Consider the following 966,459-nt stretch of genomic DNA (forward strand, 5'->3'; position numbering starts at 1 on the left):
AAATGACTTATTAGCTCTTGACCAGCCTCCTACCAGAAGCCAGACCTAGTGGCACATATTAGAGGGATGGTCAAGAAGAGAGAGAGCAATGCCTCTCTTGACCAAGACCAGACAGAAACCAGCATTCTTGCATCCCAAGAAACTGAGGAATACTTGTATCAGATACCATATCAAATCATGAGGATGAGGGACTCCTAGAGGACTTCTTTCAGCAGTCTCTCTCCTCTGATCCTTCTACTGCCTCTCACATCTATAGGATTGCTAATTATGCCTGAGACTCTCTCAATGCTGCTTGGGTGGCTTTAAGATCCTATGCTATAGCACTTGGAAGCCAGCCTCACAGCAGCCTCATCTCAGCCTACCACTCTGCAGAGACCAGTGCCAGAATAGAGCAGACACTCTCTGACAGGCTTAATGATGAGTGGCAACTTCAGGAGAGCTAAGATGAGATTATCTACTGTCTATTCCCCTCATGGAACCTTAACATCCTCTTCAATTATAATGAAGCCATTCAACAAAAAGAACAATAACAATATCAGATTTTAGCCAAGCACTGATGAGCTCTCAGCAGTCTGGAGTGGTAAATTATAGAAGAAGGACAATGAGCCTAGAGTGCTGCAGCTTATGATGCTTGAACCAGAGACAAGCAGTATCAAGTTGAGAGGGAGTGTCTTTAGGCTGGATCCTCAGATTGGTATGGGCTTCATTCACAGCTTTCACTCTCAACTTCTATATTCCAGGAGCCCAGTACTGAAGAAGACTCATGAGCAGATAGACTCTATGAGATCCTTACTGCTGATGAAGCAAGGAGGGCAGGGGACAATGGGATTCCATCTCTAGGATGAACAAATCTCTGTCCCACTAGCCCTGAAACCCTTAAATATTCTCCTCCCCAGTGAATCCTCAGTATCAACACTATATTCAAGGATGATGAGTCCATCCTTGGGCACTACAGACTATAAGTACCTCTCAATGCCTATGTTCCTGCTTGGGCTCTCCAAGGATACTTGGAAAGTTGAGTCATCTGACAATTCCTTGATGAAGAATACTACTAAAACTTCTGTCTTTATAGCAAGTGAGTGGTGGTTGCATGAGCAGCAGGAGGAAACTGATATGATGTCTCTATTGGGAGTTGTCTCACCACTGACTATATTGTTAGACCCAGCAATGAGGGCCTCTCTGCTGGATCTAGCACCTAGCTAGAGTAGCAGATTGATGAAAACCACTCAACTGCTAGGAGACATAGAGAGTATCTCCACCCTGCCCATTGCTTTCCTCTTAGAGGAAGGTGAGAGAGAGAGAGAGGACAGAATGGAAACTGAAAGCAGTGAGGCTCTCCACTTTAGAGGGAAAATGGCTTACTTATTAAATGAAGACACTGATGAAGAAGTATTGGAAGCAGAGATACAAAGTGCAAGAGAAAAATAGTATCAGGAGTGGTATACATGAGGAGTAGTATTCTTATAGCATGATGCCAACTGGTTGACATCATGCCTTAGAAAATTATACACCTATGCTGAACTATATGAATGCACAGAAATTCTACAACATGCTACTATGGCATATACTGCTAAGCAGTACAATAAACATCACTCTGAAGATCTGGTCAGTACAGTACCAAAATACCAACTGCCACCCAAGATCCAACTAATGTCTTGGACACCTTCTGTCATGCTGAAAAGAGCTGTATATATGACACCCTCTATCTGAAGTATATTCTCATACTCCACACTCTTAGAACAGTCAACAGCCACTCAGCTATCATGATCCTGAGCTTGAGCATCCTTCACTCCCAAAAGCTACCAAAATCCATGGACTGGCAGGGAGAGCTGAATCCTTGGGGCTCAACCTCCATCTGATGAAGCCACAGAAAGCAGAACTGAGAAAGAACTGATCTGAGATGATCTGAAGGCAGTCTGACTAGGATTCACCATCAAAGATGGCATTATCATCTGAAAAGAAGCTGCTCCACAAGGAAGCCCTGTTACAGATAACAACTCACTCCACTTATTCCTCAGACCACCAAATAAATGGCAATGTCTCTCTTCTCAGAGTGGTCCAATCTGATGGGCTCTCTTTCTGACAATGCTGCTGTGCTACAATGCAGGTTAGACTTGCTTCAGAAGCCTCATCTCTTCAAGAGGGTATCCAATGATATTGACCAATTCCTGGTTGACTGTGAATAGTACTTTGAGGTCTACATTGGGTACCTTGGCTCTGATATGAATAAGATCATATTTGCTGCCTCCTACTTTAAAGAAAAAGCAAAAATGTGGTGGATTCTTATCTTCCCAAATTTCTGGTCTTCTATCTGAGAGCATTACTAGTATCTCTCATGGCTGGTATTTAAACAAATGCTCCATGACAAATTTATTGATCTGGCAGTGCAGGAGGTGTACAAACAGAAGATCAAGGTCTACAAGATAGGTGATAAGATGGCTATAAACTACTTTGATAAGCTAGAATGGCTTGCAAAGCTCATAGATATTTGGGACAATACAGCAAACAATAGATGAATAGTTGAGGCTCTCAAAAGAGAAGTCCCCTCCTTATATATCATAATGATTTCTGCTATCAGCATCAAAGCCTTGATGCTGGTGGGATATAACAAATAGAAGGAATGAATTGTTGAGATGTATAAGGAGCAACAAAGGCAGAAAGCAGAGCAATCAACTCTGCAAGATTATCTCAAGAAATTGACTCTGCTAACCCTGAATAAGCAATCAGAGACAACTGCTGGAAAATCATCAGGAACCTTGATGGCCTCCACTTATCAGGTCCAGAAGACAGAAACAGGAACTATGTATACAGAGGCAGAGAAGCCCATGGACATAGATTGTATGAAGAAGGAAGAGAAATACTTTAATTGTGAGTAAAAGGGCCATATAACAAAGAACTGCCTAAAGAGAAAATGAATCTGAGAAGACATACAGGTGCAGATTTGCTGAACTCCAGAAGAAGGAGGAAGAACTTGGCATGAAAATGAAGATGGAGGAGATAAAAGATAGGGCTGGGCAGTGAGCAATTTCACTGAACCAGCCAAAGGACCTTATAGTGTGCAAACAATAGCTGCTAGTCAGACTAACACTATCTCTGTAGTTATGTCTATGCCTAAATTATCTATGCATTTGGATATACCCATTGCTGTTACACACACCAAGGAATTGCCTGAAAAAACTCAATCATCTACAGACTGAACAGAGGCAGTGAGTTTCACTGGTTGGCTAAAGCCATTTGATACTGAATAGACCTGGTGAGCCATTAAGGAAGCAAAGAATGAAGCAGCAGCAAAAGCTGTACTTAGAAACTAGATCCACAAGGCCTAAGCCAAAGAAGTGGTAGATGGAATGATAGAAGAAATGAGGAAGACCAAATGTTGTCGAGCTCTAGAATGGCTTGACAAGCTCTGAGGACCACAAAAGTTCATTTGTCAGTCTAAAGCTCCAGGATGAGATCTCCTCATCAAAGCCCAGCTAGAGATGCTCACATCTTGGAATACTTATATGGTAACTGCTCTGATTGACAATGGCTGCACAGGCAGTTCTATTAATTGTATTTTCATCATTAAGTACAAACTTCTAATTCAGGCCATTGTAGCACCAATCCTAATATACAATGCAGACAAGACAAAAAATCAAGCTGGTTCAATCACTGAATTTGTCGAGCTTAGACTTATAATTGAAAACCACTCCAAAAGGATCAACTTGGTAGTAACTGACTTAGGGACTAAAGAAGTTTTTCTTAGTCATAACTAGCTGACCCACTATAACTCACTTATCAATTGAAAGATCAGGAGGATCATGTTTGCAAGGTGCCAATGTCAGAAGATCCTATTTAAGTTGCTCAACAAGGATTCTCAAGATTGGTGAGACAAGAAGATAGAGAATGGCGAAACCATTTTTGCTATAGACCTACAAAATGCTATACATGTCTGAGCCATGCACTATGCTAACAACTTAGCAGCAAAAGCCAATGTAGGGAAGGAGAAAAAGACATTCAAAGAAATGGTACTAGAGTAGGTATAAGACTATCAGAACTTATTCAACAAGGAAAGTTTTGATAAGTTGCCAGCCTCAAAGCCATGAGATCATGCTATTGAGCTAATCTCCAATGCTAACATCAACTTAGGCTGTAAAATGTACCTCCTCAGTAATAATGAATAGCAGGAACTTGACAAGTTCTTAGATGAGAATCTCTCCAGCAGAGGGATTTGGCCATCAAAATCTCTGATGGCCTCACCATTCTTTTTTATCAAGAAAAAAGACAGCAAGCTCCAACCAGTGCAAGATTACCAAAAACTCAATGAAATAACAATTAAAAATCATTATCTCCTTCCACTGATCTTAGAACTCATAGACAAGCTCTGCAGCATCTACTACTATATCAAACTGGACATTTACTGGGGTTACAATAATGTATGCATCAAAAAAGAGAATGAATGAAAAGCCACCTTCCACACAAATTGAGAACTGTTCAAGCCCACAGTCATATTCTTTGGGTTAATCAATTCACTGGCTATCTTTCAGTGGATAATGAACAACATTTTCAAGGATCTCATCATCACTAGAAAGATCACAATTTACTTGGATGACATTCTCATCATGTCTAAGATCTAAGAAGAACATTAGAAGCTAGTTTGGCAGGTACTAGCTCTAATAAAGAAACATCAACTTTTCCTCAAAGCTGAAAAATGCGAGTTTGAAGTACTCAAGACCAAATACCTTAGGATCATCATCAGTGAAGGAAGCATCTGCATAGACTCTGTTAAAGTAGCAGAGATAACAAAATGGCTGGAACCCATCAAGAAGAAAAAACTACAATCATTCCTCAGGTTTACAAATTTCTACCAGCAATTTATCTAGAACTACAGTAAGATAGTCCACCCCATGATGCAACTAACTGAGAATGCTCTATAGACCTGATGCCTGGCTCAGCAATCAGTATTTGACAACCTTAAACACTGGTTGACAGAGAACATAGTCCTCACAATACCAACATAGAGAGGAAGGTTCTGAGTGGAGGCTGATTCCAGTGAAGGCACTATCAGGGCCATATTATCTCAGAAACAGAATAGAAAGTGGCAATCTGTAGTATTCCTGTCAAAGGTGCTTATGACTACTGAGTGCAAGTATGAAATATATGACAAAAAACTGCTCAACATCATGCTCACTCTAGAAGAATGATGATACTACCTGATTGATGCCATCGAAGTTTTTGAGATCTGGACTGATCATTAAAACTTATAATACTTCTGACAACCACAAAAGTTAAACTGATGACAGGTCTGATGGGTAACCAAGCTCAGTCAATATCAGTATACATTATACTATAAGGCTGATATAGCAAACAAGAAGACTGACCTTCTCAGTCAACAGATGGACCATAATCAAGAAGGAAACAACAATGAAGGGGTTACACTATTAAAGCTTGAGTACTTCTGGGCAATGGTCATGCTGACTGAGAAGGAGATTTATGAGTGCATCAAAAGTGCAACATAAGACAACCACAAGTGAGACCAATGAGTGGCTCCATCACTCAACTACAAGCAGGGCATAACAAAAGAAGAAGAGCTAATCTGTTACAATAGACAAATCTACATTCCACATGACTAGGCACTTTGTGGCAAGATTATTGCCATCTGCTACAATCATGCTACTGCTGGTCATTCCAGCATTGCTAAAACTAAAGAGTTAGTGCTCTGAGAGTATTAGTGGCCTAAAATAGGTTAGAACATCATCCAATACATTAAAGCTTGCAAGATTTGCCAGCATGGCAAATCCTCAATGCAGCCATGACCAGCACTGCTATATCTGAATAAAGTTTCATCAGCATTGTGGACTCACATTTCAGTAGACATGATAATCAGCTTATCTGAACACAATGGTTATGACACTATTCTAGTCATAGTCAATCACTTCTCTAAAGCAATCATCCTGATCACTTATTTAATAGAATTAATCTCTGAAGGATAGGCAAAGATCCTATGAGATGAGGTATATACTAAATATGGCATGCCTCAAGTGGTCATTTTAGACAGAGGACTACAATTCATCTCCAAGTTCCTTGATGATTTATATAAGCTCCTTAATATCAGATGAAATGCCTCAACCATCTATCGTTCTCAGATGGATAAGCAAATGGAGTATGCAAACCAAGAAGTAGAAAAGTATTTTTGACTTTTTATCAACTATCATCAGGATGACTGGATTGAATGGCTGGCACTCACTATATTCCAACACAACAATTGTGTTCACTTCACCACAGGAAAAACCCCTTTCTTTATCAACTTTGACCAACATTCCTACATCACTAAAACCAAACAATCACATATGATGACCTCTGCATCTACAAACTTTGCTATTATGATGGCAAAAATCCACAATAAAACCTGCTCAGCTCTTGAAAAGGCTGCAGCAACTATGAAGAAGCATTATGATAAGCATTGGTCTCTGGTGCACAAATACTCAATCAATGACAAGGTGTGGCTCGATATGACTAATCTATATCTATCATGTCTAAAATGCAAACTTGCTAATAAATGAATGGATCTATTTGCCATCCTAGCAAAAGTCAGCATTTCTGCCTATAAACTCAAGTTGCCACCAACCTGGAAGGTTTATGATGTCTTTAATGAGGCACTATTGACACTCTATATCGCATCAGCATTCTCCAATCAAGAGAATCCACTGCTGCCACCTTCCAACTTGATTGATGATGAGAAGCACTATGAAATTGACCAAGTATTAAATTATAAACTATGAAAGATTAAAGCATGTAGAGGGGGGAATGATGATGACCATCAACTATCTGGTCAGTTGGAAAGGCTATAGCCCCAAGTCAAACCAGTAGATCAACAAAAAGTATATAAACATAAATGATGCTATCTATGAATATAAATTATCTCTAAATTAAACCATCAGGACAATAGTCTTAATGAGAGAGTAATGTTATGATTTTTACACTTATTCTTCATCCTTTATGCATTTAACCCCTATTTATGCTTAGTCAGAGTGCCTAAATCAAGTGCTTGAGACTATGGAACAGGCTTAGTCAGCACAACAAGGTCTGATTGGTCATTGTCTCTTGACACAACAGCATTGTCTGACAACACACAACAAACCTTTTGTGTATAGTAGCAACACCCAAGGACAAAGGGCATAAAGGACTTGACAATATATAATAAGAAGATAGTATAATTAGCTATGATCTCAACAATATTTAAGTAGACTTGCTCTCACTGGCATACCCCAGCTTCAAGCTAAAGTTTATTCTTATACTATTCTATACTCAAGCTAATCCTAAGGCCTTATGACACACTGATCAGAATATGCATCAGTGAACTCAGTCAATCTCTCAAAGTGTGAGGAGACTTTTATTTATTATGTGTTCTGTTCATGTGATGCTTGGGTCTAACAGTGACAGGACTATAAGGTCCTGCCTAAGGGTCTGTTTTTATGTCACTGGGCTCCTGGAAGAGAGACCTGCTAAGCTCAGATCAGAGACTATACCAGCCTGAAGAGCTGCTCTCTAGTTGAGTTGCTTTGGCTTTCTGCTGCTGTCAGTGAAACTGTTGGTCTTCTTTGCCCTCCTCATACTCTTGCTGAGCCTCTGCCTGGACATGCTCTGCAAGGTCTTTTCAGGCTTGCTTGGGATCACTCTGGGCTTGCTCCTCTTATAGCTGCTCTTGTTATTGAAGTGCTGTATCATAGTTAAACAAGACTCAGAGGTCTCAGTCTGGGAAGATTCAGTGGATGATTCTATCCTAGGCCTTAAGTCCTCAACCTTCAGTAGTGTTTGGATAGAACATTACCCACTCCACCCTATGGTCATCATGGTTGGAATGGATGGAGAGAGTGGGACTCTCAGTCAGAGTTGCATAGAGAGAGTCATATTCTGACTGTGACAAAACATCTCAGGATCTTGGAGCCAATCTAAGGATATCAAGAGAGTCTCTGATGTGGTCAGTAATCTCAGAAGCTCTTGTAGTGGTAGAATGGTTGAGGGATGATGAGTCATCAAAGAAGTTTGAAGGGAAGTCTTTGTCCTCATAGTTAGAGACAAGAGATGAGATCTATGAATTCTGAAACTCTGCAAGGTGAGGGTCTCAGTTTCTGCTGTCAGATCATTGAGGGAGATATCTGTGTCTTTCTTCTTCTTGAACATCCCCCATATGTGAGCTGCTAGGCTCAGCTTCTGGTAGAAGGCATTCTGTGGGCTGGTGAGATGTTCTTCTAGATTTAGGGATGTCATAGAGCAGGAGGTCAGGAGTTATGTTTTAGAGAATTCAGCAGATATTCTGAAATTCCTGGTAGTGTCTAACTGTCCAGGCTGTGATTGATTGATGTCTATAGCACAGCTGTATGATCATCAACAATTCCAACAATGTTCCAATAATAGAGGTGAGGAGTTCAAAGAACTCATGATTGAAGTTCAGAGATTCAGAGTTGATAGATGGTATTTAGTTTCCTCCACACTATAGTGCATAAAGAAAGGAAAGATGAAGCTTTGAGCTAATTATTAGGCTCAAGCCACATGTGATCTGGAACATGTGATAAACTAGTATGACTTCACATTCAAGCCTTCCACTAGAGTCCACTTGATATGCTTCTGTGATTGAAGTGCTTCAAGGCACAATAAAATAGCTCAAGGGTAGAGTGAGTATGAATAAATTTTAGCTCAAAGCTGAGGTTATCTCAGCAAAAGCCATCCTACTTATATACATATTATGGTACTACTATAAATATTCCTACTTATTATGTCTAGGCTGGTTATTATACTCATTGTTCTTGAGTGTCACTACTATCTACAATAGTATTATTGTGTATCATTGAGCAATGCTGTTGCATTGAAAGACAATGACCAACTAGGCTTGTTGTGATGATTAAGCCAGTCTCACAGTCCTAAGTGCTGATCTAGATGCTCTGACTAAGCATAAATAGGGATTAACTCATAGGAAAAAGGTAAAATAGGAAAAAATCATAACACACTGGCCAACCTCTTGAACAGTCTCCTTTTAGAACTGATCCTGATAAGTCAGAGTCTAGCCACAGAGACAGTGATCAGTTCCTCCACAACAATCAGATCTGATGCTTTGACTACTTATGATCAGCCTATCAACTCTCCTGTTGAGGACAGCAAGAAAGAGATAGACAATGAGACTAGAGACAAGGAGGAGAATGAGGAGAGAGAGCAGGATATTTCTCTTGAGTGGAAAAAGTTTATAGGATATGCACTGGAGGAAACAGATGAAGAAGCACTGGAAGAAGAAATTCAACAAACATGAGAGAAGGAATTTTTGGAACTATACCAGGAGGAGACAGTATTTTTATAGAGAGACACCAGTTAGTTGGTATTAATCTTGGAACAGAAGTATATTGACACAGATGATATAGAGCAGTAGGATATTTTACAATAAATCACTACTGAATATGCTATTTCAACTTATAACAGAGGACATTCTGAAGACCAGCTTGGCAAATTCCTGCTATATAAATCAAAATACAATATTCAGCTAATATTGTAGACTCTCTCAGTAACACTGAAATATGCCATCTACATATTAGGCTTAAGCTGCATGTGATCAACTAGCACATGATAAACTAACATGGCTTTGCATTTGAGCCTTCTGTTAGAGTTCACTTATTGTACCAATGTTGACTCCCTATGCTTCAAGGCTTTATGTGACTAGCTCAAGAGTAGAATGAGATGGAATAAACTTTAGCTTGAAGCTGGGGATTACCAGCAAGAGCTAGCCTCTTTAAATACTGTACAAGGTCTGCTAATAATACTATGTACTTATTGTGGGTTTCTCTGTCTATAGTGCTCATTGTCCTTGAGCATTACTATTGTACATAAAAGATTGATTGTGTATTGTCAGACAACACTGTTGTATTGAAAGACAATGATGGACTTAGCTAGTTGTGATGACTAAGCTTTGTCCCACAGTCTTTAAGCATCTGCTCTAGCACTCTGACTAAGTGTAAATAGGGGTTAATTCCAGAAAAAGAAGGAAAATCATAACATTATCCCCTCCTTAAGACCATTGTCCCAATGGCTTAATTCAGGGATAGTTTATAGTCATATATAGTGTCATCAGTGTTCATCAGTTTTTCATTGACTTATTAGTTAGATTTTGGTCTATAGCTTTTCCAGCTGACTAGATAATCTATGGTAGTTGTTATTCCTCTCTCTTTCACTTTCACTTTTTATAATTTGTGATTTAAGATTTGATCGACTTTATAGTGTTCCTTATTGTCGATAAAGTCAGATGGAGAAGGTGGAGGACATTCCTAATTGGAAAATGCTGGGGCAATATAAGGTGTTAATAATATCTTATTGAAGACATCATGAATCTTCCAAGTTGGGGGTAAACAGAGCTTATAGACACTAGCTCCCACCTTAGAGAGTATTGGAAAGGGATCAGTCTGTTTATTGGCTAGTTTGCATTTTGGGCATGAGAGGTGAAGGTTGATGGTGTCAAGCCAGACCTTATTGTTCATGGTGTAAATGTGAGTAGTGTGACAATGTTTGTTATACTGCTTTGTCATGGCAGTTGTGGCCTTTTCAAAGGCCATCTTGGTTTCAGAGTGTATTTTTGCCATTGTAGTGGCAAAGTCTGTTGAAGCTGGAGTGGTAGTTCAGTGTTGTTCAGTATAAGTGATCAGAGGGTGACATCTGTGATTTACAAAGAATGGAGTCTTCCTGGTTGCAGAGTGGATGTAGTTGTTATGTTGGAAGGCAGCAAGTGCCAGCCATTCTGTCCAGTCATCCTGTCAGTAGTTAATGAATAGTCACAGGTATTTCTTCACTTCTTGGTTTATGTGTTCTGTTTGTCTATCAGTCTGAGGATGGTATGCTGTGAATGCATTGTGTTTTATGTATAGGAGTCAGTAGAGGTCATCTAGAAATTTAGAGACAAATTGGGGTCTCTAATCTGAGATAACCACTTACAGCATTTCATATTTTGCATAGACTTCATCGTGTAAGATCTTTGCTCATCCTTTGGAAGTTAGTTCAGTTGAACAGATGATTGGTATAATCACCTTAGAGAAGCAATTGACTATGATGATTATCATGTCATAGCCATTGCAGTCAGATAGTCTGGTGATCATATCAACTGAGATATGAGTCCATGGTGCCAATGGGATTTTGTTTGGGTGTAATGGCACAGCTCAGACCTGCATTGAGGATTTGCCATATTGGCAAACCTTGCATGCTTTAATATATGCAGTGATGTCATTGCTCATTTTAGGCCATCAGTATTCTTATAAAACCAACTCCTTCATTTTAGCAATGCCTGGGTGACCAGCAGTTGCATGATCATGGCATGTGGCAATGATCTTGCTGTGCAGTCCTTGATTTTGAGGAATATAGATTTATCCATCATAGCAGATTAATACTCCTTCCTTTGTCATCTCTTGTTCATGATTAAGGGATGGGGCCACTTGTTGGTTCCATTTGTGAGTGTCATAGGTCATGCTTTTAATGCATTCATGAATTTCTTCCTCTGTGGGCATTATCATGGCTCTGAAATATTCAGGTCATAATAGTGTTACTCTCTTGTTATCGCCTCCACTCTGATCATGATCCACCTGCCAGCTGAGAAGATCCACCTTTTTGTTTGTCATTTCTGCTTTATAGTGTAATATGTATTGATATTGACTGAGTTTGGTAACCCATCTGGCTTGGTGGTGGTTTAGCTTTTGTGTTGTCAGAAGTATTGCAGGTTTTGATGATCTGTCCAGATTTTGAATATTTCTGCAGCCCCAATCAGGTAGTGCCACCATTCCTCTAGAGCGAGCATAATAGCAAGCAATTCCTTGTCATAGATCTCATAATTGTGCTTGGTAATCATTAATGCTTTTGAAAAAAATACAACTGAGTGCCACTTCTCCTCCTGTTCTTGGGAGAGTACAGCACCAATAGTGCTCTCACTAGAGTCAGCTTTGACTTGAAATTTTCTCTCTTAAGTGGAAATAGTGAGTATGACATCCTCTGAAAGCCATTGTTTCAGATCATCAAAATTGGTTTGTTGGGAGGGGCCTCACATCCAAGGGGCATTGCTGGTCAGCTGCATTATAGGTCAGATGATTTTACTGTAATCTCAGATAAACCATCAGTAGAAGTTGGTAAACCTGAGGAACAATGGTAACTCTTTCCTTTTTGTTGGTTCTGGCCATTCGGCTATCTCTGCCACTTTGATGGGGTCCATCCGAATACTTTCTTCACTAATTATTACTCTGAGATACTCAGTCTTGAGTATCTCAAACTTGCACTTCTCTACTTTGAGGAACAATTTATTATGAAAGCTAGTATCTGTTGGATCAGTTTTCGGTGCTCCTCCTTGGTCCTTAATATGATTAGAATGTTGTTGAGGTAGATGGTGACCTTTCCAGTGGTGATGAGATCTTTGAATATATCATTCATCATCCATTGGAACATTGCTAGAGAGTTAGTAAGTTCAAAAAACATGATCATAGGTTTAAATAGTCTCTGATTGATCCTGAATGCTGCCTTTCATTCATCACCCTCCTTAATGCATACATTGTTGTACCTCCATTAGACATTGAGCTTGGTATAATATTTGGCACTCCAGAGTTTGTCTATTAATTCTGAGATCAATGAGAGAGGATATTAGTTTTTGATCATCATCTCATTAAGCTTTCGATAGTCTTAGACTGGTCAGAGCTTACCATCTTTCTTTTTAACAAAGAAGAATGGTGACACCATGAGAGATTTTGATAGCCAGATGTGCCCACTGGATAAGTTCTCATCCAAAAACTTATCGAGCTCTTGTTGCTCATTATTGCTAAATGAATACATCTTGCAGTCCAGGTTAGCATTTGCATTTGGGATGAGCTTGATTGCATGGTCCCAGGGTTTTGGCCCTAGTAGCTCATCAAAGCTTTTCTTTTTGAATAGGTCTTTGAAGTCATGTGCCTATTCTGATATCATTTCCTCAAAGGTTTTCTCCTCTTTGTATTTATTAGCCTTGACAGTCAGGTTATTGGCATAGTGTATAGCATGGATATGTAGTTCCCATTGAAGGTTAATGATGAGGATGGTTTCCTCATCCTCCATCTCCTTGTCCCATTGATCTTCTGGATTCTTGTCAGGTAGTTCAAATGAAATCTTCTAGCATCAGCACCTTGCAAACATGATCTGCCCAGTTTTCCAGTTGATTAATGGATTGTGACATATCAGCCAATCATGGCTAAGAAAAATTTCTTTTGTCCCAAAATCTATAACTACTAAGTCGATTCATTCAGAGTGATCACCAATCATAAGTCAGAGTTCTATAAACTCAGTTATTGAACCAGCTTGGTTTTTGATTCCATTGGCATTATACACTGGGATTGGGGCTGTTATGGCCCTAGTCAGAAGTTGGTGCTTGTTGACAAAAGCATGATTAATCAAACTCCCAGTATAACCACTATCAATTAAGATGGTTACTGCATAAGCAGATCAAGATGTAAGGGTCTCAATTTGTACCTTAGTGACTAGATCTCATCTGAGTATTTTGGACTGTTGAATAAATTTTTGTGGTCTCTAAAGTTTGTCAAGCCACTTCAGAGCTCAGCACTATTCTGCCTTCTTCATTCCTTCTATTATCTTGTCGATCACTTCTTTGACTCAGGTTTTATGGACCCAATTTTTAAGCATGGCTTTAGCCATTGCTTCATCCTTGGCATCCTTGATTGCTCTCCAAGTCTATTTTATATCAAATGGCTTGAGCCAAGCATTGGGGCTCTCTGCCCCTGTTCAGCCTGAGGGCACTTGAGCTTGTTTTTGTGATTCTGTGATGTGCAGTTTAAAAGTCTGAGGTATATTCAAATGTGCTGATACAGTAGGCATAGGGATAACTACAGAGATTTTATCAGTCTGACTAGTGGCTGGTGATTGCACACCATAAGAGTCTTTGGCCAGCCCAGTGGAATCACTCACTGGTCAGCCCCTTCTTTTACTTTCTCCACCTTGGTTTCTTTGCCAAGTTCCTTGTCTTCTTTCTGTAATTTGGCAATCTGTGCCCAAATATCTTCATGTGTTCTTTTCTTCTTTAAGCAGTCCTTTGTCATATGGCTCTTTTGTCCACAATTGAAGCATTTGCCCTCCTTCTTCATTCAGTCTATATCTATCAGCTTTCCTGCTCCTGTATATGTCATTCCTGTCTCAGTTTTTTGGCTTCCATAGACAGGGGCAGTCAAGGGTTCTGGTGATTTCCTGGCAGTTTGCTTTGACTTGTTCAGGGTTAGTAGAGTTGGCTTTTTGGTGTAGTCCTGCAGCATCAACAATTCCACTTTCTGCCTTTGTCATTCTTTGTACATCTCAATGATCTGCTCTTTTCATTCATCATATCCCACTGGCATTAATGCATTAATGCTGATGGCAGAAATCATTGTGATGTACAAAGAAGAGACATCTCATTTGAGGGCCTCAACCATCTATCCATTGTTTACTACATTATCCTGAATCCCAGCAAGCTTTGCAAGGCATTCTAGCTCATTAAAATAATCCATGGCTGCCTTATCTCCCATTTTGTATTCTTTGATCTTCTGCTTATGAACTTTCTGTACTATGGGATCAATAAATTTGTCATTCAGCAGTTGTTTAAATACTGGCTACAAGGGGTATCAGTAATGCTCCCAAGTCGACAATCAGAAGTTTGGGGAGATTAGGATCCATTAAGTCTTTGCCTTCTCTTCAAGATAAGAGGCAGCAAATATGATCTTATTCATATTAGAGTTGAGATATCTGATATAAACTTTGAAATATTATTCACAGTTGACCAGAAATTAGTCGATATCATCTGAGGCTCTCTTGAAGGGGCAAGGTTTTTGCAGTAGGTCAGATTGGCACTGTAGGATGGCGGTGTTCTCAGGTAGAGCATCCATCAGGTTGGGCCATTCTGAGAATGAGGGTCAACTCCATTCATGTGGGGGTCTAGAGAATGAGTGGAGAGAATAGTTGTCAGTGACTGGACTTCCCTTTGGAGCAGTGTCCCTTCAAACAATCACTCTGTTTTGTATGGTAAATCCAAGGCAGATGGTCTCAGAGTCATCTCATATTAGTTTCTTTTCAGCTCCACTAGTTTCTGTCTGATCAGGAGGTGGCTGTCCACCAAGAAGTCAGCTCCCTTTTCTGGTCCAAGGGTTTTGAAATTCTTCACACCATAATGCCAAGAGATTTGGCTGGTATTGGGTTCTGGTGAATTGAGTTGCCATGCTTTGGATTGATGGGTCCAATGTGTCAGCATGGCTTTGGATGAATGATGCCATATAGATGGCTCATTTCAGTGAAATGGATGGAGAACTCAGCATTGGTTTTGGCTGGTTCTTGGTTTGATATGGGGGTATCAGCTTGAGAGGATCCTCTGGGTGCCATTGGCCATATTCTTCTCAGACATACTTCATTGTGGCATACTGTAAAATGTCTGTTTTTTCAGTATCATTTGCATATTTATACTTTAGTTCTAAGGGTGTGGCCCTCTAGTGAGCATCCCTCCATAGAAAGAGTATTCCCTTCTTGTATAGTCCTTGGTATTCTTTTTCTCTTTCTTGTTCTACTTCTTCTCTTAATGCTTCTTTATCCATGTCCTCATTGGCATATTCCATGAACTGTTTGAGCCTGAAAGGGCCCTCACTATCTTCCTCATCACCCTTGTCCCTGCTGTCCTCTTCCTCAAGGAGGGAACTGATGGGTGGGTTATAGATGGATGGGATGGCCAGTCTGAGCATTGTCAGAGAGCTTGTTGTTGTTTCTAGTGCTGGGCCTGGCAGTGCTTGGGTCAGGTCCAGAGGCCACAGGCTGGATGGGAGTATTTTGGAGCTGATTGTATCATATCTCACTGCATGCTCTCTCCTCCTCCAGTTCTCAGCTATAGAGACTGAAGTTTCATTGGAACCTGAGATCAAGGAACTGGTGAGTGACTCTACTCCCCAAGAACCAGTGGAGAGCTTGGTCGAAGACATAGGCATTGTCAGGTACCTGAAGCCCATAGGCTCCAAGGACAGAGTCAGCATCAGAGGAGATGGTGTCAGTTCTGGCAGGATATTGGAGGGAGGGAGGGGGCAATTGCTTTTTCTAGCCTGGTCTTATCAGATGGCCTCATTTCTGTCAATGACACTTCCAGCCGATCCTGTCCAGAGATCTGCTTCTGAATCAGGCTTCCTGAAAGGGGAACCTGAAGTGTCAGTTTGAAGGCCATAATAGCTGAGGGAGGCTGATCCTAGTCTGGTGGCTTCCTCCTATCACTCTTGTTGTTGTCTCTGGCAGTCATACCTGGCTTCTTCATACTCTTGCTGGACTTCTGCTTGGGTGTATTCTGTAAGCTCTTTCTGAGCTCACTTAACCTCTACCTGTTGGGTCTGATTCTGCTGCTGCTGCTGTACTGTATTGTTGTAGTTAAAAGAGACTCTGATGTCTCAATCTGAGAATACCTATTGTATAATTCTGTCCTGAGCAATTCTTTCCCTTATGCTGGCCATCCCTGCCTCTGGCTGGCTTCTGTTGTGAAGGTGGTTATAGAGATCCTCTGTCACAGTGATGGTGAGCTCCATATTCATAAAATCCTGGTGAGTACTTCTTCCATGGGGATCATCGAGCCTCAGCCTATCGATGAATGGGCTTAACTCAGAGATAGTATAGAGGGAATAGTGGGGGGAGTTGGGGATTGTCTAGAGTCTCAAAGCCACCTGAGCAGTATCAAGAGAGTTCTGAGTACAGTTTCCAATCCCTGGAACATTCAGAAAGATGGAATGGCTGGAGGCAGAGGTGTCTGAAGAGATATCACCAGGAACCTCCTTGGGCTCCTGAGTGACATTTGTTGTTCAAGAGTTTTGGAATCCTGTGAAAGCAGAGTTGTGGTTTTGGCTGGATCATCGAGAGAGGTATTAAAGTCCTTCTTTTTGAAGGCTCCTTAAAGATGGGTTGCTAGACCTGGCTTTGGGTATGGGTCATCTTTGCAGCTGGAAGAACGTTCTGACAGAGGCAGGGATGTCATGGAAAGGTAAGTCTGGGGTTACGTTTCAGAGAATAGTATGAATCTGCTGAAATGCCTGATAGTGCCTAACTATCCAAGCAGTAACTGATTGTCATCTGTGGCAAAGAGTGATGATGGCTAGAAGCTCTAGTAGCATTCCGATGATGGAAGCTATCAATTTAAAGTTGTGATTGAGGTTGGCAGTGGTTGCTGATGGCATTCAATTTCTCAGCACAATTAGGCTTGAGAAAGAGAAGGCAAAGCTTTGAGCTAATTGTTAGACTCAAGCCACATGTGATCAACTAGTACATGATAAACTAATGTGGCTTCATGTTTAAGCCTTCCATTAGAGTTCACTTATTGTACTAATGTTGACTCCCTGTGCTTCAAGGCTTTGTGTGACTAGCTTGAGAGTAGAATGAGATAGAATAAACTTTAGCTTGAAGCTGGGGATTATCAGCAAGAGCCAGCCTCTTTAAATACTGTACAAGGTCTGCTAATAATATTATGTACTTATTGTGGATTTCTCTGTCTATAGTGCTCATTGTTCTTGAGCATTACTACTGTACATAAAAGATTGATTGTGTATTGTCAGGCAATGCTGTTGCATTGAAAGACAATGACAGACTTGGCTAGTTGTGATGATTAAGCTTTGTCCCACAGTCTTTAAGCACCTGCTCTAGCACCCTGACTAAGTGTAAATAGAGGTTAATTCCAGGAAAAGAAGAAAAATTATAATACTACATAGCACTATCTATTTAAACCACCAGCATCTGATATATGTATTTCACCCTATCAATCTGAACTATAGCTACTTGGTTCATACACAGTCAACTACAGCTGACCACTTAGAACATCAGCTTTTAAAACTCTTGAACCAGCCAAAGCAGCCAACTCTTTGAGGGACAACTACTGCCTGATAAAGCTGAAGAGAGCAGGAAAAATCTTGTAAAGGATGACTCTGAAGCCATCAGACTAGGATTCACTATATAATAAGATAAGATAATTATGCAGAAAAAAGCAGAACTAATAGAGAGTCCTATTACTGACAACAACTCCTTACATTCATTTTTCAGTCTATCAGTCAAATGGTGATGACCATCTTTTGACTAATGGCTGAATCTGATGAGAGCATTACCAGAAAATGCCACTGTACTCTAGTGCAGACCCAACTTACTTCAGAAGTTCCACCCTTTCAAGGATGCATCTGATGACATTGATCACTTCCTCATTGATTGTGAGCAGTACTTTGAAGTATACACTATGTTCCTTGAGACTGATATAAACAAGGTTGCATTTGCTGTATTTTATCTTGAAGACAAGGCAAAAACCTGGTGGATCCTTATTTTGCCTAATTTCTACTCTATGATCAGACAGTATTATTGACTACCATCCTAATCCATCTTCAAGTAGATGTTTAATGACAAGTTTATTGATCTCACAGTATAAGAAGTATATAGGAGCAAGATCAAGGAGTATAAGATAGGTGACAAGTTGGCCACTGAATACTTCAATAAGCTAGAACAGCTTGTGAAGCTTGCCAGAATATGGAATGTCATTGCTGATGATGAGTGTTATAATTTTTCTTACTTTTATTCCTTTTCTATGAATTAACCCCTATTTATGATTAGTCAGAGTGGCTAAACCAGTGCTTAAAATCATGAGAGAGGCTTAGTTGTCACAAGACAAGCCAATTCATCATTGTCCTCTAATGTAGCAACCAGCTCTTGATAATATACAATCAATCTTTTGTGAACAGTAATAACACTCAAGGACAATAGGCACATGGACTTAGAAATATACAATAGGAAGTCATATATTTATCTTCATCATATACAGTATATAAGGAGGCTTGCTCTTGCTGGTAATCTCCAGCTTCAAGCTAAAGTTTATCTTAACATCATTCTACTCTTGAGCCAATCATAAGGCCTTGTAGCACAATAATCAATATTTATATTAGTGGACTCTGATAAAACACTCAAACATGAAGTGACATCAGTTTATCACATATTTATGATCATATGCAGCCTGAGTCTAACAATTAGCTCAAAGCTTTGAATTCTCTTTCTTCATGCACAATTAGCACAGAAGAAACTGAATGTTCTCTATTAATCTATCATCTCTGAACTTTGATGCACCATTTGGGCAGTCAGGCACTACTAAGAGTTCCAACAGATCTGATGAATCCTCAGAAATGTCACCCCTGACCTCTCCCTCCACAGCATCTTAAACTCCCCCTAAACCTCCTACCAGCCTGTGATAGAAACTATACCTCAAGCTGAGCCTAGAGGAGCAGATTTGAGGGGCACTCCACAAGAGGAGGCAGAACACTGATACTTCCCATGATTTGCAATAAAAAAACAGCAAAAGCTGGAGCAATAGGCTCACAGGCTTCAGAAACCTATGGGTTCTACTGGAGTTCTCTCTGGTCCCAAACTAAGAGGACCAGGTGTTAGACTCAAGCCATACATGATCAGAAACATATAATAAACTAGTGTGCCTTCACATTCAAGACTTCCACTAGAGTTCACTTATTGTGCTTTATTGACCAATATGCTTCAAGGCCTTTAGAAGTAGCTCAAGAGTAGAATGAGAAAAAATAAACTTTAGCTTGAAGCTGAAGGTTACCAGCAAGAGTGAACCTCTTTATATACTGTACATGCTGTGGATAAATATACTACTGCCTATTGTATATTGCTGAGTTCTTTGTGCCCATTGTGCTTGAGCATCACTACTATACATAAAAGGTTTATTGTGCATTATTGGATGATGTTATTGCATCAAAAGATAATGACCAACTAGGCTTGTTGTGATGACTAAGCCTGTCTCATGGTCTCAAGCACTGGTTTAGGTGCTCTGATTAAGCATAAATAGGGGTTAATTCATAAAAGAAAAAGAGAAAAAGTAGAAAAATTGTAACATTACTCTCTCCTTAAGACCATCATCCTGATAGCTTAATTTAGGGATAACTCATAGTCTTGTATTGTCTCTGCAGCAGTCATTCACCTCTCATTGACTTATTGGTTTGATTCTGATCTGTACCCTTTCCAGCTAATAAGATAGTCAACCATTGTTATTATTCCATCTCCTTTTGCTCTGATTTTTTATAGTTTATAGTCTAATATTTGATCAATTTTATAATGTTCCTCATTGTTGATCAGGTCAGATAGTAGAGGCAGTGGTTGTTGTTGATTGGAAAATGCAGAGGTAATATAGGGTATGAGAAGTGCTTTATTAAAGATGTCATATACTTTCTAATGAGGTGGAAGATGAAGTTTATATGCTGAGGCACTGACTTTTGCTATGATTATGAATAGTCCAGTTTGTTTATCCACTAACTTCCTTTTGAGTCATGGCAGGTGGAGATTTGTGGTATCCAGCCAGACCTTATCATTAGTGTTATAGTTATGTGTGGGGCATTGATGGATGTCATAGTGTTTTTTTATGGTATTCACAGCATATTTCAGTGCTGCATGGGTCTTATTATGAATTTGTGTCATCAAAGTGGCAAAATCAGAGGAAGCTGGTGTGAAAGTGTGTGTATGGATCATTTGAGTGATGTTTGAGTGTTGACCATAATTGACAAAAAATGGTGATTTCTCTGTTGCTGAATGAATATGATTGTTATGTTGAAAGGTGGCTAGTGCTAGCCACTCTGTCTAATTGTCCTGTCAGTAATTAATAAAAAATCAAAGATACTTTTTGACTTTTTGATTTGCCCTCTCTGTCTGCCTATCTGTCTGTGGATGGTATGCTATAGAAGCATTTTGTTTGATGTTTAGCAGGCAATATAGATCATCTAAGAATTTAGAGACAAACTGTGATCCTCTGTCTGAAATGATGACTTGGGGCATTCCCTATTTTGCATACACCTTGTTGTGTAGTATCTTAGCCCAGCCTTCTAATGTCAACTCTGTAGAACATGTGATCAGTATGATTGCTTTTGAGAACTGATCAACTATGATGAGAATTGCATTATAGCTATTGCTTTCTGGTAGTCTAGTTATCATATCTACCAAGATGTGAATTCATGGTGTTTATAGTATCTTGTTGGAGTGAAGTGGAGTGGCCCAGACTTGAGTTGACACCTTTCTCCTCTGGCAAGTTTCACATGCCTTGATGTATCATTCTATGTTCACTCTCATTTTAGGCCACTAATATTCACATACAACCAGTTCCTTGGTTTTGGCAATTTCTGGATGGCCAGCAGTTGCATGATTGTGACACATAGCAATGATTTCCCCTTATAACCTCTGATTGATCTCATGGTATGTAGATCCACCCATCATATTGGATTATTCCTCCCTCTCTTGTCATTCCTCATTTGTGGTTTAGTGATGGAGCAACCTATTGGTCCCACTTGCTGGGGTCTCTGGTTGCACTCTTGATGCATTCATGAATTTCCTCCTCCATGAGCATAATCATTGCTCAGAAATGTTCTGGTCTGAGCAATATTACTCCTTCATTGTTGTGATTTCCTTGATCATGATCAGCCCTTTGGCTTAACAGGTCTGTCTTCTTCTTTGCTGTCTCTGCCTTGTAATGTAGGGTGTACAGATACTGGCTGAGTTCTGTGATCCAGCAAGCCTGTCATCAATTCAGCTTCTGCAGTTGTTGGAAGTACTGAAGGTTCTGGTGGTCCATCTATATTTTGAATATTTGAACTGCTCTGATTAGATAGTGCCACCATTCCTCAAGGGCTAGCATGATGGCAAGTAGCTCTTTGTCATAGATCTTGTAATTTCTCTCAGTAGTGGATAAGGCCTTGGAGAGGAATGCTATTGATCTCCACCTCCCATCCTGCTCTTGGGACAGGATGGTGCTAATAGCTCCTTTGCTTGAATCTGCCTCTACTTGGAATTTTCTGTCTTAGGTTAATATTGCCAACACTATGTCTTCTGCAAGTCATTGTTTGAAATTATTGAAGACATCTTGCTGGGCTGGCCCTCATATCCAGGGGGCATTCCCAGTTAATTGCATCATCAGTCAGATGATTTTACTATAATCTCAGATGAATTGTCAGTAGAAATTGATGAATCCTAGGAATGATTGCAGCTTCTTCTTCCTGGATGGCTCTGGCCACTCTGCTACCTCTGCCACTTTAACTGGGTCCATGTGGATACTCTCCTCACTAATAATGACTCCAAGATATTTGGTCTGTAGCATTTCAAATTTGCACTTCTCTGCTTTGAGGAAGAGCTTGTGCTTTCTCATCAAGGCAAGTACCTGTCAGACCAGTCTTCAGTGCTGCTCTTTTGTTTTAGACATAATCAAAATGTCATCCAGGTATATAGTGACTTTTCTGGTAGTGATGAGGTCCTTGAATATATTGTTCATCATCCATTAGAAAGTCACAGAGGAGTTTGTGAGTCCAAAGAACATGATTGTGGGTTCAAATAACCCTCAGTTAGTCTTGAAAGCCATTTTCCATTTGTCTCCTTCCTTGATTCATACATTATTATACCCCCATCAGACATCAAGTTTAGTGTAGTACTTGGCACCCTGGAGCTTATTCATCAGTTCTGAGATCAAGGGAAGCAGATAGTGGTTCTTGATTGTCATTTTGTTTAGCTTCCTGTAGTTTTGGACCAGCTGCAGTTTGCCATCCTTCTTTTTGACAAAGAAAAAGAAGAATGCCATTGGGGATTTTGATGGCCATATTCTTCCACTGGAGAGATTTTTATCCAGGAATCTGTTGAGTTCCTGTTGTTTGGTGTTGCCAAGCAGATAGGTCTTACAATCAAGATTAGCATTAGCATTTGGGACTAGCTCAATGATGTGATCTCACAGCTTTGGCTCAGGGAGCTTATTGAAGCTCTTTTTTTCAAACAAGTCCCAATAGTCTCTTGCCCATTCAGATATCATCTCTTCAAATGTCTTTTCTTTCTTCTCTTTATAGGCCTTTGCAGCTAAGTCATTAGCATGATACACTGTCCTAATCTGAATCTCTTGCTGTATGTCAATAATGAGAATGGTATCACTGTTCTCTATCTCTTTATCCCATCTGTCCTCAGAATTCTTATTGGGTAACTTGAATAGGAGTTTTTGACACTTGCATCAGGTGAATGTGACTTTTTTAGTTTTTTAGTTGACTAGCAGATTGTGTTGGATTAGCCAGTCATGCTCAAGGAATATTTCTTTGGTTTTAAGATCTATGATAGTGAGATCAATTCATTCAAAATAACCTCCAATCATGAGTTGTAGTTCTATGAATTTTATTATCAAGCCAGCTTGATTCTTGGTCCTGTCAGCATTGTAAACTGAGATAGGGGTAGCAGTAGCCCAAGTTAGTAATTGGTGTTTGTCAATAAAAGATTGATTGATCAAGCTACTAGTACAGCCACTGTCAACCAGTATGAGAACAGCATGGCTGGTTCAGTTTGTAAGGGTCTCAATCTAAGCCTTGACAGTCAAGTCTCATCCTGTGGTCTTGGTTTAGTAGATATATCTCTATGGCCCTCACAGCTCATCAAGTCATTCTAAGGCTCAGCATCTTTCAGCCTTCCACATTTCTCTAATCATCTTGTCTATGATCTCCTCAGCTCAGGTTTTATATATCCAGTTCTTGAGTATCACCTTTGCTGCCTCTTCTGTTGGTGCTTCTCAGATGGCTCACTAAGTTCACTCAATGTCAAATGACTTGAGCCAGTTGATGGAGGTCTCTCCCCTTGTTCAGCCCATAGGCATTTGAGTCTGTTTCTTGAGTAATTCTTTAGTGTGCAAGATAAAAGATGCAGATATATTTGAATGCACACATAATTTAGATATATTGGTAGCTACAGAAGTACTATCAGTCTATTCAGCAGCTGTTGTTTGCACACCATAAAGTTCTTTGGCCAACCCAGTAGAATCATTCACTGGTCAGCCCCATCTTTTACCTTTTCCACTTTTATTTCTGCTTTGATTCTTCTTCTTCTTTCTGGAGCTTGTTGATCTGTACTCTGATATCTTTGCAGGTTTGTTTCTTCTTTGGGTAATTTTTGATTATATGGCCCTTTTGCTTACAGTTGAAGCACTTTCCTTTCTTTTTCATGCAGTCTATGTCCATGGGCTTGTCTGCCCTGGTGTATATCATGCTGGTACTTGTCTTCTATATACCATAACTCAGCATATTAGCTATTGAGAGTCTGAACTTAGGCATACTATTGGACTTTGAGACTGTCAGATTCAACTGGTTGGGCTTCCAATTATCCTGCAGTATAGTTTGTTTTGTCTTTTGTTATTGTCATTCCTTGTACATTTCAACAATCTAGATTTTTCAGTTGTTGTAGCTGACTGGAATATTGAATCTGATTGCTGAGATCATCATGATGTATGAGGATGGAACTCCTCTCTTGAGGGCTTCTACCATCCTCTCATTATTGGCTATATCTTCTCAGATGCCAGTGAGCTTTGTGAGCCATTCTAGCTTGTCAAAGTAGTCTGTAGCTGCCTTATCATTTATCTTGTATTCTTTGATCTTTTGTTTGTATACTTTTTGTACAGCTGGATCAATGAATTTGTCATTAAGCATTTGCTTGAATACCAGCCATAAGAGGTATTGATAGTGTGCCCTTATGGTGGACTGGAAATTGAGCAAGATGAGGATCCATTAAGTTTTGGCCTTATACTCTAAATATGAGGCTGTGAATGTGATCTGGTTTATATTGATTCTAAGGTAAATGACATATGCCTCAAAATATTGTTTGCAGTCAATGAGGAATCAGTTGATATCATCAGATGCACTTTTGAATGGCTGGGGCTTCCTGACTAGATTGGATCAGCACTGTAGTACTACAGCATTCTCTGGTAGCAGCCCTATTGGATTAGACCACTGATTAAAGGACAGACATTGCCACTTGATAGACAACCCAAAAAATGAGTGGAGAGAGTTATTATCAGCTATCAGACTTTCTCAGAGAACAGCTTCTTTTCACATGATGACCCTATCACATACCATAAAGCCTAGCCTAATTGTTTCAGGGTTGTTCTGGATTGGTTTCTTTTCACTCCTAGTAGCTTTATCTGAGGGTGGCTGTGCACTGAGCAATCAGCTTCCTTTGCCAATCTAGAGATTTTAGAATTCAGTGAGCTGAGATGACAGCTGTGATTGGGAACAGAAAAATTAGATTGCAGCTGACCAGACTAAGAGAGCAGAGTATAAATATTGGCTTTAGATAGAGAGAGCCATGTATATAGCTTATTTTGTCATGACAGGCAGTGACTATGGCATAGGCTGGACTACTGGCCTCAGCTAATAGTCTGATAGTTTGCCAAGTTGGTCTTTGGGATGGTTTTGGTTGTAGATTTCAGCAGCATAATTAGTTGCTGCATGCCACAAGATTTCTGTTTGTTCAGTAGATTTGTTGATACATAACTGTCCTAGGCATAATGCTAACCAGTTTGTGTCACACCATAAAAATGTTACCCTCCACTAATACAATTCCTAATATTCTTCTATTCTGGCTTTCTGGATTTCTTCTTCAAATTCTTCTTTATCTGTATTCTCTGGGTAAAAGTATTGAATCTCTCTCCCACCATGAGATAGGTCACTACTTTCAGTTTTCTCATTGTCCTCAATCTGGCTGTCCTCTTTGCCCTCTTCCCTGAGGAGAAAAGCAACAGACTGATTGAAGATACTCTCCTCATCTGTAGGTAGTCATATTGTTGCTGACAATCTGCTGCTCTGGCTGTGTACTAGGCCCAGTGACAGGGCTCAAAGAGATAGAGATGAGAGCAGTGGTGTAGCTTATTTAGAGATGGTTTCTAATACTACTATTATATTGGTTCCTGTCTGTTGCTCATATGCTCTCCACTCTTTTGCTATAGAGGCAGAAGTTTCTATAGAACCACTCATCAAGGAACTGGTGAGCAACTCTGCTTCTGAGGAAACCTCAGAGAGTGCAGGCAGAGATGTGAGCATTGAGAGGTACTCAAAGTCTGTAGTGTTTGAGGATGAACTCATTGTCCCCAAAGATAGTGTCTGGGCTAGAGGAGGGATTCTCTTGTCTCTCTGGTTTCTTGCTTCATCAGCTGTAAGTACTTCTCAGGTGTTATGATTTTTCCTTTATTTCATCTCTCTCTGACCAATTAACCCCTATTTATGCTTAGTCAGAGCACTTAAACAAGTGCTTAAAACTGTGAGACAAAACTTAGTCATCACAACTAGGCCAAGTTGGTCATTGTCTTTCAATGCAGCAGCATTGCCTGATGATGCACAATCAGTCTTTTATATATAGTAACAATGCTCAAAGACAATAGGCACAAAGGATGCAGTAATGCACAATAGGTAGCAGTATTAATAGTCACACATGTATAGTATTTAAGGAGGCTCACTCTCACTGGAAAACCCCAGCTTTGAGCTAAAGTTTACTCTTACACTATTCTATACTCAAGCTGTTCTTCAGGCCTTATGATACACCAATCAGAATATTCATCAAGTGAACTCAGTCAATCACCCAAAGTGTGAGGTGACTTCTGTATATTATGTATTTCTGTTCACATGATGCTTGAGTCTAACAATTAGCTTAAAGCTTCCTCTTCCCTTTTCTCATGCACTACAGTGTGGAGGAAACTAAATGCCCTTTATCAACACATCAGACCTTAACTTTGACTGAGAGTTCTTTAAACTCCTTGCAGACATTATTGGAACATTGTTAGGATTATTGGTGATCATTCAGCTGTGTCAGAGATTCTATTCAATCACTGCCTAGGCAATCAGGCATTATAATGAGTTTCAACATATCTGACATATCTTATGCAATGTAACCCCTGACCTTCCTCTCTATAATATCTCTGAATCTCAATGAACATTCCACCAGCCTGTAACAAGCCTCTTATCTGAAGTCAGGCCTAGCAGCCTGCATCAAGGGGACATTTAAGAAGAAGAAAGATATTGATACTCCCCTCAATGAACTAGCAGAGACCATGACCTTCATGTTGCAGAATTTTGAAACCCATGGATTCCTGCCCCCATCTCTGACCATGAAGAAGATGTTTGAGAGGACATCCCTCAGCAGTCCTCCTCTGCCCCTTTCAGCACCTCTTGAACCTATGGGATTGCTGACCATACCAGAGATTCCCTTGATGTCACTCAGATGGCTCCAGGATCCTACTGCACAACATCTGGAAGCCAGCCTCATGGCACTTCTACCTCAATCTATCTCTCAGTCAGGACTAGTGGTGGGTTGGGGCAGGCTCTCTCAGACTGGCTCAATGATGAGCAGCAGTTCTAAGAAAACAGAAACAAAATTATTCACTGATTATTCCCTATCTGAGATCTTAATATCTCTTTCAACTATGAAGCTGTCCTTTAACAAGAAGAGCAAAGACAGTAAGATGCTGTACAGTCAGCCTACAGCAAACTTGAAGAATATATCATCAATAGGAGAAGAGAGACAAATAAAGCTGCTAAGTACAATCAGCAGCATTGGGAGCAGCAGTAAGACCTTGAAAGAAATCAGCTGGAAAGAGCTAATATTTTCAACTGGTATGAGCTCCAATTAGAAGTTGTGTCCATACTTACATCAGTACAAGCTGACTGATCCCTCTCAACTCCAGTATTCTGAGAATCTAGTACTACCAGCTCCAATCTTTGGGCCTTGGAGCACTGGAAAAATGCAGAAATCCTTATGGCCAACAAAGCTTGAACCAGGAATGATAGGATCACTCCTCTAGCTCAGGATAATGTTTCAGGATCCTCCCAACACCCTTCAACTCCCTAATATCCCCCTCCCCACAGAACCCTTAGTGCTGATACTATCTTCAATGATGATGAGTCTATTCTTAGACACTATAGACTATAAGCACCTGGTAATGCCCATATCTCTGCTCATGCTCTCTGAGGATTCCTCAGGAGTCAAGTGATCAGACAGCTCCTTGATGACAGATACTGAGAAAATATCCACTTCTATCATGAGTGAGTGGTGACAGTGTGAGCAGTGGGAGGAAACCAGTATGACTCTGATATCAGAAGCCAACCTGCCTCCACCTACCTCAACACCTTGAACTTTTCAAGCCCTGCTATTGGGCCCAGCATTCAGCCAGAGCAGCAGATTGACAAAGATGGTACAACTGCAAGGGGATGAGGAGAGTTTCTATGACTCACTTGTCACTTTCCCTCTCAAGGAAGAGGAGGAGAATGATAAGGAAACTGAGAGCAGCAGGCTGCCTTACACTGGTGGAGAGCTCACCTATAGACTAATAGAAGACATGGATGAAGAAGCACTGAAAGAAGAGATCCAGAGGGTCATGATAGAGGAATACCAAGAACTATATATGAGAGGGGTAAAGTTTCTCTGGAGTGATGCTAGCTGGTTGGCATCACAAATGGAAAAATTATATATCAATTCAGAACCTAATGAACAAGTAGAAATCCTGAAGCATACAGCTACAGACTATGCCATCCAACAGTATAACAAGAATCACCCTGAGAATCTGGTCAGCAGGCTGCCAAGATATCAGGTGCTACAACCAGTCCAACTAATGCTATGATCACCACCTGTCACTCTAAAATAAGCCATGTACATGGCTCTATCAGTCTGCAGCATCTTTTTATACTCCATCTCTTCCTCCTGCTCTATGGCAACCTGACTATCCTGATTCTGACCAAAGCTGGCAGAACCACTAAGAGCATATTGAAACTCCTAGACCAATAGAGGAAGCTGAATCTTAGGGGTTCAACCTCCACCTGATAAGGCCATGAGAAGCAGAACAGAAAAGAAACTGATAAAGGATAACTCAGAAGCAGTCCAGTTAGGATTCACTGTCAAGGATGGCATCATAGTCCAAAAAGAAGCTGCTCCATCATAGATAACAACTCCCTTCATTTATTCCCCAGACTGCCATGTGAATAGCACTGACCCCCCTTCTCAGAATAGCCTAACCCAATGAGTCCCCTATCTGATAACACCACTATGCTACAATGCAAACCCAATTTACTCTAGAAGCTTCAACCCTTTAAAGGGGTCTCTGATAATATCAATCAATTTCTGGTTGATTGCGAACAGTATTTTGAAGTTTACATTAGGTATCTCAGTATCGATATAAATAAGATCACTTTTGCCACCTCATACCTCAAGAAGAAAGCCAAAACATGATGGATTCTTATCTCCTCAAACTTCTAATCATTCACCAGAGAATATTACTGATATCCCTCATGGCTGATCTTTAAACAAATGTTGAATGACAAGTTTATCAATCTGACAGTATAGAAAGTACATAAACAGAAGATCAAGGAATACAAGATAGGAGACAAGATGGTGACAGACTACTTCAATGAGCTAGAATGGCTTGTGAAGCTCACTGGAATCTGAAATAATGTAGCAAACGATGGGCAGATAGTTGAGGCTCTCAAGAGAGGAGTCCTCTCCTCATATATAATGATGATCTCCATCATTGGAATCAAAGTCTTGATACTAGTGGGATATAATAAATGGAAGGAAAAGATTATTGAGATGTACAAGGAGCAACAAAGGCAGAAAGCAGAATTATCAACACTGTAAGATTTCCCCAAGAAGTCGACTCTGCCAACCTTGAATATCTCTGAATCATCAAGGACAACTGCCAGGAAATCATTGGGATCCTTGACAGCCCCAACCTATAACATGCAGAAGACAGAAATAGGAATGACTTATATGGAGACAGAAAAGCCAATAGACATTGACCAGATGAAGAAGGAAGACAAATGCTTCAACTGTGATCAGAAAGGCCACATGGTGAAGGACTGCCTGAAGAAGAAGAGAACTCAAAAAGATATACAAGTGCAGATTGCCAAACTTTAAAAGAAAGAAGAACTCAGCACAGAAACAAAGGTGGAGAAGGTAAAAGATGGAGCCAGTCAGTGAGCAATTTCACTGAACTGGCTGAAGAACTTTATGGTGTGCCCTTATTAGCTGCTAGTCAGACTAATAGTACTTCTGTAGCTATGAATATGTCTGTACTCTCTATGCATTTGAATATACCCACTATCAACATATACACCTAAGAATCACCTAAGAAAACTCAAGTGCCTATAGGCCAAATAAGAACAGAGAGTCCCAATAACTGACTCCAACCATTCAGTACTGAATGGACCTGGCAAGCCATTAAAGATGCTAAAACTGAAGAAGCAGCCAAAGCAGTACTTTGGAATTGGATTCATAAAATCTGAGTCAAAGAAGTTGTCAATAATGCTATTGAAGAGATCAGAAATACTGAATGATGCCATGCCTTAGAGTGACTTGATGAGCTTTGAGTACCAAGAAAGTTCATTCGATGATCCAAAACTCCAGAGTGAGATCTATTAGCCAAAGCCTAAATTGAGACTCTCACATCTCAAACCATGCACATCATGATAGCTCTGATTGATAGTGGCTGCACAAGCAGTTCTATTAATCATACTTTCATCAACAAGCACAATCTTTCCACAAGAGCCACTGCAGCCCCAATCCCAGTTTAAAATACTGATGAGACAAAGAATCAAGCCAGTTCTATTATAGAATTTGCTGAATTATGACTCACAATTGGAGACCATTCTGAAAGAATCAATCTTGCCATAACAGACCTCAGCATCAAAGAAGTGTTCCTGGGACATGACTGGCTGATCAGGCACAATCTGCTGATCAACTGGAAGACTGGAAGAATAACTTTTACTCACTGCAAATGCTGCAAACTCCCATTTGAACTACCAGACAACAACCCTGAGGATTGATAGAATGAGAAAATAGAGGATGAGAAAACTATCCTCACCATTGACCTTCAATGTAAAATACACATTCACACTATACATCATATCAATAATCTCACTACTAAAGCCAATAAACAGAAGACAGAAAGAATGTTCAAAGAAATAGTATCCAACTGGGCATAAGACTTCAGGGACCTATTCAAAAAAGAAAGTTTTGATGAACTCTCTGTGCCCAAACTCTGGAATCACACCATTGAATTAATCTCTAATGCCAACACCAATCTTGACTGTAAAACCTACCCACTTGGGAATAATGAACAACAAGAACTCAACAAGTTTCTCAATAAAAACCTGTCCAGTAGGAGGATTTAACCATCAAAGTCTCTCATGGCATTGCCATTCTTCTTCATTAAAAAGAAGGATGGCAAACTTCATCTAGTCTAAGACTATTGAAAACTTAATGAGATGATGATTAAAAATTGCTATTCTCTTTCTTTAATCTCAGAGTTGATGGACAAGCTGAGAGGTGACAGATACTATATAAAGCCTGACATCCAGTGGGGGTACAATAATATATGAATCAAAAAAGGTGACAAATGGAAGGTGGCTTTCTGGACTAACTGGGGACTCTTTGAACCAACTATGATGTTCTTCAAACTCACTAACTCCCCTGTGATATTCCAATAGATGATGAATGACATCTTCAAGAATCTCATCTCCACCAGAAAGGTCACCATCTATCTCAACAACATTCTAATCATATCAAAAATATAGGAGGAACACAAGAAGCTGATATGGCAGGTACTAGCCCTCATGAGGAAACATAAGCTATTCCTCAAAGTGAAAAAGTGTGAATTTGAGATGCTTAAAACTGAGTACCTCAGAGTAATTATCAGCGAAGGGAGCATATAAATGGATCCTGTTAAAGTCATGAGCATCACCAAATGGCCAGAGCCCACTAAGAAAGAGCTCTAATCCTTCTTGGGATTCATGAATTTCTATCAATAGTTCATCTGAGATTACAGCAAAATAGTCTGACTTATAATGCAATTTACCAGAAACACTCCTTGGATATGGGGCCCCTCACAATGAGCTGCTTTTAATGATCTCAAAAGGTGACTCACTGAGGATGTGATCCTCACCATCTCAACACAAGAAGAGAAGTTCTGAGTAGAAGCTGACTTCAGCAAAGAGGCTATTGGTGCCATCCTATTCCAACAGCAGGATGGGAAATGGTGGCCCATAGCTTTTCTCTCTAAGGATCTCTCAGTCATAAAATGAAATTATGAAATCTATGACAAGGAACTACTTGCCATAATGCTCACTTTGAAAGAGTGGAGGCATTATTTGATTGAAGCTGCAGAAGTGTTTGAAATCTGGACAGACTACCACAATCTCCAGTACTTCCATCAGCCTCAAAAGCTAAACCAGAGGCAGGCCAGATGGGTCACAGAGCTCAGTCAACACCAGTACACTCTACACCACAAGACAGGAACAGCCAACAAGAAGACCAACCTCCTTAGCTGTTGAGCCAATCATGACTAAAGAGGATGTGATAATGAGAGAGTAACATTGTTAAAGTCTGAACATTTTTAGGTGATGATGATGCCAACTGAAGAAGAGATCCATGAGCAGATCAAGAGTGTCACCAGGGACACAAGCAAGTGGGACCAGAGGATAGCTCCTTTATTGAATCACAAATGAGGGATGACAAAAGAAGAAGAAATGATCCACTATAATAGACAGATCTATATTCTGAGAGACCAAGTACTAAGGGGCAAGATCATCACAACTTGCCATGACTATGTGACTGCTGATCACCCAGGTGTTGCCAAGATAAAAGAACTTGTACTATGGGAATATTAGTGGCCCAAACTAGGCAATGATATCACTCAATATATCAAAGTCTGTGAAACCTGCCAGCATGGAAAAACATTCACACAACTCTGAGCAGCACCTTTGCATCTGAATGAGGTCCTGGCTGCCCCTTGGACCTATATCTCAGTAGACATGATCACTGGCCTACTGAAATGCAATGGCTATGATGCCATCATCATTATTATTGACTGATTCTCAAAAAGGATCATCCCTATTGCATATTCAACAGAACTTACATCAGAAGGATGGGCAAAGATTCTCTGTGATGAAGTCTATAGCAAATATAGCATGCCACAAGTGGTCATTTCAGATAGGGGCCCACAATTCATCTCCAAATTCCTTAATGACTTGTACTGTCTCTTAAATATTAAGCACAATACCTCCACCACCTACCATCCACAAACTGATGGTCAGATAAAATAGACAAATCAGAAAATCAAAAAATACCTCTGACTCTTTATTAACTACAGACAGGACAACTGAATAGAGTGGTTAGCCCTTGTGACCTTCCAACATAATAATCGAGTCCATTTAGCAACTGGTAAAATGCTATTCTTTGTCAATTACAGCCAACACCCCAATATTGCCTACACTGAATGAATACATACAACAATATCTGCATCCACAGACTTTGCCATCATGATGGCAAATATTCATAGCAAAACAAGGATCACTCTTGAAAAAGCAGCCTCTGCCATGAAAGTCTAATACAATTGTCATTGATACCCTGTCTATAACTACTCAGTCTATGATAAGGTCTGGCTGGACACTATCAACCTGCATCTACCAAGACCAAAGTGAAAACTTGCTGACAAACACACTAGCTCTTTCCCAGTTATAGCAAAGATTAGAGCCTCTGCATATCATCTTTGCCTCCCAATGCACTGGTGGATTTATGACATTTTCAACAAATTGTTATTGACTCTGTGTATTGCACCAGCCTTCCCAAATCAAGAGCAAATATTACCACCACCCCCAGATCTGATCAACAATGAGGAACATTATGAAATTGATCAAATATTACATCACAAACTGCAGAAGATCAAGACCCACAGTGGTGGAATAATGACAACTATAGATTATCTGGTTAGTTGGAAAGGCTATGGGCCTGAATCCAATCAATAGGTCAATGAAAAGTGTATGGATACAGCCAAGGCCATTTGAGACTATGAATTATTCCTGAATTAAACTATCAGGACAATAGTCTTAAGGAGGGAGTAATATTATAATTTTTTCTTTATTTCATCTCTCTCTGACCAATTAACCTCTATTTATGCTTAGTCAGAGCATTTAAACAAGCACTTAAGATCATGAGATAAGGCTTAGTCATCACAACTAGGCCAAGTTGGTCATTGTCTTTTGATGCAGCAGTGTTGTCTGACAATATACAATCAGTCTTTTATGTATAATAACAATGCCTAAGGACAATGAGCATAAAGAATGCAGCAATGCACAATAGATAGCAGTATTAATAGTCACACATGTACAGTATTTAAGGAGACTCACTCTTGCTGGAAAACCTCAGCTTTGAGCTAAAGTTTATTCTTACACTATTCTATACTCAAGCTGTTCTTCAGGCCTTGTGACACACTGATCAGAATATCTATTAAGTGAACTCAGTCAATCACCCAAAGTGCAAGGTGACTTTTGTTTATCATATGTTTCTGTTCATATGATGCTTAGGTCTAATATCAGGGCCCTGAGGTCTATGGATTAGTGTCTATAGTACTAGGCTCTCTGAAAATGGGAGTTGACTGAGAAAGCTCAGACCAGAGTCTATACCAACCCAAAGATATGCTTCTGAGGTGCTCAGCCTTGATCTTGCACTGTCAGGCTCATGCTTGCCAATTCCACTTGGCTTTTTCATAGGCTCATTGTTCCTCTGCATAGATATGGGCTGCAAGCTCACTACAAGCTTCTGAGGACTCCATATGCCCTCAGTTCTTTTGCTGCTCTTCTTGTTGTACTGCCTTGTTATAAATAAAGGGTCAGTTGAGATCTCAGCTTGAGAAGTACTGATAAATAAGCATATCTCAGATGGCTCAGTTCCTGTTGATTTTGATGAGCTGCTCAGATTCTGGTCTCTCTATTCTCTGGCTGGTCTCAGGGGATCTGTCTGGCAATAAGACAGAGCTTTGTGTGGAGATCCTATAGTTGTTGTCAGAAGAGGAATAGTTGGATCCTTGAGCCATCCTAACAGCATCAAGAGAATTTCAGGCACAGTCAGCAATCCTGTGGGTTTAAGAAGCAGTGGAAGAGTCAGAGAATAGTGACTGCTTGAAGAAGTCTGATGTCTGATAGGAGATCCTTGTCTTCATGATTAGAGACTAGGGGCAGTACCCATGGATTTCAGAATCCTGTGAGTGTTTCTATTTCTGCTTGTTAGTCTGAGTCAAGGGAGGTATCTGTATCCTTCCTTTTCTTGAATGTTCCCTTGATGTGGGCTGCTAGATCCAGCTTCTGGTATGGGGCTTGTCATAGGCTAATGGGACATTTGTTGGGATTCTGAAATGTCATGTAAAAGTAGGTCAGGAGTAACATTGCAGAGAATATGTCAGATGTGTTAGAATTCTTGATAGTGTCTGATGGCCCAGACAGTGATTGATTGACATCTCTGGCACAGCTGGATGATCACTAATAATTCTAAGAGTGTTCCAATGATGAAAGCAAGGAGTTTGAAGAACTCTCAGTCAAAGTTCAGATCTGTTGAGTTGATTGAGAGCATTCAGTTTTCTCCACACTATAGTGCATGAGAAAAGAGAAGTAGAAGCTTTAAGCTAATTGTTAGACTCAAGCCATACATAATCAGAGACATGTGATAAACTAGCATGCCTTTGCATTCAAGACTTCCACTAGAGTTCACTTATTGTGCTTTATTGACCAATATGCTTCAAGGCCTTTAGAAGTAGCTTGAGAGTAGAATAAGAAAGAATAAACTTTAGCTCAAAGCTGAGGGTTACCAGCAAGAGTGAACCTCCGTATATACTGTACATGCCATGGATAAATATACTACTGCCTATTGTACATTGCTGAGTCCTTTGTGCTCATTGTGCTTAGGCATCACTACTGTACACAAAAGGTTTATTGTGTATTGTTGGGCAATATTGTTACATTGAAAGACAATGACTGACTAGGCTTATTGTGATGACTAAGCCTATCCTATGGTCTCAAGTGCTAGTTTAAGCACTCTGACTAAGCATAAATAGGAGTTAATTCATAGAAAAAAAAGAGAAAAAGTAGAAAAATTGTAACACCAGAATCTCCCTGATAACTTCTTTGATGATGTGCCCTCTGACAATTCCTCTCTCTCAGCACACAGTATTAGAGACCATGCTAGAGACTCCCTTAATATCTCTAGAATAGCTCTAAGACTTGAACCCATTTTACCTGCAAACTCTGAATATGAGTCCCTCTACATGATCTCACAGTCCAGTCTGCATTTTCAGTCTGAAACTCTCTACTCCCTGAATATGAAATCTGGAATGGGACACATCAGTTAGGGCCCAACAGTGTTAGATCTAGGCAACATGTGACCACTAATACATAATAAACAACCACTGTATTGAGTTTGTACAGTTATGGTTGAGTTCACTAAGTGTAGCAGAGATGCATCTCAAGGTTAATGCAATAGTTGACTTGAGATTAAGTGGTATAAATAAAGGATAGTTCAAAACTAGGGATACATAGTGTTAACTATACTACTTATATATCATTCATTATTTGGATAAATATAATGCTACCTATTGTGAATGTCTGTCCTATGGTGCTCATTGTCTTAGAGTGTTATGGTTACCTATAAAAGTCAAATTGTATCATAGTCAGAGCATCACTATATGTCACAAAACAATGATCAATTGATCAATTGTGCTGACTAAGACTGTCCTATGGTCTTAAGTGCTGGTTCTAGACACTCTGACTAAGCATAAGATAGAGGTAAAGAGAATAAAAGAAAGAAAAATTATAACATTACCCCCTCCTTAAGACCATTATCCTGATAGCTTAATTAAGAGAAAGTTCATAATCCTGTATAGCCTCTGCTGTGTCCATCCATTTTTCATTTACCCACTGGTTAGATTTAAAACTGTAGCTCTTCCAACTGACTAGATAGTCGACTGTCATTGTTGTTCCACTGCCACATGCTTTGACTTTTCATAACTTGTGATTTAATACTTGATTAATTTTGTAATGTTCTTTGTTGTTGATCAGATTGGATGACAGTAAAGGTGGGTGTTTCTGATTTAAGAACATGAGAGCAACATAGAGTGTTAATAATGATTCATTAAAGACATTATAGATCTACTAATGATTAGACAAGCAAAAGCAATATGCTGAGATTCCTACTTTTTCTAGGATGAGAAAGAGACCCATGCACTTGTTGTCCAGCTTTCACTTCAGATGCAGAAGGTGGAGGTTGCTGGTATCAAGCCAGACTTTATCATTAGTAGTGTAGAAATAGGCCATGCACTGATGAGCATTATAATGCTTTTTTATTGTGGCAGCAGCTTTCTGCAGTGTAATATGGGTTTTATTATAGATTTTTGTCATTATTCTGACAAAATCTGAGAAGGCAGGTGTGGTTATATGGGCCTGTGTTGTTTCAGCCATGTGAGGGTGTCAACTGTGGTTCACAAAAAATAGTATCTTGCTGGTTGCTAAGTGAACTCAGTTGTTGTATTGAAAGGCTGCAAGCATCAGCCACTCTATCCAATCATCTTATTGATAGTTAATAAAAAGACAAAGGTACTTTTCCACTTCTTGATTGGCCCTCTCCATTTGCCTATCAGTCTGGGGGTGGTATGCTATTGATGTGTTCCAGTAGGTGTTTAGAAGTTAGTAGAGGTCATCTAAAAACTTGAAGATGAATTGTGGTCCCCAATCTGAGATGACCATCTGTAGTATGCTATACTTGGTATAAATCTCATCATATAAAATCTTGGCTCATTCTTCTGAGGTTAATTTAGAAGAGCAGATAATTGGAATGATCATCTTAGAGAATCAATCAACTATAATGATAATGACATCATAGCCATTATATTCAGAGAGTCCAGTGATCATGTCAACTGAGATATGGGTCCAAGGTGTTGATGGAACCTCATTGGGGTGTAGAGGAGTAGCCTTAGCTTGAGTTGTGGCTTTTTCTCATTGGTATGCCTTGCATCTCTTAATATAGCATTCAATATCTTATCCCAACTTAGGCTATCAGTACTCCTGTAATACTAATTCTTTGGTTTTTGCTATTCCTGGATATTCTCAGGTGGCATAGTCATGGCATATGGCAATGATTTTCTCACACAATATCTGATCTCATGGTATGTAGATCTGTCTGTCATAATAGATCATCCCTCCTTTTTTTGTCATTCTTTGTTTATGATTTGGAGACAGAGCTACATGTTGGTCTCATTTACTGATGTCTCTAGTCACACTCTTGATCTGCTTATGGATCTCTTCTTCTGTTGGCATAATTATTATGCAAAAATATTCCAATCACAGCAATGTCACTCTCTTATTGTCATGTCTGCCCTGATTATGATCAGCCCTCTAGCTGAGAAGGTCAGCCTTTTTATTTGCAGTTCCAGTCTTGTGGTGTAGCATATATGAGTATTGGCTGAGCTCTATCATCTAGTGCACTTATCACTGATTGAGTTTCTGAGACTGTTGAAAGTATCAAAGATTCTGGTGGTCAGTCCAGATCTCAAACAACTGGGCTGCTCCAATAAGATAATACTGTCATTCTTCAAGTGTGAGCATTATAGCAAGTAGTTTTTTGTCATATATTTCATAATTCTGCTCTGTCACTATTAGGGCCTTGGATAGAAAGGCTATGGGTCACCACCTCTCTTCCTGCTCCTGGGATAGTACAGCTCTGATCACATCCTTGCTTGAGTCTGCCTCTACTCAAAATTTGCTATCCTAGTCAGGAATAGCTAATACAACATCTTTCACTAGCTGCTGCTTCAAGTCATTGAATGCTGACTACTGAGATAGTTCTCATACCCATGGAGCATTGCTGGTTAGTTGTATCATGGGTCTGATGATCCTGCTGTAGTCCTTGATGAATCATCAGTAGAAGTTCATGAATCCAAGGAATGATTGGAGCTTCTTCTTTCTTGTTAGCTCTAGCCATTCTGTCACTCTGGCTATTTTGACTGGATCCATCCAGATGCTCCCTTCACTGATGATAACTCTAAGGTATTTGGTTTATAGCACCTCAAATTTGCACCTCTCCACTTTCAGGAATAATTTGTGCTTCCTCATCAGGGTGAATACCTGGCAAACCAGCTTTTGATGCTCCTCCTTTATCTTAGACATGATTAAAATGTCATTCAAGTAAATGGTTACTTTCCCAGTGGCAATGAGTTCCTTGAATATATTGTTCATCATCCACTGGAAAGTTATGAGAGAGTTGGTTAATATGAAGAATATAACCATTGATTTAAACAACCTCCAATTAGTCTGGAAAGCAGCCTTCCATTTGTCTCCTTCCTTGATTCAGATATTGTTGTACTTTCACTGGATGTCAAGCTTAGTGTAATATTTGGCACCCTGTAGCTTATCCATCAACTTCAAGATTAAGAGAAGTGGGTAGCGATTTTTAATTGTCATTTCATTGAGCTTCTGATAATCTTAGACCAATCAGAGTTTACCATTCTTCTTGTTAACAAAGAAGAAGGAGGAAGCCATTGGGGATTTTGAGGGTTAGATTCATCCAGAGAAGAGGTTCTCTTCTAGGAACCTATTGAGTTTCTGTTGCTTGTGATTTCTAAGTGGGTATATCTTGCAGTTGAGATTGGTATCCACATTTGAGATCAATTCAATGATGTGATCCTATAGTTTAGGCTCTGGGAGTTTATCAAAACTTTCTTTCTTGAAGAGATCCCTGAAATCTTGCACCCACTCTGATACCATTTCTTCAAATGACTTCTTCTCCTTCTGTTTGTGTACCCTTGCTGCTAATTCATTAGCATAGTGGGTGGCATGAATATGGATCTCTTTTTGTAGGTTGATGATGAGAATAGTTTCTCCATCTTCTATTTTCTCATCTCATCTGTCCTCAGAATCCTTGTCCAGTAACTTGAAAGGAATTTTTCAGCATTTGCATCAGGCAAATGTCACATTCCCAGTCTTTCAGTTGATCAGCAGGTTATGCTAAATCAATCAGTCATATCCTAGAAATATCTCTTTGGTCCTCAGGTTGGTCATGGCCAGGTTGATCCATTCAAAATAATCTCCAATCATAAGTCAGAGTTCAATGAACTTGATAACCAAGCCAGCTTGATTTTTTGTTCCATCCATGTTGTATACAGAGATGGAGGCTGCAGTAGATCTAGTGGGAAGCTGGTGCTTGTTGATAAAAGCATGATTTATTGAGCTGCTAGTGCAACCACTGTCAACTAGGATGGTTATGAGTGAGCTGTCCAGTTAGTGAGGGTCTCAATTTAGGCTTTGATGGTGAGGTCTCATCCTGTTGTCTTAGTCCTGCAGACAAACTGTCAGGGCCTGCTTAGTTCATTGAGCTATTCTAGCACCCAGCCTCTTTCTGCCTCTCACATTTCCTTGGTTATTTCATTGATAATCCTTTTAGCTTGGATCTTGTGCACTCAGTTTCTGAGTACTGCCTTTGCCACCTCCTCTGTTGGTGCCTCTTTGATAGCTCTCCACATTCATTTGGTCTTGAATGGCTGAAGCCATACTTTGGAGGTCTCTCCCTCTGTTTAGCCTATAGATATTTGAGTTTGTTTTTTTGGTGATTCTTTGGTGTGCAAAATAGAGTTTGTTTAGGGTATATTCAAATACACACATAATTTAGGCATATGTGTAACTACAGAAGTATCAGTCCATTGAGTAAATACTGTTTACACACTGTAAAGTCCTTTGGCTGATCCAATAGAATCACTCACTGATTGGCCCTGTCTTTTATCTTTTTTACTTTTGTTTCCATGCCTAGATCTTCTTCCTCTTTTTAGAGCTTGGTGATTTGAGCCCAAATGTCCTCCTGGGTGTGTTTCTTCTTGAGGCAGTCTTTTGACATGTGGCCCATCTGTCTACAGTTGAAACACTTTTCTTCCTTCTTGAGTCAGTCTATATCTATGGGTTTTTCTGTGCCAGTATAAGTAGTGCTGATACCTGTCTTCTGGGCCAAGTATGATAGGTTGACCATTGAGGATCCTGATTTATTTGAGCTAGTTACCTTGGATCTGGAACCTTGTGGCTGGTTAGGCTTCCAGAAATCCTGTAAGGTGGTCTGCTCCACTTTCTGCCTTTGTTGCTCCTTGTACATTTTGATGATCCATTCCTTCCATTCATCATATCCCTTCAGGATCAGTTGTTTGATCCTGATAGCAGTGATCATCATGATATAAGAGGATGAGACTCCTCTCTTGAGGACCTCAACTATTCTTCCATTGTCTGCCACATCATCTCATATGCCAGCAAGTTTAGCAAGCCACTCTAGCTTGTTAAAGTAATTGGATGCTGCCTTATCTCCTATTTTATACTCCTTGATCTTCTGCTTATATACTTCCTGCACTGCTGGATCAACAAATTTATCATGAAGCATCTGTTTGAAAACCAGCCAAGAGAGATAGTGATAGTGCCCCCTCATAGTTAATTGGAAGTTAGGTGAGATCAAGATCCACCAGATCTTTGCTTTGTCTTTGAGATAGGAGGCAGTGAAGACAATCTGATTCATGTCTGTCCTGAGATAGCTGATATATACTTCAAAGTATTGTTCACAGTTGATTAGGAATTAGTTGATATCATCTGACACTCCTTTGAAGAGGTGTGGCTTTCTGAGCAGATCTGGTTTGCACTGTAGGATGACTGCATTGTCTGATAACACTCCCATCAGATTGAGCCATTCTTCAAAAGGGGGGTGCCACCACTTGGCTGGTGGTCTAGAGAATGAATAAAGAGAGGATCAATCTGTGGATAAAAGAGTAAAATGGTAAAAAATTGTAACAGAGGGTGATAAGCAGTGGAGGCATTGATTCAGATTCCAAGAAGTTGATATAAGTCATTTAGAAATTTAGAGACAAATTATGGTCCACAGTCAGAGATAATGACTTGCAATATCCCATACCTAGAGTAGACTTCATTCTGAAGGATTTTGGCTCACTTTTCTGATGATAACTTGGTTGTACATATGATCAGAATGATTGCCTTGGAGAAGCAATCAACTATGACAATGATAGCATTATAGCCATTGCAATCAGACAATCCAGTAATCATATTAATGGAAATGTGAGTCTATGGTGTCATAGAGATCTCATTCAGATGCAGTGGGGCTGACTTTGCATGCATGGATGACTTGGTTCTTTGACAGGTTTTGCACCCCCTAATGTATTTGTCAATATCTTATCTCAGCTTCAGCTATCAGTACTCTCTTAGTACCAATTTCTTGGTCTTTAAGATTCCTGGATACTCTGCTATTGCATAGTCATGGGATATAGTGATGATTTCCCCTCATAGTGCTGATTGTCAGGATATATAGATATATCCATCATAGAAGAGTAAGTCATCTTATCTTATGATGCCTCTCTTATGATTCAGTGATATTGCTACTCTCTGATTCTATAGACCAGACTATCAGATTGCACTGCATATTTTTGCATAAGTCTCCTTCTCTGTTGGCATTATTATGGCATGAAAATATTCTGGCCTTAATAACACCACTTCTTTGTTGTCTCCCTTCTCCTGATCATAATCCACTTATCAGCTCAGGAGATTGGCCTTTTTGTTTGCTGTTCCTACTTTATAATATAGGATGTAGTCATATTCAGTGAGTTCAGTTACTCAATGGGCTTGTTGTTGATTCAGTTTCTAAGGAAGTCAGAAGTACCACAGGTTCTGATGGTCTATCTAGACCTTGAATGTTTGTGTCATGCCAATCAGATAATGTTGTGATTCCACTAATGCCAGCATAATTGCCAGCAACTTCTTGTTATAAATCTTGTAGTTCCTTTCTGTGGTAGATAAGGCTTTGAAAAGGAATGCTACTGGATGCTATCATCCTTCTTGCTCTTGAGAGAGAACCACTCTGATAGCTCCTTCACTTGTATCTGCCTCTACTTTAAACCTTCCATCTTAAGTAGGGATTGTCAGAATGACATCCTCAGCTAATCTCTTTTTCAGATCCCTAAAGGTAGCTTGTTGGGCAATCCTTCATGTCTAGGAGGCATTGCCAGTGAGCTGGACCATAGGTCAGATGATTTGGCTGTAGTTGTGAATAAACCTCCTATCATTGTCTTTTGACATGATGATGCTGTCCAATAATGCACAATCAGCCTTTTGTGTACAGTAGCAATGCCCAAGGACAATGGACATAAAAGACTCAACAACATACAATAAGAAGCACTATAGTTAGTTTCACCCTTATAGTATATAAGATAGCTCACTCTCACTGGTAAATCCCCAGCTTTGAGCTAAAGTTTATCTTCACACCATTTCATTCTTGAGCCAATCCTAAGACCTTGAAGTATATTGACTAGTATTCACAATAAGTGAACTCTGACATTCCACTCAAAGTGCAAAGTGATGTCAGTTTATCACATGTTTATAGTCACATGCAATTTAGGTCTAACAATTAGCTCAAAGCTTCTTCTTCCCTTTCCTCACACACTATAGTGTGGAGGAAACTGAATGCCTGCTGTCAACTCTAAATCTCCAAACTTTGATCAAGAGTTCCTTGAACTCTTTGCTTTCATCATTGGAACACTTTTGGACTTATTGGTGATCATACAGCTGTGCTGTGGATGTCAATCAGTTACCATCTAGGCAATCAGATATTATCAAGAGTTCTAACATATCTAACACATTCTATGCAATATAACCTCTAACCTTTCCCTACATGACATCTCTGAATCTCAATGAACATTCCACTAGCCTGCAGTAAGCTCTCTACCCAAAGCCAGGCTTAGGCACTCATATTAAGCAGACATTCAAGAAGAAAGACCCATGTATCCTCTTCAATCCCACATTAGCAGCAGAAACTGAGACAATTATCTTGCAGGATTTTGAAACTCATGAGTTCCATTCCTCATCTCTAACCACAAGGATGAAGACCTCTCTGGAGACTTCTTTGAACAGTCTCTGTCCTCCAACTCTCTTATCATCCTAAGAACCCATAGAATTGCTGACTGTGCTTGAGACTCCCTTGATGCTATTAGAGTGGCTCAGAGACTCCAGCATCACTCCTCAGACCCCTCATCTCCCTATGGTACTCCTGTTAGAAGCCCCACTATGACTTCTCCTCTCTCTTCTGGGATCAGTGCCAGGATGGGGAGGAGTTTCTCTCAGCATGCTGACAACAAGCAACAGAGATGAGAGGAGAGGAAGAACAACAGATGAGAGAAGCCTCAGAACATGAGCAAGCATGAGATGTACTCACCATCTACATCTTGGAGGAGTGACAGAGGGCCCTTGAGGCCACAGAGTATGACTAACAGCACTATGATCAGCAGCATACAACTGAAGCCACATGCTTCAACAGGAGATTGCCAGACTGATATAGGCTCTGATCAGAGCTCTTACTATCCACACCTGTATTTCAGGAGCCAAGCAGTAATGATGATCATAATCTATAAGCAGATGGACCTGCTGAGGTCCTTACCACTGAAGAAGCAAGGAGAGAGAGACAAATAACTTTTTCTTTATCAGCTTTAGCTATTCCATGACCCTAGCAACTTTAATCAGATTCATCTGTATGCTTCTCTTGCTGATTATCACACTCAAATATTTCATCTCCAGGACTTCAAATTTACACTTCTCAGCTTTAATAAACAGCTTGTGCTTTCTCATCAGCTCAAAGACTTGTTGGACCAGTTGATGATGTTTCTTCTTATCTTTGGACATAATTAATATGTCATTAAGATAGATGGTTATCTTCTCTGTAGCTATTAGATCCTTGAAAATATCATTTATCATTCACTGGAATGTCATGAGAAAATTGGTCAGTCTAAAGAACATAACTATTGATTTGAATAGTCTTTGATTGATCTAAAAGACCACCTTCTATTTATCTCCTTCTTTGATCTGCACATTGTTGTACCCCCATCTGACATCCAATTTGGTGTAGTATCAGGCTCCTTGAAGCTTGTCTATGAGTTCTGATATCAATGAAAAGGGGTTTTAATTTTTAATGATTATTTTATTTAGTCAGTGATAATCCTGTACTAGTCAAAGCTTCTTATCCTTCTTTTTCACAAAAAAGAAGAGAGAGGCCATCAGTGACTTGGATGGCTGAATCCTTCTGCTAATGAGATTCTCATCTAGAAACTCATCCAACTTCTGCTGTTTGTGATATCTGAGAGGATAGACCTTGCAGTCTAAATTAGCATTAGCATTAAGAATCAGTTTGATCATATAATCCCATAGTTTGAACTCTGATAGCTCATCAAAGCTTTCCTTAGTGAATAGGTTCTAGTAGTCTTATGCTCAATCAGGCACCATCTCTTCAAACATTTGTTCTTTCTTGTTTTTATTTGCTTTGGCTGCTAATTTGTTGGCATGGTGGATGGCTCAAAGTTGGAGTGCCAGATTTAAGTCTACCACAAGGATTGTCTCTCTGTCCTCTATTTCTTTATCTTATCTGTCCTCAGAGTCACTGTCTGGAAGTGCAAAAGGCATCTTCTGACAGCAGCATCAGGCAAAGGTGATATATTCAGTCTTCCAGTTGATAAGCAGATTATGACATATCAGCTAATTATGTTCTAAGAATAACTCCTTAGTCCTTAGCTCAGTGACAGCAAGATTGATCCTTTCAGAGTGATCTCTGATGGTTAGTTAGAGTTCTATAAATTCAGTGATTGAACCAGCTTGGTTCTTGGTGCTGTCAGCATTGTAAACTGAGATTGGAGCAGCTGTTGCTTTGGTAGAGAGTTAGTGCCTGTTGACAAAGGCCCAATTGATAGAACTCTCCATGCACCCACTGTTGATTAAAGCAGTGACTGCAAAGGTGGCATAACTTATAAGCATCTGTATTTGGGCCTTAGTGGTAAGATCCTGTTCATACAATTTCTGGCAGTGAATGAACTTTTTGGGTCCTCAAAGTTCATCTAACCACTCTAGTGCTGTTTCTCTTCCAGCTTTTTATATTCTTTCAACCAAGTTGCTATCTGCTTTAGTGACCTTTGATCAATGGATCTATCCATGCAGCATGATAATGACTTCTTCATTGGTCTTGGCATTCTTGATCCTTTGCCAAGTCCACTCTATGTCAAATAGTTTTAACTATTCATTAAGGGTCTCTTTCTTTGTTCAGCCCAAAGGTGCTTGAGTTTGGGTTTTAGGTGATTCTCTAGGTGGTCTTGTAGCAACTTAGAGTATATTTGAATGTGCATAAATAGTTGTATCTACAGATGGCATATGAGTCCAACCTGCAGCTACTGGTGACATACTGTTCAGTCTTTTGGCTGATCTAGTGGAATTGCTCACTTGTTGGCCCTGTCTTTTACCTTCTCAACTTGAGTGTCAGTCCTCAGATCTTTCAACCTTTCTGCCTCCTTCTGTAATTCCACAATCTGCACTCATATATCTTCTCAGATGTGCTTTTTCTTTGGGCAGTCTCTTGATGTCTGCAGTTGAAGCACTTTCCTTCTTTCTTAAGCCAATCAATATCTATTAGCTTCTCACTACCAGTATAGGTTGTTTCTGTCCCTGTCTTCTGAGTGGTATAGGAAGAGATCAAAGTTGTTGAAGTGTTGGGCTTCATTGAGAATCCTCTGCTAGTGTTCTTCCTATTCTCAGTCTGATGGGATTTCTTCTATTTGGTGGTAATTTCTGCACTTGCTGCCTTTTGTCATAGTCTCTCCTTATTCATCTCTGTGGTATGGGCTTTCTATATATCATAGCCCTTCAGGATGTTAGTGCCAATGTTAGAGATCATGCTGATATATAATAATGGTACCTCTATCTTGAGGTACTCTACTATTTATCTGTCATTGTTGACACTCTCTTGGACTCCTGCTAATATTTCTAATTGCTCCAATTCATCAAAGTATTTGCTGATGATTTTGTCACCCATGTGCAACTCCTTCATCTTGTTCTTATAAACTTTCTGAATAGCAGAGTTGATAAAATTATCTTGGATCATCTGCTTGAAAACAGCTCAGGATGGGTAGTGGTAATATTAGTGGGTAGTAGATTGGAGGGTCAGGGCAATCAGGATCTATCAGCACTTTGCCTTGCTTTCAAAGTAAAAAGTGGCAAAGGCAACTTTGTTCATGTCAGAACTAAGATAAGCAGTATAGACTTTGAAGTACTGTTTGCAGTTGATTAGAAAGCAATCAATGTCATCTGATGCACCTTTGAAGGGTTGGAGAGTGCAGAGTAGATTGGGTTTGCACTAGAGCATGGCCATGTTCTGGGGTAGTGTGACCATTAGATTAGGATATTCATCAAAAGACAGTCATTTCCATTCTGCTGGAGACTCTGGGAGAGAGTGTGATGACTCATTATTGGCCACAGGGCTTTCTTCCAGCTGTGCCTCCTTTCATATGATGCATCCATTTTGTATAGTGAATCTAAGCTGTGTAGCCTCAGGATTATCTCTCTCTGTTTCATCTGCTGATGCTTGTCTGGCACCAGCAAGTAACCATCTCTTCTGATTGATCTATGGATTTTGAAATCCAACTGTGTTAGGCCCAAGTGACACATGCTCTATAACACATAGTAAATAAGCACTGTATCATATTCATACAATCATGCTTAAGTCCACTTGATGTGTTTGTAGATATTATATCCTAAGGTCAATGCAAGTAGTTGACTCAAGATAAAGCAGTAGAATAAAAGATAGTTCAAGACTAGGGATACTTGTTGCAACTATGCTACTTATATACCATTTGTCTCTCTAATAAATATAGTACTGCTAATTGTAAGTGTCAGTGCTATAGTGCTTATTGTCTTAGAGTATTGTAGCTACCTACAATAGGCTGATTGTTTTGTGTCAGGGCATTGCTTCATGTTTCAGATCATGGAAGGCTATGCTGATTAAAATGTCCCCACAGTCCTAGTGTCATCCTATGGCTCTAGACACTGGTGCAAATACCCTGACTAAGCATAAATAGGAGTTAATACTGCAAGAAATGAAATGAAAAATAAGAAAATTGTAACAAACTGGCTGTAAGGATTCCTGTAGTCTAGACTATACAGGCTGTGGGGCAGCTTTTCAGCTGGCTATAGCTGAGTGAGAGAATTGGTTTGGGGTGTTCAGATTAATGGGGCCATATATATGGCTTGCTGCAGGAGAATTGGTAGAGTTGATGGTAATGGTTGGACTTTGTACTTGAAGGCCAGCAAGGTCTTGAGCAGATTCTCTGAGTGCATACTGTTATAAATGTAAATGGCATGGTCAGTTGTGGCATACTATAAAATATATCTTTGTTCTTCATTATCAGCAACTGAATACCTCCTACCCAGAGAAGTCATTAGCCAGCTGATTTCTTTCTATAGTGTTGCTATACTCTCCCAGTACAGTGCCTCAAATTTCTCTTCTCTAGTCTCTTAAATTGTCCTCTCTAGCTCTTCTTCATCAGTATCTTCATATGTTATCCAGAGATCAGTCATGCTAGAGATATCCTTCTTTTCATTCTTGCTATCCTTCTCATTCTCCTTGTTGTCTGTCTCACTGTCCTCCTCAGGGAAGACATCAGGCTGGTTGTAGCTAGACAGTTTGGAAGCTTGAATTGTTGCCAGAGAGCTCTCTGTTAGTTTGGCCTCTGATGCTAGTTTGAGTAAAAGACCACTGATCAAGTCAAGAGGGCTCAGCTCTTCTGGCTTCACTGTTTCTTTGCCACTCTCTTTCACCCTTCATTCTCTGGCTATATTGGTAGAAGTTGTGGTAGAAGTCATCATTGAGGAAGAGAGTAGCAACATGTTCTTGTAAGAATTATCTGAGAGCTTGATTGGAGACTCTGGCCTCAGAAGAGACTCAGATTCTATATCCTTTGAGAATAGAACTGGTGTTAGAGGGAAGTGAGCTGCTGCTCTCAGTACTTTCTTTGTAAGTAGAAGGTGGGGGCTCATAGTTGTCATTAAGGTTTCTTGCTTTATCTTCTCTTTTATAGTATAAATCTCCTTCTCTTCCCTCATATAGTTTGTAATAGTCTGAGGAGGCTGAGCTTCACTCAGCTGCTTATACTGCTCTGGCCTGTTATCACTGCTGATGCTTATAATAGGCTTTGTTGGCCTCCTGCTTTTGTCAGGCAAATTCTTTGTCAGCCTCCCACTTGAGATGCTCTCATTCCTCCTTCAAGAGATCATAGCCCTCTCTCTTCCACTGTTTGACCTCTATTCTGGCAGAGTAGTGGGTGCTGGTTTCTCTGAAGTGACTCAGTGTTAAAGAAAGGGAACTAGAGGTTAAGGGGATGAGGCTCTCACAGGGGGTGATGTATCTGGAGCCTCTTTCTGCAAGTCTTGCAACCTCATTAATGGAGTTCCAGGCATGGTCTCCAATGCCAGGCCCATGGGAGGCAGTGAAAGGGTTGGACAAAGGCAACTCCTCAAAGAAATTATTGAAGAGGTTTTTATCTTTGTGATCTGAGACTGGAGAGAGGTGCAGCAGGACCCACAGATTTTGGAATCCTGTGTTCTGATGCTTATTGTGTCTATCAGCTGCTTGAGGGGGTCCTATCCAGAGTTCTTTTTCTTCAGCACCTCTTTCATCTGCATGACTAGTCCTGACTTCAGGTACAGTTTTGAGCATGAGCTGAAAAAAGGCTCTGACAGAGGCAGAAATGTCATAGAGAGAGAGGTTGGAGGTGATATTTCATAGTATCTGTTGAATGTATACAAAAGATTGATAGTGCCTGACTACCCAAGCTGTAATTGATTGATATCTACAGCAAAGTGTAATAATGGTAAGCAAGCCTAAAAGCATTCCTATAATAGAAGCTAATAGCTTAAAGAATTTGTTGATAAGATTGGTAGTAGTGATGTTAATGGCAGGCATTCAGTTTCCTTTGCTCATGATGGGTATGAGGAAAGGAAAGTAGAAGTCTTGAACTAATTGTTAGGCCCAGACAACATGTGACCACTAACATATGATAAAAAACCACTGTATCAAGTTTGTACAGTCACAGTTGAGTCCACTAAGTGTAGCAGAGATATGTCTCAAGGTCAATGCAATAGTTGACTTAAGATTAAATGGTATAGATAAAAAATAGTTTGAGACTAGAAATACATGGTGTTAACTACACTACTTATATATCATTTATTGTCTGGATAAATATAATGCTATCTATTATGAATGTCTGTCCTATAGTGCTCATTATCTTAGAGTGCTATGATTATCTACAAAAGTCAAATTATGTCATGGTCAGAGCATTGCTATATATCACAAAACAATGGTTGATTGTGTTGACCAAGACTGTCCCATAGTCTTAAGCACTGGTTCTAGATGTTCTGACTAAGCATAAGATAGAGATAAAGAGAATAGAAGGAAGAAAAATTATAACAAATAGTCTAAGATATTATTGACTACTATTCTTGAGACTTTACTGAAGAAGAGCTCAGAGCAGTCAGCAAGGAGATTCTCAAAGACTTTGACTGGGCAGAAGAAGAACAAGCACAGAGAGAAACCCTTTAATATAATGAGTTATATGACATGCAGTATCATTGACAACAGTGAGAGCTTGAAGCTGCCAAGTGGAGCACTTTCAGCTCTCATGCCTCTGACCTATGAACAGAACATATCTGCTCCCTGTTCCAGGAGCCCAGCATCCTCAGAACAGAGACCAATCTCTAAGCAGGGCCATATAGCTCTGTCACTCCCAGTGAAGCTGCAAAGAGGGACAACACTCTCTCTCCCTGAAGAGATGACATTCCTTCTCCTAGAGCCATTAGTATTGCTACCACTGATACCATCCTCTTCTACTCTGACTCTATACTTGATGCTTATGGGCTTTGAGTTCTCCTCAATATCCACATCTCTGACAGAAGGCTCTAGTGATTCTTAGGAGGAAGAGTTACTCAACTCTTTTTTAACCCTTGGTTCTATGCCAACTTCTATGTCTATAGCTGAGACCTGGAGAAGGCACAAGCACATGGGGGCCATAGATATGATCTTGATCTCAGAGCCATCATCCTTCAGCCTCTTCCTCTAGCCAGCATTGTTGAGCCAAGTAACCAAGTCAATAACCAGTTTGCTAGCAACAATCAGACTCCTGGAGCTGTTAGCTTACAACCTGCTTGATGACTCCCTTGCAGAGGACAGCAGAGAAGAGGTGGATGAGGACAGCAATGAGAATGACATGGAGAATGACATCTCTTTTGATTGGAAACAACTTAGAGAATACACCAATGAATTGACTGATGAAGAAGCATTATTGAAAGAAGTACAGTGCACTAGGGAGGAACAATCAGTTATACCAGGATGGTATAGCCTTTTTATAGCAGGACACAGCCTGGATAGTCTTATTCCTTAAACAACAGTATATCTCAGCAGATAATTCAGAAAAGGAGGATATTTTATGATATGCTGATATTAAATATGCAGTTTCTAGTTGTAATCAAAGGCACCTCAAGGACTAACTTGGCAAGCTGCCTAAATACATGTCAAAATATGATATCAAACCAATGCCATAGATGCTCTCTGTTATCCTGAGGCATGTCACATACATGGCACTATCATTCTAAACTATCACAAGCCAATTTTTATACTCCACTCCATTAGTTTTATCATCAGCAACTCAGCTTTTCTTACTCTGACTATGACTGACTAATTGATCAGCCAGCTTCTACAACCCATGGACTAGTAAGAGAAGTCACCTTCTTAGCAGTCAACCTCCACTAGATGAGACTGAGGGGAGTGAGACTGAAAAGGATCCAATTAAAGATGATTCTAAGGCCATCTGGTTAGGATTTACTGTCAAGAATGGCATAATTATATAAAAGAATACCATCTCACAAGAAAGTCCTAGCACTGATAACAATTCCCTTCACTCTTTCTCTGGATCTCCAACTGAATGGCACCAACTACCATTCAATAAATATCCCAATTCTATGAGAGCACTACCTTAGAATGCTGTTATCCTACAGTGCAAACCCAACCTCCTCTGAACTTCCTGCCTCTTTAAGAGTGCATCTGATAATATTGACTGATTCCTGATTAATTGAAAATAATACTTTGAGGTATATATCATATATCTCAAAACTGACATGAACAAGGTGGCTTTTATGGCTTCCTATTTCAAAAGCAAAGCAAAATGTTGGTGAACACTTATCTCCCTCATGTTCTATTCCTCCATCCAACAGCATCACCAATTCTCAATCTGACCCATCTTTAAACAGATAGTACATGACAAATTCATTGACTCTACTGTCCAAGAAGTATATAAAAATAAGATGAAGAAGTTATGAATAGTCAGCAACAAAGTCATGAGTGAATATTTCAATGAGCTAGAATGACTAGGAATACTGGCTGGTATGCAGGAAAGTGTTGACAATGACAGGAGAATAGTTGAGTATCTCAAACTCAGAGTCTCTGCACCATACATAAAGATGATCTCTGACATCAGAACCAACATTCTAAAAGGATACAACACATGGAAAGATAGAATTACTAAAATGAACAAGAAATAACTTTGACAAAAGGTGGCAAACACTGGGCTACAACTTGACAAGAAGGCTGGCATGTCTTCTAATCAAAAGACCAGCACTCTCTCCAAATCCAGCACCCTGACACTCTCCTATACCATGCAGAAAACCAGAATCAGCACAACTTACACTGGAATCAGTAAACTGATGAATATCAATCGCATGAAGAAAGAGAGGAAGTGCTTCAATTGTGGATAGAAGGACCATATAGTGAAGGATTGCCTAAAAAAGAAGAGAATAAGAGAAGATATCTGAGTATAGATCACCAAGCTCCAGAAAGAGAACAAAGCACTCAGAGCTGAAACAAAGATTGAAGAGGTAAAAGATGGAGCTGACCAGTGAGCAATTCCACTGGATTGGCCAAAGGACTTAGCAGAACAGTCAATATAGCTACTGGATGGACTAATAGTTCTTCTGTAAGTACTTATATGTCTAAATTATGCATGCATTCAAATATATCTGCCTCAACTACATACCCTGCTAATGAATTGCCAAAAACCCAAACTCAACCACCTATGGGCTGAACAGAGAGAGAGACCCCCATCCAGTGGCTCAAGCTGTTTGATACTAAATGGATCTGGCAAGCCATCAAAAAAGCATCAACAGAGAAAGCAGCAAAGGCAGTACTCAAGAATTGGGTACACAAAACCCAAGCTAAAAAAGTCATTGATAAGATGATCAGAAAAATGAAGAAGGCAGAACAGTGCTGAGCTCTGGAGTGGCTCAATGAACTTTATGGGTCTTGATGATACATCCAATGAGCCAAAACACCAGGACAGGACTTAACCACTAAAGTCCAGAAGCATCAACTTCCTACCTAGATCATAGTAGCTTCAATCCTTGTGTATAATGCTGATGGCACCAAGAAATAAGCTGGTTTGATTATCAAATTTATCAAACTTAGACTAATAATCAGCAATAACTCTGAATAAATCAATTTAGCTGTTACTGACTTAGGAACCAAGGAAATATTTCTAGGATATGACTGGCTAATCTGCCATAATCTACTCATTAACTGGAAAACTGGCTGAATTATCTTTGCATGCTGCAAGTGCCAGAAAATACTATTTGAATTGCTAAATAAAGATCCAGAAGATTAGTGGAATGAGAAAATAGAAGATAGAGAGACTATTCTCACTATCAATATCCAATCAGCTCTACACCTGCACACTATGCACTATGCCAATGACCTAGCAGCAAAAGTGAATACACAGAAGGAAGAGAGGGCCTTCAAAGAGATGATGCTAAAGTGGGCATGAGATTACTAAGACTTATTTGAAAAAGAGAGCTTCAATGAGTTGCCAGAGCCAAAACCATGAGACTATGCTATCAAATTAGTCTCAAACACAAACACCAATCTTAACTACAAAACATACCTATTTGATCATTATAAGCAACAAGAACTTGATAAATTCCTGAAAGAAAATCTCTCCAGTGGATAGATCTAACTCTTGAAGTTGTCAATAGTATTACTGTTCTTCTTCATCAAGAAGAAAGATGGAAAACTCCAACTCATACAGAATTATCAAAAATTAAATAAAATAATGATCAAAAACTGCTACCCTCTTCCATTAATCTCTGAACTCATAAACAAGCTCAGAGATGCCAAATACTATATGAAGCTTGATGTCTAATAGAGTTCCAACAACATGCACATTAAGAAAGGCAACAAATGGAAGATCACCTTCTGAACAAACTAAGAACTTTTTGAACCAACTGTCATATTCTTTAGACTTATCAATTCTTCTGTCATCTTCTAATGGATGATGAACAATATATTCAAAGATCTCATCACCACTGAGAAGATCACCATATACCTGGATGACATCCTCATAATGTCTAAGGACCAGAGGGAGCACCAAAGACTGATATGACAGATTCTAAAATTGATGAGAAAGCATAAATTGTTTCTCAAGATGGAGAAATGTGAATTTGAGGTGTTGAAAATGGAGTATCTGACAGTTATCATCAGTGAGAAAAGTATCTGCATGGACCCAGTAAAGATTGCCAGAGTAATGGAATAGCCCAAGCTGACTAAAAAAAAGAAACTCTAATCATTTCTAAGATTCACCAATTTCTATTGGTGGTTTATCTGGGACTACAGCAAGATGGTCCAACCAATAATCCAGCTAACTGGGAACATACTATAGGTCTGGAGATAGTCACAGCAAGCAGCATTCAATAACCTGAAATGATGACTTGCCAAGGATGTCATACTAGCTATACTTACACAGAATAGAAAGTTCTGAGTAGAAGCTGACTCAAGTGAAGGAGCAATTGGCATGATACTCTTGCAGGAGCAAGATGAGAAATAGAGACTGGTAGCCTTCCTTTTGAAGGCTCTCACAGTGATAGAGAGAAACTATGAGATATATGACAAAGAGTTACTTGCTATCATGCTTGCTCTCAAAGAATGGTGATACTACTTAATTAGTGCTGCTCAATTCTTCAAGATCTGGACTGATCACCAGAACCTATGGTACTTTTAACAACTACAGAAACTGAATCATTGACAAGCTTGGTGGATGACTGAGCTCAGCTAGTACAAATATATGCTCCACTATAAAGCCAGCATTGCCAACAAAAAGGCTGACCTCCTTAGCTAATAGGCAGATCATGACCAAGGAGGAAATGATAATAAGAGAGTCACATTGCTGAAGCCAGAACACTTCTGAGCTGTGATCATGCTGATAGAGGAGGAAATTCATGAGCAAATCAAAAGTGTGACCAGAGACACAGGATGGGACCAATACATGGCTCCATCTTTGAACCATGAATGAGGAATGACAAAGGAAGAGAGGCTAATTCACTATGATAGGTATATTTATATTCCCCAGAATCAAAGTCTGCAAGGCAAGATCATCACCATGTATCATGATCATGCTATGGCAGGACACCCAGAGATTGCCAAGACTAAAGAATTAATCCTGCAGGAGTACTGATAGCTAAAAATAGGGCAAGACATTGAATGATATGTCAAGAGATGCAAAATGTGTCAATATGGAAAGTCAACTATATAGCTACAGGCAGCATCTCTCTACCTGAATGAAGTCCTTACATCACTATAAACTCACATAACAGTTGACATGATCACAGGTCTGTCAGAATGCAATAGTTATAATGCAATTCTCACCATTGTCGATTGCTTCTCTAAAGCAATCATTCCAATCACATGTGCAATAGAGCTGACATCAGAAGGATGGGCAAAAATATTGTGTGATGAAGTCTATGCCAAGTATGGAATGCTATAAGTGGTCATTTCCAATTATGGCTCTCAGTTTGTCTTGAAATTCCTTGATGACTTCTATTATCTGATTAATATCAAACATAATTCTTTAACCACTTATCATCCACAGACAGATGGCCAAACAGAGAGAGCCAACCAGGAAGTCAAAAAGTATCTCTGACTGTTTATTAATTACCAACAGAATGACTGGGTTGAATGACTCACTCTTGCCATATTCCAGCATAACAATCATATACACTCTGCAACTGTTAGGCTCAAGCTGCATATGATTAGAAACCCATGATAAACTAATGTGACTTTATGTTCAAACCTTCTGTTAGAGTTCACTGATACATTCTTTGATTAAAGTGCTTCAAGGCATTAGAGTATAGCTCAAGAGTAGAATAAGTATAGATAAACTTTAGCTTGAAGCTGAGGTTATACCAGTGAGAGCTGTCCTACTTATACATATTATCATGCTACTATAAATACTCTTACTTATTATGTCTGCACTGGTTATTACGCTTATTGTTCTTGAGCATCATTACTGTCTATAATAGTATTATTGTGTATTGTTGGGCAATGCTGTTGCATTAAGAGACAATAGCTGACTAGGCTTGTTGTGATGACTAAGCCAGTTCCACTAAGTGCTGGTCTAGATGCTCTGACTAAGCATAAATAGAGGTTAATGGTAAAAAAAGAAGAAAAAATTATAATATTACCCCCTCATTAAAACCATCATTTCAATAGCTTAATTTAGAGATAATTCATAGTCCTGAATGGCATCAGCTGCTGACATGCATTACCCACTGGTTAGATTCAGGGCTGTAACCCTTTTAGCTAATAAAGTAATCCACTATTGTCATCATCTCATCACTTTTTGCCTTGACCTTTTATAGTTTGTGATTTAATATTTGATCAACTTAATAGTGCTCTTCATCGTCAATCAGATCCAGAGGTGATAGTGGTGGTTGTTTCTGATTTGAGAATGCTAGTGCAATATAGAGCATCAATAAAACTTTGTTAAAGACATTGTGTATTTTCCAATATGCCAGCAGTCAGAGTTGATAGGCAGAAGCATTGATCTTAGCCAGTATTAGAAATGGCCTGGTGCATTTATTGAAAAGCTTTTGCTTTAGCTATGGGAGGTGCAGGTTTGTTGTATCTAATCAGACTTTATCTCTGATGGTATATGTATAAGCAGTGTGACAATAACTGTCATATTGCTTCTTCATTGTCAATGCTGCCTTTTTGAGAGTAGTGTGAGTTTTGTTATGTATTTTTGCCATAGTGAAAGCAAAGTCCAAAGAGGCTGGAGTGGTCATGCAGGAGTGCATTGTGTGGATGATGTTTGGATAGTGCTCATAGTTTACAAAGAATAGTGTTTTATCTGTTGCTGAGTGGACTCTGTTATTGTGTTAGAAAGCTGTAAGAGCTAGCCATTGAACCCAGTTGTCCTGCCAGTAGTTAATAAAGAGGCAGAGGTATTTTTCAACCTCCTGATTGGCCCTTTCTATTTAGCTATCAGTTTGAGGATGATATGCTATAGATGCATTTCATCAGATATTGAGATGTTTGTATAGGTCATCTAAAAACTTTGATATAAATTGTGGCCTGCAATCAAAGATGTCTGTTTGGAGCATCTCATACTTTGCATAGATCTCATCATGTAAGATCTTCATCCACTCTTCAGATGTTAACTCCATTGAACAGGCAATTGGCACAATTGCCTTTGAGAACCTGTCAACAATGATGATAATAGCATTATAGCCATTACAGTCTGGAAGTCCAGTGATCATATCCACAGAGATGTGAGTCCAGGGTGATTGTGGTATCTCATTGAGATGAAGTGGTGTGGCCTGTGCTTGAGTCATGGATTTCCCCTGTTGACAGGTTTCACATCCCTTCACATATTGTTTGATGTCTTGTCTCATCTTTGGTTACCAGTACTTGCACAGTACTAATTCCTTGGTCTTTGCAATCCCTGAGTGTCCCCTTGTAGCATGATCACAGTATGTGGCAATGATCTTATCATATAATCCTTAATCTCATAGGATATAAATTTGTCTATCATAATGGATCAGCTCTTTCTTCTTTATCATTCCTCATTTGTGGTTCAGAGATAAAGCCACTCACTGGTTCCATTTCCTGGTGTCCCTGGTCATGCTTTTGATCTGCTTATGGGTCTCTTTCTCCATCAGCATTATTATAGCCTGAAAGTGTTCAGGCCTTAATATTATGACTCCCTCATTGTTGTGGCCTCCTTGGTCATAGTTGGCTTGTCTACTGAGGAGATCAGTCTTCTTGTTTGTTGTTTCTGCTTTATAGCATAGGGTGTACAGGTACTAGCTTAGTTCTGTTATCTATCAGACTTGTTGTTGGTTCAACTTTTGGGATTGTCAGAAGTATTTGAGATTTTGATGATCTGTCCAGATCTCAAAGGTTTTAGTAGCATTGATAAGATAATGCCACCACTCCTCCAGAGTGAGCATTATAGCTAGCAATTCCTTATCATAAATCTTATAGTTCCATTCAGTTATAGTTAGGGCTTTAAAGAGAAAAGCCACTGGGCATTATTTTCCATCTTGTTTTTAGGACAAGATGATCCCAATGGCACCTTCACTTGAGTCAGCTTCTACTCAGAATTTGCCATCCTGGCTCAAGATGACTAACACTATGTTCTCTGCTAATCATCATTTTAAGTTGTCAAATGCTACTTGCTATGATGGGCCTCAGGCCCAGAGGGCATTTCTGATCAATTGCATTATTGGTCAGATCATTTTGCTATAGTCTCAGATGAATCATCAATAGAAGTTAGTGAACTCAAAAAAGGATTGAAGTTCCTTTTTCTTTGCTGGTTCAAGCCACTCTATTATCCTGGCTACCTTGATAAGATCCATATGGATGCTTTCTTCACTAATAATCACTCTAAGGTGCTCTGTTTTCAGTATCTCAAATTCACACTTTTCTGCTTTGAGAAACAGTTTATGTTTTCTCATCAGTGCTAGTACTTGTTGTACTAATATTCTGTGCTCCTCCTTTGTCTTTGACATGATGAGAATGTTGTTGAGATAAATTGTCATCTTCCCAGTGGTGATGAGATCTTTAAAGATGTTGTTCATCATCCACTAAAAGATAGCAGGTGAATTCATGAGCCCAAAGAACATGACCATCAGCTCAAGGAGTCCTCAGTTTGTTCTAAAGGCAGTCTTTCATTCATCCTCTTTCTTTAATCATACATTATTGTATCTCCAGCAGACATTGAGCTTAGTGTAGTACTAGGCTCCTCAATGTTTGTCTATTAGTTCAGAGATCAGGAGAAGCAGATAATGATTCTTGATTGTTATTTTGTTGAGCTTTCTGTAATCTTGAACTGGCTGGAGTTATCTATTTTTTTTCTTGACAAAGAAGAAGGGGGAGGCCATAGGTGACTTTGATGGTTGAATCCACCTACTTGAAAGGTTTTCATCCAGAAACTTATCAAGCTCCTGTTGTTCATGATTACTGAGCAGATATGTTTTGCAGTTAAGATTTACATTAGCATTTGGAATTAGCTTGATCATATGGTATCATAGTTTTGATTCTGGTAGTTCATTGAAACTTTTCTTCTTAAATAGATTCTGGTAATCTTGTGCCTATTCTAGCACCATCTCTTCAAATGTTCTTTCTTCTTTTCTTTTATTGGCTCTTGCTGCTAAGTCATTGGCATGGTGTATAGCTTGTAGGTGTAGAGCCTGTTGGATGTTGACAGTAAGGATAGTTTCTCTGTTCTCCATTTCTTTATCTCATCTATTATCAGAGTCCTCATCCAGTAACTCAAACAGGATTTTCTGATACTTGCAGCATGTAAAGGTAATCCTCTCAGTTTTTCAGTTGATCAGAGGATTGTGATGGATCAGCCAGTCATGACTGAGGAATGCTTCCTTTGTTCTGAGGTCTATAACAGCCAAGTTGATCCATTCAGAGTGATCTTTGATAGTGAGCTGCAATTTGATGAACTCAGTTATTGAGCCAGCTTGGTTCTTTGTTTCATTAGCATTATAGACAGATATGGAGGCTGTGGTAGCTCTTGTTGAGAGATTATGCTTATTGATAAAAGTGTGGTTGATTGAGCTGCCTATGCAGCCACTGTTGACTAGTACAGTTACTACATGCATGGATTGATTGGTAAGGGTTTTGATCTGGGCTTTCACTATTAGATCTCTTCCAGTGGTTTTAGTTTGTTGAATATATCTCCACAGCCCTCTTAACTTGTTGAGCTATTCTAGAGTATGGCATCATTCTGCCTTCTTTATCCCTTTGATCATTTCATTGATGACCTTCTTAGCTCAGATCTTGTATACTCAGTTTTTGAGTATCACTTTTGCTGCTTTCTCTGTTCTGGCTTCTTTGATGGCTCTCCAAATCCATTTGGTATCAAACAGCTTGAGCCATTTAGTGGAGGTTGCTCTCTCTGTTCAGCCCATGAGTGGTTGAGTTTTTTCTTTTGGTGATTCTTTGATGTGCAAAATAGAAATTGATTCAGGTATACTCAAATGCATGCATAATTTAGGTATAGTAGTAGCTACAGAAATACTATCAGTCTATCTAGCAGCTGAATATTGCACACCATGAAGTCCTTTGGCTAATCTAGTGGAATCACTCACTGGTCAGCCCTGTCTTTTACTTCCTCAATTTTTGTTTCTGCACTGAGTTTTTCTGCCTCCTCCTGCAATTCAGCAATTTATGCCCATATATCTTCACAGATTCATTTCTTCTTTGAGCAATCTTTTGACATGTGACCTTTCTGATCACAGTTGAAGCATTTATCCTCCTTCTTTAGCTAGTCTATATCCATAAGCTTTTCTGCCTCTGTATATGTGGTCTCTGTCCCTGTCTTCTGGGCACTGTATGAGATACTGCTGCTGGCTGTCAAGAATCCTGACTTGTTAAGCATGCTGCTGTTCTTTGAGCCTGAACCCAGATTTTAGTTCAGCTTCCAGTAGTCCTGTAGAGTGGACTGCTCTGCCTTCTGTCATTGTTGCTCCTTGTATATTTTGATGATTTGTTCCTTCCATTCATTGTAGCTCTTCAGAATGAATTTTCCAATAGCCAAGATCATAGTTATGTATGAGAGCAAAAATTCTCTCTTGAGGGTCTCAACTATTCTTCCATCATCTGCTATATCATTTTAGATTCTGACAAGCTTAGCAAGTTATTCCAGCTTATCAAAATAGTCTGTTGCTACCTTATCTTCTATTTTTCACTTCTTGATCTTTTGTTTATATACTTTCTATACTGCTGAATCAATGAACTTGTCATTAATCATCTGCTTGAATACTAGCTATGAGAGATATCAATAGTGTTATCTTATGGTTGATTGAAAGTTCAGAGAGATTAGAATCCACCACATCTTGGCTATTATAATTTCATTCCTTTTATTTTCCTCATTCTCATTTTAACTCTTATTTATGCTTAGTAAGATATCTAGGCCTGGCACTTGGGACTGTGGGACAAGGGTTAGTCAGCACAATAAGACTGACTATTTGTCTTGTGATGCATCAACGACTACTAGCAACACACAAAAACCCTTTTATATATAATAACGATGCCCAAGGACTTGAAGATGATGGACAGAGAATACTACAATAAACACCAAGTAATAATAGCCTTGTGTACAGTATTTAAGGAGCTCACTCTCACTGGCATAGAACCCAGCTTCAAGCTAAAGTTTATAACTACCATTCTACCTCGAGTCTACATCTGACCTTGAGTTGCATCAGGTATGAGAACACACTTAAGTGGACTCAGCTGATTCCTCAAAGTGTGAAGGGATGGCTGTTTATCATGTGTCTCTACTCACATGATGCTTGGGCCTAACAATTAGCTCAAAGCTGCTTCTTTTCTTTCTCAAGCCCAATTGTGCTGAAAAACCGAATGCCCCCTACAACTTCTACTGACCCAAACTTTGATCACAAGTTCTTCGAACTCTCTGCCTCCATCATCGGAGCATTAATAGAATCATTGGTGATCATCCAGCTGTGCTGAGGATGTCATTCTATCACCGCCTGGGCCCTCAGACATTATAACAAATTTTTACACATCTGAGAAATCCTATGAAATGCAACCTCTGACCTTCCTCTCCATAACATTCCTGAATCCTGAAGAACAATCTACCAGCCTCTAAAAGCTGAGCCTAGCGGCATGCATCCAAGGGATGGTCAAAAAGAAATAGGAGGGCAATGCTCTCTCTGACTCGGAAACACAGACCCTGGTATCTCAGGAAGAAACAGTATACTCGTACAAGGCCTCCCCCCCAACTATGAGGACGAAAACCTCTCAGAGGACTTCTTTCAGCAGTCCCCCTCCTCTGATTCCACCTTCTGTACCCATGGAATTGCTGACCATGCCAGAGACTCTCTCGATGCCTCTCGGTGCCTCTCGGATGGCTTGACAACTCAGCCCTGGAACTTCTTGAAGCCAGCCTCACAGCCCCCACCCCTCCATCAGGGCCAGCTCCAGGGTGGGGAGGGTTTTCTCAGAAGATGAGCAGCGACAATGGGTATGGGAAGAAACCATCCACTGGTACTTTCCAACTTGGAACTTCTCCATCCTGTTTAACTATGACAATGCCATATGACAGGAGGAGTGAAGGCAGTGGAATGAGCCATAGCCAGTATATCACAACTCAGAAGAACCAAATACAAGCAACAAGCACCAGAGGCAGGAGGCCATCTGGTATAATGAGCTCCACAGAGATGAGCAGCAAGAAGTCAAAAGGGCTAGACTGGAAAAGGCTGACATCAACAACTGGTATGGATTACGAGGCAAGTTTCAGAGTGTCCTCACCCCAGTACAAGCCAACCTTACAATCTCTGCCTTCTGAGAACCTAGCATCCCAAGCAGCGGATTCTTAGAGCACTGGGCTGATAGAACACGAACCTGCCGATACCCAAGGGCCCTGACTCTCCAGTACTCCCCTTCCTCCCAAACCCCTAGTGCTGATTCTGCCTTTGGAAGCGATGAGTCCATCCTTGGACACTATGGGCTACAAGTCCCCAGAAATGCTCACATCTCCACCCATGCCCTCCAAGGCTTTCTCGGAAGTAGGGTGGTTGGGCAGCTTATTGACAACAACTACTGAAACAACATCCACCTCTATTGCAAGTGAGTGGAGGCAGCAAGAGCAATGGGATCAAACTGATATGATTCAGCCATTGGAAGTCAGCCTGCTGCCACCTACAAAGTTACTGCAAGCACTGAGTCGAGCTCCCAGCCAGGAGAGTGAGTTGATGATACAGCAAGAGGTCATGGAGAACATCTACGACTGGCCTGTCAGTTTCCTCCTCAAGGAGAATGATGAGGATGAGGATGAAGAAGTTGAGGACAGTGAACCACCCAGAGGACCTCCATATAATTTATCAGAAGAAACAGATGAAGAGAAAGTAGCAAAGCTGGCAAAGGAGGAGAGAACACGAGAGTATCAAGAGTATTACCAGCAGGAGGTAAATTTTCTATGGCACAATGCTATCTGGGTAGCATTGCCAATTGGCCAAATATATATGCATTTGAACACTAACAAATGAGTAGAAATCTTGAAATGGGTGGCAACAGACTATGCCACCCAGCAGTACAGTCAACAACATCCTGAATATCCAATCAGCCATCCTCTAGCACTACACACCATACAGCCAATGCTGAGAACTCTCCCTGTAATGTCTAAATGAGCCATGTACCAAGCCCTGCCAGCTCGAAGTATCCTTACAAACTCCAACAACTCCATATAGACCACAGCAACCCAGCTCACCCAATCCTGAATCCAGCTGACCAGCAGACCTTTGAACCCCTAGACAGGCTGAGGAAGCCAACTCTTAGGAGGACAACCTTTTCCCGACCAGGCTGAGACCAGTGGGACAGGAAAGGAGCTGGTACATGATGACCCTGAAGTCATCTGACTTAGGTTTATGATCCAGAATGGGGTCATCATTTGGAAGAAAGAACCAAAAGAGAGCCCAGTAGCAGACAACCACTCCCTCCATTCCTTCTCTGGTCCACCTGCGGAATGGCAGCAGCTGCTGTTTGATGGGTGGCCCAACCTGATAGGACCGCTGCCAGATAATGCCAACGTCCTCCAATGTCACCCTGATCTGCTCTGGAAGCCCTATCCCTTTAAGAGAGCTTTCGACAATATCAACAGATTTCTTGTAGACTGTGAACAATACTTCAAGGTGTACATTGGATATCTGGGATCCAACATGAACAAGGTCACATTCGCCACCTCTTATCTTGAAGACAAGGCAAAAAATTAGTGGATCCTCATTGCTCTAAACTTCTGATCTAGCATATAAAATCATTATCAGTATCCTTCTTGGCCAGTATTCAAACAAATGCTCAATGACAAGTTCATTGACCTGGCGGTACAGGAGGTACATAAACAGAAGATCAAGGAGTACAAAATAGAAGAAAAGGTGGCTACAGATTACTTTAATGAGTTGGAACGGCTTGCCAAACTAGCAGGAATATGGGAGGATGTGGCCAATGATAGGCAAATAGTTGAAGCCCTCAAGAGAGGTGTCCTCTCTTTGTATTTCATGATGATCTCTGCAATGGGCATCAAAATGTTGATGCCTGTCAGGTATGATGAATGGAAGGAGTGGATCATCAAAAGTGTGCCCCTCGTAGCTGTTAGTCAGATTTATGATACTTCTGTAGTTACAAATATGTCACCCATACATAATGTTACGAATTTCTCCCTTTTATTCTCTTTTACCCCTATTTACACTTAGTCAGAAGGCATAAGACCATGGGAAGCTTAGTCAGCACAACTAACCTGCCCATCAAGTCACCACGATGGTCAAGCCCAACGACAACACAATCATCCTTTTATGTACGGTAGCGACGCTCAAGGACAATGGGCACCATGGACACAGACATACATAATAAGCAAGTAGTATAATTAGGAGACATCTGAATGGTATTTAAGAGCCAATGCTCCTGCTGGTAAACCCCAGCTTCGAGCTAAAGTTTATACATGCCATTCTATCTCGAGTCAATGTCTGACCTTGTGTCACATCAAACGGGTACATAATAAGTGGACTCAGGTGATTCCTCGAAGTGTGAAGGAACATCTGTTTATCACGTGTATCTGTCCACGTGACACTTGAGCCTAACAATTAGCTCGAAGCTTCTACCTTCCCTTTCTCAAGCCCAATTGTGCTGAGAAACCGAATGCCACCAGCAACAACCGCCGACCTAAACCACGACTTCTTCGAGCTTATCGCTTCCATCATTGGAACCTTACTCGGACTTCTCACCATCATCACTCTCTGCCGTGGACGACAATCAGTAACAGCTTGGATAGTCAGGCACTATCAAGCATTCCAGCAGATCCAACAAATCCTATGCAACGTAACCCCCGACCTCCCTTTCCATGACATCCCCCCCTCTGCCAGAACGTCCTTCTTCCCGCAAGGGGGACCCTTATCAGAAACCAGAGATAACAACCCGGATCCAGGGAGCCTTCATGAGGAAGAAGAACCCTGATACCCCCCTCGACAAAACAGCCGAAACAGCCACCCTGCTCTCACAGGGTTTCAGAACCCATGGACGACGAACGTCGCTCAGGAGCCCACAGAGATCTCTGACCACGTCGCTCCAACCGCCCCCTCCGAGCATCCCGCCTCCCCAATTCCCTCAGGGATTAGAAACCATGCTCGGGACTCCCTTGATGCCGCTTGGATGGCTGTGAGACCCTGCAAAGGCCCCGACTCCCCCCAGAACCTCCCCGAAACCCCCACCGAGCCCAACTCTGGCTCCAGCCAGTCTGTCAGCAGGTTGGAGATCGACGATCCACATGGAAGGACCATTCACCCCGACTATGCGAACGCAGAGATTGCTATCTCTGCAGCAAGAGACCCCTACCGACATCTCCATGTGAGAAGTGAGCCAGAGATCGGGACCGCCAGCGAAAGGGGAAGAGCTGCGCGAGATAGAATCATACATCGAATATTTCCAGACTGGGATCTTGCCGTTCCCTTCGATTATGACAAAGCAGTACGGCAGCAGCAGCAGAACTAGAACCGAGAAGAGGAGGTCAGGCGAACCCAGGAAGAGCTCGCCGATTATGTACGAGAAGAGGCCCGAGAGCAGTATGAGGCCGCAGAATATGACAGACAAGGGAGAGCACGAAGAAGAAGGGAGGAAGCTGAAAGGCTGGGGTCAGCCTCCCCCAGTGGATACGGGCTTCGTACCGACTCAGGGTCTCCTTTCAGGGAGCCCGACTCAGAAGACGACCCATAGATGGGATCTGCCAGCATTGTCAGCTGAGACAAGGCCATCAGATGAGGAAGGACAGAGGAACCTCGACCTCCCACCCCTGAATACCCTGCCCGCACCGACATCATCTCCTCGGACACCAACTCCATTCTCGGAGCCTACGGGCTCTGAGTACCCAACAATACCCATGTCTCTGACAGGGCTCTCTAGCGATTCCTGGGCAGTAGAGTCGCTCGACAATTCCTTAATCCCGAGTTCCAATGACACTTCAGCCTCTATAGCCGAGAACTGGAGGAGACAAGAGTGCGCGGAGAGACGCGCTATAGCCGACTTAGGAGCCCTCCCATCGCCCGAACCAGTGACTGAGAGGCCACCAGACCCAGCACCCAAGTCAATAGAGGGGTCCCCAACGACCCTTCATCCAGTCGTACCGTCCACCTACGACCAGCCCGTCCGTTCCCTTCTTGAGAAAGGGGACAGCGGGGATGAGGGCAACGAGGAGGACAAGGAAGACAGTGATGACCCATATCAACTACGAATGGAGCGGGCAGGGGAGGATACTGATGAAGAAGCCTTGAGGGAGGAGATAGAAAGAGCAAGGAATAGGGAGTACCAAGGACTGTATGAGCAGGGAAGGAACTTTTTATGGCAAGATGTGCGCTGGCAAGCAACATCGTTAGGATTGGAATACTGGTACGCAGGAGAAACTGAAAAGAAAAAGATTTTGCAGTATGCCACGACAGAATACGCATAGAAGGAGTACAGCCGACGGCATCCAGAAGACCCGCTCATGCCAATACCCCCATACCAATCCCTCAAACCAAGGACACCGACACCAATGCCATGTACCCCCCCCATACTGCTGAAACGAGCCGTCTACATTGCTCCCTTGATCCAGAGCCAGGCTGACATAAGTCCATCAATCCGAAGCATGGCTTCACGGCTTGTTCAGACCAGGCAATGACCGGCATGGCAGTCTGCCAAAATTCAAAATCCCTGGACCGGCAGGGGAAGCTGACTTCTTGGCGGACAGCCACCTCTGGACCAGGCAGAATCAAGCGGGAAGGATCCTGTCTGGGATGACCCTGAGGTGGTCCGTCTCAGGTTCACAGTACGGGACGGAGTCATCGTTCACGTAGTCGACCCAAAGGGTAGCCCGGTTGCCAATGACAATTCGCTGCATTCCTTCCCAGGACCACCCACGGAATGGAGCCAACCACCGTTCAACGGCTGGCCCAACCTGATAGGCCCACTTCTCCACAATGCTAATGTTCTACAATGTCACCCTGACCTCCTCCGAAAGCCTCGCCCCTTTAAAGGGGCCTCTGACGACATTGATCGATTCCTGGTAGACTGCGAACAGTATTTCGAAGTCTATATTGGATATATTGGGACCAACATGAACAAAGTTGCCTTCGCTACCTCATACCTGGAAGATAAGGCCAAAACGTGGTGGATCTTGATCTCCCTGAATTTCTGATCCACCACTAGGGATCACTACCGATATCCCTCATGACCGGTATTCAAGCGAATGCTAAACGACAAGTTCATCAACCCTGCAGTCCAAGAAGTGCACAAGCAAAAAATCAAGGAATATAAGATGGGGGATAAGATGGCGACGGACTACTTCGATGAATTAGAACAGCTCGCCAAGCTTGCAGGAATCAGAGATGATACCGTGAACGATGGAAGGATAGTGGAGGTGCTCAAGCAAGGGGTCCTCTCCTCTTACCTCACGATGATTTCAGCCATGGGCATCAAACTATTGATGCCAGTGGGATATGATGAATGGAAGGAGTGAATCATCGAGATGTACAAGGAGCGACAAAGGCAGAAAGCGGAGGCGACAACGCTGCAGGAATACTCCAAAAAGCCAGTCCCACCAACCCCAAACAAGTCAGGGCAAACTGCCGGGAAATCATTGGGATCTTCTCAAATGCCCAGCTATGGAAGCCAGAAGATGGGAACTGGGATGACATACACTGGAGCAGGGAAACCCATGGACGTAGACCACCTGAAGAAGGAAGGAAAATGCTTCACGTGCAGACAGAAGGGACATATGGCCAAGGACTGCCTGAAAAAGAAGAGAATCCGGGAAGACATACGAGCACAGATAGCCGAGCTGCAAAAAGAAGACGAAGAACTCGGGAAGGAAACGAAGATTGAGGAGATAAAAGACAGGGCCAATCAGTGAATGACTCCACTGCATTGGCCAAAGAATCCAATAGTGTGCCTGTCTCAACCGCTGGATGAACTTATAATACTTCTGTAGCAACATACGTGCATTCAAATATATCAGTTAACCACGCACACCCTAAACAGTCAAAAAGAAAAACTCAAGCACCTATGGGCCGAACAGGGGCAGAGAGCCCCAAACAGTGGCTCAAACCATTCGAGACTGAATGGACATGGAGAGCCATCAAAGAAGCAGTAAATGACAGTGCAGCGGAGGCTGTTCTGCGAGGGTGGATACATCGGGCTAGGACAGAAGAAGCCACTATAGATGCCATGAATGGATTATGAGAAGCTGAATGGAGCCGAGCCCTGGAATAGTTGGACGAACTAAAGGGTCCACCAAAATTCATCAGACGAACTAAAACCCCTGGGAGGGACCTGACGATCAAGGCTCAGATCGAAACCTTAACCAATCGAACAACCCATTCGGTCAGCGCCCTGATCGACAGTGGCTGCACCAGTAGCTCTATCAATCGAACTTTCATCTGCCAGCACAATCTCCCCACCAGGACCACTGCCACACCCATACCAGTATACAATGCCAATGGAACAAAAAATCAAGCCAGATCAATTACGGAGTTCATCGAGCTTAGATTGACCATCAGGGACCACTCCGAGAGGATTGATCTAGCCATGATGGATCTCGGAACCAAGGAGTTATTCTTGGGACATGACTGGCTAATTCAGCATAACCCGCTCATCAACTGGAAAACTGGGAGGCTCACATTTGTGTGGTGTCGGTGCTGAAAGATCCTGTATGAATTACCTGACGAGGATCCGGAGGACCAGTGGGATGAGGAGATGGAAGATGGCGAAACCATCCTAGCCATTGACCTACAGAAGGAGATTCATATCCGGGCAGTACATCATGCCAACAACCTAGCAGCCAAGGCTCACGAAGGGAAGGAGGAGAAGATCTTCGAAGAGATGGTACTGGAGTGGGCACATGACTATCGGGACCTCTTCAAGAAAGAGAGTTTCAATGAACTCCCACTTCCAAAACCCTGGGATCATGCAATCGAACTGATCCCCAATGCCAATGCAAACCTCGACTGTAAGACCTACCCCCTCGGTAGTCAGGAACAATTAGAGCTCGATAAGTTCTTAGATGAGAACTTATCCTCCGGGCGAATTTGACCGTCGAAGTCCCCTATGGCTTCCCTCTTCTTTTTCATAAAAAAGAAGGACAGCAAACTTCGACCTGTACAGGACTATCACAAATTAAACGAAATGACCATCAAGAACAGATACCCGTTGCCGTTGATCTTGGAACTAATGGACAAACTTTGAGGGGCCAAGTATTACACTAAACTTGACGTCCGCTGAGGGTACAATAACGTCCGGATCAAAGAAGAGGATGAGTGGAAGGCCATGTTCAGGACCAATCAAGGATTGTTCGAACCCACCGTAATATTCTTCGGTTTGACCAACTCCCCAGCTACCTTCCAGTGGATGATGAATGATATATTCAAAGATCTCATCGCCACCGGAAAGGTGACCATCTATCTCGATGATATCCTCATAATGTCCAAGACGAGGGAAGAACACTGCGATCTGGTCCGACGGGTACTCACCCTCATGAGAAAGCACAAACTATTTCTCAAAGCAGAGAAATGCGAGTTCGAGGTGCTAGAAACCAAGTACCTTGGAGTAATCATCAGTGAAGGGAGCATTCGCATGGATCCGATAAAGGTTGCGGGGGTAGTAGACTGGCCGACCCCCACCAAGAAAAAGGAATTACAATCCTTTCTCAGCTTTACCAACTTTTATAGGCGGTTCATATGAGACTACAGCAAGATTGTCTGCCCCATGACACAACTCACAGGAAACGCCCCATGGGGGTGGGGAACTCCTCAACAACTCGCCTTCGAAGACTTAAAACGGCGATTAGCAGAAGACATAGTCCTCGCCATACCATCTCAAGAAGGGAGGTTTCGAGTGGAGGCCGATTCCAGTGAAGGGGCCATAGGCGCCGTATTATCCCAGGAACAGGATGAGAAATGGCGCCCTGTCGCTTTCCTCTCAAAAGCATTAACCATGACCAAGAGGAACTATGAGATTTATGACAAGGAGTTACTTGCGATAATGCTTGCCCTCGAAGAGTGGCGACATTATCTAATTGGGGCAGCCGACGCTTTCGAGATCTGGATGGACCACCAAAATCTTAGGTATTTCTGTCAACCTCAGAAGCTGAACCGACGCCAAGCTCGATGGGTCACCGAGCTCGCTCAATATCAATATACACTCTATCATAAGGCCGGGGTCGCTAACAAAAAGGCCGACCTTCTCTCCCGCCGTGCAGATCATGATCAAGGAAGAAACGACAATGACGGAGTTACCATCCTATGCCCCGAACACTTCCGAGCACTAATAATGCTGACAGAGGAGGAAATACATGAATGCATCAAAAGCGCGACACGGGATGCACATCAGTGAGATCAAAGAGTTGCCGCCTCACTCAACCACAAATGGGGAATGACGAAGGAAGACGGAATGATCCATTACAACGGGAGAATTTATATTCTACGAGTCCAACGGCTGCACGGAGAAATCATTGCGACTTGCCACGACCATGCCATGGCAGGGCATCCCGGCATCGCCAAAACAAAAGAACTCATCCTACGAAATTATTGGTGGCCGAAACTCGGCAGTGACATTGCCTCATACGTCAAGGCCTGCGAGATGTGCTAAAGGGGAAAGGCGTCAACACAATCACAACCAGCGCCCTTACACCCAAATGAAGTACTGTCACAACCATGGACCCATATCTCTGTCGATATGATCACAGGGCTACCAGACTGCAACAGCTATGATGCGATCCTCGTCATAGTTGATCAGTTCTCCAAAACGATCATCCCAGTCGCATGTTCCACTGAACTAACCTCGGAGGGATGGGCAAAAATCTTGCGAGACAAGGTGTATACCAAGTATGGCATGCCACAAGTGGTCATTTCTGACCGAGGACCACAATTCGTTTCAAAATTCCTCGATGACCTATACAAGTTGCTGCAGATAAAACGAAATGCATCTACAGCCTATCATCCACAGACCAACAGTCAGACCGAACAGGCAAACCAAGAAGTTGAAAAATACCTATGCCTATTTATCAACTATCGACAAGATGATTGGGTTGAATGGTTAGCACTCGCAGCCTTCCAACACAATAACAGGGTGCACTCTGCCACAGGTTTGACACCTTTCTTTGTCAACCACAGTCATCACCCACACGTTGTGCAAACGAGCTGTCACAAAACAACAACCCCTGCATCCACAACCTTCACCGTGACATTGGAAAAGATTCACGCCGAAACAAAAGCTGCACTAGAAAAAACAGCAAATGCCATGAAACACCAGTATGACAAACACCGACGTGCAGCTCATGTATACCAGACCCACGACAAGGTCTGGCTCAATACAACCAATCTCCATCTTCCCTGGCCAAAACGAAAACTCGCCAACAAACGTACCGGCCCCTTTACTATCATGGCAAAAGTCAGAGAATCTGCCTATAAATTGAAACTACCGTCAGGATGGAAAATCCACGACGTATTCAATGAATTCCTCCTGACCCCGTATATAGCACCAGCCTTCCCAAATCAAGAACGACCACCACCTCCACCCCTCGACTTGATTGATGATGAGAAACACTACGAAATCGATCAAGTCTTAAATCACAAACTCCGAAAAGTCAAAGCCTGTGGAGGCGGTATGATGACCACGGTGGACTATCTCGTCAGTTGGAAAGGGTATGGTCCCGAATCAAATCAATGGATAAATGAAAAATACATGAGTGCTGATGATGCCATACACGACTATGAATTATCCCTTAATTAAGCCATCGGGATGATGGTCTTAAGCAGGGGGTAATGTTATGAATTTCTCCCTTTTATTCCCTTTTACCCCTATTTACGCTTAGTCAGAAGGCATAAGATTATGGGAAGCTTAGTCAGCACAACTAACCTGCCCATCAAGTCACCATGATGGTTGAGTCCAACGACAACACAATTATTCTTTTATATATGGTAGCGATGCTCAAGGACAATGGGCACCATGGACACAGATATACATAATAAGCAAGTAGTATAATTAGGAGACATCTGAATGGTATTTAAGAGCCAACGCTCCTGCTGGTAAACCCCAGCTTCAAGCTAAAGTTTATACACGCCATTCTATCTCGAGTCAACATCTGACCTTGTGTCACATCAAACAGGTACATAATAAGTGGACTCAGGTGATTCCTTGAAGTGCGAAGGAACATCTGTTTATCATGTATATCTGTCCATGTGATGCTTGAGCCTAACACATAAGCATTCGAATATACTCTGACCTATTACCATGCACACTAATGAATTGCAAAAGAAAACTCAAGTGCCCAAGAGCCAAACAGAGGCAGAGGGCCCTGTAGCATGGCTCAAGCTATTCAATACTGAATGGACCTGGAGGGCCATCAAAGAAGCAAAAACCGAAGCAGTGGCAGTTGCTGCACTAAAGAACTGGATCCATCGAACCAGAACAGAAGAGGCAACTGAAAAAGTAATCATGAGAATAAAGGTGGCAGAGAGACATCAGGCCCTCGAGTGGCTAGATGAGTTACAAGGGCTCTAAAAATTTATTCGACATTCAAAAACCGCAGGACACGATTTAATAACCAAGGTCCAGATTGAAGACTTGACCACTCGAGCCATACACTCCATTAATGCCCTAGTCGATAGTGGCTGTACTGGGAGCTCCATTAATCGAGCTTTCATCGATAAGCACAAACTCCCAACTTGGGCCACTGCCACTCCCATTCCAGTATATAATGCAGATGGGACAAAAAATCAGGCAGAGTTGATAACAGAATTTGTAGAAGTCTGGTTGACAATTGGAGATCACTCAGAACGAATCAACTTAGCTGTAATGGATCTTGGATCAAAAGAAATCTTCCTGGGCCATGACTGGCTCATATGGCACAATCCACTAATAAACTGGAAAACCAGACGTGTTATATTCATCCAGTGCTGATGTCAAAAAATACCATTCAAGTTGCTCAATAGAGATCCAGAAGACTGATAAGATGAGGAAATGGAAGATGGAGAGACAATCCTTGCCATCAACTTGCAAAAAGAGATACACATCTGGGCCATTCATCATACCAACAACTTAGCCATGAGGGCTAATGAAGGAAGAGAGGAAAGAACATTTGAAGAAATGGTGCCAGAGTGGGCATGAGACTATCGGGACCTGTTCAAAAAGGAAAGCTTTGATGAACTTCCAACCCTAAAACTCTGAGACTATACGATCAAGCTCGTCCCAAATGCCAGTGCCAATCTGAATTGCAAGATGTACCCTCTCAGTAATCAAGAACAACAGAAACTCGACAAGTTTCTCAATGAAAACTTGTCAAGTGGGTGGATTCGGCCATCCAAGTCACCTATGGCATCACCATTCTTCTTTGTAAAAAAGAAAGATGGCAAACTCTGATCAGTCCAAGACTATCGAAAACTTAATGAGATGATGATCAAAAATCGTTATCTCCTCTCACTCATCTTGGAGTTGATAGACAAACTCCGAGAAGCTAAATATTACACAAAACTCAACATCCAATAAGGGTATAACAATGTCTGAATCAAGGAAGGGGATGAATGGAAAGCCACCTTCCAAATGAACCAAGAGCTGTTTGAGCCCACTGTCATATTTTTTGGGCTTATCAACTCCTCCATGATATTCCAGTGGATGATGAACAACATCTTCAAGGATCTCATCACCACTGGAAAGGTCATGATCTATCTTGACGACATCCTAATTATGTTGCAAACCAAGAAGGAGCATAGGAAACTAGTACAACAAGTACTGGCTCTTCTGAGGAAGCATCGGCTATTCCTCAAAGCAGAAAAATGCAAGTTCAAAGTACTCAAAACAGAGTACCTCGGTGTCATCATCAGTGAAGGAAGGATCAGAATGGACCCAATCAAGGTGGCAGGGGTCACTGAGTGGCCAGAATCCACTAAGAAGAAGGAATTACAATCCTTCCTCAGATTTACCAACTTCTATCGACGATTCATCTGAGACTACAGCAAGATAGTATGCCCCATGACACAGCTCACAGGCAATGCCCCCTGGATCTGGGGAGCCTCTCAGCAAACAGCCTTCCAATACCTCAAAAATCGAATAGCTAAAGACATTGTACTTGCTATTCTGACCCAGGAAGGAAAGTTCCAAGTAGAAGCAGACTCTAGTGAAGGGGCAATGGGTGCAGTACTCTCGCAGGAGCAAGCAGGAAAATAGTGGCCAATAGCATTCCTTTCCAAAGCTCTCACTGTCACAGAAAGGAACTATGAGATTTATGACAAGGAATTGTTGGCAATCATGCTCACCCTAGAGGAATAGTGACACTATCTGATCGGAGCCACCAAGGTCTTTGAGATCTGGACCAATCATCAGAACCTCAGATACTTCTGCCAACCTCAAAAACTAAATCACCGATAGGCCCAATGGGTCACCGAACTTAGCCAGTACCAATATACCCTGCACCACAAGGCAGAAGCAGCCAACAAGAAGGCCGACCTCTTGAGTTATCATGCAGATCACAACCAAGGAGGATCGGACAACAAAAGAGTCATTCTCCTGTGACCAGAGCATTTTCAGACTATGATAATGCCTACAGAGGAAGAACTTCATGAATGCATCTGGAGTACTACCCAGGATAGCCATAAATGGGATCAGTGCATTGCACCATTGCTAAACTATGAATGAGGACTGACCCAGAAAGACGGCCTCATCTACTATGATGGCCGGATCTATATTCCTCGAGACAAAAGACTATAAGGAGACATCATTGCGACCTGCCATGATCATGCCATAGCAGGGCACCCTAGGATTGCCAAGAGAAAAGAACTAATTCTACGAGAATACTGGTGGCCCAAAATGAGAGATGACATCACCAGTTATGTTTGGGCATGTAAAACATATCAACAAGGCAAGGCATCAACAAAACCCTGGGCTGCTCCACTCCACCTGAATGAGGTACCATCATCCCCATGGACCCACATTTCAGTCGACATGATCATGAGACTACCTGATTATAATAGCTATAATGCAATCCTAGTCATTGTCAATCAGTTCTCAAAGGCAATTATCTCCATCACCTGCTCCATGGAATTGAACTCCAAAGGATGAGCAAAGATCTTATGGAATGAAGTCTACACCAAATACAGCATGCCACAAGTCATCATCTTGGACTGAGACCCACAGTTTATCTCTAAATTCATTGACAACCTATATCGACTCCTAACTATCAAACAAAATGCATCAACCACATATCATCCCCAAACTGATGGACAGACAGAGCAAGTCAACCAGAAAGTAGAGAAATACCTTTGTCTTTTTATCAACTATTGATAAGATGACTGGATCAAGTGATTAGCCCTTGCCATGTTCCAACACAATAACCAAATCCATTTGGCAACCAGAAAAACACCCTTCTTCATGAACTATGGCTGACATCCTCCTGTCACTCAGACAAGTCACTTATATACAACGACCCCTGCTTCAACAGATTTTATCAATTCCATGACAAAAATCCATGCTGAAACAAAAGTGGCACTCAAAAAAGCCACAGCTTCGATGAAGAAACAATATGATAAACACCAGCACTCTTCCCATATATACCATGTCCACAATAAAGTCTGATTGGACACCATCAACCTACATCTGCCCTGTCCCAAAAGAAAACTTGCTGACAAATAGACAGATCCATTCCCAATCATTACCAAGATAGGCCTCAGCACCTATAAATTATGTCTGCCACCATCATGGAAGATACACGATGTATTCAATGAAACACTACTCTCACTCTACATCACATCTGCATTTCCCAATCAGGAATGCCCTCCACCTCTGGCCACTGATTTGATCAATGATGAAGAACATTATAAAATCGACCAAATCCTAAACTATAAACTATGAAAGATCAGAGCCAAAAGGGGGGGCATAACAACAACAGTGGACTACCTGGTTAAGTGGAAGGGCTATGGTCCAGAATCTAACCAATAGGTAAATGAAAAGAACATGATGGCTGATGATGCAATTCATGATTATGAACTGTCCCTAAATTAAGCCATCAGGATGATGGTCTTAAGGAGGAGGTAATATTATGATTTCACCCCTTTTATTTTGCTTGTTCTCGTTTTAACCCTATTTATGCTTAGTAAGGCATCTAGGCCTGGCATTTGGGACTGTGGGACAAGGGTTAGTCAGCACAACAAGACTGACCATTTATCTTGCAATGCATCAATGACTACTAGCAACACACAAAAACCCTTTTATATATGATAACGATGCCCAAGGACTTGAAGACGACAGACAGAGAATACTACAATAGACACCAAGTAATAATAGCCTCATGTATAGTATTTAAGGAGCTCGCTCTCACTGGCATAGAACCCAGCTTCAAGCTAAAGTTTATAACTACCATTTTACCTCGAGTCTACATCTGACCTTGAGTCACATTGGGTATGAGAACACACTTAAGTGGACTCAGCTGATCCCTCAAAGTGTGAAGGGATGGCTGTTTATCATGTGTCTCTGCTCACATGATGCTTGGGCCTAACATTAGCCTTATTGTTATGATTTTTCTATTTTCTTTCCTGATTAATCTCTATTTATGCTTAGTCAGAGCACTAAACACAGGTGCTTAAGACTATGAGATAAAGCTTGGTCATCATAAATGGCCAAGTTAGTCATTGTCTTTTGATGCAACAGTATTATCTGATAATGCACAATCATCCTTTTATGTACAGTAACGATGCTCAAGGACAATGAGCACAAAGGATTTGACAATACACAATTAGTAACAGTATATTTAGCACAGGACTTGTACAGTATTTAAGAGGCTTGCTCTTGCTAGAAAAACCCAGCTTTGAGCTAAAGTTTATTCACACCATTCTACTCTCAAGCTGATTCTCTTTGGTCTTATGACACAACGACTCAGAAGCACATCAGTGGACTCAGACAACTGCCTGAAGTGTGAGGCAGCTTCTGTTTATCATGTGTTTCTGCTCACATGATGCTTGGGTCTAACAGTTAGCTTGAAGCTCTTTCTTCCCTTTTCTCACACCTATTAGTGTGAAGGAAACTGAATGCTCTCTATTAACTCCTCAGACCTGAACTTTGATCATGAGTTCTTTGAACTCCTTGCTTCTATTGTCAGAACATTGTTGGGATTGTTTATGATCATCCAGCTGTACCAGAGATGTCATTCAATTACTGCTTAGGCAATCAGACATTATAACAAGTTTCTACACATTCAACATATTTTATGAAACATGACTCCTGATCTTCCTCTTCATAACATTCTCAAATTCCGATGAGCATCCCACCAGCTCTCAATAGACCCCTTACCCAAAGCTAGGTCTAGCAGCCTGCATCAAAGGGACATTCAGGAAGAAAAAGGACACTGATACTCTCTCAAACAAACTAGCTGAGACTATGACTCTTGCATCATGGGATTCAGAAACCCATAGATTCCAGGACCACCACCTGACTATGAGGACAAGGACATCCTGAGAGACTTCTTTCAGCAGTCTCTCTTGTCTAACACTATCACTGCCCCTTGATGCCGCTTGGCTGGCTACAAGATCCCATCAAACATCACCTCAAAGCCAGTCTCATAGCCCCATCTCTATCTCCTCACACTCAGTTGGGATACACAGTGGGATAGGGAGGACATCCTCAGAGTGGCTCTATGATGAGTGCCAAGGCAGAGAAATACAGGATGAGATCATACACTAGTACTTCTCTACCTGGAACACCAACATCCCTTTTAACTACAATGAAGCCCTCAGACAGAAAGAACAAAGGCAACAAACTGCACCACAGCTAATTCACAGTGAGCTTGAGGAACACCTCCTTGTGAAAGAGAGATAGAGACAGAAAGCTGCCAGATACGATGAGCAGCATCAGGATGAGCAGTGAGAAGTTGAGAGGGCCCAACTGGAAAGAGCCAACATCTCAAACTGATATAGACTCTGACCTGAAGGTGCCACCATTCTTGCCCCAGTATGCACTGATCTATCTCTTTCCACCCCAGTCTTCAGAGAGCCAAGTACTGAGTCCAGCCAGTGGAGCAAGAACTGCTAGAGAAATGAGACTCTTGCAGCAGAAGGCAGAGCCTCTGAATCTCTCTTATGTCCTCCAACTCTCCAGTATCCCTCTCTCTGATGAACCTTCAGTAATGACACTATGTTCAGAGATGACAAGTCCATCCTCAGATACTATAGGCTATGAGTCCCTGAGACTGCTCACATCTCTGCCCACACACTCTGAGGATTTCTTGGGAGCCAAGTGGTTGGGCAGCTACTCAATGACAGATACAGGAGAAACATCCAGCTCTATCACAAGCAAGTGGAGGCATCAAGAGCAACAGGAGGAAACTGATATGATGAACATATCAGTAGTCAGCCAGCCTCTGCCTATTACAGCTTTTCCAACACCTCAGGCTCCACTACTGGCCTCAGCACTCAGCTGGAACAGCAGAATGACAGCCCAACCACTAGAGGACAGAGAGAGTTTCTATGCTCTGCCTGCCACCTTTCTCACAGAGAAGAATGTCAAGGATGAGGAAGACAAAGAAACTGAGAGTAGTGGTCTACCTCGCACTGGGGGGAATCTTTCTTATTTTTTGTAAGAAGACATAGATGAAGAAAAACTGGAAAGAGTGATACAAGAGGCAAGGACTCAAGAGTATCAAGAGTTATACTTGCAAGAGGTAAACTTTTTATGGCATGATGTCACCTGGGTAGCATTGCAATTAGGACAATTATATTTGCAGTCATCAACTAATAAAAAAACAGAAATCTTGAGGCATGCAGCAACTGACTATGCTGCTGAACAATATAACAAGAGACATCTGGAAGATCTAGTTCGTCAACCTCTAGTATATCAGATGCTGAAACCAGTACAGCCAATGCTGTGATCACCATCCATCACCCTGAAGTGAGCCATATATATGGCACTTTCTATCCAGAGTATATTTTCATACTCTGCCCTGTTATCTCAAACAATAGCAACTTGGCTCTTGCAAATCTGACCACAGTCTAAGGAGATGCTGACCTCTTACCAAAACTCTTAGACCAGCAAAGGGAGCCACATTCTAGAGGTTCAACCTCCTTCTGACTAAGCAAGCAGGAGTGGTGCTGGAAAAGAACTAATCAGAGATGACCTAGAAGCAGTACAACTCAGATTCACTATACAGGATGGAGTCATAGTCTGAAAGGAAGAACCACTATGGAGAAGCCCAGTAGTAGATGACAACTTGCTTCACTCCTTCTCTGGACCACCACAAGAATGGTAATGACCTCTATTTTCTGACTGGCCTAACCCAATGGGCACATTACTCTATGATGCTGCCATTCTTCAATACTGCCTCAATTTGCTACAGAAGCTCCACCTCTTTAAAGAGGCCTCTGATGATATTGACTAATTCCTGATCGATTGCAAACAGTATTTTGAGATATACATTGGGTATCTCAGAACTGACATGAACAAAGTTGTCTTCACTGCTTCTTACCTTGAAGAGAAGGCCAAGACCTGGTGGATTCTCATCTCCCTGAACTTCTGATCATCAACTCAGGAGCACTATCAATACCCTTCATGGCCCATTTTTAAACAAATGCTCCATGATAAATTCATTGATTCTGCTATACAAGAGGTACACAAACAGAAGATCAAGGAGTATAAGATGGCCAACAAGGCAGTGACAGACTACTTTGATGAGTTAGAATGGTTGGCCAAACTTACCAGTATTCAGGATGATATGGCAAATGATGAAAGGATGGTTGAGGCCCTCAAGAGAGGGGTCCCCTCCTCCTACATCATGATGATCTCAGCAATTGGCATCAAAGCTCTAATGCTGAATGGCTATGATGAATGGAAAGAGCAGATTATCAAGATGTACAAGGAGCAACAAAGGCAGAAAGCAGAATCCATGATACTGCAAGACTACATGAAGAAGTCAACACTGCCAACTCTGAACAAGTCATCAGGGACAACTGCCAGGAAATCATTAGGACCCTTGATGGCCCCTGTCTATACCATACAGAAAACCAGAACAGGCACCACATACACCAGGATAGGCAAACCAATGGATATAGACCAGATGAAGAAGGAAGAAAAGTGCTTCAACTGCAGTCAGAAGGGCCATATGACAAAGGACTGCCTGAAGAAGAAGAGGACACATAAAGACATCAGGGTGCAGATTGCTGACCTGCAGAAAAAAAAAGAAGAACTTGGCTTGGAAACTAAAGTAGAAGAGGTAAAAGACACAGCCAGTCAGTGAGTGATTCTACTGAACCAGCCAAAGAACCTCATGGTGTGCAAACCATAGCCATTGATCAGACTGATAGTACTTCTATAGTTACTCCTATGTCTACTCTCATCACACATTCAAATACACCTCAGATCTCTATCTTGCACACTAATAAATCACAGAAAGGAACTCAAAAGCCTATGGGCTGAACAGGGGTAGAGAGCTCCACTATCTGGCTCAAACCATTCAATACCAAATAGATCTGGAGGGCCATCAGGGATGCCAAAGACAAAGCATCAACAAGAGCTGTGCTTAAGAATTGAGTCCACAAAACACAAGTTGAAGAAGTTACAGATAAAGTAACTAGGGAAATAAAAGAAGCCAAATGATGCTGAGCCCTGGAATGGCTCGACAAACTCCATGGATCACAAAAGTTCATTCGCTGGTCCAAAACACCTAGATGGAGCCTACTCACCAAGGCTCAAATTGAAACTCTTACATCATGAATGACCTATGCTGTGACTGCTCTGATTGACAGCAGCTGTACAGGAAGTTCGATTAATCAAGCCTTTATCAACAAGCACAAACTTCCTACTTAAGCTACAGCAGCTCCAATCCTGGTTTATAATGCTGACAGGACCAAGAATCAGGCTGGTTTGATTACCAAATTTGTTGAGCTCAGACTCATGATTGGAGACTATTCCAAATGGATTGACCTAGCCATGACTGATCTCAGAACCAAGGAGATCTTCCTTGGTTATGACTGGCTGATATGTCATAATCTCTTGATCAACTGGAAAACCAGGAGGATTATGTTTGCCAGGTGTAAATGCTGAAAGATCCCCTTTGAGTTACCTGACAAAGATTCCAAAGATCACTGGAATGAGAAAATGGAGGATGGAGAAATGATCCTTGTGGTAGATCTACAGAAGAGAATCTGCATATGAGCAGTCCATTATGCCAACAATCTGGCAGCTCAGGCAAACAAATAAAAGCAGGAAAAAACATTTGAAGAGATGGTGCTAGAGTGGGCATAAGACTTTGAGGATCTATTTGAAAAGGAGAGCTTCAATAAGCTTTCTGAACTCAGACTATGGGATCATGCAATCGAACTGGTTCCAAATGCAAATGCCAACTTGGATTGCAAGACTTATCCTCTCAGCAATAATGAACAACAGGAACTCAATAAGTTTCTAGAAGAAAATTTATCCAGCAGGTGAATTCAGCCATCAAAGTCTCTGATAGCTTCTCCATTCTTCTTTGTCAAAAAGAAAGATGGTAAGCTCTGACCAGTCCAGGACTACTGAAAGCTTAATGAGATAATGATCAAAAATCACTACCTCTTTCTCTTGATCTCAGAACTCATAGACAAACTCTGAGGCACCAAATTGTTAAGCCCAAGTCTCATGTGACTATCAACACGTGATAAACAGTTCGGTACCTCGCACTTCGGGTATGTCCAACTGAGTTCACAAAAGTTAATAGTGGAAGTGAATCAAGACTCAAGTAGTAAGAGCTTGAGAGTAGTTTGGTGAAGATAAACTTTAGTTCGAGACTGAGGTATTACAACGAGAACTAAGCTACTTAAATACTGTCTTGTTATCTGACTATAAATAAATGTTCACAAAAGATATTGTCTGCTATAGAGCTGTTATCTCTGCTGTTGCCAGGCTTTCCACAAAAGCTGTTGTCTTGCTGTTGTGCTTGTTATCATTGCAGTGCAAGATGAGACAAAAGGAGCATTGTCTCTCCCTTCACAGCACACAGCAATGCACTAGGAGGATGACTGACTGGGTTGCTGACCAAGCCTTCCCATAGTCCTAAGCATCAGCCTAAGCACCCTGACTAAGCAGAGATAGGGGTCATTTCCAAGGAAAAAGAAAGAAAATAGGAAGAAATAGGAAAAATCATAACATTACCCCCTCCTTAAGACCATCATCCTGATGGTTTAGTTAAGATGAAGCCCCCCTCCTCAGGAGGAGGTGGGTGATCTGCTGGACCCATCGTCATTGGCAGGCTTCAAACAAGTCGAAGGGCTACTAGATTGCTCTTCGCTGTATGTCTCCACCATTTCTGGCTTGCCCATCGAATCACCATCTTCATCGTCCTCTTTTTCGTGTCCTCTGCAGTCGGCAGGTTGGTTGATGTATATCTGACTAGACATCATCTTCCTTTCTTTTGTCACCGCATCTGTTTCTGCAGATATAATATTGAACATGACCCTCTTCATGTCTATTTTATTGATTTGGTGTTTGTAGTCCTGAATGGTGTCCTCTGCATTCATATATTTCTCATTGACCCATTGGTTTGATTCTGGTCCATAGCCTTTCCAGCTGACTAGATAGTCAATGGTTGTTTTCATGCCTCTGCCTCGTGCTTTAACCTTTCGGGTTTTATGGTTTAGCACCTCGTCGATTTCATAGTGTTCTTCATCGTTGATGAGTTCTGGTCGAGGTGGAGGCAGGTGTTCTTGGTTTGGAAAGGCTGGTGCCACATATGGTGTCAACAATGTTTCATTAAAAACATCATGAATTCTCCAGGTAGTTGGAAGTTTCAGTTTATATGCGGATTTGCCAATTTTGGCGATGACTTTGAAGGGGCCTGTCTATTTGTCTGCCAGTTTTTGTTTTGGTCTTGGTAGGTGAAGATTCATAGTATCCAACCAGACTTTGTCATTGGTTGAATATGCATATGCTGCCCGCCAGTGCTTGTCATACTGCTTTTTCATAGTTAAAGCAGTCTTTTCAAGGGCGGTCTTCATTTCTTCATGGATTTTTGTTATTGTCACTGCAAACTCCATTGAAGCAGGTGTTGTTGTGTGGAGCCATCCCATTTGTGCAATTGGTGGGTTTCATCCATAATTCACAAAGAACAGTGCTTTACCTGTTGCACTGTGAATTCTATTGTTATGTTGGAATGCTGCTAATGCTAGCCATTCCATCCAGTTGTCTTGCCAGTAGCTGATGAAAAGGCATAAATACTTTTCAATTTCCTGGTTTGCCCATTCTATTTGGCCGTCTGTCTGTGAGTGATATGCCGTTGAGGCATTTCTTTTGATGTTGAGGAGGCAGTACAAATCGTCTAAGAATTTAGAGATGAATTGTGGTTCTCTATCAGAAATCACTATTTGAGGCATGCCATATTTTGCATAAACCTCGTCTTGTAATATTTTCGCCCATCCCTCGGATGTTAGTTCTGTGGAACAGGCGATCGGAATGATCGCTTTTGAGAAACGATCGATGATGATGATGATTGTGTCATAGCCATCACTTTCAGGAAGCTCCGTTATCATGTCTACCGAAATATGTGTCCATGGTGACGAAGAGACCTCATTTGGGTGGAGTGGTGCTGCTTTGGGTTGTGTTGAAGTCTTGCCTCATTGACAAGCCTCACAAGATTTGACATATCAGGTGATATCATAGTCCATTTTGGGCCACCAATATTCTCATAAAACCAGTTCTTTGGTTTTTGCGATCCTGGGATGTCCAGCCATTGCATGGTCATGGTATGTGGTGATGATATCATCACAGAGTTTTTGATCTCGGGGAATATAGATTCGTTTGTCATAACAGATCAATCCCCCTTCTTTTTTCAAGCCTTGCTCATGATTGAGTGATGCCACAATTCTTTAATCCCATTTGTGTGGGTCCCAAGTGGTGCTTTTGATGCGTTTGTGCATCTCCTCCTCTGTGGGCATGATCATTGCCCGGAAATGTTCTGGTCATAGTAGTACAACCTCTTTATTGTCGTCTCCTCCTTGATTGTGGTCCGCCCTGCAGCTGAGGAAATCGGCCTTTTTGTTTGCCGCTCCAGCTTTGTGGTGGAGTGTATACTCATATTCTGATAGTTCTGTCACCCACCTAGCTTGTCTGTGATTAAGCTTTTGTGGCTGTCAGAAATACCGAAGGTTTTGGTGATCTGTCTAGATCTTGAAGGTGTGATTGGCTCCAATGAGATAATACCGCCATTCGGCAAGGGCGAGCATTATGGCTAGGAGTTCTTTGTCATAGATTTTGTAGTTGTGCTCAGTTACTGTGAGTGCCTTTGACATAAAGGCGATGGGTCACTATTTGCCATCCTGTTCTTGTGAAAGTATGGCTCCAACTGCACCTTTGCTGGAGTTGGCTTCCACTCAGAACCTCCCATCCTGACTTGGTATGGCTAGGATGACGTCTTTGGCTAACCGGCATTTGAGGTCGTTAAATGCTTCCCGTTGGGAAATTCCCCAAGTCCATGGGGAATTTCTGGTTAATTGCATCATTGGTCAGACTATTTTGCTGTAATCCCGAATGAACCAGTGGTAGAAGTTGGTAAACCCTAAAAAGGATTGTAGTTCCTTTTTCTTGGTTGGTTCTGGCCATTCAGTTACTCCCACTATCTTGATGGGGTCCATCCGAATGCTTCCTTCACTGATGATGACTCCGAGGTATTCTGTTTCTAACACCTCAAATTCGCACTTTTCGGCTTTAAGGAAAAGTTGATGTCTCCTCATCAGGGATAGTACTTGTTGTACTATCCTCTGGTGTTCCTCCTTGGTTTTAGTCATAATGAGGATGTCGTCCAAATAGATTGTTACTTTCCCAGTGGCAATGAGATCTTTGAAGATGTCATTCATCATCCATTGGAAAGTGGCTGGTGAATTGGTGAGTCTAAAGAACATCACTGTTGGTTCGAATAGACCATGATTGGTCTGGAAGGCGGCCTTCCATTCATCGCCTTCTTTGATGCGTACGTTGTTATACCCCCATCGGACATCCAATTTGGTATAGTATTTGACACCTTGGAGTTTGTCTATTAACTCTGCGATTAAGAGAAGTGGATATCGGTTCTTTATCATCATCTCATTTAGCTTCCGATAATCCTGTACTGGTCAAAGTTTCCCATCCTTCTTTTTGATGAAGAAGAAGGGTGATGCCATTGGTGACTTTGATGGCTGGATCCTTCCACTGGATAAGTTTTCTTCTAAAAACTTATCCAGTTCTTGCTGTTCGTTATTGCTAAGTGGATAACACTTGCAATCTAGGTTGGCATTAGCATTAGGAGTTAATTCGATGGCGTGGTCCTAGGGTTTTGTGTCGGGTAGTTCGTCAAAGCTTTCTTTTTCAAATAAATCCTGAAAATCATGGGCCCATATGGGTACCATCTCCTCGAATGTCTTCTCCTCTTTTTCTGCATTGGCCCTTGCCACTAGGTCATTAGCATGGTGTGTTGCTTGAATGTTAATGGCCCTCTGAGGATCGATCGCAAGGATCGTTTCACCATCTTCCATTTCGTCATCCCATCTGTCCTCAGGGTCACTGTCTAGTAATTTGAATGGAATTCTCCAGCATCAACATCAGGCAAAGGTGATGTGTCTGGTTTTCCAATTGATTAACGGGTTATGTCTAATGAGCCAATCATGTCCAAGAAATATTTCCTTAGTCCCCAGGTCAGTTACTGCCAAGTCGATTTGTTCCGAATGATCACTGATGGTGAGCCTGAGCTCAACATATTCAGTAATCGACTTGGCTTGGTTCTTGGTTCCATCTGCATTATAGATGGGAATAGGGGCTGCTGTTGCCCTAGTAGGTAATTTGTGCTTGTTGATAAAAGCTCGGTTGATACTGCTTCCCATGCAGCCACTGTCGATTAAGGTGGTGACTGCGTGGGTTGATCAGGATGTCAATGTCTCGATCTGGGCCTTGGTTACTAAGTCGTGCTCTGGAACTTTAGTTCGTCGAATGAATTTTCATGGTCCATGTAATTCATCCAACCATTCCAGGGCTCGACATCGTTCTGCAGCTTTCATCCTGGCGACCATCTCATCAATTACTTCCTCAGCTCGGGTCTTGTGTACCCAATTTTTAAGTATGGCTTTTGCTGTTGCTTCATCCTTGGCATCTTTGATGGCTTGCCAAGTCCATTCGATGTTGAATGGCTTGAGCCAGATTGTGGGGTTTACTGCTCCAGTTCAGCCCAAAGGCGATTGGATCTGTTTCCTTTTTTTAGCTTGATGATCTTTTAATGATGACGTACCTTTATTAGGGCTCTCTGCTCTTCTTCAGCCCTTCATCAGTGCTTGAGTTATGGAAGTCGATTCCTTAGACGATTCTGGCTTTTGAGTAATGGGGTCGGATATATTCGAATGCATGCATAATTTAAGCATAGATGGTAATACTACAGGAGATAAAATGTCAGTCTGTCCAGCAGATTGTGACCCGTTACTTGTTTCTTTGGCTGAGGCAGTCGAATCACCTACTGCTCAGCCCTGCCTTTTACCTTCTCAGGTTTGTTGTCCTCCCCGAGATCCTCATCTTCTTTCATCAATTCGGCAATCTGTACTCAAATCTCTTCTCTAGTTCGCTTGTTCTTCTTCTGAGGACAGTTTCATGCCATGTGGCCCTTCTGGCCACAATTGAAACACTTCTCCCCCTTTTTGAGGCGATCCACATCCATTGGCTGACCTGTTCTGGTATATATTGTGCCCATACCAGTTTGCTTCGTTCCGTAAGAAGTTGAGGTCGAGCCCCCGGGCTTGGTGGATGTGGTTGCGCCAGAGGTAGAGGGCTTCGAGCCCTGTCCCTGTCCCTGTCCCTGTCTCTGGCTTCTGTGTCCATAGGCCAGGGTGGTCACCTCGGCCTTCTGTCATTGCTGCTCCTTGTACATGGTGATGATCTGGCTCTTCCACTCATCGTAGCCGACTGGAATGTCCCTGCTGATGTCAGAAATAGTTATGAGGTAATGGGACAGTAGTCCCATTTTCATGTATTCGACCATGCATCCAGTGTCGGCAATGTCTTCTCGAACTCCAGCAAGTGTGCCGAGTCATTCTAATTCGTCGAAGTAGTCTGTGGCTGGCTTTCCAGCCATCTTGAATTCCTTCATCTTTTGTTTATGGACTTCCTGAACTGTGGGATCTGTGAATTTGTCCCTGATCATTTGTTTAAAGACCAGCCATGCAGGATATCGGTGATGGTCCCTGGTAGTAGACCAGAAAGTGGGGGCGATTAGAACCCACCACACTTTGGCCTTGTCTGCCATGTGAGTAATGGCAAACATTACTTTGTACATGTCAGTGAGGAAATATGGTGCGAACACCTGGAAATATTGGTCGCAGTCGACCAGGAAACGATTGATATCATCGGATGCCCCTCAGAAGAGGCAGGGTTCTGCGCAAAGAATTAGTTTGACCTGAAGAATTTGAGCAGCAGCATCGAGGGTGGGCATCAGGTTTGGAAGTCCGCCATGGGGTGGCTGCACCCATCTCTTTGGAGGCTCTGGGAACGAATGAAAGGATCCATCATTGGCAATGGGACTTCCTAGTTTAGGGACTTCCTTTCGAACAATCTTCCCGTTTCTGATAGTCCAGCCCTGAGTGAGTGTCTCAGGGTCGTCTTCTGTCGGGGGAGGTGGTTCAGGTACTGGGTCTCCACTGCCTTCGGCTTCATCTGGAGGCAGCTGTCCAGCGAAGGGTCATGGGAAGGGTGGCAGTCTCCATGAGCCAGGGTGTTGTCAGGCTGCCTGTGGTCGGCTTCTGGCAAGCCGAGATGTCATGCTGCGTATGGCTGACGTGGCAAACAAATATCGAGAAGATGCCATTCGGATTGAGGGTGCTGTGTCTGCTGTTTTGGGTGGCATTATACTTAGCATCCACATTCTTGGTGCCATTCTTCTGCTATACTTTGGTTTGTATGGCAGTAACAGTCCCATCTGATAATGTGAATATCTTTGATTAAAGTTAAAAATGGCCTGCTCAGTGGCCGCATACTATAGAATCTCCTCTTTTTCAATAAAATCCGCAAAAGTATACCTTTGTCCTAAGGATGATCTTAACCAAAGATTGTCCTTCCATAACTTGGCTACCTGCTCTTGGTACAACCAAGTGAACTCCTCCTCCCTCATCTTGCGTGCTTCCCATCGTAATTCTTCATCTGTCATGGGTCTAAATTCTTCTGTCCAGCTAGAGAGCAGATTCCCACCCTCCCGATGGGGGTCCACCTTCTTAGCCTCATCATCTGCATCGATTCCCTCCTTGTCCTCGAGGAGGGAACTGCTAGGTGGGTCGTAAACTTCTGGCTTGATTGAACTGGGGCTGCATGCTGGGTCTGATGTCACTGGGTCCGAAGTGAGGAGCAGGCTGTCATTCAGGCTGCTCTGGTGGCTCCTCAATGCTTGTTGTTGCTCTCGGCGCCATTGCTCTGCGATACTGACGGAAGTTTCTATAAAACTTCGGGTTGAGGAAAAGGGCTGCAAAGGCCCCATCAAAGAACCTCTTGAGATTGCCGGTGGGGTCAATACCCTCGTCATCTCCCCCGATGGTGCCTCTCTCGGCTGGAATTCTGTTTCCCCAGATTGGGATGTCCTCCGTTTCTGCAATGGTGTCGGTTCCATAAGATAACAGGCAGTTGTCGTCGAGGTGGGGCTGAGTCTCTTCTTCATGGTAGTCAGCCTAGGGATGGGACTCACTGGCAGGAGTGGCAGGTTCCCTGAAAGGTGAGTCAGACATGGTGGTTCCAACGACGGTTGTGATCCTACTACCTCCCTCGCCCCTTCTGTGCTCTTCTGCCACTTGTGCCCGGAGGTACCTCCCGAAGAGGTCATTCTCTCTCGTAATTTTGTTGTCGATACGTGTCTGGTCCTGCCAGTACTGGGGAAGGTCTCAGGCACATTGTACTGGGTTCTCTCTCAAGAGACCCATGATGACGGGGCTGGTTGGTCGCGTTCTGCTTGATACCACTCGTATGCCTTCTGTTCTGCTAATATCACCGCCAACTGAGCAGCGCTCTATTCTGTCAGCTTTGGCAGCAGCAGCTTGCCACCAGTGGTGCTCATGGCTGTCATCATGCCAGTAATCGTCATTTCTGTTGTTAATGCTGCTGTGTCATGTAGAGGAGGTACATCAGGACCTGTGGCCCCTGGAACCACTGGTTCCTCGAGCCATCCATGGGGCATTCAGGGAGTCTCTGGCACAGCGCCCAATGCCAGTGCCAGAGGTGGAAGTTGCTGACCTGGTTGCTGCAATACTGTGCTAGGGGGACAGAATGGGGGTGTCAGGTCTGGGTCGTCGAAACCCTGCAGCCTAAGGGTTGTCAGGGTTTCAGACGACTGCTGTCGGGGGTCATGGAGGGTATGTGTGCTGCTGATACTGCTCCTCTTCTTCTTCTCTAGCATGCTCTTGAGCCAAGCTCCCAGGGACACTTTCTGGGTTGGTTCCTTCGGCAGGTTGGAAGGACTGTCGGGCAGAGGCAGGGATGTCATGGAGGGGGAGGTCTGGTGTGACATTGCGGAGGATGGTTTGAATGCATTGGAATTCATGATAGTGCCTGATTGTCCAAGCTACGATCGATTGGTGTCCACAGCACAGCTGTATGATCACCAGAAGACCGATCAAGATTTCTATAATAGATGCCAAGAGTTTGAAGAACTCGTGGGTAAAGTTCAGGTTGGAGGGATCAAGGGCAGAGGGCATTCAGTTTCTCAGCACAATTGGGCTTGAGAAAGGGAATGAGAAAGTCTCAAACTAATTGTTAAGCCCAAGTCTCATGTGACTATCAACACATGATAAACAGTTCAGTACCTCGCACTTCAGGTATGTCCGACTGAGTTCACAAAAGTTAATAGCAGAAGTGAATCAAGGCTCAAGTAGTAAGAGCTCGAGAGTAGTTTGATGAAGATAAACTTTAGTTCGAGACTAAGGTATTACAACGAGAACTAAGCTACTTAAGTACTGTCTTGTTATCTGACTATAAATAAATGTTCACAAAAGATATTGTCTGCTGTAGAGCTGTTATCTCTGCTGTTGCCAGGCTTTCCACAAAAGCTGTTGTCTTGCTGTTGTGCTTGTTATCATTGCAGTGCAAGGTGAGACAAAAGGAGCATTGTCTCTCCCTTCATAGCACACAGCAATGCACTAGGAGGATGACTGACTGGGTTGCTGACCAAGCCTTCCCATAGTCCTAAGCACCAGCCTAAGCACTCTGACTAAGCAGAGATAGGGTCATTTCCAAGAAAAAAGAAAGAAAATAGAAAGAAATAGGAAAAATCATAACACAAATACTACACTAAGCTTGACATCTGATAGGGCTATAATAACATCCAAATCAAAGGGGGAGATGAATGGAAGGCCTCATTCAGGATGAATCAGGGGCTGTTTGAGCCAACAGTTATGTTCTTTGGCTTAACCAATTTTCCAGCAACTTTCCAATAGATGATGAATGATATTTTTAAGGATCTCATTGCCACCAGGAAGGTTACCATTTACCTTGATGACATCTTAATCATGTCTAAAATGAAGGAGGAGCACAGGAAGCTAGTACGACAGGTCCTAGCCCTTATAAGGAAACACAAATTATTCCTTAAAGCAGAAAAGTGTGAGTTTGAAGTACTCAAAACCAAGTATCTTAGAGTCATTATAAGTGAGGAGAGCATTCATATAAATCCAATTAAGATGGCTGGAGTGACAGAATAGCTAGAGCCAGTCAAGAAGAAAGAATTACAGTCATTCTTTGGGTTTACAAACTTTTACCGATATTTTATCCAAGATTACAGCAAGATTGTTCAGCCAATGATGCAGTTAACTGGCAATACCCCATGGATCTGGAAACCCTCTCAACAAGCCACCTTTGATGACCTCAAATGATGGCTAGCCAAGGATGTCATGCTCACCATCTCAACCTAAGAAGAGAGATTCCAAGTTGAAGCCAACTCCAGCAAAGAAGCAATTGGAGCTATACTTTCTCAGGAGCAGGATGGAAGATGGTGCCCAGTCACATTTCTTTTCAAAGCACTTACCATTACCAAATGAAACTATGAGATCTATGACAAGAAGTTGCTTGCCATCATGCTCACCTTAGAAGAATGGTGACATTATTTGATCAGAGCCACAGAGGTTTTTGAGATCTAGACAGATTATCAAAATCTTCACTATTTTTGACAGCCCCAGAAACTTAACCATTATCAAGCCAGATGGGTTACTGAACTCAGCCAGTATCAATACATATTTCATCACAAGACAGAAACAGCAAACAAGAAGGCTGATTTTCTTAGTTGACAAGCAGATCATGACCAGGGAGGAACCAACAATGAGAGAGTCACATTATTATGGCCTGAACACTTCTAGGCTATGATAATGCTGACAGAGAAAGAAATCCACAAGGACACCAAGAGTGTGATCTGAGATAACCACAAATAGGATCAGCGAGTGACTCTATCTCTCAATCACAAGTGAGGAATAGTAAAGGAAGGAGGATTAATTCACTATGATAGGCAAATCTACATTCTCCAGAACCAGAGACTATGTGGTAAGATCATCACCACTTGTCATGACCACACTATAGCCAGTCATTCTGACATCACCAAAACTAAGGAATTGATATTGTGAGAATACTGATGGTCAAAAATAGACAATGACATCATTGTGTACATTAAGGCATGTGAAGTCTGTCAGTGGAAAAAATCATTAATGCAGGCATGAGCAGTGCCACTTCATCCAAATGAGGTCCCATCAATATTATGGACCCACATTTCCATCAACATCATCACTGGACTTTCAGACTGCAATAGCTATGATATAATCCTCATTATAGTTGATTGGTTCTCAAAAGCAATTATCCTGATTGCCTGTTCTATAGAATTGACTTCTGAGAGATGGGCAAAAATTCTATGCAATGAGGTTTATGCTAAGTATGACATGCCTCAAGTGGTGATCTCTGACAGGGGACCTCAGTTCATCTCAAAATTCCTGGATGATCTTTATTGCCTCTTAAATATCAAATGAAATACATCTACCACATACCATCCCTAGATCAATGGACAGACAGAATGAGTGAATCAAGAGGTGGAGAAGTATCTCTGTCTCTTCATTAACTATTGCCAAGATGACTGAGTAGAGTAGCTAGCTCTTGCCACCTTCTAGCATAACAACCAAGTTCACTTGGCCATAGGGAAGATGCCATTTTTTATCAACCATGGTAGACATCCAAATGTCATGCAGACCAAATGACACTATGCCACAATCTCTGCCTCCATGAACTTTGCCACAGTCATGTCCAAGATTCATGCAGAGACTAAAATGACACTTGAAAAGGCTGCCTCAGCAATGAAGGCCCAGTACAACAAGCATCATCAGCCTACTCATACCTACACTATTAGTGACAAAGTGTGGCTTGACACATCCAACCTCCATCTCCCATGCTCAAAACACAAACTGGCTGATAAATGCACTGGCCTCTTTCCAATTGTATCTAAGGTTGGAGCTAGTGCATACAAACTGAAACTACCTCCAACCTGGAAGATCCATAATGTCTTTAATGAGACATTATTAATCCTGTACATCATGCTAGCATTCTCCAACCAAGAATGACCTCCACCTCTGCTCTCCAACCTTGTCAATGATGAAGATATAAAGTCAACCAGGTCTTACATCATAAACTACATAAAATTTGTGCCAAAGGGGGAGGCTCAACAATAATGGTCAATTACCTTATCAGCTGAAAAGGGTATAGACCAGAGTCCAATCAATGGGTCAATGAAAAACAGATGAATGCCAATGATGCCATACATGAGTATGAACTATCCCTAAATTAAGCTATTGAGATAATAGTCTTAAAGAGGGGGTAATGTTATGATTTTTCCATTTCTTTTCCTGATTAACCCCTGTTTATACTTAGTCAGAGTGCTAAACACAGATGCTTAAGGCTATGAGACAAAGCTTGATCATCACAAATGGCCAAGTCAGTCATTGTCTTTCGATGCAATAGCATTACCTGACAATGCACAATTGTCCTTTTATGTATGATAATGATGCTCAAAGACAATGAGCACAAAGAACTCAACAACACACAATTAGTAACAGTGTATTTAGCACAGGATTTATACAGTATTTAAGAGGCTTGCTCTTGCTGGAAAAATCCAGCTTTGAGCTAAAGTTTATTCACACTATTCTACTCTTGAGCCAATTCTCCTTGGCCTTATGATACAACAACTCAAAAGCACATCAGTGGACTCAGATGACTGCCCAAAGTATGAGGCAGCTTCTGTTTATCACATGTTTCTGCTCATGTGATGCTTGAGTCTAACATTTGTCTTCCAGATAGAAAGAAGCAAAGGTGATATAGTTCATATCTGTGTCTAGGTATACTATGTATACTTTAAAATATTGTTTACAGTCAACAAGGAATTGGTTAATGTCATTGGAGGCCCCTTTGAAAGATTGGAGCTTCTGAAGTAAGTCAAATCAACACTGAAGGATGGTGGTGTTCTTGGATAGTGGCCCTATAGGATTAGGCCATTTGTTAAAGAGTGGGCAGTGCCAGTTGGTGGATGATCCAGAGAATGAGTGAAGGAATCCATCATCAGTGACAGAGCTCTTCTGAGGTGTGGCTTCTTTTCATATGATTACCCCATCTCATATGGTGAATTCTAGTTAGATTGCTTCTGGATCATTGTGAACTGGTTTCTTTCTGATTTCACTTCTGGTTGCTTTGTCTAGCAGTGGTTAGATGCTAAGAAATTGGCTTCTCTTACTGATCCAAGGGTTTCAAATGCTGATGGGTCAGGTCATCAGCTATGGTCTGAATCAAGACAGCTGAGTTGCTGAGGATCAGATTGATGGCATAGAGTATGAATATTGGCTTCATACTGATGGTGCCATGTATACTGCTCATTTTAGCATGATGAGTAGTGACTATAGCATTGGTTGAATATCAAACCTTGATTTATAGACTGGCAGCTCATGGAGCTGATCTTCTGGATGTCTGGTGTTGTAAGTCTGGATAGCATATTTAGTGGTGGAATATTATAGAATATTCCACTGCTTGTCTGTCTCTGCATTAATATATAGGAGTCTCATTTGCAATACTAACCACTTGGCATCATGCTATAGAAATGTTACTTCTGTTTCATATAAGTCTTAGTACTCTTTGGTCTGACTCCTTTGTATTTCTTTCAGCAAAGCCTCTTCATCAATGTCCTTCTTTGTATACTTTATGAAATCTTTGAGCTTATAAGAGGCCTCACTGCTCTCTATATCCTTGCTGTTCTCAATCTTGCTGTTCTTGTTGTCCTCTTTCTTGAGGAGAGAACTGATGGGCTGATTGAAGATACTCTTCCCAGAAGGTCTGATCATTGCTGAGGTGCTGGTGGAGCTGAGTGCTAGGCCCAGCCTCAAGGCTGAGAGAGACAGAGATAGAGGATAGATCTGCTTAAGGACCAGCTCCAATTTTGATATCATACTGAGTGCTGCTATATACTCATGCTGCTGCCAGGTCCTTGCTATAGACTTGAAGTTTTTATAGAACTCTAAGTTGAGGAACTGCCCAGCAACTTGATTTCTGAGGAATCACCAGAGCACAGTTAGAGATATGGGTATTGAGAGGTACCCATAGCCCATAGATGCTGAGAATAGACTCATCATCCAAATGAATGGTGTTAGGACTAGGAGTGTGTCAGAAAGGGAGATACTCAAGGGTTTTGGAGCTAATAGTATGCTGGAGAGAGTAGAGAACACTATTATTATCTCTTCTTTCAGCTTTGCTTCAGATGACTGGACTGTAAGATCCAGCTCAAGAATCAGTTTCAGTGGTACTAGGCTCTCTGAAGATGAGGGTAAAGAGCTCAGAGTGGAGATCATACTAGCCTGGAGAACCACTTTTTAGATAGGCTGCTTCTGCCTTATACTATTGTTATTATTATCATCAGTCCTCTTTGTCTTTCTCATACTTTTGCTGAGCCTCTATCCTGGCATGCTCTGCAAGGTCTTCTTGAGCTTGCTCAGAGTCATCTCAGACTCACTCTTCTCATAGTTGCTCCTGCTGTCAAAGGGCTTCATCATAGTTAAATGGGACTTGAAGATCCCAGTCTGAAAATATCCTGCAGATAATTTGGTCTCAGGCCTCTAGTTCTCTTTTCTTTGTAGTGTTTGGATAGAACATCACCCCTCCCATCCTATGGTTACCATTGTTGGAGTAGACTGAAGGGATGAGGCTTCTGGATGGAGTTGCATAGAGAGAGTCATGTTCTGAGTTTCTTGAGTGTGGTGAAAGATCTTGAGGTCCTGAAGCCACTCCAGTGGCATCAAAGGAGTCCTAAGCATGGTCAGCAATCTCAGAGACTCTTGTGATGGTAGAAAGGTCAGAGGATAGTGAGTTGTCAAAGAAGTTCAAGAGGAGATTCTTATCCTCATAGTTGGAGATGAGAGATGAGATCCACAGGTTTTGGAACTCTGTGACATGAGAATTCCTGTTTCTGTTGTCTGGTCTAGATCAAAAGGGGTATCAATATCTTTTCTCTTCCTGAATATCCTCTTAATGTGAGCTACTAGGCCTGGCTTTGGATAAGAGATGCTTGGCAGGCTGGTGGAATGTTCTTTGGGATTCAGAGATGTCATAGAGCAGGAGATCAGAGGTTACATTCCTTAGAATTTGGCAAATATTCTGAAATTCCTAGTAGTATCTAACTGCTCAGGCTGTAATTGATTGGTGTCTATGGCACAGCTGTATGATCACCAACAATTCCAAAAATGTTCTGATGATGGAGGCAAGGAGTTTAAAGAACTCATGATCAAAGTTTAGGTCTGATAGGTTGATAGATGGTATTTGGTTTCCTCCACACTATAGTGCATAAGGAAAGAGAAGACAAAGCTTCAAGCTAATTGTTAGGCTCAAGCTACATATGACTAGAAACCCATAATAAACTAATGTGACTTTGCATTTGAGCCTTCCATTAGAGTTCAGTGATGCATTCCTTGATTGAAGTGCTTCAAGACATTAGAGTATAGCTTGAGAGTAGAATGAGTATAAATAAACTTTAGCTTGAAACTGAGGTTATATCAGCAAGAGCTGTTCTACTTATACATATTGTTATGCTACTATAAATACTCTTACTTATTATGTCTACACTAGTTATTATGCTCATTGTCCTTGAGCATCATTACTGTCTACAATAGTGTCATTATGCATTGTCAGACAACACTGTTGCATTGAGAGACAATAGCTGATTAGGCTTGTTGTGATGATGAAGCCAGTCCTATGGTTCTAGATGCTGGTTTAAGTGCTCTGACTAAGCATAAATAGGGATTAACAGTAAAAAAGAAAGAAAAAATCATAATAGCAACAGGCAAAACACTATTTTTTATTAATTATGGCCAACATCCCAATGTCTCTATCACCAAATACATACACATGATGACTCCTGCCTCTTCTGACTTCATCTTGCTCATGACCAAGATTCACTCTGAAACACATACTGCTCTTGAAAAGATGGCTATTATTATGAAAAAACAATATAATAAGCATTATGCTGCCATATACTTATATCTGCTGGATGACAAGGTGTGGCTCAACATTACAAACCTTTATCTTCTCTGACCAAAGTAGAAGCTCACCAACAAATAGACCAGACCCTTCATAATACTCACCAAAATCAGAGCCTCTATCTACTGCCTTTATCTACCATCCACATGAAAAATACACAACATTTTCAATGAATTCTTGCTCACACCTTTTATTGCTCTGGCCTTTCTAAATTAGGAACAATCACCTCCTCCACCTTCCAACCTCATTGATAATAAGAAACACTATAAAATTGACTAAACATTAGACTATAAACTCTGAAAGGTCAAAGCTTATAGTGGAGGCTCTACAACTATAATTGACTATCTAGTCAGCTGAAAGAGTTATAGACCAGAATATAATCAGTAGGTTAATAAGAAACATATAAATGCTGCAGATACAATTCACTATTATGAATTATCTCTTAATTAAACCATTGAGACAATAGTCTTAATGTTATGATTTTTCCTATTTTCTCCTTTCTTTTCCTCAGAAATGATCTCTATCTTTGCTTAGTCAGAGTGCTTGGAATAGTGCTTAAGACCATGGAAATGCTTAGCTCAGCAACCCAGTTGGTCATTGTGCTATTGCACTGCTGTGTGCTGTGAAGAGAGAGACAATGCTTCTTTTGTCTCCAAATAGCAGTGCAGCCACAACAGCACAACAGCAGGACCACAACTTTTGTGGAAAGCCTGGCAACAGCAGGGATAACAGCTCTATGACAGACAATATCTTTTGTGAACATTTATTAATAGCCAGATAATAGAACAGTGTTTAAGTAGCATAGCTCTCACTGTAATACTCTAGCTTTGAGCTAAAGCTTATTCTCTACCATCCTATCTTGAGCAACTTGCAAATGCCTTGACCATACACCTCTATTAACATATCAGTGAACTCAGTCAGTTTAACCTGAAGTGTGAGATTCTGAACTGTTTATCATATGTTGATAGTCACATAGAGTTTGGGCTTAACACTTAATAAGAGAATAATGTTATGATTTTTCTTACTTTTATTCCTTTTCTATGAATTAACCCCTATTTGTGATTAGTCAGAGCAGCTAAACCAGTGCTTAGGACTATAAGAGAGGCTTAGTTGTCATAAGGCAAGCTAATTCATCATTGTCCTCTGATGTAGCAACTAGCTCTTGATAATATACAATCAACTTTTTATAAACAGTAATAATGCTTAAGGACAATAGACATATGGACTTAGAAACATACAATAAAAAGTCATATATTTATCTTCACCATGTATAGTATATAAGGAGGCTCACTCTTGCTGGTAATCCTCAGCTTTGAGCTAAAGTTTATCTTCACACTATTCCACTCTCAAGCCAATCATAAGGTCTTGTAGCACAACAATCAATATTCACATCAGTGGACTCTGACAGAATACTCAAATGCAAAGTGACATCAATTTATCATGTGTTTATAATCACATGCAGCCTGGGTCTAACAATAAGCAGATAGTCAAGACTCTCAAATGAGAGACACTACTATTTTACATCAAGATAGTTTCAGATATCAGAATAAATATACCAAAGGAGTATGAAACATAGAAGGAATAAATCATTAAGATGTATAAAAAGCAACAACAGCAAAAGGCAGAGCAATCCAACTTACAAGATAATCACAAACCATATCAATTGCAGAATTCAAAGCTTTGCAATCAGATCAGCTCCACTAAGACTATCACTTTATCAAACACCTCTATTTATGGAATGCAGAAGATGGAGACAGGCACTATATATGCTAAAGCTGGCAAGCCAATGGATATAAACTAGTTGAAGAAGAAAGAAAAATGCTTTAATTATAGACAGAAGAGCCACTTGTCATGAGACTGCCTAAAGAAGAAACAGACACATAAGAATATATGAATGCAAATTATCAAGCTGCAGAAAAAAGAAAAATGTTAGGCTCAAGCTGCATATGATCTAAACATGTGATAAACTGACATGGTTTTGCATTCAAATCTTTGCATCAGAGTTCACTTGTTGTATTTGATTGACCAAGTGCTTCAAGGCTTTATAGAATAGCTCAAGAGTAGAATGAGAATAGATAAACTTTAGCTTGAAGCTGGGGTTTAACCAGTGAGAGTGAGCTTTCTTATATACTGTATATCATCAAGCTAAATATAAGACTTTCTATTATATATTTTCAAGTCTTTTTACCTATTGTTCTTGAGCATTACTACTATCCACAAAAGATTGATTGTGTGTCATCAAGGGCTGGTTGCTACATCAGAGAACAATGATGGATTGGCCTGTTGTGCTTACTAAGCCTCTCTCATAGTCCTAAGTGCTGGTCTAGACACTCTGACTAAGTATAAATAGGGGTTAATATAAAGAAAAGATAGAAAAATTATAATAAAAAAGAACTCAGAAAAGACACAAAAGTTAAGAAAGTAAAAAATAGAGCTGACCAATGAGTGATTCCACTGGATTGGCCAAAAGACTTTATAGTGTGCAATCCATAGCCACTGGACAGACTAATAGTGTCTCTGTAGTTATGCCTATGCCTAAATTATATATGCATTTGAATATACTATTGTCTCCACTCTTACATGCACATTAAAAGAATCACCAATAAAAAGGACTCAAGTGCTCATAGGCTAAACAGAGGGAGAGGCCTTTACTGAATGGCTAAAACTATTTGACACCAAATATATATAGAGGGCCATCAGGAATGCAAAGACAGAAGAAGAAGCAAAAGCCATACTCAGAAACTGGATACATAAGACCAGGGCTGAAGAGATAATTGATGAGATAATTGAAGGAATGAGGAAGGCCAAGAGGTGCCAAGTCTTGGAATAGCTCAATGAGTTATAGAGGCTCAGAAGATTCATTTGCTGATAAAAAACCCCAGGATGAGATCTGACTGCTAAGGTCCAGATAGAGATGCTTATCTTGTGGGTCATCCATATGATTACAGCTCTTATCAATAATGGCTGCACTGGGAGTTTGATAAACTATGCTTTCATTAACAAGCATAAACTACTAACTCAGACCACTGCAGCTTTAATCCCAGTATATAATGCAGATATTAAGAACTAAGCCAGGTCAATCATTAAATTCATTGAGTTACAACTAACTATTGGTGATCACTCAGAGCAAATTGACTTAGCTATAACTGATCTTGAAACTAAGAAAGTCTTCTTTAGTCACAATTAGCTCACATGTCATAATATGCTGGTCAACTGAAAGACTGGTCAGATCACCTTTGCTCAATGCCAATGCCAGAAAATTCTCTTCAAACTATCTGATAAAGACTTAGAAGATAGATGAGATAAAGAAATAGAGAATGACAAAACTATCTTAGCTGTCAACATGGATGCAGCAATACACATTCAAGCAATACACTATGCCAATAACCTAACTGCTAAGGCAAACATAAAGAAAAAAAAGAAGATCTTCAAAGAGATAGTATCTGAATGGGCTTAAGATTATTGAGATCTATTCAACAAAGAGAGTTTTGATGAGTTATTAGAATCAAAGCTATGAGACCATATGATTAAGTTGACTCCAAACACTAATGCTAATCTGGACTGTAAGGTATATTCTCTCAGCCATCCAGAACAACAGAAACTCAACAAGTTTCTAGAGGATGTTATGATTTTTCTATTTTTTTCTTTGTTTAAACCCCTATTTATGCTTAGTCAGAGCATCTATACCAGTGCTTAAGATCATGGGATAGGCTTAGTCATTACAACAAGCCAAGTCTGTCATTGTCTTTCAACACAATAACATCACTTGACAATGCATAACAGTCTTTTGTGGACAGTAGCAATGCTTAAGGATAAAGAGCACAGCAACTTAAAAAGACACAATAAGTAGTAGTATTAATATCTCAACAGACAATTAGTATATAAGTAGAATAGCTCTTGCTGTATAATCTCAGCTTTGAGCTAAAGTTTATTTTATACTATTTCACTCTTAAGCCAATCTGCAAAGATCTTTAAGTATTTAGTCAACAAACACATATAGTGAACTCTGATATGATTGTACAAATACAATACAGTGTCAGTTTATCATGTGTTCTGATCATGTGCAACTAACAATTAGCTTGAAGCTTTTACTTCCCTTTCCTTACACACAATAGCACAAAGGAAACCAAATGCCACCAGCAGCCACTACAACTCTCAATCTCACAGATGATTTCTTTAAGCTTTTAGCTTTCATTATTGGAATGCTTCTAAGCTTGTTGGCAATTATACAGCTTTACCAAGGACAACAATCAATAACAGCTTGAATAGTCAGGCACTACCAAGCCTTCTAATAAGCACAACAAATTTTATGCAATGTCATGTCTGACCTTCTCTTCTATGATATTCTCTCCTCTGCTAAAGTCTCCTTCCAGCTTCTGATCAGACTCATACCTAAAGCCAGATCTAGCAGCTCACATTTGAGGAGCCTTCAGGAAGAAGAAGGTCACTAGTACCCTCCTCAATCCCAGTAAACAGACAGCAGAAATGATAACCATCACCTCACAGAATTCAGAAATCTGTGGGTCCCACCAGGCTTTCCTCCAGTTTCAGACCATAAGGATGAAGATCTCTCTAATGACTTCTTTAACAATAAGCCCTCTTCTGATTCTTTCACTGCTTCAGAGCACAGGATTGGAAACTGTGCTTGGAACTCTATTAATACTGCTTGGATGGCTCTAAGACTCTGACATACATCTCCAGACTCTGACTACAACTCTCTATATGCAACTCTGAAAACAAGTCCAATCCCTTCCTGGCATAGAGACTCTTACTTCAGAGATCTTGAACCTGAAAGAGTGGAAGAGTTTGAGGGGCTCATAGTCACTGACAAGCTCAAGAGATACATGAGAGACTTCATCTGGGCAGAGGCAGAGCAGGCCCAGCAAGAAAATGCACATAAAGAAGTATGCTATGATGCTCAATATTGATAACATCAGTGAGAACTTGAGGTAGCAACTTGGGGCTCAGGAACTCCAGGCTGGTACAGCCTCAGAACAGAATCTATGAGCTCTCTATTCAGAAAGCCCAGCACTCCAGCAGAAACCAACCTATAGACAGGGTCTACTGAAGCAGTTTCTCTCAGTGAAGCTGAAAGGAGGACAAATTATCCTCTTGCCCTTGGAACTATCAGTACTGAAGACACCAACACTATTCTCTTGCACACTGACTTGGTCCTTGATGTCTATAGGCTTAGAGTTCCTTTCAATGCTCATATCTCTGATGATTCCTGGAGAGAAAAGTTGCAGTACTCTTTTTTAACCTCTGATTTTACTAAAACTTCTGTCACTATCATAGAGAATTGGAGAAATGCTAAGAGAGCAGCAGCTGCCATGACAACCTCCATATCAGAGCCAGGTGAGCTTCCAGCCAGTCTCCTCCATCTAACACTGCTGGCCCCAGTACTTGAAACACTCACTAGCTTTCTAGCAATGATCAGACTCCTGGTATTATCTACCTATAACCTGCATGACAGCTTCCTCATCAAGAACAGTGAAAATGAGAAGGACAACAAGGACAATGAGAACAGCAAGGATAATAAGAACAGCAAGGGCAAGGATGTTCTGCTTAAATAGGGAGAATTCATAGAATATACAAAGGAAGAAACTGATAAAGAGGTCTTATTAAAAAAAGTACAGCAGATGCAGAAGAAGGAATACTTGGAGCTATACTAGAAAGATACTCTTTTCTTATGGCAGAGTGATATCTGATTAGCATCACTCCTTGGACAGAAGTATATTTCTACAGATGACATAAAAAGGCAGGATATTTTATAATATGCTGTCATAGAATATGCTATTACCACTTATAATAGGAGGCACCCTGAGGATCAGCTTGGCTGGCTCCTGAAGTACAAGTCTAAATATGACATCTAGCCAATGCTATAGACTCTTTCAGTAACACTGAAATGAGTCATTTACACAGCACTCTCAACTCAAACTAGAAGCCAATATTCATACTCCATGCTATTGATTCAATCTTTGGCTACTCAGCTCTCTCAATCCTGACTCCAGCCAACAACCAGGCCCATCAGATTCCAAAATCCTTAGATCAGCAGAGAAAGCCATCTCCTCAGAGGGCAATTCTCATCTGACAAAGCTGAAGGAAGTGAAAAGGACCTGGTAAGAGATAACTCTGAAGCCATCAAGCTCAGATTCACAATTTGCAATGAGGTGATTATATGAAAAGAAGTGTTTTCTACCAGGAGTCCTGTCATAGATGATAACTTGTTACACTCATTCTCCAGACCATCAACCAAATGGCAATGCTCACCTTTTGACCAATAGCCTAATCTGATAGAGGTTTTACTAGAGAATGCTGCTGTTCTTTGATGCAGACCTGATCTACTTCAAAAGCTCTGATCTTTCAAGGGGGCATCTGATGATATTGACTGATTCCTCATAGATTGCAAACAATACTTCAAAGTCTATATCACCTATCTTAGAACTGATATGAATCAGGTCACCTTCACTTCATCATACTTTGAGGACAAGGCTAAAATATGATAGATTCTCATTTTCCCAAACTTCTATTCCATGACTAAGTAGCATCATTGACTGTCATCCTGGCTGGTCTTCAAACAAATGCTCAATGACAAGTTCATTGATCTTGCTGTACAGAAAGTGCATAAATCAAAGATCAAGAAGTATAAGATGGGCAACAAACTGGCCACTGAATTCTTTGATGAGTTAGAGTGACTTGCAAAACTCACTGAGATTCAGGACAATATCACTGATAGTGGATGCATGGTTGAGGCACTTAAATGAGACACTCTGCCCTCTTATATCAAGATAATATCAGATATTAGAATGAACATCCTGAAGAGATATGATGCATGAAAGGAGCAAGTTATTGAAATATATAAAGAGAGGCAGTGACAAAAGGTAAAGCAGTCCAATCTGCAGGAATACTGTAAGCTGAGCCAACTGCAGAATTCAAAGCCCAGAAATCAAACTGATACTATCAAACTAAACACTTCATCAATAACCAGTACTCCCTCTTATGGAACTCAGAAGATGGAGACCAGAACAACATACATAGGGAGTGGAAAGCCAATGAATATAGACTAGCTAAAGAAAGAGAGGAAGTACTTTAACTGCAGACAAAAGAGGCATATGTCATGAGACTGCCTGAAAAAAAAATGAACCCATGAAGACATATGAGTGCAGATTGCTGAGCTCCAGAAAAAAGAAGAAGAACTTGGCAAAGACACAAAGATGAAAGAGGTAAAAGATAAAGCTAACTAGTGAGTAATTCTGCTAGATCAGCTAAGAAACAGACCAGTGTGTCAGAGTAGCCACTGGATAGACTAATAATGCCTCTGTAGATACCAATATATCTAACTTATGCATGTGTTTGAATATATTCCAATTATCACCTACTATACACACAAAGAATCACTAAAACAACAAGCTCAACTGCCTACAGGCTGAACAGAGGGAGAGGCTCCCACTAAATGGCTTAAACTATTTGACACTGAATGGACATGGTGAGCCATTAAAGATGCCTCAACTGAAGAAGCAGCAAAGACAATAATCAAGAACTGAGTATATAAAACCTGAGCTGAGAAAGTAATTAATAAAATAGTCAAAAAGATAAAGAGGGCAGAATGGTGCAGAGCACTAGAATAGCTTGATGAACTTTGGGGGCTGAAGAGATACATCAGAAGGATCAAGACTCTAGAGCAGAACCTGACCAGTAAGGCTCAAATTGAGACTCTTACAAACTAGTCCATACACATGGTAACTACTCTAATTGACAGTGGCTGTATTGGCAGCTCTATTAATCATGCTTTTATCAACAAGTACAACCTTTCTACTAGGGCAATGGCCACCTTCATACTAGTCTATAATGCAGATAGAACCAAAAACCAGGCTAGTTCAATAACAAAATTTGTTGAGCTATGCCTAACTATCAGTGATCACTTAGAATGAATCAATCTGGCAGTCACTGATCTGGGAACCAAAGAGGTGTTCTTGGGCTATGACTGGCTCATCTGGCATAATCTCTTAGTCAATTAGAAGACCATATAGATCATCTTCACACAGTGCAAGTGCTGAAAGATCCCTTTTGAATTACCTGACAAGGATCCTGAAGACAGATAGGATAAGGAGATGGAAGATGGTGAGATGATTCTCATCATAGATATGCAGCAAGCATTGCACATTCAGGCCATGCATCATGCCAACAACCTGGTGACTAAAGCCAATGCTGACAAGGAGGAGAAGATATTTGAAGAAATGATTCTGGAATGGGTCTGAGATTATTAGAATCTATTTGACAAGGAAAATTTTGATGAACTATCAAAACTAAAACCCTGAGATCATGCTATTAAACTCATCCCAAATGCAAGTGTAAACCTCAGCTGCAAGACCTATCTCCTTGGCAATCATGAGCAACAAAAACTTGACAAGTTCTTAGACAAAAATCTGTCTAGCAGGCAAATCCAACCCTTGAAATCTCTGATGGCCTCTCCATTCTTCTTTGTCAAAAAAAAGAATGATAAACTCTGACCAGTGCAAGATTATCAGAAACTAAATGAAATGACAATCAAGAATCATTACTCACTTCTCTTAATCTCTGAGCTGATAGACAAGCTATGAAGAGTGAAGTATTATATCAAACTGAATATCAGACAGAGGTATAATATATAGATCAAGCAAGATGATGAGTGGAAAGCAGCTTTCTGAATGAATCAGAGGTTGTTCAAACTCACAGTAATGTTCTTTGGATTAACAAATTTGCTGGCTACCTTTCAATAGATGATGAATGACATCTTCAAAGATCTCATTGCCACTAGAAAGGTTACCATATACCTTGACAACATCCTCATCATGTCTCATAATCAAAACGAACACTGACAGTTAGTTTGCTAAGTGTTCACACTAATGAGAAAGCACAAACTCTTCCTCAAGGCTGAAAAATATAAATTTGAGATCCTGAGGATAGAATACCTCAGAGTTATCATCAGCAAAGGAAGCATTTAGATAGACCCTATCAAGATGGCTGAGGTAACTGAATGGCCAGTACCAATGAAAAAAAAGGAACTTCAATCCTTTCTAGAGTTCATCAATTTCTATTGACAGTTTATTCATGATTATAGCAAGATCATCCACCTTATGACACAGCTAATCAGAAATGTGTCATGAAACTGGAGACCCTTTCAACAGCTTATATTCAACAATTTAAAGTGGCAACTTGCAGAAGACATTGTCCTTACTATTCCAACCCAAGGCAGGCAATTTTAAATTGAGGCTAACTCAAGCAAAAGAGTTATCAGGGCTATACTCTCTCAGGAGCAAGATGGAAAATGGCAGCTTGTAATCTTCCTATCCAAGGCTCTAACAGTGATGGAATGCAACTATGAAATCTATGACAAGAAACTCTTTGCCATAATACTGACCCTAGAAGAGTGGAGGCATTACCTGATTAAAGTGACCTAAGTCTTCAAAATCTGGACTGATCATCAGAACCTCCACTATTTCTGACAACCCCAGAAACTTAATCAGTGACAAGCAAGATAGATGATAGAACTTTTAGAGTATGACTATATGCTTTATCACAAGACTGAGACTGCAAACAAAAAGGCAGACTTGCTCAGTCACAGAGCTGACCATAACCAAGGGAAAATGACAATGATAGTGTGGTACTATTAAAGCCTGAGCACTTCTGGGTGATGATAATACCAACAGAGGAGGAGATCCATAAAAGAATCAAAAGCATTATGAGAGACAACAGTAAATAGAACCAACAGATGGTCTCATCATTCAATCACAAGCAGAAAATGATGAAAAAAGGAGGATTGATCTATTATGATGAGTGGATCTACATTTCTTAAAATCAACGGCTTCAGAGAGAGATCATTGTCACATGCTATGATCATACCACAGCAGAATATTCAGAAATCATGAAAACCAAGAAACTTATTCTTCATGAATACTGGTGGCCAAAAATAGGCCAAGACATTGAGTGCTATATAAAGAGATATGAGATATGCCAAAGAGAAAAGTCCATGACTCAACCATAAGCCATTCCCCTTCACTCAAATGAAGTACCACAATCACCATAGATGCATATCTCTATTGATATGATCACTAGTCTGCTGGAGTGCAATAGTTATAATGCAATCATAGTCATTGTCAACTGCTTCTCAAAAGTGATTGTTCTGATTGCATGCTCAATAGAATTAACTTCAGAAGAGTGGGCTAAAATTCTCTGAGATAAAATATACACCAATATGGAATGCCCTAAGTCATCATCCCTAACTGGGAGCTACAATTTATCTCAAAATTTCTTAATGACCTATACTAGCTATTGAATATTCAACAAAACACCTTTATAGCATATCACCTATAAACAGACAGACAAATAGAGTATATGAACTAAGAGATCAAGAAGTACCTCTATCTGTTCATCAATTATTGACAAGATGACTGAGTTGAATAGTTTGCTCTTGCTGTATTCTAATATAACAACTGCATCCACTCTGCAATAGGGTTTTCCCCATTCTTTATTGATTATAGCTGACACCCCAACATATCCCACACTGAATGTGCATGTATCACTACCCCCACATCCTTAGACTTCATATATACAATGTTTCAGATTCATGATGAAATGTATACCACTCTCAAAAAAGCAGTCTCTTCAATAAAACATTAATATAACAAACACTGAATTGCTGTCCACACCTATAACATCTCTGACAAGATCTGGTTGGATATGACCAACCTTTATCTTCCATGCCCTAAACAAAAGTTGGCTGACAAATGCACTGGACCTTTCTCAGTGATCACAAAAATTGGTACATCTGCATGTAAACTCTGGCTCTCTGCCAACTGGAAAATACATGATGTCTTTAATGAATTCCTTTTCATCTTCTTTATAATGCTCTCATTTCCCAATCAAGAATGCTCTCCTTCTCCACCACTCAATCTGATCAGTGATAAAAAGTATTACAAAATTGATCAAATACTTAATTACCATCTTTGCAAAGTTTGCACATGCAGAGAGGGTATGACAACAACAGTTGACTACTTAGTTAGTTGAAAGAGATATAGTCTAGAATCTAACCAGTGGATAAATGAAAAGTGTATGATTGCTGATGACACTATATGAGACTATGAATTATCCCTAAATTAAGCTATTGGAATGATGGTCTTAAGAAGGAGGTAATATTATGATTTTTCCATTTCTTTCTTTGTTTAAACCCCTATTTATGCTTAGTCAGAGCATCTATACCAGCACTTAGAATCATGGAATAGACTTAGTCATCACAATAAGCTAAGTCTATCATTATCTTTTGACACAACAATATTGCTTGATGATGCATAACAGTCTTTTATGGATAGTAGTGACACTCAAAGATAAAGAGCACAACAACTTGAAAAGACACAATAAGTAGTAGTATTAATATCTCAACAGATAATTAGTATATAAGTAGGATAGCTCTCACTGTATAACTCTAGCTTCAAGCTAAAGTTTATTCTATACCATTTCACTCTCAAGCTGATCTACAAAGATCTTGAAGCATTTGATCAACAGACACATATAATGAACTCTGATGTGACCATATAAATATGATACAGTATCAGTTTATCATGTGTTCTGATCATGTGTTATTTGGATCTAACAAAGAAAAATCTATCCAGTGGACACATTCACCTCTTCAAGTCTCTCATGGCATTCTCCTTCTTTTTTGTGAAAAAGAAGAATAGTAAACTCTGATCAGTTCAAGATTATCAAAGGCTTAATAAAATGACTATTAAGAACTGATACTCTCTTCCATTAATATCCAAATTAATGGACAAGCCATGTAGCACTCAGTATTATATAAAATTGGACATCAGATAGAGGTATGATAACATATGGATCAAAGAGAGCAACAAATGGAAGACCATCTTCTGCATCAATCAGAGATTATTCAAACTGACTGTCATATTCTTTGGCCTAACAAACTCTTCTGCAACCTTCCAATGGATGATAAACAACATCTTTAAAGATCTTATCACTATTGAGAAGGTCACCATATATTTCAATAACATTCTCATCATGTCACAAGACTGAGAAGAGCACCATTGGTTAGTCTATCAGATGCTCACACTAATGAGGAAATATAAGCTTTTTCTCAAAGCAGAGAAATGCAAGTTCAAAGTCTTAGAAATAGAGTATCTCAGAGTGATTATCAGCAAGGAGAGTATATAAATGGATTCCATCAAGATGGCCAGAGTGACTGAATAGCCAGAGCCAACAAAAAAGAAAAAATTGCAATGCTTCTTAGGATTCATAAACTTCTACTGACAGTTCATTTGAGACTATAGCAAGATCATCTGACTTATGATGCAGCTTACTAGCAACACCCTCTAGAACTGGAGACAGTCACAATAAGTTGCTTTTAATGATCTCAAACAATGACTCACTGAAGATGTTGTCCTTGCTATACTAATATAGAAAGGAAAGTTCAGAGTGGAGGCTGATTCTAGTGAGAGAGCAGTTAGTGCTATGCTCTCACAGGAATAAGACAGAAAGTGGCACCTAGTAGCCTTCCTTTCCAAGACACTCATGGCCACAGAACACAATTATGAAATCTATAACAAAAAACTCCTAGCAATTATGCTTGCTCTCACTGAGTGGTGACACTATCTGATCAAGGCAGTTCAGACTTTTGAAATATAGGTGGATCATCAGAATCTTTGCTACTTCTGACTTCTCCAGAAACTTAATCAATGGCAAGCATAATAGGTGATAGAACTCTCTGAGTATGACTACATACTCCACTATAAAGCTGGTGTGGTGAACAAGAAGGTGGACCTACTCAGCCAGAGAGCTGATTATGACCAAGGGAGAGATGACAATGAGAGTGTAATATTGCTAAAGTCAGCACACTTCCAGATAATAATAATGCCAATAAAGAAAGAGATCCATGAGTATTATGATTTTTCCTATCTTTTTTTGTAATAACCCCTATTTATGCTTAGTCAGAGCACCTAAACTAGCACTTAAAACTGTAGGACTAGCTTAGTCATCATAATAAGCCCAGTTGGTCATTATCTTTTAATGCAATAGTATTATCTGGCAATGTACAATAAGACTTTTATAGACAGTAATAATGCTTAAAAACAAAGATCACAAAGACTATAAAGGACACAATAAGTAGTAGTATTTATATTGCTACAAATGAACTGTATATAAGTAGAATAGCTCTTGCTAATGTTTATTCACACTACTTCATTCTCGAGCCACTTGTCTTCAGCCTTAAAAGTACACCAGTCAACAAAGCACAATAGTAAACTTAGTGTTAGACTCAAGCTGCACATGATCTTAAACACATGATAAACTAATGTCACTTTGCACTTTAAGTGAAATAACAGAGTTTACTATTGTGAATAAAGATCATAATGTGATAAGACCTTAGTGATTGGCTCAAGAGTAGAATAATATATAAATAAACTTTAGCTCAAAGCTGGATTATATCAGCAAGAGCTGTTCTACTTATATATATAATATGGTACTTCTATAAATATTTCTACTAGTTATATTGCTGCTCTATTATTGAGCTTATTATTCTTAAGCATTACTACTAGCTATAATAGTGTCATTATACATTGTCAGACAATGCTATTGTGTCAAGAGACAATGACTGACTGGGCTTATTGTGATGACTAAGCCAGTTCCACAATCTCAAGCACTGGTCTTAGCACTCTAACTAGGCATAAATAGGGGTTAACTCATTATAATAAGAAAGAAAGTGAAAAAATCATAACATTACTCCCTCTTTAAGACTATTATCCTGATAGCTTAATTTAGGGATAATTTGTAGTCTCAGATAGTATCTGCCATGTCTATATATTTCTTGTTTATCCACTAGCTTGATTCTAGCCTGTATCTCTTCCAACTGATGAGATAGTCAACAGTTGTTGTAGTCTCACTGTCTTTTGCCTTAATCTTTCATAATTTATGATTGAGGATTTGGTTGATTTCATAGTGTTCCTTATCATTGATCAGATCAGATGGTGGCAGAGAGGATTGTTGTTGGTTGGAGAATGCAGAGGCAATGTATGGCATTAATAATGATTTATTAAAAATGTCATGGATTTTTCAGTGAGTTGGAAGATGCAGTTTATAAGCAGAGCCACCAATCTTAGAGAGTATTAGAAAGGGCTCAGTTCACCTGTCAAACAGTTTTTTCTTTGAGCAAGAGAGGTGAAGGTTAGTTATGTCAAGCCAGATCTTATCATTGATTTTATATGTATGTGCAGATCATCAGTGGTTATTGTACTGTTTCTTTATTATTGACACCACTTTTTCAAGGGTGATATGCATTTTGTTGTGAATAGTTGCCATAGTTGCTGTGAAGTCAGTGGAGGCTGGAGTTGTAATATGGGCAGTCTTTGTCTGTGAGATGTTAGGGTGATGTCTATAGTTAATAAAAAATGATGATTTGCCAGTTGTGGAGTAGACATGATTATTATGTTGAAAGGCTGTGAGGGCTAGCCATTTGATCCAGTTATTCTGTCAATGATTGATGAACAATCATAGGTATTTTTCAACCTTCTGATTGACTTGTTCAGTCTGTCCATTGGTCTGTAGTTGATATACAGTTGATGTATTCTGTTGGATGCTGAGTAGTTTATACAAGTCATCTATGAATTTAGAAACAAATTGTAGGCCTCTGTTGGAGATCATCACCTGAGGCATCCTATATTTTGCATAGACTTTGTTCTGAAGGATCTTGGCCCATCCTTCAGATGTTAGCTTCATGGAGTATGCAATTGAAATGATTGCTTTTGAGAATCTGTTGATGATGACTATAATTGCATCATAACTATTACATTCTGAGAGTCTGGTTACTATATCAACAGAGATGTGGGTCCAAGGTGACTGAGGCACCTCATTTGGATGAAGTGATGCCACTTTTGCTTATGTGGAGAGCTTGTTCTATTGACAGGTCTCATACTCTTTTATGTAGTGTTTAATATATTGCCCTATCTTTGGCCACCAGTATTCTCATAATATCAACTCTTTTATTTTAGCAATCTCTGAGTGTCCCCTGGTGGCATGATCATAGCATATGATGATGATCTCACTTCATAGATCTTGGTCTCAGAGAATGTATATTCATCTATTATAGCAGATTAATCCTCCTTTCTTCATCATCCCTCTTTCATGATTTAGAGATGGGGCAATGCATTGATCTCATTTACTAGGGTCTCTGGTCACACTCTTGATCTGCTCATGAATCTCTTCTTCAGTCAGCATAATCATAGCCTAGAAGTGTTTGGGTTTCAATAGTGTCACTCCTTCATTGTCATGTTCTCTCTGATCATGATCTGCTCATCAACTGAGAAGGTCAGTCTTCTTGTTTGTGGTTTCCACCTTATAGTGTAGGGTGTAAAAATATTGGCTTAATTCTGTCACCCAATGAGCTTGCCACTGATTTAACTTTTGTGGCTGTTAGAAGTACCTGAGATTCTGGTGGTCTGTCCAGATTTCAAAGGTTTCAGTGACACCAATGAGATAGTGTCACCACTCTTTCAGGGTAAGCATGATTGCAAGCAACTCCTTGTCATAGATTTCATAGTTTTATTCAGTCACTGTTAGAGCTTTGGAGAGAAAGGCAACTGGTCTCCACCTTCTATCTTGCTCCTAAGAGAGAATGGCCCCTATGGCTTCTTCACTTGAGTCAGCTTCCACTTAGAATTTGCTGTCTTGGTCTGAAATGACTAATATTACATCCTCCACTAGCTGGTGTTTTAGATCTTTGAATGCTGCTTGTTGCAATAGTCCTCAAGTCCAGAGGGCATTACCAGTCAATTGGATCATGGATTGGATGATTTTGCTGTAGTCTCATATAAACTATCAATAGAAGTTCATGAATTCTAAGAAGGATTGAAGCTCCTTTTTCATCAGTTCTGGCCATTCAACCACTCCTGCCACTTTGATAGGGTCCATGCAGATACTTTCTTCACTGATGATGACCTCTAAGTACTCCATCTCTAACACTTCAAACTCACATTTTTTGGCTTTTAGGAAGAGCTTATGCTTCCTCATCAGTGCAAGCATCTGTCATATCAACCTTCTATGTTCTTCTTTTGTTTTAGATATGATGAGGATATTGTCAAGATAAATGATAACCTTTTCTGTGATGATGAGATCTTCGAAGATGTTGTTCATCATCTATTGGAAGGTAGCAGACAAATTTGTTAGCTCAAAGAACATAATCATTGGTTTGAACAACCCTCAGTTGGTTCTGAAGGTGGCCTTCTATTTAGCACCTTTCTTGATCCAAATATTGTTGTATCTTCATCAGACATCCAGTTTGGTGTAGTACTTCATCCCTCAGAGTTTGTCCATTAACTCTAAAATCAAAGAAAATAGATAACAATTCTTGATTGTCATCTCATTAAGTTTTCAATAATTTTGGACCAGTCAGAGCTTCCTGTTCTTTTTGACAAAGAAGAATAGTGAGGCCATCAGCAATTTGGATGGTCAGATTCTTCCACTGAATAGGTTTTCATCCAGAAACTTATCAAGTTTCTGCTGCTTGTTGTTTTTAAGAGAGTACATCTTGCAATCAAGGTTGGCATTAGCATTAGGGATCAGTTCAATAGCATGATCCCATAGTTTGGGGTCTGAAAGTTTATTGAAACTTTCTTTCTCAAACAGATCTCAATAGTCTCAGGCCCACTCAGATACCATTTCCTTGAATGTCTTTTCTGCCTTTCCTGCAGTGGCTTTTGCCACCAAGTCATTTGTATAGTGTATGGCTTATACAAGCAGGGTCTGTTGGATGTCAATGGTAAGGATAGTCTCTCCATCCTCTATCTCCTCATCCTATTGATCCTCTGGATCTTCATCCAGTGGCTCAAATGGAATTTTTTGGTATCTACAGCATATGAATGTTATCCTCTCAGTCTTTTAATTGATCAGAGGGTTGTGATAGATAAGCTAGTCATAGCTGAGAAATACCTCCTTAGTTCTGAAATCCATTATGGCTAGATCAATTTGTTTGAAATGATCTCTAATAGTGAGCTGTAGCTTGATGAATTTAGTGATTGAGCCAGTTTGATTCTTTGTTCCATCCATGTTATAGACCAGTATGAGGGCTGCAGTAGCTCTGGTGAGAAGTTGGTGCTTGTCAATGAAAGCATGGTTGATAGAGCTGCCAGTGCATCCACTATCAACTAGTATGGTTACTGCATGGGTGGTGCAGTTGGTAAGAGTCTTGATTTGGGCTTTAATCATCAAATCATGCCTCTGGGTCTTAGCTTATCAGATATACCTCTGTGGATCTCATAGTTCATTGAGCCACTCCAGAGCTTAGCATTGCTCTGTATTCTTTATTTCTTTGATCATCTTATCAGTGACTTTCTCTGCTCTGATCTTATGTACCCAATTTTTGAGTATAGCTTTAGTGGCTTCCTCTGTGGGTGTCTCTCTGATAGCCCTCCATATCCATTCAGTATCAAATGGTTTGAGCCATACCTTGGGGGTCTCTCTCTCTGTTCAGCCTATAGACATTTGAGTTTGTTTTTTTAGTGATTCTTTAGCAGTGTGTGTAGTAGTGAAAATGAATATATTCAAATACTTGCATAATTTAGGCATATATGTTCCTACAGGAGAGCTATTAGTCTATCCCATGGCTAGTTCCAGTACTCTGCTGTTCTTGGCCAATACAGTGGAATTGCTCACTGATCAGCCTCTTTTTTTACCTCTTCTATCTTTGTTTCTGATTCTAACTCCTCAACCTCCTTCTGTAGCTCAGTGATCTGAGCTCTGATGTCTTTTTTGGTCCTCTTCTTCTTTGGGCAATTCTTCACCATATGGCCTTTCTGTCCACAATTGAAACATTTTTCTTCTTTTTTCAGACAATTGATATTCATTGGCTTGCCAGCTCCAGTATAAGTAGTCCTGGTTCTGGTTTTTTGCATAGTATAGGAGAGTGTAGTAGAGGTGCTGCTTTTTGAAAAAGAGCTTGTTTTGCTGTTTGAGAGGGTGGATTTCTTCTCTGATGTGATTCTGGCATTGATAGTCTTCTGTCTGAGTTGTTCCTTGTTCATCTTGGTGATTCAGTCCTTTCAGGCTTCATATTCTTTGGAAATATTAGTCCCAATGTTTGAAATCATAGAGATGTATAATGCTGGCATGCTGAGCTTAAGGTATTTCACCATTCACTCTTCATTGTCAGTGCTTTCTCATACTCCTGCTAGCATTCCTAGTCATTCCAGTTCATCAAAGTATTCACTTGCAACTTTATCTTCTGACATCTGCAACTCCTTCATTTTATTTTTATGCACTTCTTGGATAGTCAAGTCAATAAATTTATCCTGTACTATTTGTTTGAATACTGGCCATGATGGAAACCAGTGATATTAGCAGATAGTAGAGTAGAACATTGGGGAGATTAGAGTTCACCATCACTTGGCTTTGCTCTTGAAGTATGAAGCTGCAAAGGCTATTTTGTTTATGTTAATCCTGAAGTATATAATGTACATCTCAAAGTACTGTTTGCAGTCAATTAGGAATTGGTCAATATTATTGGATACCCCTTTAAAGAGGCAGAGAGTGTGGACAAGATCTGGTTTGCATTATATCATAGCCACATTATGAGCCAGCATGCCCATAGAATTTGAATATTCATCAAAGAGTGGCTGGTGAAGCTCAGCAGAGGGTCTGAGGAAGGAATAGAGGGAGTTATCATCAGCAATAGGGCTCTCTCATAGAGCTGCTTCCTTTTGCATGATTACTCTGTCTCTAATTGTGAAGCCCAGTCTTACTGTCTCAGGATCATCTTTGATCAGCTTCTTCCCAATCTCACTTCCTGTTGCTTCATCAGGTGGTGGTTGCCCTCTGAGCAGTCAGCTCCTCAGGCCAACCCAGGAATTCCTGAAGCTGATGGGTAGAGTTGTTGACTGTAGTCTGAGATGAGAGAGTTGAGTGACTACAGATTGGACTGACAAAGTGGAGTACAAATATTAGCTCTAACTGCTGCAGATAGATGGAGCCATGTATATAGCTTGTTTTGGTGTGACAGATGGTGACCAAAGCATTGATCAGATGTTAAATTTCAATTGGTATACTGGTAGTCCTTAGAGGTAGTCTTTTGAGTGTCTGCTATTATAGATGTTGAGAGCATACTTTGTGGCAGCATACTGTAAAATGTTCCAACATTCATTGGATTCTGTGTGAATATATAACTGTTCTAATTGTGATGCTAACCAATTGGTATCATGCCATAAAAATGTTACTCTCATCTTGTATAAGTCCTGGTACTCTCCTACTCTTGCCTTCTGTATTTCTTCTTCCAGAGCTTCTTTATCTATATCTTCCAGGAGATAATCTATAAACCTTTATGGCTCTTTACTGCTTTTCATCTCCTTATTGTCCTCACTCTCATTGTTCTCATTATTCTCCTCGAGAAGAGAATCTATGAGCTAGTCAAAGATGCTTCCTTTGGAAGATCATACTGTTGATAGAGAGCTGCTGCTCTAGCTGAGTGCTTGGCCCAGCTTCAGTGCTTGAACTGATTGGGATGGGAATTGTGGAGAGGCCTGCTTGGAGACTGCCTCCAATCTCAGGGTTGTATCTGTTGCTGCCATGCACTCACATTGCCTTCAAGTTCTTGCTATAGCTTCAGAAGTTTCTGTAGAAATTCTCATTGAGAAACTGGTGAGCAACTCAGCTTCCAAGGAACTCTCAGAGGGTATAGTCAGAAATATAGATGTGAAGAGATACTCATAGTCTGTAGTAGTCAAGGATAGACTGGTCATCTGAGTGGGTGATATCAATACTAGAGGTATATCTGAAAGAGAGATACTGGAGGGTTTCAGGGCTGATGGTATGGTAAGAGGAATAGGGAATACTATCCCCATTCCCTCTTTGGTCAATCTCACTTGAGGTGACTGGACTGTAGAGTCCTGCCCATGGGTCACTTTCAATAGTGCTGGACTCTCTGAAAACTGTTGTAGAGAGCTTAGAACAGAAATCATACCAGCCTGGAAAGCTGCTTTCCAAGCAGGCAGCCTCATTCTCTTGCTGCTGCTGATGTTTCTGTCTGTCATATTCTTCCTCCTCAGCTTCTTGCTCTGCTTCAGCTTAAGCTGCTTCAGTAAGATTCTCTTAAGCTTGCTTGGGATCTGCCTAAGCTCATTCATCTCATAATCAATAATATTATCACTATGCATCATTAAAATTGAAAGGGACATTGAAGTCCCAGTCTGAGAATAGGTGGTGGATAAGTTTAGCTCTGTCATCTTCCACTCTGATATGTGCTGACTTGGATGTTGACTGACTCACCCTATGACTACTGTGATAGAAACAGCTAGAGCTTCTTGATGGGGTCATGTAGAAGGATCTATGGTTGGGATGTCTTATGTACAGCAAAATACTTCTGGATCTTAAAGCCACTCAAGTGGCATTAAGAGAGTTCTGAGCATGGTTAGCAATTCCAGGGGTTCTGCTGATAGTGGAAGGATTGGAGGACAGTGAGTCCTCAAAGAAGTCCATAGAAAGATCCTTATTCTCATGGTCTGAGACAGAGAGCAGGACCTATAGGTTCTAGAATCCTGTGAGATAAGGGTTCTAGTTTCTGCTGTCTGATTGAGAAGGGTATCAGTGTCTCTCTTCTTGAACATCCCCCATATGCATGCTGCTAGGTCTGGCTTCTGGTACAGGATGCTTTATAGGCTAATAGGATGTTTTCTAGGATTTAGGAATGTCATGAAGTGAGAGATCTAGGATTATGTTTCATAAGATTCTGCAGATGTTCTGAGATTCATGGTAGTGTCTAACTGCCCATGCTGTAATTAATTGGCATCTATGATACAGCTATATGATCACCAATAATCCCAACAATATTCTGATGATGGAGGTAAGGAGTTCAAAGAACTTGTGATCAAAGTTAGGGTCTGATGCATTGATAGATGATATTTGATTTCCTCCACACTATGGTGTATGAAAAAAGAAAAAAGAAAGCTTTGAGCTAATTGTTAGATCCAAGCTGCATGTAATCTTAAATATGTGATAAACTGATATCACTTTGCACTTTGAGTGAAATAACAGAGTTCACTATTGTGAATAAAGATCATAATGCAATAAGGCCTTAGTGATTGGCTTGAGAGTAGAATGGTATGTGAATAAACTTTAGCTTAAAGCTGGGTTATACCAGCAAGAGCTGTCCTACTTATATATACAGTGTGGTACTTCTATAAATATTCCTACTAGTTATGTTGCTGCTCTATTATTGAGCTTATTGTCCTTGAGCATTACTACTAGCTATAATAGTGTCATTATGCATTGTCAGACAATGCTGTTGTGTCGAGAGACAATGACTGACTGGGCTTGTTATGATGACTAAGCTAGTTCCATAATCTCAAGTGCTGGTCTTAGCACTCTGACTAAGCATAAATAGAGGTTAACTCATTATAATAAGAAAGAAAGTAGAAAAATCATAATACTTAGGCATGACTGTATAAACATAATACAGCACCTATTTATCATGTGTTTTGATCATATGTGATCTAGGTCTAACAATTAGCTTGAAGCTTTTGCTTCTTTTTCCTTATGTATAATAAGCACAAAGGAAACTGAATGCCACCTGCTCAGACAATAACTCCTGACCTTATAGACAACTTCTTTAAACTATTAGCAGCTATTATTAGAACACTTCTAGATCTATTGGTGATCATACAGCTTTGCTAAAGATGACAATCAGTAACAGCTTGAATAGTCAGACTCTATCAAGTCTTCTAGCAGATTTAATATATCCTTTGAAACATCACTCCTGATCTCTCCTTCCATAATATTTCCACCTCTGTTTGAGTCTCCTTTCAGCCTCTGAATAGATCTCTACCCAAAGCTGAGTCTAGCAGCTCACATCTGAAGAATGTTCAGAAGGAGAAAGAGTATTGATACCTCCCTCAACCCCTATGACCAGACAGCAAAAACAGTAACTCTCACCTCACAGAATTCAGAAACCCATGAATCCTGCTCTCCATCCCTAACTATGAAGACAAAGACCTCTCTGAGGACTTCTTTAATGACTCATCATCTCTTAACTCTTTCATTATTCTGAGAGAATCTAGCATTGAAGATCACACTCAGGACTCCCTTGATGCTCCTAGGAGTGGCTTCAAGACTTCAAAGTGTATTGATGAACTCAGAATATAATTTTCTCTATGCTATGCCAGCAGGAAGCTTCACCTCATCAGTCCATACTGACTATGGTAGTTATAGGGTCACTGACCTCTGGTGAAACAATGAAGAGCCATGCAAGCCATACAGAGATGTGATTACTGCCAGGTTCAATGAGAGCAGAAGGCTTTATACTCTTCTTATCCAGGAGGAGACCTCTGAATTAATCAAATCAACAGATAAAACAATAGTAATCCTGCCTCTAACATGATGAAGATGGCCAACCAAGCTTTTGCTTGATATGAAGAAGAGTAATATGACTGACAGTGATGATAGAAGCAGCATCTCTGCAAAGCTGCGATCTGGGGATCCACTTCTTTAATCTGATATAGTCTTGAAACACTGGATTTCCCATTCAGAGAACCCAGTACTCCTGCATGAAGTGAAACCAATTCTTGGGCAGAGTCAGCTGAAGCAGTCACTGCCAGTAAAGCCATCTGATGCACTATATATTCCTCTCATCCTCAAACTGATAGTATCACTGATACTGATACCATTCTCTCCTATGCTGAATCTATACTTGATGCCTACAGGCTTTGAGTCCTCAGAAATGCTCATGTCTCTGACCACAGCCTCAGGTGATTTCTGAGTAGAAGAGTTGCAGCACTCTTTCTCAATCCTCAATACTATTAAAAATTCTGCAACTATTGTAGAGAATTGAAGGAACACAGAGTGTGCAGTGGCCATTGTGGAGATATCAAAGTTGATGCTGGCCAACTTGTTGACCAGTCTCCTCCTTGATCCACCAGCAATAAGGCTGAACCTAATACTCAGATCAATGACTAGTTCACTGGCTACCATTAAAGCCTATTAGATTCAAGCCACATATGATCAGAAGCATATGATAAACTAGTATGGTTTCACATTTGAACTATTGCACTAGAGTTCACTTGTTGTGTTCTATTGACCAAGTACTTTAAAGCCTTTGCAAGTAAGCTTGAAAGTAGAATGAGATAGAATAAACTTTAGCTTGAAGCTGGAGTTATACCAGCAAGAGCTATTCTACTTATATACTACAGATTGTCTGTCTTTAAATAATGCTACTTATTGTGTCTGTTCCAGTCACTATGCTCTTTGTTCTTGGACATTGTTACTACCTACAAAAGGTTCATTGTGCATCATTGAGCATTGTTATTACATCAAAAGACAATAACAAACTAGGCTATTGTTGTGATGACTAAGCCTGTTTCATAGTCTTAAGCACTGGGTTAAACACCCTGACTAAGTATAAACAGAGATTAAAAGTGAATAAAAGGTGAAAAATCATAATATTACCTCCTCCTTAAAACCATCATCCTGATGGCTTAATTTAAAGATAATTTATAGTCTTGTATGGTATCATTAGCATTTATTTGTTTTTAGTTTACCCACTGGTTAGATTCTGGACTATAGCTCTTCTAGCTAATTAAGTAGTCTATGGTTGTTGTTGAATCTCCACCTTGTGCATATACTTTTTGTAGATGATGATTTAAGATCTGGTTGATTTTATAGTATTTTTTATTGTCAATGAGATCCAAGAGAAGAGGTGATGGCCTTTCTTGGTTAGAAAAGGCTGAGATGATGAAGAGTGTGAGAAGAGATTTGTTAAAGATATCATATACCTTTCAGTTTACTGAAAGGTGTAATTTATAGACTGAAGTGCCAACCTTTGCTATAATAGTGAAAGAGCCAGTCTATTTATTGGCTAGTTTCTGTTTCAGGTAAGAGAGATGGAGATTAGATGTGTCTAACCAAACATGGTCATTAATATCATAGGAGTGAGCAGAATGACAATGTTTGTTGTATTGTATTTTTATTGTGACTGCTGCTTTTTTTAAAGTGATATAGGTTTCATTGTGGATTTTTGTTATTTCTTAGGCAGTCATGGAAAGTGAGTGTGGTAGTTGTTGTTTGTTTGGTGTGAGAGATGTGAGGATGTCAGCCAAAGTTGACAAAGAAAGGTGTCTTTTCAGTTGCAGAGTGAATGCAGTTATTATGTTAGAAGGCTATGAGTATAAGCTATTCAGTCCAGTCATCTTGTTGGTAGTTAATAAAGAGTCAGAGATACTTTTTGATCTCTTGATTAACTTGTTCCATTTGCTCATCAGTTTGGAGATAATACACTATCAAAGCATTCCATCAGATATTGAGAAGATGATATAGATCATCAAGAAATTTAGAGACAAATTGTAGTTCTCAGTTTGAGATAACAACTTAAAATATTCTATATTTGGTATATACTTTATCATATAGAATCTTCACTCACTCTTCAGAAGTTAACTCTGTTGAATATGTGATCAGAATGATTGCCTTAGAGAATTGATTGATGATAACAATGATTGCATCATATCTATTGCATTCTGATAGTCTGGTTATCATGTCCACTGAAATATAGATTCAGAGTGAGTTGAGAACCTCATTTGGGTGAAGTAGTGCTGTCTGGAGTTGAGTGGATGATTTACTCTATTAGCATATCTTATACTCCTTCATATATTGCTTGATGTCACAATCTATTTTTGGCCACCAATATTCCTATAAAACCAATTCTTTGGTCTTGGCTATTTCAGAATGTCTTATAGTCACATGATCATGACAGATGACAATGATTTTGCTGTGAAGTTGCTGGTTCCTTGGAATATAGATTTGTCTATTGTATCAGATCATCCTTCTCTTCTTCACCATTCCTCATTCATGATTTAACAATAAGGCCACATGCTGGTCCTATTTTATGTTATCCCATATTACACTCTTGATCTGCTCATGGATTTCTTTCTCTGTTGGCATTATCATTGTCTGGAAATATTTGGGCTTTAATAATACTACTCTCTTATTATCACTTTCTCTTTGGTCATGATCAACTTGCTGGCTGAGGAGATCAGTCTTTTTATTAGCTGTTTCAGCCTTGTGATGTAGTGTATATTTGTATTGTGAAAGTTTTATAACCCATCAGACTTGTCAGTGATTGAGTTTTTGTGGTGACTGGAAATATTGGAGATTTTGATGATTAGTTCAGACTTCAAAGGTTTGGACTGCCCTGATCAAGTAATGATGTCATTCTTCAAGAGTGAGCATTATAGCAAGTAATTCTTTGTCATAGATCTCATAGTTCCATTCAGTGACAGTTAAGACTTTTGAGAGAAAGGTGACTGGATGCTATTTTCTGCCTTGCTCCTAAAATAGTACAGCTCTAATTGCTCTCTCACTCAAGTTGGCCTCCACTCAGAATCTTCCATCCTGTGTTGAGATTGTGAGAATTATGTCCTTGGCTAGTTGTTGCTTCAAGTCATTGAAAGCTACTTGCTGAGGGTACCCCCAGTTCCAGGGTGCATTTCCTGTTAATTGAGTCATTGGCTATATGACTTTGCTGTAGTCTCATATGAACTGCCAGTAGAAGTTGGTGAACCCTAGGAAGGACTGGAGTTCCTTTTTCTTAGTCAGTACTGGCCATTCAGTCACTCCAGCCACTTTAACAGGATCCATCCAGATGCTTCCTTTACTAATAATGACTCTGAGGTGTTCTGTCTCTAAGACTTTGGATTCACACTTCTCCACTTTAAGGAACAATTTATGTTTTCTCATCAGCTTGAGCACTCTTTAAACTAGTTGTCAATGTTCTTTGCAGTTCTTGGATATGATGAGGATATTGTCTAAGTAGATGGTAACCTTTCTTGTAGTGATGAGATCCTTAAAAATATCATTTATCATCCACTGAAAGGTTGCTGATGAGTTTATGAGTCTGAAGAATATTACTATAGGCTTAAAGAGTCTACAGTTTATCTGAAAAGCTGTCTTCCACTCATCTCTCTTCTTGATGCATATATTATTGTAGCTCCAATGTATATTCAATTTGGTATAGTATTGTGCTCTATGCAGTTTGTCCATTAACTCAGAGATTAGTGGAAGCAAATAACAATTCTTGATTGTCATTTTATTAAGCTTTCAGTAATCCTGTACTGGCTGAAGCTTGCTGTTCTTCTTCTTTATGAAGAAAAAGAGAGAGACCATCAGAGATTTTGATGATTGAATATGTCCACTGGAAAGCTTTTCATCTAGGAACTTATCAAGTTCCTGCTGTTCATTGTTGCTGAGGGAGTATGTTTTGCAGTCAAGGTTAGTGTTTGCATTTAGAATGAGTTCAATGGCATGGTCCTAAGGTTTTGGCTCAGATAATTTGTTGAAACTCTTCTTTTCAAATAGGTCTTGATAGGCCCATTCTGAGACTATTTCTTTGAATGTTTTTTTCTCCTTTTCAGCATTGGCCATAGCTGCTAGGTCACTGGCATGGTAAACAGCCTGAATATGAAGAGCTTGTTGCATGTCCACTGCCAGGATCATTTCTCTGTCCTCCATCTTCTCATTCCATCTGTCTCCTAGGTCCTCATTTAGTAATTCAAATAGGATCTCTTGGCACTTACATCATGCAAAGATGATCTAACCAGTTTTTCAATTGACCAGCAGATTGTGCTAGATTAACCAATCATGACTTAAGAATACCTCCTTGGTTTTTAGGTTTGTAACAGCTAGATCAATCTTCTCTGAGTGGTCACTGATAGTCAGGTAGAGTTTGACAAATTCTGTGATTGACACAGCCTGATTCTTTGTCTCATCTACATTATAAACCAGAATTGAGACAGCTATTGCTTTAGTGAGAAGATTATACTTGTCAATAAAAGCTTGATTAATTGAGCTGCCAGTGCATCCACTGTCAATTAAGGCAGTGATAGCATAGGTTAAACAATTGGTGAGAGTCTCAATTTGGATCTTAGTGGTCAGATCCTATCTCAGTGTTATGATTTTTCCTGTTTTCTTTTCTTTTTTCTTAGAAATGACCCCTATATTTGCTTAGTCAGAGTGCTTAATACAGTGCTTAGGACTGTGGGAATGCTTAGCTCAGCAACCCAGTCGATCACTCTTCTGTCATGCTGCTGTACACTGTGAAGGGAGAGACAATGTTCCTTTTGTCCTCTAACAGCAGTGCAGCAGTAACAGCACAACAGCAAGACAACAGCTTTTGTAGAGAGCCTGGCAACAGCAGGAGCAACAGCTCTACAACAGACAATATCTTTTGTGAACAGCTATTAATAAACAGATAACAGAACAGTATTTAAGTAGTTTAGTTCTTGCTGTAATACCCCAGTCTCGAACTAAAGTTTATTCTTTACCATTCTATCTTGAGCCACTCATAAAGTGCCTTGATCACACAAAGCTGATATTGCATCAGTGAATTCTAACAGTATAACCCAAAGTGCGAGGTTCTGTTAGTCTATCACATGTTATCAGTTATGTGGAGTTTGGGCCTAATAATTAGTTCAAGACTTCTCCTTCCCTTTCTCAAGCCCAATTGTGCTGAGGAACTGAATGCCCCTCACTCTTAACTCTTCTGACCCAAACTTTACCCATGAGTTCTTCGAACTCTTGGCTTCTATTATAGGAATCTTGATCAGTCTATTGGTGATCATACAGCTATGCTATAGATGCCAATTAATTGTAGCTTAGACAATCAGACACTATCATGAATTCCAATGTATTCGAACTATCCTCAGAAATGTCACACCAGACCTTCCCCTCCATGACATCCCTGCCTCTGCTCAACAGTCTTTCCAACCCACAGAAAGACCCAGCCCTGAAGACGAGCCTGAGAGCCTGTCTGAGGAATGTCCTAGGGAAGAAGAGGAGCAGCATCAGCAGCACACATACCCTCCATGACCCTCAACAGCAGTCATCTGAAACTCTGGAAACCCTTGGGCTGTGGAGTTTCAACAACCCAGACCTGACATCCCCATCCTGTCCCCTCAGCACAGCATCACAGCAACCAGGATAATAAGCTCTGTCCCTAGCACTGGCATTGGGCACCATGCTAGAGACTCCCTGGATGCCTCATGGATGGCTCGAGAGACCAGAAATTCCAGAGGTCATAGGTTCTGACACACTATATCAGTATGAAGCAGGAGCACTAATGACTGAGATGACCCCTATTGGAATAATGACAGTAATGAGCACCACTGGTGGCAAGCCGCTGCCACTGAGGCTGACAGGATGGAGCGTCGCTCAGTTGGCGGTAATACTAGCCGAGCAGAAAGCATATAAGCAGTTTCAAGTGAAATGCAACCAACCAGCCCCATCGTCTCAGGTCCCTCAAGAGAGAACCCAGTACAATGTGCCTGAGACCTTTCCGAGTACAGGCAGGACTAGACACATATCAACAACAAGATTATGAGAGAGAACACCCTCTTTGGGAGGTATCTCCAGGCATGAGCAGCAGAGGAGCATAGAAGAGGCAAGGGAGATAGTCAGACTACAATCTATGTCAGAACCACCACCTCTGACTCACCTTTCAGGGAACCTACCACTCCCACTGCTGAGTCTGATTCCTAGGCAGACTACAACAAAGAAGAGGCCCAGCCCTACCTCGATGACAACCACTCACTATCTTACAGGACTGATACCATTGCAGAGATGGAGGACATCCCAATCTGAGGAGATGGAATCCCAGCTGAGAGAGATACCATCAGGGGAGATGATGAGAATATCAACCTCACTGGTGACCTCAAGAAGTTTCTCGATAGGAACTTCACAGCTCTTTTTCTCAACCCAAAGTTTTACAGAAACTTCTGCTGGTATCGCAGAGCAATGGCATTGGGAGCAGCAACAAGCATTAAGGAGCCATCAGAGCAGCCTGAGCAACAGCCTGCTCCTTGCTCTGGATCCAGTGATGCTAGACCCAGTATGCAGCCCCAGCCTGACTGAGCCGGTAGTCTATGATTTGCCTGGCAGTTCCCTCCTTGAGGATGAGGGGGCAACCGATGTGGATGACAAGGCTGAGAAGGCAAACCCCAGCAGAGAGGGTGGGGCTCTGCTCTCTAGCTGGAAAAGAGAATTCAAGCCACTGACAGAAGAAGAATTGCGATAGGAGGCGTGCAAGGCACAGGAAGAGGATTTTCTTTGGTTGTACCAAGAGCAGGTAGCCGAATTATGGAAGGACGATCTCTGGTTAAGATCATCCTTAGGACAAAGGTATACTTTTGCTAATTTCATTGAAAAAGAGGAAATTTTACAGTATATGGCCACCAAGCAGGCCATTTTTAATTTCAATCAAAGATATTCACATTATCAGATGGGACCATTACCACCATACAAGCCGAAATATGGCAGAAGAATAGCATCCAGAATGTGGATGCTGAGTGTAATGCTGTCCAAAATAGCAGACATAGTATCATCAATTCGAATAGCATCCTCTTGATATTCATTCACCATGTCGGCTGTCTGCAGCATAGCATCCCAGCTTGCTAGGAGCTGACCACAGGCAGACTGACAACACCCTAACTTATGGAGACTGCCACTCTTTCTGCAACCATTTGCCAGACAGCCACCTCTGGATGAAGCCAAAGGCAATGGAGAAAATGCACCTGAAGCACCTCCCCCAACAGAGGATGACCCTGAAGCACTTGCTCAGAGCTGGACCATTAGAAATAGGAGAATTGTGTGAAAGGAAGCTCTAAAACTGGGAAGTCCCATCACAGATGATGGGTCTCTTTATTCGTTTCCAGAACCTCCAAGTGAATGGGTGCAACTGCCTCATGGTGGACTCCTGAACCTGATGCCCACCCTTGATGCTGGCACCCAGATTCTTCAAGTAAAACCAGTCCTCTGTGCTGAACTCCACCTCTTTTGAGGAGCATCTGATGACATTAATCACTTCTTGGTTGACTGCAACCAATACTTCCAGGTCTTTGCCCTATACTTCCTTGCTGACATGTATAAAGTAACTTTTGCCATCACCCACATGGCGGATAAAGCCAAAACATGGTGGGTGCTGATTGCCCCCATGTTCTGGTCCACTACCAGAGACCATCACTGATATTCTGCATGGCCAGTCTTCAAACAAATGATCAGGGACAAATTCACAGACTCTGCCATTCAGAAGGTCCACAAACAAAAAATAAAGGAGTTCAAGATGGCTAAAAAACCGGCCACAGAATATTTTGACAAATTGGAATGACTCAGCACACTTGCCAGGGTCTGAGAAGACACTGCCAGCACTGGATAAATGGTTGAGTATATGAAAATGGGATTACTATCCCATTATCTCATAACTATTTCAGATATCAGCTGAGATATTCCTATAGGCTATGATGAATGGAAGAGCTAAATCATCACCATGTACAAGGAATGGCAATGACAGAAGGCAGAAGCAACTATCTTGGCCTATAGCCATCAAAGTCAGAGACAGAGCCCGAAGCCTCCCACTTCTGGTGTGACCATATCCACCAAGTCCAGCGGCTCGACTCCAACTTCTTATGGCATAAAGCAAACCGGTACGGGCACAATGTATACTGGAATGAATCAGCCAATAGATGTGGACTGCCTCAAGAAGGAGGGAAAGTGTTTCAACTATGGTCAGAGAGGCCACATGGCATGAAACTGTCTACAGAAGAAGAACAAGCACACATGAGAAGATATTCAGGTGCAGATTTCCAAATTAATGAAGGAGGATGAAGACCTTGGGCAAGATGACAAGTCTGAGAAGGAAAAAGATCAGGCTGAGCAGTAAGCAATTCTGCTGACTCAGCTAAGGACTTAAGCAAAGTGTCACAATTATTTGCTGGACAAACTGACTCTATAGTTACCCTATCTATAACTAAATTATGCATGCATTTGAATATACCTGACATTATCACTCATGATATGGAATTGCCCAAAGGACTTATTTTAGAAACTCAATCGCTGAAGAAAGGCTGAAAAGGGGCAGAGAGCCCCAAAAATATATCATCCTTAAAAGTTCATTAAACCAAAACTTTAGAACAAACTCAACTGGCTGATGTCTGAACAGAGGTAGAGAACCCCACTAATTGGCTCCAGCCATTTGGCACCAAATAGACTTAGTGAGCTATTAAAGATGCAAAAAATAAAGCAGCAGCAAAGGCCATACTCAAGAACTGAGTCCATAAGACTCAAGTCGAGGAAGTGATCAATGATATGATCACAGGAATGTGAGAAGCAGAAAGGTGTCGAGCCTTGGAATGGCTTGATGAACTGCATGGACCATGAAGATTTCTCTGATGAACCAAGACATTGGAAAGAGATCTATTAACCAAAGCCTGAATTGAAACCCTCACTTTCTGAAGCACTCACAAGGTCACTGCATTAATTGATAGTGGATGCACTGGGAGCTCTATCAATCAGACTTTCATCAACAAGCATGATCTCCTAATATGAGCCACAGCAGCACTAATTCCTGTCTACAATGCAGATGGAACAAAGAATCAAGCCGATTCAATCACTGAATATGTTGAGCTCAGGCTCACCATTGGAGATCATTCCGAATGAATTGACCTGGCAGTAACTGACCTGGGGACCAAGAAAATATTCCTTAGACATGATTGGCTAATCCAACATAACCCACTCATTAATTAGAAGACTGGACGCCTCATTTTCACAAGATGCTGATGTCGAAAAACCCCTTTCAAACTATCAGATAATGACCCTGAAGACCAGTGGGATGAAGAGATGGAAGACGGTGAAACAATTCTTGCCATCAACCTACAAAAGGCCATTAACATTTGAGCCATTCACCATGCTAATGACCTAGTGGCAAAGGCTAATGCTGGAAAAGAAGAAAGGATGTTTGAGGAAATGATACTCCATTGGGTATGCGATTATTGGGATCTATTCGAAAAAGAAAGTTTTGATGAACTTTCCGATGTGAAACCATAGGACCATGCAATTGAACTAATCCTGAATGCAAACACCAATCTAGATTGCAAATGCTATCCACTGGGCAATAACGAACAACAAGAACTGGACAAGTTTTTAGAAGAAAACTTATCCAGTGGAAGGATCTGACCATCGAAATCACCAATGGCATCCCCCTTCTTTTTCATCAAAAAGAAGGATGGGAAACTCTGATCAGTGCAGGATTATTGGAAGCTCAATGAAATGATGATCAAGAACTGCTATCCACTTCTATTGATCACAGAACTAATAGACAAACTCTGAGGTGCAAAATACTATACCAAACTAGATGTTCAGTAGAGATACAACAACATGCATATCAAAAAAGATGATGAGTGAAAGGCTGCTTTTCAAACTAACCACAGTTTGTTTGAACCAATAGTTATGTTCTTTGGACTCACCAATTCACTGGCCACCTTCCAGTGGATGATGAATGATATCTTCAAAGATCTCATTGCTATGAGAAAGGTAACAATTTACCTGGATGACATTCTCATCATGTCTAAAACCAAGGAGGAGCACCGAAGAATAGTATGACAAGTGCTATTACTGATGAGGAAGCACCGACTCTTCTTCAAGGCCGAGAAGTGTGAATTCAAGGTATTGGAAACTGAATACCTCAGAGTCATCATCAGTGAAGAAAGCATCAGAATAGACCCTATCAAGGTGGCAGGAGTAACCAAACGGCCAGAACCAACCAAGAAGAAGGAACTACAATCATTTCTTAGATTCACCAACTTCTATCGATGATTTATCTAAGATTACAGCAAAATCATCTGACCAATGATACAATTAACTGAAAATTCCCCATGGACCTGAAAAATTCCCTAACAGGCAGTGTTTAATAACCTTAAATGCTGACCAGCTAAAGATGTCATCCTGACTATACCAAGTCAAGATGGAAGGTTCAGGATGGAAGCCGACTCCAATGAAGGCACAATCAGAGCCATACTCTCACAAGAATAAGGTGACAAATAGTGACCCATCACTTTTATGTCAAAAGTGCTCATAGTAACAGAACACAACTATGAAATTTATGACAAGGAACTCCTTGCCATAATACTTGCCCTTGCTGAATGGTGGCATTACCTCATTGGAGCTAATCAGACATTTGAAATCTGGACCGATTATCAAAACCTACGATACTTCTGACATCCCCAGAAGCTTAACTGTAGACAAGCCAGATGGGTTATGGAACTATCTGAATATGACTACATGCTGCATCACAAAGCTGAAGCAGCAAACAAGAAGGCCGATCTCCTCAGCCAAAGGGCAGATCACAACCAAGGAGAAGATGATAACAAGGAGGTCATACTATTATGACTAGAACATTTCCAGGCAATGATTATGCTAACAGAAGAAGAGATACATGAGCAGATCAAGAGCACCACTCAAGATGCTCACAAGTGGGATCAGAAGATAGCCCCATCACTGAATCATGAACAGGGACTGAGAAAAGAAGGAGAGATGATTCTCTATGACAAAAGGATCTATATCTCAAGAGATCAATGGCTTCGTGGTGATATCATCACTATCTGTCATGATCATGTGACCACTGGACATCCAGGGATTGCCAAAACAAAGGAACTAGTCTTAAGAGAGTATTGGTGGCCAAAAATGAACCATGACATCACCCAATATATCAAAGCTTCAATGCAACCCAGAACAGCTCCCCTTCACCCAAATGAGGTCCCTTCATTGCCATGGACCCACATCTCAGTGGATATAATAATGGGACTTCCTGAAAGTGATGGCTATGATACTATTATCATCATAGTAAATCACTTCTCAAAGGCGATTATTCCAATTGCATGCTCGATGGAATTAACATCTGAAGGATGGGCTAAAATCCTATGGGATGAAGTCTATACAAAGTATGGCATGCCTCAAGTAGTGATTTTGGATAGAGGACCACAGTTTATCTCGAAATTTCTAAACGATCTGTATTGACTGCTTAGTATCAAACAAAATGCCTTAATGGCATATCATCCACAGATGGACAGCCAAACAGAATGGGCCAACCAAGAAATTGAAAAGTACTTCAGACTTTTCATCAGCTATCAACAGGACAATTGGATAGAATGGCTAGCACTAGCAGCATTCCAACACAACAACAGAATTCACTCAGCAATAGGTAAAACCCCATTCTTTGTGAACTATGGGCAGAACCCACCAGTTGCTGAAACAGAATGGGCTCATATGATGACATCAGCATCAAAGGATTTTGCAACAACAATGGCAAAAGTCCATGAAGAAACCAAGACAGCTCTTGAAAGAGCTGCTTTAACAATAAAGAAGCAGTACAACAAACATTGCCAGCCAGCATATGAATATTCAACCAATGACAAGGTTTGATTGGATACAACAAATCTGCATCTACTGAGGCTGAAATGAAAGCTTGCAGACAAATAAACAGAATCATTTAAAGTCTTACACAAAATCAGAAACTCCACATACAGGTTGCAGATTCCTACAACCTGGAAAATTCATAATGTTTTTAATGAAACATTACTGACACCATACATGGCACCAGCCTTCCCAAACCAAGAACAACCATCTCCACCTCCACCAGAACTCATCAACAATGAAGAACACTATGAAATCAATGAAGTGCTAAACCATAAAACTCAAAAGGTTAAAGCACAAGGCAGAGGCATGAAAACAACTGTTGACTACTTAGTCAGTTGGAAAGGTTACAGATCAGAATCAAACCAATGAGTCAATGAAAAATATATGAATGCAGAGGAGGCCATATGAGACTATGAACACAGAATCAACAAATTGGAAGTGGAAGGGATCATGTTCAACATTATATCTGTGACACATACAAAGATGATAGGTCCAGCAGATCAGCCACCTGCAACCAATAACGAACAAGTTAGAGAGGATAGAGAGGCTGACCCTATGATGACAACAGGAAGAGAGAGTATATCTAGCCAGATATATATCAACCAACCTGCCAAAAATGGTGCAGAGATCAATGAACTCACACTGGGACTGGCAGACTTACCCTAACTTAACCATTGGGACAATGGTCTTAAGGAGGAGGTAATGTTATGATTTTTTCTGTTTTCTTTTCTTTTTTCTTAGAAATGACCTCTATATTTGCTTAGTCAGAGCACTTAGTACAGTGCTTAGGACTGTGGGAATGCTTAGCTCAGCAACCCAGTTGATCACTCTTGTTGCACTGCTGTGCACTGTGAAGGAAGAGACAATGTTCCTTTTATCCTCCAATAGCAGTGCAGCAGTAACAGCACAACAGCAAGACAACAGCTTTTGTAGAGAGCCTGGCAACAGCAGGAGCAACAGCTCTACAACAGACAATATCTTTTGTGAACAGCTATTAATAAACAGATAACAGAACAGTATTTAAGTAGTTTAGTTCTTGCTGTAATACCCCAGTCTCGAACTAAAGTTTATTCTTTACTATCCTATCTCGAGCCACTCATAAAGCACCTTGATCACACAAAGCTGATATTGCATCAGTGAATTCTAACAGTATAACCCAAAGTGTGAGGTTCTGTTAGTCTATCATATGTTATCAGTCACATGGAGTTTGGGCCTAACACTCAGAGTTTTTGTTCATTAAACATATCATTGGAGGTCTCAAAGTTTGTCAAGCCATTTGAAGACTTGGCATTATTCAGCCTTCCTGATTCTTTCAATTATCTTGTCTATCACCTCCTTGGCTCAGATTTTGTATATCCAGTTCTTGAGTATGATCTTTGCTGCTTCTTCTATAGTGGTGTTCTTGATGGCTCATCATATCCATTCAGTATCAAACAGTTTAAGCCATCTATTGGGGGTTTCTCTCTCTGTTCAGCCTATGAGTGTTTGAGTTTTGGGTTTTAGCAATTCATTAGCAGAGTGTGTGATAGTCAACATGAGTATATTCAGATGCATGCATAATTTAGACATGTTGGTATCTATAGAGGAACTATTAGTCTATCCTGTGGCTACAATTGTTGTTCTGCCAGGTTCTTTGGCTGATCCAGTGGAATCACTCACTGGTCAGCCCTATCTTTTACCTTCTTGACTCAGATGTCCTTGCTAAGCTCTTCTTCTTCTTTCTGTAATTCAGCAATCTGCACTCTGATGTCCTCATATGTTTGTTTTTTCTTCAGGCAATCTTTAGACATGTGGCCTTTCTGGCCACAATTAAAATATTTGTCCTTCTTCTTTAGCCAATCAATATCTATGGACTTTTCAGCTCTCATGTATATGGTGCACTTTTGGACAATAATAATGCTGACTGAGAAAGAGATTCATGAGCAAATTAAAAGTGTCACAAGAGACAGCAGTAAATGAGACTAACATGTGATTTTGTCTCTGAACCACAAATGAGGAATGATGAAGGAGGGCAGAATGATTCATTATGATGGACAGATCTACATCCCAAGAGATCAACAGCTTTGCAGTGAGATCATCACTACTTGCCATAATTATACAACTGTGAGACATCTGGAGACTGCTAAGATTAAGGAACTGGTCTTACAAAAGTATTTGTGGCTGAAACTTGATCAAGATATTGAATGGTATGTGAAGGAATGTGAAGTATACTAGAGGAAAAAATCTTCCATACAATCATGGGCCACACCATTACATCCAAATGAGATCCCACAATCATCATAGACTCACATATTGGTGGATATGATCACCAGATTGTCTGACTGTAATGGCTATAATGCTATCATCATAATCATTGATTGATTCTTAAAGGTAATCATTCTGATTGCCTGCTTGATAGAATTAACCTCTGAAGAGTGGGCTAAGATTCTCCATGATAAGGTATATGCCAAATACAGCATGCCTCAAGTTATTATCTCTGATCAAAGATCACAATTTATATCTAAGTTTTTAGATGACCTTTACCACCTCCTTCATATTTGATGAAATGCTTCAACAGCCTATCACCCACAAACAGATAGACAAATAGAGAGAGTCAACCAGAAGATTAAGAAGTATCTGAGATTATTTATCAATTACTGCCAGAATGACTGGGTTGAGTGGTTGGCACTTGCCATCTTCTAGCATAACAACAGAGTACACTCCACTATGAGGAAAACACTATTTTTCATCAACCATAGTCAACATTCCAATATCTCCCACACCAAATATATGCACACCTCAACATCTGCCTTCTCTGATTTTGCCACAGCTATGATCCAGATTTATAATAAAACCTGAGCCACTCTTAAAAAGGTGGCCACTACAATAAAGAGACAGTATGATAAACATTGCACTTCTGCTTGGACTTATAATATCAATGATAAAGTGTGGTTGGATACCACAAACCTCCACCTTCCCCATCTAAAGCAAAAGCTGGCTGATAAATACACTGGCCCCTTCACTATCATCACCAAAGTCAGTGCCTCCATCTTTAAATTATGTCTTCTAACCAACTGGAAGGTATACAATGTATTTAATGAGTCACTTCTCACCCTCTTTGTCATGCCAGCATTCCTCAATCAGGAATGACCACCTCCTCCTCCTTCCAACCTTATTGATGATGAGGAGTATTATGAAATTATGCAAATACTTAATCATAGGCTCTGCAAAGTATAAGCATGCAGTGATAAAACTATATCAACAGTCAATTACTTAGTTAGTTGAAAAGACTATAGTCTGGAATCTAACTAATAGGTCAATAAAAAATGGATGAATGTTGATGATGCTATACATAACTATGAACTATCCTTAAATTAAGCTATCAGGATGATGGTCTTAAAAAAGAGGTAATACAGTTGACTATCTCACAATGCATAATTCTGACTTTGCATATGGATTGGGCTGGAACACAGTTGAGGAGCAGGAAAATAGGCTAGAAATGCATATCACATAATGCATATAGTTTTAGTTAGGAATATGCATTGTCAGATCCAAAATTGTAGTAAGCCAATATGACATTGTGCATATATTAGAATAATAAAGAACATAATTTGTTTGTATAAACTATAACAAATATTAAAAAAATTATTGTAAAGCAGCACAGCCTATATCTCTATAAACATGCCTCCTGAACCAATATGAAAACCACATGCTAAATCTGAAAATCCATACAAGTGTACAAAACAAAAGAAGAAAGTTCCAATATACACATCATCAGCTCAGCCTCCAAAGCAGATCTCTTGCTCACACCTCACAACAGGAGACTGGCTCATAGTATTCAAATATGTTGATAACCATCCTTCCCATTGACATGCTGACATTGTGGCATATTTTGCAAACCAAAAGGAAAGTGCACTGCTCTTTATCCAACTAACTCTTTTATAGAAACTGGCATCTCATACAAAAATCAAATAGCATGCAAATAAGAACTCTAATGCATTATCATTCAAAAAGTCTTGCATTGTCACTTGACCTAATGTAGAGCATGCTGTTGCATTCTGGTATCAGAATATGCAGCTCCAAGATGAGACTGTGACTAGTGCAATGCTGATAGAGAAGCAAAATCTGATTGAAAATCTGATGAATATTCCAGAGAATCAGTGTTTGAAAAGAGAGGGATGGTTGAGGTCATTCTGTAAGGCATGAAAGATTTAGGAGATTCAGTAGCATAGAGAAGCAGACTCAGTGAATATGATGGCAGTAGAAAAAGAATATGTGTGCCTTCACAGTATTATGATGAAATATGTGATGTGGGACAGATAGAATATTGATAAATCTAGTCTTGTCATCTTTGCCATCTCAGATTGTACCCTGGCATCTGGTCCTATGAGTGGATGGAAACAGAATAAGTTCTACATCATTATGTGTTTTGCTGTGAATGCAAATAGGAGTGAGCAGATGCCAGTTGTTTTCATTGAAAAGTCAAAGCAACTATGGTGTTTCAAAAAAAAGAGTCCAACAGTGATGGGACTCTATTATTGGAATAACAAGAAGGCCTGGATGATGAGTGAAATATTTACAGAGTGAGTGAAGATGTTTGATTTAAAGATGAAGAGGGAGATGCAACAGGTTCTGCTGACCTTAGACAACTTTTGAGGGCATTCCATTGCTTATACACTCCATAACACAAAGCTGGAGTTCTTTAAGCTCAACATGACTCCATATGTCCAGCTGCTAGATGCTGGTATTATCCACTGCTTCAAGGCACACTATCAGAATGCCATATGTATCCATACACTTGATCTTGATGATCTTAGAGAGTCTGAGATCTTTAAGCTTGATCTTCTTGAAGCTATAACTATTGCTCATCATGCTTGGGCAAATTTCAGCAGTGAAATGATAGCAAACTGTTGGAAACACACTGGTATAATGCCTGACAATGCACCTGAATCACAGTTCACCACACCATCCAATGATTTCTAAGACACCTCACTCCTCAAGTCTGCATGAAACCTTATTCATGACTTTGCCTCAACAGACAAATATATGCTTCCAGGAATTGAACAGGCATTGCAGGATCTGCTTGGAAACCAATATGCTGATGCTAACTGGTGTCCTGCTTTTATGGCTGTTATGAATGCAGAGAACAATGTTGGTAAAGCACTGGAGGCAGTCAATCAGTTGGCTCCTTCATCACAGTCAAAAATGAACACATCTTTCACCCAAATTGCCTCCATTTAACAGCTCCAGACAGCAGAGATAATGTTGAAGGATTACCTTGTCAAATTAAAACAACAAAATCACATGTTTGGTCCCATTCCAACTATTGAAGAGATAGTTAGCCCTATTGCAGAAGAGTATACTAAAGATCTCAAGGTGATGCCAACAGATGAGGAGATTGTTGCTGCTGTCAAGCATAATATTGCAGTAGAAAATAGGGAAATAACTGACATTGATAATGATGAGGAGAAAGAGAAGGGTGAGGAAGAACAGACCTTAATAACTACAAGAGAAGGATTTGAGCTTATTTGAAAGCTGAAGGTATTTTGTGTTTCACAAGGTGACTAGGGTGGATTAGTACTATAGCTGAGGAAGTTGAGAGGAGTATTATTCAAGAAGATGCATGGAAAGCTGACTCAAAAGCCACTGACAGCATTTTGGGGCAATGATGATATTGTCACATATGTCACATGTCACATCACATGCTATTTTGGTTCTGCATAAATCTATAAATGCATATGGTTTTCTAAGAAAGTGACGCGCGTTTGTAGCACCTAATAGATTATGCTGTTAGCTATAACGTAGACCTCACACAGCGTAGCAATAAGCAGAAACGCGATGTTGTATTCACTGTACCTAATAGATTATGCTGTTAGCTATAATGTAGACTACAGAGTACCAATCAGTGACATAAACGAAGTAATATAAGTAGATACTCACCCTCACACAGCATAGCGATAAGCAGAAATGCGGTGAGGGTGCTCGACAGACCGTATTCAATATATATAGTCCATCCCGACATAAAGGGGTATCGAGCTTGGCCGGCGGGATATGACGGAGCTCCTGCTTGCTAATCCAACACTCCCCCTCAAGCAGAGCGAAGTTCAAGCTCAGTAGCAAAGTGCTTCACCTTGGCTGAAGGTAAAGGCTTGGTGAGAGCATCGGCAACCATGTCCTCAGTGGGACAGTAAACAAGATGAAGGGAGCCTTCACTGATGACCCAGCGAATGAAGTGGAAGCGAATGTCGATATGCTTGGTTCAGGCATGATACTGATGATCTTTTGAGAGCACAATAGCAGACTGATTGTCTGAGAATAAAGTTGTAGCCTCAGTAATCAGTGAGAAAACCTGAGAGAGCAGACTGTGAAGCCAGAGCGCCTCCTTCAATGCATGAGTTGCAGCCACGTATTCAGACTCGGTGGTTGAAAGCAAGACAATCTCCTGCTTTTTAGACGATCATGAAACAGCTTCACCATTCAGCATGAAAGCGTACCCAGTAATGGCATGCCTATCCTCTGCCATGCTCCTGTCAGCATCCACATAACCATGCAAAACCTTTCCGTTTCCCCCAAATGTCAGCCGGTAATCTCTCGTGCCCTTCAGGTAGCGAAAGATGTGCTTTACAGCCTTCCAATGAGCCTCTGCAGCAGCCATTGAATATTTCAAGACTGTTGTCATGGCAAATGCGATATCAGGGCATGTCCCAAGCATAATCCAGATCAAGGAGCCAACAGACTCCTTGTAAGGGACATCTCTCATGGCTGCAATTTCTCGGGTGGAGGCTGGTGCAGGAAAGGAAGACAAACAGAGATTAATATCCATTGGTGTAGAGACTGGTTTGAGGTCTTCAAAGCCATAGCGACGAACAATGGCATCGATGTACGAGCATTGGGAAAGAGAAACGGAGCGTGACTCACAGTCACGCATGATCTCGATGCCGAGAATCCAGTGCAGCTCCCCCAAATCCATGACTTCCACGTATTTTGCCATACCTTCCTTTATCTCTCACACTAGACGCAATGATGATGCTGCGATGGTGCAGTCGTCAACATGGACAGTAATGATAGTCAAGTTTCGGCCCTCCTGCTTGTAAAACACGGCTTGATCAACGTCACACTGCTTGAATCCCAGCTGCACCACCAAAATCTCAACGAGACGTTGATACCAGCGACGACCACTCTGCTTCAAACCATACAGAGTCTTTATGAGACGGCAGACTTGACCAGGATGGGAGCCAGGCTCAGGATAGCCAGGAGGTTGACACATGTAAATGATTTCTTCGTTGGTGAGCTTTCCATTCAAGTATGCGCCCTTGATATCGACTTGATGGAGCTCTAGGTCGAGTGCCGCAGCCATAGCAAGGATTGAACGGATAGATGCAAGCCTTGCAACAGGGGCATAAGTGTCGAAGTAGTCGACGCCAGGTACTTGTGAGAACCCTTGTGCTACCAAGTGAGCCTTGAACTTGACTATGCCTCCCTCAGCGTCCTTCTTGATTCGAAAGACCCACTTTGAGCCCACGACATTTGCTCCAACTGGTTTTTCGACAATTTTCCAAGTCCCTGCAGTCTTCAATATTGCAAGCTCTTCCTGTATTGCACCTTCCCACAAAGGCCAATCAGGCTGACGCTTTGCTTCAGCTAGACTGCATGGCTCTAAGGCTTCTGCATCGGCTGTTGAAATGGCCATGGCATACTCCTCAAGGAAGTCAGCATCCTCGAGTATCATCAACCAATCTGCCTCTCCTTCTCCCTCAAACTCGAGAGGTTCGTTGTTTTCATTGGCAACTGGTAACTGAACACCAACAGGTACCACAGGATCACTTGGGCATGCTGATACACTGCCTTTGCTGGAGATGAGGTCCAGCATCCACTGGCTAGGCTTTCGAGTGTGTCCGGAACGGGTTTCTTCAACTATGGGTTGGACTGTAGGCTGGGCTTCGGGGGTAGATGACCTGTGATAGCTTTGCAGTAGGTGGATTGGGCTGAGTTTTTGGCATTGACAGAATCTTGTGTAGTTCAATGTCTTCCTCCTCTTCAAGATCGTCAGTGGCAATACAAGTTGTGTCGAAATAGACATTTCACTCGATGGACACCGTCTTGCTCTCTGTCCAGTAGACACAGGATCCATTACTTGTTTCGTCGAATCCAATCCACTGACCTTCACATACGTGGCCATCCAGCTTCATAGCCTTAGTCTCAAGGCATACCCAGCATTTCTCTCCCCATTCCTGCAACCCTTTAGATCTGGCTTCTTCCCTGTGACAGCTTCATAAGGAGTCATTCCATCTAGAGCCTTTGTCGATATTCTGTTGAGGACCCAGATAGCATGGCGAACAGCCTCAGCCCATAGGAAGTGAGGTAAGCCGCTTGAATGCAGCATAGCCCTGACTTTTTCGATAACTGTGCAATTATACCTTTCAGCCACCCCATTATGCTGTGGCATATCATGCACAGTCATCTTCGTTGCCATGCCAGCATTTTTCAGATGCAAGACAAACACTTTGTTGAAGTATTCACCTCCACGGTCTGAATGGAGGATTTTTACAGGGCGATCATGCTGAGTGCAGATGCGAGCTTCATAGGCTTTGTATGCTGTGAAAGCTTCGCTCTTCTGGCATAAGAATTCAAGATAAGCCCAACGAGTGCTGTCATCAATGAAAGAGATGAAGTAACAGCATTTACGCAGGGATTTTACAGATGCAGGTCCCCATAAATCAGAGTGAATTTCACCTCCAATATCGGTTGCATGTTCTCCCCCTCGAGCCTTAGACACTGGCTTTCATGTAGCTTTAGCATAGACACATGACTCGCAGAACCGTGGTTCTCCAGATGACTTGTCGAGCTTTACTCCGGTCACAAAGCCTTTTTCAACCAGACGGCGAGCAACTTCAGGTGAAATGTGGCCCATGCAGCAGTGCAATTGGTCTAGAGTAAGCACCTCCTCAGCTGTCCCAGCCAAATCTCCCTCATGACGAACCCAATATAGGCCACCATCATCTTTTGGGACAACCCCAACAACCTTTCCATCTGATGCACGGATAGTGCATTTTCCGCCACCGAAAGTCAACTCAAAACCAAGATCGTCAAGTCAGCCAACTGAAATGAGTGTATAGCCAACTTCGGGAGAGTACATGACCTCGGTGAGTTGCAGATTGCTCGCATTTGCACCATTTGGCACATCAATGCTCATCACGCCCTTTTCAGCTGCAGAAAATTTTTGAGTGTTCGCAGCATGGAATGCCTTGGGCAGGACAGACTGGAACGAGTTGAAATCATCGTGGTAAGAGGAAATATGGCATGTACAGCCGGAGTCATAGAGTTCAGTATGAATTTGAACATCGGGTGAGTTTACAGTGTTGGTAACAGCTGCAACTGACTCTTCAGAAGCAGATACATCCTCCAAGGTCGGCATACCAGATGTGGCATCCGATTGCTTGTCAACAAAGGAGTTCACATCACTCTAGTCAACATCTGAGGACAATGCACTGCTCAGCTCATCCCATGACTCATCACCAACCTCCGAAAAAAGGTCAGTACCATCGTCTTCATCCCCCGAGTCTTCTGATAAGCCCTCAACTTCAGACTCGTCTGACTCAGAAACTGCAGCCAGCGATGGCATGTCGCTAGCATCATCAACTCTGAATGCACCGCTGGCTTCCCAGTCCGAATCCGATGATTTCTCAGCCACATTGGCTATTTCACCCTTCAATCCAGAGGCCTTGCTGTCATTGTCTGATGACTTTTTCTTGGGGCATTTGTTTTTGAAGTATCCTTCTTTCCCACATCCCCAGCACAATTTCTTGCCGGGTTTCTTGCCCTTCTTATTGCCACCTGAGCTTGATGAAACAGACATGGCTTCATCTTGTTCCGAGTCCTTTCCCTTTCCAGACTGCTGACTACGCTTGGCTCACTCGCACTCCAGTCGGTCGTATTCCTCGGAAATAGCATGGATCAGGTTCTTGGAATCGACTTCCTTGTTGGAACTAAAGAGCTTTGCCGCCGTAAGGAGAGTCGATGCATGCTTGGCAAGATAGGGAGGGATAGAGATGAGAATCATTGAGCGGTAATCCTTTTCTTCGATGATGACACCGATGGAAGCTAATGACTCCTGTTTCATTGACAGACTGTCAAGAAACTCGCGAACATTGCCTTTGGCCAGGCAATGCGACTCCATAAACTGCTGCTGAAGGTCGGTTTGTGCATAGCCGCTCTTATCGGTAAACTCTTTTTCAATCTTTGACCAGGCTACAGCAACTGTGGGAAGATGCTGAATCTTCATAGCGACTGAGTCAGGGATCTTCAAGAGCAGGAGGTTCTTGGCTACAGCCTCATCTTTCTCCCATTCATCTAGCTCAGCCATGAGAGCTGTTGTGGGTGCAGTGAGAGAGGGTTTGGGCTTGGATCCATCAAAGTGATCTCATTTCCCTTTGGCTTGAACACCAGTGGAAAAGCAGAGGTAGAAGATGGACCAGTTGTCACCAGACGTGTTCAGTGTGGGGATGTTCAATGGTAGGCCTGTAGTCAAGGCAGCAATAGCAGAAGTCATTTGAGTATGAAGGATGGGATAGAGTAATTCTCGGAGCCGTATAACCTCTAAGAAAGTGACGCGCGTTTGTAGCACCTAATAGATTATGCTGTTAGCTATAACGTAGACTACAGAGTACCAATCAGTGATATAAACGAAGTAATATAAGTAGATACTCACCCTCACACAGCATAGCGATAAGCAGAAACGTGATGAGGGTGCTCGACAGACCGTATTCAATATATATAGTCCATCCCGATATAAAGGGGTATTGAGCTTGGCCAGCGGGATACGATGGAGCTCCTGCTTGCTAATCCAACAGGTTTTGGTGTCTTCCAACCATATGCATTGTGAAATAGTTAACTGTATTATGATGTTTCTATCTTCTTCTTAGATTAACCCCTATTTATGCTTAGTCAGAGCATTTAGACCAGTGCTTAGGACTGTGAGAGAGGCTTAGTCAGCACAACAAGCCAATCTGTTATTGTCCTCCAATGTAATGATCAGCTCTTGATGATGCACAATCAATCTTTTGTGGATAATAGCAATACCCAAGAACAATGATCACAAGGACTTAGAAATGCATAATAGATAGCCCTATATTTAACTAGGCAGTGTATAGTATATAAGTAGGATAGCTCTCACTGGTATAACCCCAGCTTTGAGCTAAAGTTTATTCATCTCATTCTACTCTTGAGCTACTTCTAAGACCTTGAAGCATTTAGTCAACAGAACACAACAAGTGAACTCTAGTGCAAAGATTTGAATGTGAAACCACACTAGTTTATCACATGCAGCTTAAGTCTAACATCAAAAAGCTAGTCTTACAGGAGTATTAATAGTCTAAATTAAGCTAGGATAGAGAATACTATATTAAAAAATGCAAAATCTGCCAATGGAAAAAAGCATCAACTCAACCACATGCAGCACTATTACATCCAAACAAAATCCCACATATACTTTGAACACACATTTTGATTGACATGATAACTAGACTATCTGACTGCAATAGTTATGATGTGATCTTAGTCATCATTGATTGCTTCTCAAAGGTGATCATTTCAATCATGTGTTTAACAGAATTAGTATTAGAGAGTTGGGCCAAGATCTTATATAATAAAGTTTATACTAAATATGACATGCCACAAGTCATTATTTCTGACCAGAAACTGCAATTTATCTCTGTTAGACCCAAGTAGCATATGATTATAAACACATGATAAACTGATGTCACTTCACACTTTGAGTGAGAGCATCAGAGTCCACTGATGTGTGTATTGATCAACGTGTGTCAAAACCTTGAGATTGGCTCAAGAATGAAATGGTATAAAGATAAACTTTAGCTCAAAGCTGGGGATTTTCAGCAAGAGCAAGCTATCTTATATACTACAGATGCTACTGCTATAAATATGACTATTTATTATGTGTTCATATACTATTGTCCTTGTTGTCCTTGAGCATCTTAATGTCCTTCAATAGGGCAATTATGTGTTGTTGGGCAACTATGTTGTGTCAAAAGATAATGACTGACTGGGCTTGTTATGATGACAAAGCCAGTCTCATGGTCTTAAGCACCAGTGCATAGATGCTCTGACTAAGCTTAAATAGGGGTAAAAAGAAGCAAAAAGGTGAAGAAATCATAACAATCTCTAAGTTTCTTGACTATTTGTATTGTCTATTGAACATTTGTCATAATACTTCCATGGCATACTATCTACAGACCAACAGCCAAATAGAACAAGAAAATCAGAAAATCAAAAAGTATCTTTATCTTTTTATCAACTATTGACAAGATGATTAGGTCAAATAGCTCACTCTCACTGCCTTCTAGCATAATAACTGCATTTATTCTGCCATGAGAAAGACCCTCTTCTTCATCAACCATGGCCAACATCTTAATATTTCCCATACTGAACACATCTATACAACCACATCTGCATTCTCTGATTTCACATGCACAATATCCAAAATTCATAAAGAAACCCAAACTGCCCTTGAAAAAGCAGCATCCTCTATAAAGTGACAATATGATAAGTGTCATGCCTCTGCTCATATCTATAATATCTCTGACAAGATTTGATTAGACACCACCAATCTTCATCTCTCTCATCTCAAACAGAAACTTGCCAATAAGCAGATAGGCCTCTTTTCTATTATCACCAAAGTTGAAGCTTCACATATAAACTCCATCTCTCTACCATATGAAAAATTCATGACATCTTTAACAAAACCCTTCTTACACTCTTTATTGCTCTTACATGCTCTAATCAAGAACAACCCTCACTATTAGCACCAGAATTGATTGATGAGAAACACTATGAAATTGACCATATTCTTGATCATTATCTATAAAAAATTTATGCATGTGGTAAAGGACTAATGATGACTGTAGATTATCTAGTTAGTTGGAAGGGCTACAGCCCTGAATCTAATTAATAGGTCAATGAAAAACATATGAATGCTGATGACACTATCTGAGACTATGAATTATCTCTAAATTAAGCCATTAGGATGATGATCTTAAGGAGGAGGTAATGTTATGATTTTTCTACATTTTCTTCACTTTAACCTCTATTTATACTTAGTCAGAGTATCTACACTGGTGCTTAAGACCATAGGACCAGCTTAGTCATCACAACAAGCCAAGTCTGTCATTGTCTTCTGATGCAACAATACCTCTTGACAATGCTCAATAACTCTTTTGTAGATGGTAGTGATGCTTGAGGACAAAGAGCATAAAGACTTAAAAGGACACAATTAGTAGTAGTATATTTATCTCAAAGGATGAGTAGTATATAAGTAGAGTAGCTCTCACTGTGTATCTCTAGCTTCAAGCTAAAGTTTATATCTTCACCATTCTACTTTGAGCCTCTTGTAATGGCCTTGGAACATACAGACACATATAGTGAACTCAGGCATGACTGTACAAATATGATACAGCACTTGTTTATCATGTGTTTTGGTCACATGTCACTTGGACTTAACAAACTGCCAATCTCAGATATCAAGGCTCTGTCTCTTCTCTCTGTTGTCAGTAATTTCTGTTGCCTGGTGAGGTATCACCTCTTTTTGCATCTCACAAAGGCTCATTCAAATAGTCTCTGGCCTCACCACCTCTAACCAAATCTCATATAGTATTATCACACTGTTATTGTACAAGTCACTAGTGATTTTTTGTTGCCCTCTCACCTCTCCCCTGTATTATTATATAGCCATTCACACACAATCAGATTGAGGCAGTCTTTAAGGCTCTCATTGTAGCCAGTTATGTCCTATTCCTCAAGCAAGCAGCAGAGGTCTGTGGATTTAACACATAACTATTCATATTATTAATGTTTATGTACCTTTTGGGGATTTATTTAATAGTGATTTTTACATTGTTACGCATAGAGATTACTATGGGGTCATGTGACTCTCCGAGACTTCCGAGTTCCTGCTGCAGACCTGGTCTTCACCGCTATCCATGGGAAAATAATCAGGGGTCCTTATGCAGCTGGATAAATGACAAAGCACGAAATGTAGCGACCCACAGAGACTCCGGGCCATCGTTAGGACGAAGAATCTGATGTGCCAAATGCTAGGTATTTTCGGTGATGGATTCGACGTGCGCCACTGAAATTGTTGGCAGAAGTCAGTCATCGGATGACTGGTGGGTCAGCCGACAATGTCTGCCATCGTGAGTAAGCCAAACGCTATTCTGACGCTATATAAGTATCCACATCCACTGATCCAATGATGTTCCTTACCCTCCCTTCTGCTCTTATAAGGTCCATCACTGCTCGTCGAGCTACGCAAATATATCGACACTTTTCCACGCACTACAACATGGCCAGTCTGCCCTCTACCATCCACGCTGTCAGCATTCAGAAGGTGCGAGTCCATCTCATTTACCATAAAGCTAGTTTGACCATCGCCTATAGACTGGGGACTTTGATGTTATCGAAAAGGTGACGTTACCATTTCCCAAGGTCGATCCCGGTCACCTCGTCGTAAAGGTATGAAACTAGAGTACGGTGTTCGCGGTCATCGATGAACAATCTCAACCAAGGTGGACTATTTTGGCGTCAACTTCATTGATACGTACTTCCGGTGAGTGCCTCGCACCCCAGTATTGGTTCCCATCTAATCACAGCGTCGGTAGCAAGGGGCTGTATCCCCTCAAAGACTTCCCCGCCGTCTTGGGAATGGAAGCAGCGGGAACAGTTGTCGCGCTTCCGACTGATGAGAAAGTGCTCAACGATCCAGACTTCAAGAAAAGGAATTACGCGATTGGAAGCAAGGTCACAGCCGTGAGTACTTGTCTATGTTTATCTGTCCAAATTCATGAGCTCATTCCGCAAACAGAACACTATGGGCATCCATCAGACCTACATCTCCATTCCTTGGTTAAAGGCACACCCCGTCCCCGCATCCGTTGATACCAAGATCGCAGCAGCAGCCGGCCTTCAGGCTCTCACCGCACTGTCCTTCTTCACTGAAGCATACAATGTCAAGCAGGGGGATGTTATTCTGATCCACACTGTAGCGGGTGGACTCGGTCTAATCATGGCCCAGCTTGGAAAACACCGCGGCGCTACAGTCATCGGAACGACCTCAACCAAAGAGAAAGCCGAGATAGCGAAAGCGAATGGCGCCGACCATGTCATCCTGTACACTTCAGAAAACACTGTGGAAAGGGTCTTGGAACTGACTAACGGTGAGGGTGTGCATGCTGTCTTTGATGGTGTCGGAAAGGATACGTGTGTCTATTTTTGCGTCTCCATATCAGAGATCGTTACTGATCATGTCGTATCTGCTAGATTCGAGAATAACTTCAAGCTGTTGAGAAGAAAGGGCACCTTTGTCAGCGTTGGGAACGCGTCAGGGCCTATTGCTCCTTTCTCTCCTCTCAAGTTGGTCGAGAAGAACCTCAAATTCGTCCGGCCCTCGTACGCTGTCCCTTTCTGTGCTTACCTTTGGAAAATAGATACTAACTGAGATGGCAGGATGCCCAACTACTTGGTCACCCCGGAAGAGTCAAACTATTATGTTACTGAAGTGTTCGACCTCATCTCGAAGGGAGTTCTGAAGATCAACATCCATAAGGTATATCCCTTCACGACAGAGGCTGTCCAACAAGCGCAGAAAGATCTAACGGGAGGCAAGTCCACCGGGAAGCTGGTGATTGATGCACGAGAGTAAAATACACAATATGTAACACTAGTATTGCAATGTACAATTTCAATATTTGGTTTTGATGCGATTTCTTGTAATTTTCGCTACCTTCTGAGATGCGGTGATTTCCACGGTACCTTTAAGATGTGTATACGGATCCATCCGTCTCTAGCACTGTTTCTCCCACCAGTAGTTGAGAATTTTCGAAAGCCCATTTTCTCTGTTGATCACAACGCGCAGCTTTACGCGTTTAACGGGTTATTGTCAGTACGCGCTGCAATGACGCACTGCCGTCTTCGATGCTTACCTAATACCTTCTAGTACTGCGTCGACAAGCCACTACTGCCGTTTTCATCTCCACCACCTCCTCAAAGGACATCATCCTTTGGGGCGTCATTTCGCTCCCATCGCCATCTTCGATACTTTTATCTCTCTAGTGCATGCTCAGTGACGTTCACTGACATCTGTCGATATCAGTTTGAATAAGACTCTGGCATCACCAGTTCGTGTTGCAAACGATATCGATCTGTATGTTTTTTCTGATATTTTCTAGGCACAATAATGAATAATAAAGATGTACAGAAGCCTCGAAGACCACTTCCAATGCCAGGCTCACCTCCTGCCCAGCGACCCAATACTCCAGTTCCAACCAATCCGCCAATATCGCCTGCGAGGTTCTACAGTTCCAATCCACCACCACCGTTGCCCCATAGGCCTCGCGGTGTAGGGTCGAGTTGCACTTCATTTCAAACAATTGATGAGCCTCCGACCTATGGTTCATCCACTGGTCCTAATGCGCCGGAATATCGCGAGCCAGAGTCACGTCTAGTGACCGAAGACATCATGATTGACGACGGCCATCCCACCGTTACACAAAAGACCTCTCCAGGTTGGACTACGCCAGTATGGGATTCTACATTGACAGACCCGGACGAGTACAACAAGACGTGGGAACCCACCTGGTCTGGTAGTGACGCTGCCTGGCAAAGCAATTTTTTGGCTTCGAGTGATAGAACTAGTTCATCTGTTCCTATTGGGAACCGAGATGATGTGGAAGAGCTGTGTTGGTGGAACAGGGAAGCCAATAAACGACCTGGTCCAGGATTTCTTGCGCCTGTGCTGGAGGTGCACTTGCATAACCCTGAACATTCCTTGCTTTCCGTTTCTGCATCTGCACCAGATATCGCTCCTAGCATCCCCGCACCTGGCGCTGAACGGGATCCTGCCCAGGCATCCTCGTCGACTCAGCGGCCGGCCCCTCAAAGGTCCTCCCATTTGCCACCTACGGAAGAAGAAGTTCGAACGGCAGTCCCCCATCCCAACGCATACTTCTGTCCGAAGGACAATGGCTGGATTCTGCTTAGCTGGAAGTCGTCATCCGTACCTCCGCCTTTGTCGCGTAGTGGCCGAAAAGAGCACACGCTCCCTGACCAGAGCTTCAGGCAAAAATACATCTCCTGCCTCTCTCCGGACGATAACATCTTTGGTGCCGCAAATAAGACCCATCATTTCCATCGATATCAAAATGCGGTTGATTCTAGTCAGCTCACACCTGCTTACCGTGGCTTGGATGCCATAGACGGACTGAAGCAAAAACGGCGAACCGGGATGATCATACAAGGAGAGCTCCAATTGATAAAGATGCAAGAAGACGAGATGGACCAAGATACGGACGAGACAGGCACCCCCCTCGATCTCTATGTCTGTTGCCAATGTTCCTTCTATTGTGTCGCTTCCAAGATTATACCCGCGATAATCCCACGGTACTCGTGGAATCATTTAATTGAGAACAAAAGGTCAGATCCTCTTCCAGGGAAGACAAGGGAGCATAGTGTCGCCACTGCACTAGAGACAATGCTCATGTAAGCCCTCTCTTTGTCCATCTGGCAGCACTAAAATTTGCATTTAAGAGCTCTAGAGAACAAGCTATGGAGATTGGATAATCGTGATTTACGCGCCAGCGGCACAAGTTTCCGGGCGAAAGTTGGATGTAACGATAATGTGTTCGTCTTTTTACAGTGTTTGTGAAAGAGCACCGATTGACAGCATGTTTTTAGCAAGCAGATCTTTGAGGCTCTTGGGTTCGTTTGGGACGAATGTCCAAATGATGTGCTTCTCAAGTCGCCTTCCCTGGATTCTTCTGCCAAAGGACGATTAGCTCGCGCTAAGCTGCTGCGAGGTTGGGTTGAGATTGGGGCCTGGTTGGCCGATTACAGACGGATCAATTGTAGGTGTATTCACGTTTACAGCGTTCAAGCTTAACTCACTCTCTGTCACAGCAAATGCTTTCAAGGATTACGTTTCACTCAATACGCTATGGGTGAAGGTTAACAGTGCCAGAGAGATGTATCAAAATGCCATTGGTTCTCATCCTGATCAAAGTGAGCAAACTCATTTTCGCGTTTTGTTATATTCTCAATGTATACATCAGTTCCCCGTAATGAATTGTCCGACACCATCCAGATGACCCTGAAAAGCTTGCCTGGTACGTTCTGGACTGATTTGGGCTTGACATCCTCAACGGCTTCCACCGGTGAGTCTTGCGCCCGTCAGAGGTTTGGGCGGATTTGACACCATAGTCTCACAGGACTTCTTGAATTCGCGTACTTGTCGCAATGCCGTTGTGATCCAATCCACACACTTCAGTATTTCACGCACTTGTCTGACGCTGTCAGCGAAATGCAGAACTTCCAAACTTGCCCTCAACCGCTCGAGGAATTGTTTGCCGTGGAACGGTCTCGTGGAAGGTTCACACGAGGAGATGTAGACGAGAGCGTGATGATTCTGGGTTTCGGCTCCGAGAACCTTTTACGGGTGGAATACTCTGAAAATGACATTGACGACCAATTCATCGAGAATGCCTGGAAAGCGCGCATTAAGGAGTCGTTCCGGATGACATCCGGCGGTAGTGATTTTCAGAGAGAAGCTACTGAAGCTCTGAAGGTTCTTGCGGAAATGAGAGGGAGCTCGTATCTTCGAAAGTGTTGGGAGGCTTCGAAAGACAGCTTAATGACTCCTGACCGCGCTTACCAGACTCTGGAGATCCCTCAAGAAGTCGATGATTCCATGTTGATTACTGTCTTTTCTATGCGGGTGAGTGTTTAACTTCCTCGGTCGTATACTGGCTTTTGAACATTTTTACTAGCTCGAGGAGCAGCCCTCGCAACTTGAAAAAATGCGTGAAGCATTGTTGGTCATTGCGGAGTCTCGAGATAGTGAACGGTTGCGTAAGTTCATGGAATTGGGATCAGATCGTGAGTTGTATCTTTGGTTGTGAGCTTCATATAATAGTGTGATTTAGCCGGTGAGATTACTGCACCAACTCGCCCTGATTGGCCAAGGGGCCTCAACCAGCTAGGCAATACCTGCTATTTGAATTCGTTGTTGCAGGTACGTCATCTCTTCCATCAGGGTTGTTCGTGTTCACAAATTTGGCTTCTAGTATTTCTATACTATCAAGGATCTTAGAGATGCAGTCTCAACGGGGAAGAAAGAGCTGGACGATGATGAAAAATTCAGCGACGACGACTTGAAACGCCATAGGGTCGGCGGACGCTTGGTGACCCGTCGGGAAATCGTGAGGTCAAAAAAATGTAAGCCGTCTCCGACACGCATACCGCTGTCGCCTTGTTAATGAAATCTGCAGTTGTTAATCAACTAGCCGATCTATTCTGGAACTTAGAATATGCTGACAACCCAGCTGTGACTCCAACCATCGAGCTGGCCAAACTCGCACTGGTTACATCAAGAGATGAGGAGGAGGATGAAGTAGACAAAGGTGGGACGGATTCTTCCAATGACACCGATGCCACCTTGGTCGATGATGGTCCTGTTCGGTATTCCACTGAACCTCCATCATCGCCCAAGTCTCCCTCACCCTCTCCTGGCTCCATTTTAGGAAAGCGCGCCCGAGATATTCCTCGACGACCCAGCGAAATGGACGTTGATACCCCATCATATTCCCCGAGAGAGGGCCGTTCTTCAATGTCTTCGCCTAGATCATCCGATGATGACAGCCCTCCACCTTCGATACCTCTGAATTACCCCGAAGCTTCAACATCAGGTTCCAAAGACGAGGAGGATGTTGATATGCAAGCTGTCTCTAGTTCGAATAACCCGCCTCCGCTTCCTCCCCGGAAACCGGTCGGGTCACCCAGTTCTGAGATGATGTTCGGTAAATACATCTCCTTTGACATTGACATGTATTCACATTAACTGTGTAGGAAAACAACATGACGTTGCGGAATGTATGGATAACTGTATGTTCCAGATCGAAACCGCTTTGTTGAAATTCGATTCCATGACCGGGTCCCGGAGCGACGAAGACAAGACCAGTGTGGTTAAGCGGTAAGTAGTCAATTTCTTTCTATGCATTCGGGGTTGATCCCAACCTTCCAACAAGATTGTTCTATGGCAAGATTCGTCAGAATGTGGTGGCTGCTGATCAGACACACGAGAAAGAGGATTTGTTCTCGCATCTTCCTGTCAATGTCTCGGATGAGGGCTTTGACATTTATGACGGTCTTGGCCGATACTTTTATGATGTCGTTGATTACAAGAGTCAGAAAGTCCCGATGCAGCTGTCTCTCGTATCGCTGCCACCTCTACTTCATATTCAGCTCCAGGTAGGTTCAGGGTCACTATATTGTATTCATATTTGACTGTTCAATCAGAGGGTCCAATTCGACCGAGAATTGTGTCAGTCCTGGAAGTCTCAAGCTTACGTCAAGTTTGGAGAAACCTTATATATGGATCGATTCATGGACGATGTGGATCTGCAGAAAAAGGCTCAGTCACGGATAATAGAGGATGACCTCAACATCTGTCGAGAGCGCCTGCGGACGTTACTCCAAGGCAAAGTCAGTCAAATGATTAGACCTATGCTTGCCGTACTGACTTTGTTTGGTTCTAATCAGAATGGAACTTTTGCTACTGCGATGGACAACACCCGTGATTTCCTCTCTCAGCAGAGTAGTGTTTCTCTTCCAGATGTCGACGAGGAGATGATCACGATGCTCAACGAAGAAGAGGCCAGTCTGAAAGCTGAAATCGATGGTCTCCATGCGCGCATCCAGATCCTTAAAGCGGAGCTCGAGGCAATGTGGGAGAACGAAACCAAGGTGGCCTACGAGCTTACGTCGGTATTCATCCACCGAGGGTCAACGCCCACCTTTGGACATTATTTCTTCTATTCCCGACATCTTCCTGACAGCCCGGATGAGTGGTTCAGGTACAACGATTCGGACGTGTCGGTTATACCCAAGGAGGAAGTTTTGGCGGACACGACTGGCTCCACCGCTAATCCTTACCTGGTATGTTTATTTCTGGTCCAGTGAATGGATGTCCGTTTAATTAGCTTTTTGCGTTAGCTGGTTTATACCCGAAAGGGCAGCGAGGTGGTTGATACCGTCAAGCGATTTGACCTTTCGACCTTGGTTGAAGAGTAGTACTAACTCATTGGATATCTGATACGAATTTCACGGCATGCAATTGTATCATATGGCCATCACAACACTTTTTTTTGCTTCGGTCTTCAAGTTAGAATGCGTGGTCTGAATGACGTACTGTGGCAGTTTTGGGCAGTCCCTCCTCTTTCAGTTTTAAATCGCAAAAATATCAAGTTCCTTGTTGAAAAATCTCTCCTGCGAGAACGAGCAAGGTTCAGATGTAGTCAACCTGAGACAAAGAATGTTGTGGTACACTACCAGAATAGTGGGACCCCACATTCATGCTCCCCGAGGACTACGAGGATGGCCCAAAGCAACTAGACGAAGGTTTCGAATTTTATCGGAGAGTGACAGTTGACGGTTCGATCGTAAATGTCTTCCAAATCTTCACAGAGGGAGATGTCTGCAATGAGCTACCAGACTTACGGCTTGGTGCTCCATCAGGAGCAATTATCCATGCAGCTACAGGTGGATCCTGCATCGACAATGACACCCCCGATGCAAGAGCTGGCGCTGGTATTTTTGTGCCGGAGGAAAACAATATGGAGATCGCCATAAAAGTCCCCTCACCCATGCTTCAAACAATCCAGGCCGGCGAGGCAATGGCTACAAAGGAGCTGGCAGTCAGAGCCAATAAGAGAGCCATCCTACATATTGATATGAACTCAAAATACATACTTCACCGCCTATCGATATCTTTAAAAAAGATGAAAGATGCGGGATTCATCGGAGTACCCAACAAAAAAATCCTCCAAGCGACAGTAGCCAGTCTCCACAGCAGAAAACAGGTGATGACAATGAAGTGGGTTAAGGGCCACAAGGGACACCATGGAACCTCTAAAGGAAACATATTGGCCAAAAAGGGGCCGAAAAAGAACAGGGCGACACCATTGACTTGGAAATCGCCCCAACACTAAGAGTCACAGGGGCAGCCCTGAGCAAACTGACCCAAAGCTGGGCCTACAAGGCCTTCCGAGAATGAAGAAACCAAAGTCTCCTCAACGTGCAAAGACAGCGACAAACATGAAGCTAGCCAGTCAGGGAGCGAAAGATTATTTTGGGGCCAAACCAACAGAAGCGGCTCCATAGAAATCAATCCATCATAAAGACATTGACAAAAATATGAGGCATTCCCTCTGGATGGCAATGCACAATGTTTATCAGATAGGAGTGAAATGGTTGCACTTTGCTCCCCAATACCACAACCGAGCCTGCTGTGCTCACTGCAATAACAACCTGGAAAACATGGAACACATTATGACTCAATGCTCCTTCCCAGGACAGAAAGAGGTATGGGAGCTCACCAAGACCCTTCCAGAATGATGAGGTATTCCCTGGCACCTCCCAGAAATGTCAAATATTCTAGCATGTGCATCCCTGGTTTTTGAATCACCAAATGGATACAGAGATCACGGCAAAGAACGCTGCTTCCGAATCATTGTCTCCTCCTCCGTACAGACCATCTGGAATGCCCGATGTGAGAGTGTTATCCAACAAGAGAACTCTCCCTTCTCACCAGAAGAAAACCGATGGAGAAGGAAAGATAAACAGTAGACCCGACCCAGATTGTCTGATGACACGCGATCGCTTCGGAAAGAAGGCGATTAGGAAAGACCTAGTGCTAAAGACATGGGTAGGCTCAATCCTCAATGAGCATCAGTTTCTGCAAGGCTGGACAGAATCTGACGGGGTTTTAATGGGTATAGGGTAACGATGAAGGCCGGAAGCACATGGTAAGTATGGGGACGGCGCGAGAAGAAGTAGAAGATATTCCCGGGTGAATTACAAGTCCCCCACCAAAAAAAAAAAGAATGTTGTGGTAAAAGGGAACGTCAAAACTGCTCAGGGTCGATGTCCTAAATTTGTTACTCGCTCCCAAGTTTATCAAGCCTTCAAGGACCTTCCCTCTCTTATCTGCCCTGAAAGTGAAACCGCGGGTGCGGCTGTACCTCCCAAATATTCCTCAACGTTACGTCTCTGTCCATACCGACTGCAGGGCATGTTTGCTGGTATTGTCTGCGTCCTTTCATGAAGTGGTGCAATCCATCCGGTTGCAAGCATGCTTGGTATTGTCGGTATACTTATTCATTTCTTGTCTTTGCTTATAGCGCGTCAGAGTGACTGGAGAATAGGCTGTGCGAAGCTTTTCAAGAGTGACTACGACGCCTAGGAGGGTAGGAATCTAGGGTCCTGATCATATTTGCTCAAACGCGTTCTCGAATCCCACTGCCGATGGTGAATTCCTATTGGGTGAATATCGTGAGTGACTCCTTTGTTCTTGTCATTCAAGAGATAAAAATGCTCTATCAGCTTACGGATGATGCCATTTCACAAGGGCATGCGGTTGAGAGTGCTGCGAATAGTTCTCCTTAATCCACACCCCGAAACCCTGCACTTATACGGGCGTTCGTCCCCAGTCCAGAGGTCATGCAACGCGCGTGGTATTGTGAGGGGCATAGATCATAACATTTCTTCGTGCGATGCTCATATATATGTTTCCAGGCAGCAAAGAATGTCAAAAGGGCGATTGGAAGACGTGGCATAAAGATCTCTGCAAGGCTTTCAAAGAAGCGAACGAAACGGATAAAGCCATGCGCCTTGACTCGCTAGCTACGCGCAAGGAAGGTGTGTTAACTCGCGTAGGTATCCATTCTGGACTAGAGCCTGATCCTCCCTGATCCAAAATCCGAACAGGAAATATGCGCGAACCTGTTCTCGAATCCCACTGCCGACCGTGAATATGGAACGTTGCCTGTACAGTTGATCACGTCCGTCCTTCATCTTCCCAATTGATCTGACCCTGGATCCTCCCTGCGAGGAGATCAAATGCACTGTCTGCTTGTGCACGCCATTCCAGAGCCCGACTACGAGTTATAACAGCATGACTTTGTGTTCGAAATGCAAGCTCGCTTGGTGGTGCTCACCAGAGTGTGCCGGAAAGTTTTCCGATATCCATACCCCGGAACTTTGCGCTCATACGTATGACGTTGGTGCGTCGAGCACCTCACAATCGCCTACGGGCTCGCCCGTCGAGAAAGGCGGCAGTTCATGCAATGAAGCCAACAAACCAAACATGCCTATCTTCCCCTGGCGAACCTTCGTGGATGGGAAGACTGCGGCCGGTTGTTCCCAGGGTTTTATTATTCCATACGCATGAATGCGAAGGGAGTTTCAACGCGCATCCAGATGCGAGGAAAGACATGGCCAAGGAGGCTGCGAGCGTTACTCTCACCACCCTCACTGCCCTCGAGGACGCTAGGCCGGACTTGGGCCAGCTCAGGCAGCTGTGTGTTCATGTAGTCGGTGCTGACTCCAGGGAATTGTCCTGTACGGGAATGATGGAGGAGCTCTTGCCTGGAAGAGAGTTGATTGTCTGGTGCCGAAAAGAAATCAGTGAAAAGCGAAGGATCAGATAAAAAGGTAAGTTTACAGTTCTAGAGATGCTTGCCACCTTGAGTTTGAGATCATCGTTTCATGCGAAACCGTGCTTAGCGCAGAAAGAAGTGTCAACGCAGATCAGATACAGATCAGGACTTGATCCTACTAGATCCTGCATTTATTGACCAATGGCGAGCAGTGAGACTCTGGCACTGCGCAACGGTCAAATGCCCCAGTACATGCATTCACCGTGGCATCCGATTATGCTGGCAGATGAAATTGTTAAGCACCATCAAGAAAGATGCTACGAGCTGCCTGTACGAAGCTAGGACTAGAAGCAGATGTGAACACCCCATGATTCTAATGTCGTCGACAGAGAAACGAACTGATGAGCGTTGAATCGAGTTACTTTCTCAGCATCGTTATCCATGTCAATTAAAAAAAAATAAGCCTTCGGTGATGCCGAATCCCTTCATAAATCAAAACCTCGCCGCCGCCACCGATGGCCCTGCACTGCGTTCCTCATATACAAAGGCATATTGGGTACTTTTGAGTCGAAACTCCAAGTCTCGTCTAGCGAGAACCAGCAATTACGGATGCATAATACAAGGGTATTCTTCTCGATTGGGGTGATCCGTATCAAATTCCTTGATTCCCCTTTGAAGCAGCTGTCATGCAATATTTGACGGTTGTGCCTTGACCGTTGATATATCTCAGGACGGACTGTAGCGACGGTAACACCACTGAAATGCCCACGCAAAAAAAAAGCCAAGATTGGGTATCAAGTACCAGCATTAAGGAAAGGAAACGGACTGATTTACTCCAAAATACAGAGGGAATCATCTATAGATGGTTTCCCACGTTATTGAGGGGGAAAATACAAAGTCCGCTGGAAGACACCTTGGCATCCACCGCCATCATCCTGCCATTGTTCCATGCCTTCCCACTATTCTCGTCTCCCAAATGCCTCTGGAGACGCTGACCGCGAGCTCGAAGATGCTTTCGAATCCGAAAACGAAGACGACGGGCACACTCACTCGGAACAGACTCCCCTGACCACTATCAACGTCAACGTCAACGTCGTAATACCCGGCGCCTACAACTTTGAAAGGGATTACGACTACCCACCTCCAGGCTCGCCGCCTGGCCTGTCAGCTTTCGCGCTGCCCAACGATTTTGGCAACACGAACGGCCACATACCGGCCTCCCCCCCAGGAGAAACTCCTTCTGCCCCAAGACCTTCATTTTTTCGACGGTTGGCGGGTGCCGTGCTACCTACACACTATGTTCGTGTCCCTGCGCAACCAGCGCCTTCAGTAAGAGGCGGTGGCATGGAGAATGATGGTGTCTTTGCGAATGTGATGGCCAAGCCTGGTAGGCAACGGGTGGTTCGCGCACAGGATGGAAACGTGCATATGGTCCCTGAAGATATTCAGAAAGAGCCCCCACCAGTGTGTTTCATTCTTTCCTCGCTTACCCTTTCATTCACACCTTCGAAAGTCATACAATGAAGCCCAAGCTGATGCCGTCCCACCCTATTGGGAAACCACCGTTCACGCACCAGCGGGGCCCGAATCAGGTTCTGATATGATCATAGATGACCTCCCTTCGGGCTCCGTCTGGATATTCTTCGTCAACATATTCATTTCCTTCTTCTTCCAAATAATTGGGTTCATTCTTACGCATTTGTTGCACACCTCCCATGCTGCAAAGTTCGGGTCGCGCGTCGGTTTGGGCTTTACGCTCATTCAGTATGGCTTTTATTATCGCTCGATGGAGTCGGACGACGCGACGGGCGGTGATCAAACTGATGCGATAACGTGGCCTCCTGTTGAGACGCCCGATGTTACGGATGCATCAACGGCTGTAACGAATCCAGATGATGTCCAAGTCGTATCCAGTCTGTCGATGAAAGATTGGATTTCCTTTATACTCATGACTGCTGGTAAGTGGCCCCATCTCATCCTCGAAGCCGGGTACTTAGATTTGTATAAAACAGGCTGGTTCCTTGTATTGTCGTCTGCTGTCGGTTTCTGGCGCGTTAAGCGCTGGGAAACATCCATTCGTTCTACTACTACCCCTGAGCGCCCTCAAGTGACAACCCGTGAAGAAGTCGAGCGCGATATCGCTGTTCGTCGAAATTTGGAGACCGTGTTCGGAGTGTCGTTTGATGACGACGCCACACACCGTCCTAATCCTCGAATGGCCCATATGGATGAGAATGGTCATGTTATCGTGATTCCTGCGGCGGAGGCGCTGGAAGAAGCTAGGCTGGCAAGGGATCTGAGGGCTGCAGGTTTACTGTAGCGTTTTACTGGCATTTGACACCTTTTTATGGAGGTTATTTTCCATTTTTTATTTAGTTCCCTTCATCCGTCTCGTTCTTCTCTTCACCTTTTTTTATTTTGGTTTTAGGTTAGATCAGGTTTGTCGAGACGGTTGGATGACGAGGTAACATTAAATAACTGCTGCACAGACAGCATGTATTTTACTAATTAACTTGAACAACTACACTGGAATCCAAGCATACTCTTATCTCCTAGACCGCAGTATCTTCGTTCCTCTAGCTCTTCGGCGCTGAGCTCTTCATCGGGTCGTGAGTCGTCTTCTGCGCCCCAAAGGTCGAAAGGACTACATGTCATCTAGGATCAAAGTGAGTATAAAGTCTAATAGATTATGATGTCCGCCGCACCTGCAAAACCTTTGCCATCACTCCCTTTCCTGTATCAGGGTCCTTCTCCACCTTTGCAATAACCTCCTCCAGCACCCACTGCCTCAGAACGAACCTCGGATTCACCTTCCTCATCTCTTCCAACCTCTCAGCCCGACTGGACCACTCATCCTTCTCACTCTCAATCCGAGCCTCATACTTCCCCACCCAGTCCTCCCAGTCCTTCCTAAATCCATCATCCTTATTCGGGCCTAGCAGCTTCTCAACCACAGCGCCCCTACTCAGCGTCCTGAACGTCCCGTGGAAATCAAGAGCCTGGTCCTCCATAATCCTAAGCAGCGGTTGGATGATCGTACTCTCGTCAGACCCGTCCTGCCTTCGAAGCCCAAGCCGCCGACGCATGAGTCGTGCATATTCTTCAGGTATGACTGACTGCGTAATGCGCTCCAGGTCGTCTTTCACGGCATCAATGCCTTGGTCCTTCCATGCAGAAATTTGATCGTTTGACACTTTGGACCAGCCTGGAGATACTGCCTTGGGAGGAGTTGAGGACTGCTCGGCGCCGATGAGTGGTGCAAGTGTGTTTAAGAGAGCATGAAGAGCATAGATGCTACGGACGATGAGAGAAGTATAAATGAGACAAACAAGTATGCTTACATCATGTCGGGTTGTTTCTGTTAAACGCAAAATAAGTGAGTCGGTTCGATATTACTAAAGAAAACACCCTACTCGGTAAGAATAACGACCTTCGCTGTCGGTATGGTTGCAGATGTGGAATGAGTCAAAGATGTCCATGAAAGCGTAAGGACCTAACAATTGAGTTAGAGTGAAGACAGCTTCATTTCAGAAAAAGAAGGTCACCATAGTCTATAGTCAGGCCCATGATCGAAACACTAGAATAGAGTTAATCATCTTCAGCTTGAAAAGAACAGGAACATACTTGTCCGTATTGATAACCCCATGCATAAACCCATAGGCCTGCCACGCTGCCACCATCTTTGCATTTCGTTCAGCGACATCAAGAACCAACTTCTTCCCCCAGGCTTCGCCGTCATCTAACCCAAACTTCAAGACCTTCCTACTGACCCACTCCCCAAGAATTCTCAGCGCCTCATAGTTCGGTGATTGCTGCCCTCCACCAAAAAACATGATATTCTGTGGACCGTTCAATGCCTCGAACGATCCGATCCGAATGAATGAAGGAGCCATGCGCGTTAGGATGCATGCAGTTTCCTTACGTTCCCGATAGACGGGTACATCAGGAAGAGATATAAGTGAAAGCGAACGCGACGTAGGAATGGAGAGCGCTTGCAGTGCCTCGGAACAGAGGAACTCGCGAATGGACGAACGCACGACAGCGAGACCGTCTGCGCTACGGGAGTACGGAGTACGACCAGCACCCTTTAATTGGAGCTCGTACGTGAGTGATGGGTCATCAGGGTGCTGGGATACCACTGTCGAGTAAATATCAATACCTTACAAGGCAGGGAAAGGCCACAAAAGAACATACGGATAGTTACTGCGCGTCCGTCACCCAGCTGACCGGCCCAAGTGCCAAATTGATGTCCACTGTAGCGAAGTGACCAAGGGGCAAAATCATCCGACGTAAGAACCGCATGTCCGCTCAAAATATCCACAAGATCGTTCCTTGCAGATATATCTGATTCAGACGCAGTGGATGCTGATAAATTATTGTCCACCGCGCTGCTAGCTGTTAAAGCAGGTTTGCCTAGAAGAGCAAACGCGTCTCCGACATGTAGCTGAGGGATACAATCCCTTATGCCCGTCTCCGAGAGGCCGATAAGCATTCTGGTCTGATTCCTCTCCTGGGGGATATACTTCTTTAAAACGGTATTGCTCTGCGATCGAAACTCCTGAGTAGCTTCTCTACGGGAGAGCCATTGTTCAATAAAAGCAGCCTTGTCGGTGACGGTATCGGGTTCGTCTGGTATAATGTCATATGGAAATGACAGAGGGAATGGGGAGACGTAAGAAAAGTGGGCCTGATTGTCAACCAATCTAGCCCGGCGCTGAATACTGGGTGATCCCGCGAGGACTTTACGAAAAGCAGCTGGAGTAGATGACTTGGGGTCTGCCGTCAAGTTGTGATTCAGAAGATTCGCAGTTGGTGGTAGTGGGAATGACGAAAGTGAAATCTTTGAAGTCATCGTATGGAATAGCGACTTGAACTGCATACAGAACTGGAATGAACACAATTGCGTCACGGGGCTCGTGCGGTGGGTGACCATATATCTGACTTACCTATCAACAGGACCCTTTATTTTTCTTCTAGTGTCGGTTGTTAAGCATGAGATAATTTCAGCGCTGGTGAAGGTAGAGAAGGAAGAGGCGGTGTCATTGCAAAGTAGGTCACGGTGTCCTGACAAAACGCCAATCATGACATAATCGTTCTGCAAAAATTAAATCAAGGTACAAAGTGTTGTTATGACTTTACAGAAGTCCCTGGATAAAAAAATTGTTATTAGTCCACATCAGGAGGCATAGTACTCGCCTCAGTTTCATTGTCGTTGTGGGTCAATGCTAGGCGTCGGTCATTGTTGAACCCAGCTTTTTTTATAAAAATCGATCTTTGTAACTCAAGTGAGGAAATGATACGGAAAGCCATAAGAGAATAATATATTACACAAATTAAAAACAAAATACTTGCAGAATCACATTCTGACCCAGGATGGCCGCATATAGCGGTGGTCCGTGCACCATCCCGCCAGTATAAAAGGCAGGATCCGACATCTGAAAACTTCATACTTACCTTGATGGCACAAGCCTCTTCATGTACCTGGGTTTGTGGACTGTGGAGATCCTTCATAGCATGGCGACCCTGTCCTCAGAGGGTGTCTGCGGCTTGTATAGGCTCAGGCTTATGCACCGTCTAAATATTTTCCTGTTCCACTTTGGCCACTCTGGCTGGGTGGGCCTCCTTTTTCTTTGCTGTGAATGAATGAGAACTTCCATTTGGTGGTCTTTGTGTTGCAGCAAACTAAATAGATGGTAATCTTCTGTAGTTCAAAGTAATTGTATTATTTGCAATGTAATTTTTGTTTTTCTGATATAGTACTTTTTATTGTGATGCCAGTAAAATTTGATGGTGAACTCAGTGATGTACTGAGGGAGGTGATAGTTTGGCTGTAAGGCATATAAGAGGAATGTTCAATGTTTGCTATGTGATTGGGAGGACTATGATAGCCTTTGAAATTTGAGCCTGGCTGGAACAGGGATATTTGTGAGATGAATGAGAGTATGATGTCCCAGCTTGGTGAATGATGCATGGGACCAAAATGACACTACAAAACAGACTGTGTATTTGTCAGCACCTGCTAATGCTGATGCAACAAGTGGGGTGGAGTTGGTGGCCTACTAGAAACCATACCTAAATAGTCTGAGGTACAGAGGTTGTACCACCACCCAAGATTCTGTTCAAACACTTCTGGTACCCATTCAATGATTCAGAAAATCATCGATCCTTTTGATTGCTTGGTGTTGCATGTAGTGACAATATGGGCTTGGGATGACTGCATATGAGATCAGGAACTGCCTCTGTGAACTTTCCTGGACAAAATATTGAGATAAGATTCCCAAATGTTCATGTGATCTATGACAGGTAGCGATGAATCCACTTAGCCTAAGAAAATGTCGATTGCCCCGGAAACGGGTGAAGACAAGGAACAATGCTGACTAATGCAGCGGATTGCCATTGCCGAGATCGTCCGTCAACAGACACTTCATCTTGCTCTCTATAATTCCAGTCAGTCCCTTGAGTTTTTTTCTTTTCTCCCACTGACGGATGGCGACAGCGCTCGCTTGTAGCTGTAGGTTTTTAGTCCTTCACTTGGCGCGGCCGGTCGAGAAAACAAGGCAATACCATGGTTTCACCTACTGTGAATGTGCGCTGTCCATTCTCCTATTTTCCTTTCGTCCGTTGTTAAGTCTTGGTACAGGTTGCCCGATACACGGCTCTCTTTTCTGGTGTTGTCTACGGCTGGTACCACCGTCGATCCCTACAAGCAGCACACAATCTACACAAAACCCAGCATGCGGAGCACGAGCGAGAGCGGTTAATTGCAGAGGCAAAGGAGGCATGGAAGAAGAAACAAGAGGCAGCAAAGGCTTCTACTACAGATTCCAGTGAGTGTAACTGCTCCAACGATGCATTCTTAGTGCTGACGGTCGTCGACTTTGCAGTCATCACAGACCCAGAAGACCCACGGTTCGACCTGGAGAAGCTGATTGCAAAGTGGGAAAAGGCAGCATAACAGTGTTACTCTTGTTCGTCCATGGATTGTTTTATAGACATGTTAATCCGCCCACAAAAGACGCATAATCTTATCCCTGGTCCAGTATACCTTGTCGGACCTGAAAACATGGATCATGTTCGTAGATACAAGCATCCTGTTCGATTTATGTTTCGTATATAAAAATCAAGAAATTTTATGCCTCCGTAGCCGTCTCCTTTGTGACTTGTTTGTAGGCGTGGGAAAGATTTCAAACGCGTCGCGTCTTTTCTTCTTGCCACCAACCCCGACGACAGTGATTTCTTGCACTTTGCTTTTATACCACGACTTTCCGAGTTGAAAATGAGGCCACAGGTTGAGGAGATAGAAGACGATTTCGCGGCAGAGGAGGAGAACAAGCTGATCAATGAGGTGCATCCTTTGTTATAGTACAGTTCCATTCTTTCTGACACTGCAAGTCCATGAACAGGAATACAAAACATGGCAAGTTTGCCTCTACATTTCAGCCTACCTTTTAACTGACATATTCTCAGGAAAAAGAATGCGCCATATCTCTACGACCTCGTTATCACGCACGCGCTTGACTGGCCCAGCTTGACTTGTCAATGGTTCCCCGACAAAGAATCGTGCGTCGTTATCCAGTGCTTCGCTTCACTCGACTTCATGTAACCACACAGCCCACCCAACAAACCCTATTCCATCCACCGTCTCCTCTTTGGGACCCACACCTCCGGCCAAGCCCAAGACTACCTCCAAATCGCCACCGTCTCCATCCCCAAACGTGACAACTCCCCAAGCTCCGACAAATTGGACCGCAGTGACTACGATGACGAGCGTGGGGAGCTTGGAGGACACACTATCCCACCTGCGCCCCGCATCCAAGTTATCCAGAAGATCAACCATGCCGGAGAGGTCAACCGAGCGCGGTACATGCCTCAGAATCCTGATTTGATCGCGACAAAGGCCGTGACGGGTGAGGTGTTGGTGTTTGATCGTACGAAGCATTCGAGCGAACCTGAAAGAGGCGGAGTGTGTAAACCTGATATACGGCTGGTGGGGCAGTCAAAGGAGGGGTGAGTACAACAATTATACACCTTTGTGCCTTTATTGATATCTTTCCCAGTTTCGGTTTGGCCTGGAATCCCGTCAAGGCTGGGAACGTGCTTGGTGCCTCTGAAGATACGACCGTTTGCCACTGGTAAGGTCAATTGTCTGTCCTCAAGACAAAAATTAACACAACATAGGGACATAAATTCGTACCAAAAAGGACAGTCAACGATCCAGCCAACCGCAATCTACAAGGGCCATACTTCTGTCGTTGGGGTCGGTGTTCACTCCTTTGGCTCTCTTCTCTACTGACAACTGTACAGGACGTGGATTGGCATGCGACAAAAGAAACTGTATTTGCCAGCGTTGGTGACGATAAAATGCTCATGCTGTGAGTAGGACATGCCTTGAGTTCCTGGCATGCTGACGTTTGACATCATCCCAAGTTGGGATACAAGGACACCCGCAGAACCAATGACCAAAATACAAGCTCATGACCGTGAAATACTGGCGGTGTCATTCAGTCCGGCGAGCGAACACCTGCTCGTTACAGGGAGTGCCGATAAAGTTGGTTTGTCTCATTTTGATAGTTCCCTGATTTACTCATTTGGCGGTAGACTGTAGTACTTCATGACACGCGAAACCCGACGAAAAAACTGCATACATTTGAATCTCATACGGACGATGTCTTGCATCTCGCCTGGTCGCCACACAGCCCCACAATTTTTGCTTCTGCTTCCAGCGACCGCCGTATAAACATCTGGGACTTATCCCTGATAGGTTCCGAACAGACACCCGATGACCAAGAAGATGGACCGCCCGAATTGCTGTTTATTCATGGAGGTAAACTCCCCTTTATCTTGCTTGTTTATTTGCTCTCTTAATGGGTGTCCAGGACACACATCCCGACCATCCGACTTCTGTTGGGCTCCTGGTAAAATGGAAGACTGGACTGCTGCCAGCACTTCGGAGGACAACGTGGTCATGGTCTGGCAACCGACCATGCGGGTGTGGGCTGGCGACGAGGTCAAAATTGAGGAGAAGGAATTGGAAAGCGATGCTATGGAGGGTATTGAGGAAAGTGCTGCGAGTGGATCTAAGACGAAAGCTAGTGGAAGCATGAGCAGTAAGAGCATGAGTGTCAGTCCCACCAGCGACTGATATGTTTATCTTGTATTTTTTTGCGTTGATTATGGATAAATGCGTTCGAGTCAATATAAGACGGAAATGGTGATGATGTACAATGCACTCCACGCCAGAAACTAAGGTAAGGACGTGCTTTGATGTTACAGGAATAAAAGTCTCGCCAGCTCGAACAGCACTGTAGGGAGAGTTACGTTGGAAGACATAGCTGGAATGCAACGCACCTCCGCCTACAACAACAAATACAATGACAGCCAAAACCCAGATATTGACAGGGCTTCGTTTTGCGAGCTTTTCTTGCCGCGACAAATGTGTCGGCTTTTTGCCCGATCGCGCGTCTTTGGCGAACTTTTCGTTCCGCTGACGCATCTCAAAAGCGGTGGGCTGTAGCTGGAATAAGGAACCTGTGGGTGAGATACGGTAGCTGGGGAACGCACCATTTTGAAGTAGTTAATGAGTGGGCTGGGTTACACGTAGGTATGATTGTCGCGGTTGGTTATAAGTACTGAAATGTACGAACGTGGCACTTTGGATCGGATGATGTGGTTTGTTAGAGTTGCGTCTCGTCGACAAACTAATTAACAAATCTGTATGACGTAGTAGAGCCAATGCTAATCGTACATAATACGTATTGACTGAGTCCAACATTCTTTGTTAGTCAAGGTACATGAGTACCGTTCTGATCAGTACACCAGTTGTCTGACCACGGTTCAATCGCCGCACATTTTGGAGTCAATCCTTCAGGTTCGTTACCGGCGTCCCTTAGCAACAACGCTACGACACCGTGAGGGGGAACAGCACGTGCAGTAAAGTTGCGGATAGCGGTTCCGTTGTCAGTGTGGGTCCAAAGATCCTGGGCAGGTCAGCGTAAGAATGGCAACGCGGCACTGGTGAATCGTAACTTACTCGTACGGCGTACTGCCTCCCTGACCGTATCCACGGGGATTCAGTCAAGTTGAAGAACATGTCCGTTGGTTCGTCCAAAGTGTTGATCTGGTATCAATGTAAGGCAACAGAGAGCGTCACTGTATCCACCACTTACTAGCATAAAAATTGTCCCCTTTTGACTGTCCCCACTCCAGTACTGTGCCGGATGCGTTTTGTTGAAGGTCCAGTCAGGCTGTTTTTACAGTGTAACATAAGGTATGGAAAATATGACAAGGAGGAACTGCTCACATTGACGCCCCATCGGAAAGGCGTCACACCAGGACCAACGACTGGATCTTGATTGATTGCGATGACTTCGGTATTCTTGAAGATGCTCAGCGTTTCTTGGGAGACCGAAGCAAGCTGCGAGAAAAATTAGGCAAGGCCACAAACAGGGTACTAAACTAACATAGGTCCCCTAATCAAAGGAAGTAACTTAGTGAATTGACATCGGCCACGAAGCGACACTTACGATGAGTAGAGGAGACTTCATGAAACTCCAAACCGTAAAATGGGTCTTGGACTCTTCATATGTGAGGTCGCCATTTCCGACTTCAAGCTGTAGATCTTTGTCAATACGTACAACAATGGTGCGCCTTTCACAACTCACGATGTCCATATCGTTATGGCCATAAAATTCTGACGCCCATGCATAGAAGGAGTTTCTAGATAACGTTAGCCCGCAAAATATGATTGAATTATTGGACCTACTGGTTGATGATACTTGCAATGGAAGGCCAGTTGGCACCTATATCATCAGTTGTCTGTGAAGAACGTAAATTGAAAAAGTCTAGACCGAGGATACGAGCAAACACCAACCCTCCAGGTTGGGCCTAGCTTACGTGCCCACAACCAGGGTTCCAGCTACAGCGGTCGTCATTAAATGGATCTGACTTTATGAGAGGCAAAAGGACTTGCACGACCCCACTGGCACAAAGACAAGAGCATTGGCGGCTTTCCAGTCGACTTGGCTAGGTCATTGATTGCGTTGGCCATTACAGTAAACTCTGACAGAAAAAAAAATTTTAATATCCCGCCACAGAACAGCCGTGAAAGACATTCACTGCCAATCATGCCCTCTCGAATAATCTCGTCGTAAGGTACTGGAACAAGACATAGTCATTGAAATAGCGCAATAGATGATGAAATACTACCTACCTGCACAATTGTCATACCTAGAGATTATGATATCAATATTGGATACGGACTCCGGTGAAAAGAGACTTACTTCAATAAGTCAAATCCCCAATCTTCATGGAACAGCTTTGCATCTCTGTTGATATGGGATGAATGTTCATAAGTATGAATGGTTCGAAGCAGCGAACCTTGCTTCATTCTGGAATGATCCCGGATAGTATTGGCACGTATACCAACCGGAATCCCCGTACTATAAGAAAGTTAATATATTCCGAAATTAGACGAGGTGCCTCATACAATTCCAGTTTTCCTAAACGGTTGTTAGTAGGTAGAAAACGGGGCGAAAATGCTGCAAACACCGACATCCCAAGTCCGTGAATATGATCGGTTAGTGACCTCATTCCAGAAGGAAAGCGCTCTTTGTCTGGAAAGATGGATCACTTTTACTGATGGGGCGTAGTGGGCATAGTAGAATCACGAACTGGCAACTATGTCTCCATCTACATTTCGTTTCTTCTCCGAATAGCAGTCGTCAAGGTTTACGTACTCGTAACCTACGTCCTGCACCTAGGTAAGCGCAGAGTCACAGCGAAGTAATCGGACTTACCCTCAGGCCAAGAGATACCATGAGGTCTGCAGTTTCAAGGATGAGGGTCTCATTGATATTGCACCAATATGCATTCCAGGCTAGTTGGCGCGTCAATATTTTCTGAAAGTTCTGTTATTTGCTACGACACACTGTTATATCCCATGACTAGCAAGGCACGCTGCGTTTCAGCATGTGCAAATTGGTCAGGACAAAGCAAACGCACATGGTAGTTTGCCAACTCTCAGATCGTCTGCTTCCTGTACAGGCACTTTCAATGTAGCGTACAAAACAAGCGTAACGGCTATTGAAACAATGAGCGCGAGTATGCCCCAGATAGCGGTGGCCTTGTTCGACTTTTCCTTCCGGAAGCGATCGCTGCGACGATTTGTCAAGTCCGTAGTTGACTCTCCATTGAGAAATGCGGTGGTTTCGTGGTCGTCTGGGGGTTATTGAGTTTGGAAAGCCATTTGCTTCAGGTTGCAACTTACCCGCATCTCCAGCTGTAACAGCTGTTCTGTGAGCAAGGCAGTGATAGTAAGTAGCTTACTCACTTAGTGAAGGAGCTGAATATAAGTCAGTAAAGGAGCGTGATATCAGTAAGAGACACCTCACCCATACTACTAAGTCCCAACCAGGCGAGACGTACGTATTCTCTGCTTTCAGACAGACTGCCGGTCTCGTTTAAGTTAATGAAAGGTGGTTACCAAACAATTTTATGCCTGCAGAGCTCGATATTCCAGTTAATTTCTGAATGTAATGCGTGTAGACGGATCCAAATCGACGCTGATGGTTGAAATATCGAAGCGAAGTGTGCTTCCGTCTTAAGTCCGGATTCGCACATTACGTCATGAAACAATTTACAGGCGTGAGAAACATTGACTTTCTTCCCTATTTTTTACATCATTGTCCGACGTGCACCTCACCATGGACGAAGATGTAGATATGGATGCTCCACAGATATCGACACTCAGGGAAGAGGTTACACCCCCGCCTCCTCAGCGTACGGGGATTCGTGTCAAGCTTGTCGTAGGCAAGAAAAACGCAGGTCCGACTGTTACCGTGCCATCGAAACGATCGCACACCGAAGATGAAGACGACGAAGACGAGGACCAAGAAGACCAGCTTATTGACGACGACGACGATGTCAGCGCTAAACCATCCAAGGCGCCTGCGCGTCCCGTAGAAACGACGCCTAAACGCAAGGCTCCGGTGAAGAGAAAGTCGAAGAAGATAGAGAAAAAGGGGTCAGAAGAGAAGCAGGAAAAACCGGTACCACTGCCTCCACCGCCTTCGTTGCCAGGTATGTTTTTCCTGTGTATCGCTGCGAAAAGTCGGTTTAAAGTTGGTATATAGAGGAAGGGTTTGACCCAAATCATATATCCTTGACTGTCGCCCCTCCAGTAGAGCCAGCATCGGCACCTCCCAAGGGCATGAAGAAGAAACCTGCAGCGAAGAAGGCGCCTGCGAAACCCAAAGCTACCAAACCTCCAAAGTTCATATCCTATATTTCATTTCTAGCTTCTTCGCTAATGGTATTTTTAGGGTGAAGAATGTCCTGCCTCAACTTGCTGACGATGCTGGCGTGCTGAGCGAAGGTGCGTGACGAGACTACTTGTACCGACTGTTCACTGATTTGGTATAGGGGGATTTACTGGCACTGCTGCTTCATCACCCGTAACGACTCATTTCGCTAATAGCCCTGACCCAGAACTAGGAGATGCTCCTGGCGAAGAAATCAACATTGAGGCCCTTCTTCTCCCAGTATACCCGCTTCCGACAAAACCTTTTCCCGTCCAACCTCCTCCCAAAATCAGTTCCGGATTTGCTCCTGTCATGCCGCTAGACAGGAGCGGTAAAAAAGTGCGATTATGGCGCGTAGCCAACAGAGAGATTCGAGGTATTGCTGGAGGTCGTTGGTTTGCTCACGCATGGGTTGGCGAAAAGGATTCGGAATACGCTGGTTCTAAAGCCAGCGAGGGCTCGTTGACTATTCCAAAGTTACCGGCTGTGCTTTCGGCATCAGGAAAGGGTAAAGGAAAAGTGAATAAAGCACTTTCTCTGACGGGGACTTCGCGGTCAGGATCACTTGTTCCTGAGGGGCCAACTATTCCTGGCGTCCGTAATCTCACAAAAATGCGAAATAGCATGCAGTTCCCACCACCGCCATCGTCCGAAGCAGGAGATTCTGATATGATGGGGCCGGGGTGATGGCCCATTATCTTACAGTATTCCGTATATAGCTTTGTATAACCATTCTTTCATTCCGGGGACTGTCGTTACTTGTTATCTATGCACTATATAATTTATTACAGCCTTATACTATTATCTCTATGTTGACATGACGTCGCAGCGCAGTTAGAATTGAGGTCACAGTGTGACGGCAATCGTACCGACGTTTCGACTTTTACTGGCTTCTCCGTACAGTCCAACGCTCTCAGCAACGTCGAGCATCCCGTGCCCAACGACGACGGCGCAACGGTCCGTTCTCTCTCGCTGTCATGGCGTCGACCGATTCCGTAGAAGCAGGCACGGCACCGAAGAATGGTTCCACGTGGATCTCTGAGAGAACGAGTGAACGTGGTGCGTCAGGCTTTCGCCGACTTTGCTAATCCGGAGGTGCTAAATGACAACTTCAGCCGCTGCCCAACAAGCATATGAATCGGATCCCAAGTACAAGAAATACACCCAGCAGGTCGAGAAATGCCTCAATTCGTTTGATAATGTACACGAATGGGCAGATTGTATCGCGTTTTTGAAGCAACTGCTCAAGGTGCGCTCATGTGTCGCCTTTTGTTTGATGTATATTCACTACGAACAGACCTTCCAATCGTACATGCAGTTCAAGGAGATCCCACGCAAGTTGGTTGTCGCAAAACGGCTGTCGCAGTGCTTGAATCCCGCTCTACCTACGGGGGTGCACCAGCGGGCATTGGACGTTTATGCTCATATTCTCGCAGTATTGGGGGTGAGGGCAGCACTAACATCGTATAACATTCTGCTAATGGCACATCCAGTCGGAAGGTCTCAGGCGCGATCTAGCACTCTGGTCATTTGGTCTTTTCCCCTTCTTTGAATACGCCGCAACATCCGTCAAGGTATGTTCTACACTACTTCACAGCGCGTCCGTCAGTGACGATTGTCAAGCCTACTCTCCTGAATCTGTATGACACGCACTATCTGCCGCTGCAAAGTGGCTTGCGTCCTGTAATGAAGTCATTCATTATAGCGCTGTTGCCCGGATTGGAGGAGGAGACTGGGGAATTCTTTGAAAAGGTGCGTCTTTCTCCAATGGTATTTCGACAACGCCTCATTCATGTATAGGTATTGAGTCTACTGGATCGTCTGTCTGGGGCCGTGTCAATGTCGTTCTTCTTCCAAAACATCTGGCTGGTCATGCTGACAACGCCAGCTGCCCGTGGGACATCCCTCAATCTTCTTTCACGTCGACTCCCGCGGTTAAGTAGTGATGAAGGTGCGCTATGCCTTTCACAGTTCTCTAACCCGTTGCTTAGCCTGAGTCAGATATATCGTCTATCATTGGCCAAGACATCGGGTTGATGATTCGTGCCTTTGCTGCTGCCTTGGAGGACGAGAACCTTCTGGTAAGAAGAGGAGCTTTGGATCTTCTACTGCAGTCTATGCGCTTGGATAGCGCGCCTCTGCGGAAGGCTCAAGGAGACGATCGTACAATTCTGATGAGGGCAGCAGTTTCTGTCGTACTTCGACGCGATCTCTCGTTGAATCGGCGGCTCTACACTTGGTTACTTGGACCTGACGAGAAAACGGAGCATCAAACAGCTTACCTACGAGCCAATGCGCTGACTCTGCTTAGCTCAACCTTGAAAGTAAGCCCTGCCAGATGAGCTTCATGCTGACAACTAACAGTGTGACAGGAGGAAATGATCTCGCCTTCCGGTGAATATTCCGAATCAAGGCCATTCAAGATTTTTATCTCTCTTCTTGATAAGTGGGAGATAGGCGCACCACTAACGGATGTCCTTGTATTTGACTCTTTCAAAGCCCTTAAAGGTCTGGTCGTGACGGGCACGGATGGTAGCGAAGATGTTAGACACACTCTCTTCTATTGACTGCACGCTTATTATTGCATTTTTAGGTGACTATGACAGCTAGCACTCTGTACGAAGCTGTGGAACCAGGCATCATATGGAAACAACTACTCCAGGCAGTATTTGATGAAATCATCAAAGACGAAGAGAAATGCGAAGTAAGCTTTGTGTGGCAAATTTCTGAGGGGATGCTGACCATTTTTAGGCGATTTCCATGGTCCAGTTCATCCTCAAAACGTTCTCCCAGGACGAGGAGATTCAGACCATTCATCTACCCGTAATATTCGCAGCTATCGTCGATCTCCTGCATGCAAGCCAGTCACCTTCTTTCAATATCATCTATGCTGACTGCGATGTTTCTTCTAGTTTCGACTGAGTAAAACAAAGTCCCCACCTTTATCCACCACCACCAAGGAAATTCTGTTACTCTTGGAGATTATATTACACCAGATCCCTCGTGTCGCTCTTATGCAGCGGCCAGAAGCAAACGAAGGGGACAGCTCTGTGAGAGATTCACAACGACCATACATCTTTGCTTGCACAGTTTACGGAATTGAGCCCCTTGCGATCGAGCCTGCCTCAACTTCTGGGTCTTTTAGCATTCCTTTTGCATCATCTTTCGAGAGCCTGGTATCCCTGAGCTCTATCTTCTCTCATAACTTAGTTTCGGCTGCAGAGAAGGTTGTTGCATTCCGTGAAGCGCTCTGTCAAACTCTTCTTCTCCTTGATGCGCTGGTCGGCAGACTTGGCACATCTATGATGAAGATTACGTGGCATCCTTCGCACTGGTTGTCGGTGGTCCTCGATTGTATCGGTCACGGGGTGAGATATACTTGTGAGTACGGCACAAAAACACTGACCAGCGTGAATTTGTTAGTCTGCCAATTTTACAACCGTGGATCGCACTGTGAGCCTTGTCGTTGCGTTGCATCACGCATCAGGGATGGAACCCAAGGTGCACATCGATGAACGGCCTACGATGTATAAAATGGTGATCAAGCTTCTTCGTTATCTTCGCTCGGATTGCGCAGCCTATCACGTACGGGTGGTCAATCTTATCTGGGCATTGGAAGCTGCCACTAAGAGACCACACGTTGAATCGATCCTGGCTCAAACTATGAATTCGCCCGAGTCTCGGAATGTTCAAGAATCGTATGAAGCATTTGGTATCCTGTGGAGATTAACAGGTTCGACTCTATAGACTTGAGGTACGAAGGATGGCTGATTCTTCCTCCAGAGGACAATCTCCTTCCCGGTTTTCGGTTCAAGGTCCCTATGATGATCGTTCTGGACACACTGAAAAACGATGACCCTAGTCTTCGGCGGATTGGCGAAACGTGGATGCGTTGTAGTCTCAAGTCCTATTTGAGGTGAGCAGGAGCAGGCATTTAGGATTTCTGTGTTACTGACATCATTTTCAGAGTGTTGGACCCGATCATCTTCGAACTGCTGGATCCTTCAATCCGGAGAGTGCCCAACACGGTAAAAGTTCGAGGCAAAGAACTGCAAGGGTTCGCTTATGGGCGCCCATTCGATCAGCGTTATACCCAACACTTGCTCGAGATGTTGCTATCAGTAATCCGATTTGGGGGACAAGGATTTGCCAAGACGGCGCGAAGCACATCCATCAAGCGTTCTCAGCATTCAGGGCTTGTTCAAAGGGTGCAGTCTGGTAGGTGATTCTTGTGTCATTTTCATGCATCACTAGCTGACATCTTAATCAGGAGGTTTCCCTGAGCAAGACGTCACCTATATGGAAGTGCTGGTGGACCTATTGCTTCGGTATGGGAAACATCTTTGCGTGAGTGTTTGGATCTAACGGACCGTCAGTTTCCTGCAATCTGAGCCTAGTGTGCCCTGGGCTCCCACGATGCAGCCTCAGAATGCAGTGATACATTCGACCACGGTGGACCTTCTTCAGACGATTGTTGCTCGCGGCGAAATAGAGCTTGTCGTGGTTGAATCCATCGAAGCAATAGTCATCGGAAAGCTCTATTATTGCATTCACACGAACAGACTGGACCTGCAGAATAAGCTACTTCACCTGCTCCATTCGGTGATCTCTGCATCTACCACTGACGATCTTGTCAGACTATTCGGAAAGCATAGACAAGGTGAACGACCTCCGGAGACCCTAACTACGTTTGACGGCACTCAGGAAATACAACCAAGAGCATACACTGTCAATCCTTTACTCATTCAAACCCTGATGGATGGCATATCTATTCCAAACAATAGGCCTGTTTTGCAGCACTGGCTGGACTTTGTTCTCATGGCCGTCCCTCAGTTCCAGCCCGCTCTACATGCAGTTATTGCTCCGCTAAATGAATGCATATGTCGCCAGCTTCAAACGTCGCTTAACAACCTTTTAAAAGCATCAAGCCATGACGACACATTTAGCGATGATACAAACTCCACGGTCACTGACGCAGAGTTCATCATGCTGCTGAATGGTCTTGAACGTCTCGTACTACTTAGTCTTGCATATACATCAGAACTGCTAAGTCCGGAGGAGGATTCAAGTGGGACAGAGAAGTCTGCTGAATCCGGAGGCATTCTTGGTTACGTTTCGACTGTCTTTAGCTCTGAGCATACGCAACAAAATGTGGATGAGCAGTTGACAGTTCGTCTCCGGTTAAATTCCTCTGCAATAGTTGACCACTTTCATAGGTTCGATCGCAAGGGTACCGCTCGCTACAAGATGCTGTGCAAGTTCTGTATTCGATATGGAGTTTGCTATGTTGGACAGATCCCGAGACACGTGCTCCGAAAGATGAATCGACATCTCTCATCTACAATCGCGTACGACTTCGCAGTCGCAGGGTACTTGAGCACCTGTTTCGAGTGCAGTCTCCTGAGGTGTTCGAAGCCATTGTGGATTGCTGGAACAAGGATGTTGGGGTATGCCGCATCGCTACCATTTATTGCTGAAGTGTCTTAAAAGCCCACCTAGACCACGACTATGTCGAGCTCGGGATTTGAGCTGACGGACATATTAATAGCCAATGCGCAGAGCGCGGTCCAGATGATATGTGACAGTATCTCAGGTCGCATTTCAGGCCTGTTAGAGAAGACGAAGAAGCAGACAATGAATCCCGAACTGTTGGCTCCCTTTTTCATGCTCTTTGGAAAGATGTACTAATGCTCGTGCAGAACCGATGGCGTGCTGTTTAGGTTCCTTGAGCAATATCTTCAGCGTCTTGAGGGTCCTTTGGCTGTGCAAGTTTGGAGCCGTTTTCTTCAATTGACCAAGGAAGTCATCGGTGGTGGAAAGGACTATAGATCACAGAGCTTTCCGACCCTAAGGTGTGTCATCCTGATTGCGCACCTAGTCCGTGTAATAAAAGTCAATCCCCAGATGTTTGACCGTTTTAGCGGATAAGTTGACGCAGACGACGGCCATAGAAGATAGGCGGATACGCAAGGACCTCCAGGTAAGATTGTTCCCTTTAGAGAGAGAGACTGTATCGAAACTTACGATAGGAAACTTTCGGAAAACTTCTCGACTCGTGCGTAATGTATGTTGGCCGATCATTCGACCAAGGATCTTGGATTCGGCGGACTACCAAAGAGGCTTTGGCCACCAATGGCAGAGAATCTCCAGCTCCACGTAACGGTGAGACACACGAAATCACATTTGACCATCAATTTACCAAGTATCAACTGTAGATGCAAAGATTGATGAAAAGCTCAATTCAAGTAACACCTCGCTAACGCCAGAACCGCCTAAGCCTGCCTCTAACGAAGTCATGATTCAGGTAAGAAAAACCCGTAAATATGTGTCGAGTTTTGAAGTTGGCATAGATCAATGACTTCATCGCGAAAACAATACTTCCGAACTTGCGGCGTTTCCTTGTAGACAATGACAAAGTTGCAGGAGCATGCAGCAACATCGTGTATTACATTGTCAATCCGGCCATGAAAGGTAAAACTAAGTAAGTAAAAAGATTTCAGATAGGTCACTTTACTCACTATCCTTCAGACCAATGGACGTTGATGCTACCACCGTTTCCATTCTACAACAAATGTCTAGGCTCCCTGCAGCGCTGAAAGCGTGGCGGACACCAATTTCAGATCTCTTGAACGATAACCGGGTATTCAATAGCACTGCAGAGGCTGCCGAGCCATGGAGACCTATAATGAAGTCTCTCTTCGATGCAGACAAAACTGCGTTTCCCGAATTACTTGGTACATATTCAGATTCATGTTTGCCTTTAGTACACGCTGACGTCTCACAGGCAAGGTGGCCACCGCGCCATCCACAAATATCTTTACGAATAGGGAGTATGAAATGTTGTTGCGGTCGCTCAATCTTCGTAGACTGTCCTTCGTGTTGTTCACCGGGGACAAGAATCATTTCCTAACACAGCTACCGTCAATACAAGAGAAACTGGTGGATATTCTTCGTAATGTGTCAGCCCCAAATGTCCAGAGTGACGTTTACCTCTGCATACGCGTCCTATTGTGCCGTCTATCCCCCCACAACCTCACCAGCTTCTGGCCAGTGATTCTCACAGAATTGGTATAGTTGTTCCCATCCGAAAACAGTTTGCCGCTGACTTTCGCCCGTATAGTACCGCCTCTTCGAACAAGTCATGTCTACGTTACCATCGGATGGATCAGACGACTTACAGCTGATATTGTCTGCTTGCAAGTTTCTTGATCTTCTGTTGGTCCTACAAACCGAGGAATTTCAAATGTGGGTACCTATCTCGGTCCGAATCACGAAGTTCACCTGGTGCCTTGTTCTAGTCACCAATGGATCTTCATAACCGATACAGTGGATGCAATATATCGACCAAACGATTGGTATCCAGAAGCGATGTTTGACCAGTTGGCTGAGATTGCTGGTAATCTACCCAGTGTATGTTTTTCCTTTCCTTGACTCAGCAGTCTAAATTTTTGACGACACCGTAGAATCCTGCGTCGCAGAACGGGTCAACTGACCTAGGCATTGGCGCAGCGTCATCATTCAATTCTCAGAGGGTGATGCGGCGCCCTTTGCTGAACAGGATCCATCAGATAGACAGTATACGTGATTTGGTTCCCTTCTTTTCTAGCATAAGTATGTCATCTTACGAGAGTGTCTACGCGAGTGGTGGTATCGTAGATTGGGAGGCGATAGAGAAGGGGTTAATGGATGATATGTTTGACGGACGGTAATTATTTAATGGGCTACTACATGTATTGATACCTTCCACTTTGCTTGTGATACCTTAATGCTATGTCTGTCCTCAGATATTTTATTAACATGCGACAGCTGGATCCGAAAACAAGAATAATCTAACAGTGGTATATGGAAATGAAAGGTTACATCGGAGTAGCACTAGAAATCATTCCAATTGCGTTTGAACTTGTACTGCATCCGATTCTGGTTAATCTCAGCGTGTTTGTAAGACGAAGAGAGAGCTGCTTTACCTTATAGGGCATGTTTTTACTGTGGTAAAGATAAGTAAGCGTAGGGTGGCGGTAACAAGCTGACATACCGCATTTTATCACCAGCATTTGACGGAGGCAGGTAACCTTCCTCTCCGGAACCCCACGCCCCCTTCTTATCGCCTTCCGACTTGGCACCACGGAATCTGACACCAGGATCTTGCTTTTCGGGGGGTGTCACTCTGGTGATTTTTGGCTTGGGAGCTTCTCCTTGGGGAGTGGCATTTTCGTATTGCTCGTCATGAGGATGGGGCGCAACCAGTGGTTCTTGATCTGCTCCTTGCATTTGGACGTGCTCTTCGGGAGGGGGCTCATGGGATCGTAAAACCTCCTCAACTGTAATTCCTTGGTAGGCCGCCTCTTTCTCCGCTTCTTTAAGCTCGATGTCCTCATGGTGGGCAAAGTGTTCAATGTCTTCCGGGTGAATATATGCTTCGTCAACTTGAGTTTCGGGAGTATTATGAAATTCTTCTTCGTGGTGCAAGAAAAACTCTTTGGACGTATACTCTTAGGAACGGGATGATGATAAGAGCTGGGTAGGGACTGACCGCTCTCGACATCGTAATGGTGACCTTCTGCACCCAGGTCATCGAAGTTTGGCAAGCCACCAAGTCCAACATCTGCAAGCTCTTTTGCGGTAATCTTTCCATCCCCGTTCTTATCAAGCTTTTCGAGTACGACCTTTACTATGTGGTCCGCCTTTTCTTGATGCTCTATATCATCCTATGACGCAAATGTCAGTCAGGCTGCCTGCCTATTGTCGAGACTCGGAGAGCGAACGTACCTTGGACTTCTTTTGAGAATAGACGTGATGAACACCGTAGATAGCTTGAATCTCGTCTTTGTCCCAGTGCCCATCCCTGAGAGACTCGATTCAACACCGTATCACGAGACACAAGTGAATGTACATACCGGTCGAGATCGTGGATCTGGAAGAAACTGTTCGAGTCAAAAGATTCTCTGTAGAGGTACATTCAGACTTCAACTTGGCACATAATGAGTACGACTGACTCACATATGGTGCTCCTTTGCCATCTGTAAGAGAATCAGTGCAACTACCCACATTGATATTGGTATTGGCAAATGAGAACTTACGTGTCTTTGTGCATACTCCTGCACAGACTCACCATCAGCAGGACCATCATGGCTGTGTCCGTGTCCAAGGACGCTGAGGGAGGAGGATATTAGGGAAAGAAAGAGTGAAGCCCTCATCGCTACAGGTGAATGAACGTGAGTAGCATGTGCCATGTGCTGTTCAATGCGGTAATCTTAGTCAGTGTTCCCACGCCCACATATGGACACGATGTTGAGTGCAAGGTTGCGAGTGAACGTATGCGACGCCAACGACTTGACATTCCCAGATAAGTATAGATTTCTTGCTGCGCGGAAAATCTAACACGATGTGGCGCTGACATGGATCCGTAAGCATTTTTCTGTGATTTCGGGACTTAAAAAGCTTTCAACCAACAGATCCCTGCCTGTTTTACGATGTTGAATTTACGTGCATGGGGCCGTGTTCCGCGGTGCGGTACACGGCCCACGCACATTTCAATGTCACGATCATGCCGTTGGCAGTCGGTTGCGAATTTTGACTCGTCTGGCATCGCATCCCTGACTCGTTGGATGCCATCCTCCCTCCAGTTGCAAATCGCGTCTCATTACTGTAACATACTTCCTCGTAAGCCCTCTTTGAATCGAAGAATCCAACCATACCATCATTTTGGCAGGGAAGAAGCAAAAAAACTTGGGTGTAGATTACCGATCAGACTGCAACATGGCCGGGACCGGACCGGCCATGAGTCACTTCTTTGCTTCTCTGCGAAGCCCGCGAAAAAATATTATAAATATGGAGATTTATCATCCAATGATATTAGTTGTCAGTACACCCTCCCTTCATGTCCTCTCCATTTCTCCACCCCGGCTCCTCGCCAGTGGATGGAGCCACTTTGAACGAGGTGGAAACTCAGCCTTCCAGTCGCGACGAAACCGAAGCACATGTCGACGTCGACAGGGCCGAGCAGGAATTCAATGCCCTCTCACGGCAACTGACGATTCGCTCTGAAGGCGATGGCGAGAACAACAAATGGAAGACCGCATCAGCGAAGGACCTTGAAAAAGGTGTGAGCGCGATCACCGAAGAATCTAGGTTTGACCTACGTGAATACTTGACCTCTTCCAATGACGCCAACCAAAATGCCGGAATAAAACACAAAGTTTGTCTCCAGAATTTTTCTCCTTACTCTCCTGGATTAACTGGGTCGAACATAATAGCACGTCGGTGTTACATGGGAAGACCTTCAGGTTGACGTTATCGGCGGCATCGATAGCAAGGTTTGTCATGGATTCGATAAGTTTCTAGTATTTTCTAACTATGTTGACTCCGTAGATATACGTGGGGACTTTCGGAGGTTCGCTTACTTCCGTCGTGCTTTTCGTAAAACTAATGTTAGGAAAGGTGCAATCGTCTCTTTCTTTCTCACACCTTTTCTATGGATATGGTCTCTCTTTGCCCCGTTTTTCCCTTCAAAGAAATTACCAATCCGTCCCATTCTTCACAAGTGCGCATGCTCTCATCAGACCAATTTTCCAGCCTGACACCTTGCTCTTGTAGGTCCTCGGGTGTCATGAAACCCGGTGAAATGTGTCTGGTTCTCGGTTGTCCTGGTTCTGGTTGCACTACGTTCCTCAAAATTATCGCCAATCGTCGAGAAGAGTATGCAAATGTCTCAGGGGAAGTTCTTTACGCAGGCATGTCTTCCCAGGAAATGGGTAAATACTACAAAGGGGAAGTCGTATACAATGAAGAAGGTACGCCGCTAATATAAGTATTTAACACTGTTCTGACCTTTTGTCAAAGATGATCGTCACATCGCAACCTTAACTGTTGCTCAGACCCTTTCCTTTGCACTGTCTACGTGAATATGCTACTCTCGTTCAATTAAGCATTTACTGAAATGCCGTTCTAGCAAGACCCCTGGTCCCAATGGCCGTCTGCCTGGTGTGACACGTAAAGAGTTCGACCAAGAAGTCCAAGACACTCTCCTCCGAATGCTGAACATTTCTCACACCAAACAGACTTTGGTCGGAGATGAGTTCGTACGTGGTGTATCTGGAGGTGAACGTAAACGAGTCAGTATCGCGGAAATGATGGCAACTCGTGCCCGAGTCCAGTCCTGGGACAACTCCACTCGTGGCTTGGATGCTTCAACTGCTCTTGACTTCTCGAAAAGCTTACGGATCATGACCGATGTTTTGGGGCAAACCACGTTTGTCTCTCTCTATCAAGCTGGTGAAGGTTGGTAATCCTGGGAACAATTTCCATCCGCTTTCCTTCATTGATTATTCTATTTTAGGCATCTACAACCTCTTCGACAAGGTTTTGGTGCTAGATCAAGGACGACAGGTGTTCTTTGGTCCCCCAGCTGAAGCCCGCGCTTATTTCGAAGGCCTTGGGTACAAGCCTCTTCCCCGACAAAGCACTCCAGATTACCTCACGGGCTGTACGGATCCCAACGAGCGCCAGTTCGCGACTGGACGCTCAGCGCGTGACGTTCCGTCAACTCCAGAAGCTTTGGAGGCTGCTTTTCGCTCTTCCATTTACGGTCAAGCCCTCGATGAGTCCTTGTGGAAATACAAGTTGTACCAAGAAACGGAGAAAGCAGACCAGGAAGCTTTTCGTACTGCTGTGATGGCGGATAAAAAGAAGGGCGTGTCGAAGAAGAGCCCTTACACTCTCGGTATGCTTGGACAGGTTCGTGCGTTGGCAGTTAGGTCATTCCAGATGAGGATGCAAGACAAGTTTCAACTGATCACTAGCATGTCATTATCGACAGTGAGTTCTCAATGCATGTGTTCCCATCACTTCTTAACCTAAACTATGTCCTCAGATTTTGGCCCTTGTGATTGGTGGAGCCTACTGGAATCAACAACTGACTGCAGCTGGCGCGTTTACTCGCGGCGGTCTGATCTTCGCGGCTTTGCTGACGACATGCCTTGACGCTTTTGGTGAATTGCCCATGCAAATGCTAGGAAGACCCATCCTCCGGAAGCAGGTCCGTTAGCGTCACATTTTTCATTGATTTATTGTGCCAACTTCATTGTCAGACAAGCTACAGCATGTACCGACCTTCGGCGACCGCGTTGGCCAATACCATTGCCGACCTCCCTTTCTCCGCCGTTCGGGTGCTGATCTTCAACATAATCGTCTATTTCATGACAAATCTCGATCGTTCGGCGGGCGCATTCTTCACGTTCCACCTCTTCAACTATGTAGCCTACTTGAGTATGCAAGGGTTCTTTAGGACGTTCGGGCTGTTATGCCAAAATTTCGATGTTGCGTTCCGCCTGGGAACATTCTTCATCCCCAATTTGTGAGCCTTTGTTCATTCTTATCAAACCTCCAGATTTTCTCTGACCAGTGATTCAGCGTCGAATATTGTGGGTACATGCTTCCTGTAACAAGCATGAAACGATGGTTGTTCTGGATCGTAAGTGTTGCTCAAGCCTACTCTAAGGAAAGGATCATTAATTCCGTTTCACTAGTACTACATCAACCCGATTTCATATGGTTAGTACTGTGTGATAATGTCGTTGTCCCCATCTTCTAACACTCGCAAACAGCATGGCAAGGCTGTATCGAGAACGAATTCATGCGTCTCAACGTGAGGTCTCTTTTCACCTCCATTTTACGCATCTCATACGATCTTGGCAGCTTCTATGCAATGGAGATTATGTCGTTCCTAGAAATGGGCCCGGAATGACGAAGTATCCGTATGTACCAATATCTATTCATATTTCCGCCATTACTAACACACAGCCGCCATTAGCACTGAACTTGGTCCTAATCAGGTTTGCACCATCTTCGGAGGTGTTAGCGGGAGCGACTTCGTTCGCGGAAAGGATTATATCAGTGTTGGGTATGGTCTCGATTCCAAGGATATATGGAGGCGTTGTCTTCTTGTCCTCATAGGGTTTATGATCGCGTTTCAGATAACCCAAGTTATTGCGTTGGAGTACTTCCCCGTGGGTAAATTTCCGTTGACCGTGAAATGGAAGTGCTGATTAGTTATAGCAATACAATGTTAGCTTGTCGGTCAACATCTTTGCCAAAGAGGACGAAGAGACTAAGAGGCTTAATGCTGCTCTTCGTGAGAAGAAAGTCGCCCAGGGCAAGGCTAAGGAGATCGGCAGTAAGGAATCTGACCCAGAACAAAACAAGAAGCCGGAGACTACGTATGTGTTTAAATGCACAACGCATTTGGTAGCTCACATGCGAATAGAGCTGTCCGTTCTCACAAGAAGACATTCACTTGGGAGAAACTCAACTATGTGGTCCCTGTTCCCGGCGGCTCGCGCCGTCTATTGCACGATGTGTACGGCTATGTTAAGCCAGGGACTTTGACAGCACTTATGGGTGCGTCAGGCGCCGGAAAAACTACATGTTTGGATGTCCTTGCTCAAAGAAAGAATATTGGTGTCATCACTGGAGACGTTTTAGTCGATGGACGTCCTCTTACTTCTGATTTTGCCCGAGGTACCGCGTATGGTCAGTCGGTCTCCCTCTCATTTTATGCCTTATTTTGACATCGTTGCGCCCAGCCGAACAAATGGATGTCCACGAGGGTACCGCGACTGTCCGTGAGGCCATGCGCTTCTCCGCATACCTGCGTCAACCCGCTGAAGTACCCGAATCCGAAAAGGACGCATACGTCGAAGAGATCATCGAGCTTCTGGAGCTCCAAGATCTCTCCGAAGCTCTGGTGTTCAGTCTCGGCGTCGAAGCACGCAAGCGGCTCACCATCGGTGTAGAACTGGCTAGTAAACCCGAGCTCCTCCTTTTCCTGGATGAACCAACGTCTGGTTTGGATGCCCAAAGTGCTTGGAATCTGGTTCGGTTCCTCCGTAAACTCGCTGACCAGGGCCAGGCCATTCTTTGTACCATCCATCAGCCGTCCTCGCTTCTCTTTGAGAGCTTCGATCGTTTGTTGCTTCTCCAGAGCGGAGGCGAGACTGTTTACTTTGGCGATATCGGAGCGGATTCGCATATCATTCGAAGCTACTTTGCTCGTCACGGCGCCCTTTGCCCTGCCAATGTCAACCCGGCCGAGTTCATGCTGGACGCTATAGGTGCAGGCGTTAGCCCCAGGATTGGTGATCGTGATTGGAACGATGTATGGTTGGGTTCGCAGGAGTATCAAAATGTCCGCGCTGAGATCGATGCAATTAAAACCAAGGCCCTCGCTATCCCGGAGACCGACCAGAAGATGCTTAGCACTTGTGAGTTTGGCATCTCTTGATTTCAAACTAAGGCTCGCACTAAATTGTTTCCAGACGCGACATCTTTCTTTTACCAATTGCGCTTGGTCGTCAAGAGGAACAACATGGCACTTTGGAGATCCCCGGATTATATTTTTACCCGCCTTTTCGTGGTTACCTTCATTTCGCTTTTCGTTTCTTTGTCATTCTTGCAATTAGGCAACAGCGTTCGAGACCTGCAATTCCGTATTTTCTGCATGTGAGTCCTCTATTATTTCTCCATTCAGAGTCTCTCTCTGACTTTATGGTCAAAGTTTCTGGGTTCCTATCCTTCCTGCCATTGTCATGGCTCAGATAGAACCCCTATTCATCGCAAACCGAAGTAATATCATCCATTTCGTCATCTGCACCTCTGCTCACTTGTTTGTTAGGGATATTCATCAGGGAGTCCTCTAGCCGCATATACTCTCCCTATGTCTTTGCGATAGGTCAATTGATCGGCGAGCTTCCGTATAATATTTTGTGTGGTATCGTCTACTGGGTGCTCATGGTCTACCCCACGGGTTTCGGAAACGGCAGCGCCGGAATCAACGGGACTGGCTTCCAACTCTTGGTGATCCTGTTCTTCCTGGCCTTTGGTGTCTCGTTGGGGCAACTAGTTGCGGCGATTTCCCCCAGTGTACAGGTTGCGGTGCTGTTCAATCCTTTCATTACGTTGGTCCTGATGACGTTCTGTGGTGTCACTATCCCGTACCCCACGATGATCAACTTCTGGAGGAGCTGGATGTATTATATCAGCCCTTATACGTGGAGTATCTCTGCTATGGTTGCTACTGAGCTCCAGTAAGATTTGAATCGCCTGGATTGTTATATTACTAACTACTGTTGGTGTGTAGTGGTCTTGTTATCCGGTGCAAGAGTGATGAATTCTCGGTGTTCCAACCCCCTTCAGGCGAGACCTGTTTCTCTTGGGCCGATGACTTTGTACAAGCGTTTGGTGGGTACCTCGATAACCCCAACTCTACGGGTTCCTGTCGCTATTGCCAATACTCTATCGGTGACGATTACTATACACCTCTCAATATGAACTACTCGGACAGGTGGAGGAACGTTTTCATTCTGTTTGCCTTCTTCGGTGAGTCTGGTTCCACTGCTTCCGGCGTCTTTATACTGAAGAAAGGCCTTCTAGTGTTCAATGTTTTGGCTACAATAGGTGAGAATAATTTTGTGTCTGTATAGTAAAGGACAGGTTTTAATAGCATTTTCTAGTTGCATCACGTTTCTTACGATACGCAAAGCGCTAACGAGTGCATGCCTAGAGATACATAGAATTTATGAACGTACACCTACCTACCCTACAGCTTTATCAAATTTCCGGCAACATGTTTCTGTTCAGGAGCTACGCCGGGTTGACATCGGATAATGAATCTTCCTTCTGGCACCAGACTGATATGTGGTTCCCAAAACATTGTACAAGAACAAACTTCCGCAAGTGTGCAGATCTTTCAATTGTATCTAGGAAAGCCCGTCTGACTATCTAAAACTTGAAAACCTGGTCCTCAGTGTATCCTAACTCCTTGAGAGCGCCACTCAACTCTCCCTGCTTGAACCCATCCTTCTTCCCTGCCAATGCAGCAACCTGACCGGGAGGTCCGCATACGAACACCTTCACTTTCTCGTTCAAACTCGCGGGTGCAACATATTTCTTGAGCAAGTCCTTGCTGATGAATCCGGTCGGACCCGTCCACCCAGCAGGGGGCTTATCAAGAGCGTAAACGACCTGAAGATTGTTAGGGTAACTTTTCTGCAGGGTATCCAGCTCGGGCCGCAAGAGGATATCGGCTTCCGTGACATTTGAGTACACAAGGGTGAACTTGGTGCGATTCGCGGGATCAGGAAGGGCGTGGCTGATGACTTGGTACAGGGGTGTGCTGACAGAGGGGAGTTGTTGGTTAGTAAGTGGGATGTCATGGGAATTAGTAATGGAAAGGTCGTTTCTGCTTACATTCCACTGCCTCCGCCAATGAGGGTGACTTCGTCGAACTCGTTATCTTTTGTAGAGTTAGTGGAGTCCATAGGGGTGGAGGAAGGAGATTGGACGTACGCTTGTAAGGCCACTTGGGAATGGGGCCTTTGACGGCAAGGGTGTCACCCTCCTACATGGAATATAAAGCCAGTTAACGCTTGGATCGACGATACCACGTACCTTGAGAGAGTGAATATGTTTCGACGCGTTGCCATTCTCGTATTTCTTTACGAGGAGAGAGAGTACACCTTTTTCGTCAGGCTGGGAGATGGGAGTGTACGGGCGAATGATAGATTTGCCGTTGGCGTCTACGAGCGCGGTGGGATCAGAAGACTTGATGACGAGACATGAAGCGACAGGCAGAAGGGATGCTTCGTTGTTGGGGAGCTCAAAGACGAAGCTATCCTGCTAGGTAAGTAAAACTCCAACCGCAAGTGCGCAACACGCACGTAGATGTGTTGTGGTTGTAAGGAATGATTTTCTTGAGCTTGAAGTCTACAAAGTTGTTGGGATCTAGAGGACTCTTCTCCTGAGTCGACATCGTTGCTTGGGTTTGGTTCAGGTAGAAATATGCACCAAGTCCGACTACACCCGCACCGAGAAAGTAATAAGGCGAATTAGAGGATTTCTCGGCTGAGGCACCTGTAGAATACGCTCGACGCGTCTGAATATTGGTTGGTATTGGACTAAAGAGTACACAGAAAAGGGTCTTACGAGGAAACGAGCCGAGGCGGTAGCAGATCTGAGGAATGACATCGTATTTGACGTTTAAGTAGATTTTTCGAATTCTATCCCGTTGATTCCTAAGCAAAAAAGATGGCGTCATCCAAAGTAAAGTGTTGCAAGAAAAAGGTACATACGCTGAGTATAGAATCTTAGTGATATATTTCTTTCTAGATTTCTAGGCTGCTCGTTGCGGGCGATGGAAAGGAGCCGAGTTCAGCCGCGGACCAGAAACGGATGGTGCCGACGCAGGACTGCGCCATGCAAGTAGCTGGCTGCTTCGTGCACTCAGGACCGATTCTGGATTGCGCAGACCATCATGCAGTAAATGCTCAACGCGATAGAAGCACGCTTTTTCGTCTTCATTCGGGACCGATGGAGCATCTTATCATGGGAAGTCGCGGATATTTTAGAAACAATTGCGAATCACGTCGACCAAAAACTTATGCAAGACGGCAGCGGCATCCCAGAGCTCAACAAAAGTGGCTGCTACCGAAGTTGCGGTCCCGCATGCACAAAAAGTTTTTCGTATGTAAGATTCATTCAATTCAACACGAAATGTCAGCCGGTACTCTCAGGCTCGAATTGATGCATGAAGTCACCATCCGACTCGCGTTCGATTTTGTGGCGTCCCCTGCAATGTCAGTATCTAAGCGAGCATCATTTGCGTCATACAATAGCTTCTGTGACGATAAAAAAAAAGAGAAACGAAAGAAAACATCGAACTTCGCGTTGAAAGCGTCGGCCTAGGCCTGCAGGAATTCATTTTATCAAGTGTAGGCGGAAGCGAGGGCAACTGAGTGAGATTTTCGTCGATCGAATGCGGTAATCCCTTTTACGGTCACGGACCTACTGCACCTCTTTACAACAGGCGTCCATCATCCTTCCCTTTCTCCCCCCCCCCAGTCATGTCCTTTGTCAAGCTTTCAATCTTTGGGACTTCCTTCGAGGTCTGCGCTCATTGCTCGCGGCGTTGTAGACCTACTCTTGACCTCCATCGATATCGCAGGTTACCACTCGTTATGTTGATTTGCAGCCCGTTGGAATGGGTCAGTCTCCTTTATTTGTCCTATCGCCCTTTTCACCGTCTGACTTCTCTTCTTTCAGGCGCATTTGGTCTGGTCTGGTACGTTCATCCGTGTCCAAGGGGCTACTGGAGCTACCCTAAGGTGAAGAGACATCCTTAACATAAATTCCGTAGCTCGGCCAAGGACCAGCTAACAGGTTCTTCCGTGGCGATCAAAAAGATAATGAAGCCGTTCAGTACGCCTGTGTTGAGCAAGAGGACGTATCGAGAATTGAAACTGCTAAAGCATATCCAGCATGAGAACGTAAGTCAGCCGCTCCTTTCAGTATTCACGTCGTCCTGAATCCCAGGTGCTTCTGTCATACAGATCATCAGCCTGAGCGATGTGTTCATTTCTCCCCTTGAAGATCTGTGCGTTACGCTCGTGTCTTTCGAAGTCTTGTCCTAATTGATTGACCCTATCTCCTGTGCAGATATTTCGTAACAGAGCTCCTGGGTACCGATCTCCACCGACTACTCACCTCGCGGCCTTTGGAGAAACAGTTTATCCAGTATTTCTTATACCAGATTCTAGTGTGCACTTTTACAGTCGGAATGCATCTCTTTGCCTAACCCTATTCTCCATAGCGTGGCCTTAAATACGTCCATTCTGCCGGTGTCGTCCATCGAGACCTCGTGCGTACTTCCGACCGGCATGACCTGTGCTTTGTCTGATGACGTCGTGATGATAGAAACCAAGTAATATCCTCGTGAACGAAAACTGTGACCTTAAGGCATTTATTTAACGGCTTCTACCGCCACGCTATTCGCTGACGCGAAGGACCATATAGATCTGCGACTTTGGCCTCGCACGAATTCAAGATCCTCAAATGACAGGCTACGTGTCCACTCGATACTATCGAGCCCCTGAGATTATGTTGACTTGGCAAAAGTACGACGTTGCGGTCGACATATGGAGTACAGGGTGTATATTTGCAGAGATGCTGGAAGGGAAGCCGTTGTTCCCGGGGAAAGATCGTAAGCTGGTGTATATGAGTTCCATATGCATGCTAACAGATATTCTTAGACGTGAACCAGTTCTCGATTATTACAGAGCTTCTTGGGACTCCTCCAGATGATGTCATTGAAACTATCGCTAGTGAAAATGTGAGTGGCACCTAACTCTGTCGTAATGCTTACAGGCTGATGAACATCTTTACCCGTTCAGACACTGAGATTTGTGCAGAGCCTACCCAAGCGAGAACGAGTTCCTTTCAGCTCGAAGCTCAGAACTACAGATCCAGATGGTACGTTCGAACATATCGGTACGCGATGATCGTGTGTAACACGAATTCTCGTAGCTATCGACCTTCTCGAAAAAATGTTGGTCTTTGACCCGCGGAAACGAATAGACGCGACTGAATCGCTGGCTCACGAATACGTTGCGCCTTACCATGACACCAGTGACGAGCCCGTAGCATCAGAAAAGTTCGACTGGAGTTTCAATGACGCCGATTTACCAATTGATAACTGGAAAGTCATGATGTACTCTGAAATTTTGGGTAGGTTTTGCTGGATGTCCAACGAATTTCATGTGCTAATCGTCCTGTGATAGATTTCCATCAAGTCCCAGACCCCGGCCCTTCAGGTGTACCCGAGGGCGCATTAGCAGGACCAGACATTCCAATACCAACAGGAGAGACTGTCACCGCAGCAGATTAAATCCCTCCCTCCCCTCTTCCGCTGTGTGTTGTTCTTTTTCTTTCTAGAAGTCGTCTTTATATCCTTACTTTTCCCCATGCACGGACCGGGACTTACACGTAGTTCCATCATTGGTATACCTTATTGCCCTGGTGGGAAATTTACTCTAGTTTCACGAAGAAGCAAAGATATGTATCTCGTACTTGCCATGAGGAAGAATACAGTATTATACACGTACAATGTAGGATTTAATGCGAGCGTCTAAGTACATGTTGGAGGATTCGGAGGAACCGAGGGAACGTGAATCAAACATGCAATGTGTGAAATTATAGCGTTATTCTCCCAATGTGCGGAGGTTTGGTATTAATTCAGAATGCTAGTCAGAGGGCATTGAGACTGAACTCATGATTAAGAGATTGGCAACGTACCCAAGTTCCTGTCATCATCCAGGGATTGGAATTACAGTTCGCTGAGGGACTGAGATATTAAAGTCGCCCTTCAACGACACTGGATGTACGGAACAGCGAAATGACAAACCTGTATCAAACCGATTCTCTCTTTTCATCGTCGCCTACTACTTTTTGCTTCTGCACAGGCTCGTTCCTCTCGAGGATAGCAAGGAGAGAATCCAAATTCCCCAATAAATCGTCCAGCTTCCTCTCCATGCCCTTGGCTACCCCATCTGCACTTTCCAGACGCTGGATGAGCTCTGCAACACTAGCCTCATCCGACTCATCGAGGTTATCCTGGGACAGCAGGGAAGTCAACAGAGAGATATCGTCGTCGAGAGACTGCGTCATGGAAAGCGGAACGAAACACGCTTCGGCATATGCCATCATGGTTTCTCTCCAACCCATTCTCACCGCCCTACTCAAGTCCCTCCCGCTTCCCCCCGTCGAGCCGCATGTCGTTAAAGAGAATATCCTCAAGGTTGTCAAGAGCGGGAAGCAGATGAAGATATCAGTGGAGAATCAGAGGGTGCAGTGGGAGTATTTGTTGAAGAATGAGATATTCAAGCTTGCTGTGCGTTCACCTGTTCTTTCCTGGGGGTATCTTTGACGACTTGGTAGGAAACTGAGGGCGAGGCTTTGAAAGAGGATCCTGTGGGATATTATGCCCAGCTGCAGACCTGGCTTGACTTAGTCTTGACGTTTAGTGAACTTGGTTCGTCAGTTTTACAGGAACAAATGAAGGTTCTCTTATTTGTCTTTTACAGAAATATGTGACCCGACATTCACATTCATCGTCCTCCAAGACCTCCTCGAGACGCAGACCATCACTTCGTGCTCGCATATATTCTCTTGGATCGAATCTCGCGCGCCTAGGCTCACGGAAGGCATGGTGCCCCAGAAGGGCAAATCGCTCTTTCTGCTGAGGATGCTGAACGACTTGCTGCGGCGCCTGTCGAAGATGGGGTCGACGACGATGTTTTGCGGTCGGATACTGACCTTCTTGAGTGGCGCGTTTCCGTTGAGTGAGCGGAGTGGCGTTAATCTGAGGGGAGAGTATGGACCGACGTGGGAGGGCGTGAAGGATATGACAAAGGGTGAGGAGTATGGTGAGAAGAAGAAGGCCGATAAGGAGACGAAGAATGAGAAACAGGATGAGGACGACAAAATGCAGGCTGAGGATGACAAGCCTGCGTTGACGACGCAGCCTGGCAATGCTGACAGTAAGTATATTATCATCCCGTCTCATTTGAAGTCTAAGATAAACCTTATATATTCAGACTTCTATCAAACATTCTGGTCTTTGCAGCAGCCCTTCTCTAAACCACCGCTATTCTCCGACCCCTCAACTTTTCCGGTATTCAAGGAATCTGTGGACAAGGTCCTGCCTGTCCTCAAGGAAGCCACTGCGAAGGAACGCGTAATGATGGGCAGCAGAGCCGGCTCCGGCGGTTCAGGCTCGCTCAAACGAAAACGGGAACCACTAGACACTGGAGAAGAACCAGTTACAGACTACTTTTTCGCTAAGTTCTTGACGAGTCCTGATCTCCTAGATCTCGAAGTGAGTGTCGATCTCAATGACCGTCATATGTCATTGACAATCGTGTTTCTAGTTGAAAGATACACACTTTCGACGTCAGTTTCTTTTTCAGCTTCTTATACTCCTCAGTCATCTCCTTACATTCGTCAAATCTGCAAAAGAACGGTGGGCGACGGTTCGCAATCGATCCTTGCACATGGATTTCACACTCGAAGCTGCCGACATTCAGTGGGTCCAGGAAACCTTCAACAAGACGATGGAAGAACTTCGGCAAACCACTCCCAATGGTCGTGCATTCGCAGACACAGTCGGCGTCATACTTGAGCGCGAGAAGAATTGGATCAAATGGAAAAACGAACTTTGTGTACCGTTTGACAAGGCGCCCTGGTCTACGGAAGTCGATGGAGTGAAACTCGGGTTTGAAGAGGCCACAAAGTCGTTACGGGAAAAAATGAGAGAACCTCCGGAAGATTGGAAGTGGAAATATGGTAGCGAATACTTGACGGACGTCTGGGAGATGGGATACAGAGACCTCGATGACTTGGCGTTCCCTTTTAAGTTGAGCGCCCAATTCGTCATCTTTTATATGCTTATACCTTTTTAGACCGGGAGAGGTTAAAGATTTTGTCAAACGACTGAAAATGGAAGATACTCAGATTGAGCAGCGGAAGAAACAAATCGCCAGGCAGGCAGAACGGGTTGCTGCACTTGCTACAAGTCAGCCAATACTGGCCCCAGTACCACTCAAAATGTCCGAGACAGCACTTGTCTCTGGTATCGAATCGACCCCGCGTCCAGCACCAGTTGCTACTCCCACGAACCCTTCGCTCCATCCGTCTCTCCCCGCAAAGCCCGTAGCTACTCCAGCACCGAAGCCTGCTCAAGATCCGCAAACAGCACCACCAGTTCCAGAGCCTTCGCCCACACCACTTCCTGCTATACATGCTAGATCCAGTCCACCAACTGATCCCAAGATCATTAAATACGAAGAAGTGCGATATTTCTCCGTGTTGCTTGTCTCGACCTTACTGACCTATGCTAGAACAAGCAAAGGATCGCATGGCTCGCGCTCCGGGCGGCCCGTGAACAGCACTTGAATTTATTTGGAAGGATTGGAACCGGGGACATCGAGCTTTTGGTTGAGGAAATTGAATCTGCTAAACAAAAAGAGATAGTTCAGCCGCTCAGAGATGCCCCACCGGAAGAGACCGGGTCGGCAAGTCCACTGGTCGCTGTACCGACTGCAGCAGAAGACTCGAAACCGGTCGAGAAGGCTGACGGAGAGGGGGATGTCAAAATGGACGAACGGTAGCACACCGGTGGAAGCAAAAGTATTGTAGTAGGGAGGTATCTAGGCATCGTCGAGGAACCTGGAATCGGAATTTTTTTGGAGTTCCCAATGCATACGATTTACGGATCATGGTGGGGGTACCCTAAATATACACACGGCCCAGCGGTAACGGTAACTCGCGTGATAAACTCTATGGCACGATCGATAAAAGGACTCGATTTTTTTTTCCTTCTACTCCGTTTGACTTGATTTTCGCTTTTCTTCTATACGACTTTCTTACGACCATGTCCACGCCTCTCAAAGTAGGCCGCTGCTGTCGTCGTCGTGTTGTCTGTAATAACTCGTCTTTCAGAACGTGCTCGTTACGGGAGGAGCAGGTTACATTGGTGAGTCCTCCTTTTTCCTTATTTTTATTCTGACCACCTCTTCTTAGGATCACATGTCGTCTATTGCCTCCAAAAAACTCGACGATACAAAGTTATTTCTATAGATAATGGCCACAATTCACTGCCCGAGGCACTCGTTCGAGTTGGCCAGCTATCCAGAGAAGAGTTACCTCCAGACGCCTCCGAACGGGATATCCAATCCACCGAAATCGATATGCACAACGTCGATTTGACCAAGGAGGAGCAGGTTCGAGGCGTGTTTGAGAAGTATGGCAAGGGTGGAATCTGGGGACTGATACATATAGCGGTGAGTCCAAGGTAGCGTCGTTCATCGTTCTGCACAGGTTCTCACTTGTTCCTTGCAGGCATACAAAGCTGTTGGAGAATCTACCGAAATACCTCTCACTTATTACCAAAACAATGTTGCCGCGACCATCTCACTTCTCCAAATCATGTCAGAATTCGAGTGCTACCGGCTGGTCTATTCGTCATCTGCCACGGTATACGGCACGCCCCCCATCGTTCCCATTCCGGAGAGCACCCGGTTACAAGCAGACAGTCCTTACGGAAAGACAAAAGTAATGGCCGAGACAATCATTGACGATCTATGTCATGGTGCGTCGCGTTTCTCCCTCGTCGGCCACTCCATCTGACCACTAATAAACCTTAGCTGAACCTGAGAAATGGCAGGCCATTTCTCTTCGTTACTTCAAGTAAGCATCCCCAGTATATCAGCCTTGGGTCTTCTCATTGACGCTCTTTAGCCCCGCTGGCGCACACCCTTCAGGCCGCATCGGCGAAGATCCCAAAGGCCGACCCGGAAACCTTCTACCACTTCTTGCCCATATGGCCGTAGGTCGCGTCAAGGAAGCTGTGCTAAAGGTCTTTGGAAATGATTATCCCACTCAGTGTGTACTGTCTCCTTCTACATCTGCATCCCGCTAATGCATACTAAAGCGATGGAACATGCGTTCGGGATTATCTACACGTCCTAGATCTCGCTTCAGGTCACCTTTTGGCCCTCGACGCACTCGACGGCAATAGCCAGGTTTTCCACGACCGACCAAACGCCCGTTTTAAAGCGTACAATCTTGGCAAAGGCAGAGGGATGAGTGTGCTGGAGATTGTCGAGGCCATGAGACTAGCCACCGGGTTCGATTACAGAACCGAGATCATAGGAAGACGGTGAGTTTCGGGATGTCCGTTCCGCTTTCATATATCTTAACTTTCATTCTAAACAAGACGCGGTGACGTTCCGGACCTCACTGCGGATCCCACTCTTGCTGAAAAGGAGCTGGGATTCAAGGCTTCCCAGGACCTCGGGACGATGTGTCGGGACCTGTGGAATTGGCAGAGCAAGAACCCGCAAGGGTACGGAGAACAGTAGGACTTTCTAATTTAAACTTTTCTGGACGCGTTAAATGTAATTATCGGCCTACCTCGTTTTATATCCTACGTGCTACGACCTTGTGGGGCCTTCCTTTCATCTTATGTATTGTTGGATAGATCTTACCACTGCGTCGTTTGGGGTCAGGGTGTTATTCTTTTGATTTCAATTTCACTTCCCAAACACCCTGTATAACATAGTAACTATCTCCCTTCAACGTTTACTCCCCGTTTGCATTTTAATTTCCCTCTTAGTTGCTATGATTATTTGCTGTAACCGCGATAGATTTAAATAACGATGCATAGGAAAAATTTGAAGTTTTGAGAATCCTGTTTCAGCCAAGCTATGTTATATTTCAATCTTTGGTCTCATGCAGACTCGGACTAACAATCACTGCAGTAGTACAGTACAGACTTCCGTACCATTACCAGACGCGATTTCCCATTACACGTGACCCTGCCTTGTACTTTTGGCAACTCATGACGTTTGAACTGCGTTGATCACTGGTAAAAATCCAGAATGAACCTTCGAAAAGAACTTGAATTTGGTTACAGACGGTTAGAGTACACCTGCCAAAAGTTATGAAATAAGCACCTGAAAGCAATTCCGAACGCTCCAAGGAGCTCCGAAACGTTCCGCTGTTATTTAATTTCAGTGTTAGATATATCCATGCCGACGAAAAGGTTCTTCTTTCCCACATCTTGCTGTTTGACTGGCATCTGTGACAAGATCAGCGTCATCAAAGCTAATGCAACATTCCTAAGGATATAGAAGAATATCGGGACCATTAAATACATCAAAAGGTATTGAAAAATAATGGTCATCATTATTCGAAATGAACTCTCGTCGCTCCTGCATCATTTCCTCCTGAAGACTTACCATCTCATCTTCATCCACGAGCCAATCCACATGGTCCATTATCCTCGTTACGACTTCCTCTGGGAAACGCACGTCAAGAAAACTATCCAATGCTTCACGGATCCATGCTTTTTGTTGTGGCGGAACATTTGAGGTGGACGGGATCGGCGGGATGTCAGGATCGACTAGAAGGAATGAGATCATACGTCTGTGTCCTGGTTTCCTTGGATCGGCTAGTTGAATTGGTGTATGTCGGTACTGGTAGATGTTTGGGAAGACTATGGCTGTTCCTTGGTAGATAGGCACGTTGCCAATGTATTGGTGGCATGGAGCGGCATCTCGCATGCCCCAGGTTCGAAAGGTGGCGCCATTATCGCCAGCGTTGAAGCCTCTAGGGTACGTAACAGCCATGCGAAACTCGATAGAACTGTTTACTACGTTCTCCTGGATTGGGAACGTGACTTGAGTACGGAACCCTTTGACAAATGGGTATCGCATACCTCGGAGGTGTAGAAGAATCCACAGGCGACGATTCGCTCATTTTTCATTCCCTCAACTCTCCACGCTTCAATATGGCCCTGATGACTTTGCCCAGCGTTCTGGGTGTTTACTAACTTCAGTCCACGCCAAGCGAACAAGTAAAAAACGCACAAGCCGCATTTCCGAAGCGCCAATGACTACTTGCAGTCTTCTGCCTCCGAGCCTTACGACGTGTTTCCTCTCTTCCAGACCACCCTGATAACCATCTTTTGGAATATCAGGTAGATTGATGGGTCTGTGAGACATCCAGTGCCACATGTCGAGCTCGTATAGAGCCCAGCCCTCTTCATCATCCGAGAACTCCGGTGGCTCCGGCTCGCTCCATTGTGTGTACCACGACCGACCGGGTATGCGCTGAGGTAAAGGGTTATTTCGGTGGAGGTCGCTGAGAGTATGTTCAAATAATGGAATGAAGGCTGATAGGGTTTTGCTGAGGAGTAGGTAGAGAGATTTGTGCCGGGGATGAAGATCGTTGATGTAAGACGATAGTTCCAGGTGGTTAGAAGTAGTCAGCTGGACGTCTGTGGGTAATAATGCGAATTTGCGAGACACAGAGTATGTGGCATCGACAGGGGCCGAGATGGGGGTAGGATTACCTTGAAGGTCGGTGGATATCGATCTACCGTAAACAAGAGGACACGTGTAAGGATTGATCAGTTTTATAGTCCTCTTGCTGGAATCCCATCCCAGAGAACAAAGCTCATGGTCGAGAGAAGAGACGATCAAGGGCTCTAGAAGAGATTCTGATTCCCATATACGCTCAAAACAAGACACTTGGCTACAAGATTTTTAGAATAGGATCAGAAGAGTCGAAACACTGGAGTGATTACCAATTGTTCGCTTGATCGCGAAGTAAGGCGTACCCTTCCAGCTCTTCAAGAACATATTCGGCCTTGTGGGCAAATGAAACAAGCTGAAACCATTGAAGAAAATTTACACGCGCCTGTCTCTCAGATAATTTTATGTTGGTGTCCTCTCCGCATGGCAGAGGGATTTGCCATTCGCGATCACATGCTGTCAAGATCCAGTTGCGTTTAAATGTCTTTTCGTAGTATAATAACCACCAGTCCTTTTGACGACGAATAATAGCAGAAATGCGACTCATGGCCAGGTCTACAAGCTAGTAAGATTATCCAATGAGTTCATTCAAGTACTTTTTACGAAACCCACAGTTCGAGGGTTATCTGGATCAGTAAAAAGATAAGAAGATTATGAAGTTTGAGCAACCAAAGATCTCTCACCACCGACGCCACCCAGATATTGGGTACAATCGTTGAAAGGATGGCGATAGCCACGAGAATCCGACATACTCTGCATCATTCGTACTGGGGGTCGTCACCAAAGAGCTCCGGGTGATTGCCGCCGGCAATTACCGGAGACGGTTTAATCGTTCACATCAACAGCATCAACCTTACTGTGAACGTACGACTAGAATACCGCTATGGTACGTGCCGTATCTTCGACTTTATCATGGTCAACTGACTACGATATTGGTTAGGCTTGGCAGGTCAGAATGTCCAGCTCGCGGGGCAAGCCCTACTTCTACGATGCGGACACGCAACAATCATCGTGGGATCCGCCTGCTGGCCTTACACAGGAGCAAATACAGCAGCTCCCAGGCGCAAATTATCTCACAGCCCAAGATGACAAAGTCAGGGCTAGCCATTTGTTGGTGAAGCACAGCGGTAGCAGGCGCCCGTCTAGTTGGAAGGAAGCAAGTCACATTTTAAAGTTGTCCAGTCCGAATATTTATCTAAATTTTGACGACAGGCCAACATAACGCGCTCGAAAGAGGAGGCGATCAAAATCCTGAAGACGTACCAGGATCTTATTGGCAACTCCCCTGACAAGCTTGGACAACTGGCGACTAAATATTCCGACTGCTCCTCTCATGAAAGGGGCGGCGACCTTGGCTTCTTTGGACGCGGTCAGATGCAGAAGCCGCTCGAGGATACTGCCTTTGGCCTCAAGGTTGGAGAGATCAGCGATATCATCAGCACGGACAGCGGTGTCCATTTGGTACTGAGAACCGCGTAGGGAGATGCTGGAAGACGGAAATAAAGGAAGAACTAAAGATTGTATAATATTCTATGCCTTCAAATAGGTGATTACGTAACGCTCTATCTACCTCCTCAGCCCTGAAAGTGACCACCATTATGCTGGACCCATTCTTCGATAAGCTGCCTTTGGACAGGACCATGGGAACCGAGACACGCCTGACCTTCCTTGTGGGAGCTGCGCTACTTTTTATCGTCCTCTATCGTTCTATTCCCCTGTCGTTTCTGATATCAAAGGCCACAAGACCACGGTTGCCAACGTTAATGGTGCCGGTAAAAGGTCGAGAAATGACTATAGACCCATCTCGCCTGCACAAGCCAAACTTTGGATACGATGTGACCGTTTCAAAACTGTTAATCCACCCGGTCAAGGTGAATATCCTCGTTCCACATTGTTCCCTCTTTATGGAGGCATAGCGTGCTCACGGCCGCGACCAGAGCTGCCGAGGACTGTCCGTTACAAACGCTCGGTATACCCCTGAGGGTCTAGAGGTCAGCGTCTCCTTCGGCCGTGCTGCGCTGTTTGGATAGAAAAAAAAAAGACGAATTGCTTTTCAAAGAACGATCGGCAATGGTCCATCGTGGACGCGGTAACTAAATGCGTCATAACAGCGCGTGAAGTGTCAAAAGTAGGTTTAGTGCCCTTGCGGCGGATATCGAGATCTTACAAATCTCCAGATGGTGCTAATTACACCAGAGATTGAAACGGACAGTAATTCGCCATACGGTGGAGTATTGCGTGTTTCCTTTCCGGAGGACTCGAGGTGCGACTCGTTTGATGTCCCGTTACATCCATCCGAAGAGTTGTTAAAGACTTGGCAAATGTATGAATCGAACCTTCTCTTGTCATATAATAATCATATAGTGTAACGTTTCAAATCTTCACAGGTTTGATGTTGCGATGTGGAGCTCTAGCATCGATAGCTACGTCTGCGAGGCCGTTCCATTGCCCTATGTGCCCTCGAAATCGCCCTCAGCCATCCTTTCAGCATACTTCGACAAGCCTGTTTATCTGGTGTTCAAGGGAAGGAGACCACGGAACTGCGCCCCGACTGCGGCATTCCCAGAACTCAAAGCCACAGCAGTGTATCAGGATGGGTATCCTCTTCTTGTGCTGTCTGAAGAAAGCATGAATGTATTGGAAGATGAGCTACGCGGTCAGGTGGGTAAACAAGGGATTGATGAACGCTGGAGAACAGATAGATTGATGATAGAGAGGTCGGTGTCTTTAATACAATTCGCTGAACCCTCACCTCTGCAACATGTGGGCACTGGCTTGTATTGAATGCGCTCAGATTGCTGCGTGGTGTTTCGTTGATGGTGGTGGCTCGTTCCGTCAGCTGATAAAGTATGCTTTTCAGGTTTAGACCCAATATCGTTTTCAAAGGTGCGGGTCCGTTTGCGGAGGACATGTGGGAAGAGATTGCTATCGGGTCCGGGCCAGTTTCAGAGGCTCCCGGGATTCTCGTTGTATCGAAATGTGCTCGATGCCTGGTAGGTGCCGCCGCGCCTGGAAATATCGCTACGTCACCTGGGTTGGGTGCCTTGTTTTTTCAGATCGCTGATTATTCAACTTAGTTGCCCAATGTTTCTCCAGACACGGGTGTCAGGGATAAAGCTGTTCCGTATAAGGTTCTCATGAAGGTCAGAACCGGTATTGATCCTGCGAACAAGATGAAGCCTTGTGTTGGATGCAACTGCGTTCCTTTGGGAGAGGGTATGATAAGGTTGGGAGATAAAGTGGTTATCAGACGAATGGTGGGGAGCGATGGGAACGATACTGATACTAATAGCTCCTAGATAAGTCTAATCATACTTTACAGTCGTGCCTCAAGGCGTAATCGATTTGCACAAGATGTATAGGGTCTCAAGATTATACGGTTGCGAGATTTCACTCAGCACCGCGTTCTGGAGGGCTGCGGGAGATGTATCTGGGATAAAATGAAATGCCAACAGCCCGATTCGGAAATGGGGGACCGGAATTATCAGGAAGAGAGGTATCCGACGACGTCGAACCGCTCTTTCTTTCGGGCTTACCGACAATTGAGCCGCACCTGACATTGAGGTGCGAGCGATGAGAACCTGACTGGACCATGTGCCACGCGGAAGGGGATCGGGACGAGGTGCATCGGGATCAGCGCATCACGTGCTGATACTCCTATTTTGGAATGCTGTGCCTGACTTGTCCAAAGTCGTAATTCCAAGTGCCTCTGGATCATTTCTAACATCAACGTCCAGACGACGACCGTTCTACGACGAGCAGCCTCGCGCTCGCGCCTCCCCCGTCGGGTACATACCATTGCCACTTATTATGGCAAGAGCAAGAGCAAAATGGATATTTGGTACTCAGCAAACCCCATCTCAAAGAGACAGCTCGAAGCCTATACCTATCCCGACAACATGCTCTGCCGATGGCAAGAAATTTGGCCTAGAGAATGTGCGTGGCAGGCCCTTTGCTTTCTAATTCGCTCTCATTTTAGCTCTCTCATGACTGCAGTTTGGCAATACTTGGTGAGTAGTCCCTAATATTCTGCAGGACACCACTTACGACATCATTGCAGCTATGCCAACTCGGTAGTACAGGCCCTGTACTTTTGCGCTCCCTTCAGGGATCTTCTCCTGCAGTCAGAGGAACATTCCGTTGCCCAAGGATCTCAGGACGCCCTCCCCGGACCCGCGGCTCTTCTACCCCTACGTCGAAGGCCCTCCGTGTCTGGCTGCACAGATGCCGCAATCGCGACCGGAATTCACTCGCACGAGCCTGCTGCCATTCCTTCTTCTCCCCCTACCCTTTTCTCCGCACTCCGTTCGCTTTATTTTTACATCTCCACCAACCCCTCCGACAGCGGCACGGTCGCTCCACGCGCTTTCATCGACAAGGTCAAGCAAGGAAACGATATATTTCGTTCTACTATGCATCAGGATGCACACGAATTTCTTAATTATCTCCTTAATAAGATCGTAGAGGAAATAGAAGAGGAGAAGAAATCGCCGAACGACGCTATGGGTGAGGACTGTGAGTCGTTTCGCTGTCATTCTCCCGTGTCATCCATGCATATGGTCATTTTTACTTCGTCAGTGTCCAACTCGGTCGCCACCTTATCATCAAAATCACCACCTACAATTATAACCGCCACTACGAGCTCTAATTCTGGTACATCACCGCAAGACGCAACTTTAGTTCATAAGCTTTTCGAAGGCGTTCTCACCAGCGAAACCCGTTGCCTCACTTGCGAAACGGTCTGTTTCTTCCGTCTGCGTGATTCTCCCGCCCTGTTTACCCGGTATACTAGGTTTCGGCTCGCGATGAGTCCTTTCTGGATCTCTCGATTGACATTGAACAGAACTCTAGTGTCACTGCGTGCTTGCGCCAATTTAGCGCCAGTGAAATGCTCTGTCAGAAGAACAAGTTTTTCTGCGACTCTTGTTGTGACTTGCAGGAGGCGGAGAAACGGTAATGTGTATCAGGCACACTCGGCCGGCATTACTCATGCGTTACTGTAGTATGAAGATTAAGAAACTACCCAATGTCTTGGCTTTACACTTGAAGCGGTTCAAGTATCAAGAGGACCTGCAAAAGTACATCAAGCTCGCCTATCGGGTAGCTTTTCCTATCGAACTTCGACTGTTCAATACTGTTGACGACACGGAGGACGCGGACCGACTGTACAATCTGTTCGGAATCGTTGTACACATTGGAACGTGAGTACCGCCGCTTTATTATAGTCCTCGTGTTGATGAGCTCTTTTCGCAGCGGCCCACATCATGGTCACTACATCTCCATCATCAAGACGAGCGGGTCATGGCTCGTTTTTGATGACGATAATGTCTATCCATTACCCGAAGGCGATATCTCCAAGTACTTTGGTGATTCTCCCGCTGGCTCTGCCTACGTACTCTATTATCAAGCTGCCGACATCGATCTGCCGGCTCTTGGACTACGTAACCCCTCGTCGGCGCCGCTTGAGATGTCCGAACAGGCGCTCTCCCCAACTGGCTCCATTGAGGCGTCACCTGCCCTACCAATAAGCCCCCCTCTACCCCCCGGGCTTGCAGAAGAAGGTGACTCTTCAGACATAAGTGATCCGCCTCTTCCAGTTACGCCGTCGCAATCCTCATCGCCCTCACTCCATCCAACCGATAAGAAGTCGTCTCGGCAAACGCTCGACGTCAGGGTTTCGGCATTGGACGAAACATCATCCCCACCCAACCTGTCCAATGCGTCTTCCCCTGCGATTATCTCCACAACCTCCAGTAACACCCGGAGTAAGGGGGTCTTTACCAGACGCAGACCCTCAACGTCAGCGGGGGCCTTGCACGGACCGGAATTCCGCAATTCTTCCGAGCGGTTCGCTACGCCTGCGTCGTTATTTTCTACAGCAAGCTCAGATGAGCCGAATCACAAGGCGCCAACGCCACCACCTTTACCAACAACCAGTCCAGAGCCTGGTGCGAACATTCATGAAAATGATCATCATGACCATCCGCATCCCGAACGTAAACCAAGTACTTGGTTTAAACGGAAGTCATTCAGATTGACAGATAAGTCGCGGCCATCCAGCCAAACTGGACTGCCCCAAATTCCTCAATCGCCGACGGTTCCCTCAAACCCAAAGGAAGAAGGTTCTTCTCATTGGTTTCAGACGTCAGCTCCTCCGCCGCCTCGAGAGAGGAGGCGGCGTCCGTCGGAACCTGGGATGTTTGATGCGTCCGCATTCCATACTCCTAGTTCAGCCTCACGTCCGAAGACATCGGGTGGTGGTCTCGGTGTCAACGCTAACCATCACCATAGGCATACCCACGATTACGAGAGTTCCCCGCCTGTATCTCCGACGTCGTCTCTAGGTTCAACCTCACATCTTCTACCGACTTTCCCTGCGACTCCATCACCCCATATCTCATCCTCCCCTTCGCCTTCGACCCCTACGCGGAAGTCTCTAGAAAAACTTTCTTCGCCGACAAAGTCCCCTGAGCACAAGAAGTCGTTGTCAAGTTTAATACATCATAAGGACAAAGCACGAGATCACTCATCGCTACGCGCTACGCCTCCTCCGCGACCTTCTACCGCTATAGGCAACGGTCATGCGACTTCACCGCGGCCGCTACCCCCTGTTCCTCCTCTGCCATCTTCGTTTACTGCTCCAGATTCCCCTGTACGCGGCATGTACGCAAGCAATGGACATGCCTCAGTCGATCATGTTGTAATGGCAAATGACAAAGGCAAGATGAAGTCGGAACATCCTGATACCGACAAGTATCCTAATGGATGGGGTACGCTCCCCGGTGCGAACCACAGCTCTGCCAGCACATCCAGTATCAGTAACGCTAGCTCGCATTGGAAGCGGACAAGTAAGAAGCTGAGTTTTGCTATGCCTCTCCTTCATTTCGGCAGGAAGAAGGACAAGGACAAGGACAAGGACAAGGACAAGGACAAGGACAGGGATAAGGCTGCTTCGAGCTCGTTCCCTCGTTTTTCGATGCCCTCAAGGCACTGACCGTGTGTACAATACAAAGGCATGATGGACGGTTCTTTATTTTTCTTTGTAGCATTTCATCCGTGGGCAGGTTGGTGCCGGTATATGACCATCTATTCATTTGATGTCGACCATGTATTGCTTGCTTTGTTTCATTACTCCCTGCGAGGATGACTGATACACTAATCCAGTATTCCTACTACATACCACAAATGCAGTTGTATAATATCAATACCATTATTCCTTCAGCTCTTTAGGGCTAATTCAAGACTATTTTTGCGATTGTTACTGATTGAAAGCTTTATCTTGTCTTCCAATTATTCGCGACGCTGGAACGGTTCGGTGTTGCAGAGGCTCTTCCTAATCCCTCGATAAATCTGAAAAGTGTTCGATTCGTCGGAATCCTTCTGTGAAAACACCATTTCTGATTCAAACGCGTCAATAATCTTCTCTCAACTCTCCATGCACTGGCTCGAACTATTCCCACGCCGTCATCTGGACCGGTCCGAGAATTGCACGCGGATGAAATAATATCGTTCAACGCTTTGCACTATCATGGGAAAACGTAGACGCGTCGAATCTGACGATGACTACACCGAATTTTCGCAAGACGAGATCGATGGTAATTACGGCTCGCGCGTGAAAAACCGCAAGGCAACGGTATCCAAAAAAATGCAGCCGGTCGCAGTGTCACCATCTATTGCTGATTATTCAGACGAGCACTCCAGATCTCAGCATGTCATCAGCAACGCGGACGAGGTCTGTGATGCCCTCTTGCGATGGTATTCTGGTGTTCATATGACACGTGGTATGCCATGGCGAAAGGAGTACAATCCGAATTTGGGGCGAGAGGAACGCGCGCAGAGGGCCTACGAAGTGCATTTTTTTAAACGTGTTTTCGTCATATTTTAACACTTAACATGTAGGTCTTGGTGTCAGAATTCATGCTGCAGCAAACCCAAGTTGTCACCGTAATCCCATACTACGAGGCTTGGGTGTCCAGGTGAGTCTCGTCTTACAGTGGCTCAAACTGTGACTCATTTCTACAGGTTCCCGACTATACACGTCCTTGTATGCCTCCCTTTCTTTCGAATTTCGATTTATTTATGCGATTTATGCAGGCTGCTGCTACCGTTGACGAAGTCAATGCTGTGTGGAAGGGTCTCGGATATTATAGACGTGCTAGTCGCCTCCTCGCGGGGTCTCAGAAGACTGTCGCGAAGTTTAGTGGGCTATTACCAGACAACGCGCGCGACCTGGAAGCAAACATTCCAGGTGTTGGACGATATACAGCAGGCGCTGTCTGTTCTATCGCCTATGGAGAGCGCGTTCCTGTTGTGAGTCCGAGGATATCAATGCGTACCGACTGGCCTTGAACTGAAAAGCCGCTTACAGTTGGATGGCAATGTGCACCGCCTGCTTTGTAGGCTTCTTGCCCTCCATGCTCCTCATAAAGCAGTGACCACCCTTAATATTCTATGGGCAGCGGCGACTACCCTGGTTCAGTGTGAAAACCATGGTAATGTCTTCAGTGTTTAGCTATGAAATATTTGTTAAGACTGCGTAGGCAATGGCCAAGAATCTGATGATTCTATGGTACGCAATCGTTACCCAGGAGACATCAATCAAGCTTTAATCGAATTGGGAAGCACGGTTTGCAAAGTTAATGCTCCCAGCTGTGGGCAGTGCCCGCTAAAATCGCATTGTACAGCATACCAGAGTGAGGTTAAAGCATATTGACACTATATTTCGTATACTCGATTCTGACACCTTGCACAGTTAGTTCCACTCCAGCAGGATATGGAGGATATCTGTACTTTGTGTGAGCCCCGCTCCAAGCGTGGCGTCACTGCTTATCCTATGAAGGCCGAGCGAAAAAAGCCTCGAGTGGAACTTGACCTTGTGAACGTCATTGAATGGCGTTCCAAGTCCGATCCTGAGAATAGGCAGTTCCTTCTCGTTCGTCGGCCGAATGAAGGTTCGCATTCTTTGAATAGAGCCGTAGTCTCATACCTAACCAATCACCATAATAGGGTTACTTGCTGGATTGTATGAGTTTCCCACAGAAGCCAACATTTCTAGAACATTGTCAGATACTCACCTTGCAGAAATACCTCGGACTCAGCTCTCTGCCTTGTTACAGTCGCCCATCCGGGTTCCTGAGTCCCCTGACGAGGGGCAATCTGATGGATCATGCTCAATTGTCAAGACACAGCCAGCAGGCGATGTCTTCCATGTCTTCTCCCATATCAGAAAAACATACAGGGTGCAATGGGTTATCATCGAAGGGGGAAATGAACCGCCGGAGACTGCAGTGCCACAGAAGCCATGTCACGGTCGTCTAAAGGCGACAATGTGGAAGTCTTTGAAAGAAATATCGACCTCAAAGTAAGTATGGTCTTATCACACATCTGAAGTCTCTCTCACTCCCAGTCAGCATCGGAAAGTGCTCAAGTAAGATATGGGACCAGGTACAGACGTTGTGGGAGACTGCATCGTGACCCATCATATCAATTTTGGTTGTATCTAACTATTAGTATATACATTGGGCTGATCTGCTGCTAAGACTATCTACCGACATGCCTGTGGCCACTTGATCTAGAAATTCAACTGTTCCATTGGCCGGAAGGGCTCTCCCCATGTCCAAAACCACAATTTTACCATCCCCTGAACTGATGCATGCACGCCCTGTGCCCTCATCCCAAGTAATTGCATCCATGCCGGCGGTTCTGATCCGCTGCAGAATCTCGTTCGGTAAGGTAATGGTCTGGTAAACGGGAATTGGCCTCCAGGTTTCCATTGCATATCTGCGCAACAATGGCTCCCTCACTTCCCGAAAGCCCGAAATGTAGGCTGAGTGGGGCCTTTTCTTGTTCAGATAACGTCGCAGCTCCACTATACCCTGTGTTTGAGTAGCGTCATCATAAACAGTCTTGTAAACTAGAGCCCGATGTATGCCAGGCAGGACATCGTACTGCTCCTTGTCATTACGAGACTGCTGAGTGAATGAGTTTCCTTCTACGGTGTAGTAGACGTCGTCAGCTCGGTCGCTCATCGGCATCATCGTATAATGTACCAAGCCCGGTGGATTGCTGGTCTGCACAAAGATGGAGATGGGGGGAGGATCATAGTTCAAACTTTGTAAATAGTTCGTATGGCCGGCGATGTAATCCATGGACTGGTAGTTATCCGATATCTGGAAAGAAGGAATGAAACCGCGAATGTCCAGGAGCCGTGTCTCGTCGGGCTCTTGATTGTGTTTACCGAATTTGGGCATGCGATAAATCTGGGCGTAATGTTCGTTCTCGAGAGAGGTTTGTATCAACAAAAACTGGTTCTGTCTAGGTATGACGCGGAGCGCTCGAATGCGAAGGTGCTAGATTTAGATATAGATTAGTACTGAAGGCATCAGACAATGTGAGAAAACACTGACTCGCGAACTGTTAGGAGTCTTACAAACTGCTATGTGCGGCCGCGGTTCGCCTTCCGCTAACAGATTGGTAAAAGCGACTGTGTGCGGTCCGTGGACAAATGCAACGAGAGGTACCTCGTTGATCGCAAAGAACCCTACGTCAAAAATAGGTTCATCGCACGCGTACCAGTCGGTCCATGTTAATGTCAGTGGTAGTTGGTTCGTAGTATCTTTCAACTGCTCCAGTTTGATATACGACCATCGCCAAATATACTGGACAGATAAGTTTCCAGGTGTTCGAAAGTAATCGATTTCAGACAAATCGATGCTGATATCCAATATTATTAACCAAGGTCTTCCTCAAGCCATTACCAAGGCCCCTACCTGTTATTTGTATGCCCCAGACTGTAGGCTCGGTAAACATATCCAATGAATATGCATGGTTCTCCTTTCCAGGGCATGAATCTAGTTTGGAACTGGAATGCTCGATGGTGCAGGTTGGTGGAAGAGACGAGGCGGAAGACCATCTGGTCCGGGCGATCCCCGCAAAGTTCAAACACTGCAATAACATGTGTCACACCCTTCGCTGCGATGACAAGATATTTTCCTCCTGGGAGCAGCTTCATATCATAGACCAGTCCATCGAGGAAAATCGTGTTTGCATGGAATACTCTCGTAAATTCGGATCTCCAGTTATCATCGGCTGACGATATCTGAGCGAGCAAGCGCTCCGGCTCAAAGTCCCGAGGACCGAAACTGAACTGTTTGTCGTGAAAGTATGGAATGGGCCTTTGGAGGCAGTTCAAAAAGCGCTTCCAGATGGTGGATTCGTGTGTAAGGACAAAGAAAGCTTTGTCAAGCTACAACACAGTGAGTACACGGGTCGTGATGTGAATGATGGAATAAAAGCACCCTGCGTAAACGTATGATGTCTGCCACGGACAAGTATACAAAAATGTGGTCCACCAGAAGGTCGAAAGGGAGTCGACCTATAAAACATTGAGGGTTCCTTCGGAAACCGATGTTCAAACATTGCGATGAAGTCGACCAAACTCCGGGCACTTTTTCGGCCTTGGAAGGCTTTGAAGTGCTTGGGGTCGGAGCGAACTCGAGTGGGCGTAGCCTCAGAGATGGTCGTCTTCGGGGTCGCATAAGAGAAAAAGTGGAAGGAAATAGATGTTCAATAAGAGGGGAATACTGTAGGAATGTGTCGCCATCCTACTTGAGGGCCCGACGCCTAGCAACCTTGTCCAGTTCAACAAGGAATATTCGAGCTCAACGTTTACCTTTTTTGGGTTTTCCTTTGCTTGTTCGAAACCCCGATCAACATTCGATCGCACCTGGTACTTTTGGATTTGTACTCAGGCTGTTCCTTGTACTTGGTTGCGATTTGCACTCTTCTTACGGGCGTGGCGGAAGCTCCCAAGCAACCACGTAATTCCAGATATCAAGACACTCAGAGAAAAAATTCGGATGTTGAGGCCTTGAGCATGCCAAGGCACCACTGGAAAGCGAAACGGACTACAATCCGATATATAAGCCTATGCCACAGGTCCATTACCTGATCAAATCAAAGTCCTTTGAAAAAGAAAGAAGGTAATCGAATCTCATTATGCGGTAGACTGTCCGTGCAGTTCCACTCTTAACTTGATTCTGGGAAAGACCAGTGGGAACAAATGGTTGTGATGGTTTGAAGAGACCCAAATTAGCAAAAAGACGGGCAATAGTCGAATCACATAACCTACGGATACAGACGGGTCAACGACACGCATCCCAGAGACTCCTTTCACAAGTCAGTCTGGATCCACAACGCCGTAATCTGCGAATTTTGTCCCAACGGGACGAGCAGATGTGTCGGCGTTGTTTCTGACATTCTGCTCCAACGCATCGTCCATCATCTTAGCTAGTATACTATATGGCTCTAGAACATAATCATCCCACACCTACTAAAGTGAAACCGTTAAATTTACTCGAAATAACCTGGATCAATGAGGGGAAGTCCCAAAGGATCGGAAGAATTGAATTTGGCCAAACCACAGTTTATGTTCAGATATACGAACGAGATCGAGCGTATCTTGAGCATGCGAAGCTCGTGATACGACACACGTCGTTATGTTCATGAAGTATCCGGATTCTGGGGTAGTAGCAGCTGGCAAACCCATGCATTCTACGCCGCCTGACATAAGCCTTTGGTCTCAAAAGCAAGCCTGCTTGGATGCAGTTCAACATGAGGGGGTCTTCGATCCAGCTGCAGGATTAGCAGACCACTCAAAATTTGGCAAATCATCTGGAAGAACAGACCAAATGATATGGCTCTGCAGCATGACTACCAACGGTCCCATCTTCGTCTCATTCCAATAAGCGACCAATTTACTTTGGTATGTCAGGTTCCGGAGAATGTCGTCCCAGGTATTCGTGTCGTTGACAAACCGTGTATTCCAAAATTTGGGTTGATCTGATAATTTCGTCCTGTCGTCAGGAAGATCGATGACTCACAGCCTAGACGCCGGCTTCAGAAAGTTTCGCAGCGTCACCGATCCTAGAATTGAGCAGTATATGTGGCGTTCCTGTTAAGTACACCGGCTGAAAGGGTGATTTCCTTCACCGCTATAACAAGAGGTGTGTTGATCCTACATGGGGCTTTCATTAGCTGTGTGCTTGCGCGGGAGAAGAATACATACATATCTTTGGAGGATGCAAAAAATTTCATGACATCGAAGAGAAGCTCGGACTTCTTGCTCCTGAGAACTCTAGTCACTTGCGCAGATTTGTCCTATTGATAAGTTCCGGACCCAGATACAATACAGCAGAATTACTTCTCCTGCCGTTATCGATCGTGGCTTGTATGTATCCTGTGATGTAAGAAACAGTGTTGCAATGAAAATGCAGCCGTAATGGCGCGCCTAGGCTATGGGGTGCTCCGGAGTTAACGTCAGGGCAGAAGCGGAAATTCATCAGGGCGTTCGGATGTTGTCTTCAAGATCCGTTTGTCGGTAGGATGAGACTAAGATTAACGGTGTTTACGCCATCCGAACTATGTATAGTTGGGTATCGTGACTACCTGCAGGTGGAGTCCATCATCTGAAAACAGAACGTTGGCAAATGAGGATACAAACATCAATATGAACAGGTAGCCGACTTTGAAGACATACCGCTTGGGGTTCTCCTAAGACCACCTGAATCCCCGCAAATTTTGCGTAGCGATCGTAATTCTGCGGGCCGATGGGGGTTAGATGTATAAAATTTGGTATAACACAATAATAGGTGTGCTCTCTTCAAGTACATGGCCTCTCGGAAAACCAGTGTTATTGTCCACGCTAACGACGGTTGGGTGATTCGAATTGTAGGAGTCATTTCCTAATAATCCCACTAGCCACGGAATTTCAATCGATGATACACCGTGGCCACTGGGAAGTAAGTGTTGGGATAGCAATCCCGAGCGAGTACGAGAACGTACTCGAAGATACGATGCCAGTCAGCGGCAGCTGACTTGGATCGTGATCCGGACTTATTTAGTATCTCGTAGAAAGATCTCGAAGTAATACAAAATGTATTTAAGTAGGACGTCTCTCTCTCGAGAGGCTAATTCTAATCCTCTGTACATTACTCTGCTCTCTACTTACAACAGTAAGAAATGCAGACTGTCTGTTCACTGTTTCTTGATACTCACGATGAACCAGTCTCGAGAACAAAGACCGGAAAATCTTCTTCACTCAAACGGTTAGAGACGGTTAGCTACAACCGCGCCTGTCGCTCCGCCTTGCAGTGCATACAGTGTCCAAACGAGTGCTCGGCGGAATACCTTAGCGCTAACGACCAGAAAAGTCAAACACAGACCAGAGAGTTCAGCAGCATCTTGGTATATTACACCGTAGCAAAAAAAATGCACTCAGGAGAAGCCTGTACGACTGAGCTGAGGCGCACTTTTATCAACGTTCAAGAAGGATCTCGCAAACCGACTGATTCTTTTACATTAAAAAATATCACCTGAACAACGACGGAGTCAGAACATAACTCGGGCTTGGGAATCGAAACACTTACATCTATCACGGAAATAACACTCCGAGTATACTGCGGGTGTTGCAATGACCCTCTTTGTGATCTGAACGCGCAACCAACAAAACGAAATGAAATTTTTGTCACTTTGGAAGACGGAGGGTTACGTACCTCATTCTACAGCGCAAAATGAAACCTCTCAAGGTTGATATATTACGGTTAGAACTGGGCTCCACACACGTGGTTGACAATAGAAGTTCGAAGTCAGATCGTTCCACTGAAGGAAGAAGACGATCAAATCAGGTAGATGGCAGAGTCCCCGAGCCCTTGTTAAAGCGATACTATTTCCAACATAGTTCTTCGCGACCGTATACTGAAATCACTGTTACCTCTCCAGAAAGCTCAAAGAAAACTATGCTATCAATGTATGGAGTTCTGAAGAATATTGTACAAACCTTTGAGCAGTCAAGGGTTCCGTTGTGACAACAACATCCATCTAAGGATGCTCTTGTAGTAAAGAACCCTTATGAAGAATGCATCAAGAATGGGGAAAAGATTGGCCCACTTAAGTGTGCTGCAGAATCAATTGCCCTGAGATATTTCCTATAGTAGATCATCAGCAGAAAGTCAAATGCATCATTGACTCCACAAGTTATTTCAGAGTAAGATTAGTATAGATTTGCATAGCTGTGTGTTGAGCCCACAGCTATGGTGTGATATGGAGGTAAGAGTTTTGGAAGGTGTGACTGAGCTACTAGAAAAACTGACCTTTCTAATGCAGAAGAAGCACAACAATGTTTCCCTCTCTCTCTAATCAAAGCATAGCTTGACATTATAGATCATGAACAAATAAAGCAGAAGATTGATTGATATAAGAAGTGACTTGTGATAAATACCCAGAATCAGTCATGCAAAAGCTTTAAGCATCATTCTAATTTGTTGGTTTCTTTTTCTGTCTCCAGAAGTCACAATTAATGGATAGATCATAAAATTGTTAAGCTAGGACTCACAGCAAGAGGATGTATTTGATTTGACCTGTCTATTCTGACATGATTGCTAATAGATCTGCATACACAGAAAGCTGAACAATATTTTGAAACATTCAGACCAAAATCACTGACTCACTGAGTGTCTCCACTTCCATGGTCTACTCTGCTTCACCTATCTTTGATAACCTGAGTTTAGGCATCCCTTTCTCCTTGATATAGTTCAACAAGTGCCAAGGAACCTCCATGGTCTTGGAAACCTCACCTTGTCTCCCTCCACCATCCTCAGATATGAACCAAACAGTGATAACTGACATAGCTCCTTTGTAGGATTTGCAGAAGGCAGTATCACATTTCCAGGTTCTCTTCAGTGCATCTTCTCTGGAAGTTTTTTGATTTTCCTGTATGTGACAATTTGCTCAGAACTTTCATCCTTTGGTTCATCAGCCATGAGTTGCTGCAACTAAAAACTGAGATCTGCAGGTTGAAGAGTACAATGAATATGGATGAAGTGTGTTCTTGCATTCTCCAGTGCTGTTACAAGGTCAAGGTGGAGAATTGCAGTGAATATAAGGAATTCCATCAGGGAAGATACTGCAAGGGAGCATTCAGTCTCTTTGAGGGTTGTACAGTATCCAGGTCCACAGTCAGCTTTATGCTTGTGCCAATGAGACCTCTGACATTCAGGCAAGGAATAATGAGCCTGGTTAGGGTTCCACAACTTAATATACCATCATGTCTAGAAATATATTGAGACTTTACAATGCAAACACAGTAACATTATCCAGGCTCTTCTAATGTTTCTTCTTCATGGGGACTGAGTCATCCTTGATCTGGGAATCTTCAAATGAGCAGAAGGTATGAGTATTACCATCTTTACCGACCACTGGCTTGACTGTAATTTTGATATAGCCTTCCTCTGGCTTGTTATCATGTAAGACCATTGTGTTTCAATGTGTTCATAGTCATACTGAGATGGTGGTAGCTGGAAAAGCGACAGACCATTTTGACCAGTCAGCATCGACTGCAGGAAGTCATCCCCAGCTTCTTCTACTATTTATGTATATTTTGCCCTGCATATCGGCTAATGATGTCGGCCGCATAGTCTGTTGATAGCGTCTTATGTCACGACCTGTCATTTTCGTCGGGACCGGAGGGAGATTGGGAGCGCAGTCAGGGGACCTTCCGATGCCGAGGCGCGCCGATTCGGCATATCAAAGCGGAGCTCAATACAACAAAGAGACACATTCAACTCCGACAGTATGCCGCAAGCACGTGCCATTGTTTGTCTGGCTGTTGCGCGTCGGATTCGAAAGGCGCTCTCTGTTCGCACTTACTCCCATTATGTCCGGGCTCAAAAACTCGCCGTTCGGCAAGCGTTTACGAGCGCAACAACCCGACGGTGACGACGAGGCTCCTCGACGAAACCGTCCTCGGTTTAACCCGATTTTTGGCACATCCGATTTGTCTTCGACCCCTTCTTTGGATTCGAGGCCGACGACGAGCGAAAGCAGTGGCCCACCGGAGTCGCCCGTAGACTTTCCAAGGCATTCGAGGGATTATGGTGATAGATTTGTGCCAACGCGAGACGGTGGTGATATGCGGACGTCGTACCATTTGATGGACCATGGCCCGGTCACTCCTTCAAAGAAAAACAGGATAATACCTTCGGAATTGGATGCATTGAAAGGTGCGTTGGCGCCCTTCTCAATCTTTTTCGAGTATTTATCCCCTTTCTACCTTTCAGAACAAGCCAACCATCTTTTTACCGACATTCTCCATAACGAAGTATCACCGCCGTCACCCCAACGTCCTGTTTCTCCAACGCGTCAGCCAATAGCTTCTACGTCAACCCTTCCTGCAACGCCGTCTCGGAAGCGTTTATTCACATACCATTCTCCATCCGTTTCTAACCCATCCACCCCTACCCGTCATCTGGACTCACCAAATGATGAAGCCTATTCTATGAGCCCAGTGCGTGCTGAGAGTCGCCATCTTTTAGAAAGTCCGCGCAGAAAGCTCCGGAGTGTTTGCAAAACGCCTTACCGTGTTCTGGATGCTCCAGAACTGGCCGAGGACTTCTATCTCAACCTCGTCGACTGGTCGAGCACCAATGTCCTAGGTGTTGGCTTGGGCTCCTGTGTTTATCTATGGACCGCCCACAATGCCGTCGTATCGAAACTTTGTGACCTTACCAACACGACCGACGTCATTAGCTCAGTGTCTTGGGTACAAAAAGTAAGGTTATTAAGCCATGACAGTGAGCTTCCGTGTCTCATTGTCTTTTGACAGGGATCTACACTAGCCATCGGTACACTATCTGGCCGCCTGCATATCTACGATGCCGTAGCACTCAAGCTCTTACGCACGTACCAGGAGGCGCACACTCAACGGATAGGTGCCCTTGCTTGGAATGCTCATGTCCTCTCATCCGGTTCTCGGGATCGTTCGGTTCACCACCGAGATGTTCGTGATCCCACCTTGAATCCATTCAAGCGATGTACAGGTCACCGACAGGAAGTTTGCGGCTTGAAATGGAGTGCGAACGCTGGTCCCATGGAAGCCAGCCTTGCTAGTGGTGGTAATGACAACAAGGTGTGCATCTGGGATTTGAGAGGGTCCAGGCGAACTGCTGCTTCGAGAAATCCGACTAGCGCGGATGACTGGACGGTTGGAGATGCACCGCTATGGAAATTCCATGAACACACTGCTGCGGTCAAGGCTCTGGCATGGGATCCTCATATTCCTGGGGTTCTTGCTACAGGTGGCGGGACCCAGGACAAGCATATTCGATTCTGGAATACAATCAATGGTTCCATGTTGAATGAGCTTGACACCGGTAGTCAGGTAAACTTTTTTCTTGTTTTTCTTGTATTAATAATTTAACAATAATGCATTCTGTTCAGGTCTGCAACCTCATCTGGTCGTTGACGTCGCATGAACTTGTATCGACCCACGGCTTTTCATCGACTACCGCCCAGAATCAGATTTGCATATGGAAATACCCAGCCCTCAGCATGGTTGCGTCGTTGACAGGACATACCAATCGTGTCTTGTACCTGGCCATGAGTCCGGACGGTGAAACGATTGTCACAGGCGCTGGCGATGAGACGCTGAGGTTCTGGAATGCTTTCCCCAAGAAAGAATCCAGCAGGCCGGACGTCGACAGTGTCCTTGACTACGGCAAGCTCATTCGATGACCACGATTCGGTTTCAGCTTTCTTTATACTTGTCGCATTTCATTATATCCGCTTCTGCAAACATTGCTTCCATCTACGTATTGCACTGCATATTTCACTCTCGAACGCTCGCATCCATCATCGCATACTACTCCCAATCTGCACAACTACATATATGCCCGGTCCTAACAGAAACCCCGATGTATTACCGATCCCATAGTCCACTAAATAGGTCCTTTTAAACAGTATTCCTCTTCGGTATGCTCCTTTTTTCTCTTATGTTGTGTTTTTCTATCTGGCCTGTAGTTTTGCGTATTATAGTCATGTCTGGCTTTGATCTTTTCTTCATACAATAAGTTATGTTGATCCTGTACTAAATTTTTGTCCCTTCAAATATGGTGAGCCCGCTTCAATCAGTTAGATCCACACTTATCGGGTCCAATATTTCCGACATAGCATACTTACCTACGTTTACCATAAAATAACATCGACAAATTGAAACGCAGACATTGTTTGATAACTTCACGAAAGGATGAATTCGTATTGTACTTGTCCGTGTAATTACTTCGATCTACAGTGTACTACGGTTCCTTGGGACACAACAATAGTAAATCTTGAATAACACTGCATTAATTTAGTTTTGAGGCTCGACTTTTTTTGAGACAATGCTAGGACATCTTACCATCATTGTGTGTAGGTATTATGCAGGATGTGCAAAGGTGATAAGTAGAACAAATTAAATTTAAGCAGCAGGTCCCAAGTGGCCCATTACGGGTCCTTGGGACACTGTGACAACCTTTGACAGGAGTAGTAACTGGATTACTCCTTGGACTTACGTAGTGCGATGGTTCCTCTCGGTTTAAACCATTCATGTTTTTAGGGATGTACCTGGTTTCAAGAGCGAGTTTAACGGTCTCCTCCCGGGGCATTTCAGGGAGAGCACTAACGGTACTGTTGGATTGTGGCTCGACATTCACGCCTGTTGGGACAAGATAATGTCCCGGGAAGCGATACTATTCTTTTCTGATGCAAAGCGTGAGATCGAGCTCCTTGACAGGGCTGAAGTCGATTCTCAGCTGTTGAACTTTCTTATTCTCGGGGGCTCCCATGGACGGAAGGGGAACATAAACCGTTCCTCCAGTATTCTTGTTTGCTCAATATTGACAACCACAGGTAGAAGGGTACGAGTCGTAGACTAAGAAGAGTAAAAAGAGAGCTTTCTTCTTTGCTGGGCCTTGTGAATCCTAGACGCTTGCGATCCACCGCATACGTGGTGGCGAGGGCAGGCAAGGAGAGTGAGGCAAATGGAGTGAGGACACTGAAGTTGAGCAGGAGGTTGAGGATGCAGAAATCCCATGGCTCAGTGTAGGTTTGATCCACGATCTGAAAAGAGGTTATACCGAACAATGTTCCGGGGTACAACAGAGAATTTTCCATGGGCGAAACTATCGATAGCTACCACGGGAATCTAATATAGAGCTTAAAGGCGAGGCTAATCTTGCTGGAAAAGGCTTATGAATATAAGAGAGGCTAATGCACCGGCCCCGAATAGGCGTTTCCATCTTGTTGATATCCAAGATCCATAGGAGGCAGAAGGAACTGTATCAGCACCGAACACGAATAACTCTTCAAACACGAAGGGAATTGCGAGAGCAAGAGCAAACGGCCATCCGACAATGGCGCCAGTAGCAAACATGATTATCGATACTAGTCTTCCGATGTCCTTTTACAGATGAAGGAGCAATTGAGTAGGCAAAAGCCACACTCGACGTATACATGGCAAACGAGGAGGAGAGAAAAGCTGCTCGACATTTCAACAGGAACCGAAAAGAGGGTGAGAACTTTCCTACCTGTTGATGCATTCCACATCCCGGCGCTAAACGCTAGCATGAAGAATCGTCCGACTCTCTGATTGACATTTTCGTAGACTTAGCGGTGTAGGATGACTTCAGAGAAAGTGCACAGCAAGAAAAATCCGGACTGCGAAAAATGACGGCCGCTTGAGAAGAATAAAATAGTCTATGCCGTTTGCATGTCTGCTTCATCGATATCCTACAAGGTGTCAATGGATAGTGCAAGGAGAGGAAACAGATGGAACGAACAAATGTGGAGGCTGGTTTTGTCTGTCGCGTTTCCGTTTCGTTCTCTTCTTCGACCTTTCCTCCTCCACCCTTATGACTTGTTCCAGGTTGACATCTGCGTCTTTTACCTTCCTCTTGAGCTCCCTGTCTTGCCTCGGATTCTCTACATTGTCAAACTGCACCGTTAACGTCCCCTGAGCGACCTTCTTTTCCTTATTCTTCCTCTTATGTTTCTTCGTCAGCCAGTGTCTCACGTTCCATCTCTGCCCTCTTATTCTTCATATACTCAATTTCTGCGCGAGCTACTGCCTATTTTCTCCCATTCAAGAAACACGGACACAGACTCGGAGATGAAAGAATTCGAACCAGCTCTTCTTCCTTTCCTTCCGGCAATCTAACCATCCAATTTCCTCATTTTCTCTAGATCCTTAGCTTGTTCAGCCAAGACATGCACCGGGCGGTCTTCACCTAGGGGTACGAAAGCGAGTGTAACATCGTGTTTCAACGACAAGTATTCATGAAGAACAGCAATGTATCGAATAAGTTCGACATTTTGGATGGGTTCCTGCCTAGACATGAAATTGTTTGTTCGCTAATTTGGGAAGTATTTCGTGAAGCCTAGATAGTAACATATACATCTTTAGCATATGTAAGTGACTCCTTGAGGCATAGCTTACAATTTAATGCACACTTTCGATCTGTATTGATGAGAAAGGCATCTGAATTGTTCGTGTTTTCAAAGTCACTTTGCTGGATTTGCTCTAATACTACGCTAAGGTGAAAAGACTGACTTAGGGTGTTCAGTACCCCACCAAACGCCTGAACCGGCATCCGCGTCGGCGAAACCATTGTTTTTACAAAGAATATGGTGTTTAGGTCGGTAGAGCCCTCAGACACAGTGGGAACAGATCTTGACACGCGTTCAGTTTAAGACGTGTCAGGGTTAGTTTGATATCGTGTGACAGCAATTTTGCGAAGAATTTCCGTAGAGGCCGTCTTGATACAAGGAATGATAGACTATACATTGAAATACTGATACTCTTTAAACGATATTTATAATTTTGTACTTAGGATCCTCGAGTACTACGGCCTGCAGCTCGCGTCCAAGGGCTGTGGCTACAGGCCAAGGCACCGCGTTTCCTATTTGTCTATGGATCTGAGGAGAATCATGGTTAGTACGTACTGCTTGCACGATAACTTTGACCATACCGTAACGACATTGTTATACAATGATTCAAACACAAAGTCATCGCGGAATCCTTGCGATCTTGCCAGCTCCCTGACCGTTACCATTCGATGACACTGTACAACCACCATCAGCACAACGAAGTTCTATACCATGGAATATACGATACCCAAGGATTGAGTACCCGGCTCTGTTTTGCGGTGACGTAGACATTTGTAACAGTCGTTGGGAAAACATCCTTTGCATCCAGACGGCCGTACATGCCTGAAAGTGGAAGAAATGGGATTAACATTCCGTTGGACAAAACACAGAAACATACCGCTACGGAACCCTGTTCTCGCATTCGCAGACCGTGGGTTCACCGTTTGGTACTCATGGAGATCACCCGGTAACGCTGATGGCTCACTTCAGATTGCACGTAGAAACCATAGCAAGGTACATACAGCGATAGTCGGCACCAGCTTTCAAAGGAATGTTAACTATCCTGTAGAAAGTTCATTAGCCCAACGAGACAGGTGTAAGCAATTGGACATACCGTTCCACTATCTTCTCCTTCAAAGGCCTTGTGAAATGTTGGATGTTTTCTGTTGCATTCTTTCTAGCTTCTTTCTGGTACCGCGTCAACGGCGCGTGGTGATACGGAGTTCTGCCTTCGTAACCGCAATGAGCATCCGTAGACTTGCAGAAGAGGCTTTTGATCCCCCGGTCAACACGCTTTCCTGGAATTGGATGTTTGCTGTGTTCGATACATTAGCCTGCGGCACAGCATTTAGGAAAAACTCACTAGTCATATCTTGGTAGATCGCTAATGGCATCACCGATAGTTACGCATCGGTGCGGCGCAGTCCCATTAGTCGTTCGGATCGGAGTGATAGAACCGCCGACGGACAGTTTGATGGCAAGCTTCTCCGTGTTGGGGAAGTCATGCGTAGGCTGTGGAAGGGATGATAACTTCAGCTTCTGTTGCGCCGCACAGATGAAAAACCGTTTCCGCCGCTGCGGAGCACCATAATGAGCTGCATCCATTAGGCCAAACCGAACTTGGTATCTGCAAAAGCAAGTTTACTCATTAGAAATACCATTGAGGTGAAAGTTGAAAGCTCACTTCATGTCCAACAGAGCATGTAGGACAAATTTGAGCCCACCTTGTTCCATACCACCTTGAAGCTTATGTCGTCCAAACTGGGTCGCGTCCGGTCTGTAGTTTATAAATCCGGGGACATTTTCGAAGAAACCATAATCTGGCCGAAGAAAATCCATCATTGACAATGTCGTGAGGATGAGATTGCTCTTCTTATCGTGTTCATGCTTGTACATGTTCAAAGCAGAATGTGACTGACTGGGGAAGGAAGGAAGTTAATGATAAAAAGTCTTGAGCCGCTCAATGAAGTCTCACCAAGGAAATCCAGCGACAACGACCTTGATCTGGCCCGGGGAAGGAGGCAAAGGAACAGGCGTCTCATCGTAGATCTGGAGCGGAGGGTCCATCTGACCGGGTCGATGGTGATGCTTGACCATGTACTTGAGCATGGTGTTCGCACACTGGTTATATACAATTGTACGTGGAGAATTTCGCCTGGTGGGAGGTCAGTACAGTCAGGCAGATGAGAAACTGATACGTACTTGTAGGTCTTCGCAGCGGACGGTGCAATCTCTATGGAGTGTGTAATATCCATATTTCCGCATCCCTTGGCCATTCCCAACGCAAAGGCCCCAACACCACCAAAGATATCCAGAGTAGGCAGTTTCACCCGTTCTTGGATGTCCTTGATATTCTTAAACCGCTCAAGCTCTAGTGCTGTGCAGGATTTGCATATAGGTACGTGTACCGGGTTGATGACCGTCTTTGCATCCCAAGAAGCAACCTTTAGAGAGGGAAAGCTATACTTGACGTAGAAATGATCAGGAGACATAGCTAGCCAGGCCTCTTCATCTGTGATTGACGTATACGAAAAAACGAAGCAAACACGTAGGAGATCGGTTACATCGACAGATATCATTCTCTCCGAGTTCGTAAGAAAGACATGCCGCTAAATGAAACTAGGTAAGGCTCAATGCCGACGCAAGAAGAAATCGAACCTCATCTCTTATTTCCGAGCGGGGTAGGATACCGAGGTCACTAATACGACCTACGGGCCTTACACTGACAGTCGGCTGACTTGAAGCTGTAATACGATCGGAGGCTTTGATATCAATGATTTGACCTATGGCAGCAGGTCCACTAGGGGATGCGTAGAGTACGAAGTCGTCGATATGATAATGGTTTCCACTACATGCTATACCATCCGCTATCTTGACAGCAGATTTTTCTTGGTCACGCTGGTCTCGGCATAGGCAGCTTGGGCAATTGTTTGGCGGCTGTAGTGTCGAAGCCATTTCCGAGGCTTCAAGGTCGGGGTCTACAAAAGCCGCAGTTGCTTTGTCATACTTGAACCTGGAATAAGTACTGTAAGCGAATGATTGTCATTTAAGAAATTATAGATGCTACCGGCAATAAAAATCACTTAAGGGCACAGGTTCTTTCGGCCAACGATGCACTTTTACGGTTCCACATATTGAAAGAAGCGGGATACTTGTACAGAGATCAAGAATGAATAGTTCTTGAGGATGCGCAAGCTCTTCCAACACGGTGTTGGAGCCATGATCATACCAAAGTACATGGGCCATCTCTGATTCGAAGTCAATGAATAATACTCTTGCGAACCTATCAAAAATCATGAGCCACGGGATGCTCAGACTGAACCGCCAACTTACCAGAAGTAATGAGCAATGCCATTACCAAACTTCACGGCCTCGATTGTCTCTGGGAAACATTCGCGATTCTCATCGGGCAGGACTACAATGTCATCGTCGATCTACAGGTCCTATGAGACTAGCATGGCAGATATGAGTGAAAGCACCTACACAGATTGTCACCCCATCTATTGAAACGCTTTTCAGATACCTTGAGCTACTAGAAAGCCGTTGATCGCGACGCCAATCGGTCTTCTTGTGGTGGCGATTGGCGCGTCCAATGAGAACCTCCAAATAATTACGGTTTTCTTGCTGTTCCTGAAGTTTCTTCTCCTCGTCCACAGGAGGAGGAGGCGCTTTACAGACGTGTAGTTCTTCAGAAAACAGACCCTTCGCAAGATTGGCAATAGCGCCTGTAACATGAGTGGGTGTCTGATTCTCTGGCTTGAGCACGATGGTATCAAGATCTAAACCTGCACGTTCTGGGATCTCCGGGGGACGATGATCGAGACGATGCCGTTTTGCCTTGCGCTTCCTCTTTGCCGCAGACACATCCACCCTCGGTAAGATGGCTCTAACGAAAGGGAGATGCCGAAGTTGCTCGCCGCGCTCATGTTCATCTAGCGCTTCTTCGATTTGGGATAGCTGAGTGAGGAAGTTAAAAAAAAGCACGTAATTCAAGTGTGAAAACACACCGAGTCCGTTAAATCATCTCTTGTGAGCTTACTGCCAAAATTATCATTCTCGTCCTCCAAAAGTCTAATGAATTCCGAGCGAGAGGCCGGAGGTGGACGGGCTACAGCTGAAGAGACGACAAGCTGTGCTATTCGACGTGGGACTAGAAATCTCTCGAAAAAGGGCTGGTATCTAGGAGAAGGGCGTTCGAGGCGGTACCAGCTATACTCTGTTTCAAGGTATACAGGACTTGGAAGAAAGGTTAAGTCAGGAAAGGTGAAAACCTACGAGACGAGAAGTATCGTACCTATCCTTTTTAGTATAATCAAAACTGAAGGTCATGATAGAGCCAAGATGAAGATATGTATCGTCGTCGATTCCATCTTCCTGTCCCTCGTCTTCGTCATTGACAAAAGACGGTCTAACGAAACCCGATGCACGAAAGTGCCGGGTCACCCCATCGTTTTCTTCCATTAGAGACAACGGGACGAAGGCATTATTATTGTTATCGTCATAGAAGGCAAAGTTGGTGAGGTATCTGATAATTTTGAGCTCGTTGTCAATTTCGTCGGGGTCCTCTCCAGGAAGTACCAAACGTCTTGTCTCCTCGAAAGCTTGAATACCGATAGGCGGTTCGAAGTACACTGGAATTTCAACTGCATTTCTGAGTCAACAGATATAAAGTCCCGGGTACTGATGGCATTTACTGGGAGCAAGATTGCGCTTTCGCCTCTTTGCAGGCTAAGCGCAGGAGATGATTAAGAAATCGTATTTCATTATATTCAACATACCGGTGCCTCAGCGTTCCTGGGAGCTCTGGGAGCTCCCTGAACGTGTACCAGAGGTTGTCGTTCGTCGCCCTTCCTCTTGTGCGGATTAGCATTCGCCGGCTTCTTTAATGTCTGGAGGGTCGGTGCAAATTTGGTTGTGAGACGCGCCTCTTCTTCTCGTCGAAGGGCCGCAGCTTCTTCTGGAAAAGACACATCAAGGGCATTAGGCCTGTTGGCTCTCCACGACATGTTGAAGAATTCTGTCAACGCTGCACGATAAATCGATAAGGTAGGTCCTTGGTGGCTGTGTCCCGTTCACATCTTCCACCCACTATGGGTAAAGCAGGGAAATCATTGAAATCCGCTCTCCAGTCTCAACAGTCACGCCAAAAGCACAAGGAGCAGATAAACAAGGCTGCTCGGATATTGGAACAAAAAGCGAAGAGCACCAGACAGCCTCGACAACGAACAGCTTTGGTCCCTTCGACGTCCCGGCCCACAATACCATTCTCTGCTACAGATACGATTCTGCTCATTGGGGAAGGAAACTTTTCATTTGCGCGTGCTTTGATTCAGGATGCGCCTCTACCACTAACTCACATCCCACCCAGTAACATCACCGCAACCGCATATGACTCTGAGGAGGAGTGCTATTCAAAGTACTCGGATGCTCGAGCCATCGTCGCTCTTCTGCGAGAGTGCGGTGTCGAGGTTCATTTTGGTGTGGACGCGTCTCGGTTGGACAAAATACCACTGTTAAGAGGACGGCGATGGAACAGGATATGTTGGAACTTCCCTCACGCTGGTGAGTATAGTGGCTTCGAACCTATTACCTCAACACTTACCGTTGCTTGAGATGACAGGTAAAAGCATTACTGACCAGGATCGGAATATTCTGTCTAATCAGGTCCTTATTATAAACTTTTTGAGAGCGGCTGCTAGCTTGCTGAAAACCGGTCCGATACTATCTGTGACTGGTTCCAAGAAGAGAAAACGTGCAAATGACGAAAAAGAAGAAGAAGCGGAAGAGACGGACGAGGAAAAGTCTGCAAAGACTGGTGCTAGAGGAACAATTCTTATAACACTACGGAACGTTCCACCCTATACTCTATGGTAAGTTTACATCCTTATGCCTATTCTATGCTTATTTCAGTTGTCTAGGGACATCCCAAGGCTGGCGAAGCACCCGCCTCCGCCAACGTCAGGGAGTACACAACCAAATCCTGCCTACATAGTTCAAAGGTCATTTGTATTTCATCGTAACGTATGGAAAGGCTACGAACATCGAATGACCAAGGGCGAGCGAGCGTATGGCACGGGTAAAACGGGAGAGGGAGGTGAAGACCGTACTTGGGAGTTCTGTCTTAGGGATTGAATGAAGATAGTATTAGATGTAGTAGATATCATGGTGAACTATCCTCCGGAGACTCGACTTTTTCTAGTGCCTGCTTGTATCCCTCCAGTGTCCTTGCTAGTCTACCACCACTTGCTTCGCCCAACACTGCCGCAAGCTGAGTCGCCGGCGTACTCAGCAAGCCCACTATCTGCGACCTGAGTGTGTCTAATGTTGGTAACGTCGCGACATCCTTCACAGACGGCGGAAGGAGAATCTTCCCCTCAATGAGAGCCCCCAGGACTTTCATTTCCGGCACCAACACTGCCCGCTGTCGCTTCATCCTCCTCCCTGGTGTAGCCGGATCAGCATTCTTCGCCTCCAACTGCTTCGCAATCTCCTCCTCTGTCTTTTTGGGCCGCGACGGGACACTCCGGTCAAGAGCGCGTAGAATAGCGCTAAGATATGGCGGATGGAACATGGGAATCGAAAGAAGGGCATATCCCCCGGAAATACCCTCTATCATTTTCTCGGCTTCAGCGATGTTAATGCCGGGAAAGTCGCGTAGAGCAGCACCAAAAACGCCGCTGTGAATAACCGTCAATGTGGGACTGGGGATGGGTTCGGAGCCCTTCGGCGGCGGTACTCGACTGGATGCAACCAGGAGGTCGATGCGTAGCTTTTTCAACCGTTCCGCTGAAAAATCCTCGCGACTGAGGAAGATGAGAGGAGATTTATGGGTTGTTTTGAGGATTTGCATGTAATTGTTGTACTGGAAGCCCTTTCTGCCCGAAAAGACGCGAGGCGCTGTCTGGCCTGGCAGAGGCAGTCCTGGCTGCAGAGACATGGCATACCCTCGAGACAGACAAGGTATTCGACGCCGTACATGGCCCAGCGAAAACATTTTGATGGTGCCAAGGAGGAAATTGTATAATTGGAACGGTGTGACGTCTCTGTGACGATTATCACGCGTACCTCTTGGCTTTCACCTCGACTTTTCCAACCAGGAACATGTTTGTCTCTACGACTGCAGCCCGTCTCTCTTACTCACTGGCTGGTTCTATTGCAGGGACGATGACGATGAGTTTTTGTATGGGGGTTCCACTGCAGAAGGCATTCCTGGTAAGAGTCTGTTCCTTTCCAGCAAGCGTCAACACTTGTATTCCTCCCTTGTCTCTCTATACTCTCGTGTTAATAACATGGTCTTAACTTCATTGCGCGTGATTCGTTAGTGTCGCAGCCGTGAGTCTTGTTCAAAGCTGTCTTATTTGACCGTCGTTGAATCTTCTGTGGTAGGGCTCCGTTAGACACCGGTCGAGTGACCAACAGCGTCGTCTCCCATTTGGAAGCTGAAGCCGAAAATACAATCGATGTGCCATTACAGACGACGCCACCTACTGAGGAAGATAATGCAGAAATGTCACTGGCAGACGAGGCAACTGAGGAAGTAGAAGAGGAAGAGGAAAGTGACGACGATGATGTACGCCTATTCGCGTTTTTCCTGCCTTCCTTTACTCAGATTGTCGATTCAGGATATCGAGTTCATCATGGATCAACCCTCGCGGACACTCGATCTCAGGTAGGAATTCCTACTTTTTTGGTTTCTGAACATGGTTACACATCTTATTAGGCAAGGTCGATCGTCGTTGAATCGAAATGGAGGGAGTTCCTCACAGCCTCCAGCCCCAAAACGTTTGTAGTGTGCTACTCCCCAATGTCCTTTGTTTATATTATCACTAGCACCAACATCTGGCCCGTCATTAACGACCGAATATACTCCCATATCTCGAGGCGCTTCTAATGCTTCCATAGGCGGACCGCCTCCACCGCAAAGCCAACCAGCAGCACCCGTGCCTCAGCTGATTAGGCCCTCAGAGGTTTCTGTGGCGGCGCCGAAGACAGAGGACACGGCTACCCCGGACGATGGCATAGACACTTCGACGTTACCCCCAGCTACAGCCCCCCCTTCTCATCCCGTTATCGACCCATCAGCTGTTGGCACAATGGACGGGCGCTCTATTCTGGATGTAGACATCGCGGCTATGTCAGATAAGCCATGGCGTAAGCCTGGCTCCGACATCAGCGACTGGTTTAATTATGGTTTCGACGAAATCTCTTGGGAATCGTATTGTTATCGTAGAAGAGATCTTGGCGAGCTGGCCAATGTGCTCAAGACGAGCGTGCTGAACTTTTCTGGCATGCCCGAAGAGCAACTAACTGCGCTTCCACATGAGGTTAGGCAGATGGTCATGACTGGAACAAATGCGATGTTGTCCAATGGGGGTCCTAATCCTGGCATGATGGGTCCGGGAGTGATGATGGATATGTCTGGAATGATGAACCCTATGGCAATGAGCATGAATGGAGATATGAGCATGATGCCAGTAGATGGGAGAGCCATGGGTATGATGCCAGATGGTACACCAACGCAGGGCGTCCCTGTCGTTGGTACAAATGGTACTCCAGAACCAGGAGTCGCAATGATGCAAGAAGGATATGGCGGTCCGGGAATGATGATGACTAGCGAGTACGCTATGCAGGTCAGTTATTACTCACTTACCCTACGTGCAGTCGTACATTAAGATCTGCTTGTAGGATCAAGCTCAGATGGCGGCTCAGCAACAACAGATGTACCCTGTCATGGAACCGCCTGCAGCCAGTCAACCGCCTGGTGGACCAAAGGCTGGAACACCTAATCAGTATCGTAATCGTGGTTTGGCTACTGGTCCTCGTGGAAGAGGGTTTCCTGTCAGAGGAAGAGGACGCGGTGGGTATGAGGGAGTTGGTGCGTACAATAGCCTATCTTCGTGTCAGCATGTCCAATGAATCACTAGGTACAGTGCGTCCTGCGTCGCCTTTGCCCCCAGGTGTCCCTACCGGACCCAGAAATCAAAATAAGTACAAGGACCGCGATGGAAATGCTCCAGCTGTTGACGGATTGGATTATGGAGGTAATGGTGGCAGGGGGAGCGGGGAGCCTGAAGACAAAGGTTCGAGTCGGTATGTGCGCTATCTGTGACTGATATGACAAATTCTCATATCCTAAGTTGCAGAAAACGCAGGAGCTCTCCTGGATTGGATGACGGTCGAAGCACAAAACGACGCTGACCTAAATTTTTTTTCATTTCATGTCTACTTATGTATTTGTTATCATAAATGAATGCAGCTGCTTTCGATAATCTGTCAGCGGAAATTACGATCGCTTACCAAGATCTTGGGTTTATGTAAGACAAGGTAATACGTGCTGACCACCATCTCTTGCTTTGTTTTTTCCGCCACAGACGTATAAAATGCTGCCATTTCACCTTCCCATGCCTTTACTTCTCCCATACCCCTCCTTTTTGAAACAATGTCGAAGAAATTTGAAGACAAGTTCAACGTCGTCGTCGTCGGTGGTGGATACGGCGCAGCTGCGGCCCGTCACCTCTCTGCAAAACTAGACGCCTCGAAATACAACCTCATTCTCATCAACTCTCGTCCTTACCGTTTCCACCTACCTGCCTTCATTCGGCTGGTCGTCTCCGATGTCGACAACCTCGAAAAGACTGCCATGGCAGGTTACGAGAAGGTCTTCCACAACAACAACGGCACGCCTTATTAAATGCACTGTCAATACAACCTTTCCTGATCGTGTTTTCTAGGTACTTTTATCGAGGCTTCGGTAACTGGCATCCAGAAGTCGGAGACTGCTGGTGGTACCGTTATCCTTGACAATGGCGAGAAAGTGCCCTTCCGCGTTTTGATTCTAGCCACTGGGTCAACTTGGAGTGGTCCCCTAGATTTCCCGAATACCAAAGATGACATCTCCGCTTTCTTAACGAGTGAACGTTCCAGGTTCGAGGATGCAAATAGTATTGTTCTCGCTGGAGGTGGCTCTGTTGGTATCGGTGCGTATTCATAGTAACTGTGGCTTGAATAAGGTACTGATCTCCTTTGCAGAGTTCGCAGGGGAAATCAAAGACATCTGGCCCGTGAGTCTTCACCCATTGAGTGTCTTTCAGTTATTCTGACCCTGCCTTTAGAACAAGAAAGTCACCATAATACACGGCGGAAGCAAGTTGTTGAACGACACATACCCAGACCGATTCCGGACAAAGATGGAGAATGGAATGAAATCCCGTGGTGTGGAAATTGTGTATAATGATTATCTCGATGAAGTGCCTAGTCCAGGTGCTGACAGCGTCACCACTCGGAAGGGAAAGACCATCAAGGCTGATCTCTTTGTGCGTGCGCCTATTTCTGCTATTCAAACCGTCTTTCTGATTTCGTTTAGGTCCCAGCTTGGGGTCCTAAACCCAACACGGATTTTATCGCCTCGTCTCTTCCGGGCACCGTTACAGACAAAGGGTTCGTGAAGGTCAGGCCCACGCTGCAGCTCGTTTCTTACCCGGAGATTTTTGCTCTGGGTGATATTCTGGATTGGAAGGAGCAGAAACAAGCTGCCAAGGCGGATGCCCATGCAGCCTTGATCAGTGCTAATATCCTGCGCTACTTCGATGGCAAACCTTTGAAGGAGTACAAAGGAAGCTACGAACTGATTCTGATTACGAACGGAAAGGTGCGATGATCTGATCTGATCTGATCTTCTCTACGTCGGACACTCACCCTGGTTATAGAATGGTGGTGCCGCGTACTTTGGTGTACTCTGGGGCATTGTCTTAGGAGACTGGGCTGCGAAATTGATTAAGTCCAAAACGTTGCTCATACCTATGTTCCAGGCCGCTCAGGGATTCTTCTAGAGATGGAGATTATGATATTCTTCGTTACTTAAATTATTGGACTTAGATATCACGCACAGGAGTCATGGCATAATGGTATTTCTTTCTGTCATTCTCTCAGATTACATCGGAAGTCTGTTTGATAAGCCTTCGTATCCATCCCATTTGCCCAGGTCATCAACAATATCAACCATCCTGGTCTCGTAGAAAGTATGCGCAGTCGGCTTCAATTTCTCCAAGTTCATTCTCTTCCCTGCGTTATCTCTGTCCAACTGTGCACCCCAAACACTCCATTCATCCTTCTTTGCGTTGTATGAGGCGACTGTACAACCGCAGTTCGCGCAACGATGTCGCTTTTTCCATGGTTTATCCGCAACCTCGTATATGCGGACTTCGCCCCCTTCGAATCGAGTCCAGGCAAAAGCTGAATTGGCGAAATGGAGGGTGTGAATGAACGCTGCGGCTGTTGGACGTTAATTAGCAGCTCTTTATGGGTGAGATTTCAGAGCGTACCGTTGAGCCTCTGACAGAGTGTGCAGTGACAATAGGCGCTTAGAAGAGGTAGGCCTTTAACTGTGTAGCGTAGTTGCCCACAGTAGCATCCGCCGTTGGTTTCAATATCTTCACCCATGGGAGTTGAGTAGTAAGCCTAAGCCTGCGTGAGAAAGAAGTCCGCAATGTGCCAAATATAAGATTCACACATACACAGGTTCATATTTAAATACTTGACAATGACATAAAGAGAAAAAGGTGATATGAGAGTCAGTGTAAATCTCGGACTTCGTTAGGTCTCAATTTGATTGCATTGAATTACTGAGTAGTAAAGCAGTCACTTCGGAGAAAGAACAAGATTTCATTTATAACTCGACAGTTGTGCAAGCGAGAGCAAGAAAAGGAGATGATAGCACGGAAGGAGACCATAAGAGAAACAGACGTGAAAATATTCAAAGTTTCCATTCGTAGGCAAGTAAGGGGAAGCTCTCTAAGAGATTGCGACATTCGCCATGTTTTCCTCCAATGCATCCTGAATTCTCAGTCACGGTTGATAGAAACAGACGAAAATGAATTACTCACGAGGCGGGTGCGAGACCATCCCGGTGTAGCAATTATCACTTGTACCGTTACGCCTTGGCTCTCTAACGTCGCGAGTTTGCCTTCGATGCAGTCATTCATGGAACAACAAACGTGTGAAGGTGGAAAGGGGCCTCGGTTGTGAAGACCTGCGCTAAAGTCGATCCTAATTTCAACCTTGAATGATTGAAGAGCAGGCATCCGAGGTTTCAACAATGCATGAGCCACCCTAACCCACACCGCTTCATGCCTAGATTTATACTCCACATAACGCACATATGTATCCTGTTCTGTGCGCACAAAGAAGTGAATGTCTTTGAGAAAACAATCCTTATCGGTGTTTTTGAAGTTGGAACTCCACCAATCGATGGGTTGGGTACCCTCCAAAGTGGTATTCGGGAACTTTTACCGTAAGCTTCCTGAGGTGGGAAATTGGGGAGAGGGGAGACCAAGGGCACTGGGGCTACGTACGGTCGGTGAGAGTGTGTATTTCCAGAACATCATGACATACCACTGCCAGAGTGCCGAAATGTCAACTCTTTCAGTTTAGTTGCTCAGCTGAGCAAAGCCTCGAATTAGAAGAAATAGTCCCTGCCGCGGGGGGTGATCTCTAAAGATCTGAGTTCTTGGATGGATACGGGGCACTGCCGCGAATTAATAATTAATGCCACTCAGAATGTGATACAGGGAGCCATCATAATCAGTCACTACCAAGTGATAGACAAGCAGTCCTGGAGATGAATGCTGGTGAATACAGCAGGATGGTCTGGGATCAATGATAGGCTCGAATTTCTGTATCGTTAACCTTTCTAGATGCGTGGAGTTGGCAAGCAAAGGAGGCAACTCGGAAAAAGAGGTCAGTTTAGTGTCAAACAGACCGACTGATGTGTACGTCCAGGAGTAAAGTACCTGAACGAGGTGCTCCGGCAGTGAGCTCCAATCCACCCTCGAGATTACCAGTTGAATCGGATGAACAAGGAGTTGGATGGTGGCTACAAATGAGGAGTTATGTTTGTTGCCATGGAGAACAAGTCTTCTGAAGAACGCAAACTGTGGATAGTGTAGAAGAGATGAACCCTCGTCCGAGGTGTAAGGCAGCGCGATGAACACGCTTTTAAGGCAGGCTACCGTCTTTCAATAGGTCCACAACCGCATCTAAAATCTCTTGAGGGAGTATAAATTGATCCATCTGACCAGGAGAAATCAGAGGGAGGTTGGGACGGTAGGTAGCAACTGTACTGACCGTTCAAGTGCGATCGGTCATTGATGATTGGCCGCATATAGCGGTGGTCCGTGCACCATCCCGCCAGTATAAAAGGCAGGATCCGACATCCGAAAACTTCATACTTACCTTGATGGCACAAGCCCCTTCATGTACCTGGGTTTGTGGGCCGTGGAGATCCTTCATAGCACGGCGACCTTGTCCCCAGAGGGTGTCTGCGGCTTGTATAGGCTCAGGCTTATGCACCGTCTAAATATTTTCCTGTCCCACTTTGGCCACTCTGGCTGGGTGGGCCTCCTTTTTCTTTGCTGTCTATGAACAAGGACTTTCATTTGGCAGTCTTTGTGTTGCAGCAAACTAAATGGATGGTAATATTTTGGGTCCTTGTGATATTATGGCAAATGGAAATAGCTTTGACACATGGATGGAATTGTACCAAAATTGATATAGATCATCTTGGATGGCATCATTAGGCAACTGTTTGTGTCAACTTCTGCTGCTTGTTTGAGGAGTGGAATGTCTAATGAGGGCCCTTGAGATTGCCCTTAAATTGATTGCAATGTGTGAATGGCTATTATGGCTTTTGATACATGAGATGATGGATAAGGGAGGAGGATGAGAATGATGACGTGCACTTATGGACCCGGTACCTGTTCGATGAAGAAGGCTATGACCCCGCTCAGTCAGATGCAAGTGACCAAGAGTCTGCTCACGGAAGCTCAACGTATAGCGTACGTCGGACTCTGCTTGCTGACGGGCCGGGAAATGGCCCAGGAAATGAAGGTGGTACGGCGCAAGGAGCTCAAGGCGGCGGTCGCAAGCATGGAGCTCTCTGCGATGAAAATAATGGGTCGGTTATATTATCATATAGAACTTGAGACTCAAGGTAAACAGTATTTTCTTCCTATGACTCTGTCTTAGCTAAACGAGAATGTACAGAGCAAAAGATGATTGAGAGTCTCGGCGAACATGCGTGCTACCTATGGATCTCGTCCTGGCCCTCATGACAACGCATACCGTCGCTAATCCAGAGTACGATCCCGAAGACCACCCTGCTACCATGACGACCCTCCTCCCACACCGTCCGTTTCTAATAAGCCTACTTTTCAGACGACCGCCAAAGTCCTTGAAGATACCTCCACATCTGCGATACCCGGTGTATCCACCGCCCTCTCTTCGGCTGACGAAAGGGTCACTCTCGACGTTCGATGGGCGATCCTATGCGATCTGCTTCTGATCCTCATCGCCGATAGCGTTTGTGATGCTCGTTCACGCGTTCACCTCGAAAATATCGCACGTAAGTTTGGTCTCGGATTGCTGGATGTTGTCAAGTTCGAGAGACGTGTGACTGAGGCGTTGGAAATCCAAGAGGATGTGGAGAGAATGGAGAATGAGGATATAATCGACGGCCGCAGAAAGGCTAATGGAAAGAAGCGCTATATGATGCTGGGTCTTGCTACGCTGGGAGGTGGACTTGACATTGGTCTATCCGCAGGGCTTTTGGCTCCCGTTATAGGACCGCGTTTAGTACCATCGGGATAACAGGGACAACAGGTTTTCTTGCCGGGGTCAGAGGTGCTGCCGTTATCACGACTGATGATGTACTAATTGGCAGTGACATTGCATTGCTGTTCGAGGGATGATTAACCGAACACAACAAGTTTGAACGTTCAATCTACTTCCTTTGCACAATAACAAGCGGGTGAACTGCATCATCACAGTTCCGGGGTTGGTGAAGTCTTCTATGTTATCGATCGTGTTCTTATCGATATTAGATTTCTGAACGGCGCCCTAGATGACCCTCGGCTACCTTTCAGTGTGTCGGATCCCATTGTTGGCGAGGTCTTCAGTGTTCTTTGGGAACCTGAAATGATTCGAGAGACTGGAAGCGCTTTGAAGATCCTTACAGGCAAAGTTCTCCGTCAAATCGGAACAATGGTGTTACAAGCAACCGTCATGACCGCCTTAATGAGTGCCCTTCAATGGCCAATCGGTGTGTCTCTTCTTGGATTACTTCTTGTTCGATTTCTAATGGCACATTAGTTCTCACCAAACTCGGCTGTCTCATCGATAATCCCTGGAATAATGCCCTTTACAGAGCCAAGGCAGTCGGCAGTGTCCTAGCAGACGTTTTGATGCAGCGACATCTAGGTGTTTACTCCATGACTCTCATCGGTTACTCTCTTGACGCTCGCGTTATATTCTACGCCCATGTTGAACTGGCCAAACAGAAAGCGTTTGGCATCGTCCAGGACGTCTTCATTTTCGGAACATCATCCAAGACTTGGTGTGAGACGAGGTCGGTAGTATCAGGCCGATACGTCAACGCTTTCGCACGGAACGATTGGATGCTCAACTATCTCTTTCGAGCTACGAGCGGGGAGTCGGAACGGTTGCCGGGCTGAGACCTGTAGATGGTGTCCCGGGGTTGGAGAATGCGGATGTGACCGACAAAATTTCCGGGCATATGAGTTACAGAGCTTTGATGCCCTTGATTCTGGATCAGTCGGGTTTCTCGGTATCGGCAGATTATTTCGATGAGCCTGAGGTACGTGGTCCGTTATTTAGTTCCTGTCTTGTTGCTCAAATGTGCTCTGCTCCTGCCATAGGAACCCGAATTCACTGAAGATCGGGTAGTTGTACGGGAAGAGGCTACGTCGAAGAAGAAGGGATAGTTTTCGAGGAAGTCAAAACTTCAAAAGCCAAACACGTATCAAGACCGCCGGGTGGACCTTCGTCATATTCGAGGAAACCATCGGGACCAGCATCAATGCCTACAGGTTCCGTTGACAATGACCTCTCTCCGCGAATAGATTCTTCCACACCCGTAGCGTCGCCCCCTTCAATGCCTCAAAGAGACACAGCATCCCCCGGACCGGACATTCCTATTCATGCTGGATTCGATTTTGCCGCCATCAAAGAGATGATAAAAAGCTCGGAACATCCTGAACATCTGCACCGATTGCCGCACCACCCATTCCATCGCCAGCTAACCGCACCGAATCCATGCCTCAGGCGATCACAAGATGGCCTTCCCTTGCTCCAGGTCCAAGCACGTCGCGTAGCCCTTCACCACCGCAAAAGGACGAGATGAGCTCTGTATTCTCCCGATCCATGCCATTGAACCATGTGAATGACTCAGATATCGAAGATGAGCCTTCCAGATCGCCATATGCTTCACTGCCGTTCAATCCACCTTCATACTCGCAATCTCCACCTCCGTCGTCATTCAGTGTTAATGATAGCTGGTCAGACCCACCGTCACGAACTACAACATCTTCATTCAACAACTACAGCTATACCTTCCCTATCTATTCAACTTCGGCTGCGTCGCTTCAGTCAGAATCCATTTGCATTACCACTGGCTACGCCACCTGACGTGGGGGTGCTATCTTTTGGTGGTGTAGGCGGATCTATAGCGACGGCATCTCCTGCCGACGTCAGTGAACCATGCAGTATACCCACCCAGTAGGAAGGACAAAGAACGCGGGCGAGACCGACTATAGCTCAAATCCATGGTCTTAATTATTACACACCTTTGCATAATGTAATAGTATGGATACAAACATCATTCAACTAGACCTCATAATACATTGGCACATCTAATGTTCTTGGATGAACAGAGCACAAGATATTTCCTCTGGATGGCAATGCCAGAGATGTTAAGAGCAAGGTCAGAGGGTAGGACAGATGGGAAGGAGCAGATTCTGACTGCTGTCTTAGGGCTTGAGCTGCTTCCAGCTCTTCCTGTGATGGATTGGAGGGATTTGGGTCTTCAGAGGGGTTAAGAAGTTCTCTTAGCTCCTGGCTGTAGGCTAAGGAGAAGGAGTGAGTCACGCTTTGGAATAAAATAACATTCGTCTCACCTTCTCCGAATCCAACCAGTGTGGCAGCCACCCAGTGCGCGATGGACCCAGCAGCTGTCTGGCAGAAGCATGTCAGACCAGTATCCAGTCTGCACATCTGCTTCTGATTTGTTAGGTGTATTCCTGGTCAGCATATGCAGAAAAGTATGTCTTTCCATAGTGTAGCATTGGTGCCCTTGGCTGAGGTTACATAGTGGTATCGCTTTTGCCCTTGAGCTCGTCCTCCCGGACAACAGGCATATCCTGCCATTCCTCAGTCGCCGTCGAAAACGTTAACAGGTGCAGGGGCCATCGTCACTGGCATAATGAAAGAGCAGAATCAGACACATGCCAAATTTAGCGAGGCCGTCATTATCACCTGACTTTTTTCGTCCTCGACGATTTCTCAAGCAGTGAATAATCCTGATGTGGCCAGCTCTCAGCTCGGTTGACGACAGTTGATCAGCTAGTATCCGAATGTACTGACTGGCGATGAGGCTGGTTCTAGTCCAAGGGAGAATGGACTGAAAATAGTGCGAGATTCATGTGTCCGCGCACTCCATATGCACTGGGTGGCTGCCACACAGGTTGGATTCGGAGAAGGTGAGACGAATGTTATTTTATTCCAAAGCGTGATTCTAAAGATTGAGAAAGAGAGGATTATTTCTGTGAATTTCTAGCAGGAGAATGCCTAGTGATGAACTCTGTAATGGTCTTCTCTTCTCAAGTACCGTTCCCAACCTACAGTGCATTTTGCGGCATTTGACACGAGGTAATTCATGACCACAAAAATCCGAGTTTTGTGGATTCCACTTCCAATTTCGTTGTTCTCTTTGCATCCGGTACATCATGCATGTCGTTGAGCTGACGTGCTTAATTGCCACACGACTCGACTTGCCTGTCTCGACGTGTTAACATCGGTAGCTGTTGTTTTTTTCCACCGAAGCCCATGTGCTGCACTGCTCTAGCGCTGGTGCGGGTGAAGAGCGCGATACACTGAGTCACCTGCCATGCTGTCCAGTCGCATCCGTGACGGAAAACCCGTAAAGGACTGAAAGTACGTACAAGGCTTGCGGTCACCGTTGAAACAGTGCGACAATGTTGAGAAAGAGAAGGCAAGATTCCGGGAGTGGAGTATTAGCGTGAGATGATACAATTGCTACGGACATGAAACGTCTGACTTTTATATGCTGGAAGATAAAGTGGGTTTCAGTATGTGGCAGATAAAAAGGCCCGTCGTGACCCAGCAATCGGCGAATAAACCGGCACCCACAAGCGACCGACGCGGTGGATCAAACAAATCAATAAGATACCCCGCCATCGATACTAACAAAGCTTGTCTTCTTACCATCATCTTCGTTATCCTTCACTCTTCTCCTTTACCTTTCTTTGCATGGAGGCTCCCGCGGTGGTGCTGGCATCATCGTCCAAGCATCATTCAGCGACCCTCGCACCCTCACCTTTCTCTTCTGCCACCACCACCTCCAGGACCTCTTCATTCGTTGATTCCCGGTATTCTACTGCAAAGTCATCCCGCCAGTCCTCGGAGACAGCCATCGTCTCTATCTATTCCATGTACGGCGATGACCACGGTAGAAACAGCTGGGCCGCCTCTCACGCCCTTGCCACCGATATGGCCAAGACCATGATTCCTCAGGTCACGCTGGCCCTTCCTGAAGATACTTTGGATGATGATTTTGACACCGAACTCGCCTACTATAATACGGACAGACCGCCAGTAATCGATCTCACTGATGTCGCACCCCAAGCCAATGGTTCCCTCATCATGCATTCCTCTTATTCGCGCCCCGTATCCAGCTCTGCGACGCCTTCTTCCTTCATTTCAGAGTACAGCAGCGGACGTGGCTCATACGGGCAGTTTCGTGGTAGCGATGTTACTGACTTCTCCTTGCTTTCGACCACGTCCCAGTCGGACGAACTCTATCCTTCATCTCCCAACTCCAGGTGCCTGTCCGGCGTTTCGTGCAGTCCACCAAGTCGAAAATCTACGTCCTCCGTTCGCGAGACACTCTCTCCTAAACTTATTTTGGCTTCTTCACCATCTCAGTCGTCGGACAGAGCGACTCCAGTATCAGCGGATCGACTAACATCTAATATCATATCTCCATTACCCCTCAAGCATCCATTGGAAACGACTCTTCAAAGCAAAACGTCTCTTGTTCCGTCAGAAGGCGAAGACATGGATGCATTTCATGTACGTAACACCTACGCACAGTTGGACATGTTGGGAGTGAAAGGCGACGGCTATGACGAAGGAGTTGAGCGAACACGAGCTCGGATAGGTGCAAGCCGTGCAAGCCAGCTTTGTGCAGAGGCAGCCTTAGGCGACGGAACAGAAAAGTCGAAAGAGTTGGATGAACAAGAAATACAGACATTAGCAAACGTTGACCGGTCTGTATTTTCTCCTCTAACCACTGCTCTTCTCACCATGTTCTAGCTATGGGTTTTTTAATGTCCCATCCCACGATCGGTTAATATTACTGCCTACCGCACCTCTGCTTAAACGACTTAGCCGGACAACTGCGGGCCCACCCGCTACTTCCCCGTCTGCCTCGTCCCTAGACTCATTACCACCCACACCCATCCCTGTTAAAGAGGCTTCTCGTATCGCTAAGTGGACCCGAATGTTAGAACCCGAACAGCGCGACGAAGGCGCCAACGTCCAAATATGGCGGGTGAAGCCTTCCAAGGGCCTGAAATTATCAGAACGCACGTACAAAGGCATTCCAGACCGGTGGCGCTCTGCTGCATGGGATTTGCTCTTGAGGAGGTTTTCGAGGACTGGAAATGCGGAGACGACTAAGCTATGCAGAGACTATCGTGACGCTCTGGATAAGCCATCGAGTTACGACATCCAGATAGATTTGGATGTCCCACGGACGATTGGGGGCCACATAATGTTTCGAACAAGATACGGCGCAGGGTGAGTCTCTCGCTTACTCTCCTTCATTTTCTAATATCCAACTAGGCAACGATCATTGTTCCATGTTCTTCATTGCTTCTCATTACGTTGTTCACAATGTGGCTATGTCCAGGGCATGGGTCCCATTGCCGCTACGTTACTATGCTACTTCGATCCTGAACATGTCTACGCCTCGTTGGTCCGTTTACACGATTCATATGCGCTCCATAACATCTTCAGCCCTGGGTTCCCTGGACTATTGGAGGCAATATACGTTCAAGAGAGAATAACAGAAAACATGATGCCTGATGTTTATGCCGCTTTTAAAAAGCATATGGTCTCGACCACGTCCTACGCAACGAAATGGTATATCACGCTCTTCGCCAACTCGGTCCCTTTCCAGACCCAACTGAGACTATGGGATGCCTTCCTATTAGAAGGACAAGACCTTTTCATCGCTGTGGCCGTGTGTATCGTCTGGGTATATCGGGGTACGGGTTTTTCCGTGCTATATCTCAGTTCATCTTTAATGTTACCTTTGACAGATCATATCACGTCGTCCAATGCGAACTTCGAAACTGTGCTATCGCTTCTATCGTCCTTCTTTGTTCCCGAAGACGAAAATGCCGTTCTATTCTGGATAGAAAAGACCCTTGGGGACAAGAAGCTGCGGTCGAACATGGCCAAGTGGAGATTGGATTGGCGAAGGCTAGTTGCTGAGGGCAAGGATGTCAGTGCGCTGCTCTGAGCAGTCCGTTCCTTCTTATCCATTATTAAATATTCTTATCGTGCTTCTTCCGTATCTCGTCTGCACTCACAATGCCATCGTCTCTCCCTCTCTCATGCATTCACGTATATATATATATATACTCCGCAAACATATACGTATACCTTAATAACCCTACCACTCTCGTTTCGCTTTTTTCCAGGTCATTCGCTGGTTCTTTCTCCCGTCGCATGTTTTCTGATTTATTATCTGTTTGTTTGCTTTGCTGTTCTACTTAACCTTAGTGGCATGCATTTGTACAACTGCGCAATGAGATCATCGTCGCATTACTAGGACCTGGGTGGTCTCTATATACATCGCGCTGCTAAAAAGTATACATGTGTGGGAGAGCCAAGAAATGAACGCAAGATATATGTTTGCAGAGTCAAAATCAACGCGAAACATATCAGAGGAGATCGAGCTCAATGTCGTCGTCGTCTAACAGCCCATCAGCATAGAAAGCTGTTTCCTGAATTGAAGAATGTTGATGCTCAGCTCTTTTCCAAACCCTAGAAGAACTCACTTCTTTAGACAACTGCGGGGCAGGAGTGGCAGGTTGTTCTGGCCGATGCTTCATTTTCTTCAACTCGGCGTTCATTTTGTTGGTCAAGATTTTCTCCAGAGTCTCCCAGTCACGTTCCGGAAGCTCTGGAAGTGTAGCACCAATATTTGCCTGACGGTCCGCTGCTTCATTCCCTTCGATACCTACGTGTCCCTGAACGTATTCAAGGTTTATCTTTCGTCCAAGCCGATCCGAACGTTCAAGAAGTCTCGCAAGGTACTTGATGAGGGATGCGTTCTCCACCGGAGTACCTTTGGCAGTCTTAAAATCGTTGACCGCCCACTTTTGCAGCCATTGCGTCACACCTAAAGAAATCCGATAACTGCACAAACGTCAAACAGTTGAAAACGCATACAGTTTATTGAATATCTAGAATCAGTTTTGATGCGGAGAGGGTTCGTCTCAGTCTGTGATTGTTCAAGTACCCGCACAATAGCCTACGAAAAATCACTTTGAATGACAATCTCTGATAGATGAGATAATGATACTGACGATAAGCTCTGCGCGGTTGTTGGTTTGTTTGCCTGGACAGCGTTCTGCCAAGTTCCTACGTCAGATCCGCTGTCAATCACCATTGCAGCATGGCAGATATGTATCCTCACCTTGGATCGTTGTGACCCCACCATACCCCGACTCCTGCCACGGCTCTAGTCTTGCCGTTGCCTTTGCATGCACCATCCGAGAAGATGGTGATTTCACCCTGAATGCTGGCAACAGGAGATGTCTCAGATGTTGATGGTACTGAATTTGATCTGCTTGTGGCAGTTGAGATGGTTTGCGCTGATGAATGAGCGGTGTCTGCTGATCCTCCTGATGTGCCAGTGATGAACTCTTGCGCCAGCTGTGCCGTCGGAAATTTCTTGTATTTAGCTCCGGGAAAGGCTTTGATTTGTTCTTCGCAGTCGTCCCTGGAGTCATCTCAGTTCAATTTTGGACCGAGCTGGGTCACGGAACGTACCAGGTGGAGTAAACGCCAGGACTACGTCCAACTCTTACGGCGTAGAATGCTGGGCCTTTAGCCATTGATGCAGGGGTTATTGAAACGGAGAACGAAGGGCTGCTGCGTGAGAGAGGACGAGAACAAGTCGGAGGCGGCTGCAAGTCAGTGGAACAGTCAGACGCGTATACCGTGGCCGCGAATATTGAACCGCGCAGCACGTGATGTGAATCTTGAAAATAGAATCTCGCGCTTCCGTCAAACTGCTGATTGCCTGCCCGTCGATGAAACGCAAGGGGAACGCAAGTGACTCCGCTTTGTTCTACTTTTTCAGCTTTGGGGCCCCCCTCTGGCCATTGAGATTGGACATTGTCCTCTGTTCTGGTCGCATCTGTCACTCAAGGCAATAATATCGGCTGTAAGGCGCCTTTCTTTCCTGGTCGTCTGCAGAGCTTCCCCAGGAATATCCTGGCCCTTATTCTATCTCAAGCGGTGATCGAAGCAGATGTAGAAGGATTCGTACGCTTTCGAACGCAGCCCTGATTTCTCGGTCAACGCTTCTCATTTTGACGACAAGAACAGCCGTTTCCTTTGTTCCCAACTTGGAATACAACGACCTGGTTACGCAACACTCTGGCCAAGCATGGAGTTGCCCTGAGCTATATGACATTAACCTTGCTGCACTTGCCATTCGCAGACAAGGACACTTCCTAATATGGGCTTTACCTTGTCTTTCCTCTATAGGTCCAGAATTTCATGGAGTATCCTTTCCATGGCTATATAACAGAGCTCGAGCGCTTTGGTTTCTCCAACAACAGCAGTCAGTCGATTGGCAGGGATCTGACTCACCCTCATCACCACTTCTTCTGAACATTTCTCGCCAAGTTCTTTCGTTGACCATTAAAGTTCCCAAGCACGTCGTTATCTCATACCTGACGACCTTTCTATTCTTCCTATCCTTTACGGTCTCAATCTCCCACACGCATTGCACTATTCTTGCCTCTGCCCACGCCGCGCGCTTTACTCTGACACTTTAATAGCGACAGCACATTCAATGATGTCCTTCTCTTCATCTCCTTCGTCGTCTTCGTTCTTCCCTACCGGTTCAACGTCCCCAAACGCATTCTCATCCTTCTACCAGTCTCCGCGAGACGCACATGCCATGTATGCCTCCCTTTCTGGTAAAGGGCCCAAAGGCCAGACAAGAGGAGCGTCACAAAACCGGACTCATGGGGTCCAAAGTGGGTTGAAGAAGTTGGTGTGCTGCAGGAAGTGATTGGCGGAGAAATGAAGAAGCCGCGATGCCATTGGAACATATGGATTGTAGAAGCCCTTGGTTTGGGTGCATTGTGAAGTAGCGCTTGAGGCTTGCGAGGTTGCCGGCTGCAGGATAGGAAGACGCCATGATCATCACATATATGTAGCTGCTAGTATTTTCATTCGACCTTCATCGTAGCATATTTTTTGATTGTATTTTTAACTAACTAATGCTTGGGTTTGCAAATCGAAAAAGGATCCGGACCGGGACACCCGACGGGTCTTTGTTGTGGTCAACAAAGTATAAATGATCCTTTTTAGCGCTGGCCACAACGTCGTGCACGACATCTCTAATGATGCCTCAGCAATCTCGCTCAGCAATAATGTCCTCGAATTCACACATCGATACGGCATACTCTCTTTCTCTGCTTTCGGAGTATAACCACACTCTCGATTCTCTACCACTTGACCTCTCACGCAATTTTGCGGACCTTCGGGAACTCGATGCGGTTCTGTCCACTGCCATGGCGTCTATAACGGCGAAAATACACACTCTTACGCAGATGATAGAAGAGGGCAAAGGACCCAAAGAAGAGCGCCTTTGGCTGTTGTCCGAGATCGCAGAGGAGGCGAGAACCCTCAAACCGGGGGGTGAGGATAAGATTCGTGTCGCTTGCCTGGCTGCAGATAATCTCAAGTCTCATGTGAGCCATCTCCGTACTCTGGCAGAGCACATCCCCGGCTTCGATGCTTCCATTCTTAATCGACAAACCACGTACCCACATGTGGCGAGCAAGACCTTTATGCCGGTTACGATGATGGAGGGTGGAAGAAGACGGCGAGGCAATTACGGCTCTCTTTTGACGAGCGCAACGGACCCCAGTCCTGTCAAACGAAAACGAGCCCGGGGGGATGATGATGGGACTCCGAGAAAAGAGCGAGTGGTAGACGGACCAAGCAGGCCGCGCAATGGTGGGCGAGGACGCAGGTACGCCAAAAAATAATTGCACAAACATATGGTTTTCATTACTTTGTACAGAAATGAACGTGCCGGCTCTCCAGCTGACTCAGTCCTTTCTGTCACTTCACATATGCCGCCCCAACCGCCCCAGGCGTCTTCGCGTGGAGGTTCGACACATGGACGAACGAACGGTACAGGCCATACTCACGGTGGCAACAGGAGGTCGCGTACTGCGGCAAACAGTAACAGTCGCCGTACTGGCTCGCCTCAGAACGAGCATTACCCTAATGGCACCTATGATCACGGTTTACCCAACCACGGATCGCGTCGAGAAGCATTCAACGTCCCGCCCTCAGCATCACATCCATCCCTTCCCCTTCCGTATCATTCCAATGGCAATACCCATCCCTTCGAGCTTCATATCCCGAACGGTGCCCTCGGAGGTGTGGTCACGGGCCCAGGCGGCGAATGGCCTATGCCCAGACAGCTAGAGGGTCCCGGAGTGCCCATAGCAAGGAATCCCGCGGCTTACTCCGACGCCGGTATGCCGATGAATGTTGGCTCCGGTGCAGAGGACGAGGGTACTGTCGAACAGGACGGCGAAGCGGATGGAGACAATCGCAGGTATTGTTTCTGTGACGGGTACAGCTATGGCGACATGATAGCATGCGATGACTCGAATTGTGAAAGGGAATGGGTAAATGTTTGTTATCCCTAATGAAGCAAAGGCTAATACTTTTTTTTCTTTTGTTTTTCCAAGTTCCATTTGACCTGCATTGGTCTAGAAGTGCCTCCCGAAGGAAAATGGTATTGCGATAATTGCTCAAGTAAGAAGCCGGCAAAGCGTCCGGGCCGCGGAGGTAAGCGGCGTGGTGGACATCGTGCAGGCGCTGGTCGAGGGACTACATAAGGGCAATCATATAGGGCAATCAACTACAATATACGATTGAGTCGGACATATAATGACGTTGTTTGTTTGTCTTCACCCCTAAGTATAAACTGTCGGACAAAAAACCCGTTTTTCCAAATTCGAATTGATGGTCAATCAAGGCAATTATCTCAACGATTGCTGGATCATTCATACGCCTGCCAGCCTCCTGACTGTCCACTCTCAACTTGCATGCTGCTGAAGAAAATGACTTGATTTGCCATGCTGTTTCTTCGGTCCGACTCCGATTTCGACTTCGAATTTTCTCAGGAATCTGATCCTTGAAAATTTTCGTTCTGGACCAGCTGGGACTTGGTACTTGCTCTGCCAGCTCAAGTGATCTGGCCTTCCGTTCTGGTTTAGTTGCATACACAGCCATACGAGCCATGTGAAGCCCATAATTGCCCACCGTTTGCGAAGCCCCGATCTTCGATGCATTATTGTTTCCAAGGACGTTGTTGAACGGTTACTGCTTACATCAAGAACGTCTAGTTCAATTGAACCCGTCTCCTCTGTTCCGCTGATTTCGAAAATCGCGGCTTGAAGCACATTCAATTGCTGGACGTGTGCGGCGGCGCAGCGCACCATTATGACCGATTCTCTCTGACCCGGGGATGATGGAAGCACACCACCCGGAAACTACGTCCACATCAGTTATAGGTTCCATCACGATCTTTCTGACTTGACCAAAGGAACCCTGAGCTTCCTCAGACTGGTTTGCTTGGTTCTACAGCCCCTTGACCATACGACGCCGCCAACGCTTGACAAGTATTTAAAGCTCGAGTAATGCGACTGGTATCTCGACCTCAGCAGTTTCCAATTCTCTGCGATGCGTTGGATCCCACTCGTCCTCGCTCAGTTATCATGCCTACCAGGACTCATATCTGCTATGCTCAAGGATGGCCGTCCTCACGCGAATATAATGCCCATGCCCGTATTTCCTCCTGTTGAAGCCTTATACCTTGCTTCGCCCGCAGAGGCGAATGCTACTGTTGCCTATGACACCGTGTACTACTTCGACCAGTTGATTGACCATAATAACGCGTCTCTTGGGACGTTTCAGCAACGTTATTGGCACACCGCCGAGTATTATGAATCTGGTTCGTGTGGCGTGTTTTTCTCCGCGCCGATCTGCTGACCCGCACCCTTTAGGCGGCCCGATCATTCTCCTTACTCCCGGGGAAAACAACGCTGAGAGTGCGCTTTTTTAATTTCTAGGATGCTTCTGTAATTAACGGTTATCACATCTGTCAGCATACTACCCATTTCTTACCAATATCTCAATCTTTGGCCAGATCGCACAACAACAACATGGTGCGGTGGTCATCCTGGAACACCGCTTCTACGGTGCAAGCAACCCGTACCCAGACCTCTCATCGGAGAGCCTTAGAGTGCTTACAATTTCTCAAGCCATTAGCGATTTCGTCTATTTTGCTGAGAATGTTAATTTGCCAATGACAAACGGAGATCAACTAGGTCCTAACAAAGCACCTTGGATCTTGGCTGGAGGAAGCTACTCCGGTCGGTATCTTTTTCCGCTTCTGATTGAAGACGACAGATCTGATCCAGGACAGGTGCCTTGGTGAGCTGGACTATGGTAAAGTGAATAAACCGGCTTGGTTTCGTAGAAAATTTTTCGCTAATACTTCACCGATAGCAACCCTGGGATGTTTTATGCCGGCTATGCATCATCTGCAGTAGTAGAGGCAATAACGTAGGATCCATCTTTTTACGTCCCGCCGTTCCGCCTAATGCTCGTTGAATGGTCGGCTTTTACAGGGATTTTTGGCAATACTACGAGCCAATCCGACAGTACATGCCAGCCAATTGTTCCGCCGATGTGGCTGCCGTGATTGCCTATGTGGATGAAATTTTCACTGGCGATAATACTACGGCCATTGACTCCGTCAAGGAGACTTTTGGCATGAGCGATCTTACTCATCTTGATGATGCTGCGGGTGCCCGTACGTTTCTGTCCGGTATACGCGTGCTCACAGACTAATTCGGCGTTAGTACGAAATAATCTCTGGGATTGGCAGTCTCTTCAGCCTACTTCAGGGCCAGATGCGCAATTTTACATGTTCTGTGATGCCCTAGAAGTCAAAGATGGTATCAGCGCCCCTGCGGAAGGCTGGGGCCTTGAAAACGCCCTGGCCTCCTGGGGTGCTTATTTTAAGGGCGAGTACCTCGAGTATCGTAAGTGCTCAACTCTAGTCCGTGTTGTTTCATTTATTGATGTATTGGTATCCCTTCTTTTCAGTATGCGGCAACCTTAGCGTTGTGTGAGTGACTGATGGTATTGTACTTTCTGGCACTGACATCCTTGACAGAGTGTGTTTGGGCACCTACGATGGGACCTTGGATTACTACACCAATATCGAAGTGGGCAATTCTTACCGCTCTTGGATGTGGACCGTGTAGGTTTTCCTGGCGCCACTATGGCAATGATTGCATCTTTATCTAATGATTACGTAGATGCAATGAAGTCGGCTGGTACCAGGTAAGAGCGCTTTGTTCTACTTTTCCTCGACTGACACCCTGTTCAGGGCGGTCCCCCAGAAGGCTACCCCTCGATTGTCTCCAGACTTGTTAATACCGATACTTTGTATACCCAGGTCAGTTATTTGATCACTCTCTAATGTCTCTGGTTTTCATGTTCTGTGATCAATTACAGCGTCAATGTGTTCTCATGTTTCCCGACGCGTTTTCGGAACCACCTGAACCTTCTGTCGCTAATGTCAACTCACGATACACTGGTTGGGCCGTACAGGCTGATCGATTATTCTTTGCGAACGCGAACCGTAAGATGTTTTCCCTTAGCCATGACATTGTTTCTCATGCATTCCAGGTGACCCATGGAAGGATGCCACTATGTCCGCTGATGGTTTGGGCCTCATAGGAACGCTATTGCAGCCCATCTTCGTGGGTGATGGTTTTCATTGCTCGGACCTGAAGGTCGCGAACGCAGAGGCAGACTTCTCTGTTGCTGAAGTCCAGACTCAAGCTCTGCTATCTATGAGCTCCTGGCTCGGAGACTGGCAACAAACATAAATGTTAATGATATGTAGTTCAATAAATACGGATTGGTTATGAATAAAATGTCAATTTACTCTTTTTTTAAACTGCGCCCATCCGTGAAGCCTGAAGGACGTTCAAAATGCTAGGTGCTTCCGACAGTTGAATGAACATTGATGTAGATCGACCTGCGTTTCAGCCGCCACCAACCCCATTGCTGCTAGCCCCACTACATCAAACTGTTCAATTTTCCTGGACTATGGCAATGCCCATGGAGATAAATCGATCTGCCTTCATATGGAGATGACTCGCTACCGCCCTAGCACATGAACCTATAGCAATGCGAATGATGCAATCCGTTCAAAATCCTTCAGAGTAAGTGCTTCAGTCCTTATTACCGGGTTGAGGTCAGGTCCAACAATAGACATCTATAATTACCGCTCTTCTTGTTTTTGACGCCATTGACTCGGAGATCTTTGTTTCAGGAAAACGACCTAATGTGAAAAATGAACCGTCCTGGGAACGGTTCGGTGTGTTCAAGAGATACCTTCTTCTTCTCCTTCCTTCTCCTTCCCATGAGTGGCGATGTTAGTCATGAGAAATGATTTATTCGTGTTCGAAGGTCATGCCCCTGTGGTTCCTCTTTACAATACGGCAGACTGATTAGCAATGCTCTTGTTCTCCCAAAGGCTTTCTCAGATCTCACGTACGGTAAGCCCAGGAGAACCCAGGCCTGCGACGATCGCGCATTAGATAGAACCGGTGAAATTTTCAATACAATGAACTTTAAAAACTTACCATGAAGGAACAGTCGACCGCGTCGAGAGTCGTAGGCTGCCGTACTAATGAAAGAAGTCAGGCTTCCATCGTCTTCCAGGACCTAAATCAGAAATGAAGAATGAGCGCTGAACAGGATCGCACCCAATTTTTTTTCGCACCTTTTCTCCCTTGTATTTCTCACCGAAGAACGAAGACGGCCCAGTGTTTATAGAGAACTTGTAAACCGAGATAGGACACGGGGTCGTGAATAGATTCATCATCGCCTTGAATGCATCCTGCGCTCTCGGAATACCTGAACCCATACGCCTAAGACGGAGGCCAACCTTTCACATTCGAAAGAAAACTGACCAGCCGCCCACACCGTTCCAGTCTCATCCATAGATAAATTATCAATGATGGTTTCTAACTCATTTGGTTTGCAACTGTGGATCGAATTGACAAAACGAGAGCCTCACCAGAGGGAATCACATCTGTTAGAACAAGTGTATTGTCTTCCTGCCTCTCCAACACGCGTATTCCACTCGAGAGGGTGCTGGAGACATAAATAGTTCCATTGTCAGCCTGGACGACACCGTTGTTATTGAGCATTCCGGATATTGATGTCTTGCAACCTTCTTCGACGTGACAGTAGCCAACAGATGAAGACGGCCTCAAGAACTCGTGTAAATCCCGTGTCTAAACCTTTGTTGAATACAGAAAACGGCAAAGAAATATTCTAAACTCACAAGACCAGTCTTTGGCCCGCCTCGATCATTGGTGAAGAAAAAGCTCTTGCCATCCGCGGAACCAATAACATCGTTGGGGGAATAGATAACGGGATGTTCAACAGTTCGCAGGTGTGTCAAGGTTTTGCTTCCAACGGATGTTTTGAATATCTCAATCGATGAGTCGTAGCCCACTCGCGCAGGGTCTTGACCTCCCAGAGGCAGACGGTGATGCACGAGAAATACAAAGAGTTCTTGAGGAATAGCGGATGATGGTACGACGTCCATCCCGTGAAATACGACAGTGCGAGACATGTCAAAGTTTTCTAGTGATAGACGAGTAACATGTTCGTCAGGGCTATACGTCGCAAAGTAGCTGGTTTCAGAGTCTGGCACGGTAGCTTCTTTCGACGGATGCAATGCATGGAATCGCTGTTTTAGTGTCGAGCAGGCCATGTATACATGTCCAGTTGTATGGTGCAACACTATTTCTATAAAGGAGAACTCAGTTAATGACTACAGAGGAAACGAAACAATAATATTCACTTTCACATCCTTCTACCTCAGCAATGGTTTTGCATCGACCCTTATGCTCGTATGGTTCAACAGTTCGACCGACGCCAAATGTTGTCAGTGTGGGACTCAGATAGAATTGATAGAACACAGCGAAAATGAGAGAAAAAATCACAGTTGTCGTAGCCAGAAGACCTGCCATGTTTTAGTCGTGGCAGCAGAAAAGTAGGATTGATCATGACGCTCAGGGTCCATGATTAGGGGCCATGGCAGCCCTGCAAAGTTGAATATTAACTACCCCCTCCACTATGTACGCATGCATAAATTCAAAGTAAAAACACAAGGACGAAACCTAAAATCCGGCAGCTTCTAATCCCCTACGAATATCTGCATGTGCCAACTCTGAGTGCTGTACCTCTTGACTTTTTGTCCAAGCCAAACTCGAATCCTTCGTACCATTTGTCCGTAGATGCAAAGAAACAAAGCCACGGATAGATACACTCTCTCCGATATTATACGGTTTCGACTGATGTCGTAGCATCTGCGTAATTGTCTCATACCACCGTTGCCGCTTGATAAACACAATTTGGCCATCGTCGTCAATGTCCTCAAATTGATCCTTGATGTGGGCGATGTCAGTAAGGTACATCCCAACAAAAGGCACGCAAGGACCCTCGGCATTACTCTGAAGATTTCGAAACGCCGCGAAGCCTCCAGACGGTTCGCTGTATTTCAACAACGCGTCGAGATTCGCCTTTCGCCCCACATGGGCCCATGTGAGATGTAACCGTGTGATGACGACGCTGTTAAGCGCTGTGATAAGCGCGCTCATAGATGCAAAGTTGTTCATATTTCGGCATTTCTAGGGACTACGGTCAGAAAGTTTTTGCTACGAGTAGCAATGAAGTCATACCTCGGAGACTTTGATCCAGAAATCAATAGTATCCGCCCGTTTTCCTAGGGCATCGTTGTTCAGAACACTAAAGGTTACCCAGGTCGCCAGTTTGTCATGGGTGGCGCAGAAGTTGTTGAGATTGGGGGCTAACTGAGGCGATTTTGCATATAGCAAGCAATCTTGAGGAGTGACTTTGCTATAAAGAGTGTACTCAAATAGCGATAACTGTTCGGCCAAATCTGTGGGGTCAAGGCGGAGAAGGTCGCCTTTGTGATCGCGAGATTTTCTTCTCCGACGAGGAGATAATACGGGCGTTTCCACGCAGGGACTGGCAAATGTCTGGAGGATCTGAGCGCCGTGAAAGAGTCCGATTTTGATATACTCACCAGCCGCTCAATGGATTTAACAATCAATTTAGCCGTCACGGCAAGGGGAGGAATTACGTCGTTGAGGAAATTAGTGAGGCGCTGGGCTATGTGGGGCTCCTCCTCGAGTAGCCGATGATCTTCGAGCCACATAGTAAAGATAGTCAGCACTATACGTTGTGTAGGCAGAGAGCATTTCTCTTTCCATTCTTCGTATTCTGAATCCGTTATCCTGCTAGGGTACTCCATAGCATAAACACCCACAAGTGCGGCGAACAGCTGATCGGCAGTCATAAACGTCCGGAACGTCATCAGAAACGCATTTCGAAACGATGTTTCCCGTGCGGCCTCTGTAGAGACGGTGAGAATTAGAGTGCATATGCAAGATAGCAAAATCTTACTGATAACATCTTTCGAGGTTTCCGCCGTGAGCTTCTCCAGCAAAGCCTCTGTCGTCCCGGATCGGACCTGTCCGTCGCTGTCAAACCTTAGCTGATCTGAGTGCCGCGATTTCATATACCATGGGGAATTGGCCTGAGCTTGGACAATGCTGATGAACGAGACCGCTTCCTCGCTTCCCGTAAGCTGCTTAATCTTTTCCAAGCGTCGCCTGTCAGAGGCAGACGGAGATTCAGCGTCCGACTCGTGGTCCGAATAATATGGCCGTGGGGTATTTCGGAGAGGTGAGAGAGGCGCGTGGGTGCCAGCGAGCCTGCCCCTTGACGAGATGTCATACATGCAGAAGGGGTTCTTCAGCATGCACTTCATGGGCACGGCTATCGAAGGAGGATGAGGTACTGGTGTCTTTGGAGAGGGCGGGTGGTACGGTCTCTGGTGAGTCTCGGGCAAAGATCGCTGTGACCGAACAGACACATGTCTTTCTGTGTCTGTAAGCAAAGAGCGCTGAGGCTCGAGGTCGCAGGATAGCCGTGAAATAGGTGCAGAGTTGTAGAGCTGCTCAGCGTCATATTCAAAGACGCGAAGTTCTTCTCGGATATTGCGCAGTCTCTCCGTCATTTCCATCGAAAGCGGGCGCACAAAGGCTTGCGGTATCCAGCCGACGACAGAGGCTCCACGTCGCATCGCTGCCCACCATCCAGTTGCCTCCTGCGTGATGATGTCGAGCATTTCGTTCTTGCTGAAGGACAGGTGGCTGGGATCGTCCGACTGGAAATCATACATGCACAACACCGTGCATATTATGCCCTCCTCGGGCATGGAAGACAGCGGAGAGCTCTCCATGGTCCCTGAGCTGGTCGTTGCAGAATCTGACGATGACGTATTTGAATCCGATGATGAAGCACGAAAATGGTGGTAAGGCGATGGATCTATGGACAGATGAAGAGACTGGCGGACTTTGGTGGTGTGGGAGAGGGTCGTGCTCATCGTGGGAGCAAGGCGAGCAGAACGGCGAGGGCGTCGAGGTCAGAAGATGCAGAGGACCGAAAGCAGTACTAACAGGACGGTCACTTCATCCATGGACTGCCAGATCCATAAGCGGCAACAATCAACCATCACGATCAGATCACCTGCTTTCTACCTCCGCCTATACTTTTAATGACAGTGAATATATTGCGACACGGGGTCATTCTCTCAACACTACTGAATATACTTCTTGCAATTTCCTCACAGGAGCTTTCTCAACTCAATTATCTGATCCTTGCCGTCAGTTACACATACATGAGGCTGTCCAATTGATGGTCGAGTACAGCAGATATGAAGCATTTGTTTCCTCTTGTTGTTGATTACGGGGACCGTGGGCACGAAAGACCTGGCGCTTAAATCACTGTCAGATAGTGCCAAATTTTGTAGATCATCAAGCATCCTCCTGCTTTGGACTATCGATGGCCCAGATGGCTGATGTAGAGCATCACCAATGCCAGGTAATGTCGTGTTGTCAATGCTGTGGACTTTGCTCTGTGGCACCTAATTTCTTCGTGACGGAATGGTGGACTTTATTTTATGGGAGGATGAGGTTTCTTGTGCGAGTATTCTTATTATTGTTTTATCCTTCTTTGCGTAGTCTAAGAACCTCAAAGAACTTCCTTCTTTCCACAGGACTCGGAGGAGACTTTTCACCCCACGGCGTCACCGTCGCCACGTCGTCCTCACAGAAATCATCCTCCCTCTTCTCCTTATTTCGCTTATGTGATATATTCAAGTTTACTGTACTGTACTACTGGTAGTACACTAATCTTGAGCCTAGCACGCTCCACAATGTCCTGGAGAGCTTGTATTCTCAAGCTCTCATTTTGGCCAGAATGAGTAGAAGCGAACGCGTCATAGAAAATATTGGTGCAACTTTGTCACTGACAGACCCACCGTTGCAGGCACGTAGAGGCGGCTGTCTTCACCTGCTAGTGGAACTCAAAAACGGGAACATCGGTAAAAGTGTGCATACTTAGTACGTGATAGGTATCCTCTCCTACCCAAAAATCCTGTCCTTTCTCCATGCTCATTTGTGCAGCAACGGTCTAGTAGGCAATGACGGAAATGCGTTCCGATATCTACCCTTCACTTCATCATATGTGTGGATCTAGCACTGGCACAAACATTGACTCGGAAACAAACAGACAGCCGATCCGAATCCACGTGTCCTGTAACTTACTTTCCCGTCATCGGTCATGATTCCCTGGAATTCTACTAAAGCCAAGGTAAATCCAGCTCTGACCATTACTGATTCATCGTAGAGCTCACCTCTTGTAAGGTACAGCTCCGGTAATGATTGACTGTAATTCCTGTAGCCGGTGATCCTCAAATTCACACGCAGCATATCCGTACAACGACTCAGGACTTTACAACAAAAGAAGGAGGCCCAGGCCAAGGCTTCGCGTCGAGATATTGCCACCCTAATTGAGCGGGGAAAGCTTGAAACCGCCAGGGTTAAAGTTGAGACCAGTATGTTCGCATTTCCCTCCTCCTTGCCACCGTTGATCCGGATATTCGTAGTAATCAATGAGGACATTCATATCGAGCTTCTGGAACTCCTCGAACTCTACTGCGAGCTCCTCATAGCTCGTTTCGGAATTCTAGACATGAAGTAAGCAAGCAAATCTGTGGCGTTTCGGCGCGGTTGATTGACAGAAATCGTTCAAGTTCCCGAGAACCCGATCCGGCAATCAGTGAAGGAGTTTGTTCGTAAGTAAGGGTCACAACACACAACTCTTTCTCTTCTAATGCAGGTTGCCGATCCAGGATAATATTTTCTGCCTCCCGAACCGAAGTCAAAGGCATAAGCAAAAACCCCTTTCACCATGTCAACTGCTTTCTTAAATATTCTCTTCCAGAACTTCATGTGCTCCGCGATATTCTCATGCACAAGTACGGTCGAGATTTCTCTGTCGCCGTCATGGAGAACCGTGATGGATGCGTCAACGGTCGCGTAAGGTTTCTCGTTTACGTTCGAGGGTGCTCGATCTACAAATGTATTTATCTGCATAGGTCGTTCGAAAGCTGGACATTGCCACGCCTTCGCTGGACCTGGTCAATGCATATTTGGCAGAGATAGCGAAGGCTTATGGCGTTTCTTGGACGTCTCCGAATACAAGTTCGGACGATAACACAGGTGAAAGTCCCAATGGAGGTGTGAAGGTCGGTAATTTATGCTACTTTTGAATATCGTATGAGAGACTCCACTGCATTATGTTATAGCAAACGGCCGCTGATGAGGAAAATTCGCCACCTGCGTATAAACCGGAGTCAACGGCAGACCGTGGCCCCACACTCCCAGCAATTCCGCCGACCAACATTGATGGTCCAGACAACAAGAAATCAATGTCGGAAGATGCAACAATAACATCCGTTTCAAAAGCCCAACCGGCGACAACGGACACGCTAGAAGACGAGTTTGAGGCATTGAATAGACGGTTTGCGGCGCTCAAGAAGAAATAGTAGTGACAGGTAGGTTTTGTTGTGAACATGTATGTAACGTGCAAGTCAGAAAGCTGTATTTGAATAATATTTAGTGCCGCATGCTGCGAAGCTCCTGTGTGGCAATCATCACCCGAGTCACTGATTCTATTCTTCGGTTGCTTTCATCTAGCGTTTCTCCGGATTCACATCCTTCACGGATATAAGCATGACACCGACACTGGTATGTACGACGTCCTTAGCATGTTCCTACGGTGCCTCGCTCGGTGTTGAATGAGCGTTAACGTGGTAGGGTTACAGACTCTTCTCCGCCGTGATCATGGCCCGCTTCCATACTGCGCTGCGAAGGGACCTTCCGAGAATGAGGGCTGTCCACAACATTCAAGGTCCACCGACGCCAATACGGGGCTCATCAGGAAATCTACCCTTACTTCACCCCTGTTGTGATCTGCTTTCCCTTTATGTATGATGTTAAGAATAGACCCTGTCGGCTATTCAAACTACATGCGGCGGTACTGGAACACTCTCCGATGCTTGTTTGAGCATGGACGACACATTGTAGCTGGGACTGGAGTACTGGCGTCAAAGTTTTGAACACTATGAATCTCGAGAGGCGGGACTGGAGGGTGACTCCGAGGACATCACGGTCATGTTCAAGATTTACCTTTCCTCCCTTGATGAACGTCGTATTCAAAGGCTTAGTATTCATATATGGGAAAGCTCAGGGCAGAGTACATAGTTAAAGGAACTTTGATGTGGTATCAGTCCCATGCTGGCTTTGTTACTCCCTATGCATCATCATCGTGGCCGCATCAGGGAAATGTCATCGCGGCGTCTGAATTGTAGACGTAGAGGAAGCCGCTCGATGTCGGAAAAGTCGAAGAAGTAAGAATTTAAATTCGACGAAAGAACTATGAGGATTCCAAGCTCCCCGCGAGGCTGGAACACTGATAAGATATAAAGGCGGCTTCGGCTGGCCTATCGTGAATCCTAAAGGCGCAAAATAGCCGTACGTAGTAGAATCATGCCTGTGCACACGAGGAAGGAAGTCAAAAACGCTAAGTATAACGTAGTCGGCGGTCGTAGTGCACCGAGCTGAGGTGACGGGTTGTCATTAATATGATGTGAATAAAGCTTTTTGTAACCCAGCCAAGTCAACGAGACCCGCTGCCCTGCCTGCGTCCATGAATGAGTGACGCGTAGCATAGGGCGAGCGCGCTTTGGGAAATGGAAGCCGATGTGGACTCCGAGTCGGAGATGATGGCATCCTTCCATTTGGTAATCCACCATTTTCGAGAATTTCTTTCTCGTCCCAAGGAACCGTGTTGGAAATCTGAGGTCGGTAACTAACTGTCGACGTCATGATTGCCGCTCTACGGGGTTTCTTGTCGCCATCGAACGAGTTCACCGACGGTGAAAATGTGAACATGGGAAACAAAGCGCATGACGATGCCATGCCGTTCAGGCGGAGTTGGTCATGAGAAAGCTGAGTTGAATCTCCACACTGGATATGGACATGTGGGCATTTTTGTTTTTGCCTCCGATACCTTGGGTAGCTTCCATCTCTAAATTTTTGCGATGAAGCCTCCCCCCTCTTTACTTTCCAAATGGATAACACATCATCTCTCGTATCGGCGGTTTGTTTCCCTGCTCTGCCATATTCTCCTCTGATAAAAATAAATAAGTATTTTATCTAATTTATTGATTTAAAGCGGAAGGGGCTCGGAAGTAGTTGGAACGTCATCGGAATGGCTGGTTGATGTCCGCCGTGAGCCTGAAAGGCTACGATCTCACGATCGCACCGGGTCTATCAGCCTGAAGGTTATAAAGGGTTATTACATTTAGCTGATGACTTTATTTCATCGCGATTATTTTTCATCTCTTCTATCCCGTCGACTGTCCATCTGGTCATGGTCTCCCATACGTTCCCCAAGCCTCTCGACAGCGACAGCGATACTGATGATAGCGATGTCTGCTCCGTTTCCTCACTACCGCCTTTCAGTCCGGCTCCGAGTGTGGGGGCGAGTTCATATACTTCATATGATGCCTCAATGCGCTCGCTGTCGCCTACACCCTCCGTCTGGTCCATGACGAGCTCCCTACGCGCCGAAGCGTATAAGCAGGAATTTGGGCGCGGCCTCAACAACTATTCGGAAATATATCGGTTGCCCGCCGATGCTGAAGAGTTGGACCGTCTTGGTGCGTCGCAACACTCTACGTCTTCAATGTTCTTGACCAGTTCTTTAGACCTGCAGCACAACATGTTCATTGAGATTATGGGCAAATACATCCCACCACTTCCGGAGGTCATGGCGGATGATGTACCTGGTGAACAAAAGGCTGTCTTGGATCTGGGCTGTGGCAGCGGGCGTTGGTTAGTCTCTGTCGGGTTCTTGCTAGCCGGTTCTCTAACGCATTACTGTAGGATTATGGAGGCGGCCCTTGACTTTCCACATTGCAGCGCCGTTGCCGTTGATCTTGTTCCTATGCAATCTCCGTAAGTCTTATGCATTTAATATATCTGCCACCACGCAACCTCGCCTATAGGTACATGCCGTCCAATTGCAGGTTTGTTCCCATCCGATCCTAATAGCCAGCTCGCTGAAACATTGGCAGGAGTGAAGTTGATGATATCAATCTTGGATTGGAACATTTTTACGGCGACTTCAATGTTGTCCATTGTCGTCTCATCTCCTCTGGTGTAAGACATAATCCATTTTTCAGAGAGTTGCTTCTCAGTATTACCATAGATTCGAAATTACGCACACCTTATCGATCAAATAAGTCGCGTTCTACGACCGGGAGGTCTCATTGACCTAATGGAATTCGATTTCCGCTGCTACGATGAGAACTACCACCGAATAAACTTGGACACCTCCACCCTAGCCTCCCCTTGGTGGCCCCGATGGCTATCGTTCCTGGAAATGGCTGCGCGAAACCGAGGCGGCGATGTCGATGCTGCAACGCATCTTCATGATTGGGTTTCAAATCACCAATCTTTTGAAAAAGTGGTTTACAATCAGTACTGGATTCCGGTAACGCCATGGCGGACTGACAGTGCGTTTGACATGAGAATAGGAACAGCGATGAGGGATGATATATTCGTGCGTACCTTTGTTTTTTAATCGCTTCATACTCAATGCCCATTTCATTCTAGTCATTTTTGAAATCCGGACGACCGTTGCTACTAGGTAGCGGAGTTCCTGAGCAACTCGTAAACGAACTCGAAACGAATGCGTACAAGGAACTTATGGAAGGGAATATGCGCCATTATATTCGAGTGCAGTGTGTCTACGCTTGCAAACGACAACCCCGGAATCGCCGAATACAAACCCTTCGAACTGATATACCTTGACAACCTTGACACTCTTCCTCTGGCTCTATCTCGCATTGTTATCAGCATCACCATCATTCTGCATCCAGTTTTCTGTACTGATACCTAGCATATATACAATACTAACCTTCAGCGCGACTATCCTAATGGATTTAAGTTACTCGAAGCCGCAGAGACTCTCGGAGTTTAAGATGTATTTGAAATCTGGTTGACCCTTTGATAACACTATATTATTGTGGGTCCAAGCGCCCTTGGCATCCAAAGGAGAGATGAGTAGATTCTTGCGCTTGAGTGCTCGGAAAAAGAGCTAAGAAGCTTGGGGCCATCCTCGAGTTCATTCCGGTCCCGATTGACTAACTCCAAGGCACCTCCAAGGCACCCTCAGTATTTTTTGGAAAGTCCGATATCGGAACGTTCGAATCGGGACTGTTGCAGTATGTTTATTTCTAAAGACTTTCGTTTCCTAATTCCCTCGTCGTGCCATGGATCCAGATACCTATGTCGAAATTGTCGACCAGATCCTTCATCCGCAACGTAAAAATACTGCACGAATTTTGGAAGACCTTGGGCTCGCACAACCGCTCCGAGAACACATCCATAAAGACCTAGAGACGAAAATCCTTGCGCCCAAGGATCGACTACCGTCGCATTGGCTTCCGACTTACCAAGTGTAATTGAATGACTCTATACGGTCAACGAGGGTTTTTATGATTTTTCAGGCATTGGAAAGATCCGTTTTCAATACCATCGCTACTCAAGTCCTCTCCTTCCCCACCGCCGACGAGCCTGACGTTCGTGAGGACCGGGTTAGAAGGTCGCGTTACGGGTTATATTGAAGTCAGTCAGGTCTGCGAAATTGTTGGGGAGATAATAGATGATCATTTTGTTAGACCCCCAATCCCCGAGTGTCTACAGGAGTGACCTCCACGTCGTTGGAACGTGCACCCGGCCCCAGTACCAGCTTTGTCCGAGGAAAGTCTGGTCATGTTCCATTTTGGCCAGGGGGACTGGATATCCTGCTTGACCCTGACGCATCGCTTGACTTGGTCGCAGGCAAGAAGGGCCTGCGAACCGTGCCACCTGGATTTAGTAGAGGTTTGCGCCTTCGGAGCGAAGAATTAGACGACGATGCTCTCCTCGCCCTCGATGAAATTTCAACGACCAAATTGTTGACGGATGAAGATTCTACGGTACTACGCATCATCATTTCCTTGCCTTTATTGACATCGAATGCGCTTTAGCTTTCCGATGTGAATGACGAAGTTGGTCAGGATCACAACCTTTCACTGACACCTGGCAAAAATGAGGAAATTGACGAATTACTGCCTTCGACTGTGAGCTTAGACACTTCGGACATTTCTTGACCTTGACATGTAACTCAGAGATCACATTTGCGGCCAGCAAAGGCTCCTAAGCGGAGTCGCGCAGCTCATTTGCAGAAACGCGATTGGGCTCACGTTATCGATGTCAATACGCCCCTCAGGAACTTTCACGAGCTGGTACCAGATATGGCTCATAAGGTTTGTCTTCTGGTCTCAGTCATAGTGTGTCCAGCTCTGAGAAGCGCGCATAGTATCCGTTCGAATTAGATACGTTCCAAAAGCAAGCTGTTTACCATCTGGAAATGGGTGATTCAGTATTTGTGGCTGCCCACACATCCGCTGGGAAAACCGTAGTTGCGGAGTATGCAATAGCTTTGGCCGGAAAACATATGACACGGTAAGCCAATTTTAACAGCACCGGCTATTGCTTATTCTATGATAGAGCTATCTATACATCCCCTATCAAGGCACTCTCTAATCAGAAATTCCGCGATTTCAAGCAAACCTTTGCGTCAAACTCTGTAGGCATTTTAACTGGCGACGTTCAAATCAATCCCGAAGCCAGTTGTCTCATCATGACCACGGAAATCCTTCGGAGCATGCTCTATAAAGGTGCAGATCTTATTCGGGATGTAGAATTTGTTATATTCGATGAAGTCCACTATGTTAATGATGCGGAGGTGCGTATATTGTGTCTCTGATCAAGTGATCCATTAAGTTTTTAGAGAGGGGTTGTGTGGGAAGAAGTAATTATAATGCTTCCAGATCATGTTACCATAATCTTATTGTCAGCAACTGTCCCGAATACTAAAGAATTCGCGGACTGGGTTGGGTGAATGCACCTTTTACCTGGTGTCACATATCTTTACTCATTTGACTATCTATAGGCGCACGAAGAAGAAGGATATCTATGTCATTTCAACGCTTCAGCGGCCCGTGCCTCTGGAGCATTATCTTTGGGCGGGGCGCGATATGTTCAAGGTTGTTGATGCGCAAAGAAATTTCTTGGGCCAGGGGTCAGTCTTCGATGGAGTTTGTTGCTGTGTCCCACTGAGGCAGTTCTCACAGATATAAAGACGCTGGTGAGGCCGTAAGGCGGAAGCAAGACAAAGAACGAGAGGCGGCCGGTTTGCCACCGATCCAACGTGTTGGCGCTCGTGGCGGAGCTGCACAAAGAGGACAGCAGCGTGGTGGACGTGGCGCACCAACTCCACCGAGAGCTTCACGGGGCGGAGGCTCCTCCCACAGGACTATACACACCGCAGACAAGAATCTTTACGTGCACCTTCTGGGGCACCTCCGGAAGAAGTCCTTGCTCCCGGTGGTCGTATTTACTCTGTCGAAGAAACGTTGTGAAGAGAACGCTTCCACCCTTACCAATGCAGATTTATGTACCTCAGTGGAGAAGAGTGAGGTACATGTCGCAATCGAGAAGGCGTTATCCCGATTGAAAGGTGCGAATGAAGGCCCGGCTTGTCCCTGGAACTTCCTCTCATGCTCACATGTTAGGTTCTGATAAGAAACTCCCACAAATTCGTCGCATGCGTGACCTTCTCAGCCGTGGGATTGGGATTCATCATGGTGGTCTTCTACCAATCATCAAAGAGGTAAATTGACCATGCTGTGGTCCATTTTCCTATCTGACCCGTGATGGCAGCTCGTAGAAATACTGTTTGCGCGAGGGCTGGTCAAGATCTTGTTCGCCACAGAAACTTTTGCTATGGTGTGCAGAGTATTTTTTTTTCTTTATGCGACTTCAGTCAACTCCTAAATATACAGGGCGTTAACATGCCCGCAAGATGCGTCGTATTTTCTAGTATTCGCAAACATGATGGCCGGAGTTTCCGTGATATCTTGCCTGGTGAATATACGCAGATGGCCGGTCGCGCCGGTCGTCGTGGTCTTGATCCCACCGGAACAGTGATCGTCGTAGCCGGCGATTCACTACCTGAGGTGACTCTTTCTTGGACTCCTGCCCGAATATGTCAGAATCTGACCCTTTTGTAGCAAGGAGCGCTGCATATCATGATGTTAGGAAAACCTGGAAAACTCTCATCTCAATTTAGGCTCACTTACAACATGATTCTGAATCTACTTCGAGTGGAAGCCTTGAAGGTCGAAGAAATGATCAAGAGGAGCTTCTCAGAAAACGCATCCCAGAGACTGTTACCAGATCAACAGAGAAAAGTGACAGAGGTGTGGCGTACTGTCAGACGATTATTTTCAGGGTGGCTTGCTGATGTCTTCCATGTTCCAGAATGAAAACATACTCTCGGCCATGGACAAGCTCCAGTGTGATATATGCAACGTAGACATTGAGTTATTCTATGACGCATCGCGATCTATCGTGGAATTTAACGAAACCCTCCTGTCTATGGCAACAAATAGTTCGCACGGCCAAAAAGTAATGTCATCAGGACGGGTGGTGATTCTTCGGGACCATGTAAGCTCCCTACCCTTGAATTACTTGGGGTTGATGCTGATTCCTGTCCTAGCATTTCAAAACAAACAACGCCGCCATTGTGCTGAAGAAAACACCAATACAAGCATCCGATTCAGGAAATGCGGATAAGTCGAAAAAATATTTCGTCCTTGCCCTGGTGGATGAAGCGACCAAAGACAAGAAAAACGGTACTGATTTTCAAGGTTCACTTCCATCTTTGCTAATCGTTTTCAAGATCTTTCTCTTCGAGGTATTACCCCTCAATGGCCACCAGTACTTAGCGCATTAGCTGTGGATAACTGGACATATGAACTAACTTCGGTCCCGCTGACAAGTATCTGCTTCGTAACTATGCGAACGGTGAAAGTAAGTCATATCATGTCTTTGTTTTCTTTGAAGCTCCAATTTTAAGGTCGATGCAAACACCATTATCGATCGACATATAATCTCCGCCATGCGTGAAGGAGTGGCGGCCCTGGTCTCCATGGTCAGCGAATGGTCCCGTGCCGGGAACATTCCGGAGGTAGAATGGGGTAAAATGCGTTCTCTCGACTTCCAGGAAGTCTTGAGAAGGCGCAGTGCCTACCTCCAGAGGATCAAAAGTCGAACCTGTTTCCTTTGCGAAAAATTTGAGGATCATGTGGGTAAATTCATATCCTCTATGTATGTCAAGAGCCAACATCCTTATTGATTGTAGTATTCCAAAATACACACCGAGAAAGTGTTACGAGCAAATATCGAGGATCTAAAGCTTGCTATTTCGGATCAAAATTTGGAGCTTATTCCCGATTACGAGCAGAGGATAGAAGTCCTCAAAGATCTTAAATTTATCGATGCAAATTCAACCGTTTTGCTCAAAGGCCGTGTAGCCTGCGAGGTATTTAATTCTCGCCGTCGATTGTTGACACATTAAATAAACTGAGGATAGATAAACTCCGCCAACGAACTAGTACTGACAGAATTAATCCTCGAGAACACGTTGGCCGGCTATGAACCTGAGGAAGTGGTAGCATTACTATCATGCTTTGTCTTTCAAGAGAAGACGGACGTCCCACCTGTTATTCCAGCAAGACTCGAGGAGGGCAGGGATGTAATTTTGGCGATCAGCGAACGTATTGAACGGTTGCAAGATGAACATGAAGTCCCAGTCGAAGACTTTCGTAAGCTCAATTTTGGGCTAGTAGAGGTGGTTTACGAGTGGGCGAAAGGGATGGTGAGCTGTGATTGACATCTCGTATGCTAAAGAACTTACACTATCGCAGCCATTTGAACAAATCACGGCTCTGACGGATGTCGCTGAGGGAAGCATTGTTCGAGCCATCACACGTCTGGACGAGACATGTCGTGAAGTACGGGATGCAGCTAGAGTAATCGGAGACGCAGAACTGTTTAAGAAGATGGAGGAATCACAGATGAAGATAAAACGAGATAGTGGGTGTCCCTTGCAAGAGTTCTGTCCCGAGTACTCACTATCCTTCACAGTTGTGTTTGCCGCAAGTTTGTATTTCTAGCATTACTGTGTCAATCAAGCCGCCTATTTTTTCTATTTTCATTATAAAAGAAGACGTTGCCTCTGTCAACTCGCTGTCAGGTACTTGGACGCTAAACTTGAAATCACACTTCCTCAGATTCCAAAGTCGGCCCTTCTTCTTTCACATGATTTACGCGACGCGCATGTGACGTCACTTGTCCTTTTTTGACACCGGACCACGATGCAAGCGAAACCCGACATCCCACTAGGCACCTTACGAATCACCAACAACTCATCCCAGATGGGTGGTTTCTGCACTGTACAACCAACAGCCAGTAAAAAACGAAAACGAACATCACAGCAGAACGAACTTCCAGATGCCGAAGCAATACTACCAGATGGCGCAGATGACAGTACGAAGTCAAGAAGGGTCAATCCTCACCGTATATGCGCTCTTTCTTTAACTGTATGGCTTAATGCTAACACCATCATCATCTTATAGATCTGGCTGCTCGGCTTGGACCTGATCTCGTTCGCGAAATGGAAGTACACATCAAACCAGGCGCATATATGCCGTCTTTTCCAATCAGGAAGGACCTTCAAGAGCGTTACAACGTCGACCGTCGTCATTTGTATGATTACTTCCATTCAAGAGGTGCATTTTAGGTCTTTGGTAGTTGCGAAGCATCGACTTATTTATCTTTAGGTCTTCGGGTCGCCAAAGAGGAGAGATTCAACAATCTCACTAGAAGTAGGATGCAGAAGGCTCAACTCGCTGCCTCTGTGGCAGAGACAGACGTTTGTGGCCTTGCTCCCATTTTCTATTATTTGCTGATCTCTTGCAAGAACTCGGCTTCCACCCGACCAGCGAAGACAAACCGGAAGCGACGCGCCAAGGCGAAACGTACAATCTTAGCTCCTATTACTACGAACGCTACTGTATCGGCTCCGAACGTGAACGCAAATGCTGACTCTGGTGGCGCCCAAAAATGCTCTGATTCTCCAGGTCGTCCTTTGAAAGAGTCTGGCCTTCCTAATTCTCCAACGTCGACTCCTCGCATTAATGCATCTCCGCTGCGTTCCCTTGATATTGCCGATGTTTACACGCCTCGACCCGACACGCCTTATAACCCTAGCGATGAACCTGAACCTTCTTCCGTTCGATGCGAAAATTTTTCTTCTTCGGCGCTGTCCTATCCTAGCGAAACATTTGATTCTTCCTTGCCTCCTCGCGAAAGATCCTTCCCACCTGCTGCATTGTCATACCCTAAATTATCGGAGCCAAGCACCGCAGCACCTTCCCTCAACTCTTCCCTCGAAATATCTCCTGCATCTTGTGGTACATTAGACAATTCTGGTACCTTGATCCCTGCGCCAGACGAATGTTTTTCTCCTTTCGATCCCGTCATTGAGATGGATACAACTGACTACCTGGCACTATTTGATTATGACAACTTCTGTCCTCAGTCGGCCTGTGACGAGAGTAGCCAATTGATGCCACCTGAAGGCCAGATTCTGGAGCCAGAACAGAAAGCACATCTCTACGAACTGATTAATCGAGCTGCAAAGTTCTCTGATCAGGCGCAGCAGTCACTTGGCACGTATAAAGCATACATGGAACTACGGAGGCGCGTTTACTACGATGCATTGAGTCCAGGAGACGAATTGCATTGTAAAGAACAAAGTGAAGGGGCCGCAAGTAGCGTTGACTTGTTCAATTTTACAGAAGTTGACGTCGGGAATTGGATCCATGCGGTATTCATTGACGAGCCATTTCGTGTAAGTGCTAGCCCTCATCCCTCGACTGCCTATGGCCGTCCCTTGCCGGGCTTCGCTCCCCGTTTATCCATTCCAGACGTCATGGCCTCATCCGCTTGCATCCCTTTTAACACATTTACCAAGCAAGCTTTACCGGGGTACATCTCTTGGCCAGGATCTATTAGCGAGACCGAAAGACGGCATGAATCTGCACTGCACGGACGGTTTGTACGGCCAGATGTTTTCTCCGTCGGCTCTGGCTATCGAAGCAGACCGATGAGAGCGAGATCTATGTCTACTGGCGGTGGTATTTGAAGGAAGAAGATGGGATGTTCTGTATGCGCCGATATGGCTTCGTGGTAAAACTCCGTTCCTCATGATATCCGCATGCGATCGCCCGTTCTATACGTCTATGTACACGATGTCTCTCGCTCGGAACTTGTCAAAGACACATGGTTCTACCGGAATATTAGACACCTCGGTACGTCTAGGACAGGTAGAAGTATATTATGATACATACTATAACATCATTCATGTGACGGGAATCAATCAATACAGCAAAGGGTGATGATTATATGTTACATGAGATGGTCCGAACTGAAAACCAGCCGCGTTGTTGAAAGATGCTATGCGAAAAAAGTTGATGGAAAGAAGAAGGAAGAGATGAGAATGTAAGACTAATAACGCCCCATGCCGTCAATGTGAGTGATGGGCAGATGTGGATGACTCGATGGACCTTGGCAAAGATGAAGAGAATCATGGGGAGATGAGCCGACAGCCGCCTCTGCCTCTAGGGATGCCGCGAACTCCATCATACGAAAATTGGGTTTACGGATGGGACGGGGTTGATGAATGGGAATGGATGACGGAACGGTCAAGGATACAAAAGGTGGCGTTGAGGGTGGTTGCTGTTGTTGTGGGAATGGGGGTTGGTAGAGAGTCCGCCAGTCAGATGGCTCCGGTAGATTATAATCCATCGATGCCAACGGCGAAGGGGTAACATCCGAGGGAGAGATCTGAGTGTGGTCATCACGCCCAAAAATGATGGGCGGTGCACACCGAGTATCGATGACGAGGTCCTGGTAAACGGCCTGCTCCTCGGAAAGGACCGAATGGATGCCGTGCTCGTAATCATGAAGGTAGAGTGGCTCAAATGGAGCGAGCTTGTCTCTGAGGAAGGGTTCGCGTGAGTCGTGACCGAGGGATTCAAACGATGGGCAGGGCGAGTCCATCATTGGGGAGTAGGCCCAGTCTGTCTGTCTATCGCACGGCTGGGAGCTGTTGCATGACGCCGATGCCATCGAGGCGTAGTCTTCCTCCATCTCCTCGTCCATGCTCTCCAGCTCCGTGGGTCTGGACAAAGGCACCATGCTCGATATCACTGATGGATAGAAATCTGTTTGGTATGATGGTGGGTGAAGATTCATTGAAGATGAGCAACCGTGGTCCTGTCGGGGCGAGTTTATGTTGAAAGGGTCAGGAACGACATAAACTGCACTGCTGGCGGGGTGGTAGTCTCCTGGAGAATAGCTTAGGGGGTCAGACTGGGGTTTCCAATAGTCTGACATATGATGCGCTGGGGATAAGAGGTAAGATACTAGTGAGAGAGGAACAAAGGACACCAGACATACATACCTGAAGGAGACAGGGAAGACGCGTGGCGCGATGATTCAGAAGGACAAGGATAATAGTGGAGCATTTGTGGGTGAGTGAGAGCGGGAAAGGTTGTTGAAAAGAAACAACCGTGAAACCTTGACGGATAGGACTTTATAAGTGACGCGGCGTTTCAACGCCTCAATTATTCATTCGAAAACGTTCCGCGTCTTCTTGGGAGTGGCGCTGATCAGGGTTGAATGTTGAAGGCTGAACAATGGGAAATCAGGCAACCACGTTGTGCGCTGTACGCTGGGAGAAAGTTTAAATGGGAACCGCTGATGAATTCCGGGAACATTACCGATTCTCACAGCACAAGAGACGCCTGGCTGAAGAGAGCGTTTGAATGCCATGTCAAATTATTGAGTATTGAGTGACAACTGAGGGAACCATATCGGGGAAATCACTCGAGACCTTGCATGATGAAAGCGGGACACTAGTACCGAAAACCGATGAATGCTATTGCTGTTGCTATTGCTATTGCTATGCTATTAGATTAGGATCACAAATTAGGATCACAAACGAACAAATGCTCACGAAAGCGCGGATTCGCGGAAGAAACGATACCATCTTTTGACGTAATCCATAATTATAGTTGAAGAACCATTCCACCAGAATCCGATGCCGTTCACAAGTTGCTGTCCCAGCTCAAAACACTTGTCCATCACACGTCCTTGACGACGACCTCTACGACATCATGCGCGTGGACACACACCTTGTCCCAAACCAAATTCATCCACCTCTGCGATACCTGCTGTTCCTGTCTCCTGTCGCTGTCAAGCTGAGCCCTGAGATAAGTCAGCACGCACTGCGGAAATGCGGAAATCTGTGTTGATTAACCATCAACCCTCTAGACTGCGAACTGCGTCAGCCAGCAGGAACCACAGAATATATCGCATCTCATCTCGCTGATAGGTCCCTGCCTCCAACTTGGAAAAAGAAAAAAATTTAAAAACATTAATAAAAAAAAACACACAGATGGCGAAGATGATTCAATTCAGTCTAGTGTGCTTATGTCATAACACGTGGCATTATTGCGATCCGAGAAAGGAAAGACCCATCGTACCTCACAAATTACGGAAAACGGTGCTCACTGTTTTGAAAATACCACTGAGAGCTATACATTATGTAATTCGATAAAAAGCGATTATTTCAACAAGAAAAGGAATGAGTGTTGCAAGTGAACATTATTATCGCTGGTCAGCACCGTCAACTCCCAAATAATACTGCTAGAAATCCACAAAAAGACAGCCCCACGCCATTTCAGGTAAAGTGGGAAACATTCGGAATAAAACCTCCGCAGACGACATCTTATCTTACAAAAAAGAAAAAAAAAAAATAGCCCGAAAGGAATTTGGGAGAAAAAAGGTGAACGTTACACACTTGCTGCTCACTCAGCCACTACCAATCCTCCCATAGCCCTGTTGACATCGCGCATAACGTTGTCCACCCCGCCTTTCGTACTACCATTGGCCGCGCCACCTCCGTTCACAACCCTCGGGCCCAAAGCTGGATGTCTAACGCCCAGCGCAGCACCCAGCATCCTCTTTCCAGGGTTACCAATCCTCGGACCTCCCGCAACATTCATATCCGGACTCAAGCTCGTCGCAAGAATAGCTGGATCTGATGGAGGATTTCCCGTCTTCACAGCCTCACCCAAAGATGAACTAATCAGCGAGTTGAGGGTCGGATGACTCGGAAGGCTGGGCAACGTAGGTGACGGCTGATCACGTCCATTCTGTGTCTGAAACTCCGGAACACTGACGTTCTGCACGGTGCCCGGACGGTAACCGGTGTTGGCGGAGATGGTCCCTCGGTTAGGGAACACGGAGATGGAAGCTGAACGGTTATTGTGACGAGATGCGTTGTTGGGATTGTGCTGGCTCCGCGAATTGACGTTTTGGATAACCGTCTGCGCGTCTGCGCCATCGTATGGCCTTACACTGGCGCTGACCCCGTTTGCTGAAGTGAGGATGCGAGGTGGGAATGCAAGCGTCTGGAGATACGCCCGCTTAGCTAAAGAAAGAAAGATTAGCATACAGCCCAAGAAAAAGCCGTAAACTGCGCAAGAAAATATTGAACCGGTCACTCACCCGTTGGTGCATCCTGGAAGACAATCAATAGGCTGGTATCGTCAAGCCATTTGATCTTGAAGCCACCACTGACGCCCTCCCAATCCGAGAAGGCGCTCTGGATGTCCTTCGTCTTCAGCTCTTTGGGGAAGCCACTGAGATACAGAATACGCGTGACTGAGGCGGAGAGTCCTGCTAGTGCGGCAGCCATGGGGAAATGATAAGACTTGATAACTATAAAATGCGTCGAAAGCGGCGAAAAGCGAGGAATAAGAGGGTCCCCGACAGCGGCTCGTTCTAGTGAGCTTTCAAGTGAATAAGCGGTTCAATGAAGCGCTGAACGTTATGTAGGTTCCGATACAGCTTGCGCACAAGCGCGAGGCCGAAATAAATGGGCAGATAAGGGTAAGCTGATAGAAAAATGACCTAGTAAAAGCGAGTGGGAGGTTTTCAAAGTTGCGAATGTTTTACAAGGAGCCAACTTGTCTCATGCCCCCCTACACATCAGAAGTATGTAATACAAACTTTCCCACGAGCCTATTCCAGGGGTGCCTTCTTCCTTCACATCAGATACTACTACCCATATTTTATTCTGCCAATGTATGCACGACGGAGGGGACATAGAAAGGCTACGCAAGCGACAATATCTGCCGATATCCAAATCACAGCATAAATAACAATCTCTATATGCAACTACACGTGTCTACCATATATTAACTGCTTGATCCCACTACAAAACCAAAATGAAAAAAAAAAAGTATATCACACTACGAACGACGTTCATCTGCTCAGGTCGAGCGTCGAGCCACCTTGTGATGGCCAAAGGCGATCAGACATAACGGGTGGTACAGGCGATGGAGGTTGATTGGACCACAGACTTTGAGGCGGGGGCGGCGGTCCTGCGCCGACACCACCTATGGCACCTCGACCCAATCCCCCTCGCTGTCCAGTAGTGCCAAACATTCCTGGACGTCTTCCTTGAGTACCAGTTCGCATGCCAGGGAAATCCAAGGCTCTTTGGAGCCTTGTACCCACATCATTTGTTTGTCCCGGCTGTGGTGTGGTAGATGCCTGGTACGGCTGCGGCGGCTGGCTGGGACCATTAGTAGGCCACCAGACATCACCACTATCCTCTCTACCATGCCCACCAGTCCTCTGACGCTGCGAAAGCTCCGGGTGCCTCCTCCATTCCATTCTCTCGACCTCCGCCTCCATATTGATGCCAGTCTCTGCAATACTTGAGGCGTCAATACCTAGCATTTTCCTCAGTTCGCTATTCTCCCGCTCCAGTCGCGCGATCTCGCATTCGCGTTCCATAGCCCAGTCTTCCCTCCCAGAGGCGTTTGTATAACTCGCATGCTCATCCAACGCATCAAGAAGCGACTGAAGTTCGACGGGATCGATGAGCATGTTCGAGGAACCATCTTCATATTCAACCTCAGATTGGGATCGCAAATGGTGGGGTTCAGCATCAGGGTTTTCCCCGGCCATAGAACGGAGCAGGTTCCGGAGGTTGTGCGAGAGGCGCTCAAGTGATCGCGACATGTTCGTCGATGATGACAGGTCTGCAGATAGAGTTTGGTTTTCACGAGCCATAAGTAGGGCCTCATAGTGTCTTGTAAGAGTCAGCTCATGCTGTTGAGCTGCCAACTGAAAAATTGCCATTAAACAGATGAAACTGAGAGACAATGGAACAGGACTTGCAGCATGGTTCCTAAACTTGGTCATCACAGTGTCCATCGTTCCTTCGTACTCTTTGAGCAGCATACTTAGTTGCTTATTCTCGTGCAAATGCGTCTGGTTTTCGATGATAATTTGCGCGTTCATCCTCTCCAATTCGGACTCGAATACCTCTACGAGACGTCTGAACGACACCCTCGCAGAACCATGACATCCCTGACGCACCTTTTGTAATATCCGTATTAAAGCGTCTTAGAACGAAACCAGTGCTGTTGTGAGCGGCCTGGGTCTGCAAAAAGGGTTATGTGCATGACGACGAAAGAGTTACAGGTCAACGTACTTGAAGAGACCTAGCCTGGGACTGGAGGGTCGCCGTAAGCTTCTGGTTGTGCGCAAGCTGCTCGCTGAGTTCGTGGACGAGCTGCCATACGCGCATGAGCTCGCCATCCATCTTGTCGAGTCGGAGGGTGCGAAGGGTATTGTTGACCAAAGAGGAAGGCAAGGCCCCCGGCCACAAACTCGAGACAACATCACGTACTGGTGGCATCTCAGTTGCCCTTATTCTCGAGGGATTGAGACAGGTAGCACAGTTACCGTTCTTTCTAGGCGTAGGCGCTTATCCATTGTTGCGACCCACGGAACTATTTATCGAATTCTGCGATTTTGCGCGACTAATCATATACATTGGAACTTTCTTGAAGGAGCCCGGTAAGCAGATTTTTTTTTAAGGGATGCTGGCTCCCTTTGTTGCTATCTCTATTGGATTCGCTACCCACGTTCGTTTGCTCTAGATCTTTACTACACATGTCTCTTTTCACCACCCTGCCCTCTGAGCTTTATTCCGACATTCTCTCCCACGTTCCCAAGCCGTCCCTCCAGAAGACTGTCTTGTCACTGTCTCGCGCCATCCCTTATTCACCCGTGCCCCTTCACGATATTTTCAGATGCATCAGGCTCTCCCATCCTGATCAAGTTTTTCAGTTGTACCGTCGTCTGCGCACAACCACCGCCAATGATGCCAACTCCGCCTGCATAAATATTGATCCTGCCGCGTCATGGGTTCGTAGCTTCTTGCTGGAAACCTGGGCTGCCGATGCAAACGTTGTCATCAATCTTGTCGGCCTACTGACAGAGATCAGGAAACTGACTCTATGGGTCGGCCCTATGAATTTCACCCCGGAAAATCTGGAAGAGCTGATCACAAAGCTGAAAAGGGATATGAAGCAGCTCAGGGTGCTTGAGCTCCGATTCAGACCCTAGTAAGTCGCAGCACGACGCTGGCTTTTCCGGTCTCTAAATTTACATCCCAGTGTGCAAAAGGCTACGTACCTTCCGTTCTTAAAGGTGGGCCAGATATCACTGTCGGCGCTCGGCACTCAGCATTCAATAATCATTCCATTCAGGGCTCATATTTCGATAGCACGCTCTTGGCTCTTGCTTACTGGCCTCATACAATTCTCCGATCCCTTTCCATCGTGCAAGATCCTCTGGATCTGACTCAACTGCAGGTTGCGCCGGGAAAGTCATTTGCTCAACCAATCGTCTTCTTTCGTCTCGACCATACTTTCTCTTCGCTTCTTCTCTGCCCTCACATTGGCGCTTTGCGTTTCTGTCTTCCTTCACGGGCATTGATTCGCGCGTTCACAAACAGCTCACCACGCACCTATTCTCATATTCGCATCCTTGACTTGTCTACGACCAGCACCTATGACGCAGACATCGATACGATAATTACTAGATTTTCAAAGCTAGAACATCTTGTATTGGATGGATGCTCTTCACTTCACGATGCCCTAGGTGGCCCAACCTTAGAAGGCACTGGCTTGCGTGAAGAGTGGTACGCCCTTGGTAAACGATGCGCTCTTGGGGGCGCACGACGTGCCAAAGAGCGGGAGAAATTGGTTAAGCAATGGCTGGAAACCAGTCGGGAACATGAACATGAACAGGAAGCCGTAGCCGAGTCAAGCACAAAGAAACCAAGAAAAGGTAGAAAAGGGTTAGCCACGGCCACCATATCTCTGCGATCGGCATCACTACCTCCGTCTCAAGTCGCAGGACCTCCAAAATTATCACCGTCAATTAATCTCCCTCAAAGAGTTCGCATAGTTCCGCCTGGGCCGACACTTAAATCGCTCTCAATTGCTCTCCCCAATACACCGATAAACCTCCATGCTGATATTCTCTCCGCCTTTGAGCGTGGCTGGAAAGATGGTCTTGCTCAGCTTACAACTGCAAGGCGAACAATCCTACAAGCATGGGTGCGAAGGAACACAGGCACTAACAGCGATAAGATCACTACCAAAGTTGTCAAGTTCGATGACGACGAGGACGAATGGAATAGATTAAACGGGTTAGATGATGTAGAGGTGGATGATTTAGAGGACGAGGATCGATTTGTGGAGGAATGCGGGGTTCCGGGGTTGTGCTTGCTTGGTCCCGGCTCGGCAGATGATAGTCACCAGACGGAATGCGGACATCAAATGTCGATTTTGGCAGAACTTGCTCGTTTGTCTTAGATTCATTCAGACCCGCTATGAAGGTTAGTGCTCATGGCTTCCAATTGACTGGATGTAACTCACAGCAGCACTGCGTACGTTTCACAGCGCTTTAGCTTTCAACTATTTTCTTACAAGGATTTCAGCTTGGCCTCTAGCAATCCGTATTTTACCGTTTGACAGTATTACCGCGCGTCATAATTGAAGCCTGACCCGACGTTTATAGCCGGCCTCCGCTGGAAATTTCCAGAAGTGAGTCGCGCTAAGAATAATGCAATTTCACCAATATTTCTGACATGAGACTGCAAAACATTCGGTCTAACCGTTGTTGCGACTTGGTTGTTCCGGCTACGCACAACCGAAGCCGTTCCTTCCGTCGCGGCGGCGGTGGCGGAAGGAAGGCGCGGTATACAACAGAAATACCGAGCATTCAAATTTCAATATTGTCTTCTTCTCGGACCGACAGCCTGGAACTTCATTTTCGAGATGTGCTTCCAGGAGAGACAATTCAAGACAGGTAAGTTTTAAATGATCATCTGTTGATTTAAAAGATGATTGACAGTACTCTTACTTACGAAGGAAGAGTGTTTGCTGATTTTCCGAAGTGGAAGCGGTGGGCCCGCGGCTCGAGGCCTCAGGGTAACGTTGCAACGTTGTGCAACGCTGTCTCCCGTTTGCCCTGGGTTGCATTACAGATCACTACATATTTCCTCTGCGTGCGGCGTCTCTCGGTGCATGCAGGCCAGTAATATTCTTCTTGGATGTCATCAGATCCGGCATTCTCACTGCCGTTTTCAGCTTTTTATACGATAGGCGGCATCCTGTCCTTTGTCTTGGGTCCGACGCTAGGACACTTATGTACTTCAGCTTCACGGTCCGAAGCCACTCGAAGCCGCAGCCTGTTTCATCGGGGTCTCAGTTCGATGTCCAACGCAGACACAGTTGTTACGTTTGCGGAACATCTAGGAAGTACAGTTATGGTTAGTCTTACCTATTCTCAACTCAATATGTGAGGTTAACTACTTTACGGCCATACTCACTAAGTGCACTTCGCACGGGCGTTAATGGCTTCTAGTTCTTACCAGCTTCGGCCGCCCATATCGTCCTGCATTCGACGCTATTGGTGTAACATTATCAGCTTCCTGGCTTCACGGGCCATGAGCCACATAACCATGTAGCGAAATGTTCACACCGTAAACCGCTCTTCCGGGGGGATATGACTAGTCTCAGACTCGGATTTAATATCACCAAGCCAATAACCGCACTGTCTTCGCATCTTGGGAATCTTCTGCCGTCTTCTGGATGGGATTACACATGTCGTGCGAGGGATTGTACATTGGGCTATCTTAGGAACTCGTCTTTGTTGTGATAATGACGTCGACGATACTGGTCTTTCACGGCATGATTGTTGTAAATATAACCATCTAGATACCCCAGGTCTTCGTGCATGAGGGACAGCCTACGGAATTCATCTCCGAACACGTTCGTGATACCAAGAAAATACCAAGTTCCAGCCGTTAACAGATATAAGGGGTGATGACTACACTAAGTATTTTCTAACAACCCGGACATTCGTACAAGGTTTCTCTCGTTGTCAAGGCGGTGAACGTGGTGATGACGAGGAAGCCGCAAGGCACTGGCAGTCAAGGAGAGGATGCCCTTCTCTCTCGCGTCGTGTTTGAGAATGGCTCGTAAAATATCGCAACATGGTCTGCCTCGAGGCTTGCCAGTTCACCTGAAGACATCTCTTTTTGGATGCGGGTTTCGCTTAGGTTTAGATATCTGCCAGGGTAGCATGGGACTGCGATCATTATCGATTTTTTGACATAAGGATAGATGCTGACTGAGGCTGAGGACGAGCACACGGACAAAATGTTCATCTTTGTAGTGACGACAATATGACGATCCTAAAATACTTCTATTACCTGAGGTGAGCTCGGAGATCAGCATGTACTCAAGTAGATAGGCAAAGTAGGTGGCGTTACACTGCTGTTCCGCGTAGGAGATGCCGGAGTTTTTTGTGCGCCGTGCCATGCCGTGAAAGTACGCTGAATATCATGATGCTGTCCCGTCGCTGACTGACAATTGACTTGGTAGAGGAAGGCTGTAAGGGATGGACAGCCAGGGCTGTTTCACTGTGTGCCGCCGAGATGTGAGTCCAAATACAGGCGCAAGGCAACACGAGAAGGAGTGGTGGGAGGTAGGGTGGTGAGAGTAAACGACAGTTTCTCGGCGTAGCAGAAGGTCGAATTTAAGCTCTGGTGCTGAGAAATTGCGTTCTATTTCGAAGTACGGACTTGGCTTGCTTCAAGGGTCGGTCGAACGAGATGATAATCAGCCCATATAATATCCCTGATTCAGATGTGGCGAGCCTCGAGTAGCTGATAGCATTGATGCGGCCCGTAAGGGAGGCATACGCGTACAAAGAGATAAGGAAGTGGGTTCAAGCCGCCCGTCGGATAAAAGAGTGGCATTCATTAGCGAAGGGCCGACCGCAAGGAACACTGGCGGGGCCTTATGAGGGTCCAGAAGAATTTGTGGGCACACCTTGGGACTCGCAAGCTCTATCACAGTGACAGTACCAGAAAGGTAACTTGGCAGAGCGTAGAGAAAGAAGCAGACACCAATTGAAAACCTGAGAGGGACCACGGAACAGATAGCAGTACAGGAACCAAGTTTTCGGTGAGAGGCAGTGACGAGATTTACATAGCCCTGAACCCATATCAACATGAGCCAAAGCCCGTGGCGCTATGAAGAATAGACTGACAAGACGAGTCCCTGTATGGAACGAAACGGTCAGTAAACGATGCTACAATAATATAGACCAGAAGAGAAACAAGAGAGGAAAAGGAAGTAGAAAGAAGGCAGCTGTGGGTCCATGTATTCTGAGCGGGCGCGGTCTGATTGGCAGATAAGGAGACTTCCATTTGCGTCAGTAGACAAAGGCAACCCTGTGCAATCTCGCGTCAAATTGGTTGTCGTTGGAGACGACCAAGAGGGATGACCGACTCGGTAAGGGGGCGGACATGCCAGTATCGCCGTAAAGAAGAGAGATAAAGTCGAATAAAGTTTGCTTCCGAGTAGGACAACAAGATAGCGGAAACTGATCCTGGTGGAAGAATACAAATTAAGGATCCTTAAATAACCAGTTTTCATCAGCCGCCGAGCTGTCGGCCTCGAGGCTGATAATCAATGTGATTGAACGTGGCTTCCCTGTTGGTTCCCTGCCGGGTTCCCAAGGCTATATCTGTGCCTTTGTATGTTTCATTCATCTTTTTCCACCCATTCCCATTCCGCCGTCGATTCCGTGTCCCTCTTCCCATGATAGCGCGCGGTCGTTCTCGCGAAGTTTCGCGGGCAGCGCTGGCGAGGAGGTCCTCTGAAGAGAGGCTTTCTCGTGTTCATGAAGTAAATGCCCCACAGCATTCGGAGAGGATCCCGGGGCATGCGACCTCGAGAAAGTCACGACCCAAGTTGGATATCCCGCACCAACCCTTGGTTGCACCGGCAGCACTCGCACCGCAACCTTTAACCTCAATGTTCATCCGAAATTCCGAGGTTAAGCAGCCTCTCGCCCCGGCCGAGGTCGCTCCGACACCCATTGGTAAGCACAGCCACATGTTAGACAGCATATGCTCAATATCACAAGGGGCAGAACATATGCCCATCCCATCGTTTCCACCGTCACCATCCACATCACCATCGGAATCCATGTCTTCTCAGCCGTCGTCCAACGACCGCGACTTTTGTAACTATTTCTACTGCGACTCGCCTCCTTCACCTCCTCACACGATCGAGGACCAGTTACATGTCGCCTACGCACATGATGATATTCATCTCGCTAAGATTCTACTTCTCAAATTAAGAGGCATCGAAGTTACGTCGGACGATGACCCTCGCATAGCTGCGGTGCAGGATGAGGATTTTGACGAGTGCTTTCTTCCAAATGGTATGTTGCTGCTGACGGAGGAGGAGGAGCAGAGAGTAAAGAAGGCGCAGCGCTTAGAGGCTGAGAAGATACGGATAGAGTTAGAGAGAAGAGCGCTGAGGGAAAGGGAGCGCAAACATGAGATTTGGGAGAAACGGTGCGAGAAGATTTGGGAGAACGAGAAGCTGCGTTTGCGGGAGGAGAAGGCGCGGATTAAGCTAGCCAGGCGGAAACAGGAAGAACAGCGCAAAGCTCGCCAGCAGGAGCTCGAGTCGCATCGCCCTGTCACGCTCAGCAGATCGCGAAAACCAAAGTTGTCTTACAATTCTTTGTCGCAAAGTCGCGTATCATCGGCCTCGTCAGCGTCGAAAACATCGCCCTCTGGGTATGCCTATAGTTTTGTCGTTACTCCGGCCTTGCAGATACCTCCGTCGCGACACAGGAAGATGAAGGCCGCTTCATCTCGTCCATCCACGTCCAAGGCTCGCCGAGAATACCCCGCTTATACCTCAGACTACAGTACTGATACCGCGAGCGACGATACCGGATTTGACGCGTCAGGGCCTTCAGTGTCATTCAAAGAAGTGATCACGTCTATGAACGGGCCTCTCTTTCCTCTAAGCGCATCTGAGCGTGCTCATTCACTGTCCAGGTCATCCAAGTCCGTCTCTACTTTGAAGCATCATCGTAGATTAGACCCACTGGATGTGCTTTTGGATTCCGAAGCGACTAGTTGGGTACCTGAGGAGAGGCTACGGCGAAGGCTCGATAAAGCGCCCCCAAGAGATGACAACCAGCCTTCTGGGTGGAGCAGGAAGGACTCGTGTACCATCTGCCGAACGAATTCGTCGTCGAGCTCGATATCATCTCCCACGTCTGCTATCTCCGATAATAGCGACCTATCGAGCTTCTCATCGTTTACTTCGTCGATGACCGATATCACGACTCCCCCGGTATCACCCTCTTCCTCTTCCGATGTACCTCTGGCACACTCACTTGCCGATGCCATGCAGCCACTCTGCCTGCCACCAGAGTTTGGCCTCTCATCATGTCGATGTATTCGACCCGTTTCGCGTTTAATCGCGATAGATCCATTCGAGGATCCGCTCTTCGTACGCCCGCTCCCTGAAAAGTCTAAGGCCTTATCATCTCCCTTACCATCTCCGAAGTTAATGTCTCCTCAACCACTTTCGAAGACTCGCAAAGCATCGATATCATCCGTCTCATCTCTCATCATCACACAATCCAATTCAAAGCTGGGACAGCACGTGAGCAGATTTATTCAGCTTGCGAAGGGGTTTCAGAACGCGTATATGCACGCGATGGTTTACTCGGTTGTTCCCAATTGTGATGATTTGTACCGCGATGACTCGATCCAAACTTCTCCCAAGATGAAGAAGATGCGGTTAATGCCGGATGGTTATCGCACCAGTAAAGAGCAGGTCGCGGAGTTTATATGCAACCTTGATTCTTTGGAATCTTCGTCGACTCCTCCGACGTTTATCTCTCTCGGAAACGGGGTAGATGCGCTACAGCACACCGTCCTCAAACAGCCGTTCCGCTATCAGACCCGGTTGAAGCGCGGCTTGGAGCCTTATATATCACCCTTCCTGCGTGCACATCAGCAGGAACGTGTGGCTAAGTCCCGGATCCGGAGGAACGAGCCAATGCTGGACCTGCGAGATGACAGCGAGTTTCGTCGAGTGATATCACGAAGTAGATCACTCTCACCACATCCAGAACTGAGGAAAAGAATCATCGAGAATCCGCTGTTGGTGAGGATGCAGGCTTTACAGGGTGCTGTGTTGGAGCGTGGTGGAACATGGGACGCGCCGATGGTGAGGGCCGGCAGGTTAAGTTGTGGAAAGGAGAAGATCCTTGTTTACACGACGGCGTTCATAAGTGATAGTCCATTAGGCATTCATCGTTGACACCGGTAAGATGTTATGGAGGGGACTTTGGGTTAAATTTGGATTTTTTATCTCTGTACATTTATTGCTGTCGGGTTATCATGTTTTGCTATTTTGTTATCTACGTTCGTATAAATACTTTTAGTTCTGCAAAGTAATCAGACTTGCCTTTTGGAAAGATTGCAATTGTCTTTTATTTGCGAGTGTCAAGTAGCGGTGCAGCACGTAAACCGCCGTACAGGTTCTGTTAGCACCCAGATAAATAGAAGAAGTTACATCAGTACAGCAACAATGATCCCACGAAGAAAAGACCAATGGATACAGGATCTTATACTTTACGCGTATTGTGGTGGAGGCTCATACTGACTCCTCGCTCGCATCTCTTCCATCTCTCTCCGTAGGTTCTCAACCTCGTTGCGAAGCTGGCCCGTAGTATCCGAATCAGATCCCCCACTTCGACTCGCACTTGACGATCCAAAGGCTGTCGTAGACGCTGCCGCAGTTGGGTCAGACGTCGGACTTGAAAGAATAATAGGTTGTCCTCTCTTTCCCAATCGCTGCCCAGCTTCAGCATAAGATTCTACGGAAGCATACTGCTGTCCTGGACGCAATGGCTGTAAAGAGTGCTGTGTTCCATAAGAACCGTATGGATCGTATGGCTGGGGAATAACTGATTCTGATAGTATAGGATCGATGTTATTACTCTCGCGTTCTGGAGATTTCCGTTTACGAAAAATGCCCATACAAAAGGGAGTATCACTGGTAGAGGAAGACCAGCCAGATCGTTGGTTATACATGTCCTGCGTTCGCCGCTGCCGTCTTCGACACATGAAGAAGCCGAAGATGAGAAGGGTGAGAGCAGCAAGTCCGCCGACTACGCCACCCGCAATTGCACCAGCTTTGGATGAACCTGAGGAGGAGGTTTGATCATTATTACTGGATGAACCGTCTCCAACGGTCTTATTTTGAAGACTACAGACGAAGCCGTTCGCGTCACGAATTGAGTACGTACAACAACCGAACACACCTTAAAGCCATTAATGAAAACATGGCCCCTTGGCCAGGGCTGATCAATGGTCCGTTAGTGTCTGTACTTTGCAAAGACCGATTGTCGCGTACCTAGCCTGACCGCTAATCGTACTCCCATTATTAGGATTGTACGTCAAAGGAAAGACGCCAGCAGAGACATTGGAGCCCGCTTTCGTATGGACTAGTGATATAAGGGTATCCCGTACGGTGGTATCATTTGAAGCTCCAGCAGCAAACATGGTCCAGTCTAAGAAGCGCCATATCAGGTTCCAAAAGTGGAAGAAAAGAAGTCAAAACATACGAGATTTGGCTTCGTTGGCAACACTACTGTCATACTGTATCCCAAAAACACCGGCTTAAACCCGATTGAGACGCGACGAAACGAATTAAAACGCTGAACTTACATGTATCAGCCTCATGGGAGTAGAAGGTATCTTGGTTAGTGTAGATCTGCAAAGGAGATTAGCGATATATAATGACTTCTTGTTGGTACCCACACTGGAGTCGACAAGTGCCGTTCCTAACAACTTATCTGCAAAAAGATTATATACAAGGGACCATGATGACGAGTCGGCCGTCGGTCCGTAAGTAGAGAGGAGGTGGCCTGTTGAGCCGGCCGAGATCTGCCACTGCTCAACGTACGATTTGGCTGTGGACTGTTTTGAATCAGCACAGGACTAGCGAAATCGTAGTAACTTGAGTGGCGCACCGAGTATGTTTCAGCATCTTGGCTCTTTCCTAACGCTTGACTGATTTCTGACATAGCCTTGATGCCAATGATACCCTTAATGGCTAAGTTGGTCATGTTCGCATTGTCCAATCCATCTGCATCCGTGCTAGAAGAATGACGTGGATAAGAGTGAAGAGCGGTTGAAGGGAACTGCCAACACGCACTAGCCATTCGGGTCCAACGTAACAGAAACTAGGTAGTCTGCCCACCGCTTATACAAATTATACTTTGCATCACATTAGTCATAACAATCAGATGAAAGTGGTGCGTAGCGTACATATCGTGTTATTAGTGTACTATCACCAGAAAATCTGGCATGAGCCCAGCTCATGATGAGCATGTTTCCCGAATCTGCAGGGTCCATCAAGTGAATTCAACAAATTGGAGACGAGCGTGGCCCACCCTCTATTGCTCCGAATATTGATGGGCCATCGTTCCCCTCGGCACTTGGATACGACGAGCCTTGGAACGAGGATTAGAACACATGTCATGTTCCTATACAAAAGGACGAACCGAGATCTGGAGCTGCATAGGTCTTAGTATACTGTGAAGACTGTTGGTATTGCAGCAATGGTTCAAGAAGATATTCAGCCCATGTTGTATTGAAATAGAGATAGACGGGGAAGGCCGCATATAGTATTTCGACGGGATTAACGCGACTAAAAGGCATAAATATCTACTAACACGATAGGAAGGATTCCGAATTACTCACCGTGAGTTGCCCACATCCTTCATGAACGTCATCACATCCGATGTATTCCATTGTCCCTCGCTGTCTTTGGAAACCGTAATATCCACGGCCAATGCTTGACGAGCAGCGAGTGTAACAAGGTCCGCATAATTATCTGAGACCTGGCGGGCGTCGGACACGATCTTATCGTCGAGGTCGATGGCTCTTTGCCTAGCATTCGAGAAGTCACTGAGGAAAAAATCGATCTAGGCAGCAGTTGAGTGAGTAAAATCGATCTGAACGGGAAATCCAACATACTGCATCGCTGACTGTGTTGTATTCCGTCCAAAAGTACGAACTGCGATTGTTATTTGCACTCGTCGAATAAAGATTGATCACTGGATCACGGACAAGCCCTACTGCCCAGACAACTGACGAAGCTGTATTAGTAATGTTACTGAGATTGATGGCATGGCCAAACACGACGAAGTGGCTAACGAAAGATTTTAATGAAGCATAGACGTGCCCAAACACAGCAGCGTACTCTGAAATTGCACGGAACTTTGTATCCACACTGTCGAACAAAGCACCATTTTCTATAAAATCGCCCCGAACAACGGTGTCATTGCCGGTCTCATACGTTGCGTCATTGCTCTGCAAGAAGTGTCAGAAGTCTTTAGCTAGATTACTAAAAAAACAGACGAACTATAAGAAATGCGTAGTACACCGTCGCATCTTCAGCTAAACTATTTATCTCTTGCATAAATAAAGGCGTCTGTCGAGCAGCTTTATGGATAGTCGAAGAATCTGTTCTAGTAGTGCTCCACTCGGCCAAGGAATTGGAATCGCCAGAGATCCACTCTACATAGCGCAGGATAAGCTAAGGTAGCAATCATAAATATAGTAATACGCACCAGCGCTGATATCTGAATAGAGCTGTATTGAATGCTCTTGTCCGTCGTTCGACTCTACATCGATATAAACGTATGAAAAAGGCAGTGACTGAAGAACCAAATTTGACGGCTAAATCTATAAATTAGTAAAAAAAAAAAAAACAAAGGCGTCGTTCGGAAGGAGCTGACCTCTATTGGACTCAAAAATGTCACGTTCACATTCGTCGTGTTGGCATGTATGGAGAAAACGGTGCGAGTAGGAGTAACCTCGAAACTAGTCAAGTTTGTAGTGGTTCCAGATTGTCCCCACAACTGGAAGGTTGAGCCGTCGATACGAATCCATCCACTCCAGCCCAAAATCTAGAAACGATCAGGCAATTCGGAAGGATATAGCGGACGGCGAGCGTACCCTACTCTCAGTCCAAAACTGGGGCCACTGGTCATTAGTATTGTCACCGGCGAGGGTGTCGGCGTAGCACTGTAAGTACGGGGAGCGAACGGACAAAGGAAGGGCAGCCGGGTAAAAGGCAGAGCGAACAAGAGTCAGACAGGCGAAGCAAACAACGAAAAAAAGGGCGGATAGCAACATAACAAGTAGACCCTAGAAGATAAAGAGAGACTGGGTGCTGAGGTTGGCCCCAACGTGAGCGGGCCCTTCACCGCGCAAAACAGGGTTGTGGTCTGTCCTTACCCTGTAAAAATATCCAAAACGTTACAAAAGGACCCTGGGCACCAATGCCATACAAGGCCATCTGTAAGCGCATCAGGAGTATGCCAGTGCTGCGAAATGATGGCTGTGCTGTGGGTGATTCTCTCTATCTACGACATATTATGCCGTCACCTTGCGAACAGATAGTGAGATAAGTAAGAACGTCGTGTCAATAATACTGTATACATGAATGCAACCTTGTGAAGCTAGGATTCAAGTCACCGCATTTTCTACGCTTTGGGTCCGCGGCCACGTGCCCCATCAATCGTCTACTGATGCCAGTGGCACTGGCAGTGATCATTATCAATTTCCCTGTGCCTGCGCCGTCGAACCCGCTCATGTTTAGGCGTCTGTGTGTATCGATACCAGTAAAACGTTGCGTCCGAAGACTTAAAGAAACATTCGTGAGTTCAATTATAGGACTGCTATTTATCAATATAAGTAACAATAACAACATTAAGTCATACGTTGCACACGGCCTTGGCTGGCTGTTCCTTTTTTGATTGATCCTATATGTCGTAGCGCGATCAAGTGTTGTCATAGTAGCAGTAGGGCAGGCAGAGATCACACTTGCACCTGTTGACAACGCAAGGAGTATTGCGAGTAGTGATCAGTTATAGACTGAATGTTACATGTCAAACAAGAGAAACAAGTGTTACGACTTGATCGAGGAACCCTCATCCACGGTTCACGAGTCCCATGCCAGGCCGCTAAGTATCTTTAATCTCACCAAGGCTGCTGCTTAGACTCTACAAGCTACTTATTATTGGCTTTCCTATTGTAATGAGTCGATGTGCGATGACTGTGGAAGCTAACGGCACTTACTCTAAAGCACAAGATCCACGAGCAAAGTTAGAGACGGAAGCATACATGTCGTTGACTACTCTTTCCGTCTCTCCCAAATCTACGAGAAAAGATCAAGCACTGTATCATACAAACCCATAATCTAATAGGGTTTGCTTACCTGCAGCACTGTCTCCCCCAAAAAGATCATCTCTTTTCTGGTTTCCTCCACAATCAGATCCTGTATCTGATACCACCTCTCTCCAGCACGGACATGAACCTTCCATACTGTGTTGATTTTGTCTCGGGTCGTACCTGCGACGGATTCATGAGTCACATTGGCGACAAGGTCGTACAGCAGAGGCGACGGTGAAGGCGTGGAAAGGTACTCTCGCAAGTCCAATCCATTCAGCGGGAAATTAACGATGGTTGGGTTTTTCTCTTCCACAAAAGCGTTCTTTGTAAACCTTTTGAAGTGAAGAATGACATATGGTGGCAAGGATTGACACTGATATCTTCGCAAATTTCCCAAAGACTCTTGTGCTGTCTTTCCGTCATACTTTGCCAAGACCGACTGGAGTGAGACTTGTGGAATGATGTTTTTCTCTATGGCATCCTGGAATAGCGGAGGCGGAGGAAGGTCTATGGAAAGGAAAAGGAATGGTGAAATAGTGGATCTTATTTCCCGGTCGATGTCGAAGCGCGGCTTTGCGTCTCCGTCTCCAGAAACCACGACCTGCTGCGTATCGACGCGTAGCTGACCTTGGAACGTCGAGAATATGATACTGGAGTTCTTTTTCTTCGTACCCCCCGAATCTTTATGTAAACGATTCAACAGCCAGCCCAGAAAATCGACTGGGTCACCCTGCTGTTCCAGCCGGAACTTGCCACCGCTAGCACGATTCACCTCTTGTAGAAACTCATGAGGAGAGACCTGGGCTTTGAACAGACGAGGATTCCAAAGCTTTTTTGCTAGCGCCGAAAAGCGCCTGGTCAGCTCTGTTCCGCTGTTCGAGTTGGTAGGAGACAGAAGCAATGTGTCGCGGAGGAGTGGTATGTGGAGGAGCGCATGTATTATGACGTTCATGTGGTCATTATGCTTGATGTTATTAAGACCAACGTATCCGGGAATGTAGGCATTAGAGGCCAGGTCATAAGCTGGCTTGGGAGGCGGCTGTGAAGGAGTGGGTGGCAGATTGGATTTTGTAAACGTCGGATGAAGGACGTAGGCAATATCGTCCAAGGAGGGGTCGGAGACAGGATAACCATCTGGAAGCACATACACCTATACAACATCAACAGGGAAACGGAAGGAATACGACGAGTATCGCACTTTTGTCGTTTCTAGGTTGATGAATACATGGTGATCATCGTGAATGGAATGCGAATAAGCATAAGACTTCCTTCCACGCCCTTGGAAGTATTTTCCGCACACAAGACAGCCGTAGATATTGATATTGGAGGTAGATACTGAGCACACCTTTTCAAAGTCAAAATCCAAGACTGCGCGGTTGATCTACCAGGGGGTCAGACGGGGCCATCTCATACCGACAGAAACGTACCGTGTCCAGATACAAATCAGAGGCGCGGACTGGCTCGTCCATCACCGCATCCTCCTCCTCCTCCTCCTCTTCTTCTCGGTTGTTCTCCGCTATCTTGGCTCTCTTCGCCGGCCGTTCGTCTGAAGGTGTCTCGGCCATTGCAGTTGACAAAAGACACGAAGTGATGGATGATTTTGCGACTACTCAAAGGGCTGCATAAGACAAGAGCCAGCTTGACGAAACGTATACGAACCGGACAGGCAAAAGCCACTTGACGTGATGGTGTGTGGCTGTGCTCTTCCCGTCTGCCATCCCTCTCTCACTTTGGAACGCTCGAGGAAACAATCCACTGTACTTTTTCGTTCGACGGAACAAAAAATAGGATTCTTTACTCACAAAATACTCTGCGTTTTAACATGTCATCGCTCGATGATTATGATGAATTTGGCAACTACATTGGTGCCGACCTTGACTCCGACGACGAGGGCGATGTATCCCAAATCCCTTCGTATGCCCAGCCTTCTGGAAGTGCCGCGCCTTTAGAAGGATACGATGAGGATGTGCCGATGCCAGGACCAGACGACAATGCGCTTATGGAGATTAACCGTTTGTGTTTTCACCTTTCCAACATTCCCTTACTTCGTTGACCAGTCTTTTCTTGAACAGAACCTGTACATAATGCTGTCATTCTACACGAAGACAAACAGTACTATCCTTCTGCGTCAGACGTCTATGGTCCCGACGTTGAAACTATGGTCCAGGAAGAAGACGCCCAGCCGCTCACAGAGCCTATCATTGCCCCCGTAAAAGTGCGAAAATGGACAGTAGAGGAGAAAGATATGCCCGAAACAAGATTTGACAAAGGGTTGGTCCTCATTTACCAATGGTGATGTGGAAACTCTGATTTGGTCTGCAGGTTTTTGCTGAATATGACCGCTTACCCGGATATGATTCGTAACGTAGCGGTCGTTGGGCATCTGCACCATGGAAAGACGGCGCTGATGGATATGCTTGTGTTCGAGACGCACAAACTCATTTGGGACTCTGACCACCCGGTGCGTTTCTTGTTTCGATATCGAGAAGACTTCTCATCAGATCTCAGACGCGGTATACGGATACCCATGTCCTTTCTCGTGCCAGGGAAATCTCCATAAAATCATCTCCAATGTCTCTTGTTCTTTCTACGACAAGTGGGAAGTCCCATCTTATTCATATAATTGACACGCCAGGTCATGTCAACTTTGTCGATGAGGTTGCCTCAGCTATCCGTCTTGTTGACGGAATACTGCTGGTTGTTGATGTTGTTGAAGGCGTGAGCATCCCTTTGCAGTTTCTCATTTAATCCCGATGCTGACTTTCTAGGGCAGCTTATGGTGGGCGCTGAATCAATCATCCGACATGCTATTCAGGAAAATATTAAAATCACGCTCGTCGTGAACAAAGTCGACCGGCTGATTCTTGAATTGAGAATAAAGCCTCAAGATGCATACTACAAGATTAAGCATACAATAGAAGAGATAAATACGTTTATCAGGTGCCATCATTTGTACAATGCGTTTCTTTTCTGACCTTTGTCTTCCAGTAACATTGACCCAGATCCTGAACTCAGGCTTAGTCCAGAACACGGCAACGTTGCTTTTGCTAGCACTGACATGGGTTGGTGCTTCACCCTGCGTTCTTTCGCACAGATGTACGCAGACGCGTTTGGTCCGTTCTTCTTTTAACAAATCTTGGCTGCATTGTGATGGATCTTTTAAAAGGCAAACTTGACGTTACTGCATTTGCTGACAGATTGTGGGGCGACATCTACTTCGACTCAGAAACCCGAAAATTCACTCGCAAACCTAAAGATCCTGAACACAGCCGGAGCTTTGTACATTTCATTTTAGAACCTTTGTACAAGCTATACTCCCAGGTTCTCAGTGAGGACACTGAGACTTTGAAGGATACGCTTCAAGGCTTGGGAATTCAGCTGAAGCCTGTCATGTACAAGATGGATGTTCGACCATTATTGAAAGCTGTTCTTGATCAATTTTTTGGTCCAGCAACTGGTCTAGTTGATGTGATCGTGGATAATATTCCTTCTCCCGTCGAAGGCGCAGCGAACAAGGTATGCTATAAGCCCAGTCTATCGATAATGCACAACTGACGATAGAGCAGATTGAAGGCACGTACAGTGGCCCTCAAACTTCGAGTTTAGCTGGTTCAATGAAGGCTTGTGATGCTGATGGCTCTGTGATGGTTCAAGTCTCCAAATTATATCACACAACGGATGCCCAGTCTTTCCGCGCCTTTGGCCGAGTGATGAGCGGTACGCTACGAAAGGGCATGAGTATTAAGGTGTTAGGAGAAGGCTATTCTCCTGAGGATGAAGAAGATATGGTCACAGCCACCATCGATGATATTTGGATCAGTGAAGCCCGGTATGTCCCCTTCTAAATATCCAATCTGGTACTTATCTTCGATTCAGTTACTTCATTTCAGCTGAAGAAGTTCCCGCCGGGAATTTGGTTCTAATCGGTGGTGTGGATGCCTCAATATCAAAGACAGCAACATTGGCGGCTACTGATATTGAAGAAGGCCTACACATCTTCCGACCAATCAAGCATATGACACAATCCGTCTTGAAAATTGCCATCGAACCGATAGCGCCGTCGGAATTACCGAAGATGCTGTCAGGTCTACGCTCAATCAATAAATCATACCCGCTGGTGTCCACCAAGGTCGAAGAGAGCGGCGAGCATGTCGTCATTGGGACTGGAGAGCTGTACTTGGATTGCGTGATGCATGATCTAAGAAAACTGTTCTCAGAAATCGAGATCAAGGTGTCAGATCCAGTGACCAAGTTCTGTGAAACGGTTCTCGAAACAAGCGCTCTCAAGTGCTATGCTGATACCCCGAATAAGAAGTAAGTGTTATCTGTCTTATGCACGTTGTAACATAGTATTCAAGTGCTTGACTATTAGGAATAAGATCACTATGATTGCGGAACCTCTTGAACGGGGTATTGCGGAGGATATTGAACGAGGACGTGTTCACATGCGCATGACCGCGAAAGAACGAGGAACGTTCTTCCAGGAGCAGTACCAGTGGGATCTCTTGGCGTCACGGTCAATATGGGCCTTCGGTCCGGACGAAAACGGACCGAATATTCTGCTGGATGACACGTTACCATCCCAGGTGAGTACATCTTTTTTTTTTACCGGCTGTCTTGTTCACCGGGCAATTACAGGTCGATAAGAAACTCTTGAGTACAGTCAAGGAGCATATCAAGCAAGGATTCCAATGGGGCGCCCGAGAAGGCCCGCTTTGCGATGAACGTGAGTGCTCAAAGCAATTCCTCCATTTTCAGAACTCAGATATCATCCAGCCATGCGAAATGTAAAGTTCCGAGTGCTGGATGCTAGCCTAGCTCAAGAGCCAATTTACCGAGGAGGAGGGCAAATTGTACCCACGGCACGGAGGGTTTGCTATTCGTCGTTTCTGATGGTGATTTTTTCTTCTTTCAGACACAGATTTCGTGCTTATCATTCATAAGGCGACACCTCGTCTGATGGAACCTATATATTACGTGGAAGTTCAGACCCCTGCTGACTGTATCTCAGCCGTGTACACTGTTCTTGCACGGCGTCGTGGGCATGTAACACAAGACACACCAAAAGCTGGGTCACCGCTGTACACAGTGAAAGCCCTCATTCCGGTTATTGATGCCAATGGCTTCGAAACAGACCTGAGAACTGCTACCCAAGGGCAGGCATTCTGTCTACAAGTCTTTGACCATTGGTCAATAGTCCCAGGTGAGCTCGGTTAATTAGGTATCGATATGGTTCCAACAAGATATTCTGCAGGCGATCCCACGGACACAAGCATCAGACTCCGGCCACTCGAACCTGCATCAGGTCAAGCGCTGGCCCGCGATCTTGTGTTGAAAACGCGCCGGCGAAAAGGTCTTGGTGATCAGATTGCTGTCTCCAAGTACTTGGATGACGAGTTTGTGGTGAGTACAATTCGGTTCACGTCTTTGATCTGGCATGTTGAAATTTGCCTATTCGCGTCGCAGTTGGCTCTTTCGGCCTCAGGACATGCTGATCTTTTGGGTTGACGGTGTAAATGTTGTAGTAATGTAGAGCTGTCGTACAGTACTTGAGGAGCATGAGCCACGTTCCGAAAGAATGGAAATCCATTATTGTCGACGTGGAAATTGATCACGTGGAATGAGAGTACGTGGCCACAACCATAAAAGGTTCAATCCCCCCGGAATTGGTATTTAGGACCACGCAGGTACACTTGCAACTTTCCAGCTGATCCCTCCCTCCTTTCCTTTCTCCTTGTACACGGTTTACTTTCTCGACCTTCGTACCACCATGCGAAGCGTAGCATACTCTGTGCTTGCTCTTGCGGCAACCACTGCCTTGGCTCAAACAGACGACCCGAAACCATCTTTTACTGTAAGGTTTCTTCCTTCCTTACCTTTCATGCATGCTCAATCATTCTTCTATTATAGCCTACTGAAATCAAAGCGCCCTTCATAGAACAATTTACGGAAGATTGGTCTGGACGGTGGACGCCCTCAGAGGCGACGAAGAAGACGCCTGTCGGCGGAGAGACCTTTAGCTACGTCGGCCAATGGGAAGTTGAGGAACCTTCCATCTCGGTCATCGACGGAGACCTAGGTCTTGTTGCTAAGACCAAGGCTGCACACCATGCAATTTCAGCGGCTTTTGCTGACTCCGTTGACTTCAAGACTGAGCCTCTCGTTGTTCAGTATGAAGTCAAGTACCAGAAGGGCGGCAACTGTGGTGGTGGTTACCTCAAGCTCCTTGAAGACGGTTTCCAAACCAGCGGTAAGGAGTTCTCTGATACCACGCCCTGGGTTGTTATGTTCGGACCTGATCTTACGTGTCCTGGAACTAAGGTGAGAGGGATATGTCCTATGTCTGTCGTCAGTTGCTTAACCTTCGGCACAGGTTCATTTTATCTTCCGTCATACAAACCCTAAGACTGGCGAGACCGAAGAGAAACATCTCAAGCTGCCTCCCAAGCCCTCAATTGAAAAGAAGACCAACTTGTATACCCTCGTTATCAAGTAAGCTTCCCGTCGCTTTTTAGACTTCCCCCCATTTATGCTTCATTTTTAGCCCCAACAATACCTACGAAGTTTTCTTCAATGGAGAGAGTCAGAAAGCAGGTTCCCTACTTGAAGACTTCGACCCCCCGGTGAATCCGTCCAAGGAAATTGATGATCCTGAGGATACTAAGCCAGAGGACTGGGTTGACATCAAAAGGATTCCTGATCCTGATGCCACGAAGGTAAAGTTTTCTCCACTTTCTGGTTACCATGTCACTCATCACATCCTAGCCCGATGACTGGGATGAAGAGGCCCCCTATGAAATTCCTGACGAAGAGGCGAAAAAGCCCGAAGGCTGGCTCGATGATGAGCCCCTGACCATTCCTGACCCTGGTATGAATCGTTTTGTTTCGTTTGATTCGGTGGCCTAATACTATCGTCTATTTTAGACGCTGAGAAGCCCGAAGAATGGGACGATGAGGAAGATGGTGACTGGATCGCGCCAACCGTCGCCAACCCAGTTTGCGCTGAGGCTCCCGGTTGTGGCGAATGGAAACGGTAAGTCATCGATTTGTTCAATGGGGATGTAATAATAAGTGCTCGCAGTCCTACTAAGGCCAACCCTGCCTACAAGGGCAAGTGGTATGCACCAATGATCGACAACCCTGCATATATCGGCGAATGGGCACCTCGCAAGATCCCTAACCCCAACTTCTTTGAAGACTTGACTCCAGTTAACTCTCTTTCAAAGATTGTAAGCCATCCATGTTCGAATGTGGTGCTAGCTCATTCAACGATGTGTATCAGGGCGGTGTCGGAATTGAACTGTGGACCATGACCGAAGACATTCTATTCGATAATATCTACATCGGACACTCGCTTGAGGATGCAAAAGCTTTGGCTGCTGAGACCTTCGACATTAAGAAACCTCTTGAGGTTGCCACTGGCAAGCCCAAGGATGACGCCGATGAGGATGACCTCACGTTCCGCGAGGATCCCGTTGGCTACTTGCGTGAGAAGGTCTTCGACTTCATCGACCTTGCCAAATTGGATGTCGTTCTTGCCTTCAAGACACACCCTGAGACTGGCGCCGCTCTTGCTGCCGCTTTGCTCACATTCTTCGGCATGGTTGGCACTCTTTTGGGTCTCATTGGTGGTCAACAAAAGCCTGTTGTCAAGGTGTGTAGATAACATGATTTGTTTCTGTATCGTGCTGACATATGGCTCGTTAGTCCTCGAAAAAGACTGATGCTCCTACTCCCGACGACAAGAAGGCCGAAACGGCGCCTGTTGCTCCTGCTGGTGATGAAAAGAAGGAAGAAGGTGGTGCCAAGAAGCGCAAGTAAACAATTACATGGTCGCTTCGCTGACTACGTATGCTACATGATCCGCTTTGTTCATCTCACATTGTTTTCAATGTCTGCTATTGGTATTACAAGGTATCTCGATAACTACCGGGATATGGGAAGCTCGTCAGGTTGTAAAAAGTACTGAAAATATATTTTCATTCTTCTGTTACCTGTCAAACCAGGGTGTACCTACTTATATTGATTGGCCCTTTCCCCTTTCCCCGCAAAGTGAAGTCAAGGTCGGACACGCGGTGCAAGACTTCACGGCAATGTGTCGGAAGCTCGTGGCGAGCAGTGCGGTCGTATCCTGTATCCACTCTCCTCTTTCGAGACAGAAACGTTCTGCTTGTATGAATTGATGAGCATTCTAAGCTATGAAATGCCATTACACTTACCTTTCCTACAGTCCACGGGTAATCTGCGACGTGAACACCATCATATTTCATAAAGGTAAAATCCTCGCTTACTACTCTACAATACTACTACTAAAGTCAATTACGACGACAATATTGCATTACTGAGAGTAAACCAACCCCATGTAGCGTAATCCGCTATTTTCATCGTACAGTATGCAACAGTGATACAACTACAGTTTGTACGGTCACCAGGCTGACATGTACAGTCATTTACAATGCTTAAGAACGCTTGGCCGCTTGCTGCGTGGACCTGTCAGGGGTTGACAAAGATAGGGCATAAATAAGGGCACTCACAAGATAAGACATCAATTGTTGATAACTTGCATTAGCACTTGTTGCTGCAGATTGGGCTGAAGACATCATTGCTCCTGGCGGCGGCATACCATACGGAGGAGCACCGCCAGTAGAGGGTGGCGTTTGTGTTTGCTGCTGAGCCGACTGCAGAAGTGCCAGAACATTCGGGGGGAGATTGCTTAAAGGGTTAGTGGCAGGAGGCGGTATAGAACCAGTAGGCTGCGGGGGGGGTGGGAGATAGGAAGTAGCCGGAGGTGCAGCCGCGACGGCGGCCGGAGTAGGTGGGTAGAAACCAGGACCGGGACCAGAATGTTGCTGTTGCATTGGCGGTGGAGGCAATGTTGGCATATTGGTCGGAGGAGGCACAGTCCTGTTGGCCGCTGGGGGAGGAGTATTGCTCGCAGGTTGTTTGAGTGCAGCAAGCAGCTAAAAAAGATATATGTCAGGAAAAAAGACAGGAGACAAGGGAAGCTCTTACCTGTTGGACTTTTCTGGCCTGCTCAAGACGATCGTCCGAGACCTGCAATGATCAAAGGTAAGTTAAGGTAGTCAATTCTTCATGTCAAACGACTAACCGGTGGTGGAGGTGGTGGTGCATCATTATAGGATGATGAACCGTCAGTGTAGCTTTGAGGCGGACCATATCCTCCTCCTCCACGATTACCTTCATATCGATCATTGTATCTACCTCTACCGCCGCCATGTCCTCCATGGTGGTCATCATCGTATCGGGCACCTCCACCGCGACCACCCCTGTCACGATCTCTACCATAGTCGTTGCGGCGGTCGAAGTCATCATCGTGACCACCTCGACCGCGACCGCGACCGCGACCTCGTCCACGACCACGCGAACGGGATCCAGTTCCTTCATCCCACTGATCACGCCCGCCATCCCTAACAGGTTGTTATTACAAGCGTTGACACGCTAGGATCATAACATTTACCTGCCGCCGCCGCCGCCGTGAGGACCATCATTGCTAGCATCCCAAGCGAAGACAATATCCATCACTCCATCTTGCAGACCTTGATGGCGTAATCGATCATAGGCTTCGTCGCATGCCTAGCGCATTAGTGTATGAGTATATACAAGTCCGACTGAAGAAGCGAGCTTACTCGAGTGTCATAGAACTCGACATATCGAGAACTAGGCGTTAATTAGCGACCTTGCTGAGACGAACCGCGAAAACATAGATACTTACTCAATTCTTTCGCCTACATGTCTCACAGACTTCACATCACCGAACTGCTGAAACTTCCGCTGCACTTCGTTGTCATCAATTGGCTGACCTGATGGTGAACTTCTGAGAGTGACTTGTAAGCATCCTTGCATTTCCTGAGAGATATTCAGATATAGCGCGATGCAGAGTTCAGTAACATACATTGTTTTTGGCGTCCTTCGCGTTGTCGTCACGTGGAAGAGAATAGTGAACATCAATCTGTCATAGAATGCATGTGAATCAGACCGAGAGAAGATGTCATCAAAAGAGCTTACTGGTCGTCCGCTGATTTCAGACCCTTGCAGTCGCTCTCTGGCTCGCTCTGCAGCACGTAGATCATACTTCACACCTCAGGACTTAGTTGAGGCGTTCACAATTACGTCAAGGAACTTACGTATGACACAAATACCATCCCTCGGGTTGATATCAAGTCAAAAAAGGTCTTAATATCGCCATGCTCCTCAAATGAGCGCCGCACATCATTGCTGTTGGTTTCATACTGGGATGACATCAGCCATGCTCTGATAACACCCATCTCTTGCGAGAGTGGATGGTGCGCGGACTTGCCTTGATGTTACGGATAAACAAAGTCCGACAGGGACGTTCGCGCTGAATTCGCTCTTCAATGATAGAATCGTGAACTTTGTCATCTCTTTCCTTGCGAGGGGGAGGGGGGCGTCGCCCATGACCATAAGCATCGTCATCGAAAGCACCTGGAACGTCTGACAACGGAATGATAGATAAAGTGAGATTTACATCCAAATTCACGAAAGATAGACAAAGGCAGTATCCAGAAACTTTGGCACGCGAATGCACGCAGCAACAATCTGCGTTTGGCGCTTAGAACCTCAGCATTCCCATGGATAAATTAATGGGTGGATTCAGCGCCTCCCTGGTTTGCAAGCTGGACAGCACGTGCTCATCATCCTCGTCATGCTCAGCGTGGCACAAAACAGATTCGCCTTAGGAGATAACGAGCTCAAGCGATTCGCCAGATATCCGTGTGCCTTAACTTTACAAGTCCGACATGAAAAGGTGCCAGCTGCCACAACGATAACATTCAGTCTCAGATTTTCAAGCGCACCTTCGTATTTAGGGTAGCCCTGACTGTAACCTGCTGAAGGAGCAGCTGGGTATGGAGCTGACGGCCCAGCATCATAATTGCTCTGATAGTAGGGATCTTGCGGGGCATTTCTGCTATAGCCCATGTCGCCTTGCGGAGGTCCCTGATCATAGGCACCATAGTTTATGTTGTCGTAGTAACCATATCCCCCGCCACCTCCAGCGCCGCCTCCGCTGCCACCACGACCACGACCATATCCTCTCCCACGCGTAGGGGGACCACCTCTATAATCTGAGAAACGATGCGTGCGCTCAGGCCCTGGACCCGGTGGAGATCCTCCACGACGAGCCATAGGACTGTCTCCGTACGGGTGGTGACGATTCATGGCTTTTCAGAACGTTGCGATACAGAATTTGGCTCAGTGACGTGGATGATGCTGAGAGACGAGCGGTGTAACGATATAGTGATAATGGATCCCAATGAAGAAGGATATAATGGACAACGACAACGCAACTCAACTCAAAGGTAGGCGACGAGCAAGTCAGACGCTGGTGGATGATAGGTAAAAAGACAAGGCGTTTTCAATCTCCGGTTCTGTAAAAATTCACGCTCGGCCGTTGCCGCGTCACTGCGTCACTGCGGTCCCCTGAACGTGGCCTGAACACCATTTTGGTATCCGTACGTACGTCCCCAGCGCCTCGTACTGTCAAACCATCACTATGTCCAAGCAATTCCAGTTCAAGCTCGTTCTACTGGGTCGGCTATATCCTACTCGCTTTATTCATTACTGACATGCTTCGCGTTGCCAGGAGAGTCTGCTGTCGGCAAGTCGAGGTAAGCACACCTACCGCATACATGGCCTCATGTCAACCTTGTGATGGGTGTAGTCTTGTACTGCGTTTCGTGAAGGATCAGTTCGACGATTACCGGGAGAGTACGATTGGAGGTGTGCCCCCGCTATATCATATCCGCACCGTGACCTGATACTGTCTGCCCAATACAGCGGCGTTCTTGACGCAAACTGTGACTCTAGAGGACCAAATGACTGTCAAGTTTGAGATATGGCAAGTCTGTGAGGCGTTTTAATCGAGAGATACTAACGTCGTCATCGTTATCGTCTTGGCAGGGATACTGCTGGTCAAGAACGGTACAAGGTAAGCACAACAGCTATCAAGCAGCAGTCTGATAACTCATATCTATTGACATCCAGTCTCTCGTGCGTCTCACGGTTCTATACAGATATCTACCAGCTATTGACATCATACTAGGCGCCAATGTATTACCGTAACGCCAACTGTGCTGTCGTCGTTTATGACATAACGCAATCCGCTTCGCTCGAAAAGGCACGCACATGGATCCGGGAACTGCAGCGTCAGGCGGACCCTTCGATAGTTATCGCACTCTGTGGCAACAAAACGGATCTTTCGGCGCGCAGACAGGTCACGGAAGAGGAAGCGAAGAAGTATGCCGACGAGGAGGGTTTGATGTGGGGCGAGACAAGTGCTAAGACGGGTGAGGGTGTTTCGGATATATTCATGGCCATAGGTTTGTCGTCGTTTCTAATTTTTTTCTGCTGCTTAACATTTTCACAGCTAAGAAACTTCCGCTAACCGCACCTTCAAGAGCAGGAACCAGCCGTACTGCCCCTGGTGCACGAGCAGGAGTCGACCTGAATAAACAATCTGCTTCGGTGGGCCAGAATGACAACTGCAATTGTTAATTCCGTCCCTACGTTATCCTTACATTCCTCGCCTCGCATGTTATCTTTCGCTTGTAATTTACCTTTACCTTTTACTTTTCGGACTAAATATGGGATGCATCTTCACCCGATCTAATGTTCGAATAGACTCCTCGGCTGCAAGACGTATTATAAAGCAGACCTCAATATTCTTCACGACTCGGCCGGGGGGAAGAGTTTGATGCACGAAGTGGCCGCTTCTTTCAGTGAAAAGTGGGGGGAAGATCTATTATTTAATGGAAGACTGAGTGACTCGACAAAATGTTTACACTGCTTTTCATATCGACTAGTATGTGCTTACTACAGGCTCACTATCGTAGTTTTTGGCTGCCCCTCTCGCCCGTCGGAAACCCCGCTCCTTCTTTCGATCTTCCTTCAATCGCTCTTGCAATTTCTCATATCCAACCGGACCCTTCAAGTTCTCCCCCTTCTGCTCCTTGCTACGGCCTTTTCCTATGTCTGCACCTTCCACCACCGGACCCTCCTTTTTAGCCCGCTTGGGTTGGAACCGTTCCTGGCCCGGTTTCTTAGGCTCATGCGGAAAAACATCCCCCCAAGCTGACTTGCGCGCATCGTAATACTCCTGCTTCCCCTGCGACCTTGGGATGGTCATTCGCACGATTTTTCCTTCCTGAGTGCATCCATCGAGAATGATATGACCGCCCTTTTTCAACGGAGGAAAGACAAGTCGTGGCCAAGAGTAGGATTCGTGTCGAAGGGCAGCTACGAGATTCTCGTGTGGTTCCTTGTCAAGCAATGGCTCTTCTTGTGGCTCAAGCTCTCCAAAACCCTCAGTGAGAACAATTTCTCTGACCTCTTTGGCTTCTTCCTCAGCCTCCCGCCGTCCGATGCTGCCTATCCGGCCCAACCCCTCGCTCAACGGAACCCTCAGAGGCCTTGGTCCACGACGGATAACGACATAAGCATACCCTACATCCTCATGCCCGCGACCTGAATGTTTTGTTTTCCTCACGAATGACGGTCTCTGAAGTCGCTGTTCAAAGATACAGTGGAGTTTGGTGCCAAGTAGAGGACACTCTCCATCGTGGGCACAAGGCGCGACGACATGTGCACCTTCGCCTACCTTTCCAGCACCCTCGCCTCTAAGCACCTCGTGCTCCCAGTCGAATACAGAATCGCTTCCAACCCTGGACATGCGAAGCAAGGCTTCACGACCCTCTGCAATGGCAGTAAAGCCATCCTTCGTGCCATGGTCAATCAGTACAATTGTCTCCGCACCAGAATCCCACATCTCCTTAACAATCTTTTTCCGGAGAAGAGGAGTAGATTGTGCAGAGAGTGTAAAAGCACTGATGGCCAGTGTATTTGGGACTTTGTCGAGTGAAGGGTAAGGTAGACCTCGTCGAAATGAGATATCAGACATTGGTGGTACAGGTATCCCGTGCAAGATTCGCTTGCCCATTTCGACCAATCCGTCACGTTTGTCGATTCCGAGGTAAGAATCGAGTGTTGAGTCAGCTGCCTTCAGCTGTTCGACGGGCCTTTCAATATCTGGCTTCTGAAAAACATGAAGAGCCGCCCATAACACGCTTCCAGTGCCTGCCCCCCAATCAACGACTCGTTCAACAAGCCATTCTGGACCGATTCTATGCTTCACGTGAGATAAGACGGCTGTAATGGCACTGTAGTGGGCGGGAAGCGCAATACTCGCGAAGGCCGTTCCATCTCGCTCCGAGTGGCGCATACGGTGCTCCCATGATTTATATTTTTCGTCATATTCTGTGTCCCACTTATGGGTGTCGGTATGATGGAAGAGACGCTTTGCATCTTCATGTAATCGGTGCTTGTCGACATCTAGTAAATTTTAGTGTCTAAACTTGAAATTAAGATGGAACCGGTACCTTCAATCAAGGCCATTATGGCATTCTGCAGCTCCAAGGGAAGTATTACAGCACCAATTTGCTTGCTGCCAAATGTAGCAGCGGGTGACTTGCGAGTGGACTTTTCACTGGGCAATTCATCCTCTTCGTAATCCAGCAAAGGGTCAGCCTCTTGAACAACTTCTAGTTCCTTGAATACCGGCTGGTCCTGCGCTTTATGATGGAGTAAGGTGATGTCAACATCGTTGAGAAGGGCCTGAAGACTGGGATCAAGGTTGAGACGGGGATTAGGACCTCGACGAGAAACAGAAGTGCTAGAAAAGGCTCTCCGGAGGATATGACGGTACATGAAGACCTTAATGGGAAAATAGTGAAAGCCTTTTGTTGCTGAGCGTATGACGAATGTTCGGGTCGAAGGTAAGGATCGTTTTGAAGACGCGATAATTTTTGAACTCCGTCACGCACGACTACATACCGCCACCTTGTTAGCCACTAATATCGCGACAATCTTCAATAATGTCCTTGTCAGATGATACCTTGAGGAAGGCTTGTGCTTCTTTTAATCTACTATCAACAGCATTGGATTAATAGGCCCAATCCTTCAGATTTTGGTTCAGATCCAGCAGACAGCTGTTCAATCGCAAAGAGCATTGAGTCTATCCCAGCAACAAACTCAAGCAAAGGAACGAGACAGGCGGAAGATCCAATTGACGATAAAGGAGCTTGAGACCATCGAAGGCAATGTGAATTTGTACAAGGGCGTCGGGAAGATGTGCGTACATTTTCGACTCACCAGGGATGTACATTTCGACTCTCTTCGTCTCTAGGTTCATGATGGTCCCCCGCAAAGAAATGGAAAACGATCTGAAGGCACAAGAGAAAGAGCTGAATGACGATATTAACAGCCTCAACAAAAAGGTTTCTTCATCTAATTGCGCCCCATCCATTACTTATTGCTAACGCCATTGACAGTCAAAGTATCTCGAAAAACAATTCAATGATGCGCAGGCTCAGTTGCGCGACATCGTACGTTCACCAGCCTGCTAACTACCACTTGTCACTGACCATTAAACCAGTTCCATCATTCACCAAATCAATAGGAATACATTCCTGCCTTTCCACCTATTTTCTAGCAGTGTAATATTATAATACGACATTTCATTCCCCTTCACTGAAATTCCACTGAGAATGCCAGAGCACAGTGGTTTTATTGGTCGACGCTACAGATCCTATACATCATCTTCTAGGCCATCCTCGATCATCTTCGCATAATCTTCATAACTGGCGAAGGTGGGCAACGACTTGAACTTCTTCCTCTTTCCCTTGGACTCATCTGTTCGTTTGCGTTTCCCATTTCCGGAATCAATACCTTTCCACTCTTCCTTCTCTTCGGATCCATCGTATTCAATCAGTCCCTCTGGCATGTCGTCGTCCAATGAAATTAGATCATCGTTATCGGAGTCTTCAACTAACGAAAGATCGTCACCATCGTCAGGCTCTTCGTCATTGTGTTCATCAGCGTTAAAGTCTAACGGTAAGTCATCTTCGTCGATGTCACTATCTTCCATGAGATCGTCGTCGCCTTCCGCCTTTGGCATGCTAGCCTTCATGGCCTGAGACAACGAATTGAGGGTGCTGTAGTTGCTATAGAGAGCAAAATCTCACCTTCCAGATTTCTTCCTCATCCTCGCCGTCACTGTCCTCAGCAGTTTGGTCTCCGGCAGCCGCAGCCTCGTCGCCTGTAAGGTCCATGTCCTCACCGCTTACGCCACTTCCATCATCGCCATCCTCGTCCTCATCCTCACCGACGTCCTTTTCAACTTTCGATTGGTTCCTATCATTCTTTCGGGCGAAAAATTTGTGAAAGAAGACCTAAATTCAAGTTGTCGTCATGCATCCAAGGACAGGAAGTGATCACACGAACCTCGTCCACAGGCACGTCCTGTATCCTCATTTTCATAAATGCCACATCGTTCACCAGAATGTTCCCGCTTGCGTCACCTTTCATCAACTTGACGCCTGTTCCATCGAGCCCGCTTGCGGCAGGTTGCATTGCACTGGCTCCTTTCGTGGTCGTAGACTTTTTCGGATTCTTGTAAACAAACCGATCCAAGAAATGCGAGAGGGTGTTCAAGGACAGGTCGGCACTGGCGGTCAATGGCTGGGAAGAAAGGATTTGACGCGCATGCAGAGATATTGTTGGATGATAGTGGTGCAGCAAGGGAGTCTGGGAATGTTGAATTCAGCATTAGACACTCGAGGATCTTGTAACGCCAGCTTACTAGTTCCCAAAGCGGTGAAGAAGACGCGTGAGCATACTGCGGGTCCCTTTTACGAGGGTCATAGGGTTCAGCGTCTGTTTTGGGAGGACTGTAGATCATCTCCTTCAAGCCGGGGGTAGTGCTGAACAACTGAGCAATCGATAAGTTTCCGTGTCAGACTGTAAGGAAGGAAAAAGAAGTTTACCTCTCCCAATAAAAACAACCCTCCAGCGACGAACTCCGTTGCCCCATTACCACCTGAGACCAGGACTTGAACGAAACGCCGTACTAAAGCTTTGACGCGCTCTCCCTCGACCTTTCCCATGTCCGCCTTAATTGACTTGAATAAAAGATTCAAGTACATAGCTTGTTTTGACGATGATGCCAAGCGTGCATCGTGAAGAGAGTCATAAAGGGTGCGATAGAATCGATCAATGATTGACTTCGACAGTGTGGATGAAGAGGAGGAGGATGCCTTGACTGTAGATAAGGAGGCGGCAATCTGCTGAATCAGCACCAAGGCTTGCAACGAGGTATTGAACGTTGACGTATGTGTGATCAAGAACAACGTGTCGATGTGTTTTGAAAGTCTATTGCGACGATTAGCGTTATGATCATGTCGAATACCAACGAGGTTTCACCTAGCGTCGCCAACATCCATTTTCGCAAAAGGTAATGCACGATTTACTCCAGTCAGAATTGCAGAGATGAGCTTTGAGTTTGCATCTTCGACTTCCGTGAAGCCAGCAGCACCTCGTATCTCTAACGTCTTCCCTTTCCCTTTGAACTTTCCCCTAAGTTTACCCTTTCCGCGCTTGCCATCAATCAACCGTCCTGATTTGTCTTTTGCTGCCTCTTTCTCTTCAGGATCGTCATGTTCTGTCCCTACACCATGATCGCTTTCTCCAAGCAGCTCCTTGAAGATCTCGAAATATAGATCGATCAGTTTAAGCGCCACTTCCCGGTCATCAAGAGTAAGAAGGATTTGGTTGAAAGTGATTGTTGCATAATATCGGGCATGAGGGTTTCCTACTTTTTTCTCGGCGCTGATTGGTTTCGGTTTGTCCACCTCGTTGAATCGTATGCGGCGGTTTGCTACTTCAGCTGGTATGGCTATTGATGATGATGATGATGTAGAAGGTGGAGCAATGGGACGGAGAACAAAGGAAGTGATCTCGGTTACAATCACCGATTTCATTGACGGATGGGTCTGAAGGAGCTGGAGAATATGATGAGATGCTCGTGAGCAGATTGATTTCTCTGTATCGCCCTAGCGAATCCATGAGGGTGGGGACAAAAAGAGAAAAGGAAACCGCGCACGAGCTTGTTCACAAGCAACCGAAGTAGATTCTGCTCCTGTTCGGGCTTATCGCGTAACAAGGTACATATGAGATTCAGGGATTGCGTTCGGACATAAGGCAGGGAGTCCAATGATAACATCTAAATCGTAGTATATTAATCACCTCTTTCAGAGGTTTATGCTACGGACATACCTCTAGAATCTGGAGGACGGAGAAGAAATATTTCTTCAACCAGTCCTCAAAGTACCACAGTAACAAGTGTTGGTCTGTTACAGACGAATGTCGAACTGGTCGGTCCCGGAAATACCTGGATTATTGTAAGTTCCAGGTAGGCAACAGTCTCAAGGACAACGAACTTCAGCTTCCGGTTTGGCGCACCACCACCTACCCACCAGTCGACGATACATCGCAAAGCCTTCAGGCTCTCCCCTCTTCCGCCTTTACCTTTTCCGCGTTCCGCCATGCTTTTCAGTGTTTCCAAAGCCTTGATATTATGTATCGGCCCACTCTGAACAAGTAGTGTCAAGGCACTCAAGCGGTCAGATAGAGTTCCGGACTGTATGATCTTGGAGAGGAAACTCGCTTCCGAAGTTTGAGAAGATGAGGAGGATTTGAAAGTTTCGATATCACGAGAATGTAAAGATGCAGCGTAGGACGCTTGAGACCCGACATCTGCAGAAGTAGTCGAAGACGTCACTGGTATTTCCGGGACGCTCAAAGAATACCACTGAGGAGTAGGCTGGATAATAAATGCGCTTTTTGAATTGAAGGTGATCTTTTTCGGCAGTAGAAATGCTTCAGAGACTTCAACCTGAGGAGTCCCATGCTTCTCCACTGAAGGGGCTTTCTTCTCGGTATCAACCGTCTTATTTTTCTTCGACTTTTGAGTCCAATTTTGGTCCTCCTTTCGTCGTTCCATAGCTTTGACTTTTCTGCTAGTCTTTCCCCCAGTTTTCAAGTCCTGAAGGAAGGAAGAAACATCGTCGGCCAGCTTTGGCTGCAAATATCTGTTGGGTAAAAAAATAAGGGTACAAAGACTAGCTCTACTCACGTCTACTGGTGCTGACCCCGTCACGGATACATGTCCCACATTCGTCACCAAATCATAATCGTCCGCTGTTCCACCCAATACAGTGATTTGCTGCCGTAGGACAATATTTTTGTCCTTTTTAGAGTTGGAGTCTTTCTTCGTAGATGTCCTGTTATGACTCTTAGATGAGCCCTTGTCCTTTGGAACGCGTGCCATTTGGAAAGCAAAATTTGAGAAGTGAACAGGAAAAAGCTTGGCTGTGGCTGTGATGCTTGATTGCTCATGCTTGCTTGCACCATTGTAAGTTCAACCTAATCACTCTTCTGCAGCTTCTGGTCTATTTTTTGACAACGTACAAGACTGGCGTCCTATCTTGGAGCAAGAGATACCAATACGACTGAAATGTATTTCTGATTAATTTGTAAGCCTCAGATGGACACAGAACTTGATACCTGTCCTGCGAATGATACAAGAACCGGGCCTGTTCCTTAGCCTTTGGCGGCCCTCTGTAACCTGTGCTGTCATTGAGAAATTCATATTTCTCTGATGGCGAACTATTCTTGATGATAATAATGGTTCGCGACTGGTCCGATTCGCACCTTCTTGGACCAACGGTCGGCTTCTTTGCGAGTTCGGAACTTCACTGCGAGTCGGAATAGTTGAACCTATCTGGCTCGCTTGTTCTTTCTGTACCTTCGCTACCATCAGCATCTCGGATGGCCTCTAAAGGAGTTACAGACTGACGGCTCACCCGTATTTGTTCTTAACTCCCTGATTTCGAAAACCATAACTTTATCTTGTCTTTGTGTACGTGAGTTCTGCTCTCCCTGTCGAATTTTTAAGGATCCGAAACTTTCGCAGCCGCTTCTCGCTAACAGATGGAGCGCGTATTTGCTCTGCACATCTGGTTATCAGCATTCTGGATCGCCGTCTGGATCACCTGCCGTCTTTTCCAAGACGCAGATGTCAATATCTCCAGGTCCCTGTAGACTTGTCTCAATCGACCTCAGTGGAGAACAGCCTTTTCTTCTTACGCACATCTGCCCATTACAGAGAAAATCCGTCTTATCCGTATGTGGCGCCACGCAAATAATATCAACGCAGCCCTAAGTATTTGATTCACCTTCCGGGGTTAACGTTCAGTAATAACTGCCGCAGTGGCATTTCTCGATAGCTAGTCATGACCTGTTCCCCGATAGGCTCTTGTCTAAGCTAGGATTAGGGATAGAGAGGAGGACCTCTATCTAATGACGGCTCCTTACTGTACCCGAAATCGGATAAATCGATACTTGCCATCCGAGCCCAAACCCTCCCGCTTGTGCTATGGTTACTTCTTTCCTCGACATCGACAGCGTCTAACATGTTGGCGATTGTGCTTAGGGAGTCGCTCAAAGCTGCAGTGCGCCAAGCGTAGATGGCAACAATTGCTCGGAGGCTGTGTGGATAAAGCTCGAGGTTTGTAGGACCTGGTTGTTCGACAGTTTGGTCATTTTTTGATGAACAAGTATTAGGCTGGGCTCTGTCGAGAGCTCGAATCTGTTCATGAATATTCGCGGGGGAATGGGGTAATGGGATTAGGTGTGACATCTTTATCATGAACTCAACATTAGGATGAAGTAGCATTGGTAGATCTTGCAAAATCCCTCCCCGTCAATACACTGTGATGCTTCGAGTTTCAGTCATGAAGTCATTTGCGGGACATCCCCTCGCATTCTTACTTCGGTGCTTATTACCAGCATGTATCAACTGATTGGAACCTACGGTAGGATACAGGCTACCATCCGGTGAGTGTAGCAACGGATCTTATTGCCAGTGTTTGATTTCACCCGGAGAGCACCGTGTAGAGGAAAATTTTCCTGCCGGGTGTACCGTAGCAAGTAGTGAAAATGATACATCCGGGGCTTCTGTAGACAGCTGCTTGTGCGTTTGTGTCTCATTTCTATCTATGTATAATAATGATTCTATGTCCAAAGTCTGAGGGCAGAGGACTCAAAGCCGCGCAGATCCACGACCGTCAGGCTATCCGTACTTAGCTGTTTTAAACTGCTTTTTATCTAGAATTAACGTACTGATGGTTAAAACCAAGACAGTCAACCGCATCCTGATATCCCGCTCTTTGTTTCATCTCGCTACTATTGAGTGCTGTTGACGGACAAAAGAACTTTAATTTCCAGACTTGATTTCCCATTGGTGCCTGTTTTCAGGTGTGTGGTCGGTGCTGGTCGCAGAACAGCGGTCCCTTCATTCCTGTCTCAGGCTAAAGTGGCATTCATAATTAACATTCTCCGTGAGAAGTATTTATGTGTGTAGGCAAACCGAGACCATGTGTTGTACCCGTCCTGATCGCTGGGATGCTTACCGTGATGCGCATTAGCCTGGATCCAAACACTGAATATGTAGTACAGTTAACAATTATTCCGTTGGCTTGTTGTTCATTAGATATAAACTGCTAACGTTGCGTTTTGGCTAGCAAGAGAGCTATTCCCATCCTAGTCAACCCCATTAGAATAATTACCAATGCCATTGCAATAAAAGGTTCTGGCCTTCTTCAGATGTTACTCCTTCGGCGCCATTTCATTAATCTGATGGAATTGTTCCCACGAACATCAGATTCATTTGAGGATACAACCCCCCCCCCCCCTCTGATTCGTTATGAATTTAGTATCTTAGGGGCCTGTTAAACATATTGCTTCAATTGTTACTGATGCCACAGATTTGAGACGTTTTTACCTAGTGGGGCGAACGATATTCTCTGGTTCTGCATCATACAGATTTTAATGAAGGAACGTTCCTAGACGAGGAAATCATTTACAGGATCCAGGACCGCAGAGCAGAGGGGTTTGATCGATCCTTGGACAAAGTGAATGCACTGTAACTTAACTTCATGCAAGTACATGCTCGGAGTCATCCAAATCTTGTTGGAACATCTGAATGGGATAAGGATTGCCTATGGAGCCCGGCCGTCCGACAGGACAGTGCCTTGGATAATAGTCTCACAACTCGAGGTTTCTAAAACATGTGCACAGACCCTACACATTTTTTGGTGTGGATTTACTATCTCCCTGCTTCTCACTATTGCTGCTCGGGCCTACGGACTTATGATCTGATAGAACGTCTACTTGAGTGATCACAGGGTCAGAGCTCTTGGGTTTCGGGTGTGATTGGTTTGCTCTTAAGCGTCAACGTCAATAGATCAATGGCAATAGCTCGTAACTTTCCCGACTTACGCGTCTTTGACTAACGGTTCGAATATATACAACCCAGATACGACCCCTGGAAACATTGTCGTCAGCAGATGAAAGGTTTGCCCTTGTATGGAATCTACAATACCTACGGCTGCCGCACCGAGAGTTAAAACAAAGTTCAAAGATCGAGGCGGCATGTTGAGTATGAAAGCGGTTGATTACGTACAATAGTCACACGAAATTTAAATCGCCGTGTTATTATTGTAGAGATTCTAGAGAAGCGCATACATAGAATAAATATACAGTTAGAAAGTCGTTATTAGTGACGCGTGATAGTCATGCTACACCCAGGCCCTAGAAAATAGGATATAAATGTACATCGGCCAAAGCTAAGCAGAGAAGAGCGTAATCTCACCCGAAGAGCTTGCTTAGCTGCAATTTCCTTAGCAGCAGATTTGGAAGGGCCCACCCCCATCCCTTTAATTTCACCAGACACTAGTTGCCCCCTCGTGAGTGATGTGCGTGTTAAGGAGAGAGGTCCAACCTTTGCAAACAACGGTCCACTCAGCTCTGTCGGAGGGCCCGACGACCGACTCTTGATAACTCAAAACGCTCGTGTCGCCCCTAGCCTGGAAGTCTGAACAAGAACGATGAGCATCAAGGCGGACGTTTCTAGTCGAGATGTCTTGCAATTGTTAAGCTGGGTGACGAATTCTAAGGTACGGACCAGTAGGTCAATTGCTGAACAGAACAGCATAGTCTGACCACTCACTAGGCATCGTATCACTCTGATAGAAAAGGAAAAGGACGGCAGCCTTGCGTTTCAAGTACCTAGGTCTGACCCTTTATACGACAAGACGTAGCCTGTCTCCTAAAGTGGAGGCAAAGCGACCTCTAACCTAAACAGATATCATCAGCCGCCGAAGAACAAAATGAGTTTATCTCCTTCTCCCACGTCCCAGTAGTAAGGAACCGCCAATTTATCTCAAACGCGGATATGTATCAACTCCTCTACATTGGCGCCGGGGACTAAGGAATAGGTTACCAGAGACCCTTGACCGAGGAACGAGAAATCAAACTGACGTTCAGTCATGGTTCGCAGCAGGTCCATTGGAGCTGGTTGCTGACCTTTACTACGGATCATCGGTCCACAGACACGCCAGTCGAATTGGATTGACAGGTAGACCATACGTCAACAATACCGCTGATATTTCCGCAAATAAGGCGCGGGGGTACAGATACTGCGGGCCCGTGTTATACGAGGACAAATGAAGCGCTGCAGGTCGTAAAGGAAGAACACTTGCTCCTATTCTCTGGACCGGATTCACCAAGAGATCGGATTTTGTGGACACAGTTCAGTTCATTATTTTGATTTTGTTTATGGACTGCTATAGCATATTTCAAACCGCTGGCTTGATATTTTAGTGGTTCGAATTGGATGATCCTTGATACCAACAATACGGCATCAAATGCGAACTCGGAAGTACCTAGTCTTTAAGCAGCCAATCAACACCAGCACGAGAGCATAACAGGACGCACCGAACCAGTTCTCAAAATCGACCTGGATTGAACAAATGAACGATCCATCCTGGCTTTGATGTTACTAATGAATGGTCCCTTGCAAGCTGAGCGAAGCTTGGTTTTGGGATTTCAGCCAACTTCTCTACCATCATGACCAACGTCAAGGGGAATCAGCTAGCCTTACCTACAGGAACTTTTTTTAAAAAAACAGGACAGTTGTACCTCTTATCTGGCGCTTCATTGAGTCCGACAGAAAAAGTTCGGTAAGCAAGTGAGAATTGGGGATGTATGACCAGTTTGTTGAAAGTCAACCATCGCTATTGATGTCCTTTAATCAACGCCTCTAAGGTCTGACTGGCGGCAATGTCCCTGGCGACATGTTTCTGAGCCCCTGTACCGATCCCACGGGCCTGTCCATCTACTGTAGAGAAAGTAAAACGAACCCGAGCTGAGCGACGAAGAAGCCTAGACGTACTTTTACATATACACGTCCAAGTTGGTCCATAGAGAGCCCGATGTGGATTCGATCCAGCTCAGTGATGCTAACATCACTTCGCTTTGTAGATCTGTATGTACGGTGTTTGTTAACCAACCGGAACCACGGGAATGCGCATATAGTTGTTGAGCTCGACGCTACCTTAGGTAAAGAAATCAGACAGAGAGAGGCGCCAAGTCGAAGAAACTAGGACATACCGCGGTTACTCGGCATTTGTAACGATGTGTGCAACGGTGCATTATTGGGCAGCGAAGTCTTTTAGACGTAGTGACAGTGCCGTTGCAAGGCCGAGTGGAAGGAAACCGATTGGCGGGGATCTACTCGCTGTGATCATTCACCTGTGTCTTTGGACCAGAAACATGTTTTAAAGTCACCAAGCCAAAGAACGACGAAGATCCGAACTCTTCTAAAGTGAAAGAACACGCTGGACACATGGAAATATATCGATTTCACCAGCATTGAACACACGAGGGTCCGACAGCGGTCGAAGCCTATCGGGGCTGTTCAGTTGGACTACGCGGGAGCCGAGTCCTGCAACAAAATGAGAGAAGAGGAAAAAATTTGTTTACCTTTGGTCAGTCACACCATGAGGCAACATGGGGGACGAGCGAAGCACTTGAAGTATCACAGTCCAGAAAGAAGGAAGACGGTACAAAGTGAAGCCTGTCCCAACTTGAAATACGTGTCCAAAAGAAGTTTCACTTGGGGTCGGATAAATAATGTGAGCGTAGCATAAGCGAGGTAATTCAAGTAAACTGGTTACCTCGGGGTCAAATTTTCCAGGAGTAAACGTAGATAGACGAGGTCCTCGACCGTTGCATACATTTATCCTGTGAATATCACGACCCAAGTTTTTGTCGTCAACCCTCGTCGAGTGCCGGCCCTTCCTGACGGTTATTGATCTGCTAATAGCCGGAATAAAACAAAGAGAAATCTATCATCGACTATGTAGTCCACACCCGACGATATGGGACCTCTGGCTTGATCCCTGTTGGCTGCTTCTACGAGCCTCGAACACTAACCGGCATACTCCGAAAGGAACCAAAGTAGCTGTGGGCTTCGTATATTGCGAGCTTCCACCGTATTACAGATTGAAGGTCAAGAATCCAAAAGAATACGGGTTCTGACAAAGAAGTTCACTCAAGAGGTGCATCGCTACCTTGCGAGGGGCTACAGTAATCGAACGACGGATCGCATACAGGAAGGGAACCAAGTATTCATGATCCGTCGTGATACTGATGCGAAATCAATCAGTCCTCATGATGCATCATGCCCAACGCTGTGCATTTGACCAAGTTACAAGCAGCATCGAGACTGGGGTTAACTTTAGAACATCAGGAAGAGCTTGCAGAGCGAAACTTGCCGTTGGAAGCCCACCACGCCTCCAGTGCCGGATCGAATATTAGAAATCCCTCCCTGTTCGTCGGTCAGATTTTGGGATAAGCCCTAGGCCACATGTTATTCCCTGAGAGTCCAGATCACCACGACGGGAAACGGCATTCTTCTCCAGCTAACCGCTTGAATAAAAAGGTAGCTGTCAGACGGTTAAAAATTGATATCGAACAATTTAGGGGAATATGTGCGGCGCTGACCAGTAACGTATTAGAAGGAGAGGACAGGAACGAATGAATTGAAACTCCGCCTGACGGAGCCTGTATTTTCCTGGTGCTCACTCAGATCATTCCATCAACTGTGTCTCCCGTAAGGACGCTGCCCTCAACCCTTTCTTCAACTTTTATCTTTCTGGTCGCTGTCCTCGGCGACACAGTCGTTGCAGGTACTGCCCCTTGTCATCTATCGACGTCGATTCCCTTGACTGCCTACACCCCTCTTTCTCACCTATTCTCGGCCCCTCGCCTGTCTTTTCAGGCGATTTTTCTCGTATCAAGTGTGAGTGACGGTGTAGCGGTCTCTCTTATATTTCCTCTTAGTCTGCAGACATTGAAGACTCTGCTTTTTCATCCAGCGCCGACTTAACTCATTCGTGCCAAGTCTGACTTTGCTTCTGACGTTTCCAATTATCAAACCATGTCTCAAAATCAGGGTGACATTCAAGAGAGGATTGCTGCTGCTCGTAGGGAGGCGGAGAGCTTGAAGGAAAAGATTCGTGCAAAGAAAGAATCATCAGCAGATACCAGCTGTGAGTTGCTACCCCTTTTCCCTCGGCCGCTATCAGTGACCCTAATTCAATTTCAGTGCGTGCTATGGCCGCAGAAGTTGATGCACTTCCCCGAATTGTGATGCGTCCGCGTCGCGCACTGAGAGGTCACCTTGCTAAGATATATGCTATGCATTGGGCGACGGACCGGAGACATCTCGTTTCTGCCTCACAAGACGGAAAGCTGATTGTCTGGGATGCTTACACGACGAACAAAGTACATGCTATCCCTCTGCGGTCAAGCTGGGTGATGACCTGCGCATATGCCCCATCTGGAAACTACGTCGCTTGTGGCGGTCTTGACAACATTTGCTCCATTTATAACCTCAACAGCAAAGAAGGTGGTACCAGCGTCAAGGGCGCTCGCGAGCTTAGCGCTCACTCCGGATATCTCAGCTGCTGCAGATTTATCAATGACCGACAGATTGTTACCAGTTCGGGTGACATGACTTGCATGCTGTGGGACATTGAGGCGGGTGTCAGGGTGGTCGAGTTCAGTGATCACACAGGTGATGTCATGAGGTCTGTCTTGTCGTTTCTGCGAGCTTTGGGGATTGCTAACAGGTTGCTTTATTATAAGCTTGTCCCTGGGTCCGAATCAGAACGTATTCGTTTCCGGTGCTTGTGACGCCACAGCCAAACTATGGGATATTCGGAGTGGCCGTGCGACTCAGACATTCACTGGTCATGAATCAGACATCAATGCCGTTCAGTCTGTATCGTTTTAACTCTGGCACCATCATTCTTACCAATGCCTTTCTTCTAGATTTTTCCCCAACGGTGACGCGTTTGCCACCGGCTCCGATGACGCCTCTTGCCGCTTGTTTGACATTCGTGCTGACCGGGAACTCAACACTTTCACACACGATAACATTCTATGTGGTATCACCTCTGTTGCTTTTTCAATCTCAGGACGTATCCTATTTGGAGGTTACGACGATTGGACATGCAACGTCTGGGATACTCTGAAGGGAGAACGTGTTGGCGTGCTAACAGGGCACGAGAATCGGGTCAGCTGTTTAGGTGTCAGCACTGATGGCATGGCACTTTGCACTGGTAGCTGGGACAGTACGCTCAGGGTAAGTAGCTTGTCATATTAGTGTCTACTGTGGTTGACATTGGTTCCAGGTCTGGGCGTAATGTACTGTATATATTTCCTTCTCCCGGATACCCCATGCCGCTCGTGGGCCTTGTGTCTCTACGCGAAAGGTTTCATTGCGTCTCTGATGTGTTTTTCATGCACGGTATCTGATCCTTCATATGTTCATCCTATACCCTTAACCGCGCTCCATCGGAATGGACGCCTCGAGTCATTCGTTAGATGCTTTGCTGCCCTGCAATTTTCACAGCCACAGTCTGACCCTTCTCACTCGTGGTTTACATATATCTCCCTGCTATCCAGTTTGCCTCAGTTTCAAGTTTTTCTCTTTTCCTGCCTTTCCTACTTTTAGGTCTTATATATTGTCGAATTCATAAATTTCTCTTCTCGTACATGGAATTTGGAATAAATGCACATGCTTGTGTTCAAAACAGTGGAGGATCGGCACGTTTGACGATACAGCACGTTTAACGATAGAGTGCTTGCCTATCCAGAGATCAAGAGTCTGCCTAGCTTGACCACACAATTGCTTCCGTTCAAATGCCGGTTCATACCAATTTGGCTGACATCCACCCAGTCTTCAGCTCTCTCCCTGCTCCCCCACACTACTGACTCACCACTATCATTTTTTAAATCAACTGTCAACACCATGTCGGAAGACGACCGAGCTGCCAAGGCAGCAAGAGCCAAAGCCATGGTATGTATCCGGCACCTTGACTATATTGAGTAGGCGTCAACTACTCTCATAGCTCAAGAAACGACAGCAAAAGAAAGCCCACGGTCCATCCATTACCCCAGAGGTCGCCTCTCCTTCCAGCCCGCCATCTTCAAGGCCATTTTCTCCTGCTCTTCCAGAGCCTGCACCAGTTGAGGACGAGCAAAAGGTCGTGGCTGACCTGTAGGCGATTTCCAGCTTCATTTCAATGTATGATTGTCAATTTGGTTTTACCCATGCTAGCTTCGCGACAAGGGAATCAAATGACACGTCATGGATATCTTCGTTGCCTCGTGCTGCGCCTCCAACAGTTTCAAGCATACCATCCAATCTCATTTCCTCACCACCACTGAAGCCTAGTAGTCATTCACATGCTGCGACAATCTCGAACGTAGATGGCGGTGTTCTCAAGGCGCGCACAGATGCACTTGAATTGGAAAATACTTCATTAAGTAATAGGATACAAGAACTGCAGGTGTCCCAGGATAGTGCGTGGTAGTCTGTTATTAACGACGCGTTTCGACTCATGTCTCTCCAGGACTTCGGGAAACTGAGGTGTTATTGGGTGAAGAGCGGAAACGTTCGCAACAGTTGTCCGAAGACTTGCATCAACTGCAGGCCGAAAGAGAGACACTTTTACGAAATGAACAACAGACGATATCCTTACTGGTCTCCGAGAAGGCTTCTCTGGCTTCGGAGCTGGAACGCTTAGAGGGTCTCGAGTCTGGTATGGAATCCTTAATTGGATAGTGATTATTTACTGACGTCGCTTAGAGGCGCAGTCAACGAAAAGTCAGCTTGAGAAAGAACGAAATCAATCCTCCATCCTCCGAAGTCGTCTTGAGAGACTTGAATCGGATCTCCATGAATCCTCTCATCAAAACGAGCAGTTACGGGTCAAGGACAAGGAACTGACTGAGAAAAATCGGGAACAGGTATGTTGTTAATTATATTACAATGAATTTGTTGATTAAAGCCTGCTCGTCATACAGGAACGGGAGCTGCAACTATGCAATGCTGCTTCTAGTAATCTCCAAAAGGAAGTTGACGAGTACAAGCGCCGATTGCGTGAACTGGAAGAACAGATACAAAGCGATGATCGCGTCGAAAAGTTGGAGATCACCCTGAAGAATACTCAAGATCGCAATGATGAACTTGAATTCCAGCTTTCAAAGCTCAAACAGGTCCTTGATGCATTACTCTATTATATTTGGCCATGGGAACTAACGAAACTACGTTAGGCACACGCCACGCTAAAGGACGATCGCGACCGGACTGATGCCGAATTGAAACAGCATCGTGATAGCGCAGAGGCGTGGAAGTCAAAGCACTCCACATTGGAAGCCGAACACGAAACTATTCAAAACCTCCTGGCGTCTAACGAATCGGAAAAAACAGCCCTGAACGACCAGAATATCATGCTACGCTCTGAAATAGACTCTACCCAAAAGGACATTACCCTTCTACAGGAGAAACTGACTCAGGCGGCCGTGGAGCTCGCATCTAGCAACCGTCAATTACAGGCCGCCCAGATTGAGCTGAAAAATGCCAAACGTCGTGCAGAGGAGGCCGAACGAATACAGATCGACCTTCAGTCGGAAGGCACGAACCTTATGCAGTCGCTCGCTGAAATGCGGCCCAAGGTAGTCGAGCTTACAGGGGCGAAGCTGGAGTTGAGTGATAAAGTGGATAGTCTGGAGGGAGCTTTGCGAAGTCGTAATGCTACTATCGCACAACTCGAGGCCACTCTTGATGACCATCGGGACCATAGAGAGCAGGCCGAGCTGAAGTGGAGCGAAATTTTGGCTCGTCATGAAAAAGATCGCCTATTAGAGCAGGACGCGTCTACCAAGATACAAAAAGCCTTCACAGAGATGCAGGATGAGCTGGAGAGCTCGTTGGCCAGTATACGGGCCCTTGAAGCGGACCGTACCAGCTATCACCACGATACCGCGCGCCAGCTGCAGGAGATCGAACGTTTGAATCAATCGACTGTCGCGCAAGCGCAAGAACTCGTCGCTTTACGGCAAGAGATTGCGGAGGGTAACAATATCCGGGTTCGTAACCAATTCAGTTCTGCGGCAGCTTCATCTCAATTGCTTTACTATAGGAAGACGAAGAAGAGTTCATATCACAGGCCCAGAGTGAAATCGAGGGCCTTCGACAGGCAATCGAGACTAAAGACAAGGAGATTGAGAGTCTCCTCGCGGCCGCAAATCCCTCGTCAGGTTCCGAGGGCCCGCACTCGCTTGACGACGAGATATTGGGTGCAATTAAGCAGCAGCATTCCCTAGAACTCTCTGCTTCGCAATCGAAGATCCGGTCACTGGAGACTGCGCTTTTCGAAGCAGATGCTCGTTCTCACGCAATGCAGAAGCAGATTAGTGCTTTGGAAGATCAGCTGAGCCTTCGTCCGCGATCTTTCTCTCCGATTCCTTCGAGGCCGTCGAGTCGCGGGTCGGCTATCGACTTGCACCGAGCGTCTTTCAACTCGCATAGAAGTACGCTGCCGCCATCCCTCTCCCGGGCAGCGGTGAGCCGTACAGCGGTTTTGGACCAGGGCTTATCCCCCGAGACGAGACATAAACGCAAAGTCAGTTTGAGCATGCTCAAAGCACGAATCGAGAGTGAGAGCGCGGTCGGGCTCTTTCACCCCGCTTCTCGTAATCTGTCACCAGTCCCATCGGAATCCAGCCATGGACCAGACTCTCAACCCTCATCACCCCCACTCAATCATCCACATCATCATCCCACACCCAGACCTCAGTTCCTTGATGATTCGCATGTTTTCTGGTGTCACTCGTGCCACGGGGATTTGGTTATACTCTGAGTCTCGATTACGCAGGAAGCCACTTGTACGAATACGGAGTGATTTAGCGAGAGATACTACAGCCCTGGGCTCTATAATACAATTGAGAGAGATGACAGAGATGAAAGATAAAATGGAATGTCATGAGACACCGTCCGTATGGAGGATGCATAAGATCATAAGTAGTGTCAAAAGATACCATCACGTTTCGTCTTGATTTCCCGCAGTTTTTGTAGCAAGTCCTATGAGAAAAGGAAAGACAGTGTTTCATTTCAGCACGGTTCACAGCTAGACAAATAAAAGATTGCGTACCTCTGCTTCTTCAGGGTTGATTGTACCTCTCTTCCTTTCGTGCTCCAAACCATTCTCGATACTGTCCAACACATCTCTGATGAGATCACGGTAATCCACGCCGAAAAAGTTTGTGAGCTTCGCAGCTCTGCGGCGGCGGAGCTGGAAATCTGTTACTTCTGGTTTGGGCGAAGCGATGGCGGATATGCTATACTCTGATGCGAGTGAGGATATCGAAGTGCGAGCAGGGAGTGAGCGACGACGCTCTGATTTGATGGAGGCGATGGATGGGCGACGGTCCCTGGCGAGCATAAACTCTTTCAAGGGGGGAGAAGGCGACTCATTGCTGTTGAGGTACTCATGCAGTTCTGCAAGAGATTCTCTGTCATCCTAAACGTAGGGTGAGGGTCACATCACGAGAAAGGGGGTACAAGGACATACTCTATCAATAATATCGACCAAGGAGTTAAGTGAGTGTTGGTAATGGGTATATACAAGCGAACCGCTTCTCCCACGAGGCTTGATCTGACCTGAGGTGCCTTCATTGACATCGAACTGGTCGTTGCGTTTCGATAGAAGATGTTTCTGAGATTCGGGAGAACCGGGCCGATCATCCTTCCTAGATTTGTTCTTGTATGGAGACTGGTTCATGTTCTTGGGGGACGAAGGAGGAGACACCATGGGAGTAGAGCCTGGCACGGCAGAACGAGACTTCTGTGGAGCACTTAGGCCTGCGAGCGATGCAGAGGGAGAGGCGCCGTGTCGGGTGTGATACAGCGTTTGCGGCGGTGCAACACCGAACATCTGCAGTAGGTAAGAATTGTGAGCTCTAACAACATTGGGAAGGAGAGGCGGACCTTCTCCATTTTCTGTGCACGACGCACGTTAATCGCCTTCTCTTTGTCGTTGAGGTCCTCTTTGACCCTGTCATGATCGTCCGACCAGTGAGGGAAAGCGGCAACTGAGCTACTCCTACGCCTCCTCAACCAAGCCTTGGGAGTAGCATCGTCGTTGGAATCCATTTGGGTGAGAGGAGGTGGTGGTAACGAGAGGAAAGGGTCCTCTATACCAAGAACAAGGTTGGTGGGGATGCGAGAGCCTAAAAAGCGATGGAGCTTCGCCAGCTTCTCTCTCTTACGTCTTCTGAGCTCTTCAGTCTGCTCCTCCGGTGATAAGTGCTCAAATTGAAACAGGTAGCGAGTTGAGGGCGATGGAGACCGGTGCCTTCCGTCCTTCCTCGGAGGGCTATTTGAGATGATGGCCGAAACACCATCATCAGGCAACCCTTCCTCAGATAGGTCGATGAAAGATGTAGTGTCTTCTCCATTAGGGTCATCACCACCAGCATCCCCGTGGAGTACAGAGAGATCAGTTGATGGTTCTCCTTCCTGAGATCCAACCTCGATGATATATTCTGGCCTCGAATAGCAGCTGGACCTATCGTCGCTTCCGGTATCATGGAGGAAGGAAAACTCATCCGGCGTGAGAGGTGTGGAATGGCGCCGGCCAGAAGCTGTCAGGTATTGGGTGCCTTCGGGAGGGGGCCAGACAGGAAGGGGTCCAGGGCCGCGACGGACGTCGGAGGGCAAGGCAAGAGGATTTGAAACAGAGGCGGTACCACGAAGGTGGCGGCCTCTATGTGTGGCGTCCAAAGGCAAGTCTAAGAAACTGACCCATGAATCCTGCTGGGGCATCACGCCCGCTCCAGGCGTCTGCCCAAACACCTGTGCAAGTTTCCGTGACTTGCGAATAAGTTCAGCCCGCTCTTCTGCTTTGAGATAGTTGGTCGTTGGTGGCAGATCATTATCGCTTCCAGTACATGGAGAAGGGCGTCGTCGCAACGCCAGACTGGGCACAGAACGATTGCCAAAATGCGGCTTGGGCGTAGTGGGGATAGGGGGTTTGGGCGACCGCGCCCGTGATCCGTCCTCGCCGCCGTGCACTGTGAGAAAATCATGGGCATCAACAGTCGGCACCCTTTCAGTCGACGGTGAGGGTTCGTCGGCCATCGTCCTCGCTTTCGGTATTGGTAAGAAGTCGATAAAGGAGGTTCGATCACTTCCTATGCGGTCGTCAGCAGGCGAATAAATGTTGGAATGCGACATCATGGAGGAGCCGTTGTACACTGTGCTTGATATGCTAATTCGTGCGTCTTCGCAGGTGGATGTTGGTCGGATGGATGAGGATTCTGTCGCCGTCGAGTTCGACGACGATGACGACGACGTCGACCCCCTTCGGGCGTGGGAAAGAAAGGGTCGCGGTCTGACGACATCAGGGTCTAACTCTGGCAGCCGCGGGGCATCTTGCCGTCGAATATCCAACACTGGAAGCTCCAACGCCTTGGAATTGTGCCCCATATTTTCTGGATCTGCCTTCTCAGTTACCGTCTTATCTGCACGAATTTTTAGCACGCACCTGTAGTCTTCAGCTTCTGGTCTCTGCCTGTTACCAACTTCTTTCCTCTGCTTCCTCGCCCTCGCCAAGTAACCGTCGGCTCACCGAATGACCTGGATTGCGATGCAACCGCTCTCTGCGAACCTGCATACCGTTGGTCTTTAAGCCTTTCACCATCAACTTGAAACCGGAAAACAGAATCAAAAAATTTGCCTGGATTGAACACATCTGATGAAGTCTGCGATGATCTTGACTGATGCTGTGGCCGTTGCTGGGAATTTTCACTCCTCCCTACCGCCATCAATACCTTGCTATCACCTCCTGCTGATGCAGATTCATTACCCTTCCCTCTGCTCGGTCCCCCTCCGAGCCGGCTTGTGTGGAACCGCTTTCTCTCCATGTCGATCTTGAAAGTCTCAGAAAGAAGAGGTGAAAGTAGCTCGTGTTCTTCTCGTATCTCTGGCAACAAATCGACCCCTCGTGCCAGATTCAGAACCCGAGAAGTGTGTTTATCCAGGAGGCCGTGTGAAGTCGCCTTAGATGGTGAGGCGCCACCCGGTCGGAGGATCGTGATCACACTATCGTTCTGTCCTTGGTAGTTCATATCAGCTGTTGACTGGGGAGGACCCTTAGGTGTCACGGCCCTACTCGTCGAGGCCTGGCGCGTCTTACGGACTCGCGGCGGCGGTGACAACTGGTATATTCTTCCTTCCTCGTCGCGAGCTGTTGGAACGGTTAACTCCATAATAGGTCTGTGTCTTCGCCATATCGCTTCGGGCTTGGATAGTGGAGTTCGGATATCTAAAGCCCCTGACATATATGTCCTGAAGAGGAGGGATGGAAGTAGGTGGCGGAGATGTATAAAGCTATGGCGTACTTATTCTTTCCGTTCAAGCTGTAGAGGGCCTAGGTCATGCAACAGCTTTGTCCCATTCGGTATGCATCCAATCAAGGTTTTTTTTTCTCTCTTGGTGCTTTACAGCAAGCTATATGGTGTAGGACAATAATAAACTTCACAATTGAAAGATAAGCCAACGCGCGCCGGCAAACTCGTCAAGGTAACGACCTCGCTGCTAGGTCGAGGCTCTTGCATGACTTCACACTTGTTTCATCTCGACAATAGATCGATGACGACCGATCTACCTCTTTCTGGCTGTGCTTTCGGTCCAAAGTTCTCAGCACTGGACGACCTTACAGCCTGGTATTTCAGGGACTTGGATAGAATACGGAGTGATGGTGGACGACGGGACGGCGAGGGATGGCGGCATTCCACACTTGTCGGGAGCCTAAAAGACGAGTACGGGGATCCGCGCGCAATGATGGATGATCGGCACGCATCATATGTACATCAACCGTATCGGTACATTCGTCACTGACGGGCTGACGCCTTTGAATAGTGGGCCTAGTGAACCAGTAACATTTAGACCTGTCCTTCGTTAGAAATACAACCGATTGTTAGTGTACATATTATACACATAGAAATCTCCAAAGTAAAGATAAATATCACGAAAAGAAGTACTGCTACAAAATCAAAACAAATGCCATCGGATTCGATGCTTCTGGCCGGTATGCATCGTAGCGGCTCAGGAAGGAAATCTATTTTACGGCGAAACAGCCTAAGGAAGATCCAGTCTTTGAATTTGAATGAGAATATTTTGTCAATCCATTCCATTATTTCAAGGAAAAACCCCACAATGTGGAAACTGAGCTTGTTGGATTTTAAATATCATAACGACCGACCAAGTATGCGTATGCGTAATATACAAATGTGTGCCAAAATAATTAACAGTAGGAGTAAAATCCGATACGTTTATTATCAAAAATTCACGTCGTCATGAAGAAGCAACTTCAATCCGTGGTAATGGTAACGTTTCAGTAGCGTTTGGATCTGGGTTGGGCGGAGAGATGGGCGGAGTCTGGTCAGATATCGAAGGGCGTCCAGTCCGTTTCTCCTCCTTGTCTACTATAGACTTGAGGCTATCTGATGCGGACTGTGCTGAAGGATCAGAGGCCACTCTAGTATGCTGTACTGGCGGTCGCGTAACGGAGGGTCGGGGGGGTAGAGCAGGAGGAGGGGGTCGAGGGATAGACACATTATTTAGAGGAGGCTCAAGGGACTCGACGCTTTGATTTCCTTCCGGATGAGCTATCACAACCGTGTTGTCCGTGGAACCAGACAGAACTGGGCTCTTCCACAGCCGAAGAACCGGATTCTTCTTAGTCTCGGGCGGCGGTGATACTGGTGGGACCACATATCCCATGGACATCACATTTCCCTTGTGACTAGCATGTATCCCAGGGATAGACATCGTTTTTGCCTGGGGCTGGACGTGTATTGGATTTTCAGGAGCATCGTCGATCGGCAGAATGCTATCAGATATATCGGACTCATGATTTCTTCGAAGAGAAGATTGGGCGAGTGGAAGCATTGAAGATGAAACCGTCCGGGTACGAGACAGGGCATCTGGTATAGAAGACAGTTGCGTCGACCTGGAGTCTTCGCCGCCCCTCAGTCGCTCCGCTACAGCCGCCCGGACCTCCGCATAGCTCGTCCTAGCTTTATGTGAAAAGCTACTGGTACTTGCGACTCTTTCCTGAGAGTCAACAGGTCCGTGGTCCGGCATTTCGTCACTGCTCCCTGTAGTACCCATAGATTCTTTACGTAGACCGCCCCAATTGATGCTCCACTTCCTCATAGCTTCTTTTGCTGAATTGCTGAGGGCTTGTTTATCTCCTGCCTTGGACTTTAATGTAGACAGGAATGAAGAAGTACTGGGGGATGCGGGAGATGTTCGAGTGAGTTCGGGAGAAGGAGGGGGTTGGTCCCCCTGCGACCGTGAAGCCTGAGAAGATTGAAAGGACACGGGTGGTCTGTTTCCTTGATCATCCGAGATAGACGAAGTCCGCGAGGATGACCGACGACTCGGACCATCGTTTACTGACAGATGGCTCTGTGAGGTTTTCTGGCTGCTAGTACCATCATCGGAGCCATCTTCTGTGTGATCTGGTTCACCAGGTGGTGAATGAGACCTCGTTGAGGTTATGTTTCCAACATCTACCGAACGACCACGGGTCTCATCGCCATCCTTCGAAGTTGGGTTTTCGTACTCATTGGACGGCAGCTTCTCGTCGTTCCGGACAGTCGAAAACCACGTTCGCCGTCGATTTAATTGAGAAGATTCGTCAGTAAAACCTGGTTCCGTTGATGAGGTTGTTATATGCGAGGGCTCAGGCGACGATGTTGTCCGTTCCTGAAGGGACGTCGTCTTTTGAATCAATGGTGGCGGTTCGGTTTCTGTGGATGCCTCAACTACGTCGATTTCTGTGCCTGTATCTTTCGAGGATTGATCGGGGACACGCTGGGCGTCTGGCCAAATGCCGCCTCGATGTTGATGTGATAGGCTTTCAAAGAACGCGATGTCATCCATGTTGGGAAGCACGACACTTTCTTGGATCTGCGAAATCATCAATCACTGTCTACGGTTGATAGATTGATATGACACTCACGATCTCCTTGAGTCTTGACTCAATGGTGCTGAGAATCATGCTCCATGTAATCTGACGGTCACTGACAATGGGCTCGACCTCCAAAACCATCCGGGGCATCTGCGTGAAGGCGTACCATATACGATTGCTTGGTGGACGCTTCACTTTAACCAGCAGATTTCCCTCTATCTCCTTCAAGACGACCGCCAGTACGAGTTTGACATTATAGGACTTGAATGTGCCTAAGTTGATATTCGCGGTGGCTTCAACGGTGAGGCGTACTTCGCCCTTGTATAGTAGATGAATCTCCAAAGAAGCATCACCCTCTTTGGTGAGTTCTTTGAGCATAGGTTTACTGAATGTAGGCGCAGTGTTTCCCACAGACACCTGTGTGACCACAATATCGGCGAGAAATGTGGGCCTTTTGATCTTTGACAACTTCTTCATAAGCCGCCCGATGATGAAAGCCTCAAGAAGGTGCGTCTTGTAAAAGCTGTAGAATATGCGACCGATCAGAGCATTCAGCCAACGCATGGGAATCACATCGGGCTGTTCATCGAGAGTTGTAACGAGAAGGTTCATGTCAGATGGAAGGAATATGGCTTGAAGTGGAGAAAGATGATGTGTCTGTGCCGGATGGTCCGATGCGTGAACTAGCGACAGATACCAGTCTTCCATCTCGACGTTGGACCGGACGAAAATGAACCAAGGCGTATTTGAATCGACCGCTTCCTCCTTTGCAGTGACAGTCTTCAGCTTTTCTGGGTCTGTCATGGTCTCCGCCGCCTTTGTGCTCGTCTCTGTGTCTTTCGATTTCTTTCCTACATCGTTTCCATCCAACTTCATTGCTTTCGTCACGCTCGGCATGATACTATCTGCTTCAGAGTCCTTGGGCTGGAGGCAAATAGCATTCCGTTTCGCGAACAGCTCACCATCCAAAAGGCCTTCTGGATAGATAGTGACGTCGTGGGCACCCAGTTGAATCACCGCTTCACATTCTGTCATGCCCTCGTCCTCGTACAGATAAAGGATCTTCCCCTTCAAGACAACATACCACATGTCCTTAGGTCGGGAGCGCTTCGGGTCCTTGGATCTGGCATCCAAGAATGACCGGACAAGTGTCACGTATCCCCCGTCAAAGGCGGACTGTTCAAACGTCCTACGCATCGTCAACCAGCCCTTCCGAGTCTTGGGCAAGTCATTGATGTCGCCTATTGCTGTAGCTGTCATTTCGGGAGCCTCCTCCTCGTCCTGTAATCTCCCCTCCATGACGCTCTTGCGTTTCTGGGAAACATCTAAATCGCCTACAGGAACCGAGGTGTAGATGGTGAAAAGTACAAGAGATGCAAGGAGCAACGGAATGAATGTCAATCCTCCAAGAATGTAAGCATACAGGATACCCTTGAGGGACATTTCCTGAGTGACGTAGTGGGGATGAGAGGGTGACCGCAGCCAGAAGAACGCGCGTCGAAGGAGCCTGAAGAAATTCCTTTTACGAAACAGCAGCGGATAGGTGATGGTGATGGTAGAAGAAGCAAACGCAGCAAGTACGTGCTAAATTCACTGTGATGTAATTCACCCACGTGTCAGACGTGTCTCCTTAAGGAGCAGCTGATTGGTTGCCACACCTAGCCCAGAACTGGATACTTTGGCTCCGCACGGCGAGAACACAGCAAATTTTTGCGGTAGGACAACTACTTATTACATCTTCCTAGTAATACGCAGGAACCCTCGGATAACGTGTGACAGAACCTATCATGCTTTAGTGACCACATGAATGGTGCGAAACACACTGGGGATTACAGCACATCCGGCATCGCGACGCCCTCCGTTTAATGTTCGACGACGGACGCGAAAAGATCCCTCTCCTAGTCTGCTCGTCCAAGTCAGGAAGAATCGCTTGCCAATGCCCGTCTCGCCATATCCAATCTTTTATTGTCTTTACAGGAGGAGATCGCGCACGCATTGGAGGAAAGACACTGTTGACTGTGGTGTGCGTGGGAACCGTGAGGCGTTGGTTGTAGGCGCTGTCTTGTATCGGGACACGGCACAAAGTCTCGGGAGGTTGTGAAGGACATGTGGTTAGGACGATTTGGGGAACTTGAAAGTTATGTGGCGAAGGCTGATACATGTCAAAGCGGGAGCCAAGAGGAATATCTAGCGGGTTGACTCACCCAATGGGACCGTCGCCACTGGTTCCGAGACGTGGATGCATCATTAGAAAAGTCGCAGCAAATGTCTGGTGCTAGGTTCATGGGACACGGAGAATCCGAATCAGAAGCCTTGAAATGCTACCGTCAGTTTCAAAAGAAGCCATAAAATGCGAGTCACTCGCACTTGGAAATCAGCATCATCATCGTTATCCAGAGCCGTCTCGAAATCAAGGAAGAGCTTTTCCATTTGCTCAACGTCGTGGCCAAGCATGGTTCGAAGGCTACAGCACGCAGGATGTACAGACTCCCCATAAAGTGCTGCTACGCGTCCCCACACATCCGGAACATGCAAAGCCAGGTCCTGTAGTAGAACCTCGAGGTTTATGACCTGGAAAAACCGTTATCACTGCAGTCACCCCAAGGAGTGAATGCAATAACCCACCAGGCGCTGATCTTCATCGTCACGGTCCCCTGTCAGCCGGGAAGACAGTTCTAGCACTTGTTTTGCGCTGATGGAGAGATGAGCTAGCATTCTGTTCCCTTGAAATGAAAGGGGAATAGTCTGAGTGGGGGTTGGGAACAAAGACGTGCACTTGGGTGAAAGTACAGAAAACACGGGCACTCGTGATCATTTTCCGGCTATAGATCACAACCGGACCGAGCCGAAGGCTATTTCAAAATTCAGCTGTACCCCGCAATCATTTCATCAGCGGGGGACTTGGCGTTAGCTCGTCAACCACAACTTCAGACTGTTGACATCCATCACAAAGCTTTATGTTCCCTGCCAATGAAAATCCAAACATATGGTACAGCATTTGACGTACGCGTCCCTGATAATTGAGTATAGCAATCCTCTCATCTTTCCTCCTTGCCTTCTCCACTAGAAGGAAATTTCAGCTACTATGAGTGCTTCAGGAGGTACGAAGACATTCGTGAAGCTCTTCACATTATGTTTTCTGACTCTTGAGGCACAGATGATCATATGAAATCGCCTCGCTATGAAGATCCATCAGCAAAACTCTAGTATTCGTATCTAATAGAGGCGGAGAAGCACGATCGCGCATTAGCGCATAATTGGAAGGGAGACATGGATGCAATCCTGATCTTTGTGAGCCGATTCATCGGTTTACTGACTCACCATTAATCAAATCACAAGCTGGTCTTTTTTTCTGCTAGCATGACTACCTTCATCATAGAAAGCTACAGATCCTTGTTACCCAATACAGATGATAAGGCATATTCTTACTCATTCGCATTTCCGATCAGCAGGTCTCCGTGTCCAACCGGTCACACATTACCAGTGGACCAGACCTTCTCAATGCGAAATTCACGCCAGCGACATCTGCCCTGGTGTGTAATACTTTGTAGTTTCCTAGCCTTGGGTTCAGTCTCATCTGTGCCTTATCGGCGACGCTGGTCCAACAATGGACTAGAAATTACATCCAGGCGACGGAGAACCGTTCCACACCACAAAGACGCGCGAGAATATCCGCATTTCTGTATAAAGGACTAAGCAGATTCAGGATGGCCGCTCTAGTCGAAATAATACCATTATTACTCCACATTTCTCTCTTACTCTTCTTGGCCGGATCATTCGCGTATCTGTTATCCGTGAATTATGCTTTGGCATTGCTATTACCACCCTCTGTGGCGTGCTATATGCTCTATTACCTTCCTTCCAGTATTCCATTATGACTGTCCTTACCACACCCCCCCTTTTCCCTTCTATCCTGGTGAGTTCTTTGCAGTCTCCGACTGCTTCGACGCCGAGATTCCCTCGGTGTTTTACAGCCAATAGCTTGGGGAATGTCGGAAGCCCGAGAGACCGCTGCCGTAGAGATATCACAGGACCGCAATGACCGTGATTTCAACGCAATGTGTTGGGCTGTTGAACTATTACCCGTCGACAGCGAGCTGGAACCTTTCATCGAGGTTATACCCAACGTCGTTGCCTGTTCCGACCTGAGCGCCAAACTGCTGCTATACAGGTTGCTTAAACATGATGCGGTGACGATACGACTAGGATATCGCATTCAACGCCTCCTCGTGACCTGTACTCAAGGCGAGCTCACCCCCGCAACAATGCAGAAGCGGGCTATAACGTGCCTTAGTGCGATATGGTCCTTGACAACAATGTCACTCCCTGCATCAGACGTAACAACTTCTACTGTATATCGTTCACGCGAAACACTCCGGTTTGACGAGCAAACGTTGAAATATATTAGCCTTGTGCATGACGGCATACCAAACGTGTCAGATTATTCCGGTCAGTGTAAACAGTAGAATATACCCCAGAATGCTCATGATCACTCTCAGTGTCCGTCTCACCGTTGTGTCAAGGAGCTTACTCGATATGTACGTAGATCAGATTCTCAAGCTAGAGACGAAAATAGGCGGGTTCATCGTGACCAGAAAGTGGTGTCATCGTGAAGTTGGTCGTGACACAGACAAGGCCCACCATCATTCCGATCTTGTGCTCAAGAGATTGCATCAACAGCTTGGCGAACTAGAAGAACACCTTTCGTACTCCCACGGGAAATTTGCTCTGCCCTACGTGACAATGGAGACTGTTCGTCGACATTTGGAGGAGCTCGTTGACGCCGCCGCGTCCACAGCCGACGTTGGAATCGCAGAGTGTCTTGTAGAACTGGGTTCGAAGTCTATCCACAGATTTTGGCATGCTCTCAATCAAGCGGGATTCTCCTTGACGACTGAATTCGTCGCATACCTACTAAAGAATCCATCTCTTCCATACGGGGCTTCGAACACCCTCCAGCGGCTCTTTCTGTCAATCGATTCTGACATCCCGCTTTCGTTAGAGTCGCAGACTCTTTTTGTTGAACAGCTTGACGACACCCTTGAACCCCACCTGCAGCCGACAGGATCACGACTTCCCGAAAGTATAACAAACATTCTGCAAGGAATCGTCCCGGCCATCACGGACGCATCCTGTAAACTGAAGGCTATGAGGACTCTGCATCTCTATAGAAAACGTTTCCCATCGAACGATGCCGCGTTCAAGGCGTTGGCCCTTCTCCAAGAAGACCTTCCACATCCAGCGTATTCATCTTCCCCTCCCTTGGATTTATTTGATTCACATGTGTATGCAAACACCAAGTTGGACAAGACGGTTGCTCGGACAAGATCATCGGGTGAGCTCAGAGATACCGCAGATTTCGATACTGTTTTCCGAGGACCTTCAATAACACGGTAAGGTGCTATCACGAATTGACCATAACTTGGGCTGACACGAAATATCCAGCCTGCCGCTTCTCAAAATTAAAGCAATGACCCGTGCAATGAATATTCTAGTTCTGATTCATTTCTCGGCGTTGCTGCACTAGTGGTGTCAATACTATTGCCGTTCATTCCCGTGCACCATAAACCTTCTCTAACTACACGCGCCATGGTTTTACTAACCCTTTATACTTATTGTTCGAGGGATAATGATTGCTAGCCGTGCCCACGCTGTCATTTTGGATCCACAACGACACATCCCTATCTTTTCACACACCGTTCCTCCTAAAGCCTTCGGGGCTATGCATTTACCCACCCTTATCTGCCACAGTAGATTCGATATTACAGGTGTCTTGCAATCTGTTTGTTGAGACACACAACGCAGCGGCGATCTTCATCTAGCTCCACCTTCGCCGCTGGCTGCGGAACCTCTAATTCCCTAGCTACCTCTCTGTCACGGCCACGCTTGAGCCTTGTAACGCTTCCTCTTCCTATCCCATTGTGCTCTCGTAATGTTCAGACTTCCGCACGTGCTCCATCTCTGCTATGCTGCTTTCTGGTTATACTATGTATACTTACTGTACACATGTCGTCTGGGATTCTCACTGGGGTATGCCTCTTTCTGGACACTTGGTATTAGTACATCATCACCTTAACGTATTTATAAGCGTTCATGCATACAAATCATGACGTCCGTTCAGCAATGCGTTTTGTAAAAAAGTCTAATGCCAGCCTGGATTCGCTGTCTGGCAGATATCGAAGAAGATTGCTGGCCCTGTTAACGTAGTCATGGACGAGCTCCCATGTCCTCTCGATACCACAAGACCTGCGTACGAGGTCATATGCCTTGGGCTACGATCAGTCGGAGGTACGGAAGTTCAGACCGCATTATAGCTCACCACTGCGACGTCTTCTGGTTCACTGAATCCGCGTTCGATCAGGGGTCCTAAAGCAGGATGGTCCTCCCATGCAAACAAGATGGGGCTTGTTGCAATTCTGGGTTGCGTGCTGGCCGACGCATAAGATTCATGTTTCCTGGCGTCGTCGACCAACTATCCAACCCAAACATATTTAGTAACGAACGATTGGTAGACAGATATCTTTACCTGGAGTGCAACACCAACATTCCGTCCGAACGCGTATGCTACCTCTTTCCAAATCTGATTCCTGCATCCGCCCAGTATCACGGCAGACCGTGCACCCTTAGCCAATAAGCTCCCAGTCTTCAGATACGTCGTTTTGAAGTAGGTATGCCATGCATCTTGGGGTGTGAGAGGGGATGATGCGTACTCGGTCTTGAGTTCTATCACCCGGCCCTCCACGAGGTTCGAGATGACACTTGCGACGAGCTCAACAACCTCGCTGTCGCCTAGCCGGGAGAGAGCAGCACTGGCGCGTCCGAGTAAGAAGTCGCCGCCAAGAATAGAAAGTTTGTTGCCGAATAGCGAATAGGGTGGAGAGGGTGACGAGGTGGTCGTCAGAGATACTTCATCGTGCAGCATTGAAGCGACTTGAATCATCTCGACTATTTGTGCGACGCGTATTTGTGTTGGTAGGAGGTGCTGGCGAGTGGAAGGAGGGTCCGACGAAAAAGGTGAAGGGGCTTGAGGAGAATGTGGAAACGGTGCTGGCGTTTGTAGAGGAAATATAGAGTCGAATGATTCGGCATGGTCAGGCATGCTGGGATTCCAGTAATGCAGGACGTCTCCACGCGTTAACGGCAGCTCGAACTCCTCCGTCCTTCCCAACCCAGCCTCCCTTTTTGCATTGCATTCCATCGCCTCCCAGCCCGACCCCAGTCTATTTGTCGCGCGTGCAAAGAGCAGAATAATGAGTGAACGTACGAGTTTTGTCGGATCGAGAAAGTAGCATTGGGCCAGGTCTTTAAGACCTGGATGAGCCGAACCAAGGAGAGTCAAGAGGTTTCCACGTAGCTGGGAAAGCTCAGAAGCGAGGATAACATATGGATCCGGTGGCCTGGAGAGTATTATTGGTGGAGGATGTATCTGGGATCGTTCTACTGGGGTATGCTCGATTTTTTGGGCCAAGACGCTGCGTCTCGGGCAAAAAGTCGTAAAATTGGGGAATGAGTGCGAAATTTTTCTACGGACAGGCCATCGTCGCATGTTCTATTTGTATCTTTGGTCCGGGGCCAAAGATCGAGTCGAAAATAAAAATTCTTGGTGAGAGGGTAGAGGGAACGATGGTAGGGGCGCGAAGGTAGTGAGGTATGTTCGTCATCAATAAAACCGATCCAACCCGGTCTACATTTGCAGGGTTCTGCTGAAGGCAAAACAAGGTGAGATTACATGGTACAAGGTATATATAATATATCTACTTTCATGCATCTATACTAATATACATATCATATCTGTCGACCCAATTATTCGTGAACGTAAACGCTGTCCCAAAGTTCGTGAGATGTTTTCCCACCCAAATGCTGTACAGAATCACACACCATCGCTGTCTAACTTCGGACAGGCGCAGAGGAAGCTATTATTGCCGTAGCCTGCGGCGTCGGGGGCTTTCGTACGACAAGAAATTCACGATACTTGCTCAACGACCTTGCAAGATGACCGGCGATAAGCTTTCCCTGCGAAACGAATGATTACAACCATAGAGTAACCCCACATACTCTACTACGCACCTTGGCCTGCAATTCTGTCCATTCCATGGATTCATCAGAATTAAGAGCGATCAGCATCAATGGCAACGGATCCTCCGCCGTCGATCCAGGTTTCCTCTCTACGTCCTCCACAGGCACAACGACGATACGACCCAGCTTGGTTGGACCACTTCAGCGTGCTGGCAAACAGATCCCAGGGATATATACCTCGCTATCAACCATCCCGTATCCCTGCTCACGCGTTTCTTGCCATACTTCACCACTGAGACCAACGATTATTCGGACTTCGTCCTTGGGGCGTATGGGCTCTGAGACGAAGGTGACTAGTTGGCCGGCGGGTGTGAAGAGCACGGCTGTGTGTAGGGCGGGTAGAGAGAGAATCTGAGAGAGAAGGTTCGTTAGGTTGGAGAGAACGAGCATGGATGTGGAGAGGCTTATTTTTTTGGTCGGAGCTCAAGGGACGGGATTCGGATGGTTATTCCGACGCTGATCGGGCGGCTATTTCTTAATCAAACTGAGGGCGTTTAATTACTTTTTACCATCCACGATGCGCTTTACTTGGATTCAGTTCGGTTCAATGATACGGATCACACCTGTTCACTAACTCTACTGCATGGGGACACGGACCCGGAGTGGGGGATGCCCATGTATATTCGGAATGGTTTACTGGTACGACGTAAACCAATAGATTGGATTGCCTTCAGTGACACGTGATTCATCATGATGAACGTTCAAAATTGTCAGGTTATGCACCGCGTTAGTATCTATTCGACTTTCGACCGTAACTTGCAGCATAGCCTCCGTTATCTGCTGCCTCCCAACTGGAATCCAGCATCGATATCTGGGTCTATATCGTCCGAACACCTATACTCTAGAAATACACCAGTTGGAAGTTCAACGTATAAAGTAACTCGCGGCGCTTGCTTTTTTTACGTGCGACTTGCAACTTGATAGACAGGATGGCGTGATAAGCATATTATGTAATCACACGACTGACAATAAATCTGAACCCTTCTTGTTCCCTCCCTACCCCTTTCCTTCCCACCCTCCTCCGTAGATTCCTTCCCCTTTTCCTTATTCCTAGATTTTTCATCATGTCAGCTAATGGACACGCCGTTCGCTCTGCTCTGGCCCCTGGTCACTTTTTGTTCACCTCTGAGTCTGTTGGTGAAGGTCATCCTGGTGTGTTGCTAGAGAAAAAAAATCCACATCCATCATAACTTACCGCATCCACAGATAAAATCTGTGATCAGGTCTCTGATGCCATTGTGAGCACATCGCACTTTCCAGTTACATATTGCAGCAAGTGCTAAAATTTCCTCGATAGCTCGACGCTTGTCTCGCTGAAGACCCATGGTCCAAAGTCGGCTGTGAAACCGCCTCCAAGACGGGTATGATCATGGTCTTTGGCGAGATTACCACCAAGGCCCATCTGGACTACCAAAAAATCATCCGCAACACAATCAAGGAAATCGGATACGATTCGTCGGAGAAGGGCTTCGATTATAAGACTTGCAACATCCTCGTCGCTATCGAGCAGCAGTCCCCCGATATCGCCCAGGGGCTTGACCACGGTGACCTCGAGAGCCACGGTGCGGGTGATCAGGGTATCATGTTTGGCTATGCGACCGATGAGACGGAGGAACTTATGCCTCTCACTATCGTTCTCGCACACAAGCTGAACCAGGCCATGGCTGCTGCTCGCCGGTCAGGCCTGCTCCCTTGGCTCCGCCCCGATACCAAGACTCAGGTGACCATCGAGTACAAGAAGGATGGCGGCGCGACCATCCCTCTTCGTGTGGATACCATCGTCGTTTCTGCGCAGCACGCCGAGGAGATAGCACTTGCCGATCTCCAAAAGGATCTCCTCGAAAAGGTTATCAAGAAAGTTATTCCTGCGTTCCTTCTTGACGAACGGACTATCTACCACGTTCGTGTCTTCCCTGCATATTTGTAATTCTCGTGGTTTTTACTTATCAGGACTCGTGATGATTGTAGATTAACCCCACCGGCCGATTCGTCATTGGTGGGCCCCAGGGCGACGCTGGATTGACGGGTCGGAAGATTATCGTCGACAGCTACGGAGGTTGGGGAGCCCATGGAGGCGGGGCTTTCTCTGGAAAGGACTTTTCCAAGGTTGATCGTTCGGCCGCTTATACCGCTCGTTGGATTGGTGCGTGAAATCGTTATTTTTATCGCCGCCCTTTTGCTCATATACGATTATAGCCAAGTCGTTGGTTGCTGGCGGCATCGCCCGTCGTATCCTTGTCCAACTCTCCTACGCCATCGGTGTAGCTGAGCCTCTGTCGATCTACGTCGACACCTACGGCACAGGAAAGATCTCGGAAGAGGAGATTGTTGAACTCATCCGTAAGAACTGGGACCTCCGGCCTGGTATTATGGGTACGTAGCATATCGTCTGTCAATTGTCCCATGGCTCACAGTTTATCACAGTCCGTGAACTGAGCCTGCAGAAACCTCAGTACCGCAAGACGGCTTGCTATGGTCACTTTGGTATGGCATCAATTTTTATTCCAAGATTTGCATGCTCATGCATACTCGCAGGTAACCCCGACTTTAGCTGGGAAAAGCCCAAGAAGCTCATCCTCTGAGCTCCAAGCCGCTCCTATCCTGTCTTTCGTTTAATACCCATTACAATTACGTTATCACGCACGGGAAGTTCATCCTTCCGTTCATTGTTTATCATCATATCGCATTGTTATATCACTATCACTGCTCTGGACTGTAGAAATTTCTGTAGGGACGTAGTTGTGCTAACAAAAAAACGTAGATAATAGTTAGTAAAGCAGAAAATAAATCGCGCTCAACCGCGTTGTTTTTCTGTACTTCTGGGGAACCAAAGGCATAGACATCTAGAGGGGCCCGGGAACCACACATCCGAAAGCTAAAGCAGGTGAGGGCAGCAGCAAAGGATATCTTTAGTAACAAGAATGTGTCCCCACGCTGAGAACAAGGCAACAATGTAACGGACATCACACGTCTCCATGGGTTAAGTTCAACTTTCATTTATATGCTAAAAGTTGGATATCCTGATCCCAGGTCCCTGTGTCGCACTAAGCATCACTTTGGTGATTGGAGCCGCTGAAAGGACCCAAGTTCAAAGGCGGGCTACAAGAGAAGAAGAAGAAGGGGACGTACAATGACTGCCAACGCTCGCTTTTCCACCTTCCTTGACACTCAAGTTGCCCGTAGCGCGCTTGACCGAAATCATCACATGTTCGAAATTTTTAACGACGTCTTCTGCTGTCCAGTCGGTCTGTATGATGAATGGTGAGAGTCGGAACGCGCGAGGCTTGTAAACGAGCAGACCTTGGCTATGGGGAGCCTGATGACGCCCTGCTTGTCTGCCTTCCACTCTGTTGTGCCGACGAGTTTGTGTATGTACGCGGCAACGTCGTCGGTGACGGTTCCCCTCCTCTCACTAGGCATCAACCCCTTGGGACCGAGGACCCTGCCCAGCCGGGGGGTGATGGCTTTTATAAGCGAAGTGGTGCACAGAAAGGTTGTTGCACGAATCCTATTTGAGACGATCTGTGGGGGGCATATTAAGGTGGAGGTGAGAACGCAAGGGAGGGGGGGGGGGATACGCACACCCTCGATAAGCTCTATCCCCCCGACGATATGCGCCCCAGCGCGCCTAGCGTCGTCGGCCTGCCTCCCCTCTGCAAACACGCATACGATGTCCTCTGCTGCGTTCGTGGCCTCCTTTGGGAGCTTGTACCTACCCCTGGGGACAGCTACGCCTGTTCCTAGCTTTGTTTTGACCAAGAGGGATACTGTGGATGGGCGGGGAGAGGGTACGCTTATGGCCTACAGGAATTGGTTACCAAATAAAATAGTATAGTGTGTATACATACCTTCAACACTCCTACGGCATCCTGCAAAGTGAGGCGGGTGCTGATATCTTTGGCAGCGGCAGCGGCAGCTTTACGCTTGAGTTTGGCGGCCATGGCGCGTTTGGAGGGAGTGCGGATTTGGGAGACGAGACCTTTTCGGGCACGATAAGATACGGCGGCATTTGGGGTGGTATGGAAGGAACGTGAGAAGAGGGCGGAGGGGAGGGATTGGCGCAGGCATGGTAGCATGGCGAAAGGCAAAAACCAAAACAGGCGGTGCTTAGTCAGCAACGGTGCTTGGCTATTGACCATGGCATTAGCAGAGGCGTCTGAGGCGCGCAAGGAGCGTCTGTTGGCATTGAAGAGACGCAAGGATGGGTATGTACTTTACTGGGTACCATTTATCTATCTAATACTTTGCAGTGACATTATAAAGAACCGCAACTTTGACCCCGAATCTCGAACGCTGAAAAAGCGAACGCAATCGCAGGACGTGGATATGGAGGATACGGTGGAGAAGAACGTCGAGGGTGTCGCTGAGAAGATCATTGCCGAGGACGAGCAGAGAAGGGCCCAGGAACTCGTGAGTTTGTGTTCTGCGTGAAATGCACCTTTTATATTGATGGTAGGACGTGTTCAACATTGCGCCGAAAAGACCCAACTGGGATCTGAAGCGAGAGACAGACAAGAAGCTGGCAAAGTTGGAGAGAAAGACGCAGGAGGCGATACATACTTTGATACGGCGGCGGTTGGCAGCTGAAAAGGGAGGAGGTCAGGAGGATATTGTTGGTGCTATGAGGGCACAGGAAAAGGTGCAGCAGGCTGATGATTTGTCAGATGAGGAGGAGGAGGAGAAGTAGTCATTGTACTTTTGGAAATAAAACACCGGACCGGTACTCCGACCTTATCCACGATGGCACCAACACCGTCTCCCGCCTGGGTGTATCCCACCCTCTCCCTACGCATTCCCGACCTCGCACACCCCGGCGTCCATACATTCCTCCAGCTCCTCGACCCGCACACCGCCCTAACTCTCGCCGTCGAAGCCACCCTGACGCATCTCTACGACTCCTCTGCGAATGCGCCGGTTGTCGGGAGCGTCGTCTTGGTGCTACGGAGCATGGACGGCGTGGCGCACACGACGGGGAGCGAGACCCATAAAGAGATCCATCTGAGTGTGGATTACATCGTGAAAAAGGGAGGGCCAGCGGAGGCGGTGCGGCACGAGATTATGGGTGTGTTGACGCACGAGATGGTGCATTGTTTTCAGTACAACGCGCGGGGGACGTGTCCTGGCGGGTTGGTCGAGGGTATCGCAGGTGAGTTGCATCAGATGATTCATTAATTATACTAAACAATGTAGATTTCGTGCGTCTTCACGCTGACCTCGCCCCTCCACATTGGTCCCCCGATTCTGTCCCAGACAAATGGGACGCTGGGTATGAGCATACAGCATATTTCCTCGATTGGCTAGAGAATAGGTATGTTGTCGTCGTGCTTTGGGAATCGAGTGTGACTTTTATAAATAGATATGGACAAGGGACGGTGCAGGAACTCAATGGACTGATGAAGGACCGTGAGTGGGACGAACAGATATTCAAGGAGCTGACTGGACGGAAGCTGGGCAAGTTGTGGAAGATCTATGTTGGTAACCGGGACTCGGCCGTTTGAAATACCATTGCAATAAAACTAGCCGACCGCCAGCGTAGAGCGGCCACGGCCTGGCACCGGCGGAACCTCTTTCTGGGACGTGAACCATGTTATTCTCAAACCTAACGACGGAACCGCATGTACAAATACATTGCGCATGGTGCTGAGACGACCGCAATTACACCAACGCCTCCCCAACCGTAAAATGGACATGGTCACCCTCGCCCAGAGTCAGTCTTACAGGCAAACGAGGGTCGATCCTGACTGGAGCGCTGCTTCCGACGTAAAAGTCGCCTCTGCTAAAATTGCGAGTGATGGCTGCAGCCTCCTCTTCCGTAAGGTTGCGAGGGCGCTTTGATGGACGGAACGTGGAGGAAGATGCACCAGTGAAAGCGCCGTTGTAGTCGTAGTACTGGGTGTGGTTGAGGTTGGGCGTCGGAGCATAGATGGGCGGCGGAGCATTAAAGGCAGGCGTGGTCGCCGCTGGAATGGGGGGGAGGGGGTGAGCGGGGAGCAACGGGGACAAGACAGGGGTAAACATACGGGGAGGGTGGCTGTGGTCCTGTGCATCAGGATCAGGATATGCACACGATGCTCCAAGACCGCGCTTCAAACAAGACTGCCTCCAATCAGCACAACCGTATGCTGGATATTTCGCACGTACCTGGCAAGGCAATACTTCGCTGCATCTAGTCTTCCCAGTGTGGCACGCAACACATGCTCGTCGTACAGAAGGTGCCTTGGCTACGGAACAGTGTTAGTTGAGATGCTGCGTCGGCAACAGATAACACACACGTTTTCTAGGAGTGTCAGAGGGAGTGCCAGAAGATTGCTGGGACTGGACTTGCTGGATGTTCTGCTGCTGCTGGATATCCAGGGAAGCGTCGATTTCGTCGGTCGGGATGGCTGACATATCGGGTCGTGCGGACGGTCGACGGGGGGGTCGCGGACGGGCGGAGGGGAAAGAGATAAACCTCCCCATCAAACACGGACTCGGCTTATGTCAGCATATCACGGCACTATATAACCCGGAGCCGGTCCCTACTCTTACTCTCTCATCCACCTATTATCATGGACGACTTTGCCTTCACTTTCGACCATGCTCACCTCGTCCCGATACCTCCGCCTCTTCCCCCCTCTGCCGACCTATTCAGCCCCGCCGAGACCACTGACCTCCTCGGATTCCTCGACACCTTTACTGCCTGGGACGCTTCTGCCCAGCTTGACACCTCCTTTCTCGACAGCATGATGCCATTCGCTCCCCAACCACAACAACCTATCCCACAAATCCCCAAGCAACCACCACAAGCACCACCACAAGCACCACAACCACAATCACAATCACAACCACAACCACAACCACCACCACCATCACAACCACCACCAGCTCGCACCAAATCACTCCTTAGCACTCCACAGAAACGTCTAAACCATATCATGTCGGAGCAGAAGCGTCGCAATGCCATCCGTGACGGGTACGCCCAGCTCATCACCCTTCTAGCCGCAGGTGGCTCTGAGCCAACGATACCCATGCCGTCCCGTGGTAGACCCAAGGGGAGTGGTGCAAATGGAGGCGCAAAGGGCAAGGGCAAGAGTGGTGTCCTGCTCCGTGCTGTCGATTACGTGCGGTGGCTTGAACAAGGACGGGATGCTTTGAAGGATGAGGTTGCAAGAGTCGAGGCTGCTGCCGGTATCCAGAGATGATACCTAATCTGTATTTTACATGTGAATTCCCCACACATATACAAGGACCCACAACTAGCATGTGATTTTTAGTCAACCTACTGCTACATAGATACTCGCGGAACACGTAACTGTATAAACGGCCTCTTTTCTGAACTCGACACGAATGTACCCCTTTCATGCGCTGAAATGGGTCTCGGACATCCTTCAATGTGGTTTTCAACCGGATCACCAGCACTACACCCCTTTCGTAACTCTTATCCATCTCTCTATCTTTCTAAAACCCCAAGATACAACATCTGCGCTGGAGCAAACATCTCCGGATTGATCGCAAAAACTCAAAGTAACCCGCTTTTATTCAGCCTCGTTGGCGTCCTAGATTAACTTATGTTCATGGGACCGCTTCGTTCATGTGCTACGGAAAGCTTGAAGCACAGTTCCGATCAACCATATCGCTTCGCATGCTCAACTCGACAAGAACGTGCAGCTCTCCCAAGGTCGGCTATCCAGTCAGCAGAGCAGGATAAGACGTGGGATCTGATATGTCGAGCGACTATGGAAAGTACAAGGTTACCATAGCTTGCTAGCACCAACTAGATATCCCGCTTGCTCGCCTCTCCTCGCCAGCAATCCGAGTATAGTAGACACCAGGGTTTTGCATGTGGGCCACCTAACCAAGACGCGTCCAAGCAAAACGTTTCCCGGATGCAAGTCTCATGCATTAGGCGTTTGAGAAAAGAATAAAATCCCTTGCGTTCATGGGGTGAAAGTCGCGGAATTTTTGACCGTCACGATTTCCCTCCGAGTCTTCGGAGGTACAAATGACTCTAGCGAAGGATCAGCCCGAGCGAGTGGCCAGTTTTGTCCCCTAGATGTTGTAGGTTCAACAAACGTCCTAGCGTTATCTGCCAGCGCGAGAGAGCATTTCCCATCAAGACGCAACTGCTGCGCGACAGAGGTGCAAACCTTCTTGGGTCCAATTGTAAACCCATTTCTTGGGGGAAATAATGACGAGGAGAAAGTGGAGAGGTTACTCAGATACGAGTAACAGGACTAGTTCCAGCTGGACCCCTTTCGTTTTGGGGGAAGAGAGTTTGTTCTCGTCACAAAAACAAGGGTTACAGTTAGTGGGCTGCTTGAAAGGTAATGGAGAAGGACGATGAGGCCAAGTCAGAGCTCCGGCATCCGGCATACAATGTGGGGGGTTGCGAGCCGGAAATGAAATTATCCCGAAATTACCCCGCTTCTCTGTCATGGTTGACGGTCAGCGTTAATGTCCTCCCCGGACTGTCTATGAACCGGGAGACGTATATCGGATCCACCTTGGCCCTAGACTGATTACGCCTCCAACCGGTGGAGATACCATGTATTTCACCTCCAACCAGTCAGCTCGAATGCTCTGTTGTCGCACCTTACCCCGCTGCCTACCCGTAGCAGGTCGCGTCTCACGCGCCATGTCCTCCATCGCCTCGCTATCCCTCGACTCTCCCTCCCTCGACCAGGAATCTGCCCTCTTTGACCAGCGAGTCTCCGAAATGGAAGCCTTCTTCGCCCAGCCCCGGTTTGCCAATATCAAGAGGCCGTATACCGCTGCTTCGGTAGCGTCCAAGCAGGGGTCTTTGCCGGTAGTACCCATTCCATCGTCACTCTTGGCAGACAAGCTCTATGCCGTCCTGTCTCGGGCTGCGGATGCCAGGAAACCCGTACATACCATGGGCGCTATCGACCCTGTTCAGATGACCCAAATGGCTCGGTATCAGGAGATTGTCTATGTCTCTGGTTGGGCGGCGTCGAGTGTCTTGACGACGGGGAATAATGAAGTGGGGCCTGACCTTGGGTGCGTTTGTTCTCTGTTTACTGTGCTGCGATCCTCATCATACATAGCGACTATCCATATACCACGGTACCGAACCAGGTGCATCGTATTTTCCGTGCACAACAGTTACATGATAAAAAGCATTATGACGAGCGCATGTCCGCGACGCCCGAAGCGAGGGCAAAGATGGAATACATCGATTACCTCCGTCCCATAGTCGCTGATGCTGATACGGGGTCCGTCTCTTTCCTTCGAACCTGCAGTGTCCGTTTCCTAATCATTCCATCACTCAGACATGGCGGCTTATCGGCGGTCATGAAACTCACTAAGCTCTTTGCGGAATCGGGTGCAGCGGGTATTCACCTAGAGGACCAATTGCATGGCGGGAAAAAGTGTGGCCATCTCGGAGGAAAAGTCCTCGTACCGACATCGATTCATGTCTCGCGCCTCATTTCAGCCCGGTTTCAGTTGGATCTTATGAAATCCACCATGCTCCTCATCGCTCGTACGGATTCTGAATCAGGAAAACTCTTGTCCTCAGATATCGATGTCGCGGACCATGAGTATCTTTTGGGTACCACTACTGAGGACAGCAAGTCTTTGGCGCAGGTTCTCGCTCAGGCTGAGGCGTCTGGCGCATCTGGCCCTGAGATTGACAATCTTGAACAGCAGTGGACTCGGGACCATGTCATGTGTACTTTCAACCAAGGTGGATCTTGCAGGCTTGTAAGAGATAGCACGACTGACTGGTTTGTGTTCAGCCGTCGAGAAGGCCATCAACGAATCAGTCATCGAGGACAAGACATCCGCCTATCAGTCGTATCTAATCGCAGTGGAAGGAAAGTCGACCAATGAGGCACGCGATATTGCCAAAGATATTCTAGGCAAGGCCGTCTTCTGGGACTCTGAACGTGCGTCTACTTGATGATTCTGTGTTTCATCTCTGATCTTTTTTCCTACAGTGCCAAGAACAAGGGAAGGGTATTACCATTTCACGGGAGGTGTCGAGGTATGGTAGTAACATGATGCTAAGCACCTGTGCTAAAAACCGATTTATACGACAGGCAGCTATAAAGCGATCGATGACTTTTGCTTCGTATGCGGACCTGATCTGGCTGGAGACCAAGACACCCGATCTCGAACAGGCACGATACTTCGCTCGGAAAATCCGTGAAAAGTATCCTGGAAAGTGAGTCTGAGCTTTCGAACGTGAAATAACACGTATGCTGACTTGCTCCAGATGGTTCGTCTACAACTTGAGCCCGAGTTTCAACTGGTCGGCTCATGGTTTCTCAGGTTCGTAACGTTATCCTCCCTCCTGCTTATCATTTTTGAACGAATTGAACTTAGATGCTGATCTCAAAAACTTTGTTTGGGAACTCGCAAAGGAAGGGTGATGTTCATTTTTATTAGTTGTAGTAGCAACCGCTCATGTCCGCTTTTGTAGATTTGTGCTTCAGTTGATCTCTTTGGCTGGACTTCACAGTGGCGCTGTAATAACAGGTATAATGTTTCCATCGATTGCGCGGCTCGTTCTAAAATCCACTGCAGCTGAGCTCGCTGCCCGTTACAAGGAAGATGGCATGTTGGCATACGTGGAACTTATTCAGCGCAAAGAAAAGGAAATTGGCTGTGACGTCCTGACACACCAGAAGTGGTGAGAATGTTTTATACTACCTTATTTTAAATACTCACACTTTATCAGGAGCGGCGCCAATTACATAGACCGTATTCTCCAGACTGTCTCATCCGGATCTTCCAGTACCTCATCGACAGGAAAAGATTCAACCGAGCACTCTTTTTAATCGAGTAATGTCTTTCTCGTCCCCGAAACTGACATGTGTATGACTATGAGTGATTTGTTGTGTCTTGTATCAATATTGAGTAGAATTCAATGAATACATCGCGCTCCCGCTTGCGGACAGTTTTCGACTCACCGTCCGTCACATGATATTTTACCGGCCTGCCCTAAAGTTGATCGATAAGACAGGCTTGGTAGCCGAATTTGAAAAACATCATCCCTCTTAACAGCTCTCACAGTCGCATCACAGGCTTGTACAACTGTTGGCGACATTCTTCCCTCAGAGGTTGTTCTGTACTCATATTCTCATCTGACAATTGTAAAATTTAGACGCCATGGTGTATGTGGTCCATTTCGCTTGCTTTATTAGTGCTCATTAAATTTTCTTCATGGCAGTAACTTCACCGTAGGCTAGTGTTCTCGTCCCGTTCTCGTTTATTCCCCCCCATGACCTTCATTTTTTTCTCTCAGACCAAATCCGGACTCTCATGGACCGGCCAACAAATATCCGTAACATGAGTGTCATCGCTCATGGTGAGTCCTCTCAGTAGCGACTCCCTCAGAGCCAGGCTGACACTCCATGTCTCGGTAGTCGATCACGGAAAGTCCACTCTTACGGACTCTCTGGTATCAAAGGCGGGTATCATTGCGTCGGCCAAGGCTGGAGAAACGCGGTTTACGGATACGCGAGAGGACGAAAAAGAACGTGGTATCACTATCAAATCCACAGCCATCTCCATGTACTTTGAGGTGGACAAGGAGGAATTGCCTTCCATCAAGCAAAAGACTGAGGGTGCGTTGATTTGCCAGATAATCGTGGAGCATTGATTTCGAGCGTGTGCGCAGGCAACGAATTCTTGATCAACTTGATTGATTCTCCGGGACACGTCGATTTCTCATCCGAGGTCACAGCTGCCCTTCGTGTCACCGACGGTGCTCTCGTCGTCGTTGATTGCGTTGAAGGTGTCTGTGTCCAAACTGAGACAGTTCTCCGGCAGGCCCTGACGGAGCGAATCAAACCCGTCGTTGTTATCAACAAGGTTGATCGTGCCCTTCTCGAGCTGCAAGTCAACAAGGAATCCCTCTTCCAGTCTTTCTCGCGTACCGTTGAGAGTGTGAACGTTATCATTTCTACGTTCCACGACGAAGCGCTTGGTGACGTCCAGGTCTACCCCGACAAGGGTACCGTCGCTTTCGGCTCTGGACTCCATGGATGGTGTTTCACTCTCCGACAATTCGCTGCCCGGTATGCCAAGAAGTTCGGTGTGGACAAGGAAAAGATGATGGCCAAGCTGTGGGGTGATAACTTCTTCAACCCTGCTACACGCAAATGGTCCACCAAGTCCGTTGATGCCGACGGAAAACCCCTCGAGCGTGCTTTCAACATGTTTGTGCTCGACCCCATCTTCAAGATCTTCGATTCCGTGATGAACTTCAAGAAGGACGCTATTGGACCCATGTTGGAGAAGCTCGACATCAAGCTTGGTCAGGAAGAGCGTGATCTTGAGGGTAAAGCTCTCCTCAAGGTTGTCATGCGAAAATTCCTTCCTGCCGGTGACTCTCTCTTGGAGATGATAGTCATTAACCTTCCTTCGCCCGCAACTGCGCAGCGCTACCGTGTGGAGACCCTCTACGAAGGTCCTATGGATGACGAGTCCGCTATTGGTATCCGCGACTGTGACCCCAAGGGACCCCTCGTCCTCTACGTCTCCAAGATGGTACCCACCTCTGATAAAGGCCGATTCTACGCCTTTGGTCGTGTCTTCTCCGGAACTGTTCGTTCAGGACCCAAAATACGTATCCAGGGACCCAACTACCTCCCCGGAAAGAAGGATGACTTGTTCATAAAGTCTATCCAGCGAACAATTTTGATGATGGGTCGTTACATCGAGCCTATTGAGGATTGCCCGGCAGGAAACATTGTCGGTCTCGTTGGCATTGACCAGTTCTTGTTGAAGAGTGGTACTCTGACGACGTCAGAAACTGCCCACAACATGAAGATTATGAGGTTCTCCGTCTCTCCTGTCGTTCAGGTTGCCGTCGAGGTCAAGAACGCTGCGGACCTTCCCAAGCTCGTCGAAGGTCTCAAGCGTCTCTCCAAATCTGATCCATGTGTCCAGGCTTGGATTTCTGAGACTGGAGAGCACATCGTTGCGGGTGCTGGTGAACTGCACTTGGAAATCTGTCTCAAGGTATGTGTCCTTATCCTGAAGAATGATGCGGTTCCTCATTTGGTACATAGGATCTCCAAGAAGACCACGCTGGTGTTCCCCTAAAGATCTCCGACCCCGTCGTGCCTTACCGTGAAACCGTGAAGGCCGAGTCGTCCATTGTGGCCTTGTCCAAGTCGCAGAACAAACACAATCGTCTATATGTCAAGGCTATGCCCATCGATGAGGAGCTTACGAAAGCCATCGAGGAGGGTAAAGTCAGCGCTCGTGACGATTTCAAGGCGCGGGCTCGTATCCTCGCTGATGAGTATGGCTGGGATGTCACCGATGCCAGGAAGATTTGGTGTTTCGGTCCTGATACCACCGGACCCAACGTGATGGTCGATGTCACCAAGGGTGTGCAGTACCTCAATGAAATCAAGGATTCTTGTGTTGCCGCGTTCCAATGGGCGACCAAGGAGGGTGTCTGTGCTGAAGAGAACATGCGTGGTGTTCGTTTCAACATTCTCGATGTGACGGTGAGTTGATAGGCATTGCAACCGTTGGGAACGATGATACCCATAATCTTCTTTTTCAGCTGCATGCGGATGCTATTCATCGTGGTGGAGGGCAGATCATCCCTACGTGTCGTCGTGTCTGTTACGCTGCCTGCTTGCTCGCAACCCCTGGTCTCCAAGAGCCTATCTACCTTGGTATGCTGTCTTCATTTCGCACATATTGCACTTCTGACACTTGTGGTTTCAGTGGAGATCCAGTGTCCCGAGAACGCCATTGGTGGTGTCTACAGTTGCTTGAACAAGAGGCGTGGTCAGGTCTTCAGCGAAGAGCAGAGGCCAGGAACACCTATGTTCACCGTCAAGGCTTACCTGCCTGTCTCCGAGTCCTTCGGTTTCAACGGTGAGCTCCGCTCGCATACGGCTGGACAGGCCTTCCCCCAGAATGTATTTGATCATTGGGAACTCATGAACGGATGTGAGTGTTTTGGGTTGGTCATGCTTTGTGCAGTTGCTAAACATACATGCATTAGCTCCTCTCGACAAGGGCTCCAACATCGAGAAAATTGTTCACAACATCCGAACACGCAAGGGTCTCAAGGTTTGTTCTCTGAGCCTATGGCTTCTTTCATTTGTTAATTATTGTTTGCAGATGGAGATTCCTCCTCTTGACACGTACTACGACAAGCTGTAAACACCCTCTTGTACCTTTCGTCTTTTTCCCATTTGTACATGGCAGAGTATGGAGCTGCCAGTAGTTGAATTTCTTTGTACTGTGACATGAACCAAACAATTGCACTGACATTCGTTCTGTCAATGACTTGACGAGAGCAGGGCATTCATTGAGAGATTTCCACTTCTACTTTTACTTTATCCAAGTTTTTTTTTAGGTGTGTGAATGTCTTTATTTGACTAATAGTTGTAGAGTTTTAGAGTTTAGAGTTCAGATAATGATTGTAGTATGCACTGCCGACTGCACCGACTGTCGCACCTAGCGGTATGACTCTTAACAGTTGCAGGTGTCGGTACCGAAGATGTCAATAAGTTTAAACTGCTCCGTTTAGCCAACCACTCTCTGCTCAGTATGAATTCCCAAGTCCCAGATCTCTCAAAGATCCCTGACATACGAACATACCTGTCTGGAACTCCTTTCGATGCAGTATACATTGAAACACTGTCGGGTGGGCATGCCAACTTTACCTTTAGATTGTATTTAGCCCGTGCATATGAGGGACAGTCAACAGTAGTTTTCAAGCATGGAAAATCCTATGTCGGCTCGGGAGAGAGGAAGTTACCCATTGGTTTGGAGCGCCAGGTGAGTGTCAATTCCAATGTTAGAATTAAATCTCAACGCGTACGCAGATGTTCGAAGTGAAAGCGCTAGAATAGATTACCAGCTGGCTTCCCGAAGGCTCGCCTGTGACTGTCCCACACGTCCACCTCTTTGACGATAAGGCGAACGTGATCATTATGGAGGATTGTGGCCTGGGGTCCGTGACGCTAAAGAAACTGTTTACCGACAGGAAATGTCCTATCGCCACCATGGCGAAGGAGATCGGGGAGGCATTAGGACATTTCATCAAACTCGTTCATACGAACGGGAGCGCGGACAATCGGATCCTGGATCTGTTCAGAACAAATGTTCAGGCCAAACAGGTGTCGGCGTATGTCACGTACGGACGGCTGGTGTCGACGCTCAATGGGCAAGACCAGTTGCCTGCCTTGTCTGATCCTCCTCTTGATGTCGAGGCAGAGAATCTGGATGTCGTAAGGGATATAGCTTCAAGGATGGAGAGTGAAATAATGTCTGCTGAGAGTTCGGTGAGTCTAAACGCGCTTCACGAGGTCTTATACTTATTGTTGTTCAGTTCGTCATGGGGGACTTTTGGCCTGGAAACGTCCTCGTGAGCCTGGATGAGAACTCCAGAGTAAAAACCATTTCAGTCATCGACTGGGAGCTCGCAAAAACAGGGCTTCCTGGACATGACTTGGGCCAGTTCTGTGCAGAACTGTATTTATTGCGATCCTTCGACCCGATATCTGGAGAATTTGCGCTTGCTACCTCCGACATGACTAGCTCGTTTCTGAAAGCCTACTCTCGGTTTAAGGATATACCGTTGGCTCAATATGTCATTACACATATGGGGGCCCATCTTGTAGCTTGGACTCCCAGGATTCCCTGGGGTAGTAATCAAAGGACGAGACAGGTTGTGAAGGAAGGGGTGAAATATGTAGTTGAGCCCTGGGTCGAATCTGATGATAAAAAGCTGGGCGAATGGTTCTCACACACCTCAATTTCGGTTCTTGCAACCAATAGATGATGATAGTTTATTAGTAGTAGTAGACGAACGCAGTAAGTTGAGAAGGATATCCTCCGGGGATCGAAATTCATGATTCGGCATAGCGGGCCTTCGTACTCCGCCACCACCATGACGGAAGAAACGCCCACCGAAATCTTTCTCCCGCCGTCATTTCCATACCCAATCAAGATATCCTCCATTGACGCGCCGATGTCGAGCACCGTTCAGCGGGGAATCCGTCTGCTGAGCTATTCCTTCCAGTCCACCCCTCAAGGTGGGCGCCCAGAGACTCGTTTTGGCACCTGGGACTGTGCTATCGATGGGGACATTAAATCGTGGAATGTCAAGGCTGGAGATGTCATTACTGCAATGAGGGCCAAAGATAAGCCTGTTGTGGTCATACAGGAACCGTGCAAACACGGGATGCAGCTGGGTGGCCTTTGTGTTTTATGCGGGAAGGACATGACCAAGTAAGTCCCATGCTCCATCAATAGTAGGCACAGGCAAAGCTGAGATCCCATGCTAGTTCTGATTATATCGGATTCTCGGACACTTCGCGCGCTTCTATTCAAATGACACATTCTGCTAATGGCCCTACCGTTTCCCTTGAAGAGGCTCAGCGCATCGAACGTGAGACGGCAGAGCGCCTGATCAAATCGCGCAAGCTGTCTCTTATCGTGGATCTCGATCAAACAATCGTGCATGCAACAGTGGACCCCACCGTTGGGGAGTGGATAGCAGAAGGTGAGGCTTGGGAGGAGAAACATAAGCAGAAGAATGGAAATGACGTGCAGATGGGCGAGGAGAGCTCTGATACGGACGAAGAGGAGTGTAATCCCAACTGGGAGGCTCTCAAGGATGTCAAGAAGTTTAAACTGGGGCCGGAATCGTTTGGGATGCCCTATGAAGCCAAGGGCAAGGGCAAGTCCATTGAACAGGACGGATGCATGTACTACATCAAGCCTCGGTTCGTTTCTCTGTCGCATCTTTTCGTTAACTCACTTTCGCACCTAGACCTGGATGGCAAGCCTTCCTACTAGAGGTGGCGGCCAAATACGAGATGCACGTTTACACTATGGGCACGCGTGCTTACGCTGAACAAGTGTGTGCAGCTATTGACCCGGACGGGAAGCTCTTCGGTGGACGGCTGCTCAGTCGAGACGAAAGCGGGAGTGCGTCCCAAACCGATCTTTCTCGATTTTCTTATTTACAAGGAGGCAGGCTTAACACAGAAAAGCCTACAACGACTGTTCCCCTGCGATACGTCCATGGTAGTGATCATTGATGACCGAGGAGATGTATGGGAATGGAGTCCCAACCTTATCAAAGTCGTCCCATGTGTGTTCTTGTCCATTTTCCCCGCATATATCACTCTTCTGATGGTCTTCTCAAGACGACTTTTTCGTGGGTATTGGTGACATCAACTCCGCGTTCCTTCCCAAAGTAACCACCTCTAACCTCATGCCCTCGTCCACGCAAGCTTTGATAACACAGAACTCGATCGCACTCGAAGCCCAGGTAGAGGAGAGGCCACTGGCAAGGATGCAAGAGCAGCTTACGGATAGTGACGACTCAGCAAAAGACAAGGAGGTCAGTCCAAAACCTGATCACGAACACACCAGTCACCGCAAAAAAGCCTTGTTGAAAAGTCAAGACAACGAGTTGGAGCGTGTTGCAAAGGTGAGATTTCTGCACAAAAGAGATTCTTAAATGACATCTGAGGGCGCATAGCTCCTTGATGAAGTCCACCAACGGTTTTTCGATGCTTATGACGCTTCGTCATCAAATAAACGAAAACGTGGGGAGGATGAACGTGATGTAACGGTATGGAAAGTGAAGCGTATATCGACTTGCACTAATTCTTTTCCTTGCAGAAAATCATACCCAGCATACGGTGTAAAGTTCTCCAAGGGGTACATATCGTGTTTTCTAGTCTCTTCCCAATGGACACGAATCCCGAATCTTCTGAAGTGTGGAAAATGGCGCGCACATTTGGCGCAAAGTGCTCTGCTGAGCTTGTCGAAGGGGTCACCCATGTCGTCGCTGCCAAGGTCACCTTTCATACTCCCTCGTCATGCTCATAGTATTGAATAATCCCGTAGCCTGGCACGGACAAAGTAAACCATGGTTCAAAACGGCCGGGAGTCAGAGTCGTTTGGGCCCAATGGCTCACTGATTGTATAATGCTTTGGCAGCGCGTAGACGAGACTCCCTACCTGATGGATCCTGGGGTGGACAGGGAGAGCGTCCTTACGCATGGTGTTGTCGTGCGAGATAAAGACAAGCATCATCATGATGTGGGTGTTGAGCTGGAGATGGGTGAGATCAATTGGAATGATATCAATGACGAGGTTGACGCTGCAATGAATGAGAGTGATGATGATGAGGATGAAGATGTCCAGGGGGAGGGATATAGGGTATGGGATCCAGATGACGAGAGGTATGTGTGCCTTACTATCGTGCCGCTTTCGCAGAGGGATGACAAGGAGTCATAGTGCACCTAATACGCCAAGGAAGCGAACGAGGTCGAGAAGTGTGACACCGTCGAAATCGGTTGACGGTGGAAGTCCAGAGTCGAAAAAGCGGAAGCTCGAAAGTTCGACGCTGAAAGAGACTGTAAGCGCTACGGACTTGGCAGAGGAAGAAGAAGAAGACGAAGACGAGGATGGCGACGAGGAGGAAGAGATAGAAGTGGATGAAGATTTCCTCGCCAAAGAACTGGAAGAGGATTGGGGATAGCAAGACATTCTCTATTTTCTTATGGCTTTCATATTTGTCGGGCGCATCACTTATTTCCTTCTGTCTTTGCTCCTGTATCTATTAGCTTGGGTATGGTTTTCTTGGTGCCAAGAACTGGTCTGTATAATCTACGTTTTCTTTATGATCTCTTTATTACAAGTAATTCCGTTCAAGTACATGGCTGTATAGTATTTTCAGACTAAATCGAAAAACCGAACGCGAACATACCACAAGGCATAATGGTGACCAGTATATGACTCAAAAGACATGTTAGTTCATCCACAGTCAAGGACCTATTCTCAGAATGTTACCGGTCACCGGTCATCATCTATGTCGGAAGTCGGGCCTGATCAAGAAATCCGTGTTCAAGCTCCCTCCCGATTTCCGTATCGTGCTTGCCGCTGGATGTTCGAAACACATTGACTGCCCTAGAACACAGTCCAGCGATTGGCTGGATTCTAGCCGTCATCGAAAGTAGCTTCCAATAGGCGTACTCTGTGTGGGCTTGAGTTAAGGAAGTCGTTTCGTACGTGTTAAAGCATGTTGTTGTATTCTCATACTTACGCACAGCGGGAGGTCGAGCCAGGAGGTACGCACAAATGGTCTACATAAGACGTAGCCTTCGTGGTATGTCAGTTCCATTCATTGCGGGTGAACCATGGCGGTATAAACCAAGCCAAGAAGAATGGTGGATTTAGTATGAGTCAACAAGGAAGATAATTGTGGAGGCGCCGGACGAAGGAGAGTAGATGCCATCTGCTCTGGCGGGTCCCGGTCAAGAAATTACCAATCGCGTTCAAGGCTGTTCATGTACAAGGAATTTGGAGCACCAGATGAATTCTTCGACTCATGGTTCAGATGGTTCAGAATGTTCTTGAAAGACGTGATAGCATTGCATTTCAGCACCGAAAAGGATAATGCTACTCAAGAAGTAAGCCTGTATGAGACACCCGTGTCACGTACAAACTGATTGATGTTCCATAGAATGGTCAAATGAGCTGGTGGGGACCTCAGAACCATATCGTGCAATGGACAGAATCGCGAGGCCACTTTAGATGAGGACAACGAGGACGAAGCGATTCCCGAGGCAGGGTGGATATATTGTCGAAACTTGTCCGAGACATTCTCTCTTCCGGTTTAATGCTGAACGGTGGCCCCAGACTGGGAATTGTTGAGTAATTGTTGGAGCATCGTCTAGCGGATTATCTACCGATGACTTGCTGGATCGTTAGCGTCGAGACGGAGGCGAATTTGCTCATTGACCGACTAGTAGACATAGCTTCACTGTGCGTTTACCGGCTTCCTTGAATGCAACTTTACTTATGCCTGTCGAAGAGAGTCGAAGTTTCAGCATGTAGCTTTGCGGAGAGAGAAAAAAAATACCAGATCCGGTTCGGAGATTACGACACTTGGATTCGACTGATTCGAATTCTCTGCAGCCGGCGCAGTTTTCTCTCTGCTGCTCCCTGGCACGGCCTTCTCTTTTGACTTACTGCGGCGTTCCTCCTACGCTACCCATGTATACTGCCATAGAGTACGCTAGTGAGTGTTGAACACTGGCGGCTTTGGCAAGCGGCAGTTGCCTGAGCAATTCTTCAACAATCGTCCGCGGAAATTTCACGTCATGTCATCACCCGTTCTCGTAAGGCAAGGCAATAGGCGAACTGATTCATTTAAATACGGCTGGTAATCTGCGTTGCACTAATTGACCATGTCCCAGCCATTGGTGGTCACCTCGCGGTCGACCTTGATGCACGCCTCCCTTGCCTATCTCTCAGACGAGATACGGACCCTTGACTCAGTTATCACATCCCACTTGTCGCATTCCTCCCTTCTTGCGATGCCTATCGAAATTCTGCTTCTAATACGTTCTCATCTCCTTCTCGCGGTCACCACCGAATTAATAAACCGCTCAACTTGTGCACTGAAACGCTACGAATCCACGTTGCGTGCTCTTCTTTGTGCAGATTGCATTGCGTATAATCAAGACGTGTATGGGAAGGATATATGGGAGTGGGAGCAGTTCTCGGGAGCGTGTTCGTGCACTGTCACCACGAACAGTACACCAACTCCTCGTATTCGCCATCTTCCCACCGCTACCATCAACCCCAAACGTTTTGTTGATCGCGTCCATTGGCTCGAATACTATCTTTCTCGAAAATCGCTTCGTCTCCTCCGCGGCCGCTCAGTATCGCTGAATAAATCGCACGATGTGATCTGGGGGGCCGTATCCGTGGTGTTGGGGAATTTTGGATGCAAGGTTGTCATGGGAAGCCCATGTTATCGACGTTTCTTTCCGCTATTGCGCGACAAACACATTGTCGTCGTTCCGGAGATGGAATGCGAATCGTGGTCGTTGACCCAAGTTACTCTGAATCGGGTGGACAGAGACCTCGGCCTGTCCCTGCACCATCCCAACGCTCTTGAAGATCCCGTTGATGGTTTCGCCCCCCTTCCCAGTGTTTCACGACCATTTTACCACTTCCATCAGAAACAGTCCGTCATCCACCGATCTTCAGTCCTTCGTCCCACCATGGAAAACATCAGTGATGCACTCAACGCACTGTTTGCTATTCCCATTGCTTTCATGACATTTATTCTCGCAATTCTCTGCTTTTATTCACGACCAGGTGCATTCAGAATTATGTGATGGCTGGTACAATTCCCTAGTATGCTTGCTCTCAGGTTACATCCACGATTCTATTTTTTCTCGCTCTTCACGAATATTTTTGCATACATCCTTACTCCATCACCCTCAATACCAATATTTCACCGGATCATCTTCATCTTCTCCTTCATCCCGAATCTTGTATTATATTTGTATTCCTTCCGCCGTTCACCCATCGACTCCATTATTACTTACAACTAGAGCCTTCTCTGTCACGCCCGCTTCGGCCACTTCTTGGGATCGGAAACCCCGAGGATTGAAGCACCACTTCCAATAGCCTCGAAGGCTCAGCAAAGGTTTCAGATTTCCAGTGTCGATGTAATGCTATTGATCTTCAGAAGGATACTTGTTTAGTGGCTCAAGCCGCCAATACTTCTGTACTGAGGCATATTAGCCCACGCCAGGCTGGCAGAATCCTTGGAAGCCTGTCACCTGTGCAGGTTGTTCCGGCATTGTCGTCTTCATGCAATCAGGACACGTTGTAATCACACAGATTGGAACATGAATGTTTCTTCAGTTGGGGGGAAATTTTTTTCCAACTACGCATATAGATTTCAGGTAGGCTCGTTCTACGTTTGGAGGGCATGCCATTTCCCAGACCTGCCAGTGACTGCAAAGAATCATCTACGGGGGAAACAGAAGAACCAGAGAAAAATGGGTACCTAAGCATGCTAACTCGAGATTATCAAAAACCGGGATCAGAGTACAAAGCAATGATACATCAGTGATCACTGCCTTGAGGCTCCCAACGGATGCCGAATCATTTGACTTGCCAACTTCGTGGAAGGATGAGAAAGGGTACCATGAATATCCAAGGTCCCATGTCATTATAGCCAATACATAAGGCGCCAACAACAATAATTGAACTTCAAAAGCTGTTGGCGCAGAACGGGGTACAGTGCGGCCAGGCACGAATTCACTTCGCTATTTCGAACTAAATGAGGGTATCAAAAATTAGGATCACATTTTATCGTCCAGCGCCTAACCACCATCGAGACGATAGCACGAACGAGAAAGTATGGGGCTACATATCGGTGAGTATAACACTGTATAACACAAGTAACAGGATGAGGACAAATAATATCAATATCACACTGCAAGTGCACTGCAACGGAGTAGGGGTTGTTGGACAGATGACATATGAGAGATGCAAAACGTTAACGATAATTAGACAGAACAATACGATAACGGAGGCGGTGTCGCAAGCCACCAAATGAGGTCCCGACGAAAAGTCGCGTTTTTAATTGGATAAAAATGCAGAGTGAGTGTCTGAAGGGACACGCAAGGTCAGTCCCTAAAACTGACTGCAGCAAACGAGAGGCGGCCTACAATGTTAATGTACATATTGTTGCTGGAAGCTGAGTAGGAGGAAGGCATCCTCCGCTTTAATACCGCTAGTGAATTTCATGGTAGCACGTTCGAGTTCGACGCAATTGATCAGAGCATCAAGGGGCACAGCAAGAGGCTGTCGAGGGGGTGATGGCATGGTACGAGGAGGAGGTGATGGTGACGGCGAAGGAGTGACGGCTTCTTGAATCTCTTCGTCGCTGCCGATGTCGTCAGAGTGGGCGACAGTAGGATGAGGCCCCTCCTCATAGTCCATCGCGTCATCAGATGATGACGAAGGAGAACCGTAGCGGGACACTGAAGCGGAGTGCAGCTGCGAAGAGTAAGGGAACCCGTAGTCATCGTCGTCATCGCCGCTTCCGCTCTTTTTTGCACGTCTCCGGGATGTCTGACGGAGGTTTCGGAACCAGTTGGTTACTTTACCGAGGTCCCTGGGAAAACAATTTGTCAGTGCTTGGGGATCAGATGGGAGTGGCTCACATTCCGATTTCATGAGCAAGGACCGAGCGTTCTTCAATTGTTGGGGTGGGGTTCTTGTCAAACAAACCTTTGAGGGCCTCCAATTGGTGCGGTTCAGGACGTGCCCTCCGAAGACGGGAGCTCATGCTGTAAGGGGTCGCACTCCGCCTTGAAGAGGAGCGCCTAGGAGGAGAATCATCTTGTGTCGATGATTGTGCACTGGGGGAGCGTCGACCTCGAGAAAGGGCCAATGAAGGATGGTGGTTGGCTGGGGGAAGCGCCAATGAAGGATGCCTGTTGGCGGGAGGAAATGCAGAATAGGACCGGATCTCTGCAGAATACTCGGTATGTGAAACGGACATAGGCACCTCGAGGTCATCCTCTTTTCGCTTTTTTGCAAGACTGCGTTGGTTTTGGAACCAGTTGGTTACGCTCTGATAGCGCCTAAAATGGAAATCAGCTAAATCATCACGATCGTTCAAAAATGAAGCCACTCACATGCCAGTGCGCTCGGCCAGGACCTGTCTCTGTTCGGTGGTAGGATGGGGGTTGACACTGTACACTCTTTTAAGTTCATCAGCCTGGTCGGTGGTTGGGCGCAGTCGTAGACGCCTAGGCATACTATCGCTCTCTGAATTGAAGTGAGGAGGTTCTGCGATGTTGGGGGTCAGATGTGTGAAAAAGTCCGAAAGGAAAGCCGAATGCACCAAGGAGATAATCGTCGTCCTGGTAGTCACCCAATTCTGAGGGACGGGGAGTGGTCGATGCAGATGACGAATTGGAGGTGTGCTGGGGATTTATATGAGGGCTGTCGTAGGTAATGCTGCGCTGGGCAACGGTTCGTTTCTTTGTGCTGGCCCGTTTGTTCTGAAACCAAGAGTTGACGGTCTTTGTCTCCCTGAGAAGGAGTAAAAATGCTATGGGTGTCCATGGAAGAAAGAAAAGAAAAGAAAGACACACATTCCCAGCTGCTCTGCCAAAGAAGTGCGCACTTCGAGGGCAGGATGCTCGTCCCTTTCGTACAAGTCGTTCAGTGCAGCAAGCTGATGAGGCGAATGGCGGTTGCGAGGTTTCTTTGGGCGGTCAGTGGTAGAGGGAGGCATCGAAGAGGGGACAGGAGAAGGAAAGCAGACAAAGAGCAAGGTTTAAGAAAGAGCCGTTTTATGACAAACCATATTGAGTTATGATATCCACTACATCCAATAATCATTATTACACTCCCGTGCGAACTTTTTTTTTTTTTGGCCTCCTTCCATCCATCCGTCGCCGACTAGCACTTCCCTTCGTCTTGAGCGTCCTCAGAGGATATGGTGTACTAGTCGTATATTTCTTTATCTAGCGTTCGCTGGCAGCTGGATCAGACGATAATCCCACTTTGTTCGCTTGCCCTCAATTACACCCACGAGGCTTTGCCATATCGAGCGAACAGAAATATTGTCATTTCTGCTGACCGAAGCTAGTCTATCGTCTCCACTCATTTCAGACCGCTTTTGATGTACACCTCTGCGGCGCTCGTTCGGCCTTGCACTCACCATTTTTCCGGTCGACAACTGCGTTGGCATTTACGGCTAGTCGTATCCATCATGTTAACGCCGCTGGGCTCGATTCACATGTGAAACACGAGGTAGTGGTATCTATTTTACTTGCTGTTTTTCAACTTCTTCCGCCCAACGCTGACTTGTCGGACTGAACACTAGCACGAGACTGATGCGTATTAATATCAATGGCATCAGCCTGTTAATAATAATGTAGGGTAAAGAATAAATACGCAAATTCCAGAGGTATCTTTCCTTCCTCAGACATCTTCCGGGGTCATGTTCTTCAGCCACGCTCCTATAGCTCCCCTGAGAATAGATCAGAACATTGAGAAACATAGATGTCTCTGAAATACCCACAAGAATCCTTCATGACGTAGGAATAAGGCACGTTTCGTACCCTTGCTCCAGAACCGGATCGCATAAGACAAAGTCATTATTGTAGCAGCATGTCCTATACATTGAATCAGCTGAGATAACAAAAAGGTACCCCGCAATCGACCTACCTCGAATAAAACATCCACCAAAGTAGATCCTCTCCAGATTGTACTTTTCAGCATTCATGTATCTGCAAATCTTTTCAGCTATTATTATCTAAATGCACGAGGCGCGACTGCATACGCAATTTGTCCAATGTTGTTCGAGACACCATAAAGCAGGCTTTTGCTGATGTCTTCCGCTGTGAATTTACCCTTTTCGCCACCTTTCTTGAACACTTTGCCAAAGGAACTAGCAATCATTGTCGACTTCAAGCCGAGCTTGGAATAATCCTGTCCATAGATATCACCGACCAGCATATCGACCGAGGCATTATCGCCATTCTCCGAGAATCTAAGCATCTCTGAAATTGCATAAGTCAGACTGTCCCGGGTTTCTTGATGGAGAACATACCATCGAATGTCGTCGCTGGTGTCAACAGACTGAGTAGTCCCCACAGGGTTCCGCCGCCCAGACTGGTACCGCTGACACGTTCAAACTTGCCATCCTCGTCGACCTTGATGATAGAGACTCCGGAACCGATGTTCACCAGTAGACACGGCAGCTGAGGTGTTGGGTGCGACTCGAATGTTACAGCATACGTCGGAGGATTGGGACTGGGTCGCTCAAACACGCCGTTGGTGCCATTTTTGACTGGTGTGGAGTGGGACACGCTCTGAATGAGCTCATCGGAGAAATAGTACACCTCGTCTGGGATGAGGGTGATAAACTTCAATCCTTCAATAAGACACTCCATCTCGTCCTCCCGTCGCACCTCGACGCACAGTTGGTCCTTGAACAGATCGTAGAACTTGTGCGCTCCGCCTCCGGTGGCCATGATCTTCACGCCCGTGCGCATGTCCTCTATCGACACGTCGTTCACTTTTGCTGAGCGCTCTATTAGCTCCTGGATAAACGCCACGCATTCATGGATGTTGTCTGTCTCGAACCTCTCAAAATTGAGGGATCCACCTGGGAAGTGTTGGGAAGTTCGCCGGAGCATGGAGTCGCGGAGAAGCCCATTGCTGTCCAAGCTGGAAAGACCACTGAGACCGTGGTTTTGAGCATCGAGGACCAGCGGTGTTAGGGCGCCACTGAGCTTGACGTGTGAGGAGCCGGACGGGGAAGAAGAGGAGGGATTGGCTTCATTGGACGGGGAGATGGATCGTGGCGTGGATATATTACTGGACGAGCTGGAGCCGTGGGTGGCGGCTACAGAGGGCGACGAGGGGGGCTCTGAGGACCTTGTAAAGTACACAACTTTGGCGAGAGAACCGCCGATCTGTGAGAAAAGATGTTCAGTTCCGTTGGGGAAACCACGGAAACAGACGCACGTCTACTGCGATATGGGACACTGGCTCTATGTGATTTGGAAGGTATATTCCTCGACTGTCCCTCGTCTGTACATGAAATATAGCCGTGTGAGCTGGGCACTGGCGGAGCGCAAGCAATTTCTCACCTCAGGCGACTCTTCCGACAGTATGACTGCGCCTCTTGTATCCACATGGATGACCTTCGCTAATGGCAGAGACGGGCTATTCAACATATAGTTAGAAGGCATTGCGCGAGGTCCAACGGTTAATGGTAGTGATAGCCCTGGACCAGAACATAAGGTCGCTGGTCGTCAGAATTCATCTTTTTATCTTACGATTATGTATGAGACACATTTCTAATCAAGGTAACGTCTGTATACGGGCTTAGTCCGACACCGAGTACCGATTTTGCTGTGTACCCGGTGTTCAACAGATCCGAATCGTATGCCTCTAATCCCAATTTTATTCACAGCAAAAAGTGATGTTGAAGAGAAAGATGTTAAATGACGGAATGCTTCAGCCGCTCACTGCCGCCAGCACCAAGTTGCATGCTTCCTCTTTTTCGGTCCTTACGCCTAGTTCTAGAGTTACACCTTGGCCTTGGGAGAAAGTCATTCGACAGCGAACCAAAACTTTACCACCGCCGCCTGTTACCAGGCCAGACAATTGGAGCGTATGCACTGATGTTGACTGAGGGACCTCCGAGCCGCCCAACGGCTCCATGTTGAGGATCTCGATAATTGAATCGCAAGCGGCTAAAGATGTTACCGTTAGGACCGGTGTCAAAACCATACGTGCGGTCTCACCTTTGATGCTATCCATTGCAGACAAGGCAAATGTCTCGGTAACACTTGGTCCTGTACGAAGCCTATCCCACTCTGACCCAAATGTCGCGTAACTGGGAATAATGTAATCCCCTCCAGCACTAAGTTCCACTTCTTCCAGCTGATATTCATCCTCGTAACCTTCATCCTCGGGCTCCCCAGTCGAAGGATCCATTTCTTTGCTGATGAATTTAAGGTTGCATGTAAAGGATCCTATTGCGTAATCGTCGGGGGATGCACGAGTGAAAGAGACATAGACTATGCTTGGCGACGTTGATGCGCTCAAGCTGGGCACGGGAATTATGAAGTCTTCCGTTAGTCCGATATCATCGGACTGAGGCTGCATTATGACCGAAACTTGCTCCAAAACGGTATCGAGAAGAGTATTCGAAACGTTGAACTAGAAAGTTACGTTAGTCGGATGTGCGTACAGCGCGCTCATTACAACTTGCCTGGAATACCACATGTTCCTTGAAGATGTGCTTGACACAAGTGACCTGATATTCGGTTTCGCTTTCCGTAAGTTGCGTAGGTTTTGCAGTACTGTTGAATACAGGTCCATATGAAGTGAATTCGGGAACTTCTGATAGCTGTTCAAGATAAGCAGACTGCTGTTCTGCGGCAGTGGGAGGAGGTGGGGAGTCGGAAGGTCTGTGGGTAGTAGGAACACCGATAATGTCCAAAGTACTGGGCCCTATTCGGAAGGATTAGAAGGTTACTCTCACCATAATATGAGAACCATACGAGCAGATTCTTGGGCAGCTTGCGCACGGCTGATCCGAGGAACGGATGAAACATCGAGCGGCTGTGCCGTAGCTTCAGGATCCTTTATATATGTCACCAGCTTCGTTTCCAGGGCTGCCAAAGAAAAGACAGAATCTATTCAGGTAAAAATGAGTTATGGTACTGGTATCATGCCGAATAATGAGAACAACGAACCTTCCTGAACGTAAGACTGGGCCAAGGGCTTCTCCTTGCACACCCTCAGATAGAGCGCAGCACGATCACGGACTTCATCGTCAACATCATCCAAACAGCTTGAAAATGATGAGGTCATAACAACAATGGTAGGAAAAAAAGGACACGCTACCGGTTAAGAAGGACGCCGATGCTATTCTGAAAGCCAGCATCAGATGAATTGACACCGAATTTCGCCAAACTGGAAACAGCAGCGGCTCGGACGGTAGCATTCTCCAGGACAACACGGTTATAGATGAATCGGATAAACTTGGCCGGTTGAGGAGATTTTGGGCCCTCGAGACCCAGGAGATGAAGAATTCGGACAGAGAGTTTCGTGAATTCACAATCTTCGATGAATTCACAGAGATGTGATAGAGCTTGCTCTTTGCATTCGGAGACTCGATTGATCATGTCGAAGATAGCTTCAACAACAGCCCGCTTGAAGTCATAGCCGCCTTCGTCCCGTAAGACGCCGGAAAGGAAGGCGAGCATGGAAGCGTGTTTTGTCGGGAACTTGGCGCATAGAGAGCGGATGGCGTCGACGATGATTACTTTGAACTCGTCACTGATCTCTGACATGAAGCCAGTGATTTGTTTGATAAGGCGATCGACGGAGGCTTCGTTACCAGTCTGGAGAAGATTTCATTAGCTGTCCCTCAGGCATAATCACAGCTTGCCTTAAGTAAGGTCGTAATAGCATATGTTGCGACACTCCTATTGGAGTCTGTGATGAGGCCTTCGAGGTCAACATTGCAGACACCAACGCTTGCCGGATGCGTCAAGGCTAGTGTGGCGAGAGTTCGAGTAGCAGCGAACTTCAGTACGGCCTTGGGAGAAGACAAAAACAGCTGCAGAACTTTAAAAACACGTTACAGTAGGAGATATGTGATGTATCTAATGAATTCTTACCAGTTATAGATTTTGTAAGTTGCGCTGGAGTTACATTTCGCGTCTCACAAATCGCCCTCGCGGCTTCGAAGTTGACCATGTCGCTTTTATGACGCAACCAACCCTCCATCAAATCGAGCATCTGTTTCTGGACACTGAAGACGTATTCAGAGGGACTCAACACATGTAGTAAGAAAACTCACTTGGGATCTTCCTCCATGACTTTCGCAGCATAACGAATGAGCATACAAAGGGCCATGGGGTTCTTCAATGTTGTACCGGCGCCGGACTTCCCACCGCCAAGTTGTTGTATCATTTTCGTCACAGCCATCCGATCCTGCTGTCGCATGAGATACAACAGGCCCAACGCATGGTATTGTGCAATATAGCTGGTCGAAGGAATGGTTTGTTGCCCGCTGTTCTGTGAGGAATTTGCAAAACCAAGATAGCCACCAGAAGAGCCACCGAAGAAAGAGGAAGATGCCTTAGCATTGACAGCCTCTTGGGCTTCATTGACCCAGCGTTTGACCACGTCTTTCGCGAGAGGAAAGAGATGGTACGAGGACACAAGAGCAGCTGAGGATATTGAGGGGTTGCGGTCAACGATAGCAGCCTTGAAGAAACGCTCGACTCCTTGAGCCATTGAAGGCTATACGAAGAAGAAATGAGACCTTCATACACGCGAATCAAGGCACGACATACATCTATGATGCGGCACAGTGCACGAATAGCGTTTGGCCGGTATATAACCTCTGAGTTGGGTTGCATGTCCTTCATAATACTGCTGGTGACCATAATAACATCCTCTGCGGTTGTCGAGAGCTCCTTGATAGCAAGATAGACAGCTTGCCTTAGTGCACTCTGTCGCTACAGTTAGGGGATGTCCGAATTCTGCGTAATGAGTGTGCTTACATCTTTGTGCTGGAAGAGTTTTGTCGTCCCAAAGAACAGGGTTGTCGCCTCCTGCGTCCCAAACGTCTCGCCGACATATAGCAAGTAGACTATCCGTGTTAGCAGGGCTCGGCACTTCCTTGGGCTTATGGGAGATTCGTTGAATACGCGAGCCTCCTGGATGATAGTAGTTTTGTTGTTGTAGTATGAGCTGAGCCCGCTTTCATCCTCCTTTTTGGTCTGGAAGGTGAGGGCGAAGGAACCCATGTCAGTTGCAGTATGATGAACTTGGCGGTATCCAAAAAGTGGACGTGTCGGAGGGTTTTGTGTGTCTCTGTTTGTCTGCACCCTCCCCTTCCTCTACCTCCGTGAACGATCATAAATTACTAGATGGCCCCGAAACCTCGTGGAGCCCGTAAAGCGTCTACATCGTCCAGAGATGGTCCTTTTCTCACACATGTCGACAAGAATCTCAAGGCAATGCCGCCACCTCCAGATCCAGTCGTACCTAAGCGCATACTGGAGCAAGAGATGGAGGGTCTAAAGAGTTGCTTCAGGGTCAGGCCAATCTTACCTGATTGTCTTTATTCTCAGTTAAGTTTAATCAATAGAATACTATGGTAAAGATGGGACGACTGTATGCCTTTTATGCTGATACCCGCAGGCTGTAAGTCGTCGTGCTCCATTTTTTTAAACTGGATTGACATGTCTATTTAGTGGAATTCGGAAGTATGCGCCTTATCCGCCGCGTTCTCTATCCGCATCATTAGGTCGGGAAATCGAGAATTATGATCAGCTTTGCGATTCTATGGAATCTCACTTGGAAAGTCATATTGGTTTCTTTACTATTGGTGACCAACTGAGACTGCGCCATTAGGTTCGAGCAATTGCTGTCCTTGAAAGAGATCTCCGACGTGAGGAACAGCGTTTAAAGGAAGCCGAAGAGGCAGCCTTAGCCAGCCAAGCACATTTAGAGGAGCCGATATTATCCCCTTCATCTAACCGACTCCCAATGCTACCACCTGACTCAGATTCCACTTTGCCTTCTGCAATGCCATCGAGCTCACCACCAATATCGTCAGTGATGCAAGGACGCCGACCTTCAGCCATATCTATCTCATCCCTACAACGGCCTGCATTCCCACTTAAGCTCGACCTATCCTCTTCATCTCTTCGTATGTCCGCAGAAGAAGCTGCTTTCCTCTCCAATGGCCTTCATTCTCCTGTCACCCTCGCACCCAAATCCGCACGGCCACTTGACTATCCCGTCGAGCTGATGGCGGCGTTTACCTCTGAAATCCCAGCTGCACCTCCCAACCGGGAGTCAGCAAATAACACCATCGACTTGACCATAGAACCCACAGAGCGTGATGTAAACATAAATATGGACGGTGCCATTGGTAGCTCGGCAGATAAGCCAATTGAGCTCGACCTAGGCGATATGGACATGAGTGATCTATTCGGCGACAACAGTTCCAATGATGCGGTTGACAGCCTTTTCTCTCCCACTGTAGCGAACCCTGAGCTCGCAGCTGAGGGTGTCAAAGAGGAGCAGCATTTCTTGAACACGTTCGCTGCTGCCAACGGAAGTGCTACAGAAGAAGAATTCTTCTCTTCCCTTAGCTCAAAACCGGAGAATGAGCAATCCAGCAGCTTGGAGATACCATCGGGAGATAGTGCAGGTCAAACTGCACCGTCACCAGGTACATTTCTGGCAAGTCTTACAGGATCTCAGCTCGAGAGCGGTAATGAAATGGCAACGTCAAGCGGTAGCTCCATTTCTATGCCAGAAGGTCAGTTCAGTATGGAGAGCCTGGGTTACGGCTTTTTCGCTAACGATCAAGACTCGGGGGTTAACCTGGACGCTCTCTTGGCCATGGGAAACGAAGGAGTGCCTGTACCCGATACGAAGGCCGAGTCTTCATCGTAGATGTTGTTATATCAGCTTATGTTAATTGTATTGTGGTAGCTATACATATAGTTTTATGCCTCAACCACCAACTAACGATATTGTTTAGCCACTAGTCATCAGAACATCCTGCTTTTTGAATAAATTCATGACACTGATGATCACCCGATAGTGATACAAGGACATGAATGCATTCGTTACGTATATCTATGTATCAGCAGAAGGACAATCGTCCAATATATAATCGATACGATCTTTGCGCCAGGATGAATGGGAATAAAGGATGCCCGCCAACAACCGCGAAGATGCTGCCCGTTTCCTCTGTCGTTGCGACCAATGGATGATTCTTTGCCCATGGCGTCCACATAATGATCTCCCATCCACGCAGACGCGGCGCCCTCTCTCTCTCCGCTCGCCCTCTCAATGATCCTGCACAGAACCGGAGAGGTGGGGATAAGAGGACAACAAATGCCAGGGATGCCGAAACTAAAAACACAACAGCAACCAGAGAAGAAAAATGGAGCTAAAAGAATGTGTGTACGTATCATATGAATGAATACGGGAATGGTGATGATAGCACAAGATGGTTGTTTATACGAGACGTAAAATTCCAGTACAGGCGCAAAGTGGCAATGGGGGAGGCAATTGTATGTACAGAATAAAAGAGGGAAAAAGCAACCAACCAGGTCTTTCGCTATAGGAGCGATAGCCCGACCGGCCTGAAAAGAAAACAGCGTCCGTGTTGGAAGTAATGGGGAAGCACCTTGCACGCTTGGTTAAATGGTTGAGGTAGTATTGAATAATGGCCGCACGTCTTGATTGAAACCGTCACAGCTTGTGCGAAGCACGAACAACGAACGAAGACGATAGCGGCAGATGGATGAATGAATGGAAGCCACATGTTCGGTGACTTGCGTAACCGGACGTGCCCCGACCGATAATAATGTCCGCCTGCCTACGCTCCTCGAAGCAACCTCAATCACGAGCGTCGATGTTAACTCAATGACGACCCGAAACCTCAAACCAGACCATATGACACCTGAGCAAAACACCGATACACCTGCCCTCCGCCCCCAATCTGCTCAGCTCACCGGGATCCAGAGCACCGAAGGACAATGGTGCGCTCATTTACCAAAGTTCAGCGTCACGTCCACGGCGTTGTTGTCCAACGGCTCCAGGCGCGCCTGACTGCAGCGCCTGACGGGTGTGAGAGCGCAGCCTGGAATCAAGTCTGACTTTGAGTTGATCATCGCCACATGAAGTCGGCCACTTACATTCTGTCGTTCGCACGATGTTCATCATCTTCCTGAACAACCTTCCTTCGTCCAGCACCAGCCTTGGACGTCCCAGCCGAGTTGTCGTCCTGAGCTCCCCTCTGGACGCTCCAGTCAAAGACGTAATCATATTGATAACCTTCACGGACGAAAAGGTCACGGAATAGCTTGCGGAGGTAAGAGTAATCGGGTTTGTCATCGAAACGAAGTGCGCGGGTGTAGTTTAAAAAGATACCAAACTCGTTAGGGAATCCTCGGCACAATAAATCAGTAGGCGTGGTCATCTTCTTCTCCATGATGCGGTCATACTTCTGCTTCTTGGTGGCAGCCTTCAAACCTTGCCAAGGAAGAGCGCCACGAAGGAAGTACATGAGGACATAAGCCAGTGATTCCAGGTCGTCTCGACGAGACTGCTCTACTCCCAAGTGGGTGTTGATGGATGTGTAGCGGGCAGTGCCCGTCAAGTTCTTGTTCTCGCGGTAGGGAATGTGCAGATGGGTTTTGGGGTCTCTGAATTTCTTGGCTAGACCGAAATCGATGACGTTCACCTGATTTCCCCGTTTACCAATTCCCATGAGGAAATTGTCAGGCTTGATATCACGATGAATAAAGTTACGCGAGTGAATGTATTCAATGCGCGATATCTGTGACGAGATATTAGCGAAATAGCCATGGAGGAAGGACCAAGAACTCACCAGCTGATCAGCGAGCAGAAGAACGGTCTTCAGGCTGAACTTGCGGTTACAGAAGTTGAAAAGATCTTCCAAAGAAGGTCCTAGAAGATCGAGAACCATGGCATTATAATCGCACTCAGTGCCGAACCATCTGACGAATGGTATACCGACACCGCCCGCAAGGGTCTTGTATACCTTAGATTCATATTCGAGTTGCGGATGCTTGGCCTTGACTGATTCAAGCTTGATGGCGACCTCCTCTCCTGAAATGATGTTGATCCCAAGATAACAGTCTCCTAAAGAAAAGACATCAGAAAGATAGACAAAGGAGAGACACAGGGCGCAGCGCACCAAATGAGCCGGAACCGATCTTTTTGCCTAGCCTATACTTCCCGCCGACCCGAAGGTCGAGTCTATGAGATCCCGAATCAGCCATCATAAACTGGAGTCAAATGAATCACTAGGAGAAAAAGAAATGAGCCAAGGGTGTTGGAAGAGGAGAGAAAGGAGGGATGACGAATCACCACCAGCTGAAAAGGTGGCAGATGAAAGATGACGATTAACCATGCCACCTGGCCCTTTATACGATGCAGCCTGTATAGCACACTGGAGAAGTAGCTGTAATGCCTGCCTCATCTGGCGAGGAAGAGGTGAGGTAACCACGACGTTGACAGAGATGGTTCGACGACCTGTTGCCGGGCGAACAACGAAACGAGAACAGAACCGCAATGGGACTTACCAGATAGAAAGAGAAAATTAAAAAACCGGAATCACAGGGCGTAAAATGGCAGTGATGTAGGACGTTAGATGGGGAGACGTTGGACAAGAGGGTACAGCCTTCGCACATATTTCGGAGATTAAAATATTCAGACCCCGAAAGGGTTGGGAAGCCTTTATCCGAGTCGGTTTCTCATCATTCCATTCCGTGATAGTTCGGATGCACCTCTGTTGTCCTGCTCATCGAATTTTCTCATTTCCTCTGAGAAGCTTCAAATGGTCAAATGGTCAAAGGATACTTCTTTACTTTCCCCCACCAAAATGCGTACCGGTACTGGGTATTGGCCGTATCCGGCTCTTGTTCCTTTTCCTGACCCCGGCGATCCCATTTCTCACCATAAAAACATGGCCCAAATTCTGATGTGAGGTGTCATGGCATAACGTGCCCAGGTTCTACCCCTTCGGCCATGCTGGATCTCGCTATAGGTTCTGATAGCGGCACTACTAGTAACGGCATCTTCGCCAAGTCAAAACCCAACTCGATCAAGGCTGCTCTGTAGCGCCCCGGATGTACGCTATCAGCATGGCCCCAGTCTGATCCACCTAATATAACGTCTGTGTCCCGTTCTTAACGCCCGTTACAGCAAGGGGACCATGCCTACTGGATGTGATACACAGTTTTTCACTTACTCGACAAAGCGCATGCAGGACGCTGTGGCGTTCTATGTACTCTGTCGGATCAGGTGCCTAGGCGTCATCATAATCAATCTGGGGGTCTGACATGGAACGTGATAGTAAATGGATATGCTATCTCGTTCGCTGTGGCTAGGATGGGGACTTTGGGAACAGGTTTGCGTCACATCAGGGCCGGCACTCCTGGTAAGCAACTGTTTCGGGTCAATCAAAAACTGACGAAAATGGGTGGATAACAGCAAAATTTTGTCCTTGAGCACAGCAAGATCCGTCGGCTTTACCATTAAGTAATGCCGATGCATTTCGTTGTGGACGAAAGCCTAGTCAAATTTTTATCCATATTCCAATCATTTTCCGCTGCCTTTTGAGCAGTGCCAACTAGTCAGCTACTTATTAGCAGTACGATTTGATATATCAGGATGCGATAAGTGTTCCGATGGCCGAGGATAGGATCTTTTCGCCCCCAATACGTCTACTCCTACCGGCTCCAACCATCATAACACAACGGCCTTCTCCTTCTGAAGCCCCACGCTTCGCCCGGAACACTAAGAAGCCACGAGCATGATACGTGGACCAAGTTCTGTTAATAGTTATCAATGACTACCCGCCCATCTACCTGGAGCTGAAGCCTGGACGCTTCAACTAAGAGGGGCTCCATGTTCTGCGCAGTTCGCCAAAGCCGTTTTTCCAAATTCGATCTGAGGACGATCGCGACAATTCAAATGTTAGCCAATATCATTTCGAAATCTAACGTCCAGTAACACAGATACATAAGCCTCGTAGCTGAATCTTTCAACTTGAGTAGACACATTTTCAGAGAAATATAGTATAAACTCTTTGCGAGAAGCGACGCTGTAGATCTCTGCAATAATGTCCACTTCTACAATCCGATCGTGGAGCAGCTGCCACGTGGGATTGCGAAATATTTATTGCCTTGGTTGTATCCGGTCGCATCTTTCATTCCTTTCTCATCTCCAGCACGCCACCGCCTCCTCGTTTCACCCCCATCCCTCACTTTCCTTGCAGGCCAATATCTGGCTGTCCGTTCCCTTCTGCACTGTTGCGTCTCTTCTTTTAACGTCCAGCGCTTTCTTTGCCTTCAGCTTGGAAAATGGTTTACCGTCAAAATCACGATCCCTATTATTCGCACACAAACAATTATAACAGTTACAACCAATACAGCAACACTGGTGTTGTTGACTACCCGTCATCTCAAGGATACAATGAATATGATACTCAAGGCAACTGGGATAGCAAGTCTACCAAGTCCTTCCAGAGCAGCCATGCCGGTTCACAAGCTCACTTGAATCCTTATGAGATGAGCCAGGTCTCTTCTCCTCCAGTACCACCCATGCCTTATCAGCAGCAGCAAAACTATCCTCCAATACATCGTCCTGGGATGTACCACCAGACTAGCAGTGCTGGGTATTCAATTGCTAGGGAGAAGATACTGAAACGGCGTTCCGTTAGACAAGTTGAGCTCTTCCAGGGGAATCTTGTCCTCGACATGGACGTCCCGACTCGACTCGTTCCCCCAGGCAAGGAACATGAAGAGGAGATGACCAAAATGCGCTATACCGCCGCCACCTGCGATCCCGATGATTTCATGAAGTCCCGCTATTCTCTCCGACCGTACTTGTATGGCCGTCATACGGAGCTTTTTATTGTGATGACCATGTACAACGAGGACGAGATACTATTTGTGAAAACTATGAATGCGTAAGTCATTCGCGAGATTCGGAAATGCGAAACTCACGTTGCACCACAGCGTGCTCAAAAACATTGCCCATCTTTGCGGCCGCAGCAGGTCGAGCACATGGGGTCCTGAAGGCTGGAAAAAGGTCGTGGTTTGCGTAGTCTCAGACGGACGGAACAAGGTCAACAAACGAACATTGCAAGTACTCAGCTTGGTCAGTCAAATTCATATGATCTTTCATTCTTCACTGATCCGTGTTTCAAAATGCAAGATGGGGGTCTATCAAGAAGGTATTGCAAAAGATTCGGTCGCAGGAAAGGACGTCACAGCCCACATCTTCGAGTACACGACAAGTGCTATTGTTACATCTACTGGTGAGGTGTCGCAAGGCCCTTGCCCCGTCCAAATTTTGTTTTGCCTCAAGGAACAAAATAAGAAAAAACTCAACAGTCACCGATGGTTCTTTAATGCGTTCGGACCACTCATCAAGCCCAATGGTGCGTGCGCGAGTTTTTCCGGAGAATGTCTCACCTCATGTTTTCTTTCCAGTCTGTGTGCTTCTGGATGTCGGAACGAAGCCCACGGGGACTTCAATCTATGAGCTCTGGAAGTGTTTCGACAAACACGACTACGTAGGTGGAGCCTGCGGAGAGTACGTTTTTACGTTCTGATTTGTGTTAATGCCGTAGCTCATATTCGATTAGAATATGCGTAGATACTGGGAGAGCTTGCTCGCTCCTACTGACAAATCCCCTCGCAGCCTCTCAGAATTTTGAATACAAAATGTCCAACATTCTCGATAAGCCCCTTGAGGTATGCGTTCACCCTATTATCATCATATAAACGTCTGATACCATTTTCCAGAGCATTTTCGGCTACATTAGCGTCCTTCCTGGCGCCTTCAGTGCATACAAATACAAGGCCCTTCTTAACGGCCCCGATGGCAAGGGTCCTCTTGCTTCGTATTTCAAAGGCGAGTCCATGCACGGCGGAGGTAGTAATGCCGGTCTGTTTGAAAGGAATATGTACCTCGCCGAAGATCGTATCCTCTGTTTCGAGATCGTCACCAAGAAACATGAAGGCTGGATGCAAGTCACTTCTTGATCGTAATTGCGCATCCGACTTACCAAATGATTTCTTCAGGTTGAAGTATGTGAAGAGCGCAAAGGCAGCTACCGATGTTCCCACTACTGTCAGTCCGGAAGCAGAATTCAATTAAATGGGTCACTGATGGAATTTGTTCGTATCAGGTTCCGGAGTTCATCTCGCAGCGCCGTCGATGGTTGAACGGTTCATTGTTTGCTTCGATCCATGCAACAGTGTTCTTTTGGAGGATATTCACATCTGGTCAGAACTTCATCAGGAAGTTTATTCTATTTGTCAGTAGCTTCGTCTCCTCTGGGATTAATTTTGGCCAACCTGTTACAGCTGGAGTTTATCTATAATGCCGTTCAGCTGGTCTTTACTTGGACATCGTTGGCAAATTTCTACTTAGCATTCTTCTTCGTATGTTGTTTCTATTTTTGCTCGGACATCTGCGTTGATCGCATTTGTAGTTGGTCTCATCAGCAACATCAGACACTTCGACAGATGCGTTCAACTTCCTCGGTGGCAACGCTGGGAAAACTGTGTTTGAAGTTTTCTTGAAATTGTACATCGCTCTTCTATTCGTGATTCTGGTCTGCTCCCTGGGTAATCGGCCACAGGTGTGCATCTATCTCACTAAAGGCGCCGGCCCATCCTGAAAGCGCGTCTAGGGCTCCAAATGGACATATACTTTGGCTATCTTACTTTTCGGATTGTGTAATGTCATCACGGTGTGGTGCGCTGCTTGGACGGTGTATCTTGCCGTTCCGCACACCGTGGAAGGTTGGAAAGACTTCCCAGAGTATGTTATCGTGCAGGCGGCCTGTTTTTTATGGTGCTGAATGATGTGGTAGATTGGTAAAAACCACGCCTGCTCTCCAAGACATTGTTATCTCCCTAGCGGCAACTTACGGATTGTATTTCATCAGCTCGTTCATGCACTTTGAGCCATGGCACATGTTCACAAGTTTCATCCAATACATGTTTCTCCTTCCGTCTTGTATGTTATGTCGCCCCTAGTATATCCTTTTGCTGATGGAAGTTTCTTCCTATTAGATGTCAACATTCTCAGTAAGACTGCTTTACTTCCTTGTGTTTGTCGTGCTAACTTTTACTACCTAGTGATGTATGCCATGTGCAACCTTCACGATGTCACCTGGGGTACTAAAGGTGATGATGGTTCGCACAAGGACCTTGGCGGCGCCAAGAAAGTGAAAGGTGAAGGCGGGAAAGAGATGATGGAAGTGGAGATTCCGACGGCTCGGGAAGATGTCGATCAACTATGGATGGCGGCGAGGAATTCGTTGAAAGTCAAACCGCAAGACGAGAAAGAACATCGAGACGCTACAACAAAACAAGCTGATCACGACAGGAACAGCAGAACGAATGTTGTGCTTGCTTGGGTGGGCTCAAACATGTAAGCGATGCTTCTGCACAAAGGGTTAACCACTAATAAGGTCTAGGGTCATGATTGTTGTGTTCACTTCGACGGCGTTCACGAACTGGGTTGCGAAGCATGTTGAAACGGAGGACGATGCCGCCTTCAATCCGTATCTGACCTTCTTATTCATTGCGCTGTAAGTTTTCTTTAATTCCAATGGGAATCCGCTTATACATCTGCGTATTCTGTACAGCGCTGGTCTGTCTGCTGTACGTTTCACAGGGTCCCTCCTATACCTCATATTCCGCCTATTTGGACATTAGTCCTTTCGTTTTCATTTTGTCACGCAGACTGCCAGCAGCGGCCGGGCTTTTATGCATGTATTTTCGCGCTACATCTTGGAAAGGAATGTTTTTTTTGTGTATGTACAGCTACAAATATACCCTTTAGTTCCTAGCGCTTCGCCTGGATAATATCCATCTAGATATTAAGGTGGGGTGGGCTCTTTTTTTCCCGGATAATTTGTTTCCATAGTAATCAAGAGACGCAGTTCACACAATTTCTGCTAACCGCGCGTTCAGGGCAAAATCTGTCGACTGTCGGCGTAGGGACAAGGCACCTCTCTGCATAATAAACTATTTAGGTGAACAGACTACTGAAGCGAAAAATACATGAACGGTGCTACAGTATATTAATTTTGGGATGATGGTGTGATGTCATGAAGAGGACAAACAAAACGTTCTCACGGTCTCTTTCCTATGTCCAGGAAGTGGGCGGAGGCCAAAACTCCTTTGACCCCCGACCGGCTCGCAAAGATCGCCAATGCGCTCGGTGTCTCGACACCCGTTCCTTCGTCGTCGTCAAGGACGCCGCCCTCGACGAGCAAGTATCTTATTCATGTCGTTCCCCCTCTCAATCTACCCCATCTCAACAACAGCCTCAGCTCGCCGCCGCCACCTTCCGCCTCTGGGTACCATACCCATTTTCGACGGGGTACGTTGTTGCCAGTGCATCCAACATTACAACTGCAGCTCGCGGCCATTGCTCGCGAATATGCCTTGCCGTCAACGGCGGGTGTTATTTTGTATCTCTTCAATGACAACGAGGATGCTGGCCCCCGTATTTCCGACGATATCTGGAAGCACTTATGGTCGCGCATCTGGAAGGCAGAATTTGCTCCAGATACACCCCAAAAATTGCCTGTGCTCACTCTCGGGAGTCCCCGCACAGACCAGCTTGCTTCATCCACGACCTCTTCTTCCTCTCTGTCCATTCCAATCATAGCGAAGGTCGAGTTTGACATTGACCTCCGTTCTGCCCCATGGTTTAATCCATGGATAACAAGCAGGAACTTAAACTATAATAAACGGGTGGAGAATAAAAATTCACCTGTTCCATTATCTTTGCCACAGTTACCTCAGTCCGAGTCACAGCTCGAGGATGAGGAGGAAATCAATCTTCGACTGGCCCCTACCATGTATAGAAAAAACATTCCGTCGCCCCTAGTACTTGGACCTTCAAACACCAATGCGACTAACTCGTCTTCTAGTCTACCAAGCAGCGCTACCAGCTTACCTTATCTTCGACATCAAGACGAGTCCGACGAGGATACCGAAATAGATGATGATAGCGTGCCTACCAGTGGAAAACGTGGGGGAGGTATTTATGATGATCTCGAGCTCGACTTTGACGAGTCATTCGAGGAGGATACGAAGGAGAGTCAATACCTTTTGACGGCTAAATTGGACGAAATTGAGAAAGTACGTTAGCAGAATATTTTGTCCATTGCGCATTCTCTAATAATGTTCAGAATCTCGCTCAGTTCTCACCTCGGGTATTGCAACTTGAGCTCCAAGAAGACCAAGCAAAATCACCCTTACGAACGTGTGTAATGACCGAACCCTTCCTCTATTCCGCTCTAAGAATATGTTTCCACAGCGAAGTATCCATCGCAAGTCCGAAACAGCCATCCGGGACATGGCCATCTGTTCCCTTCCAATCCTTGCACTCGGTGATCATACAACCAATATTGTCTAATAATAATAATCCTTCGCCTCCCCAGCTTGCCCTAAATGGCGTCACCACCTCTGCTCCACAATCCTTTAATCCCACATCTTTATCTACCGCTTCTTCGGAAACAATTCGGAGAAAGCAAATGGAGGAGGAAGAGTCAGAACAACTCGTACCGGAACAATATCCCCGTTATACTCCCCAGATCAACGGAAGCTTCAAAGACGCCATAATACCACTGTCCCCCGATCCGTTCGGGCGATATCCATCCACACCTACACCCTCTGCAGATAGCAGAGGATCTACGTATTGGGACGATAGCAGCACAGCTGTAGATGAGTCCATCACTACGTCTAGTAGATTTTCGGCGGATTCAGCGAAAGACCATACTTTAACCAACAGAGCGACCATGATGAGCGTAAAGAGCATTAAAAAACTTTGGCGGCGAAGTAACAAGCAGAGCGTCAGCTCTATTAACATGCCTCAACCACCCCCAGCGCAACAAGGACATATCTCACCACAGATGCCCGGGCCGACGGTACTTTCTGCTCAGGTTACTGGAACTTCACCTTCTATCTCAAACGGAGCTTCAGCTCATCGACAAAGCAGTAGTAGCAGCAGTCGAAACAGTGTGGGTGTCGTTCGACCTCCTCCCATTCGCATGTCATCCTCCCAGACGTCATCATCTAGATCTTCTTCCTCCCGCCCAATACGTCCATCTCGTCCCCCATCACTCCACAATTTTGATATTCCTGGCATGTCGGCCCCTACTCCTGCCATGTTTCCACAGCACATTGTCAGCCTCGACAGACATCGGTTCGATCAGGAGAGTCCATACCCCAATCCGACAAGGAGGGCTCGAGCCCAATTGAGCGAGAATGGCAAAGTTTCACCGACACTTGCGTCAGGAAAATCGATACCGACCAGTCAGTCGGGGAAAAGCTCTCCTACACCTCTGCCCCAAACCGAAACACAGCGAAACAGCGTTCGAAGGAGTATATTGAAATGGAAGAACGCAACATCAGGTGGAGGGTCGAGCGCGAGGCGGCCGAGTGTCAGTATACTGAGCGTTAATGTAGAACCGCGGCCGGGTATTGAGAAGATGCCTCCAAGTCCTCGAATACCGGATGAATTCTTACAGCACCAGCAGCATTCGAGACTACCAAGCGTGGCGAAATCGATAACGAGCGTTGCTCCTAGTATGACGAAGAGTATCTCGAGCCAAAGTTCGAGGTACTCGGATGACGAGGGACGAGGAGCGAGTATAGACGACCAGTTCGAGATCGTCTCGCCGAAGATGACCCCTGGTAGTCTGACATACCCATATACCACATTGGATCAGCGAGACACATCGCAGTGATGATAACGAGCCGATTTTACATTATATTATGTTGATTTATATATCTGACGACGCTTTCTGCATTTAATTTGTAGCCTCTGATGTTGTGTGTTATAATAATGCGTGGATGAAATGTAGATATGATGTAATCTATCAATGTCATTGATTTGAGGTAGTAAAGAGAGCAATGCGCGCGCTTGAAAGCTGATGTCGGGCGCCCTTCATCCCGGCGCGGAGCCCCTGTGGCTGTGATGTCATATCGATTACTGCGATTGATTGCCAAGCTAAAGCCAAGCCTCAATCCAACCTCGGTCAACCTTGCGATTCGGTCAACGTTCACTACGTAAGAACTTGTCTTTCCTAACCTTCACCATCATGCCTCCTGCCAACACAATTAACATACTTTTAGCTGTTACCATTCTCCTCGTTGCTCTTCCTAGTGCCCATGCATTTGGTGCCGGAGACATCCCAGATTTCGCCTACTTCAATAACAAGGCGTTCCGGCACGGTGACATTGAAAACATCTTGGAGACAGGTTTGCGTCGATTAACTTCGAAATCCAATGGCCGATCTTCTGATCTGTCTGATCAGTCGTTAAATCTGCTGGCCGTGCCGCTGCTGGAGGCGGAATTCTTGGTTTTGCTAGGAAAGTTATGGACAATGCCTCCGGAGGCTCAAAATTCAACAAAGGAGATATCAAGAAGGTTTATTTTGTACGTATGATATCCTCAGTGTCTTTCAGGGTCTTTTCTTATATCCCGACAGGGTAATTGGCTCAGGGATTATTCTCAGGCGATGGATATCGCTGGCCTAAGCAAACTCAGTGCGGATACTCTTGTTCTTGTTGTCTCTGTTCTTGGTTTTATGGTAAGTGGTCCCTCGTCTTGTGTTGATCTAGGCTTATTTCGATATAAGGCATTTGGCTTTGCCACCAGGGAGTTCGAGGTCACGGCCGATCGTCTTGGCGTCTACCTCCCCGTTGTATGTTATTTATTCTCCTTTTCCGTTAGCGATAATTGATCGAATGGTAATGAAACAAGGAACATATAGATAATCCAAAGTGCCTCGCTTCCATGCCCTACTCATACATGGCTTACTTGTTTGCAGAGGTTATGCTGAGAAAGAAGGCGATGCTCGTCAGTTTCACCCCAAACTTCGTCCGCCTGTTGATCCCCGTGAACTCGAAATCGACGAGCGAACCGGTATGAAGAACTATATGGCGACCGAAGATCAGGGCTGGGATTCGTCAACAGCCCATATTCGTCGCACTTTCCAAGCGTGCATCGAATACGGTCGCAGGGCGTCCGGACAAGAAGGTGCAGATTTATATGAAGCCTTTCGTCTGCTTGGCACAGGTCTCCACACGATGGAGGATCTCCTCGCGCATAGCAACTGGTGCGAGATTGGCCTACGCAAGATGGGGTATGAAGATGTTTTTTGTCATGTCGGCGACAACGTCTACGTGCAGGCTCCCTCTGGTGACAGAGTGCCACCTCTTGTTACCGGTACGTTTGGTAGTGCCGACTTCATGCACTCGATGCTAGGGGAAGCCACCGATCATATTAGCCAAGCTAGTGTCACAGCCTTGAATGAACAGATGGCACAGACCTCGCAAAACAACGACACCGCTGAAAGGTTATCGACTCTCAAGAAGATCCTCAGCAAAGTCGGTGGAGGTAATGATAAGATCAGCCAGGGGGAGCAGCTCCAAGCGCAGTCTCAAGCGTACCACTTCAACCCCGATAACGTTGCACCGCCTGAGGTCCAGAAGCAGTTACTGGATTTGCTCAGATGGCGCGATGATGTTTACAGAGATATTATTGCTAAGGTCGAGATGGTCCCCGGCTTGAGTGACTTGATTGACGAATTAAGCAACGCGCTCACAGCGTGTGGGTTTTCCGCCTCTGTCGTCCTAGTTGAAGTTAACATCTATGCTCCAGATGTGTACACCGTCATTGCACCCTGGCTCACGCCTATCCTTACCCAAGCTACGTCAGCCCTCGGCGAAGGAAGCAAAGCTGTCATCGACTCCGACGACCAATATGAAGTCTTCAACAATGCGGATGCGTCTGACCCTTCGCACAGTCTATTATCCAAGGACCATTTCGGTCTAATTCTCAATGAGCCTGCAGGAAAGATTGCTCAGATTGTGGTCGTGAATAGTGTTCAGCTCATTGTTGAGGCTTGGTCAAATAATGATGATCCTAACGAGGTCATCAACAGGGTTCGCCAATCTCCTTTTTCTGGGCCGGAAATATTTTGTTTACTTATGTACAGATCCTTGAAGCCTTCCATCACCCCTATTATGCGAGTGGTAGTAGCCAGATTCAGCGCCAGATGTATGACGAACTTGAGAAATGGGTCGGTGGTATGGGCGAGGAAGCTCGAGACACTATGGGCAAGCTGACAAAGGTTGCCGTTCGCGAGGGAAAGAACAAGAGGGAGGGAGATGGAAGCGTCGAACCTGGTTATGGCGGCTGTGGACATGGAAGCAGCGCGAGCTACGGCCGTAAGACTCAAAGCAGCGGCTATCAGAGCCAGAGCTCGTACCAGACTTCCGGTGGATATGGGGGTGGCCAGTCGCACGGTAGCAGTCAGAAACCGTCGTATGAGGGCCGGAATAAATCAACCTACGGTGTTCAGGACGAATACTCTCGTCGGACCGAGTCCACATTCGGAGGGCGTGCCGAATCACAAGGAAGAAACGACGGATACTCTTACGGACAACGCCACGACTCTGCGCCCAACTACGGAAGGAACACCGAGTCTTCGTATGGTAGTATAAACCAGTCTTCATACGGTGAACGCAATGAACCCACCTACGGAAGAGACACCGAGTCCTCGTATGGTGGTACAAACGAATCTTCCTACGGAGGAAGAACCAAGTCCCACGGTAGACGTGACGAGTCTACTTACGGTCGACCAGACGAGCCTACCTACGACAGGCAGGAAGAACCATATGAAAGTAGGCAGCAAACAGCAAACAGCCATGATGATCCATCGTATGGTTCTGAGGTCTCCTATGGAGATAGAAGCGAGTCGTTTGGTGGCAGGAATGAGCCTTCCTACAGTAGGAATGAGTCCTCATATGGTGGTCGAAGCCAGTTCAGCGGAGACTATGGACGGACTGAGTCTTCCGAATATGGTCAACAAAGTGAAGGCTACGGTCGTGGTGGTTATGGAGGTGGTTATGGTTGCCGCCATGATGGTGGTCCTCCTCACGAATATGGAGGAAGGGGTGATGAATATGGTCGAGGCGGAGGCGGTTACGGTGGCAGCGAGGAGTTCGGCCGGCCTCCTCCTCCCCAAGGATTTCAGGGTATCCGAGGCGGAGGATATAACCCTAGCTATGGTGGACCAGACGATACATTTGGCGCTGAAAGAATGAACATTCGGGATGACGATGATGACCGAGGCCACGGACGTCGCCATGGCCACCGTGGACACCACGAAGAAAGGCGTAAATACGATGATTGAAAGAGAGAAAGATAGTGGAATTCGAAATAAGTATAAGGCAAGTCAATACAGAACTACATATGAAGTAGAAAATTCAACTTTTTGTTTTGTAGTAGAAATGTCGTAAAATATTCCTACAGGCTGTTAAAAGGAAGGTTCACTAACCGACGTTTTCGATTATTGGCAGTTGCAACTTGGGATACTTCTTTAGGAACAGAATGGCTGCTATTCAGTCAGAAGAATTCATTAGTATAGAGGTGTATGATCCGGCAAAGGTTGTGACAGGAGAAGGTCCGCCTATCTTTCGCTACCGCTGGTCTCTTCAAATAATCATGAAGGCTGAGAGTTGCCCGTGCTTACACTCAGGCTGACCAGACACGTAAGTTGACATTACCAACTGGTGAATGCTTGATGCCATAGAGTGCTGTTGCCGTGACAACTTTCCTGATATCCGTGCCGTTTCAGTCCAGTGCCTGCCAGAAGGGATTACGCCGTGTCTATACAAAAGTCGCAAACATTATCGACAGCTCCTTCACATTTTACCCCGCTTTGGCGAGAGAAAGAGTAACTGCAGGAGATGTACTTATATATGTTCTCCTTGCACACGTCTGATTTGTCCAAAGGTCAACATGTTCATGGATGTCCTGTAAATAAGCGTTGGAAGACTGACGTCGCATATATTGTTTGTTCTTGCTATGGGTATAAATACAACTATGTAGTATCCACCATGGTTGTCTACTTCTTAGCTTCCTATTCATACCATCTCAACCATGCCCAAGCGAGTTCCCACTCCGCCTCTTCTTGATGACGATGCCGACTACTACACCGTCTGTCAACCTTACCCGCTCAACTTTGACTGGGATATCCATGAGGATGTCTTGAAGCACGTCCGTTGGATCGCTGCCTGCGTCGGTACTAAGCCCTTCTATGCGTTCCATTACAAGCCCAAGGTATGTATTTGCTGCATTTTACAGCATCTCAGGACCTGAACGACATTATGAAGGCGCCCTCGATGGTTATTGTTGAGGTCGAAAAGAATAATACAAAGGGAAAGGCCAGTTTCCTTGGTGAGCACCGCTGGAAGGAGCTCTTGTTGGCACCGACTCCGGAAGAAAGAGATCGGGTCACTCGGGTTTTTCCTTGTTTCCACACAAATAATCGCTCAGTTGTTAAAGATGGTATGTGATTTCACCTAATTCCACACCGTTCTGACGACCGCAATAGGTTGGCACAGAGTCGCGGTCAACGATGATTGGTTCAAAGAATGGACTCCTGTGCAAGAGTGAGTGCAGACCTTCAATTCACCGCATGTCCTTTCACGCCTTGTGAAGTTTCATGCAGCCGTATCCTGCGACTCATTATTGTGACCCACCCATCGAGGACAGGACCAACAAGGCTTTGTGTCGTCCACTTCCCGCCTGTTACAAACCCCCACCTGCGCCTCCAGCTAAGCCAGGTATAATTTATTCTTCTTAATGGCTGATCGTCGCTGATTTTCCAACAGTAGTAGGCTCTACCTCTTGGGTGAATGCAAAGACCAACACGGGTAGTAGCACTAGCCCCGTTCTTCTAGGTGCATGGGGTCGTGGCAGAGGAATAAATCATTCGATTAGAAATGGCCCGAAAGCTCCACCTTCGCGTTGTAAGTGCCTTTATGCAACCATGGTTCTTTAACATTCGAGGCGTTACAGGGAATCAGCCCGTTGCTCAAAATAGCAACGTCGCCTCTTCTGCTGCTTGTATGCGCCAACTTCTTCTGATTTCTGGTGTCGTCTTTCTGATAGCTTACAGGGGGGAACAACTGTGGAGGAAACGTGCATTGTAGGTGACATTCCTGTGCTAGCCGAACTTATTTATTTAACCAACACCATCTTAGCACAAGAGGCATCGTCTGGTAAACCGTTGACCAATAGTATCTCTAAAGGCCCAGTTCCATCTCGTCCACCGGGTCTTCCGGCTCATTCCTCAAGCAACTTTCCTACTCCTCCTGGTGTTATGCGAGCGGGAAATTTCTGCTCTGGCTCTGTTAGTAATGCCACGCAACAGGGTTCTCTCGACAAACAAGTCGCGCGCATTTCCTTAACCGAAAATCATGAAGCGGATGCTTACACTCTGGGTGACGGACTAGACGATGATGATCTCGATGACACAACGTTCATTCCTCGATATGAGTATGTCAAAATTACCGAACCCGCTATCCCGTCTGGCGATGATGCTAGCGGAGAAAACTTGTGGCCAGCAGCGGAAAATACTTCTACTGTTAGTGTAGACGTATGCCCTATCCACGGTCGGCCGAACTGTAAACCAGGTATTTGCGCCGCAGCACACAGGAAGAAGGAACGGGCGCGCGCCTCTAGCAGGGGAGCTGGGAGAGGACGTGGCCGCGGAGGAAGAGGTAGCGGTGGTCGTGGCGGAAGCGCAAGCAGCAGTCAAAGCCCAAGTCCTATTCTGTCCTGGACCGCAGATGAAGAACCTGATCCCTGGAGCTGAAAAACCGCTTGAAGCTTTGAAAAATGTCAACAAGTCTCCCGTCTTCGCATCCGAATAGCAGTCTTCTGATGGCAGAATCCTTCCCCGCTAAGTTTCCCGGAGTCGTCAACCACCGCATCTGTTCTGTCTTGTTTTGTATCATGAACTATAGCTATAATCCAAGAATTGTATTCCCGTACCACATAATACCAATGTCAGTTTGATCGTGTCATCGTGAGCGTGAGCGAGGAATACCTATCGCTATTGATGATCAACAATATTTTCCCATGGTGGGCCTACTATCAACCGGCCATCAATCGAGCCTACTTGACAGCAACGACTATGGGCGATGCAGACTACTTCACTGTCAGTAAGCCGTATCCGCTCAACTTTGAGTGGGACCAAGAGGAAGATATCATCAAACATGTGCGCTGGATTGCGGCGTGCATAGACTCTCCAAGACAGTTTTATGCGTTTCATTACAAGCGTAGTGTATGTCATCGCTATAGCTTCAGGATTCCTGGCTAATCGCACTCCTAGGCCTCTTCAATGATTGTCTTGGAGATCGAGAAAAATTGCTCCTCGAAGAAAGAAACTCTCTTAGGCGAGCACCGCTGGAAAGAGTTTCTGATGGCGCCATCTGATCAAGAACGAGATTATATCTCGCAAATCTTCCCGTGCTTGCATTCCACTGATCTCGCATTGAGAAATGACGGTCGGTACTGACATTTATCTGCAATTTCGTCCTCAGTGACTGTCTGGGTAGGGTGGCACAGAGTCTCAGTAAGAGACAGCTGGTTTAAAGGATGGTCTCGTACTCAGAGCGAGGAGTAAGTCATTAGGCATCACTAAAGATTCTATGAGGTTTTGATAGGCATCGTCGAAGTATCATTCATCCATATCCCAGCACTCATTACTGTATTCCGCCCATTGAGGATCGGACGAATCGACCACTTTGTCGTCCCCTTCCCCACTATTGCAAGTTCAAGCAGAAGACCAAGTCAGGTCAGTTATAGACAGTATAACCGGATATGTATCCCTACTGATTTCTACCTACTCGTCTTAGATGCCAAGCTTAGTGCTGGGGCAAGTGGCCTCCGCACTCAAGACCACACAAATGCCAGTGAAGCACCTAAGCAAGATGAAGAGGTGTATGAAGCTGGGGAGAATATATGGGAGCAAAATATCAAGCCGAGTCAAACCTCACCCATTTGCCCTACCCATAACCGCGTTTGCAAGAAGGCCATCTGTGCTGCATATGACAAGCTGTTGAGGGACATCAAGAAAGAGGAGAAAAATGCAAAAAAGGGTGAGAAGAAGAAAGAACATGCTAAGCAGTACGAAAGGAAGAAAAATGCGAAGAGAGCCTGGGGCCGCAATGGTGGAAAAGGCGAGGAATCAAAGACTCGTGACAAGACCATTGATGGAAAGGATGAAACATCTGACACCTGGAATAGCTCTTGGGGAGACGAAGATGAACAAGGTGAGGCAGGCCAGTGGGGTAAAGGTGAAGGCTCGGCCAACGTAGAGACCCTCCGAGATGATGGTAACAAAACTCCCAGTCCGATTTCTCATGTGGCCGTTGAAGAGGAGGAATACGATCCATGGGTTTGAGGTATAAACCGATATTGTCGCCAAGCTTCGAATCACCGTTTCCCTCAGCTGTTGTAGAGATATTGATTTGTACTTGCTATGCAAAAATTGTTAAAGAATGATGCCTTGTCCTTTTACGAGACGTATCTTCTTGACCCCGTCTTGAACTCCCCAGGGGACCTCATCTTGCCAATGGGTGATGATGACAACAGCTTGATCCTTGGTGATGCCTCCTTCTCGAAGATATTTCTTCGCTGCACTGATCATGCCTTCATCCATTCCGCTCCAAACCTCGTCGAGAAGAACCAGCTGTGGTCGTCCAACCAGAGCGCGCATGAGCAACACCATCCTTTGCTCACCGACTGAAAGCTCAACGAAAGCTCTGTCGTTGAATTTGGCCGCGTCCTCACCGGTATTCTCGTCTGCCCAGGCTCCAGGTCCCAAAGCGGCGATGACTTCTTCGCATCTAGTTACTCTCCATTTCACGTCAGCTTCGGTAAGTTCTTGCATTACACCCGTTCCGACGTTATGTTTCCCGCGTGGTACGAATGTACCATCAAAACCCGTTCCAACGACATCCCAGACGGACATTCTGGACTTGCGAGGAAAGGCGTCAAACATTTCTGGAGAGAGTACGCCGATAAGGGATTGGAGATGCGGTGTTGGTATACGCGAGCGGGGCCGCCCAAAGAGGTGGAGATGAGAAGACCGCGACGCAAGTTGAGTGTAGGACTGGGGATGATCACCAGTAATGATCGAAAGAAGAGTAGTTTTACCCGAACCTATGGTGGTTGTCTGTGAGCCCGTGATGTAAGATGGAGAAAGATGACATGCCGTTTTCGCCTTGCAAATGCCATCGTTCACCTTGGCGAATTTTCCAATTGATGTCACGTAGAACGACACGATGGTCGTACTGAACCCGTACGTTTTTCAGGTCCACGACTACGGCACCGGTTTCATTGGCGACAATTTGAGTAGCCGTTGTCGCGGTTACATGATTTGACCGATAAGCTTTTTCAGTTAGAATGATATGCTTCGGCCCTGTAACAACTTTTCTCCCTCTCAACAGCGCGACATGCGTAATCCAATCAGGAACAGGATCGTGGATTCGTAGTCCCAAGATAACGCGAGGCGAACGAGACTGGTGAAGAGAATGTAAGAGATTCAAAAGATTGGGGCGATTTTGGACGTCCAATCCAGCTGTAGATGATTAAGACAGGGCCGGATTTCATAACAAGGAACATTCACACACTAAGAGGCTCGTCAAGAAGAAGGAGCTCGGGCTGAGTCCATATAGCTTTAAGGATACGTGCACGACGCGTCTGACCATTACTTAGCGCGATGAGAGGGAGATCAAGAAACTTCTTAAGACCCATCCGTTCCACAAGGTCGTCAAAGAGCTGTTGCCTTTCAGCTGAAAGTTTGACTTGAACTTGAGATTCGCGGGGAGCATCACGAAGTTCGGGAGGGACCACGTCAAAGTTCAGTGTTTCCGGGAACATGTGCTGACGGAGGGTTATGCGATCTTCTTCTTGGACCGCACCATAGCGGGCCGTGTAGTCGTAAAAGGCGCCTCCACTACTGCGGCGTCGGTTGCCGAACGAGACGACAGCTACGTGGACGTGTGGGTCTCGAGGGAAAAGGAAGGGAAAGAGACCTCCTGGAGATGGCGGGTGAGGCGATATCCTAAGGTTTCCTAGAAGCATCTAGAAGACATTCAAATGATAAAAAGAGCTGAGCTAGTGGAACAACATTCATACATGGAAGAAATCGTGTTTTTCGTGCGAACCGAAACCAACGACAGCCCAGCTTTCTCCCTCCTTCACGGTCCAATCCAGATCCCGAAAGACAGGCGTAGATGCCGCATTTGCGTCTCCAAAGCGGTATACATCGGCCTTAGGGATATTGATGACGGTCGCGGAGCTAAGGTAGCGTTGGAAACTATGTGCTGGCCTTAGTCCGAAGACTCTACCTCCAAGGAGAATGGCCATCTTGATGTTTTACGTGAACCTCAAGTCGAAGTTGTAATTCATACGTGAGTCAGTGGAAAGGGTCATGGAGTCAACGTGACTCGAGTCGGCCGCTCTACTTTCTCTTCTTGACCACGATGTCGGCTGACCCACCAACGCAACCTGACACGACTACCACCGACATCGACCCCATTTGGACCACAAGTCGTACTGCCAGACAAATATATGCTCTTGGTCAGGTTGAGAAGGTCAGCACTTGTCGTAACCGGACAATTTTGCATCTTATGAATATAATTTTTAGGATATCAGCCGTCTTCTCTCCCTTGCCGCGTCCTCAATTTCACTCCTCACCTTACCCCAAGCTGACGGTCCCAACGATGGTCTTCCTCAGGGAGAAGAGCGCTCGGAACAGTTTGTATTAGAGGCAAACGAATACTTTGAAATACTTGATGTGTGTCGATGTTTTCTCACTGGAACACAATCATCATAACACTCGTTTCTAGTCCATCCAAGTATCCATCCGTTCATCGCTAGCCCACATCCGCCACTCGCGGATAGCGCCTAGCGCGATCAACGCCCCACCACTGGGTTCCATTCCACCTAGTTTGGGGATTGTGCTTCCCGAAGGTGAAGGCGAAGGAGAAAGTAGAGGGTTGCAAGAGACGAGGATAGATAGGGACGCGTGGAACGGTATCCTGGATGCATTAACGCGCATGAAGAGCGCAATGGAGGAAAATTCCAGGCTTGAGATATAACATGTCCGGGACGGTGAGTTTGAAGGATCTAGTACCGTAAGTTTCCTGTTGCTATCCCGTGTACACAGACGTATTTTTGACCAGAAGCAACAGATTTCTACGAACCGCGGACTATTCAATTTCGTATACAAATCAGCCGGCGGATATGACGACTTACGAATGGGCAATCGCTTTCAATTGTCCTTATTATTCTTCGACTTGCTGCGTCCGAAATCGGGCCCGGCAAATCAAAGCTAAATTGTGGCGAGTCTGACGACCCTTGCAGGTATTTTTCGCCACCCCCACAAGCTACACAACCTATGTATGGATACGTAGGTACTAGTTCAGGGACTCTGATTATGGCATGTCACAGCTCGCCGGCGAAAGGTCGGGAGGCTGAGCTTTGTAGGTGCTAAGTTAAATCCTTTCGGAAAAGGTTGTCATAATTATCCCAGAATAAATATCACAGTATTTTATGGGCAACCGCGTCTTTATGTTGTATCTCAGTGAGCTTATATAAACATCGTTGATATGATACCTCCAAACAATCTGAGCTTTTATCGAGGCAAAAGGGCAACATATCCTTTCAGTGGCTTTGAAGTGAAGCTTTCGGACTCAAATACTGAGACTTGTATGTAGAGGGAGGGGCTCATGGCTGTTCGTACAAAGAACAAAGAGTTAAATTTAATGAAAGTTTGATACCGGTATGCCTGCAGCTAAGAATTATGAAAAGTACGCACGGACCGAGATGACCGAATGATCGCAGGTCTCCGAGGATACGGAAGATTAAAGAATGAACGTGTCAGTTGGTGGGATATTGCACTGTTCCTTTCGAAATCGAGTGATCGTAAATGACAGTATCTCTTGTCACTTGATACGTCGGCGAGGAACTTTTGAGCCAGGAGAAAGATTAGACGGAACTTTGTAACCTGATCCAGACTGTGTGGCGTTGGTAGTCGCTATCTTCGGCGAGCGCGCTAATACTTACTAGTTTGAATTTTCAAAATCATGGTTCGACCGCGGTCGAAGGCCTTCGTAACTTATACTGATCGGGTGGCGGCGGGTGAGAAAAAGAAATTACATCGCGACATTCAAACATCGAAACTTCAAAGATTATCCGTCTTCAACTCCTTTCCTTCTTTGAGTACATTTTCGGCATTGAGCAGTTCCGGCACCTGAGAAAGCTCAGGATGTTCCTTGGCAGCGATCTGTTGGACACGATGGAGACGTGATGACAGGGAAAGGGAAAGGGAAAGGGAAAGGGAAAGAAGACATACTACGAGATCTTCAACGTCGCCTGCGGCTTTCGCCAACCTCGTTGCAGAGTCATCGATCATCCTGTTGCATTCGTCGAGGACTTTTTTCTTTGTAGACGTCTCAGATGGATCGATACAGACGACGGGCATACTTACAGCGTTCTTGAGATCCCATTCATCCTCCGAAATGCCTTCAGCGATGAGCTTGCCCACTTTTCGTTGCTGATCCTCGGCCTCTTTACGATAGAGGATGTGTTCTTTTATTAGGCTTTTGAGATGTCAGGCAAGACGGCATAATGGAATGGGTGGAGTACCGCTTGGCAGCTCCTGCCTTAATCTTGAGTTGCCGTTGGATGGCCTGAATTTCCGACATAGAAAAACGCAAGGATACTCGCCCTGGAAAAAACAATGAAACCTATTATTATCGGGTTATTGTGCTGCCTTTGTACTGATTACCTTGGATTGGTACCGGATCCGTGTACAAAGCCGGTATACAAACAAGCTGACACCGTCTAGGGTCGCGAGAATATTTGATTAAACAAATTCGGAAGGCGATTCTAGTTGGTCAACCGCTCTCGTCCTTTTCCTACCAGGACGTTGTGGTTCATTGTACATCTCTGTCCCCTGGCCCATTGTTCTGTTTTCTTTTCTTTTCCCTTCACGACGACCCACGACCGCACGAATCTCAGCAACGCATCCAGAGTTTTTCAGTCATTGAACTTCTCTCTTCACGCCAAAATATCACAAAAGGGATGGAGCAGCAGCACGTCATGAACGATCCAGCATCGTATTCCGGCTTTTACCCACCAGAGCAGGACCCTGCGTATAACATTTCCTATGCGACGCCGCAGATGAGCCCTTATCAGGTTGTGCACAACGGCCCTCAAACGCGTGGGTACCATTACTTTTGTTCTGTTTGCCGCATGTTCATCTGATAACTATTGCTTCGTATGCTTTGTAGGCCAGCATGTTACCCAGCACGTAGCACAAGGAATGCCCATCACTGAGCTGCAGCAGTCGCCAATGCCCTCGTACCACAACATGCCGCTTATGTCCCATCAATATCAAGGTTACCCCTCTTCCGAGGCGCCGCATGTCATTCCTACCTCTCCCCCTCCGCCCTCGCCTGACCTCTACGACCCTTTGTCTCCTCCAGTCTCCGGATCAGACACTTCTGCTGACGGCATCTACCACCACCACACTAGCAGCAACAACTCGCCCTCTTCTTCTCGTGCCAACAGTCTAGTCCACCGGTCCAACATCCGTTACAATCCCACTCCATCCCCGACCAGCTCTTCCGGTCGCCGAAGTCGTGGCTCACGTTCCCAGGACTCTGACGACGAAGAAATGGGTGTCCTCTTTGCCGAGAACCTTGCTCACTCCAGGAAGGAGGCTACCAGGCGCCAGCGTATCGAGGCAGAGCAGCGGAGGCGCGATGAGCTTCGCGATGGCTATGCCAAACTCAAGGACGTGCTCCCTGTGTCCAACCAGAAGAGCAGTAAGGTTTCGCTCCTAGATCGAGGTGAGCTCCCTTTCTTTGCGCGTCTTCGTTTCATCGATTAACTTTCTCCGACAGCCACCCAATACATCACTTCTCTCGAAAAGACCAACCAGGATCTCCAAGCTCGAATCACTCAGTTGGAGCAAGAGATGCAAAGGCTGCGTTCTCTCAACGAGAAAATGTCGCTTGGTGACACCCCTTCTCCCGGTGTATTTGATGCTAGGCCATTGTCCCCCCCTCCCGACGTTCCCATCGCTGCGCACACCCTGAACAATGTTCGAGCGCAGGATCCTTCATCGGGAGAGTCAAGTCCGTCTGCATCAGACGACAATGGCTACTGACGCTGCATCAGATCTGACAATCCCTTCCTTCCCTATTGTTTTACACATCACCGCATCTTCTTTTCCTTCTCGTCTCATTTCCCTTACTCGCTCATTGCACGGGCATTCATCTTTTAAAATCATATTTTCTTCATCTCAGCCGCATTTACAGGTATCGTGTATTATTTCGAGAGAAAAAGACAAAAAGACTCAAAAAGGTTGCTCCTACTTGTCGATATTTGGGGAATGAGAATGGCCGCGCCGTGCGCACTCATCCATTTCTATTCCCACTTTCCTCGGCTCCTATCTCAACCTTCCGCCTCGTCCTTAAGAGATTCCCATCCCTTTCTGCTGCTTGATGTCACAGAATTTGTGGCCCTTTTCATGCGAACCGAGGTTGCAACGTGTTGATCCCAATTGCCATCTCGTTGATCGATGATCGAGCTATCTCTTCTGCCTTTGCACGTGCAGTCCCGTCTTTTCTCTCCTAGCGGCCAGTTGATCGTCTTCCCGGAGAATTCGACGGATGATACACCTGGATCAATGCTCGCCAGGACGTGTCCCATTATCGCTGCTCACATTCTTCTAATTACTGAATATCTTCCCAAAATGCCAACCCTTCACACCTACCGTTCCTTCCCGAACTATTCCCACACTATCCGACTCTTTTATCCTCTCCCTCATTCTCGCTGTATATATCCTTTTTCTATCCGCCCAACCGTCTAACGATGAACGCCCACCAAATATTTTTCCAAAGCGGAGGAATATTTATATGCTCGCAATGATTCTTGACGAATATACGAAATTGATATATTTTTATCCGAGGTTGTGATGGCGGTGACAGCAAAGAGGACCCTTTTGACATCCTTGTATTCGATGATTGCCCGCAAAGTTCTCGTCTGTACTAGAGTACATGTACGGGAGTCGTGGCATTGAATGTCGCGCCTGCGGTGCAGTGAATCATTGATTGACTCGCATGGAATTTAGGAAGATCGAGGTCACTTCTTTTTTTTTTTTCTTGGGACAGCAGCCGCTACTTGTTATTTTACACTCTCCTTCAATTTTTTAGGTAGAAGAGACGAATACCATTGTATATGAAACTAGTGGAATGCGTTGCTTGGATTATAAAGCCTTGTGATAAGCACCAATGCCAATTAAGAAAGAAGATACTGCGCATGGATGTACTAGGACGTACCATTTTCACGCAGGTACTAGACCGTGACAATGTGCAGGTGATTGTGGGAGCTGTTGGGAACTTAGAATTCCAACTCAGCGAATATCCTGTAGAACGCAATTCATACACCACGTTCATTCCGGATGGTTCAAGGAATATCCTGTGCGTGCATCAGATTAGACGTAGTGTTTTGGCCCAGAAACTCAGCGGTTTCTTCGAACTGAAGAGTAGGAGTTTCAGGGTGACATCCTTCTGCATCCTCTTCAACATACCTCCAGCGCGTGGTCGTATGAAACGAGGCTCCGCGGTGAGTCATAATCGACTTTGACGACACCGTATTCGACGGACGCACCCATTGACACCGTAGTCTGTGCCCAAAGAGTAGATATCACATTAACAAGCATGAATCTGTACGATATAGACTGACAGCCCAAGCCGCTTTAGTGAAGCTGAAGTTCCCTCGAATCAGGTTCACCGGGCGGAGAGACTAAAGTTACTAATGTTATCGCTCCATATCTCCATATCTCCATATCTCACCAGCCATCGTTTAATCTTCAAGTTCCAGATAATCAGGATTATGTCCTTTTTAGTGTGCTTGGTTTTATTTATCGGCACCTGGGCAAACTCTAATAATGGGTACACCTCCCAAACTGGGAGGCAACGCCTGACCTCGAGGCAGTCAGTAAAACGCTTTACAGTGACGGACGGAGGCCCCGGATCCGTACATAGCTTTTTGTCTCGGAGACGGAGTGATGTTGCCTCACGACGTGCTGCAACAATTTGTTTCGTTACGTGGAATTCGTTACCTTTGCTTTCTTCTCAAGTTGCTGCGCACGCGGGCTCCGACAGATTCATAGTGGTTCGTTGCGGTTGAATAAGACTGTTTCTAGGCTGCTATTCTGGTGATCCTCCGTCGCCTGATGTCCTGTTCTTCGGGAGGTGCGGGTAGAATTCATCTTGTTCGGCGAAATGCGAAGTCTTGTGGTTAGTGTCCTCTGTGTGGCGTTATACTACTGTCCCAATATTATCTGCCGCGGCCGTTACTCCCCCTTCACTGTTCTCCTGCCCGTGTTACGACACGCCCTCAGGCTGATTGACTTATCTCACTTTCCTGGGTCTGGCCGTTGTTCGATGATTTCCCCTTAGCTCAAAAGACGCGGCTGCTCTTGAGGCAAGTCAGAAAGCTCTCGCGACAAAGGCCAAGCGAATATTACTGTCTCAGCTACGTATCCCCAACTGACCATGCGTAGCGGTTATGATCCGTGCGTTTCACGGAGTACACCGACTCGGCATGATGATCCCCCACAGCTCGCGGAGAGTTGTGTGAACGTAGAGGTCCCTGTGTTTGCTTTTTTTGCGAAGCAGCGGGTGATTGCCAAAATCGTGCAAGCTGTCATTGTCAGACACATCTTCCGCTGTTACAGCTATTGACTTGAGTCCGTTAAATATGAAGTTATCCACCCGAAACGCTGGTTAGGGAACAAGTTAAACTGCCGGGGAGTATATTCTTATTCCACCGATAATCCTAGACTAGCTCGGAAGACTTAAAGAGACACTCGAAAGCAACAAACAGCCGAACTACCATTTACATATTCGCCATATCCAAGATCTTTTGACTCATATGCTTGGCACGATTTGAGGTCCGAGTTACTCTGGATGTTCAACAATAGCATTGCTGTTACTGAAAATCACTCTGGTAAGTATGTACGGCGAACTTGGAACACAATTCACCCTGACACCTCTCTCTGCTCCGCCGCTTAAAGGAGTTAACTGGACCTGGGTTAATACCGAGCTCCAACGGTCAGAAATCTGGAATATGATACCTGCAGTAGTATCAAAAGATGGCGAACAATAGTTCAGAATATGAGCGCGACTTTTCATCACCGGCTCTTAGGTTCCGCCCCGTCGCTTCAGCCGAACTAACACCCATGCATTGGTCCCGAAGGTCCTAGAATGGAGATCTTGAGCTAGAAGACTTGTAGAACCTTGAAATGTGTCCCGTCAAGGGAAGAAAAGTACATAATGGTAGACTTGCATACATTGACCAAGACAGGGCAGGAAGACAGCAGATGACATCAGGTATTAAGCAGCTACGAAATACGACCAATGTGACCTCATCGAACACGCCCTTCCATGAAATGTGTCGACAAGATCTCCATATATATTCCGTTCGGTCCCGCAAACCCCAGTGATTCCGAGCACTCAATTCGATAGAAACAACGATGCGGCATTTAAGCGAGATAAATCCCAAACCAAACTCTGGAAAGGATGTGAGAGAGCAACGAGGAGTTGATACCGACCAAGAGAGGAAGGTATCTGACGGGGGAAACAAGCACAAGGTCCAGCTGCAGAATTGGTATGCCGGGGACAATAGAACAGAGACTACGCAAGGGAATTGTGATCGGGCATCTTTGTTGCAAAGATTGGGTTTGAACAGAGGAGATGAGAAAAGGGCGAGGTAGAACCAAATGCCTGGAACGCGGATGAGAACAACTGTTTCGGTGCTGATTTGCACCCAAGTCGAATCAGCAAGCGTGTGTGTCGAAGTTCGCCTGTAATGCAGATCCTCGACCAATATGGTGGTGAGTCGCCGTTCGGTTGATGAGGTACTGAACCATATCGATTTGACGGCGGCACAAAACCATACTGCTATCACGGGAGAAATATGGAGGTGGTTCTGAATCTCCGGAAGGAAAGGGAACGTTATACTGGGTCGATGTATCATACGTGAATGGTGATAGCGTTTCCGTATTCGTTCTATTCTCGAGAAAAGCGCCCACAAGACTACAGTTCCTTTCTTCCCCCCCAAAAAAAAGAATAAGATGCTCGGAGAAAGTGGAGATAACGAATTGCCTGCAGCGAGCCCGAGGAAAAGCGAGTGATAAGATTTACGGTTACAGTCCGTCGTCATCGCTAAGCGAGCAAGCGGGTATCGACGACGAAAAACGGTCAAATGCCCGACCAACGTTTCGGGCTGAACGTGCCTGGTCGCCGAGAAGCCTCGGGCGGCTCACTTTCCCACACCTCTCCGGATTGACACTGACAGCTTGGTGGAAAGTGATCACACACTACCTTTGTCTCGGGCCTTCGTCCTTCCCCCTCTACTGACGAGCAACGACATCTCCTTGACGATTTCGCGAATCCACCGAAAACAGGAGATCTGGTTATTGACCCGATAGTGATATCGTTACCCCAATTCAAGATGTGGTGTGTACTGATAATTGATCGATTGTCATTCGAATATTGATTTGTATATCCCCCCAATTCAGGTGTGATAACTGTTTATTATTACTGCCATTGGTGAGAGCAAGCTATTGCGGCTGTTTATAATACGAGCGATTGATTGGGTTATGCTTCCTGTTTTTAGAGGGGTGGGGCCATTGCTTGGGCTGTCGTTATCGCGGTGCGTAACGGAATTTCTGTGGTGAATGGATGAATGGACTAATTTCGAGTCATTCTTTATCAAGGCGTATAGCATTGCCGGCGGTATCTTCCTCTTGATAGACGGTCAATATTTATATTTCACTTATCCTGAATGGTAGGACGTTTTGGGTTCAGGCAGAACTCGACCATTAACTGCAATGTTTGCCTTTGCATAGGTACATTTACGGTGGTATCGGCCTGGGTGTTGCTGCCGTCGCCATCATCAACATGTTCGCGCTCTCCAACGTACGCTGAATCTTGGAGTTGTCGTTCGCGGTCATTAATGTTATACGGTCTCTCTTTTAGCGATCATACATATGGACTAGGGTTTGCAAGTTCTTGTGGCCGTTCGTCATCGTCATAAGTGCCGTACGGGCTATGCTGATGATCGTTGAGCTTGAGCGAGGGTAAGTGTGAATCTGAATTCCTTTACATGGCGCTTCTGCGCCGCATGGAATTGTTTTTGTGGTGTGATGACTCCATCTGCTTGTTTGGACTCTTCCTGAGGCGCTAGTTGCTGACGTCTGCTCTTCCTGGTTCTATAGTAAGGACAAGATCCAATGGGAATGTGACAATGGCGGCCAACTGTGGTCTGCTTCTGCGGCTGCAGGATATTCGACATCTACTTCGTTCCCAAGTACATTCTGCACGTCGGGATTCTCGAGCTTGTATACCGCGTTCATCATCTCGCTTCTCATCGATCTCGGGTTCCAGGTATGTTTCTGGTGTGAATGGATACACTCTCGGATCTGACTATCGGACTAGATGTACATGTATTTTTTGAATTGGCGCTTTTCGAGGCGGTTGGAGCACTACTCAAATATGAAGGGTCCATTCCACGGGGGTAAGCTGTTTCGAATTCTGTGGCCATACATGGAAAATCGAAATTGATTCATTGTCGCAAGGTTATTACAACGCTTAGGCGATGTAGGTCCCAGACGTTCCTTCCATTTGGGCTGCGTGCCCGTGTTGGTCATCTCTCATCTCGCTCTCCATCTCGGACCTATATATTATTGACGTTTATTTTTTTTATACTGACGACTGACGAGCTTTACGATAACTGTAATGAATCACGACTGGGATGGCTTTACCATTCAGTCCACGACCTTGATGAGATGATGACTTTGTTGTAGTATCTTGTTTCACATGTAGTGTTAGCTATTGCACATGCCTCGATGTGAATACACCTTACATCTTGGGAATGAACCCGGGGCCTTTGAGAGAGCTGAAGCTGTTAGAGACGAATGAATGTTTGAGATGCATGCAGTGCGTGCTCCATTGATTATATGGGTAGTATGTTCCTTAATGTGGTACCAATGATAGGAGCAGTTGCGCCCAGATGATCTATTATGAGGCCGCGCTGGATGCGATGCCGCAGAGCTCAGATTACCGCTGATCGCGCGGTGCATAAGCCAAGCTACGGAGGATGAAACGATGAAAAGGATAAGAGAATTATAATTTGATTTGGATGTATATACAAGCCAAGGTACGGCTGGGGTCCCATTAGATTAAAACAACGTTGCACACTAGAATGGAATCAATGGATCCGGACATGAGGTCGCTCTAGGGCTTTGTGAGAACGGGCTTTCAGATCAAGAAGGCCAGATGCAGTAAGTTGTGGCGTTTGTGACAAAGGCTCTCGAATTCCCTGCCCCAAATACCAAGTATGACCTGACAGGACTAGACGGGAATCGAGTGTGATAACCCTGGAAGAAAGGCCCAGCTACGATGGGGGAGAGAGTAAAAACGTAGGGCCAGTCGGAGACCGGATCTTGATCTGATGTGACTCGACCAATATCGATGCCATACGGATCAACGGTGCGGGCAAGCTGCTGTTTCTCTGTGCTACGCGAAAGTAGCCGACGTCATCAACTACGGACCCATCGATTCACCCACTCTGAATACTATCATCCACATGCCGGGCCACACCGCCGAGCCTGATGTCGGCAGGAACGAGCCACTGGTTTGGTTCGCCGCCGGCTCGGTGGCAAAAAAAGGCAACTCAGCCCTGCCTGCCCATATAAGACGATAGTCCCGCGGCACCTTTCTTCATCTCTTCCCTCTTTCTCTCTCTCTGTAAACCGCGCCCCCCCCCCCCCCCCCCAACTTCCTTCTTCCCCGCCATTTTCTTAGCGGCCGTCACCAGCAGCACTTGATCCCTGTTGCTGCCGTGCTGTTGTGGGTATTCCTTCATTTCCCGCTGCGCCCAGCTCATCTTGCGCCACAGTCTTATCCTTATTGCCCTCCCCTTATTTGCATTCTAGACACCTTTTTGCTTTCGTCTTTCGTTCAATGTCTGTAGACTTCGAACCAATGCTTGCTCGCTCTTCCTCGTTCATGGAGCATTCCATGGAAAGCCCCTTCCTCATGGACAACATCGAGAGTGCGATGGACTACCTCCAGTATCCGCCTTCGCCTTCCCCCGCCTTCGGCTCTTCCTTGAATGGTAAGTCTTTTCCACAGCCCTTACGGCCTCAGACTTAAATTTTCCCGTTTCTTAGCATCCGCGTCTTCTGGTGGCGAATACGATGGCATCAGCCTTTCCCACCCGATTGGTGGCGACTACGCTTACACCGCTTCGCCCTTCTCTAACTCGTCGCCTCAGCCCTATATGGGAGAGGATCTTGGTATCTCACCCCGCGCTATGACCTACGCTGGCGATGAGGACCGAACTTTGTCTGGACGACGCAGCCGTGCATCCAATGACTCTCCTCCGCCTTCCATTCCCTATGCAGCAGCTGTCCCTCGTTCGCACCGTCATGATCCCATTGGTGTTGCTGCGCGGAGAAACTCAACTGCGAGGAAGGTCCAGAAGGCAAGGAAAAGGAAGGCCAGTGATGAATCAGACGATGACGACGACGAATATCAGGTCTCGCCTTCCGCAGGAGGCCCTATGGACAAGTAAGCCTTGCATTGAAATTCATCAATCAGCTACTAATTATGTGTGTATCTCAGTCGTCGAGAATCCGTTCGTCAACAGCGGATCGAGTCTGAACAGAAGCGTCGCGATGAGCTCCGTCGCAACTACGATCTCTTACGAGACGTCCTTCCGCCAACCCAGCAGCGAACAAGCAAGGTTCATCTGCTTTCGAGGGGTGAGTCGTTTAAATTGAGCACTGATATCTGATCTCACTTGTTTTCATCAGCGAGCGAGTACATTCGGGAGCTCGAGACGACCCAGTCGGAGTCTCGTTCGAGGCTGCAGGCTTTTGAGACTGAAGTCAAGCGCCTCCGTGAGATCAATGATGCCTTGATGATGGGTACCGCCCGTGCGCTGGGCAAGTCCACTCTTGGTATTTCTCCGCATATGACGATGTCAAATTTCTGAGGTGCACTTCTGGCCTCAGAAAAGCAAATCTCAAAATTGTGTCGGATGTCAAAGGGCGTAAACCCGGTGACACTGCTTTGATTATGAACGGACTATCTCTATCACACTCGTATTTTATGTGCATCATCTACCTCACCTTTCTCCTTCTCTAACGATGTCGAGCATTGATTTCCTCTTCACTAATGATCTGTTCCTCCAGATGTTTGTACAGCTGTGCCGTGACTTCGTCGACTTCGGAGTCGGAAATGTTGGATCGCGAGCCGTTTGCGGATGACGATGGACCTTTTGGGATAATGGCTGATGTTTGAGGACGACGACACCCACACAAGACACTAGACAGCTGCTTGAGGCATTGTCGCTGCTCTCTACGGATGAGCGGCGTGCGTGCTTCGCATGTCTCGTGCACTTTCTTGTACGACTTCTTTGAATCCTGTCGCATTCGTCCCAGCATTGCATCTTATCTCGAATTACCCTCCATTAGTACGCTCGTAGGCGGACCACTTAGATGTGGTTCCGTGTCTCGCGTGCCGCCGATACACTGGCATCATATTCCGCTTTCGCGTCTACCGCCAACCACTTTCCCCAATCATTCTGTCTTTCAGATCACTGTGACTCAACACCCGGGGCAAATGTTCGCAATCGCTCTCGTCCACAGATTTTCGCTATCGAGCAATATTTATCGGTTGATTTATGTTTGCCCCCTCTCCCTCCCCTCCCCTTCCCAACGTCAAGAATTGAAACCAAGGAACGCCTGATCAACGTCCCCGACCTTTTGATTCATCCCTCTTCTCGTTACGTTTCCCCACAGACATTCCTATGACATCTCATGACAATATGATCCCGCCAACATAGCTCGCTTGGACGAGCTCGCACAGCTACTGGATTGATGTGTTCCGCATCGCGTCGATCACTTCGGCATAGCTAGCTATACGGTGGATATCTGATCGGTGTCCTAGCACACTTGACTCGGAAGTGAGCCTGGCAAGAAGGCGGGTTGGTTTTGCAGAGTCGTCGTTTCAGTTTACATGAATCCAGAGCATATTCGGATTGCGCTTCCTTCGATAGACAGTGCTGTGTCTTCTCCCGCTTCATGAGCCGGTGATTGAGGATGCTTTTCCTGACCCTATCGTAAGTCGAAGAGAGCGACCACTAGCTCGAAGCTGCTGGCTGCATGTATGCGTCCGTGCATCATTTAGGTGCTCTATAGCTAGTCCTATTTGCCACCTTTTGGTGTGTTCTGCCTCGGACTACGAACGATATCTCTATCATGACTTCTAATCCCGCCCAATATGCTCTTACCCGAAATCCACCTCTATGTGTCACTGCCTTACACACGCACCCCCGTCTATATAGTAAATGTTGTGGAATCTTCTCTGTTCTGGTCTTCTCGAGCGCCTGCGCATCGCTGAAGATCCATTCCATTGTCCGTTTGCTATCCCCATTTGTCTATGTCCAGTTTTGTGTGTCTATTCCATTATACGTTGGTGTTCGACTCGTGTTTCCACCGATGAGTCAAATAGCTACATTGTGTAATTCGTGTACGTGTGTTTACTGTGTAGTTTACGATGTGTATATGATAAATGACAACGAAACGATTATGTTCTGACCACCCTTTGCCATGAGTGACACATGAGTTGTAGCCGGAGGAGTGTATGAATAGAATGTAGGAAGTGTCGGACGGATTTATGAACATAAGAAGTTATGTGTGATGATAAAATCTTCAAAGATGTCAACGGGGATTACAGATGAAACGTAAATCAGGTGGTTTCATAGTTTCCTCATGGTTTTTTCGCCGGCGGTAGTTACTCTCTCCACCTGTACCTTGAACTCGCTGCCAAACTCTTTCTTGGTGGCCTTCTTTTCCGCACGCCTCATGGCGCGGTTGACCTTCACTGCTGTCTTACGAGCCTTTTTTGACTCGGCCGATTCATTTCGCGGTCGTGTGACTGTTGCTTGACGAGGAACTGAGGAGGCGAATCAGTACGAATCAAAGCAGGGTGCAAACGGGTGTATTTCGTACTTCTTTTCAAGTCGGGCTCGGGAGGTTGAGCTCGAAGTTTGGCTTGCTTGGGTTCGACGACGGAAGGTAGTCCGGTTTTCGGATCGAGTGTTATCTTCGGAGTTCGCCTGGTATCGCAGGCTCGGATAAGACGCGGATGGTTTTCGAGGTTAGTATAAGTTGCTAGAGATGTTTATGAATTATGGTAATCAACAAAGTGGCATGTCACTCACTGAGTATGGTTTCGCAATCCCACCTGTCTTTCTTGTCCTCCTCAAGCTCTAAAAAGAGGTCCTCCTCGGGGGTATCATCATCGTCACTATAGGATTCTTTGACGCGCTGATCTTGTCCCATAGCTCTCCGCAAAGTCTCCAACTTTTCCACCCCACTATCGCCTTCAAGTTTGGGCTTCATCTTTCGGCCGAGGATTTCGTAGTCATTGAGAAACTCGTCCATCATGGATGAAAAGTCATCGCGAGCCGTGATGAGCTCCGGAGCCTCGTCGGATTCGGAATCATCGGGCATTGACGCGCGATCGTCTTCGTCTTCGTCTTCATTGTACTCCTTAAGCATTACCTGCAGTAAATGCACGTTTAATACAAGAAATGGCTATACGAGCATAAGGAGTGCTCCACCTGATCAAATCTCTCATCAAGAATTTGCAGCGCTTCATTTCGATACATGCTGGAGCTGCTCATGCTGTAACCAGAAGCATCGCTGCCGCCTCTCCACCTCTTCTTGCCTCCGATAACAGTTATTGTTGGAAGGCCCGCGACGGTGTCTCCACCATCAGATTCATCCTCCCCATCATCGCTATTACTGGCCGATAGATCCTGCTGTGATTTTTTAAATCGATCGAAGCGTGCCTCCCAACCCTCATCCTCGTTCCCAGATCCAAGGCTGGAAGAATCTCGCTCCTGTGAACCTTCAACTACGCCATCCTCAAAGAAGGGATAGTCCACTTCTTCATCACTAGGACGTTCACCATCCGTTATCAGCTCTCCAAAGAAGTCATCTTCGAGGTTATCGTCTACAAATGCGTCATCTTCCAGAGCCTCGAGGACTTGGCGTAAGTGGGGATCCATATCAGGTTGGAAGCCAGATATACTGTCGGGGATGGCTTGTTGAGATTCAAAATTTCTAGGTAGCTCGGACGTAGATGGTAAAACGCCTTCTGGTAAGTCCCTAAGAGAGAGACCAGCTCCATTGCCAGATTTCTTTTCTTTTCCGGACCTCTTGGAAGAAGAGGGTGCCTCAATGAGGATGCTGTCGACACCGTCCTCTTGTACGCCAACTTGTCGAAGATGTTGCATGTAGTCATATTCTGCGTCATCGTAGTAGATTCCATAGAGCGCGGCGTCCCCTGGTGTGGTATGCGATTCATGCAAAGTGTCGCCTATAGACAAAAGCGCCTCGAGCTCTGCTCTAGACTTTCCCTGGAGGGGATATCAACAGACGAAATGAAGAATAGCAGTAGGCATGCCTTTTTGTCGTTTTCACGTACAACGGGCTTCAAAACATGAATCGCAGCTTCTGAGTCATGGATAAGAGGGTCCCGTTGAGACCGGTGCACGAGTTGGAAATGTTTTGCGCCTGGCTGACGAAATATTGACTTGGGCGCCATGAACGAAGTATAGGAAAATTTGATTCCAAAAACTATCGACGAATTACCATGATATTACATAAGCAATCTCGGGTTGAAAGCAACCTTCAGTCTCACCGTACTTTACGTTCTTCTGGTGCTCTTCCACCATCGTTGATCGTAGCTCTATACACCCCGGAAGTGGTATTTGTTCAGACGAAGTTCCCTGGCATCGGTCCCGACGAAGCATGGATGGCCGTTCGCGCGAACAGTTCCGCAGAGGTTTCTCCATATACGTCTCTTTCGCCCTAATTCTCGCAGAGTGTACTGACATTTCGTTTGTGGTATCTACTAGTCACCAAAAGGTTGTTTTGGAGATTGATTTCTCGGGGAGTCTTTGGGTATGCACGTCTGCCGTTCGTGGCGAGTAAGGCGCTTAACCTGTCATTTACAGGGATACACAGAAATCACTATTGTTCCAACGAGTAGTGAACTGAAGACTATATATCTCAATTCTCGACAGTGTAGTGCGTGTTTGGTGGTCTGAGAGGGTAATGCTGCCTGCTTACGCATGTCGTCCCAGCTATTCATTCCGTGACTGTTGGATCCTACGACGCGGAATTCGCATGCTCCGACCTTTTCTCAAATATCAACCTTGGATCTTCTCCAAATGATGCTCAAGATTGCCATCGGCACCTAGAGCTGAAGAGGAAGCTCTATTCCGCATTTCAAGAAGGCGATGATGGGGAGTTGGCAATTGGCATCCCTAAGGACGTTTCGCTGAAGTATTCGGGGAGTCTCGCATCGATTGGCTTGCCTAGTGACGGTGAGTTGCCATAATCCTCGTTCTTGTGACTAATCTTTTAATCTGCCTCCACAGCTGCAACTCCCGACCCGCAGACGCCAGGCGTGTCTCAAGCGCAGAATGGTCACACCGCTCCAGAGTTTTCTCCTATCGTTGTCAAGATCTCGTACAGTCTTCGTAACCCAGTCGATGGCTTTGAGTTCGTCCTTCCCGACGATTCTCATCCATATGTAGGTCGAACCTCATTTAGCACGTATCATATGTCAAGTTAACTGTATCTCCCAGCGCGTACCTCACGCGTACACAACTCCATCATGTCCCGACGCTTCCAGATGCTGGGTTCCGTGTGTTGATAGTATGAATGAGAAATGTACATGGGAGTTTGAGTTTGTCGTTCCTCGCTATTTGGAGGAGTCCGACTTTCTTCAGGACGAGGAGGTAAATGAATTGTCACCGACGCTTGTGATTTGTAGTGGCGAGCTAGTGGAACAGGTACGCCTTCATGAATGCGAGATTTCTAGCATGTCTCTGACTTGAACACCCAAATAGGTAGCGCATCCATACAACTCGAACAAAACTATATTCATCTTCTCGCAAGCCGTTCTTACGTCAGTTCAGCACATTGCTTTTGCAGCAGGACCTTTCCACATCCTTACCATACCACCTGAGGGCATGTCTGATGACGCCACGACCACCTCACAGCAACCAGGGATGTACGCCTTCTGTCTTCCTGGGCAGGAATCGTACCTCTCGATTTCAACTTCTGCTCTCCGCTCCGCGATGACTTTCTATGCAACCGAGTTTGGCTCATACCCATTCGGTTCGTACAAAGTTGTATTTGTCGACGAACTTCCAGTCGAAAGATTTGATAGCTCTACGCTTTCTCTTGTGACCGTCGATCTGCTGCATGGGGATGACGCGATAGAGCAGGCCATTGAAATCAGGCAAATCCTCAGCCATGCTTTAGCTTGCCAGTGGGCTGGCATAAACATCCAACCGAAAACTTGGTCTGATATCTGGCTAGTAAATGGTTTAGCGCTTTACATCAATGGGCTATTCCTACGCAAGTTTTTTGGCAACAATGAGTATCGCTTCCGGCTCAAGAAAGATATGTATCGCGTTTTGGAGCGAGACAACGGTACAATGCCGCCAATCTGCCAGCCGCAGGTCCTTGATCCTCCCGATTCCACCGTCCTCCCTTTCATTAACCTAAAGGCACCTCTGATTCTCCATATATTGGATCGACGGCTTGGGAAGTCCGGGACTTCCCTGGGTCTGAGCCGTGTCCTTCCCAAGGTATTTCTATCAGCTATTAGTGGAGAAATGCCGAACAATATGCTGTCTACACATGCGTTTTTGAGGACTTGTAGAAAAGTCAGTGGGGTAGATTTGCGAGGCTTTGCCGAGCAATGGATTTATGGGAGCGGCTGTCCTGCGTTCGGGGTGTCTGCGTCTTTCAACCGAAAGAAGATGGCGGTTGAGATTACCATGCGACAAGAAAGCCCTGCGTATAAAGTTCATGAGAATAGCGAAGTGCATAAGCAAATGCTCAAACCTGTACCGTTCTTCGAGGTGAGCTATGTTTTGTATCCAAGAAGGGTTGTAACAATTTTGAAACTAGGGTACGATGACAATAAGGATTCATGAAGCCGACGGGACGCCTTACGAACATGTTCTTGACATCCGGTCTCCTTTCAAGCGGTACGAAGTACCTTTCAATACCAAATATAAACGTGTCCGCCGCAATACAAAACGGTATCTTGCCCGTCAGGCTGCTGCACAAGCTGCTGCTGAGGGTGATACGGAAGCGGCTGAGGCCATGGGTATGGTCGATATGGGCTTCGGTTTGGATATCTGGGAGAAAGAGAAAGAGCGGGAGAACTGGAAGGTGGCTGACTGGACGGAGGAAGATGAGGGATTGATGAGCGGAGCGACATATGAGTGGATTCGGATGGACGCCGATTTCGAATGGATTGCGAATTTGAATTTTGAACAACCTGATTTTATGTGGGTGTCTCAGCTGCAGAGGGATAGAGATGTTGTTGCCCAATTAGAGGTATATTCAGTCTGGACTACCAGACCTCTAATCATTCACGCATTCCATTTTAGGCCGTGCATGCTCTTGCAAAACAACCTACAGCGATAGTTTCTAGCACTCTTACCAAGACTGTGTTAGTATCCAACTATCATTATCGGATTCGGACAGAAGCCGCGAGTGCCCTGGTTAATGTGAGTGCTCTGTGGACACCTCCGAAACTTCTGACGTTAAGTAATGTAGTGCGCCATCCGTCGACTCGATTTCCTCGGTCTGTTCCACCTATTCAAACTCTTCCTACGATATTGCTACGAACCAGAAGATTCAAATCAAGACTTATTTAGTCATACTTATGTTCCAAAGCCGAACGATTTTTCAGACCTGTCAGAATACTTTGTCCGCAAGGTATGTCCGGGGTTTCGATCAGCATGACCTTTTCCAATTGACGCCTCTGGTAGACACTCGTAACAGCGATCTCAAGAATTCGGTTCGAAAATGGCAAATCACCGTCCGTAGTGCGACAATTCTTGATTGATCAACTCAAATACAATGACAACACTGTAAATCCGGTAAGTTTATTCAATGGTCTCGCTAGACAGTATTGATGTCATTATTAGTACTCTGATGGGTTTTATATTTGTACCATCATATCTGCAGCAGCCTGTGCCACGATATCAATGGCAGCTCCTGAGCGTGGCGAGCTTTTACCGACGGAAGTCCGATCAGAACATAATGCAGAAGACCAGCAGCTTCTCAAGGGAATTGTTGCTGAAGTTGATAGGTATCGCAGTATGGACAGGCTGATCCCCTCCGCCCACAACATCGTCACCATAGCGGCTTTGGAGGTGAGTTTGCATTCAGTCTCACCCTGTTATTCCGGACTGAACAATTGCCTAGTTTTATATGGTTCTCGGTGTTGCCAATCTCATCCCAAGTTATCAGGCAGTCTTCTTCCTTACTGCTAGGTACGGTCTTTTTTCCCCCAACGGGTGAAATGTTGCTCATTCCCTTTACAGAGATGGAAACTATACGCCTGTGCGGATTGCCGCCTTCGACGGACTCTTTCTCACTAAGTGGTATACTCCTGCCATCATGCGCTACGTCCTCGCCGTTATGGCTAACGATCCATCGCGAATTGTCCGGAGATATGTTGCCCGGAATGCGTGCTATAGCTTGGCTCTCCTCGTGCAAATGGGTGAGCTGAAGTCGGGTTCCAAGGACTCGGACGCGTTGCTCATCGAAGAAGATGGCAATAATCCTGAGAAAACTAAGGAGTCGAAGAAGAGTGAAATGGATGCTATGATCAAAGTCCTCAGAAAGGATCGGGAAGTAGGCAAGAATGAAGTCCTCAGGGAGTTCTTGATGGCTACTGCACTGTGAGTAGCTTACGTTCGCCTTACTTGCCTGCTTATCGCGCCGGCAGTGCTCCCGATGTTGATCATGAGGTTCGCTGGTGCATCCTCAAACTAGCTGACCTTCTCATTCGTCCAGTGGACGAAGTGCCCCCGAAGCTCTCGCTACATCTACCACCCAAGACCCCAATCACCGAAACCCCGCCACCGCTTCCTGTCACCAAAGTCTCCATTAAGCCTCAACGAAAAGCAAGCGTGGTGGCCAACTTAAAGAGCCCACTTTCTACCTTCCACGTGCCACCAAAGCTCAAGTTATCCAACGGTGGATCGACTCGAGATGTTACTCCTAAGCCTCTTCCTCTTCCCCCTCCTCCTCAAAGCACTACTCCGGTGTTGTCCTCCAAGAAATCCAGCCCCTCTGTCGTTTCACCTTCTCCCGCTAAAGGAAAGCCGAAAGGAAGACCGCCTAACAAGAACCCGAAGCGGACACAGGTCCCGAAAGCTCATTCAAGCGGCATGAGCTTGGCTGACCTCACAGCTACACGGAACGCTTTGAAGAAAATAAGGGACCATAAGCACGCCAGATGGTTTCTACAGCCTGTGGACCCCGTTCGAGACAAGGCGTTGAAGTATGTACACCTACTAGCTCATCTTGGTCAAACTTACTGACGTGTTTTAGTTACTTTGATATCATTAAGGAGCCTATGGATCTTGGTACTATGGGTGCACGATTGGAAGCAGGACTGTACAAGGATAGATTTGCCTTCAGGGATGATTTCCGCGTAATGATCGCTAACGCCAAGCATTACAACATGCCTGGTAGCCCTGTGCACGATGCAGCTATTGCACTTGAGGTAGCATTTGAGAAGCGTAAGCTGCCTGATTCTCCTTCTTGACCCAGGTTGTTCTAATATAAACGATAGTATGGTCTATCATGAGCAAAACACTTGAAGCAGCAGACAACAAAGCCCAAGCTGCTGCTGCTGCTGCCGCTGCCTCCGCCGCCGCTGTCGTGCCACCACTCCCCAAATCCAGACCTCCAGTTCCTACTCCTACATTTACACCGCCACCGCTGACACCAGGTGTCGGAGATCATGCTCCTCGTAGTGCTACTCCAGCTGCTGAAGGTGCTGCAAGACCAATGATTAAGCTACGAATGGGAGCGCAGCCCAAACCTGAGGAGCCTCCGAAGCGGCGTATTATGAAGGTCAAAGCACCACAGGCTGCCGAAATCGATGCCCCACCTCCGCCCTATATCGATGACGGGTCGGCTGATATTCTAGCGGAAGTACTAGCTATCGAGCGTGAGAAGGATGAGCAGAAACAGCGCTCGGCACAAGCAAAATCTGCTATAAACGGGGCTCCTGCCAAGCGCAAGGCGTTGAGCAACGAGGCTGACGACATCCTAGCTTTGGCGTCTCCGTCAAAGAAAGAAAAGTCTGCACCTATTGTTGCTACTCCGACGCCGTCTGGATCCTCTTTGACAAGAATTGTTGTTCCTGCTGTCTCTCAAAAGCCTGTTCCAACCAAATCCAAGAAAGACAAAACAGAGACTCCCGGTGCTCCTCGACCGTCAGTGAAAGGAAAAGAAAAGGAAGTCCTTCCGTTACCAGAAACTCCATCGTCGAAAGCCAAACGCTCAGTTGGGGACCAGGCAGCCACTCCTATGAACCAGAAGAAAGTTAAGGCATTATTGACGGCAATCAAACTCCTTCCGGAAGCCCGTATATTCAACAGACCCGTAGATCCCGTTCTGGATGGATGTCCAAGGTGAGTAAAGTGCTTGAATTTCTTATAATTGCCTGAATATACTTCCAGCTATTTCGATGAGATTTCTCAACCCATGGACTTTGGCACAATGTCGGAGAAACTCACACAGAATCAATATCAGACCATGGAGGAGTTCCGAGCCGATTTCGAACTGATTATTGCCAACTGTCGTCAGTTCAATCCTGCCAAAACCTATCCTCATGATTGCGCAGCCGTTCTGGAGAAATATTTCCGAAAAGAGTGGCCCAAACTCGTGGAGCGAAAGCTGACATTCGCTGAGAAACGAGGACTTCTTGGAGTGATGACAAGCATAGTGAAAGATAATGTGTGAGTGGAACCTTATCTTATGCCTTCGTCCTCTCATTCTTTTAGTTCCTGGATCTTTCGAGAACCCGTCGATCCTGAATTACTTGGTATTCCGACATACTTCCAAGTCATACCTCGCAAGGATGCTCGGGACTTAAGGACCATCAGAACCAAGCTTGAGAGTGATAAGTATGAAAGCGTTGAGGCTTTCCAGGCTGACATCTCCTTGATGATAAATAACGCCATTACCTTCAACGGCATGGATTCCGAAGTCGGTCCGTTGGCAATCGCTTGTCGCGATAAGATTCAAAGTTTGATAAACGCTTGGAGGTTGTCACAGGACAAGAAGAGAAAGGACGTTGAGAAGGGGAACTCCCAGCCAAGTAAGAAAACTAAGCTCAGTTAGATTGTATTATTACAGGATTATGTGTATCGTACTGTCTGGCATGCTAGAGCTGATTTAGATCAATTGCACCATTCACATACATTGAAACTATAGAAACGCAGATGAATGGCCTACATCTAAGTTGAGGTCAGAGGGTATCAATGATCAAAGGTATAGCGTTCAGAGGAAGGAAATACATTAGGTATCATTTTTACCAGTCAGGCCACAGCTCTACCAAGCTGTTATTGCAATCCTCCTCTGGAGTGTCATTTTGCTTCATCCAACGATCAGGAATCTGGGATAGATAGATCAATAAGTGGTTGAAATTATACGGCATTTAGACGTACCAGAGGAAAGTAACGATCCATCGCGCCGATGAATCGCTGTCGATACTGTTTAGGAGTAACGATGGTAGGTTCGCCCCGACCTGCTCCGCCAAGAAAGGCCGATTCCTTAACCCAACTTTCTAGCTTCTTGTCCCAAGTATAGGTTCGAATATAATCTAGCCAGGATACTTAAGAACAAGACGTAATACTGGGAAATTTCTTTTTCACTGACCGACTATGCCTACGACTAGTTCGTTGTTCTGACTGTCAACCTATATTAGCATAATTTAGTTCACGTTTCGCAGCAAGTAAAAGATGGGGCACTAACACCGCACACTAAAGAATAATCCATGACGTTGATGTCGGCTAAGAATTTGCTATCATTGTAGAGAGCGCCCCGCAGAATTCTCTTTGAATGCTCGCGCAGATAAAATGGGGTCAAATGAGCAGCTATTTCCCAAAGTCAGCAGATGAACAGGACTTGTTCATGCATATCATACTTTGAACTAAATTCTCATCAAGAAGGACTTCGTTTTCTCTACCGGTGGACTGGACGTGACGATTTCGAGTGGAGCCTTTCAGATCATATATCTATTTTTATTTATAAGATGAATAAGTTCGAGGATTAGGCATGCATACCTTTGAGAATCGACGGTCATAAAACAAATTTTCCATCACCAGGAGGTTCATTTGCGTTGACTTGATTTTCCCAGGACCTTTATCATTGGTCTTCCTGAAAGTAAGCTTATAACAGCCAAAGACTTTGGCGAGAAGGGTCGGACGCTAAACAGACTCTTAGCCTTGTCGTGGTATGCGGGAGGGTAGAAATTTATCTTACATCAGCGGATACAGCAGAAGACATGTAGTCGAAGTAAGCAGGTGCGAACGTTTCCATAGTTTGTAACTCAGGTCTAGACAGTTCTTTTGCAATAAACCGATCATCTTTAAATGATATCAACGTCTGAAAAATATACGCAAAGCAATCGTTCACCCACCTCGAGTTTTCAGGAATGCTGATCCCGATTTTCCGCCACTGGCATCCCACTTGACACATCGTGCTAATGACTCAACCATGCTCCTTTCACAGTCGTATGTACGACGCAGAGCGTCAAATTGTTCCGGATAAAGCATAGTGCAGCTGATGGTCAAGCCACCACTCTCGAAAGCTGTATATGAGAACGACTGAGCCAAGGCTAACAGAAACGAAGGTAAGAAACCTACAAATTGCCCAAGGTAGTTTAGATGAGGGTACTTTGAGGTCTTCGGTAGGATCGGCCAATTCGGAGGCGTCCACATTAACAACACCCCACGTTGAAGTCGACTCGGCAACGGAATGATCATCAGGCATAAAAGCTTCGCCGTCCGTCAAACGAGGCTCGCGAGCTGTACGCTTCTCAACACGCGATTTGGTAAGCATTTCACGATATTGAGGTGAGCTTTTTGAGTGTGTCAGTTGCAAAGCATTGCAGACAACCGCAACTTACTTCAAGGCTAACGCAATGATAGACGTCGGCTCATCAGTGCGGACAACCATGGAAGAATCCCGAAATATGTGCTCTGGATCACTCATAGGATCGTCCCCCTCAAAAGCACTACGAGATGCCGGCGGAGGCTGAAGCCAAAATCCTGACAATGCTTTGAGAATGGAATTGCGCTCTGTACCTGCTCCCATTTCAATGTCTGACTGTGGCGGAGTCAACGACATATTGTGGTCCATTTTCGCTGATGACAAGAACGGTGAAGGTGGAAGGGAAATAGGCCCTGGAGGAGCATGTTTCGTTTGGTCATCCAGACTTTTCCCGCTAGTATCTGATGAATCAGCGGGGAAAGCAGTGGAGGCTAGAGGCGCAGTCTGAAGGGCTACGATTTCCCTGGGTGATTCATCGCCGGGTGTTTCGGTTTGGTTTATGAGCTCCGCAACAGACGGTTCTTCATTGCCGTCCCCTTCGTCATCAGCTTCACTACTGGAATCTGAACTTTCAGACTCGTCATTAATAGCGTCTTTCACACTGTCCAGTACCTCGACACGGGCCCGTGCCGAACCAACAGGCCGAGCACGCCGTCCTCGAATAACATTGTAACGGCTTTTTGAGCGCTCAGCATCACGACCCAAACGCTCAAAATGCTTAGCAATGTTGGAAACCTTTCCTCCCGGAGTCCCCACCGGTCTACGAAACGTGGACTTGGTCCCAGTGCTTGGTGCCGATCGTACTGGAGTCTTATCTTTCGACCGGTTTAATAGTCTTGACCGCCCGCTTTTCAGTCCGAGAGATGCAGGTGATAGTACTTTGAGGTTAGAAGGTGACGAGGGACGGTGCAGCTTCAGTTCCTTGCCTCTACCGCTTACAGAACGTTTTTCCGGTGAAGGTCGTCGGGAAGAATCACGAGACTCCTGATAAACCGGTCCGGGTATGCGAGTGCCTTGAAACCCTTGACCAAGCGACCTTCTTGTGTGAGTAAGATAACGGGGCGCAATATTTGCTGCATAGCTCTGTTCAAAGTCAGACGTAGAGGGTTTCTTTGCAAGCGGGCGATGTCTACTTTTTGCACGAGTGACGCTACGAGGGACAACAGGGACAGTATACTCTTGATCACTTTCGGAAACAACGATGCGAGGTGCAAGTGCAGTTTTTGTCAAGTCCTGTATGCCCTGAGGTGGCAGGTAATCTTGATATTTCTTGACCAACTCTGCAACACTGGGATGGCGGGCTGGTCGCCGAGGTAGTCTTGACATGCGTTGTGCACGAGACTCTCCCTACAGTGATGTTAGCAGGTGTATAGTGTGTAGAGCTTGGCCCGTGACTAACCGCTTGAGGTATGGAAGATTCAGGAGAAATGGCATCATCTCTTGCTGCACCAATGGTAGAGTCAGAATCGGGATCGGACTTGTGCTTGTCTTCAGAAGCTCGAGGAACAGTACATGTAGTGTCCATCGGAAAAGTGTCCTGGTTATGCTGAGCGTCTGTGCATGGCTGATCTACTGTCTCGACCAGTTCCGCGGCAGTCTCGGGTTCGGAGGCCTCAGATGCGGAAGATGTGAGAGAATCACCAGTAACTCGCCGTATCTTAAGCGGTCCCTCCTCCGCCTCCGACACACTCGAAGAAGGAAGATGAGGCAGATCAAACGTTCCGGACAACTCGTACCGCCTTGGCCACATTGCACGAACAGACCCGAAAGCCGACGCTCTGCGGTTAGACCTATCCGTAGCAGGCGGGGGCCTTGGCTTGGGAAGACGATCAAAGTCTTGCTGCCAAGCGACAATCTTGTCCTGTCGGTACGAACGCACTTGGTTGAGTGCAAGAGTATCTGTAGGCGCTGACTCTCTATATACGTGGTTGATTAGCCTGCTAATATCCCCTCTTTCCGTCTCTGCCCTGGCGATCAACATGTTGATATCTGCCAAAAGTTTGGCGTCACCATCCTCGTCTCCGGTGGCAGCATCGATACTGATAAGTTTGAGATCATCTATCAAGCCTGTGTACCAAAACAAGTTACGATGGTGCAAACGATTGAAGTCGCTGTTCTTTATCTCAAGCTGTGTCTCCGGTCGGACACGAATGCGGAAGGGAGGGTATACGACTTCATGCAGGGTAACTGGATCGGCCTGGAAGCGTACAGTCATGCCCTTGCACGCAAAGTAGCGAACATGGTGCTGATATATGTTGTGCTGACACCCCGCACCTTGAACCAACTTCACATCCGTAGGATAGAAATGAAGTTCTAGAAACTTGGCAAAGGAGTATCTTTGCATTTCCTCCGAGACCGGTATGAAGGGAGTGGCAGCTCCACAGATTCGACATGCACTCCATGTTGTTATGAGCTCCGGGGCAGGCGAGAAATTCGACCGTCCGATGATTTGTCCATCCCATTGTTCAACAGCAACAAATACCTTGGTCTCGTTGTGAACAAAGACTTTACAGTGGCGGGCCAAAGGCTGGTCACATCCTTTGCCCGTGCATATCGCTTTGGGATCTAAGAACTGAACGAGCGTCTCCGTGACTGATTCCTCGACATACTGGCCCAGTGTGCAATCGTTCTCTCCGTAGAATGTGACATAACTGAATTTGGGAGCAAAGCAAGCACGATGAAAGCCGAAATCGGCAATGGGGACAATATACTCCAACAACCTGATGCACTGATACTTCTCGACGACAAAGTCATCGTAATTCTTCCGCAAGTACCACTCCCATATGCGCCGATGCTCTTCATGTTTGCACTTTACCAAACTATATTGGCTTTCCAAGGCAATGTCAGTTGGGGTCTTCAGCGCTTCCATTGGCTCTTCCACAAGATTGGCAGCGGCTGAGGCGAAGGTTGAAACATTAGGAAAGTAACCGTCCTGGTCTTTGGAAGGAGACATAGGTGTGAGCACGCTGGGAGTCATGGTCAGAGGAATTGTGGGAAGCGCTTCAATTTGTGCTTTAATATCGTCCTGTTCGGTCTCTTCATTATTACCGATAGGCGCGGTCAACGTGCTGCTTGACGTTAACGTCGACTCTTGCTCATGTTTAACTTCCCGTTTCTCCTCCAATCGGATCACCTCGTCTTCCCAAGCCCTTTTCACAGCAGATAATTCAACGTCTAATTCCTTCATTCGTCGTATGGGAAAAGGAGGGGGGAAACGAAGTGTGGCAGACACTGATATGAATGTCGTTGTGTAAGGCTCCAACGACTTGTCAATACGCCTTGATAGTTTGAGCTGTTCTGCGTCTTCATCAGGCAGATCGTCGTCTTCAAAAGGATGTTTGTCTTCAACCATTGTTTCTGTTCTGGGCAAGCTAAGCCCGACTGTCGGTGTTGCACCTCGCGGAGTGGACGTGGACGAACCAAAAGTTAGAAAAGAAGCGACTGAATAGTTTGAGGGTGCAAGGCGAGTGCTTGGGGATGATGGGACAGTCTCGGTGTTAAGTTGAGGAAGTGTAATGACAGAATCCTTCCACAGATGGGTCTCCAACTTTAAGTTCCGGACTATGAAAATGAGAAAGCGTGTGACTTTCTTGATTCGTCGGAGAGTGCTGATATCATCTCCACGCAAGATGATTGTGCAGCCCATGTCATGATTGCATCCTTCAAATCGCATGTAGGACTTGCGGCGCCCGGGTATTAGCGGATGATCGTATGTCTGTATACGATACCGCGAACAGTGACCCAAACGGGGTTCTAATGCCAACTTATCCATGGATGAAAAGACATCACCCTGAGTCATACGCGCCACCAACTGAATCGCCGACGGCTTCACAGCGCGAGCGACTGCGATGTTATGCCTCGCAAGTGCCTCCAAAGCAAGACGAGAAACGGACTTCTCCACCAGCACAACGTGAGGTCGAAGCGCCGCGATCCGTGTCGCTAGATTGCCCAGATACTCTTTTTCCTGACGCACAATTTGCCCGAAGTGCATGTACTGACCTTCGATCCGTGAAAATTCCAAAGGAAACGTTACGAGCATCACGCGAGGATTGCGTTGCGACCGCAACATATGTTTGTGTGCAACGTTTTTGGTTATGACAGCACCATCAACATATTCAGAGTCCTGTGGGGTGCCTCCAGGGATCTTTTTGATCTTGACGTACCGCCTCACGTCCATATCTTGACCCTGTCGGTGAGGAAGAGACGTAAATGTCAAATCACGTGCGATTCGGAGAGCTAGTTTGAGTAGCGTCTCCTCCCATTCTTTCATGTTGGGAACCTGCTCGCTGGAAAGCATTTGCCGGAGCATGATTCTTAGGTGGTGCATCGAGGTTAAGTTGAGCTCTTGTGCATATCTAAAGATTGTGTGAGATAAAAAGTGCTGATTATGATGATACATTTACGTACGCAGTGCTCTCCCTTCGAGCACGCCAGCCAGGCTCGCCAGTCCCGACGCTGTCCAATCTACTCTGGACTCGACTGCGAATGAAAGGTGTCGATGCGGTCAATGAGTTTAATCGCGACCTCATCCTGCTTACTGGCCACGGACTATCCTGACCACCATGTTCTGGAGACCCCATCGGAAACTGTATCGAGCTAGTCAAGGACTCTGCATCGGGCATCGTAGGAAACTCGATTGGCGTCTGAGACTGAAACGTGGGAAAACCAGTAGATTCAAAAACATCATGCTCCGACTCCTCATCAGACAATCCTCTGCGGAACGGCGCGGAGGTCTCCTCAGGAGATTCCCACATGCCATCGTCGCGCTCTCGAAGCTGCGGTGTAATCGGTCGAGAACCAAACGCACTCTCGTCAGAGCCCGAGATGCGTCTCTTTGTCTCCGCAATGGAATAAAGATTAAAGGGCTCATCGGTACGCCCAAATAATTGAGAAGCGGCAAAGGGTGACTGGGGATGGTGGGCAAGGGTTATAGTCTCACCGACTTGATGCGCCGGGAATGACATAACAGACGACACTACGGAACGTCTATCGTCGTCATCGACCTTCGCAAGCTTCTCTAAGCACAGATTGCATACGCGAACCATCCCATCGTGTCCAAATCGTGAGCCCTTGATAATATTGGAGGCGCAGCGGGAACAGAATATTTGTCCTACGACTTGTCAGATGACGAAAGGAGAAAGTCAAGGTAACGTACCGCATATACGACAATGGTGCTTTCTACGCCAGGCCGTAAATACGCTCTTGCAGTCGTAACACTCCTTACAGTTTTCGTCATCCATCCAATAATCCCGCGATAGACCTACAACGCGGTCAGCGTACTGGTCGTATTGTATTACACGGATTATCCGCATTCTGTTGCCTTCTTTGGCGTTGGAATATGGAGAAGGGCACATCGTAGAAAAAGGTCTCACCTTCGCCCCGTATCCGACGGATAACCTTTGACACTGAACCTGACCTATGCAAGCTAGCCGAGGTCTTGACACTTCGTGCATCATCCTGTATTGGAAAGCCCGGGATAGTAGTTCCAAATACCCCGCCATCGGTAGAGTCATAAACGGGAGAGTAGAACATTCCTCGTGAAGGTGGTCTGTCGTACTCTGCATTATGGACTAGGAGCTCAGACTGAGCTGGTGTGAGGGATACCAATGGTGGGGCAGGAATAGACTGATTCGGAGCCAGAGGGCTGAGCCGCTCATTCGTCGAACCTCGCGAGGAATAGCTAGATTGAGTGTTCAGGGTGTATGAGGGACGTCTGGGTTCCGTATTGATAATAGATCCATTTGCGTTGCCAGTAAGTGTCTGTGTTGCTGTAACGGCAGATAGAGGAGTAGAAAAGGAGTTCTTAACCTTTGAAAAGAGTGAAGTAACTAGAGTATAAGACGATTGATCATTCTCATCTTCTTCTGAAAAGGGATTGAACGTGGTAAGACTCGTGACGTCGGCGTCGACGAGCTTTGTGCGAGATGCTGGAAGAACGGGAGAGGCAACCTGCGACGATGCCATAGTGAAAAACGCGTTAATGGTCTGCTTTCATGGACGACAACCTCTAATATGCACAAATTCGTACCTACTTTTACACACAAATTTCTATCACGTGCACTCTACGACTCCAATCCTCACAACCTCATCTTGGCTTTTCATCAATTCACATCATGGATGACGATGATGCCGACTATATGCAAGGAAGTGACGACGAGGTACACGTCTATTCCCACGTCGCCCGGCCCACGCTCATCGCCTTTTGACAGGACTACGGCTTTGACTATTCCGATGGAGACGACGCAGACGAGTCAGGCAACGGAGATGTTGAAAACATGTACTACAAAGCCAAATGTACGTGCTGGAACAGCTTGTCTCCCAATGGTATCCTGACCGTGTATTACAGCGAAGAAGGAGGAAAATCCAGAGATGGCGCTGAAAGAATTTAAAGCCATTGTCGATCAGGAGTCGGAGAAAGGAGATTGGTGAGCGTGTACAATTGGTTGTCGTTCTTCTCTGACAATATTCAAGGGGCTTTAAAGCACTCAAGCAGTCGACAAAGCTTCTCTTTCTCACATTACGTCGCCCCAATGATGCGCTCCAGACGTACACGCAATTACTGACTTACACCAAGTCTGCTGTTACGCGCAACTACTCAGAGAGGACAATAAACGGTATACTGGACTATGTAGGTGGCGGTAAAGGTGGACCTGTTGAGGTGGATGTCTTGGAAAAGTTCTATCAGGCCACCAAGAAGGCACTGGTAGACGCTAAAAACGAGGTTAGTAAGGATCAGCATTTGTGTGATCTGCCGTCTAATTCAACGATACAGCGTCTGTCAGCTAAAACGAATCTGAAACTTGCAAAACTGTGGCTTGATAGGAAAGAGTACAATCGCTTGTCGAGGGTATGTGCTTCGTCGCTGTACTTGAACTTCTGCCTGATTGATGTTCAGCTCATTCGTGATCTACATATCGCAACAGGTAACGGAGATGGTGAGGATCAGTCTCAGCGGGGTACCCAATTGCTTGAAATCTATGCGCTCGAGATCCAAATGTACAATGAAACCCGCAACTTCAAGAAATTGAAGGTAGCTCCCTAATTGTATCCAAGATTTCTTTCTCAACACGAGCAGGAAATCTACAATGCCACCAACAACGTCCGTTCTGCCATTCCCCATCCCCGCATTATGGGTGTTATCAAGGAATGCGGCGGGAAGATGTGGATGGGAGAGCGTGAGTTTTCTTTCTGATTTAATATATTTTATCAACTTGACGCGCTTTTCAGGGCAATGGAATCGAGCCAGTGAAGATTTCTTCGAGTCATTCCGAAATTACGATGAAGCTGGATCTCCCCAAAGGATACAAGTTCTCAAGTATCTTGTGCTAGCCAACATGTTGACGGGCAGTGAAGTTAACCCATTCGACAGTCAGGAGACGAAGCCGTATGTTACGGACCTTCTCTGCGTGTGCCACTTGAATGATATTCGTATAGATATAAGAGCGATCCTCAGATCAAGGCAATGACTGATTTGGTAGACGCATACCAACGACGTGAAGTGCATTCTGCCGAGAAGATTCTCCGAGGTCAGCCATCTGGTTTTATCCTTAGTGGTTGCTGACACCGGGAGGCAGACAACCGTTCCACAATCATGGAAGACTCGTTCATTCGGTCGTACATTGGCGAGCTGCTGCGTAGTTTGCGTACCCAGTATTTGATTGATCTCATCAAGCCCTATACGCGCTTGGAGCTGTCATTCCTGGCCAAGGTAAATTGCTGCTATCTTCGATAGTGCCAGGTTGATGGACAAGTCTTTTAGCAACTGAATGTCGATACCCAGGAAGTTGAAGAATTGCTGATTGGCCTTATTCTTGAAGGGAAAGTGGAAGGTCGAATTGATCAAGTTGGAATGCGTCTGGAACTGGATCGCAAGTAAGGATAAATGACTGGTATTATTTATTGTAGACTGAATCTTACTGTTCGTTTAGGCAAAGTTTAGAAAAGAAGCGTTACACCGCCCTGAAACAATGGACAGAAACCATTGAGTCCGTGCACAACGCTGTCATTGGGAAGACGAGCACAGGCGGCAGAGGTGACGTGGGTAGCTTGGGACCAGATCCAATGACTATTCGAGATGAACGGTGGTGATTCTGTACTGAAGCGACTGTCCATTCTGTACTTTCTAGCAAATCCTTCATTCACAAAACATCTGCAATGTATAACATGTCATTAACATCCTTTGAGTATTAGCATCAGTCAGCACAAATCAAATGATAATGAAGTCAAAACACACCTAAAGTGGCCTGGGGAAGGGCTTCCAGTCGTGGTTCCAACCATTACGAGACGGTGTGTCCGTCGGTATTCGCATCTCGCGGGGAAATAGTCCATGTATCCTCGCATCCAAGGCCTTCAACTCTAAAGCCTTCATGCTAACCGCAACCTCGGCTTCTGCGCAACTCCTCTCCCTTGAATCCACAGTCTTGTTCGCCTCATAATAAAGATGTGGGTCAATTTCCGCCAACTCTTCCATCGCCTGCTTCATACACTCGAATTTCCTCGCTAGCTCTGCGTCCCTTTGTTTTCTGACATGCCTCTTATGCAGCAGCCACGCACGCTCGATGGTTTCGTGAGCTGGCACAGATGGTATCGCATGTTGTAGAGCTCTGCCAACGTCACGTCGCCATCCTCCAGTTGGTGTAGCGCGGTTTCGGAGGTTGGAAGGGTACATGGCTCGACGAATGGCCTCCTTTTTGGGGTCGCTGGTTTCTTCTGGTTTTCGAGCATAGCCACGAACGTGTACGTTGACGAAAGACAAGACGCTTGCTCTTCTGCTGGTCCCCAGCACCGATACCGACATGTTCACGCTATGAAGAACTCAAAAATTTTTCGAGTAATTCCCACACAGAGCTTATTCAGCTCGGCCCGGTCACCCGTACAAACGCATTTCCAACAAAAGTTTGCTTTGAAGTTGCTACTGCAAATACTGATGATACACTACTTTTTAAACTACACAATAGCTAAGGACACGTCAAGGTCTGAAGCAAGCATCAGATAAAAGATTAACAAGTTCTGATGGATCACTTTACCAGGGTTACACGGGCGGAGATATTCTTTCGTGAATAAAAGTGGATAACAACGGGATCACATCCACGCCTCGAGCGCCAACGACAGCATCAGTACTCTTGATTACATCTCCTGATTTTGTCAACAGTGACTGCAAGTCTGCCATCATTTCCCCAGTCATTCCGCGTCTCATGCGATCGGCTAACGTCAGAGAAGAACGAGGCGCCCTCCGCTCTTTTTCCTGCCTGGGGGCCTCGGGTTCGTCCATGTCCACATCATTAGGGCTAGCTTCGAAGTCTGGCTTCGAAAGCCACATAGCTAGCTGAGTGCCTGCGTAAATCAGAATCCCTTCAAGATTGCGACGCGCGGTGACAACACCCTGTCGTACATCTAGCGTGTTTCCATATTTGCTTGATAGAACAGCACCCATGGCAACAAGACTCTGGCCAGGTGGGAGCTCAATTAGCTCTTTGAGCAGGTCCAAGGTAGAGTTACCCAGCTCTAGCAGGGTTCCCAAAGATGCGGGCTCGCCTAACACTACTTTCGAGTGCTGTAAATAAATTCAGTTACCAGAAGAAAACCATATCAGAGTATACGTACAGGTACAACGAAGGCTTCTTGAACGGGCCAATCATCCTGCTCTCCCGACAGTACAGTGAACGCTTGACTGATGCTAATCAACGTGGTGACGATGTTGCTCGACAGTCGATAAAGTCGATGCACGAGATGCACGACAAGCGGTCGCCTCAGAGGATCAGAAGCGGGAGGATCCTTGTCGACCAGCGCTTGCTCCTCTTTCGTCACAGGTTCAAATAAACTAGCCAACTGATTGGGATGTGTGATGGCATAGTTGAGCTGTTGCATCAGATGTAATGCGTGGTGCGTGAATAGACTCAGAGCTTTTTCGACCATTGCGTTTTGATTGGGGATCGGAGGGCTGCTTTCTGCGATAGAATAAAAGAGATGGACGACCTGTTCAATTTCTTCGAGAAGAGGCAGAGAGATGACGTCTCCGATACTCCAAGTTAGCGCACGGGTGATCTGGTCGCTATATAGCTGCACCAGTCCGCATGCTTCCGCGTCAAAATAGTGACTGTTACTCCCTAAAGCACCTATTACGCCTGATACTACCGCCAGCATAGAACAATACACATAGTGAGCGGGACTGCGTTCCCCGGTCAGCTCTGCTATATCGACGTCAATTGACCCTGCGCTGATAGCTGGGCTGATCATGTTATTGCTGTAGGCCGCAAGAACACCGTCGCTGGCTAATTTCTCCGCAGCCGAAGGAATGCTTGCGAGTGACATGTAGAATAAGAGCAAGTGCGGAACGTAGAGTGGGGTGCGTCGTGTGATTAGAAGCGGCAGGTCTGAGAGACCAACAAGATCGATACGCGCGAAAAGCTGCAAACTGGCTGCAACAACATTTGCCTCCTGGCACTTAGCCAACCATATGGAGGGTGAAGGGTTGATGTCGGGCCTTGAACATTGTTCGAATACGGAGACCAAAAGCTCAAGGTCTCGATCCAGCTCCACGTCGGCTCTGCTTCTAGCAGCAGCCAGCACTATGCGCATCGCGTCGATGACAGTATTCATGGACGCCTCGATCATCTGGGAGATCGTCAATCGTTGATCAGCGTTCAGAAGCTTTGGCTGGCGAACAAGTATTCTAGAGTTTTTTGCACAGAAATATAATATCTGCAAGAGTGTGCGATGGAACGGAACCGTGAGCGATCCAAGGAAAGATGCCGACGGGAGCTGGTATTCATTCAGGATAATTCCCCGCACATTATCGACCAACTCAACGAACGATTTAACGTCAGCCGGCTTCTCTGGAGTGGAGAACCACGCCACTTCCAGAATGGCAAGGAGCAGCAATAAACGCTCTCCATGAATGGTAGCTACCATATCACCGGGACGTGCTTCCCGTGCAAGATCATAGGAGATAGACGAAGCAATTGAAACGAGAATCGGCCTGGCTGTCCCGTCACCACGAAGATAGGGACTAACTTGGCTCAGTAAGAACTGGGCGCTCTCCATGAGCCGCATTTGACTATACGACAAGGACTGATTCAGGTTGATTGAAAAAAGTTGTTGTTCGGCCTTTTCAACAGGGTCAATCATGGCGTCCGCGTTGTGATATCCTTTGAGACGATTGCGGAGTAAAGATGCCGACAATGAAAAATCATCGCCATATTCACGATCCTCTAAAGGATCCCGGGATTGAAGCTGGGCGATTGTAAGACCGGGGAAGTCGTTTTTCAACATTTCCTCAAAATCATCGAACAACGTCGGCCGATAGGAACTTGCCACAGCCTCCGACAGAAGGTCAGTAAGCTCGTCTTCTGACCTAAATCGATCTTCCATGCTCATGAAGCTTGCAGACTTCTTCGATGGTGTATCCTTGTTGTATGACTGGCCAATGTCGAGACCAAGAATATGAAGAGCGCGGGCCTTAGCAGAAATGCGATATGAGTGTGATGAGACGGTTTCATGCATCGTAGAGTGCCTAATGCCGTCGATGTATACATATTCCTCGGCATCGAATACTGGAAGTGGCCCAAGATCCGAGCACGCTACCGATGCAACTTGGGACCAAAACTCTGTATTGTCACGGAATTGTTGGTCCAGAATAAGCTTGTGCTCCAATCCATGTTGCCAGGTAGCGTCAACGAAACGAAGAATGGAAGAGAGGAGTTGAGGGTTGTGTTCCCATAGTTCTTGCCAGTTTTCAATCATGTCACGGGCAACATCAATTGCACTTGTAATAGTGGGAGCTCTAGCATCAGTCTCTTTTCCTTTCCCTTTGATGTCGCTTGGAGTACGGAACTGGCCCACAACGAACACCTTGGCTAAGGCTGGTTCCGTATTCATTGCCAGAGCGATGAAATTCCAGACCGCAAATCGCAAGGATAAATCCTCGTAAGGATGTTGTATGATGTGCACCAGGGATGCTGCGGTTGTCTCTGGATCTGCCAAATGCCCTACGATAGCTGGTACTGATGTCTGAGAAGATAGAGAGTCGCAGAGACACGTCATAATGCGAATGGCTTCTACGGGGACAAGATTTCCGATGTCGCGATCTTTAACGTATGACGCCAAAACGTCGATGGGTTCTACTCGTGATTGATAGGGATCGGAAGCAGCGCCATCAGTGACCCGAGAGCAAAGTACCTGTTCTAACAAACAGAGTTTCGACGAATCACTGAACATACGCTTCCGATTCAGAATCAGACGCGCCAGTTGAAGCTGGGATTCCAGGAGAAGGATAACTCTTTTGGCATCAGCCTTCCGACGAGACGCATATAGGCTTTGAAGCATATGTCTGCCAGCGGTAATAGACGAGACCAAAGGGATAATGGTAGAGTTCGTTGCTTTGTCTAGGAATAAATCCAAAACCACACGGCTTAGGTCAACAAACGGACCATCTTCTGGTATCTCTGGTGTGTGCTCCAGGACTTTGACGAAGAGAGACGCTACATGCCTACCGATGTCGAAGCGATCACCGACACGGGTATACCGCCATCCAAGATGTTCCACCCATATCTCGTTATGAACGAATTCAGTGGCTCGGAGAAGTACTTCAGCCTTCAGCTTGCGAACATGTGGATCATCTGGGATGACCAAGGTGGTGGCATCATGGAAAAGCTGCTGAACGAGCCGCAACAGAGCGAGGGTCACTGTGTAACGACCGGTGGTTCGTTCTGCAGCCAACGCCACGGACATTGACCCCAGTGACCGTCCTGCGCCGAAAAGGACCGACGTTGACCTCATATAAATCCAGACACGAGTAGAGTAGCAAGGAATAGCGAGAATGGCTGCAAGCACACTCATGGCCGATGTTATTAGTTGCGTTGGAAGGGCAGCTTTGGGACGTTGATTGATGCTCGTGAAGGTCTCCTCCAGGATTGTTACGGTAAGCTGTACCAGATCAGGAGGGGCCGAATCCGATATGGACTGCGGGACTGGGACATCAGCCTCTACCGATTGTAAGAGTTGCTCCGCCTGGGTAGGATTGTCTTGGATGAGACTTCGTATGAGGTCCAAAACATCCATAACTAGGGTTTCGTCGATCGCACCATCCATTTCCAGGCCAGAGTCCTCAATGGTCAGAGGAAATGGAGAATGACGATCCGATAGTGATGGACGTAGAACTTTTCTAGCACCAAGATAAGCATTTCGGCGTTTGACATAATCAGTCAATATATCGAGCATCAGTTTCCAACCTGAATGTTGATGACTCCAACAAACTGCAAGCAACTCGCCTCCATCACCACCACTAAGTACTCGGCCTATAGATCCGGGTGGTAGTATACTGCCACCAGGCAAGGCAATAGGTCTCGAATTGGTGTAAGAAAGGCCGAGTGACGATGAAGGCCCGTATCTCTCTGGAGCCCTTTCGTATATGGCATGGGAGCCAGTGCAGGCATGCAATGGAATGACCTGAGAGTACGTCGGCAAATTGTCGAGGAAGGAAAAGACGTGACGATCGCATATTTCTCTGTCTCCTGTGAGCCCAAAAACAGACTGCGTCTCATCGGCTGTATAGAGTGGATCAGTGTCAAAGAAGCCTGAAGCAGTCATCGCTCTGGCCAAGCGAATCAAAGGTTTGACTTGGATTGGGAATCGAGAGCGGGCCACGTCAAATATAGCACGACGCGCTGGTCCATACTCCCAGTCAAACTGCCAGTACTGGCTGCATATACCAGCGACCGATCTACTCTCGCTTCGGCCAAATAGTGCTATCCACACCTCAACGAAAGAGTCAAAGTCCGGAATATTTTCCACAGAGGTGAGGTCAAGCAAGGCAATGATAAGCCCTGACGATAAGTTCAGGCAATTTACATATGTCAGAGATAATCGCTTACCCTTGAAAACAGACCTGAATGCAATAGCATTGGTATCTGTGACTGACGAGTCTGTCTTCATGGCAACGGAGGTAACGAACAAGGGCATTGTAGTGAGCAAATTTAGCATAAGTCGAAATAGACCACTTTTAGGTGACAAGCACGCCTTCAACATCATAACGTGTGCTGGTTCACGGTCCTTGGAATACCGATTCGTTTGGGATACCAGGGAATCTAAAAACGGAAGATAAGAATCGGGGATCTCTTTGACTTGAGCTGCCACTGCTGCTATGCGAGAGACAACAGATGTCCATGCCAGATAGGTACATGCGAAAGGGGTGCCGTCATTGGACATGACGAGATCATGGATTCGCTTGAGTGATGCAGGGGAAGAAGTGTACAAGTCGGTTCGTGAAGGAGTATCGGATACTTCAATGACGCCAGCATCCGCTAATGTCTCCAATTCGAGGACTTCGACGGTTATGAGGACCCAAAGAGACGTGATGTCTTGTTGCAATTGGAAAGCGTCCTCATCCAGTAATAATGATGCATTCCACTGCATGGTACCAAGATTCGTTGTGTAAGCAGAGGCGATAATCCTCTCGACTGTTAAACCGTCACAGGCAACAGACCCCCACATAGTCCAAAACAACACCTCCAACATGACAAGCTGCTCCTTCATACTCTGCTTCGCCCATTTCGAAGCTGTTCTTGGGTCTGTTGTCACTCTTTCATCAAGCCTCTCCTTCGTTTTACGCATATACTCCATTAGAAGGGACTCGACAAATTTCGGGCCATCAGAAATAATTTTGCTCAGGAATGTGCCCGAAATCTCGAATGCGGGGTCGGTAGGATCTTCTTTGGCGCGAAAGAGAGGTATAAGAACGCGTAAGACAGCGATACGTTCCGAGAGATAGAATGGGGTGATGGCCTCAACGCATGCCTCCACCAAGAACTCGTCCGAGTCCGTGGCAGGTAGTCCTTGGTTGTACATGAAAGACCGCAAAAGAACAAATGCGCTGACCTCATCAATTCTGAACGCATCGCTGATTCCAAGAATGTAGTCCTTGTCAGAATCCTCCAAATGGAACACCACACCGTCGCTCAAAGTCACCGTCCCACTCTGAATCCGTTTGCGTGATGCTTCGGAGGGTTTTCCAAAAGGATCCTTGAGAGCCTTCAATTGGTCGACTCTAGGCACTAGATATCCTTTGACCTGCTCTGGAGACGTGCCTTCAAGACGCCCGGACAAGAAATCGTGCAGCTGAGAATACGACCTGAAATGGCAAACTATGTAAGATACCAAAGATGTAAATTATACGAGAACATACACATCAATAAGGTCAGAACGTTGTGGCATTTTGCCAGACATCGTGTAACTCTGGCCGTGTCGGTCCGTGAAATCGAATAGGTCGAAGGTGAGCCACCGGTTGGAGAAGGCCAACCTATTTGAAATTCGAATCATACCTCAAAATGGCTTTGTCTTAGGTTGTCTGACTGCCTCGAGCTTGAGGTTACATCTTCATTGGTAGAGAATGGCTATCTTGTATATTGACACTGATATAAATTCTTCATCAATTTCATCGACTATTCATCTACTACTTAATCTTATACAGCATTATTGACAATTTCTTTAGATCGACCTCTCAAGCTTTGCGTTAATGATATCGACAAATTCGGGCTTCAAAGAAGCACCCCCGACCAGGAACCCATCGACGTCGGGTTTCGTAGCTGCAGGAATCTTGTCAACAAAGATGAACATTTGTGCGTTGAGAACATACAGAGTTCCTTGCAATTTGCAGCTGTTACGCTTCCTCCATAGATGATCCTGGTAGTTTCGGCGACAGCGGGAGATACTGCCTTGGACAAGTAAGCACGGATGTCCGCATGAGCCTCCTGGGCCTGAGAAGATGTCGCGACTTTTCCGGTACCAATGGCCCAGACGGGCTCATAGGCAATGACGATTTTGCTAGCTAATATTCAAGGCATGCTCAAGGTGTGAGTGAGATAAGGGAAATTACCTCCAATCCGACTCCTTCAGAACTTCGACAACAGCCTTCAATTGTGTCTGGCATACCTTAGCGGTTTGATCCGCTTCGCGCTCCTGAAGAGTCTCTCCGATGCAGAGAATGACACTGAGAGACGAATCAAGTGCTGCACGCGTCTTGGTAGCTACTAGCTCTGATGTTTCGTGGAAGAGTGTGCGGCGTTCCGAGTGGCCTTGAAGAGTATTCAGCATCCTACTCAATGTACCGCCTCCGGTACAGCTCACCAAGAATGACATAGGGTATCTCAGAGTCTACCAGTTGCTTGGGGCTGTAGAATGTTAACGTCACAGAGGAGTCCAATCAGACCGAAGTGCAGATGCACACCTGATTTCACCAGTGAAGGCTCCGGAATCTTTGAAATAGCAGTTTTGTGCCGATACTTTGACATCCTTCCTGAGGATGTCCTTCAAAGGTAAAAGGTATATCGCTGGCGGCGCTACGACGACCTCTGTGCGCGTAATCAGTCAGCATCCCATGTCACAGGGGAAGATGGCAACGGTACCGGTGGCTGGATCAAGGTCTGCCTTGTTGAGGGTTTTGGCAAGAGCTGCCTTGGCCTGTCTGGAAACAGGATTCATCTTAAAGTTGCCACCGACGAAAAACTGACGAGCCATGATAGAGTGAAGTGTAAGAAGCAGGATCGGAATAAGTAGGCGGAGTGGACTTTCTACACAGTATCGATCGTTTCTAAATCGGGTAACTATCGTTAAGCAAGGAACCTCGTGGGGCCTCGTCTAGGTGTAACTAAATACAAATGTACAGGCACCAATAGTATCGCAGGCCCCTCCTGGACCGCTCTACTCTTCCCCAAACATGATCTTCAGATTTTCCACACTCTCTTTCTCTGCTCCTGTACCGCTTCCTCTGAACGCCTCCTTCACGATGGCAGTTTTTCGTTTCTGAATTTGTAGAATCTTGCCTTCGATAGTGTTAGATATGATAAAGTGCTTGACGTAGACAGTTTTCTGTTGTCCCAAACGATGGACTCGATCGATGGCTGGACCCAGAGCATGAAATGTAATAGAATGGGTTTCAGGGTTGATGCGTACCTTGGTTTTCGGTGGCTGCGTTCCACCAGCAGTCCATCTACGACCAAATAGTCATGTAAGCAATGATTTTGATCATAAAATAGGGTATGCACCATAAAAACATGGTTAGCGTTCGTTAGCTGGGACATAGAAATGAGTTTTGCATGCGATCACAATATGTTAGTTTGGAAGTTACATTCAAACCGACACCCCCTGCTTTAAGGCTCACAGTGAGCACCTTCGGCGTCCTTGACGTTGATTTGAAGTCATTTAGGGCTGCAGCTCTCTTCTTGACATCCATAGATCCATCGAAGCGGTAAAAGTCGAACCGTTCACGTTGAAGCGCCTTTCCGATTAGATCAAGAAACGAGGTGAATTGAGAGAAAACAACAGCACGAAAGCAAGGATCTTGGTCACGAAGTCGTACTGTACTGATCAATCAGTCTTCGTCACTGCAAATAAGGGAAACAGACGAACGCAGGTTCTGTAGCAGGGCATCAAGCTTAGTGGAAGACTGGAAGTTATTCTTTCGTAATATGACTTGGGTGCCCTGCTTCATCGCAGGTCCAGAGACTGCTGAGTTTTGTGGTTTTACTACTTCAATGAGTTCGTTTGCCTGTTATGGACAATGCAAGTAAGTTAACAGGAACAAAGGCATCCTCGTGGGTTACCTTGATTGGACGACGGGAACATGTCGGACAACCAGGTTCTTGTCCCTTCTCTTCACATGTTGCTATAAACATAGTTATACAGTCTTTGCAACTATCGCGAGATATCTTCAATGGCATGGATTTATATGACAGCATTGATCGCTTACCACTGATGCATGCATTCTGGAACAATCATAGGTTTATCCATGACATCCATACAGATAGGACATTCCGATGCGTCCTCGCCTAGATTGGCAAGAGCATTTTGAGCAAAAACCCTGCTTCCTGAAGCACTACCCCGATCATTCTCCTGGAATGCGTCGAGGATATCTTTAATGTCTATGAAGCCATCACCACATAGAGACAAGGCGCGGTCTTCTTCAGGTGAAAGGACAAGACTCGGGTGAAGTACAGCGCGACGCAACCTGACACCCGATCAGGTCGAATTCTATTAAACGAGCAAGTCAAATGCCAAACCTCATCAGCATTGCCAAGATGTGCGTATAATTTTTACCAATCAAGCCCCTCGCGCTAAGCTGATCGAAATTCTTCTTTACCGAGTTATAGATCGAGTCGTACAGCTTCCTTTCAGCCATAGAAAATTCCAGGTTCTCAAAAACCACCTAAGAGGGAGTTAATGGATCATGATATACGAGAAGGTATAGTTACTTACTTCCTTGGAAGGTAGATCCACGATTTTCTTACCATTTGCGTCACACATATTCTTCTCACGCCGTAATAATACTGACTCCAGGATCACCTGGACGACCTCGATGGCCTTGGGATCGCGAGCGAGGAAGGGAACCGTAATGAACCTGCAAAAGTTTAGACAGCGCTACCCACAATCAGAAAACCTACGATCGGAAGAAGGAGAAATCGGACCACGGCTTGAAGTCCAAGAATCGTCTAAAGAAAATAAGGTTAGCCGCCAGTGGACAGCGAGCAGAATCTCACAGAAGAGAAAACAGATCTTCTAATTTGTTCACTATTGGTGTCCCTGTCACAGGTTATCAGCAGGAGAAGAGTCGTACCGTATAGTAAGGATGTACCAGTAACAGCCCATCTTCGCCTTGCGCGTAAAGCGTACACGGCCTTTGCGGTTTTACTGGTCCGGGATTTACAGGCATGAGCCTCATCCAACACTACCCGTAGCCATTCGGCTGTAAATAGCGTTAGGACGGGCCAACGTTAAGGACGCTGTATCTCTTACTCTCAAAGATAGGAGACTTCCAATGACTGGACTTCTCAGATTTGGCATGCTCGGACACCAGTACGCCATAGGATGTCACGATAATCTTAATCGATGTATCGCCCTCATCATCTTCCATCGCTGCATCCAAATCGAGACGATTTTGGCCATGCCAAATCTGAACCTTGACTGTGCCCTGTTTACTTGACCTGTCTATCTCATTGGCCCATTGCGCAAGCAGAGATGTCGGGGCGACGATTAGTGTTGCATTAGGAGATTTAAAGGGTTTCCTACGAGCAGCGGGCTTAAACGCAGCGTCAAGCCTTAACTGCTTGCTTTTCGTAGAGGCTGTAGCAGCTTCAGGTACGTCCTCACCAGACGCTAAGTGGGTATGAATGAGAGAAGATAGCATAATCCTATTCGGAACAGTCAGACCAGACATTAAGATTAGAATCATGCGTACGTCTTGCCCATGCCCACTAATCAGATGTTAGACTAGTTGGCGTTTTACAAACAATTTCACTTACTCTCTGGTTGACAGAAAGAGTTGTTGAAGGTGTCATTAGAAATGGAAATGAGTTGCATTGGAACCGCGTACCGTCCCTACCGACCGAAAGTCAGGAACTGCCCATATTGATATACAATTATAGACGTACGCAAGAATTCCACCCTGGCAGTTTCTTTCTGCCTTGGGAAAGGTCAAACTCAGTTCACCCGAGTATGGATTGAAATAGAACGGCTTTTCATCTTCCGTCAAATCTATTATCTCAGAGTCATTTTTGATCGGAAATGCATACCTAGAGAGCATGAGAGTGGACTTGGAAGAAAATGACATGTAGCTTACTGGCACCAGAGTGGATGCATTGAGGTCGCTTCTCGAGCATCACTTTTACCCGACTCTAGAGATTGCATCCAACTACAAAGGTCAGGGATAGGAGTGTCGAGTGAGGGGCAACCTACAATAAAGCTTGTTTCTGATAACCTCGTAATGTTAGATTGAACGTGTCAGCAGGCTCCATTTCTCCCAATGTACAGTCGCTGTGCTGAGCTCTGAAATCGGTATGAGCCAGGCTGAATGAGAGTACAACAAGAGAACTCGCTTTTCGTAAATCATGTCGAGATCATTCTTAGAGAGATCTTCCTCCTCTTTAACCTCGATCTCTTCACCATCACCAACAATTTCCTTAGCCTTAACTTCTTGTTTGCCGATCTGCGTGAGTGTATTCTGGTGAAGCCGTTCGTCATTTTTCCCGCCTCCCTGTATCGCCCCAGCTCGAGGTTTTAGGCCAAGGACGTCAAACATTTTGAGGATAGCCATTTTTCTTTCGCGAAGCTCCAGTTCCCCTTGCGTTTCAGAACCTTCGCTGAAATTTAATTTTGAACGATGTTCACTTGTGGTGTGACCAACAGGAACAAATGCAGCTGGGAGCATATAGACATCGATGGTGATGATGAGACTTGCTCCTGTTGATAGTCTCTCAGGACAGTCGGTCATCTTTCCGCGAAGCTCAACGATGCCTGAAATCCATGAGATAATTTCGAATAATATACAAATTGAACATACTGAGGTCAAGAAGTTTCGAAACCCAGGAAGAAACGTCTTGAGGAAGGCGTCCAAATTCTATAAAGATCAGAATAGAGCAAGAGTTGACGAAAAGGGACACACCGAATCCACGACTATTAAGCAAACGAACAATGCTATCCGCTTTCTTTTTAGATGGTTGCACAGGTTGAGGTTTGAACATTGTCGCTATGGAGAGCTGTTTCTTCCCGTTCGTAGTCGGTTTCCCTGCGCCCTTCTTGCTGGAGCTCGGCTGCGACCCATCCTTTTGATCGCGTTCTATGCGCACAGGATCATTGTGCTTTACATATCCATTTCCGGAAACATTGCTCCAGGCGTTTGAAACCACGAACTCGCCGATGTAGGTGGCTGCGAATGTATTGACATCCAGCTCGACGATAGGTAGACCGGAAGAAAGAGAAAGTTTCCGCTTCTTTAGTGGTGGCTTCTTTGGAGACCTCTTTTCCTTGATCTTCTCAGTGATGGGTGGAGGAGAAACGGAGACCCGATCTGAGAAAGAACTGGCGCTCGACGCACGAGGAATATCTGCAACAGAGCCAACCTCAGTATCACTTTCATACAGTTCCTTTATCATAGGCCGTTTCCCCTTTGACGAGGAAGAGGGGGTAGTAGGATACAAAGGGTCGTCGTCTTCACTATCCCCCAAAAAGAGAGGCTCCAAACGCGACCTTGAGGTCGCCTCATGAGTCTCTTCGTCTAGATTCATAGATGTTTTGTTTGTGTCACAGTCATCACCAGAGCCTTCATTACCCAGAAAAAGCGGCTCTGAATATTGTCTTTGAGGCATGTATATCTCCCCGTCGACATTCATGGGAGCATTTCCGGCAGTGGACTCATCATCGGAGCCAACAAAAAAAAGGTCCTCTGTGTTTCTGTCAGTGCCATCTGATCCCATTTCAGTTGCTTGCGAATGTCAATGAGAGAACCAAGAAGAAAGAGAGCGGGGCGCGTCACGAGAACGCGTTCAGGAAGTTTCGCTGAATCAGACAAGCACTTGCAAACAACTTTTCCTTCTCCTTTACTGTTCAAAAATGCAGCGTGGTCTTCCCATGGTTCGTCTGCAAATCAGCACCTTGTTTTTAATCTAAATTTTTATTCAGCAACCGACTGTCGTTCTTCTTCGCGAGGGTACAGATACATCGCAAGGAAATCCTCAGCTGTTATCCAATATTTCTGCATGCCTGGCCGTCGCGGAAACACTGTCCAGTACTCTCGGTCCTCGGGGAATGGACAAACTCATTGTTTCAGAGCGTGGTGAGGCTCAGATAACGAACGACGGTGCTACCATCCTCAAACTCTTGGAAATTGTACACCCTGCCGCTCGAACTCTGGTCGACATCGCTCGCGCCCAGGACGCTGAAGTAGGGGATGGAACAACAAGTGTGGTGCTACTGGCAGCTCAATTGTTGAAGGAAGTCAGAGCTTATATCGAAGAAGGCGTCAGTCCGCATATAATCTTGAAAGGCTTCAGGAAAGCTTCCCAGATCGTAGGTTTTTAGTCCTATGGTTTGGAGCACTTAACGTACGCTTCACCCAGGCTATTGAACGGATCAAATCGATACAAGTCACAGTGGATAGAGCTGATCCAGAGTATGTCAATGCCTGACTATGGTCGTAACACTGACTAGAATGTTCTCTTGCAGGCGCTTCCGGTCTCTACTTCTAAAATGTGCATCAACTTCCATGTCTTCAAAACTAATTCATTCCGAAAAGCCCTTTTTCTCCAATATGGTTGTCGACGCCGTCCAGTGTCTCGATCAGGACGAGTTGGATGAGTCTCTTATTGGAGTAAAAAAGATCGCAGGTGGCGGCATGCAGGATTCTCTTCTCATCAAAGGTGTTTCATTCAAGAAAACATTCACGTATGCTGGCGCGGAGCAACAGCCCAAATCTTTTCGTAATCCTCTTATTTTATGTCTCAACGTCGAGTTGGAGCTCAAGGCCGAGAAGGACAACGCCGAAGTGCGAGTGGAAGCTGTTTCTGACTACCAGGCCATCGTAGACGCTGAGTGGGAGATTATTTACCGAAAGTTGGAGGCCATCGAGAAGACAGGCGCCAAGGTTGTTCTTAGCAAACTTCCCATCGGTGATCTGGCGACTCAGTATTTTGCGGATCGAGATATATTTTGCGCTGGACGTGTTGCGGCAGGCGATCTTCGCCGAGTAGTGCAGGCCGTGGGCGGTTCCATCCAGTCAACCTGCTCTGACATCACACGAGAGCACCTTGGTACATGCGGGCGATTTGAAGAGAGGCAGATAGGCGGTGAAAGGTATAACGTGTTTGAAGACTGCCCTAAGGCAAAAACTTGCACTCTTCTTCTTCGTGGTGGCGCCGAGCAGTTCATTGAGGAAGTAGAGAGAAGTCTGCATGACGCAATCATGGTAGTAAAACGTGCCGTTCGGAATGGGGATGTCGTAGCAGGAGGAGGAGCAATCGAGGTATCATACTGTTCACTTTACATGGAGCATTGCTGATGACAAATTGGCAGATGGACTTGTCGGCCCATATCCGAAAACACGCGCTCTCCATCCCCGGCAAACAGCAGCTGATAATGACCGCATTCGCCAAGGCGTTAGAGATTATTCCGCGGCAAATTTGCGACAACGCGGGTCTCGATTCCACCGACGTTTTAAACAAATTGCGGATGAAACATGCGAATGGTGACAAATGGGTCGGCGTTGACGTCGACGGAGTCACTGGCGTTCGGGACAACATGGATGCATTTGTCTGGGAACCCAGTCTGGTCAAGCTTAACGCGATCAGCAGCGCTACTGAGGCGGCCTGTTTAATACTAAGTGTCGATGAGACCGTAAGGAATCCACAAAGCGAACAGGTATGCATTATAGACTCTGCACTCATGAAATTGTTGACCATGGAATACTAGCAAAACACGGGCCCGAAAGCGCCGCCGGCTACCGCACAAAGAGCGCTGAGGGGCAGGGGGAGAGGTATGCTTCGTCGGTAACGTTTAGTTCCAGGTGACGCGGTCTGCTCATCTTTTTGCTGTAAATCCGTAAAATATATTCTATAGAACACTTTATCCTGACCTGGATGTATCCTGGATAAGTCGACTGGGCAGGCTTCATAAAAGCTTCCTCACGCCCAAGAGTGAATTCCGTAGGGGATGGCACTTCGGCCTAAAGTAGTAGCATTACATCCAAACGTGGAAATCCTTACCACTTGCTTCTGAAATCGTGCAGTCCTAGACATCAAGAACGCAATAACGGTCTGTAACAACAAGTCCATCTTGTATAGACACAATCCATTTTTTCACAGGGACATCATCAGTTCATCTTCCACCTTCTGTCAGCAAGTCATGTCTACGTGCCTGCCCAAAGACGCGCCTTCTTCTGATCGTGACAATTTGGCGGACGACAAAGATAATGACGCATCTCTATCAGAGGAATCTGCCGGTCAGGGGAAGATACCTCCTCTGGGTGCTCCCGTAGACGATACTCCGACTGGAATATGGAAATGCCTAGGGAGACGTCGGGTCGCTCATGACTGGGACGCGTTTGCCACGCAGCCTTCGGTATTTGATGACCCTGCCACCCTGGATGCCTATCGCCCTCCGCCCCGATACGAGAAATCCTCACCGTTTTGACCCAAATGCACAGTGGACTTGGCGGAAAGAAAAAGTTAGTTCTCTGCTTTTCATATAAAGCTTCTGTCGGCTCATTCAAACAACGCATTGTGCGGGAAATTGATCTTCGTATCATGATCCGGGCAGCGACTATGTTCTTTGCTTTGGAATTGGATCGATCGAATATTTCTTAGTCCAACACGGACAACTTTTTGGAAGATCTGAACTTGACAACGAATGACTGCAACTTGGAAGATACACTCTTTCGGCTCTCTTCCCTTATCGCCGGTACGTACCCTGAAGCATCTTCACGGATCAGGATTAAGGGCTTCCATAAAATTCCCATCCCAACTCGTATTCAAACGGGTGGGACCAAATGTTTGGGTTCCGTACCAGGTACGACATATTACTAGTGAAATATAACGCTTGCCCTCCATTTCTGTAGATGGTTCTGTGGAGCAATGTTGCATTCAGCCAATGTTGGTTATTAGGACGAGCGTCCTTCCTCGCCACACGGTCAGTCGCTTTTAGTCGACGTACCTCATTCCCTTACATACATTTACATTCTTTCTTGGGCTTCTGCAGGGCGTTTTCATTCCTGATATCGTCCTGTACCTCTCATACTTCTATACGAAAACCGAATGTAAGTCAAGCCGTTCTTTATTCGGGATGCTTCGAGACCTATGACCGTTACATTAGTACCAATCAAACTCGCATTCTTCTGGGTGTCCAACTACTTGTCGGTCATTATCAGTGCTTTCCTCGCTACCGGCATTCTTCAATTGCGTCAAACCGGAGGCAAAGCCGAGTGGCGTTATCTGTTCCTCATCGAGGGACTAACAACCTTGGGTTGCGGACTATTTTCGTTCTCATCGATGCCACCTGGCCCGACACAGACCAAGGCGTGGTTCCTCCGAAAAGGCTGGTTTACAGAACGGTACGTGCCATTGTCTGATCTGATCAAGTTCACCTTATACCTTCGCAGCGAGGAAGTCATTATGGTACAAACTCTTTGCCACCGCTTCTCAGTGAAATCTAATGAGACTAATACAGAGTCCTCCGGGACGACTCTTCTGAATCAGACGTGCATAACCGGGAAGGTCAGCGTCAAGAACATTTTCAAGGCCCTGCAAGATTGGAGAATGTGGCCTCTATATGCTCTGGGACTCACTCACATGAGTATGTTCTCTCCCAGGCCATTCCTGGTGCTTCTACCCCGGTACAGTGCTTGTTGACCCCCACCAGACATACCTTACTTTATCTTTTCGTAACCTTGGCTTTGACACCATGGAGTCCAACCTGCTCTCCATTCCATCAACCATTATTGGAGTCATCATGCTGCTATTCACCTCGTTCTTGAGCGAACCCATTAACAGTGGCGTTATCGCTACCGTCGTGTTGCATGTACACATTCAACAGCAATACGTCAGAATAGGTATACTTCATCATCATAACTTTTATTATAGGGTTTCCTGATGTCCATCTGATTCGTGAGTTGGGCCAACGATTATTCTATGATTAATTCTAACGTCTGGCGTAGAGGTGGCTTGGGCATCGAGGAACTCGTACTGTGTGAAAGCAAGGTTACCAATAATTTTTACTTTTCTTTCATGCATAAGGTGTCGTATTTTTAGGACTATATCTGCCAGTATCTACAGTATGTTCTTCCAGGCGGGTACCATTGTATACGTAAGTTATGAGCGTTGTTGAGTAAATCCCCTAATGCTTTCCAGGCCAACATTTACCAAAAAGACGACAAACCTCTCTGTAAGAGCGGTAGTTATTTCGCATATCTCACAACGTTTTATGCAATTTTCAGGTAAACGCGGCAATCGAGCCTTAATTGGAATACGTTGTATGAACATTGTCCTGTACATCCTGACATAGTTTTTCTATCGCTTTCTCAATGCGCGCCGAGACAAGACATGGAACTCATGGACTAAAGAGGTGAACTTGGCTTGCTTCACTTTGGAATGGATGAATCTTAACACATATACTAGGAGCAACAAATCTACGCCGACACAACAACAGACCAATCACACGCAAGACTAGACTTCAGATTCACTCACTGATTTATTTACATGAAGGAAGAACCAATTGAAGGTAGTAGTCAATGCACTCAAACTTATTAAGGAACTATGACACTTTAATTTATGCTTCTCCGGGCAGAGCGATTTGACTTTGCACTCACTAGCCTGTACATCACCAGCACGCAAATAATGCAGGCATCGTGCCGAGGTCATTTCAGGGTAATTATCGGCGACCACGATGCACTTCTCCTTGCAATGAGAATATCTCAGTCCTTTTGAACTCGGTGGTAGGAATAAATTGGTGGATCCAGAACAAACGACTACGACGGAAGGCCGCGCTTATCTCTCCGTTTTGCCAACCTCCACTCCGAAGCCTTATACCTCTTCAAGAGACTGCGCTGATCAATAAACTTGCTACCGACATCCACGAACTTCAAGTCCGGCCTCGACGATTTTGACACCACCTGGATTTTCTCCTTGGGTTTCTTCACATATCGAGGTATTCTGACTCGTGGCATTATCCTTGGATCATCAGTGTGAAGATAATCAGAGGCACTCCTGCTAGTAGCCAAAGCTTTTGAGTGCTTGAGAGACATGTGGACAACAGGTTCCTGTAATCGTGACGCATAAATGGTCATGAAACCGCATTTCTGAAAAGAGACATCCATACCGCGTCTTCCATTAGAGACTCCCAGTAGTGTCGTTCATATCGGTCTCGTGCGGCCTGACGTCCAGGCTCTTCCTCGATTTCATCAGCTTCGTTGGCGTCCTCTCTGCTTCTTATGCGTCTTCTGCTATCCCGGACGGATAACAACTTCTCCATGCCCATACGAAAACCAGTCTGAAGAGTTTTACCCTAGAATTAACGGTTAGCACCGCAAAAATGCAAAAGGATGCAATGCAAATCGGACAGGGTTGAAATTGGTATAACCATTGACTGCGCGATGTAAGGCACCACAACCGGTCTTACACTTCGCGGATGAATGGAAAATCTCATTATCGACGAGAGTAATACGAACTGAACTCACCTCCTAGAAACATAGCAAGGAGCTTGATGTCAGTACGAAAAGACGAGTAGAAGCGATGCCTTCACCTAAAGAAAATAGTAAGTAACAGGGGTCGTGGAAAGAAGAGATTTCAGGGAGAATGAAAAAAAATGTAACCATATAGGTGTCTTAAAGACTAATCGTTGAAACATCATGTATGTCTGCTGATGCAGAACAACCAAGTCGAAGATACATACCTTCACCCAGGCATGTTCCATTCCCTTTAACCTCAGGATAGCATCAACGCGACCTAGACTAAGATGATGGCGCTGTGCTAGCGCTCTCACATTGTTATTCTCGGGGTCTCTCATGTACTCCCCGTAGATCAATGATCTATGACTGTCCGAAAGAGGCGGAGGAGGTTTAAAGGAACGATTCATTGGGAATGGCTGGAATATACACGTTAGCAGCCACAAAAACATGAAGGACGAATGACCCGACGATTTCTCCACCAAGCCACTTGGGCCCAGTAGCTTCTTTAAATTCCCCTCCAATTTTCTCCATGAACGTTGCATACGACTTTGGGTGGCCGGACTGCCTTTCATCCTCCTCTGACTCCCCCTCGAATTCGTCCATCTCCTCGGTTACAGTTTCCGCAGCTTCCTCAGACTGCTCAGCTAGGGAATCCTCCGACTGAATGCCTTCTTCCTCGACTTCTAGCATTAGACGGTCCTCTTCAGACATCAAAGAGAGATCAGCATCTTGCGTAATGTCGGAGGGACCGCCTGCAACATCATCCGCAAAACGGGTGGCGGAGGACGACAAGTTAAAACTGGGCTGAACCCTGACTAGATGCTGTCGTAGGCATCGAAAGGTGAGATGTCGATAAAGGTTCAGCATGCTTGAAATTTTTTCTTCAATTTGAACAAAATTTATTTTATCACGTGGTATCTTTAGGGTAGGTCGGCGAAGGGTGGTGGTTGGCGGGCCGCCGGACCGCTGGCGACTTATTCCCACCATCCAGGCTTCATGAATTCAACGTTGGATATGAATGCTGATTCCCAACTTTTCACTCTTCTTCGTGAATATGCTGCGATTGTTCCAACATCTCAAATGCGTTATCCTCACTCCATACCGAAAGACACATTGCACGATTTTCTTCTCCGATCTATTATTCTGGGTCCGCATTTTCGGAAGTACTCCCCTTCTAAACAATACCAAAAGTCTTTCTGGAAATGGATCGTCCAGCACTTGGAGCTTGTATGTTCTTGACTACGATTCTGCTCGTCTTAGGCCAATGCATTGAGTTCTGAAGGACGTTGAGATCGATACGCAAATATTAAGCATCTTGACAGAAACATCCACGTCGTACGTGACTTTTCTCCATGCCTAACAGTAACATGTTCTGAGAGTGTATTTCTATCTTTCAGCACATTTCCACGCGGTATTTCTGTTCCGGCACCTCCTTCCCCGTCATACGTAACGCACTACTGGAGACTTGACACTCCATCCTCTAGTAACGAAACGCCAGTCACCCCTGAGTGCTTTAGGACTACTCTTTTTGAATCTGGAACCATGATAGAAAGCGGTACCACAGGATTTCGGACATGGCCCGCGAGCTTGCATCTCGCTAACTATATAATAATGCATCCAGGTTCGTGTCGTCTCTCCGTCCCTAACATCCAAATGCTTACCAACCCTAATAGAATGGGTTTACGGTAGGCGCATCTTGGAGCTGGGTTCGGGGATTGGGTTCCTAGGAATGATCGCTGGGAGCCTGCAGATGCTCACTGCCTCATCGACAGATATACCACCGGGAGACACGTCGAGACCGATGCTATATTTGACAGATGTAGACAGCGATGTCATTGCTAGATGTATCAGCAATATCAGATTACCATGCAGCAAGTGTGTCTTTCCTTTCGCCGGCTGCACCATTGACAAAGACGTCTTCAGATATGACCGCTAGTATGGACCACCGCGATAGCATCAGTGTGAGTATGTTGGATTGGTCAGACGCACTGCGTCCAGATAGTATTTCGGCCTTTAAAGCAAGACTCCAACAAGAAATTAATGCCGACTTGATAATCGGGGCAGATATTGTATGGCTCCATGCTACCGTTATTGTATTGCTCTGAAATGATAGTTAGGTCTTTGATCCCAGTCTTATCCCAGCCTTGATGGCGACACTCTCACTCGCATTAGATCCAGGATTTGCCAGACGTCAAAGGGTAGCTCTCATTGCGCTGACCATACGCAACAAAGAAACATACGCTACCTTTCGCGCAACGGCTCAAAGTAAGTACTGTGCAAAGAATACTTTTATCGACTAACGATACACAAAGAATATAACCTTGTCATCGTCGACCTTGAGTATACTTCAACGGACAGTCTCTTCTTCCACGGCGTGGATGAAAGAGCCGATCAAAAGCATGATGTGAAGATCATGAAAATCACCATACAATGATATTATTTCTACGCTCATGGTATTATACAGTGTGATATAGAAGTGCGGGGATGCATCCCATAAAGTGAAACGTTCAGCTATGAGTCTTCACTTGACCGCAAGAAGAGCACATCCAAAAATCGTGGGCTATCCCGCCCTGCCCGCATACAAGGCATGTCCATCCATTACCGGGTCGCGTAGTCAAGCATGCATCGCACTGGAGGACCATGGGCGCGTTCAATAGTGTACACACTGCGCACGACCATTGGTCAGACGATGCAGATGCCTGAGAATCAGCAGAGCGGTGCTTCGCGATGCTACTGCTCCCCCCAGTCCTTGCAAGATTTGCCGATGATGGTCTAGTCTGCGCCGGTACAGGCTTTTTGGACAGTCCTGGCTTCTGATCACGGGAGTCTTCCACAATGATGACCTCCGGATCCGAGTCCTCTTCATAATTGTCACCAGTTAGGTCAATAACAACACTCTCCTTGGCCGCTTTCTCAGCCTCTTGCTCAGCATGTGTGCCAAGCCCGCAAGCTTTCTCGTCGCGTGCTCTCAGCTCAGCAGCCTACGTTCAAGTTATTAGCCATAGTGCTACGACAAAATCCCAGCAGAAGCATACCCTGGCAGCCAATTCTCGTAACGACCTTCCATTTCTCGTACTGGAAGAACCCGTGCCCACTCGTCTCCCACCTCCGCCTAGGACCTGAGCTGCTCGTCTTCTCTTCTCTGCAGCCTCAAGTGCCTTCGCGCGACTCATATGCTGGGGCACACTGTGCGATGCATTGCCCCCCAACCGGTGACCCTTGGAAAAGAATCCCTCCCCAGCATAACCAGTTCGCACAAGTTGCTCGTACTCGTCCTGGAGGCCAGAAAGGAATTTGTAAAACTTGTCGTCATGCGGGCCGTGAACGTTGTGTGTCAACTGAGGGATGATTAGCCACGCTTCCAAATGCCTGAAGGGGACATACCTCATGTAGCATAGTCTGGACGACCTGATCTATATCTAAGAATGAGTCGGGAGAATAAGCAGGACGCAGTCTCAGTAAAATCTTTTGTCCCATATTGACATCTGAGAGCCATGAGTGTTCATGAAACAGTATGTGAGCACACTGGCTTACTCATTCCTGCTGATATCTTAGCATTCCTTCAAGCATTCGCGAAACTGGTAGGCGCACCGAGTAAATTTGACTGATCCGGAAAGAATTCTGCCAATGTAGGAAGAAGCCATTGATGCTGTCGCATGATAGGCTTGACCATCGATGCCACTTTCCGTAGCATCTGTAAGGCCTGGTCACCTTTCGGCCGCCCTGTGAGATGAGTAAACGACTTTATGAAAATATCGGTTGACATTGTAGTCGAGGTGGATGTAGGGCACCGCGGTTTAGGTGTGCTTCTGGGGTTGCGCAAGTTTCGAGAAGAGACGCGTGTCTGCGCTGATTAACGCGCTATCAGTCGGCTTGCCATGCCGATGGTTGGGTCACGGTCATCTGATGTGACCAGCCTTGCCAGCATCATACATAAAATGTCACTTCACGATGTTTACACATTGATGATTTACTGCAACATTAAGAGCTTATTACAAATACAACAAGTATGCCATGTATGCGATGCGATGCGAGAGGCGATATAATGATAGTATCCATGAAAACGTGAGGGAAGAGAGATATGTCGGGGGAGATGGGATAAACTTCGAAAAGAAGAGTGTTAGTCGCCTCATATGGCGTTGTAGGGAAGCATTGTACAGTAAACCAAAATGCAGAAAAGCGTTCTAAGTGCCATGACGATAACTAGGAGAAATGTGAGAGCAGATGAAAGCGACGTGATGATAAAGAAGGTGTGCCTTTACCCCAGACAAAAATCCAACCAAAGATGCAAATGTAAGGTGAAGAAAGGACATGATGGGAACGAAGAGGGGAGGTAATCCCTTCATTGAGCGTTATACTTGATACCCTCAAAGACGCGGATAGTGCGAACATGGGTCAGCTCGTTTTGACCATAAGGATACTGCGACGTCTTGTCATTAACGTCCTGATCGCCGGACGTCGTGGACTTAAGGGGAAGCTCAACACTGTCGGTAGACGGACACTGTGAGCTAGGGAGGCCGGTGGGCCAATTAAAGCGATGACGCCGAAAACTAGACACGAAATACATCAGTAAATGAAACGGCAACAGCTGACCAAAGGGGAATATACCATTCGTACGACCAAATGCAGTCCTCAAACTCAGATTTACTGATGACTCTCTCGCCCGCCTCATCAACAAAACCCCCAACCCAGTCCGCCAAAGCAGCCTTGCATCCAAGAAGGGTGTGCATATATATGCAGCAATGCATCTCCAAGTCGGAAGATGAGAAAGGAAGGAAAATGCGTGGCCAAAGGAGCAATCCGCCAGGTTGTCCGGTCTGGTCGAGGTTTGGAGTCGGCATGTCCAAAGTCAAGGTGGGTCGCCGCGCGGAGGCTTCTTTGGAAGCGGCGCTAACCTCGGCGATTGACAGGCCCAGTGTACTAGCGGCTTTAGCGCTGATGGTCTCCTGTGCACTGTCTGAGGCGGAAGACACACAGGTGTCGCTACTTGTTCGACTTTCCGATCCACTGTCATTGCCTGAGGTATTTCGTCGCGGCCGATTCTTTTTCTTCTCCTTGTCCTTCCACTCGATATTAAGTGTCAGTTTCTTGAATAATTCTCCAGTTATGATATTGGACTTCTTCTTCTCTGCAGAGAGCTCCGCTGGCGCCACCTTGAGATGCATACTTTTCATCTTGCCAGCGTGTCCCGGACCGAAAACGTTTTTCATCAGATGAAGGATGAATTCCGACGGACGCGGATGGATGCCATATTGTTCCGCCAGCATTATCTCGAACACCGTTTCCAGTTCACGGGATTCTGTGGCCAAGGTAGTCCAAGACCTAGATGGCTCCAGCGTCTCTTGCAGGATACAAGAGTCCTTCGATGGAAGAAAGTCACGAAGCGAGAGATCCAAAGAGCCGTGACGAGTGGAAGAGTTCTCCTTCAGAGATGATGAGGAGGACAGCGAGTCGTAGTCTCCGACAAGAGTCTCGGCGGGGTCGGATCCTAAATCTGAGCTCATGCTGATTGGACTATGTTCCTCCAAGCTGCTCTCTCCCGATTCTTCATCATCTTCATCGTCGAGGTCAATGAATGAGCTTTGCTGAGGTTTCCTTGACAAACGTTCAGAAATTGACGTAGGAAACGGGGGCGGGGATTCGCCGTAAGGAAAGAAGATCTGATCGTCTATAAGCTCGAGACGGCCGCCCACCGCTAGAACACGATAAGCTTCGGACAGAACGAATTGCCATTTCTCGTAGGGGATGCATAATGTGAGGTTGGCCATTCTAACCAAGTCGAAGGAGCCGGCAGGGAAAGGGAGAGGATACGCAATACTGAGAACCAGGTATATGCATCAAGTAGTAACAAAACGTAACATAAAGATTACGCACAAGTTCCCACGGACAAATCGTACATTCTCCGTCTGTTGGACGCCTGGCTCGAGGACGTCCACAATGTCAAATCCAACAAAACTGGTATTCTTCCATGCGGCCGCAGCGTCCAGAATCCAAAAGCCCGGCCCGCAACCCAAGTCAATTACAGAGCGGGGAGGTGTACTGCCGTAATCACGAAAACTCGGGGAATTCTTGGGCAGAAGACGATGTAATAACTCGTTGTTCCACCGATCACTGCGTGAGAGTCAGGAAAGACTGGGATGTTTACAATGCCAATAGAAACTCACATGTCAAGATAGATGGGATCGAACGCGCGCATATATGGTGCTTCTTTGGGGTAAGGATGAAGTTTGACGCCATAGTCGTTTCTGGACCAAGTGTTCTTCTTCCTGTATTTAGGCGGTTTGGCGGAATCCTCGCCGTCGTCGTCATCGTCGGACCCTACGGTCTCTGCTGGAAATGATCCGGTCCTAGGCGACTTTTCCTCGGTTGGGGAGGTCGATAATGAGGACGGAGGGCCGTTGGTTGCCAACTGGATTGTCGGGGTGTGGGGCGTCACCGTAATGTCGGAGGCGAGCGAGACGGCAATGGACCTCTTCCTCCTGAGTGTCTTGGGGATCTTAAAACGCGATGGAGACGTGAGGTCGGAATCCTTGCGAGGACGCGTGACTGGAGAGCTGGGACGTGGCTGGTCTAAATCCTTGTCTTTGTGTTTGAAAACCATGTTACCGAAAGACGAAAGACCACTGGTTGAAGGGACGAAGACACTCGAGCAGCGTCGTTTTAGAGGATAATGAGGCCCTTCTATGCCGGGGTGGTAGTATGTGGAAAAGGGACGATAGTGGGAAGTTAGTGGTGTGCGGGAAGTAGCTGCAGTGTGGGGACGAGCGACGATGAAAGCGGGCTCCGGAACAGATGTGGATGAGGGTGGTGGTGGTGGTGGTGGTGATGGCGAGAGGTAAGAAGTGGGCTGTGAGGCGGTGGTGGTCGATCCCATTATGACAGCAGCCTAAGTAGGGACGAGCAGGGTCGCAGTTGGAGTGCCACTGGGGGAGGAAATAATGGGTAATGTAAGGTGGCGCTGCGTTCATTGTCAGTACTCTGTTCAGGCATGTCGAAGCACGAAAGAACTCACCGGCTGCAGAAAACAATAGCCTTTGTCACCCAACTTGAATCGTTGATTCAACTCAAATATATATATCTCCAAACAGGCGTCCTGTGACTAATTCGCCGGCTTGGTTGCGATGGCTTGGCTTCTGCTGAGTACCTCGAAGAAAAAAAAAACTCAGAAGGCCGGGTGGCAGCCAGGAAGGCACATAGGAAGAGCGCCAGATGGTAGAGAAGAAGAAGGGGGTGTGGGAGGCGCCCGTTGGACAGTATACCCAATACGATGATGGCAGTGATTCCGAGTGATTCCCATTTGGTGGTATCAAATTCACCCTGACGAGCGTCCGGTCAAACAACGACTTCCAAGAACGGAACGGGGTCCTTATGTCATCTTTCTGCATCCGTGGCCACAAAATTCCGATCACTCAGCGCGGTTTTCCGGTCATCGGATCTGTTGCGGTCTTTGAGGACCAAGGTACTGTCCAGCGTCCGACTGAATTCTCGTACACAAAATACGCATCAAATGCGTCTCTATAGACAGTGTATACTACACTCTGGATTCTAACGTACTGTCCGGCTGCCTAATCATCATCTTTTCGGGGAGGCGGTCCGCATGGCTGCAACATTCGCTGAAATACATCGTTTCAGTCATATGCGATCTGAGCCATCAAATTTGACACTTGCCTCGGTCATTTCAAACTTGACGCGGCCCGTTGCTTCTCCATCCGCAATGGCAAGGTATGAGGTCAGAGTAGGGTGCCCTACTATGGACGAAAGTGTATCACGGTGCTGATGCGTCAGCCAGTCACTGCAGGGTAATTAGTCTACTCGGTACCTCTAGAGCGGCGACAAGTGCTCTTACTATTTCGTCAAGTCCGCATGCCCTTATAGTAAGTGGGTCAGTGGCTAGCCCAGACAGGTGAAACAGCAGTATAGTATCAGTATTACTGACCAGTTCCTGTGTATCGAGCATGCACTGCACAAATTTTAAATTTTAAAAGTGAGAATAGATTCACGAGTACGCGGACCACTCACAATGCTCTAGCTGTGTGTTGGCTGTATATCTCAATTCAGAAGACTAGGGATAGATGTTAGGCTGCGCAAATGCACCACCAAGATGAGATGACTGACCATGTTCAAGCTATTGTTTACATTTGTTTCTTTCAAAACAAAACCAGACTCATGTGCACGTGGATTTATCGTGAACGACCATGACCAGCGAAACTGCAAAGGCAAAATCCAAGTTGGTGACTCTTTCATCGTCACTTTCAGAACTGGAAGCGCAGCTTGAGCCGTTATTTACCCAGACTCTACCCGAAACTCTGCTGCCCTTGGAGCCTGTTGACCAAGCAAAACTGCAAACGCTTCTCACCTATGTCACTTATGACTTGGTGTTCAGTCCGTCTTCAGCTCTTCTACCTTTTTTCAGCTCATCATCTCAATCCCAGTTTACCTCAAGTCCAGAGGAATCGATCCGAAAACTCATCCCGTAGTATCAGAGCTAGTAAGTCTCTCACTAAATGCTCAATTCCAAACTATAACCTCACGCAGGACAGAATAAAAGGTTACTTTGACAAGATTGACAAAGCTGAAAAGCCAGAAACTAGTATGCACAATCCCTATTTCCTCGCCATCTCACTCACCAGACTCAGGACATATCCAAGTCGACAGAGCCGCCGCCGGACGATTCATCAAACATGCTATCACACAAGCCAAAGTGGGTCGGCCTCCTGGTGATACACCTGCAGAGCCGATGCCTGGTCTGTCGAACGTTCACGTTCCGGTCAAGGTTACTGACAAAATGCTCGAGCGGCGGAAATATGAAAAGGAGATGAAGGAGCGTGATGCCGCAGAAAGCAGTGAAGAAAGCGATTTGGAGATATTTGACGAGAAGATAGATGACGATGGTGACGAAAAGGTTGATGTCAAAGGAAAAGGAAAGGTTAAGGAACAGAGTGACGAACGAAGACTGTCCGCCGATATTTCCGCAATCTCTAGGACGAAACGAAGGAGGGCTACCGTTGATCCTTTCGCTGGTCAGTTTCCTCTTCCTATTTTGCTCTATGGAATTTAATGATGTCTCTGCTGCAGGATACGGAGACGACGCAATCACTTCGGCCAATCAACCTAATGAAACGTCAAGTAATGACTTTAATCAGACTAAACCGAAAAAGAAGAAGCAAAAGAGCAAAGACTCGACTTCTGCAGCGGATTTAAGCACCCCCCAAGCAAAAGCGGAGAAAAAGGCAAAGAAGGGAACTCGTACGTAGGACTCGTGTCTTTCTATACCTCCCTGGTGTCGTATTTTTTTTTAATAGAATCTTGAGCTGTCTAGAAATAAGCGATCATAACCACGACGATAATTATAATAGTCTCGTTAAAAAATGATGCAAAAAATACATACAAAATGAACACAAAGTGTATATTAGTACAACACAGAATATTTGTATAAAGTACATGGTGTGCAGTAGAAGTACATCAGGCAGAAAACACTGGAAAAGAGAAGCAAAAACCGTAAAACAAATAACCTTACATGATTCTACACGTATCGCGTCCCACATCAGTCGGGCTATTGGCACCAGACCTTCGGCCTCCAGGTGACCACCACCTGGTCGTATGCCCTATATTATCAGCATCGTCGGAACTACACCCGGACCCGTTCATAGCCCTCCTCGAACCAGACTTCCGGCGCTTCTCCCGACTCGTCCTAACCGAATCTACGGTCTGCCACGAATAGAAAGTCTTCACCACCACCCTCTTATCGTCGCACTCGTCCTGCCCTACTTTCAAATCTTCCAAATCGCCGTCCCGGCCATCGAGGTACTTCAATTTTCTCGAATCATAGGCGCGCCAGCCCAACCGGGGTCTTGTCATGGAAGCCATTTCCTTAACCGCGTGCTCGCCAATCGTACGACAGTCTACAGCAACGATTCTGCTGTCGGACACCTCTCGCCTACGGCTCAACCGAATGAACTCCTTGAACACTCTTGGTCCTATCCGAGTATTGTCAGCCTCCAGGACTTTCAAACGCGTACAAGCACGTATCAACGTCAGCAACGCGTCGTCCGTAATGCTGCTAGCGTAGGAAATTACGAGATGCTCCAAGGCGTGCCCTGCTTCTCGTTCATCCCGGACAGCTTCATCCTCCGCGTTAACAGATGGGGTGATGGCCGAAATGACTGCATCAGTGATTTGAGCAGTATCTTCGAGATCCAATCGCCGGATCATTGGGGTCGTATTCAGGAGCCTGATAAGCCCTTCATCTCCAAGGTCATCACCGATACCCGCGAGTTCGAGGAATTCCAAGCGAGGGACCGAATGAGCAAGGTTCGAACACGCGATGTCGGTTAAAAGGAAGCAGAACGAGAGGGAAATATGGCGGAGCTGTGTGATGCGACGTCTATACTTGTTATTGTCTCCAGCATCCCTCCCAACTTGACAAGCATTGAGAACTACCGTCTCAACTCCGAGAATCTCGTCCTCGCCACATGCGACAAATGCCTCCAAGGCTGAGTTGTGCAATTGACGGCAATAACTGAGATCCAATACCTCCAGATCAGGGCATGCTTTCCCTACGACGGCCATCATCTTATCATCGACGTATTTCAATCCCGAGAGACGAAGCACCCTTATTAATAGAGTCCGCTTTCGAGAGATCGCAGTTTGACATAAACAATAAATTCCATCGGCGTCCATACTAGGGCAACGGCTCATGTTCAAGACTGTGAGCTGTGGACAACTTGCTGCCAGCATTTCACAAGTCGTATTCGTCACTATGTGGAGACCTTTCACGTCCAACTTCTCCAGAGCTGGAGACACCTTAAGAAGGTAGTGCAAAGACTGTGTAGTCAACATGGTGCACCCTCGAAAGTTGAGGGCGGTCAATTGCGTGAAGGGTACCCCATTAGAACTTGTCAGTTGGACACAAAGATGATCCGCAACATCGGTAAGCGTCGTAGAAAGCAAGAAGACATGTCCAGCAAAGTTTAAGCTGGTGATGAACGGACCCGCCACTGATGTTAACCGAAGGATGAGTGTTTTGGGAACATTGTAGAAAGATCGGAGATCAAGTGTCCGCCATAATTGACCGTCAGACAGCAGCATCTGCCATGATTTCGACACCTGGACATCGATCAGCAATATATAATGGAGAAGAACATAGGACCTTACTCTGCTCAGTTTCACCAGCTCTCGCATGCCTCGGTTCCTGCCGACCCATTTGTTCTTCGACGAAGAAGCCTTCATGACGGACCATTGACCATCCATAAGGTCCTTCTCATACTCCTCTTCGTGTACATCGAGGAATGCAAGCAGTACCCGCAAGCGCAATTCTCTGGGCAATGCCTCAAAATAGCTGGGAATTATCAACGACAGTGGTGTGAAATGATCCGTAGACGAAGCGGTGGCCAGGTCTAATATAGAAAAGGATGATGGAGATGAATTCGAGCGCAATTTACCCTTCAACGTGGGTGGGGGAAGTGGCCATGAAAGACTCTGTGACCCGTCATTACTGGTGATTGTATATGCAGGTGGAACATCTTTGCATTGCTCGTCAAGTATGTGATGGTCAGACTGGAAAGGCACCTCCAAGGATCCATTATCTGTGGCAGGGACACCAGGTTTCCGCAGAAGTTTCCTCGCCAGATTTCCTGGAGTCCCACTGAACGCCTTGTTTCTGAGTTTGGACAACGACAAAGTGCTAACGGAGGAAGTAGAATGGATAGAGCTAATAGACAGTGCGCGCCGGCGGACATGAGTTGGATTATGTGATGGATTAGATTGAGTCGGATTTGGGAAATTAGTAGCGTCGAAGGAAAAGCTTGGGCTCGGCGAGTTCGGCGAATCAAAACGTGGGGACCCGTAAGAAGACGGTTCCACGGAGTCTGTGACAGACGAAGTAGGCCATGCAATGTGGCTGTAGCTGAATTCGGGACGGGAGAAGGCGAGGGGCGGCAGACACGGGGGTAAGTCTGCCGCCTTGCCCTTGCCCTTCCCGTATACCGTCCCTTCGGATGGCCCAGTTAAAGATTGCGGACGACTGCTCGCATTGCTTCGGGAACAACCTGATGAGGACGGGGTCCAGATACTATGGACGTCCCTCTGTGGGCTATTAATGAAGACCGATGACGAAGACGATGATCCGGGATGGCTCGACGACTGCAGGTCACTAAACACGTCCACCTCGTGGAGAAGGGAACCAGATGGAATGGGCATGGGCATTGAAACACCTTTACCTTTGCCACTGTCTGCCTCTGTCCATATACATTCTACGAACTCCTTGACCTCTGTAATCCCCGATGACGTCTGCCCAGATGCAGAATCTGGACTCGCACGACGCGATATACCTTGAGTCAGAGCCGCTACGTCCAATTCTTCAGGGAAGTCGAACTGGAATACGGCGTCGCTGTTATCGATAACTGTAGGGTTCATCACATCCGACTATCCAAGACAATGACGAAATTCTATATCACGTAGTAGATGAGCAAGAGGAAAGGCAAGAGAAAGGCAAAGTTGCAGTATAATAGGGAAGAGAAATAATGGCCAACCAATGTTGTTATCGTCGAGGAATGAGATGAAGAAGGAGATAACGCATAGCGCTAAATCACATATCTCTTTGGCTGCCTCCGGTAAAGTGACGGTCGCGATAGATCACGGGAAACAGGGGCTCGTCTTTCTCACGTTCCGGACCTTTGTTATTGCAAATACCCAAAGCTATCAACGCAGTTTACGAGTGGGAGGATCGTAGTAGGAAAATGGAAAGAAAATGTTTTCGCAAACTTGGTAATACTAGAATCAAATACTTACTTCCGCTATGGGCACGCGTTTTTCCCACCGCCAACTGCGTAATACACGCATATCAAACACACGATCCAGGGTGTGAGCAAAATACGGGGTCCGCCCTGGATGAGATTTAACTGTTCTCCGAACCTTGCCCGACGGATCTTGGGGTTTTTCCAGTACCCATGCAAGACGGCCAGAAAGGATCGCTCGGCAAACGGCGCGGAGTTCTTTGGCGAAGCTGCTGATGCTCCACGTACCGGGATCTGCCTTGGATGCTGGTCTTTGTGCACGGTGGGTCTGATAACAGTATAAAAATCTACACTGAATACTTGTCCAATGTGGATACAAGCCTAAGCCCAAGAATATCACCAAAGTAGATTCCAGTAATCAAAATTAGCCTGATATGAAGGATTAGGTGGATAGAGGAGTCACACAAATTTATCACAGCAGAAACGACAAGGACAGCATCACAGACAGAACCAAGGGGATGAGGTTGATGGAGTATCATGACGAGGTGCTCGGCTTGGGGTTTTCTGGGGCTGTTTTCCAGTTGGTGGTTGCCAGCTTGAACCTTGTGGTACATCTAAGCGTACTGGTGAATAAAACATGGCCTCTGGACATACCTCTCTTGGTGCGATATCTCTGGCTGAGTCTCTTTGAGACGTGCCATTTCGCTTTGCTGATAGGGTAAAGTTTAGTTATGCCTGGTCTAGACTAGAAGGACCCGCACCATAAACTTATTAAAGGCCGTTAGCTTCTTCTTCTTGGCGCCTCCAGAGCTCGAGGATTTGGCTGCACGAGGGACATCAGCGCCGCCAAAATCCGAACAGAACAACTACGCACTTTTTTTCGGAGGCTTCTCAGTATTGGCAGACATACCAGCCGTTCGAGGTGCCATAATAAAATTGCGGCGAAGAAAAAGGGCACAAGGAAAACTCGGCAGAGCCCTGCGATAACGAGGACAACCTAGAACTATCAGAGCGCATTATATATGCTACAACGACCAATGGCTCACCGAATCCAGAATCGACAGAGGATAGCTGTTTTAGAAATTGCCGGACGTGAGATTCTGCAAATGAAGAGGAAAAAAGGGAGCAAAGGGACGCATTCTTTTCTGGTCGCGGTATTTATAAAGAGCGTCCAACTGACAGCTTCGATTGTTGATTTTCAGAATAAATTGAAGAGCCCCCAGCCACCATAGGTGCATGTTTGTGTTCCATTGGATTCATTCTGAATCGTCTAACCGTTCCCAGCATGGAAAGGCATTACGGCACACACGCATGTGTCGCATACGAGTCCCAAGCACATTCAATCTTCGGCTTCGAGCGCCTTTTTTTCCTTGAAGACTGCGTTCTATTTCTGCGACAATTCGATTTACAGAGCAGGTGCACAGCAAAGATCGACTCCTCACAAAAGGATACACCTGTTCTTAAAAGGTCAGGTCTGCCCGTGGTCCGAGGGTGTCTGGAGTTCAAGTACCCAGGCATCAGTAGACCGATCAGCCAAACAGACGCGTCGCGTAAGGCATGGCGCGTTATTTCGTGATACAGACGGTAACGGGCGGTGCTATCTTTCATTCATTGAATGTGCCCAAGGTACAGACTCGACCATGTGCTCGGTGGAAGAAGAAGCAGTACGTTTCCTCGCCTAGTCTTACTTAATAATCTCATGCTTGGACCTTCGAGAACATAGTAGCACATGCCTAAATGCCAGCATCCTTAGATGATGATCCTCCCGTCTTCCGTATTCCAGCAATCCCGTCAATGATGCTAGATGCACTGACGATGCCTGTTGTAGCAATTAAAAACTTGCGCCCTGACACAGTCATGAGTATGGGCCTTTTGAATATGAATGGTCACGCAATACCTCGATTTTGCCGGCCAACCCAACGCAGCGCGGCGATCTCAGTATACGTGCAGCCACCAAGAAAAAATACGACGGTTGTTATAGTGTTTTCCATCGGCCGGCCTGGAACGACATTGAGATAAACAGACAACCGGAAACATGATGGATCTTACCTAATGGCGGCGAGGCGGAACTGCGACCAACACCCTGTTGAATGACATCTACCGTTTCGCCAGGTATAGTGGCTATAACATCTTCAAACCCTTTCCATCCATTTATTGCATGAGCTTGGACCTTGCCCTCCGGGATAGTACTGTTATCGCCTTGTCGCACAGCTTTATCTCTATCAGCCGGATTGCTCAGGACCCCACCCCTTTGGGCAACGCATTGCACAAGGCGGATGCTAATTGGGGCGTAACCAGAATAGACAAAGCTGATGTCATTCTCGACCTCATCCAAGGCCTCCGGGTTATCGTCAATCAACAGCCGAAGGGACTTTCTTAGTGACGTATACGGATACTTCGGCAGCGTCGTCGCAGACGCCGATGCTGGAAGAGGATTGGGTAGTAAAATTGCAAGCGGAGGTGATGCCAGTGATAAGAGCATTGGTAGATTGTGATAGCCATAGGTCTGAATCATACCATTAATATATAATAAAGACGTAATCGAAGGATCAGACCTGTAAAATTTCGCGCTTAATGTTGTCCAAAGTCTTTGCCTTGATACCTCCCCCAGTAATACTTGCGAGACAAAGTAGTCTGGTTACCAGCTCGATTTCGGCGCCTTGTGCTATGAGGTCCTCAATAGCGGATATTTGCTCAGAGACATTATAAGACGCCAAAAGGTCTTTAAGGCGAGCGTAAGCCATATGTATTGGCTATCATCAACGATGCTACCCACCTTGTTGGATTTCCAGAGACTTGTTGAAATGGTCGGTCCGGGTCATAGGGACTAGGAGCTCAGAAAGACCGGTATCTGCCCGACATTAGTTTTTCCAGAGATATAAAATCAAAGCTACCTACGTAGCCGTAATGCTTGATGCTCGCTCTGCAAGCCGCCCAGCTTGCCCACAACATCCCGAAGTTGGGGAATAGTCTTGGCTTGCCGGCTCGCCTGGGAAAAGGTTAGTGCAACATGTATACTCACGCGAGTAAGTGTACCTTATAATCATCTTCCAGCCGACGCGCCACTTTGTTCAGTCTGCGCCCCACGGCAGAGAAATTCAGATCTCTCAGTTCGCCAAAGAGAGTATCCGATGACGAAAGATGGTATTTCTTCTTATTTTCTTTCCTCAGAGTGCCAGAGGACGTGGAGGGGGTGGCTGCCGCAAGGCCAGTTGTCTCAGCGGTCGGCGGAGATACAAGCGAGGTTGGTAATTCGACGTGAGCTACATGACCTCGAGTTAATGCACGGTTCATTCCGGCTTTTCGGGAACTTACAGTTCTTGATACTAATAAGCTCATCGATAAGACCTTCATAAGTAAGTTGGGTAAGCAGGGGTGTTATCATGTCGACGCGGCGATCCAGGACAATTAAAGCATCGATTTTGTCCGAGGATTGGAAAAGGGTGTCAGGTGCTGAGGATGTCCTTGCTTGGGCGAGAGAACTGGTCAGAAGAGCCGTAAGTCTCTAAATCCGGAGTTTCAATCTCAATGGTAGGCGAAGATTATATTGACGTACCGCAGCTTTGTCGCCTTTTCCGATAACGCGAGGAAAGAGACCATATAATTTCTGAAGCGTGATCAAGGCCTGGGCAGAATCATATATTGCCGTCTCGTCGCCGTCCTGTCCATGAAAGTTGCAGATTGATAAGGGCAATCAATAAGAGATGGAGCGAGTGGACACACCACCCATATGTCCTTGAAGACAGACTCATATTCCAAGGAAACAACATCTTCTTCAATTGGAATAAATTGAAGATTATATGATGAGATGGAGACATCGCCTAGTACTCCTTCCTCCTCCAGGATCCGCGTTACCAGTGTAGAAGCACGTGGAACCAGGAGTAAGGTATATGTGTGTTTTGCCGCGTCTTTGGCGTGTCGTTTGATCTGTTCTTCCAAAAGATCAAGATCCCACATAGCTGGAAATATACAGAGCATACCGGCAATAAACTTGACGTGCTTTATGAGAGGGCGACAAAGATATATGATATTTGACGTGGTAGAAGTCAGGGGGCCAGCTTCCAGCCAAAACATCTTGTCAACGCCATGATGCTGCAGAAGACAGTTGGATTCCTAGATGAGAGGAAGGAATATGCTGCTCACTTTCAACAATGCTACTTCTGTCACGAGTCCCAGTGGACCTGCTAATGATGGATCCAGTACCAAGGTCTTCGCACCATTCACCTATGCTAATGGTCAATGTGTTGGCCCATGTGTGCAAGCGAAATTAGCAGACAGAGTTCAAAGAATCTACAAGAGCCTTTCGAGCTATTTCCTTGAGGAGATTTGTATCCAGAGGGGCGTCGGTGCCTTCAGACGATGCTGGGTCGCGAGAGGCCATTGAGACAGGCTCGTCGGGACCAAATCTATATTAGGACAGAATTTCCTCAAAAGTACATCGATGACGTAGCTTCCTCTTTTGGTCTCTCTCTTCGCCCAGACACCTCGGAACGTGCATGGGTCAAGTACTGCCCTCGATAACGATCTCTTTCGACGACAGAACATAGGATGGAATCAGTAGCTGAGCAGGCCGACCCCCATCCATTGGTGTCCTTGGTGTCAGCATGCTTCTGGGTAATACGTGAGTGTGCATCATAACACACATGCGACGGGGAACGTTCATGAATTCCAACAGTATGGCTTTTGTCTTGGGTGAAGGCTCTGGTAGCGTTCTCGACAATAACAGTGCCACGCCTTATATATGCCGTTCTATCCTATTCTATGACACTGACGGTCCGTCGCAACTGATTATGCGTGCCTATTCAGCAACTGACCGTCTTGTCTTGTAGCTCAACTTTTGGTCGTTTGCGATCATGTTCTCACTTTCTACTGTGGTGCTGAACTATTGGATCCGATTCCGATATCTCAATGATTATACTCAGCTCAAAGAACCTCCATTGGTAAAGCCAGACGCGACGGAGCTGCATCCTGATGTGAACACAGGTGTGTGACAAGCTGGTTCGGATATTTTGTTTTTACATCCTTAAGACCCGGCTCCTACATTCCATAACTATCTCGACGATTTCTTACAAGCTGTACGCGTCTTTGGTTTTGTGAGTGATTCGATTCATGAGCAAGTCATTCATCTTTTCATAACCAACTTTCTCACAGCTCGAAAAGCCCGTGCGTTTGTCTTTATACCTTGCGGCTCGGCGTATCTGTTGATACAATACTTCCAGGTTTTCCATGAGCTGGCTCGGCATCTTCAGACTCGACGTTTAATAGCGGGAGATAGTATGTCACTCGAACAAGACAAGAGCTTCTACTGTGTCGTGGATGGCATGGTTCAAGTTTTCGCACAGACAGATAGACCTGATCAAGGTCAACAAGGGTTATGGGACCATGAAGACATGAACGGATATCAGTTGCTCAATGAAGTGGGAAGCGGAGGCACCCTCTCTAGTTTATTTACTATCCTCAGCCTTTTTACGGAAGACGTCAAGATGAGCTGGCAGAATGATCATGATGAAGGTCCCAGCATCCCCAACGCCTTTTCCGTTCCCCGGAAGTCAAAGCGCGAAAACACAGATGTCTCTCGTTTCGATTTGGGACAGAACACACATATACGGCGTTCGTCAAGCTCTTCCACGGCATCGACCGTTCATCCTCTCGAAGATGTGCCATCAAACCATCCAGAATATACAAGGCCTATGTCGCCTATTCCTGACGATGATGAAACCACCGCATCGCTACCAAGGTCCAACAACTCCCACACCCAACATACTCGGATACATGAGGGGGTGGTTGCTCGTGCAAGTGAGGATAGCACTCTCGCTGTTATACCGGCTGAAGCGTTCCGTCGTTTAACCAAGAAGTATCCAAAGGCTACCGGTCATATCGTTCAAGGTGGCTCACGATTTTCGTATCTCCAGGATTATCTCACTGACACAGACAACTCAGTCATTTTAACACGATTCTCTCGGGTCACATTCAGCGCTGCCCACAAATACCTCGGCCTGACCAGCGAGGTTCTGCGTACTGAGAAAGCCATCAACGATATCGCCTGCCACCCGTTGCCTCCGTCGTTCTATGAAGGCGGCGGTTTACAATATCTTCGACAACGGTTTGATGGCACCAGCAATACTGACGGCGACACCGATTATCTCAATGCCTCAGAATCCACTAATAGTATATCTGGGAAGACTCTTTCGGAATCTCCAAGATCGTCAAAAGTACAATTGAACGATCCACCCCGTCCTACTCGGCTCGTATCTTCTACATCACAGACCTTCAAAGCGCATGGACGGAATAGCGTTCAAGCTGGGGATCTGCTCAGTTCTACAACTCACGCTGGTGACTTCTACAGACCGATTAGTGGTTCTATCAGCGTACCGAGAGGTGTCAAGCCTCTGGAAAGTCGTAGAATTGCTAATCTATCTGGTGACGAATTTGATTTGCGAGAGGAAGTAATGTCCTGCATAGCGAAGTCAATCGGTTTACTTCAGCCTCCTCTGAGTGGTACCGAATCCGTTGAGGCCTCTCCCGCAATCTCCCCATCTGACGGTCGGCGTTCCTCAGGGTTATTTACTCCATCTTTCAGTTCTCTATCGCTTCTAGACATAGGTGATGATGCATCTAGTGTCACGGGAGGGGCACCATCCAGCCAAACAATTGATGGCTACATGAGTGGTCTTGATAATGAAGTAGAGATGCTGTTTTTCGCTGCTGGCACGACTCTAGCTAAGGCAGGAGAAGTTAACACTGGTAACCATGTTTGTTCCCTGTCCCGGTATGGACATTTATGATGCTACAGGATTATTTTATGTTATTGAAGGATTTTTGGATATCCTTTTACCTACCGACGATCTCCAACCTTTTACCGAGCAAAGGCCGAATACTGAAGAAACTCGGACATCCGGCCCTAGGCCAAAACGGCCGGAACAGAAACTCTTATTTACGGTCAAACCAGGCGGTATCGCTGGCTATCTCGGTGAGTTTATATAACATGAACAACACATAGGTTTTCATTATTTTATAAGCTTCCCTCTGTAACACCGCCTCTTATGTTGACATCAAGGCGAAGACCGATACGTATGTAGGTTTTCTACCCTCGCACGCCCTCGAACGCCTGCTTGAAAAGCGCCCGATTGTTCTGCTCACTCTTGCCAAACGTTTGATTAGCCTTTTGTCACCTCTTGGTATGCCACAGAGCTTTTCATTCATATTTATACTGTACGATGGCTGACCATGTGTCGTAGTGCTTCATATTGACGCGTCTTTGGATTGGATGCAAGTGAATGCTGGCCAGGTACTTTGGCGACCTCAGGATATCAGCGACAGCTTCTACATTGTTATCAATGGTCGCTTGCGGGCTATTTCTGAATCCGAAGACGGGAGCGTATCAATCGTTGGAGAGTACGGTCAAGGGGATACGGTGGGAGAGGTTGATGTCATCACAAGCTCACTTCGCCGCAACACTTTACACGCTATACGAGACACTGAACTGATTCGAATGCCACAAACGCTGTTCAACGCGATATCTGCTCGGTACGAACCCAGACATATTTTCTAGGCTCCCTAGCTCATTTACGGGTTATCAGGAACCCCCAGATCACAGCTCAGTACGTCTATGAACCTGCAATTTTCTCCGTGTGCCTCAATTGTCTTTTCTATTTCCGTTTCCCACAGGATATTGCGAATGATTGCAACGCGAGTCAGGGTGGAATTAGACTCGAAATCTACCAAGTCAAGAAGTCTGCTATCAGAGCCGGGATACAACAATAATCTCAAAACTGTGGCAGTTCTTCCTGTGTCACGTAGTGTTCCCATTGATGCTTTTTCGAGAAAGCTCCAGACTGCATTGGAGGGTATAGGCGCCAGTACATCTTATCTCAATCAAGCTTCGATATCCAATCAACTGGGACGACATGCGTTTACTAGGATGGGCAAACTTAAGGCAGCTGGATGGCTAGCTGACCAAGAACAAAGATATAGAACAGTTCTCTACGTTGCTGATTCACCCGTAAATAGTCCCTGGACTCAAACCTGCATTAGACAGGTGAGCCTTTTAGGTTTTCTTCTTGGTTCCCCTGAACGCTTTTATTGCATGTAGGCTGACTGTATAATGGTCGTTGGTATGGGAGAAGATCCTTCCATAGGCGAATATGAACGGTTGTTGCTATCGATGAAAACGACCGCTCGCAAAGAGCTCGTTCTCTTGCATCCTGACCGATCTGTCATGCCGGGATCTACGAGAGAGTGGCTGAAGGTAAGTTCGATCCCCAAAGCACAATGACACCTGCCCACTAACTGCTGAAAAACAGAACCGGCCGTGGGTCCATCAGCATATACATGTGGAGCTTCCGGTACGTAATCGCACATGGAGGGAATAATGATAGCTGATGTCTCCTCAGGGCCTAGTGCTTCCGATTCCCAAAGTCACCTTCGTTTCAAAAGGACCGGATGCAGTAACTGCATTAAAGAATTTAAAGGATAAAGTTCAGAGTGAGATCCAAAAGTATCGCGGTGGACATGTTGATCCCCGGCCGCAGCGGTCCACCAGAGTAAATGACTTCTCTCGACTTGCCCGCAGAATATGTGGAAGGTCTATTGGATTAATATTGGGTGGTGGTGGGGCTCGTGGTATCGCACATCTGGTAGCTTAAATTTTTTCCTTGGACTTGCGATTTCTGACAGACACTCCAGGGGTTGATACGGGCACTTGAGGAGTACGGAATACCCATTGACCATGTCGGAGGTACGATAAACCTTGAAACCAGGGATTGAGGGTCTGACGCCGCATTCAGGGACCAGCATCGGCGCTCTCATTGGTGGTTTATACGCACGAGAGGGCGATATCTTATACAGTGCTGGGCGCGCCAAACAGTTCAGCAGTCGCATGGGAAACATCTGGAGGATGTTATCCGATGTGACCTACCCCATTGTGGCATATACAACAGTAAAACCCTCCGCTGTGTCATTTTATGTATATTGATGCCGTACTCACAGGGCCATGAATTCAATCGGTCTTTGTACAAGGTAGATTGGCATGTCGTCGCGTGGTACAAAGTCTTCTAAGTTTGTTCCTTCGCAGGCTTTCTACGACCTTCATATTGAGGACATGTGGCTACCATTTTTCTGCAACACAACGAATATAAATACGTCGGAAATGGAAATCCATGAGACAGGCTATGCATGGAGATTTATCCGTATGTTGTCTGCCAATTCTCTGCTCTCCGATGTTGATCTTCCTCAGGTGCTTCCATGACCTTGGTCGGCCTACTTCCCCCTCTTTGTGACAATGGGCACATGCATGTCGATGGCGGTTACAGTAAGCAATCCATTTCCTGCAAGAGATCTTGCTAAGAAATCTATAGTTGATAATTTACCGGTACGGGCGACATAACACTCGAATGTTAGTGCACTGGAGGCTGACTTTGGGATCAAGGTATCCGCCATGTTCTCGATGGGAACTAATGTGGTTTTTGCCTGCGATGTAGGATCTGTGAGTGGTCACTGAATTTCTGCAAAAACACTCATGATTTCAACAGCTTGATGATAATTCACCCCGAAACTTCGGCGACCACGTATCTGGATGGTGGCTACTACTTAACCGATGGAACCCGTTTTCCAATGCCAGAAATGTCCCTGCGATTACTGAAATCCAGAGCCGTCTTGCCTAGTGAGATTACTTGGTGCCTCTTTTTGATCTTCCCTGACGCCAATTGTGTTTGCTCAGTGTCTCGAGCGTGAAGACGTTGGAAGATGCCAAAGTTGCGCCTGGGTGCTTTTATATTGCCATGCCCGTACATGAGGTTTGTCCGCCCGTTGCATGACTGATCCGTCGTCGTTAACGATTAGTCTTATAGTATGGAACCTTGCAATTTGGAAAATTTGAAGAGATCCAGAAATTAGGTTATCACGCAGCTATGAAAGCCCTGCAGAAGCTGGATGAAGAAGGTCGATTGCTGTCTGCGCTGATTGATGGTAAGGATAGTGTATCCAATTCTAAGAGGAAGGGACAAAGTGCGCGCCGAAATTCGATATGATGATATTTTACATACTAGACATCATTTGTATAATCACCTGTGCTTCAGTTTACTTAGCCGTTTCAAGCCCATCATTTTTGAGTCATATAAAAGTAAAGTGACTCGAAGCGGAAGAAGTCTATAGAGACGTTTCATTACCAACGATCAGCACGGAGAACCGCCAGTTGTATCCCTTAGAGGTTAACTCTCATGGAAAACCCTTTCTTGACCTCAAAGCTCACTCGAACATAATACCGACGCCTCCGCGTCTGACGGACTCGTCTGCGCTGATGGAAGCATCAAATGATGAGCATGTTTGCCAGTGGCTCAAAGGTACTCCGTATCCCTATCTTCAAGGTGCGCAGTTTGCACGTCTTAGACTAACTGTTTCTCATCAAGAACACGCCGACGCCTGGCTTGCCCACATCAAATCATTATCCGATAAGATACTCGACGAATTACATTTTGCAAGAGACGAAAGATCACCCTGAATCGTTGATGATTGTCCTGTGAGATACATACGCGAGGTTAAGCACGATGGGACGGATGTATTCATCGGAGATGTGGGCATCTAATGATGGATGAATTTAAGATGTTGCTCGAAAATCAGCCAAGGAGAAAAGCACCGTTTACTGGAAGAGAACCTCTCGAGACCTGCTGGGGGACCCCAACATTGTTTGGACTATAGGAAGTACGTCCTTTTTGCTTCATTTCAATAGCTGTATACTAAATTAATTAATTACTATGTCTAGACTACCTTTCCTCCAGTCATCACGGAAAAGGTATAATGACAGATGTATACGCAACGCTCCTAGAGAACTGGGCAATACCAAGGATGAGAGTCCGTCGTATGATTGGCACCACTTTTGAAGGCAACCAAGGCAGCGTTAGAGTGTTTGAGAAGAACGGGTTCATTATGAGGAAGACAATTCCCGACTATCTGGAGGTGAAGGGTGTCTTCATGTATTAGATTGGGAGCTTCACAGTGATTAATAAATATACATGAGATTTTAACGCTACAGAGCAAAATATATTAGTTAGGTTGACACAAATACAATGAGTAGGGTGTAGATAAGTAAGTCAGAAATATAAGATCTCATGGTATAACAATTATACCTCGATGTCCTTCCAGTCAGAATCCAATAACTTAACACCTCTTCGCGCCAATCTTCGTCTCCATTCCCTCATTTCACCTTGCACCCCTGCCTCCTGCGCCCGAGCATTCATTCCTTTCCGAAGCCATCGAACATCCCTGATCCTCACAGCACATAGATTAGGTAGCTGCTGAAGAAGAGGAAAAAGTAGTTCCCATGAAGGACTACTTGGACGCGGTATAGATAAATACTGCAGCTGATGAGGCTCTGTGGTAAGAAGGGACGGCAGGGGATGTTCCAGTGATAGATGCCGTAGTTTCGGACATGTCAGCAACAATGTCCGGGGAGAAGGGCGTAGTCTTGTAGGCCACGACTTTGGTGTGAATAACAACAGCGAACGAAGATTGAGTCCATGGGTTGTAATGAACTGCGACGCCAGGGAAGCTGGGTACGGGATATCATCGTACGGTGTAATGGTTACCTTGGACAGAGCAGGGAGTGGCGAGAGAAGTAAGGTGTGCAGAAGAGAAGCTGAATGAATTGATAGCAATGTCAAAATGCGAAGGTTAGGTAATGATAAGGGCTTGAATGACTGCAAAACGGATAACTCCGTGGCCTCGAATGACCATTCTGATTCCGAAGGGTCAAGGCCTCCACCGACGACCTCGAGCTCCTGCAGTGTGGGGCAATTTCGAAGCAGCCAAGTAATGGGTTCCTCTTCGGTCAGAGATCCAGCCAGAGACGCGCCAGGAACATGACTTATTCCTTCCAGCGACTTGATGTTGATAGCGCCTTCCCTGTCTCCCAGAGCCATCAATGCACGGCGACTGAGCGTAAACGCAGGGTTGATAGAAAAGTGGGATAAAAACGGTGTCAAGGGGAATAACTGAGTGAGCAATGAGTCCAGAAGCAACGCCTGTGCATGCCCTGTAAACGTCAAGTTGGAAAGATCAAGTACCTGGACCCATCGTCCAGGTGCAGAGTAAGGAATCCTACGAATGTTGTCCCATTTCTGGTCTGCAGAATACAGTGTAGTGTAAAATTTTTCTAGCTTGGAGACAGTGGATATCTCGATGCGCTGATATGCGAGAGGAAGTGCAGACTCCTAAAAATAACACGGGTGAGAAATTACGCCAAGCTTCAGTGTGAGAAACTGACCATAAAGCCTCTACTCGTTTTGACGAGTGTCCAGAGTAGGGCTGCGCCGTCTTCCTGTTCCAATACACATCTGAAGACTTCGGCCCATATCTCTGCTGGGAGAACTTTTTTCGGCTTTGGGCTTGGAAGTAATGGGACAAGGGTAAAGGCGCCGGCAAGCCTGGCGAAGGGCCGGGGGATAAGTAAGATGGTGGACGTTGTACTCATGAGGGGTTCGAGTAATCCTGATCGTACTGGTGCTTTATACGCTCTGGGTCAGCCGAGCCAAAGCCGGTCCGGCCTTGCTGTGACCGAATTGTGTCCGAACTTCACATGGCTCCAATTCATCGCTACCGACGTACAGATTCAATACAATACATCTCTACTATGGTCCCAAGATATCCCCCATCTCTTCAACAAATTTCTCGTAGTCGTCCTTCGTCTTTGTCGCGGTGCTCTTTTCTTTGCTGGATGATGCCGCAGGCGGATTAGGATTAGGATTAGGATCCGTTGGAGCGGGCCCAAACTGACCCTTTAAAGCGCTGAGCAAGTCAGGCCGTGCTGAAATCTCCCCTTCAACAACGTCACCAACACCAGGCGCAGCGTTAATTCTCCTAGATGCCGACGCACCGGCAGCCTTTTTGCGTTTTAGTGATGTGGGTACAAACGATGTAGCTTCCTTCTTCAAATCACGCAATTGAGGCTCGGCCGACACTATCACAAATGAAGAGCCTTCCGGCCGAGGTTTTTGGGGCAGGGATGGATGCGGAGGCGCTAAAACCTGAGCGCGATGGTCTTGGAATGTCTGATGTGGAATAGATGACAGCGGATCCTGCAAGGCCGTAGTAGACTGCTGTCGACGAGGAAAGAAACCTGGGGGTGGCGGAGGCAGCGCAAAGTTACTCGGCGGTGGAGGTACGACTGGAGGAACCATATAACCTGGGAACCCTGTAGGAGGAAAAGGAGGGAAGGGCAAAGGAGGCCCAAAATTATTCAGTAACATTGGTGGCGGCGGCATTGGCGGGAGTGGCGGGTTGACGGGAACTTGATCAGATGTACCTTCTTCGACCAATTTTTGACCTGGCGGTGGTCCTTTTGGCATGGGTATATCATCATCACTATCAACTGCATCCTCTGGTTTGGGGGGTGGGCCCTCAGGCATAACAACTGACTGTTGTTTCCGAGGTCGGTAGACCAATCGACGGTGTTCGGGGTGCTCCTTGACGTATTCTTCTTTTTTCTGATTAATCTTCTCTAGTTCAGCTTTGGCTTCCGTTAGCCGAGTCTTTTCCGCCGAGGAAGGAGTCGGGAGAGCCTCCAAGTTAGTTATTTCATCCTCAAGATCTGGCTGAGGCGTCAACTGTGCTGTTAGACGGGAAACAAAGATGCTGACCAAATGTATCTTTCTTGACCAAAGCAAAATCGCGCTTCTTGGTTCGATCGGCCTTGTTCTACTGCATGCACACTGTTTAGTTGACTGAAGACTAGAGCAGGACTATTTGACCAGCCTTTCTGAGCTCTTTTTTGCGTTGAGCCTTGCCTATAAAATATGATACCAATAACATTACAAAATACTCAAAATTACGCTTACGGTAAGCGTCAGCGGGATTGACATTCTTGCTCTTTGCCATCGTGGTTGAAAGCGGGAATAAATTTGTTGTTGTTTGTCACGCGTCGGGACTGCCCATGTTTCAACTAAATATCTCACAGTGAGCAATAGCTTGCTGGATCTCAGAATACTACAGAAATTCGTACGGATCGCTCTAGAAAGAGATTTGTATTCGGAATCCACTGAGAAGAAACTGAGTAAAACTTACAGATGACGGAGCCGACGCGCACGTGGCTATTGGTCCATATAGAGTCATGACTGTCGATGGAACCTCTTGGTGGCCAACTCCCATTGCAGGGAGCCTGCAACCACCGACGCCCACCGACGACAACAGCGACGAACAGCGACACCGACACAGGTATTCCCCATGACCAGCCTCTCTGCAGCCCAGGCCACAACTCCCAAGCGAGCTCCTAAGATGGCTTCCCAGGTCAATCTGAATCACCTCCTCAACTTCACTCTCCCTCCGAGACAGTCCCAAACTCCATCGAGTGTACCCAGGAGAAGCAGAAGGACTGGCGGAACTCACCACGGCGTCTGGAACAAGGAACGTACGTGCACCAGCTCCATTTGCCCGCAGATGACTAGATCCTATCCTAGGATTCGTTAATGCTCAGTATCGTTTCGTGATGAATCCTATGGGAGATTATACGGTTCACTTTGCTGATCCAGACATGTCAGTTCAGTCCTTGCAGCTATCATGCAGTGCCCTAATGTCGCCTTAGTTTCTTCCAGTGGAATGATATCGTACAGGTTATCATTCCTCGATCATCTCCGCTTGCAGCTGCTACATCTGGCGGTGGAGACTCTGATCGAGGTGGCGAAGGGCATAGGACGTGTCCTATATGCCTATCTCCACCGACTGCTTCACGCATGACGAAATGCGGCCATGTACGCCACTTTTCCATTATTATGAGCGTTGCTGACAACAAGATAGGTCTTCTGTTATCCTTGCATTCTTCACTATCTTAGTACATCTGATAACAAGTGGGCGCGGTGCCCCATTTGCTTTGATTCCGTCAATGACAAGCAACTGAAGAGTGTCAAGTGGTTTGATGGGCCGACCTTCGAGCCTGCAGAAGATAACGGCGGAGCATCGTCGTCCGCCTCCTCCTCTTCCATCCTTGACAATTCATTTGAAGCACCGCTCGCTGGCTTGACGATGCGACTCCGGCTAATGCAGAGGCCTCAGATCACAACTCTGACGTTGCCCCGTTCATCTACCTGGCCGTCGGAACTTATTCCTCCACACCAAGCTCCCTTCCATTTCCTGCCAGATGTCTTCAATTACTCCAAGTTCATGCTTGCGACTCCAGACTATCTCGTCTCAGATCTGACCCGAGATTTAAATGAGCTGGCAATGGAGCGGCGGACACTAGCGGGGATGAACGATAACCTGGGTGTATCTTTCATTGACAGAGCCGAGCTAAAGGTGAAGAATCAGATCGCAAGAGTGATGGCTATGGACAACCCCGTCCTTCTGGAGCAGATAGATAAAGCGCGCGCTGGACTACGTGAGCTGGAAGAGCGACGTGACCTTCATTTGCGTCGCCAAGCTGAGCAGGCGAATACACCGCGTGACTCAGATATCCCACAAGAGCTGCTGGCACTGGGGCCGAACAGCTTCCCTTCTACACCAGTCCCGGACACCCCGAAGCCCAAGGCCGCCCCTAAGCAACGTCGCAATGTGAATCCACCACCACCTTCAACATCGACGTATTACTACTATCAGGCTGCTTCTGGATTCCCATTATTCCTTCATCCCCTAGATATTAGGATCCTACTCTCCCATTTCAAGAGCTACCCATTATTTCCCGACACTATCGATATTCGCATAGAAGCCTTATCTGAGGGTTCCGTCAACGATGATTTGCGAAAACGGTGCAAATATCTCGCCCACATGCCGGAAGGTGCCGACGTTGTCTTCATCGAAGCTGATCTAAAGAGTGTCGTCGGTTCAGAAGGGCTGAAGAACTTTGAGGGTGCGCTGAGAATGCGCACGTCTCGAAGGAAGGAGAAAGGTAAAAAAGATGATCGCGCACGGGCTCGGGCCGAAGAGAGGGAGCGGGAGAGGCGAATGCAACATTCATTTACCACTTGGACAAGTCCTTCAGCTATCTCGTCAACTACAATCTCCGTGGAACCGGCGCCGCCTGAGCATGACGAGATACCATCACCCCCACAAGAACCAGCATTTCCAGGAGCGTGGGGTTCTCGGAGTTTCGCGTCTGCTGTCCATTCGAGCCCTTCACGGGATCTCAGTGCGCAGGATCATATCCGGAGAGATGATGAGGATGAATGGGACTTGGACGTTGCTTGGCATGAGCTTGAACAGAGGAACAATGGAGGTGCAGGAGGCAGGAGGAAGAAGAATAACAAACTTGTCATACTTGGTGGCGGTGGCAGAAGACGGTAATTACAGTATACATTGCATATAAAGCCGAATCTTGTATCATTTGAGCGACAGTACAACAGATGTATTTTTTCTCACGAAGGATCCCACCATCATTGCTCTGAGCGCTACACGTCGCTGTCTCCATGAAGAAACGGATAGAGAAAATGGTATCTCAATAGATAGACAAAAAGTAGAGAGCACACAAAAGTCAGCGATACGAGATCGGCGGTACAGATTGTGGGAAGACGATACTTTACACATTGGAAGAAGAGGGGGAGAATAGAGAAGCACGCTGAATAGTAACGTTCTCCGAGAAATTACATAGGATCATGCATGTAGTATGGGCGTAACGTAACAGACAGATCATATAGAGCGTGACAAGGACATAGAATCGTTATATGACCTGCAGGTAGTTTGACGGAGCGACTGCGAAAGCGATATCAACAGTAAGAACGCAAGGTAGGAAACGGCGGCTTACTTCCTGTTGTGCCATCCGCTCTTCGTGCTTGCCACCACTTGCCCTGTTTATCAAGGACATCAAGGATTTCGCCTTTGTTGAAAGATAGTTCATTTGGATCGTCAGGAGATTGAGTATCTAGAATCAACGATATTCAGCATATTAAGACATGAGCGTGCTGTAAACTTACATGCGTAGAGTGCCTTGGCTTTTATGGCAGCTGTTTCTGAGGGCTCGGTGAGTGGAGGCCCGCTCAAACTGCTAGCGCCGACACCAGCCATGAGGGGCGAATTGGGACCATTGTTGTCTATGCCACCTATGGAACCTGGGGGAGCAGTGCTAGTAACGCCAGTTATGCTTCCTCCTCCAACGCTCTTTCCCTCTCCTTCCGTTGGCGCTGTGAAACTATGTTGACTCCTGACTTTACCGCTTCCAGCACCACTGCCGATCTTATAAACATCATAGGAGCCGATACCACCTCCAGAGCCATAGTTGGCCGCATAGCCATTGGTTGTAGATATGTTATGCACAGAATTCTGGGTGCGAGTGCGGCGCCGCCGGGATGGTGGGGTAAGGCCGCCTGTGCCTAGGGAGTTGAAGACATGCAAGGCAAGGGAATCTTCTTCAGAGGTGAAATAGAGGACCCAGAGGATGTTGACTATGGCGAGGATGAGCCAGCCAGCTGCCATGGCATTTAAGGAGCCAGCTGAAGAGAAGATCCCTTTTTGCACGCCCTCAACTGCGTACACTATGGCAATGGCACCGAAGACAGATATTGGGAAGCGATGCATGGAGATTGAATCGCTGGCTAGGGTGTAGAGGACCCCGACAATCAAAAAAAGCTGGAGGAATATTCCGAACCATTGAGTGTTGACCACATCATTGGAAACTATTGCCCACTGAGAGCTTTCCGAAGTACGACATGATTGAAAACTCACATTGCGCCGTTGCTATACATTGTCCGATAAATGCAACAAACCATGCAATCTGCAAATGGAAGAAATTCTCAGCGTGCATACATCAAGGAAAAAGAGGAAGACATACAATAGACAAGACAGACGTGAAGAGAAAAAGATAATGAGTGAGAATGGGCGTGAAATCTAGTCCTTCGTTTCCGCGTGGAGGCATGGCTGAAGCGAAGGAAGGGGAGATAGAACAAGGTGGAGTGTCCCGATGTTATGCTGTTCTCCATGGCACGTGACTAGTTTCAGCGTCACAGTCACCCATCCGTGAGATTTTCCAGTTTCAGTGTTCAGAACGCTCATGTCGCAGTACCCCTTCCTTTCGCCGCCATCGTGATGTTCAGTTTTGTCTTAAATTTTATCTGTCGTGAGAATATAACAACCGATGGGCAAGAAATGACAGCTGCTGCCGGTGCTGCGCCGTCACCCAAGGTGGATCTCACGGACTCTGGCGGTGAAACTTAAAACATCGCCCTCTGAGTATGACTCAACTGCGCATTGAATCCTGTGATAATCGATTCACAACAGCAGAAATTCAACATATTTTACAGGTATGCGGACTAGACTCGTTACCACATAGCAACGAGGCAATCGGCGATAGCAATGGCTTATATCCACCCGGGGCTGTGTATGCGACGTTTTGAAAGACGGCAATACGTGACTGGAAACAAAAATGATTTACAAGGTGAATACCAACATCACTATTACTCTTTCATGAATAATTTCCAATGCAGAGGCTACCAGTTGAAGTTGATTTGAACCGATACTAATACATAAGACTGCTGCCGGCCGATAAGCTACTGACTTGATAAACATTCGCGCTGATAAATTAAACACCACCCTCCTGCTTTGCCCTCGCAAAGATGTCCCGCCCATTTCCGTTTTATCTTGTCTCTGCCTTCTCGAATGATGCATTTGGCGGGAACCCCGCTGCCGTTGTCTTTCTCGACGAGCTTGATATCTCCGACGATGGTCTGATGAACATCGCAGACAATCTCAACCAGCCCGGCGCTGCCTTCCTCTTTTCAGCACCACCTTCTACAGATCCGAGAGTATTCAAATTCAGGATACGTTACATCGTAGGGCCCGGGGTAGAAGTTCCCTTTTGCGGTCATGCAACCATCGCCGCTGCTAAGGTTGTTTTCGATAAGCGCAACCTTGTTTCTACCAAGGTTGAAGTTCTCGAATTTGAAACGCCGGAAAGTGGTGTAATGAGGGCTTTTAAATCGGAAAATGGGTTCAACGAGATCCAGCTGCCACTGGCAGTGGTGGAAGAAGTTGGAGCCGACGAGAGAGAGCGACTGTCAAAGCTGATACACGATGCTTTTGGAAGGGATGTGGACATCAAGTTCATCGGCAAGGGAGGCGAGGGTTTCCGGAATACTTTGCTTGTCGAGGTGGATGCTAAGGAGGATCTCAAGGCATCCAGTATCAATGCGAATCCGTTGGTCCGTTATTCTTCCCCGGTTTGACATTCTTTGATTTGACATGACGCCACAGAAAGAGACCGGCTGCTCGAAGAATATACTCACTACCGAGTCTTTGACTGGAGAGGAAATCTTCGTTTCACGGATGTTCGCCCCCACAATGCTCACTTCTGGAGAAGATCACGTCTGCGGCTCTGCTCACTGCTTGCTGACACCGTATTGGTTCAACAAGAAGAACATTACGGAGGAACTGGGAACTGCTACGCAGGTTAGTAAAAGAGGAGGAAAGCTCAAAGTGGGGAAAGGTAAAGAAATTGTTTGCATTCAAGGACAGGCATGCATATTCTCGTCGGGCACATTGTATCTCTGAGCAATTCAAGTCAGTTGAATGTGCTCAGTTGAATGCGTTCCGTGGCCATAAGTGGCCCTGTTTCTCGCATAAATCCGGCTCTCGTGGTAATCAAGACCTCCCCTGCCTCGATACTCAAATATACTTGACGGGCGTCCTAGCTATCGATATGTTAAATTCTGTTTTCTCTCCTGCACAGAATCTCTGCCTTTTTTTATCTTCAATTAGCAACACTCTGTTCCTAACCATGACAAAGATTGTGGTCAAAGCCGGTCGGACATTCAGCCACTTTAACTGGTTTTTCGGCTATTCTCCATTGCTGTTCCTCTTGAATTTACGACATCTACATCAGTAATCGGTTCACAGATCTTTTCGACACTATCGTCGAACACCTCCATTATATACTATGCATCTTGCGGGTTTTTATGCACAATGGAATCTCTGACAGCGACAAAGAGCAAGGTGTTCAGTGGCATTCTGCTGGGTGGCCGGTCCCCCTGTATATAACCAGCCGCTAAAACATTCCCTTAAACTCGCTAGTACTCACAGGCACTCTTCCCCACACTCCTCATGGCCCCACTTTCCTTAGCACACACCATCGAAGTCATCTTCGACCGCACTCACGTCTCTAGAATGTGGTCCTGGAAATCCGTCAATGGAATCAGCGGTCACGTCGATCTCAACGCGTCTCCTCAAGTCTCGATTCACTGCGTCGAGGGTCTCCGACTGCGCCGCGTCTTTCGCGCTTTTATGGGTCTATATGGATGCAAACCCACCACCCCAGTCATCATCAAAGTGGCGTTCACTGAGGACAAGCGGTCTCTCCTCCAGCGGGAGGAGAACGTTTATAATCAGTACCTGAAAGATTTGCAAGGCAGTTTCATTCCCAAGTGTTACGGATTATTTGAAGGCTCCTTCGGTGGACAGAAGATCACTTGTCTCGTGTTAGAGTACTGTTCCCCTGAAAATATCAGACCTGTTGACTATAGGTTTGTTTCATGCCACTTCCTCAGAGTGGGGTCCTCACTGAAGCTTTCTTCCAGCCGGCAAGTTATGACTGCGATCAACAAAATTCACCAAGCTGGGATTGTCCACCAAGATATCGTTCATAAATCAAAACACATCCTGACGACATCTGACGGAGTCCGCATCATCGACTTTGCCACAGCGCAATCCCACAAGTGCCCGACGATGCCGCTAGCTTTTGTACGTGAAGTGAGGCATTGTGAAGAATTGGTGTCCCTGGAATATGAATGCGGGTTTTCGGATGACACAAATGTGGACGGGATACACCAAAGGGCGCCGGGCCCATCGCCTTTACCCGACGGGGGTTTACACTCACGCTTTGGTTTAAAGCCATCATACCAAAAACTATACCCTGAGTTGAGTCGGTCCCATAGGCACGCCCATTTCTAGTTCGCAAGCACATTTACTTACGAACTATATCGCATTACTTACTTAGTAAGACGTAGATCTCATAGAAATATTGTATTGATAGGCCACGATTGTTATATGTATGTATCGTCATTTAGGAAACCCGGACGTGCTTTGAAACCATCTCTACCGCTCTATTGACATCCACACCGAGATCGTGGTGCCAAATTGGGTCCCACAGATTGGACAACTTCGTCACCTCCTGCGTTTCCCTGCCCGGTTGGTATGATTCGTAGATTTGTCCCGCCTCAATGGTTCGCTCAAGCACCCAATTCGCACGCGGTGCTCTAACCTCTGTGTAAGCTTGAAGTGCATCCTGTACGACCCTTGTTACTGGCACCTTGATGAAAGACAATTCAAATGCCCACCTCAAGATTCGACTTCGTGACTTTATCGTTCTTGAGTAATTCACAAAGTACGAACACATCCTCAAAACCCTGGCCGGCGCCAGCGCCAAGATGGGGAGGCATACCATGTGCCTAGTATTAATCAAAAAAGAGATCAAGTAAAGATACTTTGGGGGCGCTCACAGCGTCGCCAACTAACACCACCCTACCGCGACAGTAACTTGCAAGGGGAGGGTTCAAAGCATGGATAGACCATTTACTAGATGCTTTCATATGGTCTACGATTATGCGGGCATCGCGACCCCATTCTTGGAATTGGTCCTGGAGCTCTCCATCCGAGGCTGCCGTTACCCATGGAGATGGGAGCGGAGGTTGGGGAGGGATATCTCTTTTGGACATGAATACTACCACGTTAATCTATGACACATTTAGTCTTCTGATCCGCATGAGTTTGGTCATTGCGTACTCTTTTATCACCATGAATGGGATAGATAACGAAATGCTGAGGATGCCATGAGTATGTAAGGTATCAAAAGAGAGATAATTCCAAACATACTTTGTTCAATCCAACAAGCGCAATAGGGCGTGTGGAAAGCTGCATCTGTAGTCCTGCCGCCTCTAAGTCTTCAAGTGGGATAAGGCCTCTGTATGCTACGGTATTGGTAAATGTCACATGCTTCTGCATGGCATCTACAACGACAAAATTTCTTGCTACACTTCGGATACCGTCAGCTCCGATGACCAGGTCTGCCTCGTGCGTCGTTCCGTCAGCAAAAGTGATTGCTATGGTAGTTTCCGTCGTGGTAAGTGATACACAACGCTTGTTGAAGTGAACAGTGCTAGGGTCCAAAAGACCAACCACAGCATCGAAGAATACAGGTCTGTGAGTCAGTTACAGAGAGCTGAGAATATCTAAAATATACTGGCCTGTATATACCAAGTCCCAAATCATCGGCGGTCCTGGGATACTGAACCGTATTAGCAAGGTAAGTTAACATGCACAGATATCTTACTCACATCGTAAATAACCTCGTGTTCACCCAATCCAGATAGAAATAGGAACTGCCTGAAAGTAGGGCTTGGAGTATCCGAACGAGATAAGACAGCTTCATATAAACCCAACCCTTTGAGGGCTCGTAACGCGTTAGGACCTGGGCAATATCAGTAGAACCGCGTTCTAGGGACAATCCAAGAAAGAATGTTTACCTAGGCCAACCCCCGCTCCCACTTCTTCAAATTTTGACTATCGCAAAATAATGTGAGCCAAATGTGGAATTTGAACGTTGAACCGTGCGTACACCTGCTTCGAATACATCAACGTGAATACCGGACTTGGACAGTCCAACTGTGCAGGCGAGCCCACACATTCCACCTCCTACGATAGCGACAGTAAAGTCCTTTGCCATGGTGGAAACAATGAGATAGAAAGCACATCTTCAACGATTTGTAAGAAGTGTATTTAAAGCCTCCATCATATGAAGGTCATGGGTGATGCTGCGGCCTGCGATAAGACGTGGGAGTGAGAAATTTTCAATGGTTCCGCTACCATAAAATCCGATTTGCCAACAAGAAGGATTATTATCCCGGTTTGAAGACGGAGTCGGCAGAAGCGCCGGAATGGCGGCCCGTCGGCAAATCCCGAGGAAACTTGCATTACCACCACCGTTTCCACTTTCCTCCCGCTGCTACTAGGCACGTCAATGAGTGCTCCCCTACTTTTCTCGACGGTTGAAGTGACCAGACAGGCCTTCTACCGGTCTTCACTCTCCTTTGCTATTGTCAATTTGAAGCCCGTAGTTCCAGGACGTGAGCTGGCACCATCTGTTGGCCGCACCAAATCTCACGGACGCCTTAGATGTGCTCGTTATACCCACTAGAGTCATCCATCGACTTACGGATCTCAACGGTACTTTGAGGATATTCAGATAACCTGGTCGTTGAAACACAGTTTCAGATGCGGAAATATCTTCACTTATGAGTTCAGTGCAGCGCGTTGGACGCGTGGTAGAACGCGCCTATGGTGCCGATGCACTGACCATAGCTTGCCAGGTATATATCTCCTCCGGCAGGCCCGTGTCTCGTTTAACATGTTTAATTCCCAGGACGGAAAGGCTGCCGGACAAAGTGTCCCTCATGTCCACTTTCACGTCATGCCTCGAAAGATTCATGGCGACCGATTCTCAAAAAACAACGATGAAATATATCCAGAGTTAGAGCATGCAGAAGGATCCCTGGCTTCTGATCTCAAGCAAGTTCAGCTTGAGTCCCAGACCATGCAGGTTGACGCAGATGAAAATCGGCCTGCTCGCACTATGGAGGATATGGAGAAAGAAGCAAGTTGGTTGAGGACCTTTTTTTCATAGCAGGGCCAGCAATATAAAGGTATATATACGAATCCACAAATCTATCTACGTATGTGGGTGAGTTCTGCGGAGGTTACGAAGATCCCATCAGGTCTAAATAATATCTATCAGTAGTCTATCCGTAAATAATAAAACCAGTGAGTCCCAATGTAGTATATGTATACATAGGTAATCGTGAGCCAGTACCAGTGCCTGTCAAAACATGGCAGAGGCGTCGTAAATACGAAATCGTAGAAAGGATTCATAGTCAAATCAAACGTCGACGTAGCAGCCACGATCTATCAAAGCATGATAGAGGTGATGGAAACGTGGCTGCTCCACGGTTTCGCCCCAATCACCAAACAAACGAACGGTATGCAACGCAGGGAGAGAATCACCGAGAAGCAAATCGAAGTGCTTTTCAAGATGCTCCCACATGTCAAAATGGTCCATGGCCATGTTGTGAGCGGCATGAAGGCTGACGGTATGAACATTTCTATGAACACCAGTAAAGTGAGGAGAGGCGGTGAAGAAGAGGTAGTAATTGATCTCTTCGAGACGAGGACAATGCTCGAGACAAAGGCTAATCTCGTCACCCAACATGAAACGGAGATGTCGGCCCAACTCTACAGATTCGATGGTTTCTCCGTGAGACTCCCAGAGACCCTCGAGATCGCCATTATTCAACACGCTGTCCACGACAACATGGGACAGTGCTGGGAGAGTTAAACGGTTGCAGATTTGATGGAGGAGGAAGCCGCCGACAGAGAAGAGGCGCAGTGTCTCCAAAGAGGGAAGACAGAGCGGTGTCGAGTCAAGCATGATGGAACTCATACCTGAAGCGCCGCCAATGAAGAGGTACGCAATGTTGGGCGAGCTTCGCAGAACGGCACCAAGTGAATTGATACCCCCAGAACGCTCCGCCTCGCTATTATGCCACCACTCCAGTCGCTTCAATGAAGGAAGCGAGACAGAGTCGGCATCGAATTCGAATGTGAGGGAACGCATGGCATACTGGACGGTCCTGGGCCTTATCAGGACCTCGAGACGACTGCAGAGCCTGAGGATCTCGACAGACGGTGATGGATCCCTGGTCCAATGGTCGGTGACGGTACTGTCATAGGGTAGTACTGCGCGGCGGACCTGCGCCACGTCAACATGCTGTATACGGCCGCTCCATCATGGAGTGACTCACCATTTTCCCATAGCCTGGTTCATCCTCGTGGGGACAAAGGACGCTCTTCAAGGCATTCTGTCCACGATTGATCAGAACGTCCTTGTACAAGAGCTCTGTTGTCATCGAGTGCCAATCCCTGCAGACCAAGGACAGCTTCGAGGTGAGTGCTTTGACTTTGAGGTCGACACCACGGTCATCACGGGCGGGCGATTCACGGAAGGGCTTGTAGTTGGATTCGTAGGGAGTGGCGCCCTCTGGCATGGTTGCCCAGGAAAATATTTCGAACCAGATTTCAGGTGGTAGAACAGACATTGAGTACGAGGATTGGAAGGATTCTAAGGACATTATCTATTGTCGTGGCTTTATATATGCTGTCGAGGAATTGAGTCGTGGTTGATGTCGTTTGGTCCAGCTCCAAAGAATTGCCGAGGCGAGGTCTAGGGTGGGTGTTATCTTCGCACCGAACTGTTCGAGGGTGAAGATTAAATGGGACGTCGGCAACAAGTCGGGTTCAAGTTCCTCCATCCGTTCATATCTACGTGCCGACACTGCTTCCCGTGCTTCCCGAGCTTCCTTCCGATCCGCCCCGGCGCAATTAATAAAAATTTTCTTTTTCTTTTTGCATAGTAACACACAGCTTTAGACTCATGTCTATCGTATCCTGATAGTACCATTCAAGATTGCACAGATCCGTAGCCTAACTCGCAATTTTCTATCGCGATACTTGCCGATCCGCTCCGAATGTAACATATTGTCGCCGCAATGCAAGCTTCATCGCAGATATCTGTTTTGACGGATGTTTTGCCTTGCAGCGTGTGGAAAGTCTGTTGTGGTGGCGTGTATTTAGATCTGTTCTAGCCAGAGTACGGCATGAAGAACCTACCGTGACAAGCGAGGAGTCGGTTTCCATCGCTATCAAAGGTGATTTCAGACTTCATTCGTGCGGCTATCAGAACCACAGACAAACCTTCCGTAACAAGATGCCACCACGTTGCGTTTAATGGGTCAGTCTCGCCCCAAGTGATGTTTCCACCGTACGCGGCTCGAGTGCTGTATTCATACCTATTGACGTGGAATTAGGCCGTCATGCTCCTTTAGTGCTCTACAATGAGGCGAATGGACCCACAAATAAGTTGGGCCCTCATCAGTCTGATTGTCAAGGGCAGAGAATTGGTTAACATCGCTCCACCACCTATAGCCATTCAAAAGTAAGACGAAACCCGAGTCCAAAACAAGAAATGGGATCTGACGTATGAGCATCGACAATGTCGAATGTCTGCCGTCTCTTGTCAATAACCCATCCCAGCATTTAACGGCAACCACTTACAGCAGAGTCCACCTCATACATGCGGAAGCCAGAGTTTAGATTCGTGATAGGGACAACCGATGGTCCTATCCATGCTATGGTGCCAGCTGTCTCTGCACTTGCATTGGTTGCATTGTTGGCATAGAAAATCTTGTTTTGGCAAGCATGGTCAAACTCTGTACGAGCCGGAGCAAGAATCACGAATCACGTACAGAAACCTGGTCTTCGTGGGTATGGCCAAAAAAGATATCTGTACGACGTCCGTCAGGGAGAGGTAATCCGCAGGAAAGTCTACGGACTGGCAATGACGTGCGGCGTAAACCGATCGACGCTAAGGATAAAGAAAATCAATATGACAAATAAATGGCTGGCGAAACAACCTATCACATTTGATAGAAAAGGTTAGTTGGATTTTCCAAGGGGTTCGACCCGTCCCAGCCACTCAGAACATGCCCGATAATCCACACTACGGAACAGAAGGGAAAGATAAGCCCGTTACCGATGATCGACCATCATGGATCAAAGCGCAGACATACCTCGATCACCAGCATCTTCGGCATCCTGTAACTCGTCAGTTAGGAATCTCAGCATTCCACTAACATCAGGATCGGTGAGGTTGATGTAATTGAAATAATTGGCTCTATCCCAAAAGGTCAAGGTCTCGACACAGACGAGAAGACAGAAGAATGACTGACTTGTACCCTGGAATAAGCTGCATTTTTAGAACGGTCTAGATATAGAACTTGGAGTCAAGGACTCACACAAATCAGTATTCAGGGAGATTATCCTTAACCCGTCCTGCCGATTGACCATGTACGCCGAATAATGTGCCCGTGCAATGTCGGCGGTTTCTGATGATATCCAACCTTCATATTCCCAGAGGCTCGCAACATGGTCATAATTCCTAAACGTAAACACTTTAGAGAGAACACAAAAAGCATTGAGCTGTGATGGATCACCAGCTGAATTGCTGAGCAAGACCTTGTCCAATGGCGTGAGGTGCATCTTGCGCTCTACCAAGTTTATGAGATTCAAAAAACTGAATGACCTTGGACACCTGAAGGACTGAAGTACTGACTGGTTGTAGCTATCGTGATTACCGAGTGCTGGGTAGACGGCTCCGTTGCCCAACATTCGCTTGAACAAGTCATACACAGTTGCCTATACAGCTTGATCGCAGTCATCCGTCACTTTAATGAATACGCTGCATACCTCGGTCCATTTTGTGTAGTCCCTGAACAAAGGTAAGCGGTTAATTGGAATTCAGTAGCGAAAAGTTGTCATTTACCGTGATAACTGGTTATCTTTATCATGCGAAACTAGGTCACCAGTGTACAGAGAAAAAGCGAAGCCGGTTCCCTCGGTTTCCGTGAGAACTGGAATGGCTTCAAGCGCAGCCATGACAAGTGCGAATGGGGAATCGCTAGTGGACGTAGTATGTCGTCGCGGCTCTCTTGAGAGAAACAAAGATCACCTTACCATTCGTATGAGCCATAACGAGGAGCTGGGAACAGCGGTGTTTTCGGACTAATGGTGTTTGAATTGTCTGCACGACAGCAGAGGCCCGAAGTACAATTAGCTTCAGATCCCGTTGCGTACCCTAGCACCGGCATGGAATGAGTAGAAACTGGAGATATATCTCAATACTGACGAGGGTCCAGATGCAAGTCAGAAATATGGAGAACTTTGAGACGTTCTCCACTGGGCTGTTTGGGGGTAGGCAGAGGATTTGGTTTCGGCTTCGCAAACCAATTCGTCAAGTTTAAGGCAGACGTTGGTGGAAGTTCACAAAGGCCGAGGAAGTTTGAGCAAATCATCTTTTTTTTTTTAGAAAGATGTTGAGTATATATATAGCACGCTTTCGAGCTCACGAACCTGTCCATCGTAGCCGCCAACATCTGCGTTAGCGATGACCTGGGTGATCACTGATCCAAGTCCCAAGATATTGTACGTAGCGGAACACGACGTGCTGAAATCGAAAGCCTCACAGAGCTCGACAGCCAATGGGGGCCCTTCCTCCGGTGCAGCCAAAGCAAGAAACTTGACTACTTCCAAACCAGCCTGACATCTTGCGCAGTCGTTGTCTCCGAAGATGGGGTTCGCAGCAATCGACTGGATTTGGGCAAAGGCTTGAGCGTGTAGCCTAGAGGGTGATGCGGTGGGAGGCAGTGGATGTGGGTCTACCGTGTTATTGAGCGGAATGGTTTCTGGACTTGTGAGATTAAGCGGGTAGACTTCATTCTGAGAATGACGTTCAATATAATGAACACACGCCATTCGTAAACTCACCGTAATGGCATCAGATATGATTGGCTGCACTTGAGCGGACGTCGCTGTCGGATTATTGTAATATTCCGAGTAGAGTGAGGTTGGAAACGCTCCTGGGGCCGTGAAGATTGCTGTCGTCTGCTCCAACGCGCCAGCGAAGAGCTTTGGAATGGTCACCAGAAGAGACAGTCTGAGAACAAGTGATTCCAAACGCATTGCAATCATTGAGGGAGGCACAGTGCTGCCAGCGCCTCCTGTGATGCCCAAGTTAAAATAGATATCCCACGATAGACGCATCTTCACGTGGCAAGGTGATAGGATGGGGTGGCATTACTGTTAGTGAACACGAACGTTCGTGAATTGGATTGTTCGATCCGCATCAAAGCCGCCGGTATCACGTTTGCAGTGAACGTGTTACCGGCGGAGGAATGGGTCAACTTGAATGAAAAGTTTTCTGAACAACAGCAGCAAATCTTGCAAGGCTGCATGACCGGTGGTATCTACGAAAGTGATAGGAGAGAAGAGAAGAGAACGGGCAATAGCAGTATGTTGAAGTCGACGCGCGTGTCTGACACCTTTCAGTCGGCGGCCGTGCGATGCCTACAGGCACATTTTACAATACACTTTTGACCGAAAAATCTTTGCATGCATTCTGATTTCCATCCAGATTCCAATTTATTTCTGCCATCCGGAACCGTGGAATTAGCGTTCCAGAGTTATAATCTGGTTCTGGCTTCACGTGCTGATAGGCTTTCTACGAAAACCGCTGCTCGGAAAGAGGCTAGCGGAAACGGAGTAATGTCGCAGTGGCCAACGCGCAACTCCATTTCGTTCAGTGACAGAGAATACCCCGACCTGCGAAAATGTGCCGCTAGCTGTTAACGGATCAAACAAACACGTATAACTAGTACTGTAGGATCGTTCGAGTCTGGAACAGTTGTTGCCATCACCTTTATGGCAGCTTAACGCACCCATGTCTCCCATAACAGAATAACAAGGTGCTTTCCAGTCCAGACTGTTTCTCTGTGTTACCACGAGTACGGTTATCGTACGATCAAGTTCCAAGCACCGTGGAAATCTTTGGTAGGTAGTCTAGAGTAATGAAATAACATGAGCAACTTGAACACGGTGACAAAGTACATCTAATGGAAAAGTGAGCTGGTGCTGGTGATAGTAAAGAAAATCGTGCATACTAGAATATGGCGAGTCATACAGGGTTGAAGATAACGCGTCATGCAGGACAAATAAGTACCAGGATGAATGTCAAAGCAATTTCGAATAGCGAAATAGACCGAATTCGAAGCAAAGGTCCCTGGATGCTGAATGACTCATGTTAAAATCCATGGGGCCCAGCACGCTGGAGGAGGCTAGACCTACGGACAGGACAATGGCAGTAGACGCCAGTTGAGATACCATCACGAAATATAAATTCAAGTTCACTTTTTCTACTTGTCCTTCGGAGTCATCGATGATGTAGATGACGGCGAAAATAAAGACGAGGGCTGAGAATGTTTTGAAGGCCTTTTACAAGCCTCCAGCTTCGATGATTGGGAATTAGTTTCCTTCGACATCTCAGCCCGCTGAGCTTCCTCCTCCATGATCCGTCTAGATTCCGTCCATAGGTGAAGGGTATAATCACGCAAAGAGCGAGAGTAGAGTATGAAAGGGTCCACGTCAACGCTATGACCTGAGGGCTTGGGGGAAAACATAGCGAAAAGGAAAACAAGCAGATGATTGGGGGGAAAGATGAACCTTTTGTAGTTGATTCGGATCACAATCCGTCAAGGGCTCCACGATGGAGCTACATTTCCCATATACTTTCGCAGCTCGGCCCTTAACCATCTTCCGTGAAAGAGGCGGAGCAAAGACTTGGTACCAGAACAAGACGGGCGGTCCCTAGTGTTACGACAAAATAGATGGCTTCTATCAAAACGTGGAGACCGTCACGGGCTGCTATCCAGTATATAGAGTCCATACGCGACCCGTGGACAAGCCTCACTAGGCGGTGTTGTCTCATTCGTCAGTGATATCAGTGTCATAGGCACGCCATCAGCGAAAAGGTTCTTTAAACAAAGGAGGCTAGTGCTGACGTTCATACGAATCCTTCTTGACGACCAGGAAAAGCTTGGTATAGCACAAAGGAGTAAGGCAAGAGAACCGCAGGCACGACACGCTCGTTCCGAAACACTCCTACAATGTCCATGTCATCTCGGACTATCTAAGGATAATAGCTTCCTCTTCGAACAGTACGGACTTTTTATACAGGCAAGAAAGTGGGAGATGTGCATGGATAAATATCTAAGTAACTATAGTAAGCGTTATATACCAGTCTTATGTCCTCCAGAATTTTAGTCCATGTTACCACTGTCCTCGTGACGGTGTCGGTCGTTGCACCATAACATCGTCTGTCACTCGTACATCAAGAGTAACCCGTAAGTCGTGGTATTTTTGCAAGTCTACGGCCTCCGAGCGCGCCACACCGGCCGAATCGTTCGGAAGCCAAATTATCGGAGGTGGGGCAATTAGTTCGGGAGCATATAATATTCCCGCCATATCTTCCTCGTGATCAGAAAATGATAAAGGAGGAAGGCGTGGAGGAGCTTCCGGGTGTGTTCTAGCAGCACGCTCCGTGGCCGTGAGGTCATTCAAGTTCTCTGTTTCTAATTGCCGGCAGTTAGCTTATCCGGAATATCCAAGATCAGAGCAAACGAAACACTTACGCAAGGGGACAGACCCTCTCGTAGTAGAAGACGACGGCGTGACAGCCAGAGTCAGGCTCATCATCTCCAAAACGGATGCCATCGAACTTCGCGTTCGACGTGCACCGCTGCTGCTCTTCTGGCTCAACTCTTCTTCGTCCACAACCAGGCGTCTTGTTTGGGAGGCCCGAGAAGTAAATGTATCTAATGAATCCTGGCTGACGATACTCAGAGATCTCCTTCCTGGTAGCCGCGTTCGCCAGCTTGTATAGGCCTCCACGAAAAGAATGACTACCACCCCAGTTCCGACCAAAACCCCCCCCTCGATCCAGATCTCATTAGCAAGGAAAATGAGACCTAGGAAGATAGGCTGAAACGCCAACAAAGTACCGAAGCGGCGAAGGAGCCATATTTGTATCAGGCCGCCAGTTTGGGAGAGCGTGCGACCATGAACATAACCAACAAGGAAGCGATGCGCTAAGAATTTGATCAGTGTCTGATCCTCAAAACTCATGTTGGAGTTCCCCACCAATCAACGTCAAGAACAACAGGAGCATAACAGCAGGTCCGATGAGCGGGAATATCAGGGAAAACGTTGAGGCAAATATGATACCTAGGACACATGCGCCTGTAGCGATGGTGGCATCATAGGGCTTCGGATACATAGCTTGCATGATGCGGATCAATGACTAACGTGTGGCCCAGAGTCGTGAATGACGACGCACCTCTAAAACGTTGTCGGGGTGTAATAGCACGCCTTTCACCGCGTATGATGCGCCATAAACGCAGCGGTTGCAGCAAGAGAAGACCTGGGAAGATGATAGCTATCTGCAAAATGATAGAAAGGGCGAATACAGTCATATACACGGAACCTTTTGCGACCATCGTCGCCTTGTCCAGGTCAACACTAAACGCGTGCAGGGCGAAGAGCAATGCGCCAATGGCGAGGATCCATACAACTGCTACAGAGACAAGAACATAGAAGGTGATCTTGAACGTCATCAGCTGTCCGCCGGACTGTGAAACCGCCCCTCGAATCTCGGAAACCCCTGCGAAAAGATAAGCAACGCATCATTAATAAGTAAATCGACGCACAGTGCACAAGCGCAAGGGTAAGGGATATGAAGATCGTAGCTCCAACAGCAGGGATCCATACAGTTATAATCCCAGAAGGAAGAGCGCCGGCAGTCGTGACCGACTGGAGGAAGGTGATATAGTGAGCAAAGTCCGGTGCATTAGAAAGAGCCAGTCCTGAGGCCGCAGTCACTATTACATGTAGTCAGAATCCATGTTCACGGATCAGAATAAGGATCATACATCCAGCCGCTAGCAGAATCACAGCAATGATTATCGTGGCACTCATTACCCAGGTATCCAGACTAGTCCTTTCATTTTGCAGAATATCCCATCGTATATCTTCCTTCGCCCTGCCTTCGATGATCTGAATTCCTGGTATATGCCGCAAGCCCCGTCCTACCATGAGCCATCCTTTGATTCGAGCACCTTCGGCAATATCCGCGTAACAACTGTATTGGGCAGTAGAAATCTCGGCGTTGATATCCTTTAGTTTGCTGCGCCATTCAGTGATATCGCTATAGATATCACCCAGATAGTCAAAATTGATCCCATCCTGGGGCCGTACGAAGGGCCCCGAAGGCTGGATTCGCAGATGAGGGGGGGGAACATCCTGCCTCTTGTCGTCGTCACTGTTCCTGAACGGAAAGGTTTCACGTTTTCCTGCAGAGATGGGCTGCTCTCGTTTGGGACGATGTCTGAACGACGATGGACCTGCAGCAGAGTCTCCATTGGGTTCGCTTGCAACATACTTTCCGGGCTGTTCTTGTAGGACATCTACCCATTCTTCCTCCACCGGAGGTAAAGGTTTATCAACACCATATGACCCTACAATATCCGATGAATCAAGCCAATTGGGTCCGTATTTTCGTGGATCAGGAGGTGGAGGAATAGGGGACGATATCGACAACTCATCACGGGATCGTATCATTCCCAATTCGTCAACAGACTTATTAGCGCGGAAGTAGCTGCCCAATCCAAAGAAACTCGATCCCTGAGACCGTCGATTATCTTCCTGGAAGCGATCACCAAGGATGGGGGAGGCAATGGAATCGGAGAATGTTGCATGATCTTCCTTGTTGTCAGAAAATCGACCTCCATTGATACCGTGGACACCGCGAAGTTTGTAGTAAGTAGACGGAGCTACAAAGGATTTAGACGCAAGTGAAGAGGCTGCAAAGGCGGGGTTTCGTCGGCGCTACGAAGTTAGAGAATGAATAGAGATATACTAGTAGCAGCTTATAGAACTAACCGAACCGAGCAACGGTCGTGGACGGCTGATATGAGGGCGAGTTGGATCCTCATTGGAAGGTGGAACCCAGTCAGCAAGTGAGGGGTCAGGGGTGGTGAGACGGAAGCACGTTATATATTGTGTTTCCGCAATTTCCAGGTTTCCTAGGATGTAGTCTCGCCTATCGATTAGCTTTGCAAGATCTCGTGTATCACTGAAGGAATGATAGAAATAGTGTCAAAGAGGTTATGTGCATGAAGCTAGTGCACTTACGAGATAGAGAATAAGGTCTCAATGTCAACTTCTGGACGTCCGTCATGACTTGCATTCAGAGGCTCATTCTCCCCGCTTCTCCCTCTTCTGCCTGAACGGCGAGTCCTAGTGGCGTTACGATCCCTTGAGGAGCTATTGTGGTCTAAGGACAGGCTCAGTCCCGCCTTTAATATGAAATCTTTTAGCCTTTGTTCTCCCCAGCCAACAAACCCAGGAGCGTATCTTGCACTCAACCAGCCAATGTCCTTTCCCTCACACATTGTATCTAGCCACCTCTCACGGTACGCCACAAGGTTGTTGAACTCATGTAGGATCTTCCAAAGCGCAGGAAGGAGAGCAAGCACCAACGTCAAGGCCGTTAATACAATGATTCTAACCCGGAAGTTTGGGCTATCCGTTGCGTCTGCACGCTTCAGCATGGTGGCAAGATTGGCCGTACTTATGTTTCCGCTTTCTAATAGGCGCAGCAGACGCGATAGACTGAGATCTTGCAGCATGTTATATCCGCCCCCGTAAGATGATGGAGAAGGCAGTTCGGAGTGGCAAGGGGTAGAAACGAGATACAAAGGCAATGCGCCCACAAGGCCGAGGAAAGTCCAACCCAAACAGATGAGAAAGCATGTCCACAGCGTGCGCTGGCTAAGCTGATCATCGGAAGGGAAGAGTTCAGCGTCTGCTCGTACAGATTTTCCTGCATCAGAAACATTGGAGGGGATTGAGGGGGCCAAGGGAACACGGGGGAACAAGAAGGCGAAGATCGAGTCACTCAGTGGTTTTGGACGAAGACTATGATCAACTTGAGTGAGAAAGCGGTCGAGTTAAGTTAAAAAACGTACTCCTGGTGCACGAACCACTCTCTGAGTCCGTACACTTGCCGAAAACGCGGCCGTAAGACTGCAAATATCAACTACATTTCAATCAGTACTACTAGTCAGAAAAGAATGGAATAGGTCGCACCCATATTATGAAACCTATTGCGCTTGGGATCACCAAAGACGCCAACAACCCGTCTGCCGCAGCATCCAACCCATTCCCTACGCATGTTGGATTTATCTGCAACGACGCGGCGAAGAGCACCGATGATGTTGCTTCATTAGAGAGAACGATGCCTGAGGGTGGAGAGCCCGTGAATGAGTTTGTAAAGGTTTCTGTCACAATGGAATCCGAGTAGGATGTGAATGTTGTTGCCGAATTCGTGATAGTCGTAACGGGAAAGGTGCTTGTGAATACCGTAGTACTAACGACACCGCTTCCCAAAGCATATGGCCCTGAGTGGTATAAGGATGGATCTGTGCCAGATATCTGGGTATCCGGAGGGGTTGTTGGTGAAACTGATTCCGAACCTGAAGTGGATCCTTCGCTCGTCGTCCACCAGTTTGCCTGTGTCGTGCCAAAAGTCATAATGAATGCCCTCCAAGGGCGGGTCGTATAATAGTCAAGAAAAGTCGAAGCACTGAAGTATCCTGGGCCAGGTCACCGTGAGCACATGCAAAGAAATGTTCAGCGAATTTGGCTTCGAGGTTGAACTTCGATCGATGTTTGTTAGCCACGCCGTTGCCAAGCAAATCAACGATCTCCGATCAAAAAAAAAAACTTATCGCATCGTAATGACGTGAGTCAAGTTCATCAAAACTTTAGTTATCTTTTCACCAGTATATACGTCGGCTTAGAGGCGTACGAGGCGAGCATTTGCTTCATTTGCATATGACATAATTCTAGGGTGCGGTCTAAATATATTCATTGACACGTCGTCAGGGACCTCTTGGTATATATTCAGGCTCAATGAGGCTATGCTTGTGAATGAGAAAAGAAATTAGTCTCCTAATTCATGATTGGTCGATATCTTCCAAGACGCCCGATGTCCCATGAACCACTTCGTGCACGTCCAATATTCCTAACTTATCTTGTACACAATGTAACACAAGAACCTCGAGTCTTGAGTGACTGAAGAAGCGTTGGAAAGGGAACATTAGAGATGTCGGACAGACCTAGAACTCACCCATTATCATTCGATAGCAGTCACAGCGCCGTCCTTCAAAACCCATCGTGCCTCCTTACTTATCCATGGAGCGGGTTCAGAATCCTGAATCGGCGAAGGAACCTGCTCTCGGGTGGAATTTCTCGTATTTTGTGTAGACACCTTTGGGTCAGGCCTTCCAGCACTGGGCTCGTATTTTCCTGCCATTTCTTTACTTGATACGCAACCCATGGCGGTGTCTGGAGCTTATTTGAATCTGATTCGAAGGCTAGGTCCTAAGAGAACACTTACACAGAAAACTGGTAGTCAAGAGGAGTAAGAAAAGAGTTGAGGGGATGTCATTGTATCCGATAGGCAACTGTCAGTCTGGGTTGCGGGGGTGATGTGATGGAAAGTGGGACAGGTGATGTTAGGACCCAGTGCCTTGTTGGCATTTCGGTGATAAGGTCAGTGAAGTCGAGATTAACTGAGTGGAAACCATGGTGGTGCTACTACATGCTTGGCCATATGCCGCCCAATTATGCTTCAAGCCTGAAACAACTGGAATCACGCTCATCTTAGACGAGTCCCAAACGAAGCCTTCTAGTCTCGGCTGCAGGGCCTTCCATAAATCGGTTATGGTCACAGAATATACTGTATGATGTGATAAAACTGCGAGTAACTCCAAGAGTTCGTTAGCATGAATAGCGACCTGCGCTTTAATGCTGATTGATCCCACTGAATGATGAATGCTAAGTATTGGAAATCCTCAGTGATGCGCAGGGTAGACTCCAGGCTGGTAAGGCCAGATGGTATGAACTTCTTATTCTACAGCTCCTACAGAGCTTGTATTTATACTCTCCAGGCTTATATCTAGAATTTACTACAACTTTTTCTTTCTCTCGAGCTTACTCATCAGCTCTCGGCATGATGCCGGATTGCTCTTTCTAGAACTTTCCAGCAAAATTCCAACACTAAGGACTGATAGGCAACTTTTAATTAATACATACGCTACGATTTTACCTATGGCTTATCTTATCGTCTGATGCATATCTGTGGCGGTGTCAATTTCGAATTGGGCGTACCTCCACGTGGGCGGCCTTGACCCCTCTGACAGACTTTCCGCCACCACGTGAAGATCCAATAACGTGACCTTGCTCTCTGCCAAACGCGTCGGCCTGTTGTCCTCGCCGCCTTTCCCGTGCCCTCTGCCGGTTTATGTTTAAGTCCTCATATTAAGTGGCTTAAGAACTTATTTTATCAAAATTCAATAAAGGATATTTTATCCTGAACTTAGTGAACTTCCCCAAATAATTTAGTGGCATGGAGAATGGTGCACGGAAAATCACTTAGATTCACTCAGTACCACTGGTCCGAATATTAATTTGAGTTCAAAAAATGCTGGTGCTGATATTTTACTTCCGGTTATTCGAATCTAGCTACAAGTAACGCTCTGGTAGCTATCCAAGATGGTGGTATGCGAGAACATGCAATGATTGTGCCAAACACGACTACAAAATTTCCTTTTCTGCTCTGTCACGTCACAGTAACGTAGGGTGGAAAGTACTCAACTCCTACTGGCTTAAACCTCCTCCTCCTTGACCCATCTTCGTCGAGCGATGGCCAGCGCGGCGTTGAAGCAGGTAAGTAATTCCTTCAAGATAGCTTCCACACTTTCGCTTTTATTCTTTGGTGCAGACAATCTCGCCGCCTACATTACAACAAGCACAGACAACAGCCTTGTTATCCCTTCTCAACCTCAACAATCCTCTCGACAACAATCCGTCGACTTCAATAACAAAAACTGGTACAAACCTCAAAGCTCCTGCTCCTGCAGGGCCTCCTATTTGGAAAATACTAGTATTGGACCAGCAGACAAAGGATGTACTAGCAACGGTCCTACGTGTTCAAGACCTACGCGACGTTGGGGTGACGCTTCATGTGTGAGTATTCCTTCTTATTACATTGCAGTCATCATGGCGAATCATTATCTTAGCCAGCTTCATTCGATGAGACCGCCACTACCAGACGTTCCAGCCGTCTATTTCGTATCACCTACCCTAGCTAACATTCGACGGATAGCGGAGGACCTCGAAAAGTCCTTGTACGAGTCTTTCAATCTTAACTTTGTTGACCCTCTTCCTCGTTCACTACTCGAGGAGTTGGCAGCATCAGTTGCACGAGATGGGACAGGAGACATGGTAGAACAGGTGAGTGCCAAGTTCAATGCACAAAGTTTTCTTATACTCCTTCCCAGGTCGTGGATCAATACCTTTCTTTCATCGCACCTTCTCCTTCGCTGTTCTCTCTCCTTCCATCCCCTGTACCACCAGCATCTCCAACATCAACCATACGACCGATACCACAACCCACGTACGCCATCCTCAACTCGCCATCTTCAACGGAACAACAAATAGAGGCAGAAATTGAACGAGTGGCTAGTGGGATATTTAGCGCCATCGCTACTATGGGTGAGCTCGTTTTCTCGATGTTTTGTTCTTCACTGATTCCAGATTTAAGGACACGTCCCTTTCATTCGGGCCCCCAGAGGGAATGCCGCGGAGATGGTAGCCAAGAAGCTCGAAACGAAAATACGTGATGCTCTTATAACCGCTTCCAGATCACATTTATCTACCGGCATGTTTTCGCAGGATGCTACTGGAATTTCAAACCTTCAGCGTCCACGTAAGTTCTCTGATATGCGGTTTTTTCCTGAATTCATTTCTATATATAGTTCTCCTTATCCTGGATCGCAACGTTGATATGGTGTCCATGGTCTCTCACGGTTGGACGTATCAAGCGCTAGTATCCGACTGCCTTGAAATCAAACTCAACCGTGTTGTTGTAACGCAACCTCAGAAACGTTCCTACGATCTCGATGCCAAGGATTTCTTCTGGGCCCGCAATGCAGCGAACCCGTTCCCTCAGGTCGCAGAAGAGATCGACATCGAACTGAACAAGTACAAGCAAGATGCGGCAGAAATAACTAGAAGTACCGGGGTTAGCGATGTTGGTGACATCACACAATTGTAAGGTTTGCCTCGCCCGGCATTTCTTCATCGCACTCTAGAACATTTTCTAGGGACTTATCAACAAATGCTGCCCATTTGAAAACCGCCATCACCCAACTCCCTGAATTGACCGCAAGGAAAGCCACCCTCGATACTCACATGAATATTGCCACGGCATTACTTGAAGAGATCAAAAAGCGCGGTATGGACGAACTATTCAGCACCGAGGAGGCCATCAACAAACATGTGTGTTCTGTGATATAACTTTGTTTCCTATCCTGAGTCATTCAACAGACAGTAGCTTCTATTCTTGAAACTCTCCGAGCAACAAGACCGGACGGCGCTTTCACTCCACAAGATAAACTTCGTCTCGTGATCGTATTCTATCTCTCCTCGCCGGATAATGCTATCACGAAAGACGATATCGCTGAGTTGGAGAAAGAACTCAAATTAGTTGGTGCTGATGTGTCTGCCTTCGACTACGTCCGACGAACGAGAGAAATTTCTAAGATGACGATGTCGAATCTGGGAAGCTCCACGCCAACTATGGGGTCTGTTGCGCAAGGTGGAGAGCTTTTCAGAGGTTTTAGTGCTTTGGGCAACAGGGTATTTATTATGTTCCTGTGGCCCCGTCAAAAAGTGAGATTAATCAACATATATTAGCTGACCGATAGTCTACGAGATAGAGGTCTCGAGAATATCATCTCTGGTGTCAAGAACTTCCTTCCGGGAAACAAGTTGCTCCCTGTAACACGTCTTACAGAAGCGTTGATGGATTCATCGGCGGCCTCGAACCAATCTTTGCAGGAAACGGACGATTTTATCTTCCTCGATCCGCGTGCAGCTAAACACGCAAATACTGGAATGACCGGAGGTGTAGGCGGTAGCAGTGTCAATCGGGGCAGGCGTATGGCCTTTGCTGAAAGTGTGGTGTTCATGGTCGGCGGTGCTGGCTACGTCGAGTATGGTAATCTTGAGGAATGGGCTGGGAGAACAGGGAAGAGGGTCACCTATGGCGGCACTGAAATTCTGGACCCTGGAGGATTTGTCGAAATTCTTGAGACCCTCGGGAAAGCAGGAAGCGTTTGATGATATCTTGTCCCAAGACTAGCATTTTACCTTTGAGATGGGCGGATCTCGGTTTCAATATTAATTCCCTTTCAGTTACATAAATGAGGTCATAGATACATTTGATAATATGATACAATGAGGATCCATGGAGTCCTTTGTTTACTTTTTTCTGTTATTTTGCATGGACAAAATCTGGACAAGTCGGATGCTATGATAGATGTCAGAAAGATAGTTATAACAGGTAAGCAAATGCACGCACAATATGTTGATCATGTCCAACTCAAGGCCGAGGGCTTCATTTATGGGATCAACCATCATTCTGCCTTGCTCAACCATGCGGGCGTGGAGGAGAATTTTCTGAGTACTAAGGACATTGTCAGAGCAATATTTAGAGTTGCTGGGTATTGCTTACTCGTAGAGCACGAAAGCACCGAACAGTGCCAATCCGCCATACAGAGAGATAGTTTCGGTGACAGCTAGACCACGCATACCAAGAGGCAGAGCCATCGGTGCTAAAGAGCTAAGTGCGACAACAGTAATACCGGCTAGGAGGGGACCGCCCAGGTTTAGATACTTGTCGTTTCTAAAACGAGAGTGAGAAGTGCAACAAGGAATGCGTCAGAGCTTACGTCGCAGTAGCCCCGACATAAGAGAGCGAACCAACAATTCCGCAAGTGTACAATGCCGCTCTCGACAGAATGGCGGGGGAAAAGAAGAACATTGGGCTAAGAGTGGCAGCTTGGCATACATTGAAAGCCTAGGATATAATGTGAATACAGATTTCCACTGATTAAGAAGAACACTTGCCCCCCAGAGGAGGTGCTTCTGAACAGTGTTTTCTGGCGATGTGTACATGGTGCCCATCATAGTCCCAATACCTCCGACTAAACTGACACCCAACACCAGCCCTGTTGTGCAGTCAGAAAACAGCTCAGCAAAAGAGAGCAAAAGACATACAGGGATTAGCAGTCATCACTCGGACAGCAAAGCCTGATTTGAACATAGCCCTAGCGGTGAGGGCAGTGAGGACGAGTCCTGCACCTGTGTATTTGAAGCTGTCGTGCAGCAAGGCCTGCTCTCCGGCTGACAACCCATCACGAGTCTCTCGATTCAAAACGCCTTCAATAACAACCACAGCTCCGGCGACTCCGGCCTAGGCAGGATCAACGAGGTGAGTTAAGATGTTTGAAGAGACAACCTACCGCCGTCAATGCGAATCTCCGCCACGAAAAGGCTTTTGAAGTCTGAATTGTCGGGGAGTCGGACATGTAGGAGCGCGAGGATGACAATAGGCTTCCTCGGGAAAACAGATTGGAGCGCTTCTGGAGCGTTTGAAGTACGCCATTAGTCCTGAAGCTGCTGAATTGACGAGCTGCAGGCCAAATTGGTTGGCGAGCTTGCCGTGCAAAATTTGCGAGGAAGAAAGGACGAGCGGACGAGGATAAACCGACACGCAACATGGTTATGGTGGCGGTAGAAGACTGAGACAGCAATGTCCTTGATGACAAGCTATATAGGAATTTTTGGAAGAGGAAAGTTCAAGAACGTTTGCCGGCGGACATGTGTCACAGGTGACGGACGTTTCCGGCTCATCTCGTAATTACAGCATCGTCATCCACAATACTACTCATTAATACAGATTGAGAGCATCGATCCTATTTACATCGAAGACAACCATCCTATGCGATTCAAGGGATACTGCCACATGATTGATTTTACCCTTCTCATACTCCTGCCAATCTATGTCAAATATTCCTGGTCTGTCAAAGCCTGAATACCAAGACCACTTCTTCTCTTGATCCTGTTCAATCAATAAGTTTTTCTAAAAAGCACAAGGACAGAAAAGAGTACGAACTCGAACATCATATATATTCATCCAGCCATCGCCACCTCCAGCGGCAAATAACGGTCCACCTGGAGCAGCAGTAATCACATACACGGGCCGGCGCCAGTCTGAGAACACTTTCAGGCAGTCGCCGGTATCTGGATCCCACAATCGCGTCGAGCAGTCGAATGAGCCACTAAAATAATCTAACCATGCAAGGTCACAAAGACGAGATTCAATAACTTACGTGGCCACGTACACCCGTGACATTTTCTCCTCAATCCAAGCCATGGTGGTCACAGCGTGCTTATGACCATTAAGTATAACAACCTGGTCGGAAGCTCCCAAGCCAGGAATACTGTCCGTCGATAGATTTGTGATGTTCCATAGTCGGCCCGTTTTATCATCTGAACAGGATGCTAGACCGGTCCCGGAAGCATTCACTACTATCTGGTTAATTTCATTGGTGTGCCCACTGTAGATGGGTCCATGAAGAAGAAATATGGAGGAAAAGATGAAAGGAACATACGTGAGAGACTTGATTGGCATGGGATCATCGACGCTTAATACGTGTATATTCTTATCAGCCCCGCAGCTTGCAAACATAACATCGTTTATCCATTCAACATCAAGGACACAGTCTGATACGACTATTAGCATGTAAAGTAAGCGGCTAATGAGTCTTACCTCTATGACATCGATACTCTCTTAGCAATGTCTTTGCCTTAACGTCCCATAGACATGATGATCCATCAAGGCTTGCAGATAATAAATACCGACCGGATGGGGAAAAGCGAACAGTAAATATAGGATCCTAGCAACGAGACCGGAAAGTAAATATGCTTAATAAATAAATCATATGCACGTACGGTATGTTTCTCCAGGGTAGCATAAATCTCTCCCGTGGCTGTTAATATTCGAAGCAGAGAGTCATAGCTACCAACAGCAAGGAATGTCCCATCCTTATTCCAGTGCATGGATGTGAGATCACCTTGTCCTCCCTTTGGAGTGAAAACAACGCTTCGCGGTATGTTTGGACGGGGGTCATCAATGGGCTCAGGAACATGCCACAGATTGACAGTAGCGTCTTTGGATCTATTTAGACGTTAGAGTAATATACTTAGACAGTCTGCAGAACACATACCCTGAGGCGAGCACATAGGGTTTCACCGGATTGAAAGCACATACGAAAACCTATACGACAGTGAATAAAAAGAGCCATCACATCATAGATAGCTCACCTCGGATTTATGACCCTCCATCGTACGAATCGCATTGGCAGGTGGTCCATCTTCATCATCAGGTTCGTAATATCGAGATTCTGTGTTTATGGCCTTTCCAGTGATGGGGGTAAGGATGGAATCCATTGGCGAGGGATCCACCTCTGGAGCTAAGGTCCGTTCAGAGCATTGTTGCCAAAGAACATTATCGAATACGCACATTGAGTAGGTCTGTCAATATCCATGTCTTCTGATCTTTTCAAGCCTTTCTCTGCGTTCTCTGAGGTGAATGTAGGTGTCGGAGTCGCCTTTGGCTTTCCAGTTGGTTGGACGTTTTCGACGGGCTTGGCAATAGTAGAGCTTTCCTTGACGACTGGAGTCAGAAGCGTTGGTACAAGTAGTGTCGTGACGACTTGTTGAGGTGGATCGGGAGAACAAACGTGGTTTTCGAGAAGCGAAAATCGAGCCCTGCAGTTCGCAGCAACCTCTCCACCTCTTATGTGGGCTTCGATGGCGGTATAAAATAGAGCCTTGGAGAGAAGTTCTGCAAGTTCTCCACGAGGAATGTGCTTCTTAAAGTTGGGTGAACGCTCGAGCTGTCCTTCTTGGCAGATATTGAAGGCGGAATGGATGAAACCTAACAGCGAGAGTTGAGCCACTCATAAGTATTCAAGAAGCCGATTACACACCACAATCCAGGAAATAAGAGTAAATCAAGCAGTTTATTTCGTCTGCCTGAATGGTAATGTTTGAAGGTAGCGGAGCCGTCATTACCTCCAGACGTTGGAGTTTCAACGAGACAAGATAGGAATGGGTGTGGCTGTACACTGACCTACAAACTGGCGTTCCCACGGCTATTCACTTCGTTTTCCTCCAGCCTTTCCGCTTTGAAAGATGCTATTTTGATGTATTGGGTATACATTGTGTAAAGAAGTAATGCAGTATTCCTATTTGCATCAGACTTTTACCGTCTACGGCTGATATACTACGCGTATTCTTTGAATGTCCACGGTGAACGTTAAACGTTGAGGCCTCTTGAACGTTAGTTGAGTTTGAGCTTCATTTCGGGAAGATCGGCCCGGAATGCCGGCTACTTACAAATGTTATCTCACCGCTTGGTACTCGCTCCTTCAACGTCGCAGCACCATGCAGCGAGAACTGCCAGATATCGATGAAGAGGTGTTCCCCGTCGGCTCTCCGCGGCCGAACTTGAACGTACTCGGCAGTACGTGAAAATACCTTTGAAGTGGATAGTGTACTCACTTCATCGTAGGGTTATTCCAACTACAGCATGGAACACTGAGATCTAATGCACAGCTGCTACAACTGCTCCAGCGTCAGCTGGATGAAGAAAATGATGACCTCGACGATGATAACGACGATGACGACTCGGACGAACCAACGGATCCCAATCAGGAGTCTTGGCGTGGACCTGCTACAGAGCCTCAAGAAGCCGGAGTAGAATTGCTCAATAGCGGAGAGTACGGTCGTATTACCCCCAAGATTCATGCCAGGAGAGGCGAGCGGAACCTTGTCAAGGCTATCCTGAATCGGTTCACCGCACCTCGGTCGACCTTATTCAAGGAAGACCTAGCGACTGTAAGGAGTACAGGATCCAAACCGTGAAGATAAGATCTTAATGTTTTCATCATCATAGAATCTTGTCCCCAATTCAAATGGCTCAGCGATGGCATCATATAACTCAAATATCTATACGGCACAATATTCCACAGGTATTATATTCCGCTCATGTTTAGCTCGCATCGGTCTCACGTTAGCCAGATTCGTCATTCTACTACACGTGCTCTCAAGACTTCCGGCTGTACATATACGACTCGTCAGCACCCACGTTCTCACCAGAAGACCGTCGGGCAGCACTCTCTGACAGCTCTGTCCAGACTACAATGAATATCAAGCGCAGAATTCGAGGGCATCCCGGTAGATGGACTATAACAGATGCGAATCTATCTCCTGACAATCAGAGGATGATTTATTCATCATTGGTGTGTAATGACGAACACAACATCTTGGACCCCGCTAACGGTTGCTACTAGACGTCTACGGTGTACATGACCAGCACTGTCGACGACAATCCCACGCAAGTTCCTATCCCTTTTGCGACTGCCCGAACCCGGCACCGTGATTCGTGGAATTACGTAGACGAGTTCAATATCTATGCTTGTAGGTTTTCCGCAGATGGAAATGAGGTCATTGCTGGTGGCGGCAGGTTGATCTCTGTATATGATTTGTTGGCCAATCGTCGAACTGTTCAAATAAAGGCCCACACCGACGACGTCAATAGCTGTTGCTGGGCTGATACAGCATCTGGAAATGTCCTTGTCAGTGCATCCGATGACTGTTCCCTAAAAGTCTGGGATCGGCGGTCTTTAGGAGCGACACCAAAACCTTCAGGTGTTCTCATGGGGCACACCGAAGGAATAACCTATGTGTCAGCAAAAGGAGATGGAAGATATGTTACATCCAACGGCAAAGATCAAGCACTACGGTTATGGGACTTGCGCAAAATGCGAAGTAGCTTAGATTATGACAATGCTGGGCATCGCACCTATGGTTTCGACTTTGACTACCGGTAAGTACACATTCCATTGATATCATCATACATTATTCATGTGGTACAGATATCCACCGTATCCCAAGCCGAAGCGTCAAGCGCATCCTATGGATTGTAGCGTTATGACTTACCGAGGGCACAGCGTACTAAGAACGCTTATCAGGTGTCATTTTAGTCCTGCGGAGACTACAGGTTCGCAATACATCTATTCCGGTTCAGCTGATGGAAAGATACATGTACGTTTCTGGACACTGTACTTAACACATATTGCTCAACAGTTGAGATCATTAGATATGGTCCCTTGATGGTACTGTTGTACAAATTCTTGACCGTAATGAGGCGTTGCCCATGGGTCACGATCCATCGGCACCCGAAAGGCTGAGTCCGCACTGCCACACCAATCGTCGTGTCTGTGTTCGCGATGTCAGCTGGCATTCGCAGGTGGGACTTCCGACATCTCATTTTACCGTTTGTTAAAGCACCTACTAGGAGCCTGTGATGATGAGCGCGGGATGGGATTCAGGACACGGTAGTATCTTAGCGAAGCATGAATGGAAGGGATTGTCCAAAATGAACGGGTCGTTGGAAGATTGGGTGACAAAAGAGGATTCCGAAAGGCGCGCAATGGAGAATGTCCGGCACTCTTCTAGGCTTGGGGCTCAGCGGCGAAGAGATTTCAATCTAATTCCGGGAGCCTACGTGGATGATGATGAAGACGAGTACTATTAGTATGCTCTTATCTCACCATTGTAATACTGGTAGTCGCCTTGTTGTAGAATATATGTAGGATGGATCAGGAAGCATACAGTCACTTTGAGGCGCATAGCCACAGTGAACCGCATCTTGAACAGCTTCTACTATGACTGCCGACTCGAAAACGAATGGCTTTCCCGATGGATACTTCATCATTCGTGCTGCTGCTACAAAGCGCCTGTTAGATGTGGCTTGCGATGCTATCGAAGATGGAACTGAGCTTCTGTTGTACCCAGAGAAGGAGAAGTCGCTAGTCGAAAGTAGGCGCTGAGGGCCTAAATGTGGCTCATGAATGCAGACCTTTCTAACAATATTTTTAGGTCGAAGGAATCCAGATGCTAATAACCAGGCTTGTATTAATTGTTAACATCGAAGGAGAGCTCTAATCTGTACCATGTTTCACCTGCTAGGTGTTTTACATAGATACATCCGGCGCGCTGTGTTCAAGGTCCTCTGGGCATGCTCTTGATATTGAAGGTAAAGGCACACTATGTTTCTAAGGCATCGCTCACACTTGCTATCTTATAGGTGACCGTCTGGTTTTGCGCCATCGACGCCCGATTTCTCTTCCCTTTCCTAATTCATATTCTCATCCTCTCCCAAAATTCTCATATGATCTTCAAACTAAAGAGATCTATGTGAACTTTTCTTGCGACCCAGCATTCCCTCCGCCTTCGTCTTTCCATTCAAATGCGTGGAAAGACAAAACGTACCTCCTGGCAGCTATCCCTTTGCACAAACCCCGAACGATCATCGATGATGCTTCTCAATTCATCCATTCTGCTCTGACCTCATCATTTTCGCTATTCCAGTCAACAAGCCCTACGCATTCTACTCCCGAAGATGTGTACAAGAGTGGAGTAGATTTAGGTGAAGATGAAGTTGTAGAAGAGGAGCGCGGGGAGGAGGGCGAGGTTGACGATTCTCCCGAGCCTAGCAGGAAAATCAGGATGCTCTCTGTCGCCGACGCGACAATGGATGACTCGAGTTTGGTAGAGAAAGCAAAGAACCGTCGGAGGTGGCAGATTGAGCCACTTAGGGTTGCCAATAAGCGCACCGGCGTGTGAGTTTACTATTCAACATTTCAGTGTCTGGTTTGTACGTCCTTGTAAGTAGGATATGAGCAGTATAATATTCCGCTTCATGATTCTCGGTCCGCATTTTACCGCAAGATCGGAAGGAAGACGGAACAATAATCAATAACTTCAAGATAACTAGATAGCCACGGCCAATAAGCCGTTCAAGTGGCCTCAGGACTACCATGATGACCTTGACAGCAACGCTTGTAATAGTTCTAGTTGCCTCAGTCTCTGCTCACCAAATACCACTTTCAGATTATGGCGCAAGCAGAGACTTATCTTGGATGGAGAAATATGGCAAGCCCATTGACCAACCATTTTCGGGACCTCTGTCGTTCTCGCGCTTGCCCTACACGCACTGTCTAGAAGATGAGGATGCGACTTTTGATATTGCAATTCTCGGGATGCCTTTTGACACGGGAGTATCCTACAGACCAGGGTGAATTTTGGGCTATGTCTTTGCACGAAGGGCTTTATATAGAACACTTGTAGACCACAGGGCGCGATTTGGACCTTACTCTATCAGATCTGGGAGTCGACGCCAGCGAGAGGCTCGTGGATACACCATGGCCTGGGGAAACAATCCTTATAATCACGGTATCAAGATTGTGGATTGTGGAGATGTACGTTGCCTCCATTCACGGGAATGTCGTTTGTTCCAAGTACACCTTTTACTTCAGGTTCCTGTTAGTCCATTCGACAACGCCCTAGCTGTAGATCAAATGGAGGTCGCATACTCGACCCTCCTGAAGCGACCGGCGCTCAGCTCGACTGAACTGCATCCTCGTCCCCCCCGCATAGTCAGGTTCGTGTGACGCTTCTTCTTCAGCAGATTTGAATTGAGCTATTGTTTCGCAAGCTTGGGAGGAGATCATACCATCGTACGACATCCGAATTTTCGAATTAGTAAACTCTGAATCCCCTCAGGTCCTCCCCATTCTTCGGGCTCTGCACAAAGTTCATGGACCAGTTTCTGTAATTCATTTCGATGCTCATTTGGTAAGTCCAGCGGGTGTCTATAATTTTTTTTTCGTGGTTAACAGTGCACTAGGACACCTGGCCGAGTTATGCTGGACAGACATCCGAACAATCGCGCGTAACTCATGGGACATTCTTCTATCTTGCCCAAGAGGAGGGATTGATGGGAAATAACAGCATCCATGCTGGTATTCGCTGCAAGTTGGGCGTGAGGAGGACCCATCAATATCTACCGGGTGCCTCAGCTGACGGATTGACTTCAACAGGGCGTGGAAGATTTAGAGAACGATGAGGAAATAGGGTTCCGGGTCATATCTACTGATGATATAGACGATATCGGTGTTTCTGAAATCATCAAGCGTATTCGAAGTCGGATCGGAGATAGTCCAGTATATCTAAGGTTAGTGATGTCCTCATTCCATTCTTCTGCTTGCTTATATCAATGAGTTTTTCAGCTTGGATATCGATGTGATAGGTATGCAACACTGTCTCAATCAAACTTGAATTAATCGATCACAATGTAGACCCTGGTCTCGCCCCCGCAAGTGTGTCTATACGCTGCATCGACCTCGTTGTTACCTTCCCACTAATATTCAACCTAGCTGGAACACCCGAGGCGGGAGGATGGACGACGCGTGAAGTAAAGCGCATTCTCCGAGGGCTTGCCGGCTTAAATTTTGTGTGAGTACGGCACGTATTTTGAATCAACTTGCCGACCATTCATTACAGCGGTGCTGACATTGTCGAAGTATCTCCTTCATATGATCACGGTTAGTCCTTAAAGCTGATATGAATCATTTATCATCGTGCTAATTGTCTGCATAGCCGATATCACTGGTATTGCTGCCGCGGATCTCGTCCACGACTTCCTATCGATGCTGATATCCACCAGCCCTCCCAAATCTGCCCACAGCAGCCGGCACAGAGACGAGCTGTGACAAATGAGTAGGTCCTGTACATTCATGTTACAGATCGTCACAGCGGGGGTATGTACGCATATTATGTAGATACAGCAAAGAATAGATGTGCAAAAAAGAAAAGCGAAGTGTCTGTCGTGAATAAAAATATCATGTTTTCAACGTCTAGTTCTTCCCGCTCCATCCTCCAGGGATCAGTGCCGATCCAGCCTCATAGCCAGGTGGAGGACTATCATCATATTGTTGTGACGACGTTGACATATGCGCCCGAGGTCCCATCGGACTTGTTTGCCTTTCTGCAGCTGCAGGTACGACGGTATTTATGTGGGAAGGCATTTGAGGGTTTGGCTCAGCATACGAGAGATATGAATGTTCTTGTGTGTGCTCAGGAAGAGGAGGCAGGCTGTTCTGCCCATATCCATCTCCTCCTAAGGTGTAGTTTCGCTCCTGCGCTGGAACGGCCACGGGGGCAGGATAATAGTGAGGTTGTGATGACATCGGTGGGGGGCTTGTTGTGTAGTTTCGGATACCATAAGGGTCGCTGTACTGTTGCTGAGCCTGGGGATGGACTTGAGATGATGCAGCGTCGTATGCATCATACTGCGAGTACGCAGATGGATACTGCTGGTGGGCAGCAGGTGAATGGTCTGACAATTTCGTCAAAGATACGTAACGTTGATCCAGCTAGAACTTACAAGTCGTTCCTCCCAATGTAACAGGCGAACCATAGCGATCAGGGTGTTGTTGGGGATGTGTGGAAAGATACTGGTTGTTAACGGGCGGGTTATGTGTAGGCGACGAAGGTTCAGGAGCCGCATAGGTATAGGTCGATGCAGCATACGTTGAAGGAGCATAACCCGTGTTACTGCTACCTTGGCGACGCGGCTGGGGTTGGGGTTGGGGCGGATACGACGTAGTTTGGGTTGGATTGTAGTATTCGTCTACAGCTCGAGAACCGGCAGGCGCCTGAACATAGCCACCTCCAACGTATCCACCCCCCTGGACCGGCCTGCCGCCGTATCCGCCTGGCTGGAGGGTGTTGGATGCAGACTGGTCGCGATATGGTTGTTCAACGATTACGTTGTCACCGTCAACGCGAGCAGTGAGAGGCTGCGCCTCAGGCAGAGGTGATAACCCGATTTCTTTCTGTTGCATAGCCTTCCTGTCAGCCTCTGCCTTGACAGCATCCAAACGCATCTGGTCGTCGTAGTCTCCGTTCTCGCGATCTTTGCGTCTACCCCATTCATCTCTAGGCTTACGCTTTGAGATACAACAGCGACCGATGGTGTAGAAGCATCCGCTAAAGAAGAGGAGTAGCCATGCGGCTAGTGTCAGCCAAATGGCGGTTCCAATTGAAGCTGTTCCCACAGAGTTTATACGTGCTTTGGCGACGAAAAAAAGGACAAGGTCGAAGATGAATGCAATAAGTGCGACGGTAGCGGCGAAGCCCGAGACACAGGTGCTGCAGCAAGTCATGGACATTTCCCGTACGTGTGCTAGGAGGCCAAAGAAAGCTGATATGGCGGCGAGACATAAGGCAACGATGTGAAGAACGAGGGCGTATGTTATCCATTTGACAGCGACATTGGGAATATCGATGGGCAGCTCATTTCCAACAAGACTGTTGATATCTTAACAGCAAATTATTGGTCCCACAAGCTTAGGGTGCAATGGAATGTCTCACCGAGTTCATACCCAACCGATGCCTTTGAGCAGGTGGTACCGTTGGACAGGTCCAAGCAGTATCCTAATGTACCAAAGGTGATGGTACCATTGTATCCATCCTCTGATATGCTTGCCTTGAGAAAGTATACAGACTTTAATAAGGGAACGCCGAATGAGACGACTGCGAGAAGGATTGTGGCAACGAGGGTGCAGATGAAACCTGGCGTCGCAGGGCGCAGGATAGCCATGTTTATCGACGACGAATGACAAAGGAGATATGCGATGGAATAGAAAAACGAAAGAGCAGTTGGATGGTAGTAGGCGTATTGACTATGAAGGGGCGATACTCCAGCACAGCCCTGCACGCCTGTATGCCAAGGATGGCTATTGCCGGACATGCCGAATCCAAACACTGCAAGAATGTCTCTTTCATCTTCAAAAGCGCAGACGACGCTGTGCGAGGGCGAGGGCGAGGGCGAAGGTGCAGCTACAAGTCAATCTGGCTGCTGCCTCTGGCGATTCCACGACCACAACTGCAGGGATGCAACCTCTTTATTTTTAAGTGACGCAGACCGACGAAATGTCCGTAGACGGAATTTTGAATTGCTCCGACTCGCACTGTCTAGATGTCTCTAGGATCTTTTCTTCGTCCTTTCTGGCTAGCTTCGGGCATCGTGCGCGGGGAGCTCTGACAAACGATGCATTACCACGAACCACGGTAATTTCTTTGTCCCATGTCTTTTGACCGTTGATATCGCCACGATTCTCTTTGCCTCAATCTCTTCCCTCGCAAGCAAAGGCACCTTCTGAGCTGATAATCTGTCACCGGACATATGGTGACGGTCTCTCAGTTTTGCGTATAGAGCCCGAACGCTGCATTTTCCGATCAGATTGCGAATCCGGGTAGCACACCAAAAATAACCAACAGCGGCCAACCAAGGCGTCGAGGAGTTGCGACTTGCGGATATCAATCTTGTTATCCGATCCCCTTTGCTTACCACCAGTATATAGGACACATCCGACAGCCGCCCTTGCTGTTGCCGAAGTCGATGTGAAGCGCTCCAACGTTAATGGAGTCAATAATACACAAGATCTCTATGCGTGTGGCTTGCTTCATTTTGGCTTTCTGGGGAGTTTATCTGGTGCGTCAACCATTTCGATTTCAACCAAGTTACCTCACTTACAATATCCTCTTCAGAGCACCGTGGCCGTGCTCTTAACAGTTTTAACCCCTTCTTTCTTGCGCCCACGCTCTCACCTTGTCTACTCGCTCGAGCGTCAACTACGCAGACGTCGTCTTCGCCATCGCCATCGCCATCACCCCTACCTCAAGAGACGGTCTCGTGATATCTCCTCGGATCATACTTTAATTGACGAGACGACGAGCAAAGGGCGCGATCAAGTCCCGAGTCTTGCCTTCATTCCTCACCACGTTCGAGTTGGGTCTATACAATCAGGATCATCGCTGCATACCACCTCCACTGACGACACATTCTTCACTTCCACCAATACTTCATCAGAACACCTCTCTCATTGCCGTACATTCTCCATGAAACGCTCCTGTTGCAGAAAGGATTCACGAAACTCTCCTCCACGCCCCAGTAGCCCCCTACCGCGGTCCCCTTATTCCAGATTCAAATCTTTTTTTAAACATGACAACACAAAGTCGTGCGTCCAAGGTATGAACACACATTCAATGACTAGCTCTGTACTAAGCAGTGCCACAGGGAACATCAAGCCACGTTCGGTCCTGTCCATCCAGATTTTCGATAGGTATCCTGACACGCCGAACGGCCTATCTCCAGACCCCCCTTTCTCCAGAGTACCCATGACCCGCAGCAACAGTTTTCCTTTGTCGGATCCAACTAATAAGATCAGGTCTAAATGGCGGTGGAAACTCCTTCCTCGAGCAACCGACACGAGACATTTTTACTAACGACTCTTCATGACTCATTAATATTTTTATTCCTTGTCATGTCTTGCATTTATTCATCATTATATACATTATACACCGGATTCAAAACTGATTGTACGTGTTGTGGGCGGATCAAATTGCAACTGAAACGACGTACTGAGTGACTTCCCTTGTTTACTACAAGTCGCAACGTGAAGCTGTACGCGCGGCCGGTCGTGATTGACAATCATGATTATTTCTTCCGCGGAACGGATTCCCCACAACGCTGGCTACTTGCTCAAAAATTTCTCTATCCGCTGAGATTTGACAGCCTGCATGCAAGGCTGAACTTGAAGCGGTTGCAAGGAATGGTCGACGTAATCTCGGTAACGTACACGAATTTTTGCGGGCGGCGAAACTGACACATCTACTCCAGGTCCGTCGTTTTAAGTACTGCGACATCACGTAAGGATCGGAAGCCCGGAATGGAGAAGCCCAATACATAAGACGATCGCGACAAACCTGGTCGTTTCCCACACACTTTTGTTGTTAACCACCACTGCCATGATCTATTCTCGCACCTAATATCACCACTTAATTATCATACAACACCTTCGTTCTTTCGCCAATTCTGTGTTTCAGGTCATCCCGAACCCCACTGGCAATGCCCATTTATCTTCCCCGCAGTGATATGGAGTCTATTTTTCGAAAGGTGTTCATGTTGAGCGTCAGTTTCCTGCTGGCCTCAGTTGGGTTTTCTCTGGTAAGTGATAAAGTGCTGATGACCAAGGCAGCTCCTGATGTCATTCTTACAGAGCGTGGTTTCATCCTTGTTGGGCATGTTCTTCCCTGATATACAGGAGCGGCCTCCACGTCGTAAGGACCCAATCCGCGTGTCCAGAAGGAAAAATCCTCATCGACATCAAAACCGTGACCGATCTTGGTCTCCGGATCAACATGGCCTCGTTACAGAGGAGGCCCGGCCCGTTTTCAACCTCCTCGTACAACCTATTGACAATGTCACTTATGACGACCTGATTGTCACAGAACCAACTGAGCGAGGACTTAGCGAAACTTTATTGAGTGATGCCTCCGGCCTGGGGTCATCGCCACCTTCACAGCCTTCCCGCGCATCTATGTCACCCTCCGAGTACTCAGAACGCTCAGAGTCGAGCGCTCAGACGTATGATTTCCCTATAGTATCGAGCGAGGAATCATCTCCTCATCATAATTCGCACATGCATGGTTTCCGTATCAGACGGACGTGGAAAAAATCGAAATCCTCCATTCCAATGCCTTCTTCGACGGAGCTGCCCATTCTTAATAATCCGTCAACAATTAAAAAGTCGAAAACGTTCAACAAAAGCCCTCGTACGGAGAAAAAAGGTAAGCGGCAATCCTATCCGGATGACTTACAAACCTGACATATGCTAGGCATCTGTAAGGCGAGGTCATTCTGTGTCATGGAGAGGGAAAAGACTCCGAAACCACCGACTCCCCGTCCTCGTACACAACCATATGAAGCACCGTATTTTACACCACTTCCAGGTTCCGGGCCTATTTTGTCTGTGCCTAAGACTAAGCCGGTTCGTAGCAGTACGCTACCACCTCCGTCAAATCGAGCCGTCACCACTTCCACACCATTTACATCAGCATGGACTACTTAACGTTTCAAGTAAGAACGTTCGCTATCATTTGCTATGGGCATTTCAGTTCAACATAATCGCTTAGCTTCGTTCATTATTTATTCCTAGCTCATTTTAATTTCGAAGGAAATTTAGGCTCATTTATGGCATCGAGACCATATGGTGCTACGCGTTCGTTGCATAAAAATGTACTTGTATTGGAGTAGTATTTGTATCATCATCTTTGTTTCTTGACAATGAGCGGCCAATAGTCGTTAACCCAAACGGGGATAGTTGCACAGCCACATCTTATCTTTCCTTGATAAGATCGACATGGAAGAGTTGATCATGGCTCATTTTCACTAGTTACACTCTAACGCCCACTACCCCGTTGGCCTCACGATGGATGTGCCCGTAGATCCTCTTTTAAAAGCGCCTTTCCCACAACGACCTGGCTCTCGAATTGACATGGACGTTGATACTAAGCCCATTGTTGGATCGTCATCGTCGTCTGTGGCTCCTAGACCAACCCCTCCTCTTCCTCATCCTGGGCACATCGACAGTCCTCCACCAAAGCCGAAAATTCCGACACAATCTATTGGTGAAGATGCCTCACCTCCCTCGCGTCTTTCTCCTGGTCCAAAAGTAAAGTCGGGGACACCGAAGCCACTGACGCCGACCCTACGTCCGGGTGAAGCTGCTGCAGGACCTTCTTCTGGGCCAAAATCACCTGAAGCTGGGAGGCCGTTGAACGTCACGGATGCGCTGAGCTACTTGGATGCAGTAAAGGTTCAGTTCCAGGACAAGCCAGAGGTTTACAATCGCTTTTTGGATATTATGAAGGATTTCAAAAGCCAAGTGTGCGTCGTGATATTATTTGATTCTGGCCTTCTCACTCATCACATCCTCGTAGTATTGATACTCCTGGTGTCATACAACGGGTGTCGCGTCTATTCCATGGGAACCCTTCGCTTATCGGAGGATTTAACACGTTTCTTCCAGCTGGTTATCACATAGACGTATCTGCAGACCCCCTTGATCCGAATACAATCACCGTCACTACTCCGCAGGGAACGACGACACAAAGCACCAACAATTTTGGAATCGCCAGAATACAGCCTCCCCGCGACATTCCAGGGTTTGGCCCTAACCTCGCTCATCCACTTCCATATCCTCCTGGCATTGCCCCGCCTCTCTTGCCTCCGCTCAGCTCTCGTTCGATGACCCCACAAGCCTACCATCTCTCCCATGTTACTCCACAATTCGATCCCAACTTTTCCCCAGGATTTCACCAAAGCACGCAGACAAATGCGGCCGCATCGCTTCTAGGGAACCTGAATAACAAGAATGCCGTGGAGAAACAACCACCAGGAGAGTTCAACCATGCGATACAATACTTGAACAAGATAAAAGCGAGATACTCGGATATCCCTAACACGTACAAACAATTTCTCGACATCCTTCAAACATACCAGAAAGAGCAAAAGCATACCCAAGAGGTGCGCGTGTGTTCCTCGTATCTTTCTCATCGAGGTCTTGAGCATGAGTTTTAGGTTTACTCCCAAGTCCGGGTCTTGTTCAAGGATGCTCCCGACTTGTTGGCGGAATTCAAAGACTTTCTTCCCGAGGTAGTTCCTCCTCAGAACGGAATGGTGATCGTTCCTCAGCCATCTGGGAGTCAAACGATGTCGGCCTCACAAGCGTGGAACCCCCCCGATTCTTCATCAAGTTCTCCCGATAAAGCTGTCAAGAAACCTGGGCAGCCTCTGAAAAGAAAGAAGCGCGCGGTAGAGAAAGATACGACCCCAGTCCCTCCAACGAAGGTAGTGCCTACCAGGGTCTGTTTATTCATCTTTCGTGGCCTGGGCAGATTGATCTTACCTGTTTCGTAGGCCAAGAAACCTAAACATCACCATAAAGACACTGGTTCTCCTTCATTCTCGCCATATATGGGCCCATCATCGCCCCAACCCACTCACACCCACGGTCATGTACACCCACCGAACCCTCAATTACCTCCGCCTCCTGTACCTCATTCGCACCCTATGCAACCTCCAATATCTACCCATTCCATTTCAATGTCATCCGCCCCGGCATCTGCAGATCGCCTTTGGTTCTTTGACCGTGCGAAGAAGGCCCTAGAAAGCCGAGAGATGTATGAGGAATTCTTGAAGCTCCTCAAAGTGTTTTCGAACGAGATTATCGATGTCAAAACATTGATTGACCGGAGCCGGGCCTTTTTGGGCGATGGAGAATTGATGACTGAGTTTAAGGAATTAGTGGGGTGGGATTCTCGACAAGAAAAGGTCGAAAATGGTCCCCCGGGGAGTATCCGAACAGGTCCTCCAGAGGCACTGTCGGCGCTACCTGTTGACGATGGAGAAGGTCCCAGTTATCGGAAACTCCCTGACAGCGTGAGTTTTGTGTGACTTCTGCGAGTCGTGTTATTGATCTCCATAACTCAACAGGAGGTGCGCTTGGCATGTTCCGGTCGTGACGAACTTTGCCGGTCTGTCCTCAATGACGAATGGGTTTCGCATCCTACGTGGGCTTCCGAGGAAGCCGGTTTCGTGACTCACAAAAAGAACTCCTTTGAGGAAGCCCTTCACAAGAGCGAGGAGGAGCGACATGAATATCATGTTCAACTACAGGCTCTCACGGCCACCATCGCGGTTTTGGAACCCCTTTGCGCACGAATCGAGGAGATGACAAGCGAGGAACGGTCATTGTTCAGACTTAAGCCGAATCTTGGTGGGTCGGGACGCTGTCTGTACGAACGTATCATCAAGAGGATCTACGGCCGTGACAACGGCATAGAGATTCTGAGAGCTCTGCAAGAGAACCCCGGTGTCGCCGTACCAGTTGTCCTTACCCGGCTGAAGCTAAAGGACGAGGAATGGAGACGGGCACAACGTGAATGGAGTCGAACCTGGCGCGAGGTTGATTCGAAGAACTTCTACAAGTCTTTGGATCATCAGGGGATCAGCTTCAAAGCGAACGACAAAAAGAATATCACCGCGAAGCACTTTGTGGCCGACATAGAGACAATTAAAGGTCAGCAGACTGCCGCTGAGCCGCAAGATCACATCCCTGCATTTGCTGCAGGCTCCGTTGGGCCGCAACTTGAATATTCTTTCGAGGATTCTGTCGTCTTACATGACTGTTTGAAAATGATCTTTTCGTTCTTAGATCGCTCACAGGGCCAGTACAGTCAGCCTGAGCGGAGGAGTGTGGAGAAATTCGTCCGGACTTTTGTGCCAGTCCTGTGTATGTATCCTCTGGCCGAGTTCAACGACGCGTGTGGACCTCCGGACGGCATTCTTGATGATGCCCATGAACGTGGCGATGTGAGCAGAGGTGGTAGGAGGTCAACAGGCAGTGTCTATTCTGTCTACTCGAATGGGATTGTTGCGGAAGACTTGCGGAAGAAACTTCTTCGGACGGTGCAGGAGAGGACATCTACTGGAAATCCCAGAGGATCAATGTCAGCAGTAGGATCTCGTGCTCCTTCACCTGCTTCGGGTCGTCATTCACCCTCTGCTCGGCAAGATGAAGAGATCACTCGAGCGCCGCCTGAAGATATTTGGATCAGGGAAACTGCTGCAACCGGTCCGGCCTCTGATCACATCGCTAACGGAGGTGAATCGGATCGGCCTTTTTTTGCAAACACAACGTTCTATACATTACTGCGTCTGTTACAGGTGAGGCCGCTCTATTTTTTGTAATCCATGTGATCGGAGGTTACTGAATGGTGCTTTCTTTATCCAGCTATTATACTCTCGTCTGCTGATGTGTAAGGAAGTTGGCCAACAGCTTGTAGCAAATAAGCATGCGCAGCTGAAGGCTAACCCTGTAGCTGTTCAGCTGGGCCTGGATGATCCGAATGGACCCGCCACATTGCTTACACAAACCCAGGACGTTCTGAACGTCCGGGAGGAAAACAATGTCGCGTATATGTATCTTTTAGATGCATGCGACAAAGTATTTTCGGGGGAGCTAGACCAAATCTCGTTCGAAGAGCACATGAGATGGTTTTTCGGAAAGAAGGTGGGTGAACGATCAGCTCCGCTCATTAAGACGCTCCAGTGAGACATTATATTTTTGTAGGCTTATCACTTGTTTACAATGGACAAATTAATTACCGCCTTGGTGAAACAGGTGCGTAGTGTATTTATGGAAATGATCAGTTGAAAAGCTGATCTATTATTGTATCCAGGTCCAGACGATTATCGGTGATTCCAAGTGCCAGGAGCTATGGTCGTTGTTGCGAAGTGCCCAGCATACGAACTCGATAACTAATCAGGATGTTGTTCGATATCGACGGGAGGCTGAGAGACACGTTGGTCAAGATGACCATCTCTATCGAATTCAATGGGTGAGTCTATATTTGGTATGCTCTATTCTTACACAGATTTCGATATGACGGTGACGGCAGATGCGAGGGACCAAAATGGTCCGTGTACAGCTCATGGCGCCCGAAGACTCAAGTGTCGAGGGAGGCAGGGATGCTGTGTCCCGCTGGCGCGAGTATGTTAACACATATACGATGCGCCATCCCACGGAATGGATACCCACGGAAAAAGAGACAAGCAGCAGGGTGTTTCTCGCAAGGTCAGAACAAAAACATTTCGCCTCGTGATTGATATTGATACACGAGCTAAACATAGGTCGATCCGGAATTCGGCGGATGGCACAGCCGTTTCAGGAGAAGGAATGATAAGTGTACGGATAAGTGTACCGACGTACAAAATCGTGTATGAAGGAGGGTCGGAAGAGGTGCTGTTTACCCGTTTGACGAGCAGTTCGTTGATAGAGCGGGCACACGCCAGGGAGGAGGAACGGAGGAAGTCCATGACTACATTGAATGCCGTATGGGAAAGCTATTTATAGATATTCAAATTTGCAGAAAACAAGTTTAATCGATGGGTATAATTTTAGGATAATAATCAGAAATGGCCCGATAAGGGGAAAAGGCCTAGTTTTCGACAAAAAAGGAGATGTAGGTTTTTGCGCTGTTGTCGTTTCGTCCTTTCATATACCTGCCTCCCCCCGTGCTGGATGAGCCAAGACCAAGGCCCCACAAACACCCATCGTGCTTGGCGCTTTAGATCTCTTTTCTCCTGTCTACTATAGTCTGTCTGGGCCTCGCGAGGCGACGACATTTATGATGTCAGGTCTTGCAGCCGGTGCTCATCCCGACTACCATCAACCATGCACACGTCGTCGTCGCGCACGACGTTCCCAACGACCCATCCACCATATTCCAGCTCCCTCATCTTCTCTTCTATCACTTTTAGCCACCCTTGTGGCATCGCTCCCGGCCGTCGACGCAAGCCCTATTCCCCTCTCTTTTCTCTGCCCAAGATATCGCCAGGATTTTGTGGCAGTTGACGAACCGTGTAGTCGCGACGTTTCCGACTCACCTACTATCCTACCAGTACCCTTACACAGGCAGCTTAGCAGTCGGACGGTTCCCATAAAGTATGAGCAGGGCTCAGACGGTCAGTGGAGACGGGTGGATACATATACGTTATATGGTTCAACGATGTGTACAGTGAGCGCTGCTGCTTCGTATATCACCACTATCTCTCCTGACACTCTCTAGTCGTGTTCCACTTCCAGTTATCAAGCTTCGTCGGGCACTTCCCAAGACAGTGCTACCACCTCAGCCTCAGCTTCCTCGTCTGACGGCGATATTCTCGACTCCCTTCCCAGCGGCTGGAGACCGCAGACTCATGAGCCGCGTACTACACTCATAGTCACCCTTTCCCTTGTGCTTGCTTTCATCATCTGCCTGCTCATCATCAGTTGCCTTTATTGGCGCAACAGGCGACGGCGCAAGCCCAAGGGAGACATAGAGATGCACACTTACAAAAGGCGGAAACAGTCAGTTCCCGACGACGAAGAGATGCTTTCTCAGGGTGGTATCAAGAAGAAGAAGAAGATATGGGCTAGGGCTACTGCCAGATGGAAAGCCAATGCCCGCCATTCTGCCAGGCAGCGACGGGGAAAGAGGGCTTTCAGTGTCAACCGATCATCCGTACAACTTGAAGCGGCCTCTCCAGAAAATGCACGCGACCCAAGGGACCTCTCGTCCGGAGCTGTGTCTCCGTGGTCTAGACATTCATCGCGTCGTTCTTCACTCACCTCAGTGGAGGGTACGCAGCCAGTCACAATAGCCACCCCCACTGAATTTGCCGACGTTTCTCATGCATTTCCTCCAGATCCAACGGTCTTAGAAATACCGCCGTCATCTCCTCCTGCATATCAACATCCCTCTCGCCTATCTGTGCCTCAGATTAATATTTGCACCTCAGGTCTAGCACTGCCTTCGGACGGTTCTGCATCCTCCATTTCCTCCCCTCTAACTCCATACTATTCTAGACAACCACTTCAGTCCTCGGGTGGTCATCGGTCTTCTAATAAGGACTCAGAAGAGCCAGGCTATTCGCCATCCGTCCATGCGGCACATGTGGCCACTGATGACAAGGCTCTTCTCCAAAGACTCACTCAATCTGCAAGTTCACCTCCCCAGGATGGTAACATTCTGGGGCATAATCAGGAGTCATCTGCACCTGCTTGGCAGGATGAGCAACTGGACGCCTTTATTGACGGGCACAGGACCCCTCGCTTTGCCGGTGATGGTCCCTTTCCAGTGTCGAGCAATTCACTCTTCCCTGCTCCACCAGACCCTTTATCATCCAAAGGGAAAGCGGTTGCTGCGGAGTACTACGATTACGATTACTCGTATTCGACTTTCGATGAAGATATGCAGTCTCTCGAACCAGAGCTCGGACCTTCTGCACCTCCTTTCGAGGCGGTAACTAGTGATTCTCCGGTAGAGTTACACGAACTAGTACCTTCTGCCCCACCGCCGGAGACTGATGTGGATGGTAACGATATAGCTGAGGCACTGCGCAAAGATGAAGCGCCTTTCTACGAACGTCAGGGCGTAGCCGGGGAGACTCAGCTGCCCCTGGAAAATGTTGGTGAAGACTCCTCCCAGGTTCCTCCGCACTATCACTCTTGATACAATTTTTTTCATCCAAACCAGGACGAGAGCAACTTATTTACCATTGATCACATCAGCTCATTTTCTGCGGGGTGGGAAAGTTAAATTGGCATAGTATCTTTAGCAGCATATGTAGTTTTAGCATGCAATACAGCACAGGTCCATAGCGAAGTAGTTCGAAAGAAATCAAGGTAATTGGATCCGATTTGCAGCCTGAGATACTTACGTATGAGCCCAGACCTATACTGTTGTCCTCACGTTTTCGTTGACAAGTTTTGAAAGACAGTTCCGAGACTGGGTGGGACCAAAGTGACTGAGATGGGAAAAATATAAAGTTCTGTTGTGTGGCGGGCGTCCGGCACCGTCTTTGCAACGGCTTGTGACCCGACCATCGTGGGTGCAACGCTTATGTATAGACTAAGATCTGGAGTCAGTAAAAGCAAGAAAACGTTCCTGAGATCTATTAAGAGCCTCACGAGGGTCTTAATTCCAGTTCCGCAGAGTCGCAGTTCCCCCGCTTATAGAACACTGATACACAAAAGTGTACTCTGCGGTCGTGTTCATTCTAAGATTGGATTCATTCATCAGATACGTCGGAAAATGAACAGCGGCAGGGCGGACCGTTAGTAGTGCACTAGAGTTTGGTTTCGGGAATGGTTGCCTTGCTACATTGCTAGGGGGATTACACGTCTCTGTTGAGTTTTTATCTTCCCATCATCGTTATCCCATCGGGGGCCCTCATTACAGTACCAACTATTACAGCTGGAACGTCAGTACCGACATACATCGTGGACAAAAGAGAAAGACAGATCATGTCGTACTTGTAAGAAATACAAATATTTTCGGAAACGCTGTCTAATAAAATCACCGCATCCAGCATTTGGCTGTATTTGGTTCACCAAGCCCGTCAGGTCCGCAGTGGCGGTGCACCTTGGCTGTGGGAAGATGCTGCCTGATCTTGTAGAGAAAATTTTGCGCTCACCTTCAGCACTCATCATGGGCAAATCACAGAAACAACGCGTAATGCGGCGGCACAACCCAATGCGAGTACCAGACTCCCATTTGCCTCATGGCCTTGCCCAAGCTTCGTCTACGTCCTCAAAGACAGAGGCCATTTTGCCAATCATTCAAAAGGTTATTACAAGCGCTTTTCTGCCGTTATTGCAGCTGATGGTCTTCGAGGCCAGATGGAGAGTGCCGATTCTTCAGAACGGAAATGGGCTTGTGTAGCGGTGTCCAATCTAATTCAGAATGACCCTTCGACGCGGCGACTGCTTCAAGGAAAAAATGTCGTTGGTGCATTGATAGCCCGATTGACTGACAGTGAGGAAGAAGTTGTCATTGAAGCCATGGGATCCCTTAGGTGCGTGCATCTGGGTATCCCATCTTTATTCTACGCGTTGACACAATGAGCAGAAACCTCTGCATCGATGGCGGTTACGATATATGTGCCGAAATGTATAACAAAAATATCCTGGTACCATTGAAGACTTTTATTCCCAAGGTTTATTCTATCGACTCGTATTGAATTCATCCATTGAACCTTCTTGACAGATATCCTCTACCCTCGAACAATTTCTGCAAACACCCAAATCCGCTCCGGAAAATGCACTAAAAGTCGTATACGAGTTTGCGGACAACGTTATCACAGCTCTGTGGTGCCTATCGTACGTGTTCCTTCCGCTAACCACCTCTTTTCGCTGACCTATGCGCCAGAGAAACGTCAAATAAAGCGCTGAATGCAATTAACGCCATACGTTTGGCACCATTTCTGATGTCTTTCCTTGCGTCTCGCGAACAGCTTCCCATTGCCCCCATCGTAGCTGCAGGTACGTTGGCATTATTCGGTCGGTTTTATGATAAGTTTTATACTTACGGTCTCCACCAGCCCAGTGCCTGTACGTTTTGACTGACGATAACGATCCGGCGATAAACGATGTCAGAGCTGATGCCGGATACATCTCTTGCCTTTTTGACATTGTTCGTTCTGTTCACCATGATATGAAAGTAAATGGCAAGGCGAAAGAGCGGGATCAACGTTCCATAACCATAAGTGTTTTAGCTGCAGGCGAGCTTCTTCCTCAAACGCGTATAAACTTAGAATTTCATACTCTTTCAGGTATTCTCCGGAACATTTCGCCACTTCCGCCACCTGTTGCAGCCTCTTTCGTTGATATTGACAAAGACATTGTTCTGCCCTTACTGCAACCTGTCATCACGTCGGTATCTCTACCCGACACTTCCAATAATGTGCAGGCACTTGTTTCTCAGCAGGTTCGTGCCTTTCTCGCCCAGCTGTATCGGCAATGGTGTCTAATTCAATGCAGGCTAGTATACCACAAACCGAAAAATCGTCGTTGAAAAGCACGCCAAAATTTGATCATAAATCTCCGATAGAGATTGAACTTGAGCGTCTAGAGTCTTGCCTTCGTACGGTCCAGCTTGCTCTTGAGATATTGACAGGAACCTGTGCAACACTGCCAGACCCAGGTCTGAATGTGGACGAAGCAGAGAGTGATGACAATGAAGAAAACGACGATAAAGAAGAGGCCGAAGGTATTGTTTCGGTGAAACCCCTGGATATTGCGCTGATTGAAGAAAACAGTGATGGAAGATATGGATATTGACATGTCTACCATCAACGATAAATCCGGTATGGAGCAGTCTGAAACCGTGCCGTTACTTCCACCGCTCGTTCCGGCTTTGTTGGCTCTCGCCCAACCAACTTCACTTTCATTCCCGCCTCTTGCGTCCATATCTGTACATCCCCCGACGACATCTGCACTCAGCGGTATACACGTCAGTGCACTAGAGTGTCTGAACAATATCTTTCTGTCGTTGGCTAGAGTTCGGAACACCTCCATCTCTTCTGACAAGGAAGCTGGCCAACGAGTATGGAAAGATGTGTGGTCAGCGCTCAGTGTTGTTGGCCCTGAATTCGGGATGGGTCAGGAGCGAAGACGAGAAATGTGGGAGATATCCGTCGGCGTTCTATGGGGGATTGGCAATGTTTGGAAAGGGTCCTTGGTTGGTACTCCTTGACGGTGGTAATAACCATACTGACATCGACTGAACAGGCTCCTGACGTGAATGAGGTTAATCTCCTCACCCAATTCTGCAATGCCAGCTCCGACTCGCAGACGCGCGTCAAGTGCATCGGAACACTGGAGTGTTTGGCCCAACACCCTGATTCTATTGATAGCAATCGAGTGCGACTTTAGAATGTCCTCTTTCTCCGTAGCATCCTCATCAGCTATTTTTTCAGATAATATCTGAATACTTGTTGTCATTCCTTCCGACAGGAACATCGTCAGAAGTCGGCATCGAACCCGTCCTTCAATCGGTATCTGCGATAATCGACATATACTCCGACGAAATGCTTCCGTACGATGTGAATTTCCGTCAAGGAAGATATTTGAACCGACTGGCGTCAAGTATAGACGGTATGAAGAAGTTGGTGAAGACAATTGACCGGCGGAAACCAGGTGGCCGGGTGTTGAGGTTGAGGGGGGAAGAGATCCGCGACAATCTCATTGCATTCGTGGAATATCGGAAAAATCTGAAGCTGTAGGCTTTTTTGTTAGCACCATCTTCATAATATTGGTCTTATGACTCTGCGATGATTTCCACCGACCGCAGTCCCAGCCCGCCGATATCTGTTAATGGTGAAGCTTTCCGTATTGATTCCTATCACCCAGGTAATTTAATTATACCTTGATCACTATTTTAGGATGCGTTCACGTAGCAATTGCGAGGCGGAAGCTATAGTCAAGCTCACATGTTCTCATTGAATCATTTTGATTATCTTACGACGTCCTTCGGAAATACTTATACCACGGCCGTACAGAAAATAGAACAAGGCATAAAAGTTCCTTTAAATAATGGTCCTAAATAAGACACCCGGACCATAGATCTAGTAAGTGGCATGACAAACATGACAGCTGTTTTCCAAGAAAACCCAGATTTCTAGCAATTGTTATAACATACATACATTCCAAAGATTCTTCAGCAGCGTCGATTCTATACGGATCCTCGAAAACATGTTACTCTTCTCTTACAACGGCCGTGTGCTGTGATGTCAATTGAGTCGCGATTGTGACGGTGAGGAGCGAAGCGGATCTAACCTTCGAGCTATCAAAAGCGTCGAGTCCGGCGGCGATCCTGGTACTTGCGACAATGGCACTCCAGTCAAGGGGATCGTAAACTTCCTTGCCTTCTGCTTTCATTATGTTATGAATAGCGCGAGCAGTAATCAGATGCTGATAGGCAATGTCAGCAAGAGGCATTGGGGTATCATGTTCGGCTGTGAGACGGCGGATGTGGCTGTCGATTGATACGTTGGAAATGACATTGCAGTAATGAAGTAAAGCGGCCCACCTGGCATCTTTGATACCACCGTCAATAGTGAATCCAGCCGATCCATCAAAATGGTCGTTCTTCATCTTCTCAGAATAAGCCATAACACTGCAGAATATTTAGAAAAGAGCATTATTAATAGCAAGAAGCAGAAAGCCAGACCCAGGAGCCGGGAATATGTCTAAGCATGTTAAGTCAGAATGCCTGATGCATTCATCTGCGGGTGCGACAGAGAGAGACTTACCTTTAACGATACTATCAACATTCTCGGCTCCAATGCCCGACTTCTCCGCGAGCGTGTAAGCCTCAGCAAGGATTTCTAGACTTCCGAGAATCATAGAGTTCGCAATTAACTTGCAGGTGGGTGCTGAGTAAAACGTGAGGACATTGCGCGAAAGTGTACAAAAAATACGGATACCCTTCTCGAGATTTTCTCCGAGGTCAATAACCCTCCGTCCGACTGCGGGTACAAGCAGATAAGCTACATCTTTCTTAGACCTATAATCCCCGCTCATAACTGAGGTAGAAATTAGAGTCTGGCAGAGAGACCAGGAATGAGCACACCAATGATAAGTTGTCTTGCATCGGCGGCCTTAGGAGCGCCGATGACGGGGCAAGTCACTAGATTGGAATGCGGAACTGCCGATACAAGATTATCAAGTTCCCCTGGAATATCGGTTAGAAAACATATTATTCATGGAACCATCGATTACCAGCGAGGGTGGGATAGGTCTGACATAGCACTGAGCAATAGTTGATTAATAACCAATGCTAAAGACAAACTGTGCTCGTTTCCACAAAGATTTTGTGTCTTACGGGTGGTGCATGCTGCATCGATCACTTCTATTAGAGTGCACAAGGACATAAAGCCAAAATCTCGTACCGAGAGGGCCTTTGTCAACTGCTCGTAAACCGATTTGACCACCCCGTCGTTCGCCAACGAAGTAATGATGATATCGCACTCCGTTGCGATCTGTTCCAGATTCTGAGCAACGCGAACGTTTTCGGATCCAGCCTCTTCAAGTAACTTTTGAATCTTTGGTTGCGAACGATTCCATATCAACAGAGGTGGAGCATTTGGGGACTGATGAGTAGCCAGATTTCTGGCCATATAGAATCCCATGGACCCGATACCGACGAATCCCACCTGTGGCGGAGATACTCCGGGCGAATGAGGTCGTGAGTAGGGTATTCCAGCGGAATGTTGAGGATGGAGTAGGTCGGACATGGCAAGACGGTTAGTGGAAAGGACGGAGCCTCTATTTTACACGATCGGCACATGTGGCCTAAAGCGGAAATAACCACGTGAGCAACACGAACACTGCTTTGTTACTACGAAGAGTTATAGTGCTACTTTACGAGCAACCAGGCTCATGCCCATCTCCTCCCTATTTCTCTAAGCGTACCTTTACATCGGCAGGAAGAATTCCTCAGCTACGGACGCATTTGCTCTTTTATGGCGACGACGGCAACGCTGGTCCCTGGCCAAAATATTGCAGTCAACAAGTTCAACGTCCAGGTAGAGCGGTATCTTTCACAAGGTGCGTTATATTACTTTCTTTTGAGAGGGCTATTCCTCAGGCCAGCGTCAGGCGGTTTTGCCCATGTGTATCTCGTACGGACAGCCACACCGGTGTACAACACGACACACCATGTTCTCAAACGCATTGCTGTTCCTAATGAAGGCATGTTGACTGAAGTAAAGCAGGAAGTGGACGTTATGGCAAGTGAAATCAGCCAGAGATTCTTCCGGTTCTTCATCCTTTGAGCAGAGACTACTGAAGGGCCATCCAAACATTGTTCATCTCATCGATGCTGCCTGGCATAGGCTGCCGAACGGGACATACGAAGTATTCATTCTGATGGAATTCTGTCCTGGTATGCGCCGGTCGTTATTGTATTGCGCATTTGTAGCTGATCTGTTGATGTAGGAGGTGGAATCATCGATATGATGAACCGACGACTGCGCGAGCGCTTGACTGAGGCTGAGATCTTGACTATATTTGTCGATGTCTGCGAAGGTGTTGCCCACATGCATAACTCACGGCCCCCACTTTTACATCGCGATCTCAAAGTTGAGAACATCCTTCAGGCGTCAGCGACCTCTTACAAACTATGTGACTTTGGTTCTGCGGCCACAGTCTCCAAAGTCCCGACTAATACTCAAGAATTGCGTGCTCTTGAAGCTGATCTAAACAGGCATACAACCTTACAGTATAGAGCCCCTGAAATGGTCGATTTGTACCTCCGTAGACCAGTCGACGAGAAGAGCGATGTCTGGGCGCTTGGCGTCCTGCTGTATAAGCTTTGCTATTATACAACACCATTCGAGGAACATGGTCCATTGGCTATTCTCAACGTGTCTTATAAAATACCCCCGTATCCCGTCTATTCCCTCCAGATGAATGCTTTGATTGGTGCGTGACTTAGAAACCATCGTTGATCTAGCTCATGATATCCATAGCATCTATGCTTCGAGAACACGGGACCCACCGACCTTCTGTCTTTGAACTTCTTACCAGTGTTCATAAATTGCGTGGAACTGTCTCTTCATATCGTTACAATCATAATCCCGCTCCCCAACCGCTGTCACCACGCATTCAGTCCTCGTGGAAGCCGGTCCCATCTCCGCACCCTTTAGACACCACAATTTCTTATCGTGCTGCACCACAACTTGCCCTTGGTGCAAAATCTTTTACGCCATCTCCATCTCCTTCGAGAAATGCTGGCCTCCAAGCGCGAGATAAAGTGTTGGAGGCCATAGCCCCTATGCGACGAGGGCGTCCTACGCGCGATCAGGATTCAGGATCGACGTCGTCCAAGGAGCAGTGGCTAAACGATGATTTTGGAGCTGAGGAAGAGAAGGCATGGAAGTCTGCCGTAAAGACTGCCAATCCCCCAAAGAACAACTCAAAAGACGATGCATGGGCAATCTCATTACAATCGAAAAGCCCAGCAACCCTATCCAAAGGATTCGGTGATGACTTCGCAACTAAACTCTGGGATGAGTTCGAATCAGGACCTTCCAAATTTCCGTCTCAGCTTTCATCTCCTCGCCCGCATGATACCGCACCTAAATTGCCAGCTCGGCAGCCTACGGCTGGCTCAACAACAGAGCATTCTAAGCTGACTTCAAGTGTTCGCAGCAAAGATGCATTTGAAGGTCTTGGGTTTGCCATCTCTGACAAGAAGCCGGCACCGACACTCGGGGAGGCTCGAAAGCTAAGGACTGGACTGGCTGTCATAAGCCCGGCGTCCCATAGTTTTGGATCTTCTGACTTTTACAATAGTGCCATTCGACCATCCATGTCTCCTCGCCCGTCATATCTTACTTTACCCGATCCCGCCCCTCTTAAACCGTCTGGTTCCGGCTCTTCATGGAGCTCTCAGCCGCCATCTTCTAGGCCAGATTCTCAGGTAGATTCAGCAGCCGAAGCCAGGTTCCCATCACTAGAGGAACTGGATGCCAAGTTTGGTGGCAGCGGCGCAGATTCCAGACCATTACCTGTTCCGCCTGGGCGGCAGTCCCCAATTCCATCACGAATGGGTGGCTTGCCATCACGCGACGGATCTGCCTTTGGTAGACGAGTGTCTTCTAGGCTACCTCAACTGGGAACGCAGTCATATGGTCAGAACAAAGTTCGGTCTGAGCAGGTTATGAGTGCTGCTGTGCAGGATGCTCCAAAGAGTATCGGTGACAGGGGTACCCAAGTCGAAAGGGAGACAGGCAATGTTAACGGCGAGGCATCATCAGCGAAGTCAACTGAGAGCTCCTTCAAGCGTCCTGTACTGATAAGGAAACACCACAGCTCAGTGACTAAGAAGCCTTCAGATGCCAATGACTTGCTAGAATCACCGAGTCGCGGGGTGAGAGTAGCTGCCGCCACATCAGTATCGCCGTCGGGAGTGAAAACGCCTCGTCTTCCTCCAAGACCGTATCCTAAGCCGACTCAAAGCAAGGACTGGCTGACAGGGGACGATGAACCAGAGTCAATACCATCTCACTTCACAACACCTACACCTGCGTCGTCTGACGGGTCCTATCCCGTTCTTCGTCGGTCACCGAGTAAACGGGCGTCTTTCATTGAGAAGAGTGGTTTCTCCATACCCGAGGCTGTCGTTGCGCAGACTGACACTGTCCTATATCCATCACCTCCAATAGAATCTCCAACCTCATCCACTGCCAGCGGTGCTCCATCTACCTTATCATTATCACGCGCCAATCGAGTATTCCCGCCTTTAGATACAACCACACCCGAACTTCCTCTTGACGGGGGATTGACTGACAACTGGAGTCCAGTCGCCCCCAAAATGCAGCAGAATAAGGAGGTGGAGTCATCTTCAAGTGCAGATGAGGGTCCTGAGGAAGCGAACCGTTATATTCCATCTTCAACTCCCAAAACGCCTGATCAGAGACAGGGACGGTCAAGGAAGGGAAGACAAAGTTCTGTTCATAATTTAGTCGATTTGTGGGGTGGTGGCACTGCCGTCAAAGATCGCGAGAAAGAGAAGGAGTCTACGCGGGTGACCATCACGCCCAAGACCCCTGTGTCATCTGCTGGTGACTTGAAGACACAACGCAGACTGACAACAGAACCATCGCGTCTCACGGAGACTAAGAGTGACAAACCGGCACCATCTGCTTCGCCTATACCGCTGCTTTCCTCTGTTGGGCACATTGCCCGGTCACCTTCGATGTCTAGGACTGCGTCTTCACAGCACACAAAACAAACATCTGCTATATCCGCGCCGCCACCTATATCTTCACGTAGTCGACCTCAATCCATGTTCGTCTTTCCATCGAAGGCTCCGGAAACGCCTTTACCCTCTTCTGTGTCTCTCTCTGGATTATCAATACCAGAAGAGCGAACATCACGGCCGATTCGTCGAACTTCTATTACCGACATGGTTCAGAAGTATGAGAATATCGATGCCAATGCGAGAGTATTCTTGACGAAGTCTTCCGGTCTGAAGACGCCTTCACATTCTCTGGATGATGGGAAGAACTCGACATCGATGGGAACGTCACGAAACGACCAAGTCGACGGGAAGATAGCATTACTCGTTTCAGATGAGGCAACACCTAGTCGAACTTCCTCCGTCGGACTTCTTTCTCATATGTCGACCATTAAATTTCCTTCACGGTCGTCACCCATGCCAGTGGCGGGTGAGAAAGAGGAAAGTGTGTCTGCTCCTCCTCTTCGATCGCGGCAGGTCTCTGTCAAACCTGCTACTCCAGCGGAGCCCTCAGGGAAGTCGACTGAGGATGATACGGCGTCGCGCAGCGGTGAAAGGCGGACGCCGTCCCCGGATAAGCCGTATCAGGGTGTAGGGAAACTAATTGATCAATGGCAGCGGAAGGCAGAGAGTAACGCTACGCGCACGCCTGTCAAGAGAGATGGGTTTGTAGCCAAACGAGCGGGTTTGGTTAGTGGCGGCATTGGTAGAAGTCACTGAGACATTGTTTTTGGATTCTACTGTACTGATAAGTGGAGATTACATTATTGCATTGAGCATGGAATACACGAACTGACACGACAAACGAGAACAGATACAGGAAGAAATGGTTAGGAAGTGCCAGATTCCGAGTCTGATAGTGAGCCAACATGAAAGGAAGACTGGCGTTGGGGCTCTCCTCGAACTCGAGGCTGTCCCATCAGTGCTCTAGCACCTTCCCTGCCTTTACCCATCTCCCAAGTGGTGGCCTCTTCGGTATACATGTTTCCCCTCATCCTTTCTGTGTTGCCGCCTATGCCCATTTCGAAAGCAGCGGCATCCGCTCGTGCGAGATTAGATTGGGTGGGATGGATGAAGATATGGTCGGGTTTAGATTTTGAACGAGGCCGTGAATGGGTGGGCGTGGAGGAAACGTGGGCGTCGTTGTACAGCAAAGGCTCTTCCACCAGCGAGTAGGAGCTGTGTGAAAACTTAGAACGGTAGATAAGGATAGAGTGGCAGCCTACTCTTTCTCCTGCGATAAATGCTTAGGGATATTTTGGTACTCGATGAAGAATTGCGCAATGGAAAGTGTGCCAACCTATATCGCGAGGAATGAGCAAACCGTCTCGGTGCCAAGGGTCCAGTTCACCAGCACCAGTATCAGTCTGGTTACACACGGGCGTCAGTTCAATGTTCAGCACAACAGGAAACCTATGCTCACCCAACATGGAACGACATGGCAATCAACATATATGCTCTACAGTATTTCAGACAACGGAGCCATTGGTCGTACAGAAACAGACTCACAGGCGAAGAAGTGTCGCAATTCCATACAACAGCGCCTTCCAAAACGCATGCCTCCAACGTATATTCCTAGTCCAGGCGGGACGCCATCCATTATTTGACACGAAGGTGACCAGCCAAAAAGTAGAAAAATGAGATGACAGAAAATGTCAAGGATTGGCGCACACACCTCTCTGCGAAGCACACAACGATAGTCAAAACCGAACCCATCAAAAATTTCACGAGCGAGTCGAGATATATCCCAGAGAACAGGACATGGGATCCTTTGAGCGACCAATGCAAGAAGTCCTGCCATTCAGAATCCATGTTGGAAGTAGGAAGAAACGGTGGAAATAAAAGGAAGGAAAGCTGCACGACGAAATCAAGATCGCCACAAATATAGCGTGCTAGTGAACGATGGTAGCAAGTAGTAGATAAGGTGCAAATTCAAAAGATGAGAAATTGAGGTAAGATGGTTGTTTGCTGCGCGCCGCAAGCTTTCAATTGGATACGAGTGGAACCGTCCCTCAAGGGAAATCAACGTGTCTCTATGACGATCCAGAGCAGGCACAGATCCGTGAAGAAGACGACACATCTACAAGTACAACTAAAGCGATACTATACAAGTAATTCATTCATGGCAGTGGCGGCACCGACTTGGCACGGCGCTCAGCAGCTTGGACTTTGATCTCCAACGCCCTTTCTGTCCTCCACTCGCAATCGGACATATATTCACATGAACTGGTTTCCATAAGTTCTAGGCAGTTGCGGATACAAAACAACTCACTTGCACCGCCAAGTCTGGGTTGCACTGACTCCTCTTGGTCTTCTACGGCCCATCCACCAGTCTAGTACACCGGTAAGATAATCGTCCAAGAAGTCGTCGTCGAGATTGAATTCTTTGGTACCAATGATCTTGTAGAGATCAACAGCCTTAAATGTTGATGCTGATGGTTCAAACACTGGAGGTATTGCATCTAATTTTGGGAAAATGCTCAAGGCATAATTTCCAGATATCGTCAGGAACGCACCGTTAGAAACACTCTTCCCGGATACGTCATTAAGGTGCCTCAACCATGATTCCTGGAGCGCCCACAACAGCTCAGCAGAACTCTCCTCCGTATCAAGATCAAAGATTTTGTTCGGTGGGCTAGACAAGAATTGGGAGATACTGGGATCCCGCGCAGGGCTCGGGGTCGTAATATCTTCTTTGAATTCCAACGGTTGCTGGCGACGATAGATTAGCTGAAGACACGGATCAATGCCGGGTATATCTAATTCCAAAGTGGCGTTCCTCCAGAAAACAGTGAGATCATCAAGGCAAGTAAATGCGGGGTAGGTCCCCAATGAGCTCCCTGCTTGAGAGAGGAATGTCTCAGAAAACGGCCGCGCCGGATCGACATTAGTCTCGTCCCAGAGTCTTGTGAAGTCAAAAGGGATTTCAGGGGATATCAGCGAGGATAATAGTCGATGGTATAACATGAGTTGTAAACGCGAAGGAAGTGCATCTTCGTCTGAGGGCAAAGATTCACGGCGTCGTGTCTTGGTCTCTATCAAATGTAGGGTGTGCTGATAGCAACGAGGAGCTGTTAAGTCTTCTGTTTGGCTCTCGTCGAATGCTAGATCGATGAATTTACAGTCAGATGAGGAGGCAAAATGTGTATTAACACTTTGCCCTTTGCTTAGCTTGAAGAGTTGACGGCGCTTCTTGCATTTACGCGGGGTCGACGCGGGACTTCGAAGACGCTTTGGACTGTCTGGAGACCCGGCAGTTTCTCTGATTAGTTCATCCTACAGTGGAATTATTGATGTATTAGGTGCCTGGAGATGGCTGACTTACAATTATCCCTGTAATAATATGTCCTTGAACAAAACCGAAGACAGGCATTTCACGCTTCATGTCTCACGTAAAAAAAATGGGCTCAGTCTAGGCAAAAAGTACGTACTGCATGTCCTTGGGCGAGAAGAGAGTGTATCGATAACAACATATCGACAATACTGCCAAGCACGTAAGTTGGTATTCCGTTTCAAAGAATGTCTAACGTACCGTACTCCCCAATGTTCTTCGTCAGTGGCGACTTGAACAACGGTTTTCTCCGGATTCAGCTCCCGCTCCAGTTTTTTGTGTACGAACTATGTAACAGTAAGCATGGAATACCAACAGAACTGATAACAGAAGCGCACCGTTCCCCTCTTCAGTACTTTGTTATTGACAGCCGCGACATCTTTCTTGACGGACATGTCTTTTCCATTCCGCGAGACAAATGACGCAGGTCTATGTTCCAGACTCTTCCAACGCTTTTGCAACAAGCCGTATTCAAATTGTACTTCACACCTTTGATTTCCATAAGTGCACTTCCCAGTACCATAACCAAAAACCTTACCAGGCTGGGCCAACTAGATCAGAGACTGATAACCTCTTGTAAAAGCGAAACCGTTCATACATGCTACGGGTATCCACTGGGGCTTCAGGAAGGGCATCTTCATCCTCGACCGCGATTTCAACCTTCGGCATCCCCTTTGACGTCGTTTCTCTCGATGATGCAAAGTTGCTGGCGGCGTCGATTACAGCATAATCCGCCTCGGTGAGAGTACCAAGACCGCCGTCTGAAAAGTCGCTGCTGTCCGAACGTAAAGGCATTTCCTCAAGGCAAAAAAACCGCCAAGAAAAACGCGTCGTAGAACCAACGGTATACAGACTGAGAAAGAGGCTAAGTTGACTGACGTACACACGCGACGATCACATGATAACGATCAAATTATCGAACCAGATATACGACGATCCACCCTGTTCAGTTGCTCTCAAACGTTTAGAAAAAAAGAAAAAAAAAAGGGAGGAACACTGGCGATTGCAGGATGTATTACCCTGCCTTGGCTCATGAGGCGGTGCAGAAATCTGGTCCCTGAGTTTCAATACAGATGGATACCTCCGGCTCTTCTAGCTCTTCTGGTATCCCCGTCACACAACTTTATGAATTATCCTCGCATTATCTACTGAAATACTGAACCATAACCGTCGTGTACTGAGTAGAATGTACCTAAACCGGTTCCGAGTCGATCGAATGTAGGTGGTGCAACTCAACAGGGGTGAGTCCATGCTTTCAGGATCCTGATAAACATCTGACCTCATTTCATGCATACAGCACCGCAGCTTTCGTATAAATAAGTACACTGGCAACAGCAAGGTGCCGCAATATCTGGCTTTCCGTCCCACCTTTCTGTGTTATCAAGTATGTCTGACAACGGTACACTCCCCGGCTACGGTACGAACTTCTGGAAGCCTTGTTGAGTGTGTTCTGAGCAGCTCTTAGTGGAGGGTAGTTACTGGTACTACGCGCCTAATAAAGGTGCCCCAATCACATTTGCGGTACTATTTGGTATCTCTGGAATAGTTCACGCCTATCAGTGCTTGTGAGTTATACATTTGTCTGATTTTCTGCTCTCATATTATCCATTTAGTAAATATCACTGCTGGAAAGTTGGCGGCCTGCTTCCTTGGGCGGCGACTCTTTTCGTAGGAGCTTTCGTGGTTCGAGAGATAGGAGCTTACCACTATAACAACCTTGGCGTTTTTATTGCCAGTACCGTAATTTTTCTGGTTGCTGCGTATGTTGATTTTAACCTCTCCACCACCTGGCCTTTTTCCTGATTCCCAATCTGTTTCAGCCCTGTGTACGAGGGAGCCAATTACTTTCTTTTGGGAAGGATCTTATATTACGTCCCGTACAACTCCCCACTTCATCCCGGGCGTGTCGTGTCTACTTTTGTTGGTATCGACCTCATCATTGGAACGCTCACCGGGATTGGTGCCCCCCGCGTTGCCAATTCTTCCCTATCTCAAAGCATCATTGATTCTGGAAAGAATTTACTCAAGGCTGCGCTGTTGCTCCAGATTGCGTCCATGTGTACTTTTGTCGCCATCACCGCACGGTATCACTACAGATGCTACAAAACAGGGACGCTTCCAAATAACCTGCGCACCGTCCTCATCGTTCTTTACACAAGCTGCACACTCATCACGGTCCGCACCATATACCGTACCGTAGAGTACTTCGAAGCCGCCAGCTTAAACATTTATTCTAACATCCTCCACATCAGTCCATTACTAAAGCACGAATTTTACTTCTGGGTGTTTGAAGCAATGTTCATGTTCTTGAACACCGTGCTTCTAAACACATTCCATCCTTCACGCTTCCTACCCGTAAACAACAAGATATATCTCGCCCAGGACGGAGTTACAGAGATTGAAGGGGCAGGATACGAGGATAAGAGACACTTTCTTTTGACTCTTTTTGATCCTTTCGACATCGTTGGCATCATCACCAAAAGGGATAAGACAGAGATGTTTTGGGAGAAGGATGGCAGCGGGGATAAGATCGATGCCTGAGCTAGGCTATTACTTCATCATACCAATAATTCTTCTACGCTGCTTATTGTTGAACGCGTTCATACGGAAAAATGACCATATCTTGCGCCGATTGAACAGTGGTTTTACAATCGCCAAACGACCACTGACTTCAAGCCTTGCAGTGAACAGTATCTGCTGAAAGCTAGGCCACCTGTGGTTCATATTGTCAGACCCGAAGAACTAGCGAGAAAAAAAGCGGTTATGCAGTATTTGGCTTAGCCGTTATGAACTTCGGCTGTTGCGGTCCAATACTTGTCTTTCCGTTCCTTATTTTCCTCCACCAATTTGGCCCGTCCTTCATGAATTCATGGCGTTCAATGTTATTGATTACGGCAAGTGATCCGAGATCGAGCCTTTGAGACGGAGACGTCTTGACAAGAGTCTTTCCTGCAGCTTTACGTCTCTCCACCCAAGACGGAAAACCCAGATCTTAAAACTGTCGTCACGCAATAGGGCAATGACTGAATAAGTAAAATTTTGTCCTTAACCCGCGCTATACTTACCCGTGAGGTAGTAGAAATTCATCGATTCATATCGAGCGCGATATGCTCCATCAGAAGCTCTCATTCACTCATGAATATGCATGCGTACCTACCACCTGGACTCTCTGTATTCCTGATGATTGTCAAATCTGGGTTGTTGGACAGTTCGTCTGATGACAATACGATGCTACAAGCAGTCTTTTGGCTCTCAGGACTCTTATTCTTGGACTAAGGGGCGTCTCTAGAACAAAGAGAGGCAGGCTCGCGAACGAGGTGAGTGATCTGGACTTGAAGCAAACCACCGCTAATATTCCGCTCCTCATTCAGGTTCTCAATGTAATGGTTTTAGATAGTATAATCTTCATAAGGACAACGTCGATATCCGCCTTAGACCGCAAAAATTCAATCGGTAGACTGCTAATCCCCTAGTGTATGGGCACAGCCCGGAGAGGCCTTTCAGTTCATATGTTGCAGCGACGCTTTCGGTATTCTGGTTCCCTGACCTACGCGTCGTGCTTCTTGTGTACATTCTGTCCATCCGCTTGGGTTGGCTGTTAGCACTGATAGGGTAAGAGCCATACGGTCGTACTGTATTGACATTCCAGCGTCCGGACCGTCGAGGCTCTCCAGCGGAGCTCCATCTCTAGGAGAATGCGGTCTATGCCGTCAAGACGGAAACTCGAGGGCAAAGGGATTAGCCATCGTCTTCGTTAACGGAAGTGTCGCCAGTCATGAAGAACAGGTGTACATTCAATGGAGTATAGTTGAGGCCAGGTGGTTATGAGAGAGAACGATGATGTGGTCATTTGTCTCTGCCGAAAGCTCTCTAACATCTAGGGAAGATGAAAATTGCCCTCTTTGCTCAATATCCGTAACAGAAACGACTCCTAGGCGCTGTGAACGTTCACGGCGGTGCCTGATCTGTACTTCGACTTCGCGACTGTGTGCTGGGCCGATCGCGATGTACCTTCTGACGCCCAGGGCAGAACTCTGAGCAAGATGCTTGCTGTCATTCTACCGCGGTTTTTGCCTAACACAACATGACAACGCGTTTCATGAACCCTCTACAGGAAATAGGACGTACACGAAGGAATGTCATTCTTCTTGGAAAGGCAAATCAACCGACACGCCAGTTGGGCAGAAGTGCCGCAGGTTTATATATGTATGCTCACGGGGTCGTGATGGATAATTTACGGCGGCATCTCAGGATATTTTCGGATTGTTGACGTTGAATGAATGATGAGGCGTATGCAGCGAAAATGCCAATGGCTGAGCCAAGGCTTGGGCTTCAAGTGGTAATACAGTTTTACAGTCATCTCTTTTTTGCCGTGGTTATGCCGACTTTGACACTATTAATATCGTCTCGTCATAGGCCTGCTGGCGCGGTGTGGTTGATTTGTTGGTCTTGGAAGAGTATAAAAGAAGCTCATTCTGCCACACCACTCCCCAACTCAAGTCCCTGAACAAATAATCTTTGAGTCACTAAAACATGCAGTTCACATATTTCATCTCCCTCGCTGTCCTCTCCTCCACTCTCTTGACTGGTCACTGTGCAGCGCTACCAACATCGAGGGCGAGCGCTACTTCTAATGTTTGTAATCTTGTGGCCTAGGGGTTGTTTTTGCTTATGTTTTCTCTGGCAGGCTTGCGTTCTATCCCCCAATATCGTCAGCAGTAAGCATCCTTCACATAACGACACAAGCGCACTGACTAGTGAGTTCCAGCTAACTACGTTGCCAACCCCGTATGATATTCTTGCTCACCTTTCTAAACACAACCGCTAACATAAGTATTCAGCCCGTGGTTCAGGACGTTACTGATGGACAAGTGTATGCCTCTTCCTTAGAAATAGATGTTCTCGCTGACCACGATCGGCAGTGGCGTCGCATTCACGCTCGATATCACCGTTATGGACGTGACTACTTGCGAGCCCTTCTCTAATGCGATGGTTGAACTCTGGTCTGGTGAATTGGCTCGCCCGAGCGCGCCTGATCCAGACTGACCGTCGACTTTTTGAAATTGCAGCTAACGCCACCGGATTCTACGGCGATTTCCTTCGCGGGGCTTACACTACGGCATGGAACGGCATTGCTGAATTCCAGGTGCGCCCCCCAAGGCCGCGATCACATTGGCACTCATGTATTCGTCGTGTAGACCATATTCCCTGGATATGCCTCAGATGGCGCCAATCACATGAATATTGCCGTCCACCAGACTTCGGACATCTCTTCGCCCATTATTCACACTGGAGAGCTGTTTTTTACTGACCCTTGGACTAACATCATTGCCATGTCGACCCCTTACAACGAGAACACCAACGCTCGCATCATGGATGCTCAGGACCCGGACTATGTCATGGCTAACAGCAATGGAAGCAATGCCATTATCAGGTGTGTGCCACCGACAGTGGTGTAGTTAGAGACGACTGATAGTCGTTATCCAGTGTGTTGTCCATCCAAGATGACTGGCCCACAGGTGAAATGGTATTTTGGCAGTCATTTGTCCGTCCGCTGATTATCGACCCACAGGCATTATTGGAACAATCAGTAGGCTTTCCGCTCCGCTACTCCTGATTTTTGCATTGCTGACTGACCCCAGCCGTTGGGGTGGATCCATCGAACGTTGCTGTCTAAGTGTTTAAATGAATTTGTAAAAGTAATTGAATTGAAATTAACGCGACGCGTACTCACATGGCAATGACGAATGGGATCGCCGAAAAGATGAGTCAGATTAGGTGACGTGAACAAAAAAAAGTGGTCTCATCTTGAATGCCCAATTGAGGAATGGCCGTGCGAAATACAAATTGAATAGAGCGCCGTTCTCGCCACTACTTTTCGAACGTCCATGAATCGTCATCCCACACCAAGTCGTGCCACTACCTGACCTTTTATACTCGCTTTTCCTTTTGTTTCCTTCCTTCAATCGCGACGACGTCCGACCTGTCTTTGACATCCCGAACTTCGGAGAGATAATGCTTGATTCTTTTCCTGTTTTCTTATCCTAGTCTATTGGTTCATTTATCTATTCGAACGAAACAACAACGACATGCCTGTTACGACCACTTCACCATCTTCTCCGTCTTTTTTCGTTACCTTCGTCGCCGGTGCACTCAGCTCCATTGGTCTCGGAGTGGTACGTTTCTAATTCCTTTGCCATAAGTCAATCAGCTTCTGACTCGGATATAGAGCGTAGTTGCTGTATGGTTTATATGGCTTATGCCCGATGCAAAGGCTGCCGTCCCCGAATTAACGAAAAAGACTTCGCGTAAAGCTCGCCGATGTTCAGCTCCCCCTGCTCTCTCTTCTTCTTCTTCACGTCGGCAAGCATCCATCCTTCGTTCCCGCAGCCGAGCAGCCCTCATCTTGGAGCCGTCTACTCCAGACAGTACTCCCACCCGACATGTGTCTTTCTTGGAATCTCAGATCAGGTCCGGAAACTCTAGACGGTTTTCGGCCCCCGCTGGGGAAGTAAAGCGCGAATCCGACGAGAATTTACCATCCCAATGTGACTCTAGTCCTCGGTCATCCTCATCGACACTCGTTTCCACCCAGATTCTCATTAAACCTATGTTGGCGCTCTCCCCTAGCGTTGCAGAAAACGGAGACGGTTCAGCAGAATCCGATTCCTCTCGCCGATCTTCCCTTCGCTTGCCAAAGATGAGGAATCCTTTCAGAAGCAAGAAACGAACTAGTGAAGAACGAACGTCACTTAGTAGGTCCACCCATCTGCCTTGCTCGATCATTCTGCTGATTTGCGACACTCTAGATTTGATTGAATGTCCTAAACCTACTCGGGTATCCAACCTGTCTACTTCATGGCAGCGTTGCCGACAACAATCTGTCTCAAACGTCGTTACTGCCTCTCCACCGACCGAATCGGCTGCACGCCCTCCATTTCGCCGCTTCTCAGGTACGCGTGTAGTATCGAAGCCGGCGGGCTCATCACCCACAGCAAATTCATATTTTTCTTTTAAACCATCCCGGAAATCATCAAATCCCACACCAGCACCACGCACTCAACCTTATCAGTATCCCTATTTCGCTACCCCTCCTACGGGCGCTAAGATATATATCAAAGCGCTACCGCAGTCTGAAGGCGGTAGCACCAGTAGTTCAAGCAGTGTTGACTCCGCCGCAATTGCGACGCCGGAGTCCACCCGGAGTATTGAACGCAAAGAGGTCAATGCGCAGGCACAAGCCTCCCTTGGCCACGAGAGACGCCCTACTCCTAAACGTAGAACGGCGAGCGAGAGCTGGACAAAGGACGCGCCCCCGTAGCAAAGGTTTTAAAATTACGAATGTATTATTTTATAATTTTGTGCGTTTCATCTCTTTCACTTTTTCTGTGTGGGCGATGAAACAAACATCAGATTCAGGGCATATCAAGGGTTGAACGCGGATAGAACAGTAACGATTTATAATGCAACAGTGTATTTCATAGTCACGCATGGCATCTTACATACCAAATAAATAGTTATACCAGTGAGATCTCCAATGATCCTCGATCTTTTAGTGATCTTCCGCAGCTAAGATCGTCTCGGATAAATCACGGTCAGCGTGGGTGCGGTTATTCTATTCCCGAGTCAGATGAATGCCGACACGGAGGCTCCTTTTTAAACCGGTTATCTGAGACCTACTCAACGAGAGTGAATATTTACTGAAGATGTCTGCTCACTGTCGGTTCCCCACCATGTCCGTAGGCAGCGATACCTTTGTTAGAATTGCCCATCCAGCTCTACAGCTTCAATCGCCCTCCACTGTATCCCTTCCTGGTACCGCAAAACCGTCTTCATCACCCAATACTTCGCATGTATGCTCCCGTCCGCGAACCACCTCTCCCTTTATCGAGTGGGATCTAGGGTCTTTGAATACCATTGGGTGGAGAAACCAAAGTAATGCGGCGGTCATGCTGATCGCTGCACATCTTCAGCCCCGCGCGCGCTGATGTATTTTTATCTTATTTTGGGTTTTATGAAGGTGAGTAACACTGACCATCTCGCTTCCATTTATTGACATATGCTTCTCAGAAAACACGCAACCCTCATTTTTGTTGCACAAGTCTCTATAACCTGTGTCTCAGCCTGCGCCTACACATGTACAATATATACTCCCAATTGGAGAAACATGTATAATATCACATCTAGACATCACCTTCTTCACTCACTCAGACCATCATGAGCTAGCAACGCAAGCATTGCCTCAATGACAGGATTATTAGGTCCTTGTCCTACAATCATACTTTCCTCGATGCTACACAGCAACTGGGCGTCAAGGAGACGGCTATGATTGTTGTCAGCGTCGTGATAACTTGAAATTAAAGTAACTTACCGTAAGTGATTAACAAGTATGCCTATTCGTGGCCATCCTTTGAGCTTCACTACGCCTTCATTTCCATCGATGCTTATTCCTCCTGCAATTTGGTTAACTGACACCGTTCCGCCGAACAGAAGCATTGCATATAATGGGACCTGAAATTTTGGTCAGTGTTCAGCAGTTTCCAAGAAGCCCTATAGTACCTCTGTCGCGTCCCTCAGAAAGACTTTGCTTGTCTTGACCTTAGTAAAGAATACTACATATTGCGACCTCCACGCCGAAAAATCGAAAAGAACACTGGCAGGGTGTAAAAACACCCTTTCGTTCCTGAGATCGTAGATTTTAAACTCCTTGGCCTTGTTTTCTCTCTGAACCGTTCCACCTTGGACCCTGTCATATTTCCTTGCCGACAGAGGCAAATCGACATGAGCGACTCTGGGCCACAGGCCGCCTAGGATGACCGCTTTGAGGAGGTTTGTATTTTCGCTGTTAATATTGATGGACGACGACGACGATTTGGAGTGTAGAGGGATGAAACCAATGGATATAAGGCAAGAAAGAAAATCGTTTCGGAGGTTAGAAATTTCGCGGATAGTGCTCGCTAATAAAAAATTCTGAAGGATGGATGTTAGACACGGTTGAATAGGAGAGCAACTCAACACATGGTTACACACTGCTTCGCAAAATCGACGAATTTCGCCTGACGATCTTCCTTCAGCTTGCAGCCGCATACACTCGTCATAGGCTCTGAGATCTGTCAGAAGATCACTATTTCCTTCACAAAAACGCGCCCGGGCCCTGACACCACAGTTAGCTACGCTAAGTTTTTATGCATTTACTTCTCCAAAACCTACCGCGAGGCTTCTTTGCGTTTTTCTAGCGGACTAACAAACAGTGGTTTTGATGATAGACATGCCACGATGGTGAGTACCGGCCCAAGGCACCGAAAGATCGTGCCGAGAACAAGCATCTAGATGACTACGTCAGGAAAAGAATTTCGCAAGAGAACAGACAAAAGAGTACTTTGGCTAATCGCAAATCTACTGGAAGTAGCGACTAAAACGTGTCAGCAAAGACCAAGACAGAGACAGATAAACGCACAAGATGCCGTCCTAGCGCTGTCAGTCTGCCTTGCCCGTCCATCGCCCCTAGGTTTTCCAATGTCGCCCAAGCTGTATCCATTGAACTGACGTCAGGAGGGGAGATGGCCTTTCTTAGGAAATGCTTCAGAAAAATGATATGAGTGTCCCATACTTAATGGACAGGGAAAAATACTTACTCTGACATCTTCGTCCTCCCTTGTTACTTTGACGGCAAGTAAAATATTTTCGAGTGGAACACGCAATATTTCTGGTACAACGAACTTGCCCATTTTCGATTCCTGTTTCCTGGTGTATAGTTTGTAGCATGTGCCTGGCTGGGTTCGACCTGCGCGACCCCGACGCTGTCTTGCCTCTGCCAAGGTAACCCATGTCTCCACCAAATGAGAAATACCTGAATCCCCGTCGTACTGAGTCTGCTTGACCTTGCCAGAGTCCACAACGCATATCACGTCATCGATAGTGATAGAGGTCTGCGGTAGGAAACGTTGTTCAGTAGGTCTAAACAGTACACTGCTCGGGGACGACTGACTTCCGCGACATTAGTAGCAGCTATGATTTTCCACTTGGTGGTCTTCATGAATACGCGCCGTTGTTCCTCGCTTGACAGATTTGCGTGGAGGGGCAAAATGTCCGCGGGAACACTCGACGGCAATACGCCTTTTACCATGTCCATACACTGTCGAATTTCTTGCACACCCGGAAGGAAAATGAGAATCCCCCCACGAGTCTTTGATATGGTGACAATGTGTTTGACTACTGCCGCAAGCATCTGTAGATTGCGAGTAAGCGAAGAATGCTTCTTCTCGACAATAGCTAACCTTATAATCGATGACGTTCGCCCGCGTGACATTTTGTAGGGCAGTAATGCACTCGTCACTCAATCCGATGGATACGTACCCAGCACGGAAAGCTTCCCGTTCTTCTCGACACTCCTTTTGCGCTGGCTTGACAGCTGACGGGCGATAGTCTATCAACGAAATAACGTCCTCCAAGTACCTGTGGATCATTGCATTAAGACGAAGAATTCTAGATATAGATAACCACCCACAGATCGGTTACTGGGTGTGTGAACCCGGGGATGGTTATTAGGGGGGCACCATCGAAGTAGCTGATAAACGTCTCATGATTGATAGTGGCAGACATGAGAACGACCTTGAGGGTCTTATTTTCCGTCAAAAGCTCCTTCAATTCGAGAAGCAAGAAGTCGCCGTCGACCGATCGTTCGTGTACCTGATTGTCATATTTCAGTACGAGAGAAAAAAAGGAAGTAATTCCATTGTACCTCGTCAACAATGATATGCGAAACGTCTTTCAGCTTGTCGCCGGAGCTGAGGCGTCGAAGAACCACACCCGTGGTGCAGAACAAGAGCTTGGTCTCTTGTGTTCTGGTGCTTTCGCCACGGATAGCATATCCTACTGAACCGTCGTCAAGGCGCTCATTAGATACACGAGATGCTACACCGATCGCAGATATACGTCTAGGTTGGGTAATGACAATAGACGCTGTCTTTCCCCGATTAGAGTCGATGAGAGAATCCAAAACGAACTGTGGCACTTTTCAAAAGTCAGCTTCTAGCTACTGACCATCCATTCTTAACTTACATTGCGTAGTCTTTCCACAGCCTTGTGTATAGCTAATCAGAGGAAGTTAAGAAAGCGACAGTTGTACCAACCTGTTTCTCCTACTACGAGGACGACACGATTATCTTCCAACTCTTTGAGGAAGTCATGCTTAGAAGCAAAAGCTGGCAACTTTTGTCTAATAGCCATGATATCCTCATATTGTGCTTTCTTTGTCTTCCGCAGGCCTTCATATTCCTCTTTGATTTTCTGAGCAGTCCTCCGGTCCTGAGAGTTATGATTGCCTCTTCTTCGACCAGTAACCTGTCCGATAGGAACATCCTCTAGCTCTAGATGCGATGCAACTTCTGAACGCCGCGAGAAGTGCTGGAAAACTGTAGATATACTGGGTGGTCCGTTGGTTTCTATCTTTGCCCATTCTTCATCCAGAATTGCTAATGCTGTTACGCAGAAGCCTCCGCCAGCATCTACCAGCTCGCCCGAACATAAGAGTAGGGATAACATATGAAGGCGAACATACGCGGGGACTTTGGAGGATGTCAGATACATCGGCATATAATCTACAAAAGAAATGGGTTGTCGTCGATTAGCCTAAACATAGCAAATACCTTGACGAGGAAACTCTTTAGCAGAGTATAGAATGTGCAACTGAATTGGTGCAGTAAAGAGAGGTAGGACGAGCTGGTGATCGTCAACATGGCCACCGAGATCCTCTACGTCTTGCAGGTCGATCTCGTAAGGTAATAATGCCTTGTTCTCATCGAATAGGCTCGTAATATCTTCACCAATAAGCCTCTGGCCCAAAGCAGCAACAAGAAGATCCCAAGAATTCATCAACCTCGAATCCGATAGACATTCCTGAACGACGTGAACAGGCCAACCAGCCTCTTTGGTCGCCTTATCTGCGACCCACCGCGTTTTCAGATCATCAGTTCCAACATGTACTGAAGTAATAAAAGAGTTGGAGGAATTGACTTCCGGTAGGAAACGTTCAGGAAGATCACACTCTGGTACATGGAGAACCAGATACTCGATGCATGCTTCTAGGAAACCTTGAGATGCAAGGAGAGTCGTTGAAATGGCAGACGGCTCTGAGACAAAATCAACCGCCTTCCCGGCTTGGATAGGCGTGAAACCCAAATGTTGTAACTTCTGACTTGTCGTCTTCATTTCTTCTTCCGGTATGTCCTTGGGAACTGCAGCGTGAGCACTTTTAGGGAGTGAGGCCCAACCCTGTCAGTTATTGAGCAAGCGTTCTCGTAAAAAAAAAAAAAACAAGGCGGCAGACCTGCTTGACAGCATCCTCAACCTGATCGCGTAGCTCATTAGACATCTTGACTTCAGGCCAGTTTTGGAAACCAGAAGACGCCTCAGATTTGTGCGAGTCTGATTTAGCTTCAGGTTCAGCGCGTTTTTCTGCTGCCTTTGCTTGTCGCCAATCTACCATTTTACGAGCGGTAAACGGATCAGCATCATACATCCATTTAAGATGTTCTGGTGCGTTTTTATGCTCTGCCGCAAGTTGAGTCCAATACGACCGTGGTCCTACGGGCAATACCCTGTTGAGCTGAATATCATTGCAAAACTGCCGAAACAGATTCATAAAGAGAAAATGCATCGATTAAGCCGTAGACGAACACGGTACAAGGCATATGTGGCACCCCAATGTCGAGCTTCCAGGGCGCTTGGCATCACGTACGGGGGATGTGGAGTTAGGCGAACAGACTCTTTCTCGGAGCTCTTCTTGTTTATTCGATTCAAGATGACAGTAAATGCCCAGTCGGCGCCTGTCTGACGCTGTTAAAAAAGGTACGTCAGCGATCCGAGAACTGCAGCGCCAGGGGGAACAAATCTTACCGTTTCGACAATAGGCTTCTCCCATCCATTCTTTTGGCACCTGCATTTTTTTTGTGTTTTGCATACCAATAATTTTCAGGCAAGTGATTGCAGAGGGAGTTTACCTTTCGTGTAGCAAACTCAAAGGATACTTCGACCCTGGAGGAAACAGAGACTTCTCTCGGTCTGTCGAGTCGCTTGGTTTATCTGAGGGTTTAGAAGAGTTTCCCGCATTTCCTGACTTTACGATCCCTTTACGGGGAGCCATAAGAATGTGAGAATGCAAGGAAAGATGGTGGTAGGCGAAATGCACAGCCACTACGACATTTAGAAGACAAAAAAAGGTGAGTCATCGACGATGCTAAAGTATATCCTCATGTTTTCTTCCGTTCAAAAGTAGATTTTCATCATTCAATAGTTAAAACACAAGTACATGATACAGTTGTCTAATGAGCAGTAAATTATACAGGCGAAAACTTGTGCGAAACCACAGGACAACTGAAACAAAGCGATTGAGGCAGGCTGCAGGACCGAGAAAGGCAGAGCCAGATTTTTAGAAAGGCTAAACGATGGGTTCCTAGTAGTAGAAGTAGTCCATCAGTATTTGAGTGTCTGCAGAGGTCGTGTCCATTAGAATTGGCATCGTTCTTGCTTTCTTTCTTGGAATATCTCGAGCCTGAAAGAAAATTAGCATCTACGATGGCACATAAGTTGTGATATGCATGCATTCAGGTCCACAATACCGGCTCCTTCCTTTCCTCTTAGTTGTTTTTACCTGGAAAGGACCTGGTGATGAGTATATGAATAAATCCACAAGCGACTGACGTACGGGGTCCTGCAACTTAGATAGCACCTTCTGCAGTACTGACCCAGGTCTATCCAGCTTTCGGTAACAGCGATAATAATTTCGCCAATTGGGCTTGCTTCTTCTCCAGATTCTTGGCGGTGACCTTCACCTTGAAGGCATCCTACTGTTAGAACCTGAGCGCATAAACAACAATTCGCGTACAGGGTGCAGATCTTTAGCCTCTGCATCAGCGATTTTCTTGTTTTCATCTAAGGACAATGGACAAGGGCGCGTCGGCAGGCATGGCGGTCACGGAACAAAAGAGAAAAGAAATGGGCCATTTTCGGCGCTTACATAACACATCGGCTCTTAACTTCCTACCATCTGCATGGCGAATTCCGACATCTACAACCTCGAATTACTCTCCCTTGTTGCTAAAATCACCCAGGAAATCACCAATCATACCGGCCTCAATGATAAAACCCTCGCCGAATTCGTCATCTCTCTCCACGAACAATCCAACAAAAGTCTACCTGCATTTAAACAAAAACTGAAGGAAGTCGAGGCAAAGTTTCCTGATTCATTTGTCGAAAATGTCGACCGCCTCATTCTCAGCATGCACCCGATGCATAAACAGAAATACAAACCATCGACGAATGGAGATGCGAAGGGTGCGGCGGCAGAGGGCGAACTAACAGAGCAGGAGAAGAAAAAGCGGCTCTTCCCCGGACTTGCTCTAAAGGACAGCGAGGTCAAGACTCCAGTCCCAGACGATATTTTCTTGCAGGAGATAGGTGACCTAGTATCTGGTCGGAAGGTGCGGGGTAGGCCTTGGGAGAACGACCGAGAACCGAAACGCCAACGGAGAGAAAGCCCACGGTCTCCTAGTCCTCCTCGAGGACGAGACTACAGCTCTCGCGACAGACGGGGCGGATATAGTAGCCATCCCCCACTAGACGACCGGCCTGTTCTCTTTAAGATTTACAACGGGCGAGTGACGGGGCTGAAGGAGTTCGGTGCTTTCGTCACATTGGAAGGTGTAGCTGGACGGGTAGAAGGTGTGTACGCTTCCACGATAATTAATATTTCTGACTAACGTCAATAAGGTATGGTTCATGTGTCTAATATCCAAACTGGCATGCGAGCAAATTCGGCTATGGATCTTCTCAGTCGCGGACAGAATGTCAAGGTCAAGATCATCAGTGTGGCCGGTAGCAGGGTTGGTCTTTCCATGAAGGATGTCGATCAAGCGTCCGGCCGCGACTTGACGCCTCACCTTCGCATAAATTCCGAGGCGGAAATGGAAGAGGAACGAGTCAAGTCAATACGGAATGCGTCTTCCGGAGCAAACGCACTACCATTGCGGTCCAAGAATGACCCTCCCGTTCGATCTGCGAAGCGATTGACCTCTCCGGAGCGCTGGGAAATCAAGCAGCTGATTTCGTCAGGAGCCATTGATGCATCGGAGTACCCTGAACTCGATGAAGAGATGAATAATCCTATGGTTCATGCCGAAATCGAAGAGGAACTTGATGTTGAGATCCGAGAGGACGAGCCGCCTTTCTTGGCTGGTCAGACCAAACGCACACTTGATCTGAGTCCAGTGAAGGTTGTCAAAGCTCCGGACGGTTCTCTGAATCGAGCTGCTTTGGCTGGTGCCTCCCTGGCGAAGGAGAGACGAGAACTCAGGCAGCAAGAGGCAAATGAACAGGTGGATTCTGAGGCAAGAGATTTCAGTCAGCCGTGGTTGGACCCAATGGCAAAGGAATCGGATCGGACATTTGCTCAGGATATGAGAGGCAATTTGAAAGGACAGAAGGCTGGAGAGGTACCCAAATGGAAGGAACAGACGTTCAACAAAGCCACGACGTTTGGAGAGATAACAACGCTCAGCATCCAGGACCAGCGGAAGAGTTTGCCCATCTACAAACTGCGCGATCCTCTGCTTCAGGCTATCGAACAGGTGTGTACACACTACCTTGTCGCTGTTAAGATCCATTAACTTACCTTTTTAGCATCAAGTTCTCATCGTCGTCGGTGACACTGGGTCCGGAAAGACGACGCAGATGGTCCAATACCTCGCTGAAGCAGGCTTTGCCGATCGTGGTAAGATAGGTTGTACACAACCTCGACGTGTTGCTGCAATGTCTGTTGCTAAGCGTGTCTCTGAGGAAGTCGGTTGTCGACTGGGACAAGAAGTTGGGTATACCATTCGTTTTGAAGATTGTACCAGCCCCGAGACGCGGATAAAGTACATGACGGATGGTATGCTTCAGCGAGAATGCTTGATTGATCCGCTGTGCAGTTCATATTCGGTCATCATGTTGGATGAAGCTCACGAGAGAACGATCGCCACCGACGTTCTTTTTGGTTTGATGAAAAGTACGTCTTGTTTCTTGTTCTTTTAGCAGGTATGTCTAAAAGTTCTCATTTCAGAGGCTGTCAAGCGTCGACCTGACCTTAAACTCATCGTAACGTCCGCCACACTTGATGCAGAGAAATTTTCAAAGTACTTCTTTGGTTGTCCTATCTTCACCATCCCTGGGCGAACTTTCCCCGTTGAAATCCTCTACACCAAGGAGCCGGAAAGCGACTATCTTGACGCATCCCTTATTACCGTCATGCAGATTCATCTTTCCGAACCACCTGGTGACATTCTTCTCTTTTTGACGGGGCAAGAAGAGATCGATACAGCTTGTGAAATTCTCTTCGAGCGTATGAAAGCTCTTGGTCCCAAAGTCCCCGAACTCATCATTCTTCCCATCTATTCCGCCCTTCCTTCCGAAGTACAGTCAAGGGTCTTCGAACCTACACCTGCTGGGGCTCGCAAAGTCGTCATTGCCACTAACGTAGCCGAGACAAGTTTGACCATTCCTGGTATCTACTACGTTATTGATCCAGGGTTTTCAAAGCAAAATGCGTACGATCCGCGATTGGGCATGGACTCTCTTGTTGTCATGCCTATATCACAAGCGCAGGCCCGGCAGCGCTCTGGTCGTGCTGGTCGCACAGGGCCTGGTAAATGTTATCGACTGTATACCGAGGCGGCGTACCGCAACGAGATGTTGCCCAATTCCATTCCAGATATTCAGCGAACCAACCTTGCTTCGACTATCTTGCAATTGAAGGCTATGGGTATCAACGACTTGTTGAGTTTCGACTTCATGGACCCACCACCGGCGCAGACCATGCTTACTGCACTTGAGTCACTATATGCATTATCGGCTTTGGATGACGAAGGGTTGTTGACGCGGCTGGGGAGGAAGATGGCGGACTTCCCTATGGAGCCGCCACTAGCAAAGATGTTGATTGCCTCAGTAGAGCTAGGATGTTCGGAGGAGATCTTGTCCATCGTGGCTATGCTGTCCGTCCAAACGGTGTTTTATCGTCCAAAGGAAAAGCAAGGTCAAGCCGACTCCAAGAAGGCCAAGTTCCATCAGCCAGAGGGAGACCATCTTACTCTTCTGACGGTGTACAACGGATGGAAGGCTGCGAACTTCTCAAACCCGTGGTGTTACGAGAACTTCATCCAAGCTAGAAGTATGCGGCGAGCACAGGATGTGCGGAAGCAGTTGCTTGGTATTATGGATCGGTGTGTTTACCTTGATTCGCGAAGTTTTTTTTCTCGATGTTAACAAAACTATCTACAGGTACAAGCACGATATCCTTTCATCGGGTCGAGACTATAATCGCGTTCGCACAGCAATTGCTTCGGGCTTCTTCCGAAATGCTGCCAAGAAAGACCCCCAAGAAGGGTACAAGACTCTTGTAGAGGGTACACCCGTCTACATTCACCCATCCTCTGCGCTCTTCAATCGAAACCCTGAATGGGTTGTGTTCCACGAATTAGTCCTTACCACGAGGGAGTACTGTCATAACGTGACAGCTGTAGAACCTAAGTGGCTCGTTGAAGTTGCGCCACAGTTCTTCAAGGTTGCGGACGCTAACAAAATCAGTAAGCGGAAGAAGCAAGAGAAAATTGAACCTCTTTACAACAAGTACGAGAAAGCGGACGAGTGGCGTCTTTCGAAAGTTAAAAGAAGTGCACGATCTGTATGTTCAAATTTCCTCTCTATCCGTCCTGTATTCTCACGATCACTTTTTAGAGTCAAACATTTGGATGATACGCTTTTTGTATTCCGTTGTATACTATGTAATAAATTATGATTAGAATTGAGGTGAGCATAACTAGAAGCATTCTAAACAGAGGGTCGGAAAATGAGGGAACTTAAGATACAATCGACGATATGGGATATGATACACTGCTATATTTCGAGAGGTCGGTGGGGTCCATGCCCATGGGCATTGAGTAAAATGATACAAGGCAAACTGGGGGTAATGATAAGAAGCCGTCATGACTCATGATCAATCCAATAGCACTTACCATAGTAAACTAACCAACAAATCTTAGCGCATCCGCACTAATATAGTACTTTCCAACTTCTCCTGCTTTCGTAGATGCAGCTGTAGCGTCTGGAACCAGCAGAAACGTCTGGGAAAAGACGCGACCATGACCATCTATCGTCTTTGAGCCAGTAGTGTGTGGGTTGCCAGCCGGACCACGTCCATGAGTGACATTTCCCGACACTGTAATGAGAAGCGATGGTGGTGATGTACCTGTAACAATTTTGATTGTTAGATGCCATACTTTTCCAAGACATCGAAGTGAAGCCTACCAGGTATGGGATGACAGTCAAATGATTGCATCTCATGCTTCGTTGGAGGCATTCTTGTAATGAGCTCCTTCAGACCGTCTATCCCTTGCTTCGTCGTTCCATTCCAGGACAAAGACGAGGAAGACCGGTAGAAACTGGGTAGATCCGCCACCCGAGTGGAGGAATCATAAGTGTTGTAATAGATGCGAGTGAAGCTATCTGCTGCACGTGTAGCGATAGAGATACTGAAGAGAAGTAGAATTGAGCCAAAAGAGAGCATGGGAATGATGAAGGACGCACTCGTCGCGGGTGAAGGGAGTTCGAGGGGTGGCGGTCATTGTCGCTGAGCAAAAGAGGCGACGTCACGCTGTGACCATGTGAAGAGACGCACAGCCTCAACACACAGCCACATCACTTGCCGCTCTGACGTCCGTCCATGGTGGAGACCCAGCTTCGAGTTCTGACGCTAAATTGCTGGTTCGCTTATTTTGCCTTTTTAATTTCTGCAAAATTTCTGACCTGGAGCACTCAGGGGACTGAAGTATGTCTCCAAAAATCGCTTTGAGCGTATCCGAGCTATCGCCAGTGAGCTCAGCAATGCCGACTACGATATTATAACACTGCAGGAGCTGTGGGTCTTCTCCGACTACGTGCATGTTAGAGAGTCCGTGTCGAAGCGTCTGCCGTACTCCAAATTCTTCTATAGGTACACTGCCAGTATATGTATATGGACGCGTGCTTACATCGTGTTCACTAGCGGAGCTCTCGGTTCTGGCCTGGCCATATTCACTCGGTTTCCTATTATCGCGACCTCGGTACATCCTTATTCCTTGAACGGAGCGCCCATAGACGTTGTTGCCGGCGACTGGTTCGTTGGCAAGGCCGCCACAAGTGTGGTCGTCTTACATCCAGTCTTGGGCCAGGTCCAGATATTTAACACGCATGTCAGTCATCTTTTCTTTCTTTGTGGAAAGTTCATCTGACACTGGTCTTGTCTAGCTTTTTGCCAAGGGAGGAGAAGAGGGACCCGAGCATAACAGAGCTCATAGACTCGTCAACGCGTGGGAGTTTGCAAAACTTGCGCGTCAGGCTGCGGAACTCGGACGCTACGTGGTTGCGGTATGGTTCCCCTGTGTAAATAATATGTACACTTATATCTTTTTGAAGGCTGGCGATTTCAACAGCATTCCGACGACATTACCCATGACAATCATTCGGGACCATGCCTCACTACTTGATTCATGGGCTGTGACACATTCCAGCCTTCCGTCTTCAAGTATTATACCTCCACCACATGAAGCTATCACCAGATTTGGTGTAACCGCAGACTCGCCCATGAATTCATACTCCGTTGGAAAACCCCTCGATCCGTACGCTCGCAAATTCTGGGGCAAGAGACTGGATTACATATTCTACCGTCAACCTTTGCGGCCCTCATCAATCCCTCAGCTGAAATGTACAGATTGCAAAGTTGTCCTCACTCACAAGGTTCCTGGAACCTCTCATTCCTTCTCGGATCATTTTGGCCTTGAAGCAACTTTAGAAATTCAACAGGTGGAGGCTGCGCCTCTGGATTCTGATTTGCATGGAGAAAATCTCGACGTTTCTTCTTCATCTATTCCATTTAGGCATTCAACAGAACTTTCCAACGCTGCAATAACGACTACCATTCAAGCCTTGGGCGCGTGTTATAACTTTTCACGTTATCGCGCACGCCGCGAGCTATATGTGTTTGGCTTATGTCTGATTATTCTCGTTGCCATTGTCATCGGCTCATCATGGCTACCGCATCCCTGGATCAATCCCATTTTTCTACTTTTTACCATTTTCATCGCCTGGTTGGCGACGACAATGCTCTACGAAGGATTCTTGTATGGTCAATGGGAATGCAACGCGCTCATGAACGTTGTAGAAGAGCTGGAGATATACAAAAAGGGCCTAGAGTTACGAGTTGGGGCATAGTCGTAGTACTTAGGACAGGATGTAGAGTGTATGATATAATCAGATGCATTGTTTGACTAGAAGGCAACTCGATAAACATGTTTTCTGCTGACTCATTATCGCGAAAACAAAGTGCGTTCGTTGGTGTATATCATCAGAATCTCGACCATCTACCTTTCTCAGCAACCCGATACAGGTGTGTAATAATTTGCGCCACCTGACATTTGGCCAATAGTAACACGCACGACTCTCATTCAATTGCAGCCCATTGCTCTCCATTAATATGAGCCCAGTGGTAGCTGCGGAGCAGCTTGTTGCCGGGAAGGAAGAACCGGAAGTCGACGAAAATGAGATTGAGGATGGAGAAGAGGATATTCATAACGGTGCCGCGAACGGTGCGTCGTGTCAACAATGAAGTGTCCGTCATCTCTTTCTTATCCTTGCTTTTGACTAGGAGATGCAAAGAAGAAGAAGAAAAAGAAGAAACCTAAAAAGAAAAAGGTAGAACAAAGCGATCCTCCTCGTATTGGACTCTCGAAGTTTTACCCGGACGGTATCTATCCCGAGGGTGAACTCCAGCCGTATAAAGATGAGTGCGTGCAGCGATATGCTTTCCGTGGAATCATCTGACTTTGGGCTAGCAACACCTGGAGAATTACGTCCGAGGAGAAACGATACGAGGAGAGAGTGATCAACGAAGATCCGGAGGCAACCTATCAAAATATTCGAAGAGCAGCGCAAGTCCATCGACTCGTCCGCAAGCATGCCCGGAAATATATTCGCCCTGGAATGTCCACGACGGAAATTGTTGAAAACATCGAAGATGGAACCCGGGCACTCGTGGAAGAGAACGGGCTTGAGTCTGGAGTTGGTTTCCCGACAGGCGTCAGTTTGAATAATTGCGCGGCTCACTACACTCCCAATGCTGGTGACACCAGAGGCAGGTTTGCTAGCTTCCTTCTTACGTTAGAAGGCTCATGTCTGGAAATGCAGTGCTTCAGCAAGGTGATGTCCTGAAAGTGGACTTTGGTGTACATGTGAAAGGGCGAATACTTGACTCCGCCTTCACGATGACCTTTGATCATACTTACGACAAGCTTATCGAAGCCGTCAAGGCTGCCACAGACACTGGTGTTAGGGTAAGTTTTGTGCACTATTTCGGTCATGCCATTAATATCCGATCATTCTCCAGGAAGCAGGCATCGACGTTCGCCTCGGCGAGCTTGCAGGAACCATTCAGGAAACCATGGAATCTTATGAGGTTGAAGTCGGAGGCAAGGTGTATCCTGGTGCGTTGGATCTCTGATTTCATGATTCCTTTCTAAAGACAACCGCAAGTTAAACCCATTGAGAACTTGAGCGGTCATTCCATCAACCCTTATCAGATCCATGGAGGAAAGTCAATCATGCTAGTTAAGAATGATGACCAGACCAAAATGGAAGAGGGCGAATATTTCGCAATTGAAACATTTGGTTCTACGGGCCGTGGTCGGATCGTTGAAAGCGTAAGTCTCGCATTTCTATCATCTCCATCTGTGGTGACAGGCCCCAAAGGGAGACTGTTCTCATTACGCGAGGGTATACGATGCACCGCATGTGCCCTTGAGGTTTGTTTCATGTTCCTCATCATGCGCAACGGCTTCATTTTAATTAGATTGACCTCTGCAAAGTCACTGTTGAAGACGATCAACGAGAGTTTCGGAACTTTACCTTTTTGTCGCCGCTACTTGGACCGCATTGGCGAGAGTAAATATTTGTTGGCGGTGCGTTCTTGTGGTGCCGATATTCATGGAGTCTTACTTTCTTTCGTAGCTGAACCACCTAGTGTCACAAGGTGTAGTGCAAGACTATCCTCCGTTGTGTGATCAGCTTGGATCGATGACGGCCCAATTTGTATGGCCCCAACTTCTGCAACCCCGTATTGTATTCATCTTGTTTCAGGAGCATACGATCTTACTACGGCCGACAGTGAAGGAAGTTGTGAGTCGGGGAGAAGATTACTGATGTACGGTAGTAAAAAATACCGTTTCCTGTGCGTCATGTATGCGAATCGGATCCATGGCTCGTCGATGACAACTTTCCTGCTGATCGGAGCTTTTTTTTCTGCTGAACACGCGCATTGACAGATGATCGCGGTTCTCATGGTCCGATTGGTGCAATACATACAAGCAGCGGCTCAGAACAGAAAGAAAAAGCAGTGGAAATCACATGAAAGTTTGCATAAGGAACATAACCAGATCCGGTACGGCTTTACCATTAGGGGCTGTTGCCCCTCAACATCTGCGTCTGCTCCGCTTCTAATAAAACACTTCGCTCGATCATCGTTGTCCTTTCCCTCTGTCGCCAGCGCCAGTCGAGCACTCTATCATCCCTTTCTTACGATTGTCTACTGCAGCACAACCTCTTTGCACCATGTCTTTCATCTCGAGCCCTCGTATCGGTGAAACATGCAATAGTTCCTGTGCTGCTCACTGTATCATTCATGAAGCTGCGCGAAAGCAGCTTCATGCCCTGATTGATCACTATGCGACACCAGGAGTGGCGCCGCCCTCCGCTCGCATGCTACCTCGACTGAAGATTCAGGACAAACCTTCGCTCAGACTATGGGATTGGTGGAAGTATGGGTGGTTTGTGGCAAGCAAAGGTGGTTTTCATTATATTCTGTTTCTTCACCGTCCTTACTCTCTTCAATAGCAACTCAGATGACTGGAGATGTACTAACTCATGCGCTCTGGGGACCCCGCAAGAAGTCGTGGGGTATTGAGATGACCTTGATATCAGGTCTAATGCGTGGCGCCGGGCGCCACACTGCGCTTATGGATCTTGTAGGCGCAGGTTCGCCGTGTTCACATTTTGAATACTGACATGATTTTCTTCAAGCCTTCCATTCGTCTTTTCATGGGTCTTGGAGGACTTGCCCCTCTGCCTTCCGATGCACTCGTTACTCCTGTTACCTTCCGCGTTCGAAAGCGGCGGTTGCGAGGCATTCTTGCGGATTTCGATAGCAAAGAAACCGGACGTCGGGAACTATCCGGTGAATGGGTAGTTGCGAAGAAGACTTGGCACAGATTACAATCGGAATGGAAAGCGTCCCAATCCGGTCGTAAAGGATCTGGTCAGTCTCCTAGGCCAGGAAAGAAGACTGAACGGGTTGTGTTATACATCCACGGGGGTATGTGTGGATTGTTTTTCTCATGTGGAATTTAGTTCTGACCCCTGAAAGGTGCCTACTATGTTGGCAGTCCGGCATCTCAAAGGCAGATCTCAGTACCCTTGGCTCAACATACTGATGCGCGCGTTTTTGGCAAGTCTACCCTATCACTGGTCGCCAGACCTAGTCTTTAATACAATTTCATTTTCGCAGCCCTTGATTATCGGCTTGCACCTGAAAGTCAATTTCCCGGCCCTCTTCATGACGCCGTGAGCGGGTATCTGAGGTTGGTCGAAGACTTGAATATCCCATCAGGCAACATCATCGTTAGCGGCGATAGTGCGGGGGGCGGCTTATCACTTGCATTGCTGTTGTACTTGAGGGATAATGACTACCCAATGCCGGGTGGTGCCATCCTAATGTCTCCGTGGGTTGGTAAGTACACTGACATTATATCTTGACTTCTCTGAACTGGATTATCTGCAGATCTGACCATGAGCTGTGAATCATGGGACTCGAATGCGGGGTTCGATGTTATCCCTGTTTTCTCTCCTGCGGATTATATGAATCCTGTGGCTCAATATTTAGGCCCATACGTGGAAAGATACTTGACGCATCCATACGCCAGTCCGTTGTTCGGCGACCTCAAAGGGCTTCCTCCTCTTCTCATCCAGTCTGGTGACTCCGAAGTGCTAAGAGATGAGATAACATTATTCGCTCACAAAGCCACCTTGGCTGGCGTCGAAGTACGTCATGAACTCTACGAGGATGCGGTCAGATTATGTATTATACATATGCGTCCAATCATTTACATCTCTTTCAGGTCCATGTTTTCCAACTCTTTCCCTTCCTCGAAACTTGCGCTCGTGCATTTATGTCGATGGACGTATTTGTACATCAAGTTCTTCCTAGCTTCGAGAGTCGATCTCCCCAAGTCATTGCTCCTAACGCAGAGGAAGTCATGGCAGTTGAGATCGACAACGACAACGCCGTTGTTCTCAACTGTGAAGGAATCGCCACTCCCATTGCAGCCGAGGGAGTCAAAGAAAACTTGGAGCATTGTTCGGATGACGACTGTGTCCCATCTACACCTTCATTGGCCTCTAATGGCGGAAATAAGCGAAGACCACTCCCTCTCTCACTTACCAAGCCACCTGGTCAGCGTCCGAAGTCATTCCATGGTACGGTCCCTGAAAAACACAATGGGAATACAGCTCAATATATAATACCTCATCCTGATTGGGAAAGTGTACCTGGTCAGGCTCCTTCTCCTTCGCTTCGCCGCTCTTTCAAGCGGACGACTAGCTACTCTGATATCTCTCGTCTGATTGAAAACTGGACCCATTCAGGTCCGGCCAACCAGACGCTGATGTACAGACACCCAGAGCCTTAATTTTTCCTCTGACACCTACTGGGTTTGGGATCTCTACCTGACAAGCAGAAAGATGGTACCTGACGGCTGCTTTATACTTAGTACTGACATAATGTATAATACTGATCTATGGTAAATCGTCTCAGTGCGATTCCTAATATGAAATACGACGTATCCAGCTAGTTTTTATAGATGTTGACTGGGTTCCTCTTTAGAATAACGCGGCATGAGTTCAACGACAGTCTATATCGTAGCTTGTTAGGTTCAAGTCGCATGCCATTCGTCGCGATCATGTGGCCACCTTGGTTGTCCGCATTGCTTAGGATTTCTAGTATAACCGTGAACAGCGTAGGATAAGCATCATGTTTGGTTACTTGAACGTCACGGAGAATAGGCGACGATAGACGGTAAAAATATGCATTCGCAGGTTACGTACTCAGTGACTGGGTTTTCTTTGGCATTTGTCTTCCTTGTAGGCGTCCCATGGATCCGTGAGCTTTTCGACTTCCGAGTCGGCGTGGAACACCACAGTCGAAATTAGGGCTTGTCCAAGCAAACTCCGATTCTACTCCGATGCCATGCAACAATGCGAAATCAGCAGGTTTAAATATTCCCTAATCTCAGATCTCAGGCTCCACCATAGCAACCCGTCAACATTCTTTGAAAGTGCATCAACGGCCTTAATGTCGTCGCCCGACCATCCAACGCATAAAATTAGTATCCCGGCTATAATACAACGGCAGATAAATTATATATGATCACTCGAACAATTTCTCGAATTTGCGAATGCACGATTGAGGACGGTAATCTGTGCCATTCAGCAGTGAGTAAGGAGCATGGATACAGCCTATAAGCTTTTACCTATGTTTTCGCCGGCATTACAATCGCAGTTCTTATTTTCTCTATCATCTCCTGCAGGACAGTGTTGGAAAGGTTCGTGGCGGTAGCCGATGTCACGGAAGAAATGCAGTTTTTCTTTGGGCGAGAAAAGTGCTGCTGCAATGGAGTGGACAGGGGCGTCGCCCCATCGCTGGGGTGATAAGATTAAGAGTGCTCCTTCATCGACAAGATGCAACATACCTCGTAATAAAACCCGCCTTTGGATTCTAGATAGTCGAAGAACTTTTGATATGCGTCACCCCTCCAGAAATCCATGTCCGCGATCTCGAAGTTACTCCAGACTTTAATTGGCTGAGACAATTTGTACGCCGAAACGAAATTTAACAACGTACAGTGACATAGGTTGTATGATTTCCCTTGATTATCGCTAAGGTAATCCATTGCATTGGATTCTGAGATGTACTGAGGGAATAGCTTCATGAATTCTAAGATTATGTGTATCAAAGTTCGCGTAGGGAGGACAAGTAACATGATAACCTACCTTTCACAGTGGACCATAGGGTAGGAATTGTCTTTTCCCATTCAAGGAACGATATTGTAAAACCTAGAGATGTCATAAGAGGTCAGACTTCGCGACAGCAGTCGAACTCTCACCATAGATCTTGTCATTGTTCCTCATGAATTCAAATGGATCGTATGTGACATCGCAGAGGATTTTGATATCAGGTCTATAGATAATTTGTTAGCCAGAAATACACATCTTAAATCCTTTACCCACTCCACTCTCCAATAGTACCGATACGGTTGAAGCAATGGATGGCGGAAGAAGAACTTGAATTCATCACTCCAGTCAGTCAACTGAGCAGTAAAGGGTCCGGTAAAGACTCACGCCAGAATTAAATCTGCACATATTTCGATATGGCACACTGTCTGCGAAGTGTAAGACATATAAACGACGTTCGCGAAAATACGGGACACACACCAGCATATATAATCTTCGCAGCAGCCATTTTTTTCCGGCCCGCAGCAGCCAGGGTCTCATCTATCCAATGTGGTTGGTACCAGTGCTCTTTGGGTATCAACCCAAACGAAACAGGCGCAGGAATCGCTGCTGATACCCGACTTGAGAAACAGTCAAATACGTCGAGATGACGAGCGACGAAAGAAAAACCTTTTGAATTCATCGGTAAACTCCTCCTCGTTCAAAAATACCCAAGGATACCCAAAACGGCGATTGAAGCGATTCTCCACGAAGCCAATGCTTGAAAGGGCGCCCTCGATATCTGAGTTCCGGCATAACATGACCATCGTAGCATTCTCTTTCCCTTCGCCGTTAGGTCGCGGCGGTGTTGGAATAGATGGGAGGTCGGCCAGTTCAGAGGGCACACCTACTTTGACGGTGGCAGTCGGATCCGGAATCTCGACGTCAATTATTTCATTGTCCATTGCAACCCGCCAGCTATGATATTCTCCAAGCAGGTAGGTCACGTAGATGACACCAACCTGAAGAAGATCAATGAATAGCTAGTAAGTATGAGAGTATCTCTTACCACGGCGGCACCAACGAATCCATAGCGCTTACGACCTGGAAGAACAGCAGGTATCCTCATACCACCCAAATCGCGTAGTCCCGGTTGGTCGTTTTTGGAGAAATGGACTGTGTGAATTTCTCGGCCACCATCACCTGCGCATGCATAATATATATAAAGGCTGCGCAGTCACAGATATATTTTTAGGGTCACCGACGACCGGAATTTCGAATGGCACAGACTGCTGCACAGTAGAATTCAACATCCGCAGAGGTTAACGTTAATTTAGGGCCTGGTAAGGAATAAATCTAACTAGCAGCCGTATAGTTATCCATCCATGACTTGACCGCGAAACTTCCGCGAGTCTGGGAAGTACCAAAGCGGGCTCGAGGGGCTGCGCGGTCCGACGATCCGCAGGCTACTTACCCCTCGCTCGTCCGCATCCATCGCCGCAATAACTCCACAACGTTTGTCTTCCACCTTTTTTTTTTTTTCATCCGTTGCTGCCACGAACTGTCTAAATGTCGACATCCCACCTTTACGGATCCTGCAGTTAACATGAAATACGAAGATCGTGGCTAGAAATCAGGGATATGCCGATGCCGTTTGCAATACTAAGATTCACCCAGGACAGTCCTAACTCCACTAGTCCAGATAGACCTGGTTGACCCCCACCGAGCAGGGCTCTTATACGGAGTCTCTGCTCGAGTCAGCCACAATGATGGATATCAAACCACGTACGTTGATCCTCAGAGCCCGTCATGCGCAACGTCGATAGCTTCTACTTTCCATGAAAAATTTGGCCCGGGAAAACTCTCACAGCGCCCGTTGTCTGTCGATTTGTGAGCGAGAACAGGTGATAATATCTGCAAGAACATTGCTACGGCCTCTAAGGGGATGATATGGGCCACTTTCACTGTCCAGCATCACAATGCAAAGTAATGGAGAGTTCCCAAGACTCTGTCCACCGTCTGTCACCTTCACAAAGCTTTTCATCTCTGCTCCGAGGGGCACTCGGGTTCTCAGTGACACTTTAGACTAAAAACTCAGAATGTTGCCGCTTCACAACATGGGATGGTTTCTCGTGATTTATCCAGAGGAACCGGGAATGGGTACGAGACAGTGATATCATTCTGTCTGGGATTCAGGTAGCCGCCGCACGCTCACGATGCTTACTTCTGGACGGTGAGATCGTAGCAACAAACCTGGATACCGCGTTAGCCTCGAATTTTCATTACCGAATTCCGGAGCATCCACCTCGAATTGGGGCTCTGTCTTCGACCCGAAAACGCGCAATCATGTCTGTCCACATTCAATATTTAACACCAGCCGCCATCGGCTACCATAGAATAATCGGACTCACAGGAAACCATGTCCATCCACGCTGTATGGTCTCGAAATCACCCGCTCAAGGCCTACAGACTCACATCCGTTCCCAGTTTCGTTATTCCTTGGTGATATGGAATATTTTTATTCATTCACCACTGCAAAGACATCGCTCTCTAAGTCCTGAGGCTCATTTAAATTCCCGAGTGGAAAACCTTTGCGTGAATGGACAGTTGGGGCCAGAAATGCACTTGAACAAATTCATAACGATAATGATAAATTCTTAAATTAAATTAGTATGGATCAGCTAGCCGACTGAATCTTCTTACAATCTCAATCATAACTTCGCTTTCACCATTTCTTCAAGGGGAGGAGTCTTGTAATCCTCGTCCGCTTCCTCTCCACGGTCCCAGTCGTAGCAAAACAAAATTGGACCAAAGGCTATCGGAACTCCGCCGAAGACCTCACGAATCGGTCGTCTCTGCCCTTTAGGTTGGCGGCTTCGGTCCAGGGTGGTAATGGGTACAGGCTGACAAGCCAAAGAGGAGATATGAGCTTGAGCTTGAAGATCTGCATCCAAGGACCCAACCGCAAATTGCTTGCCTGGTATCGGTGTCATGGTTTTTGGTTAGGAGGTGTAGTCGGGACAACCAGGATTATACCGGGATCGGAATCATCGAACGAAGGTCGCTACTAGAATGAGTGTACTTGAACTCGAGCTTGATGTCTGGGTGCTGCGACGAGTGGAGATTCGTGTTTTCGCGAGGCAACTGCCACTGAGTACTACTGATACCCAAGAACGAGATACGTATACACACGGTTATATTCTGGTAGATTGCGTATATGCTCGTCAATGAATGTCCATGTGCGTTTGGCCCACCACTTACCTTCGCAAAGATATGATACTTCGCGGTATCTCCGCATTTCACACGCCGTCAACGTTGGCTCCTGCCACCATCGTCTTCTTACCTCCTTCTGTCTATCGTTCCTCGCTGCTCACCGTTGGCTCGACGCGTACCCTTACGCGTATCTTGGGTCAATATTCATTTCTTGGCAAGTCTGATTCTATCGTGCCCAGCAATAAAGCTTGACTTGCAAATCGACCAGCAGCACTTTAGTGATACCAGTACCGCTGTTATACCAATCTTTATTTTCCAACTAAACCCTTAATATTTCCATCTATCATGAATTCCAACGCTTCGACGACGGCCCGCTCGCCCCAAAAATCCCCTAGTTTGGTTGCACACAGGACGGTCAAGCGATCTTCCATTCCTTCATTATCGTCTAATTCTGCCATTAAGGATAGACGAATATCAGCACCTCCTGGAGAGAGCGTTATTAGAGTATCGGCCTCACCACCATCCATGGCTGCGACGCCGACATCACCTACCCCCAACGGCGCGTGCGCTTCGACAAGCGGAGGCATTCCACGGCTTAGAGCTACTCCATCTGTCATTTCAACGAAACGTTCTCTGGTTAAGACCATCTACGCTCCTTCGAATACATCTCCCCAAGCGCGTGTTACAAACGAGAATTCAACTTCGACAACTACCCCACCACGTGCCCAGCTCAGCCCACTGGCCACACCACCTTCACGCATACGCAAAACACCCACGTTCTCCCCCGAACAGAGCCTTTCGCCTTCTAGCCATCTATCCTCACCTTCAAAGTCTCTTCTCGAAAGGCACTCCTCAACTCCCAAGACTACCTCACCGCGTTCCACGCTCGGACAGAGTCCCTTATCCAAAAATGGCACTCCCAACTCCATGTATCGTTCTTCTACATTAGTGCCCATGCCGATCCCAGAGCAGCCAAAGTTACTATCACAATCTGCCGCCCTCCTCTCTCTTACTGAAAAAAGCACCGGGTACGGAAGCCCCGAGAATCACTTCTTTTCCACCTCGGCTATGATCCCCTCTGTCTGGGCTACCGATGACGATAACACAACTCTGGACATGGTCACAGAAGACGGAGACGAATACGAGGGTGACGAAGAGCTTGCAGGTCTCTTGAGCCAGATTTCATCTCTTCATTCGCGCAAGATTACGTCATATAAGAGACTGCTGGAGCGTGCACAACTCTCGTCGGCAGCTCAATTGCATGCACTGCAAGCGGAGATACAGATTCTGAAAGAGCAGTTACAGAATGGAGGTGGGCATACTCACAATCCAGTGCCCATGATATCTGGCGAAGGCTTCTGTAGACAATGCCGTAAGAAGAAAGGATATTGGGACGGATACAGAGGGGAAGATGACGAGGACGACGAAGGAGTTGATGATGATCTTGCATTCGTTTTAAAAGGTAAAGGCAAGTATAATTTTGACGAGAAAGCTGTGCGGAGGATAGTCCGACATATGGGAAGGGCAGCCAGAGGCCGATTGTACGTGTTCTCGTGTTCTCGTCATTATGCATTAACCCTAAACGATCTGTTAGAATTGGAATCATATTAGGAGCGTGTCACCCTGGTGATATCCCGCTCCAAATTCTCCTCCTCCAACGTTACCTAAAATCAACATATGATGTCCTTGGGAATCTCTCCCCAGAATTGTCTCTACGGATTCTGAAGGAGTTTAGTGTATCGCAGTTGCTTGGACTGGCGGCAGTCTCCAAGAAGTGGTACGCGATGGTACATCACGCATCTGTTTGGAGATACCACTGTCTCAGAGTAACGGCAAATGATCCCGTCCCACTCAAATGGCCTGACGATGACACAGGATGGTTCCCACTCTACCGCTCTCTCCACCACCTCCACTCTAACCTTGCCAATGCGCTTCCTCAGTCTATCTTGTTTTTGAATGGGCATACTAACTTTGTGACGACCCTCATACTGAAGGGGAGACGGTTAGTCAGTGGGAGCTATGATGAGACGATTCGGTTCTGGGAGTTGCCAGAGAGAGGTGTGGGGGTGGGGATGAATGCGGCTGCCATCAGAGTATCTGGCGGAAGTCAAATGGATGTAGATGGTAAGTTTAATGAGTTGGATATGTGATCTTATGGACTAATGGTTGGCTTGAGGTCTGGCCCAATGTAAAAAGGTGCTGAGAGTTGGCAAAGTTGTTAGTTGTATTGATTGGTTAATTGAAGAAGGCAAGTTTTCATTTTTTTCTCAATTTCCAATCTCCTGACGTGTATCGCAGAGGTATTTGTGGTCGGATTCCACGCTGTTGGGTAAGTTCTAAGAGGATTGAGATCAATCCATTCTGACCGCATCCGCCGTCAGACGTGTCCATCTTTTCTCTTCCTTAACATACACTTCTCTTCAACAACTTGCTGGACATCTCAACGGTATCCGCGCTGTAGCTCTGAGTTCCAAGAATCTAGTCTCCGCAGGTAAAGTGACTATGAGTGACTGAAACGTTTTTTGTTGATATTTTCCAAAGGTGCCGATAAAGCACTTGTTTGTTGGGATTGGCGCGCCGGGACGAAAATTGTTCGTTTCGGGCAGCAGACTACAATCAATATCGGCGTCCAAATCATCGCCGGCTCGACAAATAACGAGGGTGAACGGGTTGTCAGCGTCACCATTGACGGAGTTGTACGGGTATTCAGTATTCGTGCGTTTTATCTGTGCTCTGTTTAGTTGATGACTAAAAAGCTTCTCAGAGCGAAGAGAAATGATGTCACAATTCAAGCTATCTGATCTTGGTGGCATTGATCCTGTGCTGAACGCAAAACTGCACAATATCGGCGCCGCCCCTAATAACATGTTACAGTACGTAATTCTATGTCGGATGCAAAGCTGCAGAGCCGATTTTACTGTCGTAGATGGTTTGCTGCCAAAGGCACGCAAATGACCGTGTGTCTCTACTCATGTCTGTTTGGAATGACTGCTCATGGAATCTTGTAGTGTGCTACCAAGTCGATTGTCATGCATCTTCAATGGCAAGAGGAATCTGAAGACCCTATTTCGAAAACTACATCTAGCAAATTAATGGGGCCGCCTTCTCCAAAGATCACTTCTCCGATATCATTGTCTGCAAGCCTGAGTAAAGTTCCGGCTACTCCTCGTACTCGTGCAGTTTCATCTATGGCCCGCTCTACGTCACTTGTCATATCCAATTCACAATCTTCCTCTCGGCGCCCGTCTCTAATAGCCAGCGTTTCGAGTGCCTCTGCTACTAAAAGCAAATTAAGTATGAGCTCTACCACGCGGGCTAGGACATCTAGCACGTCTATTAGCCCGACGTCGACAAGGACCGGGACACCCGCGGGGCTGTTCCCCATCAGATTTGGCAGAGCGGCGATTTTAACTGCGCCGCCGAAATTGGTTGCAATGGTGGAGACGCCTGATGTGGCCATGGGGGCAGTCGACCCAAGGAAAAAGAGAGTGGTAACTGCTACAAGATTCAGTTCTCGGGCGGGTGCCGACAGAAGAGTAAGCGCCTTGTTTCCATTTTGCTCTCTGTTGACCCGTGTTATGGCCAGATGTTCATGTCTATTCACGAAGACAAGGAGCAGCGCCATACCGGAAACGACTCTTTGGAAGTAGATGTGGACCTGGATCTGGTTCTAGGGATTACGTCGAGGAATTCTTCGCCTTCAGTGGATATAGATACCACCGTCACTCCCGTCACGGGCGCATGGGCTGCTTTGGCTAATGCTGACAGTGAGACTGGTTCTTCGGTGAAGGGTTTAATTGGATCCCTACCTCCTAAATTCCAAGGATTGGCAACGCCTGAGAAAAATCCAATGTCGATGCAGTTGAGCCATGAAGAGGTTGTGATAGGGTGTGCAGATGGAACTATTTAGTACGCTGCATTCTCTCTGGTATTTTGTGACACCACTGAGTTGAACTTTACAGCGTCATGAATTTCGTTGGTTACGAGTATCAGAAGCCTAGACAGCGGCCAGGGTCTGTCGAAGTGTCTTCCGACGATATTGATATCGATGACGAGACCATCAGCGAATCAGACTAAAGCTTTGGCACCTAAGAATGCTTTGTTTGATCCTTTCTGTGTCGCTCCAGCATGTTATGAACATTTCTATACACTACTTGTCTAATGAACATCTATGGTTTGTCGCTGCTATTCTCGGGCTCAAATGAGAGATCATTCAATGCGACAAGCAACATTCGCCAATGTCACGGTCAGCGACGCCGACGTCATAGAATTGTTTTTTGCACTTCGATTGTGGGCTCCGAATTGGAGGTTGAAAATCACTGTAACCCTGACCTTGTTTCAGATGACAGTAGGACTTTTTTTCTCCACCGAACCTAAAATTACCAAGTTATTATCTACCTCTCATCAATTTAGCTCGTTTTCTCTAGCCCTGTCTCTCTCTGTCATCGGACCGCTGAAGTAGACTTGAAACTCAGAAGGGCATTGCTGTGCATTTACCCGTCCTTTGTTCAAGGCGCTGGAGTGACACTGTCTTCGGGAAACGAAACCTCGCTGAGAAACGTCTTTGGGATGTCCTGGCCGACGAACTTTGTCTCCCCCAAATTCCCTTGCCTAACATTCAATAACGGATGCCTTGGATGTGCTCTGGTTGTGTCCAGTCTGGGTATCGCTACTTCCGATAGCATCGCAGTAGTACCAACGGAACCCAGTTATTGGTTCAGGCTGTTCGGTGCCATACTAGCATACTAGAACAATGACGATTCAGAATCAATCAGATCTCCTATGTATGTATTTATATATATATATATATTCAAGGCGCTATTGGTAGTCTATCCGCTTATCAAGCCTCCCAGCGCCGAAGCATCCTATTGGCCATTCTCCCCAATGACTTTTTACCGCTGCTCTTGAGCTCATCGGCGAGCTTCACCTCGCCAAGCATCCCGAGGGCGGTGAGTCTTCTAGACCCAGCCGCTTTGACTAAATACCGAGGTCTAGGGGGCTACTATGTCGAGACGGATCGGCAGGAAGGCAACGTACCGTCGCCCTTTGCTGGTAAACAATCCCGTTCGTGGCAGAGGTTTTCACCAACAATAGCTGTTCTTTCAGATAACGCACCTCGAGATCTACTATCTCCTCACAGCTAGGTGTCATACACCCTCACACTGCGTAAGCCCTCAGCTATGTTTGGCACTTGCTTTCATCTACGGCCCGTAATAGCCTCGCGCTTACGGTAATTGCTTCACGCCTACCGGCTACCTCTTTACAGACATTGCTTCGTACTCGCTGATCCCTTTAACTCGCGAACCTCTTTAACTCTCGAACCCCCGCCGGAATCCATTGTTTTTCCTAATGACATACATCTCTCCTACACCCTCAATCATCGCCTCTCGCCTCGCGCTCCCGTAGATCAGGACAAGCCTGCTGCCTAGTACATATCACGTTCAAGAAGTTAAAAGAACCGTCGCTGCAACATTCAATAACGGAAATTATATAGTAGCAATCGCCGTATATATTCTGTAATAAATTTCATACAAAGTCATAAAAGTTACACTAATACAAGAGTCCTCCAAAGGATCTCCGAACAGTCACATCACTTCACTTGATCTACTTTCAGTAAAGCTTCTTTTCTTCGGGCTTTAAGCTTTAAGCATCATCTTCTGATGAGGAGTTCTCATCGTACAACACCACATAGTCCAAAGCATTCGATCTCGGGGGTACGGCAGTACGTTGACTGTCCGCAGTTGACGCGTTCATCCGGCTTTCTTCCCATAGTTCCTCATCGGACGAATCCGAAGAAGGCACACTGACCAATGAGGCAGAGAAGGATTCCTCGGACCCAGCAACTGAGATAACATCTTGAGAGGATGGTGCGGTTACCGGAGAAGCAGGAGTTGAATTCGAAAGGCTCAGCCGCTCGAACTGTTGTTGAGTTACTTCCAGCGGCTGCAGGCTCTCGGGTGCCTTAGGCATAACAATCACGGACGAGTATGTCATCGAAGGGGGTACTTCAGAAACTGCGCTACTCGCCTGTTGACGATGAGGCTCCGCGACAACAAGACTGCAGAAACATTAATAATTGTAATGACCAGAGCACAAATTACCAACTCACTCAATCCAAATGCTATCCCCGAACAATTGACCAGTCGAACCATTCTTCAAGCGCCAGTAGCCAGTATATCTTCCAGGAGCGTCAGGAGCCTTTAAAAATTATACCAAGTCAGCCACCACTGAACTCATATCTTTTCAAACGTACCTTTAATTCCCCAGTCCAAACATCAACCTCTTCACCAGCACGTACAGATCCAACAGGCAGAACGTACGTTCCCGAGTCACGCATAAACGGCTCTCCCGCCACGAACATCAGTTCGGTGCTTTCCTCCCAATCATTCAAACCACTGTTCTTCATGCGCCAGCACTTCATGAACTCGGCACCTGGGGGGAAGACTTGACCATCCGGTGCGGTGACATCTCCAACAAAATCAGCTTTGGTCTCAATGATAGCCCGGAAGTCATCATGAGAAAACGTGGTAACAGCTTTCGCCTTGTAATCGGGGATTACAGTTTCAGATGCCAGAGATTCCTGTGATGAGATGAGCAAGTCCGGAATACTAAGGTGCCGAAGGGGCGGGAGAGAAGGAAGTGACGGCGAAACGTCCTGAGCAGTCTTCTCCACTTGAGGCACAGATGATTTAGCCTCTGCAACATCAACATTAGGGACATTCGAGTGCTGGTTGACAGGCGTCAGGAAAGTCTCCGGTGTTGGGCTATTTGGCAACGAAGGTTCCATCAGATGTGTCAACTCGGGGAACGACAATTGCGGGTACGGCCTGGAGGCCTTGTTCGACTTGGCGGAGGGCTCTCTGGCCGACGGAATCACAGAATGATTGTCATCGGGGATACAAGTCTGTTCACAAGGGGCATAGTCGTCATCATCAATGTAGAACCTCTGACGGAATTGCTCAAAGAGGGAGGAGGGTAGGTGCGAGGAGCTGTTAGGAACTACATCGGGATAGTGTACGGAACAAACTTCACCATCAGTTGCTGAGATGGTTGTGGAACCCGCCGTGGACTGGAAAGCAGAAGCTGAAGGAATGGGGGTGTGAGCCAAACTCGGAAGTGACACCACCATCGTATCTGGAAGGGGAAGTCTCTCGTTAAAAGCCGGGTGATAAGGCGGTGATGGTGACCTGGTCAGGTACGTGGGGTTGTAGGCCGGCGTCATGAAAGGAGACTGTTCTGCAGGCGGAGTGATACAGGGAGGAATGTACGCAGATGCTGAAGGAGAAAGAAAGGGAGAATTAGCTTCGGGCAAAGGAGTCGGTAAATCAGAGACAGGAACTGGGATAGATGTAGGAGGCATAAGAGGAGACATGGGGGTAAAGGCCGGAAGTGCACCAGGAATTGTCATGGGAGGGGAAGGAAGAGGAGACGGAGTCCTTAATGTAAACGGGAAGCCCTTAACGAGAGGCGCATTTGCCCAAGACGGATTGCGAAGGACACCACGATCATAAGAGCGGGAGCGAGAACGCGACCGAGTCATATAAGACAGAGGGGTGCTCAACCTGAGAGGAGAGCGACCTCGATCTGCGTCGACGTCAATCAACGTGGTTTGACCGACGCGGTATACTGTGGGAATGACGGTATCTGCCGACTTCATCTTCAGAAGAGGGTGGTTGGGAGGATGAACAGAGATTGGCATAGCTTCACAGCGTTCGCAAAGGTCAAAATCGAGACATTCGTGATGCATGCACTATGAGCTGGTGAGAACATGTGCACCTAGTATTGAACAATGAACCAACCTTGTATCGGACGCCGTAAATACTTTTGTTACAATCATTGCAAACCGCCATGTGCATGGCACCTACAGGCCCATTGGAACGCTGTGGCGTTGGTCAGACATTGAAGACGGGATGAGCAAGTGACACCAACACATACCAAGTAATCAGCGGGGTTGGAAATCTTGATGAATGTATGATGGGGGTGCTGTTCCTTGGTAATACTGCAAAGATTATATTAGCACCAAAAAGATGTATGAACAAAAGAACATACGCGTAACAGGAGCCGCATGTGTCGAAATCCGGACAATTAGCGCATTTCTATGATGGCATATTAAGCATGGGCCAGACCTTTGTTGAAGAAGGGGAACTCACATAACGGCCACCTCGAATGCGGGAGTCACAGAGATCACAAGTCGCACAGTGAATAGGGCTAACGGCTGGCGTGGGACCTTGGGGCACGGGCACCGGGGCAGGTGCCGGTGGAGCGGTGCTTCCGACGCGAGAAATGATGACGCGGCCTGGTTCAACGACTTCCCAGAACTCGTGGAAGGGATCATGTCGTTCGGCAGCACCTGTAGTGATGCATTTAGTGCAGAGGTCGTAATCTGAAAAACTGTTAGGCATGGAAATAAAAGTCTTGAGAATATGCATACCAGAGCAATCCAAGCACTTGTGTCTGATTCCTTCAATCTGCTCTGAGCAACAGTCACACCTGACACCGTAATGGATGGTCGGTGGCGCAGCGGGAGTCTCTACTGGCTTTGGAGCCTCTATGACACGAGGCCCAGGGGTAAGGTTGAGTTGGACAGTCGCAGGAGTGTCGGGAACCATGGGAGGGATAAACGGTGTCACGGGTGACATGTTATTGAAGGTATAGAAGGGCTGCATTGGCTGTGCGAAAGGATTAGGAATATGAGAGGGTGGTGGCGGTGGTGGCGGTGGCGGCGGGGGAAGGGGGGGGAATGACATCGGTGTGAAGGCTTGCAAAGGTGGAATAGGATCCAGCGGATCGAACGGCTGCCGGTCCTTGGGGCAGCCACCACATCTTTCTAGCTTGTATGTGTGACGACCCAAGGTTTCGACGCAAGGACTCTCGAACAGAGGGGGGTGCTGCCAGCATTCATTGCACTAGGTAGAAAAATAGGGTGAGCCGACATAACAGACGGGTATGAGATACGTACCACAATACGAGCACACTTTTGACAGGACTGCCATGGCCCTTGGAAGAGCTTGAAACACTTGGCACAGGTATGGTACATACAAGGCATAGGTGGCACGAAGGGCCTTCCAAAGACGCTCTGGGGGGGCTGAGAAGACATGTTCTGGTCGAGGAAGTTGTCGCCAAAGGCTCCTTTGAGGATGCGGTCAAGGTCCCTCTTAAATGTGTCCATGAGGGTGCGTATATCATCCTTTGCCTGGGCCACGGCGCAGCAGGAAGACTGCTTCTGTGACTGAGTTGGTCGCTGCGGCTGAGACCATGGCTGCGGGGAAGGAGATCGAGTCGGGAATGGCTGTGGCGGGAGGGCGAATTGATCGACGTCCATGGGGGGAAGTGTCTGGGGTCTGGGTGGCGACGAAAAGAGGATGGGTGGCGGGGGGATGCCGGCAAAGTTGGGTGGGGGCTGTGCTGGGGACAGTGACGAAGAGGGGGGGTCGAGGAAATGGCAGACTCTGACTGGCGGACGCCACTGAATCTGGGCCAAATCACTCGCAAATGTCGGCTTGTGAGGCGACTCGTCAAACACACTAAACTTGAGCATCGGACTCGGCCACCTTCCCAGTAGACTAGGATTTGACATTGCCACCCTGTACTCGTCAGCGTTGTGCACCTCCCGGGCGACTAGAATGCGAGAAGCTGAGGAATTGGGCGAGAAGAGAAGCTTGGAAAGAAAGTAACTATGACTGAGATGGGGAAAGACACGATATAGCTGTCGAGACAAGATAAGCGCCACTGACGAGCTTGCGTGGACGACGAGTGCTCACCTGGTTGTACAATTGAAGGAAAGAAGGGAACGCATAAGCATCAGTAAAAGTAAATTTGCGGGTCTCCCCACGGTAGGTTGCTTTGACAGTGAACATTGTTGGTTGGCTAGTAGTAGTGAATTGCAGGCAACCGAGACGACAGGGTCCCCGCAGCCGAATGACTAGTTATACTCATCGGCTACCCACGTGCCCTACCGTCCGGACTCTCCACCGCACTCCTTTTTGGGTCCGACGAGTCATTCACAATGACAGCGATGCCTTCATGTGAAATCCGGCTATTGTGCAAAGTGGCTTAAATAGACTTCTGGTAAGTACACGCAAAAAGGTAAACGAACGAGTATTACTTTACAACTTCATCCCCACTTCATTGCACCTTTCCGACCATGTCCGACCACTCCGAATCAAGTCAAAACGATAGATTGTAGTCGCAGGCTTGCCGTGAACCCCGTACTCCAATCCAAAGACTTGTCACAGTTTAGGGAAATTCGTCCCCTAATATCAGACTCAGATCGAGCTTATCATTACGTTCGACCCCTCCAGCGCCGGGAATATTAACTGCATCATTCTAATCATAAACGTAAGCTTTTCTTATAGACTCGAGGGATGGAAGGTAGCATACTCTACCCCTTCGCCTTCATCGATGCGTCTAGTCGCAGACAAGTCGTTGCATGACAATACTTTACTCTTCCTCTAATTTTCACTACAAGTAAACATTTCTGCAAAGCTAAGAATGAAAGCCACCAAAATCACAGGAAACACGTACTTCCTTGGTTCTTCCAACCGAGTAAACCAATACCGAGGCGACAAGCCTTCGGCTTGACCCACTGCATATTCCTTGCACAAAGCTTTTTTGACATCTGTAAAATGTTTTGAATATAAATTTATGATTGATTGCTATCTAGTGCTTAACGTAAGTTTATTCTTGGGCGAAGAGCCAGCGGCCCCCCTTCGAGGCAGCCAAGAGCGATACGGCAACAAGCCAAGCGGCGGCGGCAACGTCCGTTTATCATTAGTTTATCACATGAAGACGACAATAAAATAATACCTGAAGGATTACGGTGCCATTAGCTTGGGTAGAGCTCGATACACCGACTCTCCTAAGTATGAATTTCTACTTATTTTATGCGTAGATTTCAAATATGTTAATATGTTGAACATAGTATGATACTTTTTTTAACAAAGAACTCCCAGTATCAAGATACTCGGGACACCGTATGTCTTATGTGACTCAACACTGCAGGAAAAGCAGCAATTCGATTTCAAAGCGGAGCTGCTGCAGAACTTCGTGCTGAAAATGACGTCATCGAGCGTCCATTGCCTCTTTCGGCCTCCGAAGATAAGAAAGAGCCGCGCCCAGGCTCTGCTATTTAAGATTTGCGGATCATTACATAAGTAAGACATACGAGGCACCGAAATCTTTTTTGAGAACGCGTGAAAAGCGCTGAGGATACAGCTATACAGTTACAACTTACAAAGCGCCCAGCGAAGCAACGCGCAACTCGAATCGATGATGTCGTTACCCTGGGATTTCTTTTATCCCGACAAGTGTGGCGTCTGTCCGAGTCGACGGAGTAAGCACTGAGGGAACAAAACTGCCGTGAACCCGGGATCTCTGGTTGTACCCTTTGTAGAGGCAGAATATTGGTGCGGCGCTGGCGCAGTGTCATTAATGTTGAGGGGATCTGTATTAGCAACTGCAAAGACAAAAAAACCTGTCCGATCCACTCCTCTAGGATTCCTGTCCGAACCCCCCGAGGGACGGTTCCTTGGCGAGAAACCCCCCCCCGGAAATGGACATTCCAGCCAGAAAGAGGAAGAGGGATTTATGGTCAACATGAACCGGGGGGAAGGACTAATTAATGTCCAAGGCAGTTAAAAGGGTGACAAGTCACTGCGTACATTGTGTGTGTGTGTGACAACTTAGTTGACAATGACCACCGCAGAGTACGAGCTACTACTGACGACGCGATACGACCCGCTGCTGGAGCGGCTGGGATGGAACTACGACGAGCTGCGACCGTCGCCATTTCTGCTGCTGCGATATCACTACGATCGTATTGTCGATGCCGTAGAGCAGCACGGATGGACAGAGACAGTGGGTCTGTCATATAGTGCAGTGAAGATGGCAGCGCAGGAGGCGGTGAGCAACGCAGCGGACAAGTCGGCACGGGCATACAAGGTAAAATGATATTATCTATTTGTTTTTGTGGCAGAGACCGACTAGAACAGGTGCGCTTAACGCTCTCGCGGTCGGGCACGCTCACGGCCTCGGCGATGCCCACCCCGCCGCTCGCGTACGACCCGACATCACCTGCGTTCTTCAAACCCAACTCGGACAGCGGCACACTCTACGGCCAGGTGCTCGCAGTCACCCTCGACAGCGAGCCGACCCCCGCCTCGCTCTTCACCTCCACAAAGACAACCCGCCGCCAGGTCTACGACGACGCAAGATCGCGCGCCGCCCTCCCGCCCATCGGTGCCTCATCCACTGTCTCCTCGTCCCTCGCAGAGGTCATCCTCCACAACGAGCACGGCGCCATTACAGAGGCCTCCGTGTCCAACGTCGCTTTCTACCGCTCCCCCCACTGGATAACGCCCCGTCTTAGCACTGGCTGTCTCCCCGGCGTCCTCAGGCGGTGGATGCTCGAGCAGGGTCGTATAAGAGAGGCCCCGGACGACCTTGCGTTCACTCTTGACAACGTAAGGCCTGGCGACTGGGTCCTCATACTCAACAGCGTCTCAGGCTGTCGCGTTGGTAGGATACAGGAAGGTTGAATGACATCCTGCGTAACATTTTGGGCTCACTAGAGGCGGACTTTGAACAGAAATAATATCTACTGTGTATCAAATACTATACTTTTTAGTGGCACCGTTATACATACAACGATTCGTCGACATCCATGCTACCATCGTCTCCATCGAACATCCCATCGTCCATCTCGCCCAAGATGTAGTCCACCATGTAGCTCTCTTGAACCAGCTTCTCCATTCGCGAAAGGTGTCGCTTCGTATACGGTATCAGCCCATCTATGAGCTCCTTCAGCGCCGTGCTGCCCTTCCCATCCTCTTGCCCAAAATCCACCTGGAACGCCTTGCTCACGTCCTCTGTCGGCCTCAGTTTGACGATGGCAAACAGCACTCCTTGCGCTACGTCATTCATCTTTGCATTCGCATTCCAGTCCCGGACGTACCGCAAGAGCTTGGCGAGATCTGACCCATAGAGCGTACGGATCACCTGGTCCACCGAGGCATTCCCCGAAACCGACCCTGCTGTTTCATCCAGAGATGATCGCACGTCCCTGAACAAGGTCAGCAATCGACCCGGCTGCTCCATCGCCAGGGCGAGCTCAATAGCCCGGCGGTAGTCTTTCAGTGATATGTAGTTTGTAAAATCTTGTTCCCTATTTGACGTCAGCACACATCACAAAGTCAAAGGAAGATATTACTTTAGGACTAGATCAGCCCTCTTCAACTCCTTGGCTTCCTCTTCCTCCTCAGTACTGTCTTGCCAAAAGGTAATGACAGAATCTGCGGCTCCGGAAACGATAGTTTGGTCATCGGCCCTTACGGCTAAAGCCCAGACCTAGAAGAAGTCTTAGTCACAGGACCGTAAGGGCACCCAAACGAGGCACACATACCTTATCCTCATGATTATCCAAAGTCACCATACATTCCTCCTCCCTGACATTCCACACCTTCACCAATCCATCAGACCCTGCGCTGACCAACTGCGCCCCAAAGTTTAAGAAATCAACCCTCAGGACAGAATTCGTATGGCCTTCAAAAGTCTTGACACACGAAAAATCGTCCAAATTCCACAGCTTGACAGTTTTGTCTCCGCTTCCTGTGGCAAGCACCCTCTCAGCCCGACCAAACTTGACACTCCACACGCCCCGCTTGTGACCCTTGCATGTACCCAAGAGCTTCAGCCCCCCACTTGTACCACTGTACTCAATCGCATACACCTTCGCAGTACGATCCTGCGACCCTGACACAAGCATACGATCATTTGGAGCCACATCTAGAGAATTGATGTCCTTCTCATGCGCTTTCAGGGTCAACAGGCTCTTGCACCGAACGACATCCGATCCCTCTACGTACGTAGACGACACCAGAGAAAGATCCCACATTTTTATGGTCCGGTCTTGACTGCCTGTAAACATGAATCGTAGCTTAGGGGAGGAGTCCGTCTCGTCGGCTTTGCGAGACATGGCGAGGGCCCCGACGCTTTCGGCGTGACCTTCACATAGGCCGACACAACGGTACACCTCATCTGATGTGCTGGGCGCCCATATCCTCGCGGAACGATCCTTGCTTCCGCTGATCAAGACACGCCCATCGGCACTGTGGTCGACGGACAGAACGATCTCTTTGTGTCCTTCTAGCAGGCGAGCATCGAGGGACGAGGTTGAATATACCCGAATGAGGGAAGAGTTGGTCGCGATGGCCAGGTGGGAGTCTTTGCAGGATCCAAGGGGAGAAAGGAATGTAGCATCAACAATTTCATCATTGTACCCAATGAGCTGTCGGGTCAAGGAGTGCGAGGTGAGGGAGTGGAATAGGATATTTTGATCGGCGTGGACAGAAACAAGGGTCGATGTCGCTGCATTATATCTAATAATATCGTCAGTATCACCTAACTATCAGAGGAAGTGGCTTACTGGACGTCAACAATCTGGCGTTGCTCTTCTTGGTCAACCGAAATGTGAGAATGCTCCGTCCCTAGAGTAAACAACACATTGCCCTCCCTCGCATCCCAAATCTTTACGACACCATTCTCCCCTCCAGTATAGAAGCGTATATTCTTGGGACCTGACGAAGTGCCAGTCAAATCCTCATCATGCAACAACCCGACCGCCTCCACTCTTTCGAGAATCGGGATCGTCTTCAATAGCCGAGGAACAGTTTCCTTACCCTTCCCTTTTTGCTTGCCACTAGAGTGGACAAGACTCAACGACGAAAGGTCCCATAAAAGAACGACCGAGTCTCGTCCCCCACTAACCAGCCACTTCCCATCCAAAGACACGTCCAGACCCCGAGGTACGGAAACATGTCCTTCAAGCACGGCACCCGCTTTGCTAGTTGCTCGGGAAGTCTCTGAGAGCTCAAAAATCCGGATACGAGTGTCTACGGACGCAGTAATAAGCTGCATTTGGGTTCTTTGGCTTACAGACGGGTCCTGGGGGAAGTTGAACGTCAGGGCGCTCACCACGCCCCCATGGCCCTTGAATACATGTGTTACGTATCCACGAAGGATGTCCCATACTTTGACGACGCCATCCGCAGAGCCAGAGGCGAGGTAAGTGGATGTGGGGTCAGTTTTACAGACGTGGACCGGGGCGTCGTGGGCTTTGGCTATGACGCGGATTGGCTGAACGGGTTTTTCGAGGGTATCTAGCGACCGTGGAAGTTCGAAGATACGAAGGGAAAGCGAGGAAGTAAAAACGAGAAGGTGGGTCGAGGAGGGGGAAATACATATCGATGTTACCGATTGTGTATCCTACGCACATGTTAGCGTCAAGTGAAAAAATAGTACAAACATACTCACACCCGCAAAGGTGCATATTTGGGTGCCCGTCGACACCTCAGTCAACAACAATTCTTCTCCAGTACAAGTCACGAGTCTCTGTCCATCTGGAAGAACTGCAACGGGTCCTCCCGTGTACAGCGGGGGAACGGTACGCGCTTTTTTGAATCTGTATTCATTTCAGCGGATGTACCGCAATCCCTGAAAAGTACATACGCGGTCTTGAGCTTCGGTCGCCCCGCAATGGGAATGGCCATCGTCGAACAGAAAAAAAAAGAGTTGAATGGACTCGGACTTGCCCGATATCGTGACTCGTAAATTGGAAATAATTGTCACATCACTGGTTACCTTTTTCGATGACAATGTAACGAACAGCTATTCCTGGCTGGGTCGGCGCTCGTTCAAAATGATTTTGGCTGATGTTTGGCTGGTTCTCGTTCCCATGCCGTCTGTCCAAAAGAAGTTTCGAACACCAATATGACCTTCATTAATATCAATCTGCTGGCTAGCGTGAGTTTCTTGGTTCATCGAACGGGCCGCGGTTGTTTCCACAGTCAGAATGTATCATTGTTTCGTTCACAGCACCCACTGTTGGCATGTCGGGATACCGTAGGGCTGGACCATCATTTCTTTGTTCCACCCCAAATACCATATACATCACTGGTAGCACACCTTACTAGTCATTTATATCAAATAGAGAAAGGTGGTGATCTACAGATATAGCCATTGACCTTATCGGAATTTCTCTCGTGGGATTCCTTCCATGCCTAAGAGCCGCTGCCCGTTTCTTGACTCACCAAAAATGATATGTGATCAAGGCACTTGAGTGGATGTCTGCGTCGTACGTGTATTGACCGACATTGACCGAACATTGCGGGACTGGGGTAAAAAATACAAAACGCTACTCGTGTGGCACCTGTAGAAAGGGAAAAGGCCATAAGGTCCACTGGACTCGGAAATAAGCTGAAAACCTATATTGATAAAATTAATTGAATGATGCTTCTTGCCGACTGCTCCGTCTTCACCGTTACGAAGGCCGTGATGTACTCGACCAACGCATGCGAAGTGAGTCCAGTTGCGCCTCTGCTTGACGCCGTAATTCTGCCTCCTCGTCAGCATCCCTCTCCGCTTCCCTTCTCTTCCTTGACTCTTCTTCTAGTAAGGCCTCCACAGTGCGCAAAGCTGACTTGGACCGGGACGCCTCCGCCTGCGCTTGAGCCAGCTGGTCAGTGAGCCTTATGGACAGCGACACGGCCTCTGCTGACTGGCGTCTAAGCCCAGCGACCTCGATTTGCAGACGCTCGATGATGTTTTTAGCCTCGTCGTTTTGTTCAGGGAATGGATTTCGAGACAAGGAGGTAGAGGGTAGCGGATAATGCGTCGAGCTGGCGAGAGATGGTCGTCGCTCGTATGAATGCATAACATCATCATCGCTTTCGAAGTCATCTTCGTCCGAAACCTGACCGTCCTCTTCATAATCATCATCGTCATGCATAGATCGGTCCGCGTGAGTGGATTCGGAATACGGACCATCTTTACGCGGCCTTCCTCTCTTCTTGGCCTGATTCTCTGCTTCTTTGTCCTTGTTGGGCCTACCCCGCTTTCGCGGTCGCTTTGTACCCGGCGGAGCCAAAAGATTTACGGTCCAATATGACCCGAAACCAGGGTCAGTGACGGGGCGGGGTTGGCGTTCAAATAGACGGTTCAACGATAGATGATGTCGAACGGATTGCTAAAAACAAATATGAGATCGACCGTGGCACGGCAATGGGAAAATCACGTACTTTCCACGTCGGACCCGCTGTTTTATAATAGGCGTACTTGCCCTCCATCGCGGCATAGATTTCTCTTATGGTGAGACGCTGGCGCGGGCTGCCCAAAATGGCACAGCGCAGGATGACGGGGAGGGTATGCTGTGGGCGTCCATCTGTATCAGGCAAACAATCGAGAGTGTCGGGGCAATTGGGGTGCGGCTCGTGGTCTTGGTATTGCCATGGCGGCATCTCAGGTTCAGGATCTAGCTGATCCACGTCTCCAACATCGCCTAGAGCGTCGACTGTATGGGCACTGGCGACCGAGGCAGGCGAGGACGGGAGCTCCAGGGCGGACGGCGAGTGAGCCTCGTCGTGTATGTGAAGTCTAGAATGGTAAGCAAGGGTGGTACACGGCGAACACAATGACGAGCAGCCTACCTTGACGACGCCTGCCTTGAATCGTCGGGATTGAGTATGCTACGGAGACTCGCCATGGAAGTCGATGAGGGAGCTCCTTTGAGATAAGGGTAAGCTGGACCAAACTGGACCCATAAGCCCACCCACGGCTTATATAATGTGCCCCATAGATCTCGATCTCTCCGATCAGATTCGTCGTCGGCTGAGTCACACCGCCTATTCTCGTAGAAATACATTGTGACAAGAAAATACACAGGACAACACAACTCACAACAAGCAGCTACTGTATATTACAGCGCGTCTAGGGGTCTATAGCCCATACTGATTAAAATTATACGGATACGGGAGCCCTCCTGCCCCTACATTACTTTGCAGCCACTCGCCGCCCTGTCGCGAACCCCCTCCCCCAAAGTCTAACTCATTCAGCGGCGGAGCCACGGCATTCGCATCCACTGTGGGCCCTTGTGCTACTACAGGAGACATGGGCTGCGAGCCCTGACTCTGCCCGTTCCGGGGCCACCATTCATAGCCCGGATAAAACGATGTGGAGGGTTCGATTCCCGGTATATCCAGGCCAAGCATGTGTGCCATGATCCGCGTGCTCAGGTCTTGTACCCCTGTTTCTGTCTGTTCTTGCTGCGGGGGTCCATTGAGATCTCCAAACGCCTCTCGCTGCAAATAGTCAGACGACTTTTCCTGCGCGAACGCAATGTCTGCTTGTCGTTTATGTCGCCCAGGAGAGTTTGAATCCTCCGACGTCTGAGCATTGTCAAAGGTCAGTTGTACCCCATTTAGTAGATCCCATGCGCGTGAGGCACTGGGCCAAACTACCTATTATAAGAATGCTATAAGTACCGCATTGATTCGTATCACGGCTCTTGCCTAAACATACCTCCATGTCCTTCAGTGCCGCCATACATTGACGCAAGCCCAGAGATGCCTGGACATTCGACGGCCGTAAAGTTACTAGGAAAGGAAAGATCAGCCCTTTAATCACCCAGTGAAAATTGAATAATGAACGAACATGTCAAGACATGCATAATACTGTAGTTGTAATAAGCGTCGTTAAACAATCGCATTCGTGAAACGACATACCCAGCACTGAATATGTAAGATGTGAGGAACGGGGAACAGCGTTTGAGCGTAAACGTCTCGCGATATACCGTGACTGACGAGTGGGAAGTTTCAATATGCCAGAATTGCCGACTGCACGGCACACTTACCGATGGAACCAATATGGCTAGCGGCGCCTTGAGCTAGGTCAAATGCCTTCAACTCCAATGTGGAATGTCGGGAAGTGAATTCGCCGCTGAAAAACAAGGTAAGTAACACGGATCAAACTCTCATACAATAACGAAATAATCACCCTTTCCAATTAGGAATGCTAGCCAGGAAAAAACATTGAATAGATATCTCTCGACAAAAACAATACATATATGACTCACAACGCTCGGTTCAGTAACAAGACGGACCCCCAATACCTGATGTGCAAGAAGAGAATGTGCGGCGGCGGGACTTTACGCCGATTGGCAGTATCATATCGCAGGTGCTCAGGTAGGCTGATGTACCATTGATCCAGCTGGGACTCAAAGCTAGACAGCAAGGCACGACGAGAGACCCCTGGTGTGGCGCGTACAGGATAGATTTTGGATATTATGGCACCTAGGATAACGCCTAGAAGTCTCTGTTAGTAGCCGCGAATATCATTTTGCAGGAACAGTTACAGAGGGTGGCGGTGGCGCGGAAACAGTACATCACCGCATTGGGAGTGGGGGGATAGGCTGCACTTGTCGAATCTGATGGTAGCGGTCGCCAAGGTTGTTGCTCATCAGCCTGATCATGAAATGATGCGTCAATGTTCATTGTCTATTACCCCTGAAGCTCGCACTCACTTGGTTCACTTCCGGTAAGGGAGTATCAAAGTCATCATCTCTGATGATAATTGGACGCCCTGTGGAATTGGTGGCGGTAAGTTCCGGGAGACGTTCAAACAGACCTTTCCTCACCCATGTATATCGAACCATACCTGCATCGACATCATACGTCAAACTTTGTTTAAAGTATTGAGGGACCATGACCCACCTGTCCGCGAGTGTACATACCCACCAGATCTGTCGTCGAGTCTGGGTCTCTTCGGGTGAGAACATGTCTTCACCGTGAATTTTCCAATGATCGGAGTTACGATTTAGTCCCAAATCAATCGCCTGTCGGCACCGTAAGTGTCTATTCTTGTAACAATATATCATACCATGCGTATAGCCATGCCTGTATTGTCGATGTCAACCACTGTCTGTTGATAATCTGACAACACAAGACATACCAATATATATCCATCCTTGCTCCATACTCCCAATTCCAAACTCGCGATATCCCAACAGCAGCAGAGTTTGAACGGTAGTAGGTCGGGAACGGTGGAAGATTTTGGCTATTCACTAGTCTGAGTATCAAATCATCATTGCAGAGACCCAAACTCACTGAGTATGTTCCTTGCTGATTCCTGGTAATTTCGGCCGGCTTCCCACATCTTTCCGTTGGTAGGCAGGGGAAGGTCTTGATCAGAAAATCGAGCAGTGATAGCGAACATGGAGAGAAGAAGCATCGCGGACAGTTTCTGCGTGGCCTCTGGCTTTGGTGACGATCCAGTCTCTGACGGCCTCGGACTATCTTGCTGTAACGATTCGCTATTAGAAGAAGTCAGAAACCAGTCACTGTTTTCGTGCAATTGCGTCCATCTTGCATACCCTTGTCTCCTGTCCATGTATGAGCGCGGTTTCTCCAATCAGAAATTATGGCACCTACAAGGCACGGTACTCCCGCAAAAAGCGACCTTTATGTATAAGGGGAAACACGGGATGAATGTACACGAAGTACAGTTCGATGAGTCGATCCTGGATGTGCGAAGGCGGTAGCTGCACTTCGATGTCTTCTTCTTGAATGAGATGGAGTATATGATCCTTAGACGGTGGCCAGACCCTTGCCATAGGCAATTTCCTGCATCATATTTGCTTCAATTCAGGCTGATTACTTGCACTTGATGACTCTCACCATACGCCTCCATCGTTTCGATCATCGGTCCGCGAGTTCCTACTCAAAAGATGTAGACCGCTCGCCTTGCCATGATATCGAAGCTTGATGAAAAGCATGTATTAACGCTGCAAGGTAAACATGGACAAACCGGTACCTCTTGATTTTCGTCCAGAGATAATTGGCCCATATGTTCGGTGGCGTCTTTCAATGATTCACGATCTTCGCTTTCTATAATTGAGCGATCAGAACTTGCTCTGGGTTCAACGTAACTGGCATGCTTGCCGGATAACGGTTCCATAGTGTACATCCTACTCCAATCTGGATTTGCAACACGGGACTCAATGGAGGCAGCATTCAGCCGACGTCTCTGGGTGGCCGGCTCTGCACCATCAATGGAACTGGAAGAACTAGAAGGTGCTCCGTAAATAGACGGTGTGGATGACGACGAGGATGCCAACCCAGAAGTTAGCCGGGCGGCGAGGTTATCCTGCCACTCCTGGGTAGGGACTACAGAGAGTCCTCGATCTGCAGTTACTACGAATTGCAATTACCGTGGATCCGGAGCAGACTGCGAGGGCTTGCCTTGAGCTGATGAGACTTTCTCTCTCGATACCCTAGACTGTCTTCGTGACCGTGAAGGATCCCGCGCAGGAGATGTCTCGTTACTCCTCAGGACAGACGCAAAGAAGTCCTCTTTGGTAGCTCCTGAGCGCTGATTTCGACGACCGGAAGGACCCTGTAGACATTGACAGTGGGTTCGGCTGAAACGCAGTAAAGAAACCCGAAGGCTCACATAAGGACCTGAATCTACTCTTCCTAGAATTTCCCGAGCTAGGTCGTCCTGGCGCAGATCGGCGACGATGCTCTGCACACGAGGATCGTTGCATTGCATGAGCGCACCCAAGAGGGATTCGACCTGGTGCCACCGCTGCTCAATGGCATGAATGTACCCCTTCGGGGGTCCCCGCTTGTAGCTCGGGCCTAAGAAAAAAGGTCATAAAGCATTGCTGAGTGAATTCTGTAGGAGCGTACCAAGAAATGTGCAAGCTGCCCAAAAACCAAGATGAGCGTTCACACACAAACACAAAGGGTGATATTGACCTGTTCCTGCCTGCGCACAACTTTTACACTGAGTAGAATCGGCAGCACCTCTTTCACATTTGCTCTTTGTCTTTCTGCACTGGTCACAGGCTGCGAAAAAAAAAGAGGTCAGGGGACTCCTAACCGGAATCGCCGAGTCTCATACCTCTACTGCTCCTCTTTCTGGAGGCTGCCTGGGAGTCATGGTTGACTTCGTCGTCAGAAGGGTCAGAATCGTGCCAATCCATGTCAGGAAAGACGGGAACTTGGTAGTAGTGGTGGAAGAGAAAGCTAGAGTTGGTTATTAAAGGACATTAACATCGAATAGGATGTCGATCCCGGACGAAGTCATGTTTCTCTTCAAACTCACGTGCCGAACGTAACATGGAATTTGACGAGCCAATCAGCGTTGACTCCGGTCCGACATGAGCCGATCGGGCGACATGTCCGAGCTTTGTTGATGTGATGTATTTTCCGTCCTGACTTTGATGCGAGTGGACGCTTGCAATCACCGTCGGCTGCCGTGCTGCTCAACGGCAGAACATGGTTGCCACTCGGTCCCTTCTGACATCGCTTCGCTTCATTGTCAGTCCTAAAAAAAAGAGTTGTATATTCACATATCGCCGTTGAATCGCATGTTAATACAAGCTGGTCACTTTTATCTTACCCCATGTCATGCAAAGCGCACAGTCAGCCACCGCCAGAGATCTGTGTCTGTGACAGCCCATTCATTATGCGCTGGTTCCTGACTGTCTCGACCCTTACTTCAGTGGGCTGTACGGTAGAGGGGCGAGAATGAACGCATCCATAAATTTGGCCAATTGCGACGTCTGAAATAGCCGTTTGAGCGGAGCTAACCAAATCTATCAAAACGCACCTTGTCTACGGTTTCTGCCCACCCATCAACTTGCCATGCATTCTCTCTCGTCTCTTTACGAGTCGCCAGGTTTCTGCGCCGAGAGAGATGAGCGTCGGTCTCGAACCTATAAAAGGCACTTACGGATACTGCCACATATGGTGTACCTGGTTGAGTCGTCCAACCTGCGAGAACCACGCGCCGACTGGAGCGACGTGCTTGCGCCGTGCCTCGATGCCTCTTCGCCTAATACAGACGCGTCAATTTTTATTCCGAATAGAAACAGGTGGTCCATTGGAAACGAACCAGGTGTGTTCCCATTCCAACAAAGTGCCTGCTTTCAACTGATATGATCGCAGCTCGAAAATACCGCCTTGCGCGCGCGGTGGAGCAGTCGGGAAGAACGCAAACTCCTGGTTCAACTGAGAGAACCGTGAATTGATGAACGGCAACATCGCCTGATACGCTTTCAAGTGCTATAAACATCTCCATGATCTTTAAGACATCGCGTTGAGTCAGCAGCAAATATACCTCCGATGTCCGTGCCAGTGCGCTCGACTTGTCGTATCCACCATAGTTCTCATATTCAAGGATATGAAAGAACGTGTCTTGCTCCCCAACAAGGGTCTCCCAGCTACCTGTCAACTTCACTTTCATGTCAGGATCCTTAAGGAGGCCTGTGTAATATTTCTCGCTACTCAGAAGTCAAAAAAAACAGGATATCGGTGAGTAATAAGGGTTTGCTTACGCTGCGACTTTATACTCATCCGTCTTGTCGGACTTGACGCGGTGTACTGGTGGATTCCAGACACGTCACCATTTACGAAACGACAGGATGCTTACCTTCAAAGCCATGAACGTACTTGCCGCGACCAACAAGACGGGAATGCTGGAGGATGTCAACCTCACCGGCCTTCTTGGCCTCTGGAGAACCGTGTAACAAAGACTGGGTTGCCGTGAGATTGGAATCTGAAAACATTTGCCTCACTGTAGATAGCTACCTGAACTGAAATGGATCGACGTGTCGCAGCAAGAGAAGATGCCGCTCTGGTGGCTGAAGAGCGATACATTGTGGTAGAAAGTCAAGAGCCGTGCGTGAGTGAAACCCCGCTATAACTCCAATCAGTTCGTGACGTATTTCCGCAGGAATAGGGTTAGGGTTACGCGCGATCCTAATAGCACTTTTCACGCTCTGAGTAATTAGCGTGTTCTACTTGGGAATACCACGCATCCATATCTCGTATATACACCACTTTTCTGAATCAACCATATCCTCTGAAAGTACGACTCTGAAAGAACGCTCATTGATATCGTCTACATGTTTCTGGTCACCAATTTCCGGTGATGCCATAAGAATACTGCACTCAGTCATAGCTGGTGGTGCATATGATCCGCCCGCTATGTCGACGCAGGAGATATCATGAACAATAGACACCTGATCTTTTACAATTAATGACACCAGCCAGTACAGTGATGAAAATGCGTACCCATGACTTAGTGAAAGGGGAGAACATTTCAAATTGCGACTTATGAAGAATCGCCACCGTAGCATTATCCGTCAAAATTACCATGTGAATTTCTGCCCAGGAACTATCCAGGTTTCGCAGCATATCTAAAGATATTGCATCCCCCTTCTTTCCACCTAAGGACTAGCTCAATCCGCTGAACCTTGATGTTTGGAACGGTACTTCACCTGTTAAGCTGCGGAATGCAGTATCTGCTCGACCATCAACGGCATGGGATAGAGGATAAAACAAATGGTTGTGAGTATTTTCTTCCGAGAGAACACCGTTGTCTTCTCGAGTAAAGATGCCCAAAGCGGGTGCATCGACAGTCCCAGGAAGAAGTCTGATTGAAGTTTCTAGAACACAAGACAGTCCCCTGCAAGGCGTGCGAGAGACAGGTGTCCTTGGCAAATCCGGCGTACTGTATTGAATATACGGAATATCCCCAGCACCGGGTAGACAGGGAGTCTCCTCGCAGGCAATAACCGAGGAAAGAAGCTCCGTAGCCCTGTTCTGGGAGTCAAAAATATCAGATGAAAAACTGATATGAGGTACAGCAACCAAAGCTCACGATATGTTTTCGATTTCGTTCGTTCCCTTCGGTGCCTACTGTAAACGGCTTGCCGCCCTGGAGTTCAATGCCCTGATCAAACCAGACTTCCGGATATTCATTGCGTAAAATCGTAAAGTAATTGTCAGCCATCTTCATTTCATCTTCTGTAAACTGAAGAAGTCTCAAAAGAGATAGAAAATCTACGGCAAGGGATCGAGGAAGCATTGCTCCGTGGCCGAGCCAGGCGAAGGATGTATGGACGCTTGATCCGACGTCAAGTCTTCGCAGTTGACTTGATAGTAGTTCGTGTGGAGGCAGCAAATGTATGCCTGTCTTAGATGACGGAGACATACGTGCGCGCATCGCAAGGATGACTTCAGGTAATACTATGTAGTCATCATCCTAGAAAACATGCTTGAGTGACCGACAGCACCGGACGGTACGAAAAACACGCACCTGAACGAAACAAAAAGCCGTGGACGCTCGAGCACATGCCACGAATCTGGCTTGGAAGTACAGATTAGTAGGTGAGTTGTACACCTTTAGCCTACTCCCTATACATGGAGCGAAATCCTGTTACGAAGACGTGACTTTGAGAGAATATAAGATGAACATAAGAAAAGCAAACAGCTTCAAAGATTTGATTAGGACTGTTGTTCCACACAAAGACAGTATGGATGGTATTCTCAAGGGAAGGACCACAGAGTAGAGAAACTATTTTGATGACGTTGGGAAACCGAGACCAGTTCAGAATCACCGCGGTGGTATCAGGGTGTCCATTTGGATCAGAACCAGGAAACCCAGCCCGTCTGAAAGAGCTGTTTACTCCACTCTTGACATATGTCGCAGGAAACGACGGTGCGACGCCTAACCGGAAAGAACCCAGCAAAAGAGAGAGCAGAAGAAATACCAGTGGCCAGAAAAAATATCTCAACATGAGGGTCCAGGACACGCCCCTATGGAAGCTTTCGTGCTTACGTTCGCATCAACCTTTTTGATTCTTCATGCCACGACCAGCGAGCTGCCCGTGCCAGCTATCAATGTCGTCCCTGTAAAACAGAACAGTGCTCAATGATTACGACCATGCAGTCAAGAAGAATCCGTTGTTGGGCGGCTCATCGGCGCACCCTTACGACCTCACTGTGTCTGCACTCGGATCTCAAGTCTCAAGCACAGGTAAGGGGAGCTGGACGGTCGCTGTCATTACCGACAATTGTACAGGCCAGAATATCTCACATCGATGCCGTCTCTCCCTTCTCACCCGCATTAATCGACACTTTCCGCCGACGACACGACTATTTGCGTATCTCTCTCACAGAGAGGTGCAATTTGCGATGTACGTTATCTCAGCACTCATTCATGGAATCGTGTCTCAAGACGTAGGTACTCAGGTTTTTACTGCATGCCTGAAGAAGGAACTGAATTGTCCCCTGAAAGTCATCTTCTCACGAACGAAGAAGTTCTTCGTCTTGCGGCGTTATTTGTTAAAAGTGGTGTTACAAAGATACGATTGACCGGTGGAGAACCAACAGTCCGGAAAGGTCTGAACGAGATCATCGGTCTGTCTTTCTTCTCATCGCCGTCCTTCCCTCGTTATTTAATTTGCACTAGCCGGTCTGAATGGACTGCGTCCATATGGTTTACGATCCATAGCGATGACTACAAATGGACTTGTTCTTTCAAGAAGACTACCAGCCTTCATTGACCGAGGTTTGACTCATCTCAATATAAGGTTAGAGATGTCGTGTTTTGTTACGTGTATGAAATCTGACTACTTCAAAGCTTGGATACTTTGGATCCGTATAAGTTTGAGTTCATGACTCGGCGAAGAGGCCATGAATATGTTCTGAAAGCTTTGGATGTCGCCCTCGTGTCGCAGGCACTTGTTTCTGTAAAGCTGAACGTCGTCGTCGTTAAGGGCCTCAATGATTCGGAGGTACTTGACTTCATTGAAATGACAAAAGAGCGAGTGCTATCTGTCAGATTCATCGAATTCATGCCGTTCACAGGTCCGTGTAACTCCGTATTCGACTCGAAGTCACATTGATCTCTACATGTAGGCAATGCTTGGGATAAACGCAAGATGGTTCCATCAAATGTACTGCTCGATAAAATCATCCTGCGTCACCCTGATGTTCAAAGAATCTCCGATGAAGTGAACGATACTGCCCGTTCATGGAGAGTTCCAGGTTACAAGGGAAATTTTGGCTTTATCAGCAGCATGTCAGATCACTTTTGCTCCTCGTGCAATCGCCTGAGGATAACAGCAGACGGCCAGATCAAGGTCGGGTACCTCTTTAGCCTGTATCATTGCTCGGGAAATTTGACCTTTTTGGCAGGTATGTCTATTCGATGCGAAGGAAATATCTCTACGAGATGCAATGCGAAACGGCGCTACCGACGGTCAACTGCTTCAGGCTATCGGTAAAGCCGTATCTGGCAAACAGGAGAAGCATGCAAACATGGAAGATATCGATGTAATTACGAATCGCCCGATGATTCTGATAGGCGGTTGAGTGCCCATTTATTGATCCAGTAGACAAGTCTTTGATGAGTTTGACAATGTTTCTAATGTCATACCCACTATTAGGTCCGTCTGCCTTTTCATTTTCCTGTCTGTCCAGTTCAAAGATCAATCTCAAACCACATGGTCTTCGATGTCGGCACTACAGCTTAGCGGCATCAGCATCGGCACCTTGCCTCACTCACCTCAACGACAGTGGACGGGCTAACATGGTCGATGTGTCATTGAAGGAGGTTACACGGCGTATAGCCACAGCAAGCGGACGTATCTTCATCCCTCTCATTGCTTATGAACTCCTGGCTTCGACGTACCCAGATGGCGAAGAACCCTCGACGGCATTGGAGAAGGCCAAACAGAAAGTTCACCGAAAAGGCGATACGCTTACCATCGCACAGCTTGCAGCCATAATGGGGTCCAAGAAGACATCAGACCTCATCCCACTTTGTCATCCCCTTCAATTGTCGAACGTTTCGGTAACGTTGACACTCGAAGCCCCAGCTCACGACAGCCAACGTCACAGCGTTCTGTGCCGTGCGACGGTGTCTTGTGATGCCAAAACCGGCGTGGAAATGGAAGCTTTGACTGCCGTGTCGGTTGGTTTGCTGACCGTATGGGACATGCTGAAGGCTGTGGCAGGGAAGGAGATGGAGATCGGAGAGATTGTTGTAACGGAGAAATCGGGTGGTAAGAGCGGGGATTTCGTTCGAAACAGATGAGCCGATACCGTGATTGATCTTGCGCCGTCTAAATTACTCTCCTACGGGTATATATAGAATCAGAAACAATCATAAGCCTATCTAATTCTTTGGGTTTGTGTAGAGAGCTGCAGACTTGTAATAACTTTGTGGTGATCAATCAATAAAACACGAAGACGCGTCATTCTTATGATTCATGTAGCACACTGCATTCGTTACCGTTGCAGAGCTGGCTCAGGTGGAGTGGATAAATTCTTGAAGGCCCGCTGAAATTTCACTATCCACAAGGCGCGCTGCTTCGATGCCCTGCAAGATGTTATATTAGCTCACCTGGAACACAACGAGAGTTCGGACGATATACATCTTTTAATTTGACAACTGTAGGGATGGACTCGATTTTCCAAGGATCCCCCCGAAACCCGTTGGTTGGCGTTTTCCACCTGTCGGAGAAATGGATGTGAGCATGGATATTTCCATTACCTGGGAAAACGAGACCAACCTTGGCCTGTCTCCCACATAGACGATCAATGCGCTCGGAGATTTGTCTGATCCAAAGGTATCCTTGATGAGCCCATCAACTACTCGACAGTCCTGTGGTAGTTAAGGCGTTAGCGCTCAATCTCAAATGTGCCAAGACATCTTTACCGGGCACCAGAGCTGACCATCAACGATGGACGAGTAGAAGATCAAGTAATCGTGCTTGATTTCTACTGGCTGTGGTGTGGATGCTGTGAAGCTTTCGTCGGCGATATAAAGAGGCATTTCTGTTATCGACTTGGGGGAAGAGAAGTGCTGCGCGCGGATCGGCAGTCAACTGCGTTTAATCAGCAATCACAACGTCAACAGATGTCGCAAGCAAGGCGCGACTCAATGTGACTTAGCGGCACCAAGTGCTGCCAAGTGGTCTGTGGAAGAAAAGAGGAATGAACGTAACGCGCTTCTCAAAACATCCCATTTTCCCATAAGTATAGCGAAAAGTAAACATTGTGCTTAAGGCAAACTAAGTAATAAAAGTGAACAGGGGAATCGACCCTATGAAACCTCTTGCGAACCGAATTAAGCACCGAAATACTATTAAGGGCAGTCCGAAAATCGAAAAATCAGTGGTATAGATCAAGTCCATGGTGTATGAAGGCAGTCCATGTACGCCGAAGCAAATCAAAAATCTCTACAAGCGTAAATTTGAGACGTTATAGCGATGTAAATACAGTTGGATGAGAAATGCTTTAATATCCGCCATACGAACCACCGTATGAGCTACCGGATGCACCATACGTGACTTGTGCAGCAAGAGCACTTGAGCTTGAAGTGTTCCAGGACACCGACGAAGTAGCAGCAGAAGCATACGTGTTGTATGGATCACTGTTGCCGGTGGTAAGTGACCAAGATGACTTGCACTTGCCCAAACAATCAGAGAGACCAGTGTTGTACACTTGCTGCGTCGTAGTAGCCGTGGCAGTCTCTGTCTGAGTCGCTATCGCCGTCGCCGTGGAGGTTTGAAGGACAGTCATTTGGTCTGTGACGGTTGCGGTTTGGGTTTGCAGGACAGTTTTGGTCTGAACAGAAGATTTAGCATGTCGTCTTGAAAGAAGAAGATATCCTAAGCCTACGTTGTCAATGACCTGCGTACTGACCCAGACACTGGTGTACGTGGTGGGATAGACAACAGTCGACACTTCAGTTTGAGTGACAACATCTGTTTCTGTCTGCTTCAGCGTTGCAGTCGCGGTTTGCACAACTGTCATCTGATCGGTGAGAGTGGCAGTCTGGGTCTGTAATACGGTCTGAGTCTGTACAAGAAAATCAGCATTATTACGGTAATAGTCATTTAAGCATACGCACGTTGTCAATAACCTGTGTGCTAACCCATACACTGGTGTACGTGGTTGGATACACAACAGTCGAAACTTCGGTCATGGTGACAAAGTCTGTTTCCGTCTCCTTTTGAGTTTCAGTGGCAGTAGCAGTAGCAGTCTGGACTTCAGTCTGGGTGTAGACGTTAGTCTGAGTCTGAGTCTCTGTGGCTGTAAGAGTGTGGTCGATCACCGAGGTTTGGTCGATGGTTTCTGTTGACATCAAGACTTGCGTAGTCGGGACCATCTTCACAGAGGTCACGACAGCAGTTTGTGTCACCATTTGAACGTCAGTCTGCGTTTGTGTAACGTATTGAACGACCGTAGTAGGGACAACTTGCGTCTCAGTCTGCGAAGCATAAGAAAATCGATGACTCGAGAAGGACCACATGTACATACTGCAGTATAAGTCACCGTGTTGTACGCCGTCTCAGTCTCAGTCATAGTCTGAGTAATTGTTGAAACATATTGATTGCAGTCCGACTGGTAGCCATATCCTCCACCGTTACTAGCAGGATCGACATAAGAGGAGCACAAGAAGCCAAACGCTTAGCCAACGTACTTAATGATAATTGTAGTGGCGTAACACCCCTGCACGGCGGTGCTATCGTACTTTAATTTATAATTCAGACTTTTGATTTTGGAGCAATATTAATAAAAATACGCACCCACGACTCAGTCTGACAGGAACCATCACTATTCTTGTAATAACCATATCCACACTCCAGTGATTTGTATCCCCCGCTCATGTACGAGTCGTAGGGCATCACATCATAGAAACTGGAAGAGGAAGGAGCTGCAGTAGGGGCGGAGTACGCCGCGGCACCATTATCGACCGGAGTTGGGGTCGCAGGAACCATAGACACTGCACCGTTCGCCACCTGAGCGGCAGCAGTACTTGCCAGAGCTAGACCAAAGACAATTGACTTCATGATGAAAAGAGTGGACTACAAAGAACGCCGGTGTGTGTTCAAACGAAAACCGAATTGAAGAACGAAAGAAGCGGTCTACGCGCTGTAACTGTCTTGCAGTGAAAATGGGACAATGTGCGGGAAGCTTGAGGGCAAGCGCTCTGTGGGTCAGTCCGTTAAATTATGATGCACAAGTGTCGCGATAGATATGCAGACGCACCGCTAAAGAATAAAAGAAAGGGAGGGAGAAAACGAAAACGAAAAGAACGAAAGGTGAGGACAAAGGATGAGAAAGGGTGAGAGAACAGGACATCGAAGCCAGCGGTTTTTGAGGTACTCCCAGGCATGGGTCCCAAACGATCGGATGAGCCGGAATTGTCACTGGCCATCACACTGGCCATCTCGGTGTCTCCAGGGCCAATATATACGCCATTCTAATTAGATTATTCCCTTCGCTTGGGTCTCACTTCGCCATTGGTCAACCGCTGTAGCCAGCCGTAATCAGTATATTCAATATATTGACACCGGTCTATCTACCTTCTACCTTAAGCGCCGATGCGCGTCTACCGAAGTCCCCATTTACATCCAAGAGGATTTTCAGCGCGTTGCGCGCGCGTATCCTAGACAATTCGTCTCGACGGGACGTCAAAACGGTCTCAACCTTTGGTGGTGCTTCTGCCCACGGATACTGCAGAGTTATCAGCCAATCAGGTTTAGCGGGCCGCCAAGGGTTTTACTCACAGGCAACTAAATTAAAGTTCCATCAACACTTGTCAGAACACCCAGTTAGATGTGAGCCTTTGATTCACTTACCGATTTCTTGAGCTCCTCGTAGGCCAATAGCGTGAATCCAAACTGAGGACTACTCCGAAGGATACGAGCTGGGCCTCCTTTGAATAAGGCTTTGAAACCTTCCTCTCGATCTTGCACGTAACAATGTCAACGATCGGTCTTGTGTATCAGAAGAAAAGTACACACATATCTTCACGAACGCGTCTTGAAGCCCTTTATAGTGTGTTTGTCCTTTTCTGGCCTCTACTTGAAGACGAGTCTTCACAACGTCTAAATTTCAGTCAATCAGATGCGAGGGTGCATAGCCTCATGGAAGCTCCATACCTGCAGGTGTCGTGAAATATGCCGCTGGCATACCGCTGTTTCATCAACAAGAGTACGCATGTGCATCGATCAATTAAGTGTGTCAATCAGGTGGCAACAAAGATGCTTACGCAATACCAGCAGCACATAACGTCTCTAAAAACGATAGTTGCTTGCCATTATACCCTTCGTTGAACACGTCGGACTTCAAGTGACCGTAGGCTGGAAAGTAGATTGCAGAGAAAGGGATGTCGCGCATTAGGCATGCGCTAGCTCCTTTATACAAACCGAGGACACCAAGTTGCCGAATGATGTGGACAGCGCCCCTCGGGACCGCTCCCTCAAGCTTAGCGGTCTCACCTTGAACCTGTAGACGGATTTTTCTGTAGCAACCCACCTCAGTTGATCGAACGTTCTCAAAAGGGCTGATTTGTACGCACACAATCTCCAAAGGGTTGGTGAAAACCTGATAGTTGACCGATATCAATCAATCAATTCATTGGATCAAGGCATTGCACGCACCACTTGGCATCCTCCGGCAGTGCCACCAGCCACTAGCTCCCAGTACAATTTGATACGTCCCGTCTCAGGATCCATAGTCTTGGAACGAACAAGGTCATTGACAGTTAACTTGATGGCCTTCTCTGGCGCTACACCCTATAACAAAGATGAAAACTACGTCCCCAGCGAATAAAATGCCGCTCTACATACAATAAGCTGAGGTCCAAGACCACGATAGAATCCAAGAAACCCTTCGTTACGGAAGATCTTTTGCGCACAGTCAATGCTGTTTTTGTAAAGAAGCTGTCCAACAACGGTGCTCCGTTGATTTTGCATGCTAATGATACCATTTAGGTCCTGCATCATCGCCTGAAAGCCGCCTTTCGCTTACCGTGTCTAAAGAACAGATCGGCTGAGAAATATGGTCACCACAACTGGAATACACGTACCTTAACTAAAGAAAGCATCAGTGGCCTGAAGAACCCCCAAAGTTAAGCACTTACCCATATCGATAGGGTACACAATCGTAGCACCGAATGCACCAGCCATGCCTATGCTTTGTGAGTGAACGAAGTATCGCAAAAGGACGATTTCACGGACCGCCCAATACAAAATTGTAGGAGGAATGGAGCACCGAATTCAGGAAAGATTCTGTATGAGGAGCCTTAGTCTCCATCTCCTCGCGAGGGGCCTTCCACCTTGGGTCAAGCAATTGAGCGAAATCAATCAGTGCTAGACGCTGAGTACTGCTTCCACGACCTGCAAAGTGGAAGATGATGGAGGCCTCCATGGGAGTAAATAAGGAGTAACGAGAGCTTGACGCGGAGTAGTTAAGAAAATCTGATTGGTCAATCCTCCCATCTTTGCTCTTCGCAGTCGCCTCACGAATGATACTGTATGCAAAGTGAGAACGCTATGGATGACACTGGTGAAAATGTAGCGTACCGCTCCACCATATCCATTTCTGGTGCCAGTATTTTAATACATATTTCGATGCAGTATGGAACCACAAACCTCTAATAACATTATGGAAAGCGATTACTTCCGAATAAGATATGCGTTGTCCTGGAGTAAGTGTGCAAAGGGTCGGTAACCTGTCTATAACTGCATCCGACAATTTATGTCCAGCAATTTCCTGCAAAAGAGTTGTTCAGAAGGTTAGTTAAGGTTCCACGAATCGTAAAACATACTAGAATGATTTGCTTAAACTGTTCGGGCCTAATAAATCCGTCCTGGTCCGTGTCTAAATATCTAAAGGCTTGCCGAAGACGCTCGCCCTGCAAACCCTTCATAAGTTGCGTAAACTCGTTATCTTTAGGAAAGACATCATTAATGATGATACAATTCAAGGCGTAGCGGACACTTACATCCCAATACACGTGTTCCGTTCTTTTTCCCGAGATAGAGTTTAACCCAGTCACTGGTGATGGGTTAATGAATTGACAGAGTCAATACAGAAAAAAATAAGTTACCAATTGAAGTCAAAAGGAATCGAGCCTGGGGGGATGTTGGCACTGTAAACAGACTTGAACTCGTCGAAGTCGATGAAACCCGAGCCGTCACTAAATAAAATATGAGCAATATTTCGGAATCAAAATGCCGCAATACCGACACGTCAAAGTACTGGAATGCCATCCAGTAGTCAGCATCGGGGCGCTTCAAACCGGTTTGGAAGACCACAAAGTCCTCCCAGGAAACCAAGCCCCGTTTTGCGGTGTCGGCCACACGGAAAAGAATGGAAAACTGGGCTCGACCGATTTTTGACGAGTCATCTCTTGGGGCAATAGCGTTGACGAAGCTTTCAGGATCCAAGTACCTGGTAGATGCAACGTCACATACTAAATATTCCAGGTGAGCAGAAGGACTTACTTGTCACCGCTGACGTCCTTTGAGTTGGCATCGAATGTTCGTCGCCATCGCCTAAGCTCGGACTCTGGCACAGCTACGGCGGTTCGAACGGATTTGAGAGCGCTGGCAGCAAGAGAGGACGAGTTGGCGTCATCGCAATGAGCAATTGGGAAAATGGTGGGGAACACCATGCTGGTCGTTGTCCAAGGTAGTGGGGGAGGGGTATCGTGGAAGAGAGCGACGGTGGAGGTAGAGAGGAGAGAAATTTACGCTGCGATCGTGTTTTCTGTGGGCTCTGAGCCTGAAGATGCGGGGTTAATCTCCTAATTCAGACCATGTGACTCGTGTCAAAATTGCGAAACGGAACAATATCGGAACAAGGCGGCTGCCTCTTCCTCGAAATATTTTCAGCAATTTCCTTTCCTTACCATTCATTTTGCATGCAAGAAAATATGGGACCTTTCTCCCGCATTCCCGCTCAATTTTAGCCCTTTTCGCCAGTTAGAACTTAAAAAAACTCATCCATGACTCAACCAGAGCGTACCGATATCTTCCGGGTGCCTCCGTCCATCTCCCGTTATCCAAAGCGTTCAACGTATTCGTAATTCTTATCTACACGAGTAGCAACACGCTTCCTAGGACTCCGCCACCTCGCCCAGGGCTACTTCCCGAGGTAACCTGAAGCTTATGCAGTACATCTCCTTACCAGGTGCTACGGATCGTACATGCACGATGCAAACATCTTCTGATGCAGGATGGCCCAGGACTTGTTCAACTCGCTATAGAAACGGTCAGGCACGATAAAATGTCCACGGAAAAATGCCCACCTTGAGAATGTCGACTCGGGCTCTGTCTTCTTCGAGCTCCCGAGTAAAGCAATGGCAATGTATCATGGGCATTCTTGTGTAATGCTCAATGAGGACTGGTGTGGAAAGCACCCCTTGGAAGGCATCCAAAAAGCTAATCGCTGAATCCGGCAAATTCATCACTAAATGGGTGATTGTTTGGCGGAGTGGTAAGGTGACATGATCGCTTTCATCTTGGGGGATCAACGAGTTTTTGGCCGCTTGCTTCTGTAGCTTTCGTTCCAGTGTCTTGCTCTTTCGAGGACCAGTATATGGCTGAAAAGGATTTTCGATCGGCCACATGAAGACATCTCGAATGAAGCTCCGGCCATCCTCACAAGACACTCGTACAAGTTCTGCCACCTAAGATGTGTATAAGTCAACGTTAACTCATGTTACTTGATGCTCACGTTATTATTAACCACATTCTGAGAAAGATATTTCGCGCTGTTCGGATTGAGATCATTTGCAAAGATGCCACATCCAAGTTTGGCAGCTGGTATAGCAAAGGGACCGACACCCGCGAAGACGTCTGCCAATACGTCTGAGGGGTCCAACAGTTTTACAATTCGGTCGTGCTCCGGATGCAATCGCGAGTTCCAATATACTTGAGAGAAATCAAACGTAAAGCGACAACTCGACTCATGCTGGGGTATAGAATGAGCTGAGAACACAGAATGATAACATTCGGACCAACATGTGTGACAACATACTCGGGTTTCCCTGCTAGGAGTTCCATCTGAAAAAATCGAAATTGGCTGTCAATTTCATGAAGCTTATTGACAACGGTCTCGATTTGCTTGTTTTTCTACATGTGGTCCGCTTAGAGGGGGGAAAGGCTGAAAAAAGGCACAAAGCGTACATCAAGGAACACTTGACCAATTGCGTACTTGTATGGCAAGTATTCATCATTCAAATTGAAGTGCGCTGCGAGAAAGAATAAATGAAATCTTCCCTGAATATATTGCAACGCGGCGCACCGACATGTCCTGTTGCAGCAAAACCAACAGGCGATCCCTTCACCAGCTCCTCGGGGAGAACCGCTACGAGAATTTCACCTAAGTTGAGGAGTTGAAAGGGGTACGGCCGAAAGCAGCAAAGGGTGCACGTACTTGCGGTCCAATAGTCGTAATCAAGGTCCACTGTGTAATTAGCAAATCCAGTGCAATCGCGGTCGACAATTTCTTGCGCCTCAGGGGAAAGCTGGGCTAGCTTCTGGTTGTTGAATCAACCTATACTCAGCTCCAGGTAAAAGCATACCTCTTTCTGTGATTCTGAGTAACACTAATCGATCACCGTTGGGATTGGATGGGTCCTTAACCACGGGACTGATTTTCGGCGCTCCGACGAGGAACCTGAATAGGGAGTGTAAGCACCACATTCCGTCCGCTAGTGAAGAGCGCACCTCCTCAACGTAGTCGATTTTATGATGCTGTTCGTCTTATTTGGAGGCACGCGAAGGGCAAGAACTGAAATGCGTTTTCGGAATGCATCCTTGTCGAGTGGATGTAGAGGGCCGTGATACCTTGGCGGTGTGGTGTCAATTGCGGGAATGGAATGCATGGCACGGAAAGTGGAAAGTCGGATGAGCAACGAGGATCTCTTGAAGCAGCTCGTCGCTGCAAGCATCAAGGAACTTTTTTCATATCGACCCTGACTCGGACCGGAACCGCCAAGGCCCTCCAGATTAAATATGCATCAATATGTGTGTCATCATTGAGTCTACTTACCGCCATATGTCTGGGGTCAGAGGTATATTACTCAAAAATTGAACCTACTTACCGTCCTTTAGGTCCCTCTCCCTGATGAATCTGTACTGCAACATGTTGTGGATGTGCACTGCCATCCCACCGATGCACCTTCAATATCACCCGAATCCATGGATAAACTCCAGATCACTATCTGTGCGATGGGCTCGAGAACATCAGACCAAGTTCTTGTGAAAAAATTGGCCGCGTCGTATCCCAAGAAAGTTATTCCTTGCTTCGGTTAGTGCCCTTTATGATGTGTTCATACGCTATTTTGATTTGAATACCATATGATAGGATACCATCCATGGTTCTCTCACTGTATAACTCTACAGCCTGGTGCGACGAAGGACGAGCACTATAGACGCCTGTTCGCCGTCGAAAACTTCGATGAGTATCAGGCCATATACAACACTCTTCCCCAGCCGGTGTCTATCGCTGAAGTCATTTCGGAAGTGCAGGCCAATCTAGAGGCCTTTCCGAACGCGATGCTTGGAGAAGTTGGACTTGACCGAGCTTTCCGTATTCCTTATGATTACGCCGCGTTTCCTCGAGAGTTGACCTCCTTTACGGTTCCTATTGACCATCAACTTGCCATCCTTGAAGCTCAGGTCGACTTGGCCGTTAAATTACGGCGTAATATCAGTCTTCACAGCGTCAAGGCACAGATGAACACTACGGAATTTCTCAACAGAATGAGTCAAAGGCATGGTAGGAATTGGAGTAAGATTAGTATAGATTTGCATAGCTGTGGGTTGAGCCCACAGCTATGGCGCGATATGGAGGTAAGAGTTTTGGAAGGTGTGACCGAGCTACGAGAAAAACTAACCTTTCTAACGCAGAAGAAGCACAACAATGTTTTCCTCTCTCTGTCTACCATCATCAACGGTCGCTCATCGAATCACATTTCCCTAATCCAGGCCTGCTCACCGAATAGAATCCTCGTCGAGTCTGATTTCCATGATGTAGACATGTGTACCCAGCAGACTTGGGATATGCTTCTGACCGTGGCCCGTACAAATGGTTGGATAGTGGAAGAGGTCTGGACCAGTGAAGTAGACCCAGCCAAGTGGGGTGCAGTTCGAAGGCTGGAGGAGAACTGGCGGCAGTTTAGGGCTGGTGACCACCAAGCACCGGAGTTGTCAAAGAGAAAGAAGAAGAAAGTCGAAGAGTGGATAAGCGAATCAAATACCGATTCCTGAATAGAAACATAACACGCCCTGAGTGCAAGAATTGAAATATTGAAGTCCAACAAGCTTTACAAAATGTATCCAGAATTATGACGTGAGAAATGGGTCCCGCGACTACCAAAGATATGACAAGATAAGAATAATGCATATGCCGATAACAACACCTAGTATGATGGAATCTCGTCTTCGTCGTGACTTGATCATGGAAACAACGTTGTTTATGCCGGGCATCGTGTCTGAAGGAGCGATTCAACAACCAGCATATGGACAAGCCTGCAGCAGCTGACTCACTAATGGCATTAATCATTCGCGTGTTGATACCCGCCAGGGATGAACGCTGGCGCGTAAACTCTGAGCGTGTCTCGTATGCTTGCCTGCCAATATGCGTGAACACCAAGCATTCAGCCCACAAGAGGACTTACTCTATCATGTCGTCCGTCATGCGGTGTGAACTATCAATCCTTCCCCTTTCTGCTAGAAGAGAATCCGCCGCCGATGATTTATAGGCACTAACATGAGCGATGAGGGGTTCTTTCCCAGAGGTGCTGAGGAGAGTTCTCACTCGATATCGTTGCGAACGCCGCTCAGCAGGTTTGCTTGCTCCATGGCTTGCTTGACACTGGCCTTTTAAGGGTATTACTTATTAACTCATAGCGGGAAAAGCGACAGGTACTCACTTTTGTTCGCTTCACTGCTTGTACATTGTCTTGGTATAGTTCCCGATGTCTCTGGATCGCCCGTAGCATTGACTGGGACAGGATATCAGGCTCATTGGTTAGCGCCCCAAGTTTCTCGTTTGTTTCTTCAAGCTAGCAAGTTGTCAACGGGAAAGACAAATGTAGAACTTGGCGGATATGTGCCTTCTCTAGCAGATCGTCGACTTCCAGCTCCAGGTCTTTCCACCGCTCCGATGAACCATTTGCCTCGACGTCCTCATTAGGTCTTGAAAGTGCAGAAACAAGTTGAGAATACGAAGTGAGTTTGGAGTCGAAAAGGCTCTCCAGCGTGCGGCACTGTCTGTGCAGCTGTTCGTAGTTTGCCATGAGCTGAAAGCGTTGGTGAGTGCAGTGTTCCTAATCGGCAACTGCCGAGCTCCAGCTGCGGCCACTTAATCGCTTGCTTATACCGTATACGTGTACTGACGTGTAAGTATCGAAACAGTACAATAGGTTAGAGGAAGTGAATCCAATATTGGAGATGGAAAAAGGATTATTGAAAAGAATATCATATCGGATCTCATTCTAGGTATTACAATCACGGTATCTCGCTAAACCTTTGCCACATTGACAAGGCATAGGGTATCAAAATCGAAACCATTGTTTTGCGGTCTGCTCAGCAGCCAACCGTTTTGCCTGTCAGAGATCATTGGTCAAACATCTAGAGCGAGCGAAGAATTCCTTGTCACCTGCGTCGCCATGCTTCTACTGCTTTGTTCCAAGGAGTTGAAATGATCCTCCAAATCACCCAATATCTGTCTGTAATTTTTACTTAGTAACCTCTTAGTGGTAGTTAGAAACATATCACCCTCTGTCATTAAGTGCAGATGATAAGCGCTCGTATAAGCTACCCTGAGTTGCTGATGCAGAAGCAACTAATGCAGAGACGCCCTGTGATATTCCCCCATAGGAAACCCCTGTCGATGATTCGTTTTTGGCCTGCGGGATAGGCCTATTTGGACCACCCACTAGTAACCAACGTAGGTAAGAGTGGAGACCAGCCTTTCATTGATGCTCACATAGTTCATCAGCCTGGTCCCCAGTTATGGACTGAATACCAAAAGTCAACCAAGATCCTAGGAAAGACGTTGGTCCCATAGACACCGGCTGCGGCTGAGCAGGAACCGGGACTTTAGTGCTTGTTAGATCAATATCTGGCAAGGGAATGGAGCGCCGCATGTCGAACAAAGTGCCATATACAGCGCGTTGTTCTAAACCAGAGCGAGAATGACGCTTCCATCCAATGAAATCTCCGGTTTCATCAACCGTAATGGATCTGAAGCCATTGATCAGTCTCGAAGGCTTCCGGAAAAATGGATGACATACGAAAACATCAGAGGCAGCGGAAAGGCGTTGATGAATTCCAAGTGAGGAATGGAATACACCAGCGCTTCTTGCTTGTCTGTAAAAGCAACGAGGGCACAAGAGCCTGAAACCTTCGAGTCAGCAAGCATTAACCTAAAAATATATCAGGGATCATCACCAAGTTTTTCTATAACTTCGACTTCCCGCACAATACCGGACTTGCTGCTCCAATCCACTTTGCCTATACGGTCGCCGTCAATGTCTATATAACACTGTGCTCCTTTGATGCCCGTAGTGATGAAATACGCGTGCCCTTGTACTGAAGGTGCACTGAAAGCGTCGCTTAAACCTCGCCGAGTAGCATTACGGTGAACGCCTGTTTTAGCATCCACCATAAATGCGCCCTCCGGGAATGGATCGCTTGCACCGTCCACTTTGACAAAGTCTCCGCTGCATCTCCATGACGAAGTCACTCGGGATATCGTATACACTTCGCAAATTCCTGATTTCCTGACGCCAATGAGCCGAACACCATTATGATTATCTACACGTCAGTCGATCAGGGATGCGTTGCGAATGTCGATAGATGCGAAGCGAACCTGATTCCAGTACACTTATTGTCCAAGTCAAAGAAACAAAGGGTTCCGAAGTGTGGTCACTTAGATGTAGGCCGATAGAATGTTTATTCCTCGCTTTGCTTTTAGGGTCACGATAGAACAGAATTCTTGGTCCACGCAGATCAATAATATACAATGATCCATCCCCATACGCCACAGATAGAAAACCTATGTTATGTAATTTCGACAGCAACCCAAACCAGGGTACTTTGCTTACCGATATCTGATATTGCACAAGCAGTTGTTGGTCCCTTAGTTGGCGATAAAATGATATAGGGTGCATACTTGTAGCCGGTGGAGACGCCAAGATGTTCCAGGTACGTGAGTTCTCGATCTTCGCATTCCCGGTATGGCGGAAGGTTGTCTTGCTCATCCTTCAATCGAAACACCAGCACGTTGCCAGTGGACATAACAACTGCAGACTCCAGAGACTCCGATGAAAATAGAACTGATTGTATAGACAATGGTGCTGTCGTTGTCGTGGATATTTGCTTGAATACCCACGGATCCAGCACGAGAAAAGACAGATCCATTGTCAGATGAGGAAGCGGAGTTGGGAAGTCGTACTGGACAGGATGTGGCCTGGCAGCCACCAGCAATTGGACGCTGATGTCATAGAATCGTACAGTGAGATTTTGATGGCATGTAATCAATATACGATTTGGTTGGAACTATAACGAATGGTAAGTGACCCAGAGATCGAGAAAAACGAATAAATACTTTGGATGATTTCATGTCATTCGACTCATCATTCCATGAAAAACCACCGTTCAGTGGTAAAACCCCTTCGACTGATGGCCCGACAGCAGTGACAAGACTCTGGTATGCATCACGATCGACTACGTTGAGTCGGCCATGTAATATCCCGCTGCACAAAGACCAAGGAAGCCGCAGCCGAACAGGGTCGCTACTCGTCTGCAAGGACTTGAGTGTAGCGGATAACTCGTCCAGAGTATCTTCGTTTTTGTCCTCTGGAGCACTGGAACTGACCTCTTCTTGGTATGCAAAAGACGGAGGAGGAAAGTCGTACGCCTCTAATGCTCGTGTATCATCCGTCGATTCGGAAAGTATCAAAATAGATGTTGGATCAAAAACACCTGATAAATGGGGACTGTTCCGAGGAATGAGCAAGTAATCTTGCACAGTACCATCGCTCGAATAGAAGTAAGATCTTGTGGGAACAACAGTATCTCGCATGGAAGACCTGTAGAATGGATGCAGCGTTCCCTCGGTAACCGGCGTCGGTGGATCGGGGGGATTAAAAGCAGGAAGCCAAAATACACTAATTCCAGGGGGGTCTCCAATACACAGGCCTCCAAGCACTGTCAGTGCTGTGTATCCTCCTCTAGGGTCCGAAGAATCTGAAAATGAGCTCCACGAGAGCTTGAATATAGGTTCTCTCTGTGATGCTTGATTTTGGGGATTAGCCAGGTGCTCTTCAAGCCGATGGCCATCGACCACGTTGACATCTATTGAATCGAATGTTCGCACCATGAGAGGCTGATCCTCATCTTCCATAGCCCAATAGGCAATGACGCCATCTGTATAGCCAACCGCAAAGAAGTGTCCTGCCGGATGAACAGCTATACATGTGACTTCTGGTCTTCTGTGCGTTAGGATGTCCTAGCGGAAGTATGTATCATGGTAAATAAGTATGCAAATGGTGGGAAAGACCATGGCCATACTTGACCATATCCAGTTCCACCGGGAGCCCCGGGTGACAGAACAAGGTCGTAGACCCGAAGCGTGTTGCGCTGGGTCTGCAGCCAAAGATCAAAAATACGTTGAGTACTGAGACGGTCGACAAACGAGATCAGATAGAACTATCCCTCCTGGACTCCCAATTAGCAAAATCTGGAATATTTCGATGCAAGCGAAACAGACCTGCATACGCCACGAACAAAAGGTTTAGGTTCCGAGGATGTATAACGGCATCAATCGCCAAAGAGCTGTTAAGATCAATGAGAGCAGCTCAAATTATTGAGTAGAAAGACTTGTACGAGCCCGCATTTGTCACTCCAACCATCCCACTAGAAGCCAGCTTATTCTCATAGAGTTTCCACAAGTTCGGTATCATGTAAGACGTTTTCCGATGACAAGTTAGGTCGTAAGTTCGAATGTCTCCCGATTGCAGAACGAGGAAAGCCTAGTGCGATCGTCTGAGGGATTCGGAGATGGAGGAGAAGATTACGCACATGGGAGTGGGAAGGTGATAGTGTCATGGCGCTTAACCATGACAGTTAAATACGATCCCCGAGACTCATCATCGAAAAGCTCACTTCGTCTGATCAAACAATGCCGAACAGACGTATTTGGGGTATCCATAGTTTGAAAGATCCCAGATGTGTAGGTGATTCGTGGTATCTTGGTAGGAAATGTTATTCAATGATGGATGGAGATGGACAGTGTATACCCAGGCAAACGATTTGGAACGTAGAAACCGAAAATTGGACAAGTTTGACACCTTTTCTCTCCGGAATTGAGAGCTTTATATCGACACCGGGTTTCCCCCATATAAATAGGAGACCATCAGCGGTCCCTTGGTATTTATGATCGTTATCCAGCCATCCAATAACAGAAGGACTTCATACCAGCTGCTAGAAGACCTGACAACGGATCCACGGCGAGAGCAGAAATCTCAATGGCAAAATCGAAAGATCTCAATTCTGCCGGTTTCCAGTCTTCTCTTTCGCGCAGATCAGAGGAAAGGTCGGGAAAATCAGCGTTATACCGTTTGAAGTATTTGCTCATGACTGTTGGTGAGGATGCCCTAATTCGGCAGTGACGCAATTTGAACGTTACGACGGTGGCGGTGCTTGACAAAAGAAAACGGATACATATTATGTGAACAAGGTATACACGCAGAGAATAGATGACCAAATCAAATGTCTAACAATACACGTATGAGAAATAATCCATTAACAACGTTCCTGTGAAGCTAATGTTCTCTCAGCTGCCTTTGCAGAAGATGCACCTCTAATCCTCCCAAGCCAGCTTGATTTCAGAGGCTTATCCTCAGAATCTGGCCGCAAAACATCAATGTGTAGATTATTCGTCACATCGGACATGAAGGGAGGTCTTGTTATTGCCCTACGTTTCGGTGACCGCTTCGGTGACAGAGAAATAATTGGACGGTTGAGCTGGTGACGCACAGGCGTGAACCCTGAATTGAGGCTGTTCAATGCTTTGTGTAGGCGAGGCGTTCCTGTTATTATGTGATCCCCCGGCAGACTGTCCACCGTGAAGCCTTGAGGAGGAACAGCATCACAGTCAGCAAAATCATCGGGAGCGGCTCTCTTCTTGCCAATTGCCGAGCTTGTCACTGTGTCGGGGACATCAGCGCGTCTGTTAGGTGTTAGGGGCTGGGATCCCGTTCGCGACGCTGCACGTCTTTCGGGCGTTTTCAGACGAGGGAGGGAAGAAGGGCCCGACGGCACACGGCCCAAAGAACGTGACTGCGGCGTTGAGGAAATATTGTTGGTTGGAGAGGGAGTTCGTGTATCAGAGAGGGTGGTTGACCGAGTCCGAGACGTCAGCGACCGGGCAGCAGGCGGAGGAACGGCCTGTGAAGAGGAAGAGGGAGCAGAGAAAGTATGGCTGGTTGGAGTGGACACGGTATTGGAACGAGCGCGAGGTAAAGAAGATTGTGGAGGCGAGACTCTTGACGAACTAGCCAGAGCCGCAGATCCGACACTATGGGAAACTGATAGTGGTTTAGAAGAGGACTGAGGGAGGGGCGGCGATACGCGACAATGAGCTGGAGCCTGGGAGGCTACAGATTCCGTTGTGTCAACTTTTGCAACCGATGCTTTCGCTGCAGCCAATTTGGTCTGCAAGTTTTGCACCTTGCGACTCAAAGACTCAACCTTCGAAGTAAGCTTCTTGTTTTCTTTCAACATACTGCAAGGGCAAGTCAACTTGTGCACTATACTCGTAGGTAAGCCACTCACTCAAGCGTACGGTCGTCGTTCTCTTCGATTTCAGCACACTTAGCCCTGAGCAACTCTTCCATATCGCTGTTGCGTTCTTCAAGGCCAACCATAATCGTCTGAAAGTCGGGCTTTGCTTTGAGAGCCGCTAGTTCACGCTGCATTTCCGCAATCTCACGTTTGTGATGCGAATTTTGCATGCTAAGACTAACTTCCGCGGTACTTGCACTCTTCTCAGCGCGTGTGAGCAAAGCGCGACATCGTTCAGTATCCGCATCTTGTGTCTTGACGGTTTGTTCCCTAGTTGCAGCATGAGAATCAGAACTACCCCAAGAATGGATAAAAACACGTACAGGTCTTTGACTTGGCTTTCTAGATAATGAATGAGGGATAAGCTTCTTTGATTCTCAGCCTCTAAAGCGGTGTTATCCTGCTGGCAGTTCGTGTTTTCATTCTGGAGACTCTCGACCTGGCTTCGAACTTCCGAAAGCTGCTTCCGCACTGCGGCAACCTCTTTTTCGAGTTCCTCGATCAGCTCTTCTGCTTGACTATATCGCCCGTTGATGGACCTCAGCTCCTTGACATGGGCTTCTTGTTGAAAGGAATGATTTCTTGCGTCAATGATCAACTTGGAGCGCAGTTCTTCCGCTTCATGAATCGCTGAGTCATGTTTGCGCTTTTCCTCTTCCAGGTTTGAACGAAGTTCCGTCAACTGCTGGTCAAGTTGGCGGAGACGGGCCTCGCTATCCGTCTGATTCTGAGAAATCTCTGCTTGATAGCGAGCATCCAGTACGTCTCGAGTCACCTGAGTAGTGCGGAGCTCTTCCCGCATCGCCTCTAAATCCTCGTTGAACTTGGTCGTCTCGCCATCCCTATCCGCTCTCATCTTCTCCAGTTCATGAGATATCTCCCGAAACATTTGAAGCCCGCTCTCCACAGCGAGGAGCTGCTTCTCAACCTCAGATCTAGATTCGGCTAGCTCTTCCACGCATGCATCACGAGCAGCCTCAGCGGCTTTTTGGCTGGTCTTGGTCTTCTCAAGCTCACTAGTGAGCTGGACAAGACGCGATTCAAGACGTCCCATTTCCTCGGCATGTTTAACCTTGAGGTTCACGAGTTGCTCGTGTTCGATATTGTTGTCCACGAGTAGTTTGTTCTTCAACGCCAGCTGGCTTTGCAGCTCCCCCAACGCGGTTTGGTGGCTAGACGCCATTGCGGCCATGGTTTCTTCGACGGACTGTACCTGAGTCTGTAGTTCCGTCACTTGAGAAACAATGGCTTGGGCGTTGCATAGCTCATTAGCAAGGGCATCCTTCTCGGAAATATGCTTGGCAACCTCATCCTGTAGGTCACGTAGACGGTCTTCGATATCGGCTTTGGCTTCATCCAGAGAGAGGCTAGACGAAACGAGGCACCTCACTTCGACCTGGGCATTCGCCAGCGCAAGAGTCATCTGTTGTATGGCCTCCTGGGATGACGTGAGAGTTGCTTGCGCTTCTAATAAGGAAGCATTAGCCTGCTCAGCCTGTTGTACGGCATTGAGACGATCCGCTGCAAGACGCTCGACCTCCTTTTCAGCGAGTTGTGTCCGTTCAGTGGACACCTTCACGGCAGACCTCGCGTCCCCCGCCAACCCAAAGATCACCTTTACTAAGGTGTCCGCTGCAACGGCTTCTTCACGAAGCGATTCCACCTCCATCTCGATGGCCTCAAACTTCGCAACTGCGTCATCCCGAGCTTCCCTCGCAGCGGCGCAGTCTTCGACCATGGCATCCTTCTGACTCGCTAGCATTTCCAGCTCGGCCATCAGTTCACCAATTCGTTCTTCTTGTAGCCGCATGTTAGTTTCCAACCTTTTAATGTCATGTTGGTGGATGCCAATCTGTTCTGTGCGACGCAAGACGCGCCTCTCAAGTTCTTCAAGTTGACCGCTCAGTGCGCGAGTAGCCTCGTTCGATGACATATTGGAGAGCTGATGGAACTGGAGCGAGCTATAACGGCTCTCTGCCTCGTTCAGATCTGCTTGAGCAGTTGCGAGATCTTTTGTTAGGTTAGCCACTTGCACAGCAAGGGAGTCGCGTTCATATTCCACCGCTTCGAACGTAGCCGATACCTCGCTGAGATGAGAGTCGAGCCGGTCCAGAGAATCCTTTGTTTCTTCGTGCGCAGCCTTAACTTCCTCCAATTCCTTCATCCATGCTGTTTCGCTAGACTCGAATTGCCTCTCCAGCTCATCACGATGAAGTGTTATGTCATCCAGAGTCTGTGTTGCAATGGCGAGCTCGACCTCGACGTTTTTCAGCTCCTCCCGGACCGCCTGCAAATCCGCATCCTTGGAGGCTAAATTCACCGTCCACATATCATCCTGCTCCCCCAAGTATCCTACAACGATGCTGAGGGCGCCTACGCGTAAGTTCATTCGTGCAATTTGTTCATGGTGCTTGGATGCATCGACCACGGTCCGGGCTTCAGATTCCCTCTTGGCCTCAAGGGCCTCCGCAGTAAATCTGCTCTCTGTTTCCAAGAAACGAAGTTTTCGGCGGAGATCATCCCGCTCATTTCGCAAGCGATTGACAGCCGAAAGCAGGCGCTCGATATCTTCTGCTGTTTGGTATGTGGACACCGAAAACCGTTCGTCAGATTCTTCTGACGCTGCGATATGGGCTTGAAGATCAGACACTTCCCTATTTTTAAATCAGCGCTGCATGCGATGCCGATACTTCTCGATGAACGAACCTTTTCAGAGCATCAACATGTGCTTCCTTGACACGGACAGTCTGTTCAAGGAACGCCACCCTCTCTCGAGTTTCTTCCAGCTCATCCAGAGCTTCCTCTTTTTCCTGCACGAGTTGCACCTGTCGGCTTGTGCACTCAAAGGCCTTCTGTATTTCTCCCTGGAGTCGATGCTCAGCGGTCTTCAACTTTTCGGCCAGCACCTTTGCGTCTTCGGCATCCCCTAGCAAGAGTTCCAAAGCACCAATCTTGGGGCCGTCTTCGTCAATACGCCTCAGTAAGTCTTCTCTCTCGCTGCCGCCACTCGGGCCACCGCGCAAGAAGGCTAACTCCTCTCTCTCCTCTAACAAGACTTGCATTTTGTCTAGTTGTTTCTGCACAGCTCTCTCCATGGCAATCTTCTCGTTTTCGGCCTTCATCGCTTCATTTCCAACTTTCTGGCTCAACACCCGAACCTCACCTTCCTTAGCAGCGAGAGCCACCTTCACATCGGCGAGCTCTATTTCCAGCGTATATATCTTCAGGTTCGAAAGCGATGATGACCGACCACGATGAAGAGAACGCTGTCGAGCGGGTGATACTGGTGTCGAACTCAGCTCCCTTAAACTGGCTTCGAGCTCCTTGATGCGCGCTTCCAGAGTGTTTTTCTCCTTCTCTATCTTCGTAGTACGTATAACGTGTCCATCGAATTGACGTGAAATGTGTTCGAGGTTGGATAGCAATTCTTTGTTCTCGAGTTCCTTCGCCTTGATCTGTTCGTTTGCTGCAAGAAGCGAGCTAGCTACGTTTTGCGAGGCCAGTTTTTCGTTGCGTAAGTCGTCATTGCACCGCGAAAGGTCAGCTTCAAGTCGTAAAGCCCGGTCAGTTTCTGTGCTTAGCTGCTGAGGTGATTAGCCCGCTTCATGTCGGACACTGTAGCCACGCACTTTGAATAATGCACTATGCAGCGACGCCCTTATCTCATCTAACTCCTCGGTTTGTTTTAATAGCTGTGTCTGTTGAGCGGCAATGTGACTATCTAGAGAGCAAAATGTGTTACTGAGCTCCCCAACATCAAGGATGACATACCTTTGCTTGCCAGCTTATTGCAATAGGTCTGTATTTCCTCCGATACATCATCGGCACCAATGTTCCAGTGGGACATGCTTGGCGTGGTGGACGTTCGTCGACGTCACGGTAACGGTGGCAGACAAGTAAGTAAACAAAGTTTGGACACGAACGCGTCCCCACGTGATCGTATTGTAAGTGGTCTCGGCTCAGGGATTCGGGGACCTTCATACGTACCTACATGATGCGCATCTCTCATACCTGACATGGGCTGGATACAAACGAAGCATACGTCTGGCCCCAATAAAAAAGAAAGACAACTCGAACGCCATGAACTTGCCGTTTCTTCTATCTCATATCACATTGTCTTGACTTTCTTATGCTTCTTTATCGTTTTTTCGCATTAAGTACTTTATTACTTACGAATTACCGAGGTAGATCATTTTATGCTTATTTACCTGAGCTTAAAGTCATACATGTTCTTGGCAAGTGCCACTAAGGATTCGTGAATACTTAAGTTCTAACTATTACCACAAGTTTCATGTAAATCCCAACATGTATGTCACAACCTGAAGACTAAGTACATGACATGTACGCGGTGATGAGTCCTAATAATGAAGAGCAGTATACAATACATGCAATCTATCACGTACAATTTCTTTCCGATTCCACTAAGCAAAGCGGACTTTCTCCCCGGGACGACCTTCCGACAAGAGCACAACAGCCTGGTTGCAATTACGGGTGTGAGAAGAAGTTCCCAGGGGATGCAAAAGGACTCACATATTTTCCACTGATTTTCCAGCCTGGTTCGTCATTGTCTAGCTTCTCAGCGATATCGTCACCCTCAGCACCGAGACCCACCACAACATCTGATTTGATCGTTCGAAGGCTAGCCACGCGAGGCGCTCCAGCAGCGCTTGCCATAGAACCGATAGCGACGTCAAAGGGTGTACTAGCAGGCGCGGCGCAGTCGTACGTCAACTTCCTGTGGTTCAAATCGCCCTTGAAAACGACTAAATCCGATCGCGAAAGATGAAGGAAGAGATCGGGAGCTTCGGAGTGAAGATCCCAGAAAGTGTACCCAGTGCACCAGAAGGGATGTTGTTCGTAAACCCATTTCCCTTCTTTCTCGTATCGCTGCAAAAGTGATTGATCAAAGGCAGGAGGAAGTCAATAATAGGACATACCTTCCAGCGCTGACCAAGCCTTCGAAGAGACTCCAGCTCTACATCAGATGCTTTCGGGAACAATTGGCCATAAACCATAGAATTGAGCAGCCAGTCCCAGTCTTTCCGTGTTACATCTGATACGAACCAGGGGTATCGTTTTCCGTGGAAGTGTATTCGCTTGGCTAATCCACTTTGCAACAAAAAGTCGGCTGGAAAACTGTGAGTTTATGACGCCAGCCACGATAATAAGGTCCGACCGTAGACACAATCACAGTACAACTCGAAGCCGGCATTGTCAAGGACGAAGTCAAATCTACCTCCTGTATTGTCACGGGACTGCTTGACAACATCCCAGAGCTCGTTGAGGTGATTTCCGAGGATGTTCTTCTCGGTTGCCGCAAGATGGTCACCTCCTGTCGATTGTAACGCCTTAATCTGTTCTTCAGTCATATTGATGAGCAATGAAAGATCCGTAGAATTGCCCCATAAGCAGACTTGAGTCAGCTCGAGGAACATATGACGCTCCGCTTCGAGCTTTTCAGCGGCCGTAAGACTCTCTGAGAGAGTGAAAGGTTCGGCGAAGCGCATGGATAATTCGAAAACTGCTTCTGCGGAACGAGAAAAGGTATCACACTGTAATTCATTAGAAGTTGTTCAATACAGCCAGAAATAACATACCTTTTGTCTATAAAAGACATCATAATCGGACCAGAATTTACTGATGCTGAAACATTCGCGTAACCTCCGGTATTTATACGCTTCAGCGAACAGCCAAGGCGCATTCATGAAGTCTTTGCCTGCAACGATGTATGTGAACACATGAACTTAGGAGGGTGACAACGACAGACCCTGGAAGTACTTCGCAATCTCCTTGTTCCAAAGAGCCACATCGGCTTCGTTATCGTCTATAATAGGACGAAGCTTCTTGTTGCCACTGAGGTCAACCATGAGGGCTTCCATGCGTTCTATGCATTGAACGAGGTCGATGATCTTTTCTTCGGAGGACTGTTCGTTAAGAGTGCGAATAGTGTCATCGATTGCCTTTCCAAGGATAGTCGGCAAACGAGCCTGCATGGTAGCATGAGCAAAAGAGTATTCATGATATCCACGGTAGGCGGGCCAGGGAGGATTGTTCGGGTCGACCTAGGACACGATAAGAACCCAGACATTAGCCATACGATAGTAGGTGCTTACGCGGGTGGGGGTTCTTGGCCAGGGGGCCTTGATGTCTTTCTTACTAGGCAGATGACCCAGCGAGAGGGTTACCCGTGAAGGCGCTGCCGAGGACGAGGGGTTCGCGGTAGCCATGGTAAACGACAAGGACTATAAAAGCAGACCAGCTGTGAAAAGGAAGAGAAAGACGTTGAATGACGATACAGAGGATACAGCAAAGCCGTGCGTACTATATACAAAAACCGTCGATGCAGCCGGATGATGGTGATGTATTGCTGTGGAGACGACAAGCGGCGTCGTGCAGATGAGGGTAGCGAGGCGAGATGGGGGTAGTATGGAAGAGACAGGCAGGATGGCGTATTGTTTTGCTTTATAGTCGTCGTCTGCCTTCCGAGTTGGACGAAACTGTCAACTTTCCGAACGCGTTTGAATCTTTTCGCTCATCCCTGACGTCACTGATTCCCACGCGGCGCTCTTGAGCCTAATTTGGACCACTGTATCGGCTTGTCGGCTTCGGATCTCATCTCATCTCGTCATTACACGGCACCGTGCCTGAAGGCACGCCGGACTCAAGGATACAGGTAACTGCACTACGAAACCTGATCTTCATTACCCTCTGGTCAACCGCCAAAGACTGAGAAACCCAGGCTGCTGTAGAACTTGAAGACGGGAAACTCAAAATCGTTCTGGTAATAGTCGCTTCTTTTCCTTCTGGGGCTCACGGCCTATGTAGTATTAAGTTTAAGCATTAAGGAGAAGGTTATCGGATGCCCTTTCTCTTCCTACTTATCGTGGCTATAACGATGTCATCTTGGTTGATGTTTCCTCAACAATCCATCAAACGTTCCTCATTTTCTTCCGTTTCTAGCGTCGTAAAAATGTAATGGATAAATTTCAATTCTGAAGTGGAATTCATATAGTTCCTCCGTGTCCGTCCCTTCATCTTTATCAATGTTGTACTCGGACACCGTTTTAAATATGGCACACTTCATTCATTTTCTGCGTGGATCACTAGCATCTTCATTCCTTAGAGCCAAATGCTGCTGATTAAACGTCTGCAAGGTCTCAGAACAGCTCCTGTAACGAACTTTAACCTAGCTGCGGTGCGACGCGGCTTCCTTTCTGTACGTGTTTGACAGTACTATTTTGATCTTATCTCTCTTTCATTGTGGCTATCTCCACAATCCCCCTCCGCGAACTGCCTCGTAACATAAACAACCATACTTACTGGCATATATTTCGGCCATTTATATCATTTCAGGACTTCATGCACCTGTAACAATTTACGTTGAAAACCCATGGAATTGACTTAATCACGTCCTCCTCCCAAGTTCTAGTTGAACAGGTGATTGGGTTTGTGTTTGAAATTTGACTGGTCTTCACTGCAGAGGCTGGTGCGTTTTTGATAGCTTAAAATGGACCTTAAAAGGTTTTAATTTCCGCATCAGTTTTTACGTCCTTGTTTTAAGCGCTGTGAAACAAAAAGGTACATCAATTCCATTAGGGGAATTAGGGGAATTCAAACTTGCTGATTTCACGTTGATTTCATGTTGATTTCGCATTGATTTCACCTCTGATTTTACTTTGACAACCTCGGTTTTTGTCATCGGGGACTTAAATTTGACGAGGCCCGAGCAGATGCCAAATCAAAATTCCGCTCGTCGGTGCATTTGCCGAACTTAACAAAAATCACGAAATCCGATTTCACTTTACATCTTTTTTCTCCCGTTTTATTTTATCGACATCAAAATATCGAAATCATCACGAAATCAGCAGGTTTGAATTGTTGCATAGGGGAAAAGTTTTTCATACCGTTTTACTGACGGCCTTTTCAGGACCGAGAAAGGCTTTGCTAAACCAAAACCTTTTAAGGTTTTGTTTTTTACTACCTAACATGCACTGGCCTCTGCTGTGCTTTGGATTGAGTGATATGAAGGTCTCATTCAGTGTGCACCTAGCTTTCTGATCGGACAGAACTTTCGAGCTTTCCCATGGCGTAGGATATAAGTATCAAGAGGAAAATGTAGTGAGTACCGTTCGTACTTACATTTCGGTAACGATGGATATTTATCGGCAGTACTGTTTGTCACAGACTAGCCATACCAGGAACCATGGGAAGAAAACCATGCTGCGAGTGAGCACAAGTGTGGGGAACCTGCGAGGCATCGGCTACAGCCTGTATGCTCGCCATGCGACAGGTATATAGAAACTCTCTGCCCGGCAGGTCTTGACTTCTAACCCTATGGTTCTGCGCCTGCTTTAACGATATATGATTGCAACTTTATATCAACGTCGTGCTAAATTATCGTGTGGTTACCACTACTAATGCTCACCATTTTGAATAAGTTAACATCTGATGAAACGGATTTAGGGGCGGGTAGACCACGCAAAGCTTACGTGGTCTTCTGATGGATCTGATGGTCCTGAATTCTGGCTGTTACCATGCACCACCCAATTCGGAAGATTAGTCGAAAACCATTGGGCGTGTAAGTGCTTGTCGTTTCAAATTTCAGCATCCAGAGACTTGCACCCATCGTACGTGTGTATTTTGCTGTCTTGGATTCAGAGTCACGGTGAGCACCACTGGTAGTTGCCATCGTTGCGCCCCATTAAATGTCATCTATGATGCCGTAGATAGAAAGTGTAGGCAAGCTTTCAATGGCTGGCTCTAGCACAAGGGTGAAACTGCGTTCACATTCTCATTCGTGACACAGGTATATAATACACCGTTTAATGGATTCGAACTGGCTGATCTCTGTTTAATATAGCGGCCGATTAACAGATTCACTCATGCACCAACTTCTATCAGTCGTCAAACATTATTGATCTGTAGAATACGCCTCGCAGAAGTGTGTCTGCTTCTCGACCAAATTAAAGCTCATCTAAAAAATCGAATTAGCTATGCTCGCACGCGTGCATACACAGAATCGTAGGCCTGTCAATGCCTCCATTTTTACAAACATTTCATGGTCTTGTTCTATTCTTGCTATCGCTATCTATCTGCCTGGTTCTCGTATCACGGTACTGAAGAAGCTGATTCAATTCGTGAACTTCTACATGCAGTGACGCGCACCATTATGGCGTTGAAACAGCTAACAATAGATTACGTGCTAAAGCTGATGTGACTTCACATATCTAACACTCCTTTGGCTGCATGGAAAAGGTGCCGATCCATTGATATGGCACCTGCTCGTAAAAGAAACAGCACAGATGGTGCAACCGTACCTTAGTTCAAATCGTATGGTGCATCTCTTCTTCCGAGTATCGCTTATCTACACATCAAGTATAAAGTCTACGGTCTTATAGTTGGAACTGCACCCTTGCAGTGACTTATTCTCTTGGGTTCTCTCCTCGTTTGAAGATGCTTTCCGCCTTCTTCGTGCTCTCTTCGCTCATCGTTGCTGCATATTCAAGCCCCGTCGTCATTCCTCGAAGCCCAGTGTCCCTTCCCATTGCGAAGAAATTCAACTTCAATGGGACGCGTACCATCGTGGAACGAGATCGGGCTCGAGTGGCTGCACTTCGATCCCGTGCAGATGGTGCAAGGAATGTCACCAGACGTGCTGTCGTTAATGAGGACGTAGACAACGTTGCCGTTGTCTACTCCGCTTCGATTGGCGTTGGTAGCCCTGCAACAACTTGTACGCCTTTCCCCATTATCACTAACTCAATGGTGTGCTGACCGTACACAACTAGACGAGTTGATCATCGACACCGGCAGTTCAAATACCTGGGTTGGTGCAGGGACCAGGTACGTCCAGACGTCCACTAGCACAGAGACCTCCAATCGAGTTGTAAGTGGTCTCATTGTCATTTTCTTCAATTTCTGATGGTATCCACGCAGTCTGTTACCTATGGTTCTGGATCATTCTCTGGTGATTGATATTAGCTACACGCATGTTATCTCTGTTAACCATATGTTTTCTCCAGGGAGGGAATACATCGACCAAGTTACTATCACCTCAGACTTAGTCATTAAATCGCAGTCAATTGGCGTGGCTTCCACTTCCTCTGGGTATGAGTCTTTGATCTTGTCACCCACAAGGACCTACTGATCCTATTATAGCTTTTCTGGCTTTGACGGTATCCTTGGGTAAGTAGTGGACCGGACATTGCACCCCGATCCATTTGAATAATTCGAAATTGATAGAATCGGGCCCGTTGACCTCACCGAGGGTAAGTTATTCAAATTGTCCCTGTGCTCTTGTCTAAGTTTGCTTTAGGCACCTTGTCTCCGGCTACCACTACACTCATTCCCACCGTCACCGATAACCTCTATAGTCAGGGATCGATCACAAACGATGAAATTGGTGTGTATTTTGCGCCTACGACACAAGAAGAGGTCGTCAACGGGGAGCTTTCCTGGGGTTTGTATTCGAGGCTCTGCACATCGTTTCTGTGATATACTGATTTCGATTTTATTGTAGGTGGTTCGGATAGCTCCAAAATAAGTGGCACTATAGGCTATGCGTACGTTCTTTATCTCCGGTGGGATTTTTGACCTCATTGTGGATCATCAACAGCCCACTTACAACCACCTACCCGGCAAGTGTATACTGGGGTATTGATGAGTCCATCACCTATGGGACCTCGACGACCATCTTGTCTTCCACTGCTGGTATTGTCGATACTGGTAAGTGTTCTTCAAATTCGAGTTTCTGCATTCTGACTGAGTTGAACGTAGGGACGACCCTCGTCTACATTGCTTCTGATGCGTTTGCGAAGTACAAGACGGCCACCGGTGCCACCCTGGATAGCAGCACCGGTCTTCTTCGTATCACCTCATCTCAGTACTCCAGCCTTTCCAGTCTGTTCTTCAACATCAACGGCGTAAGTCTTAACCCATGTTTTTGTAAATTGCGGCCGAATTTGCTCTCAGGTATCATATGAGCTCACACCCAACGCTCAAATATGGCCTCGTTCGCTGAACACGGACATTGGAGGTAGTTCCAGCGCCATCTATCTGATCGTTAACGACCTTGGCACGAATTCCGGTGAAGGCCTTGATTTCATCAATGGCTACACTTTCTTGGAGCGCTACTACACGATTTTCGATACGGCAAACTCGAGGATCGGGTTTGCTGCGACGTCAAACACTGATGCTACTACGAATTAGTTGTAGGAGAGGGGGGACTCGGAGTTCCTCAACATATTTTCAGGCAGCTATGATCCAAACTCAATAAACATTTGATTATTGTCGTATTTTTTTCGTTATCACATTAGGTCATTCGAACCCGATTTTGTGTTGGTTGCGAGGCCTGAATACGATTTCGCGGTAGTATCTCGTGTGAAATATGAGTGAAATATTTCCCCGAGTTCAAGCTTGATTTCACACCGATTTTGTCTCGTCAGCCACTCACAAAGCATTCGTTACTTATGCCCCACAATAGAAGAACTGTACCGCCAATTGTACTCACATAGCATATATACCATTGCACTTACAATGTATATTCACCCACTTCACCTGGTCATTCCGATATTTCGAGCATCGTAATTCCAATGTATTCATAGTGAGGGAAGAGTCCATACAAATGCGCAGATATACAGAGCGACAATTCAAACATTACAAGAAGATAGAGTTATCCGCTGATGCGGGTTACCTTGAAATTTCAGTTAATCAAGATCATCCCATCCGCCGGGTACATGATTTCCACCTCGACTTGAGGTATTATTGCGTTGGTCTGGAGGCGCTAATGATGACGATGAATTGCCACCTGTGGATGAGCGGTCAAAACGCATAGACGACCCAAATAGTGACTGTAAAAATCCAGAGGGATCGCCGCCTGGTGACCGCGATCGCGACGAAGGAGACCTGCGGTCATTGCCGCTGGTGTTTTGACTCGGACCGGGTTGTGAATGGTGTTCGGGTTGTGGGATCAACTGATGCCTGTATGAAGTGAGCGCTTTGTATATCTCGGTTGCACGTGGCCACTTACCTGCATACGGGACAAGTTCCACTGGACTTTAGCCATGGCATTATACATGATTCATGGAAAGGGTGGGTGCAAGGTAGGGACACAACAACCTGCTCCTCAGGATCTTCTGTCTCAAGAGAAAACTGCTCTTTGCATACAGCACAGTCTTTCTGAAGAGTAGGGGCTTTCGCAATAGGTCAGCTCAGCTATGGCATTACAATTGAGGTGAACTTACACCCTATTTCCAAAACTTCTCTTGGGAGTTTCTCCATTATCGCCTCAGTGGCGGGCACAGGATGATGTGCGTTGCTTTCCATCAGCTGTGTGATAATTTGGTCCAATGCTGTACATAAAATCAGAAGGTACACATTCAACTTGTTGACAAGTTCACCTTCTTGATTGAAGACATAATCACCCATCCGACCGTTTTCTGCACCGAAACCGCGAGCAAAAATCTCATTCAGAGATCCCGTTGGCCCGCCAAGAAGAGTCATTAGATACTGAGCCATGAGCGAACCGTTGATGCCGGGATCAAGGCGATCTGCACCAGGACCTCTACGATTGAACCTACATTTGCTTGTGTCAGCTAATGTACGTTTTGCACAAGCTACTCACTCTGACATGGTAGGTGGTCTACCGCCTAGTGTATTACTTCCCCCAAACGTGTAAGTCCTTACGCCATTGTCATTTCTTATCGAGAAAGTTACACTTGGAGCCTGACAGATGTTTGAAATATGAAGATACGCAACCTTGTGACACGACTCACAGAACCGGTTTCAGGGTGTCCACCCAAGGAGCCCCGATGCTCCCTTTCAAAGTTTCTTGAGGGAGATATGCCGAATAGACTTTGAAGCGCAGCTGGATCAAGTTGAGGTTTCATGTTCAGAAGTGAAGATAAAAATGAACGGACGAATATAAACATCTGAGCCCAAATCTTCAGTATCCAAAGGATGTCCAAAGCCTCGTGGGTCATCCGATGGATTGTCCATCTACGAATACATCATGTGTGCTCAGGTGAATGGAAGATCAGGTTTGTTAAACCGATACCTTTTCGACGAAGGAACCATGACACGATGCACACGCCGGATCCGGAATCTTGTTTTCATCAAAGAAGTGTAATTGGAACAAGCATTCCATCTCTCACCATTAGGGGCCGGGTCTCTGCGCCGCACTAAACGTCGATTGTTCAGTCCATTGAGAACAACAGCTAAGATGATTCGACGTACTTCGTGGCAGTACCAAAGAGGCTCACGCTGCGACATTATGAGAAAAGTTATTGCGTCCTCGGTCGTAAACTATCAAGGATGAATGAAAAGCAACAATAATGACGATGGTAGGAGTTCAAGTCGGAATATTGGCGCCACAGCTTGATAAATATGTAATGTCACACATGTGTCACGCGTCTCAATCGGACATAATTGGGCTTTTGCTTTTCTTCTTCTTTCCACCGTCTTCCATTCAACGACGACGACAGATTCTCCGTAAGTAAAATTTTTTCTTTTTTCTTTTCCTTGCGATGATTCTAGTTCCCTATTATACGAATGCTTTTGTTGCATATGAGATCATACATTGGGTTGACTGATCTTTGCTCTTTTTCCTCGTTGCTACGCACCAAGGTAATGAAGCTGACCGTCTCTGTTGCAGGTCGATGTTTGTCTGGGAGACACTCTCGTTATCGGTCATCGTATACGCCATTGCTTATGATGTCGGGTCAAGAATACGCTTTCCCAAAAGCATTAGAAAAGTATACTTGTGCTTTGTGGCCCCGTTCAAAAATTTTTTGACCTTGGCGGATCTGGCGGATCCTGTCGGGGAGCCTTCAGTACCATCTATTACGATAACCCGTGCTCTATCTGTTCTCGCCTGTCTTCAAGCTTTTGGCTGGCTCGGTTGTCTTGTATATGCGCTAGTCCTCAACGACGCTTCGCTTTCCACAACGTTCCTGTTGAAAGCCTGTTCATGGGTAGGTCTTCTCTATCGTCACTAATTAGCATTTACCTTGCTTTTAGGGTTATATCCTGTGCAGAACTACAACATTGCCTCCTGTTACGCCGCCATATCTTTCAATTTCCTACGCCTTTCTCCAGGCCTTCACATCATTCGTAAGGCTTGGTGTGGAAATCACGAAGGCTTATGATGGTACAGTAATAGTGCTTGATTCCTTCTGCTTGATTACAGCAAGCCTTTTTGTGTATATCGCGGGTACTCTGCCTGTCCAGCTAGTGCGTCCGGCATTGAATATTGCCCAATACAAAGATGTACGCTTTTTACACTAGTGCCGAGACATTCTTTTTGAAAGTACGATGCCAGATGCCGTCCGTATCGTTCTCCATGCCCGAAGATGACGTGACACTATGGAGTTGGTTTACCTTTTCATTCATTGAACCAATCTTCAGCCTTGCCAATGCCCGAACTCTGAATGAAAGTGATGTATGGGGTTTGTCGCCTTATTTCCAGCACAAGAATCTCTTCAATAAATACCTTGAATACAACAAACGGTATAGTTACCGCCAATATCTTATACTATACCCTCATTGACATTGCGATATTGCAGATATCCCGGTCACTCCTTGATTCGATTTTTACTTGTCTCTAATTCTCTCGACCTGATCCTGGACGTTGTCCTTGAATTATGGAGTGCTGTTGTTGGTGAGTGAAGTTGCCGTACCCGATAGGCGGATCAAGCCTATGTTGGTTAGGCTTCCTTCCGGCATATGCTCTGCAGGAAATATTGTCAGCTTTAGCAAAAGACAATCCGGAGTCAAGGCAGGATGCGTATTACTGGGCTGCTGTCACTTTTCTAGCACATCTTTCTTTTGCCCAAGTGGACCTATTCCAAAGCTGGCATACCAGAAGGTGCTATGAGCGCACTCGCGGACAACTATTTTGCACTTTGCATTACAAATCGTTGAGAAGACGGAATGTTGAAGGACAAGTGAAGCGGGAAGGCTCAGAGAACGAAGGTGGTGTACATCTTGGTAAAATAGTCAATTTAATGCAGTAAGCTTCCACATTCGATGTGTACGATCCAAGACCTTACTTTGTTATCAGAGGCGACGCGTATGCAGTGTCTCAAAGATTCTGGGAGTTCTCCGCACTAATCACATCGCCGATTCGTTTGGTCATTGCCCTCGTATTTCTTTACAAGTATGCTCCTTTCTGCGGTAACTGATAGCAGACTCAAACCAAGAGATCAGTGTTATGGGATGGGCAGCGATTTCAGGCGTTCTAATCGTCCTTGTCGCATATGTGTTAAACTATCCGCTTGCTACTTATAACATATCGGTGACATCCTTAACGCATTCTTGTCTGACCCTCCTTCTCTGATCTGATCTTTTCTCCTTAGATCACCAGGGCATCTTGGAAAGCGAAAGACGCTAGGATGGGCATCGTAAATGAGCTTCTGCAAAATATAAGATTCTTGAAGTTCTACGGATGGGGTTCATAGTGTCTCATTCCTGGTGATTATTACTTATCTCTTGTTGCAGAGTACCATTGGTCATTTGAAACGGAAAAAGCGCGCGAAACAGAGCTAAGATGGCGTGTTAAGGAGAACATCGTGGCCACGTTGATCTCTTTCATCTGGTCTGTTGCCCTGCATTCTCACCTCGTCAGTTCTTACAATGTGCACGTCGAATAGGATATGGATTCCATCGGCAACTGCGCTGACAACTTTCCTTTGCTATACCTTGGTAGCAGGTCAACGTCTGACGGTTTCGAAGGCATTTACAGCCATTGCACTTTTTTCACAGCTTCAAAGACCTATGACAGCGCTACCAGGCCAGGTTTTTGCTATACTTCATGGTAAACAGGGTTTATTCCTCCCTATTCGCGTACTAATACGCGAGCAGCTTACGTATCTATGCAGCGCATTGAGAATTTCTTGCAAGAAGAGGAGGTGCCTGAATGGGCGTCCACACTTACCGCCTCTTCGCCATTTGAACATGAGGATCAAATTGGATTTTCGGAGGCCGCCTTTGAGTGGGGAACTTCTCTAAAGACCCCCTCATCTTTATCCCAGTTTCAACTGGGGCCCTTGAATATAGTCTTTCCGAATGCCAAACTGACGGTGATAAGCGGACCAACAGGAAGTGGTAAAAGCGCAACGTTATCTGCTCTGCTGGGAGGTCAGTTCTCGTGATAACAATCCGGCACTATGAAGTTGTTTATCTGCAGTCTGTTCCAGAGATCCATTGCTTGTCTGGCAGGGTGTTCCTGAATAAACAGTTCCATCAAGTCGCGTACTGCGCCCAGAATCCATGTAAGGTTTCATCTTCGGGATCCGAAAACAAGCGATCTTAAACAGGGTTTCTCAGGGCTGGAGCATGCTACTATTCGTGATAATATCATATTTGGCTCATCTTTCGGTTACGACGAAGGAAGATACAACACAGTTGTAGAAGCTTGTGCCTTGGTTAAAGACCTGGATATACTCGAGGCTGGTGACATGACTGGTACATCCCCACCGCTTTATCATGGTGCACTGCTGCTTCATCTCTTCACAGAAATCGGAGAGAAGGGAATAACACTCAGCGGGGGCCAAAGAGCTAGGATCGCTCTTGCTAGAGCCATGTATTCTGAAGCTAAGGTTTGAGTCGCCCTGATGTATGATCTATCAGTGCTATCACTGACGATATTTTACCATTTTAGTGCATTCTCCTTGATGATCCGTAGGTCTTCTCTCGTCTACATGATCTTGTGAAGCTTGATGTCCCCTTTCTAGGCTTGCGGCAGTGGATATGCACACTGCGCAGCATCTCGTACATAATTGCTTATCTGGAAACCTCGTGGAAGGTCGTACAATCATTCTAGTCACGCATCATATCAGTCTTTGCCTTCCGATCACCTCCCATATCATAGAGCTGTCCCACGGGAAGGTCTTTCAGCAAGGATCCGTGCAGGAGCTCGAAGAGCGAGGTGTTCTGCATAAAGTCATCGATATGGAGGACCAGCCATTTGTCTCCGATGACAATCTGGAGTCATCTGCAACAACAGTCGTGAACGAAGCGGACGAAGTAAATAAGGATCCTGGACCTCGTAAAACTCTGCTCAAGTCCGGAAACGGGAAACTCATCCAAGCGGAAGCTCGAGCCAAGGGACGTGTCTCCATGAAAACATATCTGACTTATATCCGAGCAGCAGGCATCATTTCTTGGATTCTAACGGTTTTTCTCATGCTCCTGATTCGTTTCATTAACATTGGCAATCAGGTCTTCCTCTCGGCGTGGGGTGAAGCGTATGAAGACCGTACCTCCTTGAGTGCATTCATAGCACGCGTAATGGCTTCCAGCGTGAAGTATCCCTGGAGCGGATTCCCCTCCCCAGATACCAGTGTAAAGCCTTGGCTCATGGTATACTTCTATATTTCGATGGCCGGAGCATTTTCGGTTATCTCCTATATCTCCCTAGGTTACTATGCAAGCCTGCAAGCCTCCCGTTCTATCTTCATATCGCTACTCCGCAGAATCACCCGTGCCCCTGCGCGCTTCTTCGATACCACACCCATCGGTCGGATACTGAATCGATTCACTGGTGATATCAACACTATCGACGGGGCTTTACAGAATTCCGCGAGGGAGTGCCTTTCAGGGATCCTTGACTTTGTAGCATCATTCTTGGTTGTTCTTGTGGTCGTCCCAGTGTTTGCGCCATTTGCATTGTTTATCGCTTGGCTGTACATTCGCTTAGCGCCGTCGTATATCAGGGCCTCGCGTGATCTCAGAAGATTGGAGTCAGTGTCGCTGTCGCCTGCCTTCGCAGGGTTCGATGAACTTTTGAGAGGAATAGTTCATGTTAGGGCGTTTGGGATGGAACAAAGGTATCAGAATGCCTTCTATGCAAAGGTTAGGCCATGATGTATAGAAGAGTGAAAAATTATGCTGACTGCCTCTGGTCGTAGGTTGACAGGTTTCAAACCTTTGACCATGTATATGTAGGTAACTTGGAGTAGTCCTGATATCTTTCTCATTCTTTCCGCCAGTGGCTAGTAAACGGATGGCTTAGATGGAGATATGACTGTATGTACCTACTATCGATGTCCCAATCAAAAGCTCATTCCTGCTTCAGGTCTAGGATCTGTTGTCGTTTTCGCCACAACCGTTTTTGCGCTACGGATGGGACTGCAAAGTGGAGCAGTTGCCATTGTTATTGTACAAGCTGGCATCTTTGCTGAAGCCAGCCGACAGCTCGTCAGGTAAAAAAAAAGAGTACATAATTATCGTGAGAACTGTAGTGCTGACCCTCTATAGAGTTGCAGCACAGTTGGAATTAGACTTTAACAGCGTGGAACGCGTCGTCGAGTACCTCGATCTTCCGCAAGAGGCACCTGCCATCATAGAAAACTCGAAACCCCCGGCATTCTGGCCGTCGAGCTCTGGAGAACTTGTTGTCGAAGATCTTGTCGTTCAGTACGCGCCGGAGCTACCTGCGGTTTTGAAGAGTCTTTCTTTCGTTATTAATCCGTCGGAGAAAATTGGTGTGGTAAGTTGTTGCTCTGATAAAGCGTCCGGAAACTAATATCGGTACCAGGTTGGGAGAACAGGTTCTGGTGAGCAATGCGTTTGCATGGACCAATCCAAGCTTTATGGTATATTTAGGGAAGTCTACGTTGGCCCTTTCGCTTTTGCGCATGGTCGAGCCGGTCAGTGGAAGAATATAGTACGTTACGTGCTTCAAGAGTGTTCTAGTATCTGACCCTTCTTAGCATAGATGGCATTGATATCTCAAAGATTGGTCTTGAGGACCTGAGGACTCGTATTGTAAGCTTATTTTATATGGAACCCACGTACTCATCGTCAATTATCTCCTCAGACCATCGTTAGCCAGGACGTCTCTCTTTTCTCAGGCACACTCCGCAGTAATTTGGACCCTCTAAACCAGAATACTTGGCAGGAATGCATGGAAGTCGTAGAACGGTGTCATATGATGGATGTTCTGCATCTCAACACAAGTGACTTGCTCGATTTACCCATCAGCCAGGGATCCTTAAGCGGGGGCGAAAGGCAGCTCGTAGCATTGGCTCGAGCAATGCTGAGGCGTACAAATATCATTATTATGGACGAGGCAACGTCTCAGATTGACTCGCATCTGGACGATCAGGTTGGTACATATTGCAAGGGCTGAGCGTTGGGACTGATAGAAACACTTACAGATCCAGCGAACGATTCGCGAAGAGCTTTCGAGCGCCATCGTTATAACTATTGCTCACCGGCTCAAAACAATCATAGATTATGATCGTATCCTTGTTCTAGACGAAGGTGAGATTGTTGAATTTGGGAAACCGAAGGAACTGTTGCAGCGGGTTGGCGGTGCGTTTAGAGAGATGTGCAAGAAAAGCCCAGACTGGCCCATGTTGGCAAAGCTGTCAGAATGATTCAGATCCCTATTTTGTGACCACCTTGGAGCAGCATGTACATGAATAGACAGTTGTCGGTCCATATAGGCACATTTCAACGAACACGTGATATTTTGAGCATAGTAAACGCGAAACCGGAAGGCTAGGAGACCCTTTACAGCCACGACAGCAAGCTCACCGTGGAGCATACCCTTCAAATTTGCGCCGCAATGCTCACTCGGATACTTCTAACGTATTTGTTCGTTATTCAATTCATCGCATTCCCGACCACGAGCTATACCACCTCTGCTTGAGATCTCAGCCTTCCTAATCTCATTCCAACTACAGAATTCATAACCTCTAAGACGCCCGCTGAGATGAATACCGTAACGCAAGCAAAGCAATATTACGACCGTTTCTTGAACGTTTACGACCGAGGGCCAGAAGCCATTGACAACAGCAGAGTCTGCACATACACGCGAAAACAGCGACAAAAGGTCTTCATTGTCGCCATCATCATCGTTATTCCTCCAAGAGCGAGGTCACCAGCACCAGCCTGCCGCATAGGCATATAGGCACTACCAAAGAATGTAAGGTGCCGTCGGGGGACTCGTCTAACGGCGGAAGATCATTGGAATTACTGTTCTCTGTATCACTGTCGCTGCAATAATCTACCTGCTCATGTTCTTCGACTCTTGGTGGGGATTTTTGCGGTTAGTTTGCACAAGGAGAGAGAGGTGCAGCGATGGGGAAGATCTGCAGCCAGACTGGGAAAAGCAGAGCTCTGTTTGGCAGGGATTTCCAGGAGAGACAGGGAAAGAAGGATCATCATTTGCTCTCCACGAACGCCTACGGTACCACCTGCAACCTACTCACAATCTGAAGATCCCCATCCCCTCGAACCGGTGTTGTGGAGGCCAAGTACACGGTCATTCCCTGGCTTGAAAGCATCTTCCTATCAAACATCCAACGTTCAATGATATATTTCGCGGCCATGTAACACGTAGCTCACTCAGTACAGCATTTACTATTGAGAGGCATGCTGGGGTGGAGGAATCCGTGCTTCCAGCCAGTCTGATACCAAAAGACCTACACCGGCAAAGGCGAAGAAGCCCAGCGACAGACGAAGACGCGTACCAGCTGGAAGGTCTGCAAGAAATGTCAGAAAATTCGACAGGGTAGGGAGTCGGGCGCACTAAGGTATGACTGCAGTAGCGACCGGCTTCCCTGCACCGCTGCCTTGCTCTGAGTCTTTCGCTTGGCCATGAGAGTAATATTTGTGCCAGTTTGCCGGAAGCCTTACCCTTCCTTCCTTTCGTCATGTTCACCGGTCTTGTAGGCTTCGCTCGCCAATGTCATGTTTCTTTTCTGACCGCCATGTAGATTGAACACCTCGGAACAGTTTCCGACATTGTACTCGATGCTGGTGGGTGCACACTCACGGTTTCTGACTCGGCACCAGTTCTGGTCGACTGTAACATTGGCGACTCCATTGCTGTCAACGGTGCCTGTTTAACGGTTACGGAATTTGACAAGACGGCATCTGGAGGATACTTCAGGGTCTGGCTGGCAAACGAGACGTTGGAGCGAACTGATCTAGGTGAATCTGGACTTGTTCTACTTGGTACTACCCCGCGGTTGTTGACTTGGGCGGGGCACAGGTGAACGCCTTGTCGGGGATCAGCTCAACCTAGAGCGTGCAATGGCGCCCCATGTGAGATTCGGTGGGCATTTTGTGCAGGTGCGTTACATATACGCGACTTGTTTGCAGTGGTATTTGACACTGCTCTAGGGCCACATCGACACGACAGCGACTATCACTGACCGCTCAGGTGATGGAGACTCTCTCCGTCTCTCTTTCGAGCTTCCTGAACCCTCCGATTCTCGACCATCCTTGCTTCCATACTTGATTCCGAAAGGCTACGTAACTATTGACGGAACTTCATTGACACTAACGGATGTGAATGACGCCCAGAGGTCATTCAGTGTCATGCTCATTCAACACACTCAGGAGAAGATCACCCTTAGCAAGAAGGGGGTTGGAGCCATGGTGAATATTGAGGTGGACATGGTTGGGAAATATGTCGAAAAGAGTGTTTCTGCTGCTCTTGCTGGTGAGGGAGGGCAACTGCGCCCTCTGATCGAGAAAGTCATAGCAGACGTGTTGGCAAAGAAGGGTATTAACTATTAGTATAGAAAATATGTATGCACCACTGTATAAATATTTATGCATGCAAAATAGTACAGCGAAGAGGAGCTGATATTGTTGACAGTGGAAATTACCGTTTCCGTAATTGTGATTCTGCATTTCACTATCATCGCGCTTTCCTTCCTTGACGCCGTCGTCGTCAATTTCATGGATGGTGACGCAAAAAGAAAGGCACGTCCGTCATTGCCAACGGCGTGCTTTAGGACTTATCCTGTTCCCAGATCACAGTAAAGCTGTACAATGGCGCCAACGAATCATCGACAAATTCGAGATTTGCTACCACGACACTGTCAGCTTCACCTCTCAGAAGCCAGTCGCTGGCGTCTGCAAGACCTCCGTTGCGCCCAAAGGCCAAGGTGACCAGCTCAGCGACTCCAAATTCGCTTGCGCGCAAGCCCAAGATCATCAGTACCGTCTCAAGTGGGCTCAGCACTCCATCCCGAGCGGGCTCTTCAGTAAGGTCGACCCCAACCAACAGCTCACTCGGCGGACAGCCGAAGGCGAGGCCAACAGCCGTCAGATCTAACTTTCGACCTCTGGAATCCAGCTCGACTCCAGCTACACCCAACGTACCCTACCAATCATCTGTCAAACCCTTCTCGGTGTCTACTAGAGGCAGTCCCCACAGACGTTCCGCGTCGGCAATCTCATTTACACAGAATGGATCGACTTTAAGTCTCCCATTGTCACAGGCTTCGTATGGCTCGCCTTCCTCAGATACGTTCACTGACACCGACGCGATACACGGCGATGGCGCGCCCAAGATAAAGTCAAAAATCACGAGGCTGGCGAAGCCTCACGAATTGCTCTCGCCATCACCCCAGCCCATATCGTGTCCTGCTAACGGCCGGAACCGTACCCCATCAATATCCTCAGGTGTCTCCTTGAATTCAACAAACACGTCTTCAACTACCCCGGACTATTCCTTATACCCGATAACAACTGCAGTCCCAGCTGCAAATTCATACCGTTACGGCTCTGTTCGCGCCTCAACAACCAACCGCCACCACCACCAACCATTCGCTCCTAGGGATGACTCGCAAATTAATTACAGCACGACGAGTTTTAATGCCAAGATTGATCCCACGACAATACCTCTGCCACCGCAATCCCCTCCCACGTCTTCTGTGTCCTTTTCTTCGCGATCCTCAGTCTCTCGGTCCTCCCGCGCTGATTCTGCCGATAGTCAGCACAACGCATCCATCAAGCAGAATGGAGTTAATCTCCTGGGCGGTATTGAAGACTTGATGCAGTTTGACGCCACTGAAAATGATGATTCGGACGGCGATAGCTACGAAGAGGAGACAGACCTAGAACATCAAGCGGAAGGGAAAGTCAGGGCAGAGGCTAAATCTAATAGGAAGGTACGCGTCTCACCTCGGTTCTTGGAGTTGTATATTTGTCCACTAACGTTTGTGGGGCAGATTGAGGATTTGGAAATCAGCAACCGGTCTTTGCTCGCAATCAATGTTTCGCTGGAAGCCATGAAGCATAGGCAGGCGAAGGAAATACGTGATCTAAAGAGGAAGCTTCGCGAGTCGAGGTTGATTCTTCCGCCGCAGGCTTTTAAGCAGGTGATGGACAAGGACGACACCGAAGAAGATGAAGATGAGGGGGAGGATGGGGAGGAAGCTCCAGGGACAGGAGACGAAACCTACTTGCACGTCAAATTGTTGCTGGATAATCTGTTACAGGCGGCCAAGCAAGCCCTGGAGACGAAACCTTCTGATTTTGAGACGAGGGGCGGCGCAAAGGTGCTAAGCGCAGAAGAAGTGGAGAATTGGCGAGACCACGAAGCTGAGCCCACAAGAGACAATTATTCCAAGACTAGTGCCAACACGTCTCTGTCACCAAGGCGGGACAATGAATCCAATGGCGACGAAACGTTTGATTCCGAGGATGAGGTTGAAGCTCTGACGATGCCGTCGGATTCTTCTCCTTCCTCTAGCCCTCCACCGCCTATTCTAGTTACTCGGTCGCCTTGAGAGTCACAGTGTGCCTCCTTCCCGGTTCCCCGGCATGTAGCCTCTTTCCTTACGATCTCCCTTACGATCACCAGTAGACGCCTTTCGTGTTATTTATTTGCATGTTATGACCCATCTACCGTGTACATTTTTCAGACAACGCTCAAGTGACATGTAGGATTATTCCACGACCCTTAAACAAGCGAAGGACCTTAATTTCCTACTTTGTGAGATACATGTGTCATGCAATGAATGCGTATACTAAGCCTACTCTAGTACAGTCTATTCCACTATAATACGATAGCGTGGGTATGTGTCGGGTAGTAGAGTTGAAAATGATGCCGTTGCGATACTCTCAGTCCTCCGCCATCCTCTGAGCTCGCTTAGCCAGCTATGAAAAACATATTAATACATCATACGAAATAATAGGAAGAGAACGTACAGCCGCCGCTAGATCCAGTTGGCCTGCTGGAGCCGCGACTAGACCACCCGAACGTACAGGAGGAGGGGCACCAACGTTAGGTCTGGAAGCTGTCGGGATTGGTGGTTTTCCGGGTATTCTCGGAGCAGGCTTTGTTGCTACGACGGGAGGTTTGGGTTTCGCAGCAACAGGCGGCGGAGCTCTGCCAGCTAAAACACTTGACGGCCGAGAGCTCCCAGGAGAGTCATCTGGTGTCGTGGCTGAAGTCGATACTTGTTTCTTCCACGGAGCGGCCGACCCATTCGCAGTAGCCATTCCGGGAAAGACAGAAACAGGTTTGGCTGTTACTGAATGTAACGGGGCCTTGACTGTTGAAACAGGTGCTTGCTTTGCAGCAGGAGCGGAGGGTGGGGCTCGAGCTCGTGGCGGCGGTGGTGGCGCAGGCGCAGCTTTGGGTGGTTCTAATTCAAGGTAATTGTATGGCGCCCAACCTTCAACACCATCTTTCTTCACTAGCCACCATCCGTTATCGTCCTTCTCGACTAGTTCGACGAGATCGTCTTTCTTCAGTGACATTTCACCCTCTTGTCCATCGAATGCAAATTTAGCACGGTACCTGGGCACAGCCGGGACAGCTGGTGGAGGCGGTGGCGGTGGTGGAGGAGGGGCAACATTACGAGGTGCGGGAGGTGGCACTGAGACATTCGACGGCACCACAGCGGCGGGCGCTGGCTTTGGCTTTGGTTTGGGCGTTGGTGTGGATGTATTAACGGAGGCAGCAGCAGTACCTGTCTTGCCGGGTAAAGCGCGAATAGTAGGTTTCGGTCTAGAACCGCTAGGTTTCTAGAGAGAAAAATTCAGTCGTCGGCGGAAGAAGATGTAAGTGGTACGTACGGATGGCCCTCCTGCCTTTAAAAGCTTACCCTGAGTGATGGGCCGAACGATTCCTGCCTTTCGCTTGGCTGGAGGTCGCGACAGACTGCCCGCAGGTGCGCCTGAGGGTACGCGTACAGTATGGCTTTTGTACACATCGTCTTTCTTGATGGTCTCGTCTCGAACCATAGTAATCTGTGCTCGTTTATCCTTTTTCTTAGCATAATCAATTCTAAAAAGGCATGAGGCACACACACACACACGACACGAGAAAGGACTCACGTTGATCCAATGTTTAAAGTAATACTGCCATGTGTCAATTGCATTAGATTAGTTGCGAGCTCCGTTTTGAAGTAACAACTAAAAACTGGGTCGCCCTCTTCTGAAGCATTCACGTTCAAGCCCTGTTGGCCAGTATGAGAACGTCCAGAATCCAGATATAAAGAGGAGTCTTTACCATCCAGTCATCTCTAAGATTGGACATTGCAATGCTCTTGATAGTTACCAGTGGAATCTTTCGCTCCAAGATTTGCTGCACAGTACCTTCTTTACTTTGAACGACAACAATGTAGACAGCTTTCTGAGTCTATATCCAATTGATCAGTGCACAGTATCCACTCGCGGAAACAACAAATTACCACGACGATGAAGCGAGGACTTAGTTTACTCGATCTGCCAAGCTTCGAGAGAAGTATATGTATTTTTCCGCTGAAGGTAACTTCTTCGTCTTGAAAGCATGTCAGTACGCCTCTGAAGGTCATTGTAGGGACGTGAGCTCACTGCCGATGTTACAAGAAGCTGCGATCTCTCCTCCAAGAGAACTTTTGCGATTGATGTCAAGGTAATCACCCATGAAACGCCGATAGGACAACAGACTAAACCGCCTTCGCTCCTTCCTTCCGCCAAGAATTTGATGGCCATAATCCCGAATTTGAGCATAAACAAGACCCTCCTTGTTGTTCTTCCAGAAACGTTGTATACGTCGTGCACATTCATGCTTATAGCGCATGTAGTTCCTGAAAGCACGCTGAATACGACCTGCCATGTTGTGCCAGTACTTATCACGCATTGTCTCGAGTGCGAAGAGCTAGTGGAGGATGTATTAGGTATATGTTTAAATTTTGAAAACAACCAAACGTACAGTTTCAGGATTTTTGATGAAAGCTTTCGTCACGCCCATTTGCCATTCATCCATTGCTATTCCGGTATCCTTCAAAATCTGCTCACAACCAGACTTCGAGTCGCCTTGCCATGTATACTCGCCAGCGTATGAAGTATTGGGGGAGAGCAGATAGAATCGTTCAACCATTTTTTCAAATGTGTTACGATACGCAAACCCGGCCCGACGTACACGAATATTTTCTTGCAAGCCAAGATACTTGATCTGGTGCAAGATAGCCTTGACGTCATATTCAGAAGAGCTACGATTCTGATTGGGCTTGATGGTTCGAATATAAGATGGTTTCGCTTTCATCAGATTGTCGACGAGTGCACCGGCGGAAGCCTAGTGCTATAGTTGAGTATGGTTTTGAGGAGCATAGAAAACCCATACTTTGATCCTGTCTCCAGCTGTTGGAGGCCGTTTCTTGCTGTTTGGGTCGGGGTGATCCGGGAACAGCGTCTGCAGGAACTGATTGGTGCTAGAAGCAACCATATCGAGCAAGTCCTTGACGAGAGAATCCTTGTTCTTGTCTGTCATACCAGACACATTGTACATGACATCGCCAGCGTAGTGGCGGACCAAAAATTGCGCTCCTCGTGCTTCAAAGTGAGGATTCGACGACAGAATGGAAGTTCGCTGTACGAAACTGTTGTCCGCAGCAGCAGGGTCCGCGTGGGCAGTAGCACAGGCATCGTTAAGAGCAGCAAAAATGCCGGGGGGACGACGTTCTTCAATGAGGTCGCACACAATTTTGTTGTTGAAATACTTGATAGGCGTCCATTTTATTTGCTCGCGAACATATTCCTCTTGCTCGGTCTTTAACGTTAATTCAATGAAGATCTGCTGTAGTTTCTCGTTGACGTAGTTGATGCAGAGCTGCTCGAAGGAATTGTCCTGTAGCCACAAAGAATCAGCTGACTAGGAAGAAACAAGTAGCGGATACAAACCTCAAAGATCTCGAACCCAAAGATGTCCTACAACGAGAATGTGTAAGAGCTTCAATCATGAAACCCAAGGACATACCAGAATGCCAATGACTTGTGATGTTGCTGAGCGTGGTTTCATCGAAACATTGACTCTGGACACGATCCACTCAAAGAGATTATTATAGATTGCTTTCGCGAGTGCGTCTCGACCTGAACTGGCCTGCGCAGGATTGAGTGGTACGTCGTACACTGAGCCTCTACGTCCCCCACGTTGCGTCTCGACTATCTTGCTCGTCAAGACTTTGACTACGTTTGTGGCATCGACGTCCATCAAATATGCAACGAAATCCGTGACACTTGTGTCGGAAATTTGAGAATTTCCGTCCTCCTTCTCTTCGAACTGAACGTTGCCAAGCCATAAGATGATGGCTAACATACGGAATATCTCGTTCTGCTCATTTGCATCCAAGCCAATGATGCCCATAGCTTTCTAGGATGATGTTAGATTACTCCGGCAGGCCTGAATGGAATTCCAAAACCTACAATAGTTTCACTGTAGTCGTGTGCATCATTAATGTCCTGGACCTCCAGACAATTACTGAGACTTGTATATGCATATGCTTCAGGTCCCTGAAGACCAAAAGTCTCTGAAGGCATGATCAACGCTTTGATTGTCGTAGACAAGAAGCCACTCACCGCGTTGCTCGCTCGTCGCGGCCTTCGTGAGTTGATAGAAAATGTGGAAATTCCTCTCGTTCTCTACCTGTCCCACAACGCGTCCTTTCTCCAACAAGTAGTTAGTGATCTGGGCACCAATGGGTTCTCCATGAGCATTGAACATGATTTCTAGGTATTTTCCCTGATAGACCATCAACACTAGCAGATTAATTGAGTTGACGACTCACATGGCGACTTGAATTGTTATTCCGTAACGTCTTCGCACAGCCAAAACTTTCTAGCAAGGGATTCGTGGCCAGCACCATGTCCTTGATCTCCTGAATACTGCTGTCCTGCCCTCCGGATACAGCAGCGATGTACTGCATAATACGTTTTGCTGCTTCTGTCTTGCCAGCACCAGATTCTCCTGAGATGATAACGCACTGGTTTTCGTGGTACGCATTCATATTGTAGTAGGCAGATTCAGCGATACCAAAGACATGGGGAGGAACCTCAAGTCTGTTCTTCCCCTTGTACTTTTGGAGGGTATCCTCAGAGTATATGCCAAGGTCTGACAGAATGTTGCTTTAGTAACGCAGCAACAGATGAGATGATGAAGAATTGTCCCAACCGCGGAAAGGATTGACAGAGATCAGCACTGCGCCAATATAGGTATAAATCTCAGCATTGGTCCATCGCTTTTGAAGATTATCGTTGATACTCTCGTTGCTGATGGTCGTGAGCAGGGTCATGTCGGAAACACCGACCTGCTTCTTCTTGAAGCCTTCTTTCCAGTCGGCCTTTGGAATTGTCAGTAGAGCACCTGCATACCACAACAATGGTAAGCACCTTGGCGACCTTCCCTGTGCCACCACCCTTCTTGGGGGCAGGAGTTACCTTCTTCCCCGCCTTCTTGGATGGCGCCTACGACGACGGTGAGAAAAGGCTGAGCGATGGATAGCGAGACGGCTGACCATATTAGTCGTGCCCTGGTAGTATGTAGCTCTGTAGAGCACGGATGTGCGTGAGAGACGGGAATAGGAACGGCGCAGTGAATGTCAATGTAAGAGTAGCACTCGGCCAAAAGCGGTAACTGGAATCGGCGCACAGCTTCAGTACTAATAAGTACTACTAAATAGTATGATTACCGCAATTATATTTTTTTCACGCGTACAACACACATTATACTGACTTATTGATCAAGTATTGCAAGGCCTCTGCAGCAGGCTGGATGACCTGTGGATTTGGATTTGTCTTCACAATACTCACCAACGCCTTCATCAAACCTGCAGCCCCCGCGTCCTGTAGAATCTCACTAAGAAGGGCGGAATCGCCTATATTCACAAGAATATTGCGAGCACAGACAACCCCACGATGAAGTAGTCCTGGATGACTCTCAGCATCCACAGCCTTCGGATCCGTAGAAGGATCGATGAGCTGCGCAAGGATCGGGACTGCGCGATGTCGTTCTCGCTGCAGGGCGAGAAATGCCTGACAAGCTCCTGACTCCGTTGTTACAGTGGCAAGAGCACCAGAAGCAGCTAGTCTCGTTGGAACATCCTCTACATCTGACAATGCGAGCAAGACTTGAATCTTTGTCTTCACGCCACCATCACTGCTTGTGGAGCCCCCATATCGCTCAAAGACTTTCTCGGACCCCGCTATAAGGTTGCAGATCAGTTCCATCGATGCCCTCCGGATCATAATATGGTCTTCCAGAAGCAGCAGCTCGATCCTGTTAAGCAATCCATCCATGTCGGCTATACGAGAAGCCACTTCTGCACTGTGGGAAGACAAGTTGGTAAGAGCCATGAGAATTTCGAACTTTTGCAATAGCAAAGTGGAGGAGTGCTGGAGTGCGAGTGAGAAGGGACGAATGATGTCATATATCGCACCATCGTTCGGCCCAAAAACCTGAAGTGGAGAAGCAGTGATGGCCAATTTGGAGAGTGCTTGTATGGATTCAAGGTAAGCTGAATCTAGGACTGCGGCTTGACTAGTAGATGCTGCAGAGGACACCGACGACTTTATGATCTTCGTCAGGACCTTAGCACCGCCGGCTCGAAGAACATTGCCCCGATTCTCTTTCTCAACCACGATGCTAAGCAATGCTTTTCCAATTCCTAAGCGTATTCCCTGACTATCCGATGCAGCCAAAGCCGCCGCCGGAAAAACTTCCAGAATGCCATTTGCCAATAATTTCCGTATTCTCTCTTTGACTTTATTGTCGTCATTCAGCGGAGAGTCCCCATTCGACTGAGAATTGGCTTTCCCCATGTGTCTCAATTTTTCCATCTGACTCTGCTCTTCGGTCAGATGCGGTCGATGTGCACATAGATTGGATATGACAAGAATGACGCCGTATATGAGGGAAGATTGTGTCTCTAGGCTGTAGACAGGTCTGCGTCGGGGTACGGACGCAAAGAGGGCCCTCAAGAAATCTGAATCTTGCGACAGCATTTCTTTGACAAAAGGATCCACGCTCAAATACGCCAAACCTTCGACCGCATCTGCGATGGAAGAGTGGTCGCCACCAGATACAACCATGGTTTTCATTGCAACTGCAAGTTCGTCATCCTTTTTGTGAATATAAGTACTGTTTCCCCCGGTCATGTCGGCATTGTCTGAAACGCTGCCTCTGGACAATTTGATGAGGGCTATCGTAGCTGCAGCACGGACAGGTGCGCTTCGTGGCGGACCCGACATGAATTCAAGCCATTTTGTCGTCTGAAGAGGAAGGATGGTTCGACAGGGTTTGTATCCGCAAGCTTGACTGAGAAGATGCGCGACGTGAAGAGACAGTTCGGTGGATGGATTGAGGTCGACGCTGTCCATGGCTAACTCGAGTACGCCATCCTGCTGGAATATGAAAGACGCGGATTGCCAATCCACCTGGAATAATGCTGTGAGAAATGAAACCCCAATGAGAAGGTCTTTTTCTGCGGTTTCTTCGAGATGAGGTAGTGTCAACGAGGAAAACACTTTTGCTAGTGATTCCGTCGCTGCCTCCATCTGCTGCCCTTTGTCTGTGTACCCTTTCCGAACTCTTTGGCAAAAGGCTGATAGAACTAAGAAAGCTTTGGATCTGTCGTCGGTAGACCGAGATGGAAGAAACGCGGATATGAGATACGTGAGCTCGTCGGGAAGCAATGGGTCTGTCGATGTCGAACTGGCCGTCTTCTTCAGCATGGTGTCCAGCGAGCCCACCGTATCATCATTCTGCGATGCCATGGGAATATCGGCCAAGAGAGTGCAAGAGCGATACAAGGAAACGAGGTGGATTGTGGCGAAGGCGTCAATTTGGCTTTATTCCTCTCCACATACTTCATGGCCGACGTCGGCGTCGTAATGAGTAATAATGAAGTCTCAAGCTCTTCAGTGACTCACCGGCTGCCGACCATCCAGTCAGGATACAATGTGCTTCTGAGACTGCCTAACGGTGATATTCGTGGTGTGAAGGTGGACAAAGACGCGTACGGTGACCTTTTTTTGCTACCGCCTCTTAAAACGACGTCTGACTCTTTACAGGACGATAACTGTCGGTCGCCTGGGATCGTTCTTCGCTAATGAGCTCATAGGAGTGCCATATGGATTCACCCATGAAATCGTGGATAAAAACCTCAAAATAATGCCTCCTCGCACTTTGCAGGAAGTCGGTAGGATGTCTTTCAAAAGACTTGGCCTTGGAAAATCTGACTAGGTTTAGAGGACACGGATGCCACCAATGAGCTAATCAACGATGGCGAATCTGTGCAGCCATTAACCATTGATGAAATCACCGCTTTGAAGCAGTCTGGCGTCCATTCATCTGTGAGCAACTACTTGACATTATGATCCCCAGAACTGATCAGGTCCCAGGATATCATTAACAAGCAAATTGAAGCGCATGCAAATTACTCACTTAAAACAGAGTATAGCAAAGAGAAGTACAAGAAACGCAAAGAGGCCAAGTCGGTGATTTTCGAATGCGTTCTTTCACACGTCTGATATCTTTCAGATACTCTAAAACGTTCACCACCATAGAACCTACACTATTTAATGTCTGTGATTACTGGTTTAACAAAGATCAGACCCGCATACGCGACATTCGCGCAGATACGCTATCGCAGATTCTTAACCTTGCCAACGTCAGGCCAGGAGGCCGGTATATCGCAGTCGATGATGCGTCCGGACTTGTCATATGTGGTATCTTGTCTCGCATGGGAGGTAAGATTCAATGTCTTCGTGTCCTTGCCTTTAACCGGGCTATATAGGCGAAGGACGTCTGATTACCATCTGCGATACGGATTCGCCTCCAGCATATCCAGTCATGGTTCAAATGAACTTTGACCCAAAATCCGTTAATGGTGTGCTTTCTTCTCTGAATTGGGCTACAGCGCAAGAGGACTACACTCCTGGTACGGGCCAAATGCACCAGTTGAGATGCCATTCATAATTTTCTTTTTTTTTAGTTCTCCCTCCATCAGATGTTCCTGCTGAGGACATGAAGTCGGAACGTCAGAAAGCTCGTCTAAAGAAACGGAAGCTTGTCACCGATGCCCTGGCCAGCACTCGCGAAGAATTATTTGCCGGGGAGTTTGATGGGTATGTCATGTGAATATTCCTCCAGACCGGTGCATTCTCCTACCCACCTTTCCCCTACAGACTGATCGTTGCAAGCGAGTATGATCCATGGCCCATTGTTCAGAAGTTGACACCCTATATCTCTGGGTCTGCATCAATTGTGGTACAAAGTCCTTACGGTCAAATTCTCGACGATCTGCAAAATAAAATGCGTGCGGTACCATCTTTTCTTTGTCCCACAGTGACAGAGGGATGGCTTCGGCGCTACCAGGTACACCAACTCCATCTGCTAAGGTGATCTGCACTGAAACCAATTGTCCAGGTACTACCGGGACGTACACATCCAACAATGATGACGTCTGGGACAGGCGGGTTTTTATTGCATGCCATTAAAGTGTAAGTGACACTTATCACTGAGGGTTGCTTTCTGACTTCATATTAAGATACGATGACCCTGAGGCTTCAGCCGTTGAAACGCACCGTTCCCATAGGAACAAGAAAGCTAAAATGGGACAGCCTCAAGTAGTCATCGAAAAAGAATCTACCCTACTGGACAGCGAAATGGCTGTTGAATGATTATTGCGAAGGCCGTACATTATCCTTGGGTATTGTTACCATTAGTCTCCATCCGGTTCATGATATATCGTTATAGGGCCGTTCCGAAGCGCTAGGTGGTTGTGGTATTATTTCGGGAAAGAGAGTAGCAATGATCTAAGCATCAAGTCAATATTGAAAGACCTCACATGAGAGACCTTACATGAGCAGTTGACTGACCTCGTCGACAACCGTGTAGGCTATATGCTGGTTTAATCTTCGATTTTGTAGGACTGCAAATATCCGGCGGGCACCGCGGCGAGCGTTCGACCGTCCCATGATGTTAGCAGCAAGATCTAAATCGAATTGTCAAAATCATGGCATTCGTATTGTCACCGGTGAACGCAGCCTACCAGGAAAAAGGGCAGACAGTTTGCGATTTGCCTCATCTCGAGTTCTCAGTTTTTCTTCTGATGTTCGCGGTATGCCCGGAGTTTTTAACTTGCCGCCAGGCCACAAGCCATCTCGAAAGGTATTGATGAAAGACATGAGACGAGCTTCCCCCAAAAGTGACTTAAACGTTTCCCGTATTTTTCTGAACATTACATTAGTGAGCTGGCTTCTGGTCAACAGGATGCTCACCTCTCAATGGTCCCCCCTAAGACCTGCTGGAGAATTATGACGATAGCTTGCCGACGAAGCCAGTTGTTCTGTTTGTTCAGCTCGAATATCGCAAGGATTAAATCACAGATAGGTGCTGTAAAGGTTGAAGTGCTGCTTTCGCCATCTAAAGGTTTGAGATCCGCCGACAGTCGTGAAAGCGTAGCTTCGGAAGAACTCTTTCCCGCGGCGTCCAACGCCTGAGCAACCAGCTCTTCGTCGTTAACTCCGGAACCAACAATACCAACAAATTCAGCCGCTTGACGGGTAAGACGCTGAATCATGACGTCAAGCATAGATGGTCCAAAAAACATATCGTCAATGCTCTCTGCGACGGAACGATAAACATTGCGAACGAGCGCAGTTCCAGAAAAGGCCTGAGGCTTCGAAGAGGGTTGAGTTTGGGATGCCACAAACGGTGAATCGCGAGATAAAAATGATTTCAGTTCATCGCTCTCACAAATGATAGATATAGCAACAACATTCTACAAAGGATGTGTAAATAATAACCTGATGATGCGACTTGCCTAGCTAACTTACCTGAAGGTACTTCTCCAAACTAGTTCGTCTAGCATCCATAAAGTGACCGCTCAAAGCAGGGACCAATTTTCCGGGGAAATCCAGATTCCTGATTAAGGCATACCTTTCTCGGAGCTTGTTGTGCATGTTCAAGAATTCGTTATAACGGCGCGCAACAACCCATCCGGAAGCGAAGGTCCCGTCAGGAGCAAGTTGTTGAACTTCTACAAGATAGCGCACTACCACCTTCCCGCCCTCCTCTCCAGTCGTAGAGCTCACGATCGAGACCTTCGTACGGTCAGAGAGAAGACGGTTTGCTGACTCCTGCTGCTCGTACTGAGACTTCTGGAACTGGAGCTCCCGAAGTTCCCGATTCATTGCAGACTTTGACTTCATAAGAAGTCTCAACTCTTGGGTGTCCCCGGTCAGCTCGGCCTTCTTGATAAGGTTGTCAAGCATAGTATCCTGCGCTTGAAGGCTGGTAATTTTGTCTCCCAGGCGAGAAATTTCGTAAGAAAGCTGAAGGTCCCCAGGGGCGGCAAGCTGAAACGATCGATGAACACCACGAGGGTCATCATGCTGGTCATCCTCGGCTTCATCTAGTTCGTCATAATCATCAAATACTGCCCTTCGCTTCTGCTTAGTTGACGAATGTATACTTCGATAACTTGATGCATCATCCTGATGTCCCACATTAGGAGATTTTTCTGAATCACCCTCAAGGGCGATGATGTCTGTGAGAGCGGCCTGAATGGCGTCCATCCTCTTTTCCTCCGCCTTTTGCTCCTGGTCGTCGGGACCATCAAACAGTGGTGCACGGTTATGTTCCGAGGAATCGATAATGGGAGACATTAAAACCTCAATGTTTGATGGTGGCGGGCGAAGAGGTGGTGGAGGACTAGGCCTACTGCGTGGAGAGCTCACCGAGCCTGAGTTTGCTGAACGTCGCATGAGATATCCAGGCGAGGACTCTGAACGCTGTAAGAAAGGGGGCACATGGCCTAAGCCAGTTCTGAATTGGGAGGGTAGCTGATTCGTCGAATTATTAACTGAAGTGTATTGATCTTGGGGAGATTCCTCGATCGGCACCTTTTTTATAGAAGGGTCGGCGTCCTCGATCACGCGGAACCATAACTCCGTTCGTTCGAAATCCTCGAAATCCTGCTCCATCTCCACTTCTACTTGTTTCTGAGCTGTCATTACACTGCGGCGCACTCTCTTTTGACTCGCAAGCGAAGGAGTAACTTCGTTTCGGGCGAAATCGCGAATTATGTCCGCATTCTTTTGAGAAATACAAGATAGGGCGGGGGGTGGCGTAGGACTGGAGAAATAGAGCTCGTAGATCATGGAAATATCTTCTTTCACAGTGACGCCAGTGGTGGGATCTTGTATTGCTTCATTGTCTTCATTTTCTGAGTCTGAATCAACGGATTCAAGAGGGTTCTTGAAACTCTCTACTGTCAACCAGAACTGAACCAAAAGAGATCGATGCCTTCGGTCCATAAATTCCATGAGATACGAAAGCGAACTTGGGTTTCGAAGAATATCTCGTAAAGTCAGTCCCGACTTGGAACCTGTCTCATGGTATGAAGACTTGTGCTAAAAAGCAGGTCAGCGAGCATCAGATGCATGGAATAGAACATACAGAATCTTCCTGTCCACCAAGGACTACGATACGTTCTTCGACTTTACGCTTGGCCGTATAAAGTCGGTCTAGGAAGGCAACAACGTCTTCTGTTTTCTCTCCATTGATCCAATCATCCTTTTCATGATTCGCTATCCAAAAATGAGCAAGATGTCTTGTAATTAGGAGTAAAGCTAACCAAGCAGCATCCTTGTCCGCCTGATCTCACCAACAACGTCATTTTTCAGCCTCCGTGCATCGAGCAAGGAAGAGAAACGACTGATACTGCGCAGGAATGATTCAAATTGATGTGGATCAGTACGAATGGTAATCAGCTCGTTGGGCGCAGAGCTTAAAGGAGCGGAAGAGTAGTGATGCTGCCGTCGCGGCGACTGTGCTTCCAAAACATTGCGCACTTTGGTGATCAGTTTTCTGGTCCACACGTGAGAGCCTGCGCCACGCAAAAGAAGTAAAGACCTACTGCTGATGAATTGCAGCACCCGCCTGTCTGAAGTATTGAGGCACCAGCTGCTATACAAGTCTTTCATGACTCACAATTTGGTCAATGGCCCGATTCCAAAAGTCGGGGTCCGACACCATCTCCATGACAGGATATAATACGGAACAAGCTGCGATCTCCCGAACAACGATTTTGAGCGCCTTGCTTCGAGCCTCAATTTCTGGAAGAATATGAGGAAGCACTCTATCGACTAAATGTCGAAGATGCATTTCTTCCGTCTGCTTAGTGAAGGTGGTTGATAGGTTGTCCACAGCATTGTGCAGTTTTCCTGAATCCATGCTAGCCGCGTATCTACTCGCAAGAAGAAGATCCAGTTGTTCCGACTGTGTCAAACGACGTTCTAGACCCGCACCGCGAAGAGCAATCTCGGACTGTCGAAATAATTCGATGTGGGTCGTGATTTCTGGGAGGACGCGCTTGACTACCAGAGCTGAAAAATCAATTCTCCTCGCTCTATCCAGCATCTTCTCCGCTGAATCATGTATCACCGTAGATACAGCCATAGGAAAAGCAGGCGAGGACGAAATCTCCTGGTACCATGCCATGACAAAGTCTTTGACAATCTTGATAATGATATCGTTCAGCGCTTCTGATACTAATGGAGACTCTGGGTACAGAGGTGGGAAAGATTGTGGTGTGTTCTGGGACCATTGCGAACGGGTTACGACTGCCTGCCATGCCGCCGGGGTTGAGAAAGCAAAAGGTCGCGCTGCATTGAAGAGTTTCGGATGGGCGATATGACTCTTCGTGTCAATATAATGCCCAAAATAGATGTGAAGCGCCAAGAAAGCGATGGCTAGGATGAAGAGGAAGAACGGGGACAATAGCAACAGAACGATAGGTGAGGACACTATGCGGAAGGCAATGGGTAGGACGACAGCAATAATTCCAAAAAAGACGACTGTCTGGACATTAGCGGAGCCAGTCATGTTCAGCAGAGCTCATTGTTCCCTACGGCGAGCAAGGCTTCGTTATCGTCGTTCGACTTGTCTAGCGTTTCGATTCCGAGCTCAAAGATTGACACAAAAGGCAAATATATCACGTGTTGGACTCACGCTTTTGTATGTAACCGGGAGCCGAATTCCGAAAATCCGAAATACGATGAAGGCCGCTGGATGTCGTCGCAGTTTTCTCCCTCCTCCATCATCATCGCGGACCGGACTGAGGCCAGCAGCCCTCTGTAGTGTCTCATGTCGTCGACAAATAATGGGCGTTTGTCTACGGCTGAAGGCTTTGTATGTGGAGGAATTGCTGCCTGCATCGCTGTATGTCTTATCTTCGACCATGGGATAACCTAACTCACGGAACGCGGCACGTCATAGGTGACAATTTCCAACCCTGCGGAAGTTGCCAAGACACGGCTTCAGCTTCAAGGCGAGTTGGCCAAGAGCGGGGAGAAAAAAGTCTACAACAGCGCCCTTGACGTGTTTTCGAAGACGTGGAAGAATGAGGGAGTCCGAGGCATGCAACGCGGGTTGGGTCCTGCAGTAAGTTTCCTCTATTTCGTTGTGATGGGCGCGCAATTAATTGTTGTACAGTACACCTACCAAGTAAGGGAATTCATTTTTTAAATCCACGCAGCTCTCTGAGTTGTTAGATACTGCTGAATGGAAGCCGTCTAGGTGAAAAGACAACTTGCTTGTATAATTGTAGATGAACTAAGCCGTTGGACAGGGTTTTACGAGCCGTTTCGACATGCCATCAACGACTTCATTGGTCGTGAGCCCACCGAGCAAATACCCTTTACATCTGTCATCGCAGGTGCAACAAGCGGCGCAGTTGGAGGTTAGTGTTCATAGACATATATGTGGCCTACTTCTGACCGTGTTTGTTTAGCGTCATTGGGCAACCCATTATTCTTGATCAAAGCTCGGATGCAGGTCCGTACAGGGCCAGCCGGGGTCTTCACTGCGTTGCTTACAGCTCCGTAGGCATATTCCCCGGCCCTTCCCGTTGGTGCGCAACACTACTACAAGAACTCTTTTGATGCCCTTTCAACAATATATCGACAAGAAAAGCTGCGAGGTCTGGTACGCGGTATAGACGCAGCAATTTTACGAACGTCCATGGGTTCTTCAGTCCGTTCATCCTTTTCTATGATGCCTGTTCCTAACGGAGTTGTAGGTGCAACTTCCTAGTTATAATTTTACCAAAAACCAACTGGTAAAGCACGGAATTCTTCCAGACAACAGTACCTGGACATTCCTTGCGAGCAGCACTGTTTCCGGGATGTGTGTTGTAGGCGATATTCCCATCTTATGGTTTTCATAACATTGACCTGGAATTGAAGTGTATGGCAATGCAGCCAGCTGACACAGTATGGCTTAGCGTCTCTTAACTGTTTGCTTTGCTCATATGTTTCGTCATTTACGTAGGCGCTAACCCGGATGTACAACCAGCCTACGAAACGTAATGAGGCCGGAAAAGTCGTAGGAATCCTATATCGCAATCCTATCGACTGTCTATGGAAGACTTTCAAGACTGAGGGTGTACGCGGATGGTACAAGGGAACAACGGCTCACTTTTTACGGATTGCGCCGCATACGTGAGTGACGTTTGGGAAAACAGAAGCAGACACTCATCGTTTTCAGTATCGTCACTCTGACGGCCAATGACCTGATCATAAATCTTTATAAGTCTATCAAGTACCATAATTCATAGATATTCAATCATTCCTAGTAGCTGCATTTCAGCATAATAGTGAGTCAGTTTGAGCGCAAATCTAGTACCACATTTGTTAGTAATCTTGCGCTCGTTCGCATAGGTCATCCAGCTTTTCGCTAATGGAACGTGTATATATCCCATAAAGCGTGTTAGTCAATTTACTTGACGCGTAGCACGCCAAATTCAGTTCTATCTCCATGTTTTTAGACGTTCAAAGATTGGGAAACTTCGTTTCCTTGGTTATCACTAAACGAATGTGGCTCGTTTATAGGGTATAAGGCTACAGCAATAATATTCTGGCGTCGCAAATGTTCGGAAAGAGAAAATTGTCGTAAAACGCAGGGCAAACGCCCAGAAAGAAACACGAAAGAAAGGAGGGTAGGTAACTCATGAGTAAACTATCTAAACTATCCACAGATAGAAGGGTATAAGAGGTCTGTAGGGTCTTGGGGGATCCAACCGTTTGCAAGACCGGCCTGGTAACTCCAATCATCCGCATTCTCGGCCTTCCTGTGTGATGAATTCAGCGCAGTTACTGCACAGAAGAAAACCAACCGACCATGTCCACTGAATCCATCCCTCTCCCTTCTCGTATGTAATGACCTGATCACGAGTGTTAGCACAACCTCAGCTTGAAAAGGTTGACGTATGTACTTGAGCTTCCCAGTACTGCCTCAAGAATGTCTTATAGGAAGAACTGAAGGAGGACGCAGAGCCTGATTTTCCGCTGCAGCTGCCCACAGGTGTTTCTCCAGAATAAGTTCCATCATAGCGCGCGCCGACGCCACGTCCTGTCAAGAAGCTCACTTTGACAGAAGAAACGGAGACAAGGAAAAACTTTCCATTCAGGTACGTCGCACAATCAGTGGGAGCTGGCGTCCATTCACCCACGATAATCCAGAGATCAAAGGATGACAGCGAACTGCCTTCTTGGCATGCAGCCGAAATATGCCCGTCGTAGCTCAATGCCACGTCCTAAGGATTGATCAGTACAGAGCTCTGCCGACCAATCAAAGGAACAAACCGCATCAGAGAACATCTGATAAATGTGTGTGTCCATAGCCACTCCATCGAAGCCAGAGGTCATGAAGCCGTTCCAATAGCTAAGGTCTTGGAAAGCATCATGGATCAGAACAACAGTGTTCGATTCTGTTGAAGAGCCATAAGGGTATCTGCGAAAGCCCGAATAAGTTTGGGACTCAGTGTATAGTCCAATACATCACACTTACCGAATGTTGCCGTAACTATCATACCAGTACTGATGAAGGAAGCGTGTAGATGAGGAGGAGGGCCATGAAGGGAAGCCAGGGGCACGTACCTGTCTTGTAACACTCAAGATTGTGTCACCATCATATCCGGCTGGTCTGGAATTTTCATCGAAATAGAACATTAACGGCATTGCATAAGACTCACTCGTTCAACGGTGCAATAATCGGTACTACGTTAGTTTGATCTGCAAACATTGAAGCCAGAGTCTTGATGATGGCATTTGTACGGTCGATGTTTGATTGGGTCGACTGCCATTCACTGACGGACAGCTCAGTTCGCTGAACGTACTCCATTTAAATGTAAAACTTACGGATACGACATCTTCTGCCCAGAGTTGTCGAAGCTGCGCAAACATTGTTTAAATTAGCGGATGTAGAGGGAACTCCATTAAAACACGCCAACCCGTTCTGGCTCCCAGGCGCTCCTAAAACATGACATGAGGTTGACGCGACGAATGAAGCCATTTCCGACACACCATGAAGATCAACAATGACCTTAAGGCCATAGGTTTGAGCCCAACTTATCGCCTTTTGCAGGTATGGAAGTTGTCCCTGTATGAACGGTTCGCCGCCGGAGACGTCGAATGCCCAGTAGCCGATAGGAATGCGAACGTGGTTCAAGCTAAATGTTGAGGATCAGTGACGACGGCAGGCGTACAAGGAACCGATCACGCACCCCGCAGCCGCAATTTGCTGAAAATCGGATTCAGTAATCCAAGTGTTCCAGTGATTGGTCAACACGGTGGTCGCGGTGGCCTTGTCCTGGTACTGCCCGAATGTGTATTCATCGATGATGGCAGAGTTACCTGCAATGAATCAAACAACGGAAGAAGAGTTGATGTGGTGTACTAATCACCTGTATTATCGAAAAGTGATGGGGTAATCCAAGGCTTAGAGATCGCCCGTTAACGGAACGCCATGAACGAGATGGTGCAAGATGTACGTACTTCAAGGACGAGCCATCCACCAAGGTTGACTCCACGTACTTTGTCTGAACCATAATTAAATCCAGGCGAAATGCCAGCGGATACAGATTCAAGGAAAGAAGCTCCGCAGACGGCGACAGTCACGGCGCGTAAAAGAGAGGGGGCCATGGTCGGTGGATTGAAAGGAAGGGGAGGAAGGCCTGAGAATACTTCGCCCAAGGCCTGGCAAGCCATCTTTTATATTCGGCGAACAAGCGCGAACTAAGCAAAAATATCGTGATCGATCGGGCTCGCTGCCAGCTGCCAACTTCGTTCGACCCACGTGTCCACTAGCCACCTGCGGCCAGGAAGAATTGCAGCAGCGACAACTGCGTGTCAATTATTGCCTTTCTCCATTGCAATGGGGGCTCTCCTGACCCTCTTCATGGCACAACAGAAGGCAGACAGAAGGTACAATCAGATCAATCCACACAAAAACCTCAAGGCTCGTCTGGGGTGTTTTCTTTTTTTGGCCATCGGCAGTTGTCACACTACCCAAATAATTTGGGCCAACGTTATACGTTCGAAACGTTTTTATGGGGTATATAGTGGATCCACTGCCGTTATAAAGCAGGGTCATGGAGTTGCCTCCCTCGTAAGGCCTTTGGCCCACATCAGCATCTCAACATAATTTAAAACCAACTCGCCACGGGCATCCATTTTGATTCGCTCTATATGTACTTGGTTGGTATCAAGTACCGCCTTTCGGGGCCACCGAATAGAATGCAAGCGTAATTGCGCAGCGGGAAGTGGAAGATATTATATTTACCAACGAGAACTCCTGGAAGTAATTAATATTGAAAAATAGGGCACTGCCGGTGGAAGAGCCTCGTGAATTGTGCGGACCCAATAGCAAAAGGAACAAGGAGAATGAGATGTTCTGGATAAAAGTAGGTCAGCGAACAGATGACGCATCAAAAAACAAACACGAATAAGTATTGTCTTTCATAAACCGAGGGACCATTTAGCGGCCAAAATAAAGCGCTACTAGCGTTGAATAAGTTGAACCTCATAAGAAACAGCCAGGGGAGCGAGGTTTTGAATTCAGGATCAACCTTCAAGCTGGAGCTTGAGGCATCGTGCTCCTGAAGGCGAATTCAACTATTTTCGAAATCAAGGACTGTGCTTCTTCTGATAATGCCAAAACTAGAACGACGTATCGCGCCTGGACCACATGCTTCCCGAAACTGAGCTATCCATAAATCCGGCTTGACGATTGACTTTTGCCAAAAAAGCCTACTCTAAAGTCGAAGTTGCGGCTTTGGGTGCGACGACCACATAAACTGTGACAAGCCCGATGACTGATTCTTTCTACGCTCACTGTATCAATCCACTAGAAGCCCGAAACCGCCGTGGCCACGAGACCTAAAGCTGGGCTTCCCGAGAATTACCTCCACATGCCCTAGTGCGCCCAGTAATGAAGTTGAAAGTACTAGGATAGGCCTTCCGAAAAAGTCGTGAGGATTCAGACAGAACGTCGGCGCACCTATGGCGATTTCCCTTTATCCAACCATATATATAACTTAAAGGAACGACTTCCTCTCGCTCCGGAGAGCTGGAGATTGATGGCGCTGACCTTGCTCAGCACGATCCAATGCACCATTCGTCAAGTGACTTGTAGCCTCCGAAGTAGCAGCGCAGAGTATCTGCAAAGGCTCACCGTTTCCGCTTGACCCATGGGATTCCTTTGGACGTCGCGTGAGGAATCTGAGATATTGCGGCACCGTTCAAACCCTTGTGACACCCACACCAAGTGGTCCCAACGACGAACTCGTCCCTTCATGAATCTGATCATCACATGCAGTTTCGAGACTCACCATATTGAGGAAGCACCCACATTTCACGCGGCAGGCTGAATGCTCTCCGTAATACGGGAGATCACCTGGCTTTTCTTCCGCCACCTAGAGATCTCCTAATTTCTCCAACATGGACACATATCGACATGCACCAGCAACAGTGCTGAAGAATGTTGTACAAGTGGATTTTTGATGGCCCAAAAGAACGTCCATGTTTTTCCTTGTGATTTGCAAAGCGGATATCCGATAAAGGAACGACGATGTCATCGTAATTTGAGGTTCGTAATGCTCTGGAATTTGTTAGCACATCGAGAATCGGAAATATGAATCTCCCGGGATCATCGATCATCTGGTATCTATGTCAGCCAGATATCTTGCTTCTCGGTGTTGCTGATCATCCATCTTAGTGAGTTTGTCAGATGCGTGAACGCTGGTTAGATCAGAACAAGAACACCAGGATACCACGAGACTTCCTGGACGAAAGGATCAGAAAGAACGAGGTGCGTGATTGAACTTTATAGTCCTTGCCGTTAAAGAAGCACAAAGACAGGAGGTCAGTGAATATTGTACTCCTGAGCGCAGGACGGGTGCTGTACGATCATCTGGTCAAACCCGTGAATTCTCCAAAGGACATCGCTGTAGCAGGGCATGAGTATGCTTAGTCCTGACAGAGAATAAGGACTGTACCCTGTGGTCACTCGTGGTTCGGACCGAACTTTGTATTCGAAGCGCTTCGTCGGCCGAGTAAGGCACCAGTATCGTACAAAGCAATTGACTCAAAAAGTCTCGTCCAAAGGTCTGATACACTCCTGCAGCAATGCTTTTATCACAAATCAAAGTCTTAAACCGGTTCTGTGGCTGGATTTCAGTCTGCCTGACCCACCGGCCCCCTAGAAGCTACCAGCTTGATGGTAGCTTGACCAAACTTTGAGAGAATGACAAGTTATTTATCCAGTCCAGTATTTCAATGATCCAAGAGAGCGAGGTCGCCGTCATGTAATGGCATAGAAACAAGGTTGAGTAATTTGAGGGTCGAGCGATCTACGGTACCCCAAGGGTGCAGCCGAAGTTAAGTAAAGTTTCCGAGTTTTGTGAGATTTCCAAAGCCTGCAATGCCTTGAATGGTTTACCATACAGGCTCGAGGCATCCTAACGGGATACAGTGAAGGACCGCAGATCGGCTACTTTGGACTCGGTTTGAGCGTTAGGGTCCAGGTAAGTACAAGGCAGCCAAGGTTGAAACGATGATTAACTCGGTTCACCTACGCGCGACTTGCATTGCCCCGTCCACTGATTTGTTTCTTTTTACCTAAAGGCTGTGTTCAAGCAGTGTATCATGGTGGGCGCTCGTTGGAACAGGTACAGCCACTGCGCACAGCCACTACCTGGAACAGGGCTACTTTTGTGAGCAACCACGCCATTTCCATCAGCTTTCCGCCTGTCCATTCCCTTCATCGATTCTTCTGTTAAATTATCTCTTTTCATTCGTCCACCATGTCTTTCGATAATATTCGCTCTCGTTATGAAGCCGCTGGCCAAGGTCACCTCCTCAATTTCTGGCCCAAGTTATCCAAGCAGGAGCAAGCGTCACTTCTCACTCAGCTCGAAAATCTCGACATCGAGCGCGTCAATAGAATCTACCAGAAAGCCGTCAGCAGCGAGGCAAATGCTGCCAACGCTACTGGCCAAGCCGATGCCATTGAACCACTGCCAAAGGGTGCATCAGACTCCGTTGGCGACGCAGCCAAGGACCTCGAGTGGGGGAGAATAGGTCTAGAGGCTGTTTCGCGTGGACAAGTAGGTGTCCTCCTCATGGCGGGTGGCCAGGGAACACGTTTGGGTAGCAGTGCACCGAAAGGATGCTACGATATCGGTCTTCCCTCACATAAGTCTCTTTTCCAATACCAAGCCGAACGTATTTCCAGGCTGCAGACCGTTGCGGAGACGGAATTCAAGAAGCCAGCTGGCAGCGTTGTAATTCCTTGGTATGTCATGACTAGCGGTCCTACACGTCGGGACACCGAAGCCTTCTTCACCCAACATTCACATTTTGGTCTCAAACCGGACAATGTCATCTTCTTCGAGCAGGGTATGTCTTCTGTAAAACCCTTTTTGTTCAAAAATAAACTCACCATATGCACAGGTACATTGCCGTGTCTCACCATGGAAGGCAAAGTCCTACTTGACAGTCCTTCTCACGTCGCTGTCGCTCCAGACGGTAACGGTGGTCTCTATGCAGCTACACGAGCCCCACTATCTTCGGCAGACAAATCACATACAGTCCTCTCAGATCTCTCCAAGCGCAAAGTACTCTACGTGCACGCGTACTGCGTCGACAACTGTCTCGTCAGGGTAGCCGATCCCGTCTTCCTCGGTTATAGTATCGCAAAGCAAGCTGATTGCGCCGCTAAAGTCGTTCCGAAAACCCAGCCCACCGAGTCTGTTGGTGTAGTGGCCTACCGCGGCAACAAGCCCGGTGTTGTCGAGTATTCTGAAATCTCGAAGGAGCAGGCGGAAAGAAGGGATGAGAACAGCGAGCTAGTTTTTCGAGCTGGGAACATCGCGAATCATTTCTACACCACCCAGTATCTAAATTCAGTGGAGACGTTTGAGGAGGAGCTGGCATTCCATATCGCACGCAAGAAGATTCCTCATGTCGACATGGAGACCGGCGAGCTCGTCAAGCCTACCAAGACAAATGGTATGAAACTGGAGATGTTTGTTTTCGACGTTTTCCCATACACGGAACGATTCACTGTGTTGGAGGTTGAGCGCAGAGAAGACTTTAGTCCGCTGAAGAACGCCCCAGGAACAGGTTCCGATGACCCCGAGACCAGTCGTCGTGACCTGCTTTCCCAGCATAGACGCTTCTTGGAGAAGGCAGGAGCTACAGTGCAGGATGGCGTGGAGATCGAGATTTCACCCTTGGTCAGTTACGCAGGGGAGGGTCTCGAGCCTGTTAAAGGAAAAACTTTCACGAGATCAGGCATTGTTGAAGGAGTTGAAGAGTTGGACGCGTTGGTGTAATATACCTCATTCTGTTATTTTGAACTTGGACAGGACCTTTGCATGGACTTTATACTTCGCATTTGCAGTCGTAATGTATCTTAGCAGTGTCAACTAGGCACATGTTCATCTGGCACCTTCTTCTGCGTCGTGGTGGGTACTGTTCGCGGTACTCTCTTCTCAAGCTCTTCCCGCAGGGAGGCGAATAGTCGCTGGGTTCGTTCAGCATTGGGCTTTTCGTTCCGGATCTGAATCAGTGTCACGACGCAGAGTGATATGTTTAGAAGACATGCTAACCTCTTTGCAGCACTGTATCAGCTTGTCAATGAGCATTGCCTGACCATTCTGTGCTTCCTCCAAATCCTTTCGGAGCTGATGCATCTGTGTACGGGTGAAGAAGAACTATAATCGAACCCAAGTGACAGTCAAAAGTCCACATAGATGAACTCATACCTCCTCGTCCAGTTTATCCCTGCGACCTTTTTCCCCTTCTGCCAGCTGCTTTTGTTCGGCGGCTCGTGCTCGTGAAAGAAGCACCTCCAGCTCTTTTGACCGTATGACACACTCGAAGTGTCGTTCCCGTAGCTCGTACTGTCGGAGTACCTCCTTTATTCGTTCTCGTACACTATTACATAGGAATAAATCATCTGTACAGCTGACGAAAAGAAGGAAACATACACTCCATCAAATATTTCTTCCAGCGTCCGTTTCGCTCTAAGAAGCGGATTAGAGTATGTTAGGTAGGGAGGTAGCTAGCTCACTCCTGCGGATCCTCTGTCCAGTTCTTCTTCAGTTTTTGCCGTTGTGGTTCCAGGAATTCGTCCTTGAAGGTGGCTCATTATATTTCGACGCGTGCCCAAATACAAGATACTCACCAAGTCCTCGGAAACGCCCTCGGTGAGGTCCATCAATTCCACAGCAAGAATTTCATCCCCATCCTCCATCCCTGCTTCCTCCGGTGTTTGGTCAGCCTCAGCAGTCCGTCCATTGTGCGTGAAAATGAACTGCATCGTCGAACCAGACGTCGATGAACCCGATGAGAATGTGCTAGCTGCATCCGTCTTCACAGATCCATTGATAGGCTCACCACCCTTCCCGTCCTTCTTCCCTCCATTTTTCTCCATACGGTCGGTCCACGCGTTGAATAGTTTCGTAAGTTTTGTTTTGCGAGATATTTTGAAGAACAGCTCGGCGCGGTACCGACATACCACTTTGACGACGATATCGGGCATTTCTCGATATTTGACGTCCTGTATTTTCGCTTTGTCGGCGCGTTTTGAAACGTCGTTCCGCATCTGGAGGAGCTAAGACAGACATTTAGCTTGAAAATAAAAGTGAAACACAATTCCACATACCTCATCCTGAGCGTCCTCCACAGACTGAGCCAGCCGCTTTCCATCTTCCTGCAGTCTGTTAGTATGGGCAGATGCCTCAGTACAGCACATCGCTTACCCGTAGTCGCTTATTATCCTAGATAATGAAATCAATACATGCAGGAAGATGGTAGAGGTATACGCCAGACCTTCTGCAGCTCTCTTGCTAAGTTTTCCATCTTAGTCTTGGTCTGGTTAGCCTTAGTTAGCTGGCTCTTCGCTATTCATGAAGGTGAAGCGGACATTGACATAAAGAGCCGAGAATGCACGAACCAGCATCCTTATCCTTAGTGAGCTTCTGTTTCTCCTTTGCATGATCGCGTTCCAGCCGTTTGAGTTCTGCAAACTGGAAACCACATAAGCGTGATGCAGCTACGAAGACATTTTCGCAGTACCAGCTCAATGTATTTCGCATGAATGACATTTTCCTCTAATCCCTTTACCGATTTCTGGGCCTCTTCGGCTTCGGAGAGAGGAAATTTTAACAGTACGCCATTGCGAGTGAGTTTCAACACGCACCAAATCTTCGTTCCTCTTCCTCTTCGAGCACTTCCTCCTCCTCCAAAGCAGCTATTCTGTTCTTCAGGCTCTCGTACATGGCAGCGGGATCCACGGGGGCGTCATTCTTCTTCTTCCCCTTGTTGTTTGACGGAGGTGGATGCTGGTGATGATGGTGATGGGTGCCGTTGACCGCCGGTGGATGGCTAGGAGGCGGTGGACCCGTACGGCCAGCATTGGATGGCGCTGGAGGTGCAGAGGCCGGCACTGGAGCTGGGGGGGCAGGACCGGCGGGCGGCGGTTTGGCCATTCTGGTCGACGCGTTTTGAGCGCTGGGTTGTGATGCACTGTTCATGATGATGCCTTGAAAAAATAATTTCAAGGATCTAAAGTGAACAGTGAAGGGTAGACAGAGAGGCAGAATGGGTCCAAAGTCTGTTCAAAAATCGCGTAGTCACTGGCAAGCGTTGGTCTGTTGTCGAGCCGGAATCGTGATTTATCCCTCTTTGTCCAAGGTCGTCGTTACAGCCCGTTTGTGAATTGTCCTTTCGACCACGGAAAACAAATATTCTTGGGTCGGTCGGCTGCGGAGAGTTTTACCGTCGTGATCCTTGACAAGAGTTTTCTCGTTTAGTCATGTACATAAACAAACTTTCGCCAAAATACCGATGTGTCCTATGCAGCAATGGCATGTTATTGCAGTACTATTACATGAAAAACAAATCTGGAGTACGATGGGTATACCGTGTTGTTTGACATCGACATAACTTGACCGAAAGCTATCATCATCTCAATGGTATGTTTCTCAGCCTCTTCATACCTGTGGCTCAATATCATTCATGCCAGTCATCATCTCCACCATGTCAGGCTCAAGGTCAAACAGAGTGCATTCCTCTGATCGTTGTACTCACCACGGAAACAGCATGCAAACTTCAAGCTTGCTTGAGTAAACATACCTACAAACCAGAAAACTGCCAATGTCATCTCCGTGAGCTTTACAAGTGTTGCCAGAAATTATATGAAGAAACAGAGGATAAGGGGGAGTCCACTGCATGTCCGATTCCTCGAGTCGTGAAGAAATGGATCAAGGATCATCCAGAGTAGGTTGGAATGCGTATTGAAAGCAGAAACCTGATACAATAGAGACACAATTGCAGCAGTATAGTCCCATAGCTCCCGCACTAAACAGTCGTGACTGTCCCCAGGCTCTTTAAATAAGCGATGCGAATAGGGTGGTTTTCAGTCTCCGGGCCACGGTTAAGAGCGGTCCATTTGGGAACATCCTGTCGGCCCCGTCAGAATCAGATGTTACAAGTAATCCCAAGCGGCATCTAGTACTTACTTTGAACAGTCGAACAGTTCTCACGTTGTCGCTGGTGTCTAGAGTGAAGCGGTGATATATCCCAGCAGGCAGAGCGATGAGGTCTCCTGCCGTCAGTGCCAAGCGAATCCAGGAATCCGTCGGTGCTTCTGCAAAATGCATAAAACACTTCAGAACAGAATCCAGAGTTTCGGAAACAGGCGCACCGCGTATGTCGAAGTAGCCGCTTCCGGCAAGAAGGTAGCGAAGTTCGTCGTCTTCATGCATATGTCTACGAAATATTATGAGATCTGTTACCACGCAGGGAAAGGATACCCACTCTTCGTAGAAGGCCTTAATCTTGGCATCGTATAGCTAGGACGAACTCGGTGAGATGACAGAATTACCCCGATAATGGGCAGAGCATACATCGCCCAAACCTTCTTTGGAGATGCTGATAATATCATGGTTCTTGTAATCCCCTTCCTCTGCAACAGTTGCGATCCTTTCTTCATAACCATCCACAGGGATGTTCATATACAGGAGATTCAAAGATTTCAGAGCGTCTAAAGACACTGGACGAGCGGAATCATGGGGAAGACGTTGGTCACCAGGGAGATTGTCAAAGTAATACGCGCGCATTGGGGTGGGGGGGGGGGCGAAAGCAACTGTAAGTTGGATGATAGTGTAAAGGCTATATACTACCCGTCGATCAGCAGATGACAGTCAGGCAGTGATAGCCATTGGCCCGGGCCGTCGAGAATGGGACGAACTCGTGATCGAACTTCGTCCAATAGCACAGCTTTGATCTGTAAATTCCAGATTGCCTGAGAGTCCGAGCACCATATTACGAGTCACCGTGTAAAGCCATACCTACCATATTCCAGAGCGTGGGTGCAGGGTCGGGACCTTTGGGATGATCTGTGGTGTTAGCTCAAGGCCATTGGGAGGTCCTGCCCGTGGCACGGAATTTGGACGGACACGAATGTAGAAAATCCTACGGTTGAAAATTCATGGCTAGCCTCACGAATAAAAATGCCACGTGACTGACGCGCTATTGTGGTTTGTTGTCTAACAAAAGGAGGTCACACTACACTATCGCACAGATTCACGCGTCTTTACGTGCCTTGCCAGTACAACAATTTCCCCTAGAGCAAGCCAGAATGCGCAGAAGTATGTGCTCATTGTGTTCTCTGTGAAATGTCCTGATGGGAAGTCCTAGGTCTCTCACCAAAGCCTTCTCCAAATCGCAAGCGACAGCGTTTATCGTCTCCTAATTTCGACGAGGAACTGAACCTCAGCCAAGATGAACTTGAGGCTCTTGACAGGCTGGAGACATGCTATTCTCAAAAGGCCCGAAATTCTGACGAGAACGAGACAAACAAGTCCGGGTCCATGCATGAGGTGAGTCTCCAATCATGCTCACTGCAACAACGTTTAACGGCCATGTACAGGGCGCGTCTCAAAATCCATTTGATTCAAACAAACCAGAGCCTTCTATCTCTGCAATCTTTCCAGCATCTGGATTTACATCTGCTGCAGCTATAGCTTCCACCTCTACGACGGACATGGATCTCTCCCCCACGTGTCAGCCCTCTTCGTCTAATTCTCCCATACAGGAACAAGATTTTTCTTCTTGGTTCGCTCCGGGACCTCCGATCAAGACAACTGCCTTTCAAACAGGAGGGCTTGTAGCTGCAACATCTTTGTTCAGTTCAGCAAAAGTACCCGGCTTTTCAACGGCGTCCAAAGGAATCATAGCACCTTCTTCAGCCGCACTTGAGAAGGCACGTCAGAAGATGAAAGAGTGGCAAAGAGAAGACACTGATGGGCTTTCCATCGAAGAATCCATACAACCGAGCGCAATGGAATTATTTCGCACTGCTTCATCTCTAACACCATTCACTCCACTTGCTCGTCCGGCATTGATAAACGTCCAAAATACGCCTGATACGCCTGGTACACCTAGTCCAGCTCCGTTCTCCCGACCACTTTCGAAAGGACCTACAAACGCAGCCGTAGCGAGCCTCAGAACGAAACAACAAGCATTCAAGTCGCCGCTTATGAAGCCATCCACTCTGAAGGAGTCCATCTCACCAATTGCAAACTCAAAAAATAACCCTCAAAGCAGTACACAAACTTCTCGTGCTCAGCATCCTCTCGCGTCGTCTCCACTTTCTACGAGCCTTAGTACGCCTAAACTCACACTACTGTCTACCAGATTTTCTACACCCAATTCTAAAGTAAGAATTACGCCTGCCAAATTTGTGACGCCTTTCAAACCTGGCATGAGACCTGGGGAACCCGGTCGCGAAAAATTATTGCAGCAGACGAAGGAGGCAGACAAAAAGCTTGTATTATCTCCATCACCAAACTTGAGACTCGATACCGTTCAGACAGAATCCCAGGCGTCTCTAGCTCAGAAGCCGAAAACACATCAGTTCTTCGATCTGAGTACGAATGCTATTTCTCAAATATGACTTAGCCTTATCTATTTCCATAGCAAAACCACCGAATCGAAAGACGCTCGCTTCTTCTGGTTTCGTGCCTCAGCGTTTTACTCCTGAAGAGCTCGTGTTTCCTGGAATGTACGTGGATATTTAGCTAACCTTCAGATGTTAACCTGTTCTATAGGTCATTATCTGAACTTGAACAGATTCATCCCCGCATAACGGCCTACTACTCCTTCTACAGGAAGGTGCCTTCAACACAATACGACGACCCGCCACCCTTCGAGACAGTTCATGCTGATGCTGTTATGGATCCAATGGCGACCTTCAAGTACCTCAAGGAAGCGGGATGCTCTCTGGTTTCAAAACCTTGGATTGATAACCACTGGGGCCTCATCCTCTGGAAGCTTGCTGGTATGACTTGCCTTGAACCAGAGAAGGAGTGGGATGAAAAGGAAAGACGATGGTGCTGGGAAGAAGTGTATCGGCAAATGTTGTATAGGTCAGCGTCCATCTACTGCAACGATTTTGGAATGGCGGATGCTTACCCGTTCTTTTTAGATACGAGCGCGAGATTAATCAAGGTATTCGACCATCATTGCGACTTATTGCAACTCAGGATGCGCCATCTACGTCTCCCATGGTTCTATGTGTCAGTGAGATCAAGTGGACAGAGAACATACTCTTGGAGAACGGCGAGATGTATCACGGCTGTCCAGAACTTGAGCTCACCGATGGGTGGTACAAGATTCGAGCGCAGGTCGATGCGCCGCTCACGAGAGCCATCCGGAAGGGAACTCTGGCAATCGGTAGGAAGATTGCAGTAGTGGGCGCCAAAGTAAGCTCCATTCCGCGTTCGGTGTCAATCTCTTTCTGACGTTCTGACATAGCTGGATTCAGAGCGGAAAGACCCTCAAGAAATACTTGAGGCTTACAACTCCATCAAGTTGATATTAGCGGGTAATTCGACGCATCTCGCTCCGTGGCACGCAAAACTTGGTTTCCAAAGAGAGTTGCCTGTTGCTACAATGCATAGTTTGACTCGTGATGGGGGCATAGTAGCTGCCATGGATTTGCTTATTGTCAAGGTGGTTATCGATACTTCTAGTGGCACCACTTTCCTGAAAATCGCCCCTAGGTTTATCCAATTGCATACTTTGAGTTTATCCACACCAATAAGGGACGAATAAATAACGGTCCACTAAACGAGAAGGAAGAATTGACGCTTCGCGACGAATGGCAGGTAGGTGCTACTGTGTTTTTGGTTTCTTTTTTCCCCCTCTAATGAACTAACTTCCGTGATGACAGCGAAGGAGAGAGTTCGAGGAATCGAAGCTCCGCGAAGAGTTCGACAAGAATACGCGGAGATATCGCGGTTACGCAGATAGGCTAGAGTGCAAAGCAGGCAATCACTTCCGACCCGGTGAAGACGGACCACCAGATTGCATCGACGACCTATACGACAAACTCGAGGAACCTGAGGAGGCTGGGAAGGTTATCTCGGCGATATCACTTACAGACGCGGGCTGGCTTGTCCAGCGCATCCAGAAACAGCTTGAAAAAGACCAGGAAAATCTTATGGACGACATCGAGAAAGAACTAGCGGTGAGTCATTTCGTCATCAGAGAACAATTTGCTAAAACCACGACGCCAGGACACTTGTCCTCCAAGGGATGTCCGTAGTTTCAGGGTCATTGTCGTGAAAGATGCACGAACGCAGCGGCGACCTGGAAACCGTGTGGCTCAGCTGACAGTGTGGGATGTCCTGAACGTATCCTTGGCGGAAGGCAGGCCCGCAGGCTCCTTCGAACCTGGCGAACACTGTCTTGTTACCCATTTGCAGCCTACCCAGGTTTCGGCTTGGATGGACTGTGCCCCGGGAGCCGAAATATACATGTGCACAACGCGCAATACTCGTTGGAGAAAGCTGCGAGGTTAAATTACACCTTTGATAAGCTGACGTTCTAACATTATTATTTGCTTCATGCTTCATTTTATTTTGCTGCGGGCGTGTGTACTAATACTGACGGAGGAATGACTGTTTAACTTTGCTTAACCGTGGCGACTGATGGGACCCTGAGAAGGATTTATATGTAGAATAAAGATACACTAATGTAGATGGTTATAGTTGTATCATACTGCCAATCCATACGTTCTAAAGGCTTTTTGGTAGTCGCCAACGTCATCTTGTCCCATGCAAACGATGGTTGGTTTTGCTCCAGAGTGAAGCCCGAATATCGTCGAAGCCACGCGACGAATTTCCTGCGGTGTTATGAGATCTATTTTCTTTACCATTTCCGATACCGGGATTTTTCGACCCTGAACCAGGACCTGAGGAAAAGATTTGACATGTCAGTCACAGAAAGACATAAATGAAGAGAGCATCATACCTGTCTGCCTAAGTCTTCTACCTGGATAGCCTGGCTCTCCAAAGACATCATCAAGCTGGACTTGAGTTGATTTTTCGCCCGGGACAACTCCTGCTCGGGGATCGGAGTGTAGAGGAGTAAACTCAATTGATGTATAAGGTGAGGGAGTATTTGAGTGGGAGTATTGCCTCCGCGCGCCTTGGAGTCAAAGGAAGCGAAGAGGCCGAACAATGAAGAGTCGCTGTAAATGTGATGGAAAGATGCACAATGGTCTACTTGAGGGAAGTGGTTCAGAATGCTAGTGTATAACCGCGAATACATGCCCTTTCCGGGACCGCCTGATGGAGAAAAGGTGGATCTTAGCAATTGTCAAGCATACCCAGTGTTAAGCCGTACCTGCAGAAAAGCTTCCGCCTCCACCGAGAAGTACTTGCATCGTGGCCACGGTATAGACATCGTCATGATGAATACCCACACCCTCATATGCGACATAAAGGTGGTCGAATTCGGATGCTTCATTGGGGATGAAATGGTGGCCGCCGGTGTAGTCCGAGCCCGGATTTAGTCGCCCAGGAGCATCGTTGTGGGTGGCAGGGAACAGGTAGGATGCAGCCCGCGTCAAAGTTTTTGTCACAGAAGGTGCAGAGGAAGATAACAAGTTTATCGGGGCCTGCTGCTGAGGGGTGTTTGGTCGGTATGTTAATGATGGGCCGGGGGCAGGCATGACTTTTAATGACGAGAAGTACTTGTCTGTGAGTTCAACGAGCTGCTCATGGGGCATGCCAGCGCCAGCGACAACCATACGCTCTGGCCGATACCAGCTGGCCATCGCCCGACGCAAGATCGGTCCGTCTATGGCATCTATACGATACTCAGGACACAGAAGCGACTTTCCGAGACCTTTGTGGTTGTATGCAACACCATGAATGATTTCGGGGAGTATCATTTCAGGTTTCGCTGAGAGTTCGCGGATTTCGTAACGAGCAGCATCTCTCTGTGCCTCTATTTCCTCAGGAAGGAATTCAGGATTCAGAATCGTGTCTGCAATGAGCTCCGTGGCCAGTGGTGTTCCCTGGTGGAAATGCGAAGACTGGTACATGATAGCCTCCCGGGATGACGAGCATAATATCTGGCCCCCGAGCGAATGCACAGCTGCCGACATCTCCTCGTCGGACCGCGACCACGAAGACTGCGACGGTCAGTGAGAAAAAAAAGCAAAAATGGAGCGAGACACACCTTGAAAGCCATCCTATCCAAGAAATGGGTGCTCCCCAGAATGTCGTCGGTCTCGTAGCGCGACCCAGCATCGACATAGAGGCCTACGGATGAAAAATAAGCAGGGGTGGTCTCGGTAGCTACACGAATTTTATTGGGCAAGGTGGTTATATGGACGGAAGGAGGAGCAGGGGCAGTGGTTGCGAGTGTCCGTATTTGGCTTCGATGAGCATTGCGAGCAAGGGAGTAGCAGGCTTTGCGCATGGATCACTGAAAGAGAGAAGATTGGATGACGTCAGCGATCGCCGACAAACTTTTTGTCGAGTTCCTCTTTAGGCTTATCGCCAATCCCAAATGTGACTTGTTGTTCTTCTACGCTGCGACATCACTGTATCCTGTATCCTGTATCCTGTATCCTTTCTTCTTGTCTTCTTTGAAGTATCTTTACATTCCATTTTTCCATCAAAAGCCAAAATAGCCCCACTTGATCTGTTTTCCAATTTGCCTAGCGATTACGGGCTAGCTCATTCGGCTTCCACATCATACTTTCTGTCGCTTGTCAATCAATCCATATGCTCGTCTCCTATAGTACCTTTGTCTCCGAACCAGTAACTTCCGGCTGCCGGTCTCCAAACACGAGCGCCCTTTGTCACAAGGCGAACGGAACGGGTCACAGTGGAGCATCTATCGCGACCCACTGCGGCACATATATACTGTAAAGGATCCTTCTGGATTCGTCTCTTTCGGCTGCAAAGGACACCCCCTTCATTCCTTTCTTATACCACCATCATGGCCTCCGTCAACAGCGTCGTAAACTTTGAGGGCTTCTATGGGCCTGCGACCGCTACCTTAGACTGGTGTGAGGTGCGGTCTCGGCTGTCCATCCCGCCACGGGTCGTACTGATCTCCCCCGCATGTAGGCCAATTACCAGTTCTCATTCTATGTAGCAGAACTGGTCAATACATTCTCTAACCTTTACTCTATCGGACTGGCTCTGTACGGTGTCCTCAATATCATACGCCAATCTCTTCCGCCTATGTATACCATTGGTTTTATTGTATGTCATTTCATTACGGATGTCAATTACCGTCTGATCCTTTGAGTAGGGTTTTGCTACCGTCGGCCTCGGTAGTTTCGCCTTCCATGCGACGTTATTGTTTCACTGGCAACTCGCCGACGAACTGCCAATGGTCTATGTCGCCTCGTTAGGCTGCTGGGTTTTATACGATCGCACGCCGGGCTTCACTTTCGCTGCCCCGCGCGCCCTGAATTCACTTCTTATAACCATCGTATTTGACGCGCTATTCACTTGGAGCTAGTACGTACATCAGTAAAATATTTTATACTTCGGCTGCTCCGGTTTCACCATCATTTTCCAGCATCATCAATCGGAATCCAGTCTACCATCAAGTGGTGTTCGGGACTATCGCATTAGCCATCGGCGCTCGAATCGCATACCTTCTGAATTGGTCTGAAGAAAGGTTCCGCATTCCAGATGACAAGAAGGCAGAAATTGGCGGCGTCTTTGGTACTGGAGCAGGACTATTCGTTTTTGGATTTTTTATCTGGAACCTTGACAACATATTCTGCGATCCTCTGACAGCCTGGAAAACGGCAGTTGGCTGGCCGTTGGCATTCCTGTTTGAGGGTGAGCAAGCTTCTCACCAGCTATTCGTGTTGTTAACATGGTTCGGTAGGACACGCGTGGTGGCACGTCTTCACTGTAAGATAATATCTCGTTCTCGCCCGGTTCGTGTCATTCATGTGGCGTACCAGGGAACAGGCACTTACTTTATGGTGGTAGGCGTTACATGTAAGCAGAGGTTCTATCTGAGCCGAATCCGCTGCTGACTCTTCTGTAGATATGTGAGCATTCCGTACAAATCTCTGTGCCTTGTCTCACCGTGGCATTGCAGTTCGCTTTGCATGAAGGACGATCACCGGAGTTATACGATACAACATCCTTACGGATTTCCCATGGTAAAATATGCCTATCACAAAGCACCGTAATCTTTGCGAGATCTCGGGTCCGAAGATGGTTTCTCATAATTGTTGTAGATGTCAGGGCCAAGGGGACAATTATTTATTGATATTACTTTTACTGATGAGCGGGGGTGTTTATAGGATCGGGGCACTATTACAAGTGTGGGTTAAAACACACGACGGATAATAGATTTACCTACTTACCTGGCTTATTCTGGGACCGATTCGCTGACTTTCCATCTGATAAAACCAGCGACATCCACTGATTGCAGTTTATTTTCTTCTCGCCAGTTTGCAAGGTAGTCTTTGACCAATGTACCTTGGCCCGCCATGAAACTCTGCTCGTACAAGCTCGTTTCATCGCTACCCATGATAGACACGGGATTGAATCCGACAACTTGCTGGGCAAGGGCATGCGACAACTGTCCCGCCGTATCAGACAAGGGCGAGTCCTCTACTCTAGGCTCGAGGAGCTTTCCAATGGATTGAGTGCGCATGTCCAACAAGGATAGTCCAATAATCTGGCCTTGAAAGGGGGAATTGGAGTTGTGGGTATACCAACCGAGTCGGACGGCGCGGTCCGACTGAGGAGCCCATGACATCGCCATGGCGCGTCGTATAGATATATTCTCGCCAATGGTCGCAATTATATTCTGAATAGCTGATTTAACTGTCAAGGGCCCATCCCCGTACTGAGCCTGTAAAAGCTCGGACACGTCAAGAGGTTCGAAGGATGGGTCTTCAGAATGGGACAAGGAAGGTATCTGGGCAACGACATACGAAAGAGCTGTTGCAAGCTGGGAGAACTGGTCAGTTCTGGCGACAAAGTCAGACTCGCAGTTGATTTCGACCAGCCCTACTCTAATACGTCCGTCGCGTTCTTTCTGGTGATGCTTGGGATCAAATTCGTGTCCGTATCCTCCATCTACCACGGTGAGGCTGACAACACCTTGATTCGCCGCTCTTCCCTCAACTTTGGCTGCTTTGGCTGCACCCGACGCCAGTAGCTCCGCTTCCAGCCATTTCCTCGCGCTCTCCAAGTTTCCATTAGATTCCTGCAGTGCCAGTCGCGCTTTTGTGAGGGGTGCATCGGTGAGTTTTCGCAGCTCAGCAATCAGCTGTATATTTGTTTTCTTTCCCAGCCCTGGAGTAGAGTAGAGGCGCCGGAAGCAAGGCGTGAAGGCAGATCGCGCTGCTCTGTGGTAGCAAAAAAAGGACATGGCGTGATGGTGTCACACATGTGACTTTGGTCTTTTCAAATTAAAACTTCCGAGTCTCTCCTCTTCCTTCGTCTCATGGACATCTTCAAAACGCCAGGTTTTACGTCTCAAGATCTTTTGCTCATCCAGAGCTTGCTCGGAGCTCCCTCTGGCTCTTCTAGCAATCCACCTCTGCCCGTTCAGTCGGCACCAATCAAAGACTCCGACGAGGACATCTCCAGTTCGAGCAGCGAACACGCGAGTGAAGATGAGATTGAGGATGTTCTTATTATCAAAGAAGAGGATGAAGAAATGAGTACGAAGAATAGCAGCGAAAATGACGCGTTGGTGAAACAAGACAAAGCTGCATCACCGTATGTCTCTTCATGTCGATTCGGCCTATTTTCATATAGATGCCAGTATAGATGCCAAAGACTCAGAATCTGATGACTCCAGCTCTTCTGAAGAGGGCGAAGAGCAGGTGCAGCTTTGGAATGAAAATGACGATGATGAAGAACCAGGGTTGTCCACCAAATCTCAATCCTACTTCACCAGTCAACACGAGGTCGTTGATACCGATATTTCGGTTCCCGAAATTGCAGAGGTTGGCGCTGAGGAAGCCATTGAAATACTTGGCGAGATAGTGAACATTATGGACCAAGCGGTTATCATCGAAGGCCTCCCTTCCAGCTATACCAATCATGTTCTCGACTCTGAAACCTTGCTGGTTTTTGATGATCGCAAGGTATTAGGCTATGTATGTGCTTCGTTTGCATGCTATCACAATCGTATTCTGATCCTTGACAGATTTACGAAACTTTTGGCCCCACAGCCCAGCCTCTGTATCAGGTTAAATTCAATTCTGCATTCCCTTTGGACACCGACAAGATCAAGTTGGCGCGTCAAGTGTTCCACGTCCCGGGGAGAAGTCGTTTTGTCGCCATAGATTCGATTCTTATAAAAGGAAGCGACGCCAGCAATGTATATGACGAAGAACCCACGGTCTATGAACTGGAATTTTCAGACGACGAAGCAGAGGTTGCACATAAACGAAAACTGAAATATGGGCAAGTGACTACTTTGTTGCTCATTTGATTTAGAGACCTTATCACCATGCTTTGCAGACGGCGAAGCCGGGTGGATTCCGTTGCCTCCACTTCATTCGCCAGCCCAATGCGTATGCGGGACCAAGATATGATGACTGACGCGTTTGGTAGCAATAGCGCCTATGATGACCACAGCCCATATGATCCAGACTATTCTGCCTCCACCGCGACACGGCCACCACCAATGCCATACGATGAAGATCCCTACGCTGATGTTTCCCTCGTGCCCTCCTCTCAGGGTGGCGGTTCCAATCTACTAAGTAATATCCTGTCAGGACCGGCCCCTAGTACCGGGAAGGGACTCAGACCACCCCATCGAGATCGTCGTGGCCGTGGACAAGCAAGAGGTCGGCGGCAACAGCATGAGGCTATCTCGCAAGTTCATGCCCATGATGCTACTAATTCTGCATTCCAATACAGTGCCGCTGAATACAACGCGTATCAGCAGGCCGCGATGGTTCAGCCCCATATCAACCCACGTTTTGCAGCTGCGTTCGGAATGGCTGGTATGGCATATCCACATTGGCAGAATCCGTATACAACTCCAGAACAATACTGGAGCCAAGGATGGGGGGCTGGAGGAGGATATGGGCCGGGGTCGTCGTAGCGAGGGATTAATTAATTGTATGCCTTGTATCACTCTTTGCAACAATTTGTTGATCCTAGCTGTATGACCCTGAGGACTTGTCGAATGCGCACGTATCTCTTCCATGTGGAGAAACTTGATCATGCATGTGGTGCCTGTTCATGTAGCTCACAGGTGAAGCAGGCTCCGAGCAAGACAAGAATGCAGAGAATGGTTTTCGATAAGTTCCCCGCGCGTGACGGAATTCATAATATAAAGGGCTGAGCGTTGGGCGCGTTGGTGTTTCTATATGTAGATTTTAAATGGTTATCATGCTGTGGTTGAGCTAGCGCCTTCACAGTGGGTGGTGCCGTCCTAGCCTGGGGAATCAGTGAGTGAAGAAGCCAGATCTCTGATTGATTGAGACATCCAGCGTCAAGTCGCGCGTTCTCTCATTTCCGCCGGCCGTGCAGTAGGTGTTCAAAGCTATCCAGACGATTTCTCAGAAATCTGGTCCTACACGGCGATGTCTTTCGACGATACTTCCACCTCGCCAAGGCAGACCGAAGTCAGCAAAGATGACGAGGACCAAACTCCTCTTGAGCACAGAATCCCATTTGCGTGGTGGACGACTGGTCTCTTTTTGAGCGCTGTGATGTCTTGCGCGATTCTAGTCAAACTTTTTCACATGAACGTGAGAGAGGCGATCTTGGCACTTATTCTCGGATTCCTCTTTTCATTCATTGGTGTCCAATCTTCTGGGGCCACTGATATCAACCCGGCATCAACTGTACGTAGGTTTGTATATGCCTAGGTCTGAACATTTCAGCTTCACCTTAACTTACTTTCCATTTGTCAGGCATCCCAACTCATCTTCGGTGGTGTCGGAAAGGGTTCTGGCTTGGAGCTGAAACCTGCAGAGATGCTCAACCTCGCGGCTGGCGTCGTCTCCGCAGGTTCTGCGGCTCAAGCCTCCGACATGACTGGTGATCTGAAGACCGGTTACCTTCTTGGTGCAAAGCCTCGAAACCATTTCATTGCTCAGTTGTGTGGATCCGTTGTAGCCGTATTTTTGACATCCGGTTTGTTCATCCTCTTTACCAAAGCTACACCTTGTATCCTTTATGGACCTGAAGAAAACGGCAGTAAGTAATTTGGTGTTCCATGTCTTCAACACTTATACAAGGTAACTGTACGTATGGCGCACCGTCTGTCTCTGCTTGGGCTATGGTTGTACTTGCGCATTCGAATTCTGCGGCTAGACTTGCGGTGGTCATGGGAATATTACGGTAATATTTCCCTCTCCGAGTTCTCGGGTTGTAACACTATCACTTCTGCACATAATACTAATATTGTATTCGTCTCATACATCGCTTGCCTCCGGGGTTAGCCTGCTCTTTTTGGGATGATCACGGTGTTTTGACCCATATCAATAACACTCAAATCATGTGGACCATCCTGCTTTACAGGTGCACATGAAGATAACGCACGTTGTTTGTCGTGAATGACCCTAGCGACCTTATGGGCGGACGCTTCCAACTGTCTTCTATATAGACCATGTGCGTGATGCATACATAAAACCTCGTTGAAAAGGACAGCTCGTCTCCAGTTGCTCATCGGTACAGAGCCAGCCATGCAACATTTCATTGCATTTTCTTCTGGCCTTTTCGCACTTTCGGCTGCCAAATCCTTGTTGAGTACTGGTTATAACACAACTCTCCTGGACAGAGCATCTTCTCTCGACTCTGGATGTGGAACTTCTGGCGCCGAGTCCTGCGTATCGTCTTCCTCAGGTCAAGACCTCTGTTGCTTTGAATACCCAGGGGTAAGAAACCCTCTTCTTTTCAAAAAGAACCACCTTCCTGAGGCTCTTGTAGGGTCTCTTGGTTCAACCTCAGGTATGACCTCTGATTCTTTCAGGACCCCACCTCCGGAGCACTCAATTCTTGTCATGGAGTTTTGGGACTATGATCCATCAACCGGCCCAAGTAATAGCTGGACCATTCACGGTCAGCATACGAGCCTCGATGTTTTCGTCTCGAATGTTTATTTTTTTCTGGGCTTCAGGACTTTGGCCGGATCAGTGTGTATCGAAGCACATGCAGCAAACGGCCGTATTAATAACATCCAATAGTTGCGACTCTACCTATGACGAAAACTGCGATCCATCACGAGCGTATACGGATATTGCTTCAGTATTTTCCTCTGACTTCGTCGCGTGGGCGAAAGCTAATGCCCGCGTTAGTTGTTGACCGACAATGATGCTGGCGATACGCTCTCGTACATGCAAACTGTACGTCATTTGTGAAGTCTGGGATGGTCATACTAAAATCTGAACACCATAGTATTGGGTTGATATTGATGGTGATAACGAAGAATTCTGGGAGGTAAGGATAACATTTTATGCCTCGTTCCGTTCCGTTCATTTACACAATCTCAAAGCATGAATGGAGCACGCACGGAACATGCTTTAGGTAAATGTTATGTCTCTGGGCATCTGGATATTTCTGATGGAGCAATCGTAGTACTCTAGAGCTCGACTGTTTCTCAGGCATCATCAGGGGACAAGAGGTACAACTGGGAAATTTAATGAATTTCATGATCTTTGATTTACTCATCCATTCCCTCAAGGCTGTTGCTTACTTTCAATCGGTCGTGGCATTGTTTAAAGTATGTCTTATCACAGAACCGTGCACCCTTACTGATTGTTATTGCGGACAGTCGCTCCCTACATACGAATGGCTCGCTAACAAAGGAATTACACCGTCAAGTAGTACCTCATATTCACTTTCCAAAGTGATAGCGGCTCTGGAAGAGGGGTCTGGCGTGAGCAGGAAAAATCCCTGAATGAAAGATCTTTGTTTACTACAGATGTTTTGGTAGGGCTACACACCCGCCTTGGACTGCGACGGGAGCAACTTGAACCAGATCTACTGGTACTTCCATTTGAAAGGTTCTGTTGTTGACGGTGCATTCGTTCCTATCTGTACGTGGAGCAACATGATCTCCTTGCCGTGCGCTGACGACGGGATTTAGCTGCGCCGGAAGCAGGGTCTTGTGGCTCTACGGTCAAGTACCCCCCCAAGTCAAGCTCGAGCACGCCAACGTCTACTGTACGTGACCATTAAGAACGGTGGATATCTACTGACCATGCGCTTAGACCACCTCAGTACGTAAAATACAGTAAAACTCACATATCATCTTGCTGTGGACGTTGAACCATGTACATAGTCCTCCCCTAGTGGCGTATGTTAGCCCATTGTGTTCCGGCTGCGCTTATTCAAAATTCTTTGATCAGACGTCGGGAAGAACGCTTCCCGCCAAGGTGACCGTCATGGCCTTGCAATCGGGATCAGAGGACGGTGGATTGCTCTCCTTAGGAACATGGTCCACTCAGACTTTGGCGACGTTCACAACGACTGGAGATGCTGATAGCTTCACTATGACTTCGTCGAAAGGCAACTGCGGCGTTTGCAGCGGCGCACTCACATGTGGCAGCGGGGTGTCTTTATCGACCTTCTCGACGGTAAGTGATCATGAATTGATGTTGTCGGCAATAGTAGATATATAACAAATTCAGATCCTCTCGAATGGCGATCTCCTCTTGTCATATAACGGTGAGACCGACTTCAGCAGTGACGGGTCTCCAGGTGGAACGACAGTGGTAAAGTGATGGATGACTCTGGTGCCCGAATATGAGCTGATACGCCTGCAGTATACAGTCTATGTTGGTTCGAGCCACGACGAAATTTACAGTCTGTCAATACATGAGAAGTGAATCATAGTTGCTGGATGTTGTGTAGGCCCCTGTAGCAGTTACTGTAGGAAGCTGTACATCAGTGGATCAATCGTAACGCTCACTCATCATGCCACCGCCCTCGGACCATCCGTCTCTACATCTCATTGTCCTCCCAAATGATTTTTTTGTCGTGCAGCTCAAACATAACGAAATAGATGCAGACGTTCTGACCAACTTGACCAGTCAGCCGGAGAGATTCTTCTCGTTGACTCGGACAGCTGAAGAAGTGTCCGTTGTTGGAGAAATAAATAAGGACCTCCCTCAGAAGTATCACGAAAATTCTGGATGGCGTTGTGTCCGAATTGCAGGTCCTATGGAATTCAGTGAGCCGACTCGTTGAGCCATGGGTGCCAGGCTCATCTTCGCCCTCCAAGATTTAACAGGTGTATTGGCCAGTTTTACGCTGCCTCTGCAGGAGGCCCAGGTCCCAGTGTTTGCCGTGTCCACTTGGTATGTCCATTTTCGCTATCGCCTGAAAATGATACCGACTGCGTTGACAACGAGGAATACCGACTACGTGCTTGTGCCCAAGGATAAGCTGGCGATTGCAGTGGGGGCATTGAAAGAAGATAGCTGGAAGTTCATTTCGTAGGAGGCAGTAATGATAGATTAGACAAAAGCTTGCCAGGGTTCATCATCGTAGATATTAGAAAATGATGCAGCTCCATTTTGGGTGGAAAGGCGCGACAGAATTCTGGCGCCTGCCCTCTGCCTCTACCACCACCGCTGCCTCTGCTGCCTCAATACCATACTCATCATTTATTCTTTGCTCTTATCGACGTAGAATACTACTTTGAAGCGCATCAGTGCTGCTTGAACCGCTGTCTTAGACAGCGTCCAGCGCCAATGAACTCGACCCCTTCAACGTCTGTAGCACCGTCGGGCAGGCAGACCCGTCAGAAACGCGTCAATCCCTCGCGTTCTGGAAAGGGTGGCCCTGGTATAGGGAACTGCGAAGCCGACACTCTTATATTGGACACCCAGAAACGACAGCGTACGTATTTTTCTTCAAGTTTACTGTAGATTTCAAGCCTTACTGGTGTATATGTCTAGTCGAGAATGAACCGTTGATTCCTGCCAATACTCTATTTTTCATGACGACTAATCTGGAGCTGCTTCCTGAGAGCTCTTCCTCATCTGACGGGCAGGTTATGTTCAACACCCATGCCAATGAACGCTATTTTGACCGTCCAGAGGTCATGCAAAGCTACAGATTGCAGCAATCCATCGAAACTCCTGATTTTACCGAATTGTCCCAGACCCATGTCGGGGGACGGTTTAGGCCTAGGGGCTCCGACGACGTTCGTGGATTTTATTTCTTACAATTGCCGTTCAATACTGATACTCTGAATAATTATATGCTTTTCCCCTTCTATGTGCCCATATCATATCACAGACCACACATGACACTTCAGATGCTTATTACGAAAAGCGGCATCGCAAGTACGAGACCATGGAAAAACGCCAACGTCTTCGAGAGAAGGAGCAGCTCAAGTACGAGCAGTACAAACTCAAAGAGAGGATTGAGCAACTTCGTGGGATGGATGCTATGGGTTTTCTCACTCTTCCAGCTGAGACATTCACTCCAAAGCCGCTGGAGGAAGAAAACGCTGAACTTCCCTCCATTTCCGCCAGTGGATTTCATATAAACAACCCTTCACTCTATAAAGAGGGTGAGAGGCGTCGGAAGGAGATGCTTGATACCGCCACAACATTAGAGGAGAGGTATCGCGTATTGTTACCCCCAGACAAGAAGAATCATCCCAAGAAGCATAACAAAGAGAGCCAGAAAAAAGTACCTCGCCAAGGCATCGAGATAAGAGTGTCGGAAGAGGTTCAGTCCGAGTGGGAGGAGAACGAGGTAGAAGAAGGGGAGAATCAGCGCGAGGCTGAAGAGGCCGATATGCCTTTGCAGGAAGAAGTCCTGCATAATGAGAAACCTGTGCCTCTCACAATCAAAGTACCTCCCAGGGTTTCTTCCACCGTGCCAACACCGGCGCCAACACCCCCGGCCATATCTGTGCCATTTACGAAGACGGCAATGGAAGCGAAGTCTGTGTTTCCAACAAACCCGCCGCCGCCAACTAATGCTGTCGTGCCGGTCAAGGCCGCTCCGCCACTGCCCAAGAAACGAAGAAAAGCGGATCCTACTCCATCAATTCTCATAGAAAGCCCTCCTCCTTTCCGTCCGACATGGTCTGGAACTCGCCTTTCACCCTTCCTCTCATGTCCGCCCTCTCCAGCAGTCATTCTATCTTCAGGACCTACCGCCGGGTCGAGTTCCCTTAGCCCTGTTTCCGTTATTGGGCCTGATGAGACCCCCGGTTCCCCAGTCAGCCCCCTCTTTGATGAGTTGACAAGCGCCACACCCACTCTGTCTAATCCCGAAATTGCGACTCTTGACATAAGTATCAAGTCTGTGTCGTCCTCTACCTCAGAGATAGATTATCTCGTTGAAAAACCCGCGGAAGAACCAGATTTTCATGTTACCACAGACACAGGAAGGTCTCCTCGTAAGCGGGGCCGATACTCCTACACCTACTCTGCCACGCAACTGGTCAAGGAGTCAGTCTCTGCGCCGCTTCCACGCTCTGCGGCGCGCGTAACCGAAGTGACTGCTTCTGCATCCCCTGCTGCTTCTCCCATATCCGCGCCGAAAGCCAAAGCGCCTGGTGTCTTGCTGTCTGCCGCTCTTAAGAGAAACCAAAACAACCCGCGCGGCTCCATCATCAGACATTACGTGGCCTGGGGGGTCAAGCTTGGGCCTGAGCGTAAAGGTGAGGAGAAAGAGTATGAGATACCAAGGGAGATACGCGAGGAGTCTCTGGTTGCGGCAGTCATGGCAAAGATTGAGGCGCAATGCCCCGATGTCGATGAAGGTCCACCTGAAACTGTTGAGGGTTCCAACCGGCGCAGAACTCGTGTGTAGCGCAGAGCTTGAGTTATTTGATTCCAGAGAAACCAGGGGACTTCTTGCTTCCATCGCTTGCTCCGCGACCGTCTTTTTCGTATCGACGACACCGGCCTTACTTATTATCGATAACTTGTAACTAAATTTATTTAAGTCGAGTAATTTATTCGTCATATTTCTACTGTCGAGGACCGTTTACTGGTCTATTATAGCGACTTCACGACTTCCAATAACTCCTTTTGACCATCCAAGCGAATTGTGTTTTGGCGCCCCGAGACCATCTGCGCATGCGTAACCGTAGGAAGCTGCGTGACTGGTGTAGCCCACACTTTGTCATCTGGCAATCTATATTTGTAGTTGCTCTTGAGACGGTGATGGGATCGTCCAAACAAGCTTCCTAGTTGAACCTGAGGACGAGCTACACTCTTCGTCTCATCCTCCATACCTGGTCCCTTTCTTTCTCCGATGAGCACCTCTGCTTGTGGTAGAGCGAAGTCGACTGCAGGACCGCGAAGTTGAGGGAGATACGAAAAGGATACGTTTGCTTCTCGGTCAGGAATAGCTTTCTCTTCAGATTCCAGCACTCTTTTGACGTGAGTATCTATCTCAGCATCCCCTGATAATACGATCTCAAGACCATTATTTTGCCTTCTCCCGGGGTCAGTGCGGGGTCGTCGAGGCTTGTTATTTCTCTGGGGCCGCGAATTCCTGGATGGCGCATTTCCCCTTTGTGCCCTTACTGGGCGAGCATTGGTCTTGGAGAGCTGTTTCTCATCTTTCTCCTGGCCACTTCCGTCTTTCTTCTGCTGACGCGGCTCCTTGTTACGACGATACTGTGATGTCTGCTGCTGCTCAAACAAGGCATCGAAGTTGACACCGGCGACATATTTTTTGTGTGTATTGACACGAGCAGTCTCTTGAGGAGTTGGTATGTGGACAGCTGTGGTGGACGTGCCAGCCAAAGTATCCAGATCCACACTCTTGTAGTGATCTTTGAACCGCTCCCCCGGCAGAGAAGTAGGGGCAGATGGAGTCTCGCTTGGAGAAGAGGATGCAGAAGAGGCCAAAGAGGCAGGGGGAGGAGTGACGGCGTCATTGGAAGGAACATCAACGGTTGCAGGAGGAGCAGCTGGCTTTTGTGCATGGATTTTCATAAGACGACCAGATAACGGTCCCGAGTACATCTGTATCTCTGTACTAGATGCTAAAAAAACAACGCATATATGTCAATGTATCGTACCAATATACCGCAGATATACGCACGAATTTTGATACCGTCAAGGTCTTCAACTATTCTCTTTTGCCTACCTCCGCCTATTCTGTCTAGAAGCCTAGTGCTCAAATCAGGGACAGCGTTAGGAGCAGCCTCGGTTGAGGTGAGGCGTATACATTGCGTCTTGAGGCAGCGCAGAGCAGGACCAGCACTGGGTCGCCATCCGAGCATGGTGTGACGGTGAAGGCGCAAAAAGGGAAGGATGGTATTTGGTTCTATTGCCTTCAGCCTTTTTGAGTTACTCTGCTTTGCATGCATCCTTTACTTGGTCGCCTGGTCGTCACTCTTACCCTTTGCCTTATCTGCTTCATTGCCTATTCTTCCCAGATATTTGTGCTTTGGCCATGGTACGGTCGTGCCCTTTCTGTCGACCTCATCTGTCTCTTGTTTCCGTTCAAGTGAGCCACTGATCGTCACCGTTCCCCCATTGTTAACTTTTCGCAGTCTTCTCGTTGGAATGCTTTTATGGAATTACTTTCTTTGCGTGTTCACTGACCCTGGCGGTGTACCGGAGGGCTGGGTTCGTATTTCAGCCTTCCCCTTGCTGTCTTCCTGACCGATGGATAGAAACCCGATACTCACGAGGACGGCTACGAAGTCAAGAAACTGACGGGGGGACCACGGTATTGCAGAATGTGCGAAAAGTACAAACCCCCTCGAACACATCATTGTCGCCAGTGCAATAGGTATGCCCTCTTTCCTGACCGATGTTGGGCAAATCTAATCTCTTCAAGGTGCATACTGCGCATGGGTACAGCCCCTTCTGCGTTTGAAGCACTCCAATCTCATGACTCCTCTAGATCATCATTGTCCTTGGGTCAATAATTGCGTCGGCCACTTCAACTACGGCTATTTCATACGCTTTTTATTCTACGTCGATGTTGCATGCTCCTACCACCTTGTGATGATGACACGGCGCGCTATGGAAAGACCAGACGTTGTATATTGGGTGAGCATTTACTCTTGTCCACCATTGCCCATCTCATCTCAATTTCTTTCTTCAGAACACAATAACGGTGACTGAGCTAGTGTTCATCATCTTAAATTTCGTCGCTTGCGTTCCCGTCTTGCTGGCAGTCGGTGCATTCAGGTTTATTCACTATATATTTGCTATCATTTTATGTTAATATCGGTCTCAGCCTCTTCCATTTTTCGAGCCTCATGTCGAATACAACCACAATCGAAGGTTGGGAGAAAGACAAAGTCGCGACGATGGTTCGGAGAGGTAAGATCCGCGAGGTATGCTTTTCTGGTTCTCATCCGTCTGATTACCAGCTGAACTTCCCGCGCAGATCAAGTTTCCTTACGTGTGTATTTTTTAGGGTCGGACCCTTGCGTGCTGACTCTCAGTTGTCCAGAATCTCGGCCGAAGACGCAACATAGAATCTGTTCTTGGTCCAAGTCCTCTACTTTGGTGCTATCCCGCGAGAGCGCTAGGCAACGGACTGAAATATGATATCAATGAGGGTGGTAAGTGGATTGAGCTGACGGAACCACGAGAGCAATACGAGAGAGGTGGATGGGAAGCATGAGTGCGGCGTATTCAGTGAGCAAATCATCATGCAGTGTTACGGTCCAGTAAGCACTCATATTTTCCTTCTCAAGCTCCTGTGTAGCCATCTCATCTCATCGCCTCGTTATTCCTCTGCCGCTGTATCTGTTAATATTTGAGGCTGATCTCTTTCTTCTACATTCACAGAAGGCTTAGAACTGGACACATGGCCTCCGCGTGATCCAGGAGCCACCCTATGCGAAGACCGACCTGAAGGCTTCCATCTTCCAGACACCCCTTGGACATATGGGAATGAGACGGTAAATCCCGACCTGAGGCCGTCCAACTCCCAGCCGCGAAAACCCGGTCGGAAACAGATAAAAGACGGGCATGTATCGACACTCCCGCCATACCATCCAGATTATCAAGAGGGGGCTAGCTCTGGATACGACTACGAGGATGATTCGTCCGATGAATCATCTCCTGACGAAGGCCGCACTCTAGTGAGACGGGGCTCAGAAGGATATGAGGTGCGACGTCAAGGAAGGGAGGCCATGCTGCAACGCTACCTTCAGGAAATTGGAGAAACGCCCGGGCGATACCATAGATATATTCCCCAATCTGATTCGGAGTCGGAGAGTGATGACGATATACCAATTGGACAATCCCTTCGGACAGATAACAGAGAACAGCAGTGATGTGTGTGATAGATTACTGTTAAAATAACTTGTGAACTCCTGTAGCTAATCAGTTGCTAATAGTAATAATCTGTTGTAGAACCGAAGGATGTGTTCAAGACCAAAAAATATGTACCCCTAAAATACAAGTGCGCACAGACAATTACTAGGAACTACTGGTAGGTACAATGCACATACACGATTAAGCTACCCTCTGAGTGTACACTTTCCATATCAGACCTCCCTTCTCGCCTAATTCCAGCGTACTGCTCCCGAGAGGCACATCTACAAGCCACTTGTTGCTGTGTTCCTCCAGCTCCTGAACGACCGACCCATTGATTTTCACTTGTATCTCTCCAAGCTTAGGCTTCTTTTTCGTCAGGCGCACGGGTTTGACTTTTACCCCGCCGCCCTTCGGGACTTTCGGCGGTCGACCTCGCCCCCGCTTGATTTTCTTCTTTCCATTCTTCATTGGAGCATCTACATCCATGGCATTGTCATCATCCACTTCCTCTTCCCCGCCACTGCTCTCTTCTTCGTCACCCATAAATATAACCTCCTCAACACGGAGACTCTTATCTTCTGGTCCTAACCGCACTGACCAGCTCCTTACGCCTTCTCGGTAATCCAGATTAAATTGCCTCCCGCGAGGTATTGTCTTTATTAGAATGAGACGCAATTGATGAGCGTAATTCACTGGAGCGGGCGAGTTGGACATTGAATGTACTTGGGCTGTTTGAGAAACGACGGCGACTTGAGGTGTCGGTGATAACGCCGGCGCTTGAGAAATGGCCGTATTGAGCTTTGTCGGATTAATTGGTTTGGAGTATTGCAAGAAGGTGATATTTGTGTTAGCTGGCGGCACAGTAGGTGTAGGCTGAGGTTGAGGAGTCAATGAGGACGAAGGTACATGTCCCGATGATGTAGGAGTCACTACTGGGGCTAGTGGTGGCGGAGCGGGTGTTGGCGCAGCAGCTCGTGCAGTGACTGCCGGAGCAACAGGTTTCGGGGGTGGCTGAGGAGGAGAGGGTTGCGGGGTGTTCTTCGCAGGTGGAGCACGTACAGCTATAGTAGAAGTGTGTGGTAGTGTAGGTTCTGGCACCGGTGCCCGCAGAGAAAGTTGCGATGTAGTAACCTTAGACCCTGAAGAATTCGACGCAGCTGCAGGTACCTTGATCTTGATCGTATTGGTCGTGGGCTTGGAGTACCTCTCGAGCGTAAAGGGAAAGGGCAAGTCTGACATCAGTCGACGGAATTCGTTCTTTGAACGTTGTTAATATCCAAAATAAGCTATTAAAGTGTGAACGTACTCGAAGAGTAAGAGCATCCTCCCATATGAGGGTATGTTCTTGATTGAAAGCCAAGGCATTTGAAAAGACCAGTTCCACATCGTTGGCAAAATCATCCGCGGCGGCATATTCCTTGCGTTTGATACGTTTCTGAGGGTTGACGATTCGATTAGAATAAGCAAAATTGAGATGTCATTGACGTACAAATATATTCTCTAGACACTGGGGGTGTTTGATTTCCTTATAATAGATTGGCCAGTCTTTCTTGGAAGGCAACTCCATGAATTCAGCCGATATGGTTCGACCACTGCAGAGATAGTTGGTATGAGGCGGGAGTATATGCAGAGAGCATTGGACATACGTATCGTCAGTCTTGCTGATAAGCTTCTCGAGCCTTGACTTTGCCATACGATTCAGACTAGGAGGTTTACTTTTCTTCTTGCCATCTTCGCCAACTTCCACCCTGGCCAGTTCCTTGTACGTCTTGCCAGCAAGTTTCTGTAGAGAATTTAGACGACGAGGAGATCAAAGAGCAATTGCAAGCTTACTTGCAAGTCCTTTGCATCCTGCCAGATTATGCTGTCAGGGTGATTATAGCTTTTTGCGTTCGTGAAACACAAGTCGAAATCGAGCTTCACGGCCTCAAGATTAGGATAGGCATGAGAATTGAGCTTTTTCTTGATATCGTCGAGAGCAATTGGCTGCTTGATCAGGTCGAAGTAGTCGGGGTACTGACGCTTGAGGGGTTTGGTAAGAAAGAGGGTAGATAGAGATCTGCCGCTGGGATTGTCGAAAGGCCGAGGAGTGATGGTTGTGAAGAAAAGAGGGCACCAAATTGGTCAGAACAGGAAATGAGCCGAGTGCGTCACTACTTACTCTTTGTTGACTGCGTCCTTCACCGTCTGCCATATCTTCATTCCTTGCTCTCTGACCTCATCTTCGCTGGCCACTTCACCCTCAGAAATGGGATTTACTGGATCCGACATGGTTACATCGACGTCTGAAGATGACGGCTGGTCTTTCCGTCGCTTGGCTCGTGATCCCTCATCCACTGTCGACCCCGGATGATTTCGTTTTCCCATGACACCGCTCGCTGCGAGTCGTTTCACAGTTCAGTCGTTCTGAAATCAAGATATGGTATGTCTTCGGAGACTGTAGGAGCAGAAAAATGGTCAAAATATTGGACTCCTTGGGCCAATGTAAGTTTGTGGCACGTGATCTCGTTGACGCGCCACACTCCAGAACGCGTCGATAAACAAGTACTAACAATCCACGATCAAATGAAATTATCAAAGTTCAGCTTGAAGACCAGCGCCACAAGCGAATGCACAATATTTTCTACGCTAGTTAGGTTAGCGCCCTTGTCCCTGCCCTTCGATATACTTGAAATTTCTAAATGGAATAGCATTTGCGGCGAAGGGAAAGGTTGGAAGTAAAGCAAGGAGGCCGCCGTGCTCTACAACCAAACAGCTCTGGATGCAACATCCCCTCTCAATGCCTTATCTCGGAACATACCTTAACGGAAGTTCGTTCTTGTCCTTGAGAATATAGCAAACGGAAGGCTTCGCCCGAATCGGCCTTACTGCCGTAATTTCCTGACCATGCATGCCCTACCACGTTTCGATGGCCATCGCTGCTTTTTATGAAGCTCAACTAACGCTTAGAGAAAGCGAACCTCCATAAATTATCGTCTGGTAAGCAAATCCACTATAAACTTTTTACGCTGTGGCACCATTGAAGTCATCAAGGCTTGAAAGACAGCTTCCCGCGATACTTATCCATGACTTCAGCTTCATATCAAGTCTAATGGCTCGAGTCTCACCAAAATATGTATCAACAGATCTGCAACTCGGTGGACCAGCGTCAAGGGGAACCACTTGTAAGGGATATTTACAACAGCGTTGTCGTATTCACTATCCTACAAGTTCTTGGTGTTCTCCACCTACAACATGCGAAGAGGTTCGGAATATTCAACGCCTCGGTGTCACAGCAATGACGTTGTTGAATCCAGGCAGCCCCCTTATGAGCGACCTGATACATGGACATCTGTATATTATACAAGATTTATGAGGTGAGTACAATATCTAGTTTCTGACAATTTAATTCGATTACTTATCTTTATGTATCTACTCAAAAAACTTTCGAAGTATATCAGATCTACGGCATCGAGAATCTAGCAATCCGGCTCTCCAACATCAGCCGCCTGGCTGACCTGGAATGATTGTTCAATCCTCCCTCAAAGGCCCAGGTCGCGTCTTTCCACTTGTCTGTGTCCGAAATACCATCTTGAGCTCGAAACGCGTACTTCCGTAATATTGCGGCGCCACCAGGCTAGAGGCGACGTTAGGTACCAAGCACGTAAGATATGAGCAAAGTCCTACATGTTCTCCCATATAACTCGTCACGTCGACGACAAAATCATCAATCAAGAGTACGCATCGCCCGAGAGCGCTTTGAATGTACAACTGAACTTCGTCGATAGTCCAATTGGGTCCATCCCATTGGTCATCCTCTGGTGGCGGAACTCCGTACGCGCATTTATGCCGCATATACTCGACTGACTCTGATATATCATCTCTACGCGCGCGCCGTAGACCTGTTACAAATCCAAGCTTGTGAAGGCTAACGATTATCCATTTAGACGGATCCCAGTCCGCCCGAGATGGCCCTGAGCGGAAGTCATGCGGGAACGTGTGCTAAAGTGAAACGTATCATTGTACGGTCATTCTCAACGATTAGTAGTGCATACATGCTGTGTTTGACACATAAGCGTCATGCTTTATGCAATGTCAGGGTGATTAGACTTACAAAATTGTGATTTCCTTCTCCGCCGGTCAGAAGCGCCAAAAGCTGAATTGTGTTAACGTACCAAGGGTGGAGTAGAGTAAATGATAGATGACTGACCAGATTTCCTCTAGAGGTGTCTTCATCTGAATAAGGCTGAAGACCATCCCAGTGTGCAAGCCTTTAGATCAAAAAGTGAGTTTTGGCGAAAGGCATTCAGGCACAAGGTACTCACGAGTTGACCAGAAAAGTGCAATGCCAAACTGATATGTCGTCCATCAGAAATCATCGGTGGAAGAAAGAGAACGTGCGTACTAGCAAGTCTAGACACCAATCCGGCCCAAATGAATGCTCCCTTTGGATCACCCCAAAGACTTCCCATCATTGGGGGAAATACGAAACCGAAGAATAAGGCAATTGATACTGATTAACATACTCTGTGAGTTTTCTGTGCGCCAGTAATATTTGTAAAACATTTGCCGTAATATTTATGTTGGAAGCGCACGACTAAGTTCGAGATGTTAGAGAAAAGGGTAGAAAAATGTGTTCCAAACTTACCAGGGTCACTGTCAAGGTCATCACGATCTATAAGCTCCATTCTTTGATACGTTGGTTTGAAGAATATCCATCCCATATGAGAGTAGAGCAGTCCTCGGGTTGCAGCGTACCTTCGCAATAGTAAGTAATGGTGTGTTTCATGGATCATTGAACGCGGCTCACGGGTCGTCCATGGGGTCATCCGTAAACCTCTGAGGATCATCTACGTCAACAAATGGAATATGGAAAGGATTACCCAACGTACATGATGTAACCGATGTCGAAGACACCTTTAAACCCGGCTGAGGATGAAATTACTTGTCATACTGTTAAGAACACTCTTACCACCACTAAATGCGCGTCAAAACAAGTGGATGAAAGCGTAGGGGGAGCTGTCAGACCTTGATAGAGCCTTGGAATCCTGCCGAACCTAACGCCGCCAAGACGATTCTCACAACCGTGTTAGCACGAAATGCGCGATGAGAATACAATCTATGATATCCAATGGTGATGCTGAATGGATTGCTTAGAAGAAACTGTCTTGGTTATGGGCTGAGAACGTACCCAAAGTCCGCAAGCTGCCACACCAAGAAAGCAAAGAAGAGACTGGCTCTGTGTACGACATAGACTGGGAAATAATATACTCCTATGAAGGCGGCGATATGGACAGACACGAAGAAGACGGCATTGCTCCACCAGATTTTGGGAACAGACGGGGCCTTGATCTTGTTTCGCATGATGGTAGTGGGTGAGATAGAGCAGGAAAGCCGTGAATCACATCTAGGCTTTTGAGCAGTTGGTAACGTAATATCTGAAGTCATCTCGATCGCGTCGACGTTAGACCTCGGCAATTTCGGCAATGAGCCATGCACGGAAAGCGGAAAAACAACTCCCGGCCAGCAAAACTTCCCATTTCGAGCAGTCGTCGGGTCTGAGCGCGATGGCACCTTGATAAAAGGTAAAATTCTCTGGCCTTTGAAGAAAATTTCTGTCTTTCATGTTGCTGCGCCGCAACTACAACAAAAGGGGGAAGTAGAAGTAAAAATAACTTTACTCCTTTTTGCCTCGAGGAGCGCTCAGGGCCAAGTCAGGCCGCCACCAGATTCATGAACTCTTGTGTCTAGAAAGGATCGGCCCAGTTCAATTCCTGTCCCATGACGACACATCATCCTACATTCTTTCCAAGCTTCTCGCATGCCATGTCCACAATGGCCCTAACTTCTCCTACCTTTAGACCGTCTGTCTGCCAAACAGACCATTCGCGCTCAGCACTGACCCCCATTCCCAAGGGTTCCCGCCGGTATTGCATCTCTCCATCCAGCCAAGAGCCACCAGACATATGTAGCTCTTCAAGTCCCAGCGGTAGCAATGATACGAGTATCGGGTCAATGGTGTCAGCATTCACGCCTGAACCAGGGAGGACAGTGAGAGGCCATGAATCGTCACCCGCAAGTCGTTTTGCGACACGGAATAGTGAAGCAAGGGTGTCGATAGAATCCAAAACAGTTCTTCCATGGCCACTGGGAGAAGTTGGTCATTGTCAAATTCAGCAGAGAGCACCTGCCATATATACCTTGTCAATATACGAGATATACCTCCAATGCTGACTATATCCTGGAGGGCTATTGAATTGAGGATCAGCGACAAGCGAAGATTTGGACTATAAGTACCCTCAATATGGTCCCTCGTCATGTCAAATGCACGATGAAAGCAGACTAGCTATCATTAGGACAAGACCACCGCCGCCGACGACGATAGATCAACAAACCTTCCAAGGGCAAAGCGGCGTCAACTATGCTAGATCAAGGATTATTAGAAGGGCTTTGAGATATTGGCGATGCTGACCCACCGTTTCGTGCGTTCAGTATCCACTCGACCTTCCCGAGTCAAAACTCCCATAACGATACCGCGGATGGGATATCGCTTGAAGATGCGTATATCCTCGAGCATGACGTCGAGCTCGTCATCGCTATATAGAAAGTCACCAGTCCTAGGACGAACCATGGCCTAAGGGATGGGCTATATCTACCAAGTCAAATAGAAATCCGACCCACCATGATCGGAGTCTCAGATGCAGCCTTCAAAACGGCCTTGAGCAGCCCCAGACTGGGAGTCGTGCCGCCTCCGAGCCCTAGGTTGGCGCATAGCTCCAGTCGGTCCGCCCCCGCCTGGACAGCACTTGTGAAAGGTATCAAGACAGGTCAAACGGTGTTTTTTTTTTTAAAAAAAATTTTCGACCGACATTTTGGCGGAGTGGACCGAGTCGACGCATACTTCGAGGGTGACAGACCTTGCTAAATCGTCCGAGTCCATAAGAAGCGAGAAGGGGCGTGGGCATAAACAATACGTCATTGGTGCCTGTGATCCTCCCAACGTTGACCTTAAATAAAATTCGCCTGATTCCATGAAGATGACGCTCGTCCAGAAGATTTCCTCCGTCTTTGCCTTTCGCACTCTTCCGACAACCGTGCTTGCGTCTCTCATCTATCTCGCCATCTTTATCTCCCTGCTTGTTACGGATGGCCTCCCAGCAGTGCCAAAGAATAGGAAGGGTCTGGATTTAGATCAGGCGTACTTGGACCTTCACAAGGTGATTGTCTCTGTATATGTTTGCCTCTCGGCAGAATTTTATATCGTCCAAAGATTGCACAACGACCACATCCGTACAACTCTCATGCAAACGACGCGGTCAGATCTTATATTTTGAAGCGTGTTCACGACATAGCTGCTGGACACAGGCATATTCATGTCGTCGATGATATGGTATCGAATGGTTCCTGGTCTTCTAAAGCATGCGGAGTGTATTTCGAAGGAACGAACATTTTGGTCAAGATTGATGGCACAGAGAAGGAGTACACTGAACACGGCGGAGTCTTATTCTCGGCGCACTACGACTCCGTCTCTACTGCACCCGGTGCTACAGACGACGGAATGGGCGTGGCGACGCTACTTCAGCTTATCGAATTCTTTGTCAAGAATAGGCCAAAACGGACGGCTGTCTTTAACATTAACAACGGGGAAGAGGACTCGTTGAACGGTGCCCATGCGTATGAGATGTTGTTCTCTTCTGTCCCGACACTCATCTGTTTGCCTATATGTAGATTCCTGGCCCACCCATGGTCTAACATCACAGATACATTTCTCAATTTGGAAGGCGCGGCATCAGGAGGGTATGATGATAATTCCTATTCTCTTCACAGATGCAGCGTGGCTTATTGTTACAGCAAGGCGCCCTATCCTTTTTCGTGCGACCTCGAGTGCGCCACTGCTCTCATTCCTTAATACGCATGTTCCCCATCCTCATGCCAGCGTCCTATCACAAGACGCCTTTGCACGAGGCGTCATTCGATCCGGCACAGATTACGAAGTATATTCCGCCGGCGCAGACATCGCTGGATTGGACCTGGCGTTCTACAAAGGAAGAAGTAAATATCACACCAAATTCGACGCCATTCCTTATACCGTAGGGCAGACACGCGCTCTGTGGGCGATGATGGAAGCTGCCAGAGGTTCCGGTGTCGCTCTGGTTAATGACGATGGACCAATGCATAGTAAGACTTCAAGTTCCGCTGTGTATTTTGATTGTGAGTTTTTCATGATCAGATCTTCAAGAGTACCAGAGGCTGATGTAAGTGACAGTGTTCGGGGCCGCTCTTATCCTATTTCCCTTAACTTCCTTGTTCACTTTCAATACGGTATTGCTGGTTGTCGGCCCCGTGGTTCTCATCCTATTCTTGGTGTGTGAGGCCGCTATCCGACATAATAGACGAAACGGCGAGAACGGTAGTGCCCCTGGTAGTCACGATAACTTCTGGGGTTACTTCTGGAACTCAGTAATCTCATTGCGGTGGTTAAGCGGATTTTGGAGATGGTCTAAATTCTGGTTTGCTATCCTTGTGACGGCAGGACTACAAGTTCTTTTGGCCCTCTCGTTTTTAAAACTCAATACCTTCGTACGTATTCGTATCTCCGTTTTCTTCTCGTGTATTTAGAACGCTTCTAGATCATCCACTCATCGCCGTACCTTGTATTCTTATCGTTCTTCACGTTGGCATATCTGTCCCTTGTTCTCATTCTGCAGCTTCCTATCCCTTTCCAGAAAGCGTCGGTACCAGAACTGCAGAAGCAGACCATTCTCTTACAGACGTACTTTTTGACATGGGTTCTTCTGCTTCTTGCTACCATCGCCATCAGTAAAGCTGGCGTCGGTGGTGTCTATTTTGTCACGGGATGGAACGTGCTAGTGTTCTTAGCATGCTGCATTGGATGCGTTGAGGGAATGGTTGGTGCCGAGGGTACAACACCCTTTCTTGTCCTTGTCAGGGAGTTCACTCCTCCGACTGAGGAAGAACAAGTTGCAGGGGAAGAACCGACGGAAAATACTCCGTTGATACCCAGGACGAGGCATGATGTCCATGTCCTAGGTCAAGAGGAAACTGGCGCTATTGGATGGTGGATACTGCAGATGTTCATCGTTGTTCCCGCGCCAGTGATTTTAGTATCTCATATTGCTCTGATTACGCTTTCGTCTATGTCGCAGACTTTATCGGACGGAAGCAGCGCAGTAATAGGTTTGTGCCTTTGTCAACGATTTATTCTTCAACTTATCTTTCCTTTAGTCTACGCGGCTGTAGCTTCTCTCGCTTGTTTGACGATTCTCCCGATTGCCCCGTTCAGCTTCAAATTACACCGCTTTGTGGCCTACATATTTGGCGTCATCTTCATTCTTGTAACGCTCTATTTCTGGTTCGCATTTCCCTTCTCTCAGGAAGAGCCACTGAAGGCCTATTTCCTACAAAACGTGTCCCTTTCTCCCGCTCAAACTGGAGCCGGCCAGGTCCTTCAAGCTGTCACGACACTCACTGGAGCATCTGATTACATCATGAAACTGATATCGTACCTGCCTTCGGCGTCTGGTCAAGACATCTCTTGTAACTCCTCGCAGGCAAGGTTGTCTCTACTATCGTGCAGCTGGAAGACCGATCTCATTCCTTTGCCTGGTGGTAACCATACGTCAGATATTTGGCTTCAGACGAACGTTACCCGTCTTGGGACTTCATCAGCTCGAATCTCTGTCCAAGGCCAAAATACACGTTCATGCCGAATATATTCCGACACCAACCCGATTATTCGATATAATATACATGAAGGGAGCGTCGGGATGCAGCCTCGGTACGAAATACCAGAGGGTGGAATCAAGGAGCTGCGGTTATGGAGCCGAACTTGGGATAGGAACTTTACTGTCGATGTTGAGTGGATTGACAACTCTCCGGATATGGGAGGAAGAGTCGCTTGTGAGTGGAACGAGTACGAGAGCGGCAGCATTGGTGTTGGTACAGGTGGCCAAATTCCAGCGCTAGAAGAGATGTTGATGTTTCTACCAAAGTGGGCCGTGGTGACGAAGATGACAGATGGATTGGTGGAAGTCTCTTCTGAGTTTTTGTTATAAGCGGGCGTATATCAACGGACATATAGCATAGCCCTGTAAGAGTAAAATATGTGCTCCAAGCATTGTGTGGTAATTGTGAGAGCAAGGATGTTAAAAGTGCTTATAGACGCAGGCGAGAAAAGTATCAAGGAAGGATGCGTAAATTCTGAATGGAACTAATCCCTTTAATGTCCATCGGATTCCGCATAGTCTAAGAAAGCCTTGACCAGCACAATCCACTCCGTAATTGACAACTTGAATGCCATTTGGAGATTCTGGCAGCAAATCGGGTCTTTGACGTGCTCGGAAAGGGTAAGAAGATCTTTCCTGGTACGTATCTCCAACTTATCAAACTTGGCTTTCAAGTCGTCCCTTCCTATGTGTCGCAGAAATAAGCTGACAGAGTCAGCTGTCGAAGCAGTATGGGTGGCTGCAAAGGGCTGGCTTTGGGGAATAGGCGCGTCATTGGAGAGATGCGAATGAGATAGACTAGTGCCAGGAATGTCGTCGCTCGCTGACAGCGGTACGATGGGTGTGCGTTTGGATTCCTGTTCACTGGAGTGGTCTGGTGCTGATAGCACGTTGGTTTTTCCCCCCAAAAGTTTGTGCTTGGATTGCCGCACAGGACGCGCATGGGAAGCTATAGTTGTTCATGAGTTGATATCCATTATACCACTAGTGGCGCTTCAGTCTTACCAGTACCAGTTGACTCGCGTAGAGTCCTCCTCATGAGATTCTTCCGTTCATGGACCTTGGGCGACAATGACACATTAGGATTGCGTCCATCCAAGTACCACGCATCTTCCTCAATATCATCATTGTGGAAATTATTTATGATACGGCTAAGCGTGATTTCGGTAATGTTGAACTCTTGCAAAACTGAGGATACGGCAGTTCCGAGTTGCAAGGCACGCCGGACCAGCGCTCGACGCGCGCGCGTCATCATAGGTCGCCTAAATAATTCAATGCACCCACAGACAGAAAGAAAAGAATGAACGCATACTTGCAAGTCGAACGAGCCATTGTTCGAGTTATGAGGAAACGAGTGTGAGAATATCAACAGTTCAAACAACATTTAAGAACCCTCTCGCAAGTCTTCTTTCCACGTAAGTAAATATATAAATTGATAGGTAATATTGGTAAAACACACATCGTCAACGCGCAAGGTGTTCGTAAATACTAACAATCTTTCTGACGTTGGGACAAATTGCAAGCCTGACCCTCTCGCTGTCCGGTACAATACCCTTTCCTCTGTTCTCAAGCCATTGTGAGAAATCGGTGAAGCCTCCGGCACAGACGCTGCCCTTCCTTGCCATCTTGGCAAGTTTGTCTTTCTGAAATGACCATTTCAGCTTGTGCATAATGGGGAGAAGGGTTCGAGACACGGTAAGCGAAGACGACTCCACATCTGGTAATACGTTGGACTGATACAACCCTTTTAACGGGGCATTGTCAGGTGCGGAAGATCGTCGCAGGAGATGTTTCGAAACGACACGTCCAACATGACGGCGAGAAAGACGTAAACTTGATTCATATTGAATGATCGACTAACATAAGGTCGTCAGATGAGCAACGGGTCAAATGTAAGCCATCTTACACCCAGGGTATACACATACGAGCCCATTCTCCACCGTCTTTCGATATGTAGACCTCGCATAACGCCTCGGTGAATCAGGTCCGGAAAGGAGGGCCGCAGCGCGATACCCTCAGGACTCTGCCCGAATAGAGCATGCTTCACCCGCGACGGAGCGACGACGCGGAGACGGTGAGTGTGCAAAACCGTGTCAGAAGTAAGCAAAGCAAATTGAGGTGAGACCTGGGCGACAGAAGCAAGGTCCGGAAGGTCGAGGTAAGAAACTAGAGGCACTTCATCTGAGCTGCGCATATCTAGTAATGAATGTCCAATTGACGTACGAATGTGCAGTAGTATTTCGGGAGGGATATCGTCAACGCACATTCCAAAAGGTACTTGGTGTGCAGATAATCGAGATGGTGGTCCAGGCTGAGTTCTGACGAGAGGCCAAAATGAGGCAATGTCATATCACGTGCTTCCAACCAATGAGGGCCAGCAACCCGTCGCGTTTAATAGTAAAGTCTAAATCGTAACTGGATTTCCCGTATTACATTTAATGCCGTCTTTGAGCAAACGTGCGTGCGGAAATATATTGTGTATTATGTGAACCTTTATTTCCTGTTCTTTCTTCGCTCCCGAACATCCTGCACCTTTCCTTCGACAAGGGCCGTGTGTTTTAGCAAGCAAAATTCACCCCAGCTATTAAGCTCTCTCCACTTCTCGCCCGGCATCCATAGCGCTCGGCTTAACAGTGGTGAGTGACGGGCATCAAGGAAAGGCCTGCAATAAGTTTTCTCCCAGATATCAGTAAGGGTACCGTATCTAGGTTCCAAGGGGGAGGACGAAGGATGAGAAGAAAAGTCAAGGTCCATCAAATAATCACAGCGCGACACAGGAACCTGATGACGAACCGTGAGTATGCATAATTGCGAGCAGTACCTGGATTGCTCCTTGGACTTACGTAGTGCGATGGTTCCTCTCGGTTTAAATCATTCATGTTTTTAGGGATGTACCTGGTTTCAGGCCTCGGCCACAATCCAATAGTACCGTTAGTACTCTCCCTGAAATGCCCTGGGAGGAGACCATCAAACTCGCTCTTGATGAATTCGACATTCACGCCCGTCGGGACAAGATAATGTCCCGGGAAGCGATACCATTCTTTTCCGATGCAAAGCATGAGATCGAGCTCCTTGACAGGGCTGAGGTCGATTCTCAGCTGTTGAACTTCATTATTCTCGGGGTCCCCTAAGGACGGAAGTGGCGTAGGGAGCAGTCCTGTGTCGTTGAGAAGTGTCGGTATTTCTTGGGACTCCAAGGCGTACATCAGTGTCATGGGCGCGTGATAGTAGTTCCAAAGGGCCAAGATACGGGAAGCAGAGAGCAGTATAGAGCAGACAACAACTGATGATGTGAACGACCGGAATATCGAGGAGTGAGCGGCCTATAGGGTTGTCAGACCTGGCACATTTCTAGGTGCCATTTACGTACTCGATACGGCGACTTCGTTAGTTTGATAAAAGCCGTTTCTAGCCAGCCCCTAATTAAATATACGGTAATTGCAGCATTAAAGCATAACATCGGATACGCTGGGAACATGAACCGTTCCTCCTTGTGTTCTTGTTTGCTCAATATTGACAACCATAGGTAGAAGGGTACGAGTCGTAGACTTAGAAGAGTAAAAGGAGAGCTTTCTTCTTTGTTGGACTTTGTGAATCCTAGACGCTTGCGATCCACCGCATATGTGATGGCGAGGGCAGGCAAGGAGAGTAAGGCAAATGGAGTGAGAACATTGAAGTTGAGCAGGAGGTTGAGGATGTAGAAATTCCATGGCTCGGTGCCATACAGGTTTGGTCCACGATCCGAAAAGATGTTATACCGAACAATGTTCCAGGGTACAACAGAGAATTTTCCGTAGGCGAAACTATCGATAGCTACCACGGGAATCTAATACAAAGCTTAAAGGCGAGGCTTATCTTGCTGGAAAAGGCTTACGAATATAAGAGAGGCCAATGCACCGGCCCCGAATAGGCGTTTCCATCTTGTTGATATCCAAGATCCATAGGAGGCAGAAGGAACTGTATCAGCACCGAACACGAATAACTCTTCAAACACGAAGGGAATTGCGAGAGCAAGAGCGAACGGCCATCCGACAATGGCGCCAGTAGCAAACATGATCGTCGATACTACAGTCTTCCGATGTCCTTTTACAGATGAAGGGGCAATTGAGTAGGCAAAAGCCACACTCGACGTATACATGGCAAACGAGGAGGGGAGAAAAGCTGCTCGACAGTTCAACAGGAACCGAAAAGAGGGTGGGAACTTTCCTACCTGTTGATGCATTCCACATCCCGGCGCTAAACGCTAGCATGAAGAAAAAGTATCGACCGACTCTCTGATTAACATTTTCGTAGACTTGGCGGTATAGGATGACTTCAGAGAAAGTGCATGTGACAGCAAGAAAAATCCGGACTGCGAAAAATGACGGCCGCTTGAGAAGAATAAAATAGTCTATGAGCAATCTAAGATTTGAAGTTGAAGGTAGAACTCACCTTGTCGTTCTCTGCGATGAACGAAGCAACACGGGTGGGAAGAAGGTGCAGCAAGATATAAGCCCAGCTACGGATCGCATATGTCGGCGAGATTTCCCAAGTCTGGAAGCCGTGTCCTTTGTCGAAATAGTGAAGAGGTTCCCAGAAATTAAATACTGATCAAAGTATAAGTGGATAATTGATGAGGTGGCATAATTGACGGAGTTTACCCTCATCACAATCACCAATATTCGAGTACATTGCACCCATGACCCGGATGAGGAGGATTATGCGAAATGCAAGGCTGAAGCTTGGACTCCATGGTGGACGGTTAGACCTCGAAACGTTGTCAAGACCAAACGTCAGCCAAATCACTACGACTCACCTTCTCAGCTGATCCTGGAGAATACCAGAATGTCTGTCCTGTTTCTTCGGTTTTGGTGCTGCATTATCTGTCTGTGGGCGTCGCAATCGAATAGTCTGAGTTGGCCCCGACATGACGCGAACGGAACAAGTAATTGCTAATTTGTCACAGGGATATTGCACGTGTATGGCAAAACCTTCCGCCAGGGTTATCTAGATCGGTCACAATGTTTTTTTCAATTCGTCTTCCAGTAACAACAGCGCGTCAAAAGTGGATACTGCAAGCCGGCGTAGGCCTCTTGAAATGGATGAAAAGCTTGGAAGACGACAACGAAGACGTAAGATCTGGGATTTCTGGTGCTACTGGACGACGGAAACGGTACTTCTGTGTCGGAAGTTTACGTGGTCTTTACTGGCCATTTGGATGGCAACGGCACCAAATAGGCTATGAAATAAACTTTTACGGTCGAGTGAGTACGTACATAGGCGTGGAAGGATTAAAGAGGCCGTCTTCCGATGGCTGGTGTCTATTTTTGTGATTTGGATGTATGCGCGGCTTCTTTCAGAGCTGAGCAAATGTCCAGATCGACCCGCCCTGGGATACTAGTCTTTCCCTCTTGTTCCCAAACCACCATCGTCTCCTCCACCAAAATGTCGGACACTCCAGAGACGGCACATTACTTCATATATGGTACTCAAATCTATTTCTGTGGTACGTCCAGCTCATTCTGCAGCTCCTTTCGCGACATGGACCTTGCTAACCATCGCGACAGCCATGTGTAAAATTTCCTGGGATCTGCTTTATTTACCGATTTTTGACGCGTCATTTTGCTCTTAGATGCAGTAGTTCTCTGGGATTGGATGATTAGTCTGCCCAGAGAATGGCGCTTCGTATGTGCTGATTAGTCTCCCTCATCTCCTCCTTCACCCGCTTTTCAAAGGTCTGGAAGACCCATTGGACGCCAGTCAAGGTCGCTTATCTATTCTGCCGGTACGAGATCCAAGTTAATGTCTCTGGGCTTTTTAATTCATCCTTTCGATAGATACTGGGTAATCATCGTGGTTCCCTACCTTCTTTTCTGTTTCGTCGTCGACCACTCTCTTGAGACTTGCCGGAAAATCTACAAGGTCCATGTCATCCACACGTCCGCATGGACATCCTAACCGCCTGTTTCAGGTCCCCGTGGCGTTGGCTATGTGGAATCAAGTCGGATCTGAATGTGCTCATCTTTTATATCTTTCTCTCGCTTTTTCTCTGACGCATATCACAGCGGTTCTCCTTATTCGCACCTACGCTTTCTTTAACAGAAACGTATACATTCTATGGATGTTTATATGTGCTATCGGGGGTGTCGTAGCATATCAGCTGTACGTTGACACTACCCAGATGCTCCGTACGTGGTTTTGTTCGTCGTCCGTGAGCCACGATATGCTCACCCACGCCTATAGTCTTGCCATTCACGACCCCTCCATATGCAAGTAGATCTTGACACATATATGCATGCTAATTGCTGAAACTTGCATGTACATAGGACCGTGGACCATGTTTCCCCATGTCCAAGCCCCATTCTGCCCATCTTCTTGGTACGCTTCACCGTTTCCGTTGCCGAATCATGTTCACAGCTTAAATTAGGTTTCTTTGTGAGCTCCATGATATGCTACCTAGTTCTCGCCCACTTAACTCTGTCATAGATTGCACCGCTTCTGTTTGACACGTTAGTGACATTCATGACGATCGTGAAGGCCTTCATGATCCGTAGATGCAATGGAGGATCCAGCAGCAGACTCATTCAGACCTTCATTCGTGAAGGTCAGTGCCTCACAGTCTAACCAACTTAAACTGACTCATGCCTCTTGTTAGGCGTCTTTTATTACATTCTGATATCCATTGCCAATTTGATTAATGGCATATTTTATCTTCAGTGAGCTTCTACATGTCTTAAGGAATCTCACGCTGATGTCCATTGAGGCCGCGACAGGTAATCTCTGCTATCAATATACCTCTCAGTGTCATGATGGGTCCTGTGTTAGCGTGCCGCCTGGTATGTTCATCATTGGTGTAGAGCCAGTTCGCCGATTCAATATTCTTACAAAATGCAGATTCTTGACCTGCGTGAGCGCGGCTCCGAGACGGTATCACATTCCGAAGGGACCGGAATGGCGGCTTTCACAACCAAGTCAATAACTCAAAACCAAACCTCTCCCTTCACGCCTCCACATCGTTCGAAAGGTGGGTACGGCTTTGGAGGAAGCCGCCACGCCCGTACGGTGGATTCAAATATCGTTCTCAGTACTCTTGGAAGTATCCCTCCAGATATGGACATGAGTCCCGAACAGGACATCGTCGAAATGGATGATATCCGTTCGGGCTTGGGCTTGGAGTTGGGTAGCCTAAGCACCGCTATCGGAGGTGATGAAGGCGAACCCATATCTGACGATGGTCGAATCTGGACAGATGACGACGTCGAAAGTGGGGATTTTAGCCTTGGTTCAAGAAATCCATATCGGGCGCTTGAGATAGGAATTAGACCGGCGCACGGAGTCCCGAGTCTCTCAGAAAGCGGCATTCAAGGAATTCAGGTCGACGTGGAGAAGGCCACCGCTTCTATGCAACCCGAATCATTCTTCTAATCTTCTATCTGTTACGTTTCTCGTCGCAATCCGAAAACATGCGACTCCTCTTGTTTTCATACCCGCGCTCACCAGCATCTTCCTTTATGTCCCTCTTTCTACGCATGACGCCGACCGAAGGAAACAGCCTATCGGTCCATCACCATATAAACGGGAGAGATTCTCTAAAACTCATCATTGTAGAAATAGGCATAATGCCTTTCTTGTCCCATTACGTCGTACACGTCCATCTCTCACATTTGTCTAAACAGCTTTCCACCTTGCACTGTATCAATGGTCTAGCTATCCTGTTCTTATGTTGTCGCAACCCCCAGTTTCTTCGCTTTCATCGTTCTCTTGTTCAAACGCATTTGTAATCATTATACTGTCGCATAGTTGTCATTTCGTTTTCTTGTTGCCCTGAGTTAACACCGAGGAGCCCTTTATCCCAGTTTTCAGACTACATACAGCTACTAGACATTCCCTTGTCGCATTAACTCATAGATAAAGTAGAAGTCCCTTTATAAATTTCAATACGTGTGCAACCTCCATGAAATGGACCTATGATAATGAGCAAGTGTCGATGTAGGTTCAAACAGGGACCGGTTACAGGTCTACAGCTGAAAATATGTGCCAGCACGTTGTTGACGTGTTGCCTCGCAAACCAACAGTCATCACAACAGTAAATAACTTTCGATCTTGGACTCGACCTCCCAGGTGAACTCCTTTTTTTCTAGAGTTCTGGTCTGCTTTACAAGTACGGAGTTCAGTGATATCGATTTCCATTTCTATATGAGCCCGTCTTCATCTGTTCTTCAGGAATTGTCTGATCTTACGCCGCCCTCGCCTATTCTAAGTCCAACTTCGGGCCAGCTACCTACGTCTTGGACCTCTGGCGATATTCCCATCATACTATTTCAAAATGGCTCAAGTTCAACAGTCGATTTCTCTCTACCAGATGTCCCCGATGAAGTACAACCTGCCATCTGTACGAGCCACAGCAGCGAGTGTGCGTACCATCGGGACTTCCGGTCCTAGATGTCGGGCTGGAAACTGCCCTTACAACTGGTTAAGAATACTGTTCCCAGTGGCAGTAACTCCTCTGTTCATAGCACTCTTGTGTCTCCAGCAAGAAGCGCGTTAAATGACAACGACACCTGCTCTGTCTCTGACAAATCCTTCATCAGTTTCCGTACCGCCCTAACTGCAGTTGACTCGGGTTTGTCTCTCTGCTCCGTCACCGATGCACAATATATCAAGGTGAACAACGGAGCAGGAAGCGTGGTGCTTAACAGCCATCCCTCCCACTTGACGTTTGGCCCTCGTTCTTCATTCTACGCACAATTTCCCGCCTCTACCTCAGTTGCACTTTCTACGTCATCTTGTTCTTCGTCTCTGTATAGCTATACAAGTCTTAAGCCATGGCAGAAAAATGATGCTCGTTCACTCAGAGCCTATCCTTCCAAAGAAAGCCTCACGTCCTACACGTCCCTATCCAGGACACCATCGAGTCTTCACAGCTCCTCTAGTCAACTCTCCCTAACCGGGCGTCCTCGAGTGCGGCTCTCTAGCAATCTACGAGGTTCTGCGAGGCCCCGAGCTTCCTGAGTCTCTGTTATGGCTCAAGGACATCAACATTGATCTGCTCATCGACCAGGAGGGCTTCCGTGCCGTACATCCATCGTTCAGATTTGTGGGGTACTCCCCTCATACTCGGTCCCTAGATCCACAAGGCGGCGTGATTGATGGAGACGTAGCTGAATTTATGCCCGCCAAGCGTCAAGTGCTCAATTTGCATTATGCCCTCTTCGATGGTCTACCCATTCTGCGACAAGTTACGGTGAACGGAGAGGAGGATTGTGACTGCATTTCAAGGCAGGTAACACTCAGCCTCAAATGCAATGACGTGTACACTGTACGCGGGAGCGAAACTGCCTCTTTATACACATATCATTATGGCAATGGTTCCCGAACTCACAAACTGCGTTGGAAATTTGACTCCTTGGTAGACTATAGAAGGCATAACGAAGGCTCGGGTAGAGTGCTTGACGGAGAAAAGACTTTGACGCCTCTCACTTTCTCATGCTCGCCTCTGCTCCTCGACCCTTCGCAGGGCAAGAAAATTCGACTAATGCATATCGTCAGGAAGAGCGTTGTCGCGAAGCTTGTGGCTGAGAAGGTGGAGCCAACGCCCAGTAGACGCGTTTCTGCACCCTCATCTCCAACAATATTGTCCAGCCCAAGCGCTGGTAGTCCAAAGGCTCATCCAGGAATCTCCTGTGTGGAACGTGCATAGACGGGCACGGTTACAGGCTCCCACCCCGGGCGTGGAATCTGAGGGGCTCGCTCCTGCGTATGCCACGCCCTTCACGACACGTTGCCTCAAACGTCGATGTCGATGGACAGATTCTGGGGAATGAAGAAAATCTCATGGGAAGGATACAGCGTCGTCATCGGGCCTCGTCTGCGGATGAAAGGAAGCGAAGACATGCAGATGGATACACCCAGTTCGGTGTGCCACTTGAAAGAGATAACTTCCCGACTAGCCTCGTCAACTACCAAAGGTATAACATGGTCACATCTAGACTTGGCATATCTTTATCTCTCCGCATTAGGCTCGAATAGAACAAATCTACATATACTATACAGCACACATACAACATAGAGAAGAAAAACGATGATAGTTCCTACGCGCCGAAACCATACAGGGTGCGCCCGGAGCGCTTGAGTGCATAAACGACGTCAAGAGCCGTAACGGTTTTACTGGAAGAAAAGTATTAGTCAGGCAGTCGAGAGCAGTGCCGATAGCAAAATCATGATTCATGAAGAACCATGCTCAACAGAAAAAATTGGCAGACACGAACCGTTTGGCATGCTCAGTATAGGTGACAGAGTCTCTGATAACATTCTCCAAAAAGATCTTGAGGACACCGCGGGTTTCTTCGTAGATGAGACCGGAGATACGCTTGACACCACCACGACGCGCGAGACGACGGATAGCCTGAAAAACAATGAGCAGTCGAAACACGTGTGTGCAAACCCCATCAAGATGAACTCACGGGTTTCGTGATACCTTGAATGTTGTCGCGAAGGATCTTCCTGTGACGTTTGGCACCACCCTTGCCGAGACCCTGAGGACACGATGAACGACAGTCAGCTCAAAGCCACCACCGCGAAGAGTAGGAAAGACAGGAGAATTGAGGGGAAACTCGCCTTGCCACCTTTTCCACGTCCAGACATATTGATGAAAAGTTGGTTGGGTAGATAGGTCTTGAGGAACGAACTTGCTGAGGTGGAGGTGGTGGTGGTAACTTGTTGAAAGCCAATAAACAAAGCACGCGTCTCAAATAGGACGATCACCCAGATCACGTGTTGATGACATATTCAGGGCTACGGCCACGCCACTCTTTTAACCTCATTCATCCCATCATGTCCATAACTGAGATAATTTCTATCTCTCAGCTCAATGGAATCCTTACAAAGGACAAAGGGAAAGTGTCGGTAAGGGATTCTTTGTTTCCATGAACAATGCAGAGACTAGTATATGCGTAGGTGATTGATTTTCATGCCCACTGGTAAGTTACTGGTAATTACGGTGCCACCAATGGATTCTTTGTTTAGTTCTTGTAGGTGTGGGCCGTGCCATGCTATTGCCCCTACGTTCGAAGATCTTTCAAGAAAATACAAGAACATTAATTTCCTCAAGTGCGACGTGGATGCTGCGAAGGACGTAGCATCTGCATACCGGGTGTCCGCCATGTGTGTCACTCTGCTCGTTTAGGCGTCGAGCGACTTGCTCAATGTATTGCTCATATCCAGACCGACATTCATCTTTCTCAGAGCTACGGAGAAAATCGACCAAGTTCGTGGTGCCGATCGAAAGTGAGGCATGGTCTTTTGTAATTTACTGCGTCGTATATTAATACCATCTATGTTCAGCGCGTTGGAGAATGCGGTTCGGAGGCATTCAACTGGTTCTTCGGGTTCTGCTTCAGGAGCCTTCTCTGGGACAGGTCATACCCTTGACGGAGGTCCGGTGAATTCCTCCTCCGAGAGCAACGATGGCGGTCCGCAGGTGGCAGGACCCGGACTTAATCGTCAAACCAAGGTGTTCCTTGCTTTGACAGCGGGATATGTTTTCTTCTGGTATCTCAGTTCTTAGTTTGATCGATGGTTGATATGTTCGTCGATACTCATACATTGCTCAAATATCGTCCAGTGCACACATTTCTGTTATAAACGTTGGATACCGTAGCTAGTTGATAGAGCAAGGGTTTAGTAGTCGAGGTACGAGAAGTAAGAGAACAAGAGTGTGAGTGTGACTCGTGAGAAGATGGTATCCGTGAGCGAGGTGTGGGTTCGAGCGAGCTCGAGGTAATCTTACAGGTATCTTGAAATAAGTTAGCAGACTAGCGCGAAGCTTAGTTTCCGTGACTTGAGGTCACGCAAAGTGCAGGGTTCAAGATAGGTAGTAAGAATTTGATACCTAGTACATGTTTCGTAGCTACGTTTATATACAAATGGGTGTTACTAGAAGGTTCAACAAGTTTCGTGAAGTCATGAGTCATAACAAGTTCATTAGGCTGAGTAAGAGAAGGCACAGAAAGGGATAGAAAGGAAAAGAAAAGGCTTCAAATGACTGGAGACTTCCAGACGATTCCGGGGATTCCATCGATGTGGAAATCCATAACAATTCCACGAGTTTCATCACATTTATCGATCGTTTAGCATACCATTGTGTAAACAACGACTAGGCATATGTATATATACGCGAGCCAGAAGACTCACTATGCCTAATGAACCCCCAAGGCACTCCATGCCTGTTTGGCAGCCTCCTCCCTCGCCAGTTTCTGGCTACGACCCCGCCCCGTTCCAGCGACAGTACCACTTACTGAAAAAATCATCATGATATGCTGCGTAGCCGATGGAAATCCAAATTTTCACTCACACAAGCACTGGACAGTCCATGTAGGCGCGTGGGCAGGCCCTTCACTTTGCGCATTATACGTCACGACATATCCCTTCTGAGCTGCCGTTTGATTCACAAGCTGCAGCGTAATAAAGGGATTGACGCCCTGCATGGGTGGTGGACTTGCTGGATTGAAAGAGAGCGGAGGGGGTAGCGCCGACTGGGGGGGTTGCGTTGGAGGACTCTGTGTTTGTTGTGGTGGACTATTGATAGTTGCAGGCTCGCTGGTGGGATCTATCAAGCGAGAGATCCAATCTTGTACTTCAGTCATTCCATTGCGAATGTACAGTGCTCCAATGAAGGTGTGGAAGAAAACACGGAGTTCCTGTCGAAAGATCAGAGGCCATCAACATGAGATCAAGGTATCTTTTTTACATTCGGGTCATCCAAAACAGTATGGGGAAACGCTCGAATTTTCTTCTTCAAATCGTACCTTTCGGTCCATCGTACGATGGTATCGTCTGAGAGCGTTTCGTCTTTTCTAATCTGATAAGTACCACTCATTTCAACATCTGGAACGGTCAAAGGATCAGTGCTTCGTACCGTAATTTCTTCTGCAGCAAGATGTGGCCTCAAGGAAAAGAAATGATGTATAACGGCCAGGTCGAGGATTCTCTTGCCTACCTCCGCCAGACGCTCGGTATTGCCGTATTCTTCGTCCATTACATCTGCACCTGCATTGGGTCTTGCGGTACGATGCGTGTAAACATCGAGCATGATGTTGTAGTCGCCATTGATCTTCGGGAGGGGAGGTAGTGGTTCCATCGTTCAAGAGGAGAAGAGATAAATAGATATGAGATGCTTTCGATGAGATTATATGCAACCCTTCCAGTGCTGAGGATCAGCGTCACGGACCCATCAACACGTGCAGACAAAAACAGGCGCCTCGGCGCCTCGGCAGGGAGACAAACTGATGGCGGGAGAAAGTCAACTTGCAGATTGATCGTTCAGTTAATGAAAAGCGTAATTGGACTAAGAAAGTGCAGTAGCGCAATAGACTTGTAACTGGTACAGACGGAAAACTTAAAATTCGATGGAGGCTGGGTCGGATAACGATCACGTGGAGCGTGACTTGTACCTCCAACTTGTATTTTTCTTGTCCCATCTTCTTTCGACAGTGTTGCGACCATTCCTCCCTCTTCTCTCTCAGTTTCTACAAACAATCGGATTCGGAACATATAGGCTTCCACGTTCTCGGAGGGAAATTCTGCCATGCCTGCGGTACCAACAAACTCTCCAGTCGACCCAAGAAGAAAAGAACCATTGATTCCAGAGGCATATTTAGATGTACCTACCCAGCGCCTATACTGCCTGAGTCTGGGAGCCTTTATCCAGGTATATTGAATGCTCCAGTATTGTGGCACGTTTTACCCATAATGCATCGTCCTACAGGCTGTGAAGCTATTCGATTTCTTCCGCTACATTGCGTCGTCTGACGAATCGCAAAGCTTATGTGTAAAATGGCTGGCCATCGATATCGCATCCTGCCTATTTCTCTCACAACTGCGCATTCCCCGCCTGAACTATGCCACTTCCGTGGTCGCGTTGCAAATAGTTGCTCTGTGTTTCTTTGACGGGCTGATGTTTGGTGGTGTCAGTTTAAATCTGGCGAGAGCTGGAGGTGAAAGCAGCATATCCCCGGAGGGATACTCGGGTACGTGCCAATGGTTCTTTTCTTTAGTTTCTCTTCTTGATGCCTAGCTTCAGGACGCGGGGATTTACCCTCTGCTCCTCAAGCTTGGAGTTATCTGGATTACCTATCGCCTTTCTTTTTCGGCGCTCTTTCATCCTCATACGGTGCCTCCGGTGACTCACATCTTCTCGGTCAACATACTGTTCGGATGTCACCTATTAGCACCGCAAATCTCAACCCCAATGGCTTGACTTTTTGTTTGTCTTCGCCTGGTGATGTCGCTCTCGTCCCTGTTCTTCTAAACAACACCAATCCTTCATCTCTACGGTATTCTTTGACACCTTTGGGACAGCCCCGAGAAAACGGCGCGGAATATTTTGATTTGTCGTCAAAGGAGTTAAAGGCAATCGAGCAAGCGCATTTAGATGCGCTACAAGTGGTGAAACCTTCAACTTTATCCATTAATGATGATGAATATGACGAATACGACGACGAAGAAGAAGAAGATAGTAACGACTACAATGACGAGCAGTCTTCCCTACAGAAGACCCAGTCCCTAGTGCATATACGACTCACGAAACCGGGTAACGTTCGTTTAGAACGTATTCTTGACGCCTCTGGTATCGAATCGCGACTAGTATATCCAGCAGAGGTTGTGGTAGTTCCGTGTCCGCGAGTAGCGTTTGTTGGAGACAGCAACCTCGACATCCGCTGCGCAGGAGGGGATCCCGACCACCAACTTATGATTGATATCAGTGGTGTCACTCCCTTGAGCCTCAGGTGGTTTAAGATGATAAATGGGAAACAGGAGAGCTTCCTTGTAGAAGGCATCGAAAGCAATCATGACGCGGAATTGAAAGGAACAGGCATGGAGGTGACTCGGAGACAGTTGATACCTTCACAGTTGCAGGTACCACTGTCAGTATCATCCGATACAGTCGGAACACATCTCTATGTACTGGAGGAGGTCATGGACGCGGTGGGCAACACTGTTCGTGTTGGCTCTGATTCGCCATCATCGACATCAGGGCAAGGCGAGTCATTCAGTACTACGACCACCCGTTCTTTCCAGGTGCTTCGTCGCCCAGCAGTGTCGTTCAAGCATTGCAGCCCTGGTAATCCAACGCCTCTCCTCATTGGTTCCGAAGCGTCATTAACCATATCGGCAAATGAGGCTGATTCATTTGACTTACCTTTGGAGGTTACGGTCGAATACCAACCCTCACATGGATCAGATAGTGGCAGTCTCGATGTGAAACGTTTCAAGTCATGGAGGAAGACACTGTCGACACAGGACAACCGAATGGATCTAAACATCCAGGCTGGCGCACCTGGTGAATACGCAATTGAGAAGGTTAAAGGAAAGGTAGTTTGTTCATTAGTTTATCGAATAATGCTCACTCTAGCTCTTGTAGTGGTGTAAAGGTGATGTCCTTGCTCCAGAGACGTGCCAAGTCGTCGAAAGGCCTTTCCCCTCCGCTGAAATAGACTGGAAAAAAATCCATGAGTGGTACGTCGGATTGTATATTCAAGAAACACCGTTAAATCTACGCATAGTTCTGGGGACACCGGCGTTTCTGCGGCGCTTGTATTGCACGGAACGCCGCCATTCCATGTCTACTATCGTATTCAGCAAGACAGTCAACCACCTCGCAACATAACAAAAACTTTTGCTACGTCTCGCGGAGAACTGACTATCCAGCCAGAACGCAGTGGACATTATGTCTTCTCTTTTACTCACATCAGCGATGCCTACTATAGGAAAGTAGAATTGGACGGCCCTAGCATCGATCAAATAATTCACCCTCCTGCATCGGCCGATTTTTCTGGCGGGGAAAGAAGTGCTCCAAGGAGCAAGAGGCAAATGAGTAGCTGCGAAGGCGGTTCAGTCGATGTCGATGTTGAACTTCGGGTAACTCATTTAGTAAGATATTAAGGCAAGATTCATCTTCCTTTCTAGGGCTCTGGACCTTGGAATCTCGAAGTTCAAGTTGTCGGGCCAAAAAGTTCGGATACACTGCTGATCAAAAATATCGAGACTTCAAAGAAAACGCTTCAGATACCAGTTCCAAAACAAGTGGACAGGACAGGTGGGACCTTTGAAATTGACCTCGGTGAGTATCTGGTGTCATATGTACAAGGGTGCAAATTGACATGTTTGTGTACAACAGTCAGTGTAGAAGACAAGTACAAATGCAAACGGCCCATATCTGTGCCTGGCATTTCCGTTAATGTCAGAAGGATCAAGGTGTGCTCAATTGTCTGTATCTAATGATCTGCTTGCTCATGTCTGCGTTCAAGTCTACTGTAAAGTTTTACGGTGAACGCGACAAACGGCACGTCACTGTACTGGAGAAGGAGAAAGCCCGTTTACCTCTGCGCCTCACTGGGGATGGAGTGAGTACACTGTATCATCAATACTTAATAGTGACCTGACATTCTTAAACCAGCCATGGAAGATGAAGTATCGTCGTTTGGAAGCCCCACAACAGGTCCTGACAGCAACTCTTACAATACCAAATGACTTCCTTCATGTCACAGACAAGGGAACGTATGAGATTCTAGAGGTGACTCGAATTCTCTGTCTGTTTGTACGCTGCCTGATATAGGGATAGATATCCGACTCTCAATGTCCGGGTTCCATCGTTGCGGATGGCTTGACGTATCGCGTAGATTGGATCCCTAAACCATCTGCAAAACTTTCTCAAACCACAGCGGCAACATACGAGCCCTACAACGGCTCTTACATTCTTCCGCCTATTTGTGAAGGTATGACTAATCATGTCGAACTTGATCTTAGCGGTAAGAACGCTGCCGTCGAATTCACATACATGACGATGCTAATTTGGAGAGCAGGACGTCCTCCTTTTGAGATCATGTATAACATTGCGCAAAATAGTGAGACTGGAGGAACAAAGCTCATTGATCAACCGACCTTCAATAGCATACAACCTCACACGCGCCTCCAGCTCCAGACATCAAATCCCGGACGTGTGTACTACGAAGTCAAGCAGATTGGTGACTCGTCATATCCTTTGGCGAAGCATCGGAATGCGGTCATTCCCCCGTCAGAACGGCTCTTGTTTGAACAACATGTATCCATGCGTCCCTCTGCCCAATTCAAGAACCGCCATCGGGTTCCATATTGCCTCAATGATCCTTTCACACCTCTGGACCATCTGTCTTCCGATGGAATGGTCCTCTTCCAGGGTACACCACCTTTCAAACTCCGGATGTCCATCAAAAATGTCGCTGCCAGCCATGTGGACGCGAAAACTATCGAAACGTACAGTTCTGCCTGGAAGATTGATTTGCCTTCATATCATTTCTTGAGCATCGGTGCACATCTTGTTACCATTGACTCCGTGTCCGACGCGTCGAGTTGCGACCATGCAGCATTGGACCCTCTTGCAAGTTCTATTTGGGTTGACGTCGCGGAAACAGCCGCCGTTGTTCCTTTCGACAAGCGTGAAGACTACTGTGTTGGTTATCTGGCACAATTCCAGCTAGAGGGCATCCCTCCGTGGACCATTGGGTAAGTCTTGTCCTCTGATCGAGACCCCCGTCGCTAAAATGGATCTTTCTTAGGTACCGCATCAATGGACGCGCTTACACGCAGGAAGCCACGACTTCACCTTTCTCACTAAGTCAACAGCAGGCCGGAGAGTTTACAATCACCTCCATATCGCATCAACAAAAGATGTGTAAAGCAGTTGTAACCGATCTACGCTTCACTATCCACCCACTACCTTCTGCTCAAGTTGGTCACGGAAAACGAATCTATCAAGATATCCATGAGGGTTGGTCATGCCTTCGTCAATAATATCGTGATGCTTACTAGATGCAGGTGATCAGGCAGAAATTGTCTTCACCCTTATCGGCGAGCCGCCGTTTACATTCACTTACCAACGGTCTGAGCCTGTCACGAAGAAGGGTGGTAAACCGGGAAAAGTTCTTGAGACCCACACAGTCTCTCGAGTATACTCAAAAGAATACTCAATTTTTTCGGCATTAGAAGGTAAATATCAATCTTGTTCCACCTTGTCTCATGCTCAGCTTGTTACGTAGGTACATGGACGGTATCTTCAATATCTGACCGCTACTGTCGTTACCCAGCATCTCAACCTGATGCAGGAACAGAGAAACAAAAACGCTGAATATAGTCTGGTTCGATTCTTGCGTAGTACTATCATATTTGTATAATACCCTCACTGTAGTATCTGTTTCACGCATCAGATAAGAGTCAACAGCTGGCACGTTTTATCATTCAATTTTGGTATAGACTTTCAGTTTTCTTCACCATACTCCAATATCCGCCGGTATTCCCCTGGGTGCTCTAAACCTGAGCAGAGGAAATGTAGAACCATTTGGAGACTGGAAAGCATGCGTTAAGGACGATATTTTTTTTTAGCAGACATTGCGAACACTTGCCAGACGGATCGATGGGAGCAGGAGCCTTCCTGGAGTCAGGGGGAATGCTGGTGTACGCGGGGTCATCTCGTCGGATGAATCCGGGGGAGTTCTGAATAGTGATGTTGCGGCTAACATGTGTCAGGAGATGAAAGACATAGGCAAGGGTAAATCCTACATGGAGAGATCATAAGTGGAGGTTTTGGCCGGGCTCTCCCCAGTAATGAGACGGCGCCAGGCTTCGTGGCACTCGTGGACAATTTCTGTAGCGTACTTCTTGTTCTTGGCTTCTCCGGAGAAGGCGAAGGTGTTTTCGGGTTTGCCATCAGGAATCTTGTAGATTCTATGCAAAACGATGTGAATATAACGAACATGATAGCGAAGAAGACGCGCCGTACCTGAACCACTCGTTGGTAGCTCTGATCAAGCCGGGCAGATGCCTTTCTACGTCCTCAATATCGTTCAACTTGGAAGCCAAGGGATCTTGGACGTCAACGACGATGACCTTCCAGTCGGTCTCCCCTTCATCCAAAAGAGCCATGATACCGAGAACCTTGACCTGCTTGACCTGGCCAACGTAGCCGACCTGCTCGCCAATCTCACAGACATCGAGAGGGTCATTGTCACCCTTGGCCTTGGTCTCTGCGTGGGTCTGCGAAGGATCTTCCCAGGTCTACGTGATCGAATTTGATGATCAGCGATGAAACGGTTGATGAGACGAGGACACTCACCTGGGGGAACGCACCGTAGTTCCAGATGTACCCGTGGTGGGGGAAACAGTTGCGCACGTAGCGCAGCTTACCCTTCTTGATGTCCTGCTTGATAGGATTGAAGGGCTCCTCCTTGGAGATCTCCATTTTGGCGTTGGTCCAGCGGGGAACCTCGACAATCATGTTGAAGATTCCCGAGTTCTGGTCCGCAAAGAGCGGGATATCATGGAAGGGTGAGACGACCGAACCATTCTGCTCGATGAATACGCGATGCTCTGGACCAGAACATTCAGGACTACCAGGAGGTCAGGAAATGGGTGCCTACCGAGCGTGTTCGGAGAACCGATGAGACGAGGAGTGTACTCTGCAATTGCAAGTGAATCTAAGGGAGAAAAGGCAGGAAAATGGGCAATGTACTCACGGGAAGTCATTCTTGGTGGAGGTTGGGAAGAAAGGAGTCTGAGTTGATGTGCAAGTCGTTCTGCCGTATTTGGCTTTGAGGCCATCCGTCGGAGATTCTAGGAGATTTTGGAATGTTCTTCAATGGCTGGTGCAATGTGCACATATTCCAAATACTACCCACCTCTCTATTAGTTATCGAAGAGAATGCCCGGAGTAACGAGCCATTAGGCCACATCTATCTTACCTCAGATAGCCGTTCAGACACGAGTAATGCCGCTGACTTCCACTTTTACTCCGCCCCATGCCCATGTCGGACGCACAAACAAATTTATCTAATCTACGCTAGACCACCTTGAACAAGAATATCCGTTTCCTTCTTCTCCTTTAGATGACAATTTGAGAAGCCATTATTGAAATCTAAACGGAGCAATAGCCTTTCAACGTGTCGTCGAACGTCCGCTGGTACACCTTCTGACCCCTTTGCCATCTTCGACACATTATAGCTGGTATAATTAGCAACACTCGCGTTCATGAGTATCGATTTTGATGTATCCATAGTCGTGAACGGCTGTTGCGACGTTGATAACGAGAGTTGATCATAGAACGAGCCCAATAAGCCATGAAACATCTGTGTTTCGTTTCAAGTCAGGCGTATGTACAAATCCCGTGGAACATGTACATTACCTCCTTGATCTCAAAAACAACTTGATGACGTTCCTTCACCATCGCACCAACCTCCTCCTCTCCTCCTTTCAAACTACCTTCGAATAAGAGCGCGGGAAGAATGTCGCCACCCCACCGCTCCACCTGGGCAACGAACCGTTCGCAGACTTCAAAAATGGGAAGAAGAATCGCAGTTAGTGAAGAGTTGGTAAGCAAGCACCCCGTCAATAACCGATCAAGATACATTGAATGGATAGCACGGAGACTCGTAAAGTCTAAAGTCTGGTTGACCGTACTAATCAAGCCGCCACTGCCTGACGGCGGTGGGCCTGACGCAGTCGCAAGAGAATGCATGGAGCTGGAGGAGTATGCCAATCCTCGATTACCCTCCTGTCCCAGCATTTTCTTCAAGCGGCCGTATTCCACGTCAATGACATCCATCATGAGATAACCCAGGAAAGTGTCCAAGAACCAGCCCATGTCACGAATAACTCCCCACCCACATCTTAGGAGCTCTGCCCTGGCCTTCAGGTCCTCGACGGTGCCGCCCTCTCCTAGACCTGTCCAACGTCGTCTCGCACGCTGGGAGTTTGATAAAGAGGTCCAGCACGTGTGTATTCGTGTATGAGTCTTTCTTAGAGAAGACAGATAGGCAAAAAGAGTCCCGTATGCAGCAAGATCGGATGCATGAAGAAATAAGTCTAGCGGCCAAGATACAATATAAGTCAGATCGAGAGGTGTGCCTAGCAGGCTGGAATTGAAGAGTGTAGGATCTATGGGGCCAGGGAAAACGTGTGTCGTTGATGACGAGGTCGGTTTTGGCAGAAGAGTAGTAGTAGTTCCTAGTGAAGGTAGTAGAGGTCGAAGAGGACCGGCAGGCATAGAGAATCTGAGGCGAGAAAGGGAGGGGTCATGTTGGGCGGTTGTTCCAAGTGATGCCCGTAACAAGGCAAGGTTCAGATCTTGTTCACGAATCATAGATACCGAGCCCGAATGCATGGTCAATCGAGAGATTTTCATACGTTCAACCTCTCGTATGAGGGATAAACTGAACTCTCCGTTGCGTAAGAGGAAGTAATTTGCTCTGTTGGCAAATTATATATTGAATGATATGGAATAGAAGAGAAGGAAAGGACACACAAAGAATCGACGGCATCATCAACGTCTTTACGGGTCAAAACATTCAGCCACAGCCACTCGCTAACATTTGTCCTAATTTGCGCTATAACAATGTCAAAGGCATGACGATCTTCCGGAAATACTTGTTCAAGAAGAGACGTATGCTCTTGTGCCAAGTGTCGAGGGAGCTGCTTCCGCCACTTGGCGGTTTTCACGGTTGCTATGGCGCGTCCGATATACGCAATGGATTCCCGTGACTGGGGCGAAACACATGCCGGCACGGATCCGTCTAGAAGGACATAAGAATCTGACGTGAGAGGATCCACAGCAGCGAGGGACCCATGAACAATGAATCCAGTCAGTTGTGTTCTCCAAACACTTTGCACTGCAAGAGACAGACGAGACAGAATACTGGCTATCCTACTGACTCCTGTCTTCGATCGCTTCAGGAGTAGGTCGATAAGCGGTCCTGGTTTCCAATGCGATATCGCCTCGATTTCATCCATCAATGAAAGCAAGGCAGCGAAAGGCGCGTCCCACTCGGAGAAAATAGCACGAACGGAGGATAATGGCACAAACGATCCACTAGCGACCAAATTTGCGTCGCGCTTGAGGACCTTTTCTTCTGTAGAGATGACAAGGTTCTCGTACTCGTCTTTAAGTACGCGGCTGAGTGTCGCGCAAAGGGCACATATGTAACGGGATGGCGATTGGGAGAGGGTAAGGCATGATTTCTTCAACTTCCGATACCGAAACGAGGTTTGGCCCAGAGATTCGAGGCACTGTTGCTCGCCTGGGTGAAGAAGAGGGAGAAAAGTTGGGTGTAGCTTGTGGTCTACAGGAAACAAGGAAGACTCGTGTCCTGCAAGGACGAGAAATACTTCTGCAATCATAGCTAAAAGATCTTCAGCGCACAGAAAACGGAAAGAGAAAGCTCACCTCCTCGTAGTTCTTGGCAAAACGCGCTCGTCACATTGTCACGATCCCGGATAATTCGGTCATCAATTCCGAAGCGCCGTGGCTGTGCCCCATCCCAGTCCTATGTCGTGAACGCCGCCACAACACATACAGGATGGACCATACAAAGCACCCTGCCGTCCTCGACGTCCCGGCCTTTGACCTCGATGATGCCTTCTCAGACGGTGACGACGTTGACGTTGCTTTTGAATTCTCCCCAGAAGCAATTAGAGAAGAAATGGTCCGAACCAGGTCTAATGGAGATTTCATCGAGGACGAGGACGGGGAACCACAAGGTGTATCCCATGGAATCTTCCACACGTCCGTATCTACTCTTGATATGGATGGCACCGGCGCCCCTCCATCTTCAGTCCTGTCCACATCGTCTCCTTCGATGTCTCCGGATAGTTCTCCTCAGTTTGTGTCGATATCGCTGTCACGCTCGACCTCTGGCGCCGAGGTTAACGATTACAGAGAGACATGTGAAGAGGCGCCTGAACAAGAAGAGGTGGTGGCCGAAGATGAGACGTCAACTTATCCAAATGTCCAGATAGATGTGTCCCAGCCCCCTTCTCACAGAGTGACGCTTTCTATCGACTCTACTCACTCTCGTGCTTCCACTGAAATTCAAACACTTCATTTCGATTCTCATTCTCCCCCCCCTTCTTCTGACCGGTCACCACCTTATTCCGCTGCGTCTGCGCAGTCGCTGCCTGTATCGGTGCTGGAGCGAGGCGGTGTACTTTCGACATCCACCTCATCATCGTCGGTTTCCACACCCGGTACCCCTGTTGCATCATACTCGTTGCCTAACACTCAGCCTCCCCATCTTGCACTGCCCCAGACATCAAATGGCCATAGACAGACTCGCTCCCCCGGACCTAGCGTATTGGAAAAGATCATGAGCAAGACAAGGCCGTCATTTTTGCCTCCAAAAAGCCGCCAGGAAGACAAGAAGCATATGTCAGATTGGCAGTCTATGATGAAGCAAAGTCGCGCCGCAGGTAAGAAAGAAATGTCAATGAATAACATTATTTTAATAATTTCTGCTAGCTGAAAAGCGTAGAAAGGCCCTTGAAGAACGTCGGAATGTTCGCGATAGGAAGATAGATGAATCTATACATCTATGGGAAAAAGATATCATACCAGATTGGCGAGTTGTCAACAAAAATCCTGCTCTTCGAAGGATGTGGTGGCGAGGTATACCTTCAAAACTGCGCGCGTCCATGTGGGAACACGCCGTTGGCAACCCCCTGGCATTAAGTAAAGGTGATCTAACTAAATCTCACAATTGATTTACGTCTCTCTGACGGATTGCATATGTAAAATAGACAACTACCGTGTATGCCTATCGCGCTCTAAAAGGGCTCTCACCAGTGGGACTTTTCCTCAAGCGACCCTCGAGCTCATAGAAAAAGATATTTCTACTACGCTTCCCGCGCTTCATATTTTCCATCATGAAAAGGGCCCCATGTATACCGATTTGAAGGACATGCTTTTTGCCTGGGTTGTCTCGCGAACAGATGAAGGATTGGGATATACCCTAGGTGCGGCGAGAATTGCTGCGATGCTTTTGATCAACGTACCTCTCCCGCAGGCCTTCGTGGTCATGCGTAATCTATTAGAGCGTCATTGTATGCGAAGCTTTTTCGGGGGAGACGGCGCTAGAGAAGATGTGAGTGGTTTCTACACCGTGAGTGAACCATTCGTGCTAACAATTGAACCAGATCGAGGCCTATTATAGGTATATAGTAACATCTGCTCCCCTGTTTTATGCCTTTGACATCACAACGCAGAATATTCGATACCTTACTTGCGGATGGAATGCCGAAAAGTATAATGCTTCATTCTCTAATTCACCCGATATTCTGGACTGATAAATTCATGGATTTCAAGTTTACTTTAACTTTAAACAACATCAAATATCCCCGGCATCGTATCTCCCCGACTGGCTCATACCGCTGTTTCTCGACCACCTACCGTTCGAATCTTGCGCTCGTGTATGGGACGTATTGATTCTCGAGGGAGACTCTTTTCTCTACCGGGCCGCCTTGGGCATTCTGGCTGTCCTTGAACCAAGGTTGTTCTTTCCTGATAAAAAGGAGCTTTTGGAACTTCTAAAGTATGGAACCTTTTTTTCAGGCTAAACGAACAAGTGATCAACTTGATTTTCTTTTTTCATGATAGGGGAGAAAACAGAGCTGCGATTGACGTAGCTACGCGGGAGGGTCAGAGACTTGATGGAGGAAAGTATGAAATATACGGGGTAAATGAAGAAACCCTTTGGGACCGGATTGACAGCATGGATGATTGGTGGAAGGAGAGTACGTGGACTCGGCTGATACAACGTGAACTACCAGATTTGTGATTGGTCCTTGTAATTGTACCTATTTTCGTTAATATTGTACTATACATAGACGTGGCGATCGAGCTATGTAAGGCCTGCTGAGGTTCGGAGTCGTTAAACATAAGCGAATGCTTTTATCCCACAATCTGGAAGCAGACCGGGCAATACGGGCATGCCAAAAAAGAAAACTCACTATCAAGTATCCGAAGAACCGGGTTATTGAACTTTTAGCCTCTTTCGCAGCGCGATGGAGTGTCCTGAACCTGAGGGCCTTACTTTTTTGTTTTATAAGTAAAAGTTTATATGCAATAGCTACTAAACGTCATTCTGAAACTCTTGAAATGGTTTTTTTTTTTTTCGATTCTGCGTGTTATTAACAGTCACAAGTACGCTAACTGCTAAGACGCGATGGGGGGACTGGTGTCCCTCCATTCATGTATCTGATTTCCTCTGATGTGTCAATGTGGAATGTGGAGCATAGTAATTCTGAAATGAGTAAGGATTCAAACGAACGTCATTATCTGGGATTAACTTCCCCAACAGATTTAAATAGCGTTGAGCATATCCTTATCTGCGAGGTCTATACTTCACGCTTAGAAGCAGCACGCCGGCCCTACAGGGATCTCGACGCAGGTGTATTTAACCCAGTATAGTTACAACATCAAGCTTCATTCCTGCATGCGTGACCGTGTCTAAGACCATGAAAGTAGTGGCACTCAAAAAAGTGGGCGACCAAAAGTTGATACCGTCGTGTCCTGTCTTTTGACTTGGAGTGTCGACTGCGATCATACCCTACAGGGTCGTCGTAAATATTCGTCTTTCGAGGCCACTGTGATAGCTGTCGATGCCAACAGGCTTTGCTATTGATTACTACGTGTTTCAAGCGGTCATCGATTCAACGCGGAAATGTCCGAGAAATAGTTGCAAACCGAACTTACGAGGAAGAGTACCTTTGATAAGCAAGACGTGATGCTTTCTTGTCATGATGAATGACCCACGATAAGAGCAACAGGGTCCCTAGCCTCCAAATGGGCGCTTCTGTTGCTGATAGCCAAGAATAGACTACTATACCTCGAGTTTCATCACAATTGAACACGCTGGGGGACGACGCCCTGTTTGGAAGTAGTGAATACGAAAGCTTTAATTGAATTGACCCGTAAGCCGTACTCTCCGGAGAAAAAGTCGTAAGCTGCCCCCTAGGATGCGGCGAATGTGTGGTGGAATTGTACAAATCGATTCGATCCCATCCAGTCTGATACAAGACCGTTATCAAAGCATGGGAAAACCACACGATGTGTATACATACACCTAGATCATGGCCTGTCTCTCGTAATCATCTTGGTTCATGCAGGGTGCAAGATCGACGAGAGACAAGGCGGCTTTGCAAAGTGAACGGTGGTGATAGGGAGTTGGACTGGATACAATATCCTTGACGTTTCCAGCCGTTAGCTGAGTGGCAATAACAGTGACATTGAAAAAGGACGACAAATTAATCAAAAAATTCGTGGTGGCGATAAACGGAGGGGATTTGGGATGTTCAAAAATTCTGATTACCATAAGCAAGCCGCTCTTCTACCTGTCGAAATGTCGTTGCAAGGCCATTCAATGTCCACCTTTTGACGCTGGGGAAGACAAACTGAAGGACTAGTATCGAAGCGAGCCCGACGTAGGCCCACGATGGTCGAAGCAGAGTAATAGGATCGTCAATCGGTTATGCAGGTGTATAACCTTGCGCCTCTTGAGGTCCTCAAACTCCCCCGACCCTTCAATAGCAGAGATAAGCCAGTAACCGCATAGATGCCGCCACCAAGTACAAAGGTTCATGCAGACCACAATACGTTCCCTGTATGATGTCCAAGATAACCAGGGTATCCCAGTTCTCTGGCTATTAGGGTCGTCGAAGGATGAGATGGAACTGATGGAACAGGTCACAGTAACAATTTTGATTTTCGGGACCGGGTAATCGGGCCGACATCACGGGGCTTGCCGAAGAGAACGCGACGTCGTTTCAACTTTGTGATCCTTTCAACCATCATGACACCATTTGACCTCAAGTGCTTCTCCAGATCGCCGGTGTAGAACGCCGAAGCAAATGATTCCTGTTCGTACATTATTCTATGGTTCAAAATATTTTACATTGATGCAGATATCAGCGAACGATGTACCACCAAACGTCCAGTCCATGCCAAATGAATGAAAATATTAAATAATGTTAGTCCGTTAGTCCCTAGTGGTCATCCGCGCCCGGATGCCCCCACTTTACAGTTCTCGTTACGCCATTCTGCCATGTCTCAACTCGCCGACGAGCGAGGAGTGACATTGTGGACATTTCCGTGCCAACGAACCCTACTCCGCCAGATTGTATAGCCGCATCAATGAGGACCGGGTACCTATTGTGGCAATGAGCATGTCAACGAGCGTGTTCATCAATGAAATGCACTTACCAGTCTCCAAGCAGCTCCTTGGTGCGAGAATGATCTGGAGCGAACCAACCCTGTTCTGCAACCTCCTGCCACCAACTCGCGTTTCTCTCATCACTTGTCATCACGACATATTTGACGTCAAGCCCTTTTGTTGCCAACAATTCGTCTTTGACTTCCCGTACCCGTCGAGCAATGACGGGAATAGGTGCAAAACAATCTGTTAGTGGCATGTCCCCGCAATAGCGATCAAAGTCGTAATGGCGGACGTGGACGCCGATGTACTGTTTAGGCGTTAGCTAGCCAGAAGAGTTCTAGCAGGGAGAGATCATACCGGAGGGGTAGGTTCGTCGTCTCCAAGACCGATGGCCCGATTTGTATACACATTCGCCAGGCGCTCTAGAGAAGGAACCCAATGCATATACTGCGCGACGAAGCGCCATGCAGGACTGAAATCGGCTTCGAACTCGTTTGGCTATGGCAATTCTCAGCTCGGCAGTATTTCTTTGACGGTATTTTTACTCACCTGTTGCGCGCAGACGTAATATAAATAGTCGTAACAAAGCATCTGCTCATCAGGTGGTAATGAGACGTTCGTGGCAGGCGAGGGTAGTGGCGTCACAAGGTTTGCATTTCTAGTTTCGGGGTAGGCGAATCTCGCTAATGTCCAAAAGGTCGTGGAATAGTCATGTTCAAAGTCTTGATACAGCTTGATCCAGGCAGGCATTTTGGTATATGAGATATCTGCATATTGTGGTCAGTATAAGCAGGCCAACAGCAAGGTCTCTGCCTACCTAGCCCAAGATGGTATAGAACGGGGCTTCCACGCGGGTGTGCTTCTTGATACTGAGAAGATTCCCAAACATTCCAGCAACCTAGGTTGTCGAGTTGGTTACTGGCCGGATCTTTGACGTCTCGCCACTCGATGATCGGCTTGTTTATAGCATTCCGAAGGCGCGGAACATCAAAGACATCACCGAACGCAATGGGGGGCACGGAACCACCAATGTGCGATGGCGTGAACATTGGAATGACGGGTACTCGGTCGGTGATTATTCCCAGATAGATTAAATTGACCTGAAAAAAAAAACAGACAAGGTGAGTCCATATTGATGGAAATTTGGGGGGGGAGAGATCGACGAACATAAGTCATCACGTCATTCGCTGTGTATGATGTTAGTCGTCAGTCGTCAGTCGTCCGTCTTGGCTTGTTAGCGAAATAACTCACTCCAACCGGCAGAGATCCAAGACGTGATGTACTGCACGTCGGGGCGAAGGTTATCTGGATAACATTAACGAAGCCGTGATGGTGGGGACGAGGCTGAACTTGCCTCTGAAGTGCTCAGTGGGTGCCCCTAGCACATAATTCGAAGGATCAAGGACATCAGAATTCCCTGTGCGCAAGTTGGTGGAATCGTCATGGCTGGGTTCTGCAGCTCGACTGGCAGTGGGGGATGACGTCCAGAAGGAAAAGGAAACAAGAGCGATGAAGGAAAGAAAAGTGAGGGAAATGGCGGCATTGATGTAGGCGCGGCGGCGGGACTTGGCGGCAACGCGGTACACGGTGTCGAGGGAGTCATCTGAGACGGGGGACTGTGAACGGGCGCGGGTATATTTGGCACTCATAGGAGGAGAGGGGGGGGGAAGGAGGACGACATCATCGGGGGGAGGATAATAAATGCAAGTGCGCCACGGGTCGAAATGCGAACCACTCTGTCACAATCCGTGAGCAGTTCGCTCGACTGGATTGTCGCCGAGGTACATCAGGGCGATCGAGATCCCAGATCCCATCTCACTGCCCCAGGCTCGGCACAGATGCCGCTGCTCTCTTCAAACATAAAAAGTCTGTTCGCCGCCTTCAAGTCGTTTCCCGCAGTGTCCTCCACTCCCCAGCCATGGTCTCCCTTCCCAATGCCAGCAGCCTCAAGGTTGCAGCCGTCGTCGGCTTTTACATGTCCGCAGCTCTAGTGGTAGGTCTTATTCCTCCTCCCCAATTTACAATTACTGAATCTGTATCCCGTTCTAGATGGTCTTTGTGTATGTCCTTGATGGCGTAATATTTTTCAATGTTACTGAATTCGATTTTTTAAAGCAACAAAGCCGTGCTGAATACCTCACCCGATCTGCCTTTGCTCTTTTTGTTTATCCAGCTACTCATCGCGGTCGCATTACTCCATATCTCTGCTCTTGCATCCACCAAGATTCAGCTACCAAAGATAGATCCAACCGTTGCCAAAAAGCTAATTCCAGTTGTCTCGATAAACATCATTGGTCTTGTCTTCAATACGTTGTGCTTGCGAGATGTAGAGGCATCGTTTTTCCAGGTAACACTCCCAAGTGTCATTTGTCATGTCAGAAGCTAACTGTCAGTGTAGATTGCACGGGGACTGCAACTTCCCTTGACTATTCTCGTTTCATCAGTAAACACTCGCTCAACTCCATCAAGGAAAGTGATGGGTGCTGCCGTGATCGTGACCTGTGGTTTCTTTCTGGGTGTTGCCCCCTCCAAGTCCGTTCCTGTAATGGCTGCTCCGTCCCTGATCTCCCTCTGTTACGGCTTCCTCTCCTCCCTGTTTATCGCATTCCACGCTGTTCTTATCAAGAGTTCCTTGCCTCATTGCAATAATTCCACGATCGAACTGGCCTGGTGGACAAATGCAGGGTCAGCAGTTATGCTCTTCCCGTTTGTCATCCTAAAAGGCGAGCCATGGCGCCTTGAAGAGCTGATCCAAAGCAGCGAATGGACCGGAAACGTGTTTATGTGGGGGTGTTTGGTAACCGGCCTATTCGGGTTCTTGCTGTGTGTCGCTGGTCTGCTCAGCATCAAAGTTACGAGCCCTATCACGCATATGTTCTCAAGTGTAAGTCCCGCCGGGGTATTCGGGTATTGCTATGCAAATAATGAGTCCTGATGCAACTGCAGGCCGCTCGCTCGGTGCTGCAAACACTCCTTGGAGTCTGGATCTTCAACGACCTTCTGACTGTGTACGCTATATTTTTTCTCTGATGGACCTTGATATCTTTAATAGTGATGCTCTCTCTAGTAACCGTGCCTCATCTATTCTCGTCATTCTCGGCGGAACGATGTATGTGATTGATTGATATCGTTCACGCCTTCTCCCATCCTCCGAGCTCAACTATTTTGAACAGGTTCTATACATGGGTGAAATCCAGTGAATCGGCACCGCGTCCGGCACCGCCGCCGTCCCAATCGCAGCGTCAAGATGTTGATCTTGAGACGCTGGAACGCGGGGATGGAACGCCGAAGGATGACGAAGAGAGCATTGTACTGTGGCAGGTACCTGAGAAGGAGGAAAAAACATCTTCATGACAACTTGAACGACAATGTAGATAGCAAGTAGCACAGGCAAGTATATCCCAACTTTTTGCTTGTGATCAGAGGCGAGGCGCTCCTTGGGGAAATCAGACAAGTGCAAATCCCAATTGGCAACTCCGAGTCTTGGATCCCATCACTGGGACCTTTAGTGAGTGACGCTAGTTCCGGGCATCGTATGTGGCGAATTTGTAAATGATTATGAACTAACTTGCGTTAACAAGCGCGCTCTTCTTCAACAGTTTCAGGCCGTCCAAAGTCCTCGAAGAAGGTGGTAGCTGCCGTTATGCGGGCAGTTGTAATTCATAGATATATCTGCAGGCTAGTAACTTATTGTTTTCTGTAGCAAGATCAGATGTCGATACTTCCGCTTCCTGATTAAGCTTTCTGATCGTGCAGCTATGCATCGTCGTAGCTGACTAAGAAACTCGATCTTTCAAAACCCAATCAATTTCAACCGGCCAGCCCAGCTGAAATCCTGCGAGCTCTTCGCAGCATCTTTGCTACAAATTAAACGGTATCGTATGACACTTTAATGAATTTTGGCAATGATTCGTAAGTATCTACTGTCAAGTTGATAACGCCGGTATTCATATTTTTGGCCCCAGACTAGAGTTGGAATATTACGGGAAAGATGCCTCATTCGTTGCGATACGAACGAACCAGTTCTTGATGCACGTGTGGAGGCCGTGACTGGGTCCTGACCGCCGGTTCCATACTATTATTTGATGCAACCCGCTCAATTGCCTACTGCATGATGGGTGGCCCCGTTCAATTGCCCGCAGAGATGCCATCTCTGCACCCGCAAACTTATTCATTTATATTAACACTTCGCGGGCTTGCTTCTCCGTTTGCTGCATGGCCACCTACACACAACATCTCCCTTCCCCAGCTCTCTCAGAGGTATCTGCCCATTCCGGCCAAGCGTTTCTGCCTGTCCAACCATCCCCGCCTGCATGTCACTATGAGCGCCGACTGGGAGACACAGAGGCGTCGTACTTTCTTCCCTCACGCGAGAGCGGTGTCAACGACATGTTCGTTCTGTAGTTGGGTCTCTTCAGGCCGTTTGCTGACCCTAGGGCCCCTTGAACTAGGTATCTGCACCTGGGCTTCAGTGCACCCACTCGATATGTTCGCTGTTCGAGAGTGAGACTGGTCTGGGCCATTCTTCGTGTGAGACATCCCCTTCTCGCCTCAAAGGTGCAGATGCACGACTATGAAGATATTCGATTTCTGTACGTTTCCCATTCTGTACCTTATGCCCAAAAAAAAAAAAAAAAAGATTTAGTCAACTTACATCCAGGTACACCTCCCCGGCGTCAGTCGAGGAAGCTGTCCATGATGCGGATCGCAACCTAGAATCTCGCAACTCAGTTAAAGATGGTGAGTTTCTTTGCTGTCTTCCCCATTCGATGATCGCCTCGAGGCTTACTATTGTTCGTTCCCCCTTAGAATTGATTGATTCCTATTTGAACGGCCCTCGCACTTTGTCCACGGATCGTCTGTCCTATCTGATTATATCTTCCGCTGATGAGGGATCCTCGCTTCCCAGTCCTCCGCCTACGCCCATTCCATCTACTACGGCGCCTCATGGTACAAAAGCAAGTCTGAATCATGACATTCTCATCTGCGCAACCCATTTCCTGGGTGACGGCATGGCCCTACATCAATTCGCCAACGACTTGTTCAGTCTCCTGGGAAGCTCAAAGGACGAGAAAGATCTCGAGGAGATCCTCAGAAACGAGTGGGAGACCAGGTGCAACAAAGTTGATGATGTCAGTGTACCTAGTTTGGCTCCACTTTTCTTTCTTCTGATTCCTTCTGATTGATATTTTAGGAATCCACTCTACCATCGTCCCTGGAGGATAGGCTTCCCACGGGCTCCACTGGACGGTTTTACCGTGCAGCCTGTCGGGTTGATTTCCAACGGTGCCAGGATAAATTAATCGTAAGCCTCTTCAGCTCAAAGCTCGGTCTGTTACCTCACGTCAATTAATTAAGGGCGGGCATACATTTCCTCGCAGGTCTGGCCAGCTTCGGCGGACCATTGTCCCAACCATCTCCATTGATGCAGAAAGAACGAAGAAAATGCTCAAGGCATGCAAAGCACACGGGGTTTCAATATCTAGTGCATACTTCGCTCTTTGTAATATTGCATGGGCGAGGACCACGGATTCCAAGTGGCAAGTTCCCTCGTAAGTGTATATTCAATATGAATCTTTGGGCCGAGGAAATTCCTCGGACTCTGATATCAGAGTTCCTCAGGATGATGTACTCTGCTCTCAACCTCCGCCCTAATCTCATTGCCAACAAGGCGCTGAACGATTCGTACTGGTATCTCGCTATCGGATACTTCAATGTCGTCCTACCTTCCTTCTTCCCAAAGACCGGCGACGTTTCTAGAACATTCTGGCATCGCGCTCGTTCAGCAAAGGAACAGAGCACCTTGGCTGCTAAAAGCCCCATGCTCATTTCTAGAAGCCGTGAGATGGCTCGTGAGCGAGGTGCTCGGGCACGAGTCTGGGGAAAGGAAGACGATGAGAAGACACGAGGCGTTTGGGTACCCCCACCCCCCAAACCAGCAGTCCAAGAACCTGCCCGCGCGCCATCTGCGGTACTTATTGGGTTGTCTTTACTTGGAAATCTTGATGGGATCTACAGGCATGCAAATTTCGGGGACGTGAAGATGCATACGTTGACGACGGGGTCTCGTCAACGCGCTGGGGGGATGCTCTTATTTGGGTATACATTTGTTGGAAAGCTCTGGGTCAGCTTGGGGTACGACGAGAATGGATTTGAGAAGGAGACCGTGGACAAGTTTTGGAACAATTTGCTACAGAGCACGGATGAATTCTTGGACGTGTGACGCTATTATTATTATTTGCATATTATTCATTATCGGACTAGTGCTAGTCAATTTGCATAGGTTTCTTACGCAGTTGCATTCAGCACGCACCTATTTATTTGTGAGATCGAAAGCTGTACTTTGAAACGTCGCGTGCATGCAGGTTATGCACTATTTCAATTTTAATTAAGGTCACCACCGCAGCAAGTATCCACAAACGGTGACATGTGGCCGAAATAGTTTGAACTTGAATTGGTTCATATTTTGAGCTTCACTTGTGCCCAAGTGCACCTTCCCACACTTCCGAGCCGTCACAGTTTGCTATGCGTGTCTCGGTCCGTTTCAAGCCATCTTGTAATCTCGTCCACCCGCCGCCGCCTGTCTGCGTGCGCACTCAAGGTGCAAAGCTTCAGAATCAGTGCTGTGTTGGTGGCTCCTGGGCTCCTACAGCAGATGTTTGACACTTTCAACCTTGTATAGTCAGTCACTCGCATTTTGAATACACCATATATTACATGATACAGTGTACCCTACGTCCTTGTTCTTACCTTGTATTTAGTTCAAGTTACCTAGCTACTTACTTAAGAGAAAATTACGCATATGCTACAACCAAAATACTCGTACAACCAAACTACATATACCTCCAAGATCACTCCCAAGCTCCCGGAACAGCCTTGGAGCCGGAGGCCTTGGGTGGAGTCTGATGTCCAGCGTCCAGCTCCTCGATAAATGTAGTGACTATATTATCCTCAACCTCCTTAGTCACCTCAACGTCGGGAGGAACATGGGAGCGAATTGTCAAAGTCATGTCAGGGTGACCTTTTTCCGTGAATCCCATGTCGCCAAGCTTCTTGACGATCCGTCCTACGGCCCTATCGGCGGGGCTGAGCGAAACAGTATGCCCGTGATACGTGTTAGCGCGACGCGGAACGCCTGTCATCTCGAGCTGGGGGTAACGACCACGCGCTTGGCTAACAAGTTGCGGAGTTGGAGGAATAGGTATACTAACGGGAGGCGACGCGGGAGGAATAATGGGTTCAGTTTCCTCCGTCTTTGGAACGATGCTGTCCTCCATAGACCTGAATGCGTGATGAGTCGAAGCATGAAGACGAGGAAAAGAAGATACATACATTTCAGCAGGAGGAGGTGATGGAGGAGGAGGGGCAAGACGGTGGCTCCACATTTTCGCTCTCTGTCGCTCAGCACGGTCCCGACGATACCTTTCTTTCTCGGCCTTGTACAAGAGCTTGGCAGCTTCAACTTGCGCCCTAAGCTCCTGAGGAGTTGACTTAGGGGAAGGGAAATCAGCAAAAGGGGGCGGGGGGGGTTCCCTCCTTGACCAATGAGGTGGAAACGCATGACGGTTGTCATGATCAGGCGGGGATGGGAATCCGTGATCAGGAGGTGGGGGTGGGGGAGGGAATCCGTGACCAGAAAGGGGCGGTCGTGCAGGAAACATATGTGGAGACAATCCAGGAGGACCATCACGATGCATACGAGGAGGGAATGAACCCGGGGGCGGCGGCGGTCCGGGGCGATGAGCACCAGGAGGCGGCGCCCATCCATGGGGTCCAAAAGGCGGGCTAATACCGCGGCGAGGCCCACCGCCATGATGACCTCCACGACCACGACCACCAGGAGAATTATAGAATGGAGGGAACCAAGGATGCCATGAAGCCCTTGGGGAAGGCGCAGACGCTCCTCCCGCGGGAGATCGTTCACCGGACCCTGCAGCTGAGGGATCCACCGAAACACCTGCAGCTTGAGCGACAATGCGAGCGAGGTGAGCTATAGCATAGGAGACCCTAGTGGCAGCTTCCTCTTCAGCCTTCTCAAGTTCTGTCCTGGCCACCTGCGAATATTCAGTGGCGGCCTGGTGCAGAGCTTCGCGATGTGCGGTCCAGTAACTGCCGTTGGCTGCATTCTTGATGAGGTTCCTGAAGCCCTCGGACAACTCTGGGTGAGCTGCAAAGGCACTGGAGAAGGCGTCAATGACAGATGCAACGTCGCGCGTGAGAGAAGGGGTAGGATGGGCATCCTCGAGAGGCGCAAGAGGTGGATCATCATATTCGGCTGCCAGTGTCTGGGTGGCGTCGGCGACTGACTCGTTATTGACTTTGGGAGCTTCGGACTCGACAGGCCCGCTCATGCCCTGCGAGACCCCCTCCTTCGGAGTGCTCTGGTTACCAATAACTGGAGCAACTGAGGAAGGCTTGTTGCTCTTGGGAGGAGAGGGGACGATGTTTGAGAAGTGAGGGGTGGAGTGGGCGCTTAAGGGAGGCAAGGAACTTCTGTCAGTGTTGAAAGGGCGGAATGGAGGCGGAATACTGTCGGTGGAGACAGATGAAGAGAAATCAAAAGCCTTTCCCTTGCCCTTATCGAGAGGGTGCGGGGCAATGCTATCGTCATCCGAAGAGGAGTCGAGACTTTCGGGAACTGACTCGACAAATCCATGTTCCTCCGTGTCGGGAGGCATAAACATATTTGTAAAGTTGGGGACACGGATACTTTGCCAGTCGTCGTCGACATGGAAGGGTAGATTTGGGTCACCCCCGAAGGTGTCACGATGGCTGGTAGGCCCAGCGCGAGGGGTCTCGGGCAAAGACTTGTCATCGAGGTCAGCCCTGGAGAGCCTCATATCCTGCACCGTGAACTTTACGACTTCCCCAGACTTGTGCGTAGCCTGAAAGAAATCCTGGAGCTCATCCTGGGTACTGAGGGTGACTTTGTCGTCGTCAGCGTCAATGTAGGTAACGGCAATCTTATCGAAGGGTATGTCATAGAGCGTGTTGATCTTGCTCGCAAGAGTCCTCCAAATCGGCTGGTTGGGGAAAGAAATGCGACGCGTCTGACCGCTACGCTCGTCTCGAAGTTTGAACTGAATAGCCATTGTGAGGAATGAGAAATGTAAAGAGTAGCCATTTACCGGTCCGCCTTTATATATGTCGGCAATTTCAAACTCCGCTTACCAATCAGGCTGCGCAGGCTCCATCGGTGCCGGAGAGCACAGCATTCCATGCTGCGCAGAACAGTCGAGAATCACAGTCAAACTTCATCTGATTCATTTTTCCTTTGCTAGTGTACAATACCAAGTTAACTTGTTTACGATTTATCATCTACGCGAAGATAGAGATACGAGGGTCGATGAGTATAGGATCGTTCAACTGGAAAGAAATGTGAACGAGTCAACAAAATAATCATATAAGAGACACACCCTCAGGTCAAGATTGAGATCGCTAATGCTCTTGAGTTGCTGATCAGACAAGTCGAATTCAATACTGCCCAGGTTCTCAACCAGGCGGTCGTGGCTGTTGCTCTTGGGAATGACGGCGATGCCGCGTTGCGTGGCCCATCGAAGCAGGACCTGCGCCGGAGCTGACATCAAGCAATGAGTCATTTCTGCACATAAGAGAATTGATGTGGACGCGACTGACTCTTCTTGGTTGCAGCCGCAATTGATTTGACTGCGTCGAGAGTCAAGAGACTAGCTGCAGACTTGTCCATGCCTAGTTCAACATATCCTTGAGGTCCAAATGAAGAATAAGCAGTAACCGCAATTCCCCATGCTTTGCAGAAATCAACAAGCGGCTGTTGGTTGAGGTAAGGATGCAATTCAATCTGAAGAACCTGAGGCTCGTATCGAGCGTATCTCAAGAGGTCTAGGATCAAAGACGACTGGAAATTGCTTTGGGAAATGTCTCAGCGCGGACCAACATGCTTTACGCTCGATATTCACCTAATTCCGATGTTCTTTGCGAGACCGGCATCAACTAGCTCCTCCATAGCGGTCCAAGTCTCCTGAACGGTCGTGTTCGCTATTCACTCCAATTGGCAAAAAGAAGACGGTATACGTATACGACAGGCCTACCGAGATGAACCTTGCCGTCATCGCCCCACCATTCAGGAGGGTAGCGGTGGTTGGGGTCGACATACTCGAGAGCAATCGGGAAGTGAACGAGGAAGAGATCAAAGTAATCGATCCCCCACAACTGAAGCTGCTTTTTGGCAAGGGCGTGCACCTAAGATCGCGAGATTTAGAAAGACCACTTAATATATGTAGATATCGATATACTCACATGTTCCTTGGCGTGGAAGGTGTTCCAGAGCTGACGACATCATAGGTTCATTTATAACGAGCATTTTCTGAAAAGTTACTGACCTTGGAAGTAATAACTAAGGCAAGTGTCAGCGACAGATGATGATGGATAGCAATAAAGACGTACAAAGATCCTCTCTCTTGACGAGCCCGTCTGCAATTGCCCTGCGAACACCCTCACCTGACTCTTTCTCATTGCCATAGTCTCCAGCACCATCAAACAGACGATATCCAGCCTTGATGGCGTTGTATACGGTCTGGAAAGCAAGGTTAAATATCCGTTGCGGGCCGTTAACATGCAATACTCACATCTGCACACGAGGACTTGGTCACCTGGTAAGTGAAGGGAAAGTTAGTCTGTCGTCTAGAAGGTTCAAGATATTATGTACCTTCCAGAGACCAAAGCTGGTACGGATTAGGAACGTTCATTAGACGGGTAAGAGAATAACAACTTACCCAAGCAGCGGCATCTAATAGCACAAGTAGATAGATGATATGATCAGCATCTTTAGGGTTAGAGCGAAAGAGCAGAAAGGACCTTTTGATTCGTCCTTTTTAATACAACGGTAGACATGATGGTGGTGAAAGAGAAGAGGCAAGATGTGAAATAGAATGCACCCGTTGTGGACTTTTATATAGAGAATACACAGCGCCACGGCCCGGAATTGAGCCTATAGCCATTTGCTTATCGATTGCATGATCTTCCACCGGGTGAGCCTCGGATCTGCACCCATCCACTTCCACTTCTTCTATATGTAGAATACTGTTCAGATCACCAGTAATATGAGCGCCACCATTGCAAGGATAAATTCCCTTGAATTCTCCTGTATCGTCTGCATGCGAATTTCCATTGCTGAGATCGGCAGCTGAGATTAGTTCAGGGCAAAATTCAAAATGGGTGATTAGACCCGTAAATGACGTCATAGTCACGTGCTCTGTCGAAATTTTTGCTCTCCGACGCGACGAGGGTCAAAGACGACGTCCAGGCTAGATTTCGTAAGGTCATCTCGTTCCCTGAATGTACTGGAATAAAAGAGTTTATTTAGACATGCCTATCCGCTCAGCGAAATGCGGTTTCATACCGTCGGACTTGGTCCAATAGGTTCACTCATCACTCATCATCTGAAAACCAGCATTGCTCCCACCGACACGGTCACCATCATCCGTAGGAACTCCAGACAAGCTCGCGAATTTGGCGAGCTGTTTGGAAATACTCTCCGCGTTGAACACCATGGCATACCTTCCATCTCGACGGGTTACTTTTGCCAGATTCCCAATCCATCACTTTCACATTCTCCGATTCCACAGCAAACATCAGAGGATATTATCGACTCACTGGTAGTCACCATGAAAACATACCACACCTTTCCTATGATGCGCATGCTTTCCTCGCGTTTAACCTCCGCTTCTACTGTCGTCCTTCTTCAAAATGGTATGGGCATGTACGAAGAGCTTGTGCAACGTCTATTCAGTGATCCTCGAGAGCGTCCCAACTTTATCCTTGCAACAATCACCCACAAAGCATATACTAACCACAATTTGGGTGACATCGTTCATACACACGTAGGTGAGCTCGCCTTCGGGATCGTTCCGAACGGCACCAACAGGGATTTTGATGCTGGTTTCCGTGATGAATCAGTTCCTCTATTCGACCGCAAAGGTCGGCTTTCAGATATCGTATCTTCCCCCTCCGATCCCTACTATGATCGCTATAAAACACTCCGGGACACCGTGGAGGCACTTCTGAAACTGAAGTCTCTCAACCCGTCATGGAAATCCCTCACAGAGATTCAGACAAACTTGCGATGCAATCTCGCTTTGCGCTCTATCGTTGATCCCCTCACCGCTCTACTCAACTGTCGCAACGGCCAACTTCTCCACTCCCCTTCGTTCCGCACCATCACACGTCGGGTTACCTATGAGGCTTCCCGAACATTCGCTGCAGAGATAGATGCCCATCTCGAAATGGCTAATTCCATGAACAGGGATGAGGAAGATCTAGCCTCGCGTACCATTCTCCCGCGAAAATTACTTCCGCTTTCGTTGGAGGAGGATGTCCTAAAGTATGTACTGGACACCAAAGGGCATATTTCACCTATGTTATCAGATATAAGAGCAGGAAAACCGACAGAGATCCTAAATTTGAATGGTCACCTACTTAAAATGGCCTCGCAGTACAAGACATACGTGCCTTGGACGGCGTTACTGCTAGAATTGGTCCAGACGCGCAGTGCTATACCGTTGGATCAGATGCTGTGAGATGGGACTTTGGATGGATGCCGACGTTCTCGTCTACTTCGCATTGGGGTTTGAGTAGCTTGTATTAACATCTATCATATTAATATTAGCTGACTTACCGATAATCTATCATGGCACGAACAAAGAAGGGTGGACGGTTCAGGTTACAATGAGTTGATGGCGATGGCAGTCAACGAAAGTTAGATATATTCGGCGTTTTACATGTCTATGACAGGCGAGTAGATTTAGGAAATATAACATGACGAGTCTAAAATAAAATCAGTCGTACTTGGGGAGGACAAAGGAGGGTGTGTGAGCACGTTGCGTTCTATGTACTGAGAGCAAATCTCCGCGTACCGACTTCGGATTTTATATTCGTATTCCCTCATATCTACGCTTTCCATTAATCGAATAAAAGGTAGGGGTTGCATTGAGGAAATGGAGGATCTGGGTGGAGCATGGCATTGGCGGCGAAGTCGCTGAATATGATATCTTCCGGCCACGGGTGTAAGCGCGATAGACCCTTTTTGAAATACTGTCCGACTCACCTCTACGTTGGCTTCATCCCCAAGACATGTGGGACAAGTAAGACAAAACGTATCGTGTCCTCCTTTGTCCATCACCCTTTCCGTCTTCTCCCCTTCTTTCGGCCCGCTGAAACACAATGAAAGATAGAAATGGTGAAGTAGAGAACTTGCTCGGTCTCTCAGGTGAGTTATGGGGTGGATATATGATGTACTATCCAGTGGGTCCGAGATGATCTTCGTGACAGTGGAAGCAATGTCATCACAAGGCACAACGTCTACTCAGAAAAGAAGAGAAGAAAGAGAAGGAAGGTTAACGTTTCGGCAAAAATTGGAAACGATATTATTGCGGGTTGGGAGAGCACTGGACGATGGAGTCAGGAGTGTTGAAGGCGCCGCCGATCGTCAGCCACCAAAGCAACTGTGTACTATCCAAAAACGTCAAAGACTGTTTCAGCACGACCACATCTTGCTTTTTGTGGTTCCCCTTGTAGATGATTTCTGGGAGAGCGATACGTCGGTATTGACAAAGGGTCGGCGACTGTATCCGGCTGCTTGTCTCTGGTGAATGGAACTCCTTTGTTCAAGAGTCTTAATCAAGGCTCACCAGCTGACATAAAGACCGCTTCTTCTTTGTCTTGATTCCAAGGTTCTAGCCTGGGTACAACTTGAAGAGACTTACTGCGATCTTGCACTACGAAAGGGGATTGCATTTACAGTCTTAAGGACGCGTTCTTCTGTTTGGGGACTATCGAGGCTACTTGTAATGACGCGACTTGCAACTAACAGGACCATATTGAGTATCTTGTCACCGGATGAAGGTGGCCTATCCCAATACGCATACGAAGGGCGGGCCTCAGTTGCATTTCCCCCGCAGAAATGTGATATTTGTGAAGGGTGGCGCACGTGAGATGTGATCCTCGTGCCTAGTACGTCTGATGGTTGGCCCTTTATCTTGGATGCGTGTGCGAGGCGAATGCCGGCTTGCACTGTTAGGATGCTCGGAGCATTAGATGCATTTGAAACGAATCGGATGGAGTATGCTGTGGCGATCGAGTCGGAACGGGATTGGAATTATGTTCCCCTGGAAGCGAAATAGTACGACTGGAAAGTACAGCAGGGAAACAGCGGCAAAAAAAATCCAGGGCTCGTGGCGTCTCAGAAGAAAGGCAACGGAAATCAGTGTCTGGCCAAGGCAAAGTAGGTGAGGCGGCGGACCTGAGAGAAGGCAAATTTGACTTCCTCTTTTGGCGACATAAAGCAAGGCTTGGGGATGTTCCTTTGTCTGGCTGAGCTTATTACCAAGGCCGCAACTAGGGGAATCACGAAAGAGCGTGCCGTTACAAGTCCAGTTCCGGGTGGACCATCGGTATCGACCAAAGACAGATTTTGGTGTAGCCTATATAAGAGGCGCTACGACCACCAGTACCTCGTCGAAATATTGCTCGCGGCGCTCCACACCTCATCTGGGACTACCGGACGCCAGGCTGTTATTTTTCCGACGGGAAGCACATCATTGTCCAAAAGAGAGGAACAGTGGGAACAGGAGCAGTCTACAAAGCCAAACAAGTCGCGTCCGGGTACCCAAATATTATCAATAAGTCACGGCTTCCAGTGCACGCTTTCCACCAGTTTCTTTCAATTTCAGATCCCTTGTTCTGTCGCCGCCCATATATTCTGCGGAATTACTGTTCGACCCCCTTCTTCCTTGCCACCTCGACAGTCATGTCTACCAAGGTCCGTCCTTTTCCTGTCTTTTCCTGCCGCCGCTCGAGCTCATTACTTTCCAGACAGGCATGCATCCCTTGACGTTGACTCCCGATGAACTCAGGAGCAAGACCTATCACGAGAAGATCTTTCTCAACAAGTGGCCTGCATATCCACTGGCACCCACGACGTACATCAATGTACGCAATTCAAACCGCTACCAACGGCACACCTTGCTGAATCTGTGGGAAGCATGGTCCCGGCAACCGACCGCCTCGTTGCCGAACCAAGATTTACGCCTGGCCCTAATCAAGACGAAAATGGGGCATGACCTGCAATATTTTATCTTCTTTCGCATGAGAGACCTTCCTACCGAAATCATCACCAATATCTTTCGTCTCGTCGCCTGGTCCACCAGTACCCCAGATAAGAGCGTCGTCACTCGCATGTGGCTCACTCATGTCTGTCGACAATGGCGCACCGTCGCCCTCGCAGACCATACCTTGTGGTCTGCGATCTGGTTTCGCGACAAATTTCCATTCACCCGCTCCCTTACCTTCATCGAACGTGCTGGTCATGCCCCCCTCGATATCCGCATCAATGATACGAGCGAGGCGGAAGCCCTCAGCGACACACAGATGAATTACCTCCTCGACCGTCTCTTCCCGAAAATCCGCACCATCCGAATATTCATCATGCTCTGCTATCAATGGGAGCCCATCCTCACGGTCCTCAAACGGATACATCAAGCACTCAGGATGGGCAGGCCGCTGATTCTCCAGCGCTTCGAGCTTCATCGTCTCGGAGACCCCTTCCTTTGGCCAGGGCCAAACTTCACTCCCGTTGGTCACTCAGTTACTATGTACCCTATGATTGGTGGCCCCATGCTCCCAAAGCTAACCTATGTGTCAGTGAATGGCATTCACTTTGATTGGCATTCCTCTTCCATCAGCAATCTTACTACCATTGATATTCGTCGGCTTCCCCTCCAACATGCACCGTCCGCTTCAGTCTTTCGGTCGATGTTGATTAACTGCCCCCTCCTTGAGAAGTTGGCGCTCGACGGTGCTGGACCTAACGGGCCCCCTACCGGCCTGAATGATTCAGCGCCTATCGAACTGAAGCATCTGAAGATCCTCGTGCTTGCCAATTTCACTCCGAGCTACGTGCAGGGTGTCGTTGTCCACTTCACTGCATCTGATGTCCGTGATTTGACGATCATGAACCTTTTCAGGCATGACTACACAGCGTTGTATGTCTTCCTGACGGGACGATTCCCTGAAGTTCGCATCTTCACAATGTATACACTTCAAGTAGAGAGGGGCTTGGGGCACACCGCGATGGTTAAATTCCTCGGTTCTATGGCAGCGGTTCGTTATATCCGCATCGCGGTGCTGGAACCGTACGGCCTGAGCACATTCATGTATGACCCGAAGACGATGATGCCTCATCGCGAGCTTCCACCTTTGACGCGGACCCTCTTCAGGCGCGCGGGTGCACCCAACATCACTGAGGCAGATCTTTCACTGGACGGCGAGGGCAAGAAGAGGAAGAAGCCGAAGCCAAAGACCTACATTTTTCCGTGCTTGGAAGTGGCGGAGGTGCAGTCGATTGACAAGGGTTGGCTGCTGGCCTGGCTTGCTGGTAGAACTGCCATTGGGATGCCGCTGAAGGTGCTGTATCTTCAAGGCGATCTAAGCAAGTATGAAGCTGCAGATTATGAACGTTTGAATAAGCTTGTGCCAAAACTTGCAATCATCGGACTTGGGCAGAAGACTCCGGAAGAAGAGACGTCGTTGTTGTAGTGGCACACGTTGGGGTGTCGCGATGCGGAAGGCAACCTTTTCCATCTAACCAAATGTATCTACTATATATCCTGAAAAGTTCAAATATCTATATCTCATAAGTACCATGTAGCATTGTTTTCTCCTTATTGACTCTCCCAAATTCAAAGTAGACTAGCGTCTGTATTGCACGTACTTAAAAAATAATACCATAACGATTGTGAACGTTCAGACCCACGAGTCGTCACTACTAGAGAACATGGCGATCGCGATGAACAAGAAATGCTCGAAACGGAGAACTATGCCTCGCATTGAAGTTCAACTTGGGAAGTAAACACGACCCCTGTGAGCGCTCAGAATGGCGAACTATGCCCAGTATTGAAGTCCAACTTGGGAAAATGGCAAGCTTTACCGATCATCCAATTTGAATGACTGAACCGTGTGGCACCTTGAGATACTATCAACATGTATAAAGATACCCTTCGCACATATGAGCGATATAGGCCAGTTTGAAGGAACAACTATTATTCACAGAAAACAGTATAGATAATGCAAGTGCTATAATTGATGTGTAGTATGCGCATGTGAAGAAAAACGCTTTAGTGTCAGTCGGACACCATTTTACGCTTTTTGCCATTCGTGGCTGGAAGAGGAGAACTGGATGTAGGGGCTTGTGGGATGATGTTAGGAGAGACCTTGACTGAAGGCTTTTTGGGGGTGGAGTGCCCGTTCGTCCTCGGTTTCGAGACGCCATTTGCGGTAGCTTTACGCGCAGGGGGGAGCTGTGGATGGGATTTCGCTGTACCAGTGGATGCATCAGACTTAAGGCCTCACCGGAAACCAGACTGTCACTCACGTTTCAGGGCATGGGCCTTGAAGAGGTCAACAAACATTCCCATTTCTTCCTCGTTCACGACCAGTTTCCGACGAACTACTGCAGGTGGTACATCCGCAGGCTCGTCAACATCCATACCCACGTCTGCGTCATCCTCTGAAATGCTCGCCATCTTCACTTGCCGAGGCTTGAGAAAGTCGTCCATAACATCGTCGAATAGACTCTCCAGCGGGGGCATATAATATGACGGACCATCAAACAGGCTTCGGACCTTCGAGGAAGCTGAAATAGCGGCAGATGAAGGTCGGTTTGTGAAAGTTTGAGGGGTAAAAGCAGATTTTCCAAAGATGTCTTGGAAAAGGGTGCGTGCCTGGGGAACTGACGACGTGGGGATACCGCGTGCTGCTGAGCCTTCCTCGGATATCGCCGATACGTTGTCACCAAAGACTACCACACTCCAGTCCTTCGTGATGCCCACGAAGTTCGTAGGAGTGTAGGAAGCAATCCCGCGAAGTGTAAACGGCAACTTAAGACTGCGGGAAGGTGCCGAGGATAACGGCGAGAAGATGCACGCATACGTGATTGTAACGGCCTCCAACAAGACAACGAAAGAATCCTGAAGTGGTAATACAGTCTTTATTGGGGAAGGACACCGGTAATGCCAGCGGACTATAATTGTAACTCTTTAGGACGGCATGCAGTCACTGAGAATTTGATACAACACACCAGACTGGAGTACGAGGTCCCAAAGTGCAAGGTCGTGACCGCCCACGACAGCCAGGTATCGTCCGGAAGTACCAACAAAGAAATTTGAGGAAACTTCAGGGCACTCAGGGGTTGTGAGAATGCGATGGGATGTACATGTAATGGGATCATAGAGAACAATGTATATGCCTAAGGAAACAGCCAAAAGTGACGCGTCGGGCGCCCAAGATACGCATGTTGGAGTCTGCGAGCGAAAACTAAACGTCGAACGCACCGCCCAAAAGTCTAAAATAAAAACATCAAAACAGAATTCAAACTGGAAAGTGTTAGAAATTACCGGAGGCAGATTCGTCCCTGGATGTCCTAATGCTCCAGGTTTTGATGTTATTATCCTCACCTGTTGTCACAAGTAACAATGACGCCGATTCCTGCGACGGACTGAACGCTATATCAGTGACCTTACTTAATCCGTGAGGACGATCTATGCGGGTGTTCAGTATCCAGAAGCCGGCTTTTCGATCCCACCACCAGAACTTGAGATAATTTTCTCCGTGTGAGTTGGCGTCACCCTCACGCCGGTCTATTGTGGCCATCCACTCGCCGGAAGAAGTGATCACCACAAGTTCTATCTTCGCTGGTTCCAAGGCTTTTTCATCCTTCCGAGCCACTCTGTTTGACGGAGATACCTCTAACTCAGATATGAATTTAGAAGATGTTGGGGAATATATCTGTAAGGATGATGGGTGGGATGATGGCAAAATAAGCGTCGATGTGGTGGCGTGCGAGACTATAGGTGACGCTGTTATTTTGGAGGTCGAGGCCCCGCTTTGGACGACGGAAGGGTCTGAAGATAGATTAGGCCTTTGGGTGGCTATCGGATTTTCAGCACTTACCTATCCGTATCCTCGAGTAACCCCTCGATATTTTGAGTGAAGCAGCACTAATGAAGAGATACGTGCCATCCGCAAGGCCTAGTAGATACTCCTCCTCGTGGCCTGCTTTTGAAATCGACACTGTACTGATGGGTGCGCCAACGCGAGGAACGAATTCTTTCTTCCCAGTTTCCAGTTGCCACATGACCAATACCGCCTCCTCTCCACCACTCAGTAAATATGCACCGTTGGACGTAAAAGCAAGAGATGCGACAGGATGAGCATGCCAGTGGAAACTGGAAGTCTGGGTCTTCTTCTCAACTCCTACTGCCTTCACATTCACTTGCTCGTTGAGGCAATACCACAAGCGAATGTTGCCCTTGCCGTCTCCAGTCGCAAAGTAGTCTTCGGAGGGATGGAAGGCGAGACAACACAATCGCTCGGGGGAAACATACTTGGTAAACTGGGGGTTGGGAGACGAGAGTGATGTTACATATGCTTTGTGCCCAGCGGTAGCCACAAGCCATTCGCCGCTTGCTGAAAAAGCTAGACCAGTAGGAAAAAGAGTTTTGCCAATAGGTGAAATCTCGGAAGACTTCTGAACAGATGACTGTTTCGAAGCTGGGGCAGTCTTGAGTGATACCCGTAAAACAACAGCATTGTCATCTGAAAAGTGGTGAGATACCGAACACGATGGAGAAATGGGTGGAGGTTTACCTTTACTTTTATGTTTACTTGGTCGGGCCACGGCGACAAATACGGCGTCCTTGTGCTTCTCATGCGCGCATAGATGATAGATAGGTTGGGATACGTCTATAGTCTTTAGTAGGTTTGCATCCAAAAAGTCCCAAATATGTATACGACCGTTCAGCGAGCCGGTGATTAGCTGGAAAGCATTATGTGGATTAAGGATAGCGCATGTAAGCAAATCCGACGAGACGTCCCCAGAAGTAGACCGAGGTGCTGATAGCGTCGACACGACCTGCACAGTCGCAACTGAATATATTTTGATATGCGGTCCAACCAACGAAAAAAAATAACTATGGATCGAGACCCCAGTCAGGAAATCGGTGCCCCGAGGACATTTGGTAGCATAAAACTCGTACCTTCCATCCTTAGTGAACACAGGTGGTACCTTACTAGTGTAAGGGTCCGCTAATGATATCCAGCCCCAGTCCAAGTCGACATCCGAGGTGTTCCAGGTGTTCAGGGTGTCAACAGACTTCGGAGCGACGCGTCTTTTCTGGCTGATTCCCGTGGCCTGCTTCTCTTTTCCTTTCCTCTTCGAGGGCAGTTGGCTCACATTCATAGGTGAAGGGCTTTGAGGCAGAGGTACATTCTGCGGCTCCTTGGAAGTCGAGGCGGGCATTGCACCTACGGCTTAGCCCTCCCAGCAGGAGGTAGAAAAAATCGACAGGGTGTAAACAAATCACAACACAGACGGAAGATTCGTCCCGACTGCCGGAGCCGACGCCTATTAGCAACCCATTAAATAATGCATTCTGACTACATCGGACTCTTGGCTTCTCTTGCTAATTATTCGTGAGCTAAATGAAGAATAGGACAAACTGGAATACAAGTGATTCTCGCGTTTGTTGTTTGCATTATTATACAGTCATAACTAATCCGGGTCTAGTAGGTCGAACACAATTTTGCTTGCGCTGAATATGAATTTTTGAATTTTGAATATGAATATTCTGTTGCTCGAAGAATCTCAGCCTTTGTATGCTGCCTCTTCCCCCGAATAATGCTTGACCCTGCTTTGTATCTTGACCACCCGAATAATACCTCATTCTGCAAACTGGGCTGAGCTAGAACCGGCAGAGTCTCTCGCCAGTTGACGAGATGTGGAGCCATTGACTGACAAGCTTTTGCCACCTCGTATCTCGGAACCTAGAACGGCTCAGAAAGCAAATGTGCCTCGAGTCCAACTTGAAGAACCAAGAAGTCGATTCCAGAGTCTTTCTATTTCTCTCGGATACTAAAACGACGGTGCCAGTTAGTGCTCCACTTGGGCTTTTGACTTGTTTCATCAGCGACATGTACAGAATAGGCTTCGTCGTTGAACATTTTTACTTCGCTGCCGGTGTTCAACGCATGGCTCCCGCTACTTGGAGTTCCTCAGATGATCGAGGTAAGGTTTGCGTTTGAAGATGTCAAACACATTATAATGAGCCAAGTCCAGAGACATCCTCTACTCCCTCGTATTATATTTAATTTCTAAGCCACTCTCGCCGAAGTGAGAGTGAAAGCATCATCATGAAGTACGCATGTTGTCTGCTCGATTTACGTCCTATTGTATTGATACCAACTCTGTCAATAAAACGAAGTACCACTGTACGAACTGGTAAAGGGTGCCACATCGGATTCTGATGGGTCCAGATTGTCAGAAAGATGGCAAGCACTTCTCACAGCCAACTAGCGACATATGACAAGTTTCAACATGGGCATCATCGCTCCAGATCATGTTGGAAGGTGGAAATAACCGCCCTTCTAGCACCACTAGTATTGGTGTTCGCGTACCCATGACGTGTTCGTTGTCACTCGGAGGGCTATCAACAACACTGGCGTAGTGGTTCTCTTCACCAAGGGCTGCGGTAGGATTTCAATCCAGGATTGGAGCGGAGTTGTCATAGCTGCTGAGATCCAGGCGGAAACCTTGGTCGAATGTTGTTGTCGACCGACTCCGGCCATCGTACTTGCGGCCAGGTACTCACATCCCAGACCACCCTCGGACTATGGCTTGGCCGTCACAGCCTTTATTTGTTCTCACACAATGCTCACACAGATGGGCGCCGTGTTTGAGTTTCAGGATCCTTCAACTTTCGTATCTGCTTAGCTCGTGTGTTCGCAGGGAAACTGGAGGTCGTGTCATAGTAATATTAATTTAATTAATAAGGTGCCAGTCCCGCTGAAAAATCTGTATCGTAATAATAATATAATCCCTTGACATCGAATTTTGACCTGATCAAAGTTCTGTTCATCATTTCAAGCTTGCCTTGCCCCGATCACTCAGGCTCCCGTTACGGAACATGAGTCCCAACTGATCTTCCTTCATTTCTTCCACCGTTGTCATTGCAGTAGTCGAAGGACCCGTCTGTAGGCTTCACTCACGAATGCAATCCCTAGCGTCGACGACGGCCACGCTAGCGCCTCCGGCTTCTTCACCTCGACCGCATTCTGCAGGTGGTAGAGTCTCCACGGGCGATGGAAAGCGACACCCCAGGCTAAAAGAAAGTTCTTTCACGATAAAGTTCGGTTCAAAATATCATTCGTTCGACAACGAGAAGGCACCGTATCCATTGTGTTACGACCGGCATGTATTGGAACTGTTCGTTCCGCTCTATTGGGTTGCCATTGTCTAACTGTAAATTTCCTCAGTGAATCTCTTGATAATCGTTTTGTGAAGCACCTGAGGGGTGGCTCGGTGTCCCTTGTCAACTTTAGCGATAAAGAGCCACTGCCAGAGCGATCACTGGACCTTGGCTGTGGGGTGCGGGGCAATTTCTTATGCCTCGGTCAAAATTTCTCTGACACGCTCTAGACGGGAACATGGGTCGTTGACGCGGCAAAGGAGTGGCCAAAATGTGAATTTGTGCGTGTCCAACGTTATAGTAAACGATGCTTGCCAAATGCCGCACAGGTTGGATTCGACCTCGTTAACATCCAAATATCCCTCAAGTTACTGGATCCATCATTAGCAGAACGAATAACCTGGGTTCACGGCAACTTGTGAGTCGTCATCTGCTGTTCCATTTGCTAAAATTTATTATTCATACACAGTCTGACGACTAAACTTCCTTTCGATGATGACGAATTTGACCATGTACATATACAATCTATTGCACGAGGCGTCCCCGAAAACAAGGTGTGTCGTATCTAACGCCTTCCTACATCCCCGACTGACAGCAATGACCCAGTGGAACGTATTATTTGATGTAAGCTTGCTTTAGACTCGTAGGGCTGACCGGCTTTCAATGCTCATCGTTCTTTCCGTTCTTCTCCAACAGGAAATTAACCGTATTTTACGACCTGGAGGCTGTGTTGAAATCCTGGAGGATGGTGAGTGGCATGCGCGTCAATCAATGTAGATCTCATCCTCCTGGTAGACCTTGTGTTCCCATACCTTCCACGATGGTTCACCGCTCCGCTCCGCGCTCGGCCAAGGCGATCAACTTCTGTTCATTTTCCTGATGGTTCCCAGCGAAGATACCCCTCACCCCCAGATACCCCCATTCAAGAAATGCCCTCTCATGATCACGCTCTCCTTGAATCTCTATATAAATCTGTATTTGAACATCGATTTATAAACATGAAGCCATCAGGTGAGAACGGCCTTCCGCGTTTCGACCCTGTACTTGTTATGTACTGAACCATTTCAGCTCTCCTTCCAAGCTACTTTGCAACTTATTTCAGACACGTTACGTTGGGGCCCGTTATCAGTTTCCCCATGCCACCTGTTCCGCCCCTCCAGCCTCTTCCTCCCCAAATAGTAGTGACATACACTATCAATGAACCAGGATCTGATACTTTGGATCCCAGGGTCTCAACCGTCTACCGGCTGTCTTCCGGGGGAACACCTGTATCGTCAGCTACGCCAACGCCAGGCGCGCGACCGGTTTCTATGAGCTTCTCTTCCACTATTTCGTCTGGTGCCGGCGTAACGTCATCCACTCCCGACTCCTCAACTACGGTTTCTACCCTATTTAGCTTGAATGGTCGTGAAAAGTCTGATTCAATTTCCTCCACGTCGTCTGAGCAACCCAAGGTAGAAGTGGATTTTCTGTCAAATACCTCGCGCCCAGTATCATCTATCACGACGCTGAATCCAGATCCTATTGGAATTCCCTCTCCGCCCCCATTCGTCCCTTACATGCTAGACACTTCATCAACAGAAACGACGGCCGTAGCTTCAATACCACCGTCCCTGTTTCCCGAAGAACGATTCTCATCTCTCAGTGAGCGGTCGCTTGCAATGCACTTGTACCGTTCCTATCAGTTAGTCTTGGCATGTCGTGAGGCCCTCTGGGAGGAGCTAAACGATCGACTAAGGAATAGAAAAGACGAACTGAAGCCTTTCGGCTGGGAGGATGACGAAGACTGGGAGGAACTGCAGACCAGGCGGAAGTTTGAAATCCTTGTCGAAAGATATGAAAGGTATAGTTCTTATATACTGATGTCACGGAGTTCGCTCAAGTTTCATGTAGTGATATGCAAGCACGAATATCGCTTTGGTGTTCGCTTAACAATATCGGATGGCCATTGCCACCACGGGAGCCCTTGTCCAAAGCCGAACTCATTGAAGAAGAGCGAATGCGCGAAGCTATGCTCGAAGCGCGAAAACATGCACCCGCTGAGGACCTACAAATACCCTGCCGAACTTGTAGGGTCCTCATTGGATATAAACTATGACAATATTTTGGTTCGGAGTTGTCTACTTACTTATTCACGCACGTTGTGGACACTATAGATTAGCGATGGTTGCCTTATTTTTGTATTTTATTCATCCTGTACCGGTAGTATGTACTGACTGGATACCCTCGAGGGAGTAGGTAGGTGTATTAAGTAAACCATCTCGTATTATGACGTCATACCCTTTGCCTCCTCGGACCGAACTACCTCCATGCCTCGACGCAAGCCAACCTCGACACGCCAAAAGAAACAAGAGCAGCAGTTGAAACGTGCAATAAAGCGCGGTGATGTAGACTCCAATAGTGTTCCGAAACAGAACCCGACGAAACGCAAAAAGTCGCATCTTGTTCGTTCACTGCCACCTTCCGAGACAACCAGAAAGCTACAGTCGACGTTTGTCAAGTTGCCTCCGGAATTCTTGGAACAAGCGAAATTTCTTGCCGCTACTCTCGTGCTTCCTCGGCCAATTCCAACTAGCTCGGCTATTCTCTCTTTACAAGAGTATCGCTTTCCAGCGCCGTTGGACACTCTGAGCTGTCCAAAAAGGCCGAAATGGCGTTACGATATGTCCAAGGAAGAGGTAGAACGCAACGAGGAGGGTCTGTTCAATAAATGGCTCACCCAAACTGATGCGATGGTGGAGAGATGGCAGAAGAACACCGAAAACTGGAGAGAGGAAGATGGCAACGAGGAGCCAAAGATTCAGGCTCCTCCTACCTCAATGCCCCGTTCAACGACCTATTTCGAACGAAATATAGAGGTCTGGCGTCAATTGTATGTACCAAGCCCTAAATTCACCGTATGGCTGATTTCACTGATTCTATCAGTTGGCGAGTAACAGAAATTTCGGACATCATCCTTGTTCTCCTAGACTCACGCTGTCCCCTTATTCACTATCCGCCCTCTCTGTCCGCCTATCTCTCAGATAGAAAACACATATTAGTCCTAACCAAGGTGGACATAACAGGTCCTGAGCGTGTACAGGCTTGGACACGGTATCTCCGTGATTGCTATCCTGGTGTTCCCATAGTGGAAGTCGAGGCATACGCAGCAAGGGATCCAAGCGCCGTTCATCAGGGACAAAAAAGATTCGATCCTCATCTTCCGGATGGTTTCAGACAGAGGCTCGTGCAAATTTTGCAAGAGGTTCATGCTGAGATGCTCGATCCTCCAGAAAGAGTGAAAGTAAATCCTCGATGGTTGAAGGATTGGAGGCCGTCGGTCAAACGAGAAATTGATTGGGCCGGGGTCAAGAATGAAAGGGGAGGGAAAACAGGAATGCTAACTGGTGGTCCAGCTATTCCACGAAGTGAGATTTCAGAAGAGCAAGATTCTCCGGAGCTAGAACCTCGATTCCTGACGATCGGCTTGATTGGTTAGAATTATTCCACGTACTTATGACTGCAGTGATGGTAATCTCTGAAATGCAGGTCAGCCTAACGTGGGCAAATCCTCCCTTCTGAATGCTTTATTTGGCACTCAGAAAGTCCATGCATCCAAAACACCAGGGAAGGTTAGCTTCATCGTACACTGCATATATTTTCGTCCACCCTCATCTTCTTATTAATAATAGACAAAACATTTTCAAACACTCTTCTGGACACCGGAGGTCCGTCTTGTAGATTGTCCCGGTCTTGTCGTGCCGAATTTTATCCCCATGGAACTGCAGGTAGTGTTGGTCCCTACGAAACTTTCTTGCCTGACGGATCTTGCAGGTACTTTCCGGCATTCTTCTCATCTCGCGTATCTCATCAATACCGTCTTGCATACATTTTGTTGGCGAACGCCTACCTATCGAGGAAATATATCATCTGGAACACCCAGTTTCCAAGTTGCCCGTAACCAAAGATAAACGGACATGGCGCAATGGTGAGAAGCGCGTGGTCGCAAGGTCGACTAAATGGACTGCAATGGATGTGATGAGTGCTTATGCCGACAAAAAAGGTTGGGTCACAGCAAAAGCAGGGAGGATGGATGTGAACCGCGCTGGCAACGCAAGTAAGTTGCAATTTTCTGAGAGAAGCATATACATCTTAATACATCCCAGTTCTTAGAGCATTGGCAGAAACCAGAATCCCTTGGGCATTCTGGCCTCCGGATACGAAAGAAGATGAGGTTCTTCGCGCTGGAAAGGAGGGAGAAGGCATCTGGATTCTTGGGAATGGCGACTCATATGATGATGAAGCATCGGCGGCCGATGAAGAGCCAGAAACTGAGACCCCCAGCGAAACCTCGGACTCTCATGATGACAGCTGGCCAGTACAGGTAGTTCTTGGAAGGTTTGCAGCACTGGACTTTGTTGACTCAGATGGCACGAATGAGAATTCGTAGAAAAAAATATGTCCCGGCCCGTACTCATGTCACTTTCGCCTTGCTTTTTTCCGAAGTTCAGGTTCGCAGTAGACGACCGTCGGGCTAAGAAGTTTGTCTCGCGACAATCCACTATATTTCTCCGTCTCCGTCTTGTGTGATTAGGACCAGGGCAACTGCGTAACATTCTCGTGCAGGTCATCAGACTCTGACTGCTTGTGGACATTGTCTCGATCCGGTTGCTTTCACCCAATTCTTTTCAGGATTCTCGGAAAACCAGTGTGACAATGCGGATTGTGAGGCGAATATAGAACGAATGGCTTAAAAGACCTTAAGAGTTTCGTCTCTGTACCCCATCTCAAGTTTTCCAACAATGTCTTGGCTTCCTATCGTCTCGCTGTTGTGTGCTACTGGCCGTGCTCTTGCACAAACAGTTTACCTAGCTGGGGATTCTACCATGGCCGAAAATGGCGCCGGCTCGGGAACGGGAACAGATGGTTAGTTATTATATTTCTCGTGGATTGCGTCTTCACAAGACTGATGAGCCCACAACCAGGTTGGGGACAATATCTTAGCCAATTTGTCGCAGTCTCTGTGGTCAACAAAGCAGTAGGTGGCCAAAGCGCCCGATCGTATAGTGAACAAGGCCTTTTCGATTCTCTTGTTGACGAAGTGGAGTCTGGAGACTATGTTATTATTGAGTTCGGCCATAACGATGCGTCAGCTGGATCCGTTGACAATGGAAAACAGGACGCTATCGGCGATGGCTACAACATCACAGCGACTGTCACGACGTCGAGGTAAATCCGAAATAGAAAACTTTACCGCATAATCCTAAATAAAAACACTTTCAGTGGCGCCCAGATTCTCATCCACAGTTTTGCGTACTACATCGAAAACGCTGTGGATGCGATCCAGGCCAAGGGGGGTATTCCTATCATCTCCTCTTTGACCCCCGACAATATATGGGACGGTGACTCTATTGTCGCCGGTGGACGGTTTGTTACCTACGCCCAAAGCATTGGCACACGGAAGGGCATTCCTTATGTTGATCATTATGACTATGTGGCCCAGGCGTACAACGCTCTTGGAGAAACTGAGGTCACGACGTACTACCCCAATGACCACTTGCACACAAGTCCCAAGGGCGCGTTAGTTGTGGCGGAAGCGTTTGTAAGAGGTCTGCTTTGCGGCGATAGTACATTGGCCGATAGTGTCAACTCCGCCGGAGAAGATGTCCCGAGTGAGTGCCATCGTTTTCTGTTCGCACCGTGTTAAGTATCTCGGGCAGATGGTTGTCTCTAAAAATACGTTTCTGTATGACTTTGGTGTTGAAATCCATTCTCGTTCGTCTGTTTCTCGCTCACAAGACCATTAAGGATTGCTTGAAAGCATGATCTCCCATGCATTCGTTAACGGACCGCAACTTGTCGCCAGCTGATCCGCTGAAGATCACAAGCCTCACCTTTGATCGGTTGTGCATGTGTTCTCGGAAAATTATTCTGTACGTTGAGAATCAGTGTTCGAACCCTTCCTCATCTATCTGCAGTTTATGTGTTGCTGTATGGAAAACCCCGCTTGCCGTGCCAAGACATATCAGAATCGCTTTATATGAGAGCCTGAAAGGGTTTCATGTAGGCAATCAATCATGTTTTTTCCTCCTTTGTTATTGTTACCTAGCTTTGCCACGTACGTGCTGGGAGTTACCGTCTACATGGCCGGCGATTCTACCATGGCCGAAGGTACACGTTTATAGGCCGTCTCCGCCATGTACTAATTCTTTTCAGGTGGTGGAGGCTCGGGAACTGACGGTGAGTTCTAAAAAATTGTTAATGATGCTGTTACCTGACCGCGATGGACCATGTAAAGGCTGGGGTCAGTATTTAGGCCAATATTTGTCTGTCGCGGTCGTGAACAAAGCTATTGCTGGTCGCAGTGCACGGAGCTATACCGACGAAGGGCGTTTTGATACATTCATCGACACTGTCTCTAGCGGTGACTACATCGTGATCGAGTTTGGACATAACGATGGATTATCCGGTGCTGTAGATAATGGACGTGAGGATGCTTATGGTTTGTTTCTCCTTGTACTCAATCACTTCATATTGTTACAACTTCGTTTTTCTTAGGGGACGGCTACAATACAACGGCAACAGTGACCACCTCAGAGTGAGTGTTATTAGTTTCTCATTCAATTAGAGAAGCACATCGAAGGGCTGCCTTCTAGTGGCGAAAGCTTGGTCATTCACACTTTCCCATACTATATCCAGAATGCTGTCTCCTCTCTCCAGGCCAGAGGCGCCATCCCCATAGTCTCGTCACAAACCCCTGACAACGATTGGGACAACGGAGTCATTACTGATCCTCCCCGCTTCGTTGCATATGCGGAGACGGCTGCCACCCGCACTGGAGCAACGTACATAAACCACTACACTTACGTGGCGCAGGCATATGAAGCCCTCGGAGAGACCGTTGTAGATGAATATTACCCTCTCGACCATACTCACACATCAGTAGAGGGTGCCAACGTGGTAGCTGAGGCGTTCGTGAGAGGGTTGCTTTGCGGCAATAGTGATTTGGCGCACTACGTCAATTCTGCCGGACAGGCTGTTCCCAGTACGTATATCCCAGAACAAGTCATCATTGCAACGCACTAACATGTGACCGTAGGTGATTGCTTATAGTTTCAATTTGGATAACTCATACTTTCATTCCTGGAGTTCGAATGGGAAGCCAAACCAAGATCAGCGTTCATTAATCAATTATAAGATGTGGAACAAGCGCTCGAACCAGGTGTTATGTGTACAACTAGGCCTGGAAATTATCACCTGACAGATCTGCTCTCATGCCGGCGATAGAAAGCATGAATCGCAGTGAGATTCTTGTCGAACAGCATGTGAACATGTCGCAGCATACTATCCAGGTGCTTCTGTCAGAGATTGCCTTGGCAGAGCGACGGTAGCTGTTCACCAATGGTATAAAACATTGCGAATCAGAGGTGGATGGTACGGTGCTTCGGTTTCTGTATCCGAGCCAGTCTGGACTCCAGCGTTAGTGTGTTCGTATTCACACAGTATTTTTCTTTTTATCATGTGGAACGTACTAGGTGTCCGTGTTCCGTCACGATGTAGGCGCGCAGCGGGATCTATTTAACGCATGCTGAAGTTGAAGCCCTTCTCAATCCTGTGGAGATTATTGCCTATTACTGGAGGATGGGCAGATAAGTAAGCCCCGATAAATGATGATTCTATATTACTCGTAATAGAACTAAATCGACGTGTACATCGTACGACGGCATACTTTCTGTCACAGTCAGAGGTTGTCACGCTGAAGGCCTCTGACGCTAGTTCAGTGGTCATTACCGGTGGTACTGAGACAGATGATGCAAGTGGAACATATTCCCATGCAAATGGCTACAAAGGTCACTCGCACCTAGTATTGTCCAGGATTCAACCAACGGGGCAGTAGATGTGCCATATGACGGTATCCCAACAATTATATCTCGTCTATAATTACTCAAATTGCGACCAGAGGAGATGGGTATCCTCCTCAATGGAAGGCCAACAGCGGAAATATCTATTGCGTAGGGTTGATTTTTGTTACCGAACATGTTTGTTTTACATAGGATGAAGAAACACACTGAGATAACGCCTATTGTTGAATGTTTCTACACCTCCATTATACAGTACCTGATGTGGTAGCCTCAGGTTTTCCAAAGTAGGCCTTTTATACAAAAGCAGGATTCCATATATCGCAGTCTCTACATGTTGAGCAAAATTAAATTTTTCCATGGACAGCAATACCATCGATGACGGTCGCAAGGAACTTCGTGTTCATGATTTCGGTCACTGGGACCGTCATGATGTTCTGTGACAGGACGACGAAGTCCGCCCTTTTCCCAGGTTCTAGTGAGCCAAGAACTGATTCGGTAAATGACGCATAAGCCGGGTCGATGGTCATGCCTCAAAATACGGTGCTTAGTATTCAGCAGCACGTAAAAATGCGGACTTACCACGCAATGCTTCAAGACGCGTTAATCGTTGTTCGGGAAACCTGTATGAGTCTGAATTATGAGGTACAAATGGAAACGACATTAGACTTACCATCCTCCTGGACCGTGGGGTGACCTCCCATCCAGTGACACTCTTGTGATTGCAGCGTAGAACCCGGCAAGGGGATTCATCGTCTCAACAGGAAAGTCGGATCCAAGTGTAATTCTAGCTCCGCTATTGAGCAAGCTGCGGAAGGCATACAGTCCTTTGATGCGCAGCGGACCCTACGAAATAAAGGCCGAAAACATTTCAGTGTGCTCAGAAGGTGTTACTGCAGCAAAGACAACTCACGATGCGTTCCTCCGCATACCACATATCATCAATGACGTGGGTGGGCTGTACACTGGCAATAACTGCAAAGCATAAGGCCAGAAATCGTCGTTACAGGGTAGATTAGCCTACCCCCAATTTTTCCCGCACGTTTGATATCAGCCTTCGTCATGATTTGAGCGTGCTCAAGACGTGGCCGCATTGTGACAACATCAACGTCCTCAAAGGCGGACTCTAAAGCACCCAGGACGATACCATTGGCGCGATCTCCGATCGCGTGAACATTCTGTGCAACAGATGATATTGCGTGCTTAACACGGGGAATCGATACTCACAACCTGCCAGCCATCGCGGAGGAAGAGCGGAATGACTCTGTTAATCGTTGCCTCAGACACGCGCATGAAGCCGTTTGTGTTCGGATTGTCAGTGTAGGGTTCATATAGCTGAAATGATTAGAGCAGACCATGAATGAATGAGAATGTATCTACCGCTGCTCCTCCCGTTCTCATGGAACCTTTCAATTCGTGTAAATGATATGGGTTTTGACAGAAACAGTACGACGCACACACCATCTCCTACGATCTTCACACTGCGAGCACTGAATCTGTGGTCATCGGATAGCATTTGTGGCTTGGTGATGTTACCCCAGTATTTTTCACCTTCGTCATAGTTCGTCATTCCGTACAAACGAATCTAGGTTGAATAAATTCAGCAAAAAAGAAATTTACAGGTCACGCTGTGCGTACTGGCAACTTCCCGGCCGCTGCTTTTCTAGAGTGAGGTAAATATTAAGTTCACCATCCATCACAGGTAGATACCTCTTGAAAAAGTCCAGTTGCGGGAAGTCCAGCTTGGCATCATGGATGGACGTGAGCCCGTTGGCAAAAGCATTTCGTACGGTAGTCGAAAATCGCTGCTCATAATCCTCTTCAGTTGGAACTGGAACTGGCAACAAGTCTTGAGCATTGTCGAGGAATACACCTATGAGGTGCGCTGTCAATGTGACATCCAGTAAAAACCATCTAAAGTTCTTGCCGATTGGTTGCCCTTTCTTGTCACGAACAATTACTCCCCCTTCTACGGTACGTAGGAGGGGACGGGTGTCTTGTAGGACACGACCAGAGACCCAGGTACCATGCCCGTCCTTGCTGCGCAACATCACAGAACGCCCACGAATGACTGCACTGGCATCGAGATCAGCCTGTGTTATTTGATGAACTGTTACAAACGGTACAAGCAAGGTTCACGTACTGCAGTTGGAAACCTTGACTCTGGCCAGGCAGTGTGATCCCATCCCCAGCCCTCAATGACCTTCGATACATTGCTGTAGATATCTGAGTTAGATATGATATAATTCTCGACAAAAGAGACCATCTCGGATATATTTCTTCCCATTTCGAGAGGTATCTGACGATATAAACCATAGTGCATAATGTGGGCATGAGAGTCTACACGCAAACTATATATGACGTGGTTTCAGAAGAAGAGTATGAGATGTTGCATACCACTAATTCCTGGCACAACAATAGCTCCATCAGGGATATATCTGACATGTAGAGGTGCCGTCGACTTCCTTCTCCGCTGTATAGAGTCTAATGCATTTCACCATTAGAATGACACAGACGCGCATGTGGCCCAACCCACCAAGATCTCCCATGTCGGATATGAAAGAATCAGTGACAAGTACACAAGATGTCCGTGAATTAATAGCATCGACGGTGTAGATGTTGCTTCCGTGGGAGCATATCGCGTATGTCGTCAAGTCAGCAGGATTGCTGAAATCGCCGAAGAAAAGTGTTGGAAATCCTCGGTGTTGCGCAGGGTAGACTCCAGGCTGGTAAGGCCAGATGGTATGAACTCCTTATTCTGCAGCTCCTACAGAGCTCGTATTTATACTCTCCAGGCTTGTATCTAGAATTTACTACAACTTTCTCTTTCTCTCGGGCTTACTCATCAACTCTCGGCATGATGCCGGATTGCCCTTTCTAGAACTTTCCAGCAAAATCCCAACAAAAAGTAGGGCAGAAAAGACCAGAGCAAGGAGAAGGAGTGAAACACGAGCAAGAGGCGTGATTAGCCGCCGTCTAGGAAGAGCAATTCGACTATGCACCAATTTCTTGCCGTGCGACGACATGTTCATGTTCGCAGAGATATGCGCCGGGGTCAGGGTAGATAAGATTTTCCACGTGACCGGTCTACATGCAACCCCGAAGCGTTTTCCGAATTCGACCCTGTTCATCACGTATTCGCAATGCTGGGATCCTGGTTCAGAAATCCATCGCAGGAAAGTAATTTGTTTGATGAACCTCCGCCGCCGATAGAAGTTCCCCCAGGCCCAGTACGTTCCTTGACCTCAAAATTACACACACCACATGATGCCATTCTCGCTGACATTCATGGGGAATATGTCGAGCAAGCTGAAGCAGCTGCAAAAAGCAATTATTTCAATGTACCATCGAGACACACAGAATCTCTTCGTGACCCATATGATGGATCTGTAGTTGGCCAGGTCGTACCTGCTGATCCACCGTTTCATCTTGACATGCGAATCCCATACTATGATCCCAAAACGGACGAACTGCTATGGTCGCATTTGTCCAAGGTGTTGGAACTACAAAGTGAGATAGCTGCGCTGCATCTCGGGATGGAGGTTATTGGGACGAAGCAGGGAAACCAAGGAAAGGGGAAAAGCAGAGCAAACAAAGATGCTACGTGGGAGGGAAAGGAAGACAAGGAGAAGAATGATGTTGATGATGCAGCAGAGGTTGGAGAGTACGAACGTGTTGATGTCAGCCCAGAGGCCGACGAGGAGAAGCAAAACAGAGAGCGAGCAGCAGAATTCGCCAAACTTTCTCATCAGTTCGAAGGCAGAAAAGAGGGAATCTTGGAAGTCATGAACAAAGTGAGGCATCTTTAGTTCTATCTGTTGCTGTTTTGACCGACGTGTTCAGCTTGATGATCTTTCCAAGGCTCTCACTGACTTTCATGCCCTTCAAGAGCCCAAAATCGACTTCCCTTTACCTCGCAACAGTGCGTCGTCGTCAGGTACCTCGTCCAGCTCCATGGACAAAGAGAGAATTACACCAACAACAAGCTTGTCGACAATCGTGCCCCCTTCTACTCCCACACGCGCGATTCCGCGCGATTCTAATCTCATTGTCAACCCTCTTGAACCAGGCTCGCAGTCGCACTTTATAGACAACCCAGATTCACTTTCCGAACATAATTTTGGATCATAATTAGAATTGGCCACCTTCCACAATTAAACATGCCCTATCATTTCCTACCATCTATGGCTGTGCACCTGTCGGCATCGAGGTTGGAAACTAAGAACATTTCGGGCAATTCTCTATCTCGTAGCCGCTATACGGATGAATCGGAGACCTGAGGATTAGGGATTGACGAGAACAAGAAGTATATTTCTCAGTGTCACTCTCACCTGAGAGTAATAGAGTGGAGACGCGAAATACAGTACAAAAGGGTTCAGTTTTATAGACGAGTTTTGGGTAATGTTACTACTACCCGTTATATCCTAACCGCATGGATTGTGCTCTTTCAGAAACAACTAAGTCAGCCTCTTACAATAGTCGGGATTTCCGGCAGGATTAAGTGCCCAATTAGGGAAATTGACGACACGGCCCCCGGCACCTCCAACCTACGGGAAATCAGAAAACCTTTGATAAGGTCAAGCATAGTTTTTGACTTACCGCGAAACTGTAGACGAATACCATGACTTCTGTTCCACCATCCAGAGCAGCTGACATCCTAAAGTTGAGTGTCAGCTTGTACAAGATCAAAGTTCTATAATAAATCAAAATCTTACAAGAAGTTGTATTTCCTGAACCATCTTGGGTGGTACCTTCTCATGTAGAATTGACTAAACATGCACAGCAAGAATGTGTTAAAGATGGCGGAGTTGATTCCTCCCGAAAGAGCGCCAATTTCGCTGCAGATCATCGGCGTAATAACACTATCGAAGTGAAACTTGGGATACTTCTTGTGTAGAAGCCAGAAAGGGATGGGAACGACAAGACCAATGAGTATTGACATCGGGATCATGCCATATCGTCCAGAAGGTTGGTACAGGTATTTTGCGAGGCCACCCCATGTAATTGCATCACTGAGATGGATAAAATGTGTTGAAGAATGTCATAAGAAGAAAAGTGCGGCAAAAAACCTGTTAAAAGATTGAATAGACGCTCCTGACCATACATTGGTACCCTGTACACTGAGGAGGATTTCACGATTAGCGTTAATGACAACTTTCATGATGATGTAGTTGAGAATGGCGCCGATGATCGCCCCACCGCATTGCCTAGAGCCCGTTGAATAGAAGATCAAAAATCGGAGCAAAAGCCTACATAGTAAACGTTACTCTGGGAGGGAGCTTCGTGTATTGTCCCATCTTCAGGTCCCTTGTCATTGAGCGACCCTGTTCGGTTGAATTGTAGGCGTACTGATAATAAGTGCATCAGTACTCCTAGTTAGGGACATTGCACAAAGATGTTCACCATCGTGAAGTACATGTTCGCCTAGTCATGGATGGCTCAATCAGCCAGGTGGAAAGAAACAATAGAACACCATACGTGAGGCTTTCCAGGCACTAATGCTGCACCAAGCATCTATCCAACATTTTAAGCACCCAGACAAGTCGAAAAAATGAACCACATACTCTAGCAATGTCTTCGGTCCCCGGAACGTAACTACGTGTCGATCAGAAATGGAAAGATACAGACCATGATTGAAGTACCCACCATAAAACGGCATATAACGTCGATATAATGGGCAAGAAAAATGCAGCAAAGCCTACGGAAATGAAGAAGGCCCACCTACAGGGTCCCCTAAGTAACTCTTGCGGGCACAAGGAGGTCGGGATCGCACCAAGGCAACAGCGCCTCGCCTGTGTAATTCGTAGCGAGTGCCATGGCTATAGACGACATAAACATTCCAGCATACCACCACATCGGAACCTCCTCATAAACTTTCATTTTTTCATAATGAGCTACAGCGACGATTTGATCCATGTCCCGGTAGTTATAAATCAAGGCTCACCATCATCAATTTTATTGGCCCGAGCGATCTTAATAGTATCCCACACTTGCTTACCATTCCAAAGAATCATATGTGTAACAGTGGCTCCAAACGACAAGCTTGCACCAATCTTGGATACGACTTGTGTACCGGCCATAAAGGGAAGGCCAACTGCCTCAAGCTTTGTGGCGTTGATCGAGTAGTCTGCGTCCAGGATAAGAGTTTGGTCATATTCTGTGCCGTTTTCAAAATAGAGCAACTGGAGAACTAATGAATTACTGAAAGGGTATACAAGCAGATGACGAAGCCGACCTGAGTGAGGAAGGGGAAACTCTTGGAATTCCACACGTTTTTTGCGTACACACCAACGAAGCTCAATCTAGCGAAGGTGAGTTTCCGATCTGGATATTCCAAATGCAATTCCACGTACATGCAAATCAGTACACCACCGAACAAAGACAGCTGGGTCGACAAAGGTTGAAACAGAGCGCCGTAGGCGGATCCGCCAGAACCGACGTAGTTCCAGTCAAAACAAAGCGAGAAAAGCCCGAGACCTTCATTACCAGCGGCGCCACCAAAGATACGAGTTACCCAGGCGCTATCCCGACGAGCAAGACACATGATAGAGACACCGGTAAGCAGAGGAGCAATGTATTCTGGGAACCATTCCCAGATAACTAGTACATATCATTAAATATTAGATCAAGGTTTCGATTGAAACATGATACTCACATGCGCCGATGAACAATATCCAGAAAAATTTAATCCTTTTTTTCTGCAGGAAGTTATTGGTGTGACTATGCAGGACTTCAAACATTTGGATTGTGGGGATCAAATTCGGGAAAACGATATAGGTGGGGTATACCAGAAACGAGCGCATCATCCCTACAATGATCGTCAGGCTGTATCGCATGATCGGGTCATACAATTACATACCAGCTAGTCCATAGCCCAATAACTGACTTCCAAGCAGCGTGAAGATAGCAATGGCAGGGTTTGGTTGGAATCCATAAAATAAATCATCAGCGGAGAAAATGCTGATAGCCAATGCACCATGCGTGGCGGCCGCCGACATGATGAGGATGCCGACGTGCTCCTTGATATTGAACGGGCCGGGGTTGATAAAGCGCCAAAAGGCGCTGTCCCAGGTTCGCAGAAGGGGGAGGCGATTATTAGGCCCCGGGAGAATTTCTTCTAGAAGCTTGCCTAGACCAAAAGCGGCTGTTTGGAGGAAGAGTTGGGAGACGTAGACAGTTTGGGGGCGGAATGACTGATCAAGTGGATGTCTTGTAATTAGAAGTCACGACGAATGACATGCTACGTACAAATATCTGACCTAACACGGCGCCAAAACACGACAAGCCGATAGAGCAGAACCATAGACGAAAGGTCCATACGGGAAGAGTTGGGTCATCGTCGAGCGAGATAAGACGAAGCGACCAGTCTTCGGCAGACACTGTAAGTGCAAGCCTCAGAACGCGAGAAACATAGTTTCAGAAGGCGAAAACACGGACCAATTGGTCGTTCTTTACCATCCTCGCCCATGTCAATCGCACGTCCATCCTCGAACACGCCTCCAATATCCATGACCTTGACAGAGGCTTTACCGTTCTTGTCCTTGAAGGAAGCTTTCTCGTCTTCGGAGGACGCGGAGCTGGGAGATACGTTGTTCATCGTAGGCAGCGTATTCAGAGCGTCGACTAAGGGGGACATGGCTAGAGAAAGAACGGGGAATCTGCAAAATTAAAAGGATTGATCATATAGATTTTTGTGAATAGATAAGAAGGAAGGAGATAAGTACGAGTTATCCAGAACTCGGAACGTGAGAGCCCGATATCAGGTTATGGGCAGGTGTACATATCAGAAAAAGCCTGTATAGACGTCTCAGTCCTAAAAGATGCGACCTAGAATAGATATTCAATTGCAAACGAGTCCCTGTGCAGTATGGCTCATACCACATGAGCATTAAGAAGATTTGCTGCCTTAGATAACGGTATCTATGTGCAAGTCTCATCGGCCCCTGTTTCCAGTTCAGCAAAAAGCAGCAATCCGAAAGCAAGGCCTTTCAATCGTCGCACAGAAGGTCATGCTGATAGTAAAGAAGATATGCCAGAGTCCACTGATTCCTAAGATGTGGAAGAAGAATTGAAAATGTCCGTGAGTCTGCTGTATAAATAAGCATCTCTGCTTACGCAAAGAATCCTGTTGCTGAAGTGGGGATCACTGTTTAAATGAAATTGAATCAATAAGAAGATGAGGGAATCATATCATACAGCTCGTAATGCAAACAGTTCGTGAGACAGCTTCTAACGCCAAGTTGGTCTCGCTCCTAGGCAGGGTGATCTTCGATAACGGCAGCATTTCATTCTGTGGGCAGAGGCAGGATTCTGTAACGAAACCTCGCGTAACATGCAAATACAACACCTAAACATTGGGTTAGGAAGTATTCAGGCAGATGGGGAGTATCGCTGTGTCATACCGCAACATTACTATCACAATTAGGCGTTGCCTGACAGTTTGAGAAAGGACGGGCTCATTGGCTTGAGTCGCCTCAAGTACTGCACTGGTAGAACAGCACTTTGACTGAAAATGGAAGTCTGACCAAGCTCTACCCCAATCTACCAACACTTATCTTCACTTCTCGTGCACATCGCAAGACATTTCGTCGGCGCCTTGGAAGTCTTTTCTTGTGTTTAGCTGCGCAATATACATGCTATTCTGACGCAGATTTACTGCCCTTCCGAAGCAAATCGTCGATATAAAACCTTGGTTACAATAGGGTCACCAATGACCGCACTAAAACATTTCAATCTACCGCCTGTACCTCCAGAACTCAAGTCCTTGACCCCATATCTTCAGCGCGCTGATGAACTGAAGACGAAGGAGCCTGTTATGGCCTACTGGTGTACGTGTTGCGATGTTTGTTCTTCTGTATATGCTCATCTATCTTAGGCACATATTATGCTGCGGAAATCGGCATGGGTCTCAATGCGAAAGCTGTCCCATGCCGCAACTTTCTCTCTGAACTCTTGGGCCTTTTGGAATCAATGAAACAAGACATAGGACCCAACGACGCAATCGATATGGAGGTTGCAAGCGCTGCATATGTCGAGAACTTTGCTTTGAGAGTTTTCAATCTAGCCGACAACGAAGATAGAAAGGGTCAAACAACCAGGTCTGTTTAGTGAGCTCCCATGCGCGTTTTACGGCGCCTCAATGTTTCCCAGATCGACAGCGAAGAAGTTCTTGGCTGCTGCCCATTTTCTTGAGGTGTTAAAGACATTTCCAAAGAGCGAGGTGTCAGATACGGTGGGTATCTTTGCAGGTACAATGGGAAGCATCGCATTAACGTTATTCACTAGAACGAGGAAAAGATCCGATACGCCAAATGGAAGGCTGCAGATATAGCTAAAGCTTATCGTGAAGGCCGTAAACCTACACCAGGGCCCGCAGGTGGCTTGTCCGACGAAGAACATGTAGCTCCATCCCTCGTAAACTATCCTACCACCATGTCCATACGGCCCACCACCTCTGCATCTCAAGCCGAGTCACCATCACAGAGCTATTCTCCGCCCCAGATCAAAAGGTCATCACCACCATCACACATCTCTCTCGAAGATATGCCACAGACTCCTCCTCGAAGGATCGCACCGCCGCACCTTGGTGTGGGTCGTCCAGGGCCTGAGTGGGAGGGGAAGGTCGTGACACCTGGGAGCTGGAGTACAGCGGCAACACCTGGTACGGAACCTGTTGATAGCGTATCGGAAGGATTGGACAACCGAGATTGGACCCTGGAATCGCCTACTTCTTGTAAAGGCAGATTTCACGAACCTACAGATGATCCACAAAGTGATGCGAGGGCTAAGAATATGCATTTTTCGTCCTCTGTGGTTGGCGGATCTTCCGCAGGTACTAGATCCCCAATAGTATCACCCAAAGTCAGCGAATCCAGCGAGCAAGTGTATTCTGAACCTCCCGTGCATGATTATCCGGGACAATACCTTGTTGAGCCGCCTGACTTGTATTCTTCTCTTACTCCATCCGCACCGCCAGCCCCTCCTTCCTCCGTCTTATCTTCATCACATACCCTTACTTCAACATGGCACCCTGGCTATTCCTCCATCCCCTCACCGCAACCTGCAACAATAGAGCTCACACCCGCGATGGTGACAAAGGCACAGAAACACTCCAGATTTGCCATCAGTGCTCTGGATTATGAAGATAGAGAGCAAGCTATAAAGGAGCTGAGAGCGGCTTTGGAAGCGCTGGGAGCTTGACAACTTCTGTTCGAACGTCCTTGGGATATTTTCTTTTCATACATGCACTTCCCGGATTCATTATTGCATCCTTTTACATTTCATCGCCACCAAACGTCACCCAGCAAGCTGGCCCGCAAACCGCGAGGACTGTTACAGAGGCCCGGCAGACTCCATGTGCATCTCTCGCACTTTCTGTTCGAGCTCCCGGATCTTGTCTTTCACAGGCGTAGCAGATCCGATAGCATAGCGGACTTGGTTGGAGAGGCAGCAGCGTGCATATCGGTCAGGGGTTAGGAGGAGGTCTTGTAGCTGTACTTGGTTTCAAAGTATCTTCTCGGGCGTAGCTTTATTGATGGGCGAAGTCGTTGACAAACCACTGTTGAACATCGAAGAGAGGAGTAATCGCCACTGACGCGAAGAACAAATAAGCCAAAATAAAAGCACAGCTTCTTCTGATCCCCATGTCGGAGAGGACGGCAAAAACGTATACTCATGTCTCTAATCGAGCGAAAGCTCAAAAGGAGAAGGAGAAGGAGAAGGAGAAGGAGCGGAAGGTTGTCCTCAAGAGTGTTCTAGATAACCCATTTCGCATTCGATGGTGCGTCGTCATCCTTTACTAAAGCAATATCGGCAAACACGACATTTAGGCCTTCAGTTCCAGTGAACTTGCAAAACTTGATATTGGCCCAAGTTTTATTACTTGTGGAAGGCGTGGCGGCATATCAATCGCGTGCAAAACAGGAGCGTACTCGTTGCAAGAATATTGACCGGAAGCCGAAGGCAGACAAAAGCGCGGTCGCTGCTACATCTTCTACAGAAATCAATCCCGATGCTGCATCTGCTCTTGCCAATGTTGATGTAGCCGTGAATTCCAAACGCAAGAGAGACGGAAATGATGATCTAGGATCTGGGAAGAAAAAAAAGCGGAAAACAGTAGCTTCTATTTCTGTCCCAACTATGTCGTCGACGCAGGTGGATTCTAGCGTCGTCAGCCCTCCAGCTTCAACTGCGACTTCCAAACGGAAGCGCGAGGTGCAGGACGAGCAAGGCGGTGAGAAGAAGCAGAAGACGACCCAGTTGGAAGAGGCATTGCCAATAGATGCTCCCTCTACGAATGGACACGGTACCAAACTTGTTACTAATGGCGAATCTGGTGTTCCTTCCGCAAGTGTTTCTGATCATGCCGATATCCCTCCTCCATCTTCCATTTTGAAACATCTCGTCATCGGAATCAACGCTGTTACAAAACGTCTTGAATGTCAAATTCAAGAAGCGCGCCGCACGATTGTTATTTCGAGTTCGGATTCAACAGAACAATCTTCCGTGCCACCTCGACTGCTCAAGTACATTTTTGCCTGTCGTACTGATGTTGATCCTCCTATCCTCATTGACCACATCCCGCATCTCGTCGCTTCCTTCAACTCTTGCAAACCATCCGAATGTATCAAACTTATACCGTTACCGAAAGGCGCTGAAGTTACGCTAGCAGAGTGCTTCAATATACGCAGGCTTGCCGTGTTTGCCTTTGACGTAGGTGTTTTACCAGAAGCATTCAATTTCCATATTCACTGCTGTTCAGAACGAAACCGTCGGTTTATCGGCGCTTTCTACCATATTAGAAGCTGTGCCTGTGATTGCAGCTCCCTGGTTGGTGCCACAATCAAATGTATCCGACAATCAAATGGTTCCAACCCACATTAAACAAGTCTGTACTTCTGCACCCAGGGATATGAAAGCAGCGAAAGAGAAGAGGGCTGCAGGCAGGGCTGCGGCGAAGCAGAAATGGAGAAAAGATGTGAGAGGAGACGGAAAATAACCTCGCAAGTTGTCTAGTGGACAAATGCTACTTTCAAGTATTCTGTTCAATGATTGTTGGGCGGGTATTCTTCTGTGAAATTTGACTGGGTGGCTAGCCCCATTACAATCACGAACCTAAACCCTCTAAGACAAGCTAGCAGGCGAACGGAGTAGCCGTTAGATATATACTATTGCTAATAGAGCTGCATACGACGTAGGGGCGAGCAGCCGGTGATCACACAAGTAGCCGCTCGTTCGACTTGTCCGTCGACAAGCGGTCGGAATTAGCTAGGCCTTTGTTCTGTGACCGGGCCTCTGTCTCGTCCCTACAATGTTTATCGCGATAATAGGCACAGCCTCGGCAGGAAAGTCTACTGTTGAGGAGTACCTTGTGGCAAAGGAAGGATTCACACCTATCCGGCTATCCAAAGGAACAAATGCAGATGTGTGTACTCGTTCTGATGCTCATCATACTCTCCCATATTCAAATGCTAGAATGAAACAGGAGCTTCCGGAATATGATCAAGTAGAGGCTCGCCCCTTCGAAGCGACAACTCCCGCAGATGCCTCTGTTTTATCGGACAAGCATCTTTCCTTCCTATCACTCGATCCTACACCTATTCACTCCCCGGGGTCTTTTCATTTTAAGAGCAGTCTGAATATGACATTGACCTTTGACACGCCATCGGCCATGCTTGACTATGTAACCCGAAATTGGCGGACGCGATTCGTTACAGTCGACCTCTGTACAAGAGAGCAGGTCGAACGATTCATCAAACGACCTTTCTTCATGTTGCTGTGCATCGATGCGCCAATATTTGACAGGTACCGACGATCAAACAGGTAAGACCTTCATTTTAGCGAGGAACTCTATTAGAGCCCATTTGCACCTCTTACCTAGCCACTCCCTGGAAGATTTTGTGCGCACAGACGATGAACACGTTTTTGGGCAAGGCAAACGGGATTCAAGAGAATCATTGAAGGGATTGAATGATCTGGTTCATATTAAGATCATCAATGATTTTCGGAGTGTTGCTGCCCTCCATTCACATTTAAATGATCTTAATATACTTCACCCGTGTCGTCTCAGGCCGGACTGGGACACGTATTTTATGGTACGGGCTTCGTGTCGCGATGATAACTAACTGACTTCAACCTATTCTAGACATTGGCATCTCTCGCTGCTGAGCGATCGAACTGTATGAAACGGAGGGTAGGCGCCATTTTGGTTAGAGATAACCGCATCTTGTCCACCGGGTGACTCATCACAAGTTTGTAATTGCTACGTCTTCCTGATTATTCCTCGTTAGATATAATGGTACTCCAAGACACCTGCTGAACTGCAATGAAGGTGGCTGCTCGCATTGCAACGGGACAACGATACTCAGCGACGATACGGATCATTGTATATGTCTTCATGCGGAGGAAAACGCGTTACTGGAAGCTGGAAGGGAGCGAGTTGGCGTCGGATCGGTTTTATATTGCAATACGTGAGAGTTCTTTTCCAAATGTTCTTCTCAACTGTGGTCTTACGGTACGCTTTAGGTGTCCTTGCTTGAAATGTACAATTAAAATCATACAGACCGGTGTAACAGCAGTTGTTTATAATTTGTCATATAAAGTGTCAGTCATCTTGCAGATCGTGTGATAAAATGAAAACTGAAATTTCCTTCCCAGAGATGCAGCGTCGGCACTGTTATTCAAGCAAGCAGGAGTGCAACTGCGGCGACATCACCTTCCAGGTCAAGATGGCCATCCTTTTGATATAAATGGCGTAGAACAAGTGTGAAATTGTATCTTATACCACGCTAAACTGGTTCCAGGCCTTCGAATACAAGGGCTACATTATTTTCAACATTCCACTGCGGCCTCCTCAAAAAATTCATTGTGGATGATGCCCCTGCACAGGTACATTGCAGCACAAGCCAAACAGCGTCCGCATTGTTGTGCCCGATGGCAATGTACAGCTCTCTTGCGCAACCCTGGAGTTCCTCGTGCGCCCGTGAATCCAAAAATCGGCGGAAGGCCAGAATGACCTCCCATACAGAAGTGTCCTTGGGATCCACCCCATGCATAGACGCGGTCATCGTCTTCAACAGGCACCGATAGATGCGATGAGAATGCGTATATGCCGATTCCGCACCCACAGCTCCGTGTCTTCTCCAAGACAACGCACTCGACGCATCCGCGACATCCAACTTCTCCAACATCTGCCGAAAACGTGGCCAAATATCATCCCAAATGCGCCTATACATAAAAGCGCCGACGTGGGTAGCCAAGGCTTCTACCAGTGAGGCTGCGGCACTGACGACGAAAGATTCCGGATCCTCGAGCCGGTTTAATATGAAAGGCCAGGCAGAGTGTATCGATGGTAATAGGGTAGATTCGGTTAAGACGGGTACCGATGATGCTAAGAGTGTTAGGATGCGGGCCCGTATAATGGGCGATTGGTGGGTCAAAAAGTACAGCGATCGAGAGACGATTTGCTTCGTCAATGCTTGTGTGGGTGTGAGGGGTAGTTCCTCTGTCGAATCTGCAGCTGCCACGGGTACGTCTTCAGTCCGTTCCTGATCTTCTGCGCCCTTTCTCCTCTTATCGCCCCATGCCTCTCGAGGTGCTGGGCTATAATCGACGTCTTCTTCCTTCACTAGTGGATCGTTTCGATATTCAAACCAGTCAAAAAAGTCGTTGAACGGTTGACAGTCATCGCGAAGGCCCGGTGGACGCTTGCCCTGTTTATCCTCCTCAGCGTCAACTTCTTCGATCTCTATAACCTTCATCACTTCTGACAAAACCTCAATCAGACCTTCCACAAGTACTTCATATCCATGATATTCGTCAAGGCGATCAAAACACTCTTCAACCACGTCTCCCGCCTTTCCGACAACATCATCACCCACCAGTTGTATCATAACAACGAGCACCTTTGTAGCCTCCACATCGAGCCAACGGCGTGTTAGCCGACGAGAGACCGAGTCCAAGATGTAGTCAAAATTTGAAAGTAGTAAGTTTGCAGGGGAGGCGTAGGAGGTGCTGGTTGTTATGAAGTTTAAAGTCGCCAGAGCGGTACTTGATAGATGAGAATTGGGCGATACCAAAGAATGGAGAACGGGATACAAAGTCTGTATGAACAGAGTAGCAAACCGAGCCTGGAGGATGCCCGAGGTAATAGATAAAAGCTGAAGGAGCATCGCCTTTTGAAGCATCGGCTGCGAAACAACCCTTGGCTTTGTAGCCGGGGAATACGACTGCAAAATATGCAGAGTCTCGTCCACCGGAATGACACCTTGACGGTGTTGAACTTCATCGCTGACATCCTCTTCGTCACACAAGCTAGGGTCTTCTTCAATGGCATCGACATCTGGCCGGTCCCATATCTGACTTGTGCTCCTCGCAAGCGCTCTAGCCAAGTTTTCCAGTCTCTGGCTCGTTGAATATTTCGGCGAGTCCAAAGAAGATGAAAACAGCGAAATTCTTGCCGCTCCTTCAAGCAGCCGACAGGCGCACCACAAGGCTGCGACGGACCTGCTATCTGTTCCGCTCTGTCCTATACTGACGAACCATTCAACGGTAAACAAACAGTCATCACCAGCTGCCTGTCCAAGAGCATGAAACATTTTCACTAAAGCATCATAGGTGCTTTTCAACGACACATTCCTGAAGATCACGTCTGGAAACGCTACCCATTGGCTTTGCTCCGAATCGTGCTCAAGCATCAATAGACCACTCGAAGGTTTCGTAATAGTGACTGGGGGGTCGACGAACTCTAGAACAGACAGAAAATTCCAGCCCCATTTTTCCACACTACCCGTAGGCCCCAGGAGTCGGCCCAGTTCGGTAGATATTGGACTCTGCGGCGGTGTTTGGCCTTCCTGGCCTGACGACAGACGGCAGACTGCCTGGATGAGGCCTGCAACATGCTCGACCTTCGCGTCTGCCATAAGCGTAAGCAGTCTGGGGAGAGCAGTTAGATTATCTCGCGTGAGTAACATTAAGGTCTGCATGAACGCATGGCGAGGCTTAGACCACGGAGAAAGAAGGCCCAACAAAGTAGTATGAGCTTCCTTTGAGACCGAGGGGAAGTCGGAAATGGAAAGAGAGAGCAAAAATGATAACAAGAGCGGTTGTGTCCGAGGTAGGGTTCTCGACGTGGCTAAAAGTATTGTAGATGATAGTCTAGACAAGGCAATGAGAGCAGACGGAGTCGGATGCTTAATAAGTGGGGTGAGTGTATTGAGGGCGATGTGTAACTGGGATGATGTTCCACGAAGCCACGAAGGAGTGCGTGGAGTTGCATATTTTATATTTGGCACCGGCGTCGGTTCGCTTTTTACCCCAGGATCACGAACCAGATTTATCACATCCTCTAAGTCCTCGACCGACGTGACTGCCCCTTCCTGTACACAGATATCATCTGCAATGGAGCGTACCACGATCTCCGAAAGGACCACAAGAGCTCTCGAAACGAGTTCTCCATTGGCCCAACTTTTATGCGTCGTGCCTAACGCCAATTTAGTGGCAGTACTAACAACTCCTGGGAGCACCGAGGGAAACAGACTGTCGGGAAAATATGCCGAGAGGAGAAGGTTTATCACGTCCAAACAAGTCTTTTGTAGGGAGAGCGTTCGTGAATCTGTGTTTATGAGAAGTGAGTTCAACGTTTGCCCTAGAATTGGGACGAAAATTTCCGTGCGAGCATGCTTTTTGAAAACAGTAAGTCGTGGATCAGCGAAATTGGAGTGGATCTGCTCGTCGTCTTCATCCCGAACTCTCAGAAGGGTGAAGAGACATCTCGCCGCGGCCTCCTTCGTCTCGTCGTCTCGTTCTTTTGCTTTCCCGTTCCCTTCCATTCCTCCTAATACTGCTCCCGACAACATGAAGATCTGCTGCCAAATGGATACCTCGCAGGACCACCACCAATCATCGCAGAGGATTTCTAACACCACGAATATCTTCTCCAGAATCTGGTCTGGAATAACGGTAGATGAATTACGTTGGAGGATTGTTGAGACGGGGAAGAATGCGTAGGAGATCAGTGATTCCGAAAGGACAAACTCAGAGGATTTGATGGTTCGCAATGCGCGGATCAGGTCATCCAAGAGTTTCGAAGCCGTTGGGATAGACGTAGGGGTCAATGCAGCTGACCCGAGCAATGGGACACACACTGCCTTCAGCTAAAAAGAAACTCAGGAAATGTTAGCCTGGCAAGAAAGGACAACATACAGACTGGAATATCCGTTTCGACTGAGCTTCAGGATCACCCATTATCCTCGACACTTGGTTCCCGTGACTAGTGCCTTTTATTCTTTGACGCTGCGAGGACAACAACGGACGACGGACGATGGACGAAATGGTGCGGTTGCTAGGCGGGCCGGTACGGCAGACCGATTCTCCGAATTGGGCAGATTTGCTTCTTACCTCCATGTCTGCCGCTCTGACTCGATAAAAATGTTAAAGAACCAAAACACAGTCGATATCATTCCATCCTGATACACACTCTCTTGCCGTATCACGTCCCTTCTCTGTTAGCTAGGATCCCCTTTGATACCCTGGACGTGCATCGCCAAAACTTTCTCCATCTCTTTCTATTTCACATACGCTACTCGACATACAGCTAAAAATTCATTTTAATCGCCTCTACCCGCCGTCTAAATGACTTTCGATCCTCCAAGGCTATTGCTCATAGACTCCTACGATTCATTTACTTTCAAGTACGCCCGTCATTTGCCTTATGTGATCGCCATTTCACATCTTTCCGCTCTCAAGTCTAGCATCTTTATTTCGACGATCTATTCCAGGATGTTGCATCCACATCCTGAAGAACGATAGACTTTCGATATCTGATTTGTTGCCCCATCTGAGGCACTTTTCAGCCATCGTCGTAGGGCCTGGGCCTGGTTCGCCGGACAATACTGAGGACATTGGGCTCGTCAGGGATCTGTGGAACGTTTCCGAGCAGTATATGCTGCCTATATTTGGCGTTTGCCTCGGCCTCCAAAGCCTCGCACTCGCTGATGGTGCAGAGCTGCATCGCCTGCCAATCGTAAAACATGGTCAGATATCGCATGTCGTGCACACTGGCCATAGTTTGTTCGAAGGTGTGGGCCGTGTGGAAGCTGTGAGATATCACTCTTTGCATGTCACTTTGCTACCAGGCGGCTCTATAGAGCCTCTGGCATGGGCGGACGATGAGCCGGAGAACGGAAGAATCGTCATGGCTATTGAGCACAGAACCTGGCCTTTTTGGGCAGTTCAATATCATCCGGAATCCGCTTGCACTGCCGGTGGTGGACCAGAGGTTGTCGCAAACTTTTGGCGTTTAGCGCAACAATGGACTCATAAACATGGAAGGAAAACGAGTCCTTGGTGTGAGAGCGCCCGTCGTGTCTTCGGACCCTCTTGGCCCCACGCTTCCCCCCTACACCAATCGCTTCGCTATTCTTTCCCGCCCGCTTTGTCTGTGAATACCATTGTTGTCGATGCACCCACGATATCCGTGACGAACATCTGTGACATCCTTGGAGCAAACGACGAACAGCAGCCTTTCGTTCTCTTGGACTCTGCAGCTCGTCCAGGTCGATTTTCAATCATAGCCTCCATGCTGCCCACGAGCCTTCAGATTACTTACAACGTTGATGATCCCTTCGTTGGTTTGGCGCGCGGAACTGCAGTTACATACGAGAAACTTGGAGATCATAACATATGGTCATGGCTTGCAAGTTTTATGTACACTCGAAAGGCAGGGGGTGGTAGACCTGAGATTCCTTTCTGGGGTGGACTGATAGGGCTTTTGAGCTATGAAGTTGGTGTTTGTTCCCTGGGAGTCGCTCCGCGATCTAGGAATGACCCCAACCGCAAACACCCTCATCCTGATGTCAACTTTGCTTTCATTGAAAGGAGCATCGTCGTGGACAACTTGACTGGAAAAATATATGTTCAGTCTATCATCCCCAACGACGACACTTGGCTGGTCGAAACATCAGTGTTAGTGCAAGAGCAACCGGATGCTGTCCACCAGGAATGCTTACCTTTACACGACCAGGAGACCGTTTCTCATGCCACGGTAATCCTCCCAGACAAGGATCGGTACATCTCCAATATCAAACAGGCTATGGATCATTTGTTCCGTGGCAACTCATACGAGCTCTGCCTCACTGCCCATACACGGATTCAAACGTCCTCGAAGTCTTCTTGGAACCGTTACAAAACACTTCGCCGAACCAACCCTGCTCCCCATTCTGCCTTCCTACGTTTATCTCCAACAACCTTCCTATCGTCTTCCCCCGAACGTTTCCTATCCTTTTCTCGTCCGCCAGATGCCATCTACCAATTGAGGCCGATTAAGGGTACGATACGGAAAGGCCCTGACGTCGATCGTGCGTATGCGGAAAGAGCCCTCGCTGGGAGCCCTAAGGAGGTCGCAGAAAACCTGATGATCGTGGACCTCATCAGGCATGATCTTCACAGCGTGGTTGGCGAGGGTGTCACTGTGCAGCAGTTTTGCGCCGTAGAGGAATACGAAACTGTCTGGCAGCTTGTCAGCGTGATTGAAGGCCAATCGTCTTCAGAAAAATCAAGCGGGTGGGATGTTTTAAGGAGCAGTTTACCACCTGGTAGGTCTTTTCGATATTTCCAGTGGTCTCACCTCTGATTTCTAGTTCAATTCGTCAGGTAGCATGACTGGGGCTCCGAAGAAGCGAAGTGTGGAGATCTTGCAAGATCTCGAGGAATCAGACCGAAGTCTGTATTCTGGGGTATTCGGATACTGGTGTGTAGGAGGTGGCGGTGACTGGGCGGTGACGATACGAAGCGCATTCCGACATGATGATCCTAACGTTCAACCCGCTGACGAGAAATGGGTAGTCGGAGCTGGCGGTGCTATAACCGCTCTTTCCGATCCTGAGTCAGAGTGGGATGAGATGGTTATCAAACTTCAGAGTGTTTTGAGAACCTTTGATTGAAGATGGTGTTCATCTTCTGATACTTAATACTGAATACTGACTTTATTATGAGCATCAGACTTACTTAATTACCGCTTATAGATGAGTGTTTGCATAGCACATTGTATCCATACTTTGAATTCAACTTCATGGATTGATCATCTAGGTTCTAGGCTCTGACGTTAAATAACAGGACTTGAGTTGAAATAGACATTGAAACCTTTGATCGGTTTACAACCATCAACGACACTATGCTCTCGAATCTCAACGCGACATCTGCACGATTGAAAGCCCGCTGGAAGCTACCGCCAGATACATCAGATATCTCGTCATTTGGCGGCTCGGTATCATTGTCCAGCCCTCGATGTTCGGCAGCTGCACGTGGCGAGAAAGCATTCATAGCCTGTGGTAGCAGTAAACAATCAAGGAAAACTAGTGTTCACCTTACAGACGCCTGGACGACTCACTGCGAAATGACCGAATCGATTGTATCATCCAACCCACCACCGTACGTAAACATTCCGTTCATTCAAGTTGGTCGCCATTTTCTCATTCCTACCCTAGTTATGACATGTCGGAGGACATCCCTGGAGTCGGGTTGGGGTCCTCGACGCCCAACCATGGTTCTGCTTCTTCGTCCCCAGGCCTCCTACCAAATCCTGCCCCAATTGTACCGAGTTGGTATTCACAAGCTTTTCACTGGGCCTCGATGTTCAGCTTCATTGACTGCGGTCCGGAATACCGCTATCATTCAAGGATTTGTCTTTTCACTGGGTCTTTTCTATTACTCAACATATAATGCAATGCACCATTCTAGGTGCTGCATATAGACACACTTCAGGTGCAGTTGAGCCGAAGTTTGGAAAATCATGTGCTAGAAGGCACTCTTAGGCTACCGGGCTCAACGAAGTAAGAGTACGTTAAATGAAATCGGACCTTACCTGTAGTAGCCCTCCTCTGCAACCACAAAATTCAATACACAATACAAGCGACCCTGATTTCTGTAAAAATATATCGTCACGCATTACACAGTAATAGATCAATATCGACAGGGTTCAATCCTATGATGCTACATGTCAGTAAACGTATACAAGGTTGCAAGATGATACCACACACCCAGAGCTTGATGTTGCCGTCCCAAGAACCCGTCAAAACCTTCGACTGTGTAACTTTTTGTGAGCGCGCGGCTATAACAGTTAGACAATGGAAACGTACGGTCTCATGAGGAAGCCATTCATGGGTAATGACCACTTTGTTGTGGGCTTTCAATCTTGACTTGATACGACCGGTCTTCCAATCCCAGAACACAACATTTCCTTCACCATCCCCACTGCTTATCCACTTTCCATCAGGAGAGAAACCCACTTGACACGCGTAACCTGCAACAGAATGTCCCGCGAAACGTTTTTTGCGGTTTTGCCGGAAGTTATCGGTGCTGTAGATGAGAATCTGGTTGTCGAGAGATTGTGCGGCGAAATATTTATCTGGACAAGTTTTAGCACAGGCTGAAAAAAAAAAAAGCACCATAACATACTTGAAGGATGAAGTGTAACGGCGGGCATGGAATGCATATGCGGTTCAGCAATGTACTTAATCACCACTGGTATATCAAAGTCCCAGGCCCTGATAGTCTTGTCGTCCGAGGTCGTCACGAACCTCCGGTTCTCATCAACAAAAGTGATTGTATTCACTGGGCCCAGATGTTGATCGTACTCCTGGGTAATCTCCCCGGAGTTGATATCATACTGGAAGACATCAGTAACGTTGAACCAACACAACACCAGCATACCTGGATGATTTTTTTGTCCGACATGCCTGCGAGGAATATGTTCTGCTTGTCTTCATCCGGGTGAAACTTGACGACATAGGGTATTTTGCCGTTGCTGAAGCGCTTTATGCACTGTCCGGTCTCCGTATCCCACAACTTCATCTGGCGGTCATAACTACAAGATAGAAAGCGTCGACCGTCATTTGAGAACGAAACGTCCTTGACGTGCTTTGTATGGCCATGAAATGTCCGTAAACAATTTTGTGTTGTGTAGAGATCCCAAAGCTTTAGGCCAGTTAATGACGATTACCTACACACAGATGGATTGCGCACTTTGATTTTTGTATCCATGGATCCGCTCAAGAACATATGGCCAGTTTGAGGGAAAAGACGGAGCACTGAAACGCCTTGATTGTGGCCGGTAAATGTGTGCACACATACCTTGGGAATGAAGCAATCCTGAGAGCCTGCCTCAGCTGTGAGTTGAGGCGCGTCTGCAAGAGGTGGCGACATGTATGTGCGGCCTTGGTAGTCCGTCATAGACTTGCCGTGGAAAACGGAATACTCTTGACCATGACCGCCCCGCTTGTTCTTGACCTTCTTAATTTTGGTCGGCTCTTCCTCCTCCTCCTTCTCCTCCTCCTCCCCCTCTTCCGGCTCTCCTTTACCATCCTCCGGAGCCTCAACACCAGCAAGGAATGTACTCTCCGGTTCCTCGCCTTCCCAATCGGCCCAAGGCCCAACGTATGCCCCATCACCCTCCACGATCTCCAAATCACCCTTCTGCTTTCGCTTCCGCTTCAATTCATTCCTTTGGCTCTTGGATGTCCGTAGGGAATCAATGGTTGCAAAACCATTAGCTTGAGCTTTGTCTATTGAACCTAGGAGCGCGGGAGCGTTGGGATCTATAGAAGGGTTGGCAGAATAGCCCAGAATTGAGTGTGTTAGATGCTGAGAGCGAAAAGCATGTTCCGTCATTGACTGTTCCTCAACATGTCCCGCGAGAGCATTTTGGTTGATGAATCGGTTCCTATCGCCAAACGGATTGTCCGGACCTTGAATCGGTAAAGTCATGTCGTTGAACGGAATATTTACATTCATTTGCGTGTCTGTTGGTCGCGTGATAAGTGACGTCTGGTGTAGTGGATCCTAGGGTGAAATATTGAGATGATTGAACGATTACTGCTGAGCAAAAACGTTACTTCTGACAAGACGTGAGGTGCGGCCTGGGTCACAAGTGACGTCCGAGGGGGCTCGCTTGTCCGCATTTTTTTCGCGGAAGGTATCGAAGAAAGACTAAAGACATCTTTTGAGATGTCGATGTCGTCGTCCTCTCCGGAGGAATAGCCTTGGACCAGAGACATGGTAGCAGGCAAGAGAAAGTGTGACCGTGATTGTAACGAGCGGTCCGTTCTTCTTCTTTCCCGTTGTCGCGCCACGCGCTCCTCTCCAACACTTCCTGATGCCGACCTACACTTGTACGATCCATACGACCTAGGAACGTAGCCATTCGGCAGACCGCCAGGGTGAGTGCCATCGCCTGACCATAGTTCGCTACGAACTTAATCGTTCCACGGGTTCTCTAGCTATGTGACTGCCGGAACACCAACGACAAATACTGTCTACTCATTCTCGCCCATTGGTGATAATGCGATGCTCTCAGTACCCTCACCTAACGCTCCAGACACAGGACCGAAATATCATATCTCAGTTCGATCGAATTGCTTCATTCTATCTGTATTATATATCACCAGTACGTTTGTGTGTGTTCTCCCGAATGTCTGGACGGTGTTTGAACTTCACGTAGCCATACGCTGAGGCGCGATGGTTGGCGATTTTGAGTATGTTTTAAATGTTGCACCTCGATTACTTCTGCTAGAATGATTGTTAAAATAACCATCTCCTTTTTATAATATTTTGTTGCAACATCGTAACAGCATATACATCGTGTATTTTAGCTGTTGAATCGTAATTTATAAGTGGCCTTCTGCAGTCGCACTGCCTTTGGGGGTAGAGGCAGTGAGCCCTGACCGTGACATTGACAGTGCCACAACGCTTGACCCTAACCAGGCGTACGTTTCAATGATTCTGCCATCCCCCATGTGCGCCCCATTTTCAAAGCTCTGATAAGCATGTTGTCTTACTGACACTCTCGTCGTATACCGTAGTAGTGAAACGTCCAAAGTAGGTTTCCAGATCGGCGTTCCTAAACCACTCCCGCGCCCGCCGATCCACCCCAACATTCAATATGGATCTACGTCTCCCGTCCCTCCAAAGTGGGTCATGCACAATTGTATTTATGAACTAATAATGACCTTTGCACCCCCAAATCGGTATTAGTAGATACTTCATTACGCCACGCCCTACAGACACCATCACGTACAACTTCGCACCCACACGGTCACCTTTGGATCCAAATTCTATGCTGCTGTACCCACCACCGGACATCAGCGTCGACCAAGGGGCACGGACACCCTACCATATATGCGTTAATATGAATTGTTTCACGCCTTCCTCTCACATCACCACCATCAGAAAATCATCTTCTGAAGGTGAGTTTGTCGGGGATTTTGAGTCGGTGATTTTCCTTGCTTGTGGAAGATTATCATCTCAAACACGACTTCTAGGATTGGTCCAAGTAATGCAAGGATATCGAACACCGTGTGTTTAAGAGGACATGAATGCTCGATAAATGAAGTACTATCGTCTTCATCCCGGCTGTTTCATAGCGTGAGCAAATAGAGTACTTGTTATAAACAAGTATTCATGGTGACTTTTCTCCCAGAATTGGACATGGAAAACTGTCGATGAACATGATGCACCCGTGACTCTTTACTGGGATGACAATAATGGCGGAAGTGCCATAACTGTAAGATGCCACCTCCCTTGCAAGAAACACATTGTTAAAGCCCGCGTACAGTGCTTTCGTTCTAAGGACAGGACATTGGCCAACCTCCTCGCAAAATTTACGCCACGCAATCAGATGCGAAAGCATGGGAGGCCGATTCAGTACCCAAAGCTTGAGGTGACTCCCGACGGGCATGATTGCTTCGAAGATATCCTCTTCTCCGCTTTGATTATCGAACGTATGCGAACTGACCCACCTGGTAAGAGTTAGTTACGTGATACACGCATTAGACTTTCTTTTTATTTTCACTCATATCGCTGCTTTTCTGGTATCTGTCTCACTATGCCATATTACATTGTATTCTAGTACATCTGATGAAAATTTCACTTCTTTACGCATCTCAGGCCATGAGGGCTATATCTTTTAGCTCACTAAGAATATTAGGTGATCAGTGCCACGGAAAGACATAATACACAGATGCTTACTTCTGGACCTGCTGGCCAACTTTCATGGGTTCGTAAACTGTGTCTTCTCCATTGTCCTTCCCCAGACTGATGTAAGCAGCCCGAATCGCTCTTGAGTGCTCTGCCAAAGTAGGAATGGGCTCCAGATCATAATCAGAAGAGAGATGCCAGAAGAAAGTAGATGAGATTCGAATCAAAGGTCGTGAGGGGTGTTCTCTTTTGCGCTGCTCGATGACCTCCAATACCCGTGTCAAGGTGATCGACAACATATAGTAGTTAAACAGAATGCATACCGCGATAGTTTTATCATTAACGACGACTTCATGGTAACCCGCCTTGATTAGACCACCACTGATGTGCTCTAATTGCTTCCCAGCCTGAACAAGTAAGTAGTTTCCTTCTGGAATTTGGACTGCGATACGTCTGCCGGTATTCCGAGCCCATATATGTAAGCCAGGATATCTCGAACGACCGTGGATTGTCAAAAAGTTGAGATCAGTATGAAAACCAGCGAGAATGGTATTTTGCTCTCCGTATTTGACAAGATCCGAAGCGGTGGGCGCTAGAATATGTGGTCTTCCGGAGAGATCGGAACTCAGAAGGCAGACGGACGAAAATGCTCTTACCCGTATCTCCCTGCTTCGCGGAACGTCTCTGCACGTAGACCAAGTCCGATGGATGCCATGTCAGCTAGGTTCTCCACTCTATGGAGAATGCTAGTAAGTGGCTGGAAAACACGAGGCGGAAGTGAGAGCCTTACGCGCGTTTCATAGACATCCCCCACTTTTCCATGGTTGGCAGCCAGCGTTCCTTGATATGTTCGGCCTGGGGGACAACATTAGGAGCATTGAGACAGGGAAACTGCGTCTGATACGGCGGCGGCGTAACTCCCATCTTCCAAAAGAAGCGACACTTTGGATCTGAATTATGAGCACTGATATCCACCGGTCTCTGTGAGCGCTCTAATCGTTCTATAACACGCAGGCAACTCGTATCCACTGCACATTTCGGTTTTTCCGTGAGCTCAAGGGTAACGCCGACTTGATAGCTGAGCTCGGGCCTCTCGTCCTTCTTGAGAATGTCTTCAGATTGTGCAAAATAATCCTCTAACAGGTCGAGAAAGGTGATGTTGTCCTCCTCCGATACACGCGAGTCGCGTAGAAGCAGAGCACCATGGACAATCAGAGCATTCGCTACCTGAATCAAAGAAATGAGAGAAGAACATCATGAAACCAATCCCTCTGGCTTACTTTCTTGCATTCTTCAACCACTACCTCCGTATCCCTAGATTGGGAGAGAAAGAGGTCTAGATCTATTATAGGCAGGTCCATCGAGGCGGGACAGCAAAGAAGGTATTTGTTTGGATCCAGGAGAGTGTTCCAGTGTGTTCCACGCGAAGCTAGTGGCTGTGTCAACTTGGATAACAAGGCCAATTCCAGGATCGACTCTCCGACCGACCACCACTACTCTGACTCACGCTACTACCTACATCCACGCCGCCCTACCACGATGATCAAGGTTTTATTTCGCTCTCTTCAGGATATGTGCCGCTGACTCATCTGTTAGATATGGAGTATGAAGAAGAACGAGGATGCAGCGGCCAAGAAAAAGCCTAAGGTCAGCGCTGCCCAAATACGAGTGCAGAAAGGTGCGTTCGTACACCTTGTGTATGGATTGGCTATTGATGACCATTTCTCCCTTTTAGACTTGACAGAGCTCGACCTTCCCGCTACCATGCAAACAAATTTCCCTGATCCCGCTGATCTCCTCAATTTCATACTCACCATTACCCCAGACGAAGGTATGTTCAACGTGTTCGCATAGCCGTGGTATTCTTGCATGAGGCGTTGATCATCGTGCATCCAGGCATGTACAAGGGTGGCGCTTTTGTATTCTCCTTCGCCATCAACTCTAATTATCCTCACGATCCACCAAAAGTGAAGTGTACTCAGACGGTAAGCTGTTCATTACCTTTCCTTCCAACTGAAACGTTGGTTGATCCATGCCATCGCAGATATACCACCCTAACGTTGATCTCGAGGGCAATGTCTGTCTCAACATTCTTCGAGAGGATTGGAAGCCGGTTCTTAACCTGAACTCGGTTATGGTTGGTCTGCAGTATCTTTTTTTGGAGCCGAACGCAGATGATCCTCTGAACAAGGGTATGCAAATACCCGCCTCTACTTATTCTTAATCTAATCCCTTTACTACTCTTCATCAGAGGCTGCGGTAGAGATGAGTAAAGCCCGAGACCAATTTTTGAGCAATGTCAAGTCATCGATGCGTGGTGCCAACATCAAGGGCGTACAATATGCCAACGTACTTGTGCGATAATTGCTAATTATCCCCATCATGTATCACTTCAGTTCCTTTCTCACCTGTCTGTCACTCGCGTGTTTCTGCACATCTTAGTACATACATCTACTCCAGTCATTCCGCATCATTTTTCTGTGTTACCTTTGCATTTCCTAGGTGTGATCATTAGACACAAGGGCGTAGATATCTTTTCCGACCTTTTGGAACTGATTCATTGTGGCTAGCCTAGTAATACAGTACATTTATTCATGAATCGACATTGGGCTCAGCACGCTCAGCTGCCGCGGTATGTTGTAAAGGAGTAAGGGCTAATGAGAAGAGGAATGTGATAATGTTCTGCAGGATTTTCGAGATTGAATGTTATCTAGAGGATGATATCTGATTAGACGGAACACTCAAAGGGCGAACGTCGCACCTCGACCCATGGGTAAAAGCATTTCTGTCCTTTGCTCTCGAAATAATCCTTGATCCTGAAAATTACCTTGTATGACCCGGCAATGAGTAGACGTCTCGTTTCTTCTGAGATCTCCAAGGGCGGAAGAAGGTCTGGACATCTCCCGTCCGAGTTGGTTACACTGGCAGATTCACAGCGTTAGAGGTGTCCGTCGCATTGGATGATTGCTCGACGAACCCTTTTGCCAAAGGAGTAAAGATGTCTGGATCGCCTTCTGATTCACCGGGTTCATAGCGCTGCAGCCTAACCTCCACATTCGGAACAGGCTTTCCTGAAGACGAATCGAGAACTGTTAAAAGAGGTGGATGAATTGATACCAGTGCTCCTAAGGACAGGGAAAAACGCAGACTATGGCAAGTGATAGGAGATCTTGACATCAATATCGAGGTTCAACAGTATAACAGAGGCGTTTCGTCCGTCAAAATGGAGCCCAAGAGAGCGATGGTTGATTAGATTAAAACTTGCCGGTGGAGCTGACGGAACTCCCGGTCCGGAGAAATGTGATGTCACTGTCTTGTGATCGGAAATTGAATTTTTTATTGAACCACCATGGCGGCGTCTTCAACGTCGTTACCTGTGCCTCCCCTCGGTAAATATCTCGCATCGACAGGTGAGATATATCCGTTATTTGATTACATATGCTGACACGAAGAGTAGACAAAAAAGTCCGCGACAAAGCGATCAAGACCCTATCCGTCTTCCTCTCTGATTCTGAAGATACTCTGCCGCCGCCAGAGTTGGCCAAATTGTGGAAAGGAATCTTTTATTGTGAGTCAAGGGTGGTGTGGCATGATAATTTGGCTTAAATCTTCCAGGCTTCTGGATGTCTGACAAGCCCTTGATTCAACAAGCTCTTGCGACTGAACTTGCAGAACTTGTGTTGACGATTACGTCAACATCATCTTCGCTTGCGTTTCTAAGTGGTTTTTGGGAGACGACAGTTCGAGAATGGAACCGTATTGATCGACTTAGGTCAGTGGATCAAGGAATGTTTGTTTTTATTGGACTGAGGAAATTCTAGGCTCGACAAGTATTATATGCTTGTGAGAAAGTTCGTAAATGCAGCCTTCAGACTGCTCATGCGGGCAGGATGGGACAAAGATGCGTGCAATCAATACAATACGATATTGACACGAGAAGGCGGTCCCCTATGGTATGTACACACTCCATTTAGAGATTGTCTAGTACTTATATTTTCTCTTCCTAAGCCCATCTGATATCAAAGTACCCATCAGCCTAACATACCACCTTTCTGACGTGTACATTGAAGAGCTCGATAAAGCGATCGCAAGCCTCGATTCATCGTCTTCTGTGCCACCAGCCCCACTTGATACTCTTCTTTCACCCTTCCTCACCGTCGCGGCCCAGACGCCGTCGGGGGCCACATATAAACGTATCAAATCGGCGCTTCTGGATCCACTATTATCAGCGCTTCTATCCACAACTAACTCGGATGAGCCGCACCAGTCTAAACGCATACGTCTGGAATCCAAGGGTCCCGAGCCCTATCCTCATCTCACAGCGAATGCTTGCATGATTCCGGAAGACCGTGGTCGGATGGATGGGTCGATGTTGCGGAAGAAACTGCTTAGGCGTATATTTGACGTGGCCAGTGATTCAGGTGCTCGAGGATCTAATCGACGAAAGATGTACGAGATATGGAAAGGCGAGGAAGGGGTTTCTGATGACGACAGTAGCTGAGTTGATTGCAAGTTAAATCTTCTAACGTATTCGGGACATGACTCAGCCTCCTCGTGTGATTGTTGATGGGGCCGATTCTGGTCCTTTGAATAAAATACCATTTCCGCTGTTGTCGTCGAAGTGATCATACGTTGCTGAAGTCTATCTTGCGGGAACTTGGAACTCATCGGAAGTCTATGTTTACTCTGATATTCAGTACATTGTTGCTGAAACGGTGTATTTGGCAGCTCCAAGAAGTACTTATTAGCTACTCAGGGTGCTTTTAAATGACATTGCAATGCACAGGGGACATGTTTCTGGACGAGTATTGACGTCGCGGGATGAGGAATGGTTAAATTACAGTCACATGTCCGGAAAATAGTTCCACTCAGTTGCACTTTTCCTTGGTCCGGAAAATCTTCCCTAAGTTATAACTTATCACGGAAGAGTTCAGGGCATCTTAATGCCGGCACGAGACCCATTCTTCACCCCAGCCATCTAGAGCCAACTCATGGTGGAACCAAATTCTTCCCTTCCTCTGGACGTTTTCATCCACATTTTATCCCACCTCCCCCCCTCTCCGAAGCGTGGATGCCATGATCCTATTTACGCGTTCGTTGGCTTCCTTGAAGCAAGCACTCTGCTGCGAGAAGCTGCTAAGGTTCCCTCACTCTGGGAACCTCACTATCGTGTTCGATATACCCACTGTGATGAGCAAGCTGAAGCTCGTCGCCTATCCACGCTCAATGGGGATTGGAGGCTGTTGTACGTGGCCAGGCGTCGGCTGGATAGCAAGGCGCTTCGATGCTTGGACGAAATAATTCGTCAGAGAAACGGACAACTCGAGCATGCCAAAAGTATTTTCGAACTATCTTTTGACATCTGGGATGTTATGCAGACAGAGGCGGAACAGCCAGTCCCCGAGCCGTTCCGGCGGACGAATGAATATCCCTCTGTGGATATAACCCATATAGCACCCAACGCGCTCACTCGGAGATACTGGGCTCGTTCTATAATGGAATCTATCTCAAGGTCTTATGCCATTGATCTATGGACCCGTTCTCAACGGGGTGATGAATCTGTGTCGTTTGTAGAGTCATTCTCCGCGTTATCCTGCTTTATGGGTAAGTCACCAAGACAGGTACGTATTTCGTCTTCCAGTTATGATCGTGCGGTTTAATTTTTATGGATACAGATGTCCGAAATCTTCCTTCCTTTGATGGATCGATGCCGCGCTTATCTCTCGGGACGCGGTTGTGTCCTTGATCCTGATGACGGTAGATACGATCTGGCCGAGTTGTGTATCAGCATCTGTAGCTTCATGAGAAGTGAAGGATTCGACGCCGTTGATCGTTAGTCGTCTCATTTTTTGCCGGTATTGTAACATACTCATGTGTTGTTCTACGGAAAAGCCGAGAATTTTCATTCGCTGCTGAACATTTTGCCTCATGCGTATCTAACATGTAACAAAAAGACAATACCCATATCTTTGGTCCACATTTTTGTTGCTATCTCTCGTGATTTGGGGGTGCACGCGTCTCCTGTCGACTTTCCAGCTCGCGTCCTGGTGCATGTCTCTACTCCGGATCCCCTAACCGATGATTTTTATGTCGATGTGTTTGGCTCGAGCACCAAACCCATCCTCACTCTTCGCGAGGATATCACCGCGCTCTTAATTCAACATGGAATTCCTCCACAGTCGATGGTACAATACATCTCTCCCTGTACGGGCTCTTCGATGTTGCTCCGCACGAGTCGCAATATTCTATCATCAGTCCACGGGGACCATCGGTCGTCTAGTGGACTGGCGCAAACTTCACTCTACATCGCCTTCTGTATTTATCTTCTCATGACGTCACGGGAACAATTTGCGGCAAGGGTGACTATGTATGTTGGTCTACTGGACTGCGTCACCGTAATACCAAAGACACTGGTGCCATTGTTTCTGGAGAAAAGTACGGCTCGAGAAACGCTGGAAGACAAATGCCGGACCACGATCCAACGCCACAGAACTATGACCACTGTTAAACTGCGCTCCTCTCCAGAAAACACCAGCGTGTTTTATTTCGTTGGGATGGTATTCCGCCACCGTGCACGAAAGTATATTTGTTGTATATATGGCTGGGATGTGAGTCCATCCGATTGATAATCCAACTGACGTTGCTCATTGTTTTCGAAGAACACCTGCAAACAGGATGAAAACTGGATTAAAGAGATGAATATTGACAGCCTTCCCCGAGGGAGGAACCAGCCGTTTTACATGTGCTTCTCACAGGATGGCTTAGAGAGATGTAAGGTACTAATGTGTCTGTGTTGTCCATTCAACTTACTAGGTGCATAGATGTCTCCGAAGACAACATTGAACCAACACTCACAACGACCGGAATGGTCATGGAAATCTTTGCCAGCGCTCAAAACTTTCCCGTTTATTTTTCTGACGTTGTTGCTACGTCAGGCGATCGGGTGAGGCTAGTTCCCAGCCCTGAGGTAGTGCAGTCATATCCAGAAGATGAAATTGCAGCGCGACACTGGTTGGAAGAGCGCTCATCAGGCTGAGCATTATTTTATAGATTGCACCCAGTTTTCTGTCATGATTTATCATCTGCTGTGAATTCCCGGTGGCGAGGGCCTTAGTCCAATGTCTTGGTCGATATCTCAAATTTCACGGAGAGAAATGATTATATAACATAGTAATAGATGGTATTTCAAATTCGAGGCCAAGGCGCGTGATGTCCGGGGATTGCTTCATCTTCTCTCGGTTTCTGATGTCGACATCATACGCAAGCAACCGATCTACACCAGTCCCTTCGTTTTATCGTCCATCATATGCAGCTGTTCAAAGCCCTATGCAACGAGCTCCCATTGTAACCGATGATTACGAACGTACGCGTCCTATTTCACTCAGGCTAGGCGTTCTGTTTATAGCTACTTTAGGATGGTATACAGAGCAAGTACCCAATAACCGAATGGCTCTCTCCCTTCAGTCCGGCATTGAAGGGGAAATAGGCTGGGCGCTGGATCGGCTTTGCCGTCTGTGTCATAATGAACAATTTCAGTTGAAAGTGATCCCTGGAATAATCGACGGACTGTTCATATGGCCAGAATGGTACGTTTCAGAGGGTCACAATCTTTTCAACAGCAACAACACTCTCTTCGCCGTTTCGCGCGACACGGAGGCAAAGCGCAGGCATGCCATCGAATCCTTGTTCGTCCTCCGAAATTGCGCTTTGCACGAGCAGGATTGTCAAGAACTCGTTCATCATTCCCATTCTCTACCGTTCATATATGGCGCGTTGAACAACCTGGATCCTCAGGCTGACGATAATACCGAGTTCCTCCTTCACGCTACCGATTTTCTTCATTCAATTTCAGCTCATTACACCGCCCCAGCATCGGTCGTTTCTATAACCAAGATGGTTCTGTCTCCGCTCGGAGTAATAGCATCGACCTCATCCAATCGACCGTCCATTATTATAGCTTTGACAGCGTTGAGCCAGCTTATAGAGAACCCGCACACCGCTACTCTTCTATCTCCTGACTCGCCCGCCTTGGTGGCTTCGCTTAGATTCTTGCCACTTTTCATGGACAAGCCACTGGTGGAGACCTGCCTGAACTATCTGTACGCTCATCTATCACACTATGCGATGGCGAAGGCATTTTTGCTCCACCCAGATATGCCCAGCATCCTTCGCATCCTCATCAACCTTCTCATCCAGGAACAGGTTGAGGAAACTGTTACTATGGATATCACAGGGGCAGTTCGAACCGTTCCTTCTCAAGCCTTCGTGACAACCCAGGATCACGATCTTTCTCAGGATGAACTTGAGCAATTACTCCCTCTCCCGGAGCCCGAGAGATGTTATGAATGGTTCGTGCACCGTCTCATCTGAAGCCATCCAGTCCTGATATCACTGCCAGGATGAAGACGATGTTCATCGGGAAACCGGATGGTGAACTGACACAAGTCGATTTTTGGAATCTGTACAAAGATGTTTTTGCCCCTCATCAAGACAAGTATCCACTTCTTGTGGCCTCCGATGTCATCAAGAACGTGAATCTTGTATTTCCAGAAGCGCAAGCTATGGTCCTACAGGATCCAGTCCAAAGATTCGTTGTACGAGGCGTCGACAGGCGTAAAGACACCTTACTTGCGGAAAAACTAAAATGCCAATGGAATCGAGGACAATGCGCAACGCCGCCTCTTGGCTCTTTAAACGACCTTTACGAACACCTTCTTGATCATTTAAAGAGTACAGAGAGTTCCAAGTGTCCGTGTTTGTGGTCTTCGTGTCACAATCCTCCGGTCCCGAAAGCCTCTCTTCGTTCGCATGTCCTAACTCATCTTTCGCAAAAATATACTTCGGAGCGACATCCATCCCAAAGTGATACTATAACCCTGTCTGTAGGGACTACGTCTTCCACTTACCCAACGGGCAACCCAATCATGCGAGCACCCCCTCCACCTCGTAGTACGACGATCAGCTATCGGAGACCACTTGTGGACCCTCCTTCCAGTTCTCTTACGGCATTATTGTGCATTCGCATCCTCTTCAGAACGTCATTTGCGTCGGCCGAGGAAGCCCCTCGTATAGATGAGGAGCACTTTGGTTTCCCGGGAATCGTTGAAGAAGTCGTCGAAGATATTGAAGACGTGGTTATCGCCAACAGAGCTTCAAAAGACCGCGAGAAAGAAGGGGAACGGCGGGGCAGGAGGGCTTTCATCAATGTTCGACAGCTCATGGAGTGTGTGCGGATAAGGGATGAGAACCTTATGGGATGGATCATAGAAATGGCAACCGTAGATACAGAACCTGGTGTACAATAAGTTTGATCAGCGGGCTCGGGGATTAGGCGGATATATGCGTGACTTGATCACCACCATTGCTCTCGTGGACCCGTACAGTGTACCAACTCTCATTATGAACTCCCGTCAACGAAATGGTTCCATCCCTCGCTCGAAATTTGTGTCTATATACTCTCAGCTTCTTCAAGGCATACCTATTGCAATCATCAGCCCCAATGAGGACCCTCGTCAATTCATATCAAGTCTCTTGATACTCGATGTCAACCGCTATTATCTCGAGGCGGAACTCCGAGCGATACCACGAGATGTGTGTTTTGGACCTCTGAAGGTTGTGCAGTCGGTCCATCATCTATGCTTTCTGACTTGGACTGATACCTATTTATCCAGTAGAGGTCTCTTAACGATCTGTTCTCATCCTATTTGTATCACGTTCAAAATAGTGCATCTTTGGACGACCTCAAGACTAGCCATGCTTTAGAAACGCTCTGTATCTTCACAAAATGCTTACTGGCCAAGGGGTTCAGTGGCTGGGAAGTCATGGAGGTGTTTGCGGGGGGAGTTGGGAACAGTGACGCCTTTTTCATGGTGTGCTGGACTTCTTTGTTCTGATTATTGGGCGCTAATGCTTGAATAGAATCTGGTAGCAATCGTCGATGATTCTTTGGCGAATACCAACTATTCTGGTGAGTCCACCTGTAGTATTGTGTTGAGCACTCAATTTCAATTCCTGAAAATCCAAGCCACGATTCGTCACCAGATTCTTCAGCTGGGTCTAACATTCATGTGCGGTATATCTCAGCTTAGCCCGGGCGCCTACTTTCTTCGTCGCAATCTGTTTCCGTCTATCGTTGCTGTTCGTAGCTCAACTAAGTGAACTAATGGTCTGTACTGACTCTGTGCAACCCCTGGCAGTTTATTAAAGGATCCGATACCGAACAATACACCTTCGAGGCAGTGCTATTCCTGGCTCTTTTGGCAGATTTTCACAAGTCGGATGCTGCGAGGCTTAATCCGTACCTGTCGCAAATCAAAGAGACAAAGGACATAGATTTGATGAAGAAAATTTGTCGGGCAGCCGACTTCACGCTTACTGCTTCAATAAAGTATGGGTCTCGCGGCTCAAATCATCGGATTCTGGAACTGAGAAATTTCTAGCCGATATCAAGAGATCTCTGATGACGATGTTTCTCCGGCTCTAACATCAACCTTCAGCACTCTCATAGCATCGTTACAACCCCATCGCGCCCTGGCCTCTACACCAGTTGATCCCCCTCGTGAATTATTCAAGAACCAGTATATGTTTTTCTCTCTATGTCATTGATCTGAAGATAATTATTTCAACAGGCCAATGGAAGCGACAATTATTCTATTACCGCTGTATGAATTTCTTCGAGGGAACGTACTGTTCTCGTCGGTGTTTTTAACCTCCAACGAGCCTGACCGCACAGTGTCCTCTCCGTCATCAACTCTGCTGGCTCTGTCGTCTTATCTATTGACTCATGCCACCTCGACCTCACAGCCGCGCTCTGTGGCTTATGCAAATTTGTGCATCAACTGTCTTCTTGCTCTCGTAGAAACCGACGCCGTCTTGGTGGCGTTCTCAAAGCCCAATGATCAACGAATACGCTTGTGTCGGCAGGTCAATCCACAATCTTTCTTTCGTATACTTTCCTTGTCATTGTGGGTTTTTATAGAGGCTACCCTTATTACCTGTACCTCGTCCAGGACGTCCGCCGTTGTGCGCTTTACTTGACTGCTGTGTTCTGTGGCTACGACACAATCTTCACATGCGATTAGAAGTGCACCTATATACGTACGATACTTCTAGAACCCGCACGCTTAACGCTCATTTTCGATGGTAACGTTCAGGCGTTGTATCTGGGTCTGCCATAGAGTGGTCTTCTACTTGCAGAAAGGTCGTGTACGTCTAGGCAAGCATTCTAGTATCTTTTCCCAGAGATTATCCTCACAGAGTGACAGAATACGCATGGAAGGAGTTTTGGTCTGTTATCCTGGGGCTCTTACATTTTCTGGCTACCAAACTGGACAATTTAGTCACCACAGGTGGCGTGGAACAGCTGATACGAGAGGTGCGACACAGACTTGAGCTCTATGGAATGTCTTCACACTCTTTGTAGACTATTTCTCTTCTCAGCCTTTGTCTTTCCAAGTGTGAGACATTTTTGCCTACGCCTGAAGCAGTGCATGATTTTGTCGTAAGTTTATGTTCATATCTAGTGGCCTTTGACGTCGCAAACTTATCTCAGATGATAGTACGAGCTCGTTCGCGCTGCCTCTGATCTACAAAGTCAAGCTGTATTACTGAAACGGCTTGCTGGTCCCGAATCCAAAGCCAGGCGATACTCTCTCGTCCAACAACCCACCGATTTGTTAATGAAAATCATCACTATCACACAATTTTATGCGCAAAAGGTCACTCAATCTCAGGCCCGGACGGCCAAAGACGCACTGCGTGCTGTTTCGCGAGAAATTGAGGCTAACGGCCTGTATGGACTAACAGACACTCGTGAACCCGAACCTCCGTCAGTGCATGATCCGTCTGATCTGTAACATATTCTCTTACACTTCATTCAATTCAGTCACCGATCAGAAGACGTTCTATCATTTTCGCGATACGCCTGCATGGATGGTGTGGCGCTGATGATGATGGCTGAGTGGGAGTTTCCGGCAAAATAGGCTAGGCGGCGGCGGAGTCCCGAGCAAGGGGTTGTCGCTTTGTAAGCGACTCGGAAACATCACAGCCACTATGACAGCTATATTTGTATAGAATACATCTTATTTGGGAAGCCTTGAGAAAAAATTTTTGTTGATGAAGAAGTAAGAGCTGGACCGGGTGCAACAAACTTGCTGGTCTGTTATGTCCGATACTTTGCAAGTGCTCAACGATGTTTGCCCTTTTGCCCTTTTGCCCTTGCCGCCAGTCCGCCCATTCGCGTTATTTCACCTGATGAATTTAAAAGTAAAAGCCCTTATCTCGAGCTGTCGATAAGCCTGTTGACTCGGTGAATGGCTCGGTGAATCTGCTTTAATTACATATCTCTCTGATTTTGGCTTCGCTGCTTTTTTTTTCCTCCTCCTTCGCGTCTTGGGCCCTATCCTCAAGGACCATGGCGTTTGCTCGCTGTGCCCTTGGGTTCCATCGGCCTGCCCTGGCAGTCCCCTGCTGTCGCTCAGTCCATGGCGTTCGCAATCTTGCGACTGCCAGACAATTCGATCTTCTTGCTCCATTAGACACCTTTCAGGAGAGACATATCGGTCCCAATGAGCATCAAGTCTCTCAAATGCTCTCTCGAGTCGGCTATGATTCTATGGACGCGTTCATAGCCGATACCGTCCCTCCTAAAATTCGCGTTTCGACTGCTGATATCAGTAACAGGACTATTCCATCCTTCAGTGAATCAGAATTGCATGCGCGCGCTAAGGCGTTGGCAGGACAGAACGTTGCGTTCAAGAGTTACATAGGGATGGGGTATCACTCTGCTGTTGTTCCTCCGGTCATTCTGCGTAACGTACGACGCTTCTAGTGACTTGACGTTACTTCGGAACTGACACACGGCGTACACAGGTAATGGAAAATCCTCAGTGGTACACCCCCTACACACCGTATCAACCTGAGATCGCTCAGGGACGTCTAGAATCTCTGGTCAATTACCAGACAATGATCATGTCTCTCACTTCAATGGATATCGCCAACGCCTCACTTCTTGATGAAGCAACAGCCGCAGCGGAAGGCATGGTTATGGCTTTTGTTTCCTCTGGACACAAGAAACGCACTTTCCTAGTCGACTCCGGCGTTTTACCTCAAACCATCTCGGTGCTGAGGACGCGTGCCAAAGGCTTCGGTATCAAGGTGCTTGTTGAGGATGCGACCGTAGCCATCAAGCATCAGAGCCTGCAATCAGATCTGTGTGGTGTCCTGGTTCAGTATCCCGACGTGGATGGGAACATCAAAGATTTCGGAGGACTTGCAGTAACTGCGCATTCGTCTGATGCTCTCGTCGCCTGTGCTACCGATCTGTTGGCATTAACCATGTTGAAGCCACCAGGCGAATGGGGAGCTGATATCGTCTTTGGAAACTCGGCACGATTCGGTGTTCCTTCAGGATATGGAGGTCCTCATGCCGCATTCTTTGCTGTAACGGACAAGCTCAAACGGAAGATGCCTGGTCGCTTGATTGGCCGTAGTCGAGATGCCGCAGGTAGACCTGCTTACAGGCTTGCATTGCAGAGTAAGTCACATTTCATGTTCGGTCTATTATATTTTGATTTTCATAGCCCGTGAACAACATATTCGACGCGAACGGGCGACAAGTAATGTCTGTACCAGCCAAGCCCTGCTGGCTAACATGGCAGCAATGTATGCTGTGTACCACGGTCCAGTCGGTTTACAACGTATCGCAAACAAGGTCCATGTTACCGCGCAAATTTTCAAGTCCTCGGTCGAAAGTCTCGGATACAAGCTGTCAAACTCTACCTTCTTTGACACGATCACTTTGGACGTATCAGTGGCCGGTGGCGCTCAAACGGTGCATGACATTGCGAAAAGCGCGAGGGTCAACCTTCGTAGCATCGATGATCACCATGTTGGTGTTACATTCGACGAAAGCGTTACGCAAGCGGATTTGGAGGCTCTTGTAGCAATATTTGCCTCCGCCGTCAAGTCATCAGGCCAGCTGATTCTACCGTCTGAGGGATCGCCTATTCCCTCGTATCTGCAGCGTACTTCTGATTATCTTCGCCATCCAGTTTTCAACAAACACCATTCCGAGACTGAGATGCTCCGTTACATGAATCATCTAGTCTCCAAGGACCTTGGTCTCGTTCATTCCATGATCCCCCTCGGGAGTTGTACAATGAAGCTTAATAGTACCAGCAGCATGATTCCTTTGACATGGCCAGAGTTCAGTGCCGTGCACCCCTTCGCCCCCCATGACCAGGTGGAGGGATATCTGAGTATCATCAAGGTGAGCAGTACCGTACCCTGTATGAACTTATAACAAACGGGCTCATTTTCAAATCAGGAACTCGAAGACGATCTGTGCAAGATAACAGGCTTCCATGCTGCCTCCTTGCAGCCAAACTCGGGTGCAGCTGGAGAGTATGCAGGACTCTGCGTGATTAGGACTTACCATGAGTCTCGAGGAGAAGGACATCGCGACATCTGTCTGATTCCTCTAAGTGCCCATGGAACGAATCCGGCAGTAAGTATTTGGTAAATGTTACTGGTTCGAATACGTTTCATACCAACATTGTAGTCGGCAGTCATGGCTGGGCTCAAGGTCGTTCCCGTTAAGGCCCTATCGGATGGTAGCTTGGACTTGGAAGACCTTACAGCCAAGGCCGAAAAGCACAAGGATAATCTTGCTGCATTTATGGTACGCCGTGATTGTCATTTCTAACGAAATTAACCTCTGACACAACTATCAAGATCACATATCCTTCAACGTTCGGGGTTTTCGAAGACGGCGTTCAAGATGTGTGTATCTCTAGCCCAGAAATAGCGCATCCCAACTGACAGCGATTCAGGCTTGCAAAATCATCCACGACAATGGTGGTCAAGTATATCTGGATGGTGCGTTTGTTTAAAAGAATATTGCTAAGAATGTCACATTTAGATGTGAATCCAGGTGCTAATCTTAACGCTCAAATTGGTCTGACCAACCCTGCTACCTGTGGGGGAGATGTATGTCACATGAATCTTCACAAGACATTTGCGATGTGAGTTTGTGCCTTGGCCAGTATTTGTATTAGCTCATTTCGTAGTCCCCATGGCGGAGGAGGTCCTGGAGTTGGGTACGGTATTCTCTTAGGGTCTAATCCCTTGTGGCTGACAATGCTTCCTTTAGACCCATCTGTGTCGCCGAACACCTCTCTCCTTTCCTTCCCTCTCACAGATCCCTACCCCAGACAGCCGATTCCAGAGCCATCGAAGCAGTCTCAGCGGCACCTTTTGGCAGTGCCTCCATTCACCTCATTTCCTGGGCTTACATCAAAATGCTCGGTGGTCGAGGGCTTGTCGATTCCTCTAAAGTGGCGCTACTGAATGCAAACTACATGGCCAGCCGCTTATCGGAGCACTACAATGTTCGGTACACGAACAAACATGGTCGCGTCGCTCACGAGCTCTTGATTGATCTCGCAGAGTTCGATAAGTCTGCGGGATTGAAAGTCACCGACTTCGCCAAACGGCTGCAAGATTATGGCTTCCATCCTCCCACTTGCTCTTGGCCCACGTCCACATGCATGTTGATTGAGCCCACCGAATCAGAGCCTTTGGAAGAGATAGATAGGTCTGTCCGGCAGTGAGGAGCTCTTCTAGTTGCACTCTGATATACTATTCCAGGTTCTGCGATGCTATGATACAGATACGTCGAGAAGCAGAAGATGTCGTAACGGGAAACCAACCCCGAGACAATAACGTTCTTAAGAACGCACCTCATCCTGTTTCTGTACTTGCTGAGGAAGAGTGGAGCAGGTCAGCTAGCTTCCTTTCTTCAAGAGTCATCACTGATCATGATACTCGTCAGACCTTACTCTCGCCGAACGGCAGTATACCCCCTTGCTTGGCTTTCAGAGAAGAAGTTCTGGCCGACAGCGTCGCGCATTGACGATGGTGAGTCAATTGTTACATATAACTACAATCATGGCCCACTTATCAACAACAGCCTACGGTGACCTCAACCTTATTGTGAGCGGCCTGATTCATCCAAATATGAACCGGATTTGCTAACCGGATTTTATAGTGCGACTGTCCATCTGTACAGGAAGTTGCTTCGTAATGATCGTTTGTCAAATGTTTTCTACTCGAGCTTTCTATTCTTCTAGATGGCTCACTTGAGCCTAGAGTGTTGGTCAACCGAACCTCTCATAGACATTTGTACAATATTAATGGTACCATCATACATTTTGCAGTATATCCATAATAATATGTCACATCGAACCTGCTTCTTTTAGGTCCACGGGAAGCTTCGCCCAAACTTGAGGCAAATGGCGTTCTATGCGTACCATTACCTCTTTTGCTAAACCACTCTTTTCTGTGTAAGTCAGCAATGTCCGAACTGTCATCTCATCAGGTTGCACACCCCTCCAAGTCATCTCTAAACACACAGTCTTCACCGCTTCATTGACTTGGGTGGTGCGACACAGACACTCGATCCATGAATCCCAATTCTCCTTGGTGAGAGTGTAGCCCCCTTCATTTAACCGTGCATAAACATGTCTCGCCGCAGACAAGTCGTGGGACAGACCGCACGAGCCCAATATAATATTGACGCTCTCATGATCATACTTTCCTGAGAGGAAGATCTGCTCCCAAACACGGTACACGTCGTGATGGCGCTGCACACGCCGGTATGTGTCCATGAGCAGGTTCCACAACGGAGCCTCCGGCGAAAATGATTCGAGAACGAGAAGGTCATGTATACGGCGGACAGTGTCACAATATTTGTCGACAAACTCAGAGGAAGGGCTTTGTTTCTCCATCCGGAGGGCGATCTCGTTGAAATGACCCAACAACATGGTATAAACAGATGGGTTTATGCATTGTCCAGAGCGTTTCATATCGCCAACAATTGCGAAAACCTTCTCGAGAGATGGGACATGCAATCCGCTTCGATAAGAGAGCGCGCAGAATGCATCCATAACTTTGACGAAACCGAGGCCCTGTACTGTGTGCTTCAGGTCTTCATAGATTTCGTATGCCTCTGCTTCATCGGAAGCACTCCGTATGCGAATTGAAATGACATCTTGGCCCATGCCATTGAGAGAAATGTCTCTGGCGCCCATGTCCGTCAAGAGGATATTAGTGATCTCGAGGGCTTTCGTTAAATTAGGATTTAGGGAAAGACCGCTCAACATGGATTGATAGATAGCGACATCAGGACCTATGTTTGGAGTAGTGAAATTGCCTGCCTCATTCGCAGCAGTAAGATCTTGGTATAGCGCAAAAGCTTGATCCAATGAATCTTCCGTACCGACTAAACAGAATGCCTTGATCAACGGGCCCAAAAGAGACAAGGTGGGCGTAATCCCAGCTTCTCTGCTGTCCCTATAAATGGCCAATGCGTGGGGGAGTCTGCCTCGCCGAGCGTTTTTTGACGTGAGCATAGACCAGTGGACGGCAGTCGCTTGGATCCCAGTCGCTTCCTGAGCCTTCATGAGATCCTCGGTAGTCGTGGACCCTCGCAACAGAGCTTTCAGAACATCCGGGGTTCCCACTGCTCCATCTTTCTCCAGGTCCCTGAACAACGCAAGAGCTCCGTTTACGCCTGTTCGGTATGACTCCCTTGACAGACTATCTAGCCATCTAGAATCCCTGATTTGGTCGGGGGTGATCAAAGTCATCGGGACAGACTCTCTATAGGTCTGCAAAATCTGGTCGGCAAGTTTCATCAGCCCTCGATCTGCGTATGCCTCGTACAGAAGGTCTGCAATCTGCTGATTCAGAGGCAGATAGTCTTCGCTCATCTCCTGAATCAACGTCTCGAAGATTGTAGGAGGGAGCACCAGATTCGGTTTCGACCAGAGGTACCGTATGAGAATTGTGTAGGTGTCGTGGGTTGGCTGACAGCCAGTGTCACGCATGGCTTTAACCACTGATTTCATGAATTTGAGAGAGACCTGGGGCGAAGTCGACGTTATACACGACTCTAGAAGTAGATGGTATTGGTCGACAGTGGGATGCAGCTGACCGGGCTTGGCCAACATGGTTTTCAGCCACAGAAGCGCGCTAAACATGTTTCCATTTTTTATGAGACCGCGTATAATGGTGACGTGGATTTCGGGGGACGGATTCAGGAGAAAAACGATGGGCAGGTCCTTCAGAATCTGTTCGATACACTTGAGGTCGGATCCCTGTCCCGACGTTGCAAGGGTTCCGACCATGTCATGAATATGTTCAACGTATGACGCAGGTGCTTTTGTGATGGTAGGTTTGGGATTATTGGACAAGGACCACCGCACCTGGGAAGCTACGCTGGGGTAGTAGGCAAGAATATCGTCGCGTTTGTTTCGCGACTCGTTCAATGACCTGGAAAACCCTTCAATCCTGTCCCTCGCAAAATCATCGTGCGCCTGTTTGTATGCAGAATCGGCTACGTCACTATGGACAAATCTCTTTTCAGTCCAGTGTGGTCTTGGAACGCGAACGCGAACAACGCCCCCAGCTCGAAGCAAAGAGGTGCGCAGGGACATTCATGCGGGATATCGACAGCCTAGAGAAAGGGGTCATTGTCACCGTACTGCTCAAGGAGCTCAACAAAGTGATATCGCACCGTGGACACAGGTCGACAATTCGAGTCCGCAGGTCGACACCAAAAGCGAATGCGTGAGAAAAGGCACCTCATTCCTCCACGACCACATCTTCCTGATCGCTCGTTTCACTGCTTCTTCTTACCACCACCATCGTCATGTCTGAAAAACTACGGGAATTCATCGAAATACCTCAGCAATTTGCTCGTGACGGGAACCAGGTCCGTTGCCTGCTACAGATACGATTTTCTTGTGTTCATCTTGAAATAGTTCCTTACACGTTGCACAAAACCTTCCTCGAAAGGTCAGTTTGCTACTCAACCTCCTCCCGCCCCCTTCTCAACTCTTTTTTTTCGTAGAATTCGTTCAGATTTGCCGTGCTGTTGCTGTAGGCTTTGCCGTCATGGGATTTATCGGCTACTTTGTCAAGCTCATTCATATCCCGATGTGCGTTACCTTTCTTAGGGGGCATGTTCTCCTTTCTTACAATATTTTTGTAGCAACAATATTCTTGTGTATGTTCGCAGTATTCTACTTTCTATATGTACTGACAGCATTCTGCAGTGGAGGTGCTTAATTCGGTTCTTCACCTGTATCAGACTTTGGAATGGACGAACTTGTGTGGTTGTAAAGCTCGATGCCATCCTGCTTTTGCCTCAAATATTATATGCCAGCGTAAAGTTATACGTTTCCTAGCGGTAATACAGATACAGAGGAATCACAAGTGGGACCCTGGATCTGTGTAAGGCGAAGATTACTAGTAGATCCATAGCTTAATAGGTTTTGGGAGGAAATGTTCGCAGGCGGTTGTGGTCTGCAGAAACGCCAAGCTCGTAACAAGTCCTATGAAGACCATTAGATCGGTATAGAAAGCTTATGTGGAAACATAGTCTAACAGCTTGCGATCCAAAGACCACCACGGCGGTAAGAGGAACTGAGAAGACATTAAAAAATGAAATGTGAATCATGCTACCCGCTTACCGGATGCCTGAACCATGTATGGCCAAGGAGTGTTGAAATTAGACAAGAAGAACACTGCTACGCTGTTGACGCAGTCGACAGTCAACCCGTGGGATTGATATTAAGTGACATCCACCGACCTGAATACAACAATAGAATATACATTGAATAGAAGCACTCGTAACAAGAGGGATGGTGATGCTCTCCGAGATGCTAACGGAAACACTCTTGATATATGTGCCCACATTCTGCAGTATCTCACGACGAGGATCACTTGAAATATGATGGATTAGTCAATGATTACTCTGTCTTCTTGCGCCTACCTTCAAGCACAACCAGCACTGCCATCACAATGACACAGAAGGTCGGAACGACGTAGCGATTACTGCTTAAGCAAATTGAGACCTTCATATTTCATGAATAAAAGCGTGAAACGTACAAGCCCACATTGTGGAGTGTACAATAAAGACCATTGGAGGCGTAGATGCGCTCAGGGTGAAGTTTTCCAAGCTTCCATGGGCCATATTTGTTGTCAATTTCTGCGGTTTATAGGAAAGACGACTTACAGTGCCAGCCACCAAAGCAAATATGAGAAAGACGAGATAAGGTAGCACCAGAAACTGATGCGGGTCAAGGCGTGCTCTGAGTAAAGAGAATATGCGCTCACAATCTTAACGCTATCGGGCCGTTTAGCTGTGTTACTCGGGGAGGGTTCTTGGAATGTTTGCCAGATCTGAGAAAATTATCAACAATTAGAACAAGATGACCGAAGCTAAGCACCTGAAAAACAACTAAAAGTCCTGCCACAGCCGACCTACCGATACCAGTTATTACGCGTTCGATGTGCATCAGAAAGAAGTGACTCACATAGACGGTGCTCCTTGTACCATAGCACTTTGGACCAGACACACCTTACTTGGGGAAGAGGTGGTTGCATCGACTTGCCAACTGCCAGTGTACAGTCTACGCAGCAATCACTGTAAGGCAACGCAGAGGGGAAGGGTCCAGAGGGCAGCTCACAGTATACAATACGATATAGAGTAGACGACAAAGGTAATCCAGAGATTGACCAGTGTAGGATGGCGGACGACGTTTTTGGAGAAGGCCCAAGTGAGAATGATAATGGGGACACCGACTTGACCTCCTGCAATGTGAAGGGCGATGAAAACCTGCCTCAAGCTTGCGTCACCAACGATGCTAATTTCTGCATCACCTGCATCCAATGAGATAGTCGAGACGGCAAGAAAAGAATGGACTCACTTTGGAACTCCACCGAGATGCTCATTTACTTCACTGGAGACTGGACGCTCTCCAGAGTGTGGGGTGCAGTCATCAATAGGCAAGGTGACAAGAAAAAAAAATACTAGCCATCTGTTAAAGAGATGCGATGCCTTGTATCATTTGTAGAATCTAGATAGTAAGGCCGGCCACGATAAATGAACAGGCGATGCTTGGACCTGATCAACACATACTGATGCCGAGCGCTTTAGGTACGTGCAGTGTCCAAGATCATGACATTAAATAAACCAAATGCATTGTTGTTGAACTCATGCTTTAAGCCTCTAGTTACGACACTAGGGCTACTACTCATCCTACTAAAAGCAGACCGAAGCGAGATGATGCTTTCGCCACATCTATCGCGGGCTGGAAAGCCTGATCTAAAAGCGGTGATCCAAACGGTAGAAGCGTTGCGAGCTTGTCGTTGCTGTGCGACAATGATGATGGAGTGTTCCTTAAAAGAATGCCAAAGAGCACTTGAGTCCGAGCAATATAATCAGAGACACTGCGCTCGATATCTTCTTGGCTTGGTAACTCGACAACCTACAAACGCATGGCAACTTGAGCCATGGTGACAAGAAAAAGTAAGAGTGTCATCACCGTCTCACGGATGTGCACAGCTTTCTCATCCAGGAGTTGGCGAACATCTGTCCAGTCGCTTCCCATCCTGACGTCGATCAGTTTCTGTAGAAATATAAGATCACACAACGTTTGGATACTGCCGGCGTCAAAACGATTCCGGAGGAACTGCGCAATGAATATTTGAAGGGTCCAGTCAACAAGATTACTTTGACGCCTTAGGTCGCGAGAGATTCCCAATTCCTGCATTGCGTGTGTCAATGAAAGTAACGCGCCCATTAGATCTGGGGACGGAACAGTTGACATAGGAGAGGCTAAATCCAACAACATGAGCTTCATATTTCGATAGTAAAGAAAAACGCCGCCATACACGGAAGTATGGGAGGGAGTGACCGATGCCAGTGAGTAGATATTATGTTCGAAATCGTATATGAACGCCAACGATCGACGATATCGTCGCGACACAACTTCACCTTGTTACGAAAATCTGAAAGATCGCATGACATCGAGACACACTGAAAGTGGGATAAAACCAACCTTTCTCCACACCGACACCGACAGATACGTCGGTGACAAAGCTCGAGTACGTGGCGAGCTCGTCTGCAAGCTGAGCGACAAATACAAGTCCTTTAATGTCTGACACCCCAAAGGAGATTGACTTTTTGAGTTACACCACGGAAAATCAAGGACAAAAACTAACGTGAACTGTCAGTAATGCTTTCCGAAGCATTGTTAAGAGCGTCAACTACTCCGAAACACAACGTCGCAGCTTGCGGTCGATACTCGTTCCGAAGGCGGGTAACCAAAGCACTACTCAGATGATCAGAATTGGAACGCACAAACCAGACAAAAGAACTGACTTTGAATTATCCCCAGTCAGCACTTGAGACAAGTCATGCTGGATAGATCGGGCACAGTTTTCAAGAATCCGGAGCACGTCATCCAACAGTGTTGTCCTGCCCAAAAGCTGCTTTCGCAATGTGCTCTTATACTTCTGGAATGAAGCATCCATAGGTCCAAAAGAAGCCGCGGGCAAAGGTGGCGTTCGAAATAAATTGTCTGCTGCGTGTTAAAAATCTGAGATCATTGAGTTGAGAAAATGGGTCCAAGCGTACCTATCCGCGCGTCCATATTTTCACCAAACGATAGTACTACTGCCGAAAGAGATGCACCGAAGGACGCTTGGGTGCTGATTAAGGAGGCTTTCCAGATTTCTGCAATTCGTCTCCGGCAGACATCATCAAAAATGAGATTTGTGTCTTCTATCTCCTGCTCTTTCATACTTGAGGACGAATATATCCATTTGCGAACTGTGGATCGCAAGCTCCAGACATCCTTGACAGAGGGGACATCCAGAAACCAGCGATCAAGAGCGCTCTGGAGATTTTGTGACGACTTCTTGAACCAGTCCTCAACTTTCTGAATAAGATGTGAAGGGGGAACGCGCGATGATGATGAATCGAGATCGACATAAGGCTTATAAGATTTCAAATTCTGGGGGAGGAACATGAAATGAGTGGATGATGGTAAGGTCATTAACAAAGCCTGTGTCGTCAATTGAAGTTCTGCAGGAAGTGCATTCTGGGCAGGAGGCAGGACAGAGTCGGATTGTATGTGTTCCAATACAGATGCAACCATGGACTTCTGGGAGTCCTTGTCTTCAAAGACGTCTCTGGCTGTTTTGATGGTCAAGGCAATGGTGTCTAGCGCGACCCGAGCGGCATCCTTAATTTGCTTGACAGTGTGCTTAGGGCTAACCATGTTCATTTCTGGAATGTGTCCGTTCGCTTGGGGCAAAGAGGGCGAGACCGACCTTTTTCTCTGGCCCCACGATATCGCCGTATGAAGTGATCTAGACCGTTGATCCAAAAAGACAGATAATGTCTCTGTAAGTGGACGCGAATCCAACAGATGCAAAGTAAGCAGGGTGGCACATGTATCCTACAAAATGCTCAGGTTCGGAAATGTAAAATATGGAGCGGAGGAGAATACGTACGGACGAGGATGTGTCATATTCTCGCAGGGACATCGTGGCTTTGTGCACAATCTGAGAACGGAACTGAGATACTGCATCCCATTGTCGTTGTATGAGAGGAAATTGGTCCTGATGATATGGAACTTGAGCGTAGAAAATGGGTCCAATATGCAGAACGTACCAGTGCATCCAGCCCTTGACTAGTCCAAGTCTCCTCCTCTTGTTGGTCGTGTTGTATCAATGCACGATGCACAACGCGCGAAAGAAGCAACAACCACGCAGCAGTGAAGTATTTCTTCCTTTCGATAAGTCTCCACAGATGTTCTGGTGCGTCTAACAGTAATTTTATGTGCGCAGAGAGTAACTGCAACGTGTACAAGTGAGCATCTAAATATTTCTGAGCTACATGTAGACCCAAGTTGCATGCGAAGTACCTTGCGTTCCATTCACGGATACTTTTCGTGGGAGTTTGGGCTCTTCTTGGGCCAGAATGGCACTCTTAGTCTCGTCTAAGGCCTCGATTACACGTTTGGACGAGCGGGCTATCGAAATGATGGAAGAAGAAGCTTGCAGAAGATCACGGTATCGTTCTCTGTGCTCTCAGTTATAGCTTTTAACATGCATTTGATACAAATGCACGTACCCAACCATCAACCGCAGTTCCTCCTGCTTAGCGTCAGCATCGGCTCTAGCAAGTTCATCTCAAATGAACACATGTTCGGGAAGCAAAATTGACATGTCGTAGATACCTCAGCTGTTGCTGGACGAATTTGACCTGGGAAATGGTGTATTTTGTGAACAGTTCATCAGGATCCAAGTCGTCTGCTGGAGATAGCTTGGATAGAGAGAGCTTCTTGGACGATCCAGAGGACCCGCCACGGCTCATAGCGGGAGGTATCACATTTGGAACATGCCCGTTGGCCACTGACATTGACGAACTGCTGGCAGAAAGGATAGAGGGCCTTCGAGACATGGTGGCCCACTGGCACGGAATGAAATGTAATTTACGTAAGCCGCACCTTTATCAGACTGGAGCATTGGAAGAATGATTTCTTCAGACGAGTTCGTGAACATAAAATAGGTAAGACGTAGACAAGTGCACTAGCGTAAATGTTTTCGAAGATGTACAGCGAGAAAGGGAAAATCCATGCAGAGCTCTACCGACCATCCATTTGGCTCGGATCACCTATATCGGATTCCCCGACATTCTTTTTGCCATTGAAATGGTCTTTTGAGGGAGGTGAGGGCATAGCAATACCGTCCCCTCGAGAAAGAGCAGCGGCCGGAGGGGGCCGAGGAGTTTGAAGTGCAACTCCATCTGCGGATGTGGAGCCGACTGGAGAAGAGGTATTTGCTAACCTTTGATCAAGAGCCTTCAGGGCCATGGCACTGTGAAATATTGCGTTTAGTCAAACGACTACAACTGGGAGAAAACCATATACCGTCTCCTCTCAGCTTCAGCTCTAGCACTCCCAGGTACTTGGCTATATAATCCGCTTTCCAGGTCTCCATGAGTTATGGGTATAAGATGGAAACGGTTGGCTGTGGAAAACACGAAGTTTCCGAGTAGAGTAAGTGGGTAACTGCAATAATGCAATAATGTGTTAGAAACAACCGGCGAAGATGGATGAGGAGAAATCTTACTGCAAGAATGGAGGAAACCAAGACACCAAGGAAAATGTTTCACTTCTATCACCGTATGTGTCGGCTCCACCAACAGTATCGCTAGTATTCTTCTTGTAAAAGCGGAGATACACCCAGCTGACATACCAACCAAACTGAATGATTATCCAGGGACATTGAAACCCGATGATAGTCATGACGGTGGACAGAGTCAGGTAGGCCATAGGAAGGTTCTGAAAACAAAGTTAATGATATTTTGGAGCAGACGAGCAATATCCCACCTTGACACGGGTTTTAAGCACACCCATAACCTGAACCTGATGCTCAGGTATCAACTGCGTGAATGCAACAAGGAGTGCAATTTGCAAGGACATCTGGCCATGATACTCCATTCCATATCTGCATGTATGTGAGCTCAACACCGAAGTGTATGTAGGTATACGCACAGAAAGAGGTCCGCATTCTTCGTGGCAACGAACTCCATCCAATTGAATGCAAAACCGATGATATTCGACACTCCAACAGAGACTACAATAAACTTGAGTGTCTCGATGCTTCCCCATAGCCGTTCAAGATATTTCAAGGATGCGGGCACGAAGATGATTGTGACCACAAACTAGGTTACACTCTTAGTGCTTCATCATGCCGAAAAGAAACTCCATACCTCATAGATGCTCGTCTCAACTAGAGCCGACGTTACGAATGTCCAGGGATAAAAGATACTTGATCCAGGAATAAGAGTCAAATACGGCGTTGAACCAACATCTTTCCATCGCAGCCAGGCGTAAAACAGGGAGAATATGACAGTCACCGCAGTAAACGACCGTGTCACGATAGGAATTGATGAAATGAAGAGGAGAGGCGACGAAAGAACCGCCATAGTTGGTCAGTGAATGAGGTATCGCCTAGGAATTTGTCGGATGGAGCGTCAGCAACTTATGAGGGGGACGAAACTTGGACCAGAGCAACGCAGTGCCGCGAAAACCACGTGGAATCCCTTTTTGGGAACAGAAAAGTGCTCCTCATGGGACTTATGCAACTTTGACAGGCCTCTTGATGTCGGATTATAGCGTTCGTCCGGGTGGCTCGCTCAAACTCAAGGGCAGCGTCACAGATGGTGGCGTCGTGAAAAAGTAAGTACCGTTTCCTTGTTAGCCAGCAGAAGCTAATAGTCTCTCATAGGAAGAAGAAAAAGTCCAAAACTGAGAAGACTGACTCGGACCGACTTGATGAACGGGAGTCCGTTAAAGAACGCTTTGTCCAGGAAGATGACAATCCTGGTTCTGCCACTGGCAGTGGTCGGAACTCTCCGGCAGTGGTTGGGAGCAGCTCTCGCAAAACAGAGGCAGAACGAAGATTTGAAATGGTGCAGAGGCGGCGGGTACGTGTGTCGTTTCTTCTGACCGAGAGCGTTATTGAGACTGCTGTTTCGTAGCTGGCCAAACGAGTTAGTAAGCTAGCAAATAAGACGCACAAGGATCGCGTCAATGAATTCAATTCCCACTTGGAATCCCTTAGTGAACACCATGACATTCCAAAAGTACGAAAACTGCCATCCCCTCAGAATTTCTTATCTGACCTCAATTGCAGGTTGGGCCAGGATAAGATATCTGTGCTCCTCCATTGGCTGCATATTCTCTACTTTGCGTTTCTGGAACTGTTACGTATGGTTGGAGGCGTTCTGTTGCATATATCGTGCAGCGGTGGATACTTTGTAATATATTTGGAACCTTTTGAGTCAATAACGCAGTAGGGATAATATCGGACTGTTGCGTGCGTGAGGGTGTGACAGTAACAGATCAAGTTAGTCTATTAACTCCTTTTACAACGACCACCACAACAGTCGCTCTGTTTTGTGGCAATGCCTCCCTCAAAACCAGACTTCAAGGACCACATCTGTCCGCCGTCGAATGCTATACATCCCTCTGACCGCTGGGAATCTCTTTTCGTTTACTCATTTATCTGCAAATTCACCAATCTGCAGGGAAAGGTCGACGGGCTCGAGACTCCAATGGAGTGAGTTATGATTTTTGCATCGTCGTGGCGCTGGTTTTACGATTTCATGACGGGTTTCATCGTACACAGCTTGGAAAATGCCCTCTTGACGCAGGAACCAAATCTAATATTGAGCCAAGTGCTTAGTCGGTTTATATTGAACCTCAGGCCACAAACGCGTAATGTGGGGTGAGAACATGTTTTGGCACGTTGTATCAGCATTGCATGTGTTCTAATGTTACGCGTAAAACGCCAGCATAGGTCAGATATCTTCTACCGTGGCCAATGTCCTCGCCGAGTTCTTCAAAACATCTGAGAGAACCGTGTTCTGGAATGAAGATCTCCAAAGGAACGTGGATCCTCTTACTGGCTTAGAAGGAGGGTTCTTTGCCGCCAGTTGGGATTTAAAGGTACGTGAATTGGCAGTACACAATCCTTCAAAAGCTGATCTTTTGGTGCTTGGATTCATATCAGCTCAATGTGTTGCGTCAGCTCGTTGAATTACAACTCGTCCACAGCGCCGATATCAAGGCCAAACTTGATCGCGCGTGGGGAGTCGCTCCACATAAACAAAAGAAGAAAGAAAGCGATTCATCCCGCCCAGGAGCGGAAGACCCTTTCAGTCAGAAGCGGCTTCAGCTCTTGCCCATTGGACAAGATGCGGATCGCAAACGTTACTGGATAGCAGATGGTCCGTGCACTCACTCTTCACGTTTAATCCATATATTTGCGTGTATTTGCCAGCCAGACATCCTTTTCTTTATGTGTCGTTTTATTTTTGTTCATGGTGTCCTGTGCCGTCTTGTATCGTGATCCATGATTGCTGACTGTATTCTTGTACATACCAGATTCTCCCCGGATCTACGTTTCGACCAATCCCTGGAAGATGTCCTCTACCTTTGAGACCTTAGCATCCACGCGCGAAGAGTACATGGCTGTTATCGAGAGTCTCAAAGCCTCCACACCTACTCCTAAAAAGTCTCCTCGCGTCGCTGTTAAACGAGGAGAGGCGCAACATTCAGCTCTGATCTCATCACTCGAGGAACGTGTTCCAGCTATAGACGCCGAAATAGCAGTGAGTTTCATTCAGAACTTTGTCTTCCACATATGGAGGCTTCTTACTATGGGAGGACCACATTCTTTGAATGGTCATCGTCGTTGAATCACCGAACCCTATGACTAATTTGCCTCTTTTGAAAGCGTGCACAAAGGGCTCGTCGCAAAATGGAACAAAGATTGGCTCTGTACGCTCAAGCAGACCTAAGAGAAACTCGAACCCGACGTCAAACCCGGAAGCCGGATTACGTGTATCACATACAGGATCTTGACAGTGATGTCAGTAGCACACTGGTTCCAGGTAGTCCCCCAGCTGACATTCTTCGTTTTCATCTTAGAATGATGCCGACGAGTACAGATACCAAGAAGACGATGGTTATGATGAGGATGAGGACTTTGCAAATGATCAGGACTCTGATGCCAAATCGTCGAGAAAACGTCACAGATTCACAAATGTTGAACCACGACGGTCCACTCGGACGTCCGCAAGGTCCAATGGCAAACGAGAAGCGTCTGCAGATGATCCCTGGGGGAGCTGGCGGGGGGAGCGACGTTCCACGCGTCTTGGAGCACCTGCAGATACCCAATTTGATGCCGGACCACCGACGAAACGGGCGCGGACAGCAGACAGTACTGTCAGCACGAATTCTGGAGATTTGCGTATCTCCCCGGTAGATCCGCCGCTGCAAACCAGCAAAAATGGGCTAGGAATTAAAGCTTCTGGTGCAGCGGCACTGAAACCCACAGAAGTGGCATTGGAACAGATTGCCGGAAAGAAGCGGTCAAAATACTGGGTGTACGCTGTAGAGCCTTCAATGCTTTCGGTTGAGCCGGAGGATCGGGCGCCGACGATGAATGAGATGGAAACGAACGGAAAAGAGAGGAATGGCAATGGTAATGGCGATGTCTCCATGTCACCCTCCGTTAACGAAATGGAAGATGATTCAGACTATCCCAAGAGCATGGAAGGCAGCCTGTCGCCTATAGAATCGTCATAGCAATATACGCCCGACTATTACAACCTACTGCATAAACATTATCTTAACGTACAAGTATTTGCATTGCCTCACATCAATTGTTCATATATACCCTCATTAAACGACTATTAACCGGCGTCTCTCAAACATGTCGATCTCTCCGTTCACGATTGTCAGAATTTCAGAATTTCGGACCGACTCAAGAAAATCTCGTTAGATCAGAATTCCCGTGGTCGATCAAAAGTTGTATCGATATTATTTAATTTCACCAGAGACTGAAAGGTTGTGAAACTAAAATATCTATATAGCTTATACACCCTGTTACCCTCAGTCTCTCGCTCATCAAATTATATCTTGCAGTGGCAAGACTCCCAACGAATAAGGAGACTGCAATTTTCAGATGATCATCATGCGGCAAAGTCCGTATTTAGATTGGTCGGTACACGTGGAAGGTGAGGCCAGAACTTTTTTACGAGTCCGTTTGTCAGTTCCGGACTCGCGCCTCTTGGCGCTGCCTTTCCGTTTTGTCTTCCACCTTCATGATCATCAGAGCCGCCCGCAATGCCTTCACGACTTCCACCCCCAGCCAGCCATTCCGCTTTCAAGGCTGTCTCGTTGCCAAACGAGAGTCTCTACGTCGCCGTACGACCCGGCGAAGCTCGTCGACCCATGCACCTCACCCTACGATCCCCGCATCAACGGACGACAAAGCGCTGCTGACCCTCTTCGACAACCCGCGAGATGGCTTCAAGCTGTCGCCATTTTCGAGGACAGGGCTCTTTGGACATCGGTCCTTGGCTCACCCGCAGGGACTGATATCGCTTGCCAATGCGACTTACATACGGGCCCAGGTGCTTACGAACCGTATTTTACGGGCGCGGGAGTCGAGAGACGAGATGTTCAAGGTGGTGAAGAACCTTGATCGGCTGAGTGATATGCTTTGCGGCGTCATAGATCTTGCAGAGCTTGTTAGGAACGCACACCCGGACAGGGCATGGGTGGATGCAGCAAATACGGCATATGAGACATTGTGCGAGTTCATGAATGTACTGAATACTCATGTTGGTCTCTACCAAGTACGTCCTTGAATCGTTTTGATGTCTATTTTTGCCAACTCGATCAATTAGGTACTCAAGTCTGTTCTCTCCGATCCTGACATCGTCAAGTCCCTCTCCCCAGAGGCACATAAAACTGCCCTCATATTCTGGCATGACTTTGAACAGTCTGCCATTAACCTCCCACCGGACCAGCGAGATAAATTCGTCTCATTGTCGACAGAAATTCTAGTCCTCGGCCGGCAGTTCTTGAAGGATGTGACGGCCCTTCGTCCCCCTGCGGCCATTAAACCCTCGGAACTGGCGGGTTTGAAAGATCAGGGAATGGGTGTCAGGCTACAGCTTCAAGCTCGATTTACTCAGCGTGATCTCATGGTATATCCTGGTTCATTGCAAGCACAGATGATCATGCGCTCCGCACCAGCAGAGGAACCCCGTCGACGCGTTTATATTGCAGCTAACTCGAGTACCCCCGAACAAATCTCTGTCTTAGAACGGTTGCTTCGTACACGAGCGGAGCTCGCACGTCTTGTGGGACGTGAAAGCTTTGCCCATCTTTCTCTCGACAACAAGATGGCAAAGTCGCCGGGTGAGTCTCACGTTGGCTTTTTACGGTCTTGCATACCCATCAACCCTCTTATTAGACCATGTCCATCATTTTCTTGATGCTCTCATGAATTATACGAGGCCATATGCCCGATTTGCGCTACGGGCCCTTAGTCTCCGAAAGCAGGAACACCTTAGTACATCTCCCTTTCCTATCATCCAAGCATGGGACCGCGACTTTTACTGCCCTCCTGAACCTCCAGCACCACCAATGACACTCCCTCCGCTCACCGTCGGCACAATATTTATGGGCCTCTCACGATTATTCCGTCATTTATATGGTATCACCCTTCGTCCAGCAGAAACCGCTGCGGGCGAAGTATGGCACTCGGACGTACACAAGCTAGAGGTTGTAGACGAGGAGAAGGGGATCATTGGATGGATTTATGCAGATCTGTTTGCGAGGCGCGGCAAGGCAAGTGGAGCGGCTCATTATACAGTGAGATGTTCTCGGCGTACCGATGACGACGACGAAGCAAACGATGAGATGCCAGAAGGGGCGGTATATGATTTGCGGGAATCAATAGAATTTGAAGCAATAAAGAGGCACCGATTGCCTGGCCAAGACGGGGTATATCAGCTCCCCTTGGTCGTGCTACTCTGCGAATTTACGAGACCGACGATCTCTCGGGGTCCCACAGAATTGGAATGGCAGGACGTCAAGACCCTCTTCCATGAGATGGGACATGCCATGCATTGTCAGTAGAACAATTTCTATCCTATTTTTCATTTGCTCAATACTTTCATCCCAGCTATGATTGGGCGCACCGAATACCAGAATGTGTCTGGAACGCGCTGTGCTACCGATTTCGTCGAGCTACCTTCCATTCTCATGGAACATTTCCTCTACTCAGGTGACGTCCTCTCCCTCTTCGATGTCTCTGCAACATCCAACATTCGCCAATCAATAAATCACCATGAAGATCCTTGTCACGCCATCGACACATACTCCCAAATACTCCTCGCAGCGCTTGATCAGACGTATCATTCCCCCGTCGCGCTCGACTCCTCCTTCGATTCCACTCAGGCTTACGCTAATTTGCACAATACACGAGGACTCATCCCTTACGTACCGGGAACGTCATTCCAGACACAGTTTGGACATCTCTTCAGCTATGGTGCAACGTACTACTCGTACTTGTTCGATCGCGCAATTGCCTCACGAGTTTGGCGAAACGTGTTCTCAGCGGATCCACTAAAGAGGGAGTTGGGAGAGAAGTTTAAAGGTGATGTGTTGCGTTACGGAGGGGGGAGGGACCCGTGGAAGATGGTTGCCAATATTCTTAGCAAACCAGAGTTGGAAAGTGGAGATGCCGAGGCGATGAGAGAGGTAGGACAGTGGAGAATTGAGGATGAGGTCGGCTCGTTTGATAGGCATTAAAATTTTCAGATGATCAGCGACTGATGTGTGCATTTGGATAATTAGACAAAGAACATATCGAGGTAACATATACACACACAGCGTACAAGGATGGCTTTCACGCGAAGAAGGATCTCATGTGCTTCACATATTCTCCGTCGCTGCTCGACTCATATCGTGCCTTGATGAAACCTCTTGTGTCGTTCCCGACAAAATAGCGCAGCCGATCTGTCTCGTCAGTCGCAGCAGCGTAAATCATGTCTGCGACATTGTCCGATGATATCATCGGTGCGGCAGACATCTTCTTATAGACGTTCGCGGTCTTCATTGCGTAGGCTGCGTATGATGGAGCCTGCGAAAGAGCCTGTCAGACGTGGAGAAGGGAGAAGTCGGTGTCGAGTGTACGTACCTTTGACAGGTCCATGGGTGTTAATGCTGCCGAGGTAGCGTTGAAGTTCGTCGACGTGACACCCCCGTGGGGTATGACACTCTTTACGAAGATATTCTGGGAAGCGAGCTCATATGAAAGTGCCTCGGTAAAGCCTTCCAATGCAAACTTGGAGGCACAATACATGGAGAGCATCGGAAGAGTGAACACACCAGCGCCAGAGCTGATGTTTATTATTCCTCCTCCCTCAATACGCAAGTGAGGTAGGAAGGTTCGTATTACATCCATTACACCTAGAATCAGCATAACCTTGAGTATATTAAATTTCAGGATCTCACAGGGAACACAAACCAAATACATTGACATCAAACTGCCTCCTCACCTGCTCAGGCGAAAGCATCTCAAATATCCCGCTTTGACCATATCCAGCGGAATTGACTAGTAGATCGACCTTTGAGAATTTCTCAATAGCTGCTTCGATGGCGGGGCTGATGGAGCTTGGATCTGCAACGTCCATTTGGACTAGTAGCACGCGAGAAGGATCAAGAGATTTGAGTGGATTCTCTTGGGAAGTGTCGCGGAGGGTGCCCACAACATTCCAGCCTTTTGCGTGAAATAGTTTGGCGGTGGCGAGGCCAATGCCAGAAGATGTGCCGGTGATGAAGATCGTCTTGACGTTGGACATGCTCTGAATCAAATATTATGGTCAAGAATACAAGTAACGGCTTCTCTTATATCACAACTTAGTGCCGTGTACACGCAAGCCTTGGTGCAAAGGTCTGGTGGGAGTTGATTCAGCGAGCGTGAGACTAGAACTATGGCCGTAATGAGGCCGCGTACGCTCACCGGCAATCAACTTGAAAGTTGAAAATATAGTAATCAGGATAGAATATCTTAGAGTTCGGGGACCCCGGGGGTTTCAAAGGTATGTCGAGGGCAATTTACGGAGCATGAAAAATGTAGGTTATCACAATTATGGAGTGATCGAAACTAGCAAACAGTGTTATTTACTCTCTGGGAGGAAGAGGAGGAGGATATTTATTCTAGTTGATATACCTGAGAAGGAAACTAACCAGAGTCCGTACTACACACCGTAGCACCTAACACACTCTGGAGCGTTATGTAGTCTTTTTTGTACCGGTTTATTCAAAAAAAAAAAGTCCCATATAATATACAGCGCGGGACAGCACATGCAGCGGATGAATTGAGAGCCTCTGAATCAATGATGATGATGGTCTGCTAATTAAATCGACTGGGATAAGATATCATCGCGGCATGCGATTGTCACGGAATTATTTGCGACGGTAGTACTCGCAGTTTCCGGTAGATCTTGCTATGGATTCCATCGAACAGTCTTCATATCCTATTCTGAAGCGTCAGTGCCGTTCTCACAAATAATCCCAAGATGGAATGCTGACAAGAGGCTCGGGACTGGACAGCTTTGGGAAACAGCATGTCAGAAATATATCGGGTCATAGCACAGAAAGCATACCTGCGGGTCCTGGCGAAAGTTCATATCTGAAAACTTATCGTTGCGACGCTGGATAGATAGCCCCATCTTGATGCGTTCTTCCTGCCACAGTCGCAACTTCTCGGAGTAAATCTGCACCTCTTCGAAAACTTTGCAAAAGTTCTTGAAGATTTCATACCTAATATCAAATTCAATTTGGTGAAGGAAGTAGAAGATAGATTGAACGCACTTGACATGCAACATCAGACTAGCAAGTAAAGGATAGGACTCATTGCCTGGTCATGAGTGAACCTGAGTAAGCGAATTTAGAAGGTGCCGGATAAACGCACTGCACTTCTTTATCAAAGCCTGGTAAGGATGACTAGTAAGCTAACAGATACAAGATGACAGGCTTATTTGTACTGACTTGAGTCAAGGACATTCCACCAGGAACTTCCCATGTCTGCTGATGATCCTTGCATGATGATATACACACCTGTTCAAGTAAGCCATCGGAACAGGACCCCGACTTAACCAACTTACAACGTTCGCTACCTTCCTCCGCTTCACAGGAAGAGGACAAAAGCCATTGCAGCACATCCGCACGGGAGAGCCGAGGTTGGACACTTGTACGGGGGATTCACATTGCTCGGTCGCTTCAAGGCATGAAGGTGCGTCCGCCTGTGTAGAGTCTATGGAAAGTGATTTTGCTAGCATTCTGGGGGAATCATTAAAGGACTCGTTGATCAGACGCTGAATAGACGTCTTGCGAGAGGTAATGCCCTTCTTGTTTGTCAACTGATATACGGTTCTGCACGACACAGTGTCTGAGAGGGGTTGAGATTTGGTATCCGGTGATGACTGAGAAAGCTTACTTACCCACGGTATGCCAGCGAAGTATGTCCCAGAGAGGCCGTGGATAAGAAGTTCTCTGGCGAAGATGGAGATACGGCCCTCTAAAGTCCCGGTTGCAGCGGAAATGCTCTAGATCTACTAGTATGTTACTCGAAGAAGTTGTCAAGGGAGTAATTAAAGCATACCCAATAGAGACGCAGAGTGACATGTATCCAGGACGGCCTTGGTGATGTATAAGGGACAAAGAAATTGAACCATAGGTGGAGACACACCGTCATATGACAGGTCGCTGGAAGACTATCGACGAGATGCCTCCTGAGTACCTAACAAGCTCATTTGGAATTTGAGAAAGGAACAGTTTCCGGAACACTTGCATCATCTTTGATAATCTTGCCGTCCATAGCTATCAAGCCTGAGCGTCATTAGAACGAAACGCGGTAGGGTCAAACAGAAAATCCTCAGACTTACATTCATCCATACCATCTTCCTCGGTCCCATCCAGGTTCTCTACCTGTGTTCCATGTCCTGAGTCTACATCCAGTCACTGTCTGGAATCTGGATAACATCCATGAGACAAAAATCTTACAATGGAAGAAGAAATATTCCCCATCCTTGGGATCAAGAACGAGTTGCTGAATATGTCGAAGCTGGAGAAGTTGTATGGTTGAAACTTGCTTCGAGGGAGGTATGTATAAACATGAGCCTACAATGTTATCGCGCGTTGGTAAAAGTTCAGTAGGTCCTTCATTGTCCATGAGAGTCACGATATTGTCGGCCTTGTACCCGTAGTTATCTAGGACACAGAATAAGCGACACTAGCCCAAGATAAGGCGATGGAGAAAGATACTGGTGAGCAGTTCTCTCATGTGCTCGACATCGACGTGTGATCCAACCAAGGGCGCTGCAGCTATGTCTCCTTGTTGCCTGCCCTTGTCATCGGATAATTTGTTGATTCCAATAAGAAGAGCTCTCTTTCGAGGAATTTCTTGGGTTATTTCATGAGTCAGAATCTGAGGTTGGGTTTCAATCATTGGGGAACAAAAATAAGGGCTATGTTCTATACCGCTCTTTTATCTAGAGATGGCTTGAGAAAACAGGGCGGATAGGGCGGTGCTCTATTCGAACGGGGTAAAAATGATGGCAATGTGCGTGTAGTGCCTACCAGTGATCAATTGCGGAGCGAGGAGTTCGGATCTGCGCCTGAAATTGTAGACTTTTGATGTATTATTGCAAAGTTCTTTGGCCTGATGCCAGACCTAGCATATGGAATTACTAAACTAGTCATGATGGTACATGCATGAGCAGGGCCTACTGACTGAGCTGGCAACTTTTGTGGGCGTCTGCTGTGTGAGTTTGGTAGGTCTAACCCAAAATACTGTTCCTTGCCCAATTCGAGCGCGAGACACTTGTTTTCATATTCCATTCTCCCCGTCAAACCTGTGCACCCGTTAATAAATATGTGAAGAGCATAAATACTACTCCGTTCAAGCTTGGTTCTTTGGGGCAATGTTGCGAGGCGCTGAAATGCCGCTTAGCGCTGAGGAGAGTTCTTGTGGACGTTGTGGACAGATTCACTGCCATATGATGACGTACGATGATCACGATCTCATTGTTCCGTCTTTACGGCCAGGACCCAGCGCAGCTCCAGTGAATAGTACGTCTACATGTATCAACTAATATCCTGAAGTTGACTTCCAATGGCCAGATGGCACGAACAAACGAAGAATGGGCAGTATTAGTATCCGCCAAAATATCAGAGGTTCAGAGAGCAGGGAAGCCCAACGTGAACTCGCTACATTTTACTTCCCCCAACTCCGATTTTGCTCGCACAATCGACCACACCCTTCTCAGGCCTGACGCGACTCCCGCCCAAATCGATAAATTGTGTGACGAAGCTGTCAAGTTCAAGTTCAAGGTGCCTATCCCCCTTTTCGCGATATCCGTCACCAATGTATATGTTTCTATCATAGTCCTGTTGCGTGAATGGTGCAAATATCCCTCAGGTTACTTCTCGTCTTATTGGAACATCTACGATACCTTGTGCTGTGATTGGGTTTCCCCTCGGTGCATCGAAAACGGAAGTTAAGGCATTGTGCGTTTTCCGCCATATCTTTGCATTCTGTCTGATATTTCCTCCAGTGAAGCTTCTCAGGCCATATCAGACGGTGCAAAAGAGATCGACATGGCCCTCAATGTCGGCGCCCTTAAAGCAGGAGACTATTCTCTCGTATTCGCTGACGTCCGTGCCGTCGTTCTGGCTTGTGGGACTACTCCGCTCAAAGTCATTCTCGAAACCGTTTTCCTGACCGACGAGGAGATCATCGCAGCTTCTTTCATGGTTGCTGATGCGGGAGCGGCATTCGTGAAGACTTGCACGGGCTTTCTGGGTGGCGGAGCAACTGCAAGGCACGTATCACTTATGCGCACGGCAGTAGCTTTCATGCCAGGCGTGCAAGTCAAGGCATCGGCTGGAATCCGAAATTTTGACAAGTGTTTGGAAATGCTTGAGGCTGGGGCCGATAGGATTGGGACGTGAGTCAATATTTTCCTAGACTACAGCTAGGTGTGCTAATGGTCATGCATAGCTCTTCTGGAGTCGCTATCATGGGGGAAGGTACGAGTGAAACGGGGACGTATTAAGATGAAGTGTAATTACACACTCGTTCTCTGGAGAACCAAGATTTGTTTTGTTGCAGAAATCAGTCGAGGCTCTTTGTTTGCTGAACATCGCGAGACTGACCATTCGATCTAATTGCCAATGCTATCGCTACCATTACTCGACCATTTCATCCCTTGCATCTACTCAGGAAAACTCAAGACAAAGCCGTCCTTCAGCGGATCTTGCTCCTCACACACGAAGGCACTGGCTCCAGTATAGTTCGCCTTGCCTTTAACCTTAACCACGATCCCCTCTTCCCGCAGTTCCATTGCAGACCCTTGAAAGCCCAGCGTATCCTTCTGCAAACTGACCACTGACTCATATCTCCACCACTCATCCGTCCCGATGCCTAACCACCCCTCCTCGACAGCCAAGGCTACCCTGGCCATTACGCCTGACCCTGTTGGGCTCCGATCGACTTGCCCACCTGCAAAAAAACACAGTCCCAACTCTCCTCTCGGCCCCCCCTGCGTCTTGTCAGTGACAATTACTCCGTACAAGAATTCGAGATCGCGTTCCGTCGGGTGCTTGATTATCTCCTCTTGTGTGGCCTTCAAGTTGACGAGTCTCTCGATTGCCGCCGCTGCCTCAGCGATATTATCCTTTACACCAAGCTGTTGCACAGAGACGAGCGCGTAGAATGCCCCTCCATACGCGACATCTACTGTCACTTGTTCTCTCGATATACACCCTCGCTCATTCAGAGGGATGTCTACCAATAACCCACGCTTACTCACAAAACTCGGTGCGCCTAGGAAGGTGACCTCATTGGAGTTGAAGGGGACACTGACACGTATCACCCCACAGGGCGCGTGGATCCTCAGTTCTGTTGTGCCATTCACTGTTCTAAGCGTGTCACGACGAGGAAACATTTCCAAGTCGCGCGTATCGACGAGGAAACGGCCCAGTGCGATCGTTGCATGGCCACACATTGTCGAATAGCCCTCTACTTGAGTGAGCAACGTCAACGAGAACGTAATTCACTGTACATGCACCATTATGACAAAAGAGGACCCCAATATCTGCCTCGCCGCTTCTCGTGAGCTCAGTTTCCTGCACGAGGATGGCACCATACATCCCTGCGTGCCCACGGGGTTCTAGCATCAGCCGTCGTCGGATGTTATCGTGGTGCTCCTTTGCGTAGCGCCGTTTTTCAAGGAGGGTAGTCCCAAGCAGAGGTGGGTAGCCGGAGATGACGATTCGCGTTGGCTAGTAACAGTAAGTCTGCACGTAGTAGCCTATAAATGCTCCAGAAACGTGCCTCCCCTGATGTATGCATCTCCACTGTCATGATAACATTTTGTCGCGAAAGTAGAGAGTTAAATGTATCCATGATGGCGATCAGACAAAGCTTGCGTAGGCTGGGGATTTCAGGACAATATGCTTGATATGGCAAATTGGTCCCAGTCTACCGACGTCGGCTCATTTCGTATTGCTCGTACTCATCCTGTGCGCACAGGACACAAGAAACCATATAGCTAGACTACCTCGAGCTCTCAACTGAGCTACGTCGTCCATTGGTTCTCTTCTCTTCTCGCAACTTTTCTCGCTACATTCCTATCTGCCTGTTCGCTCGGATGCAGCTCGTCGTATCTAACGTCGGACGTCAGAATGGCTTCTCAAGCAGTCCCCAAATGGGTTGACCAGAGAAAACTATCCAGATCCGACCCTTAAGCCATTGTGCATACACCAGTAGAGCTCTCATTCCCCTCCATCAATGGCGCCGTGCGTTAAGGTGGGTAGTGTACATGTCTGAAGAGAGCGTGCGAGTCAAAGATTCCTATACACCGATTAGGCGTAGAGGATCGTGGAGTTTAACGGGATCATCTACACACTTAGTAAGCGAATGTCTTAAGTTTGGAACAGTGACATACATTCTGAACCAAGGAATTCCTCGCTCCATCTTTGTACAGGACCTTCGTCCAATCAACAACCATGCACTTCACAACATCCACAATGGACGCGTCATTGCTCCCTGTGAGGATTGAGTACCTACCTGGGTCGTTCGTCCCGATCCATTGTGTGTACAGCGTCTCTCTGGCGTCCAACACAATCGAACCATTATCGTTCTCAGCTAAATACAGCGGCCGCTGGCTTTCGAACACGGAGGGGAAGGGCCAGTAAATTATCCTATTTGAACACGTAGCACTGAAACGCGCGAAAGGGAATAGAGTAAGGTTAGCGTACTGCGCGGTGCAAACAAGCCACGGGATCTGCCGTTGCTGACGGAAACAACATCGGTCTAGTTGTCCCCGAAGGTTGACGAGGTTCTTGATTTGGGCCAGGGCTAGGATGGGGAGAGTGAGGAGAAGAAACATCGGGAAGGGTTGATATGGATTGGGGGTTTATGAGGATGGAATGTCGTTGTTCTTGGTGGTGAGGAAAAGAAGCGCGAATGTCGGGCCAAATGACCTAGTCGTACGCTTTTTGAGTGCTAGAAACACATTGACGAGCGAAAAAATTGGTAGACAGAGCTAGATTGAATGGAAGAAGAAGATGCATGATATTTTCTGTGCTTGTTCGGCTGGGTCTCGACAGGCACTTAGAATACGTGATTTTTTTTCAGCTAAAGACATGAGAGGAAACAAGTGCTCTTACTGTTTCTTGTTCCATCTTTAAGATCAGCCTCTACGTTATTGCACGATAGCTAGATGATTAAGCTGGTCCATTGCCGCACATTTGACGAACCTCTAGCGGCCACTACTTCGTGAATAGATCAAATCCCTCAGCCTTTCCCAATCTGCTTGTCTCCTAAAACATTCAGGACCTCGGAACGATCGGCCAGCATGCGTGAGAATGGCCTTGGGTTCTGAAGAGGGTGGGTAACCAGAACTTGAACCGCTGGGAAGTTTGGTTCTAGCTACAGGCCGGGTTGGCAAATGCAAGGTAACCGGGCAACTCGGATTCGAGTTGGGCTGGGAATGGCTTCTACTTCGGTGTAGTATGTTCCTTAATTTTGTAGAGAATCCAACAGACCAGCGAAGCTGTCCCTCTCGAGAAAGGGGGCACCGAGGAAGTCGTCCAAGCAGTTCTAATGCGAAAACTGAGGTCTGCTTCCACACCCTTGAAAAAGTACCAGTGTTATCAATCATAGTAGACTTTTGAGTCGTAGTAGTAGTCACGAAACAGGCCCGGAACCAGTTCTCGCTCCCAACTGAACTATTCCGGACGCCTACCAACGCGGGGGGCCACCAAGATTGTCGATGCACCGGGATTTGCATCCAATCACACAAAGAGGTGCTAAAAAGGCTCAGTTGCCTCGGGTGCCGCTCTGAAATAGCCTGATTATCTAACAGCAGGTCTTGTCCTCGAACCGCGAGGATCCAAGTTTCTCTTCACCTCTACCTCTTTGTTGTCATCTTCCTTTCCTCCTTTTAAATTTCTTTATAGCTTCACGCATCCCGGGTTGCATCACTGTCTCAATGGCTAGAAAGAGCCAGTCTGTCTCGTTCCCACCTACGGCACTTGGAGGTATCGGATCAGGCCTACCACCACCAGCGATGCAGACCAGTGCTCCCTTTGTTACATCTGACGCGCCCAAGAATGAGGATCGCCGGTCGTTGCCTCAGGGACGGTCATTCCTGTGGGGCTTGTTTTCGTCGTCGTCGTCGCCCAAGGAACCCAAGAATGTGCGAACGAAGCTATCCAAGGCGCCACCGACGGCCTTCAGCACAACTATGAAGTCCCTGCCGGAACCCAGAATTGGAAGCATCTCGCCGGAACTGTACAACGACCCCGCTTTCTCGTCTGATCCGCGTTCCCATCTTCTCTCCAATTCCTATTATTTCCTTGGTCCTGTTCCACTGCCCGGACAATCCTCCTTGAAACACGAGCAACCCATTGATGACAGTTCTCGCCATTCAGAACAGTCAAAACAGTCATCGGTTTCTCCCACAGACATCAAAGTTTCCGGGGTTACTCCATCCTCATTTGTCAGTGCTGGTCCCTCTTCTTCCGCATCTACGCCGTCTTTATCTTTCGTACAAACTCCTTCCCCCGTAACATCTACTCCTTCATCGTCAACGTCCCACGCGACCGCCATGCCACCATTACAACCGTTGACTGCTGAACCTCGTTCACGTTCACCTCACCATCCAGCAACGTATAAACTACGCATTCATAATCCTGACATATCCAACGATGATCCTCCTTCATATGATGAAAGTACGAGCATTCCCATTCGTTCTGAAAAGCGTGGGGATCCTCGCATAGACAACTCGCCTCCTTCAGAAGCAGAACCATCTGCTGCAGCGCTCCGGGAATCGCCTACTCACTCTCAGCGAACATCACCGTACGAAACACGTTCACACTCGCCTGCACGTTCATTTTCTTCCCCTAATCATTCTGCCCTGGTGGCAGACTCTCAAGCATCCCAGCCACCACAGTTACCCCCTCAGAATATACCCCAACAGATGTATCAATATCAGCAGCAGCCGGCACAGCGCCCATCTACTTCTCGCCACACCACACCAGAGAAGTCACATCCCGAGGAAGAAGCGCCGCAGCCAACACGCAGAAACGCGCCACTCATTCTTCGATATGACCCTCCTCCAGAACCCCAGCCCACGGCTGAGGAACATCACCAGGCCCGTGCTCAGGCCAAGCGTGGCCGGGCGAATCAGCTGGATCCTATCGATGAACTGGATCAAACGAATCCACTTGGTATGAGATTGCACCATGGCGGGCCTTACGAGGCTATACAGAAGGTTGTCAATTCCAAAAACAAGGAGCAACAGGTGTGTTCTATTGTAGAGAACCTTTGGTTACGATTACTCAACTACCTTCCGCAGAATCGTCCTCAGAGAAACCATAGCAATGTTTGTCGCCATCAAATAGTCTTTGGAGAAATAAGTTCACTGATTCCAATTTGCAGTCTTCCGTTGAGAATCTGCAGACTAGTGCAGCACCCGCTCCATTTACACCTTTTGGTGCACCACTAAACCTAACTCCGGGACAGATCCTCCCACATAATTTCCAGCTTTATTCCCAAGCCCGTCCTCTCCAGAATCAGGTTTCGACGCGTCAACAGCAAGCTCCCAGTCAGGATTCATACCAAACCCGTCTATATCAGCCAGCAGATGTGCAACCGCATCCCCTGCGAAGTCGCTCGTCCTCTGGTCAAGTACACCGAGCAGCTGATCAAGATCAATATCAGCGTGGTACCGGTGTACCATTCAACCCATATGACCTGGGCCCTATACACCATTCTCAGTCCCATCAGGCTCCACGATCTCATCAACCAGTTCCGCCCGTCACTCATCCCGCCGTCCCGGCCGTTCGGCCAGCTCGGTCTAACCAAAGTGTGCGACAAAGTCCACGACCCGTTACTCCAGTTCATGAGGACGAGGATGCATACGGGGGTATAGTAGATGCATATGGAGGAATAGAAGAAGAAGAGGCACCAGCTCTGGCGCCCATGGCACATAGGTCGGAACGCAGAAGTGCTCCTGTGCCTGCACCTGCTGCGAATGTTACACCCGGTTTGAACCTACAGCGTTCGCAGACCTCGGTCACTCCACGATATCCTAATGTTCCCCTCGGTTCTGCCACGCTCCGGGCCGAACCCATTAACGTCCCTCAACCGACACCTTATCCTTCGTCTTACGATGGTCACGGAAGGTCCAATGTTTCCTACACTCAGCCTCCTCCTCACGGGACACCGTACGAAAGCAATTCTAGAATACTTGATCCTGTTGGATACGAAGCCAGTCGAATGCGACAGCCATTCATGGATCAGCACAACCAGCCACCACCACAACGTATGGCACAGGCAATGGCACCGCAACCAATGGCAACTCCACGCATGGTTTATCAACAACTGGCGCCTCAGCAAAGGCCACCTCCTCCCGTTAGGCAACTGGCACCAAGCATTCAGTCTTCGTCTTCGGCTTATCGGAATGGGCCTCCCCCAAAACATCTTCCCAGCAATCTAGTAATGCCTACTCCTCTGCAAAACGCGCCTCCGAAAGCATCTTCGGTGTCTCAACCACACCGCATAGATCCTCGACACCAAGCATCGTCTCAATTCTCTGTGCATCATCAACCTCCACGACCGAGCACTGCTCCTTCAAAGGGTTTCGGGGTGGTGATGCTACCTTCGGAGAATCAGAAGATAGTGAGGAAGGGAAGCAGTGTAGCAGCGCGTGTTCCTACAACGGGGGTGGCATTCGCGGCAAGTATTGTTGACCCGACGTTTACGCGGCAGGCGTCTGTGAAACCCAAGGCGCTGCCTGTGCAGAAACAGAAGGTTCCTAAGAGGGTGCTGAGCAAGAAAAGAGTCGATTTTTGATGACTAGTAATGATTTCTCTATCTCCGTGCAGACCGTATACCTGTGTTTTTGATGTAATCTTGCTTTCGTTGTACCGTCCACATATCGAATACTTCATCTATGTAGTCTAATATCTCTTTGTGGACCTGTATAGTGTATCTTATTAGCAAATAGAAACTCCGTCATTTTCATGCATGATTGAAGAATATTTATACAGGTGCGAACATGAAGATTACTAATAATCTATGGCTACATAATTAACTTGCGAATTAGTAGTGGTAGTATAATGTGTCACTCTCCCCTGCCCTCCCATCACCTTGCGACCGGACTCGGCTGTCCTATAGGTGTGATATCATCTCTGACGCTTCCTAGCCATAACAACGACTAGAGCGGGCTGGGAAAGATATGCCTGGCTACGCGTTCCCTATGTGACAGGAACGAAGCCAGGAGGCGGTGAAGGGGAAGGGGAATATGACGTATATGACGAGGCAGAAGAGTCAATTTGAGAACCCCAGCTTGTTATTCGACTCGAGGGGGAAGAGGAAGAAGAGGAGCCCCTGCTCGGCGTCCGTCGAGAAGAAGAGCGCGATGGTTGCTGAGGCTTCAGATACGGCTTCCAAATTGTTCTCGACTTTCTCCTCGTTGCCCAACTGTTCTTGCCCCACTCCACACTCAACAGACCCGTCCGCCCGTGCCAGCTCCAGCTCCAGCTCCAGCTCTTCCATGCGTCCTCACCGACGTATGCCGCTGAGTGCCCCCGCAGATCGGTGGTGTAGCGGGCCGTGGCTGCTTCGCCCTTGTGCTCTTGCGGTGGGGCGTGGACGTTCATCCGGGCGAACATATGAGTTAGGTCGTCCATCGTCGGGGGTGTGGGTTTCATCGTGGTGGGGATGGTAGGTGGAGCGCGGGGCCAGGGGACTTGAAAGTGGAAAGCATGGGCGGGGTAGGGGAGGGGACGGAGAAAGGATGGAGACACTTCCCTGCCTTTGCCTTTGTAGTCGTTGGGTGTGGGTACGGGTATCGACTCGGAGGAGAGCGCGCCTGAGAACGCCGGTCTCGTCAAGCTGATGTACTTTTTCTCTGGGTCGTCATCCGGGTGCTGCTCCGGCTCTGGCGTAGGCTGGGAGTATGAAGGAGAAGGCAACGACGTGAGGAGCCTCTCGACGCTTCCGCTCGGGCCACGTGTGCGTGAAGGCGGGAATCCGGCTTTCTTCTGGACGCGGCGGTGGTTTTGGAACTACCGGCAGATTAGTCAACCATCACTGATAAGTATGGGGTCGCTCACCCAAACTTCGATCTGGCGTTCGGACATGTGGGTGTATTCTGCGATGGCGAGGCGCTCGGCGGCGGTGGGGTATGGTGTATGGTGGGTATAGATCATTAGCAGGAGGGGCGTATGGTTCTGGGAGACGGGTTAATAGGCGGTATGGCAGGGAGGGAAGGATGGGACATACAGTGTTGAATTGAGGGCGGGTTTCCCTTTCCTGTCTTTGTGCGGCGTCCTTGAGACGCGACATCATCGTATTCTTTGCACGAATATATCGGCCCATCAAATCTGGCAACGTCTGTGTAGCGAACACATCCTGGAAAAGAGAACCAAGCTGCTGAAGGTGAAACAACCTGGGACCGGGGACAGACATAGTTTGGTGCAAAGTCTGCTCATAGACCAGAGAGTATTGTGCCTGGAGCTCTCCGACCGCTGTGGTAAGGGAATTGCGCAATGTGGCGGGTACACGGTCATTTGAAAGCTCCAGTTTGACATCGTCGGGGAGTTGTAGGGCCAGCGAAGGCGAGATGGAGGGTGAGATAATATCATGAGAAGCGAGAAATCGATCAGCACCAATGGACCTGATAATTTGGGCGACACGAACGATATTCTGGAGGACATCCTGTCTGGCGCTGGACCGTAGCTGCATTTTCAGAGACGTATATGTGAGATAGCAAAGTGACCTGAACAATGCTGTTGTGCCATTTTAGGATAACAATAGAGACCCAGGACAATGCGGAGCTTGAAATTGGAAAACTGGTAACCACGGTAATTTTTGTATCCCTCCTGACACAACTAGCACAATGTCTGCCTGCGCAGAGAGTGACCTACACAGCCGACTACTATCTGTCGTTGATGGTCTTTTTGACTCCCACAATACATCCCCAACTTCTTTGCAGACTTACAATCTTGAACTCGCCGATCTGGAAAAGGACCTGATTGATAGCCAAAGCTCGGGCACACTCCATTCTCAGACGGCGGAACTCGCATGCTCTGTTGCAAAGGCAATAGAATTGGTCTGCCAGACGTTTATGAATCTTCATGTTCAGTCGAACAATATACTACAGGACTCGGAGAAGGAATTGTGTGCCATTGAAGGTGCCGAAAAGGCAACGCCTCCCCCTCCCGCCCGGACGAGCAAAAAGCGGACACACTCGTCTACATCCCCGGAGCCGCCGGCAAAGCGAAAGCGAATGGTGTCTTCGGAATCGGTGTCTTCGGAATCAGGGACTTCTTCGTCGCCCGACTACAGTCCGCTATACACCTGGTTATCAAACAACCTGTACAACCCCTACCCCTCCGCTCCTGTGCGAGCAGACCTGTGCCGAGCTGCAGGGGGCGCGGACGTCGAGCGGTGGTTCACGACTGCGCGGCGGCGGATCGGATGGACAGAGCTGGTGAGACGGGTGGCTGGTGGTCGGTCAAAGGTGGTGAGTGCAGCTGAAAAGTACTGGAAGGGAGAGGGGAGGGAGTACCAGGTCGAGTTTGCATTGATTGAGCAGAATTTGAAGGATATTTATGGTGCCCGGTTTGGTGGGCCGGGGGAGGTGGTGAAGCTGTTTGGAGCTGTGCCTTGGTGCGGGGGTGTGTTATTTGACGAATTGCTATTAATAATGTTTGGACAGTTTGAAGCGGAAGAGGGACGAGTCCCAGGAAGAGGAGAGACCCCCAAAGACCTTTCAGGCAGACGTGCCACCAAACCTCGACAACTGGTTCGACGATATCTATTCCTTCCCCAACGGCAACGTCCAACTCGACGTGCAACTCCCTGCGCCCATCGACCCGCCGCCTGTTCTATCCGACTTGGACAGCTTTCAGGCCGTGTTTGACACCTCGATATCGGACATTTATTCTCAAGTTCATTTCGACATTTCTAACTTTGATTTTCCGTCAGACCCTTCCTGGAGCACAGATCCCATCTTTTCTTCATTTGACTTTGCCATCCCGGTCTCGTAACTATGAAATCCATGTCGTCCACCTATTGTCTTCACCTCTCGCAACCGAGCCAATGTTCCGAGCCACGATTCTGTCCGCTTGCTCGCTCGGATGTAGCTCGTCGTACCTGCATTTTGCTAGTCAAAAACGAGATCACCAATGAATCAAAATCCACCCACCACAGGAAACTGTCCCGGTCCGTTCCCTCCGCCGTCGTGCATACGCTGCTCCCGCCTCCCTCTGTATACACACACGACACCACTGCACCCGTGATATTCAACGGCGCCGTCCCATTCAGGTACTCTGCCGGGTTGTCGTATATATCCTGGAACAGGCCATGCGAGTCGAATATCCCGATATGAGCACCCGGAACCTCCGGCACCAATGCCTGCAGCATCGCCCGCGACAACGAATTGCCACTCAGCACCAGCTCCCGCATAAACACGCTCCATTCAGACGTGTTACGCGCCCCGTTAAAGTATCTGTTTGGGTACGAGTCGGGTGCATACAGGATCACCTTATTCAGCGGCACCATCTATTCTACCCGTCGTCAGCTCCGTCTCTCTCTCTCTCTCCCCTTGATAGACTCGCACCCACGTTTTGCACCAAAAAATTCCGAGCCCCGTCCTCGTACAGCACCCGCACCCAATTCACCATACACCCCACCACATCCACCAGCGACGCGTCGTTGCTCCCCGTCAGCAACGAATACACCCCCACGTCGTTCGTCCCGATCCACTGCGTGTACAGAGTCTCTGTTGGGTTTACCTTGATCGACCCGTTGTGCTTTTCCGCGAAATACAACGGGAGCTGGCTCTCGAATATCGAGGGAAAAGGACGAAACGTGATATTGTTCGAGCACGTAGCCCCCGACCGTGCAAACGGGTACAGCGTCAGGTCCGCGTACCCCGCCGCGTAGACGGGCCACGCCGTTCCCCCATCGCCCACGTTCACAATGTCCGTGTAGCTGTCCCCAAAGGTAACGAGGTTTTTCACTTGGAGTGCGACGGAGAGCAAGGGAAGGAAGAGAAAGATCAGGAAAGACATGGGGGAGGAATGAGGGGAGCCGTTTATGAAGGATGGAATTTCTCCGAGATGATACCCATGACCGTTCTTTGACAGTCTGTCAGAAAACTAATAGAGCTTCTAATTAATACAACACGATAGCAATGTGACAGCAATAATGATACAGAACCAATCAGTAATACGACTTTTTCTTCCCTCCAACCGCAATAACAGGTGCTGGGTAATCAGCATACACGAATCCCTGGATATCCAACAGCACCACCTCTTGCACCGGCTCATCAAACAATTCATCAAACGGCTCCGGCTCCAGCTCGACAGTCATGTTCTGCGGTGTCGCAGGCAGCGACTCTTCCGACCCCGAAGACCCACTTGACCACGACACCTGTCGGTGTAACGACGGCGACCGCGTGCGTGATGGATACGGTCGAGGTCTATTCGGTACCCGTCTCCTCCTCTTCTCCGGCGTGTTTAACAACGCAGGATGGTACCCCCGCTCCAGTCGCGTCGTGGTCGCGCACGTCGCAGCAGGCGGTACAGATGCCTCTGACACGCGCGCAATGTCGCTGTGGATCCGCAGGATCAAGGCGAACCGTTCCGTCAGCTCTGCAAAGTTGGGGCAGTGGGCGTGGTGTGGAAGCGGTTGCGTCGCGGGCCGACGCGTCCACGTCGGCGGGGGAAAGTAGACTGTCGGCACGATGCCGGTGCGAAAACGTGTGGGTCCAGCACTGGGTATCTTTTCTCTAGATGCGAGCGCGAGGACGTCGATGGGAGCGGGGTCACGGGGGTACCGCGGTGCAGATAATGTCCGGAAACCCTTCTCCTTCTCCTGGCGTATATACCTCAACCGCTCCCGCTCCTCCTGCCTCTCCTCCTTTGGCACCCCAAACACTCCCATTTCCTGCTCAATCTTGTCAATCTGCGATTGCGACGGCCCAGCATCAGTCGCTTTCCGCTTGACGCACGGTCGTCCCGCTTTCTTCTCCACCCGCCGGTGGTTCTGGAACTGCAACCCGTTAGCTCGTCCGCAAATCTCGCGAGCGGAATGTCTAGCTCACCCAGACTTCAATTTGCCGCGATGTCATCATCGATTTTGCAGCCATTACTTCTCGGTCCTGCGGCGATGGGTATGCATTGTAGTTGAAGTATGCTTTAAGGTATGGGATGTACGCCTGGGGGGGTGGGGGTTGTCAGGAGATGGGATGGAACAAGGATGAAAGGACGGACATTGTTGAATTTGGGTGTCGGACGGTTCTCGTCAAAAGCGGAGACGGTAGAAGCCAAAGCTTCTTTAAGGTGGTGTCGCATTAATCCGGGGAGCGCTTGGGTTGTGAAACGATGCTGTATCAAAGTCACAAAGCGTTGCATTGCGGCTTGCTGAGGAACCGGCGCCAGTGAAGAGCGTTGATACGCCTTGTCGAAGACACATTGATATTCAGCACGCAGGTCTGAGATGGCGGAATCCAATGCATTTCGAAGTGCAATGGGGGTGCAAGGATTGTCCAGTTCCGCCTTCACATGGTCTGGAATGGGCAGCTCCAAGTCTAGTTTTGGAAGGGTGACAGGAGGAGCGAGCTCTATTGGACCGATAGACTGTTTGAAAAGTTTAGTGACCTTAGAGGTCCTTTGAAGAAATGCTAGAAAACCGTGTTCGTCTGTAATACCGGCACCCATAGAGAAATTGAAAGATAAGATGCTATTTCGAGAGAACAATGGAGCACCATGCGGGCCGAAGAGAGTTTAACCGGAGATTCAAATATCAATACGACCAGCGACACATATCATTTGCTCCTCACATACTGTGCCGCGATGGCCAACATCATAGCCGACATTCACCGTCGGTTGGATTCCACCATTGGGGACTTTTTCGCAGCACACTCTGGCACTCCCAATGAAGATGCACTTTCCCTCTTCACTTCTCAGTGGCAAGGTCTTTACAATATGACTGCAGAAAACGGTGATTTGGACGAGCAGATAGCTAGTCTTGCATACGGGGTTGCGGATACCATGGAAAACATCTGCCATGCTCTCCTGGACCTTGATGTTTCCGACGAGAAATTTTCCAAGCGATACGAGACTGACGTGAAAGACATAGTTGATAGAAGGAAGGTTGCTGCTGTCAAAGCGTGTAGCTTTGACGGCCCTCACACAACTTCATCTTATGTGGAGCCTGCGTACTGCTGGCTCTCCGAAAACCTCCACAATCCTTACCCCGCTCGCGAGGTCCGTAACAAGATCTGCCGCGAAACCAATACCCCCCGGAAAGACCTCGACAACTGGTTCACTAACGCCCGCCGGCGCATAGGCTGGACATCCCTCCTCAAACACTTTGGCGGTGACCGCGATCGCATGATCGAAGCCGCTACCACCTACTTCAGGGACCGAACTGAACCGTGGGACAACCGATACTCTCCCATAAGCATCGCTTTTACCGACATGGCGTCGACGCTCAAAGATTTGTATGCCAACAAGTTTGAGCAGAGCACTCTTGGAAGGAAATTGGACGGTGCTGTGAAGAATATGACTCCAGAGCTGCAGGTGCAGGAGCAGGCTAATAAAAAGAGGAGGGAAGAGCAGAGGGAAGCTGAGAGGAGAGCGAAGAAGGAGAGGATGGAACGGGCAAAGGAGGCAGAGGCGCAGAGAGCGTATCCTTCACCCGATCGATCGCCTCGTCGCTCTCCCGATTCGTCGCTGCCCTCTGAGGCGACTCCTACTCAGAAACGTCGCAGTTCTGACGATGAAGCTGACAATTCTCACAGATCCAAGAGGCGATCGAGGTATGTTTCCTTCCTGTCTGTCTTTGTTCCGAAATCTCACTGGTTTCATTCGCAGAACTAATGACAACGATGACGCTGTTACTAGCCTACCCTCCCCCTTCTCCACCGACACTGAGGGCTCTGACCCTTCACGCCAATCTACACCCTCACCATCAAAACGAAAGAGGCGTCTATCCGACTCGGATGGCGCTGGCACCTTTAAACGACACTGTGGTATACACGGTTCGCGTCGCTCCGTATCCGATCCATCCTCCTCGACGAGTAGTACGAAAACAGACTCTCGTCCTGTCGAGCTCTACGTCCCTCCAGACCTCGAGGGTTGGTTCGAGACGGCTTTGGCTGAGTTCCCTCCAGATCCCGAGGTGGACGTGTTTAACTACTCTGCCATGTCTCCATCATCGCAGTACTCGGATGACGCTTCGTCGGCTGGTCGTAAGTCATGCTTTTCTTACCCTGGTACAGTGGTGGACTGATTTCTTGTAGCTTCGACTCCAAGATCGAGCACGCCCGTAGAGTTGCCAGCTGATACCATTGCTCCTTCCTTGACGGTACTCAACAACGGTTCGATCTTGGATAGCATTTCCAAGCCTGAATTCAGCATATCAGGTCTCGACCTGGAAGGTCTGTTACCTACAGCCGTCCCAGGTGCGTCCCTCTCTTCTCCCCACCCCTCTATTTACTCACATTTATCCTGTCTGCAGCTGAGAAACAGCCTCTTGTCTCCGACTCTAACCACTTGTCCGATCTGGATGCCTTCCTGGGAACTTTCTCCGTCAACAACACCTCCATCGCTCCCACAGACTTTGCCGAAATCGACTTTAGCTCCGCTTTGTCAACTTGGCAGTTTGCCGAGGACTGGGATTCGCAATTTTGAACTTCTTCGCATTTTGTTCTCCTTGCTTTATCTTTCATTTTATCACTGTATCCTGATTAGTCTTCACTGCTGTCACATTGCTATCTTGTTTTCTCGTTGCACATCTTTTTGTTACTCTTGCTGTATCGCTACTTGTTAATTGTTAATCAAAGGCTTTGAACAATCACTAATCCTGTGGCTCGGCTGTAGACCCGAACTGTTTTGATGGAGCTGTGGAAAGAATGAAGAACGGAATCACGTACTCCTAGGCCTGGTTTAAATCAAACAAACGAACTCAATGACTGTCCAGTTGTCACAGAAATAGCACACATAGCAGCCATCAAAGTCAGAACACCTCATGAACATCTGATACTGCGGTTTCCGCTTTTGATTGAGTAAATGGTGTCGGCCGCGTCCCTTTCATGGACGTCGAAAATAATGACTAGCATGTGCTTCAGATATCCAAAGTCAAGCGTCGAATGTTTTTCACAGGGCCACAGATTTTGACAGCCGGCGGTGATCATGCAGCGCTTTCTGATGTCCCCCCCTATTGAGCATCTAGTGTAATAAAGCATCTCAGCATTGCATCTCTCAGTATATTTACATACATTTATCAATACGAAACTTCTACAAACACCTGATGCACATCTTAACTCCTACGCGAACTTGGAGGCCTGGAAAGGATGCGTGTTAGCCAACGACAATCAACACCCCCATCAAAGACTTACAAGACTGAGCAGCCCCGATAAACCACCGGAGTCGCCCCCACCGATAGTCGATCCACCCATCTTTGATTGCACGAACAGCTTCATGACAGTCATAGCCGCACCATTCACAGCATCCTGTTTGTTCCCAGAAGCTGTGCCACCAGACTTTTCGAACAGCTTGGTGGCCTCTGCCATGGCGAGACTGATCAGTTCAGTTTGAGATCCGCCGCTGGACCCGCCCCCAGAGGTGAACTTCTTGAGAGCCTTGGCGATGAAATTGGATTGAGTATGTGATAGTCATTAGTGATGATGGATCTTACTTGGAGAGCAGCTGCACCGCCAAGAGAGTTGGCACTCAGTGAACTTGCGGAACCTTCCTGGTAGGCTTTCCTGTGAGCGTTGGTGACGTGATCCTCGTCGATGGGCTGGTTGTGCTCGCCCTATGATGCCATTGGAATAAACATATATAAGAAATTTGTCAGGACATACGACGTTCTGCTTGACGAAACTCAATGCGGAGGAAAATACAGACGAATCGGCCGATCCGTGTTTCTCTGCTGTTCTCACGACTTCATCATCATCAACTGTGCTGTTGTTAGGAGGGTGCGACGGTCATGACAATGATTACGGACACGATGGGCTACCAGTGGGTGGGCCTGAGTGATGTGGGGTATTGTATTCTTGTCCTCCGGTCTTGGAGACATCAGCTGGGGTGCAGAACAATAGTCAGTCTTGGGTGATCCCCTAGGATCGAGAGCGGACACGCACATTGTGATTCACTATAGGCCTCGTAGCCTTTCTTTGCGAGACTGATGAAGCTATCCTGTTACAATAAGGCTGAGCTAGCAGATTATTAACAAAGCAGAAACTTCCTTACCATGACGGATGAAGACAAGAACGATTTAGGCTAACGGCCGACTGAATGTAGCTAAATATAGGCATGTAATTATGACGTCTACATACCGGTCACACTCGCGTTCGGTCACAGCCTGTTTTCGGGTTGTTGTTTTCACGTACTTCTTTTTTCAAGAGCTCACCTCTTAAATCAGACGGCCATGTCGCGACAGGTCGCTCGAAGCATGGCGACCTCGAATGTTTCCGTGCCCTCCTCTTTCAATCTCCTCCCAGTTGAACTGCTGCATGAAATCGTGGAGACTTGCAACGATGAAGAGAAGGGACCTCTGCTGGCTACCTTAATGGCGACAAGCCGCCGCCTGAGGAACTTTGCACTGCCGCTCTTCTTCAGCATGATACATGTCACTACCCCATCACTTTTCAACCTTCTTCTCAGTTTCCTTGATGACTCACCAAGTCAATACTATTCATATGTGCGGTATGTATCATCTATCCACACAATGATAGCTAACTTACCGTCCACAGCTCTCTGAAAATCCATCTCCAGGTATTCGACTTCCCCGGGTCACAGCGAGCGAGCTTCAGAAACTCGTCTATCCGCAGTCTCAAGAAATTCACAGGCCTTCATGTATTCGAAGCTGCGCTTGTTCGCGGGAAACAAAAGCTTCTTGACGCGTTGTCGGCAGCCTCCCCGGGGCTGCAGCACTTGGACATTAGTTGGGATGGGGCAAAGCACTTTCCCGACATACGTGCGTTCACGCAGCTTCGATGTCTGCGCATGGTTTTGCAAGATCGCACCCCAAGAGTCATTCCCCGACTCTATGTGAATCCCCCAGTTATCCTCAATCACCTCACTACACTCGCGATATCTCGCGTATCCCATGCCTGCCTCATGGACATGACAAACGGGTACATCTTCCCCAACCTATGCGTCCTGCGTCTTGACCATGCATGTCGCCCTAGAGCGGTATACCATTTTATTGATAGACATCCATCCCTTGCGGAAGTCAATGTCACTTTTCTGCCATATGGAAACCCCCGTCTTTACCCGATCACAAAAGTCATGCAAGGATCTCCAGAGTGGATACCGTTGTCGGTAGACACTTTGGATTTTGCCACGGGTGTTAAGGATCCTCCGGGATATTCATGGGCAAGCATGCTCATTCAAGAAATGGCTTTCAAGCGCGTGCCTATAGAAGAATCTGACGATCCTAATGTTCGGTATATCATTACAGATCTAGCGCTCATGACAGATGATACCGCTGGGTGGCAATTGGGATCACATTTCATGAACGTCTTGAGCTTGGGTGGAAAGATACCACTCTTTGATGACGTTGAAACACTCACTATACAGGCTATGGACGATTGGGCGCGTTATACATCGTTTTCGGCGTTCATGGTACCTGCCGCGTCTTACTTCATTTCATCCTTTGACTTACTTCAACTCCCTAGACCGAGCTAGCCGACAATCTTAAACAATGGCGTAGAATCAAAAAATTTACCGCCCATATCACCTCTCGAACCCCTTTTCATGCCTGGGGAGAGTTTTATCGTCAGCCTCCTCGCTCCGTATTAGATGCTGTCCGACCAGGTAGTCCGTTGTTGCAAACCCTTCCACCGATATCATCCCTGACCGGTGGACCTATCGCTATTGTTACAATACGCGAGGCCTTGCAAGCCAGTTTCCCGGACCTCATGGCCCGGGATATGGTAGAGGCTCTGCGCACCGAAGTCATCAACATCCTTGGCCCCGCCCATGCGTTGGTTCCACCAGCTGGTCTGTACCTCGTTCCCGCGTGGGAAAGGGTGAACCGGAACACGGTTAGTGCAGCGGTCCTGCATCTTGCGAAGCAATGTCCCATGTTAGAGCAATTTGATTGGTACCTGTCGGTTGCTAGTGACAAGTATATTCAAGGTCCGCTGTGGAGATGGAAGGTTAAGCGGGATGAGAAGGGGGAGGTAACGTCGGTGTCTGGAGAGCTCATGTGGAAGGATCGGCCGGTGCTGTATATCATGGTTGGGAATGAGCGTGAGCGGATGGCTAATCCAGGATGCAATGATGGATAGAAATATAACTGGTTTACATTACTTGTGAGTACATGCGTTTTGCTTCATGAAGCACATAAAGGGCTTATCATAGCTTATTAGTGACATTGGCTGTTTTGAGGCGTAGCAGCACTCGGTGAAATAAGAGAGGACGGAGGGTGGTATTCGTTATGGGCAACGAACCTCCTTCCCGTGTCAGCCCACTCCGAAAGGCTTCGGATTTCGGGACCCATTGTTCGTGTTATTATGAGAGACTCCAAGCGGACAGTGTATGACTAATATACGCCTCCACGCGACGAATATACATCAGGTTGCCGTTGCGAAGTGCCAATGGCGGGAAACCGGTATTTGGGTCACATTTATTGCTAGACAATGTATCTTTTGTACCGCGGAAACCCTTGATGTATTCAGTTTTAACTTTTGGTGGTAGTTATACAAACGAAGTTTGAGACTCCATTCCATCAAATATTCGCGACGTATGTATACCTATCGAGATCATGTTACGAATGGTAGACAGACGTACAAAGACACCGCAAATGGGTCTCTAGCAGATTGCTTCGATGCTTGGGTAGGTAATGGTGACGCTTACTGTCCACCAATATCATGTATATAAACTCTAAAATAAGTTTTCTACACACTTGAAACGAGCCTACCAAGATATATTAGACCGTTGCCAAAACAGTTGATAGACGAAGCTGCACTCACCAGCCATATTTCACCATCTCATCAGCGTTTATAATTGTAGCCGTGATGAACTCTCTAGCCTCTAGCCAAACCCAAACTTTCAAAAATGTCCCCAAATTACTTTGTGGCAGATCTCTTGTCATAGACTCTCTCGAAGCCATCTGGCCACCCAGCTGCCTCAGAATCGGAAGAGCGCTCTTGAACAAATCCAACCTAGGATCCAGCTGCCGCCCAATTCCCTCCAGTAGTAATATCGAAATAACTGTATTGATAAAATCACCCTCCATTTTTACGTGGTGTTCCCGAACGCTTTTCAGTACCTCCGTCAGAACGTCAGATATCTTGATTTGACCCAAGGAGAACGTCTTGCGCTTGACGGTGAGCACGAGATGCTGCATTTTGAGCGCAAACGTCTCCGTATCTATGGCCAATTCCGGCGTGCGACACCGTTCCACCATCAGCTGGCCCGTCCGGTATCCGTCGAATTCCGCCATCGCGCGGAACATGTCGAGGAAGTTGGTGCGGTTGGTGGCAGAAAGTGTTGTTACAAGACCAGCATCGATAAAAATTATCTCAGGAATATAGCCATCATCATAAATAGTGGAGAGCTCCGACAGCCACTCTGACCGATTGTTGACGAGGCTCCGCAGGCGCGATACAACTTCTATCGAATCGGAGTGGTCGGAAGGAGAGGTGGGAGGAGTTTCTGGGTCTGGTTTGGAGAAGAGGGACACCCGTACGGAATTGAAGGCATTTTTGAGGAGGTGGCGCGTTGTAGCTGGTTTCGAGAACTTGACCATAATGTTTCCCGGATGGAGGTCAGAGTGCACAAAGTTGTCCAGAAGAAGCATGTTCTGGATCGCCGGTAAGTCTTGAATCGATTTCCAAGGATAGCAAGCTCACTCACCAAGAACGCATCTAGCCCCACCGTCGCTACCTGCTCATCATACGGTCCGCCGCCATTTTTCAAGAACCATTCCATTGGCAGAGCATCCTGGAACTCCTCGATCAATACATCCTTCGTGGACCATACTTTTAGAGGCCGAGGAAAGGTGACTGGAACTTTCCGAGGTGAAAAATTACTCTCAAACGTCAAGAGGTTCTCTGCTTCGTGACGAAGATCCAACTGTTGGAACATCATATCGCCGAAGACTTTGACCTCTTCCGGTAAAGATATCCATTGCATACCGGGAAAAAGCGTTAGGACTTGTGCGAAGAAGGTCATGATGGAGAGATCCCGTGCAATGGTTTTTGTCACGCGGGGATGGAGAACTTTGATGGCCACTGCAGCCGTAGGAACAGAAGGAGGAGGATCCTGCAGGAGGGCAGGAGCGACAATCGCACCTGGATGTGACTTTCTGGAACGGCGGGGTCCGAGATATGAGGGAGGGAGGAGATCTTGCTTGAGAGTTGCTCGATAGACCTGAGCAATGGCGCCCGTTCCAATGGGAGTCTCGTCAAATTCTTCAAATACATCATTGAAAGGTCTTCGGAAGGCCTCAGCAATAATCTTCTTGGTGTGTTCCAGTGGATGGGGAGTGCCACGGGAATGGAGCTGGCCGAGTCTTTTGCACAACTGAGAAGGAAATAGATCGGCACGAGAGCCAGCCCATTGCGCAAGCTAGTAGAATTTTAGGTTTGATTTCTGAATTCTTTAGAGCTACCTCACTCACTTTAACGAAAGTTGGTCCAGCTGCCTCCATCTTTGTCACAAGGAAATCATACCACCACACAGCGCCCCACCTGTCGCCATTTAGTCGTTTCTCTGGCGGACCTATAAGAAGCATGGGTGCGGATAAGAGCACCGGCATGAAAAGTAACAGAAGATGTACAAAGCGTCGTGCTGTCAGTAGCGGTTCCCATATCTGGCTGCGGATGAAGGACATGATGCGAGAACTTATAGTCATATCCATCTCTGACGGCGAAAAAATGGTTGGCGAGATTGTCTTCCTTTGCGGAGGACAAGGTATAAGGGTTGGAGAGGAAAAGAGACTTGAAAGTATGGATTTTGGTCTTGGAGTCATGTAAAGGGTAAGCCCGGCGGTCAACGGTATTATCCATAATGCTCGACGCCGGAGAGAAAAACGAGGAACGGGAGTGCGAGTGAAGAAAGAAGGGAATTTTGTATGTCGTGACCAATTGGAAGCGTGTCTTGGTGTAAAGTGAGCCGGGCCTTTTGTGAAGAGTACGGAGAATCGTGCTCGACAGAGGAGCATGTTTGGCATATATGCCAGCTACCGCCAATGCCAATGAAGACGCGTCAAAGTAATAGACATCGATGTTGGATGGAATCAGTCGGTCGTGGTGAGAGGGGACTAGCCCGGCTGACGTCAGACTACTACGACCCCTCTTTCCTCCATCTTTTCTTGCAAACATATTCTCAGAAAAAGATACCGTTTACGTTTCTGTGTCGACAGGTGTCGGTGCACTTGGTATACCACAAAAAAATGCAGGTCATCCCTATACTACGTTAGCAGCACCTGATCCCTCACCTGATGGAAAGGCTCTAGTTTCTCAACGTTCATAAAGGGGACAGAAGCACGCAGTATTCGCCCAGTGAAGTAGAAGGTTCCCTTCTGTCCATCCAATTCTATTCTACCGCAGGCTCTTGGAATATCCTTTGGTCCTCTAGAACGACCTGACGCAAACCACTCGACAAAGCAAAAAGTCGTAGGCCAACCTAAGACCGTCCTTATCTGGGCCGAATTTACACTTGTTGGCAGATTGCAATTTTGCTCTTGACCCTCATCCTAGCTTATTCCCCTCCCATCCTTTGGACTGTCCATGGCAGCTCCGTATGCTTTCGTCACCCTCTTGACGTCCGATTTTTACCTTCCTGGCGCCCTTGCCCTCGCCGCAGCACTCAAAGATATCCATCCCTCCCCTGCCATTCCGCCACAGGTGGAATTTCAGACAGTCTGCCTAGTCACGCCAGAGACCGTTGATGTCTCTACAATCAAACTGCTGCGCAGGGCATACAATATTGTAATTGGTGTCGAGGTGATCGCTCAAGAGGACGATAAGGGCCTCAAATTGCTGGGTGAGTCTGCTTTTCCTGTCTATGGCAATCCCCAGACGCGTCGTCCTTGGCTTGGTATCGCACGTTGCCTACGTTGTGCCGATATATCATATACGCCATCTGGATATTATATCTCTGGACGTGTCAGAGTGTTTAAGATCCGTATAGTGTTCTGCACATTCCATCTGAATCTCTATTCTCTTCGCAACGCTATTTTCCATATGTCTCGTTTGCTCATGGCACCCATTCTTATTACAGGTCGGCCTGACTTGAACACGGTCCTCACAAAGCTTCACGTTTTCCGCCTTACGCAGTACTCGAAAATTGTTTTCCTGGATGCAGACGTCTTGCCCATCCGGCCACTTTCGCATTTATTTTCGCTTCCATATGAGTTTTCTGCAGTACCCGATGTCGGATGGCCCGATATATTCAATTCCGGTGTCATGGTGTTGTCTCCCGGAGAGGACAAATTCAGTGAACTAAGCAGCCTGCTCAAATCGAAGGGATCGTGGGATGGCGGAGATCAAGGCCTGCTTAACGAATGGAGAGGAGGAAACTGGAACCGACTCAGCTTCACATACAATACCACTCCAACGGCCGCATATACGTAAGTATTGCATGCATTTGTAGCTCTTTTTTATTCAACTCTTGCAGGTATGCTCCAGCTTATGAACGCTTTGGGTCCCAAATCAAAGCCATCCATTTCATCGGTCCAAATAAACCTTGGAATTCAATTCCCCATCGTCCACCATTCTCAGGCCAAGATTCATTCACCGTTGCGGAAATTTCCCGAGCTTACGACTATACGTCTCTCCTGGATCGCTGGTTCAATGTTTATGACACACATTATCGGTCACAGAGCATTATCCCGGAGGCAGAGTTCGAAGTCAAGCGATATACTTCTGCATGGAACGAGCAATCTGGTACGAAAATCGAAGTGTCTGCTGTCAGCTCAATAGGACCTGGTAGTCCATTGGGGTTGGAGGATTTGAGGCGACTTGCTCTGGAAGGTATGAGTACAGTGTCGTCCGACAATCAGACCGGAGAGGGCGATTACGAAAGTATGCCACTGGAGGGACGCGTTGACTTGATGCGTCCTCAACCAGAACCTCAAGATAAAGCGCAACTCGGCGCCATCAACCTGACTCGGGAACCGCAAGCAGAAGCTGCACCTTCAACATCTGTGCAGTCCAACGATATCCCGATATATCATACGCCTACGTCAACAGTGAGCGACATTCCTCAGCCCATACCATTGCAACCATTTTCGTCGTATGCGCCTGTCCAACGGCAACCTGATAATGTACCCAACGAGACTCCTCGTCCACCAGAACACCATGGACAACGAGATGGTCAAGAGCTCCCTCGTCCCGAGGTGCCCCGTTATCCCAGGGAAGCCCCGAAGCAGCAAACCCGACAGCTGGAACAACGTCCCCTCCATAGGCCCGCCTCTCCGCCTAAACTTCCTTGGAATCCTGCGATCGAACCTCCTCCAACTATAGCTCCTGCGTCCTCTAATTTCCCATCGGACACGTACTTCCCGAATGTCTGGGATCAGCATCCCAGCAAGGTACACGATCAGGCGCGTCAGTATCACGCTCCTCATCAGCAACCATCTTCACCCACTCCAGACTCCGGTGCATTCTTCCAACCCCCGCCTATTCCTGAAATACCAGAATCCTTACGGAAACAAGGTTACTACCGCAATGTTACCGGCGACGATCACCTTGGATTCTCACCTAGTCCTGACCGTTCGAAAGTTAAGCCTATCTTTCCATGGGAGGGGCTGCCGCGTCATATGCCTGGACGTGTGTTTCCTACTTCAGACGCACCCTCCCCATCCCAGTTCTTGAGTCCGGCAGAGGAGCAACCCTTTCCTCTTGCAGAGCCATTTTCTCCTCCCTTTCCGTCTCGGTCGCAGACACTTTCTCCTCTACAAGGCTTACCTGTCTCGCTGACATATGCCAACGCATGGGACACTGTACCCAGCATACAAAAATATGCATCAAGATTAGTACGACCATCTGTGTTGCCTTTAGCACCTGCCTTTGAAAGTGACGACTGGCGTCGACACGGAGGGCGCAGTTGGGATGATCGTACTGAGGCTAGCAGCCGCGATGGAGATGACGAGGATAACGCCGACGAGGATGACGAAGCACAAACTCAAGGTCTTTGGGTGGAAGACAGCGACAACGAAACCTTTACTTCCAAAGCTCGATCGCGGGGATCTTCTATTGCTTCAAGCTACGTCAGTAAAGCCAAAAAGAAAGAATACCGAGTACGTGGCGTTCAGACAATATCTCCTGAAATGCGAAGTCAAGGTGTTCAAGTTGATACAATTTCGCAGTCTTCCCCCCATTCAACTGATAAACGCTACAGCGGTAGCACCCGAAAACAGTGGGCACCGCTGAGTGTAGCTACTCCGTCAGCACCAGTTGTCGTTAGCCAGGTCAGCGGGGGCCCAGAACTGTCGATGACGACAACGTTTCCCTCTCCAGTTGGAGACATGCGCTCTTCACGAGAGTATGTGTTTCCTGATACACCAGGCACTGCACGTGCGACCAGGGTGACTTCTGCTGTCTCTCCTCCACCTCTGAGGCAGACTGAAGCAGGAAGCCCCAGCATCGCACGCCAATCCTCGAACGATGGGTCTTCTCTAGCATCCCCGCCATCTTCGGTGGGTCCTATATCCCCTCCGGACAGTCAGCCCTTTTCTGTTACCTCTGCCCGAAAACCGGGCCGTGTGTTCGATCCAGCTCGCGGTGTAGAGCTGTTCAAGCGTGGTTCTGAAGAAGTATTGGCGCGGTTCCTAAAGATGAGCTCCTGGGAGGATTAGGCTGTATCATTAGTCAAAAAGCACATGGAATCTTCAAATCTCTCTTGCAAGATTGCTTTCGATGCTTATATCGTTCGATGTTGTCTGCCTTGCCAAAATTTTATATGGACATTTCTTTGTCTCCACTTCCTATGTACACACTTACCAGAACCCATTATACCTCACGCATCGATACATTCGCATGTACTTGACATAGTTCCCATATTTCATTATCTTCCGAAGATGTTTGATAAGCAATTCTACCAGCAATATCTCCCTGGCTCCAATGGTATGACTGCTAAAGCATCTCAAGAGACTGTCTCTCGAGTGTTGGATCCAATTCCACTGCAGGAAATTCTACTTCATAGCTTCAATTAGGTGCTACTGTCGCGGTAGAGAAAGCCACGGGGGCTGCACAGGATTACTTGCATAGTCTCCAAGAGCACTGGCAGGTATCAATGTCAAAAGTTGGTGATACAGACGATGCGTCTCAAAAAGTATGAGAAAGGCTTCAGTTAAAGCAGGAAAGTAAGGTTGGTCACCCTAACTAATACTGAGATCATGCTTTGTTGCGTATAAATACTATGAATGCGCGTCCAGCAAATTGCTGACTCGTCGACCACAACTTACAAACATAGATATTTCGATGACATCATTTTCCATCAGCGCTTGAACTGATCCCTGCATGATGGTTATACCTCAGACTCTTCTAGAGCAACTCAAGAAAGTTAATCCCGCTGCTGAGTTCTCTGGATCACTCCCAAGGATTCGATCATCTCTGGGCGACACGTATTTTGCCAAAGTTGGGCGTCCGAGCGAAGCTGAACAGTATAAAGGAGAGGTCGAGTCACTTAAAGCCATTAATACCGCTGCGCCCGGTCTCGCACCCAAGATCATCGCGTCTGGGGTTGACAATGGTCACCCATATTTTATCTCAGATTATAAGGACCTTCGGGGCTTATCGGACAACGCTGGAGCGGAGCTTGGAAAGCGTTTGGCTACCGAATTACACCAGTACAGTTCTGACCGCGGATTTGGATTTCACGTGCCGACGTTTTGTGGGGCAACCCGCATGAAAAACGGGTGGTTTGACACTTGGGAGGAATGCTACAGTGAAATGATAGGAGACTTGCTTAGCCAACTCAAGGGGAAGGGCGCGAGGTACAACAAGCTCTGTCGGAAGGGAGAGGAGATAAAGGCGAGGTGAGTTATTTGAGAATCTGACATGATCATTCCACACAATTTTGCAGGGTCATTCCAAGGCTTCTAGGTGCGATATTTGTTCTACGTGAGGGTGCAAGACGCCGAGAGTAGAGATAGGTCCATTGAAGATTAAGCCAGCATTATTGCACGGGGATCTGTGGGTAAGTTTTCCGTTCACTTACGCCTGAGGATACATACTGAAGATGATAAGAGCGGAAACACGGGACTCGAGAGATTAACCGGACGACCGATAATATTTGACCCATCGTCATTCTATGGGCATAACGAGGCGGAGTAAGATGTTGGTTGAATCATGTGAACCATATTGACACGTACCACGGACAGCCTCGCTATCGCGAGAATATTCGGCGGAATTCCTCAGTCATTTTTTGCAGTATATCACCAACATTTCCCAAAAACCGAGCCTATCGAACAATACGAACTGCGAGGTGATTTGTATGAACTCTTCCATTATTTGAATCATACCATCTTGTTCGGAGTAAGTGCACTCACCAAAGTATTGGATTAACGTTGAATGGGACTCATAGGGAGGCTACGCGTCAAGTGCAGAAGGAAAAATGGACAAACTGCTAAGAGAGCAGTAAAATTCTTGTGAAGCTTTTATATAACAGATATAAACAATGCGAGCCATTCAAGCTCAACACCTGTAAACATTAGCTGAATAACATCTTGATCTACAACCACAGGGACAACCTTTACCTACCTAGTTCTGCCTAGGCATTTTACGGCGTGTCCACCCCAAACCGTACGACTTGCTATCAGAAGGTTATCCAGCTGCTTGAAGGGCACGATTCGAGCTCTGAAGTTCGATTTCGCTTTTTTGGCGTCTGAAATTGGGACATGAGTCAAGGTATCACTGTATAATTAACATTCTAGGTTTTCACTTATTAACATTCTCTCGAGAATTCGATTATTCTGAAGACCCTTATACGTATGACGACACGAATTACGATGTGGGAGAAGAAGAGGAAGACGATGACTACAAAGAGATAACGCAGGAGGATTGCTGGACCGTCATATCAAGCTTTTTCGAACAAAAAGGTCTCGTGCGACAACAACTCGACTCGTTCGATGAATTTGTGCAAAACACGATGCAGGAATTGGTCGACGAGAATGCGGACATTATTCTAGACCAGTCGGACCAGCACATGGGCCGCGACGGCGACATGACGCGCCGCTACGAACTGAAGTTCGGTCAGATTTATCTTTCTCGCCCCACAGTCACGGAAGGCGATGGTGCGGTGGTACCTGTGTTCCCCCAAGAGGCTAGGTTGCGCAACCTGACATATTCAGCGCCGTTGTACATCGATATGACTAAGAAGGTCATGGTTGGTCGTGAGGATCCAGATGCTGCACCTGGAGAGATGCAGTGGGAGTCGGAAAATGTCAATACTGATACTGCAAAAGTTTGGATCGGCAAGGTAAGTTTTGTTCATCCTGTTTCCTGTCAGTCTCACCAATGAGGATCAAGGTGCCCATCATGTTGCGGTCGACTTTTTGTATTCTTCGTGGGCTTCAAGACCAAGATCTTTACGATTTGAACGAATGCCCATACGATTCAGGAGGTTACTTCATCATTAATGGATCTGAGAAAGTGTTGATTGCCCAAGAACGTATGGCTACAAATCATGTGTACGTTTTTGCCAAAGCACAACCAGCACCTATCAATTTCCTTGCCGAAATTCGGAGCCTGGTGGAGAAGGGAGGAAAGACTATTAGTCAGTTCCAGGTGAAAATGTTTCATAGACACCAGGAACGTTCGGTGAGCACGTGTGTTGTTTTATCGCAGGACAGTGTTCATAAGCACCTTAGCTCGGAAACGTAATGAAGGCTACGATTCCGTATATTAAAGTCGACATTCCAATATGGGTGGTCTTCCGTGCTCTTGGTGTCATCTCGGATCGTGATATTCTAGAGCATATCTGCTACGACATGCAAGATGCGCAGATGCTTGAAATGCTCAAGCCCTGTATTGACGATGGGTTCGTCATCCAGGACCGTGAAGTAGCGTTGGACTTCATTGGCAATCGTGGAACCACCGCCGGTCTCTCGCGTGAGCGTCGAATACGGTATGCACAGGAAATCTTGCAGAAGGAGATGTTGCCGCACGTGTCGATGTCGGAGGGTTCAGAATCGAAAAAGGCATATTTCTTTGGGTACATGATCCATCGACTTCTCCTTGCTGCCTTGGAGCGCCGAGAACTCGATGATCGTGATCACTTCGGAAAGAAGCGATTGGATTTGGCTGGTCCGCTACTTGCCAATCTTTTTCGTATGCTATTCCGAAAACTCTCTCGGGACGTGTACCGATACCTTCAGAAGGTATGCATCTGGATGGTTTCCAGTCGAATTTTCTGACCTTTAGGTAGTGTGTGGAAACACACAAAGAGTTTAACGTCAGCATGGGTATTAAACACCACACTATCACAAATGGCCTCAAGTACTCTCTTGCCACCGGCAACTGGGGTGACCAGAAGAAATCAATGTCATCTAAGGCTGGGGTGTCGCAGGTTCTCAATCGTTATACTTATGCATCAACACTCTCACATCTCCGCCGGTGTAATACCCCACTCGGACGTGAAGGGAAAATCGCTAAGCCTCGACAACTCCACAATACTCATTGGGGAATGGTTTGTCCTGCCGAGACGCCAGAAGGTCAAGCTTGTGGTCTGGTTAAAAACTTGGCGCTGATGTCGTGTATTTCCGTCGGATCGTACTCCGCGCCTGTCATCGAATTCCTGGAGGAATGGGGTCTGGAGACTCTCGAAGAGAATGCTCATTCGGCAACACCTTGTACAAAGGTGTTTGTCAACGGTGTCTGGATGGGGGTTCATCGTGACCCTGCAAACTTAGTCAAAACGATTAAGAAACTGCGGAGAAAAGATGATATCAGTCCTGAAGTGTCCGTCGTGCGGGATATCCGAGAAAAGGAACTGCGATTGTACACCGATGCGGGGCGAGTCTGTCGACCGTTGTTCATCGTCGAGAACCAGCAACTGGTTTTGCAAAAGAAGCACATCAAATGGCTTGTTCGTGGAACCAACGATGATGGTGAGGAGTATAAGTGGGAGCAGCTGATAAAGGGGGGTGTTATTGAGCTGCTGGATGCAGAGGAGGAGGAGACTGTCATGATCTCAATGACACCGGAAGACCTAGAAAACTCAAGGCTACAGCAGAGCGGGGTTGACATTCATGCGAACGATGGTGACTTTGATCCCGCCGCTCGTTTGAAGGCTGGCATTAATGCCCACACATGGACGCACTGTGAAATTCATCCTAGCATGATTTTAGGTATTTGTGCTAGTATCATTCCTTTCCCAGATCATAATCAGGTATGTGACTATGGACACTGCTTTTGTCAATGTTACTTACGCCCGGTATCCTTTATCTCAGTCTCCTCGTAACACGTACCAATCCGCTATGGGCAAGCAAGCCATGGGTATATATCTCACCAACTTCCTGATTCGCATGGATACCATGGCCAACATCCTATACTATCCTCAAAAACCTCTCGCCACCACACGATCCATGGAATATCTCAAGTTCCGAGAGCTGCCAGCTGGACAAAATGCCATCGTAGCCATTCTGTGCTACAGTGGCTACAACCAGGAAGACTCCGTCATCATGAACCAGAGCTCTATCGATCGGGGCTTATTCCGGAGTATCTACTATCGAAGTTATATGGACGTGGAAAAGAGGAACGGTATTCAGCCGTTGGAGTTTTTCGAGAAACCCATGCGAGAAAGTACACTTCGGATGAAGCACGGCACGTACGACAAGTTGGAAGACGATGGTCTCATTGCCCCCGGTACCGGTGTGGTTGGAGAGGACATCATCATTGGGAAGACCGCACCCATTCCTCCTGACAGTGAAGAGCTTGGTCAACGTACCCGAATGCACACGCGACGAGACGTGTCAACACCGTTGAAGAGCACAGAGCGTGGTATCGTTGATCAGGTGTTGGTCACTACGAACCATGAGGGTTCGAAGTTCGTCAAAGTTCGAGTTCGGGCCACGCGTATCCCTCAAATTGGAGACAAGTTTGCTTCAAGGCATGGTCAGAAAGGTACAATTGGTATCACCTATCGACAGGAAGATATGCCCTTCACTTGTGAGGGCATTGTGCCGGATATCATCATCAATCCTCATGCAATTCCGTCCCGTATGACGATCGGGCATTTGGTTGAATGTCTGCTTTCCAAAGTGGCCACGCTCATTGGAAATGAAGGTGATGCCACTCCTTTCACGGACCTCACTGTCGAGTCGGTTTCGACCTTCTTGAGACAGAAGGGTTATCAGTCTCGGGGGCTCGAAGTGATGTACCATGGGCATACGGGGCGTAAACTGCAGGCACAAGTCTATCTTGGACCGACATACTATCAGCGTTTGAAACACATGGTGGATGACAAGATTCACTCTCGCGCTCGAGGACCGGTACAAATACTTACAAGACAACCTGTGGAGGGTAGGAGTCGGGACGGTGGCCTGCGTTTCGGAGAGATGGAACGTGATTGTATGATCTCTCATGGTATTGCCGGTTTCTTGAAGGAGCGGTTATTTGAGGCTAGCGACGCTTATCGATTACACGTTTGTGACATGTGAGACGGTTTGTGTCCTGACCTGCATAGCTGCTGATTTTCTTCAAAATAGATGTGGGCTAACAGCCATCGCTAACCTGGTAAGTTGTGTCTCTTGCGCGTGGTCATGCCTGATATCTTATTTCATCCAGAAAAAGCAAAATTTTGAAGTAAGCATTCTTGTATCTTTAGTTTATCACGGATTAATGGTCTTCTAGTGCCGAGCATGCAAAAACAAAACTGCTTGTTCACAGCTTTACATCCCCTATGCTGCAAAGTTGCTCTTCCAGGTATGTGACGGCTCGTCAAAAACAACCGTCACGTAACTAACTTGTGACATCAGGAACTACAAAGCATGAACATCGCTGCACGCCTCTACACCGTTTCGTCTGGTCGCATTCGGGACTAATGTCGATTACTTTGCTATCTATGTATGACGTTGTGAATAATATACAAGATGAGATAACTATCTTATGTACGACTAGACACGAGAAACATTAATCATCTCGATTCCTTTGTTCGCCACCGTTCATAAGACCCCGCCGTTCGTCTTCTCCATCATGGCCATCAGTAGAATGCCGCTGCGAGTATCGCTTTTTGGTCGGCGAATCTTCATCGTCGCTCCCTCCTTCTTCATCACCGATTTCAAAGACAACGCTATCCTCTGTGACACCGCCTACGGTTCGCGTTGCGCCCACTAGTGTCGCCTCGTCGTCCTCACGAGCTCTGGTGCGACTTTCCAGAGCTTCCATGTCATAGTCTTCAGCATCTTCTTCGTCTTGAGCAATTTCATCCGACATCGCTAACGTAGACATCCCAGGCCAATAAGTAAGTGCACCACACGAAAAAAGTAATACATATCTTCTGTTGTTCTCAGATGGTCGCCAGAGATAGGCTATCGTTACGAAGGCGAAAAGGTAAAGTAAAGCCAGCCAGCCATCAAGAAGCCACCAGCGGACTTTCCATGACTTTGCGGCGTAATCTGTAATAAGATTATGTTATATAAGATGACAGAGGTTCGCATGAACGAGGTGAGATCACCTTCAGCCAGTCTGCCCGAGAAAGAGAAGGAAGATACGACAAAGAATATGGCAATCACAACCACCGTTAAAAGAAGAATGCGGTATAATCGCTCAAACATTAGCAGCTTATAGCGTTGTTTACGGGCTTTCAACTGCGCAATCGTTGCTACATGAAATGTCAGGCCAGCGTAAGATGATTATGCGAACGGAGCACCGACCATTCAAGGAATACATGATCCACAAAAGGAATCCGCTGAGAGTGAAGGCCAACGGAATTACAAAGAGCAATAAGACAAGCGCCGAGGTCGACTCTAGCTCGAGTTCCACAATTCCAACAGCATATAGTACTGTTATTAATAAATCAACAGACCTGTAATCGATATAGAAGGTCGGTGGTACGCACTTCCAAATATAAAATGGGCACCGGCGAGTATTTGGCATTTGATCATCGTCCGGCCTAACGATTCGCGGACCACGCTTAGACCTAGGGATACCACAAGCAACATGAAGAAAGACATGGAGTTTCTTCCGGCATCCAGGATAGCGACTGTAGAATGGCCAAATGGAAAACATTAACAGCGGTCATTTGCGATGGCGGTGGTGACTGACCGACTATCAGAAACACCGTAGAGGCTGTGCTTTTCCCGTGAGCGTTGAGATAACGGTAGTACACTAAAGAATTAGTGAAGCATAAGCAGATGTAGGATTTAACCCTACCCCAATTTGCAATCATTTCGATGACAAGTAACCCAACCAAACCAGAAAGATAGTACTGGAGTACAAGTCAGTTACGACTGCCACTCCCAAAAAGCCAAAAACTACCTGAATCGGTAGAAGTTCTTGAACATGCTTATAACATAGCCATCCCCATGCACCAGCGAACGTTGCGTACACCAGAAACATAACGAAATAAAACTAACAAAATTGCAAGAAAATCAGACAGACACAGCGATGCTTTGTATTAGAAACTGACAGTGACTTTAGGATAATCAGTTGCAGGCAACTGACCGTCAAAGGTGTTTTGAAAAAACACAAGCCCGTTGTACGATGGATGGTAAGGCACATCCGTAGGAGCTCTGACGGAGGTGGCTGAATTCCTTACAGTGACAGGAACGATAGCTTGCAATGGGAATGGTCAAGATGCAGACATGACAGACAGAGAATTCGGCTCACCGACACAATAGTAACCCGTTTTCCGTACTAGATACTGTATGGGTTCCGCGTACAAATGAATCCCGTTTGGACTAGGGTTGAGGGAATCTCGAGGAACAACTTCTGAGGAGTGGCGTCGCCAGGGTGTTACAGTTTCATCATTGGCAGAGGGAGGGATACTAGGTAATCCGCCAGGAGCATTTGCCCAAAATTCTGCGGAAGTAGAAGTTGCATTTGTATCCGACGTCCGAGGTAGCTGGACCCTCGCCGACCAGAATGAAGTATCATTTATTGACTTCCCGGAAGGAAGATCAAGTATAAACCGTCCTAGCTCGCTCACAGTGCAGAAGCCTCCAACGACTGCGCTCGAGGTGCACACGTAGGTTTTCTGCTATGCAGCTTTATTGAGTACAAGAGACTTCTCAATGCACAAGTCATGTATGTACGACCACTCACGGGCAATAGAGCGTCTGCAGGCGAGGTGACTTTCCCGAGATACTCTGCATCTGCCCATTCGTACACAACCATTGCCACATTTCCCTGAGAAGTAGCATCGAAGCTGACTTAATATGAAGGTAAGACGAAGGCAACAAATCTATTCTGCCATCACGCACCGTTAATATATGTCGACTGGCTTCCCCACATACCGCTACATATTTGACGGGAGTAATCTGAGATATGAAATGATTCAATTGGGCCAAAACCACCAACACGAAAAACCTGCCTGTATCCACCACAGGGACTTGATAAGAAAGTACCGAAGGAATGAGAAAAAGCCATGTGAGAAGAAGAATAACAGGATGGCTGAAATCAGCCATTGTGACGGGAGGTAAGAACGTGTTTGTTTACGCCTGCTATGTATCCTGTGCCTCCTTACTTCATCACCAATTCACGACACACATCAGCCCGTCTGGCCGTGACCATCTCTACTCTCAGCCTCATCTGTTCACACGGCCATGCTTGGCGACGACGAAGACGTTTTCGACAGCGTGACTTGGGAATCACCTACAGATCCTACCTACAAGGTAGAAGCGCCACCGTCGGGACCTGGTTTCAGACAGAGTACAGCAGATAGCAGTGAGGGGCCTCACGACCCAAAGTGGGAAGGCTATCTCATTACAACGGTCAAGGACCCAGTGAAGGAGCTTGCAGAAACAAAGGATGCATATGTCTCGTATCTTGTTACAGCAAAGGTACGTCCTCGGACATTTGTGAACGCTGTGGCCTCAGCAGTTTTCGTAGACAAATCTCCCAATATTTTCGACACCCAGCCCTTCATCTCGCCGACGATTTCAAGACTTCGTTTTCTTACGTGAAAACCTAGTCAGGGACTTTCCAGCTTGTGTAGTACCTGCACTGCCGGGAAAACATAGGCTAGGTCCGTTTGTGCAATGTGCGGCGGACATGTTTCTCATGAAATTATTAAGAGTACATCACGGGGGATAGGTTCAGTCCAGAATTCATGGAGCGGAGACGTCTAGAGTGAGAAAGCTTCTGCGGTCTTTGATTGATAGCTATTGACTCTTCGCAGTCTTCACCGGTTTCTTCAGCGACTATCTCGGCATCCAACTCTACAGCGAAGTACACTAGTTAGGGCCTTCTTTGAATCCACAGAATGGGTGCGCGAGGTTCCCTACTGTTTGAGTTTGCGCTTATAGGCCATCAGCACGTCCATATGCATCATCATATCGCGCACCCACCTGGACCGGAGCCTTTGCCTGGAATAATTGATAACATCTCCGACACCCTCCTTAATGCATTTTCGCGAGTCCGAAAACCTGATGAGCGTTTCCTTTCTATGCGTGAAAATGTCGACAAGTTCGAAGAAGGCTTAAACACATCTGAGCGCCTTTGGAACAGGGTCCGGGGTCGTACAAGCGGTGAGCTCATTTCTTTCTGGGTTCTACGCCCTTCTTTTTTTTGGCCAAGCATCTGAGCTGAAAGAGACGGAAATCCGGAATCCGCTGAAGACCTCACAGCGGATTATCATGATCTGGCAGTCGCTGTTCAAGGTCTAGGATTTTTGGAATCAGGTATCACGGACCCGCTCAACCATTTCTCGAATACGTTGTTAGAGTTCTCAGCTCTGTTGCGTCATAACGTGAGCCGGTCTTTCGTCTACATTCATGATTATGCCTTCTCATGGATGGTCATCTGTAAAGACACAGACGACAACTGATCCCTTCCTCACTCATTTACATTCTCTTCTCACCTATTCTCATGCCAACCGGGCTGTTTTAAAACTTCGAGATCAAAAACAGCTTGATTTTGAAGAACTCTCCGATTACTTATCAGGTGTTACGGCGGAACGTGATAGACTCGCTGCTGTTATCAGTGGTCATGCGGGCAGCACTGGTCTTGGCCTTAGTGCGTACTTGAAAGACCGCGTGGATGCGATTCGCGGTGCCGACGATGACCGAAGTAGGGTAGAAAGGATGAAAAAATTGGACGTGAAAATCAAAGAGGTTAGTCTGCTTCTAGTTTATACGGTGAAGCTAATGCCCGCTTAGCTCCAGGATGCTGTGACAACTGCTCATGAGACATCAGACGCCTTCAGTGACGAAACCTTACGGGAGCAGACCGTGTTTCAATACGCGAAGGAATCCGAAATGAAAGAGATGCTGGGGAATCTTGCAGAAGGTCAAATTGAGTTTTACAAGGCCGTGAGTCCCTTATTCTCCAATCGGTGTTATGTCTATCGACATCCTTCTGCTACAGGCAATGGAGGAATGGGAGAGAATTATACCAATCATTCAACGGATTCGAGTGGATGTTTAAAGTTTAGCGGACAATTTATCAGTTCCTCTTCTATCGCTGCATTGTATTTTATTATCATAGCAACTGTTTTGATAATTTGATCTTGAAAATCTTTTTTCTAGCACAGCGGGGTGAGGTTATTTCGTGAGATCTTTCTCTTTGTTCAATTTCTCTTCGGATTCTTGAACAGCAAAGGAGAGCTGGCATAGATGAATGCTTTTCAAAAGATGATGTGCCACGACTCACATTTATAACGCCGGTGTTGACAGCCCGAATAATAGAGAGCTCAGCTGTTTTGGATGCGCCGTACGTTGTGTGTCGAATTTCAGCAGGCATCCAAGGAGGGGGTTCCTGATCAGCTACAATGAGAGGCATGCATGTAAAAACAAACACACGCACGTCACTGGCTACGGTCGAGGGGACTTTGTCGTCCTTAAGTTCTATGACAATAGCAAAAGAAACGTTGTCTGCAAGACTGTCAGTCTGTGTAAATATGAACCATAGAAAATATTTCCTGACCACCCAAGCCCAGTTGTCCAAGCTGCGACTCCACCATGTTAAGCTTGACTAAGAAGGATCTAAAATATTGCCCAAGCATTCCGGTACTCATGGCATTTTCAACGCTGCTTTGTCAAAGAGCTGTTGACGGGAACCTTCGTGGGCGTATTACCTTGTGTCCTTATTAAAGCCTTCAATTTGAACCATATTTTCGACAGCAAAGATGAACCTCTCGAGGGGTTCTTGCTCTTTGTTCTTGATAACCATGACAACTTTGTCTATATTCCCCTGATCCGAATGAGCACAACACGGAATAGCAGATGTTAGTACATACGCGACTCAGTTCGTCGCTCACAGCTTTGACAGCGCCAGATATGTATTCATTGAGAGCAGGATGGCGAGATTGAAAGACAGGCATGTCATACTTCTTGCGGCGAATGAACAGATCCGCTGGATATATCTGGCGTACGTATAGAATGGTATGTATGGCCACCTCGACTGTCAAGTTAAATGATTAGAAGTCGTGTTGGGGGGTGCTCTCGCACGTACTGAAGTCGGTGATCCCTTGCACCGTCTCTGACTACCGTTCAGTAGAAATGGAATCGGAAAAGAGGGCTAAGCACGCACGATTGAATGTTAAGGGGAAATTGGCGGTCATCTTTACATAGGTAAGCCGAATTACACAGCCATCAGCGTTGTGACATCGCGACGCGATATTCAAACTCCGCAGACGCGCCTCCTTGACTCTCTAGTACCTCTCTAATAGCAGCATATGTCGAACTCGAATCCAGCAACGAGTCCTATCAGCGAGGGGGAGATGAACATTCGACAAGCTGGACTAGTGGACAGCTGTTTTGAGGAAGACCAGTATGAAGCTGGACTTGCCGTTCTCGACCAGCTTCGCTCTCCGCACCGCAGACCAACAGCGTGAGCTACGTGCTCTTCATCTAGTACTCTTTCAGCTGAACAAAAAGCAAGTTCGCATATCCGACAGCTTCTGTACATGGCTCTATCCCCCCCTTCGTTTCAGATAAATGAGGTCGACATCACCGCCTCCCCTACAAAAATTAACAAAGGTCTCAAATTTCGCCTCACGACTGAAGCGATCCGAACTGCACAGCGGCTTCTCTTGTCTTTCGCTCTCACAAATACACCAAAAGGCCTGTTTCGTACTATACCAGGTTATGAAAAAGCAGTTCCCTCCACGGAGGGGGATGACGATTCTGTTGTTGCTCGGGACTCCCAGTGTATCATTCGAAGCAAAAGTTGCTGGAGTCTGTTAAAACCAGGGTTCATTAAAAGTTCCACACCAGCCCCTCAATCCAGCGGCTCAAAACGCCGTTGCTCCCAACCTGACGAGGAGGATGATTCGGTGATGAGCAAGAATGCATGGCCCACGCTAGAGTGGTTCATTACGATCTTTGAAAAGGACGAGTCAATGACTGAAGCAGGCCAGCGTGCGTTTCTAAACAAGACACAGATACATTCAATCTAATTCAAATCTCAGCTCCCTATTCGGAACTCCTACTATCACAAATACCTCCCACAAGAGACGGGAAAGGACCTCGATGGGAATTGAGCACTCCGCTCGATGTTGTATTCTGTTGTCTGAAGCAGGAGAACGAAAGCTATCGCAAACTGGGCGCGCGACTGATGACATTAGTGCGCTTCCTGCTGTATTTCTGGCCTTTGACTCAGCCTGTTTCCAGCTCATCAATCTCTCCCTCACGATACATCTCGATTACTCTATTTTCGTCTCTTCCGTTTTCTCTAGATTATCTACTACATCAACTGATTCGTTTGTATATTTGATGCTCAGTCTCGCTCCGTTTTCATCTGTGCTTCGATTCAAGATCTCTCTCTGTCAACATTTCCTCCGTGACCACGACAGACATGTCAATAACCTGCCTGCACGACCTAAACCTCAGGCACGTGCCCCTCCAAGGGCTCGCGGGTCCAACACCACCACTCTTCCTTTCGCTGAAAGGCCCGCCACAGAAGCCACGGTACAGTTCGTTGCCAGGAAAGTCGCCTTGCCCTCGGCCAAAGAAATTGCTCGTCTAGCGGGCTTGGAAGCGACTGCTTCGTCCGTGTCTATCCCTAGAATTCAGTTCGAGCTTGTGCAAGCATATACTTTGCTGCAGCGTCAGTGCGTTGAAGAAGAACGGGACCAGGATTGGCTAGCCGGAGTTTACGGGGACAAATTAACGGGTGCATTCGGAGGCGCATGCGAAGAAGGTCGTCAGCTCAGACAAGTCCTGAAAACTCTCACTGATGCGTAGCTTAAAAAATACTGGTCTCACAATTACATATAGTCATTCCATCTGCAGAGACTTGGATCGTAAAATATGATCCCGAGTAAACGACTACCCCTCCTCTTCTTCCCCTTCGTCCTCCTCTTCAGCACCCGAGCAACTAACATCGATGTCAACCAAGTCGCCTTCATCATGGCCCCCTTTCCTTCCTGACCTTCCTTGCTGACTTGTGTACATGTCAGCAAGGAATTGGGGTGTACTCGCTTGTGATATTCCTTTGTCTTCCCTGATCTTGATGAAGCGGGGGAATCGGAGACTAAGGCCTTTCGTACTAGAGACCAATCCTTTAGCTGCAATAGAGACTGGGCTGATGGTAATACTAAACAGCAAGCTGAGTTGTAACTGATGCATTTGAGCAGGAAAAACTTACTCCGCCCCTCGTATCTCCCATACTTCTTGTGGCTTAAAGTAAACATCAGGTCGAAAGCCTACACATACCACTTTAGCCCAGCTAAGGAACATCACAGGGATGGACCTACCGCCTAGCTCGCAATCCCAAAGGGGCTTTTGTGAACAAACGTCTGAATCTTCCGTTAAAGTATACCGATCAGTGACATCCTTTGTTCTCCTTCAGTTAATATGAGAGACACAGGCGACGCACGAACATACCTTGTAGAAAGTGTCACTGAATCCTGAAAGCCGATGAGCTTGGCCAAATCATGCAGACGTATAACATACCTGACATGCACTTGCAGACCGCAGTGGCACGTCCCGAACTTGGGTTCCACATAGCGAGGAGGATGGGGCTCCAGAACTTCGCTTTTCGACCATTACCATTCCAAGCACCGATTGGAATGAGGTCCAACGAATCAGAGACCCCACCTTCCATAACATAATCCTTCTTCAATTTCATCCATGCATATGTGCGCTTGTCTGCATTGTATGTAGCAAAGAGAGGCTTCTTGTTCGAGCCCGTCTCCTTATCAGGGGTATACTCAGGTATTTCTGTGTCCAGCAGCTGTGAAGCGTCCGTGAGATAATTCTCGAAAGGTGGTCAAGAGTTCTGGGCCACGGACTTTAATCATCAAGCCCTCGCTACGACTATCAATAGCTTTCGCCCAAAAGGCTTCAACGGCTAGACGTCCATCGACACTTTCGCATCGTTCGACGTGATCGAAACGAGTCCGTTCCTTAGTTCCCATGTTCAGTGGGGAGAATCGCGTTTGGAGGAGTGCACGTCGATGACGAAAGTCTGTTTCTAGTAGCTTCTAGAAATATAGAAATACAAACAAAATTATTCTGACAATCTGGTAGCAAGACGGAAGATACACACCTTCCCATCCAGATACATCAAATCGAATCCAAAGACGCACACTGGAACTTGAACGTCAGACAAGTTTACGTCTTTACGCGCACGGGTAGACAATTCTTGAAAAGTGCGTAGGCTTCCGTCGCTAGGGTCAATGGCGACTATCTCTGAGTCCATGATGAAATTCTGTGCTTTTGATGACAATAACATGCGCTCGACGAGAGCAACAACATCAGGATACTGAAAAATGGTCTCTGTTAGAGCTCCTTTACGGGCACTATGCCAACTTACTTTACTTGACATATCTTCCAGATGACGGGAAAATATGCTAACCTTTACGACGTCATCTGTAGGTTTCCAAGCATGTATCTGCGCTCTTTGCCCGTCGTACTTGAATTCTGCAGTGAAAGGGAGGTCGCCCAGACGCTCGTAGATCTCATCCAAAGATCGTATGGGACTACCAAGGTTGGGATACAAAGGAACACCTGACACTGATCAGATCATATCAAGAAAAAGTACCAATAGTTCTTACCGACGGCCAGAGGCACTTTCTCTGCAAGACCATCCAGCCTAACTTCGAAGAGTCCCTTTATTATATGATCATAATTGGGATGCTGGCAGAAGATCTGGCGAATCAGAGTCTCAGCGTTTTTGAATTTCCCATATAAAACGTCCCGAGCCGAATTAGATTTGCCTTCCATGACAGGACAGGCGGCGTCTAATAAGGTCTTAGTGGCATACCAGGTAGAATGCTCTGGGATCGCGAACTTCAACTGGGAGTCGAGCGGCGTCAGTACAATGGCCCTTGCTAGCGCCGTCAGAATCGACGTTCTCACTGCCCCAACACGAAGATTTTGGCATAAAGTGCGGACCAGGAAGCGTGTTTCCTCTCCTTTCGCCGACACCAAGAGCTTCTCAGCGATGCTTTGCCTCTGTTTCGAGGCTCCTTGACCTTTACTCTTTGAGATTTTCAGGAGAGCCTCGTATACATAAGGAACAAGCAATGGAGGATGGGGCAACAATGTTCGCATGTTCGATTTCGCCTCGACTGCAACATCTCCTGGATCGCCAGTCTTATTGTATAACTTTCTAAGGGCGGAAGATGGTAGGCCAGAGACGTGTTGGATCGATTGAGAGATGGTAGATGGCCCTAAACCTAGCTCAGTTTGGATGTATGGAGGCGACAAAGTATTGGAGAGCAAATAAATAGCCGGAAGTAGCGATATAGGATCGTGCATAAGAATGATGCGAAATGCATTTGTTAGCGAATTGATAATGGAAATGCGCGAGCGAGTTCTCGCCACTTCGGAAAGTGTGTTTGCGAGAAACGCGTAAGGTACAGAGGAATTTTTAGTTGTTCCGATATGATTCGGTGGGAAAAACAACGACGGGTCCGACTTGAATAGCGACACATCCTGCGAAAGTGTTTCATAGGGTGGATGTCGAAAGTCTTCTTCATCCCTGCTCAAAGTCATCACCAATACTGAGGGCTTTGTGACAGGTAAGGAATCATGTATGGGGCCTAAGACGCCGGGCTCAACACCCGAAACAGAACGCACGAACCCGGAATCCCATGAATCAACATCGACAACCTCTCGGGCAGTAGAGGACGTTTCTGATTGACTCGAGGATCCTTTATTGCTCTTGGGTATGGAACTTTGCGAGCCTCGCTTTACGGACGGACTTGCAAGGGACTTGGACAGATTCAAGGTTGATTTTTGGGGGGAGAAAAAAGAGTCAATCTGAGTCTGGTCAGCGACTTTTCTACGTTTAGTACCAGGGGATGCAAGTGGTGGACGACGCTTGGACATGACAGAGCGAATGGTTACCGATTACATCTCGTTGAGATTTGATGTCACAAAGGCTATCGGATTGTCCGGTATGGAATACAAGACTGGTGCCTTAGATCCCCCGATACCCCTCTACCGCTTTATATGTTAGTTTTCAATTAGCTAATATCTGGACATTGATTAATACTTTTATATGAGAATATTTTGTCTCCTTATATAGTAAGAACGTATATGTGTAAATACCGGGTATTGATATAACCGGTGTATAACCGGAGCGTACCAGTCTTGTATTCCATAGTCTGGCCCATAACAGAGCCTAGGTTCACACCTGGGTCGGTGAGATTCGAGGTCAGAAAGCGCTAAACGTATCTCGACGAGGAAGCTCGAGTTCACACAAGTGATAGTTGGTAAAACAAAAGTTGAATTCTTACTACTCCCAATATATACGCCTGTAAAAGCTCAGACTTGATTGTAGCTATGACCTTCGGGAATGCTCTGCAGTGCTCTGGGGAGTGAGAGAAGTATATGAATATGTCAAGAAGGTGAAGGGACACAAAACTATAAATGTGGAGGCTCAGTTGAGCCGAGGTACGCATAGCCCCAACAAGTCTACTGTGTCGGAGCAGTTAATAATGCCCGTCTTCGTTTGATACGCCGAGGTGGACCAATTTGGATAGTCAAGTAAACGAGAGGAATCGTCAACACACAGATCCCAGCCAGCAGAATGTAAGTCCACCCGGGACCAAGCGCTCTGAGAAGGAGATCCATCGTAGAAACAAGCACAGCTCCCGCGACACAGCGAATGAAGTTGTTCTGAATGAAAATTAAGAATTATTCAGCAGTATTAGTACGCAGATAGTTAAGCAACATTTTTTCACTTACACACGCTGTAACAGATGAACTTTGTGAAGGCATCAGATCGACAAGAAGCGTTTGTGTCGAGGTCATGATTCCCATGGTCGTGAAGCCGACTTCGAAATTTAGTATTTGTATTAAAAAAGAAATAGAAAACATTCTCACTGGCTACTTGCAGCAGTAGCGGCCCTGCAAGATTCACTCGCTCTTGGACGCACCAGCCATATCCAGCGCAACATGCCGCAAATATTAGCATGCTGAAGGGAACCAGTCCAAGTCGAGCCTTAATAACGCCATGAGTGTCTACGGTGGTTGAGTATAGAAAAGGCTCTACCTTCTCAATAGGAAAGATGTCTTCGATTCCAGTGTCGCTTTTCTCTAAATTACCTGGGCCCTGAGCAGCTATCACTGACTTTCGCAACCTTCCATATCCCTGATCTAGCACGCGGCCTAGCACAGACGATCCAAAAAGCATCCCTCCCCCAATAGCCAGGTAGCAAAGACCGATTTGAGTTTGATTCAAGGAAGGATAAGCTTCACTGAAAAGCGTCGACATTGATGCAGTTACTCCGTAATACAAAGAATTGATGACCGCATTGACGCTCAAAACCACGACAATATCGAAGTTATTCAAAATCCGAAGAGGATTACGAAAAGGTGTAGGTAGTGGCCTTGCAAAAGAGGGATCAGAAGTTGATTTCCCAACAAGTCGAATTAAAGGTCGATAGATTTTCGAGGAGACCGCACTTCCGTCTCCTACAAGAGACCGTAGTGTTTCGGGGAGGAATCTACATAAGGGTGATAAGTAATGAATCACATTGTGTGGCTTGGCGACGCACAGAACAATGATAACGACGCATGCGACGGAGGAGATACATAGGAACCAAAATATAGATCTCAAACGATAAGTGAGCTCTTCATGGTTATGATTATCTTGGAACCGATTACCTCCAACCTAAGCCATTTGAGAGAGCTCCACCTATGACTGGCCCGATGCATGGCCCAAACTGAATGTGATGAAGTCGAACCGTCAGCTATGACCATAGGGCTTACCATAGGTCCCAGATTATACAGACCATAGAACCCACCACGTTCTGCCGGAGCTGCGATATCTCCGATAGTGCCCACACCTTTGGTCACTATTAGGTAATAGCCAACAGAAACGAAATATCGAAATAGGTTTACCTAAGGCAATAGTACTAGCAGACCCGGCGGCTTGCACACACCTAAGCACAACGAGGAGCCAGTAAGCAGAAGTGGGTACAAGGGCCAATCCAATGCAAGATAACGACAAGATCAGTAGGCACGCTGCAAACATTGGTCGTCTTCCAACTTGATCAGCCATAGTTCCAAAAAGCATAGGAGCTAATGATCCATTTCCCTTGTTTATGAATGTGCTAGATTGCAAAGACATGTAGAGTAAAAACTTACACAAGCCCTGGAAGACCATGTACACTGTAACCTAAAACGGTATGAGATTCAGAGAGACCCTATTGCGACCGAAAGGAACTGACCGTTATATTTACGAGCTCCGTCGATTTCTTGAAATCCACAGTCAAAACAGGAATAGCTGGAAGATAGATATTGGCAGTTAATGGACTGCAGCGATGATATGGAAGTGAGAAAGTAATTAATGCGCAAGAATCTCCACTGAATATACTTACCTGAATAATCCGGCAAATGCAACTAGTGCTACGATGAACCATTTCTCTTTTGTGGAATACACGCTGTACGGTTTCTCTGTCTCTTGCGGTGCCCTTAGGGAGACTGTCGTGTTTTCAGGCGCAGACTGAGGCATTCCAATCGTTGAAAGATCGGCGCTCTCCATAGGTCTAGGGTCACTCTGCATGTCGACTTGTTGTGACCGTGCTGTGGTGCAAGGAAGAAAGAGGTCAATGACTAAGCTCCAGGGATTCAAGTTAATGACAATTGTTGTTTCATAGAACACGGCCGAAAGCATTGAATCGGAAAAGATCGCCCGAGCCTCACGTCAGCGCACGTACAGACATTATGGCAACGCAAGCTTGATGCTGGATAACGGCTGCTTTAGTGGACTTCGTCTATCGATATCATGGTGATTGTCGATGGAAGTGCGGGGGCGCAAATTGAAATAAATTCTGAAAATACAACATGATCGTTTCAAATTGTCCAGAAACCAATAATAGATCTTGCGTCATCGAAGATAGCCAGGCAAGACGTCATGGACGGATCGTGGAGGTTCGCAGTACGTTCTTAACAGCTTTTCGAAGGAAACGAAATTCAAAGAACCTTCCACATCTTGGACGACGTTGTCGGATTTGAGCTGTTCAATCTAGATAAAAGCCAGAATCAGCTCTCAAATAAGTCCTGAATGAGAATGTGGTTAAACACCAGTGCTTTACCTGTGCGCGAGTGACTGTGAACATATTGAAGGGCAATTTCTCCAAGAAAAAACCTTGGACTTGTCCAACAAAGAAAGGCAGAGAGACTATAGGACGATGTCGGCCATTATACTTGAGGACGAGGCTCATGAGTTCTCGGTAAGTAAAAACTGAGAGAAACAGTCAGTTTAAGATGATCAGGGTGATTATAATTTGCTCACCATCGGGCCCTCCGGCCTCAATTATTTTACCGTACACCTCTTTTTTCACTTGAGTGTCGGCAGTCGCAATAATCTCGACAGCGCGCGCCAAGTCTTCGACGTAAACAGGCTGGAACCTGCTGGTGCCACCACCGAAAACGGGCAAAAATGGCAGCAGCTGGGATAAACGCGAGAATCGCTGTTGATATGTCAGAAACAAAGACAGTTTTCTTTCAGAAACACACATTGAAGAAATCATCCTCTGGACCGAATACGAGACTTGGCCGAATGACAGTTGCACTTGGGCAATGCTCTAAGACAGAAATCTCGCCGAGTCCTTTAGTCCTCGTGTATGGAATGCTACTCGAAGGATCTGCGCCGATGCTGCTAAAATGTACCAATTTGGCTCCGACAGACTGAGCGGCTTTTGCAACGTTCGAAGCTCCCCTCCACTGTATGTCCTCAAAGTCTTTAGGAGAGCCATGCATGATACCGATGAGGGAGATAACCAGACTGGATTTTTCGAAAGCAGCTGCAAGAGAGGACATATCTCGCACATCGACAGAGACAGGCGAGAGCAGCGTGCCGCACGGAATAGATTCCTTTAATTGATCGTAGGACTTCTGGGGGTGACGGGATGACAGCTGCACACAAAAATTGAGCTTCTGACTCCTTGTCAATGTTCGAGCAATCTGTTTACCTGGAAAAAAAATAAGCGTATGAAGATGACGAATAACAATTCACCGGGTTCACAAACCAATGAATCCAGCCCCGCAAATAACAACTTTTTCAGCCATGAGTGAAGGGGAAGTGGAAGCAAAACGAATTGGCGTCATCGTGCGTCATAGTCGGCATTTGCAATGATCACCGCAATTTTGTATTCTGCTGTGTGCAATTCGTTACCTATAAACTTCTATGTTTCTACTACTCATACGAAAGAAAATAACGATAAAACGTGTATAAGTTTAATGTGTTAACACAAATCCCGCGGAAGACACATCATGAGTTGTCAAAACTGTCAGCTTGACCGACGATTTGAATGTCATCAGTAACGACTGGTTTCCGACTTTGACTACGTTTCCTGATTGTTGGTGTTGTATGTGTAGATGCCATAGCTGAATCAGGAGCACTCTGTCTGTCGGCAACTGGCATGGCTGGCGTTGGCGCCAAGATTTGTGGCACTGGACCAGAGAAATCCTTCCCCGTCATACGCGAAAGCGTTCCCACATCTTGGCAACCTTTAGCACGGGTAGAGGCAATATAACGCTGCTGACATACCAACCGGCTTGCTATGGTTCAAGCAATAATTGATCCGTGCATGGTTCTTCTTGTCTTCCGTCTTGAACTTGTTCTTGCAAGACTTCCGGTCACGGCCAGGTAAAACATAGGCGATGAGTTCGTAGTTTTCCCCGTATTGCGAGAGAGCCTGGAAAAATGCATGAGCCCAATGAAATGCAAACTTATGAATTAAGCTTACATCATAGAACAATTCTGTCTCTTCTGCACTCCACCGAGAGCCACGGAATCGCTTCCCATATGTGCCAGAGTTCGTAAATTTAGTAGTATCCGACTCTATGACGTGAGTGTAATTCTCAGTCTCGTCGTTTTCGTCGCGGTCAACGGTCAATGATTCCTCGTCGATAATAGTTTCCCCGTTTGGCCCAATTCGCACCTGAACGTTGTAACGACTGGTGGTTAAACCCTGGGAATAATCGAAACCATTACCCGTCTCATCTATTGCAGCAGATGAGGATGCAACGGGGCCAGTAGGGGTCGAAGGCAGCTCTGCAGAACCTTGCTTATTGGCATTGACTTCTGTCGAATCCCTCTCTTCGTCACTTTCCGGGTGTCCGTATTTCTTCCTCTCCATCAGGACTTTCATTCTTGCCCGTCTCTCCCTATTCCGGGCTTTCCAGGCTGTGTGATTGCCTTGAATCTCGGCCGCTTTGCTGCTGATACGACCTTGACCTGTATCCTGACAAAGAAGGGCCATAGTCACAACAGTTGGATCGATCTCTTCGCCAGGGTCAATATTTGGGTCGAAGGGAGGTAAAGACGGTGACCGTTTTCTCCGCGGGGGAAGTTTGGCACTCGAGCTTCGTCTCCGCCTTTTGGGAGTTGGGGTTCCAGAGTCGAGTTCAGGCTCAACTATATTATCTTCTTTCTGCAACTTCCTCCGCTTTCGAGTCGGCTTCTGCTCCCGACTCTCCTTCTGGAAGTCCTTCTTAGTACGCTTTCCTCGCGTTTCGGTTGACACAATGCCATTTTGCACATGCTTGTCTTGCGGTGGTTGTGAGTCCAGTGCAACAGGCGTTTCAGAGGTTGCGTTCCGCCTGGCAGATTGTCGCGGTGGTTTCAGTATGCTTTCAGCATCCAGGGCCAGTTGTGGAACATTACCAGTACCTGAATTATGCAGAATGTGCTGAAATGTTGTCAGCTGCTGGTCAAATGTACCGAATTCGGGAATGGGGACGACTGGGGCAATAGGAAAAGTGCTGGTCAAGGAAGGATCAATGTAGGTAGGCGGATCCTGGGGTTGCAAAAAAGATTCTGGTACTTGTGATATAGCCTGGGAAGAGGGGAAGGAGCTAGATTGATTCACAGAAACGACGACAGGCAGGGCTGCAGCATCGGGAAGAAATCGGTGAAATTTGGTGGAAGAATTTAGGGGAGGAACTGAAGAGGTTACACGAGTCGCGGATGTAGAAGACACGGCTAAGACTGGAGGTGCCTGGGAGTTGCGGGACGATTGAGAGTAAAGCGCTGGTGGAGAACTAAATGAATTTTGGACTTGGCGGTTTTCAGGCGAAGGATTGGACTCGGTTACATCGACAGACGGGAGCGTAGTTATTGATCCCAAGGACGTCTGTGGGGGGGCATCTGATTCGCGAATATCCCGTTGACTTGAAGGTTCAACAGAAACTGTAGAGCGCGCCCTGGCCTTTATAGCAGGCCTGAATATTGCTCCTCCTTTTTCTGTGGCGCGTGTCTGAACACAGTGTGTGGTAGAGAGTAAGTTTGCACTCACGAACTCGGGTCGTCATTTCAATACGAATGCAGGCCCAAGCTCATGGGAGTCTTGCTTTGTTTAGGCCATCTACTTTGGTGCTTTTGGCACACAAAGACAAGCAACGATTTCATGAATCGACTTGTCCCTGTCATTGATCTGCCTGTTGGCAGCAAACCGAGATGGGAAGTTGAAAAACACGACGGTGATGAAGATCTAAAGAGTGTATCCGAAAGGTTCTTCAAATATCTTTTTACCCCCAGTCAATACTTAACTATGGCCCAGTTTTGTTCTTTGCCAGTCTCTTCGGCAATGTTGGTCCCAACCTCTTCTCATTATCATTTTCGGGTGTCTGAGTCTTTATTCCAGCGCGAGATCGTTGGTTGTCTTTCTTCCCAAAGTTCTCCAGCCGATCACGCGGTGGGAAGACTGCCGACATTAGCCCACCTACACACACCATCCAGAGCAGAGGAACATGCGACCTCGAAGTTGGGCCCCACATCTTTCCTGGAACGACTTTCTTAGAAGTCCATTATCTTTCCTCCCAGCCTCAGCCTCAATCACAGGCTTCTCAGTCGTACCAGCCGTATCAATCAATTGGTTCTAGCAGTGCCCCTTGGACATCTTACGGGAATTCTTACACTACTAATGCCCCCAAAACACCACCTCCTCAGCCTAATGACTCCCAGTCATCAGCGCCGTTATTGTCCTCCCTGAGTTCAGTTACAATCATAACACCGGCCTTGATACACCAAGTCAATTCTGCTGCATCGTCTAATCCAACTCTTGCCAACCTGCTCCAACTAGCAGCCGCCGGAAAAGCTAGTCCAGATCAGCTGCAGACACTGGGCTTGCTCATTCAATCTCTGGCTCATTCGCCTGCTGTAATATCACAGAATGTCATGCCACTGCCGCCACATCCACCCCCGCCAGCAAAAGAATTCGATATCGTTTTCGAATTCCAGGAGACTTCATCTGAACGATGGATATTGCCCAGGGGTCGGGCTGTCTGTGAAAGAAAGATCGATAGCGGTGTGACAGATACGGCCTACGATATCATGATTACTACATATCTTTCGCCCATGTCGGATTCTACAGTAGCAGCGACGCCCACTGATGATAAAGGAGAAGTGGTGACATTTCGGCTGATAAAAGCTCCTTTATCACTATGGGATATGGTGTCACGCTGGGGAGGTGGTGAAGAAAAGATGAGAGAGAGTCGAGTCTTTTTGGATGAACTGGTGCGCCATTCTCACGAGAATAATTCTGTCGGCTCATCTCTCTCTCAGATGAAGAACAGGCCACATAGATCGTACCTCGGTCACCAGCTATCACCAGGGTCTCTCTTAACTCAGTTACAAAATGTAAGTGCCTGCGATGGTAATGGGGTAATTTTATTGAAATTTCCATCGCATCCATAGGCAAACACATCTTCGTACACTATGAAGCTATTGAAGCCCAGTCAATCATCAGGGACTCGGTCAAGACGCAAACCAGCGCAGCGAAAGTCTTCAACAGTCACTATACCTGCAAATACTCCAGCTGTTTCACCTATGCAAGGGATCCACCCCAACCCTTTGTTATCCGCTCCTTCTACTGGTCCTCCGGTCCCCACACCGTCTCCAGCGCCCGTTCATGTGCCTGCGCCTGCGCCTGGACCCAAGCCTCCAAAACGACCTCGGATGACAGCTCCGAGACCCGTTGCACAACTTCCCCAAATTAGGTGCATGTCTTGTGGTCAAACCGATGTTCCTCTCATTCTTGGTGGAAGTAAGCACATCTCCACTCTCCTCCTCTCACGATTCTCATTTCTTTCGTCAGGATTCTGTCGCCCTTGCGTTGATGGAGGAAAGGCTAATCTTGAGATTCCCTCAGCGCGGTACCCAACACCATCCCGCCCGTATTATCCTAGAATTCCCCCCCAGCCTTTTGTGCCACCTAGTTCGTCTACGTACAGGGCCTCACCGCTTGGAGCGAACCATGTTGCGTCTCCGAATACCACCAGTACACCGATACATTCCGAGCCTCAAGAACCGATAAGCTAGCTCATATTTATTTCTTAACTACTGTATAATACTTGTACATTCTCCGTATAAATAAATATTGCAAAGCAATGCGAAAACCCCAGTGTTGCATGTATGAATACTAATTAAAAAAATTTACAGACCACCCTAGCCACCATAATAACGATCCTACCTGCGTTAATACAAGAGCTAGCTCCAATAAGACGGCACACCATTGGATAATAATGCCAACCCCAAAGAAGGGTATGGCAATCCATCGAAGGCCGTCGTATGGTATCCATTGGAGACCCCAATGAACAGACGAAGTAAAGGCAGTGCGAGCCTGAAGGATAGTGACAGCGATGGATCCGTAAAAGAAGACGATCAATACTATCCAATGCCTAAAGGATCGAACAGGAACGTGGGTGAGTGGATATCTTTTAGACTCTCCGGTAAATTCATTCCGATAGAGGGGGACAATTAGGAAGTCTGAGAAATCATCTCCGATGGTCTTTCCGTACGTCCGCCAAAATGGAGTGACCGTATCAAGCAAGAATGTCAGGGCGTCCATGCCAATTTCCCAGAAATGCTGATACTGGTCTTTGTAGCTTTCTTCTAGCGCGACGATGCGAGATAGCTGAGCAGCACACATCAGGACTAGTTTAACAGTACGCAAAAACAGAGCATACCTCAGGATATACAACGGAAGTGTGAGCAACGGTGTCTTTATAATCAGCTTTGACCTTCTGATGAGTTTCTTGCACCGTCTTCAACAGCTCCGCCAACTCCTCTGCTTTGGAAGCTACAGCAGCCTTATTGACTGCCAAAGTATTCAGCGACTGCCTTAAAACGCATATGGGATCTTCTAAAACGTCCTCTTCAACAATAGATCCTGTGTCATTCCTGTTGTGGGCCAGAAAGTCCTCGAATATCTCGCGCTGGCGTAGGACGCGATTGTGAATGTCATCAACTGCTCGCCACCCTCGATAACGGCCGGTTTTCGTAGTGACCGCCGAAGGGTCATGACCGAAAGTGTCTAACAATTCCGGAGGCAGGCCCTTGTAAGGTGTACCCAGCAGCGTCATAAGATTACTTTGAGTCACGTCGTACTCTTTGACCCCAGTGGCGACGCGATTTAGTAGCTGTCTTATACGCAAGTTCTGAGCTACACTCTCTTCCAGGAGTCTATAGTCGCTATTCAACACCGTAGTCAACATAGAAGGCTGGGATATGCTCACTGAGATTTCATCTTGTACTCCTGGGCTGATCGGGCGTCATTTATGTCTTGTTGACGCTTCTTATTTCCGTCCGTATCTGAATCTTCGGGAGGCGATAATGCTAACGAGCCTCTTGCCTTAGGACCGACGCGAGTAATATTAGTAGTAGAAGAGCGACGAGAGTGCACCGGTGGCGTTCTTATCTTTTGCAGCATGCTGGAAGCTCCGTCTAGGGACATAGTATTCGTATTTTCTGGTTTTGGTGAAGACGACGAAGATAATCCTAGCTCCTTGAGGTTCAGCGTATCCCGGAGGGGCTGGTCAAATTTCGGAGAACGAATGACTGTTCTCTTCATGTTGTCGTCCGATTGTCCAGAAAGAGAGTTGTGAGCAGATGACCCGTCATCGCTATCATTGAGAGAGAGATTGTTGTACGTTCGCGGTCGCAAGTGGAAAGGGCTAGAACTTGGAGCTACAGCGCCGATGGAGCTCGCGTGACCATACTGGCTGCTGAGAGCCGAATCTCCACTTCGGGAAGCGACTTCCAGAGAATCTCGTACTGGTTCCACGAGAGGCTCAAAGGAAACTCGACCATCGGTGGACTTGATTCTCGTCAAAGAAGGTCCTAGTGAATAGTGTGAAGATGCGCGGGAAGAATGTGGTAGAGCTGTATCGCTTTGGTCAGGAGAAGAGGAATACGGAGAAAACATTGCGGAGTTTTCGGGAATGGTAGATATTGAAAAGTTGGGAGCCGGAATGGTAGGTGGGAGTGGAGGCACCTGAGTCGACATACGATTGGCAGCGGCAGCGGCAGCAAGGTACTCTTCCATTATGAGGGCAGTGAGATGCCATGGCATGTGAAGCTGCTGAACTGGCATCTTACGAGTGTCGAGGTGCCTAAGCCAGGTAAATGGCTCTGATTGTTCTATGATGGTGCGTGTCATGACATTAACATTTCCCCACCAGCGGGCAACTTCCAGGATGTGATAGTGACCTGGAGGCGAATCTGGAGCTATAGAGTTGTATATCAGGCGGTATTGTCTTTCTAGCTGATTCGCGGTAATGTCTCGCTTGCGTTTCGTCTGTGGGGAAGCGACGGTTTTTATTCGGGAAAGTTTAACTGAAAACATGTCAAATCAAAGACAGAAAGGACATAGATACCATACCAGTGTATTGACTTTCTTGAGCCTCTAATGCGTTCACAGAGATGGGCGGTTCCTTCTCCTTCCCTTTGCGTTTGCTCATGGAAAGGGTCCATCGTCTCTCCGTCCGGTCTTCACCCTGATTAGATCCACCCCAGTCTAGAGTTGAGCCATTATCGACGGAGGTTGGTATTGGGTGTGGCTCGACATTAACATGTGCATTGCCTGTCGAAGGACTGAAGTCGATCTCGGAGGGATGTGTGACGCCGGCAAAGGGGGACCCATAAGACGACGGAGAGACCGGAAACGGGCGCGTCGACGAGCTAGACCACGATGACCCAGAAGGAGCCTTTGCAGGATGCAAAGTCCTAGGGCTTTCTTTCATGCGGGCGTCCCGCCGCGCTTTGAGTTTCACCGCTCGATGAACATCCTGCAGGATTTGCGGGTCTATGCACAATGTCAGAATCTTTTCGTTCCTGTTGAAACATTGCTCACCCTCATGAGCTGAGGTATGCATTACAGTTAAATTGTCGTCCATAAAAATATATATAAAGCACGCACATAAATCATACTCATCCGAAAAGGAGTTTACTGCCAAGTGGCTGGAATCTAAACTAGGTGCTCTGTCTAAGGGGGAAAATCCATTCCTGTGTGCGGTCGAGGTCCTCTTCACTCGTGAGGTGCTTGAAGACGGGTTTCCGGTGTCCATAGAGTGTCCCCGCTGTCGTACATCATCCAGTGATTTCGGAGGAGTAAGAGGAGAATGATGTCGCATCGAACGGAATTTAGCATATGGAAGCTTGTTTGGAGAGTCGAACGAAGGCAAAAGATCCCCCTCCTCTCTCGAGAAACGAATTCGATTATGACGGGATGCTGAGTCCTTCGAAAGACCACTTGTGGATGAACGATGAGGGCCAGCACGAGACGCTTGCTCGGTATCTTCCATTCAATCCTGGCGCTAAGCAAGACTTGAAAATTCAGCGTGCAAGTGTGTGTTGAGCATTCCAAGCCAGGGTAGCTATGAGCTGGAAGGAAGCTGGGGTAGACCGCAACACACGTGGCTAGTGGCATTGCTTCTTGAAGATCAGTATGCAATTTGATTTTGGGACTGAGAACATCAACTACAAGTACTATAAGCAGGTCTCGACACTTTGTTCATTATTGGTACTACATAAAATGTGCAGGTTGAAAAGAGGCGTATACGATTCACTTGTGTTGAAAGATCAAGTCTCCGTCCAGCGTTGTTGTAACACCTATGGCTGCTGCGCGACTATTAATCATGGCAAATAAGGGCGTAACATTACGCATGATATTCACGCGGGTGCGAGGTGTTTCAGGGGTGTCATCCATTAAGATATACGTCTGGGCTGCACAGGCTGGCCAGTGCGACATCCTTGATAACTCGGTTTGCTGGGCAGCAGGAGCGCCTATGTATATATTCGGACCAGGAAGTGGGCTTCTTCCGCCGGAATTACATAGTGCAGGCGTCGAGCTATGCCGGGTTAACTCCGAGTTAAGAGGGTCAGGACGGTACTTGCGCTGAAGCTGGCATTCAACATTGGTAAGAGGGAATCGAAAATCTGTCATTCGAGCTAAGGATTGAATATTCGTCAGTTCAAGATTATCTCAGTAAGACCAAGGTTAGAGTCCCACTTACATCTTGGGGAGGTATCAAGTGTTTCAGCAAAGGAAACTGAACTGGAACTATCCTAGATGCATATGTTGGGGAAAGAGCGAAGAGAAAAGGCAGCATCACGTACAGAGGACCCTCTAGTGATGGCGTAGGCGCTAGCAAGATTTGCCGCCACACTTGAGGAGTACATGGAGATATCGCCTCTTGCGCTATTGCGACTGTGATCGTACAATGCTTGGTTCATGCTCGAACGTCCGTCACGAGAGGAATCTGTAGTTGGAATCATCGTAAGCAGTTGCACAAGTCTGCAGTTTACATGGAGTGGCACTCACAAATTTGTCGGGGGCTAATACTGAACAGTAAAGAGTTGGTATGGGTGGACTGAGCCGCCGAAGTAGGAGTATTGTAGCCAGAGCGCTGTGTTCTATTGTGAAGGGAGTAATTGTTGTGTATCTGGTCCTCGGAGCGAGTATGCGGGAGCGTGAAGGAAGATGAGTGAGCAGACATCTTTAGAGTCGTTATGTGAGGGAGAATAGGGAACGGTGGATTTCTCATTTATATACCTTTCGAGCCTGCCACCGTAAGCAATGCCACCTAGTGGCTCACCGCATGAACAAAAAATCAATGGGTCTGGCGAGTGAATCAGATTTTGTCCAGACACGTCATTGTAAAGAATGGTTTGAAATTTCTTTATGCAAAAACCAAGGGAGTGCAGCTAGCCAATGTCAAAGCGGAGAGCTGAATGTCCTCCATGCTTGGTCCATAGGTAACGCACGTAAGCAGGAGAAACGCACTTGCGAAAGGCGAATTTCCGTATTCGAACAAACTTTATAAAATGATGTTTCTGTACTCCCTATATTCTGGTGTGTGAGACCAAAGAGCAATTCGACTGGCAAGGGTGATCAACACTGTTGTCATCCAATTCATCCATCTCTAACCGTAACGAGGAAGCCTGCGAACGTTGGACTTCTTCCTGTTTGCAAGAAGACGCACGAACATGAACGCAGTCAGCGCTGATAACGAATACCTAAGACCAAGAAATTGATTAGGTCGTAGAACATTAATGATTGTTCCAATATTCACCAAGTTATCACATAAGACAGATGAGAGTTTCTGAGATCGACTGTCGGAGGTCGCCCAACAGGTATGCCATGGTCAACGCAGTATGAAGCCTGACCAGCATGTCCCTCTAATAAGAATTAGCAGAGCACACAGAATAAGGCCCAGTGCGACGCACCGAATATTTGTTCCAAATAGACAGGTTGCACATTTGCCTTCTCGCCGCCTGCATATTCGGTCATTGCATCCACATCATACCAGTACCATATTCCTTCCTCAGGATGATTATCAGGAGTAAACGCATTGCGAGGTTGGGAAGTGCGAAGCATTCCAAAAACTTCTACCTCTCCCTCTGGACGGTCCCATGAATGATCTTCGGCATGCTCCTGAGATAAGAAGCCGCGATTTACTAAGATGGTCGACCCATCTTCACGAATCAAGGGAGTGACGAGATGTACACCAACGACGCCCTCACGGACGCGAAGAGGGAACAGCATAGTGTGCGCGTGGTCCCATTTGCCTCTAACCACCACCCTGCGCCAGATGAACTCGGGAATGACTGACAAACTAGTGCGAAGTTGAAGCCTGCTGTCCAAATGAAGGGCAAAAGGCGCACTTGATTTTCTTCGGTAAATACAACGGCTGCAGCTGTAGTTTCTCTTGTAGTTCATCTATGAGATTTATTTTCCACTGCAGCCGCTGCATCTGCCATGTCCCCAGACCAAAACAAAACACTGGAATAAACCCGACGACGACAACCGTGGGTGTGATCCACCGTTCCTTTCGCGGTTTATATGGAACAGGGACTGATGCTGTCTTGCGTGAAAATAATCCAGAAAACAGCCATCGTGCTTGAGAATTCGACGCGAAAGATGATGGTCTGAAGCGGACGTGTTGGCAAAACAAGCGGAACATGGGAGTTTGCACGCAGCAGCGACAATTTCGGACGAGCACAGCTTTATCTTCTTCTGCAACCATCATCCACCAGTAATGTGGGTTCATGACATTCACTTCTATAGCTGAGACTCTAACAGTGTAGCGTAGGTATGGTCGAAATACCCGCCAGAGCGGGTTCGACATCGAGGAGGAGATACATTATCCTACTAGGCCTGTTGACAAAGACAAGGCCGAACAAGAACTCGTCGTAAATATCAAGAAGGCCACTAGCCCGGAGGAAACTGCTCCAAAGCAGAAACATGTTCGAAGTGCGTCTACGTTGTCTGCTCATACGACTATGGTTTTACAGGAGGACTAGAATGCATTGTGTTCACATGGGATTATCATTCCTCGATCTCATTTTGGAGCGGCCTGCGCGTACAACCCATTCTTTCTGATGAAGTTCAGACATTCAAGGCACTGATAACCGTTCACAAAGTTCTCCAAGAGGGCCATCCGAATGTAAGCTACCGTTGACCTTGATTTGCGAATACACTCTTTATGTCTACAGACTATCAAAGAAGCACATGGGCAGACGTCATGGCTGGAAACTTGTTCTAGGACAGTTGGTAATGATGGAATGCGAGGTATGTTACAACTGAGGTTGCTGTAGCGTCGCTCATAGGGAACAGGGTATGGGCCGTTAATCAGAACCTACGTTCAATTTATTTTGGCGAAATTGCGTTTCCACCGACTTCGACCAGAATTCAACGGTCTTTTTGAGTACGAAGAGTACGTTACGCTGAAGGGCATCGACGATCCAAATGAAGGGTACGCATTCAGAGCTTGCTATCCATCTGTCTATTCAACGATCGTCTTAGCTATGAAACTATTTCCGACTTAATGGGTTTACAAGAACAAATTGATTCCTTCCAGAAAATGATTTTCTCTCATTTCCGCCACTCAACGAACAATGAATGCCGTATATCTGCCCTGGTACCACTTGTCAAGGAGAGCTGGGGTATCTATCGTTTCATCACAAGTATGATGCGAGCAATGTATAGACGTGAGATTCCCGATTCCAATTGCTGACTAGGATTTCAACTGTGCATATAGGAACGAACGATGTCGATGCCTTGGAACCTCTTAAGGAACGATACACCCAACAACATTACAATCTGAGGAAGTTTTATTACGAATGTTCCAATCTCAAGTATCTCACGGGCCTCATCAATGTGCCAAAGTTGGGCCACGTATGTGCTGCCTTTCTCGGTTTCCTGTACCATATACCATTTACAATATCTTAGGAGCCACCCAATCTGCTAGACACTGGGGATGCTCCCGACCTCCCTGCTCGTCCCAAGACAGCTGTCAGGTCTCCTTCTCCTCCCCCTGTCATCCCGTCACCTAGCGACATGAGTGAGCAGGCCAAGATGCTCAAGCAATATGAAGAGCAGCAAGCCGCCCTTCAAGCAGCTCGAGAGGCGGAGGAGCGCCGACGCCAAGAACTAGAACAGCAACAAGCTCTGGAATTTGAACAAAGGCAGCGAGAGCAAGCTGAAGCGCAACGCCTAGCTCAGGAACAGCTCATGCTACAGCAGCAACAGATGTATAATAGTCAAGCTGCGCAGCAAGCGGGTGAACTAGAGCGTCAGTTACTTGCTATGAGAGGGCAGTATGAACGAGACCAGATCTTTTTGGAACAGTACGATCGGGTATGTTATTACGTCATCGAGCACGTCCTGCATTAAACATTAGATTTTAGCGGGTGAAAGCATTGGAGGCGGAATTGAATGGCGTAACCTCCCATATAAACTCACAGATGGCTTCGAAGGACGATTTGATCAAACAGCTGCAAGATCAGGTTACTCTATGGCGCAACAAGTACGAGGCACTTGCGAAGCTTTACAGCCAACTTCGCACTGAGCATTTGGATATGCTCTCCAAATTCAAGCAATTACAACTGAAAGCGAATTCTGCTCAAGAAGCCGTCGATCGGATGGAGCGAATGGAGAGAGACTTGAAGGCGAAAAATTTGGAGTTGGCTGATATGTTGCGTGAGCGCGACCGCGCTAGGTTCGAGCTGGATCGCGCGAAGTCATCAACCAAAGAGGATATGGATCGTTTACGTCGCGAACTCAATTTTGCGAATGAGCGCGCAGAAGATGCGTCACGTTCAAAGAATTCAGAAGTTACCTCGGTTCTTGCCAAGTATAATAGGCAGCTGTCTGAGCTGGAGGACTCATTACGCGTAGGTCTATTCTTCCATGTATGCCTGAGATGTATTCATGCTTCGCAGAGCAAACAAATTCAAATTGACGACCTCCTTACCAAACTTCAAAATTCTAGTGATGACATTGAGCATTTACGAGAAGAGAAAGATCAAGAGATCATGATCCTACAGGAGAGTGTTGACAGCACTCTGCAACAACTCAACGAAGCGCAACAGGTATGTCTACTGTCTCCGAGTATTTTTAAAACGTGGCTAACGTCTTAGCAGGATCAGGGCGAGGTCAGTCGAGGTTTGGATGCCCAAATTGATACCTTGATTTTGGATAATCGGAAGAAGCTCAACGAGATCATTGGTTAGCTTCTCTTCTCATACGGCTCTGATCACTATTCTCACACGTATATCAGACTCTATCCTGAAAGCTTGCGTCTCGAAGGTCGATGAATCTATCTACGAGCTGGAGTCCTTAACACAAGCAGGCAATCTCAATTCAACGCCAGAGTACACGCTGTCAATGATTGAGAAGTCGATCAACAACGCCACGGAGTTCGCGACGGTGTACAATCTGTATCTCGGAGAAGAAGCTGGAGGTGAACATGTGGAGGTTATCAAGACCGCAAACGAATTTGCTCAATCTCTTGCTGATGTTTTGATCAATAGCAAAGGCATCACACGACTGGCCAGCGACGACGATGCATCTGACAAGATTATTAACGTCGCCAAGGCTGCGGGAGACATGGGCCTTCGTTTCTTCATGAACTTGCAGTCTTACAAACTTGATCTTCTGCAACCTAGCCAACGAAAAGACGTTGTCATGCGCAACAACGGCGAGGCACGTGGAGCGCTTGCGAAGTTGTCAGAAGTTGTCGACAAACTCATCCCTAAGGGCGCCAAATCTGGCGCACTAGCTCGTGCCAACGGAGATATTGGGGACATCGTCGAGCAAGAAATGATGGGTGCTGCCAAAGCCATCGAGCTTGCAACGCAGCGTTTGCAGGAGCTCATGGCCCGACCCCGTGATTCATCTCGTTTCAGTGTCGTTGACTTACAAGTACACGACTCCATCTTATCGGCTGCGATGGCCATCACGAATGCCATTTCACGTCTCATCCAAGCTGCAACCGACTCGCAGCAAGAGATTGTGGCACAAGGCAAAGGGTCGAGCACTTCACAACAGTTTTACAAACGAAACAACAGGTGGACAGAAGGCCTTATTTCTGCTGCCAAAGCTGTTGCATTCGCCACGAATCTCCTTATCGAAAGCGCTGATGGAGTACTTTCGGGAACACATTCATTGGAACAACTTATTGTCGCTTCTAACGAGGTGGCTGGTGCAACTGCCCAGCTCGTTGCAGCCTCTCGCGTTAAAGCAAATCTCATGTCCAAAACCCAAGAGCGCCTTGAACTGGCCGCCAAGGTAGTCAGTGAGGCTTGCAAGGCCCTTGTTCGTCAAGTCAAAGCTGTATCGGCTAAGCAAATCGAATCAGAGGATATCAACTACAAGGATATGGCAGTCTTAGAGTTCAAGAGACGGGAGATGGAGCAGCAAGTTGAGATTCTTAAATTGGAGAAGGAGCTCGGTGCGGCGAGACATCGCTTGGGCGCGATGAGAAGGGCCGGATATCATACGAATGAGACAGATTGAATGTTTTTCTTCAAGGTACCACATCTTTTATATGATACTTCTACCACGGAACAACCATTTGAATGCTTTGCTTAAGGTGGGAGAGAAGGGAAATATACGGTTCCGGCCACTGGCCGTAGTGAATGTTGGAGGTACACGGAGGAATGTAAAGGAGGGTGGTATACGAACGTATAACCTGATAGGGTTGTTGCGACTATATTAAAACAATGGGACGGAAAGCCGACGAAAACGATAAAAAACACATGCTTAAGGTATAGTATATAGCAAATAAGAACATAAAGATAGGATATGTACCGCATCCGTTGTTGAGAAAGAGAATAAGGTGTCGCTATGGGTCATCACTACGCGAGCCGTCAAATGACTCTCGCGCGAGATCAAGGAAGCTATCATGTATTTGTTCCTTAACATTCACCTTTGATGGAGGGTCCTGCTGCTTGACACGGTGGTGATCGAACCCATCATCTATATCCAAGAAGGATGGTTTCCTCATCATCAAATTCGGCCGGAGATTGCCCTCGACCGATACTTTCCTGCGCACCTTCGTACGTGGAGGGGGAGATAAAGGTTTGATTCCATTGTCATTATGAGCGGGAGAAGTTTTAGGGCGAGAGCGGCGAGGTGGGGGAGGGAGGCTGTGAGGCGGATCAGATGGTAAAGGATATGAGAAAAAGGAATTCGAAGTTATGGATGAAGGAAGTGTGGGCTGCATCGATGAGCGCGAATGTAGAGATGGAAGGGATATGCCTAGATTTGGACCAGTGTCAAGAGAGAACGGCGCCGCAAGGCCTTCCGGGATGGAACCGTAGTCGTCATCTGCAGCAGTAGAAGAAGATACCACGGAATAGCCGTGCTCTCGCGACTGTTTACGGAAATTGAGCGCATCCTGGATATTGGCCTCTACTTCGAGGAGCTCAGCTGGTGACAATATCGACTGAGGGACGTATTCAGGCCTCGGACTACTGGGAATGTCCGGGGTGCTCTCGTCCCAAAAAGAGGACGATGGAGACAAAGTCGCCTGTGACAACAAACTACTGCCACCGGCACAGGCAGACTCGACAGGAAGACTGAAAACCGATCGTTTATCTTCTTCGGACGAGGGTCCCTGCGACGTTGAATGCCTCCCAAAGTGTGACCCCGAAAATAGCCGTTTTCTCCCACCACTGGCGGACCCTCCGCTCGAACTTCCACGCTTATCCAATATGGAAGTAGCATCCCCTGCAGTGTTTAAAGGAACTGCAGAAGTAGCAACTGAGTTGCTACTGTGACGCAGCGGAAGAGGGAGGGGAGGTATCATGGGAAGGCGAGTATGATGGAATGATCTCTGTTTCCGTGGTGCCTTCTCAACAACAGGGTCAACCCCAATAGTGGGCGGAGCTGGTGACCCACTGGAGCTCCCCCTCTTCGTCAGGGACTGATGAGATATTGACTTTTTGAGGGTACGACTTGCTTTAGGAGAAGACAATGGGGACTTCTCGAGTTCGGGAGATGTATCCCTTTGCGCTCTATCCTCCCGCGGAATGTAATGTTGGTTGGCCATGTACGGTTCCCTCATCGAAGAAGTGAAAGAAGAAGATGCGGAACCTCCCGATATGTCAGGCGATAGTATTATATCTGCGTCGTCATCGACTATAGGCACGGAGAAGGAAGGAGGAAGAGGAAGTCGTTGTGTAGGAGGTGCACTTGGCGGCAAGCCCATTCGTTGAATGGACGCCTGACGTACGATAACGCGGGGGAAAGAAGTTGAATCTCTATCCGGAGACTTCACAGAGTCCCGAAAAAGAAAGTTTGGTGGATGAATGCCGCCGCTTTCCGTCAGGCCTCGAGCGCGAAGCGATGGGCGTGTTACATGTGAAGTGTCAGGTTGGCTCAATCGATTTTTATCTGTTAGAGTGACTGATGACGAGTTCTTGATGATTGGAATTTTGGAAGATGGGTGCGTTTCCCATGCTGCATCCCTGACATTCCGGGTGACTTCCGCAGAAACCACAGAAGAATGCATCGACCCATTACGGCGCAAATCACCTCCCGATTTCCTACGCAAAAGGATGAGCACGAAATGAAGTGAGAGAAGGACGCGTGAAATGTACTTGGACGTAAGTTTTCGCCGAGCGGGTATATCTGGCGACGACGCCGTACGGGAAGTCGGACTAAACGACGGTGAATCACCGTAATAGTTCGACTGAGATGAGGACGAAGCGTAAGATCCACGGTTAATCACTGCGTCACTCCGTTTGGAGTATTCTGTGATGGAGGAATTTGAGTAAACCGAGAGACGGTTCGGGTCTACAGGAGAGTGGGGTATGAATATACCATGGGAGGCAAAAGGATCGGTGTCCGACAGGGTCAGTAATGACTGATGGTGCATTTCGCGATTGCTGTCGACTGGAGTACGGGGCTCTGATGATTCTGCCTGTGAGAGGGTGGATGAAACAGATTTGGACGGGGGTCGAGTGTACTGAACGTTCTGAGACTTTGATCGTCCCACATCCGACGGTGAGACAGCAGAGAGAACGGGTCGGGTGGGAGGCAAAGGAGGGTCCTGTATTGCCAGGGAAGGATGCTTCTTGGACTTGAAAACAGAAGTCAGAGAATTGAACTTGCTACTAGAAGATTTGGTGGAAGACGTCGAGCTTCCTGGAGTATAATCCTGGGGCATATCCTTGGGTTGGGCAGGGTACTTGGCGTGTTTTGAGGACCACCAACTTCGTGAAGCCTGGTCATGGCGCGATATAGCGGACGACATGGAAGATGAATGACGGATAAAAGATAGGAACAGCACGAAAGCAAAGGCAGAGAAATACTGGGAAAGATTGGGGGTGTACAGGGCTGACCTGGCCTTCTGAGCACAGGAGCAAGAGTCGACAAGGTCAGAACATGGACGTCGTCGTCGTTGGCAAAAAGAGTATAGCGTCTGGACTGGTCGAATTGTTTTCTAACACGTTCTGATCCTGCCGTAAAGCCAATCGGTCTCCTGGAAACGTCCGCACTCTGAAAAAGGTAATTTTACGTCTCCCCGAATCAGCCGGATTCTGTCGGCGGTCCCAGAAAAATATATATTGAGAAAATTCCTGTCCATCGATTTTCGTCAATTTGACCCGTCTAAATAGTCCTCTTCTCATAACGTCCATCATACCCCCCCCCCAAAATATAGAACAATACTCCACCAGCCTCGGCTGTGCAAGGTATCATCATCTTTTCCCGGTAAAACATAATAATCCGAGCCCTGGATCCATCTGAGCGGCATGATCGCTGAGGTTGAATACGCGCAAACTGGGAAAAATCCGCAAGGAACTCCAAAGGCACGCTTACTAGCCCTTGCTTGGCTCTATATCGCGTCAATTATGAGTCATTATCAAATGACTTTATCGTACAGCAAACCTCTAACCCAGCTCCGCCCATACATCTTCAGTATCTCTATCTCGCACAGCTTCCGCAGCTCGAGGCATCGCGGACATGGTAGAATTTCCACCTTGCGGTCGTTGCCCCGAACCTGCATCGAACAATACGGGATTTCGCACTAGCGGTCGGCCAAGTTCAGCATCTTCTTCCTCATCACTGTCAATATCAATATCAAGGTTGTATCGCCGTGCAGCATTGATGTCAATGGGCTTCGGCCGCGAGAATATAGACTGCCCAGATCTTTGGTAGGAATGACATCAGCATCAAAAATGATGGAATTTTCAATAAACATACTGTCTCATGACCGCTGCAAGACGACTGAATTGAAGAACATTGCGAGCAACAAGCAGAAGCGTGTCCAGTATTTCTTCCTCTTTGCTAGTAGACCCACACGATGAGGCAAAGGCGAGTACTAGCAAAGTAAGAGCGCAGAAGACGGTGAGAATGAGATCTACAACATTGAATGGCGATTTCCAAAATTGCTATCATCATGATGTTTGTGAGTTCGAACCCAGGGGAAAGATGCATCATGCTTACACGTCCAAACGCAACAAACCGTACACTGACTTCAAGTATCATCGCCACATTGATGATAATTTCGAGAATATAGAAGGGGAGACCGGGACACCCGTCTACGAGGCTGAGCACCACCGTCGTCACCGACAAGGCAGCCATTCCAAGATATAGAATGATATATGTCCGTGAGTGGACGAATCGGTTGGCCAGTCCTTTTGTTATTTCCTGGCGCGTTAGAGCGTAGATGGACCGAGTTGGCCTGTTAATAGCTGTTGGGTCATTACACGCAGCAGAGACAGCATGCTCACTCAGGACGAAAAGGCGTATTAACATCATCAGCATCACGATTAAATGGATCATTTTCTTCGTATTCGATGTCGTCCTGTACGTCCGTTGGTAAAGACATGGTGAATGTCAGGTTGAGAGAGGAACCATGAACGATGAATTCAGAAGGCCGGAATTGCGGAGCTGGCAAGCACGTGCAAATAGGCGGTACCCTTCTGAGTTGATTCTTCTTTGACGTATTCAGGCTTGCGCTCTACCCAACCTACTTTATATTCATTCATCCAACACATCATCAAAATGGGTGGTGGCGACTTGAACATGAAGAAGTCATGGCACCCGCTCCTGTTGAAGAATCAGGAGCGGGTCTGGCTTGAGGAGAAGAAGGCTGTGAGTCTATTTCATGATTTTTACTTGTTTACAAGTCTGACGTGATACTTTCCGTATTAGCTTGAAGAGAAGAAAAAGCTAGACCAACTTCGCAAAGAAAAGGAAGAAGAGCGGCAACTTCAAGAGCTGCAGCGACTTCAAGAAGAGAAAACAGGGAAGAAACGGACAGAAAAGCTTGAATGGATGTACACGACTCCGGCGACGGGCAGCAGTCAGAATCCAAATGATCTCGAGGATTATCTCCTTGGGAAGAAGAGGGTGGACAAGATCTTAACGGCAGACGACAATGCCAAGGTACGCACTTTCGTATGACTGCTGAATCCGTAATCTAACCATTAAGTAGCTTGGTGCCTCTCACAAGAACTTTATCGCCGTCCAGAATGCCAACAACGCTCGTGACATTGCCGCAAAAATCCGCGAAGACCCTCTACTTGCCATCAAACAGCAAGAGCAAGCGGCTTATGAAACTCTAATGGCTAACCCTCTTCGCCTCAGGGAGATGCAGGAGCGCAATGGCATCAAGCCGAAGAAAGATAAGAAGCAGAAGAAACTGGAGAAAGAGGAAAAGAAACGATTGAAGCTGGAGCGTAAACAGAGGCGGGACAGATACTCTCGCTCACCGAGCCCTTTGGACGACCGCAATAGGCCGAGGTCTCGCTCCCCAGATCGTTATGGTCGATCCCATCACTCTAATCGTCGGAGTTCCTTTGACCGACGACCCTCACCATTACCCTCTCGTTCTCGCTACGGTGATCGAAGCAGCAGCGAAGAGGGACGTCATTCACGACGCCATACAGGCCGCAGCCCTTCACCGCCTTATCACCACCGTCACGACAGCCCCCCTCGCGACTTGCGTCGGCGTCACCATGACGAACCGTCCCGAGACATCGGACGTCGGCCCACGTCTTATGATAGACTCGAAGAACCCGGGAAACGGGCGTGCAGTTCGAGCAGGGAGAGATATGACCGTCACATTCCTGCGAAACGACCACGCACAAGTCCGCCTCCTGCCCGTTTATCTGACAACCGTGCCACTGAAGACCGCGCGACTCGGCTGGCTGCCATGACCGCCGATGCCACTGTTATGAGTAGCGAGCGGAAGGAGCGTCTGGCGCAAATGTTGGAGAAAGAGAAGGCTGACCATGCTGCAGAGGAGCAGGCCAGGGCCAAGTCGAAGGGCATGGGAGGCTTCTTGAGCCAGGAATCGAAGAAAGTGTTTGGTGGATCCGGTGGTCTGGAGGATAGGATCAGAAGGGGTCGTGGCGGTATGGTTGTTGATGCCGATTAATTAATGTCTTACGTTCTGTGGTTATTCCATGGTGTTTTAAGCTATCGCTAACATGTACAATTTCCTCGGACTGTCGATCCTCATGAGAATTGGGGTGCAAAAAACATGAGGTAATATCTGAGTGGGCATGCGTGGTTAACCTGGCAAGCCAGCTTCATATACATGCTCGTATCTGTCTATAAGTACTGGCAAAATTTAGAATGGGCATTGGAGAGATAGATGTACAGTGATAGCAAAGCTAGTAACTACGGCGAGATGTAATGATACATTGACAACGACATAAGATCCAAGAAAAATGTGTGTTAAGGTATGGCTTCAGCCTCAGACCCCGAAATTTCTTTTTGAGCGAGGAGCAAGAAATTTTTTAGAACGAACATTCTAGACAGGAGGCAGAGCTCAGTCCAAACGAGAGATACGAAGCCGACGGGTAACAGCAAGGGCTAGCTCCTGGTCAGATTAATGAGCATATATGACAGGAAAAGACGGATAAGAGCCTGACAATGACTAGGATCGACAGGCGCCTAACGCGACCACGAGGAGGCGGAACAGGCGCAGGCTCCGGGTTTGCTTGAAGAGCCTCATTGAGAGCCATTTCTTCCTCCGTGGGCTGAGGCTGTACTGATCATCAAAACCAAGTCCACATCCGCAAACAGATGATCACTTACGAGGGCTACAGTGAAAAAGACACGGCCATCCCAATCAATATTACCATCACGAGTAGTGGTCTGTGCAAATTTAGCCAAGAATAACCTCAGGAGAACCGTGCGCACCATTAAAGGATGGTTTCTAGTGGCATAAGCATGCCCATAAGGCTCGTAACGAAAGACGAGAGACGGCAGAGGAACGTGTTGATAGTATATGGTGGCATTGATGGGGATAGTCTCAGCTTGAACGAAAACCGAATGCATAGAAGGGAGGTCGCGGTCGCGGGTGCGCAATGGAGGCATGAGGATGAAAAGAGACGAAAGAGCGTGGTGTGTGTGTGAGAGAAGAGAAAAGTATCCCGGTCGGCTTCCCTGGCTTTTAAAGTGCACCTGGGCTTCGATATCGGGAACCGAATCCGTATTGAGCCAGTGCTTTACCCACTATGTTTGGCGTAAACATTGGAATGACATAAGGGGAATATCGAGCGCTCAAATTTGATCCTGTCGGGGCGTGTTCTTCTCAGTGTTATGCCTACTCCCCAAAATGCCCAACGAGAATGGTGCAGTCCAGATGGATCCTCAACCATACAGCAGAACATGTCCCCAACATTCCTAGACTATGGCGACGCGTATTTCCAGGTACGACGGCTCGAACCCAAGACTGTGGACCAGTATACCGAGTTACTGGAAATAGGAATGACGGCTTTGACGACCGACGATGGGTCTTCTCCCGTCACTCCGATTCCTCTCTGTCGACTCTCATGTCTAGCTCTTGGTTATTCGTAAATTCTATGTCACCAATAATTGAATGACGCCGACGGAGGCAAATTTCGGGGAATCGACCAGTTATGTGACGTTGCTTTGATTACGTAAATGTATCACGTCTGTGACAGTATATGACCGCGTGTCTGTCCTGCAAACGCGTAACGCGACGACTCACATCATGCTCTCACCGGAATTTCTAACATTCCTGTGTACCATCCCCCGCGTCCGTCACCATGATTAAGGTAAACACCGTGTGCTTCCAGAATATTTCAAGGGCCAGCAAAAGTTAAAACACCTGTTTGGACGTCAAGTACAGGCTGACACCGGAGAGTATCACCAAGGACAGAACAAGAGAGCCCGAAGAACTTGAAGACATGCCTGCGACCATTATATCCAAAGTCTGCGCCGCCGACCCAATTCAACGATATTGCCCTGTTGCGACTATCTCCGGAAACTCGATCCTCTGGATCTCACCCGACGATGAACTTGATGACATTAAGGACTGGAAGACCCAAGAGCATACCAGGAAGACAGCTATTATATCTTCAGGTTCAAGGGGACTCCATTTTTAATTTTAGCGTCCTGGAATCGCGAACGGCGACTATGGGCAATGTTTCTGATTGCATGCCTCTGCCCATGCACCGGAATGTCTGTGAGAGAACAAAACGCTGTCCAGAAGCTTTGAAACGATAATCGATGTGATAGAGCAAGACCTGCTGCTGAAGAAAAAAGACGACGAGACTGAATTTCTAGAAAACTAGCCGTTTCGTCATTTCTTTGCAAATCAACGAAGATATCATTCTGAGGCCTTAGTGGAACAGTAGTAGACGTACGTCTGCGTCAGGAGAGCGACCTCAGTGGCACAGACAAGGATGATGGTAGTCTGGTCCAGATGTCGCACAAACAAACTGCCGCCTTCCGATTACCCTTGTTCTGTTGCCGGACACCCCAAAATGCTCAAAGGATCCTCCGGTCGCCCTCCTCCTTGGTCTCCACTCTCCTATGCACTGGCATTTTCTCGAAAAATTTTATTTCGATTTTTGTAGGCATTACCGACTATCTTGGACCACGACAGCTACCGCTGGACTGTTGACCCCCCGTTACTCCTATTTTCTGGTTATATATCTTCCAGGTAAGCTTCCGGATCCGATAATTCTTTTTTACCACGGTTGGATTTAATTCCTTCGCCGTTGCCGTGCTCCGTCACTCCTAAACCGGATTTTGCGGTGCCACCTGCGAAGCACACCGTCGACGACGGTCAGACTCGCCATAAGCTACCCTCGGTCCTCCCAGCGGCTCTCGCAACAGTTGTGGTTCCACCCCTGGCTGAAGCAAGAACCTCAAGGACGCCAAGGACGCTCTTAAATTTGTTATCTCGATATCAATGTTACACATTAAATCGTTAACCTTTGATCGGATTCGATTCGTAGCCCCAGATGATCTGGTTCACGCTATAGTGCAACATCACATCCCTTGTTCTCGCGCTAAATTTTAGCTTTGCGATTTGAACGATATATGGAACCCGTGGCAACCTATGGGGAGGCGTTTGATGAGACTGTGCATAGACGAGGACAGGGAGCAGGGATGATATTGCCGCCTTCAGCGAGTTTCGACGATCTCAGAAACCTCGACGCTCTCTTTCCAAGTTGCTCAAGCAAAGACTTATAGTAGGACACTGGTAGCGTTTTCTTGACAACATCCTGCCATGTCCGTCGTAAGTCTGGCTCCCTTAACACAGTGTCGTCACTTACCATCTGGCTCTCTTCAGTCTCTGGTATCTCGAATTCGATGGTCGCAGTCGACAAAACCTCCCAACCCCAGAGTAAATCAAATGAATTTCTGTCGGACCCGCCCACGAGCTGCGCTACTACAAGGTACACTGTTCCGGCCTGGATATCGCCGTTAGTGGTTTCGGAAAAGAATGGTAGCGATGGATGACATTGAAACGATACAGAAAGTCGCAATCCGATCTGGCTCGGTTTCATGGCTGTTATCGATTCTACTGGTGGGTCATACAGTCGGTCCCGTTCATTGTTTCTTGACTAAAAATAGCGAATTATGTTTGAAACCGCTTCAAAGTTGGAATGTTGCCATCGCACAGACGCGCAACGTCCGCTGCGTCCCAGGGTCAACTAAGTCCTTCTAGCGTTCTATTCCACCTTGTCTTTCTACCTTTTTGACACAGAAATATGAAAGCCCTAGTGCCAAGACAACTTCATCCTTCCCCCCCTCAGGATTTCATTATTTTCCGAGCCTCTCAAGATCGGTCATTTCATCATGCATGATTGTATCAAACTACGGCGAAGTTTTGGGGTTCTTGGCTTTATTGTAGGCTGACCGACTGATTTTAATTATTTTTGAATACTAGATCTCTGTTCAAACAGATCTATTTGAACTTGGTGAAGCGTTCCCAGTTACTACGCATCGAGATAAGGTGCTCCGCGCTTTCTTTAGGCCACTATAAAGGATCCTATGAGACTTCGATAATACTTATGTTGTACTTAATATGCAAGTTACTCAGTAAGCTCAAGCTGCCGGTACGTTCCATCGTTCCCTAACAACGCGCCATTGACGAAAAGGGTAGTAGTCGCCAGTGTTTCCTGTTACAAGCAGTTTCCGACTTTTTGTGTACCTTCAACTTCGAACCTTGACATCAATACCATTCTTTACTACCGTGCGAACGACAGCTAACTAGACAACAACATACCGCGGCAATCAACGTAAAAGATTTGATGTTAGAATCATTGCCTGATCAGGCTCCGTCTGTCGCCTTTTCTTCATCCATTCAATCATCTTCCACGCTACTATTGGCGACGCAGGGCCTGAGCAAGTCAGGTCTCCAGCTGGTAAATGCAGTGATGTTGATGCCAACGAATGCAACGAGGCCAAGGACTCGGATAATGATCCAAAGAATTCGGACCCGCAGCCAATGGAAGAGATTGTAGAAGGGCAAATATACCTTAGAACATGCGTCATTATTCACATTGCCGTGCCATGATCTTCAATTGCCCTCCAAGTCTTAATGAACCCATGTCCGAAAGCCTGCGTCAAAAGCATCGCATCACGCACATGCTTACTCTTTCCAACACCTATTTCCAAACTGAACATCGCCATGATCTAGTTCTTGTCGTACGTCAAGACGGTAATGAGGACTTCTATTCTTACTTCTATGAGGCGGTTGACTATCTTCATAGCGTATTAATGAGGCAGGGAAAGGTGCTTATGCATTGTATCCTGGAGATCTCGAGAGGCACCATCAGTGTGGCGGCATATCGTATGTCTCCTGGTCTACCTTACTTCGACTCTGCGCAACTAACACTTTTTTTTAGTCTCAAAAACCGGGAGAACCAACTTTTCCAAAAGAGTCAAAACCTGATTTGGCCATGGACGTAGCAGCTCAAAGAGCGGGAAAGAGGGATGATATCAAGACAGCTGATCGTTGTTCTCGTCGTTCCTCATTGTGTTGATTCAAAATTTCGAACGAGGCGCTCTACCGCGCCATGGCACACATAAGTAAACGCAAGAATTTTGAAACAAGTTTAATGTATAAAACGTCCTTCATCCGACCTGAGCAGACCCGCGGACCGTTTTCAAATCTTGACTGTCTTGATTTGAGACTCTGCCTGAGGGAGACTAGCGGTCCGTGCCATCGCGAGCTGACGGTGAATCCATAGTATCACCGTGATAAGCTGTGCCAACAATCTTGTACTCGAAGAATGTAATTTTCTGGAGAGTTTCTGAGCATCAGAAGCTAATCCTAAAACCAGTGGCATATCATATATAGGCTACATGATCCATCTCTTAGGTGCTGGGCATAAATCTTTCGTTCACAGTAAACCGCAGGTATATTGAACGGCTCACATTTGGTCAGGAGGGATACCTCAAGGGTGCTGTTGCTTGCAAGTTCTAGATCTGTGCGAAACATTGGTCAACTTCTCGGGCCTTGCCATGACGCTTGGGACCCGGAAAATATACAGTAAGTTGGAACTGCCATGGTCTGCTAATGAAGATGGACAGTGTGTGAGGTAGTATAGCATCTATATAAGTGCGTTCTTTTCTTTCGTCTTGGACTTTCTTCAGCGGTAAGCCCCATAGTTTTGAGCCTGTCGATGACTGAATCCTTGGATCCTGGCATTATCCGCAAGCGAGTTGAAAAATTCTGTGGCAACGCTGCGGCTGGAGGAATTTATCTTGCCGGAATGTTCATTTGAGTAGATCAATATCTTACATGGAGCAATAATAATAATGTTCTTTGCTGCGTGGATGTGTACTCCCATTGCCATGGCAAGTCATCAACAAGGTACCTACCCTTATAGCCGTTCTCTCTTCTTTTCCCGTTTCCTCCATTCATTAATGGGTATGAGTACGTCTTATATCGATACTTTCAACTTCCCATGGATCGCTGGACTTAACTACTTGGGACGAAGATGATGTGCTAGCACTTGGCATATACATTTTGGGGGCATGAATATGAAGTTCCTTCACTTTCTCCTCTTAAATAATTCGCCGGATAGTTATTTCAATCCTCCCTATGTGATTAATCAAGAACTTTAGAGGAAACTTATGAAGTTGACAAGAAGCCGATAACTTTGGCGAACTCTCGGAGTGAGTTATAGATGCTTGGTATAGTCCCTCTTGAAAATAGAGGCCGGCAAGTCTACAGACTCCGGAGAAACATAGATCCAAGGCAAAGGTGAAGGATGCAGCGTACAATGGCAAGAAAATTGAAGAGATCCGTCATTGCGCAGAAGACTCAGTGGACAAGGCAGAATTGTATGTTCCTGCAATGCTTATGCTCTTTGCGATACTTACATAACTCTGTTGTCTCTGGGACTCGTGTAACACTTTCAGATAGTCAAGGCCAAGGTGAAACTTTTGATGAATTCGGAGTGATCGGAGATTTACCCCGCAACATCAACAAAGAACGCGTCGTACAAAAAATCACGTTCTTCGTTGGATTTCCTTCCTTCTATCATTTCCATCACCGCTCCGCGCATTTGCCTCAACCAAGCATCGTTATGCCTCCCCGTCGCGCTCCATCTCGTGCATCGGTACCTCCTTCACGGCCAGGGAGCCCTGCTGATGAAGACGTCAGAACCTTCTCACGCTGTTCCCGGCCTACCTTATTCATTTACCGAATAGACCCCATATTTCGATAGCGTAGACGAATTGCAACAGCAGGTACGCGCATATATGCGTCCGGATTTGCCATTGCTTACTTCCATGCAGGGTATCAATGTACAGGACATCCTCAAACTGAAGGCAGCCGCGATCAACACCGTATCCGGTGTCAATATGACAACCAGGCGCCACCTGCTTAAGATAAAGGTATGTCCCCGTATGTCAGTCCAGCATATACCTAGTTTCAATGTCTGCCAGGGAATGTCAGAAGCGAAAGTCGAGAAGATTAAAGTCAGTGTGTGTAACTGATCGCTTGGCATTAACAGCTTAACCCCAGTCTTCAGGAGGCAGCCCATAAGATTCTTGTAAGACGTGTGCAGGTCTACCAATAGAAGCTGTCGAAGAAACGTTCCTAGGGTTCATCATTTGCTACTGGGATTGAAGTCCAGGACAAGCGGCGGAGAGTCCTCGTTATTAGTACTGGGAGCAAATCTGTGGACGGCATTTTGGGCGGTAAGATTCTATTTTACTTGTCCTCGAAATCTCATTGGAAGTAGGAGGTATCATGTCACAATCTGTGTCTGAGGGTAGGCTTGGGGACCTTTTTAATCATCGCATCTGAGATTGCTTGTAGTATACGGGGAATACCGGACTGGCAAAACTCAGTTGGCACACACTATGAGTGTCGTGGCTCAGCTGCCTCCTGAACTAGGCGGCGCGTCAGGAAAGGTGCGTTCTCCCGACCTTTCGAGCCAAGAAGATTTGTTGAGTGATAGCATGCTAGGTAGCATACATTGACACGGAAGGTACAGGACTTCCGCCATTTTGAGACACGTATTAAGCTCCCTATTAGGGACCTTCCGACCTGACCGCATCAGGTCTATTGCCGATCGTTTCGGCGTAGATGGCAACATGGCTCTTGAGAACATCCTTTATGGTAGGCCATATGACTAGGGCTCATTTCCTTTTCCCTTATGTTCTGGCTGTAGCTCGCGCATTCAACAGTGAACATCAGGTCAGGACTCGCTTCTTCATTCATGATTCGTCCCCTCTAAACCGTTTTTCAGATGGAACTCATCAACGAATGTTCGTTGCGTTTTGCCGAAGACAAAGACTTTCGACTCTTGGTGCGAAGCTATTTTCATTTCAAGTTTGGCTAGGGGTGTTGATGCACTTGTCCAGATTGTTGACAGTATCATGGCCCTCTTCCGCGTCGACTACAGTGGAAGAGGAGAATTGAGTGAAAGACAGCAGAAGGTTGATTCTCAATGTGGGTTATTGGATTAGGACTGATTTCACTCTTCTAGCTGGCCCAGGTCCAGTGATGAGCCGACTCAGACCTCAGTCAGACTAACGATACTTTATTTAGATGCTGTCAAGGTTGACCAAGCTTTCAGAGGAATACAACGTTTGAAGCATCCCAAATGGATATTCTCTTTCTAATTTTTGCGTCCAGATTGCGATCCTCCTCACGAATCAAGTACAATGTAAGTTTTATTTGATTTTTATCGACTTTCTTACCGACGTCTATCCAAATTCTTAACTAGCTGATCCCGGTGCGACAATGACATTCGTTGCTGGCGGGGCGCTAAAGCCAATTGGTGGACACATATTGTCGCACGCTTCTGCGACGCGGATGTTTCTTCGTAAAGGTGTTCATTTTCTTGTCTGCGACCTGGAACTCCCCTACTAATCAGAATCTCTCCGAAGGACGTGCTGAAGAACGGGTAGCTAAGCTTGTCGATAGCCCTGACCGTCCTGAAAGTGAAGCCTCGTATAAGCTAGATGAAGGTGGCTGGTCTGACGTCTAAAGGTCTCTTGCTTTCTACCTGTCGGACTCTTTGCTCTGCGTTGCTTTCGAAACAAAATCGCTCTGCTGTCTTGATGCCTAGGACGTTTTGACTCCATCGTTATAATTATATGCGCCTGCTGTGTTCTAAAATACAATGATGTATCTGTCTAAAGTAAAGCCGCAGCGACCGAGGACTCTCGCTGTGAGAGTGCTACCATGAAAAAGTTTGAGACGAGCGCCTTATGTAAAACTTCGCCAAGGGCCTTTGAGCACCTGGATATTGAGGACTGCGAGGATCTCCTTGATGGCTTACGAGAGGTGGTCCACGACGACTACGGGATGCCCGTTTCCACATTCATGTCTTCCTCTACACCCTCAAAGCCCGCAGACCGACCCAGTGTGGTCAAATCACCACCTGTCTCAGACAGACCTCCAGCGACTACTTGGGTATCCGGTAACTGTCGTTTCAATCCCGTTGGCCGCGCCAACTCCACTATTGAAACACCTAGATACCGTAGCCGACGTGCGAGACCGGCGAAACATGCTCGGATGGACGCATCTGCTCTTCTTAAAAGGCTTGGACCAAGAGGAGAAGGACGATATCCTTGGGCGGACAGCCGTGCACGATCCTGAGGTTGCAAAAATGATTGAAGAGGCAAAAAAAGCACATGCTGAGGAGGTCCTCTTTTTTTCTTATCGGGAAGTGGGCAAGCCGACAAGTGCTGCACTCCCTTGATGACCTTAGGCCACATCATCAGTATGATCACTCGCACGAAGTAAGTCGTTTCCTTTGTTTTTCTAACATCACACTTCATGATATCCACTACTAAGTCTCAGAAGGGATTAATGCAATCATCGAAAAAATACTCTTGTATATCAACAACAGCGCTTCTTCTGGAACCTACAAAAACACCGCCTCTGCGATTATCGGCACCGGTTCTGATACTCTATCGTTCGGTGGCGAAATCGGGAAATATGTTCTGCAAGGTCCTCTTCCTTATTGCGACACGTTAGAGCGATTACTTGAATATCCGGATATCGCGGATTATGGAAATCTGATTGAAGAAATATGAGGTTCAGGGGAGATACTCGAGGAGAAGTATGACAATGCACTGTCTGGGTGAGGTTTCATGTGTCAAGGTATGAGGTGTGCTTTGAAGTCGATCATCTTGCTAGCACCGTCTTTCGAGCATTGGGTTCGACAGTGTCCGTACATCCATAAATTTCCCGCTCGTGTAGTAAACGTCGTACATGAAGCTGAAACCTTATGTAGTGGTAAACATAGTAATATTACAAGTAAATAGCTGTGGTCCACATCGGAAAGCGGTCCCAATCTCAATGCTCCCATCCTCTCTAATGTCTCTCTCCATCGTTATAAGGCAATTGTGGTGGCTCAGGATAATGTTCCGGCGCATCAGGCGCAAGGATGGCCCCGTCCTGCAGCAGGATACCTCGATACATTGCGGATTCGGGCTGCCCGTTCCTACAATCAGGAACGGTATGATATACCCATACACAACGACATTTGAACCATTTCTTCCTCTGTTTCCTCCAATCCCGCTGTCCATCTGTGAGACTGGGGAGACTAGCATGATAGGCGTGAGCGCGCTCAGGGAGCGACGTTCTTAGGGAAGGAGTGGCCGAGGGAGCAGAAAGGGAAATTGGGGGTAAGGGAACATTAGTTACAGAAGCAGTGGAAGGTGGTGGACTCAAGGTGTCTCTTTTGGGCGGAACATCGTCTTCGCTACTTGAGCGTTTTCGCTTAAGACGAGTATCTGTTGGCTCGAATATTACTGGCGAACATTGTGTAGCATTAGACTCGCTGCCATGGCTCGATACCCTTAACGATAAATATCTACTGCATGAGGTCATCTTCATTCACTGCCTTGTGGTGGCATTGATGTGCAGCAGAGAGAGAGAGACTTGTTAAGACGAGACTTGAAATGAGCCAGAAACTTGTCATTGGTCAGATGAAAGTGTGCGCGTCGAAGAAGGGTATTGTTCAAGCGAAGGCGAGATGTCCACGCTGTGACAGGTTCGTCCTCCTCTTGGTAGGATGAAAGTATTTCGTCCGGAATTTCCTATCCCAGCTTCGCAGAAGAAATGCCATTCGCATCGCCAAAAGGTAATTTGTCAAATTCAAGGAGCGAAGATGATGCATGTCCGCCATGAACCAATCCTTGATGAGAGGGTCTCTGAACCCTTCAGAAAGAGAGTGGACTTTGAGATTGCCCGTGCTCTCGATGTAACTCCGCGCCACGCACTCGTAATGAATAAAGTCATTCGGGGCGAATGGCTCAGTACAGGGATTGATGACGAAGCAACCAGACGCCTACTCAAAGCAAGAAAGGCTCGAATTTTGACATCTAGGAAGTAATAGGAGCGTGGAAATTACGCGTTGTCGTGGGTCAATAATCTTATGTGTTCACCGTATGTGCCTACGACTGAGCACGTTAACGATAGTTCGATACGGGGCACTTCGGCTAGGCGAGCAGACTTACGAAGTTGATTTTTATTTCAGAAGCAAAATTCACGGTAGAGAAAATGGGTTGAAAACTGAAAAGGACCAAGCTCTAGGCAGCTGCCGAGATGAGATGTGTCGAGTTTTGCTCGAAACATCCGGTCCGATTTCCGATATCCAGCCCGAACCCTACATCCTCATAGCGAGTTGAGACATATCTAACTTTGATTTAAATAATGGGTTTGAATGCTCTTCACGCATATCAAGGAAAGTAAGTACTTCTTCCTCACCATTTCTTTCTGAATAAATGCCTACAGCAAATTCACATGCAAATGATGAAAGAGCGAAGAGCTAACGCGAGATCAACGTCGTGAGAGTTGGGTCTGCCTCTAGCCTCATGGTGCCAGACTGCCAGTGTGGTAACTACTTTCCGAGTCGCTGGTAATCTCGACATTATGAATGTTGAATTTCGAAAGTTTCAGTTAGTTTTATATCTAGCATCACCTTGTTCTACTGAAGAAGGACGTAACCTCTCTGTTATCCAGCTTTTACGACATTGCGGGTCTCCGCAGGGTAGCCACTGGGTCTGGACGTATAACGAACGGAAGACTTTACCGCTTCAATTCGGTTCTGAAAATCCACACCTATCGTCCAAGCGTCAACTTTGCCTATGATCTGACTCGTCTCTGTTACTGATAATATCCTCCATTTCAATCTTATCCAAGCTAAGGGAGATATGGGTAAGGCCTCTTTTTACTTCCTACTGATTACCTCCCTGACTGTTAAAGTATTTATTGCCGTCGATATTGGATTCTAGGTTGTCATGTCGTATATAAATCATTCAATCTGCCAATGAAACTATGAAGTCAACGATTTTCCGCCCCCACCATCCTCTCTGTGCCTGTTGAACTGCTCCTTTGTAGGGCTCGCTTAATAGCCCAGCGCTCAGCCGCATGACACGGACGTCCATTTGCAGACGGCCCCAATAGCGCTCAATCAGCGTCCTCATGGTGCCACGCTCCGATAAGCACGTTCGTCTGGAATATCTGCGGGTCGCGAACAATATATAGTATCATCGTTGTTGCGATACCCAGCTCGTAGATACCATGTTGGTGAACGGCTACGTCTCTCTCGCCGCATCTCTGGCTTTAGTGGCAAACGCCTATCAAGTGCCCGCGACCTATCCCAAAATCTCAGGGTGTGCATTACAGACGCCGACCTACTCTTGTGAAAACACGACTGTCATCAACAATACATGTTGCTCTCCTACTCCGGGCGGACTGGTTCTTGTCACGCAGTTCTGGAGCAGGTATACGGGGCTAGAGAAACAAGGGCAGTTGCTGCCCAGGGGAAGCTGGACGATTCACGGGTTGTGGCCGGATAATTGTGATGGGTGGGTAGATTGCGTTCTTCTTTACAGTATGCTAAATGACATCGGCCACCCCAGATCGTACGAGCAGTACTGCGACCTCTCACGCCAATATGACCCGGATCCTTCGCCATCAACGCTACCTAATGGAATCATCGTACCGGCTTACACAGGGCCTAGTGTGAATACCTTCGTGGAGTCATTTGGCAGGGATGATCTATTGGATTTTAGTGAGTGGTGGATCTCTGCGCGAAGGTTAGCCTGGCAACGAACGAATTGATTGATATCATGTCAGTGAACACCTACTGGATCAACCAGGGCGCACCAAACACCGACTTGTGGGCTCATGAGGTTTGATGCCTGCCTCCATTTTATAGAGAATTCTCCTGCAATGTTTCATTCAGTTCTCCAAGCACGCGACGTGCACGTCGACGTTCGACGTTTCCTGCTATGGCGCTTCTTATCAGCGCCACGAGGAAGTCGTTAATTTTTTTGACGCCGTGATCAGATCGTTCCATCAATATCCCACTTTTGATATCCTGGCTTCGTGAGGAAGAACTACGCCTTCCATTTGGGCTACACTGACGCCATGACAGAGCAGGGATTGTACCTTGCAACAGAACGGCATACACGCTTGACCAGATCCGGACAGCGATTGAGACACAGACGGGTGCGATTCCCTACTTGGGATGCTCGAATGGTACCATTCTGTCGGAGGTGTGGTATTACAACCATGTCTACGGAACGGTACGTTTGGACGATGGAATTATTGCATGTTGTCTGATGACATCTGTTAAAGGAGCAGTATGGCACGTACAAAACGCTAGATTCTACATCGGATTCATCCTGTTCGAAGACGGAGCCGATATGGTACTATGAACGTACTTTATCCTCAGAACATGAAGTGCGCAAGACTGGTAGTTGGTGGTAAAGCTGAGCAGCGGGACAGTCGGACTAACATGTTATACATAATAGGCTGCTTACAGATTACCTGAGTCAGCATTAAAATAATCTTTTTCCACTGCTTTCATGTTGTTTCATATTCAAGTCAGCGACGCCGGATCGCCTCCAAGTCTTCACATTAAATCACTCATTACATGGCGTCCCAAGACACTCCTGTTTCCAGGCGTCTCCGGTCTGTCAAGCACATCATCATTGTTCTATCTGGCAAAGGCGGCGTAGGCAAATCCTCCGTTTCCGCTCAGCTGGCCCTTAGTCTGTATGCCAGTTCGCCTACAGCCCGTGTAGGCATTCTGGATGTCGATCTGACTGGACCCTCGATACCAAGGATGCTAGGTTTGGATGGACATGGTGTTCACCAAAGTACCGACGGATGGGTACCTGTTTACGCCGATGGTAGTGAAGCCAGATTAGCCTGTATGAGCGTCGGCTTCCTGCTTAAGAACAAGGCCGATTCGGTAGTTTGGAGAGGGCCGAAGAAGAATGGTATGATTCGGCAATTTCTGAGCGATGTTCGGTGGGGAGAGCTGGATTACCTTGTTATCGATACTCCTCCCGGTATGTCAAGAGCTTGGGCCATTCCTGCTTTCTGCTGAAGCTTGGTATGATGCCTAGGGACTTCCGACGAGCATTTGTCTCTCCTTGAACACATGGCCCCAGTTCATTCTCAGCTATCGTCCATCATCGTAACTACCCCACAGGCGGTCGCACTCATGGATGTTATCAAGTGTCTGTCATTCACCAAAGCTGTAAATCTCGCTGTGTGGGGTCTCATCGAAAACATGAGCGGCTATGTCTGTCCGTGCTGTGGAGAGATCAGCAACGTTTTCTCCACGGGTGGAGGAGAGGATATGGCAAGAAAGGAAGGGTTGCCCTTTCTTGGAAGCCTGCCCGTTGACACAGAGTTGGTGACCTTGCTTGATGCCAGTGAACCGGCGTGGATGGATGGAGCGCCAGGTTTTCGTGTCTTGGAACGGTATAAATCCACGCCTTCGGCTCGGATATTCGAGTCTATTGTTCAGAAAATACTGCAAAGTTCTGCCTAGACCATGATGGTGAGAGAAATTCCGCGTGTCGCCGGAGTTAGAATGACACTGTTGACAGTTTTCGTATTTTCGAAGATATAACCTATAAGCGACGGAGTACTAGCGGCATGAGGTTTGCCTTTCGGGGTTGGCTACCATTGAATGCCCCCGTTTTGCTGTATGGAAGCCTATCAGTGCTTGCATCAATAAAACTGTCGCGGTCGTCTTCTACGCTCAACAGTAGTGTGGCGATTCTGGTATTAATTTCCGTCTTGAGCGAAACAGCAAATGGCAGGGTACAGGTATTGGAATAGTTGTCCAGAAGTGTGCCTACAACCCAGGGTGACCTCAACGTGCTGGATGTCGATTGGTAACGGATTTAATTTTTTTCTGTGGTGGCGAGGTGCGATAAAGTTTGCCACGCTGCGAATATTGCATCCGAGCAGTGCCCGAAAAGGCAAGTGGTTGAAGTTGGGTAAACAACGCGTCGACGCCGCTTTCCTCTCTTCTTCTCCTTACTCTCTCCATGCTGTCTTCTTGCCTTTCATACCTCCCTTATTCTAGGTAATTTGTTTTCAAAGACCCCCATTTCACGACTTTGGCATATTCCACGTTCCATCTTGGAGAATAACGACTGAACGAACAGGTAACGAGGTGCGCTTTGTGTTCGCTTACCCAAAAAAAAAAACAGTCGAATAACAGGTGTTCTGTATACCCAGTCTATCATGAACGATCGACCATATACACTGCCGGAAGAGGATCCTTTCAATATCACGCCCTTGGCCATGCAGCGCCATTCAAGCCTGTTCGATAAATGGCTGCAGGAACAGCAGAGGCATGTCACCACCCTGGAGGACATCCCTGATACGCCGATACGTAAATCGCCTCCTGCTATCCCTGTGCTATCGTCGTATCAGTACCTTGGATATTCTGATCCCATGCATCCGGATGCAAACGGATCGACAGTCACACTGAATAGTTACGACTTTGTGGAGGACGATGATATTCCAGCAGAGGCACTAGTGAGATTTTTGATGCTGTTGGCTTGGTCTCTCTGATGACTTGTCTAAGAAATCTTCAAGTCCACGAAGCGCGCGCTTTTTCCAGACCTCGCGAACGCTCTTTTCGCCCCGATTACCATCGACAACGACAACGACGCCGACTCGTACGTCATTTCTGTCTCGCGTGGGCGTTGGGTCGACTTCTCGCGAGCACGAACGCTCTTCAAATCTGTCCACCTTGAGCAGTTCCGTTCCCCGGTCGCCCTCAAAATGGCGTCCAAGCGTCCTCGGCCACTTTTCTTCCCAGGCCTCCGTTCCCCCGTTGGAGAACACCGTCTATGCCCCTTCTCGCCCGAGCCTTTCATCCACCATCACAACGACTGTCACTTCTACTTCCGACCTCAGCATCCCGGTGTCCCAGATCTCGTTTGCCGATTCTGTCCGCTTTCAAGGAGTTTCCCACAGCGGTGCATTTTATGGCCTTAAGAAAGAGTCGCTCTCTTCGTGCAGTTCGAACTTTGGCGTAGACCCTGTCAAGCCCGTCGTGTCTAAAAAGCTTAGGAAGGCACGGAGTAATATCCGGGTGCCACTGTCTACCAGGTACATTGCGGATGCGAATATTCCAACACAAGGAGACGCTGTCGGAGAGTTTGGCGCACGCTTGCTAAAGATGAATCCTACCAGTCCTCAGATAGCCTTTTCGGCGTCTGGCAAGGGTGGTACAGTCCCTCGCGTGTCATTCGCCTCTTTGAGTACTTGTAATTCAAAGAAGAAGAAACTCATCATCGGCGGCATTGGACCTAATGACACGCGGAGATTCCAGGGTGTGCAGCGTTGGTGTGAGGTGAGATCGCATGCTGTCTGCGACCTTCCCTCTTCTGACCACATCACCCATACAGTCCTTTGGCGAGGTTAGCCAGATCATACGTATGCCAAATGGTGATCTCCATGTATATTTCCGGAGTGCTGAAGTTGCGGACACGGTGAGTCAGTCATCTTAGGCACCCACCCCTTCTTAGCAGGTTCCCTATATAGGTGTGTCGCCTTCGAGCCAAAGTGTATATAGCCGGCGTTGGCAGCGTTAATCTGTCATGGTACGCTGGCAATAAACGCTGATCAACATATCCACTCTCCAGTCCTGTTTTAGGTGAGCTTCCTCGAAGCAAGATATCTTCCATACCAACTAATGGGATTTGCAGTGCCTTGAACCATCTGTACAGCAACCTACCCCGATTTCCCCTCACATCTAATTGGATCTCAACTACGACCTCCTTTAGAGATACGACCATACATCATGATCAATTATGCCCCATTCTATGAATATTGCCTGACGAACAACATTATGCCGTGAGTGCGAATGATCTTTATCTCCCTTATTTAACTGACACTCATCTCAGGCCACCTTATATATGTCACTATTCCCGGAATCCATATTTATCCTACTTTCGTGTGCTGCTTGTCAGCACAAGCTAGTATACAGCCTAATCAATGAACGAACGTTGCATCAGCATCCCCACATCTCTGTCAATGTAGCACCACCCATTCCTGATGCATGGACTTTTACACTACGAGTACATATACTTCAATCTACCCTTCCACTCATATCTCGTTTTGTTGTTTGAGTTCGTTCGTGATCGTCTGTACATGTATGTATACTAGTTGTTCAATAAGGATACGGATTCATCTGCCTGACTTGTGTCGTGCGATATATTAGTGATAGTGACCGCTTTGGGTAGTAGTCTTTCACTAAACGAAGTAGGCGTTCGGAACCCTCACAGCTGAGCGGATCAAGCGGTTGTCATCCAAGTGCCAGTTGAAATCACTAGGCGAGGGCACCAGTACGCTATGGCTGAACAAAGATATTGAAAAATAAGCCAAGTAATCACAGAATCAATAAACGCATACTCGTTTCTGAGGTGGTCGGTCATTTCTCTTGATATGAACATCAAGTCGCAATGGTTACAGCGCAACCGAACAATCGACAGTATCCCCTCCTGCTGAAGAACACCAAGCTTCCTCTCGGACGCTGCATTGGACTCTAGTACCTCGAAGAGCCTTAATTCTTGTTCGTTTGTGACAAGCTTGAGAACGACATCAATGGATTCATGAGTATCGGTGTGGATTGTGTGAAGGATCTATGAAAGAGTTCCAGATTATTCTCATAAAGCAATGCTATACATACGGCCTGCTCCCATCTCATTAATAGCCGTCCATCCCAATCATTCGAACAAGGAATGCAAGTGAATACTGGGTCCCAACTATTCATGTCCTGTGTCGTTGTTATGCTGGGATCCAGATTACAGACCAACTCGATGAGCTGACATGTGTTTCTCCACTGGCTGGGCACCATATCCGCACGGGTTGACCAAGGTAAAATGGGGAGAACGCTCCGTCGCATAACTGTCTCATCGTCATCTAAACCGTTTGGAACGAGCCACCCAACCGTTGTGCATGAATGCGATAGGATACGAGGATAGGAAATGTATTTCTTGCAGGAACGGCAGAGGAATGTCGTCGTTGCAAGATGGAGGTGTGATTTGTCTTGATTGACTTCTTTCATCAGAAGGCCTATCTCTGTGTCTGCCGTCTCCTTCCATTGCTTTGAATAGTCTGAAAAGCGCGCGAAGGCGTCTGAAAAGCTTGCTTCCGTGAGCTCTTGGGTAATAGGTGTGCCGACAATGATTGTCTTAACTGGAGGGGAGATTAGGGCATCGACAGGACTAGGATATGGTGTGGAGGAAGGTTGAGTAGCCAAGAAAGCCTTGTAGAGTCTTGTGAAGAGTTTGGATCGGGTACCTAGGGTTCGAAGTCTCTCAGCGAGAAGACGACTAGCCTTTAGCTCTTCCATATACGTGACAATGGCCATTTCTATACCAGCCCAGACTGAAGGTAAATATAAGCCAGGGATATGATGTAGTAGAACCGGGACACACTTCGATCAGTCAGTGGCCTTGGTTGCCATATAAGTTTGTGTGAAAGCAGAGCAGCAGGGTCCGTTTTCTCGATCTCTTCTGCCCAACCGAGGGTTCTTAATCTATCTGATATACTGCAAACAAATCAGGGTATCGTTTCAGCAATATGCTCGAAACTTACTCTTTAAGCCTTTTGAATCGAATAGCCAAAAGCTCTTTGCCACGACGTTCAACCCGGCTCTGGTACCAGGATTCGCATTTCTCTGCGTGCTAGATGATATCATGACATTCAGTTTACGTCGAGGTAATTAAATCACCAATATAATGCACCTCCTTAATATTTTTATAGGCCATCTTAGCATTCTCACGCCACTTCTGCAGTTGCTCGGAATCATCTTTAACGTTCCCATAAGATTGCTTCAGCTTTTGAGTATACAGACGATGGTATCGAAAGTACACTACATAATTAGTGAAAGTGTAGCGAGAAGAAAACTAGTAAACTCACTTGCTCTTCCGTCATCCATAGAAACGAGGGGGTTGTAGAGCCGCCACGGTGAATCAATTTGTGGACTCATCCAATCTATAAAACTGCCAAGATGCATCATAAGTAATTCTAAAGAATGAGACCTGAACGTACTCTGGTGAAGTAAGGAAGCATTTCTTGCAAAGGCGTGTGCGTGTTTCCCATTGCGCTCGTCGAGCAGGCTTCAGACAGGACTGACAGTATGTCCCGAAGAGCAGTTGAGCATATTGCGCCTCGTTTAGATCTGGCGGTATATCTGGTAAGCCATCGACATTAGAACGAGCTGTCTTCCAAACTGATCTAGCAGAATCCTGTAGGAGTAGATGTCGGAGTTGCTTGCTCGTTCTTGATAGTTGTAACAAGTCCAGGGGGTCCAGGTGTCCGAAAACCTATGAGCTCAAGGTGAAATGCCATGTTTCAACTGGTAGAAATGAATGTGCTGACTTCATATACAACATCTAGAGGGACATCCTTCATCATTCGAAGAAACCCCCGGAGGTTTCGCCTCTTTTTCACTACTGGGCCATTCGGACCACTAGCAGTAGCTGGCCGTTTCAAAGGCAAGTCAAGGGGAACATCCCGGGCATCATCGTCGTCAGAGTCCAAGTCGATGGCATACGATTTCCTGGTCACATTCCGGGTTGAGCGGCGCACGGACTTCATGGTCGTAAAGCAAGGGAAGCACCGCACCGGATGTGCCGAAGTTTTATTCACCGTGCGAACAAATGGAATAAAATAGGAAATCTTTTTGCTGTTTACAGAATTGCTGACGTCACTCCTTTTTTTTGGTGAATGCCTCCGCTTGATTGGCAGGCGTCAGTGCTATGAATTGTTACAAAGCTCGCAGGAATGTCTCTGGGCCTGTATTTATCACACGCTCATCACTTTTGCCCACCGTGTAAATAGCACACCATCATACCGCAGCAGATGATGCCCTTGTATGGGGAAACTTCGAGCAGTACCTCAATGCTTCCCGCTCGGAGGCCAGGTGAATACTTATTCATATACCCGCAGATTTTCAGCTCTCATCACTTCTTCAAGTTATACAAGTGTAGGACCCGCAAGTTCTCTGCATGACCTGTCAGGGCCTGTGAGCTTTACTATCAGCTGATGGGTGGAACGGGTACCTTTCTCTTCAGCTTCAGAGCAGAACACTCATAATGCCTCACTATTCAGCGGACTACGGCGAACAGCATATCAAAACCCATAGACATGGTCGATACGGCCATAAGCATAACGAAGGTCTTTATCCACAATGGTCAAGAGATAATCCGCTTCATTTCTTCGGCCACTCTATAGTAATTATTCAATATGAAGTTGTCCCCACTTCTCATAATTGTCACGTCTGTATCAGGGAGGCCCCATGATAATCAAACTACAATATCTTTTGAAACAAGGCTATTTTGGAGGACACGATCACCCAGATATGGTCTTGTCAATCACAACCGGTAAGTTTCCGAATGAAAAGCTTAGCGGAGAAACACCTCATGGCGTGTTTTCAGTTTCCTCTCCTTTTAGAAGCACACCTATCGTCTACACTCTTGGCGAACATATAAACGCCACGCCCGCCGTGCGCCCAGGGTCCGTCGGGGATCTCATAGCGAAGGCTGTTCATCTAATCATCTACCTCAATCCGTTTTTGCCTGAATCCCTCGATATTTGGCATTCAGAATCATGTTCACTTTCATTTCATGAAATACCCTTCTCTGGATTTCTCCGAGAATTCTGGAAGACCTCTTGGGCAACAAGCCGAGACGCAGCTCCATTTGATGTTACCTTCATGGCCGCGGACGAGAGGGAGGCTAAAATGGAAGGCGAACCTAATCCAGGGACATTCTACGAGAGCTTTGCGACATTCATGGTAAGTATATCTATCTATACGTTCCTCGGAGAAAAGGGACATAGAACTAAGTGTTTTAACTCTAGACGCACAAAGACGTCCGCCACAATACACATAAGCCAGCCTTCAAATACTTGATTTCGGTCCTCCCAATGTACCTGATGTCTCAACACATTGCAAAGTTTGATTTAAGCAGCGTTTTGCCGGTACCGTCATTCCTGCAAGTGGAAGGGAGAGATCTGAGCGGGGAAACCCGTATGGACCGTGCATGTGCGGACGCCAAACCTAGTCGAAACGGGCACGGATCTGACGTTGAGGAGGGGTTATACGGGAGAAAACTTTTGCTGGTAGAAATAGGCGATGAATATCGGGTAAATGACGGTGTGGTACCGGTCTTTTCTCAATGGCATCCTCTACCATGCAGGTAAGCAAATCTCCATTAAAAACAGCGGTGCTTTGACATCATCAAAACCTCCAGAATGACGAAGTGTCGGCATTACCCTGCGGACCGACTTTCGAAACCTTTGGTTCCGGAACTTGGCGTGCGGCAAATATAGGAAGTTGCTGACGCCACCCACGCTTCTGGATAGAGGTCGGTAACTGGTTACGAAAGACCGATGGGGTTCAAGACCTGAGGAATTAACTCTAGGAACAAACCATTCCAACTTGTAGTACTGCTGACAACGAGACAGAACATGATACAACATTATACTATACAGATAATGAAAGTGAGTGCATGATGTAGGATGTGGGAAAATGAAGGTATGATACAGTACAGAGCGTCTTGACAAGAGCATGAGAGTGGATGTGATGAGCTTGAAATGCGAGATGATATGTACAGTAACAGAAACATATGCACATGCAATCCATAGTACATGACTTGGATAGACAACTTTTGTTCGCACAGGGCGAAAGAAGAACATTAAAATGTGCACGTGGCAAAGAAAAAGATAACAGAAAACAGAATACGACATTGGCTGTAAAGATCGTGGTGGTAGACGTGTGCAAAATATGAGACAGGAAATCTGAAAGGATAACAAGATATAAGAAACCGAAGAGATGAACGGTCCAAAACAAGGTGTTTTTTTGTGTTTATGTGCAGCGAAAATGAGTGAGGAAGGCGAAGATCACGGAAGGAAATGAAAAAAAGAGACGAATGAAATCGAAAGGAAAGATGTGTGCAGCAGATATTACCTAGAATTGAACGGGAAAAGGTACTGTGTGCTGTGGCTGAGCTAGGCCCACATTATTGCCGTTCGGTCGACTGTGGCGATTTGAAAGAGGTCGATTGCTGTTCCTATTGGGATTGAACTGCTGGTCTCGACGGCCGGTGTTTCGCCTCAACGATGGATTAAGGTGATTGGCACTAAGATCATGGCTTGCACGAAATGTGGTTGCACTCGGAAGAGGCATAGGCCCGGATGGGGTCATCGCCTGATGGGATCCCGAAGCGGGAAAGGCAATGGTGGGTTGACTGGCTGGTATCCAACCCATGCCTCCCGGAGGCGCTAGCATTTGACGAACTTGCATAGACATCCTCGGAGGTACTTGGCTGGGGGCTCCGTAAGTGGGTGCAGGGGGCGGAGTCCAGTTCATGGTCTGCACTGGAGCTTGACCGCTGTTAGACGGAGTAGGAACTTGCCCGCCCGTCATGTATTGGTCGATGGCTTCAGGTTGGTAGACTGCGATGAGAGTACCTTGATCGTTTTGTATGAATCCTGTTGGTATCACAGGAGGCTGCTGCACCTGCGTTTGTTGAGGCGCTGACGAATCAGCGTTATGAGTCGGCCTCGAGGGGAAGGCAGGGTAGGGAATATATGCCTGAAACGCCATCAATAAGCGCAACGATAAGAAACCTGCCGATACGTACACCATACATGCCCATGGCCCACAAATTTTGGGGCGTAGACACGGGTCCATTGGCATCAGAACCTGTGGCGCTTGAATATCCCGGAGCAGAAGGATGGGAAACAGCATATCCGGCTTGAATGGCAGGGCCTGAGAAATAAGGAACTGGGTACTGCATATGTGGAGTGTAAGGTTGAACCCAAGGCGGAGGCGGATAATACGTTCCAGCTGGCACCGGGTACTGAATACCAGCACCACTAGCACCAGGAAAAGGCACACCAGGATTAAGATTGACTGGTGACGAGGTCTCTGTCGGTGACGGCTCGAGAGCATCATACCATTCGCGATAGTTCTCGGTCGGCGGTGGCGCTTCCATTGTCCCAAGAATTTTCGCTGCTTCTTGATCATGAACCGCGGTCGACACAGTCTCCGTATCGCTCGGAACCTCAGAAGTCCTCTTGGGTGCCGTATCTTCTGGTTGAGTGCCCACGTCGAAAGACGATGGCGCGTCGGTATCGACGGAAGGCATTCTCGATGTTTCCCCTGGAGCTACCACGTCGGTCCGATGGCTATGCTCCCTATGATGGTGCATTTCATTCGTCTCACCGTAAGGCCGATGAGACATAACGTTGTGGTAAGGGTAACGTCCACGCCCTCGGCCATATTTCCAGCTACTACGGGGCGGGTTACAATCCCGAAGTTGAACACGCATGGCACGACCCTCGTAAACTCGATTGTGCTATCATCGTAAGAGTCAGTAAGTATAGCTAACTTCGAGGAAAAAGAACAACAACCTCCTCAAAAACAGCGCGAGCAGGCGATTCGGTGTTGTCGAACTTCACGAAAGCAAAGGCGGCGCGGCCATTCACTGAATTTCGTAATCAGCGAAGATTTGTGTGGCGCTGTCGCAGTAAGAACCTACCTGGCCTGACCACCTTGACGCTCTCTAGCCCACCGAACTTGCGGAAGAAGTTGCTGACCTTTTCTTCATCCCAAGCGCCCGGACCATACATCTCCAACCCCCCGACGAACAAGGTAGTCGGATCCAGTAACCTATCTTCACGGTTATGGTCCTCTGGATAGCCGTCCTTGTCCTTTGAGTCATACCCATTGAACGAAACTATGCCATGCAAGTCACCGATCGTGCTGGGAGGTGTCGCGGGAAACATAACTCCGGGGGTCCGAGGTGTGATGGGAGACATCCCCAACCCAGGAGTCGGAGGCATATCCAACTCTTGCTCGATGTCTTGGTACCTCGCCGAGTTCTCTTCTTTTTCGGCAGCGAAGGATTCTTCCGACATATCGTACGTGACGTGAGGCGTGTCGGACAAGGAAACGGGCCCCATGGTAGATGCCAACCTAAGGGTTCGACCGCAACGCGAGCACGTTATTAGTAACAATCAAGTTCTGACGGAAGCCGAGAACCGCTCACCCATCAATCTCTCTGGTATCTCCTTTATCTTCTCTCTCGTCTTCTGCCTTCTTTCCACCCCAAACGCCACTGAAATCTGTTTTGCGTTCCTTAACAAGAGGAGGAAAGTCCATTTCATTCCACTCGCCCTGTGATGATCCCGAAATAGGCATCGAAGTATCGACGAGAGTGGAGTTCATGGAGGGAAAAGTTGATTCCCCTTTACAAGCAGCTTGAGGCAATGCCTTCCACACTCCAACACTCCCCGTGGCACGACCGTATTCCTCAGTTGTGGTAGAGTTCCTTCGAGATCCGCTAGACAGAGATGCGGCGAGCGGGCTGCTCATGTGGCCCTGGTCGTGCAAATACATCGGGTACAGGGCGGCATTGGAAGAAGGGGAGCGATTCTGATAAGGAGATTGTCGTCCATGAAAAGTAGGTTGGTGTGCCCAGGTCACCGTCAGATGCGGGACTCGACGAAGAGTCTATAATTCTTGAAGCGTTAACAGCGGATCTGATGCGAAGATGGGCGTTCTTACCATCAGTGCACTGATGCAATCATCCCTGTGCGCCCATTTCACCTCAAAACAACGAGTATCCATAGAAGCGGACCGAGGGCCGTCGTGGGGATAAGGATAATGTTTTCGAAGACTGTCATATTCAGAATCTATGTAAAATGTCAGAAAAGTACATAGAACTTGAATCGCGTCACCTGTTGCGTCTTCAGCCTTATATGGCTGGAACTGTTCTAGTGGCCCGAAATGAAAACAAATCGTCTTGATAGTCTGAACAACATATTCAGTATTGTCATTGAATGCAAGTAGGAAAGAGCTGAAGCAAGGGAATTTTGGCCACCGCCGAATGCTTTCGACTCCTGGAAGGAAGGGCGAAAAGGAACGTTTACTCACTTCAGCATCACACGTAACTGGCTGTAGATGCAATACTTGATCACCACAAGAGTCGCCACTGAAACGGCTTTTGAACGCAGAAGCTCGGTTCTCAGCTTCGATTGCTTCTGCATTGTATAGAAGGGCTAGATATCTGGCGGGATGTATTAGATTGGCGCTCCCAAATGAAAAGCGGGCTGAACTTGGAATTTCTTGGCCTCCACAGTCTCATGGCGTAGGGGAGGTCCAGTTCTACATGTTTTCCCCGATTATGTTCCCCGGGGACAGCGTCGCGATCCGCGATAGGGATAAATTGCATCGGTGTGCTAAGAACAGACTCTAAGTACGGAATGGTATTAAATTATTGAAGAACGAACCGATAAGATAACAACAAGGTCCTAAAGGCTCTTGCCGGCTCATAGCGCAAGTGGCGACCCAAGAAAGGCTTAGGCTCTATGGAATGAAGAGTGTGTATAAGGCTAGTCGCGGCCGCTGCGTCCTGAGGACGAAGCAATCAGAAAGAAAGCCAGAACACGACACTGCAAAGAAGATAGGGTGCATATATGCGGTGGAAAAGAGACAAACCTCGCATTGCACGAAAGCGCAGACACCGCCTTTGGAGTCGCGAACTACCTTTACGTTCTTGACCTGTGCATGTTCCGATAGGTGCAGAGATAATAAACGGGCCAATTCCGGCTGGTCAATGTTGCCGGGAAGACTGGAACACACGGTAAGAACTGCTGTGAGCGATGAATGAAAACTAGTACCTTCCGACAAAAACGCTGGCGTCATGAGGCATTTTCTGTTCTTTCTGCCTGTTTGACGCGTCAAAAGGAGCTTGACTGCCGTTGGCAGTTTCAACGTCACGCGAGGAGTGGTTGAAAGAGCTCGGAGAGAGTGGTGGGGAAGTTGAAGGGAGCGAATCAAAACGAGTTCCCCAAGCGCGTGAAGCAGTCGAAGACTTTGCTGGCATATGGATAGAAAGAATAGTTCTGAGTAGCGAAGAGTGAAGAATGGAAAGGCTGGAGGTGGGGATGGAAGGGCGATGGTGGTGGCAGAGGAGGGAGAGAGATGATTGGGACAGAAAAGGGCGGTGACCACCGGCCGGCTTTCAGATAAAAAAAAGAAAGGAAATAAATGCACTAAATATTGAGCCATTTTCCAAATATTACACCCTCCAACAGTATCACAGCTTGTTCACAGTTCACCTGAGTCTTCGCGTACAGCGAGAAACGTTTCTCGATGGCCGACCAGCAGCGACGATCTCGCTACAGAGATGTCTGGTGTCAAGTCAATTCCGAAGCAAATTGGAGATCCATCGTACTCCCTGTTCTCGAGTACCCGCACCGCTGTGCTTGGGAAACAAGAACGATATTCGTTTTTCACTGTGTCTGTTCAATGTGCCACGGCAAGATCTTGGAACGAAAAGGTAGGCTGACAATCTCCGTGCAAACCGAGTATTCTATCTGACCTGTATAGTTTGAGCCCTCATGGCATCATGATCCACCTTGGCATGCTTCTTGATTGAGAAATCAAGAAGCTATATAGAGCAGCCGCAGAATCCTCGATTTCCGGTGAAAATGAGATCTGCAAGCTATTCTCTGGGATCACTTGTTATCACCAGGCAGGCCATTTAAGTATATATAACTGCTTTTTCCACGCATAGTCCTGCCAGAATAGCAACTAGAAACGGTCGAGCCCGAGAGAGTCGGCGTTGTAATGGAGATATCGTAGAGCAAACGACATCCACTGGTGACCTGGCTTAAGACCTAGAATTCCAGATATATTGCTACGAAATTCAGGTCCAATAAGATCCCACAGCAGCGCAAAGAAGACGTTTTTTTGACATTGAAGGAGAAGGGAAGCTCCGATACAAGCAGGCTCTTTCACTTCATTGGGAACAACCAAGTCAAGCAAAGGTGGTCTTCAAGTTAGGCCATTCAAACTCCGACACCTTCCTCTGTCAACCCACCACATTTTTTAAATTTTTTTACAGACGCTCTGTAGCCCACATTCAGCCAATCCCTTGCCTCTAGAAAAATGTCTGACGATGGCTATGGTGGTGGTGGTGGTGGTGGTGGTGATGACTATGATTATGATGGTCCGAGGTACGTTATGCGCCTCCTACCGTATAACACTGCCGTTCTTACTATGATTGTAGTTACACTGAAGATAATTTTGTGTGTACATCTGCTGCTAGTTTTTCCTGTTCAATACATTTATTGGCGCTATTGGGTGTGATTTGGACTTTTAGGACAACGACTACGACTTGCTCAATGCTGGCCAAGAGGGCGAAGGTGTTACCCAGGCCGAGGAAGCCGACGGGGCCGCTACTGGAGACGATGGCAACCAGTTGAATGGTGTCAATGGCGTGGAGCAAGACCAGGAGATGGCTAATGGAGAGGATGAGGCTGCTGCCATTGGGACAGGTTTAGCGGGGGAACGACAACCGAACAAAGTTCGAATCACAACGCCGTACCTGACTAAGTACGAGCGAGCACGGATACTGGGAACGAGAGCGCTGCAAATCAGGTTTGAAACACGTCTTCGACTGGAAACTCACACTTAACGTCCTTATAGTATGAACGCCCCGGTTCTCGTGCCCCTTGACGGTGAAACGGATGCGCTTCAAATCGCTATCAAGGAGCTGTCGCAGCGAAAAATTCCTCTTATCATTCGACGTTATCTTCCTGATGGGAGTTTTGAAGATTGGAGTGTGTCGGAGCTAATTACAGATTGATGAGAATGGACATTGCTGATTGTAAACTTAGAATATTTGTCGTACTGTTCTCCCTTGTTTTCGCCAAGTCTGTTGATCCGCATAAACAAGTCCCAGCCATCATGGAATATTATAATTTACTGCGTATGTATAGCAAAATGAAGCAGGATAGTGCCTGCCACTCATGTGTCCACATTTCGTCCAATAATAACTTCAACCTTCCGACGACTCTGCGGACGTCGTTGACTGTCTCCGGACACAGCTTTTGAAAGAAGTGCTTTGCCAGCTCTTTCCGTCCTTGAGCGTCCGTCGTTTGGCCGCGGAGGGTTGTTGAGGTCTTGCATCGACAAATCAACTATGCAACTGTTGTCGATCTTTGCGAAGTCATCCAGGCCAATGACTTGGTTCGTGCTATTGCCAAACAGCAAGCCTCGTTCTTCTGGTTCCAGGCCTACTTTGTCGGTCCTTATGCGACGCTTCGATGGACTAGAGTCACTGTCGTTGTAGTGAGAGGCACCTTGTCGTCGTTTGCTTGGTGAGCCGGGGGATACTAGTGACTTCGTAATGGCTAAGCCAGAAAGGTCGGGTGTACTGAGAATCATGTCCACAGATGGCACCGGTGGAACGTTCTCATCAGAATCCCGGAATTTCTTGTATTCTGAGCAACAAAAATCAGCAGGCCCGACACATTCAAGGAACGAAAAAGCTTACCTTTCGTTTTGCCTTTCGTTCCAGTAGCAAGGCGTGGTGCATCCTTGACGGATCTGAAAGGCGAGGCCATACTAACATCTCCATCAACTGTTACGAGCTTCTGCTGAATCTCCCAATCCACTGGACGCATCTTCTTCCAATCCTCAATGACTTTGTCAACCCACGCGTCTGTCTCTCCGGCAACGTAGTAATCAATGACATCTGACCATTCTGATCCTGGCGCAGTCTTGTTCACAAAGACCACCTTCCCAGCCCATCGTTTCGTTTTGCCGGTGCTTGTCGACGAGGCGCCCGAATGCGCATGAACAGCTTTGGCAAAATCTTTGACGAGTTTCCTCAAACCATGTACTTTGAGTGATGTGCCCATGATTATTAACATGTCTGGCTTGCGATTGATATCACTGGCTTGGATAGAACCGATATCATCCCCTAAGGGGTGAGGCTCATCGTAAAGTACAATGGCAGGTCTGAGAGAGCCTATTTTCGTGGCACGAGCAGAACGAGCTACACGAGCCGCAGCTAGACAGACAATTATAAGGATTGTAGATGCAGAGATGTGATAATGGCCACTTACAACGTTGCGTGCAATCTGGACAATGGGGAGAAAGGCCCTCATTGAATATACTGACGTGCTCTGAGGTGCAAGGGTATTCGGAGGAACAAGCCATACATCGGACACGGTGGATGTCACCGTGAAGCTGTACGTTGCGAACTTCCTTGGCTTTGATCTTGGATTTACAGCGAGAAGACGACTTTGCCTCTTGGCTGCCACTACCTAGCAGACCGACCCGTTCCTCAAGACCATCTATGTTCTGAGTGTAGGAGCGGAGGAGTTTCTTCTTCGTGTCCAATGTTTTGATGAAGCAATGGGTGGGAGTGGGCGATGCAGAATCAATAGACTGTTTGAGCTGAGAAATGAACGTGTAAAAGACAGATGTGGCGGTTGTATCACGGAATAGAGACGCGTCAAAGAGGTCACGACCCTTCATAACGGCGTTGGGGTATCGTTGCTTAACGAGGGCGTACAAGCCATCCGAAGAACGGAAATCCTGAATAAAGGGGTCAGTATATAAGTCAACTTTTCGCGTAGGCATTTCAAACTTACTGGAATCCCTGACGAACACGATATTCCGGCTCCTGTAACGACAACAATCTTTTTACATTTGGCAACAGACAGAGAGAGATCTGAAAGGGAGCGCCTGGTCGAGGAGTCTATCTTTACAGCATCGAAATCCAAAGTGACGGTCATTGGTGGAAGAGAGAAAAGATGTAATGGCTTCCAACTGCAATGAGACTTTCCGCTTTTGGATTCAGAACCAACACTAACATTGTTGCTTATGAAAGCAGCTGATCAGCGCGTCTGTCACATGATTCTACCATTTACGCGTCAAGGAATTTTCTTTTTCAAATATTTACTTCATGGGGTCCACAATCACGCGAAACACAAGTGCAACCTAGTACTGAATAGGACTCTGCAAAACTACGTGGGTAAAATTACATCGGAAACACTGATGGTGAACACAGTTATACAAAATGTAAGGTATAATACCGGCTACAAATTAAATAATTCCGGTTTAACATTCTGCGGGCATACCATCAGTTCCGTTTACTTATAGTGATGGTAGCATTAGGACTCACCATTTTACAAAGACGAGCCAAAAGTCCAGCTAGTTGAATGACAGTGCCCACGCCTTCCAATATTCGCATATGTGTGAAACCGATCTCCTATTGAGACTATTTAGTGTGAGATGATTATGACAAGACATTACGCTGACTTTAATGTACTCCAGCTTGGTATATTCTGGTATTCTACAGATACAATCAGAAGAAAAAATCAACGTCAAAGAAAGAAAGAACAGCTCACTCGTCAAAGGTCTTCACAACGCGAAATATAGTGACAACGATATCCACAGCACTATATCCTTGGTCCCAAAGATCATTGAGTTTTTCCATCGCCTGGCCAATGTCTCCTTTGAGACAGAAGCGTATCATTGACTGAACAATAATGGGATGTGGCTGATCGCAGACTTTGAAGACGTTGTCACCGGAGACGAAACCGAAACCGGAGTGTGTTGACTGAAGATTATTGATAGCTTGACGCATGTCACCCTCCGAAGTGAATATGAGAGCGGTGAGGCCATCATCATTGTGCTTGACCTGCCGAAGAAGAATTCAGCATCTGGCAAACGTCACTGTGACTATCGCACATTTTCCAGTTCGCATATCTCAAGAAGGCGCTTTAAAAGTTCTTGATCTTTGAGCTTCGCGTATCGAAGGATGGCGCAACGACTCTGTATAGGTTCGATGATCTTGTTGCTCATATTGCATGCGAGACAGAAACGCGTCGTGTTCGAAAATAGTTCCATTGTCCGTCGAAGGGCTTGCTGAGCGCCTGCTGTCATACTATACAAAATGAGCCGAGTGTCTTTGGAATAGTACAATGAGAAGGGCAATGACCTGTCGGCCTCATCTAGAATGACAATCTTGTGCCGTCCAGGAGGCAGTGTAACTTTCTTTTGAGCGAATGATTTGATCTTATTTCGAACAACATCGATGCCCCTTTGATGGCAGGTGAGATGTAATAGATAAAAAGATAAAAATGGCAAGTACCGTTCGTCAGAGGCGTTTAATTCCAAGACACCCTCTTTATACGCGTCGCCGAGAAGCTGATGCGCCAGGCAGTGGATGCTTGTCGTCTTGCCGATACCGGGCATACCCTGAGGCAAGATCAGCAGCATGCCTGACACAAGAGAGAGCGACGTGCAGATATAATGATATGGGGACAGTTTCCATCTCTTGCAATGATCTTTAGACGGTCAATAGTGTCTGCATTTCCCACGACATCATCGAGAACATTGGGTCTGTATTTTTCCACCCTGCAGCGAGGTCAGTGGCAGTCAAATCAAAGATACATGTTTCATACCATGGAAGCTCGTAGGGCATCTCTGCAGCACCATTCGTTTTCTTTGACTTTGAAGTAGAGGCAGCCATGATGGATCACGAAAAGAGCGCGATGTCACACTGTGTGACATCCTGTGACTAGACGTGTTTTTAAAAAAAGCTGTAAGATTATATATATTACGCTCACGGCACGCGATGCCCTGTCTGGCTCGCTGTGTAAGAAATCCTTGTAGAGTATGGCTGAACCGTCAGTTCAGTGAGTATTCTTCCATTTATTCAAAGATATCACTGACGACCTTTGAGGCGACGGCATCCAACGATGCTTCATGTCGTCATCGGCAAACGCTGGGGCACTTCGAACGTCTTCAGCGCTGATGCGTCCCATCCTCAATTATCGTGACATTTCAGAAAATGCGGTCTACAAAATGTCGAATGCTGTGAACCGCAAATCTCCAATTACGCCCGTTGCTATTCAGTCCGTCGTCCGTGATTACAAGTCTTTAAAAGACTTATCCTCATCGCTCAATGCTAAGCGAAACACGCGTTCTATGATTGGCGATAAAATAAAGAAGTTCGGGCAAGAAAAGAACCAGGAGGCTCTAATTGCCTGCTTAGAGGAGGCAAAGGTGTTGAAGGAGGAAATATCGCAGTTAGAGAAGACTGTCTCGGAACTGGAACAGGGCCTCCTCGACACGGCGCTTCTCATACCCAACGACACACATCCAAATTCACCACTAGGACCCGAGTCCTCTGCTGTTATACTCTCGTCTCACGGCCCCAGTCCTGGACCTGCCTCACCACACCGAGACCATTACTCGATATCTCAGAGTCTTGGTCTCGTTGACTTTGAAAACGCTGGAATTGTGACTGGCGCGTCTTGGTATTATTTGAAGCATGAAGCAGCCCTCTTGGAGTTGGCGCTAACGAATTATGCAATGTCTGTAGCCATGAAACATGGGTTTGCGCCTATCATGACCCCAGACGTCGTCAAAGGCGATGTAGCAGTACGATGTGGATTCCAACCTCGGGACCACTCAGATCCTCTTAAGTCACAGGTTTACCATGTCGACTCCCATCTTTCTTCTTCCTCATCTAAACTCATACTTTCCGGGACATCAGAGATACCACTTGCTGGTCTCTGTGCTAATCAGTTATACCTCAAATCATCTTTGCCGTTGAAGATGGTCGGACTCGGACACGCTTTCCGCTCGGAAGCTGGTGCGCGCGGTGCCGACACAAGGGGACTGTATCGAGTACATCAATTCACCAAGGTGGAACTATTTGCAGTCACTACGGAGACGGACAGTGAGAAGATGATGGAGGACATGAAAATTGTACAGATAGCTATTTTTGATAGCCTGGGATTCCCTTTCAGGTGTGTCTACCTAGCCTTTGTCGTGCTATGTTGTCTTGAAATTTCTCAGGGTCCTCGATATGCCATCAGAAGAACTTGGCGCCAGCGCATACAGGAAATTTGACATAGAAGCTTGGATGCCTGGTCGTGGTAATTGGGGCGAGATATCTTCACTGTCAAATTGCACAGACTATCAGGCTCGTCGGCTGTCGATCAAATATCAGCGACCTGTCGTGAATCAGCAGGGTACTTTAACACACGAAAATGTGTACGTGCATACCCTTAACGGTACTGCTGCGGCTATTCCTCGTTTAATTGTCGCGCTCTTGGAAAATGGCGCCACATTTGACGAAAAAGATTCGCTCATAGGTCTGAAGCTACCAGATGTTCTTCGCCCCTTCTGGCTTGGTCAGTCCACGGGACGAAATATCATTCAATGGGTCTAGTAGGTTTGAGACAGAGGTGTGAACGGGCCTGCAAGAACTCTTACCTTGCAACTTTATTATTTAACCAAGACTCGAGATGTCAGCTTATCGCTATCCTCATGTAACAAACGCTATAGAACAGCATATATATGTACATTTATTACCGCGACTGTTCCCCCAGATCACCATTTCTTCGACGGCTCTATGGAAACCTCGTCAGCAAAAGGGTCCGCAAACGGATCCTCCACATCGATCAACGCAACATTAGAACCGCCTTCGCCTTTGTTTGAAACACGAAGATCCACTCTCGCAGCATCTGGATCATCATCGACGTAATGCTTTCGTGTTTGTCTCCACGCTGCTGCAGAAGTATCACGGGTTTCTTCATCTGATGATTCGTAGTCACTGAAGTCCGATAGCGAGCCTCTGGCATCATTGCTTTCGTCTGAATATGTAGTAGAGGTAGAAGGCCGCAACGGTGGTTGTAGGTTCGTAGAAGAACTACCAATCGAACCGAAATTAATGTCTTGCAGGTCAGCATACGCGCCGCTATCGTTCCGATACTTAGCACGTTCGACAGCAGCACGCTGCTTCTCCTGCAATTTAATAACTTCACTTTCTCCTGTTAAGTGGACCTTTGCAAGGGGGGCCGATAAGGCGTCAGCCCCGTCGTTTGGTTTCTTCGCCGGGGCTTTTGAAGCGTTATCATAAGTCTCCAGAGCGTTGATAACCCTCTCGTTGGTTTCGATAAGGGTTCCTATTAATTCTTCATTCTCCACGAGCTGTGATCCTTTGATTAACATGGGTTTCAACCAGAAACAAGCGGACTTACTTGTATGTAGCGCACTATCTGCTTTCGTGCCAATTTGGCTTTTGACAGACATTCTTGGACGCGTTCATTGGTTTGCAAACTGTCGGTCTCCCTATTAACAAGCTAAAGGCGAGGTTAGAACTGACGATAAGAGAGCATAAAGACCTACGGTGATAGCATTGACGAGATTACTAGAAGCCTGGGACGCGTCAACGATACTTGATAATACTTTCGGTTTCTCCTGTAACAGTGTTATTGCAGCGACAGTAGACAGTAGACAACAAAAAGTCGCTCGCCTTCTCAAAAACAAAAAGGGCGCGTTTGGCCTTGGGTTGATTCTTCTTCCGTTTCTCCTCTTTCCGTCTTTCTTCTTCTAGCCTCTGACGCTCTTTGGCTTCGGCTTTTTCCTGAGCCTTGCGTTTGGCTTCTTCCAGTTTCCGCTGTTGTATTTCGGGGTCCAGATAGGTATCTGTGACATGCGGCCGATCACGGACGGTTTGCGAATAGAGATTGGAGAACATGGACATGGACGGGTCAGATTGGAACTGTTCGTGCCATGATTTGAGAACGAGAATTAGCTTTTTCTTCACTCTCTTGTCGGCATAACTATCGCTGGCGAGGTGCTTGAGCGCGTCGGTTAGCTGTCCATCAGCAAATGATGCTTTAAAAGAATGAGATAGACCGTGAACAGATGACACTAGAACGCACTTTTAAATTTGTCTCCACAGTTTTCTACCAATGCTTTGAGGATCTAAGATATCTCAATGAGAAGGGGCGAGGCCGGAACGATATGAGACGCAGCTGACCACGAGAGCACGATACTGCTGATGCGGGCTGCCGTGCTTGAGTTTCTTGCGTAAAGCACGAGAGGCCTCAGTGGGACTAGAGCAAGATATTCAGAGAACGCGCTGGACGAGGATGACGGGCAATACCCTGCATGTGGCTGGAGGTTGATGGCGTCGACGAGCTCCGGAATACTGCATTTACATCATATTGACATTACTTTACCAACACGGCGTATCAACGCACCCATCATAAGCCTCCTCCGCAATGGTGCTTGCCGTCAGGATCTCGACCCAATCGGTGATGGAAGACTGTGCACTGTGAGCAAAAATCGCAGAGATCCAGGAGATAATGACCGTACATGGGGCTTTTCACGACCAAATGCTTCCCTTGCAAACTTTATTGCAGACATTTCGGCGAGGAATGCAGAAAGGGAGAGCCACTTTTGGAGACGCCTGAGAGTACGAGGAGATCACAGCAAGCATGAATTTAGATAATAGTCTTCCTAAAAGAGAATGATCGGAAGTAAACGTCATTGAAAGGTCTCTTCACAAAGCTACAAATTTTTTTTCCAACAGTGCGTAACAATATTATAGACGAAACGGTAACGGTACTTCTTCGTAACAATCGTACAATTTCCTGATCAGAATAAGACAGTGAACGAAAAATAGATAACAATAAGACAACGAACCTACACAAGGTCTATCCACCCAGAGAGTATAATTTATGTGTTTACTATGAACTATCATCCGATCCTCCGCTCTCTTCGCTCTCGGTGCTTTGGACAGGATTTGCAGAGGGGCCGTTAGGCTGACTATTGTCAATCCCTGGTGGCTGCGCCTGTTGTTGCAATTGAGGTGGTAGTGAACCTCCCGGTACAGGAATCATGCCGGGTTGAGTCATTGCTACGGGGCTTTCGAGAAAGAGTCTTATCAGAACACTTTCAAGAGCAACGACGCTGGCAAACGGGTATTCAAAGTTCCGAGCGTGTTCGCGGATCGAGTTGAAGAGGGTCGACATATTTTGCCATCGATCTTGGGACACACCCGTAGCAGGGCCCGGAGGCATGGGGTATGGTTGAGGAACATAGCTGTAAGGTTGAGGCACTTGTGGATAAGGAGGTTGTCCAGGCAAGGGTGCTATCATGGACACCGTGGATGTAAACTGATTCGGTGGCGGAGGGGGAGGAGGCATAGACGTCGACGGAGAAGCGCTGATGGGTGATGAAACACTTTCTTCCTTCCTCGGATGCTTGCGAGGTCGCTCTTTTTCTTGCTGAACAGCGGCCTTGCGACCGCGACGCGTGTATGGAAGATTGGCGAGGCCGATTTCATGAGAATGCTGCGAATTGTCTACAAGAAAATTAGAATGACAATAGAAAGGAAAGGGAGGACTACTGACATGAAGCGCGCACTTCCTCGGTGTTAAAGTACGTTTTGAAGCTGATTGAAGCCGAACAGCCTACTCCCTCGAGCTGTAATACAGTTATCATGACGTACACCGGAGCCTTTGTATGCTCGCCTTTCGACTGGGGACCTTGCGCACCCTATCCGGATGCTTCTTCACGTACTTTTTCCTGCCGCTACGCGAATGGCGAGCGCAGACCAGCTTGGTATGGTCCTTGAAACGAGGAGGGACGGCTTTACTTCCATGGGTATCTCCCTTTGTCCACCAAATTAGCACACATATGCAGACAAAGCACGAGTCCTACCTTGACAAACTCAACCATTTGTGTCTCCTCTTCCTTTTGGCGCCATTCGTTGAAAGCAGCAAGATTAGGAAAGACTAAAGTGTAACCGTCGTCGGAGTCGCCAGATCCATATGGCTGTTTGGATCCAGATGAGGATGAAAAAATGTGACCGTTGCTGGGATTGGTAGTAAAACTTTGGCCAGGAAATTGAACCTCTCCATTCGCTCCCGGGTGCGGCTGCATAAGATGAGGCGGCAATGGTTGGTGCATCGCAAGCTCTCCAAGTCGAAAATGCTGGAAGCTCATCGTGGATAAAGGCCGCAGAGGTGCTAACCTACGGGTACTGCACTGGATTTGGGGGTGAAATCGAAACGAAAGAAGCAACGAAAGTACGGTGAAATTTACGTAAGCTATCCATTTTTTGATAAATCTTGATAAACAAAGTGGTAAAAAAGGAAATCACTCATTTTGGTCACGGTCGTATTTGTACACTTTCAGCCCAATTTTGCTTTTCTTTCTTTAATTATGACTTCGTCGCTGCGAAATTCGATACACCGTCGCAATCACAAGGAGCGGTCCCAGCTCGCCCATCGTGCAAAGCTCGGCATCCTAGAGAAACATGCAGACTATGTCAAGCGCGCACGGGATTACCACTCCAAACAGGACAAGTTGAATCGGTTGAGGCAGAAGGCTGCAGAGAGGAATAAAGATGAATTTTATTTTTCGATGACGAGGGAGAAGACGAAGGTATGAGGTTCTTATTTCTATAGAGAGCCGGCTGACATTCATATAGGGTGGGGTACATGTCAAGGAGAGAGGGAATGTCGCGCTGCCCATTGACATGGTAAAGGTGTTAAAAACGCAGGATGAAAATTACATCCGAACAATGCGAGCCGCTGGCTTGAAGGTGCGTCCTGAGAATTTCATACCCAACCTTCTGCGTCTGAGTGTTCGTTTGCAGAAAATCGATAAAATGAAGGCGCAGCTTTCCGAAATGGTTAATTCAGTCACCGACGAAGACTATGAAGAGTTTGGTAATGGACAAACAAAACTCTTGGAAGAAGCCGGGGTTATTCCAAAGTCCGGGAAGGGTCGGCGGAAGTCAAAGCATATAATTTTTGTGGAAAACGAGGATGAAGGTATGTCCACTAGACTTGTACCTGTGGAACAAAGGCTCATTACTTCGAAAGTACACAAGTATAAACCCGAATCGTCATCGGTGTCTCATGAAGAAACAGTGCAAGAAGAAGAACCTATAGATCTGGGATGGAAAGTACTAGCAGAGAAGAAACGGTCTAAGAAGTGTAAAGTGTCAGCAGAGGACGATGTCAAGATGGAAAATGAGGAAGGTGACTGCGAACCCAATCACGAAGCAACTCTTCGCAATCGTCGACGCCTCTTTCGAGATCTCGCAGCGCGACTGGCACGCGACAAGCAGCTGCGCTACACGGAACGCGAGTTTGAAATGCAACGACTCATGATGGGGAAAGGTGCTCGTAAAAAGCTCAAGGGAGTCGAAAGAGTGGACGGGAGCAAAGATGATGATGGTGAAGACCAAGATGAGCTTGATGCGCGAAAGGGCAAGCCAATCGCGCAAATTGTATCCAAGACATATATACCTCGTGTCTACAAGTGGCGGAGAGAACGGAAGAAATAGATCTCACTATGGAGGAATTAAAATGCAATGGTATTGTAATTGGGTACTTGACGAAAAGTTTGTGATATGTCCCTCCATGTGGTTTTAGATATACAAAGATCCTAATTTTATATCACGATAGATACCCCATAAATGATACCTGATATCACGGCTGCAAAAGCCACCTGTTGCTTCTGACTAGGAAGAAGGACGACGGTTGATGATCCTGCGTTGCTAGATGATGTAGTTGTGGATTTTGGTGTTGCGATAGCGGAAGTTGGGCTATATTCGACACCATTGATGGTTGCTGCGACCTCGAATACAGAACCACCCCCGTACTCATAGAACTACAGGTGGATGAGAAGGCGGAAGAAGCGAAAGAAAAGCAGGCATACATCGACGAGCAAAAAGTTCGGCGCTCGGCTATATTCAGCCTCGCACGTCGCAACCTGGGCACCAAGCGAGCCTGTTCCATTGACAGCATTGGTCTCGTTTGCTTTAGCGACATAAGGAACAGGCTCCCCCAGCACATATCTATCAAGGAAATGGTTGATCAGATACATTTCTGTGGAAGTGTCGCCGTTGGTTCTGTTGACTTCACAGTCGAAAGTAGTATCTGTGACGTCGTACGCTGTCTCCCAGATATTTGTGAATTCTACGAAGCTCGGATGTCAATGATGGTTCGGGCATCGACGGGATATGGGCCGCTGACCATCAATAAGGTATGGTACACTTGCAAAGTCTGCACCGTTGTCCAAGAACGTTATCAGCCGCGTCCCAGCGTCAATGAGCGTGCTTAGAGTCGGCCACGAGTCCCTTGTCAAATTCGAGGAAGTTGGAGAGTAGGAGAGTGTATCCAGGCTTGCCGCTTTGAAAACGGTGTCGTATTCAGTCGCGACAAAATTATCCGAGTTCACAATTAGTAGTGTCACGACTAGAATGCAAAATCTGGATTAGTGGCACGCGGAGAATGGTATGAGGCTATGCACCATCTGCTGTGTTATTTTCCATCCAGGATCTGACTACAAGCCGATGAGTAATAAGCTAAATTTAGCACGCAGACGCCTCATACCTTTTCCAAGGTAATCCTCCAATGTCCCTCCATTGTATAATGACTAGATAACAAGATTCAGATAGATCTGACAAGAGGCGCGCGTTAGACGTACACAACTAGTGTGGCAAAGCTGTATCGTTCCACTGTTGTTATGAGCTTGCATTTGCAGTAATCTGATCCCGTCATTTAATTGCTGTGTGACTGCGAGAATATTGCGTTCAGTCCGCAGTCAACCGTGAATAGCGAGAGTAGTACTTGCCATCATAGTCCTGGTTGGCGGCAACTGCGGGGGGGGGAGGGGGGGGGAGCTCAGGCTCTGAGAATGCACAGCTCGCAGTACTCACGATTATTCGTCCCAACAGCGTAAGAGTCGTGAGCTCCTACGAATGATACATTGCCATAGCTGACATCGCAGAGCTGCAGAAGCGATGAGAAGCCTCGAAAGAACGGAGGAAAAGAGACAGTGTACCTGACTGTAACCGTTGCACGTTGTGGCGCGACGGTGAGTGGTGGCTGCATTGGACGCATGGGAGAGTAGGAACAAAGAAGCGACCTGCGCGAGTAACTTGGGAGAGAAGAGCATGTGTGAGATTAGCTGTCAGTAAAGAATGAAAAGGGGAATAGCAATAAGTAAGCAGCGAGAGAGATGGTGATGATGTTCAAAAGAACAAAGCCAACAGCTTTATTTAAATAAATTACACACCAGGCCCTCGGCACTGCGGCACGTGTATCCGGTGTACATGTACTCTGCTCCAGCGCAGCATGCATTGCTCATTCAATAAAATAAGATTGTAAACAAGTAGTAGTAGAGCAGAGTACAGCCCCCCCGTAAGCCCCGCACCTTTCGGCCGTTCAACCAACGTCGCAGTGATCGCTGCCCTGACCATTTTTGGAGATCTGCAACTGTCAATCCTGTAGGAGGTCTACTCAAACATCTACAATGATCTCCCAATCCTTCGTGATAAGCACAGCCGGATCCTTGATGACTAACACTCCTACCGCCTTCTTACCCTTGTCAGCCGCAACGGTTTTGTACATCCACGCCAGTGGCTCCTCCCTCCCCACAACCCTCACCTCCTTCGGCTCATTCGCTAGCCCAAGAATACTAACCTTCTCCACCCTCACATCTTTAATGCTCTCCTCGTATTCTCCTTCTCGCTCAGCAGACAGATTCTTATTAGCCAACTTCACCCCCTTCTTCCCGTTCTTCTCAGCGATAAACTCTCTCCACACGTAATCGCCGTCCTGGTAGGCCAACCCATCACCGTCGTCGAGGTACAAGTCTCCTTTAGCAGAGAAACCCGTTTTGTCTAAAGCTACGCGTAGGGTGAATGGATCGTAGGCCATTAACGGGCTGGATCGGCGAGGCCGCTCACGCGTGGGAATGATGGAACCACCACGAATGTATAGCGGAATAGTAGACAGCTCAAGGGGGACGGTTATCTGTTTGCCTTTGGAGGAGCCGTATGAAGGAGCTTCGGTGAAGTAGTTGTAATACACCTGGTCTTCGGCAAGGTACACCGTCGTTTCCGTAATGTCTTTTTTCGTAACAGGCTTGACGAGTAATCCGGAGGAGCCAACGAAGAACTGATCATCGATCTCGAAACCTTCCTTGTCCTTGGGGAACATCACATAGTGCGGTCTGTATATGCGATGAATAACCGAAGAAAAGAAACATAATCAAGACCCATGCCTTAGAACTGGCACGCCCGTCCTTGAAGATTCCCAGAACACGGTGTACCAAACAGGCAACATCGAGTAACGAAGACGTAGGATATCCTTTATCATTCCTTTGTGAGGCTCATCAAGAAGGAATGGCTCTCGTCTCTTCGTGTCAATATGCGCATGCGCTCGGAAGAAGGGTGAAAATATGCCGACTTGATACCACCGAACGAGCATCTCCATATCTGGATTCCCGAAGAATCCGCCAACGTCGGCTTTTATAGTTTGTCAGTAAAGTCCATCCTACAGAAAGGAAGAATATAACTCACACCCGGCAAAGGTCATCCCAGCTATGCCGTTAGCAAGGACCATTTGTACGCCGGCCGTCATGTGGTCCCAAGTACCAAGATTGTCACCTGTCCATGTAGCACCAAAGCGTTGAGAGCCAGCATAGAATGAACGCGTCAAAACGAAAGGTCGCTTGTGAGGTGTGGTGCGTTCCGCAACAGCTTGAGAAGTAAGATTATGCTACGAATAGCCTGAATTTATGCTGTGGCGATAGAATTGGGATACACACGAAAAGCATTCCATTAATGTTGTGGATATCGCGATGCTCCCATCCCCCGTAATGAATGTTATCTTTCGGCATTGTGATTTCCGGTCCATTAAAGACCGATGGCTAGAGGATGGTCAGCAAAGAATTAGAATAGAGGATACACAGCCCACCTCATTCATGTCATTCCAGATATGGACAGCATCTGTGCTGTTAGTCCATGACCACCCATTCTCCCTTTGGAACTTGAAAATAGATTTCCACCAGTCCCAAGATGCGGGGTTGAACATATCAATCCAGGAACTGCTACCTGACCAACACCAACCCTCGTATTCACCCTCACCACTCTTCGGCTTCACAAGGATTCCCAAATCAGACGCTTCTTGATAAACTGGATAGTTGGAGGTACGTTTCAAATGAGGATCAATGATGACGACCATCTTCCTCGCCACTGCGGCTACGTCATTCGTCATTTCAATTGGGTCTGGGAAAGTCTTCTGGTCCCAGATGAAGTACTTGTGTTCCTCTGCGTACTCGATATCGAGCCAGAAGACGTCAACAGGCATATCCTCCTCGTCGAACCGCTTCTGCACTATGCGAACGTCGTCAGTGCTCACGTAGTTCCATCTGCATTGGTGGTATCCAAGACTCCAATGCGCAGGTAATGGTGTATAACCAGTAAGACGAGCGTACTGAGCGAATACATCTTTGGGGGTAGGTCCCGGAAGGAGAAACACGTCCATAATACCAGATTCGGATATCCAGTGGGAGTGCGAAGACTGAGAGGTGGGATGGTGAACGTCAATCCAAGTTTCGGACGCAACAGCGTGAAAGATAGCAACGGTCGAGTCCGTAGAGTGTGCATGCATGACAGGAATGGAGCCGTATAGGGACATGGTGGACGAAGCGAGGTATTCAAACACGTCGGCATTGTACAGTCGATATGGATCGCTAAAAGTCGCGTCATCTCCTGTGGTACTAGGTAATGCCAGACGAGTAGCATGCTGGGGAACACCATACACAGTCCCATGGTTAGGAAACGTGATGTCCAGAGAAAGGGATTCAGGACCTAAACACAGCTCAACCCAACACGAATTCTGAGTAATTGTGAGCACACCTTTCGGCTTGGAATCCGTCCAAGAATTAAACTTCTCGTCCCAAAATGTATCCTCTTCTTCACCCTCAAACCATGCACGAGGATTCCCTGCTTTTATGGGGACTTGAGACTCCTCGCTGGCCTCATCTGCCTGCACATCGGGAGGAGATTCCTTGTTACGGAAATGCTCCATGTGCAAAAGACCTTGTCCGTTCAAAATGACCTGTTCTCTCCCCTTCCGTAGCAATGTCACGCGCAGGGGCTCGTATGCAATGACCACAGACAGATCACCGTATACAGCGCGTACATCCTTCTTCCCCGCCGCCCACTGAACAACTTTGCTGACCACGGGCTCCGCTGCTAATGCCCACGATGCGGCCTCATCGTATCTTTTTCGTAGACCATCTTTCTCATCCATCCGTACTCGTACAACGCCATCTTCATGTACTCGCACTTCCAGTTCGAACTTGATTTCAGGGTATAATGATGATTTGACTGCAGCAGTAACCACTGCTTCGCCGGGCGATATAGAGACCGACGACGGATCGACAGAGTAAGGAGATTTCCAGGTCGATGTGGCGTCCTTTGCACGAGCAGAAAGAGCGCGACCTCGTCGACAGAACCCAGACTGGGAACATGTTTTCCAATCATTGGTTTTTACTGAGAGGGCGTCGGGGGCTAGAATGGCGAAGAATAGAGCCCCAAAGAGCACGGAAGCGCGCATTTCACTCTTCAACGATGAAAGCAGAGTTCCACGTCAATGTCGTACAATATTTGGCGAGCCCCCTCTCTAGATGGCCTTGCCAAGCTCTGACGTACATGCTACTCCGCCCAACTCCCACCTGGCGCACAAGCTCGAGCAATAACATCTTTGCAGCCCACACCAAATAGTGAAATCGTAACTCTATAATGAATTTTCTTCACGCTAGTACTTATCCCGAAGTGCAAGTGATGATATACTCGGTTCTGAGGTGAAGGACCAAGCTCTTTACGTCAGGCATCTTTGTGGGCCGAATGCGTGCGGTATCAACGGACTCTTTTACTCCAACACGCGACCATTTTGACGCTTTAGCGGACAAATGCCCAAAAATTGCGTAGTTGTCGTAACTGGGTGCTCTACTGGAGGCATAGGTTTTGCATTGTGCGTGTCCGTCCTTAGTCAACTCGTGGTAGCACCCATCAATCTTTTCAAGATGCGAGCGATTTGCTCAGCAGGGATGCAAGGTCTATGCCACCTCGCGAAATGTGGAGACCATGCAAGGATTCAAGGATCCCAATGGCATTGAAATCCTTGCCTTGGATGTCACGAGCGATGAAGACGTTCAGCGAGTTATTCAGCACATATCCGATACGGAGGGTAGAGTCGACATAGTGGTCAACAATGCAGCAACCCCAGCTATTGGTACGTACCTTTTCTTATAGGTCCTGCTATCACACTCATTCGAGAAATTAGGCCCTCTGATTGACCAGTCCATGGAAATAATCAAGCGCACTTATAATACCAACACATTTTCCGTCATACGCATGTGCAAGACTGTCATTCCCATCATGGCAAAGCGACACAGTGGACTTATCGTGAATATAGGTAGATTCCACACTCTCCAAAGATATTCCAGCTCTTAATGAAGTCATAGGTTCCATCGTTGGAGAAATGTAAGTCGTCTCCTTCCCACCCATCAGATTCATGTTGATTTCCACACGTAGTCCAACACCCTGGCATGGAGCATATTCATCTTCCAAAGCAGCAGTCCAGAACATAAGCGAAGTGCTCTCAATGGAGTGTCGTCCGCTTGGAATAAATGTTATGCACGTGGCTCCTGGTTCTGTCACGTCCAACTTTTCCAGAAATCAGGAGAAATGGTTCAGCTTGCCAGAGAATACTCTATATGCCACATTTCTTCCCAACATCATGGAGAGAATGTATGCCAGCCAGACCAAGTCGTCCATGTCTAATGAGGAGTTTGCCAAGCACATTGTAGACAAGGCGTTGGCAAAGCCTCCTCCCTCCTACATCTCCGTTGGAGGGAATGCTTTACTCTTCTGGGTGTTCAAATGGCTGCCGAGGGCATGGGTGCTTGGGCTGTTATGGAGGTTGTATTCAAAGAAGGAATAATAGTCAACGCGTTGTTGATTTCGATAGTTTAGTTATTGATATAACTATGCGATTTCTTCAAGCGTAGCGAGCGGCCTTGTACAAAGCGAAGCAGTCTCCATGCTTCAAGCTGGAAACCAATATGCCTTGTGTGTACATTTGCGTATATAGATTACAAGTGATGGATGAGTGCGTATTATGAGTAGATATGCGACAAGAGTTCGAGGACTTGCAGAGATGACGACACTTATGAGGGGTAGCATACTGGCAAAGAATAGGACGGTGAGACCTAGTTAGAGCCCGGCACCAACTCGACGGAGAACCCCACTGCTTGGCTTTGCTTCCCTTCCAGCTGCAGCGCCCGCTCTATTTGTACCGAAAACAGGAGCAGGCAATCTAGAGGTGCTGGATACTGGGCGTGGGATAGTAGATGCTGGCCGACTCTCCCTCTGCCCAACGTGAGTACTGACCGCAGGTCGAACAATGCTTTTCACATCCCTGGCCGGTGCTTTGGGCTTCCCCGTACCAATTGCCTTGAGAGCATCCCGGACAGCGTTCAGATCAGCTGTTTTTGCAGGCTGCATATTACCCCACTGGGCAACTGCGTCAGATAGCAACACTTTTTTGGGTCTATGTCTGTTGCTCTTTGGCATGTGTCCAAGTCCTCCAACCCCTCGTGGCACTTCCCTATTCTCGATCAGAGACACACGGCGAGGACCAGAAGATGAACTATTTGATACCGATTTGGGAGGTGCCGCAACAGGAGCATGGCGTTCAGATTCGCTGGCCTTCGCTGAGGTAGGTGTGTCTGATTGAACTGGAGGCGATAACTTCCTCTCAGTGTGAGCTGGAGGTCGTGTGGACAAGCGGCGATCTGGAGGAGGCGCTATTGCCGCCGCCACCGTCTTTGTCCGCTTGACAATGCGCAACGCATGGATAGGAGGTGGTACGACAGGATGAAGATTCTTGGATGGAGCAGGCGTCATCGGTGGATCTCCGGTCGAAGGAAAAATTACGTGGGCATCATCGCACTGCGGCGAGTTTTCAGGAACAACAGCGTGGGTAGCTATTTTCTTGTCAAAACGCAGAACTCACATGAAGAAATATTAAACTTACGTGTATACGTCTTTGCCGTAACGACGAGTAGCGGAGAGTCGGTGTCATTAAGGGGCTGGACATGCGTCGCAGAGTAAGGGTATCCTTCTACCATGTCGGTCAGGGAAACAGAAACAGCTCAAATGGAAATCTACTTACTGGTCTGAGGGCTGTCCTCCGACGGTAAAGGGATGTTAGCAGCGACATTGACGACATCTTCCCCACCTGGAAAGACACTCAGAGGCTGCAAACTGATTGTAAGACTATCACTTTACCTGAACATGTTATCACGCCCGTCGTCTCTTCTTCATCTCCCGAAGTAATGTCAAAGTCATGGGATCGTGAACCCAGGAATGATATTTTATCGGTCAGCAAATCAAAACTTGATTCAGCCAAGTCGAACTGAAGCTGGAAAGAGGCATGTAGATCCAAGGACTGGCGATCATGGTCGCATATAGGCGGCGGCAGTTGTCTTGGACGAGGGGTAGGAACATCAAGTTCGTTCATGTCGATTGGCGACGATGGAAGTGGGATATTCGTTGGAGAGGCCTCCAATACATTACGGAATGGAGATGTGATGAAATCAGGAATGTCTGGAGAAGGGAACGTCGGTTTCGAAGCCGCGAAGGAAATGCCAGCCGAGGTCACTGCGTCGACTAGAGAGGAAAGGGAAGACTGTGGTTGAGTCACAGAGTCACTGGCAGCTGCAGGGTGGGTATACTGCTTCTGGCGCATCAGCAAACGCTTGTGAGCTACGGGCGTAATCTCTCGTTCCATCCGAAGTTCAGCGAACGGTGTGCGAGGGTTCAAACGAGGAGTCGCAACGATATTTACGCTACTTGGGGCCTTCGGTGTTTTACCAACTTGTCCCAGGATGACCGTACTATCCTCGTCTTCTGACTCTTCGTCCTCTCTAATCTCTTCCAGCACCTCGTTCATAAGCAACGTGTTGTCTACAGTGACATCTCCAACATCGATAAGACGACACTTGAGTGGGACAGGCTGGAGGCAGGCTTCGGGTTTCAAGGCCCCATTAAAAAAAGATACCATCGTCACATCCCCCAACGGCATGTTATTCTCCTTCTCTGAGTCGTAATCATCCAATTCAACAGAACTATCGCCTCCATTCCGCTGAGAGACAGAACTGAACAGAGGGTCGAACAGATTGAGAAGGCTTTCTCTAGGGCGATTCATGGCGGCTCTGAATAGACGCAGAGGATGGGAAAAAGCCAAGGATATCCGCAAGGGTGGTGAAGCAATTCTGCACCTTGTGCAACGCCACTCAGCCAATCGCCGCGTTCGGCTTGGTCTTGTTTACTCAAACATAGGTAACGTGACCGTTGCGTCCTGCATTGTTCACTGCCCTTGGCAATTTTTTGACCAGATACTTGCCTTCACTATGTCGGACCTTGCAACGGTAAAGGCAGAGATCAAGGCATGGGAACGAGACTTCAAGACAAAGTATAGCCGGTTAGCACAGGTGCAGGATATCAAGGAGCATCCGGATATTGGTGCGTCGCGGCGATTCTCTTGATGGGAAATGAAAATGAACAACTCGTGCAGAGGCCAAATACAAACTATACAAGGCCTTGGGCAAAGCTTCTGCCGCCAAGAGTCGCGCTACATCTTCCAGCACATCCATCACTCCGTCGAAAGCACAAAAACACGAATTTTCGCGTTTGCTGCCTAAAGCCCGTGCCGGCGAAACAACGGCACCCTTGTCTACCTTTAATCCCTTTTCTCCACAAAAGAATAAAGGAAAACAGAAAGATGTGCTTCCGGTCATCAAAGATTTCCAGTCGAATCCGTTTGCTACACCTTCCAGAGTAAAATCTCGGGCACCTATCCGAGAGGTGTCCCCGCTTTCCGTTGCTCCCTTCCAGCCGTTGGTATTCCCTGCCGCAAGCACTGTACCGGAGCCAACGAGTGCTGTCACCAGAGCACGAAAACGCCTACGCGGCGAACCGGTTTCCCCTTCCCCCAGTAAAGAGAAGCGTCGACGGGTAGCTTCTGGGCATACCCTTACCTTTTCACGAAAAGATCCACCATCCGGTGATAACGATGAAGATTATTCTCATGTTGGAAACTTATCATTTGTTGATGACTCCCCCGTTAAAAGTTCGAATGGATTCAAGTTGTTGTTCGATGACACGAAACAGTCTAAATCACTATTTCCTCGCTCCAAGACAGCTCATTCTTCCTCGGATGTCTTCTCTTCATCTACCGATGAGGAGATGGACTGGCAAGTTCCGCAAAGTCTCGAGACAAATACCGTGCCTCATAACAGCAAAGGCAACGGGAGGCCCTTTCCCTATTCTGAAGTTCCTTCCAACGTCCATCAAAAGCCTCAAGGTGCTTCTAAGAAGACTACACAAGCGCCTGTCTACATCGCTGCACCCAAGCTTCGGAAACGTGTATTATCTAATGCAGATGCAGTCGAGTCTTCATCCCACAACCGTGCCTCTTCCCTGATTCCTCCTTCTCCGCTACCCGATGCTTCGAAACGGAGCCACGGCTCCTTCAATGGAAAAGGGAAAGTGGCCCGTTACAATGGACGGAAGAAGGCCAAGTTAACCGCTACTACTTTAGATACTGACAACGACGACGAAGAGTCGGATGAAAAGGTTAAGGTAGTGCATCGAACTTATGGATCACCTCGTAAAGATATGTTGGGGCAGAACTCAGATGTCGACGCCGATGATACTTTTGATGCCCCCTCGCACCCGCACATTGTGGGTGATGAACAGGACACTGGCAGATTTGATGTCGATCTTCCCGACAGATTTCGTCATGTTTTGGCGTTTTCGCCGTCTGAATTACAGATGCGTGACTACCAGGAGTTCCGGGTTATCGAAGGTCTGTTATATGGACGGAGAGCGGATCATTACGATCCGTCGAGGGGTGGCGAGATTTGGGATGTTGGGGAGGATGAGCACGGCGGCCGACAATTGGCGGTGGCGGATGAAAGTGAGGACGACTGGCAAGGTGAGCCTGTGGCATGGGAGCTCGGAGAACTATAGTGTACTGCGTACTGTTTCTTATTCAATCATTCGGAAGGCATTGTTGTATTCATAGATACGCCCAATCAACACGTTGCGGAGTATCACAGCCCAAGTCCTTGCAACACACCTAGCACACGAGTTTGCCCAGGTTTAACCATTCTCAGAGTTGCAACGGCTACTTGCCTCTGTAACCGAAATTCCCATCCTCAAATTAACTACGCACGGTGCTGCTCTTCTACCGTTACGTTGAGAGTGAATTGATTTACAGATATTCGTAACTTTCACTTCGACGTCCATCCTGTATCCTCGTGTCCAATCCCAGCCCGAAGCCGCGTACAAATCAATCACAGCAGCAAGTCCTCGATCGACTCGTCATCCTCAACGTAGGCTTCCTGCGCGCGGAACACCAGTAAACAGGCCCCACAGGGCGTGTACTTCATGCACGATTTGTCTTAAGTACTTGACCCCAGAGACGCTCCCCATATGCCTTCTGGTTCAGTACTATCCGACGTACTTCACAGTCTCGGATCACTTCGCCGCCGTACCAGTCTTCGTGAAAGTATTCGCAGCATTTCCAGCACTCACGGTTCGTTAAAAGGGAAGGGGAAACACAGTCGAAGCTCCTCGTATCGTTCGTACTCCGTTTACCAGCAGATAATGACTCCCATCGTTCTTCGTGACCCGGAAGTAACGAAAAAGCTCCTTGAGGCTATCCTCGATACACCAGGCGGGAGACGCTCTCTGTCAAGATTGGCGAGAACATGTAGGGCCATGTGCGAGCCGGCGTTGAGCATACTATGGAGAGAACTAGACTCGTTGATACCGGTTCTTGGACTCTTCCCGCCGTCTCTTCTGAAGAAGACCAGAAAGCCAGGATTAGGTTTGGTGAGTCAAACTTTCGGCATGAATTGGTAGAGACGCTAATTGAGTATGGTCACTCCCAAACAGACCAGGAACCCGGTGGAAGAAGACTGGTCAAATATTCTAAAGTACGGCGAGCGAGTCCGTCGCATTGCATACAACGAGGAGATAAACAACGTCGCTTCTTCCATTTTTCCTATTTTCGAACAATATCGCCCGCGAACGTTCATCTTCCCCAACCTTCGGCAGCTCGCATGGAAGGTGGAGAGTCCAGCTGGCCTGGAACGTTGTTCTCTCTTCCTCAACCCGGAGCTCGAGAGCCTCTCTCTCGAGATTGGGACACCATTCTCCGAGTTGAGCCACTTCCTAGCTGACATGTCAAGTCGCATCAAGTTGAAGGAATTTTCGTTCGTCTCTCCAACGCCTCTACCCGACGCATTCACAGAGCTCTTGCTACTGCAAAAGGGTCTCTGTAAAGTAGTTCTTGTCGCTCCCGGTGCGCTGTCACCAGGAGTTGGGCGATGGCTTGCTTCCCTGGAGGAGCTTAAAGTACTGCAATTAGATCTTTCTGGAAGGGGTGTCGTTGCAGTGGAAGGGTTTTTTGACGAGCTATCGCCACGTTCGGGGTATTCGACACCAAGCTCTGTCATGACCACAGACAGCGGTGTGTTTTCGGGAGAGGAACTTGACTTTTCGGACCACAGAAAATCTGCGCTCCGGTTGACCGGGGATTTACGATCCAAGGGATCTTTTGTGACGGTCCGGCAGCTGCAACTGACTGGAGAGGCCTCAAATATCGCAGTGTTTTTGAGGCACTTGCATAGCGCCCTCATGCAGCTCGATCTTGTCATCGAGGATCCTCCAGATATTGCCGACTGGCAGGACTTGTCGGCGCTCATTTCAGAGCGATTCGGTACAACCTTGCAGTCATTGCGCATTTCAGGCAGCAGATCGTCGCGGTATAGCGAGCTCGTACGGTCGACTGCAAGGGCAGAGCCTCCCAAACGCCTACCCCTCGGCCACTTCACTTCACTCCCAAACCTCCGTCGTCTGGATATTGATCTTCCAGAGTCGATTCTATTCACCAAATACGACATCCGGCATTTGTCAACGATCTGTCCGATGGTAGAAGAACTCAAACTGTGCCCATTGGCCCGCTTCCCGATTGCTACTCCACCCAATATCATGTTGGGAGATTTGGCACCTTTGATGGCCAACTGTTCAAGACTCCATACACTTTCAGCCGTTGTCAATGCCAAAAAAGGAACGGACGAAGTTTTGTCTTCACGTGAAACATCTTCTGCTTCGCTTCTGCGTCTTCATGTAGGCCATTCGTGGGTGGGGGACACCCTTCATGTCACCATTCTCCTTAGCCACCTTGCTCCACACCTGGAGACGCTGAAGTGGTTCCACGAGAAAAATCGGCCTGGATACGTCGAGGCAAATGCACGAGGCTGGGAAAGAGTTGCGGATGCCCTCCCTCATCTTCAGAATGTTCGTTTATCGGAGCGACTCTTCGCTACCCGAGCCATCGACGAAGTCGAAAGTCAAGTACCTCAACTCGAGTTTTCCGAAAAAGGTATTGACGCCGCTGTTGCAACGACGGAGCGCGAGATACAGGTCCGGCCAGCTGTTACAGAGACTGCTGTCCAGTTTTCTCCCATTTTGATCAACCGCATGGTAGACGCTGAGCCACGTATGTGCTCCGTCTCGATCGGCGCCATCCCGGAGACAGTCAACTCTGCAATCCAGGTGTTGCCGACGACAGTAGATCAATCGGTGGAAGCCGTCGTGTCCACCTTAGAGAGTGCAGTGGATGCAACCGTGCCAACTTTCTCCAAATCGGTTGAAGCGCTCGTCGAGGAATCCGCACTTATTGACAAAACACCGTCCATTCATTCCAGTTCCATACGTTCCAGTTTGGCGAATATCCATCTCTCTGACATTGTTTCCATGGCATGGAAACTGGTAGTATTCTTTCCTTTAACGGTCCCGTCCAGGATCATCCGTATGGCACTTGAGAAAGCTCGTCTGAGGAGGGAGGCACGGAAAAAAGAGGAGACCGTTGCGTCGCTGTCAACTGATATTCCATTGAACACGATTCAAGTCCGTTCATGATTTCGCTGCTACGACTGTCTATATGCTCATGTATGTTATTATGCACAACTAGGACATTTATGAATATGATACTTACAATGAAGAGAACACTGAATCCGTAGAGAAATCTGAACCACTATCAAAGGATCGTGAAATCGCTGAGGAACATGGAAGAGCGGAGGTGGCGGCGGCAAATACCGAAGTGCCAGTCGCCTCTTGGGCTCGAAGCCTTGAAAAAGCAACAGGAACAAACACCACCGCGACGCGTCATTTGTACCGGAACGCTTCGTGGAAGTACATCATGTCCGACAACAAGAAGCAAGAAAAGGATTTCACTCCCGAGGTAGATATTCTGCTTCCAGAGGCAGAGTCACTCGCAAAGGTATGGCGTTGTCTGGATTCATCGAACCATACAGCAAGTAACCAAATTCTGTATAGGCTGGACAATTACAACCTGCGCTCGACAAGCTCTTCGTTCTTGAAAAGCAAACACGGAATGTGAAAATATGTTCCCTTATATTTCCGTTCTACTTTACTGATCTTTACCAGGCTGCAGATCTTGCATCAACGACGCGACTCGTGAATGCTGTCCTTGAGCACTGTTACCAGGCCAAGGACTTGACTCTGTTAAACTCGAATATCCTATTACTGAGCAAGAAACATGGCCAGCTCAAAGCAGCAGTTCAAGCTATGGTTGAACAGGCGATGGGTTGGCTGGAAGACGTGCAGAAGAAACAAGGCGTAGAGAAATGGCTCGAGTTGGTTGAGACGCTGAGAACCGTCACTGAAGGGAAGGTCTGTGCTAGTTCTCTACAATCCATATTTATCATAATTCTTTGCTCCTTCATAGATCTTCTTAGAGACACCCAGGGCCCGGGTAACTCTCCTTCTTGCTCACTATCATGAAGGGCTTTCGACGACGGCTCCAAAACCCTACGAATCAAAGAAGTCCCTCGAAACCGCATCAGAGCTTTTGTCGGATTTGCAAGTAGAGACTTACTCGTCGATGGAACGGAGAGAAAAAACTGAGTTTCTCCTCGAGCAAATGCGACTGCTCATTGCTGTCGCGCGACGGAAAGATGCGGAAAGTTCCAACGGTGGTGAATCCGAGTGGGTGAAGGTCAGAGTAGGTGGCCGGAAGGTTAACGAAGGTTTCTTGAAAGAAAAAGAAAACGAGGTACTTGGAACAGATATTAAAACTTCTCTACATGCTCACAAAATCTTACCTAGGACCTGAAACTCAAGTACTACGATCTAATGATACAACATGCGTTACATCAAACTGCTTATCTTGATGTCGCAAATTACTATTACAAGGTTTGGGAGACGCCGTCAATAAAGGAGGATGTCAACGATAAAAGCAAAGCGGTATGTGATTTTTTTGTTGGCGTTGTGTGCTTCTAATGCAAAGACAGGCCCTTGAACATATTATCTACTATGTTATCCTCGCTCCTCATAATAACGAGCAGTCCGATATGTTACATCGTATGTTCAATGACCCCGCTCTATTGAAACTAGAGCTTCACTAGTAAGTGTTCCTAGAATGATATATCTGCGCTATTTATTCATAGTCATAGTAACCTTGTAAAATGCTTCACGACCCACGAGTTAATGCGGTGGCCCGGCATTCAGACACTTTATGGTGAATTCCTCCGCCAAACGCAAGTCTTCTCCGAAGAGAAGCGGTGGGAAGATCTTCACACCCGAGTGATTGAACATGTCAGTTGCTGCATGTTTTGCTGCGAGATCAAGACTAAATGTGATTCAACAGAATATCCGCGTTGTTGCCGAGTACTATACACGGATAACTTTGCAAAGGCTGACCTCTCTTCTGGATCTGACACCCAAGCAGACAGAAGAAACCCTTGCGCGTCTAGTTGTTTCAAAAACGGTTTGGGCGCGGATTGATCGACCATCTGGGATTGTCAACTTTAGAAACCAACGAAGTCCAGAGGATGTGATGAATGACTGGAGTTCAGACATGCAAAAGTTGTTGGGTTTGGTAGAGAAGGCGTGGATGGGTATGAACGCTGCACAGGCAGCTCAAGCTCGCGTAAAGTCATGATCACGACATGTCCTATACGTATTCATTTTCTGCGGCCCCAGTTAGAATTATCCATTGTTAGGCTGTTCTATTGTACACAGGCTGTGGTCGGGCCGCCGATGTTGGTGTTTGACCTGCTCCCGCTGGCTGTGGAGCTCCAATATGTGCTGCTGCCTCTGGTAATTGGGCCAACATAGGCGGATACTTGACCTCTGTAAGTGCCGGTGCATACGTAGGCCTGACGCCCTTCCTCCATAGTGCGGTGTACTGCTCGCCTCTCGTCCATTCCTGAGCACCACCAGCAAAGTTAGCTGCAATGGACCTCCACCTCTTCCTTGCAGCGAACTCTCCTGCATCCACACTCGAGGCCTCTTCCCAAGTATCCAACGCCTTCTTTTCCTTCTCGAACCCAAGTTGCACTTGCGACGTTTTGAATACCCGCCCGTAGCTCTCAACTTCCAGAACCGCAAATCGACGTGCAACCTGGTGTTCAGAGCGCAGCGCACGGAACTGGGCGACTGCCCGGGTGTAGGCGAATGTGAGAGGGAGATTGTGGTGTTCATACAGGTTGACGGCAAATCGTATGGCGCTGGTAATGGTGAGCGTGGAAACTACGACGGAGATGGTATGGCATACTCGTCTGGTGAAGGATTCCGGCCCCACTGCCTCAGTCTCCGCCAATCACGTCCTTGCACGGGATGCAGCTGCCGTATAGCTTCGCGTTCGGTCAACGTCACAGGTCGGAAGGCCTCAAAGGGATGGTCGCGGAAGAAACGGCGGCGGACTTCATCCTCGATGTAGACGATAGACGACGGTCTGTTTTTTGGTGGGCGTAGTTTTTCGACGGTCCCTGCAAGCCGAGTCGATTTAGGAGACGCCATGTCAAAGGTAGATCGTGGAGGAGGTGCTTTGGGGGGAAGGGGCAAAGGCGGATACTGGAGAACGGAACCAAGCCATACTGGTTGGTCGATAAGGTTGCCCTTCAAAAGGCGCAGCGCCTGCTGGTGCACTTGCGACGCTATACGACGCACCATAGCGTTTCAGTCAAACCTCAAATTTTTGATGCCGGCGACACGCAGCCAAATTTGGGAATATCCTAGCGGAGCTCATATAATGTACAATTGTGGTAATCTACAGTTTAGCTTGTACTTCCGCCGATTTCCTCTTCCTAGCCTGTTCACGCAATAGTCGTCGAAGCTGGAGGGATAAAAGTCAGAGAATGCACAACTGTTCGGGCCATATCAACCATACTATTTTCCCCGAAGGATTCTTGGGAATAGCGTCGATGAATTCGACCCCACCAGCCAGCCATTTGTACTGCACTTTTGAATCGGAAACATGCTGGGGAATACAGTCAGCTAGATCAAATAGAGAATATCATAGCGCTTGCCTTGATGAGAGTGGCTTTCAACTTGGATATCTCATTCGGATTTACGCCAATTCGTTTCCGTAGTTCTGGCTCCAGGACTACATACGCCAACGGTAATTCACCGCTATAGTCGTTTGGCACTGGAACGACACAACAATCCGTCACAGATGGATGTAGTAAAAGGTGGCCTTCAAGTTCGGCTGGTGCAACTTGGAATCCCCTGACCTGTTGACATGGCATGTAAGAGTACAACCCAGTTACAGAAGAAGTATAAATGCCTTCATCATTTCCTGCACAAGGGGAGATAAACACCCATGGACTGGTGGTCAGATGAGAACCTACCTTGAGACGGTCTACAACAAAAAGCTCGTTGTTCCTAATAATAACTTCATCTCCAGTACGAACCCATCCGTTAACAAAAGTGCTCTTCGTTCTGCTGCCGTGAGCTTCTGAATCAAGAGTGCCAACAGCTGAACTTACGCTTCTTCATTGTTCCTGTATCGCAGCGCCATGGAAGGTCCTGTGACGATAAGTTCTCCTTGTTCCCCCTCTCGCGCCAACGATCCATCTTCTTTAAGGACGTGTGCGACAATACCGGGCAAAAGTTGACCTGCAGCTCCAATCGTTCCGTGCAATTTGGTAGGGTCCATTGCGACAACAGATGTAGCCGTCTCCGTAAGCCCTGCAGTGCTCTTTAGTCAGCGGTCAGATGTGGACTTGGTAAGAGGCAGACCGTATCCTTGACCAATCATGGCATTCGGGAAAACCTTCGCAAGTTGCACATATAGATCGCCGGACAACGGTGCAGCCCCACACATTAGGAATTTGACATGCGAAAAGTCGTGGTCTCGAATAGCTGGATACTACGAAATCAAATTCATCCACGTTTCTAGTGAACGGCCCGGCGGTGCAACACACACCTTGCATAAAAGTACGACTTGCGGAGGAACAACGCTTGACGGCAAAGTCAAATCAGAGTATCACAAGAATGGTAGGCCAGGCTTACAATAGATGGGTAATTCGGTAACGATCAATGCTCTGTAAGAATCCTCTGAAGCTGAATTTCGGGATCACAACGACAGAGAACTGCCATTCATAAGCATGGTTCCAGTAGAGTAACTCGCAAAGCCAACTTACTCCAGAGAACAGGGCGTAATGGAGCTGGGATTAACCGTCAGGTATCACCATAGATATAAAATGTACCACACTCACCGTAACAATGAGTCCATAGATATCTATGCCTTATGAAGACGAGCTTTTAGTTCTAAGGTGAAGCAAGCAAACTCACGGAAGAATGGCAGGACTGATAGATTCATAAATTGAATAAATCGCGCAGATGTGGATTAAGCATACCTCCCAGGGAAACGTCTCCGGGCATCATCCTCTTGAGAGGATCTCTTTCACCGCTGATATGAGCTGCGCTTTGCAAGACATTCGAGATGATGGACCGATGAGGTATTTCAACCGCCTGTTACATGTTTCAGCGACGCCAAACGTGATGGAACGAATCGGTATCACCTTGGCCTTTCCTGAATAGCTTCGTCAATTTCGTGGCGCAAGCTGAAGTAACTAACACACTTGCCGGTTGTTCCGCTGGAGAAGGAGAGGAATGCAAGTTTTGTCTTTGATTCTCCGGGGTTTAATTTTCGTTCGATGAAGTTCATTGGCTTGCTGTTACCGTATTCTATCAGATTTTCGACCGAGACATGGGTGCTGTTACTCGGACCATCTATCAATATGATACGGTCCTTTGGGATACCGACGGCACGGGCGGCCTCGATGATGGTGGGAAGGAAAGTGGAATATACGATGATGGCATTGGCATTGGCGGTTTGCAGCTGATGGATGAGTTCGTCGACCGTGTAGCTAGGGTTGGCGGGTCTATAAAATGATGTTGATGAAATATAGGGACTAAATGTGAGGAAGGATGTTACGTTATGATGCCCCCCACCCTATGGACGGCCCAAATAGAGATGGGATAATCTGCGGGGAAATGATGAAAAAGCGCGATCGAGCGGGGAAAGCTGACACTTACAAATGTGGTTAGGGCTAAAGATACACACTGGAGGGGTTCAGTTCCGACGCGACGGACGAACAGCGACGCGACGTACCAACATCGTCCTCAGCTAGATTGGTGGTCAACAATGGTTGTTTGGGGAAACCAGGGTGACTCACACAGGCTCCATCTGAGACTGAGCGCGTTCGCTAGCCCCTGGGTGCGATGGTGGACCTCGGCGTGACAGAGAGTACGGCCAGTGCCGTCTTCAATGAACAAGGGTACATCCTCCTTCCTGGGGGGCCTCAGCTCGTGGGGTGAGTCGAGAATGAACTGAGGGACGGTGAGGTTAGGAATATCAACGTTCAAGGCTGGGCCGGCGAACTCCATGATGCGCTGCAGACGGGGGTAAGTGTGAGAAGAGATGGATACTGAGTACTGACATACCAACGGGAAGAAGATAGACGGGAGAAGAGAAGGACATCTTTCACTTACAGCCTCACTTTATAGGTCGGCAGGAACTTGTCTGTCTTAGTTTGTTCTGGTACAACTTTCCGTTTCTGATTTCCGGTCCGGCTCAGCAGCTCGTGGGAAAAGCCGCACTGGTCATGGACGACGAAGAGGCTGAACTGCGAAATCCCTTTCCCTCGCCGCCGTCGCATTATACTCGCTACACGACCCACAATCTCAAGCTGCTCGCCCTGCTCAATGAACGAGCACCCAATGAAGAGACCCCCAATCAACAGGAGGTCTTGTCTGATCAGGTGGACGTCCCAGATTGGCCCTTGAAGCAACTCGAGAAACCACGCGTTGACTGGATTCTTGACGAGCCTGACGCCTACTACGATGTGTTTGGTGACCGTTGGTCGGTGCGTACGGCGTCGTTGTCACTATCTGCTTTCTCACTCGTCTTGTTTGACAGGTCAAGGAGACGATACCCCCACTGGCGGAGGCTGGCATCACACAGCTATACCCTTCTGATCCTAGTGCTGGTGGGTCAGCTCGGCTCATTCTCATGCTCGCCTTTCCTCATCACACACAGACCGACGACCGGCATTGCTATCCGTCTTACGTTCCCTTCTCGTGACATATTCCTATCTCACGTCCGCTCTGCTCGCTCCGCCCCTCACAAATTCTTCTCGTGAGAATGTGGAGCCCGAATGGAAACGTCACGTCGATTGGATATCCATCTTGAGTCAAAACATATTAGCTGCAGCAAATGACCTCCGGCCTGTCCAGGTACATCACCTCCTCTATCATCTGACACTGATTATCTAGGGTTGTAGGCGAGGGGTAATTTGGAGCTCATCATGAAGCGGCAATTGGAACTACGGAGAAAAGAAACTGCTGCCCTTCACGCGTATGATCGCTCCCCGCCGTTCCTTCTCCTTGCTGACATTTCGAGGCAGAAAATGCGACTCCCTCGAAATTAGACTGGCGGAACTTCGGGCATCTGCGCAAAATTCGTCTCAGACGAATGAACAGGTATCGTTCACTACGTTTCAGCACACGGACATTAAGCCCTCAGGAACTGTATGTCGCTTTCCCCTGTTCTTTTCGCTCTGTTCAACTGAGCTGTTTAGGATGAGCGCGGACCGAGCAATGAAGACGTACTTTGCTGGGTGGAAGAAATATAATAAACACTAGTTCTTGTATGTAACTGTAGTATATTTATTTCAATAATTTCAATTCGAGCCACGTGACCATACTAGGCGTTTTTAACCAAATACTCAACCCTTGGATGCGGACATGTCCACTCGAAGACGGATTGGAGTAAGCAATGCGACAACGGAAGCTGCCCGTCGCCAGCTAATGCAGCCAGTTCCTTGCTGGGAGAAAGCCTGGGTAACGCCAGAGGGTCAGTCCGTCAATTCCACGTTGAAGGTGTTTAAATGGGTCAAGACGGATAAAATACAAGTACGTCTCTTTTTCTGTTCCAGCTGACGCTTGTTGACGTCGCTTCAGCAATTCAATGAAGATGACCATGATGCTGATGAACCTCTGGCACCTCTGCCTGACGAACCTGAGGTCGTTGATGGCGATGACGAGGTTGAACAGGACGAACAGGACGATAAGCCCATCACTGTCGACGCGGAAGCAACGCATAATGGATCAGAAGTACCGGAGGCTGTCACGCAGAGCCAGAGCACAGAACCGCCCACAAAACCTCCCTCACCCGATCCCCAGCTGTCACTGGAACCACCGATGACTGACGACCTAACGATGGATGACACCGCTGACGTTCTTGAGGCGTCGCTGAAGCCTCTCGACTCTAGCCTAGAGGACGTTGATAAAATGACAGTTGAACATGATGGAATGGAATTGGACATGTCCAGCTTTGGACCAGACGGGCTGGGGTTGGAAGGTTCACACGACTTGACACAGTTGGAACCTTCGGACACCCTCATGGGAGGACCACTGATGGACGATACCGTGGACCCTTTTGCGGCAGCCGAGCCTATGGGCGAGCAGTGACGCTGACGTGAGAGCAACTCTTTTATCTCAAAAGGCACATATATAAAGTTGCTGATTCATTCAATACAGATAACATTTCTCTTCTTGTACACTAGATTTCCTTCAACATTTGCATTCGCCGGGCTTGCAGCCACAACTGAAAATGACAGCGTCAATTTAGAAAAACATGGAGTAATTGAACGGGACGTACGACGAGCAAGAGCAGGAAGTGGAACCACAGTTGGCCTTGTTCTTGGTGGGGTCGGTGCCACAAGCGCAGTTTGGGTAGGAGCAGGTCTCCTTGGTGGTCGAAGAGCAAGATTCAGGCTGTCATCGTCAAGTCAGCTGGGCCATTGCCGTAATGTGAAGGTCACCCACCATTGTGAAGCAGTTGGATGTACGGTTGATGGGGGCCAGAGGTCTCCTCTCTGTCTTTTATATCGTTTCTTATCAAGACTTATCGGGGGTGGTGACTGTTATCAATCTGTAGTTGGAATGGTGCTATCAGATAAGATTTCGCAGATGTGGTGGCGGTGGCTGACTGTTGCATACATGGCACTGACTCGACTCTCACTAAACCTTTGAGGACAGAATGTCAAGCCGCCGTCTCATTTTAATCGACCATCCTTATCTTGTCTTCAATGCTCTAACTTTTGTCACGGCAGTACTGGCAACGTCTTCGCCGTCTCTTATTCCTGCTGTACTTCACCTATCTGCCCTTCTCGTCTATACCCCCTTGCTCGTGAATCGTCCCAGCGCAAACAAGCAGGCTGCTTTCTTGTGGATTAACTTGTCTTTCGCAAAATTTGTCATTTTCTTTGCACCGGCCATTCATGCGCTTTCCTCACCCGCTCCTTCCCTGGCCCTCCTCTTCCTCGGGGGGTTAATTACCTCAGCCATAACTCTAGCTACCCTTTACATTCACACCAAACTCAGATCACGGTTGCTATCAGCATGGTCCCAGATCATGTTATTTCCCGCATTATGGGCTGCTGTATGGTGGGGAGTATCTTCTGTCAGTCCGATCGGACGTCTCACCTCATGGACACCAGTCGTTGACACCATGGGGTACAGTTGGATGTTAAAGTGGCTAGGGCCGGTAATGGATGATTGGATTACCGCAGCTTGGGCGGTCGTCATCTCTGAAATTGCTGGAGCGTGGCTTATGAGCTCAGAATCCCTCGAGGAAGAGGAGCCGTTACTTGGGAATCGCGGTCCGGGTTCAAAAAATGAAACAACAGCAGCAGCTTCTATGCCTTCGTGGCGTTGCATTCTGTATCTGTCCACTCTCCTAGCAGTTTCGACAATACCCTCGTTTATTGTCTCCGACATTGTACTCTTTGGATACCACTCCGTTCAGCGTGGGCTGTATCCTTCCCAAACGCCGTGATCGCCGGTTGAGATTTGAAGACTATTTGCAAGAAACCAAGAAGCTTGATGGACAGGCTCAAGTTTTGTTGTGGCCTGAAGGTGCAGTCACCTTTCGGGACGAGTCTCAGCGAGCTGCGGCTTTAGCAGAAGTACAGAAGACGATCCGGGGATCCCTTGTGGGGGTCTCCTTTGAAGAGTCTGTTAAGGACCCTTCCGATGCCACTGGCCGGAGCCTTTTGAGACGAAATGGCATGGTTGTTGTCTCTAACAAGTCTTCCTCACCTCATTTGGAATACTACAAACGACACCTTGTCCCCGGTACGCTATTCCACCTCTCACTCATCATCAAGCTAATATTCCCTAGTTGCCGAATCATTTTCTCTGGTACATTCTACTACACCCGCGACCATTTATACCATGGAAATGAAGAATCCGTCGGACGTGAAAAAGCCGGATTGGGCACCTCCTCCCAAGTTTACGAGGCCCGTTCCGATGACGGCTTCCATTTGCCTTGACTTTGCCATCCCCGGGACTTTGGCTGCGCTTGGCACTAGACCGGCTCTTATTCTAGCTCCTGCCAGAACATGGGAGCCCACAGTAGGTTTGGCCATGTGGGAACAAGCAAAACGCCGTGCGGCAGAACTGGACAGCACGATTTTATGGTGCGACGGGGGTGATGGCGGAGTAAGTGGCGTATCGGGTAAGGGAATCACGGAAGTTACACAAGTTGGGGAAGGGTCCTGGGTGCGTAGCTACCCTTTTAACGAAGAACGCACGGTGTATGGTATTAGGGGAAATTCTATTGCCATGGTTTTCATCGGAATCATATTCGCAGGTGGGTTTGCCAGAGCTATTCCCTGGCCGACCTTGGGAAACCTTCACATTGGCTGGGTGAAAGAGAAGTATGCTCGTTTCCGCGCGATGCTTGGACGGAACGAGACGCCGGATCTTGTGGACTTGTAAAATATGAGGAATTTGTCACCTATGTATCTCGCTTTCTGATTGCTTTCGTACTTGTATCGTCATTGATTCATTTCCTGTAAGTAATCTGAAAGAGTAAAGAACTAGCAAGTACGGTAGGAGTTCCTCATGTCATGATCGACAGCAGCCACGCGGTGGCAGACGGCCAATTACGATTTTTTCAGTTATCGACGAAGCCGCCTGTTCTGCACGAGTCCAAATTTCAAGAACAAGTCAAAAGGTAAGCTTTGCTTGGATTCTGTTCCTCTGAGTCCCTTTTGCTGGACTTGCCTGAGATACAACGGCGTCTCTCAATTCTGTACGGTCGAGATTTGCTAGACGCCCACGCGGCTCTTTGCGACTCTTACCTCATAACAGTCACATACAGCCTGCTGTTGGCATCAACGACGAGGAGGATGACGACGCATCCAGCGGTTTCTTCGTCGTGACTGCCGCCGACCTTCCCATCAGCCTCGACAGTCCTCAGCAACTGACGCTTACCTGGAACAGCGACAAGCCCACCAATCTATCCCCGACACCTTGCAGCACTTCACCGCCTTCTGTCGTGAACGACGTTTCTGTACTCAACCGCTTCAGAAATCATTCACGAGTTTCCATCTTTCCACGACGGAGGCTGCGACTGCCCTTGCCAAAGAACAAGGGCAATCATACCTCGGATCCCATTCTCGACGACTTTCCTGACCCTCCCACTCATATCCCTACTCCCACTGACGCGACCTCAGCAGTCAATTTCGCGCCACACAGCGTCTCTTACCTCGTCTCTGTCGACACAGAGACGTCCAAGAAACGCCGTATTTTCTCTACAGAAAGCCTCAAATCGCTCACCAAGCGAGTAAAGTGGAGACGTCGACAGGCCGACCTCTCTCCTTTGCACGAGTTACCAATCTCTATCGAGAAGCCATTGCCACCCACCCCAACGGAAGAGTACACGACTGTACCTCCAGTTATCACTTACTGTGTGGTCGACCCCGTTGAGCTAACAGCTTCCCCATCACCGCATATTGGTCTTGACCTCTGTGCTCCTTCTGCACGGACATCCTTCCTCCCACCCTCACCTTCTTGGTTGAGCCGAAACCTTCCGGCACCATACAGAGTCCCAAGCTACGATTCGACTGTTCCAGAAGCTTCTACAGTCCCAGCGTCACCTCCACCACTGCCCATACCCCCTCGCCTTGCTGAACCTTCTCTTCAGGGAGATTCTCCCCCTCTCTCCCCGCTGGAAGTCACAAGCTGGCTCACTCACCTTGAAACCTTCAAGTTTTCGAAGAACAACTCTGCGTCGTCCCTGATTCAGTATAGATCACTATCTCGGCGTTCATCTGTGAAATCTATTTCGACGCAGTCCTTCTTCACATACTCAGCTAGTGGAAAGGAAAACCAGGTGCACTCATCTAAGGTAAGCGTTGCCACCTCATGTTAATCATCATATGACTCATGCCACATTGCAGGACCATTCAAGTCTGCTACTTAAACCCTCCGGATCACCACCTTCACTTCCCCACGAATCTCCGGCAAGTGCAAAACCAGGTTCTTCCCCTACCCTTTGCTCAGTCTCAATCCGTACACATATTCATCCCCTGCTTTCGCCACAACCATCTCTCAAACACCCAGTTCTTTCGGAAGACCGTCAGATCTTTATTCCGACAGCTCATCCTGATACTGATATCAACGATCCCTCTGATTTCTTAACCACTGCTTTTGAAAGCGTCTTTTCCGAAGCCAGAGGACACCTTTTGAATATGGATCTTTACGGAAAGACTGGAGAAGTTATTGATTTTGGTGGCGAGGTGGATTATTCTGGAGCCGCGTGGTTCCAAGACGTCCCACAAAGACCTACACCGGTGCGTCGATTACCCCTTGTATCTCTGATAACTTTTGTGTTGATTTCCTTGCCTGATAAGGCGCCACAAAGCGTTGGGACGCCGTATGTGCCTGATCCAGACGTCATAACTCAGAACGAGGCCTTTGAATACGCACTCACTGCGGCACCTAATGTATTGTATGCCAGATACAAGCAATACGGACAGGCAAGTAGTAAATGTCTACCTTTCACCTTTTATTTATATGTTTCTACAGCTGGGCGTCTTGGCGTGGTGTTCCGAATTTGGTGAACTCATCGACAATCTCAAGGAGATGGGATTCGCCGGCAACATGTTCGTCAGTACCCGATCTCAAGCACTGAAGACGTGCGACGAGATACTCAGGCTGAGGCTTACGGATGTGAAGATGCAGATCATCGTTATGTATCTTTCTTCGCAAGTTTCACGCCTCAGACGCTTTTTGGATGGAGACCGTGTATGGGATGATTATCCTGAACTGACATTCCCACTGGAGCCGATGAAGCATCAGGCAACATCGTAGTCTCTACCTTTTCCCCTTCTTTTTCCTGTTGTTTCGTTTTCTTACCTGCATTTCATTGCCATCTTTCTATCTCCTGTCATAGCATGCACGTACTATTTTGCAATCCAACGATTACATCCAAAGCATGATGAACGTGATCAAACGATAGCAATGAAGAGTAAAGTAGTATACAAAAGAAAAATCTAGTCCTTGAGTAATAAAAGTGTGGCGTAAACACCGTTAATGCATATCAGCAGCACCGTGCCTATAACATGCATATGATCATCAGCAATAATCAGGAAACACTTCCATTGGTGACATGAGGATTGAAAGACGGAGCATCAATCTCAGGGACGCCCCTATAATCTCGAGCGGGTGTCGAGGGTCTGCAGAAGGCCATCGCAGGGATTCTACGGTCCACCGTTTGTTCATATGGCATTATAGAATACGTATGGTCCCCGGATCGAGGATTCAACGACCAATATTCTCCCGAAGCCATGGACGAATGCGAAACGAGGAACGTCGGTGGGTCATTAGGATCCTAGTATCTAAGTTGGGTTCGATTCCTCAACATGTGTCAAAGCTTAAACTCACACAGAGCTTCTGACCCGTCCTTGACGGTGCAATGACTATGGGTTCCGGGTATTGCGGCCGACCTGGTTGTTTCTGCCTTCGCCTTCGCCTGAGTACAAAGAAAGCAATCCCTATCACAACGATCCCTACTCCGAGAACGCCGCCGACAACACCCCCAGCGATAGCGCCTGTGTCGCCTTTCCATGGACCAGAAGATCCAGACAAAGGCGCGTTAGTTGTTTCAGGTCCAGAAGCTACAGTTGAGGTACGGTCAACTGATGAAGGCGAAGGTGTTACGGTCGCGGTGGTTTCCGCGCCAGTATCGGTTTCAGCAGCTGCTACATTAACAGTACCGTTCAACTATGCAGATTCCGTCACTTGCAGTAATACACACAGGAATAAAATGCTCACAAGCAGATCGAGATAAGCCCAATGTGGTACAGCAGTACCACTCGGAATCTCGTGAGGAAATCTACAGAACATGAGCAAACACCCAACGCTTAAAATGTGGTATTCAACCCACATACACAGTATACGTTGTCGTACAATTGATACTATAGGTCGACCATCTAGATAACCGTTAATTTCCTCGGCTTCACAAACTGAACGTGCTAGACGTACATAGTGATGCCACCACCCTGGCATTGCGCGCACACGTACAAAAGCGAGTAATACACTGTGTTGCACCTGCATTCCATGCGACTGGCGTCCCCAGATGGACCTCGATATACTGAACCAGACGGCAATGCTGGGATATAAAATGCTACAAGATAGATCTAGGTCAGATATTCGTGCGTACCATCCGAGTAACGATAGACGTACAGCTGTCGCACACTCCCCCCAAGTCCGCGGCAATTTGGCAGGGAGACTGTGGTAGAGAACTGAAAGCCTGCAGCAAGGGTCAAGTAACGGCGCTACAGCTCTTCTGGTGACAGGTACGCACCCAGTCATATGCTGTATTCGAGCACGTAGCATCACTAGCCAGTGCTTTCAGGAAGGGTAAAGATGCGAAGATGGCTGGGCAGAACATTTCCCGCCGGTGGTTCAGCATCGATGCTGAGTGTTCGTGCCGAAATAATCACCACCACCACCACCACCACCACTGGCTCCGTGTACACCATGCAGTGAAACGAAACCTCGAAGTAGCCGAATCCCTAGATGAAAGGTATAGCCCCCGAGAAGTTTCCTCCTTGTGGCTGCTAGAATTGTGATAGGAACACCAGACTTCGCAGGAAAGAACTACGCCTAGCTTCCCTGAGATACATGGAGTAGATGTCGGTACATATTTAACCAGTGCAGGACCCTGAAGATTCAAGATGCAGAGTCCAATGGCCAACGAGATTAAAGCTCCATTTGGTGTCGAACATGTGCAAGCGCCGCCATTGTTTCTCCAGTCACCAGACGGATACTCGTCTTGGGCAACGATGATGTCGAAAAGGAGGTGCTTTCACGGACGTACTCTCCACCATTTTCTCCACAAGTCTAGAAAATGCAAGCTGTGGTGCAAAATATATATGGTAAGTGCTAGCAATCCAAACAAATAGTCAAACATTTCATGATGTACGATTATTGAAAATGAGTACGAGGATCCCGAAATGCAGTTAATAAGCGACGTGATACAAGCTTGTCCGAATGATATATAAAAATGAAGTAGAAATATAAAGGCCTTGGCCCTAACAATGTGAAAGCAAGGAAAACTTATCTACGAAGGATGGGTATTATATCAGTGCGCGGTGGTCACCCCAGCAAATTTAGTCCAATATTCAGAGGCGACCGTAGAGTCCAGAAGTGCGTCTAAAGGAACTGGCTGGTAAGGCGATTCTCGCGGAGGCTCTGGAAGAGGATTAGGTCGTGATGGCGGTAAGAAATCATTATAGGGACTGTGTTTGAATGAAGGTGGCGTATTAACGTGATGAAGATTCTGGGGGAGAGATTGTGTTTGTGACCCCGACGAGTACACAATGGCGGGACTACTAGTAGGCATGGAATGGTATATGTGCGAATGGGGGGGTTGGTGGTTCTGGAAGGCATTCTGCACGGTATACGAAGTGTGACTTGATCCATGAGCACTTCTGGCACTTGCGTCGTTCCCATTCGGGGTAGGGGCAGGAACGGGGGCGGAAGATGAGGCCTCACGCTCGAGGCCGTACATGCTTCGTGCCTTGAAAAGGCGCTCCATCTCCCATGCCTCTTTGCCCTTCATAGCGTTCAGGTCCGCAGTAGGAGGTACTTCAGAAGTAGGTCGTGCTGAATTTGATTGGTTACGCTCCAGTTTACGAGGGACAGCAGCACCTGGAGTTGGTGGGGGAGGGGCAGGTTGAGGTTTATTGACGTTCAGAGCGGTTTCCGATGACTTCCGTCCTCGACTCTCTCTTCGCTTGTGAGGCTCGGCCTCCTTCTCCTTCTTAAAGTCAGGAATAGGGGCACGACGATTTCGGTCCAAACTGCTGGCCCTAGGCAAAGCGCTGGAGGTGGAGGCTCGGGGTACGTCAGCAGAACGTCGACTCGATTTCTGGCCATGCTTCCGATGTTCTCGGTCGGAATCAGACTTGTCCTTCTCCTTGCTATTCTCGCGATCCCGCGACTTAGACTTAGACCGGTAAGTCTCCTTCCCTTTCCCTTTCACGTCCTCCACCACCTCCCATTGCTGGCCGGCCGCCCGAATCGTTTCGCTAGAAGCATAGACCTTTCCGGATGTGCTACGGACGAGTTTAAATGTTTCTGTCTGCTTGCTAGTCACGGAGTTGACACTGGGCGATGATTCTCGATGTTTGGCTTCCGCAGAGGGTTTCGGGGGCAATGGGGGGGCGACGCTACTTGGAGCAGGAGAAGCCATCTGTAAATGAGAATTGATATGTGGTGTCGGAGGATTGACTAAAATAGATGACGCGGACATGGGAGAATTATCGAAATCATGGGGATAAGTAGAAATCATTGCAGATAGATATGCATGTTCGTGTGTGGGATCCGATGCAGGGAATGGAACTGGTGGTGCAGATGTAGACTTGGGTAAAACCGAAGTTACATTGCTCTTTTCTGGTGACCGTGACATCTTCCTGGTGTCTGCACTAGGCGCTCCAGAGGCTGTTGGCTGAGTTGCGGGAAAGCCATTGGCTTTAGGCTTTGTGTCATCCAATCGTCTCTTACCATGGCTCATGAGTGCAGCCGGGACCGACACCTCCGGGGTACTAGTAAAAGGACGTTTTACATCAGCAGACGACCGTCTGGCGCGGCTGCTTGAAGCTACGGATATAGGAGTGGGTGTTTGAAGCTTCTCAGATGGCTTGTCAAACGACCGTACCTCTGGTTGCATACTTTCTGAAAACACTTGCATCGACGACGCCGGTACCGGGGATGATGAACCCTGAACCGGAGACAACGAAGAGCCTGGTATGGTGAGGGACGAAGAACCATGCAAAAGGGATAAAGTAGCCTGTGCAGTAGGCACCTGCGCCAGCTGTGAAGGAGGGTCAGAGTAAGAAGGGTCACGCCTTTCTGGCGGTAGGGGAATAGTCCGTTGATGGGGTGTGGTGCTACCAGAACTCGGTGTATCAGGGTTAGCCACGGTTAGTTTACCCATTGTCGAGTAAGGCGGGTCTACGGAATCTAAGGACTCGCGATCTTCTCTTGGTTGCTCCTTTGGAACATCTACCGAGGGAGAAGGAGTTACTGATTCTGCGGAAGGAGGAGGCACTCGTTTGGTGACTTTCTCTGGCGAAGGCTGACGCGCTACCACCATCGATGACCGCTTCTCAATCTTCTCTTCTGCCTTAACATGATGCCAACTGGTATCCGAGACATTCGCCGTTGCCGGTCTTTTCAGAATGGAAAATCTCTTAACTAGACGACCCAACGTACTCCCACGTCGATCCTTCTTTGACGTCAAAGAAGCTGGCTTGAAGGCCGAAGGAGGTACTGCGGGAACGGTAGATATCCGCTTCGGAGTAGGAGGTGGATAAACTATAGACGAGCGAGCAGATGGCGGCTCGTCGAGTGGCGTTGACGGCAGGGATATTGCATTACGGTCATTCTTAGAATCTGAATGTCCGAAAAAACCGCCAAAGGTGGGTGTCCTGCGCTTGCTGAGCTTGCGAGGTAACTTAGCCCCACCAGCGTCTGGTGGCTGAAGATGCACTGCGGATGTTGATTGAGAAAGCGGCGATGGCGTCACAGTGCGCCGCCGGTTATCCCGGTTTGTCAGGCTTGTGTGTCGGGCGCGGCCCTTTTTACAGCGGTGAGAACAGATAGGAGAACGATTAACGTTGCACTCACCTCCTGTGCCTCAACAGAGGAACCATTATTGAGGCCCACATCATATGGCGACTCATGGTGCCAATTGGTCCCCCACGGGTCTGTAACGTCAAGCAGATCAACGGTGTCGTGCGCCGTCTGGGATGTTTTTCGCGACCTAGGCTTGCTACCGATGTCGCCAACGCGAACCTGTGACGAACTAGGTGTCGGAAGGGGCGAATTTGAGGGCGTGCGGCTGGGGCCAGGCATACGCATAGATTCTTCAGACTGCTCTGGCACGGAAGAGGTAGCCATGGGCGGAAATGAGGGCGAGAAAATGGACGGTGGGCGCGAAGCCGACTTTTGAGACGGCGGGATGAGATGGTGGTTGTAGTAGCGTCGTGGTCCGACTGGATTGTGGATATTGAAGCGCATCTTGTACAGAGCAACAGAATTAGAGGCCAGGTCGTCCTTCAAGTACCAGGCAGGGAGGTCCTTTAGGGGATCTGGGACGATAGAACGAGTACTAGCAAGTGATGTTAGGTTGTCAGGTTGCTCCCTTTGCTCTAGGTTTTCCATCTCCCTTTCGTCTTCATTCCTGCGGGAAGTTTCTTTTTCGGTGACGGAAGGATGAGAGGGCTGCGGTTGTCGTGGTTGGGAAGAGGGTTGTGTTGATCGCTTAACCGACTTGCGGGACCAAATGGAAGTGCCGGATCTGGTATTGCGCTTCGACGTCCTGCGCTCCACTTCCTTTCTCTCCATATCCTGGTAAAAAGCCTTCAGAGCATCAGGCGATGACGGTTCGGTGCTGCCTCGAGACTGCTGGCGACGACAGAGATGACATTTCAGCGACACATAAGCAGATGTGAAATACGCCAAAAAAGTACCTCTTCATATGGCTGGGCGGCAGCGCCGTAGAACGCCATGGTTTCCAGAGGACCCTGTCGCTAAGGGCCACGTCGAGGGAACGACCAGAATATGGAGAAGGATACAGAGGTAACACTAGAACGGGCTGTGAATGTGTCGCAGGCCCAATTGCAAGGGCTACCAACACGTGCCCAATCGCTGCGCAAAATCTAGTGGCGCATATAGCCAGCTAAGGTCAGCTAAGGCCATACTATTGCCAGACAATATCTTGTCCCAACTTTTTTTCCTTCTTGGATGGCTCTGCTGACCTGTTATTGGCCCATCTCTCTCTATTCTGTTCGCTTGTCGTCTTTCTTCAAAATACAATTTTTTTGGAACTTGACTTATCGCGATTTTGGAAAAGAAATTACAAAGAAAGCGTGATCAATTTTCGTCTTTTATTTTCACCAATGTCCATCCGTATTCTGGTCATCGGAAACGGTGGCAGAGAGCATTCTCTCGTCTGGAAACTATCCCAGTCCAAGCATCTTGACCGTATCTTTGTCTGTCCAGGCAATGGCGGTACCTCTAGGGAAGTCAAGACCATCAATGTCGATCTACCGCCAAATGATTTCCCTCGTCTTGTCGAGTTTGCCGTTCAGAACCAGGTCAGTCCTCTGGATCTAACTTGGACATCTTATGGACAATACCACAGGTCAATTTAGTTGTTCCCGGCCCCGAACAGCCTCTGGTTGATGGAGTTGAGAAGCATTTTCGCAAAGGTGCTCCTATTTTGCGGTATTTATGCATGCAGCATTTAACGGCTGCACACAGTCGGCATACCTGTATTTGGACCCAGCGAATTAGCTGCCCGTATGGAAGGATCAAAGGCGTTCTCCAAAGACTTCATGGCGCGCCATTCCATTCCCACTGCCCGATACAGAATCTTCCAGGCAGATCAGTTCGACGAAGCCATCCAGTATATTAAGACATGCGGCCATCAGGTTGTCCTCAAGGCCAGTGGGCTTGCTGGTGGAAAAGGCGTCTTGATCCCCCAGACCGAAGAGGAAGCAATTATAGGATTAAAAGATATTATGATTGCAAGTGTCTTCGGTTCGGCAGGTACGTCCTCACCCCACAGCATGTAAAATCCACTTCAATAAATCCCCAGGTAACCAAGTTGTCGTGGAGGAACTGCTTACTGGCCCGGAGATATCAGTCCTCGCGTTTTCAGATGGCTACACGATCGTTCCGCTCCCCGCTGCCCAGGATCACAAACGGATAGGCGAAGGTGATGTGGGATTAAACACTGGGGGCATGGGTGCATATGCTCCAACGCCAGTTGCCACTCCCGCCATTATGGACCAAATCATGAAGCAGACTCTGAGACCAACTATCGATGGAATGCGCAGAGAAGGTTTCCCTTTCGTCGGTCTTCTTTTCACTGGTTTCATGATTACCCCCTCTGGGCCAAAGGTTCTCGAGTATAACGTCAGATTCGGTGATCCCGAAACTCAAGCACTCATGCTGCTTCTGCATGAAGATGTCGATCTTGCTGAAGTTTTATTGGCGTGTGCAGAACGTCGTCTCGATTCGGTCTCAATAACGACACGCCCCGGCTTCGCTGTCTCTGTTGTATTGGCATCCCAGGGCTATCCGGGAAATTATACGAAAGGAAAGACGCTTCACATGCTGGATATGCCATCCGGTTGGCACTATCGTTTTTCCCAGTATCTTTTTATTCATTCTTTTCATAGGTGTCATGGTGTTTCATGCTGGCACGAAGGCGTCCGAGAAAGACGTGTTGACTTCCGGTGGACGCGTCCTAGCAGTAACAGCTTATGGACCAAGCATCGAAAACGCTGTTGATCTGGTTTACAAAGGTGTAGACCAAATTTACTTTGAGGGAAAGACGTTCAGACGCGATATCGCGCACCGGTATGTTCATTCACGTGTACCTCGTATCTACAGCTATAATCGCTTTTAGGGCCCTTCAAACTGGCGCAGCAATCTCAAGCACCGGTCTGACTTACGCGCAAGCCGGCGTGTCAGTTGACGCAGGGAACGTGTTGGTTGAAGCCATCAAGCCATACGTGCGATCGACGCGTCGTTCAGGCGCAGACGCTGAAATCGGTGGTTTCGGCGGCATATTTGACCTCAAAGCCACTGGTTATGCCGATCCTGTTCTCGTCAGCGGAACAGACGGCGTTGGTACTAAATTACGCATCGCAGTCGAGACAGGTACTCACGACCTCGTTGGTAAGTCCTTTCGTTTCATTGCATGCACCGAGTAATCTTTAGTCGGGCGATAGGCATCGATCTCGTCGCAATGTCGGTCAACGACCTCCTCGTTCAGGGCGCGGAGCCGCTATACTTCCTTGACTACTTCGGGTGCAGTAAACTAGACGTTCCTGTCGCCACAGAGGTAGTCAAAGGCATTGCCGAAGGATGTCGCCAAGCAAACTGCGCGTTGATTGGTGGAGAGACGGCGGAAATGCCGGGGATGTATCAAGATGGTCCGTATGCCGTCCAATCTATTAGCGAAACTTCTACTCTAACTTTTCTTCGTTGTCTTTCTTAACACCTAAATTATCAAGGCGACTATGACCTGGCAGGGTTCGCAGTGGGTGCGGTAGAACGGAATCTGATTCTTCCGCAGACAGACATCTCAGCGGGAGATATTTTACTCGGGATCGCGTCCTCGGGCCCACACTCTAATGGATTTTCGCTCATACGAAAGATTGTTTCGGTATCTGGTCTCACCTATTCCTCCCCGTGTCCATGGGATACCCAATTAACCCTCGGTCGAGCCCTTTTGGAGCCAACAAGGATCTACGTTAAACAACTACTCCCTGCAGCGCAAGCAGGGTTAATCAAGGGCATGTCTCACATCACTGGCGGTGGCTTTATTGAAAATATCCCCCGAGTTCTTCCGAAGACGCTTGGATGCTTCATTGACGCCTCAAAATGGGAACTACCACCTGTATTCCGGTTCCTCATGACCCAGGGCCAAGTCGCTCCGCTCGAGATGTCCAGGACTTTTAACAACGGAATAGGGATGGTGGTGATTGTCAGCACTCAAAATGTTGATGCAGCTGCTCAGTCTATACAACAGATGGGCCAGGCTAAGGTCTATCAGATAGGAGAAGTCACTGAAAACCCAGGGGTTGAAATGAGGAACATGCACGTATGGTCATAGCATCCGATATATAATTCACAGGTACAGCAAGGACAACCAAAAACACATCCAGACTGGGGTGGCATGCAAAGAGCGATGGTGGGGTAAGCACGTCCGACATAATAGTAGACCTGTAGTAAGTAGTTTTATGTTTGTACGTGTAAAGCGGCAGCTATATAGGATGTGAAGGAATCATAATAGAAAACAAAAGCAGAAGAAAAATAGCGCAAGATAATATATATCTACACAAGGAGGCGAATAAGAGTAACCAATGACGATGCGGGACAAAACTGTGCGTGATGTGATATGTGCGTGAGGTGTTAGATGCGGAGGACAGATCATTGACGAGGATAGATGCGAAGAGAAAATAGTGAGAAGAACAGTACCAGGCAACCCAAGAATACAATAACAACTTGAGAAATAAACAAAATGGCTTGCTGGAAGCATCCATCGACGAAGATGTTTGTAAACCGCACATCGATGGTTTTTAGGCTGAAACAGGTACTTCTTTTACAATGTCCGGCGCAGCCATAGCAGCCGCGAATGATACAGGAAGCTTGGTGGCCGGTACAAGTGGGGATTCAGAAGTATCCTTAGGACTCGACTCGGAATCCTAACGAAAACTGAGATCACAGGTGGCGCGTTCAGCGTTTACAAACTCTCTACCTTGGCAGGATGAACTAGGTCAGGCGTCACGTTGCGTGAAGCTTCCTTGGTATTGTCCCGACGAGTAGGGGCTGGGGCTTGTAGCACCTGTGCAGCCGTCGGTCCCGCGATGCCGTTCAGTGTAGAAAGCGACCCGTTATTCGGGCTCCGCACAGGTGGCGTCGTAGAACCGGCGAGCACCGGGAAGTCGTCGGCGCTGGGAAGACGTTGCTTTACCTGCTGGAAGACCCGCTTATTATTTTGAAACCCATTCGTGCCGTTCTTGTACCCTTGAGAGTACTTTGGGCGGTTCCCAGCATCGGTAGACTGGGATCTACTAGAGCCCTCGCCATTTTGATAACGCGGTGCCTGATCCTATGATAAGGATAATCAGCGAGGGACACAGAGCAAATTAATGCCGTACATCACGAATTGACAATCCGGCAAGTTTCTCATCGATGGTTGCGAAGCCATTTGCCCCATGGCTGCCCCGGGGCCGGGGTCCGCCACCTCGCGAGCTGGAGAAATACTGTGATGCATCAGGCAATACATGCGGGAAACGACATTCATCGCTGGACATGAAAAGAAATATTAAAGCACATCACTGGAGCGAAAAGGAGAAAAAAATTACCCATTTTTACATCTTCCAGATGGGAAGAACAAACATGGGGGTTTGCGACCTGCAAAAGACCCGCGACGTGCGCTCCCGCGCCTCTGATGTGCAAAGCTCTCACGACCAGCTGAGCTGGGACCATACGAATCAGGCGGGGGATTGAGAGAGGGTGATGTTGCCGTGCCATTTACATCCGGGAAATGAACGGATCCAGCCGGCGGAGGCGGGAAAGATGTTCCATCGGGTCGCATCGCAAATGGATGTGCTGGAGGTAGAGCGGGATATACGGTGTGAGGAGACTGACCCGGAGGAGGGGGTAATGGATGTTGAAGAGGAGGCAGAGGAGGAATAGACATGGGCACCGGTAACTGGTTTGGGTGGGGATAGGCGGAGGGAGACATCATGGGGGACATAGGACCGTATGGCAAAGGAGGAGGCGCGCCGTTAGGACTGAAATGGGCTGGCAGTGGGCCCATCTCAGATGGAGAACGACCATGGTTCATCGGAGGAGGCGTACCGAGCGCGTTGACGGGCACACCGTTCGGTGGCTGCTGGAAAGAAGGTGGGGGCAATGGATAGTAGCTTGGTTGGTAGGGCTGCTGCGTCATGGGGTCGTAGGGCGCCGGGAACTGCCCTGGTGAAGACATAGGACCTTGGTAGTATGGACCTTGGGGATGCAAAAACATACATGAGGAGCCATACCGGCACGCAGGGAAGTACCTGCACGGGATGAAGCGCGCGATGTCTGGCGGGGGGAGATTACCCGGGCCGCCGGGAATTATACCATCAGCAGACGATGGTGGCGGCGGGTAATAGGCAGTGCCTTCAGGCATGGGAGGAGCCGAATTGAGAGTGGGATAGTATGGGTACGAGGAAGGATAGTATGGGGCCTTTGGAGCGTCACCGTTGGCATCCTGATTATATCCGTTCTCCTGGTAGGCATTTTGGGAGGCGACCTTGGCTTGCGCAGCAGTAATCAACTGGAGAATGGCTGGATCCGAAGTATACTGCTGGGGTGGCCCATGGTTCGAGGTGTTGTTTGGGTCGGCGCCTTGAAGAAAAGGGGAAGTAATGAGGCGACAGCACGAGCGAGAACGTGGCGAAAAGCCTACCTTTGTCAAGAAGGAGGGACACTATATCGACATGGCCGTTTTTTGCGGCCTCGATGAGGGGTGTAGCACCAGTATGGTCTGCAAAATGCTTTGGTGAAAACGACGGACATGGACCGAAATTGGCGGTCGCACCTTTTACTTCAATATCGACGACAGTGGCGCTGGCGAGCAGATCGTCGAGGTCGGCGAGACGGCCCTCTGAAGCAGCTTTCCAGAGCGGAGAGACCATTGAAGACGACGAGAGCTGGGGGATGGCGGGAGAGCGGGAGGCAACAGGGAGGCAAGGGACGGGTGGACAAGATGACTGTAGCGCGAGACCGGACGTGAAAACCCGTTGGTACGAAATTTGGCTTCTTCGAGGGCAAGCAAATTTTCGATCAATTTACTTGCACGTGATTAATCCCTTTGCCGCTTTTGAATCTGATCGTACCTCCGGTTCAATGGGACCTCGCGTACTGTCGGCGGTTCCGGATCCCATAATCATCACAATTCCCTCAGCTCGCTTTCCTTTTCCTTTCCCCCCGGCTCATCCCATCTTATTTTCTTTGTTATCTTTGCTTCGCCCTTGTTTTATTCCGCGTATTCCGCAAATACAACTCGCCGGTGGCTGTCGACGTGTGTAATAATATGATATGTCATTAAGCCATACAAACTATTGTAAAAATATCAATCTCCTGCGCCCTCCGATGGCATGATCCCGCTTGATCTCACCGATAAAAAAATCGATATGCGTCAGCTGCTCTACTGAATGATCCGTGGTCGCTTTGTTACCAGGACTTTCTCTACTCCTTGGTATATAACCCCAATTTCTCCACCAGTTGGCGGGCAGGTCCACCGGCAGTCGGAGGCAATTCTAGTTCTCGGGAAGGTGGAAGCTCCATCAGTTCTCGCACTGCAGTCCGTATATCCTTCCCTGTATTCATTATTAATCTCACGGCATTCGATTTGTAAAAAAAAAATGAAATGTCACGAATGCTTACGCTCGTACAAAACTTCATACATCTGTAATACAACTGTCAACGTTTCATTCCAAGTAGAGAATACTTGGCCCGGGTAACTCACGGAATTCGCAATGGGGGCATGAACTCCCAGTGAATCTATCACATTCTTGACACCTTTGGTTGTTGACACACCTTCGGCCACACTTCCAAGTGTATTGATAATCGTATCTAGGCACTCGCCCTTTCCAAGCCGGTATCCCACCGTGTAGTTACGACTGTTAGAGGAACTGCAAGTCAAAAACAGGTCCCCAACGCCAGCTAGGCCCAGGAATGTCAATGGCGACGCCCCATACGCGGTGCCAATACAGGTCATTTCCGCTAAACCCCGAGTTATCATCACTGTTATGGGGATTTACACTTGTGGGATTCGGAAGCCATATTCAAATACAAACTCACTAGCCCGTGTATTGTTTTCGTACCCCAAGCCATCGGATGCGCCGGCAGCGATGGCATAGACGTTCTTCAGCGCGCCGGAGAGCTCGATACCTATTGGATCACTGCCCGTGTAGCTAGAACAGATCAGTCAGCAACCCAAGCGCCCATGAAGGCCTCAACTTACCAACGGAAGTGCGGCTGATGGAATAAATTAGCAGCTTTGTCGGCCTCTGCTTCAGTAAAAGATGCGACTGAAACAGATGTTGGTTGCCGTTGGACGACTAGGAGAGATGTCAATGTTGGTTCAAACCCAAACGCGGCGCCGTACTTTCTTTCGCGAACGACGGTCCTGACTACACGCTGAGGTTAAAAATATCGCCACACAGATTACGAGAACGCACAATGAATGTCGCCGCTTTCGCGAATTCTGGACCACAGGTATCTGCTATAATTTCCAGTGTTAAAGCGTGTGTTCCAACTTCGATACCCTTGTTGACAAAGATCAAAAGAGGAAAGTTGCTGGGGTCAAGGTGAGGGCGAAGTCGAGATAAATTTTCCCTGGGTGGCGAAAGATCAACGGTGCTCGTCTGACCGTGAATATAGCAACACCGACCTGAGAAACTGGGTCGGAATAGCAAACAACAGAACATCCATCTTGTTGATCAGCCCCTTAGCAGGAAACCCAGGCCCGACGGCGGTGATATTATCGGAAAACTTGTGGTCCTTGAGGTATTCCAGGTTGTAATGATGCTCGTTAAAGTGCTTTACGACATGCGCTTCGCGAGCCCACAAAAACACTTGATGGTCCGAGTCCCCAAGATGGTCTGCTAAGCAACTCCCAAAGTTACCGGCACCGAGCACAAGCACCTTGGATCCCTGTTCTGGCTGTTGTTTTGACATGGATGCAGGAGAGCAGTAAAAGGATGTGAGGGAACGGCGGCAAAGAGGACGTCGTGAGAGACGAAGATACGAGAATGGGCGGGGTATATATGTGGTCCGTAGGATCATCCGGGGATGGGGCAATTCGTGCACCCCAGCAGTTCGATTTGTACTCTGGCCTTCGAAACTCAATGGAGCCTGCTATCACGTGCCAACACACCCTTTGACCCCGACTACTTCCTTGCCCGGGCTCCTTTCCTTTGCTTCCCTAGACTCTATCAATATTTCCTTATCTTTACATGCCTATACAAGACCGGACCACCGAATTTCGCTCCTGCGTCGAGTCTATCCGGAGCAGGTCTTCTTTGCCTTCTCGTGGCGGCGAGGCCAAACAGCGACTGTTGCAGGATGGTAGTCAGGCACACAGAAGCAAAAGCGAATTCTCGCGAATGGCCTCCACTATTGCGAAAGATATCAGTAGCACAACGATAAAACTTGAGAAACTGGCCCAGTGTACGTATTCGGGTCTCAATCAGGTCTGCGGACACGTTCTCATCATTCGTACAGTGGTCAAACGGAAAACCCTGTTTGATGATAGACCTGTCGAAATTAGCGTATGGAAGGCGTTTCTCCAATGTCCTCGATAATGACTTGCATTTCCCGGTGAAACAGGAACTTACCTTCATCATAAAGCAAGACGTTGCCCGCATCAACAAGCAGATTGCTCAGTTACAATCTTATATCAAGCAACGCAATGCTCAGTCGTCGAGCTCAGCAGCAGAGAAACAGATCGAAGAGCACAATCACAATGTGGTCATGCTGTTGCAGAGCAAACTGGCATATACGAGTATGACGTTCAAAGATGTTCTGGAGGTTCGGACGCAGGTAAGTAATGCTTATTTAGTTCTTTAGTTTTTTCTGAGCTAGTATAAACAGAACATGAAGGAAACAAAAGATCGTACTGAGCAGTTCTTGTATTCGACATCATCTGCCGCCAATCAGACACCTTCAAGTAAGCCTTGCAGAAGCTTTCAACCTACATTATCTCTTTACATCATGTTAGGCTCGGTATTGTTTAACACACAGCGGAGCGATCCCATGGGCGACGGCAGTCCAAGTCGTTTTGAATCTAATTCCAAAGGCAAAAATCGTTCCCTGCAAAATGGAGATGTTCTCGCTCTCAACCTGGATGCCGCCGAAGAAGGAACTGCATCACAGAATGGCGGCGCCTTTATGCAGATGCAGCTAGTTGAGCAACAGGTATATGTCTTTCTGCTCCCTCAGTGTTCGCTTGCTGACCCGTTTGACAGGACTCGTACATCCAATCTCGCTCCACTGCCATAGAATCAATAGAATCTACCATTGCCGAGCTTGGCCAGTTATTCACACAGCTGGCTAATGTGGTTGCCGAACATCGGGAAACGGTGCAGCGCATTGATGCTGACACCATGGACATAGCGTCAAACGTCAGTGGTGCACAGCGAGAACTCTTGAAATATTATGCTAGCATTTCAAGTAATCGGTGGCTGATGCTGAAAATATTCGGGGTTCTCATCGTCTTTGTGCGTACCTTTTACTGTCAAAGCTGTCCAACAACTGACAGTGTTTTTATAGTTTCTGGTCTTCATTCTGGTGTCATGAGGATCGCCATGCAGGGCGGGTACCTGTATATTCTATGGACAGTAAATTATGCGCCTATATGCATAACGTGGATAGAGATGCGCTTATATTAATACAATACCCCGAGAGCAGTGCTGGCTAACCAACAGGTATAGCATTGACCCCAGTTCCCCAGGCCTTTCCTCCTCGTGGTTGTCTACTCTTGCCATGCTTGACGCCCCCACGGTGTGTTTCATTCTCCACCGCATCGTCAATTGTCCATGTTCGCTTCTTAGACGGCACTTGATCCACCCCAGATGTTGCAGAATACCGTTGAGGTCGTGCTGTTGTCGATACGAGTGCCCCGTCTTTGGTTTGCTTTTCCAGCTTCTCTTTCTATGGCAAGTTGAGCACTAGAATAGACAGACATCACAAGAGTACGTACTCTTTGACCGTGAAGTTCCCTGTTTCTTTCCTTCACCTTTTGTATCCTCGCTTCTCCCTTTCCGCCACCTCCTGCTGTAAGCTCCACATTAATCAAACGGCCGTCTAGTTGAGACTGATGTAGTTTGAGTGCCTGCTGCAATGCGTTTCGATGTGTGAATTCAAGAAACGCGCAACCTTTGGATTTTGCTATCAACTTTCCTGCCGTGGCTTTTGGCGTAAGTAAACGGACACTTGGCGGTGGGTCTGATCTGCATCGTCAACGGGTGAAAAAGTAACAAAAAATGAAGACGAACCGCAGGCAGCGAAATGCGCTCTTATCGTATGTAAGGACGTCGTATATTTGAGGTTACCTGCACAATTGATTCAGCAGGAGCACGAATTAGAAAAAGAGAATGCACTTACCGACGAAGAGAAGAAAACGTTGCTTGGTATCCTCCGTAACGGCCTTCTTCTTCTGCTTCTTCTTCTGGACCACCTCGACGCTCTCTTCTTCTGTCCCTTCTCCATCATCGTCCACCCCCCGCTTCCTCTTTTTCCTCTCCCGAGCTTCGCCTTCACCATCTTCATCCTTTGCTCTCGCCTGGCCTCTGTGGCTCACCTTTTCATTCTTTCCCTTACCTACCCCTTCATCCTCCACCTGGTCATCCTCGCCATCAACGTCGTCCTGGATTTCCAAGATAGGAACGTTGTCAGCGTCCATTCTATGCGCATGGCCGTGAACATTTTTGCGAGACTTGCGTTCACGGAAAACAATGGATTTCTTCTGTTTCTTGGTTAACTTTTGCGAGGAAGACATTGCAACTTGCTTTTGTCAGTGCTGTGCAGATCGAAGGGAGGATGAATGGATTTCTGTAAGTGAGAAATAGGGAACTTTGGTAAACAGTTGTAACATTTCAGCATAGCCACTCCCGCGTCCCGAGTTCCGACCGATCGAGATGGTTGGATGAGCCCATTTGTCTCTTAGTCCCGCGTTGTCATCACTATAATTTTGCTGGGACAGCAGGTCAGCAACTTCAGGTTTCTTTTGCTTCTCTCATGCTTGCCTTTTTGCTCTAGATTAAGCAGTGGGATCGTCTACCACTTGTATTTGCTTAAATCTGTGGTGTAGAAGTTTACACACCAGCCAACTAGCCTGTCTCTTTAACATATCCAGAATTGTAGGACGGCTTGTACTGTTTGAATTATTTTCTAACATATGGCCCACTTAGATGGCCCAAACTAACGTCGTGCCTCTCCTTGGCACAAATCATGCACCGACAGAAGAGGAACGACGTGTCATCGAGCAATCCTTAGAAGACCACGAGTCGGAACTCGAACATCTCTTGGATGAGATCCAAGAGCTGCAACAGACTATACACGCGAGACAGCGCGCAGTTGAAAAAATTCGGGATACCATCGATGCACACTATATGCTCCTGCGGCATAGCCCAATGAGGACTCTTCCCCCAGAGATTCTGGGGGAGATTTTTCAGGCATATTGCGATCTCCATCCCGTCCCAGATTTTTCCAACTGGGATTATCGGCGTCGCAATACTCTCATGAAGTCTCGCATGGAGCTGCTTCACGTTTGCCGCAGATGGCGAACTATCGCATTATCTATGCCTCGCGTTTGGTCCGCCTTCCCCTTGTTCGCTCGTCAAAGTCCGCTGAGTAACCCAAACTTTGACAAGGAGATGGTGAACTTGTGGCTCATGTCGTCAGGCCGGGTGCCTTTGGATATATATGCTTCATATCATGAAGATAGTCCTGATTACACAGCAACCCACCTTATATCCCAGATCCACCGATGCCGTAGGCTCAACCTGGAGTTTCAATTCCATCATAATAGACTGGGATCAATCACCTGGCTCTCCCTTCCCATCGCGCCCATGCTCACGACCCTCTGCTTTCATTCAGACCGTTGGGCTGATGCCAGCATGATAACCTGGGCCTCCCAGCTCTTCCCCACGCTTCCAAATCTCAGGGATCTCGACTTTAATGGGCCTGCGTCGGTCCTTAACACGGCGTCATTGGGCTCTTTAAGGATCCTGCGTTGTACACTGATGAACCCTGAACAGTTTGTAGGTGCTCTCAAAGGGCTTCCTCTTCTTGAAGAGATGCATGTCGGCCATATGCCCGACGCCACCGCCCCAACGAGTTGTACTATTCACAAGACTTTGAAGGTTCTTGACATGCGCTGGGATCCTTCCGAGCTTGATGCCATCCCAAACCTGCTCCGTCAATTGACCTTACCCGCGTTAGAGAGCTTGGAAATACATGATCACTTCGTACCTCCAAAAGATATCATGGATTTTCTCACGCGCTCCGCTTGTTCCCTGATCACCCTCCGCATGGCTCCCAATACCAACAAAAGGCACCGCTCCGATAACAGGGAACATGCTATACTTCCATGCTTACAGATGGAACAGAATCAGTCATTGAGGCGCCTCTTTATCCATGCTCCGAACGATTCCATGACAGTGTATATCAAAGGGTTGTCGCCCGAGATCCTTGAATATCTAAAAGGTCCAGGTCTTCCTCATCTCACAGAAATCGGTTTTACCACCTCCACGGAGAATATATCTGTGGTCAAGGAGGTGATTAAGCGCAGGGAGGCAATGTATAAGGACAACTTGGTGAAGTCTATGTTGTCACGAGTAGAGATTGTCCTGTCCTCTGCTGATCAATGGTTCTCTGGTAAGGTCAAGAAGGATGACATAAAACGCGCATCCGAATCCTTAAAGAATCTGGGCGTGTTTGTCGACCTTAAGTCTTGTGAAGCCCTTTTCTAAACTTTACTCACTAGTGTTGCACTTCCTCCCGACATACTCACCATCCCATTCGATCCAATACATCATCCCGTCATTATACCACCTTTCTGTTACGTGGAATAAAATTTCGGACAAATTTTTCAGTGGACGAGTGAAACGACGTATGTTAACGGAGCGCCAATCTGGCCCCCACTGATGCTACCGTGTCAAGGATTCGGGCCACCTCTTCATCATACGATTGTTCCTCTAATTCCGTTGCTTTTTTCGCTGTCACGCCATTATTACGAGCAGCGACATCCCGAGAACGCTTATCCCCCAGATTGTGTAATACAATCGAGCTCAAGTACTGGGCATCTGACGCTTCTCGGTACATCTCTAAAGCGCTAAAATCAGCCTCAGCCACTCGGAGATACGTGTTTGCTTCACGGAGGCTTTGTTCTAGCGCACAATATTAGTAACGGAAAGCATACGATGTGAGCCAGCACAAACCAGTAGCCCCCTCGGCGGCTATAATACAACGAGCCAACGTGAAAGAAGCTAAGGCTCGTTGCTCTATGTCGTTTCCGGTGATCAGCTAGCAAGAACTGTCAACATATAGACCCATGAATCACGTCACTAACACACCTGGGGCATAATTCTTTCCAACATACGTCGAGATCGCTTAGTCAACCCAAGCTCAAGACCTACGTCAGCGAGCATGATGATACTCGTTCGGTACAGATTTAACCGTAACAGAAATTCTGAATGCCAGAGGGACGTCAACAGGTGGTGCACAGCAGTTGGAGACTGTTCACAAGCCTAAAATGGTGTCAAAAAAGCATGCGATGAATGAAATCATCTCAAAATCCTACCCGCATTCGTATAACTTCATGCAGGTCATCAAAAATTTTAGATACCTGGGTCGGAGTACTATGAAGAGTATAATGGCGAGGATTGAAATTGCCAGGAGGCTTTCTAGGAAGTAGAAAACTGGAACACAACCGATCTTGTTTCCTGGATTAGCATTCAATGAGCAAATTGCAAGCGGCGACCCGTAGAAAGATGCTAACCGACGGACGGCTCGTAAAACAAGAATATGCCATATTTCTTGGGCCCAAGATGCATAGTCATCAATTGTCAATCCACGCCAGACGTCAGGTTCTAACAGTGATACAAGGGCTTGGGTATATTTGCCTTGGCGGGCTTGCTGTAGGAGGCTAAATATAATGTTGTCCGTGTAGATAAAGGGCGACGCACTCTGTAAGCCTTATTCAAAATAACAGTGAGACGGTTGTTGTTGTCACCTCCGTATTCAGTGAAGGCAATAACGATATTCTCCTCGACTTGAGCAAGCTGATCACACCCTAGAAGGTTCTATATTTCGATGTGGTGCCCGTGGAACCCGCGAAATTAACGAACCTGCGGCACTCCATACAATGCTCTGTACTGCATGTTGGCCCCATTGGCCGGCCTCATAGTCTTCCTCTCGATGTATTTCAGTCCGATAGTCATACAACCCTATTGCTTGGACAATCTTTGCGAATGCTGCAGTTAAAGGTTGTTCCTGGGCTCAGATTAGTTCCAAGGGATCGATCACGGCTTATGGACGTACATTATTTACGTCGAGGAGTTTCTTGACATCAAAGAGGATTTCTGATGGGTGTAGGTCAGGTTGGAATTCATTCAATGGCACTTTCTTGCCCTCTTCACTGGGAGGTAATCTGTTTAGCATACTGAGGGGATGATGAGGAGCTGGTCTCCTGTGCATGGAACTCTAATACGTAGCACAGTGTTGCAAAATGATCTTGTCGCCGGCAATGCGAGAAACAGAAATGGCTTCAGATAAGATCTGCTGGAAGGTGAGAGTTTTATTATATCAGTACGGTGGGACTCAACTGTTCTAACAGCCGTAAATTCATGTCGAAGATAATGCATGCGGATGAGACTCAGTAGCACATTCTGTCGTAAGCCGCTTAAGTTTCCGAGTAAGATACAATGATGAGAAAGAGAACACCATGGTTCTTACGAGTCGGGCCCGTCTGTGAACTGTTGCTCAAAGTATCGCCTGGCATTCTCATCCATAGCAAGCTCATCACCCGTTGCGTGTGCCTTTTCCATTCTGAAATGGGATTTCCGTGACTTATTGGAACTAAGCAGACCAGCTAGCAAGACGCACTCTTCATAAGGATCAGGCTGAGGCCAAGATACTTGGTCGCCTCTTGTCCTGAATAATAACCGATCCACTTGTACGGTACATTAGTTATATAAATGATGGATGAGCCGCCACCCACCTGAGTTTAATGGATCATCCAAGGTGCATGCGTATGTTCCAGAGTGCTCACTGGTGCACCAAGCGACATAATCGGTATGCAATGCAACCAGCCCAGCCCAAGACAATTTGAGATAACTGATGTGACACCGTCGACAGAAGTATCCAAAAAGCGAGCGAGATGACTGAGAGAGACATTATATTTCGCTCGAGAGACTTCAAGTCTGAGGCGTACCAAGACCGACGGTGGATCCTAGAGCAAAAATTTAGCATGGCATCGGTATAGTTCAAAACTCACACTGACATCTTCGCTTCTCTCTTCAAACAATATGGCAATACCTGGCAGCAATTGAAGAGGTGCCTCATAACAGAACAGGGTGCCCACCTCGAAGAAAAGCCGAGAGTCTGTCTGTCGCGTAAAGTTCTACGTGCTGAATATAAAGTTAATGGGTAGCAACGATAAGCGCTCAGCCGACGTACAACGTTCCTAAATGAGTGTATTAGCTTTGACGCCTCTCCTTCCTGAGCCTTTGGGGCAGCGACAATGTCTTTGAGGAGCTGCTTCCATTTCTTCGGTTGAGCGACCTGTTGTTGATCAATATAGAATACCCTTATATAATGATGGGAATTGGTTGCTACCTCGGAGACTTCGTTCATCAGCAACCGATAGATATGAAGCAAGAAAGGCTGAGGCAGTAGCTTGGAGTCGTACTCTCGAAAGACGAGCATGAAGAGGGTCAACAAGACAACATGGTGGGGTCGAAGAATGTGCTGGCGCGCGATTGGCTTGATATTCGCATCCATGTAATGACAGGGTGAAGGAAGAAAATCGCGCCAAGGACGTGGCCACCGTGGTCACCAAAGAGGGTCGCTGCCCCGCTTTTCGGGTTTTTCGGGCCGGGACAAAAGAGAAATATCCTCATTTCTTATACACGGCTCTTTTATCTTTGTTTACCTTAGCAGAGAATCAATCTTGACTTTCTTGTATTTCCCTCCTTATCGTAAATCAAAATAGTACTTCATCAGGCTTCATGTATGACCTCATGCCAATGTCCGTGAGATTACGTTCGTATCTTTCCCACATTCCTCAACTATCTACAGGTTATCTTCAATGACTTGGCAAGAGGCAGTTTCAGAAAAGCGGAAGAGGCAGCTCGCGTCCATCCCCCAAGAGTGGACCTTGGCCAGTCTACCGTCAAAGGATCACCTTGACATTTCTGTTTTTCCAGACTCTTGTGGTCTTCTGACCCCGACAGAGCTGGAAATCACTAGGTCTGAAATCGATGGTCTCCTATCCAAGCTTGCGAAGGGCGACTGGACATCTGTACAAGTTACTACAGCATTCTACAAACGTGCTATCATCGCGCATCAGCTGGTAGGCTCACATCAATGCACCCATATACATTCTGACAGAAGTGAAGACCAATTGCCTTACTGAAATATTTGTCGAAAAAGCGCTTGCTAAAGCTGCCGAATGTGACGACTATCTCAAGCAAACAGGCAAGGTGCTGGGACCGCTTCATGGTCTGCCTGTATCCTTGAAGGATCAAATCAATATCAAGGGAATTGAGTCTACGATGGGTAAACTAGTCGTATTCGTACGAAAACGCGCTTATAAGCATTCCTGCAGGTTATGTTTCCTGGATTGGGACCTTCGCGGAGCGTAACGCCGTCCTTGTAGATATGCTAGACTCCTTAGGTGCTGTTCCTTTCGTCAAGACAAACGTTCCTCAGACCTTGATGGTAAGTTTACTTTTCCGTAAAAGTGAATAATTCTTCTCAGTTGAAATTTTAGTGGGGGGAAACTTTCAATAACATTTTCGGACGCACCTGTAATCCCCATAACAGATCTCTCACAAGTGGGGGCTCTTCTGGTGGGGAGGGTGCATTACTTGGTAGGTCATTTTTTGATAGTTCTAAATGGCATATGACATAAATTTAATCCGCAGCACTCAGAGGGAGTCCTCTAGGTACGTGATTCGGCCGGAACGTAAGGAACACTTATTGATTTGAATATCAGGTATTGGTTCCGATATCGGAGGGTAAGAAAGAGGCAAAGCTTGCATTGGATTGTCGTTGTGATCTTTCTCCTAGGTCGATCCGGATTCCGTCGTCTTTTTGTGGTATCTATGGATTACGACCTTCCCATGGCCGGGTACCTTATGCGGGCTGTGTGAACTCGATGGAGGGACAGGACTCTATTATGTCCGTTCTGGGTCCAATGTCCAATAGCTTAAGCGGCCTCAAGTGTTTCATGAAAGCCGTAGTAGACGCGAAACCTTGGTACAAAGATGCCCTCGTCATCCCTAAGGCCTGGAGTGAAGAAGATTATAGGCTAGTCAACCACGGGGGAGGGAAATTGCTGTGTTTTGGTATTCTATGGGACGATAGATGCGTGGTACCGAATCCCCCCATAATTCGAGCGCTGGAGATGACAAAGAAAGCATTACTGGCTGCTGGTCATAAAGGTTCCTGGTCGGCATTCGGTATAGTAGCATTGCTGATTATTCCCTTTAGTTGTTGATTGGGAGCCCTTCAAACATGACGCCCTTTCCAGGACTTCCGTAAGACCATCATTAGAATTACGATATAACAGTGCTAACGTCAATGTCATTAGTACGAAATTTGGGGCGCAGGTTGCGACGAAGACTATCGCGTAGTCGCTCAGATTTCTGGGGAACCTGTAATCTCCACCATGGGTCCTGATGGCAATTCAGAGCCTGGAGAGTCTAAACATAAGGGGGGGATATCGGCGTACAAGCTGTGGCAAGTCCAAAAACAAAAGAGGGACCTACGGCAGGAGTATCTCGAGTATTGGCAAGCAACCCAGAAGACCACGGGCACCGGCAGACCTGTTGATGCAATTATATCACCAGTGGCACCCTATGCCGCACCTCCACATGGTTTCAACCGGTGAATAAGCTGATCTACTTCATCTACTACTACACTCACCCATCGACCTGAATCGCAAGAATAACGGATTACACAAGAATTTGGAATGTGCTTGATTACACCACTCTAGTTATCCCGGTGTCCAAAGTTGATCGTCACCTCGACGTGAAGAAACTTCCCCACAAATTCTACAGTGACAGGGACAAAGACAATTATGATCGATGTGGGTAGTATTTTGGTATAATGGCAAAAATACTTATGACTCGTTGATAGATGACCCGGAAACCTTCAGAAATGCGCCTGTCGCAGTACAAATTGTGGGTCGAACGCTCGAAGAGGAAGCTGTCATCGGCATGGCAGAAATCGTTGATACTGCACTGAAAGCAACGAAGTCGCAGACTGCCTCTTATTTGTAACGATATTCTGTATACGTATATGAAGAGTGTAAGATAATCGAAAGTCCTAGTGTATCTACGATACAAGCATGTAAGATAGAAGTGCAGGAATATGAGTGTCGTTGATAATACATATGTAAGTAGCTGTTGCTATACAGATAGGTTGTTGCGAGTTCCAAGTACTACATGCTGAAGGGTTGAAAAATGCAAGATACAAGATGCCAGTGTGTTTATCAGAAATCAGGCACTTCATCCGAGACTAAGGCCACCGACGGCTTCGCCAGCCCCATCTACCTCCCTGTCTTCTCCATCAAACCTCCGAGTTCGAGGAACAGGTCTGATAATCGGGCTAGACAAACCCATCGATGCTCGTAATGTGGGACTAGACGTTATGCTCATAGAACGAGGGTACGATCCGGATATTGTCGGGGAAGATGTAGTAGAATTGACGTTTGATGACGGTATTGATACAGGAATGGCAATAGGTATCCTGTTACTTCCTCGAGGAGAGCCTAGCGTGGAATGTGGGTCACGAAGGTGGGGGATCGAAGGGGAAACGGCTCGGCGTTTTGAGGCGGGATATGGGTCAAAACGATCATCAACTATTGGGAGTTTATGACCAGCATTATGAAAAACATAACCGAAAAGAACGTACATTTGCGTTTCGCCGACCTCACAGCACTTGTCGTGGGAGGTGGTGTGTACCTCCATTGGGTCATTGATGATGTCGACATGGGTGAACAGGAAGGCTAGACAACATGGTGAGTATCACGTTCGCTAAGAAACAAAACGCGCGTACAGCATCAACGTCCATCAAACTGGAACTCTCAGAAATGTCAAGGTCCTCTCCACTAGCATTCTTACGACGATTGACAATGTTGATTGGATCGCTATGACTAGAAGGAGTGTAGGCGAAGGGACCGTAGTCCTCATCATCGCTGGGGGTGTCTTCCCTCTGGAAATCATCATGACCAGCCTCTTCAGGATAACGACCCCGGTCGGATGCGGAACGGGGGATGTGGGGTTGAAGGGGAAGTTCAGCCCCGGAAGCCACCAATCGTTGAAAGGCGGCCTCGGACTTGACTTCATTTTCGACAGGGCGAGATTCAGCGAGGAGGTTCAGTATACGGGGTTGTTTCGGCTGAGTTAATAATTAGGCGCCATGGACATATAGTAAATAGATAACGACATACAGGAAAGGATAATCTGCGTCGGGGATAAGGACGCGAGTCTTGGGCGTCGGCCATTGACGACGACAACCTGCGAGGGGAAGAGAGGTAAGGTCGAAGAATTTTGGTTTCTTGGGTGGCATCATCTTCTATACCAATAGAAGGAGTGGTATCCCCAGAGGATGAGCTATCGGTACGTATTGCTCCGCTACTGCCATCAGACAGGTCAGACGGTGAGTCGTGGTGGGTGTTCTTGTGCCTCGACGAGGAATGCAGTGTGAAGGATGTGGCTAACGGGCTCGACAGACGAGCGTCGGATAGAAAGCTCGCTTTGGGTGCTAGTATACTTGGGCGTCGTATTCTGTGCATTAACGCCGATTCATCCGAGGTGTGGGACGACGTCGAAGCCACGCTCGATGGGGGTAGGGCAAAGTCGACGGAGGAGGTGGGAAGCGGTCGTCTGGAAGAGTCCTTCGGCATCGTGGAGGTCGACCACCACGATGGGCATCCAGTTAACAGTGGCGGCACGGTGACGGTAAGAGGGAGAGTTGAAGGAACTTTGACCTGAGCGGATCCTTTCCTTACGGTGTTCTGGGTCACGTGTGACGTTTCCTTGCATCTCATTATTCCCTACGCCTGTACCCAATGTCAAAACGCTCCGCTACAGAACTGGTCCCCAATGCCGAGAATGATGGACAGCCGTTTGAAAAAGCCTCCGGCAGTCGAATAAAGCGTGGAATGGCACACAACGACGAGATGGGCGAATTTGAAGATGCCTGGGAGGATGAGATTGAAAGTGACGAAGAAGTGGTCAATGAGGAACTAAACGATGATGAAAACGGTGAAGAAATATTTTTTCATCGTCAACTATCCTTGCTTATTATGAAGCAGCGATGGAAATTGACGAGGAAGTCATTCCTGCAGTCGAAGACTCAGAAGAGCAGCCTCCACCCGGCAAAGTTTTCATACCCGGGTATCATACTCTAGATGAAGACGAAATATTGGAAGCCGACGAATCCGTATATCTTACGCGACACTCCATGAGTGTGGATTATCCCAGTCTGTCGTTTGATGTTCTACGAGATAGCCTTGGCGACGAGAGGCAAAGCTTTCCGGCGACAGCTTACTTTGTAACTGGAGCTCAGGGAGAAACAATGAAAAAAAACGAACTTCGAGTTTGCAAATTGAGTTCGTTGCACAAAACACAGAAAAACGGTTCGTGAGATGATGAGTTACTATGTTATACTATCTGACTTGTCCTCAGGCGACTCGGATTCAGAGGATGAAGATGACGACGACGACGACGACAGACTTGATGAAGATCCAGTGCTTGAATATCGATCTGTTCTTCACGTCGGCGGCGTTAACCGGATACGAGCACAACCGCTTCCTTCCTCAACTGCTCTACCTCCCGTTTCTCAGCCCTATCATGTCGCAACGTGGGCAGAAACGGGTAAGGTGCACATATGGGATGTCCGACCACTTATCGAATCGCTCGATGTGCCCGGATATGCAGGGAATAAAGACCGAACACAGTCCCCTGTTTTCACCGTAAATTCTCATGGTAGAGCAGAAGGGTTTGCAATGGATTGGGCTGCTTCGGGTCCTTCTTCGTTGCGCCTGTTGACCGGCGATATTCACTCCAAAATTTATTTGACAACATCTACACCTTCTGGTTTCAATGCTCTTTCACAGCCTTTTACATCTCACACATCGAGCGTCGAGGATATACAATGGAGCCCTTCGGAGCCAACGGTGTTCGCGTCATGCTCAGCTGACAAAACGATCCAAGTTTGGGATGTCCGAGGCAAAGGACGTCAAAGTGTCGCTAGCATCGACGAAGCCCATGACAGCGACGTGAATGTGATTAGCTGGAATAAATCAACGACTTATCTTCTTCTCAGCGGCGGAGATGAAGGTGGAATCAAAGCCTGGGATTTCCGCAACATGAAGAAAAAGAGGTGAGTAAGCCATATCCACCCTTTCAGCCTTGGTCTTGATTCAGATTGTAGCACCACTGGCCCAGTTTCTGTGCCTATTGCTTCATTTAATTGGCACAAGGCGCCCATAACGTCTATCGAATGGCATCCAACGGAGGAATCTATGTTCTTGGCATCATCTGCGGATGACCAAGTCACCCTGTGGGACCTTGCTGTCGAGCAAGACGATGATGAAATGGGAACCACTGATTCTTCTGGCGAACACAATGTACCGGCCCAGCTGCTATTCTCTCACCATCAACAAAATGTAAAAGAGGCCCACTGGCATCCTCAGATACCGGGTTGGGTTATCAGCACGGGCGCCATTGGCTTTGATGTGTACAAGACTATCTCTGTTTAGTGAGTTTAGAACTAAGGGTAGTTGATTAGAGCAGCATAAGAAACGGCCTAATAGAGTGCACGACTGTTGTTTGCCTTCGGGACCCGGATCTACGAACTTGGTTAGGTAATTGAACTCATAGAGGTAAGAATAAAGCCGCAGACCTTGGCAATGTTCTTTTGTATGAGGTCCATCAATGATGCATACATGTTGCGGATGTCTATGATATGCTGACGGGCAAAATAAATCTGCTTCTCATCATGTTCCTTCAGAGCCAACTGGTGCAATCATTAATTCTGATGATTACAGATGTGGTTCGCCGTACCGTGTAGTCTTCTAAGTTGGGATACTTGATCAGCTTAGAGCATAGCTTTGCCCTGGTGATGTGATCTTGACGAGCGGTGTCGCGTAAATTGTATGCGCTCTCTTGCGCACGATGCAGTTCGGAAAGGACCTCTGAATCGTCGGCGTTAAAAACGATGTAACCGTTAAATGCCAAGACAACCTTCTTGAATTTGAACCCCTGAAAACCTCGTGAATTGGCGTCATAGAACTCAAAATGAGGGCTAACCAAAATTATCACCACTATACGAATGGGACTATCATTCATCCGGAACCAAAGATGAGTTAGAGCACGTACTCCTCAATTCTGTATATGAAATGTCAGAAACAAGATGAAGGTGAAGAGAATAAAACATCACAGACTTTGGCATTGTCAGAGTTATCCACACTTTCACTTGATCCTTACGCGTCAAATTAGCAAACACAATGAGGGATAAAAGATAGGCGACATACAACCGTAGAAGATAGCTGCTCGCATTCTTGTTTGACAATTGCGTGTAGACCTGATATATGTCTATTCGCTACAACAGAGTTGGTGAAGCGAGCATTTTGTAAGACCATGCCGTCACTGTCAATTGCATGGGCCATCCGACGCTTTTTCGTTGGGGGATCTTCAGAGAATTGACCGTCGGGAGGAGGGTATACCATTGCGTCGGTTGTGGTCGAAGCATGAGACGAATGGAAAGGCGAAGAAGATGAATCAAATGACTGGATCATCTCCTGGAGCTCCCTGCTCTGGATTTAGTGCTAGAAAGACAAAGTATCCACTGTTTACAATATCTGTCTTGAAATTTCAATTGATTGTATAACGATGGGGAAGCGTGCAAGGCAGTACCTTGGAAGGGAATGTTTGAAAGACAATGTCTTCTCCAGAGCTTGCAAGGCCCATGCGAAATTTCTGAGGGGACCAGTATAAGTCATACAGGTAGTCCAATTCCTTGAAAATGCAGCCGACCTCTATTTCCGCTGTAAGATGTTTGTTCATTTGAAAGATGATAGTATGTGGCGAAGTCGCGCCTTAGCTACAGTTGACGTAGTTAGCTTCTTTATTCGGATGCTTGTGTATGTTTTCCAAGCGCTTTACTTGGACAAGCGACCTTCAAGTTAACGAACGTTCACAGGGTGCAGAAGCTGTTGGTGCTCTCGTCAGTATGGCCGACAGCAAGGATGAAAACGATGCGATATCTGCACTCACCGGATTCTCACTCAACCATCTTCTCGATGGCATGTCGCTGCCTAGCGGTTCAGGCCTCTCTAATCAACTTGGAATTTCCGGTCTGCCAAGTTTGAACTCTAGCCAGATTTACAACGAGAGCTATGATGATGATGATGATGAGGCCATCGGGAATGATCAGGGCGAAGATTGGGAGGCCCAAATTGACCAAGAGATGCAGGAGGAAGACATGGAATCCCCGGCGGCCAAGACAGAGCTTCACTCTCCAGATGTCGTAAGACGGAAACAGAGGCGAGTGCGCATAGTGAAGCGACTTATGGAGAGACCCAAAAGTGTGCACGAACGATTCCCGGCGTTTCAGAAAGACAAGATACTCGATTTCAGTGAACTGTTCAAAGGGAACACGGTGAACAAGTCGAGACTCGCCAAGAGGCCTTTTCATAGTGAGTCTCCTGCTTCATGCCTGTGAAAAGTTGCTGAATATTTGACAGTCGAAACTGTGTATCCCCGAAGGAAGGAGGTACCCAAGGCATTCCTTGAAGCAGTCGTAGGCGACACGAAGCGGCAAGTCGAGAATAAGCGTGTTGAGGCCGTTGTTTCTGCTGGAAGTATCGAAGTAGATCTTCGAAAGGCTCTTGAGGTGTGTTTACGAATTATTCTTCTGCTTTCGGCACTCATCCTACCTCAGGAACGTGACAAAACAAACGTTCCTATATCATTACCCCTTCATGATCGAAGCTTCGACCTCGTTCTGTTGTCGAATTGGGAGGACCAAATCATATACGAGCCGGAGAACACGTTCTCGCGCAGTATCAGCCTCCCGGAGAATAACCTTACGACACCAGTAAACAAAGCGTTAGAATCCGGTGCATGGACACAAAGTATTATATGGAGTCCTCGCGCACCATTCCGTGATTTCACCCAGCTAGAATTCAATCATGAAGATGACGTTATCCCAGAAGACAGAACAGGTTTGTCATTTGCCGTTCTCCAAGCGTGACACGTAACTAATGTTCCTATAGCTGAAATGGCCAGGCCTCGGAAGAGGCTCAGAACCGACGCAGGCATTCGTGACAAGTTCAATCTATCAAACGACCACTTTTATGAGATTTCCAAAGACGGTCGCCATCGCGTCCGTCAAACCTTTGGTCAACTATCTGTGGAGCATGCCTATCCTGCACAGAAATTGCAGCTGCCGTTCGTGCGTAGTCGTTTTTTCGTATTTGATGAGGGAGTTTCAATCTGACTTCCTCTGAAGTACAAGACTCGGCTGTCAAAACAAGAAGCCCGCTCTTTCCATCGCCCAGCTCTACAGTTTCCTTCAAATATCGAATTACGGTTCAGCAAGGTTCGCACTGCTAAGAAAAAGAAGGATAAAGCTGGTCGGCGATTGGGAAAAGGTGGAAATGTTGGAGAGGGTCTACATACCACCAGCGATCTCAGCCTTCGAGACACCAGCAACTTTGTTCTCTGGGAGTACTCGGTAGGTCGTTTCTGTCTTCCGTATGTGCTTTTCTTATTAAACTGGGGGGGTGCAGGAAGAACATCCTCCTATAATATCCAACTTTGGCATGGGCAGTGCGCTGGTAAATTATTACAGGAAGAAGGATGAGAAGGATGAACATATACCCAAGTTTGACTTGGGTGTTCCCTTCGTTCTTGAACCTCAAGATGATTCTCCGTTCATGAAATTTGGATACGTCTACCCAGGTCAAACAATGCCTGCATTGTACAACAACTTACTCCGGGCACCTCTTTTCCGACAAAAGCCTTATCCTACTGATTTCCTCATCATCCGCCATACCGTCAAAGGTGATACAAAGTATTTCATCCGGGAGATCAAAAATCTCTTTGTCGTGGGACAGACGTATCCGGTCACCGAAGTTCCGGGGCCACATTCTCGCAAAATCACAAATACAATCAAGTACAGACTGCAGATCATCGCGTTCAAGCTGCTCCGAAAGAGTCAAGAGGAACGGCTGAAGATATCAAGGCTGATGAAGTACTTTCCTGATCAGAATGAGCTGCAGATGCGGCAAAGACTGAAAGAATTCATGGAATATCACCGTCGGGGACCACATCAGGGATTTTGGAGGCTGAAGCCCAATTTATCCATTCCAAGTGATGCTGAGATGCTGAAGATGGTAGGGCCGGAGCAGGTTGTCCTTACAGAGAGTATGCAAGTTGGCCAACGGCACTTGCAGGACTCTGGTTATAGTCAAACTGCGGATGCAGCGGATGGCGATGAGTCGAATCTTTCGGTGGAGCAGCAGTTGGCGCCATGGATCACAACAAAGAACTTTTTGTTTGCTACCCAGGCGAAGGCAATGCTAAGGTTGCATGGTGAGGGCGATCCAACGGGAAGAGGGGAGGCTTTTAGCTTTATCCGGATATCGATGAAGGAGATATTTGTAAAAGCGGGGGAAGATTATGAGCAGAAAATGGGTTTGTCTTATTTGTTTCCATACCCTTTCCTTCTATGACTGAATTGTCATTGCAGCCGAGGCTGAGAATCGGCCAAAGTCTGCCCACCGTTATAACGTCGCGGAGCAACAGCAAATATATCGATCTGAGATTGAACGGATATGGAAGGCTCAGTTCGATTCGCTGAGTCGGAAGGACGAGCCAGTGTTGACGGAGGAGGACAAGAGAAGATACAAGGAAAATGAAAAAGAGGCGCAAGCCAAGAAGGCGCTCAATCCCTACCTGTCTGGATTTGCGGCTACCGCGGCTCCTGGCTCGCCTGCTCCTGGACCCAGTCGAACCTCGTCTGTCGAGCGTGATATGAGTTTAGGACCTGACGGGGGCCGGCGAGTGCTGAGGATCAAGCGGTTGATGGATGGGGAGTGGCAAACGGAAATTATTCGAGACCCGGGCGTTATACGTGCTTATGTGCGAGGGAAGCAGCTCCTGGAGGAAGAGGCAACAATGGCTGACAGCCTAGCTCCCACAGGAGATGCAGATAAGGATAAACGGGCGAAGAAGAGACTCGAAGAGGAAATCGCCAGGATGAAAAAGAACCAAGAGAGACGGTTACATAGGAAGAATGCGAAGATCGTGAAGGAGGGTGGGACGCCGATGACTCTGAATAGACCTTTGAAACCTGATACAACACGGAGATGTGGGCATTGTGGGCAGATGGGGCATATGAGTAAGTTTTTTTTTTTTTGTCTTGGGATGGTTGCTGATGCTGACCGGCTGTTTTTCTAGAAACGAACAGGAAATGTCCCAGGTGGGCAGAGTTCAACAGTGGTGCTGCACCTGTGGCGGCACCGGGACCTGCCGGGAGTCCTCCTCCTCCCACGACCAACACACCCAATCTCGGGTTTAATACGCCTTTTGCGCCGTCGCCTTTGGCTACTAGTACGTCTGCACAAGAGGTAGAGGAGCCTGCGGCGTCGAAACCTAAAATCAGGTTTACCATAAAGAACAGGGGTTGAAATACTTATTATGTAAAAGTATAGCGGACGGACATTTTATATACCATGCTATATTTCTATTGTACTCTCGGAAAATATTGGCTGTTTCCATTGTGTAGACCTCTGCGCAGTGTGACTACTACGACTGTTGCTACTACACACTTGCACATATGAGAAGAGTGCAATGGCAAATTTAGACAAATGGTTCTTCCATGATAAATTATACGGAGAATTGTAATGTACAATCTGAAGATCGACAGCAAAGTAGCTAAAAGAGACAAAAGTTTGTCGGCATGTTTCATATCAAGCAACCACCATCTCGACATCGCGTTCCACAACTCGGTCCTTCATAACCGACTTCGGTGTGCCGTTGCGACGCTTATAATCAGAGTTGACGCTGACGAGCAAATCCTTAATAAGCTCGGCATGATGTCGCCTCTCTTCGAAAGTTATCTCGCGTAGTTCTATCCGGGAAAGGTCGTCGCTTATACTTCTGATTCCCGGAAGGGTCTTTTGCGGAGACGAGGAGGTAAGTGGGGGTAGCTTGTATTGAGCATCTCCCGAAGTAAGGAGGGGGTACAGCGAGCCCTTCTTTTTTTCTGGGGAAGACGACGGCGGAGATGAAGCAAACAGTGAGGATGATGAAGATGAGGTGAGCTTGGCGGGAGGCCCACGATGCACGTCTTGCAATAGCTTGGGCTCGACCGGACTTGGTTTGGATGCGGTTGGGACCGATTTGAGGGGCACCATAGGACGCATAGCCTTGTTCACGTACTCGAGGGGGGAGATCGTCGCTGGAGGAGGAGGACCGCGGGAAGCACGGATATAGTCAAAGTCGAGAGGCTGAGTAGTGGTGTGCTCGGCAGACGGGGATGGGTGATAAGGCGCGCTGGACATGTAGCGCGTAGAAGAGACGGGAGAGACGGAAGAGACGGAGGAGTTGCGGCGATGATAGTCGGCAGAGGACGGGTACTCGGCAAGCGAGGGATACCGCTGCTGGGTGGAGTAGTTGGCGTATTGCTGGGGCGGAGAGTTGGTTGGATATGGGGCGGGCTCGGGAGAATAATGCGCATGCGAAGGCGGCATTCCCGGCATCCCGGCAAGACCGAGCTGGGAAAGGGCGACTGGATCAAAGTAGTCGGGAGCGGGAGGGAAAGACGCAGCGGCGACAGAAGGCGGGTGGGGGCGCCCGGCAACATTCCTGCCGAGGGTGACCAAGAATTCGTTGACTGCTGCGAGCTCTTCTGGAGAACGGATCTCGACAGACACTGAGCGGGGATTAAAGTTGTGTTCGACAAAGCTGAGGCGGTCGGCCATACGGGGATCGTACGACGGATTTACGCGCCTCTTTTTCATGTCGGAGAAGAAGTCGTCGATATTGTAGCAATGGGGGCGCTTCGAGCCTGTTGAGACGGAGGAGGAGGGGTCATCCGTGCGCAGGTCCTCCCACGGCGGCAGCTGGTGCAGCATATGGAGGTCGTCTGAGGGCGACACATGATGGGCGACCTGATGGGACAGTTCGGGAGAGGGAGTGGGAAGGAGACCAAAGTGAGAGACTGGACACAGCGCAATCACTAAGGATACCACACACAAGGGCTGCAATAGACTACCGACCTTCAGAGGCTGACGAAGAATGGGAGGTCGAGCGAGCAGCCGACACTCTGAGCTGCTTTTTCGGGTCTTCACCACCGCGGACCCTGCTGACGTAGAGGGGGTCTGCGACGGTGATTGCCTTTGAATGCTTGTGCTGCGCATGGTGCTCTTCAGTATGAATCTTTTCGTGTTTCTTGAGATCCTGTGGTCGCTTGAATGACTTTTGGCATATCTGCAAGGTGTGAGAAGGAAAGCAGGAAAGCGGTGAGAGCAGCATACGTCACAACAATGGGGCTTCAGTGGAGTATGAACTACGGGAGAAGAGGATCAGAGAAAGCTACCAAGGACCAAGGAGCTCTGAGCCTACCCCGCAGATGACTGGTAATATGATCTCGCTTGGCACAGGAAGTGCCACAGTCCTTCCAGTTGCATGTGAGACAGAGATTATTGGTGCTCTTGCGCCCAATGTGTTCGTTGCAGAGATGATTGTAGAGAAGCTCGGGGTCGCCAAATGAGTGGATGCAATCCTGCCAGAGACAGCGATGAGCGGGTGGAGGCTCTGAATCTGCTGGTGGGGGTGAGGCCAAGGACATGGGGGATGGAGGAAGAGGCGACATCTGAAGATAGGCCTGCTGCTGGAGAACGTCAAGGGGAACGAGCAGCCGACTGTCGAACTGGACGGACTGGGGCCAAGCAGAAGAAATGTCAGGGTGGTTCACTTTTGACATACTTTATAGCGGATTGCCAAGCTTTCCCGGTGTTTTCCTTGGCAGTTGTGGGATCCCTGCCAAGTCGATCAAATACAAATAACCAAGAACTCTTGGCCGGCCAAGCCTCTCCTAAAATAGATCTATCTCCGATTGGCTGGCCCTTGCCAAGCTACCGTAGTACACTGCAACAAATAATGATAATGTTCATTTCTCCTCTTTCTTCTCCTCCTCCTCCTCACCATTTATTCCAAGTACTTTTACCCATTCACCGTAGTTAAAATTACCCTGCCGATCCGTAAATGGTCCTTTAAGCAGCCGGTCAATCTGCAGCCCAGTTTCTTTGTTTTAGTGCCGACCGACATGTTGCACACACACATACCTCGCGGTCATCCATCCTGTCTCCCAACTCACTCAACCATTTCCTCATCTCTTCAACCTTGACCAAGCCACTGTCATTCTCGTCAAAGCACCCAAATGCCTCAACCAGCTCCTGCTCCGGATCAAACTCAAACAGCCTTTCATTCATCATGGTCAAAAACATCGTAAAGTTCACCCCCCGCTCGCCAACGACCGTCTCTCCTGGTCGCGACAGTAGTAGCTCTTGCATCATCTCTGACGACGGTTGGATTCCTGTAGCGCGAGCGCGGCTCAGTAATGTCACTATATACACCCACCTCTTTGATGACGTACCCAGACTCCCAAAAATCTCCCTCAAATCGTTCTCGCCTACCCATCCATCCTTGTCGTGATCAATCAACTGAAATGCCTCCTTGAACTGCTGGATCTGTGGCCCTTGGAACAAAGAGAATACGCCTGACGGCTCTCTCCTTGCTCTACTCTTCTGCGCCTTGGTCAGTGTCGTGGCGGGGCCTAACGTATTCGGGTAGCGAGACATTCTTCTTGGAAGGAGGTCGTGGTAGAGTGCCAACTTAGGAGAGCCGGATCCCACGCCACGTGATGCTACGCGACGCGATTTGATAAAATTAGCTAGGCTCACAGTCGGTTCCACAATTCTCCGATTGCCATCCACACACCGCACTGACGGAGACATCCTCTGATTGCTATTTGACGGTTGACTTTTCTTTGACGCTATCTAGTATGTAGACTGACAACGGTGTTTTGCTGGCATACCTTCTTTAAATCATGACCGTCGTATGCGTCGGATTTGCCAGTGCACCCTGAGTTTTTTTCTTTCCGAGATACCACGACACGTATGGATCCAGGCCGTGGAAAGCGCACGAGTAATGATAATGGCTTTTTGGATGGAACATCCAACTCCGTAATGCATGCATACTGACTCAGCTTTTCCCGAAAATGTTCCTTCATTGCAGAAAAGCTTACGACAGGATCCATCGCTAGCAAGGCATCTCAATGATGGATATTAGTAATTGCACTTGGCCCGCTTCAATATCATTAATCCTGTAGGTCCGAATCATCACCACGACTAAGAGATAGATATATATCTGAGGGATGTGCTATGATATCTGAAGAACACCCATGAAGATCTGGAGCCTGGAGTTCCGAGCTTGAAGAACACTGTCGCTACAGCCGGAGATTGGTCGGAGCATTGCAAACAAGTCGAAAAGACCACACAGGCTACAGTCCCATCCATGTTCACCTCTGCACCAAGTTGCTTGACCTGACATGCTATACGATTCATGACCTTGGCCATTCCAGAGCCCTACATATGCCTACATCAGTTGTATGAACCCCTCAAAGGCTCTGCCATGATTCATACTGTTGCTACAAGTCAGCTCTTGCTGTGGATGTATGGAAACCACCAGATCCACCCTAATATGTAGATGAACTCTCTATGAACATTTCCTCAGCTTATCTGTCATCATCCAACAGCATTTGTTTTCATGAATTGTTCTGTCAATGACTCTCTTGGGAGTGACCACATATCATCTGACATTGGTTTTCTATTGTACAAACTAATACCCATGCTCTTTCCTATATGTTTGGCTCTCTTCAGGATGTTATATGCATAAGAGACCACAAATGCCAGCTCCAACAATGGTGATAGACATTTCTGACATTGATACAAGAGACAAAAAAATTAAGAGTCACCAGAAATACAGAAAAAATAGATTCCATCCTTGAAGGCCTTATCTCTGAGTACAGTAAATCTATGTAGAAGAGAAAGAGTAAAGTTGCCATGATTTTAGCCTCTAACCCTAAATCATGCCAGCTAAGGCTTAATAAGCCAACACTTAGGAAATCCTAATGAATCCCAACAGGATCACTCTCAGTCATGGAGAAACCTTGTAGAAGATGCACAACACACAGCATAGGACCAGGAGTATTGTCATTAGATAATGAGTAGTTGGTCTGAGACAATGAGACAATGACTTGGTTTGAGGCAGCAAGACAATGGCTTGGCTTGAGACAGCCAAGACTTTTCTATACAGTATTTAAGTCAGTAGTATACAGTGATATACTCTAGTCTTTGTCAGATGACAACCAAATAATCACAAATGCAATGCATTGCAACAGCTGGGGTCTGACACTAACTGAAGGTAAAGCAGAAGGATGAGGGTAATAATGTTTTGGATAATGATAAGGGGAGAGAGGTATAGAGGTTGATAGGCTATAACTGTCAGTGTTGGTACTGAAGTGGTAGTCACACTAAGAGTTTAGGAGTTTGATCAGTATATTGACCTTAGCTTGAGACTGAGGCATATCTCTGTATACTACTGATTTATGTACTGTATAGAAGTCTTAGTGATTAGGCACTAAGACTGTGTCTCAGTGTCTCAAACTCAGCTAAAGCAGCTGAACATGATCAGTCTCTGATCAAGCTATAAGCCAAGACAGCTAGATATAATTTAGAGGCTAAAATTATGATATTACTCTCTCTTCAAGGCAATTGTCCTCAGTTACTCAGAAGAGCCCTGGAAATAAGGCAACAGCTTTGTCTTTTCTATTGATCTCTACTGAGATGTCACATGTCTGGTCTAGGGGAAATAGTTGGATTATGAGTATCTCTGCCTTGATTTCATTGGTGTCTTTCCATATATAAAGCTTTTTAGCCTTGAATAGGTGTTGTTTGAGTTCAAAGAGGAGCTTTTGAGTTTTGATGTAGTCTGACTTATTGAATATTAATCTAAGTCTAATGTTGTTCACTGCAGCAAGTGCTGCATAGTACTTTGCAATAAGCCTTTTTGCATATGGAAGGTCATTTTCAGCATACCAGTAGTTCTTCTCATTACTATATCCCTTGAAATGGATAAGAAACTACTGTTTTCAATAATAAATTTTATCATCAAGAATGGTATCAATCTTATATTCATCTTCATCATCCACAACTATCAGTTTGAGTGGTGATGGCATTCTCTGGTTGGAAAACTCTGCTGTTTAGAATAGTTTAAGAAGGGTTTTGTTGAAGACAGGATAGATTTTTTACATCTTTAGGATAGCCAATTCATATGCCACATTGCTTACTTTTAGGCTTTCAGCCTGCTATAGAGATGTAGACAATGGAAATGACATCCAATGAGTTGGCAGCTAAAGCTTATATAGGAAAGCCAAAGAAGTCATTTAAAGAAATAGTTCCTGAATATTACAGAGACTATTGTGATATTTTCAGTAAAGCAAACTTTGATAAATTACCACTATAAAAGCCTTAAGATCATGCAATTGAGCTGGTCTCTAGTGCTAACACTAATCTGAACTGCAAAGTATATCTACTCAGGTAGACAGAGCAAAAGAAGCTAGATAAGTTTCTTAATGAGAACTTGACCAGCAGAAGAATCTGTTAGGCCTAGATGATATATGACCACAAACATGTAATAAACAAATGCTGTATCAAGTTCATACAGTCATGTTTGAGTCCACTAAGTGTGTATAGTGGTGTTATATCTCAAGGTCAATACAAGTTGACTCAAGATAAAGTGGTAGGATAAAGGATAGCTTGAGGCTGAAGATATATGATGCTATCTATGCTTGCTTATATACTGTTCACCTCTTAGATAAATATAGCTCTACTGATTGTATGTGTCTGTGCTATAGTGCTCATTGTTCTGGAGTACTATGATTACTTATAAAAGAGATGTTGTCTTGTCATCAGAGCATCACTATGTGTTGTAAAACAATGGTGGATTGTACTGACTAAGGTTGTCCCACAGTCTTGTGGCTTGTTTAGACACTCTGACTAAGCATAAATAGGGGTAAAGAAAAGAAAAAGAATAGAAATTATAACATTACTCTCTCCTTAAGATTATCATTCTGATAGTTTAATTTAGGGATAATTTGTATTCATGTATAGCTTTGTCAGCATTCATTTGCTTCTTGTTGACCTATTGATTAGACTCTGGCCCATACTCCTTCCAACTGACCAAGTAGTTGACAGTGGTTGTCAGATCTCCACTATGCACATGCACTTTTCAGAGTTTGTGATTTAATACTTGATCAATTTTATAATGCTCCTCATCATAGATCAGATCAGATGGTGGCAGAGGTGGTTGCTCCTGATTAGAGAAGGCAAATGCAACATATAGAGTTAAGAGGGATTTATTGAAAGTGTCATAAATATGCCAGGAGGAGGGGAGGTGGAGTCTGTATGCAGAGGCACCAACTTTGGCTAGGATTAGAAAGAGACCTGTATATTTGTCAGCTAGCTTGCATTTGAAGTGTGGGAGATGAAGGTTGGTGGTATCTAGCCAGACCTTGTTATTCATGTTGTAGGTGTAGAGGGCTCAGCAGTATTTATCATATTAAAGTTTCATTGTAGCAGTGGCTTTTTTAAGAGTGGTCTAGATTTTGGTATGGATTTTTGTCATCTTAGTGGCAAAGTCTGTCAAGACAGAGGTAGATGTATAGTGTTGAGAGATTTGAGTGATGTTGGGATGTCTTCTATAGTTGATAAAGAAGGGTGTTTTTCCTGTTGCAGAATAGACTCTGTTGTTGTGCTAGAAGGCTGTAAGAGCAAGCCATTCCATCCAGTCATCTTGTTGGTAATTGATGAACATATGCAAATACTTTTCAATCTCCTGATTGATGTGCTCTGTTTGCTCATTAGTTTGTAGATGATAAGCAGTTGAGGTGTTGCTTCAGATACCAAGTAGTCAGTATAGATCATTGAGGAATTTCAAGATGAATTGCAGACTGTGATCAGAGATGATGACTTGCAGCATGCTGTATTTCAAGTATACCTCATTCTGAAGGATTTTTGCTTATCCTTCTGAGGAGAGTTCTGTTGAACAGACAATCAGAACAATCATCTTCAAGAACTGATCAACAATAATGAGGATTGTACTATACCCATTATAATCCAAGAGACCAGTGATTATATCAATGAAGATATGAGTCCATGGTTTTATCAGGACTTTGTTTGAGTGTAAGAGGGCTAGATGAGCATATATTGAGGACTTAGTCCATTGGCAAGTCTTGCACTCTTTAACATACTTGTTGATATCTCATGCTATCTTTAGTCACTAATACTCCCATAAAACTAGTTTTTTGGTCTTAAAAATCCCCAGGTGTCTTGCTGTCACATGATTGTGACTCATAGTGATGATTTCCTCTTGCAATGATAGTTTCTGCAGAACATAAATGCATCTGTCATAATAGAGAAGACTGTTGTCTTTGGTGACACCTCTTTCATAATTTAGTGATGTAGTGATCTCTTGGTCTCAGAGATTCAGTTGTCAGACTGCACTTCAGATTTTGATGTGAATCTCTTCTTTGGTCAGCATGATTATAGCACAGAAGTGTTCTGATTTCAACAGTATGACCCCTTCATTATTCTCCTCTCTTTGATTGTAGTCTGCATGTTGACTCAGCAGATCAGCCTTTTTGTTGGCCACTTCTATCTTATAATGTAATGTGTAGTGATATTCTGAGAGCTCTATCACCTATTGGGCCTGCTATCAGTTCAACTTCTGAGGAAGGCAGAAATATCATAAGTTCTGATGATCCATCCATACTTCAAAGACTTGTGTTGCTCTGATCAAATAGTGGCATCACTCTGCAAGTGCTAGCATGATGACTAGCAACTCTTTATCATAGATCTCATAGTTTCTTTCTGTGACCATCAGGGCCTTAGAGAGAAACATCACTGGCTGCCACTTTCCTTTCTGTTCTTGAGAGAGAAAGTGCTGATCACCCCTTCACTTGAGTCTGCCTCCACTCTGAATCTGTTATGATTTTCCTTCCCTTTTCTTGATTTAACCTCTATTTATGCTTAGTCAGAGCACTAGAATGGGTGCTTAGGACTGTGGGATAAGGCTTAGTCAGCACAACTAGCCAAGTCCATCATTGTCTTTCAACACAATAGCATTGCCTGATGATACACAATCAACCTTTTATGTATGCTAGTAATGCTTAAGGACAATGGGCACAACAGACAGAGAAACACACAATAAGTATATAGTATTATTAGAAGACCTTATACAGTATTTAAGAAGCTCACTCTCACTGGTAAAACCCAGCTTTGAGCTAAAGTTTATCTTCACACTATCTTATACTTAAGCTGATTCTCTTAGCCTTGTGACATATTGATCAGAATATGCATCAGTGGACTTGATCACTTTACCTGAAGTGCAAGATAGTGGTCATTTATCATGTGTATCTGTTCATATGATGCTTAGGTCTAACAATTAGCTTGAAGCTTTGTCTTCCCTTTCCTCATACACTATAGTGCAGAGAAAACTGAATGCTTAATCTTACTCCCTCAGATCTGAACTTTGACTGAGAGTTCTTTGAACTTCTTGCTTCTATCATTAGAATCTTGTTAGGATTATTAGTGATCATCCAGCTGTGCTGGAGATGCTAATCAATCACTGCTTGGGTCATCAGATATTATAACAAACTTCTACATGTCCAATGAATCCTTTGAAATATAATCCCAGATCTTTCTCTCCATGACATCTCTGAATCCTGATGAACATCTCATCAGCCTCTGACAAGCCTCTTATCTGAAGCTGGGTCTAGCAGTCCACATCAAGAGGATGTTCAAGAAGAAGAAAGATACTGATACCCTCTCAGATGACTCAGCTGAAACTGCAATGCTCACATCACAGGATTTAGAAACCCATAGACCTGAGGACTGCCCCCCAACTATGAGGATGAAAACCTCCCTGAAGACTTCTTCCAGCAGTCCTCTTCTCCTGACCATTCTAGAGACACTTGCACTCATGGGATTGCAGACCATGCTAGAGACTCTCAGTCCCACTTGGATGGCTGCAAGATCCTGACCTCCAGCTTCTAGGAGTCAGTCTCACAGTTCTGCTGGCTCAGCCCACCACTCGGTTGAGATCAGTGGTGGGCTGGGGAGGGCCCCCTTGGACTGGCTTGATGACAAGTGAAAATATAGGGAAAACCAAAATGAAATCATTCATCAATTATTTCTTGCATAGAATCTTGACATCCCATTCAACTATGATGATGCCCTCTGACAAGAAGAACAAAGACAATGAGATCTTCCTCAGTCACTCTGTAACAAGCTTAAAGAGCATCTCATCCTCCAAGGGCAGGCGAGAAGGGCTGCTGAGCATGATCGATAGAACAGAGAGCAGCAGAGGAGTGTCAAAAGAGACCAGCTTGCAAGAGTCAACATCAGCAACTGGTATGGACTTCGACCAGAAGTTGCATCAGTACTTGCACCAGTACAAGCAGACTGCTCAGCCCCTATCTCAGTCTTTAGGAAGCTGAGCACCACTGAAACTGATCTCTGGACCTCAGAAGTCTGGGCAGATGCTGAAGTCCTCACTGCTGAGAAAGCCCAAGCAAGAGAAAGAACCCCTTCAGCCCAGGATAATGATCCAGGGACCACTCCATGCTCTCCAACCCCACAGTATCCCTCTCTCCAACAAACCCTTAGTGCTGACACCACATTCAGTGATGATGAGTCTGTCCTCAGATATTACAGACTACAAGTCTCTGATACCATCCACATCTCTGCCTGTGCCCTCTGAGAATTCTTTGGTAGTCATGTGATCAGACAGCTTCTTGATGACAAGTACTGAAGAAACATCCAGCTCTATCGCAAGCGAGTGGAGGTAGTGAGAGTGACAGGTGGAAACTAGTATAACTCTGATATTAGAAGTCAGCTCACTTCCACCTATCTCAACACTTCAGACTTTTTGGGCCTCACCACTGATCTCTCTATCTAGCCAAAGCAGCAGAACAATGATACAACTACAAGAGAACATGGAGAGTTTCTATGATCCACTCAGCATTTTCCTCTCTAAGGAAGAGAGAGATGACATAGGTGAGGACAAAAAGGAGACTAAAAGCAGTGACCTGCTACAGGGACTGCCATATGACTCCTAAGAGGATACAGATGAAGAAGAATTAGGAAGAGTGATTTGAGAGGCTAGATTGCAAGAGTACCAGAAGTACTACCTGTATGGGGTAAACTTCTTATAGCATGATGCCACTTAAGTGGCATCGCAAATGGGACAATTATATTTACATTTTACACCTAACAAACAAACAGAAATTCTGAGGCATATGGCTACTGACTATGCTACCCAGTAATATAATAGCAAGCATTCAGAGGATCCGGTTAGCCAACTATTAGCTTATCAACCAGCAACTCAAATATGACTAATGCCACAATCACTCCCAATCACACTGAAATGAGCTGTGTACTTGGCCCTATCGGCTTCAGCTCTAACTGCTCCTCTCTGTTTTTTATTTCTTACATCCTCTGGAGGTGATGGTGAATCTGACCTGGCTACTCTATGAGTTGTTGTATGATTCCTGCCCTCTTTCATTGAATGCCTAGAAAAACCCTGCTCCCTGCTCTCATCTAATGGTTCTTGCTCCACTGGTTTATTAGATAGTGGCCTCTTACTGTAAGTCTGCATTCCTGACTCTTGGCTTGTCTGTGTTAAGCCCAAACTCCATGTGACTATCAACATGTGATAAACAGTTCAGAACCTCACACTTCAGATTAGACTGACTGAGTTCACTGATGTGTCAATAGAGGTGTGTGGTCAAGGTGGTTGCAAGTCACTTAAGATAGAATGGTAGAGAATAAACTTTAGCTCAAAGCTGGGGTATTACAGCAAGAGCTACACTACTTAAATACTGTTCTGTTATCAGGCTATTAATAAATATTCACAAAAGATATTGTCTGTTGTAGAGCTGTTATCCCTGCTGTTGCCAGTCTCTCCACAAAAGCTGTTGTCATGCTGTTGTGCTGTGGTTGCTGTGCAGTAATTGTAGAACAAAAGGAGTAGCATTCTCTCTTTGCAGTGCACAGCCATGATAAGACAATGACTGACTGGGTTGGCATTCCCACAGTCCTAAGTGCTGGCCTAAGCACCCTGACCAAGCAAAGATAGGGGTTATTTCTAAAGAGAAAAAGAAAGAAAATAAGAAAAATTATAATATTACCCCCTCCTTAAGACCATCATCCTGATGGTTAAGTTAGGATAAGTCATCCTGAGCAGTCACAGCATCAGCATCTCCATCCTCCATGGAGATTGCTCTTTGCTGTATGTTCTTTGGTTTCTGTTTCGCAGATGGTGGATGTTCTGGTCTTGTATGTTTGACTATTTGTGGCTTGCCTATCACAGGGTCAGCCTCTCTATCCTTCTTAATATTGTCCTTTCACATTTCTATATATCCTCTGCTGACTGCAGGTGGCTGATCTGCTGGATCCATCATAGGACGTGTTTGCAGATTCATAAAGACTTTGACTACAGGTGGATGTATTTGCTCAGGGATAATATTGAATATGATTCCCTTTGTGTCAACCTTATTGATTTTGTGTTTGTAGTCCTGAATTGCCTCTTCTGCATTCATATACTTTTCATTGACCCATTGGTTTGATTTTGGTCCATATCCTTTCCAGCTGACTAGGTAGTCAATGGTTGTTTTCATGCCTCTGCCTTGTGCTTTAACCTTTTGAGTTTTGTGATTTAGCACTTCATCAATTTCATAGTGTTCTTCATCATCGATGAGTTCTGCTGGAGGTGGAGATGGTCATTCCTGGTTTGGAAAGGCTGGTGCCATGTATAGTATCAACAATGTTTCATTAAAAACATTATGAATTTTCCAAGTTGCAGAGAGTTGCAACTTGTATGTGGAATCACCAATCTTGGTGATGACTTTGAATGGTCCTATTTGTTTGTCTGCAAGTTTTTGTCTTGGCCTCAGTAGATGGAGATTTGTAGTATTCAGCCAAACTCTGTCATTGGTTGAATATTGATGTGCTGGTTGTCGATATTTATCATACTGCTTCTTCATTGTTGAAGCAGCTTTTTCGAGAGCTGTCTTAGTTTCCTCATGGATCTTTGCTATCATTGTTGCAAATTCTATTGATGCTAGCATTGTTGTGTGAACCTATCTGGTTTGTGCAACTGGTGGGTTCCATCCGTAGTTCACAAAGAACAGTGTTTTACTCATTGCTGAGTGAATTCTGTTATTATGTTGGAAAGCCATTAGTGCAAGCTATTCTATCCAATCGTCCTGTCGATAACTGATGAAAAGTCTGAGGTACTTTTTAATTTCTTGGTTGGCCCATTCCATTTGGCCATCTGTCTGTGGATAGTATACTGTTGAAGCATTCCGTTTGATATTAAGCAGTCGATATAGGTTGTCCAAGAATTTGAACATGAATTGTGGACCTCTGTCTGAAATTACTACTTGAGGCATTCCATATTTTGCATATACCTCATCACATAGTATTTTCACCCATCCTTCAGATGTGAGTTCTGTTAAGCAGGCGATCAGAATAATCACATCATAGCCATTGCTTTTAGAAAGTCTAGTTATCATATCCACTAAGATATGGGTCCATGGTGATGAAGAGACCTTATTAGGATAGAGTGGAGCTGCCCTGGGTTGTGTTGAAGTCTTGTCTCATTGGCAAACTTTATAAGCCTTGATATATCAGATGATATCATAGTTCATTTTTAGCCACCAATATTCTCTCAAGACTAATTCCTTCGTTTTAGTGATTTCTGAGTGTCTAGCAGTCATGTGATCATGACATGTGGCAATGATATCACCTCAAAGTCCTTGATCCCTTGGGATATAGATCTGCCTATTATAGCAGATCATCCCTCCTTCTTTCTTCAGTCCCTGCTCATAATTGAGGGATAAGGTGATCCTTTGATTCCACTTGTGGGGGTCCCATATGGTGCTCTTGATACGTTCATGCATCTCCTCTTCTGTCAGCATGATCATTGCCTGGAAGTGTTCTGGTTGTAGTAATACGACCTCTTTGTTGTCATCTCCTCCTTGGTTGTGATCTGTCTTACAGCTGAGGAAATTGGCCTTCTTGTTTGCTGCTCCAGCCTTGTGGTGAAGCATGTATTCATATTCAGATAATTCTGTTACTCATCTGGCTTGTCTGCGATTAAGCTTTTGGGGTTGTCAGAAATATCAGAGATTCTGATGATCAGTCCAGATCTCGAAGGTCTGATTGGCTCCAATGAGATAATGCTGCCATTCAGCAAGAGTGAGCATTATAGCGAGGAGTTCTTTGTCATAAATCTCATAGTTGCACTCTGTTACTGTGAGCACCTTTGACATAAAGACGATGGGTCACTATTTGCCATCTTGTTTCTGTAAGAGTATGGCTCCAATGGTGCCTTCACTAGAGTTGGCCTCCACCCTGAACCTTCCATTCTGACTTGATATAGCTAGAATGACATCTTCGGCTAGTTGGTGTTTAAGATCATTAAATGCTGCCCACTGAGAAACTCCTCAAGTCTATGAGGAATTTCTGGTTAATTGCATCATGGGTCAGACTATTTTGCTGTAATCCTGGATAAATCATCAGTAGAAGTTGGTGAATCCAAGGAAAGATTGCAGTTCCTTCTTCTTCATCAGTTCCAGCCATTCAGTCACTCTGACCACTTTGACAGGGTCCATCCTGATGCTTCCTTTGCTGATAATGACTCTGAGATATTTGGTCTCTAATACCTCAAATTTGCATTTCTCAGCCTTGAGGAAAAGTCAATGCTTCCTCATCAAGGATAGTACCTATCATACTATCCATTGGTATTCTTTCTTGGTTTTGGATATAATGAGTATGTCATCCAAATAGATTGTCACCTTTCCAGTGGCAATGAGATCTTTGAAGATGTCATTCATCATCCACTGGAAGGTAGCCAGTGAGTTGGTGAGTCCAAAGAACATAACTATTGGTTCAAATAGACCATGGTTAGTTCGAAAAGCAGTCTTCCACTCATCGCCCTCTTTGATTCACATGTTGTTGTACCCCCACTGAACATCCAGTTTGGTGTAGTACCTGGCACCCTGGAGTTTGTCCATTAACTCCACAATTAAAGAAAGTGAATAACAATTTTTGATTGTCATCTCATTAAGCTTCTGATAATCTTGTACCAGTCGAAGTTTCCCATTCTTCTTTTTGACGAAAAAGAAGGATGATACCATCGGTGACTTTGATAGTCAGATCCTTCTGCTAAATAAGTTCTCCTCGAGAAACTTGTCTAGTTTCTGTTGTTTGTTATTGCCCAGTGGGTAATACTTGCAATCTAAGTTGGCATTTGAGTTGGAAATTAATTCGATGGCATAGTCTCAGGGCTTTGCATCAGATAGTTCATCAAAACTCTCTTTTTTGAATAAATTCTGATAGTTATGTACCCATTCAGGTACCATTTCCTCGAATGTCTTTTCCTCCTTTCCAGCATTGGCTTTTGCTGCTAGGTCATTAGCATGGTGTATTGCTCGAATGCTAATGGCCCTTTGTAGGTTGATGATGAGAATCATTTCACCATCTTCCATTTCTTCATCCTATCAGTCCTCAGAATCTTCATCCAGTAATTCAAATGGAATTTTCTGGCAATGATATCGAGCAAAAATAATATGTCTGGTCTTCCAATTGATTAGTGGATTGTGTCTGATTAGCTAATCATGACCAAGGAATATTTTCTTGGTCTTTAGTTCAGTCACTGCCAAGTTGATTCATTCTGAATGATCACTAATAATGAGCCTAAGCTCTATGTATTTGGTGATTGATCCAGCCTGATTCCTTGTCCTGTCTGCATTATAGACTGGGATAGGTGCCACTATTGTCCAAGTGAGCAGTTGGTGCTTATTGATGAAAGCCCAGTTGATGGAACTCCCTGTGCAGCTGCTGTCAATCAGGGCGGTGACTGCATAGGTAGATCAGGACGTTAATGTCTCAATCTGGGCCTTGGCTAATAGGTCCTGTCCTGGGGATTTGAAGCATTGAATGAATTTTCATGGTCCATGTAATTTGTCGAGCCACTCCAAGGCTTGGCATCATTCTTTGGCTTGCATTTCAGTGATCATCTTGTCAATCACTTCTTCAGCTCAGATCTTGTGTATCCAGTCCTTGAGTACTATCTTTGCTGCTGCTTCATCCTTGGCATCTCTGATGGCTCACCAAGTCCATTTGGTGTCAAATAGCTTTAGCCAATCAGTGGAGTTCTCTACCTCTGTTTGGCCTGAAGGCAGTTGAGTCTGTTTTATATATTTAGCTTGATGAACTTTTGACAATGATGCACCTTTAGGGCTCTCTGCTCCTTTTCAGCCCTTCATCAGTGCTTGAGTTGTTGGAGTCAGTTATTCTGGTTCCTTAGGCAATTCCATAAAAGTGGTACTATCAGGTATATTCAAATGCACACATAATTTAGACATAGGTGGGGTAACTACAGAAGAGAAATTGTCAGTCCATTCAATGGCTGGGGGTGACAGTCCACTAATTAGTATTTGGGCTGAGTCAGTGGAATCGCTCACTGCTCAGCCTTGCCTTTTACCTCCTTAGGCTTATCTTCAGGTCCAAGATCTTGGTTCTCCTTCATCAACTCAGCAATCTGCACTCAGATATCCTCCTGGGTGCATTTATTCTTCTTCTGGAGGCAGTTTCATGCTATGTGCCCCTTTTGGCCACAATTAAAACATTTTTCTCCCTTCTTGAGGCAATCCACATCCATCAGCTGACTCATTCCAGTAAATGTCATGCCCATACCGGTTTGCTTCTCTCCGAAAGAAGTTGGGGTCAAGCTCCCAGGCTTGGTGGATGTAGGCATAGCCAAGGCAGAAGGCTTTGAGCCTTGTCTCTGGCCTCTATAAGTCCCATATACCAGAGTTGTCACTTCTGTCTTCTGTCATTGTCATTCTTTGTACATGGTGATGATTCAGGCCTTTCAAGTCATTCCAACTCATTGAAGTAGTCAGTGACAGCCTTGCCAGCCATCTTGTACTCCTTCATCTTCTGTTTGTGGATTTCTTGGATGGCTGAGTCTGTGAATTTGTTGATGATCATTTGTTTGAATACCGGCCATGAAGGGTATCAGTGATGAGTCCTTGTGGTGGACCAGAATGTCAGAGAGATTAGAACCTATCAGGTCTTTGCTTTGTCAGCCATATGAGTGACCACAAATATGATTTTGTATATGTCAGCAAGGAAATATAGTATGAATACTTGAAAGTACTGGTCACAGTCGATCAGGAACCAGTTGATATCATTGGAGGCACCTTGGAAGAGTTTAGGCTCTGCTATCAGAATGAGTTTAACATTGAGGATTTGAGCCTCTGCATTAAGGGCGGGCATCAAGTTAAGCCACCCTCCAGTAGACAATCCAGACTATCTGCTCAGAGGTCCTGGGAAGGAATGAAGGGAGCCATCATTGGCAACAGGACTTCCCAGTGGGAGAGCTGTCTTCTGCACTATTTGTCCATTTCTGATGGTCCAGCCTTGGGCAAGCACCACAGAGTTGTCTTCTGTTGAGACTGGTTCAGCAGGTTTGGGGTCCTTGCTGCCTTTGACTTCATCTGGTGACAGCTGTCTGGCAAATGGTTGCCAAACTGGAAACCTCTACAGATTCAGGTGGTAACTACTCAGCTTGGGTCAGTACTGAGAAAGCTGAGATGCTATACTGCAGATGGCAGAGGTGATGAACAAGTATCTTGATGACATCATTTGAATAGTGGGTGCTATATTGGCCAGCTAGCTTGGTATAATACTCAGCATCTATAGTCTGGATGTTGTGTCATACTTTGGCCTGTATGATGGTAATGCCTGCATCTGATGTCTTAAGTATCTTTTATTGTAAATAAAAATGGCCCATTCAGTGGTCACATATTGTAAAATCTCTGCACGCTCGACATAGTTGGCAGAGAGGTACCTTTGTCCCATGGGCAACACCAACCAGGTGTCATCCATCCACAATATCATTGTTCCTTCCCTGAACAACTTCATAAAATCCTCCTTTCATGCTTCTTATGCTAACTCTCTCTGCTTCTGTTCATATATATTGATGTTCCACAAGCTGACCTAGTCAGTTGAAAGATCCACAACTTCCCCATCATGATCCTCCTCCCTCTCATCATCCATGTTCCTACTGGTGGTCTCGCTGTCCACATTCCCCTTGAGGAGAAAACTGTCACATGAGTTGTAGACCTCTGGGATGGCTGTGCTGAGGCTGCATGCTGAGTCCAGCATCATCAGGTCTAGGGTGAGGAGTAGGCAGCCACTCGGGCTGCTCTGGTAGCTCCTCGATGCTCATTGCTGTACACACCATTGCTCTGTGATATCAGCAGAAGTTTCTGTAAAACTTTGGGTTAAGGAAGAGAGTCACAAAACTTCCATCAAAGAATCTCTTGAGGTTACCGGTGACACGCCCTCTCCTCGTTCAGGCATGTAAAATTGTGAAAATTGCGAATACATGGGC

At 47.1% G+C, this 966,459-nt stretch overlaps 340 protein-coding genes across 340 annotated transcripts; 175 read left to right on the forward strand and 165 right to left on the reverse strand.

Moving 5' to 3' along the window:
* Positions 1-48,735: 48,735 nt before the first annotated feature.
* On the reverse strand, positions 48,736-49,200 carry BT62DRAFT_915822 (uncharacterized protein; the record flags this gene model as incomplete). The annotated part of the gene is made up of 1 exon (XM_043183967.1): positions 48,736-49,200. One exon carries the CDS (start codon positions 49,198-49,200, stop codon positions 48,736-48,738), a length of 465 nt encoding a protein of 154 aa, XP_043045574.1.
* Positions 49,201-144,943: 95,743 nt separating this feature from the next.
* On the forward strand, positions 144,944-146,382 carry BT62DRAFT_960105 (NAD(P)-binding protein). Its single transcript, XM_043188530.1, has 7 exons — positions 144,944-145,006; positions 145,057-145,131; positions 145,185-145,225; positions 145,278-145,425; positions 145,481-145,875; positions 145,936-146,064; positions 146,122-146,382. Exons 1-7 carry the CDS (start codon positions 144,962-144,964, stop codon positions 146,315-146,317), a joined length of 1,029 nt encoding a protein of 342 aa, XP_043045575.1. The 5' UTR covers positions 144,944-144,961; the 3' UTR covers positions 146,318-146,382.
* An 84-nt stretch (positions 146,383-146,466) lies between these two features.
* Positions 146,467-151,882, forward strand: BT62DRAFT_1071258 (cysteine proteinase). The gene is made up of 17 exons (XM_043178736.1): positions 146,467-146,553; positions 146,612-146,818; positions 146,865-148,152; positions 148,201-148,293; positions 148,348-148,517; positions 148,570-148,671; positions 148,722-148,823; positions 148,878-149,383; positions 149,436-149,544; positions 149,592-149,680; positions 149,733-149,883; positions 149,937-150,464; positions 150,514-150,637; positions 150,693-150,915; positions 150,964-151,149; positions 151,207-151,602; positions 151,660-151,882. The coding sequence occupies exons 3-17, from the start codon at positions 146,894-146,896 to the stop codon at positions 151,735-151,737; spliced, it is 4,116 nt and encodes a 1,371-aa protein (XP_043045576.1). The 5' UTR covers positions 146,467-146,553; positions 146,612-146,818; positions 146,865-146,893; the 3' UTR covers positions 151,738-151,882.
* Positions 151,883-152,018: 136 nt separating this feature from the next.
* On the forward strand, positions 152,019-152,654 carry BT62DRAFT_999842 (uncharacterized protein; the record flags this gene model as incomplete). The annotated part of the gene is made up of 1 exon (XM_043190847.1): positions 152,019-152,654. One exon carries the CDS (start codon positions 152,019-152,021, stop codon positions 152,652-152,654), a length of 636 nt encoding a protein of 211 aa, XP_043045577.1.
* A 1,327-nt stretch (positions 152,655-153,981) lies between these two features.
* BT62DRAFT_280679 (uncharacterized protein) lies at positions 153,982-154,624 on the forward strand. Its single transcript, XM_043180354.1, has 4 exons — positions 153,982-153,996; positions 154,048-154,183; positions 154,240-154,376; positions 154,432-154,624. The coding sequence occupies exons 2-4, from the start codon at positions 154,165-154,167 to the stop codon at positions 154,528-154,530; spliced, it is 255 nt and encodes an 84-aa protein (XP_043045578.1). The 5' UTR covers positions 153,982-153,996; positions 154,048-154,164; the 3' UTR covers positions 154,531-154,624.
* Positions 154,625-155,925: 1,301 nt separating this feature from the next.
* On the forward strand, positions 155,926-157,530 carry BT62DRAFT_926292 (uncharacterized protein). The gene is made up of 3 exons (XM_043184995.1): positions 155,926-156,566; positions 156,616-157,060; positions 157,115-157,530. The coding sequence occupies exons 1-3, from the start codon at positions 156,051-156,053 to the stop codon at positions 157,420-157,422; spliced, it is 1,269 nt and encodes a 422-aa protein (XP_043045579.1). The 5' UTR covers positions 155,926-156,050; the 3' UTR covers positions 157,423-157,530.
* A 26-nt stretch (positions 157,531-157,556) lies between these two features.
* BT62DRAFT_960113 (UPF0061-domain-containing protein) lies at positions 157,557-160,176 on the reverse strand. The gene is made up of 8 exons (XM_043188531.1): positions 160,049-160,176; positions 159,297-159,987; positions 158,727-159,240; positions 158,648-158,679; positions 158,516-158,595; positions 158,444-158,460; positions 157,808-158,396; positions 157,557-157,757 (listed from the first exon to the last, which is right to left on the reverse strand). Exons 2-8 carry the CDS (start codon positions 159,979-159,981, stop codon positions 157,611-157,613), a joined length of 2,064 nt encoding a protein of 687 aa, XP_043045580.1. The 5' UTR covers positions 159,982-159,987; positions 160,049-160,176; the 3' UTR covers positions 157,557-157,610.
* Positions 160,177-160,561: 385 nt separating this feature from the next.
* BT62DRAFT_926294 (uncharacterized protein) lies at positions 160,562-160,897 on the forward strand. Its single transcript, XM_043184996.1, has one exon. The coding sequence runs from the start codon at positions 160,578-160,580 to the stop codon at positions 160,743-160,745; it is 168 nt and encodes a 55-aa protein (XP_043045581.1). The 5' UTR covers positions 160,562-160,577; the 3' UTR covers positions 160,746-160,897.
* Positions 160,898-161,598: 701 nt separating this feature from the next.
* BT62DRAFT_926295 (uncharacterized protein) lies at positions 161,599-162,249 on the forward strand. Its single transcript, XM_043184997.1, has 3 exons — positions 161,599-161,688; positions 161,743-161,929; positions 161,987-162,249. The coding sequence occupies exons 1-3, from the start codon at positions 161,668-161,670 to the stop codon at positions 162,055-162,057; spliced, it is 279 nt and encodes a 92-aa protein (XP_043045582.1). The 5' UTR covers positions 161,599-161,667; the 3' UTR covers positions 162,058-162,249.
* Positions 162,250-162,298: 49 nt separating this feature from the next.
* BT62DRAFT_926296 (histone acetyltransferase type B subunit 2) lies at positions 162,299-164,310 on the forward strand. The gene is made up of 10 exons (XM_043184998.1): positions 162,299-162,447; positions 162,506-162,519; positions 162,570-162,662; positions 162,714-163,109; positions 163,160-163,234; positions 163,281-163,359; positions 163,407-163,474; positions 163,530-163,650; positions 163,701-163,926; positions 163,979-164,310. The coding sequence occupies exons 1-10, from the start codon at positions 162,379-162,381 to the stop codon at positions 164,242-164,244; spliced, it is 1,407 nt and encodes a 468-aa protein (XP_043045583.1). The 5' UTR covers positions 162,299-162,378; the 3' UTR covers positions 164,245-164,310.
* Positions 164,311-164,840: 530 nt separating this feature from the next.
* Positions 164,841-167,705, reverse strand: BT62DRAFT_280975 (glycoside hydrolase family 27 protein). The gene is made up of 24 exons (XM_043180355.1): positions 167,492-167,705; positions 167,431-167,442; positions 167,368-167,379; positions 167,103-167,318; positions 167,030-167,044; positions 166,898-166,977; positions 166,773-166,851; positions 166,654-166,714; positions 166,588-166,600; positions 166,479-166,540; positions 166,382-166,426; positions 166,312-166,328; positions 166,218-166,256; positions 166,072-166,160; positions 165,973-166,017; positions 165,865-165,917; positions 165,764-165,818; positions 165,626-165,712; positions 165,563-165,571; positions 165,403-165,516; positions 165,269-165,346; positions 165,133-165,219; positions 164,950-165,079; positions 164,841-164,875 (listed from the first exon to the last, which is right to left on the reverse strand). Coding segments are annotated over exons 1-24 (1,404 nt in total). The 5' UTR covers positions 167,496-167,705; the 3' UTR covers positions 164,841-164,873.
* A 54-nt stretch (positions 167,706-167,759) lies between these two features.
* Positions 167,760-169,229, forward strand: BT62DRAFT_926299 (uncharacterized protein). The gene is made up of 4 exons (XM_043184999.1): positions 167,760-168,179; positions 168,233-168,371; positions 168,422-168,474; positions 168,522-169,229. The coding sequence occupies exons 1-4, from the start codon at positions 167,804-167,806 to the stop codon at positions 169,085-169,087; spliced, it is 1,134 nt and encodes a 377-aa protein (XP_043045585.1). The 5' UTR covers positions 167,760-167,803; the 3' UTR covers positions 169,088-169,229.
* Positions 169,230-169,483: 254 nt separating this feature from the next.
* BT62DRAFT_926301 (uncharacterized protein) lies at positions 169,484-176,209 on the forward strand. The gene is made up of 27 exons (XM_043185000.1): positions 169,484-169,649; positions 169,698-169,844; positions 169,894-169,974; positions 170,024-170,152; positions 170,201-170,351; positions 170,402-170,724; positions 170,773-170,943; positions 170,994-171,104; positions 171,152-171,256; positions 171,313-171,768; positions 171,824-172,133; positions 172,184-172,316; positions 172,368-172,618; positions 172,671-172,728; positions 172,777-173,569; positions 173,617-173,847; positions 173,900-174,048; positions 174,100-174,252; positions 174,305-174,380; positions 174,430-174,562; positions 174,616-174,704; positions 174,751-174,881; positions 174,929-175,134; positions 175,185-175,468; positions 175,521-175,645; positions 175,699-175,810; positions 175,864-176,209. Exons 1-27 carry the CDS (start codon positions 169,503-169,505, stop codon positions 176,107-176,109), a joined length of 5,301 nt encoding a protein of 1,766 aa, XP_043045586.1. The 5' UTR covers positions 169,484-169,502; the 3' UTR covers positions 176,110-176,209.
* Positions 176,176-177,622, reverse strand: BT62DRAFT_926302 (precursor to secretory protein Ssp120). Its single transcript, XM_043185001.1, has 8 exons — positions 177,478-177,622; positions 177,398-177,417; positions 177,295-177,342; positions 177,167-177,242; positions 176,931-177,105; positions 176,433-176,874; positions 176,365-176,383; positions 176,176-176,317 (listed from the first exon to the last, which is right to left on the reverse strand). Exons 1-8 carry the CDS (start codon positions 177,592-177,594, stop codon positions 176,273-176,275), a joined length of 942 nt encoding a protein of 313 aa, XP_043045587.1. The 5' UTR covers positions 177,595-177,622; the 3' UTR covers positions 176,176-176,272.
* Positions 177,623-178,277: 655 nt separating this feature from the next.
* On the forward strand, positions 178,278-183,941 carry BT62DRAFT_882231 (uncharacterized protein; the record flags this gene model as incomplete). Its single annotated transcript, XM_043182698.1, has 24 exons — positions 178,278-178,595; positions 178,654-178,713; positions 178,769-178,790; positions 178,838-178,940; positions 178,994-179,190; positions 179,240-179,297; positions 179,349-179,677; positions 179,736-180,214; positions 180,270-180,434; positions 180,487-180,752; positions 180,809-180,869; positions 180,925-180,949; positions 181,003-181,043; positions 181,094-181,152; positions 181,209-181,404; positions 181,454-181,618; positions 181,681-181,927; positions 181,981-182,658; positions 182,713-182,896; positions 182,952-183,019; positions 183,069-183,480; positions 183,534-183,772; positions 183,827-183,850; positions 183,907-183,941. 24 exons carry the CDS (start codon positions 178,278-178,280, stop codon positions 183,939-183,941), a joined length of 4,431 nt encoding a protein of 1,476 aa, XP_043045588.1.
* A 126-nt stretch (positions 183,942-184,067) lies between these two features.
* BT62DRAFT_960121 (cytochrome-b5 reductase) lies at positions 184,068-185,822 on the reverse strand. Its single transcript, XM_043188532.1, has 7 exons — positions 185,524-185,822; positions 185,378-185,466; positions 185,113-185,327; positions 184,844-185,063; positions 184,742-184,793; positions 184,643-184,688; positions 184,068-184,568 (listed from the first exon to the last, which is right to left on the reverse strand). The coding sequence occupies exons 2-7, from the start codon at positions 185,417-185,419 to the stop codon at positions 184,175-184,177; spliced, it is 969 nt and encodes a 322-aa protein (XP_043045589.1). The 5' UTR covers positions 185,420-185,466; positions 185,524-185,822; the 3' UTR covers positions 184,068-184,174.
* On the forward strand, positions 185,480-186,186 carry BT62DRAFT_999853 (uncharacterized protein; the record flags this gene model as incomplete). The annotated part of the gene is made up of 5 exons (XM_043190848.1): positions 185,480-185,515; positions 185,569-185,668; positions 185,731-185,914; positions 185,965-186,027; positions 186,090-186,186. 5 exons carry the CDS (start codon positions 185,480-185,482, stop codon positions 186,184-186,186), a joined length of 480 nt encoding a protein of 159 aa, XP_043045590.1.
* BT62DRAFT_926305 (mitogen activated protein kinase) lies at positions 186,082-188,372 on the forward strand. The gene is made up of 13 exons (XM_043185002.1): positions 186,082-186,336; positions 186,396-186,435; positions 186,494-186,512; positions 186,588-186,717; positions 186,781-186,824; positions 186,887-186,986; positions 187,041-187,088; positions 187,145-187,186; positions 187,244-187,430; positions 187,480-187,559; positions 187,621-187,699; positions 187,754-187,954; positions 188,008-188,372. The coding sequence occupies exons 1-13, from the start codon at positions 186,295-186,297 to the stop codon at positions 188,112-188,114; spliced, it is 1,119 nt and encodes a 372-aa protein (XP_043045591.1). The 5' UTR covers positions 186,082-186,294; the 3' UTR covers positions 188,115-188,372.
* Positions 188,373-188,930: 558 nt separating this feature from the next.
* BT62DRAFT_960124 (UDP-glucose 4-epimerase) lies at positions 188,931-193,476 on the forward strand (the record flags this gene model as incomplete). The annotated part of the gene is made up of 14 exons (XM_043188533.1): positions 188,931-189,116; positions 189,164-189,257; positions 189,310-189,765; positions 189,823-190,103; positions 190,156-190,640; positions 190,687-191,074; positions 191,125-191,310; positions 191,726-191,759; positions 191,807-192,066; positions 192,125-192,374; positions 192,430-192,472; positions 192,524-192,667; positions 192,717-192,944; positions 193,002-193,476. 14 exons carry the CDS (start codon positions 188,931-188,933, stop codon positions 193,144-193,146), a joined length of 3,180 nt encoding a protein of 1,059 aa, XP_043045592.1. The 3' UTR covers positions 193,147-193,476.
* A 413-nt stretch (positions 193,477-193,889) lies between these two features.
* Positions 193,890-195,896, reverse strand: BT62DRAFT_960127 (uncharacterized protein). Its single transcript, XM_043188534.1, has 7 exons — positions 195,786-195,896; positions 195,715-195,728; positions 195,488-195,657; positions 195,375-195,436; positions 194,656-195,322; positions 194,505-194,603; positions 193,890-194,448 (listed from the first exon to the last, which is right to left on the reverse strand). Exons 3-7 carry the CDS (start codon positions 195,647-195,649, stop codon positions 193,906-193,908), a joined length of 1,533 nt encoding a protein of 510 aa, XP_043045593.1. The 5' UTR covers positions 195,650-195,657; positions 195,715-195,728; positions 195,786-195,896; the 3' UTR covers positions 193,890-193,905.
* An 89-nt stretch (positions 195,897-195,985) lies between these two features.
* Positions 195,986-196,581, forward strand: BT62DRAFT_915837 (rotamase-domain-containing protein; the record flags this gene model as incomplete). The annotated part of the gene is made up of 3 exons (XM_043183968.1): positions 195,986-195,988; positions 196,043-196,216; positions 196,315-196,581. 3 exons carry the CDS (start codon positions 195,986-195,988, stop codon positions 196,579-196,581), a joined length of 444 nt encoding a protein of 147 aa, XP_043045594.1.
* Positions 196,582-199,493: 2,912 nt separating this feature from the next.
* Positions 199,494-200,512, forward strand: BT62DRAFT_819868 (cysteine proteinase; the record flags this gene model as incomplete). The annotated part of the gene is made up of 5 exons (XM_043182350.1): positions 199,494-199,632; positions 199,771-199,841; positions 199,895-200,055; positions 200,106-200,303; positions 200,356-200,512. Coding segments are annotated over 5 exons (726 nt in total), but the record flags the coding sequence as incomplete, so codon positions are not given.
* Positions 200,513-202,616: 2,104 nt separating this feature from the next.
* BT62DRAFT_926314 (DNA glycosylase) lies at positions 202,617-204,946 on the forward strand. The gene is made up of 9 exons (XM_043185003.1): positions 202,617-202,951; positions 203,002-203,078; positions 203,125-203,146; positions 203,197-203,412; positions 203,471-203,594; positions 203,643-203,800; positions 203,855-204,053; positions 204,109-204,463; positions 204,513-204,946. The coding sequence occupies exons 1-9, from the start codon at positions 202,631-202,633 to the stop codon at positions 204,574-204,576; spliced, it is 1,536 nt and encodes a 511-aa protein (XP_043045596.1). The 5' UTR covers positions 202,617-202,630; the 3' UTR covers positions 204,577-204,946.
* BT62DRAFT_999861 (uncharacterized protein) lies at positions 204,609-206,639 on the reverse strand (the record flags this gene model as incomplete). Its single annotated transcript, XM_043190849.1, has 4 exons — positions 204,609-205,451; positions 205,509-205,815; positions 205,872-206,347; positions 206,400-206,639. 4 exons carry the CDS (start codon positions 206,637-206,639, stop codon positions 204,609-204,611), a joined length of 1,866 nt encoding a protein of 621 aa, XP_043045597.1.
* Positions 206,640-207,280: 641 nt separating this feature from the next.
* On the reverse strand, positions 207,281-207,670 carry BT62DRAFT_999862 (uncharacterized protein; the record flags this gene model as incomplete). The annotated part of the gene is made up of 2 exons (XM_043190850.1): positions 207,281-207,430; positions 207,548-207,670. 2 exons carry the CDS (start codon positions 207,668-207,670, stop codon positions 207,281-207,283), a joined length of 273 nt encoding a protein of 90 aa, XP_043045598.1.
* A 492-nt stretch (positions 207,671-208,162) lies between these two features.
* BT62DRAFT_281810 (uncharacterized protein) lies at positions 208,163-208,523 on the reverse strand. Its single transcript, XM_043180356.1, has one exon. It carries the CDS (start codon positions 208,440-208,442, stop codon positions 208,242-208,244), a length of 201 nt encoding a protein of 66 aa, XP_043045599.1. The 5' UTR covers positions 208,443-208,523; the 3' UTR covers positions 208,163-208,241.
* A 3,244-nt stretch (positions 208,524-211,767) lies between these two features.
* Positions 211,768-214,154, forward strand: BT62DRAFT_960131 (WD40 repeat-like protein). The gene is made up of 4 exons (XM_043188535.1): positions 211,768-212,159; positions 212,217-212,707; positions 212,762-213,316; positions 213,376-214,154. Exons 1-4 carry the CDS (start codon positions 211,814-211,816, stop codon positions 213,667-213,669), a joined length of 1,686 nt encoding a protein of 561 aa, XP_043045600.1. The 5' UTR covers positions 211,768-211,813; the 3' UTR covers positions 213,670-214,154.
* A 236-nt stretch (positions 214,155-214,390) lies between these two features.
* On the reverse strand, positions 214,391-215,344 carry BT62DRAFT_915842 (uncharacterized protein; the record flags this gene model as incomplete). The annotated part of the gene is made up of 4 exons (XM_043183969.1): positions 214,391-214,444; positions 214,485-214,627; positions 214,779-215,093; positions 215,188-215,344. The coding sequence occupies 4 exons, from the start codon at positions 215,342-215,344 to the stop codon at positions 214,391-214,393; spliced, it is 669 nt and encodes a 222-aa protein (XP_043045601.1).
* Positions 215,345-216,687: 1,343 nt separating this feature from the next.
* Positions 216,688-221,387, reverse strand: BT62DRAFT_926319 (S-adenosyl-L-methionine-dependent methyltransferase). The gene is made up of 18 exons (XM_043185004.1): positions 221,115-221,387; positions 221,031-221,064; positions 220,631-220,979; positions 220,344-220,572; positions 219,820-220,293; positions 219,670-219,770; positions 219,404-219,619; positions 218,995-219,349; positions 218,539-218,945; positions 218,312-218,491; positions 218,021-218,254; positions 217,700-217,963; positions 217,451-217,651; positions 217,359-217,399; positions 217,235-217,309; positions 217,085-217,179; positions 216,939-217,031; positions 216,688-216,885 (listed from the first exon to the last, which is right to left on the reverse strand). Exons 1-18 carry the CDS (start codon positions 221,340-221,342, stop codon positions 216,772-216,774), a joined length of 3,690 nt encoding a protein of 1,229 aa, XP_043045602.1. The 5' UTR covers positions 221,343-221,387; the 3' UTR covers positions 216,688-216,771.
* A 39-nt stretch (positions 221,388-221,426) lies between these two features.
* On the forward strand, positions 221,427-222,468 carry BT62DRAFT_999865 (uncharacterized protein; the record flags this gene model as incomplete). The annotated part of the gene is made up of 3 exons (XM_043190851.1): positions 221,427-221,898; positions 221,957-222,206; positions 222,255-222,468. 3 exons carry the CDS (start codon positions 221,427-221,429, stop codon positions 222,466-222,468), a joined length of 936 nt encoding a protein of 311 aa, XP_043045603.1.
* BT62DRAFT_926320 (uncharacterized protein) lies at positions 222,362-223,371 on the reverse strand. Its single transcript, XM_043185005.1, has one exon. It carries the CDS (start codon positions 223,271-223,273, stop codon positions 222,497-222,499), a length of 777 nt encoding a protein of 258 aa, XP_043045604.1. The 5' UTR covers positions 223,274-223,371; the 3' UTR covers positions 222,362-222,496.
* Positions 223,372-223,392: 21 nt separating this feature from the next.
* On the forward strand, positions 223,393-225,596 carry BT62DRAFT_926321 (Fip1-domain-containing protein). Its single transcript, XM_043185006.1, has 10 exons — positions 223,393-223,439; positions 223,496-223,548; positions 223,659-223,668; positions 223,723-223,906; positions 223,959-224,005; positions 224,057-224,118; positions 224,167-224,966; positions 225,022-225,211; positions 225,261-225,426; positions 225,480-225,596. Coding segments are annotated over exons 1-10 (1,569 nt in total). The 5' UTR covers positions 223,393-223,437; the 3' UTR covers positions 225,535-225,596.
* A 79-nt stretch (positions 225,597-225,675) lies between these two features.
* BT62DRAFT_926323 (FAD/NAD(P)-binding domain-containing protein) lies at positions 225,676-227,259 on the forward strand. The gene is made up of 6 exons (XM_043185007.1): positions 225,676-226,013; positions 226,068-226,313; positions 226,366-226,397; positions 226,449-226,649; positions 226,700-226,984; positions 227,043-227,259. The coding sequence occupies exons 1-6, from the start codon at positions 225,776-225,778 to the stop codon at positions 227,163-227,165; spliced, it is 1,125 nt and encodes a 374-aa protein (XP_043045606.1). The 5' UTR covers positions 225,676-225,775; the 3' UTR covers positions 227,166-227,259.
* BT62DRAFT_926324 (uncharacterized protein) lies at positions 227,227-227,793 on the reverse strand. Its single transcript, XM_043185008.1, has 2 exons — positions 227,658-227,793; positions 227,227-227,607 (listed from the first exon to the last, which is right to left on the reverse strand). Exons 1-2 carry the CDS (start codon positions 227,773-227,775, stop codon positions 227,267-227,269), a joined length of 459 nt encoding a protein of 152 aa, XP_043045607.1. The 5' UTR covers positions 227,776-227,793; the 3' UTR covers positions 227,227-227,266.
* Positions 227,794-229,571: 1,778 nt separating this feature from the next.
* BT62DRAFT_926326 (uncharacterized protein) lies at positions 229,572-229,816 on the forward strand. The gene has a single exon (XM_043185009.1). It carries the CDS (start codon positions 229,588-229,590, stop codon positions 229,753-229,755), a length of 168 nt encoding a protein of 55 aa, XP_043045608.1. The 5' UTR covers positions 229,572-229,587; the 3' UTR covers positions 229,756-229,816.
* A 264-nt stretch (positions 229,817-230,080) lies between these two features.
* On the forward strand, positions 230,081-232,531 carry BT62DRAFT_984125 (DUF726-domain-containing protein; the record flags this gene model as incomplete). The annotated part of the gene is made up of 11 exons (XM_043189830.1): positions 230,081-230,323; positions 230,377-230,410; positions 230,484-230,959; positions 230,983-231,051; positions 231,075-231,097; positions 231,137-231,165; positions 231,213-231,430; positions 231,481-231,758; positions 231,815-231,985; positions 232,047-232,076; positions 232,121-232,531. The coding sequence occupies exons 1-11, from the start codon at positions 230,095-230,097 to the stop codon at positions 232,529-232,531; spliced, it is 1,968 nt and encodes a 655-aa protein (XP_043045609.1). The 5' UTR covers positions 230,081-230,094.
* Positions 232,532-232,976: 445 nt separating this feature from the next.
* Positions 232,977-233,792, reverse strand: BT62DRAFT_926329 (uncharacterized protein). Its single transcript, XM_043185010.1, has 3 exons — positions 233,662-233,792; positions 233,304-233,600; positions 232,977-233,252 (listed from the first exon to the last, which is right to left on the reverse strand). Exons 2-3 carry the CDS (start codon positions 233,398-233,400, stop codon positions 233,014-233,016), a joined length of 336 nt encoding a protein of 111 aa, XP_043045610.1. The 5' UTR covers positions 233,401-233,600; positions 233,662-233,792; the 3' UTR covers positions 232,977-233,013.
* A 1,690-nt stretch (positions 233,793-235,482) lies between these two features.
* Positions 235,483-236,953, forward strand: BT62DRAFT_977774 (RabGAP/TBC; the record flags this gene model as incomplete). Its single annotated transcript, XM_043189297.1, has 4 exons — positions 235,483-235,694; positions 235,741-236,226; positions 236,272-236,696; positions 236,751-236,953. 4 exons carry the CDS (start codon positions 235,483-235,485, stop codon positions 236,951-236,953), a joined length of 1,326 nt encoding a protein of 441 aa, XP_043045611.1.
* Positions 236,954-237,165: 212 nt separating this feature from the next.
* On the reverse strand, positions 237,166-238,603 carry BT62DRAFT_282521 (ribonuclease H-like protein). Its single transcript, XM_043180357.1, has 6 exons — positions 238,492-238,603; positions 238,136-238,441; positions 238,026-238,069; positions 237,889-237,970; positions 237,495-237,838; positions 237,166-237,440 (listed from the first exon to the last, which is right to left on the reverse strand). The coding sequence occupies exons 2-6, from the start codon at positions 238,209-238,211 to the stop codon at positions 237,378-237,380; spliced, it is 609 nt and encodes a 202-aa protein (XP_043045612.1). The 5' UTR covers positions 238,212-238,441; positions 238,492-238,603; the 3' UTR covers positions 237,166-237,377.
* A 1,409-nt stretch (positions 238,604-240,012) lies between these two features.
* On the forward strand, positions 240,013-241,406 carry BT62DRAFT_990432 (uncharacterized protein; the record flags this gene model as incomplete). Its single annotated transcript, XM_043190226.1, has 2 exons — positions 240,013-240,715; positions 240,767-241,406. Exons 1-2 carry the CDS (start codon positions 240,081-240,083, stop codon positions 241,404-241,406), a joined length of 1,275 nt encoding a protein of 424 aa, XP_043045613.1. The 5' UTR covers positions 240,013-240,080.
* Positions 241,407-242,445: 1,039 nt separating this feature from the next.
* Positions 242,446-244,667, forward strand: BT62DRAFT_977776 (peptidase S28; the record flags this gene model as incomplete). The annotated part of the gene is made up of 13 exons (XM_043189298.1): positions 242,446-242,716; positions 242,769-242,813; positions 242,871-243,137; positions 243,191-243,218; positions 243,274-243,330; positions 243,396-243,580; positions 243,630-243,812; positions 243,877-243,898; positions 243,947-244,033; positions 244,092-244,116; positions 244,163-244,231; positions 244,291-244,417; positions 244,465-244,667. 13 exons carry the CDS (start codon positions 242,446-242,448, stop codon positions 244,665-244,667), a joined length of 1,569 nt encoding a protein of 522 aa, XP_043045614.1.
* A 227-nt stretch (positions 244,668-244,894) lies between these two features.
* BT62DRAFT_282957 (calcium-dependent phosphotriesterase) lies at positions 244,895-246,868 on the reverse strand. Its single transcript, XM_043180358.1, has 8 exons — positions 246,662-246,868; positions 246,137-246,606; positions 245,867-246,086; positions 245,760-245,813; positions 245,570-245,703; positions 245,430-245,511; positions 245,179-245,364; positions 244,895-245,125 (listed from the first exon to the last, which is right to left on the reverse strand). Exons 1-7 carry the CDS (start codon positions 246,828-246,830, stop codon positions 245,327-245,329), a joined length of 1,167 nt encoding a protein of 388 aa, XP_043045615.1. The 5' UTR covers positions 246,831-246,868; the 3' UTR covers positions 244,895-245,125; positions 245,179-245,326.
* An 8-nt stretch (positions 246,869-246,876) lies between these two features.
* On the reverse strand, positions 246,877-249,387 carry BT62DRAFT_926334 (ras GEF). The gene is made up of 4 exons (XM_043185011.1): positions 248,290-249,387; positions 247,910-248,238; positions 247,542-247,862; positions 246,877-247,490 (listed from the first exon to the last, which is right to left on the reverse strand). Exons 1-4 carry the CDS (start codon positions 249,272-249,274, stop codon positions 246,981-246,983), a joined length of 2,145 nt encoding a protein of 714 aa, XP_043045616.1. The 5' UTR covers positions 249,275-249,387; the 3' UTR covers positions 246,877-246,980.
* A 710-nt stretch (positions 249,388-250,097) lies between these two features.
* On the forward strand, positions 250,098-251,891 carry BT62DRAFT_960141 (DUF292-domain-containing protein). The gene is made up of 8 exons (XM_043188536.1): positions 250,098-250,542; positions 250,596-250,606; positions 250,659-250,786; positions 250,838-250,928; positions 250,985-251,026; positions 251,084-251,270; positions 251,330-251,479; positions 251,540-251,891. The coding sequence occupies exons 1-8, from the start codon at positions 250,513-250,515 to the stop codon at positions 251,777-251,779; spliced, it is 879 nt and encodes a 292-aa protein (XP_043045617.1). The 5' UTR covers positions 250,098-250,512; the 3' UTR covers positions 251,780-251,891.
* Positions 251,892-253,359: 1,468 nt separating this feature from the next.
* Positions 253,360-255,352, forward strand: BT62DRAFT_1071295 (S-adenosyl-L-methionine-dependent methyltransferase). The gene is made up of 7 exons (XM_043178737.1): positions 253,360-253,957; positions 254,006-254,132; positions 254,184-254,255; positions 254,306-254,326; positions 254,375-254,459; positions 254,509-254,862; positions 254,916-255,352. The coding sequence occupies exons 1-7, from the start codon at positions 253,669-253,671 to the stop codon at positions 255,111-255,113; spliced, it is 1,146 nt and encodes a 381-aa protein (XP_043045618.1). The 5' UTR covers positions 253,360-253,668; the 3' UTR covers positions 255,114-255,352.
* A 198-nt stretch (positions 255,353-255,550) lies between these two features.
* On the forward strand, positions 255,551-260,402 carry BT62DRAFT_984130 (antiviral helicase). The gene is made up of 22 exons (XM_043189831.1): positions 255,551-255,762; positions 255,812-255,929; positions 255,983-256,282; positions 256,334-256,426; positions 256,475-256,612; positions 256,666-256,811; positions 256,857-257,094; positions 257,140-257,246; positions 257,302-257,430; positions 257,483-257,868; positions 257,924-258,021; positions 258,072-258,137; positions 258,194-258,367; positions 258,422-258,610; positions 258,672-258,857; positions 258,910-259,045; positions 259,093-259,223; positions 259,270-259,497; positions 259,555-259,734; positions 259,786-260,070; positions 260,120-260,288; positions 260,340-260,402. The coding sequence occupies exons 1-22, from the start codon at positions 255,575-255,577 to the stop codon at positions 260,366-260,368; spliced, it is 3,714 nt and encodes a 1,237-aa protein (XP_043045619.1). The 5' UTR covers positions 255,551-255,574; the 3' UTR covers positions 260,369-260,402.
* Positions 260,403-260,569: 167 nt separating this feature from the next.
* BT62DRAFT_1071297 (uncharacterized protein) lies at positions 260,570-262,589 on the forward strand (the record flags this gene model as incomplete). Its single annotated transcript, XM_043178738.1, has 4 exons — positions 260,570-260,771; positions 260,831-260,983; positions 261,035-261,126; positions 261,175-262,589. 4 exons carry the CDS (start codon positions 260,570-260,572, stop codon positions 262,399-262,401), a joined length of 1,674 nt encoding a protein of 557 aa, XP_043045620.1. The 3' UTR covers positions 262,402-262,589.
* Positions 262,590-262,763: 174 nt separating this feature from the next.
* On the reverse strand, positions 262,764-263,654 carry BT62DRAFT_915857 (uncharacterized protein; the record flags this gene model as incomplete). Its single annotated transcript, XM_043183970.1, has 1 exon — positions 262,764-263,654. One exon carries the CDS (start codon positions 263,652-263,654, stop codon positions 262,764-262,766), a length of 891 nt encoding a protein of 296 aa, XP_043045621.1.
* A 234-nt stretch (positions 263,655-263,888) lies between these two features.
* On the reverse strand, positions 263,889-266,022 carry BT62DRAFT_915858 (uncharacterized protein; the record flags this gene model as incomplete). The annotated part of the gene is made up of 8 exons (XM_043183971.1): positions 263,889-264,068; positions 264,183-264,222; positions 264,277-264,412; positions 264,455-264,512; positions 264,549-264,565; positions 264,834-264,856; positions 265,134-265,755; positions 265,833-266,022. The coding sequence occupies 8 exons, from the start codon at positions 266,020-266,022 to the stop codon at positions 263,889-263,891; spliced, it is 1,266 nt and encodes a 421-aa protein (XP_043045622.1).
* A 631-nt stretch (positions 266,023-266,653) lies between these two features.
* BT62DRAFT_926343 (uncharacterized protein) lies at positions 266,654-267,951 on the reverse strand. Its single transcript, XM_043185012.1, has 5 exons — positions 267,832-267,951; positions 267,717-267,780; positions 267,516-267,664; positions 266,847-267,461; positions 266,654-266,776 (listed from the first exon to the last, which is right to left on the reverse strand). Exons 1-5 carry the CDS (start codon positions 267,940-267,942, stop codon positions 266,726-266,728), a joined length of 990 nt encoding a protein of 329 aa, XP_043045623.1. The 5' UTR covers positions 267,943-267,951; the 3' UTR covers positions 266,654-266,725.
* Positions 267,952-268,075: 124 nt separating this feature from the next.
* Positions 268,076-270,287, forward strand: BT62DRAFT_926344 (uncharacterized protein). The gene is made up of 5 exons (XM_043185013.1): positions 268,076-268,199; positions 268,283-268,750; positions 268,802-268,835; positions 268,895-270,030; positions 270,095-270,287. Exons 2-4 carry the CDS (start codon positions 268,296-268,298, stop codon positions 270,005-270,007), a joined length of 1,602 nt encoding a protein of 533 aa, XP_043045624.1. The 5' UTR covers positions 268,076-268,199; positions 268,283-268,295; the 3' UTR covers positions 270,008-270,030; positions 270,095-270,287.
* Positions 270,178-271,481, forward strand: BT62DRAFT_284198 (uncharacterized protein). Its single transcript, XM_043180359.1, has 3 exons — positions 270,178-270,503; positions 270,570-270,727; positions 270,785-271,481. The coding sequence occupies exons 1-3, from the start codon at positions 270,283-270,285 to the stop codon at positions 270,997-270,999; spliced, it is 594 nt and encodes a 197-aa protein (XP_043045625.1). The 5' UTR covers positions 270,178-270,282; the 3' UTR covers positions 271,000-271,481.
* An 839-nt stretch (positions 271,482-272,320) lies between these two features.
* On the reverse strand, positions 272,321-273,014 carry BT62DRAFT_999886 (uncharacterized protein; the record flags this gene model as incomplete). The annotated part of the gene is made up of 4 exons (XM_043190852.1): positions 272,321-272,698; positions 272,754-272,764; positions 272,824-272,937; positions 272,996-273,014. 4 exons carry the CDS (start codon positions 273,012-273,014, stop codon positions 272,321-272,323), a joined length of 522 nt encoding a protein of 173 aa, XP_043045626.1.
* A 293-nt stretch (positions 273,015-273,307) lies between these two features.
* On the forward strand, positions 273,308-275,845 carry BT62DRAFT_915861 (uncharacterized protein; the record flags this gene model as incomplete). The annotated part of the gene is made up of 2 exons (XM_043183972.1): positions 273,308-273,590; positions 273,636-275,845. The coding sequence occupies 2 exons, from the start codon at positions 273,308-273,310 to the stop codon at positions 275,843-275,845; spliced, it is 2,493 nt and encodes an 830-aa protein (XP_043045627.1).
* A 160-nt stretch (positions 275,846-276,005) lies between these two features.
* BT62DRAFT_990443 (uncharacterized protein) lies at positions 276,006-279,844 on the reverse strand. Its single transcript, XM_043190227.1, has 18 exons — positions 279,556-279,844; positions 279,336-279,506; positions 279,168-279,276; positions 278,960-279,114; positions 278,798-278,907; positions 278,572-278,746; positions 278,296-278,519; positions 278,097-278,242; positions 277,986-278,045; positions 277,861-277,934; positions 277,748-277,809; positions 277,563-277,689; positions 277,351-277,509; positions 277,258-277,303; positions 277,155-277,208; positions 276,944-277,100; positions 276,852-276,890; positions 276,006-276,796 (listed from the first exon to the last, which is right to left on the reverse strand). The coding sequence occupies exons 1-18, from the start codon at positions 279,733-279,735 to the stop codon at positions 276,160-276,162; spliced, it is 2,685 nt and encodes an 894-aa protein (XP_043045628.1). The 5' UTR covers positions 279,736-279,844; the 3' UTR covers positions 276,006-276,159.
* Positions 279,845-280,735: 891 nt separating this feature from the next.
* BT62DRAFT_881443 (spindle pole body protein) lies at positions 280,736-282,242 on the reverse strand (the record flags this gene model as incomplete). The annotated part of the gene is made up of 4 exons (XM_043182672.1): positions 280,736-280,759; positions 280,820-281,923; positions 281,972-282,154; positions 282,201-282,242. The coding sequence occupies 4 exons, from the start codon at positions 282,240-282,242 to the stop codon at positions 280,736-280,738; spliced, it is 1,353 nt and encodes a 450-aa protein (XP_043045629.1).
* A 353-nt stretch (positions 282,243-282,595) lies between these two features.
* On the forward strand, positions 282,596-288,594 carry BT62DRAFT_977781 (Calreticulin-domain-containing protein; the record flags this gene model as incomplete). The annotated part of the gene is made up of 23 exons (XM_043189299.1): positions 282,596-282,785; positions 282,846-283,044; positions 283,096-283,234; positions 283,282-283,491; positions 283,547-283,713; positions 283,762-283,886; positions 283,940-284,289; positions 284,340-284,602; positions 284,650-285,087; positions 285,146-285,359; positions 285,412-285,499; positions 285,550-285,668; positions 285,718-285,976; positions 286,028-286,180; positions 286,557-286,627; positions 286,684-287,094; positions 287,147-287,265; positions 287,318-287,489; positions 287,539-287,641; positions 287,698-287,806; positions 287,855-288,002; positions 288,056-288,427; positions 288,481-288,594. The coding sequence occupies 23 exons, from the start codon at positions 282,596-282,598 to the stop codon at positions 288,592-288,594; spliced, it is 4,533 nt and encodes a 1,510-aa protein (XP_043045630.1).
* Positions 288,595-288,992: 398 nt separating this feature from the next.
* On the reverse strand, positions 288,993-292,149 carry BT62DRAFT_926351 (uncharacterized protein). The gene is made up of 12 exons (XM_043185014.1): positions 291,609-292,149; positions 291,092-291,246; positions 290,919-291,023; positions 290,800-290,865; positions 290,687-290,743; positions 290,507-290,640; positions 290,421-290,451; positions 290,252-290,367; positions 289,883-290,201; positions 289,786-289,827; positions 289,308-289,733; positions 288,993-289,253 (listed from the first exon to the last, which is right to left on the reverse strand). Exons 1-12 carry the CDS (start codon positions 291,970-291,972, stop codon positions 289,233-289,235), a joined length of 1,836 nt encoding a protein of 611 aa, XP_043045631.1. The 5' UTR covers positions 291,973-292,149; the 3' UTR covers positions 288,993-289,232.
* Positions 292,150-292,287: 138 nt separating this feature from the next.
* On the forward strand, positions 292,288-293,627 carry BT62DRAFT_926352 (GTP-binding protein RAB5). Its single transcript, XM_043185015.1, has 8 exons — positions 292,288-292,343; positions 292,397-292,421; positions 292,475-292,533; positions 292,591-292,651; positions 292,714-292,741; positions 292,798-292,803; positions 292,856-293,132; positions 293,180-293,627. Exons 1-8 carry the CDS (start codon positions 292,307-292,309, stop codon positions 293,305-293,307), a joined length of 621 nt encoding a protein of 206 aa, XP_043045632.1. The 5' UTR covers positions 292,288-292,306; the 3' UTR covers positions 293,308-293,627.
* BT62DRAFT_284334 (Rsm22-domain-containing protein) lies at positions 293,405-295,661 on the reverse strand. Its single transcript, XM_043180360.1, has 2 exons — positions 295,188-295,661; positions 293,405-295,140 (listed from the first exon to the last, which is right to left on the reverse strand). Exons 1-2 carry the CDS (start codon positions 295,513-295,515, stop codon positions 293,612-293,614), a joined length of 1,857 nt encoding a protein of 618 aa, XP_043045633.1. The 5' UTR covers positions 295,516-295,661; the 3' UTR covers positions 293,405-293,611.
* Positions 295,624-296,456, forward strand: BT62DRAFT_926353 (Prefoldin). The gene is made up of 5 exons (XM_043185016.1): positions 295,624-295,712; positions 295,772-295,938; positions 295,994-296,084; positions 296,139-296,192; positions 296,243-296,456. Exons 1-5 carry the CDS (start codon positions 295,683-295,685, stop codon positions 296,264-296,266), a joined length of 366 nt encoding a protein of 121 aa, XP_043045634.1. The 5' UTR covers positions 295,624-295,682; the 3' UTR covers positions 296,267-296,456.
* BT62DRAFT_926355 (CBF-domain-containing protein) lies at positions 296,317-300,016 on the reverse strand. The gene is made up of 10 exons (XM_043185017.1): positions 299,780-300,016; positions 299,085-299,725; positions 298,921-299,035; positions 298,748-298,867; positions 298,069-298,697; positions 297,633-298,017; positions 297,449-297,577; positions 297,091-297,393; positions 296,832-297,038; positions 296,317-296,779 (listed from the first exon to the last, which is right to left on the reverse strand). The coding sequence occupies exons 1-10, from the start codon at positions 299,972-299,974 to the stop codon at positions 296,396-296,398; spliced, it is 3,108 nt and encodes a 1,035-aa protein (XP_043045635.1). The 5' UTR covers positions 299,975-300,016; the 3' UTR covers positions 296,317-296,395.
* Positions 300,017-302,693: 2,677 nt separating this feature from the next.
* Positions 302,694-303,140, reverse strand: BT62DRAFT_1071310 (uncharacterized protein; the record flags this gene model as incomplete). The annotated part of the gene is made up of 3 exons (XM_043178739.1): positions 302,694-302,929; positions 302,986-303,031; positions 303,089-303,140. The coding sequence occupies 3 exons, from the start codon at positions 303,138-303,140 to the stop codon at positions 302,788-302,790; spliced, it is 240 nt and encodes a 79-aa protein (XP_043045636.1). The 3' UTR covers positions 302,694-302,787.
* A 237-nt stretch (positions 303,141-303,377) lies between these two features.
* On the reverse strand, positions 303,378-303,825 carry BT62DRAFT_284495 (uncharacterized protein). The gene is made up of 3 exons (XM_043180361.1): positions 303,716-303,825; positions 303,634-303,657; positions 303,378-303,580 (listed from the first exon to the last, which is right to left on the reverse strand). The coding sequence occupies exons 1-3, from the start codon at positions 303,720-303,722 to the stop codon at positions 303,429-303,431; spliced, it is 183 nt and encodes a 60-aa protein (XP_043045637.1). The 5' UTR covers positions 303,723-303,825; the 3' UTR covers positions 303,378-303,428.
* Positions 303,826-304,781: 956 nt separating this feature from the next.
* On the reverse strand, positions 304,782-305,785 carry BT62DRAFT_999898 (uncharacterized protein; the record flags this gene model as incomplete). Its single annotated transcript, XM_043190853.1, has 7 exons — positions 304,782-304,874; positions 304,940-305,101; positions 305,158-305,277; positions 305,335-305,366; positions 305,429-305,491; positions 305,546-305,661; positions 305,724-305,785. 7 exons carry the CDS (start codon positions 305,783-305,785, stop codon positions 304,782-304,784), a joined length of 648 nt encoding a protein of 215 aa, XP_043045638.1.
* A 935-nt stretch (positions 305,786-306,720) lies between these two features.
* BT62DRAFT_960159 (guanine nucleotide binding protein beta subunit 2) lies at positions 306,721-308,644 on the forward strand. Its single transcript, XM_043188537.1, has 6 exons — positions 306,721-306,850; positions 306,927-307,100; positions 307,157-307,640; positions 307,699-307,830; positions 307,885-308,197; positions 308,247-308,644. The coding sequence occupies exons 2-6, from the start codon at positions 306,989-306,991 to the stop codon at positions 308,256-308,258; spliced, it is 1,053 nt and encodes a 350-aa protein (XP_043045639.1). The 5' UTR covers positions 306,721-306,850; positions 306,927-306,988; the 3' UTR covers positions 308,259-308,644.
* A 39-nt stretch (positions 308,645-308,683) lies between these two features.
* BT62DRAFT_926359 (uncharacterized protein) lies at positions 308,684-311,964 on the forward strand. The gene is made up of 8 exons (XM_043185018.1): positions 308,684-308,914; positions 308,967-309,115; positions 309,176-309,420; positions 309,471-309,659; positions 309,707-309,867; positions 309,925-310,116; positions 310,174-310,989; positions 311,043-311,964. Exons 1-8 carry the CDS (start codon positions 308,867-308,869, stop codon positions 311,760-311,762), a joined length of 2,520 nt encoding a protein of 839 aa, XP_043045640.1. The 5' UTR covers positions 308,684-308,866; the 3' UTR covers positions 311,763-311,964.
* Positions 311,930-315,243, reverse strand: BT62DRAFT_999901 (uncharacterized protein; the record flags this gene model as incomplete). The annotated part of the gene is made up of 5 exons (XM_043190854.1): positions 311,930-311,983; positions 312,054-312,422; positions 312,474-312,836; positions 312,890-314,424; positions 314,448-315,243. The coding sequence occupies 5 exons, from the start codon at positions 315,241-315,243 to the stop codon at positions 311,930-311,932; spliced, it is 3,117 nt and encodes a 1,038-aa protein (XP_043045641.1).
* An 870-nt stretch (positions 315,244-316,113) lies between these two features.
* Positions 316,114-319,523, reverse strand: BT62DRAFT_941230 (uncharacterized protein). The gene is made up of 2 exons (XM_043187783.1): positions 317,934-319,523; positions 316,114-317,881 (listed from the first exon to the last, which is right to left on the reverse strand). Exons 1-2 carry the CDS (start codon positions 319,323-319,325, stop codon positions 316,259-316,261), a joined length of 3,015 nt encoding a protein of 1,004 aa, XP_043045642.1. The 5' UTR covers positions 319,326-319,523; the 3' UTR covers positions 316,114-316,258.
* Positions 319,475-321,010, reverse strand: BT62DRAFT_285037 (uncharacterized protein). Its single transcript, XM_043180362.1, has 5 exons — positions 320,508-321,010; positions 320,250-320,453; positions 320,087-320,203; positions 319,716-320,034; positions 319,475-319,664 (listed from the first exon to the last, which is right to left on the reverse strand). The coding sequence occupies exons 1-5, from the start codon at positions 320,595-320,597 to the stop codon at positions 319,624-319,626; spliced, it is 771 nt and encodes a 256-aa protein (XP_043045643.1). The 5' UTR covers positions 320,598-321,010; the 3' UTR covers positions 319,475-319,623.
* Positions 320,783-321,798, forward strand: BT62DRAFT_1071317 (uncharacterized protein). Its single transcript, XM_043178740.1, has 4 exons — positions 320,783-320,885; positions 320,950-320,983; positions 321,040-321,173; positions 321,222-321,798. The coding sequence occupies exons 3-4, from the start codon at positions 321,153-321,155 to the stop codon at positions 321,576-321,578; spliced, it is 378 nt and encodes a 125-aa protein (XP_043045644.1). The 5' UTR covers positions 320,783-320,885; positions 320,950-320,983; positions 321,040-321,152; the 3' UTR covers positions 321,579-321,798.
* Positions 321,757-323,409, forward strand: BT62DRAFT_999904 (uncharacterized protein; the record flags this gene model as incomplete). The annotated part of the gene is made up of 5 exons (XM_043190855.1): positions 321,757-321,798; positions 321,857-322,331; positions 322,382-322,420; positions 322,459-323,275; positions 323,328-323,409. The coding sequence occupies 5 exons, from the start codon at positions 321,757-321,759 to the stop codon at positions 323,407-323,409; spliced, it is 1,455 nt and encodes a 484-aa protein (XP_043045645.1).
* Positions 323,410-323,986: 577 nt separating this feature from the next.
* On the reverse strand, positions 323,987-326,348 carry BT62DRAFT_999905 (terpenoid synthase; the record flags this gene model as incomplete). The annotated part of the gene is made up of 8 exons (XM_043190856.1): positions 323,987-324,154; positions 324,202-324,354; positions 324,409-325,354; positions 325,410-325,585; positions 325,682-325,704; positions 325,775-325,895; positions 325,950-326,084; positions 326,136-326,348. The coding sequence occupies 8 exons, from the start codon at positions 326,346-326,348 to the stop codon at positions 323,987-323,989; spliced, it is 1,935 nt and encodes a 644-aa protein (XP_043045646.1).
* A 319-nt stretch (positions 326,349-326,667) lies between these two features.
* BT62DRAFT_960167 (methionine adenosyltransferase) lies at positions 326,668-328,787 on the forward strand. Its single transcript, XM_043188538.1, has 7 exons — positions 326,668-327,110; positions 327,165-327,196; positions 327,256-327,858; positions 327,927-328,101; positions 328,155-328,331; positions 328,383-328,442; positions 328,494-328,787. The coding sequence occupies exons 1-7, from the start codon at positions 327,023-327,025 to the stop codon at positions 328,538-328,540; spliced, it is 1,182 nt and encodes a 393-aa protein (XP_043045647.1). The 5' UTR covers positions 326,668-327,022; the 3' UTR covers positions 328,541-328,787.
* Positions 328,633-330,083, reverse strand: BT62DRAFT_990459 (ribosomal protein L1). Its single transcript, XM_043190228.1, has 5 exons — positions 329,807-330,083; positions 329,541-329,759; positions 329,259-329,480; positions 329,088-329,205; positions 328,633-329,030 (listed from the first exon to the last, which is right to left on the reverse strand). The coding sequence occupies exons 1-5, from the start codon at positions 330,032-330,034 to the stop codon at positions 328,963-328,965; spliced, it is 855 nt and encodes a 284-aa protein (XP_043045648.1). The 5' UTR covers positions 330,035-330,083; the 3' UTR covers positions 328,633-328,962.
* A 170-nt stretch (positions 330,084-330,253) lies between these two features.
* BT62DRAFT_926367 (uncharacterized protein) lies at positions 330,254-331,101 on the forward strand. The gene is made up of 2 exons (XM_043185019.1): positions 330,254-330,368; positions 330,415-331,101. The coding sequence occupies exons 1-2, from the start codon at positions 330,285-330,287 to the stop codon at positions 330,643-330,645; spliced, it is 315 nt and encodes a 104-aa protein (XP_043045649.1). The 5' UTR covers positions 330,254-330,284; the 3' UTR covers positions 330,646-331,101.
* On the forward strand, positions 330,517-331,535 carry BT62DRAFT_285258 (plant basic secretory protein). The gene is made up of 3 exons (XM_043180364.1): positions 330,517-331,104; positions 331,149-331,266; positions 331,315-331,535. Exons 1-3 carry the CDS (start codon positions 330,699-330,701, stop codon positions 331,454-331,456), a joined length of 666 nt encoding a protein of 221 aa, XP_043045650.1. The 5' UTR covers positions 330,517-330,698; the 3' UTR covers positions 331,457-331,535.
* BT62DRAFT_926368 (uncharacterized protein) lies at positions 331,360-332,405 on the reverse strand. The gene is made up of 4 exons (XM_043185020.1): positions 332,231-332,405; positions 332,100-332,179; positions 331,979-332,054; positions 331,360-331,918 (listed from the first exon to the last, which is right to left on the reverse strand). Exons 1-4 carry the CDS (start codon positions 332,346-332,348, stop codon positions 331,614-331,616), a joined length of 579 nt encoding a protein of 192 aa, XP_043045651.1. The 5' UTR covers positions 332,349-332,405; the 3' UTR covers positions 331,360-331,613.
* Positions 332,242-333,223, forward strand: BT62DRAFT_285108 (uncharacterized protein). Its single transcript, XM_043180363.1, has one exon. It carries the CDS (start codon positions 332,507-332,509, stop codon positions 333,137-333,139), a length of 633 nt encoding a protein of 210 aa, XP_043045652.1. The 5' UTR covers positions 332,242-332,506; the 3' UTR covers positions 333,140-333,223.
* A 1,133-nt stretch (positions 333,224-334,356) lies between these two features.
* Positions 334,357-336,876, forward strand: BT62DRAFT_926370 (isocitrate lyase and phosphorylmutase). Its single transcript, XM_043185021.1, has 11 exons — positions 334,357-334,955; positions 335,003-335,170; positions 335,228-335,643; positions 335,696-335,845; positions 335,897-335,943; positions 335,999-336,123; positions 336,175-336,230; positions 336,285-336,327; positions 336,382-336,437; positions 336,486-336,591; positions 336,640-336,876. Exons 1-11 carry the CDS (start codon positions 334,573-334,575, stop codon positions 336,737-336,739), a joined length of 1,650 nt encoding a protein of 549 aa, XP_043045653.1. The 5' UTR covers positions 334,357-334,572; the 3' UTR covers positions 336,740-336,876.
* Positions 336,877-336,957: 81 nt separating this feature from the next.
* BT62DRAFT_285436 (P-loop containing nucleoside triphosphate hydrolase protein) lies at positions 336,958-340,482 on the forward strand. The gene is made up of 10 exons (XM_043180365.1): positions 336,958-337,075; positions 337,132-337,145; positions 337,207-337,269; positions 337,328-337,528; positions 337,582-338,927; positions 338,978-339,424; positions 339,484-339,598; positions 339,651-339,878; positions 339,934-340,001; positions 340,053-340,482. Exons 1-10 carry the CDS (start codon positions 337,071-337,073, stop codon positions 340,092-340,094), a joined length of 2,529 nt encoding a protein of 842 aa, XP_043045654.1. The 5' UTR covers positions 336,958-337,070; the 3' UTR covers positions 340,095-340,482.
* A 601-nt stretch (positions 340,483-341,083) lies between these two features.
* BT62DRAFT_926375 (uncharacterized protein) lies at positions 341,084-341,754 on the forward strand. The gene is made up of 2 exons (XM_043185022.1): positions 341,084-341,221; positions 341,269-341,754. Exons 1-2 carry the CDS (start codon positions 341,204-341,206, stop codon positions 341,719-341,721), a joined length of 471 nt encoding a protein of 156 aa, XP_043045655.1. The 5' UTR covers positions 341,084-341,203; the 3' UTR covers positions 341,722-341,754.
* A 52-nt stretch (positions 341,755-341,806) lies between these two features.
* Positions 341,807-344,660, forward strand: BT62DRAFT_926376 (uncharacterized protein). The gene is made up of 9 exons (XM_043185023.1): positions 341,807-342,170; positions 342,227-342,667; positions 342,715-342,872; positions 342,922-343,038; positions 343,094-343,380; positions 343,432-343,524; positions 343,575-343,751; positions 343,803-344,140; positions 344,196-344,660. The coding sequence occupies exons 1-9, from the start codon at positions 341,830-341,832 to the stop codon at positions 344,437-344,439; spliced, it is 2,196 nt and encodes a 731-aa protein (XP_043045656.1). The 5' UTR covers positions 341,807-341,829; the 3' UTR covers positions 344,440-344,660.
* A 1,168-nt stretch (positions 344,661-345,828) lies between these two features.
* Positions 345,829-347,348, forward strand: BT62DRAFT_285478 (uncharacterized protein). The gene has a single exon (XM_043180366.1). It carries the CDS (start codon positions 346,151-346,153, stop codon positions 347,087-347,089), a length of 939 nt encoding a protein of 312 aa, XP_043045657.1. The 5' UTR covers positions 345,829-346,150; the 3' UTR covers positions 347,090-347,348.
* Positions 347,349-347,940: 592 nt separating this feature from the next.
* On the reverse strand, positions 347,941-350,105 carry BT62DRAFT_926379 (uncharacterized protein). Its single transcript, XM_043185024.1, has 6 exons — positions 349,874-350,105; positions 349,621-349,811; positions 349,412-349,565; positions 348,935-349,357; positions 348,437-348,885; positions 347,941-348,376 (listed from the first exon to the last, which is right to left on the reverse strand). Exons 1-5 carry the CDS (start codon positions 350,014-350,016, stop codon positions 348,441-348,443), a joined length of 1,356 nt encoding a protein of 451 aa, XP_043045658.1. The 5' UTR covers positions 350,017-350,105; the 3' UTR covers positions 347,941-348,376; positions 348,437-348,440.
* Positions 350,106-350,591: 486 nt separating this feature from the next.
* On the reverse strand, positions 350,592-352,568 carry BT62DRAFT_285500 (fumble). Its single transcript, XM_043180367.1, has 7 exons — positions 352,385-352,568; positions 352,260-352,325; positions 351,340-352,207; positions 351,070-351,289; positions 350,955-351,016; positions 350,809-350,902; positions 350,592-350,757 (listed from the first exon to the last, which is right to left on the reverse strand). The coding sequence occupies exons 1-7, from the start codon at positions 352,484-352,486 to the stop codon at positions 350,709-350,711; spliced, it is 1,461 nt and encodes a 486-aa protein (XP_043045659.1). The 5' UTR covers positions 352,487-352,568; the 3' UTR covers positions 350,592-350,708.
* A 106-nt stretch (positions 352,569-352,674) lies between these two features.
* Positions 352,675-356,117, reverse strand: BT62DRAFT_926381 (Coatomer, gamma subunit). Its single transcript, XM_043185025.1, has 11 exons — positions 355,823-356,117; positions 355,613-355,771; positions 355,114-355,559; positions 354,932-355,065; positions 354,700-354,878; positions 354,153-354,652; positions 354,002-354,099; positions 353,807-353,941; positions 353,515-353,756; positions 353,045-353,462; positions 352,675-352,993 (listed from the first exon to the last, which is right to left on the reverse strand). Exons 1-11 carry the CDS (start codon positions 356,066-356,068, stop codon positions 352,755-352,757), a joined length of 2,796 nt encoding a protein of 931 aa, XP_043045660.1. The 5' UTR covers positions 356,069-356,117; the 3' UTR covers positions 352,675-352,754.
* Positions 356,118-356,143: 26 nt separating this feature from the next.
* On the forward strand, positions 356,144-357,911 carry BT62DRAFT_926382 (uncharacterized protein). Its single transcript, XM_043185026.1, has 5 exons — positions 356,144-356,359; positions 356,413-356,468; positions 356,519-356,624; positions 356,679-357,766; positions 357,820-357,911. Exons 1-4 carry the CDS (start codon positions 356,192-356,194, stop codon positions 357,729-357,731), a joined length of 1,383 nt encoding a protein of 460 aa, XP_043045661.1. The 5' UTR covers positions 356,144-356,191; the 3' UTR covers positions 357,732-357,766; positions 357,820-357,911.
* On the reverse strand, positions 357,820-358,594 carry BT62DRAFT_286169 (uncharacterized protein). Its single transcript, XM_043180368.1, has 2 exons — positions 358,523-358,594; positions 357,820-358,429 (listed from the first exon to the last, which is right to left on the reverse strand). Exon 2 carries the CDS (start codon positions 358,256-358,258, stop codon positions 357,908-357,910), a length of 351 nt encoding a protein of 116 aa, XP_043045662.1. The 5' UTR covers positions 358,259-358,429; positions 358,523-358,594; the 3' UTR covers positions 357,820-357,907.
* A 244-nt stretch (positions 358,595-358,838) lies between these two features.
* On the reverse strand, positions 358,839-360,476 carry BT62DRAFT_984145 (kinase-like protein; the record flags this gene model as incomplete). Its single annotated transcript, XM_043189832.1, has 5 exons — positions 360,154-360,476; positions 360,010-360,119; positions 359,680-359,954; positions 358,985-359,628; positions 358,839-358,941 (listed from the first exon to the last, which is right to left on the reverse strand). Exons 2-5 carry the CDS (start codon positions 360,095-360,097, stop codon positions 358,839-358,841), a joined length of 1,110 nt encoding a protein of 369 aa, XP_043045663.1. The 5' UTR covers positions 360,098-360,119; positions 360,154-360,476.
* Positions 360,477-362,012: 1,536 nt separating this feature from the next.
* On the forward strand, positions 362,013-365,658 carry BT62DRAFT_926384 (chitin synthase). The gene is made up of 16 exons (XM_043185027.1): positions 362,013-362,787; positions 362,837-362,978; positions 363,036-363,261; positions 363,314-363,416; positions 363,469-363,577; positions 363,629-363,852; positions 363,908-363,956; positions 364,015-364,143; positions 364,193-364,270; positions 364,321-364,470; positions 364,522-364,652; positions 364,705-364,850; positions 364,907-364,921; positions 364,973-365,267; positions 365,314-365,427; positions 365,485-365,658. The coding sequence occupies exons 1-16, from the start codon at positions 362,180-362,182 to the stop codon at positions 365,552-365,554; spliced, it is 2,589 nt and encodes an 862-aa protein (XP_043045664.1). The 5' UTR covers positions 362,013-362,179; the 3' UTR covers positions 365,555-365,658.
* Positions 365,659-365,989: 331 nt separating this feature from the next.
* BT62DRAFT_1071336 (uncharacterized protein) lies at positions 365,990-368,752 on the forward strand (the record flags this gene model as incomplete). The annotated part of the gene is made up of 3 exons (XM_043178741.1): positions 365,990-366,991; positions 367,042-367,115; positions 367,170-368,752. 3 exons carry the CDS (start codon positions 365,990-365,992, stop codon positions 368,599-368,601), a joined length of 2,508 nt encoding a protein of 835 aa, XP_043045665.1. The 3' UTR covers positions 368,602-368,752.
* A 141-nt stretch (positions 368,753-368,893) lies between these two features.
* Positions 368,894-372,307, forward strand: BT62DRAFT_926385 (Het-C-domain-containing protein). The gene is made up of 9 exons (XM_043185028.1): positions 368,894-369,115; positions 369,172-369,293; positions 369,346-369,447; positions 369,496-369,561; positions 369,621-369,640; positions 369,688-370,469; positions 370,521-370,804; positions 370,858-372,094; positions 372,150-372,307. The coding sequence occupies exons 1-8, from the start codon at positions 368,956-368,958 to the stop codon at positions 372,055-372,057; spliced, it is 2,736 nt and encodes a 911-aa protein (XP_043045666.1). The 5' UTR covers positions 368,894-368,955; the 3' UTR covers positions 372,058-372,094; positions 372,150-372,307.
* Positions 372,308-372,502: 195 nt separating this feature from the next.
* BT62DRAFT_287146 (uncharacterized protein) lies at positions 372,503-373,919 on the forward strand. The gene is made up of 7 exons (XM_043180369.1): positions 372,503-372,986; positions 373,040-373,214; positions 373,261-373,318; positions 373,368-373,492; positions 373,541-373,678; positions 373,736-373,857; positions 373,913-373,919. Exons 1-6 carry the CDS (start codon positions 372,807-372,809, stop codon positions 373,750-373,752), a joined length of 693 nt encoding a protein of 230 aa, XP_043045667.1. The 5' UTR covers positions 372,503-372,806; the 3' UTR covers positions 373,753-373,857; positions 373,913-373,919.
* An 882-nt stretch (positions 373,920-374,801) lies between these two features.
* BT62DRAFT_1071339 (uncharacterized protein) lies at positions 374,802-376,247 on the forward strand. Its single transcript, XM_043178742.1, has 5 exons — positions 374,802-374,997; positions 375,046-375,220; positions 375,272-375,335; positions 375,392-375,510; positions 375,572-376,247. Exons 1-5 carry the CDS (start codon positions 374,848-374,850, stop codon positions 376,117-376,119), a joined length of 1,056 nt encoding a protein of 351 aa, XP_043045668.1. The 5' UTR covers positions 374,802-374,847; the 3' UTR covers positions 376,120-376,247.
* On the reverse strand, positions 376,068-378,528 carry BT62DRAFT_1032026 (P-loop containing nucleoside triphosphate hydrolase protein). The gene is made up of 4 exons (XM_043178343.1): positions 377,859-378,528; positions 377,351-377,804; positions 376,933-377,298; positions 376,068-376,880 (listed from the first exon to the last, which is right to left on the reverse strand). The coding sequence occupies exons 1-4, from the start codon at positions 378,087-378,089 to the stop codon at positions 376,210-376,212; spliced, it is 1,722 nt and encodes a 573-aa protein (XP_043045669.1). The 5' UTR covers positions 378,090-378,528; the 3' UTR covers positions 376,068-376,209.
* Positions 377,914-379,279, forward strand: BT62DRAFT_1071341 (uncharacterized protein). The gene is made up of 4 exons (XM_043178743.1): positions 377,914-378,316; positions 378,370-378,519; positions 378,572-378,859; positions 378,908-379,279. Exons 1-3 carry the CDS (start codon positions 378,206-378,208, stop codon positions 378,821-378,823), a joined length of 513 nt encoding a protein of 170 aa, XP_043045670.1. The 5' UTR covers positions 377,914-378,205; the 3' UTR covers positions 378,824-378,859; positions 378,908-379,279.
* Positions 379,280-379,908: 629 nt separating this feature from the next.
* Positions 379,909-380,431, reverse strand: BT62DRAFT_990474 (tubulin binding cofactor A; the record flags this gene model as incomplete). Its single annotated transcript, XM_043190229.1, has 4 exons — positions 379,909-380,010; positions 380,080-380,166; positions 380,215-380,326; positions 380,373-380,431. The coding sequence occupies 4 exons, from the start codon at positions 380,429-380,431 to the stop codon at positions 379,909-379,911; spliced, it is 360 nt and encodes a 119-aa protein (XP_043045671.1).
* Positions 380,432-380,828: 397 nt separating this feature from the next.
* BT62DRAFT_915895 (uncharacterized protein) lies at positions 380,829-381,900 on the forward strand (the record flags this gene model as incomplete). Its single annotated transcript, XM_043183973.1, has 3 exons — positions 380,829-380,949; positions 381,020-381,580; positions 381,635-381,900. The coding sequence occupies 3 exons, from the start codon at positions 380,829-380,831 to the stop codon at positions 381,898-381,900; spliced, it is 948 nt and encodes a 315-aa protein (XP_043045672.1).
* A 1,497-nt stretch (positions 381,901-383,397) lies between these two features.
* On the forward strand, positions 383,398-384,111 carry BT62DRAFT_287211 (uncharacterized protein). The gene has a single exon (XM_043180370.1). It carries the CDS (start codon positions 383,553-383,555, stop codon positions 383,925-383,927), a length of 375 nt encoding a protein of 124 aa, XP_043045673.1. The 5' UTR covers positions 383,398-383,552; the 3' UTR covers positions 383,928-384,111.
* A 1,719-nt stretch (positions 384,112-385,830) lies between these two features.
* Positions 385,831-387,657, forward strand: BT62DRAFT_926390 (uncharacterized protein). Its single transcript, XM_043185029.1, has 9 exons — positions 385,831-386,260; positions 386,323-386,353; positions 386,421-386,456; positions 386,521-386,591; positions 386,653-386,722; positions 386,783-386,883; positions 387,022-387,190; positions 387,242-387,320; positions 387,382-387,657. The coding sequence occupies exons 1-9, from the start codon at positions 386,256-386,258 to the stop codon at positions 387,396-387,398; spliced, it is 579 nt and encodes a 192-aa protein (XP_043045674.1). The 5' UTR covers positions 385,831-386,255; the 3' UTR covers positions 387,399-387,657.
* A 1,111-nt stretch (positions 387,658-388,768) lies between these two features.
* BT62DRAFT_999934 (uncharacterized protein) lies at positions 388,769-389,804 on the forward strand (the record flags this gene model as incomplete). The annotated part of the gene is made up of 4 exons (XM_043190857.1): positions 388,769-388,922; positions 388,978-389,377; positions 389,432-389,571; positions 389,623-389,804. The coding sequence occupies 4 exons, from the start codon at positions 388,769-388,771 to the stop codon at positions 389,802-389,804; spliced, it is 876 nt and encodes a 291-aa protein (XP_043045675.1).
* A 505-nt stretch (positions 389,805-390,309) lies between these two features.
* Positions 390,310-390,691, forward strand: BT62DRAFT_999936 (uncharacterized protein; the record flags this gene model as incomplete). Its single annotated transcript, XM_043190858.1, has 2 exons — positions 390,310-390,595; positions 390,657-390,691. 2 exons carry the CDS (start codon positions 390,310-390,312, stop codon positions 390,689-390,691), a joined length of 321 nt encoding a protein of 106 aa, XP_043045676.1.
* Positions 390,692-391,571: 880 nt separating this feature from the next.
* On the reverse strand, positions 391,572-393,427 carry BT62DRAFT_984149 (LTV-domain-containing protein; the record flags this gene model as incomplete). The annotated part of the gene is made up of 5 exons (XM_043189833.1): positions 391,572-391,768; positions 391,825-391,986; positions 392,037-392,379; positions 392,439-393,239; positions 393,287-393,427. The coding sequence occupies 5 exons, from the start codon at positions 393,425-393,427 to the stop codon at positions 391,572-391,574; spliced, it is 1,644 nt and encodes a 547-aa protein (XP_043045677.1).
* Positions 393,428-393,496: 69 nt separating this feature from the next.
* Positions 393,497-400,158, forward strand: BT62DRAFT_941262 (TATA-binding protein associated factor Taf2). Its single transcript, XM_043187784.1, has 19 exons — positions 393,497-393,677; positions 393,738-393,786; positions 393,840-393,912; positions 393,969-394,211; positions 394,266-394,420; positions 394,476-394,682; positions 394,740-395,762; positions 395,812-396,246; positions 396,300-396,419; positions 396,469-396,630; positions 396,684-396,794; positions 396,843-397,070; positions 397,123-397,190; positions 397,242-397,601; positions 397,649-398,206; positions 398,257-398,447; positions 398,501-399,347; positions 399,396-399,674; positions 399,720-400,158. Exons 1-19 carry the CDS (start codon positions 393,634-393,636, stop codon positions 400,057-400,059), a joined length of 5,493 nt encoding a protein of 1,830 aa, XP_043045678.1. The 5' UTR covers positions 393,497-393,633; the 3' UTR covers positions 400,060-400,158.
* BT62DRAFT_926393 (uncharacterized protein) lies at positions 400,039-407,772 on the reverse strand. The gene is made up of 14 exons (XM_043185030.1): positions 407,145-407,772; positions 406,928-407,032; positions 406,180-406,882; positions 403,172-406,127; positions 401,849-403,119; positions 401,586-401,800; positions 401,360-401,530; positions 401,203-401,306; positions 401,004-401,147; positions 400,865-400,955; positions 400,693-400,814; positions 400,597-400,636; positions 400,386-400,540; positions 400,039-400,333 (listed from the first exon to the last, which is right to left on the reverse strand). Exons 1-14 carry the CDS (start codon positions 407,734-407,736, stop codon positions 400,250-400,252), a joined length of 6,753 nt encoding a protein of 2,250 aa, XP_043045679.1. The 5' UTR covers positions 407,737-407,772; the 3' UTR covers positions 400,039-400,249.
* Positions 407,773-407,885: 113 nt separating this feature from the next.
* On the forward strand, positions 407,886-409,860 carry BT62DRAFT_977801 (PCI-domain-containing protein; the record flags this gene model as incomplete). The annotated part of the gene is made up of 12 exons (XM_043189300.1): positions 407,886-407,930; positions 407,982-408,066; positions 408,119-408,197; positions 408,244-408,493; positions 408,545-408,619; positions 408,668-408,802; positions 408,848-408,947; positions 409,000-409,156; positions 409,207-409,298; positions 409,347-409,480; positions 409,532-409,644; positions 409,707-409,860. The coding sequence occupies 12 exons, from the start codon at positions 407,886-407,888 to the stop codon at positions 409,858-409,860; spliced, it is 1,419 nt and encodes a 472-aa protein (XP_043045680.1).
* Positions 409,861-409,904: 44 nt separating this feature from the next.
* BT62DRAFT_287582 (uncharacterized protein) lies at positions 409,905-410,635 on the reverse strand. Its single transcript, XM_043180371.1, has 2 exons — positions 410,006-410,635; positions 409,905-409,949 (listed from the first exon to the last, which is right to left on the reverse strand). Exon 1 carries the CDS (start codon positions 410,567-410,569, stop codon positions 410,006-410,008), a length of 564 nt encoding a protein of 187 aa, XP_043045681.1. The 5' UTR covers positions 410,570-410,635; the 3' UTR covers positions 409,905-409,949.
* Positions 410,636-410,656: 21 nt separating this feature from the next.
* On the reverse strand, positions 410,657-417,062 carry BT62DRAFT_984153 (uncharacterized protein). Its single transcript, XM_043189834.1, has 5 exons — positions 416,954-417,062; positions 415,644-416,899; positions 411,376-415,595; positions 410,799-411,325; positions 410,657-410,747 (listed from the first exon to the last, which is right to left on the reverse strand). Exons 1-4 carry the CDS (start codon positions 416,992-416,994, stop codon positions 410,804-410,806), a joined length of 6,039 nt encoding a protein of 2,012 aa, XP_043045682.1. The 5' UTR covers positions 416,995-417,062; the 3' UTR covers positions 410,657-410,747; positions 410,799-410,803.
* Positions 417,063-417,255: 193 nt separating this feature from the next.
* BT62DRAFT_960204 (triose phosphate isomerase) lies at positions 417,256-418,284 on the reverse strand (the record flags this gene model as incomplete). Its single annotated transcript, XM_043188539.1, has 6 exons — positions 417,256-417,353; positions 417,404-417,591; positions 417,644-417,842; positions 417,895-417,938; positions 417,995-418,118; positions 418,173-418,284. The coding sequence occupies 6 exons, from the start codon at positions 418,282-418,284 to the stop codon at positions 417,256-417,258; spliced, it is 765 nt and encodes a 254-aa protein (XP_043045683.1).
* Positions 418,285-418,303: 19 nt separating this feature from the next.
* Positions 418,304-423,099, reverse strand: BT62DRAFT_926397 (DNA repair protein RAD5). Its single transcript, XM_043185031.1, has 21 exons — positions 422,204-423,099; positions 422,102-422,158; positions 421,638-422,055; positions 421,498-421,587; positions 421,382-421,453; positions 421,189-421,334; positions 421,067-421,069; positions 421,001-421,016; positions 420,559-420,953; positions 420,398-420,508; positions 420,303-420,345; positions 420,207-420,254; positions 420,022-420,163; positions 419,826-419,971; positions 419,516-419,773; positions 419,370-419,460; positions 419,176-419,314; positions 418,895-419,124; positions 418,812-418,838; positions 418,720-418,756; positions 418,304-418,667 (listed from the first exon to the last, which is right to left on the reverse strand). The coding sequence occupies exons 1-21, from the start codon at positions 423,012-423,014 to the stop codon at positions 418,468-418,470; spliced, it is 3,480 nt and encodes a 1,159-aa protein (XP_043045684.1). The 5' UTR covers positions 423,015-423,099; the 3' UTR covers positions 418,304-418,467.
* Positions 423,100-423,138: 39 nt separating this feature from the next.
* BT62DRAFT_926399 (uncharacterized protein) lies at positions 423,139-425,167 on the forward strand. The gene is made up of 6 exons (XM_043185032.1): positions 423,139-423,171; positions 423,220-423,606; positions 423,657-423,709; positions 423,763-424,558; positions 424,609-424,953; positions 425,005-425,167. The coding sequence occupies exons 1-6, from the start codon at positions 423,151-423,153 to the stop codon at positions 425,083-425,085; spliced, it is 1,683 nt and encodes a 560-aa protein (XP_043045685.1). The 5' UTR covers positions 423,139-423,150; the 3' UTR covers positions 425,086-425,167.
* A 269-nt stretch (positions 425,168-425,436) lies between these two features.
* BT62DRAFT_977806 (uncharacterized protein) lies at positions 425,437-427,775 on the forward strand (the record flags this gene model as incomplete). The annotated part of the gene is made up of 16 exons (XM_043189301.1): positions 425,437-425,717; positions 425,785-425,789; positions 425,923-425,991; positions 426,023-426,099; positions 426,149-426,223; positions 426,289-426,346; positions 426,403-426,640; positions 426,757-426,787; positions 426,816-426,882; positions 426,929-427,107; positions 427,139-427,193; positions 427,244-427,286; positions 427,338-427,408; positions 427,523-427,569; positions 427,591-427,650; positions 427,704-427,775. 16 exons carry the CDS (start codon positions 425,437-425,439, stop codon positions 427,773-427,775), a joined length of 1,428 nt encoding a protein of 475 aa, XP_043045686.1.
* Positions 427,776-427,818: 43 nt separating this feature from the next.
* BT62DRAFT_1071357 (uncharacterized protein) lies at positions 427,819-429,463 on the reverse strand (the record flags this gene model as incomplete). The annotated part of the gene is made up of 6 exons (XM_043178744.1): positions 427,819-427,839; positions 427,895-428,344; positions 428,404-428,589; positions 428,645-428,764; positions 428,977-429,168; positions 429,221-429,463. The coding sequence occupies 5 exons, from the start codon at positions 429,461-429,463 to the stop codon at positions 428,054-428,056; spliced, it is 1,032 nt and encodes a 343-aa protein (XP_043045687.1). The 3' UTR covers positions 427,819-427,839; positions 427,895-428,053.
* A 25-nt stretch (positions 429,464-429,488) lies between these two features.
* On the forward strand, positions 429,489-431,186 carry BT62DRAFT_999946 (uncharacterized protein; the record flags this gene model as incomplete). The annotated part of the gene is made up of 9 exons (XM_043190859.1): positions 429,489-429,527; positions 429,584-429,610; positions 429,677-429,979; positions 430,035-430,087; positions 430,150-430,373; positions 430,426-430,596; positions 430,676-430,821; positions 430,870-431,017; positions 431,065-431,186. The coding sequence occupies 9 exons, from the start codon at positions 429,489-429,491 to the stop codon at positions 431,184-431,186; spliced, it is 1,233 nt and encodes a 410-aa protein (XP_043045688.1).
* Positions 431,172-432,518, reverse strand: BT62DRAFT_960212 (WLM-domain-containing protein; the record flags this gene model as incomplete). The annotated part of the gene is made up of 4 exons (XM_043188540.1): positions 431,172-431,733; positions 431,788-432,090; positions 432,137-432,237; positions 432,332-432,518. The coding sequence occupies 4 exons, from the start codon at positions 432,516-432,518 to the stop codon at positions 431,260-431,262; spliced, it is 1,065 nt and encodes a 354-aa protein (XP_043045689.1). The 3' UTR covers positions 431,172-431,259.
* Positions 432,519-432,700: 182 nt separating this feature from the next.
* On the reverse strand, positions 432,701-435,973 carry BT62DRAFT_926404 (uncharacterized protein). The gene is made up of 5 exons (XM_043185033.1): positions 435,765-435,973; positions 434,917-435,710; positions 434,627-434,863; positions 433,361-434,569; positions 432,701-433,302 (listed from the first exon to the last, which is right to left on the reverse strand). The coding sequence occupies exons 2-5, from the start codon at positions 435,624-435,626 to the stop codon at positions 433,095-433,097; spliced, it is 2,364 nt and encodes a 787-aa protein (XP_043045690.1). The 5' UTR covers positions 435,627-435,710; positions 435,765-435,973; the 3' UTR covers positions 432,701-433,094.
* Positions 435,974-436,317: 344 nt separating this feature from the next.
* On the reverse strand, positions 436,318-436,543 carry BT62DRAFT_881487 (uncharacterized protein; the record flags this gene model as incomplete). Its single annotated transcript, XM_043182673.1, has 2 exons — positions 436,318-436,365; positions 436,415-436,543. Coding segments are annotated over 2 exons (177 nt in total), but the record flags the coding sequence as incomplete, so codon positions are not given.
* A 404-nt stretch (positions 436,544-436,947) lies between these two features.
* BT62DRAFT_1071360 (uncharacterized protein) lies at positions 436,948-438,158 on the forward strand (the record flags this gene model as incomplete). The annotated part of the gene is made up of 5 exons (XM_043178745.1): positions 436,948-437,134; positions 437,185-437,240; positions 437,288-437,342; positions 437,389-437,772; positions 437,828-438,158. 5 exons carry the CDS (start codon positions 436,948-436,950, stop codon positions 438,004-438,006), a joined length of 861 nt encoding a protein of 286 aa, XP_043045692.1. The 3' UTR covers positions 438,007-438,158.
* Positions 438,038-441,428, reverse strand: BT62DRAFT_288732 (RNI-like protein). Its single transcript, XM_043180373.1, has 3 exons — positions 441,208-441,428; positions 439,907-441,140; positions 438,038-439,858 (listed from the first exon to the last, which is right to left on the reverse strand). Exons 2-3 carry the CDS (start codon positions 440,954-440,956, stop codon positions 438,266-438,268), a joined length of 2,643 nt encoding a protein of 880 aa, XP_043045693.1. The 5' UTR covers positions 440,957-441,140; positions 441,208-441,428; the 3' UTR covers positions 438,038-438,265.
* On the reverse strand, positions 441,390-442,815 carry BT62DRAFT_288350 (uncharacterized protein). The gene is made up of 6 exons (XM_043180372.1): positions 442,533-442,815; positions 442,397-442,483; positions 442,248-442,253; positions 442,141-442,196; positions 441,864-442,088; positions 441,390-441,814 (listed from the first exon to the last, which is right to left on the reverse strand). The coding sequence occupies exons 2-6, from the start codon at positions 442,413-442,415 to the stop codon at positions 441,530-441,532; spliced, it is 591 nt and encodes a 196-aa protein (XP_043045694.1). The 5' UTR covers positions 442,416-442,483; positions 442,533-442,815; the 3' UTR covers positions 441,390-441,529.
* A 404-nt stretch (positions 442,816-443,219) lies between these two features.
* Positions 443,220-445,867, reverse strand: BT62DRAFT_882265 (Sec1-like protein; the record flags this gene model as incomplete). Its single annotated transcript, XM_043182699.1, has 13 exons — positions 443,220-443,332; positions 443,384-443,485; positions 443,536-443,992; positions 444,042-444,208; positions 444,263-444,337; positions 444,385-444,475; positions 444,523-444,749; positions 444,802-444,991; positions 445,043-445,147; positions 445,210-445,418; positions 445,467-445,578; positions 445,630-445,710; positions 445,763-445,867. 13 exons carry the CDS (start codon positions 445,865-445,867, stop codon positions 443,220-443,222), a joined length of 2,034 nt encoding a protein of 677 aa, XP_043045695.1.
* An 83-nt stretch (positions 445,868-445,950) lies between these two features.
* BT62DRAFT_960220 (patatin-domain-containing protein) lies at positions 445,951-451,619 on the forward strand. The gene is made up of 25 exons (XM_043188541.1): positions 445,951-446,107; positions 446,162-446,259; positions 446,316-446,469; positions 446,515-446,579; positions 446,638-446,649; positions 446,706-447,372; positions 447,427-448,230; positions 448,280-448,456; positions 448,506-448,664; positions 448,725-449,013; positions 449,067-449,087; positions 449,155-449,524; positions 449,579-449,734; positions 449,790-449,831; positions 449,880-450,122; positions 450,172-450,223; positions 450,273-450,424; positions 450,475-450,504; positions 450,560-450,674; positions 450,722-450,796; positions 450,843-450,856; positions 450,914-450,970; positions 451,017-451,147; positions 451,205-451,280; positions 451,335-451,619. Exons 1-25 carry the CDS (start codon positions 446,035-446,037, stop codon positions 451,512-451,514), a joined length of 4,212 nt encoding a protein of 1,403 aa, XP_043045696.1. The 5' UTR covers positions 445,951-446,034; the 3' UTR covers positions 451,515-451,619.
* A 663-nt stretch (positions 451,620-452,282) lies between these two features.
* BT62DRAFT_990489 (uncharacterized protein) lies at positions 452,283-453,974 on the reverse strand. Its single transcript, XM_043190230.1, has 2 exons — positions 453,746-453,974; positions 452,283-453,692 (listed from the first exon to the last, which is right to left on the reverse strand). Exons 1-2 carry the CDS (start codon positions 453,950-453,952, stop codon positions 452,604-452,606), a joined length of 1,296 nt encoding a protein of 431 aa, XP_043045697.1. The 5' UTR covers positions 453,953-453,974; the 3' UTR covers positions 452,283-452,603.
* Positions 453,975-454,044: 70 nt separating this feature from the next.
* Positions 454,045-455,401, reverse strand: BT62DRAFT_926409 (uncharacterized protein). The gene is made up of 4 exons (XM_043185034.1): positions 455,316-455,401; positions 455,233-455,264; positions 455,118-455,175; positions 454,045-455,068 (listed from the first exon to the last, which is right to left on the reverse strand). Exons 1-4 carry the CDS (start codon positions 455,353-455,355, stop codon positions 454,110-454,112), a joined length of 1,089 nt encoding a protein of 362 aa, XP_043045698.1. The 5' UTR covers positions 455,356-455,401; the 3' UTR covers positions 454,045-454,109.
* Positions 455,402-455,434: 33 nt separating this feature from the next.
* Positions 455,435-457,968, forward strand: BT62DRAFT_926410 (uncharacterized protein). Its single transcript, XM_043185035.1, has 5 exons — positions 455,435-455,475; positions 455,544-455,884; positions 455,934-456,009; positions 456,059-456,224; positions 456,271-457,968. Exons 2-5 carry the CDS (start codon positions 455,701-455,703, stop codon positions 457,747-457,749), a joined length of 1,905 nt encoding a protein of 634 aa, XP_043045699.1. The 5' UTR covers positions 455,435-455,475; positions 455,544-455,700; the 3' UTR covers positions 457,750-457,968.
* On the reverse strand, positions 457,759-459,313 carry BT62DRAFT_1071367 (uncharacterized protein; the record flags this gene model as incomplete). Its single annotated transcript, XM_043178746.1, has 5 exons — positions 457,759-458,154; positions 458,207-458,323; positions 458,376-459,074; positions 459,124-459,172; positions 459,230-459,313. 5 exons carry the CDS (start codon positions 459,311-459,313, stop codon positions 458,123-458,125), a joined length of 981 nt encoding a protein of 326 aa, XP_043045700.1. The 3' UTR covers positions 457,759-458,122.
* A 474-nt stretch (positions 459,314-459,787) lies between these two features.
* Positions 459,788-461,219, forward strand: BT62DRAFT_288788 (Diaminopimelate epimerase-like protein). The gene is made up of 3 exons (XM_043180375.1): positions 459,788-459,832; positions 459,882-460,595; positions 460,648-461,219. Exons 2-3 carry the CDS (start codon positions 460,011-460,013, stop codon positions 460,942-460,944), a joined length of 882 nt encoding a protein of 293 aa, XP_043045701.1. The 5' UTR covers positions 459,788-459,832; positions 459,882-460,010; the 3' UTR covers positions 460,945-461,219.
* Positions 461,220-462,395, forward strand: BT62DRAFT_288784 (uncharacterized protein). Its single transcript, XM_043180374.1, has 2 exons — positions 461,220-461,912; positions 461,967-462,395. Exons 1-2 carry the CDS (start codon positions 461,494-461,496, stop codon positions 462,337-462,339), a joined length of 792 nt encoding a protein of 263 aa, XP_043045702.1. The 5' UTR covers positions 461,220-461,493; the 3' UTR covers positions 462,340-462,395.
* A 56-nt stretch (positions 462,396-462,451) lies between these two features.
* Positions 462,452-464,261, reverse strand: BT62DRAFT_990495 (FAD/NAD(P)-binding domain-containing protein; the record flags this gene model as incomplete). The annotated part of the gene is made up of 9 exons (XM_043190231.1): positions 464,003-464,261; positions 463,911-463,947; positions 463,722-463,855; positions 463,632-463,672; positions 463,261-463,585; positions 463,171-463,206; positions 462,888-463,121; positions 462,726-462,836; positions 462,452-462,697 (listed from the first exon to the last, which is right to left on the reverse strand). Exons 1-9 carry the CDS (start codon positions 464,108-464,110, stop codon positions 462,452-462,454), a joined length of 1,272 nt encoding a protein of 423 aa, XP_043045703.1. The 5' UTR covers positions 464,111-464,261.
* Positions 464,262-464,404: 143 nt separating this feature from the next.
* BT62DRAFT_1032088 (HIT-like protein) lies at positions 464,405-465,211 on the forward strand (the record flags this gene model as incomplete). Its single annotated transcript, XM_043178344.1, has 4 exons — positions 464,405-464,510; positions 464,560-464,610; positions 464,659-464,753; positions 464,807-465,211. 4 exons carry the CDS (start codon positions 464,405-464,407, stop codon positions 465,065-465,067), a joined length of 513 nt encoding a protein of 170 aa, XP_043045704.1. The 3' UTR covers positions 465,068-465,211.
* On the reverse strand, positions 465,038-466,739 carry BT62DRAFT_926414 (uncharacterized protein). Its single transcript, XM_043185036.1, has 2 exons — positions 466,242-466,739; positions 465,038-466,189 (listed from the first exon to the last, which is right to left on the reverse strand). The coding sequence occupies exons 1-2, from the start codon at positions 466,533-466,535 to the stop codon at positions 465,320-465,322; spliced, it is 1,164 nt and encodes a 387-aa protein (XP_043045705.1). The 5' UTR covers positions 466,536-466,739; the 3' UTR covers positions 465,038-465,319.
* Positions 466,740-466,812: 73 nt separating this feature from the next.
* Positions 466,813-470,322, reverse strand: BT62DRAFT_960227 (sphingomyelin phosphodiesterase). Its single transcript, XM_043188542.1, has 20 exons — positions 469,819-470,322; positions 469,405-469,770; positions 469,181-469,346; positions 469,009-469,129; positions 468,818-468,952; positions 468,742-468,763; positions 468,608-468,690; positions 468,489-468,542; positions 468,291-468,433; positions 468,225-468,231; positions 468,066-468,169; positions 467,917-467,995; positions 467,829-467,860; positions 467,742-467,779; positions 467,551-467,679; positions 467,474-467,499; positions 467,350-467,415; positions 467,191-467,285; positions 467,107-467,135; positions 466,813-467,047 (listed from the first exon to the last, which is right to left on the reverse strand). Exons 1-20 carry the CDS (start codon positions 470,092-470,094, stop codon positions 466,898-466,900), a joined length of 2,121 nt encoding a protein of 706 aa, XP_043045706.1. The 5' UTR covers positions 470,095-470,322; the 3' UTR covers positions 466,813-466,897.
* A 1,833-nt stretch (positions 470,323-472,155) lies between these two features.
* Positions 472,156-476,601, reverse strand: BT62DRAFT_990498 (uncharacterized protein; the record flags this gene model as incomplete). The annotated part of the gene is made up of 10 exons (XM_043190232.1): positions 476,032-476,601; positions 475,911-475,981; positions 475,075-475,860; positions 474,823-475,015; positions 473,814-474,768; positions 473,592-473,762; positions 473,222-473,545; positions 473,026-473,163; positions 472,518-472,973; positions 472,156-472,475 (listed from the first exon to the last, which is right to left on the reverse strand). The coding sequence occupies exons 1-10, from the start codon at positions 476,473-476,475 to the stop codon at positions 472,156-472,158; spliced, it is 3,858 nt and encodes a 1,285-aa protein (XP_043045707.1). The 5' UTR covers positions 476,476-476,601.
* Positions 476,602-478,587: 1,986 nt separating this feature from the next.
* Positions 478,588-481,285, forward strand: BT62DRAFT_941300 (SLY1 protein). The gene is made up of 9 exons (XM_043187785.1): positions 478,588-478,674; positions 478,730-478,974; positions 479,028-479,241; positions 479,289-479,502; positions 479,552-479,716; positions 479,766-480,060; positions 480,114-480,288; positions 480,337-480,648; positions 480,706-481,285. The coding sequence occupies exons 1-9, from the start codon at positions 478,651-478,653 to the stop codon at positions 481,129-481,131; spliced, it is 2,070 nt and encodes a 689-aa protein (XP_043045708.1). The 5' UTR covers positions 478,588-478,650; the 3' UTR covers positions 481,132-481,285.
* On the reverse strand, positions 481,176-482,678 carry BT62DRAFT_289293 (Bax inhibitor family protein). The gene is made up of 8 exons (XM_043180376.1): positions 482,316-482,678; positions 482,071-482,266; positions 481,921-482,021; positions 481,743-481,870; positions 481,526-481,696; positions 481,373-481,477; positions 481,231-481,321; positions 481,176-481,178 (listed from the first exon to the last, which is right to left on the reverse strand). Exons 1-7 carry the CDS (start codon positions 482,571-482,573, stop codon positions 481,273-481,275), a joined length of 1,008 nt encoding a protein of 335 aa, XP_043045709.1. The 5' UTR covers positions 482,574-482,678; the 3' UTR covers positions 481,176-481,178; positions 481,231-481,272.
* Positions 482,679-482,708: 30 nt separating this feature from the next.
* Positions 482,709-484,979, reverse strand: BT62DRAFT_941303 (WD40 repeat-like protein). Its single transcript, XM_043187786.1, has 10 exons — positions 484,848-484,979; positions 484,379-484,795; positions 484,180-484,328; positions 484,083-484,132; positions 483,808-484,033; positions 483,626-483,752; positions 483,468-483,579; positions 483,186-483,413; positions 482,969-483,134; positions 482,709-482,914 (listed from the first exon to the last, which is right to left on the reverse strand). Exons 1-10 carry the CDS (start codon positions 484,927-484,929, stop codon positions 482,744-482,746), a joined length of 1,728 nt encoding a protein of 575 aa, XP_043045710.1. The 5' UTR covers positions 484,930-484,979; the 3' UTR covers positions 482,709-482,743.
* A 297-nt stretch (positions 484,980-485,276) lies between these two features.
* Positions 485,277-488,625, forward strand: BT62DRAFT_941306 (WD40 repeat-like protein). Its single transcript, XM_043187787.1, has 13 exons — positions 485,277-485,383; positions 485,432-485,757; positions 485,816-485,891; positions 485,941-486,161; positions 486,213-486,748; positions 486,798-486,966; positions 487,022-487,171; positions 487,220-487,449; positions 487,539-487,561; positions 487,582-487,743; positions 487,804-487,832; positions 487,894-487,960; positions 488,012-488,625. Exons 1-13 carry the CDS (start codon positions 485,305-485,307, stop codon positions 488,548-488,550), a joined length of 2,607 nt encoding a protein of 868 aa, XP_043045711.1. The 5' UTR covers positions 485,277-485,304; the 3' UTR covers positions 488,551-488,625.
* A 61-nt stretch (positions 488,626-488,686) lies between these two features.
* Positions 488,687-490,550, forward strand: BT62DRAFT_289494 (arginase deacetylase). The gene is made up of 13 exons (XM_043180377.1): positions 488,687-488,768; positions 488,818-489,001; positions 489,062-489,185; positions 489,243-489,367; positions 489,422-489,443; positions 489,490-489,561; positions 489,614-489,748; positions 489,807-489,940; positions 489,996-490,015; positions 490,065-490,085; positions 490,143-490,221; positions 490,270-490,310; positions 490,366-490,550. Exons 2-13 carry the CDS (start codon positions 488,847-488,849, stop codon positions 490,476-490,478), a joined length of 1,041 nt encoding a protein of 346 aa, XP_043045712.1. The 5' UTR covers positions 488,687-488,768; positions 488,818-488,846; the 3' UTR covers positions 490,479-490,550.
* Positions 490,442-492,650, reverse strand: BT62DRAFT_289635 (pali-domain-containing protein). Its single transcript, XM_043180378.1, has 3 exons — positions 492,142-492,650; positions 491,153-492,088; positions 490,442-491,104 (listed from the first exon to the last, which is right to left on the reverse strand). The coding sequence occupies exons 1-3, from the start codon at positions 492,518-492,520 to the stop codon at positions 490,623-490,625; spliced, it is 1,797 nt and encodes a 598-aa protein (XP_043045713.1). The 5' UTR covers positions 492,521-492,650; the 3' UTR covers positions 490,442-490,622.
* Positions 492,651-492,781: 131 nt separating this feature from the next.
* On the reverse strand, positions 492,782-494,196 carry BT62DRAFT_990503 (uncharacterized protein; the record flags this gene model as incomplete). Its single annotated transcript, XM_043190233.1, has 5 exons — positions 493,814-494,196; positions 493,648-493,731; positions 493,307-493,449; positions 493,121-493,248; positions 492,782-492,995 (listed from the first exon to the last, which is right to left on the reverse strand). Exons 1-5 carry the CDS (start codon positions 493,950-493,952, stop codon positions 492,782-492,784), a joined length of 708 nt encoding a protein of 235 aa, XP_043045714.1. The 5' UTR covers positions 493,953-494,196.
* Positions 494,197-494,497: 301 nt separating this feature from the next.
* BT62DRAFT_926423 (uncharacterized protein) lies at positions 494,498-495,865 on the forward strand. Its single transcript, XM_043185037.1, has 3 exons — positions 494,498-494,779; positions 494,832-495,402; positions 495,450-495,865. Exons 1-3 carry the CDS (start codon positions 494,735-494,737, stop codon positions 495,458-495,460), a joined length of 627 nt encoding a protein of 208 aa, XP_043045715.1. The 5' UTR covers positions 494,498-494,734; the 3' UTR covers positions 495,461-495,865.
* A 147-nt stretch (positions 495,866-496,012) lies between these two features.
* Positions 496,013-500,573, forward strand: BT62DRAFT_926424 (uncharacterized protein). The gene is made up of 10 exons (XM_043185038.1): positions 496,013-496,501; positions 496,555-497,140; positions 497,195-497,479; positions 497,534-498,055; positions 498,110-499,342; positions 499,410-499,688; positions 499,749-499,799; positions 499,858-500,016; positions 500,077-500,252; positions 500,309-500,573. The coding sequence occupies exons 1-10, from the start codon at positions 496,044-496,046 to the stop codon at positions 500,529-500,531; spliced, it is 3,972 nt and encodes a 1,323-aa protein (XP_043045716.1). The 5' UTR covers positions 496,013-496,043; the 3' UTR covers positions 500,532-500,573.
* A 77-nt stretch (positions 500,574-500,650) lies between these two features.
* BT62DRAFT_926426 (uncharacterized protein) lies at positions 500,651-502,909 on the forward strand. The gene is made up of 2 exons (XM_043185039.1): positions 500,651-501,195; positions 501,247-502,909. The coding sequence occupies exons 1-2, from the start codon at positions 500,809-500,811 to the stop codon at positions 502,669-502,671; spliced, it is 1,812 nt and encodes a 603-aa protein (XP_043045717.1). The 5' UTR covers positions 500,651-500,808; the 3' UTR covers positions 502,672-502,909.
* A 746-nt stretch (positions 502,910-503,655) lies between these two features.
* BT62DRAFT_926427 (ARM repeat-containing protein) lies at positions 503,656-506,269 on the forward strand. Its single transcript, XM_043185040.1, has 11 exons — positions 503,656-503,787; positions 503,841-504,016; positions 504,070-504,157; positions 504,208-504,320; positions 504,370-504,482; positions 504,542-504,721; positions 504,773-504,927; positions 504,981-505,209; positions 505,259-505,680; positions 505,731-505,862; positions 505,919-506,269. Exons 1-11 carry the CDS (start codon positions 503,695-503,697, stop codon positions 506,222-506,224), a joined length of 2,007 nt encoding a protein of 668 aa, XP_043045718.1. The 5' UTR covers positions 503,656-503,694; the 3' UTR covers positions 506,225-506,269.
* Positions 506,270-506,462: 193 nt separating this feature from the next.
* BT62DRAFT_1071382 (NAD-P-binding protein) lies at positions 506,463-508,262 on the reverse strand. Its single transcript, XM_043178747.1, has 9 exons — positions 507,893-508,262; positions 507,793-507,837; positions 507,723-507,741; positions 507,574-507,675; positions 507,428-507,526; positions 507,254-507,376; positions 507,172-507,190; positions 506,778-507,117; positions 506,463-506,723 (listed from the first exon to the last, which is right to left on the reverse strand). The coding sequence occupies exons 1-9, from the start codon at positions 508,235-508,237 to the stop codon at positions 506,697-506,699; spliced, it is 1,119 nt and encodes a 372-aa protein (XP_043045719.1). The 5' UTR covers positions 508,238-508,262; the 3' UTR covers positions 506,463-506,696.
* A 71-nt stretch (positions 508,263-508,333) lies between these two features.
* Positions 508,334-512,923, forward strand: BT62DRAFT_960247 (uncharacterized protein). Its single transcript, XM_043188543.1, has 5 exons — positions 508,334-508,550; positions 508,602-508,732; positions 508,782-508,887; positions 508,941-509,426; positions 509,474-512,923. The coding sequence occupies exons 1-5, from the start codon at positions 508,466-508,468 to the stop codon at positions 512,464-512,466; spliced, it is 3,801 nt and encodes a 1,266-aa protein (XP_043045720.1). The 5' UTR covers positions 508,334-508,465; the 3' UTR covers positions 512,467-512,923.
* BT62DRAFT_290160 (uncharacterized protein) lies at positions 512,522-513,712 on the reverse strand. The gene is made up of 6 exons (XM_043180379.1): positions 513,422-513,712; positions 513,256-513,321; positions 513,170-513,205; positions 513,098-513,113; positions 512,973-513,046; positions 512,522-512,925 (listed from the first exon to the last, which is right to left on the reverse strand). The coding sequence occupies exons 1-6, from the start codon at positions 513,556-513,558 to the stop codon at positions 512,577-512,579; spliced, it is 678 nt and encodes a 225-aa protein (XP_043045721.1). The 5' UTR covers positions 513,559-513,712; the 3' UTR covers positions 512,522-512,576.
* A 45-nt stretch (positions 513,713-513,757) lies between these two features.
* On the reverse strand, positions 513,758-515,962 carry BT62DRAFT_926433 (uncharacterized protein). The gene is made up of 7 exons (XM_043185041.1): positions 515,616-515,962; positions 515,416-515,566; positions 515,279-515,364; positions 515,178-515,229; positions 515,072-515,125; positions 514,019-515,022; positions 513,758-513,972 (listed from the first exon to the last, which is right to left on the reverse strand). The coding sequence occupies exons 1-7, from the start codon at positions 515,870-515,872 to the stop codon at positions 513,867-513,869; spliced, it is 1,710 nt and encodes a 569-aa protein (XP_043045722.1). The 5' UTR covers positions 515,873-515,962; the 3' UTR covers positions 513,758-513,866.
* Positions 515,963-516,463: 501 nt separating this feature from the next.
* BT62DRAFT_999974 (uncharacterized protein) lies at positions 516,464-517,618 on the forward strand (the record flags this gene model as incomplete). The annotated part of the gene is made up of 4 exons (XM_043190860.1): positions 516,464-516,494; positions 516,543-516,642; positions 516,691-516,837; positions 516,898-517,618. 4 exons carry the CDS (start codon positions 516,464-516,466, stop codon positions 517,616-517,618), a joined length of 999 nt encoding a protein of 332 aa, XP_043045723.1.
* Positions 517,619-519,413: 1,795 nt separating this feature from the next.
* BT62DRAFT_290266 (aromatic compound dioxygenase) lies at positions 519,414-520,816 on the forward strand. The gene is made up of 10 exons (XM_043180380.1): positions 519,414-519,712; positions 519,765-519,795; positions 519,846-519,865; positions 519,919-519,948; positions 520,000-520,085; positions 520,147-520,223; positions 520,276-520,511; positions 520,565-520,596; positions 520,650-520,667; positions 520,720-520,816. Coding segments are annotated over exons 1-10 (567 nt in total). The 5' UTR covers positions 519,414-519,710; the 3' UTR covers positions 520,755-520,816.
* Positions 520,817-521,177: 361 nt separating this feature from the next.
* Positions 521,178-522,614, forward strand: BT62DRAFT_290347 (uncharacterized protein). The gene is made up of 3 exons (XM_043180381.1): positions 521,178-521,253; positions 521,309-521,832; positions 521,887-522,614. Exons 2-3 carry the CDS (start codon positions 521,337-521,339, stop codon positions 522,396-522,398), a joined length of 1,008 nt encoding a protein of 335 aa, XP_043045725.1. The 5' UTR covers positions 521,178-521,253; positions 521,309-521,336; the 3' UTR covers positions 522,399-522,614.
* A 532-nt stretch (positions 522,615-523,146) lies between these two features.
* Positions 523,147-528,261, reverse strand: BT62DRAFT_1071389 (P-loop containing nucleoside triphosphate hydrolase protein). The gene is made up of 19 exons (XM_043178748.1): positions 528,079-528,261; positions 527,975-528,014; positions 527,756-527,914; positions 527,406-527,702; positions 526,726-527,350; positions 526,210-526,677; positions 526,139-526,159; positions 525,819-526,090; positions 525,585-525,766; positions 525,355-525,532; positions 525,066-525,305; positions 524,713-525,006; positions 524,535-524,657; positions 524,457-524,489; positions 524,288-524,403; positions 524,108-524,231; positions 523,637-524,047; positions 523,449-523,588; positions 523,147-523,400 (listed from the first exon to the last, which is right to left on the reverse strand). Exons 1-19 carry the CDS (start codon positions 528,219-528,221, stop codon positions 523,277-523,279), a joined length of 3,990 nt encoding a protein of 1,329 aa, XP_043045726.1. The 5' UTR covers positions 528,222-528,261; the 3' UTR covers positions 523,147-523,276.
* An 843-nt stretch (positions 528,262-529,104) lies between these two features.
* Positions 529,105-532,989, forward strand: BT62DRAFT_926440 (P-loop containing nucleoside triphosphate hydrolase protein). The gene is made up of 6 exons (XM_043185042.1): positions 529,105-529,798; positions 529,847-530,703; positions 530,756-531,122; positions 531,177-532,332; positions 532,391-532,793; positions 532,847-532,989. The coding sequence occupies exons 1-6, from the start codon at positions 529,129-529,131 to the stop codon at positions 532,862-532,864; spliced, it is 3,471 nt and encodes a 1,156-aa protein (XP_043045727.1). The 5' UTR covers positions 529,105-529,128; the 3' UTR covers positions 532,865-532,989.
* On the reverse strand, positions 532,859-533,749 carry BT62DRAFT_926441 (NTF2-like protein). The gene is made up of 4 exons (XM_043185043.1): positions 533,696-533,749; positions 533,417-533,640; positions 533,125-533,357; positions 532,859-533,069 (listed from the first exon to the last, which is right to left on the reverse strand). Exons 1-3 carry the CDS (start codon positions 533,731-533,733, stop codon positions 533,134-533,136), a joined length of 486 nt encoding a protein of 161 aa, XP_043045728.1. The 5' UTR covers positions 533,734-533,749; the 3' UTR covers positions 532,859-533,069; positions 533,125-533,133.
* A 66-nt stretch (positions 533,750-533,815) lies between these two features.
* BT62DRAFT_941326 (uncharacterized protein) lies at positions 533,816-535,430 on the forward strand. The gene is made up of 5 exons (XM_043187788.1): positions 533,816-533,872; positions 533,928-534,101; positions 534,153-534,339; positions 534,395-534,514; positions 534,563-535,430. Exons 1-5 carry the CDS (start codon positions 533,832-533,834, stop codon positions 535,355-535,357), a joined length of 1,317 nt encoding a protein of 438 aa, XP_043045729.1. The 5' UTR covers positions 533,816-533,831; the 3' UTR covers positions 535,358-535,430.
* A 368-nt stretch (positions 535,431-535,798) lies between these two features.
* On the forward strand, positions 535,799-537,340 carry BT62DRAFT_882375 (peptidase M24A, methionine aminopeptidase; the record flags this gene model as incomplete). Its single annotated transcript, XM_043182701.1, has 9 exons — positions 535,799-535,929; positions 535,978-536,280; positions 536,310-536,475; positions 536,529-536,625; positions 536,675-536,841; positions 536,891-536,943; positions 536,991-537,099; positions 537,149-537,229; positions 537,278-537,340. Coding segments are annotated over 9 exons (1,170 nt in total), but the record flags the coding sequence as incomplete, so codon positions are not given.
* A 408-nt stretch (positions 537,341-537,748) lies between these two features.
* BT62DRAFT_881277 (uncharacterized protein) lies at positions 537,749-539,880 on the forward strand (the record flags this gene model as incomplete). The annotated part of the gene is made up of 7 exons (XM_043182663.1): positions 537,749-537,980; positions 538,031-538,161; positions 538,217-538,508; positions 538,560-538,673; positions 538,701-538,922; positions 538,974-539,260; positions 539,311-539,880. 7 exons carry the CDS (start codon positions 537,749-537,751, stop codon positions 539,878-539,880), a joined length of 1,848 nt encoding a protein of 615 aa, XP_043045731.1.
* A 699-nt stretch (positions 539,881-540,579) lies between these two features.
* BT62DRAFT_941335 (glycosyl transferase) lies at positions 540,580-542,365 on the reverse strand. Its single transcript, XM_043187789.1, has 11 exons — positions 542,250-542,365; positions 541,871-542,202; positions 541,682-541,821; positions 541,589-541,629; positions 541,478-541,530; positions 541,354-541,427; positions 541,241-541,303; positions 541,092-541,184; positions 540,940-541,040; positions 540,721-540,889; positions 540,580-540,667 (listed from the first exon to the last, which is right to left on the reverse strand). Exons 1-11 carry the CDS (start codon positions 542,307-542,309, stop codon positions 540,618-540,620), a joined length of 1,176 nt encoding a protein of 391 aa, XP_043045732.1. The 5' UTR covers positions 542,310-542,365; the 3' UTR covers positions 540,580-540,617.
* Positions 542,366-543,792: 1,427 nt separating this feature from the next.
* On the reverse strand, positions 543,793-544,288 carry BT62DRAFT_926443 (uncharacterized protein). The gene is made up of 2 exons (XM_043185044.1): positions 543,884-544,288; positions 543,793-543,836 (listed from the first exon to the last, which is right to left on the reverse strand). Exon 1 carries the CDS (start codon positions 544,171-544,173, stop codon positions 543,892-543,894), a length of 282 nt encoding a protein of 93 aa, XP_043045733.1. The 5' UTR covers positions 544,174-544,288; the 3' UTR covers positions 543,793-543,836; positions 543,884-543,891.
* Positions 544,289-544,493: 205 nt separating this feature from the next.
* On the forward strand, positions 544,494-548,579 carry BT62DRAFT_984175 (uncharacterized protein). The gene is made up of 12 exons (XM_043189835.1): positions 544,494-544,607; positions 544,662-545,934; positions 545,988-546,517; positions 546,570-546,641; positions 546,692-546,722; positions 546,775-546,884; positions 546,935-547,108; positions 547,158-547,266; positions 547,320-547,350; positions 547,402-547,929; positions 547,980-548,302; positions 548,356-548,579. Exons 2-12 carry the CDS (start codon positions 544,739-544,741, stop codon positions 548,468-548,470), a joined length of 3,219 nt encoding a protein of 1,072 aa, XP_043045734.1. The 5' UTR covers positions 544,494-544,607; positions 544,662-544,738; the 3' UTR covers positions 548,471-548,579.
* Positions 548,580-549,727: 1,148 nt separating this feature from the next.
* On the reverse strand, positions 549,728-554,280 carry BT62DRAFT_926446 (uncharacterized protein). The gene is made up of 10 exons (XM_043185045.1): positions 554,155-554,280; positions 553,353-554,099; positions 552,825-553,299; positions 552,544-552,776; positions 552,443-552,489; positions 552,329-552,392; positions 552,193-552,273; positions 550,647-552,143; positions 550,503-550,591; positions 549,728-550,451 (listed from the first exon to the last, which is right to left on the reverse strand). The coding sequence occupies exons 1-10, from the start codon at positions 554,248-554,250 to the stop codon at positions 550,037-550,039; spliced, it is 3,744 nt and encodes a 1,247-aa protein (XP_043045735.1). The 5' UTR covers positions 554,251-554,280; the 3' UTR covers positions 549,728-550,036.
* A 1,804-nt stretch (positions 554,281-556,084) lies between these two features.
* Positions 556,085-556,929, forward strand: BT62DRAFT_999991 (D-aminoacid aminotransferase-like PLP-dependent enzyme; the record flags this gene model as incomplete). Its single annotated transcript, XM_043190861.1, has 2 exons — positions 556,085-556,333; positions 556,384-556,929. The coding sequence occupies 2 exons, from the start codon at positions 556,085-556,087 to the stop codon at positions 556,927-556,929; spliced, it is 795 nt and encodes a 264-aa protein (XP_043045736.1).
* A 97-nt stretch (positions 556,930-557,026) lies between these two features.
* BT62DRAFT_881098 (WD40 repeat-like protein) lies at positions 557,027-559,938 on the reverse strand (the record flags this gene model as incomplete). The annotated part of the gene is made up of 6 exons (XM_043182654.1): positions 557,027-557,555; positions 557,601-557,737; positions 557,793-558,768; positions 558,816-559,654; positions 559,703-559,850; positions 559,898-559,938. 6 exons carry the CDS (start codon positions 559,936-559,938, stop codon positions 557,027-557,029), a joined length of 2,670 nt encoding a protein of 889 aa, XP_043045737.1.
* Positions 559,939-560,230: 292 nt separating this feature from the next.
* BT62DRAFT_926450 (uncharacterized protein) lies at positions 560,231-561,978 on the reverse strand. Its single transcript, XM_043185046.1, has 3 exons — positions 561,874-561,978; positions 561,466-561,820; positions 560,231-561,413 (listed from the first exon to the last, which is right to left on the reverse strand). The coding sequence occupies exons 1-3, from the start codon at positions 561,927-561,929 to the stop codon at positions 560,709-560,711; spliced, it is 1,116 nt and encodes a 371-aa protein (XP_043045738.1). The 5' UTR covers positions 561,930-561,978; the 3' UTR covers positions 560,231-560,708.
* A 183-nt stretch (positions 561,979-562,161) lies between these two features.
* On the reverse strand, positions 562,162-566,207 carry BT62DRAFT_977827 (uncharacterized protein; the record flags this gene model as incomplete). Its single annotated transcript, XM_043189302.1, has 21 exons — positions 562,162-562,322; positions 562,353-562,683; positions 562,745-562,818; positions 562,955-563,020; positions 563,076-563,161; positions 563,219-563,236; positions 563,298-563,526; positions 563,577-563,685; positions 563,745-563,803; positions 563,879-564,056; positions 564,162-564,277; positions 564,328-564,533; positions 564,652-564,843; positions 564,898-564,980; positions 565,028-565,107; positions 565,162-565,404; positions 565,462-565,615; positions 565,673-565,860; positions 565,912-565,926; positions 565,981-566,070; positions 566,126-566,207. The coding sequence occupies 21 exons, from the start codon at positions 566,205-566,207 to the stop codon at positions 562,162-562,164; spliced, it is 2,760 nt and encodes a 919-aa protein (XP_043045739.1).
* Positions 566,208-566,355: 148 nt separating this feature from the next.
* Positions 566,356-567,925, reverse strand: BT62DRAFT_291622 (NIPSNAP-domain-containing protein). The gene is made up of 9 exons (XM_043180383.1): positions 567,817-567,925; positions 567,659-567,761; positions 567,564-567,609; positions 567,347-567,509; positions 567,122-567,291; positions 566,960-567,061; positions 566,837-566,909; positions 566,577-566,789; positions 566,356-566,523 (listed from the first exon to the last, which is right to left on the reverse strand). The coding sequence occupies exons 1-8, from the start codon at positions 567,883-567,885 to the stop codon at positions 566,721-566,723; spliced, it is 795 nt and encodes a 264-aa protein (XP_043045740.1). The 5' UTR covers positions 567,886-567,925; the 3' UTR covers positions 566,356-566,523; positions 566,577-566,720.
* A 68-nt stretch (positions 567,926-567,993) lies between these two features.
* BT62DRAFT_1071405 (uncharacterized protein) lies at positions 567,994-569,810 on the reverse strand (the record flags this gene model as incomplete). Its single annotated transcript, XM_043178749.1, has 6 exons — positions 567,994-568,250; positions 568,303-568,457; positions 568,509-568,833; positions 568,892-569,275; positions 569,330-569,446; positions 569,502-569,810. The coding sequence occupies 6 exons, from the start codon at positions 569,808-569,810 to the stop codon at positions 568,026-568,028; spliced, it is 1,515 nt and encodes a 504-aa protein (XP_043045741.1). The 3' UTR covers positions 567,994-568,025.
* A 21-nt stretch (positions 569,811-569,831) lies between these two features.
* On the forward strand, positions 569,832-572,113 carry BT62DRAFT_977828 (molybdenum cofactor biosynthesis prote; the record flags this gene model as incomplete). The annotated part of the gene is made up of 8 exons (XM_043189303.1): positions 569,832-569,924; positions 570,095-570,209; positions 570,265-570,432; positions 570,485-570,605; positions 570,656-570,882; positions 570,934-571,157; positions 571,213-571,384; positions 571,410-572,113. 8 exons carry the CDS (start codon positions 569,832-569,834, stop codon positions 572,111-572,113), a joined length of 1,824 nt encoding a protein of 607 aa, XP_043045742.1.
* A 213-nt stretch (positions 572,114-572,326) lies between these two features.
* Positions 572,327-572,854, reverse strand: BT62DRAFT_1071407 (uncharacterized protein; the record flags this gene model as incomplete). The annotated part of the gene is made up of 4 exons (XM_043178750.1): positions 572,327-572,398; positions 572,454-572,532; positions 572,592-572,683; positions 572,738-572,854. 4 exons carry the CDS (start codon positions 572,852-572,854, stop codon positions 572,327-572,329), a joined length of 360 nt encoding a protein of 119 aa, XP_043045743.1.
* A 464-nt stretch (positions 572,855-573,318) lies between these two features.
* BT62DRAFT_999998 (uncharacterized protein) lies at positions 573,319-574,877 on the reverse strand (the record flags this gene model as incomplete). The annotated part of the gene is made up of 6 exons (XM_043190862.1): positions 573,319-573,648; positions 573,703-573,882; positions 573,935-574,294; positions 574,345-574,453; positions 574,508-574,557; positions 574,614-574,877. The coding sequence occupies 6 exons, from the start codon at positions 574,875-574,877 to the stop codon at positions 573,319-573,321; spliced, it is 1,293 nt and encodes a 430-aa protein (XP_043045744.1).
* Positions 574,878-575,385: 508 nt separating this feature from the next.
* On the reverse strand, positions 575,386-578,491 carry BT62DRAFT_881848 (mitochondrial carrier; the record flags this gene model as incomplete). Its single annotated transcript, XM_043182684.1, has 17 exons — positions 575,386-575,544; positions 575,670-575,779; positions 575,835-575,918; positions 575,973-576,007; positions 576,083-576,334; positions 576,392-576,417; positions 576,474-576,601; positions 576,659-576,789; positions 576,952-577,003; positions 577,053-577,345; positions 577,398-577,416; positions 577,467-577,587; positions 577,643-577,764; positions 577,820-577,872; positions 577,925-578,014; positions 578,065-578,268; positions 578,322-578,491. The coding sequence occupies 17 exons, from the start codon at positions 578,489-578,491 to the stop codon at positions 575,386-575,388; spliced, it is 2,049 nt and encodes a 682-aa protein (XP_043045745.1).
* A 444-nt stretch (positions 578,492-578,935) lies between these two features.
* On the reverse strand, positions 578,936-579,932 carry BT62DRAFT_881844 (uncharacterized protein; the record flags this gene model as incomplete). The annotated part of the gene is made up of 5 exons (XM_043182683.1): positions 578,936-579,079; positions 579,143-579,332; positions 579,447-579,508; positions 579,556-579,792; positions 579,843-579,932. Coding segments are annotated over 5 exons (723 nt in total), but the record flags the coding sequence as incomplete, so codon positions are not given.
* A 928-nt stretch (positions 579,933-580,860) lies between these two features.
* On the forward strand, positions 580,861-582,155 carry BT62DRAFT_990525 (Metallo-dependent hydrolase). Its single transcript, XM_043190234.1, has 4 exons — positions 580,861-580,890; positions 580,938-581,133; positions 581,191-581,678; positions 581,736-582,155. Exons 1-4 carry the CDS (start codon positions 580,882-580,884, stop codon positions 582,093-582,095), a joined length of 1,053 nt encoding a protein of 350 aa, XP_043045747.1. The 5' UTR covers positions 580,861-580,881; the 3' UTR covers positions 582,096-582,155.
* On the reverse strand, positions 581,982-583,175 carry BT62DRAFT_291825 (v-SNARE protein). Its single transcript, XM_043180384.1, has 7 exons — positions 582,944-583,175; positions 582,761-582,892; positions 582,646-582,707; positions 582,506-582,592; positions 582,375-582,457; positions 582,156-582,319; positions 581,982-582,091 (listed from the first exon to the last, which is right to left on the reverse strand). The coding sequence occupies exons 1-6, from the start codon at positions 583,124-583,126 to the stop codon at positions 582,198-582,200; spliced, it is 669 nt and encodes a 222-aa protein (XP_043045748.1). The 5' UTR covers positions 583,127-583,175; the 3' UTR covers positions 581,982-582,091; positions 582,156-582,197.
* An 11-nt stretch (positions 583,176-583,186) lies between these two features.
* Positions 583,187-587,483, reverse strand: BT62DRAFT_1071411 (WD40 containing snare-dependent exocytosis protein). The gene is made up of 17 exons (XM_043178751.1): positions 587,313-587,483; positions 587,135-587,260; positions 587,001-587,085; positions 586,917-586,947; positions 586,722-586,867; positions 586,606-586,670; positions 586,531-586,553; positions 586,407-586,481; positions 585,442-586,344; positions 584,939-585,392; positions 584,704-584,889; positions 584,283-584,648; positions 584,126-584,228; positions 583,819-584,075; positions 583,608-583,767; positions 583,489-583,558; positions 583,187-583,435 (listed from the first exon to the last, which is right to left on the reverse strand). Exons 1-17 carry the CDS (start codon positions 587,470-587,472, stop codon positions 583,385-583,387), a joined length of 3,261 nt encoding a protein of 1,086 aa, XP_043045749.1. The 5' UTR covers positions 587,473-587,483; the 3' UTR covers positions 583,187-583,384.
* Positions 587,484-592,863: 5,380 nt separating this feature from the next.
* Positions 592,864-595,211, reverse strand: BT62DRAFT_960281 (DUF89-domain-containing protein). The gene is made up of 8 exons (XM_043188544.1): positions 595,003-595,211; positions 594,794-594,939; positions 594,448-594,742; positions 594,278-594,396; positions 593,857-594,232; positions 593,618-593,808; positions 593,211-593,567; positions 592,864-593,155 (listed from the first exon to the last, which is right to left on the reverse strand). Exons 2-8 carry the CDS (start codon positions 594,905-594,907, stop codon positions 593,102-593,104), a joined length of 1,506 nt encoding a protein of 501 aa, XP_043045750.1. The 5' UTR covers positions 594,908-594,939; positions 595,003-595,211; the 3' UTR covers positions 592,864-593,101.
* A 1,143-nt stretch (positions 595,212-596,354) lies between these two features.
* BT62DRAFT_926462 (uncharacterized protein) lies at positions 596,355-597,063 on the reverse strand. Its single transcript, XM_043185047.1, is given in 4 exon segments — positions 596,355-596,548; positions 596,608-596,795; positions 596,835-596,841; positions 596,858-597,063. The coding sequence occupies 3 exon segments, from the start codon at positions 596,936-596,938 to the stop codon at positions 596,716-596,718; spliced, it is 168 nt and encodes a 55-aa protein (XP_043045751.1). The 5' UTR covers positions 596,939-597,063; the 3' UTR covers positions 596,355-596,548; positions 596,608-596,715.
* A 793-nt stretch (positions 597,064-597,856) lies between these two features.
* On the forward strand, positions 597,857-600,228 carry BT62DRAFT_926463 (aspartic protease). The gene is made up of 11 exons (XM_043185048.1): positions 597,857-598,413; positions 598,469-598,566; positions 598,617-598,647; positions 598,703-598,787; positions 598,839-598,865; positions 598,923-598,948; positions 598,996-599,139; positions 599,200-599,242; positions 599,296-599,405; positions 599,457-599,602; positions 599,652-600,228. Exons 1-11 carry the CDS (start codon positions 598,134-598,136, stop codon positions 599,886-599,888), a joined length of 1,227 nt encoding a protein of 408 aa, XP_043045752.1. The 5' UTR covers positions 597,857-598,133; the 3' UTR covers positions 599,889-600,228.
* A 157-nt stretch (positions 600,229-600,385) lies between these two features.
* BT62DRAFT_1071414 (uncharacterized protein) lies at positions 600,386-601,949 on the reverse strand (the record flags this gene model as incomplete). The annotated part of the gene is made up of 10 exons (XM_043178752.1): positions 600,386-600,659; positions 600,709-600,871; positions 600,923-601,030; positions 601,079-601,254; positions 601,303-601,403; positions 601,454-601,545; positions 601,598-601,676; positions 601,735-601,782; positions 601,832-601,858; positions 601,914-601,949. The coding sequence occupies 10 exons, from the start codon at positions 601,947-601,949 to the stop codon at positions 600,386-600,388; spliced, it is 1,104 nt and encodes a 367-aa protein (XP_043045753.1).
* Positions 601,950-602,335: 386 nt separating this feature from the next.
* Positions 602,336-608,163, forward strand: BT62DRAFT_1032223 (P-loop containing nucleoside triphosphate hydrolase protein; the record flags this gene model as incomplete). Its single annotated transcript, XM_043178345.1, has 25 exons — positions 602,336-602,650; positions 602,697-602,945; positions 602,998-603,185; positions 603,242-603,336; positions 603,387-603,687; positions 603,739-603,834; positions 603,885-603,972; positions 604,034-604,127; positions 604,176-604,272; positions 604,328-604,491; positions 604,539-604,814; positions 604,874-604,948; positions 605,004-605,141; positions 605,193-605,275; positions 605,338-605,357; positions 605,411-606,530; positions 606,587-606,619; positions 606,668-606,704; positions 606,754-606,880; positions 606,936-607,167; positions 607,216-607,234; positions 607,284-607,344; positions 607,391-607,445; positions 607,498-607,785; positions 607,838-608,163. The coding sequence occupies 25 exons, from the start codon at positions 602,336-602,338 to the stop codon at positions 608,057-608,059; spliced, it is 4,473 nt and encodes a 1,490-aa protein (XP_043045754.1). The 3' UTR covers positions 608,060-608,163.
* A 725-nt stretch (positions 608,164-608,888) lies between these two features.
* BT62DRAFT_1000006 (uncharacterized protein) lies at positions 608,889-609,286 on the reverse strand (the record flags this gene model as incomplete). Its single annotated transcript, XM_043176600.1, has 3 exons — positions 608,889-608,975; positions 609,114-609,169; positions 609,217-609,286. 3 exons carry the CDS (start codon positions 609,284-609,286, stop codon positions 608,889-608,891), a joined length of 213 nt encoding a protein of 70 aa, XP_043045755.1.
* Positions 609,287-609,311: 25 nt separating this feature from the next.
* BT62DRAFT_960286 (Lumazine-binding protein) lies at positions 609,312-610,211 on the forward strand (the record flags this gene model as incomplete). Its single annotated transcript, XM_043188545.1, has 4 exons — positions 609,312-609,355; positions 609,404-609,620; positions 609,682-609,761; positions 609,813-610,211. Exons 1-4 carry the CDS (start codon positions 609,341-609,343, stop codon positions 610,209-610,211), a joined length of 711 nt encoding a protein of 236 aa, XP_043045756.1. The 5' UTR covers positions 609,312-609,340.
* Positions 610,212-610,322: 111 nt separating this feature from the next.
* On the forward strand, positions 610,323-612,531 carry BT62DRAFT_1071417 (uncharacterized protein). Its single transcript, XM_043178753.1, has 3 exons — positions 610,323-610,400; positions 610,451-611,593; positions 611,654-612,531. The coding sequence occupies exons 1-3, from the start codon at positions 610,377-610,379 to the stop codon at positions 612,212-612,214; spliced, it is 1,728 nt and encodes a 575-aa protein (XP_043045757.1). The 5' UTR covers positions 610,323-610,376; the 3' UTR covers positions 612,215-612,531.
* Positions 612,532-612,548: 17 nt separating this feature from the next.
* Positions 612,549-619,244, reverse strand: BT62DRAFT_881372 (microfilament motor; the record flags this gene model as incomplete). Its single annotated transcript, XM_043182668.1, has 17 exons — positions 612,549-612,584; positions 612,636-613,457; positions 613,509-613,719; positions 613,770-613,891; positions 613,945-614,073; positions 614,126-614,235; positions 614,268-614,574; positions 614,629-614,991; positions 615,040-615,543; positions 615,597-615,623; positions 615,673-616,020; positions 616,119-616,222; positions 616,272-616,434; positions 616,481-616,803; positions 616,864-617,032; positions 617,082-617,156; positions 617,577-619,244. 17 exons carry the CDS (start codon positions 619,242-619,244, stop codon positions 612,549-612,551), a joined length of 5,481 nt encoding a protein of 1,826 aa, XP_043045758.1.
* Positions 619,245-619,580: 336 nt separating this feature from the next.
* On the forward strand, positions 619,581-621,601 carry BT62DRAFT_960292 (Gcd10p-domain-containing protein; the record flags this gene model as incomplete). The annotated part of the gene is made up of 11 exons (XM_043188546.1): positions 619,581-619,705; positions 619,761-619,888; positions 619,939-620,042; positions 620,091-620,182; positions 620,230-620,438; positions 620,486-620,629; positions 620,684-620,816; positions 620,877-621,066; positions 621,118-621,191; positions 621,239-621,400; positions 621,448-621,601. 10 exons carry the CDS (start codon positions 619,581-619,583, stop codon positions 621,369-621,371), a joined length of 1,332 nt encoding a protein of 443 aa, XP_043045759.1. The 3' UTR covers positions 621,372-621,400; positions 621,448-621,601.
* Positions 621,549-625,581, reverse strand: BT62DRAFT_882028 (uncharacterized protein; the record flags this gene model as incomplete). Its single annotated transcript, XM_043182691.1, has 8 exons — positions 621,549-621,685; positions 621,743-621,924; positions 621,972-622,474; positions 622,530-624,107; positions 624,154-624,284; positions 624,332-624,564; positions 624,614-624,636; positions 624,688-625,581. 8 exons carry the CDS (start codon positions 625,579-625,581, stop codon positions 621,549-621,551), a joined length of 3,681 nt encoding a protein of 1,226 aa, XP_043045760.1.
* A 170-nt stretch (positions 625,582-625,751) lies between these two features.
* On the forward strand, positions 625,752-627,338 carry BT62DRAFT_926473 (mitochondrial carrier). Its single transcript, XM_043185049.1, has 11 exons — positions 625,752-625,917; positions 625,975-626,139; positions 626,191-626,202; positions 626,250-626,274; positions 626,327-626,437; positions 626,489-626,532; positions 626,584-626,730; positions 626,777-626,890; positions 626,943-626,969; positions 627,028-627,197; positions 627,244-627,338. The coding sequence occupies exons 1-11, from the start codon at positions 625,843-625,845 to the stop codon at positions 627,311-627,313; spliced, it is 960 nt and encodes a 319-aa protein (XP_043045761.1). The 5' UTR covers positions 625,752-625,842; the 3' UTR covers positions 627,314-627,338.
* Positions 627,339-627,723: 385 nt separating this feature from the next.
* Positions 627,724-629,678, reverse strand: BT62DRAFT_1000012 (glycoside hydrolase family 5 protein; the record flags this gene model as incomplete). Its single annotated transcript, XM_043176601.1, has 13 exons — positions 627,724-627,826; positions 627,876-627,919; positions 627,971-628,291; positions 628,341-628,488; positions 628,546-628,574; positions 628,635-628,680; positions 628,730-628,843; positions 628,896-628,928; positions 628,988-629,009; positions 629,061-629,206; positions 629,261-629,390; positions 629,441-629,474; positions 629,532-629,678. The coding sequence occupies 13 exons, from the start codon at positions 629,676-629,678 to the stop codon at positions 627,724-627,726; spliced, it is 1,317 nt and encodes a 438-aa protein (XP_043045762.1).
* Positions 629,679-632,627: 2,949 nt separating this feature from the next.
* On the forward strand, positions 632,628-634,586 carry BT62DRAFT_926479 (UDP-N-acetylglucosamine diphosphorylase). Its single transcript, XM_043185050.1, has 2 exons — positions 632,628-633,434; positions 633,489-634,586. Exons 1-2 carry the CDS (start codon positions 632,840-632,842, stop codon positions 634,370-634,372), a joined length of 1,479 nt encoding a protein of 492 aa, XP_043045763.1. The 5' UTR covers positions 632,628-632,839; the 3' UTR covers positions 634,373-634,586.
* On the reverse strand, positions 634,455-636,806 carry BT62DRAFT_941374 (uncharacterized protein). Its single transcript, XM_043187790.1, has 12 exons — positions 636,244-636,806; positions 636,120-636,187; positions 635,998-636,070; positions 635,874-635,944; positions 635,804-635,821; positions 635,707-635,754; positions 635,227-635,655; positions 635,113-635,174; positions 635,030-635,065; positions 634,805-634,976; positions 634,649-634,732; positions 634,455-634,599 (listed from the first exon to the last, which is right to left on the reverse strand). Exons 1-12 carry the CDS (start codon positions 636,575-636,577, stop codon positions 634,462-634,464), a joined length of 1,533 nt encoding a protein of 510 aa, XP_043045764.1. The 5' UTR covers positions 636,578-636,806; the 3' UTR covers positions 634,455-634,461.
* An 84-nt stretch (positions 636,807-636,890) lies between these two features.
* On the forward strand, positions 636,891-637,379 carry BT62DRAFT_292962 (uncharacterized protein). Its single transcript, XM_043180387.1, has one exon. It carries the CDS (start codon positions 637,021-637,023, stop codon positions 637,324-637,326), a length of 306 nt encoding a protein of 101 aa, XP_043045765.1. The 5' UTR covers positions 636,891-637,020; the 3' UTR covers positions 637,327-637,379.
* BT62DRAFT_292869 (Acireductone dioxygenase) lies at positions 637,365-638,307 on the reverse strand. The gene is made up of 4 exons (XM_043180386.1): positions 637,952-638,307; positions 637,863-637,897; positions 637,565-637,814; positions 637,365-637,505 (listed from the first exon to the last, which is right to left on the reverse strand). Exons 1-4 carry the CDS (start codon positions 638,162-638,164, stop codon positions 637,404-637,406), a joined length of 600 nt encoding a protein of 199 aa, XP_043045766.1. The 5' UTR covers positions 638,165-638,307; the 3' UTR covers positions 637,365-637,403.
* Positions 638,308-638,622: 315 nt separating this feature from the next.
* On the forward strand, positions 638,623-641,690 carry BT62DRAFT_990538 (uncharacterized protein). The gene is made up of 9 exons (XM_043190235.1): positions 638,623-638,695; positions 638,745-638,926; positions 638,977-639,976; positions 640,026-640,110; positions 640,157-640,474; positions 640,534-640,810; positions 640,863-641,060; positions 641,111-641,215; positions 641,281-641,690. Exons 1-9 carry the CDS (start codon positions 638,686-638,688, stop codon positions 641,653-641,655), a joined length of 2,550 nt encoding a protein of 849 aa, XP_043045767.1. The 5' UTR covers positions 638,623-638,685; the 3' UTR covers positions 641,656-641,690.
* A 296-nt stretch (positions 641,691-641,986) lies between these two features.
* On the reverse strand, positions 641,987-643,844 carry BT62DRAFT_941381 (uncharacterized protein). Its single transcript, XM_043187791.1, has 4 exons — positions 643,578-643,844; positions 642,738-643,530; positions 642,363-642,679; positions 641,987-642,303 (listed from the first exon to the last, which is right to left on the reverse strand). The coding sequence occupies exons 1-4, from the start codon at positions 643,818-643,820 to the stop codon at positions 642,106-642,108; spliced, it is 1,551 nt and encodes a 516-aa protein (XP_043045768.1). The 5' UTR covers positions 643,821-643,844; the 3' UTR covers positions 641,987-642,105.
* Positions 643,845-644,190: 346 nt separating this feature from the next.
* On the forward strand, positions 644,191-645,719 carry BT62DRAFT_294257 (alkaline phytoceramidase). Its single transcript, XM_043180390.1, has 7 exons — positions 644,191-644,420; positions 644,477-644,614; positions 644,664-644,875; positions 644,937-645,205; positions 645,255-645,280; positions 645,334-645,374; positions 645,474-645,719. The coding sequence occupies exons 1-7, from the start codon at positions 644,346-644,348 to the stop codon at positions 645,565-645,567; spliced, it is 855 nt and encodes a 284-aa protein (XP_043045769.1). The 5' UTR covers positions 644,191-644,345; the 3' UTR covers positions 645,568-645,719.
* Positions 645,593-646,769, reverse strand: BT62DRAFT_295194 (uncharacterized protein). Its single transcript, XM_043180392.1, has 2 exons — positions 645,741-646,769; positions 645,593-645,691 (listed from the first exon to the last, which is right to left on the reverse strand). The coding sequence occupies exon 1, from the start codon at positions 646,758-646,760 to the stop codon at positions 645,750-645,752; it is 1,011 nt and encodes a 336-aa protein (XP_043045770.1). The 5' UTR covers positions 646,761-646,769; the 3' UTR covers positions 645,593-645,691; positions 645,741-645,749.
* On the forward strand, positions 646,639-648,732 carry BT62DRAFT_926485 (NAF1-domain-containing protein). Its single transcript, XM_043185051.1, has 4 exons — positions 646,639-647,113; positions 647,160-647,496; positions 647,547-647,806; positions 647,864-648,732. The coding sequence occupies exons 1-4, from the start codon at positions 646,836-646,838 to the stop codon at positions 648,450-648,452; spliced, it is 1,464 nt and encodes a 487-aa protein (XP_043045771.1). The 5' UTR covers positions 646,639-646,835; the 3' UTR covers positions 648,453-648,732.
* A 204-nt stretch (positions 648,733-648,936) lies between these two features.
* Positions 648,937-652,188, forward strand: BT62DRAFT_1000021 (ribonuclease T2; the record flags this gene model as incomplete). The annotated part of the gene is made up of 18 exons (XM_043176602.1): positions 648,937-649,200; positions 649,270-649,555; positions 650,139-650,235; positions 650,288-650,308; positions 650,331-650,454; positions 650,516-650,605; positions 650,656-650,703; positions 650,756-650,797; positions 650,853-650,884; positions 650,936-651,080; positions 651,132-651,236; positions 651,294-651,396; positions 651,447-651,523; positions 651,571-651,579; positions 651,642-651,656; positions 651,709-651,936; positions 651,991-652,074; positions 652,126-652,188. 18 exons carry the CDS (start codon positions 648,937-648,939, stop codon positions 652,186-652,188), a joined length of 1,833 nt encoding a protein of 610 aa, XP_043045772.1.
* BT62DRAFT_295048 (uncharacterized protein) lies at positions 651,987-652,904 on the forward strand. Its single transcript, XM_043180391.1, has 4 exons — positions 651,987-652,074; positions 652,126-652,532; positions 652,584-652,659; positions 652,714-652,904. Exons 2-4 carry the CDS (start codon positions 652,277-652,279, stop codon positions 652,799-652,801), a joined length of 420 nt encoding a protein of 139 aa, XP_043045773.1. The 5' UTR covers positions 651,987-652,074; positions 652,126-652,276; the 3' UTR covers positions 652,802-652,904.
* Position 652,905: 1 nt separating this feature from the next.
* BT62DRAFT_293952 (uncharacterized protein) lies at positions 652,906-655,345 on the forward strand. The gene is made up of 3 exons (XM_043180388.1): positions 652,906-653,203; positions 653,263-653,510; positions 653,606-655,345. Exons 1-3 carry the CDS (start codon positions 653,056-653,058, stop codon positions 655,136-655,138), a joined length of 1,929 nt encoding a protein of 642 aa, XP_043045774.1. The 5' UTR covers positions 652,906-653,055; the 3' UTR covers positions 655,139-655,345.
* Positions 655,217-656,597, reverse strand: BT62DRAFT_1071433 (uncharacterized protein). Its single transcript, XM_043178754.1, has 2 exons — positions 656,384-656,597; positions 655,217-656,324 (listed from the first exon to the last, which is right to left on the reverse strand). Exons 1-2 carry the CDS (start codon positions 656,562-656,564, stop codon positions 655,327-655,329), a joined length of 1,179 nt encoding a protein of 392 aa, XP_043045775.1. The 5' UTR covers positions 656,565-656,597; the 3' UTR covers positions 655,217-655,326.
* Positions 656,598-656,628: 31 nt separating this feature from the next.
* BT62DRAFT_1071434 (zf-DHHC-domain-containing protein) lies at positions 656,629-658,215 on the forward strand. Its single transcript, XM_043178755.1, has 10 exons — positions 656,629-656,791; positions 656,838-656,913; positions 656,961-657,079; positions 657,128-657,144; positions 657,194-657,342; positions 657,398-657,483; positions 657,533-657,632; positions 657,686-657,700; positions 657,752-657,939; positions 657,999-658,215. The coding sequence occupies exons 1-9, from the start codon at positions 656,646-656,648 to the stop codon at positions 657,923-657,925; spliced, it is 882 nt and encodes a 293-aa protein (XP_043045776.1). The 5' UTR covers positions 656,629-656,645; the 3' UTR covers positions 657,926-657,939; positions 657,999-658,215.
* A 312-nt stretch (positions 658,216-658,527) lies between these two features.
* On the reverse strand, positions 658,528-661,060 carry BT62DRAFT_960317 (Bromodomain-containing protein). The gene is made up of 6 exons (XM_043188547.1): positions 660,728-661,060; positions 660,400-660,631; positions 660,213-660,349; positions 660,056-660,158; positions 659,873-660,001; positions 658,528-659,823 (listed from the first exon to the last, which is right to left on the reverse strand). Exons 1-6 carry the CDS (start codon positions 660,931-660,933, stop codon positions 658,765-658,767), a joined length of 1,866 nt encoding a protein of 621 aa, XP_043045777.1. The 5' UTR covers positions 660,934-661,060; the 3' UTR covers positions 658,528-658,764.
* An 818-nt stretch (positions 661,061-661,878) lies between these two features.
* BT62DRAFT_294111 (uncharacterized protein) lies at positions 661,879-664,078 on the reverse strand. The gene is made up of 15 exons (XM_043180389.1): positions 663,737-664,078; positions 663,574-663,685; positions 663,518-663,522; positions 663,438-663,462; positions 663,356-663,384; positions 663,194-663,303; positions 663,116-663,142; positions 662,951-663,058; positions 662,871-662,898; positions 662,756-662,816; positions 662,660-662,701; positions 662,233-662,547; positions 662,064-662,182; positions 661,968-662,008; positions 661,879-661,899 (listed from the first exon to the last, which is right to left on the reverse strand). The coding sequence occupies exons 1-14, from the start codon at positions 663,991-663,993 to the stop codon at positions 661,978-661,980; spliced, it is 1,269 nt and encodes a 422-aa protein (XP_043045778.1). The 5' UTR covers positions 663,994-664,078; the 3' UTR covers positions 661,879-661,899; positions 661,968-661,977.
* A 1,463-nt stretch (positions 664,079-665,541) lies between these two features.
* Positions 665,542-668,759, forward strand: BT62DRAFT_960318 (uncharacterized protein). Its single transcript, XM_043188548.1, has 7 exons — positions 665,542-665,762; positions 665,816-666,219; positions 666,274-666,342; positions 666,401-666,756; positions 666,812-667,125; positions 667,176-667,743; positions 667,792-668,759. Exons 1-7 carry the CDS (start codon positions 665,577-665,579, stop codon positions 668,619-668,621), a joined length of 2,727 nt encoding a protein of 908 aa, XP_043045779.1. The 5' UTR covers positions 665,542-665,576; the 3' UTR covers positions 668,622-668,759.
* Positions 668,760-668,785: 26 nt separating this feature from the next.
* Positions 668,786-669,623, reverse strand: BT62DRAFT_1000027 (uncharacterized protein; the record flags this gene model as incomplete). Its single annotated transcript, XM_043176603.1, has 3 exons — positions 668,786-669,240; positions 669,297-669,553; positions 669,604-669,623. The coding sequence occupies 3 exons, from the start codon at positions 669,621-669,623 to the stop codon at positions 668,786-668,788; spliced, it is 732 nt and encodes a 243-aa protein (XP_043045780.1).
* A 52-nt stretch (positions 669,624-669,675) lies between these two features.
* BT62DRAFT_295545 (uncharacterized protein) lies at positions 669,676-670,800 on the reverse strand. Its single transcript, XM_043180394.1, has 3 exons — positions 670,515-670,800; positions 670,198-670,457; positions 669,676-670,147 (listed from the first exon to the last, which is right to left on the reverse strand). Exons 1-3 carry the CDS (start codon positions 670,555-670,557, stop codon positions 669,755-669,757), a joined length of 696 nt encoding a protein of 231 aa, XP_043045781.1. The 5' UTR covers positions 670,558-670,800; the 3' UTR covers positions 669,676-669,754.
* On the reverse strand, positions 670,676-673,252 carry BT62DRAFT_926497 (asparagine-linked glycosylation 9 protein). The gene is made up of 8 exons (XM_043185052.1): positions 673,087-673,252; positions 672,932-673,038; positions 672,723-672,877; positions 672,502-672,661; positions 672,166-672,452; positions 671,662-672,117; positions 671,135-671,614; positions 670,676-671,072 (listed from the first exon to the last, which is right to left on the reverse strand). Exons 1-8 carry the CDS (start codon positions 673,197-673,199, stop codon positions 670,785-670,787), a joined length of 2,046 nt encoding a protein of 681 aa, XP_043045782.1. The 5' UTR covers positions 673,200-673,252; the 3' UTR covers positions 670,676-670,784.
* A 151-nt stretch (positions 673,253-673,403) lies between these two features.
* On the forward strand, positions 673,404-675,931 carry BT62DRAFT_295505 (uncharacterized protein). Its single transcript, XM_043180393.1, has 14 exons — positions 673,404-673,776; positions 673,838-673,843; positions 673,903-673,955; positions 674,006-674,055; positions 674,108-674,192; positions 674,242-674,284; positions 674,336-674,458; positions 674,514-674,539; positions 674,597-674,648; positions 674,698-674,705; positions 674,757-674,874; positions 674,926-674,986; positions 675,034-675,106; positions 675,165-675,931. The coding sequence occupies exons 1-14, from the start codon at positions 673,581-673,583 to the stop codon at positions 675,693-675,695; spliced, it is 1,425 nt and encodes a 474-aa protein (XP_043045783.1). The 5' UTR covers positions 673,404-673,580; the 3' UTR covers positions 675,696-675,931.
* A 293-nt stretch (positions 675,932-676,224) lies between these two features.
* On the forward strand, positions 676,225-678,299 carry BT62DRAFT_1000030 (uncharacterized protein; the record flags this gene model as incomplete). Its single annotated transcript, XM_043176604.1, has 7 exons — positions 676,225-676,259; positions 676,312-676,356; positions 676,412-676,662; positions 676,713-676,742; positions 676,804-677,184; positions 677,246-677,923; positions 677,971-678,299. The coding sequence occupies 7 exons, from the start codon at positions 676,225-676,227 to the stop codon at positions 678,297-678,299; spliced, it is 1,749 nt and encodes a 582-aa protein (XP_043045784.1).
* A 62-nt stretch (positions 678,300-678,361) lies between these two features.
* On the reverse strand, positions 678,362-678,808 carry BT62DRAFT_881148 (histone-fold-containing protein; the record flags this gene model as incomplete). The annotated part of the gene is made up of 3 exons (XM_043182657.1): positions 678,362-678,437; positions 678,539-678,675; positions 678,734-678,808. Coding segments are annotated over 3 exons (288 nt in total), but the record flags the coding sequence as incomplete, so codon positions are not given.
* A 293-nt stretch (positions 678,809-679,101) lies between these two features.
* BT62DRAFT_984198 (thioredoxin-like protein) lies at positions 679,102-680,176 on the forward strand (the record flags this gene model as incomplete). Its single annotated transcript, XM_043189836.1, has 5 exons — positions 679,102-679,175; positions 679,227-679,249; positions 679,305-679,433; positions 679,494-679,556; positions 679,614-680,176. Coding segments are annotated over 5 exons (512 nt in total), but the record flags the coding sequence as incomplete, so codon positions are not given.
* A 186-nt stretch (positions 680,177-680,362) lies between these two features.
* Positions 680,363-681,652, reverse strand: BT62DRAFT_1071442 (uncharacterized protein). The gene is made up of 4 exons (XM_043178756.1): positions 681,187-681,652; positions 681,019-681,129; positions 680,623-680,968; positions 680,363-680,565 (listed from the first exon to the last, which is right to left on the reverse strand). The coding sequence occupies exons 1-4, from the start codon at positions 681,406-681,408 to the stop codon at positions 680,468-680,470; spliced, it is 777 nt and encodes a 258-aa protein (XP_043045787.1). The 5' UTR covers positions 681,409-681,652; the 3' UTR covers positions 680,363-680,467.
* Positions 681,653-681,855: 203 nt separating this feature from the next.
* On the forward strand, positions 681,856-686,433 carry BT62DRAFT_881882 (uncharacterized protein; the record flags this gene model as incomplete). Its single annotated transcript, XM_043182686.1, has 14 exons — positions 681,856-681,978; positions 682,036-682,297; positions 682,351-683,642; positions 683,692-683,786; positions 683,834-684,188; positions 684,237-684,390; positions 684,448-684,524; positions 684,578-684,673; positions 684,727-684,843; positions 684,892-685,078; positions 685,130-685,811; positions 685,865-686,076; positions 686,124-686,294; positions 686,345-686,433. 14 exons carry the CDS (start codon positions 681,856-681,858, stop codon positions 686,431-686,433), a joined length of 3,912 nt encoding a protein of 1,303 aa, XP_043045788.1.
* A 179-nt stretch (positions 686,434-686,612) lies between these two features.
* BT62DRAFT_881403 (pyrophosphatase-domain-containing protein) lies at positions 686,613-687,902 on the reverse strand (the record flags this gene model as incomplete). The annotated part of the gene is made up of 7 exons (XM_043182670.1): positions 686,613-686,650; positions 686,702-686,817; positions 686,865-687,029; positions 687,085-687,359; positions 687,418-687,671; positions 687,722-687,760; positions 687,818-687,902. 7 exons carry the CDS (start codon positions 687,900-687,902, stop codon positions 686,613-686,615), a joined length of 972 nt encoding a protein of 323 aa, XP_043045789.1.
* Positions 687,903-687,905: 3 nt separating this feature from the next.
* BT62DRAFT_295679 (uncharacterized protein) lies at positions 687,906-690,549 on the reverse strand. The gene is made up of 5 exons (XM_043180395.1): positions 690,520-690,549; positions 689,602-690,475; positions 688,483-689,545; positions 687,980-688,426; positions 687,906-687,914 (listed from the first exon to the last, which is right to left on the reverse strand). The coding sequence occupies exons 2-4, from the start codon at positions 690,471-690,473 to the stop codon at positions 688,136-688,138; spliced, it is 2,226 nt and encodes a 741-aa protein (XP_043045790.1). The 5' UTR covers positions 690,474-690,475; positions 690,520-690,549; the 3' UTR covers positions 687,906-687,914; positions 687,980-688,135.
* Positions 690,550-690,931: 382 nt separating this feature from the next.
* On the forward strand, positions 690,932-692,905 carry BT62DRAFT_881117 (RabGAP/TBC; the record flags this gene model as incomplete). The annotated part of the gene is made up of 7 exons (XM_043182656.1): positions 690,932-691,541; positions 691,591-691,806; positions 691,869-692,212; positions 692,265-692,281; positions 692,334-692,371; positions 692,434-692,659; positions 692,725-692,905. 7 exons carry the CDS (start codon positions 690,932-690,934, stop codon positions 692,903-692,905), a joined length of 1,632 nt encoding a protein of 543 aa, XP_043045791.1.
* Positions 692,906-694,957: 2,052 nt separating this feature from the next.
* BT62DRAFT_984204 (uncharacterized protein) lies at positions 694,958-696,940 on the reverse strand. Its single transcript, XM_043189837.1, has 8 exons — positions 696,636-696,940; positions 696,533-696,586; positions 696,449-696,468; positions 696,099-696,381; positions 695,831-696,048; positions 695,639-695,779; positions 695,329-695,588; positions 694,958-695,274 (listed from the first exon to the last, which is right to left on the reverse strand). The coding sequence occupies exons 1-8, from the start codon at positions 696,928-696,930 to the stop codon at positions 695,112-695,114; spliced, it is 1,434 nt and encodes a 477-aa protein (XP_043045792.1). The 5' UTR covers positions 696,931-696,940; the 3' UTR covers positions 694,958-695,111.
* A 44-nt stretch (positions 696,941-696,984) lies between these two features.
* BT62DRAFT_296052 (uncharacterized protein) lies at positions 696,985-698,376 on the forward strand. Its single transcript, XM_043180396.1, has 5 exons — positions 696,985-697,274; positions 697,331-697,341; positions 697,397-697,628; positions 697,680-698,165; positions 698,228-698,376. Exons 1-5 carry the CDS (start codon positions 697,200-697,202, stop codon positions 698,309-698,311), a joined length of 888 nt encoding a protein of 295 aa, XP_043045793.1. The 5' UTR covers positions 696,985-697,199; the 3' UTR covers positions 698,312-698,376.
* Positions 698,377-699,402: 1,026 nt separating this feature from the next.
* On the forward strand, positions 699,403-701,656 carry BT62DRAFT_1071449 (uncharacterized protein). Its single transcript, XM_043178757.1, has 7 exons — positions 699,403-699,672; positions 699,733-699,873; positions 699,942-700,021; positions 700,091-700,413; positions 700,476-700,586; positions 700,640-700,833; positions 700,904-701,656. The coding sequence occupies exons 1-7, from the start codon at positions 699,497-699,499 to the stop codon at positions 701,502-701,504; spliced, it is 1,626 nt and encodes a 541-aa protein (XP_043045794.1). The 5' UTR covers positions 699,403-699,496; the 3' UTR covers positions 701,505-701,656.
* Positions 701,657-702,021: 365 nt separating this feature from the next.
* On the reverse strand, positions 702,022-704,388 carry BT62DRAFT_926507 (uncharacterized protein). Its single transcript, XM_043185053.1, has 2 exons — positions 702,614-704,388; positions 702,022-702,562 (listed from the first exon to the last, which is right to left on the reverse strand). The coding sequence occupies exons 1-2, from the start codon at positions 704,371-704,373 to the stop codon at positions 702,133-702,135; spliced, it is 2,190 nt and encodes a 729-aa protein (XP_043045795.1). The 5' UTR covers positions 704,374-704,388; the 3' UTR covers positions 702,022-702,132.
* Positions 704,389-704,599: 211 nt separating this feature from the next.
* Positions 704,600-706,173, reverse strand: BT62DRAFT_990560 (Aldo/keto reductase; the record flags this gene model as incomplete). The annotated part of the gene is made up of 12 exons (XM_043190236.1): positions 706,118-706,173; positions 706,036-706,049; positions 705,969-705,984; positions 705,889-705,912; positions 705,707-705,836; positions 705,643-705,656; positions 705,560-705,589; positions 705,352-705,502; positions 705,220-705,298; positions 704,918-705,168; positions 704,698-704,858; positions 704,600-704,647 (listed from the first exon to the last, which is right to left on the reverse strand). The coding sequence occupies exons 1-12, from the start codon at positions 706,151-706,153 to the stop codon at positions 704,600-704,602; spliced, it is 954 nt and encodes a 317-aa protein (XP_043045796.1). The 5' UTR covers positions 706,154-706,173.
* Positions 706,174-706,537: 364 nt separating this feature from the next.
* Positions 706,538-708,071, forward strand: BT62DRAFT_990561 (uncharacterized protein). The gene is made up of 2 exons (XM_043190237.1): positions 706,538-706,575; positions 706,626-708,071. Exon 2 carries the CDS (start codon positions 706,648-706,650, stop codon positions 707,836-707,838), a length of 1,191 nt encoding a protein of 396 aa, XP_043045797.1. The 5' UTR covers positions 706,538-706,575; positions 706,626-706,647; the 3' UTR covers positions 707,839-708,071.
* A 1,737-nt stretch (positions 708,072-709,808) lies between these two features.
* On the forward strand, positions 709,809-712,182 carry BT62DRAFT_296261 (uncharacterized protein). The gene is made up of 2 exons (XM_043180397.1): positions 709,809-710,078; positions 710,132-712,182. Exons 1-2 carry the CDS (start codon positions 710,067-710,069, stop codon positions 711,851-711,853), a joined length of 1,734 nt encoding a protein of 577 aa, XP_043045798.1. The 5' UTR covers positions 709,809-710,066; the 3' UTR covers positions 711,854-712,182.
* An 85-nt stretch (positions 712,183-712,267) lies between these two features.
* On the reverse strand, positions 712,268-715,657 carry BT62DRAFT_984207 (WD40 repeat-like protein). Its single transcript, XM_043189838.1, has 7 exons — positions 715,351-715,657; positions 714,962-715,284; positions 714,266-714,910; positions 713,710-714,216; positions 713,394-713,657; positions 712,689-713,336; positions 712,268-712,631 (listed from the first exon to the last, which is right to left on the reverse strand). Exons 1-7 carry the CDS (start codon positions 715,611-715,613, stop codon positions 712,438-712,440), a joined length of 2,844 nt encoding a protein of 947 aa, XP_043045799.1. The 5' UTR covers positions 715,614-715,657; the 3' UTR covers positions 712,268-712,437.
* Positions 715,658-717,195: 1,538 nt separating this feature from the next.
* On the forward strand, positions 717,196-719,846 carry BT62DRAFT_1071455 (uncharacterized protein). The gene is made up of 9 exons (XM_043178758.1): positions 717,196-717,575; positions 717,626-717,737; positions 717,789-717,976; positions 718,028-718,112; positions 718,165-718,182; positions 718,255-718,306; positions 718,354-718,569; positions 718,627-719,401; positions 719,452-719,846. The coding sequence occupies exons 1-9, from the start codon at positions 717,361-717,363 to the stop codon at positions 719,654-719,656; spliced, it is 1,866 nt and encodes a 621-aa protein (XP_043045800.1). The 5' UTR covers positions 717,196-717,360; the 3' UTR covers positions 719,657-719,846.
* Positions 719,846-722,265, forward strand: BT62DRAFT_990565 (P-loop containing nucleoside triphosphate hydrolase protein). Its single transcript, XM_043190238.1, has 6 exons — positions 719,846-720,430; positions 720,484-721,031; positions 721,087-721,169; positions 721,230-721,325; positions 721,372-721,654; positions 721,704-722,265. The coding sequence occupies exons 1-6, from the start codon at positions 719,868-719,870 to the stop codon at positions 721,985-721,987; spliced, it is 1,857 nt and encodes a 618-aa protein (XP_043045801.1). The 5' UTR covers positions 719,846-719,867; the 3' UTR covers positions 721,988-722,265.
* BT62DRAFT_296613 (rhamnogalacturonan acetylesterase) lies at positions 722,131-723,733 on the forward strand. Its single transcript, XM_043180398.1, has 5 exons — positions 722,131-722,463; positions 722,523-722,766; positions 722,821-723,209; positions 723,258-723,470; positions 723,516-723,733. The coding sequence occupies exons 1-4, from the start codon at positions 722,340-722,342 to the stop codon at positions 723,269-723,271; spliced, it is 771 nt and encodes a 256-aa protein (XP_043045802.1). The 5' UTR covers positions 722,131-722,339; the 3' UTR covers positions 723,272-723,470; positions 723,516-723,733.
* Positions 723,600-724,807, forward strand: BT62DRAFT_926513 (rhamnogalacturonan acetylesterase). The gene is made up of 6 exons (XM_043185054.1): positions 723,600-723,708; positions 723,754-723,777; positions 723,836-724,039; positions 724,096-724,135; positions 724,194-724,582; positions 724,637-724,807. Exons 1-6 carry the CDS (start codon positions 723,615-723,617, stop codon positions 724,648-724,650), a joined length of 765 nt encoding a protein of 254 aa, XP_043045803.1. The 5' UTR covers positions 723,600-723,614; the 3' UTR covers positions 724,651-724,807.
* A 936-nt stretch (positions 724,808-725,743) lies between these two features.
* BT62DRAFT_1000049 (amidohydrolase 3) lies at positions 725,744-728,255 on the reverse strand (the record flags this gene model as incomplete). Its single annotated transcript, XM_043176605.1, has 14 exons — positions 725,744-725,928; positions 725,979-726,019; positions 726,070-726,242; positions 726,310-726,371; positions 726,421-726,574; positions 726,624-726,731; positions 726,777-726,802; positions 726,858-726,981; positions 727,035-727,059; positions 727,107-727,489; positions 727,540-727,736; positions 727,794-727,880; positions 727,933-728,063; positions 728,239-728,255. 14 exons carry the CDS (start codon positions 728,253-728,255, stop codon positions 725,744-725,746), a joined length of 1,713 nt encoding a protein of 570 aa, XP_043045804.1.
* Positions 728,256-728,519: 264 nt separating this feature from the next.
* BT62DRAFT_926517 (uncharacterized protein) lies at positions 728,520-729,858 on the forward strand. The gene is made up of 2 exons (XM_043185055.1): positions 728,520-729,190; positions 729,240-729,858. Exons 1-2 carry the CDS (start codon positions 728,540-728,542, stop codon positions 729,525-729,527), a joined length of 939 nt encoding a protein of 312 aa, XP_043045805.1. The 5' UTR covers positions 728,520-728,539; the 3' UTR covers positions 729,528-729,858.
* On the reverse strand, positions 729,854-732,993 carry BT62DRAFT_881913 (OPT oligopeptide transporter; the record flags this gene model as incomplete). The annotated part of the gene is made up of 17 exons (XM_043182687.1): positions 729,854-729,943; positions 729,996-730,053; positions 730,112-730,408; positions 730,466-730,603; positions 730,650-730,744; positions 730,800-730,820; positions 730,875-730,910; positions 730,961-730,991; positions 731,043-731,117; positions 731,170-731,290; positions 731,341-731,578; positions 731,632-731,698; positions 731,750-731,996; positions 732,052-732,204; positions 732,256-732,589; positions 732,645-732,775; positions 732,834-732,993. The coding sequence occupies 17 exons, from the start codon at positions 732,991-732,993 to the stop codon at positions 729,854-729,856; spliced, it is 2,292 nt and encodes a 763-aa protein (XP_043045806.1).
* A 921-nt stretch (positions 732,994-733,914) lies between these two features.
* On the forward strand, positions 733,915-735,992 carry BT62DRAFT_296795 (DUF605-domain-containing protein). The gene is made up of 4 exons (XM_043180399.1): positions 733,915-734,224; positions 734,272-734,494; positions 734,547-734,628; positions 734,682-735,992. Exons 1-4 carry the CDS (start codon positions 734,107-734,109, stop codon positions 735,594-735,596), a joined length of 1,338 nt encoding a protein of 445 aa, XP_043045807.1. The 5' UTR covers positions 733,915-734,106; the 3' UTR covers positions 735,597-735,992.
* Position 735,993: 1 nt separating this feature from the next.
* On the forward strand, positions 735,994-737,509 carry BT62DRAFT_296796 (uncharacterized protein). The gene is made up of 3 exons (XM_043180400.1): positions 735,994-736,176; positions 736,226-737,108; positions 737,158-737,509. Exons 1-3 carry the CDS (start codon positions 736,040-736,042, stop codon positions 737,392-737,394), a joined length of 1,257 nt encoding a protein of 418 aa, XP_043045808.1. The 5' UTR covers positions 735,994-736,039; the 3' UTR covers positions 737,395-737,509.
* A 197-nt stretch (positions 737,510-737,706) lies between these two features.
* BT62DRAFT_977861 (uncharacterized protein) lies at positions 737,707-739,023 on the forward strand (the record flags this gene model as incomplete). The annotated part of the gene is made up of 5 exons (XM_043189304.1): positions 737,707-738,218; positions 738,241-738,490; positions 738,541-738,632; positions 738,686-738,865; positions 738,921-739,023. 5 exons carry the CDS (start codon positions 737,707-737,709, stop codon positions 739,021-739,023), a joined length of 1,137 nt encoding a protein of 378 aa, XP_043045809.1.
* An 80-nt stretch (positions 739,024-739,103) lies between these two features.
* BT62DRAFT_297331 (uncharacterized protein) lies at positions 739,104-742,731 on the reverse strand. Its single transcript, XM_043180401.1, has 2 exons — positions 742,599-742,731; positions 739,104-742,549 (listed from the first exon to the last, which is right to left on the reverse strand). The coding sequence occupies exons 1-2, from the start codon at positions 742,638-742,640 to the stop codon at positions 739,184-739,186; spliced, it is 3,408 nt and encodes a 1,135-aa protein (XP_043045810.1). The 5' UTR covers positions 742,641-742,731; the 3' UTR covers positions 739,104-739,183.
* Positions 742,732-742,779: 48 nt separating this feature from the next.
* Positions 742,780-745,463, forward strand: BT62DRAFT_926521 (para-aminobenzoate synthase). The gene is made up of 3 exons (XM_043185056.1): positions 742,780-743,086; positions 743,142-744,988; positions 745,047-745,463. The coding sequence occupies exons 1-3, from the start codon at positions 743,028-743,030 to the stop codon at positions 745,334-745,336; spliced, it is 2,196 nt and encodes a 731-aa protein (XP_043045811.1). The 5' UTR covers positions 742,780-743,027; the 3' UTR covers positions 745,337-745,463.
* A 103-nt stretch (positions 745,464-745,566) lies between these two features.
* BT62DRAFT_1000056 (uncharacterized protein) lies at positions 745,567-746,114 on the forward strand (the record flags this gene model as incomplete). The annotated part of the gene is made up of 2 exons (XM_043176606.1): positions 745,567-745,823; positions 745,880-746,114. The coding sequence occupies 2 exons, from the start codon at positions 745,567-745,569 to the stop codon at positions 746,112-746,114; spliced, it is 492 nt and encodes a 163-aa protein (XP_043045812.1).
* BT62DRAFT_926523 (pre-mRNA splicing factor) lies at positions 745,885-748,468 on the reverse strand. The gene is made up of 8 exons (XM_043185057.1): positions 748,286-748,468; positions 747,417-748,232; positions 747,105-747,368; positions 746,850-747,060; positions 746,531-746,799; positions 746,432-746,476; positions 746,257-746,376; positions 745,885-746,207 (listed from the first exon to the last, which is right to left on the reverse strand). Exons 1-7 carry the CDS (start codon positions 748,445-748,447, stop codon positions 746,371-746,373), a joined length of 1,773 nt encoding a protein of 590 aa, XP_043045813.1. The 5' UTR covers positions 748,448-748,468; the 3' UTR covers positions 745,885-746,207; positions 746,257-746,370.
* Positions 748,469-748,907: 439 nt separating this feature from the next.
* Positions 748,908-750,201, forward strand: BT62DRAFT_1000058 (uncharacterized protein; the record flags this gene model as incomplete). The annotated part of the gene is made up of 7 exons (XM_043176607.1): positions 748,908-748,924; positions 749,129-749,185; positions 749,252-749,359; positions 749,427-749,657; positions 749,711-749,813; positions 749,869-749,952; positions 750,004-750,201. 7 exons carry the CDS (start codon positions 748,908-748,910, stop codon positions 750,199-750,201), a joined length of 798 nt encoding a protein of 265 aa, XP_043045814.1.
* Positions 750,202-750,331: 130 nt separating this feature from the next.
* Positions 750,332-751,801, reverse strand: BT62DRAFT_990574 (Clavaminate synthase-like protein; the record flags this gene model as incomplete). Its single annotated transcript, XM_043190239.1, has 5 exons — positions 751,646-751,801; positions 751,156-751,592; positions 751,022-751,099; positions 750,417-750,971; positions 750,332-750,362 (listed from the first exon to the last, which is right to left on the reverse strand). Exons 1-5 carry the CDS (start codon positions 751,724-751,726, stop codon positions 750,332-750,334), a joined length of 1,182 nt encoding a protein of 393 aa, XP_043045815.1. The 5' UTR covers positions 751,727-751,801.
* On the forward strand, positions 751,652-753,025 carry BT62DRAFT_941436 (uncharacterized protein). The gene is made up of 6 exons (XM_043187792.1): positions 751,652-751,913; positions 751,962-752,043; positions 752,101-752,196; positions 752,262-752,350; positions 752,410-752,557; positions 752,617-753,025. The coding sequence occupies exons 1-6, from the start codon at positions 751,905-751,907 to the stop codon at positions 752,727-752,729; spliced, it is 537 nt and encodes a 178-aa protein (XP_043045816.1). The 5' UTR covers positions 751,652-751,904; the 3' UTR covers positions 752,730-753,025.
* Positions 752,900-753,626, reverse strand: BT62DRAFT_960371 (Hydroxyisourate hydrolase). The gene is made up of 4 exons (XM_043188549.1): positions 753,515-753,626; positions 753,343-753,454; positions 753,127-753,286; positions 752,900-753,075 (listed from the first exon to the last, which is right to left on the reverse strand). Exons 1-4 carry the CDS (start codon positions 753,540-753,542, stop codon positions 752,986-752,988), a joined length of 390 nt encoding a protein of 129 aa, XP_043045817.1. The 5' UTR covers positions 753,543-753,626; the 3' UTR covers positions 752,900-752,985.
* A 77-nt stretch (positions 753,627-753,703) lies between these two features.
* On the forward strand, positions 753,704-754,981 carry BT62DRAFT_990576 (Nop52-domain-containing protein). Its single transcript, XM_043190240.1, has 5 exons — positions 753,704-753,775; positions 753,823-753,933; positions 753,981-754,137; positions 754,187-754,318; positions 754,374-754,981. The coding sequence occupies exons 1-5, from the start codon at positions 753,715-753,717 to the stop codon at positions 754,864-754,866; spliced, it is 954 nt and encodes a 317-aa protein (XP_043045818.1). The 5' UTR covers positions 753,704-753,714; the 3' UTR covers positions 754,867-754,981.
* A 269-nt stretch (positions 754,982-755,250) lies between these two features.
* On the forward strand, positions 755,251-757,536 carry BT62DRAFT_1071472 (uncharacterized protein). The gene is made up of 5 exons (XM_043178759.1): positions 755,251-755,986; positions 756,041-756,197; positions 756,258-756,973; positions 757,025-757,136; positions 757,187-757,536. Exons 1-5 carry the CDS (start codon positions 755,357-755,359, stop codon positions 757,399-757,401), a joined length of 1,830 nt encoding a protein of 609 aa, XP_043045819.1. The 5' UTR covers positions 755,251-755,356; the 3' UTR covers positions 757,402-757,536.
* A 74-nt stretch (positions 757,537-757,610) lies between these two features.
* Positions 757,611-759,670, forward strand: BT62DRAFT_882214 (uncharacterized protein; the record flags this gene model as incomplete). The annotated part of the gene is made up of 3 exons (XM_043182696.1): positions 757,611-757,728; positions 757,780-758,713; positions 758,764-759,670. 3 exons carry the CDS (start codon positions 757,611-757,613, stop codon positions 759,668-759,670), a joined length of 1,959 nt encoding a protein of 652 aa, XP_043045820.1.
* A 516-nt stretch (positions 759,671-760,186) lies between these two features.
* On the forward strand, positions 760,187-762,346 carry BT62DRAFT_977870 (DUF1741-domain-containing protein; the record flags this gene model as incomplete). Its single annotated transcript, XM_043189305.1, has 12 exons — positions 760,187-760,234; positions 760,284-760,332; positions 760,390-760,502; positions 760,562-760,752; positions 760,805-760,942; positions 760,994-761,288; positions 761,344-761,462; positions 761,519-761,580; positions 761,630-761,739; positions 761,788-761,865; positions 761,924-762,192; positions 762,250-762,346. The coding sequence occupies 12 exons, from the start codon at positions 760,187-760,189 to the stop codon at positions 762,344-762,346; spliced, it is 1,569 nt and encodes a 522-aa protein (XP_043045821.1).
* A 167-nt stretch (positions 762,347-762,513) lies between these two features.
* BT62DRAFT_926528 (glycine dehydrogenase) lies at positions 762,514-766,615 on the forward strand. Its single transcript, XM_043185058.1, has 14 exons — positions 762,514-763,179; positions 763,236-763,899; positions 763,946-764,634; positions 764,692-764,871; positions 764,926-765,045; positions 765,099-765,146; positions 765,197-765,242; positions 765,298-765,388; positions 765,434-765,463; positions 765,517-765,960; positions 766,014-766,145; positions 766,198-766,283; positions 766,336-766,358; positions 766,414-766,615. Exons 1-14 carry the CDS (start codon positions 762,778-762,780, stop codon positions 766,447-766,449), a joined length of 2,991 nt encoding a protein of 996 aa, XP_043045822.1. The 5' UTR covers positions 762,514-762,777; the 3' UTR covers positions 766,450-766,615.
* BT62DRAFT_1071475 (uncharacterized protein) lies at positions 766,518-768,996 on the reverse strand. Its single transcript, XM_043178760.1, has 2 exons — positions 768,943-768,996; positions 766,518-768,882 (listed from the first exon to the last, which is right to left on the reverse strand). Exon 2 carries the CDS (start codon positions 768,860-768,862, stop codon positions 766,601-766,603), a length of 2,262 nt encoding a protein of 753 aa, XP_043045823.1. The 5' UTR covers positions 768,863-768,882; positions 768,943-768,996; the 3' UTR covers positions 766,518-766,600.
* Positions 768,997-769,050: 54 nt separating this feature from the next.
* BT62DRAFT_941447 (secE/sec61-gamma protein) lies at positions 769,051-769,762 on the forward strand. The gene is made up of 5 exons (XM_043187793.1): positions 769,051-769,140; positions 769,190-769,223; positions 769,279-769,366; positions 769,420-769,434; positions 769,484-769,762. Exons 1-5 carry the CDS (start codon positions 769,078-769,080, stop codon positions 769,494-769,496), a joined length of 213 nt encoding a protein of 70 aa, XP_043045824.1. The 5' UTR covers positions 769,051-769,077; the 3' UTR covers positions 769,497-769,762.
* BT62DRAFT_298067 (uncharacterized protein) lies at positions 769,374-771,356 on the reverse strand. The gene is made up of 12 exons (XM_043180402.1): positions 771,140-771,356; positions 770,900-771,083; positions 770,747-770,842; positions 770,660-770,693; positions 770,547-770,612; positions 770,446-770,499; positions 770,319-770,389; positions 770,203-770,264; positions 770,020-770,152; positions 769,901-769,962; positions 769,816-769,853; positions 769,374-769,762 (listed from the first exon to the last, which is right to left on the reverse strand). Exons 1-12 carry the CDS (start codon positions 771,162-771,164, stop codon positions 769,601-769,603), a joined length of 987 nt encoding a protein of 328 aa, XP_043045825.1. The 5' UTR covers positions 771,165-771,356; the 3' UTR covers positions 769,374-769,600.
* A 17-nt stretch (positions 771,357-771,373) lies between these two features.
* On the reverse strand, positions 771,374-774,162 carry BT62DRAFT_298265 (uncharacterized protein). Its single transcript, XM_043180403.1, has 9 exons — positions 774,146-774,162; positions 773,733-774,075; positions 772,852-773,677; positions 772,597-772,795; positions 772,437-772,546; positions 772,274-772,363; positions 772,107-772,223; positions 771,758-772,050; positions 771,374-771,700 (listed from the first exon to the last, which is right to left on the reverse strand). The coding sequence occupies exons 2-9, from the start codon at positions 773,898-773,900 to the stop codon at positions 771,467-771,469; spliced, it is 2,037 nt and encodes a 678-aa protein (XP_043045826.1). The 5' UTR covers positions 773,901-774,075; positions 774,146-774,162; the 3' UTR covers positions 771,374-771,466.
* Positions 774,163-774,740: 578 nt separating this feature from the next.
* On the reverse strand, positions 774,741-776,324 carry BT62DRAFT_990582 (DUF1751-domain-containing protein). The gene is made up of 6 exons (XM_043190241.1): positions 775,999-776,324; positions 775,781-775,950; positions 775,616-775,733; positions 775,356-775,567; positions 775,154-775,294; positions 774,741-775,100 (listed from the first exon to the last, which is right to left on the reverse strand). The coding sequence occupies exons 1-6, from the start codon at positions 776,212-776,214 to the stop codon at positions 774,869-774,871; spliced, it is 1,089 nt and encodes a 362-aa protein (XP_043045827.1). The 5' UTR covers positions 776,215-776,324; the 3' UTR covers positions 774,741-774,868.
* Positions 776,255-777,099, forward strand: BT62DRAFT_1071478 (DUF1754-domain-containing protein; the record flags this gene model as incomplete). The annotated part of the gene is made up of 5 exons (XM_043178761.1): positions 776,255-776,349; positions 776,405-776,467; positions 776,517-776,715; positions 776,770-776,874; positions 776,925-777,099. The coding sequence occupies 5 exons, from the start codon at positions 776,255-776,257 to the stop codon at positions 776,937-776,939; spliced, it is 477 nt and encodes a 158-aa protein (XP_043045828.1). The 3' UTR covers positions 776,940-777,099.
* Positions 777,100-777,134: 35 nt separating this feature from the next.
* On the forward strand, positions 777,135-779,383 carry BT62DRAFT_1071479 (uncharacterized protein; the record flags this gene model as incomplete). Its single annotated transcript, XM_043178762.1, has 7 exons — positions 777,135-777,350; positions 777,420-777,518; positions 777,586-777,739; positions 777,804-778,020; positions 778,178-778,404; positions 778,530-778,664; positions 778,724-779,383. The coding sequence occupies exons 1-7, from the start codon at positions 777,196-777,198 to the stop codon at positions 779,381-779,383; spliced, it is 1,647 nt and encodes a 548-aa protein (XP_043045829.1). The 5' UTR covers positions 777,135-777,195.
* A 436-nt stretch (positions 779,384-779,819) lies between these two features.
* On the forward strand, positions 779,820-782,629 carry BT62DRAFT_960381 (mitochondrial intermediate peptidase). Its single transcript, XM_043188550.1, has 4 exons — positions 779,820-780,438; positions 780,490-781,006; positions 781,062-781,721; positions 781,776-782,629. Exons 1-4 carry the CDS (start codon positions 779,902-779,904, stop codon positions 782,402-782,404), a joined length of 2,343 nt encoding a protein of 780 aa, XP_043045830.1. The 5' UTR covers positions 779,820-779,901; the 3' UTR covers positions 782,405-782,629.
* On the reverse strand, positions 782,502-783,456 carry BT62DRAFT_977873 (short-chain alcohol dehydrogenase; the record flags this gene model as incomplete). The annotated part of the gene is made up of 3 exons (XM_043189306.1): positions 782,502-782,735; positions 782,793-783,064; positions 783,123-783,456. The coding sequence occupies 3 exons, from the start codon at positions 783,454-783,456 to the stop codon at positions 782,502-782,504; spliced, it is 840 nt and encodes a 279-aa protein (XP_043045831.1).
* Positions 783,457-784,104: 648 nt separating this feature from the next.
* Positions 784,105-786,107, reverse strand: BT62DRAFT_1000073 (uncharacterized protein; the record flags this gene model as incomplete). The annotated part of the gene is made up of 14 exons (XM_043176608.1): positions 784,105-784,134; positions 784,190-784,210; positions 784,264-784,420; positions 784,472-784,517; positions 784,572-784,590; positions 784,649-784,717; positions 784,765-785,048; positions 785,101-785,211; positions 785,262-785,373; positions 785,433-785,488; positions 785,545-785,607; positions 785,663-785,723; positions 785,784-785,869; positions 785,924-786,107. 14 exons carry the CDS (start codon positions 786,105-786,107, stop codon positions 784,105-784,107), a joined length of 1,299 nt encoding a protein of 432 aa, XP_043045832.1.
* A 562-nt stretch (positions 786,108-786,669) lies between these two features.
* Positions 786,670-787,796, forward strand: BT62DRAFT_298757 (deoxyribose-phosphate aldolase). Its single transcript, XM_043180406.1, has 5 exons — positions 786,670-786,730; positions 786,782-786,991; positions 787,047-787,168; positions 787,216-787,608; positions 787,662-787,796. The coding sequence occupies exons 2-5, from the start codon at positions 786,782-786,784 to the stop codon at positions 787,714-787,716; spliced, it is 780 nt and encodes a 259-aa protein (XP_043045833.1). The 5' UTR covers positions 786,670-786,730; the 3' UTR covers positions 787,717-787,796.
* Positions 787,653-789,271, reverse strand: BT62DRAFT_298726 (proline racemase). Its single transcript, XM_043180405.1, has 3 exons — positions 788,997-789,271; positions 788,731-788,944; positions 787,653-788,681 (listed from the first exon to the last, which is right to left on the reverse strand). The coding sequence occupies exons 1-3, from the start codon at positions 789,066-789,068 to the stop codon at positions 787,876-787,878; spliced, it is 1,092 nt and encodes a 363-aa protein (XP_043045834.1). The 5' UTR covers positions 789,069-789,271; the 3' UTR covers positions 787,653-787,875.
* BT62DRAFT_298725 (uncharacterized protein) lies at positions 789,272-790,210 on the reverse strand. Its single transcript, XM_043180404.1, has 3 exons — positions 789,610-790,210; positions 789,380-789,562; positions 789,272-789,328 (listed from the first exon to the last, which is right to left on the reverse strand). The coding sequence occupies exons 1-2, from the start codon at positions 790,051-790,053 to the stop codon at positions 789,527-789,529; spliced, it is 480 nt and encodes a 159-aa protein (XP_043045835.1). The 5' UTR covers positions 790,054-790,210; the 3' UTR covers positions 789,272-789,328; positions 789,380-789,526.
* On the reverse strand, positions 790,114-791,056 carry BT62DRAFT_298807 (uncharacterized protein). The gene is made up of 2 exons (XM_043180407.1): positions 790,334-791,056; positions 790,114-790,276 (listed from the first exon to the last, which is right to left on the reverse strand). Exon 1 carries the CDS (start codon positions 790,954-790,956, stop codon positions 790,426-790,428), a length of 531 nt encoding a protein of 176 aa, XP_043045836.1. The 5' UTR covers positions 790,957-791,056; the 3' UTR covers positions 790,114-790,276; positions 790,334-790,425.
* BT62DRAFT_298962 (uncharacterized protein) lies at positions 791,026-794,226 on the forward strand. The gene is made up of 3 exons (XM_043180408.1): positions 791,026-792,471; positions 792,526-792,552; positions 792,609-794,226. Exons 1-3 carry the CDS (start codon positions 791,158-791,160, stop codon positions 794,022-794,024), a joined length of 2,757 nt encoding a protein of 918 aa, XP_043045837.1. The 5' UTR covers positions 791,026-791,157; the 3' UTR covers positions 794,025-794,226.
* BT62DRAFT_926539 (uncharacterized protein) lies at positions 794,145-795,988 on the reverse strand. The gene is made up of 3 exons (XM_043185059.1): positions 795,459-795,988; positions 795,290-795,406; positions 794,145-795,241 (listed from the first exon to the last, which is right to left on the reverse strand). The coding sequence occupies exons 1-3, from the start codon at positions 795,918-795,920 to the stop codon at positions 794,429-794,431; spliced, it is 1,392 nt and encodes a 463-aa protein (XP_043045838.1). The 5' UTR covers positions 795,921-795,988; the 3' UTR covers positions 794,145-794,428.
* Positions 795,989-796,035: 47 nt separating this feature from the next.
* BT62DRAFT_926541 (uncharacterized protein) lies at positions 796,036-797,523 on the forward strand. The gene is made up of 2 exons (XM_043185060.1): positions 796,036-796,847; positions 796,897-797,523. Exons 1-2 carry the CDS (start codon positions 796,075-796,077, stop codon positions 797,225-797,227), a joined length of 1,104 nt encoding a protein of 367 aa, XP_043045839.1. The 5' UTR covers positions 796,036-796,074; the 3' UTR covers positions 797,228-797,523.
* BT62DRAFT_299011 (carbohydrate esterase family 16 protein) lies at positions 797,164-798,402 on the reverse strand. The gene is made up of 3 exons (XM_043180409.1): positions 797,804-798,402; positions 797,386-797,741; positions 797,164-797,333 (listed from the first exon to the last, which is right to left on the reverse strand). Exons 1-3 carry the CDS (start codon positions 798,251-798,253, stop codon positions 797,228-797,230), a joined length of 912 nt encoding a protein of 303 aa, XP_043045840.1. The 5' UTR covers positions 798,254-798,402; the 3' UTR covers positions 797,164-797,227.
* A 2-nt stretch (positions 798,403-798,404) lies between these two features.
* On the reverse strand, positions 798,405-799,903 carry BT62DRAFT_1000080 (uncharacterized protein; the record flags this gene model as incomplete). The annotated part of the gene is made up of 3 exons (XM_043176609.1): positions 798,405-799,235; positions 799,288-799,401; positions 799,457-799,903. 3 exons carry the CDS (start codon positions 799,901-799,903, stop codon positions 798,405-798,407), a joined length of 1,392 nt encoding a protein of 463 aa, XP_043045841.1.
* Positions 799,904-800,020: 117 nt separating this feature from the next.
* On the forward strand, positions 800,021-802,039 carry BT62DRAFT_926544 (mating-type protein). The gene is made up of 3 exons (XM_043185061.1): positions 800,021-801,006; positions 801,062-801,438; positions 801,490-802,039. Exons 1-3 carry the CDS (start codon positions 800,039-800,041, stop codon positions 802,017-802,019), a joined length of 1,875 nt encoding a protein of 624 aa, XP_043045842.1. The 5' UTR covers positions 800,021-800,038; the 3' UTR covers positions 802,020-802,039.
* Positions 802,040-802,515: 476 nt separating this feature from the next.
* On the reverse strand, positions 802,516-803,446 carry BT62DRAFT_916019 (uncharacterized protein; the record flags this gene model as incomplete). The annotated part of the gene is made up of 7 exons (XM_043183974.1): positions 802,516-802,533; positions 802,588-802,830; positions 802,887-803,006; positions 803,056-803,150; positions 803,199-803,273; positions 803,335-803,389; positions 803,444-803,446. The coding sequence occupies 7 exons, from the start codon at positions 803,444-803,446 to the stop codon at positions 802,516-802,518; spliced, it is 609 nt and encodes a 202-aa protein (XP_043045843.1).
* A 175-nt stretch (positions 803,447-803,621) lies between these two features.
* Positions 803,622-805,488, forward strand: BT62DRAFT_1000083 (uncharacterized protein; the record flags this gene model as incomplete). The annotated part of the gene is made up of 3 exons (XM_043176610.1): positions 803,622-803,899; positions 803,947-804,820; positions 804,874-805,488. 3 exons carry the CDS (start codon positions 803,622-803,624, stop codon positions 805,486-805,488), a joined length of 1,767 nt encoding a protein of 588 aa, XP_043045844.1.
* Positions 805,489-805,850: 362 nt separating this feature from the next.
* BT62DRAFT_984226 (ABC1-domain-containing protein) lies at positions 805,851-808,706 on the reverse strand. Its single transcript, XM_043189839.1, has 4 exons — positions 807,825-808,706; positions 807,059-807,772; positions 806,173-807,005; positions 805,851-806,116 (listed from the first exon to the last, which is right to left on the reverse strand). The coding sequence occupies exons 1-4, from the start codon at positions 808,374-808,376 to the stop codon at positions 806,098-806,100; spliced, it is 2,118 nt and encodes a 705-aa protein (XP_043045845.1). The 5' UTR covers positions 808,377-808,706; the 3' UTR covers positions 805,851-806,097.
* Positions 808,707-808,935: 229 nt separating this feature from the next.
* On the forward strand, positions 808,936-812,006 carry BT62DRAFT_916022 (uncharacterized protein; the record flags this gene model as incomplete). Its single annotated transcript, XM_043183975.1, has 3 exons — positions 808,936-809,191; positions 809,429-809,777; positions 809,825-812,006. The coding sequence occupies 3 exons, from the start codon at positions 808,936-808,938 to the stop codon at positions 812,004-812,006; spliced, it is 2,787 nt and encodes a 928-aa protein (XP_043045846.1).
* Positions 812,007-812,538: 532 nt separating this feature from the next.
* Positions 812,539-814,064, forward strand: BT62DRAFT_299279 (fructosamine kinase PKL/CAK/FruK). Its single transcript, XM_043180410.1, has 5 exons — positions 812,539-813,188; positions 813,236-813,255; positions 813,306-813,349; positions 813,400-813,482; positions 813,534-814,064. The coding sequence occupies exons 1-5, from the start codon at positions 812,671-812,673 to the stop codon at positions 813,715-813,717; spliced, it is 849 nt and encodes a 282-aa protein (XP_043045847.1). The 5' UTR covers positions 812,539-812,670; the 3' UTR covers positions 813,718-814,064.
* Positions 813,877-818,313, forward strand: BT62DRAFT_926549 (DNA-directed RNA polymerase II subunit RPB2). Its single transcript, XM_043185062.1, has 10 exons — positions 813,877-814,059; positions 814,113-814,630; positions 814,681-814,971; positions 815,022-815,531; positions 815,579-816,541; positions 816,603-817,807; positions 817,860-817,887; positions 817,939-817,956; positions 818,005-818,076; positions 818,130-818,313. Exons 1-10 carry the CDS (start codon positions 814,050-814,052, stop codon positions 818,193-818,195), a joined length of 3,681 nt encoding a protein of 1,226 aa, XP_043045848.1. The 5' UTR covers positions 813,877-814,049; the 3' UTR covers positions 818,196-818,313.
* On the reverse strand, positions 818,284-820,806 carry BT62DRAFT_1071496 (uncharacterized protein; the record flags this gene model as incomplete). Its single annotated transcript, XM_043178763.1, has 11 exons — positions 820,685-820,806; positions 820,575-820,631; positions 820,417-820,523; positions 819,982-820,348; positions 819,782-819,927; positions 819,631-819,723; positions 819,418-819,580; positions 819,212-819,355; positions 819,027-819,155; positions 818,828-818,974; positions 818,284-818,768 (listed from the first exon to the last, which is right to left on the reverse strand). Exons 1-11 carry the CDS (start codon positions 820,776-820,778, stop codon positions 818,284-818,286), a joined length of 1,932 nt encoding a protein of 643 aa, XP_043045849.1. The 5' UTR covers positions 820,779-820,806.
* Positions 820,807-820,916: 110 nt separating this feature from the next.
* Positions 820,917-822,738, forward strand: BT62DRAFT_1000088 (nexin sorting protein; the record flags this gene model as incomplete). Its single annotated transcript, XM_043176611.1, has 9 exons — positions 820,917-821,153; positions 821,203-821,338; positions 821,388-821,442; positions 821,492-821,579; positions 821,627-821,840; positions 821,898-822,061; positions 822,123-822,425; positions 822,471-822,623; positions 822,679-822,738. The coding sequence occupies 9 exons, from the start codon at positions 820,917-820,919 to the stop codon at positions 822,736-822,738; spliced, it is 1,410 nt and encodes a 469-aa protein (XP_043045850.1).
* BT62DRAFT_1071498 (DNA-binding protein) lies at positions 822,724-823,880 on the reverse strand. The gene is made up of 8 exons (XM_043178764.1): positions 823,843-823,880; positions 823,765-823,791; positions 823,550-823,713; positions 823,388-823,503; positions 823,237-823,340; positions 823,117-823,184; positions 822,964-823,068; positions 822,724-822,917 (listed from the first exon to the last, which is right to left on the reverse strand). The coding sequence occupies exons 1-8, from the start codon at positions 823,871-823,873 to the stop codon at positions 822,855-822,857; spliced, it is 678 nt and encodes a 225-aa protein (XP_043045851.1). The 5' UTR covers positions 823,874-823,880; the 3' UTR covers positions 822,724-822,854.
* Positions 823,881-823,987: 107 nt separating this feature from the next.
* BT62DRAFT_1000090 (uncharacterized protein) lies at positions 823,988-825,497 on the forward strand (the record flags this gene model as incomplete). Its single annotated transcript, XM_043176612.1, has 4 exons — positions 823,988-824,142; positions 824,194-824,672; positions 824,723-824,877; positions 824,925-825,497. The coding sequence occupies 4 exons, from the start codon at positions 823,988-823,990 to the stop codon at positions 825,495-825,497; spliced, it is 1,362 nt and encodes a 453-aa protein (XP_043045852.1).
* A 10-nt stretch (positions 825,498-825,507) lies between these two features.
* On the reverse strand, positions 825,508-828,697 carry BT62DRAFT_984230 (ATP-dependent DNA ligase). The gene is made up of 11 exons (XM_043189840.1): positions 828,339-828,697; positions 828,264-828,314; positions 827,312-828,176; positions 827,071-827,264; positions 826,804-827,019; positions 826,547-826,738; positions 826,209-826,488; positions 826,140-826,162; positions 826,010-826,088; positions 825,901-825,958; positions 825,508-825,849 (listed from the first exon to the last, which is right to left on the reverse strand). Exons 1-11 carry the CDS (start codon positions 828,588-828,590, stop codon positions 825,582-825,584), a joined length of 2,478 nt encoding a protein of 825 aa, XP_043045853.1. The 5' UTR covers positions 828,591-828,697; the 3' UTR covers positions 825,508-825,581.
* Positions 828,698-829,178: 481 nt separating this feature from the next.
* Positions 829,179-831,222, reverse strand: BT62DRAFT_977880 (MFS general substrate transporter; the record flags this gene model as incomplete). The annotated part of the gene is made up of 11 exons (XM_043189307.1): positions 829,179-829,382; positions 829,452-829,540; positions 829,590-829,707; positions 829,759-830,212; positions 830,264-830,320; positions 830,373-830,431; positions 830,478-830,554; positions 830,610-830,789; positions 830,856-830,886; positions 830,939-831,023; positions 831,089-831,222. 11 exons carry the CDS (start codon positions 831,220-831,222, stop codon positions 829,179-829,181), a joined length of 1,488 nt encoding a protein of 495 aa, XP_043045854.1.
* Positions 831,223-831,504: 282 nt separating this feature from the next.
* Positions 831,505-832,820, reverse strand: BT62DRAFT_1071502 (NAD(P)-binding protein; the record flags this gene model as incomplete). Its single annotated transcript, XM_043178765.1, has 5 exons — positions 831,505-831,735; positions 831,806-831,954; positions 832,006-832,183; positions 832,230-832,684; positions 832,742-832,820. 5 exons carry the CDS (start codon positions 832,818-832,820, stop codon positions 831,598-831,600), a joined length of 999 nt encoding a protein of 332 aa, XP_043045855.1. The 3' UTR covers positions 831,505-831,597.
* A 13-nt stretch (positions 832,821-832,833) lies between these two features.
* BT62DRAFT_1071503 (uncharacterized protein) lies at positions 832,834-835,074 on the reverse strand. Its single transcript, XM_043178766.1, has 4 exons — positions 835,013-835,074; positions 833,462-834,960; positions 833,263-833,410; positions 832,834-833,213 (listed from the first exon to the last, which is right to left on the reverse strand). The coding sequence occupies exons 1-4, from the start codon at positions 835,026-835,028 to the stop codon at positions 832,984-832,986; spliced, it is 1,893 nt and encodes a 630-aa protein (XP_043045856.1). The 5' UTR covers positions 835,029-835,074; the 3' UTR covers positions 832,834-832,983.
* A 48-nt stretch (positions 835,075-835,122) lies between these two features.
* BT62DRAFT_1071504 (uncharacterized protein) lies at positions 835,123-837,123 on the forward strand (the record flags this gene model as incomplete). Its single annotated transcript, XM_043178767.1, has 6 exons — positions 835,123-835,227; positions 835,277-835,305; positions 835,361-836,232; positions 836,281-836,355; positions 836,413-836,761; positions 836,813-837,123. Coding segments are annotated over 6 exons (1,654 nt in total), but the record flags the coding sequence as incomplete, so codon positions are not given.
* On the reverse strand, positions 837,089-840,418 carry BT62DRAFT_299890 (uncharacterized protein). The gene is made up of 7 exons (XM_043180411.1): positions 839,915-840,418; positions 839,849-839,857; positions 839,378-839,800; positions 838,233-839,331; positions 837,684-838,179; positions 837,228-837,631; positions 837,089-837,183 (listed from the first exon to the last, which is right to left on the reverse strand). The coding sequence occupies exons 1-7, from the start codon at positions 840,297-840,299 to the stop codon at positions 837,141-837,143; spliced, it is 2,859 nt and encodes a 952-aa protein (XP_043045858.1). The 5' UTR covers positions 840,300-840,418; the 3' UTR covers positions 837,089-837,140.
* Positions 840,419-840,461: 43 nt separating this feature from the next.
* BT62DRAFT_1071506 (SURF1-domain-containing protein) lies at positions 840,462-842,972 on the reverse strand. The gene is made up of 10 exons (XM_043178768.1): positions 842,662-842,972; positions 842,224-842,612; positions 842,070-842,175; positions 841,925-842,013; positions 841,781-841,875; positions 841,550-841,558; positions 841,319-841,493; positions 841,114-841,256; positions 841,011-841,062; positions 840,462-840,945 (listed from the first exon to the last, which is right to left on the reverse strand). The coding sequence occupies exons 1-10, from the start codon at positions 842,958-842,960 to the stop codon at positions 840,560-840,562; spliced, it is 1,743 nt and encodes a 580-aa protein (XP_043045859.1). The 5' UTR covers positions 842,961-842,972; the 3' UTR covers positions 840,462-840,559.
* Positions 842,914-847,119, forward strand: BT62DRAFT_941470 (cytoskeleton assembly control protein). The gene is made up of 12 exons (XM_043187794.1): positions 842,914-843,037; positions 843,090-843,250; positions 843,301-843,443; positions 843,493-843,568; positions 843,614-843,752; positions 843,803-843,987; positions 844,038-844,174; positions 844,229-844,636; positions 844,687-845,172; positions 845,221-845,370; positions 845,422-845,506; positions 845,559-847,119. Coding segments are annotated over exons 1-12 (3,210 nt in total). The 5' UTR covers positions 842,914-843,035; the 3' UTR covers positions 846,797-847,119.
* BT62DRAFT_299907 (uncharacterized protein) lies at positions 846,832-847,269 on the reverse strand. The gene has a single exon (XM_043180412.1). It carries the CDS (start codon positions 847,093-847,095, stop codon positions 846,868-846,870), a length of 228 nt encoding a protein of 75 aa, XP_043045861.1. The 5' UTR covers positions 847,096-847,269; the 3' UTR covers positions 846,832-846,867.
* BT62DRAFT_1071508 (uncharacterized protein) lies at positions 847,125-849,726 on the reverse strand (the record flags this gene model as incomplete). The annotated part of the gene is made up of 1 exon (XM_043178769.1): positions 847,125-849,726. Exon 1 carries the CDS (start codon positions 849,537-849,539, stop codon positions 847,125-847,127), a length of 2,415 nt encoding a protein of 804 aa, XP_043045862.1. The 5' UTR covers positions 849,540-849,726.
* A 273-nt stretch (positions 849,727-849,999) lies between these two features.
* BT62DRAFT_960404 (uncharacterized protein) lies at positions 850,000-851,171 on the reverse strand. Its single transcript, XM_043188551.1, has 4 exons — positions 851,020-851,171; positions 850,733-850,970; positions 850,490-850,677; positions 850,000-850,435 (listed from the first exon to the last, which is right to left on the reverse strand). Exons 1-4 carry the CDS (start codon positions 851,115-851,117, stop codon positions 850,177-850,179), a joined length of 783 nt encoding a protein of 260 aa, XP_043045863.1. The 5' UTR covers positions 851,118-851,171; the 3' UTR covers positions 850,000-850,176.
* A 35-nt stretch (positions 851,172-851,206) lies between these two features.
* Positions 851,207-852,749, forward strand: BT62DRAFT_926559 (uncharacterized protein). Its single transcript, XM_043185063.1, has 3 exons — positions 851,207-851,383; positions 851,444-851,677; positions 851,727-852,749. Exons 1-3 carry the CDS (start codon positions 851,294-851,296, stop codon positions 852,669-852,671), a joined length of 1,269 nt encoding a protein of 422 aa, XP_043045864.1. The 5' UTR covers positions 851,207-851,293; the 3' UTR covers positions 852,672-852,749.
* Positions 852,750-852,756: 7 nt separating this feature from the next.
* Positions 852,757-853,730, reverse strand: BT62DRAFT_299952 (uncharacterized protein). The gene is made up of 4 exons (XM_043180413.1): positions 853,442-853,730; positions 853,337-853,396; positions 853,171-853,284; positions 852,757-853,118 (listed from the first exon to the last, which is right to left on the reverse strand). Exons 1-4 carry the CDS (start codon positions 853,616-853,618, stop codon positions 853,068-853,070), a joined length of 402 nt encoding a protein of 133 aa, XP_043045865.1. The 5' UTR covers positions 853,619-853,730; the 3' UTR covers positions 852,757-853,067.
* Positions 853,731-853,843: 113 nt separating this feature from the next.
* BT62DRAFT_1000103 (uncharacterized protein) lies at positions 853,844-855,445 on the forward strand (the record flags this gene model as incomplete). Its single annotated transcript, XM_043176613.1, has 5 exons — positions 853,844-854,097; positions 854,397-854,629; positions 854,902-855,068; positions 855,127-855,212; positions 855,343-855,445. 5 exons carry the CDS (start codon positions 853,844-853,846, stop codon positions 855,443-855,445), a joined length of 843 nt encoding a protein of 280 aa, XP_043045866.1.
* Positions 855,446-856,827: 1,382 nt separating this feature from the next.
* Positions 856,828-857,604, forward strand: BT62DRAFT_1071513 (uncharacterized protein). The gene is made up of 2 exons (XM_043178770.1): positions 856,828-857,354; positions 857,410-857,604. Exons 1-2 carry the CDS (start codon positions 857,048-857,050, stop codon positions 857,454-857,456), a joined length of 354 nt encoding a protein of 117 aa, XP_043045867.1. The 5' UTR covers positions 856,828-857,047; the 3' UTR covers positions 857,457-857,604.
* A 1,445-nt stretch (positions 857,605-859,049) lies between these two features.
* Positions 859,050-859,788, forward strand: BT62DRAFT_926562 (uncharacterized protein). Its single transcript, XM_043185064.1, has 6 exons — positions 859,050-859,170; positions 859,223-859,261; positions 859,310-859,408; positions 859,460-859,492; positions 859,546-859,566; positions 859,618-859,788. The coding sequence occupies exons 1-6, from the start codon at positions 859,099-859,101 to the stop codon at positions 859,756-859,758; spliced, it is 405 nt and encodes a 134-aa protein (XP_043045868.1). The 5' UTR covers positions 859,050-859,098; the 3' UTR covers positions 859,759-859,788.
* A 1,421-nt stretch (positions 859,789-861,209) lies between these two features.
* BT62DRAFT_1000107 (uncharacterized protein) lies at positions 861,210-862,066 on the forward strand (the record flags this gene model as incomplete). Its single annotated transcript, XM_043176614.1, has 3 exons — positions 861,210-861,447; positions 861,503-861,712; positions 861,831-862,066. The coding sequence occupies 3 exons, from the start codon at positions 861,210-861,212 to the stop codon at positions 862,064-862,066; spliced, it is 684 nt and encodes a 227-aa protein (XP_043045869.1).
* A 280-nt stretch (positions 862,067-862,346) lies between these two features.
* Positions 862,347-862,865, reverse strand: BT62DRAFT_1000108 (uncharacterized protein; the record flags this gene model as incomplete). The annotated part of the gene is made up of 1 exon (XM_043176615.1): positions 862,347-862,865. The coding sequence occupies one exon, from the start codon at positions 862,863-862,865 to the stop codon at positions 862,347-862,349; it is 519 nt and encodes a 172-aa protein (XP_043045870.1).
* Positions 862,866-864,383: 1,518 nt separating this feature from the next.
* BT62DRAFT_300331 (ribonuclease T2) lies at positions 864,384-865,949 on the forward strand. The gene is made up of 6 exons (XM_043180414.1): positions 864,384-864,847; positions 864,902-865,053; positions 865,119-865,174; positions 865,228-865,370; positions 865,420-865,570; positions 865,623-865,949. Exons 1-6 carry the CDS (start codon positions 864,561-864,563, stop codon positions 865,752-865,754), a joined length of 921 nt encoding a protein of 306 aa, XP_043045871.1. The 5' UTR covers positions 864,384-864,560; the 3' UTR covers positions 865,755-865,949.
* On the forward strand, positions 865,921-866,829 carry BT62DRAFT_881105 (cytosolic Fe-S cluster assembling factor CFD1; the record flags this gene model as incomplete). The annotated part of the gene is made up of 2 exons (XM_043182655.1): positions 865,921-866,341; positions 866,399-866,829. The coding sequence occupies 2 exons, from the start codon at positions 865,921-865,923 to the stop codon at positions 866,827-866,829; spliced, it is 852 nt and encodes a 283-aa protein (XP_043045872.1).
* Positions 866,830-867,173: 344 nt separating this feature from the next.
* BT62DRAFT_300396 (uncharacterized protein) lies at positions 867,174-869,144 on the forward strand. The gene is made up of 6 exons (XM_043180415.1): positions 867,174-867,462; positions 867,528-867,830; positions 867,880-868,653; positions 868,709-868,792; positions 868,845-868,956; positions 869,009-869,144. The coding sequence occupies exons 2-5, from the start codon at positions 867,534-867,536 to the stop codon at positions 868,923-868,925; spliced, it is 1,236 nt and encodes a 411-aa protein (XP_043045873.1). The 5' UTR covers positions 867,174-867,462; positions 867,528-867,533; the 3' UTR covers positions 868,926-868,956; positions 869,009-869,144.
* Positions 868,741-869,498, forward strand: BT62DRAFT_1071517 (uncharacterized protein). Its single transcript, XM_043178771.1, has 3 exons — positions 868,741-868,956; positions 869,009-869,156; positions 869,207-869,498. Exon 3 carries the CDS (start codon positions 869,219-869,221, stop codon positions 869,429-869,431), a length of 213 nt encoding a protein of 70 aa, XP_043045874.1. The 5' UTR covers positions 868,741-868,956; positions 869,009-869,156; positions 869,207-869,218; the 3' UTR covers positions 869,432-869,498.
* BT62DRAFT_990614 (uncharacterized protein) lies at positions 869,209-871,914 on the reverse strand. Its single transcript, XM_043190242.1, has 9 exons — positions 871,689-871,914; positions 871,359-871,633; positions 871,227-871,309; positions 871,052-871,179; positions 870,903-870,991; positions 870,743-870,855; positions 869,992-870,692; positions 869,715-869,944; positions 869,209-869,658 (listed from the first exon to the last, which is right to left on the reverse strand). The coding sequence occupies exons 1-9, from the start codon at positions 871,905-871,907 to the stop codon at positions 869,556-869,558; spliced, it is 1,941 nt and encodes a 646-aa protein (XP_043045875.1). The 5' UTR covers positions 871,908-871,914; the 3' UTR covers positions 869,209-869,555.
* A 108-nt stretch (positions 871,915-872,022) lies between these two features.
* BT62DRAFT_300665 (alpha/beta-hydrolase) lies at positions 872,023-873,789 on the forward strand. Its single transcript, XM_043180416.1, has 7 exons — positions 872,023-872,232; positions 872,286-872,367; positions 872,421-872,542; positions 872,599-872,692; positions 872,747-873,105; positions 873,171-873,508; positions 873,563-873,789. The coding sequence occupies exons 2-7, from the start codon at positions 872,355-872,357 to the stop codon at positions 873,639-873,641; spliced, it is 1,005 nt and encodes a 334-aa protein (XP_043045876.1). The 5' UTR covers positions 872,023-872,232; positions 872,286-872,354; the 3' UTR covers positions 873,642-873,789.
* A 489-nt stretch (positions 873,790-874,278) lies between these two features.
* On the reverse strand, positions 874,279-878,203 carry BT62DRAFT_916042 (uncharacterized protein; the record flags this gene model as incomplete). Its single annotated transcript, XM_043183976.1, has 12 exons — positions 874,279-874,905; positions 874,955-875,671; positions 875,727-875,800; positions 875,855-876,291; positions 876,365-876,828; positions 876,883-877,010; positions 877,056-877,128; positions 877,252-877,384; positions 877,434-877,569; positions 877,608-877,683; positions 877,816-877,948; positions 877,998-878,203. 12 exons carry the CDS (start codon positions 878,201-878,203, stop codon positions 874,279-874,281), a joined length of 3,204 nt encoding a protein of 1,067 aa, XP_043045877.1.
* A 1,067-nt stretch (positions 878,204-879,270) lies between these two features.
* On the forward strand, positions 879,271-880,189 carry BT62DRAFT_990617 (RNA polymerase Rpb6; the record flags this gene model as incomplete). Its single annotated transcript, XM_043190243.1, has 4 exons — positions 879,271-879,338; positions 879,392-879,410; positions 879,485-879,762; positions 879,811-880,189. The coding sequence occupies 4 exons, from the start codon at positions 879,271-879,273 to the stop codon at positions 879,968-879,970; spliced, it is 525 nt and encodes a 174-aa protein (XP_043045878.1). The 3' UTR covers positions 879,971-880,189.
* A 358-nt stretch (positions 880,190-880,547) lies between these two features.
* BT62DRAFT_960416 (DHS-like NAD/FAD-binding domain-containing protein) lies at positions 880,548-881,909 on the reverse strand (the record flags this gene model as incomplete). Its single annotated transcript, XM_043188552.1, has 3 exons — positions 880,548-881,179; positions 881,235-881,709; positions 881,766-881,909. 3 exons carry the CDS (start codon positions 881,907-881,909, stop codon positions 880,548-880,550), a joined length of 1,251 nt encoding a protein of 416 aa, XP_043045879.1.
* Positions 881,910-882,084: 175 nt separating this feature from the next.
* Positions 882,085-883,676, reverse strand: BT62DRAFT_941487 (P-loop containing nucleoside triphosphate hydrolase protein). The gene is made up of 9 exons (XM_043187795.1): positions 883,584-883,676; positions 883,425-883,536; positions 883,271-883,377; positions 883,118-883,219; positions 882,868-883,063; positions 882,525-882,817; positions 882,436-882,469; positions 882,299-882,385; positions 882,085-882,242 (listed from the first exon to the last, which is right to left on the reverse strand). The coding sequence occupies exons 1-9, from the start codon at positions 883,649-883,651 to the stop codon at positions 882,213-882,215; spliced, it is 1,029 nt and encodes a 342-aa protein (XP_043045880.1). The 5' UTR covers positions 883,652-883,676; the 3' UTR covers positions 882,085-882,212.
* Positions 883,677-883,887: 211 nt separating this feature from the next.
* Positions 883,888-885,361, forward strand: BT62DRAFT_881543 (seryl-tRNA synthetase; the record flags this gene model as incomplete). The annotated part of the gene is made up of 2 exons (XM_043182675.1): positions 883,888-884,936; positions 884,986-885,361. The coding sequence occupies 2 exons, from the start codon at positions 883,888-883,890 to the stop codon at positions 885,359-885,361; spliced, it is 1,425 nt and encodes a 474-aa protein (XP_043045881.1).
* A 62-nt stretch (positions 885,362-885,423) lies between these two features.
* On the reverse strand, positions 885,424-887,436 carry BT62DRAFT_926573 (uncharacterized protein). Its single transcript, XM_043185065.1, has 9 exons — positions 887,296-887,436; positions 887,181-887,245; positions 887,084-887,128; positions 886,958-887,033; positions 886,860-886,902; positions 886,448-886,812; positions 886,321-886,392; positions 886,173-886,274; positions 885,424-886,122 (listed from the first exon to the last, which is right to left on the reverse strand). Exons 1-9 carry the CDS (start codon positions 887,344-887,346, stop codon positions 885,523-885,525), a joined length of 1,419 nt encoding a protein of 472 aa, XP_043045882.1. The 5' UTR covers positions 887,347-887,436; the 3' UTR covers positions 885,424-885,522.
* BT62DRAFT_926574 (uncharacterized protein) lies at positions 887,417-889,007 on the reverse strand. The gene is made up of 5 exons (XM_043185066.1): positions 888,646-889,007; positions 888,456-888,596; positions 888,336-888,408; positions 887,626-888,286; positions 887,417-887,573 (listed from the first exon to the last, which is right to left on the reverse strand). The coding sequence occupies exons 1-4, from the start codon at positions 888,928-888,930 to the stop codon at positions 887,670-887,672; spliced, it is 1,116 nt and encodes a 371-aa protein (XP_043045883.1). The 5' UTR covers positions 888,931-889,007; the 3' UTR covers positions 887,417-887,573; positions 887,626-887,669.
* A 142-nt stretch (positions 889,008-889,149) lies between these two features.
* BT62DRAFT_1000121 (small-subunit processome) lies at positions 889,150-890,281 on the forward strand (the record flags this gene model as incomplete). Its single annotated transcript, XM_043176616.1, has 4 exons — positions 889,150-889,371; positions 889,418-889,531; positions 889,586-889,763; positions 889,815-890,281. 4 exons carry the CDS (start codon positions 889,150-889,152, stop codon positions 890,279-890,281), a joined length of 981 nt encoding a protein of 326 aa, XP_043045884.1.
* A 53-nt stretch (positions 890,282-890,334) lies between these two features.
* Positions 890,335-892,057, reverse strand: BT62DRAFT_300869 (PLC-like phosphodiesterase). Its single transcript, XM_043180417.1, has 8 exons — positions 891,659-892,057; positions 891,574-891,597; positions 891,427-891,515; positions 891,333-891,375; positions 891,250-891,282; positions 890,973-891,194; positions 890,656-890,915; positions 890,335-890,607 (listed from the first exon to the last, which is right to left on the reverse strand). The coding sequence occupies exons 1-8, from the start codon at positions 891,840-891,842 to the stop codon at positions 890,389-890,391; spliced, it is 1,074 nt and encodes a 357-aa protein (XP_043045885.1). The 5' UTR covers positions 891,843-892,057; the 3' UTR covers positions 890,335-890,388.
* A 184-nt stretch (positions 892,058-892,241) lies between these two features.
* On the reverse strand, positions 892,242-895,349 carry BT62DRAFT_881285 (alpha-glucosidase; the record flags this gene model as incomplete). The annotated part of the gene is made up of 6 exons (XM_043182664.1): positions 892,242-892,956; positions 893,002-893,251; positions 893,306-893,504; positions 893,554-893,655; positions 893,703-894,598; positions 894,647-895,349. 6 exons carry the CDS (start codon positions 895,347-895,349, stop codon positions 892,242-892,244), a joined length of 2,865 nt encoding a protein of 954 aa, XP_043045886.1.
* A 109-nt stretch (positions 895,350-895,458) lies between these two features.
* Positions 895,459-896,953, forward strand: BT62DRAFT_926576 (oxidoreductase). Its single transcript, XM_043185067.1, has 5 exons — positions 895,459-895,766; positions 895,819-896,027; positions 896,079-896,210; positions 896,260-896,278; positions 896,330-896,953. Exons 1-5 carry the CDS (start codon positions 895,705-895,707, stop codon positions 896,736-896,738), a joined length of 831 nt encoding a protein of 276 aa, XP_043045887.1. The 5' UTR covers positions 895,459-895,704; the 3' UTR covers positions 896,739-896,953.
* An 89-nt stretch (positions 896,954-897,042) lies between these two features.
* BT62DRAFT_301467 (uncharacterized protein) lies at positions 897,043-899,108 on the reverse strand. Its single transcript, XM_043180421.1, has 5 exons — positions 898,088-899,108; positions 897,972-898,037; positions 897,834-897,917; positions 897,458-897,783; positions 897,043-897,404 (listed from the first exon to the last, which is right to left on the reverse strand). Exons 1-5 carry the CDS (start codon positions 899,004-899,006, stop codon positions 897,348-897,350), a joined length of 1,452 nt encoding a protein of 483 aa, XP_043045888.1. The 5' UTR covers positions 899,007-899,108; the 3' UTR covers positions 897,043-897,347.
* Positions 899,109-899,161: 53 nt separating this feature from the next.
* On the forward strand, positions 899,162-900,923 carry BT62DRAFT_1071529 (uncharacterized protein). The gene is made up of 2 exons (XM_043178772.1): positions 899,162-899,323; positions 899,376-900,923. Exons 1-2 carry the CDS (start codon positions 899,212-899,214, stop codon positions 900,830-900,832), a joined length of 1,569 nt encoding a protein of 522 aa, XP_043045889.1. The 5' UTR covers positions 899,162-899,211; the 3' UTR covers positions 900,833-900,923.
* A 548-nt stretch (positions 900,924-901,471) lies between these two features.
* On the forward strand, positions 901,472-903,793 carry BT62DRAFT_977890 (uncharacterized protein; the record flags this gene model as incomplete). The annotated part of the gene is made up of 3 exons (XM_043189308.1): positions 901,472-901,699; positions 901,763-903,371; positions 903,411-903,793. The coding sequence occupies 3 exons, from the start codon at positions 901,472-901,474 to the stop codon at positions 903,791-903,793; spliced, it is 2,220 nt and encodes a 739-aa protein (XP_043045890.1).
* A 280-nt stretch (positions 903,794-904,073) lies between these two features.
* On the forward strand, positions 904,074-905,837 carry BT62DRAFT_880965 (26S proteasome non-ATPase regulatory subunit 12; the record flags this gene model as incomplete). The annotated part of the gene is made up of 8 exons (XM_043182648.1): positions 904,074-904,154; positions 904,211-904,270; positions 904,322-904,567; positions 904,623-904,949; positions 905,003-905,140; positions 905,188-905,300; positions 905,350-905,491; positions 905,544-905,837. The coding sequence occupies 8 exons, from the start codon at positions 904,074-904,076 to the stop codon at positions 905,835-905,837; spliced, it is 1,401 nt and encodes a 466-aa protein (XP_043045891.1).
* BT62DRAFT_926580 (uncharacterized protein) lies at positions 905,544-906,872 on the reverse strand. Its single transcript, XM_043185068.1, has 2 exons — positions 906,453-906,872; positions 905,544-906,405 (listed from the first exon to the last, which is right to left on the reverse strand). The coding sequence occupies exons 1-2, from the start codon at positions 906,848-906,850 to the stop codon at positions 905,895-905,897; spliced, it is 909 nt and encodes a 302-aa protein (XP_043045892.1). The 5' UTR covers positions 906,851-906,872; the 3' UTR covers positions 905,544-905,894.
* A 75-nt stretch (positions 906,873-906,947) lies between these two features.
* On the reverse strand, positions 906,948-909,665 carry BT62DRAFT_1000128 (amp dependent CoA ligase; the record flags this gene model as incomplete). The annotated part of the gene is made up of 19 exons (XM_043176617.1): positions 906,948-907,013; positions 907,068-907,157; positions 907,252-907,410; positions 907,528-907,618; positions 907,666-907,867; positions 907,919-908,048; positions 908,106-908,139; positions 908,192-908,271; positions 908,323-908,346; positions 908,398-908,426; positions 908,474-908,488; positions 908,539-908,653; positions 908,681-908,714; positions 908,764-909,066; positions 909,137-909,168; positions 909,221-909,234; positions 909,297-909,311; positions 909,361-909,577; positions 909,633-909,665. The coding sequence occupies 19 exons, from the start codon at positions 909,663-909,665 to the stop codon at positions 906,948-906,950; spliced, it is 1,683 nt and encodes a 560-aa protein (XP_043045893.1).
* BT62DRAFT_1071533 (uncharacterized protein) lies at positions 909,660-910,895 on the forward strand. The gene is made up of 6 exons (XM_043178773.1): positions 909,660-910,050; positions 910,104-910,173; positions 910,224-910,420; positions 910,468-910,541; positions 910,591-910,714; positions 910,765-910,895. Exons 1-6 carry the CDS (start codon positions 909,790-909,792, stop codon positions 910,816-910,818), a joined length of 780 nt encoding a protein of 259 aa, XP_043045894.1. The 5' UTR covers positions 909,660-909,789; the 3' UTR covers positions 910,819-910,895.
* A 35-nt stretch (positions 910,896-910,930) lies between these two features.
* BT62DRAFT_1000130 (uncharacterized protein) lies at positions 910,931-911,656 on the forward strand (the record flags this gene model as incomplete). Its single annotated transcript, XM_043176618.1, has 2 exons — positions 910,931-911,098; positions 911,147-911,656. The coding sequence occupies 2 exons, from the start codon at positions 910,931-910,933 to the stop codon at positions 911,654-911,656; spliced, it is 678 nt and encodes a 225-aa protein (XP_043045895.1).
* A 571-nt stretch (positions 911,657-912,227) lies between these two features.
* On the forward strand, positions 912,228-916,348 carry BT62DRAFT_1000131 (uncharacterized protein; the record flags this gene model as incomplete). The annotated part of the gene is made up of 8 exons (XM_043176619.1): positions 912,228-912,996; positions 913,058-913,324; positions 913,371-913,965; positions 914,152-914,207; positions 914,263-915,383; positions 915,436-915,828; positions 915,889-915,981; positions 916,064-916,348. 8 exons carry the CDS (start codon positions 912,228-912,230, stop codon positions 916,346-916,348), a joined length of 3,579 nt encoding a protein of 1,192 aa, XP_043045896.1.
* A 12-nt stretch (positions 916,349-916,360) lies between these two features.
* BT62DRAFT_301308 (uncharacterized protein) lies at positions 916,361-918,083 on the reverse strand. Its single transcript, XM_043180420.1, has 7 exons — positions 917,844-918,083; positions 917,723-917,789; positions 917,522-917,663; positions 917,428-917,469; positions 917,312-917,372; positions 916,922-917,260; positions 916,361-916,868 (listed from the first exon to the last, which is right to left on the reverse strand). The coding sequence occupies exons 1-7, from the start codon at positions 917,949-917,951 to the stop codon at positions 916,623-916,625; spliced, it is 1,005 nt and encodes a 334-aa protein (XP_043045897.1). The 5' UTR covers positions 917,952-918,083; the 3' UTR covers positions 916,361-916,622.
* A 540-nt stretch (positions 918,084-918,623) lies between these two features.
* Positions 918,624-922,246, reverse strand: BT62DRAFT_1000133 (uncharacterized protein; the record flags this gene model as incomplete). The annotated part of the gene is made up of 4 exons (XM_043176620.1): positions 918,624-921,122; positions 921,173-921,952; positions 922,005-922,132; positions 922,183-922,246. The coding sequence occupies 4 exons, from the start codon at positions 922,244-922,246 to the stop codon at positions 918,624-918,626; spliced, it is 3,471 nt and encodes a 1,156-aa protein (XP_043045898.1).
* Positions 922,247-922,365: 119 nt separating this feature from the next.
* Positions 922,366-925,375, forward strand: BT62DRAFT_926588 (aminoimidazole ribonucleotide synthetase). The gene is made up of 8 exons (XM_043185069.1): positions 922,366-922,644; positions 922,692-922,758; positions 922,811-923,098; positions 923,148-923,684; positions 923,734-923,914; positions 923,964-924,235; positions 924,289-924,492; positions 924,574-925,375. The coding sequence occupies exons 1-8, from the start codon at positions 922,447-922,449 to the stop codon at positions 925,173-925,175; spliced, it is 2,349 nt and encodes a 782-aa protein (XP_043045899.1). The 5' UTR covers positions 922,366-922,446; the 3' UTR covers positions 925,176-925,375.
* Positions 925,176-927,858, reverse strand: BT62DRAFT_926589 (uncharacterized protein). Its single transcript, XM_043185070.1, has 6 exons — positions 927,657-927,858; positions 927,525-927,602; positions 926,431-927,463; positions 926,224-926,371; positions 925,821-926,174; positions 925,176-925,767 (listed from the first exon to the last, which is right to left on the reverse strand). Exons 1-6 carry the CDS (start codon positions 927,751-927,753, stop codon positions 925,642-925,644), a joined length of 1,836 nt encoding a protein of 611 aa, XP_043045900.1. The 5' UTR covers positions 927,754-927,858; the 3' UTR covers positions 925,176-925,641.
* On the reverse strand, positions 925,258-925,858 carry BT62DRAFT_301764 (uncharacterized protein). The gene is made up of 2 exons (XM_043180423.1): positions 925,821-925,858; positions 925,258-925,767 (listed from the first exon to the last, which is right to left on the reverse strand). Exon 2 carries the CDS (start codon positions 925,630-925,632, stop codon positions 925,327-925,329), a length of 306 nt encoding a protein of 101 aa, XP_043045901.1. The 5' UTR covers positions 925,633-925,767; positions 925,821-925,858; the 3' UTR covers positions 925,258-925,326.
* A 251-nt stretch (positions 927,859-928,109) lies between the features above and the next one.
* On the reverse strand, positions 928,110-930,120 carry BT62DRAFT_926590 (glycerol-3-phosphate dehydrogenase). The gene is made up of 8 exons (XM_043185071.1): positions 929,514-930,120; positions 929,302-929,458; positions 929,229-929,253; positions 929,085-929,181; positions 928,922-929,034; positions 928,587-928,864; positions 928,505-928,526; positions 928,110-928,437 (listed from the first exon to the last, which is right to left on the reverse strand). The coding sequence occupies exons 1-8, from the start codon at positions 929,798-929,800 to the stop codon at positions 928,307-928,309; spliced, it is 1,110 nt and encodes a 369-aa protein (XP_043045902.1). The 5' UTR covers positions 929,801-930,120; the 3' UTR covers positions 928,110-928,306.
* On the forward strand, positions 929,815-931,545 carry BT62DRAFT_301140 (t-SNARE). The gene is made up of 6 exons (XM_043180418.1): positions 929,815-930,292; positions 930,347-930,393; positions 930,452-930,664; positions 930,716-931,039; positions 931,090-931,341; positions 931,394-931,545. Exons 1-6 carry the CDS (start codon positions 930,079-930,081, stop codon positions 931,418-931,420), a joined length of 1,077 nt encoding a protein of 358 aa, XP_043045903.1. The 5' UTR covers positions 929,815-930,078; the 3' UTR covers positions 931,421-931,545.
* On the reverse strand, positions 931,401-932,676 carry BT62DRAFT_926592 (uncharacterized protein). The gene is made up of 4 exons (XM_043185072.1): positions 932,228-932,676; positions 932,119-932,175; positions 931,824-932,068; positions 931,401-931,774 (listed from the first exon to the last, which is right to left on the reverse strand). The coding sequence occupies exons 1-4, from the start codon at positions 932,619-932,621 to the stop codon at positions 931,538-931,540; spliced, it is 933 nt and encodes a 310-aa protein (XP_043045904.1). The 5' UTR covers positions 932,622-932,676; the 3' UTR covers positions 931,401-931,537.
* A 123-nt stretch (positions 932,677-932,799) lies between these two features.
* Positions 932,800-935,090, forward strand: BT62DRAFT_302408 (uncharacterized protein). The gene is made up of 3 exons (XM_043180426.1): positions 932,800-932,824; positions 932,882-932,982; positions 933,034-935,090. Exon 3 carries the CDS (start codon positions 933,034-933,036, stop codon positions 934,594-934,596), a length of 1,563 nt encoding a protein of 520 aa, XP_043045905.1. The 5' UTR covers positions 932,800-932,824; positions 932,882-932,982; the 3' UTR covers positions 934,597-935,090.
* BT62DRAFT_301193 (uncharacterized protein) lies at positions 934,676-937,784 on the reverse strand. Its single transcript, XM_043180419.1, has 18 exons — positions 937,463-937,784; positions 937,304-937,408; positions 937,209-937,254; positions 937,128-937,162; positions 937,059-937,076; positions 936,846-937,008; positions 936,731-936,797; positions 936,581-936,673; positions 936,451-936,526; positions 936,336-936,403; positions 936,167-936,287; positions 935,974-936,118; positions 935,812-935,918; positions 935,625-935,761; positions 935,427-935,568; positions 935,200-935,373; positions 935,065-935,149; positions 934,676-935,013 (listed from the first exon to the last, which is right to left on the reverse strand). Exons 1-18 carry the CDS (start codon positions 937,625-937,627, stop codon positions 934,742-934,744), a joined length of 2,019 nt encoding a protein of 672 aa, XP_043045906.1. The 5' UTR covers positions 937,628-937,784; the 3' UTR covers positions 934,676-934,741.
* A 112-nt stretch (positions 937,785-937,896) lies between these two features.
* Positions 937,897-940,258, forward strand: BT62DRAFT_960440 (general amidase). Its single transcript, XM_043188553.1, has 11 exons — positions 937,897-938,198; positions 938,245-938,404; positions 938,454-938,566; positions 938,619-938,718; positions 938,773-938,793; positions 938,844-938,865; positions 938,918-939,291; positions 939,341-939,387; positions 939,441-939,736; positions 939,796-939,938; positions 939,989-940,258. Exons 1-11 carry the CDS (start codon positions 937,935-937,937, stop codon positions 940,129-940,131), a joined length of 1,683 nt encoding a protein of 560 aa, XP_043045907.1. The 5' UTR covers positions 937,897-937,934; the 3' UTR covers positions 940,132-940,258.
* A 101-nt stretch (positions 940,259-940,359) lies between these two features.
* On the reverse strand, positions 940,360-941,822 carry BT62DRAFT_1071544 (uncharacterized protein; the record flags this gene model as incomplete). The annotated part of the gene is made up of 4 exons (XM_043178774.1): positions 941,304-941,822; positions 940,910-941,251; positions 940,766-940,859; positions 940,360-940,712 (listed from the first exon to the last, which is right to left on the reverse strand). The coding sequence occupies exons 1-4, from the start codon at positions 941,757-941,759 to the stop codon at positions 940,360-940,362; spliced, it is 1,245 nt and encodes a 414-aa protein (XP_043045908.1). The 5' UTR covers positions 941,760-941,822.
* A 60-nt stretch (positions 941,823-941,882) lies between these two features.
* Positions 941,883-943,702, forward strand: BT62DRAFT_960442 (glutamate-rich WD repeat containing). Its single transcript, XM_043188554.1, has 4 exons — positions 941,883-942,120; positions 942,171-942,494; positions 942,544-943,240; positions 943,292-943,702. The coding sequence occupies exons 1-4, from the start codon at positions 941,925-941,927 to the stop codon at positions 943,617-943,619; spliced, it is 1,545 nt and encodes a 514-aa protein (XP_043045909.1). The 5' UTR covers positions 941,883-941,924; the 3' UTR covers positions 943,620-943,702.
* On the reverse strand, positions 943,456-945,022 carry BT62DRAFT_302035 (proteasome activator pa28, REG alpha/beta subunit). The gene is made up of 10 exons (XM_043180424.1): positions 944,896-945,022; positions 944,776-944,838; positions 944,394-944,675; positions 944,304-944,341; positions 944,239-944,247; positions 944,170-944,183; positions 944,104-944,121; positions 943,924-944,054; positions 943,763-943,864; positions 943,456-943,708 (listed from the first exon to the last, which is right to left on the reverse strand). Exons 1-10 carry the CDS (start codon positions 944,923-944,925, stop codon positions 943,667-943,669), a joined length of 729 nt encoding a protein of 242 aa, XP_043045910.1. The 5' UTR covers positions 944,926-945,022; the 3' UTR covers positions 943,456-943,666.
* A 1-nt stretch (position 945,023) lies between these two features.
* Positions 945,024-948,714, forward strand: BT62DRAFT_960446 (TAF1 transcription initiation factor TFIID subunit TAF1). The gene is made up of 8 exons (XM_043188555.1): positions 945,024-945,557; positions 945,606-945,754; positions 945,803-946,085; positions 946,137-946,315; positions 946,373-946,597; positions 946,653-947,559; positions 947,615-948,265; positions 948,325-948,714. Exons 1-8 carry the CDS (start codon positions 945,092-945,094, stop codon positions 948,552-948,554), a joined length of 3,090 nt encoding a protein of 1,029 aa, XP_043045911.1. The 5' UTR covers positions 945,024-945,091; the 3' UTR covers positions 948,555-948,714.
* On the reverse strand, positions 948,688-950,973 carry BT62DRAFT_302372 (uncharacterized protein). Its single transcript, XM_043180425.1, has 4 exons — positions 950,494-950,973; positions 950,406-950,437; positions 950,148-950,358; positions 948,688-950,089 (listed from the first exon to the last, which is right to left on the reverse strand). The coding sequence occupies exons 1-4, from the start codon at positions 950,852-950,854 to the stop codon at positions 948,837-948,839; spliced, it is 1,857 nt and encodes a 618-aa protein (XP_043045912.1). The 5' UTR covers positions 950,855-950,973; the 3' UTR covers positions 948,688-948,836.
* A 67-nt stretch (positions 950,974-951,040) lies between these two features.
* Positions 951,041-951,731, reverse strand: BT62DRAFT_881050 (calcium-binding EF-hand domain-containing protein; the record flags this gene model as incomplete). The annotated part of the gene is made up of 3 exons (XM_043182653.1): positions 951,041-951,160; positions 951,216-951,466; positions 951,527-951,731. 3 exons carry the CDS (start codon positions 951,729-951,731, stop codon positions 951,041-951,043), a joined length of 576 nt encoding a protein of 191 aa, XP_043045913.1.
* Positions 951,732-966,459: the final 14,728 nt, after the last annotated feature.

The sequence above is a fragment of the Guyanagaster necrorhizus genome (assembly GCF_019112545.1).
Source record: "Guyanagaster necrorhizus MCA 3950 unplaced genomic scaffold BT62scaffold_2, whole genome shotgun sequence".
NCBI classification, from domain to species: Eukaryota; Fungi; Basidiomycota; class Agaricomycetes; order Agaricales; family Physalacriaceae; genus Guyanagaster; species Guyanagaster necrorhizus.

Coding starts and splice junctions, on each gene's coding strand:
- BT62DRAFT_960281 (XM_043188544.1), bottom strand. CDS start 594,907: ATGGCTACCGCGAACCCCTCGTCCTCGGCAGCGCCTTCACGGGTAACC. Junction 594,233..594,277: donor ATGTCTTTTATAGACAAAAG/GTATGTTATTTC, acceptor AATGAATTACAG/TGTGATACCTTTTCTCGTTC. Junction 593,809..593,856: donor GTACTGTGATTGTGTCTACG/GTCGGACCTTAT, acceptor ACAGTTTTCCAG/CCGACTTTTTGTTGCAAAGT.
- BT62DRAFT_926463 (XM_043185048.1), top strand. CDS start 598,134: ATGCTTTCCGCCTTCTTCGTGCTCTCTTCGCTCATCGTTGCTGCATAT. Junction 598,648..598,702: donor TGGTTCTGGATCATTCTCTG/GTGATTGATATT, acceptor TGTTTTCTCCAG/GGAGGGAATACATCGACCAA. Junction 599,243..599,295: donor AGTGGCACTATAGGCTATGC/GTACGTTCTTTA, acceptor GATCATCAACAG/CCCACTTACAACCACCTACC.
- BT62DRAFT_926426 (XM_043185039.1), top strand. CDS start 500,809: ATGTCAGGTCTTGCAGCCGGTGCTCATCCCGACTACCATCAACCATGC. Junction 501,196..501,246: donor ATGGTTCAACGATGTGTACA/GTGAGCGCTGCT, acceptor GACACTCTCTAG/TCGTGTTCCACTTCCAGTTA.
- BT62DRAFT_990459 (XM_043190228.1), bottom strand. CDS start 330,034: ATGCTACCATGCCTGCGCCAATCCCTCCCCTCCGCCCTCTTCTCACGT. Junction 329,760..329,806: donor ATGCCGTAGGAGTGTTGAAG/GTATGTATACAC, acceptor CAATTCCTGTAG/GCCATAAGCGTACCCTCTCC. Junction 329,031..329,087: donor AGCGAGCGTTGGCAGTCATT/GTACGTCCCCTT, acceptor GGGTCCTTTCAG/CGGCTCCAATCACCAAAGTG.
- BT62DRAFT_288788 (XM_043180375.1), top strand. CDS start 460,011: ATGTCCCGCCCATTTCCGTTTTATCTTGTCTCTGCCTTCTCGAATGAT. Junction 460,596..460,647: donor GTATCAATGCGAATCCGTTG/GTCCGTTATTCT, acceptor ATGACGCCACAG/AAAGAGACCGGCTGCTCGAA.
- BT62DRAFT_287582 (XM_043180371.1), bottom strand. CDS start 410,569: ATGTCGGTATCGGTGCTGGGGACCAGCAGAAGAGCAAGCGTCTTGTCT.
- BT62DRAFT_1071455 (XM_043178758.1), top strand. CDS start 717,361: ATGCAATCCCTAGCGTCGACGACGGCCACGCTAGCGCCTCCGGCTTCT. Junction 717,576..717,625: donor GACCGGCATGTATTGGAACT/GTTCGTTCCGCT, acceptor AAATTTCCTCAG/TGAATCTCTTGATAATCGTT. Junction 717,977..718,027: donor ACCTGGGTTCACGGCAACTT/GTGAGTCGTCAT, acceptor ATTCATACACAG/TCTGACGACTAAACTTCCTT.
- BT62DRAFT_285258 (XM_043180364.1), top strand. CDS start 330,699: ATGGCACCAACACCGTCTCCCGCCTGGGTGTATCCCACCCTCTCCCTA. Junction 331,105..331,148: donor GTTGGTCGAGGGTATCGCAG/GTGAGTTGCATC, acceptor TAAACAATGTAG/ATTTCGTGCGTCTTCACGCT. Junction 331,267..331,314: donor CTCGATTGGCTAGAGAATAG/GTATGTTGTCGT, acceptor TTTTATAAATAG/ATATGGACAAGGGACGGTGC.
- BT62DRAFT_301193 (XM_043180419.1), bottom strand. CDS start 937,627: ATGGATGCGAATATCAAGCCAATCGCGCGCCAGCACATTCTTCGACCC. Junction 937,163..937,208: donor ACTCTCGGCTTTTCTTCGAG/GTGGGCACCCTG, acceptor AATTGCTGCCAG/GTATTGCCATATTGTTTGAA. Junction 936,527..936,580: donor TTCACAGACGGGCCCGACTC/GTAAGAACCATG, acceptor CGGAAACTTAAG/CGGCTTACGACAGAATGTGC.
- BT62DRAFT_295505 (XM_043180393.1), top strand. CDS start 673,581: ATGGCTGGTGTCTATTTTTGTGATTTGGATGTATGCGCGGCTTCTTTC. Junction 674,056..674,107: donor GTCGCTTATCTATTCTGCCG/GTACGAGATCCA, acceptor TCCTTTCGATAG/ATACTGGGTAATCATCGTGG. Junction 674,459..674,513: donor TGACACTACCCAGATGCTCC/GTACGTGGTTTT, acceptor CCACGCCTATAG/TCTTGCCATTCACGACCCCT.
- BT62DRAFT_926324 (XM_043185008.1), bottom strand. CDS start 227,775: ATGGGTGAAGATATTGAAACCAACGGCGGATGCTACTGTGGGCAACTA. Junction 227,608..227,657: donor ACTCTGTCAGAGGCTCAACG/GTACGCTCTGAA, acceptor AACGTCCAACAG/CCGCAGCGTTCATTCACACC.
- BT62DRAFT_926589 (XM_043185070.1), bottom strand. CDS start 927,753: ATGGTCTCTCCGCTCTGGAAAGCTGCTTCAGAGGGCCGTCTCGCCGAC. Junction 927,603..927,656: donor CGTCGATATTGAAGTAAAAG/GTGCGACCGCCA, acceptor AGCATTTTGCAG/ACCATACTGGTGCTACACCC. Junction 927,464..927,524: donor GTCCCTCCTTCTTGACAAAG/GTAGGCTTTTCG, acceptor CTTTTCTTCAAG/GCGCCGACCCAAACAACACC.
- BT62DRAFT_1071475 (XM_043178760.1), bottom strand. CDS start 768,862: ATGTCCCTGCGCACCTCTTTGCTTCGAGCTGGGGGCGTTGTTCGCGTT.
- BT62DRAFT_299907 (XM_043180412.1), bottom strand. CDS start 847,095: ATGCGGTACATATCCTATCTTTATGTTCTTATTTGCTATATACTATAC.
- BT62DRAFT_299952 (XM_043180413.1), bottom strand. CDS start 853,618: ATGCCTCCATTGCGCACCCGCGACCGCGACCTCCCTTCTATGCATTCG. Junction 853,397..853,441: donor CTAGAAACCATCCTTTAATG/GTGCGCACGGTT, acceptor AAATTTGCACAG/ACCACTACTCGTGATGGTAA. Junction 853,119..853,170: donor GCCTGTCGATCCTAGTCATT/GTCAGGCTCTTA, acceptor TAATCTGACCAG/GAGCTAGCCCTTGCTGTTAC.
- BT62DRAFT_926576 (XM_043185067.1), top strand. CDS start 895,705: ATGCCCAAAAATTGCGTAGTTGTCGTAACTGGGTGCTCTACTGGAGGC. Junction 895,767..895,818: donor GGAGGCATAGGTTTTGCATT/GTGCGTGTCCGT, acceptor AATCTTTTCAAG/ATGCGAGCGATTTGCTCAGC. Junction 896,028..896,078: donor TGCAGCAACCCCAGCTATTG/GTACGTACCTTT, acceptor TCGAGAAATTAG/GCCCTCTGATTGACCAGTCC.
- BT62DRAFT_960159 (XM_043188537.1), top strand. CDS start 306,989: ATGTCTCAAAATCAGGGTGACATTCAAGAGAGGATTGCTGCTGCTCGT. Junction 307,101..307,156: donor ATCATCAGCAGATACCAGCT/GTGAGTTGCTAC, acceptor ATTCAATTTCAG/TGCGTGCTATGGCCGCAGAA. Junction 307,831..307,884: donor TCAGACATCAATGCCGTTCA/GTCTGTATCGTT, acceptor CCTTTCTTCTAG/ATTTTTCCCCAACGGTGACG.
- BT62DRAFT_1071434 (XM_043178755.1), top strand. CDS start 656,646: ATGCATCCTTTACTTGGTCGCCTGGTCGTCACTCTTACCCTTTGCCTT. Junction 656,792..656,837: donor TGTCTCTTGTTTCCGTTCAA/GTGAGCCACTGA, acceptor AACTTTTCGCAG/TCTTCTCGTTGGAATGCTTT. Junction 657,484..657,532: donor CTGGCAGTCGGTGCATTCAG/GTTTATTCACTA, acceptor TATCGGTCTCAG/CCTCTTCCATTTTTCGAGCC.
- BT62DRAFT_926441 (XM_043185043.1), bottom strand. CDS start 533,733: ATGACCGCCACCCCTCGAACTCCCTTCACCCGCGACGA. Junction 533,641..533,695: donor ACTCCCTTCACCCGCGACGA/GTGCGTCCTTCA, acceptor ACTTCTCTTCAG/TATCTCTATCGCTACACGTG. Junction 533,358..533,416: donor TGACTGTCATCCCATACCTG/GTAGGCTTCACT, acceptor AAATTGTTACAG/GTACATCACCACCATCGCTT.
- BT62DRAFT_300331 (XM_043180414.1), top strand. CDS start 864,561: ATGTTGGTGAACGGCTACGTCTCTCTCGCCGCATCTCTGGCTTTAGTG. Junction 864,848..864,901: donor TGGCCGGATAATTGTGATGG/GTGGGTAGATTG, acceptor CGGCCACCCCAG/ATCGTACGAGCAGTACTGCG. Junction 865,054..865,118: donor GGATGATCTATTGGATTTTA/GTGAGTGGTGGA, acceptor ATATCATGTCAG/TGAACACCTACTGGATCAAC.
- BT62DRAFT_926580 (XM_043185068.1), bottom strand. CDS start 906,850: ATGGTGCGTCGTATAGCGTCGCAAGTGCACCAGCAGGCGCTGCGCCTT. Junction 906,406..906,452: donor CGGAATCCTTCACCAGACGA/GTATGCCATACC, acceptor CACCATTACCAG/CGCCATACGATTTGCCGTCA.
- BT62DRAFT_301140 (XM_043180418.1), top strand. CDS start 930,079: ATGCCTATACAAGACCGGACCACCGAATTTCGCTCCTGCGTCGAGTCT. Junction 930,293..930,346: donor ACTTGAGAAACTGGCCCAGT/GTACGTATTCGG, acceptor TCATTCGTACAG/TGGTCAAACGGAAAACCCTG. Junction 931,040..931,089: donor TGCAGCTAGTTGAGCAACAG/GTATATGTCTTT, acceptor CCCGTTTGACAG/GACTCGTACATCCAATCTCG.
- BT62DRAFT_301308 (XM_043180420.1), bottom strand. CDS start 917,951: ATGCTGAACCACCGGCGGGAAATGTTCTGCCCAGCCATCTTCGCATCT. Junction 917,790..917,843: donor CGAATACAGCATATGACTGG/GTGCGTACCTGT, acceptor CCCTTGCTGCAG/GCTTTCAGTTCTCTACCACA. Junction 917,664..917,722: donor GGGGGGAGTGTGCGACAGCT/GTACGTCTATCG, acceptor TCTATCTTGTAG/CATTTTATATCCCAGCATTG.
- BT62DRAFT_941470 (XM_043187794.1), top strand. Junction 843,753..843,802: donor ATCGACGATCCAAATGAAGG/GTACGCATTCAG, acceptor CGATCGTCTTAG/CTATGAAACTATTTCCGACT. Junction 845,173..845,220: donor AGCTGGAGGACTCATTACGC/GTAGGTCTATTC, acceptor CATGCTTCGCAG/AGCAAACAAATTCAAATTGA.
- BT62DRAFT_926319 (XM_043185004.1), bottom strand. CDS start 221,342: ATGTCGTGGAGAGCCAACAGGCCTAATGCCCTTGATGTGTCTTTTCCA. Junction 221,065..221,114: donor CCAGGAACGCTGAGGCACCG/GTATGTTGAATA, acceptor TCCTGCGCTTAG/CCTGCAAAGAGGCGAAAGCG. Junction 217,400..217,450: donor AAGGAGAAGATAGTGGAACG/GTATGTCCAATT, acceptor AACTTTCTACAG/GATAGTTAACATTCCTTTGA.
- BT62DRAFT_926440 (XM_043185042.1), top strand. CDS start 529,129: ATGGCGAATTCCGACATCTACAACCTCGAATTACTCTCCCTTGTTGCT. Junction 529,799..529,846: donor TGTAGCTGGACGGGTAGAAG/GTGTGTACGCTT, acceptor AACGTCAATAAG/GTATGGTTCATGTGTCTAAT. Junction 530,704..530,755: donor TGCTTCAGGCTATCGAACAG/GTGTGTACACAC, acceptor TTACCTTTTTAG/CATCAAGTTCTCATCGTCGT.
- BT62DRAFT_926294 (XM_043184996.1), top strand. CDS start 160,578: ATGTACCTGGGTTTGTGGACTGTGGAGATCCTTCATAGCATGGCGACC.
- BT62DRAFT_285500 (XM_043180367.1), bottom strand. CDS start 352,486: ATGCCTTCTAACTATATGTTGAATAGCCCGTCTCTGCCATTAGCGAAG. Junction 352,326..352,384: donor TGTCGGAAGAGTCGCCTGAG/GTGAGAAATTGC, acceptor TTTCATGTACAG/ACGAGGGACAGTCGAGGAAT. Junction 350,758..350,808: donor CTACGTCATGAAGGATTCTT/GTGGGTATTTCA, acceptor ATCTATTCTCAG/GGGAGCTATAGGAGCGTGGC.
- BT62DRAFT_288732 (XM_043180373.1), bottom strand. CDS start 440,956: ATGCCCATGCCCATTCCATCTGGTTCCCTTCTCCACGAGGTGGACGTG. Junction 439,859..439,906: donor AGCTGGTGAAACTGAGCAGA/GTAAGGTCCTAT, acceptor ATCGATGTCCAG/GTGTCGAAATCATGGCAGAT.
- BT62DRAFT_288350 (XM_043180372.1), bottom strand. Junction 442,089..442,140: donor GAGATATCGCACCAAGAGAG/GTATGTCCAGAG, acceptor ATGTACCACAAG/GTTCAAGCTGGCAACCACCA. Junction 441,815..441,863: donor ATATTCTTGGGCTTAGGCTT/GTATCCACATTG, acceptor TACTGTTATCAG/ACCCACCGTGCACAAAGACC.
- BT62DRAFT_290160 (XM_043180379.1), bottom strand. CDS start 513,558: ATGGATTCTGAATGGCAGGACTTCTTGCATTGGTCGCTCAAAGGATCC. Junction 513,322..513,421: donor GTTGTGTGCTTCGCAGAGAG/GTGTGTGCGCCA, acceptor CGCCTGGACTAG/GAATATACGTTGGAGGCATG. Junction 513,206..513,255: donor ATTGCGACACTTCTTCGCCT/GTGAGTCTGTTT, acceptor GAAATACTGTAG/AGCATATATGTTGATTGCCA.
- BT62DRAFT_990576 (XM_043190240.1), top strand. CDS start 753,715: ATGGCGGCGTCTTCAACGTCGTTACCTGTGCCTCCCCTCGGTAAATAT. Junction 753,776..753,822: donor TAAATATCTCGCATCGACAG/GTGAGATATATC, acceptor CACGAAGAGTAG/ACAAAAAAGTCCGCGACAAA. Junction 753,934..753,980: donor GTGGAAAGGAATCTTTTATT/GTGAGTCAAGGG, acceptor TAAATCTTCCAG/GCTTCTGGATGTCTGACAAG.
- BT62DRAFT_926559 (XM_043185063.1), top strand. CDS start 851,294: ATGGGTGGTGGCGACTTGAACATGAAGAAGTCATGGCACCCGCTCCTG. Junction 851,384..851,443: donor GGCTTGAGGAGAAGAAGGCT/GTGAGTCTATTT, acceptor TTTCCGTATTAG/CTTGAAGAGAAGAAAAAGCT. Junction 851,678..851,726: donor CGGCAGACGACAATGCCAAG/GTACGCACTTTC, acceptor ACCATTAAGTAG/CTTGGTGCCTCTCACAAGAA.
- BT62DRAFT_298807 (XM_043180407.1), bottom strand. CDS start 790,956: ATGCAAATCCCGGTGCATCGACAATCTTGGTGGCCCCCCGCGTTGGTA.
- BT62DRAFT_960371 (XM_043188549.1), bottom strand. CDS start 753,542: ATGTCAAGATCTCCTATCACTTGCCATA. Junction 753,455..753,514: donor ATCTCCTATCACTTGCCATA/GTCTGCGTTTTT, acceptor CTCTTTTAACAG/TTCTCGATTCGTCTTCAGGA. Junction 753,287..753,342: donor TTTACTCCTTTGGCAAAAGG/GTTCGTCGAGCA, acceptor TGAATCTGCCAG/TGTAACCAACTCGGACGGGA.
- BT62DRAFT_289293 (XM_043180376.1), bottom strand. CDS start 482,573: ATGTTGCGTGTCGGTTTATCCTCGTCCGCTCGTCCTTTCTTCCTCGCA. Junction 481,697..481,742: donor TATGTCGGGGCTACTGCGAC/GTAAGCTCTGAC, acceptor CTCTCGTTTTAG/AAACGACAAGTATCTAAACC. Junction 481,478..481,525: donor GGTGCTTTCGTGCTCTACGA/GTAAGCAATACC, acceptor CAATGTCCTTAG/TACTCAGAAAATTCTCCTCC.
- BT62DRAFT_926376 (XM_043185023.1), top strand. CDS start 341,830: ATGACGGAAGAAACGCCCACCGAAATCTTTCTCCCGCCGTCATTTCCA. Junction 342,171..342,226: donor TGCGGGAAGGACATGACCAA/GTAAGTCCCATG, acceptor ATCCCATGCTAG/TTCTGATTATATCGGATTCT. Junction 342,873..342,921: donor CAGTCGAGACGAAAGCGGGA/GTGCGTCCCAAA, acceptor ACAAGGAGGCAG/GCTTAACACAGAAAAGCCTA.
- BT62DRAFT_926473 (XM_043185049.1), top strand. CDS start 625,843: ATGTCGTCGACAAATAATGGGCGTTTGTCTACGGCTGAAGGCTTTGTA. Junction 626,275..626,326: donor GCTGAATGGAAGCCGTCTAG/GTGAAAAGACAA, acceptor GCCGTTGGACAG/GGTTTTACGAGCCGTTTCGA. Junction 626,891..626,942: donor CTGTTTCCGGGATGTGTGTT/GTAGGCGATATT, acceptor CTGGAATTGAAG/TGTATGGCAATGCAGCCAGC.
- BT62DRAFT_297331 (XM_043180401.1), bottom strand. CDS start 742,640: ATGGGTGATCCTGAAGCTCAGTCGAAACGGATATTCCAGTCT. Junction 742,550..742,598: donor CGAAACGGATATTCCAGTCT/GTATGTTGTCCT, acceptor GTTTCTTTTTAG/CTGAAGGCAGTGTGTGTCCC.
- BT62DRAFT_926359 (XM_043185018.1), top strand. CDS start 308,867: ATGTCGGAAGACGACCGAGCTGCCAAGGCAGCAAGAGCCAAAGCCATG. Junction 308,915..308,966: donor CAGCAAGAGCCAAAGCCATG/GTATGTATCCGG, acceptor CTACTCTCATAG/CTCAAGAAACGACAGCAAAA. Junction 309,116..309,175: donor CAAAAGGTCGTGGCTGACCT/GTAGGCGATTTC, acceptor TACCCATGCTAG/CTTCGCGACAAGGGAATCAA.
- BT62DRAFT_926385 (XM_043185028.1), top strand. CDS start 368,956: ATGCCTCCTGCCAACACAATTAACATACTTTTAGCTGTTACCATTCTC. Junction 369,116..369,171: donor TGAAAACATCTTGGAGACAG/GTTTGCGTCGAT, acceptor CTGTCTGATCAG/TCGTTAAATCTGCTGGCCGT. Junction 369,562..369,620: donor TTGGCGTCTACCTCCCCGTT/GTATGTTATTTA, acceptor TAATGAAACAAG/GAACATATAGATAATCCAAA.
- BT62DRAFT_926379 (XM_043185024.1), bottom strand. CDS start 350,016: ATGCCTCCCTCTACCACTGACCGCCCAAAGAAACCTCGCAACCGCCAT. Junction 349,812..349,873: donor TTGGCAGAGCAGCTGGGAAT/GTGTGTCTTTCT, acceptor ACTCCTTCTCAG/GGAGACAAAGACCGTCAACT. Junction 349,566..349,620: donor GGACGACGATTATCTCCTTG/GTGCATTCGGCT, acceptor CCAACATCGCAG/AACCTCCTCACTTCAATTCA.
- BT62DRAFT_926588 (XM_043185069.1), top strand. CDS start 922,447: ATGTCCATCCGTATTCTGGTCATCGGAAACGGTGGCAGAGAGCATTCT. Junction 923,099..923,147: donor AAGTGTCTTCGGTTCGGCAG/GTACGTCCTCAC, acceptor ATAAATCCCCAG/GTAACCAAGTTGTCGTGGAG. Junction 923,915..923,963: donor AGACGCGATATCGCGCACCG/GTATGTTCATTC, acceptor AATCGCTTTTAG/GGCCCTTCAAACTGGCGCAG.
- BT62DRAFT_300869 (XM_043180417.1), bottom strand. CDS start 891,842: ATGCGTCCAATGCAGCCACCACTCACCGTCGCGCCACAACGTGCAACG. Junction 891,516..891,573: donor CGCCAACCAGGACTATGATG/GCAAGTACTACT, acceptor ATATTCTCGCAG/TCACACAGCAATTAAATGAC. Junction 891,195..891,249: donor GGAAAATAACACAGCAGATG/GTGCATAGCCTC, acceptor TTTGCATTCTAG/TCGTGACACTACTAATTGTG.
- BT62DRAFT_296052 (XM_043180396.1), top strand. CDS start 697,200: ATGGTCTCCCTTCCCAATGCCAGCAGCCTCAAGGTTGCAGCCGTCGTC. Junction 697,629..697,679: donor TAGAGGCATCGTTTTTCCAG/GTAACACTCCCA, acceptor CTGTCAGTGTAG/ATTGCACGGGGACTGCAACT. Junction 698,166..698,227: donor TCACGCATATGTTCTCAAGT/GTAAGTCCCGCC, acceptor ATGCAACTGCAG/GCCGCTCGCTCGGTGCTGCA.
- BT62DRAFT_926409 (XM_043185034.1), bottom strand. CDS start 455,355: ATGGCAAAGAGCAAGAATGTCAATCCCGCTGACGCTTACC. Junction 455,176..455,232: donor GCAAAAAAGAGCTCAGAAAG/GCTGGTCAAATA, acceptor TGCATGCAGTAG/AACAAGGCCGATCGAACCAA. Junction 455,069..455,117: donor GGTCAAGAAAGATACATTTG/GTCAGCATCTTT, acceptor CGCCTCAGCCAG/ATCTTGAGGATGAAATAACT.
- BT62DRAFT_941303 (XM_043187786.1), bottom strand. CDS start 484,929: ATGACGGCTCCGCTACCTTCAAACATTACCATTCAGGCAGACGAAATA. Junction 484,133..484,179: donor TGGAGGGTCATAAATCCGAG/GTGAGCTATCTA, acceptor ACTGTCGTATAG/GTTTTCGTATGTGCTTTCAA. Junction 483,753..483,807: donor CTACCCTGGAGAAACATACC/GTACGTGCATAT, acceptor TCTCGTTGCTAG/GATCCTATATTTACTGTTCG.
- BT62DRAFT_926334 (XM_043185011.1), bottom strand. CDS start 249,274: ATGAGCACGACCCTCTCCCACACCACCAAAGTCCGCCAGTCTCTTCAT. Junction 247,863..247,909: donor TTAAATCCATTGAGCGGCTG/GTGAGTATATCA, acceptor CAGATCCTCCAG/ACATTTGCCAGTCCCTGCGT. Junction 247,491..247,541: donor TCTGGATCAAAGTCTCCGAG/GTATGACTTCAT, acceptor CGTAGTCCCTAG/AAATGCCGAAATATGAACAA.
- BT62DRAFT_926301 (XM_043185000.1), top strand. CDS start 169,503: ATGACAACTTCAGCCGCTGCCCAACAAGCATATGAATCGGATCCCAAG. Junction 173,848..173,899: donor GCTGGAACAAGGATGTTGGG/GTATGCCGCATC, acceptor AAGCCCACCTAG/ACCACGACTATGTCGAGCTC. Junction 174,563..174,615: donor ATCTCCAGCTCCACGTAACG/GTGAGACACACG, acceptor TATCAACTGTAG/ATGCAAAGATTGATGAAAAG.
- BT62DRAFT_298962 (XM_043180408.1), top strand. CDS start 791,158: ATGGCTAGAAAGAGCCAGTCTGTCTCGTTCCCACCTACGGCACTTGGA. Junction 792,472..792,525: donor CCAAAAACAAGGAGCAACAG/GTGTGTTCTATT, acceptor TACCTTCCGCAG/AATCGTCCTCAGAGAAACCA. Junction 792,553..792,608: donor CTCAGAGAAACCATAGCAAT/GTTTGTCGCCAT, acceptor TCCAATTTGCAG/TCTTCCGTTGAGAATCTGCA.
- BT62DRAFT_284495 (XM_043180361.1), bottom strand. Junction 303,581..303,633: donor CGTCACCCAGCTTAACAATT/GCAAGACATCTC, acceptor GTTCTTGTTCAG/ACTTCCAGGCTAGGGGCGAC.
- BT62DRAFT_926574 (XM_043185066.1), bottom strand. CDS start 888,930: ATGAGCTTCCAGCATTTTCGACTTGGAGAGCTTGCGATGCACCAACCA. Junction 888,597..888,645: donor AAATGGTTGAGTTTGTCAAG/GTAGGACTCGTG, acceptor TGGTGGACAAAG/GGAGATACCCATGGAAGTAA. Junction 888,287..888,335: donor CGAGGAAGTGCGCGCTTCAT/GTCAGTAGTCCT, acceptor ATTTTCTTGTAG/ACAATTCGCAGCATTCTCAT.
- BT62DRAFT_926539 (XM_043185059.1), bottom strand. CDS start 795,920: ATGCAGCTACGGTCCAGCGCCAGACAGGATGTCCTCCAGAATATCGTT. Junction 795,407..795,458: donor CCCGCCCTCAATTCAACACT/GTATGTCCCATC, acceptor CCCGTCTCCCAG/AACCATACGCCCCTCCTGCT. Junction 795,242..795,289: donor AACGCCAGATCGAAGTTTGG/GTGAGCGACCCC, acceptor ATCTGCCGGTAG/TTCCAAAACCACCGCCGCGT.
- BT62DRAFT_960442 (XM_043188554.1), top strand. CDS start 941,925: ATGTCAAAACGCTCCGCTACAGAACTGGTCCCCAATGCCGAGAATGAT. Junction 942,121..942,170: donor ACTAAACGATGATGAAAACG/GTGAAGAAATAT, acceptor ATTATGAAGCAG/CGATGGAAATTGACGAGGAA. Junction 943,241..943,291: donor CGCAACATGAAGAAAAAGAG/GTGAGTAAGCCA, acceptor TTCAGATTGTAG/CACCACTGGCCCAGTTTCTG.
- BT62DRAFT_926443 (XM_043185044.1), bottom strand. CDS start 544,173: ATGACACCGATACCAGGCAAGCAATTTGCGGTTGGGTCCTTGGATGCA.
- BT62DRAFT_926549 (XM_043185062.1), top strand. Junction 814,972..815,021: donor ATAGACACCAGGAACGTTCG/GTGAGCACGTGT, acceptor TAAGCACCTTAG/CTCGGAAACGTAATGAAGGC. Junction 816,542..816,602: donor CTTTCCCAGATCATAATCAG/GTATGTGACTAT, acceptor CCTTTATCTCAG/TCTCCTCGTAACACGTACCA.
- BT62DRAFT_292869 (XM_043180386.1), bottom strand. CDS start 638,164: ATGCGCGCGTATTACTTTGACAATCTCCCTGGTGACCAACGTCTTCCC. Junction 637,898..637,951: donor CCAAAGAAGGTTTGGGCGAT/GTATGCTCTGCC, acceptor AGTTCGTCCTAG/CTATACGATGCCAAGATTAA. Junction 637,506..637,564: donor GAACTGTTCGACTGTTCAAA/GTAAGTACTAGA, acceptor CGGGGCCGACAG/GATGTTCCCAAATGGACCGC.
- BT62DRAFT_298067 (XM_043180402.1), bottom strand. CDS start 771,164: ATGAGCATCTCGGTGGAGTTCCAAA. Junction 770,613..770,659: donor GACTTTTAGTTGTTTTTCAG/GTGCTTAGCTTC, acceptor TAATTTTCTCAG/ATCTGGCAAACATTCCAAGA. Junction 770,500..770,546: donor GGCCCGATAGCGTTAAGATT/GTGAGCGCATAT, acceptor GACCCGCATCAG/TTTCTGGTGCTACCTTATCT.
- BT62DRAFT_300665 (XM_043180416.1), top strand. Junction 872,693..872,746: donor GGTCTTGTCAATCACAACCG/GTAAGTTTCCGA, acceptor GCGTGTTTTCAG/TTTCCTCTCCTTTTAGAAGC. Junction 873,106..873,170: donor AGAGCTTTGCGACATTCATG/GTAAGTATATCT, acceptor TTTTAACTCTAG/ACGCACAAAGACGTCCGCCA.
- BT62DRAFT_296796 (XM_043180400.1), top strand. CDS start 736,040: ATGTCGGAGAGGACGGCAAAAACGTATACTCATGTCTCTAATCGAGCG. Junction 736,177..736,225: donor AACCCATTTCGCATTCGATG/GTGCGTCGTCAT, acceptor CACGACATTTAG/GCCTTCAGTTCCAGTGAACT. Junction 737,109..737,157: donor TTGCCGTGTTTGCCTTTGAC/GTAGGTGTTTTA, acceptor ACTGCTGTTCAG/AACGAAACCGTCGGTTTATC.
- BT62DRAFT_289635 (XM_043180378.1), bottom strand. CDS start 492,520: ATGTCCGGCAATAGCCATCCTTGGCATACAGGCGTGCAGGGCTGTGCT. Junction 492,089..492,141: donor ATCGGTTGGGTATGAACTCG/GTGAGACATTCC, acceptor TTTGCTGTTAAG/ATATCAACAGTCTTGTTGGA. Junction 491,105..491,152: donor TACATTGGGAGGAACGACTT/GTAAGTTCTAGC, acceptor CGAAATTGTCAG/ACCATTCACCTGCTGCCCAC.
- BT62DRAFT_960131 (XM_043188535.1), top strand. CDS start 211,814: ATGTCCGGGCTCAAAAACTCGCCGTTCGGCAAGCGTTTACGAGCGCAA. Junction 212,160..212,216: donor GGAATTGGATGCATTGAAAG/GTGCGTTGGCGC, acceptor TCTACCTTTCAG/AACAAGCCAACCATCTTTTT. Junction 212,708..212,761: donor CAGTGTCTTGGGTACAAAAA/GTAAGGTTATTA, acceptor GTCTTTTGACAG/GGATCTACACTAGCCATCGG.
- BT62DRAFT_926404 (XM_043185033.1), bottom strand. CDS start 435,626: ATGGGATCGACCACCACCGCCTCACAGCCCACTTCTTACCTCTCGCCA. Junction 434,864..434,916: donor GATCCCATCTATCTTGACAT/GTGAGTTTCTAT, acceptor ACTCTCACGCAG/TGATCGGTGGAACAACGAGT. Junction 434,570..434,626: donor CGATTTGTCCGTGGGAACTT/GTGCGTAATCTT, acceptor CCTGGTTCTCAG/TATTGCGTATCCTCTCCCTT.
- BT62DRAFT_294257 (XM_043180390.1), top strand. CDS start 644,346: ATGGCCTCCGTCAACAGCGTCGTAAACTTTGAGGGCTTCTATGGGCCT. Junction 644,615..644,663: donor TGTATACCATTGGTTTTATT/GTATGTCATTTC, acceptor TCCTTTGAGTAG/GGTTTTGCTACCGTCGGCCT. Junction 644,876..644,936: donor GCGCTATTCACTTGGAGCTA/GTACGTACATCA, acceptor ATCATTTTCCAG/CATCATCAATCGGAATCCAG.
- BT62DRAFT_926314 (XM_043185003.1), top strand. CDS start 202,631: ATGGGAAAACGTAGACGCGTCGAATCTGACGATGACTACACCGAATTT. Junction 203,595..203,642: donor GGTTCAGTGTGAAAACCATG/GTAATGTCTTCA, acceptor AAGACTGCGTAG/GCAATGGCCAAGAATCTGAT. Junction 204,464..204,512: donor AAAGAAATATCGACCTCAAA/GTAAGTATGGTC, acceptor ACTCCCAGTCAG/CATCGGAAAGTGCTCAAGTA.
- BT62DRAFT_1071506 (XM_043178768.1), bottom strand. CDS start 842,960: ATGTTCCGCTTGTTTTGCCAACACGTCCGCTTCAGACCATCATCTTTC. Junction 842,014..842,069: donor CTGTCTTATGTGATAACTTG/GTGAATATTGGA, acceptor TCTTGGTCTTAG/GTATTCGTTATCAGCGCTGA. Junction 840,946..841,010: donor ACTTGATACCTCCCCAAGAT/GTAAGTGGGACT, acceptor TTCAATCCTTAG/CTCGAATGACAGATTTTCGA.
- BT62DRAFT_926302 (XM_043185001.1), bottom strand. CDS start 177,594: ATGAGGGCTTCACTCTTTCTTTCCCTAATATCCTCCTCCCTCAGCGTC. Junction 177,243..177,294: donor CAGATCCACGATCTCGACCG/GTATGTACATTC, acceptor CGAGTCTCTCAG/GGATGGGCACTGGGACAAAG. Junction 176,875..176,930: donor CCATTACGATGTCGAGAGCG/GTCAGTCCCTAC, acceptor ATACGTCCAAAG/AGTTTTTCTTGCACCACGAA.
- BT62DRAFT_1071498 (XM_043178764.1), bottom strand. CDS start 823,873: ATGACCGCCAATTTCCCCTTAACATTCAATC. Junction 823,792..823,842: donor TTTCCCCTTAACATTCAATC/GTGCGTGCTTAG, acceptor AACGGTAGTCAG/AGACGGTGCAAGGGATCACC. Junction 823,504..823,549: donor TGAGCGACGAACTGAGTCGC/GTATGTACTAAC, acceptor CATTCGGATCAG/GGGAATATAGACAAAGTTGT.
- BT62DRAFT_280679 (XM_043180354.1), top strand. Junction 154,377..154,431: donor AGGAAGGTGTGTTAACTCGC/GTAGGTATCCAT, acceptor AAATCCGAACAG/GAAATATGCGCGAACCTGTT.
- BT62DRAFT_1071317 (XM_043178740.1), top strand. CDS start 321,153: ATGGATGCAATCCTGATCTTT. Junction 321,174..321,221: donor TGGATGCAATCCTGATCTTT/GTGAGCCGATTC, acceptor TCAAATCACAAG/CTGGTCTTTTTTTCTGCTAG.
- BT62DRAFT_926573 (XM_043185065.1), bottom strand. CDS start 887,346: ATGTCTGCAATAAAGTTTGCAAGGGAAGCATTTGGTCGTGAAAAGCCC. Junction 887,129..887,180: donor GCGGAGGAGGCTTATGATGG/GTGCGTTGATAC, acceptor ATGTAAATGCAG/TATTCCGGAGCTCGTCGACG. Junction 886,903..886,957: donor AGCAGTATCGTGCTCTCGTG/GTCAGCTGCGTC, acceptor GAGATATCTTAG/ATCCTCAAAGCATTGGTAGA.
- BT62DRAFT_926353 (XM_043185016.1), top strand. CDS start 295,683: ATGTCCTTGTCAGATGATACCTTGAGGAAG. Junction 295,939..295,993: donor TACAAGGGCGTCGGGAAGAT/GTGCGTACATTT, acceptor CTTCGTCTCTAG/GTTCATGATGGTCCCCCGCA. Junction 296,085..296,138: donor TTAACAGCCTCAACAAAAAG/GTTTCTTCATCT, acceptor CGCCATTGACAG/TCAAAGTATCTCGAAAAACA.
- BT62DRAFT_286169 (XM_043180368.1), bottom strand. CDS start 358,258: ATGATACGTACACACATTCTTTTAGCTCCATTTTTCTTCTCTGGTTGC.
- BT62DRAFT_293952 (XM_043180388.1), top strand. CDS start 653,056: ATGAACTCGACCCCTTCAACGTCTGTAGCACCGTCGGGCAGGCAGACC. Junction 653,204..653,262: donor GGACACCCAGAAACGACAGC/GTACGTATTTTT, acceptor GTATATGTCTAG/TCGAGAATGAACCGTTGATT. Junction 653,511..653,605: donor GGCCTAGGGGCTCCGACGAC/GTTCGTGGATTT, acceptor ATCATATCACAG/ACCACACATGACACTTCAGA.
- BT62DRAFT_990538 (XM_043190235.1), top strand. Junction 639,977..640,025: donor ACATCAGTTCTTCGATCTGA/GTACGAATGCTA, acceptor CTATTTCCATAG/CAAAACCACCGAATCGAAAG. Junction 640,475..640,533: donor TATCGGCAAATGTTGTATAG/GTCAGCGTCCAT, acceptor CGTTCTTTTTAG/ATACGAGCGCGAGATTAATC.
- BT62DRAFT_926410 (XM_043185035.1), top strand. CDS start 455,701: ATGACCAGCCTCTCTGCAGCCCAGGCCACAACTCCCAAGCGAGCTCCT. Junction 455,885..455,933: donor CGGCGTCTGGAACAAGGAAC/GTACGTGCACCA, acceptor ATCCTATCCTAG/GATTCGTTAATGCTCAGTAT. Junction 456,010..456,058: donor CACTTTGCTGATCCAGACAT/GTCAGTTCAGTC, acceptor ATGTCGCCTTAG/TTTCTTCCAGTGGAATGATA.
- BT62DRAFT_285108 (XM_043180363.1), top strand. CDS start 332,507: ATGGACGACTTTGCCTTCACTTTCGACCATGCTCACCTCGTCCCGATA.
- BT62DRAFT_984153 (XM_043189834.1), bottom strand. CDS start 416,994: ATGTCTGGCAAAATGCCACAACGTTCTGACCTTATTGATGT. Junction 416,900..416,953: donor CGTTCTGACCTTATTGATGT/GTATGTTCTCGT, acceptor TTGCCATTTCAG/GTCGTATTCTCAGCTGCACG. Junction 415,596..415,643: donor ATTCAGGTCTGTTTTCAAGG/GTAAGCGATTAT, acceptor ACTTATCGTCAG/GGCTTATCATTGCCTTGCTT.
- BT62DRAFT_1071433 (XM_043178754.1), bottom strand. CDS start 656,564: ATGCTCGGATGGCGACCCAGTGCTGGTCCTGCTCTGCGCTGCCTCAAG. Junction 656,325..656,383: donor CCTTGACGGTATCAAAATTC/GTGCGTATATCT, acceptor TTGTTTTTTTAG/CATCTAGTACAGAGATACAG.
- BT62DRAFT_926384 (XM_043185027.1), top strand. CDS start 362,180: ATGGTTTACCGTCAAAATCACGATCCCTATTATTCGCACACAAACAAT. Junction 364,653..364,704: donor GGTTGGAAAGACTTCCCAGA/GTATGTTATCGT, acceptor ATGATGTGGTAG/ATTGGTAAAAACCACGCCTG. Junction 365,268..365,313: donor GCTTGGGTGGGCTCAAACAT/GTAAGCGATGCT, acceptor AATAAGGTCTAG/GGTCATGATTGTTGTGTTCA.
- BT62DRAFT_941487 (XM_043187795.1), bottom strand. CDS start 883,651: ATGGCTGCCTCTACTTCAAAGTCAAAGAAAACGAATGGTGCTGCAGAG. Junction 883,220..883,270: donor TTAAACGCCTCTGACGAACG/GTACTTGCCATT, acceptor CTGCCATCAAAG/GGGCATCGATGTTGTTCGAA. Junction 883,064..883,117: donor ATTCTAGATGAGGCCGACAG/GTCATTGCCCTT, acceptor CATTTTGTATAG/TATGACAGCAGGCGCTCAGC.
- BT62DRAFT_926479 (XM_043185050.1), top strand. CDS start 632,840: ATGTCTTTCGATAATATTCGCTCTCGTTATGAAGCCGCTGGCCAAGGT. Junction 633,435..633,488: donor TGTCATCTTCTTCGAGCAGG/GTATGTCTTCTG, acceptor CCATATGCACAG/GTACATTGCCGTGTCTCACC.
- BT62DRAFT_926517 (XM_043185055.1), top strand. CDS start 728,540: ATGCTGGGATCCTGGTTCAGAAATCCATCGCAGGAAAGTAATTTGTTT. Junction 729,191..729,239: donor TCTTGGAAGTCATGAACAAA/GTGAGGCATCTT, acceptor CGACGTGTTCAG/CTTGATGATCTTTCCAAGGC.
- BT62DRAFT_295679 (XM_043180395.1), bottom strand. CDS start 690,473: ATGATTGCAGAAGTATTTCTCGTCCTTGCAGGACACGAGTCTTCCTTG. Junction 689,546..689,601: donor GATGATGCCGTCGATTCTTT/GTGTGTCCTTTC, acceptor ATTTGCCAACAG/AGCAAATTACTTCCTCTTAC. Junction 688,427..688,482: donor TTGTTTTTGAGATCAAGGAG/GTAATGTACATG, acceptor AACGAAACACAG/ATGTTTCATGGCTTATTGGG.
- BT62DRAFT_295545 (XM_043180394.1), bottom strand. CDS start 670,557: ATGTGCGTTGACGATATCCCTCCCGAAATACTACTGCACATTC. Junction 670,458..670,514: donor CGAAATACTACTGCACATTC/GTACGTCAATTG, acceptor AAGTGCCTCTAG/TTTCTTACCTCGACCTTCCG. Junction 670,148..670,197: donor CGTATGTGTATACCCTGGGT/GTAAGATGGCTT, acceptor ACCTTATGTTAG/TCGATCATTCAATATGAATC.
- BT62DRAFT_990582 (XM_043190241.1), bottom strand. CDS start 776,214: ATGGCGGTTCTTTCGTCGCCTCTCCTCTTCATTTCATCAATTCCTATC. Junction 775,568..775,615: donor TGCTTAAAACCCGTGTCAAG/GTGGGATATTGC, acceptor CTTTGTTTTCAG/AACCTTCCTATGGCCTACCT. Junction 775,295..775,355: donor TGGTTTCCTCCATTCTTGCA/GTAAGATTTCTC, acceptor GCATTATTGCAG/TTACCCACTTACTCTACTCG.
- BT62DRAFT_301764 (XM_043180423.1), bottom strand. CDS start 925,632: ATGTGCGGTTTACAAACATCTTCGTCGATGGATGCTTCCAGCAAGCCA.
- BT62DRAFT_291825 (XM_043180384.1), bottom strand. CDS start 583,126: ATGGCAAACTACGAACAGCTGCACAGACAGTGCCGCACGCTGGAGAGC. Junction 582,893..582,943: donor TCGACGATCTGCTAGAGAAG/GCACATATCCGC, acceptor ACAACTTGCTAG/CTTGAAGAAACAAACGAGAA. Junction 582,320..582,374: donor GCGAATGATTAATGCCATTA/GTGAGTCAGCTG, acceptor TCGCTCCTTCAG/ACACGATGCCCGGCATAAAC.
- BT62DRAFT_301467 (XM_043180421.1), bottom strand. CDS start 899,006: ATGAATCGCCCTAGAGAAAGCCTTCTCAATCTGTTCGACCCTCTGTTC. Junction 898,038..898,087: donor GGGCGTGATAACATGTTCAG/GTAAAGTGATAG, acceptor GTGTCTTTCCAG/GTGGGGAAGATGTCGTCAAT. Junction 897,784..897,833: donor TACGGCAAAGACGTATACAC/GTAAGTTTAATA, acceptor ACAAGAAAATAG/CTACCCACGCTGTTGTTCCT.
- BT62DRAFT_984226 (XM_043189839.1), bottom strand. CDS start 808,376: ATGCCAAACATGCTCCTCTGTCGAGCACGATTCTCCGTACTCTTCACA. Junction 807,773..807,824: donor CTGGACCAACTTTCGTTAAA/GTGAGTGAGGTA, acceptor AAATTCTACTAG/CTTGCGCAATGGGCTGGCTC. Junction 807,006..807,058: donor TGGGGCTAGATGCGTTCTTG/GTGAGTGAGCTT, acceptor CCGGCGATCCAG/AACATGCTTCTTCTGGACAA.
- BT62DRAFT_926562 (XM_043185064.1), top strand. CDS start 859,099: ATGCCTCCCCGTCGCGCTCCATCTCGTGCATCGGTACCTCCTTCACGG. Junction 859,262..859,309: donor TAGACGAATTGCAACAGCAG/GTACGCGCATAT, acceptor ACTTCCATGCAG/GGTATCAATGTACAGGACAT. Junction 859,567..859,617: donor AGGCAGCCCATAAGATTCTT/GTAAGACGTGTG, acceptor AAACGTTCCTAG/GGTTCATCATTTGCTACTGG.
- BT62DRAFT_926544 (XM_043185061.1), top strand. CDS start 800,039: ATGGCCAACATCATAGCCGACATTCACCGTCGGTTGGATTCCACCATT. Junction 801,007..801,061: donor AGATCCAAGAGGCGATCGAG/GTATGTTTCCTT, acceptor TTTCATTCGCAG/AACTAATGACAACGATGACG. Junction 801,439..801,489: donor TGACGCTTCGTCGGCTGGTC/GTAAGTCATGCT, acceptor GATTTCTTGTAG/CTTCGACTCCAAGATCGAGC.
- BT62DRAFT_960247 (XM_043188543.1), top strand. CDS start 508,466: ATGGCGACGACGGCAACGCTGGTCCCTGGCCAAAATATTGCAGTCAAC. Junction 508,551..508,601: donor AGAGCGGTATCTTTCACAAG/GTGCGTTATATT, acceptor GGCCAGCGTCAG/GCGGTTTTGCCCATGTGTAT. Junction 509,427..509,473: donor CCAGATGAATGCTTTGATTG/GTGCGTGACTTA, acceptor TGATATCCATAG/CATCTATGCTTCGAGAACAC.
- BT62DRAFT_926427 (XM_043185040.1), top strand. CDS start 503,695: ATGCGAGTACCAGACTCCCATTTGCCTCATGGCCTTGCCCAAGCTTCG. Junction 504,017..504,069: donor GAAGCCATGGGATCCCTTAG/GTGCGTGCATCT, acceptor CACAATGAGCAG/AAACCTCTGCATCGATGGCG. Junction 505,210..505,258: donor CGATAAAGAAGAGGCCGAAG/GTATTGTTTCGG, acceptor TGAAGAAAACAG/TGATGGAAGATATGGATATT.
- BT62DRAFT_960167 (XM_043188538.1), top strand. CDS start 327,023: ATGTCAGCTAATGGACACGCCGTTCGCTCTGCTCTGGCCCCTGGTCAC. Junction 327,859..327,926: donor ACGAACGGACTATCTACCAC/GTTCGTGTCTTC, acceptor TGATGATTGTAG/ATTAACCCCACCGGCCGATT. Junction 328,102..328,154: donor TTATACCGCTCGTTGGATTG/GTGCGTGAAATC, acceptor ATACGATTATAG/CCAAGTCGTTGGTTGCTGGC.
- BT62DRAFT_288784 (XM_043180374.1), top strand. CDS start 461,494: ATGGCCCCACTTTCCTTAGCACACACCATCGAAGTCATCTTCGACCGC. Junction 461,913..461,966: donor ATCAGACCTGTTGACTATAG/GTTTGTTTCATG, acceptor GCTTTCTTCCAG/CCGGCAAGTTATGACTGCGA.
- BT62DRAFT_299011 (XM_043180409.1), bottom strand. CDS start 798,253: ATGTCTTTCCTGATCTTTCTCTTCCTTCCCTTGCTCTCCGTCGCACTC. Junction 797,742..797,803: donor GGAATTTTTTGGTGCAAAAC/GTGGGTGCGAGT, acceptor CGGGTAGAATAG/ATGGTGCCGCTGAATAAGGT. Junction 797,334..797,385: donor GACCGGGACAGTTTCCTGTG/GTGGGTGGATTT, acceptor AGCAAAATGCAG/GTACGACGAGCTACATCCGA.
- BT62DRAFT_926326 (XM_043185009.1), top strand. CDS start 229,588: ATGTACCTGGGTTTGTGGGCCGTGGAGATCCTTCATAGCACGGCGACC.
- BT62DRAFT_926305 (XM_043185002.1), top strand. CDS start 186,295: ATGTCCTTTGTCAAGCTTTCAATCTTTGGGACTTCCTTCGAG. Junction 187,089..187,144: donor GTGTCGTCCATCGAGACCTC/GTGCGTACTTCC, acceptor TCGTGATGATAG/AAACCAAGTAATATCCTCGT. Junction 187,955..188,007: donor GATGTACTCTGAAATTTTGG/GTAGGTTTTGCT, acceptor GTCCTGTGATAG/ATTTCCATCAAGTCCCAGAC.
- BT62DRAFT_926296 (XM_043184998.1), top strand. CDS start 162,379: ATGAGGCCACAGGTTGAGGAGATAGAAGACGATTTCGCGGCAGAGGAG. Junction 163,110..163,159: donor GTGGGGCAGTCAAAGGAGGG/GTGAGTACAACA, acceptor TATCTTTCCCAG/TTTCGGTTTGGCCTGGAATC. Junction 163,235..163,280: donor GATACGACCGTTTGCCACTG/GTAAGGTCAATT, acceptor AACACAACATAG/GGACATAAATTCGTACCAAA.
- BT62DRAFT_990489 (XM_043190230.1), bottom strand. CDS start 453,952: ATGAGTACAACGTCCACCATCTTACTTATCCCCCGGCCCTTCGCCAGG. Junction 453,693..453,745: donor AAACGAGTAGAGGCTTTATG/GTCAGTTTCTCA, acceptor TGTTATTTTTAG/GAGTCTGCACTTCCTCTCGC.
- BT62DRAFT_941262 (XM_043187784.1), top strand. CDS start 393,634: ATGGATGGCCGTTCGCGCGAACAGTTCCGCAGAGGTTTCTCCAT. Junction 396,795..396,842: donor ATGACAACACTGTAAATCCG/GTAAGTTTATTC, acceptor TGTCATTATTAG/TACTCTGATGGGTTTTATAT. Junction 399,675..399,719: donor AGCATAGTGAAAGATAATGT/GTGAGTGGAACC, acceptor TCATTCTTTTAG/TTCCTGGATCTTTCGAGAAC.
- BT62DRAFT_926528 (XM_043185058.1), top strand. CDS start 762,778: ATGGCGTTTGCTCGCTGTGCCCTTGGGTTCCATCGGCCTGCCCTGGCA. Junction 765,147..765,196: donor TCGAAGACGGCGTTCAAGAT/GTGTGTATCTCT, acceptor ACAGCGATTCAG/GCTTGCAAAATCATCCACGA. Junction 766,284..766,335: donor AGCGTCGCGCATTGACGATG/GTGAGTCAATTG, acceptor TATCAACAACAG/CCTACGGTGACCTCAACCTT.
- BT62DRAFT_960105 (XM_043188530.1), top strand. CDS start 144,962: ATGGCCAGTCTGCCCTCTACCATCCACGCTGTCAGCATTCAGAAG. Junction 145,132..145,184: donor CCGGTCACCTCGTCGTAAAG/GTATGAAACTAG, acceptor ATCTCAACCAAG/GTGGACTATTTTGGCGTCAA. Junction 146,065..146,121: donor CTCAAATTCGTCCGGCCCTC/GTACGCTGTCCC, acceptor CTGAGATGGCAG/GATGCCCAACTACTTGGTCA.
- BT62DRAFT_941436 (XM_043187792.1), top strand. Junction 752,351..752,409: donor AAGTGAAGTGTACTCAGACG/GTAAGCTGTTCA, acceptor ATGCCATCGCAG/ATATACCACCCTAACGTTGA. Junction 752,558..752,616: donor AGATGATCCTCTGAACAAGG/GTATGCAAATAC, acceptor ACTCTTCATCAG/AGGCTGCGGTAGAGATGAGT.
- BT62DRAFT_984175 (XM_043189835.1), top strand. CDS start 544,739: ATGAATTCCAACGCTTCGACGACGGCCCGCTCGCCCCAAAAATCCCCT. Junction 546,723..546,774: donor GTCGGATTCCACGCTGTTGG/GTAAGTTCTAAG, acceptor ATCCGCCGTCAG/ACGTGTCCATCTTTTCTCTT. Junction 547,930..547,979: donor GGGCGGGTGCCGACAGAAGA/GTAAGCGCCTTG, acceptor TGTTATGGCCAG/ATGTTCATGTCTATTCACGA.
- BT62DRAFT_926590 (XM_043185071.1), bottom strand. CDS start 929,800: ATGTCAAAACAACAGCCAGAACAGGGATCCAAGGTGCTTGTGCTCGGT. Junction 929,254..929,301: donor CGAAAGCGGCGACATTCATT/GTGCGTTCTCGT, acceptor CTCAGCGTGTAG/TCAGGACCGTCGTTCGCGAA. Junction 928,527..928,586: donor ATGCCCCCATTGCGAATTCC/GTGAGTTACCCG, acceptor GTTGTATTACAG/ATGTATGAAGTTTTGTACGA.
- BT62DRAFT_282957 (XM_043180358.1), bottom strand. CDS start 246,830: ATGGCAGGTCTTCTGGCTACGACAACTGTGATTTTTTCTCTCATTTTC. Junction 246,607..246,661: donor TGAGGTAGAAGGATGTGAAA/GTGAATATTATT, acceptor TCTCCTTTATAG/AAATAGTGTTGCACCATACA. Junction 245,814..245,866: donor AACAGATGTGATTCCCTCTG/GTGAGGCTCTCG, acceptor CAAATGAGTTAG/AAACCATCATTGATAATTTA.
- BT62DRAFT_926329 (XM_043185010.1), bottom strand. CDS start 233,400: ATGTGCAGACTGGATACTGGTCTGACATGCTTCTGCCAGACAGCTGCT. Junction 233,253..233,303: donor ACTGGTTGGATTCGGAGAAG/GTGAGACGAATG, acceptor CCTTCTCCTTAG/CCTACAGCCAGGAGCTAAGA.
- BT62DRAFT_299279 (XM_043180410.1), top strand. CDS start 812,671: ATGATGGTTATACCTCAGACTCTTCTAGAGCAACTCAAGAAAGTTAAT. Junction 813,256..813,305: donor GGTCATTCCAAGGCTTCTAG/GTGCGATATTTG, acceptor GAGTAGAGATAG/GTCCATTGAAGATTAAGCCA. Junction 813,483..813,533: donor TATGGGCATAACGAGGCGGA/GTAAGATGTTGG, acceptor TACCACGGACAG/CCTCGCTATCGCGAGAATAT.
- BT62DRAFT_1071411 (XM_043178751.1), bottom strand. CDS start 587,472: ATGAGCAAATACTTCAAACGGTATAACGCTGATTTTCCCGACCTTTCC. Junction 585,393..585,441: donor ATGACATGAAATCATCCAAA/GTATTTATTCGT, acceptor CATTCGTTATAG/TTCCAACCAAATCGTATATT. Junction 583,559..583,607: donor TCTGCACTTAATGACAGAGG/GTGATATGTTTC, acceptor TAAAAATTACAG/ACAGATATTGGGTGATTTGG.
- BT62DRAFT_1071341 (XM_043178743.1), top strand. CDS start 378,206: ATGTCGGCTGACCCACCAACGCAACCTGACACGACTACCACCGACATC. Junction 378,317..378,369: donor CTCTTGGTCAGGTTGAGAAG/GTCAGCACTTGT, acceptor TATAATTTTTAG/GATATCAGCCGTCTTCTCTC. Junction 378,520..378,571: donor AATACTTTGAAATACTTGAT/GTGTGTCGATGT, acceptor ACTCGTTTCTAG/TCCATCCAAGTATCCATCCG.
- BT62DRAFT_1071513 (XM_043178770.1), top strand. CDS start 857,048: ATGCGTCATTATTCACATTGCCGTGCCATGATCTTCAATTGCCCTCCA. Junction 857,355..857,409: donor CATCAGTGTGGCGGCATATC/GTATGTCTCCTG, acceptor ACTTTTTTTTAG/TCTCAAAAACCGGGAGAACC.
- BT62DRAFT_302408 (XM_043180426.1), top strand. CDS start 933,034: ATGGCCCAAACTAACGTCGTGCCTCTCCTTGGCACAAATCATGCACCG.
- BT62DRAFT_1071449 (XM_043178757.1), top strand. CDS start 699,497: ATGGCCACCTACACACAACATCTCCCTTCCCCAGCTCTCTCAGAGGTA. Junction 700,587..700,639: donor GGTGCCAGGATAAATTAATC/GTAAGCCTCTTC, acceptor CAATTAATTAAG/GGCGGGCATACATTTCCTCG. Junction 700,834..700,903: donor TCCAAGTGGCAAGTTCCCTC/GTAAGTGTATAT, acceptor AGAGTTCCTCAG/GATGATGTACTCTGCTCTCA.
- BT62DRAFT_984204 (XM_043189837.1), bottom strand. CDS start 696,930: ATGAGTGCCAAATATACCCGCGCCCGTTCACAGTCCCCCGTCTCAGAT. Junction 695,589..695,638: donor ACGACGAACCTACCCCTCCG/GTATGATCTCTC, acceptor ACGCCTAAACAG/TACATCGGCGTCCACGTCCG. Junction 695,275..695,328: donor AAGGAGCTGCTTGGAGACTG/GTAAGTGCATTT, acceptor TTGCCACAATAG/GTACCCGGTCCTCATTGATG.
- BT62DRAFT_926541 (XM_043185060.1), top strand. CDS start 796,075: ATGTCTGCCTGCGCAGAGAGTGACCTACACAGCCGACTACTATCTGTC. Junction 796,848..796,896: donor CTGTTTGGAGCTGTGCCTTG/GTGCGGGGGTGT, acceptor ATGTTTGGACAG/TTTGAAGCGGAAGAGGGACG.
- BT62DRAFT_990443 (XM_043190227.1), bottom strand. CDS start 279,735: ATGTTGCTATCCGCCCTTTTTTTCGTTGTTTGCTTCGCCTGTCTGACT. Junction 278,908..278,959: donor TGTACTACGCATTTCTTATA/GTTCGTCTGTTT, acceptor CACTTCTTGCAG/AGCAATGACGCAACGTATGA. Junction 276,797..276,851: donor TTTTCATTAATGGCTTTAAG/GTGTGTTCGGTT, acceptor CTTCGTCTGTAG/TCTTCAAAATAAGACCGTTG.
- BT62DRAFT_298265 (XM_043180403.1), bottom strand. CDS start 773,900: ATGCACTGGTACGTTCTGCATATTGGACCCATTTTCTACGCTCAAGTT. Junction 772,796..772,851: donor AAATATGGACGCGCGGATAG/GTACGCTTGGAC, acceptor AACACGCAGCAG/ACAATTTATTTCGAACGCCA. Junction 772,051..772,106: donor ACTCCCTCCCATACTTCCGT/GTATGGCGGCGT, acceptor TGTTGGATTTAG/CCTCTCCTATGTCAACTGTT.
- BT62DRAFT_990614 (XM_043190242.1), bottom strand. CDS start 871,907: ATGAAGTCCGTGCGCCGCTCAACCCGGAATGTGACCAGGAAATCGTAT. Junction 871,634..871,688: donor CTCTAGATGTTGTATATGAA/GTCAGCACATTC, acceptor TTGAGCTCATAG/GTTTTCGGACACCTGGACCC. Junction 870,856..870,902: donor CGATTCAAAAGGCTTAAAGA/GTAAGTTTCGAG, acceptor ATTTGTTTGCAG/TATATCAGATAGATTAAGAA.
- BT62DRAFT_1071258 (XM_043178736.1), top strand. CDS start 146,894: ATGCCAGGCTCACCTCCTGCCCAGCGACCCAATACTCCAGTTCCAACC. Junction 151,150..151,206: donor GGACGTTACTCCAAGGCAAA/GTCAGTCAAATG, acceptor GGTTCTAATCAG/AATGGAACTTTTGCTACTGC. Junction 151,603..151,659: donor CCACCGCTAATCCTTACCTG/GTATGTTTATTT, acceptor TTTTTGCGTTAG/CTGGTTTATACCCGAAAGGG.
- BT62DRAFT_960113 (XM_043188531.1), bottom strand. CDS start 159,981: ATGCAGTTCAAGTCGCTATTCCATACGATGACTTCAAAGATTTCACTT. Junction 158,680..158,726: donor GGGGTTATCAATACGGACAA/GTATGTTCCTGT, acceptor ACTCTATTCTAG/TGTTTCGATCATGGGCCTGA. Junction 157,758..157,807: donor TGATGGCAAAGGTTTTGCAG/GTGCGGCGGACA, acceptor CTTTGATCCTAG/ATGACATGTAGTCCTTTCGA.
- BT62DRAFT_941381 (XM_043187791.1), bottom strand. CDS start 643,820: ATGCGCAAAGCCTGCTACTCCCTTGCTCGCAATGCTCATCGAAGCCAA. Junction 643,531..643,577: donor TGGATAGGATGGCTTTCAAG/GTGTGTCTCGCT, acceptor TGACCGTCGCAG/TCTTCGTGGTCGCGGTCCGA. Junction 642,304..642,362: donor TAGAAGACTTAGGCAGACAG/GTATGATGCTCT, acceptor TCTTTTCCTCAG/GTCCTGGTTCAGGGTCGAAA.
- BT62DRAFT_926399 (XM_043185032.1), top strand. CDS start 423,151: ATGCAGCGTGGTCTTCCCATG. Junction 423,172..423,219: donor TGCAGCGTGGTCTTCCCATG/GTTCGTCTGCAA, acceptor ATTTTTATTCAG/CAACCGACTGTCGTTCTTCT. Junction 424,559..424,608: donor CAGGAGGAGGAGCAATCGAG/GTATCATACTGT, acceptor ACAAATTGGCAG/ATGGACTTGTCGGCCCATAT.
- BT62DRAFT_289494 (XM_043180377.1), top strand. CDS start 488,847: ATGGAGAAATATGGCAAGCCCATTGACCAACCATTTTCGGGACCTCTG. Junction 489,002..489,061: donor GGAGTATCCTACAGACCAGG/GTGAATTTTGGG, acceptor TGTAGACCACAG/GGCGCGATTTGGACCTTACT. Junction 489,368..489,421: donor CGTCCCCCCCGCATAGTCAG/GTTCGTGTGACG, acceptor TTGTTTCGCAAG/CTTGGGAGGAGATCATACCA.
- BT62DRAFT_941230 (XM_043187783.1), bottom strand. CDS start 319,325: ATGTCCCTCAAGGGTATCCTGTATGCTTACATTCTTGGAGGATTGACA. Junction 317,882..317,933: donor AGTCAAGACTCAAGGAGATC/GTGAGTGTCATA, acceptor ATGATTTCGCAG/ATCCAAGAAAGTGTCGTGCT.
- BT62DRAFT_960121 (XM_043188532.1), bottom strand. CDS start 185,419: ATGTCATTCCTCAGATCTGCTACCGCCTCGGCTCGTTTCCTC. Junction 184,689..184,741: donor TCCCAAGTGGCCTTACAAGC/GTACGTCCAATC, acceptor ACTCTACAAAAG/ATAACGAGTTCGACGAAGTC. Junction 184,569..184,642: donor ATTGGCGGAGGCAGTGGAAT/GTAAGCAGAAAC, acceptor CCCCTCTGTCAG/CACACCCCTGTACCAAGTCA.
- BT62DRAFT_1071517 (XM_043178771.1), top strand. CDS start 869,219: ATGTCACTATTCCCGGAATCCATATTTATCCTACTTTCGTGTGCTGCT.
- BT62DRAFT_984130 (XM_043189831.1), top strand. CDS start 255,575: ATGGATCCAGATACCTATGTCGAAATTGTCGACCAGATCCTTCATCCG. Junction 257,869..257,923: donor GGCGTTATCCCGATTGAAAG/GTGCGAATGAAG, acceptor CTCACATGTTAG/GTTCTGATAAGAAACTCCCA. Junction 259,498..259,554: donor GCGAAAAATTTGAGGATCAT/GTGGGTAAATTC, acceptor TATTGATTGTAG/TATTCCAAAATACACACCGA.
- BT62DRAFT_926592 (XM_043185072.1), bottom strand. CDS start 932,621: ATGTCTTCCTCGCAAAAGTTAACCAAGAAACAGAAGAAATCCATTGTT. Junction 932,176..932,227: donor ACGTTTTCTTCTCTTCGTCG/GTAAGTGCATTC, acceptor TCAATTGTGCAG/GTAACCTCAAATATACGACG. Junction 932,069..932,118: donor AGCGCATTTCGCTGCCTGCG/GTTCGTCTTCAT, acceptor GATGCAGATCAG/ACCCACCGCCAAGTGTCCGT.
- BT62DRAFT_926423 (XM_043185037.1), top strand. CDS start 494,735: ATGTTGAGCGTCAGTTTCCTGCTGGCCTCAGTTGGGTTTTCTCTG. Junction 494,780..494,831: donor CCTCAGTTGGGTTTTCTCTG/GTAAGTGATAAA, acceptor TCATTCTTACAG/AGCGTGGTTTCATCCTTGTT.
- BT62DRAFT_291622 (XM_043180383.1), bottom strand. CDS start 567,885: ATGTATCGCTCTTCAGCCACCAGAGCGGCATCTTCTCTTGCTGCGACA. Junction 567,510..567,563: donor GATGAGTATAAAGTCGCAGC/GTAAGCAAACCC, acceptor ACTTCTGAGTAG/CGAGAAATATTACACAGGCC. Junction 566,910..566,959: donor CACCATATGTGGCAGTATCC/GTAAGTGCCTTT, acceptor CTCTCGGCGCAG/AAACCTGGCGACTCGTAAAG.
- BT62DRAFT_941306 (XM_043187787.1), top strand. CDS start 485,305: ATGCAGCGAGAACTGCCAGATATCGATGAAGAGGTGTTCCCCGTCGGC. Junction 485,892..485,940: donor TACGGCACAATATTCCACAG/GTATTATATTCC, acceptor CACGTTAGCCAG/ATTCGTCATTCTACTACACG. Junction 487,833..487,893: donor ATCCAGATGCTAATAACCAG/GCTTGTATTAAT, acceptor TTCACCTGCTAG/GTGTTTTACATAGATACATC.
- BT62DRAFT_941326 (XM_043187788.1), top strand. CDS start 533,832: ATGGTGGAGACCCAGCTTCGAGTTCTGACGCTAAATTGCTG. Junction 534,340..534,394: donor TCCAGATATTTAACACGCAT/GTCAGTCATCTT, acceptor GGTCTTGTCTAG/CTTTTTGCCAAGGGAGGAGA. Junction 534,515..534,562: donor TCGGACGCTACGTGGTTGCG/GTATGGTTCCCC, acceptor ATCTTTTTGAAG/GCTGGCGATTTCAACAGCAT.
- BT62DRAFT_926450 (XM_043185046.1), bottom strand. CDS start 561,929: ATGGCGAGTCTCCGTAGCATACTCAATCCCGACGATTCAAGGCAGGCG. Junction 561,821..561,873: donor TCAAGGCAGGCGTCGTCAAG/GTAGGCTGCTCG, acceptor TTACCATTCTAG/ACTTCACATACACGACGAGG. Junction 561,414..561,465: donor CAGCGGGTCCGACGTGGAAA/GTACGTGATTTT, acceptor ATTTGTTTTTAG/CAATCCGTTCGACATCATCT.
- BT62DRAFT_926323 (XM_043185007.1), top strand. CDS start 225,776: ATGTCGAAGAAATTTGAAGACAAGTTCAACGTCGTCGTCGTCGGTGGT. Junction 226,398..226,448: donor AAATCAAAGACATCTGGCCC/GTGAGTCTTCAC, acceptor CCCTGCCTTTAG/AACAAGAAAGTCACCATAAT. Junction 226,650..226,699: donor CCATCAAGGCTGATCTCTTT/GTGCGTGCGCCT, acceptor GATTTCGTTTAG/GTCCCAGCTTGGGGTCCTAA.
- BT62DRAFT_926497 (XM_043185052.1), bottom strand. CDS start 673,199: ATGTCGGGGCCAACTCAGACTATTCGATTGCGACGCCCACAGACAGAT. Junction 672,662..672,722: donor TCATCGCAGAGAACGACAAG/GTGAGTTCTACC, acceptor ATTCTTCTCAAG/CGGCCGTCATTTTTCGCAGT. Junction 672,118..672,165: donor CATTGGCCTCTCTTATATTC/GTAAGCCTTTTC, acceptor GCTTTGTATTAG/ATTCCCGTGGTAGCTATCGA.
- BT62DRAFT_960317 (XM_043188547.1), bottom strand. CDS start 660,933: ATGGGAAAACGAAATCATCCGGGGTCGACAGTGGATGAGGGATCACGA. Junction 660,350..660,399: donor AGGATGCAAAGGACTTGCAA/GTAAGCTTGCAA, acceptor AATTCTCTACAG/AAACTTGCTGGCAAGACGTA. Junction 660,159..660,212: donor ATCAGCAAGACTGACGATAC/GTATGTCCAATG, acceptor CTATCTCTGCAG/TGGTCGAACCATATCGGCTG.
- BT62DRAFT_990525 (XM_043190234.1), top strand. Junction 581,134..581,190: donor GAAAGTTATTCCTTGCTTCG/GTTAGTGCCCTT, acceptor ACCATATGATAG/GATACCATCCATGGTTCTCT. Junction 581,679..581,735: donor AGCTATGGCGCGATATGGAG/GTAAGAGTTTTG, acceptor TTTCTAACGCAG/AAGAAGCACAACAATGTTTT.
- BT62DRAFT_926370 (XM_043185021.1), top strand. CDS start 334,573: ATGTCCTCCATCGCCTCGCTATCCCTCGACTCTCCCTCCCTCGACCAG. Junction 335,846..335,896: donor CGTCTTCTGGGACTCTGAAC/GTGCGTCTACTT, acceptor TTTTTCCTACAG/TGCCAAGAACAAGGGAAGGG. Junction 336,438..336,485: donor CAGTGGCGCTGTAATAACAG/GTATAATGTTTC, acceptor AATCCACTGCAG/CTGAGCTCGCTGCCCGTTAC.
- BT62DRAFT_926321 (XM_043185006.1), top strand. Junction 224,119..224,166: donor ACAGCCTCCAGCCCCAAAAC/GTTTGTAGTGTG, acceptor TATTATCACTAG/CACCAACATCTGGCCCGTCA. Junction 225,427..225,479: donor GAAGACAAAGGTTCGAGTCG/GTATGTGCGCTA, acceptor CCTAAGTTGCAG/AAAACGCAGGAGCTCTCCTG.
- BT62DRAFT_941447 (XM_043187793.1), top strand. CDS start 769,078: ATGTCTGAAAAACTACGGGAATTCATCGAAATACCTCAGCAATTTGCT. Junction 769,141..769,189: donor TTGCTCGTGACGGGAACCAG/GTCCGTTGCCTG, acceptor ATCTTGAAATAG/TTCCTTACACGTTGCACAAA. Junction 769,224..769,278: donor CACAAAACCTTCCTCGAAAG/GTCAGTTTGCTA, acceptor TTTTTTTCGTAG/AATTCGTTCAGATTTGCCGT.
- BT62DRAFT_926507 (XM_043185053.1), bottom strand. CDS start 704,373: ATGGCTATTCAGTTCAAACTTCGAGACGAGCGTAGCGGTCAGACGCGT. Junction 702,563..702,613: donor TCACCTCCTCCTGCTGAAAT/GTATGTATCTTC, acceptor TCACGCATTCAG/GTCTATGGAGGACAGCATCG.
- BT62DRAFT_926351 (XM_043185014.1), bottom strand. CDS start 291,972: ATGAATCGTCACCACCCGTACGGAGACAGTCCTATGGCTCGTCGTGGA. Junction 290,866..290,918: donor GGATGGTATTTGTGTCATAC/GTAAGTTCCTTG, acceptor TGAGGTGTGAAG/TATGATCTACGTGCTGCAGA. Junction 290,368..290,420: donor TCGAGTTCTATGACACTCGA/GTAAGCTCGCTT, acceptor CTAATGCGCTAG/GCATGCGACGAAGCCTATGA.
- BT62DRAFT_926513 (XM_043185054.1), top strand. CDS start 723,615: ATGTTTTTTCCTCCTTTGTTATTGTTACCTAGCTTTGCCACGTACGTG. Junction 724,040..724,095: donor TGGACGTGAGGATGCTTATG/GTTTGTTTCTCC, acceptor CGTTTTTCTTAG/GGGACGGCTACAATACAACG. Junction 724,136..724,193: donor GCAACAGTGACCACCTCAGA/GTGAGTGTTATT, acceptor GCTGCCTTCTAG/TGGCGAAAGCTTGGTCATTC.
- BT62DRAFT_1071529 (XM_043178772.1), top strand. CDS start 899,212: ATGTCGGACCTTGCAACGGTAAAGGCAGAGATCAAGGCATGGGAACGA. Junction 899,324..899,375: donor CAAGGAGCATCCGGATATTG/GTGCGTCGCGGC, acceptor CAACTCGTGCAG/AGGCCAAATACAAACTATAC.
- BT62DRAFT_1071442 (XM_043178756.1), bottom strand. CDS start 681,408: ATGGAACCACTACCTCCCCTCCCGAAGATCAATGGCGACTACAACATC. Junction 681,130..681,186: donor TTGCTGCAGAAGAAATTACG/GTACGAAGCACT, acceptor GGTACTTATCAG/ATTAGAAAAGACGAAACGCT. Junction 680,969..681,018: donor CTGTTTTGGATGACCCGAAT/GTAAAAAAGATA, acceptor ATCTTTCGACAG/GAACTCCGTGTTTTCTTCCA.
- BT62DRAFT_287146 (XM_043180369.1), top strand. CDS start 372,807: ATGCCCAAGCGAGTTCCCACTCCGCCTCTTCTTGATGACGATGCCGAC. Junction 373,319..373,367: donor GAATGGACTCCTGTGCAAGA/GTGAGTGCAGAC, acceptor CGCCTTGTGAAG/TTTCATGCAGCCGTATCCTG. Junction 373,493..373,540: donor TGCGCCTCCAGCTAAGCCAG/GTATAATTTATT, acceptor ATTTTCCAACAG/TAGTAGGCTCTACCTCTTGG.
- BT62DRAFT_960141 (XM_043188536.1), top strand. CDS start 250,513: ATGATTCCCTGGAATTCTACTAAAGCCAAG. Junction 250,787..250,837: donor CAGGGTTAAAGTTGAGACCA/GTATGTTCGCAT, acceptor GGATATTCGTAG/TAATCAATGAGGACATTCAT. Junction 251,027..251,083: donor ATCAGTGAAGGAGTTTGTTC/GTAAGTAAGGGT, acceptor TTGCCGATCCAG/GATAATATTTTCTGCCTCCC.
- BT62DRAFT_1032026 (XM_043178343.1), bottom strand. CDS start 378,089: ATGGCCATTCTCCTTGGAGGTAGAGTCTTCGGACTAAGGCCAGCACAT. Junction 377,805..377,858: donor AAAAACACGATTTCTTCCAT/GTATGAATGTTG, acceptor AATGTCTTCTAG/ATGCTTCTAGGAAACCTTAG. Junction 377,299..377,350: donor TCTTCTTGACGAGCCTCTTA/GTGTGTGAATGT, acceptor AATCATCTACAG/CTGGATTGGACGTCCAAAAT.
- BT62DRAFT_926355 (XM_043185017.1), bottom strand. CDS start 299,974: ATGGCACGCGTTCCAAAGGACAAGGGCTCATCTAAGAGTCATAACAGG. Junction 299,726..299,779: donor CGGGGTCAGCACCAGTAGAC/GTGAGTAGAGCT, acceptor AGATATTTGCAG/CCAAAGCTGGCCGACGATGT. Junction 296,780..296,831: donor ATGAGGAAGAAATCTGGAAG/GTGAGATTTTGC, acceptor TCGTTGTCTCAG/GCCATGAAGGCTAGCATGCC.
- BT62DRAFT_960440 (XM_043188553.1), top strand. CDS start 937,935: ATGACTTGGCAAGAGGCAGTTTCAGAAAAGCGGAAGAGGCAGCTCGCG. Junction 938,567..938,618: donor ACGTTCCTCAGACCTTGATG/GTAAGTTTACTT, acceptor TTGAAATTTTAG/TGGGGGGAAACTTTCAATAA. Junction 938,719..938,772: donor TGGGGAGGGTGCATTACTTG/GTAGGTCATTTT, acceptor TTTAATCCGCAG/CACTCAGAGGGAGTCCTCTA.
- BT62DRAFT_926390 (XM_043185029.1), top strand. Junction 386,354..386,420: donor GTTTATTATTACTGCCATTG/GTGAGAGCAAGC, acceptor TCCTGTTTTTAG/AGGGGTGGGGCCATTGCTTG. Junction 386,884..387,021: donor ATCGTTGAGCTTGAGCGAGG/GTAAGTGTGAAT, acceptor CTGGTTCTATAG/TAAGGACAAGATCCAATGGG.
- BT62DRAFT_1071295 (XM_043178737.1), top strand. CDS start 253,669: ATGGTCTCCCATACGTTCCCCAAGCCTCTCGACAGCGACAGCGATACT. Junction 254,256..254,305: donor CTTGTTCCTATGCAATCTCC/GTAAGTCTTATG, acceptor CCTCGCCTATAG/GTACATGCCGTCCAATTGCA. Junction 254,863..254,915: donor CGATGAGGGATGATATATTC/GTGCGTACCTTT, acceptor ATTTCATTCTAG/TCATTTTTGAAATCCGGACG.
- BT62DRAFT_282521 (XM_043180357.1), bottom strand. CDS start 238,211: ATGGTGCATGCAAAGGCAACGGCAAGACTAGAGCCGTGGCAGGAGTCG. Junction 237,971..238,025: donor ACAACCGCGCAGAGCTTATC/GTCAGTATCATT, acceptor GATTTTTCGTAG/GCTATTGTGCGGGTACTTGA. Junction 237,441..237,494: donor CCCCGCAGTTGTCTAAAGAA/GTGAGTTCTTCT, acceptor TCTTCAATTCAG/GAAACAGCTTTCTATGCTGA.
- BT62DRAFT_926523 (XM_043185057.1), bottom strand. CDS start 748,447: ATGTCTCTGGTCCAAGGCTATTCCTCCGGAGAGGACGACGACATCGAC. Junction 746,800..746,849: donor CGTTACACTTCATCCTTCAA/GTATGTTATGGT, acceptor AAACTTGTCCAG/ATAAATATTTCGCCGCACAA. Junction 746,477..746,530: donor AATGGCTTCCTCATGAGACC/GTACGTTTCCAT, acceptor AAAGTTACACAG/TCGAAGGTTTTGACGGGTTC.
- BT62DRAFT_292962 (XM_043180387.1), top strand. CDS start 637,021: ATGTTTCTCAGCCTCTTCATACCTGTGGCTCAATATCATTCATGCCAG.
- BT62DRAFT_281810 (XM_043180356.1), bottom strand. CDS start 208,442: ATGAATTTCCGCTTCTGCCCTGACGTTAACTCCGGAGCACCCCATAGC.
- BT62DRAFT_941335 (XM_043187789.1), bottom strand. CDS start 542,309: ATGAGGATACCTGCTGTTCTTCCAGGTCGTAAGCGCTATGGATTCGTT. Junction 542,203..542,249: donor GATTCGTTGGTGCCGCCGTG/GTAAGAGATACT, acceptor GATCTTCTTCAG/GTTGGTGTCATCTACGTGAC. Junction 541,630..541,681: donor TGCGAAGATTATATATGCTG/GTGTGTGTCCCG, acceptor TACACTTCGCAG/ACAGTGTGCCATATCGAAAT.
- BT62DRAFT_926382 (XM_043185026.1), top strand. CDS start 356,192: ATGGCCCCGAAACCTCGTGGAGCCCGTAAAGCGTCTACATCGTCCAGA. Junction 356,469..356,518: donor TATGCTGATACCCGCAGGCT/GTAAGTCGTCGT, acceptor ATGTCTATTTAG/TGGAATTCGGAAGTATGCGC. Junction 356,625..356,678: donor ATTCTATGGAATCTCACTTG/GAAAGTCATATT, acceptor CTGCGCCATTAG/GTTCGAGCAATTGCTGTCCT.
- BT62DRAFT_926292 (XM_043184995.1), top strand. CDS start 156,051: ATGCCTTCCCACTATTCTCGTCTCCCAAATGCCTCTGGAGACGCTGAC. Junction 156,567..156,615: donor TTCAGAAAGAGCCCCCACCA/GTGTGTTTCATT, acceptor CACCTTCGAAAG/TCATACAATGAAGCCCAAGC. Junction 157,061..157,114: donor CTTTATACTCATGACTGCTG/GTAAGTGGCCCC, acceptor TGTATAAAACAG/GCTGGTTCCTTGTATTGTCG.
- BT62DRAFT_298757 (XM_043180406.1), top strand. CDS start 786,782: ATGGCACGAACAAACGAAGAATGGGCAGTATTAGTATCCGCCAAAATA. Junction 787,169..787,215: donor AAAACGGAAGTTAAGGCATT/GTGCGTTTTCCG, acceptor TATTTCCTCCAG/TGAAGCTTCTCAGGCCATAT. Junction 787,609..787,661: donor GGGGCCGATAGGATTGGGAC/GTGAGTCAATAT, acceptor GGTCATGCATAG/CTCTTCTGGAGTCGCTATCA.
- BT62DRAFT_984230 (XM_043189840.1), bottom strand. CDS start 828,590: ATGTCCAAGCGTCGTCCACCACTTGCATCCCCTGGTACTAAACGTAGA. Junction 827,020..827,070: donor TGGAAGATATGTCAAGTAAA/GTAAGTTGGCAT, acceptor ACCATTTTTCAG/TATCCTGATGTTGTTGCTCT. Junction 826,489..826,546: donor GCGAGGGCTTGATGATTAAA/GTCCGTGGCCCA, acceptor GACGCTTCACAG/CTGCTGGACACAGAAATACC.
- BT62DRAFT_285478 (XM_043180366.1), top strand. CDS start 346,151: ATGTCCCAGCCATTGGTGGTCACCTCGCGGTCGACCTTGATGCACGCC.
- BT62DRAFT_1071382 (XM_043178747.1), bottom strand. CDS start 508,237: ATGTCCGACCTACTCCATCCTCAACATTCCGCTGGAATACCCTACTCA. Junction 507,377..507,427: donor CGGAGAAAATCTCGAGAAGG/GTATCCGTATTT, acceptor CGTTTTACTCAG/CACCCACCTGCAAGTTAATT. Junction 506,724..506,777: donor ACGCTTTTGATAGCTCGAAG/GTTAGATCCGCT, acceptor TTGACATCACAG/CACACGGCCGTTGTAAGAGA.
- BT62DRAFT_941374 (XM_043187790.1), bottom strand. CDS start 636,577: ATGAACAGTGCATCACAACCCAGCGCTCAAAACGCGTCGACCAGAATG. Junction 636,188..636,243: donor GGAAGAGGAACGAAGATTTG/GTGCGTGTTGAA, acceptor CTCTCTCCGAAG/CCGAAGAGGCCCAGAAATCG. Junction 634,733..634,804: donor GGGATAAACTGGACGAGGAG/GTATGAGTTCAT, acceptor ACCCGTACACAG/ATGCATCAGCTCCGAAAGGA.
- BT62DRAFT_926352 (XM_043185015.1), top strand. CDS start 292,307: ATGTCCAAGCAATTCCAGTTCAAGCTCGTTCTACTGG. Junction 292,534..292,590: donor CCGGGAGAGTACGATTGGAG/GTGTGCCCCCGC, acceptor TGCCCAATACAG/CGGCGTTCTTGACGCAAACT. Junction 292,652..292,713: donor ACTGTCAAGTTTGAGATATG/GCAAGTCTGTGA, acceptor TCGTCTTGGCAG/GGATACTGCTGGTCAAGAAC.
- BT62DRAFT_926446 (XM_043185045.1), bottom strand. CDS start 554,250: ATGTTCACTGTCAAAGCAACCTACCGTGGGGAGACCCGCAAATTTACT. Junction 552,777..552,824: donor CAAGTGCTTGGATTGCTCTG/GTATGCATATTC, acceptor ACAGTTTTTCAG/ATTACGACCTCTGCACTAAA. Junction 550,592..550,646: donor TTTGGACTGGGGAATTAAAG/GTACGTTTGAAA, acceptor TAATTTTTAAAG/GCTCCTGACGCTCCTGGAAG.
- BT62DRAFT_299890 (XM_043180411.1), bottom strand. CDS start 840,299: ATGGAAGATACCGAGCAAGCGTCTCGTGCTGGCCCTCATCGTTCATCC. Junction 838,180..838,232: donor GAGTACAAGATGAAATCTCA/GTGAGCATATCC, acceptor TAGCGACTATAG/ACTCCTGGAAGAGAGTGTAG. Junction 837,184..837,227: donor GTTGGCATTATTATCCAATG/GTGTGCCGTCTT, acceptor TAACGCAGGTAG/GATCGTTATTATGGTGGCTA.
- BT62DRAFT_296795 (XM_043180399.1), top strand. CDS start 734,107: ATGACCGCACTAAAACATTTCAATCTACCGCCTGTACCTCCAGAACTC. Junction 734,225..734,271: donor GCCTGTTATGGCCTACTGGT/GTACGTGTTGCG, acceptor CATCTATCTTAG/GCACATATTATGCTGCGGAA. Junction 734,629..734,681: donor AGAGCGAGGTGTCAGATACG/GTGGGTATCTTT, acceptor GTTATTCACTAG/AACGAGGAAAAGATCCGATA.
- BT62DRAFT_926521 (XM_043185056.1), top strand. CDS start 743,028: ATGACTTTCGATCCTCCAAGGCTATTGCTCATAGACTCCTACGATTCA. Junction 743,087..743,141: donor TACGATTCATTTACTTTCAA/GTACGCCCGTCA, acceptor TCCGCTCTCAAG/TCTAGCATCTTTATTTCGAC. Junction 744,989..745,046: donor AAGGAGCAGTTTACCACCTG/GTAGGTCTTTTC, acceptor TCAATTCGTCAG/GTAGCATGACTGGGGCTCCG.
- BT62DRAFT_926344 (XM_043185013.1), top strand. CDS start 268,296: ATGTCTCTTTTCACCACCCTGCCCTCTGAGCTTTATTCCGACATTCTC. Junction 268,751..268,801: donor GAGCTCCGATTCAGACCCTA/GTAAGTCGCAGC, acceptor TTTACATCCCAG/TGTGCAAAAGGCTACGTACC. Junction 268,836..268,894: donor CGTACCTTCCGTTCTTAAAG/GTGGGCCAGATA, acceptor CATTCCATTCAG/GGCTCATATTTCGATAGCAC.
- BT62DRAFT_984207 (XM_043189838.1), bottom strand. CDS start 715,613: ATGCCCGCCTCGACTTCCAAGGAGCCGCAGAATGTACCTCTGCCTCAA. Junction 715,285..715,350: donor GTGTTCACTAAGGATGGAAG/GTACGAGTTTTA, acceptor CTCGATCCATAG/TTATTTTTTTTCGTTGGTTG. Junction 713,337..713,393: donor GGACCTCGTACTCCAGTCTG/GTGTGTTGTATC, acceptor TTACAATTATAG/TCCGCTGGCATTACCGGTGT.
- BT62DRAFT_926485 (XM_043185051.1), top strand. CDS start 646,836: ATGGACATCTTCAAAACGCCAGGTTTTACGTCTCAAGATCTTTTGCTC. Junction 647,114..647,159: donor CAAGACAAAGCTGCATCACC/GTATGTCTCTTC, acceptor TATAGATGCCAG/TATAGATGCCAAAGACTCAG. Junction 647,807..647,863: donor AAACGAAAACTGAAATATGG/GCAAGTGACTAC, acceptor CATGCTTTGCAG/ACGGCGAAGCCGGGTGGATT.
- BT62DRAFT_287211 (XM_043180370.1), top strand. CDS start 383,553: ATGTTATCGCTCCATATCTCCATATCTCCATATCTCACCAGCCATCGT.
- BT62DRAFT_1071533 (XM_043178773.1), top strand. CDS start 909,790: ATGGACGACGAAGAGGCTGAACTGCGAAATCCCTTTCCCTCGCCGCCG. Junction 910,051..910,103: donor TGTTTGGTGACCGTTGGTCG/GTGCGTACGGCG, acceptor CTTGTTTGACAG/GTCAAGGAGACGATACCCCC. Junction 910,421..910,467: donor ATGACCTCCGGCCTGTCCAG/GTACATCACCTC, acceptor CTAGGGTTGTAG/GCGAGGGGTAATTTGGAGCT.
- BT62DRAFT_926393 (XM_043185030.1), bottom strand. CDS start 407,736: ATGGCATCGTCGCAGGTTGCCTCTCCCGTTCTTCCAGCATCTCGCACA. Junction 401,801..401,848: donor ATCATTGCGTTAGCCTTGAA/GTAAGTTGCGGT, acceptor ACACTCAAAAAG/CTCACCTCAATATCGTGAAA. Junction 400,334..400,385: donor TGGATCGTTACTTTCCTCTG/GTACGTCTAAAT, acceptor TATCTATCCCAG/ATTCCTGATCGTTGGATGAA.
- BT62DRAFT_295048 (XM_043180391.1), top strand. CDS start 652,277: ATGCCACCGCCCTCGGACCATCCGTCTCTACATCTCATTGTCCTCCCA. Junction 652,533..652,583: donor TGCAGGTCCTATGGAATTCA/GTGAGCCGACTC, acceptor TCGCCCTCCAAG/ATTTAACAGGTGTATTGGCC. Junction 652,660..652,713: donor GTGTTTGCCGTGTCCACTTG/GTATGTCCATTT, acceptor GTTGACAACGAG/GAATACCGACTACGTGCTTG.
- BT62DRAFT_926433 (XM_043185041.1), bottom strand. CDS start 515,872: ATGCCTTTACGTTCGGACAGCAGCGACTTTTCAGACGGCGGTCTTGGT. Junction 515,365..515,415: donor AAGTACTGAAGAGGGGAACG/GTGCGCTTCTGT, acceptor ACTGTTACATAG/TTCGTACACAAAAAACTGGA. Junction 515,230..515,278: donor GAAGAACATTGGGGAGTACG/GTACGTTAGACA, acceptor CGTGCTTGGCAG/TATTGTCGATATGTTGTTAT.
- BT62DRAFT_296613 (XM_043180398.1), top strand. CDS start 722,340: ATGTCTTGGCTTCCTATCGTCTCGCTGTTGTGTGCTACTGGCCGTGCT. Junction 722,464..722,522: donor CTCGGGAACGGGAACAGATG/GTTAGTTATTAT, acceptor GCCCACAACCAG/GTTGGGGACAATATCTTAGC. Junction 722,767..722,820: donor GCGACTGTCACGACGTCGAG/GTAAATCCGAAA, acceptor AAACACTTTCAG/TGGCGCCCAGATTCTCATCC.
- BT62DRAFT_926367 (XM_043185019.1), top strand. CDS start 330,285: ATGGAGGATACGGTGGAGAAGAACGTCGAGGGTGTCGCTGAGAAGATC. Junction 330,369..330,414: donor AGAGAAGGGCCCAGGAACTC/GTGAGTTTGTGT, acceptor TATTGATGGTAG/GACGTGTTCAACATTGCGCC.
- BT62DRAFT_960227 (XM_043188542.1), bottom strand. CDS start 470,094: ATGCGTCTATCGTGGGATATCTATTTTAACTTGGGCATCACAGGAGGC. Junction 467,680..467,741: donor CCCACGAAGACCAGGTTTCT/GTACGTGATTCG, acceptor TGCCAAAACAAG/ATTTTCTATGCCAACAATGC. Junction 467,286..467,349: donor GATGAGGGCCCAACTTATTT/GTGGGTCCATTC, acceptor CCACGTCAATAG/GTATGAATACAGCACTCGAG.
- BT62DRAFT_1071472 (XM_043178759.1), top strand. CDS start 755,357: ATGGTGGAACCAAATTCTTCCCTTCCTCTGGACGTTTTCATCCACATT. Junction 756,198..756,257: donor AGGATTCGACGCCGTTGATC/GTTAGTCGTCTC, acceptor TCTACGGAAAAG/CCGAGAATTTTCATTCGCTG. Junction 756,974..757,024: donor GTTGTATATATGGCTGGGAT/GTGAGTCCATCC, acceptor TTGTTTTCGAAG/AACACCTGCAAACAGGATGA.
- BT62DRAFT_290266 (XM_043180380.1), top strand. Junction 519,949..519,999: donor AGGACGTTACTGATGGACAA/GTGTATGCCTCT, acceptor CACGATCGGCAG/TGGCGTCGCATTCACGCTCG. Junction 520,086..520,146: donor GATGGTTGAACTCTGGTCTG/GTGAATTGGCTC, acceptor TTGAAATTGCAG/CTAACGCCACCGGATTCTAC.
- BT62DRAFT_960127 (XM_043188534.1), bottom strand. CDS start 195,649: ATGAGTCGCATTTCTGCTATTATTCGTCGTCAAAAGGACTGGTGGTTA. Junction 195,437..195,487: donor TAAAATTATCTGAGAGACAG/GCGCGTGTAAAT, acceptor TTTGCCCACAAG/GCCGAATATGTTCTTGAAGA. Junction 195,323..195,374: donor CGCGATCAAGCGAACAATTG/GTAATCACTCCA, acceptor AAAATCTTGTAG/CCAAGTGTCTTGTTTTGAGC.
- BT62DRAFT_990561 (XM_043190237.1), top strand. CDS start 706,648: ATGCGGTTTCATACCGTCGGACTTGGTCCAATAGGTTCACTCATCACT.
- BT62DRAFT_960404 (XM_043188551.1), bottom strand. CDS start 851,117: ATGTCTTTACCAACGGACGTACAGGACGACATCGAATACGAAGAAAAT. Junction 850,971..851,019: donor AATACGCCTTTTCGTCCTGA/GTGAGCATGCTG, acceptor AGCTATTAACAG/GCCAACTCGGTCCATCTACG. Junction 850,678..850,732: donor GGTTTGTTGCGTTTGGACGT/GTAAGCATGATG, acceptor TCATGATGATAG/CAATTTTGGAAATCGCCATT.
- BT62DRAFT_294111 (XM_043180389.1), bottom strand. CDS start 663,993: ATGACTTCAGATATTACGTTACCAACTGCTCAAAAGCCTAGATGTGAT. Junction 662,702..662,755: donor ACACCTCTAGAGGAAATCTG/GTCAGTCATCTA, acceptor AACACAATTCAG/CTTTTGGCGCTTCTGACCGG. Junction 662,009..662,063: donor GGATTGAACAATCATTCCAG/GTCAGCCAGGCG, acceptor TCGATGCCGTAG/ATCTGATATACTTCGAAAGT.
- BT62DRAFT_960381 (XM_043188550.1), top strand. CDS start 779,902: ATGATCATCAGAGCCGCCCGCAATGCCTTCACGACTTCCACCCCCAGC. Junction 781,007..781,061: donor CAAGATGGCAAAGTCGCCGG/GTGAGTCTCACG, acceptor CCCTCTTATTAG/ACCATGTCCATCATTTTCTT. Junction 781,722..781,775: donor GATGGGACATGCCATGCATT/GTCAGTAGAACA, acceptor CTTTCATCCCAG/CTATGATTGGGCGCACCGAA.
- BT62DRAFT_926299 (XM_043184999.1), top strand. CDS start 167,804: ATGGACGAAGATGTAGATATGGATGCTCCACAGATATCGACACTCAGG. Junction 168,372..168,421: donor AAAGCTACCAAACCTCCAAA/GTTCATATCCTA, acceptor TGGTATTTTTAG/GGTGAAGAATGTCCTGCCTC. Junction 168,475..168,521: donor TGCTGGCGTGCTGAGCGAAG/GTGCGTGACGAG, acceptor GATTTGGTATAG/GGGGATTTACTGGCACTGCT.
- BT62DRAFT_1071339 (XM_043178742.1), top strand. CDS start 374,848: ATGGGCGATGCAGACTACTTCACTGTCAGTAAGCCGTATCCGCTCAAC. Junction 374,998..375,045: donor CGTTTCATTACAAGCGTAGT/GTATGTCATCGC, acceptor TCGCACTCCTAG/GCCTCTTCAATGATTGTCTT. Junction 375,511..375,571: donor CAAGCAGAAGACCAAGTCAG/GTCAGTTATAGA, acceptor TACTCGTCTTAG/ATGCCAAGCTTAGTGCTGGG.
- BT62DRAFT_926424 (XM_043185038.1), top strand. CDS start 496,044: ATGGATGTGCCCGTAGATCCTCTTTTAAAAGCGCCTTTCCCACAACGA. Junction 497,141..497,194: donor AGCAAAAGCATACCCAAGAG/GTGCGCGTGTGT, acceptor CATGAGTTTTAG/GTTTACTCCCAAGTCCGGGT. Junction 500,253..500,308: donor AGCAGGGTGTTTCTCGCAAG/GTCAGAACAAAA, acceptor AGCTAAACATAG/GTCGATCCGGAATTCGGCGG.
- BT62DRAFT_280975 (XM_043180355.1), bottom strand. Junction 166,852..166,897: donor TGGTATCTCTTGGCCTGAGG/GTAAGTCCGATT, acceptor ACCTAGGTGCAG/GACGTAGGTTACGAGTACGT. Junction 165,220..165,268: donor AGGGGACAATTTTTATGCTA/GTAAGTGGTGGA, acceptor CATTGATACCAG/ATCAACACTTTGGACGAACC.
- BT62DRAFT_926320 (XM_043185005.1), bottom strand. CDS start 223,273: ATGTCTCTGCAGCCAGGACTGCCTCTGCCAGGCCAGACAGCGCCTCGC.
- BT62DRAFT_926397 (XM_043185031.1), bottom strand. CDS start 423,014: ATGGGATCAGATGGCACTGACAGAAACACAGAGGACCTTTTTTTTGTT. Junction 422,159..422,203: donor GCTTAATAGTCGTGGATTCG/GTGTGTCCCTTT, acceptor TGATCTTTATAG/AATTTGGACGCCTTCCTCAA. Junction 419,972..420,021: donor TGGATCTACCTTCCAAGGAA/GTAAGTAACTAT, acceptor ACTCCCTCTTAG/GTGGTTTTTGAGAACCTGGA.
- BT62DRAFT_298726 (XM_043180405.1), bottom strand. CDS start 789,068: ATGGATACATTTAACTCTCTACTTTCGCGACAAAATGTTATCATGACA. Junction 788,945..788,996: donor AGATGCATACATCAGGGGAG/GCACGTTTCTGG, acceptor TACTGTTACTAG/CCAACGCGAATCGTCATCTC. Junction 788,682..788,730: donor GGTCCTCTTTTGTCATAATG/GTGCATGTACAG, acceptor TCACTCAAGTAG/AGGGCTATTCGACAATGTGT.
- BT62DRAFT_960318 (XM_043188548.1), top strand. CDS start 665,577: ATGAAGATGACGCTCGTCCAGAAGATTTCCTCCGTCTTTGCCTTTCGC. Junction 666,220..666,273: donor TCGTTGAACGGTGCCCATGC/GTATGAGATGTT, acceptor GCCTATATGTAG/ATTCCTGGCCCACCCATGGT. Junction 666,757..666,811: donor TTCCGCTGTGTATTTTGATT/GTGAGTTTTTCA, acceptor TGTAAGTGACAG/TGTTCGGGGCCGCTCTTATC.
- BT62DRAFT_926414 (XM_043185036.1), bottom strand. CDS start 466,535: ATGTCTGTTCTACCACCTGAAATCTGGTTCGAAATATTTTCCTGGGCA. Junction 466,190..466,241: donor AACCAGGCTATGGGAAAATG/GTGAGTCACTCC, acceptor GACGTGGCGCAG/GTCCGCCGCGCAGTACTACC.
- BT62DRAFT_1071503 (XM_043178766.1), bottom strand. Junction 833,411..833,461: donor AGACAGAATTGTTCTATGAT/GTAAGCTTAATT, acceptor GCATTTTTCCAG/GCTCTCTCGCAATACGGGGA. Junction 833,214..833,262: donor GAACCATAGCAAGCCGGTTG/GTATGTCAGCAG, acceptor AAGGTTGCCAAG/ATGTGGGAACGCTTTCGCGT.
- BT62DRAFT_926462 (XM_043185047.1), bottom strand. CDS start 596,938: ATGCCTCGCAGGTTCCCCACACTTGTGCTCACTCGCAGCATGGTTTTC.
- BT62DRAFT_926368 (XM_043185020.1), bottom strand. CDS start 332,348: ATGTCAGCCATCCCGACCGACGAAATCGACGCTTCCCTGGATATCCAG. Junction 332,055..332,099: donor GCGAAGTATTGCCTTGCCAG/GTACGTGCGAAA, acceptor GATTGGAGGCAG/TCTTGTTTGAAGCGCGGTCT. Junction 331,919..331,978: donor GGACCACAGCCACCCTCCCC/GTATGTTTACCC, acceptor CCCCCATTCCAG/CGGCGACCACGCCTGCCTTT.
- BT62DRAFT_926343 (XM_043185012.1), bottom strand. CDS start 267,942: ATGGATGGCGAGCTCATGCGCGTATGGCAGCTCGTCCACGAACTCAGC. Junction 267,665..267,716: donor TAATACGGATATTACAAAAG/GTGCGTCAGGGA, acceptor GACGTCTCGTAG/AGGTATTCGAGTCCGAATTG. Junction 267,462..267,515: donor CCAAGTTTAGGAACCATGCT/GCAAGTCCTGTT, acceptor GCAATTTTTCAG/TTGGCAGCTCAACAGCATGA.
- BT62DRAFT_1071389 (XM_043178748.1), bottom strand. CDS start 528,221: ATGGCTCCCCGTAAAGGGATCGTAAAGTCAGGAAATGCGGGAAACTCT. Junction 525,007..525,065: donor CTGCTACTAATGTCGCGGAA/GTCAGTCGTCCC, acceptor TTCCTACCGCAG/ACCTCTATCACTATCGATGA. Junction 524,490..524,534: donor CAGCGCTAGGACGGCATCTT/GTGCGTTTATCT, acceptor GACACGTTTTAG/TCGCTACTTCCAGTAGATTT.
- BT62DRAFT_284198 (XM_043180359.1), top strand. CDS start 270,283: ATGAGACTGCAAAACATTCGGTCTAACCGTTGTTGCGACTTGGTTGTT. Junction 270,504..270,569: donor GGAGAGACAATTCAAGACAG/GTAAGTTTTAAA, acceptor TTACGAAGGAAG/AGTGTTTGCTGATTTTCCGA. Junction 270,728..270,784: donor GCGTCTCTCGGTGCATGCAG/GCCAGTAATATT, acceptor TGCCGTTTTCAG/CTTTTTATACGATAGGCGGC.
- BT62DRAFT_926381 (XM_043185025.1), bottom strand. CDS start 356,068: ATGGGTTCCTTCGCCCTCACCTTCCAGACCAAAAAGGAGGATGAAAGC. Junction 353,463..353,514: donor AGGAACATGTGGTATTCCAG/GCAAGTTGTAAT, acceptor GTAACTTTCTAG/TTCAACGTTTCGAATACTCT. Junction 352,994..353,044: donor TGCAATGGATAGCATCAAAG/GTGAGACCGCAC, acceptor TAACATCTTTAG/CCGCTTGCGATTCAATTATC.
- BT62DRAFT_990565 (XM_043190238.1), top strand. CDS start 719,868: ATGCCTCGACGCAAGCCAACCTCGACACGCCAAAAGAAACAAGAGCAG. Junction 720,431..720,483: donor ATAGAGGTCTGGCGTCAATT/GTATGTACCAAG, acceptor TGATTCTATCAG/TTGGCGAGTAACAGAAATTT. Junction 721,655..721,703: donor GAACCGCGCTGGCAACGCAA/GTAAGTTGCAAT, acceptor AATACATCCCAG/TTCTTAGAGCATTGGCAGAA.
- BT62DRAFT_285037 (XM_043180362.1), bottom strand. CDS start 320,597: ATGCTAGCTCATCTCTCCATCAGCGCAAAACAAGTGCTAGAACTGTCT. Junction 320,454..320,507: donor ACGATGAAGATCAGCGCCTG/GTGGGTTATTGC, acceptor CGGTTTTTCCAG/GTCATAAACCTCGAGGTTCT. Junction 320,035..320,086: donor AGTGGCGACGGTCCCATTGG/GTGAGTCAACCC, acceptor GACATGTATCAG/CCTTCGCCACATAACTTTCA.
- BT62DRAFT_302372 (XM_043180425.1), bottom strand. CDS start 950,854: ATGTCAAAAGTGAACCACCCTGACATTTCTTCTGCTTGGCCCCAGTCC. Junction 950,359..950,405: donor TGAAGCCCCATTGTTGTGAC/GTATGCTGCTCT, acceptor CACACCTTGCAG/ATATGCCAAAAGTCATTCAA. Junction 950,090..950,147: donor TTCTTCGTCAGCCTCTGAAG/GTCGGTAGTCTA, acceptor CGCTGTGTCCAG/TCTCTCACTTTGGTCTCCTT.
- BT62DRAFT_298725 (XM_043180404.1), bottom strand. CDS start 790,053: ATGTTTCTTCTCCTCACTCTCCCCATCCTAGCCCTGGCCCAAATCAAG. Junction 789,563..789,609: donor GGAATTCCTTGGTTCAGAAT/GTATGTCACTGT, acceptor CTAAGTGTGTAG/ATGATCCCGTTAAACTCCAC.
- BT62DRAFT_926295 (XM_043184997.1), top strand. CDS start 161,668: ATGGTTTCACCTACTGTGAAT. Junction 161,689..161,742: donor TGGTTTCACCTACTGTGAAT/GTGCGCTGTCCA, acceptor GTCTTGGTACAG/GTTGCCCGATACACGGCTCT. Junction 161,930..161,986: donor GGCTTCTACTACAGATTCCA/GTGAGTGTAACT, acceptor TCGACTTTGCAG/TCATCACAGACCCAGAAGAC.
- BT62DRAFT_941300 (XM_043187785.1), top strand. CDS start 478,651: ATGGCCAGCGCGGCGTTGAAGCAG. Junction 480,061..480,113: donor GTTGGTGACATCACACAATT/GTAAGGTTTGCC, acceptor AACATTTTCTAG/GGACTTATCAACAAATGCTG. Junction 480,289..480,336: donor AGGAGGCCATCAACAAACAT/GTGTGTTCTGTG, acceptor GTCATTCAACAG/ACAGTAGCTTCTATTCTTGA.
- BT62DRAFT_285436 (XM_043180365.1), top strand. Junction 339,425..339,483: donor TCAACATTCTCGATGTGACG/GTGAGTTGATAG, acceptor CTTCTTTTTCAG/CTGCATGCGGATGCTATTCA. Junction 339,879..339,933: donor TTGGGAACTCATGAACGGAT/GTGAGTGTTTTG, acceptor TACATGCATTAG/CTCCTCTCGACAAGGGCTCC.
- BT62DRAFT_284334 (XM_043180360.1), bottom strand. CDS start 295,515: ATGTACCGTCATATCCTCCGGAGAGCCTTTTCTAGCACTTCTGTTTCT. Junction 295,141..295,187: donor CATAATGGCCTTGATTGAAG/GTACCGGTTCCA, acceptor AAAATTTACTAG/ATGTCGACAAGCACCGATTA.
- BT62DRAFT_960220 (XM_043188541.1), top strand. CDS start 446,035: ATGGAATCAGTAGCTGAGCAGGCCGACCCCCATCCATTGGTGTCCTTG. Junction 446,260..446,315: donor CCTATTCTATGACACTGACG/GTCCGTCGCAAC, acceptor CTTGTCTTGTAG/CTCAACTTTTGGTCGTTTGC. Junction 448,231..448,279: donor GGCAGGAGAAGTTAACACTG/GTAACCATGTTT, acceptor ATGATGCTACAG/GATTATTTTATGTTATTGAA.
- BT62DRAFT_302035 (XM_043180424.1), bottom strand. CDS start 944,925: ATGAACAAACATCTTACAGCGGAAATAGAG. Junction 944,839..944,895: donor ATCTTACAGCGGAAATAGAG/GTCGGCTGCATT, acceptor TGGTCCCCTCAG/AAATTTCGCATGGGCCTTGC. Junction 943,865..943,923: donor CCAACTTAGAAGACTACACG/GTACGGCGAACC, acceptor TTGGCTCTGAAG/GAACATGATGAGAAGCAGAT.
- BT62DRAFT_1071417 (XM_043178753.1), top strand. CDS start 610,377: ATGGATGGTGACGCAAAAAGAAAG. Junction 610,401..610,450: donor ATGGTGACGCAAAAAGAAAG/GCACGTCCGTCA, acceptor TCCTGTTCCCAG/ATCACAGTAAAGCTGTACAA. Junction 611,594..611,653: donor AGGCTAAATCTAATAGGAAG/GTACGCGTCTCA, acceptor TTTGTGGGGCAG/ATTGAGGATTTGGAAATCAG.
- BT62DRAFT_960446 (XM_043188555.1), top strand. CDS start 945,092: ATGGCCGACAGCAAGGATGAAAACGATGCGATATCTGCACTCACCGGA. Junction 945,755..945,802: donor ATCTTCGAAAGGCTCTTGAG/GTGTGTTTACGA, acceptor ATCCTACCTCAG/GAACGTGACAAAACAAACGT. Junction 946,316..946,372: donor AGAAATTGCAGCTGCCGTTC/GTGCGTAGTCGT, acceptor CTTCCTCTGAAG/TACAAGACTCGGCTGTCAAA.
- BT62DRAFT_300396 (XM_043180415.1), top strand. CDS start 867,534: ATGAACGATCGACCATATACACTGCCGGAAGAGGATCCTTTCAATATC. Junction 867,831..867,879: donor ATATTCCAGCAGAGGCACTA/GTGAGATTTTTG, acceptor GACTTGTCTAAG/AAATCTTCAAGTCCACGAAG. Junction 868,654..868,708: donor GTGTGCAGCGTTGGTGTGAG/GTGAGATCGCAT, acceptor TCACCCATACAG/TCCTTTGGCGAGGTTAGCCA.
- BT62DRAFT_290347 (XM_043180381.1), top strand. CDS start 521,337: ATGCCCGATGCAAAGGCTGCCGTCCCCGAATTAACGAAAAAGACTTCG. Junction 521,833..521,886: donor TGAAGAACGAACGTCACTTA/GTAGGTCCACCC, acceptor GCGACACTCTAG/ATTTGATTGAATGTCCTAAA.
- BT62DRAFT_295194 (XM_043180392.1), bottom strand. CDS start 646,760: ATGTCCTTTTTTTGCTACCACAGAGCAGCGCGATCTGCCTTCACGCCT.